Raw genomic sequence first — 1150943 nt, forward strand, 5'->3', positions numbered from 1 at the left:
GAAAACAATCAGCTAGAATTTTCACAAGATTTGTTTTATTTAAAAAGCCTTGAGCACTTTCACATAAAATCTTTAGAGGCATTAGTTTTCAGAATGGCCTCGTAGAACTCTAAGCCACTGCAGCACTGCTATGCTGTGGATTTGTGCGCACATCGGATTACTGCAGTATTCTTAAACATATTTTCAGTTCAAACATAATAAATGTCCTTCAGAGGAAAAAGCTTCTGTCCACGAATCAGCGTGGTTTAAGAAAGTATCAATGATGAGAAACTCAGATTGCCCTTTTCTCACACGATATCCTGTGAATTATGGGTGAAACGCAACAGGCAGATTCCATAACCCTAGCTCTCCTAAAAGCAGTTGACACGGTACTCCACTGCAGACTGTTAACATAGGTATGAGCATAAGGAATAGGTTCCCAGATAGAGCAGTGGTTCAAAGACTTATTAAGGAACAGAATACAGCATGTTGTCCTCGATAGCGAGTGCTCATCAGAGACAAGGGTACCGTGAGGAGTGCCCCATGGAAGTGTGATAGGACCGCTGTTATTTTCTATATACTTACATTATCTGGCAGACATGGTGAGCAGCATTTGGCGGCTGTTTGCTGATGCTGCTGTGGTGTACAGGAAGATGTCGACGCTGAGTGACTGCTGGAGGATACAAGATGACTCAGACAGAATTTCTAGTTGTGTGGTGAATGGCACCTATCTCTAAATGTAGAAAAAGTATGACCCTGCAGATGAGTGAGGAAAACAATCATGTGATGTGAAATAGAGCATTAGTAGTATGTTGACCGACACAGTCGCGTCGATTAAATATCTAGGCGTAACGCTCCAAAGCGATATCAAATGGAACGAGCATATAAGGATTGTATTAGGGAAGGAGAATGGTCGGCTTCGATTTATTAGAAGAATTTTAGGAAAGTGTGTTTAATCTGCATACGAGACCTCGTATAGAAAACTGGTGCAACCATAGTTTAGTACTGTTCGAGTGTTAGGGATCCCCAACAGGTCGGATTAAAGAAAGACATCGAAAAAATTCAGAGGCAGGCTGCTAGATTTGTTACCGTTAGGTTCGATCGACATGTAAGTATTATGGAGATGCTTTGGTAACAAACGCGGATCCCTCGAGGGAAGGCGACTTTCTTCTCGAGGAACAGTATTTGAAGCTGAATGCAAACAATTCTGCTGCCGACCATATACATTTCGCGTGAGGACTGTGCAGATACGATAAGAGAAATTAGGGCTCGTGTGGAGACATACAGTGAGTTGTTTTTCCTCTCGCTCTGTTGCGAGTGGAACAGGAAAAGAAATGGCTATAAGTGGTACAGGGTAGCCTCTGCTATGCACCGTACGGTGGCTAGCGGAGTATGTATACAAGATGTAGACATTATTTATACCATCTGCCACGCAGGGCTTCAAACCACAAGATAGTTCAGGTTTTTATGGGAGGTAATAATCCGTTATTCTCTGAAACACAAAAATTCTCTAAATTTACCCTCGTGACCAAGTGGTCATCTGGAACGATAAAATCACAACACTGAGATAGTGCACACATACTACATTCCAACATGAGTTGGGGTGATGGCATATTGCACTGCATAAGGTTTGTTCATTATCTGCTATTGTCTAAGTCTGTGTAGACTGTCGTAACGGCCGTCTGCTTCACGTCTGCTGTGCAGCGAGCTACCTTAATTTAAGTATTAACTGTATTTTTCTTACTTTTCACTTCTTCTTCCGTGTGTATTTGCTTTTAGGAAGCTTTAATTGTCGGGTGCTATTAATAGTGTTCCATAGATTTCGTGTTTGTTTTGAATACAGTCAGAGAGAGTCCCTTTAGTCAGCCATAGTGCCAGTAGAGTCAGTGTCGTCGTAATTGCCGTCTGCTTCACGTCTGCTGTTCAGCGAGCTACCTTAATTTAAGTATTAACTGTATTTTTCTTACTTGTCACTTCTTCTTCCGTGTGTATTTGCTTTTAGGAAGTTTTAATTTTCGGGTGCTATTAATAGTGTTCCATAGATTTCGTGTTTGTTTTGAATACAGTCAGAGAGAGTCCCTTTAGTCAGCCATAGTGCCAGTAGAGTCAGTGTCGTCGTAATTGCCGTCTGCTTCACGTCTGCTGTTCAGCGAGCTACCTTAATTTAAGTATTAACTGTATTTTTCTTACTTGTCACTTCTTCTTCCGTGTGTATTTGCTTTTAGGAAGTTTTAATTTTCGGGTGCTATTAATAGTGTTCCATAGATTTCGTGTTTGTTTTGAATACAGTCAGAGAGAGTCCCTTTAGTCAGCCATAGTGCCAATAGAGTCAGTGTCGTCGTAATTGCCGTCTGCTGTGCAGCGAGCTACCATAATTTAAGTATTAACTGTATTTTTCTTACTTGTCACTTCTTCTTCCGTGTGTTTTTGCTTTTAGGAAGCTTTAATTGTCGAGTGCTATTAATAGTTCCATAGATTTCGTGTTTGTTTTTAATACAGTCAGAGAGAGTCCCTTTAGTCAACCATAGTGCCAGTAGTGCTAGTGTTTGTTTTCAATACAGTCCAGAGACAGGTAGCGCTATTTTCATTGTTTTCTACAAGAAGTGGCTAGCAACCACAGTTTAGTGAATAAACAGCCGCCTTTAGTGAATTAGCAGTCTAGTTAAAGGTTGATTAACTCTCTTCAGTAAATTGATTCCTTAGGATGGATAGGGTGTGTGACTGCTGTGTACGGACGCAGGAGGAGCTGGCCACTATTCGCGAACAGCTGAGCGTGTTGATGGCTGCGGTCAGCCGTCTTCAGGCTGCTGCCTCGGATTGTAGCGGCAGAGGGGAGTCTGGTGCGTCGCAAGGCACACCCCAGGTGTTACATGCTTCACCCACTGTCCCTGCTGTCGAGACATCTTCGCGGGTACTGGGCGCGGTTGGGCCACCCTCTCCCCAAGGGGAGTGGCGGGTTCAGCGGCGTTCGCGGCGCACGAGGCGGAGGGTCAATGTGGAGGCTGGCCGTGTGGCATCGCCCGCTCTGCCTGTGAGTGGACATGTGGCTGCTCCTTCAGCAAGGTCCGAGCAGGCACATGGGGAGAGGGGTTTATTAGTTATTGGTAGCTCCAACGTTAGGCGGGTGATGGAGCCCCTTAGGGAAATAGCGGGAAGGTCGGGGAAGAAGGCCAGTGTTCACTCTGTCTGCTTGCCGGGGGGTCTCATCCGAGATGTGGAGGAGGCCCTACCGGCGGCGATAGAGAGCACTGGGTGCACCCGACTGCAAATTGTTGCTCATGTCGGCACCAGTGACTCCTGCCGTCTGGGTTCAGAGGTCATCCTCAGTTCGTACAGGCGGTTGACGAAATTGGTGAAGGCGGAAAGCCTCGCTCGCAGGGTGAAATCAGAGCTAACTATTTGTAGTATTGTTCCCAGAACCGATCGCGGTCCTCTGGTTTGGAGCCGAGTGGAAGGCTTAAACCAGAGGCTCAGACGATTCTGCGGAGATCTGAGGTGCAAATTTCTCGACCTCCGCTATCGGGTGGAGAAATGTAGGGTCCCCCTGAATAGGTCAGGCGTGCACTACACGCCGGAAGCGGCTACAAGGGTAGCGGAGTACGTGTGGAGTGCACATGGGTTTTTTTTAGGTTAGAGAATCCCCTCCCTAGGCCCGACAAGACGCCTCCTGAGACGCGGCAAGGTAGGAGTAGGCAAAATGCAACAGGGAATAACAATATTAATGTGCTAATAGTAAACTGCAGGAGCGTCTACAGAAAGGTCCCAGAACTGCTCTCATTAATAAACGGTCACAACGCCCATATAGTACTACGGACAGAAAGTTGGCTGAAACCAGACGTAAACAGTAATCAAATTCTAAACTCAGATTGGAATGTATACCGCAGAGACGGGCTGGACAGTGAAGGGGGAGGCGTGTTTATAGCGATAAGAAGTGCAATAGTATAGAAGGAAATTGACGGAGATCCGAAATGTGAAATGATTTGGGTGAAGGTCACGGTTAAAGCAGGCTCAGACATGGTAATTGGATGTCTCTATGGACCCCCTGGCTCAGCAGCTGTTGTGGCTGAGCACCTGAAGGATAATTTGGAAAATATTTCGAGTAGATTTCCCCATCATGTTATAGTTCTGGGTGGAGATTTTAATTTGCCGGATATAGACTGGGAGACTCAGACGTTCATAACGGGTGGCAGGGACAAAGAATCCAGTGAAATTTTTTTAAGTGCTTTATCTGAAAACTACCTTAAGCAGTTAAACAGAGAACCGACTCGTGGCGATAACATAATAGATCTTCTGGTGACAAACAGACGCGAACTATTTGAAAAAGTTAACACAGAACAGGGAATCAGCGATCATAAAGCGGTTACGGCATCGATGATTTCAGCCATAAATAGGAATATTAAAAAGGGTAGGAAGATTTCTCTGTTTAGAAAAAGTGACAAAAAGCAGATTTCAGAGTACCTGTTGGCTCAACACAAAAGTTTTGTCTCAAGTACAGATAGTGTTGAGGATCAGTGGACAAAGTTCAAAACCGTCGTACATAATGCGTTAGATGAGTACGTGCCAAGCAAGATCGTAAGAGATGGAAAAGAGCCACCGTGGTACAACAACCGAGTTAGAAAACTGCTGCGGAAGCAAAGGCAACTTCACAGCAAACATAAACATAGCCAAAGCCTTGCAGACAAACAAAAATTACGCGAAGCGAAATGTAGTGTGAGGAGGGCTATGGGAGAGGCGTTCAATGAATTCGAAAGTGAAGTTCTATGTACTGAATTGGCAGAAAATCCTAAGAAATTTTGGTCTTATGTCAAAGCGGTAGGTGGATCAAAACAAAATGTCCAGACCCTCTGTGACCAAAATGGTACTGAAACAGAGGATGACAGACTAAAGGCCGAAATACTAAATGTCTTTTTCCAAAGTTGTTTCACAGAGGAAGATTGCACTGTAGTTCCTTCTCTAGATTGTCGCACAGATGACAAAATGGTAGATATCGAAATAGACGACAGAGGGATAGAGAAACAATTAAAATCGCTCAAAAGAGGAAAGGCCTCTGGACCTGATGGGATACCAGTTCAATTTTACACAGAGTACGCGAAGGAACTTGCCCCCCTTCTTGCAGCGGTGTACCGTAGGTCTCTAGAAGAGCGTAGCGTTCCAAAGGATTGAAAAAGGGCACAGGTCATCCCCGTTTTCAAGATGGGACGTCGAACAGATGTGCAGAACTATAGACCTATATCTCTAACGTCGATCAGTTGTAGAATTTTGGAACACGTATTGTGTTCGAGTATAATGACTTTTCTGGAGACTAGAAATCTACTCTGTAGGAATCAGCATGGGTTTCAAAAAAGACGGTCATGTGAAACCCAGTTCGCGCTATTCGTCCACGAGACTCAGAGGGCCATAGACACGGGTTCACAGGTAGATGCCGTGTTTCTTGACTTCCGCAAGGCGTTCGATACAGTTCCCCACAGTCGTTTAATGAACAACGTAAGAGCATATGGACTATCAGACCAATTGTGTGATTGGATTGAGGAGTTCCTAGATAACAGGTCGCAGCATGTCATTCTCAATGGAGAGAGGTCCTCCGAAGTAAGAGTGATTTCAGGTGTGCCGCAGGGGAGTGTCATAGGACCGTTGCTATTCACAATATACATAAATGACCTGGTGGATGACATCGGAAGTTCACTGAGGCTTTTTGCAGATGATGCTGTGGTGTATCGAGAGGTTGTAACAATGGAAAATTGTACTGAAATGCAGGAGGATCTGCAGCGAATTGACGCATGGTGCAGGGAATGGCAATTGAATCTCAATGTAGACAAGTGTAATGTGCTGCGAATACACAGAAAGATAGATCCTTTATCATTTAGCTACAAAATAGCAGGTCAGCAACTGGAAGCAGTTAATACCATAAATTATCTGGGAGTACGCATTAGGAGTGATTTAAAATGGAATGATCATATAATGTTGATCGTCGGTAAAGCAGAAAAAATGGTTCAAATGGCTCTGAGCACTATGGGACTCAACTGCTGCGGTCATTAGTCCCCTAGAACTTAGAACTAGTTAAACCTAACTAACCTAAGGACATCACAAACATCCATGCCCGAGGCAGGATTCGAACCTGCGACCGTAGCGGTCTTGCGGTTCCAGACTGCAGCGCCTTTAACCGCACGGCCACTTCGGCCGGCGGTAAAGCAGATGCCAGACTGAGATTCATTGGAAGAATCCTGAGGAAAGGCAATCCGAAAACAAAGGAAGTAGGTTACAGTACGCTTGTTCGCCCACTGCTTGAATACTGCTCAGCAGTGTGGGATCCGTACCAGATAGGGTTGATAGAAGATATAGAGAAGATCCAACGGAGAGCAGCGCGCTTCGTTACAGGATCATTTAGTAATCGCGAAAGCGTTACGGAGATGATAGATAAACTCCAGTGGAAGACTGCAGGAGAGACGCTCAGTAGCTCGGTACGGGCTTTTGTCAAAGTTTCGAGAACATACCTTCACCGAAGAGTCAAGCAGTATATTGCTCCCTCCTACGTATATCTCGCGAAGAGACCATGAGGATAAAATCAGAGAGATTAGAGCCCACACAGAGGCATACCGACAATCCTTCTTTCCACGAACAATACGAGACTGGAATAGAAGGGAGAACCGATAGAGGTACTCAAGGTACCCTCCGCCACACACCGTCAGGTGGCTTGCGGAGTATGGATGTAGATGTAGATGTAGATGTAGACTGCCACATATCAAAATATTACTTAGTCAGCACCAATAAAATTGACTACCTACTTAACGTTACTTGATTGCTAACTCATTATGAGCAAAAACAACACATATTATGCAACGGAAGTGCAGCTGACGCTTTCCACATGTCCGACCTCCCCCAACACCAAATGTATTCTCGCTAACATTGGCACATCGTCACCACTGCTACTCATCCAGGGCTGCAGTGATCTCAGACCATCAAATTAGGAATATTTAATGCTCTAAATATTATAATAACTTATACAGGATGACAGTTATTGAGCTATATGAAATGAAATTGGCATAACGTCTGAACCGTTTGCGTTAGGACGTTCAAACAGCATGGTTGGCAGCAGGGCACGATGTGAATTTTGATGTGAAAATGGTTTGGTTTTGCGCGAAGCCTACTTACATTTGGATGTTTTCGTCACTACGTAAAATTGGCGCATTTCTGGAACTGAGAATCCGCTTCCACCCCAAAAACGGGTGACTATATAGTGTGCAATGTCCAGTCACAGAATAACTGGGGGAATATTCCTTGATGTCATGGTGACTACTGAATGGTATGTGAAGATGTTAGAAGATGATTTCATTCTCATTATCCAATGTTACCCTGATTTCGACGAGATATGGTTCATGCAAGATGGAGCTCGACCCCATCGAAGCAGGAGAGTGTTTGATGTCCTGATGGAGCACTTTGGGGACCGCATTCTGGATCTGGGGTACCCAGAGGTCACTCAAATGGGCATCGATGGACCGTCATATTCTCCGGATCTGAACACATGCGACTCCTTTTTGTGCTGCTATATTAAAGGCAAGATGTACAGCAATAACCCCAAAACCACTGCTAAACTGAAAACAGCCATCCAGGACGCCGTCGACGGCACCGATGTTACAACACTTCAGCGGGTCATGTTGAATTTCGCTGTTCGTCTGCGTCACATCATCGCCAGTAATGGCAGGCATATCGAACATGTCATGACCTAAATCCGAATATCTGTAGTGACCTATACGTGTTGAATAAAGTGTCTGCAGGCCGTAGTTTGTAATTAATTTACGTTTATTTCATATACACTCCTGGGAACTGAAATAAGAACACCGTGAATTCGTTGTCCCAGGAAGGGGAAACTTTATTGACACATTCCTAGGGTCAGATACATCACATGATCACACTGACAGAACCACAGGCACATAGACACAGGCAACAGAGCATGCACAATGTCGGCACTAGTACAGTGTATATCCACCTTTCGCAGCAATGCAGGCTGCTATTCTCCCATGGAGACGATCGTAGAGATGCTGGATGTAGTCCTGTGGAACGGCTTGCCATGCCATTTCCACCTGGCGCCTCAGTTGGACCAGCGTTCGTGCTGGACGTGCAGACCGCGTGAGACGACGCTTCATCCAGTCCCAAACATGCTCAATGGGGGACAGATCCGGAGATCTTGCTGGCCAGGGTAGTTGACTTACACCTTCTAGAGCACGTTGGGTGGCACGGGATACATGCGGACGTGCATTGTCCTGTTGGAACAGCAAGTTCCCTTGCCGGGCTAGGAATGGTAGAACGATGGGTTCGATGACGGTTTGGATGTACCGTGCACTATTCAGTGTCCCCTCGACGATCACCAGTGGTGTACGGCCAGTGTAGGAGATCGCTCCCCACACCATGATGCCGGGTGTTGGCCCTGTGTGCCTCGGTCGTATGCAGTCCTGATTGTGGCGCTCACCTGCATGGCGCCAAACACGCATACGACCATCATTGGCACCAAGGCAGAAGCGACTCTCATCGCTGAAGACGACACGTCTCCATTCGTCCCTCCATTCACGCCTGTCGCGACACCACTGGAGGCGGGCTGCACGATGTTGGGGCGTGAGCGGAAGACGGCCTAACGGTGTGCGGGACCGTAGCCCAGCTTCATGGAGACGGTTGCGAATGGTCCTCGCCGATACCCCAGGAGCAACAGTGTCCCTAATTTGCTGGGAAGTGGCGGTGCGGTCTCCTACGGCACTGTGTAGGATCCTACGGTCTTGGCGTGCATCCGTGCGTCGATGCGGTCCGGTCCCAGGTCGACGGGCACGTGCACCTTCCGCCGACCACTGGCGACAACATCGATGTACTGTGGAGACCTCACGCCCCACGTGTTGAGCAATTCGGCGGTACGTCCACCCGGCCTCCCGCATGCCCACTATACGCCCTCGCTCAAAGTCCGTCAACTGCACATACGGTTCACGTCCACGCTGTCGCGGCATGCTACCAGTGTTAAAGACTGCGATGGAGCTCCGTATGCCACGGCAAACTGGCTGACACTGACGGCGGCGGTGCACAAATGCTGCGCAGCTAGCGCCATTCGACGGCCAACACCGCGGTTCCTGGTGTGTCTGCTGTGCCGTGCGTGTGATCATTGCTTGTACAGCCCTCTCGCAGTGTCCGGAGCAAGTATGGTGGGTCTGACACACCGGTGTCAATGTGTTCTTTTTTCCATTTCCAGGAGTGTAGTTCAATAACTGTCGCCTTGTACCAGTGGCTCCATTGGAGACATTTGCCAAGTGGTACATAACTTAATTTCTCATAACTTCTAATTACGATAATTCATAATTTTATGTTGAATTATATATCCCTTTCTTTTCTACAAACCACTGGACTGTTCCACCAGATTGTAACTGTAAAGTGTAAGTAGCTGGAAACTGTGACGTATTTTTATTTTGGTCACCGTTACTTATTACACCAGCCATCAAACTTCCAGATGCCGTACTCTGAATTTCCGTCAAGCTGACTTGCATTTTTATATGTACCTTCACAAGAGCGATTCTAGGCGCTTCAGTCGGGAACCGCACTGCTGTTATGGTCGCAGGTTCGTATCCTGCCTTGGACATGAATGTGTGTGATGTCCTTAGGTTAGTTAGGTTTAAGTAGTTCTAAATTTTAGGGGACTGATGACCTCAGATGTTAAGTCCTACAGTGGTTAGAGCCATTTGAACCATTTTGAGCACTGCGGTTGTCATCTGGTAACTTTAACAGTTTGATGATGTATGGATGGACCTCGGAGACTTCGGAGGTGCAAGACCAACAGGTAGGTTTGTAATTCATTTGAGTCACGCACCCTTGTTAGGATTCCACTTCCTGATACAAGCAGGAGGTTCAGGGTATGTTGTTAGTGTTTGGATACAAGTCATTTTCTCTCAATGTCAACCAATGTGGTTTGTTTGTTGACTGTTCCAAAATGGTTCAAATGGCTTTGAGCACTATGGGACTTAATATCTGAGGTCTTCAGTCCCGTAGACTTAGAACTACTCAAACCTAACTAACCTAAGGACATCACACACATTCATACCCGAGGTAGGATTCGAATGTGCGACCGTAGCACCAGCGCGGTTCCGGACTGAATCGCCTAGAACCGCTCGTCCACAACGGCCGGCTGTTTACTGTCCTCCAAGAGTATGTTTTGAGATTTTGAACACATCAGTGAGCATTAGCCCCTAGAAGTAAAAAAGCATCCTACCTGCGGCAGTAAGTGAGAGTGTACCAATGGGTTGACGACTTAAACCTATGCTGATAACATGACCGAGCGTTTGGAAACATGCGGTAATGGGTAGTCCAAGCTGGCAGCAGAAGGACGAGGCAGAGCCACAGACGTGCAGACCTGAACAGAGGGGCGATCTTTCACCTCAGCAGCAGAGGCAGCAGGAGAGACGGCAGACAACACGGTGCCTAATTCTTCAAAAGGTAAGCTGTAAGTTTTTATCAGCTGTTGGGCACAATTGTAACACTACACAACAGAATGGCCTGTAGCGATAAAGGCCCAGTAGATTCCACTTCACCAGGAGAAATAGAGGGTATATAATTGACATGCACAGAAATAAGAGGGAGCTAAGCAGTGTAGAAGTACTGGGTATGTTGAACTAGCTAACGTAGAACCAACGGAAGTTAAGCGGGGTGAATCAGAGCTTGCAAGTATTGATGACACTCGGGCAATGAAGGATTCAATAGCAGAGCAGTTGTATCCAGAAGTCAGTACAGATGGGAAAATGTTTTACTATCGTCATTAATTGCAAATTAAAGTAATCGCAAGACGGAACAAGCCACTGACATAAGTAAGGATAAGGATTACGTGTAGTTTAATGTAAAATCAGAGATAGACACGGTCAATGCTCATATGTCAACCGAAATGATGATGTTAAAATAGGAAGTAAAGCACGACACTGATGAATAGTTTGCCCAATGCAGACTACAATTAGAGCAGCAGGTGGAGGAAAATTTGAAAAAGGTTGTGTCGGATTCAGGCATATCGAGGTGCACAAAAATTGCGTAGGACGTGGGAAGAAATCTGAAGGACAGATCTATAAAAGGTTTGAAGCTAACGAAACTGTATATCGCACATTCTTTGTGTAAAGGGGCTAAAGTATGAAGAACAGGAGACAGTGGTCAAATAATTAACTAGTACCAGTGATAAGATAATGCTCGATCAGCGTACTACTTATAAGTTTCCCGTAATCGAGATGGATCACATGCTGGATGCTGAACTAACAGCACACAAATCGTTTCAAACATAGCAGCTGGCGAATAATCATGGTTTGGTGACAAACTGCTCAGACCAGACTTGTAGATTTTAAAGTTGTCCGGTCGTTTATTACATCATTCGCCTACCTTAGCGGAAGCGGCATTCATTCACTGTAGAAAATTTAATTATCTCGATCTGTACGAAAATGTGTATCCAGAATTGTTGACAGAAATTTGTGGAATTGTTACCACTAACCTGGTAGGCATAAGAACAAAATTCATTTCTATCAGGACATTAAGAGGTTGACGCCGTTAGGTGTGCGAATGATGTAACCAAAGGCTGTAAAAATTTAAATGGGTTCAAGGAAATAATTAAAAAGAGTACTGGTCTCTAGAAAAAAAATAGTTCAAATGGCTCTGAGCACTATGGGACTTAACTTCTAAGGTCATCAGTCACTTAGAACTACTTAAACCTAACTAACCTAAGGACATCACACACATCCATGCCCGAGGCAGGATTCGAGCCTGCGACCGTTGCGGTCGCGCAGTTCCAGACTGTAGCACTCCACAGTCCATTAGTCGGCGATATGGCGGACAATTCACTACACCACGCTTGACGCAGAAACACGAAAAATGTAGTACCTGCTAGTTAACGGTAAACAAGTCACTGGATCGTACCTCCACATCATCAACATGCTGAACTTCCCATTACGCCATGTGTCAGGTTAGATACGACGACGCCTACCGACTTATGCACGGTTCCTCTGGGGAATAATGCCATTTAGTGACGAATATGATTGCATTCCTTCTCTGCAGAGGAAAACAAGTTGTTAACTCTAACACTGTTCTGTTTCCAGACAGAACGTACTACCCACGAACCACGAAGAACGCAGTGACATGGCTACGAGTCCATACAGTGCATTCTCTGTTTAATGATGGCCCGAAGAATGTGCTGGACTTTTGGAACCACCTGCCTGAACGATATACAGCATATCCCGAAACATCAACAATATTTTTCTACTTTCCTGGGCAGTGCATTACGAGAGCCTCCACCCAGCTGGAACTTCTCGGGTATGAGAAGCTGATCTTGAACGTGATGAAGAAGCATAGAGTGACCGCGACGAAACGGTTGTCTCTTCCAATTCTAAGACATGACGTGCCTGGAGGCAGAAGCGCCGGAGAGGACTGCTATTATACTCACCCACCAGAGGAGATTTACCGTTTTTCTTCTCTTTTCCTTAGTTGTTTGACGATATGGATAGTGAAGAGCGACCAGTGGATGGTATGTGTATATAGAGTGATTCGCCTGAAACTTGCACCCAAAATATTTGGAGATTGAAAGTGCTGTTGATGTCCAGTTTTTACAGAATGGACTGGTGGTCAGGGGCTCGTACTGTTAGTCAATAAACAGATCGTAACAATATTTAGAAAGTGTACTTTTGTGCAAACATACACTTTTTTTAAATGGAACAATTCCTTTTGACATTAACAAAAGAAAAGGATTTAGGAACGAAGAAACAACCGACATTCTAATGGTGTTTGGAGAGTTTAGGAACAATGCAGTTGTTCTTGACGGTGTATGCAACAAGCTATCCCAACAGACATTAACTATCTCGGAAATTATTTATCAACGTCTTCAACCAGTTACGTGACAATGGTAGTGTAACACCTAGACAATCTAACAGAAGTAAGAGACGACAGAAGAAGGAGAAATTAATGTTCTTACAACTGCTGCAGTTGATCCCCACTTTAGCTCCCACGCAATCGCACGAGAAAGTAGGGTGAGTCAGGCAAGTGTCCTACACGTATTCATACATCGACATAGTTTCCATCCATATCACATCTCTCTTCATCAAGAGCTGCATGGAAATGATTATGAGAATCGTGTTAACTTCATAACTTCTGTACATGGGCATTAAGACAGGATATTCCAGACGTATTTTGTTTAGTGATGAATCCACATTTACCATTGATGGCCAGGTAAACCACCGAAACATGCATTATTGGTCTGTTGACAATCCCATTGGTTTCGTCAGGTAGAAAGCCAGCATCCATATACTGTATACGTTTGGTGTGGGATAGTGAACCATCAGCTTATAGGCCCATTTTTCACGGATGGAACACTGAATGTGCACAAGTATCGCAGCCTCCCAATAAACCATCTTCCACAGATGCTAGAAGACGTTCCTCTGCAGACTAGGAGGGACCTGTGGTATCAATATGATGGCTGTCGAGCCCATAGAGCACGAAGTACTACAGCATGTCTTCACGATTCGTTCCCACATCATTGCACTGGATGCAGAGGCCCTGTACCTTGGTCGTACTGTTCCCCGTATTTTACGCATTATTGTAGCCTGCTCCGACATCTCTGCTGAGGTGCTGGCATGTGTGCAGCAGTCGTTCCATACCAGCCTGGAAAAGTGTATTGCAGCTGCAGATGGTTATCTTGAACACAACCTGTGATGGTCAGTTTCTCGTTACTAGTCAGAATCCACATAACTAGTGTCTGCACTTGTGCTGTTCTTCAGTGTGTGCTGCCACAGGTATTGTACAAGTGACGGTGTGGGACCATTTCAAAATACGATACCTCATAAATGACTCCTACAAGAATCCTGCAACAAACACCACTGACATTATAATTTCCCATAATTTCAGTTTGTTTGTGTCAGTTGGTTATGTTCTATTTAAGGAAATGTATGTTTGCACCAAAATACACTATCAAAGTAATATTATAATATGTTGATTGGCTAACAATACGAGCCCCAGACTACCAATCCATTCTATAAAAACCGCACACCAGTAACACTTTCCATTTCGGCAATATTTCCGGTGTAACTATTAAGTGATTCACCCTATATATGTATAGGGTGGCCCACTCAAACCTTACAGCGCAAATATCTCTGGAACAACAATAGATACTGAAACCTACTTTCACGAGTATAAATTTAAGGCAGGGGCTCATGAAAGTAAACGCTATGAGACATTCTGAAACATAAGCAAATATTAGTTTCAACATTGAGTTATGGCTTGTTTTTTATTGGACACCCCGTATTCTTTGTTATGAAATCAATAATATGAAAAATCGCAAAGGGAATTGCCTTGGTTGCATCGCAATACACTAGTTACTCCCCCCCCCTCCCCCCTCCCCCTCCCGCCCGAGAAACTCCAAAGCGAAGTAGCTGCTTGAATCCGGGAGGTGAGCGTGAAACCCTGTTGTTTACGTTTTAAAATGTCTCAGCTTTCACGAGCCCTTGCTCTAAACTCATATCCGTGAAAGTCGTTTTTCAATATATAATGTTATTCCAGAGATATTTGTGCTGAAAGGGGTCGCAACACAAAAACATGATTAATGTAAAGTAATGAAATTACAGGAATACATTTGTATAGCTAACGTATTTAAGTGATTACCCGTAAGAACGCTACTATCATATGAAATGGTACTCTACATCATAATTACAGGTGGAGGTCCTGTGTGTCTAATACACAGACAGGGTGGTCGCAGGTCCTCAGCTGGCCTCATTCTAATCAACACATGGCGATCGCTGACACCGAGGCAGAACCTGCTTTCATCAGAAAATACAACAGACCTCCACCGTGCCGTCCAATCAGTTCTCACTTGACACAACTGAAGTGGCAAACAGCGGTGGTTTGGGGTCTGTGGAATGGATGCTACAGGGCGTCTGTCTCGGAATTGTGCTCGAAGTAACACATTTTTAACAGTTCGTTGTGCCACTGTGGTGACATGTGCGCTAAAAATGCCGATGCAGATGCAGTACAGTGCGCCAGTGCCATAACCCAAACATGATGGTCTTCCCTGTCTGTAGTTCTAGTTCCACTAGAACGTCTGGAGTCCGGCCTTCTTGTGACTGTACAGTGCCACCTGCCGCAATCATGTACATGGTTACAGTCCTGCCAAGTCCTTCTGCAGTACTGCTCGAAGGAATATCCAGCTTCTCGTAGCCGTATTACACGACCTCATTCAAACTCAGTTAGGTTTCGATAATAGTGTATTCGTCATATTAAAGACATTTTTGGCTAACATCAATGCACCACGATGAGTCTCAAGGGTTACTAACGTTCACGACTGTTACAGCTTTTATTTATAGCAAACCTGGTCTGTATCCACATTTATGCAACTGGGGCGAGATTTGAATAGCCATCATCTTTCAGATGCAGAAACGCACCTACCAACGTTCGTTTCTGTCACACAACTCCTTGGTGATGTGATTTTTTACCCGTCAGTATATACAAGGTGAAGAAAAATTCACGCACTAGGGCTTAGTAGATCGATTCCACACATACTAGCAATACAAAAATGTTTGTCACAAAATTTCGTCCTCCACGTATTTCTGGGAGTAAATGGACGTTGAAGATTGGGAATCTGGCAACACTGTAATCACATGAACGCCAACTAACTCTGTCAGCAGAGCTGAGCACCGTTGTGCTATTGGTGCAGTGAATAGCATTTTGGGTTAGCATGTAGGAGGTCGATGGTCCAGTTCTGGGTCGAGGCGGATTTGCTTTTATATGCTAAATATAGCCTACATGATACGGTATCTGTGGTCTTAACCGACCTACGGCGATTACAGTGGGTCTTCTATAAAACATTTGCATTTATGTACTACGAACGGAGAAACAGAAGTACAATCGTTTTTGAAGGTCAGCTTTCAAAGAAGCCTTTTAAACGCCGTGGACTCGAATTGTTTCACATCACTGCATCTTCTAGATCCCAAATCTGTTTTCTGTGAACCCTCCCCCAATGGTCTCATCGATTAGTATCAACTATTATTCTTGCCACGTTCAGATCCATTACATTTCGTTATGGTCTTGCATCACAAGTAGGGCTAGTAATATGCTTTGAAAATAATTTCGGTACTCTATTGCCATTTGTATGTATTATCACCATGGAACCACTAATTATGACTTTCAACATTAAGTCTGATACGGGCGTGCTGTTTAGCGAGTATCTCCAGGCGTTACCATAATAATAATAATAATAATAATAATTATTATTATTATTACTGATGGAAATGAGGAAACATCACGCCAATTGTTGTTAGCGTAACAGTGTAATTAGAAAACGAACATTTAACAGTTAACAATGTCGAGATGAATCGTGCAGAACGAAAGCTGTAAGACAGGGGCGGGCAAACGTTGCACGCGGCTCGTGAGCGCACAGCGCTGCACGTGTGCTGCTCGCGTGCAATCGCCGAATGGGGCAGTGGCGACAGCCGGCAGGTTGCGGCAGTATGGTACAAGGCTAAGCCGCGGACGTTGATGCGAAGCGACCACTACGCAGTGAACGTTGTATTTCAAGAACCGGAAAATGCAGAGTGAATCAAGGAAACGGAGACGTGGAGATTTGCTATCTTTTAAAAAGTAATGGGAGAATCATTTTTTCTTTGTGCGAAGACGTGAAAATTCGAAATGTTTAATATGTGGCAGTATTCTCGCTGGTCAGCGGAAGTTTAAAATTGCAGGCCATTATAATAAATTTCACAAAGACGAGTACAATTTATTGTCGGATTCTGAGCGGATGGGGAAATTGACTGAGCTTAAGAAGAGCGACCTGACGATATTAGATGCATCTGTCCTCGTTGCCGTTGTCACGAGAGATCTGCGACTTCCTCTCATCATGTCTCTCATCTAACTGATTTAACATTTTATGGAGCACTGTTTTCAATTTTTCAGGACGACAACAATAATAGCCCAGCGTGCAAGCGATAAAATTGCGCTTAATATAGCGAGAGCTGGAAAACCATTTGCTGAATTAATAAGCCTCGGTTAAGAGCAAACATAAGTGATGAAAATTTACTTAACTGTTTGCGTTTGTCTGTACACAGAAATTTTGTTCCAGGTATTAAACGTATTGTAAACTCTACCTGTGATAATTAAATAAAACGTATCGTAGTTAATAGGTACTCTTTCAAACCATGATTTATTTCAAGCACTCCTGCTAACCTTATTCCATCATTCAATAAAGCAAGCTAGAAAAACAAAACGCATTGCAGAGGAAGGAGCGGACAGAAGGTATGGTGGGGAGGGGAGACACGCGGGTGGCCAGCTTGCCCCTGTGTGCACGCAGAACACCTGTTAACTGCACGCGTGCAAGTGCACCGCACACGTGCAGGATTCCTGCCCGCCCCTGCTCTAAGAGATGTGATGTGCATTAGGTGGAATGGCCGGCTGCGTGTTCATACTGTGTCCGCTGGTCACCAGACAGGACCTAAAAATGGGTCTGAGCACTATGGGTCCTAACTTCTGAGGTCATCAGTCCCCTAGAACTTAGAACTACTTAAACCTAACTAACCTAAGGACATTACACACATCCATGCCCGAGGCAGGATTCGAACATGCGACTGTAGCGGTCGCGCGGTTCCAGACTGTAGCGCCTAGAACCGCTCGGCCACTACGGCCGGCAACAGGACCTAGTTGCTAGCAGAGTAACGTGCCCATGACAAACTTCATGTACAATAGTACGCATATACTATTTTCTTCTTGTGTTATTCTAAAACAGTGTATCAAACGATGACAGTGTGGAAATGCTTCTGGTCCTTGGTGCTGCTGCTAACCGGGCTGGTGTTGCTGCTCGTGAGTATGCTGCTAGATATCCTGGTCGGCATCATCCAGATATAAATGTGTTTCGATGTCTTGAGGCATGGTGCCTTATATCGCTCCTGTCTAGAGCCTGTGTTCTGAGAGAATGACTCATGCGTGCACAGTAACAAATGGCCTGAAGCGGGTTCAGTCGAGTATGATGTTCTAATTTTCATCCACCAGAGTCCAGTACTGCACAGAGACATTCAAGAAACAGGTCAAGAGAATGTTTTCGTGAATTGTTCTATTTATTTCTTGAAACCTTTTAGTAGCTAAATAAAGCTGGTTCTGGCTCAATGGCTCAATTTCTGGCTCAACCTTCGGTATCACTATTAATTGAGCTATTTACCAAAAACCCATTTTATTTAGATGCAATAATATATATTTTCAGTTCAAGTTTGCTATATTTTTTGAAAGGTGAATGTATGAAATTAAATTTAATATATTTTTTTATGAAAGGTGAAAAAAAATAAACGTAATATAATTTTTTGTAAAAGGTGAATGTAAGAAAATAAATAAAACGAATTGGTTAATGAAAATTATTCACTAGCAGTCATGAGATTTTTATGAAGAGGAGTTTGTAAATGTCTTTTTAAATAAGATCTGTTAACAGTTGTACCACATTCACATGGAACTTTAATTGTTTGGTAATAGGGTAATAGGTTACACATTCTATATATATACACACACACACACACACACACACACACACACACATATATATATATATATATATATATACAGGGTGAGTCACCTAACATTACCGCTGGATATATTTCATAAACCGCATCAAATACTGACGAACCGATTCCACAGATCGAACGTGAGGAGAGGGGCTAGTGTAATTGGTTAATATAAACCATTAAAAATGCACGGAAGTATGTTTTTTAACACAAACCTACGTTTTTTAAAATGGAACCCCGTTAGTTTTGTTAGCACATCTGAACATATAAACAAATACGTAATCAGTGCCATTTGCTGCATTGTAAAATGTTAATTACATCCGGAGATATTGTAACCTAAAGTTGACGCTTGAGTACCACTCCTCCGCTGTTCGATCACGTGTATCGGAGAGCACCGAATTACGTAGGGATCCAAAGGAAACAGTGATGGACCTTAGGTACAGAAGAGACTGGAACAGCACATTACGTCCACATGCTAACACCTTTTTATTGGTCTTTTTCAATGACGCACATGTACATTACCATGAGGGGTGAGGTACACATACACACGTGGTTTCCATTTTCAATTATGGAGTGTAATAGAGTGTGTCCCGACATGTCAGGCCAATTGGTGTTCAATGTGGTGGCCATCATTTGCTGCACACAATTGCAATCTCTGGCGTAATGAATGTCGTACATGCCGCAGTACATCTGGTGTAATGTCGGCGCAGGCTGCCACAATACGTTGCTTCATATCCTCTGGGGTTGTAGGCACATCATGGTACACATTCTCCTTTAACGTACCCCACAGAAAGAAGTCCAGAGGTGTAAGATCAGGAGAACAGGCTGGCCAATTTATGCGTCCTCCACGTCCTATGAAACGCCCGTCGAACATCCTGTCAAGGGGCAGCCTAGTGTTAATTGCGGAATGTGCAGGTGCACCATCATGCTGATACCACATACGTTGACGCGTTTCCAGTGGGACATTTTCGAGCAACGTTGGCAGATAATTCTGTAGAAACGTGATGTATGTTGCAGCTGTTTGGGCCCCTGCAATGAAGTGAGGACCAATGAGGTGGTCGCCAATGATTCCGCACCATACATTTACAGTCCACGGTCGCTGTCGCTCTACCTGTCTGAGCCAGCGAGGATTGTACACGGACCAGTAATGCATGTTCCGTAGATTCAGTGCCCCGTGGTTTGTGAAACCCGCTACATCGGTAAACAGATAGAACTGCAACGCATTCTCTGTTAATGCCCATTGACAGAATTGCACTCGATGATTAAAGTCATCACCATGTAATTGCTGATGTAGCGACACATGAAACAGGTGAAAGCGGTGACGATGCAGTATGCCCATGACACTACTTTGACTCAGTCCACCGGCTCTCGCAATGTCCCATGTACTCATGTGTGAGTTCATGGCAACAGCAGCTAACACACCAACTGCCCCCGCTTCTCCTGTGACGGGCCTGTTATGGACCCGTTTGCGTGCTACGACCATACCTGTTGCATACAGTTGGCGGTAGATGTTTTGCAATGTGCGGCACATTGGATGCTCTCTGTCCGGGTACCGTTCTGCATACACCCTGCAGGCTTCAGCTGCATTTCGTCGACACTCGCCATAGATGAGTATCATCTCCGCCTTTTCAGAGTTCGAATACACCATGGTCACAGTTCCTACAACACCACACTATCACAGACATCTGGTAACACGGTGTACTACAGTTGGTCTGTGTGCGGAGACGAATGTAGAATAACAATAGCACCAAGCGCTACATGCGGACACTGCGACAGCTAGACTAAACCACGAAAGTGCACTACAGCCACACTCGTAAACACGGTCGTCATCGTAAACATGTCCCTGCAAATGCTGCTCGCCGACCGTGGCCCGTGTTTGTTACAACACGCAACTGACTGTCGGAGGTTTCAAGCGTGAACTTTAGGTTACAATATCTCCTGATATAATTAACATTTTACAATTCAACAAACAGCGCTGATTACGTATTTGTTTATATGTTCAGATGTGCTAACAAAACTAATGGGGTTCCATTTAAAAAAACGTAGGTTTGTGTTAAAAAACATACTTCCGTGCATTTTTGTATGGTTTGTATTAAAGAATTACACTAGCTCCTCTCCTCACGTTCGGTCTGTGGAATCCATTCGTCAGTATTTGATTTGGTTTACGAAATATATCCAGCAGTAACGTTAGGTGACTCACCCTATATATATATATATATTGCTACATCCATCTATTCGATATATATCTTTATGAAATTCAGTAATATTTTTTTCATCCGTACATTGACTTCTTTGCTTTAGTGCATAGTATTGACATTTAAAGATTATAAATTAATTCACAGCATGAAGAACTCTATATCATGAAATTCATTATTTTTATTTTTAAATTTCTTCTTTCCTTATATCTCAATTTCATCTGTACATTTTCAATCAATTCAAAATCCCAACTAGTAGTTAATTTAGAAGATCTGTCTGGTAAAATAATCTTAAACTCATTATTAAACTAAACACAAAATTTTTCTCCATATCTAATATTTAGATATTCACATCCAGTAACATTAGATAAAACATTTTTCTCTGACTCACTTATTTCTTAATCTGTTTCAAGACATTTCGATTATTGAGCCACTTGAGTAGAATCTCTTTTTATTTAGAAAAAAATTATTAGGGAAATAATTATTTTTATTTTTACTATTAAATTTCATACATTATAAATGGAGTCAGAAAAGAACATCTATAATTCTACAAGTGTTTATAGTGTTGAGAGATAGCAGAAATGATATATAGTACACCTGAATTAATTTCCTTCTTTTTTTTAAAGAAGAAGACGTTTATGATATGAAGACTATCCTGATTATTGTGAAGAAGACAATAATGAGTAATGTCCATAAGGTAATGTATATATTTTATTTTTCAAAACATATCTTTTATCATCATGATGGCTCAGTGCATTTTTGTGTATTTCAACTGTGTATATCTTGTGCTTTTCTCTTACAATCGTATTAATCCTTCTGTACTGTTCTCTATTATTATTAAACAAACAATTTTTATAGTCTTCTAAACTTATTCTATTGTTAACAACACGTTTCTTAACCGGTTTGAACTTTTTCTCTATTTTATCACAAACTTTATAAGCATACATTTTATCTCTTAAACCACAGAATTCTTACCATTATTTTTCCATTACATTCATCTTTCATTTTACCTAAAACTTTCTTGTTTACTTGTGGAATTCCGAAAATATTATTTGTTGCATAATCACTTGTCCAAAAGTAATTAAGCATTGATTTCATGTTCCCATAAAAATCTTCAGTTTCGATATTGTAAATGTAACTGTCTGTATCTTCATAACATAACTCAATATTTTCTCCATGTTTCAGTTTCATTATTCTATAGTGGAAACCATACATCAGTTCTTTAGATAAATCAAGTATACCTATTCCAACATAGATGAGTTTATTAAATGTGATTTTTGTTTTATTCATATGGATGGCAACAAGGTTTTCATTAAATACAGTTCTTCCTTTATATTTTTGATTTGCTTTTAATTTATCACATTTTTCTGCATCTGATACTAATTTTATATCAACTCTATTTCTACTATTTCTCTTTCTCTTGCAAAACACAGAATTATTCATCAAATTATAGAAATTTTTCTCAAAGTCACCTGTAGCCTTGGACCTCATTTCAGTATTCAAATCAATATATTTCTTCAACCAATCTGACTGACTACATTTTAAAAGTCTGTGTTTTCTTCTTAATTTCATTCCTAGAGAGAAATACTCTTTCACATGTCTGTGATGAACTACATATTTATGTTTGTCATTCTGAGTAGTCAACAACTTGCTTTCTTTAGTTTTTGGCACAATTTTATTATCATAAAATAATGGTAAATTTTTATGTTAATCTTGTAACTTATTTTTGAACAATCGCACTTCACAATCAAGTCTTCACACCAATCAATATTATTTGGTTCATCCCATTCAAATCCAGAATGTGGAAAATATTGACTCACAGAATAACAATATAAATGGTTGGCATCTAAATTTTCTTATCATGGAAATCTTTCAAGTAATTATTATTTGCTTTTACACATCTTTTACAACACTGAGAAGTTCCTCCTCTTATTCCTTTTCCAAGCATAAGAAGCACATCATAAGCATGTAATCAGGTGGTTGTTTAGTCATTTTCAGCGTTGCATCAGAAGATAAACCTGGTGCAGTAAAATATCAAGAAAGATCTAAATCATAAGCTGATAAGAGTTTTTCTAAAATTTTCAGACACATCAGACAACAACAGTACATGTTGCAAGATATAACTCATAATATTCACCAAGATTTTTCATATTAAATTTTTCCCAAACTCTTTTTTCATGTTTATAATCTTCCTTACTTATTTCACAGTCATTCAATTAATTGAAAAATCTTCTTTTGCTGGTAATAGTGTTTCTTCAAATTTTTCCCAAGAATCCAAGTAATCAATGGATAAACACCTTTTCCAATCAATAGACTGAATAACTGTTCTGAGTAAAACTTTCTAATGCTCTCATTTGATCCTTTGTCAGAATTGACAAAAGTTTGTCATCCAAAGGAGCCATAAGTTTAAATGTGTCAATCAAATCTCATCTTCAATTATTGTCTTATTTCCAAAACTAATATATCTATTTTCATTGTTTGATATTAAATGTATGTCTTTATTATCATAACCAAGCTCTTTCACAAATGAATGAGAATCATATCCCGATAAATTATGTAAATAAATTGGTACAAAATTAGTATATTGTAACTGTAAATTACAATTATTACACAACGGATTAATATATTTTCTAGTCAAATGATCATGGTGACGAATCTTTTTATTATTTCTTGTATAATTACATCCACACAGTGTACAAACTGTAGATCTGGTATGACTTGATTGTTCTTCAGAAGGTCTCATTTCTTCAATTTGATAATAAATTCTCCCAATTTCTTCCAATTCTTTTTATAAGCATTTTTATGGCAATTTGGTTCTCTCTATACAACATTACAAAGATATTATGTCAATTTATACAGGGTGTTACAAAAAGGTATGGCCAAACTTTCAGGAAACATTCCTCACACACAAAGAAAGAAAATATGTTATGTGGACATGTGTCCAGAAATGCTTACTTTCCATGTTAGAGCTCATTTTATTACTTCTCTTCAAATCACATTAATCATTGAATGGAAACACACAGCAACAGAACGTACCAGTGTGACTTCAAACACTTTGTTACAGAAAATGTTCAAAATGTCCTCCATTAGCGAGGATACGTGCATCCACCCTCTGTCGCATACAATCCCTGATGCGCTGATGCAGCCCTGGAGAATGGCGTATTGTATCACAGCCGTCCACAATACGAGCACGAAGAGTCTCTACATTTGGTAGCGGGGTTGCGTAGACAAGAGCTTTTAAATGCCCCCATAAATGAAAGTCAAGAGAGTTGAGGTCAGGAGAGCGTGGAGGACATGGAATTGGTCCGCCTCTACCAATCCATCGGTCACTGAATCTGTTGTTGAGAAGTGTACGAAAACTTCAACTGAAATGTGCAGAAGCTCCATCGTGCATGAACCACATGTTGTGTCATACTTGTAAAGGCACATGTTCTAGCAGCACAGGTAGAGTATCCCGTATGAAATTATGATAATGTGCTCCATTGAGCATAGGTGGAAGAACATGGGGCCCAATCAAGATATCACCAACAATGCCTGCCCAAACTGTAGGGCAATGAGTCGGATGTCAACACGAGCACCGAAGTCAACATTACCTTCCTTCAATTGGGCCAACTGGCGGTGAATCGAGGAAGTACAGTACACACTGACGAAACTAAAAAGAGCTCTAACATGGAAATTAAGCGTTTCCGGACACATGTCCACATAACATATTTTCTTTCATTGTGTGTGTGGAATGTTTCCTGAAAGTTTCAAAAATGGTTCAAATGGCTCGGAGCACTATGGGACTTAACAGCTGTGGTCATCAGTCCCCTAGAACTTAGAACTACTTAAACCTAACTAACCTAAGGACATCACACACATCCATGCCCAAGGCAGGATTCGTACCTGCGACCGTAGCAGTCGCGCGGTTCCGGACTGCGCGCCTAGAACCGCGAGACCACAGCGGCCGGCTTCCTGAAAGTTTGTCCGTACCTTTTTGTAACACCCTGTATAATTGCTGTAATACTAAAAACCACTCGATTCATGCTTTTGATATTTCTTAGTATATGAATTTTCTGGATTCTGTTGATAGATACCTATCTTCAATAGGAAACTTTCCAAATCAGCGTGAATAACAAATGGACCTCACTGTGTAGATTGGTAACTTTAAAAACGAACATATGAACCTTATTCTGGAGCTCTACTTTTAATGGTTTGTTAATTAAACAATCATTTGTATGTTCATTTAATTTTTCTTTACTATTGAAATGAAGTAAACATAAATGACAAATAAATTCTGTTTCTTTGTCTGTAGTAATTTGAATCAAATCAAGTCGGGATGAATTGTTTTACAACAGTAGTGTGAATTATTTACATTTTTGAAATAAAGTTGATTTACATATTTCTACCTTTTACATTTAGCTATTTTTCATGGATATACTTAATGTTTTTCGACAAACGATTAAACATTAATAGACACATTAATTCCACTCTCAAATTCTGGAATATGATCAATCACTATAGGAAATTCAAAATTTTCTAGTTTCTGATTAAGATCAAGATCAACATTTTTATATTTTGTTACTGCTTCTAAATTTTCTTCTTCAGGATATAATGCAGATTTTATAGACCAAAACAAAATTTTTGGTCTTTATTTTTTAACATTAATACATGCTTTTTTACTTTACATTTTATCTGGTAATTCAATGTAAGTTGATCTTCAATGGATTATATCTATTAATTCCTATTTGCAATCCAATAATTCTGTTTAATGCCCATCCTGATCCATGAACTTGAAAACCACCCATTTTTGACGAAATATTTCGTTTACCTTTTTTAAATCTCTCTCTCTCTCTCATGTGTGATCCTATAGGTGTGTGTCTGAAACTGAAATTCCATAACATTTCTGTTGGTCTGCATTTGTTACTCACGAAAAACGTTTAAAGTTATTTTCAGTCCACAATGTAGTTTTAAATTGTCTTTCACAATTTTCAGTTTTACTGCAGTCAAGAAGCGATTAGGTTCAACTGAGTTTATGTTATTCTCAAAATTTATTGTTTTTAATCTGTTTTCAAATGCGGTATCATCTAGATAATCTCTAATTTTTCTTCAGTCTCATGATTTCTCAAGTAAATTTGTAGAAAAAGGAAATAATACTTCATTTTTATTTCTACTGTTTTGTTTTGCAAGCACATTGGTAGAAAAAGGAAATTAATAAATTTTTCAATTATTTCAGTTGGGTGGTAATTCAAATGTTCTCGAATAAAGATTGACTGTACCTATATGAGATAGTTATACTAATATTTACTTTTTAGTTTTCAACAGCTTTTTTAACTCCAAATATAACATCAAAAGATAATAGATTATATAGTGAAGGAAAACGATATAAACTGGTGTTGGTCAGTATAATTTTAAAAATTTTGAAAAATGTATAAAACCAAACATTCACATTAAAGCAGGTGAAATTTTAAACAGAGTTAATACCGAGAGCGATGTTAAATTATGTATGGATGAGGAAGATCGTGTTGACCAAATTTTAGGATTTAATAATCAGATTTCGTTGAGCACAATCAAAAATCTGCTGCTAAAGATTTTCCTAACATTATTCCATTAGAATTAATAAATATAAATTTTAGTTGGGTGATGGGATGTTTGTAAAGCATACTGATCATTTTCATTATTGCCTCCTACATGCCTAATGCAGAACTTGGTGGACCAATAATTCATAAGGCACATTATCCCATAAATATTCCAATTATTGGTCCTATTCAAGAGTGAAAAATAACTGTAATTGGTGAAAATGATAATTTAATTGACTTTAATACAGCAACAGTAACACTTCTTTAGAAATGTTTTATCTTAATGATTTTTTTCCTTAACAAATCATTAATAAAATCGAGAGTTACCAACTCTACTAATTCTTTGTAAATGAGAAAACTAAAAATAAATAAAATGCGCCATATAAGGATACAGAAATTGAAATAAATATTTGTGATGGATGGCTTCTTCCAAATAATGTACAACTTAATATGAATTTCAATATTATTGGAACTGATTTAACAGATTATCCAACATATGATGGAAATTCCAAAAAAAATTAATCGATAAATATGTGGTAAAACTGTTTGATTTTAAAACCATAAAGAAAGGAAATAATATTTTGTCTACAATCCAACATTCCTTTATTTCCTCATCAGTTTTACTGCATTTGATTGCAACTATTACTGATAAAATAAGCTTAGAAGGGCATATTCTTAATAATGGAAAAATAAAAAGTAATAAAAAATAAGTGCTTTTATCCATTAGCAATGTTTGGTGGATGTTTTAGGGATTATGAGAAAATTATATGGGAAGGAGATTTAATAGTAATTTTTCGAAGGTCATCAAGTTCTGGACATTCTATTGTTCAATGGGCTGATCGTAATGATGCTGGAGTTGAAATTAAAGATATACTTCCTAAGGAAGAAAAAATTGTCGTTGAATCGATGGAAATTCGTGTACCAATTGTTAAATATGAACCAAATTATGATTTAGAATGACGAGAAAATATTCTGAAAAATCCAAAAATTCTGCTATCCTTTTACTAATAACAAACTGCAGAAGTTGCTGGATTAAGTAGCAAGATAAGTTTCCAACTAGATATCATGAACTACTATAACTCAGTGGAATTTGATATGTCATATTTTGTATTTGTTACATTTCAGATAAATTGTAAGAGTACTCAGGTAATTGATTCATTATTATTCAATCATGTTAAACTATATATATATATATATATATATATATATATATATATATATATATATATATATATATATATATATATGAAAAATGGAAGAAAGGAAATTTTCCAACAGGAGGTGTGGAATATTAATTCTCCAGATAATATTCTCAAAGCATACAATGCATTTTTTGATTTTAAACAAGTTACTCTACTAAAATGAGATGTAGTTGTGAGTCCATTTAATTTCATAACTAATTATCCAATTTATGTGATTAAGATGATTCAAAAAAATATTGTATTGCCACAGAAAACTACTATGAAACTTTGTGCAACTTTAAATGTTAAAATTACTGCAGGCACTTTAGGCTATGTAGTAATGTATGGGAAGCAAAACCTTACATATGATTCACATCACAGAATACTTACTGAAAATTTTGAATAGCTCTTTGTGTTAGCACTTAGAATTTTTAAAAATCGATAAATTCGCTTACGATATATATTTTATAATATTATCTGAAAATTTTTAATTATGTACTTTCCAGATAATTCTTTTGATGTACATTATGTTAGCACTTTGAATTTTTTAAATCAGTTACTATTTGGGTGAAAAATTAACTTATAATCTTCTGGATGCATTAAAAATAGTGTAGGTCTCTCTCTCTCAATGGCTCTGAAAAGACCAACAAATAGAGAATGTGTATGCATCGAGTGTCTGATTGCACATGGCCTCTGACCTCAGATAAATATAACTGACCTAGCTCACCCAACGAAAAGTGTTATCTCAAGAACAAATTCCAGATGTTGCTTGCTGGCGACTAGGCAATTAGAGAGCATGAGAAAATGCTTTTAGAAGCACACAATCACTTTAGAGATTATGCTATCTTAGTACAGCGACTCACAATATTTAGTATAAGTTAAAATTAGAGCAAAATTCTGTTAACAGATGGTAACACTGTTTGTTTCATTTAAATTTATATAGGAGCATTTTTGACTTTAAATTCGAATAACTTTTTTTCAAATGATAATTTGAGCATTTTAACTATTATTACATTATATTTACAATTCCACTCTTCAAATAAAAGTATATTTTGATAAAATAATTCGCTTTTTGCTTTTAGAAAGCACTTTATCACTCGAATACCAACTATATATACGATTTGTAAGTAGAATTGCTTTGCTCTGTAGGGCAAAAAGCTGACTTGCTATAGAATTGGTTCGGCCAACCAATACTATTGTTATTTCCTGTTCTCGTTTACAGCTCGAGCCCATCAAGAAGAAGAATATGTCAACATCACTCATCAGCAGCTCTTCCATCTATTCCAGAGATAGATGACAAGATGCAGCAAGAAGAAAATGAAGGTGGTGGGTGGACGAATAAGCAACTAAAGTCACAGAACAACAGTGACATTCAGGAAAAAAAAAACCACAGGGTGAAAATGAAATAAAGGGAGTACTAACTAGAAGAAAAAAAAACAACCTCTGGGTTTTCCTTCAAATGTGCCAAAGGTTTTGTATGTCTTGACAATGATTTTTTATTTTTATATATCCTTTAAATGGAATAATTTGCGATTTTTTTAATGTGTACGAAATGTTCGCCTGTTTATTTTCTACCGTTCTCCTTTTAAAAAGTCGATATTGAATTTATTTTCTTACATTCACCTTTTAAAAAACATAGTGAATTTAAGCTGAGAATGTATATTATACTAACTAAATTAGGCGGGTTCTGGGTAAATAGCTCAATTTTTGGTGAAAACCAAGGTTGCGCCAGTAATTTAGTTATCGAGCCAGAACCCGCTTTATTTAGCTACTCCTTTTTTGTTTATTTATGTTTGTGCAGTTTTGTATATGCTATTAGTAGTGTGAAGGATGCGTGAATGTGGTCTAAAGTAAATATGTATATCATTGTTATACTGATAAACGCTGTACCAACTAGCGTGAGAAATGTTTAAGACAGTGTGAATGCAGACGACAAGGAATTTTGTATCATAATATGTTAAGTAAATTTATGGTAAGTGGAAAGCTAAGTTGAGTGTAAATGAAAAAATAAAATATCAAAATGTTAAATATTTATTTCGAGAAAAAGTGCAGTTCGAAAGTGTGTTATTTGTTGATTGGTTATTCATGAAAAGCGCAGACTAACGCGGGAGAATAATGTTTTTTCTGTTGGCCTTAAAGAAAAGTGACCAATCAGAACGGAGTATTCTTCGCGCGTCTTTTATCTTGGAGATACAGAATGTGTACAGCAGTCTAAGTAGTCGGAGCCCAGCCTTTAAACGGTAGTGCCGTGTGTAGTATGATGTCCGAATGAATTTATAATTTGCCGGCTTTAGTTTTGTACATGTTTTAAAACTGTTTCAAAGTGGAGGCATATTTATTCCGGTGTGTTTTAATAGTATTCCCGGCCAGCAATACCTTACGATCATTTCATTTCGTTTTTTCAACTCAATAGTATGGCGAGCATTTTCATTTAGGAACAATCCGTGCTTAGTAGCTGTTCAGATTTCCGGAAATACGTTACCATAAACTTGCTAACGTGAATGAAACTGTCCGTACATGACTGCGTTAAGATTAGCATGGGCTTGGCAGCGAACATGTACATTATCAAGATTCAGAATATACTGATGTTTTGTCAGTATTTCCATCTTTCATTCAAAATTAAGATCTTTTCCCGATCCTTAAAATAGTTACGTTGTATGAAGCCTGGTGCGTGTTGCAGTACGGTACGTTTCCGCTCGGTTTCCCTACCGGCGATCTGCTGCAACGAGTTCACAGATACGTGCAGGTAATGGACGAATGGAAACGTGCCGGCGCAGTCTGGAGCTTCGCCTTCAGGAGATAGGTTCTCTCCTTCCATCATCGCGTGACAGAGGTCGTCCACGGACTCTCCGTACTCCGGCTACTAGGGAAGCTATTCTGGGGATCATACACCAAGAATCCCAGAGAAATACAAGTAGCGTAGCAACGTTGCGGAGTGTCTCGCAACGCACTGTCGTTGATGTGCTGCTCGTGCATGGTCTGCAAACCCTGCCATTATTCCTTAACGCACTTGCATCCTGCAGACGGTCTTCTTCGGATGCAATCCTGTGAATGGTTCCAACAACAACAGGTAACCAACAACGACTTCATAAACACTGTAATATAGTCGGATGAAGCAACGTTCACTCGTGAGGGTGTCTTCAATATGCACAATGTCCACCGTTGGTGTGACGTTAACCCGCGCGTCACCCGCGATAGTGGATATCAAGTTTGCTTTGGGAATCTACGTCTGGTCGGTATACTGGGAGACAGGAGTTTGGGTCTCTACTAGTTGCCTGATCGGTTGAGTGCATGAAGGTATCATGCATTCCTCTGAAACTACTTGTCTGATGCACTGGAGGATGTTCCACTTCATGTTCAGCAGTGATTATGGTTCCAACAAGAAGGGGTACATCCACACTTTAGAGATAATTTGCGACGGTATTTAGGCACACATTTTCCAGGAAATGGCTCCGACGGGGAGGTACAGTTGTGTGGCCTCCAGGTTCACCTGACCTAAGTCCCCTAAATTTCTTCCTGTGGGGACAAATGGTTCAAATGGCTCTGAGCACTATGGGACTTAACATCTGTGGTCATCAGTCCCCTAGAACTTAGAACTACTTAAACTTAACTAACCTAAGGACAGCACACACATCCATGCCCGAGGCAGGATTCGAACCTGCGACCGTAGCAGTCGCGCGGTTCCGGACTGAGCGCCTAGAACCGCTAGACCAGGGCGGCCGGCCCTGTGGGGACACTTGAAGAAGGATGTGTATTCTACTCCACCACCAAATATGGACGAACTGATGATGCATGTTCATGCTGCTCTTGTATCTGTGTATGATGTCATGTTCCGAAGAATCCAAAGTTGTAAGATCCAGCGGATCGCATAATGTTTAGACATGCACGGGCTCACTCTGAGCAGCTGCTCCGAGGACAATAATATGGAAATTACTGTTGTTACTGGTTCCCAATGTGTTACACTTGGCCGGACGTACTGCATGCAGTATAAATGACTAGCAATTCTTGAGTTATTTAACTGTGCAATAATCTTCAGCATCTCGAAATTGATATTGTTTCTGTAGTTATTCTGTCCTATGACAGCTCATTTGCTTCAGCATCTATTTCCGACTTGTCTGACAATGTTTTAGTTATTTGTTCATCGTTACAAAACACTGTACTGTGTAAGTGTCGGATACGTATGGCTTAAAAAATGATGTAAACTACAGTATTGTGTGGCAGAATGAAACTGGCAAATACACTCCTGGAAACTGAAATAAGAACACCGTGAATTCATTGTCCCAGGAAGGGGAAACTTTATTGACACATTTCTGGGGTCAGATACATCATATGATCACACTGACAGAACCACAGGCACATAGACACAGGCAACAGAGCATGCACATTGTCGGCACTAATACAGTGTATATCCACCTTTCGCAGCAATGCAGGCTGCTATTCTGCCATGGAGGCGATCGTAGAGATGCTGGATGTAGTCCTGTGGAACGGCTTGCCATGCCATTTCCACCTGGCGCCTCAGTTGGACCAGCGTTCGTGCTGGACGTGCAGACCGCGTGAGACGACGCTTCATCCAGTCCCAAACATGCTCAATGGGGGACAGATCCGGAGATCTTGCTGGCCAGGGTAGTTGACTTACACCTTCTAGAGCACATTGGGTGGCACGGGATACATGCGGACGTGCATTGTCCTGTTGGAACAGCAAGTTCCCTTGCCGGTCTAGGAATGGTAGAACGATGGGTTCGATGACGGTTTGGATGTACCGTGCACTATTCAGTGTCCCCTCGACGATCACCAGTGGTGTACGGCCAGTGTAGGAGATCGCTCCCCACACCATGATGCCGGGTGTTGGCCCTGTGTGCCTCGGTCGTATGCAGTCCTGATTGTGGCGCTCACCTGCACGGCGCCAAACACGCATACGACCATCATTGGCACCAAGGCAGAAGCGACTCTCATCGCTGAAGACGACACGTCTCCATTCGTCCCTCCATTCACGCCTGTCGCGACACCACTGGAGGCGGGCTGCACGATGTTGGGGCGTGAGCGGAAGACGGCCTAACGGTGTGCGGGACCGTAGCCCAGCTTCATGGAGACGGTTGCGAATGGTCCTCGCCGATACCCCAGGAGCAACAGTGTCCCTAATTTGCTGGGAAGTGGTGGTGCGGTCCCCTACGGCACTGCGTAGGATCCTACGGTCTTGGAGTGCATCCGTGCGTCGCTGCGGTCAGGTCCCAGGTCGACGGGCACGTGCACCTTCCGCCGACCACTGGCGACAACATCGATGTACTGTGGAGACCTCACGCCCCACGTGTTGAGCAATTCGGCGGTACGTCCACCCGGCCTCCCACATGCCCACTATACGCCCTCGCTCAAAGTCCGTCAACTGCACATACGGTTCACGTCCACGCTGTCGCGGCATGCTACCAGTGTTAAAGACTGCGATGGAGCTCCGTATGCCACGGCAAACTGGCTGATACTGACGGCGGCGGTGCACAAATGCTGCGCAGCTAGCGCCATTCGACGGCCAACACCGCGGTTCCTGGTGTGTCCGCTGTGCCGTGCGTGTGATCATTGCTTGTACAGCCCTCTCGCAGTGTCCGGAGCAAGTATGGTGGGTCTGACACACCGGTGTCAATGTGTTCTTTTTTCCATTTCCAGGAGTGTAAAAACGAATCCGCTTCGACTCAGAATCGGACCCTCGACCTCCTATATGCTAACCCAAAACGCTATCCACAGTACCAACTGCACAGCACTACTCAGATCTGCTAACAGAAGTAGTTCCCGTAAAAGTGGTTACAGTGTTGCCAAACTGTCAATCCCTAACGTTCATTTACTATGCGCAGGATAAAATGTTTTGAGAGACATTTTTGTATTGCTGTATGTGAGGGATCGCGCTGCGAAGTCCGAGTGCTTGAATTTTCTTCACCTTGTATATAAAACAGATGGATTGTTTAAGATTTGTTTCCTTTGCAATAGTGTTTTGATTACTCTCCTACTTTTGAGTTGTAAACACAAGAAAAATGTGAAACTTCCTAGCAGATTAAAAGTGTGTGCCGGACCGAGACTCGAACTCGGGACCTTTGCCTTTGGCGGGCAAATGAAAATTTCATTCTAGAAACATCCCCAAGGCTGTGGCTAAGCCATGTCTCTGCAATATGCTTTCTTTCAGGAGTGCTAGTTCTGGAAGGTTCGCAGGAGAGCTTCTGTGAAGTTTCGAAAGTAGGAGACGAGGTACTGGAGGAATTAAAGCTGTGAGGACGGGGCGTGAGTCGTGCTTGGGTAGCTCACTCGGTAGAGCACTTGCCCGCGAAAGGCAAAGGTCCCGAGTTCGAGTCTCGGTCCGGCACACAGTTTTAATCTGCCAGGAAGTTTCATATCAGCGCACACTCGGCTGTAGAGTGAAAATTTAATTCAAGAAAAATGTGGATTTTGTACAATTTGGGTTGCTTCCTTTTCAAAAGTACTTCAAAATTAAAAAAAATAGAGAAAAAGAAAAAGTATACTGTTGGGACATCAAACCCACAATAAAAAAAAGACAGTTATGGCAACCGTTCTAGAAAAGTGGACCATCCGATTTCGAGTCCTGACCCGGCACAACTTGTCAGCTCTTGCCGTTGCAACGCCGCAATGCCCTATATTGCTGGAAGCCATTATTTCCGTCCTATCTCTTTCCCATCCCGTTTCCTTTCCATTCCTTTCACCCCAGGTATTCACGAGCACCTCACGAGATGTAACCGGCGAGCGGCGACTGCGGTATGTCAACCAATTCCGATCTCTGTAGACGGATCCGTCTTACCTCCCGACCAATACCCCACCCCGCCCCGCACCAGGCCGCCATTTTTTCTGCCTGCGTAGAAGAAGGCACTTCAGCGGCCGCTGGACCAGCAGTACGATCAAGTGTCGTCCAGTATTATTACATCAGCTTGTCTTCTAAAGATACAGTTTTCCGATCTTTCCAGTGTCGGGGTGACAATACTCTGTAAATAATAAAGTGGGTAATAGCTCACATACATTATTGTACGGAAAGGACGTTCCATAGTACGCTTTCTGGGGGTGCTAGACTTCCCTCGTTTAAGTTCCATAGTGCTACCACAATCGTAGCAATCAGAGATACAGGTCGTCCTTCCTAAGATTCTTCATGTTTATTTTCTCTATTGTATCTGCAGATAAAGGAAAGGTGCCTATTATGCGATAGTTCCCTAATATGAGACACCCCAACTGTGCTCATGTTAGGGGTTGCACTCTGGTGGAGAGTTTCTTAAACACGTCTATTGCGTGCCAGACGACGACATATCGAGTAGGACGCCATAGTTGAGCCGGACACCGTACGTAGAGGTTGATACAAAATTTCTTGTGTTTGGAGTTTTTGCGACATCGGTGTTAAGACAATATTTCAGCTTAAAGGTGAATGGATATTACTGCACTCTTTTATTGTTGTTATTTGTGACGGTATTACCTATAATTATTGACAATTAGGTTCATTTTCCAATGAACGTTGTTAACAAGTGCGTGATTCTTTGTGTAACATTGCGAAATTCCTAATATGCGATAGTATGGGGATCCAAATACGCGACAGTGTCGCGTATTACGATACCTATCGCATATTGCGGGAACTCGTTCTATCACGATTTGTTACATGTAATTTACGCAATACTATCATGAGATAACAATATTTTATCATTTTTTGTAGTAAAATTTTGGCAACTGCGTTTATTTTAATTCGATTTAATTATCATAAACAGGGATTACTTTGACTAGTCATATTATCAGAAATAGGAATGTTTTCTGGAACTTTCTTTCAAAGCAGTATTTTGCTCAGAGGTTGATCAATATTACTCCAAATTTAAAATACTCCGTTCACAGCACTTATAAAAATAATCTAACAAATAAAATCATAGAAGTTGAAATCCTTTAAGATGTATGTCTGATTATTGTATTTATTCTTTGTAGATGGCATTGGCACCTAAAAGGAAAACGTGGGATAAAGATGCCAAGGTTCGTGCCATTACATGTGTGAGAAATGGCGAGATGGGGTACATAAGAGCCTCAAAAGTTTTTGCTGTACCAAAACGTAGTTTGGAAAGGTATGTGAAGGATAAAACTCGAACACCCGAGAATCTGGCTGGTGTTAATCTTGGCAGAAGGCCTGTTCTCTCATCTCAACTGGAAGATGAACTAGTGAAATACTGCCTTGCAATGGAAGAGCGATTGTATGCTCTTAAATGTAAGGACATACGAAGCATGGCCTTCCAGTTAGCTGTCAGGAATAGGCTGAAGAATCCCTTCAATTCAGAAAAGGCTTCAGCAGGAAAGAAATGGCTCGGAGCTTTCCTTAAGAGACATCCCATTTTATCAATGAGAACTCCTCAGGGTCTTGCAGCAGCAAGACTGAAAGCTTTCACTGCAGAAAATGTGGGGAGATTTTTTGATATTTACGAATCTGTGCTATCTAAAGTCAACCATAACCCGCATCGAGCCTTCAATGTTGACGAAGCTGGGATGACGTCCGTGCAGCACAAACACAGCAAGGTTATTGCTATGAAAGGGAAGAGCTGCCTTGACTTCAGCGGAAAGGGGAAATCTCATCACAGTTGTAACGTGTATGAGCGCAGCTTGCACTTGTGTTCCACCACTGATCGTCGTCCCAAGGAAGAATATGAAGCCGGAATTGATGGACGGTGCACCTGCAGGATCAATATCAGCTTGTCATCCAAGTGGCTGGATACTAACTCACTTTTTTACTCAGTGGTTTGATCCTTTTGTGAGTCATGTAAAGCCATCTTCAAATGACACTGTAATTTTGATTCTTGATGGACATTATTCCCTCACAAAGAATCTCGATGTGTTAGATAAAGCACGTGAAAACAATGTTAATATTCTATGTTTGCCATGTCACTCAACGCATAAAATCCAGCCACTTGACTCCGGGTTTATGGGGCCTTTGAAAACCTACTATGCCCAAGAGATAGAAACGTGGTTGGCAAGCAACCCAGGTCGTGTTATCACCCCATTATTATTAACCAGGTTATTTTGGGCAGCTTACAACCGAGCAGCGACAATGGAAGCATTTGTGAATGCCTTCAGAAAAACAGGTCTCATCCCATGCAACAGATACATCTATAGGGAACGAATTTTCATTTCATCGCCATGCTGACGCTCTTCAAGAAAGAGATGTCAAAAACGAAAATGAAACTACTGATGGAGATGGTCAAGCAGTCAGCCCGGCAGACATCAGATCTCTCCCACACATCGCAAAACCACCTAGAGATAATCAAATAGGTCAAACATCGCGTTCGTGCTCTGCTGCGTTCAACTCCTTATGTGAAGCAATTGCAAGAATCTAAACAGAAGAAATCAGAGGCTGAAGCTAAGAAAGCAGCCAGAAAGTTATTTGGGAAGAAGAGTGGAAAATCTTCAAATCGTACACCTAAATCAGAAGAATCGTCTAGTGACTCGGCATCCGATGTCCATCTTGATGACAGTGGGGATTCAAACAGCAGCGATGAGGCAGTGTGTCTGTTCTGTACTGGCCGCTTTTCTGACGACAAACACGGGAAGAAATAGGCACAGTGCACGAAATGTTATCTCTGGTCTAATGAAGACTGCGGTGTCACAGAAGACAATTTTGTTTGCCCTGGATGTCGTAAATATAAACCTAAGTAGTGTGAAATCAGTGAAGGATAACAGAAATGAGTGAACATGTAAAACTTGTATATTCATATGTCATTTTTGTGTAATAAAATAATTAAAGCAAAATATTATTACTGTCTCATATTAGGAAACCTTGATCTCATTTCTCCGAAATGCCTTGTTTGTGAAGATTTAATAACTACTCTGAAAGATTGTTTATTATTGCAAATACGATAATTGTACGATAAAATTAAATAATGCAAGATATTATTACCACCATAAAAAATACAAATGCACTTACTTTTAGGTCTTTCAAACGGGTTTGCAAAAGTGTGTCTGATATTAGGCACCTTTCCTCTATTTGTATTTTCTTTGTGGCAATGTGTAGCAGGGGTAACTTAAACAAATATTGCTGATCATGTGTTTCGCGTGATGTCCAATGTTGACGAAAAGCTTCGGTTTGTTTCCCATTACGAACAAATTGATTTTTAAAGCGGAGTTTTTCTTGCCCATTCGGTAGAGTGGTCCCAAATTAGTCTATGCGATATTCTTTTAACCGGTATGTATTAACAGAAACATTGAAACATATAGAGAATAACCACTAATCTAGCAGCGATGAACTTGCTTCCCTCCTAGCTGCTTGAAGTGCGTTCTGTGCTATTTGCATTATACAGGGTGTTTCAAAAATGACCGGTATATTTGAAACGGCAATAAAAACTAAACGAGCAGCGATAGAAATACAACGTTTGTTGCAATATGCTTGGGACAACAGTACATTTTCAGGCAGACAAACTTTCGAAATTACAGTAGTTACTATTTTCAACAACAGATGGCGCTGCAAGTGATGTGAAAGATATAGAAGACAACGCAGTCTGTGGGTGCGCCATTCTGTACGTCGTCTTTCTGCTGTAAGCGTGTGCTGTTCACAACGTGCAAGTGTGGTGTAGACAACATGGTTTATTCCTTAGAACAAAGGATTTTTCTGGTGTTGGAATTCCACCGCCTAGAACACAGTGTTGTTGCAACAAGACGAAGTTTTCAACGGAGGTTTAATGTAACCAAAGGACCGAAAAGCGATACAATAAAGGATCTGTTTGAAAAATTTCAACGGACTGGGAATGTGACGGATGAACGTGCTGGAAAGGTAGGGTGACCGCGTACGGCAACCACAGAGGGCAACGCGCAGCTAGTGCAGCAGGTGATCCAACAGCGGCCTCGGGTTTCCGTTTGCCGTGTTGCAGCTGCGGTCCAAATGACGCCAACGTCCACGTATCGTCTCATGCGCCAGAGTTTACACCTCTATCCATACAAAATTCAAACGCGGCAACCCCTCAGCGCCGCTACCATTGCTGCACGAGAGACATTCGCTAACGATATAGTGCACAGGATTGATGACGGCGATATGCATGTGGGCAGCATTTGGTTTACTGACGAAGCTTATTTTTACCTGGACGGCTTCGTCAATAAACAGAACTGGCGCATATGGGGAACCGAAAAGCCCCATGTTGCAGTCCCATCGTCCCTGCGTCCTCAAAAAGTACTGGTCTGGGCCGCCATTTCTTCCAAAGGAGTCATTGGCCCATTTTTCAGATCCGAAACGATTACTGCATCACGCTATCTGGACATTCTTCGTGAATTTGTGGCGGTACAAACTGCCTTAGACGACACTGCGAACACCTCGTGGTTTATGCAATATGGTGCCTGGTCACATCGCACGGCCGACGTCTTTAATTTCCTGAATGAATATTTCGATGATCGTGTGATTGCTTTGGGCTATCCGAAACATACAGGAGGCGGCGTGGATTGGCCTCCCTATTCGCCAGACATGAACCCCTGTGACTTCTTTCTGTGGGGACACTTGAAAGACCAGGTGTACTGCCAGAATCCAGAAACAATTGAACAGCTGAAGCAGTACATCTCATCTGCATGTGAAGCCATTCCGCCAGACACGTTGTCAAAGGTTTCGGGTAATTTCATTCAGAGACTACGCCATATTATTGCTACGCATGGTGGATATGTGGAAAATATCGTACTATAGAGTTTCCCAGACCGCAGCGCCATCTGTTGTTGAAAATTGTAACTACTGTAATTTCGAAAGTTGGTCTGCCTGAAAATGTACTGTTGTCCCAAGCATATTGCAACAAACGGTGTATTTCTATCGCTGCTCGTTTAGTTTTTATTGCCGTTTCAAATATACCGGTCATTTTTGAAACACCCTGTACATACACTATCTGACCATGAAGTATCAGGACACCTACTGGTGGTCATTAATAAGAATATGTCTACCAGCTGAAACATACACCGTAATTAGGTTCTCTGGCACTGCTTCATGTTGATGGTAACCACTCCTTAGGTCTGTTGTGGAAAAGCATCTACATCATCCTAAATCATCCAGAACTTCTGTAATGTTAGATAGGGCATATGCTCTATAATTTAATTAGCGATGGTCACAACAAAATCTATACTTCTTTGTTCCTCCCGACTACTTATTTGTAACAATGACTAGTGCCGCTCGCAGAGACCAGTACTTTCCTACATTATGCCATCGTTCAATTGCTGGGTGACAAATTGTCCATAACCGGTTGTGACAGGGGACTCAATTCAGTTTTAGATATGCAGCTGGTTTATCTGCATTCGGTATTCTGCAGTGTGTGACGGGTGTCACCAGAAACGAGCCATGAATATTAAACGGGTCCTTGAATTCCAACAACATCTTATCCAAGCTACTCTTATGGCTCTCTTCAAATGCTCCACCTTTGCACGTAATGCAGCTGTGGCTTGCTTTTAGCTATGGTCCATGCTTGACCTGTCTAGATCAACTTTGTCTGGGACTTCTAAATTGGCAACTAACAACACCTTAACCAAACGTACTTTATCGATGTCGAAATTATGCACACTGTCGGGAAACAGACGCTCACCACTTATATCCTTTATGTATACGACACCTTTACATATGGAATATTGTGATGCATCCAATAAATCATCCTCCTGTAGTGGTTCCCCTGCACGCTATATGTCAACAGGTAGTCCCATTCCCACATGCAGCCAAAGTAATTTCCCGCAACCCTGTGGCACTTTATCATGTGAATCAAGCTTTACTGACTTTGTCTGCAGTTAAATTGGTTCAAATGGCTCTGAGCACTATGGGACTTTACATCTGAGGTCATCAGTCCCCTAGAGCTTAGAACTACGTAAACCTAACTAACCTAAGGACATCACACACATCCATGCCCGAGGCAGGATTCTAACCTGCGACCGTAGCGGTCGCGCGGTTCCAGACTAAAGTGCCTAGAACCGCTCGGCGACAACGGCCGGCGCAGTTAAATTGGTTTATCCTTAACGACGGACTAACTCTGCGACTGTACATGACTGGTGAAAGTTTCCGCAGTTGGAAAAGTATTCTCCCGAGGTCAGCTGTGCGTCGCCAAAGATCAGTTTTAGCATGATGATTAAACACAAAATCCAACACTAGGACTTCTCAGTACCCTTACTGTACATGGGGTACAATTTACAAATTCTTCCGGAAGCGTTCTGTCCCAACCTGGAAGTTCAGTTATCCTAAACTTTGTGATTCGACGTCAAAGCACACTATCCCACTTATCCTATAACGTGGAGTGTTCAACTGTTTTTTACCCAAGAGGTCTTGACTCACTGTTGACACATGCATGCTAGGATACTTCGTGATATTGCGGAATGAAAGGGTATGCTTTTTGCCCTTTTCCCTTTTATTCCCCTTCTTGGTGCTTTCCTTTTCTTGTATGGGGAATCTTATAACTGGAACTTAGCACATATGAGTAAATGTGTTTCCACTGGACATTATGGCACGAAGTGATGTTGACAGGATGATGTACCTGATAAATATACACTGTACGAAAAAAAGATATCGACGCACCACGAAGGAGTTATTCAAATTGGTCACAAATTGATGTTCATACAGATATCGACGGAAAATCCAAAATTGTAAATTTTTGCGAGAACGGTGTACACAGATATCAGCATTTGAAAGAGGACGCGTAGTTGGGCTGAAAGAAACCAAATGGAGTAATCGGCGAATCGCACGACATTTGACGAGGAGCGATGGCACTATTAGAGGATGTTGGGAGGAATGGACGAACCATTGCCAAACGCAGTGTCAATTAGCAAGTGGTCGAACTAGAGAGATGACTGAATGTGAGGACTCAGCAGTCGTCAGGGAGGCACTAGAGCTCCTGATTCACGACTATCACCGATCCGACGTGCAACTGGTGCATCAGTTACCACCATTAATAGGCGGCTCGCTGAAACGAGACAGCGATCATGGCGCCGTTTGCGCCTGCTACCATTGATCTCTGTACGCTAACAACCTCGTTTGCGGGGGTGTCGAGCACATTTGACCTGGAATTATATTGAATGAAGTAGAATTGTCTTTAGTGATAAGTCCCGCTACGAAGTGAGCCCTGGGGACCAGCGAAGACGTGTCTGCAGACGCCTGGGATAGCAGTGGAATGCCAACCTGATTGTTTCCCGCCATACAGCCAAACAGCTAGAAGTCATGGTCTGGGGTGCCACTTCATTTCATAGGAGGTTCTCTTTGGTTGTCATCAGCGGTACCCTCACAGCACAGTGGCGATATTTTATGTCCCGTTTATTGCCCTTCATAGAAAGTCATCCTGACCTTTCGTTTCAGCAAGGTAATTCCCTCAGTCACACGGCAAGAGTTTCTGCTGTTTATCTTCATTCTTTCCAAACTCTGTCTTGACCAGAAAGGTCGCCGTATCTCTCCCCAAATGAGAAAGCTTTGAGCATTATGGGTAGGACCCTCCTTCTAGCTCGGGATTTTGACGATCTAACGAGCGAGTTGGACAGAATTTGGCACGTAACCCCTCAAGAGAACATCCAGCAACTCTATGAATCAATGATAAGACGAATAATTGCTTGAATAAAGGCCAGAGGTGGACCGCCACAATACTGACTTGCTCAATTTGTGAAGATTTTTCTCTTTAATAAATAATCCAAATTTTCTGAAAGTGTAATGTACATGTGCATCACGTCTACTGATTTCCCTCCCATTCGGTTAATTCTTTCGTGGTGTGTCTTTTTTTTAAGGGTGATGTAGCTATGAAGATATTTATGTGGTATACTGATTAACGATGTAAGGATAATTGAAGTTGAAATTGAATGCTGACAGTGAAATAATGTGGAGATTATTAATGTGATATTTTACTGCACTGATATTGAAGTTATTGTGGGTGAACAAATCCTTTCCTATTATGGCAGGAAGTTCAGACTACCTTATGTAGCGACTTGATAATATAACACATGAGTGACTGTAGAACGTCTAGGATGGCTCATAGTCGCCACCTTGCGACGAGCCAGGACTGCTGCTCCAAACATTCCCCCTTTCCCTTTCCCTCCCCACCTTCAGCACCTACCACACCTGCCTCTTCCCCTCCAGCAGAAACTCAGAAACTGTGTCTCCACGAGAAATAACCTGTCCTCTCGGCTCTCAACTTCTTGGCAGTTATCAAGGAAGGTCATACCGTCACAGCCCGCTACAACTTACCTCACATGGGGCCCCATATTGACATGTGCTTTTAAATGCCGTGTGACAGTTCCTGAACGCGCACGATTGGTCAGTCCGCTGTCATATTTTAATGTAACATAGCTCTTTTATACTTTGTGCGCTTTTGTAAGTCAACTACTCTTTCAGCCGGAATTTATTTGATGACTTTACGACTCTTATTATTTTTTCAGTCGACGATAAACTCTACCTTCTACACGTGGGTTGGTACTGTCAAGTTTGTATATCCGTGGGATATACAGGGTGATTCTTACCAACGTTTAGAAACCCCGAAACGATATACACTGAAGAGGCAAAGAAACTGGCACAGCTGCCTAATATCGTGTAGGGCCCCCGCGAGCACGCAGAAGTGTCGCAACACGACGTCGCATGGACTCGACTAATGTCTGAATTAGTGCTGGACGGAATTGACACCATGAATCCTGTAGGGCTGTCCATAAATCCGTTGGAGATCTCTTCTGAACACCACATTGCAAGGCATCCCAGATATGTTCAATAATGTTCATGTCTGTGGAGTTTGGTGGCCAGCGGAAGTGTTTAAACTCAGAAGGGTGTTCCTGGAGTCACTCTGTAGTAATTCTAGACGTGTAGGATGTCGCAGTAACTGCTGGAATTGCGTAAGTTCGTCGGAATGCACAGAGGATATGATGGATGCAGGTGATCAGACAGGATGCTTACGTACGTGTCACCTGTCAGAGTCGTATCTAGACGTATCAGGGGTCCAGTATCAATCCAACTGCACACGCCAAACACCATTACAGAGCCTCCACCAGCTTTAACAGTCACTTGCAGAAATATAGGTTCCATGGATTCATGAGGTTGTCTCCATACCCGTTCAAATTCATCCATTTGATACAATTTGAAATAAGACTCGTCCGACATATTTCCAGTCATCAACAATCCAATGTCGGTGTTGAGGGGCCCAGGTGGGGGCGTAAGGCTTTGTCATTAAGGGTACACGAGTGGGCCTTCGGCTCCGAAAGACCATATCGATGATTGTTCATTGAATGGTTCGCACGCCCACACTTCTTGATGGCACAGCACTGAAATTTGCACCAATTTGAGGAAGGACTGCACTTCTGTCACGTCTTCAGTCGTCATTGGTCCCGTTCTTGCAGGATCTTTTTCCGGCCGCAGCGATGGCAAAGATTAATGTTTAACCGAATTCCTGATCTTGACGGTACACTCGTGAAATGGTCGTACGGGAAAATCCCCACTTCATCGCTACCTCGGCGATTCTGAGTCCCATCGCTCGTGCGCCGACTAGCCGACAATAACACCGCCTTCAGACTCACTTAAATCTTTATAAAGTGCCATTGTAGCAGCAGTAACCGATCTAATAATTTCGCCAGGCGCTTGTTGTCTTATATAGGCGTAGCCTAACGCAGCGCCGTATTCTGCGTGTTTACGTATCTATGTATTTGAGTACGCATGCCTATGCCAGATTCTTTGGCGCTTCAGAGTTCATGACGCTGAGATAAGTAAGATAATGCGAGACACATCAGGCCGCAAATGTTGAACATGTGACGTCACCGGATGATGTATCTCGCCGCACGTGCGGCGGTTGAGCCCATTGGTCTGTCGCACCTAATCATCGCAACCCAATTCATCTACTCAGGTCGGTGTGATTCCAGGCCTACATGCATGACTTCAGAGCGTGGGGCTCAGAATTCGAGTCTTGCGTGTGGCATGCAGTACTGTTTAGCACTGCATTTCAGAGCTGTGTGTTTACACTAAGGTAAGTATTATTCTTTTGTATACTGGTATTGTGGTCTACATTGGTTTATTGTAAAGTGCAGTAAAATAAATGTGTAGCGTCCATAAACGAAAAAAAGAAGGGGCAAAAGGAAAGAAACACAAAATAAGAACAACATCTGCTTGGTTGCAGCGAGGACAATAAATTTGTAACTTCGATCTATACAACACATCACATTTGCAAGTGGTGTTGGAAAAAAGAACAGCCCAGCGGGGCGACGTTCAGAACTGCTCCCTTCCGGCGAGGGGAGGCTCAACAAGCCAATCATCTGGTGAGGTCAGATGCTCAATATTTGTCATCCACTTCTGGGGTATTTCCCGACAATTGTGGCACCATGTGCTTTATTTTAAACTACACTACACGCCATTAAAATTGCTACACCACGAAGATGTGCTACAGATGTGAAATTTAAGCGTCAGGAAGAAGATGCTGTGATATGCAAATGATTAGCTTTTCAGAGCATTGACACAAGATTGGCGCCGGTGGCGACACCTACAACGTGCTGATATGAGGAAAGTTTCCAACCTATTTCTCTTACACAAACAGCAGCTAACCGGCGTTGCCTGGTGAAACGTTGTTGTGATGCCTCGTGTAAGGAGGAGAAATGCGTACCATCACGTTTCCGACTTTGATAAAGGTCGGATTGTATCCTATTGCGATTGCGGTTTATCGTAGCGCGACATTGATGCTCGCGTTGGTCGAGATCCAATGACTGTTAGCAGAATATGGAATCGGTGGGCTCAGGAGGGTAATACGTAACGCCGTGCTGGATCCCAACGGCCTCGTATCACTAGCAGTCGTGATTACAGGCATCTTATCCACATGGCTGTAACGGATCGTGCAGCCACGTCTCGATCCCTGAGTCAGTAGATGGGGACGTTTGCAAGACAACAACCATCTGCACGAACAATTCGACGACGTTTGCAGCAGCATGGACTATCAGCTCGGAGACCATGGCTGTGGTTACCCTCGACACTGCACAGACAGGAGCGCCTGCGATGGTGTACTCAACGACGAACCTGGGTGCACGAATGGCAAAACGTCATTTTTCGGATGAATCCAGGGTCTATTTACAGCATCGTGATGGTCGCATCCGTCTTTGGCGACATCGCGGTGAACGCACATTGGAAGCGTGTATTCGTCATCGCCATACTGGCGTATCACCCATCGTGATGGTATGGGGTGCCGTTGGTTACAACCTCTTGTTCGCATTGACGGCACTTTGAACAGTGGACGTTACATTTCAGATGTGTTACGACCCGTGGCTCTAACCTTCATTCGATCCCTGCGAAACCCTACATTTCAGCAGGATAATGCACGACCGCTTGTTGGAGGTCCTGTTCGGGCCTTTCTGGATAAAGGAAATGTTCGACTGATGCCCTGGCCAGCACATTCTCCAGATCTCTCACCAATTGAAAACGTCTGGTCAATGGTGGTCGAGCAACTGGCTCGTCACAATACGCCAGTCACTACTCTTGATGAATTGTGGTATCGTGTTGAAGCTGCATGGGCAGCTGTACGCATGGGCAGCTGTACTTGTACACGCCATCCAAGCTCTGTTTGACTCAAGGCCCAAGCTTATCAAGGCCGTTATTACAGCCAGAGGTGGCTGTTCTGGGTACTGATTTCTCAGGATCTATGCACCCAAATTCCGTGAAAATGTAATCACATGTCAGTTCTAGAATAATATATTTGTCTAATGAATACTAGTTTATCATCTGCATTTGTTCTTGGTGTAGCAATTTTAATGGCCAGTAGTTTACTTGTCTCATCGTTAGCTACGTCGCTTCGAGAGTTTTTAAACGCTAATAAGAATCACCCTGTATGCTCCAGCTGGGTGCACCGCATGCCTCATTTCTCAAGCCTCGTGCCTTAATACGGGGATTAGGAATGTGTTATTAATTTCTTGTAACTGTTTCCTTTATGTATTAGGAAGTTTCCATCTATAAACTTTGTCTTTAGTAAGTAGGATTGAATCAAGTATCTCAGTATAAGGTACTATATGGAAAGCTGTTTTCTAGAAAACTTTCATGCACGTGTGTTGAAAAAGGACTGTTAGACATGGTCACCGATTTTTTGAGAATCATATTGAGGTAAGGTTTGGCAAGCGACATGGTACTACTTAGATATTGTCCTCTTTTCAGAGGATAATGTTTTTGAATTTACTTTGATGGTGCACGATTCTTCATTTCTTGTATGAATTTTCTAGTTGTAAGTATTAATAACCTACTGTTTTTCCCATATGAGTTTTGGCTCCCCGCGTCAACTTACCCAAGTCGATCTGACTAGTTCATATTGCCATTTTTCCAGTTGAGGCTATACCTCGTCAAGATTTCATGATAATAGGAGATTATATATTTATTGTTAGTTCTACCCCTTACATGGATTTCTTGTGTATATGAGTATGCACTGTCTTAGCGCCTATAGTAACACAGTCCCAGGTTAATTGTATTTATAAATGGGATTCAAGGGTTTTATACAATTTTCCATAAGCAGCGAGAGAACTATATATGGTCAAAAAAATTTTGAAGTTTACATAAGAAGTGCATTATTTCAGTTAATATTTTTTTCAAATGTTTTAATAGTGTGTAGAGCCTATGAGCATTCTTGCAGTGGCCAATGCAGACTTTTGCGTTTCTGTCTGCATTTCATTATCAAGGTTCATGTAGTACAAGCAAGCCATGGATTTCTACACATTCGAAAGTAAACTAAAAGTATGATGTAACATCATTATAATTGCAAGGAACAATTCCTTTAGATTGTTCCTCAAATTTTGTTTAGAAGTTCAGTAAGTACGAGTGCCATGTAAAGATGGATTACTCTGAAACTTGAAAAATTTAGTTATTGAAAGATATTGTATTTGGTGCACATATTGAATATTTAGTGTATTTTTATTTGGCAAATTTGTAACACATAATTACATGAAGTCCCCTCCCATTTAGACTAAAGATAATTTATCATAACTGATTTCTCCCATACTCCGTATGTCACCTACCGTGGCAAACCCGTCCTTCGTGCAGCTGTTTGATGCCTCTTGTTAACAATGTAAGTCATCACTTCTTACAGAAGGGGGAAGGTTGTACACTGCGCCGTACGCTCTGGAGATATTTAGAAATTTTTGCAAAATTTTATTTCAACCTTCGTTTCCATCGAGTCTTTCAAGTAATCAGTATAACTTCAGGAAATCCTGCGCACCCTCCCATCCTGCCTTTCAGGAGACAGGAAGTTCGATGCAGTGTATGAACCAGAATCCCAAATCACGCCACTTTTTCGATGTTTCTACTGAAACTGCCACCGAGTTAACCAATAGCAAGCGTGGAAGGCGCGCCAGGTGGCATTTGCTGGAGGGTCCTAGTGTGGAGAGCACAGTTGCATTTCTTTCGTATTGCAAGCTTTAGCCTGAGTGGTCGGCTTCTACAATCTTTCTCCGTCTCTATTATCCAGGACCAAACGAGCATACGGCGGAAAATCATAATTTTTAACGAGGGAGATGACATTACATATGTGCACTTCAATGTCATGAATGTCCACCTGCATTGTTCTGTGGCATTTGTCTCGTGTCGCAGCTCCAGGGGGCACGTGGCCGACCTTAGCGGGGCTGGCAGTGTTCCATCAGCTGTCCTATAAGAATGATCATGTGAGACTAGGCAGCAGTGTTTTGAAGCGTGTAATTGGTCGAAAGTTAAATAAAGCACCTTCCATCTACATCTACCTCTACATTTATACTCCGCAAGCCACTCAACGGTGTGTGGCCGAGGGCACTTTACGTGCCACTATCATTACCTCCGTTTCCTGTTCCAGTCGCGTATGGTTCGGGGGAAGAACGACTGCCGGAAAGCCTCCGTGCCCACTCGAATCTCTATAATTTTACATTCGTGATCTCCTCGGGAGGTATAAGTAGGGGGAAGCAGTATATTCGATACCTCATCCAGTAACGCACCCTCTCGAAACCTGGACAGCAAGCTACACCGCGATGCATAGCGCTTTTCTTACAGAGTGTGCCACTTGAGTTTGCTAAACATCTCCGTAACGCTATCACGCTTACCAAATAACCCTGTGACGAAACGCGCCGCTCTTCTATGGATCTTCTCTATCTCCTCCGTCAACCCGACCTGGTACGGATCCCACACTCATGAGCAATACTCAAGTATAGGTCGAACGAGTGTTTTGTAAGCCACCTCCTTTGTTGATGGACTACATTTTCTAAGGACTCTCCTAATGAATCTCAACCTGGTACCCGCCTTACCAACAATTTATTTCATATGATCATTCCACTTCAAATCGTTCCGCACGCATACTCCCAGATATTTTACAGAAGTAACTGATACCAGTGTTTATTCTGCTATCATATAATCATACAATAAAGGATCCTTCTTTCTATGTATTCGCAATATATCACATTTGTTTATGTTAAGGGTCAGTTGCCACTCCCTGCACCAAGTGCCTATCCGCTGCAGATCTTCCTGCATTTCGCTGCAATTTTCTAATGCTGCAACTTCTCTGTATACTACAGCATCATCCGCGAAAAGCCGCATGGAACTTCCGACACTATCTACTAGGTCATTTATATATATTGTGAAAAGCAATGGTCCCAGAACACTCCCCTGTGGCACGCCAGAGGTTATTTTAACGTCTGTTGACGTCTCTCCATTGAGAACAACATGCTGTGTTCTGTTTGCTAAAAACTCTTCAATCCAGCCACACAGCTGGTCTGATATTCCGTAGGCTCTTACTTTGTTTATCAGGCGACAGTGCGAAACTGTATCGAACGCCTTCCGGAAGTCAAGGAAAATACCATCTACCTTGGAGCCTGTATCTAATATTTTCTGGGTCTCATGAACAAATAAAGCGAGTTGGGTCTTACACGATCGCTGTTTCCGGAATCCATGTTGATTCCTATAGAGTAGATTCTGGATTTCCAGAAACGATATGATACGTGAGCAAAACACATGTTCTAAAATTCTACAACAGGTCGACGTCAGAGATACAGGTCTATAGTTTTGCGCATCTGCTCGACGACCCTTCTTGAAGACTGGGACTACCTGTGCTCTTTTACAATCATTTGGAACCTTCCGTTCCTCTAGAGACTTGCGGTACACGGCTGTTAGAAGGGGGGCATGTTCTTTCGCTTACTCTATGTAGAATCGAATTGGTATCCTGTCAGGTTAAGTGGACTTTCGTCTGTTGAGTGATTTCAGTTGCTTTTCTATTCCTTGGACACTTATTTTGATGTCAGCCGTTTTTTCGTTTCTGCGAGGATTTAGAGAAGGAACTGCTGTGCGGTCTTCCTCTGCGAAACAGCTTTGGAAAAAGGTGTTTAGTATTTCAGCTTTATGCGTGTCATTCTCTGTTTCAATGCCATCATCATCCCGGAGTGTCTGGATTTGCTGTTTCGAGCCACTTACTGATTTAACGTAAGACCAGAGCTTCATAAGATTTTCTGTCAAGTCGGTACATAGAATTTTACTTTCGAACTCACTGAACGTTTCACGCATAGCCCTCCTTACGCTAACTTTGGTATCGTTTAGCTTCTGTTAGTTGTTTGAATAAATGGATGCAGCGCTCCGAGCCTTACTTCGGTGTAACTAGTTTGAATACAGTGAAGTAATACAGCGAAGTAATGGTTAAAATGAATCACACAATTCCACTGTATTTTTCGTGCATACCAAGAATGAACCTCAAACACCCCACCCCTGTTTAATTTAGCTATGTCGTAAGACGGCGCATACCTGCACATAATCCCTTTGACTTTAGGTGTGGGGAGGTAGATCATGTTGGCAATGGATACAGAAAAAATTCTTGGAAAATCATTAAAGTGAAAACATGTAACTCAGAGCGATATATTAGAAGTTGAAAATTTTGTCTAGTAATAGCTGGTTGATCAGTTATGGTGACATGGCACACAGTCTCTGGATAATAAATTTCTGTAAATTTTACTGTCAGCAAGACATTCCCAAGACATAAATTTGTGTGAACATGGCGGACATCAGAGAGGGTGGTGTAGGAGGGTGGTTCCTGCATGAGGGGTGCAAGCTGTGGACCAATTTTTTTTTTGTAGAGTGGAGGCTGCAGCTTGTAGAAGGCGAGATAGCATCCTTTCTGCAGTACATTCAGCTCAAGCTGTTGGCAGTCGAGATGCGTGCATGCTGTGGATGCGGTGCTGTGCCTGCTGCCTTCCACTCGCTGGATGTCGGCTAGGGAATATGTACACACTTCCTCCACCACAGTGTAACTGTTAATGTGAGCCACAGTGTAAATGTGTACCATGTAATAAAGACCTGAAATTGTCCCAAAAACCGTTCTTTAAACAGTGAACTGACCTGCACGGCGTAGTTGCCAGAGTGAGCTACGTGTAATTGTGCTTGTAAAACATCCTGTCAAATAAATCGTAATCTTGAACTTCGCAGCATAATGAAAACTTTTGTAATTGCACTCTTCCTTCCTGACCACATTCCCACACTGTAATTGCTAAAGTGAACCACTGTGTAAGTTGTGATAGGATCGCATTTATTGTCTATAAAAATTGAGGCATTGACATGGGAAAGGCAGTAAGTCAAAACAAATAATTTTTCAAATTCTCTAGTGAAAAGGTAGTAAAACGTGTCGCCTGTGGCATTGAAATAGCAGAATTTCCAAGTTATGAGCGGTTGCTTTCTTGCAAATGACGCAAGATAGCACTTGTGGTAACGTCACGTGAGCTGGCATGGCTATGGAAGTAAGTCAATAAGCCACCGAGTTACTAGCTTTTACTCTATGACCAACCATTCATTACTGGGTTATTAATTCAGTAGCAACGTTGATAGGAGTTATTAGTACCACAAAATGGCTCCGAAACCTGTTACATAAAAACACGTTAGTCACATTTTCCCACTTCAACGAAACTTACTTGATAACAGTCAATGGTACCACGTAGTTTTGTGCTTTATTATGACTAACTGGTTTGTATACTTCCTTTGTGCACTTGTAAATGCAAATACAGCTGCCATAGTTTTGAAGAGAATGGCGTACAGAAGCTGGAGCCAAGATTCGGTAACGCAAGGTAATTTTCTTTTTGATTTAATCAACATAGTGTAGATAAAATAAAGACGGCTGCGTAATATCGACGATCCTCCTTTGAGCAGAAGGCAAATATCTGTCACTGACTCTGACTTTGCGGTGTAACAGTTGCGCCAGCTGAAATAAAAATTGGATGGTTTTAATGGATTTAATCTACGCTGTGATAAACACTATGGTTAATAATGGCAATTTGAAATTTCTAGTGTCAAGGCATTCGTACATGCCTTGTGAGCCGGCCGATGTGGCCGAGCGGTTCTAGGCGCTACAGTACGGAACCGCGCAACAGCTACGGTCGCAGGTTCGAATCCTGTCTCGGGCATGGGTGTGTGTGATGTCCTTAGATTAGTTAGGTTTAAGTAGTTCTAAGTTCCAGGGGACTGATGACTTCAGAAGTTAAGTCCCATAGTGCTCAGAGCCATTTGAACCATTTTTTGCCTTGTGAACGTGATTTCGCCATAATAGAGTAGAGCAAGCAGGGTTTCAACACCAATGACTCCTGACGAAGTAGGTAATATGATTACAGAAGCAAATAATGTAGAACCCTGCACTGTTGTAAGGATGAAAGAGGAAGATCTCTATGATTTCTCCTCGGTATGCGATACATTACTGCATACAACAACAATTAAGATCAGTTCTGATTCTGCCCATCATAGAAATAAAATGTTCACTCAATGAAATAGAACAGTGGAGGGAGCACTATATTTTGAAAAGGATTAAATCTGTCAAGAACCAAGAAGATCTCTGAAGTTCGTTCTCTAGTATCAGCTGAACGAAGAACTCTCATTAGTGATGCTTAGAAAAAAAAAAACCTACTTGGTGATGTTTGAGTACATGGATACAAATATAATGCATCTTACCGCAGTCTTTGTACTTTATAATTATATATCTTATAAAAATGTGAAAGCTTGCTGTAGGTATATTCATAAAGATAATTTGGAGCTTCTGTAACCATTCTGTAAATACAACTTCGTATTTCGTAGTGTGAAGACGGTTTTTTGCTTCTCCTGTCAAATTTGCTTTTCGTAACTTACTCCCTTTCCCACGTCAACGCCTCAGGTGAGCAGCAATTTACGACTGTTTGCTGACGACGCTGTGGTGTGTGATAAGGTGTTGTCGTCGTTGAGTGACTGTGGGAGTATACAAGATGACTTAGCCAAATATTCCAGTTGGTGTGATGAACAGCAGCTTGATCTAAAGGCTGAAAAACGTAAGCTAATGTGGATAAATAGATAAAACAATTTTGGAAAGTTCGTGCATAACATCAGTAGGGTGCCGCTGGACATGGCCACATTGATTGGATATCAAGGCATAATGCTGCAAAGCGATATGAAATGGAATGAGCACATCAGGTTGGTAGCAGGGAAGGCAAATGTTCGACTTTATTTTTTTGGGAGAATTTTGGGAAAGTGCAGCTCATCCATAAAGGAGACAGTATATAGAACTCTAGTGCAACATGTTCTTGAGTACTGTTTGAGTGTTTCGGATCCCCACCAGGTCAGATTAAAGGAAGAAATCGAAACAATTCAGACGCTTGCTGGTAGATATGTTACTGGTTATGTTTGATACGCATGCAAATATTACAGAAATGCTTCGTGGACTGAAATGGAAATCCCTGGAGGGAAGATGATGCTCTTTTCACAAGACACTACTGCAGAAATTTAGAGAACCAAAATTTGAGACCGACTGCAGAAAGATTCTACAGCCACTAACGTACATTTTGCGTCAGGACGATGAAGGTAGGAAGTGAAAAATTAGGGTTCGTGCGGAGGCTTTTACACATACACTTTTTTCACTTTTATTGCGATTCTTGACCTTTAACTTGGGCACAGTCTAACCACCTTGGCTGTTAAATTGGTAACTGGCAATCATGTCCCCACCCAATATGATAATGCCCCTTTGATATTGCCTTAGTTCCAACTCATCAAATTGGCCCAGAGAATGGGGGAGGCGAAGGAGTTGGTTCAAATGGTTCAAATGGCTCTGAGCACTATGGGACTCAACATCTGTGGTCATCAGTCCCCTAGAACTTAGAACTACTTAAACCTAACTAACCTAAGGACATCACACACATCCATGCCCGAGGCAGGATTCGAACCTGCAACCGCAGCAGTCGCGCGGTTCCGGACTGAGCGCCTAGAACCGCGAGACCACCGCGGCCGGCGCGAAGGAGTTAACTTGACCTTGACAGATGTCTAACAACAGTGCAGAATGCACTGGAACGCTCTTTATCCCATTACTCCCTCTGCCATACCTTTCATACTGATTCACAGTGTATACTGTAGGTGTAGGTGTAGAAATCTTGTATAATGTAGCTTTTACATTCGCACACCTTCTTTGAGACTGAAACTGTCCTCTGGACGATATGTGTCTAAGAACTATTGAGACAGATATGTATCTGGACTGAAGACACCAGAACGAACAGAATACAACATGTCAGTCTTCGAGGAAAGACGTCATCAGAAGCATAGTTGTTTCCTCTGTAGCTAAAAGATATGTGACAAGACATATGTAAACTCCATAGCAGTCGTTAGGCTGTTCCTGGGGCTGTAAGCAGGCTATACACATATATCCCGGGTGGCTATATCGATATAATAAATGAAGGAATACTTGCAGACGATCATGATTTGGGGCAAAGACTAGCTGGTGACACGGAAATTAAAGAACTCTAATATAAAAGACACAGGTATAAGATAAGACTAGACGTCATATGCGTTTAATTACTTATCTGTCGTTTTCCTCAGACACTTCCTGTGTGATCGGTAGTTTCGAATTCCTCCAATTTCTTAGTCTCAGTGGAGGTACTCGTTACTTATACGGACTACCAAATACATTATCAGTCGCCAAGTTTGTTTTCCGCGTGCAGTTCGTATTCGACTCAGACAGAGGCAGCAGTATTCGTAACACTTCAGTTCTTAACTTACGAGATATGTTTCATGCGTACAGTAGATGGCACGAGTAAGTTGTGCAGGAGCAGCGTGTCTCCAACATCACTTCGTTGTACCTATGATGTTTACAGAATGTTCAGTTCTATTACAAAACTAAATTATGATTTCAGGTGAATGACGATATTAGTTCCATTTTATAACTACTCGTCACACTGCTCGTATGAATTCACTTTAATATTAATTTAGTACATATCTGTCTATGTGGGATGCAATTGCTATGGAGAAGAAAAGATGTAAACTGTGGGCTTTCTTTTCAAACAACAAGGGAACAGACCAAAGTGCGATTTATGCTGATAGTCAAACTCATTCAGAGGAGGGTACACAACAAATCTGGAAGAAAATTACTAAGAAACATATATCTACCTATGATGGTTTATTACCATCAGAGCTGCAACGTCTGACATAGGTTTGTACACAAGCATTTACCTCGTCATTGATTCAGTGTAAAAGTACTGAGAAATGTGATACTGCATAGTCGAGACAGACAAATCTCTAATGCATTGTAAGAGTACCTATGAATGTAGTTAAAAATGACTTTGTCTTAAAACTGATTGTTAAAGCTCTCCAAACTTTTTCTATTGTAGAAGGGTCAGGTTCTTCTGAACTACTACATTACCTGGATGCCAATTACACAATTTCATCTCTATATTTGTTGGGTACTGGTTTACTTGAAGCACAAACAGGTTATTTCAATAAATAGAACAGAAACGATGCATTAGGTCGAACGAGTGTTTTGTAAGACACCTCCTTTGTTGTTGGACTACATTTGCTAAGGACTCTCCCAATGAATCTCAACCTGGTACCCGCCTTACCAACACTTAATTTTATATGATCATTCCACTTCAGATCGTTCCGGTAACGAGTAACGAATACTTCGGAACGCGTTTACGTCTCGACAATACGAATACACACACTACAAAATTTAGCAGTCACTTTTACAGCTCAACACACGAATATACTGCACGGTTGAATCTTTTTGATATGCGCTGTGTACTTTCACGACCCAGTTTGAAAACGTATTCTGATAAGGAATTGTGCATTTACTTAAAGGAAAATACACAAACCAGCCATCTGTGTGACAGTATCCTTAGCATTTTTCAGAGAAAGCTCTGGCTTCTACACAACTAAATGTATGTCAGACCGGTACTCGCAGGCACCTTGTGGTTTGTCTTTTTTCCAATGTAATCGCACAGCTTCGGCTCCTCTCGTCTATCTACGCCTTTAACGTCAAAATTATTTACACCTGTAGTACAGCACCCATGCCACTTCCTACAAACGCTACACTGGGGAATTGTATATTTCGACTACCAAATTACTTAAATTCACTATTCCAATGATGGCAATTTGTGTATTGCTACAATGAAATTATTGTTTACAATCCAGTGAGTAGTGAAATCAGTTTTCATACTGTAAACTACCTACACTCAAGTCATAAATGCAGTTTATATGTCCAGCAAATAAATATGTTATATTCTGCGTGCTTAACCGTGGTCTTTCAGTGGCTCTACCTGGAAAAACACAACAGCGTCCTGCTATAGCAGTATTATCTTTTGGGGTGGTCTGTAGGATTGTAACTTGAGGTTCTGCTTCCAAAATATCACTTCATTACCGAGTACCACATCCTCTTCAGCATGATCATAATCACTGCACTCATCCAGGTCTATTTCTTGGGCCTATATTTGTCTCCTTCTCCAGTATCACTTTCATCTTCACAGTAAAGTATCCTGATAATCTCTTCATCCGGATATAATGAAAAAGATCTGTTACTCATCTTTCGGACTTGTAACATTTGTAATGGTTATTATTGGAATAGTAGCATAGTTTTATACCGCTGCAAAAATTTCAGTGAACGGAAATTTGGAAATGAATATTTAAATTAACATTATACAAGGTTACGTGGTGTCCCAAAAATGGTGATAGTGAAAACCACAACTGCTTAAAACAAACTTATATCTGCCCAGAGATCACTTGGAATTCCAAATCATAAATTGTTGCCGTCTATTAGCAGTTTTTAAAAGAAAATTAAGTGTGGAATACAGTACACACACTATAACATTCTGGGGGTAATCTGAATGTCATCAGCCTGGCTTTGCACCAAATGCTGATCGTCTGATAGTCTGCCCGCATTTATTAACAAGTTTATATCCATATATTCTCCCAGTACGTAACTGCGTCGTCTTCTAACAGCCTCACAAGAACAGTATTTATCCAGTGCTATAAATACGTGAAAATACGGGTTTCTTTTTTCAATTTCTAAGGAATGAAAGTAAAATACAGCAAACCTTGGTAATTGCTTTTGAACTCTGTGATGTGTTATGATAAATTATGTGCCTCACTGAGCTCATATCTAAGACGGAAAAATACACAAACTGAGGACCAGACTAGCGCAAGTGTAGGAACTCACAACTAACACAGACTAGGCATACTGACTTACTGCACAACACTGACGATATTGTAACGAATTTTTTTCACTATATAGAATTTAAAAAAAGGCTAATAACTACTTTAAAGTATATAAATGAAGGACGACGCTCTGTTTCAGTAAAGGAAAGTTCTAATTCCAGGCCGGCCGAAGTGGCCGTGCGGTTAAAGGCGCTGCAGTCTGGAACCGCAAGGCCGCTACGGTCGCAGGTTCGAATCCTGCCTCGGGCATGGATGTTTGTGATGTCCTTAGATTAGTTAGGTTTAACTAGTTGTAAGTTCTAGGGGACTAATGACCTCAGCAGTTGAGTCCCATAGTGCTCAGAGCCATTTGAACCATCTAATTCCAGAATGATATTGTCCCACAAAAGAACGAGCCTTACAAAATGACGTTGGAAACGCACATATTCAACAATGAAACTTACAACACGAACTAACGCAGAACAGCTTGACGTAGCGGCGGCCGTTGTGTTTGCGGTTGCATAGCCGCAACTGACAATGGGTGCGCAGCTGACTGCGTGGCTAAATCGTCAGTGTGTCAAGCATCATAGGAACTGCTTGTTTACTGACTTCGCGACTCAGTTCTAGTGAAAAAGCAACCTAAGGAAGTGTAAAGCACGCATCCAGTTCGAACAGTTCTTGAGTAATTTTAACGGTGTGACACCCATACCAATTTCGATTAATAATAGCGGCAGAGAGAATTCAATCAAATGAGAAGTGCTCTGTTTACCACAAGTTTTCTCATTCGGCACGAACTCAAGTAGGTGACTCTGCAAGAACAGCTTTGTACATGCTCTCAAAAGTTATTGTTCTCACGTTCCTGTAGGAGTCAAGAATCATTATTTACTCCAACATACATATCTGGCAATTACAATCATAGTAAAACTGAGGAATACCTCTTTAAACAGATGGGTGCTAAAAAAATTTCTTTCTGTGTACCATTTCGAATGAATGTAATTGGCAGGGAGAAACATGATTTGCGTCATTCTTTAACTCCCACGACACGAGTGACGGTGGCTTCCGCGTCAGTGGATGTGGACTGTACAAGTTACTGACGGCAACAAACGAAATTTTCGAGAATAGAGAAAAGTGATTATGAGAACCAAGAGCAATCGAATAAAAATCAGCGAAATTTGACAAACACAGCATAGCTGCTAGGGACACCTACGCTTCAGCCACGCAACGACTGTACTCGTTAAGGTTTTGGTTCTTAGGCCTGCCTCTAGCTGCTCGATAACTTCAGAGAACTGGTCATGTTTATGAGAAGAATCATCTACAGATTTAGACTTGGTCTCTAGCACTGCCGACACGTGCCGTGAAACGAAAGGTCATATTATCGGATACTAAATACTCAACGTCAGTACTTCAGAACACGCTGGAATCGATAACTTGTCAGTTCTCGATTTACACAGCAAAGGTCAGTAGGACGACGCCTGCCGCCAGCACAGAGGCAACCTAGCATACGCTGCAACAGCTCTACATCAGCGCTGTGCTACCATTTCAATCATAATGTCTTCGAACTCTCTGCAACGTGTGTTGCATTCTGGTAACGGATATAAACCAAATTAGCTTACCCCATTATTGACTAAAAGGAAACTACTTCGGAAGTGCTCAAGGAGATGAGACCTACACAAATTGAAAGCAGCAGCAGTTGTTGTGAGGTTCAAAGACATCATTGGTCAGCATTTGACTGAAACAGAGAAAAGTAGCCATAAACAGAACTGATTTTATCGACAGTGTCAGAACAGAGACAGTGAATAGTGATAATGATGTCATCATAGCGACGATGGTTACAGAAATCAGTAAAGCTATCAAGAAGGCTAGCAGAGTATTTATGGTGGAAGAAGCAGATGAACAGTACTTAGACAATGAATGGAAGGACGTAGAAGAATTATGGGCAGAGTTTAAACTGACTGTAAATCGCGCTGGAGAAGTAAATGGTTAAAGGACAGAGAAGACCCAGCGTGGTTTTATAGGAAAATTCGGAAAATTCCGAGGATGCATAGGCCGTTACATTCTCGGTTCAAAAAAGAACTTGGAAATCTCGACAGGCAAAGTTAGTAGATAGTTCTGCGTCTATAAAAAGTTTTATGTGCGAAGCATACAACAATTACCACTGTAATATTGCAGCGAAAGACACTGCCGAGGAACCGAGAAAATTCTGGTACTACGTAAAATCAATAAATGGAACGAAATCTCTCGTCGACCGGTGTGGTGTAGCAACAGAAGAGAACAAAAGGAAAACTGAGGGTCATCACTGACGCACCATCGCACAGACTCTCGTTTGAAGGACATAGTAATGGACAGCTCCTGGGGTGGAGAAGCAACCACAGGAGTTGGAAACAAGTAAGTCACCAGGTCCTGATGGAATCCCAATTTGGTAATACAGAGACTAATCCACAGCGTCGGTCATTACGTAACTTGCATTTATAGCGGTTCTGTCGCCCAGCATGAAATCCCAAGAGAGTGCAAATAAGTGCAGGTGACTCCCGTATATCAGAAGGGTAAAAGAACGCACTCTCAAAATTACAGAACAATATCCGTAACATCGGCTTGTTGGAGAATTTTTGAGCATATTCAAAATTGGGAAAAAATAAATTTAATTGAAACAGAAGAGCTTCCGTCCACGAATCAGCACGGATTCAGGAAGCACAGCTCATGCGAAACTCAGCTTGCCCTTTTCTCATATTTTATCCTGCAAAGCCTGGAAGGATAAGAGACACATTCCGTATTCCTAGATCTCCGGAAAGCTTTTGACACGGTGCCCCACAGCAGGTTGTCAATGAAAGTCTCAGCTTATACAGGGTGTTACAAAAAGGTACGGTCAAACTTTCAGGAAACATTCCTCACACACAAAGAAAGGAAATATGTTATGTGGACATGTGTCCGGAAACGTTTACTTTCCATGTTAGAGCTCATTTTATTACTTCTCTTCAAATCACATTAATCATGGAATGGAAACACACAGCAACAGAACGTACCAGCGTGACTTCAAACACTTTGTTACAGGAAATCTTCAAAATGTCCTCCGTTAGCGAGGATACATGTATCCACCCTCCGTCGCATGGAATCCCTGATGCGCTGATGCAGCCCTGGAGAATGGTGTATTGTATCACAGCCGTCCACAATACGAGCACGAAGAGTCTCTACATTTGGTACCGGGGTTGCGTAGACGAGAACTTTCCAATGCCCCCATAAATGAAAGTCAAGAGGGTTGTGGTCAGGAGAGCGTGGAGGCCATGGAATTGGTCCGCCTCTACCAATCCATCGGTCACCGAATCTGTTGTTGAGAAGCGTACGAACACTTAGACTGAAATGTGCAGGAGCTCCATCGTGCATGAACCACATGTGTCGTACTTGTAAAGCTACATGTTCTAGCAGCACAGGTAGAGTATCCCGTATGAAATCATGATAACGTGCTCCATTGAGCGAAGGTGGAAGAACATGGAGCCCAATCAAGACGTCACCAACAATGCCTGCCCAAATGTTCACAGAAAATCTGGGTTGATGACGTGATTGCACAAATGCGTGCGGATTCTCGTCAGCCCACACATGGTGACGGTGAAAATTTACAATTTGATCACGTTGGAATGAAGCCTCATCCGTGAAGAGAACATTTGCACTGAAATGAGGATTGACACATTGTTGGATGAACCATTCGCAGAAGTGTACCCGTGGAGGCCAATCAGCTGCTGATAGTGCCTGCACACGCTTTACATGGTACGGAAACAACTGGTTCTCCCGTGGCACTCTCCATACAGTGACGTGGTCAACGTTAACTTGTACAGCAGCAACTTCTCTGACGCTGACATTAGGGTTATCGTCAACTGCACGAAGAATTGCCTCGTCCATTGTAGGTGTCCTCGGCGTTCTAGGTCTTCCCCAGTCGCGAGTCATAGGCTGGAATGTTCCGTGCTCCCTAAGACGCCGATCAGTTGCTTCGAACGTCTTCCTGTCGGGACACCTTCGTTCTGGAAATCTGTCTCGATACAACCGTACCGCGCCACGGCCATTGCCCCGTGCTAATCCATACATCAAATGGGCATCTGCCAACTCCGCATTTGTAAACATTGCACTGACTGCAAAACCACGTTCGTGATGAATCTAACCTGTTGATGCTACCTACTGATGTGCTTGATGCTAGTACTGTAGAGCAATGAGTCGCATGCCAACACAAGCATCGAAGTCAACATTACCTTCCTTCAATTGGGCCAACTGGTGGGGAATCGAGGAAGTACAGTACATACTGACTAAACTGAAATGAGCTCTAACATGGAAATTAAACGTTTCCGGACACATTTCCACATAACATCTATTCTTTATTTGTGTGTGAGGAATTTTTCCTGAAAGTTTGGCCGTACCTTTTTGTAACACCCTGTAGAATGTGTTCACAGGATTTTGAGTGGTTCGATGATATTTTAAGTTATAGAACCCGGTACGTTGTCCTTGACAGTGAGTGACCATCAGAGACAAGGGTACCGTCAGGAGTGCCCGGGGAAGTGTAATACGACTGCTCTAATTCTCTATGGTCTGACGGATAAGGTGACCATCAAACAGCGACTGTTCACTGATGACGTTGTGTTATAAGGAAAATAGCATCACTGTGTGACTTCAGAAGGGTATAGGACGAATTAGACAGCGTTTATATATGATTTGATGAATAGCTGCTTGCTCGAAATGAAAAAAAAAGTAAGTTAATGCAAACGAGCAGGAAAAAATATCCTCTAATATTCGAATACAGTGTTATTGATGCGCTGCTTGACTCAGCCACATCGATTAAATTTCTGAGTTTAACACTGCATAGCGATATGAAACAGAACGAGCACATAAGGACGATAGTGGGGAAGACGAGTGGTCGACTTTGGTTTATTGGGAGAAGTTTAGGAAAGTGTAGCTCCTCTATAAAAGAGACTGCGTATAAACACTAGTGCCACCAGTTCTTGCGTACTGTTCAAGTGTTTGGGATACCCACGAGGTCGGATTAAAGAAAGACATCGAAGCAATTCAGAGGCATGCTGCTAGACTTCATACTGGTAGGTTGGATCAACATGCGAGTATTACGGAGATGCTTCAAGAACTCCAGTGGGAATCCATGCAGGGAAGACGACGACGCTATTGAGAAATTTTGGAGGGCCGCCATTTGCAGCTGACAGCAAAACGATTCTACTGCCGCCAATATACCGGGTGATAAAAAATCAGTATAAATTTGAAAACTGAATAAATCACGGAAAAATGTACATAGAGAGGTACAAATTGACACACACACTTCGAATGACATGGGGCTTCATCTGATCAGAATAGCAATAATTAGCATAACAAAGTAAGACAAAGCAAAGATGATGTTCTTTACAGGAAATGCTTAATATGTCCACCATCATTCCTCAATAATAGCTGTAGTCGAGGAATAATGTTGTGAACAGCACTGTAAAACATGTTCGGCGTTATGGTGAGGCATTGGCGTCGGATGTTGTCTTTCAGCATCCCTAGAGATGTCGATCAATCACGATACACTTGCGATTTCAGGTAACCCCAAAGCCAATAATCGCACGGACTGAGATCTGGGGACCCAGGAGGCCAAGCATGAAGAAAGTGGCGGCTGAGCACACGATCATCACCAAACGACGCGCGCAAGAGATCTTTCACGCGTCTAGCAATATGGGGTGGAGCGCCATCCTGCATAATCATCGTACGTCCCAGGAGGTGTTTATCAGCCAGGCTGTGGATGATGCGATTCTGTAACATATCGGCGTACCTCTCACCCGTCACGGTAGCAGTTACAAAACCAGAATCACGCATTTCCTCGAAGAAAAAAGGCCCGATAACGGTAGATGTAGTAAATCCAACCCATACCGTGACTTTCTCGTCGTGCAATGGAGTTTGCACGACATTTCAAGGGTTTTCGGTAGCCCAAATTCTGCAGTTGTGGGCATTGACAGACCCTCGGAGCGTGAAATGAGCTTCGTCGGTCCACAACACGTTACTCAATCAATCGTCATCTTCCGCCATCTTTTGAAATGCCCACACCGCAAATGCCCTCCGCTTCACTAAATCGCCAGGTAACAGTTCATGATGCCGATGGATTTCGTATGGATAGCATCGGAAGATACGCCTCAGTGCCAACCAAACAGTATTGTAAGGAATGCCGGTGCGACGTGCGACTGCACGAGCGCTGACTTCCCCGTGCATAGACGAACCAGCTACAGTCTCCATTTCTTCCTGAACTGTCTCAGCAGCATTACGCCTTGTGCTCGGTCGGACACTACGGGGTCTATCGTCTAAACAACCCGTGGCTTCGAACTTCGAAACCATTCTCGCCACAGCTGAATTTGTCAACGGACCTTTATCCGTTCTAATCCCCTTCCTATGGCGATAGGATCGTAACGCTGAACTAGCACATTCCCCATTCTTATAATACAGTTTCACTAAAAGCGCCTTTTCAGGTAACGTCAACATGCTGCGACTGCTGGCGCATCTGATTCTCTCCCTCATTACAGCTCCTTTTATACACGATTGCCATACGCAGTCACTGACGTTTTGTTGTCCAGCGCCATCTGTCGGACATTTTGTGAACTTAGTTTTTTTTGTTCTAATAAAACCCCATGTCGTTCCAAGCATGTCTGTCAATTTTTACCTCTCTATCTACATTATTCCGTGATTTTTACAGTTTTCAAATTATACTGAGTTTTTGATCGCCCGGTACATTTCATATGAGGACCGCGAAGACAAGATATATGAAAGTTGGGCTCACACGGAGGCAAAAAGACAGCCGTTTCTCACGCACTTCATTCGCAAGTGGAACAGGGAAGGAAAAGAGTAGTAGCCGCACTGAATTTAACTGATGAAAGAAGAATATCTAAAAGTCAGCAAAAAATGGCTCTGAGCACTATGGGACTTAACATCTGTGGTCATCAGTCCCCTAGAACGTAGAACTACTTAAACCTAACTAACGTAAGGACATCACACACATCCATGCCCGAGGCAGGATTCGAACCTGCGACCGTAGCGGTCGCGCGGTTCCAGACTGAAGCACCTAGAACCGCTCGGCCACTCTGGCCGGCCATTCTGATAATACAGTTTCACTAAAAGCGCCTTTTCAGGTAACGTCAACATGCTGCGACTGCTGGCGCATATGATTCTCTCCCTTTTTTTTTTTTTTCTTTATTGTAATTTTTATCACCTTACACAAGGCGGGCTGGCAGCAGCTGAGTACGCCGCTCTTCAGCCTTGAGATTTACAATAAGTAATAAATAGAGGGGACACAGAGAACACAATCAAAAATGGTGGGCATAACAATGTAGACACCAAAAAACAAAAAAACACGGAGCCGTTCACGCCTGACGAAAAAACATCACTGACACTAGTTGACACGGCGCACAAAACACGGACGACTGCGACGGAACACGTGAACAGTGGAGGCGTGACGACGAAAGAACAGTAAACACAGACGAAGGCACACACACGAGACACTGATGGCGATGATCTCCGGCACGCGAATGTTCACAGAGCGTGTGCGAGTCCGGGGACCTGCCAAGAGAGGAGGAGGAGGAAGGGGAGAGGGAGAGGGAGAGGGGAGAGCAGAGATGCCATGGGCAGGGGAGAGTGGGGGAGGGGGGAGGGGGAGGGGAAGCCCGGGGGGAAGAGGGGCGGAGGACGGGGGACGGGGGAAAAAGGAAAGAGAAGGGAGGGAGGGTGCCTAAAGGAAAGGAAACAGGGAATGGGGGGGAGGATCGAAGTTGATAGGAGGGGTAAATGGAAGGGAGGAGGACATCATCAGGGAGGGGGAGCTGGCGGAAGCCACCTCGGGAGAGGGTAAGGAGGGTGGAGAGATGGAGACCGGGTGGGACGTGGGAATACAGGTGTGGCAGCGGGCGGGGGTGGGAGAGGATCGGGGAGATGAGCGGGTGAGGAGGATCGAGTTTACGGGAGGTGTACAGGATCCGTATCCTTTCAAGGAAAAGGAGAAGGTGGGGGAAGGGGATGAGATCATAGAGGATCCGCGTGGGGGAGGGAAGACGGATGCGATAGGCGAGGCAGAGAGCATGGCGTTCAAGGATTTGGAGGGATTTGTAAAAGGTAGGGGGGGCGGAGATCCAAGCCGGATGTGCATAACAAAGGATAGGGCGGATGAGGGATTTATAGGTGTGGAGGATGGTGGAGGGGTCCAGACCCCACGTACAGCCGGAGAGGAGATTGAGGAGACTGAGGCGGTGGTGGTAGCGGTGGCGGTGGTGGTGGGGGCGGACATGACGATACGGAGAAACAATAACGAACAGAACGAAAAGGAAAGGACACAAACTGGGGACAGACAAAGACGAAGACGGATGAAGATGAAGACGAAGACGAAGACGGCCGTAGACCAGGGTCAGGACGGCGGCGGCGACGGCGGCGGCGGCGGCGGCGGCGGCGGCGACCAGGCGGCGGCGGCGGCGGCGACGGCGACGGCGGCGGCGACGGCGGCGGCGACGGCGGAGAGCACCAGCTGGCGGCGACCAGGCGGCGGCGGCGGCGGCGGCGGCGGCGGCGAACAGACGGACGGACGGACGGACGGACAGGAGGCAGCAGCGGTAGCGGCGGTGGCGGACAGCGAGCAGGCAGGCGGACGGCCGGACGGACGGACGAACGAACGAACAGCTACAGCAGTAAGCGGCGGGCAGACAGACAGACGGACAGACGGACACAATCTTCGAAGACGGAGATTCCAACCTGAGAGTAGCCCAGGCGTTGCAATCTGACGCCTTCGAATGAGGGGATCCAACCCTCTGATGATTCTCTCCCTCATTACAGCTCCTTTTATACACGATTGCCATGCGCAGTCACTGACGTTTTGTTGTCCAGTGCCATCTGTCGGATATTTTGTGAACTTAGTTTTTTTTGTTCTAATAAAACCCCATGTCATTCCAAGCATGTGTGTCAATTTTTACCTCTCTATCTACATTATTCCGTGATTTTTACAGTTTTCAAATTATACTGTGTTTTTGATCACCCGGTACATTTCATATGAGGACCGCGAAGACAAGATATATGAAAGTTGGGCTCACACGGAGGCAAAAAGACTGCCGTTTCTCACGTACTTCATTCGCAAGTGGAACAGGGAAGGAAAAGAGTAGTAGCCGCACTGAATTTAACTCATGAAAGAAGAATATGTAAAAATCAGCAAAAAAATGGCTCTGAGCACTATGGGACTTAACATCTGTGGTCATCAGTCCCCTAGAACTTAGAACTACTTAAACCTAACTAACGTAAGGACATCACACACATCCATGCCCGAGGCAGGATTCGAACCTGCGACCGTAGCGGTCGCGCGGTTCCAGACTGAAGCGCCTTTAACCGCATGGTCACACCGGCCGGCAAAAATCATCAAATCTCCCGCATCACAGTAGGTACACAGTGGAGACAATGAGCTCGGACTCTTGTGCTCGAAATGAGATCTTTGGAATAGACGACATTCCCGTTAGAATTATTCAGATCCTTTTGACAGTCAGCCGTGACAGAACTATTCCTCTCAGTGTGTAAGATATGTGAGACAGACGAAAACTCTTCGACTTCAGGACGAATGTAATAATTCCAATTAAAAAAAAAAGTGTGAATATTACCAAACTATCAGGTTAAAGAGTCATGACATAGATTAATTACAGAAGAATGGCAAAAAAGATAGAGATTACCTTGATGAGGATCAGTTTGAGTTTGGGAGAAATGTAGGGACACGCGAGGCACTACTATCCCGACGATTTACCTCAGAAGGTAGGTTAAAGGCAAACCTCCGTTCATAGCATTTTTAGATGCACAGAAAGTTTTTTTACACATGTTATGAAGGTATCAGGGATAAAATACAAAAAGTGAAAAGATATCCAAAACTCGCACAGGAAGCAGATTGCAGTTGTAATGGAGTTCTTAGAGCCAGCGGACATGAAAGGAAAGCACTACTTCAGAAGGGAGTGAGACAGGGCTTTAGCCTATGCCCGATGATTTCAATCTGTATAGTGAACAAACACTAAAGGAAACCAAGGAGAAATTTGGAGAGGGAATTGAAGTTCAAGGAGAAGAAATAAAACTTTGTGATTACCCGATGATGCTGTGATTCAGTGAAAAACGGTAAAAGGAATGGAAAAGCAGTCCAGCGGAATGGATACTGTCTTGAGAAGAGGTTACAACATGGACAACAACAAACGTAAACAAGATAAGGTAATATAGTCGAATTAAATCGGGAAATGCAGTTGGATTTAGATTAAGAAATGAGTCACTGAAAGTGGTAATAGATTTTTGCTACTTGGATTACAAAATAACAGATGATGGATGAAGTAGAGAGGATATAAAATGCAGAATGGCAATAGCAAGGAACGCATTTCAGAAAAAGAGAAACTGTTAACTTCGAAAATAAAATAAAACGTTAGGAAGTCTTTTCTGAAGCTGTCTTAAATTTAGCCTAATGGGAAAGAGAAATCTGGTCGATAAAGAGGTCTATAAGAAAAGAATATAAGCTTTTGAAATGTGCTTTTACAGAGCTGGTGAAAGTTAGATGAGTAAAACGAGTAACTAACGAAGAGGCGGTAAACGGAATTGAGGTAACAAGTAATCTGTGGTACAACCTGACTAAAAGAAGGGATCCGGCGATAGTACACTGATTGAGGCATCAATTAATCACCAGTTTTGTAATGGAAGGAACAATAATGGGTAAAACGTTAAGGCTAAGGGCCGAATGCATAATAACTTTAAAACTGACACGGATTGCAGTAGTTATGCAGCGATTAAGAGATTAGTACAAGATGGACTAGCGTGGAGAACTTCGTCAGACTAGTCTTAGCACTGAAGAACACAACGCCAGTAACATGTAAAAGTCATAGCAAAGTTAACGCCATTTAGCCCTTGCAATAAACCATGATTATGAGATTGATGTCTCATATATACGAGGGCGTGCTCAATAGTAATGCCTCCGAATTTTCTATGTGAAAACTCTTTAACCGTTAGAAATAAAAAACCGTTAATAACTTTCTACATCTTCATTCTTCATGTCTACATATCTATTCCTCAACATAGTCACCCTGGCGACGAACGCATTTCTCCCAGCGAGAGTCCTGTAGAATGTTTAACTTTGTTGACGGAACCGCAACCTCACCTCTACTTGCGCTGCTTCATCACTATCAAAGTGAAGTCCTCGCAGGGATTCTTTAAATTTTCGAAGGAGATGAAAATCGTATGGGGTCAAGTCGGGACTGCATGGAGGATGATCGATGATAGCGAGCCCAGGGCGTTGGACTGTTGCAGATGTCGCAGAGCTCGTATTTGACTGGCACTGTCATGTTGAAGAAGAGGGTGCTTCATGTGTGGACGAACTCTTCCATTTCGAAACTCGATTACAGAACGCTGTTTCCCACTCATCGACATAGTTACGTCAGACATCGCCATGTTCCACGCTACAATACGCTGCCCTCTAACGGCAGAGTGTTGCAGTTTGCGTAAGCGAAGAGGGAAAGTCGACCCAGTAATATGCGTGGCATGTAATGCTTCAACTGCGATTAACGGAATAAGAAATTCGGAGGCATTAGTTTTCAGCACCTTCCCGTGTTTTAGAGTCCCAAAATTTCAATTTTTCAACTTCATAAAATAACTTTTGCCATAATTTTATTTTCTGATTTTTGCAAGAGTAAGAAAGGGAAAGTTTATATAAAATTATTGATAATGCCTAAAACGGATGTCATTATAGGCATTAATTTCAACAATTCAGCTTCTAGAACATGTTACAAGTTAGTGTTTTAATATATAGGATTGAATACCCGCGAAATTATAAGTAGGTGGTTGGCAGTCAGTATGTGCAATGTGCAATTAGTCTTTGTGGCTCGGTAAACGTCCCCGGCGTAATAACTGGTTGTTTTCATGTGGGGTCTCCAGACGGAACATATCGCCATTTGGACACAATATTTCGGTGGTGCATCTGGCCACTATCTTCAGGGGAGTAGGGCGTTGCACTAACTCGCCGGAACTGAAATCAAATAGGCCGCGGCGGCTCCTTTATACACCGACCGTGGGTCCATTGCACGTGCGCGAGCAAAGGTTCCCTCCAGCCCAAGGCACAACAGTGCACCAGTGGTTAGTTAGTGAGTTAGTTACGTATTCCATTGATCAATATCACGCAAAACCGTTATGATGTGGAGCGTGTCAAATGCACAAGAAATGCGCACAGGAAACAAGTTTTTTTCTTTTTTTGTTTACATTTTAGCATTTTACCTAAATATTTCTATTAACTATCCTATTCCCTTAAATGGCACAAAATGCATATATGATGTCTCCAGATTTATTTACTCATATTCAAGAATTCATCTATGGTATAGAAGGAGTTGTCAAGGAGGTATGATTTCAATTTGTTTTTGAAACTATTACTGCTATCTATCAGACATTTTATTTCATCTGGTAATTATCAAAAAGTTTTATAGCAGCATATTTTACCCCTTTCTGTGCCAAAGATAGGTTAGGTAAAGGATAGGGTAGGTCTTTCTTTTTTCTGCTATTGTAATCATGAATGTCGCTGCTGATTTTAAACTGGTCCACGTTGTTGAGAAAAAATGTCATTACTGAGTAAATGTACTCTGAAGCAGTTGTAAGAATTCCTAACCTTTTAAACAGATGCCTACAAGATGTGAGACTATGAACCCCACACATTATTCTAACTACTTTCTTTTGAGCAGTGAATACCTTTTGCCTAAGTGTTGAGTTGCCCGAGAATATTATTCCGTATGTCATCAGAGAGTGGAAGTATGCAAAGTATCTTAGCTTACTAATTTCTACATCCTCAAAATTGGAAATTATTCTGATTGAAAAAGTTGCTGAACCTAATCGCTTTAGGAGATCCAAAATGTGAATTTTCCAATTAAGATTCTCATCTATATGTACACCCAAAAACTTAGTATGCTCTACCTTGGCTACTGACTTCTTTTGATGTGTTATGTTTATTGAAGGAATTACATTTTTTTGCAGCAGACAATTGGATGTACTGTGTTTTTTCAAAGTTAAGAGCAAGCCCATTCGCAGAAAACCAATTAATAACTTTTCCAAAGACCTTATTTGTATCGTTTTCTATCGGTCTTTCTTTAACTGGATTAATAATTATGCTTGTATCATCAGCAGACAGTTTCAGTTTAGCATCTTGTTTCACATAAGAATGGAGGTCATTCACATATATCAAGATCAGAACCTTGTGGAACACCTAATGTAATTTCACCCCAGTTAGACGAAGTGGCAAACTCCTTTGAATCACTTAAAGCATATAAAGAGACTTTTTCTTCCTGTTCTGTAGATATGACTTAAACCACTCATATGCTGTTCCATCTATACCATAGAATTGTAATTTCTCTAACATAATGTCATGGTTTACACAATCAAATGCTTTGGATAAGCCACATTTTACTATTTACAGACTCTATTATGTGGATCATGAAATTGTATATTGCTGTCTCAGTGGAACAGCATTTCTGAAATCCGAACTGTGCTTTACTAAGTATCCCATTACTGTTGATATGGCTAACCGCTCTTGAGTACACTACTTTCTCAAAGATTTTTGAAAATGCTGTAAGCAAGGATACTGGCCGGTAATTGTTGACATCTGTGGTTTCCCTCTTTTTGCAGAGAGGCCTGACAATGGCATATTTTAACCTGTCTGGAAAAATACCCTGAGTCAGTGATGCATTACATATGTGATTCAAAACATCAGCTGTAATTGCTCCACATTGTTTTAATAACTTGTTAGAGATGTCATCTACTCCAAAAGAACATTTGTGTTTCAAAGATTTAATGATTTTTCTTATTTCACAAGAGGTTGTTAGATGAAACTCAATCTGACTAAAATTTTTCAAAACTGACTGTTCCATGTACTGCCTGGTTTTTTCTTTTGAACTATTGTCACCAATTTTTGCTCTTCACTTAAGACATGATTGTTAAATACATTGGCTACCTGTGTACTGTTGCTTAAGATGGTCTAATTCTCTTTAACAGTAATACTACCTACTCCAGTGGTTACTTTTCATGTCTCCCTTCTAACATCTTTCCATATTGATTTTATTTTATTGCTGGAGTTGTTAATTTCTTCTCTAACATACATATTTCTGATTTCCTTACAACTTTTCTCAGTATGTTACAATAATTTTTATAGTGTAAGACCACTTCTGGATTTTTACTAGTTCTTGCTGTCTCATATAGCTTTCTCTTTCTTTCTGAAGACACTTTAATACCTGTATTAATTCAAGGTTTCTTTGAACAGTTTGTGGTGTTACATTTAGTAATTTTGTTTGGAAAACAATGGTCAAAAAGGAATATAAATTTATCAAGAAATAGCCTGCATTTATCATTAGCATTTGGCTCATTATATATGTCTTCCCAGTTCACATTTTCTAAACTTTCTCTGAAGTGATTTATAGATACCGGGTTGAGTACCCTCACACTTTTGCTTAATGGTTTCTGAAGTGTACACCCTGTTAGGTTTTGTAAGTTAATCAGTTATGCATCATGGCCAGATAATCCATTTACCACAGGAAAAGCATGTGTTTGTTCTACATCATCTTGCTGTACAAATACATTATCTATTAGAGTACTACTCTCCTGAGCTATACATGTAGGGAAATTTATCATTGATTCTAAGTTATATGTTGTTAACAACACTTCTGGTTCACTTGCCCTATCCGAATTGCTTAGAAAGTTGAAATCACCACAGATTAATAACTTCTTCTTTTTGTCCGAGAGACAGCATAATAGGGAGTCAAAGTTTTTTATGAATTGCTCCCAATCTCCTAGTGGAGACCTGTACACTGTTGTTAATATCAACACAACATTATCTAGCTGAAGTTCACATGCACAAACCTCAAAGTGCTGATCAACACAAAATTTGCGTACTTCAACAGTTCTGTATTTAAACCCTTGTTTTATCAAAATGGCAACTCCTCCTTTATCCATACTAGATCTACAAGTGTAAGAAACTAAATTATACCCATTTATACTGACATTTTCCATCCCGACAGTTAGATGGTGGTCAGACAGACAAAGTATATGAATCTCATTCTTATTTTTGAGATCATCTAAACACATTATCTGCTCGGCTACTTTATATTTTATTCTCCTGATATTTTGGCGAAGTAAGTTGTAGGGAAGCAGCATACTCACGCCTTATAAAATTCACATCAGTCTTTCCATTGTGTGCCAGCCTAGTCCACTGTAACTAGCTCTGACGTCATAAATATTGCGCAATACTTTAAAATGAAGTAAATAACCTGAAACGTTTCTAGAATGTCAGGAGTAATACAAAATCAATATGTGTTGGATATCACTTCTCTAACTTTAACCATTTTCGAAATTTGGATGTGTTTCTGTAAAAATCATTGGCGCAACAGAAAAGAGCTAGAAACTTAAAAATTTATATTTAGATTCCTTTTGCATAATAATTTAGTAGAAACAGTATTCTGGATCTCACAAATTAAAATTTTAGTTGAAATTCATGACTTTTCTGGTTTTTGTCTTAGAAATTAAGGAAGCAAGATGGATTAAGTAGGCGAATAAATAAAGCTAGGTTGTTTAAATTTAAGTAGAAGGGAGATCCACTATAATCATAAAAATGTGAGAAGTTTCAACAGAATAACTATAAAACTATAGCTATAGCGTATCTCCAAAGCGCAAGATCAGAGCTCGTCTACTGCGTGTAGTGTAATTAAATTAATTCTCTCGCCCAAAATATTTGACTTAGCCACGTCAGACTTTTATTATAATTACTTACTTGTGTGCTGATTGCACAATTAAATTGAAAGCTTCATCGGCCATCAGGAAAGGAAGCAATGATTTATTCGATAACTTAAAGTGGTGCATTACTAGCCCAGCGGCTAGTCGGGAGAGCAGCTTTGATCAGGCATTCCCCTAGCCGTCCGCACCGCGGCTTTATATGTAAGAACGCTGCGTGAGAGAAAGTAGGCTCCAGTTCTCTCCAGATGCTGATTAGCGCACCACCTGTGCCGGGAGTCGCGTCGCGTCGGTATCGTTGATATAAACAGCCTCAGATGCAGTAATAAGTTACTCGGGATACGCGTAACCATGAAATCGTTTTCGACTGAAGTGTTAATTTTGGGATGACGTTAATGATCTATCTTTAGTTTGCGTATGTCGTATTTTCACGTGCCGCCGCAGGACAGACATTCTACCATTATTAGTGTGGCGTTTGATGAACATTAACATCAAATTATGGCGAGCATTCACTTAAACATTTAATTTGAACAGTTATAATTGCATCAGCGCATTAGACTCTGAACTGCTCTGGTAGTTGGATTGTTTGGATTCATTTTGGTCTGTGACTTTCAGAATATAGTGGACATTTTAGAGAGAATGGTTTTTGATTATGAATCCCAGACAACCTCCTAATTCATCAGAGCTATAAGCTGTAGCTATAAATGTATTTCTCAGATGAAGTGGGCACTAGGAATGCTAATTACAGGCTTCACGTTTTGCTAATCACTTTCTGGTTGCCAATATTGTAGTTACAGAGCCAGTGTTGAGAACGGCAAACAGCATAAATACAAAACATTTATTCTATTATTCCACCCACCGCCCCACAAAGTTGATACCACCCTTAGCTTTATCCCTATTTGCTGTGTATGAAGTTTCTTTTCTTCTATTTTCCTTGGTTGTTGTCTGTCTGGAATTTGGCTTTAACCTAAAAAACCTTTCTGCCTGGTTCCAATAACTGACTGTGGCCCCACTTAGAGTATCTGCTAATAGAGAAGCTAACATATCTTTCACGTTCCTATTTAGGTGCAGACAATGTGTAGTGTAGCCCCACCTACCAATAGCATCAACTGGAACAACACTCATGTGCGACTTTGCCGGTGTCTGGGGCATCCAGTTCAGCTCACTGTTAACAAGCCTTACAGCGGTGTTTACCCAGGGCTGATCATGGCTCGGAAAGACCTCCACAAACCCCACATTCGTGTGGGCAGTTTCTGCTCCTGTTTTACCCAGGTCACTCCTAATACTATATTTTGTATTCATACCCAGGCTGTTTCCTGCTCCCCCAACTATAATTACTTGATCTTCCTTCTTAAAGTCCTTGCATAGGTGACCTAAGTTTTCTGTCACCTGGTGAAGTCTAGCACTTGGTTTCACAAAACTTGTGACCTGGTACTCTGTCCCTAATATCTCCTGAAGCTGTTGGCCCACACCCTTCCCATGACTACTACCTATAAGCAGAATTCTTCTTTTCCTATTCTGGTTTGATCCCGTCCTGTCTTTTTTCCTTAAGCTAGTATTCTGCTTCAACCTACATTCAACTACATCTGAATGAGGTCCTTCCTCCACTACTTCAGGTAGCAAGCCCAACTTATTTGCTAACTGAATTTCAGACGTTTTATCAATTGTTTCCCTTTTTCGCCCTTTGCTTGATACCTTTTCCCAGCGCCCAGAGCCTTTTTCCTCCCTTAGCTTACATAGTTCCAAATTCGCGATTTATAATTCAGCCTTAAGTGCACAAATCTTTGCCACCTGTTCCGCGATTTTTCTGTCCTTTCTACATAACCTACACTGCCATGGAAGAGCCTCATTATCTACCCCTGTTTCCTCTCCGCTGCACTAGCCCAATGAAACCACGACCTACAGTCTGTACAGAAAACCCTCTCTTTCAAATTTTTACGGCAACCACCACACTTGTCACACATGGTTTGATAGTAAAACGTAACACAAAAGCAGAAAATAGCTTCAACAACGCAATAGTTTCGTAACCTGTACTAATATGTAATTAAACACTAATGTAAACAAGCTTATAAACTTGCTTCAGAAACTTTTAATTAACCACACAAATTCTGGATGAGACACACGAATTAATTTAACTTTGAAGCGCTAAGTCTAATCAAAAACAAATATCTACGCTCGTCCGAAATTTACGCCTAAGTATGTAAACAAACTCGCGACTGCCGGCCTTTACGAAATACTTCCTTTTCGATGTAATTACGTTCAGAAAAGCGAAACCTCCAATAGATAGATTACATAAGAAGTAAATGCACTAGTCTAAAATGTAATATTAACTAAATTAGCTCTTATTTCAATATTAATCGCTTAACTTAGTGAGAGGTTCGTACTCGCGCGTCCGCCTGGCTGCAGGGCTGAAAGAACGCGGAAACGATAAATTGATGTCAAACACTACTGACGGCTTTTGATGACCAAAACAAAGACCGTTGTTTCTTGATGTCAGACAGAACAGGGTTCCAGCTCTTACTTAAAGGGGACCCCTTATCTCTGCTTATAATACTGTCAGAGAGCCGGATTTCAGTGGCTTCTTTCACTACACAATCCCAATACCGCGACGCAGGGCAACCACTTGTGTCTCCTCATACAACATTATATGTCCTTCAGTAAGACAATTTTCCTCCATTGCTGATTTTTCTGGCTGAAATAATCGCATGTGGCGATGATGCTTGACGCAAAGATCCTGGACTGTACGAATCGTCTGTCCAATATAGGCTTTCCCATAAGCAGGGAATCTTGTAGACCACGGGTTTTATCAAACCCAAATCATCCTACACTGAGCCCAGCAGAGCCCTGATCTTAGCTGGCGTACACTTTTCATATAAAATTTCTTTAAAATATTTTTGAAGATATGCTTCCCGCAAAAGGTAGGAATGTCACCGATTTGCTTGTATCTTCTCTTTGTTCCCGCGAAGGCCGAATCTGTAAAGCACTACGGATCTAATTGTCAGTATAACCATTCTACTTGAATACAGCTTTTAGATGATTTGGTTCTTGTGTCAAACTACCTGCATCTGAGATGGCGTAATCTCTTTTTACCAATGTTCGTAGGGTCCCATTGCGTTGGTACGCTGAATGACAACTTTATGCATGAAGACATCGGTCCGTATGCGTCGGCTTACGATAAACAGTATGTCCTAATGTCCCATCATCCCTCCTGTAGGTCAAGACATCTAACAACGGAAGTTTTTCAATTTCCATTGTGAACTTAATATTGAGATGCAGATAATTAAAATGATCTAGGAAACGAACCAGAGCATCCCTCCTATGAATCCGTACCCTAAACGTATCGTAGACGCATCTCCAGAAACAAGTTGGTTTTCAGAACGTCGTGTTCAGTGCCATGGCCTCAAAATCTTCAAGCTGAGGCGCCTTGTCACGGTCCGTGAAGCTCCCCCCGTCGGAGTTTCTAGACCTCCCTCGGGCATGGGTGTGTGTGTTGCCCATAGCGTAAGTTAGTGTAAGTTGGATTAAGTAGTGTATAGGATTAGGGACCGATGAACTCAGCAGTTTGGTCCCGTAAGACCATACCACAAATTTACAAATTTTCAGAATCTTCCATAAACGAATTGGTGACTATGGGGGATAATGGTCTTCCCATAGCCACTCCGTCAGTTTGTTCAAAGTATTTGTCATTAAACAAAATATACGTCGACGTCAACGCACGTCCAATTTTTAACTAATTATCTGCAAAGAATCTACAAGAGGTACTCTGGTAAACAGAGACACAACATCAAAATTAACAAGCAAATGCGTGGGATTGAGACACCAAGACTTCAAACGCTGAATAAAAACCACGTTCGGTGTATAGAGCCGCCGCGAAGTGTTTGATTTCAATTCCGGGGAGTTAGTGCGACGCCCTACTCACCTGAAGATGACGGCTAGGTGGACCGCCGAAAATTGTGTCCAGATGACGATATGTTCCGGCTGGAGATGCGACATGAATACAACCATGCATTAGTCTTGGTTTCAGCGCGCCTACAGTAAGTCTTTTATCTCATAAAGGCGCGAGTGAAAAGCTCTCTTTAGTGTTAAAAGCTGAATATTGCATTTTTACTGTTGTCAGGAGTTGAAATGTGAAGTAAAACATGTGCTACGATATTGTGAAAAAGTGTTTTCACGTTGTTAGTAAAATACCCGATGCCTGAGATCACCACCTAGCAAAAGACTAAGACCGTATTAAAGACACAATATTAATGAACATTAATAAAACCGACAAACTGCAGGGACAGCTTCCAGACTGGAAATAGGGAGAAAAGGTACAATGAACATGTGTGCGAAAATGCATCATTACCACGGTAGATGGCGCTGACGAATGAAATTCCTCTGACCACGTGCTGTGTCTTCCATGTGTGTTGCAGGCTTTGTGATAGACGCAGCGTACTGTTAGCAGGACAATGGTCCGGTATTCATGCGGGGAACAAGCCGAGATGCCGGCCGGGGTGGCCGAGCGGTTCCAGGCGCTACAGTCTGGAACCACGCGACCGCTACTGTCGCAGGTTCGAAACCTGCCTCGTGCATGGATGTGTGTCATGTCCTTACGTTAGTTAGGTTTAAGTAGTTCTAAGTTATAGGGGGCTGATGACCACAGAAGTTAAGTCCCATAGTGCTCAGAGCCATTTGAACCAAGCCGAGATGGTGCTTGTGTACGGCCAGGCAGATGGTAACGGTCGAGAATCCGCACGGCTATACCAGAACAATCACCATTACAGATACCAACCACATCACACATTTCAAGGGATTTTTGGGCGTTTGTGTGACCATGGGTCCTTTCCGACAGACGAAGTGCAGGCAGGTGGCGGACTGTGCTTATAGCAGATTTGGAGAACGAGGTTCTACGGGATATTGAGACAAACCCCACTACAATCTCCAGGCAAGTGGTCCGCCAACAAGGTGTAAGCCAAAGTACGATTATGTGGATCCTGCATGACAACCGATTGCATTGCATCCCATGAAATCCACTTTGAACATTTGTTGTGACGTGGATGTGCTGCAACACTGTACTGCGTTCCTGGACGATTTGTTGTCGTTGCACGTGCACCGTCCATTTCCGGACACATGCTCATAGGACCTTTCTTCCTGCATTTCCAGTCAGGAATCGGTCCCTGCAGTTTTATTAATGTTCACTATATATATATATATGGCTGCAGAAGTTTCGCTGTGAAGCTCTTGGACAGCCTCCATACAGCCTCGATCTCTCTCCATGCAATTTCCACATTTCTGGGACCCTGAAGAAAATCATGGGTAGCCGTCGATTTGTTTCCTAAGAAAAGATGCACACCTGGGTAGAGTCATGATTCTGTAGACAAACATTTTTCCCTGGAGAGATGAACAGCCGGCCGGAGTGGCCGAGTGGTTCTAGGCGCTTCAGTCTGGCACCGCGCGACCACTACGGTCGCAGGTTAGAATCCTGCCTCGGGCATGGATGTGTGTGATGTCCTTAGGTTAGTTAGGTTTAAGTAGTTCTAAGTTCTAGGGGACTGATGACCTCAGAAGTTAAGTCCCATAGTGCTCAGAGCCATTTGAACCATTTTGAGAGATGAACATCTTGTCTCACAGTGGGATAAATATAATAACAGTTATAGCGATTATTTTTGAAATAATAAACAGCTTACTTACTTTTGTTTCCATCTGTCTAGTTTTCATTCGACTGCCCCTTATATTTGTGGTAGTAGGAATCCAAACCATTGGAGAACAGAAAAAAACTGATTTAAGCATTAATGTTAGTGAATTGCAAGGTGATATCCCAGAATTACTCTCACTTGTTGATGTAAGTAGTGTTCAAGTTATTCTTGGAACAGAGAGGTTATTGAAATCAGAAATGCAAATAAATTGCAGTGAATTCTTAATTTCCGAATGGACTACATACCGAAAAGGTAACGTACACGACATTAACGGTGAATAGCTGTTTGCATAATGATATCGGTACTTTATGGTAAGATAAATACAGAGAATGTGAAATTTGTGCCATACCGTGATTCGAATCAGGATTTCCTGGTCTTGGCGAGCAGTCGCATTTACCATTCAGCTGTCTGCACACGTATGAAACTCTATCACTCGAGATCCATCAACGGTTCCGGAACACTACGAGCAGATGTTCTTCCACAGGATGATTAGGAACAGCACCATTGTCGGATCGGAACTGGTAGAAGATCGTGGCATACCCTGTACACGGGAAGAAAACTGCGTCACTCCCGTAGCTTGCCCAGTCTGCTTTTTACCTACTTGAAACCTCTATCTCAATACTCTAGATCTTAAGAAACCTCCGCGGCCAGCCACTTTTGTGATAAAGATACACGTAAAACGCTTTCTCAGTGCAGCTGTGACTCCAATGATAGAACGATCATTTGAAGCTCAGACGACGATTGAGTTACCAAGCGAATCGACTTACACCACAGTGAAGTCATTCGAACATTCAGCCGATGTAATGAAGCACAAAACATTGAATGTGTGTACTTTCGGGGTCGATACTACCTCCTAACGATCGTTGTGTACAATTTGCGGTTCCTGGGTAATCCGACAACAATGAAAAAGAACTGGATACTGCCTTTTTGGAGACGAGTGGGCGCGATGTGTCGACCCAGACTGTAGGGAACTATCTGCAAACAAACAATTTCGAATCCAGGTGCCCATTATGAACAAACAACAGCGTTAGCCCCCTCCCTTCAAGAAGATTGGTAAATGAACACCTGGAATGGAAATTCGATCAATACCTATCTACATCTACATGATTACTCTGCCATTCACATTTAAGTGCTTGGCAGAGGGTTCATCGAACCGCAATCATACTATCTCTCTACTATTCCACTCCCGAAGAGCTTGCGGGAAAAACGAACACGTAAACCTTTCTGTTCGAGCTCTGATTTCTCTTATTTTATTTTGATGATCATTCCTACCTATGTAGGCTGGGCTCAACAAAATATTTTCGCATTCAGAAGAGAAAGTTGCTGACTGAAATTTCGTAAATATATCTCGCCGCGACGAAAAACGTCTGTGCTTTAATGACTTCCATCCCAACTCGCGTATCATATCTGCCACACTCTCTCCACTATTACGTGATAATACAAAACGAGCTGCACTTTTTTGCACCCTTTCGATGTCCTCCGTCAATCCCACCTGGCAAGGATCCCACACCGTGCAGTAATATTCTAACAGAGGACGAACGAGTGTAGTGTAAGCTGTCTCTTTAGTGGACTTGTTGCATCTTCTAAGTGTCCTGCCAATGAAACGCAACCTTTGGCTCGCCTTCCCCACAATATTGTCTATGTGGTCTTTCCAACTGAAGTTGTTCGTAATTTTAACACCCAGGTACTTAGTTGAATTGACAGGCTTGAGAATTGTGTTAATTATCGAGTAATCGAATTCCAACGGATTTCTATTGGAACTCATGTGGATCACCTCACACTTTTCGTTATTTAGCGTCAACTGCCACCTGCCACACCATACAGCAATCTTTTCTAAATCGCTTTGCAACTGATACTGGTCTTCAGATGACCTTACTAGACGATAAATTACAGCATCATCTGCGAACAACCTAAGAGAACTGATCAGATTGTCACCCAGGTCATTTATATAGATCAGGAACAGCAGAGGTCCCAGGACGCTTCCCTGGGGAACACCTGATATCACTTCAGTTTTACTCGATGATTTGCCGTCTATTACTACGAACTGCGACCTTCCCGACAGGAAATCACGAATCCAGTCGCACAACTGAGACGATACCCCATAGGCCCGCAGCTTGATTAGAAGTCGCTTGTGAGGAACGGTGTCAAAAGCTTTCCGGAAATCTAGAAATACGGAATCAACTTGAGATTCCCTGTCGATAGCGGCCATTACTTCGTGCGAATAAAGAGCTAGCTGCGTTGCACAAGAACGATGTTTTCTGAAACCATGCTGATTACGTATCAATAGATCGTTCCCTTCGAGGTGATTCATAATGTTTGAATACAGTATATGCTCCAAAACCCTACTGCAAACCGACGTCAATGGTACAGGTCTGTAGTTCGATGGATTACTCCTACTACCCTTCTTAAACACTGGTGCGACCTGCGCAATTTTCCAATCTGTAGGTACAGATCTATCGGTGGGCGAGCGGTTGTATATGATTGCTAAGTAGGGAGCTATTGTATCAGCGTAATCTGAAAGGAACCTAATCGGTATACAATCTGGACCTGAAGACTTGCCCGTATCAAGCGATTTGAGTTGCATCGCAAACCTTAAGGTATCTCCTTCTAAGAAACTCATGCTAGCAGCTGACCTTACTTCTTCACCAACGAGAGCAATATTTGACTGTCAGTCAAATAAAAGTGTACAGGAGGCAGTAGTACAGCACTGTGAGTTCTTTCCAAATTAATGATCTTATCTGAAGGTCATTGATAAGATAAGGGGGTATCAGGTTACACATCTGGCGTCAGGTTACACACTTGGCCGAATTATAATCGTCATCTCACACTACTGTACCCCTGGGGAACCACTGGAAATTGGTTAGTGTCACCTAGGGGAACCCCTTCCCCCTCCCCTCCCCTCCTCATACACCAGTCTGCATCTGTAGAAAGGCTGGACCAACAAGAAAGATCTACCCACCTCTCCAGTTATTATAATATGAATAAGGCTACCTGACCTTCCCTCATTCGTGGTTGGATCAAATAGTGACAGAATGATGAAGCTTCAGTAGCAGCAGTAGCAGGGATTAGCCAGCGCCCCATGGCAAAAGCGGAATAATACTGCAAGATTTGAAAGTAAGTATCTAATGATATTATAATTTTGATTGCTTTTAACAAAAGTATACTGGATGTTCAAAAAGTCTCTCCGCAGTGCCGTATGATTGTTCGCCTGCCTAGGTTACTTCCCTTCAAGTGGACGCTCCCAACATTCCAATGTTTCGTTTATCTCAGTCAGCGTCAGTAAAATCGAATATTCAATAAATTAATAACTTGTATTTCACTGAGTTTCTTTTCGGTATATTCACTGCGGCATACGGCACGCGCGGCTATCAATCATACGGCACTGCCGAGAGACTTTTTGAACACCCCGTATTTGAATATATACTTATAGTTTGTTGTTGTTCCAGCAGCACAATGCACCTCTGAATCTGTAGTAGCAGAACTGCTCGACGAGGACATGCGCGTATTATTGATCACAGCCACAGCAGCAGTCCGCTGATGGGTTTTCTGATTTATCAGACCTGGTGTCATTCAAGTACACTTTACAGCCACGGCAGCCGCTGCCATTCACCGCCACAGCAGCAGCAGTGACTGACAACATTGTAGCTGCCACAGCTTACAGAACCACAGTCAAGTCACACATAAAAAGTACTGCTGTTTGCCAACACATATAACATTGCTGCATATAGATCGAATTGAGTACATGTGGGTCTGGATAATGAAAAGGTGCAGTGTGTTAATTCCAAAGTTCAATATTCATCGTAATAGTGGGAATGTGTGTGCAGTATTATGTGTTACACAAAGAGTAAGGTGATGGATGAGTTTGATCCATCCCATACACTGACTGATGTTAAAATTTTTGGATACAAAGTCACCACAGTCGACATGTAGAGCAAAGCCACTTAGGATTAACTTCACAGGACCCAAATGTATACTTAAAACATTTGTGTGTTGTGAAATTAGATGATGCGTACTACACAACATTGACAGCTACAGAGAGACTCTGCCATTGGCACCCATATCTAAGGGCTATTTGCGCAGAATACGTCACAATGAAGCAAGTGAAGCAGTGTATAAATTCCTGTATACCCCCTGTGCCAAAGTGTGTGACTTTGTAACCTGTAAAGACTGCAGAGGGCGATTTCACAGCGGGAATTCCTATCTGGTGGTGCCACCCATTGTCCTGAACGCTACACAGGCCGAATTTAAGGACTACACAGGACAACTTTTTTTCAAATTTTTTTGAGGAGTACCTAATCAAGCACGGTGTGTTTCCTACAGAACTCTTTCACTCACAGACCCTGACCCACCTATGTCCTATGTGACTACTTATTAAAAGAATATACAACTTCTTACCACTAATCAGATCGCTCAAGCACCTCCTCGAGCTATGACGCTGCAGCTGTCTCCAGCATCATTGCTTGCTGGTGCCACCCGTCACTGTCTGCCACCGCCTAACACACCCAGCGCCACTCCCTCCACCGCCTGCGCCACCGCTTGCTGCCATTCACTGCTGCCTTTACCGCCAAGTCCAACATATGTGAGTAACTGTTTCATAAGAAAATTGTGTTGAGAGAGCCGAAAGCCTGCAGCTTATTGGCGCTTACTCATGGGGTGCTTCACACTGTTCATAAACGGTCCAGTTAGAGCAATACTCAACTGTGTCTCATCGAATTAAAGTTGCGGCATATTTGATAGTGTCTTACATACTTGCTAAACCTCAGTGTCTTCACAAATATCATTTTTTAAATAAATTTAATAGAAAAAAGATTCACTACCATTTTACATTTTACAACAAATACAGTGCAGTTTTATTGGGAACACGGCCATCAATTTGGCATCATTTATTCACATCATAATGTTTATCGCAAGGCTCATACATGGAAAGGAACACATCATTTTTAAACAGTTGAGGCAGTAATTTACATCTGTGTGAAATAGCACATAGCACAGATATAAGTTGTATAGGAAACGAATAGTAGTCTACTTTATTCAAATTGTTAAGTTTTTCAGTAAATTTCCTATGAATGTCCAAAAACATTTCACAAATATTTCGTGATTTCAGCCATTCGAACATGAAATAGGCAGTAGTAACTCAATCGTCATCATCTTGAAAGCCATGATCTTCCATCTGAATCGTGATAATATATTCAGGAACATACCTAACGTCTGAGTTAAGTCTGCAGCCGCCGTCCTCCCTAAATAGCGAGGTAATGGTCGACATATCAGCGAAACTCACCCACAGAACACACACATTGCCCTCACTTAAGTTAACGTCGAGCACAGTTGTTCCAGAAAGCATCAACACCTTGTTCATTCTGATGATAAACTGGCAATAGAGGCCAGTATATTCGTCTTCTATACTCTGATTTTTGTTCTTTGTTAAAAGTTGCATACACTGCTGAAAATAATGTACCCTGCTGGAAAAAAATTTGTGCACATGGAAAGACGACATCGATTTTGATCCGGTGACGGCATATGCCACCTGGTGTGTAGTAAATCTACTGATAATGGTTTTAACGTCGTCCGTGAACAGATAGCATAGTGGTATTGCTACCAGAGTGCCATCTGTGCGTAAACCATAATAGGGAATGCTCAATGCCAGAATGCTCAGTGTGGTGCAAACGCGTGAAGCAAGCAGTCAACCACGCACGAAGACGCACTCTACACCCAACTGAGCGAGTTTGAAAGGGATGAAATTGTGGTCTACCAAGTGGCAGAATAGTCCATTTGGAGCACTGCCACGCTAGCTGGTCGTGCTGCGACTATTGTGTAACAATGCTGGTCAGTGAACATTTTCACACCTGCAGATGAGGTTCTGGACAACTCAGCACAGACGCCCACCAGGATCGTCGTATTGTAAGAGCAGCAGTGACAGATTGTACAGCTACCACAGCACAGGTAAGAGGTCTTATGAGCCCAGACATGTCAACACGTACTGCTGCGACCTTTTTACTAGAAGTGAGACTATGGACATGCACATCTGTAGCCCATATTCCACTCACGCCACAGCAGCGACATACACAGCTCGAATAGTGCCATGAGAGGATCACTTGGGAGATGGAACGGCGCACTGTGGTCTTCAGCAGTAAATGCAGAATCTGCATGCGGGAAAGTGATGGTTGTTTCCACATACGATGTAGATCTGCTGAGGGCTGTCTCTTAGAGAACATTCACCCAAGGCACGCTGGCAACGCCCCAACCTGTTGGTCTGGGGTGGGATAAGCTACAGCTTCCGTTCACTTGTGGTGTTTTTAGAGGGGACGCTAAGCAGCACTCGGTACCAGCAGAATGTTAGTAGGCCCTTTACTTTATCGTTCTTGCAACGGGAATGTGAAGTGTTGTTCCAACAAGATAATCCTCGCTCACTCACTCTTTAGGAGATACATGCGTGTGAGTTCTCTGCAAAATGCCCTGTACGTCACTGTGAGCACAAAGTCTTCATCGTGATAGAGTGGATGAAACATCCCATTCACAAGCATGTCGTAGGAACCAAGTGGCCCTGCAGTGATGATACTGGAAGCTGGAGGAGAAAGAAGATTGGCTCATTACTTCCCGATAACTTATGTGCTTTAACTATAGGACATTCAGACTGTGGGAAGACTAAGCTATTTCTAATACTGTTATCACATCCTGAGCGGGTACATTCCGTAAATATGTATATTTTTTCAAAACCTCTGTTTCAGTCAAAATGTCAGCTATTGCAGAAGATCTTGCATGGTTTTGAGGGATTAATGTACCAGACATTCAGTGAAAGCAGCAGTACTCCACCACCTGAAAAAATGAAGCTAAACAATGTATTCATGTTGATTGACATCACAGTGGAAAATCAGAACGAGATCCGGAAATATTTTTGCTTTGGCTGCCATATGCAAGTTGACACATTTTATTTGAGGCAGACATACTCAAGGGTCCTGAAGCAGTTTGTCCAGAATAAAGCAATCCTTATTATCGGTTTCAAACAGGAACATCTGAATTTATAGCATATAGAAATTCGTCACCATGTGTGGGATTTGCTGGAATAACTCTCAGTATGGCTTTCTGGTCACTGATAAAACTAGAAAACTGAATGAGAGTCAATTTAGACGAAACTTCAATGAGATTCTGCATTAAAGGTAGTGTACCAGAAAATAATCCTGTCAGTATATTGTATGCTCTGGACAAATTCACATAAATGCAGTGTGCTCACATGCAATTAGAAAACCTGAAACAGTCTACGAGAGTGTCAATGTACAATTAAAGAAACTGGATGGGTTTATCAAAGTATTAGCTATGAAAATTTAGTTTTACATGTCCCTGATGGAGAGAAAAAATGAGAGAGCCCATCGACATGAATCTGAGACAGAAGAGTTAAGAAGGTGAACAACCCATCACCACAACTAGCTTCCCCCCCTCCCCCCCTCCCCCCCCCACACACACACATCCCAAAGATGTGTACCATCTCGAAGTGCGATCAATATGCGACAGATCATCGGCAAAACGCAAGGGATCATTGAGATGTGGAAAGCGATTCCTTACAAACTGCGACTCTTAAAACCCGGACAATTGGATTGCGAATAGTCTCTCTCCGAAACTTCTAAACCTACACAGAAAGTATGAAACAGGTCTCGCGCATGGTGGTGGCGTAAGATAGTGGCCGAAGAGAAGAAGAAAGAGGAGGAGGAGGAGGAGGAGAAGTCGAGGAACGATTGTGTATCATCAATTTCATCAACTGTCACATTGCTAGCAAAGTAGATATGACAATAAAAGAAAGTGGATGGGTTTATCAAAGGTCAATCGGTATCAGCCATATTTCCTCAGGAAGCTACTTATATGCTTAACGAAGGACACCATCCACTTTGGAGACAGGGAGTTTGGTGAAGTGGAGCTAATATTCCTAAAAACGTTAAACACCCGAATGTATATACTGAAAGAGAAGATATCATATGCTGAAATACTACACATGACTAATGCATATAGAAAGACAACGGTGCAAATGAACAATATAGAAGCACAAACAGTTAGAAATACGTTAATGTACGAGACCAGTGTTAAGCGCTGAATATGGCAAAGGGCAAGGCGTTGACATTAAGCATAAAAAATGAAGACATTGTATCTGTAGTATGTATATTATGATGACACCAAGGAAATGATAGACCGACTTTGGCTACTGACAGCATCAACCACCATAGAGATTGCAGTTCACGTGATTGAAATAATACAGATCATCTCAGGGATTCGGGAAAGGATCATTATTGCATAATGGAGACGGTGGTCTGTGAACTCCATAGGTCTGCTGGATAAACGTTACACTGCAGACGAGTCATAAGGCGTGGTCTGGGTAATAAATAGTAGGCTAACCTCGTGAACATGAGAGAATACTCAAGATCGAATCCAGCGTTCAAATAAATTCGAATGATCATCGATACATATTCTGAACTCGTCTCGTCCCTTCCTGTGAGGGCTGCGATTTGGAGGGGAATTACACAAGTGTTCAAAGAACTGGTGCAGATTGGTAAAAATCGGTATCGTGACACCCTGCAGGCCGACCACAGAAATAAATTTTACAACAAGTTTTCAAGTTGGTAATGGAGTAATACGGAATAAACCAATGCTCATCATTCTACCACATGAAAGATAGTGCTGTGGAGTGTCTGAACAGAACCATAAAAACCGTATGTGGATGAAACTTAATCTTCGTGGTTCATACACATGACTGGTCCTTCTCCCACAAATTAATGTGGAGTATTTTCGCACTGATCATCACACGATTAAGATGAGACCTATCGAAGTACATGGCAATAGACTTCTAAATGAAGCATACAATCGTATTAAGATGGTGGGTCCATTCAAGCTTCTAAGTTCAATGTACGTGACTTGGTGTGTATTTCGAATAAAAAAAAAACTGTTTGAGAAGTTTGCCGTTGCAAACTGCCCAACAGATACAATTACGGTGTCAAAATTACAGGGGACAAACCCGAGAACCTACATCTTAAAGGAAAGGAATCATGCAGAAATTACAGGCAGAATTTACACAGAATAATTACAAAACAGTTCTGAATCAAATGTGTTTCTCGTAGAACACGTGGTAAGGCATCACGGGAATAAGGCTTTAATGAAATAGCCTGGATTTCCTGCATCACGAAACAATTGGATGAACGATCGCAGTTTGCAATATAATGGCACGCGCAAATCTCAGACAGTGCAGTAGCTTACCGTGAGTGCTAGGAAGCGTAGCAGCAGAGGTGGCGGTGATATTCTGGATAATATGCCAGTTGAAATTCATATCCCTGGATACAGTTTATGGATCTGGCACAAAACCGAAAAAGCATCTGGCTCGTGGAGATAAGGGAGTTAATCTACATGACAAAAAAAAAGGTTTAAATGGCTTTGAGCACTATGGGACTTAACATGTATGGTCATCAGTCCCCTAGAACTTAGAACTACTTAAATCTGACTAACCTAAGGACATCACACAACACCCAGTCATCACGAGGCAGAGAAATACTTGGCAAAAAATGCAAGGAGCATGATTTAACGTACTCTGCAAATCAAGGTGTGGCAAAATGGCATGCTGCATATTGAATTTTGTCCGATAAAGTGACGCAAATACATCTAAGAACGGACAGAGGCATAGGACAACGTATTGCAACACTCGCAGTTAATAAAGAATTGAGTACCAAATTTAAATTGGAATAAATTTCAACTAAAGAAGAAGAAACCTACAGGTCAATCAGCAGTGGTAGTGGCAAAAAGCGTCTTCGTCTTGAAGAAGAAGTGAGTAAGAAGGGACCATGTCAAAAAGTGCAGAGGGTTCTGCCAGTATCTAAGACTTCTGGTGGAATTATCTCGTTTCTAATTACAGTTTTGGTAGGACTTTTGGCCTCGTTGGTGGAAGGAGTTGCTGCCATAGTCCGAACAGTGAATAATGCGCAAAATACTCAGGAGGAAGCACTGGAATCTAAAAGGCATAACAGGATGATAGCGACCATCATTATCAGTAAAGATATAGATTTAAAACCATTTATGAAAGGTCTTGGGGTTTTTATTAAAAGAGTCCCCTAACTACACAACCCGACAGACTGTTACGAATACTGATCTGCTTAAATTCGTCAAGAAACTCAAAATAGCAAGATTTAGTGGTGTGTTGATGTGGAATATTTGTGAAAAATATTTGAAAATGAAAGGAATTTGGGATCGTAAATTTGGACGTTGCAGTACAATAGACATTAGTCAGGAAGGCTCAATAGGATCAAAGTCATCTGCAAATTATTATAATGAAAACAATGGAATAACTAAAATTTTAACAGGTAAATTTAAAGATTTTATTATTAATAATACGATATCTCTCGTATTTTAGGTAGATTTTTCAACAATTTTCGTCACACATTTTGAAAGTCAGAAAAATGGAAAAGGATAGTTTAATGTATAAAATATTCTCGGTATTCTTGCCGCGTCAGTTCTAGATAAAATCTTGAGCTTTCGACGATTACCTCCATCGTCATCGTCAGGAGCTGACTGTCTCCACTGCTGCTATGGTAGCCTCTATATAGCCCGAAGACGGCTTCTGATTGGTCGGCTTCTGATTGGTCGGCGATTACGTGCTGCTGTCTCAGACGGTGTCACTGTGTGCGCCGGTGGCGCCACCGCTTCCGTTTAAACGTAAACCTTGGAAGGAACGTCTCTGCTGCTTCTCTGCATCAAGCGCTCGTTTCCACGCACAGCTCAGATGGTATCCGTTATCGCGGTTAAAGTTCTTTTGGCTCATTCTTATTTCAACAGCCTCCTTAATAACAGGATCCCAGTACGTGGAGGCATGGGACAGAATTTTAGTTTCATCGAACAATATTTTGTGTTTGTTCTCCTACTTATAAGCTGGCCAAATACTTAACAAAGTTGATGACTCCTATAGTTGGCTGGTGTGAACATCACATCAAAAACTCCCAGATGTTCATTGAGAAAATCAAAGATATTAGAGTTGGTCCAAATGACATTTTAGTCAGCCTGGATGTGGTGTCGCTGTTCACAAAAGTTCCTGTGGAGGACACTTTGAAAATGCTGGCGGATCTTTTTCCTCCTGAAACTATAAAGTTGTTCCGGCACGTGATGACGACCACCTACTTCTTGTATGGTAATAAATTTTATGAAATGACAGACGGTATGGCAATGGGCTCTCCGTTGTCTCCATCACTGGCTAACTTTTTTATGGAGAATTTTGAAGAACGTGCACTAAATTCGGCTCCCCTCCGTCCATCCTTATTTTATCGTTACGTTGACGATACATTTATGATCTGTCCACACGGCGAAGAAGCTCTTAAAGAATTCATTGAACACATGAACAGCATCCATTTGAACATCCAATTCACTGTCGAGATGGAGAAGGAAGGGAGACTGCCTTTCTTAGACGTTTTAGTACAACGACAGACGGACGGGCGTCTTGGCCACTCTGTATACCGTAAGCCGACGCATACCGATTTATACCTGAACGCACAGAGTTTCCATCACCCTGCTCAGAAGAGAGCCGTTTTGAACACGTTGGTATATAGAGCCAAAACTGTTTCTGACGAGGACCACTTAAGGTTCGAGATTAATCACCTTAAGAACGTGTTCCGAAAGAACGGCTATGGTGCACGCGATATAAAGGCAGCGTTCTCCAAAAGAAGGAAACGTGATAATGCTGCAACCTCACAGGATGAAACACCGATTGCGGTTCTTCCTTTTTGTGGCGCAATTTCCAGCAAAATAGGAAGGGTCCTGCGTAGACGTGGTATTAGACCGATTTTTCGTCCTCCTAAGAAAATTAAGGAGATGATGCGCCCTGTTAAGGACAATCTCGACCTCAAGGTCCCCGGAGTTTATAATATACCCTGTGAGTGTGGAAGCAATTATATAGGTCAGACTATTCGTACCGTTTCCGACCGCTGTGCAGAACACCAACGCCATATTAAAAATAGAGAGCTTGAGAAATCGGCAATTGCGGAGCACAGCCTCACGAACAAACACAAAATATTGTTCGATGAAACTAAAATTCTGTCCCATGCCTCCACATATTGGGATTCTGTTATTAAGGAGGCTGTTGAAATAAGAATGAGCCAAAAGAACTTTAACCGCGATAGCGGATACCATCTGAGCTGTGCGTGGAAACGAGCGCTTGATGCAGAGAAGCAGCAGAGACGTTCCTTCCAAGGTTTACGTTTAAACGGAAGCGGTGGCGCCACCGGCGCACACAGTGACACCGTCTGAGACAGCAGCACGTAATCGCCGACCAATCAGAAGCCGACCAATCAGAAGCCGTCTTCGGGCTATATAGAGGCTACCATAGCAGCAGTGGAGACAGTCAGCTCCTGACGATGACGATGGAGGTAATCGTCGAAAGCTCAAGATTTTATCTAGAACTGACGCGGCAAGAATACCGAGAATATTTTATACATAAGTGCCGCCGCGAAAAACTTCGTTCTCAGGATAGTTTAATACTATAATTAACTTTGTAATACAGCTTCCTGGTTATAAATATTATGGTCCAGGAATAAAATTAGAAAAAAGGGATTAGTTAGATGTAGCTTAATAAGCAATGGAAAAGAAGGGTACAAGAGTAAAAAAACACAACAAATAAATAAAAATCCTTTATCAAATTTGATTTAGAGAATCTTGTTAAGGAATTAAAACTAACACATTTTATAGTTGATTTATGGTTTGATGAATTAGCTAATAAACAAAAATATGTGAATGCTGTATAGCCAATTTAGTTACGTCTGATAATGTTGGTACCCACTGAATTTGTTTTATTAGACAGATAATTCAAAAATTGTTTTCGATCATTCGGTGGAAATATACCAAAAGAATTAATTAATTATGTGGAAAAATTATTTATTTGAATAGAAAACTTTAAGGAACTCAACTGTGATCATTTGTATTTAATTACAAATATTGTCAGTTGATTACAAATTTCATGGTCATTTAATTTCGAGAAATGGACAATTTTGGAATAAACTAAAAATGACATATTAATAATTATAATAATGTTAGAAAAAAAAATTATACAAAAATTAATAAATATGAATTAGGAGGAATAGTATCAAAAATTAATACATAAATTAGACTCAAAATATAATTCGAAATAAATGAACATGAATTAAGAGGGATTAATACCGAAGTACCATGAAGAATTTACAGACAAGAGTTAGCAAAATATAAAATGAAATAGATCGAAAAATAGAAAATTTAAATAAATATGAATTAAAAGTACAATAACAAAATGTTTAGAATGAATTTTGAAATACAATCAAAACTAATACAAAGATTAATAAATATTAATTACAAAAGGTGAAAAATGAAAAAGAGTTAAAAATAGAAAATGTAACTAATGAATCTCTGAATTAATTAGGTGCAATTTTTGAAATAAGTAACAATTTTATTTCTTTTGAAGATACGAGATTAGTAGAAGTGAGTGAACCATTTAGTGGTAGTGATGCTGTTACCAAAAATTCGTTAGAAGAAGAATTTTAAAACCTTCTTACTGGAACTGAATATTTGAGTATTCTTACACAATGTAATGACTAGGTTACTACACTACTGGCCATTAAAATTGCTGCACCGCGAAAATGACGTGCTACAGACGTGAAATATAACCAACTGGAAGAAGATGCTGTGATATGCAAATGATTAGCTTTTCAGAGCATTCACACAAGGATGGCGCCGGTGGCGACACCTACAACGTGCTGACATGAGGAAAGTTTCGAACCGATTTCTCATACACAAACGGCAATTCACCGGCGTTGCCCAGTGAAACGTTATTGTGATGCCTCGAGTAAGAAGGAGAAATGCGTACCATCACGTTTCCGACTTTGATAAAGGTCGGATTGTAGCCTATCGCGATTGTGATTTATCGTATCGCGACATTGCTGCTCGCGTTGGCCGAGATCCAGTGACTGTTAGCAGAATGTGGAATCAGTGGGTTCAGGAGGGTAATACGGAACGCCATGCTGGATCCCAACGGCCTCGTGTCACTAGCAGTCGAGATGACAGATGCATGGCTGTAACGGATCGTGCAGCCACGTCTCGATCCCTGAGTCAATAGATGGGGACGTTTGCAAGACCACAACCATCTGCACGAACAGTTCGACGACGTTTGCGGCAGCATGGACTGTCAGGTCGGAGACCATGGCTGCAGTTACCCTTGACGCTGCATCACAGACAGGAGTGCCTGTGATGGTGTACTCAGCAACGAACCTGGGTCCACGAATGGCAAAACGTCATTTTTCGGATGAATCCAGGTTCTGGGGATGGTCGCATCCGTGTTCGGTCACGTCACGGTGAACTCACATTGGAAGGATGTATTTGTCATCGCCATACTGGCGTATCACCTGGCGTGATGTTATGGGGTGCCATTGGTTACACGTCTCGGTCACCTCTTGTTCGCACTGACGGCACTTTGAACAGTGGACGTTACATTTCAGATGTGTTACGACCCATGGCTCCACCCTTCATTCGATCCCTGCGAAACCCTACATTTCAGCAGGGTAATGCAGAACCACATGTTGCAGGTCCTGTATTGGACTTTTTGGATACAGAAAATGTTTGACTGCGGCCAGCACATTCTCCAGATCTCTCACCAATTGAAAACGTCTGGTCAATGGTTGCTGAGCAACTGGCTTGTCGCCGGCCGCGGTGGTCTAGCGGTTCTAGGCGCTCAGTCCAGAATCGCGTGACTGCTACGGTCGCAGGTTCGAATCCTGCCTCGGGCATGGATGTGTGTGATGTCCTTAGGTTAGTTAGGTTGAAGTAGTTCTATGTTCTATGGGACTGATGGCCACAGATATTTAGTCCCATAGTGCTCAGAGCCATTTTTTGAACTGGTTTGTCACAAAACGCCAGTCACTCCTCTTGATGAACTGTGGTATCTTGTTGAAGCTGCATGGCAATTGTCTCTGTACACGCCATCCAAGCTCTGTTTGACTCAATGCCCAGACGTATCAGTGCCGTTATTACGGCCAGAGTCTGCTGTTCTGGATACTGAACGCATGAAGGAAGATGAGTGTCACATGCAGCTAGAAAAAAACGTAAAATTGGCAGTAGGAGAACATCATGAAAACTGTGACTCAGACATCAATTTTAATCATATACATGTGCTGTCTACGGAAGCAACACTCAAAGAAGAAAGGTCCGGGAAGCGGTTGAAATTTCCAAGAATTCATAACATTTCAATAGAGAGGACAGCTATTGGCTTCCTGCAACGTGACTTCCTGCCATCAGGGAAGTGAATATGCGCCTGCGGTGTGCAAGTAACATAAACAACCCGCTTCAAGTCACCTCGGCGGGCAATAATATTTTCGATAAGCATTCCCTCTCTCTTGCTCTGTCCATATCACATCTAGCCAATGATGACTGCCAACCAATAGCAGTAGGAGGAATTTCAACCAACAACCCTTCTCCAGCGTAATTGTGGAATAGTGCCTTTCTATCCGATGACGATAGGCCTCCAGTAGTATTCACAAGAGTTTACCCAATAACGTCCCTTCTTCTGCATCAGCGCCGGAATATTAGCCTATGACTATGGCCCATGACGATGGCCCATTAATGGTAGCCACAAGAATTTTAGCCAATACTCCCACTTCTCCAGCACAATGGGAATACTTACCTTTATAAGACAAAGCGACAGTGCTCTATGACAGTGTCCTAGCAGTATTGGACACTGGAAGATCCTGAATGAGACCCTAGCAGAGGGGTTGAAACGTCGATTATTTTAGAGGGGATATGACGCGACCTAATAACCCAGATTTTATGTTCTGTCCCATGAACAGTATGTCTTGGGTTACAGAAAGTAATGTGCAAGCTAACGCCAAAGTTAAGCCTAATTATGGAACTCAGTTGACAAAACCTACCTTTTTATTACCACATAGCATAAGCAGAAGTGAAAACTGACCGCGCATGATTGTTTACTGTTATTCGATTTTCAGTAACAAGTAATGCACAATTTAAGTGTTGCAACTTTCACATGTAGCAAGTAAAGTGGGAAGTTCTTGGAAAACTCACGGAGGTTGGCATCTGTGTGGTACTATTTATTTTGGGAGATGGTAGTAGACACGCAGTAATCATGGAGGACGAAAGGGGAAGGTCACAGTGTCCAAACATTGTAATACAAACCAGCCAGAACACTTGCACACCACAGTTGTTCTTAGCTAGGCAGAAGAGGCTAGATTATCTCATGAATATCATAGAATCCAGACTGCATTTCCAGCAAGCAGCTGTTGATTGGAGTTGTTCCACTTATGATTACTTGGTAATTGTGGCAAATTGTTATGAGCAAGGTAAGCTCACAGAGGGCTGGCAGAGTGAACTGAAGGGCAGTGGGTTTTGATCATTGGGACTACATGCGACATAATGGGGCCAACAATACGTCTTCCAGCCATGATTATGGGAATGAAGAAAGTGAAGATCCCACAATCACAGTTGTGTTGGCCATGTGTACCTCTCAAATTATTGCCAGCACGAAATAAAACATATTAAATCAAACTCTAGAACTTTACCAAATCCATTCCTTGAATAGTCTCATTTAGGGACAGGAATGATGCTGTTCAGTTGAGCAATTAATGCAGTATGCAGACCAATTAATAGGACAACGATGCATTGCAGTGATGTTGAGTACCGTAATACCATGTGCCATAATGCATCTAGCTCTCTTGTGCATAGCTTTTGTTATTTTGAGGCAGATAGACAATGGTCAGAGTTATCCACCAACAGTCCAGATTCCAATAGACTGGGCCTTTTGAGTGTAAGAGAGAGAGAGAGAGAGAGAGAGAGAGTGTGTGTGAAATGAAACTTTCTAATGTGAATGCAGAACTGATGTGTGTTTAGTGCTAAGAGAGCAGGAAGCAACACCACAAGCAGAGAAGGTTGAATTACCAGAAGTGAAAAGCAAAAGTGAAAATTAGATTCATAAATAAAGGAACAATAAGCAACATAATATATAAGATTGGATGCCTAATATAACCTATGCTGACAAGTCACAATTGTTTAGTTATAAAATTTCTCAGAATTCGGTACATATGTTTAGTTTGATATGAAACTGGTTTTAAGGTTGACCCCAGTGGCTATGTCTTCTTCATAGTGAATCGTACTGTAGTGTAATGACCATATGTGGGCAGTTGATGTATGCCTGTGTAGTATGTTGCAGCAGAACTAATGACATGCAAGAACAGATTGTTGTCACTGTAATAATTCAAGAAGGTCAGCACAAAGTTACAAGACAGGTAGACTTGCTGAAAACAGTGAACAAACTGCACTGCACCAAATAGTGTAGCAAGGGGCGAGGTTCATTTCCACACTGACAGTTGCAATAGTAGTTTAGTTTAGGTAACTAGAAGTGTTGCAGATGCACAACAAGCATGCAACTAGTGCTAGTGAATATAAATACCGGTGATTTTTGTAATAGAATTCTGTTACATTTTCCGGTTTAACCAGGATGATGAGGCTGTGCTTGCCGACGGCACCTCATGTAACTGCTGGCAGAGGTCACTGGTTGTAGGCGATGAAAGCGAAACAACTCTGCACTATAACTAATTCCTTGTACTTAGTGCCATTGTGTGGCCACCCACAGTAGGTCATCTCTAACAGCTTCCTATGCACTCCAGCCACCATCTTCCATGGCAGGTGGGCATCTCAGCATGATGTGTATATCCAGTTGTGAGTCCATTAGATGGTGCCAGGGGCAGTGGTGACTGCAGCACTATTCTTACGATCAGAGGTTGCTGCAGAAGGTGCATGAATGAAAATGTCTAGGTAGTGATGAGAATTATCGTTTTCATCAGCTGGAATATGTGCTCTCTCCTATAGAAAGGGACATTTCAGTGAGGACGGTGGTCTGATCACCAACAGGAGTCACTTCCCTCATTCTCATCAGTGAGCAGACTCATGAAAGCAACTCTCCCGTGCATCTCTGTATCTGCCCCACCACTTATTGGGTAGACTAGCTTAAGCGACATTTTGGTACTTCTTAATAGTAACCATTCTAGCACTGCTTTCATCTTGTAATGAGTAGACTGGCCGGAGGAATTATCCATTGCTTCTCAGCAGTAATCATCACAGCATTGCCTGCATTCCTGTTCATATTGCCCACATCTTTTCTTTCTTTTTTCATACCTACAGAGTCAAATTACTGCAGCTTCTGATGACGACATTATCGCTAATAACGTGCTAAGATTGGCCTCTGACGATGTTTATATAGGCATTTGAGGACAATTTCTATCCATGTTATTGTGTGTGTGTGTGTGTGTGTGTGTGTGTGTGTGTGTGTGTGTGTGTGTGTGTGTGTGTGTGTGGTGGGTGGGTGGGTGGGTGTGTGTGTGATGAGTAATTCTGCTTTTTCTTCTTCTGTTGCAGATGGGAGTATACTGTAATCCCTGTTGATCAACGGTAATCATTGCTCTTGAGGATTTAGTGAGATAGTGTGGCAACTTGGCATTCCAGATTTTGGCCAGATAAATCTGGGTTTATGTGAATTTGAGTACCAGTCTCTATCTGCCTGTCTTTCTGTCTCTCTGTCTCTCTCTCTCTCTCTCTCTCTCACCCTTTCTTCTCCTCACCATATCTGTTGATATCCACAGTGTACAGGAAATGGGGCTACAAGCACATATTTTGTGTGCAGCCCCATGTTCTACCTATGATCAACTGAATTCCACGTAAGTTTTAAGCACATAATTATTTTCAATCAAAATAACATAAAAAATGAATATCGAAAACAAAAATAAATAAAAAGAAAAAAATCTATTTTTGGCTAATATAAAAATGAGTAAAAAATCATAAATTATAACTGAATATGAAAATGAATGAGAATCAGTTAATCATCAGTTTTTAACTGAAGGAAAGGGACCTATATTTTAAAAATAATTAATTTTTATGAGATTAAATTTGTGCATGTTTTTAATGAAATTTTTTGGATAGTTAAAAAAAACAACAAATTAGTGAATGAAACTCTGGAGCACAAATGTTAACAATCAAAGAATATTCTTAACTCACTAATGATTTTAAAATAATTTTTGACAACTATCTTATATACGAATATATATACGAATATATATAATTAGAATTTATAGAGTTATATAAATTATATTTAGAAAAGGAAGATATAGAATTTCTGTTGGTGATTCTATTAAAAAACTTTTGAATGGGCTGTTATTTGTTTTCCCTGTAAATTATTTGAAATGTTTATAAGAGAGTTTAAAGCTAATGTAAATTGTATTTATCTATCAGAAAATAATTGTCATTAGATTTTATTTAGAAATTTAAATATAACATAAATCAGTTTTGTACTCCTTTGGGTCAAGATTTATCAGAAAATTTTATTAAATAATTTAAAAGTAAAAAGTCTGATCTTGTATTTCTAAATATAAAAAATATAAAAAAATCTTGTACGAGAATTTATAGATAATGTAAACTGAGGGAATATATATATTTATCAAGATTTATTCAAAAATTTTCAAAAATGATTTCAAGACAATGCATACAGAATGGAAATTTTTATCATTTTCTGAACATGAAGAAATGGATTCTTATTGAAAGATATAAAAATAAAAAATTTCAGTTAATATCGAGTTGTGAATACCGTAAGTCAAACTCTATTATTCATAAAAAATTATGTAACCTAGCATATAATTTCATATGTATTTTTGTTTTGTTATATCATTTTTTTGTTCATCACATTTATAACTTAAATAGAATAATTCGTAATGAAATGATGTGTATATCAAAAACTTTTTTTAATTGTGTTACTCGTTTAAATTCCCGAAATGAATCATAGGGATTCAAAAAATTATTTGATCGATCTCAGTGCCACATTTATTGAGAAAATTTCATTCCTCCCAATTTTACTTATTCTTACTTAATCATCTACTTGTGTTTAGGCTTAGTAACATCACAATTTTTTTATAAACAGTTTGCAATATAATTTTAACATTTTCTTTGCTTACAACTTTTGGCTTCATTTTTATCACTGAATGTTTTGTATTGTTTTATTCTCATTAATTAAGAAACTAAATCAATCCCATGTTAATTTCTATTTAAGTTAAATTCTCTCAATGTTTTCTTTCAATGTGCTATTAAACCTTTCAACAATGGATGTTTTCAATCCAGTAAAAGCTGATTAGTTGTTAATAATATAATTTTTAACGAATTCTAAAAATTCCTTGTTATAGAATACTTCACAATTTCTTGGTGATCTTTGCCTTAAAATTTTCCAGATTTTATATTTTTACGATTAGCTGTATATTTTTGATTAAAACCTGTTATACCATTTTTAATTCTTTTCCATAAGTTAGTTAGTAACCTAGCTATTACATTGTGTAAGAATACTTATATATTCAGTTAGAAGGTTTTGTAATTCCTTTTCTAACTTTTGTTGCGTTACAACATCGTTACCACGAAGTGGTTCACTCATTATTTTGAAAAGAAATAAAATTCTTACTTATTTGAAAAATTTTATGTAATTGATTCTGTGTTTTCTTAGTATCATTTTGTATTTTTGGCTTTTATTTTTTACTTTTTCTGATTTATGTTTATTATTATTTGTATTAAATTTGATTGTATTTCTAATTTATTCTAAAGGTTTTATTAACTGTATTTTTAATTTTCATTTAATTAAATTTTTAATTTTTTTATCTATTTCATTTTTTTATTTTTTCTAACTCTTGTCTGTAAATGTTTCATCTTACTTCAGTATTAATTTTTCATTCTATCCTTCTCAATTCATGTTAATTTATTTTGAATTATATTTCGAGTCTAATTTATGTACTAATTTTTTACACTATTTCTCCTGATGTTTATTACTTTTTGTATCAATTTTTTAATCTAAGATTATTATAATTCTAAATATTTCGTTTTTAGTTTATTCCAAAAATGTCCATTTCTCGAATTTAAATAATCATGAAATTTGTAAACAACTGACAATATTTGTAATATAAACACAAATGATCATAGTTGAGTTCCTTAAAGTTTTCTAACCAAATAAATAATTTTTCCACATAATTAATTAATTCTTTTGGTATATTTCCACCGAATGATCGAAAACAATTTTTGGATTATCTGTCTAGTAAAACAAATTCAGTGGATACCAATATTATCAGAAGTAACTAAATTGACTATACAGCATTCACATATTTTTGTTTATTAGCTAATTCATCAAACCATAAATCAACTCTAAAATGTGTTAGTTTTAATTCCCTAACAAGATTCTCTAAATCAAATTTAATATAGGTTTTTATATATTTGTTGTGTTTTTTAAATCTTGTACCCTTCTTTTCCATTGCTTATGTAGCTACATCTAACGTGTTTATTTATTTGTCACCTATAACTAAACCATTTTTTCTAATTTTATTCCTGGACCGTAATAATTATAACCCGAAATCTTTATTACAAAGTTAAAGTATTGAACTATCCTACTCCATTTTTCTGACTTTCAAAATGTGTGCCAAAAATTGATGAAAAATTTACTTAAAGTAAGAGAGCTAACGTATTATTAATAAAAAAAATCTTTAAATTTACCTGTTAAAATTGTAGTTATTCCAATTTATCCATTATAATAATTTTTGTTTCCAAATAATTTGGTGCCATGAAGTGCTGGTAATGTGTCGATTAATGTTGATTAGCATTCCTACAGAAGCATTAGATTAATATTTCTTTATTTTTTAATCTTTTACCCATTTCTTCAGCTAAACTTGATGTTGATCTAAATGTATTGGTAATTTTTTATTTTGGTTAGTATGAGGATATAATTCACTTGAATGGTATAAGAATCCCCATAATCTGATAATTCACAGCACCAAGTTTTTTATTCATATCATCTTTAGTAATCTGTTTTTAGTTAAAAGGTGCATTAATACTCGTACATGTCTTCTTTCATATGCTTCACCACTAACTGTTAATTTTTTACCACCAAAATTTTGAAAAGCACAGCCCTCAGTGATGAACATAATTAATTTGTAACCTAGGTTTCAGTGTCACAAGGGACAACTTCTTGAATCAAAATTGTACTAAATGTTACAGCATAACATACCAACAAATACAACAGCTGCGGTCGTACCTGACAGCGTCAGATAGTCAGAATGAAAATGAAATGCAACAGAGGTTCAAGCCACTAGGAGCTGCCATGTGCCCTTTGCTACAGTCAATACAAAACTGAAACATCATGAGACTTCTGCGCCACGGCAACTCCAAGCCAATACCGCCATCTTTTGGCGATTGATAAAACAAGCTATTTTGTAATCATCTCTTGTAACCGCAGAGAGGGGAAATAAACAAATACCTGAATGGTTCACATGAAGTAATTACAATAACAGGATACTGCATGATATAAAATACAATGAATGACTGGCTGTAGTACAAAATTTCCAGAAAAAATCCATAAAGAAGACATATACGAAATAATCCATTAAATGACATTACCGCCTTCTGTAATAGATATGTTATAAGAACCAAAAAAGTTTTTTTTAATTTATGTATATGAGCGGTAAAAAGTAGAGAGAAAAGGTATCTACAAGAAGTAGTTGGTACGTCAAAGTGTCAGATCTTGTCAAGCAGCGGCTTTATACCATTGAAATAACTTCTTCCACGCAACTGCACCTGCTCCTTGAGGAAAAGTCCGTCAATCGAAAGTAAATGCTTCAAAATTTCCAGCTTCTCCAAAATATCAAGATTACGCCCTTTTTTTCAAATTTCCAACTTCTCAACCCCTTTAGGAGAGTGCCCTGTGATAACAGGTGATCTGAAAAAGAAGCATTAGGGGCACACATACCGTTTTGCACCAAAAATTGTTCTTTCCAGCGAATTGAAAAGGCATGTTCTGTTTGACCAGTATAATAGGCATTAGGCATTATATACAAGACAGTTTAAAAAAGAACATAGAAGACATATTACTTTATTATTTGTTGCAGAAGGAAATATTTCACATTATTGTTCGATAAAAGATTTATTTAGACTTGTTTTTCATCAAATCCCAAACCATAAAGAATCGAAATTTATTTGTCATATGGGTTTAAATATTTTAATAATAAAGAGAACTTAAAAAATCACATAAGTAATAGTTCAGTTAGTAAGCCAGCAAAAGCAGAATTACCAGAGAAAGGTTAATATATAAAATTCAACCAGTATGAGTATATTTAAAAAGTTCCTTCTGTTATTTGTGCTGGTTTCATATGTTTCTTATGATAGATTCATTAATGTCTAACAAAACCGAAAATTATAAAAATATTTACATAAATAAATTTATAGTTTGCATTAAACATATTTTAGAAAAATGGCATTTCTGAACTGATAGCTAAATGATAAACTGAAAATTATTATTTTTCATTTTTTTGAAAAAAATATTATTTCTTATAAATGGAGAACCTAAACGAAATGCAAACTAAATTAAAAGGAACTTAAGAACTAATGGAGGTATGTGAAAAAAAAGTTGATTGTCCTATTTGTTTAAGTGATGAAAATAGTCATCAATTTGTTAAAACAAGTCGGAATCAAATTTTCATAAAGAATGTATTGATAAATGGTTACAGAAAAAGGAAATTGTCCACTTTATAAAACTATTATTAAAAAATAAGCACAACAAAAAATAGAAATAATTAGTTTTTAGTGACCCTGATATTATTTTGATTCTAATTTAGTAAACATCTAAATTGGGAAAATTTTAAAATATTTTCTTATTCACAAATGTAATAAATTTTTTTATATATGAATGGTGTAAGTTCAACAAGTATCTTCCGTGAAAACAAAATTTTGTAAATATTGTAATACAGAGAAATCAATTAATAATTTACTTAAAAAAATTCAAAAATGGTTATAGAACTATATGTAGACCATATCTAAATAAATATCATATACAAATTAACAATAAAAATCGAATTCCTTGTGTATGTGGCAAAGTGTTGCTAAATATTATTTCAGTGAACATTTACGACAAAATCCAAGTGATGAAGATACAAAAATATTATTAACAATAGATAATGAAGTAATATCTACATCTACAATGAATAAAAAAGACGTTCTAACTGAAGAAACATCTATATCTACAAAGAAATGTTAAAGTTTGTCAAGATATTAAAGATTTAAATTGTTTTTACATAAATCCTTCACATAAAGATAAACATAATAATACAGGTAAGCAATATACATTAGAATATATTAAGAGTAAGAAAGCTTTAACTGTATGATTTATTATTTATTAAATAATAATTCCTTATGGGTAGTCAAAGAAATAAATTAAAAGTAATTGATTGTAAAACTAAATAATAAACTAATTGATTATTAAACTAAATGATTGTTAAATTTAATAGTAAACTAATTCTTTTTATTTTTAATTATGATTATAACCAGTGTTTAAAAACTAATTATTGAACTAAATAATAAACTAATTATTTTATATTAATTATCTATTAAATAATAATCATTATCCATATATTAAATAACTATCGTTTTATCAAAAAATATTTTTTTCAAATCTAATTATTTTTTGTAAAAAATTAAAAACAAAATAGAAAGTCACATTGATGGTCAACAACTAGAGCATTTTACCTCGTGAATTTTGTAAAATAAATAATTTACAACAATATTCAATTTTACGTAAAGCTGTTAGAAATCTTCCAAATAATTTTAGAAATTATATATCTGAAGTAAGTGGAAATAATACAAATATTGTTAGAAATTATACATCTGAAGTAAATGAAAGTAATACAAGTATTGTTAAAAATTATACATGAGAATCCAGTTCTAAGACTGCTACATTTGTCGTTGAAGTAAGTGAAAATCACGAAAATTAAGTAAATGAAGTATTCAAATTTTGTTAAAATTTATGTCTTGCAGTATGTGAAAATCATAAAATATTGCTAAAAGTTATATGTCTGTAGTAAGTGATAATTTTAGGAAAAAGTTACATATTATGATATTTATAAGTTTTTCTAACTAAAGAAGAAAACTGTTAAGAAGAATATTTCCATTTTTTACTAATATATTTGTAAAACTGGAACCAAGAGATAGAAATACAATTAAAGATTATCTAGCTGATAAAGCATTTGAAAACAGATTACAAACTATAATTTTGAAAATAGTATAGATATACTTGAGCCTAATTATTTCTTAATTGCAGTAAAACCAAAATTATTAAAATTGTTTAGGAGTATTTGAAAGTACATCATGGTTTAAAGACAAATTTTAATATCTATTGTGAATATAAACTACTAACAAATGACATAAATGACGAAGTCCACGAATTTGGACAACAAAAAAGAAACAATACTATTTTGACAGAAAAGATAGTAGTTAAAAATTTCAACAAAGCAAAGAGATATTTTAGAAAAATATCTAATTTTCAAGCATGAGGATCAGGATGGTCATTAACTAGAATTATTTGTTTACATCCTAGCAGTTAAAAAATATATTCCACTAAAAGGATCTTCTTATATTGATTTACTTAAAATAATATGTAACAAAAAACTTTTGTTAATGTAAAAAAATAATGATGAAGAAGGTTTTCTATGGGCCATAAAATCAGCTTTCTTTCCTGTAGACAAAGATGCTACAAGAATAACAAAATATAAAAATGTTGGTCTTGATCTTTAGAAAATACTTGAAAATATTGAATTTCCTGTATTAGTTGATCATATTCCAACAACAGAAAGTATAATTGATGTATCTATTACTGTTAATTCATTTGATGATGATTATGTGAAATATCAAGTGTATCTATTAAAAATTACATAATCTAGAATGGAAAAAGACGTAAATTTACTTTGCTTCCAGAAAGATAATAATTCACTTAATTGCTATATAAAAAAATTGTGTAGCCTAGTATCACGTCAAATCACCAAACGTGAAACAGTAAAATTTATTTGTGATTTGACTTTACTACATATTAATAGTAAAAAAATTAGATAATCATACAGCAAACTGTTTAACTAAAAAACCATTTATAGTTGAAAAGCCAAATACAGAAGAATGTGTTTTTTTTTAAATTATCAATATACACAATTAGTTCCATTTGTTATTTGTGCTGACTTTGAAAGTTCACTTATAAATATGGATAATTGTGAACAAAATCTTGAAAAACCATATACAATGAAATATAAAAAACATGAACCAAGGGGATTTTGGCATTATATTAAATGCATATACAGAAGTTATAAAAATCCAGTTGATAATAGGAGACCAAATTGCCATAAAACGTTTATTTAATGTATAAAACAAGAAGTTGAAGAAATTGGAAAAGTTTATTCTGAAATTGAAGAAATGAAACTATTTACATTTGAAGGAAACAAAATACATTATAATTCCGAAGTTTGTACATTGTGTAAATGTAATTATAAAAAAAGTTCGTCTTCATGATCATCTGTCTGGAAAATATATTGCTCGATTATGCAATAATTGTAATTTAAAACTAAAACAACCTGTTTTAGTACCATCTTTTTGAACTTGGTATGATAATAGAGAATTAGAACTAATAACAAACAATAAAACAAATACATTAGTTTTGGAAATTATTCAAAAAATTTGAAAATGAGATTTGTTGATACATTTAAATTAATGGTTCTTTACTTGATAAACTTTCAACATATTTAACGAAAAATCAATTAAAATATTAAAAAATATTGTTCTCCAGAATTATTTAATTATGTGATTAGAAATGGTGTTTATACATATGAATAAATGGTTTCTTGAAAAAAGTTTGAAGTAATACAATTAACAACAAAAGAAAAATTTTACAATAACTTAAATGATTGTAACATAACTGATGAAAATTACGAAAATGCAAAAGTAGTTAGGGAAAAATTAAATATAAGAAATCTTGTTGAATATCATTATTTGTGTCCTAAATTTGATGTACTATCATTAAGTGAGGTATTTGAAAATTTGGAAAAACATATATACAAACATATAATCTGGATCCTTCTAAGTATTATACACCACCCAGTTTAACTTGGGATGCAATGTTAAAATTTACTGTACAAAAACATGTTATGATATGATCATGTTAACTGCAAAAAGGTGGGAATTTAAGGAGGTGGGACCTTGATAAACTGTCTAAACCAAAGGTTTCAGGGTGAGCATAAGGGAACAATTGACAAAACTGGGGGAAAGAAATACAATAGAAAGAGTATGTGTAGCTTTGAGGCATGAAGTACTGAAGGCGGCAGAGTATCAAGTAGGTAAAAAGACTAGGGATAGTACAAATTCTTGGGTGACAGAAGAAATATTTAATTTAATTGATGAAAGGAAAAAATATAAAAATAATGTAAATGAAGCAGGCAAAAAGGAATACAAGCGTCTCAGAAATGAGATCGACAGGAAGTGCAAAACAGCTAAGCAGGGATGGCTGGAGGACAAATGAAAGGATGTAGACGCTTATCTCACTAGGGGTAAATTACATACTGCCTACAAGAACTTTAAGGAGACCTTCGCAGAAAAGAGAACCACTTGTATGAATATCAAGAGCTCAGATGGAAACCCAGTTCTAAGCAAAGAAGGGAGAGCAGAAAGGTGGAAGAAGTATATAGAGGGTCTATACAAGGGCGAGGTACTTGAGAACAATTTTATGGAAATGGAAGAGGCTGTAGATGAAGATGAAATGGGAGATATAATACTGCGTGAGGAGTTTGACAGAGCACTGAAACACGTAAGTCAAAACAAGGCCCTGGGAGTAGACAACATTCCATTAGAACTACTGACAGCCTTGGGAAGACCAGTCCTGACAAAACTCTACCATCTGATGAGCAAAATGTATGAGTGAGGCGAAATACCCTCAGACTTCAAGATGAATATAATAATTCCAATCCCAAAGAAAGCTGGTATTGACAGTTGTGATATTACCGAACTATCAGTTTAATAAATCACGGATGTAAAATACTAACGCGAATTCTTTAGAGACGAATGGAAAAACTGGTAAAAGCTGACCTCGGGGAAGATCAGTTTGGATTCCGTAGAAATATTGGAACACGTGAGGCAATACTGACCCTACGACTTTTCTTAGAGGCTAGATTAAGAAAAGGCAAACCTACATTTCTAGCGTTTGCAGACTTAGAGAAAGCTTTTGACAATGTTGACTGGAATACTCTCTTTCAAATTCTAAAGGTGGCAGGGGTAAAATACAAGGAGCGAAAGGCTATTTACAATTTATACAGAAACCAGATGGCAGTTATAAGACTCGAGGGGTATGAAAGGGAAGTAGTGGTTGGCAAGGGAGTGAGACAGGGTTGTAGCCTATCTCCGTTGTTATTCAATCTATATATTGAGCAAGCAGTAAAGGAAACAAAAGAAAAATTCGCAGTAGGTATTAAAATCCATGGAGAAGAAATAAAAACATTAAGGTTTGCCAATGACATTGTAATTCTGTCAGAGACAGCAAAGGACTTGGAAGACAAGGTGAATGGAATGGACAGTGTCTTGAAAGGAGGATATAAGATGAACATCAACAAAAGCAAACCAATTATAATGGAATGTAGTCGAGTTAACTTGGTGATGCTGAGGGAATTAGCTTAGGGAATGAGACACTTAAAGTAGTAAAGGAGTTTTAATATTTGGTGGGCAAAATAACTGATGATGCTCGATGTAGGAGTAGGTAAAAATTGTAGTGAGATACCAAGAGATGAATACACTAAGCAGATTCAGAAGGATGTAGGTTGCAGTAGGTTCTGGGAGATGAAGAAGCTTGCACAGGATAGAGTAGCATGGCGAGCAGCATCAAACCAGTCTCAGGACTGAAGACCACAACAATGACAACATGCTTATCATGGTTGAAAATTGATTAAGAGGAGGAATATCCCTATGATGTAAAAGATATGTAAAAACAAATAATAATAACTTAAAAAATTTTAATAATAAAGAAATATCAAATTATTTATATTGTGTGGTTATGAACCAATATTTAACATAGGGTCGATTTTAATGCGATGTACCAAAAAATTTTAATTGTACAAAAATAAATGAAATCGCAAACAATTGTGAAAGTGGTTATATATTTGTAGTAGATTTCAATATACAAAAGAATTAAATTATTTACACAAACAGTTACCATTAGTTCCTGAATCATAACTTGTTCCAGGTACAAATGAATGTAAATTAATAACTACTTTAGATAAATAACATAATTATGCAGTACATTACAGAAAACGTAAACAATATTAATCTGTAGGAAAGCAACCTGCTGAAATACATAAAGTTTTAAAATTTAAACAGACTAATTGGTTAAAAGAGTATGTAGATTTAAACACTCAGTTAAGATCAAAAGCTACAAATAATTTTAAGGCGATATCTGTATTTCGTAAAACAAAGGAGACTATAAGAAATACACAAGATATGAAATTCGTTTCAAATCGTAAAATATGGGATAAACTTGTAGCTAAACCAAAGTTAAAATGTAGAACTACATTTAATCAAAATCTTACTGCTATTCATATGACTAAAACTAAAATAAAATTTGATAAACATAGTTATGTCAGGTTAAGTATAGTTGATTTATGTAAAGAATTTATATATAATTTTAACTATAGAGTTATGAAACCTAAAAATGGAGAAATTATTGAATTATGTTTTCAAGATACATAGAGTTATATTTATAATATTAAAACTGAAGATTTCTATGAAATCAGTGATTGATTACTTTGATACAAGTGATTATCCAACAGATAAAATATATAATATTTCTCAAAAAGGTATAAATGTTGTTGGAGAAATGAAAGATGGAGATAATGGATAAATTATTGAAGAATTTTGCAGTTTTAGTGCAAAAATGTATGCTTATGGATTTGGTTACAATATAGAAAAAAATCTAAAGGAATTAAGAAATGTGTTGTTAAAAACAAAGTCAGTTTTTAAGATTATGAAGATTGTTTGTTTAACAACATAGATCAGTTCAGGAAAGTTAATGTAATTAAAGGAGAAAAACATGAAACATGAGCATTTCAAGTAAACAAGAAAGCACTAAGTCCACATGATAATAAAAGATATGTATTGGAAAATAGAACAGATACATAATCAGATGCTCTTTATAAGTTATCTAATTACTAAAATAATTTCTATATAAAACTAATCACTATTTTTATATTAAAAAATTTTACATACACAATTTTTCGATATAAATGGAAACTTTTTACAAAGACCAAGTAGCATTTTACAAAGATCATATAAAACGCAAAGCTTATTGTATACAATAACTATAAAGATTGAATAAAAAAGTAAAAATACTGATAAAAAAGAATGAAATAATTAAAATAAAAGATGATGGAATTAAAATAATTAATGGAAGAATTAAAATAAAAGTGGAAAAAGTAAAATGAAAGATAAAAGTATTAAAGTAAAAGACGAAATATTTAAGTACAAAATGTTTGGATTAAAAATTTGATGGAAACAGTTGATACTTAATTAAAAAGTAATGGATTCTTAAACTAAATAGTAAACGAATTCTTTTAAAAAACTATTTGTTTAAAAACTGATTGATTGTTAAACTAAGTAGTAAACCATTTCTTTGGAAAATTACTGCATCTTCATTTATCAAACTGTTATGAGTCTTATCAACCTAACTATATACCTCATACGTGATTATTTTCCTTTCTTAAAAAATTTTCAGCTAAAAATACATATGTATTATTTGTTTTCTGTAGTTCTTGAACATAAAAATTTCCTTTAATATCTTCTAATTTATATGTAATTGGATCGGAATAAATAACAGCTTGAATTTCAAAAATATCTGTTTACCAGTTAGCTGTATTTTCAAAAAGATTTTTTTACTAATTCTAACATAATCAGCTGTTTAAATTAGGTTGTTCATTACATACAATAGTACTTATTTATAATTTTTTTTCATTTACTAATATTGGTTTCAATTTTATTGTAGTAGGTTTTGTGTTATTGTATTCATCATTCAGAATTTAACTAAGTATAATAATTTATAATTTCCCTGTAAAGCAAATTTCTTCCACATTTTTGTTTAAGTGTTCTGTTCAAATGTTCAACAACAGATACTTTTAATTCCGAAAAAGTTTAATAGTGGTTAATGTTACATTTTTTCATTAAAGAAAAGAGCAACACACAAAGAAGCTATTGATCCAGCGTGCCCCACAGAGGGGGAAACGAAAGAAGAAGAAGGAACAGCAAATGCAAATTTTGAAAAAACATCAGTTATTTTTAATAAATATTTATAAATTTTATTTATTTTTGAATTTTCTTTTAAATTAGATGAATCCATTTCATCTAGATCACCTTGCCATAAATCATCTATATTTAAAGAAACAACATTTCTTCTTTAAAAATTTTGTCTAATTGGTTTATGTAATTCATTAATACTATTTTCATGAACATTATATAAACTATAACCATTTAAAAAACTTTTTTACTAAATTTACTCTTTTTAGTTGTAACTCTATGATGGTCTTTAATTACTAAATGTGTATTTTGATTATTCATTTATTTCGATAAAAAATTTATCGTATTTTAAGTTATTTCACGAAATACTATTATATTTTTATCTACAGGAACAGTTTAACAGTATCTTTCAATTTTACAGTAACAAAATTTGACATGTGTACCATTATTGATTGATAATTTTTGTTTATTTTATATAGGTTCTCAGACACACTTACTGTAACATCAAAATCATCAAAGCTTAAATATCTGTTTATATTTTTACCAACAAAAATAATTCTTTTTTAGTATGAAATCATATCAGAAACTGTACATTTTTGTTCACAACCTGTTATAAAAGTAAATTGAATTATTTGTTTGTCAGGGACTTTGTATTATTACTCAACTTATTTAGGTATGGAGTTAAATCTGCTTTTGAGAAATAATCTGGAGAAGCTTATTTACTTCTTTTTCGGTAAAATAATTATTTAATTGTGTTAAATTCGTTGTGTATTCTGGTTTTGTAGCATATTCTTTTTCTAAGTATAGTTTAGTAGCTACATCTTTTTCATCAATTGGATTATTTACAGTAATATGTCTCCTAGTTTTACAACCAATATAACTTTTAATTACTTTTAAAATAGAAATAAATTCTTTTTAAAATTGTTTAATTGCATTAGTTATCTTTGGATCACTTTATGATTGAGGTTGTTTACTTGTGTTTTAAATGCTTTCAATTTTTTCTAAACTGAATGGAGGTTTATTAAGTACTTGTTCATTTTGTTTTTTCAGATGTATCTTATTTCCAAAATTGTCCATTTATTAAATCTAATATATCATTAAAATTATTATCCTCATATAGGAATTGGAAAAGAAATACAGATAAATTGTTTCGTCAAAATTTTCTATTCTTTCTGTATTGTAATGCAGCTCATTTTTTCCTAAGTTGATAACTAATTTTTTGGACATTATCACCAAATGAATCAAAAACAAGTTTTTTGTCATTATTTTTATAATAGCAAATGCAATGAGTACCAGAATCATGAGATGTATCTAAATTTAATGTACTATATTGAATTTTTAATGGTTTATTTACTAATTTATCAGTCACGTATACACCACGAAAGTGTTTAAATTTGGAATGTTTAGAAAGTCTTTCTATATCAAAATTACTTAATGCATTAGTGTATTTATGACTTATTTTTTGAAAATCTTTTGTTTTCTTTATTCCATGACCAGCTCCTGTTCCATTTCTAAGTTACGTGTTTTTTGTTTTCTAATTCATCATTTATCTTTTTGTTTAAATTTCTTTTGAAATTATTGCAGATCCACCAGCTAATGGACCAATTGTTGCTAAATATGGTAATGCAACTAATAGAAATGGTAAAAATCCACCTTTGTGTTGTGTTAATCCTTTACCATCTTTCTTTTTTGCAAAATATTGAAAGAAATTTTTGACAACAGGAATAGCTAATGTAACTCGTTTATTTCGAGCGACTTTCTTTTCTTTTTGCCTTATTTTTACATCTGTTTAAAATGGTTCAATTGCATTTAATTGTTCATTATTTAATTTTAATTTAATTGATTCTGGTTTGGTTTAAACACTTGGTAGCAAATTATGATCAATTGTAAAATTATACATTAATATAGCTAAAAATTTATTAAAGATTTTTATATAGTTACAAATTTAATAAAGATCTATATATAGATTAAAAATTTATAAAGATTTTTTTGTATTGTTTAAAAATTTATAAAGATTTTTTATAATCCCCAACCATTTTAATAAATATTAACGTTAATTCGCATACCTAATTTTCTTTTTCTGTAGATTATTCCTCTAACTGTTGTTGCTGCAGGTTTTTCCGCAAATGAAGCATCGTTTACATACATTGTTTCTTTTGCAGTTAATTGAAGTTCTTGTCTTATGTCTTTTTTCTTATACTTTGTAAACTCTATAAGCAATATCATGTTTTTTACAAATTTTATCTAATGGATTTATACATTTATCCCCATTGGCTAATCTTTATTCTAATTATGTACATAGACCACGATAATTATAGACTGGAAGATGCATTTCAATTGGTAATTTGATAATTTATCCATATTTATAACTATTCGAAAATTTATGTGGAAGATTATTTAAAAAACCTAATTAAATATGGAATTCCTTTTGGATTATCATTTATAAAATCACTAAATTTATTTGTTAACATTTGTGCAATACTAACTTTTTCATTACGATAATTTTTTCCAGCTAGTACTGCATGAATAGCTGCTAATCTATCAATTAATTGTCTAACATTATTTAACCAAATATATTCAATTCTTTATCTGTATATTTTTAACAAACCTTCTCCTATTTTATGTTTCTCAGGAGAACTAACATCTGAAGAATCTATAGTTGATTTACTTCTTTTGTTTGGAAAATATTTATCAACAATTGGTTTTATTAAATATAAATACGTATTACCTTTACTTGATCTTGTTTTATTTGGATTAGTATCAAAATAAACCCAATATACACATTAATAATATATCTGAATAATTTTATAAATCTTCAACATTAAACGTTACATTTAAATCATATGCAGTAATTTATTTTTCAGTTAAAAGTCTCATTAATCCATCTGTAGCTTTATATGTTTTTTCATTAACTTTTAATTTATCACCATTAAATTCTATAGGTAAAATGCCAACGTATTTAAACATACCAACTGGTTTTAAAACAAATACTTTATCTTCACTATGATTAATATACTTTAACATTCTTTCTCTAACATTTATCTTTCTAGTTTAATTTATATTCGTACTTCTATTTTCATTTATATTTTTACTTTTATTTTCTTCTTCATATGTATTAAATATATCATTAATTTCGGTTTCACTTAGTGTATAATTACATTTTCCAGGAATATCATCAGACAAATCTATAAATTTGTTATTTGGTGATCAGTCTTCAAAATCAGTTATATGATAAATATATGAAATCATTTGTTTTTCAACTACCCTATTTTCTTCAGTTTCTTTTAAAACATTGTCAAATCTATACATTTGTTATTTTGTGATCAGTCTTCAAAATCAGCTATATGATAAATATATATAATCATTTGTTTTTAAACTACTCTATTTTCTTCAATTTCTTTTCAAACATTGTCACCTAAACCTTGAAGACGTTTTTTACTTTTTCAATAGCATTAATAACAGGATCTTCTTCTTTTTATATTTCTCATATTGTGTTCTTGGTTGCTTTTTCCAAAGTTTAAATTTTTCTTTTAGTTCTTCAGCTTTCTTTGTATTTTGTTTATGTTGTTTAACTACTTTTTCATCATACTTTGCAAACATTCATTAATGAATTAAAACATTAATTATGTTTATGTTAATGTTAATGTTAATATTTATGTTTGTTGTTGTTGTGGTCTTCAGTCCTGTGACTGGTCTGATGCAGCTCTTTATTTTTACCCTCTACGCTGCCCTCCAATACTAAATTGATGATCCCTTGATGCCTCAACACATGTCCTGCCAACCGATCTCTTCTTCTAGTCAAGTTGTGCCACAAACTTCTCTGTTCCCCAATCCTATTCAGTACCTCCTCGTTAGTTATGTGATCTACCCATCTAATCTTCAGCATTCCTCTGTAGCACCACATTTCGAAAGCTTCTATTCTCTTCTTGTCCAAACAATTTATCGTCCATGTTTCTCATCCATACATAGCTACACTCCATACAAATACTTTCAGAAATGACATCCTGACACTTAAATCTATACTCAATGTTAACAAATTTCTCTTCTTCAGAAACGCTTTCCTTGTCATTGCCTGTCTACTTCGACCATCATCAGTTATTTTGCTCCCCATATAGCAAAACTCCTTTACTACTTTAAGTGTCTCATTTCCTAATCTAATTCCCTCAGCATCACCCGACTTAATTCGACTACATTCCATTATCCTCGTTTTGCTTTTTTGATGTTCCTCTTATATCCTCATTTCAAGACACTGTCCATTCCTTTCAACTGCTCTTCCAAGTCCTTTGCTGTCTCTGACAATGTCGTCGGCCAGCCTCAAAGTTTTTATTTCTTCTCCATGGATTTTAATATCTAATCCGAATTTTTATTTTCTTTCCTTCACTGCTTCCCATTCATACCCCTCGAGTCTTATAACTGCCATCTGGTTTCTGTACAAATTGTAAATAGCCTTTCGCTCCTTGTATTTTACCCCTGCCACCTTTAGAATTTGAAAGAGAGTATTGCAGTCAACATTGTCAAAAGCTTTCTCTAAGTCTACAAATGCTAGAAATGTACGTTTGCCTTTTCTTAATCTAGCTTCTAAGAAAAGTTGTAGGGTCAGTATTGCCTCAGGTGTTCCGATATTTCTATGGAATCCAAACTGATCTTCCTCGAGGTCAGCTTCTACTAGTCTTTCCATTTGTCTGTAAAGAATTCGCGTTAGTATTTTGCAGCCGTGATTTATCAAACTGATAGTTCGGTAATTTTTACAACTGTCAACACCTGCTTTCTTTGGGATTGGAATTATTATATTCTTCTGGAAGTCGGAGGGTATTTCGCCTGTCTCATATCTTGCTCACCAGATGGTAGAGTTTTGTCAGGACTGGCTCTCCCAAGGCTGTCAGTACTTCTAATGGAATGTTGTCTACTCCCAGGGCCTTGTTTTGACTTAGATCTTTCAGTGCTCTGTCAAACTCTTCACGCAGTATTATATCTCCCATTTCATCTTCATCTACATCCTCTTTGATTTCGATAATATTGTCCTCAAGTACATCGCCCTTGTATAGACCCTCTATATACTCCTTCCACCTTCCTGCTTTCCCTTCTTTGCTTAGAACTGGGTTTCCATCTGAGCTGTTCATATTCATTCAATTGGTTCTCTTTTCTCCAAAGGTCTCTTTAATGTTGTTGTAGGCAATATGTATCTTATCCCTAGTGAGATAAGCCTCTACACCCTTACATTTGTCCTCTAGCCATGCCTGCTTAGCTATTTGGCACTTCCTGTCGGTCTCATTTTTGAGACGCTTGTATTCCTTTTTGCCTGCTTCACTTACATGATTTTTATGTTTTCTCCTTTCATCAATTAAATTCAATATATGGTCTGTTACCCAAAGTTTTCTACTCGCCCTCGTCTTTTTACCTACTTGATCCTCTGCTGCCTTCACTATTTCATTCCTCAAAGCTACCCATTCTTCTTCTACTGTATTTATTTTCCCCATTCCAGTCAATTTCCCTTATGCTCTCCCTGAAACTCAGAAGAACCTCTGAACCAAGTATTAGCTATGATTAATTTGTGCTCTGTGCAAAATTCTACCAGGCAGCTACCTCTTTCATTTCTTACCCCCCCAATCCATATTCACCTACTATGTTTCCTTCTCTCCCTTTTCCTACTGCCGAATTCCAGTCACCCGTGACTATTAAATTTTCGTCTCCCTACACTATCTGAATAATTTCTTTTATTTCATCATAAGGTTCTTCAATTTCTCCGTCATCTGCAGAGCGAGTTGGCATATAATGTTGTACTACTGTAGTAGGCGTGGGCTTCATACCTATCTTGCCCACAATAATGCATTCAGTATGCTGTTTGTAGTAGGTTATCCACATTCCTGTTTTCCTATTCATTATTAAACCTATTAGTGGATTACCCCTATTTGATTTTGTGTTTATAACCCTGTAGTCACCTGACCAGAAGTCTTGTTCCTCCTGCCACCGAACTAATTCCCGCTATATCTAACTTTAACCTATCCATTTCCCTTTTTAAAATTTCTAACCTACCTGCACGATTATGGGATCTGACATTCCACACTCCGATCCATAGAACGCCAGTTTTCCTTCGCCTGATAATGACATCCTTTTGAGTAGTCTCTGCCTGGAGATACGAATGGGGGACTATTTTAACTCCGGAATATTTTACTCAAGAGGACGCAATCATCATTTTACCATACAGTAAAGTTGCATGCCCTCGAGAGAAACTGCAGCCGTAGTTTGCCCTAGCTTTAAGCCGTTCGCAGTACCAGCACAGCAAGACCATTTTGGTTAGTGTTACAAGGCCAGATCATTCAATCATCCAGACGGTTGCCCCTGCAACTACTGAAAAGCTGCTGCTCTTCTTCAGGAACCACACGTTTGTCTGTCCTCTCAAGAGATATCCCCCCGTTGTGGTTGCACCTAATGCATGGCTACCTGTATCGCTGAGGCAACCAAGCCTCCCTACCAACGGCAAGGTGCATGGTTCATGGGGGGGATTTATGTTTATGTTTATATTTATGTTTAGGTGTAATGTAAAAAAATGGTTCAAATGATTCTGAGCACTATGGGACTTAACATCTTAGGTCATCAGTCCCCTAGAACCTACAATTACTTAAACCTAACTAACCTAAGGACATCTCACACAGCCATGCACGAGGCAGGACTCGAACCTGCGACCGTAGCAGTCCCGTGGCTGGCTGCAATGTTAAAGTGAAAGTTTATATTTAATGTTTATGTTGTTACCAAATGTTTAATTTTATTCCTTAACTTACCTTTGCTTGATTTTCATGTCATATCTATTGTTAAAAAAACAAATTCATCTTCCAACATTTACTACACATTTCTTTAAACTTACTAAACTTTAAATCTCGCCCAACAAATTATGATAAATGGGATTTAAATTTGTACCACCCTGTGTAAAAATATTTAGTAAATTAAAATAGTCTCAAACTACATGATTAGGTATTTTTGAATAAGGTTGTGCTAAATAAAAGCAATCTATATCTTTATTTCTACCTCTAGTAAATTTTTTTTTACAATATCTTGATTTTCTAGAAAAAATCATCAAATACAACAACTGAATTATTTTCACATTCATCTATAGGAATAATTTCTTCAGTATTTTCAATAAAATTAACAATTTTTCATGAATTTAATTTGAATATTTTTAAATTTTTTATAAATTCTTGATACTTTGGTTTTTCTAATTTTTTTGAATAAACATACAAATGTTTAATTTTATTCCAATTTAACCATTCTTGAAGTAAAATGTAATTATCAATCATTAGTGTTTTTTCTCCACAATCACTTGGTGCAATTATTGCACATCATATAGAATTTGGTAAAAATGTAATATGTACATTTTAAAATTATTTTCTGGAATTCTTGCTTTTGTTCCCAATCTATTTTGTTGATTTATTAATAATTTTTTCATTTATTTATACTTTTTCGTTTATTAATAATTTTATATTTATTAATAATTTTTCAGTAGTTAACGAATCGATTATTTCAACTTAGTTATAAATCTTCTATACTTAGAAAAGGATTAACTGTTCCAATATGCGATAATTATACTAATGTTTCATTAGTTGACTTTTATTCATCTTCTCTAGCACCAAATTATTCAACAAGAAATAATAAACTTCGTTATGATGGAGAAACAATAGAAATTATACATTTGAAAAAACCCAATATACACATAAAAGCAAATGAAATTTTAAACATAATAAATATTGAAAATGATGTAAAATTGTATATGGATATAGCAGATAGTATTGGAAGTTTACTTGGGCTTAAAAATCAAGTTTTTCAAGCTAATGAAAAAGCTATAGCTAAAGATGTTCCTAAAATAATTCCTTTTGAATTAATAAATATAAGGTTTAACCTTGCTGACGGAATGTATGAAAAACATAATGATCATGTTCATAAAGAAACTTATATTATTGCTTCATTTCAACATAATGCAGAATTTGGTGGACCAATAATTTATGAGCCAAATTATACTGTAAATATTCCTATTGTTAATACAATTCAAGTGTTTGAAGTTACTATAACCGATGAAAATTATAATTTAATTGACTTTAATGGTGCTACTGTAACAGTTATTTTAAAAACATCATAACAAATTTTACCTTAATAAATCATGAATAAAATTGAAAGTTATCTGTTTTGTTCATTTCCTGTTAATGAAAAAACTAAAAATAATTTAAATTTTCCTAACAAAGATACAGAAATTGAAATGAATATAGGTGATGGTTGGCTACATCCTAATCATGCCCAATTATTCTGAATTTTAGTATTATTGGAGATGATGGTACAGATTATCCGACTTATGATGGAAAATCAAACAAAAAATTAATTGATAATTATGTAACTAAACTGTTTGACATTATAATAATAAAAAAGGAAATAATATATTATCAAGAATTGAACATCCTCTTATTTCATCTACAGTTTTACAACATTTAACTTCATCTGTTACTGACAAAATGAGTTTAGAAGGATAGATGCTTAATAAAGAAAAAATAGATTGTAAAAGAGATGAAGTACTTTATCCTTTGTCAATGCTTGGTGGATTTTTTTAAAGATAATAAAGAAATCGTGTTTGAAGGATACTTAACTGTAGTTTTTACAAAAAGTTCTTCTTCTGGAGATGCAATTTTACGTTGGTTTTATATAAATGATGCTGGTGTTGAAATAGAAGTTACACTTCATAAAGGAAAAATTATTATAGATTCTATGAAAATTCGTGTACCAGTTGTTAAATATGAACCAAATTATGAACTTGAACAATCTGAAAATATTTTAAAATTCCTTATTCTTATTATGATCTTCAGACAGAATAAATTACTAGCTTATCTAGTAAAAATAGTTTTAAACTAAATATAACAAATTTCTATAACTCTACAGAATTTGATGTGCCATATTTTGTTTTTGTTGTATTTAAGACGAATCGTAAAAATAATCTATTAATTGATTAATCATTATTTGACCATGTTAAACTACATAATATATATTTAAGAAATAATAAAAAAGTTTTTCCTCAAGAAATGTGGAATATTAATCCAACAAATAATTTTCTAAAAGCATATGATGAATTTCTTGTTTTAAAAGAACTACTATACTAAAATCAGATATTGATATTAATCCATTAAGTTTTATATCTAATTATCCAATTTATGTAATCAATATGACACGTAGAAAAAATGTTATAACTACACAAAAAACAAATATGGAGCTTTGTGCAAATTTTTAAAGATAAAATTCCAAATGATACACTTGCTTATGTAATTATATATGGTAAAAACAATCTTACATATGATTCACAACATATATTACTTACTGAAATGTATTAATTATTAATATTTGCTTCTATATAAATAAATGAAAAACTTAAAAAGTTTATAAAAGTGTTAATTTCTTGCTTATATACATTTCTGAAATATTTTAAGAAAGATAGAAAAAGTAAAAGCTAACAATTTTTATATAATTTACTTTTATTTACTAATTAATTTTGTATACTTACTTAGCTTCAAAGTGTGATTTTTAAAAATAATGTACTTTTTTAACTAATACATTTTAATTTATTTACTTACTTTCACAATGTGAATTTTTAAAATAATCTACTTTTGGTAACTAATGCATTTTAATTAATTTACTTACCTTCACAATTGATTTTTAAAAAAATAATGTACTTTTTTAACTAATACATTTTAATTTATTTACTTACTTTCAGAATGTGATTTTTTAAAATAATGTACTTTTGGTAACTAAGGCATTTTAATTAATTTACTTACCTTCACAATTGATTTTTTTAAAAATAATTTACTTTTTTAACTAATACATTTTATTTTGGTACAACACATATGAAATTAAATAATGAAGTCAGAAAGTATTTAGTTATTGTAAAAATCGGTATTTTAGTTAACATTGTAAAAATCGCTTGATTTAATTAAATGTACTGAATTTTTAAATTAATTTTTAAAAATCAGATGTTTTTCTTATAAAATTCAAGATTTTTATTAACATTGCATTACTGTGCCAGAACCTAAAAATTATGCTACTTACATAACTTCAAAATCAAATTCACTTAGTTTTACTCCCCATAGTGTCAACCAGTTACAAGGATCCTTTAACCCCAGCAACCATTTTAATGTGGCATGATCTGTTATTATTATTAACTTTTTACCGTACAGATAACATTTGAAATTTGTGAATAATTAAAACCGAGCGAGGTGGCGCAGTAGTCAGCACACTGGACTCGCATTCGGGAGGACGATGGTTCAATCCCGTCTCCGGCCATCCTGATTTAGGTTTTCTGTGATTTCCCTAAATCGCTTCAGACAAATTGCAGGATGGTTCCTTTGAAAGGGCACGGCCGATTTCCTTCCCCATCCTTCCCTCACCCGAGCTTGTGCTCCATCTCTAATGACCTCATTGTCAATGGGACGTTAAACACTCATCTCCACCTCCCCCTCCCGAATCCTTAAACAAAGCTTAACATCTCATTCTCCATTGTGGAGTAATTTCTTTTTGCAGAATTTAGTTGTCTTGTGATAACACACAGCCAAGTTCATGATTTGATGCATTGTATGATAAATCATGGTCTCTATTAAAATTCGGAAAAACCGATATCGGATTCAATGTTAAAGCTTCCTGTAGCTCCTCAAAAGCATACTGGCATCCTTCTTCAACAGTTGTGTCAATGGTCTGACAACATCCTTAAATTCTTTTACAAACCACTGATAGTAGTTCGCGAATCCCAAGAATGATTGCAGCTCCTTTACAGATTTTGGAACAGAAAATTCATGTACTCATTAATTAATCTTAGTTCTATCTTAACCTTAATCTTTACCCATCATATGACCTAAGTATACTACCACTTTCATCACAAAATTAAACTTTTTCGTACTCAGTGTTAACTTAGCTGCTTTTAATCTTTGGAATACTTCCCTTAATTGTGCATCTGCTTTTCCATATCTCTTTCATAGACGATGTTGTCATCGAGATACATTAAGCATTGCCATGGTTTTAATCCTGTGAGTACTCTGTCCAGTCATCTCTGAAACGTTGCAGTTCATTTTTTAATCCGAATTGGCATTCTTCTGAATTGGTAGTGCCCCCATGGTGCCGAAAACGGTGTTTTCTGTCACTCTTGCAGTGGAACCTCTATCTGGTGATAACCACTCTTTAAATCCATTGTTGAAAAATATTTCCTTTGCTCGAAATGATCCTAGGTTTCTGTGATGTTTGATAAATGGTGCATGTCAGTTAGGGTTACTCATTGTTATGTCTGCAGTCACAACAAAACCTATATTTTCGTGTTCCATCCATTGATTTCTTTTAGTACAACCATTCCTGGCCTCCATCGATTATTACTTTCTTGAAGTACTCCATCTTTTAGTTGTTGATCGATAAACTAATTTAAAATTGGCTGCAAGTACCTAGGTATTCTGTATGGTTTGTTTTAAACTAGTGATTCTTTTCCCATTGGAATGTGGTGCTGTGTCATATGCATAGCTGGTAATGGCCCTTTCCGATAAAATAAATCCTTATATTCCAGAAGTAATTTTTCCATCCATTCCCTATTGCTTGCCTCTAGGTGCTTCACTTTTCCTCATAATATAGCTCCAATGGCATTCGGCGATTATTCGTGGCTGACATCTCTCACGTCCCATTGTTCTTCCTTCAGGATATCCATATTAGCAACTAAAAAACCCTTTGTCAGTCCTACGTCCTCTACACTAAAACTATCTATAGAAACAGGTACCTTCTTTTTACCCTTCATTTCTTGTATGCGTACAATACCTCTTTTAACTAAACAGCCCACCTGATGTAATATTTCATTCTCTTATATTGGTTCTACTACACACAAAATTGCTTCCGGCAAGACAGACTCAACACTGACCGAAAGTGGTTTCCCAGAACTCTTAGGTACACAATCGTGCGACTCAAGCATTAGTGTGGTCGTTCGCGGTTTAATCGGCTCGTCTTTCGCAACAGCCCCCTTTCCCGCCAAATTCAACACTGTGTTTCCAAAGATCGATTATAGTAGAATGCTGATATAAGAAATCTAATTTCAGGATCATGTCATAGCCCTCACTAAATTGTGGCAAAATCTCTACACATCGTTTAAACTGAACAGTATGCAGGCAAAAGTCTATATCCACCGGTCCTAATGGTGTACATCTTTATCCCCCGCTCTACGCAATTTGTACCATGATGTGTCCCACGGCTTACATTTCACCATATCACTACTTGTCACCAACACATGGGCCCCTGTGTCCAGAAATATCCTGGAAACTTTTTACCTTACTGTTTCTCTTATCACACAATCCTTCTCTGCATACGATTCCATAGCATCCAGTCTCACTGGGAATTACTGTAGGTGGACTTGGAGTTCCCGTTGGTGTTTAACATCTTATTGCTCCCCTGTCCTCTTCTTCTAAAACTATTACTTCCTCTTACTTTACTCACATCACCCAGGGTTTGGCGACACTGCCTCCTTACATGCCCCATTCCTCCATGCCTGAAACCTTTTATGTTAGCAGCTAGAGATGGGCAAACTGAAACACGTAACTGTTTCGAAACAAATGAAACAGTACAATGTAATGTTTCGATACGCTGTTTCGAAACAGTGAAACAGTTTGTGTTTTGTAATCTAATAAACCTACACATTTTATCATCTTTAATGTCTACTGTATGAGTATGTCCACATAAACACAAATGAGTTGCGAGAGCGCTAATCATATCGCAGAAAGTATGAAATTATCACTTAGGCGTCTTGGCAGTTTCGTATTTCTGCAGAAAATGCGCTGCTTTCGTGTCGTGTGGCTTCATACTTTTCAATTGGCTGAGGACAGCCATAGCTGAAGACAGAAAGGCCACCACGAACGGAACTGGAGGTGGGAGCAAACTGCAGAAACAACGGATACGCTACTGGAATTCCCACATTCCGTTAGTATGGACAATATACCCATCCTGCTAATTGCCATGCACACAAAGGGAATCATTGAGGATAATAGGCACAGTGACTATAGACTCACAAATAACGCCAAATAATTCGAATAAATAACAAAATATAACAGAAAAAAATTTAGTCTTTCAAGGTGTTTCGAACCATTACTATAAATTCACCATGCTTCCTAGTCCTTTTCGTTCACCATTAGACTATCAGTGATATGTCAAACAGATTGCTTGCAATTATACCTGCATCAGATTTATGTATATGTCTAATAACTGTCACTCTACGCCTTTTTTTATTCAAAATGTTGTAGGCTTACTTCCGTTTCTTACATGAACAGAGAAGCGTATGTTATCAAAAAGTGTAATTTAACTGAATGATTTTCACATATTTATTATTTTGAATGTGAATAGTATACATTGTTTTATTGCTTGGTTAGTGTTTATAAAGCAGATGTTACGCCATTTCGGAATATGACAGTCAGCTAGAAACGAAGTTTTATTTTCGGATATCTTAAGCTTCATGCTATTGCTTGTCAAAAAGATTTTGACACTCTTGAAAGTGTTTCATGAAGTGGTATGTTAAATGTGTTTCAGTACCTGTGCCGAGCCCGAATATCGTCCGACACAGAGGGGAATGAAACATCACTGTTTCGATACAATTAGTCCGTTCCAAGCACGGGTGAACTGAAACAGCCTTATTTTGAAACAACGATACAGTTTCTGTGTCTGGCTCGAGACCGAATCTGGTCCAGTTATCCGAGGCAGGGGTGGAATGAAACACCACTGTTTCGAAACAGTGAACCGTAGCCGTTCCGAAACACTGAAACAGTTTCACGTATCGATACACTGTATCGAAACATAGAAACAGTGGCCAAGTCTATTAGCAGCAAACACTGTCCGTTTACACTGCATTCCAGTCGACAAATCGATCTCCTCACACCCTATAGCTAGCTGCACTACCGTGCACTCATCCATCGGGAACCCTGTCTGCATACGTCTTTACATTTCCCCATGCAACCCTCTTAAAAACACATCGAGTGCTCTCTGTTCAGCTTCTTGCAAAATAATTTCATTAACTACAGAACCGTGTTCTAACTCATTGGTCCATCCATTAACTTCCCTTATCCTATCTGCAAACTGTTCCACAGTTTTCATATTTTTCTTAGTTATTACCTGTAATTGTTTCCTATTGTGTCTGGTACTATTTCGTTTCGTATATCCCTGAATTAACCCTTCTTTAAATTTTTCGGCTGCTGTGGCTCCCCTAGAAGCTTCCGTATACCCTACACAATTTTTGCTTCCCCTGTTAGTTTTGTAACACTCAATGACTGCTTATCAGACAAACCTTTCGTCTCAGCCAGATTTCCAAGGCCTGCACATCCTCGATTGCCGTACCAGAAAATGGAGCCATTAAACTTACCACTGACAACTCTACACCTCGTTGTGATGAACATGATCCTACCAACACAGGCAGTTCTGTGCTATCTAGTTTTAATTGTGCTACCTTTTCTAACAGTATGCATTCTGCTTCCACCTCTCACACATCTTGCGTCTCTGGTTCTGTCGAAGCTTTGTCCTTGACAACACATATTTTGAGAACTAACATTCACGAGACAACGAAACAAAATACATTAAATAAATTCTTACGTCTGTTCATAAGCCACATCGACTCCAGAATTGGCTAGCCATATGCACCGAACACGTATAACATTTTACTGGAACTGATTTCATATATGGCACTCAGAGACCCTCAAGCTTACGCTGTGCACATCTAACAGGCACTAACCAGACGTGACTTACATTATCTTTAAAATTAGCCAAATCCACTGGTTCTCTAATTGCAATAAAATCTACTTCACAAAATTCATGACCATCAAACTTCTTCTCCATGACCAAAATGCAACATTTTCTTTTTTACTCACCACACCACAAACTGTAGGTTCAGACATTGCTCCAAGAAGGTAATGTAAGTGTTTTGGCACCAGTGTTAAATGACCCTTGGATTGTCATCCGTGAAGAGTGAAATGAGGCATCAGGACGACAGTAGAATTGTTCAGTTAATTTCTTTATTCCAGCCCTTGGCCATAGTACATCAGGAACAGCTTGGTGGAAGTGTCCAGTTGCCTCTCATAGGTCTAGCATTGCTGACAGCGTAAAAAGTGTGACCAAGCGTGGTGTCACTTGAATGTTGCTGTCAGCACCGTCTCCAGCTGCGACTGTGATGACAAGGTTCAAATGGCTCTGAGCACTATGGGACTAGACGAAGAAAAGAAATGTTGAAGACAGAAGAAATGAAGAGACCGGTACCGCGGCTGTATTACTTTTACGTGCATCTAGGTGTTATGTTTGCTGTGCACAACCAAGGAAGATGATCTTTCATGAACTTATGTCAGGGTCTACCCATTCGGGAACTTTCTTAAGCAGGGAAACCTTGGAAAACCTCTTAAGCTTAGACATCTGTGGTCATCAGTCCCCTATAACTTAGAACTACTTAAACCTAACTAACATAGGGACATCACACACATCCATGCCCGAGGCAGTCTAATGAATTCTCTTACTGCTTTGGTTTTGATGAAAGTCTATGTGTGTGTGTTAATGCAGCTAGCCGCTAACTTGGTGTAATGTTTTGTCTGTACAGAAGTGTATCTGTCGCCTTTATCGCTCTCTCACCCTCACACACAATTCTGTACAATAAAGTCAAGGGCTTAGGTTTTCTTATCAGGCTTATCCGTGCAAAGACAGACAAAACATTATACTAATGGGAGGATTCTGAGTAACTTCTAGAATTCCATTCGCTCTCTCTCTCTCTCTCTGTCCTTTATCTGTGTACAGTTCAAATATAAGTTACATGAAATCAGCCTAGTAGAATCTCTGGTGGAGCCCTTCTTCTTAATATTCAGCGGCTGGCTTGGTAGAAAAGATCTTTACATACGTTGTTATTATTAAGCGCTGCATTCAGTTGGGAAAATCGATCGTTTGAACACTTCGTTCAGTTTACGACAGATCTAAAATTTCAGATGTGGACGAAGCCTTTTTGGACGATTTCAATAAAACTCAGAGATTGCAGGCTCTCTTCGTCACAGCTGAAACTTCCCAATTAAGACAGGGCCCAGACAATCATCAATGATTCAGACAGAGAACGCATTCGTCATTCACTCTAGAATAAAATGGTCACAAACCTTATTTCTGAGGAAAATTGTATATTGAATCCATTTCCGTACATGTTCCGTTTCCGTGTATTTTAAGTCTCATGCAATTTACTTTTACAAGTCCTTCTTTCTCTTTATCTACCACGCTAGCGGCACAAACTTTCCTGTCTCGCTTTAGCGCGAAGAAGAGTAAATAAAATCTCCTTTAGCAATCCGAAAATCTTCCAACCGATACTTTCCGAAGCTGTTCCTTTCTATCTCTCTCTATCTATAATGACCATGGAGCATACATCTCTGTACCTCTGTTGTTCCAAAGAATAAACGTACTAGAAAGATACCTTGGCGTCGACGAGCTGTCGGCGCATATATTACTAGAAAATCTGCTCAGATACTTTTCAAACGTAAATAAATGTGGATGATTTGATTGACCATTATTAATTATTGCGTGGTAGAGGGTAATTTTCCGTGGGGCGATTACAATGCCCCTCGCAGCGAGCGAAGTTTGTGAGGTCAATTTTTATTCACCGAACACACTTCGCGAGCTATCTATTAGCGTGGATAACCCGGAAGTGATGATTGTCAGTCCTCCGACTGAAAAAGAATATTATGTTTGAACTAGACGAAGAAAAGAAATGTTGAAGACAGAAGAAATGAAGAGACCGGTACCACGGCTGTATTACTTTTACGTTCATCTAGGTGTTATGTTTGCTGTGCACAACCAAGGAAGATGATCTTTCATGAACTTATGTCAGGGTCTACCCATTCGGGAACTTTCTTAAGCAGGGAAACCTTGGAAAACCTCTTAAGCTTAGACCCCCAGCCTACGGTACATAGAAGATAGGAAAGCCTATAGAAGAACAAAAAATAATTTTGAAATTTATCTCTAAAGGAAAGATAGGGCTTAATTTGTATCACGATTTGGAGAAGAGTAGTTTGTGCCTCTAGCAAAAAAAAAAAAAAAGTTTTACAATAAATAACGTGAATTTGCGTTTTACAGTCTTGCTCCTAGGACAATATCTTGCGGTGCTAAACTCCCCCGGGTCTTGCATGTCCCCGACGTCCACATTTGTAGTCGGTCTTCTATGCGGCCCCCTCTGTCGTTGATCTTCTACGCGGCCCACAATGGGAAGAGTAGAAGGGACAGGGATACTCGAATACACATGCAACATTCATTCCAAAAGAATTAGCAATGACCAAAAGGGAAACTCTTCCTGTAAGAGAACTGATTAGGTTGCATCGTCCAAGATTCTCCTTTTTGAAAGCAAAATCCTTGTGGCTTCATGGATCCTTTTTGTTACGACGTACTTCAAGGAATTCAACTCTTAATTAATGATGTTGCCAAAAGCATCATCCGATTTACTCTCATTTGAATACTCCGTTTGACTTTGCCTCCCCACTTGTGCTTATAAGTCCAAAAGTTTTAACAGATTTTCTATGACTGATTTGTTCTTCGTAATTTAAAGGATTCATGTAACTGACTATAGATTTTGGATTCAAATCATCGAATAATGGAAAGTGTAGTTCATTTTATTCCAAGACATCATCCATATTTCCTTGATAAGTCATATAATTTAGCTATACTCAAAAAAAAACTTTTTATTCTAAATACATATATTTCTACGCTTGAGTGCTGAAATGTAGAAGTTATTAGCATTGAGGAATGCGGATTCACTTCTTTCATTTACTCTCTGATTCATACGGCGTTCATCCATGCTTATATATGGAAATGGATTTTTCACACAAAATTCCCAAACGAACACGAACCCTTAAATTACTACTGAATCTATGAATACTACTTTCTTTAATCATTCATTAATAAATTAAAACTCTTAACTTCGAATTATACCACCTATTCCTTTTAAAGTTCAACAGGAATGAGTTTATCCTTGCGTTTGGTGCGAGTCTCTTACAAAGGATATCTGTATCGTCTATATCGATTTTAATTCTCGCGCCGACGTCAACTGTTTTGCGCGGGAAATAATCTTTGCGGCGTTAACCGTCACTCACGATTCACTACCACAACACATCCCTTCACATATTTACACATTTAAGCGTTCACATGAGATTATATATGAATCTTCACTCGAACCTCTTTAGATTATTCAGCGTCATTTGCGGGGAAACATTTCATTCTTCTTGAAGGTCAGTCAGATCCTTTATATATCTTGATAACATTAGCAATGCTAAAGTTCTATGTTTACCCAAACCACAGGTGAAGCCTATCTCCACTATCTTTTTTACAACACTCAATAGTACTAATTAGTCACTATTTCTATACTCTATGTCACTGACTAACTATTTCAATCTAAAGGCTTTTAACACTACACACACACAGTTTATTGTTATATATATATTTTTTACGAGCGTTCATCTCTGTCACTCGGAACACCATTCCTCCCTATCTTCTAATCTTCATTATATCTTTTTAAGTCGTTATGAGGAAATAACCCTTTTAATTGCCTCCTATTTCTTGGTGTTGGAAACTTACTAATCGCCATTAGCTTCTCCTTGGTCGGTAAAATTCCCTTTGCGTCAATTATATGCCCCAGGAACTTGATTCTATTTAGTGCAAAATGTGATTTCTGTAGGTTAGCAGTTATTCCCACGGTTTTGAAAACGTCCAACACCCGACTCAGTAAAGTAATATGCTCTTCCCAGGTCTTCGATGCAATAAGCATATCATCAACAAATACTGTTATCCTGCTTCTTAGTTCTGGGCCTAATGCGTAATCTAGCGCTGCTATAAAAATTCCAGCACTAATGTTGAGTCCGAAAGGAACTACAGTAAATTGGTAACTTCTTCCTGCATAAATGGAAGCTGTATATCTCCTTGATACCTCATCCAGCTTGACTTGCCAATAAGAACTCCGCAAATCGATGCTCGTCAAATATTGGACATCCTGGAACCGTTGTATCAGTTCTTCTATGTTTTCCGGATGTGTCCTCACTGGAATTATAATTTTATTTATTTCCCTGGCGTCGAATACCAGTCTCACAGTTCCATTTGCTTTTGGCACAACCAACAATGGGGAGCAGTATGGGCTTGTAGAGGGTTCGATCAAACCCCATTTCAACATGCGATCTATTTCCTTTTGAACTTGAGCCTTTAACCTCCAGGGAACAGGATAGAAAGTTCTACAATACGTTTCGTGCGGCTTAACGTAGAGATGGCATATGTATCCTTTAATCACTCCTGGCCTTTCATCAAACACGTTTTCATACGCTGATAATAATTCTTTGAGCTGCTTCTTCTGATCTTCAGTGATGCAGTCGGATTCATTTAACTTCTCATACACTAATTGACCGAAATCTCCTTTGACTTTGAACTCATTATTAACGTGCTGTTTAGAATTTTGTGTAGTCCTGATTACTTGCACACTGATCCCACTATTATATTTACTGGTAAGGCTTTCTTTCTTCAACAAGTCCAACTCAATTTCTTGTTTATTTACATTTAACCAAATTTTTCCTGTTTTAAAATCTATTCTGCATCCGTATTGACGTAGGCTGTCGACTCCGATAATGCAGTCTACCACCAAATTTTTCACAACAAGGAATGTGCTTAATATTGCTACCTTTCCTACTTCTACACTAAGTAGTGACTGCACTTTTACATTCGCCGATCGAGCCCCAACGGCGCCTATTATTTTGCAATTTTGAACTGGAAAAATTGGTACTCGTCTTATATTTCTGATCTTGTTGAATAGAGCCTCCGAAATAACATTTGTGGATGCAGCTGTGTCTAAAACCGCCACTATAGGTACAGTTTCCAAAATGACTTGCACTTCGGCTACTGCCACCTGTTCCTTATTCTCATCTTGGGGTTCTAAGTCCTCGGTCAATTCATCTGCCAGTAATCGTCCATCATTATACGTTAGCATGGGTACACATATCCTGTTGCCCCTCAACCTATTGTTGACCGCTCCTCCGGGGCACGAGTGGGTCCTTACAAGTTTGTTGGATTTTGATTCACCTGGTGGTTGACCTCATCCGTCACTTCGGTAATTACCGGTTGATTCTCGGATGTCCGTCCCCACTGATGTTGGTTATTAGAGTTTGTTCCCCCCGGTTGGTTCCACTTTCTATTACTGTTATTGTTCCAAGCTTGTGGTCTGAAATTCCTTTCGTTCCCCCATACGGGATTATATCGTTTCCCATTCCTGTTGTTCCTTGGATAGCCCCTCGCAAGACTATTGCCGCTATAATTATTGAGATTTTGAGGGGTTTCTCCACTATTTATCGATCTCTGTGCGTTCCCTTGCCTACCATTTGGCGGAGGTTCTATCTCCCTATATTGGAATCTGTTGTTACGGGCTTTCTGGTTGTTCTCTTCTATAATGTCTATATGATCTAACGTCGTGAGGAACGACTCCAGGTCTTTATCGTTGCCGTAAATTAATTGATTCCGGATGCTAGTTGGTAATCTTGCCTTAAGTATGTTTATTATGTCTGGCAAAGGCATAGGTCTGTCCCAATATCTAGTTTTATTTATATATTTTTCAAAATACTTCCTATGGCTTCCTTTCGAAAAAGAGAAAGGCTCTGGGTAGAGCACCTCCTGCCTTAGGCGTTCCTGTACTCCTTCTGACCAGAACTTTGCTAAAAACGCTTTCTCAAAATCGTCATAGGTCGAGCAAACAGAAGTCATGTCCGAGGCCCAGATCGCCCCCGAACCTTGTATATACCCAGTAACGAAACCGATCTTCTGCCACTCCGACCAATTTCTGGGTAGAACTCCTCTAAAACTTCAAATAAAAACAATCGGATGGACACCCCTTTTGTCAGTGTTAAAATTCTGAAATTGCCGATGCTGTATCATTTTTTCTTCGGCATGGCAAAGGCTTTCGTAATCTCCGTCAGATAAAACTTCACGCGAACAACTAGCTCGTGGCAATTTAATATTTGAGTTACTCACACAAGTCGGTATTGTGTGCGAATGTGCAGTAACTGGCTCTATAGTCGCTGGCAACTTCTGCTGCTGGCCTGTATTCATTTGTTCTGAGCCTTGTTGTGAAACGCGTATCGACTCTGCTATCGTTTGTTTCCAATGCTCGAGATCAGCACCTAACTGCTGTCGCACTTCCTCTAGTCCTTTCGCAAACAAATTCTCTTCCTGTTTGCCGCACAGACTCTGGAATGCTTCTTTACCATTTTGCTCAACGTTTTCACACATTAGCCTTTTGTTTTCTAATGTGATTTCGGATAATTTACCCGTTAATACATTAATCTGGTGGTCTATAACGTCTTGACGTTCTGTCAGATGTTCCACACTTTCCTTTAGGTTCGTCTGCGTACGTGCCAATTCAGGAAGTTGCGCAATTGCACATGACATGGCATCTTGCTTTTGTACTAATTGCGGAACCATTTCCATCTGTTCGCGTACGGTATCTATCTTAATAGCCACGTACTCCTTCATTTCTACACGTACACGTTGAGTAGATTCCTCACATTGAGCTTTAACCAATTCGATTTGTGCAGTTAATTTTCGTTCCGTCTCTTCGGCCTGATCTTTAAGTTCCTTTGTCTTCGCCTCTATCCGTTGTTCTAATTCGGAAAAACTGTCATGTAACTGCTGCTTAATCTCAGCTTTCAGCTTTTCCTGCCCTTCAGTAACTGAGGCTAACTTCGCATTCAAATCATTTTGCCCTTCATTCACTGCGGCGAACTTCGCGTTAATGTCGGTTTTCAAATTTTCTTGCCCTTCAGTAACTGAGGCTAATTTTGTATTCAAATGGTTTTGCCCTTCAGTAACTGAGGCTAATTTCGCGTTAATGTCGGTTTTCATATTTTCCTGCCCTTCAGTAACTGAGGCTAATTTTGTATTCAACTGGTTTTGCCCCTCAGTAACTGAGGCTAATTTTGTATTCATATTATTCACGGTCTCCGTTAACATCTGCATCTGCCTCATGATAATGACCAATGGGTCTAACCCATGTTGCGTACTGGCTGATACATCTCCAGCCGTGTCTACGGGGCGTTCTATTGCGCTATCTATAGCGATCGGTTCTACAACACTTCTTACTACATCATTATCATCTGCTTGACTCATCTTAAACATTGCCCTAGTTAAAACCATATAAATGTTCTACAGTCAAGATGTATATATATCTCCCTTCACAAGAATACTTCTGTGGCTACTTTGTTATAGTACTTATACAGGTAAATGCAACTAGTGCAGGTCAGTCAAACTACTTCTGTTATGAACACAATTAGTAAATGTTCAAATCTACGTCTACTTCCACAATACTAGCAAGCTGTAATAAAAAAGCATAGATCTGGCCTTTTTTCTGCGTCCAGCGTGCTCCTTTTATTTGTAGATCAAATAATACAACTGCGAGTATTTCTTCGCTTTTCCACGTTAAGTTGTCTCGTCGTAGTTCACATGAAACAAAGAACAAAATTATTTTAACAACGTCCAAAAACGTGTCCTGTCACGGATTGGCCATTCTAATGAATTCTCTTACTGCTTTGGTTTTGATGAAAGTCTATGTGTGTGTGTTAATGCAGCTAGCCGCTAACTTGGTGTAATGTTTTGTCTGTACAGAAGTGTATCTGTCGCCTTTATCGCTCTCTCACCCTCACACACAATTCTGTACAATAAAGTCAAGGGCTTAGGTTTTCTTATCAGGCTTATCCGTGCAAAGACAGACAAAACATTATACTAATGGGAGGATTCTGAGTAACTTCTAGAATTCCATTCGCTCTCTCTCTCTCTCTCTGTCCTTTATCTGTGTACAGTTCAAATATAAGTTACATGAAATCAGCCTAGTAGAATCTCTGGTGGAGCCCTTCTTCTTAATATTCAGCGGCTGGCTTGGTAGAAAAGATCTTTACATACGTTATTATTATTAAGCGCTGCATTCAGTTGGGAAAATCGATCGTTTGAACACTTCGTTCAGTTTACGACAGATCTAAAATTTCAGATGTGGACGAAGCCTTTTTGGACGATTTCAATAAAACTCAGAGATTGCAGGCTCTCTTCGTCACAGCTGAAACTTCCCAATTAAGTACAGGGCCCAGACAATCATCAATGATTCAGACAGAGAACGCATTCGTCATTCACTCTAGAATAAAATGGTCACAAACCTTATTTCTGAGGAAAATTGTATATTGAATCCATTTCCGTACATGTTCCGTTTCCGTGTATTTTAAGTCTCATGCAATTTACTTTTACAAGTCCTTCTTTCTCTTTATCTACCACGCTAGCGGCACAAACTTTCCTGTCTCGCTTTAGCGCGAAGAAGAGTAAATAAAATCTCCTTTAGCAATCCGAAAATCTTCCAACCGATATTTTCCGAAGCTGTTCCTTTCTCTCTCTCTCTATCTATAATGACCATGGAGCATACATCTCTGTACCTCTGTTGTTCCAAAGAATAAACGTACTAGAAAGATACCTTGGCGTCGACGAGCTGTCGGCGCATATATTACTAGAAAATCTGCTCAGATACTTTTCAAACGTAAATAAATGTGGATGATTTGATTGACCATTATTAATTATTGCGTGGTAGAGGGTAATTTTCCGTGGGGCGATTACAGCAGGATTCGAACCTGCGACCGTAGCAGTCCGTGATGACAAGGCGGCGGCACAGCTGACTAGGGCCGTAAACTCCCTCCGGTGAGCGGGCTGCTCCCACGTGACCAAGGGCAGGCTGCCCTGTCTCGTGGTCAAGGGGCGAACCCCATACCGTATTCTGGGATGTCGCTCTAGGTGTCACAGTCTCGTGGTGTAGGCTGTGATACTGAGAAGAGAATGATCTAGTACACGAACGACAGTGTACTTGTACACTCCAGATTAGATTCATTTGGGGCTTAAGGCACACTTCCATGGTGGCAAGCGAGGTTAGGCTTCTGATTGCATGGTGATATGAAGTTCCTGATGAAATGAACTACTTTCTATTATTGTTTAACAAATAACGGAAACAAGTTCAAAAAAATGGTTCAAATGGCTCTGAGCATTATGGGACTTAACATCTGTGGTCATCAGTCCCCTATAACTTAGAACTACTTAAACCTAACTAACCTAAGGACATCACACACATCCATGCCCGAGGCAGGATTCGATCCTGCGACCGTAGCAGTCGCGCGGTTCCGGACTGAGCGCCTAGAACCGCTAGACCACCGTGGCCGGCACGGAAACAAGTCTCAGCATCAAAATATAATGTATGGTAATGAAAATTTGGGAATACATTTGTCTAGGTGACATATTTGAGTGATTAACATTGCAAGACCACAGCTTAATGTGAGCGCAACACAAGCCATTGCAAGTGTGGAATGTTGGTACATAATAACTGTAGGCACCCCGGGGGTCCCGGTCGCCTACGGTGGACTGGAAGCTGAGTGGTTACCTCTCCAGTTGTCAGGATGCTAGGAAATGACTGTGACCACGTCAGAAACGCCAAAGAAACATTATTAATTCGTGATACCTTTATTCCTGCCGAGTACAATGTTGCCCGCGTAACACAGGCTGGCTGAGCTTGGTGATATCAACGACCTTCCCCGAGTCCTCGCTGACTCGGAGTGATGACACCAGCACCGGGCCGCACCATTCTTGCTAGCGCAGCGCTGTGTGCAGTGACGTAGCGGTGGAATCGCCTTACTTCGGCCACACATTGCTGGCGGCGCCAGGCCGGCTCAGCGGCGGACAGCAGGCCGCTGCACATAGGAGGCTCCGGGTTGGAGTCCCGACGCTGTTGGCACGAGAAGCGTTCTCGTAGTGTGGAGTGTACTCTGTCCCACTCCGTCTTCTTCCCTGCTCCTCCTGGTGGCTGGTCCACGGTGGACGGGCGAAATGGGCTGCAATCCCTCAGCGTTGTCGGCTCACCGGGTTGTGACGGCAGATGCGCAGGGCCTAGGCCCCGCACGATCTCGATGACAGCTCACTGATAAGGTCAGCAATGGCGGCGAGCGAGTCTGCCGCGATGTCTGCTAATCCTGGGTTGATGATGGACAGCGGCAGCAGAGAGGACCAGGGCTGGTACCGTCCCCTCACGTCTGCTGCTGGATGGGCCGCCCTTACTGCAACATCTCCTTAATAAAGATTAACATGTCGATCACCGAGCTGAGCGCTATGCAGCGATCCAGTACACATCTAACTACAAGTCTAACTGCGAGTCCCTTGTTGTTATCAAAGCTGGCGTATTTAAAGGAAGCGCGAGCGGCGTCCTGATGTCATGCTCGTTTGTAATGAACGCATTCGTTCCACTTATACTGCTGATTTATCTGTCGTACTCGCCCCTTAGGTGTTCTTGTGACAGAGTTACGTGTTGTTATGGCACACTTACGCAAAGTTGTGAAATGCAGTGCAGCTGACGCTATACCTCTGTCTTACACTCTACGAAAGTCTCCGTCTGTCTCTCGCCTGTTGTGTGTAACCCGGCCATTGCCCCTGTGTGACGACACATTCCGATACGTGTGCAGTCGTCTTACCTCTTGGCTAACGTGTTGGCTCTGGCTCTCGGCATAGGCAACGAAACCTTGACAATATTCCGCGTTTCCCACTCTTTACTGTTCCGCGACACTACACATCCTCCTCCTTTATAAGAAAATTCGTCCCAAATTTTACAATTCTGGACTTACTGGTTGTGCACGCCATACTTCCTTATACTCGACAGGTATCTTACAACTACTCCTTCAACACTGTCAAACTTTTCTTACCCACTAATAATCTATTTACACTGATTCCAATGTTATCATTGGTTATCTATTTACATTACGTTCCACTATTTCCGATCCATCCCATAGGTATTTGATGTAAGGTTGTTATTTCAGAACGAGACATCTTTTTCCGTGTACAAAAGTAAGTTGCACAAATAAACACTAGAACTAAGATTATGCTAGTCGTTGGCACACCAAATATGATTGTGTTTTGCTTACGTTTCTTCCGATATTGCTGCACGTGCTGCAGTAGTTGATTAACTGATATCTGCTCCTTTTCTGAGATAATCAGGCTATCTAAAGATTGTAGCAATGTGGGATCCAAGAACTCGTTAGTAAACGTTAGGTTCTGGCGAGGCAATATGTGTGGTGGTTCCTCTGGATAATACAAGATAGGCTGTGTCACGATAATCATTGTTGTACCTGTGAAAGTAGCTGGTAGGTGAAAATGCTTCCCCACTATTTCACATCCAGTGGCATTAATCAATAATCCACTGCCCTGCAATTCAAGCTTTGATATATCTGTCAATCTACTATTTCTGTAACAAGTGGCCACTACGGTCTCTAGTTCGAGTAAATCCAATGTTGCCCAACTTTCTGAAATTTCGGTCTCGGAAGTAACACCTTCTTTTCGCATTCTAAGGTTCCCATATTCCCCAAGAACAACTGCATCTCACACGAATGATTGTGGGTTGCCACCTCCTTTGCTGGACAAATAAAAACACTTTCTCTGAAACAGTCTGTCAGATCTTCCGTAGACATTACCACATGAGCACTCCTCCGTCTTGACACTAACAACACTTCCCGAGTTTTCACTTGCACCCACCTCCCAAGTGAACCCCATCTAATTGGATACGGGTGCACTGTATAACACTGGTACCGCGAATTGATACCCATCACTGGTATTTTCACTTCTACGTGTATACTCGCCTGATCCGTAATTACTCTCACTTTAGACATGCGATAGAATAACGGTAAATTCCGCTTCGCCGGAGGCACGACATGACACACTCCTTCCGAGAATTCTTTCTGCGCTTTCACCAACGCCTTCAGCATCTGATCTGGACCTAACAAAGTGTGGCACTCAGTTGACCATGCACTGCGTGATACATAGCTTCTTATAAAGCTTCCAATTCGACACGTGCATCATCAACCCTGTCCGCTAATGCCCTCAATAAAGCTGCTACTTGTATTTTCGCGTCTATTCGGCTCAATCTCGCCTGTATAGCCTCTATATCCCCATTCAACACTTTCCTGGTATTTGATGCATACCGTTCCAGGTCTGGCGTCAACTCCCGCACTGTTCTAGTGACATTCAATATCCCCTGCTCCATGTTACCTATACGTGTCATGTGCCAATCCACTTTCGACTTTGTCTCCTCCGCCAGCTCCTGCACCTCCCCCACTGTACTATTTAAGCTCCTTATATCTTCCTCGTTCGCGGTTCCAAACACTGTTTTCAGCAATTTTCCCCCTGCATCCAACCACCCTCGTTTCCTGCGAACGAGCGTTTGCGGGACCACTTCCGTTACTTGTTGCAGCTGCCTTCTCAGCTTTTCGTATGAGAGCTTCAGTTCCTGATACTTGTTCCGTATGTCTTAAAACAACCCCTCCTTCTCCATGGCCACCTGTAGCACCGTAAACCTATCCTGTAGTGTCTGTACATCATTCCTCACTCCCCATATATTATACGTGAAGACAATTGTCCACCTGCGGCTTGACAATACCACACCTAATTGTCTTGCAAACAAAATTCCCTTATCTAGTGGTTGCACCTGCACCACGTCTCCTCTGCAACAGTGTAGCAGTACCAGACTGACGAAAAGTTTCCCGGGCCACATCCTGGCACGGCAGCAGAAGGAAAAGGAAGCCATGTCAATCGCTCCCTTCCTTACCACGTCTAAAACACACAAATGACAAGTAATAACTACACATACCCTATTACCTAATAATAATAAATACGACATGTTCCTCCCCGAGGACATTTAATCTACTTATCCCTAGACCTAAGTGCGTAAGAACGTTCCTCTGCTGTTCTTTTAGCTTCGGTACCCTCACACCCTTTGTTACTGCTGGAGGAATCTGCGATAATGCATCCACTGCGCCCTTAAACGGCTTAATCCTACTCACATGAACTACTGACGACTTGGTTGGTAACTGCAACTTTACGTTCACTGAAGACACTATTTCATTTATCTGATACGGTCCAGAATATTTCGTCAAAAACTTGTTCGTTTTATCCTTCGGAACATAAGGATTAGCCAACAATACCCATTGACCAATGCTGCATTGCGGCAGTTTACCTGTTCTTTGCCCAATACTCTCTTGTATCTTCAATTTAGTATTAGCACGCCGTACCCTTGGCCAAATCTCTCTCAATTTCTTGGCGAAATTCTTCACTGACTCATCCTGTGAACCTACTTGAGGTTTGAGCACATCAAATGGTGATGGCATTTTCCGACCATAAATTATCTCATACGGAGCGTTCCTACATGAACTTTCGCGTTGTATACGCTTGTCAACAGATTTAAATACACATCCCAATCCGTGTGTTCTGGATTTACGTAATGACTAATCATCTTAACTAACGTCCTATAAACCCGTTCTGTTCGTCCATTCGACTGAGGATGAAAGGGGCTTGTCCGCAATTTCTTAACTTTCAATAAACGGTATAACTGCTTCATCAGCTCCGACATAGAGTTACTACCCTGATCTGTAATTATGGTATCAGGCACACCATGCTTCAGCAACCAGTTATTTACTAAGGCTTGCGCAACAGTGCTTGCCTTCTGATCTGGAATAGCTACCATTACCAGGTATCGGGAAAAATGATCTAATATTGTTAATACGTATCGATTACCCACTTGGGTCTTGTTAAATGCTCCGATTACGTCTAATCCGATGAATGCGAACGGACGATCCGCTTCAGGTAGTCTCTGTAACTGAATTTTCTAATAACTTAAATCTGCTCTCTGCGGACACGGTATACAATTTTGCACATATTGCTCTACATCATTGCGACGTGTCTTCCACGAAAACCTTTCAGCTACCCGTCTATCAGTTGTTCTTTTACGACCATGACCCGACAATACATGGTCGTGCGCTTGTTTCAACACTTCTTCCCTCAGCGACTCCGGTACTACGACGCGTAGTCCGCACTTCGTCTTCCTGCAAAGCAACCCATCCTGCATTTCAAACTGCGGTTGCGTTCGGAACAATTGACACTCTGTCAGTGACTTGCGCCTATATCCACTCCTTCTCACGTATGCCCACAACTTGTACAGCTGCTATTTTTCTACTAAGCGCATCTGCATTCGTATGTTTTACCCCTGGTTTGTGAATTACCTCGTAGTCAAGTTCACTTAGTTACAGTGCCCATCTCGTTAAACGACTCGTAGGATCTTTCAACCCCAACAACCACTTCAATGCTGCGTGATCTGTAATTACCTTGAACTTACGCCCATATAAATAACAGCGAAAATACGAGATACCGTAAATCACTGCTAACATTTCTTTCTCTGTAGTTGAATAAGTCTTCTTTGTCTTATTCAGTTGCCTGGAAGCATAAGCCACTGGATGTTCCTGTCCATTAACCCTCTGAGAAGGAATACAACGTACAGCAATATTACTAGCATCACAAGATAGTATGAACTCTTGTTCGAAATCAGGAAGTATCAACACTGGGTCTGATGTTAATATCTGTTTGAGCTTCTCGAATGCCCCCTGACACTGTGCTGTCCATTCAAATTTAACACCTTTCTTTAACAATCTCGTTAATGGATGTGCAATTTCCGCGAACCCCCGTTACATATAGTCTGTAGTAATTACATAAACCGACATATTACTGAACTTGTTTAGTGGTCTGTGGAAACTGGAAAACCACGCACAGCCGACGTTAGACGAAGATCCGTTGTTACCCCATCCTGACTGATAATATGCCCAAGATAAGTCACTTGCGTCTGAGCAAACTGACATTTCTCGACATTAAGCGTAAGATTTGCCTCTCTTAGCCTACTAAATACTTCGTTCAGTCGTTCCACATGCTCTTCTATATTACGCGAAAAAGTAACAATATCATCGAGGTATATCATAGCAATCTTCGGTTTCAGTCCCCGAAGCACACCATCTAACAGACGCTGGAAAGTAGCAGGAGCGTTTTTCAACCCAATTGGCATTCTGTGATACTGAAAGTGACCAAGGCTTGTTGTAAAGGCCGTCTTCGGTCTATCCTTGGGACTTACTTCTATCTGATGGTACCCACTCTTTAGATCTAGTGTCGAAAAATATTTACACCGACCTAGGTTGTCCAATGTTTCCATGATGTTCGGTATTGGATACGCATCTGTTACAGTTCAAAAAACGATAGTCACAACATATTCTATACTTTTTAGTACCGTCCAATGACTTCTTAGGAACCACCACTATGTTGGCAGACCACGAGCTTTCATTGTTCTCTATAATACAGTCCCTTAGCAGTTGATTAATAAATTCTTCCACTAGTGGTTGTAGGTGTTTCGCTATCCTGTATGGTTTTCTATAGACCGGCGGACTATCGCCAGTCGGTGTACGATGCTGTGTAATAGGAGTTGCTGGTAATGGACCTTCTGAATTAAACAAATCTAAATACTCTAATAACAAAGCTTCCATAGCTTTCCGATCACCATTCTCCAAATGACGAATCTTATCACGTAGTACAGATGCCTTGACGGTTCGCTTGACGTTATAATCACCTTGGGATTCACCTATATCCTCATCGTCGAGTATTTCCAAACTTGCTACCACTAAACCCTTTGGGAGATCCACTTCATCTGCCCCAAAATTATCTGCACTGACCGGAATCATCAGTTCCCCATTTATATCCGTTACGCGCACAACGCTCCTCCTAATAAAACAATACATTTCATCCAATGCTTCACTGCTCTGCAGTGGCTCCACCACACATAGTCTCTACTGTGGTACATCGGTAACTGACAACCAAACTAACTTCCCTGTACCCGAAGGCACTTTGACATGCGTAATCATCTTTAATGCCCTTGTACGCGGTTCAATTGGTGACACCTTAGCAACGGATGCACCTCGCGATGTAGAAACATTTACAGCTTTTGTACCCATTGAAAAGAAGTTTCCACTAAGTTCAACTGTACGCTGTGAAAGATTAATTTTGGCATAGTGTTTATCGAGGAAGTCCAGTCCGAGAATCACAGAGTACCCTTGTCCCACAGTTGGCAACACTTTCATTTGCTCTCCGAACTCTACAGTTCCAATCTTAAAAACGAGCTGTGTTGTACCCAATGATTGCAACTCATTATTCCCTACTCCACGTAATCTATACCTAGGAGTACCTAATCTTCTCCTACCCACGAGGTCTCGACCAGCAACAGATACATGTGCCCCTGTATCAATCAAAAACTTACATCTGTTATTCCTTACAACACCTATCAAGCAACAATCCGTCTCTGTACTAGTTTTCACAGTACTTCTGCTTACCGGGAATGTCTTCCGACGGACGAAACACTCCCGATCCCGTTTAACGCTTTTCCCTGTTTATTCCCGTTACCATTCTGCTTGCTACGACACTCATTCGCCTTGTGACCATAACCTTTACAAGCATAGCACTGCGGCTCTCTGCATTGAGCCTTCACGTGACCTTTCCTCTCACAAGGGTAACAATTCCTCACTGACGCAAAGATGCGTTTATCATTGCGAACCCTTGTTGCAATGTCTATCGCCTGCAGATGCGTTGCAATACGCAGTGCTGCAGCTAAATCCCCTGGATTCTACATCCTAACCCTACGAGAAAATTCTGCAGGAATTCCCCTGAAGAATACATCGAGGGCTCTATTTTCTGCCTCTCGTAGTAATACACGATCCGCATCAGGAATACCCGATAATTTATAGGTCTGCGAATTAATTTTCCGTATCCTATCTGAAAAAGACTCCACTGTCTCACTGACCTTCTGTGTCAAATTAGCTAACTTCTCCCTAAAAAATCTTGCACTATACTGCTTACGATATCTTTGTCGTAACCTATCTGCCAATTCATCAAACGTGCTCGCCTTACTAAACGTCTCATGGTACAGTCATGCTCAAAAGTATCCGAACGACCTGAATTGCATTTCGCCTGATTCGCTTGCAACCCACATAACGCAGCTGTCTAGCAGGTCCTCTAATCGCTCCTTGGTACAGTCGTTTGACTATTGAAAATGGTCCCAACAAGTCACCACAAGAAAATTCTGCTCTGTATCGCAATAACTCAAAATATAAAGTAATACCACGATTCTACAAATATCAGGGAACACCTTATCACAGATAAGACTGTCCTTAAGACTTGTAAGCTCACATTTATTGCAATAAATGAAATACGTGAAATGTTACCACTCTCATTGTTACGTCAGATAGGTAATGCACGTAGTAAGTTGGTCGTATTCTTGATTTCCTCTTCAAAGTATCATATCGTACTTGTTATTTAACACAAAATGACATTACAAATTTACGTTATTCTCTTGCAGCTAGTTGAGAATATGTATGAACTTCAAATGACACGACGAACCGGCTCGTTCTGCATATGGATTCAAACCCAGGTAATGCAGACTAAGATTTCGTGACTGACGAAAACTAACAGCCATTCCTGACTAGGCATAGCGAGAGTGATATACCTCGATTTTAGACAGTATCAGTTAGCAAATATCAACTTTAAATTACGTAACGTAAACATTTTTAACGGGCGCGAATTCCTACCGAGCATCTATTGTCCCTGTTAACGAACTACGAGAGATGATAGATATTGCTTCTTCCCAAGTAACTTACTTGAAATGCCGTGAAGCAAAGCTTTGTGTCGGATTTTCTCGGCAGTAGCTAGATGTGTTAACTGAAATGACGAGACGAAACATTAATTTCTTCCTTCCCAGGACACCAACCTGGCACCTATCGCTGTTATATTCTAGAGAAATCGAACGTTAAATATGGGTTTGTTACACCAGCAGCGACACGTGAGCATGTTTGAACTAGAAAAAATATGACGAAGAGTTCAGTGCTGACTGGGAATCGAACCCCACACATATCGTTATTGACTACACACAAAGAGACGTCAGTTACAGAATTCTTCTCCACCAGCAGCTCGGAATAACATCCTTGAACTTACAGTGATCTCTCAAATAGTTTTGTGTCTCACTGGGAGTCAAAAACGTCAGATATTGTTAGTGCTGACCACGAATGAAAAATGCATTAAAAATCAAAATTATTATCCGCCAGCAGATAGGTGTTCTCATGCTACAGCTTGAAAATACATAATGAAATTTTTAGTGCCGGCCCAGGATTCGAACCAGTTCACGCGCAATCTGTGGAGATGTTGAGGAATCTGCAGTTTTGAACAAACAACAGATAGTAGTCGAGCAGTATTGTCACGAAGGGATCAAATTACGCGTTAAGGGCGGTCTGAGTTGCATTCCAAGTTCAGAACCAGTTTTATCGACATACAGAAGCACAAATAAAAGGTGGAATAAGTGTCCTGGGACCTTACATAGCGTTTGCTTCGTCACTAGAAATAAATAACTAGTATAAGAAAGATTACAGGTGATAGAGTTCCCACATTTCGCCACTCCTGACTTTCCTGTGGTTCAACCTAACGTCTACTTGGTAGAGAAGGAATAGCATGTTTAATGTAAATTTCAGACCACAATGCCATTATACCTCTTCACTTGGCGTAGCCAGAAGAGAATAGAATCTGTCTCGCCCTATTAAAAAAATCATCGGCAGAAGTTGGAATCGAAAACATACCACCAGCACAAGAACCTATCACCAATCCAACAGACCACCAAATACTCTTCCCCGAGGCTCATTTTTCTATCATAATACCGTTGCGGCGCACTCGATGAGAATTCAGACACACTGACACTCTGTAGTGGGTTTCAACATGTTCAGTACATTCATTTACTTGGTTGACCGAATTGCCATGAACTAGTTCCCTCGGCTACCCAGTGCATACATTCGACTCTATTTTGTAATCACCGAAATAAAATCACGTAACTGCCACCTACACAGAACTGCCAACAGTGTAGGATGCAAAACTTAAATAGGAAGTGTTCCTCTCCATTTGAGCTACTCTATTGCGCTTTCTGTTTGTTGAAAACGTCGTGCAGTGCAAAGCAAAAGCTGTAACTGTCTGTCTCACAGAAGTCTAGATCCGGCCATATGCTTTATCTCACAGCACTGTGGACTGCGGAAGTTCTGGAAGAACTGCTGTTGACTTCTGGAGCTACTGTAGCTATATGACAGCTAGTAGCGTAACGGTAAGCGTCGTGCACCGTAGATAAGCTGTCGCGATATCTGTTACACTCACTGCAAAATTTTTTAAAACCCAATTCTGCTGTCTGCTGAAGTTATCAAATTAATGGAACTTTGAACATAATTCCCTTCACTTCTCAACCCAAAATAGCCGCATGTGGAAAAAAGGCTAACTTCTGCGACATTTTGTTCTGTTCAGGATTCATAGATGGCCAGGCAGCAGACGCGTCTCGAAGCTTTTGTATTATGTATAGGGAGAGCGCCAATTGCCAAAATAGTCAGATAAGTATTTTCTACATTAGCAGTCGTCTGGTAGTGGGATTTTATTCTGCTTCAAACCTTGTTAGACAGCTTTAACTCAGAACAAGTTTTCTACATGCATGTAATCAATAAACTGCATGTGCGTTGTCAGACTGTTATAGATAACATCAGAGAAGTCGCATATATCGTTGATGATTAATTTCTCTCTCAGGTTTTGTATTGTTTTAACAACATGAAAAGAAACCTTACGAAAATTGTGCACTGTATTATAAGAAATGAAATAAAACTACCCACGATAACCTTACGACGAAAGTCTGTTTTAATAAAACTGGGTATCTGTACGCAAGCGCCGGCCGCGGTGGTCTAGCGGTTCTGGCGCTGCAGTCCGGAACCGCGAGACTGCTACGGTCGCAGGTTCGAATCCTGCCTCGGGCATGGGTGTGTGTGATGTCCTTAGGTTAGTTAGGTTTAAGTAGTTCTAAGTTCTAGGGGACTTACGACCTAAGATGTTGAGTCCCCTAGTGCTCAGAGCCATTAAAACCATTTTTTTTGTACGCAAGCGTGCATCTATCGGTACGAATTAGTAAAATACTACTCAGTTACATTTCGCTTGGGTTTGTGTTTAATTGGTATACTGTGTCATACTCAACAAGTATGCAAATGTGGCATTTCATAAACAAAGTTATGTATTCCTAGAAACCCAACATTTGCTTGTCAGTAGCGAAAGAGGTGTTACCTGTTGTGCAGCATTGTAAGTTTTTCACCATTGCGCTATGAGCTGAAAGTATTTTCTTGCGTTTTCCTTATCGAAGTTTGATCTGACTGCTTGTAGCTCTTTCACAGAAGGGATAAAAATGTTGCAGTCTGCGAGACTGGAACCGTGAGCCATAACAGAAGCTTTTCACAAACCAGCACGTCCACACAAAGCCACCGAGGAGGTTTGTGACGTGCTTTGCTCTTATGAGTCCAATAGTGGCTAGAACTCATAAACCGCTTTTTAAAGGACGACATTAGTTGCGATTTCCACGTGCAACGACTTTCCTGGACTGAAAACCGTAAATTTTCAATCATTTGTTACACCTCAAGCGATAATAACGCAGATTATTCAATGGAAGTGACAGGAAAAGTCAAGTGAAATTTGAGGCTTAATTCCGTGCACACCAGGAAGTAATTCGTCGATCACAGAGTTACCAAACATACCTTGCCTTGTTGCCAAATCTCAGTTACAGGTTACAGTACAAGCAGGAAGAAGACGAACCGATGTGATCCTACAGTGGGCTGGGAAGTGACCATAGCTGGCGTCTCAAAGACGCGGGTGCTACGGCTAGGAATACGTAATGCATCTGATTCGCATTTCTGTAACTAGGCTTAGGGACTGGAGCGTAGTTACTAATAATACTCAGAACTGACTGCAAACTAAGCATCATAAACCAGTAACTCTCATAGTTGTTTTTATATTTCTTTCGTAACTGTACTCAAAACTAAGAAACTCATTCACGGACGTTTTCGTGCCTCGCCGATTTTCGAAAACACCAAACAAATAAAAAAAAAGAATGTATGCGTGTGTGAGTGTGTGTGTGTGTGTGTGTGTGTGTGTGTGTGAGAGAGAGAGAGAGAGAGAGAGAGAGAGAGAGAGAGAGAGAGAGCGGAGAGGGAGAGAGGGAGATGATGATAAAAAAGAATGAGAGAGAGGATGAACGATTGTTGTAAAGAAGTTGTATACTGGAATGTAAGGAAATCTTTCATTAAATTGACACATTCCACATCATTATGAAATGTTGTATTCATGATCTATGGAACAAGTATCAGTCTAATCTAATCCAATCGTATTATATTGCTGACTAGCCGTGAAGAGTCATGAATTACCGAAATTTTCGCCAATATCAGTAAAAAAACTTGAAAACAAAAGACGACAGTTTTTGTAATAAACCGGGACTCCTATCAAGACCCTTTCATCCTTGTTAACTAACCACGAAAGATGTCTGATATACCTCCATTCAGAAGCAACAAAGTGTGCCTGCATTTAAAGATGAAGTGCATGATGTGATGTTCTGTGACGCAGATACGAACCCAACACGTAATCGGATTGTTAATTAAGTAAAATCAAACGTTACGTATCGGTTTTTGTTACCAGCTGCTACGTGTTTGAATCTAAAATAAGGATACAAATTTTTGTGCCTGAGCGACAATCGAACCATACTCCTATCGTTCTTCTTTATCATCCACGAATATAACTTAAGTATCAATTGCTTACTCACCAACAATATGATGTGTGCGTGTTGGACCTGAAATTGTTGGCAACACGTGAACAGACATCAAAAATGCATGTTAATTTTGACTAGCAGGCCGGTGTGCACGTGATAGGGCTTGAAATGAAATTATGAATATTTTTGTACTGGATCATGATTCGGACCCACATACTTACTTTTGGAGGAGACCTAGAGAAGATTGAAGTCTTGGAAAAAAGAACGAAATGATGGAACTATACTGTACCGAGAGATTCAGATCCTAGGAAGAGGGGATACGAATTCTAATCACAGTCCTGCTTCAAATTTTTCAGCGCCTCTAGTTAAATCAAGTTCATGTAAAATAAGAGATCTGTTCTTTTAAGTGGATATCAGTTCGTCAAATAAAACAAAATTTTTAAATGTAAGTAAGTTTACTGGCGACAGTATTTCTGTTTACCATGACCTCCACCTATATCATTTCCCAACGTAAACCGGCTCTGCCCAGTTGGGAATGAAGAAACGTGATGTTTAATGCGGAATCTGAATTATAACATCTTTATCTTGAGGTTACCAGAGGTAACGTAAATCTGTTTGTGCCTCTTAAAAGTAAATCCCTGAACACACGCATTGCACTTGTGATAGTTTGTTCCACCAGACTATTGTGGCCACATTTCCCAGCCCTAGTAGCGTGCTGTAGCGTATCATGTGCTTAGCTTACAAAATTAGTCACGGTGGAAAAAATGCGAGTGTGTTAAATGGTTAAGTAGAAGCAAGCTTCTGTCATGGAGATTATGCTATTCTCATGTCAGGAGGGTGTAAAGACTTTTCTAGACATCATTGCATCGATGAAGCCATTTTGAAATTTTCACTAATTAAGGAAATTTCTTAGTTCGGGAAAATCCACTGTGAAATGTGAAGTTACCGGATAATTCGATTATTACTGTCATTATTACTATCATTTTATTCATACCGCTGCTGGAACACACGTGCTTGAAGATCATTTAAGGCCTCTTGGTCATTACAGATGTTGTTGCCCAAGAGCAGGTTCTTTCCTTGTCTACGGAATCCTTTTCATGTTAATATCAAACATCAGCTCGTAGATTACATCAAAACTAAAGTAATATATGAAGACGTTACTTGATAACAAAAGCGCACTGCCTTTCTTCATTTACTTCCGCCTAGAAAAGGCTGTCGAATACTACCAAACGAAAAGCCAAGGTATCTTACTGCCTTCAGGTGTACGTTGCTGTCAGTTCTTCCATACGATTTTGTCGACGTGACCTGTTTCAAGTTGCGTATGACAGAGAATGTTTTAGAAAATCAATTGTTTTCCTTTGCAATAAACAGAAAGATTTTTATTCTAAGCTACCTAAGTTCAAAATTTTCGTAGTATTAGTTCAAATTTAATATTTGCTTCTACGTATAATGTAGGAAAGTATTTCACAGTTGCAAAATCCGCATCCGAATCATTGTCCTTACACTTAGTCGCTGATCATAAATTCTAGCTCAGGGTGACACCAGTTTAAGTAACCTAATGTAGCGAAGACTGTTTTCCAGTGCTCTTTCTCACCGGAAAATATGCAATTCACTCATTGGGCTCCATAAGTACACTATAACAATAATTTCTGTGTGTATGCAATTCATACGGATTGTAGTATTTTGTGGTGCACTCTCTTCCATATCTGTATACAATATACCTGACCTAAACGGGCGCTTTATCATTACAGGCCCTGCGCGGTGCAACATCATACTGACAACAGTAATGTGCTTATACCGACAACCTCACTGTTTGTTTTACCTGATTTTGTAATCATTTAAACAAAACAACACGAGCTTTCAGAGGGAGACATTTCGTCCCCGTTTTCCTTCTGTGAAATTTGTCAGTAAGCTTTTTGCCTTGCAACCACCGAAATGCGGCAGAGTACGGCCGGTAAACGATTCACAAACCACTAACTAGTGCCGTTAAGACGGTTTGTTTAAACATTGGCGTATCTGAAGGAATTTAGTTTCTTCTTACATCGTTTTATGCAGCAACGTTCACAGATTCTCAAATAGGAAAAGCTCTTTATCCAGGTACGAAGGTTGTAAAACAGACTTCCCACAGTTTGTGTCAGGTTGATCTTTTAGTCTGATAGCACTGCGTAAGTATTTTGTCTACGAGGTATGACAAGTTGTGTTCCTGTAGCAGTGGGAGTAATTGGTTGAAAACGATGTTAGCACCAGCGGGTACAGCACTGCTAAATATTCAAAATGATTATCAACCTAAGTCTGAGTTCATCCATAAACTGAGGCATATTTATAATATTAAAGCTAGACTGTGTATCATTGTCTTCCTTGAGTGGTCATTGGAAGGCACACACGTATACAATAAAATGAATTCTTCGAACGCTATAGTTAACGTTGCTCTTATAACCTAATTTGTTTTTTTAATACTTCTGGTACTTAAGCGTGCAATATGTGTTGTAGATACAGTCTTAGAGAAAAACACTGACGGCCGATTCGTTCACGTAAGGTGGACAATACAGTTGTTCTCCCCTCTGAATTCTATATTCGGCAATATGCTCGTTCTGGCAAAGTTGTAGACTGCTACACTTCCCGGAAGAACTCTTGACTGTAGTCTGAGTACATGACTCTTAGTTACGACCGTAGTCTTGAGGTAAAACTAATACTATGTCTGGTAACTAAAAACACACGTCGACAAAATTTTTATTGCCCCTTTCCTCTCGGTGCTGAAGCTATGAGTATAATTCAAGCGAATCTATAGTTATTTTGCTTTCTTTCACATTGGTAACAACAATTTGATTCAACAATATTGTAGCGAGAGATATCTTGGTCGACTACCTGCCTCTGAACACCGCATCCGTCTCACTTCTTTGGAACGCGTTTGCTGCCTACCAGCGGGGGCTGAGGCACATCCTGTTCTTTTTCCTTTCACAGGAGATTCTTCAAATATAATGTCACGAAAAGTAAGATAACAAAGACTTTGCCCCTCGAAATCGATTGCATCTATGTGCAGTCTAGTGATCATTCAAGTAGAATTTCATGAATTGCACGTAATAATCAATTCATTTAAAAATTCAGAAGAAACTAAAAATTATGCCCATTCAGACAGAAACTCAAGTGCAGATGCGGGCACTGTGCAGATCTGCGCTTTTTCATCTTCAGATCTATACAAATAATGTATACTAACCAGCGTATTCATTGCTTTCGTAATGTTTCCCTCTTGTTTAGTCTTCTAGTGATTAATTGGATCCACACCCATGAGTGTGACTGTTTCTTTGTATCCTTCCATCTACTGTTTTTGTGTGTTATTGTTCAGTTCAGTGTTCAAAAAGCAAAATATTAAGCCTGCTCCCACGAGGTATTAAAGCGAGGTCGCAAGAAGGCTAACGAATTATAATAAAAATACAATGAGACGCCAATTTATCTGTCGTCATGGTGTTAAGTCGACAGAAATAGTTGGGTGTTATTGCCTGCATCACCAGCATCCTGTTGTCGTCTGCACTTATTGAGATTTTGATATTACCCTGAACACAAGACGCCGAGATAAATGTGTATATTCTCCGCGACGAAACATCTCACATTCCATTCATACTGATCCATTCGTTACGTGCAACGGCAGCAATGAGTGATAGGAAAGCTGTTGTGAGGTGACGAATAACAATAAAAATGGTAATAATAAAAAATCAGTAAACAAGGATGTTTACTGCATTTGAGACGATTAACAAAATACCCAAGAAAGGCTGTTTAATTGGCCCACTGCATAGGTGTTCTTACCACTTTGTTACTGAATTCTGTTCTGGTTGTTTGCAGAGAAAAAAGAAAGAAACCTCTAGCCACACATGTCGCTAGTACAACGAGATATTACCTACCAACTATATTTGCTTTACATCATGAGACGAACATGGCGTCACCGAGCTGATATTTGAAATACATTTCTGTTTTCTCTCTCTGTATCTCTCTCTCTCTCTCTCTCTTTCTATTTCTTTTTATTTTTTGAGGAAAGCATCGAGAAGAGCGATTAATAAGCAAGTAGGCATTTAACCTGTTTACAGTTATTAGTGGTTCATGGTGTGGGTTCCTGTAGTCATGTCCTAGTTCATGAACCACGGGCAACGTATGAGTGGCCAAGTAAGTGGTCCCGACAGTCGGGATACCAGTTACTTTGGAATAAGGCTGGGCATCTCGGACATATTCTGAGTCGTGGTCACCTTTGTGCTCATACGGCAAAGACTACCAAATCCACCGGCTAGTCCCTCAGCCGTTAGGGGTAAAACCCAACGGGACTCGGGGCAAGTAAGGCTAGCAACCTGCTTCCCTGGTACTTTAAATATGATGCTGGCAACAAGCAGAGCAAAATGCCTCGGACCTTTGGAGGTGACGGAGTCCCACCTCTAACTGACAAATCAGGGACTCCTAAGATACGACTTGGCAAACAAATGGTAATGAGATGGGGAGCTATTAATATCAATGGGGGCTACTCTGGGAAGATGGTAGAGCTGGCAGAGGCTGCAAGTAAGATGGGGCTGGACGTTTTAGCTGTTAGTGACATTCGGGTAAGGGGTGAGAAAGAAGAGGAAGTGGGAGAATACAAGGTCTACCTGTCAGGAGTCAAAGCAGGAATAGCACAATGGGGTGTAGGGCTTTACATCAGGAAAGAAATGGAACCCAGCGTAGTTGCAAGAAGGTATGTAAACGAACGACTGATGTGGATAGATTTGACAGTGTCTAGCAAGAAAATTAGGATTATGTCAGTATATTCGCATTGTGAAGGGACAGATCAAGATAAGATGGATAGTTTTTATGAGGCACTCAGTGATGTAGTTGTTAGAGTAAAGGACAAAGACAGTGTTCTGCTCATGGGTGATTTTAACGCCAGGATTGGAAATTGAACAGAAGGGTATGAAAAGGTTATGGGTAAATTTGGAGAGGATATGGAGGCCAACAGGAATGGGAAACAACTCTTGGATTTCTGTGCCAGTATGGGCTTAGTAATCACAAACTCCTTTTTTAAACATAAGAACATTCACCGGTATACTTGGGAAGGCAGGGGAACCAGATCTGTCATTGACTATATAATAACAGATCAGGAATTCAGGAAGGCTGTGAGGGACACACGTGTATTCAGGGGATTCTTTGATGACACTAATCATTATTTAATCTGCAGTGAAATTGGGATTGTGAGGCCGAAAGTGCAGGAGGTCAGGTCCATATGTAGGAGGATAAGAGTGGAGAAACTTCAGGATAAGGAAATCAGGCACAAGTACATAACAGCGATCTCAGAAAGGTACCAGTTAGTTGAATGTAGTCAATTACAGTCATTGGAAAAGGAATGGACAAGGTACAGGGACACAGTACTAGAAGTGGCTAAAGAATGTCTTGGAACAGTAGTCTGTAAAAGTAGGATGAAGTGAACAGCATGGTGGAATGATACAGTCAAGGCAGCCTGTAAAAGGAAAAAGAAGGCGTATCAAAAATGGCTACATACCAGAACCCAGGTAGACAGAGAAAGTTATGTTGAAGAAAGAAAAAGAAGCCAAACAGATAATTGCAGCATCCAAGAAGAAATCATGGGAAGACTTTGGAAACAGGTTGGAGACTATGGGTCAAGCTGCTGGAAAACCATTCGGGAGTGTAATTAGCAGTCTTCGAAAGGGAGGTAAGAAGGAAATGACAAGTATCTTGGACAGGTCAGGAAAACTGCTGGTGGATCCTGTGGATGCCTTGGGCAGATGGAGGGAATATTTTGAAGAGTTGCTCAATGTTGGTGAAAATGCGATCAGTAATGTTTCAAATTTCGAGTTAGAATGGGATAGGAATGATGATGGACATAGGATCACATTTGAGGAAGTGGAAAAAATGGTCAATAGATTGCAGTGCAATAAAGCGGCTGGGGTGGATGAAATTAAGTCGGAACTCATCAAATACAGTGGAATGTCAGGTCTTAAATGGCTACACAGGATAACTGAAATGGCCTGGGAGTCGGGACAGGTTCCATCAGACTGGACAAAAGCAGTAATAACACCAGTCTTTAAACATGGAAACAGAAAAGATTGTAACAACTACAGAGGTATCTCTTTAATCAGCGTTGTGGGTAAAATCTTCTCAGGTATTGTTGAAAGGAAAGTGCGAGTATTAGTTGAGGACCAATTGGATGAAAATCAGTGTGGGTTTAGGCCTCTTAGAGGTTGTCAGGACCAGATCTTTAGCTTACAGCAAGTAATGGAGAAGTGTTATGAGTGGAACAGGGAATTGTATATATGATTTATAGATCTAGAAAAGGCATATGACCGGGTTCCTAGAAGGAAGTTATTGTCTGTTCTACAAGATTATGGAATAGGAGGCAAACTTTTGCAAGCAATTAAAGGTCTTTACATGGATAGTCAGGCAGCAGTTAGAGTTGATGGTAAATTGAGTTCATGGTTCAGAGTAGTTTCAGGGGTAAGACAAGGCTGCAACCTGTCTCCACTGTTGTTCATATTATTTATGGATCATATGTTGAAAACAATAGACTGGATGGGTGAGATTAAGATATGTGAACACAAAATAAGCAGTCTTGCATATGCGGATGACTTAGTTGTGATGGCAGATTCGATTGAAAGTTTGCAAAGTAATATTTCAGAGCTAGATCAGAAATGTAAGGACTATGGTATGAAGATTAGCATCTCCAAAACGAAAGTAATGTCAGTGGGAAAGAAATATAAACGGATTGAGTGCCAAATAGGAGGAACAAAGTTAGAACATGTGGACGGTTTCAAGTACTTAGGATGCATATTCTCACAGGATGGCAACATAGTGAAAGAACTGGAAGCGAGGTGTAGCAAAGCTAATGCAGTGAGCGCTCAGCTACGATCTACTCTCTTCTGCAAGCAGGAAGTCAGTACCAAGACTAAGTTATCTGTGCACCGTTCAATCTTTCGACCAACTTTGTTGTATGGGAGCGAAAGATGGGTGGATTCAGGTTACCTTATCAACAAGGTTGAGGTTACGGATATGAAAGTAGCTAGGATGATAGCAGGTACTAGTAGATGGGACCAATGGCAGGAGGGTGTCCACAATGAGGAAATCAAAGAAAAACTGGGAATGAACTCTATAGATGTAGCAGTCAGGGCGAACCGGCTTAGATGGTGGGGTCATGTTACACGCATGGGAGAAGCAAGGTTACCCAAGAGACTCATGGATTAAGCAGTAGAGGGTAGGAGGAGTCGGGGCAGACCGAGGAGAAGGTACCTGGATTCGGTTAAGAATGATTTTGAAGTAATAGGTTTAACATCAGAAGAGGCACCAATGTTAGCACTGAATAGGGGATCATGGAGGAACTGTATAAGGGGGGCTACGCTCCAGACTGAACGCTGAAAGGCATAATCAGTCTTAAATGGTGATGATGATGATGATGATGATGACAGTTATTTTCATTGGGATACATAATGCAAAAATACAACTTTTAAGTGTATTATTGCGTAATATCCAGTTATTGAGAGTCTATTCATGAGCTTGCCCGCATTCAGCTTCTGTGAAACCTATCACAGAAGCAAGCAAAACACAAATATTTCTTGCACCATGCGCAACACACAAACGAAATCTCGCTGCACTTACGTGTTGTCCGATATATTGCACGGAAAACATACTGATTCATATTGCTAAATACAGCTCTATCAGATATCAATTTGGATGCGTACCAAGTGTATAAAAGTATATCTTGAAATACGCAGAAAGTCACATAGAGGTATTCGACTGAAACATAGCCATGACCAAGACTGTAACTGGGGTCGACAGCATCGTGGTTTACCACCTTGACAACTCGAACGGTTACAGTGGTCGGCCGTTTACTTACGTTAACTGGTATCAAAGCTACAGCATGAAAGCACAAAAAGATTAATATAACCCGAAGGTCATTAACATTGGAACCCATAGAAAGTAGAGCAGTCATCAGTCGAAAGAGTGGTTTGAACACCACAGTGCTTTAGTAGGCACGGTCTTGTTGGAGAGGTATGCCGTTCCTCTCCTCCGACCTATGAGTTGACTTTACTAGCCAGTTAATAGGGGAACGTACTGTTTAACGTGGCTTTCGAACCACAGTGGAACTCGCCACTTTTCACATCAATAAACACTACCTGAGGTGAAATAAGTGTAAAATGGCACATAAAAATTGTAGGCCTGACGAGGGACAGAATCTGACACCTTCAAATCAGTAGTCTTGCTCTTTATCACTTTGCCACAAATCAGCTAATACGGTGATTTCTGCTTGACATTAAAATTAAGGATCTCTCGTTTGTGCCTGCGTTGGCAACTTGCGTGTCCCTTAGGTGACCTCACTTTGGGATTACACTCGTATATGTGTGTGTAAACGATTTCAGATGTCCACTCAAGGAACACAAGGATACACAGTCTAGCCTCAATATTATAAATACACCTCAGTTTGTGGACGAACTCAGACTTAGGTTGATAGTCATTTTGAATATTTAGCAGCGCTGCACCCACTGGTGCTAAACTCGTTTTCAACCAATTACTCCCACAGCTACAGGAACACTACTTGTAATACCTCGTAGACAAAATACTTACGCAGTGCTATCAGACTAAAAGATCAACCTGACACAAACTGTGGGAAGTCTGTTTTACAACCTTGGTACCTGGATAAAGAGCTTTTCCTATTTGAGATATCTGTGAACGTTGCTGTATAAAACGATGTAAGAAGAAACTAAATTCCTTCAGCTACGCCAATGTTTAAACAAATCGTCTTAACGGCACTAAATAGTGGTTTGTGAATCGTTTACCGGCCGTACTCTGCCGCATTTTGGTGGCTGCAAGGCAAAAACCTTACTGACAAATTTCACGGAAGGAAAATGGGGACGAAATGTTTCCCTCTGAAAGGTCGTGTTGTTTTATTTACATGATTACAAAATCAGGTAAAACGAACAGTGAGGCTGTCAGTATAAGCACATTACTGTTGTCAGTATGATGTTGCACCGCGCAGGGCCTGTAATGATAAAGGGCCCGTTTAGGTCAGGCATATTGTATACAGAAGTGGAAGAGAGTGCACCACTAAATTCTACAATCCGTATGCATTGCATACACACAGATATTACTGTTACAGTGTACTATTGGAGCCCAATGAGTGAATTGCATATTTTCCGGTGAGAAAGAGCACTGGAAAACAGTCTTCGCTACATTAGGTTACTTAAATTGGTGTCACCCTGAGCTAGAATTCATGGTCAGCGACTAAGTGTAAGGACAATGATTCGGATGCGGATTTTGCAACTGTGAAATACTTTCCTACATTATAGAAGCAAATATTACATTTGAACTAATATTACGAACATTTTGAACTTAGGTAGCTTAGAATAAAATTCTTTCTGTTTATTACAAAGGAAAACAATTGATTTTCTATATCATTCTCTGTCATACGCAACTTGAAACAGGTCACGTCGACCAAATCATATGGAAGAACTGACAGCAACGTACACCAGAAGGCAGTAAGATACATTGGCTTTAGGTTTGCTAGTATTCGACAGCCATATCTAGGCGGAAGTAAATGAAGAAAGGCAGTGCGTTTTTGTTATAAAGTAACGTCTTCATATATTACTTTAGTTTTAATGTAATCTACGAGCTGATGTTTGATATTAACATGAAAAGGATTCCGTAGACAGGGAAAGAACCTGCTCTTGGGCAACAACATCTGTAATGACCAAGAGGCCTTAAATGATCTTCAAGCACGTGTGTTCCAGCAGCGGTATGAATAAAATGATAGTAATAATGACAGTAATAGTCGAATAATCCGGTAATGTCAGATTTTACAGTGGATTTTATAGAACTAAGATATTTACTTAATTAGTGAAAGCCTTTACACCCTGCTGACATAAGAATAGCATAATCTCCATGACAGAAGCTTGCTTCTACTTAACCATTTAACACACTCGCATTTTTTCCACCGTGACTAATTTTGTAAGCTAAGCGCATCATACGCTACAGCACACCACTGGGGCTGGGAAATGTGGCCACAATAGTCTGGTGGAACAAACTATCACAAGTGCAATGCGTGTGTTCAGGGTTTTACTTTTAAGAGGCACAAACAGATTTACGTTACCTCTGGTAACCTCAAGATAAAGATGTTATAATCCAGATTCCGCATTAAACATCACGTTTCTTCATTCCCAACTGGGCAGAGCCGGTTTACGTTGGGAAATGATATAGGTGGAGGTTATTGAAACAGAAATACTGTCGCCAGTAAACTTACTTACATTAGAAAATTTTATTTTATTTGATGAACTGATACCCATTTAAAGGAACAGGGCTCTTATTTTACTTGAACTTGATTGAACTAGAGACGTTGAACAATTTGATGCTGGGCTGTGATTAGAATTCGTATCTCCTCTTTCGAGGATCTGAATCTCTCGGTACAGTATAGTTCCATCATTTCGTTCGTTTTTCCAAGACTTCAATCTTCTCTAGGTCCCCTCCAAAAGTCCGAATCCTGATCCAGTAAAAAAATATTCATAATTTCATTTCAAGCCCTATCACGTGCACACCGGCCTGCTAGTCAAAATTAACGGGCATTTTTAATGTCTGTTCACGTGTTGCCAACAATTTCAGGTCAAACACGCACACATCTTATTGTTGGTGAGTAAGCAATTGATACTTAAGCTATATTCGTGGACGATAAAGAAGAACGATAGGAGTGTGGTTCGATTGTTGCTCAGGCACAAAAATTTGTATCCTTATTTTACATTCAAACATCTAGCAGCTGGTAACAAAAACCGATACGTAACGTTTGCTTTTACTTAATTAACAATCCGATTACGTGTTGGGTTCGTGTCTCCGTCACAGAACCTCACATCCTGCACTTCATATTTAAATGCAGGCACACTTTGTTGCTTCTGAATGGAGGTATATCAGACATCTTTCGTGGTTAGTTAACAGGGATGAAAGGGTCTTGATAGGAGTCCCGGTTTATTACAAAAACTGTCGTCTTTTGTTTTCAAGTTTTTTTACTGATATTGGCGTAAATTTCGGTAATTCATGACTCTTCACGGCTAGTCAGCAATATAATACGATTGGATTAGATTGGACTGCTAATTGTTCCATAGATCATGAATACAACATTTCGTAATGATGTGGAACGTGTCAATTTAATGAAAGATTTCCTTACATTCCAGTATACAACTTCTTTACAACAATCGTTCATCCTCTCTCTCTTTCTTTTTTATTATCATCTCCATCTCTCCCTCTCCTCTCTCTCTCACACTCACACACACACACACACACACACACACACACACACACGCGCGCGCGCGCCCACACATTGTTTTTTTTATTTGTTTGTTTTTTTCGAAAATCGGCGAGGCACGAAAACGTCCGTGAATGTGTTTCTTAGTTTTGAGTACAGTTACGAAAGAAATATAAAAACAACTATGAGAGTTACTGGTTTATGATGCTTAGTTTGCAGTCAGTTCTGAGTATTATTAGTAACTACGCTCCAGTCCCTAAACCTAGTTACAGAAATGCGAATCAGATGCATTACGTATTCCAGGCCGTAGCACCCGCGTCTTTGAGACGCCAGCTATGGTCACTTCCCAGCCCGCTGTAGGATCACATTGGTTCGTCTTCTTCCTGCTTGTACAGTAACCTGTAACTGAGATTTGGCAACAAGGCAAGGTATGTTTGGCAACTCTGTGATCGACGAATTACTTCCTGGTGTGCACGGAATTAAGCCTCAAATTTCACTTGACTTTTCCTGTCACTTTCATTGAATAATCTGCGTTATTATCGCTTGAGGTGTAACAAATGATTGAAAATTTACGGTTTTCAGTGCAGGAAAGTCGTTGCACGTGGAAATCGCAACTAATCTCGTCCTTTAAAAAGCGGTTTACGAGTTCTAGCCACTATTGGCCTCATAAGAGCAAAGCACAGCCTGTACCTCTTCGCTAGCACTGTGTGGACGTGCTGGTTTATGAAAAAGATTCTGTTATGGCTCGTGGTTCCAGTCTCGCAGACTGCAACTTTTTTATCCCTTCTGTGAAAGAGCTACAACCAGTCAGATCAAACATCGATAAGGAAATCGCAAGAAAATACTTTCAGCTCATAGCGCAATGGTGGAAAACTTACAATTCTGCACAACAGGTAACACCTCTTTCGCTGCTGACAAGCAAATGTTGGGTTTCTAGGAATACATAACTTTATTTATGAAATGCCACATTTGCATACCTGTAGAGTATGACACAGTATACCAAGTAAACACAAACCCAAGCGAAATTGAAGTGAGTAGTATTTTACTAATTCGTGCTGATAGAGGCACGCTTGTGTACAGATACTCAGTTTTATTAAAACAGACTTTGGTTGGTTGGTTGGTTGGTTTGGGGAAGGAGACCAGACAGCGTGGTCATCGGTCTCATCGGATTAGGGAAGAACTGGGAAGGAAGTCGGCCGTGCCCTTTCAGAGGAACCATCCTGGCAAAACAGACTTTCGTCGTAAGGTTATCGTGGGTAGTTTTATTTCAATTCTTATAATTCAGTGCACAATTTTCGTAAGGTTTCTTATAGTGTTGTTAAAACAATATAATACCTGAGAGAGAAATTAATCATCAACGATATATGCGACTTCTCTGATGTTATCTATAACAATCTGACAATGCACATGCAGTTTATTGATTACATGCATGTAGAAAACTTTTTCTGAGTTAAAGCTATCAACCAAGGTTTGAAGAAGAATAAAATGCCACTACCAGAGGACTGCTAATGTAGAAAATACTTTTCTGACTATTTTGGCACGTTGCGCTCTCCCCATACGTAATACAAAAGCTTCGAGACGCATCTGCTGCCTGGCCATCTATGAAACCTGAAAAGAACAAAATGTCGCAGAGGTTAGCCCTTTTTCCACATGCGGCTATTTTGGGTTGAGAAGTGAAGGGAATTATGTTCAAAGTTCCATTAATTTGATAACTTCAGCAGACAGCAGAATAGCGTTTTAAAAAATGTAGCAGTGAGTGTAAGAGGTATCGCGACGTCTTATCTACGGTGCGCGACACTTACCGTTACGCTACTAGCTGTCATATAGCTACAGTAGCTCCAGAAGTCAACAGCAGTTCTTCCAGGGCTTCCGCAGTCCACAGTGCTGTGAGATAAAGCATATGGTCGGATCTAGACTTCTGTGAGACAGACAGTTACAGCTTTTGCTTTGCACTGCACAACGTTTTCAACAAACAGAAAGCGCAATAGAGTAGCTCAAATGGAATGGAACACTTCCTATTTAAATTTTGCATCCTACACTGTTGGCATTTCTGTGTAGGTGGCAGTTACTTGATTTTATTTCGGTGATTACAAAATAGAGTCGAATGTATGCACTGGGTAGCCGAGGCAGCTAGTTCATGGCAATTCGGTCAACCAAGTAAATAAATGTACTGAACATGCTGAAACCCACTACAGAGTGTCAGTGTGTCAGAATTCTCATCGAGTGTGCCGCAGTGGTATTATTATAGAAAAATGAACCTCAGGGAAGAGTGTTGGTGGTCTGTTGGATTGGTGATAGGTTCGTGTGCTAGTGGTATGTGTTCGATTCCAACTTCTGCTGATGCTTTTTTAATAGGGAGAGACAGATTCTATTCTCTTCTGGCTACGCCAAGTGAAGAGATATAATGGCATTGTGGTCTGAAATTTACATTAAACATGCTATTCCTTCTCTAGCAAGTAGACGTTAGGTTGAACCACAGTAAAGTCAGGAGTGGCGAAATGTGGGAACTCTATCACCTGTAATCTTTATTATACCAGTTATGTATTTGTAGTGACGAAACAAACGCTATGTAGGGTCACAGGACACTTATTCCACCTTTTATTTGAGCTTCTGTATGTCGATAAAACTGGTTCTGAACTTGGAATGCAACTCAGACCGCCCTTAACGCGTAATTTGATCCCTTCGTGACAATACAGCTCGACTACTATCTGTTGTTTGTTCAAACCCGCAGATTCCTCAACATCTCCACAGATTGCGCGTGGACTGGTTGGAATCCTGGACCGGCGCTAAAAGTTTCATTATGTATTTTCAAGCTGTAGCATGAGAACACCTATCTGCTGGCGGATAATAATTTTGATTTTTAATGCATTTTTCATTCGTGGTCAGCACTAACAATATCTGACGTTTTTGACTCCCAGTGAGACACAAAACTATTTGAGAGATCACTGTAAGTTCAAGGATGTTATTCCGAGCTGCTGATGGAGATAAATTCGGTAGCTGATGTCTCTTTGTGTGCAGTCAACAACGATATGTGTGGGGTTCGATTCCCTGTCAGCGGCGGCCGGTGTGGCCGTTCGGTTCTAGGTGCTTCAGTTTTTAACCGGGTGACCGCTACGGTCGCAGGTTCGAATCCTGCCTCAGGCATGGATGTGTGTGATGTCCTTAGGTTAGTTAGGTTTAAGTAGTTCTGAGTTCTAGGGGACTGATGACCACAGATGTTAAGTCCCACAGTGCTGAGAGCCATTTTGAACCAGTCAGCACTGAACTCTTCGTAATATTATTTCTAGTTCATACATGCTCACATGTCGCTTTTGGTGTAACAAACCCATAATTAACGTACGTTATCTCTAGAATATAACAGCGATAGGTGCCGGGTTGGTGTCCTGGGAAGGAAAAAATTAATGATTCGTCTCGTAATTTCAGTTAAAACATCTAGCTACTGCCGAGAAAATCCAGTGTGTCACAGTTGATTGTGCTCGATAACAATGCGATTAGGTTCTGGGTTCGAATCCCTGTCCAACACAAAGCTTTGCCTCACGGCATTTGAAGTAAGTTACTTGTGAAGAAGCAGTAGTTAACATCTCTCGTACTTCGTTATCAGGGACAATAGATGCTGGGTAGGAATTCGCGTCCGTTACAAATGTTTACATCATGTAATTTAAAGTTGATATTTGCTAACTGATACTGTCTAAAATCGAGGTATATCACTCTCTGTATGCCTAGTCAGGAAATCTTAATCTGTATGACCTGGGTTTGAATCCATATGCAGAACGAGACGGTGCGTCGTGTCAATTGAAGTTCATACATAGCTGCTATTGAATAATGTAAATTTGTAATGTCATTTTTTGTTAAATAACAAGTACAGTATGTTACTTTGATGAGGAAATCATGAATACGACGAACTTACTACGTGCATTGCCTATCTGACGTAATAATGTGAGTGGTAACATTTCTTGTATATCATTTATTGCAATAAATGTGAGCTTACAAGCCTTAACGACAGTCTTATCTGTGATAAGGTGTTCCTGATATTTGTAGAATCATGGTATTATTTTACATCTTGAGTGATTGCGATACAGAGCAGAGTTTTCTAGTGGTGACTTGTTGGGACCATTTTCAATAGTCAAACGACTGTACCAAGGAGCGATTAGAGGACCTGCTAGACAGCTGCGTTATGTGGGTTGCATGCGAATCAGGCGAAATGCAATTCAGGTCGTTGGGATTCTTTTGAGCATGACTGTACGTCACAAACGTCTTGGCTTCCTCTGCAAGTCGCAAATTTGCCAAATGCAATGTGGTTATGTCCGACCAATTGCTCACTGCAGCTGTGGCCAAAACATCATTAATGAACGCTGTGACATCCTCTGTTGTTTTACCCAAGAGAGGCGTGATCAGGTTAGCTACTGAAGGGTATATTGCAAGGTTGGACATTGCTACTGACTTGCACTCACTGCGCCGAACGCAAGATCTCCATTTGTGTCATTAATTCTACATGGCATAACTTATGCTGCGGATTCTCTTCTAACAATATTGAGACTTGCTCCGTCAGAGCAACTATACACACTTCAGTACTAATAGATCATGTTTCCGGCATTATTTGTGCAAATTACCAACAACTTACCCCATACTGAATTTACTCCTCAGAACAATAACCAGCTGGCCGGTGTGGCCGAGCGGTTCTAGGCGCTACAGTCTGGAACCACGCGACCGCTACGGTCGCAGGTTCGAATCCTGCCTCGGGCATGGATGTGTGTGATGTCCTTAGGTTGGTTAGGTTTAAGTAGTTCTAAGTTCTAGGGGACTGATGGCCTCAGATGTTAAGTTCCATAGTGCTCAGAGCCATTTGAACCATTTGAACAATAACTACACTAGCTACTCATCTCCTATGTCACAGTTGAACACTACACACAAGAAGACAAACAAGACTCACAATGCACAACTAAACAAAATTAATACTTCCGCCTTGTTATTGCCCAGCAACACTCTCTACAATTGTGCGCTGCGTCACCAAACCGTCTACAAATTGAACATTCTACTGGTACAAACTTCGTGCATGGCTCCCCATGCCCCGTAAAATTACACACAGTACATCTGACTGGACCAAGTACATTTCCCAACTGTTTCCCTTAAACTCAGATAAATCTGCTGTTTCCGTAGGTCTCACAAAGTGCACTCCCAACAAAGAACGTGCATCCATATTTATTAACAAAAATCGCCTCGTGCACTTACCTCAAGGCTGTGTAGAGTCGATAGTCCTGACCGCAACTCTGTGGTGTCAGTCCTGCAGTGGCGGTGTCGACGACTCCAGATACCAGATCTGCAGGCCAGTGCTGTAGTGGGCTGTTCGAACACTTCTGATATCAAATCCATAGGCGGTGGGCGCGAGGACTTCTGACACCAAATCTGTAGGCACCCCGGTGGTCCCGGTCGCCTACGGTGGACTGGAAGCCGAGCGGTGACCTCTTCAGTTGTCAGGATGCTAAGAAATGACTGTGGACGCGTCAGAAACTCCAAAGAAACATTATTAATTCGTGACACCTTTATTTCTGCCGAGTACAATGTGGCCCGCGTAACACAGGCTGGCTGAGCTTGATGATATCAACGACCTTCCCCGAGTCCTCGCTGACTCAGAGCGATGACACCCGCACCGGGCCGCACCAGTCTTGCTAGCGCAGCGCCGCGGGCAGTGACATAGCGGTGGAATGCCATTACTTCGGCTGCGCGTAGCTAGTGGCGGCCGGCTGGGCGGCCGGCTCGGCAGCATACAGCAGGCCGCTGCACGTAGGAGTCTCAGGATTGGAGTCCCGGCGCTGTCAGCACGAGAAGCGTTCTCGTAGTGTGGAGTGTACTCTGTCCCACTCCGTCTTCTTCCCTGCTCCTCCTGGTGGCTGGTCCACGGTGGACGGGCGAAATGGGCTGCAATCCCCCAGCGTTGTCGGCTCACCCGGTTGTGACGGCAGATGCGCAGGGCCTAGGCCCCGCACGATCTCGATGACAGCTCACTGATGTGGACAGCAATGGCGGCGAGCGAGTCTGCCGCGATGTCTGCTAATCCTGGGTTGGTGATTGACAGCGGCAGCAGAGAGGACCAGGGCTGGTACCGTCCCCTCACGTCTGCTGCTGGATGGGCCGCCCTTACTGCAACATCTCCTTAATAAAGATTAACATGTCAATCACCGAGCTGAGCTGAGAGCTACGCAGCGACCCAGTATACATCTAACTGCAAGTCTAACTGCGAGTCCCTTGTTGCTATCAAAGCTGGCGTATTTAAAGGAAGCACGAGCGACGTCCTGATGTCATGCTCGTTTGTAATGAACGCATTCGTTCCACTTATAGTGCTGATTTATCTGTCGTACTCGCCCCTTAGGTATTCTTGTGACAGAGTTACGTGTTGTTATGGCACACTTACGCAAAGTTGTGAAATGCAGTACAGCTGACGCTATACCTCTGTCTTACACTCTACGAAAGTCTCTGTCTAACACGAACCCTCGTGCTAAGCAATTCTCTCTCGCCTGTTGTGTATAACCCAGCCATTTCCCCTGCGTGACGACACGTGTGCAATCCTCTTACCTCTTGGCTAACCTATTGCCTCTGGCTCTCGGCATAGGCAACGAAACTTTGACAATATTCCACGTTTCCAACTCTTTACTATTTCGCGACAATACATAACCAGTATAATCGCCATAATGTTGAATGCAAGCAGGCAAACGTGTATGTATTGTGCTCTACAGGTGCCAGATGTCAGTATGTGGATGGAGTCCCATGCCTGTTGCTCTTGTTAGGTCAATACAGGGACAGTTAATACCGTTTGTGGATGACACTGGAGTTGTCTTCCAATGATGCCCCGCATGTTCTCGACTGAAGACAGATTTGGTGATCGAGCAGGCCGAGGCAACATGTCGTTTCTCTGTAGAACATGTTGGGTTACAAGAGCGGTATGTGGGAGAGCATTAACGTGTTGGAAAACACTCCCTGGAATGCTGTTCAGGAATGGCAGCACAACAGGTCGAATCACCAGATTGACGTACAATTTTGCAGTCATGGTGCGTGGGATAGCTAGGAGAGTTCTCCTGCTGTCATACGAAATGTAATGCTGACCATTACGCCAGGTGTAGGTCAGTGTGTCTAACACGCAGACAAGTTGGTTGCGGGCCCTCAACTGGCTTCTTTCTTACCAACACACGGCCATCAATGGCACCGAGGGAGAACCAGCTATCATCAGAAAATACAACAGACCTCCACCATGTCCTCCAATAAGCTCTTGCTTGACACCACTGAAATAGAAATGGCTGTGGTTTGGGGTCAGTGGAATGCACAGTATAGGGACTCACTCTTGGAAGTAACCGATTTGTAACAGTTCGTTGTGTCGCTGTGTTACCAACTGCTGCTCAGATTGCTGCTGCAGCTGCAGTACGATGCGACAGTGCCACACGCCGAACTCAATGGTCTTCCCTCTCGGTAGCCGGTAGTGCCACACGGCCATCCGAAGCCCAGTCTTTTTGAAACCGTACATTCTCGGGACCACTGCTGCCTATATTTCTGCCAAGTCTTCCTGAAATGTCGCAGAAGGAACATGCAGCTTCTCGTATTCCTATTACACTACCTCGTTAAAACTGAGTGAGGTGTTGATTATATCCTTAACATCGGTTTGTTGGAGGATTCTCGAACATATTCTCAGTTCGAATATAATGAATTTTCTTGAGACAGAGAAGTTGCTGTTCATACATCAGCACGACTTTCGAGAACATCGCTCCTGCGAAAAGCAACTCGCCCTTTTTTCACATGATATCTTGCGAACCATGGATGAAGGGTATCAGACGGTTGCCATATTCCTTGACTTCCGGAATGCGTTTGACTCCGTGCTCCACTGCAGACTCCTAACTAAGGTACGAGCTTATGGGATTGGTTCCCAGGTATGTGAGTGGGTCGAGGACTTCTTAAGTAATAGAACCCAGTACGTTGTCCTCCATGGTGAGTGTTCATCGGAGGTGAGGGTATCATCTGGAATGCCCCAGGGAAGTGTGGTAGGTCCGCTGTTGTTCTCTGTCTACATAAATGATCTTTTGGATAGGGTGGATATCAATGTGCGGCTGTTTGCTGGTGATGCTCCGGTGTACGGGTGGGCGTCGTCGTTGTGTAACTGTAGGAGGATACAAGATGCCTTGGACAGAATTTGTGATTGGTGTAAAGAATGGCAGCTAACTCTAAATACAGATAAATGTAAATTAATGCAGATGAATAGGAAAAAGAATCCTGTGATGTTTGATTACTCCATTAGTAGCACTTGGCACAGTCACGACGATTAAATATTAGGGCGTAACATTGCAGAGCGATATGAAGTGGGACAGGCCGGCCGCGGTGGCCGTGCGGTTCTGACGCTGCAGTCCGGAACCGCGGGACTGCTACGGTCGCAGGTTCGAATCCTGCCTCGGGCATGGGTGTGTGTGATGTCCTTAGGTTAGTTAGGTTTAAGTAGTTCTAAGTTCTAGGGGACTTATGACCTAAGATGTTGACTCCCATAGTGCTCAGAGCAATTTGAACCATTTTTGAAGTGGGACAAGCATCTAATGGTAGTTGTGGGGAAGGTGGATAGTCGTCATCGGTTCATTGGTAGAATTTTGGGAAGATGTGGTTCATCAGTAAAGGAGACCGCTTATAAAACACTAATACGACCTATTCTTGAGTACTGCTCGAGCGTTTGGGATCCCTATCAGGTCGGATTGAGGGAGGACATAGAAGCAATTCAGAGGCGGGCTGCTAGATTTGTTACTGGTAGGTTTGATCATCACGCGAGTGTTACGGAAATGCTTCAGGAACTCGGGTGGGAGTCTCTAGAGGAAAGGAGGCGTTCTTTTCGTGAATCGCTACTGAGGAAATTTAGAGAACCAGCAGTTGAGGCTGACTGCAGTACAATTTTATTGCTGCGAACTTACATTTCGCGGAAAGACCACAAAGATAAGATAAGAGAGATTAGGGCTCTTACAGAGGCATATATGCAGTCATTTTTCTCTCGTTCTGTTTGGGAGTGGAACAGGGAGAGAAGATGCTAGTTGTGGTACGAGGTACCCTCCGCCACGCACCGTATGGTGGATTGCGGAGTATGTATGTAGATGTTGTCTTTGTAGCCTAAAAGGCAGTCTTGACTAACATCAACTCACAACGTCCAACCTCAAAGTTTACTAACGCTCAGGTTCGTAACAGCGTCCATTTAAAGCAAACCTGATTTGAATCCTCATACTGGCACAATTAGCGCCACAATCATAGGACCGGCACGAAATCTTTCAGACTTAGAAACACGCCTACTAAGTTTCGTTTATGTCGCGCAACTCCTTCTTGGTGTTGCAGTTCTTTTCCGTCAGTGTAGTTATAAATTATTTTTACTATACTGCAAGATTATTTATTAACGTATTTCCTTAATGACCACAATTCGTTTATTAATTATGTAATTATTGTACTAATTTCTATGCTAATCACTGTACTACATAAGTGATCGACGTTTCTATAAGTGCTTAACACAGCAGTGCATGACCGGACTGTTTTTGTGTGACTTACACTCTGCTGGTTAGGCAGCAAATAATTGATACTGAGTGCGGATAAAACTCATTTATTGTTGCCAAAGCAGCAGTAAGGTGGCAACTTGCTAAGAAACCAATTCCCAATAATACACTATAAGACGTAGAAAAGGAACTACAGCATTTATGGAAGTCAGAAGGCGCTGAATACCTGAAACATGTTTGGAACTGTTCGTAAACAGCAAGCACATCAACGTCAAATGCAAGGATCTCGAGAAAAGCAAGTAAAGCAGGTGCACAGGACCACCGAGTTGCAACGTCAGTTCTACAACTAAAGGTTATTTTAAAACGATTCTTCCGATTTCATTAGAGTATATCATTATGGCTTTTTCCGCAATTTCGTGAACATGCCGAAATTTCATTTCTCAACAGGCTGAGGTACCACTACACCGCTTCAATGATGAATCGATAGTGAAAGACGCATATGGCATTACACCATTAGTCTTTCAGGACACCTGATTTCACTGTATGTCACTTTTTGTGGGGTTCCGTGAAAGACCCTGCTTATGTGTATATCCTTCCAACATCTTTGGGTATACTGCGACGCCATGTAGTAAGAGCAGTGAATGCTGTTAACTGCAGACATGCTCGCAAAAATAAGGGACCAGTCTGACTCTCTTCTGATGTTTTACTCTAAAAAAAAAAAAAAGAAAAAAAAAGAAAAAAAAACACCGGATTACATTAGCGGTTTCAACGAACTACCCTTTTTCTTTAAAGAAAAATTTTATGTACTGTGACTGTGGCTTCACTATTGTAGTGTCAAATTAACATTTAACAATATTATAGACACACTCCTTTACAACAGTTTAATGTGGGAATACAGAATCTCTTCTGTCTTCTGATGTTTGCCGTGGACTCAGTGAAGGGAACATTGTACATTTGTGAAAAGAAGATGACAGCTTTGATCCTAAATGTATTCGTAAAACATAACCCAACTTTGCATTTGTATGCATGTAAAATATGTACTCTTGTAAAACAAGTTGTTAAATTTGAAAATAAAATGTTTGTAGTCACATACGGATTTAAAATTGATTTCGAGTAGAAGATATAGTTTCATGAGACGGCGTGAATGTTACGGAAACATCTGTTTTTCTTTTCATGAACACACAGAAATAAGTTACAATCAAAGGTATAAATATACACAGTCCAGTCACAGTAACGTGACCACGACCTAGATCCGACATCAAAGTGCAATAATCACTCACAGACGACAGATGGCAGCACTAGCAGTGGAGGGCATTTAAAGCCTGCCCGGCAGACACCCAGTACAGTGAATTTGCTGTCGTAATGTGTAAACGGAGCGATTTATCCGATGTGCAAAAGGGCATGATCATTGCTTCCGGCCCAGGGATGGAAGCATTTCGGAAACGGCTAAGTTTGTGATGGAGCCATCCAAAACCAGTGCCTAGGCAACCATGGTGCAGCTCGAGCCATAGATGACAAGGGTGAACGACGGCAGCGGAGATGTCTGCTACATCTACATCTACATCTACAGCCATACTCCGCAAGCCACTTGACGGTGTGTGGCGGAGGGTACCTTGAGTACCTCTATCGGTTCTCCCTTCTATTCCAGTCTCGTATTGTTCGTAGAAAGAAGGATTGTCGGTATGCCTCTGTGTGGGCTCTAATCCCTCCTCATGGTCTCTTCACGAGATATACGTAGGAGGGAGCAATATGCTGCTTGACTCCTGGGTGAAGGCATGTTCTCGAAACTTCAATAAAAGCCCGTACCGAGCTACTGAGCGTCTCTCCTGTAGAGTCTTCCACTGGAGTTTATCTATCATCTACGTAACGCTTTCGCGATTACTAAATGATCCTGTAACGAAGCGCGCTGCTCTCCGTTGGATCTTCTCTATCTCTTCTATCAGTCCTATCTGGTACGGATCCCACACTGCTGAGCAGTATTCAAGCAGTGGGCGAACAAGCGTACTGTACCCTACTTCCTTTGTTTTCGGATTGCATTTCTTAGGATTCTTCCAATGAATCTCAGTCTGGAATCTGCTTTACCAAAGATCAACTTTATATGATTATTCCATTTTAAATCACTCCTAATGCGTACCCCCAGATAATTTATGGAATTAACTGCTTCCAGTTGATGACCTGCTATATTGAAGCTAAATGATAAGGGATCTTTCTTTCTATGTATTCGCAGCACATTACACTTGTCTACATTGAGATTCAATTGCCATTCCCTGCACCATGCGTCAATTCGCTGCAGATCCTCCTGCATTTCAGTACAATTTTCCGTTGTTAAAACCTCTCTATATACCACAGCATCATCCGCAAAAAGCCTCAGTGAACTTCCGATGTCATCCACAAGATCATTTATGTATATTGTGAATAGCAACGGTCCTACGACACTCCCCTATGGCACACCTGAAATCACTCTTACTTCGGAAAACTTCTCTCCATTGAGAATGACATGCTGCGTTCTGTTACCTAGGAACTCTTCAATCCAATCACAAAAAAAAATGTTCAAATGTCTCTGTGCACTATGGGACTTAACATCTGTGGTCATCAGTGCCCTAGAACTTAGAACCACTTAAACCTAACTAACCTAAGGACATCACACACATCCATGACCGAGGCAGGATTCGAACCTGCGACCGTAGCGGTCACGCAGTTCCAGACTGAAGCGCTTAGAACCGCACGGCAATCCAATCACACAATTGGTGTGATAGTCCATATGCTCTTACTTTGTTAATTAAAAGACTGTGGGGAACTGTATCGAACGCCTGGCGGAAGTCAAGAAACACGGCATCTACTTGGGAACCCGTGTCTATGGCTCTCTGAGTCTCGTGGACGAATATCTCAAATGGCTCTGAGCACTATGGGACTTAACATCTATGGTCATCAGTCCCCTAGAACTTAGAACTACTTAAACCTAACTAACCTAAGGACAGCACACAACACCTAGCCATCACGAGGCAGAGAAAATCCCTGACCCCACCGGGAATCGAACCCGGGAACCCGGGCGTGGGAAGCGAGAACGCTACCGCACGACCACGAGATGCGGGCGGACGAATAGCGCGAGCTGGGTTTCACACGATCGTCTTTTTCGAAACCCATGCTGATTCCTACAGAGTAGATTTCTAGTCTCCAGAAAAGTCATTATACTCGAACATAATACGTGTTCCAAAATTCTACAACTGATCAACGTTAGAGATATAGGTCTATAGTTCTGCACATCTGTTCGACGTCCCTTCTTGAAAACGGGGATGACCTGTGCCCTTTTCCAATCCTTTGGAACGCTACGGTCTTCTAGAGACCTACGGTATACCGCTGCTGGCGAATAGACGGGGAACTGTTAAGCAACTGACAACGCAGATGAAGTACCCACTCTGTCTGCTGTCAATCGGCGACGAAGGCGGGAATTTAAACATTAATACCCCTACTGGACGTTCACTAAGTGACGACAAGTGGCCTTTTAGGATGAATCACATTTTATGCTCCATCGGATTGCCGTTTGCGTGTACGACCCTGTAGCAATTGTTGGAAGGGTCCAGGTGGGAGGCGGGAGCCTTATGACCTGGAAAATGTTTCCGTGGCATTCCGTGAGTGACCTTGTGATTCTAGAGGCACAATGGGCAACATACGTATACATATATCCTCAGCGGCCTCGACCGACCCCTACACGCAGTTTGCTTTTCCTCGGCACAATGCATCTACCAGCAGCACAATGCAACGTGTCACGCAGCTCTCACTATACGTGATGAGTTTACAGTACTCCCCTGCCAACGAAACTCCCGGGATTGACACCCAATCGAGAATATGTGGGATCACGTCGATCGAGCTGTTTACGCCTTGGATCCTCAACCTAGTAACCCAGCGACGGCACTGGAGTCGACACGGCTCCACATTCTTCTCGATACCATCCAGAACCTCACTGACTCCCTTCTTGCACGTCAGCGCTGCAAAAGGTCGTTAGTTAGGCTTTTTGACAAGTTGTGAAATGGTTCAAACTGCTCTAAGCACTATGGGACTTAACATCTGTGGTCATCAGTCCCCTAGACTTAGAACTACTTAAACCTAACTAACCTAAAGACATCACACACATCCGTGCCCGAGGCAGGATTCGAACCTGCGACCGTAGCAGCAGCGCGGTTCCAGACTGAAGCGCCTAGAACCGCTCGACCACAACGGCCGGCGACAAGTGGTCACATTAATGTGGCTGGACCTGCATACTATTTTAGATATTTCGTCTGCGACTCCGCAGAACCAATAATGATGAGCTAAACACCAAAACTTCACATGATTATTGAAGCCTCTGAAACGAGTTGTAATTAAAAATTAAAGTTTTGTGACTGGTAGCGTTGCGTTTGTTTATTTATATCGTGACCGTTTTGATGAACGAAAATCTCCTCCATAAGTATCAACAAGGATTCCGAAAACAGGGATCCGGCGAAACTCTATCGCCCTATTCGTCCATGAGATCCCAGGTTGGTATAATGTTCCTTTACTTCCGTATGTCCATTGATAATTCCTGGCAGATAGAATTCAATACAATGTTCTTAAGGAGATACGTAGAGGCGTTACTGCTGAGGATAGAGGTAAATGATCTAGTAGATAATATTAGAATCTTCATGAGTGTGTTCGCTGATGATTCTCTTGTGTATGAGCAAATCGTAATGTCAAAAAATCGACCCTTGTTGTACGGACTGGCAGTTAATTCTCACCGTATGTAAATGTAAATGTAAATAAGTAAAACGACCTGTTACTGTTCCATTACCGTAGTATCAGTAATTCAGTAATAACCGTAACATATGAGAATGTGGGGCGGCGGGTAAAGTAAGATGAGGATATAAAAGATTCGCCGTCTTTTTACAAGAGACTGAAAACTACTTTTGGGGTCAGCCAGAACGCGACGGAGAATATACTGACCATGGTAAGTTCCAATTAAATTGTCTTTCGCCCTGACTTCTTACCATCAAAGCTAATTGCTCGCCACAGAAGTGGAAAATACTCTCACCACTTGCCACACGGTTTTGTCAACATTACGTGCGGCACACAAACAATTGCTTCCGTGACATACAAGCGCTCCAGGACAGTGTACAGTCCTCGCAAGTTCACTTCCTATTTGTACTGAAAACATGCGCTTAGCAGCAGACTGGCTGTCACGTCATCCGAGGCAGCGTGTAAGCCGGCGTTTGATTGACGCGGACAAAGTGATAGCTCGGTGCGAAGTGTGTCTGTCACTGCCTCTCAGGCATTTGACGCAGCGCATGGGCACAGCGGACGGCAGAACGGAACCTCTGCCATCATCCTCTCTATGACCAGGTAGCTTGGCCGCTTTCTCGGGCACATTGTGGCCGAGCGGTTCTAGGCGCTACAGTCTGGAACCACGGGACCGCTACGGTCGCAGGTTCGAATCCTGCCTCGGGCATGGATGTGTGTGATGTCCTTAGGTTAGTTAGGTTTAAGTAGTTATAAGTTCTAGGGGACTGATGACCTCAGAAAATAAGTCCCACAGTGCTCAGAGCCATTTGAACCATCGGACACATTTTATAGCACTGTTGTGTATCAATTTACAATCTTCGTAATTTTTATGAATAGTTTTAGCTCGACTGCATTTAAACTTAGCAGGCTAGAATTTTTAGAACGGAACCGACAGCAGAACATGACCTCTGAACTATTTCTTTAAGAGACCTTGTGTTGATTGTTTTTTACACTAAAATCTTTACACTTGTTGTAGCTTTATTATTTAATGGATGTAATCAAGTGCTGTAATCAGAACTTTCTATCACTGATGTAAGTGATACTTAATCTACTACAAATAAGGACGTTTTTGTTCCAAATTTAGATTTTTTTAAAATTACTTGAAAACTATTAGAGGTAGCTTAATGGAATCACATAGTTAATGTTTTTATATCAAATTGAAGCTTCAAACCAATTTTCATTTGTCTGAGTCTAATATTTAGCGCCTTTGATTTTTCGTAAAACTACCGATTTTGACCAAAATATTTCTCCGATCAAGTTGAGACTTGCAATAGTTGGTTGTGACATACAGTTTTACATTTTGAACAAATTTTTGCTTTCTAGCTTTATTATTTAGCGTCAATTGTTTTTTTACTTAAAACAATGTATTTAGTGAAACATACTCATCAAATGACCTTGAGATTTAAGAATTTTAACATTAATTTACGGAAGCATATGTTGACGAAGTTTGGAAAAGCTACCTTAATTTTTAATTTCATTCTTAGATTATGGCGCAATACTTTGTATGCTATGCACAGGCGCTAGGCGAACTCGCTCGCCTCTGTATCTCTCAAATGTTACAGCGCTTGTTTCGCCACACAGAGGTACTTTCCAGACTGACCTAATGTGGAACAACGACTTGAACCTAGATATGTGGAAGCAGATGCCAAACTGAGAATCAATGGAAGAATGCTGTGGAAATGCAATTCATCCACGAAAGAAGTGACTTACAAAGCCGTCATTCGTGCAGTTCTTGAGCATTTGTTAAATTAGCCCCAAAACGTCACGGTGGCGCTGTAACAGGGATGTTGTGTGTTACGGGAAGGATTAGAGACAAACTTGAAGAATGCTCACACAGCATATTACCTCGTCCCACATTCATCTCGTGAAGTAATTATTGCAGAAATATTAGTGAAATTAAAGCTCATACGGAGAATTATCGACAGTTATTCCCGGGCATCTTTCGTGAATAAACAGAGAAATGGGGAATTATAGTACGTTCTGATGTACCGTCCACCACCGACTTGTGACTTGAGGAGTATAGATATACAGGGTATCTGGGAAATCCGCATGCACCATAACAAAACGAGTACCACACTCTCCAGTGTCTCTCTGTCAGTTGTCCTGCATTTCCAAAACTGATTGTGGACAGCGTTGCAGCCAGCGTGCCCTTGGGACAGCCACCTATGCAAATCCAGTCACAAAAATACAGCTAAACTTCAACAAGAGCGGTGAACAATGAATGTCTACATTAAAAAAGCCTCACAAGTGAGTGTTGGACTCGCACTAAAAAGGATTCCGCACAAACTTCATTAGGATATAGATAGTCCAGCTATAAGCTTTCGCACATCGAACTATGTGAAATATATGGCCGTATCTTTGATGCTTTGGCTTATAAGCTTAAAATACTGCTGGCCGCCGTGGCCGAGTGGTTCTTCAGTGCCGGCTGGAGTGGCAGAGCGGTTCTTGGCGCTACAGTCTGGAACCGCGCGACCGCTACGGTCGCAGGTTCGAATCCTGCCTCAGGCATGGATGTGTGTGATGTCCTTATGTTAGTTAGGTTTAAGTAGTTCTAAGTTCTAGGGGACTGATGACCTCAGAAGTTAAGTCCCATAGTGCTCAGAGCCATTGAACCATTGGTTCTTCAGTTTGGAACCGCGCGACTGCTACGGTCGACTGGTATCTCTGCGTTTTTCTGTCCTTACACCACCTTCAGTGGGTGAAGGATAGATATTCTGGTCGCCGACCAGTGAAAATTGGTCTCGAGAGATTAACCAGTGACAAGGTGACTAACTGTGTCTTGTCTCTGTCTTTCTCTGTTTATGGCCAGTGACAATGGTCCTCTGGAACATAGCAGTGGGTCTCTCTTCTACTACTAAATTATTTGTATTGCCCTATCCTAGCGGATTTTACGTTCTGTTAAACATTATTTTTGTAGTGTCTAAGCTCGGTGGTGGCGTCTCATGACTTCAAAGGCGTCCTAACTTCCCTTCTCCTCACTTAACTCTCAGATGTTATCTATTGTGGTCAGTGTAGTTCGAAGAAATCCTGGTTTCTAGCACACTATTTACAAAAGCATTCTTCCAAGTTGTAACACTTATATCGATTTGAAGTAGGTTTATGTTATGAAACTGTGTATCAGCAATTATGAAGTGTGTATTCTGTGTTATTTAAACTCCTTGATCTGTGGCAAGAATTAGAGTTTTTTAATGTATATATGACAAAAGCAAAAGGATATGTTAAAATGATAAATTGTTATAATATGTGTCTGTTAAAAAAAAGAAAATATTTATTGAAAGCTGGTTCATACTTAGGGCACTTGTATTTGTAACATGTAAAAGCTATAGGGAATTCCCCCCGCAACGGAAGTGGAATGGCCGGATGTAAACGGTGGTTTTGGCGGTCGAACTGAGCGGTCCCTTTGTGTGAATGGCACGCAGTATGTGGCTAGCCGTAGCACAGTAGACTTCGACGGTGCTAAGAGAGGCAATAGGAAGCTGCTTCACAAAGCATTTGCCTCGGATGTGGATCTGGCTATTATTTGGTATTCTCGGCATAAAGGAATGGCTCTAATATGTGGAAAATTCGACGCCAAGAAGAGATTTTGTAGAGCATTCGAACATCAAGAGCCGTTGAGTACAGTTAGCCGCCATGTCGCTTGACACCAATCCTCGCCACTGCTTCACTAACTTCATACATTCAGTATTGTATGTCGGCATGGACCAGTTAATTTGTGTGTTGTTTTAATAATAATCACAAAAACATAAATTCGTGTCCGGAACCATATTTTCTATTCTGATCACGAACCTATGCAGGATCCTCACCTAAGTGCTCCTAACACCGAGTACCCTGTTTTAAATGAATAATTCCTGCATTCAAGTGTTTAAAAGTAGGTTTTTGTCTAATGCAAAAGGAGTGGTAAAAGTTAAAGCTAAAACCACAAAAGTGAAGTTGGATAGGTTTTTGCTAAACTATATTTAGTTTATTACAAAATATAGTTTTGTACGATTACTGTACAAGATTGTGTAAATGTTATTGTCTAGAATACCTGCTTCACAGGTGATAAAAAGGCAAATAAGTTATGCTCATTTTCAAAAATGATGTGGTTTTGATTTCTACTATTAATGGTTCCTTTTTTTGAACTTAATTAAGCCCAGTGTGGTATTTTATTATCTTTCAAAGTAAATTATGAACTACTCGAAGTGAAGTGAGTCTTAGCTTTTTGAATTAGTCTTTTCTACTATAATAATCAAAGAGCGTTGAATGGTAAAACTATACTAGTTTATTGGTCCCCATCATATTCTCCACCTATTAAGAAAAAATTGAACTATTACTGTTTCTAAGGAACAGTGATATATGTAGAGAAGTTTAAACAGTGTATTTATGATATTATTAATCTTTATTTGTGTTTTTTTTCATATCAGTCAAGATAAAAGCCTCTCATGTCCCAATTTAGTTCTGCACTACATGCAGTAACATTTCAGTATTTGATTAAGTAATGCTCTTGAGTGTAGATGTCATTAGTATGAGCTTGGTGCAAAATTACTTCCTAAAATTTACTGGTGTGTGCGTTGTTGGTAACTATTGCTACACAAAGTTCAGAGTGCACTGTGTCAGTTTGTGTCCTGTTTGCCATTCAAAGGGAAATCTCAACGACAGAAACTTCAATAACAAATATTCAATTTTCTCAAACATATATTTCCAAATTAATGTCCCTGATTGGGCTGGCGACCGTTCATTTGTTTCATTCATTTATGATTTTACCACTTTCATTAACTCACAAGGTTAAAGTCTGTTTGGTTTTTCTGTTAACTTCACCAAATCCAAAATTATAATCTGATACCTTTGTCCATTAGACACATGCGCGATCGATCTCCGAAATCATCTCAGAGGGTGACAATAGAGTGTTTCACGTTAGAGTGGTATACGTTAGTGTTATATTTGGCTTTTCCCGTGACAGGAGTAAAGGCTCGGTTTTAAGGGAAGAGTGACATACAACCAAATGTTATAAGGTCTCTGCTAAAACGGCGAGTTCCCCCCTACCACACAGCCCTCTTTATTACAGACTCTGGTTTCCTGTCTCCATGGGAGATGCTTCCTGCACAGTGACTTTTAGCATCCGGTATCCAGACAGGCTCTTCAGAGTGCTGGCCAGTCTGACCATCTTGGGAGGACCTTGTCCGTGAGCTTTCTGCAAAGTCGACCGTGGGCTACTTTCCTTGCCGGCTTTTATGAACTACAGTGCGCTCACTCGCTCGGATCTAAGGACAACTTGTTTCCATAGAGCCTTCTTATTTAGTAAACATCCAATTCAATATGAAAATGTAATCTATCTTAGTTAGGTATAAGCAATCTCTGGTACTGATATCTATTTCATTTCCCAGTGGGGGTAATTATTGCGTTTTGATTTGTCTTTTTAATTGTGGTTTTACATATGTTACAAGACAGTTTGGGAAAAACGGACGCGTAATAGCTTCGCTACTTTTGAGTAAATGTTTAATGTGGCAACCACTAATTTCATTACGTAATGTGCGACGATGAAACATGTTTTGTTTAATTCTCTGTCAGTTTCCACGCTTCCCTCTGATTATATCAAATACTGTAAAGATGTGATCATTAAGTAGAGGTACTGTTCGAGCTGGTGTTAGTACACTAGGGATTTTACATAACTCCAGAGGAAATAGTCAAGAGGAGTGAGATCAGGGGAGTGTGCAGCCCAGGGGAGTGGGCATCCCCTTACAATTACTCTCTGCCGGAAGTTTTCTGTGAGATACACCCCGGCTGGACAATCAAAGTGCACTGGAGGACCACCGTTATTAAAATACAAAATAACACACAGTTGCAAGAGAACGTCCTCCAGACGTTCATGCAAGGCATTCTCCAGAAAGTTGAAATAACGTGAAACATTCAAACGATACGGTAAGATGTGTGGTCCAATAAGCTAATATCCAAAAAACTCAGCCCAAATGTTCACTGAGCATCTCACCTGGTAACTTCTTGATTAATTTGTGAGTGGAATTTTAACAGCCCCATGGTGGCTGCAGAAATCTCATTCCACATTTACGAATTTCATTCTCTTCAGTCTGCCAAACTTCTAAAGCGTCGTTCTGTTGCAGCCTGTAAACATTCGGCATCACGTGATAGTAGTAGTACTCTCTGTACCGATAAAATCATGCACATACAGCTTCCGATTTAGTAGCCAGTTTTGTCTTTGAAGATAGCTCCAGCATTGACGGAAATCGAAATTGTTACACTACCAACACCTTAAAAGAATACTACCGAACTGATGCTCAAGAATGTCCATGCCTGTGCGATATGTTGATTAAAATTTCACCTGCGTACTATTTTCAAAAGTGTTCTAATAACCTTGTTGTTGAGCGACCTAAATCCACAGACACACACACACACACACACACACACACACACACACACACACACACATTTTCAGTACAGAAAAAAAGCTATTCACACAGTTGAAGAATGGCGTGAGTACACGATGGTTATTGGGAGTGTATAATGTTACTGGTTACTTCAGGTGGAGATCACACACAAGATGTCAACATGATATGCACTTGTAGCTTATCACCATCATTTGGACTTCGAGAAAGATCCCATCATTGGCATGAGAGGCATGTCAGCATCATATCGACAGGCAGCAATTGTTTGTTCACTATAGTGCATCGACAGCAAAATGTGTACTGACGAGATGGACTCAGGACAACAGAGTAGCAAGAAGAGTGGTTACGGGTCCTTCAAGATCGGCTACACCACGGGAAGAGGGTAGGATTGCTGGACTGGCTCTGAGGAATAGACAGATGATAACAACCAAAATGCGGAAGGAGGTTACAGGCTGAGTAAAATCAATAACCGTCGGAGACACATAGTTGGAAACTGGATTGACATGTTGAGTTGCTATGCATCGTTTATCAGAGGCATCTTTCCACATATAAAACAGAATTGTACGTTGTAGAGATAGTCAACAGGACACTGATAGTCATTTTGTGGTGTTCAGCTCCGAGTATTTCTTTAGTTTGTAGCAGTCAGATCAACATCACAGTGTCCGTAGATGACCTGGTAAAAACTCGCAGAAATCAGCGATTCTCAGACCTCTGGGACTCCTGGAATCATTTCGTGGGGAGCAGTTGGATACGACAAAGGTCTGATTTGGTAGTGTTGAAAGGAGACCGAATGCATGCCAGTATGTGGCACGGATAGTAAACCTTGTTGTCATGCCCTTTACGAACAGGGTACCAAATTGCATATTTCAGCATGATAATGGATGAACCCATACAGCACTTGACACCATATACGCCTTTTGGAAAATATCGATCTTTGACTGGCCTACCCGGGCACCCTATACGTCACCTGATGATGATGTCTGGGACGCGATGGGAAGACGGGCACTCTCTCGTGAAAAGCATGCAGACACCCCTATGTAATGCGAAATTGACTACGAAGCCTCTTGAGAGTCCGGCCCCTAGGTGTAAAAGGAGGCTGCGAGTATTGTGTTGTCAGTAGAGAAGAAGTAACAAGGACTAGGTATTGGACGTGACTTTAATAAGAAATCAATCAGGGACGTTTCAACCCTTCTTAAGGTACCCCAGTCGACTATTGGTGATGTGGTTGTGAAGTGGAAACACGCAAGGACAACCACAGCTAAACCAAGCCCAGGCAGACCCCACGTACTGATGGGCAGGGAAAGTCGAGCGTGTAAAAACCGCATGAAATCAGCGGAAGGAATCACTCATGAGTTCGAAAGTACTACCAGAAGTCCAGCTAACACAATGGGGTTGCGTAGGAGGTTGAAAAGAATGGGTTACAATATTCTAGCAACAATTCATAAAGCACACATTTCTGTAATCAATGTTAGGCGATGCTTGAGGTATCGTAAATAGCGACGCAACTGGACATTGGACGACTGGAAAGTGTGAACTGGAGTCATGAATGACGCTATACCCTGTGCATGAATTTAACGAATTCCTGAAGAACGTTACCTCCTGCCATCATGGGTAGTGCCAACAGTCAAGTACAGAAAAAGTGGTGGTACGGTATGGGAGCGTTTCTCGTGGTTACGTTGTTGATCCCCTTATTGCTCTTAACAAAGCGTTAATGCTGAAGCAAATGGCCGGCCGGTGTCGCCGAGCGGTTCTAGGCGCTTCAGGCTGGAACCGCGTGACCGCTACGGACGCAGGTTCGTATCCTGCCTGGGGCATGGATGTGTGTCATTGTCCTTAGGTTAGTTAGGTTCTAGTAGTTCTACGTTCTAGGGGACTGATAACCTCAGATGTTAAGTCCCATAGTGGTTCAAATGGTTCAAATGGCTCTGAGCACTATGGGACTTAACATCTGTGGTCATCAGTCCCCTAGAACTTTGTTGTTGTTGTTGTTGTCTTCAGTCCTCAGGCTGGTTTGATGCAGCTCTCCATGCTACTCGATCCTGTGCAAGATTCTTCATCTCCCAGTACTTACTGCAACCTACATCCTTCTGAATCTGCTTAGTGTATTCATCTCTTGGTCTCCCTCTTCAATTTTTACCCTCCACACTGCCCTCCAATGCTAAATTTGTGGTCCCCTGATGCCTCAGAACATGTCCTACCAACCGGTCCCTTCTTCTTATCAAGTTGTGCCACAAACTCCTCTTCTCCCCAATTCTATTCAATACCTCCTCATTAGTTATGTTATCTACCCATCTAATCTTCAGCATTCTTCTGTAGCACCACATTTCGAAAGCTTCTATTCTCTTCTTGTCCTAACTATTTATCGTCCATGTTTCTCTTCCATACATGGCTACACTCCATACAAATACTTCCAGAAACGACTTCCTGACACTTAGCTCTATACTCGATGTTAACAAATTTCTCTTCTTCAGAAACGCTTTCCTTGCCATTGCCAGTCTACATTTTATATCCTCTCTACTTCGACCATCATCAGTTATTTTGCTCCCCAAATAGCGAAACTCCTTTACTACTTTAAGTGTCTCATTTCCTAATCTAATTCCCTCAGCATCACCCGACTTAATTCGACTTCATTCCATTATCCTCGTTTTGCTTTTGTTGATGTTCATCTTATATCCTCCTTTCAACACACTGTCCATTCTGTTCAACAACTCTTCCAAGTCCTTTGCTGTCTCTGACAGAGTTACAATGTCATCGGCGAACCTCAACGTTTTTATTACTTCTCCGTGGATTTTAATACCTACTCCGAATTTTTCCTTTGTTTCCTTTATTGCTTGCTCAATATACAGATTGAATAACATCGGGGACAGGCTACAACCCTGTCTCACTCCCTTCCCAACCCCTGCTTCCCTTTCATGCCCCTCGACTATTATAACTGCCATCTGGTTTCTGTACAAATTGTAAAGAGCCTTTCGCTCCCTGTATTTTACCCCTGCCACCTTTAGAATTTGAAAGAGAGTATTCCAGTCAACATTGTCAAAAGCTTTCTCTAAGTCTACAAATGCTAGAAATGTAGGTTTGCCTTTCCTTAATCTATTTTCTAAGATAAGTCGTAGCGTCAGTATTGCCTCACGTGTTCCAACATTTCTGCGGAATCCAAACTGATCTTCGCCGAGGTCGGCTTCTACCAGTTTTTCCATTCGTCTGTAAAGAATTCGAGTTAGTATTTTGCAGCAGTGACTTATTAAACTGATAGTTCTGTAATTTTCACATCTGGCAACACATGCTTTCTTTGGGATTGGAATTATTATATTCTTCTTGAAGTGTGAGGGTATTTCGCCTGTCTCATACATCTAGCTCACCAGATGGTAGAGTTTTGTCAGGACTGGCTCTCCCAAGGCCGTAAGTAGATCTAATGGCTTGTTGTCTACTCCCGGGGCCTTGTTTCGACTTAGATCTTTCAGTGCTCTGTCAAACTCTTCACGCGGTATCATATCTCCCATTTCATCTTCATGTACATCCTCTTCCATTTCCATAATATTGTCCTCAAGTACATCGCCCTTGTATAGACCCTCTATATACTCCTTCCACCTTTCTGCTTTCCCTTCTTTGCTTAGAACTGGGTTTCCATCTGAGCTCTTGATATTCATGCAAGTGGTTCTCTTTTCTCCGAAGGTCTCTTTAATTTTCCTGTAGGCAGTATCTATCTTACCCCTAGTGAGATAAGCCTCTACATCCTTACATTTGTCCTCCAGCCATCCCTGCTTACCCATTTTGCACTTCCTGTCGATCTCATTTTTGAGACGTTTGTATTCCTTTTTGCCTGCTTCATTTACTGCATTTTTATATTTTCTCCTTTCATCAATTAAATTCAGTATTTCTTCTGTTACCCAAGGTTTTCTACTAGCCCTCGTCTTTTTACCTACTTGATCGTCTGCTGCCTTCACTACTTCATCCCTCAGAGCTACCCATTCTTCTTCTACTGTATTTCTTTCCCCCATTCCTGTCAATTGTTCCCTTATGCTCTCCCTGAAACTCTGTACAAGATCTGGTTTAGTCAGTTTATCCAGGTCCCATCTCCTTAAATTCCCACCTTTTTGCAGTTTCTTCAGTTTTAATATACAGTTCATAACCAATAGATTGTGGTCAGAGTCCACATCTGTCCCTGGAAATGTCTTACAATTTAAAACGTGGTTGCTAAATCTCTGTCTTACCATTATATAATCTACCTGATACCATCTAGTATCTCCAGGATTCTTCCATGTACACAACCTTCTTTTATGATTCTTGAACCAAGTGTTAGCTATGATGTAAGTTATGCTCTGTGCAAAATTCTACCAGATGGCTTCCCATTTCATTTCTCTCCCCAAATCCATATTCACCCACTATGTTTCCTTCTCTCCCTTTTCCTACTCTCGAATTCCAGTCACCCATGACTAATAAATTTTTGTCTCCCTTCACTACCTGAATAATTTCTTTTATCTCATCATACATTTCATCAATTTCTTCATCATCTGCAGAGCTGGTTGGCATATAAACTTGTACTACTGTAGTAGGCATGGGCTTTGTGTCTATCTTGGCCACAATAATGCGTTCACTATGCTGTTGGTAGTAGCTTACCCGCACTCCTATTTTTTTTATTCATTATTAAACCTACTCCTGCATTACCCCTATTTGATTTTGTATTTATAACTCTGTATTCACCTGACCAAAAGTCTTGTTCCTCCTGCCATCGAACTTCACCGATTCCCACTATATCTAACTTCAACCTATCCATTTCCCTTTTTAAATTTTCTAACCTACCTGCCCGATTAAGGGATCTGACATTCCCTAGAACTTAGAACTACTTAAACCTAACTAACCTAAGGACTTCATACACATCCATTCCCGAGGCAGGATTCGAACCTGCGACCGTAGCGGTCACGTGGTTCCAGACTGAGGAGCCTAGAACCGCACGGCCACACCGGCCGGCTAAGTCCCATAGTGCTCAGAGCCATTTCAACCATTTGAAGCATATGAACACACCTTCTAGCAAGGTTAACTGTGTACAGAAAAGAAATAGTTCAGAGACGATGTCTGTTTATATCAGCACGACAATTCATCCTGTTATAAAGCAACACGTGTGGGGTAACAGTTTTTGTACAATAACGTTCTGGAAATGGACTGACCTGCCCAGAGTCACGACATGAACCCAAATGCACTTTATAATGAGTTAGAACGTCGACTTAGCTCAAGATCCCAGCGTCCGACATCACTACCTTCCTCTGCTTTCTGGTCTTGAGGAAGAATGGACTGGCATTCCTCGATAGATACTCAGACACCTCACTGTAAGTGTCCCCAACACATTTGAAGCTGTCATGCAGGCGAAGGGTTGTCATACTTCATATTAATGTCCAGTAATATCTGCCGAGATAGTCAGATGTTATATACTTTCGTACCAATCTCCAGAGAGCAATCTTAATGAAGTACACTAAGTTGACAAAAGTCATGGGATACCTCCTAATATCGTGTCGGCCCTCCTTTTGCCCATCGTCCAAAATGTTCTTCAAACCGATCAGGAACAATTGTGGCCCAGTGACATGGCGCATTGATATCCACAAAAATTCCACCGTTGTTTGCTAACATAAAGTGTACGAATGGCTGCAAATGGTCTCCAGATAGCCGAACATAACTATTTCCAGTCAACAATCGGTTCAGCTGGACCAGAGGTCCAATTCCGTTCCATGTAAACACATATTATGGAGCCACCGCCAGCTTGCACTGTGCCTTGTTGACAACTTGAGTCCATGGCTTCGTGGGGTCTGCGCCACACTCGAACGTACGATCAGCTCTTACCGGAGTGGCCGAGCGGTTTTAGGCGCTACAGTCTGGAACAGCGCGACCGCTACGGTAGCAGGTTCGAATGCTGCCTCGGGCGTGGATGTGTATGATGTTTTTAGGTTAGTTAGGTTCAAGCAGTTCTAAGTTCTAGGGGACTGATGACCTCAGAAGTTAAGTCCCATAGTGCTCAGAGCCATTTGAACCATTTTTGAGCTCTTACCAGCTTAAATCAAGACTCATCCAACCAGGTCACGGTTTTCCAGTCGGCTAGGGTCCAACCGATATGGTCACAAGCCCAGGAGAGGCGTTGCAGGCGATGTCGTTCTGTTAGCAAAGGCACTCACGTCGGTCGTTTACTCCCATAGCCCATTAATGCCAAATTTCGCCGCACTCTCCTAACGACTTCTTCGTCGTAGTCCCACATTGATTTCTGCGGTTATTTCACTCAGTGTGGCTTGTCTGTCAGCAGTGACAACCATACGCAAACCCCGCAGCTCTCGGTCGTTAAGTGAATGCCGTCGGTCACTGTGTAGTCAGAGGCGACGTGTAATGCCTGAAATTTGGTATTCCCGACACACTCTTGACACTGTGGGTCTTGGAATATTGAATTCCCTAACGATTTCGGAAGTGAGACATCCCATGCGTCTAGTTCCAACTGCCATTCCTTGTTCATGTTAATTCCCCTTGTGCGGCCATAATCACGTCGGAAACCTTTTCACGTGAATCACCTGAGTACTAATGACAGCTCCGACAATGCGCTGCCCTTTTGTGCCTTGCGTACGCGATACTATCGCCATCTGCATATGTGCATATCGCTATCTCATGACTTGTCACTTCAGAGTAATAAAAAATGGTTCAAATGGCTCTGAACACTATGGGACTTAACTTCTGAGGTCATCAGTCCCCTAAAACTTAGATCTACTTAAACCTAACTAACCTAAGGACATCACACACATCCATGCCCGAGGCAGGATTCGAACCTGCGACCGTAGCGGTCGCGCGGTTCCAGACTGTAGCGCCTAGAACCGCTCGGCCACTCCGGCGGGCTCAGAGTAATACAGCATATGTTGAGGTATAAAATCCTTCGGATGACATTCGGAAGATGTTGGCTCCCATGGTACAATGAACGCAAGAGTGTATTCGTGCTCATCGGGGCCGCAACTCGTAATTATGGATATAAGTTCCGAATAAAATGAATGTACACTACTGGCCATTAAGATTGCTACACCAAGAAGAAATGAAGATGATAAACGGGTATTAATTGGACAAATATATTATACTAGAACTCACATGTGACTACATTTTCACTCAATTTTGGTGCATAGATCCCGAGAAATCAGTACACAGAACAACCACCTCGCCGTAATAACGGCCTTGATACGCCTAGGCATTGAGTCAAACAGAGCTTGGATGGCGTGTACAGGTACAGCTGCCCACGCAGCTTCAACACGATACCACAGTTCATCAATAGTAGTGACTGGCGTATTGTGACGAGCCAGTTGTTCGGCCACCATTGACCAGACGTTTTCAATTGGTGACGGTTCTGGAGAATGTGCTGGCCAGGGCATCAGTCGAACATTTTCTGTATCCAGAAAGGCCCGTACAGGACCTGCAACATGCGGTCGTGCATTATCCTGCTGAAATGTAGGGTTTCGCAGGGATCGAATGAAGGGTAGAGCCACAGGTAGTAACACATCTGAAATGTAACGTCCACTGTTCAAAGTGCCGTCAATGCGGACAAGAGGTGACCGAGACGTGTAACCAATGGCACCCCTACCATCCCGCCGGGTGATACGCCAGTATGGCAATGACGAATACACGCTTCTAATGTGCGTTCTCCGCGATGTCGCCAAACACAGATGCGACCATCATGATGCTGTAAACAGAACCTGCATTCATCCGAAAAAAATGACATTTTGCCATTCGTGCACCCAGGTTCGTCGATGAGTACACCATCGCAGGCGCTCCTGTCTGTGATGCAGCGTCAAGAATAACCGCAGCCATGGTCTCCGAGCTGATAGTCCATGCTGCTGCAAACGTCGTCGAACTGTTGATGCAGATGGTTGTTGTCTTGCAAACGTCCCCATCTGTTGACTCAGTGATCGGTACGTGGCTGCACGATCCGTTACAGCCATGCGGATAAGATGCCTGCCATCTTGCCTGCGAGTGATCCAAGGCTGTTGGGATCCAGCACGGCGTTCCGTATTACCCTCCTGAACCCATGGATTCCATATTCTGCTAACAGTCACTGGATTTCGACCAACGCGAGCAGCAATGTCGTGATATCGATAAACTGCAATCGCAATGGGCTACAATCCGACCTTTATCAAAGTCGGAAACGTGATGGTACGCATTTCTCCTCCTTACACGGGGCATCACAACAACGTTTCACCAGACAACGCCGGTCAACTGCTATTTGTGTATGAGAAATCGGTTGGAAACTTTCCTCATGTCAGCACGTTGTAGGTGTCGCCACCGGCGCCAACGTTGTGTGAATGCTCTGAAAAGCTAATCATTTGCATATCACAGCATCTTCTTCCTGTCGGTTAAATTTCGCGTCTGTAGCACGTCATCTTCGTGGTGTAGCAATTTTAATGGCCAGTAGTGTATAATCATTTGAGAACTGTTATGTGATTGACATCTCCACAAATTCCGATAAATATCAGACTGACGTTTAACAATGGAAATTTTGCATTTTCGTCAATGTAGTGTTGTTCACCGCCACAGCCCCTCAGCTTAATAGATAAAATGGATATACTATATATGAATGTGAAAAAAAGTTGTATGCAGTTTTAAATGGGGAATTAATTCGTTATCTGTATATGGGAACGGAAAACTAAAGCACAGCGAAGTAATTGTGTTGCAAGCAGTGTTGCTAGTTGTAAGCGGGCGTGCAGCACGAAGCCAGCCCAACACCGAAGCGCGATGTCGGGGTGGAGGTGGAGGTGGTGGTTATTGGCAGGTAGTACAAAAAGGTCGCGGCACAGTGGACGGCGGTAGATAAGGGCGCGCAGTTGTATAGCAGCGCGCTGAATGGTGCGGGGGCGAGGGGCGGCGGCGGCGGCGGCGGCGCTAAAGATAGCCGCCCCACGGCAGCCACGCAGCAGCACGCCGCGAGGCAGCGGGCGCGGCCCCACCGCTGCTCAGTCGCCGGCCGCGCGCCCACACGGCATGCCGCACCAGCGCCCGCAGAGGTAAGCTGTCACGTGCCCCACTGGCGCCGTGCTAAAATCTCGTGCCGTTCTCTTACAACAGTATCACTTCCTTACATTGTGGCCTAATGGTGCACAGTGCAGATACGGATATTTCTTTTATGTTTCCAGTATGACTGACTACAACATTGACTTGTGGTTAACGTTCCTAATACTTGCTCCCGCTCCTGCGTCACTGCTATTTTATAGAAATAGCTTATCAGTCGCTTTGCTTGCCACTAGCATTACTCTAACCGTAGATCACTCCAGTTCTCAAACCGTCATACACACAATCGGTAATTTAAAAAATTGAGGATTACACGATTAGTGTAAGAAATAAACTATTATTTCCTTATAAATAATATTATGGTTGAATAATGAAATGTGAGTGCAACATTCCCTAGACGAGGGCTCAAATATCTGCAGTAAGCTTCTACACGTATTCTATGCCAATCACTCTGGAGTATGTGGTATATAGCACATTTTATTGTGCCAAATGTCTGAAGATTTCTTCGGGCTGCGACAACGTATGGAGCGTCGAACGAATGACTTCCTGTACGTTTCGGACAAGTCTGTTATTTGTTTAATTTCATCTTCAAGATCTCCACGGGATCGAGAAGTAGGAAAATGAAGAAAATTCGTAGTTTCCGTTCAGATAGCTAATTTTCGGAAATTCCTGGACAAGCTCTCGCGAGAAACAGTGCGTCTTTGTTGGAGCGTCTGCCTGTTGAGATCTTTTATCATTCCTGATGCTCCTTCCCAGCAATCAATCAAGCCCTTTACCATTCCTTTAGCTTTGTACATTCTTCACGTCACTTAAAATCCGACCTGAGTTGGATCTCGAGCATTTAAGCGGTACTCCGACACGAATCGTGCAAGAATTTTGTAAACAACTGCAACTGCAAGAAAAATTGTAGTGTAACCCAAAGACTGTCGTTCGCTAGTGCTGACTTTTACGTGATAATTCCACTTCACATCTCTACTCACTGTTGCTCGTAGGCATTTGTGTGACATTACTAACTCGACTGTCACTCCTGTTTGGAATTTACATCTAGATACATACTCTGTAAAACTGTGTGAAGTACGTGGCACACTTATCACGTATTGGGATTGCCTGCCATTCCATTCACGTGTAGAGTGCGGGAAGCCGTGCGTGAGCTGTAATTGGACGCCTTGTCTTCGCGGTTATACGTCGGGTGCTGTGGTGTGCTCTTAGATTCCCCCATTTAATACTGGTTCTTCAAACTGTGTGAGCAAGCTTACTTGACGTCTATCTTGAAGCGTCCGCCAGTTCACGTCATTCAGTATTTCAGTGACGCTTTCCTGTGGCGTAAACATACCTGTGAACATTCTAGCTGCAATCTAGCAGCTCGTTAGCGTTCACGTTACCTCTCCAGTAATATAGATGCTTGTTGCGCTGGATTATTAGGATAAGTTCCAAAAACACTTAGTTGGGAGTGCTGTGATAAGTTTTTAGGCCCAAGCATTCCCAATCCTAAGTTTAACTAACAGACAGCAAACCACTATCCTCACAGATATATTTGGCAAGTTCGTTTGCAGCGACAACTTTTTGCAGCAAATACATGTTTTTAACCGAGAAATGTGACACTCTTCATTCAAATAGAATCTTCAGTATCGGTTCTGAACATTTACACAGTTTTGTACAAAATATTCATTAAAGATTTAAAAAACATTTTAGACCTCGATTTTTTTAAAAAAAAAATAGAGGTAGTTATTGTCTACTGGACAGCAGTAATGTAACTCAACTGTAAATACCATTTCATTTCGGATAAAAATCAAGAGGTGAAAAGTTCTTTAACGTATGTTTTTATTCTTAAACAAAATTCGTGCAATATTCAGATCGCCCGACGAAGATCCTTTTTCAGAAAGTGCCACCGTCTCTTAATGAAAAATATTTATGACGCAGCCCAAAGAATGCAGTCGTGCTTATTGCATATGAACATACAAAATATACTTATAATTGGAAGATGTCCCCAAACCACTTCATGCATACCAATATAAATTACTTGTAGTTCCTGTGAAAATGAACACTTTTTAACATTAATATCCACTACTCTAATCATTTTCATTATTGTGCAGCTTCATTCTGGATAGGACCGTTTTAGGTAGTGAGTGGCTAGGACAAGATTTGTTTGGCAATGCTTCGCGCTTTCACTGAATGACTTAATTCTGAACAGACTCACGTCGGTGCACGCATGAGATCTCACAGCTTCATTTACACGTCTGAATCCTGTACTTTCCCTGAAAAAGTCAACCGGAGGGTAATATTACGGTTTGAACCACAGAGAGTTATAGATACATTACTCCTTTTGCTATTTCTTCCCATTCAGTTTCGCGGTGCAGTGATAGTGATGATACTCTAATTTCGATACTAAAACAACAATTATCTATTTAGTTATTTTGAGATTCCAAGAAATATACTCGCAGTGATATGTAATATTTCCAGCGATTTTCAGAAATAAAGTAATAATTAGGTACCGCACTGCAGAGCCAAGAACTTGACTGCACGCAAATAGCATGAGTAATTACAGAAGACAGGGGAGGACCATGTACTAATGTTGTGTACTAAGATGTATTGCGTTTGGATAACATAATTTCCTCAGCCGTGGCACTCTCATGATTTTTTTTTCAGTAAACGCATAAACATGTCAGCTCGGAATCGCTTAATGGGCGTTCCGTAATGAAATGTGTGCCTCACTGTACTGTTATGTATATGCGATAGACAGTTCCACTCCAAGTAACAGATTTTCATAACAGTAATACATGGATATCACTTTTGTTTTCACAGTGAGGTTAACGTGAATTAATGCACTCTTGTAACTGTTTAAAATAATCTAAATGATTTTGTATGAGCCACTTTGTTGACATATAAAGTGTGCCAGCGTGTGCGTATCCATGCGAGTGTGCATGTGTGTGTGTGTGTGTGTGTGTGTGTGTGTGTGTGTGTGTTTGTTTTAATGAGTCGTCTACAAGAAACTGCATTGATGTTACCGGCGACTAAGTTAAATATAGGCTCATATCATGAATCCATGCTTTACGTGGCACAGCTACGCGTTTTCTTAACCTCAACAACGACATAACTGGAGCGACTATAACCAATCTTAAAATGTGTGGATTCAATATTGATAGTTCACGACATGTGTGGTGTAGATAATGAGTTTTAATTAAGGTGAAAAGTAGTTGTTACGAAATGCATCCGGTCACTGTGATCGAGGATGCTGTTGGGTATTTTCTCACCCCCCCCCTTTCTCCCCCCCCTTCCCCCACCCCCATCCGTTTTGTTGGTGTAAAGCAAAAGTCGCTTACTCACAAGCTGAGTTAAATGGTAGGACTTCTTTCTATGTTAAAAATTTCTTACGTATCTTCTCTTACAGGCATGATTTGAAAGTTAAAATAGATATAAAGGTGGCCACTTAACTTTCTCATACTAAAAAAGTCAGTAGTTGTCGTCTTGCATATAGACATTAGCCATCTGTCTGTTCCGTTTTCACAGAGCTGTGTCCATTGTCTTCTTGGTCACTTATGTCTCTCCATTCTTTCGGATCCTAGTTCAGGATTTCCTTCAGCTATCTTTCATCTCTCATTTTATTCGCATTTGTTTCACCTTATCTCTGTATTCAGCTTTTTCCTCATTAACTGTGTGTGCATTTACTCATTGCGGACGTTTTCATTTTTAATTAAACCTTTTGGTGTGCAGACCGTTACTCTCTTGACGAACCCCGTCTTTGCTGATGCTGTTTTGATGTCGTATTTCTCTTTTATTTACTCCGTTCTCACTTCGCTAGTGTCATTGACATAGTTTCATTAAATGTCATTTTTCTTTTTCTTTGGGTTTTGTAATTAAATTTTCTGTTTATAGTTCCAGGCTTGACATTAATTTCAGGTTTCTTCTATCTCATGATCTTAATCATGACTCTCGTTGCAGCCCAGATATTCAAGCTCCCGTTCAATTATTTTCGAGTTAATTACCGTCTTCGATCAAGAAGGACATTTACCTTGGACTTTCGACTTACGTAATCAGATGTTAAGGTTGTATTTAGTGCATAATTGGTTTAGCTTATGTACTGCTATCTATCTAACATACTTCATAAAAGCAAGCAAAAGCTTATATCATGAAACAAAACACACATGGAAAAAACGGACACATTTGAGTAAAATAAATCAAGAAGTGAGACAAGGGTATTCTCTTCCACCCAGTTTTTTACCATTTTGACTGACGAAGTCCTTAGAAAATTGGAAAACAGATAATTACACAGGAATTAAATTAGATACACATACTAATCTACGCACACTACTGTTTCAAGATAATAAGGTAATGAAGAAGGAAATTTAGGCTTACACCTAGAAACGGAACTGTGACTGCAATATAATAGAAGAACCTTTGCACAATCCAAGACGTTTTGCAATGACAGAATATTACGCATACGAGCTGTAGATAGGGTACAGCTACTGTGTTGGACGCAGTCAGTATCTGGACTAACAAGAATCATCCATCTCGGACAAGCATCCACGATCTGGCCCCAGTTTGATACGAAAAACGCGCTTCTAGCTTATTCTTTGCTCAACTGTCATTCCGACGTCTAATACCAGCTTTATTTGAATACAGACCCAGGTGCATCTGAATTAGACTTGGTTGCAACGTTACTAAGAAGATGTGGCTACGAAGAATGGAATAGTTGGGTCGGTCACATGACTGATATGTAGTAAGCCTTTGTATGAACAGACAGTGTAACACTTGACCAAGTCCAGATCGTGAGTAACAGGCAGATTGGGACACTTCATTCCTACGGTTGGCCAAAGCTATACCGGGAGTAGAGCGATTCTTGGAGAACCGTTGCCGTCTGAGTCAGCTGCACCGACTGTTGCTCACATGATGATAGACGAGCTACAGCTTATCTATCACTTGGATAATAAGTGATGACTAACAGCCACACAATGGTTCAAATGGCTGGGAGCACTATGGGACTTAACATCTGAGGTCATCAGTCCCTAGAACTTAGAACTACTTAAACCTAACTAACCTAAGGACATTACACACATCCATGCCCGAGACAAGTACTTAACCTGCGACCGTAGCGGTCGCGCTGTTCCAGACTGAAGCGCCTAGAACCGCTTGGCCACAGCGGCCGGCGCTACACAATGCTCAAATGGTTCAAATGGCTCTGAGCACTATGGGACTCAACATCTTAGGTCATAAGTCCCCTAGAACTTAGAACTACTTAAACCTACCTAACATAAGGACATCACACACACCCATGCCCGAGGCAGGATTCGAACCTGCGACCGTAGCAGTCCCGCAGTTCCGGACTGCAGCGCCAGAACCGCTAGACCACCGCGGCCGGCCACAATGCTCAACCACAACAGTGCTATGACGCAGAGAATCCACCGGCCAAAGGTGTGCCAATGATCATTGCACGTCACACGGCACAGAGATTAATATGGGCGCGGAAACATTACCATTCGATGGTCAAAGCGTCCAAAAACTTGGCTGGAATAAAAAAAAAAAATCTAGAAACACGGTGATGCACTTCGAAAACCACATGAAATGACGCGTCCTTTTTTTTTTGGCAGATGGTAGAGCTATTCTCACCTTCGGGATGTTTATATGGGATGAAACAGGCCCCCTGATACGTTTTACATCCTCTTTCAGTGGTAAAGGATTCGTGAACGTTCTGTCCAATTGTGTGCATCTGTTCGTTCGCCATTTGCACCCTGCAAGTGATCTGCATCTTCAGCACGACAATGCACCATACATTCGCTCTCGAATGCGACGAAAGGGATTCTTCTCATTCAGGCGATTCTCAACATTCATAACAGCAGACAGCATCAATCACAACCATTGTCATCCACAGTTACTAGACAACAATCTTGAATAGCGAAACAACGCATCGATCACTGTTATTGTCATCTGGAGTTAGTAAGTAATAATCATGGTGGCAGTGAAAAACTGTCTGCACCTAATTTGGAGAGATTTATTAGATTTGTGACTTTTTTACTTCGATAGATTCCCAAAAACGACTTCATTGATAGCAGCCAGTAGCTTGGTAATCTTTGCGAAAAGTGTACTAATAGCAATGTAGGTTACACTGAAAGTGCATATAGTCTTTTTTTATGTCTTCCACTTCTTTTAATTCTACTTTTACTTTCCAGTTTCATCATGTGGAACTAGTATAAAAGGCACGATTTACATTCAAGTAATGAAATATGATATGAATCAGATGGGACATAAAAATAGGAAACGTGTTAAAAAGGATCATAGTTCATTAAAAATGGCAGAACAGCTCAAAAAAGTGTCAGGATAAGGTCGAACAATTGCTTTACGTCGAGGTCACAGAACGATGTGACGCGTCAGTAAGACACGAGACTTGTTCTCGGGAGAACGGCGGCCTAAATTCCCGTTGGGACATTCACACTGAAACTTCTGTGATTTGTCTAAACAGCTTAAGGCAAACGTTGGGATGGTTCCTTACTTACGCTTTACAGTTCGAGTTTGCGTTCCGTCTCTAATCCGTTCATCATCGCAAGTACTTCGAGGTGGCCCACAAACCGCTCATTGTTTACTGCAGACAACATACCGGGCGATCAAAAAGTCAGTATAAATTTGAAAACCACGGAATAATGTAGATAGAGAGGTAAAAATTGACACACATGCTTGGAATGACATGGGGTTTTATTAGAACAAAAAAAAAAAAGAAAACAAAGTTCACCCCATATTGCTAGACGCGTGATAGATCTCTTGCGCGCGTCGTTTGGTGATGATCGTGTACTCAGCCGCCACTTTCGTCATGCTTGGCCTCCCAGGTCCCCAGACCTCAGTCCGTGCGATTATTGGCTTTGGGGTTACCTGAAGTCGCAAGTGTATCGTGATCTACCGACATCTCTAGGGATGCTGAAAGACAACATCCGACGCCAATGCCTCACCATAACTCCGGACATGCTTTACAGTGCTGTTCACAACTTTATTCCTCGACTACAGCTATTGTTGAGAAATGATGGTGGACATTTTGAACATTTCCTGTAAAGAACATCATCTTTGCTTTGTTTTACTTTGTTATGCTAATTATTGCTATTCTGATCAGATGAAGCGCCATCTGTCGGGCATTTTTTGAACTTCTTTATTTTTTTGGTTCTAATTAAACCCCATGTCATTCCAAGCATTTGTGTTAATTTTTGCCTTTCTATCTACATTATTCCGTGATTTATTCAGGTTTCAAATTTATACTTACTTTTTGATCACCCAGTATAATATAGTAAGATAAACATGGTTTTTGCGCGATGTCAAGGGCGATGTTGGCAGAGACGGAGAAACACTATAGACTGAACATGGATGGGCAGGAAACCGGATGTTGGCCTTTCAAGTGAACTATACCACCATGCATCGTGCGTCATTTTCGAAATTCACGGAAAACATAAAGTCTGATCTCCGGACGAGGACTTGAACTCCACCATACCTGACCGAACCCTCAGCGTCATCGCAACAGATAATTAATCTATAATACGAATTGAAAGCTACAGTTTCTCGACTTTCAAGCAAACTGCAGTGTTTTTGAAGTACCATAACTACATGCAAAGATCTTCGTTTCTACCGCCCGACACTGAAACTGGTTGTGACTGGCAAAAATCTGAAGTAGTTCGAAGCTATGAGCGAGTATTGTATTAAAAACATAACATTATCCAAGTCGAGCTGACGAAAAGTGTCACGAGCCAACAGTAAACACGCTACAAAAGCAGCCTTTAAGAAGTCACAATTGATTACTCCATTTGTGGAGCCACGTTTGTGCAGCCTGCGGGAATAATACCCCTTTGAGTGGCGGCGGCCGGCTTAATTCCTTTCATTCATCTGCAGGCGCCACAGCCGCCTTTGAGGTCGGCAGCGGGAATACGTCTGCAGTCCCTTCTCTCTGCTGCTGGCCATGTGAGCTCACAGTAGAACCCGCCACGATCGAACAGCTAGCTGAAAGAAGACTGTGGCAAAACTCAAGTGCATTGAGCCGATCCGATAGCTACCTCCTAATGTTGCACGGCTATTCTCTAGCGGAATTTCTTTCCCGTCGTCTTCATTTAACACCGCGCCGTAGGGTCCGAAATTCATTGCTTATTGTGAATCCGACACTTTTTTGCATCATCACAACACTAAGCTAATAAATGACATGTTCATCTGCATCCACATGATTACTCCATAATTCACACTTCAGTGCTTGGTATAAGGCGGTAGACACCACATTCACAGTTTCAACTAAACTCGTACCGTACGAACTCTGATTTTCTTTATTCTGCCATGTTGCTTAATCTCTCGCCCCCCCCCCTCCCGCTACCCGATTTCTATAGGTAATGAGAGATAACAATATATAGAACTTAGAACTGCTTAAACCTAACTAACCTAAGGACATCACACACATCCATGCCCGAGGCAGGATTCGAACCTGCGACCGTAGCGCTCACACGGTTACAGACTGAAGTGCCTAGAACCGCACGGCCACACCGGCCGGCAACAATATATAGGGTGGTTACAATCAAACTCTCGCTACTTGAGAGGGCCCCCATCAAAAACGAGTAATCGTAGGACAAGAAACTTCGCAGATACATTTTTAAGGACATTCGGAAGACAGATAACGAATAAATCATTGGAAGAAACACATTTTTTAATTTCTACATTTGTTAATGCGTACTATATTTACGTTTCAGCTTACAAATATTGCTCAATGTGGCGACCATCTGCATCCACGACGGACTGGAAGTTTGTAAGGCTACAATTTCACGATTGTTCGCAGCACTTTCCGACCGGTGGTCCGTGGAACGTTCAGTTCATCTACATCTACATCTACATTTATACTCCGCAAGCCACCCAACGGTGTGTTGCGGAGGGCACTTTAAGTGCCACTGTCATTACCTCCCTTTCCTGTTCCACTCGCGTATGGTTCGCGGGAAGAACGACTGCCGGAAAGCCTCCGTGCGCGCTCGAGTCTCTCTAATTGGGGTGGTATAAGTAGGGGGAAGCAATATATTCGATACCTCATCCAGAAACGAACCCTCTCGAAACCTGGACAGCAAGCTACACCCGCCGGCCGTTGTAGCGGTGCGGTTCTAGGCGCTTCAGTCTGGAACCGCGTGACCGCTACGGTCGCACGTTCGAATCCTGCCTCGGGCATGGGTGTGTGTGATGTCCTTAGGTTAGTTAGGTTTAAGTAGTTCTAAGTTCTAGGGGACTGATGACCACAGACGTTAAGTCCCTGGTTCGGTGTGGGGCGGCGGTGGGGTTAGTGGACTGCTGTGGCGTTGTGTATCACTGACAAGAGAACCTCCCCATCGCACCCCCCTCAGATTTAGTTATAAGCTGGCACAGTGGATAGGCCTTGAGAAACTGAACACAGAGCAATCGAGAAAACAGGAAGAAGTTGTGTGGAACTATGAAAAAAATAAGCAAAATGTACAAACTGAGTAGTCCATGTGCACTGTGACCTTAGGAGCGCCGTGGTCCCGTGGTTAGCGTGAGTAGCTGCGGAGCGAGAGGTTCTTGGTTCAAGTATTCCCTCGAGTGGAAAGTTTACTTTCATTATTTTCGCAAAGTTATGATCTTTCCGTTCGTTCATTGACGTCTCTGTTCACTGTAATAAGTTTAGTGTCTGTGTTTTGCGACCGCACCGCAAAACCGTGCGATTAGTAGACGAAAGGACGTGCCTCTCCAATGGGAACCGAAAACATTTGATCGCAAGGTCATAGGTCAACCGATTCCTCCACAGGAAAACACGTCTGATATACGACACTGGTGAGGGCATGTGCGTCACATGACAGGAATATGTTGTCGACCTACCTAACTTGTACACTTGGCGAATGAGTAAAAAGGTTCTTCTACCTATCCCGTGGATGTGATAATCACTGCCAAAAAAGTGATGAAAACATAAGAGTTTGTCACATAAACTGCAACAAATGAATGCAACAGTTTCACAGCCGGACAGTTTTCCCTGTGCTCTGTCAAAACATATGTTTTTAACGTTTTCAAATTTTTCCTGCATATGTCCAAGCAAATGTGAACATGTTCTAGAATTTTGAAGAGCGAAGTTGATTACGTGTGAGTGCCTCAACTTTGATAATTGTCTGAAAATAAAAAATTAAACTTTTCAGTCGAGGGAAGACTTGAACCAAGGACTTCTCGTTCCGCAGCTGCTCACGCTAACCACGGGGCCACGGCGCTTCTGAGCTCACACTCTCCTTGATGTTGCCTATCGTACACATGGACTACTCAGTTTGTATATTTTGCTTATTTTTTTCATAGTTCTACACAACGTCTTCCTGTTTTCTCGATTGATCTGTGTTCAGTTTCTCAAGGCCTATCCACTGTGCCAACTTATAACTAAATCTGAGGGGAGTGCGATGGGGAGGTTCCCTTGTGAGGACTACGGCGGGGACGAAGCCTCTCCATCGTTTCTAGGTCCCCGGTTCAATACATACATACATACCATCGCCTAACAGCATGTCATGACACTACTAACAACGCAAATCCTGCAGCGCCCAGTCTGCACATCATTCCATTGAAGCTGAGTACCAGCTCAGTAAATAGTTTTCCGTCTACACTGACTCCAGTACGATAAGTTTATTTATAACCACTATGTACTTTGGCATACAGAGAATAAAGGTGTCAATAGGAACTTCCTGAAAAGATTTTTCTGCACTGAGTAACGTCTTTGTATTAGTGATGGACCCAAAACCGTTTATCAAATCTGTGACACTCTCTTCCCTATTTCGTGATATCACAAAACGAGCCGCTCTTTTGTGACTTCTTCCGTTTGTTCTGTCAATCCCTTCTGAAAGAATCCCATAGTGCACAGCAATACTCTAGAAAAGGATGGATGAGTGTAGTGCAAAGAGTTTCTTTAGAGGATTTGTTGTATCTTTCATCTGTTTGGCCAATGAAATGCAGTGTATCGTTTATCTTCCCTACAACAATTTCTGCGCGATTTTTCCACGTACTGAAACTTTTAAATTTGTGTCATACATCACACAACAGGAATTCAACAGAATTCTTCTAGCACGCACGTAGAGGACCTCATAGTTTTATTGCTCGGGATCAGTTGCTACTTCTCCTAACATTAAGATATTTTTCATTACTTTTTTCTCATTATACATGGTCTTCTGTTGATTTCCAATTTTTTTTTATTTTCGTTTATTGCATGGCTTTTTGAACATTATAACGTATGCATATATGGGGTGTTACAGAACGATACCGCCAAACTTCGAGGGGCTGCAGAGGATGTCTTGAGAGTAAATTGAGGATAGAAACCCCTTTCCAGAAATGTCGTCCAGTGACGCTACAGAGTGCCAACGCGATAGGCGCTGGCGCCTGCTGCTAGGCCACCCTCTCGGCAACAAATAAGACTATCCGATGACGGACTGTAGGAAAAACGTCTCTCAAAGTTGGTTTTTATTTAGTGATCGCGACTGATTGCCCCATCGCCAGTGGAGAAATTAGAGCTAGCTGCTGCGTGGACAGGCCTCGTCTTTTATGAATGTCATGTTCTGTTGCCTTGGCGTTGACGGTTTATGGACACAGGTTTCCCACTGAAGTTCATTTTTCTCTTGTACACTGAAAAACACTGGAGATTTTAGAGAGTTCCCAGAGAAAATCCCTATCCGAAACCATCATTCACTGAGGCAACAGATGATCACAGTCATAGGAGACCAGGTCTGTTGACGCAGCAGGTATCTTCATCTCTTCGCCGGCCGGTGTGGCCGTGCGGTTCTAGGCGCTTCAGACTGGAACCGCGTGACCGCTACGGTCGCAGGTTCGAATCCTGCCTCGGGCATGGATGTGTGTGACGTCCTTAGGTTAGTTAGGTTTAAGTAGTTCTAAGTTCTAGGGGACTGATGACCACAGATGTTAAGTCCCATAGTACTTAGAGCCATTTGAACCATTTTTCATCTCTTCCACTGGCGATCGTGGCAGTCATTCACGTTAATTGAATAACAAAAAACATTGCAAGACGTTCCGCCCACGGACTGTAAGTATACAAAGTCACGTTTTTTGCTGAAGTGCTGGTCTAGTGGTAAGCACAGGCGCCTATAACTTCGCCACGTCGTAGCCTCATTGTCTGGAACATGTACCTATTCTCAATTTATAGTAATTAATATAGGCCAAAACAATGAACTAAAATTTGTAACAAGGTCTCCTGCTCACTAGGCAGATGCACTAACCTCTGGAGCTCCCTGGCAGTGTGGCTAACACAGCTGCACGGATTAGCCTAGTACGTCTCCTTCCCTAACTTGAATTCACGCTATTTTAATGTTAGCTGCAGTACCAGGGTGGTACAGAAGTTGGGGGTCTTCCTTGACAGTGGTCAGTACCTGAAGTGGTGGAGCTGTTCTTTTGGGATTCTTCTCAAACATTTGGGGTAAAAGTGACGGTAGCATTACCTTCTTTTTTTTGTAGATTTTAGTTAATTTCAGGAATGCAAGAATAAAAAAAGTGGTAAACGTCTCTCAGTGTAGCCATGAAGTCGCTAGATCGAGTCCACTCCATTGAAAAAAAGAAAAAGTGGTTGTCACATGTGTCTAATGAGCAGGAGACCTGGGTTAGAATCTTGGCCTTGGTACAAATTTAATTCATTACTTTGGACTGTATTCATTGTCACAGATAAAGTTGATACTTAATATGTTTATGGAAGATATAATTTATTTGATTATTATCAATTCGTTCCTCAATATACCCTCTACAGCCTTTCGAAGATTGTCGGTATCGTTTTGCAACACTCCGTATATACGGTATGTTCCGAAACTGTTCGTTCAAATTATTTCAGGAGGTAGAGGACATAAAAACAAACATATTTCGGCAAGGAACATATGATTCCTGAAAACAACTTGTAATTTTAGGGCATATTGTGTGAGTTTTACTGACATAAGCTGTTGTGTCGGTGCCACTGATTGGGAATGTGTACTGTCATTCGAATATCCATAGTTCGCATGATGGGGAATGGGGTACTCGTCCTCGGGTTTATCAACAGCGATTCAGGGTTAATGTGTGGGCTGGCATTCTCGGTGATAGATTGATTGGACCATACATTCTTCCATTCCACCTCAATGGATGGAGATATATCTTAATCGAACATGTACTACCAGGACTACTGGAGGAAGTGTCTCTGAATGTTAGACAAAGGATGAACTTCCAGCCTGATGGGGCATCAGCCTATTTCAGCAATGATGTGAGTTATAGCGTAAAATTAATGGATCGGCCGAGGTGGCTCTGTGGTCTGGCCACCCAGGTCACCTAACGTCGCGTGTCTGTATTTCTTACTCTGTGGGCATTTGAAACAGATGGTCTATGAAACCGTTGTGAAAACTGAAGAAGATCTCGTTGCTAGATTTGCCGCCGCTGCTGGTACCATTGCGGACGTGCTAATAATCTTCTCACCGGCACGATGGTCCCACGATGAATTGCGTGCATACACGCATTCGAGCGATTCCTGTGAATGCCACTACTGTAATTAGCAAGCTAAGCTTCCTTCTGTGTAAATCGTGCCAAGCTTCAGAAACTGCCGTCAGGGGCTAAATGTACCATAACTAAATGTATTTATTTTGCTATTCACTACCTCCAGTAATAATTTTAATGAATAGTTTCGGAATACTCTGTCTAAGTAATAACAGAATGTAGAGAGAGATATGGGTTGTCCCAAGAGGAATGATCAATATTAAGGGATATGACAGGAATGATCATTCGTAGCAAAAATCCCGGTAAACATCGGCTCTAAAATGCATACCTGAAGAGATATGAGCACTTGTGTTTCCCAGTAGCGAGGATGAACAAGTGTCCTTAGTTCTTAAGGTGTGCACTTTGGAGCCCATGTTTACTGGACATTTTTTCTTATTTTGGTCCACACAACCACTTCTCAAAATATGGAAAGCAAAGAGCTTGCAACAGAAGAGATTGCTTCACAGTACCGAAAGTGAAGAACTGCTCATAACTCTTAAGGTACGCTGTTTAGAGCCCATGTTTACTACACTATTTCGTTCCGAATGAGCATTCCTGTTATGTACCGAAATAATGACCATCCCTCCTACGACACCCTGTAATGTACTGCAAAATATTACAGACATTTAGAGTATTTATGTAATTTATCGACACTGGGATCGCCATCAGTAGGCATTCTTGGCTACGATCTTGTGATCTTGTGGGATATTCTTCTGTGATGAGTCCGATTGTCTGTGGCTCTCCAAAATCACAAAGTGGGGATGCTTTCTTTCTCCACTCGTGTGAAGAAGATGCGCAACTGCCACGAAGGTTCTAATTGTGACTATCACAGACAATGTTTTGCGTAGCAGGTCAAAACCCGTTAGTTTTTGAAAGATAAAAGTCAAATTATTATTATTTTGGTCCAGTCCAGTCTTGAGTTTCTCCGTTGATGAAGTTGACCCCGTTTCCCACTGAGAGTCTTGCTATTTTTATTGGTGATCGTCTAGAGCGGAGTTGCTTGTGGTTGCCATCGCCAATATCTTGATGCATTGGTAGATGGTTCAAATGGTTCTGAGCACTATGGGACTCAACTGCTGTGGTCATAAGTCCCCTAGAACTTAGAACTACTTAAACCTAACTAACCTAAGGACATCACACACATCCATGCCCGAGGCAGGATTCGAACCTGCGACCGTAGCGGTCGTGCGGTTCCAGACTGTAGCGCCTTTAACCGCTCGGCCACTCCGGCCGGCTGCATTGGTAGATTTCTCTTATTCTTTCTCTTCTTGCAGTCGTTCGTGAGAGCATTTATGAGTCGTAGTTAAGGGAGCGGAATGTGCCTCAGTACTAGGAGCCGTTGCATAGGGGTTGATACGATTATACAAGCAATCATTCTCATAAATGTAAATGTCGCATGACTAGGGCTTCCCATCGACTAAACCGTTCGCCGGGTACAAGTATTCCGTTTTGACGCCACTTCGGCGACTTGCGCCTCGATGGGGATGAAATGATGGTGATTAGGACAAGACAACACCTAGTCCCTGAGCGGAGAAAATCTCCGACCAGGCGGGAATCGAACCCAGGCCCTTAGGATTGACATTCTGTCGCGCTGACCACTTAACTACCGGGGGCGGACAATCATTCTCGTGATGTTATTTAAATAGATGTATATTTTGTGCACGTTGGCTGTTTAACCAGACTGGGTCACAATACTCGACGGCTGATAGGGTAGGATGGATGTCGATTCTCTTCACATCGACTTCAAGGAACGGTAAACAACGACATAATCAGCAAATAACCTATGAAAACATTTCATATTGTTTCCTAACTCATTTACATCATCGGATGAAAAGTCCGCCCCCGGTAGCTGAGTGGTCAGCGCGACAGAATGTCAGTCCTAAGGGCCCGGGTTCAATTCCAGGTTGGGTCGGTGATTTCCTACGCTCATGGACTGGGTGTTGTGTTGTCCTAATAATCACCATTTCATCCCCATCGACGCGCAATTCGCCGAAGTGGCTTCAAATCGAAAGACTTGCACCCGGTGAATAGCCTACCCGACGGGAGGCCCTACTCACACGACATTTACATTTATCTGATGAAAAGCATGCGCAGACCTGATATGGGCTTTAATATGGGGTGTCTGCTCCTTTCGTCTTTACACCGGATTGAACTTAGGGGAAGACACTTTCCATGAAGTGTGAATGTCTCTGGAGGAATGGAAGCCCATTCTATCTCAAGAGCCGAATTAAGAGAAGGCAGTGACGTTGGATGCCGGGGTCTGAAGCGGAGTCGACGTTCTAACTCATTCCAAAGCTGTTACATTAGGTTCAGATCCAGACACTGGCCAGCACAGTCCATTTCAGGAATGTTAATGTCCGAAAACCATTTATTCACAGATGCTGCTTCATCATAGGACGCATTGTCGTGCTGATCGAACACTCACCGTCTCCGAACTGTTTCTCTACTGAATGCAGTACGTAATGCTCGAAAATGTGACCGTATGTTTCCACAGTTAGCATTTTCTTGCGTGTACGCAATAAGGGGAGTACAATATAACCACGAAAAACACCTCCGTTCCGTAAAACCACCTTCCCCGTCCTTCACTGCTGGCGCTACACGTGATGGCAGGCAATGTTCTCCAGACTTTCTCCTAAAACAAACTTTCCATCGGATCGCCACGTCATACAGCATCATTCCTCGCTCCGAATCACTCGTTTACAGTGATTCATTGTCCAGTTGGGTCGCTCTTTACAGCACATCATGGATTTGTTACTGAGGTAATATCCAGTGAGTAGTCCACGTTCGAAGTCACAGAGCTCTCCTAATCGACGTATGTTCCTGTCTGAGCTTCTCTGCTGACAACACAATACTCTTCGCCTCCATTCATACTGGCGGGTACACATCTCGTGACATCTGGTGGTCAGTTTCATATTACTTTGAGGTTTCCAAATACTTTCAGTCATATACTCTGTATAGATCAAGAACAGAAGGGGCCTACCATACTGTGACTTTTGTGGAAGGAAATCGCGATTACGAATGCATAGATGAGAGGATATTTCATAAGTGCGCAATTTGATTAGTTCCCGATGGTTCGGAACGGTGTCAAAGACCTACTGGAAATCTAGGAGTACGGAATCACCTTAAGAGTCCCTGTCATCTGATTGCTTCTTGCGAGTAGAGCCAGTTGCCTTTCAGATTTACAATTTTTTTTGGATCCGGGCTTATTAAGTGTCAGTGAACCGTTTTTCTCGAGGTACCTCATAATGTTTGAGTGTAACGTATGTTCCAAAATCCTGCATGTAAATTATTTGGATTACTTCTTTGCTGTTCTGCTACTTACGCTGTGTGCTAGCCAGTTTCACTGTGACCGACTACACTATACCATGTTGAAAACGCAGGACTGGCAGTTGCTAAGAGCAGGATTCAGTTTCTTCCGGCCATTCCGATTTAGATTTAATGTAATTTCCCCAGACCACATAAAGTGCATGCCCGGATACTCCCTATATGGTTCACAGCCGAAGTTGTTTTTCGTTCTTTGTCATTCCGCACTAGAACTCCCTCTCTAATCTACTTTCTGTCGTCGGGACATAGCTCTAACGTTCCTTTCACTGTTTCCATTTTCTCGCTGAGGTGGAGTGACAAAGCAAATGAGCATTCGCCAAAAACTGTGCGGGAAAGTGCTAAAAACCACATTCACGCTGATTGAATGTATCACACAATCAATAGTGAAACCGATGCTGTGAGTCGGCTCGTATCTAGCTCAATTCCCTATCTGGCAAGCTAGTGCTCAGCGCACCGCTTGTTACTAACAGATCACGTCGTTCGCACCCTTGAATAATAGCGCTTTATTTGCAGCGTGTATTTCTGAATCTTCTACCTGATTAGTGTTTAAGATTTCCGGCAGGGAACAACACAGTTGTCCGCTTGGAAAAATTATAGTTTCGTCATCCTCCTCCTCCAAGCTTGGTTCATAGGACGTTGCCAATTTTGTTCTCAGTTGATAATTCTAATGACATCTTGCAGCTGGCTGTATGTCTTTGTTCTGATATAAGTACATGCATAAATGACTTACAGGTACAGATCACAATCGCTGCTTTGCGTAACCATTATAGTGTAATACACCGAGGCGACAAGTGTCATGGAATACCTCCTAATATCGTGCCGGTCTTTCTTTTTTCCCGGCGTAGTGCAGCAACAAGTCACTGGAACTCCCCTGCAGAAATACTAAGTCATATGTCTCTATGTATGTGTGTATTTTGTGTTCTGCCTTACGGCAGGTCATGGGAGAAGGATCGTCAGAGAGGTCCACCGCATGAGCGTCTAGGGAAGTGATTCCAGTGGTGGTTTCCCGTTGCCTTCAAATGATTAGGATGAAATGATAATGATGACAACTCCACACCCAGTCCCTGAGAGGAGAAAATCTCCGACCCAGCTGGGAATCGAACCCGGGCCGCCGGCCGCGGTGGTCTAGCGGTTCTAGGCGCTCAGTCCGGAACCGCGCGGCTGCTACGGTCGCAGGTTCGAATCCTGCCTCGGGCATGGATGTGTGTGATGTCCTTAAGTTAGTTAGGTTTAAGTAGTTCTAAGTTCTACGAGACTGATGACCACAGATGTTAAGTCCCATAGCGCTCAGAGCCATTTTTTGAACCCGGGCCCAAAATGGCTCTGAGCACTATGCGACTTAACTGCGAGGTCATCAGTCGCCTAGAACTTAGAACTAATTAAACCTAACTAACCTAAGGACATCACACACATCCATGCCCGAGGCAGGATTCGAACCTGCGACCGTAGCGGTCACGCGCTTCCAAACTGAAGCGCTAGAACCGCAAGGCCACACCGGCCGGCAACCCGGGCCCCTTGGCGTGGATGTCTCTATAGCCGTCCATAACTGAGAAAGTGTTTACGGTGTAGGATTTTCTGCACGATCTGACCCCTCGATTCACGTCGGGGGATCTGGGTGACAAGGTGACACGGCGCATTGTCCTCCATAAAAGTTCCATCGTTGTTTGGGAACGTGAAGTCCATGAATGGCAGCAAATTATCTCCAAGCAGCCGTACATAACCATTTCTATTCAATGATCGGTTCAGTTGGACGAGAGGACCCAGTCTATTCCATGTAAATACAGCCCACACATTATGGAGCCAACACTAACTTGCACTGTGCTTTGTTGACAACTTGCGTCCATGACTTCTTGGGCTCTGCACCACACTCGAACCCTACTATCAGCTCTTACCGACTGAAATCGAGACTCATCTGACCAGATCACGGTTTTACAATTATGGTCCAACCGATATTGTCACGAGCCCAGAAGAGGGGCTGCAGGCGATGTTATGCTGTTCGCAAAGACTCTAGCGTCCGTCGTTTGGTACCATAATTCGTTAACGCCAAATTTGGGCGTACTGTCCTATCGGATACGTCAGTCGTAGTCCCATATTGATTTATGCGGTTATTTCACGCTGTGTTACTTGCCTGTTAGCACTGACAACTCTACGGAAACGCCGCTGCTCTCGGTCGTTAAGTGAAGGCTGTCGAACACTGAATTGTCCGTTGTGAGAGGTAATGTCTGCAATTTGGTATTCTCGACACACTCTTGACACTGTGGATCTCGGAATACTGAATTTACTAACGACGTCCGAAACGGAATGGGTATAACTTCAACTACCATTCCACGTTCCAAGTCTGTTAATTGCCGTCGTACGGCCATAATCAAATCGGACACATTTTCACACCAGTCACATGTGTATAAAAGATACCTCCGCTATTGCACTTGCCTTTTATACCTTGTGGCCGGCCGCGATGGTCGAGCGGTTCTAGGCGCTTCAGTCTGGAACGACGCGGCTGCTACAGGCGCAGGTTCGAATCCTGCCTCGGACATGGATGTGTGTGATGTTCTTATGCTAGTTAGGTTTAAGTAGTTCTAAGTCTAGGGGACTGATGACCTCAGATGTTAAGTACCATAGTGCTCAGAACCATTTGAACCATTTTTATACCTTGTGTACGGGATACTATCATCATATGTATATGTACATATCGCTATCGCACGGCATCTGTCACCTCGGTGTACTTATCCGAGTGGATACCATTAGACAACTAGCGCAATTTCTATTTGCAATCATCATTCGAATTTGACACTTTGGAGGAGGTAGTATCTAAGAGATGGGAAATCAGAAAATTTCCGAAGTCTCACCAACACGGGTTACCATTTCTCATAACTGTTACCTATTTTTGACAGAGTTCAGTAACCCGCCACTGTAGCTGCAAAATTGGAATACATGCCTTAAGAAGGATCGCATGCGAGTCGACCTGTGGGATGCATTCCAAAATAGCCACGTCTTTGGTTTACAAGAAGCTCGTTGGACCTTTAGGCGCATCGCGTAACGCGTGCGTGGGCGAGAGAAGGCACGCACCGTCGACTTAAAGAGGCACCCACACAACGCCAATTATGGAGCAGATGATTGGTTTACTATTTTACAATTCTGTCTCTAGGAATATAGTGTTGCCAGGATAAATAAATGCATAAAACAGTATCGCAATATATAGGGATTTACCAAGATGAAAAACTGAATCTTCGAACAGGGCATCCAGTTGTTGTTGTGGTCTTCAGTCCTGAGACTGGTTTGATGCAGCTCTCCATGCTACTCTATCCTGTGCAAGCTGCTTCATCTCCCAGTACGTACTGCAGCCTACATCCTTCTGAATTTGCTTAGTGTATTCAACTCTTGACCTCCCACTACGATTTTTACCCTCCATGCTGCCCTCCAATACTAAATTGGTTATCCCTTGATGCCTCAGAACTTGTCCTACCAACCCATCCCTTCTTCTAGTCAAGTTGTGCCACAAACTCCTCCTCAATTCTATTCAATACCTCCTCATTAGTTATGTGATATACCCATCTTATCTTCAGCGTTCTTCTGTAGCACCACATTTCAAAAGCTTCTATTCTCTTCTTGTCCAAACTATTTATCGTCCATGTTTTACTTCCATACATGGCTACATTCCAAACAAATACTTTCAGAAACGACTTCCTGACTCTTAAATCTATACTCGATGTTAATTTACAGGTAATCACGCTGTAACAGCATGCGTTCTCAGGAATGATAAGTGCACAAATGTATATGTATCACATTGGAAGAACCGAAATAAAATGTTCAAACGTACCTACGTTCTGTATTTGAATTTAAGAAACCTACCTGTTACCAACTGTTCGTCTAAAATTGTGAGCCGTACGTTTGTGACTATTACAGCGCCATCTATCACAAAGCGAAAAAAGTGGTCCAACTAAAACATTCATATTTTTACGCACTACACGAATACGTAATAAAAATGGGGGTTCCTATTTAAAAAACGCAGCTGATATCCGTTTGACCTGGCAGCACCATCTACCGGGCCAACTATAGCGCCACCTGGTTTCTCCCTTCAAGCTAGACAAGTTTCATTCTTTGTAGTTTTTTCGTTTGACGCTTATTTCGTGAGATATTTGGCCCGGTCACAATCAATGGACCACCCTGTATATGACCAAAACGTCTCACAGTTTTTAGTCAGATCGGTTAGCAAAATCTTAGTTTAAGTCATTTAAAGCTTCTGTCATTGCTCTCCTTGCGCATATTTTCGCTTCGTACAGCTCTTCTTTGTCCATTAGGTTTTGACTTTTCTTGAATTTCTTATGAATCTCTCTTTGTTTGCGTACCTGTTTTCTAACACGGTTAGTAAATCACGGCGGATCTTTCCCATCCCTTACAACCCTGCTCGAAACACACTTGTCTAAGGCATATTGAAGGATGATTTCATTTTTTCCCATTTGTGCTCTACAGTTTCGTCCTCAGCACTGAATATTTCATGTTGACTATCCAGATAGCAATTACTGTCCTGTCACTCCTGTTAAGTAAAAATATTTGCCTAATTTCCTTAAGATTCCTTGTAAAACACGTAGTCGTAGATGCTGTCACTGCCTAGGGATCATTGATACCCTCTTCCACGTTAACTAATTCGGAAAGTTCAGGTCTATTTGTTTCCAGGATGTCTACGACGTTACCTTCACGAGTTGGTTCACTATCTTCTCAAATTACTTTTTGGGAAACACACTCAAAATAATGTCACACGAATCCCTGTCTCTCACAACAACAGTTTTGACCGCATGACTCTCCCACTCTGTACGTGGCAGGTAGAAGTCACTCCCTATTATAATAGCATGATCACGAAACGTGTTCACAAAATTCTGCACGGTCTCCCTCAAACGCCTACCTGAGGCAGGCGGTCTACAAGAGCATCTGCTTAACATTTTTGACCCACCTTTGATGCTTAACTTCACCCAGATTAATACACGTTCGGAATCCATGATGACTGCAGTAAATATTATGGTATTCCTTACAACAATAAAATCGCGGCGACTGTTGGCGTGTAACCTACACTTAAAATAAATATTCCAGTCCCAATTTAGAGTTTCATTGTTATTCACTTACGGTTGCAACCAACTTTCTGTTCCTAAAGCTATTTGGGCATAATTTCCTTTAATAAGGGTTACTAATTCTGGGACCTTGGCAAAGATGCTCCTGCAGGTTTATGGTATCTTATGAACACTTTCTGTTTCTATTCTTTGAGGACGAGCATTCTCTGAGAATAATGTGGCTGATGATTCTTAGATTTCGACAGGCATTTCGTCTATGATCCTATGAGGCGGGAGAAGGAAGGAAGGCGGAGGGGGGGGGGGGATTACCTCAAAAACCTCCTTGTGCACACGTCACGCTGCCTCTATAGCTGTCCATAATTGCGAAAGCGTTGCCGGTGCAAGATTTTCTGCACGAACTGACCTCTCGTTTATGTACCGTAAATATTCGACTGGATTCATGTCGGAAGATCTGGGTGGCCAAATCATTCAATCTAAATGTCCAAAATGCTCTTCAAACCAATCACGAACAATTGTGACCATGTGACATGGCGCATTGTCGTCCATATAAATTCCGTAATTGTTTGGGAACATGAAGTCCATGAATGGCTGCAAATGATCTCCAAGCAGCCGTAAATAACCATTTTTATTCAATGATCCGTTCAGTCGACTGGAGGGTCTAGTTCGTTCCATGTAAACACAGCCCAAACCGTTATAGGCCCACCACCAGCTTGTTGACACCTAAGATACAAGGCTTCGTGGGGTCTATGCCACACTCGGACCCTTTCATTAGCTCAACAGGCATGCCGGCTCCCGAACGTCATGACGACCTTTTTCTTTGAATGCAAGGAGCTGTTACTCATTGACTTTCTGGAACAAAGAGCCACAATTAACACGCAACAGCACAGAGACACTTTGTAACAACTGAAGTGCACTAAGAAGTCCAAATACCAAGGAATGTTGACGGACAGCATAATTCTGTTGGAGGATAATGTTGCTCACATTTTGCCAGGGTTGTTTCTGGAGTCCTGAAGAAAGACAATGGTGGCAGACGATTTGTTTCGGACGAAGATGTGCACGCCTGGGTCAATCATGATGTCGTAAGCAACCGCAAGAACTTTTTCAAGAAGACACTGACCGTACTGTCTCACAATTGGATAAATGTCCGCGCCTGGTAGCTGAGTGGTCAGCGCGACGGAATGTCATACCTAACGGCCCGGGTTCGATTCCCGGCTGGGTCGGAGATTTTCTCCGCTCAGGGACTGGGTGTTGTGTTGTCCTAATCATCATCATTTCATCCCCAACGACACGCAAGTCGCCTAGGTGGCATTAACTCGGAAGACTTCGTACGAGGCGAACGGTCTACCCTACGGTAGGCACTAGGCACACGGCGTTTCCATTTTCTAATTGGATAAATGAACCGAAATTAATGACGATTAATTTTGAAATACTGAACAGCTTACTTACTTTTCTTCCATCTGTATCGTTTGGATATGAATGTTCCTTATATCTTAAACAGCAGCGGCCTTGTTTTACGACAGATTCTAGCTTCGCTCCTATCAACGCCTCCCCATTAGGAAAGACATATTGAGAAATGTCAGTCTGAAAGTCTTCGATCCGATCGCAAACGTCTTTGGATATTCAGTATGCACATATTTTGTTTGCTGGGCCACGTAGCTGAAATGTGTCAAATAAAAATAGGCAAAAATATGTCAACCTTAGCTGCGCTGTTAACTATCTTCTGGATTACACCAAAAAACAGAGGAAGCTGGGATTCATACTATCGATGCATGCAGAAACAATGTTGACTGTTAAATGAGTATGTTCGTTTTCCAGAAATGTCATCAAGAGCGAGCTCAGTACCCTATCTGATCAATTTGCCTTTATGATGGCTTGAACTCTACTGGGGGCACTTTCAGAAAGGTAACCAAAGAGGCAGTGATGTTGGATGCTGGTGTCTGTAGCGGATTTGACGTTCTAACTCTTTTCAAAGGTGTTCCACTGGGTTCACGAGGGGCTTTGGGGAGGGTAGTCTATGTCAAGGAAGTTACTGACCACGTACCGTTGCCTCACATATGTTGCTTTATGACAGGGTGCATTGTCATGCAGATAACACATTCAGCTTTTTCCAAATTTTCCTCTACAGTGCGCGGTACGCGATGCTGCAAAATGTGTTTCTACCCTTTCCATTTAGCGTTTTCTTAAGTGCAATGAGAAAACCACATCCAGACCACGAAAAAAAGCATCCATACTGTAACAACACCTCCTTCGCACTTCACTTTTAGCACTGCACATGATGGAAAGCTACATTCTCCAAGGAATCGCCAAACTCAAACCCTTCCGTCGGATTGCCACAGGCTAAGCGTGATTCGTCGCTGAGAATTACTCACTTCCAATCGTCCTCTGTCCAGTGGCGTCGCTCTTTGCTTCACCGCAAACGTTGCTTAGCGTTGGCTACAGAAATGTGTAGCTTATGAGGGGCTGCTTTACCATTTTAATCCATTAATTTTAACTCCCTAAGCACAGACATTGTGTTTGCTGGATTGATGGTAACTCATTAGAAGTCACGAGTAATTCCATCCTCTGATTTCACGCAATTTTTTACATCAACTCTCCGCAATGCTCAACAGTGCCTGTCTGTCAATACATGAGGTCTGCCTGGTCTCGGTTTAACTCTGCTTGGTCCATTAGATTCGAGGGGCATGAAAGGGAAGCAGTGGTTGGGAAGGGAGTGAGACAGGGTTGTAGCCTCTCCCCGATGTTATTCAATCTGTATATTGAGCAAGCAGTAAACGAAACAAAAGAAAAATTCGGATTAGGTATTAAAATCCATGGAGAAGAAATAAAAACTTTGAGGTTCGCCGATGACATTGTAATTCTGTCAGAGACAGCAAAGGACTTGGAAGAGCAGTTGAACGAAACGGCCAGTGTCCTGAAAGGAGGATATAAGATGAACATCAACAAAAGCAAAACGAGGATAATGGAATGTAGTCGAATTAAATCGGGTGATACTGAGGGAAATAGATTAGGAAATGAGACACTTAAAGTAGTAAAGGAGTTTTGCTATTTGGGGAGCAAAATAACTGACGATGGTCGAAGCAGAGAGGATATAAAATGTAGACTGGCAATGACAAGGAAAGCGTTTCTGAAGAAGAGAAATTTGCTAACATCGAGTATTGATTTAAGTGTCAGGAAGTCGTTTCTGGAAGTATTTGTATGGAGTGTAGCTATGTATGGAAGTAAAACATGGACGAAAAATAGTTCGGACAAGAAGAGAATAGAAGCTTTTGAAATGTGGTGCTACAGAAGAATGCTGAAGATTAGATGGGTAGATCACATAACTAATGAGGAGGTATTGAATAGAATTGGGGAGAACAGAAATATGTGGCACAACTTGCCTAAAAGAAGGGATCGGTTGGTAGGACATGTTCTGAGGCATCAAGGGATCACTAATTTAGTATTGGAGGGCAGTGTGGAGGGTAAAAATCGTAGAGGGAAACTAAGAGATGAATACACTAAACAGATTCAGAAGGATGTAGGTTGCAGCAAGTACTAGGAGATGAAGAAGGTTGCGCAGGATAGAGTAGCATGGAGAGCTGCATCAAACCAGTCTCAGGACTGAAGACCACAACAACAACATGGTCCATAACGTTTCCACATGACAATCACATTACCAAGAATGAATTGGGTGGCTTTATAAGGGGTGAAATGTCCTTGATGGATTTGTTACTCAGCTTACATCCACTGACTAGTCCCCTTTCGATGTCACTGAGCTCTCCTGGTCGACCTGTTCCACTGTTACTGCTTCACTGCTGACAGCACAATACTCCCCGCCTCCTTTCTTACTGGCGGGTTCGCCTCTCGTTATATCTTGTGGTCAATTCCGCATTACATAGGTGTGTCTGGATATTTTTATCAGATGGTGTACGCGTTCTATAATTCTATGTGAATTTAATGGCAGCGGTATTGTCGATAGCTCGGCTCGTCCCTCTTGTGACCCTTGCTATAGACTGGATGGATCTATATTTATTTTTCGAGAGGACTCTATCCATTTGATCTAAAATGTTACAGTCCATTATCTCCTTCCAGCCAATAATCGGATGTGTTTTCGTGGTGACGAGGAAGGCATTTAAAACGAAGAGCTGTAGGATTTAGCACTGTGTTCCACAAAAAGACAATGTATCGTTATGAGCCGGTTCCTTGATAGTCACAGTAGTGAAATGACTGGTCCGATGGATGGCAACAAGAACGCCAGAACTATTTCCAAATCCCATAAATTTTCCACCCTGTAATGTGTTTGTCTGCATGGTCATCTTCCGCTGCAGCTGTTATATATCAATGATTATAGGTTTTTCCGTCTTAATCAGTCTGAGATTTTTAGAGTATTTAGCCATAATTTATGAAGCATATTCAGTGATCAGTTTTCAAATGTCAGATACGTAATATCTCTCAACATTTACTGATTAAAAATGTATCTCTTTATAAAATTAGCGTACAATATAATTACAACATCTTTGCCTGTTGTTTATGTGTCCGGAAGTCAACTGCTATTTCCTCTGTTGTTAACAGAGATTAAAAGACGTAAAAACCTGGTTTTACTTTGATGTTTCTCAATTTTTCCGCTTTTAATAATTGGTTTCCACTCACTGCTTGTTTTACAGTAGAGGTTAGCATGTCCTGTCAACCAGTACTTACTAGTATGAGGTTCATCATCCCCTGAGTGGTAAAATGTAATATTCTGAGGGGTAAAAACTAGTGGTTTCAAGTTTGTTTCGGTCATGAAACAAAATTATTTTTAAGTAGTTGTTGCCATTATCAATATTACGTAAGACTGTAATACTGGTTACAAAAGTTACCGCCGGCCGGAGTGGCTGAGCGGTTCTAGGCGCTACAGTCTGGAACCGCGCGACGCTACAGTCTGGAACCGCGCGACCGCTACGGTCGCAGGTTCGAATCCTGCCTTGGGCATGGATGTGTGTGATGTCTTTAGGTTAGTTAGGTTTAAGTAGTTCTAAGTTCTAGGGGACTGATGACCTCAGAAGTTAAGTTCCATAGTGCTCAGAGCCATTTGAACCATGTTTGAACAAAATTTACCAATAATAACATTTTTTTAAAGTACTATCATTAACGTGTGAAACAATGTGGAGGACGTTACGGCTTTTGAGACGGATGTATGAACATCTTACGTATCTACGCACCAGACACATACTTTGTACTTCTGTATCCATGCCTCTATGGCAGTAAAACTGAGAAGCATAAATCACGTATGCTTAAATGTCTCATTAAAATGCCTTCTAAGAACTGTAGGTAGTCCCGCAATAGACCATAAATTGCTTCATTATCCAATTCGCAACCATACCCGAGCTGACAATACATCTCTAACTACGTAACTGCCAATACACTGGTGTTGAATCTACAGTGTATATTATTCTTAATGGAAGTGGCAAGACACAAAGCATTGGCAGCCTCGAATCTTCCAGTTTCTACCAGTTCAGAAGTAAGAATCCCAGCAGTTTAGTGATTTATGAAAATAGGCCTATATGTAGTGCACACATATTAATTTCGTTGATTTTAAATGGGGTGCTGGGTATATCTGGAGCAAGTGTTGCTATGAAGAGGAGTGGCGCAGAGGTAACATGATCTGTAATAAGTGTCTGCCTTCAATTTGGATACTTAGCTTTTCGTTTGAGGAGTTGTAGGTAATACTCACAATGCACTGAGAATTGTCTCATCATCCTATAAAAAAGGTTGTTAGGAATAAGCAATACCAGTTGTATCATTGACTCATGAGTTTCTTGTTTAAAAAACACCTACAGATATAAGTATCGTTTATCTCCATTAATTCTGAAAAACAAAGTGTTCAAATAAAGTTATTTTCTTTTCTGAAGAATAGTAAGGAGCTAATTTAGATGAAGGAGTAGGAAGGGTATTAGCTAATATCTGTATCTACGACAGTAAAACTCATTAAAATGACTTTTCAGACCTGTAGACTATACTATGGGGGTACTGCGTACGTCTCTCAGTGCATTGGATGTCTCTGTCTCCCTACTGACTTGTAGGTAGCCACTAATATTTACCATTGGTAGATACAACACAAAAATTTAATATGAAAATTTTTAAGAGTATATTTTTGTGCCCTACTGATTACATATAGTTGACCACCTTTCCATGGTATTTTACCACCATGGTGGGGTCGCCATTATGTAACATGTGTGAGATGGATTCCGATCTATCTTCCTACTACAGTTGCGCAAGGACGCTCTGTGAGTGTTTTAGGAATTTGTGTTGAACCTACAGCCTGCAAGGTAATAAGACACCAGCTCACCATGCAGCGGTCAGAAGAGTGCAGCAGTATGGACAGTGATGTAATCAGACAATGATCTCGATGTCAGTTCCACTACACTCCCTGTAAAGGAAATGTTATCGCTAACCGAAATTAGTATATGGATTCAGGCGTAATTATATGTTAGCAAAAAATGAAAATCTTAGATTTTCGTTATTAAGGTTTATTTTTAGTCTAAGTACGACTTCATGACATATTATAATACGTACAGGATGGTAAAATATTGATATGGGGTGTTGACAACTGTGAAGCGAAATTCCTAACTGTTCTAAAGTTCTTTAATAGTAAGATTGTTGATGACCATGCCTAGAGGTCGATAAAATACGAGCAAATTAAATACAATTGAGGCCAGAGATATCAATTAAGCTAAAATGCACAATGAAAATACCCAAAAACGGATGGGGGTCGGTAAAGGTCAATGAGAAAGAAGTACACAATTAAAACAATTCCATAACTTAAGAGTATAAAGCACTCTACAGTGGCTGATCAATTCTTTTTGTTAAATCGGATATCTCGCATTTCTGCTTCAATTAAACCCACAATCACGAATATGTTTAACTCCAGGTCATGGTTGATAAAAAAATAAGGAATTAGAAGAGATGGAGATGACCGCAGCTCTGAATGTCAACTGAGTATCACTTGCTGGCATAGTGCGAGCACTTGCGTTTACCTTTCGTCGTTGGTGGCAGGGACGGCTGTCGGGGCGAGCTGTGAACCTGAGAATCTGTTCTAAATCTCTCTTGACTGTTAAACACCAATCTGATACATTTCCTACATCTTTGGTGAAGCTGAGACTCCTAATTGTTCTTAGATAAGTTAATTGGCATGGTACACGCTATTTGGTTGGAAGAGCGCGTACGTCGTTTCCCTCAAATCGCTTGCAAGCATTAGCTGACAGTGCTCGGAGCGATTCTCCGTACTAGGAGACTTTGCAGTTTAACTCTCTCCGACTTAAGACGATCTTGTGAACAAGTATTCACAGAATGACTCTTGCAATCGTCTCAGCGCAGCGCGAGTCGCCTTGCACAAACACTTGACGCAATTTGCTGCAGGAGAAAGAGCGAAATTCTGTGTCTACATTTGCCTATATCAAATCTGGTGGCCACACGTTTTCTTTCTGGACAATCAGAGCGTCCGTACTTTATATAACTCTACCCACTAGAACCGGTGGGTTCAGTCAGTCAACAATGTTTTGAGTTGGGTTTCTCCAGACGTTTATCCGCCATCTCCAGCTGTGTTCCTGTAGAAAGGCTTTCCAAAGGATCTCCGTTAAAAGCAGGGACAAGGGCAGCTTTTGCCGACGACCTGCACTGTACCTCTGGCATCTGATTGTGTCTGCTAGATGTTCCACTGTGTGAGTTTCGACGTAACATTGTGATGGGCATTGCCGTCGTAAAATTTTCCTTTCCTCAGAAATGCATCTCGTAGCTCAGGTTTGGGAAATTACTTGCATGCAGTTACTAGCGTGAGTGAAAGTGGTTTATATTCACAAAATACTGGCTTGTTTATTTGCTATGTCTATTAATAATTCGTACATTTGCAGATAACTATGTTGTGTGACATATCGATTTACCCGGAATTGTTTCAGGAATTCAATGTAAGGTGTGTTATTTTTTGACACCCTAAAGGGTAATGATCTCAGAAAGGTTAGGAACCAATGCTGTGGACAGTAGTTTATGTATTGTCGATGAAGGCAACTATAGTCATGGAAAATTTGAGTTATTTTTTCGAGTTCACTCGGTTAGCTTGCCAATACAATGATGTTCACTCCTGAAACAGTTACAGCACTAAACAGTGTAAAACGCTGGAAGAAACAGTCGTCAGTCGGCTACCCATATGAGGTATGTCTAATATGTGACAGTGACAAATAAGGACAAAATATTTCATGGGTCTAGTATTTGAGGTGCTTGTGGAATAAGTTTCATTTAGAATGAATGTTACAAAATACTCTAAATTTTTTCTGGTCTGGAGTACTATTAATTTAATTAATACTGTGTCTGGAATCCAGAAGAATGTGTAAAAGCTGTACGGCCATCCAATAATCGCCAGTGTGAATCCACAGAATTCCATGCAGACTGACAGCGGAGATAAGTCGTTGAAGGGAAATCATGAGAAAAGTAAAGCGTTGGGGAGTCATTCTGATCTGTAAGCACCAGCTGCCCTTCTGGGAACACGGACTGATACTGTTCAGTACTGTGCAGAGCTCGATCGGTAACGTACTGCAAGTGCCGATAGAATGGAGGTCATATAACCGCTGTGGCTACATAACCATCCTCATGCCATTGCAAAGTACATTACACATTGCTGACACAATTTGTGAATAACAGGCTGATGCGCTGCCTTGCTGACGATACAGATCGCCTGTTGGGTGCATATACCAACAAATGGATTCACGTGATTGGGTAGTAGCTTCCATTATCGTTCACCGGCGAGAGATCGTGCCAAATGTATGAGGGCTATTCCGAAAGTAAGATCCGATCGGTTGTGAAATAGAAACCTCAGTGAAAATCAAAAATGTTTTATTTGAAACAATGAACTACACCTTCCAGGTACTTCTCTACATAGTCGCCGTTGCGACTGAGACATTTGTCATACCATTTTACTTTCCAACACCCTCGTCACAGAAGGAAGCCACCTACGTCTTCTGTCAATTCTCTACGCTGATCTGCACCTCGTTATTTGTACCAAAATGTTGACTTCATAGCCAGCGGTTCGTGTGAGCAGAAATAAAAGTCAAAGGGAGCCAAGTCCGGGCTGTGTGGTGGGTGATGGAACACTTCCCATCGAAAACGCTTCGAGAGCGTCCCCACTGCACCTGTAGTGTGCAGCCGAGAATTGTCATGAAGGAAGAAATGCATGTCAGTTACGTTGTGTGCGATGCATTAAATCTCTCACAAGCACTGATACTTGGCGGGAGACACTATTTTCTAGGCGTCTTTACGTGCGCACTCTCAGAACCGGAAAGAGCGTTGTGACGCGATCGATAGGCATCCTAGAGACACTGTCCAACTCATCTACGCAAAACGTCATCGGATTTTCACTGTGGTTTCCATTTCGCAAACGATCGGGACATACCTCCCGAATAGCCCCCATATCAACAACCATATTTAATCACGCTTCACCTGCGCCAGAATACTCTCACTACCTACAAGGACGGTGCCCTTTTGGCGAGATAGTATGCATTGGTTCATTTCGTTTTTAACATTCTCACACCCGCACACTTGTATGATGAAGCGTCTACCACCAGTCACCAATGCAGGTGACTCCTTCATGCTGCGAGCCTCCAACAGTTGTGTCCTGGAACCACGTTAATCTGTATGTCCTGTGGTGTGCGATAAACAGATGTATATCTTTTGGTGGAGAACGTGTCACTGACTTCAGTATCCCACTGTAAATGAGGGTTCCGCATGTTATGGATCTTAGCCAGTTGTTTCCCAGTTCCGGTCGATCCGCTTTTCAAATCCGCAACAGTTGACATCGATCCCTGTCTGCAATACTTCGTTGTCTGCGTCATTTGATTATAGCAGTGGTGGATTTGCCGAATCAATGTACTTTTGGAATTTCCTCGGCATGGTGGTATGCGAAAAACGTGGACACTGTACGAGGTAACGTGTCATGCGTCTGCCACGATATTGGGTGTTGCAGATTCTGTTCTCGCGGCGACGTACAGCTAAAGCTCGGGCGACATTCCAGTCAAGTGGCAAGTACAACTAGTTCACTCAGCGCGGCGAAAGGAGCGCTCCTCACTTCAACAAAGCAGAAGTCTCTAATGCATCTACTCAAGAGTATGAGCTACATATTCCTATGACAAAAACCGTTCCACGGAGTAATGAATAACTGTGTACGATGTTATGAAAATTGTTGAATGGATAGTGATCCCAAATTTATGGGATGTGTGAACAATATTGGTCGACTTATATTATCAGAACGTAAATTATACACACTATGGATGTGCGTAATTCCTGCTCTGTGTCAAGTTGCAATCCAAGGGGGTTAAGACTAAAGGAGACAGTTGTTCTTCTATAATTTTTTACATCATAGTACGAGGGCGTGCTGAGAAGTAGAGCCCCGATTTTTTTATGTATAAACTCTTAAGGCTATTTAAATAAAACAAACATCTTTAACATTCTACATATTTATTTTTCATTGTACCGTGTAACATGGCGGTGGGAAACGCGACTATACAGGGTGAAAAGTATTTTAACCGACAAACTCTGGGAGGTTGTAGGGGACATCAAAACAAATATTTTTCGCTAATGTCATTTTTTCATATGAGGATTATTTAAACCGGTGGAGGCCGTATTATGATCTTCAGTTGTTAGGGGCCGTATTACTATCTTCAGTTGTTAGAGGGCGTATTGCGCTCTTCATTTGTAGGCAACTGCTGTCCACCAAAGTAGTAGTGCATTGTCTCTGTTTACTAAAGGAGCGATACACCTGGAGTGAGTACACTGATATGGTTGGTGCATACTACGTAGTGCACCACAACGGACGAGCTGCATAGCGGGTTTATCAACAACAATATCCTAATCGCCGTATCCCGCATCATACGACCTTTCCTGCTGTGTACCAACGTCTGTGTGAGACCGGGTCATTTAGCAGATTACCTGGACAGGGACGCCGTAGCACGGCAAGAACGCTACAATTTGAGGAAGCTGTCTTGTAGCATGTGGAGCGGGATCCTTCAATCAGCACTCGTGCAGTTACACGTAACATGGGGACGAATCAAACGAATGTAAGAACAGTCCTTCGAGAGCAAGTGTTACGTCCATTTCACTTACAGCGTGTCCACAACCTGGAACCAGTTGATTATCCACCCAGAGCACAGTTTTCGCAGTGGTACCTGGAACAGTGTGAAATGCATCCTACATTTCCATCCTCTGTGTTGTTTACCGATGAAGCAATGTTCGGATGTGATGGAGTCTTCAACATGCACAATTCGCACGTTTGGGGTGAGGATAACCCACATGCCACAGTTACTAGCGCTCATCAAGTGCGGTTCTTCGTTAATGTGTGGGTCGGGGTTGTTGGGGACTGTTTAATTGGGCCGTATCTGCTGCCTAGGCCATTAAATGGAAGGCACTATTACAATTTTCTCGCCAGAGCGTTGCCAGAATTGCTGGAAGACGTCCCGCTCCCTACAAGACAACGCATGTGGTTCCAAGATGACGGGGAGCCGGCACATTTCAGTCGTCGTGTGCGTCGATTCCTGGACCGACGGTTCCCAGAAACGTGGGTTGGCAGAGGTGGTCCTGTACCGTGGCCTGCTCGATCCCCAGATATGTCCCCTCTGGACTTTTTTGTGTGGGGAGAGATGCGCAACCTTGTTTACGCAACTCCTGTTGCATCAGAAGAGGATTTGGTTGCCCAGATAGTAGCAGCAGCAGGAACAATTCAGGATACTCTTGGGGTTTTTGCCCGTGTCAGACAGAGCATGACCCGACGGTGTAACATTTGTTTACGTGTCAATGGAGGCATTTTTGAAAATCTACTATAATTGAAATTGGCTTGTGTTAATGTATCGTCTCTTGGTCATAAAAAATGGAAAAGTGTTTTTGGTTTAATTAAGTTGCCGCCAGAGAAATCTTCCTCTACCGGTTTAAATACTCCTCATAGGAAAAAATGACATTAGGGAAAAATATTTGTTTTGATGTCCTCTACAACCTCCCAGAGTTTGTCGGTTTAAATACTTTTCACCCTGTATTGGTACTTGAGAAAGAGGGTGCTGAAGTCGACTTTAGGAATCGAAGAGTTAGTCCATACATGGAGCACCCTTTCCTTCAGCATGACAATGCCAGACCACGCACGAGCACTGTGACGAAAACTTCCTGGCAGATTATAACTGTGTGCCGGACCGAGACTCGAACTCGAGACTGCCTTTCGCGGGCAAGTGCTCTACCAACTGAGCTACCGAAGTACGACTCACGCCCCGTCCTCACAGCTTCACTTCTGCCCGTACCTCGTCTCCTACCTTCCAAACTTAACAGAAGCTCTCCTGCGAAACTTGCAGAACTAGCACTCCTGAAAGAAAGGATATTGCGGAGACATGGCTTAGCCACAGCCTGGGGGATGTTTCCAGAATGAGATTTTCACTCTGCAGCGGAGTGTGCGCTGATATGAAACTTCCTGGCAGATTAAAACTGTGTGCCCGACCGAGACTCGAACTCGGGACCTTTGCCTTTCGCAGGCAAGTGCTCTACCATCTGAGCTACCGAAGCACGACTCACGCCCCGTCCTCACAGCTTCACGTCTGCCAGTACCTTGGGTAGCTCAGTTGGTAGAGCACTTGCCCGCGAAAGGCAAAGGTCTCGAGTTCGAGTCTCGGTCCGGCACACAGTTTTAATCTGCCAGGAAGTTTCATATCAGCGCACACTCCGCTGCAGACCGAAAATCTCATTCTGGAGCACTGTGACGTCTGCAAAAATTCGACGCCTTAGGTTCACCGTCATCGAACGTCCTCCACATATTCCCGACTTGGCCCCATCTGTTTTTCATCCGTCCCCAAAACTTAAAGAAGACCTCCGAGGAATTAACATTTTATAGTGACGAGGCGGTACAAGCAGAGGTATTGTTTTGACTCCGTCGACGAAGTCAAACATTCTACAGTGACGGTATTAACAAATTGGTCTCTAGTTGGAATAAATGTGTTCGTCGGCAGGGTGACTATGTTGAGAAATAAAAATGTAGACATGTAGAATAAAGGTGTAGAATGTTAATAACGTTTGCTTTCCTTATAAAACTTTAGGAGTTTTCACATAACAAATCAGATGCACTACTTTCCTGCTCACCTTCGTAGATAAAGTTGCACGTTTACAAAGATGCAAATGGTTCAAATGGCTCTGAGCACTATGGGACTTAACTTCTGAGGTCATCAGTCCCCTAGAACTTAGAACTACTTAAACCTAACTAACCTAAGGACATCACACACATCCATGCCCGAGGCAGGATTCGAACCTGCGGCCGTAGCGGGCGCGCGGTTCCAGACTTTAGCGCCTAGACCCGCTCGGCCACTCCGGCCGGCTTTACAAAGATTGAATCACTTACAGGTGCAAAAACGTTTAAACCACACACAGTTTCTTACGGATGCCAGGCTTTAATTTCATACTAAGTTCACCTTACAGAATATTAGCATTGCTCTTAAAGGAACACACTGTCTCCTTCGAAGATCTGTAAATTGTGTAGAAAAGGTGGTCATGTAACTCCTCAATCGTTGACGTAAGTCATTACCGTGAACTGCTATGCATTTATCAGTTGATTGTTCGAAACGTGACAGAATGGCAGAAAAGAGCTATCGTGTTTGGACGTGACCATCGGTATACCATGAATATAACTGGTGGATCAACGCAGATATACCAAGGTGTCTTCACCACTAGCAGCCATCTAAGACGGCGCAATGACAACGGTCATTAAAATATCCTGACAGGGATCGGAGACTGAGGCGACGCCTTTGTCAGTGACAATCGGTTTGAAACCCAACACGAAGTTTCTGCTGTCAGTGAATGCAGGTCCATTTCAACTAGTTTACGAGTGAGCGCTGCGGAGAAAACAGCATGCAATGGTCATCTGAAGTCAGGTACCTCGTAAACGTCTATTGCCGACACGGCACACAAAGCAGTGCGAATTCTATGTACCAAACGACGCAGAAATTTGACGATAGCTGATTGGATTAGTGTAATGTGGCCCGATAAGTTGCGATTTCACCTCTTTTCTAATGGTGTAAGGAGTTAAGTGTGCTGCAAGCCCAATGAAGCGTTTAATTCGCATTGTTTGGATGATTGGGTGAAGGCCGGACGCAGAGCAGAAGTGATGAGTGAGGGCCACAGGAATACATTAGCTGTTAAATACGCCATACTGTATGTTAATATTTTCTCATTGTGCACATTGTCAGCCATATTATGTACCTTTCGACGATGTTATGTCACAGACAGGTAAGAAATATTTTAACATTTCAACACGTATTTGAGAATGGCTACAGAGCCGAAATCATGATTGTGCAAAATAAGTGAACAATCAAAAGTCAAATGACGGAAATTTCTTTCAAAACGTGAAACATGGTGTTTATTTCAACATTCTTGCTCACCAAGTGCTACCGTTTCGTCTACAGCTTCATGAGGAGCATGCTGCAGATACTCACTCCCCTCTTGAAAGATGGCAACTGTCATGTTACAGGCAGCACTATCATACTCCTGGTTTGGCGACCACTCATGTGCCCTATCTGAACTCAAGCGATCCACTAAATCACCCAGTCTTAATCCCATAGCATCCATCATCCCCGCTATTTGGTAGCTTTGTGGGATGTAATCACAGATAAGTGGCTCGAGAAGGATATGGCATACCTGGAGAAACTTGTGTACTGTCTTTGTTCCTGAACTGAGGCCATTACGTAGGCTAGAGGAGATTACACGGTACTAGCGTGATGCCTCCTACAGGTAACTAATGGTTCGTTCGGTGTTATTATTTATTTAATGCAGTGAAACACAGATGTACATGATAACATGCTAAAGGACTTATGACCAGAACTTACAATTTTATGAAATACTCGTAAGACATAGAGCGACTTAAACAGTTACTAAGAAAATTGAGTAAGTAGATGAGAGAAAATTAGGAGACAGAGGAATCTCAGAACAATTTTGATACGTAAAAATGCGTATATGAGCAAGTTTAGCAATGCAACGTGTGTACATTAATATTTCTGCACACTGCATTCAGTAACGGAACAATAATGCTTTAATGAGTAGCAAATCGTGTTGAGAGCAGAAATAATGTTCTTAGATTCGAGGACCGAGTCTGCGTATGGACTATTCTGAGAAAAAATAAATTTCATTGAAACGGGCTGTGTTACGGCTCAGTGGTATCATGCAAGCTTCAATATTCTATGTCACTTACGAAAATACTATCCATACATATACAAAAGTGCGTGTTGTGATAGACAATTTTATTTTACATTTCTATGTTTCTGTCTAAAACCGCAGTTCTGCAATTTTTATTTGGTTCAGTTTACTGATCAAAGCACTGAAGTGCTGAGCAGGAATAGACTGGGCTACAGTGAATCCTAGCTCGAAAGTAAAGTTTTTTAGACAACCGTAAGACTTCACTCTAGACTTACTTTCTTCTACGTCAATCTGAAACGGAAAAATACATTTTGATCAGGGCACGTAACACCTGTCATCTGCTAAATAATTTATTCATTTATTATTAATAATTTTATCTGACGTGCCGTATACGACAATGGTCAGAAAAGATTTAGATATCTTCAATGTCACAACGAATATTTAAATAATACCAGAAATACAATGCTAACAAACAATATTCTTGAATATTTAGCTTACATTCTCGCAAAGTAACATGTATACAAGAAAAAAATCACGGATTGGCTCTACTGGGCTCGGACAGCCATTCTGTCACAGAGAACGTAAAATTCATATTGCAATAGACACAGTTATATATAATATCATGTAAAACTTAGTTTTAAGAGCTAAGTCCATACCTGTAGATATTCTTTTAAGAGCTAACTCCATACCTGTAGATATAGCTTTTTCCCCTCACGAAATCACTGTCCGCTCTATGAATTTAGATACCATTCGCAACCATCAGAATCACCACCCAAGTGATAAGACTGCGTATCAGTTGAAGAACAGAAGTGGGAAACCGTTGACGACAGTTTCCTACAAACAAGCATAATCAACTTAGTTACATCAAAAGGTCAGTTATCACAGACGTTAAAATAAATGTCCTAAAGGTTCATTACGTGGAGATGCAATGAATATTACAATGTTTACATCTCAGAAGGTTGATCAGTGACATGAAGCCTCAGTGGCCATCAGGACAAAATAAGAGGAATCAATGCTCACATGAAAAATGTAGGTGTCATTATTCCCACACGCTTTCCGACAGTGGTATGATAAAGTTATAGTTTGAAAGTGGTGTCCTCCGCCCTCTGCCAAACACTTATGCGTGAATCACAGAGTAGTGGATGGTGTAGATATGTCGACTCCTACCAAGGAAATTTCATCATTCGGTAGGTCATGTAACATTCCACAGCAAAGTATTTTAGCGCGGGAGGACTTAATAGCGTCGAACATGTTTCCTAAGTTCGTGCAGAGGTAATTACTGCCAGATCGTCCCTATCAGCCGATTGCGATTCGAGCCTTTCTCTGTACGAGGAGCACCCTTTACTCGTAATAGAATTCACTCTGATTCGGCTGCTTTCGCCGACGTTGCTGGCAAGTATTTTCATTTGTACCTACCTACATACAGAGTGAATCAACTAAAACTTGCACCGCAAGTACTGCGGAAGTCGAAAGTGCTACTGAGGTGCGGTTTTCAAAGGATGCATTGGTAGTCAGGAGCCCGTATTGTTAGCCAACAAACAGACTGTAATAATACTTATTTGTGGTTTTCAACCTGCGTAGTTACTGGGTACTTTGTTGCTATGTTTGCTAACAGTGTGCATGTGTGTTCCTTGAGTGCATTGCGACCTGTTAATCAGTTAGTGTGTTACAGTCCAAACAGTAGATCGTGAGTGGACAATGGGACTTACCAATGCAGAAAAAGCCGACATGCCTATGGTGTATGGAGAGTTAGGAAGAAAGCAATTCTTTCTTGTCGGTGTAGGCTGCAAAATATCCCAACAGAGGTCAAACATCTCAGAATCGGCATAACTAGTGTACACACTTGTGTAGTTCTTTAGTGTGTGTTACCAAAGGTATTGTACAAGCTTCTGTGTGGGAACTTTTCAAAATACGATATCTCGTAAACGAATAGCATTAGAAATCCTGCAACAAACACCACTGACATTCTAATTTACCGTAATTTTAGTTTGTTAATGTCAATAGGCATCGTTATATTTAAAAAGTGTATGTTTCCACAAAAAATACACTTTCTAAGTGTTATTACAATCTGTTGAATGACTAACAACACGAGCGCCGGATTACCAATCCATTCTGTGAAAACCGGACGCAGTAGCACTTTCCATTTCGAAAATATTAGCGGTGCAACATTTATTGATTCACCATGTATACTCTACAAGCTACTGTACAGAGTGTGGTGGTGGGTACTTTATACTAAATTAGGGAATTTATGTCCTGTTCTATTCGCGTAAATTCATTGCCTGTATGTCTCTATACGTCCCGAATGACTGTTACCGTGTTCTCATGGCCCCTATGCGAGATGGAGAGGAGAAGCACTTTTCTCCTCGAACTTTAGTTCTCGAAATTCACCGGATAGAGTTCCGTAAGACCAGCACCGCCTTTACTTCCAATCCCTTCACCAAGCGTCTCTATTACACTTTCGTATGGGCTGTATCAATATGTTACGATCTTAGTAATGAGTCTCTGAATTCATTCTATTTCTTCTACCATGCCTTCTTGAAAAGCACACCAACCGCTGGAACAGTATTGTAGATGTAGGTGGTTGATTGAAATGGGTGGAGGGGATCAAATAGCAAGGTAATCAGACTCATAGGATTAGAGAAGGATGGGGAAGAAAGTCGGCCGTATCCTTTCAAAGGAACCATCCCGGAATTTGCTTGGAGCGATTTAGGGAAATCATAGAAAACCTAAATCATGCTGGCCGGACGCGGGTTTGAACTGTTGTCCTCCGGAATGCGAATCCAGTGTAGAGTTAGTTGCACAAGCGTCTTCTATGCAGTTATCTTTACAAATGCACTGTACTGACCCAGAACTCTTTCAACAAACCTAAGACTTAAATTCGCTTCTCCTTTTCCGATTTTATGTATTAGTCCCATTGGACATGGATTTTTAGTAATATTCCTAAATACTCACGCGAGATGACAAACTCCATGTGGAGATCGACTCTCCTCGCACACGGTGGCAACTGTTTGCTTCTGTGATGGCGTGTGTCTTCTTACTGCAGAGTTGTCCGGGAGGCGTGTCTACCCTTCCGGCAGGCTACGCGGTTTCCACGTGAGTAGCGCCGCCCATGCACGTGAGGCAGCGGGGGGCGAACCGTTACGTACGCATTACTCACGCTTCAGCAAGACTCCAAGCGAGGCGCCGGGAACCTCCACATCGATCTCCTTGCCCCTACTGCTTTCGGAAGTCCTTATCAGTACTGTACTAACCGTTTCTAACATCATATTATGCCAGAGAAACGTGGTAGATAACCTCTTGCACTGATGTCTCCCAGAAACAAGATATTTGCTGCTTGTTCTGAAACAGGTCTGAAAGGGAAACGATTCAAGTCACGTTGTTGTAAAAGAAGAAGGAAGCTCATACTCAGGTCTAAAGGGTGAACCCGATTGTCAACGACAAAATTTTGGAGGTTTTTCTGGGATGTTTTTTAAGCATTTGGTTTAAGGGACTCATGACTGAGGTGGCTCGTTACAGACTAATAATGTGATCATGATTTATTCGTTTTGTTGCCCAAATAATCTTTATTCCTGCGAAAATACCACTACAGTAGCGAATATGGCCGTAATAGGCAATCACCAAAATGTACAACAGAAAACATATAGTAATACAACGACGCTTAGACGACCCAAGAGCATTTTCATCCATATGTGTACAGTCAGTTCCGTCAGTGTACAGTACGTGACAAACTCAGAACTGTGCCCTTAAAAGTATTACTCAAAATGTCCATCAGAATGATCACGATAGAATGGGCTGCGACGCAACAGCAACTGCCTTACGCTCTCAAGAATACCAAAGAGTTTGCCGAACTACTATAGCGGCTGCGAGAATCCTTGCAACCAGTTACATGTAAGGAGTCTTGTAAACCATGCTGCTCACATGTCCCTAGAAGAAGAAGTCCATTGGTGTCATGTCTGGTGACCAAGATAGTTGCTGGCCGTGGAAAAAGATTATCTCGGCCAATCCATTATTGTCGAAACTGTACAGCCTCTGAGGAACTGCCAGCGGTCATCCCATATACGACTATTCCTACAGTTAAACATGCCCTTTCATAAACATGGTCCCGTCTATTAAACAATTTGAATGCAGGGAAATCGTGGTTTTCTGCACATTTCCATGGTAACCCACTCGAATGGGAGGTTCGCTAGATGTAATAATGGCTGCACCTTTTGTGACTGATAAAAATGCAATTGTTATTCATGTAAGACACTCAAAACACTCGTTTTGCTAACACGTCGACCGCTGGTGGCACGATAGTTACGAATCACATCTACATCTACAGCTTTACTCCGCAAGCCACCTGAGAGCGTATTGTAGAGGGCACTCCTGGTAGCACTATCTGATCCGCCCTTTCCTATTTCATTCGCAAATGACGCGTGGAAAGCATGTTTGTCGGTGAAAACGAATATTAGCTCTAATTTCTCGATTTTTCTCGTAATTTCACATGACTTATGTGGGAAGAAGTAGTAAGCCTCTCCGCGATGCACAACGCCTCTCTTGTAGCGTCTGTCATTGGGGTTTGCTGAGCATCTCCGTAACATTCTCGCGCCAACTAAATGATCCCGTGACGGAACGACTCGGTCTTCATTGGGTCTTGTCTTCCTCTTCGGTTAATCCAGCCTCATACGATTCTTGAGCAATACTCAAGAATAGGTCTAACAAGTATTTTGTAAGCCAATTATTTCGTGGTCGAATTGCATTTGCTTATTCTTCCTCTGAACCTTTATCTGGCAATTTTCCTACAATTTGTTTTATGTCGCTATTCGACTTAAAGTCGCTCAGGATGATTACCCCCAGACATGTTTCCAGAAATATATTGCAAGTGCTGTAATAATATACTAGTGGATTTCTTCTTCTATGTATGCGCAATATTTTTCATACATTTACGTTGAAAGTCAACTATCAGTCCTTGTACCAGTCATCAGTTCTCTGCAGGTCTTCCTATAGCTCGCTTAAAGCCTTCTGATGCTGTTACCTTCTTATTGCTAACCGCATAATCTGCAAATAGCCTCATGGAACTTCCGAAGGTATCCATTATATACACATACTGTAAACAGCGACGGTCCTGTTACACTTCTTAGATACCCTTGAAATTACCTTTACATTTGTCGACTTTGTTCCGGTAAGAGAGACGTTTTAAGTTCTGTCTGCAAAGAAGTCTTGAATCCAGTTAGTAATCTGAACGGATACTCGATTATCTCTTATACATTTCATTAAATGACAGTGCAGGACTGCATCATATGCCTCCCTGAAGTCAAGCAACACGGAATCAACCTGAGCACCGATGACTGTAGGGCTGTGGATCCAATGGACGAACGGAGCGAACTAAGACTCGCAAGATCTCTGTTTGCGGATTCGATGGTGTTTTTGATAGCAAAGATTTTCGTTCTCCAAGAACATCGTAGTAGGTGAGCATAAAACATGATCCATAATTCTAAAACAGATTGCAGTCAGCGATATAACCCTATAATTACGTGCATCTGTCCTACGACCCGTCTTAAAAACGGAAATGATCTGCACTTTCTTCCAGTCGCCAGGTACCCTTCGTTGCTCCGGCGACCTACGATAGACAACTGCCATAAGGGGACCAAATTTTTTCGCATAATCTCTGTAAATACGTAAAGGTATCTCATCTGGTCCATATGACATTTCAGTTCTAAGCGATTGTAGATACTTTTCTGTTTTGCGATCACTTATCTCAATATCTCTCATTTTGCCGTTCATGCGGAGACTGAAAAGAGGGATCGTATTACATCTTTCGGCGATGAAATTTTGGCTTTCTCTCCGTTATCTTCCGTTTCTGCTTCAGTACGGTCTTTGAGTGACTGAATATATAATTTATATCTGATTGCTAATTATGACTAAATCTTATTACGGTTCTTATTCAAAATGGTTCAAATGGCTCTGAGCACTATGGGACTTAACTTCTGTGGTCATCAGTCCCCTAGAACTTATAACTACTTAAACCTAACTAACCTAAGGACATCACACACATCCATGCCCGAGGCAGGATTCGAACCTGCGACCGTAGCAGTCCCGCGGTTCCGGACTGCGCGTCTAAAACCACTAGACCACCGCGGCCGGCTTACGGTTCTTTTTCAGATCGACTGGGAGTACGTTACTTTCAAGTCCATTGAACGCTTCTCTCATTGCCCTATGTGCGCTTACTTTCGCTTCGCCCAGCTTTTGTTTTTACAGCTAGGTATTGACTTCTCTTAAATTTGTGATGACACTCCATTATTTTACGTATCAACTACACACTGAGACTTGTACTCAGGCGAGAACGTTTCCGACGTGATTTTGGCCGCACGACAGGAATTAACAGGCTATGAACGCGGAATGGTAATTGTAGCTAGACGCATGGAACATTTCATTTCGGAAATGCTTAGGGAATTTAATATTCCGAGATCCACAGTGTCAAGAGTGTGATGAGAATAGGAAATTTCGGGCATTACCTCTCACCATGGTCAACGAAGTGATCGACGGCCTTCACTTGACGACCGAGAGCAGCGCCGTTTGAGTAGCGTTGTCAGTGCTAACACACGAGCAGCACTGCGTGAAATAACCGCAGGATTGTATGTACAACGTACGAAGAACGTATCCGTTAGAAGAGTGTGGCGGAATTTGGCGTCAGTGGGATATGGCAGTGGATGACCGATGTGAGTGCCTTTGCAAACAGAACGACATCGCCTGTAGCGCCTCCCCTGGGCTCGTGATCATATCGGTTGGACCCTAGACGACTGGAAAATCGTAACCTGGTCGGACGAGTCTTGATTCAACTGGTAAGAACTGATCGTATGTTGGAATGTGGCGCAGACTCCACGAAACCATGCACCCAAGTTGTCAACAACGCACTGTGCAGGCTGGCGGTGCCTACATAATCGTGTGCGCTGTATTTACGTGAAGTGAACTGGGTCCTCTGGTCCAACTGAACCGATCATTGACTGGAAATGGTTATGTTCGGTTACTTGGAGACCCCTTTCAACTATTAATAGACTTCACGTTCCCAAACAACGATGTAATTTTTATGGATGACAATGCGCCATGTTACCGGTCCACAATTGTTCACTATTGGTTTGGAGAACATTCTGGACAATTTGAGAAAGTGACGTGACCGCCCAGATCACGCGACATGAATCTCGTCGAAAATTTATGGGGAATAATGAAGAGGTTTGTTCGTGCACAAAACAGTGCAATTACGGACGGCTATAGAGATAGCATGACTCAATACTTCTGCTTCTCTGCCTCGTGATGACTGGGTGTTGTGTGATGTCCTTAGGTTAGTTAGGTTTAAGTAGTTCTAAGATCTAGGGGACTGATGACCACAGCAGTTGAGTCCCATAGTGCTCAGAGCCATTTGAACCGATACTTCTGCAGGGGACTTTAATCAACTTGTTGAGACCGTGGCACATCGAGTTGCTGAAGTACGCCGGGCAAATGGAAGTCCGGCACGATATTAGGAGGTATCCCATGACTTTTGTAAAAAAAAAAAAAAATGGTTCACATGGCACTGAGCACTATGAGACTTAACTTCTGAGGTCATCAGTCCCCTATAACTTAGAACTACTTAAACCTAACTAACCTAAGGACACCACACACATCCATGCCCGAGGCAGGACTGGAACCTGCGACCGTAGCGGTCGTGCGGTTCCAGACTGTAGCGCCTAGAACCGCTCGGCCACTCCAGCCGGCGACTTTTGTCACCTCGGTGTGTAAACGGCATGTAACACAATATCTTCCAGTTCGTGTGATCTGGCATACTTCGCAGTGCCGGTATCTAGCATTCCAGTACGGGATGATCTGGATTCTCGTGGTCGTCTGCTACGGATTCAAAAGTACAGCGTCTTTGTGCCATTCTTCCACTTCATTCAGTGAACCCATTCACGAAGCACACTTGACAGCACAAAGAGTGGAGTTGGAAAGTCGCAAACAGAATCGTAATCTAGTATAGCAGTGACGCGTATAATTTGCGACATAATATTTCTCTAGATCACGTTGAGCATACGTGGAAGAGGAATCATCGCTCGAAATATTACGAAAAAATTGTCCTATCTGTATTTTGCACATACTCGAAAAAGACACAAAAGGTTTTCTGCAAATAAAATACGCCGTTAGTAACTATATATACACTAAATACATCGTTAAGAGGGATATTTGCTGGACATCGTAGTAGCTGAATGGCTCAGCTGTGCTGCGATAACGCGGCGGTGCGGACACCTCAGCATTTCCCTCCCGTACTATCGGGCGCAGGTTGTTTACACAACTGTGAGTACAGTTAGCTTTACTAAAAGTGGATACATCTGTTCCGAGGTCTACATTTCGATTTGGCTCCCGTTTGGGCAAGAACGTTCCAAGGTAAATAGTGATAACAGATGGAAAGCAGAAGAGATTTAGTTGCAGGAGCCAGATTTTATCGCGAATTCGGTCAGTGTGAAAGTAATAGATGATCAAGTATGTATACGAATAATGATCTTTAAGGACGGAACGGCTAACTTTGCAGAAACTAACGGAGAAATCAGTAACGTGAGGACCACACAAGGCGGTCTTAGTTTGTGTACAGTTCACGTACGTCGATCAGCTTGAACATTAAGACGGGGGGCGACCTGTGATGGAACTAAAATCAGACGTAAATGATGGACACAGTAAAAGTGTGTCTGAACACGCGGTGCACCGAACACTCCGAACTATGGGCCTACGCAGCTGACGACACATGCATGTGGTAATGTTAACACCACGAAATCGGCAACTACGACTGAAATGGGAACGTGACCATCAGCACTAGACGATGGTTCAGTGGAAGAGCGTTGCGTGGTTTTATGAATCCCAGTATCTTCTTCATCATGGCGATGGGAAGGCGCGAATCCGTCGTCTTCCAGGAGACAGCTGCTTGACACCTGTACTGCAGGACGGAGACAGGCTGGCAACGTTTCCATTATGCTCTGCGTAACATTCATTTGGGCGTTCATGGGTCCAGTGGAGCTCGTGCAAGGCATCAGGACGGCCAAGGATTATCGTACACTGCTTGCAGAGCACGTACACCCCTTCATGACGATTATATATCCCGATAGTGGCGCCATTTTTCAACAAGATAAGGTGCCGCGCCACTAGGCCAGGGGTGTGATGGAGTGATTTCGAGGAACACAGTGGCAAGTGCGCTTGATGTGGTGGCCCCACACCTCGCCAGATCTGATCCCGATCGAAAACATGTGTTACACGGCATTAGAGCTCATCGTCCCCCTCCCGGGACTTTACGGGATGAGGTGACTTGTGTGTGCATATGTGGTGGTCACTCCCTGCAGCGACCTACCAAGGCATCAATGCTTCCATGCGATGAGGTGTCGCCGCTGTTATCCTTGCCAAAGTTGGGCATATCGGTTATTAGGTAGGTGGCCATAATGTTCTAGTTGATCAGTGTATACATTGTACTCTTTGAAGTTCTCTGTGCACGAGTTCAATAAGCGCTGGCTCTCTACTTCAAGGATACTGAGCGAGCCATACAGGAGGTACAAAGCTCAAAATGCGAGCAGACCATGTTCGTGAATGGCATATGCAACTGTTGCAAGCCAAAGAACATATTGCAATCAGTGAGGCAGCCGAGAACATCTACATCTACATCCATACTCCGCAAGCCACCTGCATTTCAATACAATTTTCCATTGTTACAACCTCTCGATATACCACAGCGTCATCCGCAAAAAGCCTCAGTGAACTTCTGATGTCATCCACAAGGTCATTTATGTACACTCCTGGAAATTGAAATAAGAACACCGTGAATTCATTGTCCCAGGAAGGGGAAACTTTATTGACACATTCCTGGGGTCAGATACATCACATGATCACACTGACAGAACCACAGGCACATAGACACAGGCAACAGAGCATGCACAATGTCGGCACTAGTACAGTGTATATCCACCTTTCGCAGCAATGCAGGCTGCTATTCTCCCATGGAGACGATCGTAGAGATGCTGGATGTAGTCCTGTGGAACGGCTTGCCATGCCATTTCCACCTGGCACCTCAGTTGGACCAGCGTTCGTGCTGGACGTGCAGACCGCGTGGGACGACGCTTCATCCAGTCCCAAACATGCTCAATGGGGGACAGATCCGGAGATCTTGCTGGCCAGGGTAGTTGACTTACACCTTCTAGAGCACGTTGGGTGGCACGGGATACATGCGGACGTGCATTGTCCTGTTGGAACAGCAAGTTCCCTTGCCGGTCTAGGAATGGTAGAACGATGGGTTCGATGACGGTTTGGATGTACTGTGCACTATTCAGTGTCCCCTCGACGATCACCAGTGGTGTACGGCCAGTGTAGGAGATCGCTCCCCATACCATGATGCCGGGTGTTGGCCCTGTGTGCCTCGGTCGTATGCAGTCCTGATTGTGGCGCTCACCTGCACGGCGCCAAACACGCATACGACCATCATTGGCACCAAGGCAGAAGCGACTCTCATCGCTGAAGACGACACGTCTCCATTCGTCCCTCCATTCACGCCTGTCGCGACACCACTGGAGGCGGGCTGCACGATGTTGGGGCGTGAGCGGAAGACGGCCTAACGGTGTGCGGGACCGTAGCCCAGCTTCATGGAGACGGTTGCGAATGGTCCTCGCCGATACCCCAGGAGCAACAGTGTCCCTAATTTGCTGGGAAGTGGCGGTGCGGTCCCCTACGGCACTGCGTAGGATCCTACGGTCTTGTCCGCCGCTCGTGGTCTCGCGGTAGCGTTCTCGCTTCCCGAGCACGGGGTCCCGGGTTCGATTCCCGGCGGGGTCAGGGATTTTCACCTGCCTCGAGATGACTGGGTGTTTGTGTTGTCCTCATCATTTCATCATCATCCAGGAAAGTGGCGAAATTGGACTGAGCAAAGATTGGGTAATTGTATGGGCGCTGATAACCACGTCGTTGAGCGCCCCACAAACCAAACATCATCATCATCATCCTACGGTCTTGGCGTGCATCCGTCCGTCACTGCGGTCCGGTCCCAGGTCGACGGGCACGTGCACCTTCCGCCGACCACTGGCGACAACATCGATGTACTGTGGAGACCTCACGCCCCACGTGTTGAGCAATTCGGCGGTACGTCCACTCGGCCTCCCGCATGCCCACTATATGCCCTCGCTCAAAGTCCGTCAACTGCACATACGGTTCACGTCCACGCTGTCGCGGCATGCTACCAGTGTTGAAGACTGCGATGGAGCTCCGTATGCCACGGAAAACTGGCTGACACTGACGGCGGCGGTGCACAAATGCTGCGCAGCTAGCGCCATTCGACGGCCAACACCGCGGTTCCTGGTGTGTCCGCTGTGCCGTGCGTGTGATCATTGCTTGTACAGCCCTCTCGCAGTGTCCGGAGCAAGTATGGTGGGTCTGACACACCGGTGTCAATGTGTTCTTTTTTCCATTTCCAGGAGTGTATATTGTGAATAGCAACGGTCCCACGACACTCCCCTGCGGCACACCTGAAATCACTCTTACTTTGGAAGACTTCTCTCCATTGAGAATGAAGTAGCAAAATGAAAAATATTTTAATGCCGGTAGTGGTATGGGTTTGTAAAGAGAGAATCGGAGAAGTATGTTATAACCCGTGTCGTGATACGTGGTTTCGAATCATTGACGGTATATAAAGGCAGCCACGCACATGTGCAACATGCAGTTGCCTACTAGCAACACGCTGCCGCCAATATTTCTCCGCATTAAAGGATGAAAAAGAAAAACCTGTGGTATCCTACAACATCACACTCGTTAGCAAGCTAACGAGTCGGTGGGCTTCGATTTTGGATATACCGTCATGGCTAAGCACCTACAAACACTGCCGGCCGCGGTGGCCGTGCGGTTATAGGCACTACAGTCTGGAACCGCGGGACCGCTACGGTCGCAGGTTCGAATCCTACCTCGGGCATGGATGTGTGTGATGTCCTTAGGTTAGTTAGGTTTAAGTAGTTCTACGTTGTGATGACCTTAGAAGTTAAGTCCCATAGTGCTCAGAGTTATTTGAACCAATTGAAACAAACACTGTTCAAGCTGAAACAAGCACTTGCGATACTGAAACAGCCATACAGGAGATAAAAAGTCTAAAATGCGAGCAGAGCACAAACAACATGAATAACATACGTGACTGAGTGCAAACGAAACGACATATTGCAATCCATGAGACATTCAAGAACGAACTTCTCCGGAAGTGCAAACAGACGTACTCAAAGGATACAATGGATGAAACTTTAATGGTCGACTTTCACCCTGTATTCTTTCACAAAAAATGCATCTGGCAAAGATTCAGCTCCTACGTCGAACCCTTGGCGGTCTCGTGGCCGAAGTTAGCAAGCCAAGTCAGGAAAGCCCGAAAAAATACTACAGAAACAGAACAAAAAATACAAGAAGTGAAGGGAATGAAATTGCCGAGAAAAAGGAAATCGAACCAAAAAAATAGTAAAGAAGACACAGTGGGTGTCCATACGTATGACTGTTGTGAGGGGAAGACACAAGCAGACATAGGTTCAGGAAGCCAGTAGTCGGAAACATTGAAGACAGCAGAGGATGTGTGGCAGTCTCCTCAATTGGTCTCCACCAGAAGGCAATTAATGACGCATGACATTGATTCTGCTTGTATGGCTAGTTGAAATAAATGAACGAAATACGGGTCGCCAGATGAATGTTACCTAGCGATTCTTCAAATGGTTCAAATGGCAATGAGCACTATGGGACTTAACATCTGAGGTCATCAGTCCCCTAGAACTTAGAACGACTTAAACCTAACTAACCTAAGGAAATCACACACAGCCATGCCTGAGGCAGCATTCTAACCTGCGACCGTAGCAAAAAAAAAATGGTTCAAATGGCTCTGAGCACTATGGGACAAAACATCTGAGACCATCAGTCCCCTAGAACTTAGAACTACTTAATCCTAACTAACCTAAGGACATCACACACATCCATGCCCCAGGCAGGATTCGAACCTGCGACCGTAGCGGTCGCGCGGTTCCAGATTGAAGCGCCTAGAACCGCACGGCCACCCCTGCCGGCTCTAATGAAAGTGACCACGGGTGAAAACGAAAGTATCATTTTAGATATCACAGGTGAAGACCTACAAGATACAATTCTTGTGGCTCTAAAAATAAGTTGGCAGGTTCGGAAGGACTTCCAGCTGAGTTTTCGCAAAAGTTTTGACACTTGATAGAAGAAGAATTCACGTCAACGTTATAAGAACGACTGATCAGTGATATATTTCCCACAACATTTACAAAGGCCTGGTAGTGATCAGCCCGAAGACGAATTGAGCAATAAGAATAGCTAGTGGCTCCTGCAACCCTCTCAAGCACAGTTTTCAATGAAATTTTTGCTTCCTCGTTTGGCTCTCACTACAAAAATTCAATGGCATTGCGTATAATTGTACATTCCTGATTATGAAGAACATCCCCTTCATCTGTGGTGTACGAATATTGCGGTGCCATGCTGCGTAATGCAGAGATCAGTTAGAACGCTCGAAGTGTGCAGCTCGGAAGAGACAGTCCGCACAGGTGGCATGCCCTTTGGAACCACGGGAGGGAATTGCCCAGCGATCATGAGGAAAATGCGTTTCTGCGCGCGGTGCTACGTTTTTTTTTGCGCGAACCCTGCTGCTCTCGGTGTGACATCGAGCACAGCAGCGCAAGACGTAGAGGTGTCTATCGTTGCCTTATTGGTGACTCCAGTCGCTTTGGAGTCTAAGTCTCTAGCTACTGCTTTCATTTCTTTTTTCATTCGTTAATTCAATGCTTGCCTACGACTACTGGTGAGCAGCCGTACCATGTCATCGCTATGGGGTACAGCAGCCACTGCTTATACCTGCACCTCTCCTCGTGATTTCTTCTAAGAAAGGTCGCAGTTCACGGTGGTTGACGGACTGCCATAGAGTAAAACAGAAGTGATAGTTGGCATTTCCCACCGAACTGTTACAGTTCCTAATCCGTGATTTAGGAGACAATCTGAGCACCCTCCTAAGAGATGATGCTGTCATTTACCGTCTAGTAAAGCCTTCAGAGGATAAAAACTATTGTGGACTGAATTAGAGGAGATATCTGTATGGTGTGATAAGTGGCAATTGACCATAAATAATGAAAAATGTGAGGTCATCGACGTGAGTACTAAGAGGAATCCACTAAATTCCGGTTACACGACAAATCAGACTTCTGTAAATGCTGTCAGTTCATCTAAATAGCTAGTAATTACAATACCAACAACTTAAATTGGAACGATCATATGCACTACTGGCCATTAAAATTGCTACACCACGAAGATGAAGTGCTACAGACGCGAAATTTAACCGACAGGAAGAAGATGCTGTGATATGCAAATGATTAGCTTTTCAGAGCATTCACACAAGGTTGGCGCTGGTGGCGACACCTACAACGTGCTGACCGATTTCTCATACACAAACAGCAGTTGACCGGCGTTGCCTGGTGAAACGTTGTTGTGAAGCCTCGTGTAAGGAGGAGAAATGCGTACCATCACGTTTCTGACTTTGATAAAGGTCGGATTGTAGCCTATCGCGATTGCGGTTTATCGTATCGCGACATTGCTGCTCGCGTTGGTCGAGATCCAATGATTGTTAGCAGAATATGGAATCGGTGGGTTCAGGAGGGTAATATGGAACGCCGTGCTGGATCCCAACGGCCTCGTATCACTAGCAGTCAAGATGACAGGTATCTTACCCGCGTGGCTGAAACGGATTGTGTAGCCACGTCTCGACACCGGAGTCAACAGATGGGGACGTTTGTAAGACAACAACCATCTGCACAAACAGTTCGACGACGTTTGCAGCAGCATGGACTTTCAGCTCGGAGACCATGGCTGCGGTTACCCTTGACGCTGCATCACAGACAGGAGCGCCTGCGATGGTGTACTCAACGACGAACCTGGGTGCACGAATGGCAAAACGTCATTTTTCGGATGAATCCAGGTTCTGTTTACAGCATCATGATGGTCGCATCCATGTTTGGAGACATCGCGGTGAACGCCCATTGGAAGCTTGTATTCGTCATCGCCATACTGGCGTATCACCCGGCGTGATGGTATGGGGTGCCATTGGTTACACGTCTCGGTCACCTCTTGTTCACATTGACGGCACTTTGAACAGTGGACGTTACATTTCAGATGTGTTACGACCCGTGGCCCTACCCTTCATTCGATCCCTACGAAACCCTACATTTCAGCAGGATAATGCACGACCGCATGTTGCAGGTCCTGTACGGCCCTTTCTGGATACAGAAAAAGTTCGACTGCTGCCCTGGTCAGCACATTCTCCAGCTCTGTCTCCAATTGAAAACGTCTAGTCAATGCTGGCCGAGCAACTGGCTAGTCATAATACGCCAGTCACTACTCTTGATGAACTGTGGTATCGTGTTGAAGCTGCATGGGCAGCTGTACCTGTACACGCCATCCAAGCTCTGTTTGGCTCAATGCCCAGGCGTATCAAGGACGTTATTACGGCCAGAGGTGGTTGTTTTGGGTTTTGATTTCTCAGGGTCTATGCACCCAAATTGCGTGGAAATGTAATCACGTGTCAGTTCTAGTGTAATATGTTTGTCCAATGAATACCCGTTTATCATCTGCATCTTGGTGTAGCAATTTTAATGGCCGGTAGTGTAAATAATGTTGTGAGGAAGGCAAACCAAAGATTGCGACCTATTGGCGGAAAATTTAGTGTAACAGGTCTACTTAAGAGACTACTTACACTACGTTTGTCCGCCCTCTTCAGGAGTGCTGCTGTGACGTGTGAGATCCGCATCAGATACGATTGACAGAGGACATCGAAAAAGGTCAAAGAAGGGTAGCTCATTTTGTATTATAGCAAAATGGGGGAGAGAGTATTAGGGATATGATACGCGAACTGTGGTGGCAACAATTATAACAAAGGTTATGTTATGTTTTTGCGTGGTCATGTTCCGCAGCAGCCGTTAAAATCGAATGTTATTGGTTTCTCCGTCTTAAGCTTTCTGCAATTTCATTAAAAAGAATGTTTATACCAGACGCGTTTCTCCTTTATTTAAAAGGCATCTTCTGTGGTCATTGGTGTTTCTGCCTCTTGTTTATATATTCTACAAACCATTGCTCCTTTTGTCTTTGTTAGCAGAGGAAAGAAGCAGTGGAGCCGGCCGGGGTGGCCGTGCGGTTCTAGGCGCTTCAGTCTGGAACCGCGAGACTGTTACGGTCGCAGGTTCGAATCCTGCCTCGGGCATGGATGTGTGTGATGTCCTTAGGTTAGTTAGGTTTAAGTAGTTCTAAGTTCTAGGGGACTGATGACCTCAGATGTTAAGTCCCATAGTGCTCAGAACCATTTGAACCATTTGAAAGAAGCAGTGGTTAGGAGAAGATGTAAACAAGAGGCAGGCAGAAACACCAGTGATCACAGGAGATGCTTTATAATTAAAAGCAAAACGCGTCTGGTGTGAAAATTCTCTTTAATTAAATTGCAGTAAGCTTAAAACGGAGAAACCAGTAATAAGGAAGAGGCATTTTTCGTTGCTGCGATATCTCCAGCGGTCTCCTCCACAAGCGAAAATATTTTGTTGAGGCGCACCTGTATAGAGAGAAATAATAACTGTTATAAAATAAGAGAAGTCAGAGCTCACACCTGGAAAGATTTAAGTGTTAGCTTTCCCGCGTGCTGTTAAAGAGTGGAACGACAGAGAAATTCTGTGAAGGTGGTTCAATTAAACCTTTGCCAGTCACTTAAATATGACTGCAGAGTAGTCATATGGACGTGGATGTACATGTACTCAGCGAATTGCATCGAGTACAGAGATTGGTACGGACACAGGTGCACGAAGATTCGAAGCTCAAACCGTGAGAATGGGTCACCTTGATTGACGAGTCACAGTAGACGTCGATACACATGAAGGCGGAGTGTACGAGCTCATAGAGATTGACACGAGGCCATGCATCGTACATCTCTCAGGAACGCAGTACGTATACTCTCTTGTAACAGATTCTTACGCGGTACAAAACTGAGCACTGGATAAGCTTACCATCGTCCTTCATTGGCAAATGATGCCCGCACCTAACATCCGAGTGTGCTCATCCGTTAATTCACGTACAGAATCCCACAAGTGACCTTCATGTTCATTAAGAGAACGCACTACGTTGTAGCTCCAGAAGAGTATCATATTGTTTTGAAGAACATTCAGCACCATGAAGGTGCTCTCTTGGCGCAGCAGATAACACGACTCAGTGATGTCGAATGCATTTGGAATCCAATGAGTGAGACGTGCAGGCCTTGGAGCCAACTTCGACAAACCTCCGTCAGTTGTGGCTGCCATTTGAGCAAGCTTTGGCTGTCAATCGAGCATTTATAGATCTTGATGGCTCCCTAGCACCTTGTGTGTCTTCTAGGCGAAACAGTGAAGTTATTAAGAATGTAATTCTAAGTGTTGTGACACAAGGAGGTGCACTGAACAGACGTAATTGCAAATAGAACTGGAAATACCTTACATTGCTAGAATCCAACTTACAGCGGCATTATGTACAACAATTATGTGAGAAAAGCCATGTGATAGCGACCATATACAGATGGCGGTTGTATCCCGTACACGAGGTACACTATGTGATCAACAGCATCCGGACACCCCCAAATACATACGTTTTTCATATTAGGTGCTTTGTGCTGCCACCCACTTCCAGGTACTCCATATAAGAGACCTCAGTAGTCAACAGACGTCGTGAGAGAGCAGAATGGAGTGCTCCGCGGAACTCACGGACTTAGAACGTGGTCAGGTGATTGGGTGTCAAAATGGTTCAAATCTGTGGTCATCAGTCCCCTAGAACTGAGAACTACATAAACCTAACTAACCTAAGGACATCACACATCCATGCCCGAGGCAGGATTCGAACGTGCGACCGTAGCGGTCGTGCGGTTCCAGACTGAAGCGCCTAGAAACGCACGGCCACACCGGCCGGCGATTGGGTGTCACTTGTGTCATACGGCTGTACGCGAGATTTCCACATCCCTAGGTCCACTGTTTCCGATGTGATAGTGAAGTGGGAACGTGAAGGGACACGTACAGCACAAAAGCGTAGAGGCTGACCTCGTCCGTTGACTGACAGAGACCGCCGACAGTTGAAGATGGTCGTAATGTGTAATGAGTAGACGTCTATCCAGACCTTCACGCAGGAATTCCAAACTGCATCAGGATCCACTGCAAGTACTATGACAGTTAGCCTCCACCCAAATATTTATATGTCATGGTTGATTCTAGTTGTGACTGATTAAATTTGTAGTCATAGGATATCACAGCTTTATGTCTAGGTAAGTGAACAGTTTTGAATTTCTCAACATCAAGACCTAGTTGCCACTCTTTGCATTAGGCTGTTACTTTAACGATATCTAATTAGATATTACTGGAATATAGCGAATAAAATTTCCTTATATGTAACTACATTATCTGAAAAAAGCACGAGGGGACTAATATTTTCTGCAAGTCATTAATATAATACGTCATGTCAGTATGTTGACTTTCCAAAAAAAAAAAAAAAACGCATTTGTGTATATTTCTTTGATGCGCCTTTCAGCGGTTGCTCGACAGAAAAATGTTTTCTGTCTGTTATTGGGTAAGGCATACATTTTGAGGAACGACCATGCACAAGATATGAATTTTCATTGCAAATGATTTTTGATGCAAATATGGACAACATACGAAGACCTAATGAAATTACAACATTTCCTTTGTGTCAGGCAGTGGAGCTGCTGGTTTCCTCATATTCGTTTTTAGCAATGTATCTGTCACATTATTTCTTAAAATTAATTTTTTTCAAAAATCTTTGGATTGCCTATACCGCGTACATATATAACAATTAAAACCTGATGACTAGACCAGTTCCTTTTGTCAGTGCAACCACTACAAAGCACAAGAACGAACACAAAAAAACAGAAAGTCACCTTAGAAAATTTTTTGTACTGAATAATCTTCAAATTAAAAATGTTTGAAGGGAAGCACAAATACAAAGGTAATAACCTATCACTCATGATAACAATTACAGCATATGCGGAATGAGCATCATACATAAATATAGTATTGTAATATTTAGATAACCAGAATATATTGATATGATTGTTAATGCCCATTCCCCTCTCCACAACGATACAAAACGTCTTTCTTCCGTTCAATGCTTCATCAACTATTCTGTCTGTTGTTACTGCAGGATGAAATCGATAAATCGGGTATCCTTAACCGAATTTCAGTGGCCAATGGATATAAAATGTCCTAAGTTAGTAAATTATACATCTACAGATGAAGAAGAGAGCCTCTGATCGAGTATCAAATGAACAGAAGGAGTTTAATCAGAATAATTTTTTTAGTATTTTTAACGAACGGCTACAGAATTTTCGTCAAGTTGTAATGATGACAAACCGCAATATTTCCGGCCCGAGAACAACGTACTTCTCATGCCATCTTCCGTCATCTAGCTGCGCCCGCGCGTTCCACTGCAGGCTGGATCGCTTTCACGTCAGTTGAGATGGTACCCCATCTGCACCAGCTGTCTTCTCGCCGTAGCTGTTAATTTGATTTTATAAGACGATATGCTGGCAATATAATTATTTTTAAGTATTTTTTATTGTTGCGGCAACAGGTCATATTACTGTTTTATGTTCTGCTTGCAATTTTCTTTCGACCAATACTGAGGCTATTTTATGGCCTCTGTTTTTTATATAATTAGATTTATTCGTCAAGTGTTTTTAATTATTGCATTGTTCTTTTTCCACGAAATTTTAAATAAGTTACCTTTTATTCTTTTTATATGTTCTATGTAACTGTATACACTTGTGCACTGAACTGATAATGGTCAAGGCTGCCCTACTGGACACACGAACATTTTATTATGCTATCTACGAGTCACATGTTGTAACGATGACCTTTTCATGTTTTACGGGTTTAACTTCGATTATATTGCCCGTGGTATGTCCTCCCTCTTGAATACTGTCGCAGCTATTAAATCGAGATATCATGTTTTACTGTTTATTGTGTATTTGGTTCGTTTATTCCTACAGGTGTGGAACCGATCGCATTTTTGTTGTGCTGTTACAACCGAATTTTTCAATCAACTTGCGTCTTATAGAAGTGCAAGTTATTGCATGGTGCGGTTATTACTGGTACATATAGTTTTTATTTAACATGCATCTCACATGATCATGGTATGTTTAAAAATTTTTCTTCGGTGTAACAGGGTATAGTTGCAAGTAGTTACATTCAAACAAAATTTATGTTTGGAAATTTGTGGTAAGCGCTATGGGCCTAAGCTGCTGAGGTCACCGGTCCCTAGGCTTACACATTACTTACGCTAAGGACAACAGACACACCCATGCCCAAGACGGGGGAGAATTGCGCGAACCGTGGCAAGGCGCCCAAGACCGCACGGCTACCAAGCGCGACCAATATGTATACATTATTCTCTTTACACACGTTATATGTTGAAATTTTTGCCACGCGTGGTGGGTTAATACCTTTTATTTATGTTTCATTTTAAACATTTTAAACTTGAAGATTATCCTCTAAATAACTCTTCCTAAGACGACTTTTTTTTCTAGTTCGCAGATCTGAGGATTGTTGGATTGACAGCTGAAACTAGAGTAGTCATCATACTCTTATTTTTATATATGTACGCCATATACGCAACTAAAAGATTTCTCAAAGAAAATATTTTTTAAAATTCTAAGAGATTACGTAAGGTCGCTTTCTCCTTATCTGAAAATTACAGGCGTTACTTATGATATTCTTCACTATCTCCTTCTTCCAGCGTTAGCTTCAGGAGTAAAGCATGGCACGTAGGGGCTGTTTAACGAAGAAATTTCTTCGTGTTCTTCAGCTTTTCCGAGGTTTTCCATCGCTGCCTCTGCCGCCCGCATATGCAGCTCATGAGCATTTTTTTAATGTTTCCCTTCGTTTTTCATTTCCAGTGTGAATATGAACCTAAATTTATCACATATTTGGCAAGTATAATTTTTGGAACATGGAAAGACTCATAAGAATCTTTATTGAAACATTGGCATAGGCCCATTGCTTGAAGGGATGCAATTCTTTCACAGCAAGAACCATAAATACAAGTCACTTCAATATGAAGCCAGATGCTTGAATTACAGTCGTAACTCTTACCTCACTATACAAATTTTAAATGAAAATTTGGTTAATAGGAATATGTAGCTCACACTTGTCTTCTTATTCATTCTTATGGTCTCCAGAATCGCTGAAAATACGAAACCCAAAACACTCTCCATTACGCTCGATACTCAATGACACGGACTACTGTGATACTGAACAACGAGCTCTCTCTTCTTAGAAGTACTCAAATCTGTTACTATTTAGGTAGGAACAAAATACACATGGTCCTTTTCTATCAGATCTCCTTCTCAGTTTAAAAAAAAACGTCAAACTAAAAAATTGGAAAATTGGACATGGTATACTTTCCTATTCACGCGTATTTCAACTTAAACAGCGACGGTCCTATTACACTTCCCTGGAGCACACTCGATATTACGTTAGCGTCTGTAGATGACTCTCCATCTAGGATCACGAGATGCATCCTGTCTGTCAGGAAACTTTCGATCCCGTTGCCACTCTGATGAAATTTCTATGGGTTGTATTTTGTTTAGAAGATGCTGCTGAATTACTGAATCCAAAGCTTTCCGAAAATCTAGACACACTGCATGAACTTTATTCTCTGTGTCCATTGCGCTCTTTATTCCTGACCCACGGGCGCTGTCTCCCTCACTCTTTTCCTAGCACTTTTTTGTCACTGTCAGTTATGTTCAGCTGCCACTATGTCCCTCTCTTCCTCTACACTGCTGTTGTCTCCTTCGTTGTTGCCGTACAACAGCCAATGTCTACTACCTTCCAGTAGTTATCACTTTTCCGTCTCTTTCCCACTGCCACTGTCTCTCTACCTTTTCAGCATAAAAACGCCCCAGTATTTTCGCATGACAAAATTTTCGGAGAAATTTTTAAAGGTGCGGAGGAAGGTAGAATGAGGCAACTGGCACCCCACTTTTCAGTCTTTTAAACCAGGACCATATTAGAATTTTTTGTGCTCCGATAGGAGAATTTTACTTCTGGTTCCCTTCTTTCCCTGCTACAGCAGGGAATGTCACTCATACGAAAAGAACTTTATGACTCAGTAAAATATTGAAAGTTTGCTTATGTGAAATTGAAATAATGTAAAACTAATTTTACACCTCAGATCAGATTTTGCGTAAACAAAAATTTTTTTATGTGCTTTTGTACTACAACATGGGATTCCCAGAACGCTTCTGGCGATAACGGACACACTCCGTGCAACGACACTTTATTAACTACTTTTTCGCCTCACACCGATTTTACGTGCGTATTTTAAGTGAACAAATTGGTTAGCTTTGAACCTCGGTATCTCGAAAACGGGAAAAAATTGTAAGGTTTATTCGAGATCGAGATCTTAGGAATACATCGTAAAAATTTTAACCATTTACTGTGCATAGCCGCCTTGGAATACATGGGCCGATTATTGTACGCAAACACTATGTTTTTGGGGTATTTCACGATAACGAATAAAGATTTTTGACAACGGGAAGATGGCACTCCTAGATAAAAGCCTAGACAGTATTCGGTTAACATTTGAGCAATGTTCTATGTTTAGTTATTTAGATATCCTTTGCGGACTGCGAAAAAATGGTGACAAACACTTTTTTGGTTTTTTTCTTCAGAAACCACTTATGAACTAAATGGTGTCTCCATAAGCTCCTTAAGGCGCACCGTAGACCACGTCTAGTGCAAAAAGAGCCAAGGAATTTGCTCCATTTGCCTAAGCTGGAGGAGGTGTGTAATATTCAGATTTTGACGCTGTACTGTAGGATAGTTACAGTAAGACTATCCTTCTGTTGGGTACACAAATGGTCCCTAGCCCAAGGGGTATCCAAAACACTTGACCCTACCTTTCTATCACCTACATAGCCCGAGGTAAGAGCACCGGAAAAGTCACTTTTTTATGCGCGACAGTTTCGTACGTATTGGTAGTGCATGCTGTCGCATTCGAGCGACCTGTATGTTTCGAACCACAAGTGCTGACGTCACTGTTCCTAAAGATTTGTGGAAGCGAAATATCTGTTCCAAATTTATCAGACAAAAATTGATAACTAAGACGGGATCTTCAGGAGATTCCATTTTTACGTGTGATAGAGATTCATCATCACAATCGGTGAGACATGTTGTTACCTATTCGGTCCATAATAGATTGGGAAAATACGTTGATCTCAGCGCATAGCATCACATTTCAACGAATATTGAAAGAATTTCGACACTAATGCTTAGATAAAATCCAAAATAAGCCTATATTAATATTTTTCAATAGCGTTATAAACGTTACCGAAAGTGTTTTGAGATGGTTCAAATGGCTCTGAGCACTATGGGACTTAATTTCTGAGCCGGCCGCGGTGGTCGTGCGGTTCTAGGCGCTCCAGTCCGGAGCCGCGCTGCTGCTACGGTCGCAGGTTCGAATCCTGCCTCGGGCATGGATGTGTGTGATGTCCTTAGGTTAGTTAGGTTTAATTAGGTCTAAGTTCTAGGGGACTGATGACCACAGCAGTTGAGTCCCATAGTGCTCAGAGCCATTTGAACCATTTGAACTTAACTTCTGAGGTCATCAGTCCCCTAGAACTTAGAACTACTTAAACCTAACGAACCTAAGGACATCACACACATCCACGCCCGAGGCAGGATTCGAACCTGCGACGTGGCGTTCGCGCTGTTCCAGACTGTAGCGCCTAGAACCGCTCGGCCACCCTGGCCGGCTAGTATTTTGAGACAAATGTAGATTACTCTGAAGACAATAAAAGGTAGCGTGTTGTGACTTTTGGCTTTTGTTTTTATATCATGTAAATGAGCTGCAAATTGCACACCATTTGCACGCTTCATTCACGGTTCTGCAATTTCCAGACATTAAGCTATTCCAAGTGTAGTCCCACGCAATGTGCTTTGAAATAAAGCGCATGTACCCGATTTTGAATGGCACTTTATGTTTTATTTCAGTTTCTTATTATATTGTTTTCAATGTAGCACCTGATATAAGGTTATAGCCAGGGTCCATTACATTATGAGTGCAGTGAATATGGTATATTTCCTGCTTAAAAGTGAGAAATGGGTACAGTATCAAAATATTCATGTTTATAATACTCGTATGTGTCAAGTAGTTATTCGCGGCGAAAAAATATGTTAACGGTATCGACAACCATAAATGAATATATACTTTCTAAATAAATCATTCTAACTTGATATCTTGGAATTATTCCAACAACCAGAGCTGCATTTTCGCTATGTTAACTGCCTTAAGGCCAACGAAGAATTATCACTGAACTTTTCCGTAACTTGTCTTGATACACGATTCGTGTATCTAGGGATAACTCAAAATTGCTTACTCGTCATACGGTACTAGTAGAGGCCTTAATGAGACAGTAGTTTTCGACTCTTTCACATCCTCACCACCTTCTCACATGTGAAAACAAGAAGTCATTTCATACAGTAAGGCTGACGTCCATATTTCGCTCCGAGGGGAATGAACATAACACAACAGTATAATCTTTCGCTGCCTACAAAGTGGGCGTATCGGGCCATATATTTGTCGGGGATATGTTGACTGTTGTAGTGTGTTCTAGTGAAGTACACAGTCCCATCAGAAGCATCCGCACACCCCTATGTAATGCGGAGCTGACCACGAGATGTCAGGAATTGCTCGGTAAGGAGCTCGAAGCGACTCCGAGCGTGTCACTGGACACAAGTCACTGGATATCACTTGAGTAACTAATCCATCAGGGACACTTCAGCTTTTCTAAAGCTGCCCAAGTCGACATATGCCAACATCCTACATCACTACCTTCTCTAAATTCGGTTGTTGAGGAAGAATGGGCTTCTATTCCTCCACAGACATTCACTGAAAGTGTCCTCAGAAGAGTTCAAGGCGTCATAAAGTCGATGGATCGACACACCCTATATCAGTGTCCACTGATAGATGTACGGATACTTTTGATCAGATAGTATACAATTCTTCAGTTCTGTAACGAGTAAATGATTATGGGAGTGAAAGGAAGGAGTTCATGTACTGCAGCACGTTCTCCTGTCGATCAGCATTACCATGACTTCTTATTCACATCAGATGGATGTTTTAATGACAATATTGCCTGACGCTGTCACTAAGCAACCTACATCTACATCTACATGGATACTCTACAAATCACATTTAAGTTCCTGGCAGAGGGTTCATCGAACCACTTTCACAATTCTCTATTATTCCAATCTCGTATAGCGCGCAGAAAGAACGAACACCTCTATCTTTCCGTACAAGCTTTGATTCCCTTATTTTATCGTCTTGATCGTTTCTCCCTATGTAGGTCGAATATTTTCGCATTCGGAGGAGAGAGTTGGTGATTGGACTTCCGTGAGAAGATTCTGTCGCAACGAAAAAAGATTTTTTTTAAAGATATTCAGTCCAAATCCTGTATCATCTCAGCGACACTCTTTGCCCTGTTTCGAGATAATACAAAATGTGCTGCCCTTTTTCGATTACTCCGTCAAGCCTATCTGGTAAGGATCCCACACCGCGAAGCATTATTCTAAAAGAGGACGGACAAGCGTAGTTTAGGCAGTCTCCTTAGTAGATCTGTTACATTTTCTATGTGTCCTGTCAATAAAACGCAGTCTTTGGTTAGCCTTCCCCTCAACATTTTCTATGTGTTCCTTCCAATTTAAGTTGTTCGTAATTGTAATTCCTAAGTGGTTAGTTGAATTTACAGCTTTTAGATTTGACTGATTTGTCGAGTAACCGAAGTTCAACGGATTACTATTAGCACTCATGTGGATGACCTCACACGTTTTGTTATTTAGGGTCACCTGACAATTTTCGCACCATTCAGATATCTATTCTAAATCGTTTTGCAATTTGTTTTGATCTTGTGCTGACTTTATTAGTCGATAAACGACAGCGTCATCTGCAAACAGCCTAAGACGGCTGCTCAGACTGTCTCCCATATCGTTTGTATAGATAAGGAACAGCAAACAGTATAAGACGGCTGCTCATATAGTCTCCCAAATCGTTTATATACAGGGTGGTCCATTGATAGTGATCGGGCAAAATATCTCACGAAATAAGCATCAAAAGAAAAAACTACAAAGAACGAAACTCGTCCAGCTTGAAGGGGGAAACCAGATGGCGCTATGGTTGGCCCGCTAGATGGCGCTGCCATAGATCAAACGGATATGAACTGCGTTTTTTAAAAATAGGAACACCCATTTTTATTACATATTCATGTAGTACGTAAATAAATATGACTGTTTTAGTCGGACCACTTTTTTCGCTTTGTGATAGATGGCGCTGTAATAGTCACGATCTGGCGGGCCAACCATAGCGCCATCTGGTTTCCCTCTTCGAACTAGACAAGTTTCGTTCTTTGTAGTTCTTTCGTCTGACGTTTATTTCGTGAGATATTTGGGCCGGTCACGATCAATAGACCACCCTGTAGATAAGGAACAGCAAAGGCCATATAACACTACCTTGGGGAACGCCAGAAATCATTTCTGTTTTACTCGATGACTTTCCGTCAATTACTACGAACTGTAACCTCTCTGACAGGAAATCACAAATCCAGTCACATACCTGAGGCTATATTCCATAAGCATGCAATTTCACTACAAGCCACTTATGTGGTACTGTGTCAAACGCCTTCCGGAAATCCAAAAATATGGAATCAATCTGAAATCCCTTGTCAATAGCACTCAGCACTTCACGCGAATGAAGAACTAATTGTGTTTCACAAGAACGATGTTTTCTATATCCATGTTGACTGAGTGTCAATAGAGCGTTTTCTTTGAGGTAATTCATAGTGTTCGAACACAATATATGTTCCAAAACCCTGCTGCATATCGACGTTAATGATATGGGCCTGTAATTTAGTGGATTACTCCTACTACCTTTCTTGAATATTTGTGTGACCTGTGCAACTTTCCAGTCTTTGGGTGCGAATCTTTCTTCAAGAGAACGCTCGTATATGATTGTTATGTATGGAGTTAATGCATCAGCATACTCTGAAAGGAGCCTAGTTGGTATGCAGTCTGGATCAAAATCCTTGCTTTTATTAAGTGATTTAAGTTGCTTCACTACTCCGAGGATATTTACTTCTACATTACTCGTGTTAGCAGCTGTTCTGGATTCAAATTCTGGAATATTTACTTCGTCTTCTTTTGTGAAGGCATTTCGGAAGGCTGTGTCTAATAACTCTGCTTTGGCAGCACTTTATTCGATAGTATCTCCATTGCTATCGCACAGAGAAGGCATTGTTTGTTTCTCGCCGCTAACATACTTCACATACGACCAGAATCTCTTTGGATTTTCTGCCAGGTTTCGAGAACAAAGGTTCGTTGTGGAAACAATTATATGCATCTCCCATTGAAGTCCGCGCTAAATTTCGAGCTTCTGTACGAAGACTGGCGAGTTTGCGTCTCTTTAATTTTGTCATGTTTGTTACGTTGTTTCTGCAAGTGTTCTGACACGTTTTGTGTACCAAAGAGGATCAGGTCCGTCATTTGTTAATTTCTTTGGTATAAATCTCTCAATTGATGTCCATACTATTTCTTTGAATCCAAGCAACATCTTGTGTACACTTACATTATTAATTTGGAAGGAATGGAGATTGTCTCTCAGGAAGGCGTCAAGTGAATTTTTATCTGCTTTTTTGAACAGGTATAATTTTCTTTATTTTTGGAGGATTTGTTGGTTACAATATTCAGTCACTAATCCCTGTATCCGTTTGGATACTCGTTATTAACTCAGGATTATTTGTTGCTAAGAGGTCAAGTGTGTTTTCACAACCGTTTACTCTTCGCGTGGGCTCATGAACTAACTGCTCGAAATAATTTTCAGAGAATGCGTTTAGCACAATTTCGGATGATGTTTTTTGCTTACCTCCGGAATGAAACATGTATTTTTGCCAACATATCGAGGGTAAATTAATGTCACCACCAACTATAATCGTATTAGTCGGGTACCTGTTTCAAAGGAAACTCAAGTTTCCTTTGAACCTTTCTGCAACTGTATCATCTGAGTTGGGAGGTCAGTAAAAGGATCCAATTGTTATTTTATTCCGGTTTTCCAACAATAACCTCTATCCATAATAACTCACAGGAACTATCTACTTCCATTTCGTGACAAGATAAACCACTTCTGACAGCAACAAACACGCCATCGCCAACCTTGTTTAGCCTATCCTTTAGGAACACCATTAGGTTCTTCGAAAAAATTTCGGCTGAGCCTATCTCCGGCTTTAGCCAGCTTTCAGTGCCTATAACGATTTGAGCATCAGTGCTTTTTGTTAGCGCTTGGAGCTCTTTTACTTTCCAAACACAGCTACGACAATTTACAAATGTTATACATATGGTTCCTGTATCTACGTTCTTCCTGTGTTCGGCCTGCACCCTCTGTGACTCAAGCCCTTCTTGTGTTTTTCCGAGACCCTCTAACGTAAAAATCCACCCAGTCCACGCCACACAGCCCCTGCTACCCGTGTAGCCACCTCCTGCTTATAGTGTACACCTGACCTATTCAGCGGAACCCGAAACCCTACCACTCTTTGGCGCAAGACGAAGAATCTGCAGCCTACTCGGTCGCAGAACTGAGCCTCTGATTCAGATCCTCCACTAGGCTCTGTACCAGAAGTCCGCAATCGGTCCTGTCGACTATGCTAGAAATGGTCATTTCTACTTTCATCTCGCAAGCAAGATTGGCAGCCGCTCGAAACCAGAGAGAATTTCTTCTGATCCAAAGTGACATACATTGTTGGTACATACAGTTGGCTGCACCCTGTGCTCTTCATGGCATCTGGGAGGGCCCATTCCACATCTAGAATGACTCCACCCGGCATTCACACGTAATGCACATTGGTTTTGACCTTCTTTCTTGGCGGCCATGCCCCTAAGGGGCCCCATAACGCGCCTAACGTTGGAGTTCCCAACTATCAATAATCCCACCCTCTGCGATTGGTTCAAAAGGCTCTGAGCACTATGGGACTTAACATCTATGGTCATCAGTCCCCTAGAACTTAGAACTACTTAAACCTAACTAACCTAAGGACATCACACAACACCCAGTCATCACGAGACAGAGAAAATCCCTGAACCCGCCGGGAATCGAACCCGGGAACCCGGGCGCGGGAAGCGAGAACGCTACCGCACGACCACGAGCTGCAGACCCTCTGCGATTGTCCGGATCTTGAAGGCTGAGAGGTTTCCTCTGAAACAAGGCAGACGACGGCACCTGGTTCAGCGGCAGTGTCAACCATAGACAGCACATGGTACCTGTTTGTCAGACCACTACAGTGGTGCCCATCCACTGCAGCCTCAAGCTGTGTACCGAAGCCATCACAGCCTGGAGATGAGAGCGAAGTGTCGCCAATTTGGCTCGCATTCGCACACAACAATCGCAGTCCCTGTCTATACTAAAGACCGTTGAAAACTAAATTATGCAGATAAAAGGACTATCGTCATGTGGTGTGAAGTGTGCAACTCTAGTGTAGACATTGACGAAAACGCGAGAGATATGTCTAATTAAATTAGATTAATACGCAGAGATTCAAAGAACTAACTATCGAAGCATTCAGGCGAAACTAAATATTTCGCCCCTGATCAGGAACTTGTAATATGTCATAAAATCTGTTTACTTTCCGACGCAAACGAAAACGCGAGAACTGTGGCTATTAGGTGATAAATTAAAGCGCAGAAAATCAAGAAACTAAACTATTAAAGCACACAGAGGATATTATAAAATTCACTCCTGATTAGGAACTCGTAAAAGTCACAAAATCGGTTACTTCCCTGTTGCTGCGTGTGTCTCGGCCGGCTGCTGCTGCCTGACTCAATATGAGATTAGAGATGTAGCCCTGAACACATTAACAAAATATGGTAATGTGGATCTACGTCAGATTTCCTACGGGAAATGAAAATCTCTTAGACCACTGGGATTCGAATGATATTGTATGACCGTAAATCAACGACCTCGGCAATTAATGCCCTCAGTTCAGTTATAGTAACTACTTATTGACGGAAGAGAGTGCAGCGCAACACATAAATTGATTAACTAAGCTAGACGTCCTGAATGCATCAAAGTGTCGATCACAAGAGAGTATCTGAAACGTCATTATTACCTTTCCAGCATGCGGGAAGCATGCAACAAGCAAGGGTAACATACCGGTCGATCAGAAATCACTGTTATCCGGATTATAATACGGCGCGAAAGCGTCGAGAAGTATTTCGTGGCGGATTCTTCCATTAGAGTGAAACACTGGAAGACCATCCGAACTGGCTTCGGAAGACAAAGCAGTAACTACCGAACGCCGTGCCATCCGCAGTCCAAAGGCTTCACTGGATGCAGATTTGGAATGGCACGTGGTCAGCGCACCACTCTCCCCGTCGTTGTTAGTTTTCGTGACCAGAGCCGCTACTTCTCAATTACCGAACTTCTCAAGTGACCTCACAAAGGCCGTGTGCACCCCACTTGCCAACAGCCCTCGGCAGACTCAGATGGTGAACCCTTCAAGTGCTAGCCAAGACCGACAGCGCAACGTCGAAAGATTTATTCTAAAAAAGTGGGATCTAAGGAAATACACTCCTGGAAATAGAAATAAGAACACCGTGAATTCATTGTCCCAGGAAGGGGAAACTTTATTGACACATTCCTGGGGTCAGATACATCACATGATCACACTGACAGAACCACAGGCACATAGACACAGGCAACAGAGCATGCACAATGTCGGCACTAGTACAGTGTATATCCACCTTTCGCAGCAATGCAGGCTGCTATTCTCCCATGGAGACGATCGTAGAGATGCTGGATGTAGTCCTGTGGAACGGCTTGCCATGCCATTTCCACCTGGCGCCTCAGTTGGACCAGCGTTCGTGCTGGACGTGCAGACCGCGTGAGACGACGCTTCATCCAGTCCCAAACATGCTCAATGGGGGACAGATCCGGAGATCTTGCTGGCCAGGGTAGTTGACTTACACCTTCTAGAGCGCGTTGGGTGGCACGGGATACATGCGGACGTGCATTGTCCTGTTGGAACAGCAAGTTCCCTTGCCGGTCTAGGAATGGTAGAACGATGGGTTCGATGACGGTTTGGATGTACCGTGCACTATTCAGTGTCCCCTCGACGATCACCAGTGGTGTACGGCCAGTGTAGGAGATCGCTCCCCACACCATGATACCGGGTGTTGGCCCTGTGTGCCTCGGTCGTATGCAGTCCTGATTGTGGCGCTCACCTGCACGGCGCCAAACACGCATACGACCATCATTGGCACCAAGGCAGAAGCGACTCTCATCGCTGAAGACGACACGTCTCCATTCGTCCCTCCATTCACGCCTGTCGCGACACCACTGGAGGCGGGCTGCACGATGTTGGGGCGTGAGCGGAAGACGGCCTAACGGTGTGCGGGACCGTAGCCCAGCTTCATGGAGACGGTTGCGAATGGTCCTCGCCGATACCGCAGGAGCAACAGTGTCCCTAATTTGCTGGGAAGTGGCGGTGCGGTCCCCTACGGCACTGCGTAGGATCCTACGGTCTTAGCGTGCATCCGTGCGTCGCTGCGGTCCGGTCCCAGGTCGACGGGCTCGTGCACCTTCCGCCGACCACTGGCGACAACATCGATGTACTGTGGAGACCTCACGCCCCACGTGTTGAGCAATTCGGCGGTACGTCCACCCGGCCTCCCGCATGCCCACAATACGCCCTCGCTCAAAGTCCGTCAACTGCACATACGGTTCACGTCCACGCTGTCGCGGCATGCTACCAGTGTTAAAGACTGCGATGGAGCTCCGTATGCCACGGCAAACTGGCTGACACTGACGGCGGCGGTGCACAAATGCTGCGTAGCTAGCGCCATTCGACGGCCAACACCGCGGTTCCTAGTGTGTCCGCTGTGCCGTGTGTGTGATCATTGCTTGTACAGCCCTTCCGCAGTGTCCGGAGCAAGTATGGTGGGTCTGACACACCGGTGTCAATGTGTTCTTTTTTCCATTTCCAGGAGTGTATAATGGTAAAGTAGGAGTTCTTTAGAAATTTCCAACGGCTGTATATTACCCTGGTTTTGAATACTGACAGCCTCTGTTGTTTATATTGAACTATTAAAGATTATTTGCTTTACTAAGGGATGACCGGTAAGATCTGGAAGCACCATAGCATCCAGTGCGCTGTATTAAGGGTCAAACGTGTATGTGTTAAAGCGGACCAGACGTATTTTTAAGAGAACGTGCCTGAAAGTAATGTCTCAGAATTTTTTATTCTGTTCTCAATATCGGCTGATGTAAGACATATCATGAATATTACTCGGTCGACGTACCCGCTTGGCTGACGCAATTTGCAACATTCAGCCACCAGAGGGCTCCGTAAAATGGCGGTGTGTACCATAAATATGTCTTTGCGTGACAAACAGCGTGCTGTAACCGAGTTTCTAACGGCAGAAAATGTACCGTAGTCCATATAAGAATGAAAGTTGTGTATGTGATTGTATCGACATCAGTAATGTGCGACTTTGGTTTGTTCGTGCTCATAATGAAGAAAACGGTGGTGCTAACCTCAGCCTGCGTGACGTCCAGTTTTCATCAGTATGAAAAACTCAAAGAACACCTTCGAGGCCTTTGATAGTGGTGAAGTGGTTCAAGCAGAGGTAAGATTGTGGCTCCGTCAACCAAGCCAAACATTCTACAGTGACGGTATCAACAAACTGGTGTCGTCTTGAGAAATGTGGTCCTCGCCAGGGTGACCGTGTTGAAAAATTAATATGAAGAATAAAGGTGTAGAATGTTAATAATGGTCGATTTATTTAAAAATGTTTAAGCGTTTTCACATACCGTATTCGGAGACATTACTTTCCCGCAGGCCATCATACGTATAATGTCAGTTCACTGCTAGGGCGGGGACTGGATTGAGTGTGTTGGCTGTATCCATTCCAGAAGACTAGAGCGAAGCTGTCACTGCACGTTAGATGGTGATCTGAGTAGCTGTTTCTGAGTGCAAATAGGTGTCACGTTGACCAAAAGAACGTCTAGTGACTATAGAGGGTCCAGAACAGTGCGTTGACCGAGGGAGGACTCGAACCTCCGACGGAGAGAGCCATGCGACCGTGACAAGGCGCCCCAGACCGCACGGCTGCCCAGCGTAGCTTTCTTAATGACCATTATCTAGGTAAATAATATAAGCCGTATATTTTACAAAACTATTTTTAAACAACTTGTACAAAGGTTATATGCAGTGTTATTATTATTTCATACGTTACTCAGAATATTGCTGTGATCTCGTTCCCTGCCGCTGGACGATCGCTCCGGCAGTGTGCGATATTCTGCACGTGTTTCCTCTAGAAAATGTACGAGGCTTAATGGACGACTACACATTTACCAGAAAACTGCCACAGCATAAAACTGCAGAAGATAAAAATCTGACAGTAATAATGACCGAACTATAAATAATAAAAAACGAGACAGAGGGAGGAAATAGGAGAAAGAAGATAAAAGAAAAAAATAGTCACAAAGAGATGACAACTACTCTCTCAGTTTTTTACTAATATTAAGTAAAATCATTGTGTAGGGTACTCTAAGCTGAGGTGACAAAAGTCATGGGACAGCGAGATGCACGTATACAGATGGAGGCTGTATCGCATACGAAGTGTATAAAATGGGACATTTCATTTCGGAAATCGTTAGGGAGTTCAATATTCCGAGATCCACAATGTCAAGCGGTGACGAGAATACCAAATTTTAGGCATTACGTCTCACCGTGGGAAACACAGTCGCCGACGTCCTTCACTACGCCCGAGAGCGGTGGCGATTGCCTGGAGACGTCAGTGCTAACATACAAGCAACACTGCGTGAAACTACCGCCGAAATCAATGTGGGACGTAGGATGAAGATATCCGCTAGGACAGTGCGGCGAAATTTAAGCTGAGGTGACAAAAGTCATGGGACAGCGAGATGCACGTATACAGATGGAGGCTGTATCGCATACGAAGTGTATAAAATGGGACATTTCATTTCGGAAATCGTTAGGGAGTTCAATATTCCGAGATCCACAATGTCAAGCGGTGACGAGAATACCAAATTTTAGGCATTACCTCTCACCGCGGAAAACACAGTCACCGACGTCATTCACTACGCCCGAGAGCGGTGGCGATTGCCTGGAGACGTCAGTGCTAACATACAAGCAACACTGCGTGAAACTACCGCCGAAATCAACGTGGGACGTACGATGAAGATATCCGCTAGGACAGTGCGGCGAAATTTGGCGTTAATGGGCTATGGCAATAGGCGACCAACGCGAGAGCATTTGCTAACAATGTGACATCGCCTGCAGCACCTGTCCTGGGCTCGTGACAATCTCCGTTGGATCCTCGACTACTGGAAAACCGTGGCGTGATGACATAAATTCCGATTTCAGTTGGTAACTGCTGACGGTAGCGTCCGAGTGTGGTACAGGCCCCATGAAGCCGTGGACACAACTTGGCAACAAGGCACTATGCAAGCTGGTGGTGGCTCCATAACGGTGTGGGCTGTGTTTACATGGATTATATTTATTTAACCTGATCAGATTAGGGCCATCAGGCCCTCTCTTACATCGGACCAGTGTTTACATATGCAGCATTTCACACATCAGAGGTACATCATGACAATAGTTTAAATGAGAAAATTAGATTACTCTAGTGACAATATGAATAAAGAGTAGTGACTAAGACCTAATAAAGTAAATGCGGCAGTATTTTTACAACAGGTGCTATACATACAGATTATGATAAGAGCAATAATAATAACAGTAAAAAATCAAATAGTAATGATAAACATGAGAAAAATTTTCAATAGTAATGAAGATTTGTGCAGATGTACATTAATATCTTGCTGTGTAAAGTAGATGTTTACTAGTATAGCGAGTTTTGGGGAAGGGAGATTTAAGGAGGGGGAAAGAGGGAAGTAATGAGGTGAAGTGCATTCACGTACAGAGGAAGGCATTACTGTTGCTTAAGTAGATACGTCACTAACTGTTTTTTGAAGCCGGACATGTTTTTAAGTTCTCTAACATAACGAGGGAGGTTATTCCAGAGTAGTGTTCCCGCTACTGTAAAGGACTTGGAGAAGGTGACTGAGCGATGCAGTGGAACCGAGAGGATTTTATTATAATGGGAACGTGTGTTTCTGTCATGTTGTTCCGACATGAGCGTTAGGGACGAGGAGAGATATGAGGGACAGTGTACAGTAGATGAGACAGAGTGTAAGGAAATCTCTGCGTTTGTCTGCACGCAGCCAGGACAATTTTACATATGCTTCTGAAATGTGATCAAAAAGTCGAACGTCACAGATATATCGGACGCAGGCATTCATGACCAGTTTTAGACGTCAAGAATTTTCCTGTGAGAGGCCTTGTAGGATAATATCGCTGCAGTCAATGATTGGGAGTATAAGCGTTTGTACTAATTTCTTTTTCAGGTCGAAAGGGAAGAGTTTTTTATATTTTTGTAGGACATGAAGGGATGCTGATGCTTTTTTGCACACTGCAGTTACGTGCTCTGTCCAATTTAGATTTTCATCTATTATTACTCCCAAACTGTATCCTCTGGTCCAACTGAACCGATCATTGATCGGAAATGATTATTTCCGGCTACTTGGAAAACCAGAAATGTGGTGCTACGGAAGAATGCTGAAGATTAGATGGGAAGATCACATAACTAATGAGGAGGTATTGAATAGAATTGGGGAGAAGTGGAGTTTGTGGTACAACTTGACTAGAAGAAGGAATCAGTTGGTAGGACATGTTCTGAGGCATCAAGGGATCACCAATTTGTTATTGGAGGGCAGTGTGGAGGGTAAAAATCATAGAGGGAGACCAAGAGATGAATACACTAAGCAGATTCAGAAGGATGTGGGTTGCAGTAGGTATTGGGAGATGAAGAAGCTTGCACAGGATAGAATAGCATGGAGAGCTGCATCAAACCAGTCTCAGGACTGAAGACCACAACAACAACAACATGCTCGGTGTTATGGCTGCCTATAGATATCACACGCGCAATTCCGACACTCGCACTGAGCGTATTTAAAACACGATAGCGCGCCACTCATTACGATGCTCTACTTAAATGTTGGTTTTTACTTCGCCTTCGACCCGAGTTGAACAGTTAGTAATACGCACCTGCCAGAGTTGCAAGTGCTGTATACCAGAACAACACTGCCTCCCTGTCCCGACTCTCTGCTCCATTAGATTCCTCGCTGACTGAGTTTGAATCTGTTTAAACCTGTCAAATTAAAAAATGGACCATGCCCCGATTCCGGTTGACGTATCACACTCTTAATCTTTCCAAGATGTTTACTAAGATTCCTTGACCCTTTCCTGCAATATCCTATTAACTGTTAAAGGTGTCCAGCCTGTCTCGTGAATGACCCTCGTTGGAGTTACCTTCTGGTCATTTAAAAATTTCCGTTATGAGAAATCATACAGGTAGTCACTTGCCAAGCTCAGTGCTCACAATAAGCTAGTCTCGAACATTGCAGGTGAAAGATACGCTTCGCAATATACACCATATGGTAACTTACCTAACACGATATAGACATTAAGGAAAGCAAGAGTATTATGTGCATGCTGACAATTTTTATATCTTGGCAGTTATATCTATTGTTCACAAATTTTTATGTATTGGTAGAAAATAGTAAGCTACTTCACTAAATGAAGTATTTATCTGCACGTTTAGCAGCTGTCTTACCGTACACATTATTGTTTTAAATTGAAAACTCCGTGGTTGTTATTAAACTCAACACATTATGTAAAATAATGAAATACTAACAGCGGTTTGTTGTTACTTTGGCGAACAAAGTGTAGTACAAAGGATCTACATTTATTAAGTGGTTGCTACTTCCACTTCTATGGATCTTTCGCTTTCTAAAACTGGGATAGTACGGTATCTGGAGCTGCTCCGATCAGAAACAAGTAACAGTGTAGAGAGAGCGACCTAATTTTTCTTGGACGTCTCTCAGTCTGCCGTTTACTTGTCTGCGCGAAGCTTTTAGGGTACGTTGCCAAAATACGACTTGTGTTATCTACATACCACCCATACTTTCGGCGGCCTAAAAATTTCTTCGCAGAGCTGCCACTCCCTACGAATGAAACATAATGAAAACTACGGTTAGGCCTGTGTTTGTAGCACAATCACTCTCAAGTAACTGTACATAATACCGTCTTTTTTATTTTTCTTACTTATTATTCAAACATTAGCCACATGTTGTATCGAGAACATTTCACACCAAGGACACTGTACTGAGTGCGGTGGCACAGTGGTTAGCACGCTGGTGTCTCACTCGGAAGGATGGCCGTTCAAATCTCCTTTTGGCTATCCGGATTTAGGTTTTGCATGGCATCCCTAAATTATTTAAAACAAGTGCCACGATGTTTCCTGTGTGAAGAACACTATCAATTTTCTTACCCACCCTTTCCCCAGTCCGAGCTTGTGCTCTGTGTCTAATGACATAATGACGTCATCACCAATGGGACGTTTAACTATAATCTTCCAGTAAGGATATTATTTTTTGTTTTGTTTTCCAGACGTGAAATCATCAAACAATATGGTATTCGATAACAGACATAATCGTGTATCTGCGTTTTGAAACTCGGTGTTGTAATCTGGCTTTGGAAAATATTAGTATGTTCATTTTATTACTTCATGGTATTATCCCTGGTATCAGACGAGAAAATGTGCAACAGAATAAGAAAATTATATGTACGTGTCAACTAATGAACTGTATTAAGAGTCACTGCATTTGAACGATAGCAAAAAAGCTGGCATATATTCAGGAGTCTCTTAATATCAGAAAATTTATAAATAGGTTGTATTCATTGTTATGTTCTTCATCAAAGTACGCTATTAGATGTACAAAATCCCACCTTCTTTAAGAAGACAAATTAATAAAGTTTCAGGTTACTTATGGTAATTTAGAAAAAGGGTTTCGGACTAATGTTACCAAATCGTTACAATAAATTATTATGTGAAGCTGAAGTAATAGTTTCTGCACATCAAGTCATCGAATAACAGAGGATCCCATTAAGCCTAACAGACTACGTTCATCCAAATCCACAAGTCATCTATATTTATTGCCTAAGATGACTGACACTTCACTTGGAGTAGTTCATTCTTGCAATATGATATATAAACATTGATTCCGGGTGCCAAAGAGGTTCCGAAGTTATGTTGGACGGGACACGCTATTTTGCTAAGGACTTAACACATACTTCAAAACCAGACCATAACTTTGCCGAATTCAGGTCAGAGTGCTCCGTCGCTGTAGATGTCAAACTGTTAAGAGAGGGTTAGTTGAATCAGCTATTGCGTCACTAAGTTGAGCTCTTTTTCTATCTCATGTTGTTCAGAAGTTTCCCGAAGCCATCTTTGGGCACTTTCCGCCTCCAGTGAACAATCTAGCTCTTCTGCCCAGCATCCTCCGATCTCTAGACAGAAAACTTTCAGGGTCATAGTTAAAAGCATGAGATCCAAAAGTCCTACAAGTTGAAGTACCTAATTTGCTACATAAACAACTCATTATACTAAGGTTTGAAGCTCCTCTTTTCGTTCGTCCGTGTTTGCTATTTAAAAACTGGATTGTTTTGGAAATCAGCCTTATGCAAACATAATTAGTTTATTTTTTATATTTACCCAGACGTGTTTCGACACCAATGTCTCATCTTCTGTGGGTCAAATTTTTATTTCTTAAAATTACGTCGCTAACTGAATTGTATTATTATACATCGATTTTAGTGCTCGTTTTCGTCGTATTTTTGACAGCATGTCATCTGCAAAATCGTTCGTCCTGTTTCGTGCCCCTGGTTGGTGTCTCAATCTACTGATATCCAGAGCATTGTTTTCACTTAGTTTTTCACAAATTTCTGCTCAGACTGAGTGTGTTGTCAGAAGTGTCTACTCAGATCACATTTGGCCACAATTTGTGTAAGTGCATGGGAGGTGAGGTAGTGAGCGGAAATTTGTGAGAAACTGTTACGTCTCTTCCGCTCATTAAACTTCGGTAACTCCTGGTAAAACCTCTTGTTAGCATAAATTTCTCACTAACGGCTACAAAAATTTTCATTTGTGTCTTAATGTTTTATTTCTGGCCACAAACATCAGTACTAACTACATGAGAGCCCTGGAATCCTCTGTAACAGTGGCATTTACTAGTGTCAGGAAAATCCAACCTCTGCTAATATCGACCGCCCAGAAGAAATACGTATCCCGATGCAGAGATACGACACCACTACCAGCAAAAGTTATCAAATATTAAATAAGTACGTAAAATCGTTCTAACAATCAAAAACTGGAGCGAATAAGTAGCCTCTACCATGTCCCGTAGCGCACGGCTAAGAAACCACACGTTTCACAAATTGATATTCGGCAGTATGGATAGCAAATAGGCGCAAAGGGGACAAGTTAGTCACTCATTTAAAAGAGCACACTGGTCGCCTTCGACAGCTGTAGATAATGTGACCCTCCAGCGCTGACATAAACAGTGGCAATGAAGTGGTGTGTATGAGACAGTCTCTTGCATGAAATCCGTGCAGGAAGATGAGTAGAGTGTTTGGATGTGCCCATGACCACACCGTTAAAGAAGTTGCCCGATTTTGATATTTGAACAATATACTGCAAGGTAGCTTCAGACAACTAACAACTAACGAAAAGAGGTACACTCATGTTCAGAAAAAGCATAACACCTTGAACGACTGGAGGTAGGACGATCGTATTCACAGGACATGTGCATTAGTGTGTTCTGCAGAAATGATTAGCATTTGAACCACGTCGGCAAGCGGGTTCAGGGTCAACATTGATTTCGCGGCGCAACACCACCGACCGGTAAAACGTGTTTGCGGCTCTCTTTGTCGCCATAAACTGAAGGTAATGGATCAGTGTGACTTCAGCAAACGTGCAGGATGCCCCGCAGACGTATGCGCGAATCGTACCGTCAAGTCAGCGATTTTGAAGCAGGGTGCATTATTGCCGTAAGAGAATGTGATGCATTCATCCTGAAAATTGCTGCTCGTGTGGGACAAAGTGTTTCGGCAGTGCAACGGGTGTGTGCCATTCACACGACGAGATAGGTAAAATCGCAACACGCAGAGCCCCCCCCCCCCCCCCCCCCCCCTCCGAGGAGATCGACGCCTCATCCCAATAGCATTGCAGGACAGATCTGCGTACTCGTCGGTTCTGGCGCAAAGGCAGAACAGTGTAACTCATCATACACTATCAGAGGTGACAGTCCGTCACCGTTTATTTCAGCATGGGTTACGTGCGCGCCGTCCACTTCTCCGCCTACCTTTGACGAATGTGCAGAACCATGCTAGACAGCAATGGTGTACGGAACGATGTCACTGGGGACATGAGTCGCATCAGACAGTGTTTTCTGTTTGTTTGACAATGATGGCCGCATTTTGGTTCACCGCAGATAGGGGAAGCGGCATCACGGTGACTGCATTCGCGAGAGACATACAACACCAACTCAAGGCCTTATGGTGTGGGGTGCTATTAGGTACAAGAACAAATAACAATTGGTGCCTTTCCAGGGCACTGTGACCAGTGTGACCTACATAAATGACGTCCTGCGACCCGTAGCCATACCCTTTCTGCACAACACCCGAGACACCAATTTTCAGCAAGACAATGCACGACCACATGTTACTGCATGAACACGTGAATTCTTGGTGCCACAGGATGTCAGCCTTTTGCCCTGGTCCACCAGATTACCAAGCTTGTCGCGAATCGGAAATGTGTCTGATATGGCGAATCGACAGGTGCAGCACTGTGACCCGGTGCCAATCATCACACATGAACTTTGGAACCATGTGAATGCAGCATGGATGGCTATACCACAGGACGTCATTCGCGCCTTAAAGCGCCGATGCCATCACGCAGAGAACAAGTTATCAAGGTCCGTGGCGGATCCTGTGCCTGTTAGGCAACAGGACACATGCTGAACCGAGGTGAGTGAAATGCTTATCATTTCTGCAGAACATACTAAGGTACATGTCCTGAGAATATGAACGTCCTATCTCTAGTCGTTCAAGGTGTTCTGTTTCTTTTTCTGAACATGAGTGCACTACCATTATCTCATTCAGGACAGTGCAAGAGCACATACCATCGTTGCATCTACGAAAATCTGTCTTCTTTATGATAAGGAAGTGTTAAATGGGGTAAGAGCTTTTTCAAACTACTCTCCACTGCCACTCATAACTCGTCTAGTTTATTCTTATCTGAAACTGGTATGCCACCTGACATGCTGTCTAAAAAATGCACCAGAAGTGCTGCAGCAACTGAAGCCTGCTTACAGGAGTTTGGGTCCCCGCACATTGCCAGACACAGCACTTCTGTTGTTCATGAAATACAATTTATTTGAAAAAATAAATCTGTGTGCAAAAAATGTTTCTATGATGGTGGAACAAAGTTGGGGGACTGTTGAAAACACTGTTGGAAAATAAGATAGGGAACCCTGGAAGGGAAATACCACAGCTAAAACGTTTGAGCCTAATACCTTCACTGGGAGGTAGCGACACTGCTTATGCAATTTGCAGCAGAGCAGGAGAGCTGGATAACATGTAAGGGCGTGTTATGGAGAGCGGTTCCATGTAGGCACCGGTAGAAGCACAGATAAATGCATCATACGTTTTATTTACAGAGAAATCTAAATTAGGAACATCAGATTATAATTTGATGAATCTTACAGTAAAACAGTAGCACTCCCGTGTTAGTTGACATCGAGGTGGTACATTTAATGTGGGGGTGAGCGGTACTAGTAAACTCAGTTTCAGTCAATAACGACAATGAAATATCAGTACACTTGAAACTTGCTATTACAAGTGCATCAGTTTCCTAAAATATTTTTAGTTGAATGCTATTCGTATTCTTATATTCTGAGGCAAATAAAAAGTTTAGTAAATAGCACTTGAGGTGCAGCACACAGGAAGTTGCAGGCACTGCCTACGCGATGTACCACCGCTCCTGCCAGCCAGTTAGATCCCACCCTTCCTCTGGCGAAGGACCATCAGGCAGGTTATATGTTCCGCTCATATTCTGAAGCACTTGGTGTTTACATGGTGAAGACTTAATCGTTTATGACTCTATGCATACGTACCGATGACTTACCGCTTCAGTGCTGTATAACGAGTGAGGCGGAATAAGTCTCACGTAACGGAAACTTATGGTGTTCGCTTATGGACAAGCTAACAGATACAGAACAGAAGCTGAAATGGTGTTTCAGAGCAGCTATATACATCTAAACGTCCACCAGTGTACATGGATTCAATATGATAAACTACCTCCTATTGACCATACTGCTTACAAAATAGTCAGGCTTACCATGAGGGTAGAAATAAATATTGCATAATTCAGACACGTAGAAGCAGGAGCAAAACATGCCAGATGATGGGGACCGCTAAAAGTCTCGAAAGATGTACATGAGATCATGAGATTGAAGTAAGCACCTTGAATTCCACCAGTACTCCTATTCCCCCACTAGTGATATAAAAACTGCATCTTGCCTTCTGCAAAATAGTTTTCGTATTGCACAACCCATTTTCAGCAATGTTTATAAAACTCTTGATAAGCGCCAGTGAAGACTCATAGTAGACGTTGTGCTACATGTCTTACGTTATCCGTAACAATGGCGGCTGTGAACAGCGACCAACGTAGACACCCACCCACCTCTATAATGAACAGGTAGCAGAAGGTCTACTCCACTGTGATTTATGAAGAACGTGTTTCCCAGTCGTAAGTTATCTAAGTCTCCAGAGTTTATAGGTAAAGTAAGGTGTTTATCAATGTGAAGGCAGGTTTGAACACCACGCTTTTGTTTGGCACATGGCCCTATCAGATACTGTATGACCTGAATCTATAAATTAACTACACAGACTGATAAAGAAGAGAAACGTCCAGCAGAGGAGGAGGAGGGAACAAAATGAAGCCCATCGGTTTGAAAGGGTGTGTTATTTTATTTCAGTGATTACAAAATCGAGTCAAATTTACAAAGAACTTCTTAGTATGAGCCAAACTATCAGTATCACATTGCAGCACCTCTCGTCTATGTGCATGCACTGATACTGTTCGCCGACAGGTGTGGCCGAGCGGTTCTAGGCGCTTCAGTCTGGAACCGCGCGACTGCTACGGTCGCAGGTTCGAATCCTGCATCGGGCATGGATGTGTGTGATGTCCTTAGGTTAGCTAGGTTTAAGTAGTTCTAAGTTCTAGGGGACTGATGACCTCAGATGTTAAGTCCCATAGTGCTCAGAGCCGTTTGAACCAATTGTTTGATACGGTTCGGAAAGGTCTCATGAAGATTGTGTATCCTCACCTGAGGCAACCTGACCCACAACTGTTGCAACTGACCCTTGATACTCTGAACACTGGCAATGGGACGGGGTTGATGTCCGAGGTAGTCCAGCACATGCTCTATTGGGGACAGATATGATATGGGTATCTTGCTGACCACAGAAGTACCTATAGATCGTCGCAGAAAGTTCATAGAGAGACGTGCCATGTGTGGCCGAGAACTACCCAGTTGAAAAATAGCACCACGATACCTTCACATGAGAGGAAACACAGGACGACGCAAAATGTTCGTGAGAAACCATTGCACCGTCAGAGTCCCCTGAATCACTGCCAGCCGTGGCCCGAAATCATACCCGGCGGTCATCACACCATAACGCAATGAGTAACATCGCTGTACTTCTCCAAAACATTGGAAGAATGGGACCTCTGTCTATGTCGCTACCATACTCGCCGACGATGGTCATTCGCGGCCGTGAAAAACAGCATTTTATCGCTGAACACAAAGCGACGCCAATACCGGCCGTTCATGCTTCCCCATCCAAATGCAACCTTTTGTTGCATTGATGTACAAGATATAGTTCTATGAAACGGGTTGAATCTTTTTGGAACGCCGTGTATTGTGTACATTTGAAGTCCTATCCCTGGTGAGGACAACATCACACGGGACGTATAAGCTGGACGTGGAGGTAAATATAGTTCCCAGTATGGTAGGTGAGCACTCACAAGGGACGTGCTCCCCGACATTATCTGCCACCGCAACTATCTCTAACGGCTCTCTCGACCAAGCCAGTCACCCAGATATTGCTTTTGACAGTGGGAAATTAGGAAATAGCCCAGTTAAATTCATATGCATGTCTCAAAGAAGCATGGTGAAACTCTCGAATAACACTCCAAGATGCCACTGAAAACATACTTCAATAAGCAACCAAGGCTTTGAACATTTGTGGGGAGCTGTAAGTTTTTGTCCGTCCAGGAGTCAAACATAGACCCTCAGATTTAGAAAGCAGAACATTATCAAATATGTTACATGTTTTAATTTCTGCACAATCAGTGGAGGTGCAAAACTAATTGGTTGAGTAAAATATCTGGAGAAATACGACGGCCTATTGAAAAGTAATACCTGCGAATTTTTTATGTCAGTAGTTTTAAATTTTTTTGGATAAAACAAACGTTATAAACATTCTACGTCTCGATTCTTCATGTCTAAATATTTGCAGCCTTCTGCTGCCAGAGGGCTCAGAATTATAGCGTGTATATGTACCATAATTATGTCGGTACGTAAGACGCAACGTGCTGTAATTGAGTTTCGAATTCGAAGAGTTGATGCGCCCATGGGGCACTCTCTCCTTAAGCAAGATAATGCCAGACCACATATCAGCGCAGCGGCGCACAAAACAATGCGACACCTTTGGTTCATTGTCAGCGACCATCCGGCATACTGTCCGGACTTCGTCCCATCGGATTTTTATGTGGTTCCATTACTTAAAGAACACCTTCGAGTACTTCACTTTGATAGTGATGAAGCAGTGGAAGCAGAGGTGAGGTTGTGGCTCAATCACCAAACATTTTACAGTAACGGTATCAACAAACTAGTCTCTAGTTGTGAGAAATGCGCTCATTGCCAGGGTGACTATGTTGAGGAGTAAATATGTAAACATGAAGAATAAAAAGCTTTAAGAATTTTTCACATAAAAAATTCGAAGGCATTACTGTTCAGCACGGCCTCGAACATATTTCTACTCTACGCCTTAGGACATAGACGCATGGTAGCACTTTTAACCATCAAAGTACAGTTTCGCGTAATTTTATTATAACGTATCGTACCAAAAACGACGAGTTTTAGAAATATCCTTGATACACTAGTGCCATGAAACAGCACGTTTTTGTATTTCACGAGCTCCGACACAAAAACCTCCAAACATGTCACTTCAGCTAGGTAAGATGTATTCAGATAGGGCACATTATGATAGAGAAAGCGATTTCACATTATTATATTTTCATGTCTCGTAGCACTTTCCTGATATCCAACAAGACTTAAAATATTATTCATCCATGTGAATGCTTTGCAACGTGGCACTACACGTTCTGAAGTAACAAACTTGCTCCGCTTCATGCCCACGTTAGCTTTCGTGGCCCGTCTCGGGACGGCTTGAAGTATGATGACGTATACTTTAAGCAATATTAGCTTTATTTTGTTTCATATCCCACACATGGATAGTAACGCGAGTAGTGGACTCTGTCACTGAGCTGGACAAGAAATACATACCAACCACTAAAGCTGTTTCAGTTTTTTATTTGATATAGCAGATTTTGTATCACGCTAACGTATATCAGTTTCTTTACAAATGGAAACGTTGGCGGAGTGCCTTTGGTTGGCGAGTGTCACGAAAATTGTTATAGCGGGGAGCCGAGTTCGTCATTTTGTTTTACAAACAAAATGCGCTTGCGACAGCAGGTGGGTAGACGATTTGCGGATAGCTGGAGCGGCAGTGTCAGAGCCGGCGGCCTGCACGTAGCCAACTTGCACAATGGCCTTCCCCTCCATTCAGAGAGCCCACACTGTGTCCAGTGCCCCACTTCGATGCTGCGACTCGGACACCTGTCGGGCCTGCGCTTAACCAAACAAACTCCTGTCACCAAGTTCCTCTGCTTCTCGTTTCCTTTAATGCCCGCGTGCTAGTCTTCACAAATCCTACCCTGGTATAGTCAATACTGTATCGTAGTGTACGCGGCGTAATATTTACGCGCAGTGAGAAGGATGCATCCATAGTAGTGAATCAAGGCCTAAAGTAATGTTACAGCCTGTTTTTTTCTTTGTTTGACTACACGTAACTCCCAGAGAAGAACTCAAGTGTTATATTTATTACGAAACTCTTGTTGTCTAACCACCGCGTCTCAATTGGAGATTCGGAAGACCACATACAATGAAATGTAATACAATTTAATAGAGTTCCTGGAATGATTAACATTGACCACTAAATCGGAAACTATGACTGCGGAAGAAAAATCTCTTAGGATGATTACAATGATGGTCACTGGGAAAACAGATTGGCAAATGAACTCTTTATAAAAGCAGAACTGCTACGTTCCTGTATACATATTGAATGCTTGCTTAGCGCATAATATGTTGTTATACGTAAAGCGACATTTCGTGAAACATTTGAGGAAAGACTTAAATATAAATTCATAATAAAATATCAAAATCTGTATCATTTTATGTTAGTGAGAAACTAAGCCAGCAAGATAAGTTACAAGAATGTATCTGAAATTAGCTTTTTTACGACGTGCTATGAGATATAAAATGAGAATCAATGATGAACAAGCTGAACTGAAAAACAGTAGTACGGTTCAAGACATCCAGAGCTGTAGTAAGCAATGGCTCTCACATTTACATGAACAACAGTCGGTAACTGTGGAAAATTATACTTTTATTTTTTCAAAAACCCAAAGGAAGACGAGATGACAATGATCCCTTTGCAAGACGGAATAAGATTTCACCCACCATCGTCTTGAAGAAATGACTATCCTACTCAGTGTCCGTGCAATGGATAACGTATTCACATTTGCGGAAATAACCTTAAGGCCAACGTAAGCAGTAGATCATACATTGTGCCATTAATAGTTACTCCATTTCTTGTTACATTCGGGAACGGAGCAATGAGAAAGTGGACTTTCTTATGTCTTGATTCTCATACGAAGCTCTCCTATTTCATCATGATGATCGTTATTTGAAATGTACTACGAAGGCCGGCCGAAGTGGCCGTGCGGTTAAAGGCGCTGCAGTCTGGAACCGCAAGACCGCTACGGTCGCAGGTTCGCATCCTGCCTCGGGCATGGATGTTTGTGATGTCCTTAGGTTAGTTAGGTTTAACTAGTTCTAAGTTCTAGGGGACTAATGACCTCAGCAGTTGAGTCCCATAGTGCTCAGAGCCATTTTGTTTTGGGATTTGTTTCCAGAGTTTTCTGATACAAGAATCCCTTAGTATGCAACATCTCAGGCTCAGTCTTTTGCTTTAATAACACTTGTGACTGCAATGCACTGAGCATACCTAGCACGAGTCAAAATTAGTATAATGCTGGAAATGTGTCGTGTTTGTGAAGAAAACGTTTGGGCTGACTTATGGTAGTAGCTGGTGAAAGCACATGAAAATACTTATTACCTCTTTGCTCTCAGGCTTCTGATACATAGGGTGAATTACGTAATACATGAACAGAAAACATTTCGGTGATGTAAGGTGCTGTTGACGTTCAATTTTCATCGAAATGAGCCGTCACCGGGGGTCTACAACCTCTTTCCACGCACAGATTTTAATAAGCATTAGAACATATATTTATTTTACAAAGTCAAAGTTATTAAATGGGAAAATGCCTTATTACATTATCAAACTGAAACTAATCAAAACTGAAATCAAAATCTCAGAGATTAATTTTTTCATGATTGTTGTACAAGAGCCCACGAGAAGTCTCAATTTGAAAATTTTAACACCGGCAGTTTTATGGTCCATGCATTAGCACTAATGTAAAGAAAAAAGTGAATAAACAAATGATTTGGATTCTAAAAAAGGGAGAGGACTGGTCTTCAAAGGTGTTGTTGTAAATTACGTCCACCAGCTTCGCGAGAAACTTCCAGCGTGCCATGTAAATACTGATACACACAACATTCCAACATTTCATAAGAAATTTCACCGCAGATGGCAGTAATACGTCGTTTCATACCATCGTTGATGCAGCGTCTTTTAGCTTTCTCAAGACAAAAGTCTAACATGAATCAAACCTGACCGAGGACAATACCTAGACACAATTCCCATTCGTCCAATCAAATGATTTAAAAACAGTCTGAGAGACAAACAACACTACATCATGCATAATGCGTTGGACAACCATTATGGTGATACCACATGAACAAACAACATGCAAATGCCATTTCTCAGGGAATAACTATCTTCATGGCTGTTATAATCATTGTCGATACCGTTACTCTTACTTGCTTTGTGCGGTTGCGCTGAAATGATAATCATTTATATATGCAGACACGTAATACACCTCATGTCACTTTAATGTTTGTAGCACGCAACCTTCATGATTTTGTATTTTTAACGGCTAGAAATTAAGGTGTGTACTCCGCACCTTACGTTGTTTGGTGGAGGACAGACCGAGTACCGCTGTCATATGCCACCCACTCATTCCACTCACGATTCCTACGCGGGAGGAGCCACTGTAAGTAAGCCTTTGCACAACGTCGTATTTTTCTAAATTCAGCCCCGCGTGATGTATTGTCTGAGAAAACAATGGTACTTTGCTCGTATTAAACTCTTCACTATCGGAATTTCAACAAGAGCCCTCTCTGTTAAAAAAAAATTGTTCAAATGGCTCTGAGCACTATGGGACTTAACTTCTGAGGTCATCAGTCCCACCGGCTGGAGTGGCCGAGCGGTTCTAGGCGCTTCAGTCTGGAACCGCGCGACCGCTACGGTCGCAGGTTCGAATCCTGCCTCGGACATGGATGTGTGTGATGTCCTTAGGTTAGTTAGGTTTAAGTAGTTCTAAGTTCTAGGGGACTGATCTCAGAAGTTAAGTACCATAGTGCTCAGAGCCATTTGAACCATCTTCAGTCCCCTAGAACTTAGAACTACTTAAACTTAACTAACCTAAGGACATCACACACATCCATGCCCGAGGCAGGATTCGAACTGGCGACCGTAGCGGTCGCTTGGTTCCAGACTGTAGCGCCTAGAACCGCCCGGCCACTCCGGCCGGCACCCTCTCTGTGATGCAAGATGTTTTTCTTGTAGCTTAGCCTAAGGGACTGGGTGAAAGTGTCTGTGAAGATGTCGCTATGGCTTTGTAAGGCTATAAAGATAGCACAGCTCTGTTCTAAATATTTTCTATGTCATCTATTGTTCCAACAGGATTATCGTAGTGGTGACACGGTTTCCCACCAGACCAGGGAAGTTAAGTGCTGTTGAGTTTGGCTAGCACTTGAATGGGTGACCGTCCAGTCTGTCGAGCGCTGTTGGCAAGGGGGGTGCACTCAGCCCTTGTGAGGAAAATTGAGGAGCTGCTTGATTCAGAAGTAGTGACACCGGTCACGTATACTAGTAACTTCCGGAAGAGGGGTGTACTGACCACATGCTCCCCCCCCCCCATACCCGCATCCTGATCCAGTATCCATTCGTTGAGGATGACACAGTGGTCGGTCAGTACCGTTGGGCTTTCCAAGGCCTGTTCCAAAATGGTTCAAATGGCTCTGCTCTGAGCACTATGCGACTTAACTTCTGAGGTCATCAGTCGCCTAGAACTTAGAACTAATTAAACCTAACTAACCTAAGGACATCACACACATCCATGCCCGAGGCAGGATTTGAACCTGCGACCGTAGCGGGCGCTCGGCTCCAGACTGTAGCGCCTAGAACCACATGGCCACTCCGGCCGGCAAGGCCTGTTCCGACGGAGTTTTATATCATCTATTAATCCCCCCTTATTGGATCCCACGTTGATTAATCCCCGCTGATAATAAACCTGGACTGACGAGCAACACCTGTCCATTGGACGAACATGCTGAACCACACAATTCACAAACTGTCGATAAACTGTGGGCCATCGTGTTTTTCTTCTTTTCTGGATTCGTAAGGAACAAACTGCTGAGGTCATCGATCCCTAGACTTAGACACTACTTAACTAACTTATACTAAGAACAACACACACACCCATGCCCGAGGGAGGGGCCACGCTATACGTACAGTACATGGCGCCTCAAACCGCGCGGTCACTTCGCGCGGCTTTGTCTTTCCGAGTGGTGTAAATGGATTTTAGGTATTAAGGATAAACGACAGAGAGATGGATGGCACCGCGTACAACATTTTCAAATTACATTTTTTTCTCAAATCCAGTGTGCAAAGCTGTATCTGAACAATAAGCATGACTGACTGCATTATCTGGCGTAGCCCTCTGGGTATGTCTACCAACTGCATTCACTGCATCTGGAGCAAAAGTACAGGAAATTCTAAGGGCAGCTCTGCTGAGGGGAAGTCATATTTGACTGTTATACACTATCTGATCAAAAGTATCCGGACACTCCTATGTACTGCGAAGTCGACCTCTAGATGTCATGAGAGGCGGATCCGTCAGTATAAACCGAGGAATAATAACAACAGAATGGACCGATCAGGAGTGTTCACTGACTTCGAACATGGACTAGTCATTTGACGTAACCTGAGTACCAGATCTATAAGGCTCATTTTAACCCTTCTAAACCTACACAAATCGACTGTTAAGTGATCATCATCATCATTTTCCTTTCAAGTATTAGGCTGTTGCCTGTTTAGAACTCACAAACAAAACCATTCCCATCTTTTTCTGGACTTTCCAATATTTCTTTTCCCATTCGGCTTGTAGTTCGGGATCTTCTGAGTAATTCTGTGACCTGGCATTCTCATGAGGTGTTGTTTCCAATCTTCACGATATTTTTGAATTTCTTCATTCACGCTGGAAACATTTAATTCTGGTCTAATATCTTCTTTCTAATCATCTCTCTTCTTGTGCAGCCCTTCGTCTTTCTTAAGAACCTCATCTCTGCTGTCTGAATTTCACTTCTTGATTATTTTTATTTGGTTTCTTTTTGTATTTTATGGCCCAATGTTCTGCTAATGGTACCACAGATAGCTAGGAATTTGTGTATTTTATTTTCAATATAAGGGTCCAAATCAAAACTTATAGCACAGCCTAAATAAGGGGTTTGAGTCACTTGTTCTGATACTGAATTATCCAAAACAGTTTTTGATCTGACTGGATGTTTTCCTCGGAATGTCATTATTTTTATTTTGTTACTAGAAATTTTAAAGTTGTACTTCTTACAAATTTCGTTTAGCTAGTGTATTGATCTTTGGAGGTCATCCTCAGTCTTCTGAATGATAACCATGTCATCAGCAACCAAAGGTACATTCACGTATTCCTCATTCGTTATCTTAATTTCTTTGTTTACTTTACATTTCCATCTGCGAATAATGAAGCCAATGTAAATATTAAAAAGGTTAGGTGATAGTCCACATCATTGTCTAAATCCTTGGTTATTATTTATTTCTTCTAATCGATTCCTACCTGTGTTTATTGCAATGTGTATAGTTTTGTAAAGACTTTTCACTACCTCTATTAGGTGATAGGTATATACCCGTTCCGACATAATCTTTCATAGACTATCTCGGTTCACACGGTCAAAGGCCTTCTCAAGTTTGATAAAGGTGATATAGGTTTCTATATTAAATTTTCTGTGTTTTTTATGATGGCTTTAAGTACAAACTCATTGTCTGTGCATGACCGATTTGATCTAAATCAATTTTGTTTCAGGAATAATATCTTTTGTAATATTCTTCATGTGGTTATTGATTATCATTGAGTATAGTTTGCAGCCAGTGTTTAGAAGACTTATGACACGATATTTTTTACAGTCATTGCGTTTCCCATTTTTTGAAAAGAGAAATTACTTCTGCTGTTTATAAAGGATCTTAGACCTTTTAGTTTGATCAAAATTCATTTATTAATTGTAAAAGTCTCTTATCAAGTGGTAACCCTCGATGTTAAATTAGCTCTACATTTATTCCATCTATTCCAGTTGCTTTTCTGTTTTTCATGCCTTTCAAAGCCTGTTGTAGTTCGTCCATAGTAATTGGATCTACTGTTTGCTCGTACTTTCCCGAGTCTCATCTTCGTCCTTCTGTGTACAATACAAATCGGCATAATGATTTATCCATTGTTCATTGGCTATGACGTTCAGTGAGGCAATGTATTTTTCTTTCTTGTTAAGGGCTTTCATGACCGTTTATACACATTGCTGTGTGCCATGTACGTCGTGTTCTAAGACGCTTATGAATAAGTCGCATAACTCTTGCTGTGCTTTGCACACTATTTCTTTCGCAGCATTCCTCTTTATTTTGTATATTTCCCTGCTTTTTGAAGTTTTGTCAGTCGAAAATTCAAATAAGCTATTTGTCTTTCTTTAATGGCTTCTTCAATTTCTGTGCTCCAAATTCTGAGTCTTCTTTCCCCATCTATTCCTTCCTTTTACCAAGTGCTTCTCATGCTGCTTCAATGACGCAGATTTTGATATTATTCTATTGTATATCGATGTCTTTATTGACTTGTAGTGAAGCAAGATTTTCTTGGAGTCTGTACTGATAAAGTTTCCAAATACTGATTCCGACAGGAGATGTACTTTGAACAACTCTTGTTGTGGTTTCCGTTGGAATTTCTTTGTCTTCTTCGATTTTGTAGTAACCTTATCTTACCGCCTATAAGGAAGTGGTCACTACCTATGTCGCTTCCTCTATAAGCACTTATATCTCGCACAAGTTTCTTCATTTCATCATTAATTAGTGTGTAATCAATCACATACCTTATTCCTCAGGCACTCTATGTAAACTTGTGAATGTCTTTCTTCCTGTAAAATGTGTTAGTAATTTTAAAACTGTTGAAGGAGGTAAATTGACGTAGTTCATGTCCGTTATTATTAAGGCTCTTTTCTCCAAATAATCCTACTATTCCTGGTATAGGTAGATTTCTATCTCTTGCATTAAAATCACTGGCGATGACAACATGATCTGTCTTGTTGATTTTATTCATTTATTTCTGAAGATCATCTTAAAAAGTATCAGTATCATCCTTCCTTCCATCCTCTGGGCCGTAGACACCTACAACTGTTAAATGACCTCTTGGAATTTGAAATCTGATTGTCATTATTCTTTCATTTATGAAGCTGTATTCACAAATCTGTCCTCTCCATTTGTCATTGACTAAAATCGCTACTCCAACACTAGCACGTTTTCTTTATGGGACGTCACTATAAGTGATGTGATTGTAAAATGCAAAGCGAAAGGCCAATTGCAGCTGAACCGAGACCATGCAGACGTCATCCACTGACAGACAGGGAGCGTCAATAACTGAGGAGAGTGATAAAAAAATCACATGAAATCAGCGGCAGGAATGAAAAGTGACTTCCAAAGTGCCACCAGCAGTCCACCTTGCGCAATGACTGTATGTAATGGGTTAAAAAGAATGGCTTACAATGGTAGAGCAGCTCACCATAAGCCACACACGTCTGTAATCAATACTAAGCGACACTTGAGGTGGTGTAAATAGCGACGCCACTGCACGGTGGATGACAAGAAGCGATTAATTTTGGGTGATGAATCACCTGTACCCTGTGGCTACCCGACAGGAGGTTTGGGTTTGGAAAATACTTGGAGAACTTGCCTGCTGTCATCTATACTGCCAACAGTGAAGTACGGAGGAGGTGGTGTTACGATATGGGTGTGTTCTCCTTGATCTTCACATTGTGCTTAAGAAAATGATAAATGCGGATTGGTATAGACATTTTACAGCATTATGTACTGCGTGCTATACAGCAACATTTCGGAAAATATGATTGTTTGTATTAGCATGACAACGCGCCCTGTCATCAAGCAGCATCTGTGTGGCAGTGGTTTGTGGACAGTAACATTACTGAAATGTACTGGCCTGCCCAGAGGCCAGACAGGAACCCAAATTAACAACTTTTGGATTTAATAATTATTCCTTGAATTTATGCATATTGCAGCCAATTTTGTATGTGAATTTCTACAATCTGCCGTAGTTCACGGTCAAAGTGTCACGCCGTCTGAAACTTTCCCACACTTCCGGTCAAGGTGTCCTACCATGTGTTGTAGGGCAGCGTATAACCTACAGGGATTGGACAGAAATATGGAAATAGCGCGAAAAGTGCACGGTTGAACATAAATTCAGATGTGAGCCAAGTCAAAATGTTGCACTGTTGTATTTGAAGACGAACGACATCCTTTAAGTCACAACGCAGACGAAAGTTTGTGTTGAGTCATCGTAACAGGCGGGTGCTGAAAAGGATTGTGGCCCAAATGAAGAGGTCGAGAGCTGAAAACTCACTACAGAACTGAATGTCGTACTCGCGAACTCTGTCAGTACCAAATCAACACGAAGGGATATCTTTAAGCAGGAAATTGTAAGGCGAGCTGTAATCCCTAAATTACTAATTAGTGATGTAAATGCCAGTAACAGGGAAACGCGGTGCCGAAGTAATAAAATTTGGACTATGGAGCAATGGAAGTTAGTCATTTGGTCGGATGTGTCGTGTTTCACGCTGTTTCCAACTTCAAACCGAGTTTACATCGCAAGAGTGAAACTAACCAGGAAAGTGCTTGGTCTTGAACAAACACAAATATGCCAAAATCGTGTGAGAAATAATGTAAAGGTCTCTTATTGCACTAGTGACACTTCCGCATCTGCAAAGCTTTGCAGTCGTCCGTTAGAGGCCTCTGCGTATGCCGTGCCGCATTGCACACTGACCTGCCGGTACGCCAGTCGGGACCAGTAGGGACGGTGCAGTGTGCCTCTGAAGTTGCGTTTTGTGACATTATTTGTTTATTGAAGCGTCAGATGGCTCGGCGATTGGTAATCGATCCTGCTAATGTATTGCGATTAGTTGAGATGAAGTTACGAAGAACCCTCCTTCGTGAAGATGGTATTGGTGTAGAAGACGAATCATTCGCATGTTTTCTGGTATCTATTATAGTGCAGAAATATGAGCATAAGTTAGAAACAGATACTGTTGTAACACTAACACATAATGATGATGATAGGGATGATAATGACGAACAACTCATTGCAAACGGTAGTGCTACTGGAAGTGCGGGAAGAGGCGATGGAAGAAGTGACAGTGAATACCAACCGTCTCCCAAGAAGAAGGTTAAAGCTGCAAGTATTATCACGGCGTTTGATGACAACACGCTGGAGAACATGTACAATGATTATTACGTAAGAGGTTTCGACACATACGACAAGATTCTGAAAAGATACCCTAAACTGAAGTCTAAAAGCAATATTAAAAACATACTGGATTACGTGGCAAAGAAGAGAGAAGGAAATACAGTTTTAAAAGGAAATCGTACACTGCTGTTCAAGACCATCAAGGAGCGTGTAATGGCGAAATTCGATGAAGCGCGAGAATGCGGTTCCGCCGTTCATTATTGGCATTTACAACATTGGGCATTGGACGTAGCCAGAAATCTCGGGTGTACAAACTTTACAGCTTCACTAGGATTTATTACTAATTTGAAAAAGGAGTTTAGGATAACATCACGCCGTTCACTATGCTCCAAGCACGAAAAGATAAGGATGACGAAGAAGAGCTGATTGAAAGAGCTCAAACGTTCGTTGCTGACGTCAGTGAGCATATCACGAGAGAAAACATCGATATTAGTTCCGTATGGAACTGTGATCAGAGTCAGTTCAACTATGAACTTCCTTGTGACAGAACACTATCCAAGAAAGGGGAGAGAAACACTGTCGCGATGTTGCAATCAGTTAACTGTGCAACACATAGTTACACGATCGATGTTGCTATATCAATGGACGGACGATTGGCAGATAAACTCTATATTTGCTTCCAAGAATCCAGTGGAAAGTTTGGACCCCGCGTGTCAAGGGAAATAGAAACGCGGTGCCCTCCAAATGTCGTTGTCGATGCAAGTGTGAGTGGGAAGATGACGAAACAACATCTGAAGACGTATTTTCTGTCAGTTTTGAATCCACATTTGTCGAGAAAGTCATTAGTACTTTGTGACTCCTGGTCTGGACATAAGGATGAACGAGTACTACTGGAAGCATCTGGCAGAAAACATGTAGATTTAAAAATCATTCCGCCTAAAACTACAAAATATGCACAACCTCAGGATGTGTATTTCTTCAGGCAATATAAAATATATGCCAAGAGAATAACAGACTTCATTAAACTACGTTCCAGTAATATGCAGCAGAAATTGCACGACAGATTCTTTATCATGAATATGCATTCTGTCATTTACAATCAGTTATCTGCGGGAGTATACAGACCAATGCTTCGTTACACGTGGCAGAACGCTGGCTACGATATTGGTGAATCAGTGAACAACTTCAAAAGTGTCATTGACGTGGCGTTCAACACTGATATTATAGAATGTGCAAATACGCCATGCGATCAACTTGCATTTCTTCACTGTGCGTTTTGCAGTCATTCGTATTGCTCGGAGCATTTTATTGATATTCCGCATTTACATTTATAGTTAAGATTGCTGCATTCCGTATGGCGTCTACAATTACATCTACAGTGATATCTAGAGCATGACTGCAGAGTTTTGCAGAAAACCGGCACCCACCAGCACATTCAGAGGTACATAATGGTCCTGTAACCAAACGTTCATACAGATCTGTTTGTTCGAGCCCAAGTACTTTCCTGGTAAGTCACTTGGGCAGCGTTATCGTGGCATTTCGTCGCCGCGTGGTTACTAAGCAATTTCGCATTACTGCCAAAGATTATGCGACCACTATGGCTGATCAGATCCATCCCACGATACAATGTTTGTTTTCGAATGGATATTTTGTGTTACAAGGCGACAGGGCACATGTTAACACGGCTCGCATCTCCAGGATTGCATTTGTGATCACAATGAAGAATTATCGCCTCACTAGTGGCCGCCTGTATCACAAGGTCTCAACATTGTTGAACCTTTGCGGTCTGCTTTGGAGAAAACGGAGTATGATCGCACCTCAGTCATCTTTACCTGAAATTGCCATTATTTTGTAGGACTTCTCTTCCGACAGGCACAACTATTGAAGTATGACTGTACTGAGGTTAAATTATGATCTTCAACAAGGTCTAAACGTCACATAACCTTTCCATTTTTAAACCAAATTTTTAAATACGACTCATCTGGATCACCTAGCCTAACTTTAATCATTTTTAAGAAGCAGCTAACATATAACATCAGAGGCAGGTAGCTAGTATCCATCATAGTGGACCTCGTACCTCTAACACAGGACGTGACGCATACCGTGCTTGATTCGTGAATTACCTTCATAGTTTACGCAAACGGGAGATGAGCTACCGACCCAGAGTCTGCATCTACAAATAGAAATGCTGTAGACTGGAGCTCGGGTCACACGCCGTCATGTTCTGCTGTCACTGGTCACTGCTCACAATCTCTCTCTCTCTCTCTCACTCACTCAATCCAGTCAACCGCACGGTGCCTTTCTAAATATCGGCGATATTATTAACCAGTGAAGCAGTATTGGTTCAAATGGCTCTAAGCACTATGGGACTTAACATCTGAGGTCATCAGTCCCCTAGAACTTATAACTACTTAAACCTAACTAACCTAAGGACATCACACACATCCATGCCCGAGGCAGGATTCGAACCTGCGACCGTAGCTGTCGCGCGGTTCCAAACTGTAGCGCCTAGAACCACTCGGCCACTCCGGCCGGCTTGAAAGTACATGTCGCACCTTGTTGAATAAATCCTGCTAGGATTGCCCTGAGTGTCGTACAGGAAATTCCGAAGTCCAAAGGAAAACCATTCAGTGTGTTAACGACTACTGCACATCACTCATTATGCGATGGTGGCAGGAAGAGTAGCTGCTGTTCCGGCTATCGAAATTCCTTACGACTACCCAAACGTAAATAGGTCGCATACTGCAGTTGGGTATGTGATGTTGTCTCAAGGCTCATTTAGGGTCTCCAGAGGAAAGGATGTGATCACACTGGTGCACTCTCCTCAGTAAAACCTATTTTAAAAATTCTCTGTGCTATGCCCAGAACCTACATTTAGTTGAGCTATTGCACCTGCGTTGTTCTCCAACCATTGTAATCATTATTCATATTGGCAATATTGATTCTCAGTGACTGTGGTATAACGAAGGTTTTATAAACTAGTCACAATGCTTGTGTATCATTATTTACATTTCCAGCGACTGGTGCTCATAATCATGGCTCAAAATTATACAGACTCTACGATCCTATTACGTCAACAAATTGAGGTGGACCCCACGGTTGAACCCTGCCCTCCCGTGGAAGGCGTAAGCGCTTTGTGTGAGCTGATGTGAAATATTGGCGAAACTCAAGTAATAATAAGTGTGATAATCAACTATTTAACTACATACTTTCAGGTAATGAATCCTTGTATTTTTTTTATTCACCTCGTATAGTATTTTTCTGATTTTGGTTCACGTGTTTTTTTCGCTTAGAGGCTTTGATATTTCTCATGATTTATACTTCTCCAGCAGATCTTACCCTTTTCTCTTCTTAACTGTTCTCGTAGATGCAAATTTTTGTCCGGTGGATGTGCTTTCTGTCAGGTGTCCTATACATCGTCTTGCCCATAGAAGAAAAGTATCAACTTGGCACCTCGTTGGAGCGTGGCATGCATCCCTGGGACGGCCACTTCACCACCAGCTGAGTCAGCAGGCTGCTGATATTTGTGGAGGTGACACGGATGCTCGCTAAGTGCAGGTGCAGCGCAACATCAAAGCTGCTGCTACCGACACTTCTCACGCTAACTGGCAAGCAAAATCGCTATTTAAGACGGGACATACTGTATACGTGTAAATGCGAGGTACTTGAGATGGTTCAGGTAGACACTAAGAACCATCGTCTGTATAATTGGCATTCCATCACATTTACTGAACAGCGACTAAATCTGCCATTAACTACCTTTTTACTGGAATGTCTTACAGGCTCCCCCTCCAAAATTTAAACAGTAGGCCTTTACATATTAATTTTAGATCGAAGCATACAGTGCAACGTTATACAATTATGGTAAGTTCAAATAGTCATATTATGTGACTTTTGTTTTTGAAACTTTACGATATGTACATGTATCTCTAACTTGTGGAATAATTATAAATGTCCGAAAATTACCAACCAGATGATACTAAACATTACCCTGATGCATCCATCCTAGTTGGCAGTTAGTAGAGTGTGAGCCTTATAAGAACACCAAGTCTTGTACTAGCCTCGTGAACAATGGAGGTCCCGTTACGCTTCTTCGGAGTATACCGGCGTTACGTTTGTTATTAGGATCCAGGCGTACTCGTGTGATTAATATTAAGACCTTTACGAGAACCACATATCACACAGACAGGCGATGTAATGTAAGGTTTCTAGAACAACGAAATAGTGTCATCACCAAAAGAGGGAAGTGCTGCCAGGTGTACTATTGAACCGTTAGTTTAGTACGTCATCCTTACAAAGCACTAACATTAAGTTTTTTTTACTTTATAAAGGAGAGCATTTTCTGCCATGACTGTTATTAAATATGTTTATTTATGAGCACAACTTCAGTATGTACGGCATTCTCACGTATTAGCTCATTACGAATTGAATCAACGTATTTTCATTCCAGTTGAGAGAAAACCGTCCTCGTGTCAACCAAATCAACGTATTTAATGTCAAATGCATGAACAAACAGGAATCCTCGTCTTGACACTTGGTACACGCACAGTTATATATAATAGTGCAGGTTTCGCATGAATGCAATAATAACTATTATGTGGAGTGCTATGTCTTTTTATATAGATGAATAACGAATGTGTTTTTTTATGCATTTTAATTGAAAAATGCAAATAGTTGGCAAAGGGAGGATTTCTCTTAATGGTAATGAATATGCATTGACGCACTTTATAATGAACTGTTTCTTGAGAAAGGGGCACCTATTGAAATTGCGTACTTCAGTAAAATGAGTTTACTACGTTGATAATTATTACTTTGAAGACGTCTAGTTACCATATAGTTCCCGCCTTTATTATTTGCAAGGAATCTTCAGTGGCCTGAAATATATTCCTCTTCAGTGACCTCAAACATATACGAATTTGTGTTTAAAGTATTTTATTTTACTGTGCAAATTATACATTGAGATCATAAAGAGTTCTGCCACTTCCTGCTTTTCTGTGACGTAATCATAGTATAAATTTCTACTTACGAATTTCGTGTATCTTATTTTACATGAGTACTGTTTCCCGTTTTACAGATATTCTTCTGCTTACTGCCATACAAAATTTCGTTAGCACAGCACTAGGGAGTAAACACACATTTATTGAAGTAAAGTTTTATATCTCGTTGTCAATTTTCGAATGTTATTGTCAGCTAGCGAACGTGTGTTTGTGATATCAGTAATCTGTTTGTGTGTGTGTATCTACATCTACATCTACATCTACGTCCATACTCCGCAAGCCACCTGACGGTGTGTGGCGGAGGGTACCTTCAGTACCTCTATCGGTTCTCCCTTCTATTCCAGTCTCGTATTGTTCGTGGATAGAAGGATTGTCGGTATGCCTCTGTGTGGGCTCTAATCTCTCTGATTTTATCCTCATGGTCTCTTCGCGAGATATACGTAGGAGGGAGCAATATACTGCTTGACTCTTCGGTGAAGGTATGTTCTCGAAACTTCAATAAAAGCCCGTACCGAGCTACTGAGCGTCTCTCCTGCAGAGTCTTCCACTGGAGTTTATCTATCATCTCCGTAACGCTTTCGCGATTACTAAATGATCCTGTAACGTAGCGCGCTGCTCTCCGTTGGATCTTCTCTATCTCTTCTATCAACCCTATCTGGTACGGATCCCACACTGCTGAGCAGTATTCAAGCAGTGGGCGAACAAGCGTACTGTAACCTACTTCCTTTGTTTTCGGATTGCATTTCCTTAGGATTCTTCCAATGAATCTCAGTCTGGCATCTGCTTTACCGACGATCAACATTATATGATCATTCCATTTTAAATCACTCCTAATGCGTACTCCCAGATAATTTATGGTATGTGTGAATTTGTAATGTTTTAGTATGTCTATGTGTATAAATGGGTACATTCTTTTACTACGTTATCATTTCCTTTACTAAATTTAGCAAAGAATTGGTGTTGATATATTTTTGGTCGTTTATCGTGTGTTTATTCTCTGCATTGGTTTTCTGGACATGGTATTTTTTTCCTGAATTGGTTTATAAGGCTATTGATGTAGTTATTTACCTTGATGACTTTCATATCTTGTTCTAAGTTGTAGGATGATGGTTACGGTGTTTCAAGCATAGCGCTCTGTAAATATGGAACGTTTCTTTTCATACTTACATCTGATGTGTTTTAAAATTCCTACAAGTAATCCCTGTGTATACGCTTCACAACTTTGGCATTCAGGTTTGTATATTCTCAGTCTCTGGAATGTTTCCTTCTTGATTGTTGGTTGGATACGTTTGGAGAATTTGCACTATTTTTTTCTGTATGGATGGTCCCTTTCTTTTGTATATTTGTGTCCGTGTATTTCAATTTATGGCGTACGGCACGAAAAAATTATTTTATTTAGTTGTCATATATGGGGTACAAAGTAATAATTATCAATATAATATTGCACGCAACTGAGGACGACAGTACAAACAACACTTAAAGATGAAAATATATTTAATGCCAGCTTAGGCGGAAAATGTTATAGCTTCAGAAATTCGCAGAACTATGGACACAAGTAAACAGATAATAATCCATGTTTTCGTGAATAATACTTAGTTTCCTTAGCATGTGCGTGTAAATTGTTCCGTAAATCTTCTGCAGATAATCCTAAACTAATACATCTTGCCTGCCGTTGCTATAGTCTGCTACGGTGCCAATCTGTCACTCGTGACATATCTACAACGGAAAAAGGATGTATTTGCGTGTGGATATAATTTTGAAACGTGGTGACTTATGGGTTATGGATGACACATTGTTTTTGTAGCCCGCTGTGCTGTTAGAGGAAAGAACTGGATTTATACAGAATGAGATTTTCACTCTGCAGCGGAGTGTGCGCTTATATGAAACTTCCTGTCAGATTAAAACTGTGTGTCGGACCGAGACTCCAACTCGGGACCTTGCCTTTCGCGGGCATGTGCGCAACCAACTGAGCTACCCAAGCACGACTTACGCCCCGTCCTCACAGCTTAACTTCTGCCAGTACCTCGTCTCCTACCTTCCAAACTTAACAGAATCTCTCCTGCAGACCTTGCAGAACTCACACTCCTGAAAGAAAGGATAATGCGGAGACATGGCTTAGCCACAGTCTGGGGGATGTTTCCAGAATGAGAATTTCATTCTGCAGCGGAGTGTGCGCTGATACGAAACTTCCTGGCAGATTAAAACTGTGTGCCGGACCGAGACTCGAACTCGGGACCTTTGCCTTTCGCGGGCAAGTGCTCTACCAACTGAGCTACCCAAGCACGAATCACGCCCCCTCCTCACAGCTTTACTTCTGCCAGTACCTCGTCTCCTACCTTCCAAACTTACAGAAGCTCTCCTGCAGACCTTGCAGAACTCGCACTCCTGAAAGAAAGGATAATACGGAGACATGGCTTAGCCACAGTCTGGGGGATGTTTCCAGAATGAGAATTTCATTCTGCAGCGGAGTGTGTGCTGATACGAAACTTCCTGGCAGATTAAAACTGTGTGCCGGACCGAGACTCGAACTCGGGAACTTTGCCTTTCGCGGGCAAGTGCTCTACCAAATGAGCTACCCAAGCACGAATCACGCCCCCTCCTCACAGCTTCACTTCTGCCAGTACCTCGTCTCCTACCTTCCAAACTTACAGAAGCTCTCCTGCAGACCTTGCAGAACTCGCACTCCTGAAAGAAAGGATAATGCGGAGACATGGCTTAGTCACAGCCTGGGGGATGTTTCCAGAATGAGATTTTCACTCTGCAGTGGAGTGTGCGCTGATACGAAACTTCCTGGCAGATTAAAACTGTGTGCCGGACCGAGACTCGAACTCGGGACCTTTGCCTTTCGCGGGCAAGTGCTCTACCAACTGAGCTACCCAAGCACGAATCACGCCCCCTCCTCACAGCTTCACTTCTGCCAGTACCTCGTCTCCTACCTTCCAAACTTACAGAAGCTCTCCTGCAGACCTTGCAGAACTCGCACTCCTGAAAGAAAGGATAATGCGGAGACATGGCTTAGTCACAGCCTGGGGGATGTTTCCAGAATGAGATTTTCACTCTGCAGTGGAGTGTGCGCTGATATGAAACTTCGTGGCCGATTAAAACTGTGTGCCGGACGAGACTCGAACTCGGGACCGTTGCCATTCGCAGGAAAACACTCTACCAACTGAGCTACCCAAGCACGACTCACTGGGAGGACGGGGCGTGAGTCGTGCTTGGGTAGCTCAGTTGGTTGCCGGCACCGTAGCTCAGCGTGTTCGTCAGAGGGTTTAGCTACCCTCTGTAATAAAAAACTGAGTGAACGGATCAACGAACAACCTGAACGAGTGTCATCGGACGTCCGCTGCGAACAAATTCAACGAACAATATAGAACAAAATGAGATTAAAAAAAAATGTTGGTAGAGCATTTGCCCGCGAAAGGCAAAGGTCCCGAGTTCGAGTCTCGGTCCGGCACACAGTTTTAATCTGCCAGGAAGTTTTCGATTTATACAGTTGTTTTATACACGTTAGCCTATGTTAGTGTCTCCATAACTTGTAAATTACTGTTTGATTTTCTTTAGCCAATTATAGCTTGTCATTAAGTTGTGAATGCCCGTTTCATTCATTTGAGCCAAAGTTAGCGTCTCCGTAAGTTGTACACGACTGTTTCATTCACTTTAGCCAATGTTAGCTTACACGGTCGGCTGTGGTAGTCCTTCCGCTAGCCCCAAGGCGCGGGGATCTACTCGTAATTCCTGCGCTCGTAGTGAGCTGGTGTCGGTGCAGCGTTAAACAGCGGCCTGACAGCTCCCAAAATGAGGAAAGAAGGCGTCCACGTCGAGATAGGAGCGCTGCGAGGTCGGCTGCGTGGCGGCGCCCAAAATAAGCGTGATGGCCGCGCCGCAGCTGGCCGCGTGCCACGCTGCATATTACCGCCACTGCGCTCCCCGCACACCTTTTGTTTCTTCCTTACCACTCTCACGTGCAAACCAAGTAAGCAGCTAAGTTTCATTTCCACGTCTCTCCACCCCAAAACTAGTTTTGAGCTCTGTTACACAAGGCTGGAGACGGAATCTACCGTGACCTTGGCTGTTCCGGTAGGTATAATATGCAACAAGTCGCTATTTGGATTTGATACCATTTATTGAATCAGTAACTATTTTTCGAGCCACTGTAGTCTCATCATCAGATAGAGGTGTTTGACATTGATCATGCAGCGGCTCGAACACTAGTTGATGGTACAATAAATCGTATTAAATTAAAGTAAAGGACTGGTTGCGTATTGCACCTACGTAAGCCGCCCATTTTTATCTCTGTTGCAGTTGGTTGTTCACAACAGATAAAAGGAATCTGCCGTGACCTTGGTAAAACTACCGTCCAGGAATTCACCGCAAGAGAGTTGGTTCAAATGGCTCTGAGCACTATGGGACTTAACATCTGAGGTCATCAGTCCCCTAGAACTTAGAACTACTTAAACCTAACTAACCTAAGGACATCACACACATCCATGCCCGAGGCAGAATTCGAGCCTGCGACCGTAGCGCGCAAGCGAGTAAATTGCAGAATTCATAAATGAGGATGGTCTGAAGGTGATTTCCGCATCTTGCGAAAGCACTGTTTGTATTTTTGTCGCTATTTTCTGTTGCGAGAGTGACAGAACTTGATTCATCTTGCGTGGATCGATTTTATCATGTTAATACAGTTAATCCTGAAGTTGATACAATGCAAAATATAAGATTCTCTCCCAAATCAGCAGATGACCATGCTGGTTTCCACTAATAAGTTCATTACGCTGACGGAGACTAAAGCGCAGAAAATAATTAATGTATAGTAATGAAATTTCAAATACGTATGTCTAGGTAACACATTTAAGTTATCAACATTGCAAGATCACAGGTTGATGTTCTAACAACTCTACCACAACAAAGGTCAAAAATTAATTGCGATTGTAGTGTTGCTCACGCTGCTAAATATTGCATTTTCGGGCAACAACAAAGTTACATTATGTGGCAGGTGTCATTAGAGCACAGATAATAAAGTCATTTCTTGAAATAATGGATAAACTAGGCACTCATCTTTTCGTGTTTCCCACACTGGTCTCGTTGTGAACTCATGGCTCAATCGTCGAAAATCTAGGTAGTGATGATCCCAAGCTCGGATGCAAGGAGGCCTAGGTGTTATTCTGCGATATTCAGAAGTTTTATAGATGTGTTTCATAAACAATTCTTGAAGATTAAACTTTTGCAAGTTAGTAAAAAGTTAAAAGTTAGTTAAAAAAGTAATAAGCACTCCGAATTTAAGTTACACTTCTTTTTTATTACTCTTGTTGCAATATCATGTAACTCGTTCCAAAACATAACTTCACAATACAAAAAAAAACATACTTGAAAATATCTTCCTCACTGTTAAAGTTCACATTTCATAAACTGACTACAACTTGCGTCTTTTTAACATGGCGACCAAAACTTCACTTACTAATAACCGCTTACTCGCCCAAAAATCAGAGTTACAAGTACGTCAAAGATCACAGTGACAAAAGAACGAATACACTAAGCATAATATAATTGCAATATATACATATCGATGTATCGAAGTACCTCTACATTAATGAAACCAAATCTGAATGTTGTCACAGAAATATGTTAACTATTTTACAGAAACACAGTAGAATATTGCTGGTATCGAGAGGTTGAGGCGAGGTGCCGTAATGGTTACGTAATTCAAGTACCATTACAATGTGAACAAGAGATAAGCCGCTGCAAATGTGACATGCTGCTACATTAAAAATCGGTGTAACCACCAGAATGTTGAATGCAAGAATGCAAACGTGCATGCATTGTGTTGTACAGGTGCCGGATGTTAGTTTGTGGAATAGAGTTCCATGCCTGTTGCACGTGATCGGTTAATAGAGGGACGCTTAATGCTGGTTATGGATGACACTGCAGTTGTTGTCCGATGATGTCCCGTACGTGTTCGATTGGAGACAGATCTGGTGATCAAGCAGGTCGAGGCGATATTTTGACAGTCTGTAGAGCATGTTGGGTTACAACAGCGGTTTGTGGGCGAGCGTTACCATGTTGGAAAACACTCCCTGGAATCCCGTTCATGAATGGCAGCACAGCAGGTCGAAACACAAGATTGACGTACAAATCTGCAGTCAGGGTGCGTGGGATAACCACGAGAGTGTTCTTGATGTCATACAAAATCGCACTCCAGCCCATAACCCCAGATGTAGATCCGGTGTGTCTAGCACGCAGAAAGGTTGGTTGTAAGCCCTCAATTGGCCTCCTTCTAATCAAACACGGTCATCACTGGTGGCGCGGCAGAACCAGGCTTCATCAGACAAAACAACAGTCCCCAACCTGCCCTCCAATGTGTTCTCGCTTGATACCACTGAAGTCACAAATGGCGGTCGTTTGGGATCAGCGGAATGCACAGTACAGGGCGTCTGGCTTGGAGCTGTCCTTGTAGTAACCGATTTGTAACAGCTCTTTGTGTTACTTTAGTGTTAACTGCTGCTGCTAAACGTTTTGCTGTAGGTCCAGTACGATGCACCAGAGCCATACGTCGAACACGATAGTCTTCCCTATCAGTAGTGCCACGTGGCCGTCCGGAGCCAGGTCTTCTTACGACTGTACATTCTCGTGACCACCGCTGCCAGCAATCATGTACAGTGGTTACATTCCTGCCAAGTCTTTCTGAAAAACTGAAGGAACATCCAGCTTCTCGCAGCCCTATTACACGACCTCGTTCAAACTCAGTGATGTGTTGATAATGGCATGCATGTAGCGTTAACGACATTCTAGTCTAGCATCAGCTTACCAACTCCAATCTCACAGGTAACTAATGCTCACAAGGGAACCTCCCCATCGCAAACTCCTCAGATTTAGTTATAAGTTGGCACAGTGGATAGGCCTTGAGAAACTGGACACAGATCAATCGAGGAAACAGGAAGAAGTTGTGTGGAACTATGAAAAAAATAAGCAAAATATACAAACTGAGTAGTCCATGCGCAACATAGGCAACATCTTGGGCAATGTGAGCTCAGGAGCGCCGTGGCCCCGTGGTTAACGTGAGCAGCTGCGGAACGAGAAGTCCTTGGTTCAAGTCTTCCCTCGAGTGAAAAGTTTTATTTTTTATTTTCAGACAATTATCAAAGTTGAGGCACTCACACGTAATCAACTTCGCTCTCCAAAATTCCAGAACATGTTCACATTTGCTTGGACATATGCAGGATTTGACGGTCTACATACGGAAAAATTTGAAAACGTTAAAAACATATGTTTTGACAGAGCACAGGGAAAACTGTGCGACTGCGAATCTGTTGCATTCATTTGTTGCAGTTTATGTGACAAACTCTTATATTTTCATCACTTTTTTGGGAGTGATTATCACATCCACTAGAAAACCTAAATCGGGCAAGGTAGAAGAATCTTTTTACCCATTCGCCAAGTGTACAAGTTAGGTGGGTCAACGAAATATTCCTGTCATGTGACGCACATGCCGTCACCAGTGTCGTATACAATATATCAGACGTGTTTTCCAGTGGAGGGATCGTTTGACCTATGACCTTGTGATCAAATGTTTTCGGTTCCCATTGGAGAGGCACGTCCTTTCGTCTACTAATCGCACGGTTTTGCGGTGCGGTCGCAAAACACAGACACTAAACTTATTACAGTGAACAGAGACGTCAATGAACGAACGGACAGATCATAACTTTGCGAAAATAAAGAAAGTAAACTTTTCACTCGAGGGAAGACTTGAAACAAGGACCTCTCGTTCCGCAGCTGCTCACGCTAACCACGTGACCACGGCGAACCTGAGCGCACATTGGCCTTGATGTTGCATATCTTGCGCATGGACTACTCACTTTGTATATTTTGCTTATTTTTTCATAGTTCCATACAACTTCTTCCTGTTTTCTCGATTGATCTGTGTTCAGTTTTTTAAGGCCTGTCCACTGTGCCAACTTATAACTAAATCTGAGGGGGGTGCGATGGGGAGGTTCCGTTGTCAGAACCTTTATAGCGTGTATTTAAAGGAAACCTGATTTGCAACATCATACTGGCACACCTAGCGCCATTCCTATGAGACGGATGCGAAATCTGAATAGATATCATATTTCAGATGTAGAAACTTTCGTTTATTTCTCACGAATCGTTCATGTCGTTGAGATGTTTTACCGTCAGTGTACTTCAGCAAAAGATGCAATACATATAGATACAGTAGGCAAAAGTGGGTATCACATTTCTACACTCAAATATTGCCCTCTAAACATTTCTTACTTTGAACGCAGCTGTTTTGTTTCTGCGTAGCTTACAAAAGTCTGGAAGTTTAGCTACTGGCTCTCACTTTGACACCATATGTTACCTAGGATTGAAGGTGAATAGCCAGACGGGGTGGCAGTGCGGTTCTCGGCGCTACAGTTTAGAACCACGTGACCGCTACGGTCGCAGGTTCGAATCCTGCCTTGGACGTGGATGTGGGTGATGTCCTTAGGTTAGTTAGGTTTAAGTAGTTCTAAGTTCTAGGGGACTGATGACCTCAGAAGTTAAGTCCCATACCGCTCAGTGCCGTTTGAAGACGAATATTCATTACAGTGGACATCGGTACTTGCTAGAGCTTCACTTTGAAGGATGAGTACATATGCTGAGAAATTTAGTCGAGTGTCGGAAAAAATATCGACTAGCCACAGCGGTGAGGGAATTAGTTTTGCATATAAAGCTACGAGGTAAAGAGGAACTAGTAACTGGTTGTCATAACAGATCTCAAATGATTATACACTACTGGCAATTAAAGCTACTACACCACGAAGATGACGTGCTACAGACACGAAGTTTAACCGACAAGAAGAAGATGCTGTGATAGCTTTTAGGAGCATTCACACAAGGTTGGTGCCGGTGGCGACACCTAAAATGTGGTGACATGGGAGAGTTTCCAACCGATCCCTCAAACACAAACAGCAGTTGACAGGCGTTGCCTGGTGAAACGTTGTTGTGATGCCTCGTGTAAGGAGGAGAAATGCGTACCATCACGTTTCCAAATTTGATACAGGTCGCCTATCGCGATTGGAGTTTATCGATCGCGACATTGCTGCTCGCGTTGGTCGAGATCCAATGACTGTTAGCAGAATATGGGATCGGTGGGTTCATCAGGGTAATACGGAACGCCGTGCTGGATCCCAAACGCCTCGTATCACTACCAGTCGAGATGACAGGCATCTTATCTGCATGGCTGTAACGGATCGTGCAGCCACGTCTCGAACCCTGAGTCAACAGATGGGGACGTTTGCAAGACAACAACCATCTGCACGAACAGTTTGACGACGTTTGCAGGAACATGGACTATCAGTTCGGAGACCATGGCTGCGGTTACCCTTGACGCTGCATCACAGACAGGAGCGCCTGCGATGGTGTACTCAACGACGAACCTGGGTGCACGAATGGCAAAACGTCATTTTTTCGGGTGAATCCAAGTTCTGTTTACAGCATCATGATGGTCGCATCCGTGTTTGTCGACATCGCGGTGAACGCACATTGGAAGCGTGTATTCGTAATTTCCATGCTGGTGTATCGTCCGGCGTGATGGTATGGGATGCCACTGATTAGACGTCTTGGTCACCTCTTGTTCGCCTTCACAGCACTTTGAACAGTGGACGTTACATTTCAGATGTGTTACGACCAATGGCTCTATCCTTCATTCGATCCCTGCGAAACCCTACATTTCAGCAGGATAATGCACGACCGCATGTTGCAGGTCCTGTACGGCCCTTTCTGGATACAGAAAATGTTCGACTGCTGCCCTGGCCAGCACATTCTCCAGATCTCTCACCAATTGAAAACGTCTGGTCAATGGTGGCCGAGCAACTAGCTCGTCACAATACGCCAGTCACTACTCTTGATGAACTGTGGTATCGTGTTGAAGCTGCATGGGCAGCTGTACCTCACACGCCATCCAAGTTCTGTTTGACTCAATGCCCAGACTTATCAAGGCCGTTATTACGGCCAGAGGTGGTTGTTCTGGGCACTGATTTCTCAGGATCTATGCATCCAAATTGCGTGAAAATATAATCACATGTCAGTTCTGGTATAATATATTCGTCCGATGAATACACGTTTATCATCTCCATTTCTTCTTGGTGTAGCAATTTTAATGGCCAGTAGTGTACTTCATGAATATTGGGACGTTGTGGCCAAAGCCTGACGTGCACTCTCGAGAGTAACGCGCAGTACAGCACGAGGGTAGTGAATCCGAAACCATTGCGACTTAGTGCCTACGATCACTTCTAGATATTCCTAGCATTTTGAACATCAAGAGCTGATGTCAAGTACAACCCTAATATGAAATCGCTTCCGCATATCGCATTTCGTCCGAGACTGAGTTAACATGAGCTGAGAGCGGAGTAAATCAAATACATAATTTCGTTACCTCGCTCCTGGAGGAATGACATAGGCAGTTCGCGCCTCCAAGGGGACCCTATTCCAGCATAACTGGTGACCAGCAGCACACGGCACCCTTGTTTCTTTCCATAGTGGCAGTGGCAGTGTAGCGCAGTCTTGTTTTTGAAGTTGCTAGATATACAAAGTAGACCTAGCTGCCACGGAAGCGTATTCGTGATGATGGTTTGCGCAATTTCTTTTTAACGTAACCTGCCAGGAGATCCATCCGCTGATCTGTCGTTTCGGCGTGCTCTTGCGTGATCAAGAAACACAACGTTTTTGAAATCAATTGTCCGCTATTGTAGCTAATATTTTTAATACTTAAAAGTTGAGAAGTATAATGAAATCTGAAAGGTAGTTCTTCAGTTATTCAGTAGCACACTGATATGTCCAGTCCATCTTCTAATACATTCAACTGCCGTTATATCAGCCCATCAATTTATATGAATTATTAATTAAACTTGTAATCAACGTCTTAAAACAAGTGATCTATTCTACATTCATACCTCAATAACCCCTTACATTTCGTGCTTCCTTCTCCGTATTTCTCAGATAAATGAGACTTCTCTTGGAAAATTTGGAGAAAATTACTGGTGAAAAAAAAAAAAATACTACTGGCGTCCAACTATACAAACGTATCTGAAATAAGGTGGGCCGATATGGACAACAATATTTCCGAAAGTACAGCTCTTTAAATCAACTAGAGCATTACAAACTAACAAAATGGCGCTTACACACGTACCCAGACGCTCTTTTGTATTCTACATTTAGATTTATACTCCGCAAGCCATTATCCGCGAAAAGCCGGATGGAACTTCCGACACTATCTACTAGGTCATTTATATATATATATATATATATATATATATATATATATATATATATATATATTGCAGAATTGACCACTACTTTTCACGATGGGCGGACCCGCCAGTGTTAAAGGAGGCTAATGATGTTCGTAGAGAAGCAGTAATAGCAGAATCTGCCCGTCAGGCGGGCTCAGTGACTTCGAACGTGGACTACTCATTGGATGTTACGTGAGTAAAAAATCCATTAGGGACCTTTCTAAAGCTGCCTATGTGAATCTGAATGTGAAGTGGAAACACGAAGGAACAATCATAGCTAAAGCAAAATCGGGCAGACCTCATCTGCTGTCGGACAGGGACCGCCGAGCATGGCGGAATGCGTTTGTAAAAGATCCACGAATCATGCCATATCCTGTGGAAATCCAGTGGAACAGTTTGCGTTTCTCAAATGCCTGGAGAACGAAATCTGCCATCATGTTCTAACAACCCTACCACAACAAGGGTCAAAAATTAATTATGATTGTAGTGTTGCTCACGCTGCTAAATATTGCATTTTCGGGCAACAACAAAGTTATATTATGTGGCAGGTGTCATCAGAACACAGTTAATAAAGTCATTTCATGAAATAATGGATAAACTAGGCACTCGTCTTTTCGTGTTTCCCACGCTGGTCTCGTTGTGAACTCATGACTCAATCGTCGAAAATCCAGGTAGTGATGATTCCAAGCTCGGATGCAAAGAGTCCTAGGTGATATTCTGCGATATTCAAAAGTTTTATAGATGTGTTTCATAAACGATTCTTGAAGATTAAACTTTTGCAAGTTAGAGCAATGGTGATGTAAAATAGTTATCAGCACTCCGAATTTAAGTTACACTTCTTTTTTATTACATTTGTTGCAACATCACTTCACAATATAAAACATACTTTAAAATAGCTTCCTTACTGTTTAAGTTCACATTTCATAAACTGACCACAATTTGCGTCTTTTCAACATGACGACCAAGACTTGAATCTCTAATAACCGCTTCTTGTTGTTGTTGTTGTTGTTGTCTTCAGTCCTGAGACTGGTTTGATGCAGCTCTCCATGCTACTCTATCCTCTGCAAGCTTTTTCATCTCCCAGTACTTACTGCAACCTACATCCTTCTGAATCTGCTTAGTGTATTCATCTCTTGGTCTCCCTCTACGATTTTTACCCTCCACACTGCCCTCCAATGCTAAATTTGTGATCCCTTGATGCCTCAGAACATGTCCTACCAAACGGTCCCTTCTTCTTGTCAAGTTGTGCCACAAACTCCTCTTCTCCCCATATTCAATCTATTCAATACCTCCTCATTAGTTATGTGATCTACCCATCTAATCTTCAGCATTCTTCTGTAGCACCACATTTCGAAAGCTTCTATTCTCTTCTTGTCCAAACTATTTATCGTCCATGTTTCACTTCCATACATGGCTATACTCCATACAAATACTTTCAGAAAGGACTTCCTGACACTTAAATCTATACTCGATGTTAACAAATTTCTCTTCTTCAGAAACGCTTTCCTTGCCATTGCCAGTCTACATCAGAGTTATAAGTACGTCAAAGACCATAGTGACAAAAGAAAGAATATACATAAGAATAATATTATTGCAATATATACATATCGATGTATCGAAGTACCTCTACATTAATGAAATCAAATCTGAATGTTGTCACAGAAATATGTTAACTATTTTACAGAAACACAGTAGAATATTGCTGGTATCGAGAGGTTGAGTTGAGGTGCCGTAATGGTTACGTAATTCAAGTACCATTACAATGTGTAGTACCGACAGGGTACTACGAAGGAGGTGGTGTTACATTACGTGGGTGGTTTTCGTGGTTAGGGTTGGTCCGCTGATTGCGCGTAATTTTGAGGAATGTGAAAACATTTTCGTGGTTAGCGTTGGTCCTCTGATTGCGCTTAATTTTGAGGAATGTGAAAACACTTTACAGCATTATGTACCGAGTACAATAGAGAAACAATTCGAAGACGTTGATTCTTTGTATCAGCATGAGAATTCATTGTGTCATAAGCGACATCTGTGAGCTAATAGTTTGTGGGCACTAACATTTCTGAAATGGACTAGCCTGTCCAGAATCCCGACCTGAATCCAATGGGATCCCTTTGGAATGACTCAGAACATCGGCTTTGCTCCAGACGCCGGCGTCCAACATCACTACCTCCTCTGGTTTGGGCTCTTGAGGAAGAATGGACTGCCGTCCCTCCACAGGCATTCAGACACCTCATTGAAAGTCTCGCCAGCAGAGTTCAATTCGTCGTAATGGCGAAGGGTGGGCACATCCCAGATTAATGTCCACTAATAATTATCCAAATTCTAAAATGGTTCAAATGGCTCTGAGCACTATAGGACTTAACATCTGAGGTCATCAGTCCACTAGACTTAGAACTACTTAAACCTAACTAACCTAAGGACATCACACACACCCATGCCCGAGGCAAGATTCGAACCTGCGACAGTAGCAGCAGCGCGGTTCCGGACTGAAGCGCCTAGAACCGCTCTGTCACAACGGCTGGCTATCCAAATTCTTTCGGTGATTTTAAGAGTGAGCGTATTGTGGCTAATAGACCTGTTACACGTGTGGTATCGATTCAGCACACGACGATGTTACGTGGGCGAATGTTACATAAAGGATAAATCAGCTGTTATCCGCTTACTACATAAGTGAAAACGCTGTCCGTGTGTACCACAGTAATGTTTCTATAATATACTGTATATTGCTAGGGGCATACGTATGAGTATATAATTCAAAGATAAAGAAGTTCTATATTGTGTTCAAAACGCAAGTTCCATGCCTTATAGCACCAGAATGCGTGTGTGTGGTACAAGGGCTAGGGGCTAGGGGCTAGTATACAGCGATGAGTAGGAGTACTGCAACTGCTTAGGACTTGTACGTCAGAGTACCTCGACGATGTCTGCCGCAGGCTCGAATGTTGGTATGCATGTCACTGTCCAGAAATGGGTCAGTCTTCAATGGGCACGTGAACGCCGGCGCTGAGTGGCTAAATATAGTTAGTACTGACGAGTCCCGCTACAGCTTGGCCTCCAGTAATGGCCACAAATGACTCTTCAGCAGTGACAACTGTATGGCAACATGCCCTACTGTGTAGCATAGAGGGCAAGAAAGTGGGATAATTTGGAGTGTCATGGGATTCAATATTTGATCTCGACTTATACTCCCCACTACGTCAGGGAGGTCTTAGAGGCAGTGGTACTGTTTGCACTTGCTGTATTGTAGCAGTCACTGTCGAGACACGTGGGATGACTACTGTATAAGCCATTATTAATAGTATTAGTAGCGGTTTTTGCTGTATTAGCAGCAGCATTGCTATTATTATAACTATTAGTTCTCAGTCTGTACTGTTAGGATGTTAGGATAAATGACCTAAGATGTAAACAAATCTTGTTGCACATCATCCTTACTACTATATTACTGCCATTAACATTAGAATTGATAGTATCATAACTGTTGTCATTACTCATGTAAGATGTAATGGAAAACGCCTTTGATGCGTAAGATGTAAGAGAGAGCCTTCAAGATCAGGTTAAATAAATTAGCAATCAGAAATATGAATGATATGATTGGTTGGAAACTTGCTCATCGTGGTCTTCCAGGGATCATATTCACGCGTCAGTGCTTCACATACGAAGTAGGGACTTTTGGATTCCATACCACGTTGTATAGAGACTCTTTTGTAGTAGGTAAAAGTTTCGTAAGATACTGAATTCTCGAAGTCAAAGATCACTTAGAGCTCTGTGCTGCCAATGATTTGTGTTCTCTCATTTACCTAAGATGGGATGCCAGTTTCATTTCAGGCATGTGTATATTTCTTGACGTTTTTATTTTAAAGCCGTTAGTTGTATCAAAAGCGTTACATATATTTTCCGTGGCGATACGAGCACAAAGGTATCAGAGCAGTATCGAAGCACCCTGTAGTACTCAAGTGCAAAACACTACGTATTAGTGGAATTCTTTCTGGGAAACGAGCTGATAGCACGAGAGAAATTTGTTTGGTAGCCTTGGGACGGGGAGCGACCTGTGGAGAGCCGTATGTCTGTCTTCTGGAAGCAGAGTGCTCCTAGACAAGGACACTCGCGCTTTGCTGGGACGACAGGCGCAATATGTGGGACACTGAGGCTTCCGCTAAACAATTTAGAGTGCCCCTAAAAATAGAGCCGGCTGCCAGTATGGCTGCAAGTGCTGGCGCCATGCTTACAGCGTGTACCCCAAGTTAAATTTAGCGAGGGAGCAAAGGTGTGCTCGAGGACGGACCCTGACCCTGCGGGGAACACTTTCGCTGGAATCGTCATGTCAACTGCTGGCAACGTGCGTGCCTTGATCTAACGGTGCGTCACTGTAAACTTACAGACTGCTTGTACCACCTCCAAAGATTAGCGTCTTCGTTTGCACTTAAGCAGTACTCACGCGAGACATGAATGCAACCGAGACGTGTCTGACAACGCACAGCAGACATACTCGCTCTGCGACCACAGCTATCTCCAGCGGCAGTTGACGACATTATATGGCGCACCTTTCTCGATAAGGGACACGTTCGAAAGAGCTGCGTATACTTTATTTAAGATTATCGAAGATAAGCGGGGAAAGTCCAGAACACTATGGGGAAGTAATTGATTTCAAGGTCAATTAACATGTTTAAAAGAATGATGTAAAGGTATTCCAATTCCTGCGAGACATAGTGATGGGACAGCCGATTAGTTTTAACAACCGATTGTAGTTTTTTTTTTCTCAGTCGGCTTTTTTTTATTTAGTCGAATGAGATAATCGAATGAAACTAATCTCTGTGGTCACGTCAGGTAGATGAGTGTTTTCACTCACTCTTTAGGTTTGAGTGGTTTCAGTTAATGTGATACAACAGACTGACAGAAGCGACTGACGGTAACGTCCGTTACATGAATGTTTTCAATTCTACATCTACGTCTACATAGATACCCCGGAAGCCACCGTAAGATGCGTGGCGGAGGGTACCATATACCTGTACTTGTCATTTCCCACCTGTTCCACTCGCAAATAGAGCGAGGGAAAAACGACTATCTGTACGCCCTCGCATGAGCCCTAATTTATCGTATCTTATCTTTGTGGTCCTAACGCGCGATGTATGTTGGCGGCAGCAGAAATTTTCGGCTGTCAGCTTCAGATGCCGGTTCTCTAAATTTTTCCAATAGCGTTTCTCGAAAAGAACGCTGCTTTCCCTCTAGAGATTCCCATTTGAGTTCCCGGAGCATCTCCGCAACACTTATGTTTTGTTGGAACCTATCTGTAACAAATCGAGCAGCCCTCCTCTGAATTGTTTCGATGTCTTCCTTCAATCCGACCTGGTACGGATCACAAACACTCGAGCAGTACTCAAGAATAGGTCGCACCGGCATCCTATATGCGGCCTCCTATACAGATGAACCTCTCTTTCCTAAAATTCGCCCAATAAACCGAAGTCGACCATTTTCCTCCCCTACCACAGCTTTCACATGTTCGTTCCACCTCGTATCGCTTTGCAACGTTACGCCCAGATATTTAAACGACTTGACTGTGTCAAGCTGGATACTAGTAATACTGTATCCCAACATTACGGGTTTGATCTTCCTACTCAGCCGCATTAACTTACATTTTCCCACATTTAGGGCTAGCTGCCATTCAGCAAAACAACTGGAAATTTTGTGTAAATCGTCATGTATCTTCCTAAAGACACTCAACTTCGACAGCTTACCGTACACCACGGCATCATCACCAAAAAACTGCAAACTGCTGCCCACACTGTCCGCCAAATCATTTACGTATAGAGAGTACAACAGCGGTCGTATTACACTTCTCTGGGGCATTCCTGACGATACCCTCTGATGAACACTCGCCGTCGAGGACAACATACTGGGTTCTATTATTTAAGAAGGCTTCGAGTCACTCATATATCGGTGAACTTATTCCATATACTCGTACCTTCGTTAACAGCCCGCAATGGGGCACCGTGTCAAATGCTTTCCGGAAATATGGAAATATGGAACGGTCCCGTTGCCCTTCATGCATAGGTATCAGTATATCATGTTAGAAAAGGGCAAGTTGAGTTTCGTACGAGCGATGCTTTCTAAAACCATGCTAATTCGTGGAAATAAGCTACTTATCCCGAAGAAAGTTTATTATATTCGAAATGTAAATGTGTTCAAGGATTCTACAGCAAACAGAAGTTAGTGATATTGATGTGTAATTCTGCGGGTACGTTATTTTACCCTTCTTATATACTCTAGTCACCCGCGCTACAATTCAATTTGCCTCTGGATTACTGTGATTTCACTTACACTCCTTACTTTTATCCATTGCTTTCAGTGTTGCTTCCGTGAGTGTGTTACTTTAATATTAATTTACTAATTCTTAGCAGTTTGGTCCCACAGATCCTTACCACAAATTTCCAAAAACTTCCAAACTGCAGGTAAAGTCGCAGGTGAACTGTTACAGTAAGAAATGAAGAGATTCTCTGCAGAATCGATGATCAAAGGGGCACGAGGAAGACATGGACAAGACGAATGGAGAAGATGGTAGGACATGTGCTGAGGAAACATCAAGGAATAACTTACACGCTACTTGAGGGAACTGTGGACGGAAAAACTGTAGGGGAAGACAGAAATTGGAATATATCAAACAAATAATTAAGGACGTTAGCTGTAAGTGCTACTATCAGATGAAGAAGTTCGCATAGGAGAGAAATTCATGGCGGGCCGCATCAAATAAGTCAGAAGACTGATGACAAGGTCCAATTCATTTTGTAAGGGCCTCTTGCTGGATTTAAAGCGAAGACTGCAACGTTCTGTGAGACGATCACCAATACGGCTCACAAAGTGAAACAGCAACCCTCTCTGTTAGGAATGGTACATAGAGAAGCTTCACCTTCGACGAAGACAGTAGCTTCTACAATAGTAGAGGATTAAATTTTGTTCCGAAAATGGATTAGATATTTCAGAGAATACACTCTGGGGAAAGGTTAAATTTCATAAAGAAATAACTCTCTATAACAACAGCGTCCAAGCAAATAAGGACTGTGCAGAGTTATTCATGGACTTGTTACAGCCTATGTGCCCTAAAGTATCCTTGAGCTGTCGAGCTTCCAGCAAGGATAAATATCTAATTACACATCACAACTAGACACACCCTTTAGTATAAATTGTTAGAATCAATATCTGAGGAAGTAAGTGAGGGTGCCAAGCTAAGAAAAAATTTCGGTCTCCAGGATTTTTAGTCTTCCATACCAAAAAGACTACCTTTCTCGAGTTTATCAATGAATTCTTTCAAACACCTATATCGTAAGCGATGAGAGCTAATCAAAATAAAACCGGTCCTCAAACAGCAAAAAAAATCTGGTGTGAGTTCACCCTTTCCTCCCATTATTCTTAATCTCATGTATCTGGAAGATTGTGAGTAATATGACTAAGAATAGATTAGAGTGCTTCGTAGAGCTTACTAAACTACTCCATAATAAGGTATTCCGTTTCCCGAAAACCGTCAGAACAGTATATTCACCAAGCATCTTTGATACAGATGTGTAACTGAACTTCTCCTACAAGCTGTGTACGTCTGCACCCTTTCTATGTACAAGAGACGGCTACGACAACGTTGATATTACTATATTACGACAAACCCTATGTGATCTGGGCACACCACCGAAAATAGTCAACTGCCGAAATGCACTACTTTTTTTGTTCAGAATTCTGTTGCAACGTTTCGCTACATTCCTCATCCACATTAACCCCAGGGGCATCAAGTTATCTTAGTTAACATAGAGCAATAACCAAACGCAAATTTTCCCGTCTTACAATGTGCGTTTTGTGCATCAGCTTCTACTCTTGCCTCACAATGTTGTGTAGTCAACATCAAAAGATTTTTCTTCTGTTTTTCCTTTGTGATGTTAGAGACAACTGTTTCCGGAGGCTTCTTAGCCGATGGATCTGTGAATGCAAACTTACAGGAATACTGCTCTCTGCTTGCTGTCGACTTAAGTCCTTGCGGTATGTGTTTTCCGCTGGATTTGAGTGTTCCAACTAAGGTAAGTTTGTAATTTGCATAGAAAGTGTCCACCAATTCTACAGAAGTGCAGAACTGGTCAGTTGCGATACTGTAGCCTGAGTTTTTCATTGGCTCCAACTGTCTCTTACCAATCTCAAAGAGACTTCTTTCACAGGCAGGTCTACTGTCCTTTCCAGCCACACATATCCATTTTTATTGTGTATTGTTCAATTGCAGTGCTGAGAAGTACAATAAGTATCCCATATTTCCGAAGATTGTCTTTGAGGAAAATTTCTAATGGACAACGACCTCTGAAAAAACAGAGCATTTGATGAATTGTATTATGAAGTCGACTTGTAATTTACCTTGGCAATATTCCATTCAGTTCTTCCAACACTTCACGCAGCAGCGCAAATTTGTCACTTACACGTCTTACTCCTCTGGGTTCCTTATCATGAAAACGAAAAATTAGTTGGTAAGCTGTTGTTATACACATAGCATCTTTATATATGACTCTTCACAATAAGTTTGATCATAAATCATTTAATGGCATACTGGTGTCCTGATAAACTCACGTTAAGAATAGTCCCATCGAACCATATATTCCAGAACTGCTAGCAGAAGATACATATTTTCTTTCAGCTTTTTCATTTGTATGGTCTGCAATTTTCCTAACAATTGCAGGAGTGAAATTTTTTTTGAACGATTGATATATACTCGTTACTTTCCCAGCAGTCGTTATTCTCTGAGTTACAAGTTCTATGTTGGAAAAATATCATGTACATTGCTTTGGAGCTTCTACAAGATGCAATCTGCGAGAACTTTAACATACTTACTTAGAGCATTGCCTGCGTGATTGGTTTTTCTTCTTCATTTGAGTCCTCTTCAGCTACTGTGTAATCCGGCTCGAAATCACTGTACTCCGATAATACGTCGTCTACTAAAAGTTCAGCAAGAATTTATAGAAAATCTTCCTCACAAGAAACACGTTTGCTCTACTGTGACAAACTGCTAGTAATGATGGTTATGTTGTAAATTAACAATGAAAATGAAACTCAACAGTTAGACTTTCAACAATACACCATAAAACTGACATTCAAGTTTGCCAAATGAAATTAGAATCTTGGTCACAGGTAGTACCAACCCAGGACGAAGTATGCCCTTAAGCATAAACGTTATATATTGTGTTTCCAGTTTTAAATTTTAACCAGATAAATGTACAGTATAGTACTTCATAAGATGAAAGACAAATAGCTCTAATGTTATAGTTGTATGTTTACCTGAAGAGGTACTTTTGAGTTCCACGAAACCGGTAGTGACCTAATAATAAAGGACAAAATAGAGTTGAATCGGTTTATTAATACTCAAGATGAATACGCAAGGAAACAGAAAAGGGTCATAAACACAGAAGGATATTTGTACCGAGTTTTTAACGAAATAAAAATGTACGGTCAATTTTTGCCCGTGGTTGGTGGTTCTAGGGTTAAAAAGCTTTCAGTGTGAGCAGATATGAGGACAAATGCCTTCGACAAAGCATCTACCAGTGTTCCTTTCTCGACAAATGCCCACCTCTATCACTTTATGGAGCCAAGGCGAAGGCAAACAGTTGCTACGTTACTTGTCATTTTGCAACTGCTTGTAATGTGATTACATATGGCCACCAGACAATTAAAGCCCAGCCCAGTATACAGGGTGAATCACAACTACAGCGACAAAGTTTCGGATGCTGTCTAGGGATATATCCTGAATACTCGTATTTCTGTGTAAGAGACTGGTGGTCTCCGGTGGCGCATTAGATAGTACATTTCGTTTGATTGTTTACTCTCACCTATCTTAGTAGCTGTATCCCTCTGAAAATATCTACACAACAGTGCAAGTGTAGACGATATGCGCCGTTCATCATCTTCGAAAATAAATTTGTTCTACTCACTCGCAGCACTTGCTGTTGTCAACGGTAATATGCCTACTTCACTGTGCGCCCTAAAGCTTGCATTTAGTACAGCTCGTATATGTTATGGCTTTATTTTTCCGGCAGTGTTAGTTGCACATTAACAATGATGTACAGAAGGACGGATAACTTTATTGATGAGAAATTCGATGATATTCTGCATGAATTAAGGCAAAAACCTGAGGTAATTTTTAACTTGTTACAAAGTTTCCGTCTACAAAATATCCATCAGATTTTGCAAGTACAATCTTTTACACGCATGCACCTACAATCTTAGCATTATTACAGATTCTAGCAGATGACTATATTCCCCAATGACTTACAGATAATATATACAACATTTACAGAAATAATTAAATTTGAGCTCTGTTACTCCATTGCAGGCGCGGGACAGCGGCTGGTTAGATATTTAACAAAGAAAATCGCCAAACTGCCGTGCAATTTGAGAAGTTATTTTATTTTATTTTCATAACCAGTTTCGGCAGTTCAGTATACCATCTTCATGCCCCTGTGTATTAAAAAAGGGTATACATGTATTGTATATCAAGGTATAACACAGCTGACTTTATAGAAAGTAAAGTATAATAATAAAAGTTCTTAGAACCTACTAAATTCAAGTAGCAGCGTCAAGACAAATACCTGTGCACATACAGCACGACAAAGTATAATATGTACACATACTGGTAAGCACTGAAGGTATTTGAACATCACGGAGTTGTAAAAGAACATGTCAAACATTAAAAGAGACCAAAAACGGATAATATGCAATCAGAAGCTCAACGGAACAAAGCTTGTTTAATTTTATTATATATTTTTAATTTATAATTTATTTTTTAAATAAAAAAACCTACATAATTTTTGTAGGTAAGAAAAACCCTATTTCATATTAAGACCTATACGCATTCAAAGCAAAACGTCGCGATACAATTTATGAAGCACACAGTAGTGTGCGCATCTATAGCCTAAGTATTATCGCTTCTGGTGATATATCGGAATTAGTTCTCACAACGTCCAAGAAGCAACCAGACGCAATACTCAACGGCAGACAAAATGTCAAGTGAATAATGATATGCAAAGAACATTCGAGGAATACTCATAAAATACCTCGACAGCATACATTATACATCAAACAAAAGTTCCAAGGTGTCCCATACATAACTGGATAGGCGGGAAAATGCAAGAGTGGAACAAACGAGAACCTCAAATACATATTAACTAAGGGCAGTCCTCCTAAATCTTAGCTGAAAATTTAATACTAGGTCCCTGGGAGTATAAGGTATCACACTAACAACCTATCTATCAAATGACAAACACATCCAAATAGAAAATGACACATTGCAAGTAGTATCGCTATTGGTAATGCGGGGAACGACCATGCTACAAGTAGGATATGTATGCAAAGACCAAAAAAACACCAAAGTATAAGCCCAATAATTAAGCAACATACTGGGGCATAAAAGGGAGGGGGGAGGGAGAAAAAATTGTGAGCAAAAAAATGAGTTGTTAGATGGCCTCATATTAGAAACTAATCATGGCGTGGATCAATACTACTCAAATATTGTAAGTGATGGAGAAAACCAAGGCGATAAAACAAAGTATTGTCACAAGCCTAAATATGCCAGATGTCTCAAGCCACACAGAAAAACTTGAGGCCCACAACAGTAGCCAATAAACTCGAAACTCATAACGATAATCAGGTTGGCATCAATCCAAAATCCATAAACACCATAAAATACGGGTATATAGGCAGAACGTAGCAACATTCCTTATAAGTTTTATGCTGAAAGCTAGAACCATGCTAAACTGAAACACTACTCTTGAGATGCAGTCAAGAGGTCCCGAATATCCCACATGTGACCTGGGAATGTGGCAGTTTCGGTCTAAAAATGTAGCCTGCTAAAAATGGTATGCAAACGAATAGATTACAACAAATCACATCATAAGGGAACGGCAAAGACCTGGCTGTCCTGAAGATCAAGAAGACCTCACTATCATAAGGAACTTCCCCTCGGAGATGGTAAAAGCTTATAAAAGACCAAAACATGGTCAATAATAAAAACGTGCTACGTACCAACAGATTGGAGCGTTACAGAGAGTTGCAGAATCAACCAAGACGTGTGAGCTAAACCAAGATTCATAGTAAGGGGACCTACCGTATGTCACAGCCAGACACATAAATGAGTTACCGTAAAGCCAACATAATACATGCATACTAAGAATCTAAGACCAAAGATTACAGCTCGAGAGAAATGTAGAACATCGGAAACACAAAAACTTGTGTTAATATGGAGGTACACGTATAGGTAAACCAAGGTAATAACTATAAGCCAAAGAACACAACGAAATAAGAAAATGAAATTCACTAAAATAATACCTATAAATGACACATCATGTCCAGACACTAATGATACCCTACATCAGTGTAAAAATTCATCTAAAACTGTAGTAGGTTATTCTATCGAAATGAAGTCAGTAGTGTAGTATTAAGGACAGGAAACGCCCGAATGGTATGGAAATGGAAATGAAGTCCCATGCTTCTTGATAGAGCGTAGTGGAACGATGCGGGAGACCCGCACCGCCGTACTAGGCAAAGTCCTAATGGAGGTGGTTTGCCGTTGCCTTCCTCCGACCGTAATGGGGATGAATGACGATGATGAAGATGACACAACACCCAGTCATCTCGAGGCAGGTGAAAATCCCTGATCCCGCCGAAAATCGAACCCGGGACCCCGTGCTCGTGAAGCGACACCACGACCGTGGACACCCCAATGAGATACATAATATAATATTTAGCTAATAAACTACATACCTCGCGCGCAGAACCGACTATATCACGGTGACCGTATTATAAACTATAGTATCGGCAAATATAAGTCGTCAACGGAAATAATGATGGAGACCTAACCAGTGACGGCCATTTAACAACTTTTTTCGCTCACAATTGTTGTCACCCTTTTTGGGCAAGTATGCTACTTAATTAGTGTGCTTGTACTTTGGTGTTTTGTTGGTCTTCCGAAAATTATCTTACTTTCAGCTTGGTCCATCCACGCATTACCTATAGCGATACAGCGTGCTATGTATCAGTTCCTATTTAGATAGGTTTGTCATTTATTAGACAAGTCGTCAGTGTGATGTCTTATATTCCCAGGGAAACAGTTTTAAACTGTCATCTGAGATTCTGGAGGACTGCCCTTAGTTAATATGGGTTTGAGGTCCTCGTTTATTCCACTCTTGTATTTTACCGCCTATTAGGTGATGTATGGGACACGAAGTCTTTTTACTTTTATCTGCTATACAACATTAGCTGCCGAAATATTTTATGAGTATTCCTCGAATGTTCTTTGTATACCGTTATTCACTTAATATATTGCTGGGTTTTGCTTCTGGTCGCTTTTCTGATGTTGTGACAACTTATTCTGATACATCACTAGTAACGATAGTATTTTAGGTTATACACTGAAAAGCCAAAGAAACTGGTACACCTGTCTAAAATCGTGTAGGGCCCCGCGAGCACGCAGAAGTATCGCAACACAACGTGGCATGGACTCGACTAATGTCTGAAGTAGTGCTGGAAGAAACTGACACAGTGAATCCTGCGGGAATGTCCATAAATCCGTAAGAATACGAGGGGGTGGAGATCTCGTCTGATCAACAAGTTGCAAGGCGTACCAGATATGATCAATAATGTTCATGTCTGGGAAGCTTGGTGGTGAATGAAAGTGTTTAAACTCGGAAGAGTGCTCCTGGAGCCACTCTGTAGCAATTTTGGACACGTGGGTTGTCGCATTGTCCTGCTGGAATCGCCCAAGTCCGTCGGAATGCACAATGGACATGAATGGATGCAGGTGATCAGACAGGATGCTTAAGTACGTGTCACCTGTCGGAGTCGTATTTGGACGTAACAGGAGTCCCGTATCACTCCAACTGTACACGTCCCGCACCATTACAGAGCGTCCGCAAGCTTGAACAGTCCCCTGCTGACACGCAGGGTCCATGGATTCTTAAGGTTGTCTCCATACCCGTACACGTCCATCCACTCTATACAATTTGAAACGAGACTCGTCCGACCAGACAATATATTTCCAGTCATCAACAGTCAAATGTCGCTGTTGACGAGCCCAGGCGGGGCGGAAAACTTTGTGTTGTGCAGCCATCAAGGGTACACTAATGGGCCTTCTGTTCCGAAAGACCATATCGATGATGTTTCGTTGAATGGTTCGCATGCTGATACTTGTAGATGGCCCAACACTGAAATCTGGAGCAGTTTGTGGAAGGGTTGCACCTCTTTCACGCTGAACCGTTCTCTTTAGTCATCGTTGGTCCCGTTCTTGCAGGATCTGTGCGACTGCTACGGCCGCAGGTTCGAATCCTGCCTAGGGCATGGATGTGTGTGATGTCCTTAGGTTAATTAGGTTTAAGTAGTTCTAAGTTCTAGGGGACTGATGACCACAGCTGTTAAGTCCCATAGTGCTCAGAGCCATTTGAACCATTTTTCTTGCAGGATCTTTTTCCGGCCCCAGCGATGTCGGAGATTTGATGTTTTACCGGATTCCTGATATTCACAGTACACTCGTGAAATGGTCGTACAGGAAAATCCCCACTTAATCGCTGCCTCGGAGATGCTGTGTCCCATCGCTCGTGCGCCAACTATAACATCACGTTCAAACTCACTTAAATCTTGATAATATGCCATTGTAGCAGCAGTAACGGATCTAACAACTGCACCAGACACTTGTTGTCTTGTATAGCCGTTGCCGACCACAGCGCTGTATTCGACCTGTTCACATATATCTGTATTTGAACACGCATGCCTATAGCAGTTTCCTTGGCGCTTCAGTACACTATTGTGTACTTCATAAGGTATATCGCGACGTTTTACTTTGAATGAGGATAGGTCTTAATATGAACTGGGATTTTTCTCATCTACAAGAATTAGGTAGGATTTTTATTAAAAAATAAAAAAAAAACTAGATAAGCTTCCTTCGGTTGAGTACATATTATATTTTGTTGTGCTGTATGTGCACAGATACTTGTCTCAACGCTGCTAAGAGAGCTGACTGAAAGGTAATGTCTCCATCTTCGTAACTCTTCAACAGTTGGCAGCATTGGTATGCGGCAGGCATTGGCTTGTTCCGTAGCCTCTTCTCTGCAGCACTAGTTGGCGGAAGCCTTAGCATTGAACGGTTATGTTGTAACAGTGTAAAGTATGGAACCCAGCGCAGGCGGTCGGTCAATGCGATTTAAGCAACGTGCAATCATTGAATTCTTGACAGCAGAAGGTGTCACCCCAAAGGAGATTCATCAGAGAATGGGAGCAGTTTATGATGATTGTGTTGATGTGATTACTGTGCGTCGTTGGGCGAGTAAGTTTAAAGATGTTGAGGCGGGAACATCTGACCTACGTGACAGACAAAGAGTTGGACATCCTGCGACAGCAACCATTGAATTTCACAAGCAAAATGTTGACAAATTGATTTGGGCGATCGTCGTATCACCCAGAGAGAAATTGCAAGCACAATCGGCATTTCAAAATAACATGTGGGTCATATTATTGCTTTGCTTGGCTATCGGGAAAAGTGAATATTGGTAATTAAAGATCACATTCTAAGGATTTTTCTGCATCTGATTTATTAAAATATTCCAATCCAAACCCAATTAACAAAGGTGGAGGCATTACTTTTCATTCAGCTCTCGTACTTGCATTTTGTAGGTTCTAATAACTTTTATTATTATGCTTCACTTTCTGTAAAGTCAGCTGTGGCTTAGCTTGATATACGCTACGTGTAAACTTTTTTTAATATTCAGGGGCCTGAAGATGGTATATTACATTGCCGAAATGGGTTTTGATAATAAAATAAAATAACTCCTCCAATTGCATGGCTGTCGACGTTTTTTCTTGTGAAATAAATATTTAATCTGTGTCAAGAAAGGGCACAAATTATGAGAGTGGGGCAGAATACATGCAGAAGTGTGACAATGATGCAGTCTTTCGCCAATTTTATTAATTATTTGTATGAATAAAACTGTCGAAGAATGGAGACAACTGCCACACGGTTTCATGAAGATCAGCAGAAACACAAAACTAGATGATTTACATTTTGCTGTTGATTTCAGCTCTTTTGGCATCTTCAGAGGATGACCTACAGCTTTCTGTACACAATTTGTAGATTATCTCAGAGAAATACAGCTTGGATATCAACACCGAAAAAACAAAACCTTAACCTTCTGCAGAAAATACCAACTACAATGTAAAGATCCGTTTGAAAAATAATATTCTAGAAAGAGTGAACACATTCACACATTTAGTCTATAAATTATCCTTTCTATAAGAAACAGATCTAGCTGAAAAAGCCATCAGCTATACAAAAGCAATGGGAGACCTTAATAATATAATGAATCTTTTCATAGTTCAGAAGCACATCGGAAGAAGTCTTTGCAAGACATTATCAAGACTTGTGCTGTGCTCACAAAGCCTGGACAATAAAAGCAAAAATATGCAAAAACTAAGACCCTGTGAAATGAAATTCTTGAGACGAACAGCTCGTTACACCAAACAGGATCACAAAAGGGATGAAGATGTTTTTAAGGAATTCCATCGCACATTATAATCATACAGGGCTACCAAGAAACTGGAGAAAACATCTACAACGAATGAGCTCAAAGAGAATAAAAAACTCAATGCTACACTACCATCCCAATGGTGTAAGATCGCTAGCTGTACCAATCGAAAGATGGCAGGAGAGCTTCTCAACGAGATCGTATGAGGTCTAATACTTGGAAGGCAGATGATGATGACAATTAGGACCAAAGCTTTCATTTATCTTTCACATACGTTCATTACCCTCCGCTAGATGAGTGAGAAACATCCAGACGCTTGGTAAACTCGTTCCACAGTCTTGCGATCACGTCTGGAGTTATTATATTGGTATGTTGCATCGCAGTTCATACAGAAATGTTGGATAGGGAGGCACGTGAAGGCAGTTTTTCACAACCCACCTCATACACACACACACACACGCACACACACACACACACACACACACACACACACACACACACAAATGAAATATAATGGGGCCAATGGTGCAATGCGAGATCCTTTCGCCCCAAACGGCCGATTAAGCGTTGAGTCTCTACTTTCCATGAAAACCACGCTGCACAGCTATGATTAAATTAACCCAGGGTTTCCTACGAGCAAGAGTTTTGCATCGTAGTGCCTCGTTCACTTAACAGTGAAGGTGTTTGCGGCTGAGTGCAATGTTTAGTGTGCCAACGCTTTACGTCAGGCGTGACAGGCCGAATGGTACTGAAGAAGCCTACTACATTGTAAGCTGCAAAGTATACAGAAAAAGAGTACGCTGTGTTCTAGTGAAAGGTGCTAAAGACACTGGCAGAATATTCTTGGGCACTACAGAATGCAGAGACAAGAAGAACCAGAACAAGTTCTGCTGCAGGAAAGCAAAGATATAGCTACTGCAAAAGGCTGAGATTTCTAGAATATGTAGAATATGAAAGGAACACTTTTCCAGATTTATAGTACGCACTAACAATATAGGAAATAACCCTACAGTGTCTGCGGAACCCAATAATGGGCTCTGTAACAACGCTAACGATAACTGTCCGCCGCGCGGGATTACCCGAGCGGTCTGTGCCGGCACGGTAGCTCAGCGTGTTCGGTCAGAGGGTTAGCTGCCCTCTGTAATAAAAAAAACTGAGTTAATCGATCAACAACGAACTTAAACGGATGTCTTACGACGTCCGCCCCGAGCAGATGCAACGAACAAACAAGAACAAAATGAGATTTTAAAAAAAAGCGGTCTGGGGCGCTGCAGTCATGGACTGTGAGGCTGGTCCCGGCGGAGGTTCGAGTCCTCCCTCGGGCTTGGGTGTGTGTGTTTGTCCTTAGGATAATTTAGGTTAAGTAGTGTGTAAGCTTAGGGACTGATGACATTCGCAGTTCAGTCCCATAAGATTTACCACACATTTTTGATAACTGTCCAGAAGCAATTGAGTGTGAACCACTTTCCCCTGAATCTCAGAAAAAATCGGAACCACGAATTTTAGCCACACGCCAACGGTCTACGACCAAAGTGATGTCCTTCTCAAATATTTAAATGAGAACAGACAAGACAGATTTCACTTTAAAAATCGCCTGGAAGAGCTGGCGAAACCACCAGGATGAAATACACATGTTCTTCCAAACCATGTCTGTGACCGTGGAAAAATTTCGGCCAGATCCCATTACGCAGACCAAGATTCGACTATTCCGAATCGTCACAGAGATGGAAGTGTTAAACCAACAGCATCAATACGATTTAACTTCATCAGGGAATTATACTGACAGTATTTCGTCATCGCAGCAGTTGTTAGTGCCGTTCCCCAGGCTCACGATTCACACCTACAACACCTCTTAATGATGTTACTCAGACAAGTGACATTGCCGCTCAGGCACTCGGTTTTTCACTAAATGACCTTACTGATGAACAGTACTAATACAACAGATAATGCAGAAGAAGACAGTGGTTTGTATAAAATTCTATAATTTATTTGCTTTATAAAACTCACTGGAATAACCAATGAAAATTGCTTTGTGGCTGTGTATAGCTGAGGCTTTTTTGTGTGTAAAACGTTTGTAAAAGGTGTATTTTTCTGGGCAGGTAAGAAACGTAAAACTTTGAACATAGCTGCTAAGGTTCAGTGACCGTATCAGAATTATATTAGAACAAATAAGCCCTCGGTCACAAATATTAAGTCAAAATTGACCAGGTTTCGACGCCACTATGAGCGTCGTCTTCAGAATTAGACTAACTGTTCTAAAACATATTAGGTATATAATACATTAGTAAAATTAAAGTTTGTACTGACTGGAAAAAGATGCAGTACTTACAAGTCACATATTAATAAAGATCTAAGCCGGAAAGGCGACGTCATGAATAGTTGTAAGTAAGATGGCGAGCCGCTAAGGGCTGCTCGTACTTTAGTGAACAAGGGTTGCAACAAGACTGAGGTGCGTTGTTGCAACCCTTGTTCACTAAAGTACGAGCAGCCCTTAGATCTTTCTTAATATGTGACTTGTAAGTACTCCATCTTTTTCCACTCAGTACAAGCTTTAGTTTTATTAACGTATTATATACCTAATATGTTTTAGAACATTTAGTCTAATTCTGAATACGACGCTCATGGTAGCGTCGAAACATGGTCAATTATGACTTAATATTAGTGACCGAGGGCTTATTTGTTGTAAAATAGTTTATTTTTTCATTGACTTTCTTGTAAATAATAAAACTTATTAATAACTACTATAGGAAATCTACTTTCACACACTGTGCTTCCCAGTCAGCACATATTGACTGAATAGTGAACGCGCTTGCAGTTCCATTTTCTGGGGAAACATAAATGTAATGTTGGCTACTCCAGCTCTACGTCCCCGCCGGCGCAAAACGCCCTGTTCTTTTCGCGCGGCGCAAAGCTCGCTCCTAGAAAATCCCAGATTTACAGCTGTTAAACGGAGGACGTAAATCGCCAACCGTTTCTGTGTAACAACCATTTCGACTCGACGCACACTGGGTAATGAACGAGCGAGCGAGCGAACTAGCTATCAGCTACCTGCAACTACACGAACCGGCAATTTACAACTTACGCCATGGTAAACTTTCATCAGGGACGATAAAATTTTCGTTTGTGAACTTTGCTGCAGCGTAGCACGACACCAAGATAAGCACCGACATATAGGACTGGGGTTAGTGTGGCCTTCAAACGGAAAATTTTTGATCGCTCCTCACACACTGCGCAACAAAATTTTTAAAAATAACGTTTTCGTAGCCCCGTAAATGTCTCCCATAGTGCCGCATAGGTTGAAAATTTGGCTCAAATATTGTGTACAGCCTTCCTTTGTAGTAGTGAAAAGCGTGGGCGCTGCGATGTCACCCTCGGGCTCGACGACTCTTCAAACAGCAAGGTGTCAACACATGCGGAAGAAAAAGGCCACTGCTCAGGTGTTCACGTGAGGCACGAGGTGGGTTAATGATGTTACATTGGTGCCAAATTTCACGACAATTCTGCCCAGCGCCACCGTGGAAGTGGTCACACTACTGGAAATTCGTCACACTCCTTCTTACCCACATTTCGCTACTTCTTTTGCTGCCTCTGCGATGGAGGTCAGAACCGCGACACCTAGCGTTGAAGTCACCACGGTTTTCTTATGAGTGAACAAGAAAAACATTTCAGACACACCGCTGACGATAATCGACACGAAAAGGCCTCCGGAGCTGGAACAAAGGGCCTCACTGTTTCCCATACATTTCGCGGTCGAAAATGACAGCTCACAGTGTGATGAGCGAAAGCACAACGTTGTTGACAACGTTCGACACTGCTGCCATCCGCTGGGCATTTCAATCCTACTCTAAGGACATCGTAGGTCTGCAAACCCACTGAACGTGATCTGATTCCTTTGGAGTATAGTGTGACCACAATTTTTGCTCTGTTATAGATGGTGGAACCACTAGTGATTGTTCAAATCCTTTCGACGAAATCTGAACGTTATCCAAAGTAGTAAAGAGCCATTATGCTTTTTCAGTCCTGTTTCGAGCCCAGCAATCCTTTAACGATTTTGCGCCGGTTCTCCATATCTTCGATGAAACCTTTATCTTCACATAGGCAAACGGTTTCGGCTGAATAAAAAACTGTTGTATCGTTACGTATCCTAATGATCAGGGTAGATAATTTTCTGTTGTAGATTGTTTGTGACGGTTGGTAAGCGATCTCAAATTTGCTTACTCGTTCCCTAGTTGCATCTTCGTCCAATCTGTTTTTTCAAAATTGTCTTCCCCATGTTGATGAACTCCAGGCGTTATGGAGTAGACGGGCAATATGTTTCTAACACCATCTACCAAGTAGTTCGTCTGGTAACATTATTATCGTAATCTAGGGCACATCAGAGGTTAGGTCTCTGTCTCTGGAGGGCTCTTCATCGATAACACCACCAGAAATTCTTAATGCAGCGACAAACCTGGGTATTTATTCCATATTAATATATTTTCTTTGGTGGGCGCGTGTGTGCTACTGAATCATAAGTCTTGGATTACTCGTATCCGTTGCTCTCAGAATTTCATGTTTAGAGAGCATGAATTAGGTTTTTCAGTATCAACGTTTTGGGAAAGCACGTAGAAGCAACGGAGAAGGTAATTTTGCTGCAATGAAACGTTTACTTTTTCGTATCTGTGTTATGCAGATTACTGCAATTAATGGTTGCGTCATTTAGTGCTTGTAGTTGCAGGGAAGGCTACGAAGTGGAAAGAAATGCACGGAATGACACCCATTGTGGGAGCATATCATCTCGAATTGCACGAGGTGATTTGGCGAGCTACCCATCCTCATCTGACAGACGGGTTATAATCAACGATGTTACATTGACCTACTGAAATTCTGTCAATGCCTGTTTACTTGTTTTACTATGTTACGTAGCAAATACTTTGAGGTGACAAAAGTCATGGGATACCTCCTAATATCGTGTCAGATCTCATTTTGCCGGCGTATTGTAGCATCTCGACGTCGTATGCACTCCACAAGTCGTTGGAAGTCCCCTGCAGAGACACTGAGCCAAGCTGTCTTTATAGCAGTCCATAACTGCGAAGGTGTTGCCGGTGCAGGATTTTGTGCACGAACTGACATTCTGATTACGTCTCATAAATGTTTCGGTGAGATCCATGTCGGACGATCGCGGTGGCCAAATCATTCGATCAAATTGTCCAGAATGTTCTTCAAACCAATTGCGAACAGTTGTGGCCTAGTGACATGACGCATTGGCTCTGAGCACTATGGGACTCAACATCTTAGGTCATAAGTCCCCTAGAACTTAGAACTACTTAAACCTAACCAACCTAAGGACATCACACACACCCATGCCCGAGGCAGGATTCGAACCTGCGACCGTAGCAGTCCCGCGGTTCCGGGCTGCAGCGCCAGAACCGCTAGACCACCGCGGCCGGCTCATGACGCATTGTCATCTATAAAAATTTTATAGTTATTTCGGAACATGAGGTCTATGAATGGCTGCAAATGGTCTCCAAGTAACCGACCATAACAATTTCCAGTCAATGATCGGCTCAGTGGCACCAGAGAACCGAGTCCATTCCATGTAAACACAGCTTGCACCATTATGGAGCCACCACCACCTTGCGCTGTACCTTGTTGACAACTTGAATCCATGGCTTCGTGGAGTCTGCGCCATACTCGAACCCTAATATTAGGCCTTACCAACTGAAATCGGAACTCATATGACCAGACCACGTATAGGGTCCAACCGATATGGTCACGAGCCCAGGAGAGGCGCTGTAGTCTATTTCGTGTTGTTAGGAAGCGCACTCGCGTCGGTCATTTGCTGCCACAGCCAAATTTCATCACCCTCTCCTAACGAATACGTTCGTCGTACGTCACACATTAATTTCTGCTGTTAACTCACGCAGTGTTGCTTGTAAAGGCTGCTCTCGGTCGTTAAGTGAAGGCCATCAGCCATTGCGTTGTCCATGGTTAGAGGTAATGCCTGAAATTTAGTATTCTCGGCATATTCTTGACACTGTGGCTCTCAGAATATTAAATTCCCTAACGATTTGGCCGGCCGGAGTGGCCGTGAGGTTCTAGGCGCTACAGTCTGGGGTCGAGCGACCCCTACGGTCGCAGGTTCGAATCCTGCCTCGGGCATGGATGTGTGTGATGTCCATTGGTTAGTTAGGTTTAATTAGTTCTAAGTTCTAGGCGACTTATGACCTCAGAAGTTAAGTCGCATAGTGCTCAGAGCCATTTGAACCATTTTGAACCTAAAGATTTTCGGAATGGAACTTAGAACTAATCAAACCTAACTAACCTAAGGACATCACACACATCCATGCCCGAAGCAGGATTCGAACCTGCGACCGTAGCGGTCGCTCGGCTCCAGACCGTAGCGCCTAGAACCGCACGGCCACTCCGGCCGGCGGAATGGAATGTCCCTTGCGTCTAGCGCCAACTACCATCCTGCGTTCAGAATCTCGTAATTCGCGTCGTGAGGCCATAATCACTTCGGAAACTTTTTAACATGAATTACCTGAGTACTAGTGACAGTTCCGCCAATGCACAGCCCTTTTATAATTTGTGTACGCGATACTACCGCCATCTGTATATTTGCACATCGATATCTCATGACTTTCGTCACCTCAGAGTATATGAATTATGTGGCATCAATTTAACATGTAAAAAAGGCAAGTTAAACCTGTTGCTTCTGAATAAATGGATATAAATTTTCTTCGTCGTACCGAGGTCCTTGTAAAGGTCATAGGAACGTCTTTTAGCATGTTATCTGTTTCACTATCGCTGCAGCTGCTGTAGCGTTTCAAATCTTGCACTCAGCCTTCTGGTATCCTTATGTTCGTTCTAACATGGAACATCATCCTAAACAATAATATTAATCTACGGTAAATTTCTCAACGAGGAAGCTATGTCGTCGTGTAGCTGATGTATTAGTCGCCGAAGACTGCATAGGTTGCAGTCCAGGACTAAACGCTACGGGGGTCTAGCTCTCCCTCAAGAAGTGTCCCTTCTCTGAGTGCGGCTGCGTTAAAATTAGTGCTCCGCCCGTTGTTAAGAACATCTTCAATACCATAATATTCCTTAATTCGATAGAAGCACTCAGTAGAAGATTGACAGTTTGACGTTGGGGCGAAGTCAAATTATCAGGAAATGGACACCACATCTCCAACTTTTGTCGGTCAGAAAACGAAGATGAAACCGTATTCCACCGAATTTTCCTTCTTTTGAAATCGTCTCCAACAACCAGCATTCGTACCGTCTACTTTTAGGTCAAGCGTCACAATATAGGAGGGCTTTATTAACCTCGACTACGGGGGAGAATCATCGCGCGTCTTAAGCCAAAATCCTGTGGTAATGGCCCACACTACTTCTTTGAATTGGTAAAGAAAAATCCAGCATCCTTACCTTTAATGGATGTAGAGTCTTTATCATCATATAACGATGAACAATTAAAATGGTTGCTCGTAGCTGCTTCGTAACACTTAGCACAGTGAGGTGATCTGGCCACATCCAAGTGCCCCTACATAGCGACATTCGACGCTCCACGCTCAACGACAAAATACTTCCCAAGTCCACGCTCACACTGTTGACACGGATCTGCGAATAACATACATAATCTTGACATGCAGCTCATTCATCCATAGTTTTGTGGATAAGACACACGCTGCACATAGCGTGTAGGAGATACTTTTGCCCTAATGACTGCGTGTACACCTCCTGACCTGGACTTTAATCCACGACAGGCCGTCCCTCACGGTGACGGCTGAAACTAAGTCCTGAATATCTTGCTGTATGGCGTCCCAGGTCTGTTCAGTAGAAATCCGGTCAGCAGACCTAGGGTCAACACAAGTACAGTCATGGCGGTGGAGTACTTCTCAAACTATTTGATGTCGTGGTGCACTGTCTTGCTGCAGGTACAGGTTGTCTCACCTGTGGTAGGAAACAAGCGGATGTGCATGATCTGAGAATAGGTTCCTGTATCTTACTCTGATAAACGTCTATGGAATACCATGCAAGTATTTTCCACAAGAGGATAATTTTTTGCTGTACCCGTACTCTGCCATCGGCGCATATCAAGACATACTATGATCCATCAGTCCATATTAACTTCATGCTATTTTTCAATTCCCAGTGTCACTGTTGCTGTGTCTCTCTACCTAGAGGAGTAACCAGGCTAGGGCAACTGGTGCAATACTGGTCATCGGGGCTCGGTTCGAAGCGGGACCCATCACTGAAGACAGTTCTGCTCTATTCAGTGAGATTCCTCGCCGAAGACGTGTCTAGAGACGCCCCGGACAGCGGTACGATATCAAACTGCCTGTCGTCCACCAACGGCGCATCATTCAGGAATGATGGTCTGGAGTGCCATTTCTTCTCATAGCAGGACATCTTTGGTTGTCATCCGTCGCATTCTTACAGCATAGCGGTACGTCGATGATATTCCATGCACCGTTTTGTTGCCCTTCATGACAAGCCGTCCTGGGCTTGCGTTTCAGCAAGATAATGCACGCCCGCACCAGTTAGGTCACTTAGTAGGCCTACATACATTTCATTGACAGCTAATCCTGCAACAACGAAATTCACATTTATGTACTTCGGTCAATAATATTTTTGGTTTTTGGTTTGTATTCAAATGCTTTGTTAGATATTATTGCATTTTTGTAATGTTATTATGTGTTGTAGTTAATTAATATTTCGGTGTTTTTATTCCTAGCGTAAGAAGATTAAATATACATACGTTTGTAAAAAAACTTGTCTTTCTGTAACTTAAAATTTACTTTGGATACTGCAGTTTTATGTTCGATCCTTTAAGGACGAATAGCTGTCTACATTTTTTAAGATTATATTCAGTTTTAGGTAACTATTATGTATAATATATGTCGTCGTCGGTTTGGTGAGCTGGCAGAGGAGCGATACGTAGTGGCCGTGGGGTCCTCACGACCATAGTCACGTCCCTGTCTTTATCCTATCAGTAGAAGTAAGCGTGTGAGGTCGTGGCTCTTTAACTCTATAGTAATCAGGTGGTTCTGTATGCTACTGCTACTCACCGCATTTTGTTCTCCCAGCAGTTATCTATAAAGTGCTTTGTCATCTAACCAGTCGCGCAATCTGCTGTAGCCAAAGACCGTCCCGATTGCAAATTGAATTCCTGTCCACGGCAGTTGACTCGGTCGGCAGTGGTTTTCCCTGAATAGACGTACTCGCGGTACAGTCTGGACAACCACCCACAATATGGCCGATAACAAATCCGTTAATATTGTGCGTCTTACACATCGTGCGCTACACTCCGACGATGAAGGCCTGTAAAAGGTCTGTCGTCATGCCAGTCACGCGGCAATACGAACTTTTTCATGCACTATGGCGACAGTGTTTCTCTCTCTCTCTCTCTCTCTCTCTCTCTCTCTCTCTCAATCACAACATCTATTTATAATTCAATTGCTCATAAGATTGTTTCGTCTGAGCAAAATACTCACTATAAATATAGGTGGCGTAACCCACACATGGCAGTGAATGTCCTACGTATTTTGAAGTGCGTACGTAATAACTGTACTCGTGCTCCAGGTGCTGACTGGAAACGTAAACTATAGTACAATGAAATTGAAGACGACCTTCGAGTGTTACTTTCTTGTTGTGTTGAAACTGTGGCACGAATAACAGGAATAAAAAGAGGAGCTACGGCGAGTTTTTGACAAAGCAGAAGGCACTGATTTTTCGCGCTGATACGTGCGTCCCGCGAGGGAAGAGAGGACGAAGAGGGGCAGGACAGTGGCGTGCGACCGACTGCGCATGCGCCGTCTTTGATGCAGGCGGTGCCCCGTGCTGTGTCGTGTTGTGTTTCCGCTGACTGCCTCACTTTTTTCGTCCTGATATTTGTTCAGCCGTGGCCCTAACGTTTACGCCTGCTTTGTGCTGTTTCGTGACAACATGAAGCGATGGCACCGAATGAAGTGACAGAGTTACGGTATGATGGGTATTAACTGTTTGATTCAATCGTAAGAAACAAATTTAACGAGAAAACTTTCATGTAATTATTATAATTTCCATAAACAGTCAATAACCATCCTGATTCGTTTTTCGATAGTGAATGTTTTTTTTTAAATCAGTGAACAGGTACTTTTAGAAATTTATGTGACATGTTTGGAGGGATAAACGATGCGACGCAGGTATGGCATTACAAAAAACATTTAGCATACGTTTGTAGTTTAGTTGTGACGTGTACTGCTAAACGTGTAGGGCGAATGAGAAGCACACTTGTTTTTAACTATCATTGGTTACTTCATCGATTTGCTGTATGTAGGGGTATAGCAGACGGCCTTTTATCGGTGGATCAGCTAGGCAGTTCTTGTTAAACACTGTACGGTATCTTTTTTGATTACCGTTGTCTGGTATTTTCAAGATCAGCAGCAACACGCTATACACTATGCAGATCGCCACTTAACACTAAGACGGAAAGCAAAACAATGATTCTTTTTACCGCGGGACTGCTACGGTCGCAGGTTCGAATCCTGCCTCGGGCATGGATGTGTGTGATGTCCTTAGGTTAGTTAGGTTTAAGTAGTTCTAAGTTCTAGGAGACTGATGACCTAAGATGTTAAGTCCCATAGTGCTCAGAGCCATTTTTGAATGATTCTTTTTCAATTTCACTATTAAAGTTTTAATATTATTGCTTATTTTCTTGCAGACACAGATTCATGGACTGTATACTGATAATCAGAATCCTATGGATCTTTAATTAACCTTTCTCTTTGCGTCCTTAAGTTCAAGTTTTACAATTTGTTTTTAAATAAATGAAATAATTCATCCGCTTTCGAGGTCTTAATAACTGAATGTACCTTTAGAAAACGCGTCACGACGGTTCATTGCAGGAGTCGCACAGTTTTGATAAATATGACGACCCTGAGATTTAATATGCGTAATAAGAGAACAAAATAAAGGACCTTTTCGTTTTTTTTCAGTTTTCGGGTGGCAAAGAAAACACTTGTGAAAATAATTTCTGGCTTATGATACTATCAATCTCGCTAACGGATGCCAGAGATTTAGCATCTCTCCCCCCTTTAACTGGCGGACGGAACCTGAAATCAAGATCTACGTACATACTACACAAGCCACAGTAATGTGCGGGGCCACGACTTGTACCACTAACAGCCATTCCCCTTCCTGTTTCACTCGCAGATAAAGCAAGGAACAAACGACTGTCTATATTCTTCCGTAAGAGAGCTAATATCTCTTATCTTATCCTCGCGGTCCTAAAGCGAAATATACATCGGCGACAGTACAGTCTATTTGCTTTAAATTTTCTCAATAGTTCCTCGAGAAGAAGGTCGCCTTCTCTCCTGGGATTCCTATTTCAGTTCCCGAAGCATCTGCACAAAAGCTGCGTGTTCCTCGAACCTATCGATAACAAATCTAGCAGCACGCCTCTACCCTTAATCCGACCTGGTGAGGATACCAAACACTCGAGGACTACTCCAGAATGGTTCACACTAGTTTTCTATAGGCGGTCATCTTTACAGATGAACCTCACTTTCCTCTGATTCTCCCGATACACCGAAGTCAACAGTTCGCCTTCCCTAGTACAATTCTTACATGCTCGTTCCAATTCATGTCGTTTTGTAACGTTACGCCTAGATATTTAATCGGCTTGCCCGCGTCAAGCAGCACTCTACTAATGCTCTATTCGAACATTACGGGTTTGTTTTTCCTACTCATCTGCATTAACTAGCAAAAAAATTGCTCGGAGCACTATGGGACTTAACATCTGAGGTCATCAGTTCCCTAGAACTTAGAACTACTTAAACCTAACTAACCTAAGGACAGCACACACATCAATGCCCGAAGCAGGATTCGAACCTGCGACCGTAGCAGTCACGCGGTTCGAGACTGAAGCGCCCACTCGGCCACAGTGGCCGGCCATTAACTTGCATTTTCTACGTTTAGAGCTGGCTACCATTCGTCACACCAACTAGAAATTATGTCTAAATCATCCTGTTTCCTCTTATAGTCACTCAACGACGGCACCTTCCCATACACCACAGCATTATCGGCAAACAGCAGTAGATTGCTGCTCTTCCTGTCCGTCAGATATCTATATGGAGAATAATACACATGCTACCACACTTCCCTAGGGCACTCCTGACGATACGCCTATGTCTGATGAACACTTGGCGTCAGGGACAACGTACTGGATTCTATTACTTAAGAAGTCTTCGAGCCACTCGCATATCTGGGAATCAACTCCGTACGCTCGTACTTTCGTTAATAGTCGACAGTGTGGCACCGTGTCGCCCTTCATCCATAGTTCGCAGGATGTCATGTGAGTAAAGGGCAACGCCGGTGTCGTGATCGCCGTATCAGTAGGGGGAAGGTGTGGATGGGCAAATCAGCTTAATGTATGCAGTCCGTTGCGACGTCTGGTTTGATTGTATCCTCTACTTGCTGTTGTGGCTTGATGCTGATGCTGTAGTCGGCTGGAGGTAGTATTCCAGTCTCCAGATCCGTGCAGGAAGTCAGTGGTGCTGGGGGTGGAAACGAGTCCAATTCCATGGGGGACCAGTCCCGACAGCGTTGATCCTGTGGGCATCTGAGCGCGTATCGAGCCGGCTTCAGGGGCGATACTGTTTCCTTCGAGTTGGAAACCACTAAGTGTGGGCACAGTTGGTTGGCGAAGTGGGTCAGAACCTCGGCTTTGGGTGCTTTAAGAGCATCTTCCACATCTAGACCTTAAAGTTGCGGATGGACCGCTCAGCTTCACCACTGTAGGATGGGTGGAATGGTACCACAGTGACATGCGTAATGCCAGTCCAGTAGCAGACATCCTCAAACATACTGGACGAAAATTGAAAGTCACTGTCCGAAAAAAATAAAGAAATAAATAGTAAATAAAACCAAATAATTTTAGGCGTTGTGGCATGAGTAGGACTAAAAAATAATGTCTTCGTTAATCTCTGCATTAATCATGTATCATGTATACCTGTGAACTGACTCATCTACATCTACATTTATACTCCGCAAGCCACTCAACGGTGTGTGGTGGAGGGCACTTTACGTGCCACTGTCATTACCTCCCTTTCCTATTCCAGTCGCGTATGGTTCGCGGGAAGAACGACTGCCGGAAAGCCTCCGTGCGCGCTCGAATCTCTCTAATTTTACATTCGTGATCTCCACGGGAGGTATAAGTAGGGGAAGCAATATATTCGATACCTCATCCAGAAACGCACCCTCTCGAAACTTGGACAGCAAGCTACACCGCGATGCAGAGCGCCTCTCTTGCAGAGTCTGCCATTTGAGTTTGCTAAACATCTCCGTAACTCTATCAAGCTTACCAAATAACCCTGTGACGAAACGCGCCGCTCTTCTTTGATCTATCTCTTCTGTCAACCCAACCTGGTACGGATCCCACACTGATGAGCAACACTCAAGTATAGGTCGAACGAGTGTTTTGTAAGCCAACTCCTTTGTTGATGGACAAAATTTTCTAAGGGCTCTCCCAATGAATCTCAACCTGGCACCCGCCTTACCAACAGTTAATTTTATATGATCATTCCACTTCAAATCGTTCCGCATGCATACTCCCAGATATTTTACAGAAGTAACTGCTACCAGTGTTCGTTCCGCTGTCATATAATCATACAGTAAAGGATTCTTCTTTCTATGTATTCTCAATACATGACATTTGTCTATGTTAAGGTCAATTTCCACTCCCTGTACCAAGTGCCTATCCGCTGCAGATGTTCCTGCATTTCGCTGCAATTTTCTAATGCTGCAACTTCTCTGTATACTACAGCAAAAAAAAAAAAAAAAAAAAAAAAAATACTCTGAGCACTATGGGACTTAACATCTGTGGTCATCAGTTCCCTAGGACTTAGAACTACTTAAACCTAACTAATCTAAGAACAGCACACAAAACCCAGCCATCACGAGGCAGAGAAAATCCCTGACCCCGCCGGGAATCGAACCCGGGAACCCGGGCGTGGGAAGCGATCACGCTACCGCACGACCACGAGATGCGGGCATATACTACAGCATCATCCGCGAAAAGCCGCATGGAACTTCCGACACTATCTACTAGGTCATTTAATATATTGTGAAAAGCAATGGTCCCATAACACTCCCCTGTGGCACGCCAGAGGTTACTTTAACATCTGTAGACGTTTCTCCATTGAGAACAACATGCTGAGTTCTGTTTGATAAAAATTCTTCAATCCAGTCACACAGCTGGTCTGATATTCCGTAGGCTCTTACTTTATTTATCAGGCGACGCCTTCCGGAAGTCAAGGAAAATTGCATCTACCTGGGAGCCTGTATCTAATATTTTCTGGGTCTCATGAACAAATAAAGCGAGTTGGGTCTCACACGATCGCTATATCCGGAATCCATGTTGATTCCTACAGAGTAGATTCTATGTTTCCAGAAATGACATGATACGCGAGCAAAAACATGTTCTAAAATTCTACAACAGATCGATGTGAGAGATATAGGCCTATAGTTTTGAGCATCTGTTCGACGACCCTTCTTGAAAACTGAAACTACCTGTGCTCTTTTCCAATCATTTGGAACCTTCCGTTCCTCTAGAGGCTTGCGGTACACGGCTGTTAGAAGGCGGGCAAGTTCTTTCGCGTACTCTGTGTAGAATTGAATTGGTATCCCGTCAGTGGACTTTCCTCTGTTGAGTGATTTCAGTTGCTTTTCTATTCCTTGGACACTTGTTTCGATGTCAGCCATTTTTTCGTTCGTGCGAGGATTTAGAGAAGGAACTGCAGTGCGGTCTTCCTCTGTGAAACAGCTTTGGAAAAAAGGTGTTTCGTATTTCAGCTTTACGCGTGTCATCCTCTGTTTCAATGCCATTATCATTCCAGATCATTCCGATAAATGAGTCGTTGAAATGATCTGTGGAACATGTAACTAACTAACGATTGTTTATGGGTGAATATCTTCTGCGAGGTCCTTATTGTCTCGGTTGTCATTGTATTTGACATTCTAACTACCTAAGGAAACTTCGAAAATGAGTGTATAACGATGAGCGACGTGTTTCTAAGGTAGGGGCCGGTGAGGTCGACATGGACGCGCTCACTGCACGCTGTGGTGTTGGCTAGATGTGGATACCTTGCGGGGCTGCTGACTTTGTTGACGAGCAGGCCACCCAAGAGCGGACTGTCCTCTCGGTGTCCTGAGTGATGTAGGGCCCGTAGGCGTGCCTCCTTGTGATCGCTTTCATCCATGTCATTCCACAGTGGTCATATTATTGACACGCTGGTTCAGTGGCGGCGGGATGACCACTCGGCAGTGTTCGTTGTCTGACGTCAGCATCAGTAGTCCCTGTAGCATCTGGACTTTTTTTTCTTTCTTTGAAAAAATATGTGCTGAGTTCTAGAAGGGTGTGGGGTGGTTCATAAATGGTTCAAATGGCTCTGTGCACTATGGGACTTAACATCTGAGGTCATCAGTCCCCTAGAACTTAGAACTACTTAAACCTAACTAACCTAAGGACTTCACACACATCCATGCCCGAGGCAGGATTCGAACCTGCGACCGTAGCAGTCCCGCGGTTCCGGACTGCAGCGCCTAGAACCGCACGGCCACACCGGCCGGCGTCAGTTGTTTGGAAGCACAGTGTGTCCTGATGCCAGATCTGGTCTCATAGGTAGTTCAGATAGGGCTTCGGCGTCAGCATGTCGTGCTATCAGTGACAGTGGACTGAATAATTGTAATTGCTGAGGAAGTTGGCCAGTGTTGTAGACATTATGCCGTTCTTTCTGGAAGACAGTTCTTAGGATCAAAAAGGAAACTGACGGTTTAGGGTACTTTATGAGGTGAGATTTTGTGCCGTAAAGATAAGTACGGTATTTGTGCATGCCAAATATGATAGCCAGTGCTTCTTTTCGATTTACTGAGTATTGATTTGGACTGAAGTGATAGCTTTAGACGTATGTGTGTTGGGCTGTTCATGGTGAGAAATAACGACCCTGATGCCATACTGAGAAGCGTCAGTGGCCAGGATAAAGCGTTTTGATGGGTCGTACAGGGGTCAGACAAAAATATGGTAACACAAAATTGGAAATTTGTGGTAAGTTGTATGGTACCAAACTGGTGAGGTCATCGGCCCCTAGGCTTATACACTACTTAATCTAACTTACGATAAGGGCAAAACACACACACACCCAAGCCCAAGGGAGGACTCGAACCTCCGACGGGGGGAGCCGCGCGTACCGTGGCAATGTGCCTGCAACCGCACGGCTACCCCGCGTGGCTGGTAACACAACAAACACAGCACATTACCATCCTTAATACGGAATAGGAGACCCGTCGGCATTCGAAACTGCCTTATGTAGTCTCGAAATGGATAAATTCAGTTGCTAAATGGTTTAAAGAGAGTTTTAGAACAGTATTCCTGCAATATTGAGGTAGGTTCAGGTAAGGATGATGGAGGTGGATAACGATCACGTATCCTCCTCTCACAACCAGACCACCAAGGCTCAATACTATTGAGGTCTGATGACATTGGTGGCCAGGAAAGATGCGACAACCCATCCGCGTTCTCTCGTTCTCACAAAAGCAGCCCTGGACTATGCGAGCTGTGTGAACAGGAGCCATGTTACTTCGGAAGACAGCATCACCACTGGGGAACAAACATTGTATCATAGGATGGACATCAACAGCCGAAATGGTACAGTGCAAATCTTCGATACGGTGCCTCTTGAAACACCAAACACTTTGCCTCCCTTGGTTACGGAAGCACCAACCATACGAGCACCAACAGTCTGTCCACTTTCGAATCCACTTAGCTCCGATCTAATGCACTCACAACTACACGGACCACTGTTCTGACCACGACCGACACTTGCGAGGTATCGAGGACATTTTACAGGTACCGTTCATGGTCAAATGACAGCGCTACCTGCAGGCGCGGCCAGCATCTGCATTAGTGTTAAAGCATGCATTTCTCGAAGTTTTACCATATTTCTCTACATCACTGTAGGTCGCCAGCAAAGGTGTGCACTTTAGATAATTTTTTGACTTGTGAAAAGGCTTTTTGTTTAGGATGAGGCCCCTCCACGCCCACACCAACGTGGTGACCAAACCAAAAATTCTACTGTCACCTCCGTAAAACATGTTAGTTTTTGAATCAGGAGTCACAGGATACGGGCTGTGATCCATGCGTCTGGGTAAGATTACTCATTAACATGGACCAGGAGATAGAAAGTGGACGAAAGTGATCGAAGGGTAGCGGTTTTGAGGGCAGAGGAAAAAAAAGTGCCAAGGCAAGCGCCAAGGGAAAAAATCCTCTGCGACGGTAGGATGGGTAGTAAGGGCAGTAGCGGCTTGCTAGCTGCGACAGTGCATGCAAGGTGCGGTTATGTTAGTGCGAGGTATCGTGCATCGTTGCCTTTGTCGTTGCGGAAGCTCGTTGTAGGGCTTGCTGCAGTTGCTGCGTCCCTGTAACAGTTCAAGGTCGTCATACATTAGTGGGCTGTCGGTCATAGTGTAGAGAGAAAGGGGGGGGGCTGGTTTGCGTGCTGTGTACAGTACGGTTTCCCTGCGGTTGCCTGTTTTTCGGTGGGTCGAGCATCTGGGGTTACCAGTAGTAGCTGTGTTGCAGGGGCTCGCCAGTACTGTCGCGTTAGCGTGCTATGGACCATAGATGTTTAGTTTCTTGCCAGTAGTGTCTTTGGTCCATTATGTTTCCATCTATGGTTGTGGTCGTAGTTACCGAGAGAGAGGATAAACGGGTTACGTGAGTGTCTCATGTTATTGTGCAGTCGTGTAGAGAGTTTTTGGAATACCTGCAAGATGGTATCAAGCCGATATTCCCGGCGAAGGTCCGCGGTGAGTGTATAGCACGGAGCGTTGCTTATGATTCTGAGTACTTTGTTCTGTATGAGCTGCAGACGGCGCAGGCGCAGGCGTTGTGCTTACGGTCATAGTATTTGTTTGTGGTTCTCAATAACTAATGGGATCGAAGATGAAAAAGGCTTTGTCAGAGTTAAACGTATGTAATAGCAAATATAGGAGCGAAATATATCCTCACAACAAAATGAAAATTTCATTCTAGAAACAACCCCCAGGCTGTGGCTAAGCCACGTCTCCGCAATATTCTTTCTTGCAGGAGTGCTAGTTCTGCAAGGTTCGCAGGAGAGCTTCTGTAAAGTTTGGAAGGTAGGAGACGGCGTACTGGCGGAATTAAAACTGTGAGGACGGGGCGTCAGTCGTGCTTGGGTAGCTCAGTCGGTAGAGCACTTGCCCGCGAAAGGCAAAGGTCCCGAGTTCGAGTCTCGGTCCGGCACAAAGTTTTAATCTGCCAGGAAGTTTCATATCAGCGCACACTCCGCTGCAGAGTGAAAATTTCATTCTAGTAACCGCAATAACTGTTAAATAATCCTTTATTGAAATGATCGGTTTCGCAGATTATAGCTGCATCCTCAGGTATACATATGAGTAGAAAATGCGTACCTAATATGTTCGAGGCTCTGCGCATATAAACGGGATTTTCAGGTGGTCATACCCCGGGTTCTATTGGTGATGAAAAGGTATGGTCAAATGTTTTGAATACCCATTGGGCTACGGACCTTTTGTATACCCAACAGAAGGCTCGTCTTAGTGTCATTATCCCACAGTACACGTTCAAAGTATCAGTATTACACACTTCCTCCTGCTTAGGCAGATGGAGCAAACAGATTGGTTCTCTTTTAATTTGGTGTGGTCTACGGTAGGTTTACTGGGACGTACGGAGGCACCATTAGTTCATGGGTGGTTCCTCGCAAAACCCAACAAAAGTTTTTTTACAGTATTTTCGCCGTCATCAGGTGGATAAAACCCAGCCGAGGATTCGAGGACGGCTGTGAACAAGAAAAGGCTGTAATTTTTTCTATGTGTTCCTAAGTTCCTTATCTCGAACAACGTTCAAAAGATTCTTCACTGAAGCACATTCAAAATTTTTTGTATGTAAAATACGATCTTCAAACCAGGAAACACCTTCACACATCCCGCAAGGAATAGGAGGCAAGGCTGTCACAAGCCAAAACTCCACCCCCCTCGGGCAAAGAATAAGGCCCGTCAGTAAAGCGTCAGCGTCACAGTTAGCGGAGATTGTGGGAGTTTGGGGTAAGTTGAGGGTTAAAGAAAAAAAGCGCGAATATGTACGCAAGCCAAAATTTTCATCGATTTTTTTAAAGGGGCTGATACTCCCCTTTTTAACAAATATTGCGAATGTAGTTATTGCGTTGACGAAATTGGAACAGTTGATCTGCAGGCACCATTCGTGTAAAGTAACTGAAGCTTCGAAATCTGATATTTGAGCAGCTAGGAAAATCTGTTCAAGGACTAGCGTGTAAATACGACAGCGAAAAATGATTTCCAAAATTATATTTTTGTCTTCCGATAGTTGTGTCGCATGTAAATGTAGTATGTGCATTGGCTGCATGTTTGGTCAGCTCTTGGACAGCGCATTTAGGTGGAAGAAATCTGCACCTACACCAGGTGCTTTCTAAGCTTTGTAACACCGCAGTCACACAAAGACGAGTCCACAAGCAGGCCTCGCACGTTGTGATCTCAGCACCCAGACAGATAAGTATCCAAGTCTTCTGGTTGCCCTTGTGAAAGTCATTCATCTAGCAGCAGAGAGTGCTTAGCTGACCCTTCAAGCATCTCAGTTGTTCTCTGGCATATCTCCCTTCGCTTTAGCTTTGGTAGTATTGAATGGTATCCGAAGCCAAACAGAAAGTCAGATACGGATGTCTTAGCCGTATTCCTACTTATGGCTGCTCATATGACCGACATGATACTATAGTTCTCCCAGGTGTATGAGACTCAGACATCCTGAAATTATGCGATGTGTTTCATTAATTGGAAGGAAATTCTGCATGTGAATCCCTTGGGAAGGAATGCCTTGGGATTTCAAGCTTATCGTGAGAAGTCACCTTCGTTTTTAGACAATCTGAGCACGCTTGCAAGCATTTCCAAAACTTACATTGTAACTAATGTTCCCAGAGTTCCTGTCACAGAGTAAGTGGAAATAACAATTAGAAACATGGAAATGATTACTGACCGTGGCTTACTCCGAAATAAGGGATACACTACGTGAGTCAACTTAGAAATGGTACGCCAATTTCATGTAGAACGAATAAATATATCGACATGAGGTTTTCGTTAAATTATAATCAAAAACGTACCCATTTGTCTCACATACGGGAGTAATTGTTAACGTTTATAGTTACTGTAGGAGTATGAAATCGGATTTTCTTACGGAAATATGTATTTTCCCATGATATTGAAAAGAGCCTTCAAAGAGCATTTCAACAACATGAAATGTGTCGAACTCGATCATATAGTAACCAGATAATAGCGCCGCGCCGACTGCCTCGCTATCAGGAAAACAAATTCTACAAACGTCTGCTCTGCTGTGTCACATGTAAGCAGATAAGTAACTCATATATGGTTCTTGAATTTATTATTATAACTGTTGTTTGAAGCACTCAAAATATTGACCTATAGGATTTAGACATGCTATAAACAGGCAATACTGCACGTAGAATTTCAAATGTATTTATGGCGGCAAAGGATTGTGTTACACGGCATTTCATGCATTCGGGATTTTTTTACTTTAAATATTATTTTATTTTCAGGCCCCATACGCTTCTATCCAAATAAACGAACTTGTCGTATAGCGCTATTAATCACTGTACAATTGAATTCATGATATACAGTGATTTGTGGCACTATACGACAAGTTCGTTTATTTGGAGAGAAGCGTGCGGGACCTGAAGATGGTATAATGAAATGCCAAAACTGTTTGCCTTAAGAATAAAATAAAATAATATCTTAAACTACACGGCTGTTGGTGATTTTTATTGACAATGACAATGGTTTGCGTGTTTTCACTGAATACGTCATTTTCTGTTTGCATGACTTGAGAATGGGTCCTAATACACGAAACTGGCCATCAATTAAACAAAAAGAACTGAATTTCGTAACGTTCGCTGTTTACAACATCAAACTGGTTAACGCAAGTTGCTATCCTGTTATTAATCCAGTATGAAAGAAATCCAAAGTCAGCTGCTTACTTCGGCAACTATGAACGTTAAAAATTGCTTGCGAACGTTACAAATTGCGGTGCACCGTGTGCTGTAGCTTTGTGAACATAGCAGCTCGATGTATTTACTTATCATCGATATACTTTTGGTCAATTGTTTGTTCTGCATCAATCTGTGTATCCACTGAATCAGAGTCAGTGATCCGCACTGACTGGATCAATGGGTGTGTAATCGATGAACATACAATAACGTAAAATGTAGGTCTACATCTACATCTACATACATATTCCGCAATCCACCGTACGGTGCGTGGCGGAGGGTACCTCGTACCACAACTAGCATCTTCTCTCCCTGTTCCACTCCCAAACAGAACGAGGGAAAAATGACTGCCTATATGCCTCTGTACGAGCCCTAATATAGGTAATGAAAAAGGTCAGAAACGCTGAGCATGCAATGTAATGGGTATGTCGTGATTGCTGAAAATCGTGTCAGATCGGTAGGCGAACAGAAATTTCCTGTATTTCATCAGCAGTCTCCAGAACTATTAATACATCCAATCCCGCTTCAAGCCCTGGCTCTCGTGTCACTGTGGTTACTATTATTACTCCAGAACATTGCTACCACAGTTTCTTCGAGGGGTATACCAGGGTAAGCCACCGTTCTCTCGAAAAATCGTTCATATGTGAAACAATTAATGGTTAATAAGACTTACTTACAAAAACTCGTTCTCCCAGTGGTGCTGTTCCCACATAATCAATGAGAGAACCAATTTTACTGTTCCTAGCTCAAATGCGGAAACAGCAGTGACACTGACAAATTGAGTCAGATCGGTAGACGTTCTCGGGCAGATGGATAATTAATGTGACTGTTCGCGAAAATTATAATTCGGATTCTGGAGTCTCATCTGGTACAAATTTTCATTGCTCATGACGTATTTATTACATTTCAGGTTGAATGTTCCAAATGTTTCTCACTTCCAACGATCCACACATTTCATTTCAGTGAATCTGAATGAGCTCTGCTCCTCAATGGGATTTACCTCGTGCTCATTGTACGCGTCTAACGAGCAAGAAGAAAGACGGTTTAGCCAAAGTCGGAAAGTTTGCAGCGAATGTTGAGAGGGCGTGTGTACAGCAGCAGCAGTGCTGGCTTTGATTGGGTGTTATCGCAGGCGCCCAGCTCCGGCCGCAGGCTGAAACAAAGCGCACGTCACCCACGCATCCATCTAACCTATAAAGTCAGCCAGCTCGATGCTTTCATGCCCCCGTGCACGGGTTCTCATTCAAACATTGTAGCGGTCGGTCCTGAATGCTTGTGGCCTATATACTTTCTTGCCGTTGTCTCTCCAAACGTGAACAGAAGCGTTGTGTGTGTAATGACATCGGCGTTGAAAGCGCATTATCAGGCACAGTGTGACCTGCTTGTCCTCGAAAAACTCTCCCAATTATTTCTAAATGTAACGAGTATAGGTTTCCGTCTACCCCTGAGGTATTCATTTATGAAGGTATGTCTCTTTGCTCGAATATAAAATTTAAATAGTCCTCCATCAAAATACGCTCTTAATTCCAATTTATACTCCTAGAGAGGTAAGTTAAAGTGTGTTAAATTATGAAGCAAAGAACATACAAAGACAATTAATATATGAAAGAGATGTATGTGCAAAGAATTGTGTAGCATGCTGTACCAAAGAAGAAACACATGCCGATGCAACTTGCAGGAACAACTGGTAATTTGGAAACTCTTAAAAGTTCGTTAAGCCATACCGTAAAATAAAGAAAACTGAAAACGTGAAACAAATATCTTCATTCGTTTAGGCAATAATCTCCTGAGGCCACAATAGAATTCTGGCCGCGTTTCTAAGCCCATGCAAACCGTCAGCGAAACCTATTCTGCAACTGATCGAAGTTCTGATTTCACACACCCTCGCATTTTTTTCTTGTTATGGACGTTGTTGTTATTATGAAATTCAGTCCAAACACTGATTTTATGCAGGTCTGCAAGCTAATCTATTATGTGCAAGTTTCTTCAACACTGCAGAACTACTGCACCTTACATCCTCTTGAATCCTCTCACTGTAGCCAAGCCTTGGTTCCACTCTACGATTTTTATCTGCCTTCCCCAATCCACATCCCAGCATTACCAAACTGACGACTCCTTGATGTCTCAGGATGTGTCCGATCTAAAGCTTCCATTTTTAGTTACGTTGTGCCATCAATTTCTTTTCGTCCCAGTTCGAATCAGTACGTCCTCAGTAGTTGTCCGATCTACCCATCTACTCTACATCTACCTGCAGTTCTCAGTTAAGTGTTTTCCAAAGGGCCCACGTAGCCGGTGCATGAATTACAAAAGGTCAAGAAATAAAATGTACATAAGCATGTTCCATCGCTCAACGTCAGAACGCACAAGTACAAATTATACATTTCACAAAACACATGATGGGCAAAACACAACCCTAAAAGCCATAGCCTAGGCCAGGTTTTCTGTTATTTTTAGTAACATAAGTACCAACACGTAAAATGTATCCTTTACGAAAGTAATGTGAAACGCCTACAGATAACTTGTGGTACCTATATACAACGGTAATTAGGCCCACTATGCATCGATGCACATCGACTTCTCATTCTCAGGCCGGCCGGAGTGGCCGTGTGGTTCTAGGCGCTACAGTCTGGAGCCGAGCGACCGCTACAGTCGCAGGTTCGAATCCTGACTCGGGCATGGATGTGTGTGATGTCCTTAGATTAGTTAGGTTTAATTAGTTCTAAGTTCTAGGCGACTGCTGACCTCAGAAGTTAAGTCGCATAGTGCTCAGAGCCATTTGAACCATTTTTTTCTCATTCTCATACAGAATGGGCCCATGACCAGCCCTCGGTCAACGATTAAGTATTGCCAAGGATTGCTGTCTTACAAATCATACAAACTTACGGTGTATAAAGTTTGTATTGCGATGTAAAGGATTGGAACTGGCAACTGACCCTAAAAATAAGCACAAAATTTGATCAGAAGTATCCGCTGCTTTGTGACAGAGTGCATTATGAACAACAGTCTTCACGTCCGAACTGTTTCTCTACTGAACGTATTACACAAGGCTGTAGAATGCGTTAAAATCCTTCCGCACTTAGCGTTTTCTTAATTTCCGTTAGGAGACGACATCTGAACCACGAAAAACACCCTCACACCGCAACACCACCTCCTCCTCTGTAATTCGCTTTTGGCATTATACATGATGGTAGGTACTGTTTTCCAGGCATTCGCCAAAAACAAACCGTCATGTCGGTTTTCTACAGGTTGCAGCGTAATTCATCACTCCAAAGCGCTAGTTACAAGTCACCCACTGTGCAGAGGTGTAGCTCTTTACACCACCTCAAACATCGTTTAGCATAGAGTACGGAAGTATGTGACTTACGAGGAGGTGCTGCTCGACCATTAATCCCATTCTGTTCAACTCGCTACGCACAGTCATCGTGCTACCTGTTATACCCATGCCTCTTCTTTAGTCTTTTTCTTCTTGTTGTTTATCCCGGCTTCTTGAGATATCTTCTGAAGAGACACGATACAACAACTTCCGTAGTGGTGTAGGACAATCAATGAAGTTACACAACAGTTAATAATTTAACTTTTGAAACTGCCGGTTTAATGGCATTTGTGGAAAGGAAAACACTCTCATACTCTCATGCTGTCAGAAAACTTCGTGTAAAATTTTGTGTGTGTAATGGGCCTAACTACGTCGCAAATCGTTCTAATTAATTAATTAAGCTGCTTTACATTGTTGCTAGGCGACGTAATCAGCAGGGTGATACGTGTCACAATTAAAACTGGACCTCGATATCTTGAGTAAACTTTCGGTTCATTTTTTGTGAAAATCAGCACTTCTCTCAAAATTAATTTCCAACTTCGTGCATTAACTCCAAACGCATTTGTAACTCCGAACGCAGGTTTCAGTTTTCCCTAATTGGCTAAAAGACTCTTTTGAAATAACGTGATGTGTCTATCTCACGTAAAGTTTAAATGAAATTGGATTTACTCTACATTCGGGTGAAGATCACAAAATGAAATTCACCTCATAGGTCAGTGAACTGTACACGCGCACTTTTAGCACCGTAAGTGATAATTCGTCTCAGAGTAAAAGCCGCACATAAATTCACACTTTTCTTTATGCATACAAAATTCAAAACACCTTTATATTAAACAAACAAATTATGACATGTAATTACCAATTAAATATTTACGATTCTGAATAAACTTCAAGAACTTGTATTTCACGATCAATAAAATTTTAGCACCTCAGAGAAAGTACACTACTGGTCATTAAAATTGCTACACCACGAAGATGTCGTGCTACAGACGTGAAATTTAACCGACAGGAAGAAGATGCTGTGATATGCAAATGATTAGCTTTTCAGAGCATTCACACAAGGTTGGCACCGGTGGCGACACCTACAACGTGCTTACATGAGGAAAGTTTCCAACCGATTTCTCATACACAAACAGCAGCTGACCGACGCTGCCTGGTGAAACGTTGTTGTGATGCCTCGTGTAAGGAGGACAAATGCGTACCATCACGTTTCCGACTTCGATAAAGGTCGGATTGTAGCCTATCGCGATTGCGGTTTATCGTATCGCAACATTGCTGCTCGCGTTGGTCTAGATGCAATGACTGTTAGCAAAACATGGAATCGGTGGGTTCAGGAGGGTAATACGGAACGCCGTGCTGGATCCCAACGGCCTCGTATCACTAGCAGTCGAGATGACAGGCATCTTATCCGCATGGCTGTAACGGATCGTGCAGCCACGTCTCGATCCCTGAGTCAACAGATTAGAACGTTTGAAAGACAACAACCATCTGCACTAACAGTTCGACGACGTTTGCAGCAGCATGGACTATCAGCTCGGAGACCATGGCTGCGGTTACCCTTGACGCTGCATCACAGACAGGAGCGCCTGCGATGGTGTACTCAACGATGAACCTGGGTGCACGGATGGCAAAACGTAATTTTTTCGGATGACTCCAGGTTCTGTTTACAGCATCATGATGGTCGCATCCGTGTTTGGCGACATCGCGGTGAACGCACATTGGAAGCGTGTATTCGTCATCACCATACTGGCGTATCACCCGGCGTGATGGTATGGGGTGCCATTGGTTACACGTCTCAGTCACCTCTTGTTCGCATTGACAGCGCTTTGAACAGTGGACGTTACATTTCAGATGTGTTACGACCCGTGGCTCTACCCGTAATTCGATCCCCGCGAAACCCTATATTTCAGCAGGATAATGCACGACCGCATGTTGCAGGTCCTGTACGGGCCTTTCTGGATACAGAAAATGTTCGACTGCTGCCCTGGCCAGCACATTTTCCACATCTCTCACCAACTGAAAACGTCTAGTCAATGGAGGCCGAGCAACTGGCTCGTCACAATACACCAGTCACTGCTCTTGATGAACTGTGGTATCGTGTTGAAGCTGCATGGGCAGCTGTACTTGTACGCGCCATCCAAGCTCTGTTTGCCTCAATGCCCAGTCGTATCAAAGCCGTTATTACGGCCAGAGGTGGTTGTTCTGGGTACTGTTTTCTCAGGATCTATGCATCCAGATTGCGTGAAAATGTAATCACATGTCAGTTCTAGTATAATATATTTGTCCAATGAATACCCGTTTATCATCTGCCTTTCTTCTTGGTGTAGCAATTTTAATGGCCGGCAGTGTATTAGTTTGCTAAAACGGATTCAGATTCCAATCAACTCGTGTCTGGACGATGACGTCACGAATCGACAGTTGCTTCGAATGAACGAAATACCTGTACTGAAAAATACTGTCCGTTGATTAATTTTCTAACTTTCATAACAAAATTGTTGCCCCTTGCATCGCTACACTGGCCCGGTGGTAGCACTTTGGAACTCACGAATGATACCTTCCGCTGATTTCATGAGATTTTTCCGTAACGTTCGACGGTCCCTGTCTGTCAGTACATGACGTATGCCTGGTTTTGGTTTAGCTGTGGTTGTTTTCTCGCGTTTCCACAGCGCAGTCGGATCACTAACCGTCGACTTGTGCAGCTTTAGAAAGGGTGAAATGTTGCTGATGGACTTGTTACTTGGGTGACATCCATGTTCGGAAGTCACTGAGTTCTCCTGACCGACCCAATCTAGTGCTCCTGCTTCTCTGCTGACATCACAATACTCCTCGCCTCCATTTATACGGTAGGCTCAGTGACATATCGTCGTCAATTCCGCATTAGATAGCCGTGTCCGGATACTTTTGATATGATAGTTTAGACGATTGGCAGGTTAATGCATTATACATCCATTCATCATACGTGACAAAGACGCTGTTAGTTCAGTGTTGTTCAGACCACGACACACCTAGTGAAATACTGTCAAACTACCACCTTGGTAACGTAGTTAACAATAAGGAACCTAGCAAGTATAAATGAAATTGGGCATTTGACCATTATAACGTCTCCTCCTCCGAAATCCGCCGGGATACTTGTTCCCACAACACCTATTCGCTTTCCAGACACACACACACACACACACACACACACACACACACACACACAAAATTATTTCTCTCCTAACGATGGGGAGTATTGTTTACTACATAGACTGTCTATTTTATGACCTTTGTACCCTACTTCGAAACATCTGTAATCTTGCTTCGAGTCGACGATTGCAAACGTATAAGCAGTTTCATGGTGTGAAACTCTGGTTAATTCAAAGTGTGGATTAGGCACCGAATCGCAGTGTTGTGTGTAATGTCACTTCAACGTTTTCTTGCATTTCAGTTATGACTGCTGAATTTCTAGCGATTTCACTTTTATCACTGAACAACTCATTTCAAGTCACTTCTGTGCACCTAGCTCCCTGAAAAATAATTTTGGATCCTACACTGCATATCTGTTTCGCTGTTTCTAAGGTACCAATTAACGGCTAGTTAGCAATAACTTCATATTATCAGTTTGGTGGTGGTAAGTTCTATGGGACCAAACAGCTGAGGTCATCGGTCTCTAGGCTTACACACTACTTAATCTAACTTAGACTAACTTACACTAAGGACAACACACACACCCATGCCCGAGGGACGACTCGAACCTCCGACGGGGGGAGCCGCGCGAACCGTGGCAAGGCGCCGAAGACCGCACGGCTACGATACGCGGCTATTAGCAGTTTATACATTAACAATTTTATGCACTTTTCATCACCTCAGCGGGATGAAAATGGGACTCAAGTATAAATTCATTACTCATTAGTACCCTAGCCGTTCTGGCGCTTCCATTCCCCCTCTTCCTGTCTTACCACCCCTCCCGCCGTCCTGATGGCACAGTCAACAATTAATTGCTGTTTTTGTGCCCCTTAACTCCTGAGGGAGACTGCTTTCCAGTTATTCAATATTTGCGCAGCAATATGTGACACACACACACAGCAGCTTTATAACGGAGATGTAACTGACTACTTTCGAGGAGACAGCGCCTCACATTCGTTTATTGCTGTGTGAGGGACTTTAATTAGGTATTAAAAATATTTATTGAAATAAATTGTATACACAGAGATATGTTACAAGATATTGTAATCTCACAGACTTGATCCCTACTATTATTCCTGCAACGTAGTCCAGCTGTTACATTTTTTTGTTCAATCGTAGCCACTTTGTTAAATCTTTGACTCCTTCTTACACAAAATTTCCTCCGCGCCTCCATTATATGTCATCACGGGATCGTTTAGTTTGTGCACGAGCGTGACAGAGTTGTCTGTCATCATTGCGCACACCCTCCGACCGCTCACAAATTGAAGACCAACGAGTTTCTACCACTCTGAGGCTGTGGCAACTACACTGCCAGACAAAAAAAAAAGTGTAACTTGGTATACGTGCACATTATCGAAGTAATTGCAAATGATTAGAGCTGAAATTCTCTGTGATAATGAAACGTCCCCTTAGAAAAATTAATGAATTACTGTGCTGATAAACCTCTTACGTTATTTGATTTTCAAACGGCTGAGCAAAACTGAACGTACTCAGACATTTCTCTCTTTACTTATTCTGATCATCACTAAACTGACACACAATATTTTTAGCGCAACGCACTCTGATGTTCAATAATCCCTACAAAAGAATGGCCCTGACTAACAATAACCTATACCTTTCATGAATCTCTTACCTCACAAAAATCTTCGTTACTCGAACTACTGCAATACAGCGAGCACCAATACTGCCAGCTAAATAAAAGATTCTAACTACTGAAGGCACTAACTACTGATAGACATAGTTAGCAAATGAAAGATTTTGATAGAGAACAAACGATTTATTTACCTTAGTAGTGTTCAAAAGTCATAATATATATATGACATCCAGTCTTACAAATTTACTCTTTCTGATGGACACGCGTCGAGATCGTCCGCTCTCAAAATTCTGCCATCTCTCTCCCCACATCCACCACTGCTGGCGGCTCACCTCCAACTGCGCAACACTACGCGCTGTTCCAATCCAATTGCGCAACACTACAATAGCAGATATTCCAACAATGCCAAACAGCCACAGACTGCACACAGCACAGTCAGTGATTTTCATACAGAGCGCTACGTGACGTTACCAACATAAAAACGTAAACAGCCTACTTACAACAAGAATAACGGTCAACAAAGTGCAGTAGTTTTGATCATGTTTAGTGTTGTTACCAGGCATAGAAGAGTATATAATGAAAGTGAACATTGTCAGATGTTGACTTATCAGTGTGAAAGACACACAGATGGCGCGTACGAGCATGAGGTAGCGTTATCAGAACCCGACAGAGTTTGAAAGGAGCCTCATTGTGCTTCTCTATTTTGCTGGCTGTTCGAGTCGTGCAATATGCACATTTCTGGGGTATTCGTTTGTGTAAGTGATCCACTGTTAAAGTGCGCGTCATTTACGACGGCGGTCGAGTTTAGGTTCGTTCTGCGGATCTGACGTCACAAAACACAGTCAGCCAGTGAACAGAGAACGATGTTGCCAGAACTCGACTGCAGTGCAGAGCACAGAAGAGTGTCTTCAGTTTTAGAAACAAAAAAATGGCTCTGAGCACTATGGGACTCAACTGCCGAGGTTATTAGTCCCCTAGAACTTAGAACTAGTTAAACCTAACTAACCTAAGAACATCACAAACATCCATGCCCGAGGCAGGATTCGAACCTGCGACCGTAGCGGTCTTGCGGTTCCAGACTGCAGCGCCTTTAACCGCACGGCCACTTCGGCCGGCTGTTTTAGAAACGTTCAGTCATAAATAAAGTAATTGAACAAAAACAATGTCTTGATAGCAGAATTACTTTTATAGAAAGTTTGGAAAAAGCATTCTTTATACTAATTACTTCATATTCTATTAATTAATTAAACCAAACAAGCAATAAGCCTCCTAATTCAGGCGATAGCAAGGAAAGGTGTTTGTATCATTCTCTCTAACCGCTTTTTCGCAATAAAGAACAGTGGTAATTATTTATTTCCTATTGTACTTGGACGAAAGGTGAGTAATTCATAGTCATACCAACAGTGTTTGTCGGTATTTTGCGTCCTAGTGTAAAGTCCTCCAGGAATCATATTGAATGATGAGCTCCATTAGCGTAATGGTTAAAGTTTTTTGGCTGCTAAGCGGAAGGTTCCAAGTTCAAACTTTGTTCTGTGCTTAGTATTTACTTTATTTAAAAACAATATCGAAGTGTCTTACTTCATGAATTTTATTCGTTTAAATGTAATTTTTTGAAATTTCTAGTGGCAACTGAAATCAACCATACGGAAAGTATACGCTATGGACTTTTACCTCTGTAAACTCTTCAAAATTTCGTGCAGTGGTTTACTACATTTAATGGTTTGGTTTGGTTGGTTCTGAGCACTATGGGACTCAACTGCTGAGGTCATTAGTCCCCTAGAACTTAGAACTAGTTTAACCTAACTAACCTAAGGACATCACAAACAGCCATGCCCGAGGCAGGATTCGAACCTGCGACCGTAGCGGTCTTGCGGTTCCAGACTGCAGCGCCTTTAACCGCACGGCCACTTCGGCCGGCTTTACTACATTTAATGCTGCACAATAACTGCGTTGAACATCGAAACAAAATTAAGTCATTTATGGGGGGGGGGGGGGAGGTATCAGTCAAGAAGATGTGTAAAAATCAAATTTTTGGACCAAATAGTTTTTGTGAAATCTAATGATAAGTGTTTCAAAGCAGTCGGAACACCATGTGTCTGCACAGGCAAGCAGTGCAGTGATGACAAAATCGCGAACAGCGCAGAATGCGGGGAGCACATCTCTGAAGCAGCGAAAGGGTTAATACGGCCGTGGTGGCTTTACTTCATAAACTGCGCGCTCCCTCCCTAAACGTAAGTTTGCTTGGCGCGTGCAACTGGCAACGCAGCAATCTCCCGCGTCTGCGCGGGCATGCGCGAACCGCCAAGATAAAAGAATTGAACTATAGACGGTATGGAAACGTGAGGGCAGGCATATCTGTCGTCAAGGTTTCGGTCGATCACGTCTACGAGGGAGGATCGTTGTGTTGCGCACCAAGTACATTCTAACCGTTCACATTTGCGCTTGCCAAGCGCGAACACATAATGGATCCATGTAATATTCTGTATCATTGTGCTACATTGTTCGGGGTCTGGCAGTAGCCAGACTATGGAAATACCGTCCCATGCTTAGGCTACCATCAACACCACAAAAAAAAAAAAAAAAAAAAAAAAACAAAGTGGCTGCGCCTGGAGTGGTGCAGTGACTGAAAAGCATGGAGTGCTTATGAATGGCGTCCCACTACGTTCAGTTATAAATCGGGGTCCTCCACTACTCCAGATGACGATCGTTAGTGAGTGTGGTGGCGACCTAGGCATAGGCCTAGACTTTCAATGTTTTTAGAAGGTACAGCGGTATTACTCCAGGCGTCGTTGTGGGGGGAGACATCAGACATAACGTGAGGCCGCAGCTGGTTGTGATTGAGAGAACTCTGACAGCTCGATGGTACTTCAGAGATAGTGTGTGCTCATGTATTACCTCTCATACTACACTATCGTGACCCCAGATCCGACCGCGATAGAAGGTGTGTGGGAACAGCTCAGACGCCATATCGGTCCCACTGCCAGTATCCAGGACAGGATGTCAAGGGCCAGTTACAACAGTTGTGGACCAGATGCCTCAGGAGAGGATGCTGCAGCTTTGTGACACCCTCCCCAATAGAATAAATACATGTATGCAAGCTCGACAGGGTGCAACGTCATACTGATGAGTGAGCTCATACCACCAAGTTCTATATAAATTTGACTCTATTTTATAATCACAGAAAAACACCCACGCACACGCACACACACACACACACACACACATTCCCATATATATATATATATATATATTTGCGTGCGTGTTTGTATTTTTCTTTGTGTATATTTACATTACTTTTTACTGAAGAGACCTTAACATTATTTCAGGAAGTTTGGGAAGATGGAACTGTGGCTAGTCGAGGGGAGTTTCCATAAAGTTGAATGTGGATTTAAGAGCTATTAGAAAGTGGATAAAGAGTTGTAGATGTTCAGGTGATACGATTTTTGGTTTAGTGGTTATTTTGAGGGGATCAGTGATCAGCGAGCCTGGGTTGGGGGGGGGGGGGGGGCGGGGGGTTCTGTGGCAATAGTCTGATGATAATCTGTTGTGGTATTACTCTACTATATTATCTGGTCATGTGAATAGTGAGCTGTTGATCATGTACACTTGGTCATAGCAATGGGTTTTCTTTTTGCCTTTGGGCTTTTGTGTACGATAATTTTCTTCAAAGTTTAGATGATGTTTTCTTGTCTTCTTCTTATTTCGTTATTTTCATTTCTTGTGATTATTTTCTCTGAGGTGCTATGCAGATGAGAAGTAATTTGTCAAAAATGGTTCAAATGGCTCTGAGCACTATGCGACTTAACTTCTGAAGTCATCAGTCGCCTAGAACTTAGAACTAATTAAACCTAACTAACCTAAGGACATCACACACATCCATGCCCGAGGCAGGATTCGAACCTGCGACCGTAGCGGTCACGCGGTTCCAGACTGAAGCACCTTTAACCGCACGGCCACACCGGCCGGCAAGTAATTTGTCACATACCTCCAGGCACTCATATGTTCTCTTCACTGGACATCAAACATTGTACCTGTTTGACCTACATACATTGTAATTGATATATATCTGCTTTCTGGAATAAGTCAACGTCAGTTATTTTCGGAATTATTTTTTATACAATTGTCTGTTGCTATCTGTATGACTTGTCTTTTGAAAATGTTGATTCCATATTACTCTGTTTTCTGTATTAAGTGTGCATGTTGGGTGATGTTATGTTGCTGATTGTGGTTGGCTGGTTGATTTTTTTATTGGGATGGTGGGGGTAGGGACCGAACAGCGAGGTCATCGGTCTCATCGGATTAGGGAAGGATGGGGAAGATAGTCAGCGGTGGCTTTTCAAAGGAACCATCCCTGAACTTGCTTGAAGCGATTTCGGGAAATCACGGAAAACCTAAATCATATGGCCGGACGCGTGTTTTAACCGCAATCCTCCCGAATGCGAGTGCAATGTGGTAACCACTGCGCCAACTTGCTCGGTGCAGTTTGTGGCTTTGGGTATACTGTTGTTCTTTGCATGCTAATTATGATGTCTAGCTCTGTCACTCTGTTACTATTGTATCCACTGTTTCTCGTTATGTGCATTATGATGGCTAGTTCTCGTTAATAGTTTTTATTTGTGAGTGATACTACGTTGAGTATACGGAGCATAAGCCGGAGTACTGCTCCTTTGTGTGAGTTCGGGTGTTACGAAGTTTAGTATATGGTAGCGTCAGTTGTTAGCAGTTTATGGTACATTTGAGGTACGTGCATGTTGTTTCATTTATTGACTGTATTGTCTGGAAATGTAATTCGATTATAATGTTCTCTTTGGCTTGCGGATTTAATCATTTTATATAATTTGTTAATAGCACTATACATTTTTTGTTTGTGATTCACCTGTTAAGCAGCAGATGTCACCCATTTATCTGAAACAGTACGTGTTGTATTCCATTGAAAATATTTTTGTAAAAACAATCTGATCAAAATTTGCTAAGGCTTCTGAAACTAGGTAACCTATTACTATTCCATCCTCTTGTAAATAAAATATTTTGGTGAATTGGAAATACACACATAAAAGTTTTGCATCACCCCAGTTCCCAGACCTCCTGAAGATAGACGTTGACTGTGGATACTGTATCACAGACACAGTCTCTTTTGCCGGCCGGTGTGTCCGTCCGGTTCTAGGCGCTTCAGTCTGGAACCGCAAGACCGCTACGGTCGCAGGTTCGAATCCTGCCTCGGGCATGGATGTGTGTGATGTCCTTAGGTTAGTTAGGTTTAAGTAGTTCTACGTTCTAGGGGACTGATGACCTCAGATGTTAAGTCCCATAGTGCTCAGAGCCGTTCTGAACCACAGTCTCTTTGACTTTTCAGAGATGTCACTAAACCCACCCAAGGATGTAAACAACCATGCATGAGCAGCGCCTATTAGACAGAGGGGGTCTAACAGCCGATCACTTCCAGTCATTCCACCAGAAAGGTGGTACACCGCTCGTGTTGGCTGTAGTTCAACCGTGCCTAGACGGTCAATACCGCTGTGCGATCCCGTCCGCATTGTTACTTTGTGCCAGGAAAGACTCTCAACAAGGGAGTATCCAGGCGTCTCGGAGTTAACCAAAGCGATGTTGTTCGGACATGGAGGAGATACAGAGAGACAGGAACTATCGATGACATGCCTCGTTCAGGCCGCCCAAGGACTACTACTGCAGCGAATGACCGCTACCTATGGATTATCGCTCGGAGCATCCTGACACCAAAACCACCATGTCCAATAATGCTTTTCGTGCAACCACAGGACGTCGTGTTACGACTTAAACTGTGGGCAGTAGGCTGCATGATGCGCAACTTCACTCCCGATGTCCATGGCGAGGTACATCTTTGCAACCACGACACCATGCAGCGAGGTACAGATGTGCCCAACAACATGCCGAATGGACCGCCCAGCATTGGCATCAAGTTCTCATCACCGATGAGTGTCGCATATGCCTTCGACCAGACAATGGTCGGAGACGTGTTTGGAGGCAACCCGGTCCGGCTGAACGCTTTAGACACTGTCCAGCGAGTGCAGCAAGTTGGAGGTTCCCTGCTGTTTTTGGGTGACATTATGTAGGGCCGACGTACGCCGCTGGTGGTCATGAAAGACGCCGTAACGGCTGTACGATACGTGAATGCCATCCACTGATCGTTACTGCAACCTTATCGGCAGCATATTGTCTAGGCATTCGTCTTCATGGACGACAATTCGCGCCCCCATGGTGCACATCTTGTGAATCACTTCCTTCAGGATAGCGACATCGCTCGACTAGAATGGCCAGCATGTTCTCCAGAGATGAACCCTATCGAAAATGCCTATCATACATTGAAAAGGGCTGTATATGGACGACGTGACTCACCAACCACTCTGAGGGTTCTACGCCGAATCGCGGTTGAGGAGTGGTACAATCTGGACCAACAGTGCCTTGATGAACTTGTGGATAGTATGCCACGAGGAATGAATACAGGCACGCATCAGTACAAGAGGACGTGCTACTGGGTATTAGAGGTACCGTCGCATACAGCAATCTGGACTACCACCTCTGAAGGTCTCACTGTATGGTGGTACAATATGCAATGTGTGGTTTTCATGAGCAATAAAAAGGGCGGAAATGATGTTTAGATGATCTCTATTCCAATTTCCTGTACAGGTTCCGGAACTCTCGGAACTGAGGTGACGTAAAACGTTTTTTGATGTGTGTAGCTTTGTTTCATTATAAGCAGTACTAATGACAGTATTTTGTTAATCTGTCCATCAGGTTTTTGGGTGTGTGTCTTAAGATTTTTCCTGTAATATCTACACTCCTGGAAATGGAAAAAAGAACACATTGACACCGGTGTGTCAGACCCACCATACTTGCTCCGGACACTGCGAGAGGGCTGTACAAGCAATGATCACACGCACGGCACAGCGGACACACCAGGAACCGCGGTGTTGGCCGTCGAATGGCGCTAGCTGCGCAGCATTTGTGCACCGCCGCCGTCAGTGTCAGCCAGTTTGCCGTGGCATACGGAGCTCCATCGCAGTCTTTAACACTGGTAGCATGCCGCGACAGCGTGGACGTGAACCGTATGTGCAGTTGACGGACTTTGAGCGAGGGCGTATAGTGGGCATGCGGGAGGCCGGGTGGACGTACCGCCGAATTGCTCAACACGTGGGGCGTGAGGTCTCCACAGTACATCGATGTTGTCGCCAGTGGTCGGCGGAAGGTGCACGTGCCCGTCGACCTGGGACCGGACCGCAGCGACGCACGGATGCACGCCAAGACCGTAGGATCCTACGCAGTGCCGTAGGGGACCGCACCGCCACTTCCCAGCAAATTAGGGACACTGTTGCTCCTGGGGTATCGGCGAGGACCATTCGCAACCGTCTCCATGAAGCTGGGCTACGGTCCCGCACACCGTTAGGCCGTCTTCCGCTCACGCCCCAACATCGTGCAGCCCGCCTCCAGTGGTGTCGCGACAGGCGTGAATGGAGGGACGAATGGAGACGTGTCGTCTTCAGCGGTGAGAGTCGCTTCTGCCTTGGTGCCAATGATGGTCGTATGCGTGTTTGGCGCCGTGCAGGTGAGCGCCACAATCAGGACTGCATACGACCGAGGCACACAGGGCCAACATCCGGCATTATGGTGTGGGGAGCGATCTCCTACACTGGCCGTACACCACTGGTGATCGTCGAGGGGACACTGAATAGTGCACGGTACATCCAAACCGTCATCGAACCCATCGTTCTACCATTCCTAGACCGGCAAGGGAACTTGCTGTTCCAACAGGACAATGCACGTCCGCATGTATCCCGTGCCACCCAACGTGCTCTAGAAGGTGTAAGTCAACTACCCTGGCCAGCAAGATCTCCGGATCTGTCCCCCATTGAGCATGTTTGGGACTGGATGAAGCGTCGTCTCACGCGGTCTGCACGTCCAGCACGAACGCTGGTCCAACTGAGGCGCCAGGTGGAAATGGCATGGCAAGCCGTTCCACAGGACTACATCCAGCATCTCTACGATCGTCTCCATGGGAGAATAGCAGCCTGCATTGCTGCGAAAGGTGGATATACACTGTACTAGTGCTGACATTGTGCATGCTCTGTTGCCTGTGTCTATGTGCCTGTGGTTCTGTCAGTGTGATCATGTGATGTATCTGACCCCAGGAATGTGTCAATAAAGTTTCCCCTTCCTGGGACAATGAATTCACTGTGTTCTTATTTCAATTTCCAGGAGTGTATTATCTCGGTTACTGGTGTATTGGAAAACATGCTTTCTATGTTGAACGAGAGAAGTGTTGCTATGCATAGTGTTTTATTAATTTTTTATTGGTTTTATAGTGTTTGTAATTGTTCTGTCTTCTAGAACTTTGAAGTCTTCAGACAGTAGTATTGCAACGTAATGTTCTTCAGTGTTTTGACTGGGATATCTTGCTTACGGAAACAGTGTGTACATGACAAATAACTCAATATTTATATTAAGGGTAAAATATAAGGATAACAGCACAACAGATGATCCTCACAATAATGTCACACAACTTCTTTTCCTCGCTCACCCCTGATCACCTCAAAATAACCTCTAAAGCAAAAACCCAAACATTCAAAAGTCTACAACTCTTCATCCACTCCCTGAAAGCAATTAGATTGGTTGCTTATAACACTGTCTCACATGAGTGTGCAGTATCTCCATGTCCTTCCCAGTAACCACTTAATATCTAACACTGTTCACGCCCCTTACATACCCAAATAGGCCTGGTAACAACACAGAACACGAAGAGCACTAGTGCACCCTGGTGACCACTCAAATTTTTCCAGTGAATTACAACTGTATTCATTTACATACGCACTGATGGTGAGTACATGTACGAAGTATCATTAACATCCAAGCATGTCATGTGTGTGCATCACTTTTATCGTCAGGTATTATATTTCTTCCAACTTTCAGACGTTATAGATCTACGCTGATACACGCTGAATACTTAAATAAATTTGGTATTTCCTAATACTGTGTTATTTTAATCACACAGCCACTTTTTAACATGTTTTATCATGCATATAAAATTTTCTGTGTATCTTTTCCTTTGTAAAAATGCAACATAAGCTCCTAATTATGAATGTTTGGGGCCGGCTGCGGTGGCCGTGCGGTTCTAGGCACTGCAGTCCGGAACCGCGGGACTGCTGCGGTCGCAGGTTCGAATCCTGCCTCGGGCCTGGATGTGTGTGATGTCCTTAGGTTAGTTAGGTTTAAGTCTTTCTAAGTTCTAGGGGACTGATGACCTAAGATGTTAAGTCCCAGCCGGCCGGAGTGGCCGTGCGGTTCTGGGCGCTACAGTCTGGAGCCGAGCGACCGCTACGGTCGCAGGTTCGAATCCTGCCTCGGGAATGGATGTGTGTGATGTCCTTAGGTTAGTTAGGTTTAATTAGTTCTAAGTTCTAGGCGACTGATGACCTCAGAAGTTAAGTCGCATAGTGCTCAGAGCCATTTTGCTAAGTCCCATAGTGCTCAGAGCCATTTGAAACATGAATGTTTGGGCCTAATTACAGTGTACAAAAATTTATGCTGTGATCATTCGGTTTAGTGTGACTAATATCTGTCTTAATTTTATAGGATCTTGTTCTTTGACAGGCTATATGGTTTGACGGCATCTTTAATGTTTTGCTTAAAAATATTTTGGTCTGACGTTTTGCAAGAATATCGGTCACTTGTGACAAAAGTAGTCTCTCTCGAGGAAAATATACACCACTGTATTCCTTTCACTGCTTTGCAGAAGATATACTGTGAATCTACGTAGGCTGCAAAGAATGGCAGCCTATAAATTGAATACGTAAAAGTCGCGGCTTAAGGCGAGAGGTTGCATTGAGATAGATGCAGACTTAGTAGTTATATCAGAAACCATTTAAAACTATATTACATTTGTACAATGTACAAGTTGGGCGCCTACATGGCAGGTAATAATCAGGGACACATATTTGAATAACCAAAAGAAAAGAAAATCCTTGTTATGTAGAAGGAGGTAGTGGGAGTGGACCATAGGAAACGTTAGATTATCTAAAAATTTTACAGAAACTAAGCTACAATTCTATAAGTTGAAGGGCTTGTAAGAGAGGCAGTAGTTAAAAAACGAGGGAGTTACAGAAATTTTTTAAAAAGGGTTGAAAGTTCAAGGAAAAGAAATGAAAATTAATGTTTTAACGTTGACATTGTAGTTATGTCAGAGACAAAAAGTGACCTGGATGATCGGTTGATTGGAATGGAAAGAGTCTTGAAAAGGTATTATCAAATAAACTGGAATAAAACAAGGGTAACTGAGTGTAATAAATTTAACTCAGTGTTGCTGGAGGAATTTAATAAGATATGGACTGATCCATGCAGTTGATGAGTTTTGCTGTTGGGGTAGCAAAACAAGACACGACAGTAGTAGTACAGAGGATATACATAATGTATCATAATTAATAGCCAAAACTGACGCGGCTATAAATATACGACACCAGATGCAAAACCATTCCGGTAAACATCGGTCGGCAAACAAGTCGTTTGCGAGATAATTGCGTTTATGTGGTTCCGAGCCACAACTGCTATCAGTGCGAAATATTGTCCTTGTTAGTATAGTTACATTTAAAAAGAAAACTTTTCGATTAAGGCTTCATCTAATGAGTTCAAATTTCACTCATGGCTCACCTGAAGGCGACAAGCAATGCGACTTCAGCGCGTTATGTGTTACAACTTACTGTACACTCGTACTTGTTAAAGGAGACGTTCCACGTCCGGGATCATCTTGACAAGGTTCTATAATACCCTGATCCAGTTCATTAATAGTATTAACAGAAGTGCTGTGCGCTTCACTGCTGAAGTGACCCAGATAGGAAATGCAGAGGCCTGCTAGACTTATCTATATTGGAAGATTTTGGCCGTTTCGATGTGATGTACCTTACGCTCCAAGAAATTTGAGACTATTTAAATGAGGACTTTTTAACATTTCAAAATGATTTCTGGGCTACTAATTAGGACGATATCTAATACTGAAGTCAGTGGTGGTCTGTAAGCACACATTCGCAATTATCTCGCAAACCGCTCGTTTGCAGGCAAATGTTTGCTGATACGTTTTTGCTCCTGTTATCCTGTATTTTCATTCCTGAGTTTTCGGGTAGATTATGATACACTCTGTATAAATAAGGCCGAGATTAACTAAGAAAAGACTTACCTGAAAAAGAGAAATATGTCAACACAGAATATACAAGGTGTTACAAAAAGGTACGGCCAAACTTTCAGGAAACATTCCTCACACACAAAGAAAGAAAATATGTTATGAGGACGTGTGTCCGGAAACGCTTACTTTCCATGTTAGAGCTCATTTTATTACTTCTCTTCAGATCACATTAATCGTGGAATGGAAACACACAGCAACAGAACGTACCAGCGTGACTTCAAACACTTTGCTACAGGAAATGTTCAAAATGACCTCCGTTAGCGAGGATACATGCATCCACCTTCCGTCGCATGGAATCCCTGAAGCGCTGATGCAGCCCTGGAGAATGGAGTATTGTATCATAGCCGTCCACAATACGAGCACGAAGAGTCTCTACATTTGGCACCGGGATTGCGTAGACAAGAGCTTTCAAATGCCTCCATAAATGAAAGTCAAGAGGGTTGAGGTCAGGAGAGCGTGGAGGCCATGGAATTGGTCCGCCTCTACCAATCCATCGGTCACCGAATCTGTTGTTGAAAAGCGTACGAACACTTCGACTGAAATGTGCAGGAGCTCCATCGTGTATGAACCACATGTTGTGTCGTAGTTGTAAAGGCACATGCTCTAGCAGCACAGGTAGAGTAACCCGTAAGAAATTATGATAATGTGGTCCATTGAGCGTAGGTGAAAGAACATGGGGCTCAATCAAGACATCACCAACAATGCCTGCCCAAACGTTCACAGAAAATCTGTGTTGATGACGTGATTGCACAATTGCGTGCGGATTCTCGTCAGCCCACACATGTTGATTGTGAAAATTTACAATTTGATCACGTTGGAATGAAGCCTCATCCGTAAAGAGAACATTTGCACTGAAATGAGGATTGACACATTGTTGGATGAACCATTCGTAGATTTGTACGCGTGGAGGCCAATCAGCAGCTGATAGTGCCAGCACACGCTGTACATGGTACGGAAACAACTGGTTCTCCCGTAGCACTCTCCGTACAGTGACGTGGTCAACGTTACCTTGTACAGCAGCAACTTCTCTGACGCTGACATTAGGGTCATCGTTAACTGCACGAAGAATTGCCTCGTCCATTGCAGGTGTCCTCGTCGTTCTAGGTCTTCCCAAGTCGCGAGTCATAGGCTGGAATGTTCCGCGCTCCCTAAGACGCCGATCAATTGCTTCGAACGTCTTCCTGTCGGGACACCTGCGTTCTGGAAATCTGTCTCGATACAAACGTACCGCGCCACGGCTATTGCCCCGTGCTAATCCATACATCAAATGGGCATCTGCCAACTCCGCATTTGTAAACATTGCACTGACTGCAAAACCACGTTCGTAACGAACACTAACCGGTTGATGCTACGTACTGATGTGCTTGATGCTAGTACTGTAGAGCAATGAGTCGCATGTCAACACAAGCACCGAAGTCAACATTACCTTCCTTCAATTGGGCCAACTGGCGGTGAATTGAGGAAGTACAGTACATACTGACGAAACTAAAATGAGCTCTAACATGGAAATTAAGCGTTTCCGGACACATGTCCACATAACATCTTTTCTTTATTTGTGTGTGAGGAATGTTTCCTGAAAGTTTGGCCGTACCTTTTTGTAACACCCTGTATATTAATGCGTTAGGAAGTCTTTTCTGAAAGTATTCGGCTGGGGTGTAGCTCTAGATACTGAAATATGAATGATAAATAGCACAGAAAAGAGATAATAGAAGCTTTTGAAATGTAGATTAGAAATGTAGATTCAGAAGAGTACATGGGTAGATCGGTAACCGATGACAAGGCACAGAATGTAGTCGAGGAGAAGAGAGAGGCATGGCACAACTTGATTAAAAGGAGCGATGGGACATATCTTAGGACATCAAGGATTAATTTGTCGGAAGAGGAATGTTTGGAGGGGAAAACTGGGGCGGCGGGGAGTACCAAGGACTGAATACAGTGAACAGGTTGAAATTAATGTAAATTGCAGTAGTTATGCAGATATGAAGACACTTGTGCAGGATGGACTAGCATAGAGAGATGGAGCAAATCATTCCACGGCCAGTTGCAGCAACAACGACATTATCAGCAAGAAACTATGCAAACGCAGGCACAAATTAAGGTTTCGAAATTAAGATGTTTCTGTCCACAAATGAGGTGTACTTATACATTGTGTGTTTTGTGTATTAAACCGGGGACCTAGATACGACGGAGAGGCTTCGTCCCACTGTAGCCCTCAGTGGTTCACAACCCCACAATAGGCCATCCACCCCACCGCCACCCCACACCGAACCCAGGGTTTTACTTATACACTGACCGAGACGGAGAGCATTTTACTCTGAAAACCATGTTCCCGTATATCCATGCATGTGGGATATTTTGATTAAAATTTTGTCCTTAAGTGAGTGTTATTTACAGCGTTTTCAGTCCAGAAGAACTCCACTTACGAAGATGAAAAATTGCGTGACAACGTTATAGCTAGAATTGAAGAACTAGCACTCCTGGAAGAAAGGATATTGCGCAGACATGGCTTAGTCACAGCCTGGGGGATGTTTCCAGAATGAGATTTTCACTCTGCAGCGGAGTGTGCGCTGATATGAAACCTCCTGACAGATTAAAACTGTGTGCCGGACCGAGACTCGAACTCGGGTCCTTTGTCTTTCGCGGGCAAGTGCTCTACCATCTGAGCTACGCAAGCACGACTCACAACCCGTCCTCACATCTTCATTTCTGCCAGTACCTCGTCTCATGCATTCCAAACCTCACAGAAGCTCTTCCGTGAGGTTTAGAAGGCTGGAGAGAAGGCCCTAGCTGAACTGAAGCTGTGAGGACGGGTCGTGAGTTGTGCTTGGGTAGCTAAGATGGTAGGGCACTTGCCCGCGAAAGCAAAGGTCCCGAGTACGAGTCTCGGTCCGGCATACAGTTTTAATCTGTCAGGAGGTTTAACATTATAGCTAATGGGTAAGTTTAATGACACCGCAACTTTTCAGATGGGATCGCAGCATGGCCCGCCGTACATGAACGTGCATTTTACCACCATCTTTTAGATCTTTGGCATGTTCAAATCACTGCATGAGGGACATGGAAGCATCATAGCTACTACACTCTGCACACACAGTTGCCTGTAGCGTAATGAATTCAGAACAACTGGAATCAAGATGGACTCAGGGCAACAGTCTGGCAAGAAGAGCAGACACAGAGACTTCAAGAAGCACTAAAAAGTAAAAGACTGGCTTTGGGGATAGCCAGATGACAACAGCTGATGTCCGAACTAAGCTTAGAGACAGTGTACCATCACGAAGAAAAGAGAACAGATTACTGTAGGCTGGCTTTCACGTGTTATTTGCCGCTGGCACCATACTACAGTCAACAGGGACTTGTATGGTGTAGAGAGGTAGAGTGAACTGGGACAATTAGCGGCTTTCTTTGGTGTTCAGCTGTGGTCTCGCTTCTGTTTGTGGCAGTCAGGTCGACACCAACATGTCCGCAGTGGAGCTGGGACAAGCAGTTTTCGAGACCAGTAACACTCCAACAACAGTAAAAATGTTGCGTAGAGATATTTAATAGCGCCGGCCGAAGTGGTCGTGCGGTTCTAGGCGCTGCAGTCTGGAACCGCGAGACCGCTTCGGTCGCAGGTACGAATCCTGCCTCGGGCATATATGTGTGTGATGTCCTTAGGTTAGTTAGGTTTAACTAGTTCTAAGTTCTAGGGGACTAATGACCTTAGAAGTTGAGTCCCATAGTGGTTCAAATGGCTCTGAGCACTATGGGACTTAACAGCTATGGTCATCAGTCCCCTAGAACTTAGAACTACTTTAACCTAACTAACCTAAGGACATCACACAACACCCAGCCATCACGAGGCAGAGAAAATCCCTGACCCCGCCGGGAATCGAACCCGGGAACCCGGGCGTGGGAAGCGAGAACGCTATCGCACGACCACGAGCTACGGGCGTCCCATAGTGCTCAGAGCCATTTGAACCAAGCTATTTAATATGATGGCAAAACAGTTTTTGTAATAGTTAAAGAGAAGCTGAATGCTCGTCAATCTGTGGCAAGAATCGTAAAAGCTGTTACCATACTCTTCGTAACCGGGGTACCAACTGGCACATTCCAGTAGAATAATGTAAGACCAGGCACTGCAGTTCAGACCACAGAAGTTTTTACTGACCTGCTTGGTCCTCGATCCTCCCGTTTGTCACCAACAGAGTATGTCTGGCTTGCTATGGACAGACATACATGTCGGGATCAAGCCAGTGATCTTCATGAACTGACACATTTGTTTGACGCATGGCAAGAAATTGCTGAAGATGACATTCAGGGGCTATTTGCTTCCATGCGGCACCGAATATAACAGTACAACAGTGCACTGGTGCCTTTTATGGTCATAGCGAGGGAGTGGCTAGATAGGCACCCGCCATGGGGGCAGAAACAGATATTGTGCAAAAAAAACCGGAAAAGAAAAAGATTGACGTTTCAAGGACTAACCGGGGCCACATATGAGTTTTCCTACCACTCCTGCTACTGTCTTCTGGCTACGGGAAGAAGCCTTTCCCTCGGCCAGTGACTATAAGCGCACGCTGTTATCACGGTGTCATGTCTGCAGTGTCATTTCGTCCAAGCAGTATATAAAAGAAACGACTATTACCTAACAGACGTTCATCGATAATGGGGCTTATACGGCAACAGTGCGCTAGGCTCACACAGCTGTCCAGTACACATCTCACTCATGTCAACACTGGAGGCCTTGCTGCCACTTCGCTGCGGTAATGCAGGAGCTCAAAGATCAGCGAGCGGGTGCTGAAGCAAATAGCTTCCCATTTTTGCAGATTTCTGCCAACTGAGGAGAAGAGAGAATCGTGACGGTAGAGGAAGTAAGTAAAAACGGCGGAGGGGATATGAAATTTACTTACCCATGCAGCCAGTACCTTTGTAGTCCTACAGTCACGGATGATAAGATATACTGTGTAAAGAAAAATGATTCAAAAATAAGCCTTCCCTCGCTAATTAACAACGGGAGTTCCTACTTATGTTGCCTATAGACAACTATAGTATGTTTATCTGAATTGAAACTGCATGTAAACAAACGTATTAACTACGTAAGCGTCGACCAAATGAGGAAGCCAAAGCGTTTACAGGTGTTCAGTATTTCGACATCTGGGCTTCGCCAAGGAAGCGTTGTAAGGCGTGTGCTGCTCTTGTATTGTATAAACGGCTTAGAAGATAATCTGAGAAGCCTCTTAGATTGTTTGTAGATGGTAATGGCGTCTACCGTGCAGTAAAGTCATCAAAAGATCAAAAACCACAACAAAATGATTTGTACAAGAAATTTGCATGGCACAGAAAGTAGAAATTATCCCGAACAACAAAAAGTCTGAGGGTCTATACATGAGTACTGAAAAAAATCCGGTAATTTCCGCTTCTCCATAAATCACACAAATTTAGGGGTTGTGGGTTCTAGTAAATACCTGTTGATTATAGGAACAATTTAAGTGGTAACCATCGCATTGACAATTTTATAAGGAAGGTAAACTAATGACCACGTTTTATTAGGATAACACATAGGAGATGCAATAAATCTACTGAAGAGAATGCCTACACTACGCTTGTCCGTCCTTTTTGGTTTTGCTGCGCGGTATTAAATCCTTAACACATAAAACTGATAAGGAACTGAAAAAGTTTGAAGGACGGCAGTTCGTTTTACATTATAGCGAAATAAAGAAGAGAGTGTCACGGATATCATAAATGAGTTTGGGAGATAATCTTTGAAACAGAGGCGTTTTTCATTAAGGCAAGATCTTTTCACGAAATTTCCACCAACAGTTTTCTTCGTCGAATGACAATATATTTTGTTGACTCCCAACTACCTAGGGAGAAATGACCGTTGCTTCAAATTGAAATAAATCAGAGCTCGCACAGAAATATTTCGGTGTCCATTATCCCGCGTGCTAATAGAGAGGGGAACAGTAGAGAAATAGCCTGAATGTGATTCTGCAAATCTTCTGCCAAACACTTAGGGGTGAACTGCATAGTGCTCATGTAGATGCTCTGTTTTTGGCCATCGGATCCACTACCTAGCATGTAATGCAAGAATTTATCGTAAGTCTTTAGCCAGCCGTAAGGGGCTTATTGGAATAAATATTGCAGAAGCTTATCACTGACGACATAGACATCTGTAAATGTTGCGACCAAAGCTTCGCTAGTGGCTTGAACACAGCAGGAAAATTCGAAGGTTGTCAGACACATGTATGCCAAAAAACGACCTTGCTCAATTTGTGCCTTGTGCAACACAGTCTAAATATCGTTGGCGTGCACGTGCTAGGGTCTTCGTTCCGATGCTCATATTTTTGGAAAAGTTTGGTTTTCCAATTACTTAAGCAGCTCTGCTTTAAGATGGGGGGCTTTATTAGATTGTATTAAAATGCCTCAAGAGGCTCTGCGATAGAAGATGGCCTTTTGGCGTCAAGCTATGACAATTCTTCGGGAGAGGGTAGCTTCTGTATACAACGTGTTACAGGATATGACCTGTAGAGTCAAATGTTCAACTGAAATAACAACGGGAGCTTTAATCTTTCTCAGTACAATTGAATATGAACTTGTGTGGTTATTAGAGACGTGGTGTGAATTTGCTACCTGGTTTGCCACAAAAATACGAAACAACTAAGAGGAGGAGAGCATAAACATGCAGTCAAAGCCAAAGGTTTTTTGTGTTTCTGCATCCACCTAAAGCACTTTTGCTGCTAAAAGGCAAAGAAAGGTGAAGAGGATGTCTTGAGAGGTGACTGAATGCGATGCACACTTGGTCTGTGTTGAGAAACTGTATGAGCTAGAGTCCTTCGAAGTATTTCACAGAGGAATAATTGAAATGAAAAACATATCTCACACATATCACAGCATTTTATCTGACTTTAAGTTCCTTTAAGGAAAGACCTTAAAGAAAAACAACGTATCTGGTCTTGAATAATGTACAAATGATTTCGGTACCAAATTAAGCAAAGATATTGATATAAAGAAGCAAATTAACGAAATACCTACTTTCTAGTTCCTTGTGAGTTAAGAGATGCTTAGCCAAACGTTGAAATACTTTTAAGGATACTTATGACACTGTCAATGATGGTAGTATCTGTCGAACACAATTTCAAAATACCATATGCGACTGATAAAAGTGTTTAAAATCTGGTATTGATGAAAGCTGACTGTCGAATTTAGCTATATTTTATACAGAATACGACAGAGCTGTTAAACTTGACTTTAGTGACGTAATCTATAAGTTTAGGATAAAAGTAGCAAAACTATATTAAAAGCACGATTCCTGAAAGATATGTTTCCAAAACTCTGAACCATGGGTCTTTTTCTTTTCTATGATTAATAATTGGTGCGCTATTAATAATTTGTGAGGAGGAAATAATATCTGTTCTCTATTATACAATATACCAAAATTAATATACGGTAACTGGCATAAGTCATAGGTTTCGTTTTACTTGCGGGTTTTCCTACAATTTTTAAGCAATTTGTAATTATTTTACTACAAAGATACATTTAATTTGTTGAATGCAGTAAGTTTCATCAATTTAACTTAATGTCAATTTCAGTTTACTTTCAGTTTCAATTTGTTTTTATTAAACCTACTTACAAAGTTATAAAATCTGTTTAAACTTCGTAGAAAAAAAACCAGAGAGGTAGTTTACGTGGGGAAGTGAGTATAGCTTTGGCAGTTCTTCCAGGAGTTCAATATCACCGCAATACGGCTGTGGGAAACTCATCTCATAGTGATATTGATGATGAACATTAGTTCCGAATAGAATAAAAGTTTAATAACTTTATACATGTTATGTGATGAACATATCCACAACGTGGTCACGACTGTAGGTTCTTTGATTGCTATGGGAGAAGGCTCAGTAAACTAGAACACACGAAATATTAGTCCGCTTTATTACAGAAATGAATAAGAGATTCACTTAACTTTGCCAGTTCTTTGCCACAGGAGAACTGGATGACTTACAACTGTCATCTACATCTACATCTACATTTATAGTCCGCAAGCCACCCAACGGTGTGTGGCGGAGGGCACTTTACGTGCCCCTGTCATTACCACCCGTTCCAGTTCCAGTCGCGTATGGTTCGCGGGAAGAACGACTGCCGGAAGCCTCCGTGCGCGCTCGAATCTCTCTAATTTTACATTCGTGATCTCCACTGGAGGTATAAGTAGGAGGAAGCAATATATTCGATACCTCATCCAGAAACGCACCCTCTCGAAACCTGGACAGCAAGTTACATCGCAATGCAGAGTCTGCCACTTGAGTTTGCTAAACATCTCCGTTACGCTATCACGCTTACCAAATAACCCTGTGACGAAACGCGCCGCTCTTCTTTGAATCTTCTCTATCTCCTCCGTCAACCCGACCTGGTACGGATCTCACACTGATGAGCAATACTCAAGTATAGGTCGAACGAGTGTTTTGTAAGCCACCTCCTTTGTTAATGGATTACATTTCCTAAGGACTCTCCCGATGAATCTCAACCTGGTACCCGCCTTACCAACAATTAATTTTATATGATGATTCCACTTCAAATCTTTCCGCACGCACACTCCCAGATATTCTACAGAAGTAACTGCTAACAGTGTTTGTTCCACTATCATATAATAATACAATAAAGGATCCTTCTTTCTATGTATTCGCAATACATTACATTTGTCTATGTTAAGGGTCAGTTGCCACTCTCTGCACCAAGTGCCTATCCGCTGCATATCTTCCTGCATTTCGCTGCAATTTTCTAATGCTGCAACTTCTCTGTATACTACAGCATCATCCGCGAAAAGCCGCATGGAACTTCCGACACTATCTACTAGGTCATTTATATAGATTGTGAAAAGCAATGGTCCCATAACACTCCCCTGTGGCACGCCAGAGGTTACTTTAACATCTGTAGACGTCTCTCCATTGAGAACAACATACTGTGTTCTATTTGCTAAAAACTCTTCAATCCAGCCACGCAGCTGGTCTGATATTCCGTAGGCTCTTACTTTGTTTATCAGGCGACAGTGCGAAACTGTATCGAACGCCTTCCAGAAGTGAAGGAAAATGGCATCTACCTGGCAGCCTGTACCTAATATTTTCTGGGTCTCATGAACAAATAAAGCGAGTTGGGTCTCACACGATCGATGTTTCCGGAATCTATGTTGATTCCTACAGAGTAGATTCTGGGTTTCCAGAAACGACATGATACGCGAGCAAAAAACATGTTCTAAAATTCTACAACAGATCGACGTCAGAGATATAGGTCTATAGTTTTGCGCATCTGCTCGACGACCCTTCTTGAAGACGGGGACTACCTGTGCTCTTTTCCAATCATTTGGAGCCTTCCGTTCCTCTAGAGACTTGCGATACACAAAGACTGGCAAAGCATAATTTGATGCACTAACCAACAAACCGTTCTCTTGAGGTACAACGTTCAACATTAACAACACTACAAGTTAATCTGAAACTTTACCGACACGTTGGTCCTAGAGTTTGATGTTGACTGTTGAAGCTGAGATCTCGAACTGGGCGAGTTCTTCCATGCTCGACACTATAAAGGGTGTTACAAAAAGGTACGGCCAAACTTTCAGGAAACATTCCTCACACACAAAGAAAGAAAATGTGTCCGGAAACGCTTACTTTCCATGTTAGAGCTCATTTTATTACTTCTCTTCAAATCACATTAATCATGGAATGGAAACACACAGCAACAGAACGTACCAGCGTGACTTCAAACACTTTGTTACAGGAAATGTTCAATATGTCCTCTGTTAGCGAGGATACATGCATCCACCCTCCGTCGCATGGAATCCGTGATGCGCTGATGCAGCCCTGGAGAATGGCGTAATGTATCACAGCCATCCACAATACGAACACGAAGAGTGTCTACATTTGGTACCGGGGTTGCGTAGACAAGAGATTTCTAATGCCCCCATAAATAAAAGTCAAGAGGGTTGAGGTCAGGAGAGCGTGGAGGCCATGGAATTGGTCCGCCTCTACCAATCCATCGGTCACCGAATCTGTTGTTAAGAAGCGTACGAACACTTCGACTGAAATGTGCAGGAGCTTCATCGTGCATGAACCACATGTTGTGTCGTACTTGTAAAGGCACATGTTCTAGCAGCACAGGTTGAGTATCCCGTATGAAATCATGGCGGTGGATCGAGGAAGTACAGTGCATACCGACGAAACTAAAATAAGCTCTAACATGGAAATTAAGCGTTTCCGGACACATGTCCACATAACATCTTTTCTTTATTTGTGTGTGAGGAATGTTTCCTGATAGTTTGGCCGTACCTTTTTGTAACACCCTGTATTAACCTCGACGTGAGGTCGCTGCAGAGCTTATATGAAAGGCGTGGTCTTCAGCAGCGCTTCCCATACTACTCATACTTTGTTGCGGACTGCAGTGAGCCCTCGGTGGTATCATTCGTGTTGCCAACTTTGGTGTGGGAACGCGATTTCTGTACGATACCACATTCTCCATTTCTGTTAGCGTAGTTTTTGACGCGATTGCAATGTTTTGTTATTGTTGCAGATGAGCGAACGGGGTGGGGATGCGGACAGCAGCTCGTGCTCGGAGCCCAGCTCCGGCACAGAGGCGGAGGACATGGCAGCACTCACCGCAGACGTGCGCAGCCTCAAGGAGGCGCTCGCCAGCCTGCGACACGCCATCGCACCCGCCTCCGGCTCCACCAACGCCAGTAAGCCTGCAGCATTCATCACTGGTCGTAAGGCGCTTCTGGTTAGGTTAATAAAAATTCAGGATACTGTAAGGTTACAGCAGTATCCTCTAAATGACTTTTGGTAGGCCGGCCGGAGTGGCCGAGCGGTTCTAGGCGCTACAGTCTGGAACCGCGCGACCGCTACGGTCGCAGGCTAGAATCCTGCCTCGGGCATGGATGTGTGTGATGTCCTTAGGCTTAAGTAGTTCTAAGTTCTAGGGGACTGATGACAGCAGCAGTTATGTCCCATAGTGCTCAGAGCTATTTGAACCATTTTTTGACTTTTGGTAGCCGCATTAGCTGTTAGTAGATCCTCTATTACAGGATCATACACTACCGGCTTCGCGATGATTTAATCCCATCTGAGGTGTATACATATAACTAATTAAACATTATTTCGTTAAAAATACGCGGCCTCCCGACATTCGGACTGTGTTCGAATTGCCAGGACCGCCTAAATTGTATGGTTATGAGCTGAAACATCAAAAATTCCAATGAGTAACAAGCGCAGGCAGTGTACATGAGCATTGGTAGCCGCAGGTATTGAGAAGTGACGAAAAATGAACAAATTCCAGCACATTGTTGCATTAGTTATATGTACCGGGTGATCAAAAACTCATTATAGATTTGAAAACTTAATAAACCATGGAATAACGTATATACTGGGTGATCAAAAAGTCAGTATAAATTTGAAAGCTGAATAAATCACGGAATAATGTACATAGAAAGGTAAAAATTGACACACATGCTTGGAATGACATGGGTTTTTATTAGAACCAAAAAAACACCCCCTATTGCTAGACGCGTGAAAGACCTCTTTCGCCCGCCGCTTGGTGATGATCGTTTGCTCAGCCGCCACTTTCGTCATGCTTGGCCTCCCAGGTCCCCAGTCCTCGGTCCGTGCGATTATTGGCATTGGGGATACCTGAAGTCGCAAGTGTATCGTTGATCGATCGACATCTCTAGGGATGCTGAAAGACAACATCCGACGCCAATGCCTCACCATAGCTCCGGACATGTTTTACAGTGCTGTTCACAACATTATTCCTCCACTACAGCTATTGTTGAGGAATGATGGTGGAAATATTGAGCATTTCCTGTAAAGAACATCATTTTTGCTTTGTCTTGCTTTGTTATGCTAATTATTGCTATTCTGATCAGATGAAGCGCCATCTGTCGGAAATCTTTTGAACGTTTGTATTTTTTTGGTTCCAATAAAACCTCATGTCATTCCAAGCGCGTGTGTCAATTTGTACCTTTCTATGTACATTATTCCGTGATTTATTCAGCTTTCAAATTTATACTGACTGTTTGATCACCCAGTATACTTTCACCGAGGAGTCAAGCAGTATATTGCTCCCTCCTACGTATATCTCGCGAAGAGACCATGAGTATAAAATCAGAGAGATTAGAGGCCACACAGAGGCATACCGACAATCCTTCTTTCCACGAACAATGCGAGACTAGACAGAAGGGAGAACCTATAGAGGTACTCAAGGTACCCTCCGCCACACACCGTCAGGTGGCTTGCGGAGTATGGATGTAGATGTAGATTAAAGGATGCTAAAAAGTCATCGCGAAACTGGTTCTGTATTATCCTGTAATAACGGAACTACTAAAGCTATGCGGCTACCAAAAGTTTTCTGGAAGATTTTAATACTTCTTTACATTTATAAAAGAACAATTCTATCATGTATCTAAATTGTCGATGTCCAAATTGTAAGATTATATAGTGCACAGTAGCTTGAAGAATTACTATCAGACGGCTGTCGTTGTCCGGTCGTAAGCCATGTAACAACCACACTGCTCCAACCGCTGGTCTCGCGCACTGTGTGGTTTCACTTCGTCCGTACTGTAACAATCTACGTACTTTCGTTAATGGCACTGTTTAGAGACGTTGGTAATAACTACGTGTGTCATATAACCTAATTTCGAAATGTACTGCGGCTTCATTTATGCGCTTCAAAGCAACCAGAATCTCATTACCGAAAAAAATATATATAAAGGAATGATACTTCGGCCAACAAGTTTAATTGACTAACATTGCAAGAGCGTAAGTTAATGTAAACACAAGATAAGCCATTGCAAATGTCAATTGCTGGTACATGAATAACCGGCGTCACCGTCAAAATGTTAAATGCAAGCATGCAGACATGCAAACATTGGGTTGTACAGGTGTCGGATGTCAGTTTGTGGGTTGGAGTTTCATGCATGTTTCACTTGGTCGGTCAATAAAGGGACGCTTAATGCTATTTGTTGATGACGCTGGAGTTGTCGTCCGATGATGTCCTGCGTGTGCTCGACTGGAGACACATCTGGTGATCGAGGAGCTCAAGGCAACATGTCGACATTCTGTAGAGCATGTTGAATGACAACATCGGTATGTGAGCGAGAGTTATCGTGTTGGAAAACACCCCCTCGAACGCTGTTCCTGAATGTCAGCACAACAGGTCGAATCAACAGACTGACATACACATTTGCAGTCAGAGAGTGTGGGATAATCATGAGAGTGTTGCTGGTGTCATACGAAATTACACCCCACGCCTTAGCTGCAGATTTAGGTCCAGTATGTCTAGCACGCAGACAGGTTGGTTGCAGGCCCTCAACTGGCCTCCGACTAACACACAGCCATCACTGGCACCGAGGAAGAACCAGCTTCATTCAGAAAACACAATAGACCTCCACTGAGCCCTCCGATGAGCTCTCCCTGGACACCACTGAAGTAGCAAATAGCGATGGTTTGGGGTTAGTGGAATGCACGCTACAGGCCGTCTGGTTCGAAGTTACGTCGAAGTAACCGATTTGTAGCAGGTCGTTGCTTCACTGTGGTTCCAACTGCTGCTCAAATCGCTGCTAGGAGATAAAGTATGATTAGCCAAAACAATACACCGAACACTATGGTATTCCCCCTCGGTAGTGCCAGCCGGAATGGCCGAGCGGTTCTAGGCACTTCAGTGTGGGACTGCGCGACAGCTACGGTCGCAGGTTCGAATCCTGCCTCGGTCATGGATGTGTGTGATGTCCTTAGGTTAGTTAGGTTTAAGTAGTTCTAAGTTCTAGGGGACATATGACCTCAGCAGTTAAGTCCCATAGTGCTCAGAGCCATTTGAACCATTTTGAACCTTCACCGAACTGCCATGGCGAATGCAACTTCCTGTAATTAACGGGGATAGTATCCTTCCTAGTCAGAAATGAGAACCTATCTCATCGTATCTGTCAAGGAATTTCTCTGTCAGGGGAGGTCCTACAATTCTCCACTCTAAAGTGCACACCGAGAAATCCGCATCTCAGATCGTCAGAGAATCGTCAGAGTCTCTGGTTCAGTCCCTCCACTCCATTAAAAACCAGAGGACCGCGATCGGTTCTGGGAAACGCTGGCTCTGTTTCCTTCCACCCTATGAACGAGGAGAGCTGTCTTCATCAAAGCAGCCAGCTATCTGTAGGAACTGAGGAGATGATTTCTGAACCAAGGCGTCATTCGTGCCTACATGAGCTGCGATTTGCATCCGGGTGCACTTGGTGCACTCACTTGCTTCCGGTAGAGCGTGGGCGTGACTGCCCGGCAATTCAGACTTATCAGGAAGATCGGCCATAGTCCCAACAGAACAGGTGTCCCGTGCTGGCTCAGATGTACTTTAAGCGATGGGGAATATCTCAAACCCGTTTTTAAGGTGTAGGGAAACAATCTCTCGGCCAGATTTTCGCGATCCCAGCGCTCTTCGCCAAAACCGTCAGGTAAGTGTCGACGGGCCGGGACGTACGCATCGCAAGGCACTGCGCTATCAGGGATAACAGTGACAGTACAAGACCAGAGTTGCCAAGGCAATCGTCTCAGTTGCCCCTCAGTTGTTCTAAGTTCTAGGGGACTGATGACCTCAGATGTTATGTTCCATAATTCTCAGAGCCATTTGAACCATTTTTTGAACCCCTCGCTAGTGAAACTTGTCCGTCCGGAGTCCGGTCTTCTTGAGGCCGTACATTCTCTAAACCACCGGTACTAGGATTCATAACAGTGGCTACATTCCTGCCAAGTCTTTCTGCAATAACGCAGCTTCTCGTAGCCCTGTTACATGACCTCGTTGAAACTCAGTGAGGTGTTTATAATGGCGTCTTTGTCGCCTCAAAGGCATTCTTGACTAACGTAAACTTATCAGATGCAGTCCCAGGGGTAACTAATGCTCACGACTGTTATAGCGCGTATTTAAAGCAATACGATTTGCATCCTCATAGTGGCGCTACTAGCGCCAGTCTTTGCCACTGTCGCTAAATTTGAATAGACATCACCTTTCAGATACAGAAACCCGAACTTCCATTTATGTCACCCAACTCTATGTTATTGTTAAAAATTTTTTTTCCATCAGTGTTTGTTTGATGCTCTTAAATCCAGCAGTAGTTCAGTGCGGTCTTACTTTCCCCAGTTGCCAATAGTGAAAAAAAAAATACTTGTGACAGAAAGATCTATGTAATAACCAACAAGCCTATATGCATACATATACTATAAATTTGGTAGTACTGTGTTGCGTCGTTTACGAAATTTGTTACCGCAACATACGATCCTCGTTTCATTTACGCAGCAGAAACTGACCGACTTAAGAGGAGAATTCATTTCTTGTAAGCAGCACTAGATTGATAAACAGCCAGCGTTAGTTACGTTATTCAGTGCGGTCTTACTTTCCCCAGTTGCCAATAGTGAAAAAAAAAATACTTGTGACAGAAGGATCTATGTAATAACCAACAAGCCTATATGCATACATATACTATAAATTTGGTAGTACTGTGTTGCGTCGTTTACGAAATTTGTTACCGCAACATACGATCCTCGTTTCATTTACGCAGCAGAAACTGACCGACTTAAGAGGAGAATTCATTTCTTGTAAGCAGCACTAGATTGATAAACAGCCAGCGTTAGTTACGTTATTTGGTGTCACAGAAAATATTTTGCCGTTCTTCATTTAATCTAGGAATATATAATACTATTCTAACTTGATTCAATGCAGAAATGGGAATATGTAATCATAATGTATATTGATTTATTTGGCTACTTTCTAGTTTATAGAGAGCTTAGTTCTTTGTTTCCTGGTCTTTTCCAGAGAACTTCTACTGCTTTTTAATCTGTGTGTGGTTCAAATGGCTCTGAGCACTATGGGATTTAACTTCTGAGGTCATCAGTCCCCTAGAACTTGAAACTACTTAAACCTAACTAACCTAAGGACATCACACACATCCATGCCCGAGGCAGGACTCGAACCTGCGTCCGTAGCGGTCGCGCGGTTCCAGACTGTAGCGCCTAGAACCGCTCGGCCACTCCGGCCGGCAATCTGTGTATGATAAAGAATAAATTATCGTTACGTGCCTTCTGCTGTGTAATTCCTGACGTTCACTGTTATTTCTGCTTTACCAGGTTAATCAGCCCCCTCAAGCTGCGACTTCATTTTAATGCATTTCTCAGCAAATTTCTAAAATCCTTTTCAATTTGCGAACTAACCAACTAATTGACGAGAACTGAAAATTCAATGTACTGTCTGCATTGATATTTTTTCCACTACTAATTTAAAAACAATAGTCATATGAGCCACCTGGTTATGTTCCTAATTTGACACTTGTTTGTGAAGAATAAAAATACTTTCCCTGACTCATTGAAATATTCTGTACCTAACTGCGAATAATCGTCTGCTCCACTTCGGAACATTACCAACGTAGAAGCGTCCAACGTGTGTTCCAAGAACCTTAGGCCTCATTTATTGCCATGATTGTGAATTTCGTCACACTTCTTGTAACAGCACCTCCTCCTTCCATCGATTCTGAAACTGGATCAACGAAACGAATGGCGATTATTCTCATTAGTGCGGTATTGCAACAATAATTTTTATAGCTGTTCACTTGAAGCAGCGACCTCTCGTCTAAATTCGGGGAATACGTTCTTTCCTCCGCCCTGCGACTGCTTAAAGCAGTACCTACTCTCATTCATTTACCTTCTCTCTATTTACATGAAAATTACAGAACAAGAATATACTAGTATTCAGCATAAAAGATAACAACTAAGTATAATCACAGTACCGTACACATCATCATTTTGTTCCTCGATGAGTAAGTAGTCACATTCCCCAAATGATTACAACACCCAGAATGTATATTCAGAATCCAGAGAAAATATTAACCCAGCCATGATTGTGGAGCCACTGATTTATCCACCTTTCGTCTACTGAAATGCCCAACTTATGTGACCTTAATGGCAGAATGTAGAGATCAGCTTCAGATCACTTCTGTCTGCGAGGCATTTCGATGATGTGAAATATGGCTTCTCGAACAAAATAGCTTCAGTCATTGTGTAGACATCCAAATGAGAGAGCGTTTACTATACAGAGTGTCCCAGGGAGAATAGTTTAATATTAAGGAATACGACACCTACCATCATTCGAAGCAAAAAAGTTTAGAAAACATGGGCTCCAAAATGCATACGTTATGAACTATGAGCACATCTTCATCTTCGATGCTGTGAAACAAATCTGTTCCACCACAACCTCCTTGCTCTCCATATTTTGGGAGAAGGTAATATGGATAAAAATTAAGAGAAAAAATCTAGTAAACATGGGCCCCAAAGCGTCTACATTAAGAGCGATGCGCACTTGTTCAGTAGATGAAATGTGTTTCACGTTAGCGAAGATGAATAAGTGCACATAGCTCTTAAGATATGCACTTAAGAGACTGTTTGGTCCATCCTACCACCTCTCAAAATATGGAAAGCAAAGAGCTTCCAGTAGAAGAAATTTGTTTCACTGTATCGTAGATGAAGAAGTGCTGAAGGTTGATAAGGTATGCATTTTAGATCCCACATTTACTAGACATCTTTGCTTCGAATGATCTTGCCTGCCATATCCCTGAATACTGACCATTCCTCCTGGGACATCCTATATAATACAGAAGCATATGAAGTGCCGTGGAGGAAGAGAACGGCTTGGTACCAGCGTCCAAACACACAGAGTGTAGGGAAATAAGTCCAGTGAAACGTCTGCATGTCTTCATATTCGAGGTCGAGTTTGGAAATGAGACTGGATTTCCAGAATCTAACTTACCAAACAGATGCTGAAACTGAAAACACTCCTGAAACTAATGCGAAAAGGAAACCTGGACAGAGTACTCTAACTACTGACATGAATTAAGATGACTCAAAAACTGCCATAGAATACTTCTGGCCATTAAAATTGCATCCCAATGAAACCGGCATGCAATAAACGTTAAACCGGCGTGTAGCATGCTACATGCTTGGATATGCAGTTATTAGCATTTCAGCGCAACCGAAAAGCATGGTTCGGAGTAACGCCCTCTATATCATCTAAATAAGGAAAATTACACTGCGGATTTCTCATTCAGAGATAACATTTGCATGTCGATTGTTTCTCAGGAGGTCGTGTTTTGCCTCTTGTATAGAGGATGAACGCTTACCGGCAGTGTCGCAGTTCGGAGACGGCAGAATTGTGGCCTATGAAGGATGCTGTTTATCATTCCGCGATATTACTGCTCACGTTAGTCGGGATCCCGCGACTGTCATACGAATATAAAACTGATGGGTGCAGAAGGGCCATTCTCAACGTCATGCAGCACTTCAGAGAGCTTAAGTAATATGGGACCAATATGAGAGACATTTTTCGCTTGGCTGTACAGGATTTTAAAACCACAGCACGCAACTTGCGTCAGTAAATGGGCTTGTTTGTAACGAGACAAGTATCCACACGAACAATGTGGCGACATCTGCAGAACCACGTAATGTCAGCACGGCGATCACTGCTGCAGATCCCCTTGAGGTTGCATCAGAGAGAGGCGCTCTGACAAGTGGTCCTATCAACGACACACTGAACACAGGAGTGACACCATGTCGACTCTTCAGCCGTGTCCCAGTTCTGGATACAGTATCACAATGGACGTATCCTTCTGTGGAGGCTCCGAGAAATTACGTTCATCATCACCATATGGATCCAGCACCCGCATAATGATATGGGATACTACTGGGTGATGATGATGATGTTTGGTTTGTGGGGCGCTCAACTGCGCGGTTATCAGCGCCCGTACAATTACCCAATCTTTGCTCAGTCCAATTTCGCCACTTTCCTGGATGATGATGAAATGATGAGGACAACACAAACACCCAGTCATCTCGAGGCAGGTGAAAATCCCTGACCCCGCCGGGAATCGAACCCGGGACCCCGTGCTCGGGAAGCGAGAACGCTACCGCGAGACCACGAGCGGCGGACTATACTACTGGGTACACGGCACGATCACCACTAGTTTGCATAGCAGGTAATCTGGACAAAAAAAAAAGTTCAAATGTGTGTGAAATCTTATGGGACTCAACTGCTAAAGTCATCAGTCCCTAAGCTTACACACCACTTAACCTAATTTATCCTAAGGACAAACTCACACACCCATGCCCGAGGGAGGACTCGAACCTCCGCCGGGACCAGCCGCACAGTAATTTGGACAGTAGGCATAATATTTTTGAAGTGTTAAGAAGACCGGTGACTGTGCTCAATCTTCGAGGACTCTGTGACATTACCTTTCAACAGGATAACGCAAAACCGCATGTCACCCGTGCTGCAACTAGGTCGAAAGTATATGCTGGATACTTTAGGAAACAACAATGCGTACTGTAAGACAGATTCTAAGAAGGCAGTTTAATGTAGAAGACCGGTAGTTGTTATCCAGTTAACAAAGAGAAATAATAATGTAACTCTTCAGGCTTTCCCGGCGATCTAATGACATCTTGGGTTGTCGGGTGTTCTGCCGGATATCAGCGTCGTACTTGCACGATATTTCGGTCACGTAGCTCGTGACCTTCATCAGGTGCGACCTGAGACTGCTCGTCGAGTTTTTTTTTTTTAATATATAGAGGTGGAGACCCTCCACGCCCACACCGGCATGATGGCCAGCACAAAAGGTCTACTGCCATCTCTGCATAAGGGTTAGTATTCACTAAAGTGAGGTGCCGCAGGATGTGGGTACTGCGATGTTTGCGTACGTCTGGTTAGGATTAACCATTAATACGCACTCATCTGGAGATAGATTGGTCGAAATCTGACGAAGGGTAGCGGTTTGAAGGGCAGAGGAAAAAAAGTGCCAAAGCAAGAGCCAAGGGAAAAAAACCTCTGCGAAAGTTAGGTCGGGCGGCAAGAGCAGTAGCGGTTGTCTTGCTGCCTGCGATAGGTTGTGCAAGGATAGGCTTTGTCAGTAGTGGGTATCATGCATGTCGATACCTTGACGTTGTGCGTTTGTGCTGCTCGGCGGCTGGCGCTGGGTGCTGGTACAGAGTCCTCGTTCAGCGTCCTGCAACCTGCAACAGTTAGGTTTGTTATAGGTCTTGTGTCCAATGGGTCATATACCGGAGGCACAGTGTGAGGGAGTGTTGGCAGATTGTTCGTGCGTCTGTGGGCGAGCTCGTCGGTGTCCCTGCTGTTGCCTGTTGGTCGGCTCTAATAGCAGCTGGTAGTTGCCAGTCAGTGTTGCTGATATGCAGGGGCTTACCGACGTTTGTCGCTGTTTGCGTATGTTAGTTTACCATAGGTGGTTATGCTCGTCGAGTGGACCTGGTCCAGTATTTATGCCTATGGCCTTCCCCCTCCACCAACGGCTGCAGGCGCTTCCTCTGTGGTCCGCGCCCATTCCCTGCGACCTGCTGGAGCGTTGCTGCTCCGTTTTCCGTCCGCTGCGGTTCTAGGTGTTCCCTCTGCGGTCCGCGCCCACCAAACCCGCTCCTGGGGGTTTCATCTACGGTCTGGGGTACCAAGCGTTCCCCCTGCGGTCCGCGCCCGCACACCGAGACCTGTTGGAGCGTTGCCGCCCCGTTTTTCGTCCGCTGCGGCTCTGGATGTACCCTCTGCGGTCCGCACCCACCAGTCCCACTTCTGGGTGTTCCATCTTCGGTCTGGTGCGCCTGGCAGTCCGTCAGGGGCTCGTTTTCCATCTCCATGTCTCTGGTTCTTCTGTTTGTGTAGTGTTGCAGCTGGCCCCGTTGCTCCTTTAACAATTCCAGAGCCGGATCCCAGGCTCTGCTTAGCTGGTACCCTGTGTCACGGTTCATAAGATCGTCGGCCATTTTAATTTCTATCGATTCTCTCATAACACTGTCCCAAAATCTGGGTGTTTGTGCTAGAATCTTGGTATCCTCATACTTCATGGCATGATCTAGTTCTAGACAGTAATGGCTGACTTAGTCACCTGTCTTAATCTAGTGTGCCTCTTATGTTCTTTGCACCTGATTTCCACAGTTCTTGTCGTCTGGCCAATGTAGGACTTGCCACATTGACAAGGTATATTGTAAATCCCTGGTTTTCGTAACCCCAGGTCGTCTTTGACACTCCCCAGCAGTCCCCCGATCTTGTTGGATGGACAGAAAACACACTTGATATTGTGTTTACGGAGGATCCTACTGATTCTGGCAGAAATAGAGCCAGCATGGGGCAGATATGCCACCTTCTTTGCTTGATCTTGGTCTTCTTCAGGAACCTGTGGTATAGTGGCTGGTTGGAGTGCCCTCTCAATTTGTCTGTCCATGTATCCATTCTTGGAGTAAACTGTTTTGAGACGTTCTATCTCTATAGGTAGATTCTCTTGGTCTGACAGGGCACGTGCTCTGTGGACCAAGGTCTTCTGAACCCCATCCTTCTGTGCAGGGTGGTGACAGCTGCTGGCCTGCAGATATAAATCAGTGTGTGTTGGTTTTCGGTACACACTGTGGCCAATTGATCCAGAGGAAAGCAGATGGACTACCGCAGTCCACTTCACCCCTCCGCCGCCCCACACCGAACTCAGGGTTATTGTGCGGTTCGGCCCCCGGTGGACCTCCTCAGGGAACGTCGCACACCAGACGAGTGTAACCCCTTATGTTTGCGTGGTAGAGTAATGGTGGTGTACGCGTACGTGGAGGAATTGTGTGCGCAGCAATCGCCGACATAGTGTAGCTGAGGTGGAATATGGGGAACCAGCCCGTATTTGTCGAGGCAGATGGAAAACCGCCTAAAAACTATCCACAGACTGGCCGGCTCACCGGACCTCGACACAAATCCGCCGGGCGTATTCGTGCCGGGGACCGGCGGTCCTTCCCGCCCGAAAAGCCGTGCGTTAGACCGCACGGCCAACCGGGCGGGCTGTATTGAAGCTATGTTCCATATATTTTTGTTCTGCGTGTTTTTTACTTTATCCCTTTTTTTGAGAAAATTGTGTTTTCTAACGATGTGTGATAAATCTGTATTTTTTCAAGTTTTTACCACAACATCCTACTTTTCATATCATAAATCAACAATTTTCGAATAAAACACTGACAGTTTCAATTTTGTTATAAATACTGTTTATTTTCATGTAACCGGCAGGTGGATAACTATATAGAACAAAAATGTTTCGTAGGTTACGCCGCCCTTTGTATATCATCACTCAGTTTCTAGATGATTCACCGCCTGCGGTATCTACGGAATCAAGTCAGACACAGATCACAAACGTATACAAAGCGTTCGATATGAGGTAATATTCGATGGGTATGAACGACACCTATGGTACACGTAACACAGATTCGGTCTTAATTGACCAAGGCGACTAAGAAAACTACCACAGTCTACGCTTACTTACGATAGTCTACGGTACCATACGGTAGTTTTACAACTCTTAAGGTATACGCATCCATATAGCTACTCAATATTTGTTAATACTTTTTTTAGACTTTCTGTAATGTTTTTGGTAGTTACATCTCTTCACTAGCCACAAGATGCATTTAATAAGGGCAAAAAACATACTCTACTTCTGATTTACGTACACACATCACGTTAAATATGAATCAATGATAAATAAACATGATATAACTAATATTTCATTTCTCTATAACGTAGTAAAAATATTGTAATAGCTTTCAGTTTAAGTATCAGTAAGTAATTATTTTAGTGAACAGTAATAGTGACTTCTGCAATATCGTTCGTTAGCCAGAGGTAAAAATTAAACGGTACGACCGAGTATAGATGATCTAAGCGACTGGTTATACCCGTGTTGGAATAGATAAAAATTCGTTAACTTATTTCACTGTCTAAATCTTAACATGCTAGACACCTTTCCTTAAAAGAGCTTTTAGAAATTTGAAAAATGTAATTTCTAACATCCTCATACATATCCAAATTATAGTAAACAAATATTTAATTATTATTTTGCGCCTGAATAACATGATAGCCGGCCGCGGTGGTCTAGCGGTTCTAGGCGCGCAGTCCGGAACCGCGCGACTGCTACGGTCGCAGGTTCAAATCCTGCATGGATGTGTGTGATGTCTTTAGGTTAGTTAGGTTTAAGTAGTTCTAAGTTCTAGGGGACTGATGACCACTGTAGTTAAGTCCCATTGTGCTCAGAGCCATTTTTGAATAACATGATACATTGAATACAAGAACAACTTTCTTAGGTCACAGGTTCACTGAAATCATCAAAATGACAAAATTATTGAAGAATTCGCTCTGAAAGTTAATGACCTCATAAAAACAGCAAATAAGGTACAACTTAATGATTTTAACAACAGAATAATCTGAGAGAGCTGGCTTTAAGAACAATAGCTTCGTATCTCACAGTGGGCTTGTCCTCTTCAAATCAAAATACGATTAAAACAACGTACACGACATACATCCTGCATGTTGAAATCATTACACAACATCTTCATATTTTACAGTAAGGAATTATTCATAATCCGAGTTACTGATAACTCATTATATATTGCTGCATTGTCAAATGGCCGCTCGTCTCACATGTTGACGTAGTACTTGTCCTGCTGCCATTTTCCACATGATTGCTTTCCACACCCGTCCTTTGATCTTGACGGCTAACACTTCAGTAAGTAATGAAGTATACCCGCAAAAAGTTTCTCTTTCGTTTCTCTGGTGTAAATGTGATGATCATCTGGCGTCATGGCCGGGAGGCCCATTACGGGCAGGCCCGGCCGCCTTGGTACAGGTCTTATTATATTCGACGCCACATTGGACGACCTGCGCGCCGGATGTGGATGAAATGATGATGAAGACAGCACAACATCTAGTCCCTGAGCGGAGAAAATCCCCAACCTAACCGAGAATCGAACCCGTGCCCCTTAGGACGGCAGTCCGTCACGCTATTTTTTTCCGTTGATCTTATTTTATTCTATATTGTTCGTTGCATTTGTTCGTGGCGGACGTCCGATGACATTCGTTCAGGTTGTTCTTTGATCCGTTCGCTCAGTTTTTTTTTATTATTATTATTACAGAGGGTAGGTAAACCCTCTGACCGGACACGCTGATCTACCGTGCTGGCGATCATTCAGCTTTCGGGGCGGACGTTTCTCTAGTGTAGACTCACGAATTACACCACACTGACTTTAAGTTACTGTTACATAGCAGATTGCCAACATCAATTAACACAGCGTTCCCATAAATGCAGTTGCTACAAGTTTACAATTTTTTTTTACTGAAACTACAAATTCTTCTTGTTTGGTACTTTAACATTAAACCAAATATAAAAATGTATCTTTTAAAAGATCGATGGGGAGACAAAGTAATTATTTCAAATACGTATCATGATGTAACAGAACTAGTAATCTAGGCTGCTCGAAGATGATACCAGGGGGCAGTTACTACAGTGATTTGGATTTCGCATGCTGCCCGATTGTTGTTATATAAATATTAATTCAGGCGCGTTTATCGCGTTCATGATTGTATACAATAAATTACTGATCACTGAAATAAAATCCGGTACGCAAATAGTTATATCACAGTGTTTCAAATGTTTAGGTATCTTAAACGAGAATTCTTGGAACAAAGATGAGATTGTACTGCAAAGCATTTCTGCGTAAATTCGAAGAAGATTGTGTGAAAATTCTGCTTCTACCATCAAATATCGCATGTAAGGAGCATACGTATAAGATACGAGAGATTAGGTAGCTTACAGCAGAACATAGGGAATCATTTTTTCCTCTCTCAGCACTGAGTTGAACAGAAATTCGATCATTTTGGTACGAAGTATCCTGCCATACACTGCACGGTGATTTGCGGAGTATATATGTCAAAACAACTGAAGATGGTTCAAATGGCTCTGAGCACTATGGGACTTAACTTCTGAGGTCATCAGTCCCCTAGAACTTAGAACTACTTAAACCTAACTAACCTAAGGACATCACATACATCCATGCCCGAGGCAGGATTCGAACCTGCGACCGTAGCGGTCGCACGATTCCAGACTGTAGCGCCTTGAACCGCTCGGCCACCCCGGCCGGCTCAAGTGAAGATGTAGAAAGAGATGTGTTAATGAAATATGTTGTATCTTCCTAGGTCCGACCTATGTGACAGAATACATAAACAATGTACTCTTGTCATTCGCTTTTGTAACGACAAAGATTAATACTATAATTTCTGTGGTGACGCTGTATATAGCAAATGTTTCACTAGCGCATCAGTGCCGCTGAAGTGTGGTGGGCTGACAGTGTGTGGGTTTGTGTAGCGGACAGCAGACGTGGCTACCGTGCCTTCGGCATTATTTAAACGCTGCACCGGCAGCTCTGAGCAGCGTAATAAACCTCCGGGACGCCTTCTCCCTTGTGGGTGGCGTGCTAGCATTCATCTCCTTCGTGCACATCACGCAAGGAAAACCGATACTGCGTAGACAGGATGAAGCTCTTAAAACAGTCTACTGAAGTAATACTGCCACATTAGTTTTTACAGAGAAGTACTTTACGCAGAAATTTCTGGAGACAGGACCGGTCCTAGCCTGTCCATCGCCGAGGTGCGAACCCTACCTTGGCGGGCCCAGCTGATGTTGAAGTTATATTGGCTGACCTTAGTATTAAAAAATTTTATTGGATATTAATTTTAAAGACGAGCTCAATAAAATGTATGTCATAAGTGATTAGAAGACTGTCATCCGTATAAAACGAATCTAGTGTCCATATTCATGTGTGAAATAAAATTAGTAATAAAGTAGCTTTGGATACAAATGAATGATTGGCTTAAGGATGGATAATGGGCGGTAGGGCCGCCACTTGGTGAAACGACGCATGAAGTGGTGCTACCTGCATGTGTTTACATGAATGGATAGAGCAGACATTGTTATCTGATATAGAACTATGCTGCGATTTTCTCCAGTATTGCTGTATTTGGTGTTTTTATCTCAGTGATATACATATTTCATGGGTCAGACAACAGACGACGGAGTAAGAATCTGTTTATACTGAGATATTTCTGTTACACTTGGGGCAAGTTATTGAATGGCATGCCCTCCTGAAATTTATGGCATTCTCAAAGGAAACTGGTGTATGCAACATACGGTACTTTAGTAGTTTGTATTAGCCTTAGGAAGATCTGAATTAAGTTCAGTGAAACCACTGTGTAGAAGTGTTGAGGAATGTACCTGCAAAACATTCACTAGTTCGTCAATAAGACAGTTGACTCCCCAGAACTCAAAGTTCGATTACCTAAGAAAAAAATTCGAATAACTGGTTCTTCGAGGCTTCCTGGTAGATTAAAACGGTGTCTCGTATCGGGACTGGAACCTGGGATATCTGGCCCGGTTCGAATCCCAATCCAACAGACAGTTTTAATCTGCCCGGATGTTTCATATAAGCACACACCCTGCTGCAGAGTGAAAATTCATTCTTGATATTGATGGTTAGGTATAAGTAAGTTTGAATGATCATGTGCCGCTTGGTGCTGTCAGAGAATAATAGGTTATTTGCCCGGACTGGCTTTCACTGTCTCGCTTCAGTCATCAACATCATCATACAACACAAAATTAACACTACATTGAACACACATCCATTACACTCATTCACACTTCGCAAGCACGTATGAGATAACTCTCACATATCCCCGAGGAAAGAGACCAATGTGGGCGGTGGAAGAACAGCCCTTCGGCTAGAAGGCTGAAACCATCCCATGAGATATCGCAGTTAATATTGCCATACGACATTTACATTTTTCAGCCTGACACAGCAGAATTCCTTCTCCTTACTCCCAATATCTTACCTTGTGTTCTGTACGTAATACCGTCGACATCGACTGGACGTAAACACTTCGATTTTCCTTTAAATAACAACTTCTCTCTCAGGAGCGACTCATTTTTAGCATTAATTCTCCGCCATTCTCCTTACACTTCGTGAATTTCCGGTGTGTAATACAATTACAATACTTACATCATCTTTAATTAAGTGAATGTGGAAAGAAATAGCAATTTTTGAATTTTTCCGTCAGCTGTAACCTCATTTAGACGCACTCCTGATTACACATCGTGGCCGAAAGCAAACTGCGTACGCCACTATAACCGTTCATAATTTTAAATTGGAAATGTACATAGATATCTCTTAAGAAATCTGCTGAAATAATTACCCCCATCAGTTTTGTTGATCTCTGATGAAACAAGTATCTACAGCTGATAAAGAAATTTACAATGTAAATTGAACTCGTATATGTTTGAGTGATGAGAAGTAGCAGTATCATAAGCGTGCCGACAGCACAGGAAAAGATTTCCTATCCTCCAGGACTTACCAAGTAATTCCACTTGCGGACAACTTCCGAACAGATATGAAATGGTAAGAACACATAAAATCAGTATCAGGGAGGCGAATGGAAGGCTTGGTTGTGTTGCAAGTGTTCTAGGAAAATACAGTGCATCTGTAATGGAAATCTTATATAAGACACTACTGCGGCCAATATTATTGTTCCTGTTTGAAGTCATTATCAAGTAGACATGACAGCCAACATTGTAGGAATTCAGAGACACGATCACCATAGGTCGGCATAGCCCTCACGAAAGTGTAGCACAAATGCTCGGGAAAATTAAGAGAAATACCCTGGAAGAAAGATGAAGTTGTTCTCGTGGAACGCTGTTGGGTACCTTTAGAAAATTCGAAGTAGAAAGTGCGACCGTTATCCCGCCAGCATAGTATATCTCACGTAGGGATTACAAGAATAAAGTTAGAGAAATTAGGGCAGGTACATACAGACGCATAGGGATAGTTATATTTACCTCACTAAAAGCGCGAATGGAAAAGAAAAGAAAATCGGCACAGTGTAGATGTAGAAGCACCGAGGAACAAGTGTCTACAGAAAAAAAATTTGCAGCAGCCTCCAGGAAACACATTTGTGTTTACGTAATCGGAGGAATACTCCACACATAGCAAATAGCTTGTGAATCAACTTTGAAGTCATATTGGATGAGGGATTCAGAAAAGGTATACAAAACTTATGGTCTTTAGAGGTTCACGCGACCTTTGTTTGGCTATATCCAGTTGTTACCAGTGCTATAATACACTGAATACTACTGCCACAGGGACTCACACGTAGTGAATATGAAGCTGGCGACCACGACGTCTCGCATGGAATATGGTATTGCTTTCACTTACTTACGTCAGGCTCCTCTCTTTTCATCCCTCCTATCTTGACATCCTCGGTCTCTTCTTTTTCTTTTACTACTCCGATGCTATTAGGAGTCGAGGCCTAGGGCGTCTTTCATATTCCAGTCTCTACTTCTCAGGGAGGTTGGTCAAGACGGAAGAGTCCGGTTTGTAAGACGTCAACGTCGAAAAGGGACGCTGAACCATCTTCAACAAAAAAAGAAGTCCTAAATGACAACTACAGCGGAGATGGAGACCATCGGGATGGTCCAAATGGCACATAAGTCAGAAAGAAACGCAGCATCTGTTCTCCAGGAGAGCGGCTACAAAAGGTGTCTCTCCTCCATTCAGGAGCACCCTAACTTCGTGCTGACAGAAGCTTGTAAAATGCTTGGCGAGAGACTTTGTGACAAGCCGGCAGTAAAGACCACTATTATGTGACTATCGAAATGCTGCTCCAAGGATTTGGTGCCATTGTTAGATTGTCCCTCGTAAGCGAAGCGTGTTGTCAGGGTCCAATCAGCATGGCAATTATGAAGGGGTTACCGTCGCAAGGTCGGCGACGGCTGAACAAGCGAGCCCTCGCATTCTGTCTCTCGTTATTGAAGGCCGGAACTGTGACTAGTCGATGTAGTGAAGCAGCTAAGGCACTCAAAAAGAGGTGCATCGACGTTCGTGCAGTACAAGAAACAAGGTAGAACTGGCAAGTGCCATATGACACTCGTATAAGTTGCGGTTACAAACTGGTAAGTAACAGAACCAACGGAACAACTAACGGCGTCAATATTGTCATATCAGAGAAATTTGATGGTTCTGTCTGCGAGGTGCAACGTTACGACGATAGCCTCATAAAAATTTTCTACATTGCAGACAGACTAAAAGTACACTTCTTCAATGCGTGTACTCCACAAGCCGGCCTGAGCGCGGAAACCAGAAATGCCTTCTGGGCATTGCTAGGCGAGAAGACTGCTGAAGTCCGAGCAGAAGACTGTCTCTTCATCGACGGTGATCTGAATCGACATGTCCGACAAGGAAAAGATCATGACGCCCATGGTCGGCGTGGATATGAACAGAAGGACGATGATAGGCAGCGAATCCTTGATTATACGAAAACTCACGACCAGATCATTTTGAACAGTTGGTTCAAAAAATGTTAAACTCACCTAATCACTTACGAAAGTAACTCGAACTCAGATTGACTATTTCCTAGTAAGACCTCGGAACCTTAAATATGTGCTAGACGCCAAAGTTTCGATGCAACGCAGACCAGTGATCTGTAAGCTCAAAGCCGGCCGAAGTGGCCGTGTGGTTCTAGGCGCTGCAGTCTGGAACCGCGAGACCGCTACGGTCGCAGGTTCGAATCCTGATTCTGGCATGGATGTGTGTGATGTCCTTAGGTTAGTTAGGTTTAAGTAGTTCTAAGTTCTAGGGGACTGATGACCTCAGCAGTTAAGTCCCATAGTGCTCAGAGCCATTTGAACCATTTTTTGTAAGCTCAAAATAAAAACATTGTGATCAGTGTACTCTGCCATAAATGGTCCAACAAGAATCAAATGATAGCACTTCAAGAAGAAGAGGGCTGACCTTATGACAGAATTTACAGTGCCACCAGTTACCACAGTTTAGGACAAAAAATGTGTGTGAAATCTAATGGGACTTAACTGCTAAGGTCATCAGTCCCTAACCTTACACACTACTTAACCTAAATTATCCTAAGGACAAACACACACACCCATGCCCAAGGGAGGACTCGAACCTCCGCCGGGACCAGCCGCACAGTCCGTGACTGCAGCGCCTGAGGCCGCTCGGCTAATCCCGCGCGGCAGTTGAGGACAGCTGGACTAATCTGAAGATTTCTGCTGATGACTGCCGTACGCTCTATTCTCGGAACAACGAAACTACCCAGATGAAGGATCTACAAACTCACGTGGCTTTTGAATCTACATTTATAACTACATATATACTCCGCAAGCCACTTTATGGCGCAAGGTGGGGAACCCTCTACCACTACCAGTCGTCTCCTTTCCTGTGCCATTCGCAGGTAGAATGATGATGTTAAGGATGCCATACGCAAGAAAAAATTGTACCACGAGTTTGTTGAAGACAAAACGCTATGATGTTGGAATACCTACAAACAAGTCCGCAGAGAAGGGAAGAAGGTCATTGCAGTCACAACAGCAGACAAGTATTCAGATCTCTACGTGAAACTTATCACACGTGAAGGAGAGAGAGGCATAAATGGACCAGTCACATCAAAATATCCAAAACCGGAAGTATCCAACGTGTTAACGACATCAATGACGAAATGGACAAGCTGCTGGTCGACCGGGAGTGAGCAAGGGAACGCTGACGGAGCTACGTGGAGAGAATTTCGGCCGAGAAATCTCTCTATCCACCAATACGAAACACGTCAGCTGTTGAAGGACCACTGAACGAAATTAACCGTGGCGAAGTCGAGGCAGCTCTGAAAGATATGAAGGGAGGGAAAGCCACTGACCCCGACGATCTTCCAGCAGAGTTGTGATATTCTCAAGAGCAGATTGCCGCAGGTTGTCTAACAGATATTGTCAACCATCATCAGAGAAGGTCGAGTACCAACAGACTGGTAGCGGAGCACCATTATACCAATCTTCAGAAAGAGAAGAAACCCGGCTGAGTGTTCTAATCAGATTACTGAGCCACGTGATGTAGGTCTTCGAACGCATTCTCGACAAAGGGATTCGCGAAATAGCACAAATCATAGGTAGCCAAACCGGATGTGTGAAAAACTGTGACATAACTGAAGCAATCCATGCTGTACGGTTGCTGGCTGAAAAACAACGCACAAAGAGAAAGCTTCTGCACCTCGGTTTTCTAGAAGTCGAAAAGGCTATCAATCGGATACTTCATGACCTAATCTGGTTAGCGCTTCGAGAACAGCTCATTACATAGTACCTTATCAACAGGGTACAGCTTGTGTGTGTTGAACCGACGAGCTACGTCCAAGCAGCTGCACGAATATCCTGTGGTTTTCGCATCACAGTTAAGAGTCCCCTAAGTCTTGGCCTTATCACCCCTGCTGCTCATTCTTGTAACGGACACCGTCACATCAGAGCTGCACATGCCACTACCATGGACACTTCCCTATGTCGATAATGTCCTGTTGGCTTCGGAGAACAAGTTTAACCTCCAACGCCGAACACAAGAGTAGAACGGCCGACTAGCTCGATATGGCCTGTGGCTCAACGAAAAGAAAATTTTGTGTATGATATCAGATACACGAGAAATTGGGACCATCAACGTCGACGGAGAAGCTCCACCACGATTAACAAATTTTAAGTGTCTCGGTCCTACAATCTCTAGCGATGGCCCACTTACTAACGCAAGGACGCAGCGGCCTGCATGAAGTGACGAACGACCGCCCCGTCGGTCCCTACGGCGCTGTGTTGGTCATGAGAAAGAAAATACTTTGATGGATAGGTGCATTACTCGACTGGATCACATTTCGAACGATACTACCAGGAAACTTACTGAGGTCGCACCGATCCAGAAGAAAATGCTAGAAAGCTGTCAGTGATTGTCTGGACTTACGCTGCGCGCAGAGCACGATACTATAGCAAAGGCAGCCTGACAACAGAAGTCATGAGAAAGAGACCCAAGGGACGACCAAGATAGCGATGGACCGATACTCAGCACAAGGCTGTAAATCTTCATCAAGACATGCCCCACGATCGAACAAAATGCAGACAGCGAATGCACTTAGTGGACTCTGCCATCAGGCGACAGAAACGCTAAGGAAGAGGAGGACTGAATACTAGTTCACCACTTTACTTCGTACTGTGGGTCTAAATTAACTTAAAAAGATGTGTTTGATCACTACTGGTAGAATGGGTGAAAATGCTGTCGATAAATCGACATACCATAACACGATCTATTAGAAACGACGAATAAAATAAGGATCAGGTTTACTGTATCAGTTTGGACAACTGGAAGCAGGTATTCATACGCGAAGAAAACAGAGATTGTTTCAGGTTTATCACAAATTAGATATCGAGTCCATACTGTGTTATTTGTTATAACTAAAGTTTCCTTAGAGATACTGAAATATCCCACCCATTCATTACTGAATAGTCTACTTCTGTGAGTTAACCGGCAGAATATCTGACAGTATACGATTTAAAGCAGACCACAGAGGCTGGGAATGCAGTAGTTACGTTTCGGTCGCACTGGAGAACTTTTCCCCAAACAAAGGCAGAGTGTTGCTTTCAGATGTCAAGCTATATGCTCTGCCCAAGCCCTATTACAGGAACCAACACATGAGAGCATGCGTATTTGAAACTGTAGTGACGGATCGTAATAAGATCATAATACAGGTTATTGGCTACAATGACAGATATTTAGTAAGGTTTGGAAGTACTATTCGCAAACTAATGCCTACAGGGACAGGGATGACCCATTTCTGTGTAATGCTGCCACATGTTGTTGGATTTACGAGCCACGGGAAGATAAAAGGCCAATTTTGTGGCACCAGAGGCGCGGAGTTTCGCTTTGTTACTTCAGAGGTGCATCGAGTATACAGAGTCATCCCATATAGGAAACGTCAGGGAGAAGAAGTTCTACAGATCGACCACGGCAACTTAGCCCGGAAGTGTTTACTGATGAAGTATACAGAGTGTTCATTTTAACTGAAAAAAAATTAAACTCCGTCCTAACAGGTGTGGGAAGGCCCAACGTTACTGACCGACCGCCGTGTCATCCTCAGCCGATAGTCGTCACTGGATCAGCATACCGGTCTCCCAGCCGTTGCCAGTTTTCGTGAACGGAGCCGCCACTTCTCGATCAAACAGCTCCTCAATTTGCATCACAAGGGCTGAGTGCACTCCGCTTGCCGACAGCGTTTGGCAGATATGACGGTCACCCATCCAAATGCTAGCCAAGCCCGACAGCGCCTAACTTTGGTGATCTGACGGGAACCGGTGTAACCACTGCGGCAAGGCAGTTGCCCATTTTAACTAAAGACATTCAAATATCTCGAAAGCTATACGTCGGATCAAAAAAAGTTAGATTTAAAATTGTTCGTCTTGGAGGGGGACATCCAACGACACCACACTAGACCTGCCACCCCACCCTAGGCGTGGGGTTGTGGGGGACAACTCTGAAATCTCCCATGGGAACCGCCCCCCCCCCCCCCCCCCCCGTTTTTTATTGCAGATTACGGTTCTACGGAAAAATCTGCATACGTTTTATATGAAACGTTTACTTCGCTTTGCCATAGATGGCGCTATAATCGGAGGAGTAGAAATGTTTACCCAGTCGTAATTTACGACGTGCTACTCAATGGTACTTGAATATCCAATGGCACGTGGGATCTCACCTCTATGCTGCGAAGGTAGGACAGACCAGTATTTCATAATTTCTGATTGGAGACCCCACTCGCAGCGTTGTATTCCTCCGACATTTCGAACAGTGGACTACTCGACGCCCCACCGTGGCAGTGTAGCGAACTACGATGTGTCATTACAGGCAGTGCACAGCGACCGGAGCTGACGTATCGTACAGATGCGGAACAGATATCGGCTCTAAACATTACAATACCTGCGCAGTGTTTATTGCCTTCACATCTGTCTATCATTTGGACAACAGACGTGTAAGTGACGATGAATGTTACAACCACAGAGGAAAATATTAAAATGATCCTGATTTACGTAGAACGTGGAAGAAATATTCAGGTTGTTGTTGCCCTGTATGCTGAACGTTCTCCACAGAAAGCTCGCTCTCCTTCCTTCTTTTACAAGTTGGTGAACGCCTTTGTGTCTGATAGCAGCTTACAGACAGGCAAAACGAAACTAAACAAACGTGTTACAGGAGAAGCTAATGAAATAGTTGTACTAGCGGCAGTGCACCACAGCCCACGGATAAGCACCCTGCTATTACACCGTGATCCCGGTAGTATGGTCACAATACTGCATCGTCATAAGTGTCATCCATACTAAGTGTCAATGCATCAAGAACTTCATGGCGACGATTTCCATAACCGGGTAGTGTTTTGTGAATGGGCACGTCAACAAATGCAAATGACCTTCACGTTCTTTGTCGAGGTACTTTTTCTCCTACGAGTCTACATTCACAAACCACGCCGCGCGGGATTAGCTGATTAGCCGTGCGGTCTAAGGCGCTGCAGTCATGGACTGTGCGGCTGGTCCCAGCGGAGGTTCGAGTCCTCCCTCTGGCATGGGTGTGTGTGTTTGTCCTTAGGATAATTTAGGTTAAGTAGTGTGTAAGCTTAAGGACTGATGACGTTAGCAGTTAAGTTCCGTAAGATTTCACACACATTTGAACTTTTTCTTTCACAAACCATGGTAGCGTTAACCGGCATAACATGCATTACTTGAGTGTAGACAATCCCCCACAGCCTGCGGCAAGTTGACCATCAAAGTCCTTGGTCGGTTAACGCATGGTGTGGCATCATGGGGGAAAAACTCATTAGTCCGTATTTTATTGACGGTACGCTGAATGGACGCAAATATCGAACGTTTTTGGAACAGGAACTACCGATACTACTTCAGGACGTTGCCCTGGACGTTTGACAACTTATGTAGTTTCAGCATGGCAGTTGCCCAGCTCATTACGCATTTGAAGCGCGGGAGAGATTAGACAGTGTTTACACTGGTCGGTGGACTGGCAGTTGGGGCCCTATTAATTGGCCAGCAAGGTCGCCGGATTTGACGTCGGCAGCTTTCTGTCTGTCGGAATATTTAAAAGATAAGGTGTACCAGCAAGTGCCAACAGGTCGTGAAGACATGGTCGACCACATCAGAAACACCTGGGCTGACATTCCCATAGATATGCTTCTGTCCTGTGTACGATCATTTGGAAAGTGGATCACTAAGTGTATTGAAGTTGGCGGTACTACGTTTGAATACTAATTGGAAAAATAGAGTATCGTTCGCCTCGAGCCACTGCCACAGTGACGCGTCGAATAGTCTCCTGTTCGATATGTAGATGTTCCCGTAGAATCGTAATTTGCAATAAAAAACGGGGGTTCCCACTAAAGATTTCAAAGTTTTCTCCCGCCTACCACGTACGGGACAGGGTGGTATCGTTGGGCGTCCCCTCCGAGACAAACAAACTGGAATTATAACTTTCTTTGATCGGTTTTGCACTTTTCAAAACATTTCATTGTCTTCAGTTAAAATCAACACCCTGTATTGCGTAGAAGCAGTTTCGCTACTTATTTCGTTCTTTTGTGAGAAGTAAGACCAGTGAAGATACTATTCCCTTTTATTTCGTTGTTTACCACACATGTATTGCGCGACGGGGCAAGAAGATTCTGACTGTTGTCTTCAATAACTCGTTGTGCTACTGAGACTATTCACATGAAATCTCATCGGCCTTTTGGCTTCGATCATTTCTTTACTTCTTTTTGTCTATTGATGTTTTTACATGAATGTGTTCTTTATGCAGTGGGCACAGTCAGGCCAAATAGGAAGGGATTGACCGAAGCCGTAAAGAGGCAATACCAGTTGCAATACAGGGAGCTTGACTTACGTCCTACTGTCTGTGTATCTAATATGAAATTGCAAACAAGAAGCCAGCAACGTCTCTTAAAGTAATGCTGCATCATCTCACAAGAAATAAACCACGAATTAGTGCAGGTATTTACGAAATGCGGCTACAATGACAGGAAATTATTTTTAGCCAAGAAAATAAGGAGGTGGCATAGACCACGAAGCACATGAAAACAACATAACTAATATTACATGTAATCTTATCAAAGTGATATTGTATATCCGTCGTTGCTTTGAGGTACCGTACAGGCACTGACTTCAGAATAATTAAATATTTTTGACACTATTTTACTGTTTATTCTCTTACTTTACAGAGTCCACTTTTTACCTCGTAAAATAGTTTTCTAAATTTATGTAGACTGTAGTCCAGCGGAACTTCCCTTCGTTGATGTGTTGGACAGGTGGAAAGATAATGGTACACTGGGACATACTGTTTATACGAAGCCAACTCACATTGATTTGCATCTTCAGACCGATATCTGTAGTCATCCAGCTCACTGTGAACCGGTATTTCGTACCTTTGTTCATTGAGTTCACGTCACCTCAGACTGTCAAAGCCTGTCGGTTGAGTTAGTCCATCTTGGTGTTATCTTTGCCAGAACATGCGTCGCGTTATAGACCAATTGTGAATCATGAGAATAGTGGGATGGTGTCGAAGGCTTTTGATTTTTAACTTCAAGCGCATAATATTTCCAATATTATTCGTGGTACTCTGGAGACACACACTACTAAGTGTGTTTTTTGGACTTCAGGCTAAGATTATAGTTCTTTTGGTTGCTGAAAAACATGATTTTTTTCGTAAGGTTTGTTTCTACCGTATTGGTCAGAACGTAAGGATCGTGGAGGATCGTTGTATGCAGCATAATTATCACACACACTTACCACAGAAGGGCAAATCACCAATTGTAAAACATGACTTTGGTATCGGTCATCCGATGGAATAAAATTAAAATGACACATCGATTCTGCTCAGTACTTCCAGTTACCGGAACAGTGTCATTAAGGAAACTGTTAAGACTGAAGTGGTAAGTTACCTTATAAATACAGACGGAAAGAGTTATTTAAATTCTGGTCGACATACTACCCACGCTGGTTAAACAACAAAGGTACAGGGTCAGTGCTGCTTTCTCACCTGTTGTAGGTTAATATTCCACTATTGATAACATCTGACGTTCGTCATCTATGGTCGTTTTATACCGCTAGTTGTTTACTGTGTGTTTTATCTTTGCGTGTACGCCATATTTGTTTTCCGTTTGGAGGAGATCCACCAATGGAAACTTAAAATTGTCATGCATAATAATCTGTCTTTGCATTTGTACACTGAAAGCAACGGGATGTTCATCTTTCGAAATATCTGTGGACGTCGAGGAAGTTATACGACTGTAAGGTATTTGGGTCTTATTTCTATGTTAGATTCATTTTTAACAACATTTTGTAGTAAAATAATCACGGTAAACACACAGGAACAGGAGATATCACATGTCCTCTTGCTTACGTCTGGTTACTGTAAATGCCACTCGGCTTCAAAGCAACAGATCCCGTTACAGATATGAAATGTATTCGCAGTTGCAGATATCATTCACCTCCAGCTATAATGGAATGACAACAATGAAAATTGGTGTCGGACTGGGATTCAATCCCGGATTTCGCGCTTTACACGAGCAGTCGCCTAAACTTCTTTTTTTATTTTTTAAATTATACAGTGTAAAAAGAATGACAGAAAACTCCTTTAAATAACGTAGCAAACAGGAAAAATAGCTCCAGGATGCTACTAATGCGCAAAAACAAATCGGGGACCACCCGTTTTGAAGACTGCAGACGCCGGCTGGGGACATGCATTCCGAAAGCAACGCCGAACCTTTGATGATCATGAGAATAGAGCTACACCTTTTAGCCTCTCTCACTGGGGAGTTCCAACTGCAGGATGCGTTGGAAGTAGTTAACAAAAGTGGACTGGTATATGGCGTGTCGTCTCATTATGTGGTGTCGTGTTAGCACCAAAAATCGATCAAATTCTTGGATCCATTTCTGAAAAGATAAGGGACAGCCATACCATTTATCCAGGTGACCTCACGCATCTTTGATGGAGGAAAATACTCGCGTCAGGATAGAGGAGCATTTCGGGGACGATCATGTGCGTTGGCACCCGTAGATAATGGGCCACACCACAGAACAGCCGGTGTCCGTTCGTATCGTCCACTTTATACCTCAGGTAGAGGGGGTGTCTGCCATGGCAATGGCATGAGGTTTGTGTACCGTAGGGCATTTTCAGGTGAGGACAATGTACCAGGTGCAGCTCGTTTCTGTGGTGAGGTATGGTTGATGAACTGTGCACCACTCCGCCGGTAACTTAACTTTGAGTGACGTCCTTCGACAGCATTCCGGGGTTGAGTCCGCATGAAGAGGCGATAAATATCTCACTTGAGGGAAGCCCTAATGCGAGGAAAGTCTCCATGGACATAATTATACTCAAGAAGAAAAAAGTTGATATGTGATAGCACTGATGCAATGTGGGCCTCGGCGAACGGCGGTTAAGGTAATTAGGTGGGAGTCCATCGACCAAAAGTCCAATGATACTGCTTAGGCTGTGATTCCATAACTTCAAGATTGTATGAACGTAAAGATCACACGCATGGACGTTGACCAGGGCGAGACCCTCTTCTTGCTTAGGGAATGTGAGGCTGTCATACTTAATCTTGAATACGTGATCGGTGCTGACAAAAGAACGGAAGGCTGTTTGGATCTGATGCGCCATCACTGTGGAGAAAGGCAAAATTTGTGTGGTGTGTGTCATGCGGAATGCCATATAAATGTTAATAAACTGCACATTTTCGAACATGTCCATTGCTCACAACAACTGACTTCTAACACCCATCCTGAACTTCTGAAGAAGGTGCCAAAATCTGATCGCCGTGATGTGACGGAAGTCTCGAGTGAAAACTATTCCCAGACAGCATAGCGTCTCCATCGTCCTGAATGGAGCCACACTTTCATTTGTGAGTCTACGTCCAATGGCCATCGCGTAGAATTTGTCGAGGTTCATATGGCTGCCTGCTCCGCTCCATTATTGCCTGCCTGATCTACAGTCTTGCCTCTTAAACCTCCTCATTGGTGCGTATGACGAAGACGAGGACGTCTGCATAGGGACGGCATTTGAATGTGTGTACCCGCAGGGTGACTCCTGTTAAACGACACTGCAGGCGGCAGAGAAATGGCCCATAATCGCTGAAAGGGGACAATCTTGTTGGACTGAATGTACGATAGTTATGGGCGTCGTCATTCGTCCATTTACCGTCACCCTTGATGAAGAGTCACAAAGTAGGTGCACGATTATGACGACGAGGGCAGGTGAAAAAGCCATCCTTTTCATGACCTTGGCGACGGAGGTGTGGTTCACACGATCATAAAACTTGATCAAGGTCGATGGGTATCATGGCTCTCTGCAGCCGACAGACTGTTTCAATGACGATGACGTCCCTATGATCACAGAGCGCTGATTTTATATTATCTCCGCCCAACAACGTCTGCAGGAGCGACAGGAGCTGGCACAGGACTCGTCTGAGACACATCATGAGGAGCTGCATAAAAATCTTCAAACCTAAGTTGAGTAAAGTGATCGGCTGATAGCTGTCCGGTCATATGCCTCCACAGGGTTTGGTATCGGACCTCTCAGGAATACCAGTGGTGGTGGTAGTAGTGTCGTAAGGGGCAGTAGCTCCTCGTACATTTCCCTACATCGCGGCAGCATCTAGTCCTTAAAGGTCCTATAAAATTGTAACGGCAGTCTGTCTGGTCCTGGCAATTGGCTGAGAGCCTCCTTGGCGAGCGTACCAGTGATGCCTCCAGTGGAAATGTTTGCTGACAGGGAGTGCGCCGAACCATCAATGGTACGATGGACTGTCTTTGGTATGTCTGTAAGTGTGACAACATTAGGGTCTTCCTCACGATAGAAGTGACGAAAGTGAACTTTTAAGGCTGTTGCGATGTCCGACAGTAACAACAGCCGTCGTTTGTCAGGTAAATCTAAAGAATGAGTCAGTGATCGTCGACGTGGTCTGAGATCTGCGACGACATGATAGACTGAGCGAGTTTCTCCGTTGATGCTGTCTTGGCAACGCGGTCCGACAACTATGCCTTCCAAACGGCGCCATGTAAGATCCAAAATCTTATACTTGACGCATTGAACCTTCAATTGACGTTCCCAGGATGTCAGGTACTCCATAGGGTTCCACAGTATCATCTAATAAAATTCTGTCGTATGCCGTAGCCAATGCATTCGTTCCTTGCTACACTGGACTAGTGAATAGCATAGGCTTTACACATTGTGTCCACCATAGAAGTATGGACATCTATTGTGTGATGCGTCTTTCACAGGTTTCCCATGTGTTCATGACTATTCGTCAACAGTCCAGTTCCTGTATATAGGCAACGTTAAGTTTCCACTGACCGTGACTGCGCCATATTGTTTGACATCGGAGGTTTGATTGTGCGCCAATAAACGCTATGGTCTGAGAAGACCGAGGGCCACCTTTCCACATTCAGGACATCTGAAGCGAGGGGAAAAATCACATAGATGGGATGCAATCGATTAGCTGAGTGGTTCGTGATGAATGTATATTGCAGGCAATCGCTGCGCAGCGCTTTCTGGGTGTAGAGTGACCGAGTCGACGTAATAAATAGCGCAGATCGGGACAGATTGTAAAATTTGGATAGTGGTCCTTCCTCGCAAGAACGCTGCAAGCACACACACACACACACACACTCACACACACACACACACACACACACACACACACACACACACACACACACGCTACTACCCGGCAATCCCTGGTACTCATTTTGCCATGTTTCTATTAGAAACGAAAATATAAAAATGAACTGTGTTGGTGATGCAATATTGAAAACATTTCATATCCGTGTATTATACACTACTGGCCATTAAAATTGATACACCACGAAGATGACGTGCTACAGACGCGAAATTTAACCGACAGGGAGAAGATGCTGTGATATGCAATTGATTAGCTTTTCAGAGCAATCACACAAGTTTGGCGCCGGTGGCGACACCTACAACGTGCTGACATGAGGAAAGTTTCCAACCGATTTCTCATACGCAAACAGCAGTTCACTGGCGTTGTCTAGTGAAACGTTGTTGTGATGCCTCGCGTAAGGAGGACAAATGCGTACCATCACGTTCCCGACTTTGATAAAGGTCGGATTTTGGCCTATCATGATTGCGGTTTATCGTATCGCGACATTGCTGCTCGTGTTGGTCGAGACCCAATAACTGTTAGCAGAATATGGAATCGGGGGGTTCAGGAGGGTAATACGGAACGCCGGGCTGGATCCCAACGGCCTCGTATCACTGGCAGTCGAGATTACAGGCATCTTATCCGCATGGCTGTAACGGATCGTGCAGCCACGTCTCGATCCCTGAGTCAACAGATGGGGACGTTTGCAAGACAACAACCATCTGAACGAACAGTTCGACGACGTTTGCAGCAGCATGGACTATCAGCTCGGAGACCATGGCCGCGGTTACCCTTGACGCTGCATCACAGACAGGAGCGCCTGCGATGGTGTACTCAACGACGAACCTGGGTGCACGAATGGTAAAACGTAATTTTTTCGGATGAATCCAGGCTCTGTTTACAGCATCATGATGGTCGCATGCGTGTTTGGTGATATCGTGGTGAACGCACATTGGAAGCGTGTATTCGTTATCGCCATACTGGCGTATCACCCGAACTGATGGTATGGGGTGCCATTGGTTACACGTCTCGGTCACCTCTTGTTCGCATTGACGGCACTTTGAACAGTGGACGTTACATTTCAGATGCGTTACGACCCGTGGCTCTACCCTTCATTCAATCTCTGCGAAACCCTACATTTCAGCAGGATAATGCACGACAGCATGCTGCAGGTCCTGTATGGGCCTTTCTGGATACAGAAAATGTGCGACTGCTGCCCTGGCCAGCACATTCTCCAGATCTCTCACCAATTGAAAACGTCTCGTCAATGGTGGCCGAGCAACTAGCTCGTCACAATACGCCAGTCACTACTCTTGATGAACTGTGGCATCGTGTTGAAGCTGCACGGGCAGCTGTACCTGTACACGCCATCCAAGCTTTGTTTGACTCAATGCCTAGGCGTATCAAGGCCGTTGGTACGGCCAGAGGTGGTTGTTCTGGGTACCGATTTCACAGGATCTGTGCACCCAAATTGCGTGAAAATGTAATCACATGTCAGTTCTAGTATAATATATTTTTCCAATGAATACCCGTTAATCATCTGCATTTCTTCTTGGTGTAGCAATTTTAATGACCAGTAGTGTAGGTGTTCTGTCCCAGACTCCTACAGTCGTCAGGAGAGAGCTGTGTGGGATGTGGTGGCGAGGACCTACTTATGCTCGAGAGCCCCAAGGAAACATCATTGGCAACAACAGACTTATTGGGCAGTAATACAGGATTCAAAAAGTGGTTCAAATGGCTCTGAGCACTATGGGACTTAACTTCTGAGGTCATCAGTCCCCTAGAACTTAGAACTGCTTAAACCTAACTAACCTAAGGACATCACACACATCCATGCCCGAGGAAGGATTCGAACCTGCGATCGTAGCGGTCGCGCGGTTCCAGACTGTAGCGCCTAGAACCGATCGGCCACTCCGGCCGGCTAATGCAGTATTGTCTGCCCAAGTGCCGTGCCTCAGCCGGACCGACGGAGCAGCGCCTCGTCAGCAGTGGAAAGCAGCGTTCGTTCTACTATAGTTCAATTCTTTTATCTTGGCGGCTCGCGCATGCCCGCCCAGACGCGGGAGACTGCTGCGTTGCCAGTTGCAAACGACGCACGCGCCAAGAGAACCAGCTCCATAGTATAGTATACTTTACAAACTTACGTTTAGGGGGGAGCGCGAAGTTTATGAAGTAAAGCCACCACGGCCGCATTAACCCTTTCGCTGCTACAGAGACGTGTTCCCCGCATTCCGCGCTGTGCGGGATTTTGTCATCACTGCACTGCTCGCTTGTGCAGACACATGATATTCCGACTGCTTTGACACACTTATCATTCGATTTCACAAAAACTATTTGATCCAAAAATTTGATTTTTATACAGCTTCTTGACTGATACCTTCCCCCCATAAATGACTTAATTTTGTTTCGATGTTCAACGCAGTTATTGTGCAGCATTAAATGTAGTAAACCATTGCACGAAATTTTGAAGAGTTTGCAGAGGTAAAAGTCCATAGCGTATACTTTCCGTATGGTCGATTTTAGTTGCCACAATGTTGAGAATGAAATGTGGACAAGATACCTAAATTTCATATAAAATGTACTGTATAACAATATCTCATTTAATTTAAGTACCAGATAACCAGATAGTTGTGGTGTGTAATATTGAGAAATATTCCGTCTTTCGCGACTGTAATAAAAGTTTTATTTATACCAGAGCCATTTCACATTTTTCTAAAAAGTCCTAATTAAAACAAAATTGGCGAAGTACACAAAACTGAATTGTGAACGTAATATAACATAGAAACTAAAATATATTGTAAGTGAGGCGCAATGTGCAAACAATTTGTGTTTGTCAGAACGGACAGCAAATACTTGCCAAAACATAGATCAGTCAACGAAAACATTGAATATGATGATGTTGCCAACGCAGTGAAGTAAAGAATTGCGTCAGACAATCAAGTAGCTCGGCAACGTACAAGCCGAAATTCTGCTCTAAATAATATTTTTAATACTGTCGCAAAAGAATATATTCAATATGAATAGTAAAACAGCGACTGCGGAAGAGAAGGTATACAAACAAAACAGATAACATGACTTCTTTATGTGTGCTTTTTCATTGTTTTTAATTGCTGTGAAAAGAAATATTGGAGGACAAAATTAGAAAAACCGAAAACTTATTATGATTATAGTGAAGAGACAAAGCACTAGAAATTTCAAAAAATTACATTCAAACGAATAAAATTCATGAAGTAACACACTTCGATATTGTTTTTAAATAAAGAAAATATAAGCACCAAACAAGGTTTTCGCTTAGCAGCCAAACACCTTAACCATTACGCTAACATAGCCCTTCTTTGAACAGAACTATTGGAGGACTCTAAAATAACACGCAAAATACCGACACACACTGCTGGTATGACTATGAATTACTCAAGTTTCGTCGAAGTACAATAGGAAATAAACAATTATCGCTGTTCTTTATTGCGAAAAAGTGGTTCGTGAGAATGATACAAACACCTTTCCTTGCTATCGCCTGAATTAGGAGGCTTATTGCTTGTTTGGTTTAATTAATTAATAAAATATGAAGCACTTTGTATAAAGAATGCTTTTTCCAAAAGTGCTATAAAAGAAAGTCTTCTATCAAGGTATTGCTTTTGTTGAATTACTTTATTTATCACTGAACGTTTCTAAAACTGGAAACACTCGTCCGTGCTCTGCACTGCAGTCGAGCTCTGGCAACGTCGTTCTCTGTTCATTGGCTGACTGTGTTTTGTGTCGTCAGATGCGCAGAACGAACCTAAACTCGGCCGCCGTCGTAAATGACGCGCACTATAGTAGTGCCACCAGCGCCGCAAAGCGTCCGGTGGTGGTTGCTGTCACGGGCATCCGTCGACCAGTGGACGTTGGCAGACTCTAGCTCTACGTATCCGTCTCCTAAGTGCTCTCATTGACGTCAAAGATTTGCACTCACAAGTCTTGATTGATGTCTGCCTGAAGTACTCGCTGGCACGCAGGGGTCGTCTCTCAGCCCCTGTTTAGGAAACCAGGAGCAAGCAGCATCGGTGTCGGCTCTGGGAAGAGGATGAGCAGCAGCAGCGCTGCCCCTCTAGAAGGCGGATGACGGGCAGCGTTCAGTTCACGCAGGTCAAGTCTCTAGCAAGCCTGCAGAGTGATGGCGGCCTCCGCTCCCCATCAGTATTGCCTCAGAAGTTTACAGTGCAGCCGACACCAGCAGCGTCCTTCCAAACGAACTCGTGGTTCTAGAGACGATCCCAGACAGCTTTCGTCCGGTCGCGTCTTGACTATGGATGCACCGTGTATGAATCAGCGAGGCCTTCGTATCTGAAGATTCTTGACGCAATACACCATGAGGGTATCAGGCTGACCACTGGTGCCTTCCGTACCAGTCCCATCCCCAGCCTGTGTGCTAAGGCAGGGGAACCGCCGCTCGCCATCCGGCGGAAACTCCTCATGGTGCGACAAGTGTGTCAATTCCTTGCCTGTCCTACCTCCCCTGCGTATCCTACCGTTGCCCGACCGCCTATGGAACGTCTCTTTTCCAGTCGTCCCAGGGCAGCGAGACCATTTGGGATTCGTGCCAAGCTTTTGCTAGAGTACCTTGGTGTGGAGCGTGTGGCACCACAACTCCAGGGTTTTACCCACCTGCCTCCCTGGATGCTCCAGAGGCCCAGCGTCCTTTTAGACTTGTCAGAGTACCGGAGGAGCTGCACTCCTTCGTTTGTTTTTACCTCTTTATTTTACGATATTTTAAACCAGCATCCCGACCGTGTACCAATATTTACGGATGGCTCTAAACAGGGGGATTCCGTTGGTTGTGCTGTTGTTTTCCCTGATCGAGTCGTCAAGTTAAGGCTTCCTGCGGCGTTTACCATCTTTGATGCCGAATTGTTTGTAATCTTGCGGGCATTGGAGCAGATGACATGTGTTCCCAGTCTTAAGTTTCTCATCTGTTCTGACTCCCTGAGTGCCCTTCAGACCATGCAACACTTGTACCCAGTGGATACGGTCGTCCAGAACATCCATGATGCCCTGCTCCACCTGCAACAGCAGGGGAAGGAGGCTTCTTTCTGCTGGGTGCCGGGACACGTGGATATTAGGGGAAACTAACTGGCGGATGTGGCTGTCAAAGATGCATGTTCCCTCCCTCACGTTGTTGAATGTGCCGTCCCCCTCCATGCTGTTACCACCCTTTTGCGTTTTCGTGTTTTGCGTCAATGAGAAGAGGAGTGGCTGGCAGTCGGTGAAAATAAGCTGAGTCTGGTCAAGGCCACCACGCGGCCGTGGCGTACGTCCTACCAGTCATGCAGGCGGGATGAGGTTCTCCTCACTCGCCTCCGCATCGGGCACAGACCCTTAACGCATGGTTTTTTACTCCGGCGGGAGGATCCCCCAATCTGCAGTGCTTGTGGCGTCCAGATTACTGTCCGCCACGTTTCACTTGACTGTCTTTTATTCTCTGACCAGAGGGCGGTGGTTTCCTTGCCACCGGATTTGCCCCCTATTTTGCAAGACTACGCTACGACTGTGGTTAAGGTCTTACGGTTTTGTGTCCTGTCCAATTTGTTGCCTCGGATTTTAGGGAGAGGATTTTAATGTGCTGCTGGGTGACTGGCTCACCCAGGTTTTAGGTAAGAGGTCTGCCAGTCACGATTACCTACTCGTTTCACTTCGATTTCTGTTCTCTTTTCCTTGTGTTTCTCTTCCTTTTTAGTGCGTTTCTTCTCTTCTTGTTTTGCCTCTGTATGTGAGGATGTGGAACTGCGTCAGGTCTGTGTCTTTTAGCCGTTCTCCTTGTTCGCTGTCCGTCTTCGTCCCTTCACCGCATGTGTTCCAGTTTCTATGCGTTTGGGCGCTGATGACCATGCTGTTAGCGTTAGAAAACCTCAAACCACACACACACACACACACACACACACACACACACACACACACAAGACAGCTAGGTGTGCCGAGGGTCGACCTCCACAGCCTCCCCTATCACTGCATAGCTGCAACTGACAAAAGGACTAAGAATACATACGGGGCAGTCTGTAATAAGCACTCAGCAATTAGCAACTGAGACACTTGTTAAGGAGTGTGGGATATTTATGTTGGGGTTACCCCTGTGCTCTGCGGCGGTTGGGATGGCTATGACATCATGTGTCCTGGTTTTTCCTCGCTGTCAGCTCTGCTAGTGGCTTGAGACTTTCGCGGCTTCACGTTTCAGAGGCTCTTTCCTGCTGGATCGACACCTGAATACTTATTGTTGCTTTGTGCCTAACCTTCCGAACGAAACTCTGCTTTGTCACTAGTGTGACGCCATATCTCAGCTTCCATGATGACATTATGCTTAGCTTCCAGTCTTGGGCGCTCAATCGTTCCACCGTTCTGCCATAGCTTCCGTGTTTGCCGCAACTTGCTCAACATTTTCCGTAGCGGCAGCCTACTGATCACTGACACAGACTGTTTGCCTTCAGGGAGCTGCCAAGTTGGAAATTGTACGAATTTGTAGTGTCCGCCGGGGATGCTATCCTGAGATATAACAGTATTCACGAAAACACCTTTGAAATTGTGAAACAATTTTACAAAGAAAGATGTATACCATACAAATGTATAAGAATAAAGTATCCAAAGTGAGAAATGTGTTGTTGTTGTTGTGGTCTTCAGTTCTGGGACTGGTTTGATGCAGCTCTCCATGCTACTCTATCCTGTGCAAGCTTCTTCATCTCCCAGTACCTACTGCAGCCTACATCCTTCTGAATCTGTTTAGTATATTCATCTTTTGGTCTCCCTCTACGATTTTTATCCTCCACGCTTCCCTCCAATACTAAACTGGTGATCCCTTGATGCCTCAACACATGTCCTACCAACCAGTCCCTTCTTCTTGTCAAGTTGTGCCACAAACTCCTCTTCTCCCCAATTCTATTCAATACCTCCTCATTAGTTATGTGATCTACCCATCTAATCTTCAGCATTCTTCTGTAGCACCACATGTCGAAAGCTTCTATTCTCTTCTTGTCCAAACTACACTCCTGGAAATGGAAAAAAGAACACATTGACACCGGTGTGTCAGACCCACCATACTTGCTCCGGACACTGCGAGAGGGCTGTACAAGCAATGATCACACGCACGGCACAGCGGACACACCAGGAACCGCGGTGTTGGCCGTCGAATGGCGCTAACTGCGCAGCATTTGTGCACCGCCGCCGTCAGTGTCAGCCAGTTTGCCGTGGCATACGGAGCTCCATCGCAGTCTTTAACACTGGTAGCATGCCGCGACAGCGTGGACGTGAACCGTATGTGCAGTTGACGGACTTTGAGCGAGGGCGTATAGTGGGCATGCGGGAGGCCGGGTGGACGTACCGCCGAATTGCTCAACACGTGGGGCGTGAGGTCTCCACAGTACATCAATGTTGTCGCCAGTAGTCGGCGGAAGGTGCACGTGCCCGTCGACCTGGGACCGGACCGCAGCGACGCACGGATGCACGCCAAGACCGTAGGATCCTACGCAGTGCCGTAGGGGACCGCACCGCCACTTCCCAGCAAATTAGGGACACTGTTGCTCCTGGGGTATCGCCGAGGACCATTCGCAACCGTCTCCATGAAGCTGGGCTACGGTCCCGCACACCGTTAGGCCGTCTTTCGCTCACGCCCCAACATCGTGCAGCCCGCCTCCAGTGGTGTCGCGACAGGCGTGAATGGATGGACGAGTGGAGACGTGTCGTCTTCAGCGATGAGAGTCACTTCTGCCTTGGTGCCAATGATGGTCGTATGCGTGTTTGGCGCCGTGCAGGTGAGCGCCACAATCAGGACTGCATACGACCGAGGCACACAGGGCCAACACCCGGCACCATGGTGTGGGGAGCGATCTCCTACACTGGCCGTACACCACTGGTGATCGTCGAGGGGACACTGAATAGTGCACGGTACATCCAAACCGTCATCGAACCCATCGTTCTACCATTCCTAGACCGGCAAGGGAACTTGCTGTTCCAACAGGACAATGCACGTCCGCATGTATCCCGTGCCACCCAACGTGCTCTAGAAGGTGTAAGTCAACTACCCTGGCCAGCAAGATCTCCGGATCTGCCCCCCATTGAGCATGTTTGGGACTGGATGAAGCGTCGTCTCACACGGTCTGCACGTCCAGCACGAACGCTGGTCCAACTGAGGCGCCAGGTGGAAATGGCATGGCAAGCCGTTCCACAGGACTACATCCAGCATCTCTACGATCGTCTCCATGGGAGAATAGCAGCCTGCATTGCTGCGAAAGGTGGATATACACTGTACTAGTGTCGACATTGTGCATGCTCTGTTGCCTATGTCTATGTGCCTGTGGTTCTGTCAGTGTGATCATGTGAAGTATCTGACCCCAGGAATGTGTCAATAAAGTTTCCCCTTCCTGGGACAATGAATTCACGGTGTTCTTATTTCAATTTCCAGGAGTGTGTTTATCGTCCATGTTTCACTTCCATACATGGCTACACTCCATACAAATACTTTCAGAAATGACTTCCTGACACTTAAATCTGTACTCGATGTTAACAAATTTCTCTTCTTCAGAAACGCTTTCCTTTCCATTGCCAGTCTACATTTTATATCCTCTTTACTTCGACCATCATCAGTTATTTTGCTCTCCAAATAGCAAAACTCCTTTACTACTGTAAGTGTCTCATTTCCTAATCTAATTCCCTCAGCACCACCTGACTTAATTCGACTACATTCCATTATCATCGTGTTGCTTTTGTTGATGTTAATCTTATACCCTCCTTTCAAGATACTGTCCATTCCATTCAACTGCTCTTCCAAGTCCTTTGCTTTGCACCACCTGACTTAATTCGACTACATTCCATTATCCTCGTTTTGCTTTTGTTGATGTTAATCTTATACCCTCCTTTCAAGATACTGTCCATTCCATTCAACTGCTCTTCCAAGTCCTTTGCTGTCTCTGACAGAATTACGATGTCATCGGCGAACCTCAAAGTTTTTATTTCTTCTCCATGGATTTTAATACCTTCTCCGAATTTTTCTTTTGTTACCTTCACTGCTTGCTCAATATACAGATTGAATAACATCGAGGATAGACTACAGCACTGTCTTACTCCCTTCCCAACCACTGCTTCCCTTTCATGTCCCTCGACTCTTATAACTGCCATCTGGTTTCTGTACAAATTGTAAATAGCCTTTCGCTCCCTGTATTTTACCCCTGCCACCTTCAGAATTTGAAAGGGAGTATTCCAGTCAACATTGTCAAAAGCTTTCTCTAAGTCTAGAAATGCTAGAAACGTAGGTTTGCCTCTCCTTAATCTTTCTTCTAAGATTAGTCTTAAGGTCAGTATTGCCTCACGTGTTCCAACATTTCTACGGAATCCAATCTGATCTTCCCCGAGGTCGGCTTCTATCAGTTTTTCCATTCGTCTGTAAAGAATTCGCGTTAGTATTTTACAGCTGTGCCTGGTTAAACTGATAGTTCGGTAATTTTCACATCTGTCGACACCTGCTTTTTTTGGGATTGGAAATATTATATTCCTCTTGAAGTCTGAGGGAATTTCGCCTGTCTCATACATCTTGCTCACCAGATGGTAGAGTTTTGTCAGGACTGGCTCTCCCAAGAGAAATATACAGTAGTATCCAAATGACAAATTCTCTGTAATGTTTAGTTAATGCAGAAGTGCATTGTAAGCAAGATTTCTAGTTACCTACGTGTCCAGAAGCTACAATGACTAAATTCTCGGGTGAGCTCACCCTTGAGCAAGCGACATAAAGTTGACCATGAGATAAACATAGAGATATCAAAGCCATTTCACAGCACTTATTAGACTGCCCCTGTGACTTGTTAACTATAGTGGTAAACGCAAGTCTACAATGTGATTTTTTAGACGTTTCTGTGACAACGCCTCTTCGTAGCTCTATAGGCGACTATTGTTTTCGCCTATAGCCGTTTGCGCTTCGTAGCTGTCAAAATGGTTCAAATGGCTCTGAGCACTATAGGACTCAACTGCTGAGGTCATTAGTCCCCTAGAACTTAGAACTAGTTAAACCTAACTAACCTAAGGACATCACAAATATCCATGCCCGAGGCAGGATTCGAACCTGCGACCGTAGCGGTCTTGCGGTTCCAGACTGCAGCGCCTTTAACCGCACAGCCACTTCGGCCGGCCGTAGCTGTCAAAAGCGCTGCCAGGTGTGATAGAACTGTTTAGCAAGTAATAAATGTATTAAATTTACATGCATGATGCTGCATATTTTCCACGCATCACAGTGTTTATGACGTCATAGCTGTTGTACTCTGCGTCGTAAATGACATATTTGTGTACGTACGTTCAGCAGCATATGAGGATACTGTCTGCAAAATGTGTTGCAAATGTAGATAGTATCAAAGGAGTAAAACATTTAAACGTCATGCACAATGTGGCAGTTTTTAACACATCTCATTGTTTATTACGTCATACATCCTGAACTATGGTAGGTAAGTGGTTCTTACGTCACAGCGATTGTTGTCTGACAGTAAGGATTATGCCTTCGAAGCCTGGTTGAAATCAGTCCAGTCGTTTAGGAGATGTGAAACGTACGTACACACATCCACCTATTTTTATAAAATGTTTATGTATCTGAGATAATTACATGACATATTCAGTTATATGTGACAATGTAACTTTTTGCCTTAAATTTGTTCAACATATACCCACAATGCAAATCTACAAGAAGCGTCTGAGAAATATCTCAAATAGCCATTCATACAGCTACGTTGGTTGTCAAAAACAATGTTAAGTCTATTTACCTCAGTAGCAACAAAATTTTCCTTGAACACGACGCTGAGCTTGACATTCAGTCTTGCAATTTCTGCAGTAGTTCCGTACCTACGTTCCCTTCTCATCACTCATTTTTTCACACACTATGCATAGTTTTGCCAAAAACACTGTTTTTCATGAATTTGAAAAATTCTTTTGGAAATAGTTTTTTGCCATCACACTTTTCTCAGCCTTATTATCAATATACGGTTTCATCCAAAGATCTTCACGAAATGATAATATCTGTTGAATATTGCTTCGAATCAGATAATTTTTCACACTGCTTTAAACTTCTGCAGTGAACCACATAATTTTCTTACCGTATAACGTGGATATAAGCCTCTTTGGTACTCCTGGCGTCTTGATCCTTGGTGGTGGTTCCACTTCATCTGGGCATAATGGTAGATCGAGCTGAAGTTCGTGGATGATTATAGGCTTACAGTTCTTAATGATAGAAAGTCTGCAGGACATTGGTTGTTTCGAATTAAGTGGTCGTGTGTACACGCACGATGAGCCGAATGGCAGGACAAGTAACCAGACCAACGAAATCGAGAAGTAAATGCACCAAAAGCTGTTATTTGATCGACAATAGAATAGTGGAAATGTCAAACGTTATGTACTGTAAGTGCCAAATTTCCACGTAACACGATGTGAGTGATATTCGAATAGTAAAATCACAGAGGAAATGTTTCAGAAATTCATTACTAGATGGCGCATGATCTTTCTGCCAGACAGGCTCATTCTGGGTCTCAAAGTGTCAAGCGGCAAGGTTTCCCCCATTTAGTTCACGCACAGTTTGTGTGGTAAGAATAATGTATATAAGCTTTCGTTCATATCAATAAAACATCTTTGTAATGGATGGCAATAATGTGAGTTTCAAAGACAGTAAAAAAGAGTTAGATATTTAAACACACAGAACAACATGTATGTGAAGAATAGTATGCAAAGATAAAGATAAAAGGTAGAGTTTCCGATAAACAATGAGGGTAGTAAGTCATATTACTTCGGAAAGATTTTATTTCCAATTTCATGTTGTTTTTATCTTGTAAAATATCTAAAAGTAACGCGAAATGTTTTTTTTTACTACATTCCTAATACTGCTGTATTTCTGTACTTTTATTATCACATATAAAAATTGGTGCCTCAGTATTAATGGCACTTGAAACAAAAACCTTCTCGTTGACACTTAGAATCAGTCAGTTACCTGGCTTGGCACCTGGAACGTTCTCAATAAATTATTTATTTTCTAATTTGTCCTAAAATATTTTCCAGTGATGTGGTGAGCAACATAATTCTGTGGTATCTGAATATAGTTTCAACTTTTGGGATACAAACAAGTATGCACAAAAAGATATAAATTGATTTATGATTCTCCTGACAAATGTCAGGTTTGGCACTTAGAGCGTTTGACATTTCACCTCTTCTACTGACAATGGTGCTCTAGACGATTAATTTTCTCATGTTGAACGCACCACTATTTAACATTTGCCATGGAACGCTCAGATCTCGCAAATTCTGTGCAATATGGCAGCGCAAGTGCCTATCGACCAACACAAAGAGCGAAGAATGTCAAGCGGACGAGCGGTTTTCTTCCGATTTGTTTTCCAACATTGTTGTGGACAAAGAGACCTGAATATCCTACAGACCTACACCGACGCTAGAATCAAAATAACACTCAATACACGGCCTCTTTCCACTTCGTCAAAACTGAAAAAGTTCAACCGATCTTCTTACTCGTGGCGAAATATTGTGGCTACCGTTTTCTGGTACGAAAATGGCGTTCTTTTGGTTGATTTCAAGAAACTCTGATTTTGTTGTGTTATTTAGCTACTTTTTATTTCTCGGCTAGTGGACTGCTACGCATTGGAATTTTCCTAACAAATGGCAAAGAAATGAGTACATTGCAGTCGGCGTGCAACAGACCATATCGGTATTCTGGAGCATCAGATAAAGTAAAAATCACGCTCTGAAGCAGGAAACGGAAACTAAATTTGGGAATGCTGTAGGCAGGGCGTGGCTATAGCAGGATCGCTGGCCGCAGAAGCGAGTGATGGATCCCAGGCACGGCAGTCTGTAAGCCCACCGGCAAAGCACGCGATCGCTATGGCAGTGCGTGTCGTTCCTCTAAGCTTCGTACCAAGCCCATTTAGGAAAAGATTATAATCGGCGAGAATTACAGCGAAAACGCACGGGGTCTGCACTGCAGTGGAGCCGTCTCAACTTCCGAGAACCCTTATTTCGCTCAGTTTGTCTGACGTTTCGAAGGGGCACTCTTTCTTATCTTCTGAACTGATCTGTTGTCCAACACAAATTAGTATAACGATGCCAAGAACTTTCCAGTGGAAGACATTAGCAGATATTGCAGTCTTTCAATTGGCAACATTATAGGAAATTATCCACAGAAATACGCGACCGATTAAAGAGGCCCTGATGGGACAAGTTGTTAGTTTACATTTTTTCTCTCATTAGGTTAGAATGTGAAGATTTAAATTGCGATTCATCAGCCATGTATATAGCGGGTGATTCTTCTATCTGCCGTCAAGCACATTTTTCCGGTGTTTCTGAATATTTGTACTGTTCCGTTTTTGCAATATTTAATTCCGGAGGTAGCAGGAATAAAAAACAGGGAAAGAAAGATTATCTACAATTTGTACAGATACCAGGCTGCAGTTGTAAGTCTTGAAGGACATGAAAGGAGAGCAGTAGCTGAGATGCGACGGAGACTGAGTTATTTCCTGTCATTGATGTTATTCAATCTTTACAGTGAGGAAGAATTAAAGGAAACATAGGAGAAAATAGGAGCGGCAATTAAAGTCCACGAAGAAGAAATAAAACCTTCGATTTTTCCTATTACCATGTATTTCCGTTAGAGACGGTAATGACCCGGGGACCACAGTTAAATGGAACGGATTGTGTCTTGAAAATACGAGGGGCGTTTGAAAAGTCCGTGCAACGTCCGAGAGATGGCATCACCGGTGCGTATCGAGGTCATATTTAGTTAGTAGCATCTTTGGAAAGAACGCACACCAAGTTTCAGCCATACTGGTGTATTTCTTTGTGTTTGGCATTCGTGTGAATCGAGGAAGTCGAGTGAGTGTCAGAAAATGTACGTAAAAGAATGTCGTGTGATGATTAAACATTACGTTATGAAAGGCAAAACGCCTCAGGAGACTAAGGAGAAGCTTGATAAACATTACGGTGACTCTGCACCTTCGATTAAAACAGTTTACAAGTGATTTCAAAATTTTCGGAGTGGCCATATGGGCACAAGTGATGCTGAACTTTCTGGACGCCCTATGGATCATTGATAAAATCCATGATATGGTGATGGATGAGAGAAGAGTTAAGGTGCGTGAGATTGCTAGTGCTGTGGGCATCTCCAATGAACGGGTACATAATATTTTGCATAAACATTTGGACATGAGAAAGCTATCCACGATTGCTCACCCTTGACCAAAAACGGAATCATGTGAAATGATGCAAGTATGGTTTGTAGGTGTTCAGGAAGAATCCGTAGGACTTTAATCGTCGTTTGCTTACTGTGGATGAAACATGGATACATTACTATACTCCTGAGACCAAACAACAATCTAAACAATGGGTTACCAAGGGAGAATCTGCACCAAAAAAGGCGAAGACCATTCATTCGGCCGGAAAGGTTATGGCGACTGTCTTTTGGGATTCGCAAGGGATAACCCTCATCGACTATCTGGAAAAGGGTGAAACTATTACAGGTGAATATTATTCATCGTTATTGGACCGTTTGAAAACCGGGCTGAAAGAAATACGCCGACGATTGGATCGCAAGAAAGTCCTTTTCCATCACGACAATGCACCAGCACACACCTCAGCAGTTGTGGTCGTAAAATTAATGGAAATAGGATTCCAACTCAATTCACATCCCCCCTATTCTCCAGACTTGGCTCCCTCTGACTACTATTTGTTCCCCAATTTGAAGAAATTGCTGGCAGGACAAAGATTTTATTCAAACGAAGGGGTGATTGAACCAACTAATAGCTATTTTGCAGACTTGGACAATATCTGTTATTCGGAAGGAATCAACAAATTAGAACAGTGTTGGACGAAGAGTATAAGTCTAAAAGGAGACTATGTCGAAAAATAAAAAAGTTTTATCCCAAACACGTAAGTAGTTTTTATTTTTGCACCGACTTTTCAAACGCCCCTCGTAGGTTATTGAGATGAACATCTACAAAAATGTAAAAAAGCTGATGGAAGTAGTCAGATCAGGAGAGACGGAGAGAAAAAAATTGTAAATGAGACACTAGAGGTAGTAGATGGGTTTTTCCATTTGGCAAAAAAGTAACTGATTGTGTCAGAAGTAGAAAGAATTTAAATGCAAACTATCTGTCTGATTTGTAACCTTGAACAGAAGTGAAACGTGTATGATAAACAGTTCAGACAAGAAGAGAATAGATGGTTTCCAGATATGGTACCAAAGAAGAATGCTGAAGATTAAAAGGGTAACTTCGATAAATAATGAAGAGGTATTGAATCTAAGTGGGAAGAGAACGAATTCGTGGAAGAAGTTGATTGAAAGAAAATATCAGTTAACAGCAAACACCCTGAGGCACAAAGGAATCGCCAGTATGATAATTGAGGGAATTATGGGGTATAAAAGTTGGAGAGGGAGACCAAGGCTTGGCTATAGTACGCAGGTACAAATGGTTGTACGTTACAGTAGTAATGCAAAGATGAAGATGTTTCCACATGACAGACGAGCGTTGAGAGCTGTATTAAACCAGTTCCTGCCAGAAACAAAACTTTCTTAAAATTGAAATTTTATGTTCCAATTCGATAGAGCAGCTCGAAGAAAATCTAGTGAGATACACTGAGGTAACAAAAGTCACGCAATACATCCTACTACCGTGTCGGACCTCCTTTTGTCCGGAATAGTGCAGCAGCTCGACGTGGCACGGACTCAACAAGTCGTTGCAAGTCCTAAGCATAAATGTTAGCCATGCTGCCTCTAAAACCGTCTATGACTGGGAAAGTGTAGCTGGTGCAGGACTATGAGCACGAACTGCACCTTCTATTATGTCCCATTATTGTTCGATGGGATTCATGTTGGCCGACTGGGGTCGCCAGATTATTCGCTCGAATTGTCCAGAATGTTCTCCAAACCATTCGCTTCGACTCGGTGACATGAACCATTGTGATCCATAACAATTCCGTCGTTGTTGGAGAACATGAAGTCGACGGATGGCTACGAATGGTCTCCGAGTAGCCGAAGATGATCATTTACAGTCACTGACCGGTTCAGTTGGTGCAGAGGACGAAGTCCATTCCATGTAAACACAGCCCGCACCATTATGGAACCACTAGCTTGCACAGTGACTTGTTGACAACTTGTGTCCACGGTTTCGTGTGGTCTGGCCACACTCGAACCCTACCATCAACTCTTAGCAACTGAAATCGTGACTTATCTAACTTGATCACGGTTTTCCAGTCGTATATTGACTCTGCGGTTATTTCCTGCAGTGTTGTTTGTGTGTCAGCACTGACAACTCTACGCAAGTGCCGCTGCTCTCTGTCGTTAAGTGAAGGCCGTCGGCCACTGCATTGTTCGTGGTTAGAGGTAATGCCTGAATATATCACATTCTCGGCACACTCGTGACACTGTGGAGCTTGGAATACTGAGTTCCCTAACGACTTCCGATACGGAATGTCCCATGCGTCTAGCTCTAACTACCTTTCCGCGTTGAAAGCCCGTTAATTCCCATCATGCGGCCATGTTCACGTCGAAAACCTTTTCACATGAATCACTTAAGTACAACTGTCAACTCCGCCAGTGCTCTGCCCTTTTATAGCCTGGAACGTTTTACTACAGCCCTCTGTGTATGTGCATATCTCTATCCCATAGCTATTGTCAGCTCAGGGCATAGCCAGTACTCTACTAGCGACTGGTAGTTGTGCTGCACAGCAATAAACAGAAAAAACGGTCCTGCATATGTAGGCTGAAACAATGCCGTTCTACGAAAACATATTGAAAGTGATACTTTACGGAGCTGTATTAAGAGTGCCCCTACGTGCCTTTCAATCTTTGTCTAATTCGGTCTATAAAAACGACAGACAACAATGCGTTAAAGGTCATACAATGTCCTGAAGCCAGTCAGTGCCACTGCGAAGACTTCTGCCTGCGGTCAGTCAGCGTTACAGTGGGCAGACGTTCCCTCTTGCAGTTTCTGTGGTCTATCGCGAGGATGAATGACGCTTCCGAATACGGACACATCTTTAAACCGATTATAGAGGGTGAAAAGTATTTAAACCGACAAACTCTGGGAGGTTGTAGGGGACATCAAAACAAATATTTTTCCCTTATGTCATTTTTTCCTATGAGGATTATTTAAACCAGTGGAGGCCATATTACGCTCTTCAGTTGTTAGAGGCCGTATTACTATCTTCAGTTGTTAGAGGGCGTATTACATACACTCTTCAGTTGTAGACAACTGCTGTCCACGAGTGTGGTAGTGCATTGTTTCTGTTTACTAATGGAGCGATACACCTGAAGTGAGAACACTGATATGGTTGGTGCGTACTACGTAGCAAACCACAACGGACGAGCTGCACAGCGGGTTTGTCAACAACAATATCCTAATCGCCGTATCCCGCATCATACGACCTTTGCTGCTGTGTACCAACGTCTGCGTGAGACCGGGTCATTTAGCAGATTACCTGGACAGGGACGCCGTCGCGCCGTCGCACGGTAAGAACGCTGCGATTTGAGGAAGCTGTCTCGCAGCATGTGGAGCGGGATCCTTCAATCAGCACTCGTGCAATTGCACGTAACATGGGGACGAATCAGACGAATGTAAGCACAGTCCTTCGAGAGCGATTGTTACGTCCATTTCACTTACAGCGTGTCCACAATCTGGAACCAGTTGATTATCCACCCAGAGCACAGTTTTCGCAGTGGTTCCTGAAACAGTGTGAAATGCATCTTACATTTCCATCCTCTGTGCTGTTTACCGATGAAGCAACGTTCGGGCGTGATGGAGTCTTCAACATGCACAATTCGCATGTTTGGAGTAAGGATAACCCACATGCCACAGTCACTAGCGCTCATCAAGTGCGGTTCTTGGTTAATGTGTGGCTCAGTGTTGTTGGGGACTGTTTAATTGGGCCGTATCTGCTACCTAGGCCATTAAATGGCAGGCACTATTACAATTTTCTCGCCAGAGCATTGCCAGAATTGCTGGAAGACGTCCCACTCCCTACAAGACAACGCATGTGGTTCCAACATGACGGGGCGCCGGCACATTTCAGTTGTCGTGTGCGTCGATTCCTGGACCGACGGTTCCCAGAAACCTGGATTGGCAGAGGTGGTCCTGTACCATGGCCTGCTCGATCCCCAGATATGTCCTCTCTGGACTTTTTTGTGTGGGGAGAGATGCGCAACCTTGTTTACGCAACTCCTGTTGCATCAGAAGAGGAACTGGTTGCCCGGATAGTAGCAGCAGCAGGAACAATTCAGGATACTCCTGGGGTTTTTGCAAGTGTCAGACAGAACATGATCCGACGGTGTAACCTTTGTTTACGTGTCAATGGTGGCATTTTTGAAAATCTAGTGTAATTGAAATAGGGTTGTGTCAATGAGTTGTCTCTTGGTCACAAAAAAGTGTGAAAGTGTTCGTCGGTTTAATTAATTTGCCGCCAGATAAATCTTCCTCTACCGGTTTAAATATTCCTCATAGGAAAAAATTACATTAGGAAAAAATATTTGTTTTGATGTCCCCTACAACCTCCCAGAGTTTGTCGGTTTGAATACTTTTCACCCTGTAGATCTACATCTACACACTAAAAGTCACTTCATGGTGTGTGGCGGAGGGTATTCTAATGTCTCTAATACACTCCTGGAAATTGAAATAAGAACACCGTGAATTCATTGTCCCAGGAAGGGGAAACTTTATTGACACATTCCTGGGGTCAGATACATCACATGATCACACTGACAGAACCACAGGCACATAGACACAGGCAACAGAGCATGCACAATGTCGGCACTAGTACAGTGTATATCCACCTTTCGCAGCAATGCAGGCTGCTATTCTCCCATGGAGACGATCGTAGAGATGCTGGATGTAGTCCTGTGGAACGGCTTGCCATGCCATTTCCACCTGGCGCCTCAGTTGGACCAGCGTTCGTGCTGGACGTGCAGACCGCGTGAGACGACGCTTCATCCAGTCCCAAACATGCTCAATGGGGGACAGATCCGGAGATCTTGCTGCCCAGGGTAGTTGACTTACACCTTCTAGAGCACGTTGGGTGGCACGGGATACATGCGGACGTGCATTGTCCTGTTGGAACAGCAAGTTCCCTTGCCGGTCTAGGAATGGTAGAACGATGGGTTCGATGACGGTTTGGATGTACCGTGCACTATTCAGTGTCCCCTCGACGATCACCAGTGGTGTACGGCCAGTGTAGGAGATCGCTTCCCACACCATGACGCCGGGTGTTGGCCCTGTGTGCCTCGGTCGTATGCAGTCCTGATTGTGGCGCTCACCTGCACGGCGCCAAACACGCATACGACCATCATTGGCACCAAGGCAGAAGTGACTCTCATCGCTGAAGACGACACGTCTCCACTCGTCCATCCATTCACGCCTGTCGCGACACCACTGGAGGCGGGCTGCACGATGTTGGGGCGTGAGCGGAAGACGGCCTAACGGTGTGCGGGACCGTAGCCCAGCTTCATGGAGACGGTTGCGAATGGTCCTCGCCGATACCCCAGGAGCAACAGTGTCCCTAATTTGCTGGGAAGTGGCGGTGCGGTCCCCTACGGCACTGCGTAGGATCCTACGGTCTTGGCGTGCATCCGTGCGTCGCTGCGGTCCGGTCCCAGGTCGACGGGCACGTGCACCTTCCGCCGACCACTGGCGACAACATCGATGTACTGTGGAGACCTCACGCCCCACGTGTTGAGCAATTCGGCGGTACGTCCACCCGGCCTCCCGCATGCCCACTATACGCCCTCGCTCAAAGTCCGTCAACTGCACATACGGTTCACGTCCACGCTGTCGCGGCATGCTACCAGTGTTAAAGACTGCGATGGAGCTCCGTATGCCACGGCAAACTGGCTGACACTGACGGCGGCGGTGCACAAATGCTGCGCAGCTAGCGCCATTCGACGGCCAACACCACGGTTCCTGGTGTGTCTGCTGTGCCGTGCGTGTGATCATTGCTTGTACAGCCCTCTCGCAGTGTCCGGAGCAAGTATGGTGGGTCTGACACACCGGTGTCAATGTGTTCTTTTTTCCATTTCCAGGAGTGTATTACCTTCACAGACTTTTAAAGAGATGCACGTAAGAGAAAGCAGTATATTGGTTAACTCTTTTAGGAACCTAGGCCCTCGGAAATCAGACCGTGATGCACAACGTTGTGAGGTAACGGGCGAATTGTGGCGCCCGGAAAATATTCCAAGTTGGCGTGGCCGCACAGGACGTTCGTCAGAGCCGCGGTCCGGCAGCAACCACGTGGTCCCCAACGTTAACGTAGCAACAGCGTGATGCCGCACAACGGCTGGTCCAGCCGCCTGGCTGGGAATTCCGCTGTGACGAGCACGGTGCTTTGTGTCGATGAAGGAGATGTCTATGTCGGGAGTGCCAAAGATGGCGGACTTTGTGAAACACAGTGCGTATAGAAATTAATAGTAGACAGATGAATCATGATAACTCAAAAATAAACATGTACATTACTATTATTTGCACGACAATTCTGATGGTGTAATCAGATTTCAGTATCTTTATTAGTTTAAAGTTAAGTATCTGACGGTAAATTATACAAGTAACACCCAGAAACGAATTTTCAAAATCTAAACGATTCATCCGATTTCATCGATCTATGTGTCTTTAGAAAGCTATTAATATAAACCTAAATTGGTATGAATTACAGTCATGTATCTTAAATAGTACTTGAGTTATTGGAGGTCATAGTGGCCGATTACTATCGATTGCGTCAGGCCGTAAGTACTCCACAGTTACACGAAAAAACGGTAGCAGCATGCTTATAAATATATTTGTACATCTATGTCTTTGTTTATATCCGATATATACTATTTATGAAGAAATTTGTTAAATATTTACTGTGTTTTAGAAAGCACAGAGACAGTAGACTACTGGCCTACATTTGTTGCTATTCCTTTGATATATGTTTATTTAATTGTTTTATGTATTTAATAATATATGTTAGAGCGTGTTTATGGTCCAGCCATAGGAATATTTATTTAATTTCAAATTATTTAAATTTAAATCTAGTATTTGGTATGTGTTTCAATATGTTTGTGAGTGCACGTTGGCTTTGAGACATGGAGGGAGCGCTCTAGCCAATTACAACGCTCGTTACTAAGAGAGATGTATGGAGGTTGGGGAGGAGCATCACTTCCGGAGGGGACACGCGGGAGCTCTGGGCAGTGCGCAGTTCGGAACAGTGCAGCACAAGACACGGGAAAGTCTTGGACAGTGGAGCAGTTTGCGCGTGGTCGCAGCAGATAGAAACACTTTGGAGTGCCGACTTGTGCACTTCTGAGATTTCCGTGGCTTCTACAGTGAAGACGTAATGTGCGTTTAGAAGTAAACATCTCGCGAGCTGTGTTGTTGTTCACAACGAATTACATGCAGTAGGAATCTATTGTTTCCCTGAAATTCAACTTATATTTTATTTAATTGCTGGACCATTGACACCAATAAGTGTTTTGCAGAAATATACCGCATTCTCAAAAATACTTCTACTATCGTAGTCATCATTTAAAGTCGGCCGGCTGGAGTGGCCGTGCGGTTCTAGGCGCTACAGTTTGGAACCGAGCGACCGCTACGGTCGCAGGTTCGAATCCTGCCTCGGGCATGGATGTCCTTAGGTTAGTTAGGTTTAATTAGTTCTAAGTTCTAGGCGACTGATGACCTCAGAAGTTAAGTCGCATTTGAACCATTTCCTGTTCTACACGGAGTTGGAAAGTTCTAGCCGGCCAGTGTGGCCGCTTCAGTCTGGAACCGCGCGACCGCTACGGTCGCAGGTTCGAATCCTGCCTCGGGCATGGATGCGTGTGATGTCCTTAGGTTAGTTAGGATTAAATAGTTCTAAGTTCTAGGGGACTGATGACCTCAGATGTTAAGTCCCATAGTACTCAGAGCCATTTGGAAAGTTCTGGCCTGTAGCTGATAAGGAGATCTAGCCTGTTGCCTTCGCGAGACGGTTCTCTGATTAACTAGTCAAGATAATTTTCTGGTAAGACGCTTAGAATAATTACATATAATTCCCTGTCTCTACTACACGCCTTAATCACTTGAATCTCAGTCTATAGCTGTTAAGCTGAAATATCCACCCAACGCTATCAGGATTTATACGCGAAATATTCTCTAAGTTTCCCCTTAAATAACCAGTTACTCCTGCTCCTGAGAGAGGGGATGTACAAAGAAATCCGATGATCATGTTTGACCCACTTTCAACGTTTACCTTCACTCGAATTATCTCACTTTGGAAATGTGTACTACCTTACTAGATATTATCGTACCTTTCTCGATTATAAACATTCTCCTACCATTGGCGTCCAGCCTATCTTTGCAATATGCATTCCAACTAGTTTAGAATTTCATATCTATTAAGCTCTGGTTTCAGCCACCTTTCTGTCGCTAGCACTAAGTGGGCAGTGTTACAACCGTTTGTACGCGAGACTTGTTCTGGGAGCTTCCCACATACGCTCCTGCAGTTACCTAATACCACACTATCTGATCAAAAGTATCTGAGGAGTGTCTTCACCTTTCGCCTTTGTGAGGGTTTCAACTCTGCTAGGGATCGAGCGAGTTGGGACAATGGTTAGTAGATTGCATTCGCATTGGAGAGGGCAACGTGTCAAAATTCCGTCCAGTCATTCAGAATTAGATTTTCCATGATTTCCCTAAACTGGACCGGTAAACTGCCAGGATGATTCCTTCAACAAAGGATACGGCCAACTTCCCTGCACATACTCCGGTAATCTGAACTTATGCTCCGAATATAATGAACGCGCTATCGACGGTGCGTAAAACTCTGATCTTCATTTTTTTCTGGGGAAACTTTCAATGATGTGTCTGAATTGATGTGTCGACAGAGGTGCCGACACAGTGTTATTTTGAGGGGCCGATATGCACGCGTCAACTCACACCGACTGGCGTGAAGTCTGGAACAGGATAAGTATGAATGCACTAAAGAAAAGGACGTATATAAATTAATACTCAACTTTTACTTTATCCTTGTGGTACACCACTATTGGTTATACAAGCACTGTAAGGCTAATGGCGCCTTGCTAGGTCGTCGTCATGGACTTAGCTGAAGGCTATTCTCACGGTCTCTCGGCAAATGAGAGAAAGGCTTCGTCAGTGTAGTCGCTAGCAAAGTCGTCGTACAACTGGGGCGAGTGCTAGTCCGTCTTTCTAGACCTGCCATGTGGTGGCGCTAGGTCTGCAAGTACTGACAGTGGCGACACGCGGGTCCGACATGTACTAATGGACCACGGCCGATTTAAGCTACCACCTAGCAAGTGTAGTGTCTGGCGGTGACACCACATGAATAATGTCTTTGGAGGACTGACAGCTCATTCATCCTCAAGACCGAAACCAGAGAAGGCAGTGATGTTGGACGCTGGGGCCTGCAGCGAAATCGACTCATAACAGAGATGTTCCCTTAGGTTCAGGTCGTGCTCCTGAGCTTCCCTGGTCTATTTCAGGAATCTTACTCTTCACACGCCATTGCCTCATAGAAGCTGCTTTATGACTGGGTGCACTGTCACGCAAATACACTCATCTTCTCCGAATTGTTCCACTTATGAACTCAGTATCCAATGTTGTAGATTGTGATCAAATCCTTCCGCTTGTAGTGTTTTCTTAATGGCTATAAGGGGACCATACGCTAACCACGACAAAATACTCCATACCGTAGCACCACCTTCTCTGTGCTTCACTGTTGGCACTACACTTAAACTCAAGTAACGTTTTCAAGAATTTGCCAAACCAAAATTGTTTCATCGGATTGCCACAGGGTATAGCGTAATTCACCTCCCCAAAACTCTCGTTTCCAGTAATTCACTTTCCAGTGGGGTCACTCTTTACACCCCTCAAGCGTCGCTTAGCACTGACTACAGAAAGGCGTGGCTTACGAGGAGCTGTTCGACCATTGCGCCCCATTCTCTTTAACTCACTACGTGCAGTGATTGTGCTATCTGGACTACTGATAGCACTTTGGAACTTATGAGTCATTCCTTCGGCTGGTTTCATGTGATCTATTACAAAAACTCCCTCAATGCTCGGCAGTCCCTGTTCGTCAGTACATTAGGTCTGCCTGGTCTTGGTTTAATTGTGATTGTTCCTTCGTGTATACAGCTCACAACCACATCACCAACAGTCGATTTCGGCAGCTTCAGAAGGGTTGAAATGTACCTGATAGATCTGTTACTCAGCTGACACCCAATGTCTAGTCCACATTCGAGTCACCAATCTCTCCAGATCAAACCATTCTGCTGTTATTCATTCTCGACTGATGGTGCAACAGTTCCTGCCTCCCTTTGTACTGGCGAGACCGTTTCTCGTGACATCTGGTGGTCAGTTCCACATTACGTAGGGGTGTCTGGGTACTTCTGACAGATACTGTGTATTAACAGTTTCCTTCACCGAACTGCCATGGCGAATGCAACTCCCTTTAACTAACGGGAATAGAGGAACGGAAGGTTCCAAATGATTGGAAAAGAGCACAGGTAGTCCCAGTCTTCAAGAAGGGTCGTCGAGCAGATGCGCAAAACTATAGACCTATATCTCTGACATCGATCTGTTGCAGAATTTAAGAACATGTTTTTTTGCTCGCGTATCATGTCATTTCTGGAAACCCAGAATCTACTCTGTAGGAATCAACATGGATACCGGAAACAGCGACCGTGTGAGACCCAACTCGCTATATTTGTTCATGAGACCCAGAAAATATTAGATACAGGCTCCCAGGTAGATGCCATTTTCCTTGACTTCCGGAAGGCGTTCGATATACTTCCGCACTTTCGCCTGATAAACAAAGTAAGAGCCTACGGAATATCAGACCAGCTGTGTGGGTGGATTGAAGAGTTTTTAGCAAACAGAACACAGCATGTTGTTCTCAATGGAGAGACGTCTACAGAAGTTAAAGTAACCTCTGGCATGCCACAGGGGAGTGTTATGGGACCATTGCTTCTCACTATATATATAAATGACCTAGTAGATAGTGTCGGAAGTTCAATGCGGCTTTTCGCGGATGATGCTGTAGTATACAGAGAAGTTGCAGCATTAGAAAATTGCAGCAAAATGCAGGAACATCTGCAGCGAATAGGCACTTGGTGCAGGGAGTGGCAACTGAACCTTAACGTAGACAAATGTAATGTATTGTGAATACCTAGAAAGAAGGATCCTTTATAGTATGTTATATGATAGCGGAACAAACACTGGTAGAAGTTACTTCTGTAGAATATCTGGGAGTGTGCGTGCGGAACGATTTGAAGTGGAATGATCATATAAAACTAATTGTTGGTAAGATAGATGCCAGGTTGAGATTCATTGGGAGAGTCCTTAGAAAATGTAGTCCACCAACAAAGGAGGTGGCTTACAAAACTCTCGTTCAACCTATTCTTGAGTATTGCTCATCAGTGTGGGATCCGTACCAGGTCGGGTTGACAGAGGAGATAGAGAAGATCCAAAGAAGAGCGGCGCGTTTCGTCACAGGGTTATTTGGTAAGTGTGATAGCGTTACGGATATGTTTAGCAAACTCAAGTGGCAGACTCTGCAAGAGAGGCGCTCTGCATCACGGTGTAGCTTGCTCTCCAGGTTTCGAGAGGGTGCGTTTCTGGATAAGGTATCGAATATATTGCTTCCCCCTACTTATACCTATCGGGGAGATCACGAATGTAAAATTAGAGAGATTCGAGTGCGCACGGAGGCTTTCCGGCAATCGTTCTTCCCGCGAACCATACGCGACTGGAACAGGAAAGGGAGGTAATGACAGTGGGACGTAAAGTGCCCTCCGCCACACACAATTGGGTGGCTTGCGGAGTATAAATGTAGATGTAGATGTAGATGTATCCTTCCCAGTCAGAAATAAGAACCTATCTCATCGTACCTGTCAAGGAATTTCTCTGTCGTGGGAGGTCTTACAATTCTCCATCCTACAGTGCACACCGAGAAATCCGCATCCTAGATCGTCGGTGGGGGGGGGGGGGGGGTCCTACAATTCTCCACCCTAAAGTGCACACCGAGAAATCCGCATCCCAGATCGTCAGAGAATCGTCAGAGTCTCTGGTTCAATCCCTCCACTCCATTCCAAACCAGAGGACCGCTATTGGTTCTGGGAAACGCTAGCTCTGTTTCCACCCTATGAACGAGGAGAGCTGTCTTCATCAAAGCAGCCAGCTATCTGTAGGAACTGAGGAGATGATTTCTTAACCAAGGCGTCATTCGTGCCAACATGAGCTACGATTTGCATCCCGGTGCACTTGGTACACTCACTTGCTTCCGGTAGAGCGTGGAAGTGACTGCCCGGCAATTCGGACTTATCAGGAAGATCGGCCATAGTCCCAACAGAACAGGTGTCCCGTGCTGGCTCGGATGTACTTTCAGCGATGGGGAATACCTCAAACCCGTTTTTAAGGCGTAGGGAAACAATCTCTCAGCCAGATTTTCGCGATCCCAGCGCTCTTCGCCAAAACCGTCAGGTAAGTGTCGACGTGCCGGGACGTACGCATCGCAAGGCACTGCGATATCAGGAATAACAGTGACAGTACAAGACCAGAGTTGCCAAAGCAATCGTCTCAGTTGTCCCATCGCTACCGCAGCCCAGGACAGCAGTCTACAGCCTGTCGAATGAGGCAACCACAGTTTCCAGATGTTAACGAACCGTGACCAATTCCCCTGCACCCGTACACAACAGCCGCAGTCGTTATCAACCTTCAATCAATTTTAGTCTATACCAAAAGCCATATAACAGTAATACAAGCTGTCGATGAGTGCATTCTAAGTTCTGTTCCTATATTGCTTTTTGTTGTTGTTTTTCTTTTTACTGCGTTCCAAAGTCAGCTGATGCTATGCAAATGCACTGACATTCACCAAAAATTTGCAGGAAGTTAGTATAAACTGGGGAGGCAAAAATCATTGGATAGCGATATGCACACATACAGATGGCGGCAGTATTTCGTACACAAGACAATCCAGTGCATTGTCGGAGCTGTCATTTGTACTCACGTGGTTCACGTGAAAAAATTTCCTACCTGATGCTGTCTGCGTGACGGGGATTGACAGATTTTGAACGCGGAATGGTAGTGGGAGCTAGGCGCATGGAACATTCCATTTCGGAAATCGTTAGGGAATTAAATATTCCACGGTCCACAGTGTCAAGAATGTGTCGAGAATACCAAATTTCAGGCCTTATCTCTCACCACAGACATCGCTTTCGCCGACCGCCTTCACTTAACAACGAAGAGCGGCGCCGTTTGCATAAGAGTTATCAGTGCTAACAGACAGACAACACTGTGTGAAATACCCGCAGATATAAATGTGGGACGTACGACGAACGTATTCGTTACTGCAGTCTGGCGAAATTAGGCGTCAATGGGCTATGACAGCACGACATCGTCTGCAGCGCCACTCCTGGACTCGTGGCCATATCAGATAGACCGCAGACGACTGGAAAATCTTGACTATGTCAGATGAGTCCCGATTTCAGTTGGTAAGAGCTGAGGGTAGGGTTCGAGAGTGACGCAGACCCCACGAAGCCATGGACCCAAATTGTCAACAAGGTACTGTGGAAGCTGGTGGGGGCCTCACAGTGGTGTGGGCTGTCACGGAATGGGCTGGCTCCTCTGGTCCAACTGAATCGATCATCGACTGGAAATGGTTATGTTCGGCTGCTTGGAGACCATTTATAGACATTCATGGATTTCATAGTCCCGAACAACGACGGAATTTTTTGGATGACAATGCAGCATGGCACCGGGCCACAGTTGTTAGCGACTGGTTTGAAGAACATTCTGGACAATTCGAGAGAATGGTCTGACCATCCAAATCGCCCAACATTAATCCTATCGAACATTGACATACTCGAGAGATCCCTTCATGCAAACAGTCCTGCACCGGCAACACTTTCGCGGTTATAGACGGCAACAGAGGCAGCATGGCTCAAACTTTCTGTGGGGTAGTTCCAACGACTTGTTGAGTCCATGCCACTTCGAGTTGCTGCACAACGCCGGGCAATATGATGGTTCCAATGGCTCTGAGCACTATGGGACTTAACATTTATGGTCATCAGTCCCTTAGAACTTAGAACTACTTAAACCTAACTAACCTAAGGATATCACACACATCCATGCCCGAGGCAGGATTCGAACCTGCGACCGTAGCAGTCGCGCGGCTCCGGACTGAGCGCCTAGAACCGCTAGACCACCGCGGCCGGCGGGCAATATGAGATCAGACGCGATATTAGGAGGTACCCCATGACTTCTGTCACCTCAGTGTTGACTATACAACACAGTATAACGCACAGATTCAATTCACTTCTTCGCAGAAGCACCTGACAAAAATTAAACTGCGTGTAAACAGAAACTACTGCTTCTGCTTCTGGCGAATACTCTCTTCTGCGTCTAATTTCCTTGAGATTAATCTATTATATGGAAAAAAGCACTCCTTCTTCAGGCCACAAGTGGCCTACCGGTACCATCCGACCGCGGTGTCATCCTCAGAGGAGGATGCGGATAGGAGGGGCGTGGGGTGAGCACACCGCTCTCCCGGCCGTATGATGGTATTCTTGACCGAAGCCGCTACTATTCGGTCGAGTAGCTCCTCAATTGGCATCACGAGGCTGAGTGCACCCCGAAAAATGGCAACAGCGCATGGCGGCTGGACGGTCACCGATCCAAGTTCCGGCCACGCCCAACAGCGCTTAACTTCGGTGATCTCACGGGAACCGGTGTATCCACTGCGGCAAGGCCGTTGACCAGTCTATTATATGGGGACATAAAATTTAAATTCTGTTACGAGAAACAAATCTAAGATATCCATTTACACTTGGTGTCACAGGAGGTAGCCTTTAGAGGAGTCGTGAAATGTAATGGATACATGTTGAAACTGTCCAGCAACTATTCACACAATCGACCTGTTATGGCATCACAGATGAGCGAAAACGCTGATGCAGCAAAAACCCATCTCTAGAATAAAAGGAGGACAAACAACATTACAAAATAAAAGCGGAAGTTCAGCCCGCTTTCGAAAAGGAAGATATTCTGCGCAAAGTCTTCAGTATGACAGACGAAGGGGAAGGTCCAGATATTAAAATGGAGCGAAATACCCAGGACTTTGGTACCTCTTTACGTGGAATTATTCAGCAGTTCAGAACAGATGACAGTGTATTTTTATGTGAAGACTGGGGTAAACTGATCAAAAATTTAGAAAAGAGTGCAGTCCTCCAAAGAACAGACATAAAACCTCCACATCTTCGTTGTTTGATGACAGATGACAGTCAATACAATGGCAGTCAATTCAATGACAATGTAATCTTTGTAAATTAGTCAACATAGCCTTGCTGTGCTGGTACTGCGAATGACAGAAAGCAAGGGGAAACTACACCCGTGCTCTTTTCTTCCCGAGGGCATGCTGCTCTACTGTATGACTTAATGATGATGATATTCTCTTAAGTATAATATTGCGAAGGTAAAATAGTCCTTGATTCTGATCTGCAGGCGGGGACTGTTCACGAGCATATTTTCAGCAAGGAAACAAGGCTGGTATTCTACAGAGCGGAAAGTGGGTTGTTAGATGATTTACTCGGTTGGATACCTTAGAGAACTGAAAAAAGGAAAGAGATAAGTTGAAGTTAGGTATTGTAGGAATTAGTAAAGTGTAGTGGCATGAAGAATAGGACTTCTGATCGGGTGTCAAATGGGAGTATATATGTGTTGAGAAGAAAATTTAATTGTAATGGGTGACTAGAATTCTGTAGTGGGAAAACGAAAAGAAGGAAAAATAGTAGGAGAACTGGGAATGATGGAGGGGAATGAAAGAGGAAGCTATCTGGCACTATTTTGAAAACAGTATAATTTTATCATCGTTATCTCTTGGTTTGAGAATCATGAAACAAGGTTGTATAAGTGGAAGGGACCTGTGGATACTGAAGATTAGATTTAGAGACCAGATTCTAAGCTGTAAGATATTTCCAGGCGCAGATGTGAAATCTGACCATATTTTATTGGCTATGAACTGCAGACTAAAACCGAAGAAATTGCAAAATGGCAGGGACCAAGATAAATTGAAGGAATCAAAAGTTACTAAGGTTTTCAGAAGGACTGTTTCAGTTGGACTCAAATAGGGGAAGCAAATACAACAGAAGACGAATGGATAGCTTTGAGATATGAAACAGGTAAGACAATAGAGGGAAGGGAAGTGATGAACATCATTTGGGTGGGTTGGGTTGTTTGGGGGAAGAGACCAAACAGCGAGGTCATCGCTCTCATCGGATCAGGGAAGGACGGGGAAGGAAGTCGGCCGTGCCCTTTCAAAGGAACCATCCCGGCACTTGCCTGGAGCGATTTAGGGAAATCACGGAAAACCTAAATCAGGATGGCCGGACGCGGGATAAGACGATAGAGGATCACATAATTGAAGAAACAACGCCTAGCAGGGATCCCTAGGTAAACCAGGAGATATCGAATTTAATTGGCGATAGGACAAAACACAAAAAATACAGCAAATGGAATAGACGGTGGGAATACAGAGGTCGAAACCACCGTACCAAACGGTTAGGCGGGACTGACTAGAGGACAAATGCGAGGCAGTAAAAATATACGTAAGTAGGAGAAGTGTAAAAGAGCTTCAAAAATAGAAGTTTTACTGCCCAGATCGCAGTTGATAGATATCCCGATTACTAGTTTCGGCAAAGTTATATTGCCATCTTCAGAAAATTAGACACGTAAATTATGAAGCTACTACATGTGGCACATTGCCATCTGGCCACTGAAAACGTGGAGTAGAACTTTCAGAAAAGACCCTCTCATGCAACAGTAAGTACACTTAAATAAAACGGATAAATGTATCTGCAAGGCACTGAAGTGTCAAATATATCAGCTAGAACTCAAATGGTTCAAGTGGCTCTGAGCACTATGGGACTTAACATCTGAGGTCATCAGTCCCCTAGACTTAGAACTACTTAAACCTAACTAACCTAAGGACATCACACACATCCATGCCCGAGGCAGGATTCGAAACTGTGACCGTAGCAGCATTGTGGTTATCAACTAGACTACTAGAGCATTTTCACTGTTGTCATATGTGTGAGACGGTTATCAACATACACACATCTGACAGCAGTCTTAATGCTCTATTTTATGCATTTGACACCTCAGTGTCTTGCTAAAACGGTTAAGGCTTTTATTTTAATGTACTTAGTGTTGCAGGGTAGTGTCTTTTCTGTGAGTTCACCTCCACGTTTTCAGTGGCCAGACGGCAATGTACATGTAGTGGCTTTCTAATTTACGTATCCGATGAACTGAAGATGGCAAATCAGTAATCTGGATATGCATCAACTGTAATGTGGGCAATAAAACTTCTATTTTTTAAACTCTTTTACGTTAATACAGAGATCGCTCTCCTTCTGACGATGTCAGCCATTTAAAGTAGGGGAAATATAATTACTGTCTGTAGGAAAATGAAAGAGATGGTTGGAGAGAAGACTAGCAACTGTGTGTACATAAAGAGCAGATGGCAAACCTGTACTCAGCATATAAGGGAAAGCTAAAAGTTGGAAGGAATATACAGAGGGTCTACATAACGTCCGTTTTTAACGGAAACCTCGTATCTCAGAAAAGTGCTGGTTGGTTTTGTCGCTTAATATGGTGTTTTTTTTTCTTTTTCTTTTTTTTTTTCTCACTAGAGCCCAGCACATAGATCATCACTGGCTTACTACTAATTGAGATACGAGCTTTTCTAACTAACAATGCAAGAAATATATTTTCGCTTTATTTCTAAGATACAAGGTTTTCTTTCTGATACCACGATAAGTTGGACTAACCTAGGGATATCCAGCTCATCGTCGAGGCAGACAATGAGGGAAGGCTGCCATTTTTAGATGTTTTGGTACAACAAAAGTTGGATGGACGTCTCGACCACTCAGGGTATCGCAAGCCGTCGCACACTGTTTTATTTCTTAATGCCCAGCGTATTGACCACCCAGTCCAGAAGAGAGCAGCTTTAAATGTACTGGTACCCAGGCCAAGAACTGTTTCTGACGAGGAACCCTTGGGTTCCGAAACTAATCATTTGGAGTATGTGTTCCGAAAGAACGGCTAAGGGCCACGTGATATGAACTCACCAGTGTGCTCCAAGGAAAGGAAACATGAAAATGTTGAACATTCACGTCATAAGCCACCGATTGCATTCGTTCACTTTTGCGGAACTACATCCAGCAAAATAGGTAGAGTCCTGGGAAGACGAGGTATCAGATCTATTTTCCAACCTCCTAAGAAGATAAAGGAGATGCTACGCTCCGTTAAGGCCATCTCGTCCTATGGATCCCTGGGATATACAACATCTCTTCTGAGTGCGGCAGTAATTACATTGTCAACCCATCCGCACCGTTGTCGACCGCTGTACAGAACATCAGCGACAAATAAAAATTGAGAACTGAAGAAGTATTCAGTTGCTGAGCATAGCCTCACAAAGAAACATAAAATGCTGTTTGACGAAACAAAGATTTTGTCCCAGGCACCTACGTACTGGAATTATGTAATTAAACCAACTGTAGAAATAAGAATGTGTGAGAAAATCTTCAACCAAGACAGAAGATATAATCTTAGCGGTGCATGAAGTTGGACTCTCGAAGCCGAAGAGAGCCAGAGATATTCGTCGCAATGTTTACACTACGGTGGGAGCGATGGCACCGCCAGCACAGACACTGAAGCCATTTGCGGCAGAATGAAGTAATTACTGACTAATCAGAAGTCGTCTTTGGGTTATGTAAGGTGACCACAGAAGCAGTTTTGACAGTGAGTTGCTCCTGACGAAGACGATGGGGGGAATCGTCGAAAGCTCGAGGTTTTCCCCTCAACTGGCACGCAAGATTATTTACCATTAGAACAGTATCTGAAATAAGTGACAGTTCAACACAAAAAGTATTCTACTTCCCATATTTTCATACGCTTATGTCATATGGTATTATATTTTGGTGTAATTCTTCTGATTCAAAAAGGGTATTTTTGGCTCAGAAACGGGCAGTTCGAGCTATGTGTGGTGTAAGTTCGAGAACCTCTTGTCGACCCCTATTCAATAGTCTGGGAATTCTGACATTGGCCTCACAGTATGTGTTTTCTTTAATGTCGTTTGTTCTTAGCAATATTAGCTTATTCCCAAGAGTTAGCAGCTTTCACTCAGTTAATACTAGGCAGAAACCAAATCTGCATGTGGAATGCACTTCCTTGACTCTTGTGCAGAAAGGAGTGCAGTATTCTGCTGTATCCATTTTCAATAAGCTACCACAAGAACTCAAAAATCGTAGCAGTAGTCCAAACACTTTTAAGTCTAAACTGAAGGGTTTTCTCATGGCTCACTCCTTCTATTCTGTCAAGGAGCTCCTGGAAGAGCTGAAAAATTAAGCAAATTCCAGTGTTACATTGTTGATTTTCTTTACTTAGACTTACGAATTGTCGCCTGAATATATTTCTTATATTTCATTTTATCTGTTTCTACTATCGTGTTATAGTTTCATGTATTGACTCGTTCCATTACAATGGAGACTTCTCCTTAATTTGGTCCCACGGAACAATAAATAAATAAATAAATAAACAACAGTGCCATAGTGAAAACTTCGTTCTCAACCTAAGGATCTTCTTATAGCAAGCTATGACGAAATAAGTTAAGATGGGATGGGAGATCTGATACTGCGAGAACAATTAGAAAGAAGTAATTGAAAACAAGGCCCATTGAGTGGACAACGTTCGCCTCTGAATTATTGAGATCCTAAGGGCAGCCTGCCATGGCAAAGCTATACCAACAGGTGTGTAGATATACGAGACAGACGAAGTACCCTCAGACTTCAGGAAAATGTAATACTTCCGGATCCAAAGAAGGCAGATGCTGACAGGTGTGAATAATATCGAACCATCAGTTTAATAAGTCGTGGCTGGAAAAGTTGCAAAACATAGACACGGATTATTGACAGGAGACTGGAAAAACTGATAGAAGCCGACCTTGGTGAAGATCATTTGGGTTCCGGAGAAAAGAAATGTAGGTTATATTGACCTTACGATATACCTTAGGGGATAGGTTGACTAAAGACAACCTTAAATCCATAGTATTTGTTAATTTAGAGAAAGCTTTTGAAAATGTGGACTGAACTACACTCTAGGGAATTTAGAAATTAGAGACGATAATATGCAAGGACCGAAAGGTTATTTATAACTTGAACAGAAACTAGACACTAGTTTAACAGTCGACGGACATTAAAGGGAAGGCATAGTTGAGAAGGGAGTGAGACAGGGTTGTAGAAAATCGCTCAGGTTATTCAATTTTTACATTGAACACGCTGTGAAGGAAATCAAGGAGAAATTTAGAAAGTGGAATAGAGTGCAGGACGAAGAAATAAAAACTTTGCAATTTTCCGATGACATCTTAATTCTGTCAGAGACGGCTAAAGAGTTGGAAGAGCAACTGAACGAAATGTATAATGTCCAAAAAAGAGATTATAAGAAGAACTTCAATAAAATGAGAATTCGGGTATTGAAATGTAGCAGAATTAAGCCAAATGATGCTGAGGGATTAAGAGTTTTGCTATTTGGGCAGCAAAACAACTAATGTTTGCCGAAGAAGATATACACTCCTGGAAATGGAAAAAAGAACACATTGACACCGGTGTGTCAGACCCATCATACTTGCTCCGGACACTGCGAGAGGGCTGTACAAGCAATGATCACACGCTCGGCACAGCGGACACACCAGGAACCGCGGGGTTGGCCGTCGAATGGCGCTAGCTGCGCAGCATTTGTGCACCGCCGCCGTCAGTTTGCCGTGGCATACGGAGCTCCATCGCAGTGTTTAACAATGGTAGCATGCCGCGACAGCGTGGACGTGAACCGTATGTGCAGTTGACGGACTTTGAGCGAGGGCGTATAGTGGGCATGCGGGAGGCCGGGTGGACGTACCGCCGAATTGCTCAACACGTGGGGCGTGAGGTCTCCACAGTACATCGATGTTGTCGCCAGTGGTCGGCGGAAGGTGCACGTGCCCGTCGACCTGGGACCGGACCGCAGCGACGCACGGATGCACGCCAAGACCGTAGGATCCTACGCAGTGCCGTAGGGGACCGCACCGCCACTTCCCAGCAAATTAGGGACACTGTTGCTCCTGGGGTATCGGCGAGGACCATTCGCAACCGTCTCCATGAGGCTGGGCTACGGTCCCGCACACCGTTAGGCCGTCTTCCGCTCACGCCCCAACATCGTGCAGCCCGCCTCCAGTGGTGTCGCGACAGGCGTGAATGGAGGGACGAATGGAGACGTGTCGTCTTCAGCGATGAGAGTCGCTTCTGCCTTGGTGCCAATGTTGGTCGTATGCGTGTTTGGCGCCGTGCAGGTGAGTGCCACAATCAGGACTGCATACGACCGAGGCACACAGGGCCAACACCCGGCATCATGGTGTGGGGAGCGATCTCCTACACTGGCCGTACACCACTGGTGATCGTCGAGGGGACACTGAATAGTGCACGGTACATCCAAACCGTCATCGAACCCATCGTTCTACCATTCCTAGACCGGCAAGGGAACTTGCTGTTCCAACAGGACAATGCACGTCCGCATGTATCCCGTGCCACCCAACGTGCTCTAGAAGGTGTAAGTCAACTACCCTGGCCAGCAAGATCTCCGGATCTGTCCCCCATTGAGCATGTTTGGGACTGGATGAAGCGTCGTCTCACGCGGTCTGCACGTCCAGCACGAACGCTGGTCCAACTGAGGCGCCAGGTGGAAATGGCATGGCAAGCCGTTCCACAGGACTACATCCAGCATCTCTACGATCGTCTCCATGGGAGAATAGCAGCCTGCATTGCTGCGAAAGGTGGATATACACTGTACTAGTGCCGACATTGTGCATGCTCTGTTGCCTGTGTCTATGTGCCTGTGGTTCTGTCAGTGTGATCATGTGATGTATCTGACCCCAGGAATGTGTCAATAAAGTTTCCCCTTCCTGGGACAATGAATTCACGGTGTTCTTATTTCAATTTTCAGGAGTGTATAATGCATACTGACAATAGCAAGAAAAGTGTTCGTGAGAAATAGGGACTTTTTAAAGTCTAATATAAATTTAAATGTTAGGAAGTCTTTCTAAAGGTATTAATTTTGAGTGTAGCCTTTTATGGAAACGAAACCTGGACAGTAAGCAGTTCATGCAAAAAGAGAATAGGAGATTTTGAAATGTGGTGGTATATAAGAATACTGAAGATTAATTGGTAGATCCAATAACGGATTAGGATGGCATTGAATCGAATAGTAAAAAAAAGAAATTTATGGCACAAGTTGAGTGTTAATAGAGATCGATTGGTAGGACACATTCTGAAGCATCAAGCTTTAAATAGGTGTGTGTGGGGGAGGGGGGGGGGGGAGGAGGTTACAAATTGTAGAGGGAGACCAAGGAATGACACAGTAGTCGGGTTGAAATAGATGTTGGCTGCGGTAATTATGTAGAGAAGAAGAGGCTTGTACAGGATGGACTAGCGTAAAGAGATGCATCAAAACAGCCTTCGGACTGAAGACAACTACGATACGACTACAATCTTTTTTTATTCAAAGAGTTGAAATTATATCTTTCTTATGATTAAATCTACGATATGCAACGCGTTGTCTACAAAAATATTTGTATTCATAAAACAAAAACGTTAGGTTTATAATGAAAATTAGAGCTACTTGACCGGAAAAAGAATTATTGAGAAAATCAGTTTGGATAGCAACAATACCAACAAATAACAAATGCCATATCAGTTCTTCTCAAAATGAAGAAACAGAAAATAAACTTATGAAACCTCTTGTTCAACTGTGATTCTATCCATAACAATTTGTTTGCCTGTATAAGTTCACATTTGATATGTAAAGGGATTTATTCCATTACTTCCTTGACATCTATTATTTAACTAAACATTACTTAATAAAATATCTGGGCGTAACATTGCAAAGCGAGATGAATTGAAGGAGCACGTAAGGTTAGTTATAGGGAAGGAGAATGGTCGACTTCAATTTATTGGGAGTTTTCTAGGAACGTGTAGCTCATCTACAAAGCAGTTCGCATACAAGACACTTTTGCGATACGTTCTTGAGCACTGCTCGATTTCAGGGATGATGGAAAGGAGTATAAGTATCAATTCGAGGTAAGAGAACCTAGTCTGGAAATTACCGAGTGGAAAGTTATAAGTGAAAATCATTCTTATAACTAGAATGTAAGAGGGTTGCCCAGAAAGTAATGCACCGCATTTTTTTTCTCAGCCGAAAACAATGCTACGAATGCGAAACGTTACTTATCTATTGTTTGAAGTCTCCTGAATGAGCGCACCAAGTTTCCATCACTTCTGACAGATAGCGTAGCTGCAGGACAGTTTCAAAATGGCGCCTGTAGGTGATGTACATTGCAAGCAATGTGCCGACATGGAATTTATCACCGCTGAAGGAAAAAAAAACTGTGGGAAATATTCACAACCGCTTGTGCAACGTCTATGGAGCATCTGCTGTCGACAGAAGTGCTGTTAGTCGCTGTGCACGGAGAGTGAGGTCATCAGAAGGCGGTTCGGCGGAGCTCGACGATTTGCAGCAGGGGAGACCATCCATGGCTGTCATACCTGACATGTTGCAGCGAGCTGATGTTGTCATTCGCGAGGACAGACACACTACGACTCGGCAGTTGGCGCCGCTCCTGGAGGTGAGTCACACGGTGAAGCTCCCCGCCACAAGGACAAGGGTTGGTACCGACAGGGCATACTCGCCCTTGTTTCGCGCTGGAGGAAGGCCATAGAATGGAATGGAAAAATAGGATGTGCAGATAAAATATATAAGATGTATAAGAAACTATCAGCCTGTATTGCGGTCATGAAACCAACATTTACCTAGCTTTGAGCCCAAATAATTGAGTCTTCTTCAGAAGATATACCTGAATCTATAATTTTTGTAAGAGCACATGGTCTAGAAATAAAACTAAAACAGCCTGAATAGGCGTAGTCACATTTTAAAAATGTGGTACATAAGTACTACACTACTGGCCATTAAAATTGCTACACCACGAGGATGACGTGCTACAGACGCGAAATTTAACCGACAAGAAGAAGATGCTGTGATATGCAAATGATTAGCTTTTCAGAGCATTCATACAAGGTTGGCGCCGGTGGTGACACCTACAACGTGCTGACATGAGGAAAGTTTCCAACCGATTTCTCATACACAAACAGCAGTTGACTGGCGTTGCCTGATGAAACGTTGTTGTGATGTCTCGTGTAAGGAGGAGAAATGCGTACCATCACGTTTCCGACTTTGATAAAGGTCGGATTGTAGCCTATCGCGATTGCGGTTTATCGTATCTCGACATTGCTGCTCGCGTTGGTCTAGATCCAATGACTGTTAGCAGAATGTGGAATCGGTGGGTTCGGAGGGTAATACGGAACGCCGTGCTGGATCCCAACGGCCTCGTATCACTAGCAGTCGAGATGACAGGCATCTTGTCCGCATGGCTGTAACGGATCGTGCAGCCACGTCTCGATCCCTGAGTCAACAGATGGGGACGTTTGCAAGACAACAACCATCTGCACGAACAGTTCGACGACGTTTGCAGCAGCATGGACTATCAGCTCGGAGACAATGGCTGCGGTTACCCTTGACGCTGCATCACAGACAGGAGCGCCTGCTATGGTGTACTCAACGACGAACCTGGGTGCACGAATGGCAAAACGTCATATTTTTGGATGAATCCAGGTTCTGTTTACAGAATCATGATGGTCGCATCCGTGTTTGGCGACATCGCGGTGAACGCACATTGGAAGCGTGTATTCGTCATCGCCATACTAGCTGATACCCCAACGAGATGGTATGGGGTGCCATCGGTTACACGTCTCGCTCACCTCTTGTTCGCATTGACGGCACTTTGTACAGTGGATGTTACATTTCATATGTGTTACGACCCGTGGCGCTACCCCTCATTCGATACCTGCGAAACCCCACATTTCATAAGGATAATGCACGACAACATGTTGCAGGTCCTCTGCGGGCCTTTCTGGCTACAGAAAATGTTCGACTGATGCCCTGGCCAGCACATTCTCCAGATGTCTCACCAATTGAAAACGTCTGGTCAATGTTGGCCGAGCAACTGGCTCGTCTCAAGACGCCAGTCACTACTCTAGATGAACTGTGGTATCGTGTTGAAGCTGCAAGGGCAGCTGTACCTGTACACGCCGTCGAAGCTCTGTTTGACTCAATGATCAGGCGTATCAAGGCCGCTATTACGTCCAGATGTGGTTGTTTTGGGTACTGATTTCTCAGAATCTATGCACCCAAATTGCGTGAAAATGTAATCACATGTCAGTTCTACTATAATATATTTGTCCAATGAATACCCGTTAATCATCTGCATTTCTTCTTGGTGTAAGTCAACACCAAGACTTAGCTTAAGCTCTGGCGTGCGCCTCGTCTCCATGGACGCCGTGCAGTTGGCCTCGGGAGCTCACGTGAAGATAAAACACCATTCTTTAGTATGTGTAATTCTCATTATATCCAATAAACAGCTGTTGAAAAAAAAATACCGTGCGTTACTTTCTGGGCAACCCTCGTAATAAATATACCGGTACTTGTTCATTTACCGGTATGATTGTAGGAAGAGGTATAGCCGGCTGCTGTGGCCGGAACCGCGCGACCGCTTCGGTCGCAGGTTCGAATCCTGCCTCGGGCATGGATGCTTGTGATGTCCTTAGGTTAGTTAGGTTTAAGTAGTTCTAAGTTCTAGGGGACTGATGACCTCAGATGTTAAGTCCCATAGTGCTCAGAGCCATTTTTGAAGAGGTATAGCGGGCGAAAGCAAGGAAAAAATGTTTGGTCAACATGGGCTCTCAAAATGCGTGCCTGAAGAGCTATGAGCACTAGTTCATCTGCGTTGCTGTGAAACACGTATCTTCTACTGCAAGTTCTGTGGTTTCCATATTCTTGAAGGAGCTAGCATGGATCAAAAGAAGAAAAAAATGCGCTGAAAATATGGTCTCTAAAATGTATGAATTAAGAGCAATGAGCACTTATTCAATTCCGCCACTGCGTAACACATCTGTTCTACTGAACTAATGCCCATAACTCTTAATCTATTTATTTTAGAGCCATGTTTACTAGACCTTTTTCTTGTTCTCGTCCATATTACTACCTCTGAATGTTACCCCCTCCATACTTAGCAACAACAGTACCGGTACATCCATTGCACTGTCAACGGTATCAAAACGATTTTAGATTATATCTTACGACTCGGTCATTTCAAGACCGGGCTCCGTACCTCAAATTGATACATATAGTCTTCTGCATAGTTTGTAACAGTACCACGGAAACAGTCCCCAACAACACCGACCCACACATTGACGAAGAACCGCACTTGATGAGCGCTAGTAACTGTGGCATGTGGGTTATCCTCACTCAAAACATACGAATTGTGCATGTTGAAGACTCCATCAGCCCCGGACGTTGCTTCATCGGTAAGCAACACAGAGGATGGAAATGTAGGATGCATTTCACACTGTTCCAGGTACCACTGTGAAAACTGTGTTCTGGGTGGGCAATCAACTGGTTCCAGGTTGTGGACACGCTGTAAGAGAAATGGACGTAACAATTGCTCTCGAAGGATTGTTCTTACATTCTACTGATTCGTCCCCATTGCAGCGTTCTTACCGTGCGACGGCGTCCCTGTCCAGGTAATCTGCCAAATGACCCGGTCTCACGCAGACCAGCCATATTAGTGTACTCACTCCAGGTGTATCGCTCCATTAGTAAACAGAAACAATGCACTACCACACTGGTGGACAGCAGTTGCCTACAAATGAAGAGCGTAATACGCCCTCTAGCAACCGAGGATCGTAATACGGCCTCTAACAACGTAAGAGCGTAATACAGCCTCCTCCGGTTTAAATAATCCTCATAGGAAAAAAATGACATTAAGGAAAAATATTTGTTTTGATGTCCGCTACAACCTCCCAGAGTTTGTCGGTTTAAATACTTTTCACCCTGTAGAAAGACAACGAAGCCGTTCAGAGGTGTGCTGCTAGATTACTTATTTGTAGATTTCAACTGTAGGTTATTACGGGTATCCTCCATGAACTGAAGTGAGAATCTCTGGAAGGAAGAAGACGTTATTTTGGCAAAAAGCTGTTACTGAAGAATGTATAGACGCTGTGAACACTTGCTGCTTGAAGTTTATAGCATTACGAAAATTTAGAGAACTATCATTTGTGAGAGGCTGCAGAAAGCTTCTACAGCCATCAAGATACATCTCGCGTAAGGACCGGAAATACAAGACGAGAGAAATCAAGAGCCGTATAGAAGTAGATAGACAGTTGTCTCTCGCTCCACTCACGAGTGAAACAGGCAAGAGAGTCGCAAGCAGCGTTATAAGGTAGCCTCAGCCTTTCACCTTCCGATGGCTTGCAGAGTACATATGTAGATTTAAATCGACGTGCAGACTACGCGCAACAGCAGTCATAAAATCTATTTTGTTCGCTTCCTTTACAGACTGACTTCTTAAGTTTGGTGTAGCATTGCAGTGCCCTTCAAACAACACTTTTTTTTTACATAAATTGAGTTGTAATTCTTGCTGAAACTGAATTACAATAATTTAAACGATTCTGGTAATAATTGCGATTACCATCTTAGTTGAATCATCCTATACGTTGCAATGGCTGGATAGCTTCTTTTCTCATAAAAAGTCTGTGATTTGACGGGTTACCTTGTTTTACAGAAATTAGTTTTCCTTTCCAGTCTGCCTCGACTGTTAGTTTCGCAGTGGTAGCGCGGGAACGTACTTCGTTTACGTTGCGTGCCACCACGTGTTGAGAGCTCATCAGCACGCGTGGTCCTACCGCGCTATCTGCAGTGTCGTGACGTTTAACATTTCGTGCTTCCACTGCAACTGATGTCCTTGTGTAGATGTGCGTGCACAGGTTGACAGCGAAGAGTAGCCAGCGACGAACTCGACGGAGAAGAGATATGTGTTGGCTGTTCAAATGTGTCTGTAAAAAACACTGTGTGACGTAGAGCAACGGCTAAGCCACTGCACTCCTAATCAGGAGGAGCAGTTCAAATCCCCTACTTTTCATGTTGACAAAAGCTCACAAGACATAATATTAGTCACCCCGTGATAAGGGCACACAGGTCGATTTGCATCGTTGTAGATGGTGCGAAACTCACACTAGCCAGTCACGTAAACTTTCATCGCTGACATACACTATGTGATCAAAAGTAACCGGACACCCCCAAAAACATACGTTTCTCATATTAGGTGCATTGTGCAGCCACCTACTGCCAGGTACTCTATATCAGCGACTTGAGCAGTCATTAGACATCGTGAGATAGCAGAATGGGAAGTTCCGAGGAACTCACGGACTTCGAACGTGGTCAGGTGATTGGGTGTCACTTGTGTCATACGTATGTACGCGAGATTTTCACAGTCCTAAACATCTCTAGGTACAATGTTTCCGATGTGATAGAGAAGTGGAAACGTGAAGGGACACGTACAGTACAAAAGCGTACAGGCCGACCTCGTCTGTTGATTGATGGAGACCGCCGATAGTTGAACAGGGTCATAATGTATAATAGGCAGACATCTATCCAGACCACCACACAGGAATTCCAAGCTGCATCAGGATCCACTGCAAGTATTATGAGAGTTAGGCTGAAGATGAGAAAACTTGGATTTCATGGTCGAGCGGCTACTCATAAGCCACACATCACGCTCGTAAATGCCAAACGGCGCTTCGCTTGGTGTAAGAAGCGTAAACACTGGACGACTGAACAGTGGAAAAACGTTGTGTGGAGTGACGAATCACGGTACACAATGTGGCGATCAGACGGCAGGGTGTGGGTATGGCGAATACCCGGTGAACGTCATCTGCCAGCATGTGTAGTGCCAACAGTGAAATTCGGAGGCGGTGGTGTTATGGTGTGGTCGTGTTTCTCATGGAGGGGACTTGCACCCCTTGTTGTTTTGCGTGGTACTATCACATCACAAGCCTACATTGATGTTTTCAGCACCTTCTTGCTTCCCATTGTTGAAGAGCAATTGCGGGATGGCGACTGCATCTTTCAACGCGATCCAACACCTGTTCATAAGGCACGGCCTGTGGCGGAGTGGTTACACGACAATAACATCCCTGTAACGGACTGTCCTGCATAGAGTCCTGATCTGAATCCTATAGAACACCTTTGGGATGTTTTGGAACGCCGACTTCGTGCCAGGCCTCACCGACCGACACCGATACCTCTCCTTAGTGCAGCACTTCGTGAAGAATGGGCTGCCATTCTCCAAGAAACATTCCACCACCCGATTGAACGTATACCTGGGAGAGTGGAAACTTTCATCTTGGCTAAGGGTGTGCCAACACCATATTGAATTCCAGCATTACCGATGGAGGGCGCCTCGAACTTGTAAGTCATTTTCAGCCAGGTGTCCGGACACCTTTGATAACATAGTGTAAGTCATGGCAGTGGAGCGGTGTGTATGCGCAAGGCTGTTCTATGGAATTAGCGCAGTAAGATAGACGACGTGGGGACGTAAAAGAATGTTATAAAGGAGCTACCGTGTGTTAGCTTGCCCTTGACAGCTGTACAATTAAGCAGGCCAATTTGTTAATGTATTAATGTGAAATGTCCAACGTCTCTTTGGTGTGACGTCACGTGTGCTGGACTGCTGTTGAAATTGCTCGTCAATATTTGATAAAGTATTAGTCATCAGTTACTTATTTTAAAGTTTGTGTTAATATATGCTGTAAAAGTAACTTATTAGTGAATTTTCATTAATCTCAGTCTTTCTTCCTATGTTATTGACACGAGTGATCTGTTATTTGCGAGTGTGCTTACGTAGTTCGTCCAATCCTCACGCCTCAGTAGTGTAATTACATGCGATTGTAAAGCTAAGTGTTGACAAAGTTATTTATGCACTGTTATACAGTTATTAAATTTAATAGTTTTCAGCAGTGTTTCGTGCTGTTTGTGGCGAAATAACGATGTAATAAACTTTTGGAATCGTTCGCTCGCTGTGTTTTTTAGAGTTTTCTGAGCGTTGAAGTCGTTGTAATAAATTTTATGCTCTTGTTTTCAGCTGACGTTTATAATTGTTTGTAATGAAATATTTTAGAGAAAAGTTTTCATTTAGTGTTTTAACTTCATTGAGTGTCCCAGTGGCCGCGTGAATTTTTGGATTTAGCTGACAATTTTGTGAAGTTTTATTGGTATTAGTATTAGCTGTGACGTAGTAGTATTAATATAAGTAGTTGCTTTCTTAGTAGACAGAGAATTTCGAGACAGTTATTGTTAGTTCCATAAATAGTTCCACTAGTGTAACTGAACTTAGTAACGTAGACGTGCAGTATTTTTCAGTAACTGTAAAATTTTACTATGAGTGAAAAGCGTGGCCTCTGTCGTAGTTCTGTGAGTATAGGTCACGGTGTGGGATTTGTTCAAAGTAATTTTATTGGGGGAATGCAGTGGGGAAGCCAGTGGGCATTTTAGCGATATCCTCTCCTGGGAAAACAGAATCTGTAGTGAAATAAGTTGATAAAGGAGTAGGAGGGTAAGACCTGTGCCGTTCAGGTGCAGTTACAACGCGCAAAGGAGGAACTAGAAATGTTGAGGAGGGTGAAGGGCGGTGGGGAATAGGAACTGGCATGCGTCACATTTCAGTGATGCCAGTTGGGTCTATCAGTAGATCTGGTTTCACTAGGCATGGTCTATACCTCAATAGGTATGGGAAAGTGAGGCCGGCAAAGCTTACAGGTAACAGTGTAGTGGGTGATGGTGGGATTACTGATGGAAAAATTCCTGTAGTAGTTGGTGTTAGAGTTGCACCCTTTTTAGATTGAAGTCAGTTGATAGGTATACCTGCTTAAAGGAAGTTCCTCTAAGTAAGGGCTCACTTTCGCAAGACGTCATGTTTCCAAGTAGAGAAGGAATTAGCATATTTCATCAGAATATAAGAGGTATTAGAGATAAAGTTAGTGAATGGCTTATAGATGTTGACGCTGAAATTATTGGTATATCGGAGCACCACTTAAATAATTTGATAATTCAGAGGCTTCCTTTATCAGAATGCAGATTAGCTGGCTGTTTTTCAGGGAGTTCTTTGCGGGGTGGGGGAGTGGCAATGTACGTAAAAAACAGTATTCCATTTGAGTCCATAGACGTATCACTGCACTACACTGAACAGATACTTGAATGTTGTATAGGGGCTGTTGAATTTAGTAAAACTGAACTCCTAATTGTTGTTGTTTATAGGTCCCCTAACTCTGACTTCCCCCCATGAACCATGGACCTTGCCGTTGGTGGGGAGGCTTGTGTGCCTCAGCGATACAGATAGCCGTACCGTAGGTACAACCACAACGGAGGGGTATCTGTTGAGAGGCCAGACAAACGTGTGGTTCCTGAAGAGGGGCAGCAGCCTTTTCAGTAGTTGCAAGGGCAACAGTCTGGATGATTGACTGATCTGGCCTTGTAACAATAACCAAAACGGCCTTGCTGTGCTGGTACTGCGAACGGCTGAAAGCAAGGGGAAACTACGGCCGTAATTTTTCCCGAGGGCATGCAGCTTTACTGTATGATTAAATGATGATGGCGTCCTCTTGGGTAAAATATTCCGGAGGTAAAATAGTCCCCCATTCGGATCTCCGGGCGGGGACTACTCAAGAGGATGTCGTTCTCAGGAGAAAGAAAACTGGCGTTCTACGGATCGGAGCGTGGAATGTCAGATCCCTTAATCGGGCAGGTAGGTTAGAAAATTTAAAAAGGGAAATGGATAGGTTAAAGTTAGATATAGTGGGAATTAGTGAAGTTCGGTGGCAGGAGGAACAAGACTTCTGGTCAGGTGACTACAGGGTTATAAACACAAAGTCAAATAGGGGTAATGCAGGAGTAGGTTTAATAATGAATAGGAAAATAGGAATGCGGGTAAGCTACTACAAACAGCATAGTGAACGCATTATTGTGGCCAAGATAGATACGAAGCCCACACCTACTACAGTAGTACAAGTTTATATGCCAACTAGCTCTGCAGATGACGAAGAAATTGAAGAAATGTATGATGAAATAAAAGAAATTATTCAGATAGTGAAGGGAGACGAAAATTTAATAGTCATGGGTGACTGGAATTCGAGTGTAGGAAAAGGGAGAGAAGGAAACGTAGTAGGTGAATATGGATTGGGGCTAAGAAATGAAAGAGGAAGCCGCCTGATAGAATTTTGCACAGAGCACAACTTAATCATAGCTAACACTTGGTTTAAGAATCATGATAGAAGGTTGTATACATGGAAGAACCCTGGAGATACTAAAAGGTATCAGATAGATTATTTAATGGTAAGACAGAGATTTAGGAACCAGGTTTTAAATTGTAAGACATTTCCAGCGGCAGATGTGGACTCTGACCACAATTTATTGGTTATGACCTGTAGATTAAAACTGAAGAAACTGCAAAAAGGTGGGAATTTAAGGAGATGGGACCTGGATAAACTGAAAGAACCAGAGGTTGTAGAGAGTTTCAGAGAGAGCATAAGGGAACAATTGACAGGAATGGGGGAAAGAAATACAGTAGAAGAAGAATGGGTAGCTTTGAGGGATGAAGTAGTGAAGGCAGCAGAGGATCAAGTAGGTAAAAAGAAGAGGGCTAGTAGAAATCCTTGGGTAACAGAAGAAATATTGAATTTAATTGATGAAAGGAGAAAATATAAAAATGCAGTAAGTGAAGCAGGCAAAAACGAATACAAACGTCTCAAAAATGAGATCGATAGGAAGTGCAAAATGGCTAAGCAGGCATGGCTAGAGGTCAAATGTAAGGATGTGGAGGCTTATCTCACTAGGGGTAAGATAGATACTGCCTACAGGAAAATTAAAGAGACCTTTGGAGATAAGAGAACCACTTGTATGAACATCAAGAGCTCAGATGGAAACCCAATTCTAAGCAAAGAAGGGAAAGCAGAAAGGTGGAAGGAGTATATAGAGGGTCTATACAAGGGCGATGCACTTGAGGACAATATTATGGAAATGGAAGAGGATGTAGATGAAGATGAAATGGGAGATACGATACTGCGTGAAGAGTTTGACAGAGCACTGAAAGACCTGAGTCGAAATAAGGTCCCCGGAGTAGACAACATTCCATTGGAACTACTGACGGCCTTGGGAGAGCCAGTCCTGACAAAACTCTACCATCTGGTGAGCAAGATGTATGAAACAGGCGAAATACCCTCAGACTTCAAGAAGAATATAATAATTCCAATCCCAAAGAAAGCAGGTGTAGACAGATGTGAAAATTACCGAACAATCAGTTTAATAAGCCACAGCTGCAAAATACTAACACGAATTCTTTACAGACGAGTGGAAAAACTAGTAGAAGCCGACCTCGGGGAAGATCAGTTTGGATTCCGTAGAAACACTGGAACACGTGAGGCAATACTGACCTTACGACTTATCTTAGAAAAAAGATTAAGGAAAGGCAAACCTACGTTTCTAGCATTTGTAGACTTAGAGAAAGCTTTTGACAATGTTGACTGGAATACTCTCTTTCAAATTCTAAAGGTGGCAGGGGTAAAATACAGGGAGCGAAAGGCTATTTACAATTTGTATAGAAACCAGATGGCAGTTATAAGAGTCGAGCGGCATGAAAGAGAATCAGTGGTTGGGAAGGGAGTAAGACAGGGTTGTAGCCTCTCCCCGATGTTATTCAATCTGTATATTGAGCAAGCAGTAAAGGAAACAAAAGAAAAATTCGGAGTAGGTATTAAAATCCATGGAGAAGAAATAAAAACGTTGAGGTTCGCCGATGACATTGTAATTCTGTCAGAGACAGCAAAGGACTTGGAAGAGCAGTTGAACATAATGGATAGTGTCTTGAAGGGAGGATATAAGATGAACATCAACAAAAGCAAAACGAGGATAATGGAATGTAGTCGAATTAAGTCGGGTGATGTTGAGGCTATTAGATTAGGAAATGAGACACTTAAAGTAGTAAAGGAGTTTTGCTATTTGGGGAGCAAAATAACTGATGATGGTCGAAGTAGAGAGGATATAAAATGTAGACTGGCAATGGCAAGGAAAGCGTTTCTGAAGAAGAGAAATCTGTTAACATCGAGTATAGATTTAAGTGTCAGGAAGTCATTTCTGAAAGTATTTGTATGGAGTGTAGCCATGTATGGAAGTGAAACATGGACGGTAAATAGTTTGGACAAGAAGAGAATAGAAGCTTTCGACATGTGGCGCTACAGAAGAATACTGAAGATTAGATGGGTAGATCACATAACTAATGAGGAAGTATTGAATAGGATTGGGGAGAAGAGAAGTTTGTGGCACAACTTGACCAGAAGAAGGGATCGGTTGGTAGGACATGTTCTGAGGCATCAAGGGATCACCAATTTAGTATTGGAGGGCAGCGTGGAGGGTAAAAATCGTAGGGGGAGACCAAGGGAGGAATACACTAAGCAGATTCAGAAGGATGTAGGTTGCAGTAGGTACTGGGAGATGAAGAACCTTGCACAGGATAGAGTAGCGTGGAGAGCTGCATCAAACCAGTCTCAGGACTGAAGACCACAACAACAACAACAACTCTGACTTCGGAGCATTTCTGCTCAAGCTAGAGGGGATTCTTGATTCACTTTATAGGAAGTACCAGAAATCAGTTATATGAGGAGACTTCAACATATATTTTGTATATGGTGGTGCAAGAAAACTGATGTTGGTAGATCTCCTAAATTCATATGATCTGGTGCAGATTGTTTTTTTCCACTAGAGTGCAGGAGAACAGTAGCACAGCCGTAGACAATATTTTTGTTTATTCTTCATTACTAGATGGGAATTTTGTTACAAAAATGTGAATGGCTTTTCAGACCATGATGCACAAATTTTAACACTAAAAGGCTTTTGTACTCAAACCAATGTCATATTTAATTACAAACTATGTAGGAAAGTTAATCCAACAGCATTAGAGAGTTTTTTAAACCTTGTCAAGGAACAAGATGGCAGGATGTTTATAGTGCCGATAACGTAGATGATAAACATAATGCTTTCCTTGATGCATTTCACATGTCCTTTGAGAGTTCCGTTCCATTAGAACGTTATAAACGGAGTACTAGCAGTAACAGGCAGCCTGGGTGGCTGACTAGTGGGATAAGGATATCATGTAGAACAATGCGGGAATTACATCAAAATGTTAGAAGTAGTCACAATCAAGCTGCAGTAGTCCGTTACAAACAGTATTGTAAGGTGCTTAAAAATGTTATTAGGAAGGCAAAGAATATGTGGCACGCAAATAGAATAGCTAATTCACAGGATAAAATTAAAACCATATGGTCAGTTGTGATGTGTCTGGTCAGCAGCACAAGGTATATAAAGACAGTTCGTAGTAAAAATATTTCTGTTACTGATAAATCAGATATAAGTACAGTATTTAACAATCATTTTCTGAGCATTGCTGGGGAATTAAATAAAAATTTAGTTTCTACAGGGAATCATATATCTTTCTAGGCAAATGCCTTTCCGAGATTTATGTCTGAAATACTCCTCTGTGATACAGACAAGGGCGAGACTGATTCATCAATTAAATCACTGAAGACTAAGCGCTCTCATGAATATGATGGAGTGCCTAGCAGAATATTAAAGTATTGTGCTGCATATGTTAGTCCTGTATTTAGCCAGATTTGTAATTTTTCCTTTAGGAATGGTCAGTTTCCTGATTGATTAAAGTACGCAGTAGTAAAGCGGCTTTATAAAAAGGGAGAAAGGGATAATGTAGACACTTTTAGACCTATTTCTACACCATCAGTGTTGGTTAAAGCTATTGAAAAGGCTGTGTATGTAAGGATAATTCATCATTTTATATCACAAGATTTGCTATCAACTGTACAGCTCGGTTTTAGAAGTTGTTCAACAACTGAAAATGCTATATTCTCCTTCCTCTGTAAGGTACTGGATCGGTTAAACAAAAGGTTTCGAACGCTAGGCGAATTTTTTTATTTAACTTAGGCATTCGATTGTGTTGATAACAAAATATTCCTCCAGAAGTTGGACCATTACAGAATATGGGGAGTAGCTCACAATTGGCTCACCTCTTACTTTAGCAACAGACAGCCAAAAGGTCATTAGTCAAAATGTTCAGAATGGCTGTGATGTGGGGTACAGTCAAACGGGGTATGCCCCAGGGATCAGTGTTGGGACCACTCCTGTTCCTTATTTATATAAATGATTTGCCCTCTAGTATTACCGGTAACTCTAAAACATTTCTGTTTGCTGATGACACTAGCTTGGTAGTAAAGGATGTTGTGCGCAACATTGGTCTTGTTACAAATAGACCAGTTCATGACCTAAGTTCATGGCTTGTAGAGAATAAACTAACGTTAAATCACAGTAAGGCTCAGTTTTTACAGTTTCTAACATACAATTCAAAAAAACCTGACGTTTTAATTTCACAGAATGGGCATATGATTAGTGATGCTGAACAGTTCCAACTTCTAGGTGTTAAGATAGATAGTAAGCTGTCGTGGAAAGCCCACATTCAGGATCTCGTTCAAAGACTTAATGCTGTCATTTTTGCTGTTCGAACGGTATCTGAAGCATGTGATCGTTCGGCACGAAAATTAGTCTACTTTGCCTATTTTCATTCGCTTATGTCGTATGGTATTATATTTTGGGGTAACTCTTCCCATTCTAAAAGGATATTTTTGGCTCTGAAACAGGCGGTTCGGACAATAAGTGGTGTAGGTTCACGAACCTCTTGTCTCCCCCTTTTCAAGAGTCTGGGTATTTTGACGTTTGCTTCTCAATATACATAATTCGTAATGTCATTTATTGTTAACGATATTAGCTTATTCCCAAGAATAAGCAGTTTTCACTCAGTTAATACGCAGCAGAAATCAAACCTGCATTTGGATCGGACTCTTGTACAGAAAGATGTGCAGTATACCGCTACATCAATTTTCAATAAGCTACTACTCGAATTGAAAAATCTTAGCAGTGAGCCAGGCGCTTTCAAACCGAAATTGAAGGTTTCCTCATGGGTCACTCCTTCTATTCGCCGAGGAGTTCCTTGAAAAATTAAGCTGATTCTTGTGGCATTGTTGATTGCGTTTACTTAAACTTATGGACTGACTTTTTTCAAATTCATAAACATTTTATTTTTATCTGTTCTTTTGTGTTGTAATTCCATGTACTGACATGTTCCATGACCTTGGAGATTTGCTCCTCAATTTGGTGCTAGGGAACCTGACGTGTAAATAAATGAATAAATCTCTGCAAGAAATGGCGTTGTATTGTGTATTGTGCACTTAAACTGGGGACCTAGAAACGGCGGAGAGGCTTCGTACCGCCGTAGCCCTCACAGGTTCACAACCCCGCAATAGGCCACAGCAGTCCATCCACGCCACCGTCGCTCCACACCCAAAACGGGGTTATTTTGCGGTTCGGCCCCCAGTTATGTAAGTGTTTTCAGAGCACACATTAGCTGATAATTAAATGTTTTGATTACAGTCTATGTCCTGAAGCGTATGAAGTGGTGATATTGTCGGAAAACTGATGTTTCAATTTGCTTAGCCACTTGTATAGAGTTATTTGCTGATCCTTATACCACTTACGCGAAGACAATGTGGTGTTTAAATCACTGTTACTGAGTCTCACGAACAGTTTGGGGTTTTCTTACGCCTATCCTGTTGAGGTCTCTAGTGAAGTTTCTGTTGCAGATATGCATTCTTATTATTTGCGGTAAAAAGAAGGAAGGAAGATAAGGGTTTAATGTCCCTTCAACAGCGCAATAATTAGAAAAGAAGGACAAGCTCTTTTTAGGGAAGGATGCTGAAGGAAATCGACCGTCCTCATCCCGGTTCTGGATGGTCAGATGCGAGTTTTAACCGTCATCCTCCCGAATGCGAGCCCAGTGTGCTAACTAATGCGCCACCCCGCACAATGTTATTGACTGTAAAAATCGTTTACCGCTTGTCCAATCCGTTCATCACAGTCTTCTGGAAAGTGGACTTTCACATTAGAGTACTGATGGGTTCTCTGCCATTGTCTTTTCCCTGTTGATAGAGTTCAAATGGTTCAAATGGCTCTGAGCACTATGGGACTCAACATCTTAGGTCATAAGTCCCCTAGAACCTAGAACTACTTAAACCTAACTAACCTAAGGACATCACACACACCCATGCCCGAGGCAGGATTCGAACCTGCGACCGTAGGAGTCCCGCGGTTCCGGACTGCAGCGCCAGAACCGCTAGACCACCGCGGCCGGCTGATAGAGTTCCTTTACATTTAGGCTGCCGACTACGTTTGTACGCACCTGTGTCTTCAAGTGATCCTTCAAGCTGAAGACATTTGAGTTTAAATCTAGTGATCACGGTTCTCAACGTACTGATGCGCCTCATGCTAATAAATCGTTCTCAGTACTCTTCAGTCGTTTAATGCACCTCTGTATTACTAAAGCGCGCTGGTACACCACTGTACATGTTTAACATCCGGCTGCGTAGATCTAGCAACGAATCTTCAAGTACCGGAAACTCCGGCAGGATGTAATTCAAAAAGCTTTGATACAAATATCCAGATATCCATGCAGTAAAAACGTTTTGCCAAATTAAAATCTCACGGATAACCCCTGCCAAATGTTCAGGGAAAGTGTTTACTGAAATTGTGATTCTTGTGCTACATTGGTTGATGTGTGCCCATACATGGTCGTTACGGACTTTGAATGAAAATGATTCATGAAGTCATCGCCTTATCTGACTGTAGAACCAAGTACAATATTCTGAACAGGGAGTCTGTCAGGGTGAAGAAGTACACGCTGGTAGTGACATGCATGGAAACTATTTCACCATTAAATGAGCCACGCCATAGGAAGTTCTGCGAGCAGTGCAACAGAATTTCATCGTGCACTTAAATGAGAACGCCGACCGGGATGGCCGAGCGGTTCTAAGCGCTACAGTCTGGAACCGCGCGACCACTACGGTCGCAGGTTCGAATCCTGCCTCGGGCATGGGCGTGTGTGATGTCTTAGGTTAGTTAGGTTTAAGTAGTTCTAAGTTCTAGGGTACTGATGACCTCAGAAGCTAAGTCCCATAGTTCTCAGAGCCATTTGAACCATTTGAAATGAGAACGTGAATATTTTCCAATAAATTGTCTTTATATTAACCCAGGGCGTGCAACCTAACAGAAACCTGTGCATGTAGCACCTGTTGCACCTCGACACCTGTGAAGCGCAGTGGATTCACATGCATCCCGTTAATTGATGAGCTGGAAACATTTAAGCATTTAGACAATGGGCATGTGATGGAATATACAGTATTATAAACACACCAAAAAATGTTTTCCATCACCTCAATTCCGAGAGTTTCGGAACCTGTACAGAAAATTGGAATAGAGATCAACGTAAACTTCACTTCCATCCTTTTTACTGTTCATGAAAACCACACATTGCATGTTATACCACCATACAGCGAGACCTTCAGAGATGGTGGTCCAGACTGCTGTACACACCGGTACCTCTGATACCCAATAGCACGATCTCTTGCATTGATGCATGACTGTATTCGTCGAGGCATACTATCCACAAGCTCATCAAGGCACCGTTGGTTCACATTGTCTCACACCTCAACGGCGATTTGCTGTAGATGCCTCAGAGTGGTTGGTGGGTCACAGTCGTCCATAAACAGCCATATTCAATATATCCCAATCATGTTCGATAGCGTTCATGTCTGGAGAACATGCTGGCCACTCTAGTCAGACGGTATTGTTACCCCAAAGGAAGTCATTCACAAGATGTTCACGATGGGGGCCCGAATTGTCCATAGAGACGATTGCCCCGCCAATGTGCGTCCAATATGATTGCACTATCGGTCGGAGGATGGCATTTAGGTATCGTAGAGCCGTTACGGTGCCTTCCTTGACCACCAGCTGCGTACGTCGGCCCCACATAATGCCACCCCAAAACAGCAGGAAACCTCCACCTTGCTGCACTCGCTGGACAGTGTGTCTGAGACATTCAGCCTGACTGGGTTGCCTCCAAACACATCTCCGACGATTGTCTGCTCGAAAGTATATGCGACACTCATCAGTGAAGAGAACGTGATGTCAATCCTGAGCAGTCCATTCGGCATGTTGTTGGACCCATCTGTACCGCACTGCATGGTGTCGTGGTTGCAAAAATGGACCTCGCCATGGACGTCGGGAGTGAAGTTGCGAATCATGCAGCCAATTGCACACAGTTTGAGTCGTAACACGACGTCCTGTAGCTGCACGAACAGCATTATTCGACATGGTGGCGTTGTTGTCAGCGTTCCTTAGAGCCGTAATCCGTAGGTAGGGGTCATCCACTGCAGTAGTAGCCCTTGGGCGGCCTGAGTGAGGCATGTCATCGACAGTGCCTGTCTCTCTGTATCTCCTATATGTCCGAACAACATCGCTTTGGTTCACTCCGAGACGCCTGGACACTTCCCTTGTTTAGAGCCCTTCTTGGCACTAAGTAACAATGCAGACGCCCTTGGTGTTGACCGTCTGGCCATGGCTGAACTACAACAACACGAACCGTGTACTTCCTTCCTGGTGGAATGACTGGAACTGATCGTCTCTCGGACCCCTCCATCTAACAGGCGCTGCTCATTCATGGTTTGTTTACATCTTTGGGCGGGGTTAGCGACATCCCTGAACAGTCAAAGGGACTGTGTCTGTGATACAATACCCACAGTCAACGTCTATCTTCAGCAGTTCCGGGAACCGGGGTGATGCAAAACTATTTTTGATGTGTGTAAATCCCTTCGTCATACGTGAGGTTCACGCCGAGACTTCTATGTTGCCCCACTCTATGATGCACATAGTCAAAGTCAGACAAACTACCATCTCAGTATCAATGCTAACAATGAGCAACCTCTCCAATAGCAGATGACGCAGCAAGCATCAGTGAAATAGGACTCTTGACCGTAATGGCTTTTCATCCTCTCATATCTTCTGGGATACCTGTTCACGCAACATCTATTCGCTTTCCATCTCAAAAACCGATATCTGTCTTAACGAGGAGGATCAGTGTTTACTACGAATACGACCTATTATATTATCTTTGATTCATACGTCGGAACTTATGTAATCTTGTTTTAAGTCTGTGATTACAAGGTTATAAGCAGTTTCGTAATAAAAACGTCTGGTTAATTCATGGCGGGCTGTAGACATCGAATCACTGTGTGGCATGGTAATGTGTCGCTTGAACGTTTTCTTGCATTTTAGTGTGGACTGCTTAATCGCTAGCGGTTTCACATTTTTCATTGGGAACACATTTCAAGCCACTACACTTCGGTGCTTCTATAGCCTAAAAAATCATTTTCAGCCATCCATTACGTAAACGTCTCGATATTTATTAACCCCAAGGAATGTGTTCAAGGCTAGTTAACGAAGAGTAATATAACAGGCTTTATACATTCGAGTTAAATACCCCACTGTATCTTAAATTTCGTTCCATATTTTACACACTTGCATGTGATAATACAACAACAATTTGGATGCATATTTCATGTCCTTACTAAAACGTTAATTGAATTTATGGCTCTCAATAAATGTACATAACACTATACCGATCATTAGTACCCTATCCTTCCTCGCATCTCCCCTACCCCCGGCCTCATGACGCAATTACCGATCATATGCTGTTTTTGTGCTCCTGTGGGAGGCAGCTGTCCAGTCGTTCATTATATGCCTAACAGTTTGTTATACGCACACACACGCACACACACACACACACACACACACACACACACACACACACACTTACACATACACATACAAAGCAACATACAGGGTGATAATTATTGAACTGTATGAAATAAAATAGTCATAACGTCTGAACGATTTGAATTAGGACATTCAAACTGCGCGGCATGCCGCGGGGCATGATGGGAATTAGTATGCGCATGCACACGCGCTTTGTTGTTGTTGGCCATGTGTACGTGAAAATGTCGTGGTACAGCGTGCCTGAGAGTTTGGAGCTTGTGACGGCCCACTATGGGAGCCATAGCAGCCCAGCTGCGGCTCAAAGGAAGTTCGCGACCGAGTTCAAGCTGAAGACAACCGGTGCAAGTGTGCTAACAATCAAGAATTTGATTCGCAAGTTTGATAGAACGGGTAGTTTCCTAATGACAGTGTTAGCTATGTCGGTCGACCACAAAGGATGAAAACGCCTGAAAACATCGGGAACATACGCGCTGTGTTTCAAACCAGCCCCAGGAAATCGATCAGACGAGTTGCAAAACAGGTTGGAATCAACAGGGAGACACTGCGACAAAATGTTATTGAAGATCTGCATCTCTTCCCATACAAAATTCAAAGCCATCAGCCATTAAGCCCCAGGGCTATGGAATAGCGGTTGTGTTTCGACAACACTACTGTCCATAGAATTAACGAATAGGACTTTGATGTGAATATGGTTTAGATTAGCGACGAAGCCCACTTACAATGGATGGTTTCGTCAATAAGCAAAATTGGCCCATTAGGGGGACTGAGAGTCCTCAGTTCGCGATCGAGAAGTCTCTTCATCCTCAGCGGGTAACTGTGTGGTGTGCAATGTCCACTCACGGAATATTCGGTGCGATATTCATTGATGGCACGGTGACTACCTAACGGTATGCGAAGGTTCAGGAAGATGATCTCATCCCCATTGTCCAAAATGACCCTGATTTAGACAAGATGTGGTTCATGCAAGATGGAGCTCGACGGCATCGAAGCAGGAGACTGTTTGATGTCCTGGAGGAGCACTTTGGAGACCGCATTCTGGTTCTGGGGTACCCAGAGGTCACTGGCATGGGCCTCGATTGGCCGCCATAATCTCCGAATCTGAACACATGCGACTCCTTTTTGTGGGGTTATATTAAAGACATGGTGTACAGCAATAGCTATTCAGGAGATCAACGACAATATCGATGCTCCGACACTTCACTTCAGGGAGTTATGCTGAACTTCGCCATTCGTCTACGCCACACCATCGCCAATAATGGCAGGCATATCGAACAAGTCATAAGCTAAACCTGAATATCTGTACTGACGTTTACATGTTGAGTAAAGTGTGTGCACGCCGTAATTTGGAACTATTTTACGTTTTTTTCTCATATAGTTCAATAATTGTCATCCTGTGTAACGGTGCCCAGCTATTATTTCTGCAGCATATTTCGTCTGTGATGTGCGTTGTTGAACTGTAATTACTTTAGCAAATATTTGCCTCCTTTCATACATAAATTTTCTCCATGCCTCCTTTATGAGTTGCTATGCGAGTGTGAGTCTGTGTGTGTGTGTGTGTGTGTGTGTGTGTGTGTGTCTCACAAAATATTTTTACACACATAGTGAACAGTGGTGGATAGCTGCCTCCTACAGAAACACAAAGCAGCAAGGGACGGCGGGACGGGAAATAAGACTAGGAGAGGTGGGGAGGGAAGGGAGGGAAGGGAACAGGAGGGGATATACAGTACAATGCGTACTTACCGTGAACCAGAAGTCGCAATAACATATTTCTCGCTTTTTCTGTTCACATTCATGTATGCATCTGGTCATTGCTTAACCACGGAACAATCTGCAGCTGCGTTTAACTGCAAGTGGTGCTTGCTTTGGCATAGTGTTCAGGCACTGAAAGTGAAACTGAGAACTTTGAGAAGAGATTAAGGGTGACACAACATGATTCTAATATGTTCTGCAGAAATGGAAAAGAAGACTAAAAGCGCTTAATTTAAGTGATCTACTGGTAACATGGATAAAAGTGTTTCGAAGCAGCTAACTCTCTGATACTGTATCAACACAAGGATATTCTAAATCTGCTGAATCTTAATAAATTTTGGCACAATGAGTTGAACTTGAATGGGAGTAGAAATAAACAAAATAATGGTTTGTGTTATAATTTCACTTAGTCACCAATCCATGTGGTTACTATAGTTTCCGTACATTGAAAACAGCCTATGAGGTGTCGCTGGTATGCGTGTATGAACAGGGGCTCCACTCCTAGCAAACAGTGTCACGTATGCTGACATAACTGCTGACACATCTCCAAAACACTGAATTATTCAGTAGCAAAAATACTAAGCCTTCACGTGATCGTTGTACAAATAGTCCTAGCCTGTGTCAGTGTACACTTCAGAGTTTATGTCCGAAAGGGTAAAGGCGATTATCTCTTTCCCGGCGTATACACTGCTCCGTGGTGATGTCTTGCATTGTCTCTGGGCTGCTGAGTTAAAGTCGCACTCGTCATCGACGAGTTTAGCGATTCTTTCAGCGAATGGATCGAGACTCTTTGGCAAGTAAGCTGTGATGAACTACTGAACTCGGCAGTGTTGCAACTACGCGTTAAGTTGCGGAACCCGGTTTATATCCTGGTTTGCGGAATGGTATGAAACTGCGCCCTATTTATTCTAAGTGGTATTCCCGGCGTCCAACGTAGTATATATACTAAGATGGTATCTGTTGTTTCGTACATGTCCGAAAGAACAGATACCATAGGTGACCATGCAGCTCGTTAGAATGAAATTACAACGAAATGAACACCCTCAGTTGCTTACAGGCGTTGACATACGTCAATGGGGACAGATGAAAATGTGTGCCCCGACCGGGACTCGTACCCGAGATCTCCTGTTTACATGGCAGACGCTCTATCCATCTGAGCCACCGAGGACACAGAGGATACCGCGACTGCAGGGATTGATCTCTGGCACGCCTCCTGTGAAACCCACATTCTCAACGTATTGTCCCGCACTACATTCGTAGTGCCCCCACCCATTATACTCATTACTCGCGGCGCGTTGCCGATTCCCGTAAGAGTTCGGGCACTGTTTATGCACTCGCACAGAAGAAGAAGATGGTATCTGTTCTTTCTGCACGGAAGAAGGCACTTCGGTCAATGGAAAACTACGCCAACGATTGACTTCAGGGCATCTATCAAACGGAGTAGTGTTTGCTGGGAAGTCCCACATCCACAATTTCTGTGTACACAGTCACAGACAGTGCAGTATTGCACAGAGAAGACGCCTACCAGACTCTCTGCGGCAGAAGGTCTTAGGAATTATGGAAGCAGGACAGTCACAAACTCATATGACCCGATGGCTTAACGTGAATCTTTCTGTTATTTGTCAGATGTGGCGACAGTTTATAGAGACCGAAACTGCATGAAGAAGATCAGAGCAGGGCCGACAACGTTTGACATCAGAGAGACAGCACCGTTATGTAAGGGCACGATGGTACCGCCGTATTTCTGCGCAGCAATTGGCATCTGTCCTCGCAGCATCCACTGGACGTGTCGTATCGAGACAAACAGGGTAGAGAAGGCTTCGACAGAGTGGCCTTTATTGTCGGAGACTCGCTGTATGTGTGCCTCTGACGCGTTTTCACAAAAGGGAACGTCTAGGATGGAGTCGTCAACAATCCATCTGGGCAGTGGAACAGTGGGCCAATGTTCTTTCCACAGATGAGTACCGATTTGGTCTGGAGAGTGGTTCCCAACGGATTCGCATGTGGAACACTGTTTTGAGATCCGAACATAGTGGAAAGATACCGATGTCGAGGAGGATTGCTAAACGTGTGCGCAGGAATTATGTTGATCACTCGAATATCTCTTCATGAAATTGTACTGGTGAATCGGAAGGGTTTAACTGCCGTCAGGTATCGTGACAAGATCGTGGGACCTCATGTACCGTTGTTGTGAGGTTCTGGACGCCCGGGTTTCGTAATGATGGACCTCATAGGGCACGAGTGGTTGCTGTTTTCTTCGAAACGGAAAATACTGCAAGCATGGCGTGGCCTGCTCGCTCCCCCGATTTGAATCCCACAGAGCATGTCTGGGATGCACTAGGGAGACGGGTTGCATCACGTCAGCATTTACCAGTCACTCTTCAAGACTTGCGAGCAGCTACGCAGGAAGAATGTTCGTTATTGCCTCAACATGACATTGATGACGTTATTCACAACATGCTCCATCGTTGTCAGGCACGCATTGCTGCCGGAGGGGGTACACCCCACAGTGAACGCATTAACCAGTTGCCGGAATGTGTGTGCAGAACAGTTAAGTTGGGAAAAACGAAGAACATTTTCGTCTATTATTATGCATGTTGCAGCTGTTTACGTCCTGTATTCTTTACATTGTTTCTGCTTTGCTGTCACCTGTTCATACTGTTTTGTGTCAAAATAAACGCCATTCTGAAACATTTCCGTTTGTTGCTTTAATTTTGGACATATATATGTTGCAGTCTCCCTTCGCCTGGCGGGTAGGCTTCCCGATACATCCTTTTTTTGCTAAATAGAAGGCTATCTTGCAGTAGAGTTGCAACTCGCTGTCACATCTTCTCCCATCCCCAACCCCCTCCTTCGCCATTCACGAAGGGAGTGATGACAGCATCTTGTTCTTTTAATGCTACTTCTATAGGTGGATGAGGTCCACCTCCATACTGACTTCGACACTACAATTGCTGAGCTCAACTTTAGTGGGTTCTGGTTGCTGCGGGGTGTTGGTTCTGGTTGACGTCAGCGATTCAGCGACTTCTCCTTCCCTATCCAGAGTTTACATGTTCCCCATCTGAAACTGACAAAGGTTTGTAACTTCTGGAAGGGGGCAGGATATCAGGTTACCATGTTGTGACTGTAGCGGTTATATACTACGGGCCATTAAAATTGCCACACCAAGAAGAAATGCAGGTGATAAACATGTAGTACAAATATATTATACTAGAACTGACATGTGATTACATTTTCACGCAATTTGGCTGCATAGATCCTGAGAAATCAGTACCCAGAACAACCACCTCTGGCCGTAATAACGGCCTTGATACGCCTGGGAATTTAGGCAAATAGAGCTTGGATGGCGTGTACAGGTACAGCTGCCCATGCAGCTTCGACACGATACCGCAGTTCATCAAGAGTAGTGACTGGCGTATTGTGACGAGCCAGTTACTCGGCCACCATTGACCAGACGTTTTCAGTTGGTGAGAGATCTGGAGAATATGCTGGCCAGGGCAGCAGTCGAACATTTTCTGTATCCGGAAAAGCCCGTACAGGACCTGCAACATGCGGTCGTGCATTATCCTGCTGGAATGTAGGGTTTCGCAGGGATCGAATGAAGGTTCAAAAAATGGCTCTGAGCACTATGGGACTCAACTGCTGTGGTCATAAGTCCCCTAGAACTTAGAACTACTTAAACCTAACTAACCTAAGGACAGCACACAACACCCAGCCATCACGAGGCAGAGAAAATCCCTGACCCCGCCGGGAATCGAACCCGGGAACCCGGGCGTGGGAAGCGAGAACGCTACCGCACGACCACGAGATGCGGGCGATCGAATAAAGGGTAGACCCACGGGCCGTAACACATCTGTAATGTAACGTCCACTGTTCAAAGTGCTGTCAATGCGATTAAGAGGTGGTCGAGACGTGTAACCAATGGCACCCTATAACATCACGCCGGGTGATACGCCAGTATGGCGATGACGAATACACGCTTCCAATGTGCGTTCACCGCGATGTCGCCAAACACGGATGCGACCATCATGATACTGTAAACAGAACCTGAATTCATCCGAAAAAATGACGTTTTGCCATTCGTGCACCCAGGTTCGTCGTTGAGTACACCATCGCAGGCGCTCCTGTCTGTGATGCAGCGTCAAGGGTAACCGCAGGCGTGATCTCCGAGCTGATAGTCCATGCTGCCGCAAACGTGGTGGAACTGTTCATGTAGATGGTTGTTGTCTTGCAAACGTCCCCATTTGTTGACTCAGGGATCGAGACGTGGCTGCACGATCCGTTACAGCCATGCGGATAAGATGCCTGTCATCACGACTGCGAGTGGTACGAGGCCGTTGGGATCCAGCACGGCGTTCCATATTACCCTCCTGATCCCACCGATTCCACATTCTGCTAACAGTCATTGGGTCTCGACCAACGCGAGCAGCAATGTTGCGATAGGATAAACCGCAATCGCGATAGGCTACAATCCGACCTTCATCAAAGTCGGAAACTTGATGGTACGCATTTTTCGTCCTTACACGAGGCATCACAACAACGTTTCACCAGGCAAAGCCGGTCAATTGCTGTTTGTGTATGAGAAATCGGTTGGAAACTTTTCTCATGTCAGCACGTTGTAGGTGTCACCACCGGCGCCAACCTTGTGTGAATGCTCTGAAAAGCTAATCATTTGCGTACCACAGCATCTTCTTCCTGTCGGTTAAATTTCGCGTCTGTAGCACGTCATCTTCGTGGTGTAGCATTTTTAATGGCCAGTAGTGTATATACATTGCCAGATTTTAGGAGTGCAGCAATTCAGAGTACGTTAGCTGCTACTTACAGCACGATCACTTAGATTCCATTAAGTATTTCACTTTCAATAGTACCTCTACTACTATCACTGCTTCCGTCGTCACTTTTACGTCTAGTGGCAGGCCTGTTACAACTTCATCGATCTGAAAGCAAATTTACGGCAATGCGTCAAAATTCTATGCCAGCTGGTAAACGTGATAGGATATCTGCACTGCTGCCTTTTGGGGAAGAATGATATTGTGTTTTATAATTGTACGCTGACAGTAACAATGACCATCTTTGCAAACTTTGTTGACTTTTTGGCGGAATCTGTATTTCAGAACAGAATATCTTTACTAAAATTAGTAGCTGGTAAAAATAATCACGAAATTTCTCTACAGCAAATATGAGGGCTACAACATCTTTTTCTACCTGAAAGTAAGTCTACTGCACTGATTTCGAAGTCTTGGGTGTGAATACAGTAGGTCAATCCTTCGTTCCCACTCTTTGTGCTAACATTGCATCAGTTCCTATAACTATTAACTGCTTCTTAGAGTCATACATCACTTAACATTTAGAATTTACTAAAGCATCTTTGTGTATCGAAAACGATTTGACAATTCTTCAACCAATTCCATTTTCCTCCTTTTTCTAGAAGCTTGTGTTTGGCTATTGTGACTGCCACAGAAATGAATATTCTATAATATCCAGTTTGACCTAACGCCGATTGCAACTGTTTCAGTTCTTTCGGTACTCGATGCTTTGCAAATCCTTGGACGTGGTTGGTGGTTGGACGTATAATTTCTCCTGATGCTGCGTGCTTTACATACTCTCCCTCTTCTTGAAAGAAGAAGAATAATTACGTTTTAACGCAGAGTTGAGCTTTCATTAGTGCTTTAAGCAATTTTTGTAAGTCTCCTAAATGTTCTTGTATCGCACCTCCTGATATTGCTGAACTATCTTCTAGAATCTTTCTGATTAACTGCTCTAAGTATCTTGGGTGTAACGTCGGAGCAAAAATTATTCTGAAAGGTAAGGTATTCTATACATAGAGAGCAAAAGATGTGATTATGATCATGGCATTCTGGTTTTCCGTGTTGACTGGTAGTTGAAGATAAGCGACTTTCAAAATAATGTGTGAATAGTAGTTTCCGCTACCTAATTTTGCCATTACGTCTTCTGTTCTCGGGATTGAATACGTATCTGTTATCGACTGTGCAATCACGGTTGATTTGAAGTCACCACAGAGCCGTATCTTCCGACATGGTTTATCTGCTATTTCGAAGGATTCAGTTACGCCATTCTTTTCTAACCTATTTAAATGCTGTTTTCCCTTGTCGCGCATTGTGTAGCGTATTGGTTTAGCCTCGCAAAACTTTGATATTGGGTTAGGCTTTGGTTAGGTGGAGTATGTAAACTTCGACTCTTCCTCGTGTTTCGCTAACATTTCTTTATACTTTGTATACAGCTTTGCAAGTTATTCTTTCTCTTTCGTTACTTTTATCTGATTTATCTGAGTAATCTGCTATAACCCCGAGTTTCCCAAAGAGGTTGAGTACCGTGATATTTGTAGCCCTTTGAGACCGCGTCCACAAGTACTTATATCTCTATATGTCTACTCTGCAATTCACATTTAAGTGCCTTGCAGATGGTTTATCGAACCACTTTCAGACTATTTCTGTGCCGTTCCGCTTCTGAATAGCGCGCGGGAAAAACGAAAACTTAAATCTTTCCGTGTGAGAAGATTTCTCCCTATGTAGCTTGGCGTCAACAAAATATTTCCGTATTCAGAAGAGAAAGCTGATGATGGAAGTTTCGTTAAAAGATCTCGCTGCATAGAAGAACGCACTTGTTTTAATGATTGCCGCCCCAACTAGTGAATCATATCTATGACACTCTCTTCCCTTTTTCGCGATAATGCAAAACGAGCTCCCTGTCTTTGAACTTTTTCAGTGTCCTCCGCCAATCCTGTGTGGTAGAGATCCCATAACGCGCAGCAATATTTCAGAAGAGGAGGGACAAGCGTGCTGTAGCCAGTCTCTTTAGTAGCCCTCTTTCATCTAAGCGTTCGGCCAGTAAAACGCAGTGTTTCGTTCGCCTTTCCCACAACATTTTGTGTGTGATCGTTCTAGTTTAAGTCCACTGTAATTGCATTATCTGTGTATTTAGTTGAACTGACAGCCTTTTGACCTGGGTGATTTATGGTGTAACCTAAATTTGACGGGTTCTTAGTATTCAAGTGGCTGACCTCACACTTTTTATTATTTACTATCGATTGCCACTTTTCGCACCTTTCAGATATCTTATGAAACTCATTTTGTAATTGTCCTTTGGTGACTTTGCTAGACGGTAAATGAGAGCATAATGTGCAAACAACTGAAGTGCGTTGCTCAGATTGTCTCATAATTCGTTCATATAGATTAGGATCAGCAGAGAGCCTATAACACTTCTTTGGGGGAACACCAGATATCACCTCTGTTTTACTCGATGACTTTCCGTCGATTACTAAGAACTAACCTTTCTGACAGAAATCACGAACCCAGTCGCACAGCTGAGACGATACTCCATTGACACGTAGTTTTATTCGAAGTCGCTTGTGAGGAACAGTGTCAAAAGTCTTCTGGAAATCTAGAAATATGGAATCAATTAGAGATCCCCTGTCGATGGTACTCATTACTTCATGTGAATAAAAAGCTAGTTGCGTTTCACAAGAACGATCTTTTCTGAATCCGTGATAATGATGTGTAAATAAATCGTGTTGTCATGTAAATTTGCAATGTTCAGACACAATATATGTTCCAAAATCCTACTGGAAATTGACGTCACTGATGTGGATTTGTAATTTAGCTGGTAACTTCTGTTTCCTTTCTTAAGTATTGGCGTGATCTGTTAACTTTCCTGTCTTTAGGTACGAGTCTTCCGTCAAACGAGCGATTGTATATGATTGCTAAGTATGGGACTATCGTATCAGCGTAATCTGGAAGGTACCAAATTGATATAAAATCTGGACCTGAAGACTTGCCGTTATTGGGTGACTTCAGCTGCTTCGCTGTACGTGAGACATCTGCCTCTATGTTATTCATGTTGGTAGATGCTATTGATTCGAATCCTGGAATATTTCGTTGGTCTTCCTTGGTGAAGGAATATTGGAAAACAAAATTTAGTAAGATTAAATTCCGTTGGGGAGTTGGTGCACCACAACCACACAATAGGTACTACAAACAAGGAAAACTCCAGCATTCGTCGTATAAATTTGAAATCGTTTTTTATTGTTATTGCTTATCGATTTCAATCACAGATTTATCATCTGCAGGCAAGACTAAGTCCTGTCAACTCATATAATGATGCACAAAAAATAACTATAGGCATAGGTGTTTATCATGAAAAACATGCCAATTAGCAAGTAAGATTTTGAATCTTACATGATAGTTGGCATATTCTTCACGATAAACCCCTTTGTTTGAAGTTATACTTTGTGCATGATTATGTGAACCGACGGGACTTAGTCTTGCACTGAAGATGATCACTCTGTGATTGAAATCGATATGCAATAATAATAAAAACGGTTTCAAATTCACACGACCAATGCTGGAGTTTCCCTTGTTTGCAATACGTATTCAGTAACTCCGCTGTAATGACACTGTCATCGGTAGCATTACCACTGATATCACTTAGTGACTGGTTATGAGAGCCAGAAGGCAGTAGACAGCTACACCCAGGTCGTTGGCGTTTTCTGCCTGGAAAAAGTAAGAGTTGATGGAATAATTGTATTTACATCTACATTCATACTTACAGAGACACCCTTCACCTCTTTTCTGTTCCATTATTCGCTAAAGGAGCGCCTGAAGAACGGTATCAACACTGCTTTGTGTAAGCTCCAAGTTACCGTTAATGTCATTTCCAGACGTACATGTGGGAAGAAATAATTTGTTGCTTGATTTTCCTTGAAACGTGGTTAGCTGGAATTTTACCAATAAATCCGTTATGCACAACGTATGTCCTTTAGCCACTGACAATGGAGTTGGTTCAACATCTCCGTGGACTCTCGTGCTCACAAGGCAAATTAGTGACGCAACGCACAGCCCTTCTATGAAAATGTCTTAGCAACCACGTGCTAAGCATCCAGACTGACAATTAAAATTCGGCAATCAGTTGAACGAGCGTATGGTAAGCTACCTCGTTCATCGGTGAATTATACTTCTTTAGGACTCTTACAATGAATCTAAACACTGTGTCTACCTTTCCTAAAACTAGTTTCACATTAAGCTGCTACGGTCCCATACCATTAGAAATTTTATACATGTGCCTGTTTCCAATGATTTATCGTCAATATGGTAATCAAATAATAATAATAAATCCCAGCGCCTATTTATGCGCAAAAAGTTACATTTGTTTATGTTCAGTTGCTAGTCTCTACGCCAAGCGTCACGGTTTTTCTTCGTTTCACTACGATTATCTGTCGTAGTGACTTTTCTATTTACTGCAGCAGTATTCACAGGCAGCTTCAAGGAAATTATAGCGTTGTCCACCAAATCATTTATGTGCTCGGTGAACAGTAACTTAGCCATAACGCTTCATTGCGGAACACCCAAACCAACATTCATATCTGAAGAATACTCCTCATTGAACCTTATGTTTAAGGTTGTGTTAGCTAGAAAATCTTCAATAAAGTGACAAAACTTTCCAGAGAATCTCCTGACTCGTATTTTGTTCTTAAAAAGCAAGGTCATTATGACGTTGCTGGAAAGGAGATATCGACATGTTGTTCAGCCTCCTACGTGGTGGAGCATTCCTTCCTCCGCTCACGATGGCCCCTTTCCTCGTGGTGTTTAAAAGAGTTGAATGTAGGCGACTGTAATGGATGTGTGTATAGTCTGAAATCATATTTGTGTTGTACACTGTCGAGTAAGATTTATGTGACCACTTACAAAGATCTACACAACCACATTTTGCAACGCGCACCACTGCGAGACGTGTTAGAAGAGGGTCAATGGGGTTCCGGAAGGTACCGATAGGGATATGGAGCCATGCCGATTTCTGTGCCGTGGCCAGGTGCTCTAGGTTTCTTGGTTGAGAATCCATGGCGAAACAGCCTGATTCAATAGATTGTCGATTTGGTTTAAATCCGGACAGTTAGGTGGCCAGGCAAGTACGGCTAACTTATCCTGGTTCTCTTCGAACCACGCTATTACGCTGCGATCTGTGTGAAACTTTTAACTGTCCTACTGGTAGATGCCATCGTGCCAAAGAAAAACAAACTTCATGTGGGGGTGGACATGTGCCCGAAGGATAGATACACTACTGGCCATTAAAGTTGCTACACCATGAAAATGACGAGCTGCAGACGCGAAATTTAACCGAGAGGAAGAAGATGTTGTGATATGCAAATCATTAGCTTTTCAGAGCATTCACGCAAGGTTTGAGCGGGTGGCGACACCTACAACGTGCTGACATGAGGAAAGTTTCCAACCGATTTCTCATACACAAACAGCAGTTGACCGGCGTTGCATGGTGAAACGTTGTTGTGATGCCTCGTGTAAGGAGGAGAAATGCGTACCATCACGTTTCCGACTTTGACACAGGTCGGATTGTAGCCTATCGCGATTGCGGTTTATCGTATCACGACATTGCTGCTCTCGTTGGACGAGATCCAATGACTGTTAGCAGAATATGGAATCGGTGGGTTGAGGGGGGTAATACGGAACGCCGTGCTGGATCCCAACGGCCTCGTATCACTCGCAGTCGAGATGACAGGCATCTTATCAGCATGGCTGTAACGGATCGTGCAGCCACGTCTATATCCCTGAGTCAACAGATGGGGACGTTTGCAAGACAACAACCATCAGCACCAACAGTTCGACGACGTTTGCGGCAGCATGGACTACCAGCTCGGAGACAATGGCTGCGGTTACCCTTGACGCTTCATCGCAGACAGGAGCGCCTGCGATGGTGTACTCAACGACGAACCTGGGTGCACGAATGGCAAAACGTCATTTTTTCAGATGAATCCAGGTTCTTTTTACAGCATCATGATGGTCGCATCCGTGTTTGGCGACATCGCGGTGAACGCACACTGGAAGCGTGTATTCGTCGCCATACTGGCGTATCACCCGGTGTGATGGTATGGGATGCCATTGGTTACACGTCTCGGTCACCTCTTGTTCGCATTGACGGCACTTTTAACAGTGGACGTTACATTACAGATGTGTTACGACCCGTGGCTCTACCCTTCATTCTTATCCCTGCGAAACCGTACATTTCAGCAGGATAATGCACGACCGCACGTTGCAGGTCCTGTGCGGGCCTTTCTGGATATAGAAAATGTTCGACTGCTGCCCTGGCCAGCATATTCTCCAGATCTCTCACCAATTGAAAACGTCTGTGTCAATGGTGGCCGAGCAACTGGCTCGTCACAATACGCCAGTCACTACTCATGATGAACTGTGGTATCGTGTCGAAGCTGCACGGGCAGCTGTACCTGTACACGCCATCCAAGCTCTGTTTGACTCAATGCCCAGGCGTATCAAGGCCGTTATTACGGCCAGAGGTGGTTGTTCTGGATACTGATTTCTCAGGATCTATGCACCCAAATCGCGTGAAAATGTAATCACATGTCAGTCCTAATGTAATATATTTAGCCAATGAATACCTGTTTATCATCTGCATTTCTTCTTTGTGTAGCAATTTTAATGGTCAGTAGTGGACAGGCTTGTCTTGATCCATTGTGCCACCCACAATGGCAAGATCGCGTATGAAATGCCATGAAACCATTGCGCAGACCATAACGCTCACTCCCCCGGCCTGCATGTTTGCTTTCAGACGTTTGATGCCATAAATGCCAACGGCTATCTGTCCAATGGAGCATAACACGTGATCCATTGAAATGACTACTGGTCGCCACTCAGTGGACGTCCAGTTGCGGTACTCAACTGCAAATTCCAGCCTTCGTCGCCGATGAACAACATTCAGCATGGATGAATGAACCAGGTGCTAGCTGTGGCAGCCCATACGCGGCAAAGTTCGGTGAAACGTCGTTGACGAGACACTGTTGGTAGTCCCTGGTTCATCTAGTTTGTTAGTTGCTCAATAGTTGCACTTCCATTACTTGCTCAACAGTTACACTTAGATTCGCCCGAACACGTCTCCGTAGCTGTCGTTCAGCTATGTCATCTACCGTCCGTGAGGCGCCACAGTTGCTCTGGCGGCGCTTTTGAATAGCGTCATTGTTCCCTGCATGGTATACTTTAACCATGGCAGCACGCGGACAGTTTACAGACTCGAACATATTCTCAGTTCGAACATAATGAACTTCCTTGAGACAGAGAATTTGCTGTCCATGCATCAGCACGGCTTTAGAAAGCATCGCTCCTGCGAAACGCAACTCGCCCTTTTTTCACATGATATCTTGCGAACCATGGATGAAGGGTATCAGACGGTTGCATATGCCTTGACTTCCGGTAAACGTTTGATTCGGTGCCCCTTTGCAGACTCCTAACTAAGGTACGAGCATATGGGATTGGTTCCCAAGTATGTGAGTGGCTCGAAGACTTCTTAAGTAATAGAACTCAGTGCGTTGTCCTCGATGGTGAGTGTTCATCGGAGGTGAGGGTATGATCTGGAGTGCCCCAGGGAAGTGTGGTAGGTCCGCTGTTGTTTTCTATCTACATAAATGATCTTTTGGATAGGGTGGGTAGCAATGTGCAGCTGTTACAAGGATACAAGATGACTTGGACAGGATTTGTGATTGGTGTAAAGAATGGCAACTAACTCTAAATATAGATAAATGTAAATTAATGCAGATGAATAGGAAAAAGAATCCTGTAATGTTTGAATACTCCATTAGTAGTGTAGCGCTTGACACAGTCACGTCGATTAAATATTTGGGCGTAAAATTGCAGAGCTATATGAAGTGGGACAAGCATGTAATGGCAGTCGTGGGGAAGGCGGCTAGTCGTCTTCGGTTCATTGGTAGAATTTTGGGAAGATGTGGTTCATCTGTAACGGAGTCCGCCCCCGGTAGCTGAGTGGTCAGCGCGACAGACTGTCAATCCAAAGGGCCCGGGTTCGATTCCCGGCTGGGTGGGAGATTTTCTCCACTCAGGGACTGGGTGTTGTGCTGTCCTAATCATCATCATTTCATCCCCATCGACGCGCAAGTCGCCGAAGTGGCGTCAAATCGAAAGACTTGCACCAGGCGAACGGTCTACCCGACGGGAGGCCCTCGTCACACGACATTTCATTTCGTCTGTAACGGAGACCGCTTATAAAACACTAATACGACCTATTCTTTAGTACTGCTCGAGCGTTTGGGATCCCTATCAGGTCGGATTGAGAGAGGACATAGAAGCAATTCAGAGGCGGGTTGCTAGATTTGTTACTGGTAGCTTTGATCATCACGCGAGTGTTACGGAAATGCTTCAGAGCTCGGGTGAGAGTCTCTAGAGGAAAGGAGGCGTTCTTTTCGTGAATCGCTACTGAGGAAATTTAGAGAACCAGCAGTTGAGGCTGACTGCAGTACAATTTTACTGCCGCCAACTTAAATTTCGCGGAAAGACCACAAAGATAAGATAAGAGAGATTAGGGTTCGTACAGAGGCATTAGGCAGTCATTTTTCCCTCGTTCTGTTTGGGTGTGGAACAGGGAGAGAAGATGCTAGTTGTGGTACGAGGTACCCTCCGCCACGCACCGTATGGTGGATTGCGGAGTATGTATGTAGATGTAGATGTAGTCGTTTTGGGAGTGTTTCACCACTGGCACGAAAGCCGATGATCATGCCCTTTTGGACGTCAGGTAAATCGCTTCGTTTCTGCATTACGACAACGACTGCTTTGTTCTCTGTGTCTCCCGGACACGCTTCGTATACCTTCCACTGCTAGTCCTGCCACCTGCCGCCTTGAATTGCTTTTGCTCGTTGACGTCGAACATAGATAGTGGTCACCTTAATGTGACTGGACAGCGTAGTTCGCAGTACGAGAGTGTAAAAGTACACTGAATACCTTCCTGAAGACAAGGAACACTGCATCAGCACGAGCTCCGCCGTTTACTATCTCCTGAACCAGAGAGACAAACCAGAGCGAAGTCAGTTTAGCACGATCGATGTTTCCGTAACCCACAATGATGCGTATAGTGGAGATTAACTCTCTCAAAAGGCTCATAACACGTTATCAAGTAAGCCACCTTCTATAACTGTATAGCAAACTGACCCGAGAGAGACAAACCTGTAGTTATCAGACCAACGTTGCGACTGAATAAGCACATTATCGAAAACTTTTTTAATTTTAATTTTTACTTTATTCGTGAATATACGAAGTGCTATAGGGGAAGACGTCCTCCGTGGATGGTGAAGGTGTAACTTTATCCTTATTACAATCTTGATAAGAGCAGTGCGCTTAGTGCCCTCTGGTCCTTATATCATGTAGGTCGAAGCTGAGGTGTATAGTTACTGTGGGACTATGATAATCGCCTGGGACCAACGCTCACAAGAAGTAGCCAGAAGTAGTCAGATGTCGCGAATATGGAGGTTAATCCAAGCCTGCGCCAGTAAATTTGCAATAATCCTACGCAGTGACTCTACTCCTGAAGTATTCATCAAGAAAGCGAAACACATGTTGTTATACCGGAGCCAAGGTAGCCTCTGAGGGCCGGCAACCCATATAACACCACAGAGAACAAGGTTGTCTATCCCCAAAGGCGTACCCAAAGGCACCATGGTAAACACAGGCTATTTACACACAAGGTAATGGAAACAGACATTCCGAGCACTACTTCCAGCAGTGGGAGCTCGAGCCACGGCCTGGAGGAAGTATCATTATACCGAAATCTGATTGGCTGGAGACAGCTATTTAGGGGCTAGAACCAGGCCCAACGTTCAGTTCACGCCAGATGCCGACCTCGTGTATTGCAACCGTCAAAGATTATGTCTTCGTCTCGGAATTGGACTGTTACTAGTGTGTGAGTGTGTTACCACGAACCTTTGTGGAAAATAAGAAGTGAACTTTTGTTTGCCTCAATTAGGAGACTTTTTTTGTTATTGTTACCTTTCGTTTGTATGTTCAGCCTCAACCTTGCGAACTTACATCAATCAAAGTTGTGTTGTGAAAAATTGCGAATTGTCAGTCACAATACCTGTTCGCTGCGATGTGGTCTAGTCCCACCTTGCATGAACAAATCGGTGCCTCGACGACCCTACAACGCCTGCCGTCTGGCAATAAATTGTTCCAAATGTGCAACATTAAGTTCCCTAGTGATCATTTCTCGCATGTGAAAAGGGCCAGTAATGCCTCAGCTGCATACCGCAGCCCAAACAACTACTTTGGAAGAATACAATGGTATCACTTCACATAAATGTGGACTTTAGGTGCCCCAAAATTGCCAGTTTTATTTACCACTCCATTCCGGTGAAAATGTGCTTCATCTGTAAACCAGATGCTGCCAAATCCTTCGTTATAGTAATTATGAAAATCTGTTTTGTAAAAGCCATTCCTCTGGCTCACTATTCGTACAGGTATGGCCTTGGTGAATTTGGATTTTGAATGGAAAGATGTGTAGGATCTGTCTCAGTATTTTCTATGTGCCGGAGCGCTTCAGACAAGTCTCTGCTGCAATTCTTTGGACGGATATCCTTGGATTTTGCTAATCAATTTCATGAGTAACTACTGTTTGCCCGAGGCCTAAATTCCCCGCTAGATTATCACCTGCACTGCTTGTCCATCGGATTTTGGCGAAGAGCTTGCGAATGGTTTTCACATTCGATGCTTGTGGAATTTTAAATAGTATTTGAAAACTGCGTCTTGTTCCAATAGGACTTGGCTCTAACATGTGGTAGTCCAATACAGGAAAAAGATGTTCAACGGAATACATGATTTCAACGTCTTTGTTCGCTTTGTTCGGAAAGCTAACATCCTTTCACTTTACATCGATGGAAATTATTACTCTGATCTGCGCCACACTATTTATAGGCTCTCCGTATTGCGATTACAGCGTCATCTGTTAACATCTTTTCGATATGCACTACGGAAAAAATCGCAACACCAAAAAATAATTTATGTAGAGCAATGAAATTTTGGGAATACATTTGTCTAGGTAATATTTTTAAGTTCTTAACATTGCAAGATCACAGGTTAATATAAGTGCGAGATAAGCCATTGAAAATGTGAAGTTCTAGTACATTAATATTCGGTGTAGCCGCTAGAATGTGGAATGCATGCATGCAAACGTGGATGCATTGTGTTGTACAGGTGCCCATTGTCAGTTTGTGGGCTGGAATTTCATTCCGGCCACACTTGGTCGGCCAGTACAAGGATATTTAATGTTACATTGAAATGAACACCATTAGCTGCTTATAGGCGTTGACATACGTCAACAGGGATGAAAATGTGTGCCCCGACCGGGACTCGAACCCGGGATCTCCTGCTAACATGGCAGACGCTCTATCCACCTGAGCCACCGAGGACACAGAGGATAGCGCGACTGCAGGGATCTATCTCTGGCACACCTCCCCCGAAACCCACATTCTCAACGTATTGTCCCACACTACATTCGTAGTGTCCCCGCCCATTATACTCATTATTCGTGGCGCGGACATGTCCGAAAGAATAGATACCATCTTAATATGTATATAGTTAAGGCTCACCGGCCACTTGACCATCTTCTTCTTCTGTGCGAATGCACAAACAGTGCCCGAACTCTTACGGGAATCGCGGGGGCACTACGAATGTAGTGCGGGACAATACGTTGAGAATGTGGGTTTCGCGGGAGGCGTGCCAGAGATAAATCCCTGCGGTCGCGCTATCCTCTGTATCCTCGGTGCCTCTGATGGATAGAGCGTCTGCCATGTAAGCAGGAGATCCCGGGTTCGAGTCCCGGGCGGTGTACACATTTTCATCTGTCCCCGTTGACGTATGTCAACGCCTGTAAGCAGCTAAGGGTGTTCATTTCAATGTAATTTCATTCTAACGAGCTGCATGGTCACCGATGGTATCTGTTCTTTCGGACATGTCCGAATGAACAGATACGATCTTAATACGTAGATAGTTAATGTTATTTGTGGATGAAGTTGGAGTTGTCGTCCGATGATTTCCCACACATGCTCAACTGGAGACAGCTCTGGTGATCGAGCAGGCCAAGGCAACAGGTCTACATTCTGTTGAGCATGATGAGTTGCAGTAGCGGTATATAGACAAGCGTTATTCGGTTAGAAAACACCCCATGGAATGCTGTTCATACCTCGAGAATGCTCCTGGTGTCACACGAAATTGCACCCCTGACCATAACTCCAGGTGTAGATCCAGTGATTTTAGCATGCAGACGGGCTGGTTGCATGCCTTCATTTGACCTCCTTATAAACAACACACAGCCATCACTGACACCAAGGCGGAACCAGTGTTCATCTGCAAACACAACAGACCTCCACCCTGCCCTCCAGTGAGCGCACGTTTAACACCACTGAAGTCGCAAATGACGGTGGTTTGGGGTCAGTGGACGCATAACGCTATTCCACTATGAACACTGTCAGCGCATTGCCCAGTAGTGACCTGCAACACTGCAAACAAGTAAAAGTCCAGCTGCAAATGTTCCAGTTGCCCTAAGCTAAAACTAACAGCCCGGAAAGCAAACCCTGGAGTAATTAATGATACAAAACGTATATTACCATTTTCACTTTCATTCTAGTGTACAAGGGGCACTCAAACTAAAATGGAACACGTGGGAAAATTGGCAAAATACGAGTAGAACTTGTGCTCTGAGGGCTCCATACAAACTTAATTATACACTCCTGGAAATTGAAATAAGAACACCGTGAATTCATTGTCCCAGGAAGGGGAAACTTTATTGACACATTCCTGGGGTCAGATACATCACATGATCACACTGACAGAACCACAGGCACATAGACACAGGCAACAGAGCATGCACAATGTCGGCACTAGTACAGTGTATATCCACCTTTCGCAGCAATGCAGGCTGCTATTCTCCCATGGAGACGATCGTAGAGATGCTGGATGTAGTCCTGTGGAACGGCTTGCCATGCCATTTCCACCTGGCGCCTCAGTTGGACCAGCGTTCGTGCTGGACTTGCAGACCGCGTGAGACGACGCTTCATCCAGTCCCAAACATGCTCAATGGGGGACAGATGCGGAGATCTTGCTGGCCAGGGTAGTTGACTTACACCTTCTAGAGCACGTTGGGTGGCACGGGATACATGCGGACGTGCATTGTCCTGTTGGAACAGCAAGTTCCCTTGCCGGTCTAGGAATGGTAGAAGGATGGATTCGATGACGGTTTGGATGTACCGTGCACTATTCAGTGTCCCCTCGACGATCACCAGTGGTGTACGGCCAGTGTAGGAGATCGCTTCCCACACCATGATGCCGGGTGTTGGCCCTGTGTGCCTCGGTCGTATGCAGTCCTGATTGTGGCACTCACCTGCACGGCGCCACACACGCATACGACCATCATTGGCACCAAGGCAGAAGCGACTCTCATCGCTGAAGACGACACGTCTCCATTCGTCCCTCCATTCACCACTGGAGGCGGGCTGCACGATGTTGGGACGTGAGCGGAAGATGGCCTAACGGTGTGCGGGACCGTAGCCCAGCTTCATGGAGACGGTTGCGAATGGTCCTCGCCGATACCCCAGGAGCAACAGTGTCCCTAATTTGCTGGGAAGTGGCGGTGCGGTCCCCTACGGCACTGCGTAGGATCCTACGGTCTTGGCGTGCATCCGTGGGTCGCCGCGGTCCGGTCCCAGGTCGACGGGCACGTGCACCTTCCGCCGACCACTGGCGACAACATCGATGTACTGTGGAGACCTCACGCCCCACGTGTTGAGCAATTCGGCGGTACGTCCACCCGGCCTCCCGCATGCCCACTATACGCCCTCGCTCAAAGTCCGTCAACTGCACATACGGTTCACGTCCACGCTGTCGCGGCATGCTACCAGTGTTAAAGACTGCGATGGAGCTCCGTATGCCACGGCAAACTGGCTGACACTGACGGCGGCGGTGCACAAATGCTGCGCAGCTAGCGCCATTCGACGGCCAACACCGCGGTTCCTGGTGTGTCCGCTGTGCCGTGCGTGTGATCATTGCTTGTACAGCCCTCTCGCAGTGTCCGGAGCAAGTATGATGGGTCTGACACACCGGTGTCAATGTGTTCTTTTTTCCATTTCCAGGAGTGTATATATACTCGGAGATAGGTAACAAGGAAGTCGTTTCTGAAAGTATTTGTATGGAGTGTAGCCATGTATCGAAGTGAAACATGGACGATAAATAGTTTGGACAAGAAGAGAACAGAAGGTTTCGAAATGTGGTGCTACAGAAGAATGCTGAACATTAGATGGGTAGATCACATAACTAATGAGGAGGTATTGAATAGGATTGGGGAGAAGAGAAGTTTGTGGCACAACTTGACTAGGAGAAGGGATCGGTTGGTAGGACATGTTCTGAGGCATCAAGGGATTACCAATTTAGTATTGGAGGGCAGCGTGGAGGGTAAAAATCGTAGAGGGAGACCAAGAGATGAATACACTAAACAGATACAGAAGGATGTAGGTTGCAATAGGTACTGGGCGGTGAAGAAGCTTGCACAGGATAGAGTAGCATGGAGAGCTGCATCAAACCAGTCTCAGGACTGAAGACCACAACAACAACAACAACAACAGTTCATCCATCTCCAGAATCGAGAATCTCGAAGATCTGCCTGGTAGCGACATCGTTACTAGCAATATGTGTCTCCCGGGAATTTCAAGACGTTCGAAAACTTTCTAAGTTCAAATTTTTGTGTAATTTCACACATGTTATTGTAATTTCTGAGAAAAGACAGTCGCATAAAAAATGACAAAAATATTTTTTTCGTGTGATACAATTACAAGTGAACAGTTTTCAAATACTTTCCTTTACTTGTACTGTGAAACCTTGTTTCTTGCCAAATTTCACGATTATACATGAGCGAGAAGTTAAAAATGGTTCAAATGGCTCTGAGTACTATGGGACTTAACATCTGAGGTCATTAGTCCCCTAGACTTAGAACTACTTAAACCTAACTAACCTAAGGACATTACACAGACATCCACATCCGAGGCAGGATTAGAACCTGCGCCCGTAGCGGTCGCGCGGCTCCAGACTGAAGCGCCTAGAACCGCTCGGCTACACCGGCCGACTGAACGGGAAGGCCCTATAGGTTTTCATGACAGAGTTTGCGAGCATCAAAATACGTGACATAAACGGCCGTATCTCTTGATCGCACTGACTGAGAAGCCGAATATTTTTACACTGCGAAAGAACCATGGAAGTTCGTATGTGTCATAAATCTGAACTTGATACGTCTTACGGTTCCTGAGAAAAAGGGTTCTTAAGTCGGACAGACGGACAGGCAGACAGCAAAGTGATCCTACAGGGGTTCCGTTTTTACCTATTGAGATACGGAACCCTAAAAGGTAAGTAACTAGTTTAATAACTCAAAATAATCACCATAGCTGTTAATACTTTCATCTCGCTCTCAGACAATATGGTGAATGCCTTCATGGAGAAATGTTTGCAGTAGACTACGGAATCTTGATTGTACCCAGTAGTGCACTTCGTCGTGCGAGGCGTACCGATGGGCTCGAATGTTTTTCTTCAGGGCGATGCTCGAAACATTCTTGTCAACATCAGGGCGGGCCCTCGTGTTGCTAAGTTTGTTTCGACTACTAGTAACATGTATTCCAAATCAGTCACATTGGTTTGTATTTCAAGACTGACTTGACACTAATCTTACGTAGGTGACGGGACCATGGGAAACCCCAGTCAGGATAGCACTCTCAGAACAAACTCAGAATGTAACACATTCCACTGCTACAAAGTCTGGTGTATGCGAACTGTAAACCACCATAATTCCTCATCTTGTCGGCCAAATGCTAATAACGAAATTTAATTCTACTGTCGTGATTCTAACCGCTTATCCCCGCGTTTTACGCTCCAAAAAGCTATCCCCAGATTCGGAGGGAGTTGGAAACACGTTGAATGAAGAATTCATGGCAACTGAAATCAAAACCATGTTCCTCTGCGTTAATGCTGTGTCCTTGTAGTAATGTTATGCCTTAGTCATGGCTTCTTTGAAAGACGAAACCATAGTTCACGCTTGCGCTTTTGTTTCGTAGTACGGTGTTAGCAGTGAAATAATAGTACACAATAATTCCTAGTGTTTTCCTCACTTTAATTTGTAAAACATCACTAAACATGTGGAAGTGGACCTTCTTGGTCACAATTTAGACGTTGGAACTTATTGAATAATATACACTCCTGGAAATGGAAAAAAGAACACATTGACACCGGTGTGTCAGACCCACCATACTTGCTCCGGACACTGCGAGAGGGCTGTACAAGCAATGATCACACGCACGGCACAGCGGACACACCAGGAACCGCGGTGTTGGCCGTCGAATGGCGCTAGCTGCGCAGCATTTGTGCACCGCCGCCGTCAGTGTCAGCCAGTTTGCCGTGGCATACGGAGCTCCATCGCAGTCTTTAACACTGGTAGCATGCCGCGACAGCGTGGACGTGAACCGTATGTGCAGTAGACGGACTTTGAGCGAGGGCGTATAGTGGGCATGCGGGAGGCCGGGTGGACGTACCGCCGAATTGCTCAACACGTGGGGCGTGAGGTCTCCACAGTACAAAGATGTTGTCGCCAGTGGTCGGCGGAAGGTGCACGTGCCCGTCGACCTGGGAGCGGACCGCAGCGACGCACGGATGCACGCCAAGACCGTAGGATCCTACGCAGTGCCGTAGGGGACCGCACCGCCACTTCGCAGCAAATTAGGGACACTGTTGCTCCTGGGGTATCGGCGAGGACCATTCGCAACCGTCTCCATGAAGCTGGGCTACGGTCCCGCACACCGTTAGGCCGTCTTCCGCTCACGCCCCAACATCGTGCAGCCCGCCTCCAGTGGTGTCGCGACAGGCGTGAATGGAGGGACGAATGGAGACGTGTCGTCTTCAGCGATGAGAGTCGCTTCTGCCTTGGTGCCAATGATGGTCGTATGCGTGTTTGGCGCCGTGCAGGTGAGCGCCACAATCAGGACTGCATACGACCGACGCACACAGGGCCAACACCCGGCATCATGGTGTGGGGAGCGATCTCCTACACTGGCCGTACACCACTGGTGATCGTCGAGGGGACACTGAATAGTGCACGGTACATCCAAACCGTCATCGAACCCATCGTTCTACCATTCCTAGACCGGCAAGGGAACTTGCTGTTCCAACAGGACAATGCACGTCCGCATGTATCCCGTGCCACCCAACGTGCTCTAGAAGGTGTAAGTCAACTACCCTGGCCAGCAAGATCTCCGGATCTGTCCGCCATTGAGCATGTTTGGGACTGGATGAAGCGTCGTCTCACGCGGTGTGCACGTCCAGCACGAACGCTGGTCCAACTGAGGCGCCAGGTGGAAATGGCATGGCAAGCCGTTCCACAGGACTACATCCAGCATCTCTACGATCGTCTCCATGGGAGAAGAGCAGCCTGCATTGCTGCGAAAGGTGGATATACACTGTACTAGTGCCGACATTGTGCATGCTCTGTTGCATGTGTCTATGTGCCTGTGGTTCTGTCAGTGTGATCATGTGATGTATCTGACCCCAGGAATGTGTCAATAAAGTTTCCCCTTCCTGGGACAATGAATTCACGGTGTTCAATTCAATTGGCTCTGAGCACTATGGGACTCAACTGCTGTGGTCATAAGTCCCCTAGAACTTAGAACTACTTAAACCTAACTAACCTAAGGACAGCACACAACACCCAGCCATCACGAGGCAGAGAAAATCCCTGACCCCGCCGGGAATCGAACCCGGAAACCCGGGCGTGGGAAGCGAGAACGCTACCGCACGACCAATTCACGGTGTTCTTATTTCAATTTCCAGGAGTGTAGTTAATGTCTATTTATTCGTATTCTACACTTTTACATTTATTATTATTTATTTATTCGTTGTTGCTGACTCGCAGCACGCTAAGACTTATTGTATGTGGCAAGATGCTCAGATTTCTTCTGGATCCAAGATTGCTTCACTCTTTTTGAATGGGCCTGTTTGCACTCATCTGGCCAGTGGGCATCAGTTCTATTTTTAGTATTCGCTTCTGTTACTTCTTTTTATAATCTTTTTTTCGGCGGAGTTCTTCACCGAAAGTACCTCTAGTCTTGACTTATAATTTTATGTATTTTATTTTCTCAAAAGGCACAATACTTCACTCAGCACCATATGAACAGGAACACTCAATCAACCAGCATAAAACTCTGACTGAAATTGTTCCTTTACTATTACTGTCAGCAACAAGCTCTGATATACATACTTTTTATAAATTTCTCACCTAATATTGTGTTGAAGAAATCGTGTGGAAATAGAGAACTGTGCTCTTCATGGTTAAACAGACACATAAACTAAAAGATCATTGCACCACCATCATTCCTCAGCGTTCTTATCCTTGACTGACCAGGAAGTGCTCCTTATTCTGTCATTCTAAATATTTGTTTTTTCAAATAACATTATGTCAGGCAGTCTCCGCTACCGACCTTAGACAAATGGCATTCCAGTTCCCTTAGACACGAGTCTTTAAATACATTTTATCTAATCAAGCGCTATTTTCCTTCTGTAGTCCCACATTTCCTCCCTCTTCTTGCTACTATGATACCACATTGGGCCATTGTAAACTAAATTTCGCAATCGCTACGTGTCCATTCAAAGTACATCATAAAAATCATTAGTCACCCCTAGGGGACGTAACGGTAATACCGTCTAACATGGCCTTTAGACTTGATAATGGCCTCAGTTCAGCAGAAAAGGGAGTCCACAAATTTCTTGAGGTCTCATTGATGATTAGAACCAGCAAAGATACTAAACAGTGAGGATATTGATTCCTACTTTTATCCAGATATCTCATGTGGGATTACGATCGGGTAATTTAGAGAGCCAGTCGAGGCACGCAGTATGCATGACACATGTGCGTGCATACCATCTGTGAAGACGGCAGGTGTCATCTTCGAAGACAAAACCTTCCAAAGCACATTTATAATGAAGATGTAGACGAATGGGTAATACTTGGCTACCGAGAACGGCGACATAACATCCTAGTTCATGTTTGCAGTAACGTGAGGGATTGAGCTCAATGTGTGCTACCAAAACTCCACCAAAACAACACGGAACAGCAGCCGGCCTGAGCTACACCCTCCACACTGTTGGTTAAATGCTTTATTGCACTCGAAGCCTTGAATAATTTGAAAACAGGCCGACATGCGTCTCGATGCGCCACACTAAACACATCCAGACAACTTCTGTCCAGTTTCTCTGTTCTTTGGTCCATTGAAAACGTTGTGTACTGCTGTGAGCATTATCATTTTGCAAGTTTCGTGACTACCAAAGTGTACGTACTCTCCGGAACTCGTTGAGATGGGGCTACACCGAACTACAGCAGTAAATCCTGTCGTATTTGAAACCGCTTGTCACTGAAAAGGCGTTATGCTCGTCTCTGATCCCTGTCGGTTAGGATCGTTCTACAACCACCCTTCTTTTGCCTTTTTACGTCTGTGCGAGTAATATAGCTTTCCTTGGAGAGACATGGAACAGTCCGCGGTCCAAACTCGATAGCTCCTTTATACCATTCTGTGACGTTTCCACGTCGCTGATTCACATAACCGCTTGGTATCAGTTCTACACCATCTACGCTTCAGCGCTCCGAAGAGATGTGTGTGCCTCTATAATGAGGTGACAAGTATTTTGTCCAGCGAGCATACCTTGGTGGACGTTCTTGTACAGTAAAAATAAAACCAAAGGTAACAATCAAGCTCTCTGTAAACGTCTGTTCAGTACCCCGGGTATTTTAACTACACTATGTGTGGGCATTTAACAATCAGTTTTGCACATCAAAAATAATATTGCTAATTACTGCATACACAGATGTACGCTGTTTCGTCAGAAATTGTAAATATTATAAACAGCTCTGTCCGTGACCAAGGAACGAGATGTAGTCTGCAAATATAAAACTCAAAACAGCATTTAATGTCGAGGGATGAAATTGTACAATAAATTGCTCAAAGAGATTAAAGGGACTTCTAAAATGACAGTTAAGACGTACTCGTTATATAATACATTCTACACAGAGAACGATTATTTAACTAACACAAATTGGGGATTTGATAAAAATGGAACACCAGTAAATAATAATAATAATAATAATAATAATAATAATAAATCGTCTATCATTTTACATAACACTTTCAAACTCTGTTTTTTTTTCTTTCGCTCGAAATTAAATGCTGTTTTGTGTTTTATGTTTATTTCTTCTTGGTAAATACAAGTTCAGTCTACATCTCGTTCCATGGTCACGGACAGAGCTGTTTATAAGATTTAAAATTTTTGACAAAACAGCATAAACCAGCTTATGAAGTAATCCTGGATAATCTTACTCCAAAAGTTTACCGATTTATAATACTAACACCTTATCGTCTTCCTGAGCGCAACATCGCATTCATTATAGAGGGACACTGACTCGATATTTCAAGCTAGCAAATTGGAAACTGCGGCTCACAAAATGAAAACCAAACATCGACACTATGGTCCTGATGCCAGTTGATAGAGTGAGTAGAGTTACATCATGAATTAATGTGCATATAGTGTGTGCAGTATGTGTAGTAACTGGTAATGAGAAATGCTCAGTGTGCTGCTAGCCTTTACATTACTAAATAACGTCTTTACCACATACTGTTACACACTGAGGATAAACCGAAGGAAGTAATGCTGACCCTATGTTCAGAAGGACGGAAGCTCCAATCTTTATCCGGCCATCCTGATTAAGGCTTTTCCAGATTTCCCTAAATTACTTTATACAAATTCCATGACTGATCCTACTACAGGGTGTAAATTTTAAGTTGATAAACCAGAATAACACGATAAATAAGCTCCACATCAAAAAATGTGTAGAATCCAAAGTTCATTATTTTAGAGAGGGACATCTGCTAGTGCTAAAATTAGCCCGCCACCCCAGGCCCCTGGGGGTCGGGCTGGAGGCAGCTTTAAAATTTCAAATGGCAATCCCCATTTTTTATTGCAGAGTCAGATTCTAAATAAAAAAACTACGTACGTTTTGTCTTAAACATTTGTGTTGCTTGTTGGTATTTGCCGCTGTAATACAAGAAAATCCATGTTCTCATTTTTGCATGGAAAATGGTTACGGATAAATATAAATTACTTATTTACTTCGTAGGATGTTTGTTTAGTTAGTTAGCCAGTCAGATGATTTGTTTGATAATTAAAAGCTGTGGGACCACGAAACAAACAAAACTTATCCGAATCTGCGGAAAAAATTAATATTTGGGTCAACATTTGTAAAACTCTAATTCCTCTCTTTCAAACCCCACCCTGTGGGGAGAGAGGGAGAGTTTTAGTTTTGGCGAATCAAAATTTACGAAGTAAATAAGTATTTTTTATTAATCCGTAACCATTTTTCAAGCAAAAATGAAAACATGGATTTTCTTGAATTACAGCGCCAACTACCAAGAATCAAAGCAAATGTTTAAGAAAAATGTACGTAGTTTTTAATTTAGAACTCTGCAGCACAAAATGGGGGTTCCCATTTGAAATTTTAAGGTTGCCTCCCGCCCCACCCCCAGGGGACTGGGGTGGCGGGGTAATTTTAGCACCAGCAGATGCCCCCCTCGAAAATAATGAACTTTGGATTCTACAAATTGTTTTGTGTGAAGCTTATTTTTCGAGTTATTCTGGTTTGTTAACTTAAAATTTACACCCTGTGTAATGCCACGGCTGACTATCTGTCCCATCCTTGTCAAACAACAACTGTAAGTACATAAACGCCTGCATATTTGAAGTATTTTTTTTGTTCTTAAATTTTAATACAGAGACATCTACTACATCCTTGTGAAAGTTAGCCACGGATGAATAAAACTACTACTACTACTGCTATTACTACTATTACTAGTTCGCCGTGGTTCACTCACTTCTGATCTTCTGCGTCTTTGAAGCACATATTTTATATTTGCTTTACTTCTGGGAAACAATGCATAATTACAACAAGTGAATGTTGTTGTTGTTGTGGTCTTCAGTCCTGAAACTGGGGTGATGCAGTTCTCCATGCTACTCTATCCTGTGCAAGCTTCTTCATCTCCCAGTACTTACTGCAACCTACATCCTTCTGAATCTGCTTAGTGTATTCATCTCTTGGTCTCCCTCTACGATTTTTGCCCTCCAATGACAAATTTGTGATCCCTTGATGCCTCAGAACATGTCCTACCAACCGGTCTCTTCTTCTTGTCAAGTTGTGCCACAAACTCCTCTTCTCCCCAATTATATTCAATGCCTCTTCATTAGTTATCTGATCTGCCCATCCAACCTTCAGCATTCTTCTGTAGCACCACATTTCGAAAGCTTCTATTCTCTTCTTGTCCAAACTATTTATCGCCCATGTTTCACTTCCATACATGGCTACACTCCATAAAATACTTTCAGAAACGACTTCCTGACACTTAAATCTATACTCGATGTTAACAAATTTCTCAAGTGAATATTGAAAGGTAAATCAGCTCTATATTCGTAATTTTCTATTTTAAATATTTGCGAGTACGGGATGATATATAAGAGCTACTGTCATGCCAGTTAGAGACAGAATATTGGATACGATAGATCTAGTTTGGAAGGAAATGTATTTGTGTTATAAAATGTCTTACATAATTTGTGACTGCATAGTACCGCAGCAATACGAATTAATAAGCCCTTCTCAGGCTTCCAACCACATGAAATGCTTCAATTCTGAATCAGCCTTCTTTAGATCCATTGTCTTTTGATTCTGACATACTTCAAAGTTCCAACTCTGTGCCCCGTGGTATGCTCCGTTTTTACTTCGCAGTTATTCATGTTGCACGCTGCTCTTTGACCTGTGAGTTCTCTGGACTTTTCATCAAATGAACACATTTGGGATACGGAGTTTTACCTGGTATTCCTCTAACCGAACAAGAAATTATTTACGATGACTCTTTCTACTGTTTCTTTTTTTTCCGGCGTACTCTTCACTGAGGGCAGAACATTAGACTATAACAAAAAGAAACTACTCTTCCTGATTTGCCGTTATCTGTCAGAAGCCGAATCGCAGGATTTGGAGAAACAGCTGACCTACTTCCTCCTTGTTTTTAGATGTGGGTCATTTGATGCGATGTCCCATAACAGACTTTCTGCAGTATTTTATTTGAGCCTTATAACACGAAACTTATTAGTACCTGACTTCAAGGACAAGACTGGTAGAAACGGCTCATTGTATTTGTTCATTTCGAGGTAGTTGGCATGAGACGCTAAGAGGTTGGAGTTTATAGTCGATTGTAAATTTTTCTCCTTCTTGTTGTCGCCTTGGTATGAAGCTACGAGAGTATATGCGTTTTGTGGAACTATTAGACAATCATTAACAACTTACTTAAACAATGAACTCAGCATATTTGGTAGAAAGCCGAAAAAGGCTGGACAACTGCGATTTAAGTTGAAAGATACCATAATGCCGGATTAGATAAACGTTTCCCAATTAAATTAATAAAATACGGAGAAGACTTACTTAAGTTTAAGGAGAGCATTCGGAGAATGTTGCGTCAACAGAAATTGCTATGTTTTTGCCTCAAAGTAGAATGTTGGGAAACTAATAGGGAAAATGTCATAGCAGTTTCTGCATTCACAAGAATTGCTCAGTTAGATTCTCGCCAAGGACGCATTAAAAATTACTAAGAAGTTCTCCTCACATGGAAAGTCAATGAACGGATCCCAAACTACGGTCGGATATATTGTTGATCAGTATGGTGTTGAAACTGAAGGCAATAGACAGGGAACCGCAATGTCGAATTATATTCAGCTTGTGGATACTACCACACACATTTGGGTACCGCGCAGACTCACAAATGAGATATGTCAAAATAAGCATTTCTGGTATTGCGAAATAATTAAGACTACTCAATGTGAACAAGGTATCAAGACATTATGGAAATCCTATTGGAAATTACATTTATACGCTGCGAGATAAACCCATTTTCTATCTCACGTACATGGAGAATATTTCTAGTTACGCGTCACTGAAAATGAGCGTAGGTCACTCGTGTGAGCAAAAAGGATAAAATAACGGATGAACAGAAATACAAACCAATACATCTAACATCTGTCTGTTGCACGGTATTAGTGCATGTTTAAAGCTCGAACATTATGCCGTTGTTACAGGGGTAAGAAAAAACTTCTCTTAAGTATTCTGCACGCCTTTCGGAAAAACTACTCGTATGAAACATGGTTTGTTTTATTAACCCACAATGTCTTGCATAAAGTGGACGTGAGTCAACAGAATTTCCGTCTCCCTAGATTTACGAAAGGCGTTCTACTCTGTAACGAGTTGTCTACTAACAATCGGGATACGATCTACAGAGTGTCTTCACAGCTACAAGACTGGCTGGACGAGTTTTTAACAAACAGATATGAAATTAGCCTCACTTGTACCCCATGGAGGCCTGAGAAGGACAACAGTTGGCCTCAATGTACATTAACGATTTATCCGATTCTTCGCTGACGACAGAGTTCCCACTTGATCTAAGGAAATGCAGCTACTCTCCAGTGTTAAGAAACGCACAATAGCGTCCGTAAAAAAGCGAAAGAACTAGTCAGCATCCCGTCACATCTTTTAAATATTTAGGAGTAATACGAGGAAGCGAAATGAAGTGATGGGAACGCGTTAAATCAGCAGTATGGAAGATAAACGGAAGACTTGGATTTGTTGGAAGGCTTCTAAGAAAGGGCGGAGCAACTCTCAGGTAAACCATATATAAGACGTTAGTGCGACTAATTACAGAGTACTACTCCAGCATTTGGAGTAACAGTAGATATACAGACAGTTTACTAACGTGGTCTTAGGATCGTAACAGGTCAGTGATAGTTAACAGGTATGTTCAGGAAACTTAACAGAGAAGAAGAGAACATTAGGGTTGAACGTCCTGCCGATAAAGAGATCATTAGAGACAAGGCACAAGTTTGTATTATGGAAGGAAAGCGGCAGTGTGCTTTTCAAAGTAACGATCCCAGTGTTCGATTTAAACGATTATCAAAAAGCTCAGCATCCACAAATCTGGATTGTGGCACGGGAAATTGAACCGGTGCTGTCCTGAAAGCAAGATGAGCGACTTACCACTGCGCCATTTCGCTCGGTTCCTTAAATGAGAGTCTTGGATAGGATGGCGACGTTGTTCTCGTGAAACAACATCGCTTAAAATTTAGAGAACTGTTTGTTTGTAGGTGACTACCGTCACTACTTATGAGAATAAATAAGAAGTATGTGAGATTAGCGTGCGAGCAGAGGTAGACAGCCTGTTTCTTCCTCGCTAAGTAAGCTAATGAAATGGTTAATACTGACATGAAGTACCCCCTATCAAGCACTGTACAGTTAGTTGCGCAGTACACAGGGTGACTCAGCAAAGCTGTTCAGCTCAGATATTTCCTGAACCGTTTCAGACGTCGTAATTCTGATTTCACCCAAATCAAATGGTTCTAATGGCTCTGAGCACTATGCGACTTAACTTCTGAGGTCATCAGTCGCCTAGAACTCAGAACTAATTAAACCTAACTAACCTAAGGACATCACACACATCCATGCCCGAGGCAGGATTCGAACCTGCGACCGTTGCGGTCGCTCGGTTCCAGACTGTAGCGCCTAGAACCGCACGGCCACTCCGGCCGGCTCACCCAAATCAGTTGTGAAGAAGTCTTCACTACATGATATATGATTTCATTTCATACCTATAATAATTAAAGAGACATCGGTATCAATATTCCTTTCTAAAATGGAACTAAAGTGATTTCATTACTGGTAACATAGTTCTAGAAAGAAAAATTCAACGGCGTTCTGCTATTCGAAATAAGTTTAGTAGTTAAGAAGAAATTATCGTATTTTGAACTCAGGATTTATATGGTTGAAACATGAAACCATTTGCTGGCTTAGTTGGAAGGTGTTGTTGTTATGCGGAACTGTCGCATCAGGATGCTGATGTACTCCAGCTTGACACAGTTAAGAAAGTATATTTACAAAAGCAAAACAGTGAGAAAATTCACACTTGGCTATATGTGGTTGGACCAACACACCAACTGGAAGGCAAAGGACGTGGCACCTAGAGATGATTCACAGTTAACTACGGTAACAGTTTTTCTCGTGTGATTCTTGAGTTTCTCCCGGCGTATTTGATAATCAAAATATCCACGGGTGTGCTGCCGGTCTATAGTGTCCAACGGGCACAATATTTCGGCGATCATACATGTCGCCATCATCAGGTGAACTGACGGACTGAGCTCCTGTGAACGTGCCGGCACGGAGATCCGTACGCTATGGCTGCTCAGAGGGAACTGAGCAGCCATGGCGTACGGATCTCCGTGCCGGCACGTTCACAGGAGCTCAGTCCGTCAGTTCACCTGATGATGGCGACATGTATGATCGCCGAAATATTGTGCCCGTTGGACACTATAGACCGGCACCACACCCGTGGATATTTTGAGTTTTTCTCTTATTTCTCTTACTTATTTGTAAAATATGGATTTGACGTACAAAGGTGTTTAGATAACAGACTAACGTCGTTGGTTTGATGCCAAAATACTCAGTTACACACAGCTACAAAAAGGAAATCACAGAAGAATGTGGTCATAAACACTTCCTTAAAACTCCATTTTTGTCTTGAAGAGCTCGAAATTCCCACCGTCTACAGCAATATACACTGAGGTGACAATAGTCGTGGGAAACGTTCTAATATCGTGTCGGTCCTCATTTTGCCCAGCATAGTGCAGCAACTCGACGTAGCATGGACTCAACAAGTCATTGAAGTTCCCTGCAGAAATATTGAGTCGTGCTGCCTCTATAAAAAAATGGCTCTGAGCACTATGGGACTTAACATCTATGGTCATCAGTCCCCTAGAACTTAGAACTACTTAAACCTAACTAACCTAAGGACAACACACACATCCATGCCCGAGGCAGGATTCGAACCTGCGACCGTAGAGGTCACGCGGTTCCAGACTGAAGCGCCTAGAACCGCACGGCCACACGGGCCGGCCGCTGCCTCTATAGCCATCCATAGTTGTGAAATTGTTGCCGGTGCTGGATTGTGTGCACGAAGGGATCCCTCGATTATGTCCCATCAATGTTCGATGGGATTCATGTTGGGCAAAATGGATGGCAAACCATTCGCTCAAATTGTCCAAAATGTTTTTCAAACACTAACAACTGTGGCCCGGTGACATGGTGCACTGTCATCCATAAAAGTTCCATCGTTTGTTAGGAACATGACGTTTATGAGTAGTTGAATATCCAGAGGACCCAGTCCATTCCATATAAACACAGCCCACACCATTATGGAGCCACCTCCAGTTTGCACAGTGCGTTGGTGAACACCTATGTTCTGGCAAGTACTACTTCGAAAATGTAACAAAAACCGGTACTTGCTTCACATAGTTTGTAAATTTGTAATTCAGATCTCTCTCTTTTCGATAGATTAAATTATTTATATACTAAACGCCCTTTCTATTTCATTAAGGATTCATCCACATTGACTTTTCCAGCCGGTGTGTAAATTTCTTTAAATTTCTCATGCGTAAGTCTCGATCGTAAACCATATTCGTAGGTCTCACCTTCCGAAGACGGTCAGTGCCGTCAACAGCCCCATTCTTGAAAAAAAAGTAAGAATCTCTAAATCCTTTTAAATTAAAAGGCATTACATTTTTAAATACTGAAGTTTCTATTGCTGGTGTTTTAGAACAATTTTTTCTTCTTCTTCTTCTTGCGTTACGGCCTCTGTAGGACCACGGGTAGCTCCTTCGAGGACTGCATTTTCCTCTTCTTCTCTCAGAACCTCTTCATTCTTTCTCTCCTTCTCTCCCGCTCTTCTTCCGAGGTCTCCAGTTTCCGTTTCTCCTGTCGGCTCCACTGCTGACACTCTAATCTTTTCCTGTATTCTTCTTTGACATTGATCTCCGGCATATTGGTCGGTGTATATTTGTTCCTCCAATTTTCCTTTCCTTCGACCTTGATCCCCAATTCCAACCAGTCCTTCCGAAGTTCACCAACCCACTTGGTTCCTGTCTTTCCCCTTGTCCTCCCTGTTGTTTCCCACACTCTCTTCGTCATTCTGTCCATACTCATCCTAATTACATGTCCAGAAAACCTTGCCCTTTTGAGTTTGATTTCCCCGGATATTGTTCTCATGTTCTGGTACAATTCTTCCCTCTTTTGGGACCTAGTATTTTTCTAAGTATTTTTCTCTCTTCTTTTTCTAGTTGGTCTGCCCCATTTCTTCCTAGTGTCATCGTCTCAGCAGCATATAATACTGCATTCCTCACCGTTGCCTTGTAGTGGCGTAACTTTGCCTCTCTGGATATATATGCTTTTTATTGTATATGTCTCTCGACATGCAGAAGGCTTACCTCATCTTCTATATCCTCTCTGTTATTCCCTCCTTGCTCCTGTTCCTTCCTGTTATAAATTCTCCCAGATATTTAAATTTGTCCGCCATTTGCACAGTGCCTTCCGGGGTTTCCCAGTCTGCAGTGGTATTTAATGTCTTTGTCTTGTTATAGGCGATCCTCAGTCCCACCTTTCTGGCTACTTTACTTAAGTTGTCAAGTTGTGTCTTTGCGTCTTCTTCTGTCTCACTTACTATTGATATGTCATTTGCAAAGGCTAGGCAGTCCACTTGAGCACTGTTGTCCTTTTTGTCCCCCACATGGGTCTTTGGTATTCCCATTTCCTCGTTTATTGCTCTCCACTGCCTGATCACTTCGTCCAGTGCTATACTGAACAACAATGGTGACAATGCATCTCCCTGTTTGACACCAGTCTTGATCTCAAATTCTTCTGACAGTGCTCCTCTGAATTTCACCTTTGCTTTTGTGTCTGTCAGAATTTCTTTTATAAGTTCTTGTGTAGTTCCATCAAGTCCTCTGTTCTTCAGGATCCTAACAAGAGTCTGTCTGTCGATGGAGTCATATGTCTTTCTGAAGTCCACGAATGTTATTACTGTCTTATTGTTTTTTAAGGCTCTATGTTCTGTCAGCTGCTTCAGGATAAATATCTGTTCTATACAGCCTCTTCCCTTCCTGAATCCCGCTTGGTAGTGGCCAACTGTACTTTCTACCTGTTCTTCTACTCTCTTGAGCAATACAGCACCTTGTATACGACCTCTAGTAGCGATATTCCTCTGTAGTTGTTTGCATTTCTCTTGTCGCCCTTCTTATGTATTGGTACTACAATTGCATTCTTCCATCCTTCTGGCAACTTCTTTGTTCTCCAGATCTGGTGAATTATGTTGGTCATGTTGTCTATTGCTTTGTTGTCTCCCCACTTTATCATCTCTGCTGCTATACCATCTTCTCCAGTTGCCTTATTATTCTTTATATCGCTTATGGCATGTGCGACTTCATCCCTGGTTGGAGGTCGTGGCTCTCTCTCTTCTGTGTCAGTCCCCAGTTCCAGCTCTTCTTCAGGTGGTTCACAGTTCAGCAGGACGTGAAAGTGCTCTGCAAAAATCCGACAGAACAATACGTACGAATATTAGATTCTCTGACTTGCGCCATCTTAATGGACAATGCATAGTACCCTGAGGTGACAAAAGTCATGGGATATCGTGTTGGACGTCCTCTTGCCCGGCGTAGTGCAGCAGCTCGACGTGGTATGGAGTCAACAAGTCGTTGGAAGTTCTCTGCAAAAATATTGAGCCATGCTGCCTCAATAGCCGTCTATATTTGCGGCAGAATTGCCGGTGCAGGATTTTGTAAACGAAATGACCTGTGGATCATATCCCATAAATATGCGATAAGATTCATGTCGAGAGATCTGGGTGGCCAAATCATTCGCTCGAATTATCCAGAATGATCCCCAAACCATTTGCAAACAACTATGTCCCAGTGACATGGCGCATTATCGTCCAAAAAAATCCATCTCTGTTTAGGAACATGAAGTCCCTGAATGGCTGTAAATGGTCTCCAAATAGCCGAACATAACCATTTCCAATCAATGATGGTTTCAGTTGGACCTGAGGAACCAGTTATTCAATGTTATCAAAGCCCACGCCATTATGTAGCCACCACCATCAGCTTGCACAGAGCCTTGTGAACAACTTGACTCCACGGCTTCGTGGGGTCTGGGCCACACTCGAATCCCACCATCAGCTCTTACTAACTGAAATCGGGATTCATCTGACTAGGCCACGATTTTCCAGTCGTCTGTGGTCCAAGCGTGTGGTCACGAGCCCAGGACATGCACTGCAGGTGATGTTGTACTGCTAGCAAACGCACTCGCGTCGGTTGTCTGCTGCCATAGTCCATTAACACCAAACTTCGCCACACTGTACTAACGTATACGTTCGTCGTACGTCCCACATTCATTTCTGCGGTTTATTGTGTGTTAGCACTAACAACTCTACCCAAACGCAGCTGCTCTCGGTCGTCGGCTACTGCGTTGTCCTGTCACTATGGATCGCGAAATATTGAATTTCCTTCCAATTTCAGAAATGGGATATTCCATACGTGTAGCTCCACCTACCATGCCGCGTTCAGAGTCTGTTAATTCCTATCGTGCGGCCATAATCACGTCCGAAGCTTTTTCACATGATTCACCTATGTGGAAATGACAGCTTCGCCAATGTACTGCTCTTTTGTACGTTGTGTACACGAATACTACCGCCATCTGTATATGTGCATATTGCTATCCAACGACTTTTGTCACCTCAGCGTAGGTTTACAGTAGCTGATGCGAGGACTTCCGGGCGAACTGAAGGTGTCTCTTCGATATCATTGTACATACTGCAACACTGAGACGTTTTCTACATCTAAATCTACATACATACTCCGCAATCCACCATACGGTGCGTGGCGGAGGGTACCTCGTACACAACTAGCATCTTTTCTCCCTGTTCTACTCCCAAACAGAACGAAGGAAAAATTACTGCCTATATGACTCTGTACGAGCCCTAATCTCTCTTATCTTATCTTTGTGGTCTTTCCGCGAAATGTAAGTTGGAGGCAGTAAAATTGTACTGCAGTCAGTCTCAAATGCTGGTTCTCTAAATTTCCTCAGTAGCGATTCACGAAAAAAAACGCCTCCTTTCCTCTAGAGACTCCCACCCGAGTTCCTGAAGCATTTCCGTAACACTTGCGTGATGATCAAAGCTACCAGTAACAAATCTAGCAGCCCGCCTCTGAATTGCTTCTATGTCCTCCCTCAACATGACCTGATAGGGATCCCAAACGCTCGAGCAGTACTCAAGAATAGGTCGTATTAGTGTTTTATAAGCGGTCGCCTTTACAGATGAACCAAATCTTCCCAAAATTTTACCAATGAACCGAAGACGACTATCCCCACAACTGCCATTACATGCTTGTCCCACTTCATATCGCTCTGCAATGTTACGCCCAAATATTTAATCGACGTGACTGTGTCAAGCGCTACACTACTAATGGAGTATTCAAACACTGCAGGATTCCTTTTCCTATTCATCTGCATTAATTTACATTTATCTATATTTACAGTTAGCTGCCATTCTTTACACCAATCGCAAATCCTGTCCAAGTCATCTTGTATCCTCCTACAGTCACTCGACGACGACACCTTCCAGTACACCACAGCATCATCAGCAAACAGCCGCACATTGCTATCCACCCTATCCAAAAGATCATTTATGTAGCTAGAAAACAACAGCGGATCTACCACACTTCCCTGGGGCACTCCAGATGATACCCTCACCTCCGATGAACACTCACCATCGACGACAGCGTACTGGGTTCTATTACTTAAGAAGTTTTCGAGCCACTCACACACTTGGCAACCAATCCCATATGCTTGTACCTTAGTTAGGAGTCTGCAGTGGGGCACCGAGTCAAACGCTTTCCGGAAGTCAAGGAATATGGCATCCATCTGATACCCTTCATCCATGGTTGGCAAGATATCATGTTAAAAAAGGGCGAGTTGCGTTTCGCAGGAGGGATGCTTTCAAAAGCCGTGCTAATGCATGGACAGCAACTTCTGGGTCTCAAGGAAATTCATTATATTCGAACTGAGAATATGTTCGAGAATCCTGCAACAAAATCACCTTCAGTCGTCAAAAGTAGTGCATGGATGGCATCTTAGAGACGGTGCCCAGAGAATGAGGTCTAGCGACGTCCAATCAAGCGAACGTGCAGATAATCTGATTACACCTTCTCGTTTTATACAGGTACCAGGAAAGAGTTAGGTTAGCTCTTTCCTAGAAAGAAACAGGTAGTGATCTGGGTCACCAATCATGGTGTTACCACATACATTTATGTGTAGCAAGTAGTACTTCCTCTAGAAGAGCTTGTAGCGTATCAGTAAGAATTTTTGTGTATCTTTTACCTGTTAAGGTTTCTTCCATGCAATAAGGATCAGTCACGTAGTCATCACCGTTCTCACTCCACTGCCTCTGTTGTTCAACCTGCTCAAACAATACGGATTCCTTGAAGAAAGAAACTATTGTCTTGGTTCCGGGTGGAAACTGAGTGGCAGTATCCCTTGCATGTTCTGATCCCTATAATTTACCTGCTGGTGAAGTGACACATGATACGGTTGGAAGCTGCGGATTATGAGTAACAGCTCCTGCATCATCGATTTCGTTCGCATCGCTCGCTGCAGGATTGCTCCTTGCGTAGTTCACTGCTTGACATTTGCTAGTAAATAACAGATACTTGCTAAGGAACAACTGCTGGTTGGTACAGAACAAATGCCAATTGCTACGGAACACCCGATCGATGGTAATAAAAACAAATGCAGTGGGTGGGACGTGTTAACTGCAGTAATTCTGTGCACGAATGGTCTGTATGCTTTCGACAGTTCTTGCAGTACGGTGTTTGACGAAGGTTGTTGTGCAACAAAATAGGGCGGCGATCCGTGTGGTACAGCAACATGTGTACGAGACGTCATTTGAATGCTCACGGTCGTGGGCGAGCAGCTGGACAGCCCGACGTCGGTCAGTGCGCCAGTAATGTGACTACAATCATGGATGTGTCCAAAAGTATCATCTCGCAATTAAAAAAGGTCGCTTAAGGTGGAAATGCTGTGCGAAAGCATGCTGGTGGTAGTATACGGACCACCACACTGCAAGAGAATCGATACTTACCCCTAGTGGCGAAATGAAGCAGGCATCTCACTCCTAGGCAGATAGCTGCAGACCTTGCATCCGCTACCGCTACACCTGTCTCTGCCAGAAACATTTTGCTGCGATTAAATCAGGCTGGTCTGTATGCTAGTAAAACTGTTAAAAGCATCCCACATCCGCCACTCCATCGCCGAGAAAGATTTCTTTGGTGTAGAGAGCATGTTAGTTAAGGTCAGCAACGGTGGTCCAGAGTGATGTTCTCCCGCTTCACTGTGGCGAGTGATTCTGGATACCTGCTAGTGTGGAGAGAGAGGGGAAAAAAACGTTCCGCACCATTGAATCTTCATGAACACCATCCGTCATCCGTATGGCCTAGGCGTTATGATATGGCCGGCAATATGCACAATGGCCGAACACCCCTACACATCTTTGCGCGAGGAGCCATCACAGCACAGCGATATTGCAGGGAAATTATTCTGAATCATGTCCATTTCTTTAGGGGCGGGACAGGTTCCGACGTTCTGTTTATGGACGACAGTGCAAGCCCACACAGGACCATGCCCCTCCATATCTACATCCATTGTCGCCTCTTGGAGTTGGGCCTTCCGAGGTCTGTTCGGATGGAGTTATTGGAGTAGTGAACAGATGGATGAAAGTAGGGTAACGTTTAGATCGTACGTATAGGAAACGTCAAGCGTCATAAGAAATCGTATTTATATCTATATGCATTTTACTATCTCAAAAGAATGTAGTATATCATATTGCTTAATGGTCGTTTGAAAGTTATCATTTGAAAAAAATAGTAATGACACAAAGTTTACATTCTACTTATACGTTGATATTCATATTTACATGCCCTGAATTAATCCAAACACATGTTTGTGATTAAAAATCATTTTAATGCATTATGTCACACTGGTCCCGATGCAATACAGTGCTTCGTCGCATATCATCAGCTGCTCAGCTTTTCAACACAGTGTCTATATGTTGACGAGTACGTCAAACGCAATTTAAAAATTTCTTGAAGCAATGAGCTTTGAAAACTACGACGCTGCGAACTACATATTTCGGAAATATATATTTTAACTGTTCGATAAAAGCAACGGCATGAATACGTTGTTTGGGTTAATATTATTGAACGTTTTGTGTAGTCATCGCGTTGTCTATGGTTACTTGAGGCATTTTAACAATGTTACGATCTGTTACACATAGTGTCGCATCAATCTCTTCCTGTACAAACTTTTTATTTGTTTCTTTCATTGCCCTTTCGCATTCTGAAACTTGCTGGTAGATTTTTTATACTTCGTTATTCAACTTTGTTACTGTTACAAACACCATTTCTGTGTGTAGCTTGACTATCTTGGGCACGAATTTTATTATGAGCCTTGTTAATTTTAAGTTTTCGTTTGTTTGTTTTGTTCGGCAAACTGTCTTAACATCTTGAATTTCTGGTAAGCTTCCATCATGTTTAGAGTGAAATCCGTTCGGAGTTCGTCATGCCTGCGATTAAATGTATTGCTGAGCTCCATTCGTAGTCTACCAATAGCATCAAATAATTTATTGCAACAGTGTTCATTTTCCCTTTTTATTTCCCGATAACTGTATAATTTCGTGACTCAACTACTGACGAGAGCTTTTAATGTCATATAGTATTTGAAACAGCAACTCGTTGCTAAGAAAATCGCTACCATTTTGCTCTGCACCGGCCACTGAAATAACATTCACTATAGTCACCGACCGTTACAACTCACGTCGGTACGTAATTTTAAAAAACTTCCTTCATGAATTAAAAATTGTTAATATAGTGCACAGTTTCCTATTCACTCCCAAACAAAGTTGCATTCAGCTCTACACGAAGCGATACTGTCGCAAATAGCTGTTACATTCACGATATTGCTGCGTTGATTTCTTGGACCCATTCGAAAGTTGCGTTGAATTAAGAGTCGTGTATCAATTTTCACTATGTGTAAACGTACTTCCTTCGCTTACACTTACACCTCCTGCGGTGATCGTATATTTGCTATTGGTGATCTAATTTGGTATCGGACAATGGCTGGGTCAAGTTGCAGAAATACAAGATTAACTGTATACAACTTATAAAGAGTGCAAAATATGGAAGACGAGCGATTCAAAAAAATAAAAAAAAAAAAAAAAGAAGAAGAAGAAGAAGATTGCTGTACCCTTTGAGAATCTTTCTCATAGTTGGGAAACAGACCATCATCTATCTATTGTTGATGATCACTTTCACCCATTCCGTTATTGAACTTCAGGATGCATTTGGGCTTCATTGTTTTCCTAAACTGTTTGCCTGTATGTTTCTACCATCCCTACAATTCGACGTTTCGTTGATATCATGTCTACATCTACATCTACATTTATACTCCGCAAGCCACCCAACGGTGTGTGGCGGAGGGCACTTTACGTGCCACTGTCATTATCTCCCTTTCCTGTTCCAGTCACGTATGGTTCGCGGGAAGAACGACTGTCTGAAAGCCTCTGTGCGCGCTCTAATCTCTCTAATTTTACATTCGTGATCTCCTCGGGAGGTATAAGTAGGGGGAAGCAATATATTTGATACCTCATCCACAAACGCACCCTCTCGAAACCTGGCGAGCAAGCTACACCGCGATGCAGAGCGCCTCTCTTGCAGAGTCTGCCACTTGAGTTTGTTAAACATCTCCGTAACGCTATCACGGTTACCAAGTAACCCTGTGACGAAACGCGCCGCTCTTCTTTGGATCTTCTCTATCTCCTCCGTCAACCCGATCTGGTACGGATCCCACACTGATGAGCAATACTCAAGTATAGGTCGAACGAGTGTTTTGTAAGCCACCTCCTTTGTTGATGGACTACATTTTCTAAGGACTCTCCCAATGAATCTCAACCTGGTACCCGCCTTACCAACAATTAATTTTATATGATAATTCCACTTCAAATCGTTCCGCACGCATACTCCCAGATATTTTACAGAAGTAACTGCTACCAGTGTTTGTTCCACTATCATATAATCATACAATAAAGGATCCTTCTTTCTATGTTTTCGCAATACATTACATTTGTCTATGTTAAGGGTCAGTTGCCACTCCCTGCACCAAGTGCCTATCCGCTGCAGATCTTCCTGCATTTCGTTAAAATTTTCTAATGCTGCAACTTCTCTGTATACTACAGCATCATCCGCGAAAAGCCGCATGGAACTTCCGACACTATCTACTAGGTCATTTATATATATTGTGAAAAGCAATGGTCCCATAACACTCCCCTGTGGCACGCCAGAGGTTACTTTAATGTCTGTAGACGTCTCTCCGTTGAGAACAACATGCTGTGTTCTGTTTGCTAAAAACTCTTCAATCCAGCCACACAGCTGGTCTGATATTCCGTAGGATCTTACTTTGTTTATCAGGCGACAGTGCGGAACTGTATCGAACGCCTTCCGGAAGTCAAGAAAAATAGCATCTACCTGGGAGGATGTATCTAATATTTTCTGGGTCTCATGAACAAATAAAGCGAGTTGGGTCTCACACGATCGCTGTTTCCGGAATCCATGTTGATTCCTACATAGTAGATTATGAGTTTCCAAAAACGACATGATACTCGATCAAAACACATGTTCTAAAATTCTACAACAGATCGACGTCAGAGATATAGGTCTATAGTTTTGCGCATCTGCTCGACGACCCTTCTTGAAGACTGGGACTACCTGTGCTCTTTTCCAATCATTTGGAACCTTCCGTTCCTCTAGAGACTTGCGGTACACGGCTGTTGGAAGGGGGCAAGTTCTTTCGCGTACTCTGTGTAGAATCGAATTGGTATCCCGTCAGGTCCAGTGGACTTTCCGCTGTTGAGTGATTCCAGTTGCTTTTCTATTCCTTGGACACTTATTTCGATGTCAGCCACTTTTTCGTTCGTGCGAGGATTTAGAGAAGGAACTGCAGTGCAGTCTTCCTCTGTGAAACAGCTTTGGAAAAAGGTGTTTAGTATTTCAGATTTACGCTTGTCATCCTCTGTTTCAATGCCATCATCATCCCGGAGTGTCTGGACATGATGTTTCGAGCCACTTACTGATTTAACGTAAGACCAGAACTTCCTAGGATTTTCTGTCAAGTCGGTACCTAGTATTTTACTTTCGAATTCACTGAACGCTTCACGCATAGCCCTCCTTACGCTAACTTTGACATCGTTTAGCTTCTGTTTGTCTGAGAGGTTTTGGCTGCGTTTAAACTTGGAGTGAAGCTCTCTTTGCTTTCGCAGTAGTTTCCTAACTTTGTTGTTGTACCACGGTGGGTTTTTCCCGTCCCTCACAGTTTAACTCGGCACGTACCTGTCTAAAACGCATTTTACGATTGCCTTGAACTTTTTCCATAAACACTCAACATTGTCAGTGTAGGAACACAAATTTTCGTTTTGATCTGTTAGGTAGTCTGAAATCTGCCTTCTATTACTCTTGCTAAACAGATAAACCTTCCTCCCTTTTTTTATATTCCTATTAACTTCCATATTCAGGGATGCTGCAACGGCCTTATGGTCACTGATTCCCTGTTCTGCGCTTACAGAGTCGAAAAGTTCGGGTCTGTTTGTTATCAGTAGGTCCAAGATGTTATCTCCACGAGTCGGTTCTCTGTTTAATTGCTCGAGGTAATTTTCGGATAGTGCACTCAGTATAATGTCACTCGATGCTCTGTCCCTACCACCCGTCCTAAACATCTGAGTGCCCAGTCTATATCTGGTAAATTGAAATCTCCACCAAAGACCATAACATGCTGAGAAAATTTATGTGAAATGTATTCCAAATTTTCTCTTAGTTCTGCCACTAATGCTGCTGAGTCGGGGGGTCGGTAAAAGGAGCCAATTATTAACCTAGCTCGGTTGTTGAGTGTAACCTCCACCCATAATAATTCACAGGAACTATCCACTTCTACTTCACTACAGGATAAACTACTACTAACAGCGACGAACACTCCACCACCGGTTGCATGCAATCTATCCTTTCTAAACACCGTCTGTGCCTTTGTTAAAATTTCGGCAGAATTTATCTCTGGCTTCAGCCAGCTTTCTGTACCTATAACGATTTCAGCTTCGGTGCTTTCTATCAGCGCTTGAAGTTCCGGTACTTTACCAACGCAGCTTCGACAGTTTACAATTACAATACCGATTGCTGCCATGTCCCCGCATGTACTGACTTTGCCCCGCACCCGTTGAGGCTATTGCCCTTTCTGCACTTGCCCGAGGCCATCTAACCTAAAAAACCGCCCAGCCCACGCCACACAACCGCTGCTACCCGTGTAGCCGCTTGTTGCGTGTAGTGGACTCCTGACCTATCCAGCGGAACCCGAAACCCCACCACCCTATGTCGCAAGTCAAGGAATCTGCAGCCCACACGGTCGCAGAACCGTCTCAGCCTCTGATTCAGACCCTCCACTCGGCTCTGTACCAAAGGTCCGCAGCGAGACTGGCAGTCTTCACCAAATCAGATAGCCGCCGGAAGCCAGAGAGGATTTCCTCCGATCCATAGCGACACACATCATTGGTGCCGACATGAGCGACCACCTGCAGATGGGTGCACCCTGTACCCTTCATGGCATCCGGAAGGACCCTTTCCACATCTGGAATGACTCCCCCCGGTATGCACACGGAGTGCACTTTGGTTTTCTTCCCCTCCCTTGCTGCCATATCCCTAAGGGGCCCCATTACGCGCCTGAACCACGTCGCGACGGTCTTTCCATTTCAGAGCCAACAAATTATTAAAACATCTCCATAAACATTCTTAATTCTATAAAATTTTGTTTCTCAATATTTTTAGCATATTTTGCCTACTGCTGCGTACTGTATCGGTAACATTTCTGTTCTCCTAGTGTAACTTTAAAAAACAGTTGGGAGAGGAATAGGCTGACAGTTGTCAATGTTCCTTCAGAGATGCGTGCATGTCCAAAGGAATACAGATGGAGGTGGTTAAAATTCGCAACTGCAATTATATTTCCTGTCTTTCATAGCAGCTATAGTCACCGTTGTGCCTGTTTCTTCGGACATCCATGCATGTCTGAAGGAACATTTCATCATACCTCTTCACAGCACAGGCACTGAAATTTCGTTTTTATCGGCCAATACCGGACCTGCAACTTAAAAATAAACATTAATCGGAAGTACGAGTACAGGTGTGACACATGGACGACGTATGGAAGTTTGGAGCTGGACGTGAGAGTCGTGTTCAGAAAGGTGCAGCAGCGCCGGAGCAGTAGGTCAACGCATTTACTAAGAGGGTTAGCCCTTTGTAACAAAAAAAAGTGTGTTAAGCATTCAACTACGAAATTGAGGGTGTGTCGAGGCTTACGAGAAAGACAGGCCGCGGTGCGTACGTCACGAAGGTAGGCCAAGCTCACTCAACTCAGCAGACAAACTGCGTTTCTACACCTGTTAACTCGTAGCTAGGTGTGTATGTACGAACAAGAATTGCATCTTCTACTGGAATCTACTATTATGAAATCTTATTGTTTTTAGTCCTACAATGATGAGAAGTCCATAGGCCTACTAATAATTTGTTACGGCTGCACTGGGGTACAATATAATTCAAATCTTGCCAAAATGGTTATCAGTTGCATAAGGCAGCACATCTTTTATGAAATGAGGATTGTTACACAGAAGAGACTAAATGCTATAAACAAGCTGTTATACTATTTATGTCGAGAATTGATTTAAAATTTTGTTGTACAACTAGTAATCAGTAATACTTCATAATAGCAGATCCCAGTAGAAGATCCAATTCTCGTTAGTAGACTAATGACCTCAGAAGTTGAGTCCCATAGTGCTCAGAGCCATTTGAGAGCTCGTTAGTACGTACACATCCAGTTGCGAGTTAACAGGTTTAGAAACATATTTTGCCCGCTGAGTTAAGCGAGCGAACGAGCTCAGGCCTACCCTCGTGACGTACGCGCCGCGGCCTGTCTTTCTCGGAAGCCTCGAGGTGTATCGTGTGACGTGTGCGTAGGCCAAATGACGAGAACAATAACAAATAAAGTGAAAATAAAAGGGGAAAAAGCGGTTAAGATGACTGCTCGTATAAAGCGGGAAGTCGTGCTCCGTGTCCAGGTCCGGTACAAATTTACATTGACGCCATTCTGTTATACAGCTGGAAGTGGTTCATTTTCGCAAATGCGAATATATTTCCTGCCCTTGTAACAGTCCGCGAAATGGTACAGGTCGGAGAGCGTTCCCTGGGCGATCTCATCGCTCTGGAAGGCAAAATGGATCAAAACAAATAGGCACCTATCTCAGGGGATCACGTCCACTCCTACATGTTTTTCCTCAGCACGATGGCATCTAGAAGCAGGACAATGCAACATGTCACACAGCTCTCAGTGTAAGTGCGTGGTTCGAAGAGCAGCAGGTGTGAGTTTACCGTTCGCCACTGGGCACCAAACTCCCCAGATTTAGACTTAATCGAGAATCAGTGGGACCACCTCGTCCGGGATGTAGGCGTTATGGATCTTCAACAGAGTAACCTAGCGCAGCTGGCTGCGGCACTGGAGTTGACATGGCTCCACTTCCCTGTCGCTACCTTCCACAACCTCATTGATTCTGTTTCTGCGCGTCTCGCTGCGCTTCGCGCTCCAAAAGTTGGTTATTTAGGCTTCTGACAGGTGGTCACATTAATGTGAATGGAAAATGTACAAGACATAATGAATGAGCAGAAAACATGGGGTTAGAGTAAACCAAAGAAATACAAAAGTAATCAGAAGTAGCAGAAATGAAATTAGTGGTAAACTTAACACCAAAATTGAGGACCACGAAGTGAAGGAGCTGTGCTGCCTTGGAAGCAAACTACCGTATAAAGGACGAAGCTAAGAGGACATAAGACGCAGACAAGAACAGGCGAAGAGGGCGAAAGAAGTCTAGTACTGACATGTGGAACAATCGGGTCTACTGCCGGATGTTTGTGTCGCTCTGGCACAATATTTCGGCCACGTAACTCGTTGGCTTCTTCAGGTGCTACCTGAGACTGCCGTATTGGAGGATTTTTTTTTTTAGCACTTTTCATTCCTTCCCATTAGAGGAAGGCGGGCCTTTCTAGAGCTTGCTTTGCTCTTTTTCGGCCGAGGGAGTGCATGGGACATCACTGGTTATTTTATTTTATTTGTTTGCATGTGTGCTAATGGAAATTTGGGGGGAATTTATCTCCCAGTTGGGAATTTATTTGCAGGAATTTCGGGGGACAGCTCCGGTATTTACCCTACGGCCTAAGGAAAACCTGCAAAACCCGGCCAGAGCTGCTGGTGTTGTCACCTTTGGTTGTTGTTTGTTGTTTCGTTTTGGTTCTTCTCGTTCATTCGCCTCCTGCCGGTCAGTATCGGTTGTAGCGGCGGTAGTTGGAGTAGCATCCTTGTCTGCGCCGTCGTTTCTCCTCTTCGTCCCGGAGGCGACCTTTTTCTTCTCTTGCCCTTTCCGCGCGGTACTCTAGCCAGCTGCGTTGATCCCTGTTTCGCTCTGCAGGATTTGGGCACACCTCGTCCATCACCTCGAGGTTAACTATAGATCTGCTGTCTGTAATGACTTCTAGCGTCATCACTTCTTTGTCGATCAGCGTGGTACGGTTTGTTTGCACAGCTTGGTCGATTGCAGCAATCGGTCATGATTTCCGATTGCGTCTCCGCTGCTGTCATTTGCGGTCTGCGCTCGAATGCCTCCCGTAGCTTGAGGCAGGCAGCTTCCATCCCCGCATGCAGCGCGATCTTGAAGCGCGTTTCCGCCTCTTTCAGTGCATCCTCGATGGATACGTGCGATTCTTCTCTGTTGCTGTCCTCTCGTGAGCCGCTTTCTGCCACTGCGGCGTCTTCGGCTTCTCGGCGGTCAGGCGCCCTCCGATGTCGTCTATTGTCGGTCGGCCGGCCCGCCCCTTTGCCACTCTCACTGGCAGTGGGGGCGGCTGTCCGCTCAGGTGGGCAGCTCGTTGTCATATCTTTGTTCCTCTGCGCTGGGGAGGAGCGTGAGGATTTCTTGCGTCTTCTTCTCCGTCGTCTCTTGGTTTTGGTCTTCTCATGTTCTCCCGGCGCAGCTCACTGCATTTGGTCGATTTTGGCGCGGTCTGCAAAGGCCTTGCAGCCACGCCAGCTGGCCACGTGCGGTCCGCGACAGCGGACGCACGTCGGGGCATCTTCTCGTGGTCTTGTGCATGTGTGGCTGTCATGATTGCCAGCGCACTTGACACAGGTTGATTGGTCGCGGCAGTCTGCAGTCTGAGGGAGCACCGGGGAAGAGACAACACATTACAGGCAGCGCCAGGCGGGCGCGGACGGCAGAGAGAGCACCCAGCGCCCTCTGGGCATAAATACTGGACAAGATCATCCAATAAGGCAGTCTCAGGTAGCGCTGTGCTTGAGCGACACTAGCGTCCGGCAGTAGACCCGATTATTCCACATGAAAAGATCTCGCCAGTGAAGCCTGAAGAGTTACAAGTCTAGTACTGTCAAACTTTGACCTCGAACTGAATAAGAAATTTCTGCGAATTGTACGAAAGTGAATCGTAGAATGTGGGGAAACCGGGAAAGAGAGAATCGAAGCGTCTGGGATGGAATGCTTTAGAAAGATGTTGGAAATTTGGTAGACTGGCACTAAAAGAACTGAGGTTCTCCGCATAATCGGCGAGGAAAGAAATACGTCGCGAACACTGACGACAAGAGGAGACCGGATGATGGGACATGAGTTCAAGGAATAACTTCCCATGGTACATGCGGGAACTTGTAATGGTACTTGAATTACGTATCCATTACGGCACTTCACCTCAATCTCTCGATACCTGCAATATTCTACTGTGTTCCTGTAAAATAGTTAACATATTTCTCTGACAACATTCAGATTTGATTTCATTAATGTAGAGGTACTTCGATACATCGATATGTATATATAGCAATGATATTATTCTTATGTGTATTCTTTCTTTTGTCACTATGATCTTTGACGTACTTGTAACTCTGATTTTTGGGCACGTAAGCGGTTATTAGAGAGTCAAGCTTTGGTCCTCATGTTAAAAATACGCAAATTGTAGTCAGTTTATGAAATGTGAACTTTAACACTGAGGAAGATATTTTCAAGTATGTTTTATATCGTGAAGTGATGTTTTGGAACGAGTTACGTGAGATTGCCAAAAAAGTAATAAAAAAGAAGTGTAACTTAAATTTGGAGTGCTGATTACTTTTTTTCATCACCATTGTCCTAACTTGCAAAAGTTTAATCTTCGAGAATGGTTTATGAAACACATCTATAAAACTTTTGAATATCGCAGAATAACGCCTAGGCGTCTTTGCATCCGTGCTTGGAATCATCACCACCTAGATTTTCGGCGATTGAGCCATGAGTTGACAACGAGACCAGCGTGGGAAACACGAAAAAATGAGTGCCTAGTTTATCCATTATTTCAAGAAATGACTTTATTAAATGTGCTCTAATGTCACCTGCAACATAATATAACTTTGTTGTCCGAAAATGCAATATTTAGCACCGTGAGCAACAATGGTTCAAATGGCTCTGAGCACTGAGCGACTTAACTTCTGAGGTCATCAGTCGCCTAGAACTTAGAACTAATTAAACCTAACTAACCTGAGGACATCACACACATCCATCCCCCAGGGCATGATTCGACCCTGCGACCGTAGCGGTCGCTCGGCTCCAGACTGTAGCGCCCAGAACCGCACGGCCACTTCGGCCGGCCGTGAGCAACACTACAATCATAATTAATTTTTGACCTTTGTTGTGGCAGGGTTGTTATAAACTGTAGAGGGTAAGAACTGTAGACGCTAGGTGCAAATCCTACCTTGAGATGAAGAGCTTAGCGGCCAACATCATACCAGCGGCCAACGTCATACCAGTCACAAGACGGGATCCTAAAAAAAGCTATTTACACAAAAATATTGCTAATACCAATGATATGTGAACTGCGGATGTGGTTTGTCTAATGGTGTACTGCTTCCTGTTGCAGTGGATCGGGAGAGCCAGCGCGTGGAGGCACACGCGTGTGTGGGCGAGGTGACTCGCATCCTGCGAGCAGTGCTGGACAAGTATCCCGCCATGCAGTCGGCGCGGCTGCTCGCCGCTGCGGGTGCGCTCGTGCAACACATGAAAGGTAACACCTGCTGAACTTTGTTCACTAAAATTTCAACTCTAGTCAGCCATTATCTGTAATCATACTTGTCACTCAATACGCTGCCTGTAAATTAAAGTGAAACACCCAGAAGACAAGGTCGTATGTCAGTATATCTTTGTAGACGTACACACCATCGAAGGTTATGTAAATAATTACAGTTGCACTTCTCTGTAAAAGGTAAGCCACCCACCAGGGTGAATTAGTGATGTTCGCGTTTATTGTTGTTACCAGGACTGGTAAGGGGTATACGAGGGGGGACCCAATGACCTTTTTACAAAATTACTTCAGTCACCTTCAAAATACTCTCCATTACATGCGATGCACTTGTCAAGTCTCTTTTCCCACTGTTGTAAGCACGTTTGGAACTCTTCAAGTTTGATATTGTCCAGTGCCGTTTGCGAAGCTGCTTTTACCGCCTCCACATCGTCATAATGCTCCTCTTTTAGCATTGTTGTCATTCGTGGAAATAGGAAAAAGTCGCACGGGGCTAAGTCTGGCGAATACGGAGCGTGGGGAACGACAGACCACCTCTGAGGTGCCAAATAGTGGGTCACTCGTAAGGCCGTGTGTGCTGGAGCGTTGTCGTGATGCAGAAACCAGTCACCTGATCGCCAAAGTTCCGGACGTTTCCTCCTCACATCCTCTCGCAGACGCCTTAAAACATCCAAGTAAAAGTGCTGGTTAACAGTCTGGTCAGGGGGTACGAATTTCCGACGCACAATTCCACGAACATCAAAAAAGACAATGATCATCGTCTTCACATTTGACCTCACTTGCCTTGGGAGAGTTGGGAGTCCTCCACTGGCATGACGCTTGCTTGGTTTCTGGGTCATACCCGTAACACCAACTCTCACCCCCTGTAATGACTTTGTATAAGAAGTTTGGATCAGGTGCAATCTCTGTTTTCAAGTCGTGACACACATTCATGCGGATGGTTTTTTACTCCTGTGTGAGAAGGCGCGGAAAAAAGTTAGCAGCAACACGTCTCACGTGCAAATCCTCACTCAAAATCCTCTGGCACGTGCTACAAATGATTCCTGTCTCTGCTGAATTTTGGTCGATCGTTTGGCGACGATCCTCGTTGATCTTTTGGCGGACCTTTTCAATGTTCTCCACATTTCGCGATGTTGAAGGGCGTCCAGAACGAGCTTGGTCTTCAACACACATCTCACCACGTTTAAAGAGCCCAAATCACTCGAAAAACTGTGTGCGGCTCATAGCGTCCTCCTGGAAAGCTTCCTGAAGCATTTGGTGTGTCTCCGTTGCAGTTTTTTTAAGCAGGAAAAAAAATTTCACATACACTCTTTGTTCTTTTAAAGTTGCCATAACGACTTCGCAGAGGTAACCCGCCAACAGTCAGAGAAACACTATACCACACTTGCACGTTCAGCTCTACACTGACGCCGTCTGCACAGCAGTTTCATGAAGGTCTCTACTACACCATCTAGCGTCAGAACCCTGTACTACGTCTACGAGTGGCAGCGCCCTCGGAGTCCGGTTTCTTTTGGGTCCCCCCTCGTATAAAGGGCGTGAACAGTTTCAGATGTTACGACTTTGTGCACGACTCGGAGACGCCACATATTAGTGTGAGACAGCGTTATCAGCTTCTGAGAGTTTGATAGGTGCCTCATTGTAGGTCTCCATTGAGCTGGTTGACCTAATCATGCAATATCCAGATTTGTGAGACTTTCGGATTTGACAGCGACCTGATGTCGTGGGAAAGTGACGGCAGGCATACTCGTCGTCTACGCTCCGACCGATCGCTTCTGACCTCCAAAAGTAAGAACCACCGTTTTGTGCAACAAGCACATCGTAGTCCCTTCACATCTACGCCTGCCATCGCAGAACAATTAATGGACTTCCTGTAACATTCTGTGTCATCGTGCACCGTTGGTTGGAGAGTAGCAGCAACTGGACCGTCCGATGCTTAGGCTGGCATTAACACTACAACACAAACGGCTACGTTTTGCGTGGTGCAGTGGACTGAAAGCATGGACTGCTGATGAACTGCGTCGTACTGCGTTCAATGACGAACCGTGTTTCAGCACTACGCCGAGTGACTATCGTCGACGTGTACTGCGGCGACCTGGGTGTCACTTTTCAATAGGATAATGCTCGTCTACACATGACACTTATTTCTATGAACTGCGGTGTGATACTGATTTACACCCGTGGCCAGTAAGATCCTCAGAGCTGGCCCCGACAGAACATGCAGAGCTCAGCTCGGGCAACTGCGTCCTACTGCCGCTATCCAGGACAGTTCCAACACTAATTGGCAAGCTTGCCCGAGGAGAGATACAACAGGTTTATGACACCATTCCAAACCTAATCAATGGATGCATCCAGGCGAGAAAGGGTGCAGCTTAATAGTGGTAAGTGGGCTTATACTGCAAATTATTTTTCAATTTGACTCGATTTTGCAATCAATGAAATATCATCACAAACCCTGTCAGTCCGTAAAATTTCATTTCGTTTGCTTCTCTCTTTCATGGTGCTTCATTTTTTTTCTCAGGCTGTGGATCAGGCGGTACATTTACATATATACTCCTAAGGAAACTGTACAGTTTTTAGCAGAGAGAACGTCATGGAAAAAAAACGTTTTTTTTTCCCTGTCGTATTCTATTCGCGTATTGAGCTAGGGAAAATTACTATCTGTTTCTCTTTTCACCATGAGCACTTTTCTTTAAGAAAATGGAGAATTGTGTTAAATGTCTATGTATTTTGACGTATTAGACGATGAAAAACAGTAAAAATATTCTTTCACTAAAAACATAGATGGTTAGAGGATCAGCACGATCGTGCGAGTCCGGTTTTATTTTAGCGTAAATGTTCGCCGAGTTACTGCAACATATTCGACATTATGAAGAACAGTAATATATAAAAACTTGTCCATATTCTATCTTTATTTAACAGAAATGCTAGCAAAATGTTACACAGTTTACAACTGATATTTTATGGCATAAAAACGTAATAATCTCAAAAAATTAATAAAACATTTTACGTTCCTTTGCAAATAACCGTAAGTAGCAGATCGCCAAAACACCTCAGTTTAACGTATTTACAACCTACCGACCTGGTGACAGCATGGTGCTTTTGTCTTTACAAATATTACATGTGCCGCTATGTTTTGGCACCGAGCAGTATCATAAACAAGAGAATTATGTGGCGCAGAACGTGCACAGTCGCCGAAAGTCAGTTGGAAGTAAGACTATGGACCCAATGCGGCAGAAAGTAGCTAACCCACGCTCTTTTGTGGGCTCAGGTGCAAAGAGTTTGCGCTGAATCTTATGATCTTCTATCCATGATCCCTATGCGAGATATAAAACTCGAAAAACATTAGTCCGCAAGGAAACATCAAGCCAAAACAGTGTAAGCCTTGATAACGGCTTCCGTTCGGTGAAAAAGGAAGTCTGTAAGCTCCTTTTGGTATGCCATATCCAGATAAAGCAACTCATTGATGATTAGATCCATTGGAGCTACCATACTGCGTCTATATTGACTGTTACGTTTCACTCGCTGTTCCAGACAATCTCAGACATTTTTTGTAGGATTAGAATGCTACGGTATATTTATAATTTTTAACTTTTTGGGTCGTCTGACTACAACTGAATGAAACACAATTTTCGTGCCATGCGCGTTTCGCTTTTCTTCTCTGCAAGGCATCTTCAGTGGCCTGGAATATATACATATTTTTACTATTTAGTTTTCATTTTGGGGCAATGTTCCTATAGGTTATAAACATTTCAGGTGGTTTGTTTTTGCTATGATGAAGTAATATTTTAAATTCTAATTACATGTTGCGTGGAAGATTTTCCACGTATTACGTTTCTGTTCCATTTTTGGTGCCGTTCCTTTTCTTACAATTGCCACTTCGGTTTTTTTTTTCACGTTTCACAGCACTAGGAACTGAACACTTGTTTTGATGCAATGTTTTAGTTTGTGTAGCCAACTGTCGGATGTTATTGCCAAAGATCGAATGTTATTGCCAACTACACACACACGCGCACGCGCGCGCTTACACAAACAGATCACAGATACTTCAAAAATTACACTCGATAGTTAGCAATAACATTAGATCTTTGGTAATAACATCTGACAGTCAGAAACACAAACCAAAACACTGCATCGAAGCAAGTGTTCAGTTTCTAATGCTGTGAAATGTGGTAAAAACCTCAAGTGGCAATTACAAGAAAAGAAACGGCACCAAAAATGGAACAGAAACATAATATGTAAAAAATCGTCCACACAGCCCGTAAGTAGAATTTCAAATTTTACTACATCATAGCAAAAACCAACAACTAGAACTGTTTATAACCTATAGGAACATTGCCCCAAAATGTAAACTAAATGGTACAAAAATATGTACATATTCCAGGCTACTAAAAATGCATAGTAGAGAATACAGGCGAAACGCGTATGGCACAAAAATTGTGTTTCGTTCAGTTGTAGTCAGACGGTTCAAAAAGTAAAATATTACCAATATACCGTATTACACGCAACTAAGGAAGACAGGACTACATAAATTGAAGATGATTAGAATGTTTTCAGCTTCCTATCATGAAATGTTCACAACACAGTCACCATTAACATGAAGAACAAAGGGCAATACTTTGCCACTAAGAATGTTGAAATAAATATCCTGGTTCACATTCACGGTAACAACAAAAAGTGGGTCCATGTCATGATACGAAAAGCACCCCAAAGCATCGCATAACCACCTCCAGGGTGAAATACACTCTCAGCTACATGGTTTAAAAGACTGATTGTGCCTTTGGTGCACTTCATTCTTTGCATCATTTAAAAAGAGGCAAAATAGCGACTAGCCAGATCACACTACACACCACTGTGAGCGATGATTGTTTCTAAGGTATCACGCTCTAAATGTGCACTGCATGTCGATCTCTTGGCGTTGTTAACTCGGACACTGGTTGAGACTGTTGTATCCTGCCTATTCGTCAAATATGGGGTGCCTAAGAAACCTGCTTTCTCGGATAGCTAGACAACAATTCCAGCAAATCGTATTAATGAATTTTATTTACACACAATAAATAACAATACTTAACTTTGAGAATTTACGATGATGTGTCGCAAGCAAATGGAGACATGGAACATAAACAATCTCTTCAGTATATACAATTCGCAAAACAAGACAAGTATTACTGTTCGTAAGTCGCTGCTATACAAGTGCCTATTTTTCATACCGCTGTCGAAGTCGGCGAACTGCTATAGTGGCCGGCACGAAAATACGGCTTCAATGTCATCTCGCCGTCTTACAGCATTGTCAACTTTTTATAGTGATAATTTCAAATATTTGTAGAAATTAAAAAAAAAATTCGGCCACTCTATGTTTAGTCTACAATATGATGGAGTACTTTCCAAAAGAAAATTCTCACTAGCTGCTAGGAAAAAAATGAGAACTAACGTTACAAGAAATTTTGAGGAAAATAATTTTTTACTTCAACCTGTGTTAGTAACAGAGTCACTAATGTAATTGGACCGAAAAAAATATGAACGTCCTCAAAGTTTACAGATGCATATGCTGCGTCTTTTATTCCAGAAACATAAAAGTATTCTAAGATAAAAAATAAGATATTATAAGATGTGTGAAACTGTGCCGACTGCGGAGCGAAAAATGTAGTCGCTGATGAATTTTCGTTCTGTAGGACTGTAGAGGAACTTCCCCCGAGAAGGTTGTTAAGAAAACTACAAAATTATTTTTGGTAACATTTCAGACATCATTATTGTACCGTATCACGCACAGAGGCAAATTACTTCCTTGATATTCCGTGCGCAGCAACGCGCGAGTCGTCGTAGGCCGTCGCCAAGAGTTTTGTTCGGACTGCTATCCTTAATATGACCGAGAATATTCCCTACTTCCCGAAAATATTTTACTGGCTGCAAATACATATCCTTCTTCCTTGCATCCATCAGACAAAACGCAAATATATCCTACGCAAAAATAATTGTACTAATTTAGAAGCCAATATTTTCACTGAAGTCGAGCAAAATATTTATTCGAAAGTATTTGTGAAACCCAAGTTTTATCTAAATTTTTGTAAGCCTATTATTCTCAGCACGCAATATGTGCTTGGTACACAAAACCCTTGTTCTTACTACTGCAATGTCCCTGTCTTTTGTTACAAATCTCGTCCATCATTACAATTTCTGAATTAAAAACCAAGTGGGCGGAGAAGAGAGTGCATTGAAGTGTTGGGCCAGAATAATCAATTTATCACGGACATTACCCTGTATTTCCCTAGCCATCGGATACTATCGTCTGTCATATTAAAGTAGCACAATTTTACGTTCTAGCTTTTTGTAAAAGTCATCAAGTATCATAGATTTCTATGCTGTTCTCGAAGAATAAGAATAGGTGCTGTGACTGTTCTGATGTTAGTCCATTGTTTGTATATACAGTCTATACAGAACCACCACAACATTTGTCATTTTATGAACTGCATTACCCATACTACGAAACAGCCAGTAAATCCTTCTATGAAAAAAAGGAGTTCAATGTCGAATGTACAAGTAAACCAAATTCAGTAAGATTATATCTGAATGTAAAGACTTTCGATACCGGTTTTTAGCAAGAACTGTTGTTAATTAATGCAGAATTGACAATCTTATTTTACAATGAAATAAACACCCTTAGCTGCTTACAGGCGTTGACATACGTCAACGGGGACAGATGAAAATGTGTGCCCCGACCGGGACTCGAACCCGGGATCTCCTGCTTACATGGCAGACGCTCTAGCCATTTTTTTTTTAATCTCATTTTGTTCGTTTTCGTTTGTTGTATCTGCTCGGGGCGGACGTCGGAAGACACACGTTTCAGTTCGTCGCTAATCCATTTATTCAGTTTTTTTTTATTACAGAAGGCAACGAACCCCCTGACCGAACGCGCTGAGTTACCGTGCCGGCATCGAGCTGAGCCACCGAGGACGTAGAGGATAGCGCGACTGCAGGAATTTATCTCTGGCACGCTTCCCGCGAAACCCACATTCTCAACGTATTGTCTCGCACTACATTCGTAGTGCCCCCGCCCATTACTCGCGGCTCGTTGCCGATTCCCGTAAGAGTTCGGGCACTGTTTGTGCGTTCGCACAGAAGAAGAAGATGGTCAAGTGGCCGGTGAGCCTTAACTATATATACACTAAGATGGTATCTGTTCTTTCGGACATGTCCGAAAGAACAGATACCATCTTAGTATATATAGTCTTATTTTAACTGACAGTTACTTTCGGGAAAACTAATCACCACCAGTTGTGATAAATTTATCAGACATCTACTGTAAGGGAAAAACATTCGAAGTATGTCCTTTCAACTGAAATGAATAGACAAACATTTAAATCAAGTCAGCTTTTTACATAGACGGCTCTTACCGAACTGACGGATTTTCTGGCTAAGTGTCTTCAGATTCACTGTCGCTTGTTTCAGCCATGTGTATCATCACAGATTCTACTGTGGTGTCTCTTAAACCCTGGTTCAAGAAATCAGTTTCTTGCAATGCTTCTGCGTGTTTTACGCACCTCTCCCAGTCCTGTTGAGTAACACTGTCAAGAGCTTCTCGACATCAGCAAGTTTGAAAGTAGTATTTCTTTTCGCTACTTCTTGCTTTACTTGGGCCCATATCAATTCAATGCGATTATACTGGCTGTGATACGGTGGTAGACGTACCACTTGGTGTCAGATTTCGTTTGCCAGGTGATCTAATCCGTGAGTCTTTTTGGCACGTACGATTTCTTCCTTAGACAGGAGTTCACCCTTCGTTTCATGGACTGAAAATGAAACATTCTTTCTCTTTAACCACTCCATAATATCTACCTTGCGCCAATTTGAACATGGCAGATTTTCTACCTCAGTTGAATGGTAGCTGGCATTATCCATCACGATAATTGACCCTTGTTCCAGGCCGACCTCAATGGCCGAGATGTTCTAGGCGCTTCAGTCCGGAACCTCGTGACTGCTACGGTCGCAGGTTCGAATCCAGCTTTGGGCATGGATGTGTGTGATGTCCTTAGGTTAGTTAGGTTTAAGTAGCTCTAAGTTCTAGGGGACTGATGACCCCAGATGTTAAGTCCCATAGTGCTTAGAGCCATTTGAACTATTTTAACCCCCTTCCAGCGCTGACAACAGTCGAATAAACCAATTCTTAAAAACTTAACCATTCATTTCTGAATGGTAATCGGATTGGCAAGAACTTTTCCCACCACAGAAAACAAGTTTGGCCTCTGGTATGAAGCCTGTGGTTAATGAACCAGCGTGGGCGATGATTAATCGGCCACCTCTACCAGTAGGCACTTTCAAACTGCCGTTTCCTTTGGAGTCGTGCCATATATACTTACTGGTGTGGTTCTATGGAACCCAAGTTTCATCCAAGTACACTTCAGGCCTGGTGCCTTCAGCACGCAAGAAGTGCATTGTACGCAAAAACTTAGCTCTTGCTGCTGCAATGTATGTGCGTTCCATTAACAATTTCCGTCCGGCATTACAATTCTTGAATCGGAAACCGACGGAGCGGAGAAGACGAAGAACGGAGGATTCTCAGGCCAAGTAATTAATTTTTTCACGGAGGTCAGCCTGTATTTTTGTAGCCGTTGGATACTCTCCTCTGTCGTGATATTCAAGTACAGATCTACGCACGTTCTCTTTGTTAAAATCGTCAGAGTCGGTTGATTTCCGTTCACGTTCGTATCCCTTTCTTGGAGAATCGAAACACTCATTCATGTCTGGAGATTCTGCCAATGACACAGATTTGCTAGTATGGCCTACAGTTGACTTGGAGACACCATACGCTTTAGCAGTAAGTTTATGAATTTGCGTAAAATTTAAGTTATTCCTCGCTTCTTCATTGTCGGCCAGATCAGTAAAAAACTTGAGTACATTCGATATGACAATGTTCGAATGTTTACGAAAGTCTTTCCGCCCTTTACGCACCGACCGGAGGAGTGCTACATCTACATCTACATGATTACTCTGCAATTCACATTTAAGTGCTTGGCAGAGGGTTCATCGAACCACAATCATACTATCTCTCTACCATTCCACTCCCGAACAGTGCGCGGGAAAAACGAACACCTAAACCTTTCTGTTCGACCTGTGATTTCTCTTATTTTATTTTGATGATCATTCCTACCTATGTAGGTTGGGCTCAACAAAATATTTTCGCATTCGGAAGAGAAAGTTGACGACTGAAATTTCGTAAATAGATCTCGCCGCGACGAAAAACGTCTTTGCTTTAATGCTTCCATCCCAACTCGCGTATCATATCTGCCACACTCTCTCCCCTATTACGTGATAATACAAAACGAGCTGCCCTTTTTTACCCCCTTTCGCTATCCTCCGTCAATCCCACCTGGTAAGGATCCCACACCGCGCAGCAATATTCTAACAGAGGACGAACGAGTGTAGTGTAAGCTGTCTCTTTAGTGGACTTGTCGCATCTTCTAAGTGTCCTGCCAATGAAACGCCACCTTTGGCTCGCTTTCCCCACAATATTATCTATGTGGTCTTTCCAACTGAAGTTGTTTGTAATTTTAACACCCAGGTACTTAGTTGAATTGACAGCCTTGAGAATTGTACTATTTATCGACTAATCGAATTCCAACGGATTTCTTTTGGAACTCATGTGGATCACCTCACAATTTTCGTTATTTAGCGCCAACTGCCATCTGCCACACCATACAGCAATCTTTTCTAAATCGCTTTGTAACTGATACTGGTCTTCGGATGACCTTACTAGACGGTAAATTACAGCATCATCTGCGAACAACCTAAGAGAACTGCTCAGATTGTCACCCAGGTCATTTATATAGATCAGGAACAGCAGAGGTCCCAGGACGCTTCCCTGGGGAACACCTGCTATCACTTCAGTTTTACTCGATCATTTGCCGTCTATTACTACGAACTGCGACCTTCCTGATAGGAAATCACGAATCCAGTCGCACAACTGAGACGATACCCCATAGGCCCGCAGCTTGATTAGAAGTCGCTTGTGAGGAACGGTGTCAAAAGCTTTCCGGAAATCTAGAAATACGGAATCAACTTGAGATCCCCTGTCGATAGCGGCCATTACTTCGTGCGAATAAAGAGCTAGCTGTGTTGCACAAGAACGATGTTTTCTGAAACCATGCTGATTACGTATCAATAGATCGTTCCCTTCGAGGTGATTCATATTGTTTGAATACAGTATATGCTCCAAAACCCTACTGCAAACCGACGTCAATGATATAGGTCTGTAGTTCGATGGATTACTCCTACTACCCTTCTTAAACACTGGTGCGACGTGCGCAATTTTCCAGTCTGTAGGTGTGCCGGCCGGGGTGGCCAAGCGGTTAAAGACGCTACAGTCTGGAACCGCGAGACCGCTACGGTCGCACGTTCGAATCCTGCTTCGGGCATGGATGTGTGTGATGTCCCTAGGTTAGTTAAGTTTAAGTAGTCCTAAGTTCTAGGGGACTGATGACCTTAGAAGTTCAGTCCCATAGTGCTCAGAGCCATTTGAGCCAATCTGTAGGTACAGATCTATCGGTGAGCGAGCGGTTGTATATGATTGCTAAGTAGGGAGCTATTGTATCAGCGTAATCTGAAAGGAACCTAATCGGTTTACAATCTGGACCTGAAGAATTGCCCGTATCAAGCGATTTGAGTTGCTTCGCAACCCCTAAGGTATCTACTTCTAAGAAACTCATGCAAGCAGCTGTTTGTGTTTCAAATTCTGGAATATTCCATTCGTCTTCCCTGCTGAAGGAATTTCGGAAAACTGCGTTCAATAACTCCGCTTTAGCGGCACAGTCGTCGGTAACAGTACCATCGCCACTGCGCAGCGAAGGTATTGACTGCACTTGCCGCTTGTGTACTTAACATACGTCCAGAATTTCTTCGGATTTTCTACCAAATTTCGATAAAATGTTTCGTTGTGGAACCTATTAAAGGCATCTCGCATTGAAGTCCGTGCCAAATTTCGCGCGTCTGTAAATTTTAGCCGATCTTCGGGATTTCGCGTTTTTCTGAACTTCGCATGCTTTTTCCGTTGCCTCTGCAACAGCGTTAGGACTTGAACTACAAGTAGGCCGTTGCTCCTGCACTGTTGTTCACCATCGAACACACGTCAAAGCACCTTTTTAAAGACAGAAAGACACTGAAATCAGACGTGAACACTCGATATAGCACGGTAACATTGAGCTTTCAGCTGCTCTGGCCTACCGCACCACTACCTACATGGTAACAAAGCCGAGAGGCGGGAGAATCACAGCCCGCTCCTGCTGGCCGCAGGCAGCGGCCGTGACTTTGAGTACTCTACTTCCGTGCTGACCACTTTAGTCTTCAACTGGGCAGCGGCCAGGCGGCGCGGCGCTTATGTTCTCTTCGTGTCGAGGGCACTGCCGCCCTGGAGAGGCGTGCAACTGACTGACGTCTTCTTCACAACCCTCTCTGCTCTAACGTTCCCGATCGGCGTGCCGACGCTTGACGATACGCCGGAACAGAGACAGACCTGCATTCTACATCTACATCAACATCTACATCCATACTCCGCAAGCCACCTGACGGTGTGTGGCGGAGGGTACCTTGAGTACCTCTATCGGTTCTCCCTTCTATTCCAGTCTCGTATTGTTCGTGGAAAGAAGGACTGTCGGTATGCCTTTGTGTGGGCTCTAATCTCTCTGATTTTATCCTCATGGTCTCTTCGCGAGATATACGTAGAAGGGAGCAATATACTGCTTGACTCCTCGGTGGAGGTATGTTCTCGAAACTTCAACAAAAGCCCGTACCGAGTTACTGAGCGTCTCTCCTGCAGAGTCTTCCACTGGAGTTTGTCTATCATATCCGTAACGCTTTCGCAATTACTAAAGGATCCTGTAACGAAGCGCACTGCTCTCCGTTGGATCTTCTCTATCTCTTCTATCAACCCTATCTGGTACGGATACCACACTGCTGAGCAGTATTCAAGCAGTGGGCGAACACGCGTACTGTAACCTACTTCCTTTGTTTTCGGATTGCATTTCCTTAGGATTCTTCCAATGAATCTCAGTCTGGCATCTGCTTTACCGACGATCAACTTTATATGATCGTTCCATTTTAAATCACTCTTAACGCGTACTCCCAGATAATTTGTGGGATTAACTGCTTCCAGTTGCTGACCTGCTATATTGTAGCTAAATGATATGGGATCTTTCTTTCTATGTTTCGCAGCACATTACACTTGTCTACATTGAGATTCAATTGCCATTCCCTGCACCATGCGTCAATTCGCTGCAGATCCTCCTGCATTTCAGTACAGTTTTCCATTGTTACAACCTCTCGATATACCAAAGCATCATCCGCAAAAAGCCTCAGTGAACTTCCGATGTCATCCACAAGGTCATTTCTATATATTGTGAATAGCAACGGTCCTACGACACTGCCCTGCGGCACACCTGAAATCACTCTTACATCGGAAGACTTTCTCCTTTGAGAATGACATGCTGCGTTCTGTTATCTAGGAACTCTTCAATCCAATCACACAATTGGTCTGATAGTGTCTGATAGCATTAAGTGACAGCGCTCGTGTTTGAAACCAGTTGTGACTGACAATGTGTAACACTCGTGTAGAGGTTTGGGTTGGATGACGTCTGATTGGTGGTGGAACTGAGCTGCTTGTGGCCGCGATAGCCTGTAGTTTAAAATCAAAGGAGTGTTTGCAGAGATTTGGTGGGTAGATATCAGGTCGTTGTTTGACGTTCCGTCAGGAATACTACATTGCTAAGTAAACTTTTATTTAAGAACCTTCAACATCGCAGGGCGTCAGCAATCGTTGGTTAATGTACTAAAAGACTAAAAACCCGCCTCGATTGCGAAAAAAACACCTAGTGTTAGGTGTTAACCCAGGTTTCGGCGTAAATAACTACACCTTCTTTAGAACAACAATAAAACCGACAAGTGCCTAAGAAGACCTTTGTCAATGATTAAAAGAACAGCATAGCTATACCTTTATAAACGAGAAAGAAAAGGAATACACAAACAGTACATATGTACAAAGTCAAAACCACTACTTAACTTAATGGTGTACGCTCCACCTCACACCGGCCTATGTTCGATGAGCCATGAGCCGTCATAAACTGCAGCTACAAATGGTCGCTCACTTTAACAGGCCTGACCCGCTACCTATGCACATGCGCAAGACAAGGGATGTTACTTGAATGCGCATGCGCATACGAATACGAGAAAGTTTATACATGGGTCGGGGCTAAATAGCCCATATATTCCCAACCGTGGATCAACGTATATCAAAAAATGGATTGGATACAACAAGAGACAGGCTAAATAGGGGATGAAACCATTTGTAGCTGCAGTTTATGGCGGGTCATGGCCCATCGAACACAGGCCGCTGTGAGGTGGAGCGTACACCATTAAGTTAAGTAGTGGTTTTGTCTTTGTACATATGTACTGTCTGTGTATGCCTTTTCTTTTTCGTTTATAAAGGTATAGCTATGGTGTTCTTTTAATCATTGACAAAGGTCTTCTTAGGCACTTGTGGGTTTTATTGTTGTTCTGAAGAAGGTGTAGTTATCTACGCCGAAACCTGGGTTAACACTTAACACTAGGTGCTTTTTTCGCAATCGAGGCGGGTTTTTAGTTTTTTAATAATAAACTTTTATTTCATAGCAAACCATGACAATCGTGAAAGTTCCGGAAGACAGTCAACGCCCATAAGGCGCTCGCTGGGCTCAGCTAGCGACAGCGCGCTCGGCTCAGAAACGACTTGTTCTCTCGAACAGCGCGCGGCGTCCGGCGAAGCTATGCGGTAAGCCGAGCGGAGGAGGTGTCAACTCAGGGCAGCGTGTGGCACGAAGCTCGGGGCGGGAAGCGCAGAGCGTGCACAATCAACCCGTGGACCCATTGCGGACGGAGGCGGCTCACAGTGGTGACGTGTATCGGCACAGGGGATGGCAAACAGCTACCGCGTTTACCCGCACGGGGCGGTGGTCAGCAACAGGGTTTGCCTGCACAATCAATAGCGGTTGTGCAGCCAGATGGCCGTGGGTCGAACCGCGGACCTCCGGGACCGACAAGCAACGGCAGATGGAAGTTAGCCAACAGTTGGCCCGCTGGTAACAACATGCCAAATGAGCAGCATCCCGACATAGCGCGGATAGTAGGCCCCCACCTAGTGGAAGCAGAGTTTGACGGCGGCTGCTCTTTGATTCATCTCGAATGGTAGACTGTTGTGGACCACCCGTCGTAGTTGGCTCCAGGTGGTGGCTGCACGAGCATACTGAATAGTTGTAATACGCGTTCATGTAAGAAATGAGGGTCGTTATGGTTTCAATAATATATATAAATGACAAAGTTGATAGTGTCGGAAGTTCCATGTGGCTTTTCGCGGATGCTGCTGTAGTATACAGAGAAGTTGCAGCATTAGAAAACTGCAACGAAATGCAGGAAGATCTGCAGCGGATAGGCACTTGGTGCAGGGAGTGGCAACTGACCCTCAACATAGACAAATATAATGTATTGCGAATACATAGAAAGAAGGATCCTTTATTGTATGATTATATGATAGCGTAACAAACACTGGTAGCAGTTACTTCTGTAAAATATCTGGGAGTATGCGTACGGAACGATTTGAAGTGGAATGATCATATAAAATTAGTGATTAGTAAGGCGGTTGCCAGGTTGAGATTCATTGGGAGAGTCCTTAGAAAATGTAGTCCATCAACAAATGAGGTGGCTTACAAAACACTCGTTCGACCTATACTTGAGTATTGCTCATCAGTGTGGGATCCGTACCTTGTCGGGTTGAAAGAGGAGATAGAGAAGACCCAAAGGAGAGCGGCGCCTTTCGTCACAGCATTATTTGGTAAGCGTGATAACGTTACGGAGATGTTTAGCAAACTCAAGTGGCAGACTGTGCAAGACAGGTGCTCTGCATCGCGTTGTAGCTTGCTGTCCAGGTTTCGAGAGGGTGCGTTTCTGGATGAGGTATCGAATATATTGCTTCCCCCTACTTATACCTCCCGAGGAGATCACGAATGTAAAATTAGAGAGATTTGAGCGCGCACGGAGGCTTTCCGGCAGTCGTTCTTCCTGCGAACCACACGCGACTGGAACAGAAAAGGGAGGTAATGACAGCGGCAGGTAAAGTGCCCTCCACCATACACCACTGGGTGGCTTGCGGAGTATAAATGTAGATGTAGATATAGATCTACACACCACCCAATACACCTAAGCATTATAGCGACTCCATGCTAGGATACTGACTTTATGTTTCAGTACAAGACATTTGTCATCTCTTGGTGGTAATGCTAACTTACGTTAAACCACAATATTAAGCAGGTAAAGGTAGTGATAGTTGACACAAATATATGGGCATTCAACTCTGAAACGGTTATTCTACAACCAGAAGCTGACAGTGTACATACCCTAACTTGAAAGTACGTGCTAGCAACTGGGTCTTAAAACAGTATGTTGTCACTAGTAGTTCACCATGTGTATGTGCAGTGGGTGACAGCAAGCTATATGCATTTCTTTTTAATCAAGCAGAAAAATTAACTTTTTGACTTACTACTATATCTTTTTCGAGCTCGAAATCTTACATATTTTCAGAAATAATAACCAATATGGAACCAAAATTAAATCACATCAGTTCTGAAAATATGTTAGATTTCGAGTCAAATTTACAAAGAACTTGGCAGTATGAGCCCACTTACCACTATGAAGCTGCATTCCATCTCGACTGGCTGCATGTACTGATTCGATTGGGTAGTGTGTAACAATGCCTTTACATCCTCTCTTGAGGCAAACTGACCCCCAACCGTTGTATCTGTTCTTTGATATCTTGGATACTGGAACTGGGATGGAGTCTCAGCTGGTGCAACACATGTTTTATCAGAGACAGATATGGGGATCCTGCTGACCACGACAGTATCTCAAAATTACTCAGACTTGTCATAGACACATGCCTTGTGTGGATTATCAATGTCATATTGAAAAACGAAACATCGATTATTGTATAAGAGGTTAACACATGAAGAGACGAGCTCTCCGTGATGTACCATTGTGCCATCAGAGTCCCCTCAATCGCTACCAGCCATGACCTGGAAACATACCCAATGGCTCCCCATACCATGAAGCCAGCCAGGACCTCTGTGCCACCTCAAAACATTGGAAGAACCGTATCTCTGTCCAGGTCATCAGCATACTCGCTGATGGTGGTCAACTGGGGTAGTGTAGAACTGCGATTAATCGATGAACATAATGCGAAGCCATTCATGAGCAGTCCATGCTTCCCAGTCAAGGCACCGCTCCAAGCAGAGCCGTTTGTGTTGTGGATTAACGGCAGCCTATGTATAAAACGGTAGATGACTAGTCCAGCTTGTGCTATTATCCGACTAATGATGTAGGATGACGCAGAATGTTGCAGAGTCCATTACTCGTTCTCCGATAGCGGGAAGAGATGTGAAGGGGATACGATGTGCTTGCTGGATAACATGCCGATACTCCCTTGTGGTATTCAGGCGTGGTCGATGGAACCTTGACGACATGTATGCCTGCCCTGACGTTTCCACACAGAGCAACACCACGCCACTGTAACATCTGAACGTCCCACAAATCTGGATAGTGCATGATTGCAACAGCCGTCCAGGTAAACCACAGTGAGAACCTATTCAAACTCTTTAGGGTGCTGATAACTGACGTCTGACACGAGTATGCGGCATGCCCGTGTCCTCTACAGTGATCACTCAACACCAGATGCTGCACATGCCCGGTATATACAGTATCTATCAGGCCAGGTACATCTACATCTACATGGTTACTCTGTAATTCACAATTAAGGGCACTGCAGAGGGTTCATCGAAACACATTTAAGCTACTTCTCTACCGTTCCACTCTCGAAGAGCGCACGGAGAAAACGAACACTTAAATCTTTCTGCTCGAGTTCCGGTTTCTCTAGTTTTATTAGGGTGATAATTTCTGCCTATGTGGGTCGGAGCCAACAAAATGCTTTCACATTCTGGGGAGAATGTTGGTGATTGAAATTTCATGAGAAAGTGCTGCCGCAGCGAAAAACGCCTTTGTTTTAATGACTGCTACCTGTAACACTAACACGACCAGCACTAACGCACTCTGGTAGACGGTACTCATACGAAGTTGCATTGTCATCCGGCTAAGTCTTCTGGGCAGACTTTGGTGTGACAAAAATATCGCAGGTGTATGGTTTCCTCGCTAGAGTCTCATGAAGGTTGTAACGCTAGTGATATTCAGAGACGGTGTTCAAACTGCCACGTGATGAATATTGTCTCATAGATGCTGCCGCAAATTTCATTTGTTTATGCTAACAAGCAACTGGCCCCTCCATGCCAATGATTGTTTAACACACCCGAAGCAATGATACTTTATATGTCACGAATAATGCTGCAGCTTCAGACAAACGGGCGACCAGCTCTTCCGGAGCATCTATTGATGTCTCGTACACTAAACATTTCATCTTCCCCACAAAAGGAAATCTATGGGAGTGGAGCAACATATTTAAAACAATATTCATCACACGGTAGTTTGAACACCGTATCTGAACATCATTAGTGTCAAAACCATCATGAACCATTACCGGGGAAACGGTGTATCTAAGGACATTTTTGTCACATAATAAAGGTTTTCTTTTGATCTCCTCTAAACACTCTAAAATTACAATTACGACGAATTTCTACCTTCAATATATACATGGTGATTTTGCTAAATTGGGACAAACTGCATGAAACGATCACTGAGAGGGTAAGAAGCAAAAAATATCATACGGACTTGTGACCAGAAATGCTTTTTCCAAGGGAGGTACTGCCACTAGTGGAAGGAATTCTAGACAGACTTAAGAGATTCATTCAGAGTCATCGGACATGCTGCAACAGTGCGATGTTTTAAATCCTTCTTGGGCTGTCACGACTTGTAAATAGACTTCATCTTTGAATTTCCCCAACAGAACAGAGTCCAGAACTATAAAATTATAGTGGCCGAGCGATTCTAGGCGCAACAGTCTGGAACCGCGCGACCGCAACGGTCGCAGGTTCGAATCCTGCCTCGGGCATGGATGCGTGTGATGTCCTTAGGTTAGTTAGGTTTAGGTAGTTCTAAGTTCAAGGGGACTGATGACCTCAGAAGTTAAGTCTCATAGTGCTCAGAGCCATTTGAGCCATTTATTTGTAAAATCATGTGAACGTGCAAACAAATTGACAACGCTTTCAAGCCCTATACAGAGAGCACAATGAGCTGAGTGTGAGCTTTCCTAGCCAAAAACGGGTAGGTAGTGATCTAGGCACCCATGGTGCTTGTGTGCCACATACTTCTACGTATTTCAAGTGGTACTTCCTCTAGGAGAAATGGTATTACTTTGATAATAAATAATGCGTACGTTTTACCCATTAAAGTTTCTTCAATGTAGTAGAGACAAGTGTTGTAGTATTCCGCAATTCCATACCAAATGGCCAGATCGGAAACCTCTGACGTTCAACCTGCCTCAGCCAGTAAGGATTCTGAGCGGACGAAAATGCTTTTTCTTTCAGTCAGATTTCCATATTTTGTGAGGGAACTTCAACAATAAAGAGAATTATTTCAAGAAAGAACCTATTGTCCAGATGTCACGTTAGAACTCAGATATCGTACTGCATACGTCGGAGCCGGCCACGGAGTTCCAAATTTCACGCGTGCGGGGTATGCGCGCCGCGTCGTGTCACTTGGATTTGCTTGGTCCTTCTTCGAAAGTATCCGGAACAGCGCGAAATTTCATTTAGCGCTGCGGTGCGGTATTTTTCGGTTTGCACACCTCTCTTCATTTCGGCAGAACAGCGGTATCAGTGCTGTTTACCCTTCGCTATTTGTTTGTGGTATGGAAGAAGTTTATAGGTCCAGTGGCTGTTTACGCAAAAGATGCAGTCAAACCTTGTATCGTCCACAAACGAATGGGAGTGACTGAAGAGAGGGATGAGAATTCGCATAAGCGACAGATACTGTCAGCAGTGCGCTAGTAGCAGCAAGTGGCTTATTTAGCGTTCATATAAGTGTTGTAGTCAAGTTGAAAATTTGTTTGAGTGTTCTTAGCGCACTTGTTTAGTTAAATCCGCCAAATCATTGTGTAGTTATTTAGCAGGGGCAGATTTGCATTTTAATATCTGTGACGTGTAAAGTCGCGTAGTCATCTGTCAAATGTTTATTTCTTTCAAATAGCCTTTGTACGTTACTGACAGTAGAGTTAGCCTTCTGCCGCCGAGAAGTGTGTCAGCAGTGCGCAAGTAGCAGCAAGTGGCTTATTTAGCGTTCATATAAGTGCAGTAGTCAAGTTGAAAATTTGTTTGAGTGCTCTTAGCGCACTTGTTTAGTTAAATCCGTCAAATCATTGTGTAGTTTCGTAATTAGCAGGGGCAGATTTGCATTTTAATATCTGTGACGTGTAAAGTCGGATAGTCGTCTGTCATTTGTTTATTTCTTTCGCTCCCAGCTTCAGGCAGTGTTGGCTTCGGTCACACAGCTTGAGGCTGTTGCCAATGGGCATCACTGTGGGGGTCCGGACGGGGGTTTGTCGGGGACGGCCAGCTCGTCCCACGCATCCCTTGATCGGACTACGGCTGTGGCTGCCTGGGATACTGCCCACATTGAGGCTGACCCCTCACCCGTGGTAGAGTGGGAGGTAGTCTCGCGGTGTGGAAGGGGGCGAAAGACATTCTGGAGGGCTGAACGCAAGGCTTCTCCAGTTTGTCTGACGAACCGGTTTCAGGCTCTGTCTCCGACTGATACTGATCTTCGGCCGGACATGGCTGCTTGTCCTGTTCCAGAGGCTGCCCCTCAGTCTGCAAGATCCGGGCGGTCGCAGAGAGTGGGCTTACTGGTAGTTGGGAGCTCAAATGCCAGGTGCGTAATGGGGTCCCTTAGGGATATGGCTGCAGGGGAGGGGAAGAAAACCAATGTGCACTCCGTGTGCATACCGGGGGAGTCATTCCAGATGTGGAAAGGGTCCTTACGGATGCCATGAAGGGTACAGGGTGCACCCATCTGCAGGTGGTCGCTCATGTCGGCACCAATGATGTGTGTCGCTGTGGATCGGAGGAAATCCTCTCTGGCTTCTGGCGGCTATCTCATTTGGTGAAGACTGCCAGTCTCGCTAGCGGGATGAAAGCAGAGCTCACCATCTGCAGGATCGTCGACAGGACTGACTGCGGACCTTTGGTACACAGCCGAGTGGAGGGTCTGAATCGGAGGCTGAGACGGTTCTGCGACCGTGTGGGCTGCAGATTCCTCGACTTGCGCCATAGGGTGGTGGGGTTTCGGGTTCCGCTGGATAGGTCAGGAGTCCACTACACACAGCAGGCGGCTACACGGGTAGCAGGGGTTGTGTGGCGTGGGCAGGGCGGTTTTTTAGGTTAGATGGCCTCGGTCAAGTACAGAAAGGGCAACAGCCTCAAAGGGTGCAGGGCAAAGTCAGTACATGCGGGGACATGGCAGCAATCGGTATTGTAATTGTAAACTGTAGAAACTGCGTTGGTAAAGTACCGGAACTTCAAGCGCTGATAGAAAGCACCGAAGCTGAAATCATTATAGGTACGGAAAGCTGTCTGAAGCCAGAGATAAATTCTGCCGAAATTTTTACGAAGGCACAGACGGTATTTAGAAAGGATAGATTGCATGCAACCGGTGGTGGCGTGTTTGTCGATGTTAGTAGTAGTTTATCCTGTAGTGAAATAGAAGTGGATAGTCCCTGTGAATTACACTCCTGGAAATTGAAATAAGAACACCGTGAATTCATTGTCCCAGGAAGGGGAAACTTTATTGACACATTCCTGGGGTCAGATACATCACATGATCACATTGACAGAACCACAGGCACATAGACACAGGCAACAGAGCATGCACAATGTCGGCACTAGTACAGTGTATATCCACCTTTCGCAGCAATGCAGGCTGCTATTCTCCCATGGAGACGATCGTAGAGATGCTGGATGTAGTCCTGTGGAACGGCTTGCCATGCCATTTCCACCTGGCGCCTCAGTTGGACCAGCGTTCGTGCTGGACGTGCAGACCGCGTGAGACGACGCTTCATCCAGTCCCAAACATGCTCAATGGGGGACAGATCCGGAGATATTGCTGGCCAGGGTAGTTGACTTACACCTTCTAGAGCACGTTGGGTGGCACGGGATACATGAGGACGTGCATTGTCCTGTTGGAACAGCAAGTTCCCTTGCCGGTCTAGGAATGGTAGAACGATGGGTTCGATGACGGTTTGGATGTACCGTGCACTATTCAGTGTCCCCTCGACGATCACCAGTGGTGTACGGCCAGTGTAGGAGATCGCTCCCCACACCATGATGCCGGGTGTTGGCCCTGTGTGCCTCGGTCGTATGCAGTCCTGATTGTGGCGCTCACCTGCACGGCGCCAAACACGCATACGACCATCATTGGCACCAAGGCAGAAGCGACTCTCATCGCTGAAGACGACACGTCTCCATTCGTCCCTCCATTCACGCCTGTCGCGACACCACTGGAGGCGGGCTGCACGATGTTGGGGCGTGAGCGGAAGACGGCCTAACGGTGTGCGGGACCGTAGCCCAGCTTCATGGAGACGGTTGCGAATGGTCCTCGCCGATACCCCAGGAGCAACAGTGTCCCTAATTTGCTGGGAAGTGGCGGTGCGGTCCCCTAAGGCACTGCGTAGGATCCTACGGTCTTGGCGTGCATCCGTGCGTCGCTGCGGTCCGGTCCCAGGTCGACGGGCACGTGCACCTTCCGCCGACCACTGGCGACAACATCGATGTACTGTGGAGACCTCACGCCCCACGTGTTGAGCAATTCGGCGGTACGTCCACCCGGCCTCCCGCATGCCCACTATACGCCCTCGCTCAAAGTCCGTCAACTGCACATACGGTTCACGTCCACGCTGTCGCGGCATGCTACCAGTGTTAAAGACTGCGATGGAGCTCCGTATGCCACGGCAAACTGGCTGACACTGACGGCGGCGGTGCACAAATGCTGCGCAGCTAGCGCCATTCGACGGCCAACACCGCGGTTCCTGGTGTGTCCGCTGTGCCGTGCGTGTGATCATTGCTTGTACAGCCCTCTCGCAGTGTCCGGAGCAAGTATGGTGGGTCTGACACACCGGTGTCAATGTGTTCTTTTTTCCATTTCCAGGAGTGTATTATGGGTGGAGGTTATACTCAACAACCGAGCTAGGTTAATAATTAGCTTCTCTTACCGACCTCCCGACTCAGCAGCCTTAGAGGCAGAACAGCTGAGAGAAAATCTGGAATACACTTCACATAAATTTCCTCAGGGTGCTATAGCATTAGGTGGAGATTTCAATTTACCAGAAATGGACTGGGACACCCAGATGTTAAGGACAGGAGGTAGGGACAGAGCATCGAGTGACATTATACTGAGTGCACTATCCGAAAATTACCTCGAGCAATTAAACAGAGAACCGACTCGTGGAGATAACGTCTTGGACCTAATGATAACAAACAGACCCGAAATTTTCGACTCTGTAAGCGCAGAACAGGGAATCAGTGATCATAAGGCCGTTGCAGCATCCCTGAATACGGAAGTAAATAGGAATATAAAAAAAGGGACGAAGGTTTATCTATTTAGTAAGAGTAATAGGAGGCAGATTTCAGACTACCTAACAGATCAAAACGAAAATTTCTGTTCCGACACTGATAATGTTGAGTGTTTATGGAAAAAGTTCAAGGCAATCGTAAAATGCGTTTTAGACAGGTACGTGCCGAGTAAAACTGTGAGGAACGGGAAAAACCTACCGCGGTGCATCAACACAATTAGGAAACAACTGCGAAAGCAAAGAGAGCGTCACTGCAAATTTAAACGCAGCCAAAACCTCTAGACACACAGAAGCTAAACGATGTCAAAGTTAGCGTAAGGAGGGCTATGCGTGAAGAATTCAGTGAATTCGAAAGTAAAATTCTATGTACCGACTTCGCCTAGGTAGTTCTGGTCTTACGTTAAATCAGTAAGTGGATCGAAACAGGATATCCAGACACTCTGGGATGATAATGGCATTGAAACAGAGGATGACACGCGTAAAGCTGAAATACCAAACACCTTTTTCCAAAGTTGTTTCACAGAGGAAGAACGCACTGCAGTTCCTTCTCTAAATCCTCGCACGAACGAAAAAGTGGCTGACATTGAAATAAGTGTGCAAGGAATAGAAAAGCAACTGAAATCACTCAACAGAGGAAAGTACACTGGACCTCACGGGATACCAATTCGATTCTACACAGAGTACGCGAAAGAACTTGCCCCCCTTCTGACATCCGTGTACCGCAAGTCTCTAGAGGAACGGAAGGTTCCAAATGATTGGAAAAGAGCACAGGTAGTTTCAGTTTTCAAGAAGTGTCGTCGAACAGATGCGCAAAACTATAGGCCTATATCTCTGACATCGATCTGTTTCTTGCTCGCATATCATGTCATTTCTGGAAACCTAGAATCTACTCTGTAGGAATCAACATGGATTCCGAAAACTGCGATCGTGTGAGACCCAACTCGCTATATTTGTTCATGAGACCCAGAAAATATTAGATACAGGCCCTCAGGAAGATGCCGTTTACCTTGACTTCCGGAACGCGTTCGATACAGTTCCACACTGTCGCCTGATAAACACAGTAAGAACCTACGGAATATCAGACCAGCTGTGTGGCTGGATTGAAGAGTTTTTAGCATGTTTTTCTCAATGGAGAAACGTCTACAGACGTTAAAGTAACCTCTGGCGTGCCACAGGGGATTGTTATGGGACCATTGCTTTCCACAATATATATAAATGACCTAGTAGATAGTGTCGGAAGTTCCATGCGGCTTTTCGCGGATGATGCTGTAGTATACAGAGAAGTTGCAGCATTAGAAAACTGCAGCGAAATGCAGGAAGATCTGCAGTGGATAGGCACTTGGTGCAGGGAGTGGCAACTGACCCTCAACATAGACAAATGTAATGTATTGCGAATACATAGAAAGAAGGATCCTTTATTGTATGATTATATGATAGCGGAACAAACACTGGTAGCAGTTACTTCTGTAAAATATCTGGGAGTATGCGTACGGAACAATTTGAAGTGGAATGATCATATAAAATTAGTTATTAGTAAGGCGGTTGCCAGGTTGAGATTCATTGGGAGAGTCCTTAGAAAATGTAGTCCATCAACAAATGAGGTGGCTTACAAAACACTCGTTCGACCTATACTTGAGTATTGCTCACCAGTGTGGGATCCGTACCACGTCGGGTCGACAGAGGAGATAGAGAAGACCCAAAGGAGAGCAGCGCCTGTCGTCACAGCACTATTTGGTAAGCGTGATAGCGTTACGGAGATGTCTCGTGGCAGACTCTGCAACAGAGGCGCTCTGTATCGCGTTGTAGCTTGCTGTCCAGGTTTCGAGAGGGTGCGTTCCTGGATGAGGTATCTAATATATTGCTTCCCCCTACTTATGTCTCCCGACGAGATCACGAATGTAAAATTAGAGAGATTCGAGCGCGCACGGTGGCTTTCCGGCAGTCGTACTTCCTGCGAACCATACGCGACTGGAACAGGAAAGGGAGGTAATGACCGTGACACGTAAAGTGCCCTCCGCCACACACTGTTGGGTGGCTTGCGGAGTATAAATGTAGATGTAGATGTAGATACTCTTAGTTGCTATGAAACGACATTACAGTGCCTTACAAAGAAAATTTCAACACTTAGATGAGAATGAAACAGAAAAGAATTCTCGTCATCAAGAAGTACTTTGTGCTAAATTTGCAGGCGTAGAGCACTTAAAGAAACTGGTGGTATGGATTGTAAAATTCCTGATGTCGCACCCATTATTCCATTGTCAGCTGCAGCAGTTTTCAGTTAAAATGAACGAAGAGTATGGAGACTACATATAATACTGAGAAGTACGCTGAGTAAGTCAAGGCGCATGCCTAGAATGATTTTTAGATTTAAAACCCTCTACTGTTGAATTTACGAAGGAAAAAGGAGTGCAGGAACGAAAATTAGAGCATTCTAAATGGATTGCAAACTTCGCATTTTAAGTGGACTTAACTGCACACCGCCCACATGAAAACGCGGCAAGGTAACTTCTGATTTGATGGGTATGCACTGAAAAAGAAAATCTCATTGTAGGAGGAACTCATTCTGACAAAGACAGTCCTGTTCTCTAAGATCACTGACGTTATAGAGAACATGAGGTTTGAAGAGTTCATTGTGGCCCTGCAAGAATGAAAAGGAGAGTTTTATAAACGTTTTGAGGTCACTATCAGTCTTACTTCTCCTTTCGAGCTGTTTTAGAGACCATCTGCCGTTACAGTTGAAAGCGCATGCATGTGCAGACGTAACTGGCTAGCCTACAAGGTAATTCCAGTTTTAATGACAAATCGTTTTACGTTAAAACTGCCCAGGACGTCTACATTGCTCTCCTCAGGTAGATTTGTCAAGTCTAGACAATGAGGTTGCAAAAGTGTTATAATACTTCGATTGACATATTTGTGTCAAAGACCATTTTTCGTTTATGAAACTAAACAAACCACGACTACGAGGGAACGTGACTGCGAAACGTTGTGAAATCGTCTGCGTCTCTCCGTATGCCGACAGTTTGTACCATATTGAAATTATATTATGTGTTCAGCACGTCAAAAATAATTAATACTGAAAACTTGTTTTGTTTATCATCTACGTTGTTGAGAAATGAGAAATGTAAAACCAAGTCGCATGCAGTGCGCCTGCACTGTCATTAGAATGCGGCTCGTTCACTGTTTTCCTCTCTTTCCCCTTCTCGAGCTCAGACAGCGTGGTGTGGCGGTGGGCGAAAGGTGTAGTGAGGCTGAGCGCTTTGGCACTCGGTGCCGGGCATGGCGCGCGTACCGAATTCTTGGCTACCCTGTCATACGTCTTCTTCAATACATGTGGTTAATCTGCTTGTGAAGTGACCCATGATACGCATGGAAGGTTTGGATACTGAGTAACAAATGCCTTAACGTCTATTTCGTTAGCTCTACTGGCTGCAGGCTACCTCCTTACCCAACGCGCAGTATTCTAGTGCTCTTTCAGTCTAAATTTTTAGCACATTCGCTGAATTGTCGTCCTTGTTGGACACCGTCATTCGGGAGACTTTTGTGCATATAACACTATTGTTCTCTTTGTGTTCCTTCTGTATACTCTGTAAAGAAATGGCATACGTAGTTCCTCTTGGTTTCTGAAAGACATTTATTTCTCCAAAGTAACATCCCCCTGCAGGTCCAGGGGTTAGAATAGCCCTGAGGTATTCCTGCCTGTCGTAAGAGGCGACTAAAAGGAGTCTCACACGTTAGGTCTTTATGTGATGGTCCCCAGTAGGGATTGACCTCCATTTTTCAAAATTTTCCCGAAGAGTGAGCCAACTGCGGAAGGGCGTCGTACATGGTGCATAGTGTCCATCATGCACTGAGACCTCTTGCATCCTTCGTCGACGTGGGTCTGCACCTCCGCTCATTCTCCAGCTGTTGGGCCAGGTCACCCTCCTGGGTGCGCTTTCCTCCATCCTCTGTGAAGTATCGCTTTCAGCGCTGTCGACGATAATGAACTTCTTAGCTTGTTTGCACCTGATATCCAGCATGGTATCCAGTCCGTTGTGGTGGGCCTGTCATGTAGCCTGTTGGTTGTAGCCCTGACCACATAGGGACTGCTCTGCTGATGCCTGCGCCGTTAACTCCCCAAGTATGCAAAGGGGTAGATGCCTGTCACCCTGGGGCATCGGGATACCGGCAGTGATCATCCTGCCAGCTGGGTGGCACCTGTGAGGAGGACCTTCTTTTGAAGTCTGATGATGAGCTGTGCACCAATTTAGAGCGGCGAGGTGTCCATTTTGTCTGGCGCGTCCACCGGGGTCCGAGGGAAAATCAGGTTGCCATCGATGCCTTTGTCTTGCCCTTGGAGGGTGACACATTACCTGAGAAGGTCAAGGTGATGGTTTACTGCTGTGACGTACAGCCATACATCCCTCCCCCGATGCGGTGCTTTAAGTGCTGTAAAAAAATGGTTCAAATGGCACTGAGCACTATGGGACTTAACTTCTGAGGTCATTAGTCGCCTAGAACTTAGAACTACTTAAACCTAACTAACCTAAGGACATCACACACATCCATGCCCGAGGCAGGATTCGAACCTGCGACCGTAGCGGTCGCTCGGTTCCAGACTGTAGCGCCTAGAACTGCACGGCCACTCTGACCGGCTAAGTGCTGTAAGCATGGCCATATGTCTTCTCACTGTACTTCCAGCGTCACCAGTCAAGATTGTGGATGTCCTTCGCATCCCAATACTCCCTGCGCACTGCCTCCCGTCTGTGTCAACTGTGGAGAGCACTATTCGCCTTGCTCACCAGACTGCAGGATTCTCCAGTAAGAAAGAAAAATAATGGAATACAAGACCCTGAACCGACTCACCTATACTGAGGCTAAGAGAAAATATGAGAGGCTACATCCTGTGCATATGACGTGAACCTATGCCACCGCTACAATAATGGTTCTACCATCTTCCATTCCTCCACGTACAGTTGGCTCTCAGAGCTGTCACACTCCACCTGCCCTCTTGATGGTGGGAGGCACTTCCCTCCTGTTGCTCCCTCACAACCTACTTCAGGAGCAACACCCTCCCAACCATCAGATACGTCAGTCCCCACTTCTTAGCTGGAGAAGCGTAAGTCTTCTTCCGCTCCTCTCGCCAGGAAGGGATCCCCTTGGGTCACTCTCTTCCCAGGTTCCTACCAGTGGCAAAGGTGACACCCACCAGTTGCTGAGGCAACCACAGGTAGCTTGTTGTAGGGTTTCACAGTCCTCCTCAGTCCCTGAGACTGAATCAGTGAAGCCCTCCCAGCCAGACAAACCTTAGGAGCAGCGAGAGAAACCTAAAAAGAAAAAGACACCCAAGAACCAAGGCACTGCGATGGCACCCACACCACAACTACCTACAAGCTCTGTGTCTGAGGATGAGGTGGAGATTCTGGCATCCGCTGAGGACCTACATCTCGCTGGGCCCTCAGACACAATGGATGTCGATCGCACAGGTACTCACCCGGTGGCAGCAGGTGACCCTGAGGCGTAGACTGCCTCATTGAGAGTTTCATGCCTTACCAGTCTCATGATCGCATAATCCTCCAGTGGAATTGCGGCTGTTTTTTCCACCACCTGGCTGAGCTAACGCAACTGTTAAGATTTACACCTGCTTGCTGCATTACCCTCCAGGAAATCTGGTTCCTGGCAGTGCAGACCCCTGCCCTCCGCGGCTATAAGGAGTATTACAGGAACTGTAGCGACTATAAAAGAGTATCAGGTGGAGGTTGCGTCTATGTCCTGAACTCAGTGTTTATTGAACCTGTGCCCCTTCAAACCCCTCTTGAAGCTCTGGCTGTCAGGATAAGGACGACAGAGGAAATAACTGTCTGCAATGTATATCTTCTTCCAGATGGTGCAGTACCCCTCAACGTATTGGCTGCACTGATTGATCAACTTCCTAAACCTTTCCTACTTTTGGGTGATTTTAACGTGCATAACCGTTTTTGGGATGATGCCAGGCTTACTGGCCGAGGTATGAAGGTCGAAAATTTAATTTAACAACTCGACCTCGGCCTCTTAAATATAGGTGCTCCCACACATTTCAATGTGGCACATGGCACATATTCGGCCATTGATCTCTCGGTTTGTAGCCCGGACCTTCACCCATCTATCCACTGGAGAGCACATAACGACCTGTGTGGTAGTGACCACTTCCCTATCTTCCTGTCACTCCCTCAGCGTCATGCCCACGGACGCCTACCCAGATGGCTTTAAACAAGGCAGACAGGGAAGCCTTCACCTCTGCTGTCACCGCTGAATCCCACCCCATGGTGCTATTGATGCTGTCGTTGAGCAAGTCACTATAACGATCGTTTCTGCGGCTGAACCGCGATCCCTCGCTCTTTAGGGTGCTCCTGGCGAAAGACAGTCTCTTGGTGGGCGCCGGAAGCTGCTGAGGCAATTAAAGAGACTCGGCGAGCTCTAGAGCGACAGAAGCGGCACCCTTCCCTACAGCACCTAATAACATTTAAGCGGCTCCGTGCCTGCGTTCGCCAGCTTATAAAACGACGGAAACAGGCGTGTTGGGAGAGGTATGTGACGACCATTGGGTGCCATACATCACCATTACAAGTCTGGACAAATATCAGACGTCTTTTTGGGTACCAGACCCCAACAGGTGTCCCTGGCATTAACATCAATGGCGTGTTATCTAATGCCGAATACGAGATTGCCGCGCACTTTGCTGAACACTGTGCTCGAGTCTCTGCATCAGAGAACTACCCCCCCCCCCCCCCAGCCTTTTGCACCTTCAAACGGTGGATAGAAAGGAAAGTCCTCTGGTTCACTACACCCTATAACGCCCCATTTACAGAGTAGGAACTCCTCGGCATCCTTGCACATTGCCCTGACACAGCTCCTGGGCCGGATCAGATCCACAGTCAGATGATTAAACATCTCCCATTTGGATACAAGCGACAGCTCCTCGTCATCTTCAACCGGATCTGGTGCAATGACGTCTTTCCATTGCAATGGCGGGAGAGCACCAAAAACCCGGTGCTCAAACCCAGTCAAAACACGCTTGATGTGGATAGCTACTGGCCTATCAGCCTCACCAACTTTCTTTGTAAGCTGCTGGAACGTATGGTGTGTTGGCGGTTGGGTTGGGTCCTAGAGTCACATGGGATACTGGCTCCATGTCAGCGCGGCTTCCGCCAGGGTCGCTCTACCACTGATAATCTTGTGTCCCTCGAGTCTGCCATCCGAACAGCTTTTTCCAGACGCCAACATCTGGTTGCCGCGTTTTTTGACTATGTAAAGCATACGATTTTTATCCAAAAGTTCCTGTCGCTTCGTACTTTCCGTGTCCAAGTCGGTGCTTACCATAGTTCCCCCCGTATTCATGATAATGCCATTCTGCAGGGCTCTGTATTGAGTGTCTCTCTATTTTTAGCGGCTATTAACGTTATAGCAGCAGCTCACCTTCTCTGTATGCGGATGACCTCTGCATTTCGTACTGCTCCTCCAGTACCGTTACTGGTGTTGCTGAGCGGCGCCTACAGGGAGCCATTCACAAGGCGCAGTCATGGGCTCTAGCCCACGACTTCCAAATTTCAGCCACGAAGTCGTGCGTCATGCATTTTTGTCAGCATCTCACTGTTGTTCCAGAACCAGAACTTTGCTTTAATGACGATCCACTCACTGTAGTGGAGACATATCGATTCTTAGGACTGGTTTTTGACGTCTGATTGACTTGGCTTCCTCACCTTTGTCAGCTTAAGTGGAAGTGCTGGCAGCACCTCAGTGACCTCCGCTGCCTGACCAACACTAACTGGGCTCTAAGATGCTGCAGCTCTACAGAGCCCTTGTTCAATCCCACCTGGACTATGGGAATCTGGTTTACGGTTCGGCGGCGCCCTCAGCGTTTCGCTTACTCGACCCAGTGCACCACTGTGGCGTTCGTCCAGCGACGGGAGCTTTTAGAACGAGTCCAGTGACCAGTGTCCTGGCGGAGTCTGGAGTCGCTCCATTGAAGGTTAGGCGTGCGCAACTGCTCGCCAGTTTCGTTGCACACGTTCGTAGATCTCCTGTGCATCCGAATTACCATCTCCTTTTCCCAACCACGGTGGTTCATCTCGGCCGAGGTCAGGGCTTACGATAGCAGTTCGCATCCGGTCCCTTGTGTCTGAACTGGAATCCACCCCGTTACCACCTCTCCCCGAGGTCGATTCACGTGCACCTCCATGGTGTACACCTAGACCGCAGATTCTTCTGGACCTTTCGCATCGCCCTGACGACTTCGTTAACCCTATGGTTCTCCGTTATCACTTTCTCTCGATTCTCGACATGTACCAGGGCCATGAAGTGCTTTACACCGCCAGTTCGAAGGCTGATGGTCACGTAGGCTTTTCGTATGTTCATGGAGGACATATTGAAGATCACTTCTTGCCAGATGGCTGCAGTGATTTCATTGCAGGGCTGGCGTCCGTATCTCGTGCTCTTGAGCGCGTCTGCTCATGCCCTGGTAAGTCATTTCTCCTGTGTACGGACTCCTTGAGCAGCCTACAAGCTATCGACCAGTGCTTCCCTCGCCATCCTTTGTTAGCGTCGATTCAGAAGTCCGTCTATGCCCTGTAATGGTCCCGTCATAGAATGGTGTTTGTGTGGACCCCAGGACACGTCGGAATCCCAGGAAACGAATTTGCCGACAGGCTGGCCAAACAAGCTACCCGGAAACCGCTTCTGGAGATGGGAATCTGCGAAACTGACCTGCGTTCTGTCTTAAGTGGCAGGGTTTTACGGCTTTGGGAATGGCATAACAGTACGCACAACAAACTGCGTGGCATTAAGGAGACTACGAATGTGCGCAAGTCTTCCATGCGGTCCTCTCGCAGGGAATCAGTTGTCCTCTGCCGGCTCCGCATTGGCCATACGTGGCTAACGCATGGTTACCTACTCCGTCGCGAGGACCCACCTCAGTGTCGCTGTGGCTCCCAAATGACAGTCGTCCATCTCTCGCTGGACTGCCCACTTTTAGCCGCTCTGCGGCGGACTTTTTAACTTTCCCAGCACCCTACTTTCGGTGTTGGCGACAAAGCCTCAACAGCAGCTTTAGTTTTACGTTTTATTCGTAGGGGTGGGTTTTATCATTTGATCTAAGTTTTGGCGCATGTCCTTTGTCCCTCTGTGTCCTCTACCGTAGTGCTTTTAGGGTGGAAGTTTTAATGTGTTGGAGAGTGGCTGGCTTCTCCTTTTTATTCTCATGGTCAGCCAGCCATGGTAATCTGCTCTCTTGTTTTGAACTCGTCTACATGTTTCTTGCGTCTCTCTGTGGTTTTCTAGTCCAATTTTGTCCATTTTAGTGTTTGTTGGCCCTCTGCCATCGTTGTGGTTTTCTCCTTTCTTCCAGCCGTGTTTTGTATGTCTCGATTATTTTACAACCTCCCTTGTGGAATTATTTAAATCGGAACGAGGGACCCATGACCTAGCATTTTGGTCCCTCCCCCCCCCCCCCCCCACACCCCTCTCTTTTAAACCAACCAACCAACGAAGCAACAAACCAAATTAACAAGCACTCAACAAACGTGAAGTACTAGGAGACCATAATGGCCTCATTTCCCTGTGTCCCTTTTCGACGGTTGTCCCGGAGGTGTAGCACACGGTTTTCTTCTTATCCGACGTGACGTATTTCCTTGTTTTGGCATGAAAACACGAACTCCCATATAAGACGCAGCTGATCCCATGTTCAAAACAGATAAAACCTAAATAAATTAATTACTCCAAAACTAGCAGCAGTATTTTAAAGAGTAAAACACCGTTGAATTTATATACCTTAAAACTACTATACCAACAGCAAAAATTACCATAGATCTATTTGCAAAAACAAAGTCGATACCGACTTCTCTCAGATTAATGTAACTAGGAAAAAAGGATTTTCAGACAATACATCTGGGTTAATACAGAATTAGGATGTCATAAGAGGTTCCATCAATATGTGATGACAACAGTGTAACTGAATCCCGTTGTGTGTATATGGGGTGAACCAAAATTCGTGCATTCGGACGTCGCGTGCAATTCCCTGCATGTTAACAGTACAAAAATTTCTGTTACAAAATTTCATCTCGTACAGATTATCGGTAGAAAATAGACGTCAAAGTTATGCAGTTTGGCAACACCAGTCACATGAATCACAAATATTTTCCTTTAATATTGAGTAGATTTTTTGCCTGGTTAGCATAAAAGGAACAGTTTTAGGTTAGAACACTCGAGTTCATCACTTAGATTCCGGTTGTAGATGTGTTTTTTAATTTTTTTATTTATACGTGGCCATTAATGCTGCAATATACACAGTTTCGTAAAAAAAACCTATCCTACAACAACAGCAATAACTTGTGGAAACGTAATGGACATGAAAATGCCAAGGAAGACAGTGCTAGTTGATAGAAACAATGGCAGAGGTTGTACCAGAAGCTGGGTTCAAATGTAGTTGATGAAGTAGGGCGAAAACATGTAGTTAGAGTATGTGGCTGTGTGATTTGCGCGGTTTCACGGAAACTATCTAGGATCAAAGAAGCAGGAATGGTCCAAAAAGGAGAGGGTTGGAGTCGGTTATTTTCGCTTTGTGGGAAGGGGTATAACTGAAGAAAGGGACCAGGAAGAACGGATAGACGTAGTGCGTGGAAGAGAACAGAAAAAAGTTTTAAAATCAAAATAAACCTTTAAATATGGAATAATGAAAGGGATTGTACACTCATTTCTTTGTTAGTACTAAAGAATTTCACCTGTTTTGTACAAGATCTTCTGCAACTGCTGTATAACGATTAAGAAGCCAGATCTCTTATTACGCAGTCCAAAACTAACAAAAAATATTCATCTAGGCCCAGAATCAAATTTTCAATCTCGAGTATTCTGATGCAAACCATCATTCAATTTTTTTAGGGATCTCCTCCATCCACTGGGCAAGAATAAAATCTCAAAGAGGTTGGATGGGAAGATAATGCATGCGCTCCGCTAGGCCAAAATGAAATGTGCGTTACATGTGTTCTATCTCCGAAACCATTAGGAATAGGGCACGGTACTTCGCCTTCAACGGCATGGGCTTAATCGGCTACGTAAAGGGCTACCCCTCTTTCTTGTTGACATATTGAAAATAATATTTATCATGGTATTTAAAGAGAAAATAAGAATTTATTTATGCGGAACGGCATATGAAATCTCTCCTCTGCAATTTGACTTTACACACCTGAAACTCTCCTTCAACTAGTGAAGATAAATATCTATTCTTTACATTCTAAAATGTAATAAAATCAACATAATTAATTCGACAATTGAAAGTTTCTTCTTCATATTTTAAAGAGTTTAAACCTTGGAAGAAATTTTTGCCAACTAACATTATTTGTATCTTCTTATTAAATAAAGGGAAAATAAGGAAATGAAACACGTTCTTTTCTTCAAAGCGTTTTCTATATATGTCTATAAATTTTATAAAATATCGCCTGCATTAGCGTTTTACTCCATGTAAAAATAAATGTAATCTTTTTCTTGGTCTTTTGCAATGGTGACCAGTAATCTTAAATTAATTTAAAATCCAAAGTTGCGATCACTCTCGGGAGATTTAAGATTATGTTATTACTAGACTTAAAAATCTGTGGCCTCTAATCTTGACTGAAGTTGACATATCTTTCTTTGTAGTTTTCGTTTGTCATAGCTTTTCGTGTTGCGGTGTAATGTATTTCCAGGAATCTTATTTACTTTTGCTTTCTCCTATTAGAACGTAATAGGTCATGTGACCATTTCTCCATTTCATGGCGTTCTTTCGAGGCTGTATACGGTTTAACGGCAGTATCTAAAAAGTCTCCTGACATGCTGTTAGCCGTAGTTCTGTTTATTGTTGCTAATATTTTCCGAAAGTTGTCTCATATTCCTCTGATGCTGTTTCAGACCAATCTGTGCTCTTAGCTCTCTGTTAGATCACATGTAGTGCATTCAGAGTGTGTGTGCAAGGTGCAATCCAGTCATCTTAAATATTATGTGAGATTTTTCTGTTCATAGCACGATACCACAAAGCCCTGACGTGAGCTGGATTGCGTGTGTTCTCAAACACTGTCTGCCAGTCACAGTTTTATATTTGAGTTGGACATGGCTTTCTTGTTTCCCTTCCATTAATTCCCCATATACCTCTCGCACCTTCAGTATGTTCTTATCTGTGAGCCATACAGGTGTGTAGCTGTATTCGTTTTCTATTTTGACACATCATTTCCTAGACTTAATTCAGAAATTTCTCGTCTTGTGTTTATTTTTTTACGACTAAAGGGCTGCAGACCCATCGCCTCGCGTCCCAAACTGTGCGACCAGGTGATCTTATGTAGGGATGTTCTTCCCCTAAATAGGTTCTCTTTCCAGATTTTAAGAGACAAATCATTCCTTTTAAAGGTTGCCATTTGTGCCAACTTCTATTTCCGTGAGATGGATTTTTGGCGAAGAATCTGTCGCATCTTGAGACCAGCACACATCATAAATGATAGAATACCGGAAATTATAGGAGAAAAATACACTATTCTCGATGTCATAGGCAGCCATATATTTACTTGGTATGGCGCTCTCTAACGAATGGGTGATAACCGATGGCCAAAAGGAGACTATAAATGGACACAAGCTGAACTAAGAAAACGTGGATGACACCGATAAGACGAATGAAAGATATTGAAGATGCAATGAATTCAAGTGGCCTTCAAGAAGAAGACTAGACGGGTATGAAACTATGGAAGTTATGAAGAGTATGACGACGACAGTCGTATACAGGGTGAGTCACCTAACATTACCGCTGGATATATTTCGTAAACCACATCAAATACTGACGAATCGATTCCACAGACCGAACGTGAGCAGAGGGGCTAGTGTAATTGGTTAATACAAACCAAAAAACAATGCACGGAAGTATGTTTTTTAACACAAACCTACGTTTTTTTAAATGGAACCCCGTTAGTTGTGTTAGCGTATCTGAACATATAAACAAATACGTAATCAGTGCCGTTTGTTGCATTGTAAAATGTTAATTACATCCGGAGATATTGCAACCTAAAGTTGACGCTTGAGTGCCACTCCTCCGCTGTTCGATCGTATGTATCGGAGAGCACCGAAATACGTAGGGATCCAAAGGGAACGGTGATGGACCTTAGGTACAGAAGAGACTGCAACAGCACATTACGTCCACATGCTAACACCTTTTTATTGGTCTTTTTCACTGACGCACATGTACATTACCATGACGGGTGAGGTACACGTACACACGTGGTTTCCGTTTTCAATTAAGGAGTGGAATAGAGTGTGTCCCGACATGTCAGGCCAATAGATGTTCAATGTGGTGGCCATCATTTGCTGCACACAATTGCAATGTATGTCGTACACGCAGCAGTCCATCTGGTGTAATGTCGGCGCAGGCTGCCACAATACGTTGTTTCATATCCTCTGGGGTTGTAGGCGCATCACGGTACACATTCTCCTTTAACGTACCCCACAGAAAGAAGTCCAAAGTTGTAAGATCAGGAGAACGGGCTGGCCAATTTATGCGTCGTCATCGTCCTATGAAACGTCCGCCGAACATCCTGTCAAGGGTCAGCCTAGTGTTAATTGCGGAATGTGCAGGTGCACCATCATGCTGATACCACATACGTCGACGCGTTTCCAGCAGGACATTTTCGAGCAACGTTGGCAGATCATTCTGTAGAAACGCGATGTATGTTGCAGCTGTTTGGGCCTCTGCAATGAAGTGAGGACCAATGAGGTGGTCGCCAATGATTCCGCACCATACATTTACAGTCCACGGTCGCTGTCGCTCTACCTGTCTGAGCCAGCGAGGATTGTCCACGGACCAGTAATGCATGTTCCGTAGATTCACAGCCCCGTGGTTTGTGAAACCCGCTTCATCGGTAAACAGGTAGAACTGCAACGCATTCTCTGTTAATGCCCATTGACAGAATTTCACTCGATGATTAAAGTCATCACCATGTAATTGCTGATGCAGCGACACACGAAACGGGTGAAAGCGGTGACGATGCAGTATGCCCATGACACTACTTTGACTCAGTCCACCGGCTCTCGCAGTGTCCCGTGTACTCATGTGTGGGTTCGTGGCAACAGCAGCTAACACACCAACTACACCCGCTTCTCCTGTGACGGGCCTGTTACGGACCCGTTTGCTTGCTACGACCATACCTGTTGCATACAGTTGGCGGTAGATGTTTTGCATTGTGCGGCACGTTGGATGCTCTCTGTCCGGGTACCGTTCTGCATACACCCTGCAGGCTTCAGCTGCATTTCGTCGACACTCGCCATAGATGAGTGTCATCTCCGCCTTTTCAGAGTTCGAATACGCCATGGTCACAGTTCCTACAACACTGCACTATCACAGACGTCTGGTAACACGGTGTACTACAGTTGGTCTGCGTGCGGAGACGAATGCAGAATAACAATAGCAGCAAGCGCTACATGCGGACACTGCGACAGTTAGACCAAACCACAACAGTGCACTACAGCCACACTCGTAAACACGGTCGTCATCGTAAACATGTCCCTGCAGATGCTGCTCGCCGACCGTGGCCCGTGTTTGTTACAACACGCAACTGAACGTCGATGGTTTCAAGCGTCAACTTTAGGTTACAATATCTCCGGTTGTAATTAACATTTTACAATGCAACAAACGGCACTGATTACGTATTTGTTTATATGTTCAGATGTGCTAACAAAACTAACGTGGTTCCATTTAAAAAACGTAGGTTTGTGTTAAAAAACATACTTCCGTGCATTTTTGTATGGTTTGTATTAAACAATTACACTAGCCCCTCTCCTCACGTTCGGTCTGTGGAATCGGTTCGTCAATATTTGATGTGGTTTACGAAATATATCCATCGGTAACGTTAGGTGACTCACCCTGTATACAGGGTGTCCCAGTAGGAATGGTCAACATTCAGCGATACGACAGGAGCTATAATCTAAAGCAGAAACACTTCATATGGACATGTGCCCTATTCCTATTGGTTTCGGAGATAGAACACATATAACGCACATTTCTTTTTGGGCTAGCGGAGCGCATGCATTGTCTTTCCCATTCAGCTTCTTTGAGATTTTATGCCCGCCCTACCTACCTCGTTGCTTTTAAGTCTGTTTGGTCAGGATGTCTTTTTGCCATTAAAATAGCCCGTTGAGCTCTATGTTGTCCATTGTGTATTGTGAGTTAGCGAGTGAAGTAGTAAGAGGGACAGAGAGAATCAGAGAGAAGTATCGGTGACTGTGTTTCTACACTGAGAGGCTAAAATGCGACACATCTGCACTAATGAAGAATATGCATGTATGGTAGATGTTTAAGGCTTCTGCGATGGTAGTGCTCCTGCTGATGTCTAAGATTACCGTTGGAGGTATCTGAAACGTCAAATTGCTGCTCTTACATTAAACGTTGTCTACCTCGGAAACCATTCGGAATAGGGCATATGACCATATGTAGTAGTTTGCTTCAAATCACCGTTGCTCTCATGTCAGAGGTCCTTCTCTCCGCTGTGTGTGTACTGTGAAGTGACATATCTGATAGTAATTCGATCACAAACTTACTTTGCAACCAAAAGGTGCAAGTTATGCATGCGATGTGTTGAATCAAATGTGGGTGAAAGAATGCCGGAAATCGACCAACTGGAACAAAAAGAAAAGTTCAAATGTGTGTGAATTCCTAAGGGTCCAAACTGCTGAGATCATCGGTCCCTACACTTACACACTACATAAATTAACTTATGCTAAGAACAGCACACACACCCATGCCAGAGGGAGGACTCGAACGTCCGGCGCGACCAACTGGAACATGGAGAGTAATGATCACATCTCCAGGACCACAAGCATGAGCTAATAACGCTGGAAACGGCCATTGAAGATGCTTCACAAATAATAGAAGTGAAACGCGTATGGAAATAAACAAACTGCCTTCAATTTGTGCAAAAATGGTTCAAATGGCTCTGAGCACTATGGGACTTAACATCTGAGGTTATCAGTCCACTAGAACTTAGAACTACTGAAACCTAACTAACCTAAGGACATCACAAACATGCATGCCCGAGGCAGGATTCGAACCTCCGACCGTTGCGGTCGCGCGGTTCCAGACTGAAGCGCCTAGAACCGCTCGGCCACATAGGCCGGTTTCAATTAGTTCCATAGACGGAACATACCTCCACGAAAACCATAACGGTTAATCAACGTTTATTTTACAAATTTGTGACAAATGGAAGAATAAATCACCAAGTTTGTTTGCAGCTACAGAGCTTTACAACCATTGCAGTTTATTCTGTGTTATCACGAGACAACACGGAAGGAGTATTGTTGCGTGGTACACGAAGTTTAAACAGACTGGTGGTACGATTAATCTTCCATGAACAAAGAATCTTGAAGCCTTACAGATCTACTCAACGTACACGTCGTGAGTTACAGATTTCTAGGACCAAGTCTAGAGCATGGAACGTGTCGAGCAGTTCTTTTGTGACTGATATATTGACACTAGCGATGAATATCTTGCACCGCTGTCGCGATGGCCTTGGTTGCGTCATACATGTGACACCGACATCTGATCTACACAGGCAGCGAACACCCCATCTTCTGACAGGAGCAATTCAGAGACCCAGAGGGAAAAAAAATCATACGGGAAACTGAAATGTCGAAGTAGCCGAATTGTTTGTTTTAAATTACGCACTACGGTGGGAATACTGTCGTAATGTTTTTTGTTTGATAATAATAAATAAAAATAATACGCTGTCGTGATGGTTCATCAGACGCTCTGCACGATGCGGTGTCCACGCGTGTATGTGTCTCTGATATGACGACACGCAAGGTGCGTGGGAGCGCGACACGATGCCAGAATCGCGTGCTGGAGCGAGGGAGATAGCGCAGACGCTGATCTGCATAAATGAGCAATGTGCCGCGAGCCCATCTCGTGGCCGTTGTAGTGTCTCGTGGCAGTAAAACGCTTGGCTGCGTTGACGTTTCTGACCGGAAATTTACATCACGTGACCATACCCACCCACCATCAGAGAACAAACTGGCTGCGAGTGTTTTATCGTTCTGAAAGTAGCTGCTAAGACGTGTGCTAAGCTTGCCTACTCACATATCGCATGCTTATTCTCATTTCGCTTACTTTCTTTGTGACTTTTTGTTTGTTGTTTTATATTTCCTGCTGGAACTTACTTATTTTGTGTATTGTTTATGCTATTAAAGCGTCGAATATAGTAAGCAGATTCAAAATGATGTAGGTTGCATGAGTTATTGGGAGAAGATGAGGCTTATACGGAACAGAGTAGTGTGGAGATCTACATAAAACCAGTATTCGGACTGAAGATAATAATAACAACAACTACAACAACGTTGTTATGATGAAGACTGTCACTGTTTAAATAGTCTGCTATTTCTTGCCCATTACGTTAGCTTAAAAAAAAACTACAGTCTCCATACTATAAAAACACAGTAAATGTAGAATGTCTAAACTGTTAAACAGGGGCTAAACAGGAGTTTCTAGATTTATATCCTTTATGATTCTAATGGCCTATTATTATATTCTAAAAACAGGCTCAGCTGCTGCCAAATTACTCCAGAATATGACCCAATACATAAGGTGAGAAAGACAATACGGATAATAAGTAACCTTAATGGTTTTTTTAATCTTCACATCCATATTTTAAATAACATTGAAGGTGATGCTATTTACATTTTCCATCAGAAACTCAGTAACTGAGTTAATACGAATGTTAGTCATACAGCTAGATCTCTAATGGACATGGTATGCACACATTCAGCAAGGATACAGCAAGCTACTGAAAGTGGTTTTATCCTTCGCAAATTAGGAACCATTGTAAGTGGAAAACAATTTCTCATGTCCTACACTTTCCTCTCTTAAAATTTTCATCTTTGTATTATTCTCTGTGCAAACTATACTGGACACTAACAGTATTTCTGTGGCAAAAGAAATCAATCAGAGCTATCAAAGGAATATTGAATACGTGATGGAATCGTACAGGCCATCCTACTCAGTTATTTACAACATTAATTGTATTATCATTCTATGCTAAAATTATGCATTGTTCCACCCAAAAAGCGAGGAAAAGTTGGTTGAGTCATCATCACAAAGACGTGATTTGCACAGACATGACCCTGCATACGGTAGTAATCTAGATTTTGAATTTAGACTGAACAAATCTTAATAGTCTTAACTTCGCTGCGATGTAGATGTCAATTAATTAACTTTAACATTGATACAGACACCTAGAAAAATTTGAATGTTTCATATCATACACCAAGCTGTAGGAGAGAAGTTGTTATGAAATTTTAAGGTTGTTTACTTGATTTAGACGAACGCTTATGCAACATTAAAGTAATTTATGGGCATAGTGTAATAATTATATTTAAAATATTTGTGTTAATGTATTTAAAGTGCTCCCAATCGTGTCAGTAGCTTATGGTATTGTCTCTTTGCATTAATTTTGCGAGAAAAACTTCAATACCGTAGTACATTACTCAATATTTAATACACAGTGATAATTAATTTGACCACATAAGTTACAACAATTGTTGACTAATGTTTAATCTTGAGTCTGCCTCCTCACGGGCTCACACACATGTCTTACAAAAATATCTCTGTCACGCCAAAATCCTTAAACACAATTGAATTGTAATTAGCACCATATTATTCCCTTTAATAGCAGTCAGCCATTTTATCATATTCGCTGATTTGTTTAGAGCTTCTGGATAGAGGATGGATCAAAATGAGGAAAAGTACACGAATTTTATAGTTACGAATATACAGTAATATTACATTCGAGCATAGAATTCCGCGTCAGCTGTTTATCTGCCATTGCAGCCAGGAATTACACTGGCACGAGTCATTCCCCTTGGCAGCGCGACGCGATACCAGAACTGTGCGCTGGAGCGAGAGAGATAGCTCAAACACTGATCTGCATAATTGCGTGATGTCGTGAGCCGATCTCGTAGCTGTGGCCTCAGACTTCTTCCGCCACCTTTAGTGCTGTGAAGGAAAAGTAAACTGTCAAAGCACCTGATTAAATAACGCACCGTTCTACTTCGCACTGAAAACATACTACTGGTGGACATTAACGAAAAAAAAATCGCATAATCGAGATGTAATGCTTAATTACACACGGATGGTGTATGTTCAAAACACATTTCCGACGTAGTTACGTGCTTGTTTGTACACGTCGCAATGCTAGCTGGGACATAAATTGACCCCAAAAAGGTATTCATCCAATTTTAGCACATAGAATACAACAAGCACCATCCTAAACATGTAACTAAGAAACAAACAATAATTATTTGCCTTACATCGGTTAACATCCACATCTAGAAATAAAACACTATTTCAGTTCATACGTTGTTTAATGTGGGAACAAATACATATTATTTAAAATCATGTCCCAGTTAATGTCAAACAAGATGCCGTGTATGCCTATGCACTGACACACACCGCTCTCTCCTTCCTTATGTAGCTGTGTTTTATCCACTATAGTGGACATTGAGCGATATTTAAGGAATGTAGATCGAAAACGTAGCGAAATTACAAAGGAAGTGAGAGAAAATCTCCATTAGTTTGATACTAAAAAGAGAACCCTTTCACAAAATCTTAGAAACCATTGGCAGACCCACCAGTACAGTGAAGAATATTATATATACGTTTAATCTAGGTAAAATGTACGAAAACTAGTCATGAAGCGATCCAGAATGAGATGGATTTGATTTCTGTAAGAAGGTTGCATCTGCTTAAGACAGTCGTTTTGAGCTGTTTAAGTCAAATGAGTTAGTAACATATGGAGAAAAAAGAACTGTGAACTTGAAGACAGAAATGTAACAGCCTCAGGTAAACATGAATAAGTAGCAGTTCTTGTATGGGGCTGCGTAAGTGCAAATGCTGTGGAGGATACTTTTTGTTTTTTGATGGACGTATGGACCACAAGGTTTACATAAACATCCTTAAAAACCACTTTTATCCAGAAGTGTGAATAACGTAGCTCTTTTCGAGGATTGTTTTTTCATACGTGATAATGATCCAAAACAAGCAGCTCTAAAGGCAAGGCTGCGGCTGTTGTACGTATAACATCTCTAGACAACAATCCAACAGAGAATTACGGGAATGTACTCCATGAAAATATGATGAATCATCATGTATCCAATAATAATGATCTAAAGAACGCTCTACTAGAGAAATGGCATAAAATTACAATGCAAACAGAATATCTGGTTGAATACGTACCAATGAGAGTGCAAGAGATTATAAAGAGGGAAGGAGGGCCTAACAAGCACTAACATAACATATTGCATTCAGTATTGCGGGCGAAAACTTATTTTGCATCCTAAACTATCTTTACTTTTGAATGTTTAACTAAATTTATGTAAATGGAAATCTGTGTTTATTTATGCACTGAGCGCCAGCTGGTGCGTTCCGTCCTCGACACCTGATGCGCGAGACGAGGCACAAATAAGTCACTTAAACTGCAGAACGATATGTTTTGTTTAAATGCTCTCACGAGATGACAAAAGATTCTGACAGATATTAACACTTGCCAAAACTAACCTGACCAGGTTCATAACTTTGGAAAAAATAGGTCTTAGCTAAAAATACGAAGGTAAGTATGCAAGCAGATTGATGGTCTGAGTATACTGAATTAGCCCTAATCTTGATGCAACTTACTATTCACCCTCAAATCAAAATGACACAAACCTCCACTAAGTTTTCAATCAGAACATTAGTACCAAGGCTCTCTATAAGGTTTATAGACAGTAATGAACTATTAAAATAACACATAACATAGTCAGAAAAGACACGGCATAATAGGAAGATAGAAAGTAATGAGTTATTCGCTTTGAAGAAGGAAGGAAGAATATTTTTATAACAATATGTTTTCCTTGAATACATTCACGAGACGATGAAGGACGATGACAGAGTCGATATCTCGAAAATAACTAAAATGATATTCCCACTTCCAAAAGTACTTGGATAGTTTAGTTTTGGATATTTTATTTTTGGGGTAATTCTTCTGATTCAAAAATGGTAGTTTTGCCTCAAAAACGGGCTGTTCGAGCTATATGTGGTGTAAGTTCGAGAACCTCTTGTCGACCCCTATTCAATAGTCTGGGAATTCTGACATTGCCCCAACAGTATATATTTTCTTTAATGTCGTTTGTTGTTAGCAATATTAGCTTATTCCCAAGAGTTAGCAGCTCTCACTCAGTTAATACTAGGCAGAAATCAAATCTGCATGTGGAATGCACTTCCTTGACTCTTGTGCAGAAAGGAGTGCACTATTCTGCTGCATCCACTTTCAATAAGCCACCACAAGAATTAAAAAATCTTAGCAGTAGCCCAAACACTTTTAAGTCTAAACTGAAGAGTTTCCTCATGGCTCACTCCTTCTATTCTGTCGTGGAGCTCCTGGAAGAGCTGAAAAATTAAGCAAATTCCAGTGTTACATTGTTGATTTTCTTTAGTTAAACTTACGAATTGTCGCCTGAATACGTTTCTTGTATTTCATTTTATCTGTTTCTACTATCGTGTTATAATTGCATGTATTTAGTCGTTCCATGACCATGGAGACTTCTCCTTGATATGGTCCCACGGAACAATAAATAAATAAAAATAAATAAAGTACACACAGCCTATCATAGTATACCTGAATTCTACTAAAAATTCGAGCAAAAATTATTCAGCTGATATTCATCTCTCAAGTATGAGGGACTTTCGATAAGTAATGTAACACATTTTTTTCTCAAAGCAGGTTGGTTTAATTCCGTTTTCAAACGCAGCATATTATTCCCACTCAATGCTAGAATAGCATACTTTTCAACATAATCTTCGTTCAATGCGACGGCCTTACGTCACTTTACAGGGAGAGCCTGTGCATGCGCATGGTACCACTCTACTGGTCGATGTCGGAACCAACGTATTCCTGCACCAATAAACTCCCCATCATCCACGTACTGCTTCCCGCAATGTGCATCCTTCATTGGGCCGACGAAATGGAAGTCGGAGGGTGCGAGATCCGAGTGGATGAGGAATAACATGCAATTTTGTCGTATGATGACATGATGGAGACCGTGGCTGTTGTTTGAAGACAAATGTAGATGGTGTTAGGACAGCAACCAGCCACAAATTTACTTTCAGTTCCTTTATTCAAAGGCTACCGTTACCGGTTTCGAATCGTTGTGATTCATCCTCAGACGGTTTACACGCTTTCTTTATGACATGTGGTATGTTTTTTACAGATTAACTGTCCTAAAATATAAATAATACATAATTATAAACACGCCACACACAGATAGTTGCGTTACAGATTTTCGTTGCATGTGACTTACGTGAAACGTCGGTTTGGAGTGTTTGTTTCCATAACATTCGTCCAACAGATGTAAATGCATTCCCACTGCATTCTTATTGTTGCACACGTAAATTGTTCTCACTGAACACTTTATATTTGTCACTCAGAAGATTTCTACCACGCACCACATGTTTTGATACATACAAAGAGCTTAGAAACATATGAGTATCACAGATGCTCTGATATATCGTAACATTTGACGATGATGTCCTATGTTTGGAAAGGATCATATATTCATTTACGCAACTGTAATGCCTTTTACACTAGTACAGAGACATTGAATTTTTGAGTAGATATTGTTAAATTAATTATAATATATATAGGTAAAATAGTATATATTTTAATTACATTTAGCATCATGAGAATTATAGTAACATATAAATTTGCTACTTGATCTGCAGATAGGTGTACTAATATTATTGGCTTTGGAGGCTGGACAGTAATTTTTGGAAATTTTTCAGAAAAGGGGTGTTAGCTAACCCTTTGTTCGTTAAGGATATAGTCTGGGGTGCTGGTTTTTGTGTGTGTGTGTATTTCTAATTCTTCTAATATATTCATAGTAGCTCCTTTTTCTGCTAGATGCAAAATTTTTAAGTTGTCCTCAGTGTTTCCCACTGAAAGGTTTTCTTCAGCAATATGGGATGAAAATGCTGATTTGTTCAAGTTACCAAGTCTTAAAGCATCGTCGTCAAATGTTAAGATATATCATAGCATCTGTGATACTCATATGTTTGTAACCTCTTTGTATGTGTCAAAACATGTGGTGTGTGGTAGAAATCTTCTCAGTGAGAAATCTAAAGTGTTCAGTGAGAACAATTTATGTGTGCAACAATAAGAATGCAGTGGGAATGCATTTACATGTGTTGGACGAATGTTATGGAAACAAACACTCCAAACCGACGTTTCACGTAAGACACATGCAACGAAAACCTGTAACGCAACCATCTGTGTGTGGCGTGTTTATAATTATGTATTATTTATATTTTAGGACAGTTAATCTGTAAAAAAACACACCACATGTCATAAAGAAAGCGTGTAAACCGTCTGAGGATGAATCACAACGATTCGAAACCGGTAACGGTACCCTTTGAATAATGAAACTGATAGTAATATTGTGGCTGGTTGCTGTCCTAACACCATCAACATTTGAGAAATAACTGTTCAGTAAGTTTTGTCAGCTCCTCTTGTGAGAGGCCTTGCGTTGTCATGGAGAAGAGAAACTCGTTTGCATTTTTGTGGCGACGAACACACTGAAGTCGTTTCTTCAGTTCCGTGAGTGTAGCAAAGTACACTTCAGAGTTGACCGTTGCACCGTGGGGGAGGACATCACACAGAATAACCTGTTCAGAGCCCCAGAAGACCGTCACCATGACTTTCGTGACTAAGGGTGCGGCCTTGAACATTTCCTTCGGAAGAAGGGTGGTGTGGCGCCATCCATAGATTGCTGTCTTGTTTCTGGTTCGTAATGATGAACCTATGTTTCATCACCTGTGACGATGTTCGACAAAAATTGTCACAACCACCCCCGTAACGAGCAAGCTATTCCGCACAGATAGTCCTTCGTTGCAGTTTTTAATCTTCTATTAGGCGACGAGGAAACCAGCGGTCACACACCTTTGAGTATCCCAACTGGTGGACGAGTGTGTCAGCACTACCACCAGAGACCTCCAGTTGAGCAGCGAGGTGTTTGATTGTGATCTGTATACCACCTCGAATGAGAGTGTCCGCACGTTCCAACACTGCTGGAGTCACAGCTGTGTGCCGACCGGCAAACTGGAGGTCGAATAGTTCTGTGCGACCTAGTCGCAATGATGACAGTCAAATAGCCCAACGGCTCGCCGTGCTTCTGTTCACTTCTAGGTCTCCGTAAACATTCTGGAAGCGCCTATGAATATCTGCGATACTCTGGTTTTCCGCCGAAATAAGTTCAATGACAGCTCTCTACCTTGAACGCATTTCTGTTTCAGACGTCATTTTGAAGGCTACGTGTAGCGCCAGCACCTATCGGCACTTCATGAAACTATAGGGGCTGAAGCAAGATTATTCGACGACATCCCACAACAAATTAACCGAAACTGGACGGGAAAAAAGTGTTGCACTACTATTGAACGTCCCTCGTACAATAAGTTTACGTATTTAGTCGGTGATATACCTTTCAACTATCGAAAATGATTTCTGTGTTAAATAGACTGAAAATTGTTGCTTTCAGAGCAACAAAGTATCCGAAAATATTCGGCAAAACATCTGAGTTGTGTGAAAAGAAATGACCAAGGTGGTGGCGCCAAAATGTAGCCGTGAGTTCCTAAAACTTCCTGATGCAAGACAACCGCATATTTGATATTGAGAGAAAAGTGATATGTACATCTAAACAACGCTGATTTTTTACTTCTTCTGGCTCTGAAGCGTGGGAGGGTGACATCGATTTAGCAATAGAGAGTACTCCGGCAAGTCTAGTTTTATAGCCATTTGAGGATTTGAGCGCCCATCCAACCAGAATAAGTACAATAGTGTGTATTTTTTTCAATTAAAAATGTCTGCATCGTAAACACACAAGGATGGTTTACTTAACAATATCCGTTCTAGCGATGTCACATGATGCCGCACGTTGTACTCAAGTCGCTCGTCGCTCTGCATGTGACAGACTTACTGCGAGTTGGCCTCTACAGCCGCGGCCTTGGATCGTGCCCGTGACATCTGATTCTGATGGTCTACTAGTCACCAACTGTCTCTTCATACAGCCTCAGTGATATGCCTCGATGTAAAGAGGGAAAGAACATACCATGCAAAACCACGTATTTTAGTTCGACATATTTTGCGCCAAGTACCTGAACGACTTGCATTATTTGTTTCAACAATGCATTGGGAGGAGATATCGACGTAATTCGTTAAGTAATGCACACAACCATGCCAGAAGTCGACCAAATACTGCGCTGGTACTCACCTACCCACCCACACATACGCACACGCACACACAAAAGTGCGCGCACGCGGGTGCGCTCTCGCGCCAGCCTAATACACACGTGGCTGGAGCACGGGCTGGAGTGTAATGAAAGAACGAGTCACAGCATGTCTCTTGGTGGTTGTAGCTATCAGGTTGAAAAAATTATTCGCATAAACTATATATGATCAAAAAATTTCGAGACATTAATAGAGACAAATTTTCTTTTCGCCTCCGAAAAAGTGTCGCTATACCTATACATTGCGTTGACAAGAGTCATGGGATGTCTCCTAATATCGTGTCGGCACCCCTTTTGCCCGGCGTAGTGTAACAACTGGATATGGCATGGACTCAACAAGAATGAGATTTTCACTCTGCAGCGGAGTGTGCGCTGATATGCTAGTTCTGCATGGTTCGCAGGAGAGCTTCTGTAAAGTTTGGAAGGTAGGAGACGAAGTACTGGCAGAAGTAAAACTGTGAGGACGGGGCGTGAGTCGTTCTTGGGTAGCTCAGTTGGTAGAGCACTTGCCCGCGAAAGGCAAAGGTCCCGAGTTCGAGTCTCGGTCCGGCACACAGTTTTAATCTGCCAGGAAGTTTCATGGACTCAACAAGTCGTTGGAAGTCTCCGGCAGAAATATTGAGCCATGCTGCTCTATAGCCGTCCATAATTGTAAAAGTGTTGCCGGTGCAGGTTTTTGTGCAGAAACTGACCTTTCGAAAATGACCCATAAATGTTCGATGCGATTCATTTTGGGCAACCTGGGTGGCCAAATCATACGTTCGAACTGTCCATAATGTTACTACTTCAAACCAATCGCTAAAAATTGTGGCGAGACGACATGGTGCATTGCCATCTTTAAAAATGTCATCGTTATTTCAGCACATAAGACCGATGAATGGCTGAAAATGGCCTCCAAGTAACCGAACATAACTATTTCCGGACAATGATCAGTCCATTTCATGCAAACACTGCCCAAACCATTACAGAGCCACCAGCAGCTTGCACAGTGCCTTGTTGACAACCTGAGTCCTTGGCTTCGAGAGGTCATCGCCACACTCGAACTCATCATCAGCGTTTATCAACTGAACTCGGAACTCATCTGACCAGGCCACGATTTTTCAATTATCTGGGTCCAGCTGATACGGTCACGGGCCCAGGAGAGGCGCTGCTGTGCTGTTAGCAAAGGCACTCGCATCAGTCGTCTGCTGCCATAGCCCATTAACGCCAAATTTCGCCGATCTGTCCTGACGGGTACGTTCGTCGTAGTCCCACATTTACTTCTGCGGTTATTTCACGCAGTGTTGCTTGTCCGTCAGCACTGACAACTCTACGCAAACGCCGCTGCTCTCGGTTGTAAAGCGAAGACCGTCGGCCACGGCGTTGTCCGTGCTGAGTGGTAACGCCTGAAATTTGGTATTCTTGGCGCTCTCTTGACACATCGGATCTTGGAGTACTGAATTCCCTAAAGATTTCAGATATGTAATGCCCCCTGCGTCTAGCTCCAACTATCATTCCGCGTGCAAAGTCTGTTAATTCCAGTAGTGCGACCATAATCACGTCGGAAACCTGTTCACACGAATCACTCCGCCAGTATATTGCCATTTTATACTTCGTGTACGCGATACTGCCGTCACCGGTCGGTTAGTTGATTTGGGGGGAGGGGACCAAACAGCAAGGTCGTCGGTCGTCCGCCATCGGTATATGTGTATATCTCTGTCCGATGACTTGTCACCTCAGTGTACATCACCTAACATTATTACACACGTAGAACAAAGAGATATGTATAGATTTAGGGTGGGATCTGCCTGTTACATACATCATCCCATCACAAATTAGTCTAGTCCGCAATTGGTATAGTTAACAGAAAGCATCTACATCTACATCTACATCCATACTCCGCAAGTCACCTGACGGTGTATGAAGGAGGGTACCTTGAGTACCTCTATCGGTTCTCCCTTCTATTCCAGTCTCGTATTGTTCGTGGAAAGAAGGATTGTCGGTATGCCTCTGTGTGGGCTCTAATCTCTCTGATTTTATCCTCATGGTCTCTTCGCGAGATATACGTAGGAGGGAGCAATATACTGCTTGACTCCTCGGTGAAGGTATGTTCTCGAAACTTCAACAAAAGCCCGTACCGAGTTGCTGAGCGTCTCTCCTGCAGAGTCTTCCACTGCAGTTTATCTATCATTTCCGTAACGCTTTCGCGATTACTAAATGATCCTGTAACGAAGCGCGCTGCTCTCCGTTGGATCTTCTCTATCTCTTCTATCAACCCTATCTGGTGCGGATCCCACACTGCTGAGCAGTATTCAAGCAGTTGGCGAACAAGCGTACTGTAACCTACTTCCTTTGTTTTCGGATTGCATTTCCTTAGGATTCTTCCAATGAATCTCAGTCTGGCATCTGCTTTACCGACAATCAACTTTATATGATCATTCCATTTTAAAGCATCTTCACAAGAAGAACAGTAAGGGAAATGTTTGAGCTTCTGAATTAACACTAACCTTAAGAGTGATGTATGGAGTTTTGAAAGTTTCAAAATGTCGTTGCAGGTAGGTAATTTATGTTTGCTCTTAAAACGCTTTGACGTGTCCGTATTTCCAGCTATTTTTCTTCCACAATACGTCCTTGTAACACCTTTCCACGATATAATTCGTTAGGTTGCATTCACAGTGGCACCGACAACGAACGTCGGACACCGTCGACGTAGGCCATCCAATAACATCGGGCGACAGTTTGGCCATAGTGGATACAATCCCCTTCGTCAATTTGTAGTGGGTTCAGAGATGCACCTATTTTAATTTCCGTGGGCACAGTGGATGCCGCAACGCCTCTGTGCTCGGAGACTTGTGCAGCTTTTGATATTAAAAAGACGTTGAAAGCGTGTGAACGATTCTCGAAAACAAGGTGGCACGTATTATACACTCTTTCCTCTGTTGTTGGACAAATCACACAAATTTTACGAAGATATGAGATGGGGCGAGAGAGAAAAATGTTCTCAGCGTTACAAACACTCTGCACGACTTCAAATAAATACAGCGAAATAAACATAGGTCAATTACGCTTCAGTTTCTTTCATTCCTGAAGAGAACCACCATACTGTTTTAAAAACGTCAGTAAACAGTAATAATAATATGAAGATAGCTAATACCTATCACATCCAAAAAGATCCACTACAGTGACTTGAAGCATAATATATGTCACCCTTCTCACATAAAAAAATTATAATTTACACGTAAAATTTCTGATAATGATTTTGCCTATTTTTGGTGGTCAATAAAGCGGCATTTTCAGTCCATATATTCCAAACTATGTATCAACTATGACATTTTCCATCCTCAGGATACCGCCAACTCTTTTCTTGGACGAAACTTATGAGATTCTCACAGTCCGTGTTGTGTGTGTTAGAAAGTTAACCGACGTCACCGAAGATAACAAACTGATTTGAATTCGTCCGAAGTCTGTACGTTCAGGTGACGAGATCGGCAGCATTGTTATCGTGCACGTAGAGGCATACTGATTTGAAAAAGTCAGCTGTCTCAGCTCGATGTTAGAATCTTCCGATATAGGTACCACTGCGGTCGCGGTCTTACAGAACTTCGATTTCTTTTTTTAGTAGGTGTGAGAGACACGATGTTTCCATTTACAACCATGTAATGTACGGGGAAATTCTCACGGCTTGTTGCCTGTGACGTGGCACACTTACGGGGTGTAGTGCGAATTTCGGAAAGAGGTCAATGCTTCACACTATATTTTCTAGACAGCCGATCTGTTAACATGAGGAAGTGTTATAGGTCGTTTGCTGTTCCTTATCTATACAAACGATTTGGGAGACAATCTGAGCAGCCGTCTTAGGTTGTTTGCAGATGACGCTGTCGTTTATCGACTAATAAAGTCGTCAAAAGATCAAAACAAATTGCAAAATGATTTAGAAAAGATATCTGAATGGTGCGACGATTTGCATTTGACTAGAATATCGAAAAGTGTGAGGTCATCTATATGAGTGCTGAAAGGAATTCGTTAAACTTCTGTTACACGATAAATCAGTCTAATCTAAAAGCCGTAAATTCAAATAAATACCTAGGAATTACAATTACGAACAACTTAAATTGGAAGGAACACGTAGAAAATGTTGTGGGGAAAGACTGCGTATTATTGGCAGGACACTTACAAAATGTAACAGATCTACTGAGGGGACTACCTACACTACGCTTGTTCGTTTTCTTTTACGAGAGTTGTCCAGAAGGTAAGTGCCGCTCGGTGGCTAAATAGAAACTACAGTGAAAATCAGGAACATTTTATTTGCAGAAGTTAGCTACACTTTCCAGGTACTTCTCTACCTAGTCGCCGCTCCGACTTAGACATTTGTCAGAGCGTTATACCAAATTTCCAACACCATCGTCATAGAAGGCAGCCACCTGTGCCTTTTCATAATGCTCTACGCTGGGATATAGCGCGTAGCCTGCGCCCAAGTGTTGTCTTTGTATCCAGCGTTTCATGTGAACAGAGATGATACTCAGGGCGAGTCAATTAGGGCTGTGTTGTGAGTGATGAAACACTTCCCATCGAAAAGGCTGCAGGAGCGTCTTCACTGCCCCTGCCATGAGCAGCTGAGAATTGCCATGGAGAAGGAAGTGCGTGGCAGTTGTGCTAGGTGGGCTGCGTTCTTTAAGGCGAAGCCTCTCAGCGGGCCCTCCTACTTGGCGGGAGACATCGTTGTTCTAGGCACCTTTACTCGCTCACAGTGCGCTCATAACTGAAAAGAGCGTCTTGATGCTATTGACGATCATACTAGAGACACTACCCAACGCATCTGTGCAAAGCTACATCGGGTTTTCACTGTGGTGTCCATTTCGCGACCAGTCGGAACTTACTTTGTGGACAACCCTCGTAGAATACTGCTGCGCAGTGTGGGATCCTTACCAGATAGTACTGACGGAGTACATCGAAAAAGATCAAAGGATGGGCACGTTTTGTATTATCGCGAATCATGGGAGAGAGTGTCACTGAAATGCTATAGAATTTGGGCTGGGCATCATTAAAAGAAAGGCGTGTTTCGTTGCGATGGAATCTCCTCACGAAATTCCAATCACCAACTTTGTCCTCTGATTGCAAAAATATTTTCTTGACACCAACCTACATAGGGAGGAACGATCACCACGATAAAACAAGGGAAATCAGAGCTTGTACGGATAGATATAGGTGTTCGTTCTTTCCGCGTGCTATTCGAGATTGGAATAAAAGAGAATTGTGAATGTGGTTCGATGAACGTTCTGCCAGGCACCTAAATGTGATTTGCAGAGCATCCATGTAGATGATGATGTAGATGAGAAGTCCGCTGGCTACAACTTCTTGTGTTTCTTTTGAACTGGGAGTCGAAGTGCCAGGCGACTAAAAATCCCTAGCTGTATGCAGTATCAATCTTTGTTACGGTGCTTGATGCACATCACCTGCTGTGCACGGTCTCGTGATTATCACATTTCTCCAACACCGACACGCTGCTGTGAACCTAGTGTACACGTGCACAATAATTTTTTAGCAAGCACAGCACTGTGTAGCAGGGAAAATTGGAAACTTGTGGTAAGGTCTTATGGGACCAAACTGCTGAGGTCATCGGTCCCTAACCCTACACACTACTTAATCTAACTTAAACTAACTTACAATATGGACAACACCCCGTGTGGGTAGGGCAGGGCCTATGAACTTGGGCCACGGTGTACAGCTGGTATGTGCCGTATGAGCGCCGGACGTCCGCGATCTGAAATATTTACCCGAATGAATAAATATATGATATCATTTGACTTATAATCCAGAGCGATCGGACAATTATGGGAACAAAGTTCATTTTTTATGAATGAGGAGTGCATAGAAGCATGATAGATTGCTGCTGCGGTCTCAGCAGGTCAACCAAACTCATTCAAAAGTACATTTACACGAATGTGTTGCTCTGCCATGATTAATTACAGTGCTTGAAATAAGAATAATAAATTGAAAACTTTTGGAGTAGGACAATGTGTAAACAGAACATTAATTATAATAGAGGATCCAAATTGTGATGAAGACTTAACTGAATAATTAAAATATTAGTCTCTGTCAAATATCAGCCAGATTACATTGTGTCAAAAAAGCTCCTGTAATAATTGTTTCCACATCCTCAACATCATGTTTTCCTTTATTACAACACTTTCTCATATATTTATTGTCCTCAGCAAAAGAATCAAGAGATTTCGTTATACAGGGTGTTACAAAAAGGTACGGCCTAACTTTCAGGAAACATTCCTCACACACAAAGAAAGAAAATATGTTATGTGGATATGTGTCCGGAAACGCTTACTTTCCATGTTAGAGCTCATTTTATTACTTCTCTTCAAATCACATTAATCATGGAATGGAAACACACAGCAACAGAACGTACCAGCGTGACTTCAAACACTTTATTACAGGAAATGTTCAAAATGTCCTCCGTTAGCGAGGATACATACATCCACCCTCTGTTGCATGGAATCCCTGATGCGCTGATGCAGCCCTGGAGAATGGCGTATTGTGTCACAGCCGTCCACATTACGAGCACGAAGAGTCTCTACATTTGGTACCGGGGTTGCGTAGACAAGAACTTTCCAATGCCCCCATAAATGAAAGTCAAGAGGGTTGAGGTCAGGAGAGCGCGGAGGCAATGGAATTGGTCCGCCTCTACCCAATCCATCGGTCACCGAATCTGTTGTTGAGAAGCGTACGAACACTTCGACTGAAACGTGCAGGAGCTCCATCGTGCATGAACCACATGTTGTGTCGTACTTGTAAAGGCACATGTTCTAGCAGCGCAGGTAGAGTATCCCGTATGAAATCATGATAACGTGCTCCATTGAGCGTAGGTGGAAGAACATGGGGCCCAATCAAGACATCACCAACAATGCTAGTACTGTAGAGCAATGAGTCGCATGTCAACACAAGCACCGAAGTCAACATTACCTTCCTTCTATTGGGCCAACTGGCGGTAAATCGAGGAAGTACAGTACATACTGACGAAACTAAAATGAGCTCTAACATGGAAATTAAGCGTTTCCGGACACATGTCCACATAACATCTTTTCTTTATTTGTGTGTGAGGAATGTTTCCTGAAAGTTTGGCCGTACCTTTTTGTAACACCCTGTAGAAGTAGGTGTGGCAGTTACTTATGTACTTGGTAGTTTTGTTTGATTACTGGTAATAACAGGCTTTGTTATATTCTATTCCTTATCACGCAAAGGTTCACTAGGAAGATTTGAACCCTGGACACGAATATGTGGAACAACTTTTTGCAAATGTTTAGCAGCTTGACTTGATGATTTGAAAGTACTACTAGTATTTTTCAGCCTTAGCAGCTTCTAAACTATTGTATGTACCAGTAACGGGTACGTCTGAATCCCAACGAACACCAACACTGTCACACTTCATTCTAAAATCAGTATTATTAATCCACAAAGATTTTGCATGACCAATAGCCCGACGATGAGGAGAGTATGTTTCAAAGCAAATTGAAATTTTACAATTGGATTACATCAACAAGAATATATGACATCATGATCACGAGCCTAGGTGTGCCATAGTCTTGCATCTTTAGAGTATACAATAACGTAATGAGGTTTAATGTGTGCTCTGCAGCAGAGATCTATTTCAGCCAGAGTAAGAGCTCATTTGCAGGAATTAATATAAGTTTGGTTGGTTGGTTGGTTGATTTGGTGGAGGAAACCAAACAGCGAGGTTCAAATGGTTCAAATGGCTCTGAGCACTATGGGACTTAACATCTATGGTCATCAGTCCCCTAGAACTTAGAACTACTTAAACCTAACTAACCTAAGGACAGCACACAACGCCCAGCCATCATGAGGTAGAGAAATTCCCTGACCTCGCCGGGAATCGAACCCGGGAACTCGGGCGTGGGAAGCGAGAACGCTACCGCAAGACCACGAGATGCGGGCAAACAGCGAAGTCATCGGTCTCATCGGATTAGGGAAGGATGGGGAAGGAAGTCGGCCGTGCCCTTTCAAATGAACTATCTCGGCATTTGCCTGAACCGATTTAGGGAAATCACGGAAAACCTAAATCAGGATGGCCGGACACGGGATTGAACCGTCGTCCTCCCGAATGCGAGTCCAGTGTATTGCAGAAAACGAAATACATGTATTCCTAGGTAAACATAATAAAATGTGTAGTGTCAACATCTACAGCTACATATATACACTGCAAGCCAACATACAGTGTGTGTGTAGTGTGTACATCTACAGATACATATATACACCACAAGCCACCATACAGTGCTTGGTTGTGGATGCCCGGTCCCACCACTAGCTATATCCTTTCCTGTTCCACACGAAAACAGAGCGAAGGATAAACGGCTATCTAGAAATGTATGTTGGTGGCAGTTGAATCGTTCGACCATCAGCTTCAAATGCCAATTCTCTAAATTTTAATCAATATTTTTCCTCGAAAATTTCGCTGTCTTCCCACGAAGGATTCTCATTTGAGTTCCGGAAGCATCTCCGTAACACTTGGGTGTTGTTAGAACTTACTGGTAGAAAATCTAGCAGACCGCCTCTGAATTGCTTCGATGTCTTCCTTTACTCCACCCTGGTACCGATTCCAAAAAATTGAATAGTACTCAAGAACAGGTCCCACTAGTGTCCTTTACAGGCGAACCACACTTTCCCAAAAGTTCTCCCAATGAACGAAGTCCACCATTCGTCTTCCCTACCTCAATCCTCATGTGCTCGTTCCATTTCATACCGTTTTGGAACGCTACACCCAGATATTTATATGACGTGACTGTGTCATGCAGGACACTACTAATGCTGTATCTGAGCATTACCGTTTGTTTTTCCTAATCATCCGTATTAACTTGCAGTTTTCTACATTTGAGGCCAGCTGACATGAATTACACTACTTAAAAACTATTTATAAGTCATCTTCTATCTTCCTGCAGTCACTAAACTTCGACACGTTTCCGTACACACAGCATCATGAGCAAACAGCAGATTGCTGCCTAACCTGTCCGCCTGATCATTTATGTATGTAGAAAAAATAGCTGTCCTATCACGCCACCCTGGAGCATTCCTGACGATACCCGTGTCTCTGATAGACACTCGTCGTCGAGGGCAACATACTGGGTTCTATTACTTGAGGAGTCTTCGAACCAGTCACATGGAATTAAATACATATTACAAACTGTAGAAAGAAATTGATTTATTACAGGTTCATCTCATATACGCATGTGTTGTTGTTGTGGTCTTCAGTCCTGAGACTGGTTTGATGCAGCTCTCCATGCTACTCTATCCTGTGCAAACCTCTTCATCTCCCAGTACCTACTGCAACCTACATCCTTCTGAATCTGCTTAGTGTATTCATCTCTTGGTCTCCCTCTACGATTTTTACCCTCCACGCTGCCCTCCAGTACTAAATTGGTAATCCCTCGATGTCTCAGAACATGTCCTACCAACCGATCCCTTCTTCTAGTCAAGTTGTGCCACAAGCTCCTCTTCTCCCCAATTCTATTCAATACCTCCTCATTAGTTATGTGATCTACTCATCTAATCTCCAGCATTCTTCTGTAGCACCACATTTCGAAAGCTTCTATTCTCTTCTTGTCTAAACTATTTATCGTCCATGTTTCACTTCCACACATGGCTACACTCCATAGAAATACTTTCAGAAACGACTTCCTGACACTTAAATCAATACTCGATGTTAACAAATTTCTCTTCTTCAGAAACGCTTTCCTTGCCATTGCCAGTCTACATTTTATATCCTCTCTACTTCGACCATCATCAGTTATTTTGCTCCCCAAATAGCAAAACTCCTTTACTACTTTAAGTGTCTCATTTCCTAATCTAATTCCCTCAGCATCACCCGACTTAATTTGACTACATTCCATTATCCTCGTTTTGCTTTTGTTGATGTTCATCTTATACCCTCCCCACCAACGGCAAGGTCCATGGTTAATGGGGGGGGGGGGGGGGGGGCATATACGCACACATTCAGTATATACTAACTTTTCCTCCGCCAAAACCATCTCCCATATGACAGTATTTACGAAATAACTTTTTTTGCACTCTTAATTCATCATGTATGTAAACTAGTCCATGGGCTGCTATGAAGTTACCCAATTCGGAGCCAACACACAGGCGATGTTGCAGAACACCTCGTGCGGTATCATCAAACACGTTATTCACATCGTCACTTAATGGATGTATCTGATCAGCAGGAAGACATATTGCATCACACAGCACTCGGATGTTTGCAACACTTTGCCGTTTTAGTAATACAGTATACGCCGTCACAGGATGCAATAGTTTCAGTGTTGTACCGCTAACTACTTAAACACTAGGATGTTCACTGCTGGTGAATACACTGATGTTGATGTCGACGTTGTCTGGCCTGAACTCGTCGGTGAATAGACACTCCATGTGCAGTAGTCTATTGCACATCTATTTCAACTACCACCTGCCGTAACTCAATGTCAGGTGCGTCGCTCAAATAAAATTTGCTCGTGAACAGCAGCATTCTATTTAGGCCGATGATTTGCAGCCTTTGCATCACTTTACAGTGGGCCTCAGCAGCAGCCGCAGCAGCAGCATTCTCCTGAAGACGGTGGACAGTTCGATCGCCGAAATATTCAGTCATGTTGATCTTATAATCCGGCAACAACCCCGAAGAGACTTTCAAGACTTATTACGCCGGGAAAGCCTACGAAGTCACAGTAGCTTCGTACTTACCAGCTGCTGTTGTTTACCAATCACCTCTCCCACACCTAGCTAAAGGGACTTAACCACGTGAAAACACAGCTAGAATCATTCTCCATGACGAATGATGTTTTGTGTATGAAACTAAATAAAAAAATCAATATTGTAATATGAAACGTAACTAAGTAGTTGTACCGTGTGTGTGTGTGTGTGTGTGTGTGTGTGTGTGTGTGTGTGTGCGTGTGCCAAAATGCTCCTCGTCGTGTGTGTAAGCACCGTATCTACCATCGACATTGGATTTATACGTTAGAACTGTCTTCAATACAACGGTTGTCATAACATTATGCATCAAGTGTTATTGATCTTACTGTACACTTGCACAACAAGTGTAGAGGGGGAGTATCGTGAGGTGCGATGTCGATGGCAGAATTAATGTGAGACTTACTTTGATTTTTTTTCTATAGAATACCAAAACTCACACATGGAATGGTTGGTGTACTAAAAATCACTGGTAGTGTTATCCTTATGGAATTTAAATGAGGACAAGACCATCGAATTCGAGTGATCATCGTTATTTTAAGTGGCTGGTTTACACCCATGTCGTAAAAAAAAAAAAAAAAAAAGTGTCTCATAGCTGAGCGTAGAGTGTCTCTGGAGAGAGTGCATCTAGAATGGATATTCTTCCACATTCAACCCCTGAATCAGTAACGCAGTGTAGTTCAACAAATGATGTGCACGCATTGGGACAGACTACACTAAATATAGAAATATGGTGCGAGGCTGGCATCATTTGACGTTTGACGGTTACCTTTTAAGTAGCTTCCTGACAAACTAAGTGAGGCTTGAGTCTTCTAAGCTGCTGATGGAGATAAAACTGCATTATTCCAATGTGGAGTAGGATTAAGATGCTGGGAAGAAACACATAATCCGTGGGTCGAAAATATTGTATGATTTTCCAAGTGCCTCCTCGCAATTGCTACAAAGGGTAAAGATTTTGCTGGAACAGAGGTGTGAAAATTGCCGCGAGGCATGTGGTTAATATCGAAACTCCATCATATCCTCTGAAAGCAGCGTCAGAAAGCTAAGTGATTACGAGAGCTTCTGGCACTACACGACACTGCAAAATCTGCTTTCACGAAGAACTGGGAGTAATGTTAATACGTGTAGGCATATCGTTTTTTGTATTAAATGTGGATTTCTGTTTTCCTCATGTGCTGTGTGCCAGAGACCTGATTCAGCTGCAGTAAAAGCATTTTTGTAGGAACTGCCATTATTTTATTATACGTATTGTGAAGATTGGAAGAGCAGTTGAACGGAATGGACAGTGTCTTGAGAGGAGGGTATAAGACGAACATCAACAAAAGCAAAACGAGGATAATGGAATATAGTCGAATGAAGTCGGGTGATGATGAGGAAATTAGATTTGGAAATGAGACACTTAAAGTATTAAAGGAGTTTTGCTATTTGGGGAGCAAAATAACTGATGATGGTCGAAGTAGAAAGGATATAAAATGTAGACTGGCAATGACAAGGAAAGCGTTTCTGAAGAAGAGAAATTTGTTAACATCGAGTATAGATCTGAATGTCAGGAAGTCGGTTCTGAAAGTATTTCTATGGAGTGTAGCCATGTATGGAAGTGAAAGGCGGACGATAAATAGTTTAGACAAGAAGAGAGTAGAAGCTTTCAAAATGTGGTGCTACAGAAGAATGCTGGAGATTAGATGGGTATATCACATAACTAATGAGGAGGTATTGAATAGAATTGGGGAGAAGAGGAGCTTGTGGCACAACTTGACTAGAAGAAGGGATCGGTTGGTAGGACATGTTCTGAGACATCGAGGGATCACCAATTTAGTATTGGAGGGTAGCGTGGAGGGTAAAAATCGTAGACGGAGACAAAGAGATGAATACACTAAGCAGATTCAGAAGGACGTAGGCTGCAGTAGGTACTGGGAGATGAAGAAGCTTGCACAGGAAAGAGTAGCATGGAGAGCTGTATTAAACCAGTCTCTGGACTGAAGACCACAACAACAACATTGTGAGGATACCGGCATCCATTCCCATGGTGACACATTAATGTTAGGTGACTCATTGAACCGCAGTCCCTCAGATACAAAATTTTCGTGAATTTATATCCATAAAGATAGGATCGTTATCCGTGAATGTTTTTTGTATATGAAACTAAATAAAAAATGTCGGGAACTGATTGCGTACTTGTCTTCTAGCATTCAAACCCATTAGTCATATGAGTGGCCAGGTGGAGACAATCTGTAGTTAGAAGTAATACTTCTCTTTTACTTCAAGACAGCTAGGTACATCATGTCTTAATTTAATAAGCATGCGTACATCGATTGTATCGATAACTAAAACACTAAGCAACGACATTTTTCTGTCCATTTTATCTTAGCCGCGCAGGATTAGCCGAGCGCTCTAGGGCGCTGCAGTCACGGACTGTGCGGCTGGTCCCGGCGGAGGTTCGAGTCCTCCCTCGGGCATGGGTGTGTGTGTTTGTCTTTAGGATAATTTAGGTTAAGTAGTGTGTAAGCTTAGGGACTGATGACCTTAGCAATTAAGTCACATAAGATTTCACACACATTTGAGAATTTTTTTTTTATCTTATAAGGATATTGGGGGTCGATACGAACTCTCATATCTTACTTTGCGCGGAACACACATAACAATAATTAGAGAGATGTGTGGATATTTACCGACAGGTGCTGCAGCACGTTGTTCTGATCCTCTGTCTCTCGCACTCTCTCTCTCCCTCCCTCCCTCCCTCTCCCCCTCTCTCTCTTTCTGTCGCTCTCTAAACTATAGTGATTGGTGCATACAAAATCCATGTTATGCCTCGCTCATAGTGCTACTGTTGAGAAGAATAATGCAATTGTGTATGAAATTATTTATTTTTGCTTTTTTTATACATCAGTAAAACCATGCATCAAGTACGGTAATCATTGTCTTTAGAAAAACGCTGTGATAGTGGGAACAGTTTTTGTACAACTGCACGGCCTGATTCCATTGCCAGAGCTCCTGATTATTCAGTAATACGAATAAACTGTGAATATATTCCTCTGTCAGATGCTTGTAAGAAATACACTTGTTAAAGTCTTCCCTACTCGACACAAGCGCCTCATCGATTTACACCAACGAATGATGGAATTATCTTTAACGTTATGTACACACACCCTCTTTTTGTTTATAGCGAGAGAAATGTATATACGCATCTTCAAACTGCGTAAAGAAAAGAAAAATTTCCCCTTCTGCTGCCACGCACCTTGAGGTTAGTCACATCTCTCTGTCACACACACATACCCTCGCATCACGCGGACCGTCTGGCGAACAATTACGACAGCGTATTACTATTATTATACAATAAAAGGATTACAACGTTATTCCCACTGCAGCGTGTTATTTAAAGCAAATAATTCGTGTATTTCGACTGATTTTCGAAGGATTGTTTTTTTCTCCAGCTCCCTGTACTGTCGCTGTCGGAAAATGGAACTGTTCACGAGTAGTGAAGTGAAGCATTGATCTGAGGAACAGGTGATGGCGGAAACTCAAAGAACAGTCCAATGACACAAATCATTACTTTCAATCTGTTTCTGATGATAATGTTTCATTGCGGTCCTACAGGGTGATTGCAATTAAACTTTCGATGCTCTAGCTCAGACTGTTTACCGTTATATGTGGTGAAACACATGCGCACATTCAGCATGGACCTGCGTGAGGTGAGCACTGCTTAGTATCACTGACGGGGAGAGTATGTTTCCATGGTATAAAACCGCAATCTGCTATGAGACACCACGCAGACGATGTCACTCATCTAGAGATATTACTTCAGCGTCACTGTATGACGGAATTTAGAGTACAATCACTGGATGAAACTCAAGACGATGACGCATCTACAGGTGCTCTTGTTTAAGTTGTAACTGACTGTAAACAGCATTGTTGGCGATGAGATGGTTAGCCTTTTAAAGTTCAATATTAATAATAATAAAGCCATAATTTGCCACAAAAATATATTATCGGTGAGTCACCACCCAACTTTAAAAGGCTAACCATGTCATAGCAAATAATGCTGTTTACAGTCAGTTACAGAGCACTTGCAGATGCGTCATCGTCGTGAGTTTCATCCAGTGGTTGTACTCGAAATTCCGTCATACAGTGACGTTGAAGTAATATTATCCTTTAAATGCGAACATTTTAGGTTAGGTTTTACCGTGACTGTTACTGACAGTAAATGAAACAACAAGTTTACTGTTACTAGTCACCGTTTTATTTCTTCCACGACGCGTTTCGAAGGTTTAAACCTCCATCATCGGGTGGATTTACATTAGTTAGTATTACATATGTGTGTGTGTTGTGTTACGATTTTGGAGGAACTTGTGGCGCTGCCTCCAGTGGTCACAGGTTCCTTTTGCTGTCGTAACACATCACATGTATATCACTGGAGGCAGTGCCACAAGTTCCTCCAAAATCGTAACACAACACACACACATATGTAATACTAACTAATGTAAATCCACCCGATGATGGAGGTTTAAACCTTCGAAACGCGTCGTGGAAAAAATAAAACGGTGACTGGTAACAGTAAACTTGTTGTTTCATTTAAAGTAATATTATCCCTAAATGAGTGGCATCGTTTACGTGGCCTCTCATAGCAGATTGCTGTCGGGTGGTGACTTACCGATAATGTATTTTTGTGGCATATTGTGGCTTCATTATTATTAATGTACAATGATTTTAATACTCTTCACCGAAACGCTACGATCTTATTTCCAACTGGCACTCAACACATGCACGTCTCGGCTAGCATTGCAGAATATAGAAACAGCATGAACTTATACCAGAGGTTTGTTTCAGTGTACGTCATCCATGGGTGTAGTTACAGACGACGTACAAATGATTTAGTACATCGTGCGAAAAAGAAGGAAGCATGAATGGGTTCTAACACACAAATAAGTGCCTTATCGTATGGGTACCAAACTTTATAGGAATAATATTCAGACTGTTTGCCGTTGCACTGTAGTGTATGTGTGATGGTTTAAATGGCTCTGAGCACTATGGGACTTAACTGCTGAGGTCATCAGTCCCCTAGAACTTAGAAGTACTTAAACCTAACTAACCTAAGGACATCACACACATCCATGCCCGAGGCAGGATTCGAACCTGTGACCGTAGCGGTCGCGCGGTTCCGGACTCTAGCGCCACACAGTGACTGTGTGATCTTCAGTCAGTGCAATGTAATTAATATACGCTCAAGTTTAATTTATATTTACACATCTCGATTATCAGGATAAGTTCTTTTAGTGTCTCTCTCTCTCCGTGTACGCCTGTTGTCAGATGGCATGCGCCGGCTTCGCAACGCCAAGAACAGAACTTCGTCTTGGTGTGTACGCAAAAATTGCGCGGCGCCACTTTTGCAGAAGAGATCGCAACATGTGTGTGTGTGTGTGTGTGTGTGTGTGTGTGTGTGTGTGTGTGTGCGTGCGTGCGGGTGAGGCTAAGGAAAATTCGCCATCGTAACATGACAAACATAATCGGTGCGTGCGCAAACTCGCGGGTAGGTGCAGCGTCGCGTCGGTGTCGGAGTCGACACTGATGTGACGCTTGTGCGACGCCAGCGTCACGACACCGCTTCCATCGATCAAATAATTTTTAGAAACAATAATTACTCACAAAAAGATCAAAAAGGCTTTACACTGCAAAACACAAAACTCGAATAATTCCTATTGGATGAGTGCAATGTAGAAACCTCGATTCAGATTGGATGATCTCCCCCTCTCCTTCTCCCTCCCCTCCGCTCCTCTCCTCTTCCTCCACTCCCCTCCCCTCCTGCCACTTCCCATCCCTTGGGTGAACTTGCTACATGCTGACATCGGCCTTCAAGAAAGCTGTAATATGACACTGATCAAAAATTGGTGACAGATGCTGAGTTAATGATTTGGGCTGCATTGGGCTACATTGCCCCATTTCTGAAGGTTTTCTGTGTGCTAGGGTTGAATTCAGCGCCAAGGCATTCCATGTTCTGATTCTCAGTTAGTTGTCTTTTTTTATGATTTTTTATTCCTGTCTCAGGGTATTACTGTGAATTTATCTCGAAAATTTGTGCAATTTACGTTGCAGCACCTTTACACTATCTTGAAGAAGCAGAAGCAATAGAAAATGTGGTTTTAAAAGTATTTGTGGCTGGTTACGTTAATACAAGGGTCATTCCATAAGTGATGGCAAATTTGTATATATTGCGATAATGAGACAGCATGAAACTTCCACGATGTGTTTTGAACTAGTATGGCAGTGTGTACTTGAATACCAACATAAAATGCGGTTCCAAAAAATGGTTTTAATGGCTCTGAGCACTATGGGACTTATATTTTGAGGTCATCAGTCCCCTAGAACTTAGAACTACTTAAACCTAACTAACCTAAGGACATCACACACATCCATGCCCGAGGCAGGATTCGAATCTGCGACCGTAGCAGTCGCGCGGTATCAGACTGTAACGCCTAGAACCGCTCGGCCTCCCAGGCCGGCAAAATGCGGTTCCACTACGCGACGTCACGATGAACGATGAAATGAAACGTAAGTATTGAAGCTCTGTGTTAAGTTACTGTACTTGACTACAAATGGAACAAAACTGCGTCCAAATCAACCACCGTGCTTCAAAATAGTCCCGCAGCGTATCACAGAGTGTTGCCAACGATGGGGAAGGCGTTGAATTATATTGGTAATAGCATCAGTGTGTGTTATCTCTCGCCGAAACGCCGTGAGAACATTCGCCCTGTTAGCAAAGCGTCTCCCACACTAAGATTTCCTCAGCTGTAAAATGATGTCGAAGTCGCATGGTCTGAGGTCTGGTCAGTGGCTGAGGAAAGATTCATCTTGTACCAAGACTAACCACACACTGGATGTTTCAGGCGATGGTTGCGAGCCATCCTTGCATGCGGTCGCAATCTGTCGGAAGATTTCGGTAATGTTTGCCGCGAGATTTTGGATGTATTTACAGCGAGTACGGTGATTCCATACGTTCACAAGATATACCACAGCTGCCATGAATAAAGGAATGACTCTTGTACATATTCAGGGTGTATGGTAAACTTACATGGGTTGTAGAGGGTCTCTTGAGAAACAAGTGAGAATAGAAACCCGTGTACGGAACGTCATCCAGTGGCACTACAGAGCGTTGAAAACAGAAATATCTGAAGATTCCTTAGAAAAATAAATTATGGATGGAAACCAGTGTATGAAACCGTCATCCACAGAAGCAAACGAGCATCTCATTCATAGCCGGCCGTTGCGGCCGAGCGGTTCTAGGTCGCAGGTTCGAATCCCGCCTCGGGCATGGATGTGTGTGATGTCCTTAGGTTAGTTAGTTTTAAGTAGTTCTAAGTTCTAGAGGACTGATGACCTCAGATGTTGAGTCTCATAGCGCTCAGAACCATTTGAACCATCTCATTCACAGGAGACGAGGCCTGTCTTCGCAGCACCTAGCTCCATCTTCTGCACTAGCGATCGTGGCCATCAGTCGCGATCACTGAATAACGAACAACATCGCAAGACGTTCCACCTAAGTCCGTCAGCGAACGAAGTCCCGTTTGCTGCCGAAGGGATGGCCGAGCCGCAGGCACCGGCGCCTATAGCTTCGACGCTCTATAGCGTCGTTGGATGACGTTTCCGGACACAGGTTCCCATCCTCAATTTGTTTCTCAAAACACCCTTCAAAACCTATCGAAGTTTGTCGGTATTGGTTTATAACACACTGTCTGTGATGCATGGTCAGCAACAGTCTGAAAAGCTTGTTAGGGTGTGCAGGTTAGGTTGCGCTGAGATATAATTGTTAAGAAAAAAATTAAATACTTTACACCGTTTCCTGTTTAATTACCATTGTAGTTAGCCAATCAGGACTTTGCTCGCGCAGGTTCCGGCAGTCTGACAGAAACAGTGTGGCCAAACATGTTCTTTATATGGTTTCGTAAAAGCAAACAAGAGAGCGATGCAAAAATTAGACATGGGATGGTAGCAATGATTGAACCCGACCCAACGACTGAGCAGTCTCTCTACGCCATGAGAACAACTGACACTAAGTTTATCTGACAGGCCACTTGAATTCACACATGCATCAACCATATTAGCTAACTTCAATGCTACTTAAATCGGAAATGGCATACACAAATCGAATTTTTTTCTTCACAGTTATTTCCCGCCGTACCCTACCGTGCAATACCCTCACAAGCTTTCCAAACGCTTTCCGACCTTCCTGTGTATATCAAGGGTATATCTCCAGAGATGTTGGGTGGCGTGTCATAAGAAATGGGTCTATGGCATCTTTTCTTAACAAAAGGCAGTCAGTGAGTCCAAATAGGTGAAGAGTGCCTCCTTTGGAGATATGGGCAGTTTTTACGGAAATCAGGTAGCAACCTAATCCGCAGCTTTATATACACTCCTGGAAATTGAAATAAGAACACCGTGAATTCATTGTCCCAGGAAGGGGAAACTTTATTGACACATTCCTGGGGTCAGATACATCACATGATCACACTGACAGAACCACAGGCACATAGACACAGGCAACAGAGCATGCACAATGTCGGCACTAGTACAGTGTATATCCACCTTTCGCAGCAATGCAGGCTGCTATTCTCCCATGGAGACGATCGTAGAGATGCTGGATGTAGTCCTGTGGAACGGCTTGCCATGCCATTTCCACCTGGCGCCTCAGTTGGACCAGCGTTCGTGCTGGACGTGCAGACCGCGTGAGACGACGCTTCATCCAGTCCCAAGCATGCTGAATGGGGGACAGATCCGGAGATCTTGCTGGCCAGGGTAGTTGACTTACACCTTCTAGAGCACGTTGGGTGGCACGGGATACATGCGGACGTGCATTGTCCTGTTGGAACAGCAAGTTCCCTTGCCGGTCTAGGAATGGTAGAACGATGGGTTCGATGACGGTTTGGATGTACCGTGCACTATTCAGTGTCCCCTCGACGATCACCAGTGGTGTACGGCCAGTGTAGGAGATCGCTCCCCACACCATGATGTCGGGTGTTGGCATTGTGTGCCTCGGTCGTATGCAGCCCTGAGTGTGGCGCTCACCTGCACGGCGCCAAACACGCATACGACCATCATTGGCACCAAGGCAGAAGCGACTCTCATCGCTGAAGACGACACGTCTCCATTCGTCCCTCCATTCACGCCTGTCGCGACACCACTGGAGGCGGGCTGCACGATGTTGGGGCGTGAGCGGAAGACGGCCTAACGGTGTGCGGGACCGTAGCCCAGCTTCATGGAGACGGTTGCGAATGGTCCTCGCCGATACCCCAGGAGCAACAGTGTCCCTAATTTGCTGGGAAGTGGTGGTGCGGTCCCCTACGGCACTGCATAGGATCCTACGGTCTTGGCGTGCATCCGTGCGTCGCTGCGGTCCGGTCCCAGGTCGACGGGCACGTGCACCTTCCGCCGACCACTGGCGACAACATCGATGTACTGTGGAGACCTCACGCCCCACGTGTTGAGCAATTCGGCGGTACGTCCACCCGGCCTCCCGCATGCCCACTATACGCCCTCGCTCAAAGTCCGTCAACTGCACATACGGTTCACGTCCACGCTGTCGCGGCATGCTACCAGTGTTAAAGACTGCGATGGAGCTCCGTATGCCACGGCAAACTGGCTGACACTGACGGCGGCGGTGCACAAATGCTGCGCAGCTAGCGCCATTCGACGGCCAACACCACGGTTCCTGGTGTGTCCGCTGTGCCGTGCGTGTGATCATTGCTTGTACAGCCCTCTCGCAGTGTCCGGAGCAAGTATGGTGGGTCTGACACACCGGTGTCAATGTGTTCTTTTTTCCATTTCCAGGAGTGTAGCTACACTTGCAGCTGCATCCCCTGTGGCCCGTGAACACCTCAGACGCCCTACAATCCTCAGAGATTAGTTCAGCAGAAAGCTTTATCTTTCTGCATGAACATCAAAGAGCAATACACCCAGCAGCAAAGTCTGACGAGAGTTGGAGACTCAGTTGCATACGCTCTAAAAATAATTGGTTCAGCCAATAGAATAGCATCGCTCTTGACTATGTTCTTGCCCTGTAGGGCTGACCAATCGTGAAAACTCGGCTTTGGTTAAGTGCCAACTTTGTTTTTAAAAGTGTGCATCTTGTACACAAAAGGACGAATATTATGTCTGCTCTCCTCTGATTTTTCATGAACTGAGCCATTGTTCTCACTTGACATGTTGGCAATAGTGTACTCTCGTCCCCTCCATTTAGAGTTTTCTGAAACGAGGATTAGGGTAGGAGCTAATAGGTGAGGGGAATCGTTGACTGAGTACTGTTTAGAGAGCAATAGCGTCCTGGCGGTTCTGTGATGTTGTTCAGCACATTTTTTGACGAAATATAACTTCACAATATGTAGAAGTGCGATCCATATCCTTAGCAGCTCCCTTACTTGCGTGTTTCTAACACACAACTTGTGTTGATTTATTGTAAATTGTAATATTGGATTCTTTATAATTGAATTTGCGAGTAGAACGGATATTTATCTTGGTTCTTTATTCTTCACGCAATTTTCCACGTAAAGTTGGTACCTCGTGCGGAGTTAGCGTCATTCTTGAATGTATGTAACTGGATATTCGGGTCACTTTTTCCTCTGAGAATTTGTTGTTAATTTCTTGAAGCATACATAGCAAATAAACTCTTGTTGTACGCGGACTTTACTTAAATTTCAAGAGCCTTTAACTTTCCCTACAACTTTTCCTGGGTAAGTGACCCATTAAAAATAAATATAACTTGTCGTATACCCAGTTGCTTAACTTCACTGTGTCGGTGTTGTCCTTGTGCACAATAGCCAAGTACAAGGATAATTCACTTATTATTTTCTGAAGGCAATGACCATTGAGCTTGCCCGTCTTGCATCAGTACGATTTAGTTTTATTTGCTGTTGGGTGACAGCAATGAACATTGCCCTCGCTCCTCTTGTATTACTACGATACAGTTTTATTTACTAGGGAGAGTTGATTTCACTTTCCTAGAATTATAAGTCGGACATGTGCTGACATTGATTCACAATTTAATTACCATAGCACGAACTTCCATGTCAACGCTGATCCAGGATCTTACTTTTGGTTACTCTGGGTTTCCCGCAGTTAGGACGCCACAATGAAACACGGCTTCGGGTACAAAAAATTGTAACGACTATTTTGTCCCATTCATATATGCTTGCTCCAGCAGCAGCAAACGTTTTTTGTGTGTTAGTATTTTGTATGTACGTCTATATCAGGGGATTATATTGAGATTTTTTCGTTGCGTGTGAAGATGATGTATTGCGTATGAAGCTTTTTTTGTATCGCACGTAAAGATTTTGTATTTTTGTGTGAAGGTATTCTTGCACGTACGTTTATATGTTCACATTTTTTGTGCTAATTTTCAATTTAAGTTCTTCCATACATTCATGAGGTTAATCGGGAGTGATCTAAAGAAGCAAGGAAAGCGTTGAGCCAGAAGGATTCGTTGGAATCAGAGCAAGCGGTATCAAAACTTTGTGTTTGGTTGAGGTGTCAACAGCGGCTGCGATACCTGGAATCCAGGAAACCGTAACGCGGAGTCAACAGCGGGAATAGAGTGAGACTTGCGCAACGGAATCGGCAGTAGCAGAGAGCAGTTCAGAGTCTGGCAACATGGGGTGATATTCCATTGTGGGCAAAGCAGATCCTAGAAAATGAGGAGAAAGATCGAGAAAAACCAAAGTAGACAGTGAAAAGACACAGGAAACATATAGAAAAGTCAAGGATAATAGAAAACGATCTGAGACCGGCAGAGAAAATGGGGTAGCAGACAGAAATCTGTTCATAAAAGTAATGACAACATTACGACGGGAATTCGATGGTCATATTAATTCGGTAGAGGAAAAAGTGGTTTGAAGTGTCTAAGGTAGTCTAAAGCAACGTACCAGGCTGAGACAAATCTGAAGAAAATCGAGGAGACGAACCACTCGCTTTCTCAAGGAGCTAGCCTTGGAAGGGGCATACTACATCTGAAACCACACAACCCATGATCTGCTCGGAAACAAGAGTCTGCTTCACTTAAACGAGGCTTACGGGTCCTAAGAAAGAAGACTGAGCGGCTGCGAGTTGCGGAGCTCGGCATTGAGTAGGGTCCGGGCTAATAATAAAAGGCATGTTTGTGATAATTCTGTGTCTAGTGGCCGGCCGCGGTGGTCTAGCGGTTCTAGGCGCTCAGTCCGGAACCGCGCGACTGCTACGGTCGCAGGTTCGAATTCTGCCTCGGGCATGGATGTGTGTGCTGTCCTTAGGTTAGTTAGGTTTAAGTAGTTCTAAGTTCTAGGGGACTGATGACCACAGATGTTAAGTCCCATAGTGCTCAGAGCCATTTGAACCATTTTTTTGTGTCTAGTGGCGCGCTGTCAGCGACACAATGTAGGGTCACTGGGGGGGAAACGCGTCCATCATCGTCCATGTCCATCAACGAACAGGACTTCGCAGATAAACACTTCTTTTCACAAAGAAAATGTCTCACCTTAACTGCAGGCGGCCTGCATATTAACAAGGAACCCCTTCAATCTCCAGTAAGGCTCATTTGAAAGTGTTAACAAGAATGACAAGAAAATTAATAGCTGCTAATGACTCACTGACTGTATATTGAGCAAGCAGTAAAGGAAACAAAAGAAAAATTCGGAATAGGTATTAAAATCCATGGAGAAGAAATAAAAACTTTGAGGTTCGCCGATGACATTGTAATTCTCTCAGAGACAGCAAAGGACATGGAAGAGCAGTTGAATGGAATGGATAGTGTCTTGAAAGGAGGATATAAGATGAACATCAACAAAAGCAAAACAAGGATAATGGAATGTAGTCGAATTAAGTCGGGTGATGCTGAGGGTATTAGGTTAGGAAATGAGAAGCTTAAAGTAGTCAAGGAGTTTTGCTACTTGGGGAGCAAAATAACTGATGATGGTCGAAGTAGAGAGGATATACAATGTAGACTGGCAATACCAAGGAAAGCGTTTCTGAAGAAGAGAAATTTGTTAACATCGAGTATTGATTTAAGTGGCAGGAAGTCGTTTCTGAGAGTATTTGTATGGAGTGTAGCCATGTATGGAAGTGAAACATGGACGACAAATAGTTTGGACAAGATGAGAATAGAAGCTTTCGAAATGTGGCGCTATAGAAGAATGCTGAAGATTAGATGGGTAGATCACATTACTAATGTGGAGGTACTGAACAGGATTGGGGAGAAGAGGAGTTTGTGGCACAACTTGACCAGAAGAAGGGATCGGTTGGTAGGACATGTTCTGAGGCATCAAGGGATCACCAGTTTAGTATTGGAGGGCAGCGTGGAGGGTAAAAATCGTAGAGGGAGACCAAGAGATGAATACACTAAACAGATACAGAAGGATGTAGGTTGCAGTAGGTACTGGGAGATGAAGAATCTTGCACAGGATAGAGTAGCACGGAGAGCTGCATCAAACCAGTCTCAGGACTGAAGACCACAACAACAACAACAACAACAATGACTCACCATATGAATCCGGAGAGCAATAGAAAATGAGAGTCCGGGAGGTGCAGAGATCATCCTTCTATCGGATGACTATGTAAGTCGTCGATATTAAAGAAATGTGCAACAGCGAGAACAAAGGTTGGTGTCATGAAGATCGAGGGCGAAATCCTTGGGAGCTACAAACTGTGCAGGATGTTCAGCTAGGTATCCGCTCTTAACCTTGCTACAGTGCTTATTTTGCACATACACTTAAGATTTTCGGGTCAAATAAGGCCCGTTTTTTTAACTTATTAAAAATTCAAATTGCATAAAAGAATAGTACAACAATACAGGGTGTACATAAAGTTCGGGAACACTTTCAATTATTGCACAAGAACTAAACATATTACACATCTCATACATATTGCATTTTGAAGAGAATTTCTGTTTTTTTTTTATATACAAACATTCGATATGTGAACCGTGAGTGGCGAGGCAGACATCAATATGGTAATCGAATTCTTGCCATACCTGTCTCTCTTACACGCTCCACATTCACTTCACTCACACTGGGACATCCGTTTCTCCCTGTCGGGCACAAGCAACCCGTCGTAACGAATTTGTTGTGCCAGTGGTAAATGGCCTTTCATGTTAGTGGCTTCTTACCGTACTTGGTTCTCAACATCAGTTGAAAAGCTGTAGCACACTTGTTTTTGTCGAACTCCAACACACAGAAAGCTCGCTCCGCAGATGAACTCGCCATGTTTTCGACTAGCGCTGACTATCGGCAAATTACCAAACTACGCTGTGGCGGTATACATGAAAAAGACTTTCAGGGTTGGGTTGGGTTGTTTGGGGAAGGAGACCAGACAGCGAGGTCATCGGTCTCATCGGATTAGGGAAGGACGGGGAAGGAAGTTGGCCGTGCCCTTTGAAAGGAACCATCCCGGCATTTGCCTGGAGCGATTTAGGGAAATCACGGAAAACCTAAATCAGGATGGCCGGACGCGGGATTGAACCGTTGTCCTCCCGAATGCGAGTCCAGTGTCTAACCACTGCGCCACCTCGCTCGGTGACTTTCAGGGTTTCTCTTCAAAATGACATATGTATATCTGCAGAATGTTTGGTTCTTGTGCAATAAATATTTGAAAGTGTTCTCGTTCTTTATGTACACCGTGTATTATAATTGTTTATACACTGATTTCACTACATTATGCCTAACTTTCACTAACAGTTTCTACTTGTGTATGTAAGCTGTTTCTTGCAGGTGAATTTTTTACACTTGACACATTTCACTGAACTTTTGTTATCGGTTTATCCACATGCATATCTGCCTCTCTACTGACTCCTAGGATCATTTCCTTCGGATGTAGAGGGGCAACATCAAACGATGTTATTCTCTCAGCAGCTTCTCTTATTTTCTCTTGGAAGATGTCTTGTTTCTTCATATCCCCATCGATTAGCCACTCTCCAAGTGTTTCTAGGAATAATCTTCTTCGCTGTAGGAAGTTTGCTGCCCTTTGGGGTAAGTTCCCTTGTATAGCACATAATGGCTATATGGAGATATATCGACGATATTTGAGAACACAACAATAGACCATCCGTTTGTCACCATATTGTCTAATGTGCCCACAGCTGCTTTCGTAGCGTTGTAGTATAAAGTACACTACTGGCCATTAAAATTGCTACACCAAGAAGACACGCAGATGCTAAACCGCTATTCATTGGACAACTTCATGCATTATCCTGCTGAAATGTAGGGTTTCGCAGGGATTGAATGAAGGGTAACGTCCACCGCCGCGCCCGATTAGCCGAGCGGTCTGGGGCGCTGCAGTCATGGACTGTGCGGCTGGTCCCGGCGGAGGTTTGAGTCCTCCCTCTGGCATGGGTGTGTGTGTTTGTCCTTAGGATAATTTAGGTTAAGTAGTGTGTAAGCTTAGCGACTGATGGCCTTAGCAGTTAAGTCCCATAAGATTTCACACACATTTGAATATTTTGTAAGGTCCACTGTTCAAAGTGGCGCCAATACGAACAAGAGGTGACAGAGACGTGTCACCAATGGCACCCCATACCATCACGCCGGGTGATACGCCAGTATGGCGATGACGAATACAGTTTCCAATGTACGCTCACCGCGATGTCGCCAAACACGGATGCGACCATCATGATGCTGTAAACAGAACCTGGATTCATCCGAAAAAATGACGTTTTGCCATTCGTGCACCCAGGTTCGTCGTTGAGTATACCATCGCAGGCGCTCCTGTCTGTGATGCAGCGTCAAGGGTGACCGCAGCCATGGTCCACGAGCTGATAGTCCATGCTGCTGCAAACGTTGTTGAACTGTTCGTGCAGATGGTTGTTGTCTTCCAAACGTCCCCATGTGTTGATTCAGGGATCAAGACGATTCCCGGCGGGGTCAGGGATTTTCTCTGCCTTGTGATGACTGGGTGTTCTGTGATGTCCTTACGTTAGTTAGGTTTAAGTAGTTCTAAGTTCTAGGGGACTGATGACGATAGATGTTAAGTCCCATAGTGCTCAGAACCATTTTTTGATCGAGACGTCGCTGCATGATCCGTTACATCCATGCGGATAAGATGCTGTCATCTCGACTGCTAGTGATACGAGGCCGTTGGAATCCAGCACGGCGTTCCGTATTACCCTCCTGAACCCACCAATTCAATATTTTGCTTACAGTCATTGGATCTCGACCAACGCGAGCAGCAATGTCGCGATACGATAAACCGCAATCGCGATAGGCTACAATCCGACCTTTATCAAAGTCGGAAACGTGATGGTACGCATTTCTCCTCCTTACACGAGGCTTTACAACAACGTTTCACCAGGCAACGATGTATGAGAAATCGGTTTGAAACGTCCCTCATCTCAGCAAGTTGTAGGTGTCGCCACCGGCGCCAACCTTGTGTGATTGCTCTGAAAAGCTAATCATTTGCATATCACAGCATCTTCTTCCCGTCGGTTAAATTTCGTTTCTGTAGCACGTCATCTTCGTGGTGTAGCAATTTTAATGGCCAGTAGTGTAATTTGAGGTTTTCTCTTGGTACCATGACTGACTTTTGCATCGTTGTCCAGAGCACTTTGATCAGTATCACACTTGTTTTTGTTTGGGACGTATGATAGAAGCGATGAGTCCTTTGTGAAAGCAAATGTTGTACGAGTAATTAGGAATCCTCCTGGTCTGCAATAGTTTTGGTGGGATGAAAGCCTTCCTTTTTCGTACTGTTCTAATCATTGTGGTATTTATTTACATCAGCATTTGTCCTAGCTCGCAGAAGGTGAAAAACGTGTCGCAGTTAATTTTATTCCCATTAAGCCATAAGACAAGTCAGTCAAGATTCTTAGACCTTGGTCCTTTCCAGCGGCACTACCGGGTCATTTCCCGGTATACGGCTGAATATTCCATGCATGACTTGTTTTACAGTCAAAAAGTAGGCCTACCCAAAACTGCTGGATACTTTGCCGGTTTAATAGGCAAAAAAAAGGTTCAAATGGCTCTGAGCACTATGGGACTTAACATCTATGGTAATCAGTCCCCTAGAAATTAGAACTACTTAAACCTAACTAACCTAAGGACATCACACACATCCATGCCCGAGGCAGGATTCGAACCTGCGACCGTAGCGGTCACGCGGTTCCAGACTGAAGCGCCTAGAACCGCACGGCCACACCGGCCGGTTTTACTAGTCATATACTGATGGAAAGGGTAGTTCCCTCTGAATGCAACCAGTTGTTCGTCTTTTGTAACAAACATATTTGGGTTGTATAATTAAGGTAAAAAAAATAACGAGCGTATGGCATCGTTGGCCGGGAAGCCCCATCTGGGGAAGTTTGGTCGCCGAGTCTTATCTCAGTCGAGGCCACATTGGGCGATTTGCGTGGCGGTGATGAGGATAAAATGATGATGGCAACACAACACCCAGACCCTGAGCGGAGAAAATCTCCAACTCCTTCGTGAATGGAACCGGAGCCCGCTTGCATGCGAGGCATAAACGTTACCGGCCAGTTAATCAAGCGGACATAACTAAGGTAATATCACGACACATTTCTCCCAAAAATCCCTTATAGGTGCTAACTGATCGTTTTTGTAACTTTGTCTCAGGTTTATCAAACAGAATAACTCTTGATATATTTTTCGTGGTTTCTAGTGACATTGTAGCTCTGGAAACTTGGCGATTTTTATACTCATCCCACTTACTTTCAGTAGACTCATTATGTGATTTAAAAACTTCTTCTAATAACAACAGGTCTATGTAAGTATTTAGGTCAAGAACATATAAGTTTTTTCCACTTCTCTCCATATAAGCACATTCCTTCATCATTAGAGTGCGTGGGTATAATGTTTTCAGTTGCTGGAGGAAGGAACAGTTTGAAAGCTGAGTATTCATTTGTAATGCGAGAAGTGGCGGTCCTGGAGTCAGGTGAACTATATTACATGTTGCGTGCCGTCCCATTTGAGGTACGAGTCCTGTCTTCCATTCAACTGATTTATCCTTTGACGTTATAATTGCACAGTTTACCGTTTCTTGTTCTGGTGTATCATCTGCGCCTTATAACGAAGATGAAGAGCTGCGTTCGGAAACGTGACCTTCATCCCCCGAAACTACTTCATCACTGTCATGTGTTTGCTGTGTCATCATCTTGGAAAGAGGTCATTATCTCGAGAAAACGATTTCCAAAATATGTGAATTGTAAAGGTAGAAACTTAATGAACTGAGTAGAAGTGGATCAGTTTAAAAACTGATTTGTTTACAGACGGAAACTAAGACTCGCAGTCCTCTTTCCTTCCTTTCCACAGAAATAGACATTCAGTTGTTCAAAGCATCAGTGACTTCACGTCTTTATACCAATTTTACTGCTCGCAAACACGTTCCATTGTTGGCAAATCGAATATTGTCGGAATTTGCTGTAATAATGAAAATTAAAATACACAGAATCTAAGAAGGCCCGAACAGCTTGAGAATACTACTTCTGTGGACGCCAAACTAAGGCTCCAAAATATATATTTTTCTGTGAGAAAACAGACAAACGTAGTCAATGAACGCAATTTATTAAAACCAAATATTTTTAGAATTATAAATCATCAGGAATCCTTTTGCATCAAAATAGATCCGAACACTCTACGACGGGTAAATTATACATATTGGTGTAACGGGGTGATGAGAACTGATGGAATGCGATGACGTGCAACAAAATAGAAAAGTGTCTGTTGTCGAACTTATAGTGCAACCGGCTGCCCTTTAAGAGGTAGCGTCAGATAGTGTGATAATATATTTTATAGGCGCGGAAAAAGCATGCAAAGGCTGAATTTGTCCTGTGGTTTCAGGTGATATGAACTGCAATGTCACACACTTTTCAGAAGGGATAGTTCGCTCTGAAAGAGTAAGATTTTGATACGCAGAGCAGGCATCAAGCAAAAGCAGGTTATTTTGACCAACTATTGGCCAAAAGCAATTACGCCCATTTTCCCACCCTTGTTTGCTGTGACATAAATATTTCCTACTGCCCTTGTAACATCATGCGCACGGGAAAGAATCGTAGGGGGCAGAGCATGTAGAACTTTTCGGAGAACAATAAATTACATTTCAGCCGATTTGCTATTAAGATTAACAGTCGGCATAATTTTATACGAATGCCTTAAGAAATTGATGTTAGCTGATCTTGATACAACTCTCTTAGTACCTTTAATTTTCAGGGCTCCTCTTCAAATCCTGGCTGGTTGGAGTTCAACGATGGGATAAGTTTGGTTATTCTTCTACGAAGTTTCGAGCCGATTCGCAGTTTGCTGTTCATCGTCAATTTGACGCTTTGTTTGAAATTCCATTATCTTACGTCTTCCAGTTCTGTAGCACTGTTCGAAGTTATGCGATCATCCACTGATTCCTTTGAAATCACTGTAAACGATGCGGCGTGCAGTTTGATGTGCATGAGGTAGTAGGTCAGTATTTACAGGCGAAATGTCAGCTTCGGAAACTGTTGTTGTAGATATAATGCATTGTTTGCTTTGTTTTTTTTTTTTTTTTTGAAAAAAGAAACGTTTCCATTGTTCTGCATTGTATAAACCACCAGCACTGGAGCACTGTTGTGAGTTAATCGTCTACTAAGCAGTTCGACTACGGTCCGTAGCCTCATGCAGTGTTCTCCATCGGATACCTTTAGTCCCACCTCCTGAATGGTAGACAATATGTAGGGCATCGAATGCCGTAAACATCATCATTGGCCTTTCACGACCTCGTACACAAGGGGTTCCTTGTAAGACCTGGATATGGCAATTTAAGGACACTCTGACGAACCTCTGGCCATTCCAAAGAAATTTAGAATTTATGAATAGTCATATGAGTGGGGAGATTATCATGAAAGTATTGCCAGTCACCGGACAGTGTACTATCTTTGCGTAACTCGGACCTGAGATAATAAAGTTGTAGTGGTCAGCTGCAGAACAACATAGCGTATAATTATCATAGAAGCCCCCTCCACTGGCAGCAACATCTTATCCACAGTATCTTCGGGAGATTTGTAAACGGCATCAATTCTCTCACAACTCAACCAAGATTTTAACGAGCACAGAACCAGAAGACATAATCTGGGAACTAGTCGCATTTCTGTCACGGCAGCTAGCCAGGCATGGACAGGCGATAGCAAAGGTAATTGCCAACATAACGAAAGCGGCAATACGATGGCAGAGGAGCAATGTCAAGAATGTAAATTAGTGTTTCTTCTACACAGAGGGAAGGTGCTGTAAGAAACCACTGCCTCCCGTGCAAGGTGAAGAATGAGTTATCTAAGCTCTTTTCCCTGTACGTTTTGCCATTTGGTTTTTGTAAACGTGCTCCAATCTCTTTGTCCAATATGGTTACAATAGTTTTAGTTTATGTTGTGTAATTTGAGTTTGCTGTGTAAGTTATTTAGAGATGCTCCTTACCCGCAAGTTCTTGCTAGTGATTATGAGTAAGGTTTTAGTATAATCTGTGTTGTGATTTGACTTGGAGGTACTATGTTTTGTACATGTGCGTGTGGGCTTAAGCAGTATATAAAGAGTAAACTGATGAGTAGGACTTCAGAGTTCAATGCATCTCATAAGATAATTTTTATTTTAAAATTCGTGTGCAGACCCACAGCGCACAAGCACAATGCCTCTCTTTTCCAGTTTGAAGTGAGGTCATTATCAACGAGAATTATCAGTTAGTTCTGACAACATTGTTGAAGTTTTGATTCAGTAGCTCGAAGAAGGTACAAGGAGACAAACTGATACCGTTTCTATAAAATTGTTTTCCTTTTCTTTAACATCTAGTACATACGTTGTGTGGCATAAGTTTTCTGATGAGAAAGTAAATTTTCTTTGGGACAAACCTTTAGTTTAAACCATTTGTCGCAGAGTTTTCGAGGCTGTAGCGAATCATATTGTAACGTAAAAGGTAACGTTTTGAGTGTGGCATGAGGAGGATTAATGGATTTCGAGTTTCGCGTGTTCATAGAACTCACTGCAGATGTTATTATGAGAGTTTTGGCCTACCAGCACCAAAGAAGAATGCTCTGCGATACTAGCCAAGCTGGTTTTTAGGATTTGTTGGAAGTCACTTTTTGCCACAGAGTAATCTCAACCATGTTTTGCCTCAGCTATCGTGAACTCCTCTGTCATTTTTTGTTTGTTTGTTCAGTGGCCTGTAGAGCTAGAAAACGGTGTCAATTTGAATTTATGCCGCCCTCTCTGAACTTGATGCACAGCATATGTCTCACTTTGCTTACCATTCCGAAAGACCAAGCTGTGTGCTTCGAAAAATAGTCTTTTGCCCTCCTCATACGTGTGTACGGGTGGTGCGTCGCCACAAACGTGTGTGTGGCATCTTTCCTCAGCAGATTATAGTCTGTAGATCTCAACAGGTGAAGAGTGCCTTCTTTGGTGACATGGACAGTTTTCGCAGAAGTCGGGTAGCGACCAGCTCTGCGACATTTCAAAGCCAGGCTTCTGCCTACACCTCCTCTGGTGAGTGAATGCTGCAGCTGCCTACACTGATAAGAGGATAACAGAGCATCACAATTTTTACCTTTCTGCACGAACACCAATGGTCAACACACCACAGAACCATCCAACCAGAGTGGGACAGTTACGGGCCACAAATTTCGCTCGTCACATAGGCAACAGTATACTGGCGTCCCTTCATTTAGAGTTTTTTTAAAGTGAGGAGTTCCGTAGGAACTAATAAGTGACGGCAATCTGCGACCGACTACTGTCTAGACAGGTGAATGGAAGGCATCACATCCTAGCGGCTACCTGGCGTTGTTCAACACACTTTGCTGTTCTTGAGGAAACGTAAGTTCACAATCTGCAGTGGCTCGATCCATATTCAGAGTAGCTTACCCACTTCCGTGCTTCTGATTTGCAACTTGAGTTGATTTATTGTAAACTGTAATTTTGGATTCTTTAACTTTGAATTTGGGAGCTGCACAGATGAGGATCTTGTTGCCTTATTCTCCGTGCAGTATTCCACGTACAGTTTGGTACCTCGCATAGAGTTAGTGTCATTTTTGGATGTGTTTAACTGAATATTCGGATAAGTTTGCTCTCTGACAATTGGTTGTTAATTTCTTGAAGCCTACAGAACAAGTAAACTCCTGATGTACGCAGACTTCACTTAAATTTCGAGATTTCTTAACTAGTCCTACAACCTTTCCTCGTTATGCGAACCAATAATCTTAAGAAAACCACTTCCGCAATAGATTTTGCGAGGCCTTACTTCAGCATTACAGCTTATTTAGTCGGTTAACTAAAATATATTTTGAAAAATATTTCATAGCAAAAGTATAACTCATTACTAGAAATATATATTATCGGAATGCACTCTAAAGTAATGTAGATAACCGTACTGAAAGGTAATGCCTCCCAACATTTTACGTGAAGACTCATAAGTTTCTTCAATAAAATAAACGTTATTGACATTCTATGTCTCCATTCTTCAAGTCTACTTGTTTGCATACCTGTGCCGCTACAGGTTTCCGACTTGTAGTGTGTAAGATGGCGGTGTGTAACGTAGCTATGTCACGTGTGAGGAACAGCACACTGTAATCGAGTTTCGGATACTAAGAGTTGGCCCACAAATGAAGCGCTCTCCCCGTCAGCCATACGATACATGAGAGCTGCGACATCTGCAACGATCCGACGCCTTGGGTTCACTGCCATCGATCATCCTCGATAGAGTCCCAACTTCGGCCCATCCCATTTTCTCCTGCTCCAAGAACTTAAAGAACACCGTCGAGGATTTCAGTTTGGTAGTGATGAAGCGGTGCAAACAGAGGTGAGGCTGTGGCTCCGTGAACAGTGTCAAACATTTTACAGTGACAGTACCAACAAGCTGGTCATTCGTTGGGAGAAATGTGTCCGTCGCCCTGGTAATTGCGATGAGAAATAAATATGTAGATATGAAGAGTAAAGATGTATAATCTTAATAACGTTTGTTTTATTTTAAAATGCTTAAGAGTCTTCGCATAAGAAATTCGCAGGCTTCACTTTTCAGCAAACACCTGTATGTCTTGCCTGAATAAAAGTAATATATAAATAATAATAAAACTATATTTTTGATCATTTTCATATCTGAATCATTGAAATACGTAAGAAAGTGAATCAACTATAATCCAAACACTGATTAACTTAACTTTTTAAGTACACATTTTCGTAGTCTTGTCTGGGAGGCTAGAATTTCAGAGCGGATATTCAGACTATTTTATTTTGTTGGTCAATGAACCTGCGGATTTTAAAGATTCAGATTATTCAGTTTAAGGCCTCCAACAAACAGAAAGCTTATTTAACGCCAACCATCGCCAGACAAGACGGTGTTGTTATTGTACTGAACAACAGCACTCGAAACCAATGAACAACTGCCACTATTCTCGTGGAAGTCGTATATTCATAATCGTGATTGGCAAATGCTATTATTGTACTGCCTTGTATGTTGGTAAAACGTTTGTAAAGAGTGGTTACGTTTCACATACACAAAGAAAGTATCACAATTAATAGCCAGTAACTTATATAAATGGAAGTACACAATAGCAAATGCAAAAAACCAAACGTGTCTGAAAACATGCCGTTTGCAAGATGTCTGGGAAGGCGTGGTTAAGAACCAACACTGATACAAGACTGCGAAAAACTTGAGCTGGTGGCAACTTTTTTCAAACGGAAGAATGGCAGACGGATACGCTAAAATTACACGTGGTCACAGACTTGCGAGATACGCATCCAGCTGGCTACCGTTGCACCACCAAACATTAGTTGTCAAGCAGCTAGTCTGACTTATTAAAAATTGTCTGAATTTTGCGTGATAACGCTATGCTTAAAAGTATCTGAACGATCTGAATTTTCTCGTTGATTGGCACTGTGTTCTAAAATTTATGAACGATTTGTTGGTTATTTTAACACAGCCGGCCGCGGTGGCCGTGCAGTTCTAGAGGCTACAGTCTGGAACCGCGTGACCGCTACGATCGCAGGTTTGAATCCTGCCTCGGGCATGGATGTGTGTGATGTCATTAGGTTAGTTAGGTTTAAGTAGTTCTAAGTTCTAGGGGACTGATGACCTTAGAAGTTAAGTCCCATAGTGCTCAGAGCCATTTGAACCATGTTTTAATACATTCCATTAATTATACTACTTATGTTATGGGTGTGGGTTAATGATTTAACTGATGCGTGATAAAATAATGCTTGATGTAAAGCACCTGGAAAGCACAGGAAAATATTTTATGTGGCTCACGATTCTCGCCAATACATTGTACTCGGCTTGGAGTAATATGACACACATCATGATTCCTTTGGGTACGCAGACAGTTAGCAGCAAGTCTGAATTCGTTGACGGTGTTTTTGCTTGTTGAAACAAGTCTTAACTTGTCCTGGCTTGTCTGTTTGAGAAAGCATACAAATAAGTTTTTCCTGAGTCAGTAATATATGACATTCTTGGAGATTGTGAAGATATTGACTCGCTAATAAAGACAACAAATAGGTATTGAAAGGATGAGTCAGGCACTTGCAGAAGTAAGTTATTTGCTGCTTCTGCCCTCTTTGCGTGTGTCATCGAGAGATTTTGCATATCAGAATACTGTGACATTAAGCAACCTGTTGGTAATGAAGAGGACTGCTATAGACAGTTCAGTAATATAAGATACGAATAATGGTTGAGTCATCTATGAAGTGTGTTAAAATCCATTATGATAGTCTGTAATGGGTGTGTGTTAATTCACCTCTAAAAAATCGAATATGTGATGTTGTAATGGCCAATTGTGATGAAATGGTCAGTTGTGATTAGTTGGAAGAAAGAAAGCAATGTACAGGATTTTAACACCAGGATTGGATACTGATTGGCAATAGTAATAAATGGTTAACACTTTAACAGAAGACTGTTCCACATCCTTTACTCTGTCTTGAGTGCATACATTTTAGCTCACAGATTGAAACATTGAGTAATATTTTCTATGTTCAACTCATCTTACAATAACCCATTTTTTCTTTTTTTTCAAATGAAATATTATGTTGGTTATTTTCAGGGATACCTATAGTATTAACCCACCTGATATCTTTGTAACACAGTTTTGTATCCTTTGCTGGAAACATTTTACGTATGAATCTATAATTAAAGTCTGTAATATGGGTCACTAATATATTCAGAATAGCCATTCCTACAGCTATTTGCTTATCAAACACTACATCAAGCCTGTTTCATTGAATAGCACCTAAATTTTCATTAAAAATAACGCTCCTTTGAAAATTAGGTGTTTCAGTCATTGCATCTCCTCTATATCTACCTTCTCAGGCTGTTACTTTTATGTTTCTCATCTACTGTGCATTTTACATAGTTTTACCAAGCACTATTGTTCATAAAAGTGTAAAAAAGATTCTTTTCGACTAAAGATGATAAACATTTCACACTGGTTGGTAAATTCAGAACTGTTCCGTGAGATCATTGCTGTGTGTGCAACAGTTGATTTAGCAGAAGCCTACTGAGACATAAAAGAAGTTTGCAAGTTATGGTACACATTTCTACATCTACATCTACATATATACTCCGCTAGCCACCAAGCAGTGTGTGGCGGATGGCACAATTCGCGCCAAAGTCATATATCACCCCTTTGTTCCACTCCCGAATCGCGTGAGGGAAAAACGACTGTTTGAACGTCTCAGCACGAGCTCTAATTTCCCTTATCTTTGAATAGTGATTATTGCGCGACTTGAAAGTTGGTGGTAATAATATATGCTCTACATCCTCTGTGAAGATCGGCTTTTGGAATTTAGTGAGCAGCCCCTTCCATTTAGCGCTCGTCTATCTGCAAGTGCGTCCCACTTCAAACTTTCTATGAGATCCGTAATGCTCTCGCGATGGCTAAATATACCAGTCACGAATCTTGCCGCTCTTCTTTGGACCTTCTCAATCTCTTGAATCAGACCCAACTGGTAAGGGTTCCATAAAAACGAACAATACTCTGACTGGACGAAATAAGGTATTGCAAGCAATTTCCTTTGTTGAAGGACTGCATCGCTTCAGGATTCTACCAATAAACCGCAATCTAGAGTTCGCCTTACCCGTTACTTGTGTAATCTGATCGTTCCACTTGAGATCATTTCGAATAGTCACATCCAGATACTTGTCACATGTTACCGCTTCCAAAGAACGGGCATTTATTTTGTACTCGTACAATAATGAGGAATTTCGCTTTGTTATAGGTTCTAGGTTACACTTACTAATGTTGAGAGATAACTTCCAGTCATTACACCACGCATTTATTATCTGCAAATCCTCCTTGATTTGTTCACAACTTTCGTATCATACAACTTTCCTGTAGACTACAGCATCATCGGCAAGTAGACTAATGCCGCTGGCAATATCATCAACCAAATCGTTTACGTAAATCGTGAAAAGCAGCGGACCTATTTACACTGCCCTGGGGCACACTTGATGTTACGCTTGTTTCTGTTGCAATCTCCCCATTCAGGACGACATAGTGCTCTCTAGAATGGGATTTTCACTCTGCAGTGGAGTGTGCGCTGATATGAAACTTCCTGGCAGATTAAAACTGTGTGCCGGACCGAGACGCGAAGTCGGGATCTCTGCCTTCCGCGGGCAAGTGCTCTACCAACTGAGCTACCCAAGCACGACTCACGACCCGTCCTCACAGCTTTACTACTGTCAGTACTGCGTCTCCTACCTTCCAAACTTTACAAAAGCTCTCCTGCAAACCTTGCAGAACTAGCACTCCTGAAAGAAAGGATATTGCGGAGACATGGCTTAGCCACAGCCTTGGGGATGTTTCCAGAATGAGATTTTCACTCTGCAGCGGAGTGTGCGCTGATATGAAACTTCCTGGCAGATTAAAACTGTGTGCCGGACCGAGACTCCAACTCGGGACCTTTGCCTTTCGCGGGCAAGGGCTCTACCAACTGAGCTACCCAAGCACGACTCACGACCCGTCCTCACAGCTTTACTTCTGCCAGTACCGCGTCTCCTACCTTCCAAACTTTACAGAAACTCTCCTGCAAACCTCATCTCTGATGAAATGAACCTTTGTCACAGACAACGAACTGTGGACCAGCGTAGAAAATTGGTAGAAAGCATAGGTCGCTGTCATCTATGACAAGGGTACTGGAAAGTTGGCACGACGCTGCGACAGATTTCTAGGTCGAAGCAGCGACTATGTAGAGAAGTAGCTGAACGGTGTAGCCAACTGTTGCTAATAAAACAGTTTTTATTTTGATTGTTGTTTCCATTTTGTGACCGATTGGAATTTACTTTCCGGATAGACTTGGTATTTTGTTCAACAAGTACTGGCATTGCAACAGATGGCAAGAAAATGAATTACCTGATTGGGGCCACCGACACAACTTGATACATTTTCTGTAATTCTGTACGCTTTTCTAAAAGTCTATCCCCTCTCCCACCATGCAAGGGATTTGTCCAGTGACAAATATGGCGCTGCGCTTCCTGGATGGACCCTCACTGCAGTTGCTGTTGAGAGCTCTCAGTATGTATTCATTCATCTATTATTATTATTATTATTATTATTATTACGTGTGGATGACATCAGACTTACGGGTTTGTTACAGTTACAGTGCTAACATGGCTACAACTGGACCAGGATATGGAGGTGTTCCCGATGTCATAATAGCCACAACAAGCTGCAGCGCAGTGGGACATAGCGGTGTTTCACACAACACAAGAGCACAAGTAGCAACAGTCCACACTTGTATATAGCATTCAGGAGGATGAGTGCTGTAAAACGACATTGTAGTGCCTGTATTATTCTGATGACAATGCACTGCTGCGATCACAGCCGTTACGAAATACGTCAGATGAATTCGCAATTGCAAATAATTACTACCATCAGCTGTAGAATGGAATGACGACAATAAAAATTTTTGACGGACTGAGACTCGACCCCGGATTTCCCGCCTATGGCAAGAGGTTGCCTAACAATTTGGCTATCCGTGCACGACTCACGGCCAGACCCAAACTTCCATATGTCGTCAACCACGGGGCGATCGCTCGCGATAAGCAGGAGGTCCGGGTTCGAGTCCCCGTCCGGCACAAATTTTCATTGACGTCATTCCACTCTACAGCTCAGCTGATGGTAGTCATTACCCGCAATTGTGAATTCATCTGACGTGTTGTAAGACTGTCGCATTGTAAATAAATATGATCTTCAAGGAACTTGCCTTTTATTTTGAACCCAGTCGATAAATAACACCACACACACACACACACACTTGTCGTTTATAAAGTGTTAACAGTTGAACTGTCTCTAAGAATGGGAGTGTAGCACTGATGATGGTAATACAACACATTAATGTAGGGAGTGTTCATTGACAGATGTGACTAATGCTAGAGACACGGCACCATATTTGTGATGATGTAAAAATAATAACAACAATTGCTTTAGATGTCTACCAATGTATCGCCGAGCAGATGCTATGTACTGCTCGTTGTGTAACTGCATTGCCTTAACGTTGTGGCACTGAAGCTGTGCTGCATGCTTTTGGCATGATATTTAGTACTCAGCTTGTCATAACTTATTGGTAACGACTAGAATACTTCCCAGACTGAAAACAATTCTTGGAATCTGCAACATTCACATAATTGCATAGTTTCCTGTTAAAAAATCTTTAACCATTCGTGCCTATAACAGGAACTTTTGCAATGTATGCTTGGGCAATCGCCTCTATAATATCCATGACACACCAGTGTTACGAATTAATGACTGTATTCAATGATGCTACAGTGCTATCAACTTTGATGATGATGAACTGGCAGAAGAAGTCAGCGTCATTGTTAAAAAAAGTCGCGAATGGTATATGTCGAATGTGATCAGTAAACACTTCACCCACTTGCGAGAGAACCGTCAAATGGCCTCGATTGTGTGATGAGTCAATGAAGTGCATGCATCTACAATAACAGACATTTGAAATTCTAATGTACACAGCCTATGCAATACGAAATGAGCTAGAGTGTCGACTAAGGTGGCAGCCATATATCAACTGAGTCTATCTGACGTTGTGGAGTAATCTGCAATAGTTAGCTCGCCAAACTCTCCAAAAATGGCTCTGAGCACTATGGGACTTAACATCTGTGGTCATCAGTCCCCTAGAACTTAGAACTACTTAAACCTAACTAACCTAAGGACATCACACACATCCATGCCCGAGGTAGGATTCGAACCTGCGACCGTAGCAGTCGCGCGGTTCCGGACTGAGCGCCTTAACCGCGAGACCACCGCGGCCGGCCCAAACTCTCCACCCACTAGAATAAACCACAGCTCAATTCTACAATTCATGCTGTGTATCATTGAATGAGGAAAGTCGTGAATAAACTTTGCCAGATATTGGTTCAGAGCTACAATATCATATAAGTTTCTTTGCATACCGAGCTTTAAGTAAAAGTTTATAAATAAAAAAAGTTTAAGAAATGTGTTATTTATTCCTCTATCTGACCTGTATATACTAATGTAAGCGAGCAAACGTCGCAATCACCGAGTTTACGAAACAAACTTTTCCACAATGATTTTGTAGTGAGCGACTGGTCCTCCAAAAATACCGGAAACCTGGAGAAGAAGAGGAATGGCTCGCTACATATTGATAATATAGGTCCTTTGGGTGTCAGACTATGAGAATGCAGGAAGGGCTAATCTTATTTTGTTACTGCTAACACATCCTGTAGGCATTAGCTTCGAACGTGTATATATATTTTCAAAAACCCTGTTTCAACTCAAATATTAACTATTACAGGAGATATGACATAGTATCAAGGGGATAATCTATCAGACACTAGCAAAAGCAGTGATATTCCATCGCCTATGAAAGGGAAACCAAACATTGCATTCACATTTTATGACATCGCAGTGGAAAACCAGGATACAATGAGTAAATATTTTTGTTTCAACCATGATATGAAAACCGATGTCTTTCATTTGAACCACACATATTCCAGGATTCCAGAGCTGTTTGAAATGGAAAATGCGGATCTTATTTTCACATTCAACCAGGTCATACAAATTTAAAACCATTTACGACGTACATGTAGGAACTGACATGGTGTGTAATGAATTTGTTAACGTATGTTCTGATTGCTACAGTCACACGCAGTACACCTTCCTGATTGTTGACAAAATGTGTAAAATGAATGACGGCCGATATGAATGAAACTACCAGGAGTTTCTACTTAAAAGTCACTGTACCAATACACAATGTTGTCTACTTACTGTAGACTATGGACAAATTTGCACTTGTGTTACACACATGGGCCGAGTGCGCAAAACACCTGCATCTGTACATTTCCAGTAAAATAGAGACCGTCAGTGCAAGAATGATGGAAGTAGAAACTCTTATCGAGGCAGTAGCTAGAAAAGGTGATATACAGATTGACAGAACTGAAGTAGTCAATATAATACCAATTGATGCACTTCGTTTTATGCAGAAAATATCTAAGAAAGTTGCATCCTCTCGCCACCAGTTGTCTCAGAGTAAATATAAGTTGTATGCCATGACAAAAGCATGACGACAACCAAGTGTAATGTTACTGAAGTGCAGAAATCTATTCAACAAAAATTACGATTGTTAAAATTATGGCATTTTCAACGAGATCAGCCTCTCTCGGGAACACGTAAACTAGTAACTGAAACTCTAATTAGGTTCTCACACAATATGGATGGAGGTGGAAAGGACGAAGAAAAAAGTTTATTACTGATGTCATTAATCGTCACATTATAGTGTGTGACACAGAACGTGTGGAGTCAGCAGGAAGAAATCATATATGTCAGGTAATCACCACATAAGTTTAACCGAGAATGAAATACGTGTTGCGAATAAGGAATTTGGAAGAACGCCTGGTTCGTTATAGCTAATATACTGCGAGACTCGATCTGTTCATAGAGTAACTTCTACCTTAGACAGGTTTCCACAGTCGTATCTGACGTGCTTAACCCCATAATAGACCTCTGTTCAAGGTACAATACAAATCAATAAAGTTGCATAATGGATTTTTTAAAAATGCGATCTAGTGCTAAGGACCTTAAGCAATATATGTGTAAAATGAATGACGGCCGATAGAAATGAAACTACCAGGAGTTTCTACTTAAAAGGCACTGTACCAATACACAATGTTGTCTACTTCCTGTAGACTATGGACAAATTTGCACGTGTGTGCCTTTAATACTGCTCTAACTTTCAATGAATTTTCCGTCGATGCTTGGCAGAACTTGATAATAATATTAAACAGGAAAACAATTCCTAATGTTCTGGAAAATATTCTTCTCTAACTCTTTACTGTGACAGAGGATTTAATAGCTATGAAATCAAAGACATCAATTACAATCTCTAGGATTTATTTCACAAATAACGTTACAATTCGCAAGGTTTATAGATTATGGTTTACAGTCGCATACCAAGTACTAGAAAAAAGTTCACATAAATATTCATCATTATGTGTTGACAAGGACTGGTGATGGGTGAGCCTATTAAGCAGTAAGTGTTGCTGAAATGTGTTCAAATGTGTGTGAATTCCTAAGGGACCAAACTGCTGAGGTCATCGGTCCGTAGACTTACACAATATTTGAACTAACTAAAATGAACTTAGACTAAGAACAACACACACACCCATGCCTGAGTGAGGGGTCGAACCTCCAGCCGTAGGGGCCGCGCAATACGTGACATGGCGCCTCTAACCGCGGGCCCACTCCTCACGGCGATGTACTGCTACCTATCATTCAGAGACACGCAAAGTTCTATGGCAGGTGATAAGTAATTCCACGGTGTTGAATTTAGAGTGAATGAACATAATCTTACAGTTTGGGCAGAATGACAGTTCCAGAGGCCCCCGCTTTGCATCGAACTAATGGACTGATGTGCTTATCTGTCCCATGCTTGATGCTGCCACATTGTGTGTTCTTACTGTGAGCAGTGTCATACACTGTAAAGTCACAGATCTCTTGGTGGTCCTCGGTCACTGCAGCTGGATGTGTATTTTGCTGATCGCTGCTCTTTTGGCCGGAATGTTAATCTCATCTACTCGCTATTTGCATTTGAATAATACCCCTACTGTTCATCTCCGTGTCCTCAGTCCACATCCTTCCTACCTCTTGAATCGCGTCCTGAATCGCTTAACTCTAAGTCCCGACAGAATGTATTTCGCACTCATGCACCACGCCAGTCCCAGTTTTTTTTGCGCCTCTTTGGACTGCTGCCCACTTACTCTATTTGCTACCACTAGTATAAAATTTATAAGATCTTATAAACTGTGTATTACCACCTCCTCCAATCCACTTCTTCCGCGTTTTTTTCGCTCAAAAAGTGATATTTAAGAGCTATGTAACTCTCCATCCGCCAATGATAAGACTTGCTCTTCCTGTTGACGCGATTTTCCCACCACTGGACTACAAAAGGAAGAAAATGACATCTATTCTTTTAGCACTGCCTGAGAGAATCAAGCGTACCATTACGCCGTCGCAGTTCGCTGTGTGTTGTGGTCAGCTTACAAAGATGAAACTTCCTGGCAGATTAAAACTGTGTGCCGGACCGAGACTCGAATTCGGGACCTTTGCCTTTCGCGGGCAAGTGCTCTACCAACTGAGCTACCCAAGCACGACTCACGCCCCGTCCTCACAGCTTAACTTCTGCCAGTACCTCGTCTCCTACCTTCCAAACTTTACAGAAGCTCTCCTGCGAACCTCGCAGGACTAGCAGCCCTGAAAGAAAAGATATTGCGGAGACATGGCTCAGCCACAGCCTGGGGGATGTTTCCAAAATGAGATTTTCACTCTGCAGCAGAGTGTGCGCTGATATGAAACTTCCTGGCAGATTAAAACTGTGTGCCGGACCGAGACTCGCACTCGGGACCTTTGCCTTTCGCGGGCAAATGCTCTACCTCTGCAGAGTGAAAATCTCATTCTGGAAACATCCCCCACGCTGTGGCTAAGCCATGTCTCTGCAATATCCTTTCTTTCAGGAGTGCTAGTTCTTCAAGGTTCGCAGGAGAGCTTCTGTAAAGTTTGGAAGGTAGAGGACGAGGTATTGGCAGAAGTAGAGCTGTGAGGACGGGACCTGAGTCGTGCTTGGGTAGCTCAATTGGTAGAGCACTCGCCCGCGAAAGGCAAAGGTCCCGAGTTCGAGTCTCGGTCCGACACACAGTTTTAATCTGCCAGGAAGTTTCATATCAGCGCACACTCCGCTGCAGAGTGAAAATCTCATTCCAGCTTAGAAAGATGTTATCACCCCTCGTGACCCACATTCCTTTGAGTAGGGGGAACGTTTCTCCAAATTCCTTCACACCACTGCCACGCTTTTCTTGTCCACCTGCTAACGCCTATGTTGTCTGCATACAGGTCTGGTGCAAACAGCGGATGGTTCGTAGTTTTACCACCGTGGTCCCCTCTGGTCATATTCTCCTACGTTGGGCGGTGCCACGTCTTGCGCCAGTCCAGCCGCCGCACAGAGCTCGCCCAGCCGTTCTCTCTTTAGTGAGCCACACAGTCGTGCTCTGAAACACACTGCATCAGAGGGCATGAGGTAGTGCCCGTTGCATTTTCTCCGTTCTACCTTCTAATCGTCTGCCCCTAACGTCTGAGTGTCCGTCTTTTTACACCTACATCTTGAAAGTCCTAGTTACAAAGGGCATGCATATATGGTTAGTACTGCCACTGCAATCATTGCCACCTTCGACCCTCTGGTAATATCTGTACTTGCTACGTCTTGTCTATAATTTGTGTCTTCGTCCATCCTATCTTTATTAAAGGATGAGATGTAGCTAGTTGGATAGTTTAGCCTCAAAATTTTAAAAACTTCAGAAAACAAATCATATCTCCGGAAAGAGATAAATTCATATGCTAAAATGTTGCATTTAACAAAAGTGCATATGTAACGCAACATCTCAAAAAGCGAATGAAAGGCTGAAGCAGAAACAAATACAAAAAAGTAATTACACCTGCATTAGCAGCTAAATGTAGTGGAGGCAAAGATGTTGAAATTCAGCATAAAAGACTGTACAATCTATCTTTGGGGTATATATATTACAAACGAAATCATGGAATGACTACGGTTACTCACAACATCAGCTGTTACATGGAATACAGGTCACACGAACGAAATCATATAGGTACGAAAATGGGGTCGTTAAGCTTTCAACTATTTAGTTTCTACTGCATTTGAAGGTCATACAACTGCACACTTCCCCCCGTACTGTTTACGATGAGCTACACGTCTCTCTTTAGATGGTGATGTGGGTAGTTGTACGACACTGAACAGTAGTTGAAACTATGTAAGTGAACCGTTAAGAGTTCAAAGTGTGTTACGGCCCGTCATGTGGCCATAATCATGTCGGACACTTTTCCACACGAATAATCTGAGTACAAATCAAAGCTCCAGCATTACACTGCCCTTTTATAACTTGTGTAAGCGATACTACCGCCATCTGTGCATGTGCATATCGCCCTCCCATGATTTTTGTCATCACAGTGTATATAAATTTCAAGAAACCAGGACATATTCCTCAGACTTTTGACGTAAACTATGCTGCCCTATGTTCGTAAGTTTGGTGCGATGGCACCATATCTTCATAGACCACTCCGTAATTATCCTAGCATTTTGTATGGTAGAATCATGTCGACAACACTATTGTCTTTCGAATTTTAGGACACCACACTGAGCTAAATGGTGTGAGTGAAGCCACAGTTATAGAATACCTCATTAATACTCGTACAGCATGGTAGAATGCGATGAAAGCAACATCTTTAAGCACAAATTGCCTGAACTCATCAGAGAACCCCCGTGTGTCGGTGATTATGGTCACATATTGAGGCATTTATTTTAAAATACTCCCACACTGAGTAATATCTCTACATTTATACTATGCGTTGCACATTTCCTGTTAATGGTGAATACTTTATGAGACGGTCAGGTAGTAATAATGCATATGTTGCTGTGCCTGCAGGGAAGTTTTGCAATGATTCTAATTCAGTATGAACGTCCACAGTTCCACTCTTCACCGCCTCATGTTGCTTTGAACTATCTATCACCATTATGTATAATAAATTCCTGCATTTCTGTGGGCCAACTGTGCATTCAAAACCATTGTCAATCACCCAGTAAGAGGTGTGAAACCTTCCTTACGTGTCGCACAATAGTCCATACATCTTTTTATCCCACTCAGGCTGTAAGCTATAGTATGGAAAAAGCTGAACGTTTAGGTAAATTCTAGCATTGGTCAGTCTACAGTTCTCAAATATGCTCGAATCATTTTTAACGTTCCCCTGATTACAAAGCTAGAATAATAAATCGAGGTGTTTCTAACTGAACAGATGTCTTAATCATCCATGCTTGGCGAGACGACTTCAAAAGATGTTCAAGTTGCACCTGTGAATGGAAAGTTAATAGCAGTTGAATTCCGAAATTCAGTACACAAAAAAGTTTTAGATTAACTTGATCTGACAGAGATATATGCAGCACGCTCCACATCAATTTATCCAGCGCAAATTTTGATCATCCTCTCCATCTCCCATAATTTATGCATTATAGACAGTATCACCTGAAACTAAAGTCACCTTCTGTGTAGTTTTCAGACTAATGAGCTTGTTACCCTCAAAGTGGGATACACATAGAAAAGGAGCCGTCTGTCTATCCGTCTATGAACCATTCAGCATTTTGTAAGGTATTCAGAAATCATATTGATGCAGAAGCACATATCTTGAGAGTTGGTGTGATTCCAATGTTTCTGGTGCGGTCGATTTTGACGCCATTAACTTTGTCTTTTATTTCTTGAAACAGAAATGTGAATGCAATACGTGTAACGCCCAACGTCATCGTTGCTATTGGAGTCTTCTTCTTATGAGGAAATATCCCTTCATAAAATAGAAGCTTTTAGTTGGAATTGTTAAGCCATCTTGATGTTAGATAAGAATTATTATCCCGTCGTTATTATTAAACGTTGCTGAAGCAAAAGACTTGTTAGAAAAGTATTCCTGACTAATGATACACTCGTCATATAGAACTGTAGTTTTGTATATTGCGTGATGTCATTGGCAGGTTTCAGTCCTACCGATTTACGAAACTTGTAATTCTCGTATATTTTCACGTTCTGCTTCCACTGCAAAGCGGTCTTCTGAAGGCTGTGTACAATGTATGTATGCACTGATGAGCAAAAACATTATGACCACTTACTTAACAACTTCTTTGTCCGTGTCTGGAACGAAATATATCACTGACTCTGCGTATCAGGGATCCGACCGTTTGTTGGTAGGTTTGTGGAGATATGTGGCATTAGGTGTCTACGCACAGGTCATGTAATTCGCATAAATAACGGGCTACTGATATGCGTACGTGGTGATGGCGCCCGATAAAGACTCAGATGGGTTCCACGAGATTCACATCAGGCGAATTTGGTCGCCGAGACATCAGTTTGAGTTTACGACAATGCTCCTCAAACCTTTGTAACACGGCTCTGGCTCCGAGACACGGACATTTATACTACTGAAACATGACATCGCCATCGGAACGACATCAAGCATGAAGGGATGCAGGTGGTCCGTAGCTGTCAGCGTGTCTTCGATTACTACCACAGATGCCATGGAAGCGCAGGAGAATGTCTCTCATAGCACAACACTGCTCCCACCAGCCTGTGTCCATGGCGAGCTGCACATTTCGAGCCACCGTTCACCTCGATGAGGATATTTGTGGTGACGACCATCGACCTAGTGTACCAAAAATGTGATAGAACCGACACGTTTCCATTGACCGAGAGTCGAACCACGATGGTCCCGTGCCCACTGCAATCATAATTGACGATGTAGTTGGACCAAAAGGTGAATACGTGCGGATGGTCTGCTGAGGAACTCCATGTTCAATGATGTACGATGAACACTGTGCTCCGAAGGACATGTACGTGCACCAGCAGTATGATCTTTCGGCAGAGACGTCACAGATCACGATCTATCCTACTTTATAGAGCAGACAAGCCTCCGAACTCGATGTCCTGTAAAGAGTCATGGACGTCCAACCATTTAGCACCTAGTGGTAGTTTCACTGTTCTTCTACCTCTTTCCGTAGATGCTCCCTGCAGTAGCACCTGAACATTCGACTACCTTCGCCGTTTTCGAGATACTCGTTTACGGGCTCTGCATAATAATAATCTGCCATTTGTCAAAGTCACTTATCTCAATGGATTTCCCCATTTGCAGCCCACGTCTTTGCTAGGGTGATCCCCCGTCCATGTCAGCTCTGCTTGCATACTTCGGTCACCGCATCACATGTCCGAAACGCCACCAGGCAGCATCCAACTTAGCGGTGGGCAGGGGTCACAATGTTTTGGCTTATCAGCGTACTTTATACCCATGATGTTGTTTCCAATGAGAATATACAATAATTTTCTCACCACAAAAATTGACTAGATTGCCATTCTCATCTGTGATATTCAGCTCGAGACTGTCTAATATCTGGACAGTCACTGGCAAATATACTGAATTATTATGAACCTCCGCAATTTTGTAACCTGGTCCCGTTGTAGCAAATAATGCTAATACAGTTTTGATTAACCTGTTGTTTAAGTACTAATTCATCATTAGAATATCACACTCAACACAAACTGTAGTGACCAGCAGTATACCTACTTGTTGATTCGAATCATAAATTTTATCAGTATTATTCTCCACTACGTGACCCCTTGAGAAGACTATTAGCGATGCTGTTGAACCTCTTGGCTAAATCCATTGTTCCTTCTGTTATTTTTCTTTCTGTTTTAAACGAAATAACTTTTACATGAATTGAAACCCTTTTACAAACCGTTTTATGTAGACATTTAAATCATCAATATACTAGAAACCAGGAAGTATTACCACAACTTCACCGCTTCCTAGATGCAGTTTATTGTTCACCTTTGCAACATTAGCTAGGCTTATCTATGTTTCGCGACCTTCTCTGTGTTTGTGCATTCTTTGTTACTTGAGTTATGGTGACAGTTTCTCCTGCTAACGAACCAGTGTCTGACGGTCTGGCAAACGCAGGAATTAGAAACTGAATTATTCCACTAGATGTCTTAGGTACTGGCAGAACCTCAGGCGTTTCAACACATAACATTCACCCTCCTTCCTGCCTCAGTGCACCTTTCCGCACTGCAACTGTTGATTGGCTGCAAACATCCCATAAGTCTTTTTTCTTTTCCTTCACTATACGACAAGCTGCATTCATAATTTCCCAGAAATTTATTCCAGCACCCAATCTAAGTTAAGTAAGCATTGCCTTAGAGACTGTGAATCTAGCAAAATGTTGTCCTGTACCAGTATCCTTTCTTCGATGTATCTGCTTGACTTTATCAACTAATATTCAGCCCGAAATGTGATGATCTTTATTTGCTGAGCCGGCCGGAGTGGCCGTGCGGTTCTAGGCGCTACAGTCTGGAACCGCGTGACCGCTACGGTCGCAGGTTCGAATCCTGCCTCGGGCATGGATGTGTGTGATGTCCTTAGGTTAGTTAGGTTTAAGTAGTTCTAAGTTCTAGCGGACTGATGACCACAGCAGTTAAGTCCCATAGTGCTCAGAGCCAGCCATTTATTTGCTGCCAAACCAATATTTTACTCCTTGCATGTGTTATCTAGTACCTTAATTCCATTATCATCATGTTCTAGACTCTTCTTCAGCTTTGCTCGATGACCACAGAAGTTATATCCAGGGATAAGAAGTAGAACTGGTAGGTTATGGAAAATACCATCGGCACCTCTGCTGATCGCTTTCCCAGCACTCATGTTACGCTACTGTATTGATTCTGCATCTACATCTACATACCTACTCCGCAAGGCACTATGCAGTGCTTGGCGAAGGATACCCTCTACCACTACTAGTTATTTTCCTTCCTGTTCTACTAGAAAACAGAGCGATGGAAAAATGGTTGTCTTTATACCTCCACATGACCCTAATTTCTTCTATCCTTTCTTCATGGACCTTAAGCAAAATGTATGGCAGCAATAGACTCGTCCTGCAGCCAGCTTGAAATGCCGGTTCTCTAAACTTTCTCCATAGCGTTTCCTCCTAAAAAAAGGTATTCCCTGTTCCCATTTAAATTCCCGAAGCATCTTTATAATGTGAGTTTTCATGCTTTCTCGACGGATCTGTTGCAAATACGCTTCTCGGGTGTGCCGCCGGATCGTATTGTGTAACTCGCACTGCAACTGCTAGACGTCATCAGGTGGTGGTAGCTGCTGCTGTCACTGCTGCAAGGCGTGACTGACGATAATCGAGTTTTTTTTTCCTTTATTGATTTTCGATTCTCCCTGAAGGGGTGCGGGCTGGCAGCAACTTATTACGCTGCTCTGCAGCCTACAGACTTTTTAAAACGTAAGAAGAAGATAAGAAACAATAAAAGCAGGCGATAAAACTCTGACTTAAATTGTAAAACGACGGAAAATTGTGGAAAGTTAAAACATAAAGCAAAGGGTTGGCAAAGCGAATAAAATACACAGGAAGCAGACAGGTAACATAGTAGACAGACAATTAAAAACATGGCGACAGTCTGGTTTCTGTTCGCAAGAGATATAAAAATCACACCCAGCCACAGTATGATGTCCGTTCGCAACACTTCGGAAAAGACACACAACACTGAACACTCACTGTAAACACTGCACTAAAATGTCGGCACAAAGAGGACACTCCATAGGCAAGGGCAGATGAGGGAGGTGGACCTGGACAGATGAGGGGGAAAACAAGGAGGGAGGAGAGGAAAAACGAAAGGGGGGGAACCAAAGGAGGGAGAGGACTCATAAGGGGGGGAGGGGCATGGCAGACGCGAGAAGGAATGGGAAAAGGCAGAAGAGGGAAATGCAAAAGGACTCGGGGGAGAGAAGGGGGTGCAGAGAGAGGGTAGGTAGGAAAAAAAGAGGATGCAAGGGGGGAGAGGGAGCCCACGAAAAGGACGGAGGAAAGGAGGGGGGGTGAGGATCAGAGTTGATAGGAGGGATAAATGGAGGGAGAGAGGGCATCATCCGGGAGGGGAGTTGATGGAAGCCACCTTGGGAAAGGAGATAAAGGGGATAGAGATGGAGGGAAGGGGGGACACAACAGTGAAGACGTGGCAGGGGGGGGGGGATAACCGAGCGGCGGCGTCGAAATTTATCATGCCGGGAGCAGGCAATACGCGTGCGCGGGAAGACGCTCGTAGTTGGAGGAAAACGGCGTCCTTGGTGGTGGCCCCTGCTGGGAGCCGCGGAAGGCCCATCCGCGCGTGCGCTATGGGTAATGACTGTACTGCCAGACTCCTCTGCGGTTAAAGGCTGAACTAAATCTCAGTAGAGCGTTGCATCTCGTGCTGAGTCGGAAGTTCTTGTTTTCCCTGTTTTCATTTAATGGCAGCCTGTGCTGTATTCCAGGCCGCGCTTAGCTGGAAACCTGCATCCCTGTTGATAAGATGGTCCGCCGTACGGATATGTATGGCCTCCTTAACAACACATTCCCAGAAAGATGACGCTGGGGATAAAATTTCCGTTTGTTCGTAGAGCATACGATGTCCCGTGTCCAGGCAATGCTCCGCTACCGCTGATTTATCAGGTTGCGCCATGCGTGTATGACGATGGTGTTCGACGCAACGTTCTTGCACGGTCCGGCATGCCTCTCCAATAAAAGATTCGCCACATTGGCATGGGATTTTATACACGCTACGTTTCCTAAGGCCCAGGTCGTCTTTGACCGAGCACAATTAATTGCTCAATTTTGCTGGTGGGCGAAAAACACACTTGATGTCGTGCTTTTTGAGGATCCTTTCTATTCTCGAAGACATGCCGCCAAAATACGGCAAGAACGCTGTCGCAGTGGGTGCCTCCGCATTTCCATTTACATCCCTGTTTCTAGTTTACTTAGAACGGAATGCATGGTGTATCTGCCTAACGGAATAGCCATTCTGTTGGAATACCGTTTTCAGGTGTTGTCGCTGACCAGGTAGACTGTCGGCATCTGAGACTACATGTGCTCTATGCACCAAAGAGCGTAGGACACTGCCACGTTGCGCAGGATGATAACAACTTGAGGCCTGCGTCAAACACCATCGTCATCTTTCTGGGACTGTGTTGTTAAGGAGGCCATACATATCCGTACGGCGGACCATCTTATCAATAGAGATGCAAGTTTTCGACTAAGCGCCGCCTGGAATCCTGCACTGGCTGACATTAAATGAAAACAGGGAAAACAAGAACTTCCGATTCATCACGTGACGCAACGCGCTGCTGAGATTTACACTCCTGGAAATGGAAAAAAGAACACATTTACACCGGTGTGTCAGACCCACCATACTTGCTCCGGACACTGCGAGAGGGCTGTACAAGCAATGATCACACGCACGGCACAGCGGACACACCAGGAACCGCGGTGTTGGCCGTCGAATGGCGCTAGCTGCGCAGCATTTGTGCACCGCCGCAGTCAGTGTCAGCCAGTTTGCCGTGGCGTACGGAGCTCCATCGCAGTCTTTAACACTGGTAGCATGCCGCGACAGCGTGGACGTGAACCGTATGTGCAGTTGACGGACTTTGAGCGAGGGCATATAGTGGGCATGCGGGAGGCCGGGTGGACGTACTGCCGAATTGCTCAACACGTGGGGCGTGAGGTCTCCACAGTACATCGATGTTGTCGCCAGTGGTCGGCGGAAGGTGCACGTGCCCGTCGACCTGGGACCGGACCGCAGCAAAGCACGGATGCACGCCAAGACCGTAGGATCCTACGCAGTGCCGCAGGGGACCGCACCGCCACTTCCCAGCAAATTAGGGACACTGTTGCTCCTGGGGTATCGGCGAGGACCATTCGCAACCGTCTCCATGAAGCTGGGCTACGGTCCCGCACACCGTTAGGCCGTCTTCCGCTCACGCCCCAACATCGTGCAGCCCGCCTCCAGTGGTGTCGCGACAGGCGTGAATGGAGGGACGAATGGAGACGTGTCGTCTTCAGCGATGAGAGTCGCTTCTGCCTTGGTGCCAATGATGGTCGTATGCGTGTTTGGCGCCGTGCAGGTGAGCGCCACAATCAGGACTGCATACGACCGAGGCACACAGGGCCAACACCCGGCATCATGGTGTGGGGAGCGATCTCCTACACTGGCCGTACACCACTGGTGATCGTCGAGGGGACACTGAATAGTGCACTGTACATCCAAACCGTCATCGAACCCATCGTTCTACCATTCCTAGACCGGCAAGGGAACTTGCTGTTCCAACAGGACAATGCACGTCCGCATGTATCCCGTGCCACCCAACGTGCTCTAGAAGGTGTAAGTCAACTACCCTGGCCAGCAAGATCTCCGGATCTGTCCCCCATTGAGCATGTTTGGGACTGGATGAAGCGTCGTCTCACGCGTTCTGCACGTCCAGCACGAACGCTGGTCCAACTGAGGCGCCAGGTGGAAATGGCATGGCAAGCCGTTCCACAGGACTACATCCAGCATCTCTACGATCGTCTCCATGGGAGAATAGCAGCCTGCATTGCTGCGAAAGGTGGATATACACTGTACTAGTGCCGACATTGTGCATGCTCTGTTGCCTGTGTCTATGTGCCTGTGGTTCTGTCAGTGTGATCATGTGATGTATCTGACCCCAGGAATGTGTCAATAAAGTTTCCCCTTCCTGGGACAATGAATTCACGGTGTTCTTATTTCAATTTCCAGGAGTGTAGTTCAGCCTTTAACCGCAGGCCGCACAGCCATTGCCCATAGCGCACGAAAGGATGGGCCTTCCGCGGCTCCCAGTAGGGGGCACCAGGAGCGCTGCTTTCCTCCAACTACCAGCGTCTTCTCGAGCACGCGTATTGCCTGCTCCCGGCATGATAAATTTCGACGCCGCCGCGCGATTCTTATCAGTCGCTCCTTTCTGCAGTGGCATCAGCAGCTACCACCACCTGATGATGTCGAGCAGTTGCAGTGCGAATTACACAATACGATCCGGCGGCAAAACCGAGAAGAGTATTTGCATCTTCATAATAGTTGCATGTTGTTCGAACCTACCACAAACAAATCTAGCAGGTCGCCCCTGAATTGTTTCGATGTCTTCCTTTAATCTGACCTGGAGCAGTACTAAATCTCTATTATGTATCTTCTTCATGTTATTCTCATTGTCGACTCGAAGGCTGAAGTGCAGCGTAAGATGCTGCTGCCAGCCTACCTATGTTTAGGTGTAAAAATTACAATAAAGGGAAAAAAAACAGTACTAAAGAAGAAGTCGCACTAGCGTCCTATATATGATCTCCCATACAAATCAATCACACATTCCCAAAACTCTTTCCACAAACCAGATTTGACTATTCGTCTTCTCTCCCACAGTCCTCTCATACTCGTTCCATTTTATATCACTTTGCAACATTACAGCTAGATATTCGAAAAACATGACTGAGTTTGAGATTTTTGTCTCCTATTGTATAGGAAATTGTTAGCATTCATCCAGCTGTTGTGCTTTAATGGGAAGCCTAGGAGTTTCACTAATGCCTTGCTCCCTCAGCGTCTTATAACCTGCTGTATGAGAAACATATCTGGTTCAGAGTTCTTCTGTAGTTCCCCTGTGTAGCAACTGCAGTTTCTTCACCATAAGTGTCCTTTAATATGTAAGTCCCCAGGACTGTACGCAGTACTTTGAAACCTATACATATTTCCACTGACAAATTCGGCAAGTAAGACTTCTCAAACACTATCTTTTACTTCGAAATAAGCACCAAATCAGACATGCCGACCTTCTGCTTGTGTGGATTCACAATCTTAATAGAACTGTATACTATATTAAGACGACCATAATCATACACATCAATACATTTCATATTAATTGTATGAGGAGTAGTTCCATTACAGTCACCAACAATTTTTGATAGAATATCTAGCAATTTGTAAGTCCTCAAGGATAAAAATGGCATTCTGTTCAACTGTTCAGCAATACTAGCTTTCTAGCCGAGCGGTCTAAGGCGCTGCAGTCATAGACTGTGCGGCTGGTCCCGGCGGAGTTTCGAGTCCTCCCTCGGGCATGGGTGTGTGTGCTTGTCCTTAGGATAATTTAGGTGAAGTAGTGTGTAAGCTTAGGGACTGATGACCTTAGCAGTTAAGTCCCATAAGATTTCACACACACATTTGAACATTCACTACCTTTCAAATTGGAGAATGTTGGTTAGTGGTTTATTCCATATCCTTCCACTAACTCCGCCCGAATAGGCCATGAAGGCTCAACGGTACCGACCGGCCGCCGTGTCATCCTCAGCCTACAGGCGTCACCGGATGCGGATATGGAGGGCCATGTGCTCACACACCGCTCTCCCGGCCGTATATCAGTTTCCGAGACCGGAGCCGCTACTTCTCAATCAAATAGCTCCTCAGTTTGCCTCACAAGGGCTGAGAGCACCCCATTGCCAACAGCGCTTGGTCACCTATCCAAGTACTAGCCCAGCCCGACAGCACTTAACTTCGGTGATCTGACGGGAGTCGGTGTTACCACTGCGGCAAGGCCGTTGGCATATATCCTACCACTACCACTTTGAATTCATATTACAAAATTCACATCCATGGTCGGTTTTAGAGGTTGTCGGCTCACTTACTCATTCCAGTCTGCAGCAGTTGTTCAGTGTCTGCGCAACATCCTTCCTCATACTCACCTTCACAGGCAGATCATGCGAATTGGGAATACGATTCTATAATCATTAAATGTGCCTGAAACCTTTATTTGATCATCATTATTCTCATGTGTCTATGAGATCAGACTGCTATAAATCATCCAGTCAGCGTATTATGACATATCTGTTTGGGAATATTTTACATACTTGCCTGTCGACCTCATGACCAATTGTCTCCATAAATATTACTTCATATATCTTTCTTGACAATCTTACGCGATTGATATGCTTTTGTTGGTGTGATCTGAATTCGTTGCGGCAGCTGATGTGGTGAATAGTCATAGCTGCTCTATAGTTTCGTTAGTGTCATCATAAAATACTCTAAGGAACAAAAAACACTGCACCCCGAAGGAGTTATCTGAATGGGATGGATATTGGAAGGTTCAAATGGCTCTGAGCACTATGGGACTTAACTTCGGAGGTCATCAGTCCCCTAGAACTTAGAATTACCTAAATCTAACTAACCTAAGGACATTACACACATCCATGTCCGAGGCAGGATTCGAACCTGCGACCGTAGCGGTCGCGCAGTTCCAGACTGTAGCGCCTAGAACCGCTCTTCCACCCCGGCCGGCGTTGTTGGAAGATGTGATGCTGATGTACAAACAAGCACATGACTACAATTTCAGAAAAATTGAATGATTTATTCAAGACAAAGAGCTTCACAAACTGAGCAAATCAACAATATGTTGGTACACCTCTCGTCCTTATGCAAGCAGTTATTCAACTTGGCATTGATTGATAAAGTTGTTGGATGTCCTAGAGGGATATCAAGCCAAATTTTGGCCAACTGCTGCTTTAGTTCATGAAAATCCTGAGTTAGTTGGAGGGCCCTGTCCATACTTCTCCAAAAGTTCTCATATGGGGAGAGTCTGGAGACCATGGTGACGAAGGTAAGGTTTGGCAAGCATGAACACAATCAGTAGGAACTCTTTCTGTGTGCAAGTGGGCATTATCTTGCTGAAATGTAAGCCCAGGATCTCTTACCACGAGAGACAATAAAACAAGACATAGAATATCGTTGACACACTGCTCTGCTGTAACGTGCTCTGGATGACAACCAAAGGGGTTCTGTTATGTAGAGAAACAGCACCCAAGATCATCAATGCAGGTTGTCGGGCCATATAATGGACCAAAATTATGATGGTATACTGCCGCTGTCCGACACGGCTCCAGGCACGTTTTTGGCCTGGAATCGTATTGGCTGGTGTAGTGTCCAACTTCGAACTGTACTCCAATGACAAGCGCAGAAGCGTCTGGAGACGCCCTAGACGGAGGTGGGGAATCGATCTGCCTGTCGCCCGCCACACGGACTGACGGCCATGAGTGACGGTTTGGGGTGCCATTTGTTTTCCTAACAAGACTCCTTTGATTTTCATCCACTGTACCTTTACAGCACAGCATTATGTTGACGAAATTCTATGCCGCATCTTGTTGCCCTTCAGGGCAAGGCAACCTGGGCATACATTTTAGCAAGATAATGCCTGCCCACACACAACAAGAGTTGCCATTGCTTCTCTTCATGTTTGCCAAACCCTATGTTGGCCAGCAAGGTCGCCAGATCTCTCCGAAGTTATGAACGCATTGAGCGCTATCGGTAGGGCCAAACAACCAGATCAGGTTTTCAACAATCTAGCATGCCAGTGGAACAGAATTTTTCACGATATCCCTACGAAAGACATCCAACAAATATATTAATCAGTGCCAAACTGAATAACTGTTTGCGTAAGGGCCAGAGGTGGACCAACACATTATTGACTGGCTTAGTTTGCGAAGCTCTATCTCTTGAACAAATCATCCAATTTTTCTAAAATTGTAATCGTTTGTTTATTTGTACATGCACATCAGATTTACGGATGTCACTCAGTTCGTATAATTTCTTCATGGTGTGTATTTTTTCTTCTTTCATATATATACTCCAGAGGTACATTGTTCAGATCCTAATGTGGGATTAATTATATTCCTGCATTTGTTACTGCTTGTGCCTTTCTTTCATCCTTATGAGGTGTTGCTTTCCCTGTGAACATTAGTTACACATGCATATTTCACCATAGGCTTTTATTTTGCTCGGGAGATGTTTCTTGACGCTTGAAATTTTTAGGGATACTAGCTCTAAGAGACCAGGTGAAATTCGTTATTCCCAGCTTCTACTGCGGTTTTCGTTAAACATATAGGGTGATAACCTAACGTATACGGTATCTTCGTGCTGCCCCCACATTGTTCTGTCTAACTCACTATCACTGTGACTGTTAATGAAAACGGTAGTAAATCCTTCTTCCTGCCTGTTTCTTTTCTTCTTCTTCTTCTTCTTCTTCTTCTTCTTCTTTTACACTGCATCCATAGTGTGAGAAAGTCTTTTCAGACTTTCAGCTACTGGTTCAAACGTTTATGATGATGATCTTATCGCAGGTGCCCTAATTTAAAGAATCGTAATTTCCATAAAACAGAATGCAACACTTCAATAACTTTACGCTTTGTGGTCGACAATATTTTGCATACTAAGTTAGTTTTGTCATGGCATGTAACTTATATATATTCTGAGACTATTGGTGGTGAGATGATGCTACTTCCTTAGATATTGTCTGGATCAATCTAAGCACATTCAATATTATTGCATTCACTTCTTCAAGATGATCCTTGCACATCTCATTTTTTCTAGCTGCTGGCTCTTCGATATTTTCCGGTTCCTTTATTTTTGCGTTGGTTGCCTCGATTCTTCTAGGAACATGTTGACGCATGTGTATTGCACTCTCGGAACAAGCTTTCAAAACATAAGCAAATATGTCCAGAATCTAGAGTATACTGATGCTGTTGCATATTGGTTCACTATCCTTTATGAAGAAACTGTCGAATGTTTCGTTTATATCGACCGTCATTCAATTTCCTCACTTTATCAGTAACGAAGTAGCCATATATCACATGATTCCCGTAATCAGCGCATTTGCTAACAAACTGTTTGAACGTCATGTCTGTTCCTACATACGCTTGGTAAATACGTTTTAAATTTTTGCCGTCCTGTTTGAAGGCACTAATAGGTAGGCATTATCGCTTAGCAGCCGCTTTGGAATCCCTGATTTTGTCTGTCTCAAATAAAAGATATCAGCTGTAATATGATGGCGGAAAAAACATTTGCATATCGGATCCTGTTTTTTCCACTACGATGTCATAAAAAGTGAATACACTGTTTGGTTTTCCTTTCTCAGGTGGCGGAATACAGCTGCTTTTTCCGATTTTCTCGCAGGCTATCAGTACGATGCCATTCCAAATTTCCAGTAATACTTGACCTTTGACATGAAGTATGGCTTTTGAAAATGTATACATACGTGCTAGCAGCGAATCCACTCAGTGTATGTTAACAGTGACAGGAAAAGATTAGTCTTCCCACCATCAGGTAGCCTGATAAAGCACATATTTTGTCAGGAAGTGCTGACCCATTCTTCTTCTTCTACCGGTTTCCGGTATCATAGCACGACCAGTTGCCCACTACAAGATCCTTGTAACAATGTTTTTTCGTCTACTCGGTCATGGCGACAACTGCTCATTTACATTAGTACATACGTGTTTGATACAGGAATAAATAACACTCATATAGCACTTAGCTCTTTTATTTACAAAGTCTTACGCATAGCTGGATATGTAACCAAACTTAAATGAGATTGTAGGTCTGTGCCTAAGATCGTGAAAGTTGATTCATGTACTTCCGTCCACAACGATGAACAACATGAGTCGTAGAGTTGAGCTATGGATTCTTCTGATGGGTGTAGAGTTTAGCGAGCTAACTGCAGCAGATTATCCACAATGTCTCATATAATCGATAAACAAACTGCTGCCAACTTGGTCAACACTCTATGTCATGTTGTATTGCACTGCACTGACTCATTACATATTCGAAATCATCTATGAATAATATTACTTTGATATCACTAAATTGAGGGGTATTGAATAGCACAATCGGGTAGAACTTCTGGTTCGATATATCGACACTGACACACTTATAGTCCCTGAGGTTTAAACTAGAGGTTAGATTAAACAGTATTAATTTCACGTCAAGTAGCTGCTGCAACAAAGACTTCACTTCACCTGAAAGGGAAAAAAAAGAATTATTAGGCATATTTGTGTTTCGCCTACATTTTTATACATCGCCATGAATACTAATACTTATACTGCCTCACGGCAGGGAATGTTGACCGAGCGAGGTGGCGCAGGGTTAGCACACTGGACTCGCATTCGGGAGGACGACGGTTCAATCCCGCGTCCGGCCATCCTGATTTAGGTTTTCCGTGATTTCCCTAAATCGCTCCAGGCAAATGCCGGGATGGTACCTTTGAAAGGGCACGGCCGACTTCCTTCCCCGTCCTTCCCTAAGCCGATGATACCGATTACCTCGCAGTTTGGTCTCATCCCTCAAAACAACCCAACCCAACCAAGGGAATGTTGACATACATCTCGGCATTTTTACCCTTGAAGATTGTGTCACAATGGATGAACTATTTATCGATTGCTGTCTGTATACAGGATGTCGCAGAAATGTTGCTGCAAGCTTTGAGTGGTTGTAAAGGGTGTTTGAGGAACAAATTGGGGATAGGAACCCGTTTCCAGAAACGTAATACATTGACGCTACAGGGGGCATACCTTGTTGCCACCGAAATGTGCCACTAGGCCACCCCTTCAGCAGGAAACATGACTTTGGACGCAGACGGATCAATGGCTGAAAATCTCGTATTGTTGTTTGCTATTCACTGATCACGACCGATTGCTACGATCGCCAGTGGAGAAGATGGATCTAGCTGCTGTGTGGAAATGCCTTGTCTCCTATGAATATGATGGTCTTCCACCATGGTGAATAACGGTTTCAGACTTGGGTTTCCATCTAGAATTTATTTTTCTTCTGTATACCGAAAAACACTGGTGATTTTAGACGGTTCAAGGAGAAAAATGAACTGCGTATAGAAACTCGTGTCCAAAGCCTTCATCCACTGAGGCAACAGAGCATTGCATTCCCTTCATAAGATAGAAAGCCTCTCTACGCAGCAGCTAGCTCCATTTTCTCCACTGATGATCGTGACAATTAGTCAGCATTGCAAACCGTTCTGCCTGCGGTCCATCAGCATACAAAGTAACGCTTACTGCCAAAGTGGTGGGCTAACACAGGCGTAGCCGCCTATAACTTCGACGCTCTGTAGCGTCGATGGATGACGGTTTTCGACACAAGTTCCTGTGGCCGATCTGTTCCTCAAGACATCCTCTATTACCCGTCGACGTCTGTCGCAACGTTTCTGGGACACCCTATATACTATTCACGAATTTTTCAAAAAATTAATTGACTAACATCTCCTACCAGTTCATCATCATTAAAATGATTAAGTTTATTGTAACCTTCAGTACCAAATGCGGAACGATGATGCTCATTGCCACATTATATTACATGCTAAGACCACTGAAGGGTCTTTGAATAGTCATTAATTCGCGAAACTGGTGTATCATAGATATTCTGTAACTAATTAACCGCGTATACATCGTCAACGATGCTTATTATGTGGTTTTTTTTAAGTACAGGGAAGTATTCTAGGCGGATTGTGTGTGTACTGTGAAGTGACACGCTGATTTCATGGTTCACGTCTAGCTGAAGACGCAGCTGTGTCTGTTATCGAGAAATGATTACACCACGTGCAGAGTACTGAACAGCGTGCTGAGTGACTAACAAGCACCTAGCCATAGCCCCAGCACCTCAGAGTCAAAGTGTAAGGCAGTGCATTCACACAGCGTGCAGTGCATGGCGTCTACTCGGTGCTATGTTGGCAGGGCAATTAAAGTTATTGTTATTATTATTATTATAACATCACAAGCATTATGCAGTGCGCCCAACATTAGTCATAACTAGCAGTGAAAACACCCTACATCCACCTGATATACTACCGTCATCAGCAAGGCTCTCCCATACTTACAGACAGTTTAGCTGTTGACACTTTATAAATTGCAAGTATGTGTGATGTTATTGATTGCTTTGGTTGAAAATAGAAAGACATTTTTGTACAACATATTTACACTATGTGATCAGAAGTATTCGGACAACCCTGAAAGAAATACGTTTTTCATATTAGGCGCATTGTGCTTCCACCTATTGCCATGTACTTCATATTAGCGACCTCAGTAACCATTGTACATCGTGAGAAAGCAGAATGGGGCTCTCCGTGGAACTCACGGACTTTGAACGTGGTCGGGTGATTGGTTGTAACTTGTGTCATACGTCTGTACGCGAGATTTCCACAGTCCTAAACATCCCTAGGTATACTGTTTGCGATGTGATAGTGAAGTGGAAACGTGAAGGGACAGGTACAGTACAAAAGCGTACAGGCCGATCTCGTCTGTTGATCGACAGAGACCGCCGACAGTTGAAGAGGGTCGTAATGTGTAACAGGCAGACATCTGTCCAGACCATCACACAGGAATTCCAAACTGCAGCAGAATCCGCTGCAAGTACTCTGACAGTTAGGCAGGAAGTGAGGAAACTTGGATTTCATGGTCGAGCGGCTGCTCATGAGCCACACATCACGCCGGTAGATGCCAAATGACGCCTCGCTTGGTGTAAGGAGCGTAAACATTGGACGACTGAACAGTAGGAAAACGTTGTGCGGCGTGACGAATCACGGTACACAATGTGGCGATCTGATGGCAGGGTGTGAATATGGCGAATGCCCGGTGAACGTCATCTGCCAGTGTGTGTAGTGCCAACAGTAAAATTCGGAGGTGGTGGTGTTATGGTGTGATCCTGTTTGTCACGGAGGGGCCTTGTACCACTTGACCTGAATCCTATAGAACACCTTTGGAATGTTTTGGAACGCCAACTTCGTGCCAAGCCTCACCGACTGACATCGATACCTCTCCTCAGTGCAGCACTCCGTGAAGAATGGCTGCTATTCCCCAAGAAACCTTCCAGAACCCGATTGAACGTATACCTGAGAGAGTGGAAGCTGGCCAACACCATATTGAAAATTGGAAATTTGTGGTAAGGTTTTATGGGACCTAACTGCTGAGGTCATCGGTCCCTAAGCGTACGGACTACTTAATGTAACTTAAGCTAAGAACAACACACACACCCATGCCCGAGGGAGGACTCGAACCTCCGACGGAGGGAGCCGCGCGGGCAGTGACAAGACGCCCTTAGACGGCGCGGCTACCCCGCGCGGCCCCATATTGAATTCCAGCATTATCGATGGTGGGCGACACGAACTTGTTAGTGATTTTCAGCCAGGTGTCCGGATAAGTTTGACCACATAGTGTATTTACAAAGCGACAGTTTCACTACCGCTTGTTCTGTAGAGTACAATATTCCCCCTCACTGCTACGCCCGCTTGCAGGTTGTTGCTTCTGCTGCTGTGTTGTGTGGAGCACCACCATATCCCATTACGATGCAGACTGTTGTGGCTCTTGTGACTTGAGGAAAAATTCCATCTCCTGGTTACTTATTGATAGGTCTCTCCAGCAACTGCAGCGAGGGTCCATCCAGGGAATGCATTGCTATTATTTGACACTGCACAACGTGTTACTACTTTTTGCATGGTGGAAGTGTGGGTGGACATTTCAAGAAGGATATACAATTCGAGCAAATGCAACATGGTGTGTTAGTGGACCAGGTCAGGTAATGCATCTTCCTGCCATTGTGCTGCATTGCCATAATTAGTTGAACAATTTTCCATTTGCCTACAGTCACATGCACCTCCATTACCAAGCCTTTCCATTCTTGATGCAGAAAGCTGTAATAGACGTCTATAACAAATAGATTAGTTAAAATCTTTTTCCTCAGCGGAATCAATTCGTCAATTGAACGCATGAGACTGAGATGTACCCACAGACAGCAAATCTAATTATAAAAATTTTAATTGCTCCCGGGATGGGGGACTGACCTTGTGTGCCAGTGTTATGCGTTTACAAATATCATACATATTAGTTACAATAACAATGACTGAAACTCTCGGCAGTGCACTAAGTCGTCAAACTTTTATGTAAAATACATGCAAGCTATTCTCAAGGCGACAGAATTGTAGGTCCTATCAGCTCACAGCTTCCCCGCAACAATCAGTGGTGGCGGTAAAACTTCACCACACGCAAATTAATTGTGTGACGAGTGGGGCATGGTGTTGTAGGCAGTGACAAGGATTTCTTGCAGTTGTCCAGATGTGATTATGTCAGGATTCCAGGAGCGATGATGTCGTAGTCTTACTGTCTTATTGCAATTGTCCACGTGCGGTGACGTCAGAATTCTGGGAATGATGGTGCTGATGTCAGCAACTTTTGGGCAATTATCCTCATCTTTTGCTCACACCAAAGCTTTATAACAGGACATAAGGACTGTCTTTGTGTTTATAAAAGTGCAGATGTGGACAGGTATCAAGGAAGGAACATTGGTGGCCAAAGATTTTATGAGGAGCTTCTTTCTAGAAGGATTTATGAGGAGGGAAGTGCACCTCAGACGAGAAGAAAAGCACTGAAATATTTAGCAATTCGAATGAAGTAAATGGCAAGCGTATGTGTAAGTCTATTCTCACACTATTTTGATCGATTGTGATTTTTAGTCCTCACCAATGCAAGCAGATCAAAGTGACTGTTTATGTTTACGGGTGTCATACTAGCCTGGTAATTTTCTCTGGGTACAAGGAGAGATCCCCAGTGATGCAATCGACTTTTTGAAACCATCTATGCTGTGATGTAGGTTAAAGACCCAAATATTACACCGAGCACCCATTCACCATGATGGGTCCTCGTTTGCTGGTAATCGACGAAAAACAAATTCGGAATTCCGCATGTTGCTCTACAGATTTAAACAAGCGTTGATCCTCACAAATCAGATTGCCTGGATAGCGTAATGGTTAAGGTACGGTCCACACATGAAAAGGGTTGTGGGTTAGAATCGTCATGTGGTTTCATATTTTTATTGTTAAATCTTTATCGTAATGAGTTTGATCATTATTTTTATTGAGTTAATTGGCTTAAGTCTAATTTTTTAGTTGTATTCCTTTGTCTCATCATATTACCCATCGTATAAGCTTTTCAGCTGCTCCCATTTCTTATTCCTGTAATTCTCTTTCGACATGGAATCTTTGTGCGTGCGAATCTAACGCTTATTATTTATCTATCGTAACATTTAAACATTTGAAAATGCCAAACTATCTGTTAAAAGAACTTAAGACGAAACAATCTATTTATATTGGCTGTGAAATAGTGTCGAAAATGTGTTTTTCGTTAAAAGCTGTACTTTTTTTTAGTGGTAATCTTCATACATACAATTGAAGCAGAAATTCGAATCGTACTTTGGACTAAATAACGCAGATGAAATATTAAACAAAAGAAAGGATTAAAGTAAAATGAAATTGAAACTAAATTAGAAAAACCTAGGATAAGAAAACGGAAGAAATTAAATCGAAGCTAATACACAGAAATAATGAAAATAACATGAACGAAGATTCTAAGTGGAAAAAGTGTTATGAAGAAAAATGAGAGCAAATGAAAAAGTTAATACAGTGATTGAAACGACATGTCAAAGAAACAGAAATAAAAGAAATTACAATTAAATGAACAAAAATAATGGTCAAAGTCATTTCAATAAATATTTAAAAATAAAAAATTTCAGATCACCTGATGAGATCCGGAACCACAACCTTTACCATGTGTGGACTGTACCTTAACCATTACGCAACGTAACCTGCTTGTATAACAACAGTTTTTCAAAGCTGGAGAGACCATGCTGAATTTTGAAATTTTTTTCATAGATTACTCGCAAACGAGGGCCCATCAGGGACAATGGCTTCATCCGTGTGTGATACCTGGGACCTTAACCTGCGTTAACCTTTAGATGATTTGAAAAAGTCGATACCACTTCTGGGGTCTTCAGATAGTTACTGAAGGTTTTATATGAAACAGAAAACATAAAAATGGAGTCTCAAGTCCTATCCCTAGGGCCTTACAGATAATTAATTCTTAGTTATATCTACTAACTAGCATTTCTCATCTTCCCATTGGCTAAGACTGCATGATGGAAAGAGAAATGGATTTCATCATTATGAAAACAGGTCTGGGTTCATATCTCGCGATTTTGGTGGTCCAGTGGCCTTGGTTTCGATTTTTAAAACTTTCTCAAGAGCACTCGAGATGAATGGCGGTATGATTTCCACCGAAGACCCTAGCAGGCTCAGCTTATATCAGACCATTATTAACTACTCGAATTTTAGTGTAATCTTGATTCCAATGGAAATATTACTGGGGGTGTTTCGTGTAAGACATAAAATCTGTACCCAGCGGCCTAGACTTTGTTCACATCATATATTTCAGCAGTTCCCGAGGCACTGTATGGGGCGCATCAGCTTTAGACGAAATGGACGAGATAACTGCGCCTTTTTAAAATAGCCTTAGAACATAGTTGTGCCACTTGATGAAAGTCAATGCAAGAGCATGCTCCATCAGTTTGCCTGTGACTGTGTTATATAGTTCCTATAATCAAAAACGCACCAGCGGAAAGTGCTAAATGCCTCAACTATTTCCTCGAACTTCTTTCCAGTGTCACACCTAACTCGTCCTTTGTATTAAAATTGAAATCCCAGTAGCGAAGTTCAACGATACGCTGTCTCCCTAGGATTTTTTCCCACACAAAGTCGGGCAAAGTGCTTACAATGTACGCTGAAAGCCTTGCATATCTCAACGTATCTCATGACTGCACTTGTTTTTCAGTATGTGCCTAGAAATGTGGTTGCGATTCTTGTAATGAATATATTCAGTTTGCATTTGCAGCCATTGTCAGCTAGTAAATCATACTTTGAAACAATTTGAGTACATGTTTTAGATACATCTGCACACGTAGATACTTCCTGAACCGCTCCTCTCTGATCATTTTGTTAGTTTACAACTCCACGTCAGGAGCCTGATAGGTACAGTTATAATCTTAATGTCTTACAATAATTAGAATGGGTACAATAATGTGAATGAGTTTGTGAATTTATTCATTATCAGCTTTGTCTGTCCCGCTCAAAAAATTTACAATCGTGTCGCCACTGCCCTTGTTTCGCACAACTTAGTGAAGTAGGTTCTTGTAATTCAACACCACACGAATTTCGGACATCACCACCACATTCGTAGCAAGCACCATTCCACAGTTCACCACCCGTGCTGTACAACACTTGAGAAACTGGACGTTGTCAGGGTACTTAATTATAGCTGTGCCCCAGACTTCATGCATGCAGAGTATATTTTCGACTTATAAAGTTGCTTCATATGATAGGCGCAAAGTAGTATGATTGGGGACATGAGCGAAAAGCTTGTTTGCACCACTAACTCAGAAGCGAGTCCTCAGTCTTTTAGCTATTCAGAAAGACTTTACTGTTCTCTAGGCCTTCTTATTCATAATCAAAATGAAATAAAAATGTAAAGAATAGGCTTCCAAATCACAAAGAAAACATAATAAATGCGTTTTCCCAGCAAATATTATAAGTAAAACCTATTAAAAGAAGTAAAGCAATGTCGTTAAGTTTTTAAGGGACTGGTTTGTGAACCCAGGGAGAAATCTTGAAAACTTTGTCGGTTTTGTAAATAATGTAGTTCAAAAAATAAGACTTGTAAGCCTTGTACTGCTTAGCATCTTTTAACCGATATAACGGAACAATGTGATCTAAGAGCCACAGGTTGTAGTTCTATACTTTTTTATGAATTACATTTTTGTTTGCAGGTAAAATAAAGCATATTAATTATTTGTGTACAGCATAGGTAAATATATCTCAAAATAAAGACAAAGTACGGGCTTGTTTTTTCCCTGGATGTTTCTTACACTATTATGTTAAAGCAGATTTTCAAACAGATGTTGTCATAAGTTATGGTTCAAGAAACTTTTTAATGAAAATAAAAAATTTCAATAATGAATTCGTAGTTTTGCTTTAAAAAATCTTTAGTTTTCAAATATAAGTCATAAGAGTTGTCTGCATTTTAGTTAAGTATGTTCCAAGACAGTACACAAAATTTTAGCTCTCTATCTTCAATAGTTTTTAACCAGTGTGTACCAGAACATTAAAAAAATTGGACTTCTGGGAAATTCAAGTTAAAGTTAAATCTCGATTCTCTACTTACTCTGAATAACACTAACGCATCCTAAGTCCATACTCATACTCACCTTGCTCTCCCTCCCTTTTCTTCTTAGGACATTTCCTTCTTACCCTTGCTTCTTTCGTGGTTTCTAGCACTGATTCCTCTGCCTTTGAAGACTCTCCTGCTGATAGCGGCAGTTAAAGTTCTTTGCATATTTAGTCCACAAGGCATTCCCATCAATTCCATAACCTTGAACTTTGATAAGTTCAAGGTTCACTGAAATATAGCAGAGCATCCAGCACACCTGTTTTCAAAGTATTTGGTCCTACCAGAACAGTGTGGGTATCCGTTCTGTAATCTCCCCCTCCTCCCTCTTCCTTCTTCCATCACTCGTTCACATTAAATAATACCCACTCCAAGTAATTAATAAGCGAACTCTTTTATGAAGATTTTTTCTTAACAAAAGATTTCCTACTAGTTTTCGTTACATTATTAATTTCTATTATTATTTCATAAATGAATCCAGAAATAAAAATAATAGACAGAACATGATTGCGTAAAAATAGAAATTTTAAGTGTAAAAATAATTCGTAATTTCAAATATTTCTAAAAAAATTATTTTAACTGTACATTCAGAACTAGTAATCATCGATTATAACATAGAAACTAAAATATTTTATAAAGTAATTCCTTTTCATAACTTTTAGATTTATATGAAAATTTGCAATAAAGTGAATGAGATAATATCAACCAGTCCAAAATTCGAAATATAATACTGGTATCGACAATTACTGTCGAGGAAAAGTAATGCTAGAGGAGGATGTCCCGTTACAGTTCACATAGACAGTTATTAAAACTTTCATTTGGCTATTGAGCCTTACTGCGTATAATCTTATGTCACTAAGACATTAGAGACTAAAAATTCATAAAAAAAAACGAGTGAGAACAATCTTCTGTTTCTAACAGAGCTGTCAGTGTTACATGGAGGTGTCGTCATGTGGCATAACTTTTAAATTCCTCTAATTTTTGGGATTTTAGCGGTACACTTTCTCTTGTTCAGAAAACTATAGAGAATTTTTCATGACAGAAATATCAAAATTCGATTTTTGACACTTATTCGCATACTAGGTGGTTCACTTAGTACATAAAGTGAAATCAGTGGCCTGTATATTCTAGCCAAGTAAATTCAATGATAGTTCGTATTCATAAAGATAATATTGTACTACTTAATTCTGTCATTGACGTAAACTTCTGAAAACACATCTGTCACTGAGTTAATCTGCTGGTTTTTAGTTTACTACGAAACTAGCAGCATCATCTATGGCCCTTTGGTGTACTAAGCCATGACGATTAAATGTCCAAAATACTAAGCTGAGTAGACGATTTTAGATAAAACTTGAAATTAGGATATATTTTTTTCTTTCTCTTAGTTTGATGAAATAAAGCTTATCTGTTGCCCCAAACTACACTCAAGTTACCTATGAAGACCCCCATGAAAATTATTCCAGCAGTTTTGGAGATAACTGTGTTCAAACAGACAGACAGGCATGACAGTTTTACAGTTTTATTAGTAGTATAGGTATAGAAGAGAGATAATAATTACCGTTTTATTATTACTATTACTACAGGTGTTACTCTAAGCATCTTTTTCTGTTCCTGCAGGTTTTGACTTCGAAAGTAACAACTCAGAGCCCAAAGAATTCTTCGAGTGCATTGATCAGTTGGCCCTAGCATTCAGCAGTCGGTATGTAAAAGTGATGAATAAACCACTACTTTTCTTACCGCTATAGATTCGAAAATATAATAATCCTCGATTTTATATTTTGATGTTGTAAGTTGATGTTGAAGAAGCCTACAGCTGGTGCTACGTTACAGGGTTTCCGAATATCTAATGGGGGACCTGGATGCTCCAGGTGCCTCACCTGCAAATCGGAGTCTTAGCAGAGCAAAGGTACGGTAGTCTGTGAAACATGTCACTGTTTTCACCACTGTAGTTGCACTGGTGCTATTTATGAGCATGTATAGCTGCTTTCAAACACACTTTCGCATAGTATCGTAATATGTACTTCATAATCTATAACTTAACTGAAATGTTTCGTGCTTTCCTTGTGAGGATTTAGTGCGACAAGGGCTTTCGCAGTACCACACAGACACTATAATATGTGACTTCAAAGAAATAATAATCTCAATAAGAACGATTATAATGACTTTCATGCCCAATATCTTCGTATTCAGTCTGTATCGACTTTGCTATTTTGTCAAAATCTGGCATTTTGAGCCCGTGGCTGTGTACAAAGTATAGGTTGACCCTTACACAGAAGATTACAGCAACCAGCCACTTTTTATTTTACAATGCTATTTATTTATTTAAACAGCGCCGTTAAAGTTCTGAACCGATAGGTTCATCTTCAGATTACACTGAAGATTACAGCAACCAGCTACGTTTTATTTTATAATGCTATTTATTTATTTAAACAGCGCCATTAAAGTTCTGAACCGATATGTTCATCTTCAGACGGCTATTTCACGTATTACATTACAATTCATGTTTTGTATCCCCACTTGAAGAAACTTCCTTGCGGTGGTGGTGCCTCACAACCAAAACATTGTAAAAAGTGGCTGGTTGCTGTAATCTTCAGTATAAGAGTCAACCTGTATACTGTATCGACTTTTCAAGGACCTTACAGCGCATTTCATCCTTCAGAAATATTTAGTATTACATAGCATTTTTTCCGCTATGTAAATAATTTAAGTGACAATCTGACCAGCCCTCTTCATCTATTTCCAGACGATGCAATCCTCTGTTGTTTTGACTCCAAGCAATAAAAAAATTGAGTTCCTCCACCAGAGAACTAAGAGAATTCCTTCAATTTATTTTACTTAATAAATGACACTTATTTAAAGACTGGCTAATCTTAAATCATATTCTTAGACATATGAACAAATTTCTTGGATGAGTTTCATGTGTTTGTCTATTTTATGTGTGTGACAAGTTCCTACCTCGAAAATGTCAGCCACTGGCATTTTAACATCAGAATCAGTAACTTTTTACGCACGAATGGAATATCTTGTAAAAGCTTGTAATATGTGTTAATCACTTTCATTTTGTTTATTTTTAATCAAAACTAGTAAAGCATATTTCTGGTCATTTGTTTGAGTAATTGGTAAATTAGTTTTCTAAAGAGGGTCAATACATGTGCAATCGATTTTTCACTCTGCGGTGGAGAATGCACTGTTTTGAAACTTTCAGGCAGATTAAAACTATCTGCCACATCGGAACTCCATGCCAGAACATTGACTTCTGTGGCGAATATTCTTACCAATTGAGCTTACCAATGACACGCCCTTATAGCTTTACTTCTGCTGATATCTGCCAGTATATTCATATAATGGCACCAGGGATTTTGGACTCTATATTTGACAAAACCAATTTGTAGAAACTTTGTCCAATAAATAACCTTATGTTACCATGTTCTAAGAATAGTTTATACTCTGAACTTACGTTAGTAATGTTGAGAAAAATCTAATAATTGTAGTCAGTTGATGAAACTTTTGAGAAATATTTATTAATGGAATTGTAAATATATTAGGAGTGATTAGTAGCAAAAGAGTCGGGAATTTATCAGCAGAAATGAGTGCTATGCTGAAATAATGTCAGTTTCTACGCGCAAATTTTGTGCTTAAAGAAATTGAAAGTATCACCCTTCGGATTACTGAAAATAAGTTTCTTGCAGCCATAATATCATAGGTGTATAGTAAACACTTCGATCAATAACATATTATTTAACGAAACTTCCTGGCAGATTAAAACTGTATGCCGGCCCGAGACTCGAAATCGGGGCCCCTGCCTTTCGCGGGCAAGCGCTCTACCAACTGAGCTACCCAAGCACGAATCACGCCCCGTCCTCACAGCCTTAATTCCGCCAGTACCTCGTCTCCCACTTTCCCAACTTCACAGAAGCTTTCCTGCGAACATATTATTTAGTTTGAAGATTAGACATTTTAATGAAACGGTTCCCACTGATGCAGTTATATCACATGCTGATAAGTGCTTAACACAATGTGCGGTCATTGTAGGCTATCTACAATGATCGTACATTGTGTTAAGTGAGGGAACCCAGCAGAGGGATGCCAGTGATCCCTCTTGTCGCCTAACCGCATGGATTTTCTTAGACGTTCGTAAGTTCTTCTGGATAGCACACTGGACTCGCATTCGGGAGGACGACGGTTCAATCCCGTCTCCGGCCATCCTGATTTAGGTTTTCCGTGATTTCCCTAAATCGCTTCAGGCAAATGCCGGGATGGTTCCTTTGAAAGGGCACGGCCGATTTCCTTCCCCATCCTTCCCTCACCTGAGCTTGCGCTCCGTCTCTAATGACCTCGTTGTCGACGGGACGTTAAACACTAATATCCCCCCCCCCTCCCCTCCTTCTGGATAGCACGACCCGATATATCTTCCATTAGATAAGTAAGATAAGATAGGGCTACATCGAGGTTGCCAGCATCAGCAATATTCATTTGTCAGTTGTTTCAAGGTTGCTTGCACCATCCCTATGATCGTGTCTATGAACAATTACAAGATCTTACTGTAACTAGATGAGGCTGCAATTTTAAAAAATTCAGAAATCTGGTTTCCAACACATCCAGCCCCTATGAAAATCAATGACAGTTACTAAATCAGACACAAGCGTCCCAAGATTAATAAAACATTGTTGTAACTAGGTGTCAACAGAGTAAAATGTCATGTCGAAACCATAATCAAGATTAAATCCGAAGGCATTGTCATCAGTCAAGTACAACACTTAGCACTGAAAGCATGTTTATTATTAACACCAATGTACTGGGAGAAAATATTTGACGTAGTCGATGGAGAATGCAGCTTTTATACAGACATCGAACGTTCCAGGACATAGAAAAGCAGCATATTTTGAGAACCTTCCAGAAATGATAAATACTGAATAAAAATTGCAGGTGGCTGGGTTTGAACTGACGACCCGCAGCAAGCCGAACATGGACTTTGACCACTATGTCACACTGCATGCGTAACAACTCACAGTTTTACTTCCTATCCTGGGAAAACATCGATCCACTGTTTAAGTCCTCATTGGTGTCCACTACCGCACCCTGGATCTAGATATTATCGATGCTCCTCTGTATGGTGGTATTGGTGCATTCTTGTGTTCTGGCCGTATTGTTACATCCTGAGCAGCGTAGGTAGCTCATCCCACGAAACTTTGCAATCGTCGAATGCATCTTCAGTTTCCTTGAACCTCCCATAGTCGACCTCCTCCTCTGGACGGAGGTAGGTGTGTCTCTACCAGCCAGTGATTGGCGCCCACCATCAAAAGTCATCATATGGAGTGCTCTGTGCCTCAGTGTGATGTATCTTACAAGGAACGTATTTCCACAGCTTTGACAGTTGTCATAGCTTTAATGAAGGCATAGCAGGCGATGTAGAAATTGCAGACTATTGTCGATCGATTCCCTTCTGTTGGCCTTAGGAACCTCTGCCAGAGCTAGACTCCATTTCAGTGGAATGACACTCTGGCAGGTGGAATTTCCACTAAATGCCCTGGAGGTAATTTTAGCACATGCCTCCATTGTTGGCATTCCTTATCGTTGCTGAAATACTATCTAATGGATAGAGACCTGACCAGTGACACCTTTGTCAGATTCTGTCTACAGTCTTCATAAATCCAAGGTAAACACATCTCAGAGTGCGGAAATACTTCAAGATGGCTGGCCATAGATAAGCTGGGATGATCAAGAACCATCCCTCCCCCTCCCAATTATATCATAGTTCCTTATACAGTATTATGTTTATTAATCGAAATTCTCCTTCGATCAGTACCTTATTCTTCAAGGTTTCTATGGCTCTCATCAGTGCTCGATCTTTCCTCTGTTCAGCAGCGATGCTGTTCAATGCAGTGATGACTGAGATATCATATGTGCTGCTGTATTCTGCAAAAGAATCGTTGACAGGCAGTCCTTGTGTTGTGTCAGTTTTTGTATACCACTGTGCTGTTGCAGCCTCAATGTTCATCTTGTCAGTCCACCTGTCGGATACGTCAAGCTAATCAGCCAGCATAGATAATAGAGGTTCTTCACAGTGGTGAGTGGTCTGCCAAATAAATATATCTGGAACTTGTTGATGATAAAAAAACTGCAAGACATTCTTTCTCGGTTGTAGGATAGTTCATTTTCGACATGGAGAATACTATGGAAGCAATCTTTTCAGCACCTTCCTGAATTTTCACTAGAACTACTCCTATCCCATAAAAGCTAGTGTCGGTGTCAAGTTCTGTTCGGTATTCTCGTTATACAATGGTAAGACTGAACAAGAAGTTAGGCCCCCTTAAGGAGCAGGGAAGATCTTTATTCCACCTCGTTCAAGAAATTTTTGATGTCTCCTTACAGTAGTTCTTGAAAGGGATGTTCCTTGTTACAGAAGCCCTTTATGAATCACTGGTAGTATGAGCACATTCCAAGAAAACTTCTCACCTCACGAATGTGTCAAGAATTCAAAAAAAACCATGAGTGCTCTTATTTTCTCTGGATTGGGACTCCATCGCAATTCGGTACATATCCCAAGGTTTCGGTTTACTGGGCGGCGAAGAGTTACTTTGTCAGATTCTGGCCGAGACCTGCAGTCTGAACTCCCTTCAACACTGTGGTTAGGCAGTTTTGATGTTCTTGAAACGTCTTCAGAAAAACAACATTGTCATACAGACAGCAAAGGCACGTTGTCCATTTAAGGAGTCAAAACAGGCTGTCCATCGTATGTTCAAAGATGGATAGAGGTCTCTTTTTGTGGTTTTGTTCATAGGTCAGTTGTCGAGGCAGAAACGAGATGTGCTGTCCTAATTCACGAAGACCACAGGAGAGGACCAAGGACTGTCTGAAGGCTGAATGATGTCATCTAATATCATCTTCTCCACTTCCTCCAGGACCGTCTGTCGTTCAATCAGCAACACACTCTGCGGGTGCTGGCTAACTGGCGGATGATCCACAGCGTTGCTATGACGTTTTAACAAGGGCTGCTCGCTCTGCCTTTCCTCCACTCTGGGTTTGAAAGGATGCAAAGTCTGATGCAGTATGGCTAACACTTTCAAACGTCGTTCCTTAGTCAGGCCAGATTTTATTGGCAATTCAATAGAAGTTTCATCCCCTGCGTAGTCTGTGGTGGTAGCGAAGCATGGTTCTTCGTCGGTGATGGTTCAAATGGCTCTGAGTACTATGGGACTTAACTTCTGAGGTCATCAGTCCCCTAGAACGTAGAACTACTTAAACCTAATTAACCTAAGGACATCACACACAACCATGCCCGAGGCAGGATTCGAACCTGCGACCGTAGCAGCTGCGCGGTTCCGGACTGAAGCGCCTAGAACCGCTCGGCCACTCCGGCCGATCTTGTCGGTGATACTAAACTGCCCTTCCTGAACTTTTTGTCTGTCCCTACACATTTACCTTTAGGAATGAGTTGTGGCTGCTCATCACAATTAGTGATCCAATATTCTCCTTGATCACCTGAAGAGGTTATGATAATCACTGATGTGTAGATTTCTTTGGTAAGCGTTAGTAGCGTCTTGCACTCGACAAAAGCTTCGCAATTTTACTGATCATCTGGACTGACCACTGGAATTCATCTCATTGATGACAGCTGGTAACAGCTTCTTAAACGGCAAATAACTGCAGAGAGTTATCTTTGCCTATGTGTGCTTGTTGCAATAACTTCGTCTGTCTGTAGGTGTGCACTCCCACAGCCTCTGGCTGCTTGTGATGGCTACAAAGTATTCCTTCCTAAAATAATACTACGTCTAAATTTTTTCGTTAAACGGAAAAATTCGAACGGCTGTGTTCCGTCTTTGATAGTTACTCTTGCAATACATGTTTCTTTCGGTTGGGAGAATTTGCCATTTGCGACTTTCAGCCCAATAGCATTCGTATCACGGAACATAGTCTTCTTTAGCTGACTACGAGAAGCATCTAACATTACAGAAAAGGAAGCTCCTGAGTCGACCGGCGTTGGCCGTCGATGACGACTTCAGTGGGATTTCCTGACACCTTAGGACTGTCGTCCATGGAGGCATCAACTCCATAGATGGTTGCCCCCCCCCCTCCCAACTTTCCTAAAGTCGACGGCTACGCAGCAGCTGGTACGTCTGGACAACGACGTGAACGACTACAGCATGTTGGGAGCGACATCATCCAAGGCATGGCGATAGACTTCGTCCCACGCATGGATTATAATCGTCTGCAGTTGACTGGCGACTCTTAAGACGGTTGACATCTTGCGGTGTAAAATTCGTAGAAAACTTTCCTTATTTCTCTGAAGTACCTTAAAATGAGTCCAGGACGTCGACTGTTGTAACTCACCGGTGTGTTGTCCTCTGTCCTCGGAATGTCTTTCCTCCTAAGGGGCGTTGTACTTGGCGGATTAGTTGGTTGTTTCTGCAATGGTCGGGTGCTAGATTGTCGTTTGCTGTTGCAGCATTAGTCCGGGTAGACCAAGTCATAGCGTGCTCGCCTAGTGGAGGAGAATGGTGCTAAAGATTAGTACACTTCTTCCTCAACGTTCTCTATTACCTCCGGATGGATGGGGTCAACGTTCATGGCTGCCGGTTCTTGCTTACTCGACCCAACATTTCGGACTGTCCTGCACCAGCGTATCTCTTCTCTTGCTACCTGGCATATGTGAGAGGAAAGCTCAAGGTGGTCATCCACAGCTTCAATAAGGACCACTTTAGGCAGTCGGTCGTTCTTTTTCGTCCGACTATTGTCTGTTACATTTAATTGAACCGCTCGCACCAGTTGGTGAATTCCTCTGTAGTTGTGATGTTCTTTACTAGGAAAGCTTGATATATGTCTTCTGCCACTTCTTTCATCAAGTATGAGATTTTGTCGGTTCCGGTCTAATTCGGATTCATAATGTGACGTAGCGTCAAAATATTCTGTATGCACGGCTGTGTCGCTTTCGCTTGATGTTGAGTGCCGTTCTTAAATTGTTCTTCCACTAATCCTATTTGCTACTAGTTGCCACCAAATCTTTCCTTCAGTTCAGCCAGGAGTTTGTACCGGCTATTGAGCTTTTCTCGTTGTTCACGAACCTCTAACACATTACCCAAACTCATCATGTGATCCCAGTTGTTTTTTTGGCAACTTGATCAAATCCTTTCAGTTATTTCGTCGGATCGTGACCAAAGTCTCCAGAAAACACTCATGGATACCTGATGTGCAGCTGACTTACTGCTATTTTGCAAACCATCTGTCTTGTATGTGACGCCTTTTATGTTGCCTGCTTGGAGGCACAGTGATGTAAACGTTTTGGAGCAACCCGCGTTCCTAACAAACAATATCACGTCGAAACCACAATATAGTTCAAATCTCAAGGAAAGATCGCCAGCGAAGTACAATATTTAGTACTGAAAGCACCTTTATTACTGACAGCCGGAACAGAGCTGACCACCTGGACGGAGGGTGCAGCTATTAATGCAACCGTTGAATATTCTGGGATTCTCATATTTATAAAGACATCGAACATCGAGAATATACAAATATTATAAACACAAATATTTAATATATTCCAGAAATCATAAATATTAAATAACAAATAAAGGCTGATTGTCGCGTCTGAACTGGCGATCTGCAGCGCGCCAGCCAGCAATGCTACTTACTACATCAAATTGCATGCACTATAGCTCCCCGCAATTTTAACTATCATTTGCCCGTAGATGCATGAAGGCGCTCATAGGCACATCAAGTGTAGTCCTAGAGGCACCAAGCATCAAATCTGATGCCTCTAAGAACACACGACATTGAGGACATAACAGTGATTTTCACTCCTTTTTCTATAGTATAATTGGACCAGATAACTACACCCATTAACAAAAGTTTTACATCGCCCCGGTTCCCAATACTCCTGAAGGTAGACGTTGACTGTGGATATTGTATCACAGACACAGTCCCTTTGACTGTTCAGAGACGTCACTAAACACGCCCGAAGGTGCAAACAACCACGCATGAGCAGCGCCTATTAGACGGATGGGGTTCGACAGCCGATCAGTTCCAGTCCTTCCACCAGGAAGGAGGTACACGGCTCGTGTTGTCTGTAGTTCAACCATGTCTAGACGGTCAATACCGCGGCTTGATCGCGTCCGCGCATTGTTACTTCGTGCCAGGAAGGACTCTCAACAAGGGAAGTGTCCAGCCGTCTCGGAGTGAACCAAAACGATGTTGTTCGGAGATGGAAGAGATACAGGGAGACAGGAACTGTCGGTTACATGCCTCGCTCAAGCTGTCCAAGGACTACTACTGCAGTGGATGACCGCTACCTACGGATTATAGCTCGGAGGAACCCTGTCGCAACGCCACCATGTTGAATAATGCTTTTCGTGCAGCCACAGAACGTCGTGTTACGACTTAAACTGTACGCAGTAGGCTGCATGATGCACAACTTCACTCCCGATGTTCATGGCGAAGTCCATCTTTGCAACCACGACACCATGCGGCGCGGTACTGATGGACCCAACAACATGCCGAATGGACAGCTCCGGATTGGCATTACGTTCTCTTCACCAATGAGTGTCGCACTTGCCTTCAACCAGACAATTGTCGGAGACGTGTGTGGAGGCAACCCGGTCAGGCTGAACGTCTTAGACACACTGTCCAGCGAGAGTAGCAAGATGGAGATTGCCTGCTGTTTTGGTGTGGCATATTGGCGAGGCACTCGTCTTCATGGACGACAATTCGCGCCCCCATCGTACACATCTTGTGAATGACTTCCCTCAGGATGATGACATCGCTCGACTAGAGTGGCTGGCAAGTTCTCCAGACATGAACCCTATAGAACATGCCTGGTATATATAGAAATGGGCTGTTCATGGACGAAGTGACCCACCAACCACACTGAGGGATCTACGCTGAATCGCCGTTGAGGAGTGGGACAATTTGGAGCAACAGGGACTTGATGAACTTGTGGATAGTATGCCACGACGAGGAAGGTATCGCTGTATGGCGGAACAACATTGAATGTGTGGTTTTCATGAGCAATAAAAGGGGCAGAATTGATGTTTATGTTGATCTTTATTCCAATATTCCGTACAGGTTCGAGAACTCTCGGAACCGAGGTGACGCAGAACTTCTTTTGATGTGTGTATTAATAACTTTTAGACAACATTTTAGGAGGGAATAAAGCTAGGTCAGCAATACTACCATTCATTCACGAAGCCACGTTCGCCTGTTCGGAAATCACTTGTTAGTAGTTGCTGCAGATCCGTGGGTAGTTCTCTGGCGATGACTGAATATCTCGTTGTGATTTTACGGGGTGCATCGAATACGATGCACTTGACAGTCATGTGAAACAGAGATCAGTCTGAAACCATTAGAATTTGATCAGATATTTCATATAAGATATTATTGGAGCCTATACTTTGCAGTATGTTTTGGTGGTCATCAGTTCGAAGACTGGTTTGATGTTTCTCTCCACCTTGACTGCCTTAAGCTAGCGTCTTCATCTCTGCATAATTAGTGCAACCTACATTCTGTTTATCCTTCTAACAGTCGAGACTTGGTCTCCCTCTACAATTTTTGCCCCCAAACGTGGTTCCTGACGATTTCTTAATGCCAGAGAATGTGTCCTAATAAGTGATCCCTTCTTTAAATCGAGCTGTGCCATAAATATCTTTTCTCACCAGTTAAATTCAGTACCTCCTCATTAGTAACTCGATCTACCCATATAATCTGCAGCACAATATTCCGAAAGAATCTGTTCTGTTCTCGACTAAACCACTTATCGTCCACGTTTCACTTCCATACAAGGCTACACTCTGCACAGATGCCTTCAGAAAAGAATTCCTTACACTTAAATTTAAATTCAATTTTAGTAAATTTATGTTTTCCGGAAATGCTTTTCTCGTTATTACCAGACAGCATTTTATAGCCTTTCTACTTCGGCCGTCGTTATTCATTTTGCTGACCAAATAGCGGAACCCATCGACTACTTTTAGTGTATCCATATCCCAAGTAAATTCGAGTACATTCCATTACTTCTGTTTTATTTCTGTTGTTGCTCACCGTGTAACCTGTTTTCAAGACGCTATCCATTCTATTCAACTGCTCTTCCAAGTAATTTGCTGTAACTGACAGAATTACAATCACATCACCAAACCTCAAAGTTTTTATTTCTTCTACATGAACTTCAGTTCCTTTCCTAAATTTTTCATTCCCAAGCAAGTAATAAAAGTTTATTGCTTGCTTGTTTTATGGATTGAGTAACATCCGGTAGAGTGTACAACGCTCTCTCACTCCCTTCTAAACAACGGTTCCCCTTTCACGTCTTTCGACTGTCTATAAAAGCAGTCTGTATTTTATCCCTACTACCTTCATAATTACAAACAGTATATTCCGATCAACGTTATTATAAGCTTTCTATGACGCTATAAATTCTATAAATGTAGGTGTGCCTTTCTTCATCCTATCATCTAAGGTGAGATTGTAATGGTACTTGAATTACGTAACCATTACGGCACCTCACCTCAACCTCTCGATACCAGCAATATTCTACTGTGTTTCTGTAAAATAGTTAACATATTTCTCTGACAACATTCAGATTTGATTTCATTAATGTAGAGGTTCTTCGATACATCGATATGTATATATTGCTATGATATTATTCTTATGTGTATTCTTTCTTTGACAGCGCACTGAAAGACCTAAGTCGATACAAGGCCCCGGCAGTAGACAACATTCCATTAGAACTACTGACAGCCTTGAGAGAGCCAGTCCTGACAAAACTCTACCATCTGGTGAGCAAGATGTATGAGACAGACGAAATTCCCTCAGACTTCAAGAAGAATGTAATAATTCCAATCCCAAAGAAAGCAGGTGTTGACAGATGTGAAAATTACCAAACTACCAGTTTAATAAGTCACAGCTGCAAAATACTAACGCGAATTCCTTACAGACGAATGGAAAAACTGGTAGAAGCCGACCTCGGGGAAGATCAGTTTGGATTCCGTAGAAATGTTGGAACACGTGAGGCAATACTGACCCTACGACTTATCTTAGAAGAACGATTAAGGAAAGGCAAACCTACGCTTCTAGCATTTGTAGACTTAGAGAAAGCTTTTGACAATGTTGACTGGAATACGCTCGTTCAAATTCTGAAGGTGGAAGGAGTAAAATACAGGGAGCGAAATGCTATTTACAATTTGTACAGAAATCAGATGGCAGTTATAAGAGTCGAGGGACATGAAAGGGAAGCAGTGGTTGGGAAGGGAGTGAGACAGGGTTGTAGCCTCTCCCCGATGCTATTCAATCTGTATATTGAGCAAGCAGTAAAGGAAACAAAAGAAAAGTTCGGAATAAAATTAAAATCCATGGAGAAGAAATAAAAACTTAGAGGTTCGCCGATGACATTGTAATTCTGTCAGAGATAGCAAAGGAATTAGAAGAGCAGTTGAACGGAATGGATAGTGTCTTGAAAGGAGGATATAAGATGAACATCAACAAAAGCAAAACGATGATAATGGAATGTAGTCGATTAGTCGAATTGAGTCGGGGTCGAAGTAGAGAGGATATAAAATTTTGACTGGCAATGGCAAGGAAAGCGTTTCTGAAGAAGAGAAATTTGTTAACATTTAACAAGATTTAAGTGTCAGAAAGTCGTTTCTGAAAGTATTTGTATGGGGTGTAGCCATGTATGGAAGTGAAACATGGACGATAAATAGTTTAGACAAGAAGAGAATAGAAGCTTTCGAAATGTGGTGCTACAGAAGAATGCTGAAGATTACATTGGTAGATCACATAACTAATGAGGAGGTATTGAATAGAATTGGGGAGAAGAGGAGTTTGTGGCACAACTTCACTAGAAGAAGGGATCGGTTGGTAGGGCATGTTCTGAGGCATCAAGGGATCACCAATTTAGTACTGGAGGGCAGCGTGGAGGGTAAAAATCGTAGAGGGTACCAAGAGATGGATGCACTAAGCAGATTCAGAAGGATGTAGGCTGCCGTAGGTACTGGGAGATGAAGAAGCTTGCACAGGATAGAGTAGCATGGAGAGCTGCATCAAACCATTCTCAGGACTGAAGACCACAACAACAACAACAACATTCTTTCTTTTGTCACTATGATCTTTTTCGTACTTGTAACTCTGATTTTTGGGCGCGTAAGCGGTTATTAGAGTGTCAAGCTTTGGTCGTCATGTTAAAAAGACGCAAATTGTAGTCAGTTTATGAAATGTGAACTTTAACAGTGAGGAAGGTATTTTCAAGTATGTTTTATATTGTGAAGTGATGTTTTGGAACGAGTTACGTGATATTGCAACAAAAGTAATAAAAAAGAAGTATAACTTAAATTCGGAGTGCTGATTACTTTTTACATCACCATTGTCCTAACTTGTAAAAGTTTAATCTGCAAGAATGGTTTATGAAACACATCCATAAAACTTTTGAATATCGTAGAATAACACCTAGGCCTCTTTGCATCCGAGCTTGGAATCATCACTACCTAGATTTTCGACGATTGAGCCATGAGTTCACAATGAGACCAGAGTGGGAAACACGAAAAGATGAGTTCCTAGTTTACCTATTATTTCAAGAAATTACCTTATTAACTGTTCTCCAATGACTCCTGCCACGTAGTATAACTTTGTTGTTGACCGAAAATGCCATATTTAGCAGCGTGAGCAACACTACAATCATAATTAATTTTTGACCTTTGTTGTGGTAGGGTTATTAGAAGATGTAAGGTCAGTGTTGCCTCGCGTGCCCCATGTTTCTAAGGAAGTGAAGCTGATCTTCTCTCAGGTCAACTTCAACACTTTTTTCCATTCTTCTATTAGTAATTCGTACCTTGCAACCATGATTATAAAACTGATGGTTCCGTATATTCACACCTACCAGAACCCGCTTTCTTTGAAACTGCAATTACTACATTCTTCTTTAAGTCTAAGGGTGCTTCACCTGCCATGTGACATATCTTTCACACCAGGTGGAATAATTTTTCATGCGTGGTTGCACCGCGCATATGTGAATAATACGAGTCATGTGGCGCGATTGCTTCTGGGTGCTCATTTCTTAATTTATTATACCGGGTGATAAAAAAGTCAGTATAAATTTGAAAACTGAATAAATCACGGAATAATGTAGGTAGACAGGTGCAAATTGACACACATGCTTGGAATGACATGGGGTTTTATTAGAACCGAAAAGATACAAAAGATCAAAAAATGTCCGACAGATGGCGCTTCATCTGAACAGAATAGCAATAATTGGCATAACAAAGTAAGACAAAGCAAAGATGATGTTCTTTACAGGAAATGCTCAGTATGTCCACCATCACTCCCAACAATAGCTGTAGTCGAGGAATAATGTTGTGAACAGCACTGTAAAGCATGTCCAGAGTTATGGTGAGGCATTGGCGTCGGATGTTGTCTTTCAGCATCCCTACAAATGTCCGTCGATCACGATACACTTGCGACTTCAGGTAACCCCAAAGCCAATAATTTCACGGACTGACGTCTGGGGACCTGGGAGGCCAAGCATGACGAAAGTGGTGGCTGAGCACACGATGGTCACCAAACGACGCGCGCAAGAGATCTTTCACGCGTCTAGCAATATGGGGTGGAGCGCCATTCTGCATAAACATCGTACGTTCCTGCAGGTTTTTATCAGCCAGGCTGGGGATGTTGCGATTCTGTAACATACCGCCGTACCTCTCACGCGTCACGGTAGAAGGTACAAAACCAGAATCACGCATTTCCTCGAAGAAAAAAAGGCCCGATAACGGTAGATGTGGTAAATCCAACCCATACCGTGACTTTCTCGTCGTGCAATGGAGTTTCCACTACAGTTCTAGGATTTTCGGTAGCCCAAATTCTACAGTTGTGGGCGTTGACAGACCTTCGGAGCGTGAAATGAGCTTCGTCGGTCCATAACACGTTACTCAATCAATCGTCATCTTCCACCATCTTTTCAAACGCCCACACCGCAAATGCCCTCCGCTTCACTAAATCGCCAGGTAACAGTTCATGATGCCGATGGATTTTGTACGGATAGCATCGGAGGGTACGCCTCAGTGTCAACCAAACAGTAGTGTATGGAATACCGGTGCGACGGCGACTGCACGAGCGTTGACTTCCCCGTGCATAGACGAACCCGCTACAGTCTCCATTTTTTCCTTGTGCTCGGTCGGCCACTACGGGGTCTATCGTCTAAACAACCGTGGCTTCGAACTTAGAAATCATTCTCGCCACAGCTGCATTTGTCAACAGACCGAATCCCCTTCCTATGACGATAGGATCGTAACGCTGAACTAGCAAATTCCCCATTCTGATAATAGAGCTTCATTAAAAGCGCCTTTTCAGGTAACGTCAACATGCTGCGACTGCTGGCGCATCTGATTCTCTCTCCTTTTCCTTTTTTTTTTCTTTATTGTTATTTTGAAACCTATATTACAGGCAGGCCATGCAGCAGCAGACGACGCCGCTCTTTAGCCGCAGAGAACACAAATATAAAAATGAAGACGTTTAAAGAAAAAACATGGTGGACATATAAATGGAGACAAACACTTTTTAAAATACAAGGTGCCGTTCACGGGCGTAGAGTCCAAGATAAAATTGTTCAGACACTTCGACACAGACAGAGACGAAAATTGTCACACGTGAACGTAGGGGCACAAAACGAATAACACTGAATCACTGTAACACAAAACGACGGCACACACAGAACACGAGGCGTTGATCTCCGGCGAGCGAATGTTCACTATCCGTGTACGAGTCCGGGACCTGCCAAGAGAGGAGGAGGGGGGGGGGGGGGGGGTGGGAGAGGGAGAGGGGAGAGTAGATGCCATGGGCAGGGGAGATAGGGGGAGGGAGGAAGGGGGAGGGGAAGCCCGGGGATTCTCTCTCTCGTTACAGCTCCTTTTATACACGATTGTCATGCGCAGTCACTGACGTTTTGCTGTCCAGCGCCATCTGTCTTATATTTTGTGAACTTTGTTTTTTTTTTTGTTCTAATAAAACCCCATGTCTTTCCAAGCATGTGTGTCAATTTGTACCTCTCAATCTACATTATTCCGTGGTTTATTAAATTTTCAAATTTATACTGACTTTTTGATCACCCGGTACATCTGGTGTCTTATAAGGACCTGCACGAATAACATCTTTGACTGGCCAGAGATTTTACGTGCGATATTGCAGTCGCTGGAGGACGTGCGGGACGGGGACTCCGGCGGAGGGGCGCTGCTGAGCGCGCGGCGGCTGCAGGCGCAGCTCCGTGGAGAGCGGGTCGTGCCGCAGCTGCTGCAGCGCGCCAAGGCGTGGGCGCGGCACGCCAAGGAGCTGGCCGCCTACGTGCACAAGCGCTCCTACCTGCACGCCGAATACGCCAAGGGGCTGGCCAAGCTGGCGCAAGCCCTGCGCCCTGCGCTGCACCAAGCCGTGAGTACTCGCTTTCTTGCTGCTCGCCTTACGAATCGCACAGATCACGACTTTTCTTCGTAATCCGTGTTTAATTAACGAAAAGGACACGAGGCCATTTTTAGCCGTACGTTTATTTGCTTCCTTGGCCAGCCTGTTGTTTTTTTCAGTTGTCCTAAATAAAAGTAGTAATCAACTCTATATGTTTATTCATTCTTAATTTGTATTGTTTTATTTTCATTTGTTGTACTCCATTTTAGTCTTACTGTAATTGACTTCCCGGTCTACTTTCAAATTTGTTCTTGAAAATAATCTACAACAGGGGAAACGACGATAATGTTATCCATAACGCGTAGGTGGTTCACATACGATCTGTGAAAATCTATTCCTTCTTCATTTTAGATATTTAAGAATCTGAATACTACCTGTGGCATGGTTTTGGAATTTCCCTTGCCTGAGTCCTCTTTATATTCTGGATTTATCACCGTCCTGCAGAAGTTCAACTGAAGCAGTAGCACTGACGTATATTTATTATAATATTAACACTACTTGTTTCTTAGGAACTGTTGGTAAAGATTTTGTTTCTCTATTTATACAGAGGAAAAAATTTCAAGACTGATAGTAAAACAAGTAGTAGAAATATAAATCGAACGGAAATATTAATTGTTGAAAGAAAAATAGGGTAGGAATCCTACTTATAAGTAACAATGCTCTATGAGACAGCAAAGGACTTGGAAGAGCAGTTGAACGGAATGGACAGTGTCTTGAAGGGAGGGTAGCAGATGAACATCAACAAAAGCAAAACGAGAATAATGGAATGTAGTCAAATTAAGTCGGGTGATGCTGAGGGAATTAGATTAGGAAATGAGACACATAAAGTAGTAAAGGAGTATTGCTATTTGGGTAGCAAAATAACTGATGATGGTCGAAGTAGAGAGGATATAAAATGTAGACTGGCAATGGCAAGGAAAGCGTTTCTGAAGAAGAGAAATTTGTTAACATCGAGTGTCAGGAAGTCGTTTCTGAAAGTATTTGTATGGAGTGTAGCCATGTACTGAAGTGAAACGTGGACGATAAATAGTTTAGACAAGAAGAGAAAAGAAGCTTTCGAAATGTGGTGCTACAGAAGAATGCTGAAGATTAGATGGGTAGATCACATATTTAATGATGAGGTATTGAATAGAATTGGGAAGAAGAGGAGTTTGTGGCACAACTTGGCCAGAAGAAGGCTTCGGTTGGTAGGACATGTTCTGAGGCATCAAGGGATCACCAATTTAGTACTGGAGGGTAAAAAGCGTAGAGGGAAATCAAGAGATGAATACACTAAGCAGATTCAGAAGGATGTAGGCTGCAGTAGGTACTGGGAGATGAAGAAGCTAGCACAGTATAGAGTAGCATAGAGAGCTGCATCAAACTAGTCTCAAGACTGAAGACCACAACAACAACAGCACGTAATGAAATATCATTAAATGAAGCAGAAATAGAGAATTTGCAAGTAATGTTCAATAAAGCATGGTATACGTTGGGATGATTGCTTCTGTGTGCTCATTTGTTAATTTGTTTTACATTTAGTGTCTGATAAGATCCTGCATGACTAGCCTCTTTCGTTGGCCAGGGATAAATGATAGACTAGCAAATAGGGAAGGTTGAAACAATGAGGTGACAAAATCATGGGATAACGATATCCACATATACAGATGGCGGTAAATGGGTAGTGCATTGGCGAACCTATCATTTGTACTCGTGTGATTCATGTGGAATGGTGTCCAACGAGATAATGGCGCTAGACGGGAATTAAAAGACTTTAATCTCGGAATCGTAGTTGGAATTAGACTCATGGGACATTCCATTTCGGAAACCGTTAGGTAATTCAATACTCCGAGATCAAAGTGTGAAGAGTATGCTGAGAATACCAAATTTCATCCCACCACGGACGACGCAGTGGCCGACGACCCTAAATTAACGACCGAGAGCAGCAGCGTTTGCGTAGAATTGGCAGTACTAACAGACAAGCATCACTGCTTGAAATAACAGCAGGAATCAGTGTGGGACGGGAAAATCGTGACCTTGTGAGATGAGTCCCAATTTCAGTTAGTAAGAGGTGGTGGTAGGGTTCAGGTGTGATGCAGACTCCACAAAGCCATGTATCCAGGCTGTAAACAAGGCACTGAGCAAACTGGTGGTGGCTGCGTAATCGTTCAAATGGCTCTGAGCACTATGGGACTTAACTTCTGAGATCATCAGTCCCCTAGAACTTAGAACTACTTAAACCTAACTAACCTAAGGACATCACACACATCCATGCCCGAGGCAGGATTCGAATCTGCGACCATAGCGGTCGCGCGGTTCCAGGCTGCAGCGTCTAGAACCGCTCGGCCACATCGGCCGGCACTCCATAATCGGATGGGCTGTGTTTACATGGAATGGACTGGGCCCTCTGGTCCAACTGAACTGATAATTGACTGATAGTGGTTGTTTTCCTCCGCTAGGAGACCACTTGCACCCAGTCACCGACTTCACGTTCCCAAACAATGGCGAAATTTTTATGTTGGACAATGCGCAGTGTAACCGTACCACGGTTGTTCACAATTGATTTGAAGAACATTCTCGACAATTCGGGCGAATGATTTGGCTACTCAGATGTCCCGATATAAATCCCGTCGAACATTTATGGGACATAATCGATAGATCACTTGCTGATAACATCCAGCACTGGCAACACTTTCGCAATTATGGTCGGCTATAGAGGTAGCTAGGCTCAATATTTCTTCTGGGTACTAATAAAGTCTTGTTGGGTCTATGTCAGGTGGAGTTGCTGCATTACGCTGGGCACAGGGAGATATCCAATGATTTTTGTCATCTCAGCGTATGCCGATTACGATATGTCCTCGCTAATGTTTGTTGCTTTGTTTTATATGAACTTTTCTGTATTTCCTTCATTGTTTACATTGTTATTCGCTTTACGATATCCTCAGGTCTGCCCAAGGCAATCGATTCAATCTTCTCTTCGAGTGTTATTTTACAATATAAGCACACCGGACGACTAATTACTCACCGCCGGCCGGTGTGGTCGAGCGGTTCTAGGCGCTTCAGTCTGGAACCACGCGACCGCTACGGTCGCAGGTTCGAATCCTGCCTCGGGCATGAATGTGTGTGATGTCCTTAGGTTAGTTAGGTTTAAGTAGTTATAAGTTCTAGGGGACTGATGATCTCAGCTGTTAAGTCCCATAGTGCTCAGAACCATTTGAATTACTCACCCGTAGGATACTTCACACTGCCCCTAGGGTTGATATCGGTTCAAAATTCGGCCTAGAGGAAACTCCAGAAGTTACTCCAGGCACGTCATATTCATATCAAGTCACCCATCACTGATCACATTTCCTGAAGCTACCAAATTGTCGGGATGTTGGTTGCTACGTATCACCCGCTGTACCGAATAGTCTCAAACGTATCCTATGGAATTAATATCGGGTGATACTTTGGTGCACTCGAGATGTGTCAAACCAGGAACGCATGTGTGCAGCCCTGTGAACACGGCTGTTGTCATCTTGTTAGACGGGAGCGTCCAGGACATATTCGCCATGAAGATCTATAGGAAACGCAACATTTAGTCACTAGGTATGGCATATCTTGGCTAACGCTCACAGTGCCCTGAATAAATTAACCCAAATGATGGAACGGGAAACACTCCCAAAACTCACAGAACCACCTCTACTATGAACACACATTGCAGCTTAAGCGCCTCATTGATCCCCTGCTGCCAGCTGCAGTGGCCGAGCGGTTCTAGACGCTGCAGTCTGGAACCGCGCGACCGCTACGGTCGCAGGTTCGAATCCTGCCTCGGGCATGGATGTGTGTGATGTCCTTAGGTTAGTTAGGTTTAAGTAGTTCTAAGTTCTAGCGGACTGATGACCTCAGATGTTAAGTCCCATAGTGCTCAGAGCCATTTGAACCATTTGATCGCCTGCTGAATGGCTAAAGCACTCATTTACATTCGCCTGACACAGGCGCAACACTTCCGTTCCCACCGGAATCGAATTACCGAACGATACTCCACCTTATCAGGGGGATGTAGATATTGTTTTAGCTCCTTAAGAGGCGTGCTACGGTATTGTGGCGCAGAGATTTCATGGTTGACCGGGACTGTAGACGTGTACCTGCCAACAGCCAAAAAATTAAATACGTACACTCACGTTCAGAAAAAAAACGGAACACCTTGAGCGACTAGAGATAGGACTTTCATATTCGCAGGACACGTATATTAGCATGTTCTCCAGAAATTATTAGCAGCTCGGTTCAGCATGTGTCCCGTTGCCTAGTAGGCACAGGGTCCGCCATGGGCCTTGATAACCTGTTCCATGCGTGATGGCATCGATGCGAATGGCGTTCTACAGTTTAGCCATCCACGCTCCATTCAGCTGGTTCCATTGTTCATCTGTCGTGGTTGACACTGGGTCACAGCGCTGCACCCGTCATTTCACCATATCCAACACATTTTCGATTGATAACAAGTCTGGTGGCCCGGCAGGCCAGGCCAAAAAGTTGACATCCTGTGACACCAAGAAGGAACGTGTTGTCATCCATTGTCGTTCTCCAAAATGACATCTAGGGTGTTATACAGAAAGGGTATGGCTACGGCTCGCAGGATGTCATTCACGTAGGTCACACTGGTCACAGTTCCCTGGACACGCACCAGCTGTGATTTGTTGTTGTGATCAATAGCACCCCACACAATAAGGCCTTTTGTTGGTGCTGTAAGTCTTGCGCGAATACAGTCATTGTGATGCCGCTCCCCCTGTCTGCGGCGAACCAAAATGTGGCCATCATTTTCAAGCAAATAGAACCTGGATTCGTCAGAAAACACTGTATGAGGCCATTCCCGTCCCCAGTGGCGTCGTTCCACACACCATTGCCGTCTAGCATGTTTCTGCACATTCATCAAAGATAGGCGGAAAAGTGGACGACGCGCACGTATGCCATGCCGTAATAAACGGTGACAGACTGTCACTTCTGATAGTCTACGATGTGTTCCACTGTTCCACTGTTGCTCCAGAGCCGACGAGGACACAGATCTATTCTGCAACGCCTTTCGGATTAAGTATCGGGAATGGGGGGTGGGGAGTCTGGGTGATGCAATCTGACCCATCTCGTCGTGTTGGGCCATCTGTGAACCGTTCGGTACACACCCGTTGCACTGCCGAAACAGTTCTTCCCACATGAGCAGCAATTTCCCGGATGGATGCATGACATTCTCTCATGCAAATAGTGCGCCCTCTCACAAACTCACTGATTTGACGGTACGTTCGCGATTACGTCTGCGAGGTATCCTGCACGTCTGCTCAAGTCGAACTGCTCCATCACCTTCGGTTTATAGCGACAACGAAAGCCTCAGGCACATGTTACCGGTAGATGGCGTTGCTCCGCGATATCGATGTTGACATCGAACCCGCGGGCCGCCATGGTTTAAATGCTAATCATTTCTGCAAAACGTACTTACGTATATGTTTTGTGAATATGGAGGTCCTATCTCTAGTCGTTCAAGGTGTTCTGTTCTTTCTGAACATGAGAGGAATTTTATTTTTTGGGGTTGATCAACAAAGATTTATGTCTACCATTTAATAAGTATCTGCTTTCATTTTAGTAAACTCAATTTATATATTTGACGTGATTCAGTGTGAAAAACCGAAGGAAGAAGAAAAACACACTACTGCCACAACAATTATCGAAAACTCTACGATCCCTTGAATCACTGGAATGACTACGTCATTTTCTCGGAAGTACTTGAACACTAGTTCCAACTTCAACGGTGGAAAAATTTGTAGCACAGTATAAAACCTGACATTCGACTCAGAGGCCTCAAACCTTCGTCGCCAACTAAAGTGTCTAACTCTATCGCATACTCTTATAAGTAACATGATTTAGCAAAGACTGTAGTCCACATTGTTCGTTTACATAATCAAATACGTAACTGATTTGCTGGGCTTTATAACTACAGTATATTAGTTATTTCATGTGTAAGTAGTACTTTCAGATGACTCAATTTAATGGCGTTTTGGTTTCGAGCTCTGCATATGCCTGACCTAAACCTGCTAAAACCTATTAACTTATTTTTTTATTAATGATTGTTGTACTGAATTGTCGGACGTGAGGAGACATTGCGATGTCAGAGCTACAGAATGAATATCGGAAATAGCGAAATTAATCGAACAAGACAGCAACAGACTGAAGGAAAGAAATGTATTGAGCAGCCTGGAAACCACCTTCATGGTGTCAAAAATCTCATCCATTGTGGCTATTCTTCCGTTATGACAAAAGTCATGAACGAACAACGTGTTGGCCTCAGTGATCTGATGGAATCATTCGAACTTGCTATGCTAAATCAAGTCGCAGCCGCAGAGTCCAGCAGACGTGCCAGCAGCAATATCAATTTGTGTTTATTACACTAAATTTTGTTTAGTTTTTGTCTCACATCTGAGCCAGCACGGGACGCCTCTTTTTTTTTTGGGGGGGGGGGGGGGGGGGGCGAGGCTGATCTTCGAGAAAAAAGACACGAACAGGCGCGGAGGGCGGAATTGTGTGTCAGCGGGAACTCAAACGCGATACGGACGATGCAGGTCTCTAGGGATGTAGCAGGCAGATCGGGAAAGAAAGCCAGTGTCCACTCTATTTACTTGTCGAGGTGTCACTCTCGAGATGTGAGGAGGCTCTGCTGGCAGTACTCGAGCGCGCTGACTGCAGCCAGTTGCAATTCGTGGCTCATGTCGGCACGAATGACGTCTGCCGCCTGGATTCGGAGGCCATCCTCGGTTCGTATAGGCGGCTGCTTGCTTTGGTAAAGGCAAGGTGGAAGCAGAGCTAACGTTTTGCTGCATCCTTCTCAGAAGCAATTTCAGTCCTCTCGTTTGGTACCGAATTGAAGGCTTAAATTAGACGATTCAGACGATTCTATGACGATCTTGGTTGCGGATTGTTGTCCTGCCCCCCTCCCCTCACTTTACCGGTGTTTTACACGCAGGAAGCGGCTATTTGGGCATCGGAGTAGCTAAGACATGCGGGTGTGGGACTTTCTGATGGAGAAATCTCTCCACAGGTCCCATTAGATACGTTATGATCTCATACGGGAAGAATACCGTCCAAAACTAATTAAAGAAGATAGCTTTCGCCATGGCATATCTGAGAAATAAAATGTTATTGTAGCGTTAGTTAACTGCAGAAGCGGCTGTGGAAATATCCCATATGTAATCTCCCCTACAAACTGTAAAAATTCGCACATCGTACAAGGGGCAGAAGCCCGGATGAAACCAGACGTTAGTAGAAAAGAGATTCTAAATTCTGGTTAGAAGGTATATCACAAAGATAGGTTGAACGCCGGAGATAGAGGCGTGTTTAAAGCCGTAAAATACATGAAAATATCTAGTGAGATTAGTGCAGATTCCGAAAGCGCCACTGGAATTTGTTGATCCACTGCGCAACGCTCTCGCGGTAATTAACTGAACCCGTGACGAAACACACAACTCTTTGCCTTGTCTTCTCTACGTCGTCTATTAATCCAACCTCGTAAGGTCCCAAAGTCACAAGCAACACTAAAAAATACATCGAACAAATATTTTGTGAGCTATTTCTTACGTGGATCCTGGAAACGGCTTATCCTACAATTAGTTTAACGTAATAATTGTACTGTAAAAGTAGAGACGAATTCAAGAAATTCACATAGTCCTTATTACTCTGTGCTCCACCGCGTTATTAACAGAGATGAAAGGGAACAAAACAAAATATGTATTAGCAACAATAATATCAGTATTTAAAAGTCTTACTACGAAATGTTATTCCTTTGTTTCAGAGTAATCTCCCTTTCCAGTCTGAGTATTCAACGGCGCTGGACCACGACGTAGAGCTGTGTAACAACAGCCAGACGGTCTGCTGTCAGTTGGAGAAGAAGTACGTGCAGGTGAGTCAGAAATGTTTTCTCAACCCGATTCTGTGTCTTCTGTCTCTGGGCTATCCGATGTAACAAATATAATCTCAGTTTGGATAATTTCGTATATTATCTTGTTTGTAACTGGAGTAAGGCTGCCTACAAAATAAGAAATTCCGACAACCAACTAAGATAGAACAACACCTCCCCCTACAAATTCAAACATCCACCACAGAGGAGGTCGACGATCACAGATCATAACAGAGACATCACTAAGTATGCAGTAGCAGCAGTGAGAAACTTAGCATATCCAGGAGCCCATGGTACTAAAAGTTTAAATCGCCATCAAACCTCTAAGAAGGTCCTCGTCTTCTATCGAATTTACGCTGAAACTTATTTTCTAAACACAGATTGTATTCCATTTAAGTAAATGAGATCAGGTCTCTAATTTTCTCCTCCTCAATAAATCCAAACCGACCCGTAGCCAATAAACTGCAAAACTCGTCGCTCTTCTGTGGTGCACTACAATAATTTCTTTCTAGACTGAGAATGTCTTGTAATACGCGAACCGTGAAGGTCATAAACCGGCTCATTATTAACAACAAAGAGTTGGATTTATTATTCGTAAAACTGTCGATCTACCGATTACAGTCTTTTTGCTTCTTCCTTCGACTATGAACATGAATCTGTAAGCCTTCTTCTATTTCTAGATCAGTCTTCCTTCCTCAATCAACAAGAGGAAATCTGGATGGGAACACATTGCTATCTTCGCCCAAAACGGCCATTACAAATGAACTCTTGCATTCGTACACTATGCATACAGAAACCATTGTTGAGTCCAGGGAGGCAGTTTCACTTGCTCTTGCAACACTCTAATGCTCTTGTCCCAAGAGGCTTCGACACAGACATCAGTAAAAGAGCGAAGAGCAACAACACATTCTTTCAAGGCCACTATTACACGGAAATATTCGATAACATATTGGCAGTTGGACGGACAAATCTTGTAGGGTAAGAGAGATTACTGGATAAATGTTCTTGGTTCTCTTGCCGCATCAGATTCGTTTATATATTCAAGCTGTCACTGACTTTCTCTTTCGTCATCATCAGGATGGACCTTTCGTACTAATAGACCACGAGGTACTTCGGGACGTAGTTGGCTGAATCATGTCATGGAGACGTCACGAACTCACAGAACTTCTGTATGCTACCAGAAATGACGTCAATAGCTATAGTACATCAGTAGCAGTACTCATTCCATTTGACGATGGAAAACTCTGCTTATTTCTCTGTCCTCTTTCAGTATCGAGCCCCCGTTCCCATGCACCACTTCAGGTGTAGATGCTGTCGCGGTTAAAATTGTTGCACATACTGTTCTCTAAGGCTTCACTGATGACAGAAACCACTGCGCAGATGCGTGGGATAAGATCTTCGTTTCATCAAACATATTCGTAGATTTTATTTGTCTGAGTTCGCCAACAGATTTGTGAAAATCGCCATATGAAATATGGCGTCGGTACTTTGTTCAGCGTTATGAAAATTTAAGTACAGACTGAACACTGTAACTGCATTCAGAGGAAGTTTTACAAATTCCAGGAGAACTGTGACCAGATCTTTTACTGGGCACAAAACTTCTTTAATTTTCCTTGGAACATGGATTGAATATCTAGTCTGCCTAGAACTGTGCTTATTTTATTTGATATAGCTCAGAAGAAACGATGGAGTGCATTAGAGACACAAACACTCAGTGTTCAGGAAAGATCATTCGACATGCGGCCTCCTACGACATTAGTGTCCGGTAATGCGGATGTACGAGTATATACTGCATGTCCGTCTTATCGTCCGACACTGATACAGCACGAAGGATTGCTGGACAAGCACAGGTATTACTATTTCCGTGACATCATAGTGGTCTAAGGATTTTCGTTGCTGGGTAGCGATGGAAACGGGTCAGGTTCATTTTCCGACAGCCATATGACAATTTTCTGTGCTGGAAAGATCTGAAATCGAGACTCAGCCTAGTGATTGCAGCTGAGAATTTGACGGAATAAACAAGTAGCCGCCGAGCAGTAAAGCCCTGCTCTAGCTGATATGCCACAAGCTAGACAGACATTACTGAAAGTCAGACACATGCTATTTTCGTAAACTATAAGATAGCAAACGTATGTACACTAAGCAGAAGGAAGAATAAGAGCTGTTGTCCCGTCGACTACGAGACCACTAGAAAGCCAGCACAAGCACAGTTTGTGTAACGTACTTCATTTGTGTTCTTCTGTTAGCTAATGCTTTTCTCAAAACAGTTTATTCACTTTTACCATGTAATATTGTTATTACATATCTTCACACTCTGTTTGCATTCTAAATAACGAATTGTGACGCAGAGGCTACATGATATCACTGTGTCACAGACGTTTTTCAAGGAAAGTAAAATTCACAATTAATAATCTATCATATGGTACATTTAAGTTACATGTGACTACACTATTATTCAGTTAACAACTTATCTTCAGCATTATAGTTACGATGTACAGGTAGATTCAGGCAGAAAATGGACAGCCCATAAATAAACATTTCTCTTTGAAAACCATCTGTGCCAGCCGTGGTGGCCGAGTGGTTCTAGGCGCTTCAGTCTGGAACCGAGCGACTGCTACGGTCGCAGGTTCGAATCCTGCCTCGTGCATGGATGTGTGTGATGTCCTTAGGTTAGTTAGGTTTAAGTAGTTCTAAGTTCTAGGGGACTGATGACCTCAGATGTTAAGTCCAATAGTGCTCAGGGCCATTTGAACCATTTGAAAACCAACTGTATGTTCGATATTTACTTGGCAAACAGAAAGACAGTGTGTGTGAATTCCTAAGGGACCAAACTGCTGAGGTCATCGGTCCCTAGACTTACACACTACTTAAAGTAACTTAAGGACAACACTCACACCCATGCCCGAGGGAGGACTCGAACCTCCGATGGGAGAGGCCGCACGATTAGTGACATGACGCCCCTAACCGCGCGGCCACTCCGCGCGGCAAACAGAAAGACTACTTGGAACTGTACGTTCATTCAGAACAGTGTCTGCATTAATTCATTACCTTCGTTAATTTGCACTTCTTTCTAATACTTATTTTCGACTGCTACTCATCAGTTTAGTAAAGCAGGGTAATTCTCGACTAAAACCAATTACTTCGTAATACGTAAAGCAGAAATTGTAATACGACTCTAGCCAGCATTCTTTCATTTTCGTCAGGTAATCTAACAGCATTTGCTTTTTGAACCAGTTTTCTGTTTCTGAATGTAGTTAGAAAATATACGCCAAATAACACTGCTAACAATCCACTCTTTATGTTAATTTCACCAACTTCGATAATCTTGTCACGATCAGTTATACCGTCTCTGTACTGAAACAATAGGCTCTGTTTGAAGTAAGTTAAACTGTCAGCTTTCTTCATGTATTTATTTCAACGTTCCATGTTACTACAGCAATACTGCATGCAGGTTCGCGCTGATACAACACATTAGGCTGCAGAACGACAAAGCACGGCGCAGTGAGTTATTGAAAGGACTACGACCATCGTATACAAAATCTTAAGCCTCTTTGACCTCCGGGGATAATACGACAGTTTTCACTCCCAGTCGCTTGCATCCTAGAATAAACGTTTACAATGTGATGGACCATGAGAGAACAAGAACTGCGTGCCACCCTACGAACGCAACTACTAATCTTCACACAGGTTTCACTCGATAACAACATTAGTTACAGCCACGGAGCAAATCTTTCTATTCAGATAGAATCATTTTGTATGGCGATGCAAGCAAAATTACGAAGGAAAAGAAAAATGTAGGTTCTGAACTTACTCGTAAGCGTGTATGGCATGAAGTTACTTCACTTAACATCAAATTGTAGCTCCAGTCATATTTAGCATTATTCCAAAACATTGAACACATTGGAATCTGAATACATCTAACGAGGAAATACAAAAACAGAACACTAATTATCGAAGATGAATACACCCTTAAGAATGGCTAGCGTGTACCCTCTGGATATTAGCAACTGGAGATATTTACGTTAGGAATTGTTTCGCATTTCAATTGCTGCTGTATCTTAGACAGTTCTTGAAGTTTGGAGTGATAGGATTTTATTAAAATACATATAAATAAGACAAGTTCAATAAAATATGATTAAAGAAATATGAAAGATACATATAACTTACCACATAGGCTACTTGATGAATTCCGCTGTATAGCTTAGTAGAGGGGCAACAATTTTTATATTTTGGGTCATTTCATAAAAAAACTTCTCAAATTACAGTGATGCATCAGCTATGTCATTACAGTCACTATGGACGTAAGAAACGAGAATGATCATGTCTTTCGCATATTTTTCATTTTCATCAGCATAATACAGGGTGTTTCAGAAGTGATGAACAATATTCAGGGATATGACAGGAATGACCATTCTAAACAAAATAGTCAAGTAAACATGGCCTCTAAAACGCATATCTTAAGAGCTATGAGCAGTTTCTGATCTTCGATACTGTGAAGCAAATCTCTTCAACTGCAAGCTGTTTGCTTTCCATATTTTGGGAAGTGGTAGTATGGACCAAAACAAGAAAAAAATGTCCAGAAAAAATGTTCTGTAAAATGCATACGTTAACAGCTACATCTTCGGTACTTTGGACCACAACTCTTCTAATGAACAAGTGCTCATAACTTTTAAGGTATGCATTGTAGAGCACATGTTTTCTGGACATTTCCCAAAATATGGAAAGCAAAGAGCTTGCAGTAGAAGAGATTTGATTCACAATATCGAAGATCAAGAATATCTCATAGGTCTTTTTGTTTCGAATGATCATTCCTGTCATATCCCTGAATATTGATCACCACTTTTGAAACCCCCTGTACGCACATTTACATACTGGTTTACTTTCAAGGAAATTTATTATGCAACTCTTTTATAATAAAATAATTAAAAACCCTGCTCTCATTTACTTCAGTCTCACCTGCCGGAAAGTACTAATAAATCTATCCTCTTGCTCATGTCCCCAGTTGGGCCATTGAGTGTTTCGGAAATTTTCTGTCGATCATATATAATTCTCTTCGGCATTTGTGCTCCTTATCTTTTGTGTCCTATGAGCAATTATGAGATTCAGATTCTTCTACTACCAACATTACATTCTCTTCGTACCACTCCACCATTCGCAGAAGTCATGTCAACAACAAAAGCGTTGATGATCTCGATGCTGAGCGCCCATAAGATCCATCAATCCAACAACAGAATTACTTAGCACTTCACACAGAAAACAACAAATGAATACTCTCTCTACTCCTAGCGCCAAAGCGGGGAGGACGCGAACATACATTGGTGATTCGCTAGAAGACCGACAACGAGTGGGGCACGAGTGAACACCAGCCAATACAAACCGAACATGACTCATTGTTGTTTGCTCAAACTCTTAACGTTTACTCCAGAAAGAATTCTTATTCACTGATGCTCGTCCACTTGTGTACGCCATGATTTTCGTTTCAGACTTTGCTCGAAGGACAATAACAGTGCTAATATTAGGTTACCTTTCTCCAGCTTCGTACAATATTGACCTGGAGTACCATTAGTACTACGCAATACATACTGTTGACATGATGACGACTAAACAAAGTCACTTTATTCTTGTGGAAAGTCTGTTACTTCTACAACACCGACCGATGAGTCGCAGTGGTGAGCGCGTTGGAGCCGTTTTCGGGAGGCCGATGGTTCAAAACCTCGTCCGGCCATCCTGAGTTTCATTTTTCATGGTTTCCCTAAATCACTCCAGGCACATGCCTAGAGGGTTCCTTTGAAAAAGGCATAGTCAAATTCCTGCCCCATCCTTTTTTAATCGGAGCTTGTGCACCGTCTGTAATGATCGCACTGCTGGTGGGACGTCAATATCTAATGTTCATTCTTTCCTTACTTCCATAATAGCCTTCATACATTCGAGATTAGGCTAGATAAGGTGGTTGTTTCCACCTCCAGCGATTTAAAACCTACCTCTTTCAAAATGGTTCAAATAGCTCTGAGCACTATGGGACTTAACATCTGAGGTCATCAGTCCCATAGAACTTAGAACTACTTAAATCTAACTAATCTAAGGACATCATACACATCGATGCCCGAAGCAGGATTCGAACCTGCGACCGTAGCAGTCGCGCGGTTCCGGACACCTCTTTCAAATCAAAGTGTAGTCTTTTACACTACTGGCCATTAAAATTTCTACACGACGAAGATGACGTGCTACAGATGCGAAATTTAACCGACAGGAAGAAAATGCTGTGATATGCAAATGATTAGCCTTTCAGAGCATTCACACAAGGTTGGCGCCGGTGGCGACACCTACAACGTGCAGACATAACGAAAGGTTCCAACCGATTTCTCATACTCAAAAAGCAGTTGACCGGCGTCGCCTGATGAAACGTTGTTGTGATGCCTCGCGTAAGGAGGAGAAATGAGTATCATCACATTTCCGACTTTGACAAAAATCGGATTGTAGCCTATCACGATTGCAGTTTATTGTATCGCGACATTGCTGCTCGCGTTGGTCGAGATCCAATGACTGTTAGCAGAATATGGAATCCGGGGGTTCAGGAGGGTAATACGGAACACCGTGCTGGATCCCAACGGCCTCGTATCACTAGCAGTCGAGATGACAGGCATCTTATCCGCATGACTGTAACGGATCGTGCAGCCACGTCTCGATCCCTGAGTCAACAGATGGGGACGTTTGCAAGACAACAACCATCAGCACTAACAGTTCGACGACGTTTGCAGCAGCATGGACTATCAGCTCGGAGACCATGGCTGCGGTTACCCTTGACGCTGCATCACAGACAGGAGCGCCTGCGATGGTGTACTCAACGACGAACCTGGGTGCACGAATGGCAGAACGTCATTTTTTCGGATGAATCTAAAATCTGTTTACAGCAATCATGATGGTCGCATCCGTGTTTGACGACATCGCGGTGAACGCACATTGGAAGCGTGTATTCGTCATCGCCATACTGGCGTATCACCCGGCGTGATGGTACGGGGTGCCATTGGTTACACTGTTCGGTCACCTCTCGTTCGCATTGACGGCACTTTGAACAGTGGACGTTACATTTCAGATGTGTTACGACCTGTGGCTCTACCCCTCATTTGATCCCTGCGAAACCCTACATTTCAGCAGGATAATGCACGACCGCATGTTGCAGGTCCTGTGTGGTCCTTTCTGGATACAGAAAATGTTCGACTGCTGTGCTGGCTAGCACACTGTCCAGATCTCTCACCAACTGAAAACGTCTGGTCAATGGTGGCCGAGCAACTGGCTCGTCACAATACGCCAGTCACTACTCTTGATGAACTGTGGTATCGTGTTGAAGCTGCATGGGCAGCTGTACCTGTACACCCCATCGAAGCTCTGTTTTACTCAATGTCCAGGCGTATCAAGGCCGTTATTACGGCCAGAGGTGGTTGTTCTGGGTACTGATTTCTCAGGATCTATGTACCCAAATTGCGTGAAAATGTAATCGCATGTCATTTCTAGTATAATATATTCGTCCAATGAATACTCGTTTATCATCTGCATTTCTTCTAGATGTAGCATTTTTAATGGCCATTAGTGTAGATTCTCACTGTTTTTAGATATTTGTCTGACAGAACTTTACTTCATTAATCCTTCGCCGAAGGAGTGTGTCATTTATTCAATAACTATCCTCAACGAATTCATCCAGAAGCATTTAATTGGCATCGTTTGATACACAGAAGGTGTGCGACACTTAAGTATTATGAAGATGGCATCTGTTCTTTCGGAGATGTCCGAAAGAACAGGTGCCATCTTCATATCGTTAAGGCTAACCAGCTGCTGACCTTCTTCAGTGCGGATGCACACAAATTGCCTGAACTCGTACGGGACTCGGTGGATTGTCTGCCGCGAGTAATGGGTATAGTAGCAGGGGCACTACGAATGTAGTGTGTGGTCTATAAGTTGAGAATGTGGGTCTCACGGGGAGCGTGCCGGCGATAAGTCCGTGCAGTCGCCCTATCCTCTGTGCCCTCGGTGGTTCAGTTGGATAGAGCGTCTGCTGTCTAAGCAGGAGATCCCGGGTTCGAGTCCCGGTCGGGGCAGACATTTTCAACTGTCCCCGTAGATGTATATCAATGCCTGCCAACAGCTAATGGTACTGATTTAATTGTAATTTCACTTAAGTATTAGACTTGACTATGACAGTTGCCACATGCTTAAAGGGTGATTTCAATACTGGTACAGAACTTAGCCGCTAGATGCCATACATATATGGCTTAATTACAGCTATATGTCGCTACAGGCTCCTGCTCATCTTCTCGTAACATGGAGTAAATATTCATTAAAAACAGTATAACAAATGTTAGGCTCTGTCGTCATAGGCAGCCGTTTATTCGAAGGAAGTAACCCAACATTAGCTTTAACTGATTTACGGACAAAGTAAGTTGCCTGTCGAACGTTAGTCAAAAGTCTTTTAGTTTGTTATAAGGACAATCAAAGTTACGCTATTGATACTTACAGGCGATGTTCAAACTGCAATGTGATGAATTGTTTTAGAGATGTTGCTGAAAATGTCGTTTGTTTATATTAATGCACAACTGGCATCTGCGTGCCAATGATTGTATCTCACTCTCAAAACAACCAGGTTTATCACGAATAACTGCTGCAGTACCAGCCTAAAATGGGCAAGCGGCTCTTCTGGAGTGTCTTTCGGTGTCTCGTGTACCGAACGCTTCATCTCCCCACACAAAAAGAAAACTATAAAAGTAAAGTCGGTGAAACTTGGAGGCTACGGTACCGGTTCACCCCTCCAAATCCTACAGTTGGGGAAACATTGTTTAAATCTTTGCTGGCATCAACGGCAAAGTGTGAGGCTTCTCCAACATTTCAGTTAGTACTTCACGGAGAAAGATACAGTAACATCCTTCACAGAGCGTGTTAGGCAGAAGCTACGGCCCAATCAGATAGCTGTGAACAACACCGTCAGATACGTTGGCACGCAGAAGCCAGTTGTCCATTAATGTAAGAAGGCGCCATTTTCGGCAGCATCTTTAACAACAAAAAGCATCACACCGTCTCTGAATATCAGTAGCATCAAAACTTTCATGGATTCCTTGCGGGGTAACGTTGCACCTGCGACTTTATGTCACAAAAAAGGGTCATTTTATGTGTTCCATACACTCCAAAATGTTGTACATGTTGTTCTTTTACACCGTGTATATTGTGGAAACCACTGAGACGTGCACGGTATAGAGTATTTCGCATGCTACAACTTCTTAAACTTTCTTCCCGTTCCAGTCCCATATGGAGAGCGGGAATGATGAGTATTTAAATACCACTGTGCTGTAAGTAGTGCCAATGATGTCTTTACTGCCACTAAGGGATCGACACGTAAGGGGATGAACGATATGTTTAGAGTCTTCACTTAATACCAGTTCTTGAAACTTTGTAAGTAGGCTCGCAGGGGTACGAGTCACACACACTTGAACAATATTCTAAGATGGGTAAGCAGTCTCCTTTGTAAACTGACTGCATTTTTCCAGTGTTCTGCCAATGAACCGTCAGCCACCTTACCTACGACTCAAACTATATGATCATTTCATTCCATATCACTACAAATTTGGTTTTTTTCTGTCTTTTACTTCGCCCCCCCCCTCCCGACACACACACACACACACTCCGTGTGGGTAGAGGGTGAGCTGCGAGCGGTACAATACCCCGTTCTTCAGTGAAAAGTTGTTACAAAAAATTAAAAAATGAGCTAAAATTAATCTATGAGTAAATCTGGATGACAGTAAAAACCTCAGCAGACTGGAAGGTAGCCTTCGTACATCCACTACACAAGAAAGGCAACAAACAAGACGTTAACAACTACAGAGGAACTTCTTTGCGGCTAACTGCATGTAAAATATTTTTCAAGATTTCACTTAACTGAGTAGAATAAACACTGGACAGTCATTCAGGTACATATCATGATGTTTTTAGGAAGGGAAGATCGTTTTCTGAACAAATATTTAATCTGAAGTCACAGTTTAAAGAATTCATAATAATTATGGAAATGTTTTTGATTGCAAAAAGATGTTTGATTCCGTTGAAAGACTAACTGTGGATGTAATAATTCGAGGATTTTGTACAAAATCTAAATTAGCAAACCTAGTTCGTAAAACACTAACAGACACTATCTAAAATGAAATTTATGGCAACAAATATTAGCCCATCGAAATACACACAGGTATATGGAAAAGAGATGGACTATCACCAGTTCTTTTTAGCTGTTTGAATGTAAAACTGCATAAATGATGAGATTTCAGCGCTAAAGTTGGGAAGAGAAAACGAAAATATTCGGACACATTGTCTCACATTTGCAGATAGCTTTGCTGTACCTTCTGAAAATATGACATTTACTTTAACAGAACTCAGTCTTTTAGAGAAAAAATAGTCAGTAGGAATGGCATTAAAATCTCTTCAGGGAAAATCAAAACTTTTACAAACATTAAAAATGCACAGAAGTTTCTGAAAATAGATAGTGACCAAACAGAAAAGGCAAAAAAAAAAATTAAATATCTTGGGGATATAACCCACTGAGACCGTGTGGAGAATGGTGCGGATCGGGTCGTGTGTAGTTATATAAGCCGTTGTTTGTTATTAATAGAAATGAATGTAGGTGGTAGGGTTGACAGTGGGAAGCTGGTAGGGGAACATAAATTTGGTAGGTGGAGAGCCATGATGTGGAGTTATAGTTCGTAGGATTGATAAATGTCGGGGCGGATTTCATTGTCTGGGAGAGCGTGTCGGCTGAATTTGTGTTGGAACAGGATACGCAGTGCGTGCGGGTTTATGGATGGTGGTAGTTGTTTGTAAACGCGCGGCATTATACCAGCATTGGTAATTAGAAGGAAAACAATGTGGTGACTGGAATCAAGATTGTGGATAGCATAGGATATGCGGTGGTGTTCGATGTTGGTGTGGAAGGGTGAAATTTGATGAGATTGTAGAAGATCCACGTAAGGGAGGGTAAGCGTCTGCGGAAAACAATGCGGAGTGCATGAAATTCAAGGATATGGAGAGACTAACATAAGAGGGACGGAAATGCATGCAACATTGACGTAATAGAGAACGGGTCAAGATTTTGTAAGTATGTAGGATAGTGAAGGGGTATAATTTCCAAGTTCAGCCAGTTAGTATTTTAAGCAGTTCTAGTCTATTGTGGGCTTTTTATTGGATGATTAGTAGGTGAGGGTTCCATGTTAGTTGCCAGTCGAGGATTATTCCAAGATATTTTAGTTTGTTACTTAGAGGTTTAGGACGGTAGTAGATGGTGAGGCAGAAGTCTTGAAGTTAGAAGCTGTGAATGGTTCGTCCTATAATTAATGCCTAGGTTTTGGACAGGTTGGTCTTGAGGAGGTATTGCTTGCACCAGAAGAAACAAATTGTTATGTGCACATATTATAAATTAAAGTCCTCAGCTGCATTTTCCTTTCTCTACGCAAAGGCCAATTTTATGAACTACTGTCAGGAATTTTAAACGGTTTTCAATAATAAATTGACTCACACAGGCAAAAGATTGACGTACAAAATTATAGTAACGATGAGTGGGTAATATACAGACATCAAAAAAAAATTTTGCATCACCTCGGTTCTGAGAGTTCCGGAACCTGTACAGAAAATTGGAATAGAGATCAACATAAACATCATTTTCGCCCTTTTTATTGCTCATGAAAACCACACATTTCATGTTGTACCACCATACAGCGAGACCTTCAGAGGTGGTGGTCCAGACTGCTGTACGCACCGGTACCTATAATATCCAGTAGCACGTCCTCTTTCATTGATGCATGGCTGTATTCGTCGTGGCATACTATCCACAAGTTCATCGAGACAATGTTGGTACAGATTGTCCCACTCAACGGCGATTCGGCGTAGATCCCTCAGAGTGGTTGGTGGGTCACGTCGTGCATAAACAGCCCTTTTCAATGTATCCCAGGCATGTTCGATAGGGTTCATGTCAGGAGGACGTGCTGGTCACTGTAGTCGAGCGATGTCGTTTTAACCGAGCGAGGTGGCGCAGTGGTTAGCACACTGGACTCGCATTCGGGAGGACGACGGTTCAATCCCGTCTCCGGCCATCCTGATTTAGGTTTTCCGTGATTTCCCTAAACCGTTTCAGGCAAATTCCGGGATGGTTCCTTTGAAAGGGCACGGCCGGTTTCCTTCCCAATCCTTCCCTAACCCGAGCTTGCGCTCCGTCTCTAATGACCTCGTTGTCGACGGGACGTTAAACACTAACCACCACCACCGATGTCGTTTTCCTGAAGCAAGTCATTCTCAAGATGTCCAAGATGGGGGCGCGAATTGTCGTCCATGAAGACGAGTGCCTCGCCATATGCTGCCAATATGCATCTACATCTGCACCTACGCGATTACTCTGCTATTCACTATAAAGCGCCTGGCCGAGACTGTCTCTCCCGTTCCACTCTCGAACGGCGTGTGGGAAAAACGAGAACTTAAATATTTCTGTGCGAGCCCTGATTTCTCTTATTTTATCGTGATGATCATATCTCCTTATGTAGGTGCGTGCCAACAGAATGTTTTTGCAATCGGAGGAGGAAACAGGTGATTGAAATTTCATGAGAAGATCCCGTCGCAACGAAAAACGCCTTTGTTTTAGTGATTGCCACTCCAATTCACGTATCATGTCTGTGGCACCACCTCCCCTACTTCAGGATAATACAAAACGAGCTCCTCTTCTTTGTACTTTTTCGATGTCATCCGTCAGCCCCATCTGATGCGAATCCCACACCGCACAGCAATACTCCGGAATAGGGCGGCCAAGCATGATGTAAGCAGTCTAATGGTTCCACTATCGGTCGGAGGATGGTATTCACGTATCTTACAGTCGTACGGCGCCCTCCATGACCAGCAGCAGCGTACGTCGGCCCCACATAATGCCACCCCAAAACAGCAGGGAACCTCCACCTTGCTGCACTCGCTGGACAGTGTGTCTAAGGCATTCAGCCTGACCGGGTTGCCTCCGACGATAGTCTAGTTGAAGGCATATGCGGCACTCATCGGTGAAGAGGACGTGATGCCAAACCTGAGTGGTCCATTCGGCATGTTGTTGGGCCCATCTGTACCGCGCTGCATGGTGTCGTGGTTGCAAAGATGGACCTCGCCATGGACATCGGGAGTGAAGTTGCGCATAATGCAGCCTATTGCGCACAGTTTGAGTAGTAACACGATGTCCTGTGGCTGCACGAAAAGCATTATTCAACATGGTGGCGTTCCTGTCACGGTTCCTCCGAGCCATAATCCGTAGACAGCGGTCATCCATTGCAGTAGTAGCCCTTGGGCAGCCCGAGCGAGGCATGTAATCGACAGTTCCTGTCTCTCTGTATCTTTTCCATGTCCGGCTGGACACTTCCCTTGTTGAGAGCCCTTCCTGGCAGAAAGTAACTATGCGGACGCCATCGAACCGCGGTATTGACCGTATAGGCATGGTTGAACTACAAACAACATGAGCCGTGTACATCCTTCCTGGTGGAATGACTGGAACTGATCGGCTGTCGGACCCCTCCGTCTAATAGGCGTTGCTCATGCATGGTTGTTTACTTCTTTGGGCGGGTTTACTGACATCTCTGAACAGTCAAAGGGACTGTGTCTGTGATACAATATCCACAGTCAACGTCTATCTTCAGGAGTTCTGGGAACTGGGGTGATGAAAATCATGTTTTGATGTGTGTATGTATTGTTATCTGTCCCATATTAAACTGGCGTTCGGAGTAACATCTCGTAGCAATGATGGGAGCTGTGAGTTGGCCAGGTATAAAAAAAGGCTGTATTTGTCAGGCAAATGGAGTAAAGTAAACAGCCGCCGTGACATGAGACAGCAGAGAGCTTGACCAGAATCTATACATATCTATCTATACATAGCGTAAATTAAAGTCACCCTCTGCGTTTTTGTGTCTGTGTTTCACGACTTTACTCCGATTGAAATTACTTTGTGACTAACGTTTAAGCGAGTCGATTGGTAGGTGCCAGCCGACATTCAGTCGCAGCTCTTTCTCGAGAGCCTGTCCGGTAGGTACGTACAGCGCCTTGTGAAGAGTAGCTGGGTTGCACGCCGGCGACACTGTCCTCTGTCAACCACCAAGTAATTTTAATTTGAGTATAACATCGAGTACTACGGTACACATTTCGGTACGGTTATCACTAACAGATAGATTGATACGCGATGTAGTTATGTGTTTATAATTTATGACAGCTACGCCAGAGAAGTCGTCCGACCGTAGATACTAGCGAAGCTTTGTTGGTTCGCTAGTATGCAGGTTTTTGCACGAGTTGTTTGAGTCTAATTGTGAATCATTGATATTGTAGTCATACCTTCCTACGTCTTTTCGTTTTGCGAAGCGCTTCATTATAAATTTCTGTACATTTAAGGGGAGTAAGTATGGCGGAATATGTCAAAAAGTGACATTTTCGGATTATAATCTCTTATTAATATTTGATATCTCCTGAATAATTTGATGCTTTATTTGTCAAAAAATTCCAATTGTAAGTGTAGTTTTTATCATTTCGAAGTTAATATTGCGTGTGTAAAATTATCCAGTCGTTCTGCACTGACTTGTCTAAGTATCACTATCTCTTGAACTATTCAATCTAGAAGGCTGTGGTTTTCAGCTATTTATTCCTTGAAATCAGGTTAATGTTCGTGTCAAGAGGTTGGATGCACTGTGTAAACAGAAATGGCGGTATAGCACATGCATTTTGTTTATTTACTTAGTAGTTGTCGTGTTTCATAAGTTTTGAACTGAAAACATAGTGGTTTGGTGTGTTATTATACGCTCTTATACCTCTTTTCAACATGACGAAAAGAAAAGGTTGTTTTAAGAACCAACCTTTTCATGGAAATCAGCATATCACAAAATCTGCATCCAGTGTTGATCCTGAAATAGATTTTTCATAGACCCGTGATAAGGAAACGCCAACTAGTGCTTCAAAGAGGAAACTTGGAAACAATGAGGATTTATTTATTGGCAAAGATCAAAATAGTTTAGGTTATGTTCTTTTAGATTTGAGTGTGTTAGGACAAGTTTTGCAAAATGCTGTGTCATGTAAGGTTTGTGGTGAGCAAATTAGCATCTCTGAGGAGTCATCTGCAAGAACTGGACTGGCTAACAAAAATCCAATATTCAGGGGGAAGTTTGCCGGCTCTCGACATCATTTTGGACTTCTGAAAATTGCAAGAATGACTTGTTTGAGAGCAATGTTAGATTCCTGTATGGAATGGGTGCGTTGGGAAAGGATTTACTGCAGTTGAAGTATTATGTGCAACGCTGAACTTGCCAAACCCACCAACCAGATCAAGTAAGTACACAGAAGTAATTGGTGAATGTGTCAAATGTTTTGCTGCTGCTTCTATGAAAACTGCTGCTAAAGAAGCAGTAGAATTAAATAGCACAACAGACTTATCTGTGGCAGTTGATGGCACATGGCAGAAGAGAGGTCACACATGAAAAAATGCAGTTGCAACTGTCACTAGTGTTGACACAGGTAAAGTTTTAGACATTGAAGTGCTAACTAAATACTGTCATCAGTGTAAATCAGTTGATGAAACAAGTGAAAACCTATAAAATAAATTGTGCTAAGAATTATGAGGGAACTAATGGGGATATGGATGCTACTGCAGTTGTTTCTATGTTCAGACATTCACAACAGGAGAGAGGTGTGTGTTACACTGAGTACTTGGGGGATGGTGATTCAAAAGCTTACAAATCGGTAGTGGAAAGCCAACCTTATGGTAATAAGCAGATTGTTAAGATTGAATGTGTGGGCCACGTTCAAAAACGGATGGGAACACGTTTCCGAAGATTGAAGCAGACAAATGGAAAAGAGAAGTTATCTGATGAAAAGACTCTAAACGGTAAAGGAAGACTTACAGACAGAAACATTGATGAACTGCAGCATTATTACGGAATGGCAATAATAAACAATACACATGACCTACAAGGGATGAAACGAGCAGTGTGGGCTACATTCTTCCACAAATCTTCCACTGATGATACACCCATACATGGTCTTTGTCCACCTGGTGCTGATTCGTGGTGCAAGAACCGCAAAGCTCAGGCAGCGGGTAGCGAGGAACAATTTAGGCACAAAAACAGCATACCATCTGCAGTGATGGAAGCTATTAAACCAATATATAGAGAATTAGCTCACCCTGACCTTCTTTCCAAATGTCTCCATGGTCGAACACAAAACCCGAATGAGTCTTTCAGTAGTGCAATTTGGACCCACATACCAAAAAATGTCTTTGTAGGAAGGAAAACTCTATGCTTGGGTGTTTGTGATGCTGTGATAACGTTTACTGATGGTATAAAGGCAAGAGTTGGGGTACTAGAGGAACTTGGTATCACTCCAGGTGTCAACACACTGCAAGGCTTTCAGCGAATGGATCGACTCAGGATCATGAAAGCCCAGCGTGCAGCAGAGGAAATGACTAAAGAGGCAAGATGCAGGAAAACAAGAAGCTTCTAGGTTTGCAGGATAATCAAGAACAGGATCCAGATAATGCTGCTTATGGGCCTGGCTGTTTCTAGAAGCTGGCATACCTCCATGTGTAAGTTAATATCAAATAAAATGTTTCAACTTGATTTGCCGGAAATGACATTTTTAAAAGTATTTGACCCATTATCTCAGGAACTATTACAGATACAGATCTCTAATTTTACACTACGTTACCACTTAGCAGTTACTACGTTACCACTGCAGCTACTGAACCTTCCAAAACATCTCTACCTCTAACAAATTTTTACCTACGGAAGAAAAAGTGGACTTCGAAAAGAAAATATTGAACACCATTTTTTAAAAATCATAACTAGCTAATTATTTCTCTGTACATTTTGATTCTGGTTCAGTAATCAGAAAAGGAGTGATACTATACATCCCAAAAATTTCAGATCTCTATCTGTCACAGGTTCTGAGATAATGGGTCATCAATATTGCAAATTTAACACTGTGGGTATAGGACGTACGTACTCCCCTGAAAGAAAGTCTCTATTCTTTGCACACATTGAAATCATATCAAGGACAAGTTGAATATTCTGCAGCTTTTCCATTCATTGCTTAGTTCGTGGCTAGTGGTACAATGCTAAAACGTTTGTAACGTTAAGAAATGATGGATCGTTGCTGATACGAGTGTGGTGTGCGCAGGCGCTGACGGACCGCCGGTCGGAGCACGAGCGCGTGCGCAAGCAGCTGAAGGCGCGCTGGGCCCGCGAGGTGGCGCGAGCGCTCGCCGCCGCCGCAGCCGCGGCCGCCGCCTGCCTGCCCGACGACGAGGTACACTACACTCTGCTCTAACTACGGTATATGACCAAAAGCGCCCGGACACCCTTATCCAATGAAACGGTGGACATCACGAGAGGCGCACCCACCGGTATAGAACGAAGTGGGGAGTATTGTGTTGCCAGTAGAGAAGCAGTAACAACATAATGGGTCGGTCAGTAGCACTCACTGACTTCGAATGTAGACTAGTCATTAGAACTCAGCTGGATAAAAAATCCATCAGAAACGTATCAACCCTTGTTGTTGTCGTTCTTGTTGTTGTGGTCTTCAGTCCTGAGACTGGTTTGATGCCGCTCTCTATGCTACTCTATACTGTGCAAGCTTCTTCATCTCCCAGTACGTACTGCAACCTACATCCTTCTGAATCTGCATATTGTATTCATCTCTTGGTCTCCCTCTACGATTTTTACCCTCCACGCTGCCCTCCAATACTAAATTGGTGATCCCTTGATGCCTCAGCACATGTCCTACCAACCGATCCCTTCTTCTAGTCAAGTTGTGCCACAAACTCCTCTTCTCCCCAATCCTATTCAGTACCTCCTCATTAGTTATGTGATCTACCCATCTAATCTTCAGCATTCTTCTGTAGCACCACATTTCGAAAGCTTCTATTCTCTTCTCGTCCAAACTATTTATCGTCCATGTTTCACTTCCATACATGGCTACACTCCATACAAATACTTTCAGAACCGATTTCCTGACCCTTAAATCTATACTCGATGTCAACAAATTTCTCTTCTTCAGAAACACTTTCCTTGCCATTGCCAGTCTACATTTTATATCCTCTCTGCCCGCATCTCGTGGTCGTGCGGTAGCGTTCTCGCTTCCCACGCCCGGGTTCCCGGGTTCGATTCCCGGCGGGGTCAGGGATTTTCTCTGCCTCGTGATGGCTGGGTGTTGTGTGCTGTCCTTAGGTTAGTTAGGTTTAAGTAGTTCTAAGTTCTAGGGGACTGATGACCATAGATGTTAAGTCCCATAGTGCTCAGAGCCATTTGAACCATTATATCCTCTCTACTTCGACAATCATCAGTTATTTTGCTCCCCAAATAGCAAAACTCCTTTACTACTTTAAGTGTCTCATTTCCTAATCTATTTCCCTCAGCATCACCCGACTTAATTCGACTACATTCCATTATCCTCGTTTTGCTTTTGTTGATGTTCATCTTATATCCTCCTTTCAAGACACTGTCCATTCCGTTCAACTGCTCTTCCAAGTCATTTGCTGTCTCTGACAGAATTACAATGTCATCGGCGAACCTTAAAGTTTTTATTTCTTCTCTATGGATTTTAGTACCTACTCCCAATTTTTATTTTGTTTCCTTTACTGCCTGCTCAATATACAGATTGAACAACATCGGGGAGATGCTAAACCCCTGTCTCACTCCCCCCCCCCCCCCCCACCCCCAACCACTGCTTCCCTTTCATGCCCCTCGACTCTTATAACTGCCATCTGGTTTCTGTACAAATTGTAAATAGCCTTTCGCTCCCTGTATTTTACCCCTGCCACCTTCAGAATTTGAAAGAGAATATTCTCCTCAACATAGTCAAAAGCTTTCTCTAAGTCTACAAATGCTAGAAACGTAGGTTTGCCTTTTCTTAATCTAGCTTCTAAAATAAGTCGTAGGGTCAGTATTGCCTCACGTGTTCCAATATTTCTACTGAATCCAAACTGATCTTCCCCGAGGTCGGCTTCTACCAGTTTCTCCATTCGTCTGTAAAGAATTCGCGTTAGTATTTTGCAGCCGTGACTTATTAAACTGATAGTTCGGTAATTTTCACATTTGTCAACGCCTGCTTTCGTTGGGATTGGACTTATTATATTCTTCTTGAAGTCTGAGGATATTTTGCCTGTCTCATACAACAACCCTTCTAAAGACGCCAAATTCTACTGTTGGTGATGTGACTGTGAAGTGGAAACGCGAAGGAATAACTACAGGCTAAACCCTGATTAGGCAGACTTCATGTACTGACAAGCATTACGGAGGGGGATTGTATGCCGTTACAAGGAATCACTGGAAGAAATCACTCGTGAGTTCCAAAGTGCTACCCGCAGTCCAGGTAACACAATGACTATGTGTATGGAGTTAAAAACAATGGTATACAGTGATCGAGCAGCTCCTCATACGCCACACATTTCTGTAGTAAATGATAAGCGACGCTTGATGTGGTGTAAATAGAGACGCCACTAGGCTGTGGATGACTAGATACGAGTGATTTCTGCATCTACACGTACATGGATACTCTGCAAGTCCTGGCAGAGGGTTCATCGAACCACCTTCATAATAATTCTTTAATATTTCACTTTCTAACATGGAGCGCACAAAACGAACACTAATATATTCCGTGCGAGCTCTGATTTCCCTTACTTTATTACGATGATCTTTTCTTCCTATGCAGTTCGACGTCAACGTAATATTTTCGCATTCGCAGGAGAAAGCTGATGATTGAAATTTCATAAGAAGACTCCGCCGCAATGAGAAACGTTTCGTTTTAATGATGTCTACTCCAAATCCTGTATTATGTCCGTTACACTGTCTCCCCCATTTCTCGATAGTACAAAACGTGCTGACTGCTTTGAACTTCATCGATGTACTCCGTTAATCCTATATGGTAAGGATCCCACACCGCCCAGCAGTACTCCAAAAAAGGACGGACAAGCATGGTGTAGGCAGTTTCTTAAGTAGATCTGTTGCATCTTCTAAGTTTTCTGCCAACAAAACGCCGTCTTTGGTTCGCCTTCCCCACAACTGTTTTATGTATTCTTTCTAATTTAAGTTGTTCGTAACTGCAATTCCTGGGTATTTCGTTGAATTTACGGCCTTTAGATTTGATTGATTTATCGTGTAACGGAAGTTTAACGGATTCCGTTTGGCACTCATGTGGATGACCTCACGCTTTTGATTATTTAGGGCTGACTGCCAATTTTCGCACCATACAGATATCTTTTCTAAATGGTTTTGCAATTTGTTTTGATCTTCTGATGAATTTACTAGGCGATAAACGACAGCATAATCTGCAAACAACGTAAGAATGCTGCTCAGGTTGTCTCCTAAATCGTTTACATACAGGGTGATCAGAAAATGTGGGAAACACTTGCAGGGTAGATTGGACAGAGACATATATGTTAAGAGAAAAAATCGATGCGTTGCGCCGTTTCCGAGTTCTTTAGCATTGAAGTTAGTCAGTCAGGTCGTCACGCTCGCAAATTTAAGTTTCAGCTCTTCAAACAAAGCACTTTTTGGGCAACACAGTCCCTGGCAGACCGCTTGAATGTGTGCACGTGGTGTCGCACTTGGATAATTTCAGTGCTAAATAACAGCGAAACGACGAAACGTGTAGAATTTTTTTCGGAACGTATATGTCTCAGTAGAACGTGCCCTGCAGCATCCCTAGAAGCGTTTCAGACATTTTCTGATCGCCCGGTAGATAAACGATTTAGGAGACAATCTGAGCAGCCATGTTAGGTTGTTTGCAGATAATGCTGTCGTTTATCGTCTAGGAAAGTCATCAGAAGCTCGAAACAGAGGGCCTATAACAATGTCTTAGGGAACGCCATAAGTCACTTCTGTTTTACTCGATGGAACTGTGACCTCACTGACAAAAAATTACGAATCCAATGGCGTAACTGAGACGATATTCCATAAGCACGCAATTTAATTATAAGCCGCTTGTGAGGTACAGTGTCAAAAGCCTTCTGGAAATCTATAAATACTGAGTCAGTTTGGAGTGATGAATCACATTATACGCTGTGGAAATCCGAAGGAAGAGTTTGCGTTCGGCGAATGCCTCGAGAACGTTACCTGTCTTCATAGGTTGTGCCAACAGTGAAGAACGGAGGGATGGTGTTACTAGGTAGCGGTTTTTCGTAGATCAGCTGCGGTCCCCTTATTGCGCTTAAGAAAACGCTACATACGGAAGGATATGACCACATTGTAAAGCGTTCTGTACTGTGTACAGTTATGGAACAGTTCAGAGACGATCCTTGTTTCCATAAGCATGACTGTGTAACCTGTCGTAGAGCAGCATATGTGAGACAATGATCTGTGGATAATAACATTCCTTAAATGGACTGGCCTGTCCAGAGTCCCGATATAAACCAAATGGAACACATTTTGGATGAGACTGGACACAGAATTCGCTCCAAACCTCAGCATCCAACAAAACTACCATCTCTGGTTTCGGTTCTTGAGGTCGAATGGGTTGTCATTCCTTAACAGACATTCAGACGACTCAGTGAAGTGTATCCATCAAAGTTCAAGCAGTCATAAAGGCAAAGGGTGGACACACTGCGTGTTAACTTCTAATAATAGGTGTCCGAATACTTTTCATCAGATAGTGTACTACACAACTCCGTACTTTCTCCTCGAAACATTTTAACAGCTTTCGTGTAGTTTCCACCTCTCGCAAGTTCTATCATCCATTCCAAACCTTCTAACATCATACACTTTGTCTCCCCGTCAATATTCGTTTACCCTTCTCCCCAACCACCATCCTCCACCACCTGCTGAAGTTCCCAAGCCTCATCAAATGCCAACAGCGTGTTCGGTAGGCTTATGTTTTCCACAGAAGTAACTCGCTAGAATTCACAGTATTCCTTGAGAACCATGGCCAGATGGCGCATTCGTATTACAATGTGTCCCCTTCCTCACAACTCCATACACTACACGTACTGCCACAGGCTGACATAAATCACCATGTCCTCCCATACCATGCAATCAATGTCGCATCAGTTATAACATCCACTATCTCTTCACCCGCTTCCGAGGGTCGCTAACGAACACCTGTGATGTGGCGGTCGATTCGTGGTACGCAGGTTCGAATCCTGGTGATAGAACAAATTTTCACTGCCAGTATATGACCTGCAAGAGGAGGACAGGCGGTGGCGTAAAATTCCTGATCACCAGTCTTTGCGACAATGTCTTAGATTAAATTGCAAATCACTCCGCAGTGTCTCATGTAGTGAGTGTATTTGACGCTTTCGATGGTGATCCGTAAGTCGAATACAGACATCAAGATCGGAGGCTCCCTTTGTGCTATTCGATCGGTGTAGCATATGTCCCATCATCGGATTTCATCCCCTCCCTTCTCTCGTCGTCATCATACCACTACATTGCACGCGCAGCCATTAAACTCACCTACATTCTACCAATACACATACGACACAACTCTCACATATTCGCAAGCAAAGCAGTCAGTGAGAGCGTACGAAAAGCACCTTGAACCTGAACTACCTTCTTATTGAGCAGTAAGAGTTGCTGAAGAGAGAAACACATTTTGCAATAAAAGCTGTTTATTACAAGAACCAAACTAAATATAACTACTGAGAATGAATGTGGGACCTGAGTTTCTCCTGGCGTATACAACTTTCAAATAACTTCCGGGAATTCAGCCAGGTAACATTTTCAGCGACCGCCGATATTTCGGCGGGAGAACACCCCGCCATTTTCAAGGCAAACTGCAACGGACAGGCGGCGTGCATGCAAATTTAAAGCCTCGGCATCATGGTAGGGAGAGTTTGAATGTCTTTTTAGAATATCTGAGCTCGATCCACCCGAACATTCGTTTTACGATGGAGGTGGAAGAGGATGGTTGCCTTCCCTTTCTTGACGTGTTGGTTAGGAGGAAGGATGATGGATCATTGGGACATGCAGTCTACAGGAAACGTACTCACACCGACTTTTACTTACAGGCTAATAGTTGTCACCATACGGCTCAGCGTGAAGGGGTACTTCGTACCTTGGTACACAGGCCACATGTCGTTTCTGACGCTGAGAATTTGCCAGCTGAGCTGTCCCATCTTGAAGTTACATTTCGTCAAAATGGTTATAGTTATAGACAGATTTAACGTGCGTTGCGCTATCGACCAACTGTACATCGGGTGATTGATGATAATTCTGAGTCAACACCTAAGTCTACTGCCTTTTTGCCTTATGTAGGAAACACGTCCAACAAGATCGGTCGTATTTTATGGAAATACGATGTGAAATGTGTTTTACGACCTCCATCTAAAATTAGAGCACTTTTGGGTTCCGTTAAGGATGATCTTGGACTGCGTAAGGCAGGTGTATATCGTATTCCTTGTAGCTGCGGCATGACATATATTGGTCAAACTATCAGGACCGTGGAGGACCGATGTACTGAGCATAAACGGCACACACGATTACAGCAGCCAAGTAGATCTGCTATTGCCGAACAATGCTTGGATACTGGTCACCCCATGTTATATAATAACACCGAGATATTGGCATGCACGTCCAGCTATTGGGACAGTGTTATTAGGGAGGCAGTTGAGATTAAATTGGCGAGCAATCGGGTTAACAGGGATGGAGGTTTCTGTTTAAACTCGGTTTGGAATCCGGCCCTTTCCCTTCTCAAAAAACAGAGGGACAGAGTCAATGCTACCTCACCTGCGAATTCATAGTCTCACTATCGATAGCTCTGACTTTGGTCATCTTTGGTGGCACTAGTTTTCAGTATGTGTGTTATCTTTCGTGCTTCAGTTCTTTTTCTTTTTTTTTCTTTATTGTTATTTTAAACCTGTACAACAGGCAGGCTGTCAGCAGCATTCTACGCTGCTCTTCAGCCATAGGATACACAATGAGAGATAAACACGAAGAAGGCACATAAGTTACAGAACGGTGGGCAATAAAACAGGAGACACATAAAGACAAACATGGAGCCGTTCACACTCGACGGGAATCCACACTGCAAACTGTTGATACGACGCACAAACACTGAAGAAGACGATGGCACTGGTGAACGATGGAGTGTGACGGTGAACACTGAACACTAAGCATGACGGCACACACGATACACTGATGGCGGTGATCTCCGGCGCGCGAATGTCCACGTAGCGTGTGCGAGTCCGGGGACCTGCCATGAGGGGAACAGGGGTGAGGTGGGGGAGAGGGGAGAACAAGGATGCCAATGGCTGAGGATACGGGGGCAGGAGGAGAGGGACAGGAGAGGGGAAGCCCGGGTGAGAGGCGGGGAGAAATGGAGGAGGGAGGGAAAAAGGAGAGAAGGGAGGGAGGGTGCCCAGAGGAGCAAGCACAGGAGGAGGGTGGGAGGATCAAAGTTGGTAGGAGGGGTAGATGGAGGGGAGGAGGGCATCATCAGGGAGAGGGAGCTGGCGGAAGCCACCTTGGGAGAGGGTAAGGAGGGTGGAGTGATGGAGACCGGGTGGGACGTGGGAATACAGGCGCGGCAGCAGGCGGGGGTGGGAGAGGATCGGGGAGACGAGCGGGTGAGGAGGCTCGAGTTTTTGGGAGGTGTACAGGATCCGTATCCTTTCAAGGAAAAGGAGGAGGTGGGGGAAGGGGATGAGATCGTACAGGATCCGCGTGGGGGAGGGGAGACGGATGCGATAGGCGAGGCGGAGAGCATGACGTTCAAATATTTGGAGGGATTTGTAAAAAGTAGGGGGAGGGGCGGAGATCCAAGCCGGATGGGCATAACAAAGGCTAGGGCGGATGAGGGATTTATAGGTGTGGAGGATGGTGGAGGGGTCCAGACCCCACGTACGGCTGGAGAGGAGCTTGAGGAGACTGAGTCGGGAGCATGCCTTGGCTTGGATTGTCCGGAGGTGGGTCCAGGAGAGGCGACGGTCGAGAGTGACGCCAAGGTACTTAAGGGTCGGGGCGAGAGCGATAGGACGGCCATAGATCGTGAGATAGAAATCAAGGAGGCGGAAGGAAGGGGTGGTTGTGCCGACAATGATCGCCTGGGTTTTGGAGGGATTGACCTTGAGCAACTACTGGTTGCACCAAGCGGTGAACCGGTGAAGATGGGATTGGAGAAGGTGTTGGGATCGCTGCAGGGTGGGGGCATGGGCAAGGAAGGCGGTGTCATCGGCAAACTGGAGAAGGTGGACGGGGGGTGACGGCGGCGGCATGTCCGCCGTGTACAAAAGGTACAGAAGGGGGGAGAGGACGGAGCCTTGGGGCACACCGGCGGAGGGGAAAAAGGTGTAGGTATCTGTATTATGGATGGTGACATAGGAAGGACGGTGGGAGAGAAAGGAGCCGATCAGACGGACGTAGTTAATGGGAAGGGTGAAGGTTTGGAACTTGAAGAGGAGACCGGAATGCCATACGCGGTCATAAGCACGTTCGAGGTCCAGGGAGAGGAAGATGGCGGAGCGACGGGAGTTTAGCTGGTCGGAAAGGAGATGAGTGAGGTGAAGGAGAAGGTCGTCGGAAGAGAAGGACGGCCGAAAGCCACACTGCGTAACGGGAAGGAGGCGGTGCTGGCGGAGATGCTGGTGGATGCGGCGGGTGAGGATAGATTCCAGGACCTTGCTGAAGACCGAGGTAAGACTGATGGGAGGGTAGGAGGAGACGGCGGGCGGCGGTTTGCCAGGTTTAAGGAACATGAGGATATGGGAGGTTTTCCACAGGTCGGGGTAGTAACCGGTGGACAGGACTACATTGTAGGGCCTGGCCAGGGTGGAGAGGAAAGAGACAGGAGCTTCACGAAGGTGACGGTAGGTGACACGATCTTGACCAGGAGTGGTGGTGCGTTTTGTGCGGAGTGTAGCAAGGAGGTCCTGTGTAGTGATAGGGGCATTGAGTTCCGTGTGTGCAATGTTGTCCAAGTACTGGAAACCGGGAGCGAGGGGAGGGACAGAGGTGTCAGTTCGATCGCGGATATCCGGCAAGAGGGAGTAATCGAACTGGGGATCATCGGGGATGGAAAATACATCGGAGAGGTAGGAGGCAAAGTGATTGGCCTTACTAAGGGCGTCAGGGAAGGGGTGATCATCATGGAGAAGAGGATAGTAGGGGGAGGGTTTAGTTCCGGTAAGGCGACGGAAGGCTGACCAGAACTTGGACGAGTTGATAGGGAGGGTAGCAATTAAACGGGTGCATGTCTATCGCCAGTCCCGACGTTTCTTAGCCGCGAGCAAATTTCGAATGTGTCGCTGTAGTTGCCGGTGGCGTGGTAGTGTGTCCAGGTCTCGCGTGCGGAGGAAGGCACGGTAGAGACGGCGGGATTCACGGAGGAGGAGGCTGCTTCAGTTCGAGAACCGAGGTTTTATAATTTGCATGTACGCCACCTGTTCGTTGAAGTTTGCCTTGAAAATGGCGGGGTGTTCTCCCGGCGTAATATCGGCGGTCGCTGAAAGTGTTACCTGGCTGAATTCACGGAAGTTATCTGCCTGAGAATGAATGTCTACACAATTTGAGAACAACAATGTCTTGAGCACCAGAGAAGTTTAATAACGACACGGTCCCACTAGGCGATGAACTCGTAGACAGTCACATGGAAATACTGCAAAGTGGTGCCCTCTGGAGCGGCTGACGGAAGTGCAGCGGCGGACGTGGCTCACGAAGGGGCGAGGCGACAAATTGGCGGGCAGCGGCAGGTGGGATTCGTAGCGGAGACTCGTGGCAGAGACTTGGCGCGCCTGTTGGTCGGTCGGAGCCAGGCCGACCTAACTAGACGCCTGTGGAGGGATAGAGAGGCGGTATCGTCTGTACACGTGACTGCGTGGACGTAAGGTAGTGCCCACGATTGCAGCGCTATGTGGCGAGGCTGCCGCACCCGGACGCTGTGAAAGCTGCTGGCGGCTTAGTACCCTAACTCTTCACTTAAAAACAACCTCATAGATGAGGCAGGGGCTGTACCTGGCCCCCGAAACATATACGTAATTGTGGTGGTCGAAATATGCAGGGGGAAGCCCTCCATGCCTCACAGAACGCACCCCATAGGATATTCCAGCCAGCAATGCCACATGGAATTCAATTTTTACTACCTCATTCATTGCAAATAAAGCTTCCCACCCACTCTCTCCACGCATACGAGTCACCTCCTATCACATACAGGGTGATCAAAAAGTCAATATAAATTTCAAATCTTAATAAACCACGGAATAATGTAGATAGAGAGGTAAAAATTGACACACTTGTTTGGAATGACATGGGGTTTTATTAGAACCAAAAAACAAACTAATTTCACAAAATGTCCGACAGATGGCGCTGGACAGCAAAACTGCTACCGTGACGGGTGAAAAGTACGCCGATATGTTACAGAATCGCATCATCCCCAGCCTGGCTGATAAACACCTGCTGGAACGTACGATGTTTATGCAGGATGGCACTCCACCCCATATTACTGGACGCGTGAAAGATCTCTTGCGCCCGCCGCTTGGTGATGATCGTGTGCTCAGCAGCCACTTTCGTCATGCTTGGCCTCCCAGGTCCCCAGACTTCAGTCCATGCGATTATTGGCTTTGGAGTTACCTGAAGTCGCAAGTGTATCATGATCGACCGACATCTCTAGGGATGCTGAAAGACAACATCCGACGCCAATGCCTCACCATAACTCCGGACATGCTTTACAGTGCTGTTCACAACATTATTCCTCGACTACAGCTATTGTTGAGGAATGATGGTGGACGTATTGAGCAATTCCTGCAAAGAACATCCTCTTTGCTTTGTCTTCCTTTGTTATGCTAATTATTGCTATTCTGATCAGATGAAGCGCCATCTGTTGGACATTTTTATAACGTTTGTATTTTTTTGGTTCTAATAAAATCCCATGACATTCCAAGCATGTGTGTCAATTTGTGCCTCTCTATCTACATTATTCCGTGATTTATTCAGTTTTCAAATTTTTACTGAATTTTTGATCACCCGGTACATCTTGGCACTTGGCTGATCGTGATATTCATCCCATATTCTCGTCCATTTTACTTTCCTCTCCGATCTTATCTGCATCTAACTCCCTCACCTAGATAACGTTACTAACAGTCTACAGCACACACATTACAGATTTTGGTGACTGCACAAATTAACCCATCAGTTTCCAATCGCCAAGTTATCCCTATCGATGTGTCATACTTCTTTGTATATTAACAATTTTAATCAAAGACTGAAGAGCAGCAACATTTTTAACATCGTTACTCACTGGTGGGTTCTAATCAAATTGCTAGCCTATGGAGTTGTGCGAATAGACTGGTCATTATTCGTAGTAACTAAGAGGAAGACATTTAGTGAAAGCAAAGTGATATCTGGGGTTTCACAGGCACGTGTTATAGGCCCACTACTGTTCTTAATCTATGAAAACAAGTTAGGGGACAATCAGAGCATCCGTCTTTGGTCGTTTGTAGATGGTGCTGTCGTTCACTGTCTAGTGAAGTGATCAGACGATAAAAGCGAGTAGCAAAAGGACTCAAACGAGATATCTGCACGGTGAGGAAAGCGCCAGTTCACCTTTCACAATTAAAATTTCTGTTACGCGATAAATATCACAAACTATAGGATGAAGAGTCAGCTAAATACCTCGTGATTACAATTACAGACAGCTTAAATTGGAAACATCACATAGAAAATGTTGTGGGGAAGGCATGTCAAAGGTAGCCTTTCCCTGGCAGAACCATCAGGATAGATAGCCTATACTGCGCTTGTTTGTCTTCTTCTGGACTATAGCTGCATATTATGGGATCCTTACCAGTTACAAATGATGTATGACATCGAAACAATGCAATGACAGAAGCTTGTCTTGTATTATCGGGAAATACGGGAGAGAGTGTCGAAGATAAGAGAGTTGAGGTGGTAATCACAAAAACAGATTCATTTTCCGTTGCGGCGAGATGTTTTCTGCAAATTTCAATCATCAATCTTTTCTTCCGAATGCCAAAATATTTTTTTACTCCCACCTACCCAAGGAAAAAATTACCATCGTAATAAAATAAGATGGTTCAAATGGCTCTGAGCACTATGGGACTCAACGGCTGTGGTCATCAGTCCCCTAGAACTTAGAACTACTTAAACCTAACTAACCTAAGGACATCACACACACCTATGCCCGAGGCCGGATTCGAACCTGCGACCGCAGCAGCAGCGCGGCTCCGGACTGGAGCGCCAAGAACCGCACGGCCACCGCGGCCGGCAATAAAATAAGAGATATCAATGTGTTCATTTTTCCCACTCGAGACTCAGGATGTCGAGCAATAGTCTGAAAGTGATCCTGTGAATCCCCTGTCAAACATTTAACTGTTAATTGCGGAGTAAACATGTAGATGGAGATTTAAGGGTAGCTATCAGCTCGCTCCCATACAGTGATAAAGGAAACAGTGGATAACAGTTTTTAAAAATTTGAGCACTTCTCTTCTCAAACTTCTCCAATACCTTCGCAAATCTTACACATCACGTGAACTCAAATATCAACGCTTCATTGTTTTCCCAATTCCCTCTAATCCTATGTTGCTGCTGCGCACATATCGACATAGCTCCACCTTCACTCCCTCGATACCTTACCCCACGGAAACTTCAACAGACTCCCACCTCGTGGCCAGATAACATTGCTGATATCATACGAGCTACCATCGTAGCCCCCACATTCTTCCCATACATTCCAACCTTCTGACCATTATAAAAAGACCCTCGGTCCTTGTATCCCTGCCTGCACGTGTCCAATAATAGTTCCCCCTCATTGTCCTTCTTCCCCAGTCACCCTCCCAGGCGTAAGAATTCATCTATCTAGCCTCCATACCCCTTTTCTACTCTCACTGCAACTTATGGAAACTGACCTCTGAGGACTTCCCATCGAAAGCAGTATCGTCGCCCGCACTTTAGCAGCAGCGCCAACATGGACGCTTCGACGAAAAATTTAGTTCACGAACCTCGCTGTCACTCGATGACAGCGTTACTCAGTATCAACTACTACGCAGCTCATTTAAGCCCCACTGTTACTTGTTTGCACTTACAGAATTCTGAATTGACCACTGGACCAGACGACATACTTCTCATACTTCTCGTGCTGTCTCCACGTTAACAGTTCATCAGTTCGCATCAACGTTGTTGTCTCTCTGGACAGAAAATTCTCGTGACAGTCAACTGTCACTCAACTGCACATGCTCAGGCTTCCACAGAAACAAGACAGCTTATTGTCATCCTAGCAAATATAACCTAGTCAGTCTCTGATATATATATATATATATATATATATATATATATATATATATATATGTGTGTGTGTGTGTGTGTGTGTGTGTGTGTTGTATTTAAAACTACCTAGAAGCTTAGACTACGGTAGTCTCCGTAGTAGCTTTAGTCAGCTATGGTCGTACCCCCGTTACCTGTTCGTTAGGTTTTTCTTTTAAAAAAAAAAAAAATTCTTTATTAACAACAATATTAATTATACATATTTAGCCCACCTCCTAACATGATTAGTGGGCCATAATTGTTACATAAGTCTGAAAAATATTTTTGCAGCTAATATTACAGTTTGTGTTAGTGAGCTACTTTTAAGTTCCTAAGCTAGTGTTGAATTCCTACAGTAACAATGGACACTTTAATTTACCTACAATTTGTATTAGTGAACTACTACTTTTTAAGTTCCTGAGCTGGTGTTAATTTCCTAGGTAGCAATGGGCAGTTTAATTTTACCTACTTCTAACCTAGAAATGACTACTAACTGCAGCGTCACAGGTGTGCCAGTAAGTACAAACCTACTTGGAGTGGCCAGGCTCCCCGAGCTAACCCCGAGGAGCGTGCCCCTGGCACTGGGCCGGCCAAGGTTAGTAATCGCTGCAGTTTCCTATGTTAGTATTCTAATCTAAGTCCTACTCTACTAACTTAACCTACGTCATAGTTGGTGCTTTGTCATAATCGGTGTGATTGATCCCATCCCCCTAATCCCGTACGTGGCGGTTTCCAACTGATAGAAGTCGGCCATTCCACGCACAGGCGGTATGGGATTGGGATCAGGTCTTAATCGGTTAGTTGGTTGAGAATTTGGTATTTACTCTTGATCCCTTAGGTACTCTATTAAAACTTTTCGCGATACCTCTTCTGCCAGAGCATTCAGGGTATGAAAAGTGTCTTCTTGTCTTAGAAGGTCGTATGTCTCGTTGTGTGGGAGTCTGTCTCTATATGTTGTCGCCACGTCGTTGAAGAGAGGGCACTCGAAAACCACATGTTCGGGAGTTCCTTCCGCCGCGCCACATTCACACTCGGGGGTTGTCCTTTTCCCAAACCGACATAAGTATGTCGGATAGGGTCCATGACCAGTGAGAAAGTGGATGAGTCCTCGTGTGGGTTCGAAATAATTCATGGTCCCGCGTTCTTTAACATTAGGTAACAACTGGAATGTTCTTCTCACCGTTTCATCTTTCTCCCAATTCCTCTGCCACAGTTCCTCCCCTCTGTTTCTTATCTCCCTCTTATCCTCTACTCTCACACCCATGATATCTGTTATTTTTTCCCCATCTCCTTTTTTTGCCCAATACCATGCCGCTTGTTCTCTTATTTTAATATCTAGCGGGCAGAGCCCCATTATGACTAACAGAGCTCCCCCTGGTGATGTCCTGTAGGCCCCTACTGATCTTAATATCATATTTCTCTGGACTCTTCTCACTATCATGGCGGGCACGACCCGCGTGAGCCTGTGCGCCCAGACTCCCGAGCCGTAACCCACTACTGATGTCAGGATGCTATTATGATAAAGTTTGATGAGATGAGGGGGGAGATGAAATCGTTTATGTCCGATGGAAATGAGATTATTTAATAACTGTAAGGCTTTCTGTGTTACGGTTTCTATGTGCTTTCCAAAGTTCCATGTCTCGTCAATTATGACTCCCAGATATCGCGCCTCACGTCGCCGAAGAACTGGTGAGCCATCGATTCTCACAGTGGGATTTCTAATAAGCTGACCTTTTAGTAGTAGATAAGTAGACTTAGTAGGGGAAACTTTCATTTTCGTTTTAAGGCACCATTGGTGCAGTCTTTCAATGGCCCTTTCGATTTTTGGCTCTATGTCCTCTCGGCTACGACCGCCGACCAGCAGGAGGAGGTCATCTGCGTAGGCTATCACCTCTAGCACTTCTTCACTTTGTTGCAGTTCGTCTAATAAGGGTTCCATGTGCATGTCCCAAAACAGGGGCCCCAATACAGAGCCTTGGGGACACCCCTTAGTGATTACTTTTCCAATTCTCCCGCTAGGGGATGATAGCCAAACCTCCCTATCCTTACAATAGCTCCTCAGACACCCATATAGCGGCCCTGGACACTCTTTCTCCCGTAAACAGGAGAAGAGCGAAGGCCACCACAGGTTGTCAAAGGCGCCACTGATATCCACCATGATGCCGACGACATACTTATGCGGGGTCGAGCCGCAGACTTCAGCCGCCAGAGCGATGGCATCAGATGCCGACCGTTCGTTAGGTTTGTCAAATCCACCAGGATTTACGTCATAACCATCTTTTTCTTTACGTATGCGATCAGTGTCTCACTAGATACCCCTAAAACTGGAAGCGGTGAATCATCTACAAACTGAAAGAGGATATATAAATGTCCAAGTAACCTACGGAACGTCTTTGTTCCACCTAGTTGCCTCCCTGATTATTACGTAAAAATAAACGGTATTTATAGTAAATTTGAAATTTCAAACATTTAAGTCAGGTTTTATGCAAATATTGTGGATTTGTAGCGTGAAACAGAGGGATCTTGTAGCAAAAATAAAGGAAACAATATAGATTTATCATATAGCGCTAGAAAATGCAATTTCCTCAACAAAAAGATGAAATAAAACACTGCAAAACAACAATATATCAAATATCGCTTGAATACTTCGTCGAACTTATATGAAACATGTTTCTGTTATTCATAAATAACTATAGCATTTATCAATAATAATAAGACTCTTGCCTTTGATAATAATGGAGAACGTTCTGTTGAATACAAAATAACAACAATAATCCTATGTATTTTTATGTTTGTACGTGTAAACTGTACTTACACCAAAAGTGATTGCTTTGGTTGCATGCAAGCGCAGAACTTACTCTATCAGCTAATATTTATTACCTACAAAATGAAATGATGGGTTACTGACTAGCACTGAATGATGTACCCTTCTAATTACGGGCAAAACAAATAAGAAAAAAATAGAGAAGTCGTCGGTTCCCAGTTTCTCTCTTAGACTTTCATTTATGTTCTTTCCCTACCAATGCTACTTATACTACCGCTAATCCTACCATTTACTATGTCATCTATATAGTGTAGTAAAACTACCGAACCGCAGTCTTGCCACAGCGCAACTCTACGTATGACAAACAATATATTTCAATAAAATTTGAAATCCATTTGAAAATGTCGGCACAGTACTGTTTTATGAAGGAAAGGGAAATAGCTAAGAGAAAAGAGGAATGGAGAGAAAAAGAGAAAGAGAGAGGAAGAGTAATTATAAGTTAACAAAACATGTGTATCTATTTACTATGGTTTTGCTCTCTGGCACGCAGATATTTGGACATCCAGACTCCAGGAAACACTCTACACGCTTTTGAATTCCTCACTGGAAATCAGCAAAGTAATTCTTCGTTTCGGAGCGACGGTACTGGTAGTTACTTGTTATTTACTGGTATGTCTATGTTCTGTCGGATGCTGCTATTTATCCATTTCGCGTCCCAAACAGAATTGAGATGAAAGTCACTGTCTCTGTTCATTAGATTTTCATATACTCTCATTTCTATCTTTTCCTAGATTATAGAATCCTATAAACCTCTACGGTGACAGACATTGATGACCAGAAACATTAGGATCATTGTCCATCGCGAGACTGAATGCCTCCTAGTGGCGTTTCTGGCACGTGACGCGACAAGGAAAGTATTTAAGCGAAGCAGACAAGAAAGAGAAATAATTCTATCGACGACACAGGCCGCAAATCTGGAAATCCACTGACATAAGCGAATCAGGAAAAGGGCAGATTTTTATGTCCCAGCCAGTAGTAACGAGCATCTCTCGTCGTCATCTTACCACTGTATTCTACGCGCATCGATTATGCTCATCTACACTGCACCAAAACACATACGACAGAACTCTCCCGTATTGGCAAGTAAAGGGGTCGTTGAGCGCGTACGAAGAACACTCTTTCTGACTAGACGGATGTACCTGAACTATCCTCTTACTGATCAGTTAGATTTGCTGAACAGAGAAACGCATTTTACAATAAAAACTGTTTACTACAAGAATCACACTAAATACAACTGCTGAGAATTAGTATCTACCCAATTTGAGTATAGCAATGTCTTGAGCAACAGAGAAGATTTAACGACACGGCTCCACTAGGCGATGAACTCGTAGACAGTCACATGCAAATACTGCGAAATGGTGCCGTCGGGTGAGGCTGACGGAAGCGCAGCGGCGGAAAAAAAGCAAAACTGGTTGGCTGTTCGTGTACTACTAACAGGAGCATGAATGGAAACTGACTGGAAGGCTGTGAAAGCACGAAAAGGCGGCAAGTTGTTGGACGTCCACGCCCCATTACAGAACGTGGAGGTCGGAAACTTGCTCACTCTAGTAAAGTGGGATTGACGGCTATTTTACGACAGATTACAATGCTGGTGCAGATACATGCGTTCCGGTGCACATCGTTTGGTGTACGTTGTTGAACATCGGGCTCCGCCGCAGACGACACATATGTGTGCACATGTTAACCCAACGACAGCGTCAATTACGAATATAGCGGACACGAGATGACACGAACTGGACCGTGAAAGAATGGAAATCTATCAGTTAGTCCGATGAATCACGTTTCTTGTTACACCAGGTCGAGGGTCATGTCCACATACGCCACGATCCACGCGAACAGCCTCTCGAAATGTCCACCACATCACGGACACAGTTCGGTTTGCGCAGACTATGCTATGGGGTACTTTGACAGTACTATGTAAACAGTATTGCGTACCGTCTGCATCCCTTTATGCTTGATATCTTCCCCGACCTCGATGGTATCTTCCAGTAGGATAACTGTATGTCACAGAACGCCAGAATGGTGCTATAGATCTTCGAGGAGGATGGCACTGAAAACCGGTAATCAAAATCACCACTTACAGGTAAACAATGTGAGACTTGAGTTTCTACTGGCGTACACAGTGTTCGAATAACCTAAAGGAATGCTGCCAGGTTACACTGTCGACAACCACCCATATATTAAATTCCCTTGCAGAGCTATTACGGTGCCATAGCTTTTCCTTGAAAATGACCTGCCAAAATACCGGCTAGTAATTTATGGTAATATAAATATGGTAATATGCGTAGACATCTGGTACCACATACCTCCAGAGACTTACGTAGGACTTGTCGAAGTCTTACCACACAGAATCCCTGATCTGTTACTTTCCATAGGTGGACCAGCACTGTCGTCATGGCTCATCCGTGTAGTGCATTTTTGTCTTCTAAGTTCAAACGTGTTTCCCTAAATGGTGCCACGCTCCGCTACCGTATAGCCGAGGTGAACGTTCCAGAAGTGTCTTGCTAGTCTCTGTGAGAAGCAGCGCTGCGTTTTTCCGTTTTACTGCTGGTCATACTCACACGTGATGGCGTACACGCCAAGTGTTCTTAACTAAGCGATCTTTTATGAAACCAAGCGTATCCCTGATTTTGCATGAGATGGAAAACCGTCTTTCATAATGCTTTTCCAAGATCCTGGAGACTTCGGACACGGGCGGTAAGCGTGCGATAGGAGCCATCATGTTCTTGCAGTAATATACCGTCTTTTCCTTTATTCTTACCATCTGTCTAGAGAGTGCGTTTTATTTACGCCTCCTGTGAAATGCTTGACGTAAATGTAAATAAAGGGTAGGCTCTGTTTGTCGGAGACGGCTCAGCCTCTATGTAACTACGTGGTAAGTACCGAGAAGCGCTACACTGCATATTGGCAGCATCTCGTGTTTCGACAGAAGTAATTATGTATGTAATTGCGTGTTATCAGTTAAAATTGTTAAGAAAGGATGCTAATCCTTCCGTCTCCCACCCCGCCCCCCATGGTGAACACGCTTTTGTGTACACTGTTTGTGTGCCAATCTTCGCCGTCTGGCCACCCAAGACGAAATTGTCGTCTATGTATGTCTAGAAGAACTTTGGCTTGAGTCGAGAAGTTTCAAGCGCTGTTTTCTCGAAGTGCTCCACGTATAAGTCGGTGGTCACTGGAGTCAATGGAAAGTCTATCGTTACTCCGTCTATTTGTAATACCAAACTGAAAACAAGTGGTGGCACCATTGTGCTACTTTACTGTCCGCTATTGCTGTACCACACATTTTGTACTTCATATTCAACACTACACTATACTATACAGCACTGCACTTCACTCCACTACATTATAATACACTACTGTACCCGGAGACAGGAGCGGAATTATTGTTTTCATTTCCTTCTGACTGGTTACCACTCGTTCACCTAGTCGCTGTTCAAGTATCACAGTGACTGTATTGTCATCGCATCTTTATTGTTCTACTCTCTTGCGCGGCTGTAAAGATGAGAAGAGAGACGGCCATTAGGTCTCAGGAAATCTTTCCTGGTGCTTTATGTGTCCCATCCCCTCACAGCTTTCGAAAGGAAATTGTGGTGGGGTGTTCTGTCTCGTTGTCATCGTGTATGGCTTCTTCCAGTCTGTCTCTCGGCCATACAGGATTGCAGCTGGTAGTCCAGAATTCTTCCTGCCAGCAAGTTGAGCTAGTGCCACAGTTATTCACTCCTTTTATGCTATAGGCCGATTAGTTGCCGAGAAATTCGGCTGAAGAGTAAAGTAATTGAAAGTGGGGCGAATAAAATTCTCCTTCACCTATCAAAATTTAGGTTTCCCGTGGTTTTCCTAAGTTGTTTAAGGCAAGTCCCAGGATTGTTACCTAGAAAGGATACAGCCGATTTTCTCTCCTATCCTTCCAGAAACCGAACTTGTGCTCTGTCTCTAACGACCTCATCGCCGATGGAGCTTTCAACCTAAAACTTCCTTTTTCCTTTTGCTGTTTGGAACAGTGGGAAGAACCATGGTGAATAAGACCGCTTCAGATGTATGATAAATCTTTCTTTCTGACCCACCTAGTTTCGTGGCGTTAGAGCCACATCTACATGGATACTGATTAATGTTGAACTACCGACTTCTTGACGATTAAACAGTTTTATCACAATGGGAGAAAGAATGTTGGGTCTCTACTGCTTATCGTTTGAAATAAATTATAAATCTGTATACCTGAAAATGTGGCTCTAACGCCATGAGACTAATTTGATCAGAAATAAAGATTTATCATACAGCTGAAGCGCACTTACTCATCATGGTTCAATTATAAAGCTGTGGATGCCCACAGTACAAAATTTGCTGCAACAGTGGAAAGAGTTATTAGATACCAGTGCAACTAAAGCAAAATTCATGCTGTACAACTTCGACAGCATGAGACCAAGCCTACCAATGACAGTGAAAAACTCGACGGATTCAGGTAGCCAAGGGTTAGCAAGATGAAACATCTAAGATCAGTAATATCATTTAAGGGAGCTATAGATGTGGAAGTGGCCCGTCGGATTAGTCCTGTGACCGTGAATCGCAACTCGTGGTAGCCAGACTGGTGACGTGGGCTTTCCGACAGTGATGTTCCTGACCCTTTTGTAGGTGCCGCATGTACCATGGGTCTTCCGGCCAACCAGTTTTGCACCGTGCGTTTTCCTACCAGAGCCTTCCCCACTGCTAGCTTACGCCACTCGTTCACCAACAGCGGGAGTGTTGTTGCTATCAGTCAGTCACTGCCCTCGCCGACAGCCTTTGTTTCTGTGTTGATTCGTTGGGCTAAGCTGTTTGTGTTCTATACACTGTGAGTAATGGAAATAATTACAACAGCGAAGGGGAAGCTGTGTCCTCCCAACGATGGCCATCGTTACCAGGAGCCAAGAAAATGTGATGAGTATTCGAACTGGTTATGCGTGAGTTCCGAACGGAATAAATGCCAAGGCCGTTTAAAAATTTTAAATGGTAGAATCATGGCTGAATAATAACATTCTTCCCAATGAAGACTCAGATGTGCAGATTAAGAAACGGATACGTAACTGCAGAAAGAAAAGACAGCGCCCGTTTTCCAAATTTTAAAAGAGAAATTTCGAAATTTGAGCTAGAGATTTATATTTCGTCGCAATTATGCCATATTATGAGAACTCCAAGCCTGCATTTTGTAAAGCCAGAAGGGAAGCTATTCGGGCGACCCAAAAACCTGGCTCTAACCTGGAGATTCATCAGAGCGAAGTCATTTTAAAATTAAAAAAAAAGCACTCCATCTCCAGGCCATGAGTGGCCTACCGGGACCATCCAACCGCCGTGTCATCCTTAGTGGAGGCTGCGGATAGGAGGGGCGTGGGGTCAGCACACCGCTCTCCCGGTCGTTATGATGGTATTCTTGACCGAAGCCGCTACTATTCGGTCGAGTAACTCCTCAATTGGCATCACGAGGCTGAGTGCACCCCGAAAAATGGCAACAGCGCATGGCGGTCTGGATGGTCACCCATCCAAGTGCCGACCACGTCCGACAGCGATTAACTTCGGTGGTCTCACGTGAACCGGTGTATCCACTTCGGCAAGGCCGTTGCCCTTTTTGAAATTAACTCAAGGTAATAGTTTTTTTTATATTAACGATGGATCTGTTCCTGCCAAAAGGATCCAGGCGCTAGGTTGTGAAGAAGCGTAGAAAATCTTGTGTGAAAATGGAGCTGTTCTTACGGATGGCACATTTGACAGTTTTCGAAACAATTCAGGTAACTATGCTGTCGGAGAGTGATATTCTGTCCGCCTGGTTTCACGGAAAAGAAATGTTCATGTAGATTTGGTAGTACAAAGCTTATTTAAAATGAGAGAATGCATCTTTTCCGACGTTTGATTTACAACAAATTAAGAATTAATTGCTTGACAAGACAATTATTTCTTGAGAAAGGAGTGTTGAAAAGAAAGTCTCTTCTCATGTAATGAAATAACAGTATTATTAGGAACGCCAAATGTCTAAACGAAAACAGTCACTTCTTCGAAGGACGAATAAACGTCAGTGTTGTCTAAAGGCTGAAGACCTTTAAGAAGAAAGTAAACACTGCTAGAAATTGTCACTAACTAGTAAGTACACAATGCACCACTCTAACCAAAGTTCAGAACCTGACGCGACAGTCCAAAGTTAATGTTCCTTTACACTGAGACACAAAGGTTCAAATGGTTCAAATGGCACTGAGCACTATGCGACTTAACTTCTGAGGTCATCAGTCGCCTACAACTTAGAACTAATTAAACCTAACTAACCTAAGGACATCACACACATCCATGCCCGAGGCAGGATTCGAACCTGCGACTGTAGCGGTCACGCGGTTCCAGACTGAAGCACCTTTAACCGCACGGCCACACCGGCCGGCCACTGAGACACAGTACGAGTTAAAGTCTCAGAGAGACAGTTCTGTTTCAAAGTTCCACTGTGATGGCAGAAATAAAGACAACAAATCTTAAAAGTCCACTAGCTGATCACTGATATAAAGCACGTCTTCGTCATTGCGGCAGCTCGAAAGTGAATTCCTGATTGGTAGAACGTGACTGCATTCGGCACCTGACCCACGAAGCCCACTCGGAGTGAACTGTTCATTGTGGCTCGAGCGCCGGCCTAAATAGAGTCCGGGCGCCAGGAGAATATAAGCACTACTTTCAGTCACACGGTCTGCGGAGAAGAATATGTCCGTGAGCCTAACGACCTCTAGTGGCACCTGGGATGGTGTTTGGGGCCACACAGATTGTGGCCGAGTTTCATCTGTCTTCGGGAAGGTTTTCCCCTGCGAGTTATGTGATCGCTTCCCTCGGATGTATTGTCGGCTGCAGGGTAGGTAGGCGCAAGTCTTGCCCATAGCAGCTGGCATAGGAAACTAAATTCTTCAATAAATCAAATACATCCAAACCTATACTTTCTGATAAATAAGCGCATGGAGGAAGCTATATTTGAAATTAAAAATTATTCCATTGGTCTGCCTGCTTAAAAAAGTTTCATAGATTTGACTAAAGGTTAAAAGACATGGCAAGAATATATAACGACTCTAGCTGTTTAAGTTGTTTAAGATCTCCAACTGTTTAAGTTGTTTAAGATCTCTGGCTTTGTTAATAAAGACCTGAGTGGGAAATTAAATTAAAACAAAGAAAGAAGTTCAATCATTTGCTGTAGTAATGCTGCAGAAAAAAGTGAAAATAAAAAATATAAAGGTAAAAATTAAAAACATTTAAACATGCCTATGTACTATGTGCATAGCCAGTCCTAAGCCTGGATAAAATGTGAAGGGATGTTGTTCTTACAAAACGGCAGAGCCTCCCCCACTGTTGAGGCTTGCTCTGAGGGTAGGGAACTCCATAGTTAAAATGTCTGTGGTTTGCTAAATCACGTTGACGTCACGGGTCGGAAAGCCCATGGTCGGAAAATGCATGATACGACACCATCAGACTTCCCTCCAGCACGAAGGGTAAACGGAGTAGCTTACACGCTCTAGTGGAGCGAGTCCTCCAGCAAATTCTAGCAGCCTGCTGCGGAGGTCGCTAATAGAGCGGAACTGAGGAAGAACTAGTGAGGAGCTTAGTATTATATATCACTTCCACTAGAATATAAGTCGCGCTACGCGGCTTAACCGGCAGAGTCTCCGAGAGTCTTCTTGAAAGTGTCCTCCAGTGCAGCAGCGAGGTTTTCGGCGACAGCCAGTTCCAGTCGCAATCACCGCTAAAGCTCCACTCATCACAGCTCACCTGTCCAAAGAGGATCAGCCGCTGTTCGGCAGTGCACTATGCAGCAATCAGACTTAGCCTCAGAACAGGACTGTCATAGGCTAGGAATAGTGTACAGCGATCTCTTGAAGTTGAGTATTTGCGTGTCATTGTATAAATATGTGTCTTAGGAAGCAGAATTATGGTCACCTCAGTACTTGCGTCATGTTACTGATGATCCCCTTACCATACGTACAGAACAAACACGTCCTTTCCACTCAGCTAAAATGCATTTTTAATTTTTAAGCGACATAGCACAAATAAAGACGTTTATGAATTTGGTATGGTATACAGAACCGTATGTGACAAGCAAAACCGCTGAACAAAGCAAGTAGGGAACTACAAAGAGAGAAAAAAAGGGCTATTGGAAAGAGAAAACGGAAATGAAGCAGCCGGAAACGAATGAATTTGAGTATGTTACTTCATCTTTATATGATCAAAATCAGAGGACGAAGATAATCTGAGTTAATATATTTCTTGAGAATACGCTGAAATTTAGTTGAAGAATGACATTTTGTAAGGATCAAAGATTCTGTATTGTTAAAGTCGTTTATTTTTCTATTACATAATTAACAGGATAGAATCTCTGGTTCTTTCAAAATTTCATGGGAAAGCAGTGCAGCATTACATACAAGAAATTTATTGAAATGTTGCCTACAATTCATTTGTGTCATTAGGGTGGCCACAAGAAATTTTTGACAAAGACACCACATATTACCAATTCCAGACAATAGTTTCAGTTCACGTTGATAATGTTCATTCATGTTTCAGTAAGTTTATAGTTTAGAAAAACTTTCACTTTTAGCAAATAAAAATCGCTGTCTCCCTACACTAAGCGGAAACCATTCATCGTAAAAACTGACTCTAGTCTAATTTCACAGAAAATTTTGTTCCCTTGAAGATTTACTCTCATCAAACTTATAGATTTTGTGATACTTGGAATTTTCAGGTGATATCGTGATGCATATTCTCAAAAGAAACTAACCATACTAAGGCTAAAATCACGTACATTCTCCACATATTTTTTGCACTCTTCAATTTTTACATTAAAATAGGTTCAGTAATATGTCTCCTGAAAAGTAAGTCAAACGTAATTCAAATTGAACTAATCCAGAGAAAGGAATAAGAACGGTATAACAATGACGACAAGTAGTGTTTCAAAGCATTTCATTATTAATAATATAAGACTATACTTATACCTATATTAAAATAATTTCATATACAGTTTTCCGATTAACTTGCTACCGGTTTTGATAAAATGACTTATGAAGATGCATGAAAAAAAATTGTATATTCAGATAGTGCTTGTAGAATTAACTGCCCCCTCCTTCGTCTTGCATCTTATGAGAATCAAAGTTTTAAATTAAATTTACCCTGTTTGGCCTCTTCGCTATATTCTTAACTTTTAAATTATACTGTCTGGTCAAAAGCATTCAGAGATCTGTTACTGGGTATTAATACGCGGTCTGTCCACCCTTCTCCTGTATGATGGCTTGAATTCTCCCGGGGAACACTTGCAGTGGGGTATCTAAGTGTCTGTGCAGGAGTGGCAGCCCATTCTTCCTCAAGAGCCGAAACCAGAGGAGGTAGTGATGTTGGACGCTGGCGCCTCGGGAGAAGTCGATGTTCTGACACATACCAAATGTGGGAAGTCTGGGCTGACTAGCCCATTTATGGAATGTCATTGTCCACAAATCATTTCCTCACACATGCTGCTATATGACACAGTGTCTGATACACACAATCATCGTCCCCAAACTGTTCCTTTACTGCAAGTAGTTCACAATACCATAAATATATTCACATCCTTCCATATTTACCATTTTTAAGCGCAATAAGGGGATCATACGTTAACCACGGAAACCATTCGCAAACCGTAATATCACCTCCTCTGTACTTCACTATTAACATCACATGATGGCAGGTAACGTTCTCCAGGCATTTGCCACCCCAAACTTATCCATTAGTTTGTCACAGGCTACAGTGTGATTCGTCACTCCAAATCACTCGTTTTTAGTCACTCACTGCCTACTGCTGTTGCTCTTTACTCCATCTCAAGCGTCGCTTAGTACTGACTACAGAAATCTGTCGAATATGGAGAGCTGCTCCATCATTATATCCCTTTCTTTTTAACTCCCTATGAGCTCCTCGTCCAGGTTATGAGGCCACGAGTGACGTCGACCGCCTGTCGTGTCATCCTCTGCCATTAGCTGACGCGGATATGTTGCGGAGGGGCATGTGGTGTCAGCACACCGCTCTCCCGGCCGGTTTTTCGACTTTCCAGACCTTGGAGCCGATACTCCTCACTGAAGTAGTTCCTCAGTTGACATTACCAGGCTAAGTGCTCCCGTGCCATTCCTTGTCACCAAGGAAACATCCATGGCACTATTGGGAATCGAACCCTGGTCCCCCTCATGGCAGCCACTTAAGTTGTCCACTCAGATACGGAGGAGGACATTTTAACATCGTATGCACAGTCATCGTGCTAACTGGACTATTGTTAGCACTTCGGAACGCACGAGTGATTCTACCCGTTGATTTAATGTGGTTTTTACAACTAACCTCTGCAACGCTCTATGGTCCTTCTCCGTCAGTACATGAAGTCTGCCAGGTCTTAGTTTAGCTATGGTTGTTCCTCCGTGTTTCCACTTTAGTCACACCATCAGCAGTCGATTTGGGCAGCTTTAGAAGGGCTGAAATGATCCTCGTTGATTTGTTACTCATGCGACATCTTTTATATCTGCATCCAGGTATAACAAGAGTTGAAGACAGGCAGCACTGCACTACATTTATTAATAAAGCACTTATAACTGAACGAGGTTCATGGGTCAATATACACAGAATAGTTGAAATGATATCGTAGTGAACAGTTCAGACTTCGTAGTTAATCAAAGAAACAGAAGTTCTTGGTGATGATAACACAAAATGAACAGTCATTTCTTGATCGAGTAAAATGAATTAATGGAACTTTCTGGCAGATTAAAACTGTGTGCTGGACCGAGACTCGAACACGGGACCTTAGATTTCTCATTCTGGAAACATCCCCCAGGCTGTGGCTAAGCCATGTCTCCGCAATATCCTTTCTTTCAGGAGTGCTAGTTCTGCAAGTTTCGCAGGAGAGCTTCTGTAAAGTTTGGGAGGTAGGAGACGAGGATTGGCAGAAGTAAAGCTGTGAGGACGGGGCGTGAGTCGTGCTTGGGTGGCTCATATGGTAGAGCACTTGCTCACGAAAGGCAAAGGTCCCGAGTTCGAATCTCGCTCCTGCACACGGTTTTAATCTGCCAGGAAGTTTCATATCAGCGTACATTCCGCTGCAGAGTGAAATTCTCATTCTGAAAATGAATTAATATCCTGACCATATCAAACAAAGTTCTGAATCAAAAGAGTCACAGGAAGAAAATATCATAAGTCGTAAGCTGAAAGTTTGTCAGAATCGGTAAACAATCATAAAAGTTAAAGTCCGCCATCTGAAAACAGTCAGAAAAAGTTAAAGTCCACCAAGCTAAGTTAGACACAGACTTGACGGAAACTGGCACATGAACAAAATATACCAACAGCCTGGAAGTCGACCAGCGTTCTGACAGGCAGCAGGCCGAAGCTACTAAGTCCTACTACGATGATGATCTTGGTGATTCTACAGTTTTATGCTACAATGTAACGGCCAGTGAGATTTCTTTTGGGAGGGGAGGGGGAGGAAGGCGCGGTACAGCGTCACCGGTTTCGCAGTGGTCTAACTGTCTGTGTGTAGCAATGAAGCTTTCCTATATTACAATGACATCATTGTACTGTACGTTGAAGGTGTAGAGGAGAGACTTTAAGTCCCGTACCACCTTCCGATGATAGGAGCTCAGTTTTGTTAGTAAGGAGTTACACAACTACATTGGTAGTTACAGCGGTGACCGTACCAAGGATTTCATTTTATGAGTATCCATACCAAACCTGTCACATTATGAGTGGCCGCAACAGAGTCATCGTTAGGCATGGTCCGAATCCAAGTCTAGAGGATGGTAAGACGAACAGGGAGACGGTGCCAGTGCCGAGAGTCATGGTATCAATTTGTTGCAAGCCATGACCGTGTGAGCGGAGGGCGTTCACTTTGTCATATAGGCTCCTCGCCTAATCTCGAATGGTCGTCTTTAGAGCGACAGTGTTTCTCTCGTCGTGCAGGGTAATAATCCTCGTGAATGGAGGGGCATGCAGGCTTCATCAAAGTGCTTTATTCTTCAGACATTGGAAGGTCTGTATCCTAGAGGCACTAATAGTGGCCCGCACATTGGAGGCATATATGAGACAGGGGTGGATAAAAGTACAATACAGTCGGAACTTGGTATCTAAGTTCATATCCCTGCTGACAAAGAACAGGTAAAATTATTTTGTCAGCTTCAGTCCATTTTGGGAGACGTATTCTGTGTGGTATGGATTGCTAGCCATCTAGACTCCTAGATATTGGGTATTTGGGGCCCACGCGCCTCCAATAGTGATGCTGGGGTGGAGGATAGCGCGCCGTTTGGTGAAGTACACCGTCTTAGCTTTGGCGGCATTGAGGGCAAAGTTGTTTGAGAGACACCAGGTGAACGTTACGTCCACGCACCTCATGAGCTGGCCTGTGTTGCGGCTGGTCATATAGGGCGTCGTATCGTCGGCGGATTGCATCACGTGGCAGTTGGTATGATTGACATTTCATTAACATGAATGTTAAAAAAGATGGGAAAAAACACAGAGCCCTGAGGGCTCATGTGTCGTATGCTGGGGCGTTTTCCTCGCTGGGTGACCAGGAGGGTCCTATTGCAGAGAAAAACCATTCACAATATTATCATAGATGTCTGGGATGGTAATCTGCGTCAGAATTTTATATACGAGATTGTCTTGCCAAATCTTGTCGTAGGCATTTTACAGGTGCTGGAAAACTGCTGCTGTCAACAAGGTGATGTTAAAACCGTGATTCTGAGAACGTGTACTCCTTCGATCGTTTGGGGATTGCTATGAGTTTTGCTTCCTTCCATTTTCCGGGAAAAAGGCCAATCGTGAGACTGCAGTTCAGAATTCTGGTGAATAAGACCAGAGGCTTGCACAGGAGTGACGAAGGTCTTCAATTAAGATGCCGTCGAATCCAGGAACCGACTGCACATGCTTCCACTAGAGGATCCATTGCACACCAGTTGAGGGTAGAAGGTGAGGAGCAGCAAGAGGTGGTCTGTTTCTGAGCGTGGCAACTTCTATCAGAATATCATGTTAATCTTAGAGTTCGTCAGACATGAGATGCTGGACGAGAAGTTGATTCTGGGCTTCAAATGTATCGGCCAGAGTTTCCACTACAGGCCGGCCAGAGTAGCCGTGCGGTTCTAGGCGCTACAGTCTGGAACCAAGCGACCGCTACGGTCGTAGGTTCGAATCCTGCCTTGGGCATGGATGTATGTGATGTCCTTAGGTTAGTTAGGTTTAATTAGTTCTAAGTTCTAGGCGACTGATGACCTCAGAAGTTAAGTCGCATAGTGCTCAGAGCCATTTTTTCCACTACATAGAGCACATCATAAGTTAAGCCATACAATGTGCAGATGGGATGGCTCATCCTCAATTTGGAGTGCCTCATGGCTCAGACAACAGTCTGTTCCAACTAACTGTGGAAGAGAAAGGTGGACGTCTTTCTGTTCTTGGCGATGGCGACATCGAGAATGTCTGGCTGGCAGTTGAAGTGGACTGGTATAATTGTTGGAGTTTGGGGGCCATAGACGGTCACTGCCAGAGTACCCCTCCCCCCTCCATCTGAGGAGGAGTCTGACTTTGCGATTGGCGATGCAAGAATGCAAGCCGGATGCTTGACATTGAGATCTGCCCCAATGATGAGTGTGAAACGATGTCAATCAGCGGGGGTCTGCTTCGAGAAGTGACTATTAGACCTCAAATACACCACAGCAAAAGTGATGGCTCCAGGGCAGGTAGACAAAGCGACAGTTGTGTCCTCTATCTCTTCCAGTGGTTGGAATCCCTTTTAATTGTGGAGGAGTCCACTGAGGGCAATCTTGTTTGCGGGACGCCAGTACTGTTGCACCCACCTGCGTAATGATTTAGCCAGTGTTGCGGCTGGTCATATAGAGCGCTGCAGAGTCGGCGTATTGCTCCAAGTGTCAGTGTTTTATGACAGGCGTATCACAAACACAAATGTTAAAAAGGAAAATTGTCCTCTGTGCCCCCATGTCGGCGAGGGAAGAGGTTAGGGCAATAGCAGTCCATATTGTGTAGACAAAAATAGTCCTCCAGTTTGAGGTGTGTTTCTGTAACAAGTAAAGTAATCACATGGTAGTCATAGCTGAAGGTGTTCAATCCAATATTCATCTGTTTAATGCCATTGGAATGAAAAATACAGGTGACTAGATTGCTAGCGAACTGGTGGCTGTGTGGTGAGCGACTTGCCAATAGAACAAAATGTGGCTCAGCCCTTTATCCTTCGTGAGCCTGTCCTCCAATCGATGGGTCTGCTGAGCTCTTTCATGAATGACTGCCTTGATGTTGAACTGCATGAATAGAGAGATGAAGTGGAAGTTTTCTTGCATGTCATCCCAAAACGGAGCATCTGCCTCCATCATTGGAGGGATATCCTGGGTGGGCTGCTTGACCATTCAGCGAGGAGGAGTAGAGGAGTAGGTGTTGTGAAAGGAGGAGAAGGTGTTGCTGTGGAGGGTTGTGACTCTTCAACAGGTGGCTGTGAGGAGGCTGCAGATGGCCTTTCTGTTTGGTGAGCATTGGCATTTATCACAAGATATGTTTGAGCAGGAGGAGATCAAGCTACAGCAGCAAAGATGGTCGGAGGGGACTGAGCTGGAGGGGTCCTGTGCCACAGATGTGTTATGTGTCTGAGCATCTGCAGTTGGATGCTCGTCAGGTTGGACCTGTAAGATGGTTGAATAGGTGCAGTTCCATGGTGGTGGGGGTCGACAATTCGTCCTTGGTTTCTTTCAGAGTGCAGGCAGACTTCTTCACCTTCTTGTATAGAGGAAGACTCCTCCAGGAGACCTGGTGGTAGGGGTCGCGAGAAGTGTCCAAGCATCTGGTGCAAGTGAGTTTTTCTGATGCAGGGAGTTGGCAGTCCTCTGATACATGCGGACTGGCACACTCGACTTACCACAATGGCAGTGATCAGTAGTTACCTTTACTTACAAACATTTACACCTACAGCACATGGATGGTCCATCCCAGCATTTGTAAGATTCAGCACACATCTTGGTGCACAGGAGATACCTGATTTGGTACACATGCTCAACATCTTCTCCCCTATTAAGAGAGACTATATGGATTGGTAAATGGAGATACTTCCATGTCTCAGGGTCTCCCTTGTTGTACTGGTGGACCAAAGAATCCATGAAGTTGAGACAGAGCAGTTCAACCCTGATGTCCTAAACTGTACTGGTGGGAGACGTTACATTACAGTTTTTGTTTTTCTGTCTCCAGAAGCCTGACGAGTGTAGTAATTCATTACACTTGACTTCACAGAAAGTGAAGGACTGTGAGGTTGTTTTCTTTCATTGCAAGCATGTATCTGGCATGTTCATTCTGGTAAACTGCCTGTAACTGGCCTTTAATGAGGCGTCGCATTCCAATATTCGGTTTAATTTAATTCATGGGATTGTACACCACAATACAAGGTATCTTCTCCTTATTTCCTATGACTGACACTGTATTCTGAGACGTGGGATTGAGAGGGACACTCATTTCCTGGTCCATGGCACCAATAGGTGCGGCTTCCCCTGGTAAAGATGCATCCGAATCTGTGCCACTGCCATTGCAATAGACACAAGTGGAAGACAGTTTGCATGTTTTAGCCATGGGGAAACAGACAAGGGCAGAGTCCCCAATCGGCCCACTGAGCCAGTGAGATGGTGTAGACGAAGCAGCACTCGGCGGTGCGTCCAATAGTGGTTGGTTGCACCAGTCTTTGGTTCTGACATAACATAGTAGTGGGTGAGTGGTCCATCACCAGGCGGCCATGGGAGTCGTTGGACGATGAGGTGGAAGTGGAAGATTGGTCCCACACGCGAGCCTGTGGACTAGGCTCTCGTGAATCGTTATCATTGGCAGAGGCTACTGGTGATTCGTGTCAGGAGGCAGGGTGCATTTGTTCCTTAGACCATTGAGTGGCGTCAGTATCGGCCCCTCCAGCAGCATGCCAGGTTGGCCGTAGATCTTCAGGTGTCACACCGCCACGTGGAGGGGCTGCGGAAGATTCGCCTAGCCACAGGTTCCTGTCCTTGGCCCTATACATGATTAGCCCAGGCCTGATTGACGCAACCACGGCCCCAGCCAACAGTCAACCAAACTCCTATCGTCCATAAATCCCAGTTAGTCCGGGGCAGTTGCGAGAAACAACAGTAACCTAGAAGGAAGCGGCGAATCAACGTCTACTCAGACACTACGACTAGCACCGCTGAGCAGAACTCGTGACCGTTACGAACGACGTGCACTTACTCGCCAATAAACACTGTCAGGGCTCAAATCTGACTGAGGCCGGTAAGAGTTTTTCTTTCTTTATTGTTATTTGTATCCCCACAACGGGGGCAGTCTGGCAGCGGATAAAACCGCTGTTCAGCCAAAGGTTACAAAGCTGTATTTAAATGTGGTTAAAATACATAAAAGATGAAAGTAACAAACGATTTTGTAAAAAATACACAGGTGCGCGATATTAACGATTTTTACATAAAAACAGGTGATAATAAACGAGGGTTTGTAAGATACACATAGTTGGAAAATACTGATGTTTTTTGAAACTCGTTGACGATTTTGTGTCACAGTTAAAGTATAGACACTGATGAAGGTGAATGATGGCTTTGTGTAAGGTGATGCTAGACGACACATGAAAAAATTGTCATGACGAAAGTGCGATGATGAGTATGACTATGGGGCGCTATAGAACTGCATGTAGCGACTAGAAGTCAGCAAGGTGGATGAAGGAGCCGGAGGGGAGGGGGGGGGGGGGAGAAAATTGGATGATGGTATTACGTGGAGCATGGTGACTAGGGATGGAAAGAGGGCTATATCTAGGGACGCATTTCATCGTTGAGGAGGGATGTTTGATTAAAATGCCGGCGGGATAAGATGGATAAGGCATGGAGGCGCATAGAAGGTGGAATATTGGTGTAGTGACCACGAAGATTACTTGGATTGGTGATTAGCGGATGAGAAATTGGGTGCTGGGACTAGGATTTGGGTTTAATGTATCAGATCCGAAGGTGCTCTAGGAAGAGAAGAAGGTGTGGAAAGTGGGTGCGTTGGAACAGGATGTGAGTTGGGGTAGGTAGGCAGATGCAGAAGTCAAGGCGGAATGCATGTCTTTTCAGGATTTCAAGGGATTTATAGAATTTAGGCGAGGCAGAGACACAGGCAGCGTTAGCGTGGGTTAGGATGTGAAGGATGCGGGATTTATAGGTGAGGATAATGGTAGAAGAATGTATACCCCAGGTGCAGCCGGTTAGTAGTCTCAGTAGGTTTAATCAGTTACGTGCGTTGTGTTGGATGATAATGAGATGTGCCTTCCATGTTAATTTCCTGCGGGAGTTAATCCTAAGTGCTTTACTGTGTTAGTCAGAAGGATGGAATGATTGCAGATGGAGAGATGGAAATCTGGACGACTGAAAGGCCGAGTGGTGCCACCAAAGTTGATGGATTGGCTTTTCTGCGGATTTGCTTGAAGTTGGAGGGGCATGGCAGATTTGAAGGGTATGATGAGTGTCTAGGTAGGCGGTGTCGTCAGTACATTGCAGGTGGTATGCTGTGGATGGAAGTTTGGGAATGCCAGCAGTGTACAGCACGTAGAAGAAGAGTGAAAGCATAAACAGCCGTGAGGCACACCTGCTGTGGGGTGAAAGATGCAGGAGCAGGAATGGTTGCTTGTGACATAGGTAGGTTGGTGTTCAAGAAAAGATGCTGTAAGGTGGACAAAGTTAGCTGAGAGTGCATAGGTTTGTAGCTTGAACAGCAGTCCAGAATGCCATACCCAACTGAAGCCTTTTTGAATATTAAGGGAGACAAATATGACAGACTTTCGTTTATTCAGTTGATAGGAGATTAGATGGGTAGGGTAAAAAATTTTGTCGTCTATGGAATAGTAGGGATGAAAGTCACGTTGGGAATTGGGAATGGTTAGATGGATCGCAAGGTGGTGGTGGATTCGTTGGGTAAAGATGGTTTCAAAGATTTTGCTGAAAACTGACGTGAGGCTGATGGGTCGATATGATAAGGTTTGCGAGGGTGGTTTATCAAATTTCAGGAATAGGAAGACTTTGGACGTTTTCCATTGCTGTGGGTAATAATCAAAAATGGTTCAAATGGCTCTGAGCACTATGAGACTTAACTTCTAAGCTCATCAGTCCCCTAGAACTTAGAACTACTTAAACCTAACTAACCTAAGGACATTACACACATCCATGCCCGAGGCAGGATTCGAACCTGCGACCTTAGCGGCCGCGCGGTTCCAGACTGTAGCGCCTTTAACCGCTTGGCCACCACGGCCGGCGGGTAATAATCTGTGTACAGGATGGAAGTCTAAAGGAAGGCAAGGGTGTATTGAAAGACCCTGGGAAATTCTTCAAAGTGGCAGTAGTTAATTGTATCATGACTGGAAGTTTCACTTTTTAGCAAGTATTTGTGTAATTTTGCCGCCTGTTATTGGCGTGTTTAATCCTATTCGTGGAGTGCTATGTAAGTACTGGAAGTTTGGCGCTAGAGGAGGGATAATTGTGTCGGTACATTCATACACACAAGGGTCCATCGTGTAATCAAAGTTGGGATCATGTGGGATGTTGAATGTGTCTTCCAAGTAGGACACAAAGTGGTTGCCTTTTGTGAGGTTGTCTGGAAGTGGTCTGTTGTTATGCAGGATGGGAGAGGTGGGAGTGACGTTGTTTCTGGAGAGTCTTTGGAATGCATTCGAATACTTTGTGGATATTATAGGTGTTTACTTTAGTTTAGTGCATGTATTGTCCCAATCCCAACATCGTTTGGCTTGTAAGTAACTACGAGCATGCTGCTGGAGCTGTCGGTGGCGTATGAGTGTGTCCCGGTCACGAGTGCGAATGAATTCTTTGTATGCACGACGGAATTCTTGAAGCATGCCAGGAGCACATAGAAGAAGAGTAGGACAGTCATAGTAGATAGTTCGAAGTGGGATATGGTGGGGAATGGCATACAAGACGGTGTCTTGTAGAAAGTAAACATTACTTTAGATGTCAGCAGAATTTTGAAGGTTGGAATCATGGTTTTCGATTATGGTATGAAATTGGGAACGGTGTGCATTCCGGTCTGCACGAGAATAATCCTGGATATGTGGGAATGGATGACTAGAAGTGACAAGACTTAATGTGAGCTTTGGGAGAAAGGTGGTGAGTATGAGGCACTCAGCTGAATCATTTAGGAGCAGTTGAGCAGATAGAGAGGATATTTCGGCGATGACTGACGGCTGCTTCGCCATGGGCAATAGGATGGGGATTATCAGTGTGATGTAGAATGCAAGGAGACATACGCATGGAATAGTGGAGGTGGAGAAAGGTTTCGTTGAGGAAAGGGCATGGATTTTGTGTTGTTGGACGATATGGATCAGAAGTGTTTATTGGAGCAGTGGGATTGAATATTTTGGTAGAGGATGTTGTATGTCGCCTGCGCCATTTTCAGTAAAACAAGGAGGAGTTTGAGGGTAAGTTAGACTTGTGTTTCGAGATGAGCTAAAATGAAATGGGCTTGAATTTGGGAATGTATGACGTAGGTACTGAGATGGAAGGTGGTGTGGGCAGAGAGGGTTTTTTGTTGCAGGGTGTGGGGTCTTTCAAAACGATGTATATATTGCTGGATTAATGTTATGAAATGGATTATATCTTCAGTCGTGGGTGGAGAATGGAGGTAGTTGTTTGTATGGAGCGGTTAATCAACTGTGTGTATAGGGATGGTGAGCTCAGGCTTTTGGGAAAAGAATTTGGATTTGCATTTGTGCGAGTAGGTGAGGTGAGATTTGTCATGGGTGTTGCAGCTAGGTGGGGAGTCTAGGTTCGAGCATTGTTTGTGATTATGGTTTCGCTTGCAATGAGGACAGGTGGGAGGGTTCCTGCAATGTTCTATTAGATGGTCAATTTGTTGGAGGTATCGCTGACATCTATATGCTTCTGTAGTGGAGTGTGATACTTCTACTGGATTCTTCCTGCGGTGCATCAAGGGCCACTGTTCGATGAGTGTCAATGAGTTTGGGTGATTCTGAGAACACTCGTACTAAGAAGCGAGGTCCATTATCACTTTGTATGAGGAATGTCTTATGAACACTGCTTTCCAGTCGCGAACTGGGTTCACTTTCGATCTGTTCGTCGGTGTACTCTAAGTTGATCTTTTTGGCCACTGCTGTGAATGTGGAGGGCCGGCGTGGAGATTGGGGTTGTTTAGGTAGATAGTTTGGAAGGGTCATGATGGTAGCATTTCTTGCAAAAGAGGGAATAATTCGGAGAAGTGATGAAAGGGAATGAGAATCTTTAGTTTTAATGATGATGTAATCTCTCCTAGGGATACGTAGCTGGTTTCGCATTGCTGGTATGTGGCACTTAATCTGAGTTAGGAAAGTCTTTGGAGTGTGAAATTTGGTAACACGTCTGCTGAGTAAAATGGAAAAGGAATGTACTAAGTGTTGCTGTTCTGGGATTGTCTCAGCATGCATGTCGTCAACGTCTGGGAGAGTGAACTGGATCCCTTTAGTTTCACCTTGACGATAAATGGTACTCGGCCATTTGTTAGTTTTAGTGATAGTTTTAGACTGGGTGTGGAAGGGTGGTTGTGGGATGACGGGGGGTAGGAAATGTTTACTTGCTGATATCGGTGTATGCGTCATAGCTTGTGGTGTGGCTGGCAGTCTTGGGGCTGTTGCTGGAGATGATGTGGCTTCTGCTGTTGTGGCTGCACCTGATGAGTCAGTGGCTGCTGCTGTTGCTGACGATGCTGTGGCTGATGATGTTGATGGCGTTGCCGTGGCTTTTGCTGTGAGACCTGGCAATGATGGTGACGGTACTGTGTCCTGGGTGGTGGTGCTGAGTGTTGTTAGAAGGTCCTGCGGACGTTCGACAGGTAGTTGTTATCCACGTTGTTGTCCAGGTAGCAGGCGGTGTTGTGTAGATTGCAGCTGTATTTGTTGTGGCAGCAGTTCCGGGAGATGTGCTCATTCTGCAGCCTTGTTCATCGTAAAGCAATCCGGCGATGGATGTAGCGTCCGTCCCCAACAGAGGAAGCTGTCCTCTCGCACGATGATTTTGTGCACACTGCTAGCGATGGGAGTCGCGGCGGCGGTGACAGTCCTATGCGATAACAGAGACGTTTTGACTAACAGATTTCTAATCTACACTACTGGACATTAAAATTGCTGCACCAAGAAGAAATGTAGATGATAGACGGGTATTCATTGGACAAATATATTGTACTAGAACTGACAGGTCATTACATTTTCACGCAATTTGGGTGCATAGATCATGATAAATCAGTACCCAGAACAACCACCTCTGGTCGTAATAACGGACTTGATACGTCTGGGCATTGAGTCAAACACAGCTTGGATGGCGTGTACAGGTACAGCTGCCCATGCAGCTTCAACACGATATCACAGTTCATCAAGAGTAGTGACTGGCTATTGTGACAAGCCAGTTGCTCGGCCACCGTTGACCAGACGTCTTCAATTGGTGAGAGATCTGTAGAATGTGCTGGCCAGGACACCAGTCGAACATTATCTGTATCCAGAAAGGCCCATACAGGACTGCCACATGCGGTCGTGCATTATCGTGCTGAAATGTATGGTTTCGCAGCGATCTAGTGAAGGGTAGAGCCACGGGTCGTAACTCATCTAAAATGTAACATCCACTGTTCAAAGTGCCGTCAGTGCGAACAAGAGGTGACCGAGACGTGTAACCAATGGCACCCCATACCATCACGCCGGGTGATACGCCAGTATGGCGATAACGAATACACGCTTCCTATGTGCGTTCACCGCGATGTCGCCAAACACGGATGCGACCATCATGATGCCGTAAACAGTACCTGGATTCATCCGAAAAAATTACGTTTTGCCATTCGTAAACCCAGGTTCGTCGTTGAGTATACCATCGCAGGCGCTCCTGTCTCTGATGCAGCGTCAAGGGTAACCGCAGCCATGTTCTCCGAGCTGATAGCCCATGCTGCTGCAAATGTCCTCGAACTTTCGTGCAGATGGTTGTTGTCTTCCAAACGTCCCCATCTGTTGACTTAGGGATCGAGACGTGGCTGCACGATCCGTTACAGCCGTGTGGACAAGATGCCTGTCATCTCAACTGCTAGTGATACGAGGCCGTTGGGATCCAGCACGGCGTTCCGTATTACCCTCCTGAACCCACCGATTCCATTTTCTGATAACAATCATTCGACCTCGACCAACGCGAGCAGCAATGTCGCGATACGATAAACCGCAATCGCGGTACGCTACAATCCGACCTTTATCAAAGTCGGAAACGTGATGGTACGCATTTCTCCTCCTTACACGAGGCTCACAACAACGTTTCACCATGCAACGCCGATCAACTGCTGTTTGAGTATGAGAAATCGGTTGGAAACTTTCGTCATGTCAGCACGTTGTAGGTGTCACCAGTGTCGCCAACCTCGTGTGGATGCTCCGAAAAGCTAATCAATTGCGTATCACAACATCTTCTACCTGTTGGATAAATTTCGCGTCTGTAGCACGTCATCTTAGTGGTGTAGCAATTTTAATGGCCAGTAGTGTATAAGAGTGGCTTCTAGCGATGCAGTCACTGCGATTTAAGGAACTCCTACCCTTGCTGTATCGGTGAGAGTGGCCGAGAGAGCCAAAGTAGTCACTAGTGCAGTGATACTATATTTCTGACTGGTTGCTATTGTATCCTCAAGAACAGCAAGTAGTGCGTAGTGCACACGCCTCCAGGTGATGCACGCGGCCGCCCTCTGTTGAGCAAGGCGCGTAGCTTTCACGTGTGTTACCGGCACCGCCGCGCGGTCTGTGTTGCGCGGCGTGCACTGGCTGGACTGAGTGGCGAGAGGTGCTGTCGGCGAGGCGTAGCCGTCGCACCACTGGCTGATGGTTCAAATGGCTCTGAGCACTACGGGACTTAACATCTGAGGTCATCAGTTCCCTAGACTTAGAACTAATTGAACCTAACTAACCTAAGGACATCACACACATCCATGCCCGAGGCAGGATTCGAACCTGCGACCGTAGCGGTCGCACTGTTCCAGACTGAAGCGCCTACAACCGTCCGGCCACATCGGCTGGCCGCACCACTGGAAACATCCGGTGACTACACGACGATCAAATTCATACTTTAGCCTGACCGACCAGTTCAGCTATTGCTGCTTCTCTACTGACGAAACAATAATCCTCGCCTTCTTTTATACCGGCGAGTCCGCCTGTCGTGACATTTAGAAATCGATTCCGCATTACATAGGGGTGTCCGAATACGTTTCATAGTGCATTTTGATTTGCACGTGAGACATTGAGATCACTGTTAAAAAATTCTATATCTATTTCAAACCTCTTTAAAATAGAGTTGAAGAAGAAAAAAATCAATGTTTGGTGCAATAAATTAACAACTGTATTAGATTGAATTTTGTCTCTACATACCTGTCAACACAATCATGTTTATTACTTTCGTCCTCTTGCCAGAATTTTTTGTTTTGTCGTGCTTAAATCAGTCAGTCTGGAATTTTTCTAAAATATTTGGCCGAGGACAAGTTTTCGTGCCCGGTTTGTAACTAAATTTCGCTTTTATAATAGCTCCTACAATATGGTGGCGACATGCTAAATACAGAAGGACGCTTTTTAATAATTTCTCTAGCAAAGCTTTGAGTCCCTTAACGGGACTATTATTTGCTACGATTGCGTCGGTACACATGACCTGAATTTTCCCGTTGCCCACTGTTCCAGTTTTTGCCTGAGCAATTCTCAAACTATTTTCAAATGGTTCAAATGGCTCTGAGCACTATGGGACTCAACATCTTAGGTCATAAGTCCCCTAGAACTTAGAACTACTTAAACCTAACTAACCTAAGGACATCACACACACCCATGCCCGAGGCAGGATTCGAACCTGCGACTGTAGCAGTCCCGCGGTTCCGGACTGCAGCGCCAGAACCGCTAGACCACCGCGGCCGGCAAACTATTTTCAACCTGAGGAGCAACAATCAACTTTTCTCCATTCTGAAAAATAAAACAAATTCTGTCCTTTTTACATTTTCAGTAGCAGTACGTCATAGACTGGCAATAAATTTCCTATTACAGTACTTTACAACTCCCTCTGAATCGAAATTACCGAATATATTTTTTATCGGATCAGTTACTTGTCGGAACTCCTGTCTGATGAATACTATTACTCTTGTAGTTAACCAATCTATACGTCAAGCACTAACGCTTGCCGGCCGCGGTGGTCTAGCGGTTCTGGCGCTGCAGTCCGGAACCGCGGGACTGCTACGGTCGCAGGTTCGAATCCTACCTCGGGCATGGGTGTGTGTGATGTCCTTAGTTAGGTTTAAGTAGTTCTAAGTTCTAGGGGACTTATGACCTAAGATGTTGAGTCCCATAGTGCTCAGAGCCATTTGAACCACTAACGCCTCTGCTCTTCCTTCTAATATTTTCACAGCCTCCCCATGAGAAATGTCACACCTATCTAACAATTAAAACAACTTTTGAGTAATTATCTCTTCAGTACCACTACTGCACCGCTTCTTCTTTGTTTTTGTCCCGCTTTCTCTCGACACGGAAAGTCATCCTCCATACCTTCTTGCATAAGCGCTTCCTCTTCTGATGTGCCGCTAGACTTTGCTAATCAGGGTATTTGTTTTAACTTGAGACAACTAAATGCCTGTCACGAATGGGAAACAATGGTTTGAATATACCGTTCGTATTTATTCGCTCCGAATATGCAATAAAATGGGGGCTTCCATTTGAAAATGCAAAGTTGACCCAGCCCACGCAGGAGAGGTGATTAGGCTGGTTACGAGGTGGCCATTTGTAGCACTGAGAGAAGTCCCCTTTATGAATATTAACTTTTCACCTAGAAAATTTTTTCGTACGTTGCGTCGTTTTCGAGATATTTAGCTGTCGCAAGTTAAAACAAATTCCTTGTATATTCCAGTTGCATATCTTCTTCACCGTATGAAAATAACATTATCTTCATCATGGCAGCGACAGCAGCAACCGTTACGAAATTGTCTCGAATGAAAAACAGCCCACAGTTGCAGTAAATTCTATTATTATAGCACAACCCATGGTCAAGGTTTAAAATAAACAGAATTTAGTGCATCTGTGGACTGTTTTTCATTCGAGACAATATGAAACTAAAATATGAATTTTAGTTAATGTTATCAATAAGCCTAAATATCGCTAAGCACATGAATAAATGAATAATAACTAAAGCTCACCAACATTTTTTTCTGATTTCTCCCATCTCCTCATCTCATCTGCTCGCCTCTTTTCTGTTCGTTACTCTGACTGTACAAATTTCATGACAGTGCCTCCCAGGAAAAGCAAAAGTCCCCTCTGGAGTAACAGAAACTGCTCTGAGCACTATGGGACTCAACTGCTGAGGTCATTAGTCCCCTAGAACTTAGAACTAGTTAAACCTAACTAACCTAAGGACATCACAAACATCCATGCCCGAGACAGGATTCGAACCTGCGACCGTAGCGGTCTTGCGGTTCCAGACTGCAGCGCCTTTAACCGCACGGCCACTTCGGCCAGCTCACAGAAACTGCCTGTCTTCTTCAGTCGTGCTTATAAAAGCAAGTTGAAGAAGTAGGTCAGATAGATTATCAACGGTATACTCGAAAGATAACGCTTTTCAATTTTGAGAAGCGTTTGCAGACCCGACAGCTATTTATTTATTTTATTTTACATTTTTTCAGTTTTATCACGTGTCACAAAATTTTTCCAAACTTAACAAAAGTATTATCTCCTGTATACTATGTCTTATAGCTTCCCCATTGTTGAATTTCACTTGGCGCGTACTATAAGATAAACAGCTTAAGGGTACACAATGAAAAGGCAAAGTAGTGTCATTAATGGTTCAAATGGCTCTGAGCACTATGGGACTTAACATCTGAGGTCATCAGTCCCCTAGAACTTAGAACTACTTCAACCTAACTAACCTAAGGACATCACACACATCCATGCCCGAGGCAGGATTCGAACCTGCGACCGTAGCGGTCGCGCGGTTCCAGACTGAAGCGCCTAGAACCGCTCGGCCACACCGGCCGGCTAGTGTCATTAATTTGATGACACATAGTTAATACGGTCCTGTCCTTCTGTCGTTAACTTCATTGCTTGAAAACTTCAAATGCCAACACATCTACAAACTGTAATTTTTTTTACTAACATAATGTAAAACAGAATTCCAAAACTAATGAAATTAGTTGTGTTCTCCTGAAATGAAAGATACTAAACGCTATTTAATCTAAATATTTTAGCAAAAGTGCTAGAGTAAAATATCCACTAAAATTATACGAAAAAAGAACGAATGGTACCCAATACGGAAGCAAACCTGCGATATTTTGCTACAAGTAATCAGGATATCAAAGCCTTAACTTCACTGAGGCATGTGTTAATGACTTGTAGTTCTTGACATTTTGGCAGTTTTATTTTCTAGGAAACTGGTAACTTTTATGGGGTCCTTCGACGGCCGGAAAAATAAGGAGAAAAAATTTTTCCGTATATTGTTTTCGTGACCACTCCTTTTGCGCCACCCAGTCAACGGCAATTTCCATCTGCCTCAGAGCTATTGCATATCGAATATCTTCTAATACGTGGATGCAAAGTTAAGTTTTATTGCTTAAATGGTGAGCGTAAAGTACGAAAGATAAGCTATGAGATCGCAGATACATTAAATAGGCGACACGTTAGGCGAAAGAAGGCGTAATAGAAGCGATCGTATTGTTCTTGTACAGATTACTGAACACTATCTGAGTACCCGACATTGACTGGGTAAGTATTTATCTTCTATATATTTATCTGCTGTTAGTCCATCTCTTTCTTCCCGCTCTTTGTGTTCATCTCGTGTTCCCCCTCTCGCCGTCCATCTCCTTCACCCACCACTCCACATCCATCCCCTCCTGCCCCACCCCCGCCTCTCTGTCCATATGTGTCCTGCTGCCCCTCTCTCTGTCTATCCGCTCCTCTCCCCTCTGCCGACTTGCTTTTTCCCCTCTGTTTATCTACTCTTCGGCGTCTAAGACCATATCCTCCACCTCTATCTCTTCTACATCACCTCTAAGTCCATCACCTCTTCCCTGTCTCTCCGTCCACCTCCTCCTAACCGCTCTATATCCATCACCTCCTCCGCCTCTCCATGAATAGCTTCTCCTTATCCTCTTTCTGTCCATTTACTCTCCTTCTCTTTCTCTACCCATTTCTCTCTCCCCTCTCTCTGTTCATTTCTTCCTCCACCCTATCTGCGTCCACCTCTCTGTGTCCCCCTGTCTGTCTGTCTATCTACTCATCCTCTCGTCTCTCTCTCCTTATTGTCATCACCACCCCATTAGGTGGTCGCTGGTTCTTACCCCCACAGTGTTTCTTTCCAGATAGTAGGTAATATGTGTATCAAATTTGGTTGACATCATTCCACGGGATTTGGAGGAACTTTATACCCATAGATTTGACCGTGTACGCTCATTTCTCATATATTTAACAAATATCACAGTTTCATTTTCAAGCAGCGCGATGCTTGTGACGTCATATCTCCTGAACTATGTGTCATACAATGATATGCGTCGCCGTGATGAAAAGTAATGCCTCCGAATTCTTTGTGTGAAAACTCTGATAGATTTTTAAATATAAGGAACTTCATTAACATTCTACCACTTTATTCTTCATGTTTACGTATACATTTCTCAACATAGTTACCCTGGCGACGAACACATTTCTTCCAACTAGCGATCGTTTTGTTGATACAATCATCGTAAGATGTTTGACTTTGCTGACGGAGCCCCAGTCTCATCCATGTTTGCACCGCTTAATCACTATGAAATTCAAGTCCCACTGATCTTTAAGTTTTGGAAACAGATGAAAATCGGATGAAGCATTGTCGGGACTGTAAGGAGGGTGATCGGTGGTAGTGGATTCAAGGCGTCAGATTGTTGTAAAAGCGCTCTTATGTGCTCTGGCATTTTCATGCTGAAAGAGAGGATGCTCCAAATGTGGACGAACTCTTCGAATTCGTGCTCTCAGTTTTCTCAGGCTATCGTAGTACCTTGCAGACTTTATGGTGGTGCCTCCAGGCAGAATTCCAAATGCACCACACCCTGAACATTCCACAATACTGTTTAGTATGAATTTGCCTGTTGATGGCACGCTCTTGAACTTTCTTTTTGTCGGTGCTTCCAGGTGGTGTAACTCAATTGATGCTCTCTTCTTTTCAGGTCCAAATGGTGAACCCAGCCTTCATCACCAGTCGCAAAGTTGTTAGGGAACCCATAATCTTCCTGCTCAAAGCAAAAAGAAATTATTCACACGTGTCCATTCTCCCCGGCTTCATGTCGGGAGCGATCATTCGGGGCACCCATCGTGCCCACAATTTTCTGTACAGCAGTTGCGCAATGATGCCATGTACACACTTTCGTGATATGCCACACTTAAATGAGAGCTTTGTCTGTGTTATCCAACGATTTTCTCTGATGAATTCATCATCCCGATACAGCTGAGTGTCGTCAGATGCTGTATACCAGGGGTGGCCAACAATTCGACCTGCGAATCGTGCCCTGGCACAAGGGCCTTAGCGCTCAGTCTGGATGGCACTTTTCCCTCACTGCCACACCACGCTCTCTCAGCGTTAGGACGGGGAAGCTACGAACGCTCCAGATTTAAATAGTAATGCAGTCACACTTTGTACTACTTGGTTTTATATCTCACATTTCTCAATGATATAGATCAAAAACAAACCAAATTTTCGGTATATGGCTCTAAGAACTATGGGACTTAACATCTGAGGTCATCAGTCCCCTAGACTTAGAACTACTTAAACCTAACTAACCTAAGGATCCATGCCCGAGGCAGGATTTGAAGCTGCGACTGTAGCAACAGAGCGGTTCCGGACTGAAGCGCCTAGAACCGCTCGGCCACAGCGGCCGGTTTTTCAGTATAGCAGCTCGCTGAAAACAAATATTTTTTATCTGTTACAAACTGTCAGCATACTGATAGACGTAGACAATTTCATAGATTTTCGGTCTCAAGTTGATACGTAATCTTCACTTATTTAGTTTCATAACCGAAAAAAAGTCTTTCACACTCATATATTAGTCGAAATATAGTGGCGCCTTAGCAATATCATAATGAAGACGTGAAAACTACCTGATGAAAGTAATGTAGACGTACTGGACAATTTTAACATTAAAGGAATTTGTATTTAAAACGGAATTACCCTGCAGATCAGTCAGTTACATCTTCACATTCACAGGGGCGCTTTCAACTGAAACGGCACGCGGTCTGGAAAAAGAGTTCAAACACAGATGTAAGGATATGAGTGTAGCCGGCCGGGGTGGCCGAGTGGTTCTAGGTGCTACAGTCTGGAACCGCGAGACCGCTACGGTCGCAGGTTCGAATCCTGCCTCGGGCATGGATCTGTGTGATGTCCTTAGGTTAGTTATGTTTAAGTAGTTCTAAGTTCTAGGGGACTGATGACCTCAGACGTTAAGTCCCATAGTGCTCAGATCCATTTGAACCATTTGAAGGATATGAGTGTCCTCAAAACGTTTAGGAAACTATCCTTGTAATTCTTTCGAGGCCACAATAAATTCTTCAAATTTCGCATTTTTTAACGGCTGTGAGCGTAGCAAACTGGACTGTATTTGTCAGAATGTGTTCCTCCTACAACGCGATTTTCTTTTTAAATGCGTACCCACCAGACCAGTAAGAAGTTCTTTCTCATCTTACACTGTGCAGCCAAGTTCATTCGAATTTAAATGCGAGGTCTGCAATCCATTCCGGATGTTGTAATTTTCATTCCTATACTCATTTTTACATCATACAGTCAATAATAACGAGTTTTAAATCGAAAAATCCTTCTAGGCATGTCCCTTGACGTAAACTACGCACTTTGCAGTAGTATATAAAGTCTCCATACTCTTCTTTCAGTTTCTTCGAAAACTGCTGCAATTAAAAGTGGAATAATGCATGCGACTTCAGAAATTTTACTATTCGTACCACTAATTTCTCCACGTGCTCCATACCAGCAAATTTAGCACAAAGTGCTTCTTTATGTACGGAGCAATGAATCCCGTCTGTCCGTCGTAATATTTTTTTTTTACTTTTTCATTGTTACTGAATCTTTAAATTCATTCTGTACGGTATTGTAATGTCGTTTCATAGCAAATATGGAGTACCCGTCACTTATGCGACTGCTTAATATGTATAGAAAATTCTCACCCCTCTCTTCTGTCAGTCTAATTAATTTTTAAAGGTTTGTGACGATAGATCGCCAGACTGCTTTTTTTTGTGGGGAAGTCCACAGGAGCTGTGAACGTCCTTCATACGACGAACAAAAAATGGTTCAAATGGCTCTGAGCACTATGCGACTTAACTTCTGAGGTCATCAGTCGCCTAGAACTTAGAACTAATTAAACCTAACTAACCTAAGGACATCACAGACATCCATGCCCAAGGCAGGATTCGGTTCCAGACTGTAGCGCCTAGAACCGCACGGCCACTCCGGCCGGCTACAACGAACAAATAGCGAAGAGTAAGCAGTGCTGACACCACGATTTTCCGAAACTAAAGAGAGTTATGACGAACGGAAAATGCCACACAGCAATACTAAATGAAATGTTGTGCTGTACCGGGTACTATCTCGAAGCAACAAGCAGAGCCGATGCATTGCGAGCCTTAGGCCGCCTTGGCCGGCAGACCTTGCACGTGTGAATTTTGGCACGCCGTGGCCACCACTACTATATGCAGTCGTCCACTACTTGACCCGTCACACTCGTAGAGGTTAGCACCACCGTTTACTTCACCATGAGCACAAAGAATACCACGTCATACATTACTGATGTCGATACAATCATCACCGTACACAGCTTTCATTCTTCTGCGTATCTCAATTGGAGGCACGTTTTCTGCGGTTAGAAATTCGATTACAACACGCTGTTCCTCACGAACCGACATGGTTACTTTACACACTGCCCTGTTACACGCTAAAATTCGGAACCCTCCAGTGGCAGTAGTTTGCAACTTGCATAAGCAAAACGGGATCGTCGACCGATATTGGGAACAGAATAAAAAAATTCGGTGGCATGACTTTTCGGTAAATCCTCGTAGTTTTTCAGGTACATTCAGTGGTGTATGTGAATACTGCCCGCAAAACGTGTAGCGCATACAGTTAGTACTAAAGAAGTAAAAAATTGAACGACATGCTTGATGCGGCAGTTTTCCTGCACGAACAGCTAAAATGTAGTAAGCTATAAACTTTTCTGCTTTCACCTTTTTGTAGGGCTGTGAGCGAGAATAAATTTAATAAAGATTGAAATTATGTACACTACTGGCCATTAAAATTGCTACACCACGAAGATGACGTGCTACAGACGCGAAATTTAACCGACAGGAAGAAGATGCGGTGATAATCAAATGATTAGCTTTTCAGAGCATTCACACAAGGTTGGCGCCGGTGGCGACACCTACAACACGCTGATATTAGGAAAGTTTCCAGCCGATTTCTCATACACAAACAGTAGTTGACCGGCGTTGCCTGGTGAAACGTTGCTGTGATGTCTCTTGTAAGGAGGAGAAATGCGTGCCATCACGCTTCCGACTTTGATAAAAGTCGGATTGTAGCCTATCGCGATAGCTGTTTATCGTATCGCGACATTGCTGCTCGTGTTGGTCGAGATCAAATGACCGTTAGCAGAATATGGAATCGGTGGGTTTAGGAGGGTAATACGGAACGCCGTGTTGGATCCCAACGGCCTCGTATCACTAGCAATCGAAATGACAGGCATCTTATCCCCATGGCTGTAATGGATAGTGCAGCCACGTCTCGATCCCTGAGTCAACAGATGGGGACGTTTGCAAAACAACAACCATCTGCACGAACAGATCGACGACGTTTGCAGCAGCATGGACTATCAGCTCGGAGACCATGGCTGCGGTTACCCTTGACGCTGCATCACAGACAGGAGCACCTGTGATGGTGTACTCAACGACGAACCTGGGTGCACGAATGGCAAAACGTAATTTTTTCGGATGAATCCAGGTTCTGTTTACAGCATCATGATGGTCGCATCCGTGTTTGGCGACATCGCGGTGAGCGTACATTGGAAGCGTGTATTCGTCATCGCCATACTGGCGTGTCACCCGGCGTGATGGTATGGGGTGCCATTGGTTACACGTCTCTGTCACCTCGCATTGACGGCACTTTGAACAGTGGATGTTACATTGCACATGTATTACGACCCGTGGCTCTGCCCTTCATTCGATCCATGCGAAACCCTATATTTCAGTGGGATAATGCACGACCGCATGTTGCAGGTCCTGTACGGGCCTTTCTGGATACAGAAAATGTTCGACTGCTGCCCTGGCCAGCACATTCTCCAGATCTCTCACCAATTGAAAACGTCTGGTCAATGGTGGCCGAGAAACTGGCTCGTCACAATACGCCAGTCACTACTCTTGATGAACTGTGGTATCGTGTTGAAGCTGCATGGGCAGCTGTACCTGTACACGCCATCCAGGCTCTGATTGACTCAATGCCCAGACGTATCAAGGCCGTTATTATGGCCAGAGGTTGTTGTTCTGGGTACTGATTTCTCAGGATCTATGCACCCAAATTGCGTGAAAATGTAATGACATGTCAGTTCTAGGACATTATATTTGTCCAATGAATACCCGTTTATCAACTGCATTTCTTCTTGGTGTAGCAATTTTCATGGCCAGTAGTGTATGAAGTTTTTTGGAAGACACTAAGTGCTTTCTTTCTCAAATACAGGATGAGTTAAGGCTGAATTACAAGAGAATTTTTCACCTCCACCCCACCCTAGGTGGTTCTTACGCCCATAGCGATTCTTTCAGATAGTAAGTGATATGTGTACCAAGATTGGTTGAAATCAGTCCAGTGGTTTATGAGGAGATGTGGAACGTGCATACGTACAGTGAGGTGGCAAAATGTCATGGGATAGCGATTAGTATTGCGTACATAAGGTATAAGAGGACAATGCACTGACGGAGCTGCCATTTGTACGCAGATGATTCATGTGAGAAGATTCCCGACCTGATTGTGGCCATACCACGGGACTTAACAGACTTTGAAATCGGAATTTTAGATGGAGTTACATGCATGGGACATTCCGTTTCGGTAATCGTTAGGGAATTCAATATTCCGAGATCCACAATATCAAGAGTGTGCTGAGAATACCAAATTTCGCGGCATTAATTCTCACCATGGACAACACAGTGGCCGACGGCATTAACTTAATGATGAGAGCAGCAGCGTTTGCGTGGAGTTGTCAGCTCTAATATACAAGCAACACTACGTGTAATAACCGCAGAAATCAATATGGGACGTACGACGTACGTATCCGTTAGGACAGAGCGGAGAAATTTGGCGTTAATAGGCTATGGCAGTAGATGACCGACCTAAGTGCCTTTGTTAACAGTGTAGTGTAACGACGTAAGTTCTTTATAAATGATTTTCTTTCGACATATGACCATGTGTAGATTTCGTCACCTACGTCAGTTACAACCCACTTCAAAATTATTTATATTCTTTTTAAATTGTCACAGAATGGTTCTTGAACGAAACTGTAAAACATCATTTGAGTCGTATGCACAGAATTACGTCACTCGGGTCAATTGGTTTGCGTAAACTTTTTCAATTTTAGATGTCGTTTGTTTCTCCTCAGAAATTATATTGATACACGTTATCTGATTTAATGGAAATTAGAACCACACATTAAATAAACTTTTGAGATTCAAAGTTGCGATGAACGCTGTCAAAATTCAATAATCTTGCCAAATATATTATTAATCCATTCACATAATTCTTCATAAATAAATCCTCAGAACACGTATTTCAACTTTAGTAGCATCCACTAGTTTATTATCTTCCTACATACAGACGTGAACCTGAGCCTTGACAAGATAGGACTAACATTTTCAATAAGATTAAACTTCCTATGATATCATTGTTGTACAAAAAATTACATATTTTCATTTATCAGTTTTTAGAAGCACGACGCAACAACTCGGTTCCAGGATCTTCTGTTGCTCTTTGGCTGTCGACCCGGGACGTATAGTGGCCAGCAATTTTCTCTCTGGTCGCGGCAGCGAAGATGCTGTCTCCATTCGTTGCGCCGCCCTCTCCGTACATGAAACATAAAAAAAAATACAAAACTTTAGGCAATTCACAACCATTACAAAATATTACAAAAATACATAAACAAAAACTAAATTAAACTTATATTCACCTGCAAACTGGGCTGACACTGGTGGATGGGTGACGCTTCAATTTAGTCCCACTACAACAGCACGACATAGCCTGTAGCGCCTCCCACTGGCTCGTGACCATATCGGTTGGACCACAGATAATTGGCGTCTTCTAATGAGTTCCGATCTGAGTTGGTAAGAGCTGGTGGTGAGGAACAAGTGTGGTGCAGTCCCCACAGAGTCATGGATCCAAGTTGTCAATAAGGCACTGTGTGAGATGGTGGTGGCTCCATAGTGATGAGGAATGTTGGAGTAGACTAGGTCCCCTGGTCCAACTGAACGGCACATTGACTGGGGATGATTATGTTCGGTTATTGGGAGACCATTTGCAGCGATTCATGGACTTCATGTTCCCAACCAACGGTGGAATTTTCATGCATGACGGTTCGCCACGTCACTGGGCCGCAATTGTTAGCAAAAGGTTTTAACAACGTTCTGCACAATTCGAGAAAATTATTTGGGCACTCAGGTCGCCATACATGAATCCTATAGAAAAAGAGGTCACTTCGTGCACAAAGCCCTGCACCGGAAACACGTTCATAATTATGGACGACTGTAGCGGCAGGATGGCTCATTATTACTGCAAGGAACTTCCAACGACTTGTTGAGTGCCTTCCGTGGCGATCTGCTGCACTATGATGGGCGAAAGGATATCTGACACGATATTAGGAGGTATCCCATGACTTGTGTCACCTCTGTGTACACACATACGCTGACGGAAAAGAAAATCGAAGCATCAAAATGTAATGAACGTAGAGAAATTTAATTTCTGGAATATATTTGTCTAGGTGATGTATTTAAGTGATTAACATTGCAGGATCACAGGTTAATGTAAGCTTGAGATAAGCCATTGAAAATGAGAAATGCTGATACTTTAACAACAGGTGTAAACCCAAGAACGGTGAATGCAAACATGCAACCATTGTGTTGTACAGGTCCTGGATGACAGTTTGTAGGATGGAGTTCCATGTCTGCTGCACTTGGTCAGTTTTTTGTGGCTGACGCTGGAGATGTCGTCCGATGATGTCCCATATGTGCTCGATTGAAGACAGATCTCGTGATTGAGCAGGCCATGCCAACATGTCGGCACTCTGTAGAGCATGTTGGGTTACAACAGCGATATGTGAGCGAGCTTTAACATGCTGGAAAACACCCCCTGGAACGCTTTCATAAATGAAAGCACAACAGGTCGAATCACCAGACTGGCATAAAATTTGCAGTCAGTGTGCATGGGATAACCACGAGAGTGCTCCAACTGTCATGCGAAATCGCACCCTAGACCATAACTCCAGGTGTAGGTCCAGTATGTCTAACACGCAGACAGGTTGGTTACAAGCCCCCAACTGGTCTCCTTCGAACCAGCACACGGTCATCAGTGGCACTGAGTGAGAACCAGTTTTAGCCGGCCAGTGTGGCCGAGCGGTTCTAGGCGCTTCAGTCTGGAACCGCGCGGCCGCAACGATCGCAGGTTCGAATCCTGCCTCAAGCATGGATGTGTGTGATGTCCTTAGGTTAGTTAGGTTTAAGTAGTTCTGCGTTCTAGGGGACTGATGGCCTCAGATGTTAAGTCCCATAATGCTCAGAGCCATTTGAACCATTTTGGAATCAGAACCAGTTTTCATCAGAAAACACAACAGACCTCCACCCTGCCCACCAATGAGCTCTCGCTTGACACCATGATATTTTGAAATGGCGGTGGTTTGAGATCAGTGGAATGCACACTACAGGGCGTCTGGCTCGGAGCTGTTCTTGAATTATCTGATTTGTAACATTGCGTTTTGTCATTGTAGTGCCAACTGCTGCTCACCCGCTGTATTACGATGCACCAGATACATACGCCGAAACGATGGTCTTCCCTCTCGGTTGTGCCACATGGCCGTCCGGTCTTCTTGCGAGCGTACATTCTCGTGACCATCATTTCCAGTAATCATGTACAGTGGTTACATTCCTGCATAGTCTTTCTGCAAAAATGCAGAAGGGACATCGTTTTTCTTGTAGCAATACTACACAAACTCGTTCAAACGCAGTGAGATGTTTACAATGGCGTCTTTGTGACCTTAAAGACATTCATGACTAACATTAGCTCACCACGCCCAGTCTGAAAGGTAGCTAGTGCTCACGATCATTACAGCGTTTATTTAAAGCGAACCTTGATTTGCATCATCTTAGTGTCGCTACTAGCGCCACTCTTAGGCAACTGGTGCGAAATTCGAACAAATACCAGTAGGGGGACAACAAGGACGCGGCCCCACATTCCATTGTAGCCATATGTATCCAAGATGGCGGCCGTGACGTCACAGACACACCACCTGTGACGTCATCCAAGATGGCAGCCGTGTCGTCACAGACACACCCCCAGTGACCAATCAAGATGGCTCATTTTGCCGGGAAGTTTGATTTTGCCTGGAAGAAGGTCCATTGGGCTACGTCCACTAACCTAACCCCCCTCCCCGCCCAGAAAATGGCGGGAAATTCAAATTCCAATATGATAATACGTCACATCTAGGAAAATGGTGGGAAAAAGAGACTTGTCTTTATTATTTAACAAATTTCAAGCAGATGTGTCCACTACGAGCTCCAGAGCCCAACTGGCTTATTTGATATCCTCGCCACCAGAGAGTGCCACCGTGATGTGTTGATCTGATGCAAGTACCAGTATTCAAGATGATGGCACCCACTGTGTTCACCTCGAGTTCCATAGCCCAACTGACTTAGTTCTTATCATGCCCACCAGAGGGCACTGCCATGAAGTCACGTGATGACACAAGATCATCTGCTGTCACACACGCGCGTTATAACCAGCCACACGCTGCACCAGTGGCCCACGGGCGTCCTACCACTTATGTCACACACCCTCAGACGCCACCTCCATACATGCACTGTTGTTTGTGAAGAAATAATTTACAGTCTATATCTTGTGCAATGTGTTGTGTTAGCGATTGGGAGGCTACTGGTGTGTGCTTGATATCGAGAAGTACAGTGAAAATTGTATAATATTATGGCAAAAATATGGGTGTTCTTGTAATCGACGAGTCTGGAGACGTCTGTAGAAATGCGAGCAAGAAAGCGGTAACAGTAACGCGTTTGTGCCAAGGGGAACCAAGCCTGTCTTTGCACATAAGTTCTGAGTGTGACTTTGGTTCGCTGATGTGAAGAGGATGAGTTGGTATGGTGGGGGGTATGAATTGTATGTTTACTATATCGAGACGGAACTCAGTGATATATTCCCTGGTTGGAGATCAGTTTGACGCTCCAATATTCTTGCTAGTATCGTATGTATTTGATGACCTAGAGACAACTTTCCGATATTTAGATGTGATCAGTGTAAAATAGTTTATTACCACTGAGTGTGGCGTCTGTAGAAAGAAAGAACAGGTTAGGGGCGTATAAGTTGAGGGAACTGTCATTGCAATTTAGGAATCTTTGCAAAATAACGACAGGAAGCCCCATAAAAAAACTCAACTGGACAGGGGGCGGTGGTCTGTGCTGGTGTGCATTGATTGCATTATTTCGCGAGGGGCACTGTAGGCCGTGCTATGCGCTATTTGGAAAGTTTACAAGTACCCAGTGTGTCTACAAATCAGTGTGAAGAATTATTTAGGAGCAGTTTGCTATTGTCTACTGAAATTACGAGTTGGTTCTGTATCTGTAGGCTGTGTAAAATGGCCCCACGCACATCTGGGTGGATCTTTTGTATCAGTGTAATAGATATAGTCTGTCGTTAAATAAGTTGTTTCAAATTAAATAGAGTGCAGTCAGTCCTTACTCTCCCCAGCAGCCCAGAGCAGGCTGAGTCGTCTTGTCACCATGTTTCCTAACCATCTTGGTTTATGTCAGGAAACGGATGACAGCGTCCTCTGCTGGTGTTACTGAGTAATAGACCTCCTGGAGAACACACCGTTTGCTGCCATCATGGATAATTGTACTTGCATCATCAGGTGGTGTCATGGTGGTGTCCTCTGGCGGCGACGAAATGTACTGAGCCAGTTGGGGTCTGGAGCTCGTGGTGAAGCCATTAGATGGCGCCATCTTAGATTACGGTACTTGCCTCATCATCTGACGTCACTACAGCGTTCTCTTGTGGCATCAATTTGAACTATGTCAGTTGGGCTATGGAATCAGTGGCGAATTTTGATAATTTAGGAGTTGTTTGGCTATCTGGACGTAAATATATTGCATTATTTACGAGTGGTTTGCATGTCTGTAGACTGTGCAATGCATTATTTTTGATGGTTTACAATTAGCAAGCGTGTGTTTGGAGCCTTACACATAAGTTATGTAGGAGTACTTTGCAGATGCTGTGGGGCATGTCAGAGCGTGTGTTCTGTGATATGTATACTCCATCGCTAAATAAATTGCGCCAAAATAAATAAAATACACTCCTTCCTCTCTCCATCAGCCAAGCGTGGGCTGAGTCCTTTTGCCAGCAACCCCTACAAAGAGGTTGTGTCCTGGAGACTTAGGTTAGTGGTGGTGAGCTTCATTTGCAACAATTTTCTTAGGTTGGTAGCGAAAGCCCAAGTGACGTTTCTTTACTCCCAGAATTCAAACTCAGCGGCGGTTCCTAGGAAGAGGTGGCGGCCTGGTCCTTGAAACGTAGTTGAAACTAGGTAGTTGAAAGTATAGTGAACACCTCTTTCTTAACCGTATGAAGTCGAATGACGTGACTAATGCAGTAGCCAACAGGTGTGCACCATTATAGGGGTGGGGGTGCTAGGTCATGAATGAACATCGCGCTAATAATGGGAAAATGTGGAACTTCTCATCTGATCACTGAACATTGAAATTGTAAATTGAATTACTGTATATGATTAAAATTGAAATGAAATTATGTACTTAGGTAATTGATAGCTTAGATGTACAATGTTGGTGTTACTTTAGTTAGTATATATTACAGAAGACTATGTCTGGTGCGTGTATGGAGGTGGTGGCAGAGGGTGATGCCCGCGGGCCAGTAGCACGGCGTGTGTCCGGTTATAAAGCATGCGCAAGAGAGAGCAGATGATCTTGTGTCATCACGCGACTTCACGGTAGCGCCCTCTGGTGGGCACAATATGAACCAAGTCAGTTGGGCTATGGAACCCGCAGTGAACACACTGGGTGCCATCATCTTGAATACCGGTACTCGTGTAATGATCTAACATCATGGTGGCGCTCTCTGGTGGCAAGGATATGAACTAAGCCAGTTGGGCTCTGGAGCTCGTGGTGGACACGTCTGCTTGAAATTGGTTAAATAATAAAGACAAGTCTCTTTTTCCCGCTATTTTCCTAGGTGTAACGCATTATCATGTTGGAATTTGAACTTCCCGCCGTTTTCTGGGGGGGGGGGGGGTTAGGTTAATGGAGGTAGCCCAATTGACCTTCTTCCGGGCAAAATTCAAACTTCCCACCATAATCGGCCATCTTGATTGACGTCATTGGGGGTGTGTCTGTGACGTCATGGCCGCCATCTTGGATGACGTCACAGGGGGTGTGTCTGTGACGTCATGGGCGCCATCTTGGATGACATCACAGGGGGTGTGTCTGTGACGTCACGACCGCCATCTTGGATACATCTGGCAACAATGGAATGTGGGGCTGCGTCGTTGTTGCCCCCCTACTGACACCATCTTTCAGATGTAGAAAAATGCCTACCAACATTCGCTTATGTTGCACAACTCCTTCTTGATGTTGTGTTTTTTTTCGTCAGTTTATATACATATATATATATACGGCGGCCATAAAAAGTCTGAAAAGATTGTAAGAATGTTGCATGGTAGGTCGTGCTCCGAAATAATTGTTAAGAAAAAGTTTTGATACACTGTGCCTTTTCCGAGTTAATTGGCATTGAAGTAAGCCAATCAGATTGTTGCTCGCTCAAGTTCAAGGGTCCCTCCAGAGAAGGCATCATCGAGCGTGGTCTTCATTTGATTCCCTAAAACCAGAGACGAGAGCGATACAAAAATTTGACATGGGACGGTAATAAGGATGGAACTCGAGCCAAATGCTGAACAGTCTCGTGCGCTATCATCTACGCTATGAGAACAACAGACACTAATTGTATCTGGTGGGCCACTTGAATTTGCACGCGCAACGGCCTGATTGGCTAACATCGATATTGATTAACTCGGAAATAGTGCAACGTTTCGAATTTCTGTCTTAACAATTGTTTCTCGGTACAACGTATTCTGCAACACCCTTACAAGCTTTTGAGTCTGTTTCTGACCACCCTGTACACATACATACATATATTTTTCTAATATGTGTGGATTCCTTACAAAACACTGACGAGCACTCTTCTGATGGAATATAACTCTTCAAATGCAGCCAAGAAATTTTACCACTTCGTACTATTCATCAACTCCTAAGTAAGAATAGCGGTTAGTAATGTGTACCAATATTTCGGCCGTTCCCTCGTTGAAACAGTGTCTCACATTACTGGCTCTAGAGAGCTTTAAACATTAATTTACTTGCGTCCATGATAATTGCAACACTACGAAGGTGATTCGCAACATGCTTCATATTGGTATGAAATCTACTACATGCTTGGACATGCAAATGATTCGCGCTTCAGCGCAACCATACAAAGTAGGTGGGACTAACGACATTTGCAGTCTTTTTGTAAATGAAGTTGACATTCACAAATCGCATTTGAATACTGTTTTTCTTGTGAGGAGCTCGAATTTATGCGTTGCCTAAGGAGGAGAAAGATCTTCCATTATCGTGACCTATCGAGACTGCGGCGTATCGTTCCGCTATATTGCTGTTCAAGTTGGTCGGGATCCCAGGGCTGTCTTGTACGTATGGGGACGATGGGTTCCAGCTTGCCATATTCAGCACAATACAGAATGTCAGTCGCCTCGCTACTAGCGTACACAGACATATTGTTCGCTCGGCAATACGGGATCGTACTGCCACGTCACGTACCGCGAGTCAGGGAATGGACTTGTTTGCAGCGAAACTAGTAATACACACGGACAGTGCGGCGACGTCTGGAGAACCACCGCCTGCCATTATTGCGACCATTGTTGCGGCAGCTAAGAGAAGCGCATCGACTACACTGGGCAAAGGAGTGGCAGCATGCCGTCTTTTAAGATGAATCCCGCTGCTGACTACATGGCCTAATTGACGTATCTGTATGTGGAAACTCCGAGGAGAACGAACATTGCCAGATTTCATTCGTCATTTCCATGCGTACCCAGTACCTGGCGTAATTTTAAGGGGTACCACTGGAATTACAACACGACTGTATCTGGACAGCAGCCGCTACTTTTCTGACGATTTAAGGCCAGTGACTGTGCTCTTCTTCGTTGCTTGCCGTTAACATTCGGCAAAATAACATTAATTCGTTATATTTTCCGTGTTATCATGACCTGTTTCAATACAGAAGGCGTTCGACTGTTGCCCTGAGGATCACATTTTCCATATCTCTCACCCGATGGTTTCTCATTTACAAATGACGTTTGGATGTTGATTGTATGTGAGGATATCGGGTTGTGCTCCGTCTGAGAAGGAGAAACGTCTACCATTATGTGTCGGTATTCGTCAGAGGCATGAAGGTTGCCAAAAGACTGGTGCACCATTACAAGCCAGCCAGTACGATTAATGAGTGTTGGAATAGAATTGAAGCAACATGGAATGACGCACCCGATCTGTCATCCAAGCTCAGTTCGACTCCATGCCCAACTGCGGTGAAGCCATTGCTGCTATCAGAGTTAGCAGGTATGTGTACTAAGTTTATCACCTTTGCACTCCCACATCAACTAAAAATTTAATAATATATTATTTCTATTCTATTGTCTGCACATAACACGTAAACTTTCGTTATTTGCTGTCGTTCCTAGTGTTGCGGTTTTCACGCCTGGCACTTTAGATGCTTATTCCTTGATATGTATCATGAGAATTAACAACTATTTTGTACGAAGAGTTGTATTTGAATCTCGATAGTCTCACAGGTCAGGTCCAATTAGTTGTGAGTATATGGAAAGTAAATAGCTTCTGACTTTAGAATCCAAAGTCAGAAGACGGACAGAAGGTCAGTTTATAATACCACATTTAATTCATTCGTATTGTGGTCACAATACCAAATATAAAAACACTGATTTACTAACTACGTAAGAGCAAGAAACTTGATTACTGTTTGCGCAACATTTTCTCATCCTGTAAACAGCAAAGGTCATACGTCCCGCTCCACGAGAAGAAAACCACAACGATGGGCCGGAAGCTGTCTACAGAGAAACAGATATGGACCTATCGATAATAAACACTGAGAAGAACCGAAACATCACTGACGATGCTTTGTTGAAAAAGAACGAAATGCGTCTGGTGCGGATAAATAAACTACAGAAACTAGCCGTTATATGTAGACTGTTTTTCTTTCGGTATAAACACGAAGTGTCGAAGGTAGCCACACACACCAAGAGTAAAATAAACTTTGGCACTGAAAATTCTGTTACATATCACTTAAAGTTGCTATTTTTTCACAATAGATTTCAGTATTTTCTTGGCTGTACTTTTTGCTTTTAATTGGCGTAGACTTTCGTTTTCTATTCAGCTGACTGTGGCCAGCTCACTTCTATTGGATATAGGCATGCAAGCCATTTGATTGCAGTGGAGCAAATATCTTCCACCGAATTGACTGTTCAAGCCACAATATCTGGAGCTTTCAGATACCATATATTTTTAACCAGGCAAATTATGGAATGTCGATAACATAAGACTACCAAGAGAGTCTTCAGAAGCAGATTATGATGAGCAAGACGCCCGCGTAGAATTCCTTATAGTAAATAAATTGTTCGTAAAACCATCTGCCCCGTTGTTCTGATGTCATTTTATACCCCACTAAGGAACTGTACGACCTAGAGGTGAAAATTTGGTTCGAAATAGCTAAGCAACTATTTACGACTGATTTCGAACCTCATACTTTTGTAAATTATACTCATTCGGCGATTCGGATCAAAAGGATTAAACCTACACCAGATGCAATCCCACGTCGTATTCACGTCAGGTGATACACCTCCAAATTGGAGAGATATGTTTCCATTTGCTGTTATTCGTTCGGTAGTTATTTTCTAAATACAGCTGAGACTAACAGAGTCTGGATTGTCATCACTTCTAGAACTTTATTTATATTTATTTCCGTGCATTTCCTTTAATGCCCTGTTAAGTGTACGACACGTTCATTGAAATATACTTCTTCTACTGGTAACATCAGTTGTCTCGCAGTAACATACGTCATGCCCGAAGTAATTAAAATTTCGTGCCTCCTCTATAGTTTTAGTATTACAACTATTTTAGTAGTGAAATGCTTTCATTCTAAGCCCACCGCCTTGGATTACAGATATCCTCAGATTAAATCTTTTCCTCTACGTTCCAGCTTCTTTGCTCGTAATTGCAGGTCATCTTCGGAGTAGCTAAATGAATAGCAAATGCCATGAAAACTATTTCACGTGGTACTATGCCACTCCTGTGTGACTGCTCCTATGTATATATGACAGAGAACTGGTGATATAACAATTATAATAATAATAATAATAGTCATAGCGATACTGTAATTAATTATACCAATTGTATTAGTGCCGCTACGTCAGCCCTGTCAACACAACTCGTCTGTCAACTGACAGTAATGGCATGCCGACAGAAAGCATGGCACCGGTTAAGGGGAATAATAAATTTTCCATCAAAAGATAGTTGTTCTACGAAACAGTCAGAAAGATTAGGAAAAATATAGCGAAAGAAAAGAAAAAACTGAAGAAAAATAAAGTAGAAACATGAGAAAGCATGTGTCTAATGCTGACATGTGTGCTTCTTTTCCCAGGAGCGCTCGACTCCACGCAGCTACCTTCGTCGTAGTCCTGCCTGTATCACACGAGCGACTTTCTTGTCCGAATCTGTTCCTGTAGGTGAGCGCGCGTCAAATGCTATCGTGTAAATTATACATCAGTCAACACACATGTGTTTCGGTGACGTCAAGGATTAGCTGACTCTGCCGAGGGTACAGTTCTAAGATCCTGAGTATGCTGAAGTCTGCGTATGCGCAGAAACAAGGGACAGAGGCATTGTCTGCTTAAGTCAAGTAGTTAACCAATTCTCTCCTTTCTCACTCATGTTACAGAAATGAATATTGTGTCTCCTTAATATTTATTTTGTTGTTTGATTTGTTTTTGTGCTTCTGTGTAAACATTTCACGTGACTTTATATTGTTCTCATCAGTGTTCTCCCACAAGAGAGACCAAATATGTCATAGAAAAATGTTACTTATGGTATACAACATGGTATCAAGAAATATATTGCAGAAAGAAGAACGTTTATATATTAATTTTTAAAATGAAAATGGTTTCAACAGCGAAAAGGTCAACGCTTTTCAAGGGCAGAAATAGTTTTTTGTTATTTAGAGGTTAAAAATGAAAAAAATACACAAAGGATAAAGTAAAATACAAAAAGTGCTGTCCCCTAACTATTGTTAGATGGCTTTGCCATGTATATTTTCTGAAGCAAATAAATATTGATGTTTTGAAATGTGTGGCGACACTGTCTCAACGAGCGAGATGGCGCATGGTGAGCTCACTGGGCTCGTATTCGGTATTCGGGAGGACGACGGGTCAGCTGTCCGGCCATCCACATTTAGATTTGCCGTGATTTTCATAAATCGCTCACAACAAATGCCGTGAGAGTTCCTTCGGAAAGGACACGGCCGATTTCCTTCCCCATTCTTTCTCCATCTGAGCCTGTGCTCCGTCTCTAATGATCTCGCTATCGACAGGACACTAAACTCTAATTTCACTGTTCTACATCTACATCTACATCCATACTCCGCAAGCCACCTGACGGTGTGTGGCGGAGGGTACCTTCAGTACCTCTATCGGTTCTCCCTTCTATTCCAGTCTCGTATTGTTCGTGGAAAGAAGGATTGTCGGTATGCCTCTGTGTGGGCTCTAATCTCTCTGATTTTATCCTCATGGTCTCTTCGCGAGATATACGTAGGAGGGAGCAATATACTGCTTGACTCTTCGGTGAAGGTATGTTCTCGAAACTTTGACAAAAGCCCGTACCGAGCTACTGAGCGTCTCTCCTGCAGAGTCTTCCACTGGAGTTTATCTATCATCTCCGTAACGCTTTCGCGATTACTAAATGATCCTGTAACGAAGCGCGCTGCTCTCCGTTGGATCTTCTCTATGTCTTGTATCAACCCTATCTGGTACGGATCCCACACTGCTGAGCAGTATTCAAGCAGTAGGCGAACAAGCGTACTGTAACCTACTTCCTTTGTTTTCGGATTGCATTTCCTTAGGATTCTTCCAATGAATCTCAGTCTGGCATCTGCTCTACCGACAATCAACATTATATGATCATTCCATTTTAAATCACTCCTAATGCGTACTCCCAGATAATTTATGGTATTAACTGCTTCCAGTTGCTGACCTGCTATTTTGTAGCTAAATGACCCTTTCTCTATTACTTATATTCTTAGCTGTCAGTAGAAATTACTATATGACCTCTGTACAGAAAACTCACGATAAATTTTGCTTTGTGTCCTAATAAACCCATAGTTCCTGCGTGCTTTTACTCTATTTTGACTTTTCGTAAGGATGGCAGGGACCTCACTGTCACTATTCTGGCGCCAAACTGCGTAGCAGACAGCACTCACAACAAATGCAATTTTGGCGCTGACGTGTAAATACAGATATGGGTCCCAGGTTCTGTTCCGGGGCGGCTCGGAGATTTTATCCGCCCGGGGACTGGGTGTTGTGATATTGTAATCATCATTTCATCATCGACGCACTAGGTGGCCAAACAATCCCAAATGGGGGTCTCCTTGCCAAAAATGCCATCTGATCACTTCATAAATGTGTCTTACTACAGGAATTAAACGCTAAAGGTGCTGCAGTAGACTCACTTTACCCGAGTGGTTGACTGACACAAGAAATTCGCTTGTGTGAAAAAGGCTTTACATCAGACTGCTGTACGGTGCCTATGTAGGCAAGATCTGCGTTTCACAGCGATTACTTTGTCCACAGTTTAATTCGTCTTTTGTTGCATTGTATGGAAATGCTCATTCACAAGTAGCGCGTTATTACTGCTAAATAATTCTCTGCTGTGTCCTGCAGCCAGTTCTTGGCATATGAAGGGCTATCTTTTTTTCCGTAGCTGACATGAAAAATGAAATGAGTTGTAACTGGGACAGTGTTTCCGAAGTCCACATACTTAAGACTACGAATGTAAGGAGCAACTGTAGAAAAAATTCCGAACACAGTCAGACTATACAATATTTCCTCCCATCGAAGGACAAAAATGATAAACGTATGAGTAAGTAAACACGGTGTTATTTTTTAAACTTTAACAATTTTGCATACTTTCACCCTGCATTACTAAACATCGGACACAAAAACTGTCGTAAATAATATCCATGGAAAAATTAGACAAGTTAAGGAATTCAAAATTGGTAGTCTCCTTATTATGCCCCTTACGAGAAATCAGGGACGAATGTTGCTTAAACTTATATTTGTGGAACGTCCTGAAAAGGTAACAGTAATAAATTTTAATTTTTGCGACGTATTCCTTCCTGTTAAGAGTGCAAAAATGAAAAAGGAATGAAGATTAGTGTTAAACGTCCCATCAACATGAAGGTAATTAGAGACGGAGTACAACCTCTAATGAAAGAAGGATGGATAAGAAAGTCGACCATGGCCTTTGAAAGGAACCATCCCGACACTTGCCGTAAGGGGTTTAGGATATCACGGAGGACCTAAGTCAGGATGGTCGGACAGTGTCTGAATCGTAGTCCTCGCTAATGCGAGTCCAGTATGCTAACGATGGCGCTACCTCGCTCGGTGTAAGGAATGCAGAGTTTCTGAAGAAATTTGGAACTTGGAGATCAGTTTCTCTCTGAAAACTGCTCGGACATGGTCTCAGTGCACGATAGATCTACGCTTTGGTGTTCTACACGGAAAAATAATAAGATTATAATGTTGTAATATTGTTAATACGTAATGAATACCGATAGTCAGAACGTTATTTACTCTGTGGTTTCCCTAAATCCCTTAAAGCAAATATTAGGATGATTATTTCGAAAAATATACGGTCGACTTCTTCCCCTCTCCTGCCCAATTCGAGCTTGTGCTACATCTCTAATGAGATAGTCGTCGACGGGACGTTAAAGGTTTCTTTTCTTTTGTTACTCATTCAAACTGCGTCCAATTCTGAAGTTCTCAATTCTCATTGATTTACAGCGGTGTCCAGTTTACACTCTACATAATTGGACTAGACTGGGTTTTTCTCACTTGTGATTCATAACTGTATCATTGCTGCAGATGAAAACCAAGAACGCAAAGAAACTCTCACTCAGCGGTCAAATACGTCCCTGTCGAACGACATCTCCCTACTCGTAGACATCCCTGCACCCTCCTTTCCTACCCTCAAGCGCTTATTGTGAGATGAACTCCAGAGACTGACCACAAACAGCATCATGATATACATTGTTGCATGAATCATACCATTCCCATCTGTGATTTTAATAATAATATCATCCAAAGGAATCGTTCTTTAGTCATATTATTTTATTCGTTTTGAGTGTAAACAAATTTCGAGTGTTTGTGTGCTATTAGACTGCAGAGCAGCTTCGTGGGCAAATTACACTTTGCTGTCGGTCTTTCAATGATTCTTAGTTCGGCGTATGGTTTCCCCCCAACTAGACTTATCTGGTCGCTCTGGAGAGATACTCCTAAGTACTTGAAAGTTGTGATTGCTTCCACTGACTAATCGTTGATTGTGTTGTCAAATGATGCGGCGCCTTTTCGTCTACACTGCATTCACTTATGATGAGGGCCAGCTGCCAGGCGTGACTAGTTTCTTCAAACCCATATTTTAAATTTGACTGTTTGTTCGTGTTGTGCTATGCAAAAAGTAGAAATATGCTACGTTATTATCTATATGCTCACTTAGGTATTCAAAGAATGTTCTTCATTTATTATGTTACAGGATTAGTATCGGACAAATCCCCAGCTTCAGCGGCATCACATATATTATTTCCTTAAAACATGCCAAAGATATTTTTAATAAATTCGGCCCATTCTTCCTGCCACACTTGTTTTGAGGCAGCTGTCTTTCTTTGCTCTCAGTATGATGTTCGCACGTTCCTCTCGGGCCAATCATTCAATCTTTCTCAAAATCCGATAGCAACACTAACACGTTATGTGGGAATATTGTGTTCCAAACTCCTCCTGACAAGTTCCCGTAACATTAGACCCACTTGATAGCGACGATGTACTCACCTCATTCATCAGCTGCTGCGTTGGCTCCTTTGTGTACTGAAAATATTCTTGTGCAAGGATGAAATTGTAATCAACATATCTCACAGGCATATAAATACTGGAGTATGAGTTTGCTACAGTTCGGTAAAGCTGTTTATTGTATATAACTTTTCATCTCCGTCAGTGTATATAAAACATGACATACTTTGAATGATCTGAAATTAACATTGCCCACAAATGTTACTTTTGTATGTCTGTCTTTCTTGTTCGTATACATTGACGGCCATCCATCGATATCGCACGCTTAAATTCACCTTCTGTCGCCTATTAGTCATAAAATAAAGATTCATTCGCAATTTTAGAGCTTCTATGGTGACTTGCGTGTCATGATCCGTGGAATAGTGCGATATCTTATCTGCTTTTGCAGAAAGGCTTTCTGTATAATACGAGTAAATGACATCATCACCACTGTCAGTTCTGGTGCTTCACTTCTTTTTAGTCACCAGTGAAACTTCAAATGTCCGCTTCCGTAGCTGAGTGGTCAGTGGGGCTGACTGCCATTCTTAAGTCTCAGGTTCGGTTCCCGGAACCACCAGGATGTGTCATTGGAGGAAGGACTGGCCGGGGTTTCAGCGGCTCCAGGTCAAGAAAACTGACAACGGCCCGGTGTCCTGACCCCACGCTCCTCCATACTGCATCCAGTGACGCCATGATGGAGGATGACATGACGATCAGTCCGTACGGATGGTCCCACTAGGGCCTCTGGACGGAGTTTACGTTTTCCGTGAAACTGGAAATATGTTACAGAAATTTTGCGTTAGTACCTCTTTGGCTTAATAAGAATTCTGTTATTGCTGAAAGATTTAATACATCTATTATAGGTGAGCTGGCTCATCTTTTCGGCCACGAATTATCGGATTGAACTGAGGTGCATAAGCACTAAACAATTGTTGTTGTTGTTGTTGTTGTGGTCTTCAGTCCTGAGACTGGTTTGATGCAGCTCTCTATGCTACTCTATCCTGTGCAAGCTTATTCATCTCACAGTACCTACTGCAACCTACATCCTTCTGAATCTGCATATTGTATTCAGCTCTTGGTCTCCCTCTACGATTTTTACCCTCCACATTGCCCTCCAATACTAAATTGGTGATCCCTTGATGCCTCAGAACATGTCCTACCAACCGATCCCTTCTTCTAGTCAAGTTGGGCCACAAACTCCTCTTCTCCCCAATTCTATTCAATACCTCCTCATTAGTCATGTGATCTACCCATCTAATCTTCAGCATTCTTCTGTAGCACCACAATTCGAAAGCTTCTATTCGCTTCTTGTCCAAACTATTTATCATCCATGTTTTCACTTCCATACATGGCTACACTCCATACAAATACTTCCAGAAACGACTTCCTGACATTTAAATCTATACTCGATATTAACAAATTTCTCTTCTTCAGAAACGCTTTCCTTGCCGTTGCCAGTCTACATTTTATATCCTCTCTACTTCGACCATAATCAGTTATTTTGCTCCCCAAATAGCAAAACTCCTTTACTACTTTAAGTGTCTCATTTCCTAATCTAATTCCCTCAGCATCACCCGAGATAACTCGAGTACATTCCATTATCCTCGTTTTGCTTTTGTTGATGTTCATCTTATACCCTCCTTTCAAGACACTGTCCATTCCGTTAAACTGCTCCTCCAAGTCCTTTGCTGTCTCTGACAGAATTACGATGTCATCGGCAAACCTCAAAGTTTTTATTTCTTCTCCATGGATTTTAATACCTACTCCCAACTTTTCGTTTGTTTCCTTCACTGCTTGCTTAATATACAGATTTAATAGCATCGGGGAGAGGCTACAACCCTGTCTCACGCCCTTCCCAACCACTGCTTCCCTTTCATGTCCCTCGACTCTTATAACTGCCTTCTGGTTTTTGTATAAATTGTAAATAGCCTTTCGCTCCCTGTATTTTACCCCTGCCACCTTCGGAATTTGAAAGAGAGTATTCCAGTCAACATTGTCAAAAGTTTTCTCTAAGTCTACAAATGCTAGAAACGTAGGTTTGCCTTTCCTTCATCTATTTTCTAAGATAAGTCGTAGGGTCAGTATTGCCTCACGTGTTCCAACATTTCTAAGGAATCCAAACTGATCTTCCCGGAGGTCGGCTTCTACCAGTTTTCCCATTCGTCTATAACAAATTCGCGTTAGTATTTTGCAGCTGTGACTTATTAAACTGATAGTTCGGTAATTTTGACATCTGTCAACACCTGCTTTCTTTGGGATTGGAATTATTATATTCTTCTTTAAGTCTGAGGGTATTTCGCCTGTCTCATACATCTTGCTCACCAGATGGTAGAGTTTTGTCAGGACTGGCTCTCCCAAGGCCGTCAGTAGTTCTAGTGGAATGTTGTCTACTCCTGGGGCCTTGTTTCGACTCAGGTCTTTCAGTGCTCTGTCAAACTCTTCACGCAGTATCATATCTCCCATTTCATCTTCATCTACATCCTCTTCCATTTCCATAATATTGTCCTCAAGTACATTGCCCTTGTATAGATCCTCTATACACTCGGTCCACCTTTCTGCTTTCCCTTCTGTGTTTTAGAACTGGGTTTCCATCTGAGCTCTTGATATTCATACAAGTTGTTCTCTTTTCTCCAAAGGTCTCTTTAATTTTCCTGTATGCAGTATCTATCTTACCTCTAGTGAGATAAGCCTCTACATCCTTACATTTGTCCTCTAGCCATCCCTGCTTAGCCATTCTGCACTTCCTGTCGATCTCAGTTTTGAAACGTTTGTATTCCTTTTTGCCTGCTTCATTTACAGCATTTTTGTATTTTCTCCTTTCATCAATTAAATTCATTATCTCCTCTGTTACCCAAGGATTTCTACTAGCCCTCGTCTTTTTACCTACTTGGTCCTCTGCTGCCTTCACTATTTCATCCCTCAAAACTACCCATTCTTCTTCTGCTATATTTCTTTCCGCCATTCCTGTCGACTGAAATAAATCATAAAAAAAAGCGCAAGGTCCGATAGTTGCCGAACCGAATATCACGGGTGCAACATTAGTCGCATTTGACTGTTTCAGACAGTTTATTCTTTGAAGAATGTTATCAGAGCACTGTTATCGACTGTAGCAAGACAGTTTCCATCGACGCTTCCTGACTGCATCTAGCACAGTCGATAAAAGCATAGCTCTTCCCAACAGCTTGACACAAATTATGAGAGAAGCTAAGAGAGGTATTGGGGTTTGGGTTCCTTGGGGGAGAAGACCAGACAACGAGGTCATCGGGCTCGTCGGATTAGAGAATGACGGGGAAGGAAGTCGGCCGTGCCCTTTCAAAGCAACCATCCCAGCATTTGCCTGGAGCGATTTAGGGAAATCACGAAAAAAGTCAGGATAGCCGGACGCGGGGTTGAACCGTCGTCCTCCTGAGTGAGAGTCCAGTGTACTAGCCACTGCGCCGAGAGAGGTATTATAATGGCACAGAGAAGCTGGAGGAAGCAGGAGGAAGGCAACTGGAATATACTGAGAAGGAAATTACTCCAATCATACGGGTAAACGATTTATTTCCCTCTTGAATGTATCGTGGTTTCGGACCACAAGCAGCTACCAGGTAGTTTGTCACCTAATGTATGGCTAATGTGGAGAGGGAGACAGGGAATGATTGAGAGCTATGTACAGATATAAAGACGTTGGGCATATCAGACCCTGTTATTACAATTATGGGAATGTGGTAAGTATTTAATCAGTGATGAATGCTTTTGAGGAGATCACAAACTGAGAAACTGACAGAGAAACACAGAGTCTGAAAAACAGATCGCTATTCTAGCCGTATCTACGTAAAGTGAGAATTATACTCTAGTCGTCTCCAATTTTCAATACTTGTACCATGCTGAATAACTGAAATATGGTTCAAATGGCTCTGAGCACTATGGGACTTAACTTCTGAGGTCATCAGTCCCCTAGAAGTTGGAACTACTTAAACCTAACTAACCTAAGGACATCACACACATCCATGCCCGAGATAGGATTCGAACCTGCAACCGTAGCGGTCGCGCGGTTCCAGACTGTAGCGCCTAGAACCGCTCGGCCACTCCGGCCGGCTGACTGAAATAGTTTTGATGTTAGATGGAAATATATTCCTGAAGTTTCGAAGTACCTGTACTTGGATAGTGGCTTCTTGCATGCTGTGAGACTCTGTTAACACAAGAAAGAGTGTTCATCGAGGGTTACACTGGAATATTTTACGATTTTTCGTTAGTTAGTTTGACAATATAAAGAATTATGAGAGTAACTGCATCAAGGGACATTTGTTAAAGGTAAATTTATTTTCCATCAGTTACTTCCTGGTAACTACTTCCACACTCACCTAGTGTGATTAAATGTGTTAATGTACTTGGTGAATAGCTAGTAAATAAAGTAAATTCTTTAAGAAAAGATTTTGAAAGTAAAAATTAACGGTTCAGCATTGGTCAGTGAATCTCATATTTACATGTTAATTAAATTAAATAAATCTCTTTGTTATACTTAATTTATTTGTCATTAGGAGTGAGTTGATAAATTTCATTTAGTGACTATTTTTTGTAACGATTGATTATAAAGACTGATTAGTAACTTTATAAAATTATAGCATGTGTGCAGCCCTTTTCACTCTTCATGTACAATTTTATTCATTCTGTTAGCGTTCATTTCTCCATTACGCGTGGGTAGGAGGTGGCTGAGCGTATGAGCAGCTCTCATGAAAATCAGCTGAATCCATGTGTTACATATATTTCTGCACCATGGGGCATCGCAACCCAAACCATCAGTAGGGAAGGTGATGCTGAGTATTTCTTTTACGCTATGATGTTGTGGTGTAAACATTTTATGTTTTTAAGGGGAAAACCATCACAGAGGCATACGAGCTTACAGAAGGCTGCCAAGACAAAGTGTTGCGGAAAGTTTTCCTACATGGTAACTGTGCTGCACGGCAACACACAAGCCAATTCTGCACTGGACACAGGTACAAGGACACTGATTCTTGATTCTTGGCGCAATTAAATATTGTCTCACCTCCCAAGAGTCCAGCTCTTGTATTCTCTTCACGCAGCATTTAGTGACTTCTTTGAGTTACCTTCGATGAACAAACCATTGCATGGCAGGTATATCCAGGGGGAAAATTGGCGATTTTAGAGGTGAAACGTTTCCTGTACAGCAAAAATTCTGACTACTACAACCAACGTTGCTAGCAAGTTATCCATAATTAGGAAAAATCTGTGAAACTGAAGGGTGAATGCATAGAGAAGGACTGACATCACTACTGAAGTTCATGGTTGTAGGTGGTAACTAAAACTTCATGACCAGTGTCACACCTTATACAGAAGCTGATGTTTATTGAAACATGAGAAGCCGCCACATATTCCAGTGCTGTCAACAGTTAGCTGTGTTACGAGCAGAGATAACTTGGCGCTGATACTAAAATCGCTTCCAGCCACAGTGATGCGTAATCCAGTAAAATGCATCATACTGCATATGCTCTACCTAACAAAAAAAAAGTGAAGCATGCAGAAGACATGGTTGGATTCTAATATAACTTCGTACACGTTGTAGCCATCGCTGCCAAATGTAGATGTTGGTATGCAGTGGAGAAATATTAGACATGCATAGAAACTATCAGGATGCGCCGTATTAAAACTCGGCCATGACCTTAAAGTGTTTTGCTGTTCCCAGCTACAGTTCCACGTTCTGTGACTTCTTAGACTTCAACTTCTTCTTGGTCTCCTCTGCATCTGCATTATGTATTTACTTAATATTTCGAATAAATCCAAGTTGTCTATTGGTCTTCCCTATAACTGATTTTGCGCGTGTTCTCCTTCATACAATTTTGTAGCGCTGCGTCTAGATATTCAACCATCGTAACTCGGTTCTGCTGGATCCTACAAGTCTCTCTAACCCATAACTCCTTTCAAATCAGCCATCTCTTAAGTATTGTATTTTAAGAGGCAGACTGCTTACTGGAAGGCTTATCATGGAAACAGTTTACGGATTAAAGTGTAAGCCGATTAGACTATTGAACGATGAGATTGTAGGCACATGTCGCAAACACAGGTATTTTAATGGGCTAACGCCTAGAAGTGACGTACACTACTATGTTATTAACGCACTGGTATCTGTTGAGCAGATGTACGAGGCAAACGCGAGCTGCAGGGCCAGCGTCGCTGAAGCGAATGAATGCTACCAGCAACTACAAAGGACCAAGAATGAAATTCTACAGCAGGGTCAAGAGTTGATGGTGGAAAGTGACAGAGTCCTCAAAACCGCCACAGTGTCTTACTTCGAATCTCAGCAGTCCCTCGCAGCACCCCTACCCTCACAGGTAAGTCACTTAAAAGCAATTCACTTATTTAATGTCTGTGTGCCCAAATTTATGTCGATGACTGATCAGAATGACGTACAACAGGAGTGAACTGAGAAAGGAATTTTTCTTCAGTTTGTGTGTCTGGAGGCGATCCTACGTCGTGGAATAGTACACCAAGGTATTCGACCGTTACAAAACTGATCGCTGTGCCAAGGACCTACAAACTTCATGAAACGTTCTAAATGTCCGCCCATCAAATTGCTTTTTCCACGTTCCGATCAGTTGAAGACCACTGCGTGCTAGTTCGTACTTATCCAACGGACAATGTGAATCATTGCACCTCAGGTGGGAGGTATGGAACCACCCACCCTCATAATGGTCTTGACATGTCACCCAATAATTTCCCATACATGGGCTCTGTAAAGGAATACTTTACTAGTAATCGAATCACAGAAAAATGGGACATGCAGTACGCCGTCATGGTATTGCTTATATGCAGGCATAGGCGTCTTGCATAAAGAATGTAAATATCGTGTGACATTATGGACAGGGAAGTCACGTAGAGGTTTTGTCACGAGTATTAGAAAAGGTTTATTTATTCAGAGCTTTTGGGCATTTTTCCTTGGGGAAGTATGAAATATCTGTCTTTACTGGAGCTGTTTCGTGTACCTGACTGTGAAGATTTGTGGTGAATGTTGTTTCGTGTCTGGGCTGTTAAGATATAGTTATATTTACGAGTACGAGGTTTAGGAAAACCAAGCAAAACTTAACTCTGGATGATCTACAGAAATTTGAACCCCGCTCCAACCGAAGTCGAATTAAATTGCTTAACTGCGGATCCAAAATATCGGACACAGTCATTGCAGTGTGTGTTGAATGAATCCTTGGCAACCTGACGTTTCTTTTACGTCTTAAAGAGTAGTACATTAGGTGCAACTCACTGTTAACTGGCGATCCATATCCAACAGCACTCACTGATCTCAGCTGTTTGTCTGCACCATAGACTGCTGTTTCCACTTAATCTTGTATACTGTCGATTGAACTACATTTCGGAGCATGATACTGGAAGAATTCGGAAGTAGTGGTGATCCGCTATCACTGGACGGTCACCGACACCTCTCCAAGATTTGCTGGGGTTGTAGTGCGCTTACAACGTCAATTGATTCCACAGTGCTTCTTTCGTGAAGCCTTGGAAGACATGGCAGGGACAGCGTTGTTGTTAACACCACCCCAACTACTGAATAGAGGGATTCGGCTGTGGCAGTTTACCACAATTTACTGATAGAGTAAGATTATTACTTGCTGATACTAATTTTGAGAGATCTGCTTTTGGATTAAGTAAATTATAGGTGATACCAGATGTTTACGAAATATTTATTCCATGGCTTGGTTTCAGACTTTTTGTGAGTCAAATGCGGCGGTGGAAGGTTTCCTTTTCGATTAATTAAGCATCCTCCTCGATAGCAGAACATGTATCACTGTGAATCACGATCCAGTAGATGTAATGTGGTGAAATCAGTGGTAGTTACCGCTGTCAGCGATCGAATGACATTTGCTTACTTTAGCAATAGACGCGTAATTGATAGTAACAATACATAAAGTGCTTCCTTTTGCACCATTTTTCATGCTGTCAGAAGATGAGCCGTTTTTCTTTTGGAACTCAATTTGTTTTCTCCGTAACCGAATAAAGAACGTTATTGTTCGTAATGAGTTGCTGTCGTATCTTCACGGTCCAAGAAACCAGACGCATGGTGATACTGTGTATTAAGACATGCCTCGGCAAGATTGCAGCATGTATCTGGTTAGTGATGAACATCTTGAGCATATCCCACTGAACAAATAGTAAGGGGTAAGCGATCTTATATTGGACGCTTACATAAAATCAGTATTACAGGAGGTGGATGGAATATATATTTGTCAGAAGGATTCTCGGGAAGTTCAGTGAATCTGTAAAGAGAATTTTATACACGACTCTACTGTGACAATTCCAGAGAATTTTTCCGGTGGTTGGAGTTCTTATCAGTTAGTCATAACAACAGACATCGTGCTGTTAGGCTCATAACAGTATGATATAGCCTTTGTGATAGTGTTACAGAAATACTCGGGCAATTTACATGGGAAACCTTGTAAGAAAGATTACGTTGTTCTCACGAAACCTTGTTGGGTGAATTTAGAGAACCTGTATTTCAGGAAGACTGTGCAAATATTCTGCCCCCACTATCGTATATCTTGCATAGGTATCATGAGAAGATGATAAGAGAGCTTATGCACGTACAGAGGCATATAGGCTGATATATTTTCCCCTCTCCATAAGCGAATTGTGTAGTACAGGGAATTGTCAATACTGATATGAGGTAACCTCCACCATGCATTATAAAGTGGTTTGTGGTGAATACAGAGTGTACCCGAATTCCACAGACAAAATTTGGAGGTTTTTCAGGGCTATTTTCTGAGTATTCTAATATAAGGGATCCTCAGTCTGCCCTGGCTCGCTACAGAGAAGTAATGTAATTATGATTTATTAAGTTTCTTACAACAGTTAGTTTTCTTTTTGTGAAAATTCGTTCACAATAGTGAACAGCTCAGCATGCCCTCATTGTGCTGCTCCTCCATTGTCTTCTGTCAACTGATATACGATGTGCAGTCGACATTTGCACTCTTGTGAAGTTTAGTGCAGTGTAGACACAGTGGTAAATTGGGATAAGAAATTAAATGAAACCAGTTACCCTATAACGAGCCAAAAGTGGTCCCTTGAACAGTAATACTCAAAACGTACCCCTGAAAGGCCACCTATATGCGTATGTGAAAGTAGATCTGACACGTTGTTATAGATACAGATATACGATAACGCCAGGCACGCACCTCAGGCAGCACTAAAAGTGCTCCCTATCCCTCTGTCGGTAACAAACTGATTGAAAGTACAGAATGTGATGGTTTCGCATGGCGATAAAGATTGCACAGTTCTTCCCCACACCTGTGAGCAGGCCAGAGAGAGTGGCTCATTGTCATGCGTCCCATTCCTAGACAAGCACCCTTTTGGGGTTAGCTACGGACCGTGATACCGCGATAACTGCAATCTGCAATCCTTTGGCTTGTAGCGTTCCATTGGAACGGGAGGAGGTGTGGGGGGCAATTCTAAAAGAGAAAGAAACGTTGTCATAATCATTTTTTTATTCAGTTAAAAGTTTCGACTGACAAGAATGTTCCCTATCCTGAACTATCTCTCTCAGTTTGGCCTGGTATTAATTCGTATTGAACTTGTCACCCTCTTAAATAAATTGCGCAACGCGACCTCACTAAATACTGACAAAAAGGATGTCGTCGAGTTACATAACAAAATTATCGAACTCCCAAATGAATCTGACAGCTTTCGAACACAGCACAATGGCATGGAACTCAGCACATTTATTGCATTAAGGTGCTATATTCCGACGAACTGAGGTATTACCATGTCCTAAACAACAGTGAAAGCGACTGCTGCTGACTGTCTGATTGCGGTTCCCGCACTTTCGGTAGACATTCGTTGCTGCTCTGAAACTTTCCTACTTACTTGGACTAATATTGTCCTTAATACTCCTCTCTGTGAACTGCTCTGGTATCATACTGTGTGCGAGTGAGAACAGCTGCTTGCCCACTGATCAGATAAAAACAGAGCCTACAACCACGCGAGAATAAAGAGCACTTCTAATGTCCAACTGCCGTTAGAGCTGCTTAATTTCCCCATTCTGCTTACAGAGTGATGAATATACAACTCACAGAGACATGCTGGTATATCTACTCGATAATCAATCGGAGTCTAACTGCCTTTGTCTTGCGTGCAAGATGTTGCAGACAGAGTCACGTTCTCTCTACTCACGGAGAAGGTTCAGACCCGACAGCTCTTTACACAAAACTGACAGCTCCACTACTGCAGAAGACCAGCAGAGGGACCGCACTTTCCTGTCCAATCACAGGGCTCGTCTCTAAAGAGAGCCTCCTTTCTACTTCGAGCCATACAGCCTGCCGCCAGTCCATCTAGCAGATGAGTGGAAATTTCCAGCAAAACTCTCACTCCTGCCTAGTTTTTTCAGAATAGTCAATGTCTGTTTCTTTAATCAAATTTAAGCAGTCGCCGTTGGACTGTGGCTGGGCTGAAGCCGTTTCGTCGGAACAGGCTTCGCTTCCCACTCCACCATCCTCAAACTCTCAAACCCGTAACAACATGTACTGCTACGTGATGGCTTTCAGCCTTCAGGCTGTGTCCCCTGTTGTGCCATTAGTTATGGAACACCGCCACCCCCAACGACACTGCACTGAGGAAGCCCGTGCGAAAACGCTACTCCGCCCCTGACACGTTCGCAGAAGAGCTTCTGTGAAATTTCGAAGGTAGGAGACGAAATACTGGCAGAATTGAAGCTGCGAGGGCGGGTTCTGAGTCGTGCTTGGGTAGCGCAGATGGTAGATCACTTACCCGCGAAAGGCAAAGGTCCCAAGTTCTAGTCTCGGTCCGGCACACAGATTTAATCTGCTCTACAGTTTCATATCAGCGCACACTCCGCTGCAGAGTGAAAATCTCATTCTGGAAACATGCCCCAGGCTGTGGCTTAGTCATGCCTCCGCAATATCCTTTCTTCCAGGAGTGCTAGTTCTGCAACGTTCGCAGAAGAGTTTCTGTAAAGTTTGGAAGGTATAACACGAGGTACTGGCAGAATTGAAGCTGTGAGGGCGTGTTCTGAGTCGTGCTTGGATATCTCAGATGGTAGATCACTTGCCCGTGAAAGGCAAAGGTCCCGAGATCGAGTCTCGGTCCGGCACACAGTTTTAATAAAAAAAATGGTTCAAATGGCTCTGAGCACTATGGGACTTAACATCTGTGGTCATCAGTCCCCTAGAACTTAGAACTACTTAAACCTAACTAACCTAAGGACATCACAAACATCCATGCCCGCGGCAGGATTCGAACCTGCGACCATAGCAGTCACGCGGTTCCGGACTGAGCGCCTAGAACCGCTAGACCACCGCGGCCGGCCAGTTTTAATCTACGAGGAAGTTTCATATCAGCGCAAACTCCGCTACAGAGTGAAAATCTCATTCTGTCTACTTTATTGTTCAATAATAGTAAAAAACACGTGTGGATGAAATAACTTGCTAAGGAGGCAATGCAGCAATTATTCACAGTTCCTCTTGGGCCTTGAGAAAAGTGAAAATCTCATTCTGTCTACTTTATTGTTCAATAATAGTAAAAAACACGTGTGGATGAAATAACTTGCTAAGGAGGCAATGCAGCAATTATTCACAGTTCCTCTTGGGCCTTGAAGAGACTATGTCATTCTTTAGACAAACGAGCTCTCATCATATGATCAAGCACCATTTTGAGGAAGAAGATGATACTGCATCATGTCCTAAATAGAAAATGTAATTAACGTGATTGACTAGCTCCTTTTATTGCTCCTTTTCTTACTTTTGATATTGAACCAACCTGTGGCTATGTTTCACTGATGAACAAACACGAAATTTCGAGGAAGGCTAACACATTTACAGATCGAAACTGTGGTGTTAAAGTTCTCTACATAAGTTTGCAAACCGTATATTCATAATCAGCCACTAAATAATATCAGTACCTGTAGTATGCTTATGCACCGACATCACATTTTGCGACAATTTAGCGCAACGAAGCGTACTAAAAATTACGTGTTTTTGGAGAGATCTTTGGTATGGTCTATACGTTAAACTACAAAAAGCAGTATAACTTCGAAAGGCACCAAACACGATATTTTATCTTCACAATCACTTGGATAAACATGGCGGCTGCTAGGTTTGTTTATGTCAAAGTCCGTTATTGATAAGGTTCTACTCTGAGAAAAGTTCGAGCTACGAAAATTCTGTCCTTACACCAAAATAAAATTGTCTGTATTATTTATCAGGTTACGTAAAGATTATTTCTGTAACATAACAAAACACATTTTGCACTAGTGATCTGACTTACATCTCAAAGTCCACATGTTGACGACAAAACCTAAATGATTGTACCCTTTTTAAAGCAATGAATAAATTTTCGGTATTATTTATCAAAAGACGCATGTGCCACTTATAGGTACTATTGAACGAACTTGCAGGTTAAAGTGAGCCTGTTGACAACAGTATTTTAGTCTTTGTGCCGCACTTTCAGCGACAACTAGTCCCACTACAGTTACGAAATATCTAAGTATTTGATTTTCTCCTTCTTAATGATCTCCTTTCCTTTCCCCATGTCTAGCTACACTCGGAAAACTGAAAAATTTTAACAAAATAATGTGCTAAGCAGGCAAGGCATTGATAGCTGACAGTTGTATATTAACACCAGAAGCTGACAATGTGTGTGTGTGTGTGTGTGTGTGTGTGTGTGTGTGTGTGCGCGCGCCAAAATCTAACAGCGGGTGTCATCTATTGGATCTAAAATATTATTATAACACCAGAAGCTGACAGTGCGTGTGCCATAATCTGAACCTGGTTATCAGCTACTGGATCTCAGCTATCCCCCATCTAACAGCAACACGGATCAGAACACTGTTGCAGAAACAACGAAACAGACATGTCAAATTTATAAAGATACAAAATCCCCAAGATTGGTGATCTTTTACAGAAGCTCGAAATTTAGCGCTGACTTCAATGCGAGATGCTTATAACAGTTTCCACAACGAAACTTTCTCTCGAAACCTGGCCGAAAATCCTATGAGATTCTAGTCACATGTTAAATATGTTAGCGGTAAGAGTAATCAGTGCCTTATCTAAGCGATAGCAATGGGGATACTATCTAAGACAGTGCTGCCAAGCAGAGTTACTAAACACAGCCTTCCGAAATGCCTTCACAAAAGAAGACGAAGTAATTATTCTAGAATTCGAATCAAGAACAGCTGACAACATGAGTAACGTAGAAGTAAATATCCTCGGAGTAGTGAAGCAACTTAAATCACTTAATAAAAGCAAGTCTTCTGGTCCAGACGATATACCAATTAGGTTCCTTTCAGACTACGCCGATGCATTAGCTCCATACTTAACAATCATATACAACCGTTCGCCGACGAAAGATCCGTACCCAAAGACTGGAAAGTTGCACAGGCCACACCAGTATTCAAGAGAGATACTAGGAGTAATCCACTTAATTATAGGCCCATAGCATTTACGTCGATATGCAGCAGGGTTCTGGAACATATATTGTGTTCAAACATTATGGATTACCTCGAAGAAAACTATCTATGGACACACAGTCAACATGGGTTTATAAACATCGTTCTTGTGAAACACAACTAGCTCTTTATTCACATGAAGTGTTGAGTGCTACTGACAAGATATTTCAGATCGATTCCGTATTCCTGGATTTCCGGAAGGCTTTTCACACTGTACCACACAAGCGGCTTGTAGTGAAATTGCGTGCTTGTGGAATATCGTCTCAGTTATGTGACTGGATTTGTAACTTCCTGTCAGGGAGATCACAGTTCGTAGTAATTGACGGAAAGTCATGGAGTAAAACAGAAGTGATTTCTGGCGTTCCCCAAGGTAGTGTTATAGGCCCTTTGCTATTCCTTTTCTGTATATACGATTTAGGAGAGAACCTGTGCAGCCGTCTTAGGTTGTCTGCAGAAGCTGCTGCCTTTTATCGACTAATAAAGTCATCAGAACATCAAAACAAATTTCAAAACGATTTAGAAAAGATATCAGAATGGTGCGAAAATTGGCAGTTGACCCTAAATAACGGAAAGTGTGAGGTCATCCACATGAGTGGTAAAATAAATTTGTTAAACTTCCGTCACGCGATAAATCAGTCAAATCTAAACGCCGTAAATTCAACTAAATACCTAGAAATTATAATTACGAACGACTTAAATTGGAAGGAATACATAGAAAATGTTGTGAGGAAGGCTAACCAAAGACTGCATTTTATTGGCAGGACACCTGGAAAATGTAACAGATCTATTGAGGAGACTGCCTCCACTACGCTTGTCCGTCGTCTTTTAGAATACTGCTGCCTGGTGCGGGATCCTTACCATATAGGACTGACGGAATACATCGAAAAAGGTCAAAAGGGGGCAGCACGTTTTGTATTATCGCTAAATATGGGAGCGAGTGTCACTGAAATGATACAGGATTTGGGCTGGGCATCATCAAAACAAAGGTGTTTTTCGTTGCGACGGAATCTACACACCAACTTTCTCCTCCGAATGCGAAAATATTTTGTTGACACCGACCTACATAGGGAGAAACTTACTATACGAGATTGGAATAATAGAGAAATGTGAAGGCTACTTAACGTGATTTGCAGAGTGTCGATGTAGATGTAGAACCTGATATACGTGCAGCGCAAAGAGAGGAAAGAGTGGGAGGGGTAAGAGGGGTACTGCACGTGTGTGATGTCAGGGGGAGTGGGCACAGATGTGTATGTATGCTTACTCAGCAAGCTCTGAAATGAGCCAAGAGTGATTTTAAATTTGGGAGGCATAACTGGAAGTAATGTCATGACATGATAACATGAGGGGTAGCTGCACAAAGATGTGAACATCTGGTTAGTCAGCAAGTTCTCAGACATGTTGTGACTTGTTGACGAGTTCAAACTTGCACATGTCTTACTTTTCGTGTTACGGAGATGTGCGCTGAACATGTCATGTTCTTGTCAGACGAGGCAGCTGAGATCTAGTTCCTGCAGAGCAAGTATGGATAGTATCGCACAGGTGACTGATTTGGACAAGACTTGTTTTTAAACACTGGTCCAAGTGACGGCATTTGAGGCAGCACCGCAGTGTGAACTACGGAGGATCAAGGCCATTCACCTGATTCTAAATCAAAACAATTGGGCGTTTCGGAGTGGCAACAAATTATCTGTCTCTACTCAGTTTTTTGTTGCACGAATGTGACTTTTGTGTGTTGTGTTTTACTTGCAAATAATATTACACTTTATTGGATCTTTGGATACAACTGATTATATTATGTATATTGCAGCCTGTGACAATTTCTAGCCTGAGTTATAACAATAGTAATGTTAAATTACCATAGCCATACGTTACGTCTCGGACGAAACACAATTTAAGGTTGTATCAGACAAAACAGATCGCAGAAACGTTTAAATTTTTGCAGTTTTCTTTTTTGAACAGGCATAGACTGAGAAATCAAAACATAATCACGATCAAAATAATAGAAAGGAAGCCGTAGAATAAGTCAGATTCCTTGACATTACAGTCAGGGGCTCGACTGAGAAATATTCAGTACCAAGAAGTACATTAAATAACAAACTTAAAGCTTTACAGGGAAACAAAGAGGTGACGGTGACTCTTGTTTCATGAAACAATAAGTTTTTCTGAGAAAATTCAGTCATGAACAGGAAACAGTATTGTACGATCATGTTAAAAATTTTGTTAGTCAGCTTACGCCTTTGAGTGAAGGTCAGGTCTTAAATGTGCAAATACGCAGAGCAGTTGAAGATTGGAAAGGGAAAACGTTCTAGATGCCAAATCTAACATTAGGCAGGGGAAAGAGAAACCAGTTTATGTCTGATCGTATTTAACTGATCTGTATCCAAAAATTGAGGAGGCTTTCTAGTACGACAGAACTGCTACTTATTGCATCACCACACAAAATAATGAGAAATCTTAGAATATAAACACTTCATTAATAAAGTTGTAATGGCCATACCCGGGAACTAAAGGGTTCTAAGCGCCAATAGTAGAACTTGACAAGCTGATTCTTGCAAAGAAGACAACACGAAGCAGCCACTGTTAATTTATTTTCACGAACACCGTTGATATCGGTTTCGAACAGCCAGATTGATCTTCAGGCGATTATTCATGTTTATATTACATTTACTGTTTACATTAGTTATTGGGGCTTGCATTAACTGATATAAACAAGAACGAATGTAATATAAACGTGACCAGACTTGTAACCTACCGGTATGAAACATGTAACGACGCTGATTGTGCAAATAAATAGAATTAGTATTAACTGACTGGTTACTTTTTTCTTCTTTGCAAGAATAAAGTAGTATTTTGTGCACAGAGACGATCTCAAAATGTCAGTTTTCGACAGAATATAAGGAAGAAAGTTTTTGTTCAAGTGGTGCAAAGCACTATGGGACTTAACAGCTATGGTCATCAGTCCCCTAGAACTACTTAAATCTAACTAACCTAAGGACATCACACAACACCCAGGCATCACGAGGCAGAGAAAATCCCTGACCCCGCCGGGAATCGAATCCGGGAACCCGGGCGCGGGAAGCGAGAACGCTACCGCACGACCACGAGCTGCGGCCAAAGTTTTTGTTCCAAGTACCGTTAATACTGAGGCAGTGCATTTTATTTGTGACAATACAAGTACAGAAATACAACATTAGGCTTTTCATTATTAGAGCTGTAATCAACAAAAATCACTTCTCAGATCTTCCCGATTTTCGAGCTCCAGAGGAAAGGGCAGCTTGGCACCAAGACTATGCACCGACTAATAGCGCACATTTCAAAGAATTTCTTCGTGGTTTGGCACATGGATCAAGTCTAGGTATATATAACAGGGTGTTGGGAACACAACAGCACGAAAATGCGTTTTGTGAAAAAGGGAACTCTGAAGGTTTTCCATTTTCACTCTTCGATAGAAAATAAATCATAGGTCCAATAACTCAAAAATGAAAGCATGTAACGAGCTTTACTATGATTTTATGGAACGATATGAAGACTTAGGGCTGAGAATAGCTGAACCGACGATATTGCAACGAGCAGCAGGTTTCAGCAAAAAAGAAATTCTAAGAGTTTTTGGCGGTCTAGGTGAACTGATGGACGGGTTCAAGTTTATAACCATGTACAGTCCTATTAAATCCTTTTTTTGCAATAAAAATGTGATTTGTTACGTATTATGATTTCATGTCCGGTATAACCCCCCAAAAATTTAAACGACCAAATGCAAAGGGTGGAAAATAAATAAAAATATCAACAAATGAAAGTCCTTACATAATAAATTTTCATAATTCTAGTGAGTTACATATCTTGTACTGTTTAGTGTAAAGAATGTTCCAATACAATCTTCAGGAAATATTACAGGGTGATCAAAAAGTCAGTATAAATTTGAAAACTGAATAAATAACGGAATAATGTAGTTAGAGAGGTACAAATTGACACACATGCTTGGAATGACGTGGGGTTTTATTAGAACCAAAAAAATACAAAAGTTCAAAAAATGTCCGACAGGGCTTCATTTGATCAGAATACCAATAATTAGCATAACACAGTAAGACAAAGCAATGATGATGTTCTTTACAGGAAATGCTAAATATGTCCACCATCATTCCTCAACAATAGCTGTAGTCGAGAAATAATGTTGTGAACAGCACTGTAAGGCATGTCCGGAGTTATGGTGAGGCATTGGCGTCGGATGTCGTCTTTCAGCATCCCTAGAGATGTCGGTCGATCACGATACACCTGTGACTTCAGGTAATCCCAAAGCCAATAATCGCACGGACTGAGGTCTGGGGACTTGGGAGGCCAAGCATGACGAATGTGGAGGCTGAGCACACGATCTTCACCAAAGACATGCGCAAGAGATCTTCCGCGCGTCTAGCAATATGGGGTGATTCTAATAAAACCCCATGTCATTCGAAACATGTGTGTCAATTTTTACCTCTCTATCTACATTATTCCGTGGTTTATTAAGTTTTCAGATTTATACTGACTTTTTGATCACCCGGTATAATTTTTGAAAAGCTTACGTGTCCGGTACTACTCACCCTCTCCTATACGTAAATGTAATGGTAAACTTGTTTCCTCGAGCAATTAAACAGAGAACCGACTCGTGGAGATAACATCTTGGACCTACTGGTAACAAACAGACCCGAACTTTTCGACTCTGTAAGTGCAGAACAGGGAATCAGTGATCATAAGGCCGTTGCAGCATCCCTGAATTTGGAAGTTAATAGGAATATAAAAAAAGGGCGGAAGGTTTATCTGTTTAGCAAGAGTAATAGAAGGCAGATTTCAGACTACCTAACAGATCAAAACGAAAATTTCTGTTCCGACACTGACAATGTTGAGTGTTTATGGAAAAAGTTCAAGGCAATCGTAAAATGCGTTTTAGACAGGTACGTGCCGAGTAAAACTGTGAGGGACGGGAAAAACCCACCGTGGTACAACAACAAAGTTAGGAAACTACTGCGAAAGCAAAGAGAGCTTCACTGCAAGTTTAAACGCAGCCAAAACCTCTCAGACAAACAGAAGCTAAACGATGTCAAAGTTAGCGTAAGGAGGGCTATGCGTGAAGCGTTCGGTGAATTCGAAAGTAAAATTCTATGTACCGACTTGACAGAAAATCCTAGGAAGTTCTGGTCTTACGTTAAATCAGTAAGTGGCTCGAAACAGCATATCCAGACACTCCGGGATGATGATGGCATTGAAACAGAGGATGACAAGCGTAAAGCTGAAATACTAAACACCTTTTTCCAAAGCTGTTTCACAGAGGAAGACCGCACTGCAGTTCCTTCTCTAAATCCTCGCACAAACGAAAAAATGGCTGACATCGAAATAAATGTCCAAGGAATAGAAAAGCAACTGGAATCACTCAACAGAGGAAAGTCCACTGGACCTGACGGGATACCAATTCGATTCTACACAGAGTACGCGAAAGAACTTTCCCCCCTTCTAACAGCCGTGTACCGCAAGTCTCTAGAGGAACGGAAGGTTCCAAATGATTGGAAAAGAGCACAGGTAGTCCCAGTCTTCAAGAAGGGTCGTCGAGCAGATGCGCAAAACTATAGACCTATATCTCTGACGTCGATCTGTTGTAGAATTTTAGAACATGTTTTTTGCTCGAATATCATGTCGTTTTTGGAAACTCAGAATCTACTATGTAGGAATCAACATGGATTCCGGAAACAGCGATCGTGTGAGACCCAACTCGCTTTATTTGTTCATGAGACCCAGAAAATATTAGATACAGGCTCCCAGGTAGATGCTATTTTTCTTGACTTCCGGAAGGCGTTCGATACAGTTCCGCACTGTCGCCTGATAAACAAAGTAAGAGCCTACGGAATATCAGACCAGCTGTGTGGCTGGATTGAAGAGTTTTTAGCAAACAGAACGCAGCATGTTGTTATCAACGGAGAGACGTCTACAGACGTTAAAGTAACCTCTGGTGTGCCACAGGGGAGTGTTATGGGACCATTGCTTTTCACAATATATATAAATGACCTAGTAGATAGTGTCGGAAGTTCCATGCGGCTTTTCGCGGATGATGCTGTAGTATACAGAGAAGTTACAGCATTAGAAAATTGTAGCGAAATGCAGGAAGATCTGCAGCGGATAGGCACTTGGTGCAGGGAGTGGCAACTGACCCTTAACATAGACAAATGTAATGTATTGCGAATACATAGAAAGAAGGATCCTTTATTGTATGATTATATGATAGCGGAACAAACACTGGTAGCAGTTACTTCTGTAAAATATCTGGGAGTATGCGTGCGGAACGATTTGAAGTGGAATGATCATATAAAATTAATTGTTGGTAAGGCGGGTACCAGGTTGAGATTCATTGGGAGAGTCCTTAGAAAATGTAGTCCATCAACAAAGGAGGTGGCTTACAAAACACTCGTTCGACCTATACTTGAGTATTGCTCATCAGTGTGGGATCCGTACCAGATCGGGTTGACGGAGGAGATAGAGAAGATTCAAAGAAGAGCGGCGCGTTTCGTCACAGGGTTATTTGGTAACCGTGATAGCGTTACGCAGATGTTTAACAAACTCAAGTGGCGGACTCTGCAAGAGAGGCGCTCTGCTTCGCGGTGTAGCTTGCTCGCCAGGTTTCGAGAGGGTGCGTTTCTGGATGAGGTATCGAATATATTGCTTCCCCCTACTTATACCTCCCGAGGAGATCACGAATGTAAAATTAGAGAGATTAGAGCGCGCACAGAGGCTTTCAGACAGTCGTTCTTCCCGCGAACCATACGCGACTGGAACAGGAAAGGGAGGTAATGACAGTGGCACGTAAAGTGCCCTCCGCCACACACCGTTGGGTGGCTTGCGGAGTATAAATGTAGATGTAGATGTAGATGAACATCGGCGTATACGTAGAGCGGCTGATGTGAGCACACTGCTGTAGCATGGGGTGTGTAGTTCCAGGAGCTGTGTGGACGGAGCGCCTTGTACGAGCCAGGAGCACACTATGCAGAGCTGGCCAAGAACCCTGCAGACTGTGAGGAGGAGCTACTGGAGGACCCGTTCATGTTCCAGCTTTTCTACTCGCCGCACAGCATGATCGAGGTCGAGCGCAAGTCAACGGGCTCCATCGAAAGTGAAGATATGTACCAAGGTGAGCAGGTCTTCAGGATTTTCATCATTGTCTTCATTAGATAACTATCATTCACATGAGTTCACATACCTTTATGCTTTCGGAGTTTGCGTGTGTGTGTGTCTGTGTGTGGTTTGTTAGTTCGCTCTGAAGAAGAACACTGACTGCAACCGTTGAACGTTCGTAATTTTGTTTATGTGACACTAGAGCACTCAGTGCTTCTAGTATACGGTGAGTGATTACCTTTATGCCTTTCATTATTTGTAATTTTAAAATATGTAAATATAATCCAGTTCACACATGCCATAGCAGAAATAAGTCTTTCGTTGTGTATCTCCTCAAGAGAATCATTGGCAAATGAGGTTCAAAGGATGGTAGGTAAGTGAAAGGTAATATAGATATCTCATTATAAAGAAGCTTGCGAGTTTCTCAGAGAACGCTATTTTTTCTGTAGATTCTTCTCTCTTCGAGCCAGACACTAAGCAGTCGAAAGCTGCTCTGACACACAATTTTCGCTCTCTGAGGACACCTGGCCGTTGCCGAGAATGTGATTCGTACGTCTACTTCATGGGTGTGGAATGCATAGAGGTCAGTAATGTTGTTTCTTCGTGTCCACATAACATGACACGATAATATAGTTTATACCAGATTAGATACTGTTATCGTTAAGAACCACAGAGGCCAATTTATTACACATACATACAATATCAGGTCTCGTGCCATTTTACTTGTGCGTCTTCCTATATCATATGTGATATTCAAGTACCAGGATTCCTGCCAAGATACAGTGGATTCGAACGGGAGATCTTATAAAAAAGCTTAATCAATGCGTTCAGGTTGGTGTCGGTCAACATACACCTAAAATATAAGATATACAGGGTGTTACAAAAAGGTACGGCCAAACTTTCAGGAAACATTCCCCACACACAAATAAAGAAAATATGTTATGTGGACATGTGTCCGGAAACGCTTAATTTCCATGTTAGAGCTCATTTTAGTTTCGTCCACCTACGCTCAATGGAGCACTTTATCGATTTCCTACGGGATACTCTACCTGTGCTGCTAGAACATGTGCCTTTACAAGTACGACAGAACATGTGGTTCATGCACGATGGAGCTCCTGCACATTTCAGTCGAAGTGTTCGTACGCTTCTCAACAACAGATTCGGTGACCGATGGATTGGTAGAGGCGGACCAATTCCATGGCCTCCACGCTCTCCTGACCTCAACCCTCTTGACTTTCATTTATGGGGGGCATTTGAAAGCTCTTGTCTACACAACCCCGGTACCAAATGTAGAGACTCTTCGTGCTCGTATTGTGGACGGCTGTGATACAATACGCTATTCTAGAGGGCTGCATCAGCGCATCAGGGATTCCATGCGACGGAGGGTGTATGCATGTATCCTCGCTAACGGAGAGTATTTTGAACATTTACTGTAACAAAGTGTTTGAAGTCACGCTGGTACGTTCTGTTGCTGTGTGTTTCCATTCCATGATTAATGTGATTGGAAGAGAAGTAATAAAATGAGCTCTAACATGGAAAGTAAGCGTTTCCGGACACATGTCCACATAACATATTTTCTTTCTTTGTGTGTGAGGAATGTTTCCTGAAAGTTTGGCCGTACCTTTTTGTAACACCTTGTATATTGTTTTATTTCTTGCGTAGCAAAGATTTTCAAACGGATGATAATCTTGTGCAATTCATTTAGATCACACTACCACTCAACACTGAAGTAACATGTAATACTTTGAATACCTACAACAACCAAAAGCTTACTTAGTAGCTGCCGTATAAATGGAACAAGTATTGTTTTTGCATGGTTGCATAGTTTACTATTTGCTTGTTTTATTATCTGGCATTTCCATCAGTGGACAAATGACATTAATTCTAAGGGTGCACATTTAATAAAATTAAAACGTCTCCAGTAAATAAGTTACTTGTTTCTATTTTCTACTATGTCCCATGCGCTTGGGTGTTACAGTCCATTTTCAAGAGTTACAGTTTACACATTGAGCTTAAAGTTGCTTTTTCTTCCCACGTAGTATTAAAAACGAGCCGGTTGTAAATTTTGCGAAAATGATAACACAGATGGAACTGAACGTAAAAATAACTGTGGATTTTTTTGCATTGTACGTTATCCATGTGTCATCTGCATCTGTGAAAAAAATCTGCATTCACACTCCCGCTTGACAAATGTTCCAATTTTATCAACAACTACGACACTAATTGACTGCTCACTTGTCTCACACTTGTTGCTTGATAGGTCAACATTCCAGCCCTGTAAAATTCGTAAATGGTTCGTGGGAATAACGTCTATCGTTTATCCTCTGTGTAAGCTCAAATTTCAAAACTGTGTGATCTTACCGTCGTGGTCATTTTGTATGATATATACATGGGAAGGAGTAATACAAGGTCTGTTCAAAAAGTTCCGGAACATTCGTAATTTCGCGCCAACGGTGTGTTGGAGCGAAATGAGGTTGGCATCCCTACATACGCCTGTGTTTAGTGTATAACTACCGGAAGTTTCATTGTTATGTTTGTTAGTTATAGTTCAGTGCTGTATTGAGGAGAACGTTGTATCGCACAGTTAGCGAACTTCGAGACGGCAGAGTTAGAGAAGCAAAGCGTCTGCATTAAATTTTGCGTGAAACTCAAGAAAATCTTTACAGAGACACATTAAATGTTGCAGGAAGCCTACGGTAATGAGTACTTAACTCGTACTCGGTGTTACGATTGGTTCACAAGGTTTAAAAATGGCCGTGTGGAAGTTGAAGATGCCTCTCGTTCAAGACGCCCTACGCTTATGTCAGGAACATCAAGGAAATTGTGCGTGCCAATCGGAGACTGACCGTCCGAGAGGTTGCAGAAGAATGTAACATTTCAGTTCGATCATGTCATAAAATCCTGACACAGCAGCTAGAAACGCATCGTGTTGCCGGCAAATTCGTCCCACATCTCATGAGTCTAGACGAAAAAAACCTTCGCCTCGCAATCTGTAAAGAGCTTTTACATCGCGCAAAGGAGAAGCAGATGTTTCTTAAGAAAATCATAACTGGTGATGAGACCTGGGTCTACCGTTATGATGTTGGTACCAAGGTTCGATCTTCACAATGGGTCAAGAAAGGTTTTCTAAGTCCAAAAAAAAAACTCGTTAGTTCATGTCAAACGTCAATGTCATACTGATAGTTTTCTTTGGCTTTGAAGGATAAGTTCATCATTAATTCGTGCCACAGGGACAAACAGCTACTCGATGGTACTATCGAGACGTGTTGCGACGCCTGTGAGAAAATATGCGAGAGAAACGGCCTGAAATGTGGCGAGACAATTCACGGCTCTTGCATCACGATAAGGCACCTGCACATTCATACCTGTTGGTGCGTGATCATTGCACAAAAACCGAAATCACTGTGCTGAGTCGTCATCCGTACTCTCCAGGTCTGTTCCCTGCGGACTTTTCTTTATTTCCAAAGCTGAAAACCCCGTTGGAAGGACGAAGCTCTGCAACAATAGAAGAGTTTAAAAAAAATTCGCAGACGGCGTTTCGGGCGATCCAAGAAGAGGCGTGTGAAGACTGCTTCCGGAAGTGGATACAGCGCTGGGAGCGGTGTATCAATTGTGAAGTAGAATATTTCGAATCATGTACAGTTAGTAAAAGGTAAGCATAGAAAAATGTGGACAAAGTTGGACGAGCAGCTCCTTGCCACTCTCACACTGATAAAGGAGCATATTATGACTAATGTGACGCTACAAGTCGGCAGCTGATCTGTCTTGTAACTTGAATTTTTCAGTCATAGGTTCAAAAAATGTTCAAATGTGTGTGAATACCTAAGGGACCAAACTGCTAAGGTCCTTGGTCCACAGACAAACACACTACTTAAACTAGCTTATGCTAAGAACAACACATACACACCCGTGCCGGAAGGAGGACTCGAATCTTCGGCGGGAGGGGCCACGCTATTCATGGCGCCTCAAACCGCACGGCCACTCCGCGTGGCTAGTCATCCACTACTGCCCATTAAAATTGCTACATCACGAAGACGACGTGCTACAGACGCGAAATTTAACCGACAGGAAGAAGATGCTGTGATATGAAAATGATCAGCTTTTCAGAGCATTTACACAAGGTTGGCGCCGGTGGCGACACCTACAACGTGCTGACTTGAGGAAAGTTTCCAACCGATTTCTCATACACAAACAGCAGTTGACCGGCGATGCCTGGGGAAACGTTGTTGTGATGCCTCGTGTAAGGAGGAGAAATGCGTACCATCACGTTTCCGACTTTGATAAAGGTCGGATTGTAGCCTACCGCGATTGCGGATTATCGTATCGCGACATTGCTGCTCGCATTGGTCGAGATCCAATGACTGTTAGCAGAATATGGAATCGGTGGGTTCAGGAGGGTAATACGGAACGCCGTGCTGGTTCCCAATGGCCTTGTATCACTAGCAGTCGAGATGACAGGCATCTTCTCCGCATGGCTGTAACGGATCGTGCAGCCACGTCTCGATCCCTGAGTCAACAGATGGGGACGTTTGCAAGGCAACAACCATCTGCACGAACAGTTCGACGACGTTTGCAGCAGCATGGACTATCAGCTAGGAGACCATGGCTGCGGTTACCCTTGATGCTGCATCACAGACAAGAGCGCCTGCGATGGTGTACTCAACGACCAACCTGTGTGCACGAATGACAAAACGTCATGTTTTCGGATGAATCCAGGTTCTGTTTACAGCATCATGATGGTCGCATCCGTGTTTGGCGACATCGCGGTGAACACACATTGGAAGCGGGTATTCGTCATCGCCATACTGGCGTATCACCCGGCGTGATGGTATGGGGTGCCATTGATTACACGTCTCGTTTACCTCTTGTTCGCATTGACGGCACTTTGAACAGTGGATGTTACATTTCAGATCTGTTACGACCCGTGGCTCTACCCTTCATTCGATTCCTGCGAAACCCTACATTTCAGCAGGATGTTGCACGACCGCATGTTGCAGGTCCTGTACGGCCTTTCTGGATACAGAAAATGTTCGACTGCTGCGCTGGCTTGCACATTCTCCAGCTCTCTCACCAACTGAAAACGTCTGGTCAATGGTGGCCGAGCAACTGGCTCGTCACAATACGCCAGTCACTACTCTTGATGAACTGTGCTATCGTGTTGAAACTGCACGTGGAGCTGTACCTGTACATCCCATCCAAGCTCTGTTTTACTCAATGCCCAGGCGTATCAAGGCCGTTATTACGGCCAGAGGTAGTTGTTCTGGGTACTGATTTCTCAGGATCTATGCACCCAAACTGCGTGAAAATGTAATCACATATCATTTGTAGTATAATATATTTGTCCAATGAATACTCGTTTATCATCTGCATTTCTTCTAGGTGTAGCAATTTTAATGGTCAGTAATGTAGGTTCCATACCTCATTTTGTCAGTAATGTTCTTCTCCATCTTCATTGAAAGTTAGCCTCATCTCAATAGAAAAACAATGTACATTTCAAAATACAGGTTGTAAAGATTAATTGCGTTCTTAATTAGGTAAACTTAATTTCGCATTTGATGAGATCGCTCTAATCACAGGCGAAATGCTGCAGGTAGTATTTTTTACGTCTACAGAATGAACACAATGGGCATCCACAAATTGTAGGATGTCGTTTAGTGATATTTTCTGAATATATTTTAGAAAGGGACCATAGTCTCCGTTACAGACTTAGAGATATATTTTGTTAATAATAGTTCGTCTGTCACAAAATTTTGATATCTAACGTAATTACTGACCAATGCGTTTCAGAAGTACAACTGCATTTTCAAGGACAAAGACAATGGCGTTACATGTGCTTCAGCTTTTTACTCTACGTTTACAGAACGACACCGTTGTTAGTTCCAGCGAGTAAACTGTCTCAAGTGAAATTAATAAGGAGAGTCCTAGGGGAATAAAGTACTGTAATAGGTTACTTGTGTTTGACCACATAATATTCGTCCCCTGCATTGGCGAAAAACAAGTAATTTGTACCACATTAAAGTAGGTTCCTTAGTAGGAGAGCTATAAAACTTTTTGAAGCGATGATGCAGCCAGAACAGTACGTCTGAGATGTCCTTTCAGAGAGTGCAGAGAATAACGAGTTTCTCCATACGGGGGCCCTCTCAGATGGCCGACGCCGGCATACAAATGCTAGAACGCCCAATATATGGGACAGTCATGGAGCCAGTGACAGACTATCATGCAGTCAGTGCCATTCACTCAGTAGTGCATATAAAAGATGTGGCGTCTTGCTACGTAGAAGTTTTCTGCGATAGTGGCGTGTTAGGCCGTTTACATGTAATTGTGTATGAGTGTGGGCCACGGAGCCCATTGTCACATTTGGGATATAAGTTAGTAACGCGACAATAGCATACACAATCGTGAACGTTTCGGAGATGTGTCTCAGTCTCGTTTCTTTTGCGAGTCTAATAACTGTGTTGCATCCTTAATCCCGTGGGCATGGATATATTATTCCACGGCAGTAAAGACATTTCCGCGTGGAAACGTCTATGTACCAGTGGACAGAGTCATTTCGCTTTGCCATAATATAGGCCAGCATTTATAATTTCAAAGATATAGCCAGTCTTCATTAATCTTTTAATACAGATACAGGTCGATGCTACGTTCGAAATTTCGCAAGATGAGGCTGCCCAGTTAGCTACAGGATAATAGTTTTGGCCGACTATTTTTTTCAGTCAACAGGATAAATTAAGTTATTCGCACACTCTGAGTGAGAAGAATATACGACAGCATAAATGGTAGAACGGAGACTGTGTAATGACATTTCAGTGTCAAGATAAACAAGCTCAAAACTTGATTGCCTCATTTCTGGTGTACAAGCTCCCTTTGCCCAGAGCTAGTTGAACTGCCACAAACAAATTTTGTAGCAACCTCTTTCTATCATAACAGTATGTGCCGAAATGTAAGGAAATAAAATAGCGTAGTACGTTATTGATACTCGTAAAAAATTCTCAGGACTACAACCAAGTTCTCTGATATTGCTGTGTGCCAATGACATCTCGTCAGTACTGTCCTCCTGCAAATACCATTTCTATGCCGACGGCACCCAGCTTTACCTCAGCGCCATACTTGAAGATTTCGGTACTGTGGTCTTCCAGATGAATGATATGATCGTCCAAATGAATGATGAATGATAGTATTTAGCGGTAAGGTGGACCCAAATCTTGAGACTAAAACTAAATGAGGAAAAGTCCCACTTAATGTTAGCATCCCATCAAAAATATTAAGTTCTGCACTCCGTGAGAGTTACCACCTACTCTTCTCAATGGTATTCCAATACCATATCATAAAAAAGGTGAAGAACTTGGATGTAACTTTGGATGAGCATCCCAACCGGTCAGGAAATACTGTCGCTACATGCAGGAAGACTTCCACTTTACTCTATGCCTTCAATATGCTTCGTAACAAATCTCAGTTGGATGCGAAACGTAAATTTGTGCAGTCACTCGTTCCACCAAACCTCAACTATTTAGATATAATCCAACACGCCGTAAGTAGTGAGAAGTGTGGAGACGGTTAGAATTAATCATGAATGCTTGTGTGTGTACATTAGCAAAATCCGTTTATATGATCATTTCAGTGCTTCATACATTCAGTTAGGTAGGTTACGACCAGACAGTTTACGGGGCAATATTATATTATGTGTAGTTCTTTGCTCGGCAGCGCGCATGTACACCAGTACCTTGCTTCAGAGATGTAATACGAAGTACGTGTCATCTCATCATAACCGCAACACAAGCTCTCACTTATTTAGTATCATAGATGTCTCCAGCCATAAAACAAAGCATTCGCAAACTCAACGTCTCTTGAATAAGCTACCCTATACGTTGTGCACAGTTCACTGGCCTACTGCTCTTAAGACGATGAAGCACTTCTTTCTGTCAACCGCATAACGTTTGTCCAAAATTAGCGTATATTGCCAGATATCCCTCTTTCAAACATTTATGGATATGTACCTGTATTCATTTATGTCAGTCAAGCCTCTTTCATTTCCCTTCTTTTTAGTAGTTGGGTTTTATCGCGTTCCTATTTATATCCCCTTCTCTTACGTCCACTGCTACCTGTACTCACAGTTTAATCCTGCCTGCCTGTAATTCGTCTTTGTGAATTTCTCACGAAAGAATGTAAACTGCGTTTTTCTCTGAACTATAGTAATTTACAAATGTTGTAGTCCATATTAGATGTAACTTATAACGTGCTTTGAAGAAAATGTAAGATAAGTAGAATGCCCGATCAGATGTAAGAGAGGACCTGATGGCCTTAACCTTGCATTTTAAATAACTCAATAGATAAAAAGAAGTAACGCGTATATATGTGGCTTCTGTGTTCCAGTGTGGAATGGTGTGTCACAAGAAGTGCGTTGTCGGGCTTTCTATCACGTGTGGTCATCGCCGTCTGCCTCGCAAAGTACCAGTGTTCGGAACAGACTTGAACAATTACTTGTCAGAAACGGCACACCTCATTCCGTTTATTATCTGTAAGTGTATCGATGAAATAGACGCCCGTGGTCGACAGTCAAAGGTAAGTCTAATGCATACAATTGACGCGCTCTCTCACAGCCACCTAACGTACAACATCGATCGAGAAGTTCATTTCTCTGTGTGCCACAGGGCATCTACAGGGTGTCTGGAGTGAAGACAAAATTGGATAAGCTGTGCAACGCTTTTGAAATAGGTGGGGACCTTGTTGACCTCTCGGATATTCATCCAAATGTGATCGCAGATGTGCTGAAGATTTACCTACGGCAGCTCCCCGAGCCGCTGCTGTCCTTCAAGCTCTATCCAGATTTTGTGAGGTGAGCTTCTCTTGTTATTAACAGTGATCTGTGCAACTATAATTTAGGTACATCATCAGCTTAATATATTACTGACTTTTTGCCATGCTGAGCCACTAAAGTACTTAATACTAGTCTGCGCTCAGTTTCCTCTGATCTTTCTACATCTTAATAACAAATTCTTTATGTTGGTGCTACTGTTTTGATAGTGTTAAAAGTACGAGGAGCATTCAGGCAGTAGTGCAATACATTTTCTTCTGAAAGCTCGTCGGTTTTATTCAGGATTCCTATACACCTTATTACTTTCACTCTTTTGGCTAAAAACCCTATTCTTCGACGTAACCTCCATTAAATATGAAGGCCTCCTTATTGGGAGGGCCTGCGTGCCGACATGGTACCATCCTGCTGGTCGACGTTGGAGCCAACGTCTTACTTCTTCAGTAACCTTCCCATCATCCACGTGCTGCTTCCTGTGAAGTGCATCTTTCACTGGGCCAAACAGATGGAAGTCGGTAGGTGCGAGATCCTGGCTTTATGGTAGATGACGAAGAACTATTCATTAAGTTCTGTGAGTTCCTCTCGGGTGCACAAACTTGTTTCAGGCTTACCAACAGAGGTGTCCAGTTGTGAAGAGGGGTGTTTCATTGTGATGCGTCGATAACCTCTAATAAGAGTATTTAAGAATATACAGCCTACAGTTGCAGGTTAACTTTATCGTTTACCTAGGTTTCAACGTTAGTAATAACGTCTTCTTCAGAACCTGCAAAAAGTTAATATTATAATGTGCTAGTAAATTATATTAGATATGGTCATCCTACAGGATGCAACGCGTAGTACTTACATAAAATATTATTTAAATTTTTGCCTAAAACAAGCCATGTCCTAAGTCAACTTTATAAAACTTGATGCATAACCATAAGGTTTTGCCACTTCTATTAAACAAGCTATAGAAATTCGCTTTAAGCCCGTTGTATGGGCCTCGTCGTGTGACTAGAGACCGCGGACCGCGAGGGCTTCGCGGTCTGCCTCACAGAGGGTGGCGCGCATACGCGAGACGTATAGAATCAAACTCTTATTACGCACGTGTCAGATAACATTTTTACTATGAATTAATTTTATACTTTACTGTTGTAAGTTAATTACAGTATCCAGCATGACTACGTTTTACATTCTACTACAGAGCCTTGTAAACTGACCAACAAATCTCGTATGAACATCTGTAGGAAAGGTTCTATTATTACAGAAACTGTAATGGTTAAATGCATTATGAATTATTGTAAACCTAATATAGGCTGGAAGCCCTCGAAGTATGCCCTATTTTTTAGATACATTTGATCGTTCAGTAAATTGCCTCTATCTGTAATTAGGTGTGCATAAATTTGTAGTTCCTCAAGCGTGTCGAGTCTATAGCCCTTAACTTCGTGATGTAGTAGCTCTATGTCACGTAAAGGTTTTGGTGTATGAGCCATTTGCACCAGATGTTCCGCAAAGGCTGACCCCCGTGTTCCTACGACCTTTATTGGAAGATGTTCTTTAAACCTTACTGCTATAGCTCTGCCTGTTTGACCTATGTAATAGGCCGGCCGATGTGGCCGTGCGGTCTAGGCGCTTCAGTCTGGAACCGCCTGACCGCTCCGGTCGCAGGCTCGAATCCTGCCTCGGGCATGGATGTGTGTGATGTCCTTAGGTTAGTTAGGTTTAAGTAGTTCTAAGTTCTAGGGGACTGATGACCACAGATGTTAAGTCCCATAGTGCTCAGAGCCATTTGAACCATTTTGATCCTATGTAATAACATGGACAATCGTCACACATAATCTCATATACGCCTGATTTCGCTGACTTATCACAGTCTTTCTCAAGGGTATGAACCAAATTAGGACATGGCTTGTTTTAGGCAAACATTTAAATTATATTTTATGTAAGTACTACACGTTGCATCCTGTAGGATGACCATATCTAATACAATTTACTAGCACATTATAATATTAACTTTTTTGCAGGTTCTGAAGAAGACGTTACTACTAACGTTGAAACCTAGGTAAACGATAAAGTTAACCTGCAACTGTACGCTGTATATTCTTATATAAACAATATCAGTTGTTGTCGCTGCATAAAAATGTTAAAAATTATCGAATAAGAGTGGCCTCATGTTCCTACATTGTAGGAGTTACAGCTATGTGTGGCCGGCCGGCACGCGGGCGTGGGGCAGGTTTGCGCGACCGTGCTACGATGATGACAGACGCTTCACCCAACAACAACTCACCGTGCATTTGTTCATCGCCAGGACTCTGTAGACTTTCTGCAAGCGCCTATGAACATCTGCGATGCTCTGGTTTTCCGCCAGAAGAAACTCAGTGACAGCCCTCTGCTGGGAACCCAGTTCCATTACGTACCCCATTTTGAAGGCTATGCATAGCGCCACCATCAATCAGAACTTCATGAAACTATAGGGGCTGACGTGCGGATATTCCACGATGTCCCATAACAAATTCTGCATTTTTCCAACCGTAGCGGAGAAAAAATGTGTTTGCTTTACTGACTTAACGCCCCCCTTACATACAATAACCATTCAGCCTTGGAAACCATCCACGTATTTATCTGTTTAATTACAATTAAATATTACGATATCGCCACCAATTTGGTGAAATTTGACAATGAGCAAGGTATTGGAAATGTTTCCACCACGACTGTGGCTCTGGAAATACCAATTTCCAAAGTAAATCTACACTCCTGGAAATTGAAATAAGAACACCGTGAATTCATTGTCCCAGGAAGGGGAAACTTTATTGACACATTCCTGGGGTCAGATACATCACATGATCACACTGACAGAACCACAGACACATAGACACAGGCAACAGAGCATGCACAATGTCGGCACTAGTACAGTGTATATCCACCTTTCGCAGCAATGCAGGCTGCTATTCTCCCATGGAGACGATCGTAGAGATGCTGGATGTAGTCCTGTGGAACGGCTTGCCATGCCATTTCCACCTGGCGCCTCAGTTGGACCAGCGTTCGTGCTGGACGTGCAGACCGTGTGAGACGACGCTTCATCCAGTCCCAAACATGCTCAATGGGGGACAGATCCGGAGATCTTGCTGGTCAGGGTAGTTGACTTACACCTTCTAGAGCACGTTGGGTGGCACGGGATACATGCGGACGTGCATTGTCCTGTTGGAACAGCAAGTTCCCTTGCCGGTCTAGGAATGGTAGAACGATGGGTTCGATGACGGTTTGGATGTTCCGTGCACTATTCAGTGTCCCCTCGACGATCACCAGTGGTGTACGGCCAGTGTAGGAGATCGCTCCCCACACCATGATGCCGGGTGTTGGCCCTGTGTGCCTCGGTCGTATGCAGTCCTGATTGTGGCGCTCACCTGCACGGCGCCAAACACGCATACGACCATCATTGGCACCAAGGCAGAAGCGACTCTCATCGCTGAAGACGACACGTCTCCATTCGTCCCTCCATTCACGCCTGTCGCGACACCACTGGAGGCGGGCTGCACGATGTTGGGGCGTGAGCGGAAGACGGCCTAACGGTGTGCGGGACCGTAGCCCAGCTTCATGGAGACGGTTGCGAATGGTCCTCGCCGATACCCCAGCAGCAACAGTGTCCCTAATTTGCTGGGAAGTGGCGGTGCGGTTCCCTACGGCACTGCGTAGGATCCTACGGTCTTGGCGTGCATCCGTGCGTCGCTGCGGTCCGGTCCCAGGTCGACGGGCACGTGCACCTTCCGCCGACCACTGGCGACAACATCGATGTACTGTGGAGACGTCACGCCCCACGTGTTGAGCAATTCGGCGGTACGTCCACCCGGCCTCCCGCATGCCCACTATACGCCCTCGCTCAAAGTCCGGCAACTGCACATACGGTTCACGTCCACGCTGTCGCGGCATGCTACCAGTGTTAAAGACTGCGATGGAGCTCCGTATGCCACGGCAAACTGGCTGACACTGACGGCGGCGGTGCACAAATGCTGCGCAGCTAGCGCCATTCGACGGCCAACACCGCGGTTCCTGGTGTGTCCGCTGTGCCGTGCATGTGATCATTGCTTGTACAGCCCTCTCGCAGTGTCCGGAGCAAGTATGGTGGGTCTGACACACCGGTGTCAATGTGTTCTTTTTTCCATTTCCAGGAGTGTATATACAGTGTTGGGACAGGACGAACAGAATACGTTGGTTGAGGCGACGTGTTAGTCGTTTTGCGATAACTTCGTCTAAGTTACGAATTCTATCTCGGTTTTCACGTCACTTAGGGCCAGGCCAGGCTACAGGGTTTCCGCTAGCAAGCGATTATCAGATTTCGTAGATGGAGACGATAACCCATCTCCAGTATCGAACTAGTGGCTGCAAACCATTGAAAGAATATCAGTCTGAAGTTTCAGAAATCTGTAATATAAATGTCGAATAGGATAGAATGCCTAGTAGATGTCCAGAGCTGGAACCTGTTATTTGCTAACAAAAGTGATCTTCCAGATGTCAGCTACACATCTTCCCACCATCTTCCCCTAGGGCCTATAAAATTCTTGTAGGCCAGGTGGTGACATTTTGTTGACAGTCGTCAAGTCAGCTACAAAATAGGTTCTTCAGAGTGACTTATACTACTATGTAAAAACTTAGAGCTGATGTATTCCCCTTGAATTTCTACTTATTTGAAATGTATTTCATCTAGTAGCGTGCCTCATCCTTTCTGGGATTAGAAACTTGTACTTCACTGGTGTCCAATGCTGTAAAGATTTTACATCCTTACTTTTCGCAAAATATTAACCTCTGCGAATGGACTGTTCTTGATTCATCGAAAATAATTCATGTCTCACCTCCTGCGTTACCCCTTAATAATATTACTAATTGTTATAATTCACCATCCAGTCATATAACAATCAGTCTGCCTTCAATCTTTCTCCATGCCTCTTTTGTCACACAGACGTTACATTCTGTTGCGGTTTTATAATAAATGTAAATTGATGTTTAAAAGTGAAAGGCAAACAAACAAGGTTTTGTTACCCTTCTCTTTGTTGATTAATAACAAGGCGTATTAAACAACAGCTTATTAAATTAGCATCAGATAACAAATGTCTAGCGTCCGTGAAGACAATAGTGTGCTATAAACCAAATCTTGGAGACTAAAGACGTTAAGTACTGCACAGAATGTTTTGTCATATCTTTAGGCAGGAAATGTCTAATCGAGTGGTCATTACACGTTCTATGTTACAACTGTTAAGGGCTTTAACTGCCTATAGTGTGATGCATCTGAATAGGGAAAGAAATTGAGAGAGAGTACATAAAAGTAAATGATAGGCACTGCACGAGAGTCGCAGTAAAGTACCAGCATCATATGATCTCTGATTTCTAATACACAGTGACACAAAATTATATTTCCTTTGATGAGACACACATGATTATGTATAATAGAGGAGATGAGTTCCTCACTACTGTATAACGATACATTTATATTAAATTATATTGTGATAATAAAATGGGACATATTCAGATCAAAATTTATTGCCACACTGAAACACACAATATCTATGACTGTAGTATAATTAAATTCTAAAAATTTTAACACAGATACTGAGTTAGGTTACACTTGCATTAGGGAGGAATATGGTTCAAATCGCCATCCAGCCTTCCAACCATCCAGATTTAGGTTTCCCATGATTTCCCTGAACCAGTCCAGGAAAACGCCAGGATGATTCCTCTGCAAAGGAACTGGCCAATTTCCTTCCCCATCCTTCCATAATCTGAGCTTCTGCCCCATCTCTAATAACCACACTACAGACATGACGTTAAACTCTAACCTTCCTTCCTTCATTTCTTAACACAGGGAAGAGAGAAATAAATTATCTTACCCACAATATATGAAATATACAAACATAAATGAACATAAAACCCACAAATCACGTTCAAACTACACACAACAATAGTAGGTCTACGAGTGTTTTGGTGTAAAGAGCATTTCTGGGTTAAATTTCTAGGATGCCGACCTAGAACCCAGTTTTTCACTTTCTCCCAACCAAAAAATTGTATTTCCCTATATCCTAAAGTTAAATTCTACACAATTGCTATGGAAAAAATGGTGAACAATGCTGTGTTATTTAAAACCCTTAGAAAATTATAGCAAAGCAACTCTTAATTAAAAGGAAATACAAAAATGTTAAATTTATTCAAATTACAAAACATGAGTGTGATGAACTTTATTTATTTTTTACTGTGATACACAAAATGTAAATTTACAGGTTTATCGAATTTATCATCAACATGCTTAAAAATTTTAGTATAACAATCTGGAAGAGTAATTTTATAATTTTATCTATGGGTAGTAAAATTTTATCTCCAAATTTAAAAGGTAAAAGTTCAGCTTTTGAAATTACACAAGATTTATGTTTCTTAACTTCTTATAATTTAGCGAAAAATTCTAATGAGCCATTACTATAATTGTTAAGTTCACTTAATAGGTTTTCAGTGTTACAGTTCTTGGACATTTTTATTTATATATGAAAAATTTAAGGAATAAAATTAAAATCTTTTCCATACATTTGGAGAACATTTTAATTTTTGAAGAACAAAAGGATCACAGTTTCGATCTTCTTCAGTTTTATGAAAATAATTCAAATGGGAACGAAAACAAGAGGTTAAGAGATCTTTAATTTTTTTCTAAATTTTCATTCCTTTACTTAATCAAAAATCTTGAGTAAGTATACTATGTTGGGAATCATAAGAGAAGCAGTAGTATTATTTGGAATATTCCCATTAAATAATGCAGATAATTTCATTGTTATTTTTTGAGTATTTCAAACATTCAATCTTCCAGTCACATTAATCACATAAATCTGACGATTTTGAATAAAATTGAAAGTACTTATATTTACATAATTATTTAAAAGTGTTATTTTTTAAAATCTCTAAGAGAATCATCAACCTTTAAGAAGTTATTTGGTGGATCAAGATTCTGTAGATCTTGTGGAAACCTTCATTGCTCCTATTTTTAATATAGTAAATTTTTAATTGAACATGATCAAATAAAGAAGAATCAAGTAACTGATATTTTATGGTTAGTTTGGAAAACAACAAGAATATACTAAGGCATGTCATATTCTGTAGAATTGTAATAATTAGTAACATCTAGTTCAAAATTCTTTTTCCATCTAAACAAACAAATTGAATTGCTTGCAGTTCAAGGAAAGAAACTGTAACTTTTTGATTTTCCAGTCTTTCTTGTTCAAATACAAGTGATTATTTTGGTTCATATTTTACAGCACAAACACGAATTTCCTTAATTTTAACAACTGCTTTAACGTCTTTCTAGAGTGTAGAATTATTATTATCAGTAGTCCAATGAAGAATAGAATTAGCTTAATCTTTTCTCGAACTCCAGGTAAAAACAACAATTAAATCACCTTCAAACATAATTCCATTACAGTCTTTAAAAAGCCACCAAATAATTCTAATGGATAAAGAACTTCAACTTCTTAAGTTTCAATTTTTCCATGGTTAAGAATATGTCCTTCCTTGTTTCATTCATTTAAGGGAAGGTAGTTAACTGAATAAGAATTGAAGGAGTATTAAAAGGATGCTCAGTTCTAGATAAAACATTATTGGCTACTTTAACAGTACTAGCATCAATCAATTTCAAAACATAATTATCAGTTAATTTAATATTTGATTTTCCATCATACACAAAAAGTCATTTCCATCTGTAAAAGAAAAAATGTTAAAAAATATATATAAGTCAAGGGATTTCTGATTTTATCAATTACAGTGAAGATCCTGTTTTGGATTAATACCTGTTGCTCATTATAAATATATTGGTATGTTACCAACGTAGCTCAATGGTGATAAAATAAATATTGGTGTAAAAGAATATGAAGCAACATGTGGATTAATGATATACTCAATTAAAAAAGAAATAACTGTAGGTGATTTGGGAACAGAATTTTATTCTCTTGATCTACAAAACCATGCAGAAATTTAATTTGATTCATATGCTGTATATTATAAAAGAAATCCATATACACTAGAATCAAGTAGACAAAGTAAATATAATAATTTGATTAAAACAATTGCTGAAGAATATTTTCCAAGTTTTCCATTAATAAATCTTAAAATATTCTGAAAACCTGGTGTTTCTATTTGGATCACTGTTGTTAGAAATTTAACTGATAGGATAACATAATTCATGGTAAAAAATAGACAGGAAATAAATACTATCATAATGAGAAAGTGAAAATAATGCAAATGTTAACCAACAAATTTAGCGATTTTATTATTAATAATCGCAATGGAATACCATTTTTGATTAGATTATTTCATAATATACCATATACATTTTGGAAAAGTGAACAACATGGTAAAGCATTGCTAAATTGGGGTGTAAGTAATTTACCTAAGCCAGAGGTGTATCTATTAAATATTTCTTAGTGTGCACCTTTTACTAAATTAGAAGCAAGTTTAACAGCTGATGATCCAGGAACAAAAATCAGATGATATTGCCTATCATGATCATAAAGATTAAGAATCTAGACATCAAGTTGATAAAGACCTTTAATTAGCTGCAACTGAAAGAATGGATCCAATCTTCATTTTGAGAAGACATAGCTGTAACTGCAGTTATAGGAATTATGTATTAAAAACGAAAATTAATAATAGGATGAGAAGTTGATTAAATTTGATGGAGATCATAAATTTCAAAACTTTTTACAGTGTATAATTGAAAAACTTTTGACTGATTATACTTTGGTACTAAGTAGGAATAGAAAACCAAAATCAATTATACTTAAACTCAATGGCGAACTATTAAATACTAATAACTAATTTTTAACTGGCGTTCAAAAAAGAAAGAAGAAGAAACAAACAGGTGGAAATTTATTGGTTTCATGAATTATTCTTGTTGCGAAAAAGAGGTTGAACATGTAACAAAACAGGCAGATGGTTTCCACTGCAATTAGCTGCATTACCTTCTTTAGCAACAATTGGTTTGCTTGGTGGTGACTCTACAGCGATTGCAAATGTAGTTTAAATAAGAAAAAAAGGTGACACAGAAAATGAAGGTGAAAAACAACCATAATTTCAAATGAAAAAGAAAGGAAAAGGAGTACAAATAATTTCAAAGAAATAATCGAAAAGAAAATTAATCATTTATCTATTTTCGATATGGAAAAATTAATTAAGCAATTAAAAATTAAACATTTTCAATGTGTTTTTATGATTGATGAATTATCTAATGAAGCAAACAATTAAAAACGTGGAATAGTTCAATTAAATATATCTGATCATGTTGGAACTCTGCAATTAAATAAATGGACATTTTTAGAAATAAACTCCATAACGATTGAGGAAAATTAAAGGATTTTTTAGTCATTAGATCATAATATTCATAGAGGGTTATTTTCAAAATTTGAAGATTTTCAGTTAAAAATTAAAGATTTTCAGTCATTAATATACTGGAAATTAAAAAAACATAAAACCTTCATTAGATTAGTTACAATCAACAATCAATGATTTTCATTCACAGTAGACCCAAAAAGTTATTAAAGTAATTAAGCATTTTCGACAGAATGTAATTCAAATCTGTAAAATAGCTAGAGGTTATGGTGGCTATATTGGTAGAAGAACTGTGAATGTAAATGAACTAATTCATACAAGAGATGTAGTGCACCTTCGCTATTCACAGAATTAATTATCAAATCTTCTTATTAAAGCTGAATATAGTAGTATTTTAACACAGTTGAATAGTTGTGCTTGTAAAGCAGAATTAAGTAATCTTTAAGAAAAAATATGTGATAAAATAATAATTGAAGTTATTTTCATGGGCAGAGATGGACAAATATGAATGTGATTTTATGCTTCAAAATTTCTAGTTGTTGGTCAAAACAAAAAGATAGTTTTAATATTTACGGTTATATGATATTTTGATGAGAGTTGTTGATAAGCATTATAAAATAACTCATGATAATCAATCACTTAAAATAGTTCACAAGTCAAATTTTCTAACTGTAAGCTTAAAATATTGCATTAAAAGTGTTCCTCTTGATGTAACGGTACTTTTGTTGGATGAAATAAATTAATTATTTTTTATTCTTAATAATGAAGAACAATAATAACATTTATTGTGCAAAAAGTTTACTGAGCACTTCATTCTCATAGATTAACTACCAATAATGGAAAACAGAGAACTTAAGGAATTCGTCACATTTGTAAAAAACAAAGAGGAAATTCGTTAAAAAAATTTTGTATTTGTTGTTCTAAATATTCGTGAAAATATTACTAATGAAATACATAAACCAATTAGAAAGAATTTTAAAAGAGAATATTTAATTTCTTTTGAAATAGATGATTTAAGGCAAGCTGCTTTACTCATAAAGTATTGTCGAAAATTAAAAAGAATTTAAAAAATAAATAAAGGATTTAAATATTTATTATATGTCATAGATGTTTTTTCAAAATTTGCTTGGGCAAACAAGTTAAAGATGAAACACCAAAAATATAGCTGATTTTTTTCGAAAAAAAAAATTGTCAAAAAAAAACAAAAAATATTGCATTTATGTATATATATATATACATATGATGGTAAAGAATTCTGTATTTAATAATTTCAAGAATTAATTAAAATTAATCATTATTCAACTTTTAATGAACTTCAAGCAACTGTTGCTAAATGGGTTAAAGGAACATAAAAGAAAAAATGTTGAATAACTTTGCTGTTCAAGGAAATTTTAAAAGGGGTGACTTAGTTTCTAAATTAATACATGAATATAATTTCACAAATCATTCAATTATAAAAATGGCTGTGACAGATGTAAATTAAAGAATTTGAAAAATCTTGTTTAAAATCACAATTTTATTAGATTCTGAATCTGAATATAATATTGGTGTTAAAGAATTACCAAATTAGAGGAATTTTGGAAAAAGGATACAAAACAAATTGGTCATTAGAAATTTTTGAAATTGGTGATGTTAATGATTCCAATCGAATCACATATAACCTGAAAGATTTATGAGGTGAACCAATAAAATTTTTTTATGAGGACGAATTTCTGAAAACGAATTTTCGAGATGTTTGCCTTCTGAGAAAACCTTTAAATAAGAATGGTAATAAAGTTTATGTTAAATGGTTAGGTTTCTATAATTCACACAAAAGTTGGTTAAATAAACTAACGCTAATTTTTTGTAATGTTAATAAATTTTCTATATAGATGGAATACATTATTGTAAATGTTGACATTTTCAATACTGAATATAATGTTAATATTGTTTATTGGGTTTATTAAAGGAGATGGAATCTACTTTGATATTCAAGTAAGGTTTAACAAAAATTATTAATGTCAAAATATTTTAGGATTTTAAAATTTTGTTGCTAGAACCAAGTAGGGAATTAGAAAATTTTATTAGAGAAATACAAATATACTTGGGAACGTTATATGAAATTTAATTATGAAAAAGTACTTGGGAATTTAGTTTTATATTCTAAGGAAGTTAGTTAGTCAATTTCTCTCTTCACTCAATTGTTCCCATGAATATTTATGTAAAATACTGAAGTAATTTTGATAATATAATTTCCTTTCATTTAGTTATATAAATTTACTGAATACAGCACATAATTAATACTTAAAACAATTATATAATTAATATTTATATATCTCTTATAATTTATTTGATAATGACACTTTTAACTGAGTTCAAAAAACATAATAATCATCATTAAAATTATAATCATATAATATTAAAATAACTAAAGTAAGCCTTAAATATTCATCATTTACTTGAAGAGATGCATGTGGTAATAATGTATGTATTTCTTCATTTGCTTCAACTATTATTTCAATTGCATCATGAATTACTTCTATTAAATCTTCTACAGTTTAACTTTGTTTTTATTGAAATTTTCCAAAATCAATTATTTTCTCTTTCATTTTACATTTGGCATATTTTCTAATGGAGTAACCCAGTTTCTAAATTATTTAATAACATAAATTATTTAATAACATAACAATATATTCAAGATTTATTAATAAATATGGTGTATTTTTAATTTTTAAGGGTGATTGAATCACCTGCTTTAAAATTCCAAGTATCATAGAATCATCTTTCTCATTACTTTTTCTAATAGTTGATCAGTGTCCTTATTTCTAACAACTCTGCAACATCATTTGCTTTATACCAATGATTATTATTTTCATCAATATTATTGAAACATTTTTACAATTGTCAATGAGTTCATTATTTTTTATATCCATGTTCAACTCCATTCATAGGTAAAAATATTTAAATATTTTTATTTTTAAAATTGATTAAAATTTTTGCCTTACAAATGGAAAGCGAGATGAACACGATTAGTCCACTGTGCAATGGAGAGAAATAAATTCATAAATAAATTACAACAACAAGACATAATTTCCCCCAAAATTGGGTTGTAAAGATTGTTAGATACAAGAGTACTTCATTGTATCTGGTATATTATAAGATTTATATGTGAAAAATGTGCAAAGGAAATTAAAAATTCTTCTAAATATATTCATTACAGTGATCATTCAAAAGATGTGCACTTAGCTTTAAAATGTAAAAAAGATAAAGGAAGTGAGTATCTAAAAGTTGTGAAAGATTAGTTTGCCAATTTTATTTACCAATACATCAAATATTAGCATACCATGTAAAAATATAACATACTAATTAAATTTTTACGTTTTTACTTACTCTTCTATACAATTGCTTACATCTTTTAAAAGTCAATTTACCAACTGTACAACTGTTTAAAACTGATAATAAATCATTTATATATTCTTTACAACTGTTTAATTCTCGTAATAAAAAACTTTTTGCTCTGGAGCTGTATAATTCATTTTAAATTTTTTCAGAATATTGTAGTATTTTTCGTAATTTTGGTTTTGAAATATAATATGTATATTTTCCTGGATCTGTTATTTTTTAATATATCTTCAATTTCTAATATTTGTCATTGTCTTACCAAACACAGAATTGCACATTAAATTGTACATATCTTTTGCAAAATCTTTAGCTGTCTTTGTTCTTATTTGTATAACAAAATCGAAATATTTCTTCAACTACTCTGATTGTTTAAAAGACAAGACTCTATGAGTTTTCTTCAATTTTAATCCAAGATTTAAACATCGCGTAAGATTTCTATTATGTAAAACATATTTTCTTTTGTATTTATTGTTTTTATAATTTATTTCCTCCTATTGGTGCTAAAAGTAAATCATAATGTAAATCATGTGTTCCCTTGAATATTCTAAATCAACTTTGAAAATATAACTATCTTGTGTTTTAAGTATTTTTTCAGCATTAAAATATTTTGGATCTGTCCACTCGAATTTTAGAAATGGTAAAAATTGAGACATTGTTAAACCAAATATATTATTTGCATCTATATTTGCAATATAAATTGATTGTTATGTTAGTATGAATTTTTTCATTTATTATGTATTTGATTATCCATGTCTTTTAATACTTTGTGGAATTCCACCTTGAATTACTTTTTCAATAAACATAATCATACATTAATCATGAAATAGTCTAATTCAGTTTTTTTCAATTTTAACATAGATTCCCAAGATAATCTCAGAACTCTAAAGGACCATGTTGGGTTAAGTTTATAAGATTTAATTTATGTATCTCTAAAAAATTCAAAAATACCTGCTAAAATTAAAACATTACATTTATTATATGTTTGTATATCGGTCTAGATTTTTTAATATAGAATTATCTAAAACTGAGTCTTTCATAATCTTGATTAGAAATATTATATTTATCAAGTCTTGAATAAAAACATTCTTTTTAGGTGATTTAGTTTTTTGTAATTTTTCTACAGAGTCGATATCTTCATGTCATAAACCTCTCTTTTTAAAATATTCATTCTAATTGTTCACCTTCAAAATATTTTGCTGTTTATCTGAATTGTTGTCCTCTAAGATCAGAAGATCGGTTATCAGTTTAGATTTCATAAATTTAAATGTATCATCAAATCTTGAAGTTAATCCATCTTCAATTTGTTTACTGAAAGAAATATATTTTTGTTCATTATTTGGAATTGACTCAATATCTTTTTTAACAACTGCTAATTCCTTAATAAGCAGATGAACATCGGAATTTGTTTTATTTGGAATGTAAACAGGAAGGATTCTTATAATTAAGTTTCCAATCTTGATGTGCAGTTCCTAAATATTTTCCCATTAAAGACCAATGATCTATTAGTTTCTTTTCTCCAAATTCAAATTCTTTTTCACAAATATAATAAGTTTCTGGATATTTATAACTGATTACATCTTCTTTAGTCAATTTCAGTGGCATATTTGACTATATACTCTATCAATTTCTCTTGATTCTTCTTTTAACATTTCAATGAGTTTTGTGGTGTATAAATAAAAGGATTTTTATAATCACTATTGAAAGATTTAAAATAATAACTTAATGACATTGGTAAATGTTTTTGAAATTTATTAATTTAATATTTTCAGGATTTGGTTGACAAGTTTGAAAATATTTTAATAAACATTCGAAAACTGCATAAATTACAAAAAGGACTTGTAATGAAATATTATAATTTCTAAATTCAACTGTAATTCTTTCTTTTCTTTACAATCGTTTTCATGAATGTCTAATTTTTCTTGTGAATCAAAATATCTTAGACATCTATCGTAAAGAACAAATTCATCCATTGTGCTTGGTTGTTTGTGTAGAAAGATTTTTGATCCAACAGTATTATTTTTATTTTGAATTAAATGAAGATTAACTTTTTTGTCTTGTGTGTGGTAAAGAGGATATACAATCTTCTTCTTCTTTTTCTTCACTGTTTCCTATGCATAAACATTAAGTGAAATATTTGATTTCTTTAAATGTTTGGAATATCTGTTAGCTGATCAAGAAATTTAATTTTCTCTTTTTCAAAATTTTCATCTAATTCTAATCCATTAACGTTATATTTACTAACTCTTTCTGCATCACGTTCTACAGGCTATACTGATGATTTTACTAAATAATGAAAACTATTTAGATCGTTATTTTTTATGTTCACTACAGCTCGTTTATCTACAATTATTTTTGGTACAACAATATAACAAGAACCTAAATTTGGATTGTGTCTGTTAACATTTAATACTAAATTATCTGTATAAAATAAAAACAATCCAGATTGTTTCCTTTGCATACCTGTCATTTCAATTAATAGTTCATTTGTTGATTTCTGATAATAATCCTCTAATTCGGTTGTTCCTTATAAAAACTTCATTACATGTTTTAAAATTAAACTCTTGTGATTCTTCTTGTATTTCAAAATTAACATAAAATTTCATGTTAACTTTGTTCTTCTTTGAATTGTAATATTCTTTAATTTGGTGATTATTTTTGCTTTAACTTGATTACTATTCTTGTGGCCCCAAAATTTTAACAATATTATTAATTTCATAAGTTATTATTGTTGATGCAAAAGTAGAAGCTTTTCTAAAAATGCATTTGTTGATCTGAAAAAATCCATCAATTTAGAAAGTTGGAATTTGATAAATTTTTCTGATTACTTTTTGTTTAATTTTTTGATATATATCTACTAAAAGTTTTTGAAAATAATTCTTATTATTATTATACTTCATTTTATTCTCAGATCTATTGCTAAGATCGGTTAATTGTTGTTTATTATGGAGAGATTAATTTTTAATTTTTCGTTTTACTGATTTTTTGAAGGTCTTTGAAAGATTATTTACTGAAATCGTTAGCATTATTAATTTTAACTGCAGTTCCTTTAAAAAGATCACTGAATGGCCACCTTCTAAATTTAGAATAATTTCTTATTTTTTCGCTCAACAGATTTGATAAAGAGGTTTTGCAGATTTTTACTCAATTCATTACAGTTTTCATTGTTATTAGTATTGCCGACAGGATCTGCAACAAGATCAGTTAACTGGCTTTTCTAAGTTTATTATAATTCTGCATTTTATCTGCTTTAGCAATTGATCGAAGTTATTCTAATGTTTTATGTTTTACTTCTTTCTTATTTCTTTCTTTATTCATTTCTTTCCTTGTAAATTGTTCAATAAATTGAAACAGATCATCTATCGTTACATTTGAATATCCTTTTCTTTACAATAATTTTCTAAATCTTTTAAACTCAATCTGCACATACCTTTGCAGTAATTTTCTAAGTTCTTAAAGAACTCAGCTTTGTCCATCATTTTTATTGCATTTATAGAGAAGGAAATTTTATTTTTGTATTAAAATGTTTACTGTTAGAAGAACCTTTTCAAATTTTAGATTTGGAGGTTCTAATTTATAAAGATCAAAATTTATGAGATTTGAAATTGTTTGAATGATAATTTGGTTTTTTCAATATAGACAAATAATATTTTTGGGTCTTATTTATAAACAATAAAATTTGTTAGATTTGAACATTTTTAAATGAGAATTTTTTCTCGAATAGGCACATGCAGTTTTTTGGTTCTTATTTTAAAGTACAAAAAATATTAGATTTGAAAATTTATAAATGAGAATTTGGTTTTTGTAATAGGAAACTGAGATTTTTAAAATTTTATATTTTTAATGCAAATTAAGATTTCCTTTACAATAACTTTCTAAGTTTTTTAATTATCTCATTTTTTCTCAATTTCACTTTTCATTGTGTTAGTGTAGGTTTTAATTTTCGAAAATAGCGAAATGAGATTTTTTTGGTTGATGGAAAAGTGAAATTGGGTTCTTGATTGTCATCCTGGAAATTTGACTCAAAAATGCTCTTTGCACCAGAACTCTCATAGACATAGTATTCAGATTTCATGTAAACTACATTCTAGTAAATAAAGTCTGCACATTCCAGTAAGACTAAAAGTGCAATAGACACAAAATGTTAATACAAAGGACTGAATGCCAAATAATTAAATACTGTTTTAAAAATATATGTTAATCACAATAAAACATTAACAGTAGACCAGTAACATTGCAGTAGACCAGCACATAATGTATGATAACTAAAGTCTGCTACAAAACATTTAGGAATTACAGTAGTAGGCAAAGTGCAAATCACACAAAGTTGCTACAGCTTCCACTACACAAATGATAATATTAAATTACAATGAAACTATTTTTAGATTTCTCAGTTTTGATTAAAAACACTGGTGGCACACATCTTAGGTATGGTAACTTGTTTGCAGATTAAAAGTGTGTGCCAGATCGGGACTCGTATCTGTGATCTTTACCTTGCATGGGCGAGAACTCTACCGGAGACGAGGTACTGGCATAAGTAAGGCTTTATGGACGGTTTTGAGTCATTCTTCGACATCTCAGTTTGTAGAGTACTTGACCCAAAAGGCAATGGTCACAGATTGGGGTTCAGATCAGGCATACTGTTTTAATCTGTCAGGAAGTTTCAAATCGGCGCGTAGTTCGCTACAGAGTGAAAACTCATTCTGCAGCTGCGATAATTTTGTTACATGCATGTGAGTGGTTGTTTCGATTTAAAAGACGGTGCTGTTTGACATGATTAGATGATGGATGTTGTGCTTGTGCAATTGGGTAAGGTCCTGGAAAAAGCAGAGGGGAATGTTGAACATTTCACGAACGCATAAGAGACTAGGACAGTTAAAGGCGTTAGGACGAGCACGAGGAATGCTAGTGCTTAGAAGAAAAGAGGTAACAATAGGATTTTACTCAAGAAGTTTTACAAAAATCTACAGAGGAATAGGAGGACTATGAGAAGACGACAGATGTAGGCGGGGAAGACAGATGACTGTGCACGGTGATTAAGGTGTTTGAGGGCATACATAGTGTCGGAGAAGTTTGGAGGTGTGCAGATAAACGTAATGTTGATAAAGATAATGACCGCGCAGTTCATTTATATAGTGTGCTCTCAAAATCTCGACTCGAGGTGAGACCAGGGTGGAAGCAGTTCAATCACTTTCACTTTTTTGCACTGGTCGGTGTGCAGTACAAATCCAGGAAACAGTGGACGGCTTCGTCAATGTACAGAAGCAATAATATGTATGTTGCAGGCTGGCCAAAGAATTCGCATCTGACGAAGACCTGGACCGGGCGCGGTGCGTGCAGAGCTTCCGGGAGCTAGTGGCGCGGCTGCCCAAGTCGCACTACCTGACACTGGCGGCCCTAATGCTGCACCTCAAGAGGGTGGCCGACGAGGCGGACATCAACAACATGCCCGCCAGCAACCTGGGCATCGTGTTCGGCCCCACGCTGCTGCGCCCAGACGAAAGCATGCCATCCATGAACTCTCTGGTCGATACTGTGAGTACGCTTACTGCTGTATGAGAAAGACTCGATTAAATTAACCTGTCCACCGTACTCCCACATTAGACATTCCCTTCACTCTAGAGGTCGGAAGTAGGATATACAGTCGTGAGCAACTGAACTTATGCGCATGGCTGTAACGGATCGTGTAGCCACGTCTCGATCCCTGAATCAACAGATGGGGACGTTTGCAAGGCAACAACCATCTGCACGAACTGTTCGACGTCGTTTGCGGCAGCATGGACTATCAGCTCGCAGACCATGTCTGCGGTTACCTTTGACGCTGCATCACAGACAGGAGCGCCTGCTATGGTGCACTCAACGACGAACGTGGAAGCACGAATGGCAAAACGTCATTTTTTTGAATGAATCCAGGTTCTGTTTACAGCATCGTGATGGTCCCATCCATGTTTGGTGACGTCACGGTGAACGCATATTGGAATCGTGTATTCGTCATCGCCATACTGGCGTGATGGTAAGTGCCATTGGTTACACGTCTCGGTCATTTCTTGTTCGCATTGACGGCACTTTGAACAGTGGACGTTACATTTCAGATGTGTTACAACCCGTGGCTTTACCCTTCATTCCATCCCTCCGAAACCCTACATTTCAGCAGGATAATGCATGACCGCATGTTGCAGGTCCTGTACGGGCCTTTCTGAATACAGAAAATGTTCGACTGCTGCCCTGGCCAGCACATTCTCCAGATCTCTCGCCAATTGAAAACGTCTGGTCAATGTTGGCCGAGCAACTGGCTCGTCACAATACGCCAGTCACTACTCTTGATGAAGTAAGGTATCGTGTAGAAGCTGCATGGGCAGCTGTACCTGTACACGCCATCCAAGCTCTGTTTGGTCCAATGCCCAGGCGTATCAAGGCCGTTATTTCGGCCAGAGATGGTTCTTCTGGGTACTGATTTCTCAGTATCTATGCACCCAAATTGCGTGAAAATGTAATTACATGTCAGTTCTAGTATAACATATTTGTCCAATGAATAACCGTTTATCATCTGCATTTCTTCTTGGTGTAGCAATTTTAATGCCCAATAGTGTACCTATCATCCTGATTATGAGAGCGACACGTCGTGTCATCGACTCCAGAAGACTGCGGAAGTGTTGAGGAGCCATCCTCAATCATGACCGTTCAGCTGCCGCCCACAACATCATGAAATTCGGCGCAGCTGACTCGAAGAAGCACACGTCTCGCTCGATGGCGTCCCAGATTTACACAATAGGACTGAGATCAAGTACGCTAATGGGACGGGTTGCACAAACGTGCTCACATGTGTGTGAAGTGTTGCTCAAATCATTCTAACTCAGTTCAGGAGTATCGAAATGATACACTGTTCAGTTGAAGGTGCAGGTCACTCGTGGATTGCTGTATACAGGGTGTTACAAAAAGGTACGGCCAAACTTTCAGGAAACATTCCTCACACACAAATAAAGAAAATATGTTATGTGCACATGTGTCCGGAAACGCTTAATTTCCCTGTTAGAGCTCATTTTAGTTTCGTCAGTATGTACTGTACTTCCTCGATTCACCGCCAGTTGGCCCAGTTGAAAGAAGGTAATGTTGACTTCGGTGCTTGTGTGGACATGCGACTCATTGCTCTACAGTACTAGCATCAAGCACATCAGTACGTAGCATCAACAGGTTAGTGTTCATCACGAACGTGGTTTTGCAGTCAGTGAAATGTTTACAAATGCGGAGTAGGCAGATGCTCATGTGATGTATGGATTAGCAAGCGGCAATAGCCGTGGCGCGGTACGTTTGCATCGAGACAGATTTCCAGAACGAAGGTGTCCCCACAGGAAGACGTTCGAAGCAATTGATCGGCGTCTTAGGGAGCACGGAACATTCCAGCCTATGACTCGCGACTGGAGAAGACCTAGAACGACGAGGACACCTGCAATGGACGAGTCAAATCTTCGTGCAGTTGACGATAACCCTAATGTCAGCGTCAGAGAAGTTGCTGCTATACAAGGTAACGTTGACCACGTCACTGCAGGGATAGTGCTACGGGAGAACCAGTTGTTTCCGTACCATGTACAGCGTGTGCAGGTATTATCAGCAGCTGATTGACCTCCACGGGTACACTTCTGCGAATGGTTCATCCAACAGTGTGTGAATGCTCATTTCAGTGGAAATGTTCTCTTTACGGATGAGGCTTCATTCCAACGTGATCAAATTGTAAATTTTCACCATCAACATGTGTGGACTGACGAGAACACGCACGCAATTGTGCAATCATGTCATCAACACTATTTTCAGTGAACGTTTGGGCAGGCAATGTTGGTGATGTCTTGATTGGGCCCCATGTTCTTCCACCTATGCTCAGTGGAGCACGTTATCATGATTTCTTACGGGATACTCTACCTGTGCTGCTAGAACATGTGCCTTTACAAGTACCACACAACATGTAGTTCATGCACGATGGAGCTCCTGCACATTTCAGTCGAAGTGTTCGTACGCTTCTCAACAACAGATTCGGTGACCGATGGATTGGTAGAGGCGGACCAATTCCATGGCCTCCACACTCTCCTGACCTCAACCCTCTTGACTTTCATTTATGGGGGCATTTGAAAGCTCCAGTACCAAATGTAGAGACTCCTCGTACTCGTATTGTAGACAGCTGTGATACAATACGCCATTCTCCAGGGCTGCATCAGCGCATCAGGGATTCCATGCGATGGAGGGTGGATGCATGTATCCTCGCTAACGGAGGACATTTTGATCATTTCCTGTAACAAAGTGTTTGAAGTCACGCTGGTACGTTCTGTTGCTGTGTGTTTCCATTCCATGATTAATGTGATTTGAAGAGAAGTAATAAAATGAGCTCTAACATGGAAAGTAAGCGTTTCCGGACACATCTCCACATAACATATTTTCTTTCTTTGTGTGTGAGGAATGTTTCCTGAAAGTTTGGCCGTATCTTTTTGTAACACCCTGTATTAACTATGGGATTCAGATCTTCAGGTAGTAATGTGAGGCGATGGTAGATGTAGCCCCTTTCCACACATGTAAACCGATCGCATGAGAATAACTCCATCACGTGCCTCCACTGTGGCTTGTTACTAAGTGTGACACATCGTCTGATACTATCTTGGACGTATCCATTCTCTGCCACTGGTGTGTGTGTGTGTGTGTGTGTGTGTGTGTGTGTGTGTACTAACGTGTACCTAGACTCATCAATCCTGGTATTGTTTCTGCAGCCATATTAATATATGTGCTCTTTTACGCGTATTTAACCAGAGGTATTATCGTACTCCAAAACATCCGAACGATCCTAACTGTTATGATAATGCCTGTCTCTGGAACATAAGTGTAATTTCGTGTGATTTAAAATGCGTTCGCCTGATTTGCACGCTGGTTTTCCTGCAGTTCCTCTGACCTTCTTACGGAACAGTCGTTTTATTCCACAAATTGCTTACCGCAAGAGATCACTAGAGGTCACTGTTCTTTATAGCAAATCAGTCTATATGAAAATTAATACCATCTTACTACAAATATTGTTGCTAGAATTGAGGCAGTCCGTAGCGTTTGTAAACTAAACTTTATTACAAATTAGTGACTGTTTCAAATGTACCACCAACCTCATTCGTATCTACTACAAAAATAACACCAGTAACTCACTCACATAAATCATTCAGTAATTCTCGGTTAAAACTAAATATTTTTATGAAAAAAATAAAGAATACTTAGACTTATATAGTTCTGTGAAAATTCCAAATAGCCGGCCGTTGTGGCCGAGCGGTTCTAGGCGCTTCAGTCCGGAATTGCGCTGCTGCTACGGTCGCAGGTTCGAATCCTGCCTCGGGCATGGATGTGTGTGATATCCTTAGGTTAGTTCGGTGTAAGACAAGTAGTTCTAAGTCTAGGGGACTAGTCCCATAGCACTTAGAACCATTTGAACCAATTCAGAATATTTTTGCTCTCTTAAGTCTTTCCGACCACCTGTTAATCAAGGCGAGGTACTGGCAGAAGTAAAGCTGTGAGGACGGGGCGTTAGTCGTGCTTGAGTAGCTCAGTTGGTAGAGCACTTGCCCACGAAAGGCAAAGGCCCCGAGTTCGGTCCGGCACACAGTTTTAATCTGCTAGGAAGTTTCACCTATTAACCGATGTTTACTTGGCGACAGGTTTTTGGTAAACTGGTTAAAAAACTAATCAGTGAAAAAAAAAACATGATTAACATTAGCAAGCGCCGTATAGAATCGTCAACGTCAAAAACCTATCTCTAGTAATGCACTATAATCATGACATGTCGTGATTCTATGTGCAGTTTCAAATTCTGTTATTGCCCTTGTTATCTAGCACCAAGTGACACTAAAAGTCTTAAGGTACTCATATGCGTATGTTTGAAATTTGTGTGTGAAGACGAAATGTTTTGTTCTCAATCTGGATTAAGACGTAATTGCCAAGAAACCAAAATTTCGTGCCTAACCGAGAATCGATCAAGGCACCGATTTTCATTGCTGACTAGGCATAAAGACATGTGAAACATCAAACTTTTCACCAATATCAGTTAATAAGTCAGAACTTGAAAATAAATGACGAATTTTCTTCTGCCCCAAAATCCTATCAAGCGCCTATTGTCCCTCTTAACTTAACTAACCACAAAAGATTTTTAATATATTTTCATTCGCAAGTAAAAAGTGTGTTTATAATTGGAATTCAGTGATGTAAATTTTTATGACTGTCGGGGGATCGAGCGCATCACATAATCGGATTATTATCTAAGCACAATCAGACGTTTGGTATATTTTCACCAGTTGCGACATGTTTGAATCTGAATTGACGAAACATTTTTCTTTTCCCTCTCCGGGATTTGAACTCGATACCTTTCGCCCTACGAACAGTTTTTTTCACCTGCAGCTGTATGTGCGCATATTTGACCAGAAATAACGTGCGAAAAATGTTGTGCTGAATGGGTGTCCAACCCCACACACATCACCACGAACGCACAGTAATTATCGAATTCTTTTTCTTCGGTAGCTAGGAGTGGCATGTTACGGTAGAAAGTTCTATGCTGACTCCGAAGAGACATTAAGTAGAGAATTCTTTTGCGACAGTAGCTGGGAGTGCCGTTTTGAACTTGAAGTGATGTGACGAAAAGATCACTGTCTGGCTGGGAGTTGAAACCAGCACGTATCGTTATTGTTTACAACACACGAAAATACTTGAAAATAATTTTTTTTTCACAAGTAGTACGGTGTACATAGCATGATAAATATTTTCGCGACGGGTCAGGATCGAACCCAGGTACGTGTCTTTCATGGACATCTAGCGGCGCTTTCAATCTTGGGGAAAACAACAAAATTATGGAACTGTATCGTCTGGAGAGGCGATCTGAATTTAAATCACAGTCCAGTGAACGGATGTCATGTTTATTGTGGATTCTGAAACACGATGCAACCTGATTTTCTTCACTTGGTGTTACCAGAGGTGAAGGAGTTGTGTTCTTGTCTTTTGAAAACGGTCGCCTCAAGTGAGAATCGAACCTGTACCACGCACATACGAAACTCGTATCAATCAACCAGACCACTGAGGCAGTGTCATGATTGTGTTGCTACGGAAGGCACACCGCACTCTACGAGAGTTCTGACTTGCTCAGGGTGGATTCCTGCCTGTTCAATACATTCATATCCTGGCTCTGTTGTAATCTTCTTTGACCACATCGCCCTTCACCAACAGCTTGGTTACTCAGTGCGCACTTCTGACATGACTAATACCTCAGGTAATTCTGTAATTCAATGAGAGTTTGTATTATACTGAAGTCACCGAAAAAGCAGTTCATATGCGGGTTTAATTGCTAATTGAATACGATCAATTTAAGACTCTAGCATCAAAAAGAGCTTACAATATAGACATGGTGAAGAGAAACCGGCTCTAAATTAACTGGTCAATTATCAGCGAGCACCTACAACGAAAACTACGCTAATCGCAGTGGGATGTAAAAGCGCTTCTTGCAATTAATACCCCGATTCGAATTCGTTTGGAAGATTTCAGGGTCTCAACAAATTTCTTAGTCCACGAATTGCTAATACAGAGTATGAAGTTATCAGGTAATATAATTATATTATAATTATTTCTATTATTTCCTGCATTCACCAGCTGCTACTGTTGTGCCTGCAGGAAGTATTTAATGCAATTTGGTCATTATTGGAAGCAGTTTCTCAATAATAGGTAATTATTTGGTTGTTCCCATATTCAGGAAATACTTTTGACGTTAATATTGGACATCTCCAAAGGCTCGTTGATTACATTCGAAGCAAATTTCTTTATGAACTCGTTACTTGATAACAGAAATCACGTTGAATTACTTCATTTATTTCTGCTTAGCAAAGACGCTCGTAAAAAGCTCAGACAGACGGTATATGATAATTCAAAAGCCTGAAGATGTAAATTACCTATGTTAACCGTCATGGTCATTCTTTACACATAACTTGTTCGACTTGGGCGAGGTTTCAGCGGAATTAGTTTAAATTTAGATTCCTCTTCAACGACGTATAAAAATATTTCTCAGTTAAAAACTTCACGACCGATTCAGCGACCTTACATTTATTCGCCCACCAAACATTCTACGTCTGTGGAATACCAGTTTCAGTGAACTGATTTACCGAGGATTGTGGTACGCAATGCTCCTTGTCGCCGGAAAATACCCAGTAGCCTTATTCTGCTACATAACTGCACTGTAGCAGTAATTTCGAGGGCAAGAAATGCTTACGACTGCAGAATTTAACAGTGCCGTGGATTCCACTTCCCTCTGTACACTAAAACTCCACTCATAGACCCCGGCAGGCCAACTGGTACCACCGACCGGCATATCATCCTCTACCAGTGGCGTCGTTGGATACGGTATGGAGGAGTATGGGATCAGCCCACCCCGTACGAGCCTGAGTGCCCCCTCTTCCCGTCCTCCCACCAGGATAACATCTCTGGCATACCAGGATTCGAACCATTGTCCCCCACATAGCTGCCAGCCACGCTGACCACTCAGCTATGGAGGCGGAGTAGTTCTGCGTAGTGCGGCTGGTCCCGGTGGAGGTTCGAGTCCTCCCTCGGGCATGGGTGCGTGTGTTTGTCCTTAAGATAATTTAGGTTAAGTAGTGTGTAAGCTTAGGAACTGATGACCTTAGCAGTTAAGTTCCATAAGATTTCACACGCATTTGAATTTTTTTTTTTTCTGCGTATACCTGACCCATACTGACCCAGCATCAGTTCAGGCCCCAGGTACTGCAAAATATACACTGACACCAGCCGTGTGCTCGTACTGCCAACTTCATTGTACGTTCCACCTGATTTTGTAATCACTGAAATAAAAACGCGTACCGGCTGAACATGAGATGTTTTATTTTGTTTCGTCTTTCCTTCTGGGAGTTTTTTGTCAGCCAGCATATTCCCTTTAAACCAGCGAAATGAGGTAAAACGCATCTGCTAACCGATTCACAAATCGCTGTTCGGTACTGTTAAGGAAATTTCTTTTAACGTTCATAATAGGGGAACTAATTTAATTTTCTCTACAAAAGTCTTAAGCGACGAAGTTTACAAATTTCCCGAATAAGAAAAGCTCATTGGCCAGATGGGAAGAGGTTTAAAAACATCCCGCACCTTCTGAGCCAGTTTGGTCTATTCGTCAGACAGCAATGGTTCAAAATGGTTCAAATGGCTCTGAGCACTATGGGACTCAACTGCTGAGGTCATTAGTCCCCTAGAACTTAGAACTAGTTAAACCTAACTAACCTAAGGACATCACAAACATCCATGCCCGAGGCAGGATTCGAACCTGCGACCGTAGCGGTCTTGCGGTTCCAGACTGCAGCGCCTTTAACCGCACGGCCACTTCGGCCGGCAGAGACAGAAATGCATAAATATTTTGTCCAAGAGATGTTGTGTTTCTGCAGCTGTGGAAATCATTAGTTGAAATCGTATTGAACACCTAAGGTTGCGGAACTGCTAAAAATCTAAAAACTATTATCAACCGAAGATTAAGTTTATGGTCAAACTGGCCTTATTTGTACTAGAGAATTGAGTGGAGTCTGTTTCTCCTTGTCTTCCTCCAGCGTCCGTTGGAAGCCATATACATTTACAGGATGTTTCCGTAAGAGTGTGCAAAAATTTGACAGGACAGTGGAGACTGAACAATTTGACGTATGAAACCTCGGGTCTGAGAAGCCAGCTTAAGGAGATTACAGGACTAAAATCTTGTTACTATGTACTTTTTTATTTCCATTATTTACACTACTGGCCATTAAAATTGCTACACCAAGAAGAAACGCAGATGATAAACGGGTATTCATTGGACAAATATATTATACTAGAACTGACATGTGATTACATTTTCACGCAATTTGGGTGTATAGATCCTGAGAAATAAGGTCCTAGAACAACCGCCTCCGGCCGTAATAACGGCCTTGATACACTTGGGCATTGAGTCAAACAGAGCTAGGATGGCGTGTACGGGTACAGCAGCCCATGCAGCTTCAACACGATACTACAGTTCATCTAGAGTACTGACTGGCGTATTGTGACGAGCCAGTTGCTCGGTCACCATTGACCAGACGTTTTCAATTGGTGAGAGATCTGGAGAACGTGGTGGCCAGGGCGGAAAGGCCCGTACAGGACCTGCAACTTGCGGTCGTGCATTATCTTGCTGAAATGTAGAGTTTCGCAGGGATCGAATGAAGGGTAGAGCCACGGGTTCGTAACACATCTGAAACGTAACGTCCACTGTACAAAGTGCCGTCAATGCGAAGAAGAGGTGACCGAGACGTGTAACCAATGGCACCCCATACCATCACGCCGGGTGACAGCCAGTTTCATATCAGCGCACACTCCGCTGCAGAGTGAAAATCTCATTCTGGAAACATCCCCCAGGCTGTGGCTAAGCCATGTCTCCGCTGTATCCTTTCTTTCAGGAGTGCTAGTTCTGCAAGGTTCGCAGGAGAGCTTCTGTAAAGTTTGGAAGGTAGGAGACGAGATACTGGCAGAAGTAAAGCTGTGAGTACCGGGCGTGAGTCGTGCTTCGGTAGCTCAGATGGTAGAGCACTTGCCCGCGAAAGGCAAAGGTTCCGAGTTCGAGTCTCGGTCGGGAACACAGTTTTAATCTGCCAGGAAGTTTCATATCAGCGCACACTCCGCTGCAGAGTGAAAATCTCATTCTGGAAACATCAGAGGTAGCTTCAATTCTGGCAATTAATTCCATCTCCGTATCCACTAGGTTCTCATACACAAGTGACTTTACCTATACCCATAGGATAAAATCAGGGGGATTCAGGTCAGGTGACCTCGCAGGCCATTGAATAGGACCTCCCCTTCAAATCCAGCGACCACGATATCCGCACTGAAGTGAGGCGGTGCACAATGTTGTAACCACATCCTCTCACGAACAGCCAAGGGTGGCCACTCAGACGGCTAGGTAGAAGATACAGTATAATGAGATTGTCCTCTTTGTTTCCTTGGTGGAAATAAAGAATGTATACGTGAATAAACAACAAAGTACGTCTATACTTGTAAGTGTGTTAGTTGTACATCAGCTGGAAAACAGTAATTCTAGACAAAGCGGTAGATAAGTTTATTTTCATATCTCCTTAAGCTGGCTTCTCCGACCCGAGGGTCACTTCCTCGAGTTGTCCGTGAGGTTCTAGGCCCTACAGTCTGGAGCCGAGCGACCGCTACGGTCACAGGTTCGAATCCTGCCTCGGGCATGAATGTGTGTGATGTCCTTAGGTTAGTTAGGTTTAATTAGTTCTAAGTTCTAGAAGACTGATGACCCCAGAATTTAAGTCGCATAGTGCTCAGAGCCATTTGAACCATTTGAACCTCGAGTTGTTCAGTGGTGCATCCTCTATATCCTCTCGAATTTTTGCACGCTCGTACGGAAAAGCCCTGTATGTATACTATACTACGAATAGTCCGAACACAATATTTGATGTTGTTCTCATAAACTAATAACTCATTGTTTACAACCAATTAAAGTTTTAGTAAGTGATATAACGCGATACCCCAGATTGCAATTTTATCACTTTAACTCCAACGCAATCTTTGAGCTGCTATTACCAAATTCTATGGTGTGATAAGTGATGTAACATCTTTGCGTCAAAACACACTATAGCCGGAGCAGCATGGACTGAAATCTCTGAAAACGCCGTTGTTATTACTACGTACGATGTATCGAGACAAAATACGTACCGCCGACATTCGAAACAATACTTACGAGTAAACTATTTATGAAATCTTTCTGCTCATCCTGAACTTGATTAAACAGTTGTAAGCTGTCTTCTAAAATAATACCTTCATAATATTGATCGCATAATGGTTTAAACTCTAGATATTTGACATGTGTGTGGTATAATCCACAGCAGAGTTTAATGGAACGATCAATTTGGCCCAAATATCCATAAACTGAGCCCAGTTATCTGTTATAAATAAGAGAAAACGGGTTTCAGTATCGATATTGCACTAACCATCTCAGTGAAACAGTGATTTAAATCTCTTTTCATATTTTTCAGAGTATGTCGATGGAAATGAATTTGACTTTCGTGGTAGTGCTCGCCACTTTGTAAGACACTTCGTTTCCTGCTGTCTACATCTACAGCTATATTCTGCAAACCACTGTGAAGTGCATCGCGGGTGCTACTTTCAACTATATCAGTTATTAAGGTTTATCCCGTTTCATTCATGTATAGATTGCGGGAAGAATGATTGCTTAAAGCCCTCTTTGCACGTTGTAACAAGTGTAATCTTGTCTTTGCGTTCTCTGTGGGAGCAATATGTACCGGTTTGTAGTGTATTCCTAGACTCGTCACTTAAAGTTGCCTCTAGAACCATTCTATTTAGGTTTTCACAGAATATTTTGCGTCTTCAAAGTGTTCCAGAAATGTTGCGACAAATTTAGAGGGGTTCAGAGGATGTCTTGAGGAACAAATCGAGAACAGGAACAATTATTCGAAGACATCATCTAACGACGCTACAGAGCGTCGAAGTTAAAGCTCCGGCGCTTGGTAGTAGGCCACCCCTTCGGCACTTAACGTGGCTTCATACGTTGACAGATCATTGGCGGTACGTCTCGTAATGTCGTTTGTTAGTCAGTGACTGCGACTGATTGACACAGTCGCCAGGGGAGAAGATGGAGCTAGCTCCTACGTATACAGGCCTTGTGTCTTATGAATGTGATGCCTTGTTGGATGACGGTTACGGACACGGGTTTCCATCTGCTGTTTATTTTTCTCCTGTATACCGAAGAAAGGGAGATTTTAGAGGGTTCCAGGAGAAAATTATACAGCGGCTAGAAACCATTGTTCGAAAACGTCATCCACCGAGGCAACAGAGCATCGCATTCATCCGAGACCAGGCATGTCTAGGCAGCAGCTAGCTCCGTCTTCTTCACTGGTGACCGTGGCAATCAGTCGCGATCAAGGAATAACAAGCAACTTTGCAAGACGTTCCGCCTACGGTCAGTCAACGTACAAACTCATGTTTTCTGTGGAAGAGGTGGTCTAGTGGAAGGTGCCGATGCCAATAACTTCGACACTCTGTAGCGTTGTTGGATGATGTTTCCGGACTTCCATTCCTATCCTCAATTTGTCCCTCAAGACACTGTCTCCATCCCCTTGAAGTCTGTGGCAAGATTTTTTGAGACAACCTGTATATTTAATCGTCTATCAGCTCAGTTCTTTCACCATCTCCGTCACACTCTTTCATGATTCTGATTAACCTGAGTAACCTGAGACCATTCGTGCTGCCCTTCTTTCTTTACATTCAATGTGCACTGTAAGTTACATTTGCGACGGGTCCCATACATTTGAGCAATATTCTACTATGGCTCGTATGAGTGTTTTCTATGAAATCTCCTTTACCGACTGTTACAATGTTTTTGTATTCTAAGAATGAACCAAGGTTGTCATCTGCTGTACCTACGACTAAGCCTATGTGAACGCTCCAGTTCATATACTTACAAATTGTTACACCCTAGTATTAGTATGACTCGACCGACTCTCACTGTGAACCATTGATATTGTAGTCAAAGGATACTAGATTTTCTCATTTTGTAAAGCACAAAAATTTCATATTTTTTTAAAATTTCAAGCAAGTGGCCAATTTTTGCTCCAGTTTGAAATGTTATCAAGAACTGTCTAAATATTTGAGCAGCTTTTTTTAGACAGTACTTGATTACAGACAACTGCACCACCTGCCATAAATCTACGGTTACTATTAACATTATTTGCAAAGTCATTAATGGACAACAAGAACGGCGAGCGGGATTGGCCGAGCGGTCTGTGGCGCTGCAGTCATGGACTGTGTGGCTGGTCCCGGCGGAGGTTCGAGTCCTCCCTCGGGCATGGGTGTGTGTGTTGCTTGGTCCTTAGGATAATATAGGTTAAGTAGTGTGTAAGGTTAGGGACTGATGACCTTAGCAGTTAAGTCCCATAAGATTTCACACACATTTGAACTTTTTTATTTTTTTATTTTCTATTTTTTTTTTTTTTTTACAACAAGAACAGTAAGGGTCCCAACACCCTTCCCTGGGACACGTCGGAGACTATTTCCACGTGTTTTGTTGACTCTCCCTCTAAGACACGTTGTCTGATGAGAAGTATCCGGACTCAATGCGGAACTGCCCACTAGATGTCACGAGAGGCTGATCCGCCAACATAAAAGGAGGCGATAGTTATTTTGTTGTTAGTAGACAAGCAGTAACGGCAAAACGGATCGGACGGAAGAGCTCCTGAACTTCGAACGTGGATCAGTCACTGCGTGTCACCTGGGTGACAAATCCGTCAGGGACAGTATCAATCCTTCTGAAGTCCCCATATTGATTGTTGGTGGTTAGATTGTCAATTGGAAATGCGAAAGAATAACCACACCTAAACCTAGACGAAGCAGACCTCACGTTCTGACGCACAGGGAATGTCAAGTTTTGCGAAGATTGGTTGTAAAAATCGCACGAAATCCGCGCAAGAAATCACTCGTGAATTGCAAAGTGCTAAAAGCGACCCAGCTAGCACAGTGACTGTGCCTAGGGACAGTTAATAAAATGTTCCGGGCTAATATGACGTGGTCGAATCGGTTTCACATTTAAATCAAACATTTTAAAAGGGGTTGTAGCTTCTTTGAGTGCCCGATTCACACCCTTGAACGTTACTGACTGCAGCAAAATTCCGTTTACTCGTGCTTCCACGCAGTGGAGTGACTTCACATGTTTTGAATACCCGAGCGCAATTGGCCGCTGTCGACTGTCGCCGTCGGCTGTTGCTATCACCCCATGGAAGAAGGCTGGTACACATCTTCTTCAGCACCGGAATCCGGATATCATCCCATTTCACCCTTCCTCCTTCCTATTGAAATTCCTGGGGTGTTTTACAATCTCTAAGGCCTCTCAGTATAGCCTTTCATGGTATCTGCTTCTGGCTGCCAGTGCTTGAGTCCTATGAAAATCACGGGGTTGGAACTTAAAAAGTGTCAACTATTTATTCACAACCGATACAAAAGAATTACATGTTTTCACCTGTTACTGTCCTTCAAAGTAGTCACTAGCGTCGCGTAGAACTCGTTGCCAGCGATGTGGAAGGCGTAGTATACCGTTAGCACAGCCTGTTCTCTTGGTGGTGCGAATGGAGCTGCCTACTGCCTGTCGAATCTCTGGAACAGTTCTGAAACGAATGCCACGAAGTGGTTCCTTCGTCTTCGGAATCAAATCAAAGTCATAAAGACTTAAGTCTTGGGAGTTTGGTGGATAGTACAGTACTTCGCATCTATTTCTGAATTTACGTCAAGTCATGCGGAACCCATCGTGATGCAATTTTTCGCATGCCCAGGCGTTCCTTCAGGATGCGAAGCATAGTCGTATGCGCTAATCCGGTTTCGTAGGCGAGCTCGAGAATCGTATGGCGTCGATCACTGTCCACTAACGCGGCAACAGCATGCACTTCTTCTTAAGAGACGCTAGGACGACCTGCCCGATGCATGTCTGCCACAGTTCGCCGACCTTCGTTGAAGGCTTTTACCCAATGTGACACTGTCCTGTACGGCAATGCCGACTCGCCACATACCTCTCGAAGACCTTGATGACACTGTTGTGCTGTACGACCCCTGGCACATTCAATCTTGATCAAACTCCGTTGTTCCTGTTTCGAAAACATAATGACACCGTTAGGTTAGACAGCTCGCTCACAAGTGACTGTGTTTCCCTCGATTGTGCGCACGCCGCTAACATAGGACGTGCGAGTCCATTTGCCCGTAGGTACGGTAGGTATGTCAACAACGTGTGCTATCAGCGACAATAGTAGATTCCATTGCATGGTGTCTCCACAGCAGTGTTGCCACTATTTACGTTTCAACCTACGTATATGTGGCGGTCTCCTGGCTGCAAAGCATTCCACAACAGTTGATCTGTGAAACTCTTCTCTTCTGCAAGTGCCCTTGTGCTCTCTTCGTCGTTTTTTGACCGTTCTTTTTGTAGCACCCACGTACACCTCCTCACAACTACACGGAATCCTATAAATCCCTGGTTTTCGCAGCGGTTGGCGAGCATTCTTGGCAAATTTTAGGTGGTCTTTTATCTTCCAGGTGGGTTTGTATATTACCGCGATCTTCCGTGTTTCCGAGATTTTTCCTATGCGATCAGTAACGCATAGTCAGTTATATGCAGTATGCGGAAGCACTCGTAAACTAAATTTTGGTGCAGTCAGTAGTAACCCAGGATGTCAATCGGACATTCAAAAAAGCTACGTTCCTCCTTTGAAATGTCCTCCGCAGATGGGGCGAAAGGTTGGGTTTAAATGTGGAATCCATAATAGCTCAGAAAATTTTATTAGCTGAGACATTTCCAACCTTGAAAGTTTACATTTTACACTGAAGAGCCAAAGAAACTGGTACGCCTGCCTAATATCGTGTAGAGCCCCCGCGAGCACGCAGAAGCGTCGCAACACGACGTGTCATGGACTCCACTAATATCTAGAGGGAACTGACACCATGAATCCAGCAGGACTGTCCATAAATCCGTAAGAGTACGAGGGGGTGGAGATCTCTCCTGAACAGTTCATTGCAATGCATCTCAGATATGCTCAATAATATTCATGTCCGGGGAGTTTGGTGGCCAGCTGCAGTGTTTAAGCCGCGCGGGATTAGCCGAGCGGTCTATGGCGCTGCAGTCATGGACTGTGCGGCTGGTCCAGGCGGAGGTTCGAGTCCTCCCTCGGGCTTGGGCGTGTGTGTTTCTCCTTAGGATAATTTAGGTTAAGTAGTGTGTAAGCTTAGGGACTGATGACCTTAGCAGTTAAGTCCCATAAGATTTGACACACATTTGAACATTGGAAGTGTTTAAACTAAGAAGAGTCTTCCTGGAGCCATTCTGTAGCAATTCTGGGCATGTGGGGTGTCGCATTGTCCTCCTGGAACCGCCCAAGTCCGTCGGAAAGCACAATGGACATGAATGGCTGCAGGTGATCAGACAGGATACTTACCTACGTGTCACCTGTCAGAGTTGTATCTAGACGTATGAGGGGTCCCATAGCACTCGAACTGCACACGCCCCACAGCATTACAGAGCAGCTTGAACGCTCCCCTGCTGACATGCAGGGTCCATGGATTAATGAGGCTGTCCTCATACCCGTACACGTCCATCCGCTTGATACAATTTGAAACGAGTGTCTTCCGACCAGGCAACATGTTTCCAGTCATCAGCAGTCCAATGTCGATGTTGGTGGGCCCAGGCGAGGCGTTACGTTTGGGACGTGCAGTCGTCAAGGGTACACGAGTGGACCTTCGGCTCCGGAAGCCCGTGTCAGTGATGTTTCATTGAAAGGTTCGCACGCTCCACTTGCTGATGGCCCAGCACTGAAATCTGCAGTAATTTGCGGAAGGGCTGTACTTCTGTCACATTGAGGGATTCTCTTCAGTCGTCGTTGGTCCCGTTCTTGCAAGGCTTTTTTCCGGCCGCAGCGATGTTGGAGATTTGATGTTTTGCCAGATATCTGATATTTACGGTACACTCGTTAAATGGTCGTAGGGGGAAAATCCCCGCTTTATCGCTACCGCGGAGAATCTGTGTCCCATCCGCTCGTGCCCCGACTATAGCACCACGTTCAAACCCACTTAAATCTTGATATCATGCCATTGTAGCATCAGTAACCTGTCTAACAACTGCGCCAGAGTATTATTGTCCTACATAGGCGTTGCCAACCGCAGCGGCGTATTCTCCCTGTTTACACATCTCTGTATTTGAATAAGCATACCTATATCAGTTTCTTTGGCACTTCAGTGTATAATGAGACTTGGTCTTCAATCCTGAGACTGGTTTGATGCAGCTCTCCATGCTACTCTATCCTGTGCAAGCTTCTTCATCCCCCAGTACCTACTGCAGCCTAAATCCTTCTGAATCTGCTTAGTGTATTCATCTCTCGGACTCCCTCTTCGATTTTTACCCTCCACGCTGCCCTCCAATACTAAATTGGTGATCCCCCGATGTCTCAGAACATGTCCTACCAACCGATCCCTTCTTCTAATCAACTTGTGCCACAAGCTCCTCTTCTCCCCAATTCTATTCAGTACCTCCTCATTAGTTATGTGATCGACCCATCTAATCTTCAGCATTCTTCTGTAGCACCATATTTCGAAAGCTTCTATTCTCTTCTTGTCCAAACTATTTATCGTCCACGTTTCACTTCCATACATGGCTACACTCCATACAAATACTTTCAGAAACGACTTCCTGACACTTAACTCTATACTCGATGTTAACAAATTTCTCTTCTTCAGAAACGCTTTCCTTGCCATTGGCAGTCTACATTTTATATCCTCTCTACTTCGACCATGATCAGTTATTTTGCTCCCCAAATGGCAAAACTCATTTACTACTTTAAGTGTCTCATTTCCTAATCTAATTCCCTCAGCATCACCTGGCTTAATTCGACTACATTCCATTATCCTCGTTTTGCTTTTGTTGATGTTCATCTTATACCCTCCTTTCAAGACACTGTCCATTCCGTTCAACTGCACTTCCAAGTCCTTTGCTGTCTCTGACAGAATTACAATGTCATCGGCGAACCTCAAAGTTTTTATTTCTTCTCAATGGATTTTAATACCTACTCCCAACTTTTGTTTTGTTTCCTTTATTGCTTGCTCAATATACAGATTGAATAGCATCAGGGAGAGGCTACAACCCGTCTCACTCCCTTCCCAACCACTGCTTCCCTTTCATACCCCTCGACTCTTATAACTGCCATATGGTTTATGTACAAATTGTAAGTAGCCTTTGGCTCCCTGTATTTTACCCCTGCCACCATCAGAACTTGAAAGAGAGTATTCGAATCAACATTGTCAAAAGCTTTCTCTAAGTCTACAAATGCTAAAAATGTAGGTTTGCCTTTCTTTAATCTTTCTTCTAAGATAAGTCGTAAGGTCAGTATTGCCTCACGTATTCCAACATTTCTGCGGAATCCAAACTTATCTTTCCCGAGGTCGGCTTCTATCAGTTTTCCATTCGTCTGTAAAGAATTCGTGTTAGTATTATGCGGCTGTCACTAAAGAGTTAAAAAGAAAGGGGTACATTGGTCCTCACAAGCCTCACATGGGTAACGACGCTCGATGTGGTGTATTCAGCTGCCTTTCTGTTGTGGGGTGTCAGGCGCAGAATTCGCGCGCGGTGGAGCTGATGATCCGACTGAGCGACGAGCTGTTCAGCAGCGAGGAGGTGTGGGAGGCGCGCCAGAAGCAGCTCAAGATGCGAGAGCGGCTGGCGCAGGCACAGGCGCAGGCGCAGGCGCAGCAGAAGGCGGCGCGCGGCGGCTCCTTCCGGCTGCCCGGCACCTCGCGCTCCCACCACGAGCCCGACGCCAAGCCGCGGCCCAAGCCGGACCCACCGCCGCAGCCGCCGCCTCAGCAGCAGCAATCTCACCCTGGTGCGTACCACCCTCTGCCGCTCTCAAGTGCATGGCAGACGCTACTTCCCATTGTATCACCTATTAGAACATTTTTCTCTTTACTTAACGTACGGAATCCGATAAGAAAATTACTTAAACGCCTCTTTGCGCACTGTAGACAGTCTAATATTGTCTTCACCATCACTATGGGGGCGATACTTAAGAGACTGTAGTACAAAGGGGTTATAATTAAAACTCCACTACTTGAGCAAGTACAGTCGGAAAACTATTTACCGTGTGGGTACACAACTTTACAGAGATGACGTTCAGACTGTGCGCTGCAAGATTTACGTAGTTATAGTTCGATTCTTTTATCTTGGCGGCTTGCGCATGCCCGCCCAGACGCGGGAGATTGCTGCGTTGCCAGTTGCACGCGCCAAGAGAAGCAGCGCCATTGTAAAGTATAGTTCGCAAACTTACGTTTAGGGGGGAGCGTGCAGTTTATGAAGTAAAGCCACCACTGCCGCATTAACCCTTTCGCTGCTTCAGAGACGTGCTCCCCACATTCCGCGCTGTGCGCGATTTTGTCATCACTGCACCGCTCGCCTGTGCAGACACCTGGTGTCCCGACTGCTTTGACACACTTATCATTCGATTTCACAAAAACTATTTGTCCCAAAGTTTGATTTTTACACATCTTCTTGACTGATACCTTCCCCCCATAAATGACTTAATTTTGTTTCGATGTTCAACGCAGTTGTGCAGCATTAAATGTAGTAAACCATTGCACGAAATTTTGAAGAGTTTGCAGTGGTAAAAAGTCCACAGCGTATACTTTCCGTTGGTCGATTTTAGTTGCCACTAGAAATTTCAAAAAATTACATTCAAACGAATAAAATTCATGAAGTAAGTCACTTCGATATTGTTTCTAAATAAAGAAAATATTAATCGTCGAACAAGATTTGAACTCGTAATTTTTTGCTTAGCAGCTTTTTTTATTTTTTATTTTTTTAATCTCATTTTGTTCGCTTTTGTTCGTTGCATCTGCTTGGGGCGGACGTCGTATGACATCCGTTTAAGTTCGTTATTGATCGTTTAACTCAGTTTTTTTATTACAGAGGGCAGCTAACCCTCTGACCGAACACGCTGAACTACCGTGCCAGCGAGCAGTTGAACCCTAACCGTTATGCTAACGCATCTCGTCGTTCAACAGAAATTGTGGAGGAGAACTTTACAACGTGACGCAAAATACCGACAAACGCTGTTGGTGCGACTATGAATTACTCACGTTTCGTCGAGGTACAATAGGAAATAAACAATTACCGCTGTTCTTTATTGCGAAAAAGCGGTTGGTGAGAATGAATTTCCTTGCTATCGCCTGAATTAGGAGGCTAATTGCTTGTTTGGTTTAATTAATTAATAGAATATGGAGCAGTTGGTATAAAGAATGTTTTTTCCAAACTTTCCTATATAGAAAGTCTGCTATCAAGACATTGCTTTTGTTCAATTACTTTATTTATGACTGAACGTTTCTAAAACTGAAAACACTCGTCCGTGCTGTGCACTTCAGTCGAGCTCTGGCAATGTCGTTCTCTGTTCATTGGCTGACTGTGTTTTGTGAGGTCAGATGCGCAGAACGAACCTAAACCCGGCCGCCGTCGTAAATGACGCGTACTTTAGTAGGGTTAATGCTATGACTTGCCAGTAGACGATGGGACTGGTACAGCGACCTAGCGTTGAAACATAAGCATCAGTGTGCATTAAAGTTGCCGACAGTCAACTTGGGTCTGGAAAAAATGAGCAGGGCTTTTTCGTAAAGCTGCTTTATCCTAATGTTGTGATCTTTAGTCCGAAGACTGGTTTGATGCAGCTCTCCGTGCTACTCTATCCCGTGTGAGCCTCTTCATTTCTGAATAACTACTGCAGCCTACACCCTTCTGTATCTGCTTACTGTATGAACTCATCTCTTGGTATCCTTCTACGATTTTTACGCCTTACATTTCCCTCCAGTATTAAATTGGTGGCCGGCATGTGTGGCCGAGCGGTTCTAGGCGCTTCAGTCTGGAACCGCGTGACCGCTACGGTCGCAGGTTCGAATCCTGCCTCGGGCATGGATGTGTGTGATGTCCTTAGGTTAGTTAGGTTTAAGTAGTTCTAAGTTCTAGGGGACCGATGACCTCAGATGTTAACTCCCATAGTTCTCAGAGCCATTTGAACCATCATTAAATTGGTGATCCTTTGATTTCTCATAATGTATCGTATCAACCGATCCCTTCTTTTTATTAAGGTGTTCCACAAATTTGTTGTCTCCACAATTCTACTCAGTCCCTCTTCATTAGTTGTGTGATCTACCCATCTAATCTTCAACATTCTTTTGTTGCACCACATTTCGAAAGCTTCTGTTCTCCTTTCCCCTAGATTGTTTATCGTCCATGTTTCACTTCCATACATGGCTATACACCACACAAACACTTCCAGAAAGTCTTCCTAACCATTAAATCTATATTCCATGTTAACAAATTTCTCTTCTTCAGAAACGCTTTTCTTGCCATTGGCAGTCTACATTTTATATCCTGTCTAATTAGGCCATCATCAGCTATTTTGCTGTCCAAATAGCAAAACTCATCTGCTACTTTAATTTTCTCGTTTTCTAATCTAATTCCCTTGGCATCACCTGATTTAATTCGACTACATTCGATTATCCCTGTTTTCCCGTTTCTCATGATGACGACTTCCTCCAGACTAGTTCCCTCTCGGAGATCCGAATGGGGGAATAATTTAATTCCGAAATATTTTACCCAATAGGAAGCCATAATCATTTAACCATGGAGTAGAGCTGCATGCCGTCGGGAAAAATTAGAGCTGTAGCTTCCCTTGCTTCACGCCGTTCGCTCTACCAGCATAACAACGCTGTTTTGGTTTATGTTTCAAGGCCAGATCAGTCAGTCATCCAAATTGTTGCCCCTGCAGCTGATAAAAAGGCTGTTGCCTCTCTTCAGGAAGCACACGTTTGTCTGGCCTCTCAACAGATACCCATCCGGTGTGGTTGCACCTATAGTACAGCTATCCGTATGGCTGAGACACGCAAGCCACTTCACCGTCTGCAAGGTCAATGGTTCTTGTGGGATGGGGGTATCCTAACAACAGCAATAGTGCTGCTGTTGGTCGCGAGTATCGACGCATTAAAGGAATACGGAGAGGTCGTCCTTCGGCACCGTGGTTGAAGAACATGATTCTGAAGTTCGAATTAACTGGCGGTTTGGGAATCGCTCTCTGGTGAAGCCGACGGCCACTTGCAAAGCACATTGTTGAACTAGCTACAGTTGCCATAGCTGATGATGCTGGACGCAGTGTGTGGTCTTCAACTAGTGTACGAGCTGTGTCACGACAGCTGAACATTTCATGGTCCACTGTTTTTTCTGGCAACTGTGGAGCAATCTATAGTGCGGTTCCAGGCTGCTTTGGATACAGATGGTAGTCACACAGCGCAATGTTTATAAGTTGGAACGTAACCGTGGTATGTAATAAAAAATTTTACCCTCCTGGACAGAAATTAAAATGTGTTTCTTTTCAATGGTTTATTCGGTAATTGTTCGGTAATTCGATCAACAAGTCTTGTATGCTTTTTGTGTAGCGGTTGGATTACACCCAAGGTCCATTGCTCCGGGATTCTTTCTTGATTCCATATCTATCTGATAAATATGTGGAGTCGCTTATGTGACCAGTTCCTCTATTTTTCAACATTCTGCAATTATTCCTTCAGTTCCTGGTGCTTTTAAGTTTTTTTAGACAGTGCACTATTTACTGTACTTCCTCTAATGTGAGTTCTCCTGTTCAAAAAAAGGGCTCTGAGCACTATGGGACTTAACTGCTGAGGTCATCAGTCCCCTAGAACTTAGAACTACTTAAACCTAACTAAGCTAAGGACATCACACACATCCATGCCCGAGGCAGGATTCGAACCTGCGACCGTAGCGGTCGCGCGGTTCGAGACTGTAGCGCCTAGAACCGCTCGGCCACCCCGGCTGGCAGTTCTCCTGTCTCTGGATCTGCAGTGTAATAGAGTGGCTGCTTACTCCTGGTAGGATTGACCTCCAGAATTCTTGTTTATCTGTCAGCAATTTTCCCTCTTTGTCGCTGCGTGCTGTTATTTTCGGTCTATATTCATGAGTACCTTCTTTAATTTTCCTTTCAAATTTTCTGCTCCCATTCCTTCAGCAGTGGTCTTCTCTCTCCTCTATCTTTCTCATTATAATTTCGCTTTTTTCCCTCCTACATATCCTTGCTGCCTCTACTGTCTTTTCATCATATAATACCTGATTTCATCTTGTATTTCGCTATAAGTCATCAGTGTTGCTTCCTTTTCTTGTTGCACTGCCTGTCTGCATTCATCACACCAGTCTTTATTTCTAAGTATCCTTGTTCCTCCCAGTATTTCATGCACTGTTGTCAAAACGACATTTTTCATAGAGGTACGTCCTTTGCCTATATGTTATTCACCATCTTTTGTTTGTAACTCAGTAGACCTATTTTCTAGCTGATCTATATTCCATTTCTACACTCTGGTACTGTTTCCTTTGGCAGCCATAGAACGCCTCTGTCTCATATTGGCTCCTACTAGATAATGGTTACAATTGCAACTAGCTCCTTGCAGTCATGGACTGCGCGGCTGGTCCCGGCGGAGGTTCGAGTCCTCCCTCGGGCATGGGTGTGTGTGTTTGTCCTTAGGATAATTTAGGTTAAGTAGTGTGTACGCGTAGGGACTGATGACCTTAGCAGTTAAGTCCCATATGATTTAACACACATCTGAACTTTTTTTTTTAACTAGCTCCTCGGAAAGTGTGCACATTTTCCATAACAGATGCCCACTTCTTCGACACCAATATATGATCTATTTTGTTCCTGGTGTTTTCCAGGTCCCTATGTAGATGTTTTTCCTTGGGAAACAGATTCTAACTGTCTTTAAGTTGTTCGCAGAGGCAAACTGGGCAATTCTCATACCGTTATTATTAGGTTTCTCGTGCAGACTTTCCTCACGAACACGCTTCTGAAAGTCTCTTTTGCCCAGTTTGGCATTTTAGTCATCAAGGACTATTTTGAAGTCATATCTAGGTATTCTCTCACAAACCTCCTGTAACTCTTCGTAGGAACCATCTACCATATCCTCATCTGATTCTTTTGTTGGTGCATACACATTCAGAATATCATATTGTGTAATTGGCCTTTGATACGCAGAGTACGTATTATGTGGAGTGAAAGAAATTACAGATGTACTCGTATCTTTGGACACTATAAACAGAGCTCCATGCTCCCCTTGTCTTTCATCTTTCCCGGAATAATATAGGGAAAATTTATGTTTACGAATCTCACCCCTTCCCTTTCACCTTATTTCCTGAAGTCCAACAGCTACCGTTCCACACCTTAGCTAGCTCCTATCTGCAGCAGTGTTCGAACATTTCATGTTCTAAACTTAAACACCAGTACATCCATATTCCCGTTCCTTGGCGCATTTCGCCTTCATAAGGGCAATCTGACAAACCTTGTTAAATTATTCGTGATTATAGGCTATTACAAGGTAGGGGTATCGACCCTACACTCAGCGCCAAACCTGAAGAAACAGGCTTTATTTTCAGGGTTAGCTCCCGTAGAGGGGTTGATGTTTTAACCTATGGACCCTACATCCACTGCCCCCCTCCTATCCTATGGTATGGGACACTCATAGTCAGGCTCCTCCACTGGGAGCAATCCGGCTTGGGTGATCCTATTAGCAGCTACGCTACAGCCAATAGACCCTCAGCTTCTTCAGAGTTCACAAGCCTCCCCACCCGGCACATAAGGTGCCTTCGAGATGGCGGTATCTCCTGGGAAGATCCACTGGACGCCACCAGACAATATTAATTGTTTCCGTTCATCACTTGTTAATTCCCAGTGTCATAATCCGACAGCTAGAAACTTTATAAATTACATGCGTACGACAGACAATTCGGTATGTTTTTCGCTTTAGCTTAGCGGAAACCGCACCTCGAAATATTTACTCTTTCTTGATATATTATGAGTGGCCTGTTTTACCTGCATTACCCTATACATAGTTTCGATCTTCACCCAGGACCATCTGATGCATAGAAAACAATCTACTATTTATATATAGTGCCTGACAAAACTAATTAGCACCCAGAAGACATGGTGGGATGTCAATGTAACTTCGTACAAATTCACACCATCGGCGGTTACGTAAATTATTAGAGTTGTAATTCTGTGTGACTGGTAAATAGGCCACCGGTGTGCGTTAATGCTGTTTGTGTTAACTGCTTTTACAAGACCTGGTAGGGTGTATAAAGGGAGTGAACAGCGTCAGTGATTACTTTGAAGGATCCGAAGATGCCGCGTCCACGTATGAGATAACATTATTAGCATCTGACAGATTTTGAAATCGGCCTCATTGTGGTTCTCCATTTGACCAGGTGGTCGACTCGTGCAATATCTATGTTTGTGGGGCATTCGGATTTGCCGGTGGCACGATGTTGGGTCGCATGAAAACGTGTGGGCAAGCTTCCGAGAGTCAGCAGAATAAGTGATTTCGAGCAGTTTCAGATGTACTTGAGAAGGAGAGCTCTATGTAAGAAGGATGGCGATGCATACACCACAACAAACATTCGTGCGAATGGATTCGAATTACACTTCGTATAATATTTTTTACGCATCGGCAATAGTAAGAAAGGTGTTCCACAGTTAATATATTTTTGTTTTAAATACGCATTTCGTCGCCGATAGGGTGGCCGTATCGACGTATTCAGGCCGGTCATGATATAGAAAATACACTACAAGAAAGGCATTATGCACTGTTGGAAGACTTATGCTTAAAATTCCAACGTTCCAGTGTGAGTCAAGAAACATGCCACTACATCGAACATATGTCACGCTTAATGACAACGAAGGGAAAGCTACAAGAATTCCAGTGCACACAGATGGGTCTTTCATACCGCACACCACTTGTGAATGTAATAGGAAGTGATAGAAATGACTCTGAGACACTATGTATCCTCCACCACACATTGCATGATGTGATTAGGAAATGAAGTCACTGCAGGTGAGATTCCCTTTCTTTTAGTTAGATGTTTTTCTTAGTGTGAGACATTATTTGGTTATGTTCAAACACTTACGCTCTCTTATATCCAATAGTGACTTAATTTTGTAGAATATAATAGTGCTTTCACGATTCTGTGCCTGGCGATGAGACGCAATGTGACATTATCATTAAAAATAAAATGAAATATGCAGCTCACTTTCCTAGTACGTTACCTCTTCGCACTTATGTCTCTGAGTTACAGAGAACGTTTTCTTATGTACTGCAGGAAACGACATGGCTCCATACGAGTTCCCATACTTCGTGGACATGGACCTTGCGACGGTGTCACAAATTCACAGAAGCGACTCCACACCAAAAATATTCAAAGGTTCACTAAAGGACTACCAAGGACTCGAAGGGGTACGTACCGACAACTTATCACTGTTTCGACGTGACTAGTGCTATCAACCTAACAGGCAATTTCCTTGCTTACTCATAAATAGCAGCATACTCTTTTTCTGATACGTTCTGGATGTGCCATTTAGTAGATGATTAGAACGTAAAGTGAATGAATGTTATAGAGCGTACGATGTTTCTTCATTGTTATGTATATACTATTTACTGCAGCTGTGCTATTTACACTCGAACCCTACCTGCTCACAAGCACTGACTACATTGAATAACTGTAGTCATGTAAACTGAACAGTCTTCCCATATTTTTAAATTTATTATTGGGTGATCAGACGCCAATACTTATATGTGATGGACAAAATTTTTCTTTAGTTCAGTGTTTAAAGGAGGATACATTTAACTAAATTTTAATAGATTTAGTCGATACTTGTAGATTTAAATCAATGCAACATTCGTTATTTCACTGTCGCTAATAGAAGTTGCACGAGAGCTCTTTCAGGAGAACAAAATAATGTCCTTGAAGAGGGTTCTGTCTTGGGTATCGTTCGAAATAGGTAATGTGTCTATAGGAAATCCTTATTTCACATGACTATTCCTGTATGTTCTCGAATTATTGGCCTTTCGTTCTGGCACACGCAATATGGCATGAATAGTAATAATCTTAAGAAATTTTTGCGAGTACACATTGTGATGCTTTCACTTCTGATAACGATACCCTTCTGACAACGACGTATTTAGTTCTATCCGCAAGAAAGTCCCCAATCATCTGTGCATCTGGTTACATATTCTGAAAGCACGTAATTTGTTTACTGAGAGGCGATGTGGAACTGTATGGCCAGCAATCTTCGTAAAAAGAAAAAAAAAAATAGCGTCAAATTGAGCCCTCTGAATCTGAAATTTCATTGTCCACAAAATCGATTACACGTGACCACTGTACATCAACACTGTATTGCACACGCAGAAGTAGCTCTGTATGTTACGGTTTCACGACAAAACTTCTGAACCGAATTTCATGGGATTTAGTTGGAGATAGGTTGAATCCCCCCCCCCATGAACCATGGACCTTGCCGTTGGTGGGGAGGCTTGTGTGCCTCAGCGATACAGATAGCCGTACCGTAGGTACAACCACAACGGAGGGGTATCTGTTGAGAGGCCAGACGAACGTGTGGTTCCTGAAGAGGGGCAGCAGCCTTTTCAGTAGTTGCAGGGGCAACAGTCTGGATGATTGACTGATCTGGCCTTGTAACAATAACCAAAACGGCCTTGCTGTGCTGGTACTGCGAACAGCTGAAAGCAAGGGGAAACTACAGCCGTAATTTTTCCCGAGGGCATGCAGCTTTACTGTATGATTAAATGATGATGGCGTCCTCTTGGGTAAAATATTCCGGAGGTAAAATAGTCCCCCATTCGGATCTCCGGGCGGGGACTACTCAAGAGGATGTCGTTATCAGAAGAAAGAAAACTGGCGTTCTACGGATCGGAGGGTGGAATGTCAGATCCCTTAATCGGGCAGGTAGGTTAGAAAATTTAAAAATGGAAATGGATAGGTTAAAGTTAGATATAGTGGGAATTAGTGAAGTTCGGTGGCAGGAGGAACAAGACTTCTGGTCAGGTGACTACAGGGTTATAAACACAAAGTCAAATAGGGGTAATGCAGGAGTAGGTTTAATAATGAATAGGAAAATAGGAATGAGGGTAAGCTACTACAAACAGCGTAGTGAACGCATAATTGTGGCCAAGATAGATACGAAGCCCACACCTACTACAGTAGTACAAGTTTATATGCCAACTAGCTCTGCAGATGACGAAGAAATTGAACTGACGGCCTTGGGAGAGCCAGTCCTGACAAAACTCTACCATCTGGTGAGCAAGATGTATGAAACATGCGAAATACCCTCAGACTTCAAGAAGAATATAATAATTCCAATCCCAAAGAAAGCAGGTGTGGACAGATGTGAAAATTACCGAACAATCAGTTTAATAAGCCACAGCTGCAAAATACTAACACGAATTCCTTACACACGAATGGAAAAACTAGTAGAAGCCGACCTCGGGGAAGATCAGTTTGGATTCCGTAGAAATACTGGAACACGTGAGGCAATACTGACCTTACGACTTATCTTAGAAGAAAGATTAAGGAAAGGCAAACCTACGTTCCTAGCATTTGTAGACGTAGAGAAAGCTTTTGACAATGTTGACTGGAATACTCTCTTTCAAATTCTAAAGGTGGCAGGGGTAAAATACAGGGAGCGAAAGGCTATTTACAATTTGTATAGAAACCAGATGGCAATTATAAGAGTCGAGGGGCATGAAAGAGAAGCAGTGGTTGGGAAGGGAGTAAGACAGGGTTCAAGCCTCTCCCCGATGCTATTCAATCTGTATATTGAGCAAGCAGTAAAGGAAACAAAAGAAAAATTCGGAGTAGGTATTATAATCCATGGAGAAGAAATAAAAACGTTGAGGTTCGCCGATGACATTGTAATTCTGTCAGAGACAGCAAAGGACTTGGAAGAGCAGTTGAACGGAATGGATGGTGTCTTGAAGGGAGGATATAAGATGAACATCAACAAAAGCAAAACGAGGATAATGGAATGTAGTCGAATTAAGTCAGGTGATGTTGAGGGTATTAGATTAGGAAATGAGACACTTAAAGTAGTAAAGGAGTTTTGCTATTTGGGGAGCAAATTAACTGATCATGGTCGAAGTAGAGAGGATATAAAATGTAGACTGGCAATGGCAAGGAAAGCGTTTCTGAAGAAGAGAAATTTGTTAACATCGAGTATAGATTTAAGTGTCAGGAAGTCATTTCTGAAAGTATTTGTATGGAGTGTAGCCATGTATGGAAGTGAAACCTGGACGGTAAATAGTTTGGACAAGAAGAGAATAGAAGCTTCCGAAATGTGGTGCTACAGAAGAATGCTGAAGATTAGATGGGTAGATCACATAACTAATGAGGAAGTATTGAATAGGATTGGGGAGAAGAGAAGTTTGTGGCACAACTTGACCAGAAGAAGGGATCGGTTGATAGGACATGTTCTGAGGCATCAAGGGATCACCAATTTAGTATTGGAGGGCAGTGTGGAGGGTAAAAATCGTAGGGGGAGACCAAGAGATGAATACACTAAGCAGATTCAGAAGGATGTAGGTTGCAGTAGGTACTGGGAGATGAAGAAGCTTGCACAGGATAGAGTAGCATGGAGAGCTGCATCAAACCAGTCTCAGGACTGAAGACCACAACAACAAACAGGTTGAATCCTGTGGAAGAAGTAGGTAACTATAGAAATTTGTATTATTTTTTGAGTATTATTAAATAATTTATACTTGAGTGGGATGTGAACCATGCTTGAGAGGGGGCGCGGCCCTGATTGTTTATTCCGTGAAAGTGCGGACTCCACGTTCACTCGTGCTTCCGGTTTCTGAAATTTTGGAAACAAATGCTACACCATCTACAGAAGCTGCCCAGTTTTTAACGGCGAAATATTGTGGAGATAGAATAATAGATTCCGACGGTAAGCCCGAAAATAATATTTAAAATATGAATTCGGGCAAGCCTTAAGAAACATATTGTTTATATTATTTATTTTACGATATGCCTCGCAAACGTAGGTCTGATTTAGCGCATAGTTCTTAGAGAGCTCGAGTTGTGAAGTTTATTCGAACCCAACAAACCTCGGAGCTGCTTCAGATTCGCCGGACTTACAGGCAGTACGTCATGTGACTTTAAGAGTTAGATAAACATTACAACAGTCACAAGCCCATCGCACGTTAGACGCTGAGCCTCATGCGTCTCTTTCAGTTTCCGAGACACTTGAGGATTCACAGCGACGGCGTTATTTAAATGGTGTAAGGTAAACAGACGTCGTGCTTTCACATGTAGAACGTGGTATGTTTTAGTGAGGCTGCATTTGAATATAACCCATATCTAACCACTGTATACCCAGATATTTAATAAATACTAGCTTATTTACCCACAATAACTCGTCATAGAAAAACTGCAGATATGCGAGCGCCATCACGGATAACACCTACTGTACCATACACACATAACAACGCCGATTTAGTCTTTCCCATCTACATGAGACGCTCTGCTCGGCCAGCGATGTTGGTAAATGTCTGCTAGAAGAGCTGTCATTTCTGTTCTCTAATGCATAAAGAGGCTAATAGTCATCCAATAAGTTGCAATAGACGTGAAGTTATCGAGCGAGTAAGCGTTTCTGATCAACACGAACATTTACCTGTTGTCTGTATCACTGTACGCCCAGAAAATGCGAGATTGTGATATAATGCCTTTTTTCCGTGAAAATGTTTAGTAAAACTTAATCATTATTTCATCCTGCGTCCCATTGACGTATTTCTACATATTTGACCTTAGATAAGGCCAAAGTTTCGTTGAATATTTCAGCACATTGGTGATATAATTTTGCTTTCTGATTCTTTGGTCACTTCTTGCATACCTTACACTCTTTCACTCTTCCGTTACCAGTAAGGCTATAACTTCTTTTGACTGTAAGACTGAAAACTCTGTTTTCAGTATCGTTATTGACATCTAGCCAGAGGCGGCTCTTTGTTTCAATACAAGGAATCGCTACCATCTGTTACCAATGTCATGAATACAGCGAGCGCACAAGAGTTATACCGATATTTTTAGTTCCATTCAGTTAAACACATATTCTTCATGAATGAGATTTTCACTCTGCAGCGGAGTGTGCGCTGATATGAAACTTCCTGGCAGATTAAAACTGTGTGCCCGACCGAGACTCGAACTCGGGACCTTTGCCTTTCGCGGGCAAGTGCTCTACCAACTGAGCTACCAAAGCACGACTCACGCTCGGTCTCACAGCTTTACTTCTGCCAGTATCTCGTCTCCTGCCTTCCAAACTTTACAGAAGCTCTTCTGCGAAACTTGCAGAACTAGCACTCCTGAAAGAAAGGATATTGCGGAGACATGGCTTAGCCACAGCCTGGGGGATGTTTCCAGAATGAGATTTTCACTCTGCAGCGGAGTGTGCGCTGATATTAAACTTCCTGGCAGATTAAAACTGTGTGCCCGACCGAGACTCGAACTCGGGACCTTTGCCTTTCGCGGGCAAGTGCTCTACCAACTGAGCTACCAAAGCACGACTCACGCCCGGTCTCACAGCTGTACTTCTGCCAGTATCTCGTCTCCTGCCTTCCAAACTTTACAGAAGCTCTTCTGCGAAACTTGCAGAACTAGCACTCCTGAAAGAAAGGATATTGCGGAGACATAGCTTAGCCACAGCCTGGGGGATGTTTCCAGAATGAGATTTTCACTCTGCAGCGGAGTGTGCGCTGATATGAAACTTCCTGGCAGAGCTTCTGTAAAGTTTGGAAGGCAGGAGACGAGATACTGGCAGAAGTAAAGCTGTGAGACCGGGCGTGAGTCGTGCTTCGGTAGCTCAGTTGGTAGAGCACTTGCCCGCGAAAGGCAAAGGTCCCGAGTTCGAGTCTCGGTCGGGCACACAGTTTTAATCTGCCAGGAAGTTTCATATCAGCGCACACTCCGCTGCAGAGTGAAAACCTTATTCTGGAAACATCCCCCAGGCTGTGGCTAAGCCATGTCTCCGCAATATCCTTTCTTTCAGGAGTGCTAGTTCTGCAAGTTTCGCAGAAGAGCTTCTGTAAAGTTTGGAAGGCAGGAGACGAGATACTGGCAGAAGTAAAGCTGTGAGACCGGGCGTGAGTCGTGCTTCGGTAGCTCAGTTGGTAGAGCACTTGCCCGCGAAAGGCAAAGGTCCCGAGTTCGAGTCTCGGTCGGGCACACAGTTTTAATCTGCCAGGAAGTTTCACATATTCTTCATATTAACAAATTTTATCAGGTGTGAAAAAGAGAAATGTGTGCAACAAAAACATTAGGACTGACTGGGGATCGAACGAAAGATCTTATATCTGTAATCTGACGATTCTTTCTTATGGCCTTGACACTAGACCACGACACATTCCGTTTTAACCGTTTCTGAAAACATATGTTTTTGGCAGTTATATGCACCGTAAACGTTGCGAAAGTCAAATACGTGCACTTCAAATAACGAAAAGCAACTTAGAAATAACAGACTTTATCAAACAAAAGTTGCTATCAAACAAGGAACTTTGTAGCAACTAGAGGTACCAAAATATACTTTGCGCCTTTATTTCATATAATTTTCGTGGAACTCTTGCTAGTTGGTGTCACTTATGTTACCGTATTTGAGCTGACTGTAACGAGACATTCAGAAACATAGCATGCCTTTGTGGACAGAATTACCAATGCTAGAAATAAAAAGTATCTCTAATACAATCAAAACATTAATATTAAGCATTTACTAACGACACATGAAAGCATAACAGTGATATACAGAGACAAGGATTGAAAAGAGAAGGTTTAGTCACTCTGATTATTCCCCTTCGTTGTAAGTGGCGGAATGAGAAAATCATGCAGAAGTTAGTTCATCTCCTTTACTCTCAATGTTTAGAGTCTTCTGGAATCCCATAAGTCAATACTCCGTAGAAACCACGCCACTAGACCTATGCTACGAGGAGCTAACTGGTATTTCAAGACGTCGCCTAAAGTCTACTACTTGTTTGAAAAACATCTCTTAGTACGAACTGTTTTAAAAATATTGACTAACATTATTTCAGTTTGAGTAGAAAATATTCGAAATGCTTCCCCTAGAATCACACCGTTAATTTCAATTCTGTAATATATTATTGAGAAATACATTTTACTCAGTCTTTTTCGGTGGCTCAAACTGAGAGCCTTTAGAAACAAGCCGGACCAGAACCTGGTGAATCCGTACCTTCACAGTCTCAAAAATGGTTCAAATGGCTCTGAGCACTATGGGACTTAATATCTATGGTCATTAGTCCCCTAGAACGTAGAACTACTTAAACCTAACTAACCTAAGGACAGCACACAACACCCAGTTATCACGAGGCAGAGAACCTTCACAGTCTCTATGGCAATTAGTTACGTATCCCATTTCTGTTGTGTGTGTTGAGTATAATGTAGCCAAGAGATAAATAACACAGAATTAGGTACACTGGCTGCCAGATTGTACTAGTTCATTAAGTTTCCATTATGGGAACAACTCAATCTACTCTGTTTCAGTAGCATCGCATACTGTTAGTAATCGCTACATCAAATCACCGAACATCTGACGTTCTCATGAGAAAGAACAAAGAATTCTGCCATGGTCAGAACTTCCATTTAAGGATTGGAATCAAAAGTTGGTACCGAATGTGTGTGGCTTCCCTCCAAAATTGGGTCTCTGAAGAGACACCTTCATGTAAATGTCTTGCGCCCAAGCAAACTATCAACAATATTGCGAGGGCATGTACGCTGCCAGTCCATCAAGGGTAATGGAATAAATTTTTAGAAGCTTTTCCATATCGTCTGATCTGAACTTTAAAGTTGGATACCTACTTACGAATAGTTCAAAAATTTATTTTCTCTTTTTTAGTTTGTGCAGAATGTTCCAACCTTATACGCTTTTATATTTCTCTTTTGCATCTTGCATGTCTAAATATTCATTTCTTCTTCTTTTTCTTGTTCCTTTGTCCGAAATCACCACAGGGTCGGCTGGTTATCAACGGTTTTGGGGTAGCCGGATGCCCTTCCTGTCGCCACCTAATTACGCACCAGGATGGAATACATGCACGCCAACTGTTTGTGTGTAGTGTTATTCAAGTGGTAGTGAGCAAAACTTTTTTAAATGTTTGTAACTGAGACGGGATTTTGGTACCAGCCCGAAACCAACTTGTGGGATTTGGGAAACCACCCAAAAACTACGTGCAGGCTGGCCGACACACAGAACCTCGTCATTAACCCACCGGGCGGATTCGATCCGCTTACGGTACATAGCCCCGTCCTGGAAACGGCGCTTTAACAAGCACGGCTCTTCGACCGTGTTCGTGCCTAAACACTCATTCATACATACATACGCTGACGGAAAAAAATCGCAGCACCAAGATGGTGTTATGTGACATAAACTAAAGCAAGTAACCACGTTTACACATATAAAATACACTCCTGGAAATTGAAATAAGAACACCGTGAATTCATTGTCCCAGGAAGGGGAAACTTTATTGACACATTCCTGGGGTCAGATACATCACATGATCACACTGACAGAACCACAGGCACATAGACACAGGCAACAGAGCATGCACAATGTCGGCACTAGTACAGTGTATATCCACCTTTCGTAGCAATGCAGGCTGCTATTCTCCCATGGAGACGATCGTAGAGATGCTGGATGTAGTCCTGTGGAACGGCTTGCCATGCCATTTCCACATGACGCCTCAGTTGGACCAGCGTTCGTGCTGGACGTGCAGACCGCGTGAGACGACGCTTCATCCAGTCCCAAACATGCTCAATGGGGGACAGATCCGGAGATCTTGCTGGCCAGGGTAGTTAACTTACACCTTCTAGAGCACGTTGGGTGGCACGGGATACATGCGGACGTGCATTGTCCTGTTGGAACAGCAAGTTCCCTTGCCGGTCTAGGAATGGTAGAACGATGGGTTCGATGACGGTTTGGATGTACCGTGCACTATTCAGTGTCCCCTCGACGATCACCAGTGGTGTACGGTCAGTGTAGGAGATCTCTCCCCACACCATGATGCCGGGTGTTGGCCCTGTGTGCCTCGGTCGTATGCAGTCCTGATTGTGGCGCTCACCTGCACGGCGCCAAACACGCATACGACCATCATTGGCACCAAGGCAGAAGCGACTCTCATCGCTGAAGACGACACGTCTCCATTCGTGCCTCCATTCACGCCTGTCGCGACACCACTGGAGGCGGGCTGCATGATGTTGGGGCGTGAGCGGAAGACGGCCTAACGGTGTACGGGACCGTAGCCCAGCTTCATGGAGACGGTTGCGAATGGTCCTCGCCGATACCCCAGGAGCAACAGCGTCCCTAATTGCTGGGAAGTGGCGGTGCGGTCCCCTACGGCACTGCGTAGGATCCTACGGTCTTGGCGTGCATCCGTGCGTCGCTGCGGCCCAGTCCCAGGTCGACGGGCACGTGCACCTTCCGCCGACCACTGGCGACAACATCGATGTACTGTGGAGACCTCACGCCCCAAGTGTTGAGCAATTCGGCGGTACGTCCACCCGGCCTCCCGCAAGCCCACTATACGCCCTCGCTCAAAGTCCGTCAACTGCACATACGGTTCACGTCCACGCTGTCGCGGCATGCTACCAGTGTTAAAGACTGCGATGGAGCTCCGTATGCCACGGCAAACTGGCTGACACTGACGGCGGCGGTGCACAAATGCTGCGCAGCTAGCGCCATTCGACGGCCAACACCGCGGTTCCTGGTGTGTCCGCTGTGCCGTGCGTGTGATCATTGCTTGTACAGCCCTCTCGCAGTGTCCGGAGCAAGTATGGTGGGTCTGACACACCGGTGTCAATGTGTTCTTTTTTCCATTTCCAGGAGTGTATAATATCTATTCAAATTTCGCGCCAGTAACACAACAGTGGTGCGAGTAGCGCCCCTAGGAGGATGCAAATCATGATTGCTACAAACAAATCCAGTAGCGGTCGTGTGCATTAGTTACCTTTGAGATTGGACGTGGTGAGATGATGTTAGCCTATAATGGCTTTAAGGCGACAAAGACAACATGATGAACACCTCACAGAGTTTTACTGAGAACGTGTAATAGAGCTACGAGAAAATGGATATTCCTCAACTGATATTGCAGAAAGACCTGGCAGCAATGTAGGCACCGTACTTGATTGTTGACAGCGGTAGTCAAGAAAATGTACGGCAGCAAGATGACCGGTCTCCAGACAGCCACTTGGCGCTACCGAGAGGGAAGACCATCATGTTCGGTGTATGGCTCTAGTGCATCGTACTGCATCTAAAGCAGCAACCTGAGCAGCAGTTGTTGCCACAGTGACACAACGAACTATTACAAATCAGTTACTTCAAGGACAGCTCCGAGCCAGACGCCCTATTGCGTGCATTCCCCTGAACCCAAACAACCGCTCTTCGCGGCTTCAGTGGTGTCAAGCGAGAGCTCAATGGAGGGCGGGGTCGAGGTCTGTTGTATTTTCTGATTGAGGCTAGTTCTGCCGCGGTGCCAGTGATGTCCGTGTGTTGGTTAGAAGGAGGCCGGCTGAGGACCTGCAACCAGCCTGCCTATGTGCTATACTCACTGGAGCTACCCCTAGATTTATGGTCAGGGGTGCAATTTTGTATGACAGCAGGAGCACAGCAGGAGCACATACCACTGTTGTAACCCAACATGCTGTACAGAGTGTCGACATGTTGCCTTGGGCAGCTCGATTACCAGATCTGTTTCCAGTCAGGCACATACTGTACACTGATCAGCCAGAACATTATGACTACCGACCTACCGTCGATATAAACCTGTCCAGGCGATAGCTGCACTATCTAGCGAGGAATGACCGCTAGTCACATACATGCACGGTGAGTGTAGCACGAGTGAGTGTGTTGTCAGTGTGTAGAATGGTGTTTGATTGGAGGCAGACTGTGATGGCCCAGAGGCCCGGCACGAGCATTTCGGAAACTTAACGATTAGTCGGATGTTCGAGTATTACTGTGGTGAGTGCCTTCAACACGTAGCGAAACCGAGGTGAAACCACGTCCAGACGTCGTAGGGTTAGGCGGCCTTCCCTCATTACAAATTTCGGACGTCATAGGCTGATCAGACTGATAGTATAGGACACTCGGCAAACTGTGGAGGAACTAGCATCAGACTTTAATGCTGGGCAGAGTAGAAGTGTGTCTGAACACACAGTGCACTGAACACTCCTAACGATGGGCCCCTGCAACCGACGACCAATGGATGTTGCAACGTTAACACCACGACATCGGCCACTGCGACTGATGTGAGCACGTGACCATTGGCAGTGGCCGTTGGCAAAGTGGTAGAGCGTTACATGGTCTGATGAATCCCGATACCTTCCTTATCATCCCGATGGGAGGACGCGAATCCGTCGTCTTCCAGGGGAACAGATCCTTGACACCTGCATTCGGGACGGAGTCAATCCACTGGTGGCTCCATTGTACTCTGGGGAACATTCACGTGAGCATCGATGGGTCCAGTGGAGACCGGGGACCTCCTTACACTGGTACTAGACCACATGCACCCCTACATGACAACCATGTTGCCCGACGGCTGTGGCATTTTTCATCAAAATAATGCGCCATGTCAAAATACCAGGATTGTGATGGAGTGGTTCGAGGAACACAGTGCTGAGTTCCACTTGATGTGCTGATCCCCAACTCGCCAGATTTCAACCTGATCGAACACATCTGGGATATGACTGAATGTGGCGTCAGAGCTAATCTTCTCCCTCTCCGAAATTTGCGGGTATTAGGTGACCTGTGTGCAGGTGTGGTGCCAGCTCCCTCTAACGAACTATCAGGGACTCATTGCTTCCACACCACGACGCGTCGCCATCGTTATACATCACAAACGTGGACAGACTGGCTATTAGGTAGGTCGTCATAATGTTCTGGCTTATCAGTGTATAGGACATCATCGAAACACAACTCCAATGTCATCCCAAAACAGCACTAACCATCCTTGTATTGACCGAACAAGTGCTCCATGCATGGAACTACATCCCACAAACCGACATATGACACCTGTATTACACAATGCATGGACGTTTGCATGCTTTCACTCAACATTCTGACGGTTACATCAGTTATTAATATCCCAGCATTTCGCATTTGGAGTAGCTCATCTCACACATTAAGGTGTGCTCTTGCGATGTTAATCACTAGACAAATGTATTCCCGAAATTTCATTACTCTAAATTAATTTTTTTTTTGTTTTGCGATTTTTTTCGTCAGTGTATTTTGTTGCCATTTTTTCATGTATGACATACGACTAATAAATATCCCGGCGTGTGACTTACAGTACGTTAGAGAATGGGATCTGAGAACTACAAAAAATGAAGATAGCGTAAGAGGGATCTGCAGCCCATTTGCCACGTATAAGAGTGCAGCGTCTTAAACACTGAGTCGTCTCGCCTGGTAACGTTAAAATCAGTTGAAACACTCCAGTGCAGCTCACCTAGAACCTTCTTTTCGTTCAGCTATCGCACAACCGTGTGAAAGTTAGTAGCCTCTGCGTGGAACGTAACACGCATACACACATCACGACTGTAACGCTGTTGCTCTAACTTGCTTCTCTGAAATCGGCACCGTAAGTGCCCTGTTCTGGGATCCTCCTGGTTTGTCCTCCGTCTTCCCCCATCAAATTTCCCACGCAGTTTGTTGCAGATAAGCACACAAAAAAGTATCACCGCCGGAAGGTATTGCGCCTACCGTATAGCACTTCCTGTAGCGTTGATTATGATCTCGATCTTCGAGGAAGAGAGTCCACAAGTGTCTACAACTGAAACCAGTCATCGAGGATTAGATCTCACAGAGCTATAAGAATGCTGGGATGCTGACTGCTACGTTTCACACTTTGTTCCAAATAGTCTCAGACGTTTCCTATCAGGGGCAGTCAAATGGAATTATGACAGATGGAAAGAAGTAAGTAAACTGTTTATTATTTTTAAAAAATGGTTCAAATGGCTCTGAGCACTATGGGACTTTACTTCTGAGATCATCAGTCCCCTAGAACTTAGAACTACTTAAACCTAACTATCCTAAGGACACCACACACATCCATGCCCGAGGCAGGATTCGAACCTGCGACCGTAGCGGTCACGCGGTTCCAGACTGTAGCGCCTAGAACCGCTCGGTCACCCCGGCCGGCTATTATTCAAAAGTAATCGCCATAACTCTTAACACATTTATCCAAAAAAATGTCAAATGTGAGTGAAATCTTATGGGACTTAACTGCTAAGGTCATCAGTCCCTAAGCTTACACACTACTTAACCTAAATTATACTGAGGACAAACACACACACCCATGCCCAAGGGAGGACTCGAACCTCCGCCGGGACCAGCCGCACAGTCCATGACTGCAGCGCCTCAGACCGCTCAGCTAATCCCTTGCGGCACATTTATCCCACTGTGAGACAAGGCGATCAGTGCCTTCATGGAAAAATGTTTTCTGTTGCATATGGAACCATGACTAAGCCCAGGCGTGCACTTATTTGTTCTTAGTAAGCTGACAGTCACGAATGACTTTCTTCAGGGCTCCAAAAATATGGAAATCGGAAGAGATTGAAACAGTAAGGGCTTCCCAGCGAAACTTCTGAAGCATAGTCGAAGCATCAGGCACGCCATCTCCTGGAATGTCATGAGGACTTTTTCTTTGACTGCAAGGGCCTTTACCACATTGAATTCCTGGAATACAGTGCCACAAATAACGCACACTGGTACATGAGCATTCTAAAAAAGATGAAGCGCATCATGAGGCCCAAACGCCCAGAAAAGTTGACGGACGGCATATTCTGCTGCAGGATAATGCCTGCCCACATGTTGCTAAGGTTGTTTCAACTATGCTGCAGGGATTCCGCTGGGAAGCCCTTACACATTCTCTATTAATCCCGCTCTCTCTCCAAACAATTTCCATATTTTGGAAACATGAAGAAATACATTCGTGGTAGTCTGTTTGCCTGAGATGAGGAGGTTCACCCCAGGGTACGCTCATGGTTATCTAGGCAACCACAAACATTTTTACACTGACCTTCTTGTCTCATAAAGAGATAATTGTATTAACAGTTATAGCGATTACTGTTAAAATAATAAAAAATATGCTGACTTACTTACCATTGTCTCGTTTTCATTTGATTGCCCCTTATATGAGAATGTGATCGGATGACTTAGAAGGTCAGTCGATATGCGACAGGGTGTCTGAGTTTTGGTCCAACCAGGAGGGTTTGCGTATAGCCCTTGGAACAAAACTGAGTCCTATTGGAAGATGGGAGTGTCCGTAGCATACTCACCATAAAGATGTAGAACAAAGTGCATCATTTTATCACCGAGAATGTTGAAGTAAATATCCTGGTTCACATTCACGGTAGCATGAATGAATGGGCCCAAGTCATATTGCGAACAACACCCCAAAAACCTCATAGAACCTCCTCTGGCCTGAACTTCATACACTCCTGGAAATGGAAAAAAGAACACATTGACACCGGTGTGTCAGACCCACCATACTTGCTCCGGACACTGCGAGAGGGCTGTACAAGCAATGATCACACGCACGGCACAGCGGACACACCAGGAACCGCGGTGTTGGCCGTCGAATGGCGCTAGCTGCGCAGCATTTGTGCACCGCCGCCGTCAGTGTCAGCCAGTTTGCCGTGGCATACGGAGCTCCATCGCAGTCTTTAACACTGGTAGCATGCCGCGACAGCGTGGACGTGAACCGTATGTGCAGTTGACGGACTTTGAGCGAGGGCGTATAGTGGGCATGCGGGAGGCCGGGTGGACGTACCGCCGAATTGCTCAACACGTGGGGCGTGAGGTCTCCACAGTACATCGATGTTGTCGCCAGTGGTCGGCGGAAGGTGCACGTGCCCGTCGACCTGGGACCGGACCGCAGCGACGCACGGATGCACGCCAAGACCGTAAGATCCTACGCAGTGCCGTAGGGGACCGCACCGCCACTTCCCAGCAAATTAGGGACACTGTTGCTCCTGGGGTATCGGCGAGGACCATTCGCAACCGTCTCCATGAAGCTGGGCTACGGTCCCGCACACCGTTAGGCCGTCTTCCGCTCACGCCGCAACATCGTGCAGCCCGCCTCCAGTGGTGTCGCGACAGGCGTGAATGGAGGGACGAATGGAGACGTGTCGTCTTCAGCGATGAGAGTCGCTTCTGCCTTGGTGCCAATGATGGTCGTATGCGTGTTTGGCGCCGTGCAGGTGAGCGCCACAATCAGGACTGCATACGACCGAGGCACACAGGGCCAACACCCGGCATCATGGTGTGGGGAGCGATCTCCTACACTGGCCGTACACCACTGGTGATCGTCGAGGGGACACTGAATAGTGCACGGTACATCCAAACCGTCATCGAACCCATCGTTCTACCATTCCTAGACCGGCAAGGGAACTTGCTGTTCCAACAAGACAATGCACGTCCGAATGTATCCCGTGCCACCCAACGTGCTCTAGAAGGTGTAAGTCAACTACCCTGGCCAGCAAGATCTCCGGATCTGTCCCCCCATTGAGCATGTTTGGGACTGGATGAAGCGTCGTCTCACGCGGTCTGCACGTCCAGCACGAACGCTGGTCCAACTGAGGCGCCAGGTGGAAATGGCATGGCAAGCCGTTCCACAGGACTACATCCAGCATCTCTACGATCGTCTCCATGGGAGAATAGCAGCCTGCATTGCTGCGAAAGGTGGATATACACTGTACTAGTGCCGACATTGTGCATGCTCTGTTGCCTGTGTCTATGTGCCTGTGGTTCTGTCAGTGTGATCATGTGATGTATCTGACCCCAGGAATGTGTCAATAAAGTTTCCCCTTCCTGGGACAATGAATTCACGGTGTTCTTATTTCAATTTCCAGGAGTGTATTTCCGATACTACGAGTTAAACGCGTAATTGGGCCGTCGGTGCCATGCGTAATTTGAGAACAGGCAAAATCGGGACTCGTCGGAACACACCACTCGCCTCCAGGCTACCACCGTCCGGTTTCTGTGCTGCCTGGGCCACTGAAGACGTCCACCTTTTTCTGCCGCTGTCAGCAATGGTGTTTTGCGATGTATCTGGCTTATAATGTCCATTGTATGCAGTGTCCTTTGCAAAGTTCGTTCGAAATCTGGTTGAGATGGACATGCGTTCACTGCCAGCAGAAATTCTTGTTCGGCTTGAAACAGATTGTCATTGACAAGCCGTGACACTCGCCTCTAATACCAAACAGTTAGGAATTTTTTTAAGACTACTGTTCTTAACGCTGTGTTACGTGGCAGCGAGTGGAACATCATTCCTTGTTGACACATTGGACGGTCCTCTTTGATACGACAAAGAATCAAGCCACTTGACTGACAGTATGGAAACGTCCATACACGGCAGCTGCTTTCTGCTGTTCTGTCAGGTCCACACGTCAATCCATCTTAGTGTGCTGATTCCATACAACAGACGGGCTCATAGACATCATTTCAGTGCTTTGACCTAAGTCAGCGGTGGAGGCTCACATAACAGCATTGTACCAGTTCCACAACAAATACAACGCTGTGACAGCGACCAGTATGATCCCTAAGTAAATTACCATTATTTTGGCAGGTGTTATTTTATCTAGTCATTTCTAAGGCAGAGAGGAAATTTTATGAAACGTCGGCATTGACGTCTTTAAAAATGGATAGACATGGGAGGGGATTTCCTCTTCAGCTCTCTACCTGAAGAATCTGGTTAATCACCTGATGTGATATAGAGAAACCTCGGAAACATAAATCAGGATGATCGAACAGAGATTTTGAGCCTGTTCCTTCTGGATATGGGCACTGAGTAAAAATTGCCAACTCTTCTCCCTTGCTGATATTTTAAACTCTTTAACTGGTAATGTTACTTGCAAGTTACACATCTAAATTTACAAGCATATTTCTCAAACCACCGTATGGTGCATGGCAGAAGTTACACTGTACCACAACGACTTACTTCCTTTCCTGTTCCACTCGAAAATAGAGCGAGGAATAAACGACTCTCTATATGCCTCTGTACGTAACCTGATTTATCTTATCTTCGTAGTTCCTAAGTGAAATATGTGCTGGAGGAGGTAGAATCTCTGTGCAGTCAGCTTTAAATGCCGGTTCTCTAAATTTCCTTACTAATATTCCGCGATAACAACGTCGTCTTCCCTCCAGGGATTCTCATCTGAATCCACAAGCATTTCTGTAACACTCGCGTGATGACTGATTTTATCAGTATCAAATATGGCAGCACGCTTCTGAATTGCTTCGATATCTTCCTTTAATCCGACCTGGTGATGATCCCAAACCCTCGAGCAGGACGAAAGAATTGGTCGCATTAATGTTCAGCAAGCGGTCTTCTTCACAAATGAGCCACACTCTCATAAAGTTCTCCCGGTAAACTGAAGTCGACTACTAGCCTTCCCTACTACCGTCACTGCGTGCTCGTTCCATTTTATACGCTTTGCAACGTTGCACTTAGATATTTAATCGACGTGCTGTGTCAAGCAACAGACTACTGATGTTGTATTCGAACATTAAGGGACTGGTTTCTCGTACTCATGCGCATCAACTTAATTTTTCCACATGCAGTGCAAGCTGCTATTCATCACACCAACTAGAAATTATGTGTAAGTCGTCTTGTATCCTCTTACAGTCACTCAACGACGGCACCTTCCCGTACACCACAGCATCAGCAGCAAATAGCCGCAAACTGCGCCGGCCAGAGTGGCCGAGCGGTTCTAGGCGCTACAGTCTGGAACCGCGCGACCGCTACGATCGCAGGTTCGAATCCTGCCTTGGGGATGGATGTGTGTGATGTCCTTAGGTTAGTTAGGCTTAAGTAGTTCTAAGTTCTAGGGGACTGATGACCACAGATGTTAAGTCCCATAGTGCTCAGAGCCATTTGAACCATTTTTTGAACCTCAAACTGCTGCTCACCCTGTCCGTCAGATCATTTATGTACGTGTCCGCAACTCGTCGTCAAGTGGTTAGCGTTGCTGCCTGGCAGTGAACGCATGTCGGGTTGGGGACTGGGTGTTTGTGTTGTCTTCATCATTATCATAATCATCATTCGTGACAGTGGCTAGACGGAACTGTGAATAAAACTGGACTGTGTCAAAATTGGGACTTTGTACGGGCGCTGATGATCGTTCAGTTGAGCGCCCCACAAATCAAACATCATCATTTATGTATGTAGAACATAATACTATTCCTATCACACTTTCCTGTGGTACACCTGGTGACACCCTTGTCTCCGATGAACACTCGCTGTCGGGGGCAATAAACTTGGTTCTGTTTCTTAAAAAGACTTTGAACCACTCGCATATCCTAGAACCTAGACCGTATACACGTATCTTCGTTAACAGTCTGCGATGGGGCACCGTGTCAAATACTTTCTGGAAATATACCACTTGCTTTTCATCTATGGTTCGCAGGATATCATGTGAGAAAAGAGCAAGCTGAGTTCCGCACGAGTGATGCTTTCTAAGGCTGTGCTGATTTGTAGACATTAGCCTTTCTGTCTCAAGGAAATTTATTGTATTGGAACTGCCAATATACGGGCTTCCGGAGCCGAAGGCCCACTCGTGTATCCTTGATGACTGCACGACACAAAAGCTTTATGCCTCGCCTGGGCATGTCAACACCGACATTGGACTGTTGATGACTGGAAAAATGTTGCCTGGTTGGACGAGTCTCACTTCAAATTGTATCGAGCGGGTGGACGTGTGTGGGTATGGAGACAACCCCAAGAATCCATGGATCCTGCATGTCAGCAGGGGAGTGCTCAAGCCGGTGGAGGCTATGTAATGGTATGGGGCTTGTGCAATTGAGGTGATATGGGACCCCTGATACGTCTAGATACGACTCTGACACGTGACACGTACGTAAGCAGCCTGTCTGATCACCTGCAGCCATTCATGTCCATTGTGCTTTCCGACGGACTTGGGCAATTCCAGGAGGACAATGCGACACCCCACATGTCCAGAACTGCTACAGAGTGGTTCCAGGAACACACTTCTTAGTTTAAACACTTCCGCTGGCCACCAAACTCCCCAGACATGAACATTATTGAGCATATCTAGGATGCCTTGCAACGTGCTGTTTAGAAAAAATCTCCACCCTCTCGTACTCTTACGGATTTATGGACAGCTCTGCAGGATTCATTTAGTCAGTTCCCTCCAGCACTACTTCAGACATTAGTCGAGTCCACGCCACGTCGTGTTGCGGCACTTCTGCATGCTCGTGAGGGTCCTACACGACTTTAGGCAGGCGTACCAGTTCCTTTGGCTCTTCAGTGGATATGCGGAGAGATGTGAAGCATGTACAACATGCAGGTAACACAGACGTAAGGGCTGCACTGTTTGTGAGTGTAAACTAAAGTAGTGTCTGAAGCAGACATAACTTCACCTTATGTAAGTGATGAAACCTGAAAAGCTTAAAGATTACGATTCCTAGCTGGGCAGTACGAAGATAAACACAATGGCATTGTTTCTCATAGAGTAAAAAGTGTGTGGTTACAGTAACTAGAAAATATCTTTTTGAATGTGACATGTATAATCAGCTATTGCAGATGTAAGCGAATTGTAAACAACAAGGAAAAATACAATAATGCTCTATTTCTAATCGGTGTGATTAAGTTTTGTAATTGTGATTTGGTTTTCACCTGAAAGGACTTTCGATTTGTTTCATTAATAATGTAAAGTATTGTGGCAGGCTTGATTCGAATCAACGACCTAAGGGTATCATGTTTTAATATTTGACAATTCACCCCTCTACAAACGGAGCTACCAATGATGTGCACAGAAGCGGGTATAACGATAATTTTTACTGAGAGTTTGATTTCGTCGACTGATGCCATCCTTCTATGTAACAGTGGGAGAGCGTATGTCGGAGGTAAATTAATGTTAACTTCAGAGTGCAAGAAATTTTTAATTAATTAAGGGCACATGGGCATCGACGTGGCCGCATTTTGCCGGTAATGTGCAACCAATTTTCACGCTCCTTGTCGTTCTTTGAAACATTCAAAAAACTTTTTCAAAACTTTTTATGGATGTATTTGTACAGTGTAGTACTATACACCATTTCTAAACCATTTCCCGAAACGTATATTTTCGCCCCCAGCTACTATTACATGATCTAGGTATTTTGGCGCTACTGATCGTAGGTTTTCTTTGAACTATTTGAAAACGTCACGGCGGAATCACGTGGTCGGTAAAAACTTCCGATAATTAATTCGAGTACGCCCAGATAATTTCGTAGACAGACACCATTCTCTTCCATAGACGCAATATTTTTGTCGACTGCAATCAATTTTCTCCCTCCTATGGCACCTAATCAGTCTTTCCGATATACATACCATGCCTCGCTAAATATTTCGGAGCTTTCGAATTACGGTTTTAGCCAGCTCTCGGTTCCGAGAATAATTTGAGCACGACAGCTCTCCTAGAGGATATTAAATTCGGGAACATTAATAATATTTCGACAATTTACTACGAACCTTTTTACCATCGCAATGTCTTTTCTTTCTACGGGGGTCTGCTTTTGCTCTCTGCTTATCGACTGACGATCGTTGATCGCGAGAGCCTCAAATTATCGTCTAACCTAAAAAAAAAATTATGTGCAATCTATAAGTACTCTGGTACCCGACTAATTGCTTCATTTGTGCAGTGCACGCCTAATCTATCAAGGCAGTCCTACAATTCTCCAGCTCATAACCCAGGTCCAAAATTCTAAAGCCAGTACCGTCACAGGATAGAATTATACGGCCACTGATAGTATTGTCAGGCTGACCCAAAAGCCTATTAACATTTGAAAATGCAATACTTCGTAGAAAAATGTAGGTAGAGAGCTAAAAATTGATACACATGCTTGAAACACCCATGGAGTTTTATTGAAACCAAAAAAATGCACAAAATAACGAACAGATAGCACTTCATGTGATACAACATCAGTGATTATCATACAACAGATTTTTAGCAAAGACGATCTTCCTTATAACAAATGCTCTGCATGTCGACCGTTATTCATTGCTAACACCTGTAGTCGAATTACAATGTTATGAACAGCACGGTGCAGTATATCAATAGATACAGTGAGGCAGTACCATGATATGTTGTCTTTTAGCATCCCCAGGTGTTTTGGACGATCGCTGTAGACTTACGACGTCAGGTAACACTACAACCAATAACCACACGGACTGAGATCTGGAGACTTCGGAGGCCAAGCATGACGGGTGTGGCGTTTCAGCGAGCGATTCTCACCAATCGATGTCCACAAGAGTAGTAGGGTGACAGTGGTACTGGGACCATTTATATCAAACTGTTATACATTAATTAAATTGTCAATTAACTTCCCCCACCCCTCTGATGACGTCATGAGACTCACCTGGCAGGCACAACTGGACCACTACCACTAACTGAACTGCCCCAACTCCTATCACATAACCCAACCCCATCAACCCTCCCACTGCTGAAAATAGCGGGAAATATCCCTCAGTCATCGTTTGACTGTTGGACTGGAGAAGCTCATGACAGTTGGCTAATACACCATCAATCACATTGCATTAAAACTTTAAGGCATTAGAATATTGTTTAAACAATTTTTTGGATATTGTTTATTTAAACAATTTGCAGGAGCCAAGGTAGTTCTGAATATCATTTACTTAAACAATCTGCACGGATGGATTTCACGCAGTTTATTTATTTATAAAATCACAATACACTTCCAAACTGACGATACCACATAACTGATGCAAATAAAATTCACAGTACAACTCGAAACTAGTAACATGCAGATTCAAACTCTACATTTTGCGCTCCCATTACCTAAAACTCGAAATAAATAAATAAATATCTCTGCTACTCCACATAAGATGTTCATCACATTTCAAGTTTTAGTCGCTTGTTGCGAGGCATGGTGAGAGAGAGAAAAATTTCTGAGTCCTACAGCTGCTCTAGTGTTCATCACTTTTCTGAAACGCTGAGGAGGCTTAGTATATATTTGTTGCTAGACTCAGGGATGATAACGCTCTTATTTTTTATTTTCCTCACTTTTCGAAGCACACTGGTGTTTAAGCACAGACAGGATAATCAGAACAATTATGTATCTAAAAGCTCATTACATTATTCGAAACCCACAACAGATTGTGAAAAATAAAAACACAGACACACAGCATATTAGACATCTGAAAGATTCTCCTAGGATCCGAAGCACTGTCATACATAAGAAAAAAATGGCTGTAATTTTCGGTGAATTTTCGATGTTCTACAGCCACAATGGTGTGTGGGGGACAACATGCCACCTGTCAGAAGTAGAGGAGCGTGGTATGCCTGGACGTGTCTCTGAACACTTGAGCAATGAAGACGTCATGTGACTCTCTATTGTGATGGAACATTCTGTAGATACCATTTGCCTACCCCTGGCTTGATCGAACCAATCTGTAGAGATTCCTATGTCCCCCACAAAGGATTTCTTGTGACTCCCTGCCATCATGCAACTTCCTGTGAATGGAGCATCCTTAGTGATTCTTACTGAATTTAAACTCTAAATTGCTGCTACTGGTGTGGGAGCACTGTCCACCACTTTCTACAGTTGTATCAATTACGAGAAGTTCAGCGAAAAACTATTTTGTATAGATCGAAAAACATATTGAAGTCATATTGCCCTGACACTGCAAAAGTGGTCTATAGATCACGAAATATGGAAAATATCGTCAACGACACTTCATCACTTGTACTGCTCTGCTACTGTCGAGGAAAGGTGGAATTTTCCGGCGTGAAACCTATCTCCAACCACGCTATATCACCACAAACGATTGTACCATCATATCATAACGTTGTAGTAAACACATATCGTATCTTGCACCATAAAAAATCATCTGCATCCTGCATACAGCTATTGACCGCCAGACACTTATACATATACCGGAAAGACACACAGGTCCCAAAAAACATAAGGACATCCACCACATATATATAGTCGCACCTACAAAGTCAGTCGGTCATCCACTGCAGCCAACGGTCATGGGACAACTGCCCCTACGCTGGCATGATGCACGATCACGGCGCCTTCCGCTGACCACGGCCACTCTCTAAATTGAAATACAAAAGCTGGGCTGCTCCCCCTGACACAAAAGCGTCCGATAACGGTACTGTTTCCGGTCTGGCTTGTTTCTGCCGTGTTTTCTGCAACGAATTGTGACCATCTCCATACTCTGGGTTTACAAGAACATTTACTTTCTGAATACTGTCGATGAGAAATGCTTTGTCACTTAGACATTAATTTACCGACCGCGAAATAGATATCAGCTGTATATCAGATTTTACACGCCAAAAATCACGTTGGTATGACTCTTTTATGCTGAAATCATCGAGTAGCATAGATCTGTGATCTGTCGCTGAGAAATGCTTCGCCATTAGTCAATAAATTTACCGAATTTGAAACCGATATTAGCTGCAATATTCGATTTTATACGTCAAAAAAGTCAACTGAGGTCATAATTGTATGTGTTTTTCATTTCTAGAAAAGCAGCAAATGTCTCTTCCACCTGTGTTTCACCATCTTGAGGCAAACAACATATCGCAATCTACGTTTTCTCAACCAAATAAAGACTAAAAATATCTAGAGTCGTAGTATAAACAGTCATCTGTTCAGTTTACATGGGAGGAAAGTAATTCTACAGCGTAAACATTCGCCATATTGAATCTTCTGAAATTTACACATAACAATCGTAGAATTCTCGCAACACACGCCATCACGAAGGCTGCCCAACACATACCGACTATTAGTCCGATATTCATTCGTCCAGAAGGCGACAGCGTTGGGTTAACTGCATCCACATTCTCCGAATCATCGGAGGAACGGAAGGACTTTCATACACTCAAGCAAGCATGTACGTATATTCATCCCTAGACAGTTTTCGTCGTATTTTCATAAACTTCACGTCTTTTCCGTCAATTTTCCTGATATTACAAGGTTTTCCTTAATTTCCCCGCAGTTTACTCAATTACTCAAGGTCCATACCACCATTCTCGAAGAGTTGTCACGTCAACAAAACGTCTCATCACGTCGATCCCTTGCTGCAACAGACAATGACATTGCAGCACAGTTCACAATTTCTGTATCACTGCCAAACCACCCCCTCCATTATGTAGAGGTCATCACGTTTGAATACCTCCACAATGCCGCAAAACTTCCAGTTTCCATATATTGAGATGTTTTCCCCCCTTTTTTTGTCAATAAGAATCAGGCCTCTATCCTTTATTTAAACCACTCTGTGTTGTGGTGGCAGCTTATTTTACACCATGCTACGTTCAGATTTCTTAGAGAGTCAATGGATAGAAACGTGTTTTTCTCAGTTTAGTACCTAACACAAACCTCCAAGTCAAGGTGGAAAACAAATTGTATGGATGTTTACTTAACTGTAGTCACACACCGCTTCAATTTGTTACAGCAAAAAACAATGTATCGAACTGATTATGTAACAGCAACATAAGAACCCTCCATTGTCACTGATAGCATGTGTAATATGGTCTGACTCCAGTACAAGCGACAAAACTTTAGGCAGGCCCATGGAAGTGATTTCCATCACAGCTAACCTGCTCCAATTGGACCAATACGTGTATACTTAACATGCTCGATGTCAACACGCACACATGATCTGATTTCAATATACTGGAGGAGAGAGATGAGGTAATATATTACTCAGTTCTGTACCAGGTGACGTTTGTGAAGTTTCTATACTTCCTAGTTTTATTCTGTTGGATGATACAAAAATAACGAGGAGAGAGAGAGAGAGGGGGGGGGGGGGGGCTGTGTGCCGCCAGTGACCATCCTGACACCATTACACTGTCGTATCTGTGGCATGATGATCATAGGAATACGATAAAGCAGATTATGAAGTTTACAGGACGATATTTATAGACCGTCATTTGGTATCGGCAGAATTGTATATTTTATGGTTCCTAATTTCTTTGTGTAGTCCACCTAGACTCTGCAGTGTTGCGAAATACCTCCTGTAACTTCGTGTGATATTATTATCTTTGTGATAGTTCTCTATCTAGTCAGTGATGGATGGTAGACTAGACAGTCTTATGATTATGAAACACTCATGTTGTGATGTGACCAGGTTTCGAGAGAATTAGCATGGATCTATAACTTGGTTGTGGATATCAATTGTGCCTGCTCTGGCAAATACCATCTACTGGGCAAGACCATACGAAACATAAATAAAAGACGGGAAGGCTTTTTATTGTAATTACACTCTTCATTCCTAGGTAAATATGCAATAATGATGATGGGGTGGTTGTGTTTCGCTACTGGGAAATTATGGTAGGCCTTGCGAAACGATATCAGCTGCTATGAGTGTGTACACACCATAATTTTTCGGCCGCCATATACCTTTTAATGATAAACATGCTACTTTTCAGCAATGTTATGCAGCTGGATCATAATATTACCGTGATCAGTATTATGGCATGAGGAGAGAAACGACTATGTCCGTTCAAAAGGGATGTGCAGATTTGACATGGGAAATTGTGATTTCAGTGCATCAATAGCCATAAAAGGTATGAATGATTTTACATGGAAAATCATGTTCAGTCATAAGGAGGATATAGATTTACTTTGGAAATTGGTATTTCCAGAGCCACAGTCGTGGTGGAAACATTTCCAATACCTTGCTCATTGTGAAATTTCACCAAATTGGTGGCGATATAGTAATATTTAATTGTAATTAAACAGATAAATACGTGGATGGTTTCCAAGGACGACAATGCTTGGCGGAGATAGCCGGTGGCTGAAATGAATGGACATTTCCGCCTTAAGGCACAGGGTACCACTGAGCTTCCCGAACTGGTCAGTCAGGAGCGGGGTTTCAGTTAACCTAACCATGCCACCTTCTGGGCACGTGAATAGCGAACTAAAAGTCAGAATGTGTTGGGAAGCCTTCGTAGTCGCTTGTGTTGCGAGTATTCTACGATTCTTTTGTGAAAATTTGAGAATTTTCAATATGGTGAGTATTTGCCCTGGGGAATTACTCCCCACCCATGTAAAATGACTAGCTGACTGTTTGTACTACCATTCCATATTAGTAAAAAAATACTGGTGGAACTATCGGTTTACCTGAGTTTCGAATTTTCACATACAAAACTTCGCAGACGAGATACGTTTGTAGTTACTATTTTGCTTGCAGCATGTCTGACATAATGATACTGCTGAAGCTGCAGTTTTCTAGAAGTATAATTTCCATTCTTTATCTTCGGAATTATACAGTGAGAGTGATCGGTGGGTTACTGCTATGTGGTTGATATCGAGACCAGTACGTATGTAATATGATATTCCGGAAAACCATGTGAAAATACACAAACTTCTGAAACTTTTCTTATGCTACTCGATGATTTCAGCATAAAAATGTCATACCAACGTGATTTTTGGCGTGTAAAATCTGATATACAGCTGATACAGATTTTTAAATCAGTATACTAATTTCTGATTGACAGAGCATTTCTAAGCGACAGTGCTCAGAAAGTAAATTCTCTTGTAATCCATGAGTATGGAGATGGTCACAGCTCGTTGCAGAAAACACGGCAGAAATAGGTCAGACCGGAAACAGTACCGTTACCGGACGCTTTTGTGGGAGGGGGACCAGCCCAGCCTTTGTTTTCCAATTTAGAGAGTGGTCATGGTCAACGGAGGGCGCCGTGATAGTGCATCATGCCAGCGCGAGTAGGGGCAGTTATCTCATGACCGTTGGCTGCGGTGGATGACAGACTGACTTCGTTGGTTCGACTATATATGGTGCATCTCCTTATGTTTTTTGGGGTCTGTGTGTCTTTACAGTATAAGTGTCTGGCGGTCAATAGCTGTATTCAGGATGCAGATGATTTTGTATGGTGCAAGATACGATTTGTGTTTACTACAACGTTATGATATGGTGGTACAATCGTTTGTGGTGATATAGCCCGGCTGGAGATCGGTTTCACTCAGTGAAATTCAAGCTTTCCTCGACAGTAGCAAAACGGTATAACTGACGAAGTGTCGATGGAGATATTTTCCATATTTCATGATCTGTGGACCACTTTTGCAGTGTCAGGGCAATATGACTTCTGTATGTTTTTCGATCTATACAAAAAAGTTTTCTGCTGAAATTCTCATAATTTGTCTGTCTGTATAAAATGGTGGATAGTGTTCCCAAACCGGTAGCAGCAATTTAGAGATAAAATTCAGTAAAAAACAATCAGGATGCTCCATTCACAGGAAGTTGCATGATGGCAGGGAGTCAAAAGAAATCCTTTGTGGAAGACATAGGAGTCTCTGCAGATTGATTCGAACAAGACAGGGGCAGGAAAATGGTATCTACAGAATGTTCCATCACAATAGAGACTCACGTGATGTCTTCATTACTCGAGAGTTCATAGACAAGTTCATGAAGACCAGCTTCCTCTTCTTCTGATTGGTGGCATTCTGTCCCACACCCACAATTTTGGCTTCAGAGCATCTCCATATCAGCAGCTGTAGGACATCGAAAATTCACCCAAAATTTCAGCCATTTTTCTCTTATGAATGACAGTGCTTCGGATTCTAGGAGAATCTTTTAGACGCCTGATCTGCTGTGTGTCTGTGTTTTCTTTTTCACAGTCTGTTGTGCCTTTAGAAATATGTCATGAGCTTTCAGATATGTAATTGTTCTGATTTTCCTGACTGTGCTGAGACACCAGAGTGTTTTAATAAGTGAGGAAAATAAAAAATAAGAGCCTTATCATCCCTGGCTCCCGCAACAAATGTGAACTAAGCCTCCTCAGCTTTTCAGAAATGTTATGAACACAACAGCAGCTGTAGGACTCAGAATTTTTCTCTCTCTGACCGTGACCCAAACAAGCAGCTAAAACTCGAAATGTGGTGAGCGCCCTGCGTAGAGTTTTAGAGATATTTATATATTTATTTCGAATTTTAGATGATAGAAGCGCTCTATGTAGAGTTTGAATCTGTATATTACTAGTTTTGAGTGGAACACCAGTTATACAATACCAACAATTTGGAACTGTATTGTGATGTTAGAAATAAAAAGGACTGCGTGAAATTCATCCCTGCAGATTGTTTATTTAAACAATTCTGCACTACCTTGGCTCCTGCTAATTTTTTAAATAAACAATATCCAAAAAAATTGTTTAAGCTGTATCCAAGTGCCTTAAATTTTTTGATGCAATGTGATTGACGGTGTATTAGCCTACTGTCATGAGATTCTCCCAGTCCAACAGTCAGACACTGACTGAGCGATTTTTCCACAATTTGCCGGGGTGGGTGGGTTGTGGTAGGGGTGTGGGTGACGTCCTAGAAATGGCGACGAGTTAGGTTGGTTTAACACTAAATATGAATTTACCATTTTTTTCTATGTAGAGTTTATGGAAAGGGGTGGGGCAAGTATTTCCCAAGAGGGGGGGGCAAAGGGGCATGGGCATGTGCCTGTGTGGGAAGCCCATAATATAATTGTTGGGGTGTGCAGTAGAGGTAAATACTGAATCAGTTTAATTTATTTGAATAATCCACTTGATACCAATTTGATGTTTATTGACCCAGTACCGCCATTATGCTACTACTCACAAGAGATGTCTTACACGAATTGCTGAAACGCGATACCGCACAGAAGTCGTACCTTCCAGCAGGCCAGAAGTGATCTGACTCCAGAAGTGATCTGACTCCATCTCTACACCCATATCTATATCGATACCCCACAATTCACCTTACAATGTGTGGCGGATGGTACTACTAGCCATTTCCTTTCCTGTTCCACTTATCTTCGTGTTCCTTACACACAATGTATGTGGGGGCCTCCCTATATCTATACCTACATCTACATCTACATCGATACTCCACGATCCACCTTACGATGTGTGGTGGAAGGTACTACTAGCCATTTCCTATCCTGTTCCACTCGCAAATAGAATGAGTGAAAAACTACTGTCTATATGCCTTTGATGAGTCCTAATTTCTCGTATATTATCTTCGTGTTCTTTACGCACTATGTATGTGGGGGGGGGGGGGGGAGGGGGGCAGTAGAATCGATCTTCAGTCAGCTTCAAATGCTGGTTCTCTAAATTTTCTCAATAGTGCTCCTCGAAAAGAAATATTCCCATTTGAGATCCCAAAGCATCTATGTAACACTTGCATGTTGTTCGAACCTACCAGTAACAAATCTAGCAGCCTTCAATCTCTTTGTTCAATTCTACCTAGTACAGATCCCAAACCCTCCACTAGTACTCAAGAATACGTCGCACTAGCGTCCTGTATGAAGCCTCCTTTGCAGATGAAGCATACTTTCCTTGAAGTCTCCCAATAAATCGAAGTCGAACTTTCGCCTTTAATAACTCAACCTCATATGTTCAATACATTTCGCATCGCTTTGCAACTTCATGCCCAGTTAATTAAACGATGTCACTATTTCAAGCATGACATTAGTAACGCTGTATCTGAACATTACGGATTTGTCTTTCCTCTTCATCCGCATTAATTTACATTTTTCTAGATTTAGAGCTAAATGCCATTCATCCTACCAACTAGTAATTTTGTAACCCAACCTAACATAACGTAACGTAACCTAACCTAACCTAACCCAATTCATCTTGTATCCCCCTAGAGTCATTCAACTTCGACACCTTACGCAGATTGCTGCCCACCCTGTGCGCCAAATCATATATGTTTATAGAGAATAACAGTGGTTCTATCACACTTCCCTGGGACACTCCTGACGTTACCCTTGCCTCTGATGAACACTCGCCGTAGAAGACAATATATTGGGTTCTATAACTTAAGAAGTCTTCTAGCCACTCACAAAACTGTGAACTTGTTCCATATGCTCGTACTTCTCTAATGCAATGGGGCACTTTGTCAAACGCTTTCCGGAAATCTAGGAATATGGAATCTGCCTGTTGCCTTTCATACATAGTTCGCAGTATATCATGTGAGAAGAGGGTAAGCTAAGTTTGGCACGAGCGATGCTTTCTAAAACCATACTGATTTGTGGACATAAGCTTCTCGGTCTTAAACAAGTTATTTTATTCTAACTGAGAATGTGTTCAAGGATTCTGTAGCAAACCGAAGTAGGGGTATTAGTCTGTAATTTTGCGGCTCTGTTCTTTTTGCCTTCTTATACGTAGTAGTCACCTGCGCTTTTTCCAGTCGCCAGAAACTTCGCACTGGGCAAGATTCGCGATAAATGGAAGCTAATTAAGTGGCCAGTGCCGTAGAGTGTTCCTTGAAAAATCGATTTGGCACTCCATCCCTAACTGGTGCCTTATTTGTTTTCAACTCTTTCAGTTGTTTCTCTGCGCCATGGATGCTTACTACTATACCGTCCGTACGGGAGTCGGTTCGATGGTTACACACAGCTCATTTCATACACGATGTTTTGTTGTCTACCGCCATCTGTTGGCCAGTTTTTTCATTCGTTTTCGGTCTCAATAAAACCCCATGTAATTTCAGATAAGTACATCAATTTTCACCTCTCTGCCTACATTATTCCGTTAATTAGTGCAGGCAGTGTTATTCTCAGTTATCCATTGGCTACACAAAGTAGCAGCGCCTACCTCCGGAGCACGTTATGCTATCACCAGATTGCATACATACTGCAGGTTGCAAGAGAACTGCTTTCTATAACAAGAATGGAAATTCCTGGAGGGAATAATATGTAAAATAAAGGACAGGCAATATCCCACCTATAGCTCAATGATGTGTGGCACATAGAAATACCCAACAAAATACGTTATTTACATTAGCTTTCAAGGTCTTGTACTTTCTCTAGAAAAAGTACACACATTCACATTCACAGTCAAACACACAGATAGCCAAACGCTCAGACCCGCAGAAGGGGAGAGACTGACTGAGACACTGATCGAGTCAGTCTCGTCGTGGTCAGAGGTGTGAGCATTTGGGTATCTGAGCGGTTGTGTATTTTCTCTAGAGAAAGAGAAAGAGCTCGAAAAATAGTGTAAATGCTGTGTTCTGTGGAGTGTAAAGTAGTATTTTAGTTAGAATACAAACAACATCCTATATTTTAAAAATACATTTTGTATAATACATCACACTTTCAGGACCCTCCATTTACATGCAAACAGCACTAATTGATTGGCGACTCCATGGAGTGTTCTGTGTACCACGACCAGATAATGGATATACTTGAAAGGAGAAACAGCATTGGTCGTATTTTTTTGTTTTATTATCCACAAAATCGATTTTCGGGCACTTAGTGACCATCCTCAGTGCTGTAATATACAATTAAAATTGGTAGGCACTGGTATCAACAAGCTGGTATCGCTCTAAGCTTGTTGACATCAGTGCCTACCAATTTTAATTGTATATTACAGCACTGAGGATGGTCACTAAGTGACCGAAAATCGATTTTGCGGATAATAAAACAAAAAAATACGACCAATGCTGTTTCTCCTTTCACGTATATAAAAAAGCACTAAGATAAACCTTTTCTTAGAACTTTAAGACAGTGCCAAAAAAGATTAAAGGTAAACAAACATCAGAAGTTTTCTAGTTACTGCATGAGAAATTGCAGTTTTTATAAACATCAGTGACAGTCACATTGTCTTTATAGCGAGCTCAGTTATGTATTAATACTGAATCACTTCCTCCGAATGTGACAACTCGTGCTGACATTGTGCGGCTGTAAACAGAATTGCGCTCTACCAAAACTACAGTTCAGTAGTTTGGGTACAGCACATGACGTAGTAAATGGTAGCATTGCGGATAGTATTGATGGCATTGGTAGGGAAAGAAACACAAATGGATGTCAGACAGAAAATGGGAGCCGACGACTTCTCTTCGTTTTTTGCTTGTTTTACGCATAATTAGAACTGTATACCGTTCAGTAGTAGTCCATTGAGAGTTTTATATCCTTATAAAATATAAATTTCATTTTATAAGTAATAAAAATAAATTGAGCGGGTAACTTCTGTGCTTTTATGTAACCAAAGCAGTTACTATTGATGAAAGTATAGTTTTCATGCACAAACATAAAAAATCTATATAACTGCTGGTGTTATTTTGTACTGAATTGAATGTTCTTCATCATGAACAAAGGAAAAAGTGTCCTATTGTTACTGATAAGTGCGACAGTTGCCTATGAATAACAGAAGCATTTTTTATATAAGCTCATAGAAGTACTGAAGCATTTGATATGTTTTTGTTTTAGTTTTCTTAATTTTACCTTTTTTTTTAGGAAGTTGCAGTTTCTGCCGCTAAATTACCTTCTTTTTTTACTTTTACTACTCTAACGCCCCTCTGTTTCACGTTACAAATGAACAGTTTTCCAATAAAACCGGAATTAAACACTGACAGTTTAAATTTTGCTATACATACTGTTTATTTTGAAGTAACATATAAGGAGATTACTATGTAGAACAAAAATGTTCTGTAGGTTACGTCCTCATTTATATACCCTCACTCAGTTTCTAGACAGTTCACCACTTTCGGTTTGCCGGCCGCTGTGACCGAGCGGTTCTAGGCGCTTCTGTGCGGAACCCGGCTGCTGCTACAGTCACAGGTTCGAATCCTTCCTTGGGCATGGATGTGCGTGATGTCCTTAGGTCAGTTATGTTTACGTAGTTCTAAGTCTAGGGGACTGATGACCTCAGATGTTAAGCTCAGTGTCCCTGGTTCAAATGGCTCTGAGCACTATGGGACTTAACATCTGAGGTCATCAGTCCCCTAGAACTTAGAACAACTTAAACATAAGGACATCACACATATCTATGCCCGAGGCATGATTCAAACCTGCGACCGTAGCGGTCGCGCGGTTCCAGACTGAAACGCCTAGAACCTCTCGGCCACACCGGCCGGCCAGTGTCCCTGTTTGGTGTCTGATTGGTATCCTAAACGGTGGTTTGGCCGATGTTCGGGTTTGACAAATGGTTCAAATGGTTCAAATGGCTCTGAGCACTATGCGACTTAACTTCTGAGGTCATCAGTCGCTTAGAACTTAGAACTAAGTAACCTAACTAACATAAGGACATCACACACATCCATGCCCGAGGCAGGATTCGAACCAGCGACCGTAGCGGTCGCTCGGTTCCAGACTGTAGCGCCTAGAACCGCACGGCCACTCCGGCCGACTCAGGTTTGACGTCTGGCTCGGTCTGGTGTAGGCTGGTTTGTGTCTTGGTTGGTGTGCTACGTTGCACAGGATCGACGACGAGTCAGAGTTCGGCCGGCACTGAAGACTGCTGTTGAAAAACGCTACCAACATTGGAGCTGCAGGGAACAGCCCGCGTTGACATAAAGAGTGGGCTAATGCTGTTAAGTAGTGGTTGCACAGCTTCTTAAACTATCTGGTGTAAGGATTTCCTTTAAGTGCCACGTGACGTGCGGAAACGTGTCACGTGATGTACAGAACAAACTTAGCGCCATTCTTGCAGCGCCACGATTGGATGCGAGCGCTACTGGCAGGTGATGCTGACACCTCTTGTGGAGTCTCCTGGAGTCTGGCGTGTACACAGAGAGGCGTGTTTCTGTTGTCGTCTGACTTGAACGCAGATCAGCATGTTGCTGCAGAGGGGCCAGCTGTGGAGAGGTCGGCTATGGTGGGGTCAGTTGCAGAGGGGCCAGCTGCAGAGGGCAGAGGAGCCAACTGTGTAGGGGCCGACTGTGGTGAGATCAGCTGTGGAGTGGCAGTGGAGCCTGGGCCAGTGGCATAGGGGCTGGTTGCACTGGGGCTGGTGGTGCTGGAGCCAGAGTGCTCTGGCTGGTGTGGAGAAGGGGTTCAGGCTGGGGTGGTGTCAAAGACTGAGGTGGCAGGAATACTGAAGAGGGTGGTGGAGCCAAAAGTGCATTAGACCACGAGAGGCTATCATAGACAAAGGAAACAGTGCTGGAGGTAGTGGTGCCAGAGGCAGAGGGGCCAGAGCCAGCCAGTAGCGAAACATTAGGAAGCACAGGCATCAAGGAGGTGGTATAACGCTTGCAAGGAAGGTAGGCCAAGAATCCAAAGCATTCTCGAACTCCAGAAGAAGTGGAGGCAGCATTTTCTAGCTGTGGGCAGGGGCGAGTCGTCATCATAGAAGTTCAGAGGTGTGCAGGAAGTATCATGCGAAATGTGGAACCTGTGCCATCTGGTCCATTGCTCATTGGGATGTCGTCACTGAACACTGCAGCTCAATCAAATGAGTGATGTACTAGTTCAAACAGTGCAACTGCTAACCCCATAACTGGGAAAGCTACAGAAGACATAGTTCCGATGGATATGGAGAGATGCGATAATTGCAGGGCCAAACTATTATCATAACAATTTTTTATGTCTCGGTCCTTATGGCATGAACAGGACAGTATGTAATAAAGTCAGTCCACAGGTTATAATGAAAGAAATACTTTTATTGGTCAACAAATAAATGAAATGTTCACCATTCTAACGTGTAACAGAAACTAATAGCCACATCTCGTAGACTGATAAAGTTTCTCACTGTAGAGAAATTGCCTGTTCGCTTCTCAAGTTCTTCAGCCATGATTTTTTCTGACGTTTCCCCAGCACGAGAGGCTGGCAGTTTCAAAGCTTCACCTGCATTGCTAGTGGTGGACTGGAGTCGAGCTCGCGGCCACAGATTATGTGTACATGGCAAACATGGTATAAATGCTATTTATAAACTGACAAAGAAGGTGAAAGAGTGTCTCAGATCAGCAAAGGAAATAAGGAGCCCACTTGCAATGTTGAGAATATGCTGCATACCATGTACATGTGGAAAAAGTCTATGTTGTAATAATGAGCTCGACTCCAGTCCACTGCCATCAATGGAGGGTGAAACTTTGACAATGCCAGGCAATCGTACTGGCGAAACATCAGAAAAATCATCAAACAAACTTTGGCCGGAGAACCTGAGTAAGAAACCAACAGACAATTGGTCAGCAAGTGGCCACGAAAGCTTTAACAATTTTACTGCCTCAATCTCGTTCATAAAGTCTCTCATTGAAGTCTAGTTCAGTATTCTTTGTCAGTGTCCAGTCAGTGTCCTAGATAATGTTATGGCTGGTGTCCTGGGTTGGTGTCTGGCTTGGATGGGTGTAGACTGGACAGTGTTTTGGTTGGAATTCTAGGCCACACTGTATCGACATGTGGTCAGAGTTCTGGGTGGTGCTGCAGGCTGCTGCTGAAGAATGCTGCCAACAGACGAGCTGTGGGGCACATCCAGTGTTGAGCCAGGAGTGTTAACGAATGCTGGTCGAAAGTGGTTCATCAAAGTCTTCAGTAATCCAGCAGAAGGATCTCCATTCAGGGCCACATGATGCGCAGATGTGTGTCAGTAACGTCCAGACTAAACATATTGACATACTCACAGTGCCGTGATTGGATGTGAGCGCTGCTGGCAGGTGATGTGGGTGCCTCTCATGGTACTTGCTACATTCTGGCGTGTACACTAAACGATGTTCTACTGTTGTCATCTGACGTGAATACACATCTGTGGGTTGCTGTTGTGGCCTGCCCATTTTTTCAAGCACGTGGTGCTTTGGGCCATGTGTATATGGATTCGGCAGATGATGCCTGGAGTCTAGCTACCTGCCAGCCATGGCAGTATGTGCAGGTGGCATTACTAGCCAGGCGACTGACCCTAATAGTGCAATTTCCGTTTGAGTAACCATTTTTAACGTACATCTTCCTTTTCCTTTCATTAGGTGATTGCAACAGTGCTGTCAGCGCTATATCAGTCCCCTGGTATTTCGACAGAGTAGTTTGCATAGCCCTTGTGTGTGTGTGTGTATTCTGCCAAGTGATAATATTTGGCGCTATGCCTGACCATCTGGATGCCACATCACGTTTAGTAGGGCCGAACAAATCAGACTGTCAGTAGGACACTTAACAAACAGATGGCTGATTCGTCCCACTACTCGTGTTTCGCATGAGCACATGGCACTTCCCTCTCACCGTACCGATCCCCCTTCCACCCCCATTAACCCCCACTCCCACCCCTGGCTACCACCCATCTGTCATTTTCCAATTCCTGGCGCAACTACAGTTTATCTGTGAGCTTGGTTGCATGCACTTGGTACCATGTGAATGAGGTTCAGCTCGTTTCCTTGCCCCAGGTCCTGTTTTGCCCGCTCTCACAGTTGATGTCAGGTGACCATCACAGAGTCCTCCATCGTATGTTTCCATGAGGTGTCGTTCGCTCCGTTAAGACTGCTGCCTCAACAACAGGAGTCTATCACAAATGCGTATTTACAGCGCCAATGTTTTAATATTTACAGAATGTGAAGATGAGAAACTGTATAAACATCAATTCAAAAAAGAAGGGAAATAAAAACTGAAGAGAATATCAAACAGATAAATAGTGCTGCTGATAAGACTAATGTAATTGGAATGCTGATGAGACACATAGCAAGTTTTCAGCTAACTGACTTCGGATTACCCAATTTGTGGGTTATCCATGCACAGTTCAGCGAATGTTGGAAAAATCTACACTACTGACCATTAAAATTGCTACACCAAGAAGAAATGCAGATGATAAACGGGTATTCATTGGACAAATATATTTTACTAGAACTGACATGTGATTACATTTTCACGCAATTTGGGTGCATAGATCCTGAGAAATCAGTACCCAGAACAACCACATCTGGCAGTAATAACGGCCTTGATACGCTTGGGCATTGAGTCAAACAGAGTTTGGATGGCGTGTACAGGTACAGCTGACCATGCAGCTTCGACACGATACCACAGTTCATCAAGAGTAGTGACTGCTGTATTGTGACGAGCCAGTTGCTCGGCCACCATTGAACAGACGTATTCAGTTGGTGAGAAATCTGGAAAATGTGCTGGCCAGGGCAGCAGTCGAACATTTTCTGTAGCCAGAAAGGCCCGTACAGGACCTGCAACATACGATCGTGCATTATCCTGCTGAAATTTAGGTTTTCGGAGGGATCGAATGAAGGGTAGAGCCACGGGTCGTAACACATCTGAAATGTAACGTCCACTGTTCAAAGTGCCGTCAGTGCGGACAAGAGATGACCGAGACGTGTAATCAGTGGCACCTCATACCATCACGCCGGCTGATACGCCAGTATGGCGATGACGATTACACGCTTCCAATGTGCGTTCACCGCGATGTCGCCAAACACGGATGCGACCATCATGATGCTGTAAACAGAACCTTTTTTCATCCGAAAAAATGACGTTTTGCCCTTCGTGCACCCAGGTTCGTCGTTGAGTACACCATCGCAGGCGCTCCTGTCTGTGATGCAGCGTCAAGGGTAACCGCAGCCATGGTCTTCGAGTTGATGGTCCACGCTGCTGCAAACGTCGTCGAACTGTTCGTGCAGATGGTTGTTGTCTTCCAAACAGGGATCGAGACGTGGCTGCACGATCCGTTACAGCCATGCGGATAAGATGCCTGTCATCTCGACTGCTAGTGACACCAGGCCGTTGGGATCCAGCACGGCGTTCCGTGTTACCCTCCTGAACACATCGATTCCATATTCTGCTAACAGTCATTGGATCTCAACCGACGCGAGCAGCAATGTCACGATGCGATAAACCGCAATCGCGATAGGCTACAGTCCGACCTTTATCATAGTCGCAAACGTGATGATACGCAATTCTCCTTCTTTCACGAGGCATCACAACAACGTTTCACCATGCAACGCCGGCCAACTGCTGTTTGTGTATGAGAAATTGGTTGGAAACATTTCTCATGTCAGCACGTTGTAGGTGTCGCCACCGGCGCCAACCTTGTGTGAATGCTCTGAAAAGCTAATCATTTGCATATCACAGCATCTTCTTCCTGTCGGTTAAATTTCGCGTCTGTAGCACGTCATCTTCGTGGTGTAGCAATTTTAATGGCCAGTAGTGTAAAACGAAATCTATTATAATTAGAACGAATATTTTCGTTTAGAAGACGATGTAGGGATTCAGTCCTATCGCCCGGTGTGCCTGGAATAATTTACCATTATTTTTCCTTTAAACTTCAGGTAAATCTGGGAATTCTATTCTTATAACATTTCCACAGCTCATTTTCTCCCTATGGATATGCATAGCCCTCCCCCCGGAGGTAAGGGTGGATAATTTCCGTTTACGAGGAGAGATAAACCGCAATGCTAAATTTCAGATCTTTGCTACCTCTTCTTCACAGACATATCAACGTCAGTAATTCTTGATTACCTGTTATTGGTCATGCGCAGGAAACTACTATAGTCCACAGGCTATCGACCATAGAAAGTTTGCGGATCTGGGATTCGGCTCTCCCTCTGAAATCTAACTGACCATCACCACTACTTTTAACATGCCACTGACGCCTCTCATTACACAGTAATAACAATAAATCTACATCTATATTCCGGAAGCCATCTTACAGTGTGTGGCGGAGAGTACTTCTATTAATGTATGACAATGTCTTAAAATATTTTAATACACTGGCGTGCAAACATAAGAACAAAAGTAGCTTTCGCATGATATGCCACTACCAAGTAACATAGCTCGATAGAGCTTTGCCCATACACAGAAAGAACGCCTACAGTAGATACCTGAAAGAAATAAGCAATGACACTTCTACAAAGATAATAATTACACTGAAGTCACCGCGATTTATGGTCTTTTCGTAGACGTTAAAAAGGCGACACATGGTTCGTAGTAGAGTGTGTAAAATCTACGGAAGGAATCACTCGTGAAATTCAGCAGTCCACTTAGCTCAACGACTGTGTGTAGGAAGTCAAATGGAATGCGGTACAGTGGTCGAACAGCTCCTCATAAATCAGTCGTTTCTGTAGTCAGTGCTAAGCGACATTTGTGGTGGTGTAAAATGCCACTGAACAGTGGATGAGAGGAAACAAGTCAATTCTGCCTTACAAAGCTGTGTCCGGATACTTTTAATCAGATAGTGTTTATGTACAAATACATGAAAGTGGGATTTTTTGACAATTTCAATTTATTTCTCTCTTAGAGCCTTCAAAGTACGAAGTTTTCATGTTTCACTGATGTAGAAAGACCTCCTCTAATCTTCCCAATGAATTACAGTATTCAGGCAAACCCATCAGTTTGTAACCGAAGGTTCACAATTACGCGTTTGATATCAGTCTTTTCTTTTATCTGGCAACAAATCGCATGTAAACGTATCTTCTTATTTAGCTACAGTTACTAAAACAATAGAAGAGATGCATGTCGTCGGGGAAAATTAAGGCTGTAGCCCTTGCTTTCAGCCATTCGCTGTACGTGCACAGCAAGGCTGTTTTGATTGACGTTACAAGGCCAGATCAAACATCCCAACTGTTGCACCTGCAACTACTGAGTAGGCTGCTACCTCACTTCGTCTCGTCTCTCAAGAGATATCCCTCCGTTCTGATTGCACCTACGGTAAGGCTAACTGTATTGCTGAGGCACGCAACCCCCCCTCCCCCCCCCCCCCCCCCCCGACGGCCAGGTCCATGACGCACCAGATCAGTAAACGAGACAACTTAAAGTAGAAGATGAGAAGATGAGTTTTGCTATTTGGGCAGCAAAATAAATGATAATGGCCCAAGCAGAGAGGGAATAAAACGCAAGTGGCAATGACAAGGAAAGCAAGCGTTTGTGAATTTGTTAACATAGAATACGGATTTAAGTGTTAGGAAGTCTTTCCTCAAGATATTTGTCTGGAGTGTAGCCATGTATGGAAGTGAAACATGGACGATAAAGAGTTTAGATAAAAAGACAAAGAAGCTTTCGAAATGTGGTGCTACAGAAGAATGTTGAAAATTAGATGAGTCGATCACGTAACTAATGAAGAAGTACTAAATAGAACTCGGGAGACAAGATATTTGTGGCACAGCTTGACCAAAAGAAGGGATCGGTTAACAGGACACATTCTGAGATATCAAGGAATCACCGGTTTAGTATTGAAGGGAAATGTGAGCGGCTAAAATTCTTAGAGGGGGATCAAGAGACGAACACAGTAAGCAGATTCATAAAGATGTAGGTTGCAGCAGTTATTCGGAGACGACATGTCTCGCACAAGGTAGTGTAGCATGGAGAGCTGCACAAAACCAACCTTCGGACTGAAGACCACAATCACAACAACTAAAATACTGTCAGTTTATGGCCGTGCAGCCTTATGTATTCTTCGTTTGGTCTATTAATTTCCTTTAGACAAGCCAAACCTAACCAAAACCTTTATACTTAGCTTCAGTTCCGTATCTCAAGCCTCTAACCTCGACAGCGACCGCTTCATCGTCTAGTGCGCTACCGTGACGAGTGACATTGACTGTCAAACGTGCCGTAATTTTGGCTATCGCAATAGCCATTAGCAAATACATAATCACAAGACCAAGATGAAATTTTGCGATGTAAACGAAAGTTGGTAGTCGTGTTTCTACATCTAAACGATAACGTCTACTCAAATTTTGCGCCAGTCGCATTGTGCCACTATGAGGGTGCAAATCATGATTGCTTTTAATACTCGCTGTAACAGTTGTGAGCGTTAGTTACCTCTGGTGAGTTGACGTTAGTCAAGAATGCCTTTAAGGCGACAAAAACGCCACTATCAGCACCTCAGTGAGTTTCAGTGAGGTCGTGTAATAGGCCTACCAAAAGCTGGATGTTCCTTCTTTGATTTTGCACAAAGACTTGGTAGGAATGTAGCCACTGCACATGGTTGCTGGTAGCTGTGGTCACAAGAATGCATGGTCGCAAGAAACGGGGCTCCGGACGGCCACATGATACTACCGAGAAAGAAGACTATCATGTTCAGCGTGTAGCTCCAGCGCATCACACTGCATCTGCAGTAGCAATCTGAGCAGTAGTTGGCACGAGAGTAACACAATGAACTGTTGCAAATCGGTTATTTCAACGACAGCTCCGAGCCACGCGCTCTGTAGCGTTCAGTCCACTGACCATAAACTACAGCCACTTTGCGACTCCAGTGGTGTCAAGCAAGAGCTCATTGTAGGGTAGGTTGGAGATCTGTTGTGTTTTTTAAAGTTGGTTCTGCCTTGATGCCAGTGATGGCCGTTTCTTGGTTTAAGGAAGCCAGGTGAGAGTCTGCAACAAACCCGTCTGCGGCCTTACACTCTGGAACTATACCTGGAGCTATAGTCTGCGGTGCGATATATGACAGCAGGAACGTTCTCGTGATTAGCCCATGCATCCTGACTCCAAATTCGTACGCTAATCTGGTGAGTCCACCTGTTGTGCTGCCATTCATGAACAGCGTTCCAGAGGGTGATTTCCAACAGGATAACGCTCGCCCACATACTCCTGTTGTAACCCAACATGCTCTACTGAGTTTCGACATATTACCTTGTTCTGCTGGATCACCAGATCTGTCTCCAGTCGAGCACATGTGGGATGTCGTCGGACCACAACTACAGCATCATCTACAAACAGCATTAACCGTCCCTGTATTGACCGATCAAGTGCAACAGACATGGAACTCCATCCTATTTCATTGAACATTCTGGCAGTTACACCGGTTATTGACGTACCAGCAGTTCACATTTATAATGGCTTATCTCGCACTTACGTTAGCCTGTGATCTTGCAGTGGTAATCAGTAATATACAGGGTGGTTTTTTTCCTTTATTGAATTTCGATTCCCCCCTAAAGGGGCGGGCTAGCAGCAGCTTAGTACGCTACTCTTCAGCCTACAGGCTTTTTGAAACATAAGAAGAAGATAAGAAACAATAAAAGCAGGAGATAAAACGGTGACTTAAATTGTAAAACGGCGGAAAAGTGTGGAAAGTTAAAACATAAAACAAATTGTTCGCAATGCTAATAAAATACACAGGAAGCAAACAGGTAAATAGTAGACAGACAATTAAAAAACATGGTGACAGTCTGGTTTCTGTTCGCAAGAGATATAAAAATCACACCCAGTGACAGCATGATTTCCTTTCGCAACACTTCGGAAAAGACACACAACACTGCACTACAATGTCGGCACAAGGATGACACACCATAGCCAAAGGGCCGATGGGGGGGGGGGTGGAACCTGGACAGATGAGGGGGAAAACAAGGAGGGAGGAGAGGAAAAACAAAAGGGGGGGGGGAACCGAAGTTGGTAGAGGACTCATAAGGGGGGGGAGGGGCAGGGCAGACGCGAGAGGGAATGGGAAAAGGCAGAGGAGGGAAATGCAAAAGGACTCGAGGGAGAGAAGGGGGACAGAGAGAGGGTAGGCGGGGAAAAAAGAGGATGGAAGGGGGGAGAGGGAGCCCAGGAAAAGGACGGAGGAAAGGAGGGAGGGTGAGGATCAGAGTTGATAGGAGGGACAAATGGAGGGAGAGAGGGCATCATCTGGGAGGGGGAGTTGATGGAAGCCACCTTGGGAAAGGAGAGGAAGGGTGTAGAGATGGAGGGTAGGGGGGAAGCAACAGTAAAGACGTGGCAGGGGGCAGGGATGGGAGAGGAGAGGAGCAACCAGGGGGTGAGGGGGATCAAGGCGGCGGGAGGTGTAGAGTATGCGGATATGTTCGAGGAGTAGGAGCAGATGGGGGAAAGAAATGAGGTCATAGAGGATCCGCGTGGGGGACAGGAGGCGTGTACGGAAGGCGAGGCGGAGTGCATGACGCTCAAGGATCTGGAGGGACTTATAGAATTTGGGGGGAGCAGATATCCAGGCAAGACTGGCATAACAGAGGATGGGACGGACTAAGGATTTGTAGGTGTGGAGGGTGGTAGAGGGGTGCAACACCCATGTCTGGCCAGAGAGGAGTTTGAGGAGTCAGAGGCGGTTGTAGGCTTTGGATATACAGGGTGGCCGGAAATTTCCGTTAAAAACTTCTAGGACATGTTGAGGGTAGTGAGTACAGAACATTTTGAATAGGAACCCATGTCCGGAATCGTATCGTTTCCGTTCAACGACAGTTTCAATTCAGATGTGTACTGCGTCAACGTTTTCTTAGAGCAAGAGAAACGTCTCAGAGTTCCCTGTCCTGGTATGCAACAGTGTAGACACGATGACATGTACTACGTCAAACGAACCCCAGATGTCACTTATTGCCTGCTTTACTGTGAGACCGAGTGAATACCTGTGCATCACCGATAGAGGAAACATGGTGCAGTACACGTTTGCGGAATACACAGACATGCTCCTTGTGTATGGCGAAGCTGGAGTTAACGGAAGAGCTGCTAACCAGCTGTATCACGAACGTTTTCCACACCGTCACACTCCATTGCACAAACTGTTTGCCCAAGTTATATAACGGCTACGAGAAACGTGTATCTTCACGGTGAGGAGGCAGGTCTGTGGTGCTCCACTGCGATGCCGCACTCCCGAATTTGAAGAAGGTGCACTGCGTCGCATTGAAGATAGCCCATCAACGAGTTTGCGAACAATTGCGCGTGCAATGGCTGTTAGTCACAGTACCGTCTTGGACGTCCTACATGAGCAACAATTACATCCGTACCACTTTCAAAGGGTACAGGCTATGGGTCCAGCAGACTTTCCACAACGCGTCGCCTTCTGCATATGATTTCTGCACCACTGCATCGACGCGCCCCTGTTTCCACGTCGAGTTCTCTTCACAGATGAATGTAAGTTCACAAGGGATTGTGTTCTGGATGCTCGAAATAGCCATGACTGGATGGAAGAAAACCCTCATGCCACCCATGTTTAGAGATTTCAAGACAGGTTGGAATTAACGTGTGGGCAGGTATTCTGGACAGTCATGTGATTGGACCATACCTCCTTCCATCCAAGCTCACGGGTCCAGCATACTTAGTCTTCCTACGACACGTAATGGACCCGTTCTTGGAAGCTGTGCCATTGAATGTCCGTCAGGAAATGTGGTTTCAGCATGATGGAGCACCACCTCACTTTTCACTGGCTGTCCGGAGACATCTCAACAGACGGTATGGTGAAAGATGGATTGGCCGTGATGGCCAACCGCGTGGCCGCCGCGATCGCCGGATTTAACCCCTATGGACTACATCTTGTGGGGTCGTATGAAGAGCCTAATTTATGACTCACCTGTAGAGACAGAGGAAGATCTGCTGGCACGAGTTCTGGTCACTGTACAAACATTGAAGAGATACCAGGTGAGAAGGAGAGAGAGTACCATAACATGCTTCGGAGGTACAATGTGTGTAACAACGTTGGTGGTCACCACATCGAGCCGTTGTTGTAATGCATCGGTACGTTGCGGCTGGTGCCGTAGAAGCTGGGGTCTTGTTGTCGACTAATGTAAACCATAAGGTGTAAGTTGTAATGCAAATGCGTAAGTAATAACGGAACGAGTCAGTATTCTTTTCAAATGGATTGCAACAATTGTACAGGGTCACGCCTAAGTACATTCCTCAAGTGGGTGTTGATGAGATAATCATTTGCATTGAAACTGTCGTAGAACGGAAACGATACGTTTCCGGACACGGGTTCCTATTCAAAATGTTATGTACTCACTACCCTCTATATGTCCTAGAAGTTTGTAACGGCAATTTTCGACCACCCTGTATGTTACCGAGATAAATGTATTTCCTAAATTACATTACTCTACATGAAATATTTTTTGGTGTTGAAATTTTTTTTCCATGAGTGTATAAATGATTTGGTCTACCATTCAGTGGGGTATAAGTAATGTTACTAGACAGTCCAATCACATTGATGACCACCGCCTATGGTCGACGTCAACGTGCAACAGCTACTCACAGACGGCATTTGGCAGCACTAGCAGTGTAAGGTATATAAAATGTGTCTGGGGAACACAGACAATAGTGCAGTCATGGTCGGAATGCAGAAATGGAGCGCTTTATCTCACGTCCAGAAGGGCATGATCATTGGCTTTCGGACCTGGAGTGGAAACATTTCTGAAACGACTAAATATGTAAAATGATAGTGTGCCACCATGGCAAAATGGTGCTATACAAAACCGACCTGTGGTGACAGCGGTGCACCACAGCCCTTACTTGATAGGGGTGCGTGACGACTGAAGAAATGTGTACGGGCGAATAGATATGCAAATGTTGAGGACTGACCACCCACACGAAGCAGGTAGCTACAAACAGTGTCTCCTCAGCGACCGTTCAGGGAACGTTGCTGCATATGGGCTTCCATAGCACTTACCTGATTCATGCACCAATGCTGACTGCTGTCCATCGGCGATATCGGCAGGATTTTCACACCAATACCGCTATTCGATGTTCAATAAGTGGCGGCAGGTGGTCTTTTCAGATGATTTACGTTTTAGGCTCCAAACACAATGCAACGACAAGGAAGTGCTATGATTTGAGGAATGTTTTTATGGCATTCACTGGGTGATCTCGTCGTTTTAGAAGCCACAATCGATCAACAAGAGTATGCCTCTATCCTTGGGGATCATGTCCATTCCTAGATAAAGTTTATGTTTTCCTTGGCACGATGGCATCTACCAGCAGGACAATACAACGTATCACACCACTTGCAGTGTATTTGCGAGGTTCGAAAAGCTCCAGGATGAGGGTATCATACTCCCCTGGCTACTAAGCCATCCGGATTTACTGTAAATCGAGTCAATAATATGTGTGGATCCTCAGCCGAGAAAACTAGCTGGCCACGGCACTGGAGTCGACATGGCTCCACTTCCCTGTTGGTGCCTTCCAGGACCTCAATGACTATCTTCCTGCACGTTCGCACTACAAAAAATTGGTTATTCAGACTTCTGGTAGGTGGTCATACTAATGTGACTAGATCATGTATGTTGACAACCGTGATAATACTAGCAAATTGTATGAATATTAAATCATGTGTGTCCTAAATTGGTCTACTGTTAAACAAAGCTATAGACTAGTAAATCCCAAAGTAACTGGTGGATACAAGGATTCGATAGTATATCTGACACAAACATAAATACACTTTACTCCGTTTGTCATTGCCTGCGTTCATTATAGTTGCTGATAACGTGTTTATAGCTGTCAGTAATATAGTTGTCCTCTGCAAGAACAGGACGAGAGCTGCTTTTAACTCACCTTATGATCAGCCCTATGCAATCAATACCGTAACTACGAATCTCTGATCGCTAAGCTCTGAAGGAGCAAATTCATTTCATTGATCCCGAAATTTACAATGAATCAGTATTTATTTTTATCAGCGTAATTTGTACTTAAAATTCAGTATAGGAGCAAGTAGTATTGTTTCTGATTCAACACTTCGGCAGCCATATTTAAAAATTTTCACTTCAGCAATTACTGAAAATTATTAATCAGTACCAGCACTTTCTTTCAAACAAAACTAACGTTAGCAAACAGAAAAAAGGCGACCAATGCTTTAATTTTTCTTGCCGTTCTGTTTATATGAACAGAATTAGAAGTTCATAACACTTTGGAATCTGAGAAGTTATCAGATTATACAAATACAATTTTTAATATTGTGATTTTAATACGAGTCACTAATTACACTATGTGACACAGGAACCAGGATTGTGACTGGATTGTAGATGAACTTGCTACCATGAAAAGGAAGAAAAACATATCCAAAGCTACCTAGAGTTTAACTTGCCTTTCAGGCCTAACACTCATACCATACAAAATGATGCTCTTTTCCAATTTAGGGGTACTAAAACGTTCTATAATGATAGCAACTCTAAAATTATTGAATAATAGACATTATCAAATTTAAAATACAGTACATAATGACATCAACACAAAAATTATAAAACAATAAACATTAAAAAAATTTGAATCCAAGTATCCTTCTCGATAAAAACAAAAGAGCTTCATGGACTATAAGAAAGTGAAACACAGTAACATCGATAAATAATAAATCTTGTGAAATAGTGTAAACTATATTTCACTTATTATTGTGTAAATTTCTTCTGGATAGTCCAGCTGTGGTGGCCTTATGCAGCCCAAAGACCTCTTCTCATTGGTCGGTAGTTACGTCGTGCTGTCGCCGATGGTGTCAACGTCTGTGCAGGTGACGCCATCTGCGACGGCATGACGTAACTACTGACGAATCAGAAGCCGTGTTTGGGATATATAAGGTCACCACAGCAGCAATTTTGACAGTCAGTTGCTCCTGACGATGACAATGGTGGAAATCGTCGAAAGCTCAAGTTTTATACAACAATGCCGTCGCGAAAGACTTCGTTATCGATGATTAAAACTGCTTACACACTTTCTATCTTAGATTTGTATCATAATTAGCAACATACCACACGTTAGTCTAAATCAAAATACGGGGTGTATCATAATTAATGGCGTAAACGCATACAGTTGAAAGTATACGATACTAGGAGCAAAAAAGTCTCACTAATAGGGTCTAAAATGCATACCTTAAGAGCCACGAGCAATTTTTCATCTTCGATACTGTGAAGCAGATGTCTTCTACTGCAAGCTCTTCGCTTCCCACATTTTGCGAATTAGTAGTATGGACCAAAACAAGAAAGAATTGTCCAGTAAACATGTGTTTTAAAATGCAAACCTCAAGAGCTATTAGCACATGCTCACCTTCGCTACTCGGAAACACAACTCTTCTAATGAACAATTGCTCATACCTCTTGAGGTAAGCATTTTAGAGCAAATGTTTACCGGACATTTTTTCTTGTTTTGGTCCATACTACCGCTTCCCAAAATGTGGAGAGGAAAGAGCTTGCAGTAGAAGATATTTGCTTCACAGTATCGAAGATGAAAGATTGCTCGTATCTCTTAAGGTATGCAGTTTCGACCCCGTGTTTACTGAGACGTTTTTGCTTCTCGTATGATGTACATTCAACTGTATGCGTTTACGTTATTAATTATGATACACCCTGTATATGTAGTATTATCAAGAACGAGCTGTAGACGACTTGATATTGGTTAGTTTCAGTGCTGCTGTTGCATATCTGCGGTCGTACTGTCTAGTGCAAGAGCTGCTCTACGGGGAAAAGCACCTACACGCGCATTATTAGCGTGTGTCTTTTATGTGTGACTTGGTGAGGGTTAGTTGCTTAGAAGGGAACCTCCCCATCGCAACCCCCTCAGATTTAGTTGTAAGTTGGCACAGTGGATAGGCCTTGAAAAAATGAACATAGATCAATCGAGAAAACAGGAAGAAGTTGTGTGGAACTATGAAAAAATAAGCAAAATATACAAACTGAGTAGTCCATGCGCAAGATAGGCAACATCAAGGATAGTGTTAGATCATTAGTGCCGTGGTCCTGTGGTTAAGTTTAATTTTTTATTTTCAGACATTTATTATCTGTATGTCCGTCCGTCCGATGCCATCACTTTTTAGGGAGTGATTATCACATCCACAAGAAAACCTAAATAGGGCAAGGTAGAAGAATCTTTTTACCCATTGGCCAGGTGTACAAGTTAGGTGGGTCGACAAGATATTCCTGTCATGTGATGCACATGCCGTCACCAGTGTCGTATAGAATATATCAGGCGTGTTTTCTTGTGGAGGAATCGGTTGACCTATGACCTTGCGATCAAATGTTTTCGGTTCCCATTGGAGAGACACGTCCTTTCGTCTACTAATCGCACGGTTTTGCGGTGCGGTCGCAAAACACAGACTTATTACAGTGAACGGAGACGTCAATGAACGAACGGACAGATCATAACTTTGCTAAATTAAAGAATGTAAACATTTCACTGGAGGGATGACTTGAACCAAGGACTTGAAGCAGCTGCTCACGCTAACCACGGGACCAAGGCGCTTCTGAGCTCACACTATCCTTGACGTTGCCTGTCTTGCGCATGGACTACTCAGTTTGTATATTTTGCTTACTTTTTTCATAGTTCCACACAACTTCTTCCTGTTTTCTCGATTGATCTGTGTTCAGTTTTTCAAGGCCTATCCACTGTGCCAACTTATAACAAAATCTGAGGGGGTGCGATGGGGAGGATCCCTTGTTAGTTGCTGACGGAGCGGTAGCATAAAGCGGTGATCAAGATGTTCGGCATGTGCAGTATTACTGTGAGTCACTTACGGAGGACTTGCTAAATGTAGAGCTGTTTGCGTTACAGCCGTCACGCAAGCTGGTCAGCGAGCTGCTCAGTGAAGAGAACCGCTCTCGCCTGTATCATTATCGTGAGCTGTAGATGACTTGGTAATGGTGAATTACTTGTGTTGCAGTGGCTGAGTGAGTGGTCGCAACAACGGCTGCATGAGCTGCTCAGCAAGGAGAGAACCTAGGCTCACAGTGTTATCACTAGTCAGTTGTAGATGACTAGGTAATCATGAGGTGCTTATGTTGCAGCTGTTGGGGAAACGTATGCACATGGTGGTGCATGAGCTGCTCAGCTAGAAGAAACTCCTGCACACGCGAGTCAGTTGTGTACGACTGGGTAATGGTAAGTTGCCTATGTTGCAGCTGTTGGGGGACCGGTCGCACAAGCTGGTGCACGAGCTGCTCAGCGAGGAGAAACGCTCGCAGTCAGATGCGGCGACCAGCGACCAGTCCCTGGCGCGCAACGACTCCTTCTCCAGCGCTGGCAGCGCCCTCAACTCGGGTTAGATTTTTACACAAGTATACATCATTTTCTTGTTCTGGTCAAGAAGTGCTTGGCGTGCAGTTACCTCGTCAGTTTCAACATCAGTAACAAATTATCCGACACTGGCACAAGAGGCCAGAGCTATCCACTGAGCCATGCTCACAGAAGGACTCAAAACTTTAACTTCTCACCAGTTTTTCTATATACCTTACGAACTCCACAGAGTTTCTCGTGTCGTGTTTTGGGTCTAAAGTCCGTAGCAGACGTCAGAGAGATTTTGCTCCACATTAATGTTCATTTTTCAGGTGTTGGTATTGGTTTACACGGTACACTAGTAACCACAAACTTTATGTATAATCAAGTGGAAAAGCATATATAATTAAGAGTATACCCTTGGAAGAGCAGTTGAACGGAATGGACAGTGTCTTGAAAGAAGGATCTAAAATGAGCATCAACAAAAGCAAAACGAGGATAATGGAATGTAGTCGAGTTAAGTCTGGTGATGCTGAGGGAATTAGATTAGGAAATGAGATACTTAAAGTAGTAAAGGAGTTTTGCTATTTGGGGAGCAAAATAACTGATAATGGTCGATGTAGAGAGGATATAAAATGTAGACTCGCAATGGCAAGGAAAGCGTTTCTGAAGAAGAGGAATTTGTTAACATCGAGTATAGATTTAAGTGTCAGGAAGTCGTTTCTGAAAGTATTTGTATTGAGTGTAGCCATGTATGGAAGTGAAACGTGGACGATAAATAGTTTGGACAAGAAGAGAATAGAAGCTTTCGAAATGTGCTGCTACAGAAGAATGCTGAAGATTAGATGGGTAGATCACATAACTAATGAGGAGGTACTGAACAGGATTGGGGAGAAGAGGAGTTTGTGGCACAACTTGACTAGAAGAAGGGATCGGTTGGTAGGACATATTCTGAGGTATCAAGGGATCACCAATTTAGTATTGGAGGGCAGCGTGGAGGGTAAAAATCGTAGAGGGAGACCAAGAGATGAATACACTAAGCAGATTCAGAAGGATGTAGGTTGCAGTAGGTGCTGGGAGATGAAGAAGCTTGCACAGGATAGAGTAGCGTGGCGCATTAATGGCTGTAGCCTAATACAGTAGCCAGCCTAAGTGTGAATTTTAGGCAGTTTCCCCGCGTTCTCTGAGAAAAGTTCTGAAATACCGACCTTGTACTATACGTAATAAACGATAGAGGGGAAAAAAGAAAGAAGCAGGACCTGAGATAAGTTTAATTAGAAGACATGTTGCATACGGGAAGAAAGGATGATTGGAGTTAAACGTCTTGTCATAGGCGATGTCACTGCAGACGAAATACAAGTTCCAAACTGACAGGAGTGGGAAAGAGAATCGAACATCCCTGTTGGGAGTACCCACCCTGACATACCTCCCTCATCACTTAGGGAAACAACACAAAGTCTTTCACAGAAATGAAAAGCCTGAGGCAGCTGTATGCTCTGTAGACAATTGTTTACAGACACCGATGGTTCTTGCTGTCAAGGCCAGATGTCGGCCTTGCTGTCAAGTGGCTACTCCTACTCAGCTTTGTCCTATCCTGTGACATTTCTGCGTCTCGGAATCACCTCTTCAAGGCGTCCAAGAATTTTAATTGACAAACGTGACTGTGTTGGTTGGTTCATTTGGGGGACGGAATCAAACAGCGAGGTCATCTGTCCCATCGGATTAGGGAAGGATGGGGAAGGAAGTTGGCTGTGTCCTTTCAAATAACCATCCCAGCATTTGCCTGCAACGATTTAGGGAAATCACGGAAAACCTAAGTCACGATGGCCAGATGCAGGTTTGAACTGTCATTCTTCTGAATGCGAGTCCAGTGTGCTAACCATTGCGCCCCCTCGCTCGGTCCAAAATTTCACCAAGAGACTACAATCTGCTCGCAATGAAACACAGTTAAGCGTTTTAGGTTTGACGCTTTTCTCTCTCTCTCTCTCTCTCTCTCTCTCTCTCTCTCCCTCTCCCTCTTTCTCTCTCTCTCTCTCTCTCCCTCTCTCCCACTCTCTCTCTCTCTCTCTCTCTCTCTCTCTCCCTCTCTCTCTCTCTCTTTTTCCTAGCGTTTATCCCTCTGTACGGTATCCGCTGTTTTCATGATGTGAAAAATTTACCCTTATTTTAATTTTGTGACCTGGTACTCTTTCCGTCATCACAGTCATCAGTTAACCGAAAGTAGTAAAGACGTGTGCATCATGTATCTGTGATTCGTGTAAATTTGTTTTATGTATTATCGTATTTTAACTGTTTGTGCATCGGATTCTGTGAGATGGACATTTGAGAACAACCAAGCATTCATCTCAACGAACATGGAAAACCACCTAAAAACCACACTCAGGCTAGCCATTTTTACCAGACCAACGCTCATTCCATCTTAAATCGCCCCGAACAGATGATGGATTTTACCCATGCCAGTCACTGATCACCATTCACGAAGCTAAACGAAGCCGGTGCTGTCGTACATTTACACGTATTACATTACGTTTCCTTATATTCATGATCAGTTGCCAACCTTTCGATAATGCACTGACAATTTGCAAGCCTCATAACATTTCGTAACAAGTTTACAACGATGTCAACTCCTTGAACACAATTCCGTTGTCTACGATCAGCCCCAACGGGCTACAGATTTTATCCGCCTGATATTATTTATACACATCGTATACAGCAGTAACCCAGTTATACTAGCTTGAAGACGTTAGATGCTATCTCAGTTTCTAAAGATTCTTCCATATTAAGAACGATGTATTTGTTTCTATTGGCTAAGAATTCTTCATTGTAATCTTATACCGGTTCTGATGTTTCGTATACCCATATCTTATTTACTAGATGGTTGTACAGAACTGTCTCGAAAAATTTCTACAAGTCAAGTGACACGCCAGTCACCAATCAAAGCTCCGTTCTCTACTACCTTCTGGATATCATGAACGAACGGAGCAAATATACCTAGCAAAGCCATCATACTACAGGAACCACTGCTGCGGGCCCCCCGTTAGAAAACAATTACGCAGTGAGTCTCTTGTATTCACAGTCATTTATAATGATTTCTGGGCGCCAGAATGTATAAATTTGTTGCTAATAACGAAAATCATACATTAAAACAGATGGTTCAAATGGCTCTGAGCACTATGGGACTCAACATCTGAGGTCATCAGTCCCCTAGAACTTAGAACTACATAAACCTAACTAACCTAAGGACATCGCACACATCCATGCCCGAAGTAGGATTCGAACCTGCGACCGTATCGGTCGCGCGGTTCCAGACTGAAGCGTCTAGAGCCGCTCGGCCACTGCAGCCGGCTACATTAAAACAAATCAATACGTTATTTATTTGAATGCTAGCTGAGAAACCCGGCTTTGCCCGGGTATTTCTTTCTTCCAACTTTCTGTTAGTCCATCTTCCACTCCCTCCTCTCTCTGGCCATCTCCTCCTTCGTCCTCTCTCTACCAATCCCCTCTCGCTTTATCCACCTCTCCTCCGTCCTCTGTCTATCCCCCCCCCCCAAAAATCCCTGTCGATCATCTCTATCTCTCCCTCTCTCTGTCCAAATCTACCATTCATTCTTTCTGTCTCCTCAGCCCCCTACTCTCTGTCCAACTCCTCCTGCCCCTCCCTCTGTCTACCTCTCTCTATCATGCTCCTCACATGCCTGTCCATCGCCTTCTTCCCCCTCCCTCCGTCCATCTGCTTCCACCCCCTCCATTTTCATGTTCTCTCGTTGTTTACTTTCTGTGTCCACCTCCTCCTCTCCCCACTCTCTCTCTATCTCCTCCTCTTCCCTTCTTCTACCCATTTCCTCCTTCTCCCTCTGTCTGTTCATTACCTCCTCCCCCATCTCTCTGCTTTTCTCTTCCTCCACCTGTCTACCACTATCTCCTCCTCGTTCCTTTCTCTGTCAATGTCCTTCTCTCACCTCTCTCTTTCCACTTCCCCTTCCCCTACATCTGTCCATCTCCTCCTCCTATCTGACCTTACGTCCTCCCTCCCCCTCGCTGCCTGTCCATCTCCTCGTCCTCCCTTCTCCCTCCATGTTATCGCGTTCCCCCAATAGGAGGCTGGTGGTTCTTAGCCCCACATTATTTATTTCCAGATTGTAATTGATGTGTGTACCAAATTTGATTGAAATAATTCCTGGGGTTTAGGCTGAGCTTCTTTCCCGTGGCTTTGCTAGCATACATACAAGTCAAATATACTGGGTGATCAAAAAGTCAGTATAAATTTGAAAACTGAATAAATCACGGAATAATGTTGATAGAGAGGTACAAATTGACACACGTGCTTGGAATGACATGGGGGTTTTATTAGAACCAAAAAAATACAAAAGTTCAAAAAACGTCCGACAGATGGCGCTTCATCTGATCAGAATAGCAATAATTAGCATAACAAAGTAAGACAAGGCAAAGACGATGTTCTTTACAGGAAATGCTCAATATGTCCTCCATCATTCCTTAACAATAGCTGTAGTCGAGGAATAATGTTGTGAACAGCACTGTAAAGCATGTCCGGAGTTATGGTGAGGCATTGCGTCGGATGTTGTCTTTCAGCATCCCTAGAGATGTCGGTCGATCACGATACACTTGCGACTTCAGGTAACCCCAAAACCAATAATCGCACGGACTGAGGTCTGGGGACCTGGGAGGCCAAGCATGATGAAAGTGGCGGATGAGCACACGATCATCACCAAACGATGCGCGCAAGAGATCTTTCACGCGTCTAGCAATATGGGGTGGAGCGCCATCCTGCATTTTGGTTCTAATAAAACCCCATGCCATTCCAAGCATGTGTGTCCATTTTTTCCTCCCTATCTACATTATTCCATGGTTTATTAAATTTTCAAATTTATACTGACTTTTTGATCACCCTGTATTTCACACATAAGTAACATATTTTACGAGTATTTGTTCACATATTTAACCTGTATGTCTAGCGAATTTCGCCCTGCAGTTTAATTTGCAGGCAGCTTAATGTTTATGATGTTTTATCTCCTGAACCATGTGCTGTACAATGATATTATTTTGCAGATACATCCAATGGTATATGTGCCTACTCTCTGCGAAATGTGTTGTGAATAGAGTTAGTAATAAAGAAGTAATAAATTAAAATTTTACGCATAATGCGGCAGTTTCTCATGCATCTTAGTGTTTATGACGTAATATCTCCTGAACTATGTGTCGTACAACGATATACACTCCTGGAAATGGAAAAAAGAACACATTGACACCGGTGTGTCAGACCCACCATACTTGCTCCGGACACTGCGAGAGGGCTGTACAAGCAATGATCACACGCACGGCACAGCGGACACACCAGGAACCGCGGTGTTGGCCGTCGAATGGCGCTAGCTGCGCAGCATTTGTGCACCGCCGCCGTCAGTGTCAGCCAGTTTGCCGTGGCATACGGAGCTCCATCGCAGTCTTTAACACTGGTAGCATGCCGCGACAGCGTGGACGTGAACCGTATGTGCAGTTGACGGACTTTGAGCGAGGGCGTATAGTGGGCATGCGGGAGGCCGGGTGGATGTACCGCCGAATTGCTCAACACGTGGGGCGTGAGGTCTCCACAGTACATCGATGTTGTCGCCAGTGGTCGGCGGAAGGTGCACGTGCCCGTCGACCTGGGACCGGACCGCAGCGACGCACGGATGCACGCCAAGACCGTACGATCCTACGCAGTGCCGTAGGGGACCGCACCGCCACTTCCCAGCAAATTAGGGACACTGTTGCTCCTGGGGTATCGGCGAGGACCATTCGCAACCGTCTCCATGAAGCTGGGCTACGGTCCCGCACACCGTTAGGCCGTCTTCCGCTCACGCCCCAACATCGTGCAGCCCGCCTCCAGTGGTGTCGCGACAGGCGTGAATGGAGGGACGAATGGAGACGTGTCGTCTTCAGCGATGAGAGTCGCTTCTGCCTTGGTGCCAATGATGGTCGTATGCGTGTTTGGCGCCGTGCAGGTGAGCGCCACAATCAGGACTGCATACGACCGAGGCACACAGGGCCAACACCCGGCATCATGATGTGGGGAGCGATCTCCTACACTGGCCGTACACCACTGGTGATCGTCGAGGGGACACTGAATAGTGCACGGTACATCCAAACCGTCATCGAACCCATCGTTCTACCATTCCTAGACCGGCAAGGGAACTTGCTGTTCCAACAGGACAATGCACGTCCGCATGTATCCCGTGCCACCCAACGTGCTCTAGAAGGTGTAAGTCAACTACCCTGGCCAGCAAGATCTCCGGATCTGTCCCCCATTGAGCATGTTTGGGACTGGATGAAGCGTCGTCTCACGCGGTCTGCACGTCCAGCACGAACGCTGGTCCAACTGAGGCGCCAGGTGGAAATGGCATGGCAAGCCGTTCCACAGGACTACATCCAGCATCTCTACGATCGTCTCCATGGGAGAATAGCAGCCTGCATTGCTGCGAAAGGTGGATATACACTGTACTAGTGCCGACATTGTGCATGCTCTGTTGCCTGTGTCTATGTGCCTGTGGTTCTGTCAGTGTGATCATGTGATGTATCTGACCCCAGGAATGTGTCAATAAAGTTTCCCCTTCCTGGGACAATGAATTCACGGTGTTCTTATTTCAATTTCCAGGAGTGTATTTTTGTAGGTACATTCAGCGACAAATGTGAATACTGTCTTCGAAGAGTGTTGTAAACAAAATTAGTAGAAAAGGAGTAATAAATTTAAACGTCTTGCATGATGCGGTAGTTTTCCACGCATTCAGTGTTTATGACCTCGTATCTACTGAACTAACTGTCGTACCGTAATGTAATTTTTCCGGTTCACTCGGTGGTATACGCAATACCGTCTGCAAAATGTGTCGCGAATACAGTTAGTAGTAAAGACGTAATAAATTAAAAGTCGTGACTCATGTGGCACTTTTACTACATGAACAGCGAAAACGTAGTAAGCGACAATTTTTTTCCTTTCATAATTTTGCGGGAGTCGTCAGCAAGAAAAAGTTTCGTAAAAGTTTGAAATCATGTGTAAAGTATATTACAGGTCCTGGTGCTCTCATTTTCAAATACTGGATGACTGACGTATGGCTGTTCTCGCGTAGTGACCTACACTGCTTTTGCACCACTATCCTTACCGCTATGAGAGATGGGTGGTTTTTACCTACACTTATTTTTTTCGGACAGTAAATGATATAGGTACCTAATTTGGCTGAAATCGGCCCAGTGGCTTAGCAGGAGGTGTGGAACATACATACACAGTTTACATGGATTAAATTAAACAAAACCGAGCGATGTGGCGCAGTGGTTAGACACTGGACTCGCATTCGGGAGGACGATGGTTCAATCCCGCGTCCGGCCATCCTGATTTAGATTTTCCGTGATTTCCCTAAATCGCTCCAGGCAAATGCAGGGATGGTTCCTTTCAAAGGGCACGGCCGACTTCCTTTCCCGTCCTTCCCTAATCTGATGAGACCGATGACCTCGCTGTCTGGTCTCCTTCCCCAAACAACCCAACCCAATTAAACAAAAAGGGAAGATCACTGCCCTGAACTTCAGAGAATGCTTGGCCTGAGTGGAACGTTTGCTGTATGTTCATCATTCCAAGTGGGCCCCCGAAATCAGCTGCGTTAATAATCTGCATTTTTTCTTTGTGCAGCTCAGTATAGATTCGTGTTATCTCAGGTGAAGTGCTAGAGTTCTTCTGTGGTGGCAGGGCAGGTAGAACTGTCTATTTTGCGAAGCCATCCCCGGGATTTTAAACGACTCAGTCTCCTGCTGGCCGTTTGGGTTATCGGTGGAGTGCGTGTCTGTCAGCGGCTAGCGATCAGAATTAATCGAAAGGGAAGATAAGACATGTCTGGCGACTGTGCGGTGGAAGACGTGGGACGTTAGAAATGAGCGACATGGAATAGGCGACTTCTTGGCTGTGCAGACATTTCCAACTTTTCAATCAATCTCCCCTCTTCCGGGACACCAGCAAGAGTATGTTTCGTGCCATTAGTCAGAAGCAAAGCACAGTTTCCGCCAAAGGTGAAGGCGTTACCCGCTGCGCAGACTCCTTTCATCTATCCACTCAATTGCCGATTCTTTTCCACTGCTCCGTTAGATCTCACCTGTGATTCTAAAAAAATACATTCTGTTTTTTCGATAGATTCCTAGGCATCATATGCCTTCTACTACAGAAAGCGTGGACTGCGTCCAGAGTCGCCTTGAGCAATGGAACAGTGTAGAAGGTGTATAGCAAAAGGAACAATGGACGGTAATTTAATTGTACAAAAGTCACTCTCGACACCCGTAGCGTGCTGTCTCATACACTATCTGATCAATAGTAGACCGACATCCCTATTTAACGCAATGTCACGAGTGGCGGACCCGGCAGTATAAAAGAAGGCGGGGAGTATTGTGTTGTCAGCAGAGAAGCAGTAACAGAGGAATAAGTTGGTCGGGAGAGCTCAGTGACCTCGAACGTGAAGTAATCATTGGATGCCACCTGAGTTACAAATCCATTGGGTATATTTATGCCCCTATAAAGCTGCCGGAGTCTACTGTTGACGAAGGAACAACGACAGCTAAACCAAGATCAGGTAGACCTGATGTACTGACTGACAGGAGACGTCGGGCATTGGAGAGGGTGGTTGTATAAAAACGCATTCAATAAGCGGAAGGAATCATACGTGAGTTTCAAAGTGCTACCAGCAGTCCAGATAGGACAAGGACTGTGTATGTTGTTGTTGTTGTTGTGGTCTTCAGTCCTGAGCCTGGTTTGATGCAGCTCTCCATGCTACTCTATCCTGTGCAAGCGTCTTCATCTCCCAGTACTTATTGCAACCTACATCCTTCTGAATCTAATCTTCAGCATTCTTCTGTAGTACCACATTTCGAAAGCTTCTATTCTCTTCTTGTCCAAACTATTTATCGTCCATGTTTCACTTCCATACATGGCTGCACTCCATACAAATACTTTCAGAAACGACTTCCTGACACTTAAATCTATACTCGATGCCAACAAATTTCTCTTATTCAGAAACGCTTTCATTGCCACTGCCAGTTTACATTTTATATCCTCTCTGCTTCGACCATCATCAGTTATTTTGCTCCCCAAACGGCAAAACTCCTTTACTACTTTAAGTGTCTCATTTCCTAATCTAATTCCCTCAGCATCACCCCACTTAATTCAACTACATTCCATTATCCTCGTTTTGCTTTTGTTGATGTTCATCTTATATCCTTCTTTCAAGACACTGTCCATTCCGTTCAACTGCTCTTCCAAGTCCTTTGCTGTCTCTGACAGAATTACAATGTCATCGGCGAACCTCAAAGTTTTTATTTCTTCTCCATGGATTTTAATACCTACTCCGAATTTTTCTTTTGTTTCCTTTACTGCTTGCTTAATATACAGATTGAATAACATCGGGGAGAGGCTACAACCCTGTCTCACTCCCTTCCCAACCGCTGCTTCCCTTTCATGTCCATCGACTCTTATAACTGCCATCTGGGTTCTGTACAAATTGTAAATAGCCTTTCGCTCCCTGTATTTTACCCCTGCCATCTTTATAATTTGAAAGAGAGTATTCCAGTCAACATTGTCAAAAGGACTGTGTATAGGGAGTTAAAAAGAATGGGATGCAGTGCTCCAGCAGCTCCTAATAAGCCACACATATCTATAGTCAATAGTAAGCGACATTGGGGTGGTGAAAATATCGACGCCACTGGACAATACACGACAGGAAACGTGCGATTCTAATTAATGGCTCACGCTATACCTTGTGATCGAAGAGTTTGGATTTGGCGAATGCCCAGCGGACGTTACCTGCCATCGTTGGTAGTCCCAGCAGTGAAGTACGGAGGAGGTGGCATTACGGTATGGGGTTGTTCTTCGTGCTTAGAGTGTGATCTCCTTATTGCTCTCAAGGAAACGCTAAATGCACAGGGATCTGAACACATTTTACAGCATTGTGCACCGCATACAGTAGATGAACAGTCCAGAGACGATGATTATTCGTATCAATACAACAATGCACCCTGTCATAAAGCAGCCTCAGAGAGGCATTGGTTTGTGGGAAATAACATTCCTGAAATGGAATGACCTGTTCAGGTTCCCGATGGGAACCCAATGGCACACATTTGTGATGAATTACGATGTACGTCGCTACAGACCCCACAATCCAGCATCACTGCTTTCTTTTTCCCCGGCTCTTGAGGAAGACTGGCTTCACTCTTCCACAGACATACAGGCACCTCACTGAAAGTAGCCTCAAAGAGTTGAAGCCGTCATAAACGCGAAAGTACACACATCTCTTATTGATGTCCATAGTGTCTGGGTAATTTTGATCAGATTGTATACATATTCACACAGAGAAGATGAGGACTGCCGCATGCCTAGCGATTTTCTGTGGCGTCAACAAGCTATAGGGATGGGTAGGAATCGAAGGGAAATATTTTGGTCTCGGTGGTAGACAACAAATTTATGGGTGCTTTGTAGAATGATTTATAGCTGTCTTGCTAAATGCTTGCAGCTCATTACCAAACTTGGAAACTGTATCGTTTTGCCCACGATTATTAGAAGAGGCAACACTCATACACAGCTGCAGAAGAATTTCGTAACGGAACAGCACCTCATGTTTCACGATGCATTATTTTCCATCACAGGTCTTCACTAACGATTACTTTTCATCAGTTATCCATGAAATGTTATCCTACGTTAGAAAGGCAATAACATATATTCTAGTGTAAGTAACTCGAAGTACACACCACGTACAAAGTTCGCGTATGCTTTATGTATGTGTATTACAGTCAAAATTGATGGGTATTGTGTTCAGATCAAGTTGTGACACGAACTTCATCCTCTTATACAGCTTGAAAACAGCTCTATGTGTGTCACAGAAGACGTTGCCTTTCGTCGATAATCATAAAATTTAAACATTAAAACTAAAATTTATGATGTAAAACATTTATTTGCAAAATTTTAATTGTAACGGATTTATCAGGGAGAGCACTTGTTTTTTATGATGTTCTTCGACAGAACAGAAATTTGATTCAGTTATAATACTGTCACTTTGTCAGTTTGTTGATTCGGTACTATGAGATTTTTTATATATGCTATCTACGACTCATGGGTGTAATTCAGCTATTTCTCTGTTTCGTCCTTACTTGGTAAAGGACTGAGAAATCTTATAATTATATTGTGGGAAATGTGCTTTCTTTTGCTCGACTGGATAGCACGAGCTGTTGGTGATAATTTATTTCATCTGCGCATGTAGATGTAGAGAAGAGGCTCAAGATGTGTTTCTTATTTTTAAAAGTGAGTTTTGGTGTTTTATTGTGGTTTGGTTTTATGCTGTTAGAAACAGATTCACTTTTTTGAAGGGAGTTTTTGAGCATATGTAGAGTTTCAGTATGTCGTCTATATGACGTTCAATCATACTAGTTATTCAGTTCTTTTTGTGGGTCAAAAACATTTAGTTTCTAAGTGACTAATAAAAATTGCATCTATCGTAACTGACAAGGCAACCTCCCCATCGCACCCCCCTCAGATTTAGTTATAAGTTGGCACTGTGGATAGGCCGTGAAAAACTGAACACAGATCAATCGAGAAAACAGGAAGAAGTTGTGTGGAACTATCAAAAAAATAAGCAAAATATACAAACTGAGTAGTCCATGCGCAAGATAGGCAACATCAAGAAGAGTGTGAGCTCAGGAGCGCCGTGGTTCCGTGGTTAGCGTGAGCAGCTGCGGAAGGAGAGGTCCTTGGTTCAATACAGTATTCCCTCCAGTGAAAAGTTTACTTTCTTTATTTTCGCTGTCCGTTCGTTCATTGACGTCTCTGTTCACTGTAATAAGTTTAGTGTCTGTGTTTTGCGACCGCACCGCAGACTTACAGTTCGGAAAATATTCATTGGCCTTGTTATTGAACTCGCGAGCTATATTTGCTGGATTCATGTTGCCCACGGAATACATCTCACGTATTTAATGCACTCTCGTCCAAAGTAGGGAACAGTCAATTGCCAGCCAGGGAGCCTCGTTAGCAGGAATACTCTCTCTTCCGTGCGCCTTAGTCGACTGACGTCGTGTGCTTCGATGTTTGTTTAGGTGTAGCGTCCCCATACTACGGCGCACTTACCTCGCATCGGACGGACGGACAGATAATAATTGTCTGAAAATAAAAAATTAAACTTTTCACTCGAGGGAAGACTTGAAACAAGGACTTCTTGTTTCGCAGCTGCTCACGCTAACCACGGGACCACGGCGCTCCTGAGTTCACACTATCCTTGATGTTGTCTATCTGGCTCATGGACTACTCAGTTTGTATATTTTTCTTATTTTTTTCATAGTTCCACACAACTTCTTCCTGTTTTCTCGATTGCTCTGTGTTCAGTTTTTCAAGGCCTATCCACTGTGCCAACTTATAACTAAATCTGAGGGGGGTGCGATCGGGAGGTTCCCTTGTGAGAATTGCACGTCGTCATAGGTGAGCTTCCTTTTCTATGCAAATTTTTTTTGGAAAAGGGAAGTAATTGTGATTATGCACTCTTGTTAATAACTCAACAGCCTCAGTTCTTGCCTATTTTCATTAAATTTTTTTATTACAGTCTGTTAGTTTACTACTTCCTATTATTCTCACCGACTGCCTTATAAGAATATAGGTATACAAAGTAGTAATGTCGAGGCATGGGAATCTTGCTCCTTTAGGAATGTCAGTAGCTCTAAGTCGTTCAGACAATTACTTACTGTTTTGAGTAAGGTACTTTATTTTGTTCCTCTGTAACTGGTACTATTAGTGGCGTTTATAATGGGGTCTATTGTCTTTACGATTTTCAAATTGAGATCTAAGATTTAGTTCTATTTGGCCATTTATCGTAAAATTAATGTTATTTAGTTAGTTAGTAACATGTTCCATTGATCATTTGAACGATTCGTTTATCAATATAATGAGGAACGAGTCATTTTACTGGATATGTATAAATTAATGAACACATTATTTTTTAGCTCTATCCAAGCAGCTACACTTAAAAATAAGGTTTTTTTTACGCTACCAGTTGTTAAATAGAAATTCGTCTCTGGAATAGAAGGAGTTGTCCAGGGTATATGATTTTTGGTTAGATTTAAAACTTACTTTTATACCTGTCAGATATTTTATATTATTTGGCAAATGTTCAAACATTTTGGTTGCTGGATGTTAACTCCTTTCTGAGCCGCTTACAGTTTTAATAATGAGTAATAGTGACCACTTTTTCCTCAAGTGATGAATGTATAGATACGGGTGAACACCACATATCGTTCTTACTGCTCGTTTTTGAGCAAACAATACCTTCTTTCTGAGCTATGAATTAGCCCCCAAAATTAATCCGTAAGAAATTATTGAGTAGAGATATACAAAATATGTCAAGAACATAATATGTTTGTTTCCAAGACTTCCAACTACATGAAGGGCAAAGGTAGTTGACTTAATTGTTTGAGCAGCTCATGCTTCTTCGAGTTCAGGTTTTCATCAGTATGGACACCCGAAAATTATGAGCATTGTGTCCTGTTTACTGATTCCTGTACAAGTGCTACATCAGTTGTTGCTATGCCTCTTTACTGTACAGAAGTGAATATAGTGTGTTTTCTCGAAATTAATGGAGAATCCATTTTCAGAGATCCACTTAACAATTCTCAGAAAAAATCACTAACAATCTCTTCTGATGCTTTCTCTCTAATTTGAGTTGTGATAGCCAGCCGGTGTGACCGAGAGGTTCTAGGCGCTTCAGTCTGGACTCGCGCGACCGCTACGGTCGCAGGTTCGAATCCTGCCTCGGGCATGGATGTGTGTGATGTCCGTAGGTTAGTCAGGTTTAAGTAGTTCTAAGTTCTAGGGGACTGATGACCGCAAATGTTAAGTCCCATAGTGCATAGAGCCATTGGAGTTGTGATAACACTAGTATAGTCAGCAAAAAGTGCCGATCTTGCTTGAAATACCTTAAGTGGAAGGTCGTTCACATAGATCAGGAATAGGAATGGACCCAAAATTAAATCTCGTAGGACTCCCTTCTTCATTTCTCCCCCGTCACTAAATTTTATCTCCTGTAAACATTGTTTGAATTATGTAGCTCAACTTTTTGCATTCTGTTTGTTAAGTATGATTCAAACAAGTTGTTCAATGTCTGCTAGTGTGTTGTCCACTTGTGTTCAGTGAGCTAGTGTTCTTATAGCAGCTTGCGCTTTTCATGTTGTGTCATTAGTTATTAGTACCACTTTCAGTGCCGTCTAAAATACACCAAAGCTAGTTTTCGTTTTGTTTGATATCGATTAAAGATGGAGAGGAACTGCGCCTGTTGGGTACGGATGCAGGGGGAGTTGGCCACGGTCTGCAAAGGGCTGGAAGCAGCGTTGACCATGGTCGGCACGCTTTAAGTTGCTGCTCTTGGCTGCAGCGGCGTTTGGGAACCTGAGGCTAATGCGTTGGCACCTATGACCCCTATAGTGACGTCTGGGATCCCTTATGCCATTGTGTCTCTCATTCGCTCGTCCCGGCCGGTCGCCAGTTACCTGACAATGACTGGCGAACAGTGGTGGGATAACCAATCGTTGAGAGGAAGGCAAAAGTGGGTACCGGCAGTATGGCTGCCCCTTTACGTCTTAAAAACAGGTTTGAGATATTTTCTCCTGCTGAAAGTACATCTGAGCCAGCACACGATGCCTTGTCTATTGGGACTGTTGCTGATCTTCCTGAGAGGACCGAAGTAGTACAAAGGGTGGGACTGTTTCTCTTTGGGAGCTCCAGCGTAAGACGGGTGATGGAGCCCCTCAGCAAATTAACGGGTGTAAGGGGACACAAGGCCAGTGTCAATTCTGTCTGTTTGCTGGTGTTTCTCTTCCGAGACGTGGAGAACGCTCTCCCGGTAGCGACTGAGCGCGCAGGGTGCTCTGGGCTGTAAATCGTGGCTCATGTAGGCACAAATTACTCCTGCCGCCTGGGTTCAGAGGCCATCCTCGGTTACCACAGGCGGCTGGCTCATTTGGCGAGGAGAGCTACCCTCGAAGGCGAGGTGGAAGCAGAGCTATCGTTTTGCAGCATCGTTCCCAGAAACGATCGTGGTCCTCTGGTTTGAAACGGAATGGAATGTCTAAACCAGAGGCTCAGACGACCCTGAGACGCTATCAGATGCAAATTTCTCGACCTCCGCTATCCGGTTGAGAATTGTAGGATATTCATTAGCGGGTCAAGCGTGCACTGTGAGCAGGAAGCGATTACTAGTGTAGCAGAGTACATGTGGTTTTTTTTTAGCGATTTTATGAACAGAGAAATCCATCCAGAGACCGCACAGATGCCTTCTGAATCCAGACAGAGTACCATCCATCATAGTAGATCGGGGAAAGAAAATATTTCTATAGTATTCGTTAATTACAGTAGCGTCCAAGGAAAGGTCCCGCCACTAATCTCATTTAACATTGCTCACATAGTACTAGGGACAGAAAGCTGGCTAAAGCGAGAAGTCAATAAGAAGGTAACTCTAATCTAAGACTGCAATGTTTATGGCAAAGATAGGGTCACCCCTGGTGGTGGAGGGATGTTTATAGCAATGAAAATATCTAGTGAGATTAGTGTAGACTGAGAATGTGAAATAATTTGGGTAAAGATAAGTGCTGAATGCAAATCGGACATGGTTATCGGATGCTTTTTATAGACTCCATGTCTCAGCGACAGTCATGGCGAAAAAATTGAGTGGAGGAATATTTCGCGTAATTTCCTGGTTATGTTATAGTTTTAGAAGGGTATTTTAACTTACCAGCTATAGACGGAGAGACTCAAGTGATTAGGACGGGTAATACGGACAGAGATTCATGTGAAATTGTTTTAAGTGCCTTGTGCGAAAAGTAACTTGTGCATTTAATCAGAGAACAGTCTCATGAAGATAGTATCTGAGACCTACTGGTGACAAACAGACCCGAAGCTTTCGACTCAGTTAGCGTACAACAGGGTATAATTGACCATAAGGCCGTTACAGCATCACTGAATGCAGCTGTAAATGGAACTACAATGAAATGTGGGAAAATCTTACTGTTCAACAAGACCGACAAGAGACCAATTTCAGATTACCTGAGGGATCGTCACAAAAAATTCGACTCCCCTACTGATAATGCTGAGTATCAATGAAAAAAGTTCAAACGCGTCGTACAACAGGCTTTAGACAAATGTGTACCTAGAAGAGTTGTGATGGATAGAGAAACCCACCGTGGTTTTAAAACCGTGTTAGGAAGCTGCTACGAAAATAAAGAGAGCTTCACTGCAAATTTAAACGTAGCCAAAGCCTCACGTACAAACCAAAACTTAACGAAGCCAAAATCAGCGTAAGGAGGGCTATGGGTGAAGCTTTCAACGAATACGAAAAGAAAACTCATCTGCCAACTTGACAGATAATCCTAAAAAATTCTGGCCTGATGTGAAATCAGAAAAATGATCGAATCCATATGTCTAGACACACTGTCACCATAATGCCACTCAAACTGTGGGTGGCACAGATAACTACCTTACCTGGTAGCAGTGTACCGTAGGTTTCTATAGGAGCAAAGCGTTTATAATGATTGGAAAAAGGCGTAGGTCATTCCCGTTTTCAAGAGAGATCGTAGAGCAGACGCACAAAACTATACATCGGTCTTTGTAGAACTTTGGAACTTTTTTTACTCTCGCGTATTATGACGTTTCTGGAGACCGAAAATTTTATCCGTAGGAACCACCATGGGTTCCGAAAACAACGATCGTGTCAAATTCTCTTAGTCAACGAGATCTACAAAAAAAGCAGCAGATACAGGCGCCCGTGTGGATGCCGTGTTTCTTGACTTCCGGAAGGCATTCCATATAGTTCCGCACTGTCGCCTAATGAACATAATACAAGGGTACGGAATCTAAGACCAGCTGTGTGATTGGATTGAAGAGAGAACACAGCACATCATTCTCAATGGAGAGTAGTCTTCAGACGTAAAAGTACGCCGCGCGGTATTAGCCGAGCGATGTAAGGCGCTGCAGTCATGGACTGTGCGGCTGGTCCCGGCGGAGGTTCGAGCCCTCCCTCGGGCGTGGGTGTGTGTGTGTTTGTTCTTAGGATAATTTAGTTTAAGTCGTGTGTAAGCTTAGGGACTGATGACCTTAGCAGTTAAGTCCCATAAGATTTCACACACATTTGAACATTTCGATAAAGTAACTTCGGGCGTGCCCCCAGAGGAGTTTATAAGACCATTACTTCTCACAATATATATAAATGACCTAGCAGATAACCTCGGAAGTTCCATGAGGCAGTTCACGGATGATGCTGCTGTATACAGAGAAGTCGCAACGCTAGAAAATTGTAGCGAAATGCAGGAAGACCAGCAGATGATGGACGCTTGTTGTAGGAAGTGTCAATTGGCAGCCAACACAAAAAATGGTTCAAATGGCTCTGAGCACTATGGGACTTAACTTCTGAGGTCATCAGTTCCCTAGAACTTAGAACTACCTAAACCTAACCAACCTAAGGATATCACACACATCCATGCCCGAGGCAGGATTCGAACCTGCGACCGTAGCGTTCGAGCGATTCCAGTCTGTAGCGCCTACAACCGCTCGGCCACTCCGGCCGGCGCAGTCAACACAAACAAATATAAGGTGTTGCGAATACACAGATAGGAAGACCCTTTATTATATGATCACAAAATTGCAGAACAATTTCTGGAAGCAGTTGCTTACATGAAACATCTAGGAGTATGCGTACTGAGCGGTTTGAAATAGAACGACCGCATAAAATTAATCGCTAATAAGGCAGATGCCACATTGAATTTCACTGGAAGAATCCTCGGGAAACGTAATCTGTCAACAAAGGTAGTAGCTTACAAAACACTCGTTCGACATATACTCCGCTGCAGAGTGAAAATCTCATACTGTAATTTTTGTTTTCTCTAATACAATGAAGAACGCAGCTGTTGCCTACCACAGTGTGAAAAATCCTCCAGTAGTCTCGATTTTTGTTGCAGATGAAAAGGCCAACTACATTCCGCAGCTGCACAAACAGATCCGCGTATCGCTGTCGCTGAGCAACGCGTCCTACTCGGACCAGACGACGTCCAAGAGGCAGCAGAAGAGGAGCATGAGCACTTACGGCAAGACGGCATTCCAGAGCACGGAGGCGGTTTCCAGCAAGGTGTCCGTGTCCAAGGTGGAGCACGAGGGCAAGCTGGAGCGCGCCTGCAGCTACCGCCGGCGCACGCTGCAGAGGTTCGACGCGTCGGCCGCCGGCTCCGCGCCGCCGCCGGGCGCCACAGACTACTTCCCGCTGACCCTCACAGACCTCAACGACAGCAGCTCGGGCAGCGAGGACGCACACAAGCCTCGCCGATACCCCTAGCACAGGCGCCTCCTTTCCTACCACTCTGGGGGCAAAAGATAGCCTGACGAGTCAAATGAAAGTGAGCCACGGCCTTGTTTTATACATTTAGAGCGCCACCGACGGAAGGGTATGCAATGACGAAGAAGTGCAGCGTTTTTCTTTAAAAGGGCAGCTCTTCACGTTTCACAGAATATGAAAACAAAAGAACTATGTACAGTGGTGGACAAAACGAGCGGGACCCCTCGCCATTTCGTTATGCTGATCCGCACAGCTTTAAAGTCTGCTACACAGCATAACAGGCAAGGCGACGAAGTGCTACCAACATACTATGCACAGGTGTGGAATTGACAAACTATCTGAACTTTGTCAGACTGTTTTCAATCATGTGTAAGACTCTATTAATACTGATTAGTTAATTAAACACAACATGTAAATACAAGATATAAATGAAAGAAGAAACGCTAATTAGTATGAACTGTACTAATAAAAATGAATTTCAGCTTATCGAGATAACACAACTGTTCTAGTAAGACAAAGTACCCCAGATCGTTACGAATTAGCAAAATATTATGCGCATTCGGCCGCGAAACGGTTTATGTCAACTTTCAGACCAGTCAGTGGATTACCGTTGCTGACTTACCTTGAAAGTGTGCAAATTCAGCAATGCGTGAAGATTCATAACGAAATTCAGTTAAAACTGATTCAGTGCCACACGTAAGTCAATTCAGTTATTGACAGAAGCGGAAAAAGGAAGGCAGTAACAAGTATGAAATTCTACAAGAGTTTCATATTGACATCCACAGGGCGCCAGTACAGAATAAAGGTAGAAATATAACGTATTGGGGGCGCGAGAATTTCTCAAAATTGCCTTACTGATAGTCTATCTGCCTCCATCGAGATTAGAACCGAAAACAACCCAGACCTCCCTTGCAGTAGCAAACACCTTTCACTACGCTAGAAGACAACCCAGGCAAAAAGCCCTCTTTTGTTACCACAGACATGAATAAGCCGGCAATTTCTTAATGAAAATGGCAAAATGATCTACAGTTTCTGTTGCATAGAGCTTTCTGGACTCTAAAACATGAATTTCCTACCTTTATGTCACCGCTTATGCGACAATCATTCGGGATGTTTATCGAAATAACAAAATACTGTTATTAGCGATTAACGGCAACGGGTTCTACACAACGCGGGTGACTACTTTGAAGGACAGTAGCAGGTGCAAACATGTAACTCTTTTGTACCAGTTGTGAATAAATAGTTGCCACTATTTAAGTTCAAACCCTCGTATAGCCTTACATATTATTGAAAACAGTCTGACAAAGTTCAGATAGTTTGTCAATTCCACTCCTGTGCACAGTATGTTGGTAGCACTTCGTCGCCTTGCCTGTTATACTGTGTAGCAGACTTTAAAGCTGTGCGGATCAGCATAACGAAAAGGCGAGGGGTCTCGGTCATTTTGTCCACGAGTGTACATTATTGAGCTCACTGACGGAGCAAATTTTTGGGATCATTGTCGTCTTGACCGATTTAACGCATCTCACCAAGATATTCTCTTCCATGCCGATCTCACCATCTCAGAGTAGCACTTAACACCCAACAGCCTAATTATTTTCTATAAACAGCGTGGACCACCTAAAACTTTCATCCATTTCGTTTCGATTCTGATTCAAGATATCGAAACTAATTTTTCGGCAGATTGTACAAGAAGAGCAGCAACTAATCTTGTTTTTTAGCTTTCGTATAGACGGAGTATAGAAAGAAGCATGATTTCTAATGCAACGATATAGCTTTTTAACGGAATTCGAAACCTACTGAAAACATGCGTACAGCGATATACTGCTTGAAAGTTGTTGCAGAAATATCGTAAAAATTATACTAAAGTTAAAGAATGCCGACCTGAATCGGCTATTGCTGTGTAAACTCTGCCAAGAAGGGTTCTTATGCCAAGCTTCGTCGTTATATTCAAGAAGAAGATAGGCCTACGCTACTAAGATAAAACGTATTTCTCCTTGGCCCTATTTTATTCGACACTGATACAACACCAACCACGACTGTTGTAAAATAAACTATATGCTGACATCTAACGTATCAAAAGGGTCTTATCGAAAGTATTTCGAATGTGTGTATATACCTATGTTTAAGTGAACAGCTTTTGTAGATATATGTCTCTTCTGGTTCTTCCTTGCACACTCCGGTTTCTCCACAGAGTCAGTGTTGTTATATGACTTTTGACAATCTTAATTACAGTTAGTGGCTGGATTCCCTTTCCGGTCGGCACCACGTCCCCTGTCTCCTCCTAGAGTAAATATTTTCAAGTGTGACAACGTTCTCTAATTGTTTGTATAACGTGTATCTGTGGCAGGACATTGGTACTAGGCGCTATTTACCTAGTTGGATGTGAGGAACTGCCCAGAAACTATATTCAGCGTGGACAGCTCACCAGCCTCGACGTCAGTCTGCTTCAATTCGAAGCAGGATTGTCCGCCCGGATGCAGTGCGTTAATGCGCGCGGCTACCCTTGCAGGTCTGTGTATACCCGTAGACAGCCTAAAGACACATACTTGCTTCAGTACTTCTGTTGATACAAAAGTTAAAAAGTCTTGTCCACACAACCAAATTACGTGTCTCTCTCTGTCTACTAACATTTGCAGATAAGCTCGTTTCAATATCCTAAGACGTTTACAAAATAAAAGATAATTACAATCGATAGCTGCTTCCTGTACAATTTTCGCTCTCTGCGTCTCCCTCCAGTACCGTGGAAGTTATTCCCCGATGTCTTATTACGTGTCCTATGAACACATCCCTTCTTTTAAATTGTGTTTTCTATGCCCTCGGCAAGTCTGTAAACAACTTTTTCAATTAATTTCTTGTCAGTCCACTTACATTTCAGCATCTTTTTGTGACACCACATTTCACATACATCGATTTTCTTCTTTCAATCTTTTCCTAGAGTCTACGATTCACTTCCACAAAACGCTTTGCCGCAGACGTGCATTCTCGTAAATTTCGTTCTCAATTTAAGGCCTATGTTTGATACTAGTCGACTAGCACTGGCGAGGAGAGCTCTCTCTTCGTCAGCTTCGTATGTCTTCCTTGCTTCGTCCATATTCTGTGAGGTCCTTAATTTCGATGTTAAGTTTATTGGTAATGTCATTTCTTCTGCTATTCTATACTTTACTGTTTCGATGATTTAGACCCATCCATATTCTGCGCTCAGTAGACTGTGCAGATCCTGTAATCCTCACTCTTTCTCAAAGAAGATATCAACGTCATCGGCAAATCTTCTCATTGAGATTCTTCCACACTGAATTTTAATCCCACTTCTTCTCAGTTTTTGTTTAATTTCCTTCATAGCTTCTTTGATACACAGATTGAACGTTATAGGAGAAAGATTGTATTCCTGCTTGTAATCGCGCACTTCTCTCTTTGTCTCCCAAGTAATACAGTACGTTAAAGAGCTAAGAGGAGGGCATACTGCACCTCAAGCCCTTTCAATATGTATCTTTGTACACCAAGGAAAGCTCTCTGCTCAGTTTTACAACACAAGCTGATAGCTACACTCCACCAACCACAACCCCCCAGGTTCACCAAAATACTATCCATAGCACCCACATCGAAGTTGTATTACAACCGTCCTATAAGACCAACATGAAGTGCCTGACCACTTACCCATATAATCTGCTTCTGCTCATCGGCTTATACTATTCGGTAACACGTGACTCCGCATTATTGTAAACAGCACCATTATCGACATTATCAATATTGTCTGATTTAAACATTTATTTCAACCCCCTTTTTATCTTAAATTTAAGTCATTAAATGTGGCTGCCGACAGGCAGCGAACCGCACATATATCGGAATATATTACACCCCGGTGAGAGCAGTGAAACAACTCAGTACTCGAGAAATCACAACTTACAGATCTCTATATAGCTTATACCGAAAAGGGATAAGCTTCCTTTAAATGTCACGTAATTGTTGTTAGTAAATTCTATCATATTTTCCGAGCACTTTGGGCACTTCACACGTATGTTTCAGTGACGTAAACTAAAAATTGTCGTTTTTTGACTTATCACTTTTCTTGCTGCCGTGCGATACGTACACTTGAAAGATAAATACACAGATGTCGTTCTCAGTCATTGTTACATTGTTAAAAAAATTCTTGGACGATTAATCTATTCCTCTCCTTCAGCATATGTGATTGATGATTTCCGACGTGTCCGCACAACAAGACTGTGTCCTGTCAGCAGCCAAGCGTCCCTGTTTATAGTCAAGTTTCACCTCTTTCTTTAGTAATCGCTGATAATGCTTACGCATAAAATCGATTTCACTGTAGTAATATATATACTACATTCATGAACAGCTATAACCCTTCTTCAGATAGCACCACTTCTCACATCTACCCTCTTCATCAGCCTTACTCCTCATCAGGCAAAGTCGTCACATTAGCTATACATATATAGCTATTCATGTTAGGCTTCATGACAGCAGTCGGTTGGTATCAAGAGTAACTTTTATACATTCAGAGCTAGTTAATGACACCTTTGACTACACATGGGCTAAAGTTATTTAGTAGATAAAAACGAGAATTCGAGACTTGGGGTATTTGGAGATGACTGAAATTGACTGAAATCGGTTAAAGACGTAGACGATTACTATTTGTCATTTTACTGGGTAACCCGTACCACTTTCTGGCGTAGAGGACAAAAAACTATTTTAGTGCATGGCTCAAACTTATGTGGATGCATTGGTTGCAAATGTAACCAATAACGCAATTAAAATTACCATCTAGTGGTCACAAACTGCTTTTCTGAACCGTATTTACTTTACTCACACTCTCTATAAACTAAAATAAGCAAAAAATGTAAATTAGGAACTAACGAGTACAAAGAACACAAAAAACACGATTCTGCCAATAGTAGTACGTGTAGTGCGAAGGCAACTGCAGTAAAAGTTTTACTTTAATTAACACTACGCAGTCCGCGCTGAAAATGTTCGTTATCGTAAATGCAAATAACACTAAAATTCACTTACATACGATTACTAGACATACGTGGAGACAGTTTTCCATTTGCCAACCGGCCCCACCTTCGCCTGTTCCTTAAAACTTGCTTGTCAGCTTGATGAGAGTCTTTCGGACGAACTTATAAGCATGAAATCGACAACCCTTCCGATTCTTCTGGTCTTAACTAAACATGAGAAAGTAGACTGGTGTTTAGTGGTATCCATACGTCGGATGTGAGTGAGGTAGCGGTTGTCTTCTTTGTCAGTAGTAACTGACAGCATTCAAACACTTCAACTGAACTTTACAGAATACAACAACTCGTTTCATGAGACAATGCTCTCATCGTCAGGTTACCGACACTAAGCTCATTTGATTAAACTCTAACAACTAACGAAAGAGCTTCAGGAAAAAAGAAGGTGGTCACTATGCCGTGTTAAGGAAAATCTTGCAAAGGGTAGTGAATACCTTTAAACGTCACACCGGCAATGTAGTGTTCCAGCTGAATAATTTAGTAAGGCATAGCCTGAGACAGACTGTCGGTAAGAAGATGAGCATGTTTGAAAGATCAGACATATATAGTCAAAAGTGGGCGCCGTGTAATTCAGAGTATGTCGTGTAGGAGGAGAGAACATTTTCAGTAATATACAGTGAACACAAAGATGCTTTCAGGCTGAGGAATTACGTCGTCAGCAATAGATAATCATGTGTGCGAAACAGACCACCCCTGCAAGGAAATAGAAGAAATGTTAGAAATCTCCATGTAGCATTAGCTAAACATGTGTACGAAGCAGGCCATTACTTAAAGGCAACAGAAGACGATTTAGAAATCTAACACACAGAAAAGAAAGGAAAAATGTTCGACGCGCTGGAAAAATTTTAAATAATTCATATGCGAAAAGAAATACGATAACGTTGTTAACGGTACGAGATTTTTTCGTTTATTTTAATGCAGATGTTATATAGCTAGAGGTTGACGATCACAGACTTCACCATGTTCAGAAGCGTCTTAGTAAATAAGGGAAGAAAAGGATAGAAGTGGAATGGCACTGTGATTCAGTCGGTAACTGCGCGTATGCAGTGGTAGCCCGGGCATAGAAGTTCACAGCTAAGCCAGAACTACAGGAGAAGCGTCAACTGGACACGGGACATAGAATGAAAAGGACACTACCTGATGAGGGGTGCTGGTGTGTGTTAGGAATTACTGACATGAATAGGTGTGGACAATTTTAATGTAAAACGAGGGCTCATAGTTCATAGTATTTTACTTTTTGAACCCGTAGAACATATTGTTAGAGCTTTTAGTATTTTAATCACATGAAATGAGGTCGACAAAGATGAGAGCATTGTCCTCGCAACGTGTTGTGTTGTGTGAAGTACAGTGAAACAGCTTGAATGTCACCAATTTATACTGAGTCGCTGAGTAAATGATGAGGGCCATAAAGTGCGTCTTGTGGGCTTTCCCACTTAAGCATCTCGTAGATTTCACCATCATAATCGCCGAATGGGATCTGGCACTGTCCTGAACGGAGACTGCACCCTCAGAAAACATAACCCGGCACGTATTTTTGATTACTATGCGCAGACGTTGGAGGATCGTATGACAATAATCGTCGCTAATGGTATGCTCATGCCCAGTGGATGTGATGGGTATATCCATCTTGTTTTTAAAGTACCGGGTGATCAAAAAGTCAGTATAAATTTGAATACTGAATAAATCACGGAATAATGTAGATAGAGAGGTACAAATTCACACACATGCTTGGAATGACATGGGGTTTTATGAGAAACAAAAAAATACAAAAGTTCAAAACATGACCGACAGATGGCGCTTCATCTGATCAGAATAGTAATAATTAGCATAACAAAGTAAGACAAAGCAAAGATGATGTTCTTTTCAGGAAATGCTCAATATGTCCACCATCATTCCTCAACAACAGCTGTACTCGAGGAATAATGTTGTGAACAGCACTGTAAAGCATGTCCGGAGTTATGGTAAGGCATTGCGTCGGATGTTGTCTTTCAGCATCCCTAGAGATGTCGGTCGATCACGATACACTTATGACTTCAGGTAACCCCAAAGCCAATAATCGCACGGACTCAGATCTGGGGACCTGGGAGGCCAAGCATGACGAAAGTGGCGGCTGAGCACACGATCATCACCAAACAACGCGCGCAAGAGATCTTTCACTCGCCATCTGTTGGAAATTTTGTGAATTTTTTTGTTCTAATAAAGCCCCATGTCATTCCAAGCATGTGTGTCAATTTTTACCCCTCTATCTACATTATTCCGTGGTTTATTAAGTTTTCAAATTTATACTGACGTTTTGATCACCCTGTACATTATGTCAGTATCGGTTTTACTTTAAAATTGAGTTGTTTTATTTGCTGAGAGGAAGCTATTTCTCCTTCGCAGCCAAGGTCCCTAGCGCTCGTTTATGCAGTAGCGTTCGTCCCTGAGTTAACCTATTTGCATTTTGGTGCGAAAGAAACACAAAACTGAAGGTAATCAAACTGTGTGCCATAGTCACATGCTAAATTATAGATCTCTCCGCCGTGTCTCTTAGAGCGAGATCATGTGCCAATGTTGTTAGTGACGCAACCGTGAAGTTTAATGGCTTCCTTTACCCAACAGACTTGTGCTAACTCCGTGGTTCAGCTTTTTCATTCTTTATAAGCGGTACAAACACAAGACTTGCGGATGACACGCACTCTTCAGTCAGACTAAAACAGTTAACTGTAAGATCTAGAGAGACGAGCCGCCGAAGCTGCGTCATTTAGAAGGGCTTGTACCAAAGGAATCAGCAATGTGAAATAAAAATAATTATCAGTTGAAATACAGTAATAACATTAACCAGTCACTTTCAATTATCTTTATACTACACAATCAGGAAGTCTTTATCTCCATCATCAGTTAGATTTATTCAAGTTAACAATACGTAGACGCTCAGCATTTACGATTTTTCGGGGCAACCCGTGGCACTGTCTGACAGTAGAGGACAAAAAACTGTTTTAGTACATGACTCGAAGTTTTGTTGATGTATTGGTTGCGAACGTAGCCAATAATACAATTATAAGTACCAGTAGTGGTCGCAACTGCTTCTCTGAATTGTATTTCCCTCACGGACACTCTCTATAAAAGAAAATAAGTAGAAATTGTAGATTAAGAACTAACGAGTCTAAAGAACATAAAAAACATTATTCTGCCAACAGTAGTGAATCGAAATTATTGTTTATCTCTCTTCTTATCGATGTGTGTGTGTGTGTGTGTGTGTGTGTGTGTGTGTGTGTGTGTGTGACGCTGCCATAGGTTCCCCGCAAAAATCGTATGTATGAACGTATACATGTTGTTAATAAGAGTAAATCCATGTGATAATAGAGGTACGGTTCTCCTAAAACGCGTACTGAATAGATTAACAAATGTGACGTTATAGTTAGTTGTTTATTTCATAACTAATAGCTTAGCCTAACCCAAAATTTTTACATTTAAACATAAAAATAATGGTAAAAATTTGTTTGACGGTGACGATTGTATGCCATACTCACTATTCTTTTCTGTCTCTAATAGCGTCACCGAGGAACGTTAAAAGTTGATATAGCTTTCCTTCCTTTTATCATCACTGTGTTGCATGACAGCGACATGCAGCAGTTCCATTGATAGTGCCCAGAGAAATAGCACAACCTACGTTCCAGCACGACACCTACAGGTATAAGTTGGCTCACTTTCAGTTGACCCGTACATACAAACTGCAGCCACTAAGACACAGTCTTATGGATTCCCGTTAATGTCTCTGTCAATAAACTTCTGTGTTGCCCGATATCTTAACCCCGTTTCGTGCATAGGGCAGAACGGTAGCGGAGGCAGTTCAAATACCTCTGTTTTCTCGTAACTCGTAAGATTACAATCATCTCAGCATACTTTGTTATTACTGTAGTCGTTGTTGAGAAACTGTTTTCTTCTATTAAAGAGCTAGCTAGAGATGCATTTAACTGTGAATTCAAATTATGCAGTACACATCATATTGGAAACTCGGCACTGTAGCTGATACCGCATATCAAATATTCCTGGCTACCCTATTCCATTATTCTACTGTATTTCACGTGAAACTGATTTTTATATAATTGCTTGTACTTTTCATAATGTGCAGTGTACTTGCGATACACTATCCCAATCGAAAATAATTCTCGTATATTTAATTACATGAAAGTTGTAGATATTGTTCAAATAAATATGTCGATGGAAAAAAACAAATATTACTGAAAGTTGTGACTGTTCTTTAACAGCGTATTCCCTTCTTATTTATTTAATACTTCTGTTAGAAAAAACTTATGCCCAACGTCAACGTAAACTGTGCTTTCGTAGTGCATAACTTCCAATTAGTACACTTAGCCTAAACTAACAGCGAAGACGCATAATTTGTACGTTGCGTTAAGTGCTGTCGTTCCGGCGACGCGCCGTAAAGCTTTGTTACTTCGACATGACATCAGCTCTACGAGGTACGTAACGCGTTTGGGAGCCGTCCTCATCCATGAGCGCTCAACTCACTGACACAGCGCTCTAAACCGCATACACTGAAAACAGTCCAATGCGACATCTGGTATAACTTAAAACCTTTAGAGTAAAAGTACCTTTCTAAAGTTCGCCTGCTTAGCTGGGTGGTAACGTGCTTGCCTCCGCTGCAGCGGGCCCTGTTTCAATTTTCGGCCGGGTTGGAGATTTATCTCCACTCGTGGACTGGGTGTTGTGTTGTCCTCATTATCATTTCATCCTGATGACCGGCGCGCAAATCGTCCAATGTGGTGTCGACTGAAATAAGACTTGCACTTGGAGGCCGAACTTCGCCGGATGGAGCCTCCCGGCCAATGATGCCATACGCTCATTTCCATTTTTTACCTTTCTAAAAATGCAAAAATAAGGAGGTACAATACATTAGTGAACTCAAAATGTGTATCTGCAAATCAATGTCCAGCCTTTAACTACAATCAACACAAACTGAAAATATCAGAAAACGAATCATTAGGAAAATATTAAGCCCACGAAAACCTACCCAAGATTCGAAATTACAAAGTATCGAAACATCGAAAACGTATCAGACGTAATGAGGAAACGAAGACCGGTATTTTTTGGACATTTATGGTATAAAAAGTTGAAAGAAATTGAGTTCACAAAATAAAAAATTATTTTGAAAAAATATATAAAATCTGAAGAAAAGTGTTCGGGGAAAAGTGTCGAATATGAAGGGATTGCAACGGAGGAGAGCGAAAAAAAAACTGGTCTAATGTCAGAGAACAGGAGAAATCAACACATTGAAGAGCTGAAAGTAAGAATTTGAAATTGGCACGTGGCTCTTAGTCGACACATCCGACAAGAAACAAAAAGTAAGAACAATTAAAGTCACAGTAATACCGGGTGATCAAAAAGTCAGTATAAATTTGAAAACTGAATAAATCACGGAATAATGTAGACAGAGAGGTACAAATTGACACACATGCTTGGAATGACATGGGGTTTTATTAGAACCAAAAAAAGACAAAAGTTCAAAAAATGTCCGACATATGGCGCTTCATCTGATCAGAATAGCAATAATTAGCATAACAAAGCAAGACAAAGCAAAGATGATGTTCTTCACAGGAAATGTCCACCATCATTCCTCAACAATAGATGTAGTCGAGGAATAATGTTATGAACAGCACTGTAAAGAATGTCAGGAGTTATGGTGACGCATTGGCGTCGGATGTTGTCTTTCAGCAGCCCTAGAGATGTCGGTCGATCACGATACACTTGCGACTTCAGGTAACCCCAAAACCAATAATAGCAGGGACTGAGCTCTGGGGTCCTGGGAGGCCAAGCATGACGAAAGTGGCGGCTGAGCACACGATTATCACCAAACGACGCACGCAAGAGATCTTTCACGCGTTTTTGTTTTTTTTGTTTTGTTTCTAATAAAACCCCATGTCATTCTAAGCATGTGTGTCAATTTTTACCTCTCTATGTACATTATTCCGTGGTTTATTAAGTTTTCAAATTTCTACTGACTTTTTGATCACCCGGTACATTCGTGACGAGGTGCAATCGAGGTATAATAAGGAATAGAGATGAAATGAGTATTTGCTTGTTGATACATTCATACACGTCATAAATTCTTCGTCCCCATTGGTAAGCCGACAGCATTTCGCATAGTATCTGTCGTAAAAGTATGAAAATAATAGCATAAACTTGCACCGAGCGTATTTCGTGAATGTCACTTTGACAAGCACATTTTATTTGTTACCGAGAAGCATTCACCATTAAGATTTCAGAAGAACGTCCCTTCAGAAATAATTTTTGACTCAATCCGTGCATATTTCAGCAGGGGTATGAATCTCAGACATGTCAACTAATGCTGTATCATGGAGAGAAGAGTTATGCGGACTTCACGAGGTAACGTTTCCCTCTCGACCTGCAACAACTTAGAAACATTCTGCAATCCTTTCAAGAAAATTTTGACCGATGGTATTAGTGCCGCTACTTTACGACTGGCAGAGGTGGCGCAATGGTTAGCACAATGGACTCTCATTCAGGTCTAGGTTTCCCGTTATTGCTCTAAATCACTTACTGAGTGAGGTGACGCAGTACTTAGCACATTGGACTTGCATTCGGGAGGACGAGGGCTCAAACCCGTGTCTAGTCATCCTGAATTAGGATTTCCGTTATTTGCCTAAATCGCTTCAGGCAAATGCTGGACTGGTACCTTTAAAAGGGCTCGGCCGACTTCCTTCCCCATCCTTTCCTAATCCAATGGCACTGACGCCTCGCTGTTTGGTCCCATCCTTCTCCCCCCCTCCCCCCCTCCCCCCCCCCCCCTCCCCGCAAATCAGCCACCCAACCAACCTAAAACACTTAACGCAAATGTCGGAATGGTTCTTTTGATTTGGGCAAGACCCCTTCCTTTGGCGGCTGTTGCACTTATATGGTACAGGCTCGTATAACTTTGAACTTCGATTTGTTGAAAACGCTTGAGATGCGCCTCGTACTAGTTCAGCATTTGTTGCATCTAAGTATAACAACAGGACGAAACATGAGCAAAATATGTGACCCGTTGGGTGCATGCTTCACTAGCCAGGGCCCTTGGCATGCTCAGTAGGACCGAAGACAGCTGACCAAGCAGGCACCTGCATCTCAATGAAGTGAAATCATACCAGTCTGGCACAAACTGGGAGTGATAGAGAGGAGCATTATCTAGTTGCAAGTATGGTGAGTGACAGGAAGGTTTATGCGTTCTTCTTGGCGTTGCGAGCGGTCTGCTATAGGTTAACGCTGAAAGTTTAACTGATAATTTCTGCTATGATAGAAACACCTTTACTAGACTCGGCTACTCCAGGAAACTTTGGAAATCCTAAGGAATCAACACAGAAGTGAAGTAGTTAACTACTTACTCCCATTGATTACAGACAGCTATACAAGACTTGTGTAAATAGTGCAGAGGGGTTGCACAAATTTCGAGTCCGACGGAGGTATTAATCTGTCACTGCTAACTGAGGAGGGTCGAGATGCAAAGTGTAATACGCTACATGATTCTGGCCATGAGTCGACCATACAGATCAGGGGCCACTATCCTGGTACCCAATGCACCTGTAAATTGAGGAACAAAGGTGACGTTTTAAGGGCTAGGGTCTTCCTTCTCCACCTTTCCCTGAAGCAGAGACAGGTTAATGATTGTGTTTCAAGCCCTTGTCCGCAGCTCGTGGTCGTGCGGTAGCGTTCCCACGCCCGGGTTCCCGGGTTCGATTCCCGGCGGGGTCAGGGATTTTCCCTGCCTCGTGATGACTGGGTATTGAATGATGTCCTTAGGTTAGTTAGGTTTAAGTAGTTCTAAGTTCTAGGGGACTGATGACCATAGATGTTAAGTCCCATAGTGCTCAGAGCCATTTTTTTTTCAAGCCCTTCCGAGAGCAACACGGAACTAAATGAAGAGCACTTCGCTCCTTTGGGGTCTCAGCATGGATGTATCTGTTGCCCTTTTATGGTGTAAACAATATTAATTGTCTTATGATGGCACTTGGTGCAGAAGGTGCTGTTATTTCCTCTTCGACGTGGGGACCACACGTTCACACGAGGAGTATTCATAAAGTTTTAATTATAACCTCAAAAAAATAAAGTATATGCGTAAGTGTGAGTGTGAGTGTGTGTGTGTGTGTGTGTGTGTGTGTGTGTGTGTGCACGCGCGCGCGTGCGCGTGCGTATTTGGAGCTTACGAGCGCTCGGTACCGAGGTTGTCAGTGCCCTGACATATATTAAAAGAAACGAATGTAGATAAAATGGCAAAAACTGTTGTCATAAACTGAGGAGGAAACACATAAAATGTCACTCATTCATTCACTCCCATATCACTCGCGTTGACCCACACAATCACTCTATCCCACAGGACTTAAGACAACGGAGAAATGTGAAAGGCGCTGTTCCAGAGATTAAAACAGAAGTAAAACCACAGAAGAGATAAAAGAAAGGCACAGGGAAATGTGACTGGCTGACCACTTACAAAAAGCATGGGTTAGACCGTCACCATGTCAAAACGTTAAGAACACCTCCATAAAAGTTTCGGAAACATGGATGCATCACAAAACCTTAAAACTCTAACCACAGTCATTTCAATGTCACTTAAAACAGAGGGAAGACCTGCCAGAAAATCTGTCACCGTTCTCTGGTCCGGAAATAAAACACAATCTAGTAAAATGTGACGCACAGTGATCTGTACGCCATATTGGAGGGTCCTCTCGCCAGACAAAAAAAAATTTACGTAATTGATTAATATTCCTCTTATGTCTTTACTCAGCGTTACCATGCCTAAAAGACTGCTGTGCTATGAATTCGCACTAGTGGAATTGCACCCATGTGTCTGATACAACCGTGTTACTGGTATCTGAACGTGACCAACAGGAGTTCCTAGTACGAGGGTTGGAACTTTAATATTGGCAACTATTTATTTGCAGCTCGTACAAAATACACTCCTGGAAATTGAAATAAGAACACCGTGAATTCATTGTCCCAGGAAGGGGAAACTTTATTGACACATCCCTGGGGTCAGATACATCACATGATCACACTGACAGAACCACAGGCACATAGACACAGGCAACAGAGCATGCACAATGTCGGCACTAGTACAGTGTATATCCACCTTTCGCAGCAATGCAGGCTGCTATTCTCCCATGGAGACGATCGTAGAGATGCTGGATGTAGTCCTGTGGAACGGCTTGCCATGCCATTTCCACCTGGCGCCTCAGTTGGACCAGCGTTCGTGCTGGACGTGCAGACCGCGTGAGACGACGCTTCATCCAGTCCCAAACATGCTCAATGGGGGACAGATCCGGAGATCTTGCTGGCCAGGGTAGTTGACTTACACGTTCTAGAGCACGTTGGGTGGCACGGGATACATGCGGACGTGCATTGTCCTGTTGGAACAGCAAGTTCCCTTGCCGGTCTAGGAATGGTAGAACGATGGGTTCGATGACGGTTTGGATGTACCGTGCACAATTCAGTGTCCCCTCGACGATCACCAGTGGTGTACGGCCAGTGTAGGAGATCACTCCCCACACCATGATGCCGGGTGTTGGCCCTGTGTGCCTCGGTCGTATGCAGTCCTGATTGTGGCGCTCACCTGCACGGCGCCAAACACGCATACGACCATCATTGGCACCAAGGCAGAAGCGACTCTCATCGCTGAAGACGACACGTCTCCATTCGTCCCTCCATTCACGCCTGTCGTGACACCACTGGAGGCGGGCTGCACGATGTTGGGGCGTGAGCGGAAGACGGCCTAACGGTGTGCGGGACCGTAGCCCAGCTTCATGGAGACAGTTGCGAATGGTCCTCGCCGATACCCCAGGAGCAACAGTGTCCCTAATTTGCTGGGAAGTGGCGGTGCGGTCCCCTACGGCACTGCGTAGGATCCTACGGTCTTGGCGTGCATCCGTGCGTCGCTGCGGTCCGGTCCCAGGTCGACGGGCACGTGCACCTTCCGCCGACCACTGGCGACAACATCGATGTACTGTGGAGACCTCACGCCCCACGTGTTGAGCAATTCGGCGGTACGTCCACCCGGCCTCCCGCATGCCCACTATACGCCCTCGCTCAAAGTCCGTCAACTGCGCATACGGTTCACGTCCACGCTGTCGCGGCATGCTACCAGTGTTAAAGACTGCGATGGAGCTCCGTATGCCACGGCAAACTGGCTGACACTGACGGTGGCGGTGCACAAATGCTGCGCAGCTAGCGCCATTCGACGGCCAACACCGCGGTTCCTGGTGTGTCCGCTGTGCCGTGCGTGTGATCATTGCTTGTACAGCCCTCTCGCAGTGTCCGGAGCAAGTATGGTGGGTCTGACACACCGGTGTCAATGTGTTCTTTTTTCCATTTTCAGGAGTGTAGATACACTTTCTGCAGGACCTGATCATCATTTTGCACACACTGAAGGGTATATACTTCACGACATTCGCTTCAGAACTGCTACAAATTCGTCGGGCAATAGATCGCGCAGCTCAAACTGTCAACACAACTGGCATTGCTAAGAGTATCTACGGGTTATACATAATGCTAGTGACTACTTTGAAGGTTAGTAAAGCTTTGAAACACGTATCTATTTTTTACGAGCTGCAAATAAATAGTTGCCACTGTTAAAGTACCAATCCTCGTATAAGGTTGCAGCTGCTTTCGGAAGCCATGCCGTGCATTTCCAGGGAAGGAAGTGTAATCTGTGAGATCAGCAGAGTGATTGTCTGCACTTTTGTCACTCGGTTTCTCCCACATTAACAATGGCGACTGTTTCCGTAAGCCACAGCAATAGGTTACCTGTGGAGTGTCCTAGGATACGCTTAATAGAATATCAAGTTCCTGCATCGCTCGCCACGAGAGATAGCTGCAGAAATGTCATGGGTATCATTTCATCATGTGTAAACATACCCTATGGCCCCCATCCTGTGGTTCCATATATGTATCACTCTCGACATACCTTGGATGAACCAAAATGGTACGATGTGACGCACCCATTTTCTGGAGATTGATGTCGCCGAGGCATTGTGGCATGTCCATCAATGCAAGCTGCACCTACTAATGGAAGTTTCGAGATTTCATTGACGGGCTATAGTCGTCAGCACACCGAACAAGCACTGGAGGGAACAATCAGATGGTGCGGGAGAAGCATTCCTCAGACACGGTAACAAAGACGACAGGTAAGTAATATAGTAACAGTACTAGTTTTATTTGTCTGTGTGCCATTCTGTACAGTGGTACTGGACGTGTCATGTTTACAAAGAGTTTAAAAATTGCTCATTTACAAGCTTAAAAACTGTAAAGTTACATGAACATGCCAATAAGGTAGATGATTATCTCAATAAAATCATCTAAAACCGCTAACATACACTCAGATTTTTCTTAGCTTGTTACATGGAGTTCACAAATTATATCAGTAGAAAGAGAAGTATTGCACTGCATTACTTGGCTCACTTTGAAGAACCCTGAAGCCTCATGCCGGAACACGTGCAACACAGTACCATGTATATGATGTCACATGTGCAAGTTATCTAGAAGCAGGGTGAAGGCAACGACGCCCCTATCCAAGATTTCAGAATCACTGATGGCACAGTGGTGGGATATTCAGAATACCTACTATTAAAGCAAAACAGCCAATGACAGCCCATTATTTTTACCAGCTATTAAAACAAAACAGCCAATCGCAGAACAGTATTTTACTGATCATTAAAACGAAATAGATAATCCCCATCTAGTTTACTGTACCTCCCACTTATCAACAAGTATAACTTGATCTTTGTACCATACATGGTGCAGGGCACAATGGACACTAAAGTGTCTGCATCTAAAATATCTGTATTGTTTATCAAAACACAAGTAACACTCCAGCTTATACAACTTGCAGCTTAAGCTCCAGTTGTCAACGACCATAGTTCGATTATTGTACCACACTTAGTATAAAACACAGTGGACCATACAAATATAAATTGCCTATATTATTGCTGTATATCTGTACATAAAACATGGTGCTTATCAAGTAAAGTAATATACTTACATCAGTATATATATTCGGCTTCACATTTTGTAGAAAAACACTATTTGAATCCAGGAGCTCAGAAACCAGATGTATTCTCCATCCACCACGTCATTTTTTAGATCACAATACCTTTATCTGAAAGTCTCCAATCTCTAGTTACCACAAAGCCTATACTGCACAAACAAATTGTAAGAACATTATTATGTGAGAATAATTTTTGTTTACATGCTATTTGTGCGTCCAAATAAGCTTATGCATGCAAAATGATGAGGCCGAGTCTGTGGTTGCCTGCCCACTCCTGAAAGAGTCAGGAATGGAATAAAGAAAAATATATATTTTTACAACTTGTACCTCGAAATCCAGAAATTTTTGTCGTCCAAATGCAGCTGGCAACTGGTACCTGCATAGCTACACAAACTACATGATACTTCAACGAAACACGATACTGAATAGTGGTAATACTCCTTCGTGCTGGAAAGAAACGAGCGTTGTTATGCTTTCTGCTATCCACTTTCTACTACTTTTTAAAGTCAGTCAGTCATTACAGCAATTCCATCCTGAGATATTAACTGTAAACTGCAGTGTAATAGGTTTGTAATCTTCAGCTTATAAAGCTAACTTATGCTGTCATACAGTGTAAATTACGCAACTACATAGCACTGAAACGATGTAACATTCTGAACATTAGTCATGTACAGACGTATAGGAAAGATGCGAGAGTTGTTATGCTTTCAACTACCCACTTCCGATTACTTTTTAAATTCATCCAAACAGTATAGGAATCCATACTAGAGTATCAATTTCACCTTCTGCTGATAATAATAACTTACACTATCGCACATGAAAGACTAATGAACAATACCCCATGTACATCACTGTTAACAGTAACATTGTATCAAATTACCCCCATTTTATATTGGGTTACGGATAAGCATCAAACAAAGTGCAACAAATTGCCTCAAACATCGCCAGGTTTCATCAAACTTGTAAAATAAAAGTCCTCCACACATCACGACTCTTGCACAACATTCTAACAAATTTCCCCATATCTTACAAACACATGGTGGAAATTATTTGGGCAATGATGGTCACCAATACCACAATAATGGTGACTACCATTACCACGAATGCATGGTGTGGTCAATCCACTTTGTAGCTGCTCTTATCCTGATCATTGTGACAACAAATACCCCGAATACACTGCTTCATTCAACAATTAAGAAAAATAATTTCCTGTCAATAAGTATCAGCTACCGGATCTCAAATTGTACTCCCACATCAAAAGCTTACAGTGTACCTACCTCAACTTGACATGGGATGCCAAATGCTGGATCATAAAGCTGCACTGTAACACCGCAAACTGACTTTGTATGGGCCATAACACGACACTAGGTGTCAGCTACTGGATCTCAAATAGTATCCCAAGCATCAAACCAAATTGTAAGATCAAGAATGTGATTTTCACTCTGCAGCGGAGTGTGCGCTGATATGAAACTTCCTGGCAGATTAAAACTGTGTGCCGGACCGAGACTCGAGACCTTTGCCTTTCGCGGGCAAGTGCTCTACGAACTGAGCTACCCAAGCACGACTCACACCCCGTCCTCACAGTTTTACTTCCGCCAGTACCTCGTCTCCTAATTTCCAAACTTCACAGAAGCTCTTCTGCGAACCTGGAGAACTAGCACTTCTAGAAGAAAGGATATTGCGGAGACATGACTTAGCCACAGCCTGGGGGATGTTTCCAGAATGAGATTTTCACTCTCCTGCGGAGTGTGCGCTGATATGAAACTTCCTGGTAGATTAAAACTGTGTGCCGGACCGAGATTCGAACTCGGGACCTTTGCCTTTCACGGGCAAGTGCTCTACCAACTTTTTTTTCACCAGATTGCATTTTCAACAAAGGTGTGTCTGGTTTAAACCGATTCCATATAATCTCTCGTTGGTGCTGATCACATTGCTAACTGTTTTTTACCATGCGTAAATAGCGTCTGTAGATAGCCCGGCATAGTTGATGTTCCGCCATACAGCTTTCCAGTCACAATTAGGGAATTTCGTTTCAGTTTTGTTTCTGCCCTCATTTAACTTCCTTTCAAGTATGATGTCGCGCGCTGTGATACATGTGTTGCTTCTGATTTCGTCACTAAGATAACTTGCTTCGAGGAAAAAGTTCCTCACATACTGCAGACGGGCATTAATCCTTCGTACATCAATCGGTGATTGCAGGCTATGGCGTGTCACAGCCTCAAACAGCTTTGCGGTTATACATTGTGGAAGTTCTCTGAGTATATGGAAAGCCCGTTTGAGGAACAGAGAAGACGCTTTATTTCGAATATCCACCAAACCGAGGCCCCTGTTTCTGACATCCAGTATAACGATAGTCGCACCAACCCTGAATATGTCTCCACGCCATAAATAATTGGTAACAGTGGACATGATCCCTTTCGCTACTAGTTTAGGGGTTGGAAATACCTACGCAGTGAAATACGCTTTAGACAAAATGGAGGAGTTGATGAATCTGACTTTTTGCACCTGGTCCATAGTTCGATGGATGTTCTCCATTACAGCACCATGAACTTTCCTCCTAGTTTCCGTCCAGTTAAAAGCAGCCATCCTCATCGGACATGCCATTAAGGTTATTCCCAAAGTTTTATGTTTGTTGGTTTGTTTTGCCCATGCCAGTCGGAGGTGATCTAGGCCTCGTAGATTCAATATTTTACTTTTGTTTTCATTTGTTGTCGCTCCCGACGCTAGACAATACTTTTGGATTTCTCTTTCCAGTGTAACTGTCTCCTCCTTATTCCTTATTACAGCACCCACGTCGTCAGCATAAGCTCGTGTCACAGTTTTCTCACCACTCAATGTTATGCCTGTTAATCTTGCGTGGACAGTGAGGAGAAAGGGCTCTAAAGATACGGAAAATAAAAACATAGATAAGGGACTGCCCTGTGGAATCCCTCGCCTTATCTGTATGGGTTTAGATGTTTGGCCATTGATTGCTATTATACCTGTTGCAATATTTCTTAGCATGTTGACAATCTGAGAGTGGAAAGCCATTCTTGACAGCGTCGCAAAGAGGTATCTACGACTAACGCGGTCAAAAGCTTTATTGGAATCTATAAAGATTAAAACACATTTTATTGTTGTCACTGAGGTAATTGCAATGACGTCTCAGTATGCAGATAGACTTTAGAATATCGTTCTGGTCGGGGAACAAGATTGATGATGACTCAATATTTTGTTGGAAAAGGCAGAGAGTCTTTTGTGGATAATACGCGAAATTATTTTGTAATCAGAATTTAGTAGCGAAAGAGGCCGAAAATTGTTTAAGTTGGTTTTTTCTTTACTCTTAGGGATCAGTACTATTTTACTTTCCTTAAACTCTACAGGGACCGTTTTTCCGTTCAGGACCTCATTCGCCATGGAAGTGATCTTGTCCCCAATTATAGACCAGTTGCGGGCATAAAACTCCCAGGGAGGCCATCAAGTCCCGAAGAGTTTTTGAGAGTTGAGTTACGCACTGCCTCATGTACTTCATCTTTAGTAATAGGTGACAGGATGTAAGCGTTTTCTGTTCCCGACAATTGTGGACCTAAAGTAGTGAGAAAGTCCTCGAGAGCTGCATCTTCCACTGTGGTAGGGGCATATAAGGTTTCATAGTACCTGTGGACTTCGTCCAGTATTCCTTTCTGGCATGTGAGCCTTGTACCAGTATGTGTCTGGACTTCATCAATAAAAGTTTGACGCCTGTTTTTAGCATGCCGCACGAAGTGATACAGAGAAGCTGTTTCATCTGCTACTACTGATGTGGCTTTCGATTTAATTTTTAGTCCCTCCATCTGTTGCCGTTTAATGCTTAAAAACTTGGCTTTTATTTTTTTGATATCATTCAGACGAATTACGTCATCATGTGCCTGTTGACATAAGTCTCTTAAAACTTTATAATAAAACTCCATTGTATTCCCCAACTCCCTGTGCCTCGCTGCACTAAACTGCATGAACTTTCCGCAGTCTTGGTTTAGCCCTGCTAGTCCACCACTCAATGACTTTTGGGTGCTTGTCTGCAGGCGGAGGCACATAGTCCACGCTACTCTTATTTCCTGTTCCAGTTCTTCGTCAGTTAAAACAGAGATATTCAAATTCCATTGGCCTCTGAATCGGTGGGTTGGCTGTACACTTAAATTAAAACAAGTTAAAAGTGTACTGTGATCGCTAAAATACAAGGGAATAGTTTCAACGTTTAATAAAAAAATTTTGCAAGTTTGGTGACACATAAATTCTATCTAGTCTGCTGCGGGAGTGGCTGGTCATATACGTGAACTCGACTGACGTCGGGTGCTGAGGTTCCCACACATCCTTAAGTTGTAGATCACTTACTAACTTTTTTAACTGTGACGAGTAGTTGAAATTGGGTTGTTGATGTTTCTGGTTTAAAACACAGTTAAAATCTCCACCTAGTATAAGAGAACACGGATTTTTCCTCAATAAATAAATCAGTTCATCTTGAAAGAACTTCGCACGATCCAATTTAGCCGGCCGGAGTGGCCGAGCGGTTAAAGGTGCTACATTCTGAAACCGCACGACCGCTGCGGTCGCAGGTTCGAATCCTGCCTCGGGCATGGATGTGTGTGATGTCCTTAGGTTAGTTAGTTTTAAGTAGTTCTAAGTTCTAGGGGACTTATGACCACAGCAGTTGAGTCCCATAGTGCTCAGAGCCATTTTGATCCAATTTATGGGAATTTCCTGATGGGGCGTAAAGGTTAAGCGCGGTGACATCGAAAATTTTTATGCCTATGGCTCTTCCTGGTTCTAGTCGTTCGATTTCAGTCACCGGAATGGCTATACCGATATTGGCTTCCGTAGGAACATTAACAATTTCAAAAAAGCCTGTGATCTGAAATTCCGTTATCGCAACTTCTTGTAGCAACGCGATATCTGTCCCAGACTGGAACAAGAATTCTTTTAGTGCTGCCAATTTCAAGGGTAACTGTATTTTATTAATGTCAATAGTAGTAACGCTATAAGCTTGCATCACAGACATACCAGAAGAAGCTATTTGGGTGAGGACCGGTATGATTATAGCAGCAACGTGCTTCTCTACAAGTCACGATCCTTACAAGCTGTGTGCCCATTACATGTACTACCTTCCCAGTAAATTTTTTACTGCTTTTAAACAAAGTGCTTGAAAAGAAAATTATCCTGAACTCCTGACAATGCATTGCTATAAGTCACTGTCGTCTTTCTCCTCGTCAGTGTTGGCTCTGATGACTTCATATTTAATATTCTTTTTCTTGATGTCTTTCTTCTCTGGTGTGGCTTTCGCTTGATGACGCGTGACAGCAAGACCTGGTTTCGGTCGCAGCCTCCGACGGTGGCCGTCTGGCGCAACGGCGGTGGCTTGCGAGTCGTCAATATTTGGCTCCGGCGTGTTGTCTGATGTGTTGTCTTTCTGGCGAGGCGGTGATGCTTGTTTATTTCCTACTTCGGCGCGGTGTTGCGCTTCGGAGTCAGCAGGTTGTTTACTTGGTACTTCCTCGTACTGTTCGCACTGTATGGGCTGTGCACTTGATGCGGTTATTGCAGCTGTGACTTCAGGCTCAGGGTCACATTTCCGTGAAAGGTCACTACCAGCTGCGTCATTATCTGTTCGTGGCGGTATAATTCCTTGTGCGGAAGTGGGAGCCACATCGACCTGCATTTCATCTCCTTTTTCCACTTCCAACAGATCTTCAGGACTTGGCTTCGGCTTCCTGGCAACGGGTGTTTCACAGGAAGAGTCCTCATCAACATTTTTGTCAGTGTCTTCTAGAGGACGCTTTTTAGTGGGAATCTCGCGGTCACGGGACGGAATTTCAGAAGTTAATGCAGGTGCTAAAGACGGAAATTCATTAACATTAAGTGCAACGTTTTCAGACGTAGTAACAGGATCCACGACAGCCGCCGGCTCTGTTGTATTACCGCCCGCATCTCGTGGTCGTGCGGTAGCGTTCTCGCTTCCCACGCCCGGGTTCCCGGGTTCGATTCCCGGCGGGGTCAGGGATTTTCTCTGCCTCGTGATGGCTGGGTGTTGTGTGCTGTCCTTAGGTTGGTTAGGTTTAAGTAGTTCTAAGTTCTAGGGGACTTATGACCACAGCAGTTGAGTCCCATAGTGCTCAGAGCCATTTGAACCATTTGTTGTATTACTGGCTGGCAACAAAACGTTGAGTGTTAATTTCCGGCGTTGCGTAAGGTTATTTTTTAGCACAAAAACACGGCGAGGGCAGTCCTGGCGGAGGTGACCAGACTCGTTAAATACATGACATGTGGGGGTTTGCCCTGAGTAAATAACATACACCTCGTGCCCGTCAACAAAGATGTGGGAGGGAATGTTTGCCTTCACTTCCATCTCCACGGAGCGAATTCCGTTAAAGCACTGCAGCTTGAAATGTGAAGCCCACTTTTCGTTGACTATTTGCCTGACAACCCCATACTTTGAAAGGACATCTTTAATTTTCGAGTTGTCTACTTCTATGTGAATATTCAAAACCCTAACATTTATAATTACAGACTCGGAATTCCTGAGTTTTACAGTACTTTTAGTACCATCACGGTGTATAAATTCCGTTTCATAACCAAATTTTTCCAGAAAGCGGTCTACACTCACGGAATCGTTAAACCTTACAAAAATGCAGTATTCATCAGAGTCTAGCTGCATGGTATGAACAGATTCAGAATGAAGGCCAATTACGTCGGTAATCCAGTCGTGTATTTCAAGTGCAGAGGGCTGTACTCGACGGGTGTGCCTGTCGAAGGTGAAAATCACGGTGTTTTTTCTCACAGAGTTTGCCATGGTGTTCTGCAGCGAAGAATTTCGGACAACGCCGAAATCCCAACGGCACTACGTAGAAAGACGACACGAACGAAGACCAATAGCTCAATTTATAATACTTAATTCACGTGCAAAACGCCAATAAACAATCACGAAACACGAAAACACTGGCGTAAACACTGAACGTTCACGGAGCAAACTTGAGGAGCGTGCGACCGCGGCGACAGCTAAAGCCAGTCTGTGCTGAGCTACCCAAGCTGCCCAAGCTCTGAGCAGGAGAGCTTCTGTGAAGTTTGGAAATTAGGAGACGAGGTACTGGCGGAAGTAAAGCTGTGAGGACGGGACGTGAGTCGTGCTTGGGTAGCTCAGTTAGTATAAGCCTGCATTGCGCCGAGCGTTAATTGCATACGGAAGAGAGCAGATGATGTGGAGGCGACACACGACGGAATTTTATTTCACGATGCTCCGCGAACTTTCTGTACAAGCACCTTCACAGGAGCGTCGTGCCGGTATAAAACGAGCACAGGCCTAAATAATTTCCATAACGCGCCGCCGTCTGGAGGGTGTCGCAATCCGTGCAAGGGCCTTTGAACGAGTCCGTGGAGAATCACCGTCGATGTATCACATTATCAGAGAAAAACAACGTAGCCGCAGAACCTTAATACAGACGGTCGTACTGCCAGATGGTCGCCGTATGACAACGCAAAAAGACATTGCCAACGCTTTTGTGGAACACTACGGTCATCTCTATGAAGAAGCGGAACACGATCAGGCAGCCTTTCATGAGGTCCGACGAACGCTCTCCGCGTGTCTATATATATATATATATATATATATAAAGTGGTCAGCGCGACGGAATGTCATACCGCATACCGAAGAGCCCGGGTTCGATTCCCGGCTAGGTCGGAAATTTTCTCCTCTCAAAAAAAAAAAAAAAAAAAAAAAAAAAGGAAAAAAGAAAAGAAAAAAAAAGTTAGTAGAGCACTTGCCCGTGAAAGACAAAGGTCCCGAGTTCGAACCTCGGTCAGGCACTCAGTTTTAATCTGCCGGGAAGTTTCAAATTGTAAGATGATGTATAATAATTTGTCATTGTTACAGACAAGTATCGAACAAACCTGTAAAAAATGTACCAAACTTTGCCATTGATAAACAAATTTATAAGAAATTGTCCCATATATAACCATCGATACATTAAATTGTAATAAGCAGCCCCATAAATCACCAGTTATATGCGATGTATGCAGAAATTCGTTACAACTTTCATATAACATGTCGATGTATTGGGCATTTTCTTACAATATTTGTTAACATGTCGATGTACAGCACATTTTGTTGCAATATTCTTTGACGCTTGTAACCAAATATAAAATGGTAGCAACTCCAACAATTTTGTGATAGCATGGTGATCTGTTGTGCAATCTGTTACACTTTTGTGTAAAAATGGTGACATACAGGGTAATTTATTACAATTTCACTGTCACATAGCGATGTATGGGGCAATTTGTTACAGCTTCGATGTAACATAGTGATTTGAGGAGCAATTTGTTACAATTTATCATCAAGTGGCGACGTATGGGGTAATTTGTTACAGTTTTTCTGTAAAATGGCGATTATGGGGCGAAGAGTCATGTTGTCTCCACTGTACAATACCATAAGCTAGCATTATCAGCAGAACATGACAAATGTTTTGTAGTGTAAGGTAAAGTTAATACTCTACCATGGGGTTCTACAATGTTTGCGTGACTTTGAAAGGTAGTTGAAACTGTGTAGCTGAAATCAAATGCAACCTTTGTTTCTTTCTTACCTATATAAATGTATATTGCTACTGTTCAGTATGCTATTTCCTCATAGCTTCAAGTAGGATCTACTGTGCAACAGCAAAAGTTAGCGTTATCAGCAGAACATCACAAATGTTTTGTAATGAAAGACAAAAATCTTACTCCCAGCTTGTAGTTTCTATAATGTCTGGCTGACTTTGGAAAGTAGTTGAAGGTATGTAGATGAAAGCATGGCAACACTTATTTCTTACCTATAGAACTGTGACTTACTACAGTTCACTAGTACTACAGTAGCATTACTACAGTTCGTCCTCTCCAGGGAACACCACCACCTAGTCAAAGCATTTATTGTGTGAGTGGAGGGGCTTGCATGTTCATATGGAACTGAGAGCCAAGCCTGCTGTAACACAGCTACTGTCTGGGTCTCCCATGATGGACAGGCCATAGTAGACGAACCAGACAAGAGTGTCCCACAGCATCCCTCCCGCATAGATTCCCATAGTCGATACCCAATTCCCAACCGAGCGAGGTGGCGCACTGGTTAGACACTGGACTCGCATTCGGGAGGACGACGGTTCAATCCCGCGTCCGGTCATCCTGATTTAGGTTTTCCGTGATTTCCCTAAATCACTCCAGGCAAATGCCGGGATGTTTCCTTTCAAAGGGCACGGCCGACTTCCTTCCCCGCCTTCCCTAATCCGATGAGACCGGTGACCTCGCTGTCTGGTCTCCTTCCCCAAAACAACCCAACCAACCCCAATTCCCAAGGTACTTAAACCCTTCCATGGTAATAGAAGGAGCTGTAGAAGGTAAAAACCGTAGAGAACCACAAAGAACAGACTACATAAAACAAACAATTGAGAATGTAGATTGCAAGTGCTACTCTGACATTACTAGTTTGGCACAAGAAAGTAATTGAACATCGTCATCCTGGAAGGTATTCTATGAGGAGGTAGAAGGTGCAGCTACCTGAGCCTTTCTTCATAAAACCCTCACTTGAATACCAACCAATTCTGGAAGAACGCTAATGAAGGAGGATGGTGAGGATACAAAGGCAGCACGTGAGATGTTGGGTGCGCTCCTCAAGACTATCTGCTGTCAGTGTAGTCTGGTAGATAACATAGACCAAGATTCAGTCTCTGGGACCTACTGGTTTACAGGAAGACAAAGGGATGGTGGGGAGTCTGCCAGAGAATATGTTGATTTCAAATGAATCCAGTGGGCAGTGTGAATGTTTAAACCATTCAAGTAACGAGCATCTGATGAACTCTTTTGGCTCTACTGCGTAGATTCCTGTGCACACTGTTAAGAGTCAGCCTAGCAGCAGGAGTCATTTCTAATGCTTGGAGGGCAGCAAAGGATGTCTTCATTGCAAGGCCAGGGAGGGCTGATCATACCAAAGCTAAGGAGATGAGACCGATCAGTTTGTTTTTCCTTTCTCATAAAGACGTGACAAAAACTTGTTAATGTTCATGTTAACTGAGATTCCTCCATAGCTTTGTTCGTATGGAGTGATTGTGCATGTATGGCAGTGTCTCTCACCCCTAGTGCACACTTCCCACTCTACCACGCCTCATTATCTGAGAGAGAAGACCTAGTGGGCTTGCGCAGTGGTTAGCACACTGCATTCGCATTTTGGAGGACGACGGTTCAAACCCCCGTCCAGCCATCTTGGTTTAGGTTTCCCTGATTTCCCTACATCGCTCAAGGCAAATGCTGGCATGTTTTCTTCAAAATTGCGCGGCCGCTTTCTTTCTTCATCTTTCCCTAATCTGAGCTTGTGCACCGTCTCTTATGACCTCGTTGTCGACGGGACGTTAAACACAAAACTCCACCTGCTCCTGAGGGGAACAGGGGGGAGGGGTGACTGTGAAAGTGCCAGTTTTGTTTTATATTTCTCAGCAACTTAGAATACAAACAAAACAAATATTTTGTATCATTTCATTATTTTTGGGGCACTGAAGACATAATTAAGTTTACATCTGGACAAACTGTTGGCATACGGACACACACAGCCAGTTTCACAGATTTTCGTGACTCAGGTTGCGACGTAGTCGTGGTCGTGACTTGTTTGTTTTCATACTCGAATAAAGCCTTTCACGCACTATGTTGAGCGACACATTGATATCAAGTTAGCAGCCTTATTGAGACGTGGAAACTCACCCCGAGGGAAAAAAAAACATAGAACTCCTCGACAATTTTTTCGTAAGAGAATTGTTTTTAAACGGGAGTTCCATCTGCAGATCCACAGTGGCGTTTAGAGCTGAAATGGCAAACGGTCTCAAAACGATTAGCAATGTCCTCAAATGCTTACAAAGTTATTCCTGCAATTCTTTCACTGCCACAACTGATTGTTAAAAAATCGAGCTTTCCTTAACGACAGTGAGCTTATGGAAATTGACGGTATTTCACAATACGACTTTATATTTAAATGCCTCCACTATCACCATTAAATCATAAATAAGTTGCTTCTCACCATGAAATTTCTTATTAAGGGCTTCTCCAGTCAACGTTATTTAAAATGCAATGTCTGCAATCCATTTAGAATCTTCTAGCCGGTCTTAAATCGAAATTTCGTCACTAGCATCCTTTGATTTAACATACGTACTTTGCAGTAATGTATAAGGTCTCCAAATCCTTCACTCAATTCCATCAAAACTCTGGCCACTGAAAATGTAATAATGCATGCGACTTCACAAAATTTACTATTCGCACCATGAATTGCATCTCGTGTTCCATGCCTGCATATTTATCGCAAAGTGCTACATGATATACAGAACAATGAAATCTGTTCACATCGTCTGTCGATAGTTATAACTTTTAGCTCTTTCATCGACAAATAAATCTTTAAATTCTTTCTGTATCGTGCTGTAATGCCGGTTCATAGCAAGTCTGCGGTAGCCGTCGATTATGCGACTACGCAATAGATACTGAGAGCTCTCGTCCTTCTCCATGTGATTCCCATTCATTCTCAAAGGAATGCAACAGCAGGTCGCTAGACTGTCTTATTCTGCACAAACAGCCACTCGACCTGCAAACTTCTTGTACGCTGAGGTGACTAAAGTCATGGGATAGTAATATGCTACTATACAGATGGCCGTACTATCGCTCATTCGAGGTATAAAAGGGCACTGCATTGGCGGAGCTGTCATTTGTACTCAGGCGATTCGGTGATTCATGGGAAAAGGTTTTTGACATGATTACGGCCGCATGGAGGGAATTACCAGACTTTGAACGCGGAATGATAGTTGGAGCTAGATACACGGGGCATTCATTCGGAAATCGTTAGGCCATTCAGTATTCTGAGATCCACAGCGTCAATAGTGTGGAGAGAATACCAAATTTCGTGCATTACTTCTCACCATGAACAAAGCAGTGGCCGACGGCCTTCACTTAACGACAAAGAGAAGCGGCGTTTGCGTACAGTCGTCAGTGCCAACAGACGACAAATACTGGGTGATATAACCACAGAAAGAAATGTGGGAAGTACGACGAATGTATCCGTCAGGTTAGTGTGGCGAAATATCTCGTTAATGGGCTCTGCCAACAGACGATTGACGCGAGTGCCTTTGCTAACAGCACGACATCGCCTGCAGTGCCTCTCCTGGGCTCGTGACCATATCGGTCTGACCTTAGACACCTGGAAAACCGTGGCCTGATCAGATGACTCCTGTTTTCGTGTGGTAAGAGCTGATGGTAGGCTTCGAGTGTGACGCAGACCCCAGGAAGCCTATACGCCCGGGTTCCCGGGTTCGACTCCCGGGGGGATCAGGGAATTTCTCTGCCTCGTGATGGCTGGGTGTTGTGTGCTGTCCTTAGGTTAGTTAGGTTTAAGTAGTTCTAAGTTCTAGCGGACTGATGACCATAGCTGTTAAGTCCCATAGTGCTCAGAGCCATTTGAACCATTTGAACCCCAGGAAGCCAATGGCCCAAGTTGTCAACAGGGCACTGTGCAAGCTGGTGGAGACTTCATAATGGTGTGGGCCGTCTTTACGTGGAACCATACTAGGTTGTCTGGCCCATTGTCACCGAGTCACAATTGTCGCTATTGGCTTGAAGAACATTCTGGAAAATTTGACGAATGATTTGGCCATCCACATCGTCCGACATGAGTCCCGTCGAACATTCGTGAGACATAATCGAGAGGTCAATTCGTGCACAAACTCCTGCACCGGCAACACTCTAGCAATTATGGACGGCTATGGACGCACCATGGCTCAATATTACTGCAGGGAACTTCCAACTACCTGTTGAGTCGATGTCACGTCGAGTAGCTACACTGCGCCAGGCAAAAGAAGTTTCGACACGGTATTAGGAGGTATCCCATGACTTATGTCATCTCAGTGTGTACCACGAACAAACAGCGAAGGCTAAACAGCGCTTACTGTAGAAAGCCGTGCCGACCAAACAAATCGCGCCAAATTCTGGAAGGAGTCGCTTCGCACTGGTAAGGGAATGTCGCGATATACCGAGAAGGACTGCGCAAAGCCGAGATGGACCGAGTAGGGCCGATAGGCTGCTGAATATTCATGAATGAAGTTTTGCACGCCATGGCCGACCCTGCTCTACATGTGAACTCACACGCATATTAATCAGACAAATCATGTGAAACATCACTTCACCAGCTGATGAGCGTGGCATTAAGATCATCATATCTAGATAGATTATGACCACGCTGAGTAAACGAAAGGTGAAAGCAATCATGTGGATGAGAAAATATTGATCAGCACCGCCAGAGAGCTTCCGCAAAGGAGGATGAGGGTGCAGTGGGGGGGAGGGGTGGCGGGAGGGCGGGGGGGGGGGGGGCTCCGTCACCACTACTATGGAACCTAGTGGTGAACAGACTCATCGAAAAGTTAAATTTTAGTGGTTACATTTGCCAAGGATATGCGGATGATTTAGTCACAGTAATACCTGGAAAATTTGCTAGTGCAGTTGGAGCAATGGCACAATGCATTTTGAACATTGTGGAAAGCTGGTGCAGGAAACAGGATCTAAAGGTCAATCCCAAGGAAACTATTGTGGTACTGTTCACACGAAGGCATAGCCAGGACATGTACTGGAATCTCAAGCTCTTCAACAAAACCCTGCCACTAGCGGTGGCACTGAAGTATCTAGGGGTTATTTTGGATGCGAAGCTGTCTTGGACAGTACACATAATTAATATATGTTCCAAGGTGAAAGGTGCTCTTATATGCACTAGAAGAGTCTGTGGTAAAAACTGGGTTGGGTCTAAGCTCCTAGAGCATGTACTAGATACACTCCACTGTAATAAGAACTACGGTAAGTTGTGGGACTACTGTATGATGGATTGAAGTACAACAAAAGGTGGCTGTTCGAGCTTGAAAGGTGCGGAGATTGGCCTGCTCAGCTATAACACGCGGAATTAAAAAATGGTTCAAATGGCTCTGAGCACTATGGAACTCAACTGCTGTGGTCATAAGTCCCCTAGAACTTAGAACTACTTAAACCTAACTAACCTAAGGACAGCACACAACACCCAGCCATCACGAGGCAGAGAAAATCCCTGACCCCGCCGGGAATCGAACCCGGGAACCCGGGCGTGAGAAGCGAGAACGCTACCGCACGACCACGAGATGCGGGCTAGGCGGAATTAGTAGCACACTAACAGCTGGGATGGAGACCGTCATTGATATGGCCCCATTAGACATTTGGTTACGATAGAGGCAGAAGCAGCTGCATACAGGTCAGGAACAGGACATAACCGTAAACTTTTAGGAAATTCACAATCCCACACAAGCATAGTGAATGTGGTAAACACAAGTTCGGGAAATGTCAGCTGACTAAACGACAACATCCAGCTACTTTAACAAACATTTCAAGGTAGGGAATAGTGGAAGAACGAATCTCGATACCACCCAGGAAACATTTTCTGTTTTACCGACGTTCCGTAAACAGAAGAAGGTTTTGGGGGCGTGTACACAGGGTATTGGCTAGACTAGAGAGAGCAGTCTCTCTAGGAAAGCTAGCCACAGTATTCCAGGCAGACATATCTACTATCAGAGTGTCCACAGAGGAGAATTTGCGAATTTGCGTAGGTGCTACAAGGATCATAACATCTACATTCATTCAGAGAGCCAGACAGCTCTGAAATCCTTCTCAGCCTCTGCAACGAAATCAATTATTCTTGCAGAATGCCATGAAACCCTTTTGAGGCTAGGGGAAAGCACCAGGGAAGACATGCTGTGGGTCCGTGCTCACCCAGGAACCAGTGGCAATGAACAAATTGATATGCTGCCGGAGCAAGAACAATGGCCCCATTTTTTGGACTGGAATCTGTCCTAACACTCACTAAGGCGATGGTGAGTGCGAAACTACTTACATACATTTGGGGGCAGCAAGCAGAATATGGGACAAAGATCAGAAAATATAAACATAGCAAGCTAATGATCCAAAGGCCATGTTTCAAAAGAAGCTCTGTAATCCTGAGCTTGAATAGGAGACAGATTAAACTCATGGTAGGATTAATGACTCGTCATTGGAACTTTATGAAATGATGGGTATTAGGAAAGAAACCGCTAAGTGCAGATTATACCACCATGGGAAAGAAACTATACCACATTTAATCTTCCAGTGTGAACTGCTGGAGACCAAAAGACACAAAATACTCAGGTCATTAAATCCTGAGGGAATTGTGTCTAATAAAGAACTAGTAAAAGACCAACTACTACTCTTTAAAGTTACCAGCTGGCATTATTAGAATTACAGAGAGAGAAACTGAGTATCATTGTGGGCAACAGTGAACTAATACCACTGCAGTTTTGTCTCCCTGCATAAATCAATCAATCAATGATTGCTATTTCGTAAATGTCTCAAATAGTTTGCACTGTGTGACAGTGTATGTCAGACCCACTAAGTGCAGTTTAACCTGTCACTTAGATTAGTAATGCCACGTGTGTTTTATTCTGTTATAGAAGATATTTTCTACGTATTTTATAAATAATAAAGGTTATTTCTGCTTTCTTAATAGTGTGGTACATAGACTAAAATGTACTTGTTGGACAATTCGGCTTACCCTGTGAGTTCGAGCAGCTGTAGTGTCAAGTGTACTTTGATAAATAATACAGGTATTTTACAAGTAGAATTATTTAATTTTAGGGTCTATTGAGTCTTGTAGCAAGTGGGATACAAGGATCAAACCATGCTTATTGCCAACTGCCGTTTAACTTGCAAGATAGGTCACTAGCGGCAATATACGGGCCATGTGTATCACTTTTTAAATGTTAAAGAAGAATTAAGTTTCGACAGCATTACCACGTATGTATCCTACAGTTATAGAAAATAACTTTATGTATTTTTAAAAACTTTATGGGCAGTATTATTTTGGGGAAAGATTGACTTTTAGTTCTTAACAAAAACTATGTACTTCTACTTAAATAATATGGTAAGTAACTTCAATGTGGCTTGCAGTCGGAATCTTCACGTATTTTGATAAACATTTTTATTCTGGAATAAACATAATATTTTTGAGAGATAAAACGTTCCTCACTTTGTGACACATTGTCCGTTATTTTCTTTCTTGTGTTATGTTTGCGTACCTTATTTGGTGCATTATTAAGTTATACTTACGCATTACGTAAATATGCAGTTTAAGTGATATAAAACGTTGTAAATCTCATTAAAATTCTCAATTTTTGGTGTGGTTTGTTGTGCTAAAGCGTTGGAAAATGTGACGTCGGTGGATAAACATGCAACCACAGCTATGTCTAAGATAAAAAAAGGCTCTATTAGCCAATCAGCAATGTTAATTATATTTTTTGATGCATTATCTTCTTCTCCCCTAGAAAGCTGCTCGGTCAGTTCGTTTTTATACTACCAGTTACATGGCCTCAATTAGCGCTATGACGAAATGTTAATAATTACAGCAGTGTACATTATAATTTTAATGGGGCATATGCCTTTTGCACTCTATGGAACAATTTAGATATGAATATAGCATTTAGGCACTTGATTTGAGAATCCACAAGTAGTAGGGCAACAGGGGCACCAATGAATTTTATTAGTGTGGGTTGCCTACATCAGGGGCAGGTATTCTCTCAGAGGCAAACCTGTTGTTCTTCTTTGATTAAAAGGTACTTAATCTCTGGTTCTCCTTTGATTGACAGGTCCTTAGTCTATTGTTCTGCTAAAAGGATCCTTCCTTTTGATTGCCAGGTCCTTAACCTATTATTTCCCCTCCCCGTCCCCCTCCCCCCGCCCCAACACCTCAGGAAACCTCCAACCCATCCCCTCCCCCTCGCTGCTACAGGTACACTATTCAGGTCTGAGTTATTAGAATAGTATTTCTCACTCTTACCAATTCGACTGACTACTTAATTAAATTGATCAATTCATTAACACTTCCCTCTCTGGTAAATGCCCACCCACCCCTGTAAATTGGCACACAAGGACTCAGTTGATCGGTCTTTTGGAGGGAATTCGATTTCAGTTTATGGAATGTTGTTTAAACAATTTGCACAATGTATAGAATATTGCTTAACTATTTATGATGTGTATAGAATATATTTCATTTATTTAGTTAAAGAATTTGTCAGGAAAGCGATTGAAATATATGGAATATTATTTAAACAATTTAGACAATGTGTGGAATATCGTTTATTTAAACAATTTATGGGATTCAAGGCCGTGTATGGAAGATATAGAAATTGTTTGCTCTGTGGTGGAGAGGAAGGATCTCATAACAGGAAATTCAAGGGTTTATTGCTTATTTATAAAAAATTCAGTTTGTGAGGGTTGGATTTATTTTGCTCATCGTTCTCTGCTCTTTGGAAAGATGTTTTCTTTTTTATTCCAGTCATGCAAGGAATACCATCATAAAACACCTTTGACACATAACTACAAAGTTAAAAACCTTTCTATCTCGAAGCACGCAGTGCCCGCCATCACCTGTTCACTGGACCACACAGAATGCCACCGCACACGCTGCCAGGAGTCGGGATGCACCGGCAGCCCATGCGGAGTGACGGCGCGGCCGTCAGCTACCGAGCCATGTTCAGGTGTTCGTTCAGGTCCCGCAAGCATGAGGCGCCGGCATCCTTCTCATACTTCACATCTGAGAAATACTTCTTGAAACACGTGTTCACTTAGGAACTACTGCTGGCGCGATGACGCATAGCCTTTGTTTGTACTTGCGGTTCAATGAGATGGTCGCATAGCGCATGACCCTCAGCAACTTGTTTGCATGGTGGCTAACCATCGAAAGTTCAGCTAAAAGGTTGTCAGTGTTATACTGATGTCACAAGTTAACGGTCGCTTTTGTTTTTGTAGGATCTTTCATGATGTTTCAGCTTCTCTGTATGGAAATTCTTGTCCGAACAGGACGTGTTCATGAAAATAGCCCAGAATAACACCGATTGCATTCTTCTTGATGGTCCTAACAAGGCATCCCATGCTACCCATCCTGGAAATCATAACGTCCCGCTTTGAACATACTTCTCAGAAACGGTTATACGTTCTCACCGCTAATAGCCTTCCTCATATGTGCGCACTTTCGATAAAACCGTTAATCATTAAACTATTCTTGTTGCTTGGAATGGGAGCACTGTCTAAGCACAGATGGGAAAATCAGAACAATTACGCAAACAGAAATCGAAGCAGTGTCCTGCAGAAGAGAAAAGTAGCAGGAATTTTCGGTGCCCTACAACAGTTTAGGTACAAAAAATGAATCGTTCAGCAGTGGCATCAAGCACCGTCGGTAGTGCCAGTGGCGGTAAATGGCAGAGACCGTTAGAGCATGATGGGTAATTACCTGGTAAGCATAGGTTAAAATCGGTAAATGTAGCTTATCTCTCCCACTAAGAATTCCATAGTATTGAGTACATGTCTCCTTCTTATTGTGTCAATGCATATCCACCAACACCAAAGCGTGGATGAAATGAACCGTGTCGTTTAACAGCAGACACAGTGGCATCAGTTGCTCCATCAGCAGCAGCATAAGCAGTACTGTAAGTATATATTCCGTCTTGGTAGTACTGGTGTGACCAGCAAGTCCTTAAATGATTTCGAGAAATCAAAATCCATAACTGTAACTTTTTTTCACTAAGAATTTCCTATTGAATACGTGTCTTATTGTTTCAGCATATATCCAGTTGGTAATTGATGAAGCTGAGAGGCAACAGCAACAGCAGTGGCAGCAACAACAGTGCTAGCAGCTGCACCAGCAGCAGCAACAGAAACAACAGAGGCTGCAGCTGCAGCAGCAACAGCAGTGGCAGCAGCTGCACCAGAAACAGCAGTGGCACGAACTGCAGCAGAATGAGCAATATCATCATAGGCAATATACACATCTTTCATCGATTTACGTAATGTATGCCACCAATGAGACTGATGTTGTTGTAGATGATTTAGAGGGACCAAAATCGATAAATGTTACTTTTTCACCAAGTATTTCGTATTGGTGCAGTATATGTCGTGTATACATAGTTTCTTTCCAAAAAAATTCATGATTTATGTAAAATTTTGTAGCCGTTGTTGTTGTTGTAGATGATTTCGAGGTTCAAAATCGATAAAACGTTCTTCTTTTTTTCACTAAGAGTTTCCTATACTACTGTGTATACGTAATTAAATTGCATTGTGTACATAATATGTTGTTGTAGATGATGGTTCAAATGGCTCTGAGCACTATGGGACTTAACATCTATGGTCATCAGTCCCCTAGAACTTAGAACTACCTAAACCTAACTAACCTAAGGACATCACACAACACCCAGTCATCACGAGGCAGAGAAAATTCCCGACCCCGCCGGGAATCGAACCCGGGAATCCGGGCGCGAGAACGCTACCACACGACCACGAGTCTTTTTTTTCTTCTTCTTCTTTATTGAATTTCAATTCCCCCCAAAGGGGGCGGGCTGGCAGCAGCTTAGTATGCCGCTCTTCAGCCTACAGACTTCGTGAGAAGGATGAAGAGAATAAATAATAAAAAACAGGCGATAAAATCGGAGACTTAAAGAGTAACATGGCGAAAAGAAATCGTGGAACTTAAAACAAAGAACAGAGGGATGATGATGCTAATAAAATACATACGAAGCAGACAGGTAAAACAGTAGACAGACAATTAAAAAACACGGCGACAGTCTGGATTCTGTTCGCAAAAGACATAAAATTCACACCTAGCGACAGCATGGTTTCTGTTCTCAACACGAGAAAGACGAACAACACGGAATAGTCACTGGAACACTGCACTAAAAAGTTGGCAAATGTGACATACCACAGCCGAGAGCAGGTGGGGGGAAACTGGACAGATGTTGGGAAAACAAAAAAGGGGGAAAGAAGAGTAAAAGCGAAGGGGGGAACCGGGAAAGGAGCTGATGGAGGATGAGGACCCATAAGAAGGGTGGGGGGCAGACGCGACAGGGAGTGGGGTAGGCAGAGGAGGGGAATACAAAAGGACTTGGGGGGGAGAAGGGAGGTAGGGAGAGGTTTAGTGGGGAGAAAACAGGACGGAAGGGGGGAAGAGGGAGCCCAGGGAAAGGACAGAGGAATGGAGGGAGAGTGAGAATAGGAGGGATAAATGCAGGGAGAGAGGGCATCGTCTGGGAGGGGGAGTTGATGGAAGCCACCTTGGGAAAGGAGATGTAGGGTGTACAGATGGAGGGTAGGGGGACACAACGGTGAAGACGTGGCAGGGGGCGGGGATGGGAGAGGAGAGGAGCAACCAGGGGGTGAGGGGGTTCAAGACGGCGGGAGGAGTAGAGGATGCGGATATGTTCGAGGAATAGGAGCAGATGGGGGAAAGGAATGAGATCATAGATCATCTGCATGGGGGACGGGAGGCGTATACGGAAGGCGAGGCGGAGTGCATGACGCTCAAGGATCTGGAGGGACTTATAGAATTTGGAGGGGGGGGGGGCAGATATCCAGGCAGGACTGGCATAACAGAGGATGGGACGGATTAAGGATTTGTAGGTGTGGAGGATGGTAGAGGGGTGCAACCCCCACGTCCGGCCAGAGAGGAGTTTGAGGAGTCGGAGGCGGTTGTGGGCTTTGGATTGGATGGAGCGGAGATGAGGGATCCAGGTGAGGTGACGGTCAATGGTGAGGCCAAGGTAGGTGAGGGTGGGGGTGAGGCGCACAGGACGTGCACAGACAGTTAGGGATAAATCCAGGAGCCGGAAGGAGCGAGTGGTACGACCTACGATGATTGCCTGTGTCTTGGAAGGATTGAGTTTCAGGAGCCACTGGTTACACCATGCAGCAAAAAGGTCAAGGTGATTCTGGAGAAGGCGTTGGAACCGTTGGAGGGTAGGAGCGAGGGCGAGGAATGCGGTGTCATCAGCATATTGCAAGAGGTGTACTGGAGGCGGGGTTGGGGCATATCCGCCGTGTACAGGATGTAGAGGAGAGGGGAGAGAACAGAGCCGTGGGGCACAATTGCAGAGGGGTAGAAGGTGTGGGAATTGGCATTATGGATGGTAACATAGCAGGGGCGGTGGGAGAGGAAGGAGGCCACCAGATGGATGTAGTTGATAGGAAGGCCGTAGGTTTGGAGTTTAAACAGGAGACCGGGATGCCAGACACGGTCGTAGGCCTTTTCTGGGTCAAGTGAGACAAAAATGGCGGAGCGACGGGAGTTAAGCTGGAGGGAGAGGAGATGAGTGAGGTGGAGGAGTTGGTTATCAGCAGAGAAGGAAGGTCGAAAGCCACATTGGGTGTTTGGGAGGAGGTGGTTTTGGTGGAGGTGGAGATGGATGCGCTGGGAAAGGATGGATTCCAAGATCTTGCTGAACACCGACGTGAGACAGATAGGACGATAGGAAGAGGCATCAGATGGAGGCTTGTTGGGTTTGGAGAACATTAGGATACAGGAGGTTTTCCACAGGTCGGGATAGAAGCCAGTGGCAAGGATGACATTGTATAGGGTGGCAAGGATGGAAAGGAAGGAGGGAGGGCAGTGTTTGAGGTGGCGGTAGGTAACGCAGTCGTGGCCGGGAGCAGTGTTGCGTTTAGTGCGGAGTGTGAGGCTGATGTCCTGTGTAGTGATGGGAGTGTTAAGTGCAGATGGTGGGGTGTGGCCCAAGTACTGGAAGCTAGGAGCAAGGGGAGGAACAGAGGTATTCGTACGGTCCATGACATCAGGGAATAGGGAATAATCAAAGTGGGGATCATCTGGGATGGAAAAAACATCAGAGAGGTGGGAGGCAAAGTGGTTGGCCTTACTGAGGTTGTCAGGAAAGGGACGGTCATTAAGGAGGAGAGGGTACTGGGGGGTGGGGCGGTTCCCAGTAAGGCGGTGGAAAGCAGACCAATACTTGGAAGAGTTTATGGGGAGCGTGGTGTTGAGTTGTGTACATGTCTGGCGCCAGGCACGGCGTTTCTTCGCAACAAGCAGGTTGCGGATGTGTCGTTGTAACGACCACGAGCTGTGGACAAAGTGTTGTAAATGATTTCCTGACATATGAAGAAGGGGCACAGGGAGGCATATGTGCTGGAGATATCCAGGAACCATCGCAGATATCATGTAAGTATACATGGTCGTCGATTGATCGTGACCGGGCCAAATATCTCACGAAATAAGCGTCAAACGAAAAAACTACAAAGAACGAAACTTGTCTAGCTTGAAGGGGGAAACCAAATGGCGCTATGGTTGGCCCGCTAGATGGAGCTGCCATAGGTTAAACGGATATCAACTGCGTTTTTTTTAAATAGGAACCCCCATTTTTTATTACATATTCGTGTAGTATGTAAATATAAATGAATGTTTTAATTGGACCACTTTTTTCGCTTTGTGATAGATGGCCCTGTAATAGTCACAAACATATGGCTCACAACTTTAGACCAACAGTTGGTAACAGGTAGGTTTTTTAAATTAAAATACAGAACGTAGGTACGTTTGAACATTGTATTTCGGTTGTTCCAGTATGATACAAGTACTTTCGTTAACTTATTGTTTCTGAGAAAGCATGCTGTTACAGCGTGATTACCTGTTGATAACACATTAATGCAATAAATGCTCAAAATGATGTCCGTCAACCTCAATGCATTTGGCAATACGTGTAACGACATTCCCCTCCCCTCCCCTTTCGTAATGTTCGCACATGCATTGACAATGCGCTGACGCATGTTGTCAGGCGTTGTCGGTGGATCACGATAGCAAATATCCTTCAACTTTCCCCACAGAAAGAAATCCGGGGACGTCAGATAGCCCGCATCTCGTGGTCGTGCGGTAACGTTCTCGCTTCCCACGCCCGGGTTCCCGGGTTCGATTCCCGGCGGGGTCAGGGATTTTCTCTGCCTCGTGATGGCTGGGTGTTGTGTGCTGTCCTTAGATTAGTTAGGTTTAAGTAGTTCTAAGTTCTAGGGGACTTATGACCACAGCAGTTGAGTCCCATAGTGCTCAGAGCCATTTGAACCATTTTTGACGTCAGATACGGTGAACGTGCGACCAATCCACCTGTCATGAAATATGCTATTCAATACCACTTCAACCGCACGCGAGCAATGTGCCGGACATCCATCATGTTCGAAGTACATCGCCATTCTGTCATGCTGTGAAACATCTTGTAGTAACATCGGTAGAACATTACGTAGGAAATCAGCATACATTGCACCATTTAGATTGCCATCGATAAAATGGGGGCAAATTATCCTTCCTCCCATAATGTCGCACCATACATTAACCGCCAAGGTCGCTGATGTTCCACTTGTCGCAGCCATCGTGGATTTTCCGTTGCCCAATAGTGCATACTATGCCGGTTTACGTTACCGCTGTTGGTGAATGAGGCTTCGTCGCTAAATAGAACGCGTGCAAAAAATTTGTCATCGTCCCGTAATTTCTCTTGTGCCCAGTGGCCGAACTGTACACGCCATTCAAAGTCGTCGCCTTGCAATTCCTGGTACATAGAAATATGGTACGGATGCAATCGATGTTGATGTAGCATTCTCAACACCGACGTTTTTGAGATTCCCGATTTTCGCGCAATTTGTCTGCTACTGATGTGCGGATTAGCCGCGACAGCAGCTACAACACCTACTTGGGAATCATCAATTGTTGCAGGTTGTGGTTGACGTTTCACTTGTGGCTGAACACTTCCTGTTTCCTTAAATAGCGTAACTATCGGGCGAACAGTCCGGACAGTTGGATGACGTCGTCCAGGATACCGAGCAGCATACATAGCACGCGCCCGTTGGCCATTTTGATCACAACAGCCATCCATCAACACCTTTTCCGTAATTGGTAAACGGTCCATTTTAACACGGGTCATGTATCACGAAGCAAATACCGTCCGCGCTGGCAGAATGTTACTTAATACCACGTACTTAAGACGTTTGTGACTATCACAGAGCCATCTATCACAAAGCGAAAAAAGTGGTCCAACTAAAACATTCATATTTATTTACGTACTACACGAATAACTAATAAAAAAGGGGGTTCCTATTTTTTAAAAAAAGCGCAGTTGATATCCGTTTGACCTATGGCAGCGCCATCTAGCGGGCCAACCAAGCCTTCAAAGGATTGTGCACAGTGGGTCTTCTTGTCTTTCGTCAAGTCTTTCGTCAATTATTTGGCAGTAGGGCAAAATCCGTGAATAAATTTATGTAGAAGTATTAATAAGTGCAGAAGAATTTGAACGACATAATGCAAAACGGGCAATAAAGAATGAAGTACTTGTTAAAACGAGTGATTGCTGTTCCAGTTCGTGCAATATATAATAATTGTAACGAGAAACTATAGTAGTATGTGACAGACTAAGTGTGTACAGAGCTGTGTAATGTATTAGGTTTAAGTATTTGTATATTTTCAAAAAACGTTTGTTAGCGAATGATGGTCACACACTAGGTCTATATACGGAAGGTCTGGGCACCAATGTGCCTTATGGAGCCGCCATATTGGGGCTGGAGCAGACGACACAGTCTTATGTAACTAGGGAAGAGGGCGGTTGCTTTCGAAAATTTTATCGTTCCGAAAGCAGTTTGCCTTTCTTTTGTGCCGAAAATTATACATTTAAGTTTAAAAACAAAATGCTAACTATGTGTAACAGCAATATTGCTCATTTAGTTTGAGTAAAACGGTAGGCCTTCATAAATATTTGTACCTGTAAACGATTGAAAAGGAAATCTGATGCAGTGGTATCGCAATCAAGCCGTGACTGTCACGTCTGCTACAGAAGTTCAAACATTCGGGAATGACTAAGGGACCAAACTGCTAAGGTTATCGGTTCCTAGACTTTCACACTACTTAAACTACCTTATGCTAAGAGCAACACTCACACCCATGCCCGAGGAAGGACCCGAACCTCCGGCGGAAGGGATCGCGCAATCCGTGACATGGCGCCTCAGACCTCGCGGTGCTGAAGAATTCGCTGACGATTAGTTACATATGTTGTGCACTATGACTGGTGCTATCTTTAGACAGAGAAAGTTGTGTACGCATATGAATATGAAAACAGCACCATTCGCAAAGGATTAGTTTTTAGGATATTAAAAATATAGAGTTTAATTTAGCGTTTATGACATTTGTATCTGTCCTGTATTCTGAGCGAACAAACGAGTCACAGAAACTGTGTAATGTACCACGGGAAAATCACTAGTAACTCATTACCTGCACAGCTGACCCGTTTCATGTGCCTAAAAACAAGAAACTGATTAAAAACTGTGCCATCAGGCGAAACAAATCTGACCAGAATAGCTCACTAGGCATTCCATTCCACTGACAACTGCCCTCAGACCTTTTTTTTTTTATTAATAATATTGTGCTTCAGTGATTGGAAGGCAGGGAAATATTACAGACTATTTAAAGTATAACATTCATCCTTATATTCCCCAGATACCTTTGGGGAAAGCAGAATTTTTGTTAATGAAAAGGCCTTTTTCCTTCCAACGTAATACAATTTGCTAATTGTATCTTTAGGGAAAAGTCATACATACCAGTACTGCAGTGAGAATGAATATGGTCACATTCTGTATAACCAGCATGCCTCATAAAATTTTTGGTGTCACTGCTTCAAACCAAACTGGCTGAGGGATTACGACTAAGAAACGGGTAACACTGAACAAAATTCCAATAATTTACAAATGTTTAATTTGTTAAATGAGGGTAATCAGTCTCTTGTACTTGCTAAAACTGGAAGTTTTTTTTTAATCTAATATTTGCACAGAGTCGCAAATTACACTGTGGTATCAGATTTACATATACTGGAAATCAGTACTGTAACTGCTGCTGTGTGACACTTTTAGTTTTCGACAGTTGATCTCACAAAAATCCATTAGTTATGGCGAACTAATATGCTGTCTGAAAGTACACATCATTTACAGCTCACAGTAACCCAAGACTTTAGATTAATAGTTACTTGAGCAGTATTTTCAACAGTGAATAGTTTACCAAGTTCACACAATACATGAGAAATAGTTATCTGTTGATAATAATTTTTACATCCCTATGAACACAGTTCCCCTTTACAACAAGTCGGAGACGATTCCAGTGGAAAGACTGTGTAAAGGTAGCTAATATTTAGGATCAAATAATATTGTGCCAGGACATTTTAGAAAAGACAGGGACAAAAATGGACCATCAAAAGCAGCCCCAGTGAATTTTCTTTGACAGACATTACCTAATCCACCAGTAGACGTCAGTTTTGCCAACACAACTGTTAGAGACATTGCAAAAATCGTTAGGGCACTGAAAAGCAGTAACTTTTCTGGCTACGTTTCAGTCAGGGCAAGTGTACTGGAAACATGCTGAGTTAAAAGCAGTCTCCTTTAACTTTGTGTACCAACCAGCTATGTTTCAAATCTGGAAATAGCTGAGCTCAATGTACTATACTATACTATACTGTGACATTACTGCCCTATCAATTACAGAAAAATTATATTCGTCGCCAAAAGTGTCAACCACATGAAGAAGAAAAGATGAAACAAATCAATTTTCTGAAGGCAACTCCTACAAACAAAATATGTGCAATTGTGAAATAAAAATGAAAATATGAGATCTGTTGATGGTTTGCTTAGCACAAGAAAAGGAAATGATCAGGTAAAACATAACGTTCTACTTACAGTAGCAAAGCATTATTTCTGGACATCAGCACTCGTTCGCGTAAACGAACTATTACTGGCGTAGACTTCTGATTTGTTAGTGAAACTCATGTTTAAGTCTTTGGCAAAAACGTGCAGTCTCACAGAGAAAAAAGTCTTTAAAAGCAATTCCACTACATCATGCTCAGGACAAAAGAACCACTGACATATTCAATACAACTGAGACACATTGTAAGCAAATGGTGAGGTACATTCTCATACTTCAACAGTTCATAACTGCATTTTTGGAAGACCTCTTCACCATGGCGTATAACATTAAGCGCAGCCTCTGTTGGATGCATCAGTGCCCCTTGATTCACAGTTGATGTCTACTCATAGGGAAGGTTCTCTGAAGGTTGTGGAGAATGTATTGATTTAATACATGTGTCACTTGTAACTGACTTTGAAGTTCTGATAAATTTATGCACAACCCACCCAGATAAGTAATACAGTCCTGCAAGCTGAACAGTGTTAATACTTACAGGGTCTGAGGCTTGAAGCTCTAATTCAGTCTCAGCCTCTGGCTGTTTTTATTTGCAAAAAAAGTCGAAGTAGTACTCGTCGTCATCAACTTTATATGATGGTGACTGTGGTATATGTGAATACTGTGCAGTGTTTATCATCCTGATTACATGTCTTAGTGTTACTGGTGTAGGATGAATATCACCAGTTTCATGGACTTGGGAACAGAAATTTTCTACAGAGTCTGTGCACAGCCTACTAGTTAGTAGATAGTTAAGTAACTGCTTGGAAGATAGTTCCTCAAACAATTCCATAGCAGTTGTAGTAGGCTGCTGAAGTCCAGCTTGTATTGGTTTCCACTGCTTCTTGCTGCTGAAACTCGGTGCTGTAGACTACTGCAGCATCTGTCTCAAATGCGTCATCCTATCTGCATTGTTCTTACAGACTGATTCTGCATATTTTTTCTACTTACCATTATTTCATACAACTTATCAACATTATTAATAAACCAGCTTGTTATTAGAGTCTCTTTTGGAAGGAGCCCTGTTAATGCAGCAAACTGTAAAACTGAAGTCACATTATTATTCAACAAGTTTCCAGCCACTGCAACTCTCATCTTTTCTAATGTACTCGGATTAACCCCTGTGGCTGACAAACTTGGAACAAGTACAGCTCCACCCTCCCTTTGAAGTTTGACTAAAGATTCTACATGTTCAGTGAAAGTGTGTCGTGACTCAGAAAATTTTCTTTTACTGTTGGCCGGCCGGAGTGGCCGAGTGGTTCTAGGCGCTACAGTCTGGAACTGCGCGACCGCTACGGTCGCTGGTTCGAATCCTGCCCCGGGCATGGATGTGTGTGATGTTCTTAGGTTAGTTAGGTTGAAGTAGTTCTAAGTTCTAGGGGACTGATGACCTCAGAAGTTAAGTCCCATAGTGCTCAGAGCCATTTGAACCATTTTACTGTGGCCACAGACATTATTATATTTTGTGCCAACAAACATTTTCTAATATTCTTTAAAATGTGGAGCACATCTGCAGGAAATATAAGCTCTAATTAGGCAAGCACGGGTGCTTCATTTTATAGTTCACCTGGCCTACATTGCTAGAAACCCATGTCACTTGACATACACTTCTCTATTACACCTTGAGTATACAAACATTCAGTTGCCTTGTCGGGTGGTGTTCCAAAGTTTGTTTGGGCTTGTAGAGTTTCCAGTTTAAAAATATGCCACAACCTGCTTCCACTGCACTATTAAACCTCGCTCAACAAAAACTATTGTCGGGTGGTGTTCCAAAGTTTGTTTGGGCTTGTAGAGTTTCCAGTTTAAAAATATGCCACAACCTGCTTCCACTGCACTATTAAACCTCGCTCAACAAAAACTAAGGCATGGCTGGCAAGCTGCAGCTCTGATGAAATGCTTAACTCTTCACTAACAAATCCTATACAGGATGAGTCATTAACTATTGTCACCAACAATAACTCCTAAAGTACCACAGTAGCTGAAAAGTTCGTAGGACAAAAGTTGCATGGGACAGCGAGGGCCATAATATGACGATGGTTTTTTGTTGCTAGGTGGGGTCGCGTCAGAGATATGAAGGTCAACTTTGTTTTTTTAAATGGGATGCTATAGTTTGTACTTACTTTCTGGTAGTGGCTATCAAAATGAATCCAATGATGTGTAACAATAAGGTCTTTGAAGGTCAACGAAGGTCACAAAGGTGACACGAACGTCCATTTCGCGTTCGAAGTGACTACCACTAGTATCAATGGAGTACTGCAATCTTCTTATCATGGATTGAGTGGTATTCCTTATCACTTCGGCACTTACCGAAGCACATACTCTGACAATTCTCTCTTGCATATCTTCAGACGTAGTTGGAACGTCTTTATAGCCAATGTCTTTTATGAATCCCCACAAGAAAAAATCCAGAGGAGTTAAGTCTCGTGAACGAGCCAGCCATGACAAACCTCCTCTTGATACCATCTCCTCTTGATACCACATTCTGTTCCTTGTTCCAAAAGGTATTTCTTCCAATAACAGATCTAATGTCTCTTGCAGGAAATGATATAGGGGCCTATAATTCTGTCATCCAGAATCCCACACCATATATTCACCGACCATGGTTTTTGGTGTGCAACTTGCCGCAACCAACATGGATTTTCAGTTGGTCGGTAATGCATGTTATACAAATTAACATATCCATGGTTTGTGAATGTAGCCTTGTCAGTAAATAAAATCAAATTAATAAATGTGTCATCCCTCTGAATCTGAAGATGAGCCCATCGGTAGAATTCAATGCGACGCATACAATCCGTGCCAGTTAATTCTTGGTGGAGACTGATATGGTAGGGTTATATAATGGCGATGCAGAACACGAACAATACTACTCGGGCTCATGCTAGATACCCTTGCGATTTGACGCGAACTAGCACAAGGATCTCGACCCACAGTGGCAAGAGTACCAATTTCCGTTTCCTCGTTAGTAACATATCCAGCAAATAAGCTGGATATGTTTCTGATGCGTTAAACATCCAGTTGTTCTCAGTTTATCATACACATATTTAAATGTACGACGTGTGGGGTAAGTACGTTGAAGATATCTTTCAGCGTATAAGTTTCTAGCTCTCTCCGAATTTCGTTGGCATTCTCTGTAAATAAGAAGCATATCGACTTGTTCTTCCAAGGAATACATCGCTCACGTTCGCTTGATTCGACGATACTAGTCTTACGTTCTTATTAGTGTTGTATTTCGAAACCGTCGAATGGTGTTTATATGTCAATGACACGTTAGATGGACATGCCGTATTCGGCGAATATTTACTGTTTGCACGATATACCAGAGAGAATTTCAGGGAATTTGCTTCGGTAAGTGCCGAAGTGATAAGGAATATCACTCAGTCCATGATAAGAAGATTGAAGCACCGCATTGATACCAATGGTCACCACATCGAACACCTTCTGTAAATGGAAGTTCATGGCACCTTTGTGACCATCGTTGACCTTCAAAGACCTTACTATGAAACATTATTCGATTCGTTTCGATAGCCGCTATCAGAAAATAAGTACCAAGTATTTAAAATAAACGAAGTTGACCTACATAGCTCTGACTCGACCCCACCTAGCAACAAAAAACCGATGTCATATTATGGCTCCCGCTATCCCTTGCAACATTTGTCTCACAAACTTTTCAGTTACTATCATACTTTCGGAGTTATTCTAGGTGGCAATAGATAGTGACTCACTCTGTATATTTTCTAAACCTTTCCATATCCAACAAATGGCCTTATGGATACTTCAGCCAATGAAAATAGGCACAGTTTTCCTTGCACATCTCCAGACTGCAACATCACACCTAACCACTGAATAATAACATGGTGAACGGCAGGTCCAATTTCCTCCTCATGGTTCTTGCTGATGGCAGTGGGTAGTTGGTGCTCCTCAGATATTCATAACTCTTTGTACTAACAGCACATTTCACTCTTAGAGCAAATCTTATAGCTTTGTTTGACCGTTTGTAAGGGTTTGACTCAGAAACTCTTTCCAAATACTATATCTAGTTAGGGCGTAAAAATGTGCTAAGCTTGCTCTCCATTGCAGCCATCCTCTCTTTCATTTTCTTCATCTATGAAGAGAGAAGAATATTGCATATAGGCCTACCATCAAGACATATGTAAATGATAATTATTATAACACATTTCTCACTAGTGGTTTTTATTAATGATAAAATGGCATCACTATAAAAACTCGCATCTCATTTCGTTCTCTTGTTTTGCAACTGCAAATTCGCAACAGTATCTTCATCTGTACTGTATGTTTCCTGTTTCTGATCATGTGTTTCTTCTTCAAACGCTTCAGTGGCTGGATATATAATTCCGTTACACGGCTAAAAATGTTGAAATAAAATCAAAAGTTGAAACAGACTTTTCAGTAACCAACTTACCAGCATTGCGCCTTTAAACAAACACTGGCATGCACTCAGCTATGAAACCAAGTTCGCTTATCTCAACATTGCATTTGCTGCTACAGTACTGGCATAACACAATTAGTGTGTCGGGTGCGACAATTTCTATCTTCCGAAATACGATTTATTCTTAATATGAAAGATTTCACTGACCACATTACACAGTAACAAACTGTACAAACCCATGTTGTCGACATAATGCATACCAGTACAGTACTGAGAATCAACAGAAACTGCAGTAGGCCCAAAGCAGTGTTTTAAACAAAAATGCTTCACACAAATTTATGTGCGTCTACAATTTAATTCCAGGCACAATTTGCTCGGCACTAATTTGGCACCCTCATAAATTAGCATCATTTCATGTTACATAAGTGATGGTAACTGATTGTATTTTGGAAGGTTACGTTCATAAATTTAAAATAAAGTTAAGAACTGCGTTCTGTCGGAAACATGGTTACATACGAAAAATGAAAAAGTTGATGAATATCTCACCTCCATTGACATCTGAGTTAGTTACTGTCCTTGCTTTTGGATGTTTCCGTGAAGAAGAAACTAGTTTGGGTGTACTTGGGACGTCAAATTTCGTTGGAATGGCATTCCATTTTAGCAGTCTTCTTCCATCAGCTCTCCTTAACTCGAACGGTGAATCTTCAAAGTGAAGCTTTAAAAAAATCATAAACATATAAATTATATAGAAAACATACGGTATTTCAGCTTTAATTATCTTAAACGGTAATTTGCTTATCTCACAGAACCTGGAATGTCTTGTTGGCTTCCATTTGTCCTTCCTACAGCTCTGTAACCATTTATCTCTCAGATCATTTTTATGTAGGCGTTCTGAATAATCCGATCCCATTAGACGAATTGCTGCTACAATCCGGTGCAACACAGCAACCCATTTCTAAATACACACACTCTGCCGCGACAAACACTATACTCAGTACAAAAACAATCTGCTACAGTCGCGTAATACGCTGGGCCCAAAATGGCAGCGATCGCAAAGGATCATGGTAGCGTGACCAGACCTGTCCTGTGTAGACCTTGGCCAGATGTATGGGTGTTAATTTGACTAGAGTAGTATGTCACGTGATAAACGCAGGAAATACACTCCTGGAAATTGAAATAAGAACACCGTGAATTCATTGTCCCAGGAAGGGGAAACTTTATTGACACATTCCTGGGGTCAGATACATCACATGATCACACTGACAGAACCACAGGCACATAGACACAGGCAACAGAGCATGCACAATGTCGGCACTAGTACAGTGTATATCCACCTTTCGCAGCAATGCAGGCTGCTATTCTCCCATGGAGACGATCGTAGAGATGCTGGAAGTAGTCCTGTGGAACGGCTTGCCATGCCATTTCCACCTGGCGCCTCAGTTGGACCAGCGTTCGTGCTGGACGTGCAGACCGCGTGAGACGACGCTTCATCCAGTCCCAAACATGCTCAATGGGGGACAGATCCGGAGATCTTGCTGGCCAGGGTAGTTGACTTACACCTTCTAGAGCACGTTGGGTGGCGCGGGATACATGCGGACGTACATTGTCCTGTTGGAACAGCAAGTTCCCTTGCCGGTCTAGGAATGGTAGAACGATGGGTTCGATGACGGTTTGGATGCACCGTGCACTAATCAGTGTCCCCTCGACGATCACCAGTGGTGTACGGCCAGTGTAGGAGATCGCTCCCCACACCATGATGCCGGGTGTTGGCCCTGTGTGCCTCGGTCGTATGCAGTCCTGATTGTGGCGCTCACCTGCACGGCGCCAAACACGCATACGACCATCATTGGCACCAAGGCAGAAGCGACTCTCATCGCTGAAGACGACACGTCTCCATTCGTCCCTCCATTCACGCCTGTCGCGACACCACTGGAGGCGGGCTGCACGATGTTGGGGCGTGATCGGAAGACGGCCTAACGGTGTGCGGGACCGTAGCCCAGCTTCATGGAGACGGTTGCGAATGGTCCTCGCCGATACCCCAGGGGCAACAGTGTCCCTAATTTGCTGGGAAGTGGCGGTGCGGTCCCCTACGGCACTGCGTAGGATCCTACGGTCTTGGCGTGCATCCGTGGGTCGCTGCGGTCCGATCCCAGGTCGACGGGCACGTGCACCTTCCGCCGACCACTGGCGACAACATAGATGTACTGTGGAGACCTCACGCCCCACGTGTTGAACAATTCGGCGGTACGTCCACCCGGCCTCCCGCATGCCCACTATACGCCCTCGCTCAAAGTCCGCCAACTGCACATACGGTTCACGTCCACGCTGTCGCGGCATGCTACCAGTGTTAAAGACTGCGATGGAGCTCCGTTTGCCACGGCAAACTGGCTGACACTGACGGCGGCGGTGCACAAATGCTGCGCAGCTAGCGCCATTCGACGGCCAACACCGCAGTTCCTGGTGTGTCCGCTGTGCCGTGCGTGTGATCATTGCTTGTACAGCCCTCTCGCAGTGTCCGGAGCAAGTATGGTGGGTCTGACACACCGGTGTCAATGTGTTCTTTTTTCCATTTCCAGGAGTGTAGATGCTTTTTTTTTTGGGGGGGGGGGGGGGGCTGGGAGCCGTGCGGGCAAGGCGACATAGAACGGCCTGGGCCACACGGGTTGTAATTCAGAGCTAAGATCGTGCCTATGGGATGGTTCAGAAGCTTGTTTCCGGTTTGTAAGTTTGTGAGCTGTTAACAACATAGTGGAGTTGACAGTGACTGTGATGTAGTGAACTGTTTACTGCCGGCAACTACTATGGTTCAAAAGGGCTCTGAGCACTATGGGACTTAACATGTATGGTCATCAGTCCCCTAGAACTTAGAACTACTTAAACCTAACTAACCTAAGGACATCACACAACACCCAGTCATCACCAACTACTATGCTAAAAGTATTTTAGATTCGATTGGACTGCTGTGTATAGGACCATCATTCATAGCAAAGCAATTTGCAATGAATAAAGCAACGAAGCCAAGGAACAATTATGTAATTCTAAGGTGTGCTAAACGTACCTTAAAGTCCTCAATTCTCCAATTTCATTGCTCAACTTACTCTTACATATCAGTATTTTACTGATCGACCTCATAGGCCATATTAATAATCGTTAATCGCTGGCAATAAAACAACGGTGTGCAACGAAACCCCTGGGCATACGAGTGATTTAGCTGTTTGTACTCAAGCCCTCTGGTGGATTGCTACCAGCGATACAGTGTGTTAACTCTAAGACGGCAGAGTTGAGAGGGGAGTGTGGGGAGAGGAGGAAGCAAGCATTGGCTGTCGAGGGGAGAGGAGCCGTTGGGGGGGGGGGGGGGGGCAAGGCACGCCTACCAGTTGCAGTGCTGGCACTACAAATTGCGCGTCATGCTTCCATGAAAGCAGACAAAAGGCTTGGAAGTAAAACTCGCTTTAAATATTGTTCGTAAACGAAACTTAAATCGTCATGTACAGTAAAATATATAAATGTATGTATGTTTGTCTACTACGTGCTCACAAACCATTCATCCGATTGCAATGAAAATTTGGTGAGTTGTTCTCCGAACGTCCAAAAACAGTAATGAACAATGTTTCAACAATTAGGTGACTGTAGCGTGTGTGGCGTAATTGATTAGGGAAAGGCCTGACATGTAGCCAACCTGGGTTCGATTCCCAGTGCTCGAAATTTTATTTTTTCATTTTATTTCTTCGAGATGTCATACTTTTGTAAAAACATTTAAAGCCATGTGGTCCACCGCTTTCACTGTCACTATGTTTCGTTTCTGTGTTTGATTAAAATAGAACAGAAATACAATTTACAACAAACTAATAGGAGATTGTTTTTGTTATTTATTCAAGCTGTGATCTTTTGTAAAAACATTTCACGCCATGTGATCAATCGCTTTCACTGTCACTGTCTTCCGTTTGTGTGTCTGAGTCTTCCTCACTTACATCTGATGTGGCTGTGTTAATGATAATTTCGTCCACAGAAATTTCGACGACACCATCACGTGCCCAATATTCTTCTTCTGTTTCTTTAACTTTCTTGCAATATCCCTTCCAATCATTGGCAGTAACCGACTGGAAAACTGCGTTCACAAGATTCAGCATATTTGTGGCAGCCAAGTCATGTTAACCGATAGAGGTAGTCAGGGTACCCTCCGCCACACACCGTCAGGTGGCTTGCGGAGTATAGATGTAGATGTAGATGTTTAGCACAACTGCACAATAAAAAGACGCAGAACAGTACAGCACAAAACAATAACGAAGCAGACGACAATGGCTACGTTGTACAACACAGTCAGCTACGTAATGTTGGCAGCAGTCGAAACTGCGTACCTACCGAAGCCTCCCGACGTTTACCGACTTCTACCGATTCAGGACTAGGGAGAGGTCTGCCATCTAAATATTTACACACTTGTAGTTACCGGTAACTGTTGGTGTTTGCAGTACGGTTGGTTCATCCTGGAGCAGACAGTTTCCTTTCCTCTTAATAGATATTTCGGGATCGAGTGTCCCAGGAAATACATAGGCCTGTGAACAGTTAGTGTGGGGCTCAGAGCTCTATGAAGTGCGTAGCAGTAACAGTCTGGCAGAGCAATCATTCTGCAAATGCGAACATTAATATAACAGTGGACGGCAGCGTAAGAGAGTCGGCACTGTGTGCCTAGCTCTGCCGCAACATTTCGTGGGACAGTCCGTTTCACGAATTCGGGACGCTGCTGGTCCGTGTGAATTTCGCAGAGCTGCCGTGTTCATGCTGCCGCCAGTCCACGTGGCAATTACAGCGAACGGCCGCTGACCATACCGGCGACGACGAGAGTCTCTGTTCTCGGTTTCTGTGCCACACACGCATGTGCCGTCTCCACTGTAGAGCCGTTGCCCGCTCCTCGCGTCGCAGTAAGGCTGGCCGCAAGATGAGGCGCAGGTCCGTGAGGTGACGCAGGGTGACTCAGGATGAGTTTTTGCGAACCACACAACTGAATCGTCCTGCTCACGTTAGAGCGCAGCGTGATGTGACGCAGTTCCTGCGCTTAGTGATTGCGGATGCGCTTGGTGCGGATCGCAGTCTCCTGTATGCAGTTTACTGCGAGGCTCACGGTGGTTCTGGCTGTTGGTAGTTCCAAATGGAGGAAAAGCTAATTGAAGCCGTACGAGTTCGCAAAGTTCTGTATGATACAAGCCATGAAGATAACTTGAAAACGAAGCAGAAAGCTGAGAAGTGGGAGAAAGTGGCCAAGGAAACGGACGTACGAAATGGTAAGTAGCAATGTAATTCGTTGTAAACATTCTACATTGACATTGTTAAAACTCTGTAGCAAATTTTCGTAATGTGCTCTGTTCTGGTTAAATGTTTATCAAGAAAGATGCCTAGGTTCCTTAAAATACCATTCCATACTAGCGTGTACCCCTCCATATCTACCAGTGAAAACGGAATAGATGGATTTAACCACGTCTTTGATATCAATATAGAATATAGAATCGAAACTGTCGTCACACACACACACTTATATATATATATATATATATATATATATATATATATATATATATATATATATATATACACTCCTGGAAATGGAAAAAAGAACACATTGACACCGGTGTGTCAGACCCACCATACTTGCTCCGGACACTGCGAGAGGGCTGTACAAGCAATGATCACACGCACGGCACAGCGGACACACCAGGAACCGCGGTGTTGGCCGTCGAATGGCGCTAGCTGCGCAGCATTTGTGCACCGCCGCCGTCAGTGTCAGCCAGTTTGCCGTGGCATACGGAGCTCCATCGCAGTCTTTAACACTGGTAGCATGCCGCGACAGCGTGGACGTGAACCGTATGTGCAGTTGACGGACTTTGAGCGAGGGCGTATAGTGGGCATGCGGGAGGCCGGGTGGACGTACCGCCGAATTGCTCAACACGTGGGGCGTGAGGTCTCCACAGTACATCGATGTTGTCGCCAGTGGTCGGCGGAAGGTGCACGTGCCCGTCGACCTGGGACCGGACCGCAGCGACGCACGGATGCACGCCAAGACCGTAGGATCCTACGCAGTGCCGTAGGGGACCGCACCGCCACTTCCCAGCAAATTAGGGACACTGTTGCTCCTGGGGTATCGGCGAGGACCATTCGCAACCGTCTCCATGAAGCTGGGCTACGGTCCCGCACACCGTTAGGCCGTCTTCCGCTCACGCCCCAACATCGTGCAGCCCGCCTCCAGTGGTGTCGCGACAGGCGTGAATGGAGGGACGAATGGAGACGTGTCGTCTTCAGCGATGAGAGTCGCTTCTGCCTTGGTGCCAATGATGGTCGTATGCGTGTTTGACGCCGTGCAGGTGAGCGCCACAATCAGGACTGCATACGACCTAGGCACACAGGGCCAACACCCGGCATCATGGTGTTGGGAGCGATCTCCTACACTGGCCGTACACCACTGGTGATCGTCGAGGGGACACTGAATAGTGCACGGTACATCCAAACCGTCATCGAACCCATCATTCTACCATTCCTAGACCGGCAAGGGAACTTGCTGTTCCAACAGGACAATGCACGTCCGCATGTATCCCGCGCCACCCAACGTGCTCTAGAAGGTGTAAGTCAACTACCCTGGCCAGCAAGATCTCCGGATCTGTCCCCCATTGAGCATGTTTGGGACTGGATGAAGCGTCGTCTCACGCGGTCTGTACGTCCAGCACGAACGCTGGTCCAACTGAGGCGCCAGGTGGAAATGGCATGGCAAGCCGTTCCACAGGACTACATCCAGCATATCTACGATCGTCTCCATGGGAGAATAGCAGCCTGCATTGCTGCGAAAGGTGGATATACACTGTACTAGTGCCGACATTGTGCATGCTCTGTTGCCTGTGTCTATGTGCCTGTGGTTCTGTCAGTGTGATCATGTGATGTATCTGACCCCAGGAATGTGTCAATAAAGTTTCCCCTTCCTGGGACAATGAATTCACAGTGTTCTTATTTCAATTTCCAGGAGTGTATATATATATATATATATATATATATATATATATATATATATATAAAGAGAATGACACAAAGTTCTATGAGCACTGTTTAAATTTAATTTGTTGTTGGATAGTCCTGATGACTAATAGGATTCTGTTTCTGCTAATGTCTGTATGCGAAAATACGCTATATATACAGTAGCCCTGGCGACAGCAGGGCTTTTCTCACCAGCTACACTGCCCGTTCTGACTCACGCCATATGGTCCTCCTCGTGCCTTCTGCGCCGTGAGAACCTGTCGCCAGTTTCATCAGAGCGATGTAACACACCGTTTCGAACTCAAACTCAAAATCGGAATCCGATTCTGAACTTATATCTACTAACATAGCAGAAGTAGTCGCCATCTTTGCCAGAGCCAAAGTTCCTCAGCAAACTGCGTATTGAAACTGTGATCCAACTTGCGATGATTGTCGCCGTGACTCACGCTGCCGTGAAGAATTTGGCGTGAGCCCCCAATGCCTCACCTCACGGGCCTGCGTCTCATCTTGCGGCCCGCCTAATAGTCGACATCACAGCAGCCACAAGTTAAGTACAAGCATCAGTTGCATTATACTAGGGCCGTTCAGAAAGTAACCTCCAGTTGATTTAAAAAAATACACCAAGTTAAATAAAAATATTTTAATATATACATCTTACAAATACATCTTTGCACTATTTTTCTACATAGTCTCCATAGCGATTGAGGCACTTATCGTATCTCTTCACAAGCTTTGAAATTCCTTCTGCATAAAAATCACCCGCTTGTGCCTGGAGCCAGCCTGTGACCGCATCTTTGAGCTCTTCGTCGTCATCAAACCGCTGTGACCCGAGCATGAAGAGGTGATAATCACTTGGCGCCAGGTCTGGGCTGTAAGGTGGATGGTTGATAACGTCCCACTTGAAGGACTCAAGAAGGGCCGTTGTTCTGCGAGCAGAGTGAGGACGGGCGTTATCGTGCAAAAAAACAATACCGGAAGTCAGCATACCACGGCGTTTGTTCTGTATAGCCCGTCGTAACTTTTTTATTGTTTCACAGTACACGTCTTGATTAATGGTCGTACCACGTTCCATGAATTCAACCAACAACACCCCTTTGGCATCCCAAAACACCGTTGCCATCAGTTTTCTGGCAGAAAAATCTTGCGAGGCTTTTCTTGGTTTGGTAGGCGAATTTGATTGTTCTTTTGTCTCAAGGTTCACGTACTTAATCCAGTTTTCGTCACCGGTCACGATTCTGTTTAACAATGGTTCTCCTTCGTCCTCATAACGTGACAGAAAGTCTAATGCAGAGGCCATTCTTTGAGTTTTGTGGTGGTCGGTAAGAATTTTGGGCACCCATCGTGCACAGAACTTACGGTAACCCAATCTTGCTGTCACTATCTCGTACAAGAGAGTCTTAGAAATCTGTGGAAAACCAGTAGACAACTCCGACATTGAGAAACGTCGATTTTCACGAACTTTTGCACCAACTGTCTGAACGAGTTCGTCAGTCACCAATGATGGTCTACCACTCCTCTCTTCATCGTGAACGTTTTCTCGTCCACTTTTAAATAAACGTACCCATTCACGGACAACTCCTTCACTCATAACTCTTGGTCCGTACACGGCACAAAGCTCACGATGAATAGCTGCTGCAGAATATTCTTTGGCTGTAAAAAACCTTAGGACAGCACGCACTTCACATTTGGCGGGGTTTTCTATTGCAGCACAAATTTCAAACTGCCACAAAAACTAAACTAGCGCAGGTACGACGTTCACTCGACCACGGCTTGATGCCGACTAACCTGTTGAGTGCGTGAACGCACAGATGGCGTAGCTACTCCCCCCACAACCCGCACTGTGACCGATCGGAGGTTACTTTCTGAACCGCCCTCGTATATCTTGTGTTGCTAGTCGTCAGCCATGGCCGATGAGATGCATAAACGTTCAAGTGAATGTGTATCAGAGGCTATTAGGAGTAATTGTAGTAGCCCTGGTATCCCAAAGGAGCATGGTTGGGTACCAGGTAACGAACTCATACAATTACTGAACGCACTGTGTGAGAAATTAGTTGGAAGATTAGACTCAATTTAGGAAAGTGTACACTCTGAATTAGATGCAAGTATAAAATCTACAATTGGTGGTTTAAAAACTGAACTCAGAGACAAAATAAATGCAGTATATCAAAAGTTTGAGCTGTTCGAGAGCGTATCTGAAAAACTTGGATATAAAATACAAACTCACGAAAAAACTGTGGGAGAGGTCAGCAGAAAAATAGACAAAGTAGAAAAGGAGATGGGAACCAAAGTGGAGAATGTAGAATCAGAACTTGGGGGGCGAACTGAAGCACAGGAGAAGTGCAGGAAATCTGAACGCCAGACAAATGCTGAACTAGAATCGGTAATTAAAACTTGTGACGAAAAGTTAAAAGGGAAGTCGGAATTATTCAAGGGAAGATAGACAGTCTGAAGAAAACAAATAGTAATGTAGCAGCTGGGCAGGCAGCTATTATGATAGTGTGTCCCAAGGCAGTTGGTAGTAACATAAAGCCATTCAGTGGTAGGTACAATGCAGTAGATTCCTTGGCTACGAGCAAAAATAGCTTTATAACAGTGATGAGTGAGGAGAAAAAAGTAAAGCTTCTGAAGAGAGGGCTGGAGGGACCACACAGATTTAGGCTAACCAAAACCCTGAGGAATTTGTAGACTATAAGAAATTGTGTGTAAGCCTCCTATATACTCCTTCCATCTTTCTTCTTTCCCTTCTTTGGTTAGAACTGGGTTTCTATCTGAGCTCTTGATATTCATACAAGTCGTTCTCTTTTCGCCAAAGGTCTCTTTAATTTTCCTGTAGGCAGTATCTATCTTACCCCTAGTCAGATAAGCCTCTACATCCTTACATTCGTCCTCTAGCCATCCCTGCTTAGCCGTTTTGCACTTCCTGTCAATCTCATTTTTGAGTCGTTTGTATTCCTATTTGCCTGCTTCATTTACTGCATTTTTATATTTTCTCCTTTCATCAATTAAATTCAATATTTCTTCTGTTACCCAAGGATTTCTACTAGCCCTCGTCTTTTTACCTACTTGATCCTCTGCTGCCTTCACTACTTCATCCCTCAGAGCTACCCGTTCTTCTTCTACTGTACTTCTTTCCCCCACTGCTGTCAATTGTTCCCTTATACTCTCCCTGAAACTGTGTACAACCTCTGGTTTAGGCAGTTTATCCAGGTCCCATCTCCTTAAATTCCCACCTTTTTGCAGTTTCTTCAGTTTTAATCTGCAGTTCATAACCAATAGATTGTGGTCAGAGTCCACATCTGCCCCTGCAAATGTCTTACAATTTAAAACCTGGTTCCTAAATCTCTGTCTTACCATTATATAATCTATCTGATACCTTTTAGTATCTCCGGGATTCTTCCATGTATACAACCTCCTTTTATGAATCTTGAACCAAGTGTTAGCTATGATTAAGTTATGCTCTGTGCAAAATTCTACCAGACGGCTTCCTCTTTCATTTCTTACCCCCAATCCATATTCACCTACTACGTTTCCTTCTCTCCCTTTTCCTACACTCGAATTCCTGTCACCCATGACTATTAAATTTTCGTCTCCCTTCACTATCTGAATAATTTCTTTTATCTCATCATACATTTCATCAATTTTTTCATCATCTGCAGAGCTAGTTGGCATATAAACTTGTACTACTGTAGTAGGCGTCGGCTTCGTGTCTATCTTGGCCACAATAATGCGTTCACTATGCTGTTTGTAGTAGCTTACCTGCGCTCCTATTTTTTTATTCATTATTAAACCAACTCCTGCATTACCTCTATTCGATTTTGTATTTATAACCCTGTATTCACCTGACCAAAAGTCTTGTTCCTCCTGCCAGCGAACTTCACTAATTCCTGCTATATCTAACTTTAACCTATCCATTTCCCTTTTTAAATTTTCTAACCTACCTGCTAAAATAAGGGATCTGACATTCCATGCTCCAATCCGTAGAACGCCAGTTTTTTTTTCTCCTGACAACAACGTCCTCTGTCCCTGTCCGGAGATCTGAATGGGGGACTGTTTTACCTCCGGAATATTTTACCCAAGAGGACGCCATCATCATTTAACCATACAGTAAAGCTGCATGCCCTCGGGAAAAATTACGGTTGTAGTTTTCCCTTGCTTTCAGCCGTTCGCAGTACCAGCACAGCAAGGCCGTTTTGGTTCGTGTTACAAGGCCAGATCAGTCAATCATCCAAACTGTTGCCCCTGCAACTACTGAAAAGGCTGCTGCCCCTCCTCAGGAACCACACGTTTGTCTGGCCTCTCAACAGATACCCCTCCGTTGTGGTTGCACCTACGGTATGGCCATCTGTATCGCTGAGGCACGGCAAGGTCCATGGTTCATGGGGGGGACAAGTAATATGGTAATGATAAATGGAGAAATTAATTGCTATTTTGGTGGTAATTGTAGTCAGGAATAATATTGGAGTGTAGGAAGAAAGTTTGTGGGGACAATGGTTGTCTCTTAATACAGGAAGCAAAGCTGCACCTGGAGCATGCAGCAGGTGCATGAGGGTGGTGCTAGTTGAGCTGGCCAAAAACAAATAAATAAATAATGTGTTAGCAACGAAAAATATCTGTAATTAGAAAAATAATGCAGTGATCTGGTATTTAGTGTTTTCTGGGTAAATTAGCAGATAAGTTACCTGTTTGAGTAACATTTTTATGAATTATGAAGTCTGTGAGTGTGATTAGGTTCTGAGATTGATTCATAAGGAATCTGCATTTGTTTGAAGTTTGTCAGTGCATTGTGTTCTGTGCTTCAAGATCTTGCACATGTGAAATGAAACTGTGAACACATGCAAACCAGGGAAATTTTCAATAGCTTTCTCACAGGGAAGTCATGGGATCACAGTTACATGCAATGTTGGATTTTGATCATTTGTTTCACGTTTGTCAGGACATGGCTTGGCTGATGAGGAGTACACTGATGGCTGTACTTTAATGCAACAGAGGTGGTCTACTGATACACAGATGGGGCTGGGGAGGAGGTCCTTGCTGTGGCAGCAACTGCAAGTCTGCAGTGAGGGTATAGCCATTGAAACGATGTGTAATGACATGAAGAACTGAATATAGGCAATTCCAATTAAATTAATTTGATTGATGCTCATAGGGGCCAATTGCTGAAATTTATAAATGTGTTTACAAAGTAGAGATCAATTACAGTTTAGATGTATAATTGCTTGCACATCTCTTATTTCAACTACAAACTTTTTGCCACATGAAGTTCCTAACACAGTGGGTGAAACTGTGCCCCTAAATGGAGTCATCCAAAGATACTAAAGCTATTAGTCTCGGTGTGGGTTTTTTCTACCAATATTTCATCTTCGATGTTTATTTAATAATAAATTTATGTAAGACCTGGTGGTGGTCGATGACGTCACAAACCCGTAAGGTATTTGAATAAATTTAATATCAATAATTGTAGAAGGATATGAGTAACATGATGCAAGTACCTGTTGTGATAAACGATTGCTGTTCCAGTTCATGCAATATATAGTAATAGTAACGAGAAAACATAAAAGTATGTCATAGAATAAGTGTGTACAAAACTACGCAATGTATTTGGTTTAAGTTTTTGTATGTCGTGAAAAGTGTTTGTAAGTAAATGATGGCCAGATGTATGGATGTTAAATTTGACTAGAGTAGTGTGTCACATGATGAAATGCAGTGCATAGACGCAAGGCAGATATCATGTTCTTTTTTGTGTGTTGTGAGCCATGTGGGTAAGCTGGGCTAGAATGGCCTGGGCCATACGTGCCTATAGGATGTTTCAGAAGCTAGTTTTCGGTTTATAAGTTTGTGATCTGTGAACGTAGTGGAATTTACAGTGACTGTGATGTAGTGAACTGTTTATTGCTGGCAACTGCTGTGCTAAAAGTGTTTTAGATATTCGATTGGACCATTGTGTGTAGCACCATTATTCATAGCAAAGCAATTTTCTGTGAATAAAGCAACGATATAATCCAAACTTGTGCTAAACGTACATTATAATCCTGAATTCTTATTTTATTGCTCAGTTTACTCTTATTTATCAGCGTTTCACTGACTGACCTCATAGACCACATTAATAATCATTAATCGCTTATCTAAGGACAATGTCGTGCAATGAAATCACTTTGGAGATGAATCATTTAATAGGTTGTGCACTCGCCCTTGCTGGATTGCTGGCAGCAGTGGTCACTGCTAACCGTTGGTATAATTGCAAGCTTTATTAGTTTTGCTACATTTTATGTTTTCAAATTGTATGATTAAGCTGTTTTGTAGTAGTCGCATAATCCTAATTATGAACTTCAGATCTGGCTGTGAATGTGAATTAGATTCCATGCCAACATACTCTGAGATTTTGCTACTGACGCTTCCTTAATTAATGCATCAATTTGTGCACTTATTCTTCAAGTGCTACTGTCTCTAAATGCTCTGTTTGCGCTACAATACTTCATTATTCTCTACTACTTGCGTATTATTCAGTTCAGTTATTAATTTGTATGAGGCCACCTGCCACAAATATATTTATGTGCTTATTGAAATAAAATTTTGGTTTGAATCCTAAACATGGGTTGCACAACATCATTATCCTCATGATGCTTTTCTTATATTTTATCCTTATCCAATTATTTATTTATTGCACATTTTGTTGTTTTAGCACTAAATATATCTCTGTGCTAATAAAGACTTTCAGGTTAATGTTGTGTTAGGGTGTAGATTCAAAAGTGACAATGCATGACAAACCCCTACTGACATTAGTGAGCAACACAGAAGTTTTATGTCTATGATGATCATCATTCTTGTCTCATTATAATTGCGTTTGACATGTTAGTGGGTACAATTTGTGATAGACAGCCACAATTATGTAATAATGGTAATATGTCATCTAGAACTGGATTGCATTTGACATTTATATGTGATTTATTTCGGTATTTAGTGTCCCAATAAACGCTTTCCATCCCTTAGTGAGACAGTTAGCAAGGGGGGTCAGAGCCTTATGCAGGCCTAGTGTGGTAGCACCAGCAGTAGCTGTGCTTACAATGTGGCCATTAGGAGTGGTAGCACATATTAGTATGAGCCGCAGCAGATGGTAGCTATGCAATACATTGTCAGTATAGCAGTCCATACAGACAGCATGTCTGAGTAGCAGGCAGCATGCACATTGCACTGTGTAGCAACTTCAAGCACTGGTCGGTAGCTTATGTCAGAGGCAACAGTTTGCATTGTAGCATGTGGTATCTCATTGTAGTTGTTGGCAGTCTACGTCATACACTATGTGATCAAAAGTATTTGGACACGTGGCTGAAAATGACTTACAAGTTCGTGGTGCCCTCCATCGGTAATGCTGGAATTCAGTATGGTGTTGGCCCACCCTTAGCCTTGACAACAGCTTCCACTCCCACAGGAATATGTTCAGTCAGGTGCTGGGAGATTTCTTGGGGAATAGCAGCGCATTCCTCACGAAGTGCTGCACTAAGAAGAGGTATCAATGTCGGTTGGTGAAGCCTGGCATGAAGTCGGCGTTCCAAACCATCCCAAAGGTCTTCTATAGGATTGAGGTCAGGACTCTGTGCAGGCCAGCCATTACAGGGATGTTACTGTCGTGTAACCACTCCGTCACAGGCCATGCATTATGAACAGGTGCTTGATCGTGTTGGAAGATGCAATCCCCATCGCCAAATTGCTTTTCAACAATGGGAAGCAAGTAGGTGGTTAAATCATCAACATAGGCCTGTGCTGTGATTAGTGCCATGCAAAACAACGGGGGGGAGGGGGTGCAAGCCCCCTCCATAAAAAACACGACCACACCATAACACCACCGCCTCTGAATTTTACTGTTGACACTACACACACTGACAGATGACGTTCACCAGGCATTCGTCATACCCATACCCTGTCATCAGATCACCACATTGTGTACCGTGATTCATCACTCGACACAATGTTTTTCCACTGTTCAGTCATCCAATGTTTACACTCCTGAAAGCAAGGGAGGCGTCGTTTGGCATTTACTGGCGAGATGTGTGGCTTATGAGCAACCACACGATCATGAAATCCAACTTTTCTCACCTCCTGTCTAATTGTCACAATACTTGCAGTGGATCCTGATGCGGTTTGGGATTCTTGTCTGATGGTCTGGATAGATGTCTAGCTATTACACGTTACGACCCTCTTCTACTGTCGGCAATCTCTGTCAGTCAACAGACTTTTGTGCTGTACATGTCGCTTCAGTTTTCCACTTCACTATCACATTGGAAACAGTGGACCTAGGAATGTTTAGGAGTGTGGAAATGTCGCATACAGACGTGTGACACAAGTGACACCCATCACCTAACCACATTCGAATTCCGTGACTTCTGCAGAGTGCCCCATTCTGCTCTATCACGATGTCTAATGAATACTGAGGTTACTGATATGGAGTACCTGGCAGGTGGCAGCACAATGCACTTAATATGAAAAAGGTGTGTTTTTGGGGGGTGTCCGGATACATTTGATCACATAGTGTACGATCAGCATCTCCATCCTGCCATCAGTGCAGCAGTCCACAAGACATTGAACAGCCGCTCCAGATGACATTCACAGTTCACATCATTATCAAGAGATCATTGCCGATGGCGTTTCCACATTACAATATCTTGTGTTTACACCCATAGGTGTCCAAGTGACTGGTGACTTTTCACAGTGACACACCCACACAGAAGCATATCCATGCAGCAGGATCCCCACACAACATCGCCTCATAATGGGTAACATCTCCTTATAGTGGACGCTCATCACAGCAGTGTCTCCACACAGTGACATCTTCATGCAGGCTGTACCTCCATGCAGCAACACCAGTCCCAGCTGTGGGTGTCAGCATCGCATCACAGTAGCAGAGTTTAACACTGCATCACAGTGTGGCGACAGGTATTGTTCCACACAGCTGACAGCACTACTAGACATGAGCTGCGGCATGGTATGTCAGGGGTGGCGGTATCAACATCCCATCAGACACAGAGCAATAGAGGTGGCATATGATGGATAAGTTAAGCACAGTCAGCAGCTATATTCTAAAGGTGGCAGGGGTAAAATACAGGGAGCGAAAGGCTATTTACAATTTGTACAGAACCCAGATGGCAGTTATAAGAGTCGAGGGGCATGAGAGGGAGGCAGCGGTTGGGAAGGGAGTGAGACAGGGTTGCAACCTCTCCCCAATGTTATTCAATCTGTATATTGAGCAAGCAGTAAAGGAAACAAAAGAAAAATTCGGGGTAGGTATTAAAATCCATGGAGAAGAAATAAAAACTTTGAGGTTCGCCGATGACATTGTAATTCTGTCAGAGACAGCAAAGGACTTGGAAGAGCAGTTGAACGGAATGGATGGTGTCTTGAAGGGAGGATATAAGATGAACATCAACAAAAACAAAACGAGAATAATGGAATGTAGTCGAATTAAGTCGGGTGATGTTGAGGGTATTAGATTAGGAAATGAGACACTTAAAGTAGTAAAGGAGTTTTGCTATTTGGGGAGCAAAATAACTGACGATGGTCGAAGTAGAGAGGATATAAAATGTAGACTGGCAATGGCAAGGAAAGCGTTTCTGAAGAAGAGAAATTTGTTAACATCGAGTATAGATTTAAGTGTCAGGAAGTCATTTCTGAAAGTATTTGTATGGAGTGTAGCCATGTATGGAAGTGAAACATGGACGGTAAATAGTTTGGACAAGAAGAGAATAGAAGCTTTCGAAATGTGGTGCTACAGAAGAATGCTGAAAATTAGATGGGTAGATCACATAACTAATGAGGAAGTATTGAATAGGATTGGGGAGAAGAGAAGTTTGTGGCACAACTTGACCAGAAGAAGGGATCGGTTGGTAGGACATGTTCTGAGGCATCAAGGGATAACCAATTTAGTATTGGAGGGCAGCGTGGAGGGTAAAAATCGTAGGGGGAGACCCAGAGATGAATACACTAAGCAGATTCAGAAGGATGTAGGTTGCAGTAGGTACTGGGAGATGAAGAAGCTTGCACAGGATAGAGTAGCATGGAGAGCTGCATCAAACCAGTCTCAGGACTGAAGACCACAACAACAACAACAACAGCTATATTGTCATTTTTTTCCTCGAATTTCCAGCTGTGGCCATTGGTGTCATAATGTTTATGAATGACTGTGAGACAGAAGGCAATACAGGTAGTAATGGTTTACACAATCTTAAATTGCAAAAGGAATGTGCTGGAGAGGCAATTGTTATCTGACAGAGTTTCAGTGCTCTTAAACGCTATGAATACAGGATTTGATAGGATCATGGAGATAATGAAAAAAGGATGTAAGGAAAAGAACTCTAAAATTATGGATTTAATAAATAAGAGAGTTGATGAATTTAAGTAGGTTGTGACGTAGGATGTAGTGTAATTAATTCGATGTTTGCTAATGGGATATCAGAACCTGATGATGTAATAAAGAGGAACATATCTGAAATGGAGACAACAAATGAGAGATTATTAACAGAAGTTAAGGAGGCTAAATTGTATTATGAGAAAGCTGAAGTTAACTGTGGTTAGTTAGAGTCAGAGGGGAAGATTTAGGAGACAGGTTGATAGCAAAACTGTATTAAGTGATAGCGGTTCATCGAGACAAAAGAGCAGAAATGTATGAAATATAAAGTACAGAAAGATGTAAAATTAAAAGTATATCATTGTAAATTCAAATAACGGAGCCATTGAAAATAATATCTGTAAATTATCACGAAAGGCTGTGAGCGTTATTGAAGGGAAAATATAAAATTTGAAAGAAACAGTATTCAGTGTAGCAGCTGTGTGAGGAATTTTACTACTGAAATTTTCCATCTGGCATCAGATATATAATTATACTATGTTTGAAACGTGGGAGCAAGTAGTATGCTGCCAATTTATTGTCAGCTTGCAGGAACAATCCCATTGATAACAACTCTTCCGATTATTTTCTATAACAGAGGCACTGCTGCTGCCAGAAATGTGAACAAGAGTTTTCAAATATAATCTACATTGGTTGAAAACGTTAAAATTTTTATGTGCACTACTTCAAGATCTAGTAAAATCAGTAATTTTTTATATAGAAGACTGTTGATTGCTATGTAACAAAGGTTAAATTACGTGTTTGTATTGGTAGCCCTGTCATAAACAGCATCGTATCATTTCATAGTATAAACATGCAAATATCTCAAAAAGTAAAATATGATACCAAAACGAAGTATTTTTAAGAAACAAGGGTCTCATGGTAACAGACTTTTGAATAAAGGACAACATTGTGTTCAACATGTGGTGTGTAAAGTTACAGGCAATGAAATAGAGGCAAACACCATCTTTGCTCTCCTGGCCTTGATTCATGGTGCAATTACCGCAAGGCCCAGTACTCAAACAGTTCATACAGCCATAAACATTCCATCCCAGTAGTCCTGAATTACTGCATGGTCAGACTCGAAAACCCAATGAGCCCCTCAATAATCTTAGATGGACTCACTTCCAGAAAATGTTTTTGTTTGAATGAAGACATTAAAGTGGGGTGTCAGTGATGTTGTTATTGCTATTAATGATGGCAACTTTAGGAGGGTGAAAGTGCTACAGCATGTAGGAATTAATCCGGGAGCAAACTGCATCAGAGAACTTGAACAGATGGACAAGGTTTGCATTGATAAAGCAGAGTATGCAGCACAGTTGACCACTAAGAGTCCAGAAAGAAAAAAAGAGGAAAAAAACTTGGAAGAAGATCAAGATGATGATATACAGTATGGTGCAGGGTGATTCTGAGTGACTAAAAATAAAAAATTAAGAATATATTAAGTGAATTAAAGACTTTTGAAACTTTAGAAGCCATTCATTAAAATTAACATTTTTGTTGCATTTTTCCCTAAATCTCAGAAACCACTTCAAGTAGAGTATTCAAACTTTCAGGAAGTAATACAATACGTACCCTGAGTCTACTGAAGCAAAAGAAGAACATAATGTTTTGTATGATTAAAATTATTTAGGATAACCTACAAAAAGGTAGACAAAATTTTAACCATGTAATTAAAAAATTGTATTTCCGAAAGCAGTGGCTGCAGTGCAATTATTGTAGTTCAGTACACTCATAACATACAGTTTAGTATCCTGTTAACGTTTTGTGTCAATGACTACAGTGGTTTCTGAAATACAAGGAAGCCAAGTCACTAAATTTAACATTGTCGGGATACGGTGCTCCAACTCACCTTAAAACTGGAACGATTAAGAGAAAAAATCGAGAACCAATGAATGTTTTATATCAAAAGACATTAACAAGAAGTATAGAAACACGAAAATCTGGATATGGTTTAGCACAGATGTGGGAATGTAATTGAGAGCCCACCGAAGAAATAGGGTAAGTCACATTTTGTACATTTCTTAGGAGAGGAGATTTAAACTTTCAAAATTATAAAATGAAAAATACCTAAGACACTCCAATTGAGTGTCACCAATATAATTATGTTTCCAAATAAGGAAACCTGTATTTCTGCAGATCATCTTCCATCACAACTGTAGCCTCTCTGATCGGTCGTGTCTTCAATCAATACTTCAGTTTTGTAACATGCTTTTAAAAAGATCATTCAATCTCTCATATTTTCTTGTTCAACAGGAATGGATTCACTCTTGCGGTTTCAGAAGCTATAACTACAATCTTCTTGTAACTCTACAGTAACTTCCTTTTTTTTTTATCAAACTGAAGTTTTTACCACATTCCATATAATATGTCCTCTAACTGGAAACACTGCTTTGCCACTGTCTGATCTCTTAATCATATGAATGAGATAGTAGTGTTACGTGTTATATGTTCTTATTCTGCCATGAGCACGAATCACAGAATATCAAAAGAAGCCTCACTTTTGAATCAAGGATTTCACTGACATAATAGTGCAAAAAAACTTCATTCGCTGATTTATTCCCTGGATCTTCATCATAAGTATACAATATTGCATTACTGGTGGACATCTCACATATGTTGAAGCAGTGAAATGGTAATTCCAAGCAAAGCATTCAAGACCTTTTGGGAAACAGGAATTTCACTCATGGTATCATTTCGTTTGATTCTTACAGTGTACTGTAAAGAGGAATGTCTGACATTGGAATCTTCATGCATAGGTCTTCCAAGAGCAATTAATATAATCGAAAATAAGCTGGTTAAATAGGAAGATTTGTCATTCCAGTCACGGATTACATTGATAAGTTGTCCTCTTTTGTGAGGCTGATTTGTATGAAACGTTAACAATAAGCATTTGCTGTCACTACCTGACTCTTGAGATATGAGACAATACTCATTCTTTCATAACTTTTTCTCTTTTCAGTTGATTGTTTAAGAGATCGCTTCTCACCTTCATCTTGTGATGATTGATACATTTTAAAGATCCTAAGAAAACCACACTCCTATCACATTTCACACCAAACAGTATTACTATAAGGAAATAACACACAGTAAGAAACTCAACTGATCATGTCTGCAGCTACAACCCAGCTGATGTAACAGGTGTATTTCAAACAATTGAAGTATACCTTGGACATGCCCCACTCTTTCCATGAGCAGAACAACTTAGAAGTTATTTCTCTTACCTTCAAAAGTAAAATCGTTTGTGTCTCAGTGACTTACACATTATTTAAGTTATTTTAAATGCCTTGTATTACTGACTGTTGTCCATCAAAATTTGTCATGAACCTATTTTCTAGTTAAATCGACTCACCCTTTTTTTTTACATAGGGCTTCAATTGGACGAATCCAGCAGTGTATAAAAAAATTAATAAGTTAAAACAGTTACCTGAAGTTGTTGAACCATTGAATCCAAGAGATGTTTTTATGTGGACTGTACAGATACAATAAAATTAAGAGCTAAATTAGGTAGTGTTAATACAAAAATAAGATAGGCTATAGTAATATGTGTAGTCGCCATCCATCTGTACAATATAATAATTATCATCCTGTTGGTCGTCCAAGAAAAATATATAACTCAATATTTTATCCCAAAAATGATACGGTCTTATAAAACGTAAATAATTGGCACCTAGAGAACTGTATCACGCTGTTTTACCTGTATGAATGAAGCTTGATAAAAATGAATAACTGTGGTTTCCTTTATGTGTATAATTTGCAGAAGAAAAAGTAAATCATTGTAATCACAATGGCAAAGTAAGCTTTATGGGATTTGGTCAATTGGTGAAGTAAAGAAAACTGCAGAAAAAGTGATAAAAAATTTAGATGTCTATGAAGTGTCGAATTTTAAAAATAAAAGCAATGTGCTGTTTAAAAAAATGTGGAAGACTTTATGAAAATAAAATTAGAAACTAGCCCCTATGAGTCAGAAACTAATAAACATGTATGTAAAGTATGTGAGAGAAAAAATATGTATTAAATTATATCCTGATAAGATAAAAGAAAATCCAGGAAAATGAGCTCATGCTTAGCTTTGTTTAAATTGACCATGGGGAAGATTTGGACAACGACAAAATATGAGTAAAACTTAGTATGTTACAGATCTACAACAATTTTATGTGATACTATTGGATGATCAGTTAGAAATACAGATTCAAGTACAATTATGTCGAAAATAACACAGCTGCAAATATTACTGTAGCAGCATTTACTACATCAAATGCAAGACTCAGATTTCATGACATGTTAGATAAGATAGGAAAAACTGTTATATATTTTGATACAGACATTGTAATATATATTGATAATGGTGAAAATGCCGTGGAAACAGGTTGTATGCAAGGTGAATTGACCAATGAATAAGGAAATAACTGGAATACAGATTGGGCTTCAGCTGGACTTGAAGGGTTTATTTTTGGAAAAATGATAAAATACAGAGGTAAAAATAAAAAGATTCACTTTAAACTACAATAATATTCAAAAGCTGAATGGCAAGTTTATGAAAGATTGAAGATGAAGTGAAAGGAAAGATACAATTAGAGTACAACGAAATAACTAGAGATGTTAACACTAAAAATTTAATAAACGGAAGAGATAAGAGAGAATTCTCATTCCAGTATGACAAAAGAATAGTTCTAGAAAATTATTATACAGTACAATAAGGATTTAACATTTTTTTGTGGCGGGGTTCGTAGCGACAAACACTTCGCTGTAGAAACGGCTTACGAAGTCACCGCCACACTTTTAATAGCGGGCCGACCGGTCCGCTGGAACAGTGAACAGAAAGATGAAAACCCAAACACTCTGATTAAATAAAACTCGGTACTTATCTTTATTAAGGAAGATACAGAAACACAGTAGTGAACTCCGTGTCTACAGAAATCTGTCTAGTTCGAGTCGGAGCGGCTAGGTCAGCGTCGGCTGACGACAAACAACAACTCTGCTGCAATGAACACACAACTGACTAGCAAGTACACAAATCGGTGGCGAGTATACAACTGAGCGGCGAATACAGAACTCCTAGCGCTCGCGACTCCAGCGCTTAAGAAGCCAGAAGCCAACGGTGGCGCGCACAGACTTGCGGCGATTTCCTGTATCGCTGGCGCTGCTTATGCGGACGGCGTCCGGACTTTGATGCTGCCAACCTTTTGGCAGCGGGCTCGGTTGGCATTACTGGCTAGGATATAACACTCCCCCCCCCCCAAATCGCCGCACCGTCGTTGAATAATGACGTGGCGAGCGTCGACGGCGGGGGAGGGGTCTGGCCGCAGGCGTAGCAGAAGAGACCAGGGCGGAGACTGTTGTCGGTGGCAGTCCCCGGTCCGCACCCCAGCATTGGCTGCGCAGGGCCTCGGGAAACACCGACTGAAAACCGAGGTCAGGGTGCACGCCTGTGACCAGGGGCGCAGCTTCTGGTACTAGACGCGACGGGGCGTTGGGACCCACGAAGAGAGGCAGCGTCTCCGGACGCTGCGTCGACGGCTGCTGAGTGGGCGCCGGACAAGGCGCTGCGGTGTCATACTCCTTGGGGGTACCCAAGGAAAGCGGCTGTAGGACAGGCTGCACAGCCACCGCTTGGGATGGCGGCCCGGCTGAGGGGTCGACGTCCATCTGCTCCGAAGGCGGCGGCGACTGAAGAGGGACCGCAGGCGCCGGAGCGACCACCTGGGGCGCTCCCGGATGAAGCTGCGCGGGAGGCATCAACGGGACGGGCTGTCGGCGTGGTAGCGGCGACGGCTGCTGCTGCTGCCCTGGAGGCGGCAGCGAAGTCGGAAGGCGCGGCTGGAACCCGCCGCGGACCAAATCTGTGGACAAAGAACGAGCGGCAGAATCCGGGCGGCCAGCGCGGCGCAACTGGTTCTGATGCCTCCTGTGCACCCCAGTAGCACCTTGAACAGTATAAAAACCGCGACCCTGGACACTTATCACGGTGCCTCGTTCCCAACGACGGCGACCGTGATAAGCTCTGAAAAAAACGGCGTCGTTGCGCTGAAAACGCGTGCGAAGCTCAGAAGCGGCGGGTCGATCCGGGGGGTGCAACAACCGTAGTAGGGTGCGATGACGACGGCCGTGGAGAAGCTCCGCAGGCGAAGGGCCGTCGCGTGGCGTGGTCCGGTACGACGACAGGAACGTGATGAGGGCCTGCTGACGAGAGTGCGTAGCACGAAGGCGGTCCATATGATCCTTGAATGTGCGTACAAAACGTTCCACTGCACCATTCGATTGAGGGTGGAACGGCGGAGTAAGAACATGGCGAATGCCATTGGCAGAACAAAAACTTTCAAATTCAGCAGAGGTAAATTGTGGACCATTATCAGACACTAAAACTTCTGAAAGACCCTCAATACAAAAAATTGAAGTCAACGCCTGTATAGTTTGTGCAGACGTTGTAGACTGCATGGGCACAACAAACGGAAAATTACTAAATGCATCTATCACGATGAGCCAACGAGAATTCCAATATGGACCAGCGAAATCAATATGTACTCACTGCCAGGGACCGGCGGGGCGTGCCCACTCAAAATAGCGTTGAGGCGGAGCAGCTTGGTGTTCGGCACACGTCGAACAATCTGTAGACATCTGCGTAATCTGCTTATCAATGCCGATCCATGTACAATGACGGCGGGCAAGCTGCTTGGTGCGGACCATTCCCCAATGACCTTGATGCAACAAGTCGAGGACCTTGGATTGGAGCACTTGGGGAACCACTACACGAAGCTGGTCATTCTCGGTGCGTAACAGCAAAACTCCTTGTGAAACAGACAACAGATGACGTTGCGGATAATAGCGACGAACCACAGGATCCGATATGTCCTTTGCCTTGGACGGCCGACCACGTTGAACAAAACGTAACAGTAAACTCAGATGAGGATCCGTAGCTGTCTCACGTGCCACCTGACGATAATCAATCGGAAAATCCCGGAGGGATTGATGCTCATCGGCGTCAATCTGATGGCAAGAGTCTTCGGAGGAATCGAAGACATCATCCGCAGCAATCTAGAAAGCGCGTCAGCGTTTGCATGCTGAGCTGTAGGGCGATACAGTATCTCATACTGGTATTGTGATAACAAAAGAGCCCAACGTTGTAGTCTCTGAGCTGTCCGCTGAGGAACTGGTTTAGACGGATGAAACAGTGACGTCAGAGGCTTGTGATCTGTTACTAAATAGAATGGTCTACCATAGAGGTAGTGATGGAATTTTGTGACACCGAACACAATAGCCAACGCTTCCTTGTCCAATTGGCTATAATTACACTGAGCTTTGTTGAGCAATTTAGATGCGAACACAATAGGACGTTCGGTGTTACCGACTCGGTGAGACAACACAGCACCGAGGCCGAAAGAAGAGGCATCACAAGCTAACACTAGAGGCTTGTTTGGGTCGTAATGGACCAGACAACGATCATTCAATAAAGCCTCTTTAAGCTGCTGAAAGGCTGATTGGCAATCAGCTGACCACACAAACGGAACATGCTTACGGCGGAGACGATGCAACGGTGCAGCAATCTGTGATGCATTAGGTATAAACCTAATATAATATGCCAATTTGCCAAGAACTGCTTGCAATTCATGCAGATTGCGAGGGGCGGGCAAATCACGAATAGCTGCTGAATGTGACTGGGAGGGATGAATGCCTTGAGCATTAATAACATGTCCCAGATACTCCATCTCCGTAAGGAAAAATGAACATTTATCGATGTTGCAACGTAGGCCTGCCTGAGACAACACTGTAAACAAACACTCCAAATTACGGAAATGTTCAGCAGGCGTCCGACCGGACACAACAATATCGTCTAAATAGTTGCAACACGATGGCACATTAGCCAGAAGTTGTGACAAAAAACGCTGAAAAACAGCTGGAGCTGACGCACAACCAAAAGGCAAACGCAGAAAACGGAACAACCCCAACGACGTGTTTATGACAAAATACTGTTGTGATTGCTCGTCGAGGGGCAATTGCAAATATGCTTCACGGAGAACAATTTTGGAAAAGAAACGAGCTTCCCCTAACTTATCCATCAGCTCGTCCGGTCTAGGCAAAGGAAAAGAATCAATGACAGTCTGAGGATTAACTGTCGACTTAAAATCAGCACACAAACGTAACTTGCCAGACGGTTTCTTTACAATAACTAAGGGAGAAGCCCACTGGCTCGCTGAAACGGGTTGAATAACACCGTTGTTTTGCCAACGACGAAGTTCATCTTCTACAGGTGCCCGGAGGGCGTGAGGCACTGGACGAGCACGAAAAAATCGAGGCTGAGCATTATCTTTTAACGTAATATGAGCGGCAAAGATCGCAGCACAACCTAGTTCGTCTTTAAATATGTCACTGTATTGTTTACACAAATCGGTTATGCTGTCTTGAGGAACAACAACAGAATGAATTCGCAACACATTGTCTTGGACAGACAGGCCAAACAAGTCAAAACAGTCTAATCCGAAAATGTTTACACTGTGGGTAGCGCGGAGCGCCGTGAATGAAACTGTTTTTGTATTGCCACGGAATGTGGCTGGCACGCTACATACACCGAACACAGGAATTTGTTCTCCACTATAAGTAGCCAAAGAATGTTTTGCCGCTGAAAGTTTAGGGCGGCCGATAGCCGCATACGTAGCACTATTTATTAGAGTCACAGACGCACCAGTGTCTAACTGAAAATTGAAGGTCTTATCCTGGATGCGTAGCTTCACAAATAGTTTATTACACTGTCTCTGGATCGGTGCAGTGGAGGCGGAAGACAAAAAATCAGCGCGTTTAGCGCGTGTTCGCTGCTTACGACAACTCGTGGGTTGGGCGGGTGGAACAACAACTCCCGCTTCACTTGCAGTCTGTACAGTACTTTTTACAGCGTTTGAATTACGCTTGGGTCGCATAGCAGAGGGCTGGGTGGGTGGCTCATTGCGAACAAGTTTATTACCCACACGAACCGTGGAAGAGTCTTTAAACGCGACCTTCTGGGCGGGCTGGCGTTGAATAACATGAATATCCATGGGCTGGGCAGCACTAGAATTGTTCTTGCGTTTACGCAAACAAACAGTCTGGATGTGTCCTTTCCTTTGACAAAAGTGACAAACCGCGTTTCTTAACGGGCAACGTTCACGAGGATGAGCAAGAACACACTTAGGGCAAGACTTAACTCTATCATTTTGCACACGCGGCCGACGAATGTGTTTAACATGACGCGGCCGGCTAGTGTTTACAGTCTGACTCTGCCGGTGGGGCCGCGGGCGTGACATAACTTGCTTAGCACAGGCAATTTGAGAAATACATGGCTGATCCAACTCACACTCAGCATAGTCAAAAGTATCTTGGGCTTCAATGATGTTCATCACAGTCTCTAATGACGGGTCAGGCAACTTTAAGATAGCAGCACGAATACGAGAATCTGCAATGTTTTGAGTAATAGCGTCTCGTAACATGACATCACTGTAGGAAGCTCCACACACACAATTAAATCGGCACTGACGGGTGAGGCCCCGTAAATCTGTTAACCACTGTTTATTAGATTGATGTGGCAGTTTCTTTAATCTGAAGAACTTGAATCTGGCTGCTGCCACATGAACTCGCGACTCGAAATACTCAGCAAGCTTGTTAACAACAACGTCATAGTCTAAAGCTACTGGCGTGGATTCCGGGAACAACTTACAAAGTAGTCTATAGACTTCCACGCCTGCAGTGGAAATTAAATAAAGCTGCCGCTCATTACCTGTGATTTTGTAGACTGTCATGTGCGCCTGCAACTGCGCGAAATATTCTCGCCATTCTTCTCTTGATGCATCAAAAGCACGGAAAGGTGGTGCTGCCTGTGCTTGTTCCTTTTGTGTTGGTGGATTAGCCGCTTGTTTGGCGATTGCTTCCACCAGACTTTGTATTTGCTGACTCTGTAACAAGATCAACTGTTGCAATTCGGCAGACATAGTGAACACAAATTAAACCAGCCCCCAAAATTTTATCTCAATAATTAGTATAACAAGAAACAAGTTGAACCAGCCCTGCACACGAGTTCGGAAATCCTCGTCGCCAGTTTTGTGGCGGGGTTCGTAGCGACAAACACTTCGCTGTAGAAACGGCTTACAAAGTCACAGCCACACTTTTAATAGCGGGCCGACCGGTCTGCTGGAACAGTGAACTGAAAGATGAAAACCCAAACACTCTGATTAAATAAAAGTCGGTACTTATCTTTATTAACGAAGATACAGAAACACAGTAGTGAACTCCGTGTCTACAGAAATCTGTCTAGGTCGAGTCGGAGCGGCTAGGTCAGCGTCGGCTGACGACAAACAACAACTCTGCTGCGATGAACACACAACTGACTAGCAAGTACACAAATCGGTGGCGAGTATACAACTGAGCGGCGAATACAGAACTCCTAGCGCTCGCGACTCCAGCGCTTAAGAAGCCAGAAGCCAGCGGTGGCGCGCGCAGACTTGCGGCGATTTCCTGTATCGCTGGCGCTGCTTATGCGGACGGCGTCCGGACTTTGATGCTGCCAACCTTTTGGCAGCGGGCTCGGTTGGCATTACTGGCTAGGATATAACACATTTTATAAATAATTTTTATTCTATATAAATGGAAGTTTCACTCAATAAGCTTAACAATGGAAACAGCACTAATTTGTTCAAAAATATTAGTGAGTTACAAGTAAATTTTTCTATAACATTACCAGTTGAGAATATTTGAATACTAGATACGGAGATGAAATTAATTACTAGTTGGAACTTGCAATTTTTTGATCAAGGGGATTTTAAACTGAGATATAAAGAAATGAAGAAACTTAAAAATACTGGTAATGGTCTTTACGATCTGGAATTTTTGCTCTGCTTTCTTAACAGTAATCTAGTGTGGATGACCATCCAACACTGAATAAAGTGTAAAATATTAAATTCATTTTATGTAATAATCTCGTAGGGATTGACCATCCCCTTCTTAATTTGGAACATCAAAACGAATTTTTAATATCAATTTTAGCGCACTCAAAATGTCCTATATTTTGAACAAAAATTTTATTTCATTCTATATGGAATTGAATTAGTGCACTCAAAATTGTCTTGGATTTTTATACATAGTAGTAGGTGGGTTAATTGAGTGCACTTGGCATGTTTTTATTACATAACCTTTTCTACAGTTTAATTAAATTAATTATATTGTATTATATTATGTAAACTTTTGTATAAAATAAAAGTCGAAGAATTTTTATCTTATAAAAATTACACATTATATTATATTGTATGAACTTTTATATAAGATAAAAGTTGAAGAATGTTTTCTTATAAACATTACATAAAATAATATAATATAATATAATTAATTCATAAAAATGTTTATTGAATTAAAATATGGCAAGTGCATTCAATGTACCCACTTAGTAATCCCCACACACCAGATGTAGGCACAAGGTGCCATTAAGCATGTCACACTTCCTCATTAGTATAGTTATTGGTAATTGTTTTCAAACAAATGCATCTATATAAGATCACAATGATGACATCCCCAGACTCATCTATTACATCTGAGAAATAAACATACTGTTATGATAACTGGAACTTTGATATGTGACCACACACACATATCAGTAATGCATTACTCAAAAAAGTGAAGTATTTAACTGAAATTGTCACATGAACTGTACTGCTCCTCACTCAGTCATGAGTCATTCACCTTTGAGGGACTGGAGATGCACTGGCAGTCCCTCATAAATCTCGTGTTCGAAAAAAAAAAAAATGTATCAACATTGGTGAACTGTTTGACCAAGCAAGATGTCTCAGTGGTTCCCACAGTGAACTCGCATTCAGGATGATGATGCTTCAGATCCAGCCTGATTTGGTTTTCCATGATTTCCCTAAATCACTTCACGCAAATGCCAGGAAGGTTCCGCTGGAAATGGCATGGGTGATTTTCTTCCAAATCCTTCCCTAATCCATTGGGACTGATGAGCTAACTGTTTGATCCCCTTCCCCAAATCAACAAACCAACCAACAGTTTGGGGTTGAAACGTGTCTCTTTTCAAATTGTGTCCCACAAAAGTACCAACATGGTTAAATAGAATGCAGGATCCAAATACAGTAGTATATGCCCAGGTACACACTTCAGACTCTCTCAAAATCAAATTTCTCAATATGTGTCTCCATGTACAAGTTAGCATAATCCCCTATATCAGAGATATTAAACTCTTACCAAACATTAACCACATGCCTATACTATGCATCTATTATTGCAGTCCCTGTGAGTTTGCTGGTGAATGTGGTTATATTCAGCAACATTATTTTGTGGAGTCTCTCCATCAAATCCAGCTATTTGCATGGAAATGCCCCCTTTTTCATTACAAGATGAAACCTCACACGTCAGGAAATGCAGATCAAGTGATATGCATATCCTCTGGACACATCATCTCAGCAAGTTTCTGAAGAGGTGCTTGTGTAAATCGTAACGAACCCAGGAATGATAGCGGTGTTCTTGGCGTCATTTGCTTCGAGAATGAAATCTACTATTCTACATTGGCAGGTGTGATATCAACGTTATCATTCTACAACCTGAAAGCATCCAAGTTCTCAACAAGAAAGTGACTATCATACTAGCTCAACTTATGAAAGAAGACAGGTATGTGTCATGACAGTTAGTACTTCAGGTTGCATGCATTGAGAGCGCTCTGCGCATCTTCCCCTTTAGAAGCAGTGATCTCTATCGTGGAGTTTCCCCTCCTCTATCCAAAAGCACGTCACAAATATGATATTTAACTGCCTGCTTGAATGAGGCATCATTCTACTATATGTTGGTCATTGGGATGTTTTTGTTATAATGGCCATCAACATCCCACAGAGTTTTTTCGAGCTCAGGGAGTAACCATTGCAAAGGATAATCCATGGCATATGAGTCAAATTTCTTGTGACTGAAATCATACGAACATTCAACCTGATTCACTGCCACCTATAATAAATGTCATTCTGTGAAACTGGTGTGAGAGGCATGGGGTCACTTTCACAACATGCTACATGAACTAGTTAACATTCACAGTCAGCTTATACAACAAAGCGACTTCATTCCTGGTCCTGGGAGTTCTTAATCATTAACAACTTTCAATCCTCCAGTTCTTGGCTCAAGCAATCAATCACATATCTTTCTAAATACTCACACCTAGTAAAATAGTTGCAGTATCTGTGGAAAAAATGCCTTGCATCATTATTTTTACTAATTTGGGTGGAAAATAGGTGGGACATGAATATAGTGTTACTTCTCGTCTTTCCAGAATAGAATTAATCTACATGGTTAGCATGCTGACTGGGTACTTTGGAAAAGTAGAGGGGACCAACTACCTTATGCTTCACATCACTTGGCAAATTTTTCTCCTCATCTACACACAGACCACAAATGTGAAGCAAGTAATTAGGGTTCTGCCTCTCGAATTTTTGCAGGTCTGGGATTGTGACAGGGAATGAGATGCCTTCAAAGTTAGGATGCCTGTAGACATTAAATGCCTTGTGTACACACACCAAAAAAAGTTTTGCATCATCTTGGTTCCCAGAAATCCTGAAGATAAACGTTGACTGTGAATATTGTGGATTTTGTATCCAGACACAGTCCCTTTGTCTGTTCAGAGATGTCACTAAACCCGCCCAAAGATGTAAACAACCATGTATGACCAGTACGTATTAGATGGAGGGGGTCCAACAGCCGATCAGTTCCAGTAATTTCAGCAGGAAGGAGGTACACGGTTCGTGTTGTCTGTAGTTCAACCATGCCTAGACGGTCAATACCACGGTTTGACTGCGTCCGCATTGTTACTTTAAGCCAGGAAGGGTTCTCAACAAGGGAAGTGTCCAGGCATCTCAAAGTGGACCAAAGTGATGTTCAGACATGGAGGAGATACGGAGAGACTGGAACTATAGGTGACATGCCTCGCTCAGGCTGCAGTGGAGTGGATGAGCGCTACCTACGGAATATGGCTCGGAAGAACCCCGACAGCTACACCACCATGTTGAATAAGCTTTTCGTGCAGCCACAGGACGTCGTTTGCTCAATAAGCAGCGTGATGTGCAATTTCACTCCAGACGTCCATGGCGATGTCTATCTTTGCAACCATGACGCCATGCAGTTTGTAACAGATGGGCCCAACAACATGAAAAATGGACCGCTCAGGATTGGCATCACTGTCTCTTCACCGATGAGTGTCACATACGCCTTCAACAAGATAATCGTCGGAGACGTGTTTGGAGGCAACCCTGTCAGGCTGAACGCCTTAGACACACTGTCCAGCGAGTGCAGCAAGGTGGAGGTCAATTTAATATGGTTGCGTTTTGGGTGCTGTGTTTTTAGCCATCGCCATTATTTATGTGGCGCTCCCCCACCACTTTGTGCCCTTTGCGCCCAAGTGGCGCTACCCCACCACTTTGTGTACTTTGCGCCCAAGTTTTAACTGTCCACTATTTCCTGACAGAATGCCCATTTTTTAACCGTTTATGTTCCCACTTGGGTTTGCCGTCTGAGTTATCAGCCCTTTTGGCAAAATTTGCATGGGCTGTCGATTGTGTTTTACTTTTTATCCGTCTTAGCAATATGGTGAAGGCAATCAAATTTTTGGTTCTCGACCTCCGTGTCTCTATGGTGTGTTTTATAGACCTTTCTCCACGTCCCTGTTTTTAGCTGTGTACTCTTACGTCCATTGGGATTGACGTGTAGTCGTTTTTTAACTCCTCTCTGACTTCGTGTTCTATAGTTTTTGAGTTGGACGCGTATGACCCCAGTTCTTTTTGCGCCGTAAAACAAACCAATCCAATCCATTCATGATGTGTCTGCTCACAAGGACCCCTGGAGCTTCTTCTTTACAAGGCATGCAGCAGACAATGTAAGTTAAATACTTACCTAAGGCCTGTAAGTGAGGAGGTGGACAATGCGAAGTGAATAAACTAACACAAAGTTCTTTTTTTTTAATATTTGTTAGTAAGCCATTTGGATAATAGTTGTATATTTTCTGAAGAATTCATAAACCCATGCTGTCCATATATCTTCTTCATCTGCTTGAGTGCAGTACATCATTCTGTTTCCAATTTCTGGATAGACACACATTTACGAAGTTTTTGAAAACAGGTAATCTTCTCATAGCCTTTGATGCAAACTGTGCTGTGTCTATGATCATAAACTCAGAACAGTGACACCATATCTACATCTACATCTACATCTACATGATCACTCTGCAATTCACATTTAAGTGCTTGGCAGAGGGTTCATCGAACCATAATCATACTATCTCTCTACCATTCCACTCCCGAACAGCACGCAGGAAAAACGAACACCTAAACCTTTCTGTTCGAGCTCTGATTTCTCTTATTTTATTTTGATGATCATTCCTACCTATGTAGGTTGGGCTCAACAAAATATTTTCGCATTCGGAATAGAAAGTTGACGACTGAAATTTCGTAAATAGATCTCGCCGCGACGAAAAACGTCTTTGCTTTAATTACTTCCATCCCAACTCGCGTATCGTATATGCTACACTCTCTCTCCTATTACATGATAATACAAAACGAGCTGCCCTTTGTTGCACCCTTTCGATGTCCTCCGTCAATCCCACCTGGTAAGGATCCCACACCGCGCAGGAATATTCTAACAGAGGACGAACAAGTGAAGTGTAAGCTGTCTCTTTAGTGGGCTTGTTGCATCTTCTAAGTGTCCTGCCAATGAAACGCAACCTTTGGCTCGCCTTCCCCACAATATTATCTATGTGATCTTTCCAACTGAAGTTGTTCGTAATTTTTACACCCAGGTACTTAGTTGAATTGACAGCCTTGAGAATTGTACTATTTATCGAGTAATCGAATTCCAACGGATTTCTTTTGGAACCCATGTGGATCACCTCTCACTTTTCGTTATTTAGTGTCAACTGCCACCTGCCACACCATACAGCAATCTTTTCTAAATCGCTTTGCAACTGATACTGGTCTTCGGATGACCTTACTAGACGGTAAATTACAGCATCATCTGCGAACAACCTAAGAGAACTGCTCAGATTGTCACCCAGGTCATATCTTCATACGCCATCCCTTCATTGTCCCAGCGATCTGCCTGATAAACATTTTGAGTGAAATGCAGGCACTAAAGGTATTATCTGTCGATCTGTCTATGAATCATCCTGCGTTTTGCAGAGCATTCAGATCTGACGTTGATGCAGAGATGCAGAGTGTAGATGTGATCCCCACTTTCCTGGTGCTGACAATTTCAGCTCAATTAAGCTCGTATATTATTCCTTGAAACCAAAAGTCGAATGATTTACGTGTAAGACGCGATATTACTGATTGTGGCGCAGCTTTTTTAGGTGTAAATATCCCCTCCAAATATAGGAGGCTGCTGCTGGGAAGTGTCAATCCATGTCGATGCTGAATAATAATTCGTACCTACCTCAACATTATTATTAAACATTGCTGACAGAAGTGGTGTGCTGGAATAATATTCTAGGTTAATGATGCTCTCGTCATATTGTACGGGAGTTGTTACTTCGAGTGACGTTATTGCGAGGTTTCAATCCAATGGTTTAAGATACTCGTAATTTTCGTGTGTTATAGGTAAGTCGTATTTATACTTAATACTCATAATTTTTCTTCAGATGAAGGCGTGTTATAGTTTCCTTACCACAAAAATGTGCAATGTTCAGCTGAAAATAACTTAATGTCTGAACAGTTGCAGCGTGATGTATCAGTTTGCTGGGTACCTCTGCAATTTTATAATCAGGACCCACTACAAGAACTAATGTGCATATTGTGGATTAATCTGTCGTTAAGGTACGAATTCGTCGAGGTATTACACTCTACAAGAATCGTACTGACGCAGGATGTACACTGGCTGATTTTCTCAGTATTACGCTCCAGCACTTGTCCCCTGAGAAATCTAGTAGCGATCCTACTGAATCTTTGTCACTTCTGTTGTTTTTATTTCTGTTTAAAATGTATCAACGGTAAAATGTAGCTCAAATCCTTTCACAGGTCATTTAATGTACACTTTTAAATTGTCATATTCGTAGAAGCCAGAAGGTATTACCACTCACTCCCTGGATGCAGTTCATTACTTACGTTAGTGACATTAGCTATGCTGTTGTATGTTTCCACACAGATCAGTGCTATTACTCCACTTCCCCCTGATCAAATATGTTGGAGGAATGTAGTTTGCTTTTAATTTAGAAGAACGTTCTTTCAGAGTTACTGTAAACGACATTGCATGTCAACCTTAAATGATGCAGTGACGTGCACACTGCTTGTTTTCATGCAATAGTCAGGAGAAATATTAGGGAGAAATGTCCACAGAGGTATGAACTGAACTGTTGGTAGCGTCGAAAATTGTACGCCAGGTTCTTGTTGGTGAAGAAACGGCACAATTCTTCAGTTGGCCTTAAATCTCTGAATGAGTAAAAGTAGTATGGTAGATGGTATTCTGACGGTTTTTAACATACGCAACCCAATGGTTTCCATATCCCCCTCACATCATCTAACGTGCGTCTCGCGGGCCCCGAGGAATGAGGAATCATCATAAAGGCCGAAAGCGTGACAGCGCTACCTGGTGACTAGACCTGTAAGCAGCTCTGTTGACATCTTGTTGGTCACAGGGTGTATACAGACTTGCCTTCAGCTGTCGTTTTGGAACGTCGATTCAGTCCAGATTGTCTGAATGGAGCTTTCTTTAAGAGAACTGATTGTAGAACGATGGTTCGAATGCGAATAATCTAGATTATGGTGACATAATGATCTGCAGCGTTGTCAGAGTTACAGGTTAGAGTCTTACATGACTGACTGAAGCCAACTGATTACAAATTATTAGTTGTATGGCAGAGTGATTTATAGCACAACACTTTTTACACATTCAGGACAATGTCTCCAAATGTTTTTTGACGCGTTAGGTGCAGCTTACTAATGTAACTACCACTGAGACGTTTGTAGTACGAATTTGACCTGTGCACCCATACCAGCAATAGCAAATACGGAAACACGGACCAAATATGGTAGAGGATACGTCGTGGAACGTCCCTTGCATCTTTCCAGTTTGTGTACGATATCTATACGTAATATGCATCAAAACACAAGACGGATGCTTGCTTATTTTCAAATGTATGTTTTTGGGGATGACCTAGTAGTTTCATTTTTTTATTATGAAAAACGCGTTAAATATGGAAAAGTGCATTTAAACATGCCGCAAACAAAATATTAGGCAAAGCCACTCGTCTGTCTGTCACCACAATCTTTATTTCTCATTCGCTAAGTTCTACAACTGTCAACATAATTATCGTTTTTCAACCTAATGTAGTCCTCAAACTATGCTACAAATAAACTTCTTACTCCTACCAAGGTTTCTAGGGAAAAGGATGGGGGACGAAATCCAATATAGTACTCTATCCCAGATATGTGCTCTTGACCAATCTGTATTACCGGTATGCTTAAATTTTGATCGTTGTTCTGTAAAGAAACAGCTATATGCCAATCACTTCTTCCTATATGTTGTTTCTAAAAAGTCCAGCTTATTTTTATGTGATCCTTTGATAAAAAGAGCTGAATGGGGGATTATTAATAGATCTAAGCAATACTGAGATCTCCAAATTGTAAGACTTTTATAGATGCAAGTCACTGATGGTCACAGTGTACAGCCGGCACGGTTGCTCAACGTGTTCGGTCAGAGGGTTAGCTACTCTCTGTAATAAAAGACTGAGTGAACGGATCAACGAAGAACCTAAATCGGTGTCATCGGACGTCCGCCCCGAACAAATTCTATTAAAAAAAAAAAAACAAAGAATAAGAAAAGAGTGTATCAGGTACAGATAAACGTGGAACAAAACATTTGAAATAAATCACGAAGCTTTAGGTTAGTTTCAACTAATATTTTTTTAACGTGGTAGACAGTTACAGTTTTCTTCCGTATTTTAATATAAAGACATACTACACAAACAACCAAATGGCGCATGGCGGAGTGTACCTTAAACCACTACAAATCATTTTCTTTCCTGTTCCACTTGGAAATAGAGAAAAAAGGCTATCTATATGCCTCCATATGAGATCTGATTTCTCATATCTTCTAAATTTTGTCAATAGTGTTCCATAAAAAGAACATTGTCTTCTCTCTAGGGATTCCCATATGAGTTTGTCAAGCATCTTCATAAAACTCGCACATTGTTTCAATCTGCTGGTAACCTATCTAGCAACCCGCCTCTGATTCGCTACAATGTGTTGGTTTAATGTGACCTGGTGGGGATCTCGAACACAGGAGCAGTACTCATGAATGGGTCACACAAGTGTTCTACATGGTGGTCTAAGTGATCTTCCTCTCATTCCCAATCTTGCAAAACATATCCGTATTCCCAGAGGAAGGAACTAATGGTTCCGAAAGCTAGAAATAGTTTTTTATTCAAGTGCTGTTTTTCTCTCAAACTTCATACAAAGCATTTCATAAGTTTACAAAGAGTACTGTCAGCCTTACATAAAACAGTAACATTAAAATTCCGATTAATATGAACCTTAGTGTTAACCAGCATAGGCATCCTTGAGTCAAAACATTATGCTTAATTATAATTAATTATAGAAGAAGAGGCTATAAAATAATTTTTTACTTTGTACTTTTTTAATAATTTAGGATTTCCAGTTTTCTGCTGATGTCTAGCAGCAACCTGTTAAAGACCTTTGTATCAGAATGTAAAATGCCACTCTGAATCGTAGGTAGGGATGCATAGTCTACATGGACATTATTTTTACCTCCATTGTTTTACAAGTTCATTTCACTGAACATAGTAAAGTACCCCTGTTATTGACAACAAATACTGCGGGGTCCAGCAACGTTCATAGCGTAATTTGACTTGCGTAGTACAATGACATACTTCAGGAATGCGCGCCAGCTCATGCCGCAGTTGTGTACTAATGAGCTGCCATTTGGAGTGTGACAGTAATATGGAGTGGTGGAGTGCACAGCATCGTGCCTTTGCTGTTGTTTCAGAATTATTCAGTTATCTCAAGAATAACTACTCCGTTATTGCTACCTAGTGTCTATTTCGGCTACATTTTAACTTGGGACGTCATGGGAAAGTTCCAGATGGACGGACCATTGTGAGGTGGGTACGTGCATTTCGAACAACAGATTCTGCTTGCAACGGCAAACCGTGAAGGAGTGAAAGAACTGTGCAGACACCAGAAGCCATGGAAAATGTTCATGCTGCACTATTGCATAGCCCAAAAAGATCTGCTCGTCGTCATGTGGAAACTGTGCATTTGTCCGATAGCTCATTCAGGAGAATATTGCACGAAGATCTCCATTTTCACCCATACAAGCTGCAGATTGTTCAGGAAATTACGCCTCGCAATTGGGTTTTACACGAAACATTTTGCTTAACCATGCATGATCTCCTTCGCCAACATCCACAAATGTAGCACACCATCCTAATGTCAGATGAAGCTCCTTTCGAGTTATGTGGTTCAGTGAATAAACAGAATATGCGTTATTGGAGTGATGTAAGCCTGCATGAACTGCACATCAAACCCTTGCACAGTTCTCATGTCACAGTGTGGTGTGGAGTTGCTTCCTTTGGGATTATTGGCCCTTACTTCTTTGAGGATGACAGCAGTGTGGCCGTAATTGTCACCATGAATGCTACCTAAACAATCTGCAAGACTTCGTTCTTCCACAATTAGGTATGGTCAGTGATGATGTGGAACAATTATGGTTTCAACAAGATGGAGCGACCTCGCATACAGCCAGAATTTGCATGGATTTCTTGTGACAGACATTTCCCGGTAGAGTAATTTCCCATTTTGGTGACATTTCCTTGCCGTCTCGCTCACCTGACCTTTCATGTGCAGACTTTTTCCTTTGCGGATACCTGAAGCAAGAACTGTTCCAAACACGTTGCGCCACCATTCCTGAGTTGAAGGATCGGATCAGAACTGCCGTCGGCAATGTCCCAGGGAATACGTTACGCCGAGTTATGGAAAGCTTCTAACGCCGCCTAGATATATATGTTGTGCAGAGGGGGCATCATTTGACAGGACTCATATTCAAAAAGTAATCCATGCTACTGACAATGACTTACGCATTAGTAAATGGCATACCTTTAACTATTAATTGACATAATAGGTAATAAATAAATTACAGTTACTGCCTGATGGTGTGTTTTAATATCCTACTATGAACGCTGCTGCACCTTGTATTAGGGATCAAATATATTGATATGTAAGTGTACGACTCCCAAGGATCCTGAAGAGATTTTTGTAAGATGCTGAGCTATCGGTTTTACACAATAATTTTACTCACATGGTTCTGTTAACTTGCTGCGCCAGATCTGTATAAAATCCCAAGCTTTTCATAACAGTCTCCATCACCATCAGTAGGGACTAAGTGTGACTGCCATAAAACTGGTGAGGCTCACTCTTTTATGCCAAGTGGACGGCACCCGACTGGCTAAATTACATCATGATGACAGCATGAAGGTGGCATCTACTAACGTGACGTTCTCTGCATTCATAGGCTATATTTCTGTTGCTGTCCAGCCTGGCTTGCAGCACCATCGCTCATATCGGATAATGAATATCATACGGAATAGGTACACAGATACATGAGTAGTTCGAAGACTTCTTAAGTAATAGAACCCAGTACATTGCCAACGATGGAGAGTTTTCATCAGAGACAGGGGTATAATCAGGAGTGCCCCAGGAGAGTGTGATAATACTGTTATTATTCTCTGTATATGTAAATGATCTGGCAGACAGGATGAGCAGCAATCTTTGCAAGAGCATCTGTCCACAGTGCTGTGTGTGTCATCAACACCGTTTGTACACCCTACAAACATTCAGAATGTACAGGCAGCCATATTCCCAGAGCATCCCCACTTAAAAAAGGACAACCTCAAGAACTAGTTTGTGTTAGTCAAAAACCTTTTCAATTTAAATTTCCTCCTGCAATGATGATACTTAATTTATTCATCTATCAGTCACCTGCACAACTGTACAAATCTAATCAGTGATCTGCTACTCTTGCTGCCAAGTCATTACAAGTACGAAATGACAAAAGCAAACATCATTGAGCATTTGTTGTACACTCTGCTTGAAGCAATGAACCAAACCATCCATGAAAAGCACTTGGGACCCAGGACACCTACCCAGCTCTGGCATCACCTCTGTGCTCTCATTGATCCTGAATACATGCCAGACATTTCACCCTTGACTTTGTGGTTATTTAAGCTCTCCCATAAACTGCAGCTTCAGCTCTTAGCAAACGCATCCGTGTCTGTCAAGATGTAGCTCCAGTTGGCTGACCAATCCTTTAAAATCAAACAACACACACAGCTGGCAGCTTTTATTTTCTGTTGCTTTGGCGGTGGGATGCAGGGTTGGTAACAATGCGTGCCCCTCCTCTCTGCTCCCTCACTTTGGCGGCAGCCGCCAGCATGCACTGGCTGGCCTGGAACCCTGACTGGCACTGACTTTGCATTGGCACCTGTGTGTGCCAGAGCCACTAGGAGAGGCAAGAAAGACAACGCTGCATCCTCATCCTGCACTCCACACCCAGCATACACAATATATTGGTTTTACATGACATTTGGAGAGGTAGCAAGAAACTGTGGTCCACTGTGTACATACCCAAATGCTGGGGGGAGTCGATTTGGGTACCACGGCTCACAACGACTTTTCATGGTGCTGTCATCATCAGCAGATATGTCCAGTATACCCAGCAGTGAGTTTATGTACAATACCTCGCATGGAGCAGGTACTTTCTCATTGAGACCGAAGCTGATGCAAATCTTATTCCACCCGATCTTGCATCCTCACAACCTCTGCCAATTAAACTTTAATTATTAATGCCCAATATGCTCCTAATAGATGTGCGTGGTGCTACTGACCTTCACATTCACCTTGCACCTAATAAAGTGTTTCAGAGGACACTTACGTCGCTGACATGAAAGAATTGGCCATAGGCATCAGATTCATTAAAAATTTTGGTCTGTCACTGGATCTACAAACCACTACTCTACTCCATCATAATACTGATTTCCATATACCTGGCTCCATTGGCCAGCCCGTGAATATCGTTTCCGTCTGCACTTTCTCAGTGTTCCTCCTGTAATCATCGCTTGGCTTCCCTACTTGTTGAACTCTCCTACAAACGAACAGAGGTTGATGCCTTAAGACCTCAAAGTGGCAAGCTCACACAGGTGATCAATACCAAGGAAAACCTTGTACATGCGTAGTGCACAATACGCAACCTCACTTGCTGGTTCTCAGTGCACAGCACTGCCACATCAACTGCTACCAATGCACCAGACATTGAGATTAGTGACATTTGCTCTCACACTGCCCTGTCCAATAGATTGGTGACTAACAGCGATGACAGTTGAATTGCTCCCACACGACATGGACATATGAGTAGGAGCGACTGATAGTGGTACATGCAATAGGATACACAGAATGGAGGACCCTCCTCTGATTATTAAGGCCCGCTGCCCTACTCCTCAAATGTTCCAACATGTGGAAGGTACAGTTAATGAACTGCGATCTGCTGGGATTGTCAGACCATCAGATAGTCACTGGTCTTCGCCTGTTCACCTTGGACCTAAGGAAGAGGGTACATTACATTTGTGTAGGGACTCCTACTGTTTGAATGCCTGATTTATCATTGACAGTTACCATATCCCTCACGTTCAGGATTTTGCACAGCACTTTAATGCAACACAAGTGTTCAGCAAACGTGACTGTCAGAGGGCACATTTACAGATCCCTATATTTATCAATAACATTTCCAAAACAGCAATCATTAGTTTGGGCTCTTTGAGTTCTGTTTTATGCTGTAGAATCTCCAGAATGTGGCTCGATCTTCACAGTCAAGGGCGTACCCAGGATCTGATCTAGGGGGGAGGGGGCAGGTAATACTAGTCTCAAGAAACAAGGATTCAAGGACTCGAGACAACATACAGCACTTCTTATTAAATAAAACAGTGAACCAGTGAAAAACTGCTTTTAATAAGCATTTTAAATACAAGAATGCTCTTGTACAATCCGAGAAAACATGCAGCATTTCTTATTAAAAAAAATACAGTAAACTAGTGAAAAACTGCGAATATCTTCTAGAGGGGGGGGGGGACAGCTGCCCATGCTCACAGTGCTTCATTGATTTCATCTTCCTAGTTCTCCCACAGCGTTATGCCTATCTTGATGACGTCCTCATACTCTCTTTCTCAGTTGAGCAGTGTAAACAAGATGCCGATCAGGTATGAGCTGCTCTATTCGCCAACGGTGTTGAAATAAACGGCGTTGAAATAAGTGCTGACAAGTCTCAGTTTGGCCACACAAATGTTACTTTCCTTGGACACACCAAAATGCCTCATAAGATCAGTCTGACTCGTGACCATGTCAAGCTAACTACCAAATGCTGCCTCCATTCAGATACACCTCACCGAGTTACTCACGGGCAAGAACACTGCAGGCAAGTCAGAGGAAATCGTTCATGCTTTTGACAATCTCAAATGAGCACGAGCAAATACTACCATACTTTCACACCTGGTATTGGATGCATGCAATTCCAATTCAGCCATCACAAGCTTCATTTCAATCAGCACTGTATTTCAGCAAGACATGGCAATTCTATTCAACCCCTTAGGTTCTTTTCATAAAAACTTATCTTCTGTCAGTGTAAGTGGTCCGCTTTCAACAAAGAGGTACAGTATACGAGGCAGTGAGATACTTTCGTGATGACACTGATGGATGTGCTGTCACAATTTATAGTGATCATAAGCCACTCGCCAACACAGTCTGAAACCCAGCGCAGAACCTTCCACCACAGTGATTTCGCTATATGGACCTCATCTGTCAATATTCTACAGACCATAGACATGGAGCAGACGTAGGGTAGACATTGGGGTGGCGGATTATCTCTCTAGGGTTGATGCAATCACTAGTCCACTGGACGTAGACGAGTTGACGAAATTACAAGCTGATGATGCTTCAAAATTTGCACCAAGATTCCAATTCCAGCTCGCCCCCCCCCCCCCCCCTCCATCCCACTTTGGTGCAATTCTTCCACTGGTAACCTCTGCCCAGTCGTCCCTGGCCCCCTACATGAGACTGTTGACTATTTCGTTTGACTGAGAGTACAGAAAGATTGTCATCTATGTGCTGAGGCTTGCATTCCACGCCAACAAGTGAAGTCGCGCAACACACACAGCCATTTTTGGCACTTTTGACATCCATAAGGGCCACCTGCATCATGTGAACTTAGATTTAATCGGGCCCCTTCCCTTTTCAGACAGCTATAAGTACATTCTGTCAGTGATAAAGGCCATCAATATGAATCTCTACTGTTCTACAACTTCTGCACCTTGTGAGGTGAGGACAGATTCTACACCTAGCTTACCACCCACAAAGCAACAGATCAGTTGACCAATGGCACCATACACTGAAAGTATTCCTAATGTGTGACAGAGGTCATGGTCAGAGGCTTTGCCCTGGGTCCTATTGGGGATTCATGCATACCATAAAGATGATTTAAATGCTTTCTTCACAATAACACTTTACGCTGAGCCACTCATTTTATCCCTTGAATTCATTGAAGAAACTCATCTACCACCTAGAGAGGCCCCTTCTGAGCTAGTTGAGTGTATTCAGTCCCACATTTTGAACATCCACAAGAAAATTTTGTGGGGAAGGTTAACCAAAGACTGCATTTTATTGGCATGACACTTTAAAAATGTAACAGATCTGCTAAAGGGATGGCCTACACTATGCTTGTCTCTCCTCTTTTGGATTACTGCTGTGCTATCTGGGATCGTTGCCACATAGGATTAACAGAGTACATCAAGAAAGTTCAAAGAAGGGCAGCATGTTATGTATTATCACGAAAGAGGGGAGAGGGTGTCACTTATATGATACAGGATGGGGGATGGCGTTTTTTATTGTAGCAGAAGCTTCTCACGAAATTTCAATCACCAACTTTCTCCTCCAAATGTGAAAATATTTTGTTGATGCCGAGCTACATCGGGAGAAATGATCACGATAATAAAGTAACGGCAATCACAACGTGCACAGAAAGGTATAGGTGTTTGTTCTTTCTGTGTACTGTACAAGATTTGAATAATGGAGAATTTTTGTGAAGGTGGTTCAATGAACTGCCTGCCAGGTCCTTATATGTGATTTGAAGAGTATTCATGTAGATGTAAATGTAGATGGCCCTGCAAGCACATTTTCTCCCTTGAGTATTCATTCACACCATCCAGTCAGCCCTTCAGCCTCCCTGTTCAGGCCCCTACTTCGTTTTCAGCCCTTCATACAACATGTTAAACAATCTTCTAAATGAAAAGAGTCAAACAATCTTACTCAATAGAATTAAACATGTGGGCATCGGATGATGAACCACCATTGGACACAGACATTGCTCTGGAGTAACCAGCCACCTATAACATAAACTTGTATGTGTTTCCATACCCTCCTAGTGACACCCCTTCCAGTGCATGAGCTGATGTCACCCCTATTTGTGATACGCCCCTCCCAGCAGAGGATGTTCAATCGCCTCAGCACTTTTTGATCACTTCCCCCTTTAGGGCTACAACCTACGCAGCTGACATGTCAGATTATCACCTTAAGGATATTTTGCTGAAGCTGCATGACAACATGCTCCTGGTGTTTGTGAATTCTTCTACTGTGCTGGAGGATCAATCATTGAATTGCGACTGCCCCTGCACTCTCGCTAGCATCCTACAAATGTGGCTGAAGATAGCATAGTAGCCTGCATCCCATCGTCAGTGATTGCACAGACATGATGTATGTTGATGGACTTCCCATGCTCTCATGCAGACCAACATTTATGCCTGCCTGTTTGGATGCAGGATTTTGTCCTGGCAGATACACATCTCTTGGATAAACTCCAGTCTTCAAGAAATGGACCAGTCATGTCTCAGACAAGTGCTAGCCCCAGCATTAGTGGTCATGCATGCCTGTGCACAAATGCAGCAAAAAATGGTCCAACCATCCCTTTCTTCAGGACTAGGTACAGCACAACTGGTCAAGAAAACTTGTGCCTCTATGGCAGAGTTCGACATTGGATCAACTTTCAACCTCACCAACTTGGGCACTCTCTTCCATGCCAATCTTTTTTGGACAGTTTTTTCTAGACTTGCTTTATATGCATACAATTCAATCTTTATGCCCATCCTGTCTGTCTCGACCCAGAACAACAATAAACAGCATAAAAACATTATCGCAAAGATCGCATGGATCAGTCTAATTTCATTGTTCACTCCATATTCACTAGGATTGTAACTTTTGTGCAGTACGTTTACCAAGATTTGTTTGCCAGTGTGAAACTCCAGGAAAAGTAATAAGTCAGAAAGTTCATCAATTCTAAGTGTCAGCAATGATTGTCACTTTGCAATCCCATCTATAAATCCATTCTTGCACAGTAATGTATTTGTGCTTGATTGTTGCGCTATCCCTTACACATTCTGATTACTGTATGATGTGGCAGATATTACAATAGTCTATCTCTCTTTATAGATAATACCTCATCTAGAAAATTTAGACACCCATGATGAGGTTTTTGCTGCCAGTTAGTAGCACCAATCTTTAAATATTTCATATACTCACAACTGACTATGTAGGCTGTTGCCTCATATTGATTCATGCATTTCAAGGTAAAATATAAAAATAGCTGGCACTTTATATTTATCCATGAGAGTCTGCAATAAGAGATTACTAATGACATGCCTATTTAATTTCTACAATGAGATAATGTATTAATGTATGGTCTGGATACATGCTTTAAATACAGTAAGTATGAAACACGAAGGTCACTGTTTAGATAGGCCTACATGGATTATTTACATGAAAATGTGAAGGAATTTTCAAACAACTCAGGAAGTGTGAGGACATTGGTGGTATTTGTGAATTTAGAACTTGCAAGAAGGTAGCATCTGTTGGCTAATAAAAGAAATCAAAATATAAAGTAGATGTTATCACTAACTAGATATATTAAGAGTTTAAAGTGGTTGCTGTTCACATTTATGTTCTGGTCTTGGCTAAACTGACGTTAAGGGAAGGATCTTTTTAATGGAGGAAAAAGAGATAGCAGAATAGATTAAATCTAAGATTCACACACATTTGCAATAATACTACAGCTAGACATTTCTCTATAACAATTTATACTGACTTGGTTTCAAAACGAGTAGCATAGTGATTGAATACTTAAAAGAATCATCCTGCAGTATTTACTGTCTACTGCTGTCTGCCAACTTGAAATGAAAAGTTTTGACACATATGTGATAGCACAACCACAAAAGTAAGTTACAGCAGATTACCAGGAAGATGCTGACTTCAGCTTGATTGAACATTACTGTGTACATATACGAAATAAAAGTAATTTGTCATATCCTGCAATATTATTGTTAAACAAATCTAGCAAAACAAACTCATGTGACAGGATACAGATATATAACTTTATTCTTTTCTGTAATGAACATTGTTATTGTTGTTACTGTAATAGTAGCACAAATAAAGAGCTACAATAAGAGAATTCTTTTCATCAAGAAGCCAGATTAACTATTATGATTTGAAAGTAGCTGTGCTATACTAGATTCCCATGGTATTTAACATTACATGTTATATCAATTTATTACTGACCTGTTAAAAGACACCAACCACAGCTGGTTTTTCAAGTAGCAGCTTTAAAAATTATTCCAATCCATCTTTGCTTGGTGGTATGACAACCCTCTATTGCTACTATTTAAAAAACTGTCATAGGTTACAGAATGATGTTTATTAATCTAAGAAAGATGTATTTTGCCCAGACAGGGTATCATCAGGTTATCTGAAAATATAAAGGGAAACAACATAGCAATAAATCTGGCATAGACCAGAGACTATGTGTGTATATGGATAAGTGTCCTAGGATCCTCATTAAGAGGGACATTAGATGCATGTGCATGAAGAAAGATAAAATTAATTTTTTATCTTTCAATACCTATTTAATGCTGTGTTGCACTTGAGTAAGGATGATTTTGATGATTTGCTTAGAACTGAAACATTTATGTATGGGAGGGTGACCAACTGACTATTAGTTTACAAGAGTGTAAACTAAACACTACTCAGAAAATTTACTCTCATACTGCATAAGAGACCCAATTTCCACTTTTCCTTTACAGAGCATGTTGTCAACCTCATAAATATTGTTTTCAGTGAGAAAAGCTGAATATGCTCAACAAAGACCTTAAGTATAGCACCCAACCAAGGCTAGATGATGGCACTGGCACTACCTTGGTAAAAGTTTTGTACTTAGAACCACATGCAACAAAACGACTAATAAATTGAAATGGATAATGCAAGATATAAAAATTTCTAGTGCCAGGAAGACGGAACTAAACAATGTGAAATATAATAGAAACAGACATTTTACTGAGTATGTTCATCATTATAAAGCAATATTTAAAAAAGTTGTGAAGGTAGATGAACAAATGGAAAACATAAAGTTCATTGTACAACATAAAATTAAAACGAAAGTATTGTGATCTGTTGTTAAATCAGAGTTCTGTATTAGAATTAGAAATTTCTAGGATTAAAGTAGATCATAGCTTTACTCTAAACCTGGCTCAAATATCAGAGTGTTTAAATAAATTCTTCATAAATGTGTCTAAGTCAGATGTTGATGTAGCATAGCATCAGAGTAAAGTAAATCTCTTTGGAATCGACTGTAATGTTCGCCTGGTCGTAGATATTGCTAATTGCTATAATCACACTATTTCACTCCCATTTACGGAGCTTGTTAGCACTTGATGTTAGGTTGGCGCCATTAAAATGCATTGTGTTGTGGTAATCGCTGCTACTTGTTGGATCGCTGCTGTCTCTCGATGCTGATGCTGATGCTGATGCTGATGCTGATGCTCTACATCTGGTTGTCTAGGGTTAAAAACATGAGGTCCCGTGTTTTTTATGTGCTTTTGATGATAAAGAACGAGCGAAACCAACAAATATGTAAACTTCAAATATTTATTACTCTGGTGGCCATCTTAATTCCACTGTCCACCAAAGACCATGACACAACACAAAGTAGTATTTTCTTTACATGTTCTTTGCATTGTTTATCCACCTCAAACTATAACACACAAACACACTTTACCAAAGTGACATTCCGACTGCCTCTCGACCCTTCTTGCTGCTCGTATTTATAACATTGTCAAAGAACTACTAAAAAGAGATATAGTTTATAAGTCACATGTACACCTGTTATCATAATTTATGCAGAAAAGTTATTAATTTGCAATGAGTGACATAATTTAACATGTTATTAAAATGACAGACAGATTTGTTGACTTGACAGAATAATTCTTTGTTACAAAAAGGCCGTTTTTTTAGAAGTTCGTCAATTGACTTCTCTAATTTGCATAAATAAGTAAATAACATGAATTATTAAGAATTAAATTGGTTTTCGTCTAAAATAGGATTGATTTCGTGAATACTGAGTGAAACCGCTCCTAATGAACAAATAGGTTTCACTGGGTGAATTTTATTTAAGGAGATCCAAAATACCTAAGTTGGCCACTATTTTTCGTACTTCATATTAATTATTTAAGATGAACTTAGTGTTTTTACATGATGACATTTGCTGTATCAGTGATCAAGTGATATAAACTTTTGTGTGGGTCAGTTACTCAGTATAATTTAATGGGTTGACTGTTTATGCAGACATGTTATGCAATCATTGTTAACATACACAATAACTTTTCTATAATCATAAATACTCGTTAAACTGGTTGAATTTGGAGGGTATCGCATACTTCGGTACAGTAAAGCCTTTAATATGTTCCGTTACAATACCCCCCTCGGGTAATATCATTTACCGAACGTTAATGATATTAGCCGACTAGAACAAATGTGTCAAATGGTTAAAATTTGGAAAAGTGCTACTTTAGTAATTTTTTTGTTTTACTATCCATAATGTGTATGTATGCAATGACCGTTACACCGTTTCAAAATGACTTTTTCCTGCAAATATTTTAGTTGTGTTGTTTCAAATGCACTTTGTGTTATGGCTCTCAGTATGCCAGCATAATAAAAATATTTAGTAATATATGAAAGTAAAAAAAAATGTTAATCTTTGCTCCCAGTGAGCCACATGGAAAATGATCCAAAACAGACACAAATATATCACATGCGATTTTAAGATATTTAAAAAAATATATGTAAATTATTTCAAAGTCAGTTCTCATTGAGTCACAGATTAATCAAGATAATAGAAGGAACATAAATATATTACATAGATGGACAGGTCATATGTCCATAGGAAAATATTGCAACTGTCTGCTCTTTTTGAGCCACATAAAGGAAATGAAAACAAAGAACATAATTATAAGTATGGACATGATATATAAACACAAACACTAGAGAAGTCACATGTATGAATATAATATGCATTTGAAAAAAAAGAAGAGTTTTTTAAATATTGTCAAGATAGTACAAGAACATATGAATACCAAAACTGGACACTTACATTGGTCACAACATAACACAAACATCAAAACTTGGTGAACATCTGATTAGCTGTAGAAAATTGTACACAAATCTTATGCCTAAGAACACAATAGTATCAAAATGATGGGTCTTGCACAACAATTTTTTCATTGTCTTTTATTTGGTGCAAGTATGTCCCATATTCAACAATACAAAAGGAAAGTAATAAATGTTTGTCACCTTCTTGCCTGTTGCAAGTAAAGAAGATGTCTCAAAATTTAATATTCAATAGTGACAATAAAAGTATAAAAACATTCTCTCAGAGATCTGGAACTTTTCCAGGGTCTGTAGGATGAGTGGTAGTTGCTATTTGACACATCCAGTAAAAACTTTGCTGATAACATGCTTTATGGAAAATGGGTAAGTAACTGTATTCAAACAGGGAAATGTGCTTAATTATGTTTATATGGTTTCAATTCAGTGATGTTTCTTAATCCAAATAACCTTCTTGATCCGGGAAAAATAAGTCTATACGCATTAGGATGTGGGCTTTCTTTTATTTCAAATGGACCAATGTCAAAGTTTATTTTAACATATGGACAACCTAGCTCAACATCTTTGTCTATTTCAGTATTTTCAAACAATAGATCATTATCAATTTCTTTAGTTCCTAAGTCTAATGTCTCTTTCCTACACTTAAGACACATCCCTCTCTGTTTGCAAAGCATTGACATTTAAACATAAACCTTTGTTTTCATCTGTTCCTTGTAACACTGTGTTGTCACTTAACAAACTACTGTTTTCACCCCCTTTTTTTTAAAGTCCACTACGGATTCTTGTCCACCATGTAGGATACAGGGTTGCACTTACCTTTGCTAATTCTATCCAAAAGGCACCTTTGTTTATACAGTTTCCATAGTTGTTCCACAAAACTTCTAAAAACTTTTCCCCTTTTTGTTGAAAGCACACATTTACATTCCATCCCTTCATATTTTCTTTAATATTATTATTATTACCATTCTCATAGATTAGTGTTTCAAAGTTCCCAATAGGCAATAGCTTGTCCTCAGATACACATTCCCTAGTCTGCATTTCACTTAAATTAACCTCATTATTACCCATGTTTGTCACATCACTTACCTTTACCACATAATCACTTTTCAATTCTACAAATACTTTTATTTCTTCCTCCACACTCTCATCAATAACATCACTTGATTTAGGATCATTATTTAAATGTCCCTCTATTCCTTCTTCCTCCTCCTCCACAACAACCCCATCTTCAGTTTCCCCCCCCCCCCCCTATGTATCTGAATCTCAGCAATTAAGTCTTTGGCTCCATTAAACACTTCGTCAACCCCCTTCTTATCAAATAAACCCCCCAAAATAGATTCTATTTGTGGTGTGTCTGACTTGTTATTAACACCAGTATCTTTTTCAGCCCAACTATGGAACTCTGCAATACCTTCAACTTCTGCACTTTCACTAACTACCTGTGCTTGAACACTGTTTTCATTAACTGTATCACTTTTACTCATAGTATCCCAAAACCTTTTATTAAATTCTAATTTATTCATTCTAACAACATCAGTATTTTCATGGTACTTACTCTTTACATTGTATCTTCTCCTTCTCCAGTTTCGGTTATGTGTTGTCCTGTCATAATATTGTCTAGCCCCAAAACTACGGACATCTAGTGGGACTGTCCACCGTTTCCCGGCTGGTTCCCTCGGTCTGTCCGTTTGTAGTTGTCGTTTTGTTCACTAGTTTCAGCAAACCCCCTTCTATCTTGTTCTCTTCCCCAATACCTATTTCTATCATTCCTGTTATCTCTCCTCCATCCTCCCTCCTGTGTATTGTTTCTGAAATCATTTTCATATCTCCTATCTTCCCTATTTGGAGCATTATTTCCAGAATTTTCAAAGTCTCTCCTCCCATAATAATCTCTATTTACATTCCTGTTCCACCCCCCATACTGGTTGTTGCCAGAGCCAAAACTTTGGTTATTTTCTCTTTCCAAGGCCCTATCTGATCTATCTACAAATTTCAGGAACTCTTCCATTGAATCATCTGGTCCATGGACCAATTCCCACTGCAGTCTCTCTGGTAACCTTCTTTTTAAAACATCAATTTGTGTCATAATATCAAAAGAGTTATTCAAGTGAGCAAGTTTTTGCAATTGATCTCTGCAAAATTTTTGCATTCCCCCTACTTTCCCTCTATACACTGGTCCATTTAGAAATTCTGACTTTAATCTGGCTTGTATGGATTGTGACCAAAATTTGCAAATAAATTTAGCTTCAAACTCTTCAAAAGTATTCCAAGAATCATTATTCTCATTTGCCCAGGATAGGGGCTCCCCTTCTAGAAACCGTTTTACTAACTTAATTTTTAGATTATCTGACATTCCTACAACAAACATATCCTTACATTGGTGAATAAAGTCAATAGGGTGCAGATTTTCACCAGGAAAGCATTTCACTTGGATGTGCCCATTCATTGTATTTTGGTTGTAAATAATTTGTTTTGACATCAATGCATCTTCCAATTGTGTATATTTAGTGTGTATATTTTCTACTTTCGTATCTACATTAGTGGTATTCAGGTTGTATTCATGTTTAAGGTTTTCTGATGTTTTGTCTATTCTCTGAACTAATCTTTCAACTTCAGTATCTACTCTGTTGTAGATGACGGCAATGCTGTCTGTGTTAGCTTGTATGTTTTCATTTAAACTTTCAACTTTAACTTGAAATTCTTTTCTGAAATGTATCAACTGTTCTCTAGTGTCCTTACTGAGGGTAGTTTTAATTTCCTCACACTTCTCGTTGAGATGAGTATTTAATAGATCAAAATCCAAACTTAACTTATCCAGTCTATCTGTGTTTTCTTTAAGTTTCAAACTTACTTGTTCACTTGATTGTTTAAAATCCAAATGTACTTGTTCACTGGATTGTTTAAGTTGCGAGCTTATTTGAGTTGCAAACCCTGCTAGCCACTCTGTTAAGTTTAATTGTTCACCATCCCCTGGTTCAATTTTTACATTTCCTACGATCTCATCACTCTCAGGTAGAGACATGTTAACTATTAATTATTTTAAATGACAACAACAACAAAATACCTTGCTATATGTAGCTATGCTATGATATCGTGATCGGTGTTCCTGTTGGTTTCTTCACTTCTATTCAGTTTTATCGAAGCTGAAGTCTTGATTGATGAATTCTATTGACATAATCCAGACGTTAATCTTCCGATCAGCGTAGTCGCACAAACTCACTTTATTTATTTATTTATTTTTGACATATTTTCACTGTTGCCACACTGCACAAATAAACTTTCTTGGAGTGCTAAGCACATACGAAATTTATCGCTGCACTATTATCATCGATGCACTTAAAGATCCCGGACGAGCCCCCACTTTTGTAATGGTCGCCTGGTCGTAGATATTGCTAATTGCTATAATCGCACTTTTCCTCTCCCATTTACGGAGCTTGTTAGCACTTCATGTTAGTTTGGCGCCATTAAAATGCATTGTGTTGTGGTAATCGCTGCTACTTGCTGGATCGCTGCTGTCTCTCGATGCTGATGCTGATGCTGATGCTGATGCTTTACATGTTCTTTGCATTGTTTATCCACCTCAAACTATAACACACAAACACACTTTACCAAAGTGACATTCCGACTGCCTCTCGACCCTTCTTGCTGCTCGTATTTATAACATTGTCAAAGAACTACTAAAAAGAGATATAGTTTATAAGTCACATGTACATCTGTTATAATTTGTGCAGAAAAGTTATTAATTTGCATTGAGTGACATAATTTAACATGTTATTAAAATGACAGACAGATTTGTTGACTTGACAGAATAATTCTTTGTTACAAAAAGGCCGTTTTTTTAGAAGTTTGTCAATTGACTTCTCTAATTTGCATAAATAAGTAAATAACATGAATTATTAAGAATTAAATTGGTTTTCGTCTAAAATAGGATTGATTTCGTGAATACTGAGTGAAACCGCTCCTAATGAACAAATAGGTTTCACTGGGTGAATTTTATTTAAGGAGATCCAAAATACCTAAGTTGGCCACTATTTTTCGTACTTCATATTAATTATTTAAGATGGACTTAGTGTTTTTACATGATGACATTTGCTGTATCAGTGATCAAGTGATATAAATTTTTGTGTGGGTCAGTTACTCAGTATAATTTAATGGGTTGACTGTTTATGCAGACATGTTATGCAATCATTGTTAACATACACAATAACTTTTCTATAATCATAAATACTCGTTAAACTGGTTGAATTTGGAGGGTATCGCATACTTCGGTACAGTAAAGCCTTTAATATGTTCCGTTACACCACCAAGAAGATGAGTATCTTACAGATTTAAAAAAAGTCACAACAAAGGATGTGGAAAATGTCATATAACCATTAAATAATAAAAACCCTGCTGGGTGGGATGGGATACCCACTAAAGTGATCAAAACAGTGTGTGACATAATAGCACCTCCCCTAACTAAAATACCCTACCAGTCTTTTGAACAGAGATGCTTTCCCAAGGTTTTGAAGTATGCCGAAGTCAGACCTCTGTTCAAGTAAGGGTTGAGGGAAGACATGGGAAACTATTGGCCTATTTCTATTCTTCCAGTCCTGTCGAAAGTGTTAGAGAAAGTAGCTGCAAACCAGATCAAAAACTTTATTATAAAAAATGAAGTCATTGTAAGCAACCAATTTGGATTTCAACCAGGAAGAAACGCTCTGGATGCAGTGAATAACTTTACTGAAAAGATAGGCAAATCATTGGACCAGTGGAGTAAAGTTGTAGGTATCTTCTGTGAGCTCTCAAAAGCATTTGACTCCATGAACCATGACTTGCTTACCTGCAAGTTAGATACAAGATTAAGGGCAATCCTCTGAATTGGCTAGCATTATACTTACACAACAGAAAACAAAGAGTAACTATCACCTCACATGCAGTGAATTATCATTCTAAATGGAGTACAGTATCACAAGGTGTGTCTCAAGGCTCCTCTTTGGGGCCAATCCTGTTGCTATTCTATGTAAATGATTTGCCCATAAATATAAATTACCCATCAATTTGGTTTGCAGATGATACTTCTGTTTTAATTGCTTCATTAGAAGCACACTTGATACCTTACAAAACTGGTTCCAGTTAAATACGTTGAAACTGAACACTGGAGAAACCCATATGGTACATTTCAAAACCAAACATTCAAAATGTGTGGAAATTAAAATAACAATACATAACAATCGACATATGAAAGAAGGTGATACAGTCACATTCCTGGCACTAAATGTGGACAAGAACTTAAGCGGGAATACACATATTGACTTCCTATCAGATAAACTAAGCTGTTTTGCATTTGCAGTGGAAATACTAGCAAATTCTGCTGACTTGAATACAGAAAAAATTGTTTATCATAATTATTTTGAATCTGTTATTAGATATGAGTTAATTTTCTGGGGAAGTTCAAGTAGTGTATCTCAAATGCTGAAACTACAAAAGAAAATAGTCTCATACATGTGAACTGCACAGCAAACAGGATCTCGTTCCCTCCGTATACATTAGTGAAATTGTAATCTTCCTACAAAGCAGACAAAGATTATTTGAGGACAATCATTTTAACCATAAGTATAACACAAGAAATAAAAATAATTTTATGATAACCACACACCAGTTGAAATTATATGCATCAACTCCACAGGATATGGGGATGAAAATATATAATAAGCTGATGGGCAAAAACATACTTAATGTGAAGCCAGACATTTTAAGAATGAGGCTACAACAGATTTTGTGGGAGAAATGCTACTATTCAATAGAAGAAGTCATAGAGGATGAAATGATAATTTGAGCTAGGGGTAATTAAGTGATAAATTTTATTGTATGTACATGTAACGATATTGTGTTATTATTATTAGTATACTGTTTGTTCAAGTCAGCCATTCTTTCTCTATGGTGTACCTTTACCACAATTTGATATGTGTCCTGTGCCTGAATCAAATGATTTAGATTATGTATGTTATAAGGTAAACAAATCACAATTCACAATTCAAGGGATATTATAGTCACCCTTGATGCTTCAACTTGCAGCAAATCCGAGAAACTGAGAATTGCTGGTGAAGCCAGTGAACTCACTGTGAGGGTCGCACATGCAAACATTATAATAAAGACCATATCGTTTAGGCATCTATTAATAATAGGCTCCACTCAGATAATGCAATTATAGTCCATGCTGAAAAAGGGAATACCACTGTTAATGTTTGTAAAAGTGACTATATTAATAAATCCTAGCAGATTTACAGGACAGTGATATTCGTGTAACAGATTATTATTCCACTGGTACTTTTGCGAAAAAGCTTAAGGCTTGATTAGATGGATGTATATATATCATACCCGCTGACCTCTTCCCCAGTTTTAGAGGCACCTAACATGCATGCACAAATAAAGACTCAAACGTTGGATTTTCCTATACATCCATTTTTACTAGGACTGGGAACCAGGTGAGCTGGTCATTAAATATTTGCTTCAATTGATTTGCAATGAGCTCACATTTAGTGAAAATTTTGCCATCTCTAATGGAAAGGCACTTGTACAGCTCTTACACATAAATTTATGTACAAATGTTCTGCTAGAAAAGACTATTTCAATTTTTCAGGATAGCCTTCTTGGGCACTGACTTTGTGCACTGATGAAATTGTCAAACTTACAACTTTTCTTAGACTCTTAACTTTGTGTAATTACTTCACTTTCAATAACAAGTTCTATAAGCACTCAGATGGCTTGGCCATGGATAACTGTCTTGCAGGCATCCTTGCTAATGTATTTGTGAACTACTTGGAGTGTGACTATTTCATTCAGGCCTCCAACAGTTAAAAAGAAATGCTTTTACAAGTCATATGTGATGTCATAATTGGTTCTGATGGTGAGTGATCAGATATTATGCATATGGATGAAGAGTTTAACAGTCTTCATAGAAAAATGATCTATATGCATGTAGTCATGAATGGAAGTAGTATTCTCTATTTCCTTGATTTGCAGCTTGTCTCACTAATCATGTCCTCAAATTTGACATTTATTGCAAGCCTTATACAAGTGACTCAGTTATATACACTACATTGTGTCATCCCTACAAGTGTAAGATGAGCTATTGTAGATCAATGATACAGCATACCATTTAGCACTGAATCTATAACAAAAGAACTGGAAAACTTGAAATATGTCACACTCTGTAAAGGCTACAGCCTCTCCATCATTGACAAATTATACGCACAAGAAACATTTCCACACGACCAAGAAACCACCCTCAGTCCTGCACCTCAAAATTACGGGTTTGCTATGCTTCAGATTTTAGGTAATATGTCCTATGCCAAGATAAACTCTTTTGTCATCAAAATATAAGACTAGTGTACACCACCTCCAATGAAATCCATTACCAATACATTCACAATGAGCATCCCCAGAAAGATAAGCATGCTGACTCTGGCATATATGTGCTCAAGTACTGTGCATGACAAAGACCTCATATTGGCTAGATAGGAAGCTTTTTAAAATTAGGTTTCAGGAGAATTTAGTCACTAAGAAGGGCAGGTTAACCATAATTCCACCTTCGCTGAGCACCTTGAATCCAGTGGCCATCTGCAAGCTATGCTTGGAAACTTACGGGTTTTGCATCAGGCTCCCAATGGTAAGAGGCTCAAACTGCTTGAAGAGATTGAAATTTTAAAGCATTCGCATGCAAAGAAGGGTATGTTACTCAATGAGCAGTTATTAAGCAACAATCAGGTTTTCTGTGAGTGCATGTTTCCCATTTTTTAACAGCTTATTAATTCCACAAGCTGCGACATCGTCGTGAATACCAGTGAGCCGTATATGTAATAAGTTTTTTTTTAATTTACGTCTATGGTCACAAACTTTTAGTTAACAGATTACCGGTTTCGGTCTTCAATGAACATCATCAGATCTGCAGCAAAAATGTGAAAAATATAAATACACTCGCACACTTTATACAGCTTAAGAACAATACATAGACCACAATGAAAAGTGGTACTGACAAAAATCTACATTTGTGTGCTTTAAATATGAAGAGGCATACTTGTTTCATAAAAACAAAGTCCTAATGTACTGCAGCCATAGTGGCATCATCAAATGTTAAATGCGGAATCAGCACCAGCATCATGAAATACATATAAATAATATCACATGCATGAGTCATGTTGTCAGTAGTACTACTTTTTAAAACAAGCTGCCGTGCAGTAGCCACAAGATGTTTGTGTTGAAAGTTCACCAGATGTTGCTAATATCGTCATACACTAGTTTTCAATAATTAATTGAAACAGCGAAAATAAAGAGCATACAATAGTTGAAGTCTGTAATAAGCTTATAGTGTATAAAAGGCCTTACAGTAATAAAAAGCAATAAAAAGAAGAAACACGACAAAAGTAACATTGTTAAAAAGAGGAAGCGTTAAGAAACAGTGGTTGACGTGTGCTCAAGTGCCAATATTCTAGATAATGACATAAATATTAAACACTGTTGATAGTGCACTGGGTAATATTACCCAACCATAAAACAAATCGCTAAAGGAGGCACAAATGAGAGAAAACATAGTGCTGCACATAATCAGTGACCTCTGTTAGTGCTAACACCAGAATTCTGCACAGGCGGGAAGTGGTTGGAGGAACGTGACCGGCAGAGGGCCCCTCGTACCCTGCGGCACACTGTTGCAAGAAAAGAATGATAAACTTCTGTAGCAGTGGATGATCCACATTAGCTGATTAATGCAGTCTATGAAATGAATAGAGAAGGAACAAGAACATACTAAAGTCATGTATGAAAACGAAGTAAATATGTGATGCACTCAAGACTAGGTGAACTTATCAACACACTATATATAACAGAGACGTGCAGTGATTAGACGCTGTATCCCTCCCTCTCTCCACCTCCACACCCTCCATCTCCTTCATCAGGGCAATTTCCAACGCCTCCCCCTCCCGGATGACGAACTTCACCGTGACATCTACCCTTCCTTCCAACTATAACCTCGCATTGTTCCCCCCCCCCCTTCTCAGGGCCCCCTTTTTTCCTCTTCCCTCCTTCTCCCAGAGCGGATTTTCCTCCATCCCCCCCTCCTGTGAGACCCTGCACCCCATACTTGCCTCTTTCCTTCCCACATCCCTCCCTATCTGGCCCTCTTCAGCGCGCCACTCGCTCATCTCCCCCATATCTTCCCCTCCCTACCTTCTACAGGTCTCCCTCATCTCCTAGCGCCTGGCAGATCCTCTGTATTGATCGTCATCAGTGTGCCACATCAGTGTTGTGTTTAGTGCTGTTTCTACTGTGCGTCAAGAGGTGTGATTTTAATTGTGTACTGCCTTGAGGGTCGCCGTCAGTGTTACGTTATGTGCTATGCCATCCGTCGATACCTTTATACTCCAGTCATACTGTGCCTTGTGTTCTTATAATCGTCGCAGTGTGTGGCTTTTTGTGTTTGCTACTTTTAAACAGCTTTTTTTTTCAGTCACCCCGTTTTTTGTCTATTGCCTTCCATAATGTTCCCCCTTTTTTATATCTATGTTCACCTTATTCTCTCCTTTGCTATTTTTAAATGTCTTCTATTGTTTTGTTCTATGTCTTTCGGCTGAAGAGCAGCGCATATGCTGCTGCCAGCCTGCCCCGATGGGGAATTGAACTACAATAAAGAAAAGAAAAAAAAAGTGATTAGAGTAACACATTGTCATATATCGCAAAGTAGACATTGGGCACAAAGTCATTTTGCCAGTTAAGCAGTTTAGTTGGTTCTCTATTTTTTGCTTTATAAATTTCAAGCTCCTCTTAGCAAATTAAGAGCATGGCCTTTTTCCACTCTGTGAAGAATACACATACAATTCTCAATGCTCCCTATGAAATGACCAGTATCAGATAAATGCTGTCCCAAAGCCATTTTGCTTTGTGGCTGTGAGTATTCTTTCAACCTTTATTTAAAAGAGTGACCTGTTTGACCAATATAATATTTGTCACAGTTAATCTTGTATACTCCAGAGCCATCAAATCTATCATAGTTCCCTTTCAGTTTATGTTTTATTTGTAGTTTTAGGGTGTTATTACCCTGAAAGCCACATCTGACATCAGATTTTTTAAAACATTTTTCTATTTGCTGGGACATTGGGATAGGAATGGTTTTCATTCCATTTTTGCCGATTCTCTTTTGTGTGTGTGTGTGTGTGTGTGCCTGCTGTTTGTTAAACGTTTCTTTAGCCTACTGTAGGGGAGCGTGACGTCATTTACAGAAAAGCCATTAGCTACCGCTATCTGCTTTAAAATGCCAAGTTCTTTATGTATTTCGTTTTCGTCCAGAGGTAGACGAAGGAGCCGGTGAACCATGGAAGTGAAGAAAGCTTTTTTGTATCGGGGAGGACGGCATGAACTGGCACTGATGATACTGTCTGTGCAAGTTGGTTTCCTAAAAATCGAATACTTATGTTTGTTATTAACTTTCTTAATAGTGAGATCAAGGTAGGTAATGGAGCCATTTTCTTCTACTTCAGTAGTAAAAGTTATTTTGGGGTGCATGCTACCTACTGCTTGAGCGAATGTGTTGACCTCACTGGTGTCACCTATCAGTAATAAAATGTCATCGACATACTGTTTGTAATAAATCAATTTATATTTTAGTTGTGGATACTTGGCAAAAAATTTACATTCTAAATCATTGATAAAAATTTCTGCTAAAGTGCCAGCTAGGCTATTACCCACGCCAAGCCCATCTTTTTGACAATAAATTTTGTCATTAAAGGTAAAAAAATTGTAAGCTAAGACAAAATCTAGGAGTTCAATTAGTTTTGTACACTTTGCAGTACGAATCTTGTTGTGGGAGAGGAGATTGCGTCTAATAATATCAATAGTTTCTTTTAGTGGGACATTATTGTAAAGATTTTTTACATCCACGGATGCTAATGTTGCATTATTTGGTATATGTATATCCTAAATTACATTTGCTAGCTCAGCACTGTCTTTTCTTGCAACAGAGTGCTGCAGGGTACGAGGTGCCCTCTGCCGATCACGTTCCTTCAACCACTTCCCGCCTGTGTGGAATTCTGGTGTTAGCGCTAACAGACGTCACTGATTACGTGCAGCACTATGTTTTCTCTCATTTGTGCCTCCTTTAGCGATTTGTTTTATGGTTGTGTAATATTACCCAGTGCACTATCAACAGTGTTTAATATTTATGTCATTATCTAGAATATTGGCACTTGAGCGCATGTCAACCACTGTTTCTTAATGCTTCCTCTTTTTAACAATATTACTTTTGTCGTGTTTCTTCTTTTTATTGCTTTTTATTACTGTAATGCCTTTTATATGCTATAAGCTCATTACAGAGTTCAACTATTTTATCCCCCTTTATTTTCGCTGTTTCAATTAATTATTGAAAACTAGTGTATGCCGACATTAGCAACATCTGGTGAACTTACAACACAAACATCTTGTGGCTACTGTACAGCAGCTTGTTTTAAAACAATAGTACTACTAACAACATGACTCATGCATGTGATGTTATTTATATGTACTTGACGATGCTGGTGCTGATTCCGAATTTAACTTTTGACGATGCCACTATGGCTGCAGTACAAGTTGACTTTGTTTTTATGAAACAAGTATGCCTCTTCATATTTAAAGCGCGCAAATGTAGATTTTGTCAGTACCACTTTTCATTGTGGTCTATGTATTGTTCTTAAGCTGTATAGAGTGTGCGAGTGTATTTATATTTTTCGCATATTTGCTGCAGATCTGATGATGGTCATTCAAGACCGAAACCGGCAATCTGTTAACAAGAAGTTTGTGACCATAGACGTAAATTAAAGGAAGCTTATTAATTTTTAGCTTTTTTCTACCAGAGCCTTGGACTCTTGTAGAGTGTATGCAGTTGTTTTTTATCTTTTTTGTCACTGATACTTTTTAACCATACATTTGTAGTCTAATCTTTATTTTATTGCTACACATATTGTTTCATTATTATTTTACACCACTTTTCAGTTTAAGGATTTTCTATGTCTCTGTACATAGCTTTTGTTCTGGCATCCCCTTCATTCTATGTATTCCCATACGCTCTATTGTGTTTTATTTAGTTCTTAATTTGTCCATTACTATTTGAATTTTACACTGTTATCACACAGTAAACTTGATGGCAGTGCCGCATGGTGACTGTCATTACTACTAGACCAATATTTCGCGTGAACTCCTATCATTTATGTGTATGCACTATGTGAATACAGCAGGGCTCTAGGACCATTGCAACGTACAGCAAATTACAGATTGTGTGCGAGGTGCAGTTGTGGTCTGCTATGCCTGTTGTCGCCTCCATATGTTTTGGTTTCTCCTTCACTCTTTACTAATGTCTCATTCCAGTGGTTTTATTTTATTAATTTTTAATTTTTCTTCCATACATGTTGCCTTTTAGTATGTTTTATGCAGTATCATGCCTTCTTCACAGATGCTTTTTGGTAGAAAATTTCTGATCTTGTATGATGAGTTACATTACTTCCCTGTATATAATTCTATTCGATCAGTTTTTGAAACTAATTTCGCTTTTATAGTATTTCAGAGTAGGACCATGCAGGATATATTCTAATATCGTCATCTCCTTATATCTACAGTTAACCTGAAGATGCCCTGTCTGAATGAAGTGCATTGTTCTTAATAAAGAACATTTTCCAGTGTAAGACTATTTTTTAGAAAGCAGCAGCTCTTATCTGTGAGAAAATTATAGTTACTGCACATAACATGTTGTGTCACTAGGCAAGAGAAGATCAAAGAAACTCGACTGTTAAAGACACGCAGCAGAGAATCTCTGATTCCCATTTGTACACTGACAATGTTTCATATATGATGTTACTAACAACAGTTACTTCACACAAACATTCAAGCATCATACTCATTAACCTGAGACATAGCTAATTAAGCAAACACATAACAGTACTACATTCTCAAGATACATCTCAAAACCTCCGATTAAATTATCTGTACTCACATTTTAGCAACTCTTCTCACATCTCTCTTTTACAGCTGGCAATATTGTTCCATCTGGGTGAATCAATGTGATAATAATGTACCAACTTAAAAAGGTTAAAATATTAACCATGGAAGTGATTCTAATGCCAGGTGAAATGATTAATTTTGAAGTCGAATATGTCCATCTATCCAAATTGTTCATATGGACTAAGGTAGCTGCTTGAGTCAATATCACAATTTAATGTCGTGGATAAATTAAATCAGTCAAAGTATGGTTGTGAAACATCTGTCACATCCCTTCCAGGTCCATTATCAAATTTTGCAATGCAAAAAGAGTAAAAAATGTATATCACTTATGAACCTGATATCAGTATTTCCTCAAGTGCAATATGGTTACACTTACCTTCCACTCAATTTACTAAGAACAGTTTGGATGTGTGGAGCTCTGGGATTAATATTGAGATGACGTTCATTAATTTCCAATACTGTGAACATTCCTCTTCAACTCCAAACTGCAAAAAAATTATATTCTCCAATATTCACTGCCTTACACTGTCTATCACAGCTGGTTTTCTATCTAACGACTTTTCATCTGACAGCATAATTACAGTCACTGCACATTGGAGGAGATCATAAAGTCTCAGTTTGGTAAGATATACAGCTAAGAATTCCTTATTCATGCCTGAACATTGGCAATGTTTTACATACAAAACTACCAATAACAGTTACTAAAGATAACCATAAAGCATCATACTCATGAAGCTAAAATGTATCTAGAGAAGCAGACTCACAAATCTAATACATACCAAAGACACAATTGAAAACCATTGATTAAACTATATGTCTGGGTGAATGAATGATGAGAATAATGTCTCAAAAGAGGGTACAAATGCTAACAAGGATCTTGGCTCTTATGTCGGGTGTAATAAGCAGTCATGAAGTAGTACATAGATTCACATAGCTGCTAGAAGCTGTATGTTAATTCTATTTCATTAATAAACTGTGTCATTTAATTCGATGTTATTAAACATTCACCCAATCTATCTGGGTTTGTTACAACAATGAGCAATACAAAGTTAATTTGGCAATGATTGCATGGATCAATACAGTTTCAGTGTACACTCCAAGTGCACTTGGATTACAACCTCCCTGCAGTCCATTTGCTAAGATTTCTTTGCCAATGTGAAACTCCAGGAAAATTAATATGTGAGAAAGTTCATTGAATCTAAATGCTACCAAAAATTGTCACATTGCAGCCCCATCTGTAAAACCAGTCTTACATACTAATGTATTGCAGTCTGGTATGTCACATTATTCTGATTGCTGTACGATGTTGCAGATATTACAGTAATCAACCTTTCAATATTGATAATACTTCATCTGGGAAAGCTAGAAACTCGTGATGTGGTTATTATTGCCTGTTTTGTAATATCTGTCTTTAAAAATTTTATCTCCCCACAAATTCCTAAGTAAGCAGTTGCTCAATAATGTGTCACATATGTCATGGTAAAGTGTAAAAAGTTGGCATTTTAAATTCATTCATGATGAGCCTGCAATGACAGAATGGCAGTCAAGTGTATTTTTTTTTAATTTCTTCAATGAGATAATGTATGGTTTGGACACATGATACACTAAGTATGAAGGTCCCACATTTGGACAGAGTTTTTTTGTGCAAATGTAGTGGCACTTTCAAACAACTCAGGAAGTGAGAGGACATTGGTGGCTCCTATGAATTTAGAATTAGCAAGAAAGTAAAAACTGTCTCATGATAAAAGAAACCAAAATACAAAATAGGCAGTACAGTTTACCAGTTATACTAACAAGTTAAACTTGTTGCATTACACATTCATCATTTGGTGTGGAAAGAAATTACTGCAATACTGGAAGTGATTTATTGAAGGTCTCTCATGATATTTAACATTATCCATTAACATCAAATATTAGTTTACTACTGACCTGTTAGAAGACATCAACCACAGCTGATTCTTCGACTAGCAACTTCATACCTATCACCCCAGTTGTAGTAACTGCATGTAAGATGGTGTGTCACTGGGCAAGGGAAGATCAGAGAATCTCAACTTGTTTGGACATACGGTTGAGAATTCCAGATTCCTGCCTTCACACTGATGATGTTTGATGTATAAACTTACTAATAACACTTAAGCCACACAAATATTCAAGCACTGCACTCATTGACCTGAAACATAGCTAAATAGGTAAACACAGAACAGTATTACATAGCCTAGACACATTAGAAAACCTCTGATCAAATTATGTGTACACACCTGTTAGGAACTCATGTTACATCTCTCTCAAACAGCTGGCAACATTGATCTATGAGGGCAAATGAATAATGAGAAAAATTCAAAAATATTACATCTACATCTGCATCTACATTTATACTCTGCAAGCCACCCAACAGTGTATGGCGGAGGGCACTTTACGCGCCACTGTCATTACATCCCTTTCCTCTTCCAGTCGTGTATGGTTCGTGGGAAGAATGACTGCCGGAAAGCCTCCGTGCGCGCTCGAATCTCTCTAATTTTATATTTGTGATCTCCTCGGGAGGTATAAGTAGGGGAAGTAATATATTCGATAACTCATCCAAAAACGCACCCTCTCAGAAGTTGGACAGAAAGCTACACCACGATGCGCAGAGCGCCTCTCTTGCAGAGTCTGCCACTTGAGTTTGCTAAACATCTCCATAACACTATCACGCTTACCAAATAACCCTGTGACAAAACACGCCGCTCATCTTTGGATCTTCTCTATCTCCTCTGCCAACCTGACCTGGTACGGATCCCACATTGATGAGCAATACTCAGGTATAGGTCCAACGAGTGTTTTGGAAGCCTCCTCCTTTGTTGATGGACTACATTTTCTAAGGACTCTCCCAATGAATCTCAACCCGACACCTGCCTTACCAACGATTTTATATGATCATTCCACTTCAAATAATTCTGTACACATACTCCCAGATATTTTACAGAAGTAACTGCTACCAGTGTTTGTTCTGCTATCATATAATCATACAGTAAAGGATCCTTCTTTCTATGTATTCACAATACATTACGTTTGTCTATGTTAAGGGTCAGCTGCCACTCCCTGCACCAAGTGCATATCTGCTGCAGATCTTTCTGCATTTTGCAGCAATTTTCTAATGCTGCAACTTCTCTGTATACTACAGCATCATCTGCGAAAAGCCGCATGGAACTTCTGACACTATCTACTAGGTGATTTATATACAGGGTGAATCACCTAACATTACCGCAGGATATATTTCGTAAACCACATCAAATACTGACGAATCGATTCCACAGACCGAACGTGAGGAGAGGGGGTAGTGTAATTGGTTAATACAAACCGTAAAAAAATGCACGGAAGTATGTTTTTAACACAAACCTACGTTTTTTTTAAATGGAACCCCGTTAGTTTTGTTAGCACATCTGAACATATAAACAAATACGTAATCAGTGCCGTTTGTTGCATTGTAAAATATTAATTACATCCGGAGATATTGTAACCTAAAGTTGACGCTTGAGTACCACTCATCCGCTGTTCGATCGTGTGTATCGGAGAGCCCCGAATTACGTAGGGATCCAAAGGGAACAGTGATGGACCTTAGGTACAGAAGAGACTGGAACAGTACATTACGTCCACATGCTAACACCTTTTTATTGGTCTTTTTCACTGACGCACATGTACATTACCATGAGGGGTGAGGTACACGTACACACGTGGTTTCCGTTTTCAATTACGGAGTGGAATAGAGTGTGTCCCGACATGTCAGGCCAATAGATGTTCAATGTGGTGGCCATCATTTCCTGCACACAATTGCAATCTCTGGCGTAATGAATCTCGTACACGCTGCAGTACATCTAGTGTAATGTCGCCGCAGGCTGCCACAATACGTTGTTTCATATCCTCTGGGGTTGTAGGCACATCACGGTACACATTATCCTTTAACGTACCCCACAGAAAGAAGTCCAGAGGTGTAAGATCAGGAGAATGGGCTGGCCAATTTATGCGTCCTCCACGTCCTATGAAACACCCGTCGAACATCCTGTCAAGGGTCAGCCTAGTGTTAATTGCGGAATGTGCAGGTGCACCATCATGCTGATACCACATACGACGACGCATTTACAGTGGGACATTTTCGAGCAACGTTGCCAGATCATTCTGTAGAAACGATATGTATGTTGCAGCTGTTTGGGCCATGCAATGAAGTGAGGACCAATGAGGTGGTCGCCAATGATTCCGCACCATACATTTACAGTCCACGGTCGCTGTCGCTCGACCTGTCTGAGCCAGCGAGGATTGTCCATGGACCAGTAATGCATTTTACATAGATTCACTGCCCTGTGGTTTCTGAAACCTGCCTCATCGGTAAACAGGTAGAACTGAAACGCAGTCTCTGTTAATGCCCATTGACAGAATTGCAATCGATGATTAAAGTCATCACCTTGTAATTGCTGATGTAGCGACACATGAAACGGGTGAAAGTGGTGATGATCTAGTATGTGCATGACACTACTTTGACTCAGTCCACCGGCTCCCGCAATGTCCCGTGTACTCATGTGTGGGTTCATGGCAACAGCAGGTAACACACCAACTGCACCCGCTTCTCCTGTGACGGGCCTCTTACGGACCCGTTTGCGTGCTACGACCATACCTGTTGCATACAGTTGGCGGTAGATGTTTTGCAATGTGCGGCACGTTGGATGCTCTCTGTCCGGGTACCGTTCTGCATACACCTCGCAGGCTTCAGCTGCATTTCGTCGACACTCGCCATAGATGAGTATCATCTCCGCCTTTTCAGAGTTCGAATACACCATGGTCACAGTTCCTACAACACTACACTATCACAGACGTCTGGTAACACGGTGTACTACAGTTGGTCTGCGTGCGGAGACGAATGCAGAATAACAATAGCAGCAAGCGCTACATGCGGACACTGCGACAGCTTGACCAAACCACAACAGTGCACTACAGCCACACTCGTAAACACAGTCTTCATCGTAAACATGTCCCTGCAGATGCTGTTCGCTGACCGTGGCCCGTGTTTCTTACAACACGCAACTGAACGTCGGAGGTTTCAAGCGTCATCTTTAAGTTACAATATCTCCGAATGTAATTAACATTTTACAATGCAACAAACGGCACTGATTACGTATTTGTTTATATGTTCAGATGTGCTAACAAAACTAATGTTGTTCCATTTAAAAAAACGTAGGTTTGTGTTAAAAAACATACTTCCGTGCATTTTTGTATGGTTTGTATTAAACAATTACACTAGCCCCTCTCCTCACGTTCGGTCTGTGGAATCGGTTCGTCAGTATTTGATGTGGTTTACGAAACGTATCCAGCGGTAACGTTAGGTGACTCACCCTGTATATTGTGATAAGCAATGGTTCCATAACACTCCCCTGTGGCACGCCAGAGCTTACTTTAACGTCTGTAGATGTCTCTCCATTGAGAACAACATGCTGTGTTCTGTTTGCTAAAAACCCTTCAATCCAACCACACAGCTGGTCTGATATTCCGTAGGCTCTTACTTTGTTTATCAGGCGACAGTGCGGAACTGTATCAAACGCCTTCCGGAAGTCAAGGAAAATAGCATCTACCTGGAAGCCTGTATCTAATATTTTCTGGGTCTCATGGATAAATAAAGTGAGTTGGGTCTCACACGATTGCTGTTTCCGGAATCCATGTTGATTCCTACAGAGTAGATTCTGGGCTTCCAGAAATGACATGATATGCGAGCAAAAAACATGTTCTAAAATTCTACAACAGATCGATGTCAGAGTTACAGGCCTATAGTTTTATGCATCTGCTCGATGACCCTTCTTGAAAACTGGAACTACCTGTGCTCTTTTACAATCATTTGGAACCTTCCGTTCCTCTAGAGACTTGCGGTACACAGCTGTTAGAAGGGGGGCAAGTTCTTTCATCTACTATGTGTAGAATCGAACTGGTATCCCACCAGGTCCTGTGGACTTTCCTTTGTAGAGTGATTTCAGTTGCTTTTCTATTCCTTGGACACTTATTTCGATGTCAGCCATTTTTTCATTCATGTGAGGATTTAGAGAAGGAACTGCACTGCGGTCTTCCTCTTGTGAAACAACTTTGGAAAAAAGTGTTTAGTACTTCAGCTTTATGCATGTCATCCTGTGTTTCAATGCCATTATCACCCCAGAGTGTCTGGATATGCTGTTTTGATCCACTTATTGATTTAACAATACCAGAACTCCCTTGGATTTTCTGTCAAGTCGGTACATAGAATTTTACTTTCGAATTCACTGAACGCTTCATGCATAGCTCTCCTTACGCTAATTTTGACATCGTTTAGCTTCTGTTTGTCTGAGAGGTTTTGGCTGCGTTTAAATTTACAGTGAAGCTCTCTTTGCTTTAGCAGTAGTTTCCTAACTTTGTTGTTGAACCACAGTGGGTTTTTTCCCTCACAGTTTTACTTGCCACGTACCTTTTTAAAACGCATTTTACCATTGCCTTGAACTTTTTCCATAAACACTCAACATTGTCAGTGTCAGAACAGAAATTTTCGTTTTGATCTGTTAGGTAGTCTGAAATCTGCCTCCTATTACTCTTGCTAAACAGGTAAACCTTCCTGCCTTTTTTTATATTCCTGTTTACTTCCATATTCAGGGACCTTACGATCACTGATTCCCTGTTCTGTGCTTACAGTGTCGAAAAGTTCAAGTCTGTTTGTTATCAGTAGGTCTAAGATGTTATCTCCATGAGTTGGTTCTCTGTTTAATTACATGAGGTAATTTTCAGATAGTGCACTTAGTATATTGTCACTCGATGCTCTGTCCATACCACCCGTCCTAAACATCTGACTGTCACAGTCTATATCTGGTAAATTGAAATCTCCACCTAAGACTATAACATGCTGAGGAAATTTATGTGAAATGTATTCCAGATTTTCTCTCAGTTGTTCTGCCACTAACACTGCTGGGTCGGGAGGTCGGTAAAAGGAGCCAATTATTAACCTAGCTCAGTTGTTGCATATAACCTCCACCCATAATAATTCACAGGAACTATCCACTTCTATTTCACTATAGGATAAACTACTACTAACAGTGACAAACATGCCACCACTGGTTGCATGCAATCTATCCTTTCTAAACACCATCTGTGCCTTTCTAAAAATTTTGGCAGAATTTATCTCTAGCTTAAATATGGATGTTGATTTTTTGTCAGGTGAAATGTGTCATCCTGAAGTGGTATATGTCTGTTATCCAAATTGTTCACCTGGATTCATATAGCTGTTAGGGTTTATATAATAATTTTATATAATGAATAAAATGCAGCAATTAACTTATGGCTGTGAAACTATCACAACTCTTCAAGTTCCATTAGAACAAAATGCAGTGTAGAAACAAAGTGAAAGTGAATATCAGGGATCAATTTGAATTCAGTGTTCTGTCAAAGTTCAGTGTGTGTATAACCTCCTTGCACGAAGTTGAATAAGAACTGTTTGTAGATTTGAAAATCTTGGTTATGTATTATGATGCAAAATTCATTGCTTGTGAATGCTGCCAAATATTCTTCTCTTTCAGTCTAATCTATACATTCAAATTTATATCTAATGTACTAATGACTGATACGTTGCACTACCTTCTAACTCATGTGCATTTCTTTGTGATATAGCAAACAGATAATCATGGTAATTCTGGTAAAAGATAAGGAAATAGAGTTTTACTGACCATCTTGTCATTCTGTCAGCCAATGCTATTATGTGGATGTAGTATGGATGGGTGGTCGTCAGCATACTGTATTCCCAACCACTGTCAGGTTAGCAGATCTGATGCCCCAATTGCTTTCTGAAGTAGCTTTCCAATTGGCATCAAGAGGCAGAGAGCATCACGTTCCAATCCTCACACACAGGAAAAATACTTGGTTGTACTAAAAATGGGATAAGATCCTACGTTTGGCAGTCAGTTACACTGTCTACTCAGGTATGGAGGTGATAAATGACACAGCAGACTTTACAATGACTGGTCTCTCCATTTTAATATGAATTTAGCTTAGGAATCTAACACTAATAATGACAATATCATTAATTCCCTACCCACCACATGGAGGAGGCATTGAGTTGCAGGCATGCACTATGAAAAACTCTGCTAAAGTATTATACCTTTTGGGTAATGTCTTTCTTCTGCAGTAGAAAACACACACACATTCATACAAATGCAATTTACACATACACAGTTACTGTCTCTCAGCACAAGAGCCTAACCCCATTTTGTTGTTATTCCCTCCAGGTTGCTCTATCCTGAACTTCACATTGTTTAGTCCCACATGATAATATTTTTACTGCCTGTAAGTTAACAACCATCTTCAATATTTCAGCTATTCATGAATAAAAACAGACTAGCAATGGCACTGCATTGCTTCATGTATTTCAAGACAAAGTGTCAAACTAGAAAACACAATATATTTGTACATTGTGAGACTCTAATGGGAGACTGGTAATGATTTGCATTTTAATGTTTACACTCAGATACAGTACAGTTTGGAAACATGCTTTAGATACTCTTAAGTCCACAGCAACAATGCCTCCATGAGGAAATCAGGAGTATATTTCTAAAAATGTAAAGGATGTTTTAAACATCTCAGGATGAGAGGGCATTGGTGATATCTGTAAATTTAAAAGCACCAAGAAAAATATATCTGTTGTGTAATGAATGAATACTAAATATAGAATATAAGGTATGGATAACTAAGTAACTGTAAACTAGGAAACTAAATAGATATCTGTACCTATTTGTGATCTAAAATGCAAAGAAATGACTTCTCGATAAGGGTGTCCTTCACTGAGGACAAAAGAGATAGCAGAAGAGAAAAAAGCCAAAGTTTCACACATATTTGCAGCTAAATCCTTATTACACATTTATTCACAGTAGTGTATAATGTAAAACAAACTTCTATCAAAATGATATGTTTATTGTGTGAATATTAAACAAGGGAAACATGAATCAACCAGTACACAGGTTGCACTGCCTGTTACAGCTGAGTAAACCGGATGTGAGTGAGCTCCAGCCTGTTTTGGAAGCTGTTGGCACAAAACAATGTACATTGAGCTATTTCTCAATACTGTCAACACTTGGAACATAATGTGTGGCCCCTGGTAGCAAGCTGCAAGATGTGGAAATGAAGCAGTATCCATCATGTTGGTCAGTCATATGGTAACCTCGGCTGTATATGTCTAATCCAAGCAAACAGTTGTTTCTTGGACACAGTGTTATTGAGTGCTGCATCCACTGTGTTGATCAATTAGGTATTAACCATGGCCGTATATGTGTCATCCAGGAAAACAGTTGTTTCTTGGACATAGTCTATTGAGTGCTGTGTTCCAAGATTACAGACTACAGATTTTCAACTTTAATACATTGAGATCTTTCATAGAAGTTCGAAATTTAGCACAGACTTCAATGCCAGATCCTTATAACGGTTTCCACAACAAAAATTTGTCTTGAAACCTGGCAGAAAATCTAAAGAGATTCTGGTCGTATGTGAAGTATGTTAGCTGCAAGAAACAATCAATGCCTTCTCTGTGCAATAGCAATGGAGATACTATCAAAGACAGTGCTGCCAAAGAAGAGTTACTAAACACAGTCCTCCCAAAATGCCTTCACAAAAGACGACAAAGTAAATATTCCAGAATTCGAATCGAGAACAGCTGCCAACATGAGTAACGTAGAAGTAAGTAGTGAAGCAACTTCAATCCCTTAATAAAAGCATGTCTTCTGCTCCAGACTGTGTACCAATTAGGTTCCTTGCAGAGTATGCTAGTTCCATACTTAACAATGATACAACTGTTTGCTTGACAAAAGATCCGAACCCAAAGACTGGAAAGTTGCACAGGTCAAGCCAATATTCAAGAAAGATATTACGAGTAATCCACTAAATTGCAGGCCCATATCGCTAACGTTGAACTGCAGCAGGATTTTGGAACATATATTGTATTCAAACATTATTAATTACCTCAAAGAAAATTGTCTATTGACACACAGTCAACATGGGCTTATAAAATATCATTCCTGTGAGTAAAACAGAAGTGATTTCTGGCGTTCCCAAAGGTCGTGTTACATAGGCCCTTTGCTGTTCCTTACCTATATAAACGATTTGTGAGACAATCTGAGCAGCAGTCTTAGGTTGTTTGCAGACGGCACTGTCGTTTATCGACTAATAAAGCCATCAGAAGATCAAAGAAATTGCAAAACGATTCAGTAAAGATATATGAATGGTGTGAAAATTTGCAGTTGACCCTAAATAATGAAAACTGCAAGGTCATCCACATGAGTGCTAAAAGGAATTCATTAAATGTCAGTTACATGATAAATCAGTCTTATCTAAAAGCCGTAAATTCAACTAAATACTAGGTATTACAATTACAAACAACTTAAATTGGAAAATGTTGTGGGGAAGGCTAACCAAAGACTGTGTTTTATTGGCAGGACACTTAGAAAATGTAACAGATCCACTAAGGAGACTGCCTACACTATGCTTGGCCATCCTCTTTTAGAATATTGCTGTGCGGTGTGGGATCCTTACCAGATAGAACTGACAGAGTACATTGAAAACGTTCAAAGTAGGGTAGCACGTTTTGTATTATCGTGAAATGTGGGAGAGAGTGTCACAGAAGGTGTTTTTCATTGCAATGCAATCTTCTCATGAAATTCCAATCACCAACTTTCTCCTCCTGTTGTGAAAACACTTTGTTGATACCAACCTACAAATTGAGAAACGATCACTACGATAAAATAAGGGAATGAGAGCTCGTACAGGAAGATATATGTGTTCGTTCTTTCCGCGCACTATACAAGATTGGAATAATAGAGAATTGTGAAGGTGTTTTGATGAACCCTCTGCCAGGCACTTAAATGTGATTTGCAGAGTATCCATGTTAATGTAAATGTAATCCTATATCATGCAGTATTCACAGTCTTACATTACCCGAAAACTTGAAACCGGTAAGTATGAAACACATAGAATAGTGTAACTGCAAAAGTAAAGTATATGAAATTATCAGGGAATGAACTAGTTCAACATGATGGAAATTTATTATATGTTGGTGTGGAAGGAAACATAATTTATGATATTGAGAAATATTTTTATTATACAACTCAAACAATAGAAACTGTTATGACAGGAAAATGGTAACTAACTTTACTCTTTTCTGCAATTAATGTTTTTACTCCTGTGGGATTCAAACTGTGAAAAAGACATACAATAAGAGCTTGAAGTGTATTACCTCATCACAAGACCAGCATAATTGCTGTGAGTTATAAATTAGATATGTGACTACATAAAAACAATGTATCTCTCAGGGTTTTTGAACACTGCCAAAACTGTTCACATTTTAGACCAGTACTTTACATAAGACACTTCATATGTCAAAATTTGGTTCATTACTGACCTGTTAGAAGACTTCAGTGACAGATGGTTTTCTAGATAACACCTTTTATCTATCAGCATAATGTAGTTACTGTACGTAGGATGGTCTCTCATTAGGCAAGAGACGATCAAAAGGTCTCAACCTCAAATGATAGGCAGTTAAGAACTCCTGATCTGATTCTCACCTAAACACTGACAATGTTTCCTGTATGACACTACCAATTACAGATACTCCAGGCTACCATTCAAGCATGACACTCATGAACCTAAAATGTATCTGTCCACCAACGTTAACAAGGATTTTGTTTCTTTTGCCATGCCATTTATAATGAAGAATCATAAAATAGTACATCCTATTTATCTGTATTGTTCACCTGGATTCACATAGCTGCTCCAATCTGTTTCTGAATTTAATCTTAATAGTAATTATATCATTTGATTTAGTGTTATAGAACATGCATCCCATCTGTCTTTGTCCAGCAGAACAATGGGAAATTAATGTGGCAATCATTGTATGTGTCAATCTAAATTCAATGTTCGCTCAATGTGCTCTAGAATTATAGCATCACTGCAGCATGTATGCCAAGATTTGTTTGGAGATGGGAAATCCCAGGCAAAGTATGAAGTAAGATAGTTTATTGATTTTGAATGCTACTAATGATTGTCACTTTGCAGCCCCATCTGTAAATCCACTCTTACACACTAATGTAATGCTGCCTGATACACTGCACTATCTTCTTGCACATTCTGATGATGGTATGATGTTGCAGATATTCCAATAATCGATTTCTCAATATTGAGAATACTTCATCTAGGAAATCTAGACACTCATGATGAGATTTTTACAGACTGATAGTTATAATCACCTTTAAATATTTCATATACTCACAAATGACTAAATAAGCTGTTGTCTCATATTATTTCATTTATTTAAAGGTGAATTGTGAAACAGCTGGCAGTTAATACTTATCCACAAGGGCCTGTAGTGCAAAAAGGGTATGCTGTGCATTATTAATTCTTACAAAGAGATAATTTATAGTTGCAAACATGCTTTGAACACAATAAGCATGAAGCAAGAAGGTGCCCACTTAGAGACACAGATTGTTTCTTTGGAAATGCAATGAAATTTCGAAACAACCCCAGAAGTGAAAGGACATTCATGGTTTCTGTGACTTCAGAACTAGCAAGCGGGTAACATCTGTCTTACAGATTCAGACTCAAATTCTTTATTTGCCATTGACCACACACAGTAGAATACACTTCCTCAGTGATAGCGTGTTAAGGTTACAATCGAATTATTAAAATTAATAGTCATGTTACATGTACGAATTAAGTATCTTATGTACATTTTACGTACAGTTTATGTTTAATATTATATATTAAATGTTGATATCGCGATTGCGCATGTCGTAGAAGTCTTTTGTACTGTAATGTGGACTTTTTGTTAGGGTACCAAATAGAGTTTATTCACTTTCAAACATTTTATACGTTATTGGTGTAAATAGTTACATATAAAACTAAGAGACATAACATACATAACATTTCATCATATTTACACTTGCAAAACCATATTTAATATATTAAGAAAACTATATATGCAGGAATGTTTTAATTCATGATTTATTAATACTTTATGTCACTTAAATCTGATATGCTATACTCTTTTAAGGAGTAATACGCTTTCCTCTTAAATCACCCTACTAGAACAATTTCAATGTTCTATAAGGAACAGAACAGGCAGCCTTTTGGAATCGATTGAAAAATCTGGTGCCTAGATATTGGTGTCTGTGGGGAACCTTTGCTAGGTTTGTCCAGTTCTTGTGTTCTGTTCATGTAGAGGCAACCCAAGGTTTAAGTCATTTAAATTCTCTTTAACACCGAGAAGACAACTGTAAGTATAGAGACTAGGGACTGTCATAGTATTAGCTCTTTGAGGTTATCTATATTAGATTCCCTCGGAGTAAGTGCTGCTATACATCTGATAGACCTTTTTTTTTTTTCACTTGCATACAATTTTTGATCTTGGGCACTTACCCCATGTACAAGTTCCATAGATAAGTTAGGAGTGGAAAAATTCAAAATATGCATATACTAGTAGAGTTTTGCTTACATTACTCCTCAGACTGTAAAACAGATAAATCACCTTTCGCCTTTCACAGGTATAACATTTAATACCTTGCTGCATTCTTGATTTCATCTGAACAATATCTGTGATCTTAAGACTAACAAAGGCCTTTCCTGATCTGCTGATGAGTAAACCACGTGCTGTTTGGAATCACTGTGTGCTTCTATCAATGTATGTTCCATTGGTAAAGTTTGTGCACAATTTTCACACAGCCTTCTTTGTTTTTTTCTACTTCCTTACTCACACAAGATAAATTACGTAGGTCATGGTGATGGGATACTGAAATAAAAATGACATTCATATTTATGAATTTGTGCAGCCTCCATTTAAGGGAAAGCATGAAGTCTTTTGCATCATTCTTTGCTATGCTCTTTTCCCCCAACAGAGAGACATAAAAATCATTATTGTTTAGCCTTGAGATTTTATTGTGCTTCATTGCAGTTGCTGCTTTGAAATTTGTGCCTGATTTTACCACACTGTTGATATCATGTCCTCATAAAATTCACAATTCAGAGGCTATTCACTGACCTTGGCTATCAGAATAAATCAATATTACACTTACTTCTTGTGGGAAGGTCACTGTTGTTTGGTCTATAATCACTGTAGATAACCTTGGTGCTTTGAACCACATTTTTCACATTGTTATTTTTGTCAACAAGAGAGGATGATACCTGTGGAAGGCTTTTGATAGTTCGTAAATTAATAATGTTCACACCCATGTTACATTGGTTATTTTTTCCTGACAAAATATCTTTCCATCTCATCTTGTTTGCATTGACTTAGCTCTTGCCACGCTGTTTCACACTGTTCATAGTTTTTACAGAGTCCGTATTAAAAAGAATTTGAAAATGATTATCATTCACAAAATTTTGTATACTGCACAGTCTCTCATGGTCTTCACTTTATGTCCCCTGGTTTTATATGACTCTTGTATAATAAACGAAACCAAAATACAGAATAGAAGGTCAAGCTTAATTAGTATACTGACAATTTAAATTTGTTGATTAACACATTTGGGATCTGTTCATGAAATAACTGACAGCAAAGGTAGGGTCTCCTTCAGTGAGGAAAAACTGACAGCAGAATAGATTAAATCATAGATTTACACGCCTCTGCAGTAACATAACTGCTAAACATTTTGTTTATTATAATGTATGCTGATTTGGGATGAAAGCAAGTTGCATATTGGGTGAGTATTTAAAAAAAATATTCCTGCAGTATTTACTGTCTTCCACTGTCTGCCAAGTTGAAATGGACAAGTATGATACAAATGGAGTGGTGTAATAGGAAAAGTAGGTTAGAGCAGGTTGCCAGGATGATGGTGACTTCAGCATGATGGAACATTATTATGTACATATATGAAAAGGAATGTAATCTATCAAAGGCTGTAATATTATTGTTATAAAATGTAGCAAAACAAATCTGTGTGACAGACTAATGATAACTAACATCACTCTTTTTTTTGCAATGAGCATTGTTATTGCTGTTACTACAGTACTACCACAAACAAAAATTTACAATAAGAGGATTCTGTTCATCAAGAATCCAGATTAACCACCATGATTTGGAAGTAGCTGTGTAACACAAACAATGAGTTAACAACAGTCTCTCATGATATTTAGCAGTACCTGTTACAATAAGAGGATTCTGTTCATCAAGAATCCAGATTAACCACCATGATTTGGAAGTAGCTGTGTAACACTAACAATGAGTTAACAACAGTCTCTCATGATATTTAGCAGTACCTGTTCACTTCTAATATCAGTTTATTACTTACCTGTTAGAAGACACCAACTGCAGCTGATTTTTCAAGTAGCAACATCTTATCTATGAGCACAATTGTAGTGACTGTACATAGAATGGCATGTCTCTAGGCAAGAGATCAGTGAATCTCAACTTGTATAGACACACACTTGGGGCCTCCTGATTCCTGCCTGCACATTCACAATGCTTCATGCACAGTGTTTTAACAACAGTTACTCTGAACAATCATTTGAGCATTATACTCATTAACCTGAACCATAACTAAACAGGAAAACATGTAATAGAATTACATATTTAAGACACTTGGAAAACCTCTGATTAAAATACCTGTATTAACCTGTTATGACCTCTTCTTACGTCTCTCCTTAACAGCAGGAAATACTGATCCATCTGGGTATGATGAGCTATTCAGTTTGGTCACCTACACTCAGGTAGCTGCTACAGTTTATATTATGTTTTAATGTCATGAATAAACTACATCAACTAAATTATGGTAGTCAAACTTGTACTCATTCTTTTCAAGTCCATTGTAATGATGTGCAAAAAAAAAAAAAAAAAAAAAAAAAAAAAAAAAAAAAAAAAAAAAAAAAAAAAAACATGACAATGTATACTTCCTATCAGTCTGGTTTCAGCATTCCTTCAAGGTGGTTATACTCTCCCTGCCCTAAGTTTACAAAGAATTGTTTGGATGTGTGAAACATTGAGATAAATATTATGACACAAAGTTCATTCAAATGCTGCCAAACACTTTCCTCTTTCACTCTAATCTGTAAACTCAAATTTATATGTAATGGATTAATGTCCAATATGTTACAATACCTTCTAACACATTCACATTACTGTATGCCATAGCAAACAAGTAAACATAGTAATTCTGATAAAAGATAGGTGAAGAGAGTTTGGCTGACCACCTTGTCATTCAGCAGCCAATCCCACTACATTAATGTGGATGGCTGGTGGTCAACGTACTGTACCCTTGGTCATTGTTGCATTAGCAGATCTCATGCCTCTACTGCTCACTCAACTGTTCTTCAGTTGACATCATGAGGTCAAGTGCACCTCATTCCTATCTTCACACAAAGGAGAAACCCTTGACAGCAAAACAAATGGGACTAGATCATATGTATGACAGTCAGTTACACCATCTATCCAGGTATGCAAGTGGACATGTGACATAACTGACTTTACAATAATTTCTCTCTCAAGCAAAATATAATACCTTTTGGAAAAAGTGCTTATTCTGAAGTAAAAGACACACACATACACTCACCCAGGCACAATTCACGAACATATAGCAACTATCTCTTGGAGCTAGAGCTTAAACCCATATTGTCATAAACCCATTCTGCATGTTCAGTGTTCAGTCACTCATGATGAGGTTTCTATTGGCTGTTAGTTAATAACCTTCTCTAATAATTCATCTATCAACAAATAAGACAAGCAACTGCACCATATTGGTTCATGTATTTCAAGGCGAAGTTTCAAACTAGACACCATTTTATATTTATTCCAGTAGAGCCTGTGTTGCTAGAATGATAATGGTGTGCATTGTGATGTGTACAATCAGTTAGTGTATAGTTTGGATACATGCTTTACATACTCAGAGAAAAATGTATCAGTTTGATAATTAATAAAAGCAAAATACAATATAGAATATATGACTAGCTGGGTATGTGTAAACTAGGAAATTAGAAAGACTTTCTATACACATGTGTGATCTGATTTTGAAAGACATGACTTCTCAACAAGGATGTCCTTCACTAAGGACAAAACTGAAGTTATGCAGTAATAACCCTTTAAATATTCAACCACACTAATGTGTAATTTGTAATTAATTGGGATCAAAATAGAATGCATATTGAGGAAACAGTAAATAAATTTATAATCTGCAATATTCAGTGTTTTACACACTCTATAACAACTCGATTTCTACGTAATAACTTTTCATCTATCACCGTAGTTGTAGTTACTGCATGTGGGATGGTGCTTCTCTAGGCAAGTGGGGATCAGAACGAATCAACTAAGTAACATAAACTGCTCAGAGCTCCTGACTTCTGCCTCATCACTGACAATATTTCATGTATAATGCTACTAATGACAGTTTTCCAGACAACCGTTCAAGCATGAATGTATCTACAGGGTGTTTCAAAAATGACCGGTATATTTGAAACGGCAATAAAAACTAAACGAGCAGCGATAGAAATACACCGTTTGTTGCAATATGCTTGGGACAACAGTACATTTTCAGGCAGACAAACTTTCGAAATTACAGTAGTTACAATTTTCAACAACAAATGGCGCTGCGGTCTGGGAAACTCTATAGTACGATATTTTCCACATATCCACCATGCGTAGCCATAATATGGTGTAGTCTCTGAATGAAATTACCCGAAACCTTTGACAACGTGTCTGGCGGAATGGCTTCACATGCAGATGAGATGTACTGCTTCGGCTGTTCAATTGTTTCTGAATTCTGGCGGTACACCTGGTCTTTCAAGTGTCCCCACAGAAAGAAGTCACAGGGGTTCATGTCTGGCGAATAGGGAGGCCAATCCACGCTGCCTCCTGTATGTTTCGGATAGCCCAAAGCAATCACACGATCATCGAAATATTCATTCAGGAAACTAAAGACGTCGGCCTTGCGATGTGGCCGGGCACCATCTTGCATAAACCACAAGGTGTTTGCAGTGTCGTCTAAGGCAGTTTGTACCACCACAAATTCACGAAGAATGTCCAGATAGCGTGATGCAGTAATCATCTCGGATCTGAAAAATGGGCCAATGATTCCTTTGGAAGAAATGGCGGCCCAGACCAGTACTTTTTGAGGACGCAGGGATGATGGGCCTGCAACATGGGGCTTTTCGGTTCCCCATATGCGCCAGTTCTGTTTATTGACGAAGCCGTCCAGGTAAAAATAAGCTTCGGCAGTAAACCAAATGCTGCCCACGTGCATATCGCCGTCATCAATCCTGTGCACTATATCGTTAGCGAATGTCTCTCGTGCAGCAATGGTAGTGGCGCTGAGGGGTTGCCGCGTTTGAATTTTGTATGGATAGAGGTGTAAACTCTGGCGCATGAGACGATACGTGGACGTTGGCGTCATTTGGACCGCAGCTGCAACACGGCGAATGGAAACCCGAGGTCGCTGTTGGGTCACCTGCTGCACTAGCTGCGCGTTGCCTTCTGTGGTTGCCATACGCGGTCGCCCTACCTTTCCAGCACATTCATCCGTCACGTTCCCAGTCCATTGAAATTTTTCAAACAGATCCTTTATTGTATCGCTTTTCGGTCCTTTGGTTACATTAAACCTCCGTTGAAAACTTTGTCTTGTTGCAACAACACTGTGTTCTAGGCGGTGGAATTCCAACACCAGAAAAATCCTCTGTTCTAAGGAATAAACCATGTTGTCTACAGCACACTTGCACGTTGTGAACAGCACACGCTTACAGCTGAAAGACGACATACAGAATGGCGCACCCACAGACTGCGTTGTCTTCTATATCTTTCACATCACTTGCAGCGCCATCTGTTGTTGAAAGTTGTAACTACTGTAGTTTCGAAAGTTTGTCTGCCTGAAAATGTACTGTTGTCCCAAGCATATTGCAACAAACGGTGTATTTCTATCGCTGCTCGTTTAGTTTTTATTGCCGTTTCAAATATACCGGTCATTTTTGAAACACCCTGTAAATAGGCAAACACATAAACATAGTATGTGCCACAGGCACTATGGAAAACCTCTGATTAAACTGTATGTCTGGCTGAATGAATGATGAGAATGATGTCTCAAGAGACAACTGAGATGTTAACAAGGGTGTTTGTTCTTTTGCCAGTGTCATACTGTAGTACTGTAGTACATCATCAGTCATCTGTATTGTTTACCTGTATTCACATAGCTGCTTCAATCAGTATCTTAATTTAATTTCATTAATATGCTGTATCATTTAATTTAGTGTTACAGAGCATCCACCCCATCTGTCTGGGTCCATTAGAACAACAAGCAAATCAGTGTGGTAATTACTGCATGCATCAGTCCAAATTCAATTTTCACTCCATGTGCACTAGGAATATAACTTCCTTGCAGTATGTTTACCAAGATTTGGTGATGTGAAACTCCAAGAAAAGTAATAAATCAAAAACTTTGTTGGTTGTCAATGCTACCAATAATTGCCTCTTTGCATACCCATCTGTAAATCCACACTTGTGTTGCATTATCTCCTTACAAATTCTAATTACTGTACAATGTTGCAGATATTACAATAATTAATCTCTCAGTACTGATAATATGTCATTTAGGAAATCTAGAGACACTTAACAAAAGGTTATTACTGACTATAAATTACATCCACAGGATGACAGCATACCATTAAAGCGAATGACAAACAACAAGCCATAAATCAAAAACATTTTGAATAATCATTTTTTAAATGTTGTAGAGAAAATAGGATCTAAATGTTCATTAGAAGAAGCAAGGCAGTTAATGGAAGAGGCCTTACCCTCACAATTTGAAACAACTGAAATTCCACCAACTTCTCCTTCTGAAATTAGGAAGATAATAGACTCCCTCAAGAATAAAAGGTCACATGAAATTGATGGCATTTCCAGCAGGATAATAAAAGCTTGTTCCCAAGAGATAAGTGGCATTCTTAGCCACATACGTAATAGCTCTCTGAAATAGGGTATTTTCCCAGATAGACTGAAGTATACCATTGTTAAACGACTGCATAAGAAAGGGGATACGTCTGATGTCAACAACTACTGCCCAATCTCTCTTCTGACTGCCTTATCCAAAATTCTTGAAAAAGTAATGTATTGTACAGTAGCCTCACACCTTTGAAAAAATAAAGTTTTAACAAAATGTCAGTTTGGTTTCCAGAAAGGTTTTTCAAAGAAAAATGCTATATATACTTTCACTAATGAAATATGAAATCCTCTGAGTAACCGGAAGTCACACTTTGGGATTTTTTGTGATATCTAAAAGGCTTCTGATTGTGTAAATCGTGGAATACTTCTAGATAAGCTCAAGTACTGTGGTATGAATGGGACAGCACCCAAATGGTTTAAATTACCTAACTGGAAGAGTGCAGAAAGTTGAAATAAGCAGTTCACATAATATGCAAAAAACTGGTGATTTCTCAAACTGGGGAACAATCAAGAATGGGGTGCCGCAAGGTTTGGTCTTGGGTCCTCTGCTGTTCTTAATATATATTAATGACTTGCCATTCTATATTCACAAAGATGCAAAGCTGGTACTTTCTGCTCATGATACAAGTATAGCTATCACACCCAACAGACAAGATTTAACTGATGAAATTGTAAATGATGTTTTTCAGAAAATTATTAAGTGGTTCTCTGCAAATTGGCCCTCACTAAACTTTCACAAAACACAGTATATACAGTTCCACACAGTAAATGGAATGACACAATTAATAAATATAGACTTTGATCAGAAATTTGTAGCTAAGGTAGAATATTCAAAATTTCTAGGTGTACGCATTGATGAGGGGTTGAACTGGAAAAAACACACTAAAGATCTGCTGAAACATTTGAGTTCAGCTACTTATGCTATTAGGGTCATTGAAAATTTTGGTGATATACATGTCAGTAAATTAGCTTACCATGCCTATTTTCATTCTCTGCTTTCGTATGGCGGCATATTCTGAGGTAACTCATCATTGAGTAAAAGAGTGTTCATTGCACCAAAGCGTGTAATCAGAATAATTGCTGGAGCTCATCCAAGATCATCCTGCAGAAAACTTATTTAAAGAGCTAGGGATCTTTACTGTAGCCTCACAATATATATATATTCACTTATGAAATTTGTTATAACAATCGAGAACGAATTAAAAAGTATAGCAGTGTACATGGCTACAACATTAGGAGAAAGGATGATCTCCACTAATCAAGGTTAAATCTAACTTTGGCTCAGAAGGGGGTAAATTATGCTGCCACAAAAGTCTTTGATCACTTACCTAATAGCATCAAAAGTCTGACAGATAGTCATATAGCATTTAAAAGGAAATTAAAAGAATTTTTGAATGGCAACTCCTTCTACTCATTAGATGAATCTTTGTATATACTGAGTGGGTAATTTCCCCACCCCCACAAACAAAAGTGTCATGTAATATTTTGTGTAATGTAATATCTTGTATAGACACCTTTTATTAACCTGACACATTCCACATCATTACGAAGTGTCGTATTCATGATCTATGGAACAAGTACTGATCTAATGTAATAAATATTTCATATATTCACAGATAACTAAGCAAGCAGTTAGCCCATATTGCTTCATGTATTTTAAGGTTATGTGTAAAAAGAAAAATGGCACTTTTATATGGTGAGCCTTAAAGAGAGGTAATTAATACTATGCATTTTTAATTTCTACACTGAGATAATGTATGGTTTGGATTCATGCTTTAAATACACTGTGTATGAACCAAGAAGGTCACCACTTACAGACATGGATTGTTTATATGAAAATGTAGAGGAATTTTTAAGCAACTCAGGAAGTGAGAGGACATTGGTGGTATAAGTGAATTTAGAATTAGCAAGAAAGTAGCATCTGTCTTCTAATAAAAAAAAGTAAAAAATAAATAAAATAGAGGATATGGCTTCCTAGGTATGTTAACATTTTAAATTGATTGCTGTAAACAGTCATGATCTGGTCTTCATAGTTTCACACACATCTGCAGCAATATAACTGTTAAATAGCAAGAGTACATTACAGTAGATTATCATGAAGATGATGACTTCACCATGATGGAACATTACTATGTCAATCTATCAACAGAAAAGTAATCAGTCATATCTTGTAATATTATTCCTGTAAAAATCTAGCAAAATAAACCCATATGGTAGAATAATGAAAGCTAACTTCATTATTTTCTGATGTTACTAAAATACTAGTACAAACAAAGACTTAGAATAAGAAAGTCCATTTCATCAAGAAGCCAGATTAAGTACTGCAATTTGGACGTAGCTGTGTTGTGCTAGAAATGACTCACCAAACGAATCCCATGGTATTTAACATTACTTATAATTTAATTTATTGCTGACCTGTTAGAAGACATGAACCACAGCTGAGTTTTCAAGTAACAGGTTCTTATCTGTGAGCACAGCTATATTTACTGCTCATAGGATGGTGTGTTACTAGGCAAGAGGAGGTCAGAAAATCTCATTTTGTATAGATGCACAGTTGATAACTCTTGACTCCCATCTGCACACTGACAATGTTTTATGTATAATGTAAGTAACAATAGTGACCCAAACAGCCATTCAAGCATCATAGTAATTAACCTGAAACATAGCTAAAAAATCAAACACATAACAATATTACAACCTAAGACACATTTGAAAACCTCTGATTAAATTATCTGCACTCACATGTTAGCATCCAGTCATATTGATCTATCTGTGGGAATAAACAATGACAATAATGTCCCAACTTAAAAAGGCACTGTTATCCTACATGGATGTTGATTGTATTGTGAAGTGTTTTATTGTGAAGTGGTATATGTTCAGCAGTCTAAATTATTCAACTGGATTCAGGTAGCTGCTTCAATTTACACCATTCTTTAATGTCATGGATAAAATACATCAATTAAAGTATGGTTGTGAAACTTAGGTCACATTCCTTACAGGTCCATTACAACAATATGCCATGCAAAAAAGATTGAGTATCAATCTGATTTCAGTGTTCCCTCAAGCTGCAATGCAGTTATACTCTCCCTGCACTAAATTTACTGAGAATTGTTTGGTTGTGTGACAATAAAAGATAAATTTTATGACACAAAATTCATTAATTTCAAAAGCTGCCATAGATTTTCCTCTTTCACTACCATCTGTTAATTCAAATTTGCATCTAATAACTTAATGCCTTATATGTTGCACTACCTTCAAACACATCTACATTACTGTGTGCCATAGCAAACAGGCACTCAAGGTAATGCTGGTAAAACATAGATGAACAAAGATTGATCAACCACCTTGTTACTCAGCAGCCAGTACCATCATGTGGACATGGTATTGGCGGGTAGTGGTCAGCATGCTGTACTCCTGGCTATTGTCATATTATCATATCTGATGCATCTACTGCTTGCTCAATAGCTCCTCAGTTGGCAGTAAGAGGGTGAGTGCACACCATTCCAGTCTTCACACAAAGGAAAAATACCTGCCAGCAAAACAAATGGGACCAAATCCTATGCATGACAGTCAGTTACAACGTCTACCCAGGTATGGAGGTGGACATATGACATAACCTACTTTAGAGTAAATTGTCCCTCCATTTTAATACGAATTCAACTTAGAAATCTTATCACTAATGACAACAACATGGATATTTTGCTACTCATCACATAGAGGAGACATTGAGCTGCAGGTAGGCACTATGAGAAAGATGGCTAAAATATTGTACCTTTTTGGACAAAGTCATTCTTCTGCAGTAGAAAACACACACTTTCACCCAGCCAAAACTCAAACACATGTAACATCTGTCTCTGGAAGCGAAGGCCTAACCACATATTGGGTTGTGGATTACTTAAGTAGTGAACTTGCTTCATATTTAGTGTATGTAAACCCTGTATCCAAACCATACATTATCTCAGTGTAGAAACTAAAAATGCATGCCATCTCCAATCTCTCACTGCAGGCTCATCATCTATAAATACAAAGTGCCAGTTTTTTTGCACATTGCCTCAAAATACATGAAGCAACATGAGACACAGCTCACTTAGTTATCTGTGAGTATATGAAATATTTAAAGGTAGGCGTAACTTACAGTCACTAAAATTCTTTTCATAAATGTCTAGATTTCTTAGCTGACATATTATCAATATTTGATAATTTATTTGAAAATTCCTCCACATCTTCAGAAAGTCTCAACTCAGAAAGGTACACACTTGAGAACTTCTGATTTCTGCCTAAGCATTGACAATATTTCATGTACAACACCATTAATGGTGATTACTTCAGAAAACCATTCAAGCATTATACTTGTGAAACTAAAATGCAACTAAATATGCAAACACACAAATATATTACATGCCTGAGAAACAACAGAAAACCTTTGATTGAATTATATGTCTGGCTGAATGTATGATGAGAATTACATCTCAACAGAATCCATAAAGCTTAACAAGAATGTCAGTCGTTTTGCCAGGTGTAATGAGCAACCATAATGTAGTACATCACCAATTCTCTGTATTGTACATCTGGATTCACATAGGTCCTTTTATCCATACCTTAGTTTAATTTTGTTAATATACTGCATCATTTACAAGGGTGAGTCAAATGATATCCTTAAAATTGTAATAACAAATCGAAATTTCGCGCCATTATTCTGTAAGTTGGCAAGCATGCTACAAACAGTGTGTAGAATGACTTGCAGGTGGCAGAATAGTGCAGATGCACACATACCATCGCAGAATCAGTATAAAAATGGCTGCCCCACTTCCGACTTGCACTAGGGAAGAACAGCGTTCTGTTATTCGGTTTTTGCGTAGTGAAGGTATGAATCCCATTGAAATTCATCGACAAATGAAGATTCAGTATGGTGATGCATGTTTGTCACAGCAGCAAGTCTACGAATGGAGTAGGAAGTTCGAAAATGGTGTGACTTCAGTGGAAGATGCTCCTCGTCCAGGTCAGGTACAACGAGTTGTGACACCATAGAACACTGCAGCAGTTGAAGCCATAGTAAAGGAAAACTGCCGAGTGACACTGAATGACACTGCAGCATGTTTACAGATTAGTCATGTGTCAGCACATCACATGGTGCATGATGTGCTCCAGTTTCACAAAGTGTCTGTAAGATCGGTGCCACGGCAGCTGACTCCTGAAATGAGAGAACGACGTGTTGATGCTTGTGAGGAACTTCTTCGGTGCTTTGAACGAGAAGGTGATGGCTTCCTTGCAAGAATTGTTACTGGGGATGAAACCTGGGTTCACTTCCACAAACCGGAAACGAAGAGAGCGAGCAAGGAATGGCACCATTCCTCACCACCAAAACCAAAGAAGTTTTGAACAGAAACAGGGAAGGTTATGATGACTCTCTTTTGGGACGAAAAAGGTGTCATTTTGGAGCATTACATTCCTAGACGGACCCCATGGCACCAGTGCATCATATGCAGATCTCCTAAAAAATCATCTGCACCCTGCAATCAAATCAAAGTGATGTAGAGTGCTGTCAGCAGGCCCCAAACTGCCTGTACAACAGTTGCAACAATTACAGACCTGCATTTTGAGTGTCTTCCTCATCCACCATACTCACCAGACCTTGCCTCAAGTGATTTCCATATGTTTGGACCACTCAAAGATGCAATGGGAGGAAAGAAATTCCATTCTGATGAAGAGGTATGCCATGCGGTGCACGAGTGATTGTGCAGACTACCAAAACAATTTTTTTCTAAAGGAATTTATGCACTTTGTAAGCACTGGAGGACTGCATTGAGCGTGGGGGAGATTATGTTGAAAAGTGGTACAGCTTTATACCACTTCTGCACAATAAATAATATTTTAAAAAATATTTAAGATTTTCCTTTGACTCACCCTCGTAATTTAGTGTTCCAAAACATCATCCCATCTGTCTGGGTCTATTAGAACAATGAGCAAATCAGTAGGGCAATTATTGCATAGAACAATCTGATTTCAATGTTCACACCATATGCACTATGATTGTAACCTCCTTGCAATAAGTTTGCCAAGATTTGTTGGGCGATGTGAAACTCCAGGGAAAGTAATAAGTCAGAAACTTCACCAAATTCTATTGACTCCAAAGATCGCCCCTAGTAAGTCACATCTGTAAATTCACTCTTATATACTATCGTACTGCCATCTGATGTATTGCATTGTCTTCTTATACAGTTTGACTACTGTAAGATGTTGCAGATACTACAATAATCCATCTGTCAATATTGATAATACCTCATCTAGGATATCTATAATCTAGCACTTATGATGAGGTCTTTACAGGCTATTAAATATACTCACCTTTAAATATTTCATATACTCACAAACAATTAAGTAAGTTCTTGCTCCATATTGTTTAGTGTATATCAAGGTAAAGTTTAAAAAAGCTGGCACTTTATTTTTAGGCACGGTGAGCCTGCTATGAGAGATTGGTAATGATATGCATTTTTAATTTCTACACTGAGATAAAGCATGGTTTGGACACATGCTTCAGATATACTATGTATGAAGCAAGAAGGTCACCACTTAGAGACATGAGTTATTTATATGAAAACAGGGGGAATTTTCAAACAACTGAGGAAGTGAGAGGACATTGATGGTTTCTGTGAATTCAGAATTAGCAAGAAAGAACCATATCTCTTTAAATAAAAGAAATCAAAAAAATAAAATAAAGTATATGGCTCACCAAGTATACTAACAGTTTAAATTGATTCAATCTTGCACAGTGACAGTCTTTGATGTATAATATAACTAACACAGTTACTCAAGACAACTATTCAAGCATTGTATGCATTAACCTAAAACATAGCTAAATAGGCAAACACTTATGGTTTTAGAAGACATCACTTCAAAGAAAGGATCTTCTCCACTGAGGACAAAAGAGATATCAGAATAGATTAAATCAAATTTTCATAAAAATCAACAGTAATATAACTACTAAACAGCAAGAGTATGTTACAGTAAATTACTAGGAAGATGATGACTTCAGTGTCATAAAATATTACTATGAGTAGATATGGAAAGAATAGTAATCTGTCTTATGCTGTAATATTATAATAAATAGAACTAGCGAAACAAATCCTTATGACAGAATATGAAAACTAACTTCACTCTTCTCTGCAATGAGCATTGTTATTGCTGTTATAAGAGGGTGTGTCACTAGACACAAGGAGATTAGCAAAACTGATCACTTAAAGACACAGTTGAGAACCCCTGATTCCCACCCGCACATTGACAATGTTTCATGTATTATGAAACTAACAACAGTTACTACAGAGAACCATTCAAGCATCATATTCATTAACCTGAAGCTTTCACAGTGGCAGTCTTTGATGTATAATATAACTAACACAGTTACTCAAGACAACTATTCAAGCATCATATGCATTAACCTAAAACATAGCTAAATAGGCAAACACTTATGGTTTTAGAAGACATCACTTCAAAGCAAGGATCTTCTCCACTGAGGACAAAAATAGGCAAACACACAACAGTATTACATACCCAAGATACATTGGAAAACCTCTGATTAAATTATCTATATTCACATGTTAGGAACTCTTTTCACGTCTCTCTTTAACAGCTGGCAATACTGATCTATCTGGGTGAACAGATGATGACAATAATGAACCAATTTGATAAAACACAAATATTAAACATGGATCTTGATTCTGTTTCAGGTGAAATGTTTCATTGTGAAGTGGTATATGTTCAGCTATCTGAACTGTTCATATGGTCTCATTAGCTGCTTGAATTTACTTCATCCTTTATGTCATTGATAAACTACATCAATTAAAGTATATCATACTTCAATGTCAAGGATAAACTATATGAATTAAAGCATGGTTGTGAAACTTCTGTCAAGTCTCTTCCAGGTCCAATAGAACGTTGTGCAATGCAAAAAATAGAGTGACAATGTATACTTTTTATCAATCTGGTTTCAGCATTCTGTCTTGGTGCAAATGGTTATACTCTCTCTGCAATAAGTTTACTAAGAATTGTTTGGATATGTGAAAAGATGAGATAAATATTAAGACACAAAATTCATTAATTTCAAAAGCTCTGTGATAAATAAGAAGACACAAGATTTATTGATTTCGAATGCTGCAAAACATTTTCCTCTTTCATTCCAATCTTTAAACTCAGATTGTTAGGGAAATCTGATGCTACTACTGTTTAATGTTGTAGGTCCCTATTTGGCATCAAGAGGCTGAGTGCACTTCCTTCCATTCTGCCCCCATAGAAAAATCCTTTGCAGTTCTGGGAATGGGACTGGATACTATACTTGACAGTCAGTCAAACTGACCACTCTGCTATGGAGGTGGATGTATGACATAGCAGACCTTACAATAATTTGTCTATTCATTTTAATAATACATCATCTTATAAAATGAATCACCCATGGTGGGAATAGGACTGGATTTGCTGCTCACTAAATATGGGAAGCATTGAGTCACTGACAGGAACAATGAAAAACATTGCTAAAATATTAAAGCTTTCAAGGAAAGTTCTTCTTCTGCAGTAGGGTACATACACACACACACACACACACACACACACTCACTCAATGATATCTCACACACATGTGGCCACTCCCTCAGGTCACTAGAGCTTGACCACATATTGACGTTGTCCCATCCTGCACTTTGCATTGTTTAATCACTCATGATGAATTTAATACTGTCTGTTAGATAATAGGTATCTTTAAATACTTCATTAATTCACAAACTAAAAAGTAGGCAATTGCACCCTATTGCTTCACATATTTTTCAAGGTAAAGCATTAAACTATATAGCATGTTATATTTATTCATGAGGAGCCTGCAATACTTGAATGGTAATGGTGTACATTTTAAAGTGGATAATGAGTTTGGTTATGGTTGTGTCATGTGCTTTACATACACTAAGTTTCAAGTAACAAGGTCCCTACTTGAAGGGTTGGAGTACGTATCTGAAAATGTAGAGGATGTTTCCAAACAACTCAGGGATTGAGGGAATTTGTAAGACAAATACATTTGTCTTATAATAAATGAATTTTATACACAGAATAGTAGATATGGCTTACTACATATACAAGGAGATTAAATGTTGCTGTACACATTCTTGATCTGGTCTTGAAAGAAATGACTTTGAAAGAAGGGTTTCCTTCACTGATAACAACAGAGATAGCAGAAGAGGTTAAGAGAAAATTTACACACATTTGCAGTAATATGTCTGCCAAACACTTATCTACTAGAACATAGTGCCTGGAAGGTTTGGCAACTTGGTGATTGCACATCTTAGTTATATTAGACCTATAGCCTAATGCATGAATAGTGTTTACATCTATTTACTGATGTAAAAAGAAAGGATATTTCTGATATTCAGCAATGTTTTTGTTATAGTAATCTATATGACAGAATACAAGTGGTAACTAACTTCACTCTTCTCTGTGATCTGCATTGTTATTGCTATTACAATTGTACTATCATAATCAAAGTATTTCAGTATGAGCTTGCAGAATAGTAAAGCTTCTCATCAAGGAACTGCTATAAATTGCTGTGATTGTAGAATTAGATGTGTAATGGCTTACCTAATATCTTTCAATGATGTTTAACATTTTGTTAGCTATTTCCTTCTTACAGTAGTTCAGTACTTAAAACGACAAACGCTGATTCATATTTGACCAATTAGAAAACTCCAGTCACAGTGGGTTTCTCAGTAATATCTTATCTATTAGCATAGTTGACAATACTGCAGGTGTGTTACTAGACAAGTGGAGATCAGAGTGTCCCAAATTGTTAAAATACACAATTAAGTATTCTTGCTCCCAACCAGCATATTGAGAAGGTTTGATGTACAATGTTGTTGATCACAGTTACTCCATATAACTACTCAATTATTTTACTCAGTATTCTGAAGTGGGACTAATTCTATTGTCAGGTGAAATTTGCCATTGTGAATTAGTCCTTAGTTATTCGTATAGTTCAGCTAGACTCATACAGTTCCTTCAGTCTATATCTTCCTTTACTATATCTTACTTTACTGTCACAAATAAACTGCTACAATAAATTTAGTGTAATGAATCATCCATCACATCCCTTATTGTTTGATTAGAACAGTGTGCAATATACAGTAATGTATTAATTCTTAAACACTGTCATATTAAGTCTGATTTGTTGCACCATCTTCTTACATAAGTTGATTACTATACAATATAGCAGAATCTGCAATAACCTCTCTCTCAAAATTGATAACATGTCATCTCAGAAACATAAATAAACATGATCAGGTTTTTGCTGGCCAGTAGTTGATATCCGTCTTCAAATATTTCATCTAGTCTCAAATGACAAAGGCAAGCTATTGCACCACATGGCAATGAAAATTTCAGGGTATACTGTAAAAGTATATAGTACCTTATATTTAACCAAGGTAGGTCTGCAGTGAACAAATGCTAGCAGTATGCATTGTTATGTTTTACAATGAGACTGATGACAGTTTAGATACAGGCTTTTGATATGATAATGATACTAAGTAAGCTACTCTTTACCCACTTACAGAGATTGAGAACCTTGTCTGAAACTGTTGCAGATGGTTCCAAACATTTGATAGGTTACAGGGTAGTGGTTGTGTCTGTGAAGTTAGAAGCTTCTATCTGTCTAATAATGAATTAACCTAAATACAAAATATAAGATACAGCTCACATATTTTCTTAAGAAATGCAGATAGTTGCTATATGCAATGAGAACCTGTTGATTAAATAATTACCTTCAGAAAATCAATTTCCTTTAGTCAAAATACAAGATGAAGCAGAAGGGGCTAAAGTAAGTTATTCACAGGTATTGGCAGTTAAACCCCAATGACAAAGCTACACAAACTGAGCTTGGATGAAAACAAGATACATATGAAGTGAATATTAAATGAAGTATCTGTGCTCACAGTACTGACAGTCTCAACAGTCTGCAAACTTGCCATGATTCAGTCTGAAACAAATGGAATAAGGTAATTGCAAAGCAAGTTAGAGGAGTCTATTAGGAAGCCCACAACTTTTACATGAATGAGTATTATGGTGTATGGACATGAAAAAGAATGAACCACAGTAATATACACTAATACCTTAGTTATTAACATAGGCATGCAAACACATATGACAGAATAGTGGTAACTTACTATGCTCATTTCTGCAGTCCATAATGTCATTGATGTTACTATAGTTTTATCTCTAACAAACACTGACAGATTACTACACAGGCCAGTCATATTAAGGTGACCACCACCTATGTTCAACATCAGCATGCAGTGACAACTGACGGATAGCATGTGGCAGCACTAGCAGTGAAGGGTATATGAAGTGTGTTGGGGAGATGAGGAAAACAGTGCAATCGCTATCGTAATGCAGAAACGGAGTGATTTATCTGATATCCCAAAGGACATGATCACTGGCTTTCAGGCCAAGCTGGAAGCATTTCCAAAACAAATTAGCCTGTAAACTGTTTGTGTGACACTGTGAAAAGTATGCCATGCAAGGCAAAATATGCTGTTGAAAACCAGTGCTGAGGCAACTGTGATGCACTATAGGCCATAGATGATTGGTATGAACAATGACTGCGGACATGTGCAGCTGCTGAGTAGCTGGCTGACCAGACCAACCAATGGGCTATCAACTGTTCACTAAACACTCTTTCATATGGAACTCTGAAGCAGGCACATCATTCATACATCCATGTAGACTACTGTTCTTTGGTGATGAAAGCTGGAATTTGCACACCAATATCACAGCTGAACACCCATAGAGTGGTGACAGGTGGCCTTTTCAGATGAATCACATTTTATGCTCTTCAGTCAGATGACCATTGGCATGTACAGCATGAAAATCTGAAAGCAAAGACCCTGCAGTAGTCATCAGAAGGGTCCACGTTGGAGAGCATTCCCTGGGTGATCTCATAGTCCTGAAAGGAACAATGAATAGACACTTGCATGTGTCTATGTCTGGGGACCATGTCCACACCTCCATGCACTTTTTTCCTTGACATGATGGCATTAGCAGGACAATGGAATGTCTCACACAGCTTGGAGTGTAAGTGCATGGTTCAAAGAATACCAAGACTAGTTTACTGTAATCACGTGGCCACCAAACTACCCAGATTTAAACCACCTGTTGGACCACCTTGATCATGCTGTTTACACCATGGATCACATAGCACAGGCACTGGCCAAGGCATTCGTGTCGATACCATCCAGAACCTCATTGACACTCTTTTGGAACAGCCATGTTGCATAAGGTAGTTATTCAAGTTTTTGACATGTGGTCACATTGATGTTACTGGACAGTGTATTTCCTTTCATAAAGAAAGTAGTAGAATTGCTGAGATTTTGTCCTTCATGAGTAACACTAGAGGGAATTTAGCTCAAGTCTCTCAATGATATTTAACATTACCATAGAAGATCACTGTTTATGCAAGTTCATTACATTAGACACTTAACCTGTGAAAAGTTGATTCATAATTGAACTTCTAAAAACAAAAAAAAAAAACAAAGAAACAGCGTTTGAACCCGGCCTTGAAGGCCGAATGGTACCGACCAGCCACCATGTCATCCTAAGCCGTTAGGAGTCACCGGACGCTCATACAGAGGGGCATGTGGTCTATAAACCCCTCTCCCAGCCATTGTCAGTTTTTGTGACCAGTGCTGCTACTTCTTAATCAAGTAGCTCCTCAATTGGCCTCATGAGGACTGAGTGCATCCCATTTCCCAACAGTACTCGGAAGACCCAGACTGTGACCTATCCAAGTGCAAGTCAAGATCAGAATTTAACATTGGTGATCTGAGGGGAACTGCTGTTACCACTGTGGCAAGGCCTTTTACTATAAACTGACCTTTTAAAAGACTTCAATAATAGCGGGTTTTGCAAATAATAATTTATTATCTATCAGCAGAGTTATAGCTACAGTGGATGGGATGGTGTATCACTTAGCAAGAGGACATCAGAAGCCCTTAACTAGTTAAGATACATTTTTAAGAACCCCTGAGCTTCACATGCATATTGAAAGAGCCCTACACGAATTTTTTCTAACAACTGTTACTCCAGGTAAACGTTCAATCACCTGAGTCATAGGTATGAAGCGTTACTAACAACAAAAACATTTACAAGCACTAAACATGGTCAACACAATGGACAGTTCTTGATTAACTTATCTGTATCCCCTTTTTAGAGAATATTGTTAAATCTGTCTTTTACAGCCATCATTACTAGTTTGCCTGGGAGAGATTATTGTTCAAAAGAGAGTGCTGTCTCAACTCAACAAAGGATACAAATATTAAACATAGTCATTGGTTTTATTCATAAGGAAAATGTGATTTTATGAAACAGAATGTCTCATTTACTTGTACTGATCAACTTGACTCATGAAGTAATTGCTTTTATATCTGAATTCACTTTCACAAGTAATCTTCATCAAATAAATTTAGTGTTATGAGACTTCCATCAGTTGGCTTACACATTATTTATAACAATGTGTAATTTGCAATCAATGTGACAATATGGATCAATATGAATTCAGCATTCGCTAAAAATGCATTATAGAGACATCCCCCTCAGCACAAAATTTACTTTGAAATATAAGGAGATGTGAAATTTCAGATCCAGTATTAAGTCACAAAATTCACGGATTAGGAGCACTGCCAAAATTTTTCCCATTTCACCCCAATTAATACATTCAGATTTATGCAGCAATTTTCTATCTTCCTATATAAATAGATAACTAAAAGACAACAACAGATTTTACAGTAGTCTCTCCATGAATATGAATATTCATGTTTTCATCTCAGAATCTAAATAATGATGAAGAGAATTTTCTGAGAGGTGGTTCATATCCACCTTTCAAACAAACAATAATGACATGCTCTCACATGACATTGCTTTATGTATTTCAAGATAAAGTGTAAAAGTAGACAATATTCTAAATCCAACCAAAATCCACCTACAACAAGAGAACTGCTGTGGTGTGCATCGTTAATTCGTACAGTGAGATAGAGCTTTCCGCCATCACTTAAAAAAGGCAAACAGCAAGCTGACTGTCACCTGGAATGGCAACAACTTGGTATACATAGACAAAGCAACATACCTACGTGCCATTCTGGATCACTGACACGCAAACATCACTGCAAGAAAAGCCACCAAAAGGTTAGTGACAGGAGCTTCTTGAGGCAACTAGCAAATAGTAAATTGGGAGCAAGACTAAATGTGTTAAGCACAACTGCCCAGTCACTTTTACTCATCTTGCTCCATGGCGGAATATGCATGCCCCACATGGTACAGGTATATACATGCCAAAACATTCAGTGCAGTCTAAACAGACACATGCAGGCTAACCATAGGATGCAAGCTAGGGAAGCTGCATGAAGCAGACAACGCTATGTGCAAATCCTGATCATCAAGTAGTGTTCATGCTATTTTATAACAGTTGAAAATCCCTGTTCCGAACCATTCTCAAATGGTATCTGTACAAGATCCATATCATACAGCAACTTGAAACACAGGAAGTACAGTGTCTTATATACTTCACTCTCCACCCTCCCACAAAGATTGAAATTGACAAGGGCTGGCCCTAAACCATCCTATGGACAGACTAAGCTCATTTTTCTCTGATGGGTAAGGTGAGCATACAGAATTGCCAAGTATGAAGATCTTCAACTCCAGTCAGTGTGCATGAAGTTCCTCTGTATAGTGAACTTGTGGCTTCATGGCTACGTTCATAATTGGCCCATCCTTTTATGAACAGTTTGGCACTTAAGGACCAAAGATGTGCAGTGTGACTGGCCAGCATTACAGAAATATGCTTTACCAGCATGTCATACCCAACCTACAGGAGAGAGATGCACTGAACCCAACAGTTTTCATGCAAGATTGGGCCCCACCACACATCGCTCATGAAGTTCACCTGCTTCTCTGAAACAAATCTGGAAATGATCGAATTATTAGCTGATTGTTTCTGAATGCTTGGCCAGCACTATCACCTGAGCTCACTCCCTGTGATTTCTGGTTGTGGGGCTATCTGAAGGAAAGGGTTCACCAGGGTAACAGTACCACATATGCTGATCTGAACACAGCATATCACGAGAGGTAGCTAGCGTACCTATACACATGCTTTGTTCTGCTGTGTAGACTGAAATCCTGCACTTTCAGACTCTTCTGGACACTGATGTGTGCCATATTGAGCCCCTTTTGTAGCAGTAGTGGTACCGGTATGTAATGGTATGATGTGCCTGTTAGCAGCACATTAAAAGGGTTTCAATTGAACTGATTCTGCTTTATTTCTCTTCCCCAAGTCCCTGACATTAATAATACCAAGTTTGGTACTGTTATGGTAATTAGTTTCCCTGTCATAACACATTAAATAGGGAGAGTTTAATTACAACAACCCGGTATAATATGATGGCTCACTACCTGTAGTATTCTTATCAAATTAGACCTGTAAGTATGCAGATGACTGTATAAATCATATCTTCTTTCCTAAACTGTATTAATGTGACATGCCAAATATCCTAGTAAAAGTGATCTATGGATGAACATCTTAGTTTTTGTAAAAGCTTTTCTTGTTTTTTAGAAAACAGATCCACTATGAAACACTTTCATTGTGTCAGTCAAAGTTGTTTTTTTATAGGAACATCCATTGCTATCTGATTGAGGGTGTCTCATGTGACTTTTCCTGTCCCATGTTGACAGCATACAATGTATATGTACAAAGAATAGTATGCCATGTTAACTTCATCACACTCACAAAGTATCTATCATTGCTAGTCATCACTGGAGAGTGGATGCTGTTTCTAAATTTAGCTTAGTTCATATGGTAGTTTTTCATGAGTTTGTGAACAATGTGTTTCATTTAACTGAAACAAATCCATGAAGTATTTCTTGTATGATAATTTTATATATGAATTACTTAGTTTCATGTTCTTCTGACTTTTCATTTCGGAGCTGTAGAAAATTAGCAACAGTTCTGTAAATGTCACCATATAGCATGTCAGATCCTTACAGTTTTATCTGTACATTGTTTGGTCATCTGCACATATCAAAATTTTACCCAGCAGATATGAAGTTATTTCATGACATACCAAACAGACGAGGCACTGAGCAAGAGACAGGCACACAGTAAAAGTAAAATGAGACTTTTCCAGGACTAACATTCTGTTCACAACAGAGGAAACTCTAACATTAGGCAGTGGCAGTGGTAAATATAGAATAACCCAGTGAGTTCCACATACAGGGATGGTTCAAATGAGTATCTTACAGTGATGAAAAATCAAAATACAATATCAGAGTATTGGAAGTTTATCAGCCGTGTACCAGGACATCAGCATATTCAAATGAAATAAAGGACTGCACCAAGTGATATAGGACTTTAGACATTAAGTAAAGATTTTATATATGATGACCATGCAGTAATATCAGGTGTGGTGGGGACAGTTTAGGCTGGGACACAGCAGTGGTGTTGTGAACTGCCCAGATGCCTAAATGGAGCTGCAAGGCAGCTGATTCTATGCCTGTTGTGCTTGTATCAGTTGAGACTATGACTTCATAGTGTTTCATTGGGCACTATTCACCTAAATGGGACTTGGAAAAGAAAGTTGGTAAAACTAATTAATAAAAGTATGCAGAGTGGGTTTAGCTCCATGCATGTTTAAAATATCTGTTGTCATGTGTTGGAAAAGAAAGTCATTTGTAGCATAAATCCAGGCAACATACTCCTGTGTGACTCACAAGACTTGACACACAAAAAGACACATTTACTAGATGTCACAAAGAAAGTTACTGGGACACGTAACAGGGGATATTTCACAGACTTAACACTCACTAATAGTAACAGGTTATCAATAAAAAATTAAATATAGCAATCTGAAATTGGCCTCCAATATATGCAGTACATTCATAGAGACCAAAATCCAACATATAACAGTATCATTTAACGAAAGGACAGACACTTACATTAGGACTTCTTCAATAGATGATGCTTCATGTGTTTCTGTCAGTTTAGGAGCCTGTTAAGCTGACCCTTACTGCAAACAACTGCAATGAGTGATAGTAGAATTTCTTCCCCCTGTTGATATCAACATCACGAAAGTCATTAAAGAGGGTTCATGATAGTGAGTGTGTGGTGTGTGCAGTAAGTGGTGTTGAGAAATGGGTGAACAGTATGGCTCTGGGCTCTTGCAGTATGAAATATCTACTTTGCAAGTACTAGTATGTACAAACAAAACATTTCCACAAGAGATAAACTAAGTGAGCCTGCACTGTTCATAGGATACTAGTTTTGGGAGTGTGGACAGTTCCCACAAATACAAGTTGTCCACAGTACCACACCAACTGACATTAAAACAGTAGATACCACTTTGATTAATCACCTGCTATCAGAGTATCTAATTAAATTCTAAAACATCTCTGGTAAATCAAAAAAGACAAAGATAAATACTCCGCAGACTATGTTATGATCTGGAAGAACATTTATAGGAAGGTGATTAAAAAAGCTGAAACAATGCCCAATGACAACGCAATTTTAAGGTCAGCAAACACATCAAAAACAATATGGAATTTAGTACAAAAAGAAATAAACAAAAATGTTAAAAGTTAAGAGGACATTGTTTTGAAATATGATCATGGTGTGTTACTCAGAAATTATACCTTTGCAAAATTGCATAAATGACTACTTCATAAATACCCCATTCAACCTGAGTAAAAATATCCTTAGGAATAGTGGAACCTCTATTCCAAGAGAACAGTGTCAATTCAATATTGCTATGCCCCACAAATAAATCAAAAATTCTGAGAATAATGAAAATAATGAAGAATAAAATGTCTACAGGGACTGACAAAGTACAAACTTTTGTCATAACAAAATGTGCTAGTGTTGTATCAAAATCACTCTGAGACATCATAAATATATTATTATTGGAAGGAGTGTTTCATCAAAGATTATAAATTACAAAAATAAAACCTTTGTATAAAATGGACAACATATATGAAGTGGGAATTATAGACCCACAGCTTTGGTATCTGTATTTTCAAAAGTAATAGAGACACTAATGAAACATAGAATTACAAATATCATTGAAAAATTTGATATATTTTCTGCTAACCAACACCGTTTTTGCAAAGGATTGAGTACAGAATCAGCTATTTCCCATTTCACTGAAAATATCATAATAGACCTAGACAGACACAGCAGTACAATACCAATAAATTTGGACTTACAGCAATAAATTTGGACTTATCAAAGGCTTTTGATACTGTCCAACATTATATCTTGCTACACAGTTTTGAAGCTATTGGTATACGAAGTGTTTAAAAACATCAGACCAATTGTGTGATTGGATTGAAGACATTTGTCTGCTTGTGTCTGTGTATGTGTGGATGGATATGTGTGTGTGTGCGAGTGTATACCTGTCCTTTTTTCCCCCTAAGGTAAGTCTTTCCGCTCCCGGGATTGGAATGACTCCTTACCCTCTCCCTTAAAACCCATATCCTTTTGTCTTTCCTTCTCCTTCCCTCTTTCCTGACGAGGCAACCGTTGGTTGCGAAAGCTTGGATTTTGTGTGTATGTTTGTGTTTGTTTGTGTGTCTGTTGACCTGCCAGCACTTTCATTTGGTAAGTCACATCATCTTTGTTTTTAAATAAATTCATAATAGCTTTGATATATTAACAGAATTAAATGTGTACAACTCATAACATTTACAAATGCTCCACAACCTCTTGTCTCATGATAACAAACACTGTTGATAACACAAGAAATTGCTTATGGACATCTCCTCTATTTTGTCCATCATGTGCTGATAATCACTAGACTGAAACACTGGACTGGGAACATTATATAGTCCTGGCTTTAATTTAACATGTAATACAACACATTTCCACTAGAAACTGTTAGAGAATTTTGGTACTTTTCATTCCAGCACCAAGAGAGAGCATCGTAATTGTAACTTGACTACCTCACAGACACGATCTGATTACTATTTCCTGCGTAAATTTCGAAATTAGAAAGGCAAACAGGCAGTTCCACAAGATCAGCAAAATGTACCCAAATGCACATTTTCTTAGTGTGGACTTTCTTCAAAGGTGCAACTACACAAAACATGGACTGCATCTTAACGGAAGTGGCAAAAGGTTACTCAGTGAAAAAATTGTATGTACACTAGAAAGACTCAGTTTGCAAGATAACAGTCTTCACAATACAGCCATCCCAATGATGTATCCAAAAACAGTCGAGCAGCTATCGGTATCAGTAGATTATCACTTCAAAAGCAATGGTACTGTAATTACAACTCCTGCTAACATGCCAACAGAGAGAACAGTGACAGAAGCAGTAGGTCTACCTGAAAAGGTGAAGTCAACAAAAGCTACATTAACAGGAGCATCAGACCTTGCGATGACAGAATCACCCAGGCAGCCAATAGTATCACCAGCAACCACAAATGAGAAGACAACTAAAACAGATAGAATGGTGTCTAGTGGAAGAAATGTCATGCTGCCATCCCGTTTCAATGATTTTTTATGTGCAGGCCTGAAGAAGAAAAAGCCAATGCCCTACACAGTGTCAAATGTTTACTACCACATGACTTTAGGCAGACTCCTCTGGAATCTCAGTCAAGAAATAACAGCACTGACAAAATAAAGAAGGTAGGGTTATCAATTTTTCATCAAAATGTGAGAAGCCTCCCTAACAAAATAGACCAATTGCTTATCAACATTAATGAGAAAGACTGTTTAAATAATGCCCAGATATTGTGCTTCACTGAGCACCATGTTACTAGCAACGGCATCATGCCATTTTTACCAAGTTACAACTTAGCAACCCAATACTGTAGAGTAAATAAAGAAATGGGGGGAGTGGCAATATATGTTAAGGAAAATTTTGACTACAAAGTAATTCACATTACAAAATACTGTATGGACCAACATTTTGAAGCATGTGCTACTGAAATACAAAAAAATAATCTCAATTCATTAATAGTCCTGGCTGTTTACAGGGCACCATCAGGAAATATAAAAATGTTTTTTAGTCTAATGGACTAGGTATTGTCAGTTTTGTTTTCAAAAACAAAGGATATTGTAGCCTTAGGTGATTTTAATGTAGACTGTCTGACTGATAATAACAATAGAAGTAACTTCCAGAATGCGATGTCCACTTATAATCTGAATTCAGTAATCAATTTTCCCACTAGAATCACACCAGATTCCCAAACTATGATAGACAATGTATTTATAAATGTAAGTAGATACCAGAACATTAATGTAAACCAGGTTATAAATGGTCTCACAGACCATGATGGTCAATTAATCACTCTTTACAGTGTTAACCCTCTTGTTAAACTATCTCCCCAGTGGAAATGTATAAGAATAATGAACAAAGAGGCAAAAGAATCCTTCAACTGTTAAGTTGCAGCTAATGGACTGGTCCTTTATTTACAACATTGATAATGCTAATGACAAATTTAACTATATTATAAATGATTTTTCTGCCCTTTTCGAAGAATCTTTTCCAAAGAAATGGGTCAAAAATATTAATCCAAATTCCGTAAGTAAGCCTTGGATCACAGAAGGTATTAAACAGTCATGCAGAACTAAGAGAGAAATTTATGCTTCAATCAGAACAACTAATGATACACTAAAATGGAATCATTATAGATTGTACTGCAAAATTTTAAAGAAAGTAATACAGAAGTCAAAAGCCCTTTTCTATAAGGAGAAAATATATAAATCAAATAATAAAATGAAAACAATTTGGAACATTATAAAAAGTGAGACAAAGACAAAAACAAGCGACACAGATGACCTAAAAATCAGGCATGGGGGTAACTTAACAGAAAATCAAAAAAGTGTGGCTGAAATTTTTAACGAACATTTCTTGTCAGTAACCGAACAAATTGGCTGTAGGTCCTCTGTTGAGGAAGCTATGACTTTATGTCAGGATACATACTCCAACATAATACCAGAAATGTACATAAATCCTATCACTGTAGACAAAATTCAAACAGTCATCTGGTCTTTAAAGTGCAAGAACTCTCCAGGAGTAGATAATGTATCCAATAATTTATTGAAATTTTCATGTAAATGGATTAGTGATATTCTGTGCCATATTTCTGATGCTTCATTTCAACAAGGCATTTTTCCTGAAAGACTCAAGTATGCCATTGTGAAGCCCCTACACAAGAAGGGTGACAGAGCTGAGCTCACTAACTACCGCCCTATTTCACTGTTAACAGCTTTCTCTAAAATTCTAGAAAAATTAATGCACAATAAAATTACTGAACACCTCATAATGATCAGACTTATCAACAAGAGCCAGTTTGGCTTTCATCAAAAAATAATAGGAAATGGTGTTTTCTGTGACTTATCAAAGCCATTTGATTGTGTAGATCACCACATTCTCATGCAGAAAGCCAAATTACTTGGAATAAGGGGTGTTGCAGGTAACTGGCTGCAATCTTATCTTCAGGAAAGAAAACAAAAAGTAATTTTAAACAGCTCAGATGAGTCAAGGGATACCTCCGCTCAGTCTGAATGGACTTCTATTAGTTGTGGTGTGCCTCAAGGCTCAATTCTGAGACCACTGTTGTTTTTGATGTTTATAAATGATTTACCATTGTGTGCAAGCCTGCCTTGTAAATTTTCTCTTTTTGCTGACGATACCACCATCTTAATGACTGGAAAATCAGATGTTAATTTCGAGGAGTCAGTTAACAACATACTCTCTGAAGTGATTAACTGGTTCAGTGTTAATGGTCTCTCTCTAAACTCAAGTAAGACAAATTTTATCCAGTTCCATACAAAAACAAAAAAAGTGAGAGAAATAAATGTAACATGTGGAAATCAACCAATAGAAAGAATGGATGTGTCTAAATTTCTCGGAGTACATACTGATAGCAAAATGAACTGGTCCTTCCATATACCACAGACCCTAAAAAAATTGAGTTCAGCTATGTATGCTATCAGAATGATGTCTTCCATTGGGGATTTAACCACTATGAAGTCCACATACTATGGGTATTTTCACTCCGTTATCTGTTACGGAATTATCTTCTGAAGGAAATTTAGCTTTCGCAAAGAAAATTTTTGTGGCCCAGAAAAGGGCTATTAGAATTATGTGCAGAGTACCCCCTAGGACATCATGCTGTAACCTTTTCAAAAAGATGCAAATAATGGCCACTGTATCCTAGTACAGATATTCGCTGATGTGTTTTGTAATTAAGAACCCTGCACAATTTCCATCAAATAAGAACTATCACAAATATAATACAAGACGGAAAGAAAATCCTAATTGTGAACTTAAGAATCTGACAGTTGTTCAGAGAGGTGTCAAATAGTCAGGAACAAAAATTTTTAACCATCTCCCAGACCAGATAAAATGTTTAAGAGAAAATGAATCTCTTTTTAAAGCAAAACTAAAGGAATATTTGTTAGATATGTCTGTTTATACATTAGAAGAGTTTTATGATGCAAAAAGGGAAATAACATTTAGATAGAATTATCCATCTTGTTAACAAAGAAATGTGCTTGCAATTTTACTCCAAATTAAAACATGAAATTTTGTATTAACACTCAAAGAAATCTGCTGTTATATGTACAATATCTGTTTTTCCTCTAAACTTTGTATTAACTATATGCAGTTATGTAGAGATCTATGGAACATGAAATAAATAAATAAATAAAGAAGTACATGAAAAAATCATTCATGAGCTAAAATGGGCAAAAACATTAGAAATAGCTAATAGCTGCACTGCAACATTACTTTTGCAATTGTAACATAGTATCTACTGAGTTGTTTGCATTCTTCTAGTGGACTCGTGTACGTATTTGGTTCTAAATTCAGGTTAATGACATAACCACTCTCCACTTGTTTTACTTACAACTGGTTGAAGATTTTGAACTCCAGCTTAAGTATTACATCTCATCCCATCATATTTGGAATAATGTGAAAGCTTTTCCTATTACACTCCAATTAATGTATTCAGGCTTATGCACTTGTTATTGCCTGAAAATGTGGTGCTTTCTACTTTTCTCTGTTGATTATATACAAAACACAGAATCTTTTAGAGTAATATAGGCACAATATTGATGAAATTTCATCTCAAAAATCTATACAATTATGATGATATTTTACTGACTGGTGGCTCATATCAAGCTTTAAATACTTGATCTGCTGATAACTCATAACAGATACATATTATACGATGGAAAGTACAGGTTGGAATATCAACAATATCATGAAAAGGATGAATTGCTACTCACCATAAAAATTACATGCTGACTTGCTGACTGCCACAATGAAAAGAATTGTACACATTTATTGTGCAGCATCCCCACACAGACAAGCTATCTGACTGCACACATCTGCATACAGTATACACAGATTTCTTTTTAGAATTATGTGAACTGTACATTCTATCATTTACATAAACTTAGAAGACAAGGGATCCTAACCTGAATCCTCGAGGCACTTCGTGTTTTACATTACAATTCTTAGAACGACACCATTCATGGTAATATATAATTTGCATTGCTACTAAAATTACTGAGATGTTGTTTACCAGTCTAACACCAGAAAGCACTGTGCTCATGTCACTCATTGATACTTAACATTGTCACAGAGGTACTTTCCTTAGACCACTTTGCCACAGTCAATACTTACAACATCGAAGACTGATGATGCAACCCAAAGTTGGTTCCACAATCAACAGTTCTTTGTCTGTCAATGTACTTGTAATTACTTCAGATGTGATGGTGTGCCACCAGGCAATTGGAGACTAGAACAGTGTAACTCATTAAGATATATTGTTAACACCTATTCTGATCTCCAGCTGCACAATGACAACATTCAACAGAAAATCCAGATACTTGTTTCATCATCTTTCTAAGTGACCTGAAACATCACTCTCTATGCAAACATATAGAAACATTATTTTCCTTTCCGCCATGGAACATTTGATTAAATAGGCTGTAGAAAAAATAGTTGAAACCAGGAACACTTTTCATTCTTGCACCTCTATCCAGTCCTATAAAATATGTTTAATACATTCTTTCATACAATTTCATAATAGTAGCATACACTTTACATGTGTTGTACTCTTATTCTGAAATCACAAAATTTCTCCAGATATTTAAGATTTATCCAAATGTGAAAAACTGTCAGAAGGTACAACATGGTCATGCACCTATAAAAATATTCTATTCACACTGAGAAGTGATTGCAGTGGTAAAATCTTATAATACTACATGTAATAGTCTATGTTTTACATTATCACTCTACTACATAGAAATAATCAGGAACATAACCAAATTAAGAGGAAATATTATTAAAAACTGGATAGGTGATGAAAAATTTCAAACACAAGCTATTGTAAATCAAAACTGATTTCCTTTTTTGGAGTGGAGAAATTTGTTAGGGCACTAAAGAAACTCATTTAACTGGCAAATATCAAGTATTCCAAAGCTAAATAGACCTCCTGTTAAATGGGACTAAGTGATCTATAACACAAAGTGTGGGTTAACTATGCACATGTTAAGCAGTTAGTTACAAAAAATACAGAATTTTGCTCACCACAAAACTCTTTCACTGAACGATAGCAGTAAATTGAAAATAGCTTTAATAATTTGACAGCACTTAAGTATGTATAACTCATAACCTTTACAAATGCTTCACAAAACAACCCCTTCTCTCACAACAACAAACACTGTGGAAAACACAAGATACTGCTTATGCACATCTCTATGCCATCCTTCATGTGATGATAAAATAAATCAACAGACTGAAACGCTGGACCATGAACATCATATATTCCAAGCTATATTTTATCAAGTGTTACAACACTTTTCCATTAGAAAACTATTAAAGAATTTTACTAGATTTCATTCCAGCACCAAGAAGTACATGAAAACATTATTCATGAGCTAAACAAATGGCAAAAATTTTAAAAAAGCTAACAGCTGTTTTGCAACGTTATTTTTGCAATTGTAACATAGAATCTACTCGAGTTATTTGTTTTCTTCTATTGGACTCGCGTAGCTGTTTGATTCCATACTTTAATTTAATGACATAGCCACTCTTCAATTGTTTAATTATAACTGTTTGAAGATGTGAAACTCCAGATTAAGTATTACATCACAAGCCTTCACACTTGGAGTAAAGCATAAGCTTTTTCCGTTACATTCTAATAAAAATATTCATGGTTATTCACTAATTTTGACTGATTCTGTTGTGGGCTCTACTTTTCGCTGTAGACTTTATACAAAACATAGAATATTTTAGAGTAATTCAGGCTGAATATTGATGACATTTCATCTCAAAAGGGTATACAGTTATGATATTTTACTGACTGGTGACTGATATCAGGCTCCAAATACTTCATTTACTCATAACTCTTAGTGTGAGTCATGGCTGACTCGTGTTATTCTTTGCATTAAATTTCGTTGCAATTCTGTGATTAGTCTCCCACGATTATCAGTATTATGCTGTTATCCTCTCTCTCCACAAGTGGCAGCAGCAGTGAGTATCTATATTCGCACCCTAGTACTATCTTTGGCCTCTCACTTACTGTTTCTGGCTGTGCCATGTGTGAGTAGTCAGTCGGTTGGCGTAGAGCAGCGAGGAAGTCTCCATGCCGTGTGTCTGGCCAGGCCCACTGGCTGCGTCCACTCGCGATCGGAGTGTGAGTGGCTGTTCTCATTGCTATGCGGTCTGTGGCTCACTGATCCCAGAAACGAAATTTGAGTCTTTACTTAATCTACCAACCAGCCATAACTGTTCACACTGTGTCATTTGAATTTCGTTGTAGGATGTTGGGACATTCCTGTGAGCAACAATATGTGTTTTCAAGTAGGCAAAATTCTAGCCCCCCTCCTGTGGAGTTTACCTTAACTTGATTACGTTTTAATTTTAGTGCACCAGCGGAATCTTCTGCCTTGTGGCCGTTAACATTGCGGTTACTGCCCTGGCCATTGACGTAAATTCAGGCAGTGTGTTTTTCTCGTCATGTGGTGGCTGTCCAGCTCAAACTGTAGTTTCACAGCTGAATGTGTAATTTGTTGTGGGCGCCAATACCTTTTGCGTTGTTCCATTGAACACCCTGTTGCGTGCTGGTCAGGTGGAGCAGAAGTTATCCTTTTGACTATCTATCAGTTGGGTTGCCGTCGGATTGAGAATTGTAGGGCCGACTACCTGTCTCACCTAAGTGAGCATTAGTGTTTCAATTCCAGGCTGACCCTTGGAAACTTCTGAGCACCGTTTGATGTGCTGCCTTTTCTTACTTGTCCTTGTTGTTTGTTTGTGTATGGCTTCGATCTGGTTTTAAATTACAGTTGTTTTGCCCTTAAGCCATGGGATTGTTTGGGCCTTCAGCCTGATTTAAAGAAATTTTTGGATAAGGCCTTCTGCCTTTTAAAAGTCAAATTACTGTTTTTCGCCTTAAGTTATTGGCCTTCAGCCAATTTTAAATTAAAGTTGTTCTGCCCTTATGGCATGAGATTGTTTGGGCCTTCAGCTTAATTTAGAGAATTGTTTCAAGATAAGATCTTCTGCCTTTTAAATTCAAATTCCTGTTTTTAAGTCTTATGTTATTGGCCTTCAGCCGATTTTAAATTGAAGTTGTTTTGCCCTTAAGGTGTGAGATTGTTAGGCCTCCCGCCTAATTTAGAGAAATGTTCTACGATGAGGCCTTCTGCCTTTTGAAATTCAAAATCTTGTTTTTGAGTCTTAAGTGACAGGCCTTCAGCTGGTTTTAAATTAAAGTTGTTTTGCCCTTGAGGCATGAGGTTGAATGGCACATTTAGCTGGGATTTAAGTTCTAAAATTAATATTTGGCTTGTTCTGTTTTTAATGTTTGCTTTACTCTTGTAATGTTTGTCAAATGTATAAAGTAGTATGTTCGAGTGCAACTGACAGCCTCTCATTTAGGCCCCTTTCCACAAATTGAACTATCTGTCCTGTAATGCGGGTATATCAGGGGATCTCACTGGTAGCAGAGCATAGTTTTGCTTGTGCTTGCCATTCCAGTTGCTGTAAGTTTCACTCTTCTTCTGCTTTTGTGTTCTGTGGCACCATACTGTTTTGGCTGTTCCTTAGGTGCTTATTGCAATGACAGTCAGACAGTGTCTGGGAATCTGCCTGCTCAGAAAGGACCACCTTGTTTACGAGTTGCCAATAAGGTGCCAGCTGATTTGAGGGCAGTGTTCCGGAATTAGTAGCCTGTTTGCGCGCTGCCATTCTTCATCCAGCTGACGTCACATTGGCGGTGGTGGGTGAAGCAGAACTGGCAACTGAATTTTTTTTTGAGACTGTTAAAGGCCTTAAGCATATTATTTGTGTTTTGGAGGGAACCCAACCTAGTGACAGTCAGCTGGACAGGGTGCAGTCACAGTTAATGCATTTAACTAATCGGATAGTGGATTTAGGCACATTATCTTTGGAAGATCATCACAGAAAGTTAACCATTGAGTTGGGAACTTTTGTGAGCGCTTACATGTTTGGAGTTGAGTGGGAGGAGGATTGAAGATTGAAGATCGAGACTTACGCTGTCATGGAGAGGGTGAGAACCAGCCCAGGGTGGTACTGTTACATCCTCTGTCACGTTAGATGCTGTATTTGCCAAGTTGCCTAATCTTCTGGCCTATTTATTCCAAGATATTACTGAATTGGTTGTGTAGCAACTTGATCAGGTGGAAAAATTATTATGGTTATTGAATGGTTCACTTAGAACAACACGTGGCTGCCTTTTGCGTTCCGCACCAACAAATTTTGTCGTTTTTGTACCCGTTAGCTAGAAGTGAGTTGCAGAACCTCCTGTCGCGAGTCACAGCGGAAGAGTTTTCCTTGCAGCAATTAAGGGAGCTTGTAATTAGGCAAAGGTTGACCACAAGAGTTCGTAAACAGCTTGAGTGTTGTTACATTTGTGAAGTACAGTGGGGTGAGGAGCAGTTACATCAGTATGCCGATCGAGTTCAGACAGCGGTGGTGGTTGTTGGGATGTTTAAGGGGGACTAAACAGCTAAGGTCGTCAGTCCCCCAATTCAGACAGCCTCTTTGGCCTTGTTAATTGATTTACCTGAACAAGAGTTGCTGCCTATCATTCTTAGGGGAATGCGCACGGTGGATAAGTTGCATTTTGTCTTCTGTAAACAGCCTTTATCCTGGGAAGAGTTCTGTGATGTGGTCGTAGCAGCATCCGCATTACCACTTGAGAACAATGTACGTCACGAGGTTAAGGGGCAAGTCATTGGCACTGATTCCAGAGTATCTGCATCTGCTGAAGCTATCAGAAGGGAATCTCGGAGTTGTTTCAGGCACGGTAGTATGGCTCATTTGGTGCGCTGTTGTGTTCAGCTCATGCACCCAGAGCCAATAGATGACGGCGGGCTGGATGGCGAACTTGGGATCAAGCATTCAGACCTTGTCGTACTCGTGTGGTCACTCCCTCATAACCGTCCTTTCCCTATGTTGGTTCTCAGGTAGGTGGCGAGCTAATTTGTGATCTTTTGTATTCTGGTAGTTCCTTTTCATTATTGAGCTTTGAATGGTTTTTGGAATTTGGTCATCTTACAGAACTTCGGTCAGTCCCTTCGCCTGTGCAGAGATGTCGGGTGGCCAATGGCCAAGTGATGCCTCTGCATGGTTGGGTCCGGGGGAGTATATTGGTTGGCAATTTTTCCTGGCCTATGTCTTTAGCCTTGGTTAAGGAACTGCCCGTTGATCTAATTTTGGGATGTAATTTCATCAATAAAACCAGGTTGGTCTTGGATTGTTTTGGGCACACCTTTTTCCTTTAAGTTCACTCCTGAGGATTAGTTTGGCTTTTGCGAGTGCACCACTGAGGCCGTAGCTAATGAGTTTCATCTGGCTCATCTATTGCCTCATCAGGCTTCTCAGTTACTTGATTTGTTGCACAATTTTCCCTGGCTCCTAAGTGATAACTCAGGTGTTACTAACATTCTTGATCATCATATCCACCTGTCTGACAATATTCTGGTTAGACGGTCCCCATATTGCCTCTTACCCCCTGAGGTTAACATACATAATGCTAAAGTATCTCAGATGCTCCAACAAGGGGTGATTAGTCCTTCTACATCTGCTTCCTCAATATTTCTTGTACCTTAAGATCAGGGGCGTGATTTCAAACCTGTGGTTGACTACCGCCGTTAAAACGCTAAGGTTGTCCTTGAATCGGTACCCCTACCTAATGTGCATAATGCTTTCACTTTGTTTGCCAGCACTAATTGGTTTACGGTCCTTGATTAGAATCAGGCCTGTTATCAGATTCCCTTGGCTGAAGAATGTAAACATGTTACCAGATTTTGTACTGATTGGAACTTAACAGAGTTCCTTTGGGATGGTGACTGGTGCGGCTGTGCCTACTCGTTTGATGGGATAACATCCTTGGTGACCTTAAGTTAGTCTGTGTGTAAAACTATTTGGACAACTTAGTTATCTATAGCCATTTGTTTCAGGACCATGTGGAGCATATCCAGCAACTTCTTTTAAAATTACAGGGAGCTGGGCTGACTGTTATGCCTAGTAAGATGACACTAGCCAAGCAGCTGGTATATTTCATAGGTCGTATAGTGTCAGGTCAGAGTATTTGCATTGACCAAGAGCAATCTAAGACCTTATGGGCCTTGCCTCTGCCTACTGATAAGCAGAGAATTGCTAAATTCATAGGCATGGTGAACTACATTAGGTGTTTTGTCCACAATTTTGCTCAGTTGGCTGCGTCCTTAATCACTTATATTGAACTCCCTGTTGTGGGCTGGTCGAGTGGAGCGGAAGTTATCCTGTTGCTTGGTCTGTTGACTGTCTGTCAGTTGGGTTGCTGCCGGATAGAGAATTGTTGGGCCGACTGTCTGTCTCACCTAAGCGAGCGCTAGTGTTTGAATTCCAGGCTACCCTTGGAAACTTCTGAGCACCGTTGATGTGCTGCCTTTTCTTATTTGTCCTTGTTGTTTGTCTGTGTATGGCTTCTAGCCGATTTTAAATTAAAGTTGTTTTGCTCTTAAGCCGTGAGATTGTTTGGGCATTCCGCCTAATTTAGAGAAATGTTTTAAGATTATGCCTTCTGCCTTTTAAAATTCAAATTCTTGTTTTTGAGTTTTAAGTGATTGACCTTCAGCCAGTTTTAAATTAAAGTTGTTTTGCCCTTGAGGTGTGAGATTGAATGGTGCATTTAGCCGGAAATTATGTTCTAAAATTAAAGTTTGGCTTACTCTATTTTTAACATTTTCTTTACTCTTGTAATGTTAGTCAAATGAATAAAGTAGTATCCAGAATGAGATTTTCACTCTGCAGCAGAGTGTGCGCTAATATGAAACATCCTGGCAGATTAAAACTGTGTGCCAGACCGAGACTCGAACTCGGGACCTATGCCTTTCGCAGGCAAGTGCTCTACCAACTGAGCTACCCAAGCACAACTCACGCCCCGTTCTCACAGCTTTACTTCTGCCAGTACCTTGTCTCCTACCTTCCAAACTTTACAGAAGCTCTCCTGCGAACCTTGCAGAACTAGCACTCTTGAAAGAAAAGATATTGCGTAGACTTGGTTTAGCCACAGCCTGGGGGATGTTACCAGAATGAGATTTTCACTCTGCAGCAGAGTGTGAACTGATATGAAACTTCCTGGCAGATTAAAACTGTGTGCCGGACCAAGACTCGAACTCGGGACCTCTGCCTTTCGCGGGCAAGTGCTCTACCAACTGAGCTACCCAAGCACAACTCACGCCCCGTTCTCACAGCTTTACTTCTGCCAGTAACTCATCTCCTACCTTACAAACTTTACAGAAGCTCTCCTGTGAACCTGAATAAAGTAGTATGTTCAAGTGCAACTGATAGCCACTCATTTAGGTCCCTTTCCACAAATTAAACTCTCTGTCCTGTAATGTGGGTATAGCAGGGGGTCTCATAGAGGAGACAAATGCTTGTGGTTCATACACAGCAACAATTATGTCTGATGATAATGTTTGTCCTGTGACACATAGAGTGAATTCAAATCACAATACAGGAAATTCAAAATGCATATGAAATGTTCTACAATACAGCAATTATTGCCTTACACAGGCTCAAACACCAGATAGTTGAGATTGATACAAATGGAACAGTGTAACTGAAAAGTACAATCAGTGAGACTGTTGCAAAATTTGTGATTTCTGCATGTGTGGATACTGATGTGAAAATTAAATGAATCACTGAAATGCAGTAACATTTTTGCTGTACAAATCCAACCATAACAACACATAAAACGGCATAGTGGTAGCAGATTAAACCCAATCTGCAATTGGTATTGTATTCCCTTTACCAGCATGCAAAAACTGAGTAACACTTACACAATGACAATGTATGGAATGCTAAATGTCTTCATAAATAAACCAGGAGAACTAATGAGATATTTATTTCTTATGTGTATAATACCAGATAGCACATTGCTCCAATGTATCAGAGATATTAAACATAGCCCCATACGTTCATTTACTACACCTGTTTACAGTATCAGATATTAAGAATACCAGTACTGTCACTGACTGATTAGAAAACAGCAATCAAAGCTGATCTTTCAAGTGACAACCGCTCATCTATCAGAACAGTCATAGTTAGTAAAGATAGGATGTGGTGACACTAGGAATGGATGTTCAGAGGTCTGAACACATTAATGTACACAGTTAAGATCTGCTGATATCAACCCCAACTTTGACAATGTTAGAACACAAATCTTCCTTAATTTGACTAATGTAGACAACTTTTCAACACTATTATTTAGTGATCTGAAGCAATACTAACAATGTAAACAGATAACAGCCTTACTTATCTACAACACAATAGAATACATTAATTAGTGTACCTCTGGCCAAGTATTAGAGAATCTTGTTCTTTCTCCCACTAATGGCTGATATTACCTATTTATCTGGCTGAGTGAAATGAAAGAATGTTGTCTCAACTAACCAAACTATACAAACCCTAAAATTGGTTGTTACTTATATTGATAGGTTGTATGTGTGATTGAGAAAGAAATTTCCCCAATTGCTTGCATATAGTTCGTCAGGACACTATGGATTTAAAAAGTAGCAAGTTTTCTCAAACAGATAGAGAAGGAATAAGGTGATGTTAGTGTTGGTGAACTTAGAACTAGCACGAAATATAAAATTCTAATACAATAAATGAAATCACAATATAAGGCAGGAAATTTTTCTTGCCTCTTTCTCCAAGAAACGAAAATGACTGTTGTAGAAAATTAAGATCAGTTACTGAAAAAATTGCCTTTTCAAGAAGAGTCTCCTCGAGTAAAGTCCAAAAGTAAGAAGAAGAAGACTAAGCTAATTGTCTTAAACGCATTAGCAGTAATATTTTTTCCATATATTTTATCTATTACTGCATAAAAAGATCTCTGACAAAAATAAGCGCATGTGATCTCAATGTCAAACATAGTTCTATAATGGAGTATTCCATGTCTTAGAATGACAGCATCATTGGTATATCTCTGCCAGATATAAAGGGAAGAGTTTTTATGAGAGGTTGGTTAATGGAGTACATTAGGCAAACTATGGCATCTGCGTGAAAGAATATCATTAAGAACTCATATGAAAAGAAAGGCGTTTATGACATACAGAAATGCCATTACTCTCCAAAATGTAGCACTACTGACATGTAAGATTGACTACTGGTAATCACTAAGCACATATCTACAATCAGTATTAGGGGACTGGTGACCATAGATGTTAAGTCCCATAGTGCTCAGAGCCAGCGACAATCAGTATTATCACTGATGTAACTTCTAATCTATCAATAACTAACCTCAGAATGAGGCCATTCATGGTAATATATAATTTAAAAAACTACTAGAACTATTGAGATGTTGTTTACAAGTCTAAAACTACAAAGCACTGTGATCAGGTCACACACTGATACTTAAAACTGTCACAGATGTGCTTTCCTTAATCCAGTTTGCTACAGCCAGTACTTACAACATCAAACACTGATGATGCCACCCACAGTTGGTTTCACAGTCAACAGTTCCTTGTCTATCATTGTAATTCTTGTTACTTCAGATGTGTTGGTGTGCCATCAGGAAAGTGGAATCCAGAACAGTGTAACACACTCAGATATACTGTTACATCTGCTCTGTTTTCCAAATGCACAATGACAATGTTCAACAGAAAATACAGGTATCTCTTTCATCATATTTCTCAGTGACCTGAAACACCATTCTCTATGCAAACATATTGTTGTGACTCGCCGATTATTCAAAGTGCCGCCGCGCAATTACGCACGTCCTCTACGTCGGCGCTGTCTGCCAGCCATGCAGCAGCTGCGCCAACTAAGCGGCCAGCCGAGCAGCGGCCGCTAGACTGAGACTCAGTGTTTAATCGAATGCCGACTTGTACACAGGTCAACTTACTCAGTGACTTATATGTGTTGTTGTGTTGTCCGAAATATGTGTTAAATTTGAAGATCTAACAATTGGCGACGAGGTAGTGGATTTTTCCTTTTCTCCGTTGACTCACAGGGTTCCATAGCTACTATCGAGCAGCTCTTGCAAAATCTCCTTGAACAGCAAACGCTTCTAACAGCGGCGATTCGCGATTTCGTCGCGGCGTCAAATGCGGGGCGTTTCTCGTCGTTGGCTGTACCTCCTTTTCCACCTTATGACGAGACGGCGGAAGACTGGTCTGATTATGAAAAACGTCTTCGACAGCACTTCTTGGCATTTCATGTCACGGACGAACAACCATGTAAGTCTCTGTTCCTTTCCTGGATTTCACCTCAAATGTATCGGTTGTTGTCGCAACTGGCTCCTTTGAAGGATCCTGCGTCTTTGTCCTTTGCTGAAATGTGCTCCCTTCTGTCTGTCTATTTTCAAAAGCAAACAGATGTGGTAGCCTCTCGTGTTGCCTTTTATCGTTGTCAAAAACAACCAAATCAGTCCTATCGCGCTTGGGCTGCTGAACTTCACGGCCTCAGTCGAAAGTGTCAATTTGTTACTGACGTTCACAAAGAATCCTATGCCGATTCCATGGTACGGGATGCTATTATCCAGTCGGCGCCCGACAAAGAAGTTCGGCAACGTGCCCTTCAGTTGGCGAATCCGACTCTAGATGAAGTTCTCTCCATTGCGCAGTCTTTTGAAATTTCTCGCGCCGCTGGGGCGCCAATAGAAGCGTGGGGTGACGTCGGGGAAATACAACCTCTGTGCGCTGTTGACGACGCGTGCGGCGCGTTCCCGCCGGCCGACGTGGCCGCAGTACGCTCCCACGCGCAGCCTCGGCCTAGCCGTAAACAACCCACTAAGAAACTGCAGCAAAATCCCCGGCAACTTCCTTCATGTCCGCGGTGTTTTACGAAACATTCACGCGAGGATTGTCCCCAACGCTGGGCTGTGTCACAATTGCAAAAAGAAAGGTCATGTGTCTTCCGATTGTAAATCCGACCGCATACATGATGTTCATGAACATGACGCTGATTCTGATTCTGTGTTGTCTGTCAATTGCACTTCTTCCCTTTCAGGGAAGTTATTCCTCACTGTCCAAATCCTTGGTCGAGATGTTCGCATGCAAGTGGATACCGGTTCTGCTGCCTCTATAATTAATTCTCAGACGTATCTTCAGCTGGGTTCTCCAATCCTGTCCCCTGTCACTCGGCAATTACGGACGTACAATAAACAGAAGATTTCTCTCTTGGGACAGTTTAATGCTGAGGTATCTTACAAATCCGTCGTTCGCACTGTTCCCATATTTGTGGTCGACCAGAGCGCCGCAGAAAATCTTTTTGGTTTCGATGCCTTTCGCGTTTTTGGGTTCTCCATAGATGACTCTGTCAATATTGTCTCTGACGCTATTCCTTATGCTCAACTGGATTCCTTGTCGACGACATTTTCGTCCCTTTTTTCTCCTGGGTTAGGCCGTGCAAACGACTTTGAAGCTCATATCACGCTCAAACCCACTGCTCGGCCTAAGTTTTTTCGGGCTCGGCCCATTCCTGTGGCCCTTCGTGATCGGGTAAAACGGGATTTGGATCGTCTCACTGCTTCAGGGGTCTTGCTTCCTGTCACTTCCAGTGAGTGGTCCTCTCCTGTCGTAGTTGCTAAGCCCAATGGTGATATTCGTCTCTGTGGCGATTTCAAAGCCACTGTAAATGCTCAATGCCTCATCGACACTTACCCTATGCCCCGTCCTGAAGAACTGTTCACTAAACTCGCCGGAGGACAGTATTTTTATAAAATTGACCTGTCGGAAGCTTATCAACTTCCTCTCGACGCTGCTTCCCGGCTGTTTCTGGTCCTTAACACGCCTTTCGGCCTCTATCAATACCAACGCTTGCCATTCGGGGTTGCTAGCGCCCCTGCTCTCTTTCAGCGATTCTTGGAACAATTATTGCTCCCTGTCCCGGGGTGTATCAATTACATGGTCGACATTGTTGTCACGGGCTCCACCACTGAAGAATATCTTCAAAATCTCCGCACACTTTTTAATATCTTACAGACTGCCTGTCTTAAGTGTAATCTTCAGAAATGACAATTTTTTCAGGCATCTATCACGTACTTGGGGTTTCAACTCTCTCGGGATGGTATTCGTCCGCTTCAACACACAGTTGCTGCGATCGGTGCCCTTCCTCGCCCTACATCTGTTAAGGAACTGCAGGCTTTCTTGGGGAAAATAGCATACTATCACAAGTTTTTACCGTCTGCGGCGTCGGTGGCTCAGCCGTTGCATCGCCTGTTGCATAAAAACGTGCCTTTTCACTGGTCCGCGTCATGTGACGCGTCTTTCCGAAAATTAAAGACTATGCTGAAACAGGCCCCGTGCCTGGCTACTTATCGACCTGGCCAACATCTTGTTCTTGCCACAGACGCCTCTCAATACGGGGTCGGTGCAGTCCTTGCGCACCGTTTTTCTGACGGTTCGGAACAACCCATCGCTTACACCTCCAAAACGCTCACGGATGCCCAACAAAAGTATTCTCAAATTGAGAAAGAAGCTTTGGCCATCATTTATGCTCTTCATAAGTTTGGTGTTTTTCTCTATGGCTCAAAATTTCATCTTGTTATGGATCACAAACCGCTTGTTTCCTTGTTTCATCCATCAACATCACTTCCCGACAAGGCTGCACACCACCTCCAGCGTTGGGCTCTTTACTTGTCCCGTTTCAATTATGAGATTCATTTCCGGCCAACGGCTCAACATGCGAATGCTGATGCTTTATCTCGCCTTCCCATGGGTCCTGATCAGGCATTCGATAGGGACGAACTTTTGTGTTTCCACCTGGATGTTGCCGAGCAGCGGGTTGTGGACGGGTTCCCCATCACTGGGGACAGGCTGGCGGCTGCTACGGGTTTTGACCCTACCCTCTCCCGGGTTTTACGCTGTATTCAGAAGGGTTGGCCAGATCGCCTGTCCGCTAAGACTTCTGATCCATTGCGGAACTACTACACTTTGTGCTACCGCCTCACGGCTAGGGATGGTGTTATCCTCCTCTCCACTGACAATGCATCGCCGCGTGTTGTGGTACCTGCGTCTTTGCGTGCTTCGGTCTTGCGCCTCCTTCACCAGGGGCACTGGGGTGTGTCTCGCACAAAATCTCTGGCACGCCGTCATGTGTACTGGCCTGGCATCGACTCTGACATCGCACACATGGTCGCTGCCTGCGGCCCTTGTGCATCACAGGCCGCTTCCCCGAAGTCATCTTTGTCACCGGGGCCTTCGCCTGAGAAGCCCTGGGAGTGCATTCATGCTGACTTTGCGGGACCCTTTATAGGTACTTATTGGCTCCTCGTAATTGATGCCTATTCTAACTTTCCTTTCATTGTCCGTTGCACGTCACCTACCACCGCGGCAACCACCAGTGCTCTCGCCCGCATTTTTTCTTTGGAAGGCCTCCCCTCTACTCTTGTTACTGATAATGGTCCGCAATTTGCCTCTTCCGACTTTGCGGATTTTTGTGCTAGTCACGGCATTATGCATGTCACGGCCCCGCCGTTCCATCCACAATCCAACCGTGAGGCTGAACAACTGGTCCGCACATTTAAGGCTCAGATGCAGAAACTTCTGACTTCTTCTGCTGCTGATGACGCGCTTCTCCAGTTCTTGGCGTCTTACCGTTTCACCCCCATGGGCGATCACAGCCCGTCTGAGCTCTTACATGGCTGACAGCCTCGCACGCTACTTCATCTTCTGCGGCCTCCCACCTCATGGCCGCGGGTGCCTTCACTTGGCCGGTTCACCGCCGACGATCTCGTCTGGGTACGGGGATATGGCAGGCGGCCAAAACGGAGCCCGGGCCGCATCTTACGACACCGTGGCAGACGCCTGTATGAAATCCAGACGGACACGGGTGTTGCAGTGCGTCATTAGGACCAGCTTCGGCCTCGGGTGCCAGCAACGCCTGTTCCGAATGCCGCCACACCGCCTTTGGCTCTACCTGATGCTCGGGATCTTGGTATCTCTCAATACTCACAATGCAGCCCTCTCACCGTCATCGCGATGCCAGCACCAGAATGGATGCCACCAGGAGACGTGCCCATGCTGGAACCGGAGGACCGTCCTCTGTCAGAGTACATCTACTTGCCTCCTCCTCCAACAGACGCCGACACATCGCCCATGTCTCCTGTCATATCAACTGGACTTGCCGCAACGGGCAGATTGGTGCAGGGGGCCCCAGCAGATTCAACCCCTACGTCTCCTGTCATCTCGACCCGTTATCATCGGGGACACTTCCGTCCGTACGGGAAGCCTCGTCCTCGAGACTTTACGGCGAGTCAAATGACGCCTTTGGACGTTAGCCATCTCCAGGACACCTCCATCAAAAGCAGTGCAACAATTTCAAAGGGGGGAAAGGTGTTGTGACTCGCCGATTATTCAAAGTGCCGCCGTGCAATTACGCACGTCCTCTACGTGTGGCACTGTCTGCCAGCCAGGCAGCAGCTGCGCCACCTAAGCGGCCAGCCGAGCAGCGGCCGCTAGACTGAGACGCAGTGTTGAATCGAATGCAGACTTGTACACAGGTCAACTTACTCAGTGACTTATGTGTTGTTGTGTTGTCCGAAATATGTGTTAAATTTGAAGATATAAAACATGTAGAATCATTATTTCTTTTCATGCAATGGAGAACATTGGATTCAATTATCTGTGGGAAAGAGAGGTGAAGCTTGGAGCACATTTCACACTAGTACCTCATGCCAGCCCTATACAACAGGTTCTTTATATTCTCTCATTCCATTTCATAAACTATCATACACTTTGCATGTGCTACACTTGTTTTCTGAAATCACAAAATTCTTCCACATATGTAACATTTTTCCAAATGTGAAAAACCTTTTTTGAGGTACAACATGGTCATGTACTATAAACACAGATTCTAATTACACTGAGATACGATTCAATTGGTAAAATCGTATTATACTGCATGTAATATTTTCTGCGTTATATTGCCACTTTACTACATACCAATAACAAGGAATTTCACCAAATTAAGGAGAAATATTATTACAAATCAGATAGATGTTAAAAAATTTCATACACAAGCTATAGGAAACGAATACTGTTTTCCAATTTGGAGTGGAGAAATTTGTGAGGACACTAAAGAAACTCAATTAACTGACAAATATGCTGCTCCATTGGACAGGGTGATCGTTACACAAGTGTGAGTTAACTGTGCACATGTTACGCAGTCTCATTTAAAAAATAAAGAATTTTGCTCACCACAAAACTCTTTCACTGAACAACAGCAATAAATTAAAATAGCTTTAATATACTAACAGACCGTAAATGTGTACAGCTCGTAACATTTACAAATGCTCCACATTTCAATCTCTTGCCGCACAAAAACAATTCAGTAGAAAACACAAGAAACTGCTTATGGACATCTCCTCCGTGCTGTCCTTCATGTGATGATAAAGTGATTCACTACAATGACATACTGGAGAGGTAACATCATATATTCCTTACTGAATTTAACATGTGACACAAACTTTTCCCCTACAAAACTATTAAAGAATTTTGGTGCCTTACATTCCAGCACCAAGAAGTACACTAAAAATCATTCCTGAGCTATACAAATGGCAAAAACATTAGAAATACCTAATAGCTATATCACAACATTATTTATGCCATTATAACATAGTATCTACTCTAAATTGCACACATTTGTTGTCTAGCATCTCCAGGCAGACAAGCTTTGTCACTGCACACAGTTCACATACCATCTGCAAACAGTATCCACAGATTTCATTTTAGAATTATGTGAATGGTCCTTTCTACCATTCACATAAACCGTAAAAGATGGGATCCCAACCCGATTCCTTGAGGTACTTCATGTTTTGCATCACATATTTTTTATCTGAATGAGCCACCATTTGTTACGACCAACACAAAGTGTTGCCTGCTCCTCACATATAGTTTTATCGATTCATATACACGACCATAATTACCAGGTCCCAAAGCTCTTCATGTAAGCTGATGATGGCAACAAAATGAGACACTTACTCAAGATCAAAGGGCACTCCAGTAACATACTGCATGTTTTCTGTTCCACCTGCTATTCTGACTATTAACTGTGCTGCAGCTACCAATGTGAAGTAGCTCCCCAACGGGAATGATGAAGCTGAAACAAAAGTAAGCGGAAGAAGACTGAGCTAAGTGGTCTAAATGCATTTGCAGTCATATTTTATCTATTACTGCATAAAAAGGACTCTTACTAAAATATGCACATATGAGCTCAATGTTAAACATAGTTCTATAATAGAGTATTCCCTTTCTTGCAATGACTGCATCATTGATATATCTGTGTCAGATATAAAGGGAAGAGTTTTTATGAGAGGTTGGATAATAGACAACATTAGGAAAACCATGGCATCTGTGTGAAAGAATATGCAATCATATGAAAAGAAACGGTGCTTATGACAAACAAAAATGCTATTCTTTGACCAGTATTAACATTGATGATACTGCTATTTGATTAATAAATAACTTCAGAATGAGGCCTTTCATGGTATTATATAATTTGTAAAATTACTAGCAGTATTTAGATGTTGACAAGTGTAGCACGAGAAAGGACTGCGCTCAGAACACTCATTGATGCTTAACATTTTCACACACGTCCTTTTCTTAGTCACGTTAGCTACAATCAGTACTTACAACATCAAACACTGATGATGCCACCCACAGTTGGTTCCACAGTCAACAGTTCCTTGTCTATCATTGTAATTGCTGTTACTTCAGATGTGTTGGTGTGCCACCAGGCAAGTGGAACCCAGAACAGTGTAACTCATTCACATATATTGTTACATCTGCTCTGATCTCCAGCTGCACAGTGACAATGTTCAACAGAAAATACAGGTATCTGTTTCATCATTTTTCTCAGTGACCTGAAACACCACTCTCTATGCAAACATATAGAATCATTATTTTCTTTTCATGCAATGGAGAACATTTGATTAAATTATTTGTGGGAAAGAGAGTTGAAGCTTGGATCACTTTTCACACTTGCACCTCATGCCAGCCCTATTAAAGAGGTTTATTATATTCTCTCATTCCAGTGCATAATAGTAGCATACACTTTTCATGTGCTGCACTCTTTTTCTGAAATCATAAAATTCCTTCACATATGTAAGATTTTTCCCAATGTGAAAAACTGTTGTCAGATACAAAATGGTCATGTACCTATAAACAAATGTTCTAATGACACTGAGATGTGTTTCAATTGGTAAAATCTTATTATATTACATAGCAAAAATAAGGAGCTTCTCCACATTAAGAAACAGTATTGTCAAAAAACAGGTAGATGATGAAAAATTTCATACACAAGCTATAGGAAACGGATACTGTTTTCCAATTTGGAGTGGAGAAATTTGTGAGGACACTAAAGAAACTCAATTAACTGACAAATATGCTGCTCCATTGGACAAGGTGATCGTTACACAAGTGTGAGTTAACTGTGCACATGTTAGGCAGTCTCATTTAAAAAATAAAGAATTTTGCTCACCACAAAACTCTTTCACTGAACAACAGCAATAAATTAAAATAGCTTTAATATACTAACAGACCGTAAATGTGTACAGCTCGTAACATTTACAAATGCTCCACATTTCTATCTCTTGCCGCACAAAAACAATTCAGTAGAAAACACAAGAAACTGCTTATGGACATCTCCTCCGTGCTGTCCTTCATGTGATGATAAAGTGATTCACTACAATGACATACTGGAGAGGTAACATCATATATTCCTTACTGAATTTAACATGTGACACAAACTTTTCCCCTACAAAACTATTAAAGAATTTTGGTGCCTTACATTCCAGCACCAAGAAGTACACTAAAAATCATTCCTGAGCTATACAAATGGCAAAAACATTAGAAATACCTAATAGCTATATCACAATATTATTTATGCCATTATAACATAGTATCTACTCTAAATTGCACACATTTGTTGTCTAGCATCTCCAGGCAGACAAGCTTTGTCACTGCACACACTTCACATACCATCTGCATACAGTATACACAGATTTCATTTTAGAATTATGCGAATGGTCCTTTCTACCATTCACATAAACTTAAAAGATGGGATCCCAACCCGATTCCTTGAGGTACTTCATGTTTTGCGTCACATATTTTTTATCTGAATGAGCCACCATTTGTTACGACCAACACAAAGTGTTGCCTGCTCCTCACATATAGTTTTATCGATTCATATACACGTCCATAATTACCAGATCCCAAAGCTCTTCATGTAAGCTGATGATGGCAACAAAATGAGACACTTACTCAAGATCAAAGGGCACTCCAGTAACATACTGCATGTTTTCTGTTCCACCTGCTATTCTGACTATTAACTGTGCTGCAGCTACCAATGTGAAGTAGCTCCCCAATGGGAAGGATGAAGCTGAAACAAAAGTAAGGGGAAGAAGACTGAGCTAAGCGGTCTAAATGCATTTGCAGTCATATTTTATCTATTATTGCATAAAAAGGACTCTTACTAAAATATGCACATATGAGCTCAATGTTAAACATAGTTCTATAATAGAGTATTCCCTTTCTTGCAATGACTGCATCATTGATATATCTGTGTCAGATATAAAGGGAAGAGTTTTTATGAGAGGTTGGATAATAGACAACATTAGGAAAACCATGGCATCTATGTGAAAGAATATCATTATGCAGTCATATGAAAAGAAACGGTGATTATGACAAACAAAAATGCTATTCTTTGACCAGTATTATCATTGATGTTACTGCTATTTGATTAATAAATAACTTCAGAATGAGGCCTTTCATGGTATTATATAATTTGTAAAATTACTAGCAGTATTTAGATGTTGACAAGTGTAGCACGAGAAAGGACTGCGCTCAGAACACTCATTGATGCTTAACATTTTCACACACGTCCTTTTCTTAGTCACGTTAGCTACAATCAGTACTTACAACATCAAACACTGATGATGCCACCCACAGGTGGTTCCACAGTCAACAGTTCCTTGCCTATCATTGTAATTGCTGTTACTTCAGATGTGTTGGTGTGCCACCAGGCAAGTGGAACCCAGAACAGTGTAACTCATTCACATATATTGTTACATCTGCTCTGATCTCCAGCTGCACAGTGACAATGTTCAACAGAAAATACAGGTATCTGTTTCATCATTTTTCTCAGTGACCTGAAACACCACTCTCTATGCAAACATATAGAATCATTATTTTCTTTTCATGCAATGGAGAACATTTGATTAAATTATTTGTGGGGAAAGAGAGTTGAAGCTTGGATCACTTTTCACACTTGCACCTCATGCCAGCCCTATTAAAGAGGTTTATTATATTCTCTCATTCCAGTGCATAATAGTAGCATACACTTTTCATGTGCTGCACTCTTTTTCTGAAATCATAAAATTCCTTCACATATGTAAGATTTTTCCGAATGTGAAAAACTGTTGTCAGATACAAAATGGTCATGTACCTATAAACAAATGTTCTAATGACACTGAGATGTGTTTCAATTGGTAAAATCTTATTATATTACATAGCAAAAATAAGGAGCTTCTCCACATTAAGAAAAAGTATTGTCAAAAAACAGGTAGATGATGAAAAATTTCATACACAAGCTATAGGAAACGAATACTGTTTTCCAATTTGGAGTGGAGAAATTTGTGAGGACACTAAAGAAACTCAATTAACTGACAAATATGCTGCTCCATTGGACAAGGTGATCGTTACACAAGTGTGAGTTAACTGTGCACATGTTACGCAGTCTCATTTAAAAAATAAAGAATTTTGCTCACCACAAAACTCTTTCACTGAACAACAGCAATAAATTAAAATAGCTTTAATATACTAACAGACCGTAAATGTGTACAGCTCGTAACATTTACAAATGCTCCACATTTCTATCTCTTGCCGCACAAAAACAATTCAGTAGAAAACACAAGAAACTGCTTATGGACATCTCCTCCGTGCTGTCCTTCATGTGATGATAAAGTGATTCACTACAATGACATACTGGAGAGGTAACATCATATATTCCTTACTGAATTTAACATGTGACACAAACTTTTCCCCTACAAAACTATTAAAGAATTTTGGTGCCTTACATTCCAGCACCAAGAAGTACACTAAAAATCATTCCTGAGCTATACAAATGGCAAAAACATTAGAAATACCTAATAGCTATATCACAACATTATTTATGCCATTATAACATAGTATCTACTCTAAATTGCACACATTTGTTGTCTAGCATCTCCAGGCAGACAAGCTTTGTCACTGCACACACTTCACATACCATCTGCAAACAGTATACACAGATTTCATTTTAGAATTATGTGAATGGTCCTTTCTACCATTCACATAAACCGTAAGAGATGGGATCCCAACCCGATTCCTTGAGGTACTTCATGTTTTGCGTCACATATTTTTTATCTGAATGAGCCACCATTTGTTACGACCAACACAAAGTGTTGCCTGCTCCTCACATATAGTTTTATCGATTCATATACACGTCCATAATTACCAGGTCCCAAAGCTCTTCATGTAAGCTGATGATGGCAACAAAATGAGACACTTACTCAAGATCAAAGGGCACTCCAGTAACATACTGCATGTTTTCTGTTCCACCTGCTATTCTGACTATTAACTGTGCTGCAGCTACCAATGTGAAGTAGCTCCCCAACGGGAATGATGAAGCTGAAACAAAAGTAAGCGGAAGAAGACTAAGCTAAGTGGTCTAAATGCATTTGCAGTCATATTTTATCTATTACTGCATAAAAAGGACTCTTACTAAAATATGCACATATGAGCTCAATGTTAAACATAGTTCTATAATGGAGTATTCCCTTTCTTACAATGACTGCATCATTGATATATCTGTGTCAGATATAAAGGGAAGAGTTTTTATGAGAGGTTGGATAATAGACAACATTAGGAAAACCATGGCATCTGTGTGAAAGAATATCATTATGCAATCATATGAAAAGAAACGGTGCTTATGACAAACAAAAATGCTATTCTTTGACCAGTATTATCATTGATGTTACTGCTATTTGATTAATAAATAACTTCAGAATGAGGCCTTTCATGGTATTATATAATTTGTAAAATTACTAGCAGTATTTAGATGTTGACAAGTGTAGCACGAGAAAGGACTGCGCTCAGAACACTCATTGATGCTTAACATTTTCACACACGTCCTTTTCTTAGTCACGTTTGCTACAATCAGTACTTACAACATCAAACACTGATGATGCCACCCACAGTTGGTTCCACAGTCAACAGTTCCTTGTCTATCATTGTAATTGCTGTTACTTCAGATGTGTTGGTGTGCCACCAGGCAAGTGGAACCCAGAACAGTGTAACTCATTCACATATATTGTTACATCTGCTCTGATCTCCAGCTGCACAGTGACAATGTTCAACAGAAAATACAGGTATCTGTTTCATCATTTTTCTCAGTGACCTGAAACACCACTCTCTATGCAAACATATAGAATCATTATTTTCTTTTCATGCAATGGAGAACATTTGATTAAATTATTTGTGGGAAAGAGAGTTGAAGCTTGGATCACTTTTCACACTTGCACCTCATGCCAGCCCTATTAAAGAGGTTTATTATATTCTCTCATTCCAGTGCATAATAGTAGCATACACTTTTCATGTGCTGCACTCTTTTTCTGAAATCATAAAATTCCTTCACATATGTAAGATTTTTCCGAATGTGAAAAACTGTTGTCAGATACAAAATGGTCATGTACCTATAAACAAATGTTCTAATGACACTGAGATGTGTTTCAATTGGTAAAATCTTATTATATTACATAGCAAAAATAAGGAGCTTCTCCACATTAAGAAAAAGTATTGTCAAAAAACAGGTAGATGATGAAAAATTTCATACACAAGCTATAGGAAACGGATACTGTTTTCCAATTTGGAGTGGAGAAATTTGTGAGGACACTAAAGAAACTCAATTAACTGACAAATATGCTGCTCCGTTGGACAAGGTGATCGTAACACAAGTGTGAGTTAACTGTGCACATGTTAGGCAGTCTCATTTAAAAAATAAAGAATTTTGCTCACCACAAAACTCTTTCACTGAACAACAGCAATAAATTAAAATAGCTTTAATATACTAACAGACCGTAAATGTGTACAGCTCGTAACATTTACAAATGCTCCACATTTCTATCTCTTGCCGCACAAAAACAATTCAGTAGAAAACACAAGAAACTGCTTATGGACATCTCCTCCGTGCTGTCCTTCATGTGATGATAAAGTGATTCACTACAATGACATACTGGAGAGGTAACATCATATATTCCTTACTGAATTTAACATGTGACACAAACTTTTCCCCTACAAAACTATTAAAGAATTTTGGTGCCTTACATTCCAGCACCAAGAAGTACACTAAAAATCATTCCTGAGCTATACAAATGGCAAAAACATTAGAAATACCTAATAGCTATATCACAACATTATTTATGCCATTATAACATAGTATCTACTCTAAATTGCACACATTTGTTGTCTAGCATCTCCAGGCAGACAAGCTTTGTCACTGCACACACTTCACATACCATCTGCAAACAGTATACACAGATTTCATTTTAGACTTATGTGAATGGTCCTTTCTACCATTCACATAAACTTAAAAGATGGGATCCCAAACCGATTCCTTGAGGTACTTCATGTTTTGCGTCACATATTTTTTATCTGAATGAGCCACCATTTGTTACGACCAACACAAAGTGTTGCCTGCTCCTCACATATAGTTTTATCGATTCATATACACGTCCATAATTACCAGGTCCCAAAGCTCTTCATGTAAGCTGATGATGGCAACAAAATGAGACACTTACTCAAGATCAAAGGGCACTCCAGTAACATACTGCATGTTTTCTGTTCCACCTGCTATTCTGACTATTAACTGTGCTGCAGCTACCAATGTGAAGTAGCTCCCCAATGGGAATGATGAAGCTGAAACAAAAGTAAGCGGAAGAAGACTAAGCTAAGTGGTCTAAATGCATTTGCAGTCATATTTTATCTATTACTGCATAAAAAAACTCTTACTAAAATATGCACATATGAGCTCAATGTTAAACGTAGTTCTATAATGGACTATTCCCTGTCTTACAATGACTGCATCATTGATATATCTGTGTCAGATATAAAGGGAAGAGTTTTTATGAGAGGTTGGATAATAGACAACATTAGGAAAACCATGGCATCTATGTGAAAGAATATCATTATGCAGTCATATGAAAAGAAACGGTGCTTATGACAAACAAAAATGCTATTCTTTGACCAGTATTATCATTGATGTTACTGCTATTTGATTAATAAATAACTTCAGAATGAGGCCTTTCATGGTATTATATAATTTGTAAAATTACTAGCAGTATTTAGATGTTGACAAGTGTAGCACGAGAAAGGACTGCGCTCAGAACACTCATTGATGCTTAACATTTTCACACACGTCCTTTTCTTAGTCACGTTTGCTACAATCAGTACTTACAACATCAAACACTGATGATGCCACCCACAGGTGGTTCCACAGTCAACAGTTCCTTGTCTATCATTGTAATTGCTGTTACTTCAGATGTGTTGGTGTGCCACCAGGCAAGTGGAACCCAGAACAGTGTAACTCATTCACATATATTGTTACATCTGCTCTGATCTCCAGCTGCACAGTGACAATGTTCAACAGAAAATACAGGTATCTGTTTCATCATCTTTCTCAGTGACCTGAAACACCACTCTCTATGCAAACATATAGAATCATTATTTTCTTTTCATGCAATGGAGAACATTTGATTAAATTATCTGTGGGAAAGAGAGTTGAAGCTTGGATCACTTTTCACACTTGCACCTCATGCCAGCCCTATTAAAGAGGTTTATTATATTCTCTCATTCCAGTGCATAATAGTAGCATACACTTTTCATGTGCTGCACTCTTTTTCTGAAATCATAAAATTCCTTCACATATGTAAGATTTTTCCGAATGTGAAAAACTGTTGTCAGATACAAAATGGTCATGTACCTATAAACAAATGTTCTAATGACACTGAGATGTGTTTCAATTGGTAAAATCTTATTATATTACATAGCAAAAATAAGGAGCTTCTCCACATTAAGAAAAAGTATTGTCAAAAAACAGGTAGATGATGAAAAATTTCATACACTAGCTATAGGAAACGAATACTGTTTTCCAATTAGGAGTGGAGAAATTTGTGAGGACACTAAAGAAACTCAATTAACTGACAAATATGCTGCTCCATTGGACAAGGTGATCGTTACACAAGTGTAAGTTAACTGTGCACATGTTAGGCAGTCTCATTTAAAAAATAAAGAATTTTGCTCACCACAAAACTCTTTCACTGAACAACAGCAATAAATTAAAATAGCTTTAATATACTAACAGACCGTAAATGTGTACAGCTCGTAACATTTACAAATGCTCCACATTTCTATCTCTTGCCGCACAAAAACAATTCAGTAGAAAACACAAGAAACTGCTTATGGACATCTCCTCCGTGCTGTCCTTCATGTGATGATAAAGTGATTCACTACAATGACATACTGGAGAGGTAACATCATATATTCCTTACTGAATTTAACATGTGACACAAACTTTTCCCCTACAAAACTATTAAAGAATTTTGGTGCCTTACATTCCAGCACCAAGAAGTACACTAAAAATCATTCCTGAGCTATACAAATGGCAAAAACATTAGAAATACCTAATAGCTATATCACAACATTATTTATGCCATTATAACATAGTATCTACTCTAAATTGCACACATTTGTTGTCTAGCATCTCCAGGCAGACAAGCTTTGTCACTGCACACACTTCACATACCATCTGCAAACAGTATACACAGATTTCATTTTAGACTTATGTGAATGGTCCTTTCTACCATTCACATAAACTTAAAAGATGGGATCCCAAACCGATTCCTTGAGGTACTTCATGTTTTGTGTCACATATTTTTTATCTGAATGAGCCACCATTTGTTACGACCAACACAAAGTGTTGCCTGCTCCTCACATATAGTTTTATCGATTCATATACACGTCCATAATTACCAGGTCCCAAAGCTCTTCATGTAAGCTGATGATGGCAACAAAATGAGACACTTACTCAAGATCAAAGGGCACTCCAGTAACATACTGCATGTTTTCTGTTCCACCTGCTATTCTGACTATTAACTGTGCTGCAGCTACCAATGTGAAGTAGCTCCCCAATGGGAATGATGAAGCTGAAACAAAAGTAAGCGGAAGAAGACTAAGCTAAGTGGTCTAAATGCATTTGCAGTCATATTTTATCTATTACTGCATAAAAAAAACTCTTACTAAAATATGCACATATGAGCTCAATGTTAAACGTAGTTCTATAATGGACTATTCCCTGTCTTACAATGACTGCATCATTGATATATCTGTGTCAGATATAAAGGGAAGAGTTTTTATGAGAGGTTGGATAATAGACAACATTAGGAAAACCATGGCATCTATGTGAAAGAATATCATTATGCAGTCATATGAAAAGAAACGGTGCTTATGACAAACAAAAATGCTATTCTTTGACCAGTATTATCATTGATGTTACTGCTATTTGATTAATAAATAACTTCAGAATGAGGCCTTTCATGGTATTATATAATTTGTAAAATTACTAGCAGTATTTAGATGTTGACAAGTGTAGCACGAGAAAGGACTGCGCTCAGAACACTCATTGATGCTTAACATTTTCACACACGTCCTTTTCTTAGTCACGTTTGCTACAATCAGTACTTACAACATCAAACACTGATGATGCCACCCACAGGTGGTTCCACAGTCAACAGTTCCTTGTCTATCATTGTAATTGCTGTTACTTCAGATGTGTTGGTGTGCCACCAGGCAAGTGGAACCCAGAACAGTGTAACTCATTCACATATATTGTTACATCTGCTCTGATCTCCAGCTGCACAGTGACAATGTTCAACAGAAAATACAGGTATCTGTTTCATCATTTTTCTCAGTGACCTGAAACACCACTCTCTATGCAAACATATAGAATCATTATTTTCTTTTCATGCAATGGAGAACATTTGATTAAATTATCTGTGGGAAAGAGAGTTGAAGCTTGGATCACTTTTCACACTTGCACCTCATGCCAGCCCTATTAAAGAGGTTTATTATATTCTCTCATTCCAGTGCATAATAGTAGCATACACTTTTCATGTGCTGCACTCTTTTTCTGAAATCATAAAATTCCTTCACATATGTAAGATTTTTCCGAATGTGAAAAACTGTTGTCAGATACAAAATGGTCATGTACCTATAAACAAATGTTCTAATGACACTGAGATGTGTTTCAATTGGTAAAATCTTATTATATTACATAGCAAAAATAAGGAGCTTCTCCACATTAAGAAAAAGTATTGTCAAAAAACAGGTAGATGATGAAAAATTTCATACACTAGCTATAGGAAACGAATACTGTTTTCCAATTTGGAGTGGAGAAATTTGTGAGGACACTAAAGAAACTCAATTAACTGACAAATATGCTGCTCCATTGGACAAGGTGATCGTTACACAAGTGTAAGTTAACTGTGCACATGTTAGGCAGTCTCATTTAAAAAATAAAGAATTTTGCTCACCACAAAACTCTTTCACTGAACAACAGCAATAAATTAAAATAGCTTTAATATACTAACAGACCGTAAATGTGTACAGCTCGTAACATTTACAAATGCTCCACATTTCTATCTCTTGCCGCACAAAAACAATTCAGTAGAAAACACAAGAAACTGCTTATGGACATCTCCTCCGTGCTGTCCTTCATGTGATGATAAAGTGATTCACTACAATGACATACTGGAGAGGTAACATCATATATTCCTTACTGAATTTAACATGTGACACAAACTTTTCCCCTACAAAACTATTAAAGAATTTTGGTGCCTTACATTCCAGCACCAAGAAGTACACTAAAAATCATTCCTGAGCTATACAAATGGCAAAAACATTAGAAATACCTAATAGCTATATCACAACATTATTTATGCCATTATAACATAGTATCTACTCTAAATTGCACACATTTGTTGTCTAGCATCTCCAGGCAGACAAGCTTTGTCACTGCACACACTTCACATACCATCTGCAAACAGTATACACAGATTTCATTTTAGAATTATGTGAATGGTCCTTTCTACCATTCACATAAACTTAAAAGATGGGATCCCAAACCGATTCCTTGAGGTACTTCATGTTTTGCGTCACATATTTTTTATCTGAATGAGCCACCATTTGTTACGACCAACACAAAGTGTTGCCTGCTCCTCACATATAGTTTTATCGATTCATATACACGTCCATAATTACCAGGTCCCAAAGCTCTTCATGTAAGCTGATGATGGCAACAAAATGAGACACTTACTCAAGATCAAAGGGCACTCCAGTAACATACTGCATGTTTTCTGTTCCACCTGCTATTCTGACTATTAACTGTGCTGCAGCTACCAATGTGAAGTAGCTCCCCAATGGGAATGATGAAGCTGAAACAAAAGTAAGCGGAAGAAGACTAAGCTAAGTGGTCTAAATGCATTTGCAGTCATATTTTATCTATTACTGCATAAAAAGAACTCTTACTAAAATATGCACATATGAGCTCAATGTTAAACGTAGTTCTATAATGGACTATTCCCTGTCTTACAATGACTGCATCATTGATATATCTGTGTCAGATATAAAGGGAAGAGTTTTTATGAGAGGTTGGATAATAAACAACATTAGGAAAACCATGGCATCTGTGTGAAAGAATATCATTATGCAATCATATGAAAAGAAACGGTGCTTATGACAAACAAAAATGCTATTCTTTGACCAGTATTATCATTGATGTTACTGCTATTTGATTAATAAATAACTTCAGAATGAGGCCTTTCATGGTATTATATAATTTGTAAAATTACTAGCAGTATTTAGATGTTGACAAGTGTAGCACGAGAAAGGACTGCGCTCAGAACACTCATTGATGCTTAACATTTTCACACACGTCCTTTTCTTAGTCACGTTTGCTACAATCAGTACTTACAACATCAAACACTGATGATGCCACCCACAGTTGGTTCCACAGTCAACAGTTCCTTGTCTATCATTGTAATTGCTGTTACTTCAGATGTGTTGGTGTGCCACCAGGCAAGTGGAACCCAGAACAGTGTAACTCATTCACATATATTGTTACATCTGCTCTGATCTCCAGCTGCACAGTGACAATGTTCAACAGAAAATACAGGTATCTGTTTCATCATTTTTCTCAGTGACCTGAAACACCACTCTCTATGCAAACATATAGAATCATTATTTTCTTTTCATGCAATGGAGAACATTTGATTAAATTATTTGTGGGAAAGAGAGTTGAAGCTTGGATCACTTTTCACACTTGCACCTCATGCCAGCCCTATTAAAGAGGTTTATTATATTCTCTCATTCCAGTGCATATTAGTAGCATACACTTTTCATGTGCTGCACTCTTTTTCTGAAATCATAAAATTCCTTCAAATATGTAAGATTTTTCCGAATGTGAAAAACTGTTGTCAGATACAAAATGGTCATGTACCTATAAACAAATGTTCTAATGACACTGAGATGTGTTTCAATTGGTAAAATCTTATTATATTACATAGCAAAAATAAGGAGCTTCTCCACATTAAGAAAAAGTATTGTCAAAAAACAGGTAGATGATGAAAAATTTCATACACAAGCTATAGGAAACGGATACTGTTTTCCAATTTGGAGTGGAGAAATTTGTGAGGACACTAAAGAAACTCAATTAACTGACAAATATGCTGCTCCATTGGACAAGGTGATCGTTACACAAGTGTGAGTTAACTGTGCACATGTTAGGCAGTCTCATTTAAAAAATAAAGAATTTTGCTCACCACAAAACTCTTTCACTGAACAACAGCAATAAATTAAAATAGCTTTAATATACTAACAGACCGTAAATGTGTACAGCTCGTAACATTTACAAATGCTCCACATTTCTATCTCTTGCCGCACAAAAACAATTCAGTAGAAAACACAAGAAACTGCTTATGGACATCTCCTCCGTGCTGTCCTTCATGTGATGATAAAGTGATTCACTACAATGACATACTGGAGAGGTAACATCATATATTCCTTACTGAATTTAACATGTGACACAAACTTTTCCCCTACAAAACTATTAAAGAATTTTGGTGCCTTACATTCCAGCACCAAGAAGTACACTAAAAATCATTCCTGAGCTATACAAATGGCAAAAACATTAGAAATACCTAATAGCTATATCACAACATTATTTATGCCATTATAACATAGTATCTACTCTAAATTGCACACATTTGTTGTCTAGCATCTCCAGGCAGACAAGCTTTGTCACTGCACACAGTTCACATACCATCTGCAAACAGTATACACAGATTTCATTTTAGAATTATGTGAATGGTCCTTTCTACCATTCACATAAACTTAAAAGATGGGATCCCAACCCGATTCCTTGAGGTACTTCATGTTTTGCGTCACATATTTTTTATCTGAATGAGCCACCATTTGTTACGACCAACACAAAGTGTTGCCTGCTCCTCACATATAGTTTTATCGATTCATATACACGTCCATAATTACCAGGTCCCAAAGCTCTTCATGTAAGCTGATGATGGCAACAAAATGAGACACTTACTCAAGATCAAAGGGCACTCCAGTAACATACTGCATGTTTTCTGTTCCACCTGCTATTCTGACTATTAACTGTGCTGCAGCTACCAATGTGAAGTAGCTCCCCAACGGGAATGATGAAGCTGAAACAAAAGTAAGCGGAAGAAGACTAAGCTAAGTGGTCTAAATGCATTTGCAGTCATATTTTATCTATTACTGCATAAAAAGAACTCTTACTAAAATATGCACATATGAGCTCAATGTTAAACATAGTTCTATAATGGAGTATTCCCTGTCTTACAATGACTGCATCATTGATATATCTGTGTCAGATATAAAGGGAAGAGTTTTTATGAGAGGTTGGATAATAGACAACATTAGGAAAACCATGGCATCTGTGTGAAAGAATATCATTATGCAATCATATGAAAAGAAACGGTGCTTATGACAAACAAAAATGCTATTCTTTGACCAGTATTATCATTGATGTTACTGCTATTTGATTAATAAATAACTTCAGAATGAGGCCTTTCATGGTATTATATAATTTGTAAAATTACTAGCAGTATTTAGATGTTGACAAGTGTAGCACGAGAAAGGACTGCGCTCAGAACACTCATTGATGCTTAACATTTTCACACACGTCCTTTTCTTAGTCACGTTAGCTACAATCAGTACTTACAACATCAAACACTGATGATGCCACCCACAGGTGGTTCCACAGTCAACAGTTCCTTGTCTATCATTGTAATTGCTGTTACTTCAGATGTGTTGGTGTGCCACCAGGCAAGTGGAACCCAGAACAGTGTAACTCATTCACATATATTGTTACATCTGCTCTGATCTCCAGCTGCACAGTGACAATTTTCAACAGAAAAAACAGGTATCTGTTTCATCATCTTTCTCAGTGATCTGAAACACCTCTCTCTATGCAAACATATAGAATCATTATTTTCTTTTCATGCAATGGAGAACATTTGATTAAATTATCTGTGGGAAAGAGAGTTGAAGCTTGGATCACTTTTCACACTTGCACCTCATGCCAGCCCTATGAAAGAGGTTTATTATATTCTCTCAGTCCAGTGCATAATAGTAGCATACACTTTTCATGTGCTGCACTCTTTTTCTGAAATCATAAAATTCCTTCACATATGTAAGATTTTTCCGAATGTGAAAAACTGTTGTCAGATACAAAATGGTCATGTACCTATAAACAAATGTTCTAATGACACTGAGATGTGTTTCAATTGGTAAAATCTTATTATATTACATAGCAAAAATAAGGAGCTTCTCCACATTAAGAAAAAGTATTGTCAAAAAACAGGTAGATGATGAAAAATTTCATACACAAGCTATAGGAAACGAATACTGTTTTCCAATTTGGAGTGGAGAAATTTGTGAGGACACTAAAGAAACTCAATTAACTGACAAATATGCTGCTCCATTGGACAATGTGATCGTTACACAAGTGTGAGTTAACTGTGCACATGTTAGGCAGTCTCATTTAAAAAATAAAGAATTTTGCTCACCACAAAACTCTTTCACTGAACAACAGCAATAAATTAAAATAGCTTTAATATACTAACAGACCGTAAATGTGTACAGCTCGTAACATTTACAAATGCTCCACATTTCAATCTCTTGCCGCACAAAAACAATTCAGTAGAAAACACAAGAAACTGCTTATGGACATCTCCTCCGTGCTGTCCTTCATGTGATGATAAAGTGATTCACTACAATGACATACTGGAGAGGTAACATCATATATTCCTTACTGAATTTAACATGTGACACAAACTTTTCCCCTACAAAACTATTAAAGAATTTTGGTGCCTTACATTCCAGCACCAAGAAGTACACTAAAAATCATTCCTGAGCTATACAAATGGCAAAAACATTAGAAATACCTAATAGCTATATCACAACATTATTTATGCCATTATAACATAGTATCTACTCTAAATTGCACACATTTGTTGTCTAGCATCTCCAGGCAGACAAGCTTTGTCACTGCACACAGTTCACATACCATCTGCAAACAGTATACACAGATTTCATTTTAGAATTATGTGAATGGTCCTTTCTACCATTCACATAAACTTAAAAGATGGGATCCCAACCCGATTCCTTGAGGTACTTCATGTTTTGCGTCACATATTTTTTATCTGAATGAGCCACCATTTGTTACGACCAACACAAAGTGTTGCCTGCTCCTCACATATAGTTTTATCGATTCATATACACGTCCATAATTACCAGGTCCCAAAGCTCTTCATGTAAGCTGATGATGGCAACAAAATGAGACACTTACTCAAGATCAAAGGGCACTCCAGTAACATACTGCATGTTTTCTGTTCCACCTGCTATTCTGACTATTAACTGTGCTGCAGCTACCAATGTGAAGTAGCTCCCCAATGGGAAGGATGAAGCTGAAACAAAAGTAAGGGGAAGAAGACTGAGCTAAGCGGTCTAAATGCATTTGCAGTCATATTTTATCTATTACTGCATAAAAAGGACTCTTACTAAAATATGCACATATGAGCTCAATGTTAAACATAGTTCTATAATAGAGTATTCCCTTTCTTGCAATGACTGCATCATTGATATATCTGTGTCAGATATAAAGGGAAGAGTTTTTATGAGAGGTTGGATAATAGACAACATTAGGAAAACCATGGCATCTGTGTGAAAGAATATCATTATGCAGTCATATGAAAAGAAACGTGGCTTATGACGAACAAAAATGCTATTCTTTGACCAGTATTATCATTGATGTTACTGCTATTTGATTAATAAATAACTTCAGAATGAGGCCTTTCATGGTATTATATAATTTGTAAAATTACTAGCAGTATTTAGATGTTGACAAGTGTAGCACGAGAAAGGACTGCGCTCAGAACACTCATTGATGCTTAACATTTTCACACACGTCCTTTTCTTAGTCACGTTAGCTACAATCAGTACTTACAACATCAAACACTGATGATGCCACCCACAGTTGGTTCCACAGTCAACAGTTCCTTGTCTATCATTGTAATTGCTGTAACTTCAGATGTGTTGGTGTGCCACCAGGCAAGTGGAACCCAGAACAGTGTAACTCATTCACATATATTGTTACATCTGCTCTGATCTCCAGCTGCACAGTGACAATGTTCAACAGAAAATACAGGTATCTGTTTCATCATCTTTCTCAGTGACCTGAAACACCACTCTCTATGCAAACATATAGAATCATTATTTTCTTTTCATGCAATGGAGAACATTTGATTAAATTATCTGTGGGAAAGAGAGGTGAAGCTTGGATCACTTTTCACACTTGCACCTCATGCCAGCCCTATTAAAGAGGTTTATTATATTCTCTCATTCCAGTGCATAATAGTAGCATACACTTTTCATGTGCTGCACTCTTTTTCTGAAATCATAAAATTCCTTCACATATGTAAGATTTTTCCCAATGTGAAAAACTGTTGTCAGATACAAAATGGTCATGTACCTATAAACAAATGTTCTAATGACACTGAGATGTGTTTCAATTGGTAAAATCTTATTATATTACATAGCAAAAATAAGGAGCTTCTCCACATTAAGAAAAAGTATAGTCAAAAAACAGGTAGATGATGAAAAATTTCATACACAAGCTATAGGAAACGAATACTGTTTTCCAATTTGGAGTGGAGAAATTTGTGAGGACACTAAAGAAACTCAATTAACTGACAAATATGCCGCTCCATTGGACAAGGTGATCGTTACACAAGTGTGAGTTAACTGTGCACATGTTAGGCAGTCTCATTTAAAAAATAAAGAATTTTGCTCACCACAAAACTCTTTCACTGAACAACAGCAATAAATTAAAATAGCTTTAATATACTAACAGACCGTAAATGTGTACAGCTCGTAACATTTACAAATGCTCCACATTTCAATCTCTTGCCGCACAAAAACAATTCAGTAGAAAACACAAGAAACTGCTTATGGACATCTCCTCCGTGCTGTCCTTCATGTGATGATAAAGTGATTCACTACAATGACATACTGGAGAGGTAACATCATATATTCCTTACTGAATTTAACATGTGACACAAACTTTTCCCCTACAAAACTATTAAAGAATTTTGGTGCCTTACATTCCAGCACCAAGAAGTACACTAAAAATCATTCCTGAGCTATACAAATGGCAAAAACATTAGAAATACCTAATAGCTATATCACAACATTATTTATGCCATTATAACATAGTATCTACTATAAATTGCACACATTTGTTGTCTAGCATCTCCAGGCAGACAAGCTTTGTCACTGCACACACTTCACATACCATCTGCAAACAGTATACACAGATTTCATTTTAGAATTATGTGAATGGTCCTTTCTACCATTCACATAAACCGTAAGAGATGGGATCCCAACCCGATTCCTTGAGGTACTTCATGTTTTGCGTCACATATTTTTTATCTGAATGAGCCACCATTTGTTACGACCAACACAAAGTGTTGCCTGCTCCTCACATATAGTTTTATCGATTCATATACACGTCCATAATTACCAGGTCCCAAAGCTCTTCATGTAAGCTGATGATGGCAACAAAATGAGACACTTACTCAAGATCAAAGGGCACTCCAGTAACATACTGCATGTTTTCTGTTCCACCTGCTATTCTGACTATTAACTGTGCTGCAGCTACCAATGTGAAGTAGCTCCCCAACGGGAATGATGAAGCTGAAACAAAAGTAAGCGGAAGAAGACTAAGCTAAGTGGTCTAAATGCATTTGCAGTCATATTTTATCTATTACTGCATAAAAAGAACTCTTACTAAAATATGCACATATGAGCTCAATGTTAAACATAATTCTATAATGGAGTATTCCCTTTCTTACAATGACTGCATCATTGATATATCTGTGTCAGATATAAAGGGAAGAGTTTTTATGAGAGGTTGGATAATAGACAACATTAGGAAAACCATGGCATCTGTGTGAAAGAATATCATTATGCAATCATATGAAAAGAAACGGTGCTTATGACAAACAAAAATGCTATTCTTTGACCAGTGTTATCATTGATGTTACTGCTATTTGATTAATAAATAACTTCAGAATGAGGCCTTTCATGGTATTATATAATTTGTAAAATTACTAGCAGTATTTAGATGTTGACAAGTGTAGCATGAGAAAGGACTGCACTCAGAACACTCATTGATGCTTAACATTTTCACACACGTCCTTTTCTTAGTCACGTTTGCTACAATCAGTACTTACAACATCAAACACTGATGATGCCACCCACAGGTGGTTCCACAGTCAACAGTTCCTTGTCTATCATTGTAATTGCTGTTACTTCAGATGTGTTGGTGTGCCACCAGGCAAGTGGAACCCAGAACAGTGTAACTCATTCACATATATTGTTACATCTGCTCTGATCTCCAGCTGCACAGTGACAATGTTCAACAGAAAATACAGGTATCTGTTTCATCATCTTTCTCAGTGACCTGAAACACCACTCTCTATGCAAACATATAGAATCATTATTTTCTTTTCATGCAATGGAGAACATTTGATTAAATTATCTGTGGGAAAGAGAGTTGAAGCTTGGATCACTTTTCACACTTGCACCTCATGCCAGCCCTATTAAAGAGGTTTTTTATATTCTCTCATTCCAGTGCATAATAGTAGCATACACTTTTCATGTGCTGCACTCTTTTTCTGAAATCATAAAATTCCTTCACATATGTAAGATTTTTCCGAATGTGAAAAACTGTTGTCAGATACAAAATGGTCATGTACCTATAAACAAATGTTCTAATGACACTGAGATGTGTTTCAATTGGTAAAATCTTATTATATTACATAGCAAAAATAAGGAGCTTCTCCACATTAAGAAAAAGTATTGTCAAAAAACAGGTAGATGATGAAAAATTTCATACACTAGCTATAGGAAACGAATACTGTTTTCCAATTTGGAGTGGAGAAATTTCTGAGGACACTAAAGAAACTCAATTAACTGACAAATATGCTGCTCCATTGGACAAGGTGATCATTACACAAGTGTAAGTTAACTGTGCACATGTTAGGCAGTCTCATTTAAAAAATAAAGAATTTTGCTCACCACAAAACTCTTTCACTGAACAACAGCAATAAATTAAAATAGCTTTAATATACTAACAGACCGTAAATGTGTACAGCTCGTAACATTTACAAATGCTCCACATTTCTATCTCTTGCCGCACAAAAACAATTCAGTAGAAAACACAAGAAACTGCTTATGGACATCTCCTCCGTGCTGTCCTTCATGTGATGATAAAGTGATTCACTACAATGACATACTGGAGAGGTAACATCATATATTCCTTACTGAATTTAACATGTGACACAAACTTTTCCCCTACAAAACTATTAAAGAATTTTGGTGCCTTACATTCCAGCACCAAGAAGTACACTAAAAATCATTCCTGAGCTATACAAATGGCAAAAACATTAGAAATACCTAATAGCTATATCACAACATTATTTATGCCATTATAACATAGTATCTACTCTAAATTGCACACATTTGTTGTCTAGCATCTCCAGGCAGACAAGCTTTGTCACTGCACACAGTTCACATACCATCTGCAAACAGTATACACAGATTTCATTTTAGAATTATGTGAATGGTCCTTTCTACCATTCACATAAACTTAAAAGATGGGATCCCAACCCGATTCCTTGAGGTACTTCATGTTTTGCGTCACATATTTTTTATCTGAATGAGCCACCATTTGTTACGACCAACACAAAGTGTTGCCTGCTCCTCACATATAGTTTTATCGATTCATATACACGTCCATAATTACCAGGTCCCAAAGCTCTTCATGTAAGCTGATGATGGCAACAAAATGAGACACTTACTCAAGATCAAAGGGCACTCCAGTAACATACTGCATGTTTTCTGTTCCACCTGCTATTCTGACTATTAACTGTGCTGCAGCTACCAATGTGAAGTAGCTCCCCAATGGGAATGATGAAGCTGAAACAAAAGTAAGCGGAAGAAGACTAAGCTAAGTGGTCTAAATGCATTTGCAGTCATATTTTATCTATTACTGCATAAAAAAAACTCTTACTAAAATATGCACATATGAGCTCAATGTTAAACGTAGTTCTATAATGGACTATTCCCTGTCTTACAATGACTGCATCATTGATATATCTGTGTCAGATATAAAGGGAAGAGTTTTTATGAGAGGTTGGATAATAGACAACATTAGGAAAACCATGGCATCTGTGTGAAAGAATATCATTATGCAATCATATGAAAAGAAACGGTGCTTATGACAAACAAAAATGCTATTCTTTGACCAGTATTATCATTGATGTTACTGCTATTTGATTAATAAATAACTTCAGAATGAGGCCTTTCATGGTATTATATAATTTGTAAAATTACTAGCAGTATTTAGATGTTGACAAGTGTAGCACGAGAAAGGACTGCGCTCAGAACACTCATTGATGCTTAACATTTTCACACACGTCCTTTTCTTAGTCACGTTTGCTACAATCAGTACTTACAACATCAAACACTGATGATGCCACCCACAGTTGGTTCCACAGTCAACAGTTCCTTGTCTATCATTGTAATTGCTGTTACTTCAGATGTGTTGGTGTGCCACCAGGCAAGTGGAACCCAGAACAGTGTAACTCATTCACATATATTGTTACATCTGCTCTGATCTCCAGCTGCACAGTGACAATGTTCAACAGAAAATACAGGTATCTGTTTCATCATTTTTCTCAGTGACCTGAAACACCACTCTCTATGCAAACATATAGAATCATTATTTTCTTTTCATGCAATGGAGAACATTTGATTAAATTATTTGTGGGAAAGAGAGTTGAAGCTTGGATCACTTTTCACACTTGCACCTCATGCCAGCCCTATTAAAGAGGTTTATTATATTCTCTCATTCCAGTGCATATTAGTAGCATACACTTTTCATGTGCTGCACTCTTTTTCTGAAATCATAAAATTCCTTCACATATGTAAGATTTTTCCGAATGTGAAAAACTGTTGTCAGATACAAAATGGTCATGTACCTATAAACAAATGTTCTAATGACACTGAGATGTGTTTCAATTGGTAAAATCTTATTATATTACACAGCAAAAATAAGGAGCTTCTCCACATTAAGAAAAAGTATTGTCAAAAAACAGGTAGATGATGAAAAATTTCATACACAAGCTATAGGAAACGGATACTGTTTTCCAATTTGGAGTGGAGAAATTTGTGAGGACACTAAAGAAACTCAATTAACTGACAAATATGTTGCTCCATTGGACAATGTGATCGTTACACAAGTGTGAGTTAACTGTGCACATGTTACGCAGTCTCATTTAAAAAATAAAGAATTTTGCTCACCACAAAACTCTTTCACTGAACAACAGCAATAAATTAAAATAGCTTTAATATACTAACAGACCGTAAATGTGTACAGCTCGTAACATTTACAAATGCTCCACATTTCTATCTCTTGCCGCACAAAAACAATTCAGTAGAAAACACAAGAAACTGCTTATGGACATCTCCTCCGTGCTGTCCTTCATGTGATGATAAAGTGATTCACTACAATGACATACTGGAGAGGTAACATCATATATTCCTTACTGAATTTAACATGTGACACAAACTTTTCCCCTACAAAACTATTAAAGAATTTTGGTGCCTTACATTCCAGCACCAAGAAGTACACTAAAAATCATTCCTGAGCTATACAAATGGCAAAAACATTAGAAATACCTAATAGCTATATCACAACATTATTTATGCCATTATAACATAGTATCTACTCTAAATTGCACACATTTGTTGTCTAGCATCTCCAGGCAGACAAGCTTTGTCACTGCACACAGTTCACATACCATCTGCAAACAGTATACACAGATTTCATTTTAGAATTATGTGAATGGTCCTTTCTACCATTCACATAAACTTAAAAGATGGGATCCCAAACCGATTCCTTGAGGTACTTCATGTTTTGCGTCACATATTTTTTATCTGAATGAGCCACCATTTGTTACGACCAACACAAAGTGTTGCCTGCTCCTCACATATAGTTTTATCGATTCATATACACGTCCATAATTACCAGGTCCCAAAGCTCTTCATGTAAGCTGATGATGGCAACAAAATGAGACACTTACTCAAGATCAAAGGGCACTCCAGTAACATACTGCATGTTTTCTGTTCCACCTGCTATTCTGACTATTAACTGTGCTGCAGCTACCAATGTGAAGTAGCTCCCCAATGGGAATGATGAAGCTGAAACAAAAGTAAGCGGAAGAAGACTAAGCTAAGTGGTCTAAATGCATTTGCAGTCATATTTTATCTATTACTGCATAAAAAAAACTCTTACTAAAATATGCACATATGAGCTCAATGTTAAACGTAGTTCTATAATGGACTATTCCCTGTCTTACAATGACTGCATCATTGATATATCTGTGTCAGATATAAAGGGAAGAGTTTTTATGAGAGGTTGGATAATAGACAACATTAGGAAAACCATGGCATCTGTGTGAAAGAATATCATTATGCAATCATATGAAAAGAAACGGTGCTTATGACAAACAAAAATGCTATTCTTTGACCAGTATTATCATTGATGTTACTGCTATTTGATTAATAAATAACTTCAGAATGAGGCCTTTCATGGTATTATATAATTTGTAAAATTACTAGCAGTATTTAGATGTTGACAAGTGTAGCACGAGAAAGGACTGCGCTCAGAACACTCATTGATGCTTAACATTTTCACACACGTCCTTTTCTTAGTCACGTTTGCTACAATCAGTACTTACAACATCAAACACTGATGATGCCACCCACAGTTGGTTCCACAGTCAACAGTTCCTTGTCTATCATTGTAATTGCTGTTACTTCAGATGTGTTGGTGTGCCACCAGGCAAGTGGAACCCAGAACAGTGTAACTCATTCACATATATTGTTACATCTGCTCTGATCTCCAGCTGCACAGTGACAATGTTCAACAGAAAATACAGGTATCTGTTTCATCATTTTTCTCAGTGACCTGAAACACCACTCTCTATGCAAACATATAGAATCATTATTTTCTTTTCATGCAATGGAGAACATTTGATTAAATTATTTGTGGGAAAGAGAGTTGAAGCTTGGATCACTTTTCACACTTGCACCTCATGCCAGCCCTATTAAAGAGGTTTATTATATTCTCTCATTCCAGTGCATATTAGTAGCATACACTTTTCATGTGCTGCACTCTTTTTCTGAAATCATAAAATTCCTTCAAATATGTAAGATTTTTCCGAATGTGAAAAACTGTTGTCAGATACAAAATGGTCATGTACCTATAAACAAATGTTCTAATGACACTGAGATGTGTTTCAATTGGTAAAATCTTATTATATTACACAGCAAAAATAAGGAGCTTCTCCACATTAAGAAAAAGTATTGTCAAAAAACAGGTAGATGATGAAAAATTTCATACACAAGCTATGGGAAACGGATACTGTTTTCCAATTTGGAGTGGAGAAATTTGTGAGGACACTAAAGAAACTCAATTAACTGACAAATATGTTGCTCCATTGGACAATGTGATCGTTACACAAGTGTGAGTTAACTGTGCACATGTTAGGCAGTCTCATTTAAAAAATAAAGAATTTTGCTCACCACAAAACTCTTTCACTGAACAACAGCAATAAATTAAAATAGCTTTAATATACTAACAGACCGTAAATGTGTACAGCTCGTAACATTTACAAATGCTCCACATTTCTATCTCTTGCCGCACAAAAACAATTCAGTAGAAAACACAAGAAACTGCTTATGGACATCTCCTCCGTGCTGTCCTTCATGTGATGATAAAGTGATTCACTACAATGACATACTGGAGAGGTAACATCATATATTCCTTACTGAATTTAACATGTGACACAAACTTTTCCCCTACAAAACTATTAAAGAATTTTGGTGCCTTACATTCCAGCACCAAGAAGTACACTAAAAATCATTCCTGAGCTATACAAATGGCAAAAACATTAGAAATACCTAATAGCTATATCACAACATTATTTATGCCATTATAACATAGTATCTACTCTAAATTGCACACATTTGTTGTCTAGCATCTCCAGGCAGACAAGCTTTGTCACTGCACACAGTTCACATACCATCTGCAAACAGTATACACAGATTTCATTTTAGAATTATGTGAATGGTCCTTTCTACCATTCACATAAACTTAAAAGATGGGATCCCAAACCGATTCCTTGAGGTACTTCATGTTTTGCGTCACATATTTTTTATCTGAATGAGCCACCATTTGTTACGACCAACACAAAGTGTTGCCTGCTCCTCACATATAGTTTTATCGATTCATATACACGTCCATAATTACCAGGTCCCAAAGCTCTTCATGTAAGCTGATGATGGCAACAAAATGAGACACTTACTCAAGATCAAAGGGCACTCCAGTAACATACTGCATGTTTTCTGTTCCACCTGCTATTCTGACTATTAACTGTGCTGCAGCTACCAATGTGAAGTAGCTCCCCAATGGGAATGATGAAGCTGAAACAAAAGTAAGCGGAAGAAGACTAAGCTAAGTGGTCTAAATGCATTTGCAGTCATATTTTATCTATTACTGCATAAAAAAAACTCTTACTAAAATATGCACATATGAGCTCAATGTTAAACGTAGTTCTATAATGGACTATTCCCTGTCTTACAATGACTGCATCATTGATATATCTGTGTCAGATATAAAGGGAAGAGTTTTTATGAGAGGTTGGATAATAGACAACATTAGGAAAACCATGGCATCTGTGTGAAAGAATATCATTATGCAATCATATGAAAAGAAACGGTGCTTATGACAAACAAAAATGCTATTCTTTGACCAGTATTATCATTGATGTTACTGCTATTTGATTAATAAATAACTTCAGAATGAGGCCTTTCATGGTATTATATAATTTGTAAAATTACTAGCAGTATTTAGATGTTGACAAGTGTAGCACGAGAAAGGACTGCGCTCAGAACACTCATTGATGCTTAACATTTTCACACACGTCCTTTTCTTAGTCACGTTTGCTACAATCAGTACTTACAACATCAAACACTGATGATGCCACCCACAGGTGGTTCCACAGTCAACAGTTCCTTGTCTATCATTGTAATTGCTGTTACTTCAGATGTGTTGGTGTGCCACCAGGCAAGTGGAACCCAGAACAGTGTAACTCATTCACATATATTGTTACATCTGCTCTGATCTCCAGCTGCACAGTGACAATTTTCAACAGAAAAAACAGGTATCTGTTTCATCATCTTTCTCAGTGACCTGAAACACCTCTCTCTATGCAAACATATAGAATCATTATTTTCTTTTCATGCAATGGAGAACATTTGATTAAATTATCTGTGGGAAAGAGAGTTGAAGCTTGGATCACTTTTCACACTTGCACCTCATGCCAGCCCTATTAAAGAGGTTTATTATATTCTCTCAGTCCAGTGCATAATAGTAGCATACACTTTTCATGTGCTGCACTCTCTTTCTGAAATCATAAAATTCCTTCACATATGTAAGATTTTTCCGAATGTGAAAAACTGTTGTCAGATACAAAATGGTCATGTACCTATAAACAAATGTTCTAACGACACTGAGATGTGTTTCAATTGGTAAAATCTTATTATATTACATAGCAAAAATAAGGAGCTTCTCCACATTAAGAAAAAGTATTGTCAAAAAACAGGTAGATGATGAAAAATTTCATACACAAGCTATAGGAAACGAATACTGTTTTCCAATTTGGAGTGGAGAAATTTGTGAGGACACTAAAGAAACTCAATTAACTGACAAATATGCTGCTCCATTGGACAATGTGATCGTTACACAAGTGTGAGTTAACTGTGCACATGTTAGGCAGTCTCATTTAAAAAATAAAGAATTTTGCTCACCACAAAACTCTTTCACTGAACAACAGCAATAAATTAAAATAGCTTTAATATACTAACAGACCGTAAATGTGTACAGCTCGTAACATTTACAAATGCTCCACATTTCAATCTCTTGCCGCACAAAAACAATTCAGTAGAAAACACAAGAAACTGCTTATGGACATCTCCTCCGTGCTGTCCTTCATGTGATGATAAAGTGATTCACTACAATGACATACTGGAGAGGTAACATCATATATTCCTTACTGAATTTAACATGTGACATAAACTTTTCCCCTACAAAACTATTAAAGAATTTTGGTGCCTTACATTCCAGCACCAAGAAGTACACTAAAAATCATTCCTGAGCTATACAAATGGCAAAAACATTAGAAATACCTAATAGCTATATCACAACATTATTTATGCCATTATAACATAGTATCTACTCTAAATTGCACACATTTGTTGTCTAGCATCTCCAGGCAGACAAGCTTTGTCACTGCACACAGTTCACATACCATCTGCAAACAGTATACACAGATTTCATTTTAGAATTATGTGAATGGTCCTTTCTACCATTGACATAAACTTAAAAGATGCGATCCCAACCCGATTCCTTGAGGTACTTCATGTTTTGCGTCACATATTTTTTATCTGAATGAGCCACCATTTGTTACGACCAACACAAAGTGTTGCCTGCTCCTCACATATAGTTTTATCGATTCATATACACGTCCATAATTACCAGGTCCCAAAGCTCTTCATGTAAGCTGATGATGGCAACAAAATGAGACACTTACTCAAGATCAAAGGGCACTCCAGTAACATACTGCATGTTTTCTGTTCCACCTGCTATTCTGACTATTAACTGTGCTGCAGCTACCAATGTGAAGTAGCTCCCCAATGGGAATGATGAAGCTGAAACAAAAGTAAGCGGAAGAAGACTAAGCTAAGTGGTCTAAATGCATTTGCAGTCATATTTTATCTATTACTGCATAAAAAAAACTCTTACTAAAATATGCACATATGAGCTCAATGTTAAACGTAGTTCTATAATGGACTATTCCCTGTCTTACAATGACTGCATCATTGATATATCTGTGTCAGATATAAAGGGAAGAGTTTTTATGAGAGGTTGGATAATAGACAACATTAGGAAAACCATGGCATCTGTGTGAAAGAATATCATTATGCAATCATATGAAAAGAAACGGTGCTTATGACAAACAAAAATGCTATTCTTTGACCAGTATTATCATTGATGTTACTGCTATTTGATTAATAAATAACTTCAGAATGAGGCCTTTCATGGTATTATATAATTTGTAAAATTACTAGCAGTATTTAGATGTTGACAAGTGTAGCACGAGAAAGGACTGCGCTCAGAACACTCATTGATGCTTAACATTTTCACACACGTCCTTTTCTTAGTCACGTTAGCTACAATCAGTACTTACAACATCAAACACTGATGATGCCACCCACAGTTGGTTCCACAGTCAACAGTTCCTTGCCTATCATTGTAATTGCTGTTACTTCAGATGTGTTGGTGTGCCACCAGGCAAGTGGAACCCAGAACAGTGTAACTCATTCACATATATTGTTACATCTGCTCTGATCTCCAGCTGCACAGTGACAATGTTCAACAGAAAATACAGGTATCTGTTTCATCATCTTTCTCAGTGACCTGAAACACCACTCTCTATGCAAACATATAGAATCATTATTTTCTTTTCATGCAATGGAGAACATTTGATTAAATTATCTGTGGGAAAGAGAGTTGAAGCTTGGATCACTTTTCACACTTGCACCTCATGCCAGCCCTATTAAAGAGGTTTATTATATTCTCTCATTCCAGTGCATAATAGTAGCATACACTTTTCATGTGCTGCACTCTTTTTCTGAAATCATAAAATTCCTTCACATATGTAAGATTTTTCCGAATGTGAAAAACTGTTGTCAGATACAAAATGGTCATGTACCTATAAACAAATGTTCTAATGACACTGAGATGTGTTTCAATTGGTAAAATCTTATTATATTACATAGCAAAAATAAGGAGCTTCTCCACATTAAGAAAAAGTATTGTCAAAAAACAGGTAGATGATGAAAAATTTCATACACAAGCTATAGGAAACGAATACTGTTTTCCAATTTGGAGTGGAGAAATTTGTGAGGACACTAAAGAAACTCAATTAACTGACAAATATGCTGCTCCATTGGACAAGGTGATCGTTACACAAGTGTGAGTTAACTGTGCACATGTTAGGCAGTCTCATTTAAAAAATAAAGAATTTTGCTCACCACAAAACTCTTTCACTGAACAACAGCAATAAATTAAAATAGCTTTAATATACTAACAGACCGTAAATGTGTACAGCTCGTAACATTTACAAATGCTCCACATTTCAATCTCTTGCCGCACAAAAACAATTCAGTAGAAAACACAAGAAACTGCTTATGGACATCTCCTCCGTGCTGTCCTTCATGTGATGATAAAGTGATTCACTACAATGACATACTGGAGAGGTAACATCATATATTCCTTACTGAATTTAACATGTGACACAAACTTTTCCCCTACAAAACTATTAAAGAATTTTGGTGCCTTACATTCCAGCACCAAGAAGTACACTAAAAATCATTCCTGAGCTATACAAATGGCAAATACATTAGAAATACCTAATAGCTATATCACAACATTATTTATGCCATTATAACATAGTATCTACTCTAAATTGCACACATTTGTTGTCTAGCATCTCCAGGCAGACAAGCTTTGTCACTGCACACACTTCACATACCATCTGCAAACAGTATACACAGATTTCATTTTAGAATTATGTGAATGGTCCTTTCTACCATTCACATAAACCGTAAGAGATGGGATCCCAACCCGATTCCTTGAGGTACTTCATGTTTTGCGTCACATATTTTTTATCTGAATGAGCCACCATTTGTTACGACCAACACAAAGTGTTGCCTGCTCCTCACATATAGTTTTATCGATTCATATACACGTCCATAATTACCAGGTCCCAAAGCTCTTCATGTAAGCTGATGATGGCAACAAAATGAGACACTTACTCAAGATCAAAGGGCACTCCAGTAACATACTGCATGTTTTCTGTTCCACCTGCTATTCTGACTATTAACTGTGCTGCAGCTACCAATGTGAAGTAGCACCCCAATGGGAAGGATGAAGCTGAAACAAAACTAAGGGGAAGAAGACTGAGCTAAGCGGTCTAAATGCATTTGCAGTCTTATTTTATCTATTACTGCATAAAAAGGACTCTTACTAAAATATGCACATATGAGCTCAATGTTAAACATAGTTCTATAATGGAGTATTCCCTTTCTTGCAATGACTGCATCATTGATATATCTGTGTCAGATATAAAGGGAAGATTTTTTATGAGAGGTTGGATAATAGACAACATTAGGAAAACCATGGCATCTATGTGAAAGAATATCATTATGCAGTCATATGAAAAGAAACGGTGCTTATGACAAACAAAAACGCTATTCTTTGACCAGTATTATCATTGATGTTACTGCTATTTGATTAATAAATAACTTCAGAATGAGGCCTTTCATGGTATTATATAATTTGTAAAATTACTAGCAGTATTTAGATGTTGACAAGTGTAGCACGAGAAAGGACTGCGCTCAGAACACTCATTGATGCTTAACATTTTCACACACGTCCTTTTCTTAGTCACGTTTGCTACAATCAGTACTTACAACATCAAACACTGATGATGCCACCCACAGTTGGTTCCACAGTCAACAGTTCCTTGTCTATCATTGTAATTGCTGTTACTTCAGATGTGTTGGTGTGCCACCAGGCAAGTGGAACCCAGAACAGTGTAACTCATTCACATATATTGTTACATCTGCTCTGATCTCCAGCTGCACAGTGACAATGTTCAACAGAAAATACAGGTATCTGTTTCATCATTTTTCTCAGTGACCTGAAACACCACTCTCTATGCAAACATATAGAATCATTATTTTCTTTTCATGCAATGGAGAACATTTGATTAAATTATTTGTGGGAAAGAGAGTTGAAGCTTGGATCACTTTTCACACTTGCACCTCATGCCAGCCCTATTAAAGAGGTTTATTATATTCTCGCATTGCAGTGCATATTAGTAGCATACACTTTTCATGTGCTGCAGTCTTTTTCTGAAATCATAAAATTTCTTCACATATGTAAGATTTTTCCGAATGTGAAAAACTGTTGTCAGATACAAAATGGTCATGTACCTATAAACAAATGTTCTAATGACACTGAGATGTGTTTCAATTGGTAAAATCTTATTATATTACATAGCAAATATAAGGAGCTTCTCCACATTAAGAAAAAGTATTGTCAAAAAACAGGTAGATGATGAAAAATTTCATACACAAGCTATAGGAAACGAATACTGTTTTCCAATTTGGAGTGGAGAAATTTCTGAGGACACTAAAGAAACTCAATTAACTGACAAATATGCTGCTCCATTGGACAAGGTGATCGTTACACAAGTGTGAGTTAACTGTGCACATGTTAGGCAGTCTCATTTAAAAAATAAAGAATTTTGCTCACCACAAAACTCTTTCACTGAACAACAGCAATAAATTAAAATAGCTTTAATATACTAACAGACCGTAAATGTGTACAGCTCGTAACATTTACAAATGCTCCACATTTCAATCTCTTGCCGCACAAAAACAATTCAGTAGAAAACACAAGAAACTGCTTATGGACATCTCCTCCGTGCTGTCCTTCATGTGATGATAAAGTGATTCACTACAATGACATACTGGAGAGGTAACATCATATATTCCTTACTGAATTTAACATGTGACACAAACTTTTCCCCTACAAAACTATTAAAGAATTTTGGTGCCTTACATTCCAGCACCAAGAAGTACACTAAAAATCATTCCTGAGCTATACAAATGGCAAAAACATTAGAAATACCTAATAGCTATATCACAACATTATTTATGCCATTATAACATAGTATCTACTCTAAATTGCACACATTTGTTGTCTAGCATCTCCAGGCAGACAAGCTTTGTCACTGCACACAGTTCACATACCATCTGCAAACAGTATACACAGATTTCATTTTAGAATTATGTGAATGGTCCTTTCTACCATCCACATAAACTTAAAAGATGGGATCCCAACCCGATTCCTTGAGGTACTTCATGTTTTGCGTCACATATTTTTTATCTGAATGAGCCACCATTTGTTACGACCAACACAAAGTGTTGCCTGCTCCTCACATATAGTTTTATCGATTCATATACACGTCCATAATTACCAGGTCCCAAAGCTCTTCACGTAAGCTGATGATGGCAACAAAATGAGACACTTACTCAAGATCAAAGGGCACTCCAGTAACATACTGCATGTTTTCTGTTCCACCTGCTATTCTGACTATTAACTGTGCTGCAGCTACCAATGTGAAGTAGCTCCCCAACGGGAATGATGAAGCTGAAACAAAAGTAAGCGGAAGAAGACTAAGCTAAGTAATCTAAATGCATTTGCACTCATATTTTATCTATTACTGCATAAAAAGAACTCTAACTAAAATATGCACATATGAGCTCAATGTTAAACATAGTTCTATAATAGAGTATTCCCTGTCTTACAATGACTGCATCATTGATATATCTGTGTCAGATATAAAGGGAAGAGTTTTTATGAGAGGTTGGATAATAGACAACATTAGGAAAACCATGGCATCTGTGTGAAAGAATATCATTATGCAATCATATGAAAAGAAACGGTGCTTATGACAAACAAAAATGCTATTCTTTGACCAGTATTATCATTGATGTTACTGCTATTTGATTAATAAATAACTTCAGAATGAGGCCTTTCATGGTATTATATAATTTGTAAAATTACTAGCAGTATTTAGATGTTGACAAGTGTAGCACGAGAAAGGACTGCGCTCAGAACACTCATTGATGCTTAACATTTTCACACACGTCCTTTTCTTAGTCACGTTAGCTACAATCAGTACTTACAACATCAAACACTGATGATGCCACCCACAGTTGGTTCCACAGTCAACAGTTCCTTGTCTATCATTGTAATTGCTGTTACTTCAGATGTGTTGGTGTGCCACCAGGCAAGTGGAACCCAGAACAGTGTAACTCATTCACATATATTGTTACATCTGCTCTGATCTCCAGCTGCACAGTGACAATGTTCAACAGAAAATACAGGTATCTGTTTCATCATCTTTCTCAGTGACCTGAAACACCACTCTCTATGCAAACATATAGAATCATTATTTTCTTTTCATGCAATGGAGAACATTTGATTAAATTATCTGTGGGAAAGAGAGTTGAAGCTTGGATCACTTTTCACACTTGCACCTCATGCCAGCCCTATTAAAGAGGTTTATTATATTCTCTCATTCCAGTGCATAATAGTAGCATACACTTTTCATGTGCTGCACTCTTTTTCTGAAATCATAAAATTCCTTCACATATGTAAGATTTTTCCGAATGTGAAAAACTGTTGTCAGATACAAAATGGTCATGTACCTATAAACAAATGTTCTAATGACACTGAGATGTGTTTCAATTGGTAAAATCTTATTATATTACATAGCAAAAATAAGGAGCTTCTCCACATTAAGAAAAAGAATTGTCAAAAAACAGGTAGAGGATGAAAAATTTCATACACAAGCTATAGGAAACGAATACTGTTTTCCAATTTGGAGTGGAGAAATTTGTGAGGACACTAAAGAAGCTCAATTAACTGACAAACATGCTGCTCCATTGGACAAGGTGATCGTAACACAAGTGTGAGTTAACTGTGCACATGTTAGGCAGTCTCATTTAAAAAATAAAGAATTTTGCTCACCACAAAACTCTTTCACTGAACAACAGCAATAAATTAAAATAGCTTTAATATACTAACAGACCGTAAATGTGTACAGCTCGTAACATTTACAAATACTCAACATTTCAATCTCTTGCCGCACAAAAACAATTCAGTAGAAAACACAAGAAACTGCTTATGGACATCTCCTCCGTGCTGTCCTTCATGTGATGATAAAGTGATTCACTACAATGACATACTGGAGAGGTAACATCATATATTCCTTACTGAATTTAACATGTGACACAAACTTTTCCCCTACAAAACTATTAAAGAATTTTGGTGCCTTACATTCCAGCACCAAGAAGTACACTAAAAATCATTCCTGAGCTATACAAATGGCAAAAACATTAGAAATACTTCATAGCTATATCACAACATTATTTATGCCATTATAACATAGTATCTACTCTAAATTGCACACATTTGTTGTCTAGCATCTCCAGGCAGACAAGCTTTGTCACTGCACTCAGTTCACATACCATCTGCAAACAGAATACACAGATTTCATTTTAGAATTATGTGAATGGTCCTTTCTACCATTCACATAAACTTAAAAGATGGGATCCCAACCCGATTCCTTGAGGTACTTCATGTTTTGCGTCACATATTTTTTATCTGAATGAGCCACCATTTGTTACGACCAACACAAAGTGTTGCCTGCTCCTCACATATAGTTTTATCGATTCATATACCCGTCCATAATTACAAGGTCCCAAAGCTCTTCATGTAAGCTGATGATGGCAACAAAATGAGACACTTACTCAAGATCAAAGGGCACTCCAGTAACATACTGCATGTTTTCTGTTCCACCTGCTATTCTGACTATTAACTATGCTGCAGCTACCAATGTGAAGTAGCTCCCCAATGGGAATGATGAAGCTGAAACAAAAGTAAGCGGAAGAAGACTAAGCTAAGCGGTCTAAATGCATTTGCAGTCATATTTTATCTATTACTGCATAAAAAGAACTCTTACTAAAATATGCACATATGAGCTCAATGTTAAACATAGTTCTATAATAGAGTATTCCCTGTCTTACAATGACTGCATCATTGATATATCTGTGTCAGATATAAAGGGAAGAGTTTTTATGAGAGGTTGGATAATAGACAACATTAGGAAAACCATGGCATCTGTGTGAAAGAATATCATTATGCAATCATATGAAAAGAAACGGTGCTTATGACAAACAAAAATGCTATTCTTTGACCAGTATTATCATTGATGATACTGCTATTTGATTAATAAATAACTTCAGAATGTGGCCTTTCATGGTATTATATAATTTGTAAAATTACTAGCAGCATTTAGATGTTGACAAGTGTAGCACGAGAAAGGATTGCGCTCAGAACACTCATTGATGCTTAACATTTTCACACACGTCCTTTTCTTAGTCACGTTAGCTACAATCAGTACTTACAACATCAAACACTGATGATGCCACCCACAGTTGGTTCCACAGTCAACAGTTCCTTGTCTATCATTGTAATTGCTGTTACTTCAGATGTGTTGGTGTGTCACCAGGCAAGTGGAACCCAGAACAGTGTAACTCATTCACATATATTGTTACATCTGCTCTGATCTCCAGCTGCACAGTGACAATGTTCAACAGAAAATACAGGTATCTGTTTCATCATCTTTCTCAGTGACCTGAAACACCACTCTCTATGCAAACATATAGAATCATTATTTTCTTTTCATGCAATGGAGAACATTTGATTAAATTATCTGTGGGAAAGAGAGTTGAAGCTTGGATCACTTTTCACACTTGCACCTCATGCCAGCCCTATTAAAGAGGTTTATTATATTCTCTCATTCCAGTGCATAATAGTAGCATACACTTTTCATGTGCTGCACTCTTTTTCTGAAATCATAAAATTCCTTCACATATGTAAGATTTTTCCGAATGTGAAAAACTGTTGTCAGATACAAAATGGTCATGTACCTATAAACAAATGTTCTAATGACACTGAGATGTGTTTCAATTGGTAAAATCTTATTATATTACATAGCAAAAATAAGGAGCTTCTCCACATTAAGAAAAAGAATTCTCAAAAAACAGGTAGAGGATGAAAAATTTCATACACAAGCTATAGGAAACGAATACTGTTTTCCAATTTGGAGTGGAGAAATTTCTGAGGACACTAAAGAAACTCAATTAACTGACAAATATGCTGCTCCATTGGACAAGGTGATCGTTACACAAGTGTGAGTTAACTGTGCACATGTTAGGCAGTCTCATTTAAAAAATAAAGAATTTTGCTCACCACAAAACTCTTTCACTGAACAACAGCAATAAATTAAAATAGCTTTAATATACTAACAGACCGTAAATGTGTACAGCTCGTAACATTTACAAATGCTCCACATTTCAATCTCTTGCCGCACAAAAACAATTCAGTAGAAAACACAAGAAACTGCTTATGGACATCTCCTCCGTGCTGTCCTTCATGTGATGATAAAGTGATTCACTACAATGACATACTGGAGAGGTAACATCATATATTCCTTACTGAATTTAACATGTGACACAAACTTTTCCCCTACAAAACTATTAAAGAATTTTGGTGCCTTACATTCCAGCACCAAGAAGTACACTAAAAATCATTCCTGAGCTATACAAATGGCAAAAACATTAGAAATACCTAATAGCTATATCACAACATTATTTATGCCATTATAACATAGTATCTACTCTAAATTGCACACATTTGTTGTCTAGCATCTCCAGGCAGACAAGCTTTGTCACTGCACTCAGTTCACATACCATCTGCAAACAGTATACACAGATTTCATTTTAGAATTATGTGAATGGTCCTTTCTACCATTCACATAAACTTAAAAGATGGGATCCCAACCCGATTCCTTGAGGTACTTCATGTTTTGCGTCACATATTTTTTATCTGAATGAGCCGCCATTTGTTACGACCAACACAAAGTGTTGCCTGCTCCTCACATATAGTTTTATCGATTCATATACCCGTCCATAATTACCAGGTCCCAAAGCTCTTCATGTAAGCTGATGATGGCAACAAAATGAGACACTTACTCAAGATCAAAGGGCACTCCAGTAACATACTGCATGTTTTCTGTTCCACCTGCTATTCTGACTATTAACTGTGCTGCAGCTATCAATGTGAAGTAGCTCCCCAACGGGAATGATGAAGCTGAAACAAAAGTAAGCGGAAGAAGACTGAGCTAAGTGGTCTAAATGCATTTGCAGTCATATTTTATCTATTACTGCATAAAAAGGACTCTTACTAAAATATGCACATATGAGCTCAATGTTAAACATAGTTCTATAATGGAGTATTCCCTTTCTTACAATGACTGCATCATTGATATATCTGTGTCAGATATAAAGGGAAGAGTTTTTATGAGAGGTTGGATAATAGACAACATTAGGAAAACCATGGCATCTGTGTGAAAGAATATCATTATGCAATCATATGAAAAGAAACGGTGCTTATGACAAACAAAAATGCTATTCTTTGACCAGTATTATCATTGATGATACTGCTATTTGATTAATAAATAACTTCAGAATGTGGCCTTTCATGGTATTATATAATTTGTAAAATTACTAGCAGCATTTAGATGTTGACAAGTGTAGCACGAGAAAGGACTGCGCTCAGAACACTCATTGATGCTTAACATTTTCACACACGTCCTTTTCTTAGTCACGTTAGCTACAATCAGTACTTACAACATCAAACACTGATGATGCCACCCACAGTTGGTTCCACAGTCAACAGTTCCTTGTCTATCATTGTAATTGCTGTTACTTCATATGTGTTGGTGTGTCACCAGGCAAGTGGAACCCAGAACAGTGTAACTCATTCACATATATTGTTACATCTGCTCTGATCTCCAGCTGCACAGTGACAATGTTCAACAGAAAATACAGGTATCTGTTTCATCATCTTTCTCAGTGACCTGAAACACCACTCTCTATGCAAACATATAGAATCATTATTTTCTTTTCATGCAATGGAGAACATTTGATTAAATTATCTGTGGGAAAGAGAGTTGAAGCTTGGATCACTTTTCACACTTGCACCTCATGCCAGCCCTATTAAAGAGGTTTATTATATTCTCTCATTCCAGTGCATAATAATAGCATACACTTTTCATGTGCTGCACTCTTTTTCTGAAATCATAAAATTCCTTCACATATGTAAGATTTTTCCGAATGTGAAAAACTGTTGTCAGATACAAAATGGTCATGTACCTATAAACAAATGTTCTAATGACACTGAGATGTGTTTCAATTGGTAAAATCTTATTATATTACATAGCAAAAATAAGGAGCTTCTCCACATTAAGAAAAAGAATTGTCAAAAAACAGGTAGAGGATGAAAAATTTCATACACAAGCTATAGGAAACGAATACTGTTTTCCAATTTGGAGTGGTGAAATTTGTGAGGACACTAAAGAAACTCAATTAACTGACAAATATGCTGCTCCATTGGACAAGGTGATCGTTACACAAGTGTGAGTTAACTGTGCACATGTTAGGCAGTCTCATTTAAAAAATAAAGAATTTTGCTCACCACAAAACTCTTTCACTGAACAACAGCAATAAATTAAAATAGCTTTAATATACTAACAGACCGTAAATGTGTACAGCTCGTAACATTTACAAATGCTCCACATTTCAATCTCTTGCCGCACAAAAACAATTCAGTAGAAAACACAAGAAACTGCTTATGGACATCTCCTCCGTGCTGTCCTTCATGTGATGATAAAGTGATTCACTACAATGACATACTGGAGAGGTAACATCATATATTCCTTACTGAATTTAACATGTGACACAAACTTTTCCCCTACAAAACTATTAAAGAATTTTGGTGCCTTACATTCCAGCACCAAGAAGTACACTAAAAATCATTCCTGAGCTATACAAATGGCAAAAACATTAGAAATACCTAATAGCTATATCACAACATTATTTATGCCATTATAACATAGTATCTACTCTAAATTGCACACATTTGTTGTCTAGCATCTCCAGGCAGACAAGCTTTGTCACTGCACACAGTTCACATACCATCTGCAAACAGTATACACAGATTTCATTTTAGAATTATGTGAATGGTCCTTTCTACCATTCACATAAACTTAAAAGATGGGATCCCAACCCGATTCCTTGAGGTACTTCATGTTTTGCGTCACATATTTTTTATCTGAATGAGCCACCATTTGTTACGACCAACACAAAGTGTTGCCTGCTCCTCACATATAGTTTTATCGATTCATATACCCGTCCATAATTACAAGGTCCCAAAGCTCTTCATGTAAGCTGATGATGGCAACAAAATGAGACACTTACTCAAGATCAAAGGGCACTCCAGTAACATACTGCATGTTTTCTGTTCCACCTGCTATTCTGACTATTAACTATGCTGCAGCTACCAATGTGAAGTAGCTCCCCAACGGGAATGATGAAGCTGAAACAAAAGTAAGCGGAAGAAGACTAAGCTAAGCGGTCTAAATGCATTTGCAGTCATATTTTATCTATTACTGCATAAAAAGAACTCTTACTAAAATATGCACATATGAGCTCAATGTTAAACATAGTTCTATAATGGAGTATTCCCTGCCTTACAATGACTGCATCATTGATACATCTGTGTCAGATATAAATGGAAGAGTTTTTATGAGAGGTTGGATAATAGACAACATTAGGAAAACCATGGCATCTGTGTGAAAGAATATCATTATGCAATCATATGAAAAGAAACGGTGCTTATGACAAACAAAAATGCTATTCTTTGACCAGTATTATCATTGATGTTACTGCTATTTGATTAATAAATAACTTCAGAATGAGGCCTTTCATGGTATTATATAATTTGTAAAATTACTAGCAGTATTTAGATGTTGACAAGTGTAGCACGAGAAAGGACTGCGCTCAGAACACTCATTGATGCTTAACATTTTCACACACGTCCTTTTCTTAGTCACATTTGCTGCAATCTGTACTTACAACATCAAACACTGATGATGCCACCCACAGGTGGTTCCACAGTCAACAGTTCCTTGTCTATCATTGTAATTGCTGTTACTTCAGATGTGTTGGTGTGCCACCAGGCAAGTGGAACCCAGAACAGTGTAACTCATTCACATATATTGTTACATCTGCTCTGATCTCCAGCTGCACAGTGACAATGTTCAACAGAAAATACAGGTATCTGTTTCATCATCTTTCTCAGTGACCTGAAACACCACTCTCTATGCAAACATATAGAATCATTATTTTCTTTTCATGCAATGGAGAACATTTGATTAAATTATCTGTGGGAAAGAGAGTTGAAGCTTGGATCACTTTTCACACTTGCACCTCATGCCAGCCCTATTAAAGAGGTTTATTATATTCTCTCATTCCAGTGCATAATAGTAGCATACACTTTTCATGTGCTGCACTCTTTTTCTGAAATCATAAAATTCCTTCACATATGTAAGATTTTTCCGAATGTGAAAAACTGTTGTCAGATACAAAATGGTCATGTACCTATAAACAAATGTTCTAATGACACTGAGATGTGTTTCAATTGGTAAAATCTTATTATATTACATAGCAAAAATAAGGAGCTTCTCCACATTAAGAAAAAGTATTGTCAAAAAACAGGTAGATGATGAAAAATTCCATACACAAGCTATAGGAAACGAATACTGTTTTCCAATTTGGAGTGGAGAAATTTGTGAGGACACTAAAGAAACTCAATTAACTGACAAATATGCTGCTCCATTGGACAAGGTGATCGTAACACAAGTGTGAGTTAACTGTGCACATGTTAGGCAGCCTCATTTAAAAAATAAAGAATTTTTTTCACCACAAAACTCTTTCACTGAACAACAGCAATAAATTAAAATAGCTTTAATATACTAACAGACCGTAAATGTGTACAGCTTGTAACATTTACAAATGCTCCAGATTTCACTCTCTTGCCGCACAAAAACAATTCAGTAGAAAACACAAGAAACTGCTTATGGACATCTCCTCCGTGCTGTCCTTCATGTGATGATAAAGTGATTCACTACAATGACATACTGGAGAGGTAACATCATATATTCCTTACTGAATTTAAAATGTGACACAAACTTTTCCCCTACAAAACTATTAAAGAATTTTGGTGCCTTACATTCCAGCACCAAGAAGTACACTAAAAATCATTCCTGAGCTATACAAATGGCAAAAACATTAGAAATACCTAATAGCTATATCACAACATTATTTATGCCATTATAACATAGTATCTATTATAAAATGCACACATTTGTTGTCGAGCATCTCCAGGCAGACAAGCTTTGTTACTGCACACAGTTCACATACAATCTGCAAACAGTATACACAGATTTCATTTTAGAATTATGTGAATGGTCCTTTCTACCATTCACATAAACTTAAAAGTTGGGATCCCAACCCGATTCCATGAGGTACTTCATGTTTTGTGTCACATATTTTTTATCTGAATGAGCCACCATTTGTTACGACCAACACAAAGTGTTGCCTGCTCCTCACATATAGTTTTATCGATTCATATACACGTCCATAATTACCAGGTCCCAAAGCTCTTCATGTAAGCTGATGATGGCAACAAAATGAGACACTTACTCAAGATCAAAGGGCACTCCAGTAACATACTGCATGTCTTCTGTTCCACCTGCTATTCTGACTATTAACTGTGCTGCAGCTACCAATGTGAAGTAGCTCCCCAACGGGAATGATGAAGCTGAAACAAAAGTAAGCGGAAGAAGACTAAGCTAAGTGGTCTAAATGCATTTGCAGTCATATTTTATCTATTACTGCATAAAAAAAACTCTTACTAAAATATACACATATGAGCTCAATGTTAAACGTAGTTCTATAATGGAGTATTCCCTGTCTTACAATGACTGCATCATTGATATATCTGTGTCAGATATAAAGGGAAGAGTTTTTATGAGAGGTTGGATAATAGACAACATTAGGAAAACCATGGCATCTATGTGAAAGAATATCATTATGCAGTCATATGAAAAGAAACGGTGCTTATGACAAACAAAAATGCTATTCTTTGACCAGTATTATCATTGATGTTACTGCTATTTGATTAATAAATAACTTCAGAATGAGGCCTTTCATGGTATTATATAATTTGTAAAATTACTAGCAGTATTTAGATGTTGACAAGTGTAGCACGAGAAAGGACTGCGCTCAGAACACTCATTGATGCTTAACATTTTCACACACGTCCTTTTCTTAGTCACGTTTGCTACAATCAGTACTTACAACATCAAACACTGATGATGCCACCCACAGTTGGTTCCACAGTCAACAGTTCCTTGTCTATCATTGTAATTGCTGTTACTTCAGATGTGTTGGTGTGCCACCAGGCAAGTGGAACCCAGAACAGTGTAACTCATTCACATATATTGTTACATCTGCTCTGATCTCCAGCTGCACAGTGACAATGTTCAACAGAAAATACAGGTATCTGTTTCATCATCTTTCTCAGTGACCTGAAACACCACTCTCTATGCAAACATATAGAATCATTATTTTCTTTTCATGCAGTGGAGAACATTTGATTAAATTATCTGTGTGAAAGAGAGTTGAAGCTTGGATCACTTTTCACACTTGCACCTCATGCCAGCCCTATTAAAGAGGTTTATTATATTCTCTCATTCCAGTGCATAATAGTAGCATACACTTTTCATGTGCTGCACTCTTTTTCTGAAATCATAAAATTCCTTCACATATGTAAGATTTTTCCGAATGTGAAAAACTGTTGTCAGATACAAAATGGTCATGTACCTATAAACAAATGTTCTAATGACACTGAGATGTGTTTCAATTGGTAAAATCTTATTATATTACATAGCAAAAATAAGGAGCTTCTCCACATTAAGAAAAAGTATTGTCAAAAAACAGGTAGATGATGAAAAATTTCATACACAAGCTATAGGAAACGAATACTGTTTTCCAATTTGGAGTGGAGAAATTTGTGAGGACACTAAAGAAACTCAATTAACTGACAAATATGCTGCTCCATTGGACAAGGTGATCGTTACACAAGTGTGAGTTAACTGTGCACATGTTACGCAGTCTCATTTAAAAAATAAAGAATTTTGCTCACCATAAAACTCTTTCACTGAACAACAGCAATAAATTAAAATAGCTTTAATATACTAACAGACCGTAAATGTGTACAGCTCGTAACATTTACAAATGCTCCACATTTCAATCTCTTGCCGCACAAAAACAATTCAGTAGAAAACACAAGAAACTGCTTATGGACATCTCCTCTGTGCTGTCCTTCATGTGATGATAAAGTGATTCACTACAATGACATACTGGAGAGGTAACATCATATATTCCTTACTGAATTTAACATGTGACACAAACTTTTCCCCTACAAAACTATTAAAGAATTTTGGTGCCTTACATTCCAGCACCAAGAAGTACACTAAAAATCATTCCTGAGCTATACAAATGGCAAAAACATTAGAAATACCTAATAGCTATATCACAACATTATTTATGCCATTATAACATAGTATCTACTCTAAATTGCACACATTTGTTGTCTAGCATCTCCAGGCAGACAAGCTTTGTCACTGCACACAGTTCACATACCATCTGCAAACAGTATACACAGATTTCATTTTAGAATTATGTGAATGGTCCTTTCTACCATTCACATAAACTTAAAAGATGGGATCCCAACCCGATTCCTTGAGGTACTTCATGTTTTGCGTCACATATTTTTTATCTGAATGAGCCACCATTTGTTACGACCAACACAAAGTGTTGCCTGCTCCTCACATATAGTTTTATCGATTCATATACCCGTCCATAATTACAAGGTCCCAAAGCTCTTCATGTAAGCTGATGATGGCAACAAAATGAGACACTTACTCAAGATCAAAGGGCACTCCAGTAACATACTGCATGTTTTCTGTTCCACCTGCTATTCTGACTATTAACTATGCTGCAGCTACCAATGTGAAGTAGCTCCCCAATGGGAATGATGAAGCTGAAACAAAAGTAAGCGGAAGAAGACTAAGCTAAGCGGTCTAAATGCATTTGCAGTCATATTTTATCTATTACTGCATAAAAAGAACTCTTACTAAAATATGCACATATGAGCTCAATGTTAAACATAGTTCTATAATGGAGTATTCCCTGCCTTACAATGACTGCATCATTGATACATCTGTGTCAGATATAAATGGAAGAGTTTTTATGAGAGGTTGGATAATAGACAACATTAGGAAAACCATGGCATCTGTGTGAAAGAATATCATTATGCAATCATATGAAAAGAAACGGTGCTTATGACAAACAAAAATGCTATTCTTTGACCAGTATTATCATTGATGTTACTGCTATTTGATTAATAAATAACTTCAGAATGAGGCCTTTCATGGTATTATATAATTTGTAAAATTACTAGCAGTATTTAGATGTTGACAAGTGTAGCACGAGAAAGGACTGCGCTCAGAACACTCATTGATGCTTAACATTTTCACACACGTCCTTTTCTTAGTCACATTTGCTACAATCTGTACTTACAACATCAAACACTGATGATGCCACCCACAGGTGGTTCCACAGTCAACAGTTCCTTGTCTATCATTGTAATTGCTGTTACTTCAGATGTGTTGGTGTGCCACCAGGCAAGTGGAACCCAGAACAGTGTAACTCATTCACATATATTGTTACATCTGCTCTGATCTCCAGCTGCACAGTGACAATGTTCAACAGAAAATACAGGTATCTGTTTCATCATCTTTCTCAGTGACCTGAAACACCACTCTCTATGCAAACATATAGAATCATTATTTTCTTTTCATGCAGTGGAGAACATTTGATTAAATTATCTGTGCGAAAGAGAGTTGAAGCTTGGATCACTTTTCACACTTGCACCTCATGCCAGCCCTATTAAAGAGGTTTATTATATTCTCTCATTCCAGTGCATAATAGTAGCATACACTTTTCATGTGCTGCACTCTTTTTCTGAAATCATAAAATTCCTTCACATATGTAAGATTTTTCCGAATGTGAAAAACTGTTGTCAGATACAAAATGGTCATGTACCTATAAACAAATGTTCTAATGACACTGAGATGTGTTTCAATTGGTAAAATCTTATTATATTACATAGCAAAAATAAGGAGCTTCTCCACATTAAGAAAAAGTATTGTCAAAAAACAGGTAGATGATGAAAAATTTCATACACAAGCTATAGGAAACGAATACTGTTTTCCAATTTGGAGTGGAGAAATTTGTGAGGACACTAAAGAAACTCAATTAACTGACAAATATGCTGCTCCATTGGACAAGGTGATCGTAACACAAGTGTGAGTTAACTGTGCACATGTTAGGCAGTCTCATTTAAAAAATAAAGAATTTTTTTCACCACAAAACTCTTTCACTGAACAACAGCAATAAATTAAAATAGCTTTAATATACTAACAGACCGTAAATGTGTACAGCTTGTAACATTTACAAATGCTCCACATTTCACTCTCTTGCCGCACAAAAACAATTCAGTAGAAAACACAAGAAACTGCTTATGGACATCTCCTCCGTGCTGTCCTTCATGTGATGATAAAGTGATTCACTACAATGACATACTGGAGAGGTAACATCATATATTCCTTACTGAATTTAAAATGTGACACAAACTTTTCCCCTACAAAACTATTAAAGAATTTTGGTGCCTTACATTCCAGCACCAAGAAGTACACTAAAAATCATTCCTGAGCTATACAAATGGCAAAAACATTAGAAATACCTAATAGCTATATCACAACATTATTTATGCCATTATAACATAGTATCTATTATAAAATGCACACATTTGTTGTCGAGCATCTCCAGGCAGACAAGCTTTGTTACTGCACACAGTTCACATACCATCTGCAAACAGTATACACAGATTTCATTTTAGAATTATGTGAATGGTCCTTTCTACCATTCACATAAACTTAAAAGTTGGGATCCCAACCCGATTCCATGAGGTACTTCATGTTTTGTGTCACATATTTTTTATCTGAATGAGCCACCATTTGTTACGACCAACACAAAGTGTTGCCTGCTCCTCACATATAGTTTTATCGATTCATATACACGTCCATAATTACCAGGTCCCAAAGCTCTTCATGTAAGCTGATGATGGCAACAAAATGAGACACTTACACAAGATCAAAGGGCACTCCAGTAACATACTGCATGTCTTCTGTTCCACCTGCTATTCTGACTATTAACTGTGCTGCAGCTACCAATGTGAAGTAGCTCCCCAACGGGAATGATGAAGCTGAAACAAAAGTAAGCGGAAGAAGACTAAGCTAAGTGGTCTAAATGCATTTGCAGTCATATTTTATCTATTACTGCATAAAAAAAACTCTTACTAAAATATACACATATGAGCTCAATGTTAAACGTAGTTCTATAATGGAGTATTCCCTGTCTTACAATGACTGCATCATTGATATATCTGTGTCAGATATAAAGGGAAGAGTTTTTATGAGAGGTTGGATAATAGACAACATTAGGAAAACCATGGCATCTATGTGAAAGAATATCATTATGCAGTCATATGAAAAGAAACGGTGCTTATGACAAACAAAAATGCTATTCTTTGACCAGTATTATCATTGATGTTACTGCTATTTGATTAATAAATAACTTCAGAATGAGGCCTTTCATGGTATTATATAATTTGTAAAATTACTAGCAGTATTTAGATGTTGACAAGTGTAGCACGAGAAAGGACTGCGCTCAGAACACTCATTGATGCTTAACATTTTCACACACGTCCTTTTCTTAGTCACGTTTGCTACAATCAGTACTTACAACATCAAACACTGATGATGCCACCCACAGTTGGTTCCACAGTCAACAGTTCCTTGTCTATCATTGTAATTGCTGTTACTTCAGATGTGTTGGTGTGCCACCAGGCAAGTGGAACACAGAACAGTGTAACTCATTCACATATATTGTTACATCTGCTCTGATCTCCAGCTGCACAGTGACAATGTTCAACAGAAAATACAGGTATCTGTTTCATCATCTTTCTCAGTGACCTGAAACACCACTCTCTATGCAAACATATAGAATCATTATTTTCTTTTCATGCAGTGGAGAACATTTGATTAAATTATCTGTGGGAAAGAGAGTTGAAGCTTGGATCACTTTTCACACTTGCACCTCATGCCAGCCCTATTAAAGAGGTTTATTATATTCTCTCATTCCAGTGCATAATAGTAGCATACACTTTTCATGTGCTGCACTCTTTTTCTGAAATCATAAAATTCCTTCACATATGTAAGATTTTTCCGAATGTGAAAAACTGTTGTCAGATACAAAATGGTCATGTACCTATAAACAAATGTTCTAATGACACTGAGATGTGTTTCAATTGGTAAAATCTTATTATATTACATAGCAAAAATAAGGAGCTTCTCCACATTAAGAAAAAGTATTGTCAAAAAACAGGTAGATGATGAAAAATTTCATACACAAGCTATAGGAAACGAATACTGTTTTCCAATTTGGAGTGGAGAAATTTGTGAGGACACTAAAGAAACTCAATTAACTGACAAATATGCTGCTCCATTGGACAATGTGATCGTTACACAAGTGTGAGTTAACTGTGCACATGTTAGGCAGTCTCACTTAAAAAATAAAGAATTTTGCTCACCACAAAACTCTTTCACTGAACAACAGCAATAAATTAAAATAGCTTTAATATACTAACAGACCATAAATGTGTACAGCTCGTAACATTTACAAATGCTCCACATTTCAATCTCTTGCCGCACAAAAACAATTCAGTAGAAAACACAAGAAACTGCTTATGGACATCTCCTCCGTGCTGTCCTTCATGTGATGATAAAGTGATTCACTACAATGACATACTGGAGAGGTAACATCATATATTCCTTACTGAATTTAACATGTGACACAAACTTTTCCCCTACAAAACTATTAAAGAATTTTGGTGCCTTACATTCCAGCACCGAGAAGTACACTAAAAATCATTCCTGAGCTATACAAATGGCAAAAACATTAGAAATACCTCATAGCTATATCACAACATTATTAATGCCATTATAACATAGTATCTACTCTAAATTGCACACATTTGTTGTCTAGCATCTCCAGGCAGACAAGCTTTTTCACTGCACACAGTTCACATACCATCTGCAAACAGTATACACAGATTTCATTTTAGAATTATGTGAATGGTCCTTTCTACCATTCACATAAACTTAAAAGATGGGATCCCAACCCGGTTCCTTGAGGTACTTCATGTTTTGCGTCACATATTTTTTATCTGAATGAGCCACCATTTGTTACGACCAACACAAAGTGTTGCCTGCTCCTCACATATAGTTTTATCGATTCATATACACGTCCATAATTACCAGGTCCCAAAGCTCTTCATGTAAGCTGATGATGGCAACAAAATGAGACACTTACTCAAGATCAAAGGGCACTCCAGTAACATACTGCATGTTTTCTGTTCCACCTGCTATTCTGACTATTAACTGTGCTGCAGCTACCAATGTGAAGTAGCTCCCCAACGGGAATGATGAAGCTGAAACAAAAGTAAGCGGAAGAAGACTAAGCTAAGTGGTCTAAATGCATTTGCAGTCATATTTTATCTATTACTGCATAAAAAAAACTCTTACTAAAATATACACATATGAGCTCAATGTTAAACGTAGTTCTATAATGGAGTATTCCCTGTCTTACAATGACTGCATCATTGATATATCTGTGTCAGATATAAAGGGAAGAGTTTTTATGAGAGGTTGGATAATAGACAACATTAGGAAAACCATGGCATCTATGTGAAAGAATATCATTATGCAATCATATGAAAAGAAACGGTGCTTATGACAAACAAAAATGCTATTCTTTGACCAGTATTATCATTGATGTTACTGCTATTTAATTAATAAATAACTTCAGAATGAGGCCTTTCATGGTATTATATAATTTGTAAAATTACTAGCAGTATTTAGATGTTGACAAGTGTAGCACGAGAAAGGACTGCGCTCAGAACACTCATTGATGCTTAACATTTTCACACACGTCCTTTTCTTAGTCACGTTTGCTACAATCAGTACTTACAACATCAAACACTGATGATGCCACCCACAGTTGGTTCCACAGTCAACAGTTCCTTGTCTATCATTGTAATTGCTGTTACTTCAGATGTGTTGGTGTGCCACCAGGCAAGTGGAACCCAGAACAGTGTAACTCATTCACATATATTGTTACATCTGCTCTGATCTCCAGCTGCACAGTGACAATGTTCAACAGAAAATACAGGTATCTGTTTCATCATCTTTCTCAGTGACCTGAAACACCACTCTCTATGCAAACATATAGAATCATTATTTTCTTTTCATGCAGTGGAGACATTTGATTAAATTATCTGTGGGAAAGAGAGTTGAAGCTTGGATCACTTTTCACACTTGCACCTCATGCCAGCCCTATTAAAGAGGTGTATTATATTCTCTCATTCCAGTGCATAATAGTAGCATACACTTTTCATGTGCTGCACTCTTTTTCTGAAATCATAAAATTCCTTCACATATGTAAGATTTTTCCGAATGTGAAAAACTGTTGTCAGATACAAAATGGTCATGTACCTATAAACAAATGTTCTAATGACACTGAGATGTGTTTCAATTGGTAAAATCTTATTATATTACATAGCAAAAATAAGGAGCTTCTCCACATTAAGAAAAAGTATTGTCAAAAAACAGGTAGATGATGAAAAATTTCATACACAAGCTATAGGAAACGAATACTGTTTTCCAATTTGGAGTGGAGAAATTTGTGAGGACACTAAAGAAACTCAATTAACTGACAAATATGCTGCTCCATTGGACAAGGTGATCGTTACACAAGTGTGAGTTAACTGTGCACATGTTACGCAGTCTCATTTAAAAAATAAAGAATTTTGCTCACCACAAAACTCTTTCACTGAACAACAGCAATAAATTAAAATAGCTTTAATATACTAACAGACCGTAAATGTGTACAGCTCGTAACATTTACAAATGCTCCACATTTCAATCTCTTGCCGCACAAAAACAATTCAGTAGAAAACACAAGAAACTGCTTATGGACATCTCCTCCGTGCTGTCCTTCATGTGATGATAAAGTGATTCACTACAATGACATACTGGAGAGGTAACATCATATATTCCTTACTGAATTTAACATGTGACACAAACTTTTCCCCTACAAAACTATTAAAGAATTTTGGTGCCTTACATTCCAGCACCGAGAAGTACACTAAAAATCATTCCTGAGCTATACAAATGGCAAAAACATTAGAAATACCTCATAGCTATATCACAAAATTATTAATGCCATTATAACATAGAATCTACTCCAAATTGCACACATTTGTTGTCTAGCATCTCCAGGCAGACAAGCTTTTTCACTGCACACAGTTCACATACCATCTGCAAACAGTATACACAGATTTCATTTTAGAATTATGTGAATGGTCCTTTCTACCATTCACATAAACTTAAAAGATGGGATCCCAAACCGATTCCTTGAGGTACTTGATGTTTTGCGTCACATATTTTTTATTTGAATGAGCCACCATTTGTTACGAGCAACACAAAGTGTTGCCTGCTCCTCACATATAGTTTTATCGATTCATATACACGTCCATAATTACCAGGTCCCAAAGCTCTTCATGTAAGCTGATGATGGCAACAAAATGAGACACTTACTCAAGATCAAAGGGCACTCCAGTAACATACTGCATGTTTTCTGTTCCACCTGCTATTCTGACTATTAACTGTGCTGCAGCTACCAATGTGAAGTAGCTCCCCAACGGGAATGATGAAGCTGAAACAAAAGTAAGCGGAAGAAGACTAAGCTAAGTGGTCTAAATGCATTTGCAGTCATATTTTATCTATTACTGCATAAAAAAAACTCTTACTAAAATATACACATATGAGCTCAATGTTAAACGTAGTTCTATTATGGAGTATTCCCTGTCTTACAATGACTGCATCATTGATATATCTGTGTCAGATATAAAGGGAAGAGTTTTTATGAGAGGTTGGACATTAGACAACATTAGGAAAACCATGGCATCTATGTGAAAGAATATCATTATGCAATCATATGAAAAGAAACGGTGCTTATGACAAACAAAAATGCTATTCTTTGACCAGTATTATCATTGATGTTACTGCTATTTAATTAATAAATAACTTCAGAATGAGGCCTTTCATGGTATTATATAATTTGTAAAATTACTAGCAGTATTTAGATGTTGACAAGTGTAGCACGAGAAAGGACTGCGCTCAGAACACTCATTGATGCTTAACATTTTCACACACGTCCTTTTCTTAGTCACGTTTGCTACAATCAGTACTTACAACATCAAACACTGATGATGCCACCCACAGTTGGTTCCACAGTCAACAGTTCCTTGTCTATCATTGTAATTGCTGTTACTTCAGATGTGTTGGTGTGCCACCAGGCAAGTGGAACCCAGAACAGTGTAACTCATTCACATATATTGTTACATCTGCTCTGATCTCCAGCTGCACAGTGACAATGTTCAACAGAAAATACAGGTATCTGTTTCATCATCTTTCTCAGTGACCTGAAACACCACTCTCTATGCAAACATATAGAATCATTATTTTCTTTTCATGCAGTGGAGAACATTTGATTAAATTATCTGTGGGAAAGAGAGTTGAAGCTTGGATCACTTTTCACACTTGCACCTCATGCCAGCCCTATTAAAGAGGGTTCTTATATTCTCTCATTCCAGTGCATAATAGTAGCATACACTTTTCATGTGCTGCACTCTTTTTCTGAAATCATAAAATTCCTTCACATATGTAAGATTTTTCCGAATGTGGAAAACTGTTGTCAGATAGAAAATGGTCATGTACCTATAAACAAATGTTCTAATGACACTGAGATGTGTTTCAATTGGTAAAATCTTATTATATTACATAGCAAAAATAAGGAGCTTCTCCACATTAAGAAAAAGTATTGTCAAAAAACAGGTAGATGATGAAAAATTTCATACACAAGCTATAGGAAACGAATACTGTTTTCCAATTTGGAGTGGAGAAATTTGTGAGGACACTAAAGAAACTCAATTAACTGACAAATATGCTGCTCCATTGGACAAGGTGATCGTTACACAAGTGTGAGTTAACTGTGCACATGTTAGGCAGTCTCATTTAAAAAATAAAGAATTTTGCTCACCACAAAACTCTTTCACTGAACAACAGCAATAAATTAAAATAGCTTTAATATACTAACAGACCGTAAATGTGTACAGCTCGTAACATTTACAAATGCTCCACATTTCAATCTCTTGCCACACAAAAACAATTCAGTAGAAAACACAAGAAACTGCTTATGGACATCTCCTCCGTGCTGTCCTTCATGTGATGATAAAGTGATTCACTACAATGACATACTGGAGAGGTAACATCATATATTCCTTACTGAATTTAACATGTGACACAAACTTTTCCCCTACAAAACTATTAAAGAATTTTGGTGCCTTACATTCCAGCACCGAGAAGTACACTAAAAATCATTCCTGAGCTATACAAATGGCAAAAACATTAGAAATACCTAATAGCTATATCACAAAAATTAATGCCATTATGACATAGTATCTACTCTAAATTGCACACATTTGTTGTCTAGCATCTCCAGGCAGACAAGCTTTTTCACTGCACACAGTTCACATACCATCTGCAAACAGTATACACAGATTTCATTTTAGAATTATGTGAATGGTCCTTTCTACCATTCACATAAACTTAAAAGATGGGATCCCAAACCGATTCCTTGAGGTACTTCATGTTTTGCGTCACATATTTTTTATCTGAATGAGCCACCATTTGTTACGACCAACGCAAAGTGTTTCCTGCTCCTCACATATAGATTTATCGATTCATATACACGTCCATAATTACCAGGTCCCAAAGCTCTTCATGTAAGCTGATGATGGCAACAAAATGAGACACTTACTCAAGATCAAAGGGCACTCCAGTAACATACTGCATGTTTTCTGTTCCACCTGCTATTCTGACTATTAAGTGTGCTGCAGCTACCAATGTGAAGTAGCTCCCAAACAGGAATGATGAAGCTGAAACAAAAGTAAGCGGAAGAAGACTGAGCTAAGTGGTCTAAATGCATTTGCAGTCATATTTTATCTATTACTGCATTAAAAAGGACTCTTACTAAAATATGCACATATGAGCTCAATGTTAAACATAGTTCTATAATGGAGTATTCCCTTTCTTACAATGACTGCATCATTGATATATCTGTGTTAGATATAAAGGGAAGAGTTTTTATGAGAGGTTGGATAATAGACAACATTAGGAAAACCATGGCATCTGTGTGAAAGAATATCATTATGCAATCATATGAAAAGAAACGGTGCTTATGACAAACAAAAATGCTATTCTTTGACCAGTATTATCATTGATGTTACTGCTATTTGATTAATAAATAACTTCAGAATGAGGCCTTTCATGGTATTATATAATTTGTAAAATTACTAGCAGTATTTAGATGTTGACAAGTGTAGCACGAGAAAGGACTGCGCTCAGAACACTCATTGATGCTTAACATTTTCACACACGTCCTTTTCTTAGTCACGTTAGCTACAATCAGTACTTACAACATCAAACACTGATGATGCCACCCACAGTTGGTTCCACAGTCAACAGTTCCTTGTCTATCATTGTAATTGCTGTTACTTCAGATGTGTTGGTGTGCCACCAGGCAAGTGGAACCCAGAACAGTGTAACTCATTCACATATATTGTTACATCTGCTCTGATCTCCAGCTGCACAGTGACAATGTTCAACAGAAAATACAGGTATCTGTTTCATCATCTTTCTCAGTGACCTGAAACACCACTCTCTATGCAAACATATAGAATCATTATTTTCTTTTCATGCAGTGGAGAACATTTGATTAAATTATCTGTGGGAAAGAGAGTTGAAGCTTGGATCACTTTTCACACTTGCACCTCATGCCAGCCCTATTAAAGAGGTTTATTATATTCTCTCATTCCAGTGGATAATAGTAGCATACACTTTTCATGTGCTGCACTCTTTTTCTGAAATCATAAAATTCCTTCACATATGTAAGATTTTTCCGAATGTGAAAAACTGTTGTCAGATACAAAATGGTCATGTACCTGTAAACAAATGTTCTAATGACACTGAGATGTGTTTCAATTGGTAAAATCTTATTATATTACATAGCAAAAATAAGGAGCTTCTCCACATTAAGAAAAAGTATTGTCAAAAAACAGGTAGATGATGAAAAATTTCATACACAAGCTATAGGAAACGAATACTGTTTTCCAATTTGGAGTGGAGAAATTTCTGAGGACACTAAAGAAACTCAATTAACTGACAAATATGCTGCTCCATTGGACAACGTGATCGTAACACAAGTGTGAGTTAACTGTGCACATGTTACGCAGTCTCATTTAAAAAATAAAGAATTTTGCTCACCACAAAACTCTTTCACTGAACAACAGCAATAAATTAAAATAGCTTTAATATACTAACAGACTGTAAATGTGTACAGCTCGTAACATTTACAAATGCTCCACATTTCAATCTCTTGCCGCACAAAAACAATTCAGTAGAAAACACAAGAAACTGCTTATGGACATCTCCTCCGTGCTGTCCTTCATGTGATGATAAAGTGATTCACTACAATGACATACTGGAGAGGTAACATCATATATTCCTTACTGAATTTAACATGTGACACAAACTTTTCCCCTACAAAACTGTTAAAGAATTTTGGTGCCTTACATTCCAGCACCGAGAAGTACACTAAAAATCATTCCTGAGCTATACAAATGGCAAAAACATTAGAAATACCTCATAGCTAAATCACAACATTATTAATGCCATTATAACATAGTATCTACTCTAAATTGCACACATTTGTTGTCTAGCATCTCCAGGCAGACAAGCTTTTTCACTGCACACAGTTCACATACCATCTGCAAACAGTATACACAGATTTCATTTTAGAATTATGTGAATGGTCCTTTCTACCATTCACATAAACTTAAAAGATGGGATCCCAACCCGATTCCTTGAGGTACTTCATGTTTTGCGTCACATATTTTTTATCTGAATGAGCCACCATTTGTTACGACCAACACAAAGTGTTGCCTGCTCCTCACATATAGTTTTATCGATTCATATACACGTCCATAATTACCAGGTCCCAAAGCTCTTCATCTAAGCTGATGATGGCAACAAAATGAGACACTTACTCAAGATCAAAGGGCACTCCAGTAACATACTGCATGTTTTCTGTTCCACCTGCTATTCTGACTATTAACTGTGCTGCAGCTACCAATGTGAAGTAGCTCCCCAACAGGAATGATGAAGCTGAAACAAAAGTAAGCGGAAGAAGACTGAGCTAAGTGGTCTAAATGCATTTGCAGTCATATTTTATCTATTACTGCATAAAAAGAACTCTTACTAAAATATGCACATATGAGCTCAATGTTAAACATAGTTCTATAATGGAGTATTCCCTTTCTTACAATGACTGCATCATTGATATATCTGTGTCAGATATAAAGGGAAGAGTTTTTATGAGAGGTTGGATAATAGACAACATTAGGAAAACCATGGCATCTGTGTGAAAGAATATCATTATGCAATCATATGAAAAGAAACGGTGCTTATGACAAACAAAAATGCTATTCTTTGACCAGTATTATCATTGATGTTACTGCTATTTGATTAATAAATAACTTCAGAATGAGGCCTTTCATGGTATTATATAATTTGTAAAATTACTAGCAGTATTTAGATGTTGACAAGTGTAGCACGAGAAAGGACTGCGCTCAGAACACTCATTGATGCTTAACATTTTCACACACGTCCTTTTCTTAGTCATGTTAGCTACAATCAGTACTTACAACATCAAACACTGATGATGCCACCCACAGTTGGTTCCACAGTCAACAGTTCCTTGTCTATCATTGTAATTGCTGTTACTTCAGATGTGTTGGTGTGCCACCAGGCAAGTGGAACCCAGAACAGTGTAACTCATTCACATATATTGTTACATCTGCTCTGATCTCCAGCTGCACAGTGACAATGTTCAACAGAAAATACAGGTATCTGTTTCATCATCTTTCTCAGTGACCTGAAACACCACTCTCTATGCAAACATATAGAATCATTATTTTCTTTTCATGCAGTGGAGAACATTTGATTAAATTATCTGTGGGAAAGAGAGTTGAAGCTTGGATCACTTTTCACACTTGCACCTCATGCCAGCCCTATTAAAGAGGGTTATTATATTCTCTCATTCCAGTGCATAATAGTAGCATACACTTTTCATGTGCTGCACTCTTTTTCTGAAATCATAAAATTCCTTCACATATGTAAGATTTTTCCGAATGTGGAAAACTGTTGTCAGATAGAAAATGGTCATGTACCTATAAACAAATGTTCTAATGACACTGAGATGTGTTTCAATTGGTAAAATCTTATTATATTACATAGCAAAAATAAGGAGCTTCTCCACATTAAGAAAAAGTATTGTCAAAAAACAGGTAGATGATGAAAAATTTCATACACAAGCTATAGGAAACGAATACTGTTTTCCAATTTGGAGTGGAGAAATTTCTGAGGACACTAAAGAAACTCAATTAACTGACAAATATGCTGCTCCATTGGACAACGTGATCGTAACACAAGTGTGAGTTAACTGTGCACATGTTACGCAGTCTCATTTAAAAAATAAAGAATTTTGCTCACCACAAAACTCTTTCACTGAACAACAGCAATAAATTAAAATAGCTTAAATATACTAACAGACTGTAAATGTGTACAGCTCGTAACATTTACAAATGCTCCACATTTCAATCTCTTGCCGCACAAAAACAATTCAGTAGAAAACACAAGAAACTGCTTATGGACATCTCCTCCGTGCTGTCCTTCATGTGATGATAAAGTGATTCACTACAATGACATACTGGAGAGGTAACATCATATATTCCTTACTGAATTTAACATGTGACACAAACTTTTCCCCTACAAAACTGTTAAAGAATTTTGGTGCCTTACATTCCAGCACCGAGAAGTACACTAAAAATCATTCCTGAGCTATACAAATGGCAAAAACATTAGAAATACCTCATAGCTAAATCACAACATTATTAATGCCATTATAACATAGTATCTACTCTAAATTGCACACATTTGTTGTCTAGCATCTCCAGGCAGACAAGCTTTTTCACTGCACACAGTTCACATACCATCTGCAAACAGTATACACAGATTTCATTTTAGAATTATGTGAATGGTCCTTTCTACCATTCACATAAACTTAAAAGATGGGATCCCAACCCGATTCCTTGAGGTACTTCATGTTTTGCGTCACATATTTTTTATCTGAATGAGCCACCATTTGTTACGACCAACACAAAGTGTTGCCTGCTCCTCACATATAGTTTTATCGATTCATATACACGTCCATAATTACCAGGTCCCAAAGCTCTTCATGTAAGCTGATGATGGCAACAAAATGAGACACTTACTCAAGATCAAAGGGCACTCCAGTAACATACTGCATGTTTTCTGTTCCACCTGCTATTCTGACTATTAACTGTGCTGCAGCTACCAATGTGAAGTAGCTCCCCAACGGGAATGATGAAGCTGAAACAAAAGTAAGCGGAAGAAGACTGAGCTAAGTGGTCTAAATGCATTTGCAGTCATATTTTATCTATTACTGCATAAAAAAAACTCTTACTAAAATATGCACATATGAGCTCAATGTTAAACATAGTTCTATAATGGAGTATTCCCTTTCTTACAATGACTGCATCATTGATATATCTGTGTCAGATATAAAGGGAAGAGTTTTTATGAGAGGTTGGATAATAGACAACATTAGGAAAACCATGGCATCTGTGTGAAAGAATATCATTATGCAATCATATGAAAAGAAACGGTGCTTATGACAAACAAAAATGCTATTCTTTGACCAGTATTATCATTGATGTTACTGCTATTTGATTAATAAATAACTTCAGAATGAGGCCTTTCATGGTATTATATAATTTGTAAAAATACTAGCAATATTTAGATGTTGACAAGTGTAGCACGAGAAAGGACTGCGCTCAGAACACTCATTGATGCTTAACATTTTCACACACGTCCTTTTCTTAGTCACGTTAGCTACAATCAGTACTTACAACATCAAACACTGATGATGCCACCCACAGTTGGTTCCACAGTCAACAGTTCCTTGTCTATCATTGTAATTGCTGTTACTTCAGATGTGTTGGTGTGCCACCAGGCAAGTGGAACCCAGAACAGTGTAACTCATTCACATATATTGTTACATCTGCTCTGATCTCCAGCTGCACAGTGACAATGTTCAACAGAAAATACAGGTATCTGTTTCATCATCTTTCTCAGTGACCTGAAACACCACTCTCTATGCAAACATATAGAATCATTATTTTCTTTTCATGCAATGGAGAACATTTGATTAAATTATCTGTGGGAAAGAGAGTTGAAGCTTGGATCACTTTTCACACTTGCACCTCATGCCAGAACTATTAAAGAGGTTTATTATATTCTCTCATTCCAGTGCATAATAGTAGCATACACTTTTCATGTGCTGCACTCTTTTTCTGAAATCATAAAATTCCTTCACATATGTAAGATTTTTCCGAATGTGAAAAACTGTTGTCAGATACAAAATGGTCATGTTCCTATAAACAAATGTTCTAATGACACTGAGATGTGTTTCAATTGGTAAAATCTTATTATATTACATAGCAAAAATAAGGAGCTTCTCCACATTAAGGAAAGGTATTGTCAAAAAACAGGTAGATGATGAAAAATTTCATACACAAGCTATAGGAAACGAATACTGTTTTCCAATTTGGAGTGGAGAAATTTGTGAGGACACTAAAGAAACTCAATTAACTGACAAATATGCTGCTCCATTGGACAACGTGATCGTAACACAAGTGTGAGTTAACTGTGCACATGTTAGGCAGTCTCATTTTATAAATAAAGAATTTTGCTCACCACAAAACTCTTTCACTGAACAACAGCAATAAATTAAAATAGCTTTAATATACTAACAGACCGTAAATGTGTACAGCTCGTAAAATTTACAAATGCTCCACATTTCAATCTCTTGCCGCACAAAAACAATTCAGTAGAAAACACAAGAAACTGCTTATGGACATCTCCTCCGTGCTGTCCTTCATGTGATGATAAAGTGATTCACTACAATGACATACTGGAGAGGTAACATCATATATTCCTTACTGAATTTAACATGTGACACAAACTTTTCCCCTACAAAACTATTAAAGAATTTTGGTGCCTTACATTCCAGCACCAAGAAGTACACTAAAAATCATTCCTGAGCTATACAAATGGCAAAAACATTAGAAATACCTAATAGCTATATCACAACATTATTTATGCCATTATAACATAGTATCTACTCTAAATTGCACACATTTGTTGTCTAGCATCTCCAGGCAGACAAGCTTTGTCACTGCACACAGTTCACATACCATCTGCAAACAGTATACACAGATTTCATTTTAGAATTATGTGAATGGTCCTTTCTACCATTCACATAAACTTAAAAGATGGGATCCCAACCCGATTCCTTGAGGTACTTCATGTTTTGCATCACATATTTTTTATCTGAATGAGCCACCATTTGTTACGACCAACACAAAGTGTTGCCTGCACCTCACATATAGTTTTATCGATTCATATACCCGTCCATAATTACAAGGTCCCAAAGCTCTTCATGTAAGCTGATGATGGCAACAAAATGAGACACTTACTCAAGATCAAAGGGCACTCCAGTAACATACTGCATGTTTTCTGTTCCACCTGCTATTCTGACTATTAACTATGCTGCAGCTACCAATGTGAAGTAGCTCCCCAACGGGAATGATGAAGCTGAAACAAAAGTAAGCGGAAGAAGACTAAGCTAAGCGGTCTAAATGCATTTGCAGTCATATTTTATCTATTACTGCATAAAAAGAACTCTTACTAAAATATGCACATATGAGCTCAATGTTAAACATAGTTCTATAATGGAGTATTCCCTGCCTTACAATGACTGCATCATTGATATATCTGTGTCAGATATAAAGGGAAGAGTTTTTATGAGAGGTTGGATAATAGACAACATTAGGAAAACCATGGCATCTGTGTGAAAGAATATCATTATGCAATCATATGAAAAGAAACGGTGCTTATGACAAACAAAAATGCTATTCTTTGACCAGTATTATCATTGATGTTACTGCTATTTGATTAATAAATAACTTCAGAATGAGGCCTTTCATGGTATTATATAATTTGTAAAATTACTAGCAGCATTTAGATGTTGACAAGTGTAGCACGAGAAAGGACTGCGCTCAGAACACTCATTGATGCTTAACATTTTCACACACGTCCTTTTCTTAGTCACATTTGCTACAATCTGTACTTACAACATCAAACACTGATGATGCCACCCACAGGTGGTTCCACAGTCAACAGTTCCTTGTCTATCATTGTAATTGCTGTTACTTCAGATGTGTTGGTGTGCCACCAGGCAAGTGGAACCCAGAACAGTGTAACTCATTCACATATATTGTTACATCTGCTCTGATCTCCAGCTGCACAGTGACAATGTTCAACAGAAAATACAGGTATCTGTTTCATCATCTTTCTCAGTGACCTGAAACACCACTCTCTATGCAAACATATAGAATCATTATTTTCTTTTCATGCAATGGAGAACATTTGATTAAATTATCTGTGGGAAAGAGAGTTGAAGCTTGGATCACTTTTCACACTTGCACCTCATGCCAGCCCTATTAAAGAGGTTTATTATATTCTCTCATTCCAGTGCATAATAGTAGCATACACTTTTCATGTGCTGCACTCTTTTTCTGAAATCATAAAATTCCTTCACATATGTAAGATTTTTCCGAATGTGAAAAACTGTTGTCAGATACAAAATGGTCATGTACCTATAAACAAATGTTCTAATGACACTGAGATGTGTTTCAATTGGTAAAATCTTATTATATTACATAGCAAAAATAAGGAGCTTCTCCACATTAAGAAAAAGTATTGTCAAAAAACAGGTAGATGATGAAAAATTTCATACACAAGCTATAGGAAACGAATACTGTTTTCCAATTTGGAGTGGAGAAATTTGTGAGGACACTAAAGAAACTCAATTAACTGACAAATATGCTGCTCCACTGGACAAGGTGATCGTAACACAAGTGTGAGTTAACTGTGCACATGTTAGGCAGTCTCATTTAAATAATAAAGAATTTTGTACACCACAAAACTCTTTCACTGAACAACAGCAATAAATTAAAATAGCTTTAATATACTAACAGACCGTAAATGTGTACAGCTTGTAACATTTACAAATGCTCCACATTTCAATCTCTTGCCACACAAAAACAATTCAGTAGAAAACACAAGAAACTGCTTATGGACATCTCCTCCGTGCTGTCCTTCATGTGATGATAAAGTAATTCACTACAATGACATACTGGAGAGGTAACATCATATATTCCTTACTGAATTTAAAATGTGACACAAACTTTTCCCCTACAAAACTATTAAAGAATTTTGGTGCCTTACATTCCAGCACCAAGAAGTACACTAAAAATCATTCCTGAGCTATACAAATGGCAAAAACATTAGAAATACGTAATAGCTATATCACAACATTATTTATGCCATTATAACATAGTATCTACTCTAAATTGCACACATTTGTTGTCGAGCATCTCCAGGCAGACAAGCTTTGTCACTGCACACAGTTCACATACCATCTGCAAACAGTATACACAGATTTCATTTTAGAATTATGTGAATGGTCCTTTCTACCATTCACATAAACTTAAAAGATGGGATCCCAACCCGATTCCTTGAGGTACTTCATGTTTTGCGTCACATATTTTTTATCTGAATGAGCCACCATTTGTTACGACCAACACAAAGTGTTGCCTGCTCCTCACATATAGTTTTATCGATTCATATACACGTCCATAATTACCAGGTCCCAAAGCTCTTCATGTAAGCTGATGATGGCAACAAAATGAGACACTTACTCAAGATCAAAGGACACTCCAGTAACATACTGCATGTCTTCTGTTCCACCTGCTATTCTGACTATTAACTGTGCTGCAGCTACCAATGTGAAGTAGCTCCCCAACGGGAATGATGAAGCTGAAACAAAAGTAAGCGGAAGACGACTAAGCTAAGTGGTCTAAATGCATTTGCAGTCATATTTTATCTATTACTGCATAAAAAAAACTCTTACTAAAATATACACTTATGAGCTCAATGTTAAACGTAGTTCTATAATGGAGTATTCCCTGTCTTACAATGACTGCATCATTGATATATCTGTGTCAGATATAAAGGGAAGAGTTTTTATGAGAGGTTGGATAATAGACAACATTAGGAAAACCATGGCATCTATGTGAAAGAATATCATTATGCAGTCATATGAAAAGAAACGGTGCTTATGACAAACAAAAATGCTATTCTTTGACCAGTATTATCATTGATGTTACTGCTATTTGATTAATAAATAACTTCAGAATGAGGCCTTTCATGGTATTATATAATTTGTAAAATTACTAGCAGTATTTAGATGTTGACAAGTGTAGCACGAGAAAGGACTGCGCTCAGAACACTCATTGATGCTTAACATTTTCACACACGTCTTTTCTTAGTCACGTTTGCTACAATCAGTACTTACAACATCAAACACTGATGATGCCACCCACAGGTGGTTCCACAGTCAACAGTTCCTTGTCTATCATTGTAATTGCTGTTACTTCAGATGTGTTGGTGTGCCACCAGGCAAGTGGAACCCAGAACAGTGTAACTCATTCACATATATTGTTACATCTGCTCTGATCTCCAGCTGCACAGTGACAATGTTCAACAGAAAATACAGGTATCTGTTTCATCATCTTTCTCAGTGACCTGAAACACCACTCTCTATGCAAACATATAGAATCATTATTTTCTTTTCATGCAGTGGAGAACATTTGATTAAATTATCTGTGGGAAAGAGAGTTGAAGCTTGGATCACTTTTCACACTTGCACCTCATGCCAGCCCTATTAAAGAGGTTTATTATATTCTCTCATTCCAGTGCATAATAGTAGCATACACTTTTCATGTGCTGCACTCTTTTTCTGAAATCATAAAATTCCTTCACATATGTAAGGTTTTTCCGAATGTGAAAAACTGTTGTCAGATACAAAATGGTCATGTACCTATAAACAAATGTTCTAATGACACTGAGATGTGTTTCAATTGGTAAAATCTAATTATATTACATAGCAAAAACAAGGAGCTTCTCCACATTAAGAAAAAGTATTGTCAAAAAACAGGTAGATGATGAAAAATTTCATACACAAGCTATAGGAAACGAATACTGTTTTCCAATTTGGAGTGGAGAAATTTGTGAGGACACTAAAGAAACTCAATTAACTGACAAATATGCTGCTCCATTGGACAAGGTGATTGTAACACAAGTGTGAGTTAACTGTGCACATGTTACGCAGTCTCATTTAAAAAATAAAGAATTTTGCTCACCACAAAACTCTTTCACTGAACAACAGCAATAAATTAAAATAGCTTTAATATACTAACAGACCGTAAATGTGTACAGCTCGTAACATTTACAAATGCTCCACATTTCAATCTCTTGCCGCACAAATACAATTCAGTAGAAAACACAAGAAACTGCTTATGGACATCTCCTCCGTGCTGTCCTTCATGTGATGATAAAGTGATTCACTACAATGACATACTGGAGAGGTAACATCATATATTCCTTACTGAATTTAACATGTGACACAAACTTTTCCCCTACAAAACTATTAAAGAATTTTTGTGCCTTACATTCCAGCACCGAGAAGTACACTAAAAATCATTCCTGAGCTATACAAATGGCAAAAACATTAGAAATATCTAATAGCTATATCACAACATTATTTATGCCATTATAACATAGTATCTACTCTAAATTGCACACATTTGTTGTCTAGCATCTCCAGGCAGACAAGCTTTTTCACTGCACACAGTTCACATACCATCTGCAAACAGTATACACAGATTTCATTTTAGAATTATGTGAATGGTCCTTTCTACCATTCACATAAACTTAAAAGATGGGATCCCAACCCAATTCCTTGAGGTACTTCATGTTTTGCGTCACATATTTTTTATCTGAATGAGCCACCATTTGTTACGACCAACACAAAGTGTTGCCTGCTCCTCACATATAGTTTTATCGATTCATATACACGTCCATAATTACCAGGTCCCAAAGCTCTTCATCTAAGCTGATGATGGCAACAAAATGAGACACTTACTCAAGATCAAAGGGCACTCCAGTAACATACTGCATGTTTTCTGTTCCACCTGCTATTCTGACTATTAACTGTGCTGCAGCTACCAATGTGAAGTAGCTCCCCAACGGGAATGATGAAGCTGAAACAAAAGTAAGCGGAAGAAGACTAAGCTAAGTGGTCTAAATGCATTTGCAGTCATATTTTATCTATTACTGCATAAAAAAAACTCTTACTAAAATATACACATATGAGCTCAATGTTAAACGTAGTTCTATAATGGAGTATTCCCTGTCTTACAATGACTGCATCATTGATATATCTGTGTCAGATATAAAGGAAAGAGTTTTTATGAGAGGTTGGATAATAGACAACATTAGGAAAACCATGGCATCTATGTGAAAGAATATCATTATGCAATCATATGAAAAGAAACGGTGCTTATGACAAACAAAAATGCTATATTTGACCAGTATTATCATTGATGTTACTTCTATTTAATTAATAAATAACTTCAGAATGAGGCCTTTCATGGTATTATATAATTTGTAAAATTACTAGCAGTATTTAGATGTTGACAAGTGTAGCACGAGAAAGGACTGCGCTCAGAACACTCATTGATGCTTAAAATTTTCACACACGACCTTTTCTTAGTCACGTTTGCTACAATCAGTACTTACAACACCAAACACTGATGATGCCACCCACAGTTGGTTCCACAGTCAACAGTTCCTTGTCTATCATTGTAATTGCTGTTACTTCAGATGTGTTGGTGTGCCACCAGGCAAGTGGAACCCAGAACAGTGTAACTCATTCACATATATTGTTACATCTGCTCTGATCTCCAGCTGCACAGTGACAATGTTCAACAGAAAATACAGGTATCTGTTTCATCATCTTTCTCAGTGACCTGAAACACCACTCTCTATGCAAACATATAGAATCATTATTTTCTTTTCATGCACTGGAGAACATTTGATTAAATTATCTGTGGGAAAGAGAGTTGAAGCTTGGATCACTTTTCACACTTGCACCTCATGCCAGCCCTATTAAAGAGGTTTATTATATTCTCTCATTCCAGTGCATAATAGTAGCATACACTTTTCATGTGCTGCACTCTTTTTCTGAAATCATAAAATTCCTTTACATATGTAAGATTTTTCCGAATGTGAAAAACTGTTGTCAGATACAAAATGGTCATGTACCTATAAACAAGTGTTCTAATGACACTGAGATGTGTTTCAATTGGTAAAATCTTATTATATTACATAGCAAAAATAAGGAGCTTCTCCACATTAAGAAAAAGTATTGTGAAAAAACAGGTAGATGATGAAAAATTTCATACACAAGCTATAGGAAACGAATACTGTTTTCCAATTTGGAGTGGAGAAATTTGTGAGGACACTAAAGAAACTCAATTAACTGACAAATATGCTGCTCCATTGGACAAGGTGATCGTTACACAAGTGTGAGTTAACTGTGCACATGTTACGCAGTCTCATTTAAAAAATAAAGAATTTTGCTCACCACAAAACTCTTTCATTGAACAACAGCAATAAATTAAAATAGCTTTAATATACTAACAGACCGTAAATGTGTACAGCTCGTAACATTTACAAATGCTCCACATTTCAATCTCTTGCCGCACAAAAACAATTCAGTAGAAAACACAAGAAACTGCTTATGGACATCTCCTCCGTGCTGTCCTTCATGTGATGATAAAGTGATTCACTACAATGACATACTGGAGAGGTAACATCATATATTCCTTACTGAATTTAACATGTGACACAAACTTTTCCCCTACAAAACTATTAAAGAATTTTTGTGCCTTACATTCCAGCACCGAGAAGTACACTAAAAATCATTCCTGAGCTATACAAATGGCAAAAACATTAGAAATAACTCATAGCTATATCACAAAATTATTAATGCCATTATAACATAGTATCTACTCTAAATTGCACACATTTGTTGTCTAGCATCTCCAGGCAGACAAGCTTTTTCACTGCACACACTTCACATACCATCTGCAAACAGTATACACAGATTTCATTTTAGAATTATGTGAATGGTCCTTTCTACCATTCACATAAACTTAAAAGATGGGATCCAAAACCGATTCCTTGAGGTACTTCATGTTTTGCGTCACATATTTTTTATTTGAATGAGCCACCATTTGTTACGAGCAACACAAAGTGTTGCCTGCTCCTCACATATAGTTTTATCGATTCATATACACGTCCATAATTACCAGGTCCCAAAGCTCTTCATGTAAGCTGATGATGGCAACAAAATGAGACACTTACTCAAGATCAAAGGGCACTCCAGTAACATACTGCATGTCTTCTGTTCCACCTGCTATTCTGACTATTAACTGTGCTGCAGCTACCAATGTGAAGTAGCTCCCCAACGGGAATGATGAAGCTGAAACAAAAGTAAGCGGAAGAAGACTAAGCTAAGTGGTCTAAATGCATTTGCAGTCATATTTTATCTATTACTGCATAAAAAAAACTCTTACTAAAATATACACTTATGAGCTCAATGTTAAACGTAGTTCTATAATGGAGTATTCCCTGTCTTACAATGACTGCATCATTGATATATCTGTGTCAGATATAAAGGGAAGAGTTTTTATGAGAGGTTGGATAATAGACAACATTAGGACAACCATGGCATCTATGTGAAAGAATATCATTATGCAGTCATATGAAAAGAAACGGTGCTTATGACAAACAAAAATGCTATTCTTTGACCAGTATTATCATTGATGTTACTGCTATTTGATTAATAAATAACTTCAGAATGAGGCCTTTCATGGTATTATATAATTTGTAAAATTACTAGCAGTATTTAGATGTTGACAAGTGTAGCACGAGAAAGGACTGCGCTCAGAACACTCATTGATGCTTAACATTTTCACACACGTCCTTTTCTTAGTCACGTTTGCTACAATCAGTACTTACAACATCAAACACTGATGATGCCACCCACAGTTGGTTCCACAGTCAACAGTTCCTTGTCTATCATTGTAATTGCTGTTACTTCAGATGTGTTGGTGTGCCACCAGGCAAGTGGAACCCAGAACAGTGTAACTCATTCACATATATTGTTACATCTGCTCTGATCTCCAGCTGCACAGTGACAATGTTCAACAGAAAATACAGGTATCTGTTTCATCATCTTTCTCAGTGACCTGAAACACCACTCTCTATGCAAACATATAGAATCATTATTTTCTTTTCATGCACTGGAGAACATTTGATTAAATTATCTGTGGGAAAGAGAGTTGAAGCTTGGATCACTTTTCACACTTGCACCTCATGCCAGCCCTATTAAAGAGGTTTATTATATTCTCTCATTCCAGTGCATAATAGTAGCATACACTGTTCATGTGCTGCACTCTTTTTCTGAAATCATAAAATTCCTTCACATATGTAAGATTTTTCCGAATGTGAAAAACTGTTGTCAGATACAAAATGGTCATGTACCTATAAACAAATGTTCTAATGACACTGAGATGTGTTTCAATTGGTAAAATCTTATTATATTACATAGCAAAAATAAGGAGCTTCTCCACATTAAGAAAAAGTATTGTCAAAAAACAGGTAGATGATGAAAAATTTCATACACAAGCTATAGGAAACGAATACTGTTTTCCAATTTGGAGTGGAGAAATTTCTGAGGACACTAAAGAAACTCAATTAACTGACAAATATGCTGCTCCATTGGACAAGGTGATCGTTACACAAGTGTGAGTTAACTGTGCACATGTTACGCAGTCTCATTTAAAAAATAAAGAATTTTGCTCACCACAAAACTCTTTCATTGAACAACAGCAATAAATTAAAATAGCTTTAATATACTAACAGACCGTAAATGTGTACAGCTCGTAACATTTACAAATGCTCCACATTTCAATCTCTTGCCGCACAAAAACAATTCAGTAGAAAACACAAGAAACTGCTTATGGACATCTCCTCCGTGCTGTCCTTCATGTGATGATAAAGTGATTCACTACAATGACATACTGGAGAGGTAACATCATATATTCCTTACTGAATTTAACATGTGACACAAACTTTTCCCCTACAAAACTATTAAAGAATTTTTGTGCCTTACATTCCAGCACCGAGAAGTACACTAAAAATCATTCCTGAGCTATACAAATGGCAAAAACATTAGAAATACCTCATAGCTATATCACAAAATTATTAATGCCATTATAACATAGTATCTACTCTAAATTGCACACATTTGTTGTCTAGCATCTCCAGGCAGACAAGCTTTTTCACTGCACACACTTCACATACCATCTGCAAACAGTATACACAGATTTCATTTTAGAATTATGTGAATGGTCCTTTCTACCATTCACATAAACTTAAAAGATGGGATCCAAAACCGATTCCTCGAGGTTCTTCATGTTTTGCGTCACATATTTTTTATTTGAATGAGCCACCATTTGTTACGAGCAACACAAAGTGTTGCCTGCTCCTCACATATAGTTTTATCGATTCATATACACGTCCATAATTACCAGGTCCCAAAGCTCTTCATGTAAGCTGATGATGGCAACAAAATGAGACACTTACTCAAGATCAAAGGGCACTCCAGTAACATACTGCATGTCTTCTGTTCCACCTGCTATTCTGACTATTAACTGTGCTGCAGCTACCAATGTGAAGTAGCTCCCCAACGGGAATGATGAAGCTGAAACAAAAGTAAGCGGAAGAAGACTAAGCTAAGTGGTCTAAATGCATTTGCAGTCATATTTTATCTATTACTGCATAAAAAAAACTCTTACTAAAATATACACTTATGAGCTCAATGTTAAACGTAGTTCTATAATGGAGTATTCCCTGTCTTACAATGACTGCATCATTGATATATCTGTGTCAGATATAAAGGGAAGAGTTTTTATGAGAGGTTGGATAATAGACAACATTAGGAAAACCATGGCATCTGTGTGAAAGAATATCATTATGCAGTCATATGAAAAGAAACGGTGCTTATGACAAACAAAAATGCTATTCTTTGACCAGTATTATCATTGATGTTACTGCTATTTGATTAATAAATAACTTCAGAATGAGGCCTTTCATTGTATTATACAATTTGTAAAATTACTAGCAGTATTTAGATGTTGACAAGTGTAGCACGAGAAAGGACTGCGCTCAGAACACTCATTGATGCTTAACATTTTCACACACGTCCTTTTCTTAGTCACGTTTGCTACAATCAGTACTTACAACATCAAACACTGATGATGCCACCCACAGTTGGTTCCACAGTCAACAGTTCCTTGTCTATCATTGTAATTGCTGTTACTTCAGATGTGTTGGTGTGCCACCAGGCAAGTGGAACCCAGAACAGTGTAACTCATTCACATATATTGTTACATCTGCTCTGATCTCCAGCTGCACAGTGACAATGTTCAACAGAAAATACAGGTATCTGTTTCATCATCTTTCTCAGTGACCTGAAACACCACTCTCTATGCAAACATATAGAATCATTATTTTCTTTTCATGCACTGGAGAACATTTGATTAAATTATCTGTGGGAAAGAGAGTTGAAGCTTGGATCACTTTTCACACTTGCACCTCATGCCAGCCCTATTAAAGAGGTTTATTATATTCTCTCATTCCAGTGCATAATAGTAGCATACACTTTTCATGTGCTGCACTCTTTTTCTGAAATCATAAAATTCCTTCACATATGTAAGATTTTTCCGAATGTGAAAAACTGTTGTCAGATACAAAATGGTCATGTACCTATAAACAAATGTTCTAATGACACTGAGATGTGTTTCAATTGGTAAAATCTTATTATATTACATAGCAAAAATAAGGAGCTTCTCCACATTAAGGAAAGGTATTGTCAAAAAACAGGTAGATGATGAAAAATTTCATACACAAGCTATAGGAAACGAATACTGTTTTCCAATTTGGAGTGGAGAAATTTGTGAGGACACTAAAGAAACTCAATTAACTGACAAATATGCTGCTCCATTGGACAAGGTGATCGTAACACAAGTGTGAGTTAACTGTGCACATGTTAGGCAGTCTCATTTTATAAATAAAGAATTTTGCTCACCACAAAACTCTTTCACTGAACAACAGCAATAAATTAAAATAGCTTTAATATACTAACAGACCGTAAATGTGTACAGCTCGTAACATTTACAAATGCTCCACATTTCAATCTCTTGCCGCACAAAAACAATTCAGTAGAAAACACAAGAAACTGCTTATGGACATCTCCTCCGTGCTGTCCTTCATGTGATGATAAAGTGATTCACTACAATGACATACTGGAGAGGTAACATCATATATTCCTTACTGAATTTAACATGTGACACAAACTTTTCCCCTACAAAAGTATTAAAGAATTTTGGTGCCTTACATTCCAGCACCAGGAAGTACACTAAAAATCATTCCTGAGCTATACAAATGGCAAAAACATTAGAAATACCTAATAGCTATATCACAACATTATTTATGCCTTTATAACATAGTATCTACTCTAAATTGCACACATTTGTTGTCTAGCATCTCCAGGCAGACAAGCTTTTTCACTGCACACAGTTCACATACCATCTGCAAACAGTATACACAGACTTCATTTTAGAATTATGTGAATGGTCCTTTCTACCATTCACATAAACCGTAAAAGATAAGATCCCAAACCGATTCCTTGAGGTACTTCATGTTTTGCGTCACATATTTTTTATCTGAATGAGCCACCATTTGTTACGACCAACACAAAGTGTTGCCTGCACCTCACATATAGTTTTATCGATTCATATACACGTCCATAATTACCAGGTCCCAAAACTCTTCATGTAAGCTGATGATGGCAACAAAATGAGACACTTACTCAAGATCAAAGGGCACTCCAGTAACATACTGCATGTTTTCTGTTCCACCTGCTATTCTGACTATTAACTGTGCTGCAGCTACCAATGTGAAGTAGCTCCCCAACGGGAATGATGAAGCTGAAACAAAAGTAAGCGGAAGAAGACTGAGCTAAGTGGTAAATGCATTTGCAGTCATATTTTATCTATTACTGCATAAAAAGGACTCTTACTAAAATATGCACATATGAGCTCAATGTTAAACATAGTTCTATAATGGAGTATTCCCTTTCTTACAATGACTGCATCATTGATATATCTGTGTCAGATATAAAGGGAAGAGTTTTTATGAGAGGTTGGATAATAGACAACATTAGGAAAACCATGGCATCTGTGTGAAAGAATATCATTATGCAATCATATGAAAAGAAACGGTGCTTATGACAAACAAAAATGCTATTCTTTGACCAGTATTATCATTGATGTTACTGCTATTTGATTAATAAATAACTTCTGAATGAGGCCTTTCATGGTATTATATAATTTGTAAAATTACTAGCAGTATTTAGATGTTGACAAGTGTAGCACGAGAAAGGACTGCGCTCAGAACTCTCATTGATGCTTAACATTTTCACACACGTCCTTTTCTTAGTCACGTTTGCTACAATCAGTACTTACAACATCAAACACTGATGATGCCACCCACAGTTGGTTCCACAGTCAACAGTTCCTTGTCTATCATTGTAATTGCTGTTACTTCAGATGTGTTGGTGTGCCACCAGGCAAGTGGAACCCAGAACAGTGTAACTCATTCACATATATTGTTACATCTGCTCTGATCTCCAGCTGCACAGTGACAATGTTCAACAGAAAATACAGGTATCTGTTTCATCATCTTTCTCAGTGACCTGAAACACCACTCTCTATGCAAACATATAGAATCATTATTTTCTTTTCATGCAATGGAGAACATTTGATTAAATTATCTGTGGGAAAGAGAGTTGAAGCTTGGATCACTTTTCACACTTGCACCTCATGCCAGCCCTATTAAAGAGGTTTATTATATTCTCTCATTCCAGTGCATAATAGTAGCATACACTTTTCATGTGCTGCACTCTTTTTCTGAAATCATAAAATTCCTTCACATATGTAAGATTTTTCCGAATGTGAAAAACTGTTGTCAGATACAAAATGGTCATGTACCTATAAACAAATGTTCTAATGACACTGAGATGTGTTTCAATTGGTAAAATCTTATTATATTACATAGCAAAAATAATGAGCTTCTCCACATTAAGAAAAAGTATTGTCAAAAAACAGGTAGATGGTGAAAAATTTCATACACAAGCTATAGGAAACGAATACTGTTTTCCAATTTGGAGTGGAGAAATTTGTGAGGACACTAAAGAAACTCAATTAACTGACAAATATGCTGCTCCATTGGACAACGTGATCGTAACACAAGTGTGAGTTAACTGTGCACAGAGATAAATAAAGAATTTTGCTCACCACAAAACTCATTCACTGAACAACAGCAATAAATTAAAATAGCTTTAATATACTAACAGACTGTAAATGTGTACAGCTCGTAACATTTACAAATGCTCCACATTTCAATCTCTTGCCGCACAAAAACAATTCAGTAGAAAACACAAGATACTGCTTATGGACATTTCCTCCGTGCTGTCCTTCATGTGATGATAAAGTGATTCACTACAATGACATACTGGAGAGGTAACATCATATATTCCTTACTGAATTTAACATGTGACACAAACTTTTCCCCTACAAAACTATTAAAGAATTTTGGTGCCTTACATTCAAGCACCAAGAGGTACATTAAAAATCATTCCTGAGCTATACAAATGGCAAAAACATTAGAAATACCTAATAGCTATATCACAACATTATTAATGCCATTATAACATAGTATCTACTCTAAATTGCACACATTTGTTGTCTAGCATCTCCAGGCAGACAAGCTTTGTCACTGCACAAAGTTCACATACCATCTGCAAACAGTATACACAGATTTCATTTTAGAATTATGTGAATGGTCCTTTCTACCATTCACATAAACTTAAAAGATGGGATCCCAACCCGATTCCTTGAGGTACTTCATGATTTGCATCACATATTTTTTATCTGAATGAGCCACTATTCGTTACGACCAACACAAAGTGTTGCCTGCTCCTCACATATAGTTTTATCGATTCATATACACGTCCATAATTACCAGGTCCCAAAGCTCTTCATCTAAGCTGATGATGGCAACAAAATGAGACACTTACTCAAGATCAAAGTGCACTCCAGTAACATACTGCATGTTTTCTGTTCCACCTGCTATTCTGACTATTAACTGTGCTGCAGCTACCAATGTGAAGTAGCTCCCCAACGGAAATGATGAAGCTGAAACAAAAGTAAGCGGAAGAAGACTAAGCCAAGTGGTCTAAATGCATTTGCAGTCATATTTTATCTATTACTGCATAAAAAGTAATCTTACTAAAATATGCACATATGAGCTCAATGTTAAACATAGTTCTATAATGGAGTATTCCCTGTCTTACAATGACTGCATCATTGATATATCTGTGTCAGATATAAAGGGAAGAGTTTTTATGAGAGGTTGGATAATAGACAACATTAGGAAAACTATGGCATCTGTGTGAAAGAATATCATTATGCAATCATATGAAAAGAAACGGTGCTTATGACAAACAAAAATGCTATTCTTTGACCAGTATTATCATTGATGTTACTGCTATTTGATTAATAAATAACTTCAGAATGAGGCCTTTCATGGTATTATATAATTTGTAAAATTACTAGCAGTATTTAGATGTTGACAAGTGTAGCACGAGAAAGGACTGCGCTCAGAACACTCATTGATGCTTAACATTTTCACACACGTCCTTTTCTTAGTCACGTTTGCTACAATCAGTACTTACAACATCAAACACTGATGATGCCACCCACAGTTGGTTCCACAGTCAACAGTTCCTTGTCTATCATTGTAATTGCTGTTACTTCAGATGTGTTGGTGTGCCAAAAGGCAAGTGGAACACAGAACAGTATAACTCATACACATATATTGTTATATCTGCTCTGATCTCCAGCTGCACAGTGACAATGTTCAACAGAAAATACAGGTATCTGTTTCATCATCTTTCTCAGTGACCTGAAACACCACTCTCTATGCAAACATATAGAATCATTATTTTCTTTTCATGCAATGGAGAACATTTGATTAAATTATCTGTGGGAAAGAGAGTTGAAGCTTGGATCACTTTTCACACTTGCACCTCATGCCAGCCCTATTAAAGAGGTTTATTATATTCTCTCATTCCAGTGCATAATAGTAGCATACACTTTTCATGTGCTGCACTCTTTTTCTGAAATCATAAAATTCCTTCACATATGTAAGATTTTTCCGAATGTGAAAAACTGTTGTCAGATACAAAATGGTCATGTACCTATAAACAAATATTCTAATGACACTGAGATGTGTTTCAATTGGTAAAATCTTATTATATTACATAGCAAAAATAAGGAGCTTCTCCACATTAAGAAAAAGTATTGTCAAAAAACAGGTAGATGATGAAAAATTTCATACACAAGCTATAGGAAACGAATACTGTTTTCCAATTTGGAGTGGAGAAATTTGTGAGGACACTAAAGAAGCTCAATTAACTGACAAATATGCTGCTCCATTGGACAAGGTGATCGTAACACAAGTGTGAGTTAACTGTGCACATGTTAGGCAGTCTCATTTAAAAAATAAAGAATTTTGCTCACCACAAAACTCTTTCACTGAACAACAGCAATAAATTAAAATAGCTTTAATATACTAACAGACTGTAAATGTGTACAGCTCGTAACATTTACAAATGCTCCACATTTCAATCTCTTGCCGCACAAAAACAATTCAGTAGAAAACACAAGATACTGCTTATGGGCATTTCCTCCGTGCTGTCCTTCATGTGATGATAAAGTGATTCACTACAATGACATACTGGAGAGGTAACATCATATATTCCTTACTGAATTTAACATGTGACACAAACTTTTCCCCTACAAAACTATTAAAGAATTTTGGTGCCTTACATTCAAGCACCAAGAGGTACATTAAAAATCATTCCTGAGCTATACAAATGGCAAAAACATTAGAAATACCTAATAGCTATATCACAACATTATTTATGCCATTATAACATAGTATCTACTCTAAATTGCACACATTTGTTGTCTAGCACCTCCAGGCAGACAAGCTTGGCAACTGCTCACAGTTCACATACCATCTGCAAACAGTATACACAGATTTCATTTTAGAATTATGTGAATGGTCCTTTCTACCATTCACATAAACTTAAAAGATGGGATCCCAACCCGATTCCTTGAGGTACTTCATGATTTGCATCACATATTTTTTATCTGAATGAGCCACTATTCGTTACGACCAACACAAAGTGTTGCCTGCTCCTCACATATAGTTTTATCGATTCATATACACGTCCATAATTACCAGGTCCCAAAGCTCTTCATGTAAGCTGATGATGGCAACAAAATGAGACACTTACTCAAGATCAAAGGGCACTCCAGTAACATACTGCATGTTTTCTGTTCCACCTGCTATTCTGACTATTAACTGTGCTGCAGCTACCAATGTGAAGTAGCTCCCCAACGGGAATGATGAAGCTGAAACAAAAGTAAGCGGAAGAAGACTAGGCTAAGTGGTCTAAATGCATTTGCAGTCATATTTTATCTATTACTGCATAAAAAGAACTCTTACTAAAATATGCACATATGAGCTCAATGTTAAACATAGTTCTATAATGGAGTATTCCCTGTCTTACAATGACTGCATCATTGATATATCTGTGTCAGATATAAAGGGAAGAGTTTTTATGAGAGGTTGGATAATAGACAACATTAGGAAAACCATGGCATCTGTGTGAAAGAATATCATTATGCAATCATATGAAAAGAAACGGTGCTTATGACAAACAAAAATGCTATTCTTTGACCAGTATTATCATTGATGTTACTGCTATTTGATTAATAAATAACTTCAGAATGAGGCCTTTCATGGTATTATATAATTTGTAAAATTACTAGCAGTATTTAGATGTTGACAAGTGTAGCACGAGAAAGGACTGCGCTCAGAACACTCATTGATGCTTAACATTTTCACACACGTCCTTTTCTTAGTCACGTTTGCTACAATCAGTACTTACAACATCAAACACTGATGATGCCACCCACAGTTGGTTCCACAGTCAACAGTTCCTTGTCTATCATTGTAATTGCTGTTACTTCAGATGTGTTGGTGTGCCACCAGGCAAGTGGAACCCAGAACAGTGTAACTCATTCACATATATTGTTACATCTGCTCTGATCTCCAGCTGCACAGTGACAATGTTCAACAGAAAATACAGGTATCTGTTTCATCATCTTTCTCAGTGACCTGAAACACCACTCTCTATGCAAACATATAGAATCATTATTTTCTTTTCATGCAATGGAGAACATTTGATTAAATTATCTGTGGGAAAGAGAGTTGAAGCTTGGATCACTTTTCACACTTGCACCTCATGCCAGCCCTATTAAAGAGGTTTATTATATTCTCTCATTCCAGTGCATATTAGTAGCATACACTTTTCATGTGCTGCACTCTTTTTCTGAAATCATAAAATTCCTTCAAATGTGTAAGATTTTTCCGAATGTGAAAAACTGTTGTCAGATACAAAATGGTCATGTACCTATAAACAAATGTTCTAATCACCCTGAGATGTGTTTCAATTGGTAAAATCTTATTATATTACATAGCAAAAATAAGGAGCTTCTCCACATTAAGAAAAAGTATTGTCAAAAAACAGGTAGATGATGAAAAATTTCATACACAAGCTATAGGAAACGAATACTGTTTTCCAATTTGGAGTGGAGAAATTTGTGAGGACACTAAAGAAACTCAATTAACTGACAAATATGCTGCTCCATTGGACAAGGTGATCGTTACACAAGAGTGAGTTAACTGTGCACATGTTACGCAGTCTCATTTAAAAAATAAAGAATTTTGCTCACCACAAAACTCTTTCACTGAAAAACAGCAATAAATTAAAATAGCTTTAATATACTAACAGACCGTAAATGTGTACAGCTCGTAACATTTACAAATGCTCCACATTTCAATCTCTTGCCGCACAAAAACAATTCAGTAGAAAACACAAGAAACTGCTTATGGACATTTCCTCCGTGCTGTCCTTCATGTGATGATAAAGTGATTCACTACAATGACATACTGGAGAGGTAACATCATATATTCCTTACTGAATTTAACATGTGACACAAACTTTTCCCCTACAAAACTGTTAAATAATTTTGGTGCCTTACATTCCAGCACCAAGAGGTACATTAAAAATCATTCCTGAGCTATAGAAATGGCAAAAACATTAGAAATACCTAATAGCTATATCACAACATTATTTATGCCATTATAACATAGTATCTACTCTAAATTGCACACATTTGTTGTCTAGCACCTCCAGGCAGACAAGCTTTGTCACTGCACACAGTTCACATACCATCTGCAAACAGTATACACAGATTTCATTTTAGAATTATGTGAATGGTCCTTTCTACCATTCACATAAACTTAAAAGATAAGGGATCCCAACCCAATTCCTTGAGGTCCTTCATGATTTGCATCACATATTTTTTATCTGAATGAGCCACTATTCGTTACGACCAACACAAAGTGTTTCCTTCTCCTCACATATAGTTTTATCGATTCATATACACGTTCATAATTACCAGGTCCCAAAGCTCTTCATGTAAGCTGATGATGGCAACAAAATGAGACACTTACTCAAGATCAAAGGACACTCCAGTAACATACTGCATGTTTTCTGTTCCACCTGCTATTCTGACTATTAACTGTGCTGCAGCTACCAATGTTAAGTAGCTCCTCAATGGGAATGATGAAGCTGAAACAAAAGTAAGCAGAAGAAGACTAAGCTAAGTGGTCTAAATGCATTTGCAGTAATATTTTCTCCATATATTTATCTATTACTGCATAAAAAGAACTCTTACTAAAATATGCACATATGAGCTCAATGTTAAACATAGTTCTTTTAGAGTAGATTAGATTTACTTTCATACCAATTGATCCGTAGTGAGGAGGTCCTCCAGGATGTGGAACATGTCAGAAAAACAGCAATACATGACAAATATTTACAACTAAAACAAATAAGCTAATGTACCATTCCACAGGTTCCAAGTGGAATGATCATCATTTTTTAATGAACGCTGAGAGCCATTTTACAAATACTAAAGCACTGAATTTAAAAAAAAAAAAGTTTTTTATTTATTTATAAGGTAGTAAACATGTAATACTACTACTGTAATACTTATTTACAATGAACACATTACTACACTGAAATGGTGCAGAAGTTAGATTATACTTACACACACACACACACACAAATTTTCAGTGAACACAATACTGCACTGAAATTGTGCAGAAGTTATGTTGTACTTATATTCAAATAAGTTGGTTTTACTAAGATATTCATCAATGGGGTAGAAGGAGTTGGCCAGCAATAAATCCTTTAGGCTTCTCTTAAACTGAATTTCATTGGTTGTTAAGCCTTATATGGCTTATGGCAAGTTATGGAAAATGTGTGTTCCTGAATAATGCACACGTTTTTGTACAAGACTAAGTGACTTTAAATCCTTGTGAAGATTATTCTTATTTCTAGTATTGATTCCATGAATTGAGCTGTTGGTTTGAAAAAGTGATATATTTTTAATGACAAATTTCATTAACGAATAAATATAAAGGGAAGCTGTAGTTAGTATCCCTAGTTCCCTAATGGAGTATTCCCTGTCTTACAATGACTGCATCATTGATATATCTGAGTCAGATATAAAGGGAAGAGTTTTTATGAGAGGTTGGTTAATAGACAACATCAGGCAAACTATGGCATCTGTGTGAAAGAATATCATTCTGCACTCACATGAAAAGAAACGGTGATTATGACAAACAAAAATGCTATTCTTTAACCAGTATTATCATTGATGTTACCGCTATTTGATTAGTAAATAACTTCAGAATGAGGCCTTTCATGGTATTATATAATTTGTAAAATTACTAGCAGTATTTAGATGTTGACAAGTGTAGCATGAGAAAAGACTGTGCTCAGAACACTCATTGATGCTTAACATTTTCACACACGTCCTTTTCTTAGTCACGTTTGCTACAATCAGTACTTACAAAATCAAACACTGATGATGCCACCCACAGTTGGTTCCACAGTCAACAGTTCCTTGTCTATCATTGTAATTGCTGTTACTTCAGATGTGTTGGTGTGCCACCAGGCAAGTGGAACTCAGAACAGTGTAACTCATTCACATATATTGTTACATCTGCTCTGATCTCCAGCTGCACAGTGACAATGTTCAACAGAAAATACAGGTATCTGTTTCATCATCTTTCTCAGTGACCTGAAACACCACTCTCTATGCAAACATATAGAATCATTATTTTCTTTTCATGCAATGGAGAACATTTGATTAAATTATCTGTGGGAAAGAGAGTTGAAGCTTGGATCACTTTTCACACTTGCACCTCATGCCAGCCCTATTAAAGAGGTTTATTATATTCTCTCATTCCAGTGCATAATAGTAGCATACACTTTTCATGTGCTGCACTCTTTTGCTCAAATCATAAAATTCCTTCACATATGTAAGATTTTTCCGAATGTGAAAAACTGTTGTCAGATACAAAATGGTCATGTACCTATAAACAAATGTTCTAATGACACTGAGATGTGTTTCAATTGGTAAAATCTTATTATATTACATAGCAAAAATAAGGAGCTTCTCCACATTAAGAAAAAGTATTGTCAAAAAACAGGAAGATGGTGAAAAATTTCATACACAAGCTATAGGAAACGAATACTGTTTTCCAATTTGGAGTGGAGAAATTTCTGAGGACACTAAAGAAACTCAATTAACTGACAAATATGCTGCTCCATTGGACAAGGTGATCGTAACACAAGTGTGAGTTAACTGTGCACATGTTACGCAGTCTCATTTAAAAAATAAAGAATTTTGCTCACCACAAAACTCTTTCACTGAACAACAGCAATAAATTAAAATAGCTTTAATATACTAACAGACTGTAAATGTGTACAGCTCGTAACATTTACAAATGATCCACATTTCAATCTCTTGCCACACAAAAACAATTCAGTAGAAAACACAAGAAACTGCTTATGGACATTCCCTCCGTGCTGTCCTTCATGTGATGATAAAGTGATTCACTACAATGACATACTGGAGAGGTAACATCATATATTCCTTACTGAATTTAACATGTGACACAAACTTTTCCCCTACAAAACTATTAAAGAATTTTGGTCCCTTACATTCAAGCACCAAGAGGTACATTAAAAATCATTCCCGAGCTATACAAATGGCAAAAACATTAGAAATACCTAATAGCTATATCACAACATTATTTATGCCATTATAACATAGTATCTACTCTAAATTGCACACATTTGTTGTCTAGCACCTCCAGGCAGACAAGCTTTGTCACTGCACACAGTTCACATACCATCTGCAAACAGTATACACAGATTTCATTTTAGAATTATGTGAATGGTCCTTTCTACCATTGACATAAACTTAAAAGATAAGGGATCCCAACCCGATTCCTTGAGGTACTTCATGATTTGCATCACATATTTTTTATCTGAATGAGCCACTATTCGTTACGACCAACACAAAGTGTTTCCTTCTCCTCACATATAGTTTTATCGATTCATATACACGTTCATAATTACCAGGTCCCAAAGCTCTTCATGTAAGCTGATGATGGCAACAAAATGAGACACTTACTCAAGATCAAAGGACACTCCAGTAACATACTGCATGTTTTCTGTTCCACCTGCAATTCTGACTATTAACTGTGCTGCAACTACCAATGTTAAGTAGCTCCTCAATGGGAATGATGAAGCTGAAACAAAAGTAAGCGGAAGAAGACTAAGCTAAGTGGTCTAAATGCATTTGCAGTAATATTTTCTCCATATATTTATCTATTACTGCATAAAAAGAACTCTTACTAAAATGTGCACATATGAGCTCAATGTTAAACATAGTTTTTTAGAGTAGATTAGATTTACTTTCATAACAATTGATCCGTAGTGAGGAGGTCCTCCAGGATGTGGAACATGTCAGAAAAACAGCAATACATGACAAATATTTACAACTAAAACAAATAAGCTAATGTACCATTCCACAGGTTCCAAGTGGAATGATCATCATTTTTTAATGAACACTGAGAGCCATTTTACAAATACTAAAGCACTGAATTTAAAAAAAAAAGTTTTTTATTTATTTATAAGGTAGTAAACATGTAATACTACTACTGTAATACTTATTTACAATGAACACATTACTACACTGAAATGGTGCAGAAGTTAGATTATACTTACACACACACACACACACACAAATTTTCAGTGAACACAATACTGCACTGAAATTGTGCAGAAGTTATGTTGTACTTATATTCAAATAAGTTGGTTTTACTAAGATATTCATCAATGGGGTAGAAGGAGTTGGCCAGCAATAAATCCTTTAGGCTTCTCTTAAACTGAATTTCATTGGTTGTTAAGCCTTATATGGCTTATGGCAAGTTATGGAAAATGTGTGTTCCTGAATAATGCACACGTTTTTGTACAAGACTAAGTGACTTTAAATCCTTGTGAAGATTATTCTTATTTCTAGTATTGATTCCATGAATTGAGCTGTTGGTTTGAAAAAGTGATATATTTTTAATGACAAATTTCATTAACGAATAAATATAAAGGGAAGCTGTAGTTAGTATCCCTAGTTCCCTAATGGAGTATTCCCTGTCTTACAATGACTGCATCATTGATATATCTGAGTCAGATATAAAGGGAAGAGTTCTTATGAGAGGTTGGTTAATAGACAACATTAGGCAAACTATGGCATCTGTGTGAAAGAATATCATTCTGCACTCACATGAAAAGAAACGGTGATTATGACAAACAAAAATGCTATTCTTTAACCAGTATTATCAATGATGTTACTGCTATTGGATTAGTAAATAACTTCAGAATGAGGCCTTTCATGGTATTATATAATTTGTAAAATTACTAGCAGTATTTAGATCTTGACAAGTGTAGCACGAGAAAAGACTGTGCTCAGAACACTCATTGATGCTTAACATTTTCACACACGTCCTTTTCTTAGTCACGTTTGCTACAATCAGCACTTACAACATCAAACACTGATGATGCCACCCACAGTTGGTTCCACAGTCAACAGTTCCTTGTCTATCATTGTAATTGCTGTTACTTCAGATGTGTTGGTGTGCCACCAGGCAAGTGGAACTCAGAACAGTGTAACTCATTCACATATATTGTTACATCTGCCCTGATCTCCAGCTGCACAGTGACAATGTTCAACAGAAAATACAGGTATCTGTTTCATCATCTTTCTCAGTGACCTGAAACACCACTCTCTATGCAAACATATAGAATCATTATTTTCTTTTCATGCAATGGAGAACATTTGATTAAATTATCTGTGGGAAAGAGAGTTGAAGCTTGGTTCACTTTTCACACTTGCACCTCATGCCAGCCCTATTAAAGAGGTTTATTATATTCTCTCATTCCAGTGCATAATAGTAGCATACACTTTTCATGTGCTGCACTCTTTTTCTGAAATCATAAAATTCCTTCACATATGTAAGATTTTTCCGAATGTGAAAAACTGTTGTCAGATACAAAATGGTCATGTACCTATAAACAAATGTTCTAATGACACTGAGATGTGTTTCAATTGGTAAAATCTTATTATATTACATAGCAAAAATAAGGAGCTTCTCCACATTAAGAAAAAGTATTGTCAAAAAACAGGTAGATGGTGAAAAATTTCATACACAAGCTATAGGAAACAAATACTGTTTTCCAATTTGGAGTGGAGAAATTTGTGAGGACACTAAAGAAACTCAATTAACTGACAAATATGCTGCTCCATTGGACAACGTGATCGTAACACAAGTGTGAGTTAACTGTGCACAGAGATAAATAAAGAATTTTGCTCACCACAAAACTCATTCACTGAACAACAGCAATAAATTAAAATAGCTTTAATATACTAACAGACTGTAAATGTGTACAGCTCGTAACATTTACAAATGCTCCACATTTCAATCTCTTGCCGCACAAAAACAATTCAGTAGAAAACACAAGAAACTGCTTATGGACATCTCCTCCATGCTGTCCTTCATGTGATGATAAAGTGATTCACTACAATGACATACTGGAGAGGTAACATCATATATTCCTTATTGAATTTAACATGTGACACAAACTTTTCCCCTACAAAACTATTAAAGAATTTTGGTGCCTTACATTCCATCACCAAGAAGTACACTAAAAATCATTCGTGAGCTATACAATTGGCAAAAACATTAGAAATACCTCATAGCTATATCACAACATTATTAATGCCATTATAACATAGTATCTACTCTAAATTGCACACATTTGTTGTCTAGCATCTCCAGGCAGACAAGCTTTGTCACTGCACACAGTTCACATACCATCTGCAAACAGTATACACAGATTTCATTTTAGAATTATGTGAATGGTCCTTTCTACCATTCACATAAACTTAAAAGATGGGATCCCAACCCGATTTCTTGAGGTACTTCATGTTTTGCATCACATATTTTTTATCTGAATGAGCCACCATTTGTTACGACCAACACAAAGTGTTTCCTGCTCCTCACATATAGTTTTATCGATTCATATACACGTCCATAATTACCAGGTCCCAAAGCTCTTCATGTAAGCTGATGATGGCAACAAAATGAGACACTTACTCAAGATCAAAGGGCACTCCAGTAACATACTGCATGTTTTCTGTTCCACCTGCTATTCTGACTATTAACTGTGCTGCAGCTACCAATGTGAAGTAGCTCCCCAACGGAAATGATGAAGCTGAAACAAAAGTAAGCGGAAGAAGACTAAGCTAAGTGGTCTAAATGCATTTGCAGTCATATTTTATCTATTACTGCATAAAAAGAACTCTTACTAAAATATGCACATATGAGCTCAATGTTAAACATAGTTCTATAATGGAGTATTCCCTGTCTTACAATGACTGCATCATTGATATATCTGTGTCAGATATAAAGGGAAGAGTTTTTATGAGAGGTTGGATAATAGACAACATTAGGAAAACCATGGCATCTGTGTGAAAGAATATCATTATGCAATCATATGAAAAGAAACGGTGCTTATGACAAACAAAAATGCTATTCTTTGACCAGTATTATCATTGATGTTACTGCTATTTGATTAATAAATAACTTCAGAATGAGGCCTTTCATGGTATTATATAATTTGTAAAATTACTAGCAGTATTTAGATGTTGACAAGTGTAGCACGAGAAAGGACTGCGCTCAGAACACTCATTGATGCTTAACATTTTCACACACGTCCTTTTCTTAGTCACGTTTGCTACAATCAGTACTTACAACATCAAACACTGATGATGCCACCCACAGTTGGTTCCACAGTCAACAGTTCCTTGTCTATCATTGTAATTGCTGTTACTTCAGATGTGTTGGTGTGCCAAAAGGCAAGTGGAACACAGAACAGTATAACTCATACACATATATTGTTACATCTGCTCTGATCTCCAGCTGCACAGTGACAATGTTCAACAGAAAATACAGGTATCTGTTTCATCACCTTTCTCAGTGACCTGAAACACCACTCTCTATGCAAACATATAGAATCATTATTTTCTTTTCATGCAATGGAGAACATTTGATTAAATTATCTGTGGGAAAGAGAGTTGAAGCTTGGATCACTTTTCACACTTGCACCTCATGCCAGCCCTATTAAAGAGGTTTATTATATTCTCTCATTCCAGTGCATAATAGTAGCATACACTTTTCATGTGCTGCACTCTTTTTCTGAAATCATAAAATTCCTTCACATATGTAAGATTTTTCCGAATGTGAAAAACTGTTGTCAGATACAAAATGGTCATGTACCTATAAACAAATGTTCTAATGACACTGAGATGTGTTTCAATTGGTAAAATCTTATTATATTACATAGCAAAAATAAGGAGCTTCTCCACATTAAGAAAAAGTATTGTCAAAAAACAGGTAGATGATGAAAAATTTCATACACAAGCTATAGGAAACGAATACTGTTTTCCAATTTGGAGTGGAGAAATTTGTGAGGACACTAAAGAAGCTCAGTTAACTGACAAATATGCTGCTCCATTGGACAAGGTGATCGTAACACAAGTGTGAGTTAACTGTGCACATGTTACGCAGTCTCATTTAAAAAATAAAGAATTTTGCTCACCACAAAACTCTTTCACTGAACAACAGCAATAAATTAAAATAGCTTTAATATACTAACAGACCGTAAATGTGTACAGCTCATAACATTTACAAATGCTCCACATTTCAATCTCTTGCCGCACAAAAACAATTCAGTAGAAAACACAAGATACTGCTTATGGACATTTCCTCCGTGCTGTCCTTCATGTGATGATAAAGTGATTCACTACAATGACATACTGGAGAGGTAACATCATATATTCCTTACTGAATTTAACATGTGACACAAACTTTTCCCCTACAAAACTATTAAAGAATTTTGGTGCCTTACATTCAAGCACCAAGAGGTACATTAAAAATCATTCCTGAGCTATACAAATGGCAATAACATTAGAAATACCTAATAGCTATATCACAATATTATTTATGCCATTATAACATAGTATCTACTCTAAATTGCACACATTTGTTGTCTAGCACCTCCAGGCAGACAAGCTTTGTCACTGCACACAGTTCACATACCATCTGCAAACAGTATACACAGATTTCATTTAAGAATTATGTGAATGGTCCTTTCTACCATTCACATAAACTTAAAAGATAAGGGATCCCAACCCGATTCCTTGAGGTACTTCATGATTTGCATCACATATTTTTTATCTGACTGAGCCACTATTCGTTACGACCAACACAAAGTGTTTCCTGCTCCTCACATATAGTTTTATCGATTCATATACACGTCCATAATTACCAGGTCCCAAAGCTCTTCATCTAAGCTGATGATGGCAACAAAATGAGACACTTACTCAAGATCAAAGGGCACTCCAGTAACATACTGCATGTTTTCTGTTCCACCTGCTATTCTGACTATTAACTGTGCTGCAGCTACCAATGTGAAGTAGCTCCCCAACGGAAATGATGAAGCTGAAACAAAAGTAAGCGGAAGAAGACTAAGCTAAGTGGTCTAAATGCATTTGCAGTCATATTTTATCTATTACTGCATAAAAAGAACTCTTACTAAAATATGCACATATGAGCTCAATGTTAAACATAGTTCTATAATGGAGTATTCCCTGTCTTACAATGACTGCATCATTGATATATCTGTGTCAGATATAAAGGGAAGAGTTTTTATGAGAGGTTGGATAATAGACAACATTAGGAAAACCATGGCATCTGTGTGAAAGAATAACATTATGCAATCATATGAAAAGAAACGGTGCTTATGACAAACAAAAATGCTATTCTTTGACCAGTATTATCATTGATGTTACTGCTATTTGATTAATAAATAACTTCAGAATGAGGCCTTTCATGGTATTATATAATTTGTAAAATTACTAGCAGTATTTAGATGTTGACAAGTGTAGCACGAGAAAGGACTGCGCTCAGAACACTCATTGATGCTTAACATTTTCACACACGTCCTTTTCTTAGTCACGTTTGCTACAATCAGTACTTACAACATCAAACACTGATGATGCCACCCACAGTTGGTTCCACAGTCAACAGTTCCTTGTCTATCATTGTAATTGCTGTTACTTCAGATGTGTTGGTGTGCCACCAGGCAAGTGGAACCCAGAACAGTATAACTCATACACATATATTGTTATATCTGCTCTGATCTCCAGCTGCACAGTGACAATGTTCAACAGAAAATACAGGTATCTGTTTCATCATCTTTCTCAGTGACCTGAAACACCACTCTCTATGCAAACATATAGAATCATTATTTTCTTTTCATGCAATGGAGAACATTTGATTAAATTATCTGTGGGAAAGAGAGTTGAAGCTTGGATCACTTTTCACACTTGCACCTCATGCCAGCCCTATTAAAGAGGTTTATTATATTCTCTCATTCCAGTGCATAATAGTAGCATACACTTTTCATGTGCTGCACTCTTTTTCTGAAATCATAAAATTCCTTCACATATGTAAGATTTTTCCGAATGTGAAAAACTGTTGTCAGATACAAAATGGTCATGTACCTATAAACAAATGTTCTAATGACACTGAGATGTGTTTCAATTGGTAAAATCTTATTATATTACATAGCAAAAATAAGGAGCTTCTCCACATTAAGAAAAAGTATTGTCAAAAAACAGGTAGATGATGAAAAATTTCATACACAAGCTATAGGAAACGAATACTGTTTTCCAATTTGGAGTGGAGAAATTTGTGAGGACACTAAAGAAGCTCAATTAACTGACAAATATGCTGCTCCATTGGACAAGGTGATCGTAACACAAGTGTGAGTTAACTGTGCACATGTTAGGCAGTCTCATTTAAAAAATAAAGAATTTTGCTCACCACAAAACTCTTTCACTGAACAACAGCAATAAATTAAAATAGCTTTAATATACTAACAGACCGTAATTGTGTACAGCTCGTAACATTTACAAATGCTCCACATTTCAATCTCTTGCCGCACAAAAACAATTCAGTAGAAAACACAAGATACTGCTTATGGACATTTCCTCCGTGCTGTCCTTCATGTGATGATAAAGTGATTCACTACAATGACATACTGGAGAGGTAACATCATATATTCCTTACTGAATTTAACATGTGACACAAACTTTTCCCCTACAAAACTATTAAAGAATTTTGGTGCCTTACATTCAAGCACCAAGAGGTACATTAAAAATCATTCCTGAGCTATACAAATGGCAAAAACATTAGAAATACCTAATAGCTATATCACAACATTATTTATGCCATTATAACATAGTATCTACTCTAAATTGCACACATTTGTTGTCTAGCACCTCCAGGCAGACAAGCTTTTTCACTGCACACAGTTCACATACCATCTGCAAACAGTATACACAGATTTCATTTTAGAATTATGTGAATGGTCCTTTCTACCATTCACATAAACTTAAAAGATGGGATCCCAACCCGATTCCTTGAGGTACTTCATGATTTGCATCACATATTTTTTATCTGAATGAGCCACTATTCGTTACGACCAACACAAAGTGTTTCCTGCTCCTCACATATAGTTTTATCGATTCATATACACGTCCATAATTACCAGGTCCCAAAGCTCTTCATCTAAGCTGATGATGGCAACAAAATGAGACACTTACTCAAGATCAAAGGGCACTCCAGTAACATACTGCATGTTTTCTGTTCCACCTGCTATTCTGACTATTAACTGTGCTGCAGCTACCAATGTGAAGTAGCTCCCCAACGGAAATGATGAAGCTGAAACAAAAGTAAGCGGAAGAAGACTAAGCTAAGTGGTCTAAATGCATTTGCAGTCATATTTTATCTATTACTGCATAAAAAGAACTCTTACTAAAATATGCACATATGAGCTCAATGTTAAACATAGTTCTATAATGGAGTATTCCCTGTCTTACAATGACTGCATCATTGATATATCTGTGTCAGATATAAAGGGAAGAGTTTTTATGAGAGGTTGGATAATAGACAACATTAGGAAAACCATGGCATCTGTGTGAAAGAATATCATTATGCAATCATATGAAAAGAAACGGTGCTTATGACAAACAAAAATGCTATTCTTTGACCAGTATTATCATTGATGTTACTGCTATTTGATTAATAAATAACTTCAGAATGAGGCCTTTCATGGTATTATATAATTTGTAAAATTACTAGCAGTATTTAGATGTTGACAAGTGTAGCACGAGAAAGGACTGCGCTCAGAACACTCATTGATGCTTAACATTTTCACACACATCCTTTTCTTAGTCACGTTTGCTACAATCAGTACTTACAACATCAAACACTGATGATGCCACCCACAGTTGGTTCCACAGTCAACAGTTCCTTGTCTATCATTGTAATTGCTGTTACTTCAGATGTGTTGGTGTGCCACCAGGCAAGTGGAACCCAGAACAGTATAACTCATACACATATATTGTTATATCTGCTCTGATCTCCAGCTGCACAGTGACAATGTTCAACAGAAAATACAGGTATCTGTTTCATCATCTTTCTCAGTGACCTGAAACACCACTCTCTATGCAAACATATAGAATCATTATTTTCTTTTCATGCACTGGAGAACATTTGATTAAATTATCTGTGGGAAAAAGAGTTGAAGCTTGGATCACTTTTCACACTTGCACCTCATGCCAGCCCTATTAAAGAGGTTTATTATATTCTCTCATTCCAGTGCATAATAGTAGCATACACTTTTCATGTGCTGCACCCTTTTTTGAAATCATAAAATTCCTTCACATATGTAAGATTTTTCCGAATGTGAAAAACTGTTGTCAGATACAAAATGGTCATGTACCTATAAACAAATGTTCTAATGACACTGAGATGTGTTTCAATTGGTAAAATCTTATTATATTACATAGCAAAAATAAGGAGCTTCTCCACATTAAGAAAAAGTATTGTCAAAAAACAGGTAGATGATGAAAAATTTCATACACAAGCTATAGGAAACGAATACTGTTTTCCAATTTGGAGTGGAGAAATTTGTGAGGACACTAAAGAAGCTCAATTAACTGACAAATATGCTGCTCCATTGGACAAGGTGATCGTAACACAAGTGTGAGTTAACTGTGCACATGTTACGCAGTCTCATTTAAAAAATAAAGAATTTTGCTCACCACAAAACTCTTTCACTGAACAACAGCAATAAATTAAAATAGCTTTAATATACTAACAGACCGTAAATGTGTTCAGCTCGTAACATTTACAAATGCTCCACATTTCAATCTCTTGCCGCACAAAAACAATTCAGTAGAAAACACAAGATACTGCTTATGGACATTTCCTCCGTGCTGTCCTTCATGTGATGATAAAGTGATTCACTACAATGACATACTGGAGAGGTAACATCATATATTCCTTACTGAATTTAACATGTGACACAAACTTTTCCCCTACAAAACTATTAAAGAATTTTGGTGCCTTACATTCAAGCACCAAGAGGTACATTAAAAATCATTCCTGAGCTATACAAATGGCAAAAACATTAGAAATACCTAATAGCTATATCACAACATTATTTATGCCATTATAACATAGTATCTACTCTAAATTGCACACATTTGTTGTCTAGCACCTCCAGGCAGACAAGCTTTTTCACTGCACACAGTTCACATACCATCTGCAAACAGTATACACAGATTTCATTTTAGAATTATGTGAATGGTCCTTTCTACCATTCACATAAACTTAAAAGATGGGATCCCAACCTGATTCCTTGAGGTACTTCATGATTTGCATCACATATTTTTTATCTGAATGAGCCACTATTCGTTACGACCAACACAAAGTGTTTCCTGCTCCTCACATATAGTTTTATCGATTCATATACACGTCCATAATTACCAGGTCCCAAAGCTCTTCATCTAAGCTGATGATGGCAACAAAATGAGACACTTACTCAAGATCAAAGGGCACTCCAGTAACATACTGCATGTTTTCTGTTCCACCTGCTATTCTGACTATTAACTGTGCTGCAGCTACCAATGTGAAGTAGCTCCCCAACGGAAATGATGAAGCTGAAACAAAAGCAAGCGGAAGAAGACTAAGCTAAGTGGTCTAAATGCATTTGCAGTCATATTTTATCTATTACTGCATAAAAAGAACTCTTACTAAAATATGCACATATGAGCTCAATGTTAAACATAGTTCTATAATGGAGTATTCCCTGTCTTACAATGACTGCATCATTGATATATCTGTGTCAGATATAAAGGGAAGAGTTTTTATGAGAGGTTGGATAATAGACAACATTAGGAAAACCATGGCATCCGTGTGAAAGAATATCATTATGCAATCATATGAAAAGAAATGGTGCTTATGACAAACAAAAATGCTATTCTTTGACCAGTATTATCATTGATGTTACTGCTATTTGATTAATAAATAACTTCAGAATGAGGCCTTTCATGGTATTATATAATTTGTAAAATTACTAGCAGTATTTAGATGTTGACAAGTGTAGCACGAGAAAGGACTGCGCTCAGAACACTCATTGATGCTTAACATTTTCACACACGTCCTTTTCTTAGTCACGTTTGCTACAATCAGTACTTACAACATCAAACACTGATGATGCCACCCACAGTTGGTTCCACAGTCAACAGTTCCTTGTCTATCATTGTAATTGCTGTTACTTCAGATGTGTTGGTGTGCCACCAGGCAAGTGGAACCCAGAACAGTATAACTCATACACATATATTGTTATATCTGCTCTGATCTCCAGCTGCACAGTGACAATGTTCAACAGAAAATACAGGTATCTGTTTCATCATCTTTCTCAGTGACCTGAAACACCACTCTCTATGCAAACATATAGAATCATTATTTTCTTTTCATGCAGTGGAGAACATTTGATTAAATTATCTGTGGGAAAGAGAGTTGAAGCTTGGATCACTTTTCACACTTGCACCTCATGCCAGCCCTATTAAAGAGGTTTATTATATTCTCTCATTCCAGTGCATAATAGTAGCATACACTTTTCATGTGCTGCACTCTTTTTCTGAAATCATAAAATTCCTTCACATATGTAAGATTTTTCCGAATGTGAAAAACTGTTGTCAGATACAAAATGGTCATGTACCTATAAACAAATGTTCTAATGACACTGAGATGTGTTTCAATTGGTAAAATCTTATTATATTACATAGCAAAAATAAGGAGCTTCTCCACATTAAGAAAAAGTATTGTCAAAAAACAGGTAGATGATGAAAAATTTCATACACAAGCTATAGGAAACGAATACTGTTTTCCAATTTGGAGTGGAGAAATTTGTGAGGACACTAAAGAAGCTCAATTAACTGACAATCATGCTGCTCCATTGGACAAGGTGATCGTAACACAAGTGTGAGTTAACTGTGCACATGTTAGGCAGTCTCATTTAAAAAATTAAAAAATTTTGCTCACCACAAAACTCTTTCACTGAACAACAGCAATAAATTAAAATAGCTTTAATATACTAACAGACCGTAAATGTGTACAGCTCGTAACATTTACAAATGCTCCACATTTCAATCTCTTGCCGCACAAAAACAATTCAGTAGAAAACACAAGATACTGCTTATGGACATTTCCTCCGTGCTGTCCTTCATGTGATGATAAAGTGATTCACTACAATGACATACTGGAGAGGTAACATCATATATTCCTTACTGAATTTAACATGTGACACAAACTTTTCCCCTACAAAACTATTAAAGAATTTTGGTGCCTTACATTCAAGCACCAAGAGGTACATTAAAAATCATTCCTGAGCTATACAAATGGCAAAAACATTAGAAATACCTAATAGCTATATCACAACATTATTTATGCCATTATAACATAGTATCTACTCTAAATTGCACACATTTGTTGTCTAGCACCTCCAGGCAGACAAGCTTTTTCACTGCACACAGTTCACATACCATCTGCAAACAGTATACACAGATTTCATTTTAGAATTATGTGAATGGTCCTTTCTACCATTCACATAAACTTAAAAGATGGGATCCCAACCCGATTCCTTGAGGTACTTCATGATTTGCATCACATATTTTTTATCTGAATGAGCCACTATTCGTTACGACCAACACAAAGTGTTTCCTGCTCCTCACATATAGTTTTATCGATTCATATACACGTCCATAATTACCAGGTCCCAAAGCTCTTCATCTAAGCTGATGATGGCAACAAAATGAGACACTTACTCAAGATCAAAGGGCACTCCAGTAACATACTGCATGTTTTCTGTTCCACCTGCTATTCTGACTATTAACTGTGCTGCAGCTACCAATGTGAAGTAGCTCCCCAACGGAAATGATGAAGCTGAAACAAAAGTAAGCGGAAGAAGACTAAGCTAAGTGGTCTAAATGCATTTGCAGTCATATTTTATCTATTACTGCATAAAAAGAACTCTTACTAAAATATGCACATATGAGCTCAATGTTAAACATAGTTCTATAATGGATTATTCCCTGTCTTACAATGACTGCATCATTGATATATCTGTGTCAGATATAAAGGGAAGAGTTTTTATGAGAGGTTGGATAATAGACAACATTAGGAAAACCATGGCATCTGTGTGAAAGAATATCATTATGCAATCATATGAAAAGAAACGGTGCTTATGACAAACAAAAATGCTATTCTTTGACCAGTATTATCATTGATGTTACTGCTATTTGATTAATAAATAACTTCAGAATGAGGCCTTTCATGGTATTATATAATTTGTAAAATTACTAGCAGTATTTAGATGTTGACAAGTGTAGCACGAGAAAGGACTGCGCTCAGAACACTCATTGATGCTTAACATTTTCACACACGTCCTTTTCTTAGTCACGTTTGCTACAATCAGTACTTACAACATCAAACACTGATGATGCCACCCACAGTTGGTTCCACAGTCAACAGTTCCTTGTCTATCATTGTAATTGCTGTTACTTCAGATGTGTTGGTGTGCCACCAGGCAAGTGGAACCCAGAACAGTATAACTCATACACATATATTGTTATATCTGCTCTGATCTCCAGCTGCACAGTGACAATGTTCAACAGAAAATACAGGTATCTGTTTCATCATCTTTCTCAGTGACCTGAAACACCACTCTCTATGCAAACATATAGAATCATTATTTTCTTTTCATGCAATGGAGAACATTTGATTAAATTATCTGTGGGAAAGAGAGTTGAAGCTTGGATCACTTTTCACACTTGCACCTCATGCCAGCCCTATTAAAGAGGTTTATTATATTCTCTCATTCCAGTGCATAATAGTAGCATACACTTTTCATGTGCTGCACTCTTTTTCTGAAATCATAAAATTCCTTCACATATGTAAGATTTTTCCGAATGTGAAAAACTCTTGTCAGATACAAAATGGTCATGTACCTATAAACAAATGTTCTAATGACACTGAGATGTGTTTCAATTGGTAAAATCTTATTATATTACATAGCAAAAATAAGGAGCTTCTCCACATTAAGAAAAAGTATTGTCAAAAAACAGGTAGATGATGAAAAATTTCATACACAAGCTATAGGAAACGAATACTGTTTTCCAATTTGGAGTGGAGAAATTTGTGAGGACACTAAAGAAGCTCAATTAACTGACAAATATGCTGCTCCATTGGACAAGGTGATCGTAACACAAGTGTGAGTTAACTGTGCACATGTTAGGCAGTCTCATTTAAAAAATAAAAAATTTTGCTCACCACAAAACTCTTTCACTGAACAACAGCAATAAATTAAAATAGCTTTAATATACTAACAGACTGTAAATGTGTACAGCTCGTAACATTTACAAATGCTCCACATTTCAATCTCTTGCCGCACAAAAACAATTCAGTAGAAAACACAAGATACTGCTTATGGACATTTCCTCCGTGCTGTCCTTCATGTGATGATAAAGTGATTCACTACAATGACATACTGGAGAGGTAACATCATATATTCCTTACTGAATTTAACATGTGACACAAACTTTTCCCCTACAAAACTGTTAAAGAATTTTGGTCCCTTACATTCAAGCACCAAGAGGTACATTAAAAATCATTCCTGAGCTATACAAATGGCAAAAACATTAGAAATACCTAATAGCTATATCACAACATTATTTATGCCATTATAACATAGTATCTACTCTAAATTGCACACATTTGTTGTCTAGCACCTCCAGGCAGACAAGCTTTTTCACTGCACACAGTTCACATACCATCTGCAAACAGTATACACAGATTTCATTTTAGAATTATGTGAATGGTCCTTTCTACCATTCACATAAACTTAAAAGATGGGATCCCAACCCGATTCCTTGAGGTACTTCATGATTTGCATCACATATTTTTTATCTGAATGAGCCACTATTCGTTACGACCAACACAAAGTGTTTCCTGCTCCTCACATATAGTTTTATCGATTCATATACACGTCCATAATTACCAGGTCCCAAAGCTCTTCATCTAAGCTGATGATGGCAACAAAATGAGACACTTACTCAAGATCAAAGGGCACTCCAGTAACATACTGCATGTTTTCTGTTCCACCTGCTATTCTGACTATTAACTGTGCTGCAGCTACCAATGTGAAGTAGCTCCCCAACGGAAATGATGAAGCTGAAACAAAAGTAAGTGGAAGAAGACTAAGCTAAGTGGTCTAAATGCATTTGCAGTCATATTTTATCTATTACTGCATAAAAAGAACTCTTACTAAAATATGCACATATGAGCTCAATGTTAAACATAGTTCTATAATGGATTATTCCCTGTCTTACAATGACTGCATCATTGATATATCTGTGTCAGATATAAAGGGAAGAGTTTTTATGAGAGGTTGGATAATAGACAACATTAGGAAAACCATGGCATCTGTGTGAAAGAATATCATTATGCAATCATATGAAAAGAAACGGTGCTTATGACAAACAAAAATGCTATTCTTTGACCAGTATTATCATTGATGTTACTGCTATTTGATTAATAAATAACTTCAGAATGAGGCCTTTCATGGTATTATATAATTTGTAAAATTACTAGCAGTATTTAGATGTTGACAAGTGTAGCACGAGAAAGGACTGCGCTCAGAACACTCATTGATGCTTAACATTTTCACACACGTCCTTTTCTTAGTCACGTTTGCTACAATCAGTACTTACAACATCAAACACTGATGATGCCACCCACAGTTGGTTCCACAGTCAACAGTTCCTTGTCTATCATTGTAATTGCTGTTACTTCAGATGTGTTGGTGTGCCACCAGGCAAGTGGAACCCAGAACAGTATAACTCATACACATATATTGTTATATCTGCTCTGATCTCCAGCTGCACAGTGACAATGTTCAACAGAAAATACAGGTATCTGTTTCATCATCTTTCTCAGTGACCTGAAACACCACTCTCTATGCAAACATATAGAATCATTATTTTCTTTTCATGCAATGGAGAACATTTGATTAAATTATCTGTGGGAAAGAGAGTTGAAGCTTGGATCACTTTTCACACTTGCACCTCATGCCAGCCCTATTAAAGAGGTTTATTATATTCTCTCATTCCAGTGCATAATAGTAGCATACACTTTTCATGTGCTGCACTCTTTTTCTGAAATCATAAAATTCCTTCACATATGTAAGATTTTTCCGAATGTGAAAAACTCTTGTCAGATACAAAATGGTCATGTACCTATAAACAAATGTTCTAATGACACTGAGATGTGTTTCAATTGGTAAAATCTTATTATATTACATAGCAAAAATAAGGAGCTTCTCCACATTAAGAAAAAGTATTGTCAAAAAACAGGTAGATGATGAAAAATTTCATACACAAGCTATAGGAAACGAATACTGTTTTCCAATTTGGAGTGGAGAAATTTGTGAGGACACTAAAGAAGCTCAATTAACTGTCAAACATGCTGCTCCAATGGACAAGGTGATCGTAACACAAGTGTGAGTTAACTGTGCACATGTTAGGCAGTCTCATTTAAAAAATAAAGAATTTTGCTCACCACAAAACTCTTTCACTGAACAACAGCAATAAATTAAAATAGCTTTAATATACTAACAGACCGTAAATGTGTACAGCTCGTAACATTTACAAATGCTCCACATTTCAATCTCTTGCCGCACAAAAACAATTCAGTAGAAAACACAAGATACTGCTTATGGACATTTCCTCCGTGGTGTCCTTCATGTGATGATAAAGTGATTCACTACAATGACATACTGGAGAGGTAACATCATATATTCCTTACTGAATTTAACATGTGACACAAACTTTTCCCCTACAAAACTATTAAAGAATTTTGGTCCCTTACATTCAAGCACCAAGAGGTACATTAAAAATCATTCCTGAGCTATACAAATGGCAAAAACATTAGAAATACCTAATAGCTATATCACAACATTATTTATGCCATTATAACATAGTATCTACTCTAAATTGCACACATTTGTTGTCTAGCACCTCCAGGCAGACAAGCTTTGTCACTGCACACAGTTCACATACCATCTGCAAACAGTATACACAGATTTCATTTTAGAATTATGTGAATGGTCCTTTCTACCATTCACATATACTTAAAAGATGGGATCCCAACCCGATTCCTTGAGGTACTTCATGATTTGCATCACATATTTTTTATCTGAATGAGCCACTATTCGTTACGACCAACACAAAGTGTTTCCTGCTCCTCACATATAGTTTTATCGATTCATATACACGTCCATAATTACCAGGTCCCAAAGCTCTTCATCTAAGCTGATGATGGCAACAAAATGAGACACTTACTCAAGATCAAAGGGCACTCCAGTAACATACTGCATGTTTTCTGTTCCACCTGCTATTCTGACTATTAACTGTGCTGCAGCTACCAATGTGAAGTAGCTCCCCAACGGAAATGATGAAGCTGAAACAAAAGTAAGCGGAAGAAGACTAAGCTAAGTGGTCTAAATGCATTTGCAGTCATATTTTATCTATTACTGCATAAAAAGAACTCTTACTAAAATATGCACATATGAGCTCAATGTTAAACATAGTTCTATAAAGGAGTATTCCCTGTCTTACAATGACTGCATCATTGATATATCTGTGTCAGATATAAAGGGAAGTGTTTTTATGAGAGGTTGGATAATAGACAACATTAGGAAAACCATGGCATCTGTGTGAAAGAATATCATTATGCAATCATATGAAAAGAAACAGTGCTTATGACAAACAAAAATGCTATTCTTTGACCAGTATTACCATTGATGTTACTGCTATTTGATTAATGAATAACTTCAGAATGAGGCCTTTCATGGTATTATATAATTTGTAAAATTACTAGCAGTATTTAGATGTTGACAAGTGTAGCACGAGAAAGGACTGCGCTCAGAACACTCATTGATGCTTAACATTTTCACACACGTCCTTTTCTTAGTCACGTTTGCTACAATCAGTACTTACAACATCAAACACTGATGATGCCACCCACAGTTGGTTCCACAGTCAACAGTTCCTTGTCTATCATTGTAATTGCTGTTACTTCAGATGTGTTGGTGTGCCACCAGGCAAGTGGAACCCAGAACAGTATAACTCATACACATATATTGTTATATCTGCTCTGATCTCCAGCTGCACAGTGACAATGTTCAACAGAAAATACAGGTATCTGTTTCATCATCTTTCTCAGTGACCTGAAACACCACTCTCTATGCAAACATATAGAATCATTATTTTCTTTTCATGCAATGGAGAACATTTGATTAAATTATCTGTGGGAAAGAGAGTTGAAGCTTGGATCACTTTTCACACTTGCACCTCATGCCAGCCCTATTAAAGAGGTTTATTATATTCTCTCATTCCAGTGCATAATAGTAGCATACACTTTTCATGTGCTGCACTCTTTTTCTGAAATCATAAAATTCCTTCACATATGTAAGATTTTTCCGAATGTGAAAAACTCTTGTCAGATACAAAATGGTCATGTACCTATAAACAAATGTTCTAATGACACTGAGATGTGTTTCAATTGGTAAAATCTTATTATATTACATAGCAAAAATAAGGAGCTTCTCCACATTAAGAAAAAGTATTGTCAAAAAACAGGTAGATGATGAAAAATTTCATACACAAGCTATAGGAAACGAATACTGTTTTCCAATTTGGAGTGGAGAAATTTGTGAGGACACTAAAGAAGCTCAATTAACTGACAAACATGCTGCTCCATTGGACAAGGTGATCGTAACACAAGTGTGAGTTAACTGTGCACATGTTAGGCAGTCTCATTTAAAAAATAAAGAATTTTGCTCACCACAAAACTCTTTCACTGAACAACAGCAATAAATTAAAATAGCTTTAATATACTAACAGACCGTAAATGTGTACAGCTCGTAACATTTACAAATGCTCCACATTTCAATCTCTTGCCGCACAAAAACAATTCAGTAGAAAACACAAGATACTGCTTATGGACATTTCCTCCGTGCTGTCCTTCATGTGATGATAAAGTGATTCACTACAATGACATACTGGAGAGGTAACATCATATATTCCTTACTGAATTTAACATGTGACACAAACTTTTCCCCTACAAAACTATTAAAGAATTTTGGTGCCTTACATTCAAGCACCAAGAGGTACATTAAAAATCATTCCTGAGCTATACAAATGGCAAAAACATTAGAAATACCTAATAGCTATATCACAACATTATTTATGCCATTATAACATAGTATCTACTCTAAATTGCACACATTTGTTGTCTAGCACCTCCAGGCAGACAAGCTTGGCAACTGCACACAGTTCACATACCATCTGCAAACAGTATACACAGATTTCATTTTAGAATTATGTGAATGGTCCTTTCTACCATTCACATAAACTTAAAAGATGGGATCCCAACCCGATTCCTTGAGGTACTTCATGATTTGCATCACATATTTTTTATCTGAATGAGCCACTATTCGTTACGACCAACACAAAGTGTTCCCTGCTCCTCACATATAGTTTTATCGATTCATATACACGTCCATAATTACCAGGTCCCAAAGCTATTCATGTAAGGTTCCACCTGCTATTCTGACTATTAACTGTGCTGCAGCTACCAATGTGAAGTAGCTCCCCAACGGGAATGATGAAGCTGAAACAAAAGTAAGCGGAAGAAGACTAAGCTAAGTGGTCTAAATGCATTTGCAGTCATATTTTATCTATTACTGCATAAAAAGAACTCTTACTAAAATATGCACATATGAGCTCAATGTTAAACATAGTTCTATAATGGAGTATTCCCTGTCTTACAATGACTGCATCATTGATATATCTGTGTCAGATATAAAGGGAAGAGTTTTTATGAGAGGTTGGATAATAGACAACATTAGGAAAACTATGGCATCTGTGTGAAAGAATATCATTATGCAATCATATGAAAAGAAACGGTGCTTATGACAAACAAAAATGCTATTCTTTGACCAGTATTATCATTGATGTTACTGCTATTTGATTAATAAATAACTTCAGAATGAGGCCTTTCATGGTATTATATAATTTGTAAAATTACTAGCAGTATTTAGATGTTGACAAGTGTAGCACGAGAAAGGACTGCGCTCAGAACACTCATTGATGCTTAACATTTTCACACATGTCCTTTTCTTAGTCACGTTTGCTACAATCAGTACTTACAACATCAAACACTGATGATGCCACCCACAGTTGGTTCCACAGTCAACAGTTCCTTGTCTATCATTGTAATTGCTGTTACTTCAGATGTGTTGGTGTGCCACCAGGCAAGTGGAACCCAGAACAGTGTAACTCATTCACATATATTGTTACATCTGCTCTGATCTCCAGCTGCACAGTGACAATGTTCAACAGAAAATACAGGTATCTGTTTCATCATCTTTCTCAGTGACCTGAAACACCACTCTCTATGCAAACATATAGAATCATTATTTTCTTTTCATGCAATGGAGAACATTTGATTAAATTATCTGTGGGAAAGAGAGTTGAAGCTTGGATCACTTTTCACACTTGCACCTCATGCCAGCCCTATTAAAGAGGTTTATTATATTCTCTCATTCCAGTGCATAATAGTAGCATACACTTTTCATGTGCTGCACTCTTTTTCTGAAATCATAAAATTCCTTCACATATGTAAGATTTTTCCGAATGTGAAAAACTGTTGTCAGATACAAAATGGTCATGTACCTATAAACAAATGTTCTAATGACACTGAGATGTGTTTCAATTGGTAAAATCTTATTATATTACATAGCAAAAATAAGGAGCTTCTCCACATTAAGAAAAAGTATTGTCAAAAAACAGGTAGATGATGAAAAATTTCATACACAAGCTATAGGAAACGAATACTGTTTTCCAATTTGGAGTGGAGAAATTTGTGAGGACACTAAAGAAGCTCAATTAACTGACAAATATGCTGCTCCATTGGACAAGGTGATCGTAACACAAGTGTGAGTTAACTGTGCACATGTTACGCAGTCTCATTTAAAAAATAAACAATTTTGCTCACCACAAAACTCTTTCACTGAACAACAGCAATAAATTAAAATAGCTTTAATATACTAACAGACCGTAAATGTGTACAGCTCATAACATTTACAAATGCTCCACATTTCAATCTCTTGCCGCACAAAAACAATTCAGTAGAAAACACAAGATACTGCTTATGGACATTTCCTCCGTGGTGTCCTTCATGTGATGATAAAGTGATTCACTACAATGACATACTGGAGAGGTAACATCATATATTCCTTACTGAATTTAACATGTGACACAAACTTTTCCCCTACAAAACTATTAAAGAATTTTGGTGCCTTACATTCAAGCACCAAGAGGTACATTAAAAATCATTCCTGAGCTATACAAATGGCAAAAACATTAGAAATACCTAATAGCTATATCACAACTTTATTTATGCCATTATAACATAGTATCTACTCTAAATTGCACACATTTGTTGTCTAGCACCTCCAGGCAGACAAGCTTTGTCACTGCACACAGTTCACATACCATCTGCAAACAGTATACACAGATTTCATTTTAGAATTATGTGAATGGTCCTTTCTACCATTCACATAAACTTAAAAGATAAGGGATCCCAACCCGATTCCTTGAGGTACTTCATGATTTGCATCACATATTTTTTATCTGAATGAGCCACTATTCGTTACGACCAACACAAAGTGTTTCCTGCTCCTCACATATAGTTTTATCGATTCATATACACGTCCATAATTACCAGGTCCCAAAGCTCTTCATCTAAGCTGATGATGGCAACAAAATGAGACACTTACTCAAGATCAAAGGGCACTCCAGTAACATACTGCATGTTTTCTGTTCCACCTGCTATTCTGACTATTAACTGTGCTGCAGCTACCAATGTGAAGTAGCTCCCCAACGGAAATGATGAAGCTGAAACAAAAGTAAGCAGAAGAAGACTAAGCTAAGTGGTCTAAATGCATTTGCAGTCATATTTTATCTATTACTGCATAAAAAGAACTCTTACTAAAATATGCACATATGAGCTCAATGTTAAACATAGTTCTATAATGGAGTATTCCCTGTCTTACAATGACTGCATCATTGATATATCTGTGTCAGATATAAAGGGAAGAGTTTTTATGAGAGGTTGGATAATAGACAACATTAGGAAAACCATGGCATCTGTGTGAAAGAATATCATTATGCAATCATATGAAAAGAAACGGTGCTTATGACAAACAAAAATGCTATTCTTTGACCAGTATTATCATTGATGTTATTGCTATTTGATTAATAAATAACTTCAGAATGAGGCCTTTCATGGTATTATATAATTTGTAAAATTACTAGCAGTATTTAGATGTTGACAAGTGTAGCACGAGAAAGGACTGCGCTCAGAACACTCATTGATGCTTAACATTTTCACACACATACTTTTCTTAGTCACGTTTGCTACAATCAGTACTTACAACATCAAACACTGATGATGCCACCCACAGTTGGTTCCACAGTCAACAGTTCCTTGTCTATCATTGTAATTGCTGTTACTTCAGATGTATTGGTGTGCCACCAGGCAAGTGGAACCCAGAACAGTATAACTCATACACATATATTGTTATATCTGCTCTGATCTCCAGCTGCACAGTGACAATGTTCAACAGAAAATACAGGTATCTGTTTCATCATCTTTCTCAGTGACCTGAAACACCACTCTCTATGCAAACATATAGAATCATTATTTTCTTTTCATGCAATGGAGAACATTTGATTAAATTATCTGTGGGAAAGAGAGTTGAAGCTTGGATCACTTTTCACACTTGCACCTCATGCCAGCCCTATTAAAGAGGTTTATTATATTCTCTCATTCCAGTGCATAATAGTAGCATACACTTTTCATGTGCTGCACTCTTTTTCTGAAATCATAAAATTCCTTCACATATCTAAGTTTTTTCCGAATGTGAAAAACTGTTGTCAGATACAAATTGGTCATGTACCTATAAACAAATGTTCTAATGACACTGAGATGTGTTTCAATTGGTAAAATCTTATTATATTACATAGCAAAAATAAGGAGCTTCTCCACATTAAGAAAAAGTATTGTCAAAAAACAGGTAGATGATGAAAAATTTCATACACAAGCTATAGGAAACGAATACTGTTTTCCAATTTGGAGTGGAGAAATTTGTGAGGACACTGAAGAAGCTCAATTAACTGACAAATATCCTGCTCCATTGGACAAGGTGATCATAACACAAGTGTGAGTTAACTGTGCACATGTTAGGCAGTCTCATTTAAAAAATAAAAAATTTTGCTCACCACAAAACTCTTTCACTGAACAACAGCAATAAATTAAAATAGCTTTAATATACTAACAGGCCGTAAATGTGTACAGCTCGTAACATTTACAAATGCTCCACATTTCAATCTCTTGCCGCACAAAAACAATTCAGTAGAAAACACAAGAAACTGCTTATGGACATTTCCTCCGTGCTGTCCTTCATGTGATGATAAAGTGATTCACTACAATGACATACTGGAGAGGTAACATCATATATTCCTTACTGAATTTAACATGTGACACAAACTTTTCCCCTACAAAACTATTAAATAATTTTGGTGCTTTACATTCAAGCACCAAGAGCTACATTAAAAATCATTCCTGAGCTATACAAATGGCAAAAACATTAGAAATACCTAATAGCTATATCACAACATTATTTATGCCATTGTAACATAGTATCTACTCTAAATTGCACACATTTGTTGTCTAGCACCTCCAGGCAGACAAGCTTTGTCACTGCACACAGTTCACATACCATCTGCAAACAGTATACACAGATTTCATTTTAGAATTATGTGAATGGTCCTTTCTACCATTCACATAAACTTAAAAGATGGGATCCCAACCCGATTCCTTGAGGTACTTCATGATTTGCATCACATATTTTTTATCTGAATGAGCCACTATTCGTTACGACCAACACAAAGTGTTTCCTGCTCCTCACATATAGTTTTATCGATTCATATACACGTTCATAATTACCAGGTCCCAAAGCTCTTCATGTAAGCTGATGATGGCAACAAAATGAGACACTTACTCAAGATCAAAGGACACTCCAGTAACATACTGCATGTTTTCTGTTTCACCTGCTATTCTGACTATTAACTGTGCTGCAGCTACCAATGTTAAGTAGCTCCTCAATGGGAATGATGAAGCTGAAACAAAAGTAAGCGGAAGAAGACTAAGCTAAGTGGTCTAAATGCATTTGCAGTAATATTTTCTCCATATATTTATCTATTACTGCATAAAAAGAACTCTTACTAAAATATGCACATATGAGCTCAATGTTAAACATAGTTCTTTTAGAGTAGATTAGATTTTCTTTCATACCAATTGATCCGTAGTGAGGAGGTCCTCCAGGATGTGGAACATGTCAGAAAAACAGCAATACATGACAAATATTTACAACTAAAACAAATAAGCTAATGTACCATTCCACAGGTTCCAAGTGGAATGATCATCATTTTTTAATAAACGCTGAGAGCCATTTTACAAATACCAAAGCACTGAATTTAAAAAAAAAAAAGTTTTTTATTTATTTATAAGGTAGTAAACATGTAATACTACTACTGTAATACTTATTTACAATGAACACATTACTACACTGAAATGGTGCAGAAGTTAGATTATACTTACACACACACACACACACACACACACACACAAATTTACAGTGAACACAATACTGCACTGAAATTGTGCAGAAGTTATGTTGTACTTATATTCAAATAAGTTGGTTTTACTAAGATATTCATCAATGGTGTAGAAGGAGTTGGCCAGCAATAAATCCTTTAGGCTTCTCTTATACTGAATTTCATTGGTTGTTAAGCTTTTTATGGCTGCTGGCAAGTTATGGAAAATGTGTGTTCCTGAATAATGCACACCTTTTTGTACAAGACTAAGTGACTTTAAATCCTTGTGAAGATTATTCTTATTTCTAGTATTGATTCCATGAATTGAGCTGTTGGTTTGAAAAAGTGATATATTTTTAATGACAAATTTCATTAACGAATAAATATATTGGGAAGCTGTAGTTAGTATCCCTAGTTCCCTAATGGAGTATTCCCTGTCTTACAATGACTGCATCATTGATATATCTGAGTCAGATATAAAGGGAAGAGTTTTTATGAGAGGTTGGTTAATAGACAACATTAGGCAAACTATGGCATCTGTGTGAAAGAATATCATTCTGCACTCACATGAAAAGAAACGGTGATTATGACAAACAAAAATGCTATTCTTTAACCAGTATTATCATTGATGTTACCGCTATTTGATTAGTAAATAACTTCAGAATGAGGCCTTTCATGGTATTATATAATTTGTAAAATTACTAGCAGTATTTAGATGTTGACAAGTGTAGCACGAGGAAGGACTGTGCTCAGAACACTCATTGATGCTTAACATTTTCACACACGTCCTTTTCTTAGTCACGTTTGCTACAATCTGTACTTACAACATCAAACACTGATGATGCCACCCACAGTTGGTTCCACAGTCAACAGTTCCTTGTCTATCATTGTAATTGCTGTTACTTCAGATGTGTTGGTGTGCCACCAGGCAAGTGGAACCCAGAACAGTGTAACTCATTCACATATATTGTTACATCTGCTCTGATCTCCAGCTGCACAGTGACAATGTTCAACAGAAAATACAGGTATCTGTTTCATCATCTTTCTCAGTGACCTGAAACACCACTCTCTATGCAAACATATAGAATCATTATTTTCTTTTCATGCAATGGAGAACATTTGATTAAATTATCTGTGGAAAAGAGAGTTGAAGCTTGGATCACTTTTCACACTTGCACCTCATGCCAGCCCTATTTAAGAGGTTTATAATATTCTCTCATTCCATTTCATAATACTAGCATACACTTTTCATGTGCTGCACTCTTTTTCTGAAATCATAAAATTCCTTCACATATGTAAGATTTTTCCGAATGTGAAAAACTGTTATCAGATACAAAATGGTCATGTACCTATAAACAAATGTTCTAATGACACTGAGATGTGTTTCAATTGGTAAAATCTTATTATATTACATAACAAAAACAAGGAGCTTCTCCACATTAAGAAAAAGTATTGTCAAACAACAGGTAGATGATGAAAAATTTCATACACAAGCTATAGGAAACAAATACTGTTTTCCAATTTGGAGTGGAGAAATTTGTGAGGACACTAAAGAAACTCAATTAACTGACAAATATGCTGCTCCAATGGACAAGGTGATCGTAACACAAGTGTGAGTTAACTGTGCACATGTTACGCAGTCTCATTTAAAAAATAATGAATTTTGCTCACCACAAAACTCTTTCACTGAACAACAGCAATAAATTAAAATAGCTTTAATATACTAACAGACTGTAAATGTGTACAGCTCGTAACATTTACAAATGCTCCACATTTCAATCTCTTGCCGCACAAAAACAATTCAGTAGAAAACACAAGAAACTGCTTATGGACATTCCCTCCGTGCTGTCCTTCATGTGATGATAAAGTGATTCACTACAATGACATACTGGAGAGGTAACATCATATATTCCTTACTGAATTTAACATGTGACACAAACTTTTCCCCTACAAAACTATTAAAGAATTTTGGTGCCTTACATTCCAGCACCAAGAGGTACATTAAAAATCATTTCTGAGCTATAGAAATGACAAAAACATTAGAAATACCTAATAGCTATATCACAACATTATTTATGCCATTATAACATAGTATCTACTCTAAATTGCACACATTTGTTGTCTAGCACCTCCAGGCAGACAAGCTTTGTCACTGCACACAGTTCACATACCATCTGCAAACAGTATACACAGATTTCATTTTAGAATTATGTGAATGGTCCTTTCTACCATTCACATAAACTTAAAAGATGGGATCCCAACCCGATTCCTAGAGGTACTTCATGATTTGCATCACATATTTTTTATCTGAATGAGCCACAATTCGTTACGACCAACACAAAGTGTTTCCTTCTCGTCACATATAGTTTTATCGATTCATATACACGTTCATAACTACCAGGTCCCAAAGCTCTTCATGTAAGCTGATGATGGCAACAAAATGAGACACTTTCTCAAGATCAAAGGACACTCCAGTAACATACTGCATGTTTTCTGTTCCACCTGCTATTCTGACTATTAACTGTGCTGCAGCTACAAATGTTAAGAAGCTCCTCAATGGGAATGATGAAGCTGAAACTAAAGTAAGCAGAAGAAGACTAAGCTAAGTGGTCTAAATGCATTTGCAGTAATATTTTCTCCATATATTTATCTATTACTGTATAAAAAGAACTCTTACTAAAATATGCACATATGAGCTCAATGTTAAACATAGTTCTTTTAGAGTAGATTAGATTTACTTTCATACCAATTGATCCGTAGTGAGGAGGTCCTCCAGGATGTGGAACATGTCAGAAAAACAGCAATACATGACAAATATTTACAACTAAAACAAATAAGCTAAAGTACAATTCCACAGGTTCCAAGTGGAATGATCATCATTTTTTAAGGAATGCTAAGAGTCATTTTACAAATACTAAAGCACTGAATTTAAAAAAAAAAAGTTTTTTATTTATTTATAAGGTAATAAACATGTAAAACTACTACTGTAATACTTATTTACAATGAACACATTACTACACTGAAATGGTGCAGAAGTTAGATTATACTTACACACACACACACACACACACACACAGACACAAACATTTTCAGTGAACACAATACTGCACTGAAATTGTGCAGATGTTATGTTGTACTTATATTCAAATAAGTTGGTTTTACTAAGATATTTATCAATGGTGTAGAAGGAGTTGGCCAGCAATAAATCCTTTAGGCTTCTCTTAAACTGAATTTCATTGGTTGTTAAGCTTTTTATGGCTGCTGGCAAGTTATGGAAAATGTGTGTTCCTGAATAATGCACACCTTTTTGTACAAGACTAAGTGACTTTAAATCCTTGTGAAGATTATTCTTATTTCTAGTATTGATTCCATTAATTGAGCTGTTGGCTTGAAAAAGTGATATATTTTTAATGACAAATTTCATTAACGAATAAATATATTGGGAAGCTGTAGTTAGTATCCCTAGTTCCCTAATGGAGTATTCCCTGTCTTACAATGACTGCATCATTGATATATCTGAGTCAGATATAAAGGGAAGAGTTTTTATGAGAGGTTGGTTAATAGACAACATTAGGCAAACTATGGCATCTGTGTGAAAGAATATCATTCTGCACTCACATGAAAAGAAACGGTGATTATGACAAACAAAAATGCTATTCTTTAACCAGTATTATCATTGATGTTACCGCTATTTGATTAGTAAATAACTTCAGAATGAGGCCTTTCATGGTATTATATAATTTGTAAAATTACTAGCAGTATTTAGATGTTGACAAGTGTAGCACGAGAAAGGACTGTGCTCAGAACACTCATTGATGCTTAACATTTTCACACACGTCCTTTTCTTAGTCACGTTTGCTACAATCAGTACTTACAACATCAAACACTGATGATGCCACCCACAGTTGGTTCCACAGTCAACAGTTCCTTGTCTATCATTGTAATTGCTGTTACTTCAGATGTGTTGGTGTGCCACCAGGCAAGTGGAACCCAGAACAGTGTAACTCATTCACATATATTGTTACATCTGCTCTGATCTCCAGCTGCACAGTGACAATGTTTAACAGAAAGTACAGGTATCTGTTTCATCATCTTTCTCAGTGACCTGAAACACCACTCTCTATGCAAACATATAGAATCATTATTTTCTTTTCATGCAATGGAGAACATTTGATTAAATTATCTGTGGGAAAGAGAGTTGAAGCTTGGATCACTTTTCACACTTGCACCTCATGCCAGCCCTATTAAAGAGGTTTATAATATTCTCTCATTCCATTTCATAATACTAGCATACACTTTTCATGTGCTGCACTCTTTTTCTGAAATCATAAAATTCCTTCACATATGTAAGATTTTTCCGAATGTGAAAAACTGTTATCAGATACAAAATGGTCATGTACCTATAAACAAATGTTCTAATGACACTGAGATGTGTTTCAATTGGTAAAATCTTATTATATTACATAACAAAAACAAGGAGCTTCTCCACATTAAGAAAAAGTATTGTCAAACAACAGGTAGATGATGAAAAATTTCATACACAAGCTATAGGAAACAAATACTGTTTTCCAATTTGGAGTGGAGAAATTTGTGAGGACACTAAAGAAACTCAATTAACTGACAAATATGCTGCTCCAATGGACAAGGTGATCGTAACACAAGTGTGAGTTACCTGTGCACATGTTACGCAGTCTCATTTAAAAAATAATGAATTTTGCTCACCACAAAACTCTTTCACTGAACAACAGCAATAAATTAAAATAGCTTTAATATACTAACAGACCGTAAATGTGTACAGCTCGTAACATTTACAAATGCTCAACATTTCAATCTCTTGCCGCACAAAAACAATTCAGTAGAAAACACAAGAAACTGCTTATGGACATTTCCTCCGTGCTGTCCTTCATGTGATGATAAAGTGATTCACTACAATGACATACTGGAGAGGTAACATCATATATTCCTTACTGAATTTAACATGTGATGCAAACTTTTCCCCTACAAAACTATTAAAGAATTTTGGTGCCTTATATTCCAGCACCAAGAGGTACATTAAAAATCATTCCTGAGCTATAGAAATGACAAAAACGTTAGAAATACCTAATAGCTATATCGCAACATTATTTATGCCATTATAACATAGTATCTACTCTAAATTGCACACATTTGTTGTCTAGCACCTCCAGGCAGACAAGCTTTGTCACTGCACACAGTTCACATACCATCTGCAAACAGTATACACAGATTTCATTTTAGACTTATGTGAATGGTCCTTTCTACCATTCACATAAACTTAAAAGATAAGGGATCCCAACCCGATTCCTAGAGGTACTTCATGATTTGCATCACATATTTTTTATCTGAATGAGCCACTATTCGTTACGACCAACACAAAGTGTTTCCTTCTCCTCACATATAGCTTTATCGATTCATATACACGTTCATAACTACCAGGTCCCAAAGCTCTTCATGTAAGCTGATGATGGCAACAAAATGAGACACTTACTCAAGATCAAAGGACACTCCAGTAACATACTGCATGTTTTCTGTTCCACCTGCTATTCTGACTATTAACTGTGCTGCAGCTACCAATGTTAAGTAGCTCCTCAATGGGAATGATGAAGCTGAAACTAAAGTAAGCGGAAGAAGACTAAGCTAAGTGGTCTAAATGCATTTGCAGTAATATTTTCTCCATATATTTATCTATTACTGCACAAAAAGAACTCTTACTAAAATATGCACATATGAGCTCAATGTTAAACATAGTTCTTTTAGAGTAGATTAGATTTACTTTCATACCAATTGATCCTTAGTGAGGAGGTCCTCCAGCATGTGGAACATGTCAGAAAAACAGCAATACATGACAAATATTTACAACTAAAACAAATAAGCTAATGTACCATTCCACAGGTTCCAAGTGGAATGATCATCATTTTTTAAGGAACGCTAAGAGTCATTTTACAAATACTAAAGCACTGAATTTAAAAAAAAAAAGTTTTTTATTTATTTATAAGGTAATAAACATGTAAAACTACTACTGTAATACTTATTTACTATGAACACATTACTACACTGAAATGATGCAGAAGTTAGAGTATACTTACACACACACACACACACACACACACACACACACACACACACACACAGACACACAAATTTTCAGTGAACACAATACTGCACTGAAATTGTGCAGAAGTTATGTTGTACTTATATTCAAATAAGTTGGTTTTACTAAGATATTCATCAATGGTGTATTAGGAGTTGGCCAGCAATAAATCCTTTAGGCTTCTCTTAAACTGAATTTCATTGGTTGTTAAGCTTTTTATGGCTGCTGGCAAGTTATGGAAAATGTGTGTTCCTGAATAATGCACACCTTTTTGTACAAGACTAAGTGACTTTAAATCCTTGTGAAGATTATTCTTATTTCTAGTATTGATTCCATGAATTGAGCTGTTGGTTTGAAAAAGTGATATATTTTTAATGACAAATTTCATTAACGAATAAATATATTGGGAAGCTGTAGTTAGTATCCCTAGTTCCCTAATGGAGTATTCCCTGTCTTACAATGACTGCATCATTGATATATCTGAGTCAGATATAAAGGGAAGAGTTTTTATGAGAGGTTGGTTAATAGACAACATTAGGCAAACTATGGCATCTGTGTGAAAGAATATCATTCTGCACTCACATGAAAAGAAACGGTGATTATGACAAACAAAAATGCTATTCTTTAACCAGTATTATCATTGATGTTACCGCTATTTGATTAGTAAATAACTTCAGAATGAGGCCTTTCATGGTATTATATAATTTGTAAAATTACTAGCAGTATTTAGATGTTGACAAGTGTAGCACGAGAAAGGACTGTGCTCAGAACACTCACTGATGCTTAACATTTTCACACACGTCCTTTTCTTAGTCACGTTTGCTACAATCAGTACTTACAACATCAAACACTGATGATGCCACCCACAGTTGGTTCCACAGTCAACAGTTCCTTGTCTATCATTGTAATTGCTGTTACTTCAGATGTGTTGGTGTGCCACCAGGCAAGTGGAACCCAAAAAAGTGTAACTCATTCACATATATTGTTACATCTGCTCTGATCTCCAGCTGCACAGTGACAATGTTTAACAGAAAATACAGGTATCTGTTTCATCATCTTTCTCAGTGACCTGAAACACCACTCTCTATGCAAACATATAGAATCATTATTTTCTTTTCATGCAATGGAGAACATTTGATTAAATTATCTGTGGGAAAGATAGTTGAAGCTTGGATCACTTTTCACACTTGCACCTCATGCCAGCCCTATTAAAGAGGTTTATAATATTCTCTCATTCCATTTCATAATACTAGTATACACTTTTCATGTGCTGCACTCTTTTTCTGAAATCATAAAATTCCTTCACATATGTAAGATTTTTCCGAATGTGAAAAACTGTTATCAGATACAAAATGGTCATGTACCTATAAACAAATGTTCTAATGACACTGAGATGTGTTTCAATTGGTAAAATCTTATTATATTACATAACAAAAACAAGGAGCTTCTCCACATTAAGAAAAAGTATTGTCAAACGACAGGTAGATGATGAAAAATTTCAAACACAAGCTATAGGAAACGAATACTGTTTTCCAATCTGGAGTGGAGAAATTTGTGAGGACACTAAAGAAACTCAATTAACTGACAAATATGCTGCTCCACTGGACAAGGTGATCGTAACACAAGTGTGAGTTAACTGTGCACATGTTACGCAGTTTCATTTAAAAAATACAGAATTTTGCTCACCACAAAACTCTTTCACTGAACAACAGCAATAAATTAAAATAGCTTTAATATACTAACAGACCGTAAATGTGTACAGCTCATAACATTTACAAATGCTCCACATTTCAATCTCTTGCCGCACAAAAACAATTCAGTAAAAAACACAAGAAACTGCTTATGGACATCTCCTCCATGCTGTCCTTCATGTGATGATAAAGTGATTCACTACAATTACACACTGGAGAGGTAACATCATATATTCCTTACTGAATTTAACATGTAACACAAACTTTTCCCCTACAAAACTGTTAAAGAATTTTGGTACCTTACATTCCAGCACCAAGAAGTACATTAAAAATCATTCCTGAGCTATACAAATGGCAAAAACGTTAGAAATACCTAATAGCTATATCACAACAATATTTATGCCATTATAACATAGTATCTACTATAAATTGCACACATTTGTTGTCTAGCACCTCCAGGCAGACAAACTTTGTCACTGCACACAGTTCACATACCATCTGCAAACAGTATACACAGATTTCAATTTAGAATTATGTGAATGGTCCTTTCCACCACTCACATAAACTTAAAAGATAAGGGATCCCAACCCGATTCCATGAGGTACTTCATTTTTTGCATCACATATTTTTTATCTGAATGAGCCACCATTTGTTACGACCAACACAAAGTGTTTCCTGCTCCTCACATATATTTTTATCGATTCATATACACGTCCATAATTACCAGGTCCCAAAGCTCTTCATGTAAGCTGATGATGGCAACAAAATGAGACACTTTCTCAAGATCAAAGGATACTCCAGTAACATACTGCATGTTTTCTGTTCCACCTGCTATTCTGACTATTAACTGTGCTGCAGCTACCAATGTTAAGTAGCTCCTCAATGGGAATGATGAAGCTGAAACAAAAGTAAGTGGAAGAAGACTAAGCTAAGTGGTCTAAATGCATTTGCAGTAATATTTTCTCCATATATTTATCTATTACTGCATAAAAGGAACTCTTATTAAAATATGCACATATGAGTTCAATGTTAAACATAGTTCTATAATGGAGTATTCCCTGTCTTACAACGACTGCATCATTGATATATCTGAGTCAGATATAACGGGAAGAGTTTTTATGAGAGGTTGGTTAATAGACAACATTAGGCAAACTATGGCATCTGTGTGAAAGAATATCATTCTGCACTCATATGAAAAGAAACGGTGCTTATGACAAACAAAAATGCTATTCTTTGACCAGTATTATCATTGATGTTACTGCTATTTGATTAATAAATAACTTCAGAATGAGGCCTTTCGGGTATTATATAATTTGTAAAATTACTAGCAGTATTTAGATGTTGACAAGTGTAGCACGAGAAAGGACTGTGCTCAGAACACTCATTGATGCTTAACATTTTCACACATGTCCATTTCTTAGTCACGTTTGCTACAATCTGTACTTACAACATCAAACACTGATGATGCCACCCACAGTTGGTTCCACAGTCAACAGTTCCTTGTCTATTACAACATCAAACCCTGATGGTGCCACCCACAGTTGGTTCCACAGTCAACAGTTCCTTGTCAATCATTGTAATTGCTGTTACTTCAGATGTGTTGGTGTGCCACCAGGCAAGTGGAACCCAGAACAGTGTAACTCATTCACATATATTGTTACATCTGCTCTGATCTCCAGCTGCACAGTGACAATGATCAACAGAAAATACAGGTATCTGTTTCATCATCTTTCTCAGTGACCTGAAACTCCACTCTCTATGCAAACATATAGAATCATTATTTTCTTTTCATGCAATGGAGGTCATGTGATTAAATTATCTGTGGGAAAGAGAGTTGAAGCTTGGATCACTTTTCACACTTGCACCTCATGCCAGCCCTATTAAAGAGGTTTATTATATTCTCTCATTCCAGTGCATAATAGTAGCATACACTTTTCATGTGCTGCACTCTTTTTCTGAAATCATAAAATTCCTTCACATATGTAAGATTTTTCCAAATGTGAAAAACTGTTATCAGATACAAAATGGTCATGTACCTATAAACAAATGTTCTAATGACACTGAGATGTGTTTCAATTGGTAAAATCTTATTATATTACATAACAAAAACAAGGAGCTTCTCCACGTTAAGAAAAAGTATTGTCAAACAACAGGTAGATGATGAAAAATTTCATACACAAGCTATAGGAAACAAATACTGTTTTCCAATTTGGAGTGGAGAAATTTGTGAGGACACTGAAGAAACTCAATTAACTGACAAATATGCTGCTTCATTGGACAAGGTGATCATAACACAAGTGTGAGTTAACTGTGCACATGTTATGCAGTTTCATTAAAAAATACAGAATTTTGCTCACCACAAAACTCTTTCACTGAACAACAGCAATAAATTAAAATAGCTTTAATATACTAACAGACCGTAAATGTGTACAGCTCGTAACATTTACAAATGCTCCACATTTCAATCTCTTGCCTCACAAAAACAATTCAGTAGAAAACACAAGAAACTGCTTATGGACATCTCCTCCATGCTGTCCTTCATGTGATGATAAACTGAATCATTAGACTGAAATACTGGACAGGGAACACTATGTATTCCTTACTGTATTTTAACATGTAACACAACACTTTCCACTACAAAACCATTAAAGAATTATGGTGCCTTTCATTCCAACCCCAAAATTACATTGAAAACTATTCCTGAGATATTCAAAAGGCAGAAACTTAAGAAATAGCTATATCACAACATTATTTATGCCATTGTAACGTAGTATCTACTCTGTTTTTTGCATCCTTATATTGGACTCACTTAGCTATTTCTTTTTATACTTAATTAGTGACATAATTTATTCCACTTGCCTTACTTTCACCTGTTTGAGGATGTGAAACTCCAGCTTAAGTGTTACGTCCCAAACCATCATTCTTGGAATAGTGCATAAGCTTTTCCCATTACACCCCAAGTAATATATACAGGCTTATGCACTAATTTATTAGGGCCTGGACTGGTTGTCCTCTTTACTTTTCTTTGCAGACTACATACAAAACATAGCACATTTTAAGAGTAATCTACCCTCAATATTGATAAAATTTCATCTCAAAAAACTGTACAATTATAATGATATTTTACTGACTGGTGGCTGAAATCGAACTTTAAATAGTTCATCTACTCATAACTCATTTGTTGTTGTGGTCTTCAGTCCATAGACTGGTTTGATGCAGCTCTCCATGCTACTCTATCCTGTGCAAGCATCTTGATCTCCCAGTATCTACTGCAACCTACATCCTTCTGAATCTGCTTAGTGTATTCATCTCTTGGTCTCCCCCTACGACTTTTGCCCTCCACACTGCCCTCCAATACTAAGCTGGTGATCCCTTGATGCCTCAGAACATGTCCTACTAAACAATCCCTTCTTCTAGTCAAGCTGTCCCACTAACTTCTCTTTCTCCCCAAGCCTATTCAACACTTCCTCATTAGTTATGTAATCTACCCATGTAATCTTCAGCATTCTTCTGTAGCACCATGTTTCGAAAGATTCTATTCTCTTCTTGTCCAAAATATTTATCGTCCATGTTTCACTTCCATACATGGCTACACTCCATACAAATACTTTCACAAATGACTTCCTGAGATTTAAATCTATACTCGATGTTAACAAATTTCTCTCCTTCAGAAATGCTTTCCTTGCCATTGCCAGTCTACATTTTATATCCTCTCTACTTTGACCATCATCAGTTATTTTGCTCCCCAAATAGCAAAACTCCCTTACTACTTATGGTGTCTCATTTCCTAATCTAATTCTCTCAGCATCACCCGACTTAATTCGACTACATTCCATTATCCTCATTTTGCTTTTGTTGATGGCCATCTTATATCCTCCTTTCAAGACACTATCCATTCCGTTCGACTGCTCTTCCAAGTCCTTTGCTGTCTCTGACAGAATTACAATGTCATCGGTGAACCTCAAAGTTTTTATTTCTTCTCCATGGATTTTAATACCTACTCTGAATTTTTCTTTTGTGTTCCTTCACTGCTTGCTCAATATACAGACTGAATAACATCAGGGAGAGGCTACAACCCTGTCTCACTCGCTTCACAACCACTGCTTCCCTTTCATGTCCCTCGACTCTTATAACTGCAATCTGGTTTCTATACAAATTGTAAATAGCTTTTCGCTCCCTGTATTTTACCCCTGCCACCTTCAGAATTTGAAAGAGAGTATTCCAATCAACATTGTTAAAAGCTTACTCTAAGTCCACAAATGCTATAAACGTAGGTTTGCCTTTTCATAATCTTTCTTCTAAGATAAGTTGTAACGTCAGTATTGCCCCACGTGTTCCAACATTTATACGGAATCCAAACTGATCTTCCCCAAGGTCGGCTTCTACTAGTTTTTCCATTCGTCTGTAAAGAATTCGTGTTAGTATTTTGCAGCCGTGACTTATTAAACTGATAGTGCGGTAATTTTCACATCTGTCAACACCTGCTTTCTTTGGGATTCGAATTATTATATTTTTCTTGAAGTCTGAGGGTATTTCGCCTGTCTCATACATCTTGCTCACCAGATGGTAGAGTTTTGTCAGGACTGGCTCTCCCAAGGCTGTCAGTAGTTCTAATGGAATGTTGTCTACTCCCGGGGCTTTTTTTCGACTCAGGTCTTTCAGTGCTCTGTCAAACTCTTCATGCAGTATCATATCTCCCATTTCATCTTCATCTACATCCTCTTCCATTTCCAAAATATTGTCCTCAAGTACATCACCCTTGTATAGACCCTCTATATACTCCTTCCACCTTTCTGTTTTCCCTTCTTTGCTTAGAACTGGGTTTCCATCAAAGCTCTTGATATTCATACAAGTGGTTCTCTTTTCTCCAAAGGTCTCTTTAATTTTCCTGTAGGCAGTATCTATCTGACCCCTAGTGAGATAAGCCTCTACATCCTTACATTTGTCTTCTAGCCATCCCTGCTTAGCCATTTTTCACTTCCTGTCGACCTCATTTTTTTGACGTTTGTATTCCTTTTTGTCTGCTTCATTTACTGCATTTTTATATTTTCTCCTTTCATCAATGAAATTCAATATTTCTTCTGTTACCCAAGGATTTCTACTAGCCCTCGTCTTTTTTCCTACGTGATCCTCTGCTGCCTTCACTACTTTGTCCCTCAAAGCTACCCATTCTTCTTCTACTGTATGTCTTTCCCCCATTCTTGTCAATTGTTCTCTTATGCTCTCCCTGAAACTCTGTACAACCTCTGGTTCTTTCAGTTTATCCAGGACCCATAGCCTCAAATTCTCACCTTTTTGCAGTTTCATAACTCATAACAACAACATATTATATGACTGAAAATACAGGTTGGAATATCAACAACATCATGAAAAAGACGAATTGCTACTCACCATAAAGATGACATGCTGACTTCCTGACTGCAACAATAAAAAAGACTTGTACATATTTGTTGTCCAGCATCCCCAGACAGTTCACACACCATCTGCAAACATTATACACAGATTTCATTTTATGATTATGTAAAGAGTACGTTTTATCATTCCCATAAACTTAGAAGACAATGGATCCTCACCTGATTCCCTGAGGCAATTCATATTTTGCATCACATATTTTGGTCAGAAAGAGCCCCTATTTCTTAGAACAAACACAAAGTGTATCCTGTTCCTCACATACGGTTTTAGCAATTCATATACACATCCATAATTACCAGGTTCCATAGCTCTTTATGTAAACTGGTAATAGTTACAGAATAAAACACTTACACAAGATCATAGGACTCTCCAGTAACATACATTTCTTTTCCACTTAGACTGACTATTAACTGTGCTGTAGCTACCAAATGTAAGTAGCTCCTCAACTGGAGAAGAAGACTAAGCTAAGTGGTTTAAACACATTTGCAGAAATATTATTTCCATATATTTATCTATAACTGCATAAAAACAACTCTTACAAAAATATGGACATATGAGCTGAATGTTAAACATAGTTCTACAGGGTGTTACAAAAATGTATGGCCAAACTTTCAGGAAACATTCCTTACACACAAAGAAAGAAAATATGTTATGTGGACATGTGTCCGGAAATGCTTACTTTCCATGTTAGAGCTCATTTTATTACTTCTCTTCCAATCACATTAATCATGGAATGGAAACACAGCAACAGAACGTACCAGTGTGCCTTCAAACACTTTGTTACAGGAAATGTTCAAAATGTCCTCCGTTAGCAAGGATACATGCATCCACCCTCCGTCGCATGGAATCCCTGATGCGCTGACGCAGCCCTGGAGAATGGCGTATTGTATCACAGCCGTCCATAATACGGGCACAAAGAGTCTCTACATTTGGTACCGGGGTTGCATACACAAGAGCTTTCAAATGCCCCCATAAATGAAAGTCAAGAGGGTTGAGGTCAGGAAAGCGTGGAGTCCATGGAATTGGTCTGCCTCTACCAATCCATCGGTCACCGAATCTGTTGTTGAGAAGCGTACGAAAACTTCGACTGAAATGTGCAGGAGCTCCATCGTGCATGAACTACATGTTGTGTCGTACTTGTAAAGGCACATGTTCTAGCAGCACAGGTAGAGTATCTCATATGAAATCATGATAACGTGCTCCACTAAGCGTAGGTGGAAGAACATGGGACCCAATCAAGACATCACCAACAATGCCTGCCCAAACGTTCACAGAAAATCTGTGTTGATGACGTGATTACACAATTGCGTGCGGATTCTCATCAGCCCACACATGTTGATTGTTTAAATTTACAATTTAATCATGTTGGAATGAAGCCTCATCCATAAAGAGAACATTTGCACTGAAATGAGGATTGACACACTGTTGGACGAACCATTCGCAGAAGTGTACCCGTGGAGGCCAATCAGCTGCTGATAGTACCTGCACATGCTGTACATGGTACGGAAACAACTGGTTCTCCCGTAGCACTCTCCATACAGTGATGTGGTCAACGTTTCCTTGTACAGCAGCAACTTCTCTGAGGCTGACATTAGGGTTATCATCAACTGCACGAAGAATGGCCTCGTCCATTGAAGGTGTCCTTGTCATTCTAGGCCTTCCCCAGTTGCGAGTCATAGGCTGGAATGTTCCGTGCTCCCTAAGACGACGATCAATTGCTTCGAAAGTCTACCTGTCGGGCCACCTTCGTTCTGGAAATCTGTCTCGATACAAACGTACCACACCATGGCTATTGCCCCGTGCTAATCCATAGATCAAATGGGCATCTGCCAACTCCGCATTTGTAAACATTGCACTTACTGCGAAACCATGTTCGTGATGAACACTAACCTGTTGATGCTACGTACTGATGTGCTTGATACTAGTACTGTAGAGCAGTGAGTCCCATGTCAACACAAGCACCGAAGTCAACATTACCCTCCTTCAATTGGGCCAACTGGCAGTGAATCAAGGAAGTACAGTACATAC

At 41.6% G+C, this 1150943-nt stretch overlaps 3 protein-coding genes and 2 non-coding genes across 5 annotated transcripts; 3 read left to right on the forward strand and 2 right to left on the reverse strand.

Moving 5' to 3' along the window:
• Positions 1–150770: 150770 nt before the first annotated feature.
• On the forward strand, positions 150771–787078 carry LOC126184045 (rho GTPase-activating protein 45-like). The gene is made up of 17 exons (XM_049926404.1): positions 150771–150848; positions 186551–186757; positions 362604–362769; positions 498838–498981; positions 615938–616019; positions 616151–616226; positions 631475–631714; positions 639534–639641; positions 656838–656903; positions 727358–727552; positions 741631–741826; positions 742260–742393; positions 750181–750369; positions 750459–750643; positions 768613–768862; positions 786489–786712; positions 787069–787078. The coding sequence occupies exons 1-17, from the start codon at positions 150771–150773 to the stop codon at positions 787076–787078; spliced, it is 2550 nt and encodes an 849-aa protein (XP_049782361.1).
• Trnat-ugu (transfer RNA threonine (anticodon UGU)) lies at positions 466111–466184 on the reverse strand. Its single transcript has one exon. It is a non-coding gene; the product is annotated as a tRNA-Thr (tRNA).
• Positions 647657–647731, forward strand: Trnar-ucu (transfer RNA arginine (anticodon UCU)). Its single transcript has one exon. It is a non-coding gene; the product is annotated as a tRNA-Arg (tRNA).
• Positions 787079–883711: 96633 nt separating the features above from the next.
• LOC126184046 (uncharacterized) lies at positions 883712–897390 on the reverse strand. The gene is made up of 2 exons (XM_049926406.1): positions 897255–897390; positions 883712–884361 (listed from the first exon to the last, which is right to left on the reverse strand). Exons 1-2 carry the CDS (start codon positions 897388–897390, stop codon positions 883712–883714), a joined length of 786 nt encoding a protein of 261 aa, XP_049782363.1.
• Positions 897391–1007362: 109972 nt separating this feature from the next.
• On the forward strand, positions 1007363–1009598 carry LOC126184047 (uncharacterized). Its single transcript, XM_049926407.1, has 2 exons — positions 1007363–1007493; positions 1009376–1009598. Exons 1-2 carry the CDS (start codon positions 1007363–1007365, stop codon positions 1009596–1009598), a joined length of 354 nt encoding a protein of 117 aa, XP_049782364.1.
• The last annotated feature ends 141345 nt before the right edge of the window (positions 1009599–1150943 follow it).

This window comes from Schistocerca cancellata, chromosome 4 (genome assembly GCF_023864275.1).
Source record: "Schistocerca cancellata isolate TAMUIC-IGC-003103 chromosome 4, iqSchCanc2.1, whole genome shotgun sequence".
Classification (NCBI taxonomy): Eukaryota; Metazoa; Arthropoda; class Insecta; order Orthoptera; family Acrididae; genus Schistocerca; species Schistocerca cancellata.

What these genes read in the sequence shown, in the direction of transcription:
- LOC126184046 (XM_049926406.1), bottom strand. Translation starts at nt 897,390, where the DNA reads ATGAAAGATGTGTATATTGCCTATGATGATATTGCTCATTCTGCTGCA. An exon ending in TGTTTCTGTTGCTGCTGCTG is followed by an intron (nt 884,362 to 897,254) that starts GTGCAGCTGCTA and finishes TTCCGTCTTTAG; the next exon opens with CACCTGCATTAACTTCTGAA.
- LOC126184047 (XM_049926407.1), top strand. Translation starts at nt 1,007,363, where the DNA reads ATGTCAGATCCTTACAGTTTTATCTGTACATTGTTTGGTCATCTGCAC. An exon ending in GAGCAAGAGACAGGCACACA is followed by an intron (nt 1,007,494 to 1,009,375) that starts GTAAAAGTAAAA and finishes TGGGAATTATAG; the next exon opens with ACCCACAGCTTTGGTATCTG.
- LOC126184045 (XM_049926404.1), top strand. Translation starts at nt 150,771, where the DNA reads ATGGGTAAATTTGGAGAGGATATGGAGGCCAACAGGAATGGGAAACAA. An exon ending in TCTGTGCCAGTATGGGCTTA is followed by an intron (nt 150,849 to 186,550) that starts GTAATCACAAAC and finishes GTCGCGGCACAG; the next exon opens with TGGACGGCGGTAGATAAGGG. An exon ending in GCCCTGCGCTGCACCAAGCC is followed by an intron (nt 631,715 to 639,533) that starts GTGAGTACTCGC and finishes CCTTTGTTTCAG; the next exon opens with AGTAATCTCCCTTTCCAGTC.